At 50.9% G+C, this 1,142,868-nt stretch overlaps 13 protein-coding genes, 5 long non-coding RNA genes and 4 pseudogenes across 19 annotated transcripts; 11 read left to right on the top strand and 11 right to left on the bottom strand.

Annotated features, from left to right (window-relative positions):
• Nucleotides 1-5,209: 5,209 nt before the first annotated feature.
• Nucleotides 5,210-5,854, top strand: LOC132085925 (uncharacterized). Its single transcript, XR_009420314.1, has 2 exons — nucleotides 5,210-5,499; nucleotides 5,623-5,854. It is a non-coding gene; the product is annotated as an uncharacterized LOC132085925 (long non-coding RNA).
• Nucleotides 5,855-51,995: 46,141 nt separating this feature from the next.
• LOC132085906 (olfactory receptor 14A16-like) lies at nucleotides 51,996-52,928 on the top strand. The gene has a single exon (XM_059491377.1). It carries the CDS (start codon nucleotides 51,996-51,998, stop codon nucleotides 52,926-52,928), a length of 933 nt encoding a protein of 310 aa, XP_059347360.1.
• A 44,529-nt stretch (nucleotides 52,929-97,457) lies between these two features.
• Nucleotides 97,458-98,293, bottom strand: LOC132085907 (uncharacterized). Its single transcript, XR_009420308.1, has 3 exons — nucleotides 98,216-98,293; nucleotides 98,046-98,123; nucleotides 97,458-97,530 (listed from the first exon to the last, which is right to left on the bottom strand). It is a non-coding gene; the product is annotated as an uncharacterized LOC132085907 (long non-coding RNA).
• Nucleotides 98,294-179,185: 80,892 nt separating this feature from the next.
• Nucleotides 179,186-182,099, bottom strand: LOC132085927 (zinc finger protein 501-like; annotated as a pseudogene).
• A 19,395-nt stretch (nucleotides 182,100-201,494) lies between these two features.
• On the bottom strand, nucleotides 201,495-216,312 carry LOC132085924 (sorting nexin-27-like). Its single transcript, XM_059491391.1, has 3 exons — nucleotides 216,188-216,312; nucleotides 202,312-202,370; nucleotides 201,495-201,834 (listed from the first exon to the last, which is right to left on the bottom strand). The coding sequence occupies exons 1-3, from the start codon at nucleotides 216,310-216,312 to the stop codon at nucleotides 201,740-201,742; spliced, it is 279 nt and encodes a 92-aa protein (XP_059347374.1). The 3' UTR covers nucleotides 201,495-201,739.
• Nucleotides 216,313-222,711: 6,399 nt separating this feature from the next.
• LOC132085905 (zinc finger protein 850-like) lies at nucleotides 222,712-756,984 on the top strand (annotated as a pseudogene).
• On the bottom strand, nucleotides 257,763-259,608 carry LOC132085920 (uncharacterized). The gene is made up of 5 exons (XR_009420310.1): nucleotides 259,512-259,608; nucleotides 258,921-258,956; nucleotides 258,758-258,796; nucleotides 258,298-258,366; nucleotides 257,763-257,898 (listed from the first exon to the last, which is right to left on the bottom strand). It is a non-coding gene; the product is annotated as an uncharacterized LOC132085920 (long non-coding RNA).
• Nucleotides 392,018-394,175, bottom strand: LOC132085921 (uncharacterized). Of its 2 annotated transcripts, XR_009420311.1 has the most exons (5): nucleotides 394,000-394,174; nucleotides 393,703-393,738; nucleotides 393,566-393,592; nucleotides 392,455-392,490; nucleotides 392,018-392,144 (listed from the first exon to the last, which is right to left on the bottom strand). It is a non-coding gene; the product is annotated as an uncharacterized LOC132085921 (long non-coding RNA). The 2 variants fall into 2 exon arrangements; XR_009420312.1 differs by lacking the exon at nucleotides 393,566-393,592 and having other exon boundaries at nucleotides 394,000-394,175.
• On the top strand, nucleotides 398,438-400,505 carry LOC132085922 (uncharacterized). The gene is made up of 5 exons (XR_009420313.1): nucleotides 398,438-398,504; nucleotides 399,674-399,709; nucleotides 399,834-399,872; nucleotides 400,265-400,337; nucleotides 400,431-400,505. It is a non-coding gene; the product is annotated as an uncharacterized LOC132085922 (long non-coding RNA).
• Nucleotides 560,791-561,747, bottom strand: LOC132085916 (olfactory receptor 14J1-like). Its single transcript, XM_059491385.1, has one exon. The coding sequence runs from the start codon at nucleotides 561,721-561,723 to the stop codon at nucleotides 560,791-560,793; it is 933 nt and encodes a 310-aa protein (XP_059347368.1). The 5' UTR covers nucleotides 561,724-561,747.
• On the bottom strand, nucleotides 749,739-750,695 carry LOC132085914 (olfactory receptor 14A16-like). Its single transcript, XM_059491382.1, has one exon. The coding sequence runs from the start codon at nucleotides 750,669-750,671 to the stop codon at nucleotides 749,739-749,741; it is 933 nt and encodes a 310-aa protein (XP_059347365.1). The 5' UTR covers nucleotides 750,672-750,695.
• An 87,430-nt stretch (nucleotides 756,985-844,414) lies between the features above and the next one.
• On the top strand, nucleotides 844,415-850,037 carry LOC132085911 (zinc finger protein 239-like). Its single transcript, XM_059491379.1, has 3 exons — nucleotides 844,415-844,460; nucleotides 848,383-848,448; nucleotides 848,602-850,037. Exons 2-3 carry the CDS (start codon nucleotides 848,427-848,429, stop codon nucleotides 849,414-849,416), a joined length of 837 nt encoding a protein of 278 aa, XP_059347362.1. The 5' UTR covers nucleotides 844,415-844,460; nucleotides 848,383-848,426; the 3' UTR covers nucleotides 849,417-850,037.
• Nucleotides 850,038-880,890: 30,853 nt separating this feature from the next.
• Nucleotides 880,891-881,847, top strand: LOC132085918 (olfactory receptor 14A16-like). Its single transcript, XM_059491387.1, has one exon. The coding sequence runs from the start codon at nucleotides 880,915-880,917 to the stop codon at nucleotides 881,845-881,847; it is 933 nt and encodes a 310-aa protein (XP_059347370.1). The 5' UTR covers nucleotides 880,891-880,914.
• A 24,572-nt stretch (nucleotides 881,848-906,419) lies between these two features.
• LOC132085904 (zinc finger protein 239-like) lies at nucleotides 906,420-907,680 on the top strand. Its single transcript, XM_059491375.1, has one exon. It carries the CDS (start codon nucleotides 906,420-906,422, stop codon nucleotides 907,218-907,220), a length of 801 nt encoding a protein of 266 aa, XP_059347358.1. The 3' UTR covers nucleotides 907,221-907,680.
• Nucleotides 907,681-926,975: 19,295 nt separating this feature from the next.
• On the top strand, nucleotides 926,976-927,769 carry LOC132085903 (zinc finger protein with KRAB and SCAN domains 1-like). Its single transcript, XM_059491374.1, has 2 exons — nucleotides 926,976-927,008; nucleotides 927,272-927,769. The coding sequence occupies exons 1-2, from the start codon at nucleotides 926,976-926,978 to the stop codon at nucleotides 927,767-927,769; spliced, it is 531 nt and encodes a 176-aa protein (XP_059347357.1).
• Nucleotides 927,770-937,463: 9,694 nt separating this feature from the next.
• LOC132085902 (zinc finger protein 271-like) lies at nucleotides 937,464-974,787 on the top strand (annotated as a pseudogene).
• Nucleotides 955,556-959,398, bottom strand: LOC132085895 (zinc finger protein OZF-like). The gene is made up of 3 exons (XM_059491369.1): nucleotides 958,257-959,398; nucleotides 957,278-957,280; nucleotides 955,556-955,673 (listed from the first exon to the last, which is right to left on the bottom strand). The coding sequence occupies exons 1-3, from the start codon at nucleotides 959,396-959,398 to the stop codon at nucleotides 955,556-955,558; spliced, it is 1,263 nt and encodes a 420-aa protein (XP_059347352.1).
• Nucleotides 974,788-996,427: 21,640 nt separating the features above from the next.
• LOC132085900 (serine/threonine-protein kinase pim-1-like) lies at nucleotides 996,428-1,006,300 on the top strand. Its single transcript, XM_059491373.1, has 8 exons — nucleotides 996,428-996,496; nucleotides 996,947-997,064; nucleotides 1,001,395-1,001,472; nucleotides 1,004,306-1,004,685; nucleotides 1,004,796-1,004,846; nucleotides 1,005,051-1,005,417; nucleotides 1,005,778-1,005,954; nucleotides 1,006,194-1,006,300. The coding sequence occupies exons 1-8, from the start codon at nucleotides 996,428-996,430 to the stop codon at nucleotides 1,006,298-1,006,300; spliced, it is 1,347 nt and encodes a 448-aa protein (XP_059347356.1).
• A 19,727-nt stretch (nucleotides 1,006,301-1,026,027) lies between these two features.
• LOC132085909 (olfactory receptor 14J1-like) lies at nucleotides 1,026,028-1,026,960 on the bottom strand (annotated as a pseudogene).
• A 19,206-nt stretch (nucleotides 1,026,961-1,046,166) lies between these two features.
• On the bottom strand, nucleotides 1,046,167-1,046,505 carry LOC132085899 (zinc finger protein 514-like). The gene has a single exon (XM_059491372.1). The coding sequence runs from the start codon at nucleotides 1,046,503-1,046,505 to the stop codon at nucleotides 1,046,167-1,046,169; it is 339 nt and encodes a 112-aa protein (XP_059347355.1).
• Nucleotides 1,046,506-1,097,641: 51,136 nt separating this feature from the next.
• On the top strand, nucleotides 1,097,642-1,098,574 carry LOC132085908 (olfactory receptor 14J1-like). Its single transcript, XM_059491378.1, has one exon. The coding sequence runs from the start codon at nucleotides 1,097,642-1,097,644 to the stop codon at nucleotides 1,098,572-1,098,574; it is 933 nt and encodes a 310-aa protein (XP_059347361.1).
• A 14,825-nt stretch (nucleotides 1,098,575-1,113,399) lies between these two features.
• Nucleotides 1,113,400-1,135,382, bottom strand: LOC132085898 (olfactory receptor 14J1-like). The gene is made up of 4 exons (XM_059491371.1): nucleotides 1,135,224-1,135,382; nucleotides 1,127,507-1,128,211; nucleotides 1,127,384-1,127,449; nucleotides 1,113,400-1,113,462 (listed from the first exon to the last, which is right to left on the bottom strand). Exons 1-4 carry the CDS (start codon nucleotides 1,135,380-1,135,382, stop codon nucleotides 1,113,400-1,113,402), a joined length of 993 nt encoding a protein of 330 aa, XP_059347354.1.
• Nucleotides 1,135,383-1,142,868: the final 7,486 nt, after the last annotated feature.

The raw sequence follows: 1,142,868 nt of genomic DNA, 5'->3' as shown, positions 1-1,142,868 counted from the left end.
ACACTACATTTCAGGGCACTTCTTTCTGTGCCATAGAACCAAGTATCTCAGAGACAGGTGAGCCTGGCACGCATTTAACCCTTACACTGCCTGGGAGGCTTTTATTTTTCTTATTTTTACTTTTAATGTAGATAGCCTGAATTAGAGGTCCCACGGAGACTTAGACTATTCATATCATTAGTATTCTTCTCCGCCCAGCTTAGTCACACGTGAAGTACCACTCAGTGGCCACTAAGGAATAATTATGAAAGTTAACAGCAAATTACCCAATTTACCCTGTTATGCTGCCGAAACAGAAACTCTATTTCCTAGCAGTTTTCTGCCCTTTTGCTCCAAGTAGTTGCTGCAAAAAAGAAAGCGCTGTTATTTTTCTGAAGAGTTTTTTTTCTACAACAAGCCCTTCACTCCCCTTGAATTCAACTCAGAGGAGCCAAACAGCTGCAGCTGCTCTGAGGGCTTTTATACCCGGTGGGAGTCGCCCCCTCCCTTTTCCCGGGTGCCATGGGAACGAGAGGCGGGCACCATCAGGGGTATATTAACCCAGCCTCGGCTCAGGGGCTTCATTCCCTCTCTGGGATGTGCTGGGGTAAGAGCTCTCCTCTCATTTCAGTGCAGAGGCTCTTTCAGCTCATCTCAGCTTGTTTTCAGCAGGTGTTTCTGGGCATCTAAAGCAACAGAGGCTTGGAAGAGACTGTGAAGAAAACAGCATGGAATACCGCGAGTACTTAAGTTTGTGTTTCTGGATTGTATGTTCAGGAGTAGTAAGGTGCTTTTGTTATTTCTGGTTTGGCTTTTGTTTCTTTTGGCTTGTTTATTTTTTGTTGTTGTTTTGGTTTTTTGGGGCGTTTTTTGGGTGTTTTTTTTTGTATTTTTTGGGTTTTGGTTGTTTGGTTTTTGTTTTGGTTGTTGTTTTTTTTGTGCGGTTTATTATTATTATTATTATTTTTTTTTAAGGAGTGGGACTCCGTAAAATTCCAGCTTGTGTCAAGTATAAATAACCAATCTTCTTTTAGCAGATTTGTCATGTCACAAAGGGGATGTGCCTAGTGCTGAGGATGATGTTTGAGATTGAGGCTTCAGGTGAGTCGAGGATTGTGACTGGGAGAGGGAGGGTGAGCAGGAATCCAGTTAGGAGTTATTGGGAGGGGGTTTGCAGGCAGCAGGGTGAGAAAGGGTCTTTATTAGTTTATTTGAGGACCCCCCAAGGCTTCTCAGAAGCCTAGCAGAGGCATTCCCACATCTTACAGCACACAAGGTCATCCACTGCACTCACAGGAATGCCATTTAACTTTGCCTTTCTCTAACCCAGGTGCCACTCCTAATGAAGGCCACAGCCTTGGAATCAGGATGAAGCTGGAGCCTGAGGGAGCCAGGCACACTCAGGAGAGGGCAAGTAGCTGCCTTGCAGGGATTTGGCCCACATAACTCCGGACTCATACATTGGTTTTGGTTTTCTTTATTGCAGCTGACCGAGAGGCTCACAGGCCATCCCGGGGCCCTCCGAGGCAGACTCATTTCAGGTGCAACGTGGATCCACATCACTGATCATCCAAAAGATAAGTCGGGGGCCACAGCCTGGAGATAAGAGAATAGTGGGTTGGGAGTTCTTGGGGCAGATTTAAAATTAGCAGAGGGAAAAGCAATCTTCTCCAAGGGCCTCTTAGGAGAGGTAAAGGGAGAGACTCTACTTTTGATGGCAGCTTTCAGGCAGGCAGTGCAGAACAGCTCCGGTCTGTGTCGTGTTGTCCAGTGTACTGTGTTACCTAGTGTGTCTTTGGGGTCCCTTTTGCCTTCTCCCCTCGAGGCCCTCACCACAAGCATGATGTGTCGTGTTTCATGTCCCCCTTGTTTGTCACATTCTGTGTCACGGGTGTCTGCACACATTGGTGCCAGAGCTGCTCTGCCCTGCCGCATGGCCTGCTGCAATAGGACAAGCCTGGGGAGTTGGAATGTGTAATGTGGGGTGTACTTGGGCTCTAGATGGGATTTGTCGATTAACACAGGATATCTGGAGCTCTTAAGTTATCCTGCAACAGTCTGCCTCTTGTCCTAACTTTTTTTTCAGATGCACCTCCTCAGATGACTGCAGTAGTTCTGTAGGTTCTGTTGCAGACATTTCTCCATGGAAATCCTTTCTTTCGGATTTCTGCGTCTTCGGGAGGCTAGAGGCCCCCGAAGAGAAGGTAAACAATTATTATCAGCTGCTGGGGAATGCAACAGGAACACCTTGATTGGCTCATTTTCTATGTTTATAATTAAGAGCCAATCACCAGTGCAAGCTAGGGGACTGAGTCCTTGGCCACAGCTTTGTTGTAGATTCTTTTCTATCTCTTCGTAGCTAGCCTAGCTGCTCTGCAAAACCTCTCTCTATATATTCTATTAGTATAACTATAATGTATTATATCATACATTAATAAATCAAGCCTTCTGATCAAGATACAAGATTCACCGTCTCTCTCTCACCAGCCGCGCCCACTCAGGTGCGGTAATATAGGTTCCATCTTCTCAAAGGGTATAGGGCTCAAGAATTCATCTTGCAGAGAGTTATATCAAGTCCTGGCTTGTATTGTATGTACCTATGTCGGCTTGTACTGTGTGTACTTAAACAGCATGTAAGTGCATTGCCTTATATGGTGTGTACTTACACCCTGTGTACACTTGCACTGTTTTCCTCAGCTTGTATATTGTGTGTACTTACATTGCGCCATTTATGGTCAGAGCTGCCCTGCCCTGGCACGCAGTCACAGTTAGGTAGAACATTTATCGAAATTTTACTGTTCATCTGTCTTCTATGGGATTTTGGGTAGAAAATTTATCGGTCCAGAGCCGGGGACAAGTCCTGGCTGTCAGATAGCCACTCGTTGACCCTTCCTGTCAACACAGGTCCCCGAGGCTGCTGATTTCCCCAGAATCTACCATTTGACGTCAGGGAGCAGCAGCCAGAAGATGTGTCACAGCACGTTCTTCAGCGTCTCGAGTAAGGGCCGCAGTGAGCGTGTAAGTGGGAAGAGTGTGTGAGCGTGTGTGAGAGCATGTGGCTCTGTCTGTCTGTCTGCTCGTCTCTGCGTGTGTGAGCGCATGCTGACTGGATTTAACCTTGTATGTGTGGCTTTTGCTTTTCAGGTTTTGCGACTCCTTGTTAAATTTAGAATAAAAAATCCCCAGCCGGGTTACATTGTATGTTCTGACATGGTATGTACCTATGTTGGCTTAAAACCCAGAAAAACAGACGAAGATGAGCAAGAAAAAACCCAGAAAAAAACCCCAAGATGGGTGAGAAAAAACCTAGAAAAAAACCAGAAAAAAATGAGAAAAAAAAACTCCCGAAGGTGGGCAAGAAAAAACCCAGAAAAAAATTCCAAGAAGGGCAAGAAAAGACCCAGAAAACACCCAGAAAAAATCGCAACCAAAGTATAAATATAGAAATGTGTTTCAAATATATGCAGATAAATAATTTAACAATTGTTTATATAAAATATAAAATAACATAAATCAATACAATCCATAATACAAGTAATACTGTATATATCTTATTATAGTGTATTATAGGATATTGATATAAAATAGATTATTTATGTTTATAATATCTTATTTATATAGTTTGTTATATATTACACCATATTGATATACTGTAAGTTTTTTTAAGTAGTTTAAAATAAAGGGGGATTTTGTTTTTTATTTGGCAAAAGCAAGTGTTTTAGTATAAAAATTATAAATACAAATAATATAAAGGTAGAAATCTAAGTATAGAAATAGACAATAAATAGCTAAAGGTTAATATAAAAATTAAAAATATAAGAAAAAATAAGTTGTAGCAGTAGATATGCTACATAATTTAAAAAAGAATTTATCTCTATTATTTGAGTAGGATACATATTATATATCATGATTATATTCACATTTATATTTATAGTTTATATTTAAGCATTATATTAGTCATGCAAGCTATAAATATAAAAATAGTTCAATACAGTTTAAAAGAATAGAGCTTTTTTATTTATTTAGTTAGGATGGGATTTTTATTTTAAACAATAAAAGCATGATAGAAATGTAATTTTAAACATAGAAATATACAATCAATATAGAAAGATATTTATCAAACCAGAAAATATAAGTAAATATAAATAATAGGAATAGACAGAATATGTTATGTAAATTACATGCTACATCAATGTCCACTGTAAAGATGCATGTGAATATAAATACGAAAAATAGAAATATAAAATTTATTTAAACATGGCTTTAAATCAAGGGGGCTTGTTTGGTTCTGGTCGGGTAAGAGGCAGGTTTTTGGCATTTATTTCAGAGCAGTTTTTGTCGGGGGTCGCCCCTGTTCTTTTTTGCCGCCTTCCCTGCCCGCAGCCCCGAGGCGCGCGGCGCCCCCGGCTGGGGCGGGCGGCAGTGCTGCCGCCTTGCGGGCAGAGCGCGGTACTGCAGCTCTGAGCCGGCAGTCGCGGATGTCGCGGACTTTTTCTTGACCTTCTCAAGATGGTGGCGAAAAGGGCGGGGAAGTCGAGGACCCGGCTCGGTCTAATCGGCTGCCTGCATGAAACACCGACGCCAGGGCGGCCCCGACGGATTTTTATGTGGCATTTTTAGTGTATAAGACACGGACTATGTGGTCAGCGGCGCCGCGGGCGGGCGTATTTAGGCGGGTTGCTGATAGGCATCTGCCTAATCGCCTATCTCTTCCGAGGGTCCTCTTTCGGTTGCCAGCTTGGGAAGGGCGCGTCGCGAATGTCGCGGACTTTCTTTGACCTTCTCAAGATGGCGGGGAAATCGCACACCCCTGTAAATCTGCCCCCCTGTGGCCACAGAGCGGTACCGCACCCCCCCGAGCCAGCGCCCTGCCCCTCGCCGCTGAGTGCCGGGGGCGGGGCAAGGACGCGGCCGCCGAGCGAGGGAAGGGCGAGGGGCGGGAGCGAGCGGCGGGCGGGCCAGGGTCTGTGAATGGCGGGGACGGGTGAAGGACATTCGGGAGTGCAAAGGGACGCGACGGCCGAGAAGAACGGCCGCGGCGGGGGCGGCCGGGCGGGGCCGGTTTCGGCGGGCGGCGGAGGCGCGGTCGCAGCGCTCCGCGGGCCGGGGCAGCGGGCGGGGGCGGGCGAGCGGCGGCGGAACAGGGCGGCAGCCCCCGAGCCCGCGCCCGCCCCGCTCCAGGCGCTGGGAGCGACCGCGGGCCGGACAATCCCGGCGGGGCGGCCCCGGGGCGGCGGGCAGGCGGCGGAGCGGGGCCGTGGCGCTCCCCGCCCTCGCTGCCGCCAGCTTTGGAAGGTCGGGCCGGGCGCCCGCCCCGTCCCGCCGCGTCCCGGTCTCTGTAAACTCCTCTCTGGCTTCATAGGTCCGTGCTGGAGAGAGGGACAAAGGGCCCTGCTGGTTGCCGTGTCCTCGGTGGGCAGAGAGCTCTGACCTTGGCCGCATGGGCTGCTGAGTGTTGGAACAATGGGGATGCGCTTTTATGTATTTAGTGACCTTTACAGATTTATTCCCCTGTTTCAGGTGAGCGTGCATCATTGCCGGCTTGGGATTGAGTGAAATGGCTGAGGAAACCAGCTCTGGGGAGGGAGGGAAGGAAATCCTCTCTTAACATTTACCAGTTCTTCTGTCAACTCATCACGGCAGGACGGCGTGAAGACAGAAAGTGTAAGAAGATGTGGAGGGAAACAGAGAATCTGACAGGAGCATCGAACGCACAAGTGCACGAATTTTGCTTTTTTGCTTGGATTTAAACTCAGAAGTTGTAAGGAATTTGGGAATGAGAAGGGACATTTCAGAAGGAGAAGAAGGAGTTGTTGTTACAGTCCTGGCAAAAGCTTTTGTTCTAGCTAATAAAAGAAGTTAGTGAAGAAAAAAACCCACTTTTTTTTCTCTTTGTTTTTTAAACTATTATATTAATTGGTGGTATATGGTGTGTTGTTTTATTTCGTGGTGTTATTAACTCTGTGTAGATTGTTTTTTGAGTGAAACTGACTTTGGATGGGTTGGTTTGTATTTGAGGTAGGATTAATTTCAATAGGTTTCTTTCATAGACTTCTGATAGGTATTACTGGGATTTTGGTTTTGTTTACTGTATGTATAAACATACAGCTTTGGTAGGGCCAGCTGGGCTGCTGGAGTTTTGGGTGTGAATTTATTAGAGGGCTTTTGTTACATGCAGTTTTTAGTTTTTGGAAGGTTTTTCAATGTAGTGGTTTTAAGATGGTTTTTAAGAATTGATTATATTGTTTTATGTTGTTTGTAGTTGGTGTATGATAAGGGATGTGGTGTGACTTCTTGAATGTTATGGTTTTGGTGTTCCTAAGTTATGATTTCTTTCTGGTTTGATGTTTTTTTTAGTTTTATTTTTGGGGACAGGGGCATTTATATTGTGGGTTTTTATAGGCAATATTTTTTAAATTTAGTTAGTGATATTTTTTAGTATTTTAATAGTTTAGGTTTTTTATTTTCACGGTTTTACTTTTTTTAAAATTTTTTCAAATAACTTTTATAGATTATATGTTATTATTTGTGCATAAAGGTAGAGCTTTTTTTTTTTAGTAATGTTTGGGGTCAGTTGTACAGTTTTGAGTCTAGTGAGTTGCTTTGCTTTAATTTTTACTGGGTGTTTGTTTTTATTAGCAGTTGTGTCATTTTCAAGGTGCATTTGAGTTTTTTGGGTGTTTGAGATAGTGGTTTAGGAGGAAGTTTATGATGAGAATGTGCAGAGGTTTTGGGCTACTTTTAAATCCCACTATAAGTTATTTACAGTTAGGTTTATTTGAGTTTTTATTGGGGTTCAATGTTGTGGGATGTTTGTTCTGTTAGTAATAGAAATAGGTTTTGTTTTGATGTGCTGCGATGGGATGAGCGTGTGCTGCATACTGGTGCTGACAAAGGTACAGTATTTTTATGGCTCTGATGTGTCAGGTTAATGAATTTATGTGGTCTAATATATAGATGAAAATAGAAATAAATATAAATTTAAAAATAAATATAAAATTAGAGTGGTAAACATAAATATAGAAATCAAATAGATAAATACGTAAAACTAATTGATATATATTATGTTACAATTATATACCATATATTATATAGTCTGTTATATATATAAACAAAGATATATAAATATAGAATGTAAATATAAAAATGTTAAAATAAATTGGAGATTTTTTTTGTTTTTTTTAGGTTATAGGCTGTTTTTTTTTAATAAATAATATAAATAGAAATAATATAAAAGTAGAAATCCAGATATATAAATATATAATTTATATACCGATATCTTTAAATATTTAATATGAATAAATGTAAGTAAAAGAAATATATAATATAAAAATAATAGGTCTATTATTTTTTATTAAAAGGTATTCTCTCTAATATATCTATAAATATAATAAATTAAATTTATAAATGTAGATGTGAATAGAATTTTAACTATTGTTTAAATAAAGGGGTGTCCTTGGTTTTTATTTGGTTAGAGGCAGGAGTTTTATTTTAAATAATATAAGTATTATAAAAATGTGAATCTTTATATTCCTAGTTTAGTAATTTGAAATATATTTATATTTAAATTAAGATTCTCTTTATATAATTATTATATAAGTAAGTAAAATGGAGATTTGTAATATAGAATATAAATAACATTATACGGCAATATAAATTATAAATGGGAATATAAATATAAAAATATGTAAATATATTTTAAAGGAAAGGGAATTTTTTGGCTTTTATTTAAGTAGAGGCAGGGGTTTTATTTTAAATAACATAAGTGTTACAGAAGTAAAAATCTTGACACAGGAATATATAATCAATATATAAAAATGTATAAATATATAAAGAAGTGCTTGGAGTAGATGTAATATAGAATATAAATTTATTTATAAATTGACATTGATAAAGATAAATGTATAAGTAAGCAATATACATTATAAATACAAATGTGAATATAAATATGAAAACATAAGGATATATATATTTAAATATTTTTAAAAGAAAGGGTTGGGGTATTTTTTGGTTCTTACTGGGTTAGAGGCAGGGTTTTTATTTTAAATAATATGAATATGGATATTACTGTTATACATACAAATATAAAATATATCTCAATATTGAGAAATATATATCTTGATTATATAAATAAATATAAATAGCAGGAAGAGATGCTACAAATAAGAGTATACATTAGTATACATTTTAAATGTAAAAGTGAATATGAACCTGAAAAATAGAATTTTGAAAAATATTTAAATACAGTTGAAAAAAAAAGGGGTTCTTTTTGGCTTTTATACGGGTAGAGGCAGAGGAATTATTTTAAAGAATGTAAGTTTAACAGAAGTAAAAATCCTAACAGAAATATATACTTAATATGTAAAAATATGTATAAAAATATATCAATACATTTAGGTATTAGGGATAGATGTAATATAGAATATAAATATATTTATAAATAAAATGTATAAATAGACACTATACATCAATATACATTATAAATAAAAAGGTGAGTATTATTATGAAAAAATATTTTTAGAAATATTTAAATATTTCTTAAAAGAAATTACTCGGTTTTGGTTTGTGTTTTCTTTTTTATCCTATTAGGTTAGAGGCAGGAGGGTTTTTTTCTTCTTCCTGGTTGTTTTGGGGCATTTATTTCAGAGGAGTTTTTGGCGCGGGTCGGCCCTGTTCTTTTTTGCCGCGTTCCCTGCCTTCGCCCCCGGCGGGTGCGGGCGGCAGTGCTGCCGCCTTGTGGGCAGAGCACGGTACTGCAGCTCTGCGCAGACAGGCAGCCGGGAGGCCGCCACCTTGGGAGTGGCTCAGACAGGCTTCCCCGCCTGACCCTCTCCCTAGCCCTGGTTCCTTCTCCCCGTATTCTCCTTGTCTCGCTCCCTTTCTCCCATTCTGCATTGCAAAGGATGCCTCCCAGACCCAAGCTGCCACCTCACCTGAGTCGAGCTCGTTTGAGAGTCCCAAGCACCACCAGCAATCTGCAACAAGGAACCTGGGGGGCTGAGTTTTGCTTACCTGGGGGAAGGGTCAGCATTAGGGTTCAGGAGCCTGGGGACCGGTGTGGTGTGGTAGCTAGGGAAGAGGCGCTGCGGAAGATTCCCGCGATGTCACGGAAAGGCAGGACCCTCTGTTTCCCGTAGATAAGACCCTCAGTTACTCATAGATAAGAAACTAACAATAGGAATGTTGCCCCACTAACAATAAGAATGCTGCCCCACTGAAGTCAGCAACTTTCTATCCCTTACCCAGCACTTTTCCACTCCTTACCCAGTACTTTTCCATTCCCTACTAACTATAGATAAGAAAGACAAACCCCTTTTTGACGTAGAGACCCCTAAGACTATAAGACCCCACGAGAAGAAGTAATAAACACCTTTTGACCGTCCACCACATTGGTGTCAGCGTGTGTCATTGGCCCGAACGGCCCTGGAGAGTGGGCTGTCGAGCTGTACCTCAGAACCAGGTCGCCTGCCTTGATATAGAAGGCAACATTCTGGTGTCGATACCCGGGAAAGCAGCTTGCTCCCGGCGAACGGGGATTCTCCTGGAAAGAGGACGGCGGCTGCGGCAGCAGGTCTGACCGCAGTGGGGAGGACGCTCCCGGACCCGCGTGGATGATGGAAGCCATAGTGAAGGTCGTAACAGAGATGCATGCGCAATGGGGTATAGAATGTAAACTTAGGGACTTAACTCTCGCATTGTCGAGATTGATTAAGCTTGGGGCTATTGAAAGCCCCGTGGACGTCCTACATTCGGACGTGTGGGATAATTGTACAAAAGCCCTGGCGGAGGACACTATGTCCTTGGGCTCAGGGAAAGCCCTAAAATCGTGGGGCAGAGTTGTCCAGGCTCTGCAAAAAGCTCGACAAGAGCAAGAGACCTGGAAAGCCGCTCGAACTTGTTTATTAGCCGTGCCACAGTTGGGGGTGGGCGCGGCGACACAAACTGCAGAGGTGCTTGACCCGGGCGGACGCGCGGAGACGCGAATGCCGGATCCCCCTCAGAGAGCGGACTCACCATCGGAGAGGGGGGAGCATGCGCGGGCGTTCTGGCAGGGGCTCGCGGAGGAGGCGCGGAACGCGGCCAGAATGTCGGACCCCATAGAGACCGATAAAAAAGCCCCCCCACCATATGCGTTTGAAAATGGCGCCGGACCGCATGGTCAGGGCGGAAGGGAGGAGGAGGGGGGCGGAAACGCAGTCAGCCCACGGAACAACGCATGCGCGGGCGAGCGGGGAGACGGGGCGGCCCCCGCGGAGGCGCGTAAGACCAATCAGAGTGCTTTATTCAAATTAAGTTCTTGTAGGGCAAGGACCTCCCCCAGCAGGAGGCGGGGGGACCCCAGGGGGAGGGAACGGCCCGACCCCCGCAGGAAGGGGCGGGGTCGGAGCCCGAGCAAAAGGCAGAGCAGCCCGGAAGCGTTTCTTTACTCGACTTCCGGCTTGGACTCGGATTCGAGCTCGGAGCCCGAGACAGGGTCGGAGGATTCCGACTCAGATTCTAGCTTTAACAGAGAGAGAGCAGTGGCGTGTAAGGTTACTAGCCACAGCGCTCCTGCATGGGTGAAGGGGTTACCAGAGAAAAACCGAACCCCGCTTACAAACTGGTGGAAAATAAAAATGGCTTGTGTGGAATGGGCTCCGTCTGCCACTCTGGCGTTCCCGGTCCGTGTGGGGGGGGCAGGCGGAAACCAAAGGACTTATTCACCAGTCAATCCGAAAGATGTGCAGGCAATCGTTAAAGCGATTGCGGATAAGGGAATTAATTCTGCCATGGTTTTTACACTCATTGACGGCCTTTTCGGTGGGGACGATATGCTTCCCTTTGATATTAAGCAGACGTGTAGAATGATATGTGATGGTGAAGGGATGTTCGTTTTTAAACAAGAATGGGAGGATAATTGCATCAAACAGCTAGCCTTGGTAATGGGGGCAGACCATCCACTGCACGGTTCCAGCATACAGAGGCTAATGGGCACAGACCCCACTATGATCACCCCCCAGCTGACAGCCTGCAGGGACAGAGGCGCAGGGCAGGGACACCGTGGGACAGCCTGGGCTGCACAGGGCACAGGGATGGGCAGCAGCTGCAAGACAGCCCTGCCAGAGCCAACATGGGCAGCACTTTGAACGTGGCTGCTGGGCCTGGGCCCGAGGCAGGAGCAGGAGACAAGTGGCACTTGCAGGCCTGGGGCCTCATTGCCTCCTTGTACCAGCTATCCCGCAGGCTACCCAACGTTGCAATAAACGTACTCTTTCTAAATTTAAAGTGTTAGAGAGTCTTTGTCCGTCACAGCTGGACATTGGTACTAGATCAATATCCATATGTTTTTAATAAATCACATCGCTGCCTCCAGTGTTCTGCTCTAACTGGAACCTGGGGACATATTCTCAGTCGTGTCCCTCAATGGGATCCGTTAAAACTTCACAAACTTTGGAGTCTAAATTTAACTTTGAGTTCCTGAGAAGTTTTTTGAACACTCTCTCAGGGACTTAGTCTGATGTAAACAACACCAAATCCCCAACAGGCTCATTAAGGTCCTTGTGCTGTGTCTGTGCTGCTGAGCTTTAAAGGAACAGCTCTTCCCAGGGCCAGCTCCTCTCCCAGCCCAGCAGGGCAGAGGGCTCTGCCTGCAGGCACTGAGGGGACAGGAGCCAGGCAGAGACAGGCTGAAGGCAATCAGGATTGGGAGGACATTGAGCTGAGACTTCACTTGGGGAAAGATCTTCACAGCCCTGTGCATGGTGAGTGTGTGGGTGCAGGGCAATGACCCCTGTGCTCCTGGAGGGATCTCCTGAAGCCAGCACACCCCACAGCCTGGGGGATGTGTCAGGAGGACTCTCCCAGGTTCTCTGTGGCCCAGGAGGAACAGGAGGAGGATGTGCTGCAGAGCAGGACTGCCCTGGGCACCATCAGAGGGACAGGGCAGGATGGCTCCTGCTGCCAGGGACGGCTGCAGGGGGTGAAGCTGGGGCTGCAGCCAGGGCTGCCCAGGGCTCTCCTGCAGAGCAGCTCCTGCAGCCCTCAGGGCTCTTGGCCAGCCCAGGGCATGTGCCACCTGCCAAGGGCAGCTCTCAGCCTGCCTGGCAGCTCCCCATGGATGCTGCAGGGGAGAAGTTGGAGGTGGAAGGAGCCACCCCCATCAGGGCAGATTCCTCCTGCTCTGGAGATGGTGCTGCATGACCAGGGCTGCTCTCAGCTTTCTCCTGAAGGGAAGGGAAAGGGCCTGTCAGCTTTGGCTGTGTCACTGAGACTCCTGCACTGTCACCCTGGGCATCAGCAGTTGTGCCTCAGATCTCCCTCAGAAAGTGCCTCCTCAGCCTCCTCTCCCTACAGACAGCAGCAGCAGCACCTTGGCTTGCAGCATCTCTGTTTGTCCGGCCTACCCTTAAGGCCCTGCAGCCAGGGAGATGCCCCTGGGCAGTGCCCTGTGCTGGGAGGGGACTGCAGGGCAGAGCTGAGCCCCCAGGGCTGGGCTGGGCTCTGGCAGCACATGCAGGGACAAGGCTTGGATAGAGAGAAACAGCTCCTAGTAGGCACAACTCCAGGCAGCAGAGAGCCAGGCCAGACCTTGGTATCCCTCAATGTCCAGCTGCACAGGGAGAGAGAGAAGAGTTGGAAAGATTGATTTTGAAACTGGAGTCTTCAAAAAAAGCCTCGTTATTTTTCAGTGCAGTTTTAAATGGTACATCCTGTACTAGAGTGAGGGGAAATGAGCAAAGGGCACCTGTGTTAGCCCAGCAGTTTTGAGTGCGCTGGGGCACAGGGAGCCCTGTTTTCCCTCTGGGCTCCCCAGTGTTCAGCCTGAGAGCAATGCTAAGAACAGGACTTCTGTCCCTTCTAAAAAACACACAGTTACTTTGTAGCCCAAAGCTCACTGAAAAAAAAAAAAAAAAAGGTAGATGAAATTTCCCCAGAGAAAGAGAACCAATTTTTAGTGGTTGTGTAAGAAAATAGCATAGCATTGAATGAAGGTATTTTGTCCAAATTGTCAATGTTGTCTTTGACTAGCTCAAAATGTCCAGAATCAAAAAATGTCCAACAGCAGCTCCATCAGGCACTTCCTCCTGCTGGCATTGGCAGACACGCGGCAGCTGCAGCTCCTGCACTTCTGCCTCTTGCTGGGCATCTCCCTGGCTGCCCTCCTGGGCAACGGCCTCATCATCAGCACCGTAGCCTGCGGCCACCACCTGCACACGCCCATGTTCTTCTTCCTGCTCAACCTGGCCCTCACTGACCTGGGCTCCATCTGCACCACTGTCCCCAAAGCCATGCACAATTCCCTCTGGGACACCAGGGATGTGTCCTACACAGGATGTGCTGCCCAAGTATTTCTGCTCATCATCTTCATGGGAGCAGAGCTTTCCCTCCTGACCATCATGTGCTACGACCGCTACGTGTCCATCTGCAAACCCCTGCACTACGGGACCCTCCTGGGCAGCAGAGCTTGTGCCCACATGGCAGCAGCTGCCTGGGCCAGTGCCTTTCTCAATGCTCTCATGCACACGACCAATACATTTTCCCTGCCCCTGTGCCATGGCAATGCCCTGGGCCAGTTCTTCTGTGATGTGCCCCCAGTCCTCAAGCTCTCCTGCTCACACACCAGCGCCCTCTGAAAGCTGGGACTCAGTGCAGTTAGTGCCTGTTCAGCATTTGGCTATTTTGTGTTCATTGTTTTCTCCTATGTGCAGATCTTCAGGGCTGTGCTGAGGATCCCCTCTGAGCAGGGACGGCACAAAGCGTTTTCCACCTGCCTCCCTCACCTGGCTGTGCTCTCCCTGTTCCTCAGCACTGCAGCGTTTGCCTACCTGAAGCCCCTCTCCATCTCCTCCCCAACCCTGGATCTGGCCCTGTCAGTTCTGTACTCGGTGGTGCCTCCAGTACTTAACCCCCTCATCTACAGCCTGAGAAACCAGGAGCTCAAGGCTGCAGTGTGGACACTGATGAGTGGACCATTTAGGAAACATTAAACTGGTTGCCAATATCTGCATATGTCTTGAAATAAAAGTAATGTTTGATACTTCTTGTTGGATTGGTTATTTTTTTTGTTCTGTTTTCATTTTTTAATATTCTCCCTAAACCAAGGCCATTTTTTCTGCAATTTCTTATTTTGCTTCTCCAAAATTCACTGTGGCCTCAGACTGTGCCAATGAGGAGCTGGTCTCTTGGTGGCTTTAAAGGAGATAAAGGATCTCCCAGTAGAGTTTTCATGGGAGATCCCCTTATGTTTCCTTCTCTGGAGCTGCAGCAGCAATGTCTGTGTGCAGAGCTGGGGGCAGATCAGGGCTGGCACAGCAGCTGTGCCTATCAGCAGCAGCACTTGGTGTTGCCAGTGCTGCTGCCTTGGCCCTGCCCCGCTGCCCTGGTGGCCCTGGTGTTGCTGCAGGGCCTGAGTGCTCTCGGGGCCGGGTACAGTCCTGGGGGTGGCAGTGCCGGGGCTGCAGCAGGGACAGGCCATGGGCACTGCTGGGGCAGCGCTGACGCCTCAGGCCAGGCCCTGGTGGCTCCAGGCTCTTTGCCCAGGCTCTCTCAAGAACACGCCCAGGCCAATGCTCAGCACAGAAATATCCATGAGCATCCCATTGCTCTTGGTGTGGAGACATGATCCAGAAGCACAAATGCCATAAGCCTCTGGGGCCAGCAAGGGCTGGGGGACACCAGGGAAACCACTCAGCTTTGTCCTGGCCTCTACAGTCAGCCAGAAAGTTTGTTCCCATCACCTGGGAGTTTCCTGTCCCACTGCAGACGCTGTTGCTCAGAGCCAGGGCTGCCTGGCAGCCACCCCCAAACTGCCCTCAGCATTTCCTTGGCTTCATCTTTGCTTTCTTTACTCTTCCTTGGTCCAGATTTCTTCCCATTGCCCACCCCTGTTCCCTCCTCTGCAAACAGCCCATCCCTGTTTGCCCTTTCCTCTCTGGCCCCACTCCCCATTGCAGTTCCTGACTTGGCCCCATGGGAACGTCCCTTGGGCAGCAGGATCATCCTACAAGTGCTGCAGGAATTGTCTGCAGGCTCTTGCAGTGTCTGGTGCTGCTCCCTTGCCAGAGACACCCCAGGCCAGGGGGCACATCTGGGCTGCTGTGTCTGGCTCTGGGGCTCCCTGTTCTGGGCAGTGAGGAGGGGCTGCAGAGGCTCTGCAGGACTGACAGGATGGGCTTTGGGGCTGGCAGGAGAAGCTGAGGGACCTGGGCTGCTGGAGCTGCTGAACAGGAGGCCCAGGGCTCATCCCAGTTCATGCTCCAAGGGTGGTTTCAGAGAATCCCAGAGTCAGCAAGGTGGGAAAAGACCTTGGAGGTCATCAAATCCAACCTGTGCCCTGACACTGCCTTGTTGCCCCTGGACCTCCTCTTCTCAGGGATAAACAACCCCAGCTCCCTCAGCCACTCCTCAAAGCTCTTGTGTTCCAGACCCCTCCCCAACCTTGTTGCCCTTCTCTGGAAATGCTCCAGCCCTTCCATGTCCTTCATAAATTGGGGGCCAGAACTGGACACAGCATTTAAGGGGCTGCCCAAGCAGTGCTGAGCACAGGGGAAGAATCCCTGCCCTGCTCCTGCTGGCCACACCATTCCTGATCCATAGGAGTTACAGGCATGGGATGAGGGAAATGGTGGGGAGGAGGTGTGGAAGAAGTCTGTTTGACTGTCAGCCATGAAGGGTCTTGATTTTCATATATGTTCAGGATGCATTAGAAGGTTCTGGGGGTTAATACCAACTGGACATTGCTGATATCAATCCATAAATAGTAAAAGAAAACAGGACAAAACAGTTCTGTTTTTTTTTTTTTTCAATATAGCAGTTTCACTTTTAATACACTTGTGAATTAACAACAGAAATATTGAAAACTTAGATTTTTTCCGTGGGGCTTCTATTGTTCTAGTGTTTTGAGCAAATGTTTATGAGCTTTTCTCACTGAATTCCTGAAATGAAGTGCTGAAGAAAGAAGAAGCCTCTGGAGGAGTAAAATCCAAGTGGCTGAGGATCCGTCCCCATCAGGGCAGCAATGAACAGAAATGGGCACAGCTTTGTGGCTGCCCCAGCTTTGGCAAGGGCCCTGGGCCTGGAGCAGGAGCAGCTCTTGAGGGCCCCAAGGCCGGGGCTCTTGTGCTGCCCTGGGCAGATGGGATGGCAGCAGGGGCTGCAGAGCTCTCAGCACCTCAGGCAGAGGGGAGCAGGGCAGCCAGGGAGCCTCCTTTGGCCTTGGCCAAGCACCTTCCCCCATGGCTGGGGCTGAGTCCTGTGGCAGCTGCAGCTGCTGCTGTGCCCTTGCCAGTGGCTGAGGCCGTGGGGCAGTGCCCAGAGCAGCCTGGCCTGAGCAGAGCTGTGGGGCCAGAGCCGGCAGGGCTGGGCTGGGGAGAAGCCCTTGGTGCTGCCCAGAGCTCAGGGCAGCTGGCAGAGCTTGCAGAGAGCTGGGCTGGGCTCAGAGAGACTGGCGCAGAAACCATCAGTGTCCATCTCAGCCTGGCTGAGCGTGCAGGGGCAGGACTCAGGCCAGGCCTTGTGGGGCAGGGCCAGCGCCTGTGCAAGGCATTGCAAACAGGCAAGTGGCCCAGAGAGGAGGCTGCTCTGTGCCCTTGGTGGCATGGACAGAGCAGGGAGGGGGCCCAGGACATTTGTCAGCGCCAGCATCTGTGCCCATACATTGGCAGCCCTGGCTGCTGAGCCCAGCTTTGGCCTGGGCTGAGTTTGGCTGTGGCCCAGCTCCATCCTCCTGCAGGGCTCAGGGCCTGTTCCCAGCCATGGCCAGCCCTGGCTGCCTCTCTGCTGGCCCAGGGGCCGGCAGAGCCCAGGGCAGGGCTGTCTGTGCAGCCCCACAGGTGCCAGGGGCTCTGCAGGAGCTGGCAGAGGCTGCCCAGCAGGGAGGCCATGGGGCACAGAGCCCCAAGGCTGCTGTGGGCACCACGGCACAGGGGCTGTTCCCAGCCGCAATGCTCCTGGCCTGGGCTGGGCCTGCACAGGGGCTGGGCCACCATGGCTGGGCCAGCACAGGGCCACAAAGGGGCCACGCAGCCGCTGCCGGGGCTGACAGCAAGGCCAGGCACACACAAGCAATTGCTGAGCATGGCCTGCGCTGGCCAGACCTGACTGTGCCAAAGGCAGAGCTCAGCTGCCCTTGGGGGCTGCAGCAACAGTCCAGAGCCCAAAGAGCCTCCATGGCTGTGCTGGAGACCAAGGCTGCAGGAGGCAAATGCAGGGCTGCTGCGGGATGGGGAGGGCATTGAATTTCAGCACACACCTCAGCTCTCTGATGATCCCAGCACCATGCTGGGCCCTGTTTCAGACTGGAGCAGAGCAGATGTTGATGGGACAGGAGCCCTGCAGGGCTGTCAGGGACCTGCAGCTTGCAAGGTGCTCTGCTCTCACTCAGGTGCTCTCAGAGAGATCCAATCCCAGCTGGGCACCTCAGGGCACAAGTGGCACTGCCTGTTCATGGGCACACAGCTGATGTCTGCCTGGAAAGGGGCACAGGTTAAATACTTGTTAGTTTCTAATATACAAACAAATCTTTATTATCTGGGTAATCTGAGTACTTTGAAGTTATAGCAAAGTTTTCCCATCAAAACCAGGGATTTCCTGGAAGCATACTGATAGCAGAAGGAGAAAAAATAGTTATCTTCCCCTCTGCTTGTCTCAGCAATATTAATTCTATTATTTAATCTTTCTTTTCCATCAGGTGTTTCCAGCCCTCCTGGTTAAATGGCCATGTCTAAGGACATCTCTTCTTTTAAAGCAGGTGAATCTATGTACTTCCTGCTGCCCCCAGATTTACTCCTCTAGGTCCTCTCTGATCATTGAAGTACCTCTCAACTGACTGATTTCATGCTTTGAGCTGCAAGAATTTGCCCAAAATTTCTGAAGTTCAAATAAATATATAAATAAACATAATCTCATTTGTGTTTTTATTTATCACAGTATTGTGTTTTCTTATGTACTTTTTATAGAAGTCTTCCTGTACAGAAATCCCTTGGGGATCGGGGGTATGTCAGATGCTTCTGGGACATCCCAGAGAGCTGAAGGAAGAGCTGTGATGGTTCTTAAACTGTTCAAATGTTCAACTTGTGTTTGTTGGCAAGAAACCTTTCTGTGCCTCTGGATGCCACCTGTCCCTGAGCCCAAAGGACACAAACCTGATGAGTTGTGGTTCCCACTGCAGGGGCTGCACTTGGACCTTGGCTCTGTGCAGGAGAGCTCTTCATCTCCTTTGCTCTTTTCCTCCCTCTGCCCATGGAGGGAGCTCCTGACTTCAGCGTGTGACTCGTGTGTGCAAAGAGCAAATCTGGGCAGAATTGGGGCAGGGAGGGTTCGGGGGGACCTTGGGATCTGTGCTGGGCACAGAAGGTGTTTTCCATTGCTCTGAGACTGTCTGCTGTGCAAAGTGGATTTATTATCCAGCAGAGGGATGACTTTTGCATTTGATGGAGCTCTGCCTTCCCCTGGCTTTGTTGGCTGACAAGAAATGAACATCCCTCTGTGTCTCGGGCAGCTCCTTCTCCAAGGAAAGCAGGTGGGAGTTGGAGCCAAGGAGCTGAAAGCTGCAGGTGCAGCCTGGGCTGGAGGGAGCTCAGATTTGCACAAGGCTGCTCTGAGTGCCAGGGCTTGGATGGGGGAAATGGTGGGGTGGGGGTAGGGACAGAGTCTGATTGATTGTCAGCCATGGAGGTTTTTGATTTTCATATCTATTCAGACTGCATGAGGAGGTACTTATATTCAGTGTCAGTTGGAGATTACACACATCAATAAATTAACCGGGAGAAGAAACCTAAATTGGACCTAGGAAAACTTTTCTCACTCTCTCTTTGAATAGAATCTATTCAACTTGAATACACTACTGGAATTTGTCTAATTACCACAGAAGATTTGAAAATTAAATCAAATGATTCCCAGAGGCTTGGCTTGTTCAGGTGTTCTGAATGTTAATGAGCCCTGGGACACTGAATTCCTGCACTGAAGAGCTGAAGGCTGAACAAGCCTCTGCAGCAGGAAAATTCAGCAGCAGCCTCCAAGGTGCTGAGGATGTCAGCAGCCCCCACTGAGGCCATCCCTGCCCAGAGACCGTGGGGGAATGGGCAGACAAGGAGAGCGTCCCTGGGGCTGGGGCAGCACAACTCAGAGGCAGCAGCGGCTCCAGCTGGGAAATGGAGTGTGGAATGTGGCTGGGAAAGCCCTGCCTGGGCTGTGCCAAGCTGGACACACAAGCCCTGACTCCCATCCAGTAAAAAACTTTCTCAATGAGAGATTTAAAAGGAATTGCAATTGTTTGTTTCCTCTGAGTTGGACGCAGTGCAGAAATTCTGACAAGAGATCATCAGGAGCTCAAAAGAACAAGACAGCTTTTACTAGTTATATTAGAAAATTATGGAAACTTGGCAAATGGTTTAATATGACTGTCTTAAAAAAAAAAACAACCACTTATCAAAGCTTTAAATTGGACCATTCACCTTCACAAACTCTAAGCCTGTGCAATTTTAAGTTACTCAAGATTTGCAAGAGAACAGAAATAGAAGAAATATACACAGAAAGAGAAAAACAAAAAACATATACAGAAGCACCCACACTGCTACCAAGTCCTGGATTCCAGCAGTGTTCAGATGGAAATTCCAAGAGGAGGCAGAGTCAAGATGTGTGCTTGCCTTGTGGTCAGCCTTCAGTACCCCTTGGTCTCCCTGGGCCCTTCCCCCAGGTGGGACTTGGGCTCATTTGGTCCCTCAGGAGCTGGGCTGGGGCTGCAGAGGTGGCTGTGGAGCATTGCCTGTGCTGTGCCAGGGACTGGCAGCCACTGCTGGGCTGGGAGAGAGGCTCTGGGGCGATTGGGGTTCCAGGGCACAGCAGCATTGGAGTTCCAGGGCAGGGCAAGGCTGGACCTGCCCCTTCCTCCCCTGTGCAAAAATGTTTTGAGCCAACAGTCTCCTCCAGTCTCTCACAACAGGGAATGTTGGAGGTGAAATCCCAATTCTGTCCTTGGGTGCCTGGAGGAGAAGGACAGTTCTATTCCTTCTATTCCACAGGAAGGAAAACACAGGGCTCCAGTGTTTGGAAGGCAGCTGAGAGCCTCACAAGGCCAAGGCCTGGCAGACTTGCCAATAAGGGCAGATTTTGTCTGGGAGCAGTCTTAGAATTTAAGGAATTTTGGAGGTGGAAGGCCAGTCTTGGCCATGGGCACCTGGAGAAGCAGGACAGTTCTTTCCACAGGAAGGAAAGCATGGAGCCTTCCCCAGTATTTTGGGGACAGATGGGAATTGACCCTCATGAAACCACTGGCAGCTAGACTTTTCCTGGCAATATTCCTATTGGAACAATCTCTGGATATAGGGAAATTTGGAGGTGAAATCCCAATTCTGGCCATGGGTGCCTGGCGGAAAAGAACAGTTCTTTTCCATTGGGAAGGAAAGCATGGAGTACCAGTGTTTCAGAAGCAGATGACAAGAGAGTCTTAATGTTCCAAGGTCAGCTGGACCAGTCAGGTGGCCCCTGGGAGGCCAAACCAGCAAGACCTGTTCCATCTTTCTGTGATTTTGTGGGGCCCCATAGTGTCACAATGGTGCCTTGGATCCATGAGGCCCCACAGTGCCATAATGGTGTTACATGGCTTTGCAAGGATTCCTCAGGGGTGAAGAGATAGACAAGAATCTTGGCTTCATGATCTGAAGGCTGGATTTATTAATTCATGATATATAGTGCATTATGACTATACTAAAAGGAATAGAGAGAAAAGTTCAGAAGCTGCTAAGCTAAGAACAGAATAGGAATAGCAATAAACAAGAGAGCTCTCTGTGAATCTGTCCCAGAGAGCTTGGTCCTGATTGGCCCTTAATTGTAAACATGGACCATGGGCCAATCATAGGTGCACCTGCTACATTCCACAGCAGCAGATAACAATTGTTTACATTCTTCTTCTGGGGCCTCAGCTTCCCAGAAGAGGAAAAATCCCAAAGAAAGGATTTTTATGAAAAAATGTCAGTGACATATTGGTGTCTTGCTTCCATGGGGTCCAGCAGTGTCACAATGTCCCCTCGGCTCCACAAGGCACTGAAGTCTCACAATGGTCCCACTGATTCCATGAGGCCTTGCAGTGTCACAATTCTCCCACTGATTCCATGAGGCCCTGCAGTGTCACAGTGGTCTCCATGGTTCCCCAGGCCCCACAATGTCACGTGACTCCTCTGTTCCACGAGGCCTGCAATGTCACAATGGACCTTAGGACCCCAAGGGTATTACCGCGCCTGAGTGGACGCGGCTGGTGAGAGAGAGACGGTGACTCTTGTTTCTTGAATCAGAAGGCTTGATTTATTAATATATTATATATATTACATTATTACTATACTAATAGAATATAGAGAGAGGTTTTGCAGAGCAGCTAGGCTAGCTAGGAAGAGCTAGAAAAGAATCCACAACAAAGCTGTGGCCAAGGACTCAGTCCCCTGGCTTGCACTGGTGATTGGCCCTTAATTATAAACATAAAACATGAACCAATCACCAATCAAAATAGGTGCCCCTGTTGCATTCCCCAGCAGCCGATAATAATTGTTTACCTTGTCTTCGGAGGCCTCTGGCCTCCTGAAGACACAGAAATCCGAAAGAAAGGATTTCTGTGGAGAAATGTCTGCGACATCTCACCTTTCTAAATTGTATAAAAATAAAAGAAAAAATGCTGATGTGGAATGAACAGGAAATTCTTTCACCTATAAAATATAGAAGACTAATAAATCACTAAAACAATCCTACAATATAAGAAAATGCAAAATACAATGTAAAGAGAATTTGAGTCCATGCAGCTGAGTTTCAGGAACAGTCCATCAGCTGAAGTTGTTTCTTTTGGACATCTGAGAGTCCTTTTTGTCCTGAAATCAGCATAACACAATTTTAAACAATTTAAAACAATTTGCAATTTGAACAATTTTGGAATGTCCTTTCTGGCCCTTCAATGCTTCAGCGCTTCAGAGCTGCTGCCCGCTATTTTCAATCTTTTTTATATAATTTAATTTTTTTTTTTTTGATTGAAAGCAAAAGAGCAGCAGCAGAGCAGTGCCAGAGGAGGAAAGGCCCTGGGGGCCGTGGCCCATGCTGGACCAGGAACCCCAAAACTGGCTCATGAAGGGGGACCAGGACCGGTAGGAGAAACCAGAGTCCCCAAAAACATAAGGAGGCCAAGTGATTGCCCTGGCCCAGGAATTTCCTGAGCCAAACGGCCCAGGCCAAACCCATAAGGAAGGCTCTGCATTCCCGCAGGCCTGAACCCTGCTGCCAGCACAATGGCAGCACGGGTAGTGAGATGCTTCCTTTCCCCTAAACCACTGAGGCATGCCAGCAGCAGGGAAATAGAAGCCTTCCCCAGCAATCCCATCTGGGGTCTGGAGATGTTTGTTTCCCACAGCAAACCAGCTATGGTCTCCTCCAGCTGTGCCCTCTCCCTCTGCAATGCATCGGGTTTGTCTCTCATCCGCCCCGTGGCATCATCCCCAACCCCTCCGGGCTGGGGATCAAAGGCAGAACTCTCTGGATGCACCTGCCCCCCCATGCCACTAGGACACAAGAGAGGCGGCGGCCTCCATGGGACAATCCCGAAAAACCACCCCCCAAACCGCCGAGAATGCTGATCTTAAAAACAGGCAGCTGGACTGCCGCAACAGTCAGCTGGCGGGCAGCCCCCGCTCCACGGAAGGAGAGACGCCCCCTCCAGGGCGGCTGCTGGGGCACCCGGCCCGGGACGGCCCGAACTCGAACAAGCCGCCTCCTCCAGGGCAGTCTCTGACGCCGACCCGGAGGGCAGAGCCACTGGGACGTCCGGTGGAAGCAGCGGGGGGGAAGCCGGAATTGGGGAGGGAACCACGCTGAGCGTGGGATCCGCCGCGAGCTGCTCCGAGGGTCCCACAGGTTCAACGCGGTTTTCTGCCGCTGACTCCGGGGTCCGCTGCGGAGGCGGCGGGGATGCGCGGGAACACGCTGTTGCTGCGTCCCTTGGCTCTGAAAGCGGCGGCGGGCACGGCACGGGCAGCAGTGGAGCCGGGAGGAGCGGCGGAGCGTCGCTGTTGCTTAGCAACAGGTCAATCGCCGGAAGTGCTGTCTCTTCTGCCTTCTCCGACACAGGCTCTGGCAGGGGCGGGGAGGCCGATGAAACCGCGGGCGGGACCGCCTGGAGAGGCGGAGACGGGATCTCCTGGAGTGACGGCCCTAGCAGGGGCATGGAGGAAACCTCAGAGACCGGTGCCGCCCCCATGTCTGAAGGAGGCGGAGTCTGAGAGGCCGGCGCTGGCTTGAGCGGCCGCTCCCATCCCCCCGGAGAGAGAGAAGGGGGGGGAGGAGAAGACTCCATCTGAGCATGCTCCGGAGAAAGAGTAAAAAAAACTTCTTCGCGCAGCGAAGTTTCGCCCCCCCCCCGCCGTGAAGCAGGGGGGGAAAAAAACCCAAAGTCATCACCCACGGGGTCTTCTGCCAAGGGCGGTGGAAACGGAGCTTGGCCATAACAGTTAGAGATCCATTGAAAACAAGCTGCTGTGCGTTTCAGGACAGGGAAAAGCTTTATAAATGCTGGGTAGATAGAAGGAAGGGCATGTCCCTGGCTCCAGACAAACTGGATAATCGAGTCCATGCACTCCCAGACAAAAGCATCTAAAGCATACAGGATATCGGTAAAGAACCCAAAAAGCTTTGCCCATCTAAAGAACCCATAGATACCTGTTTCTGGCAAAAACCAACCATCTTCTCTGCACCAATATTTCCAGAGGGCAATAAGCTTTTCCTCTGAAGGGGAGAATTGAATCTCTTCTGGCAAGGCATGTGTTTGCCATACGAACAGCCACAAGCTACGAAGGGCTGGTTCATCAGGGATAGAAAAGCCCACAGTACCTTCTGAAAGAGTCCAGCTTGCTCTGGCCAGCTCCACAGGTCTGCTGCTCTTTCCCATCATCTTTCCTGATGGTTTTCCAGAAGAAGGTTCTTTTGTGGTCAGCCTTGGCTGTGAACTCTGTCCAAATCTTCAGTTCTTCAGCTCCTGGCTTGAATCCACTTGTGTGGTCACTTCAAAGCAACCATCAAATGCCACACATACAGGATTTTACCCAGTGCAGCAATTTTGCTCCTCTGGTCTTATTAAATTAATTTCTGCTCTCACACGTCGGGTCACCAGATATTACCGTGCCTGAGTGGGCGCGGCTGGTGAGAGAGAGACGGTGAATCTTGTTTCTTGAATCAGAAGGCTTGATTTATTAATATATTATATATATTACATTATTACTATACTAATAGAATATAGAGAGAGGTTTTGCAGAGCAGCTAGGCTAGCTAGGAAGAGCTAGAAAAGAATCCACAACAAAGCTGTGGCCAAGGACTCAGTCCCCTGGCTTGCACTGGTGATTGGCCCTTAATTATAAACATAAAACATGAACCAATCACCAATCAAAATAGGTGCCCCTGTTGCATTCCCCAGCAGCTGATAATAATTGTTTACCTTGTCTTCGGAGGCCTCTGGCCTCCTGAAGACACAGAAATCTGAAAGAAAGGATTTCTGTGGAGAAATGTCTGCGACACAAGGGTTTGCAGCGTCACAATGGTCTCCTTTGCCTCCACAGTGTGTCACAATGGACCATTGATGACATGAGGGCCTGCAATGTCACACTGGACCTTTGGTTCCAGGCAGCCCTGCATTGTCACAAAGGCCTCTTGGTTTCACAAGGCCCCACAGTACCACAATGGTCCTCTTTTTGACCTAAAACCACCAAATTTTCATTTCCCAGTCCTTCCCAGTCCCTCCCAGTATATCCCAGTCCGTCCCAATTCTCCCCCAGTTGCCCCAGTTCCCTCCCAGTTCCTTCCCAGTTTGTCCCAGTAACCCCAAAACCATCCCAGTCCCTCCCAGTTCACCCCAGTTCCCTCCCAGTCCATCCCAGTTCCCTCCCACTATGACCCAGTCCCTCCCAGTGCCCTCCCAGTATAAACCAGTCCCCTCCCAGTTTGTCCCAATACCCTCCCAGTATAACCCAGTCACTCCCAGTCCCTCCCAGTCCCTCCCAGTTCCCCCCAGTCCCTCCCAGTTTGTCCCAGTTCCCTCCCAGTATCCCCCAGTTTGTCCCAGTCTGTCCCATTCCCTCCTCCCAGTATCCCTCAATTCCTTCCCAGTCCCTCCCAGTATAAACCAGTATCCGCCAGTCTGTCCCAGTTCCCTCCCAGTCCCTCCCAGTCCATCCCAGTTTATCCCAGTAACCCCAAAACCATCCCAGTCCCTCCCAATTCCATCCCAGTCCCTCCCAGTCCATCCCAGTCTGTCCCAGTTCCCTCAAAGGTCACAGAATGGAGCGAGAGCGGCTGCAGGCACTGGTGATACTGGGACAAACTGGGACAAACTGGGACAGACTGGGAGGGAACTGGGATGAACTGGGAGGGAACTGGGAAGGACTGGGAGGGAACTGAGGGAGGATTGGGAGGGACTGGGAGATACTGGTTTACACTGGGAGGGAACTGGGAGGGACTGGGGGAGATGGGGAAACTGGGAGGGACTGGGATGGAACTGGGATTGAACTGGGAGGAACTGGGATGGACTGGGAGGGACTGGGGGGTACTGGTTTATACTGGGAGGGCACTGGGAGGGAATTTGGGGGTTACTGGAAGGAACTGGGACAAACTGGTCTGAGCTGGGATGGTTTTGGGGTTACTGGGATAAACTGGGATTAACTGGGAGGGACTGAGTTATACTGGGAAGGACCTGGGAGATACTGGGAGGGAATTGGGATGGATTGGTTTATAATGGGAGGGGTCTGGGACAAACTGGGAGGGATTTGGGTTATACTGGGAGGGAACTGGGATGGATTGGGATGAACTGGGACAAACTGGGAGGGACTGGTTTATACTGGGAGGGAACTGGGGGGAACTGGGTCATACTGGGAGGGACTGGGACAAACTGGGGATACTGGTTTATACTGGGAGGGAGGGTCCGTACTGGTTTATACTGGTCCATACTGGTTTATACTGGTTTATACTGGTCCATACTGGTCCATACTGCTCCGTACTGGTCCATACTGGTCCATACTGGTTTATACTGGTTTATACTGGTCCATACTGCTCCGTACTGGTCCATACTGGTTTATACTGGTCCATACTGGTCCATACTGGTTTATTCTGGTCCATACTGGTTTATACTGGTCCATACTGGTCCGTACTGGTTTCTGACCCCTCCCCTCCCCCCCCAGATGCCTCCAGTCCGTTCCAGTACGGTGAGTGACAAACTGGGACAAACTGGGAGGCCCCCAAATGTTCCCAAAAGGCCCCAAATGGTCTCAAATGGCCTCAAATGGCCCCAAATGTCCCAAAATGTCCCCAAATGTCCCCAAAATGTCCCCAAATGACCCCAAATGGCCCCAAATGTCCCCAAAGTGGCCCCAAAATGTCCCCAGAAAAGGCAATGAATAAAAATGGAAGAAAAAATGGGATTTTGGTCACTGGGGGAGGGGACACAGGGACAGCGGTGGCACCAGGAGGTGGCATCGGGTCACTGGTGGCCGTGGGGACATCGGGGCATTGGTGGCCTTGGGGACACTGAGGCGATGGTGGCACCAGAAGAGGACACGAGAGCAGAGGTGACACTGAGGTGACAATGGTGGCCTTGGGGACATCAGGACATTGGTGGCACCAAAAGGTGACACAAGGCCTTGGGGACATTGAGTGATGGTGGCCTTAGGGACACTGAGGCCATGGTGGCACCAGGAGGGGACACAAAGCCAAGGCTGACGTCGGGGTGACAGTGACTGTGGGGACATTGAGATGATGGTGGCCTTGGGGACATCAGGGCAGTGGTGGCCTTGGGGACACTGAGGTGATGGTGGCACCAGAACAGGACATGAGAGCAGTGGTGACACTGAAGTGACAATGGTGGCCTTGGGGACATCGGAGCCATGGTGGCACCAGGAGGGGACACAAAGCCAAGGGCGACATCGGGGTGACAGTGACTGTGGGGACATCGGGTAAGTGGTGGTGGCCTTGGGGACATCAGGATGATGGTGGCACCAGGAGGGGACATTGAGTGATGGTGGCCTTGGGGATATTGTGGCCATGGTGGCACCAGGAGGGGACATCAAGGTGATAGTGGCTCTGGGGACACTGAGTCACTGGTGGCCTTGGGGACACTGGGTGAGGCTGGCTCTGGGGACATCGGGTCATTGGTGGCCTTGGGGACACCGGGTGAGGGTGGCCTTGGGGACATCGGGTCACCGGTGGCCGTGGGGACAGGGGGTGAGGGTGGCCCCAGGTCCGGCTGTGTTTGCTCCCCGATGTCCCCATGTCCCTCAGGTGACCGAGCCATGGGGACGTCCCCCGGTCCCTGCAGCTGCACAAGGCCGCGGTGGTGGCAGCAACGTCCCCATGGTGTCCCCAGAATGTCCCCATCTCCATGGTGATGTGGTGGCCACCATCCCCACGTCCCTCAAATGCCACCACCACATGTTCCCTGATGTCTCCTGATGTCCCCATCTCCATGATGTTCTGGTGACCACCATCCCCACATCCTTCCAGCCACCACCATGTGTCCCCTCGTGTCCCCATCTCCACCAGATCATGGTGGCCACCATCCCCACGTCCCACCAGCCACCACCACGTGTCCCCTGGTGTCCCCATCTCCATGATGTTGTGGTGGCCACCACCCCCACGTCCCTCTAGAGGCCACCACCACAGGTCCCCTAGGTGCCGATGTCCTCGGTGACGTGGGCGTAGATCTGCGTGGCGCCCCTGAAGCTGGTGGCCATAGAGCCCTCCTAGCGCATCACCTGGGCGTGGTGGGGGGGCCATGAGATGGTGGTGGGACCATGGGGTGGTTGATGGGACCATGGGGTGGGTTCATCGGGTTGGGTTGGGTTGGGTTGGAGACCTCCCAGCGCATCACCTGCACACCAGGGGGGTCATGAGATCAGTGGTGGGGTCATGGGATGGGTGGTGGGACCATGGGATGGATGATGGGTCATGGGGTGGTGGTGGGACCATGGGGTGGTGATGGGACCATGGGGTGGTGATGGGACCATAGCATGGGTGATGGGTCATGGGATGGGTGGTGGGACCATGAGATAGTTGAGTTGGGTTGGGTTGGGTTGGAGCCCTCCCAGCGCATGACCTGGACATGGGTCAGGGCATCAGTGGTGGGACCATGGGATGGGTGGTGGGACCAGGGAATGGATGGTGGGACCATGGGTTGGGTTCGGTTGAGTTGGGTTGGTTGGGTTGGGTTGGGTTTGTTGGGTTGGGTTTGGTTGGTTGGGTTGAGTTGGGTTCATTGGGTTGGGTTTGGTTGGGTCAGGTTGGGTTGGAATGCCCCCAGTGCATCACCAGGACATGGTAGGGTCAGTGGTGGGACCATGGGATGGTGGTGGGACCATGGCTTGGGTTGGGTTGAGTTGAGTTGGGTTGGGTTGGGTAGGGTTGAGTTGGGTTGGGTTGAGTTGGGTTGATTGGGTTGATTTGGGTTGATTTGGGTTGGGTTGGTTGGGTTGAGTTGGGTTGGGTTGGGTTGGTTGGGTTGGGTTGAGTTGATTTGGGTTGGGTTTGGGTTGAGTTGGGTTGGTTGGGTTGGGTAGGGTTGAGTTGGGTTGGGTTGAGTTGGGTTTGGGTTGATTTGGGTTGGTTGGGTTGGGTAGGGTTGAGTTGGGTTGGGTTGAGTTGGGTTGAGTTGGGTTGATTGGGTTGATTTGGGTTGGGTGGGTTTGGTTGGGTTGGGTTGAGTTAGGTTGGGTTGGGTTGGTTTAGTTGGGTTGGGTAGGGTTGAGTTGGGTTGGGTTGGGTTGGGTTGGATTCAGTTGTGTTGACCTTGCTGACTCCCCCATGACCTTGTGGAACCCCATGACCCCATAACCATGATGGACTCACATGACCACATGACCCTGATGGAGCCCCATAACCACATGACCCCATGACCTTGATGGAACTCCATGACCCCATATCTCCATGACCCTGATAGAACACCATAACCCCATAACCATGATGAACCTCCATAACCCCATGACTGTGATGGACCCCCATAGCCACATGACCCTGATGGAACCCCATAACCACATGACTCCATTTCCTTGATTGACCCCCATAACCACATGACCCCATAATCCTGATGGAACCCCATGGACCCATGACCCTGATAGAGCCCCATAACCCCATGATCCCATAACCATGATGGAACCCCATAGCCCTATAACCCAATAACCATGATGTACCCCCATAACCCAAATAAATCCCCATGACCTTGATGGACCTCCATAACCCCATGGCCTTGATGGAACCCCATAACCACATGACTCCATTTCCTTGATTGACCCCCATAACCACATGACCCCATAATCCTGATGGAACCCCATGGACCCATGACCCTGATAGAGCCCCATAACCCCATGATCCCATAACCATGATGGAACCCCATAGCCCTATAACCCAATAACCATGATGTACCCCCATAACCCAAATAAATCCCCATGACCTTGATGGACCTCCATAACCCCATGGCCTTGATGGAACCCCATAGCCACATGACTCCATGACCCTGATGGACCCCCATAGCGACATAACCATGATGGAACCCCATGGACCCATGCCCCTGATAGACCTTCATAACCACATGACCTTGATGGAACTCCATGACCCCATGGCCCTGATGGAACCTCATAACCCCATGACCCTGCTTACTCCCACGATCTTGATGGAACTCCATAACCTCATGGCCTTGATGGAACCCCATAACCCCATGACCCTGAAGGAACCCTATAACCCCATAACCTTGATGGAACCCCATAACCACATGACCTTGATGGAACCCCATAACCCCATAACCCTGATGGAACCCCATAACCCCATGACCCTGATGGAAACCTGTGGTGGTTTGACCAGGAAGAAGTGGGAATTCTGGGATGCTGTGGTCAAACCAATGGGTGCTCGGATTTTGATATTGGCACCTGATGTGGCCAGTGGGGTTTGGACACACCTCTGAGAACACACAGGGGTTAAAAACCAGAGCTTCGGCCCTGGGAGGCTCTCTTGGGATTTCGAGGGAAAGAGGTCAGACCTCCCTCCCCCATCCAGCTGCTGCTGCTGGGCGAGGGAGGGGCAGCCATGCGGTAGGCCTGGGCCTGGACAGAGATGGGGGGTGAGGAGGCCCTTGAGGATGGAAGGGTGGAGGAGCCCCAAGAGACAGCCATCGGGCAGCCATCCCCACCCCAGGAGGGAGAGAGAGGAGAGCCGGCGTCTGAATTTGATAGCGGCCGGCCCAGGAGGGAAAAGGGGGGGGGAATGCAGCGAGGAGGTGCCGGCCGGAGCAGCAGCGAGTGTGGGAGTGCCGGAGCTCTGGGACAGGCAGAGACTGAATTTTTAACCCTTTCTTTCATGACTGGGACCTTGCAAAAATGCTGATCCTCCTCGGAGCTGAATAAGAAGAAAGATAGGAAATGAGATAACCAAGAACTAGGCCCGAGGCACATGGAGACGACTGGCTGAGTGGGGAGAGATGTAGTGGCCTTTTGGCTGGACTTTTCTTGTGTAGCCATAGACTCAGTTTTATTCCTGTGACACAGAGACTGCACTTAGGGGGAGGCAGTACCTCAGAACCAGGAGGGTTCATTGTAGGTACCCCTCGGCCCCAGGGGCTTGGAAAAAAATGGGGGGGACAGATGTCCCAAAGCAGAGACTGTGCCTTTTTGGAGTGAGACAAGGCATCCTTAAAAGACAATCCTAAAAGCAGCTCTGGTCCATGCACAGTGGTGAGAGCACTGGGCATGGAAGGAAGATGTGACAATGGCAAAAGGACTTTCCGGGTGGTGCTGAGTGACATGGAAGCACACGAGGTTTCAGCACGTTTCCAGGGGAAGCCTATGATTCAAGAAGGACTCCTCTCCTCTTCATGGACTGAAGTTTGAATATTCTAAAGGGTGGTGCCCGACTGGGCAGTTGGTGATGTGGGGAATGTATCGGATTGGGAAATTTTGGTGGTGGAAAGGAGGAAAGTGCTTTTTTGTAAGGTTTTCAGTTTTTCCCTTATAGTTTTTTTTCCTTCTTTTCTTGTAGTTTAGGTAATAAAGTTTTCTTTATTTCTAAGCTGGAGCCTGCTTTGCTTATTCCTGGTCACATGTCACAGCAGACACCAGGGAGAGGGTATTCTCATGGGGGCACTGGCTCTGTGCCAGGCCTAAACCATGACACCTCACAACATTTCTGGCCATAATTCTGCTGAGGGCAGCCAGGCTGCTGCAGGGGCAGTGGCCTCACAGCCATCACCATGGCAGCCCTGTCCCCTGGGCCTGGCTGTGCCCTTTCCTCTGCTCCTGCCTTGGTTCTGCTGCCATGAAGAGTTTTGTCATTAATATCTTCTCCCCAAGGTGCTGGGGCCAATGGCTTCCCAGTCAGGCTCCTGGGGCAGAAGTGGCTTTTCAGAGCCCAGACAGAAATGAGCCCTGAGGCAGCAGCTCTGCAGTGGTGGCCACCAGGCCAGGCTGCCAAGGGAGGCTTCTGGCCATGGGCTGCAAGCAGCTGCTGCTGCCAAGGAGCCTTTGGTGCCTCAGGCTCTCCCTGGCACAGCTCCCAGCACGGCACTCTGCCCTTGTGCCCGAGCCCTTCCCTGTGCTGGGGCTGGCCTGGGGCTTTTCCTGCAGCAGGACCTGCCCTGCTGATGGCACAGGAAAGGCAGTTCCTGCTGGAGCAGGAGGCTCTGCCTGCCATGGGCTCCAGCAACTCCACAAGGCCCTGTTGACTTCAAAATTGCTGCCTAGAGCACAATATTCTAATAATTGTTATAGCTCCTGAACTGTGGAGTAAATGACTGTGGTTAAGATCTTTCTGTCTGATCAAGATCAGAATCAATCAGAGCTGTGTTTATATAAATTTATCTGGTATTCCATCATTAAACCTGTGGGACAAATTGGCATGAAGTTCAATTCCACCTGTCCAATCTTTACACCTTTGACAAATTCTGGGGCTGGGATTGGATCCAGATGCTCCCAGTCTCCTCTCTTAGAAGGAATTTTAGAAGTCAAGGGGCCCTGCAGGGGTTTGAGGATCCAAGGTGGCTGTTGAGTTTCATTTCTCCACCGCATGTTTCAGCAGGAGTTGCTCCAATAAAGAAAAAAAACTTTTGCCTGAAGCTCCCACTGTGCCCATGACAGGAACCCCTGTGAGTGTCTGGGACATCCCGGCTCTTTGGCAGCCTGGAGACTCCTGGGATGTCACCGTGGAGCCCCTGTGAGTGCCTGTGACAGATTGGTGCATTTGCAGCCCAAGGTCCCCTGGGATGTCACCATGGAATGGCTGTGACTGCCTCTGACCACAGGGCTCTTTACCATCCCCAGAAAGCCCTGGGAGGTGTCCATGGAGCCCCTGTCTGTGCCTGTGACATTCCAGCTCTGGAACAGCCTGGAAACTCTTAGAAAGTCCCCATGGAACCCCTCTGAGGGCCTGTGACGAATCTGACCCTTAGTGGGCAACCATCAGGGGCCCCTGTTGCTATGGTCACTTTCCATGGCAACCATCACCAGCCCCCTGTTGCTATGGTCAGTTTCCATGGTAATGTTTTGCGGAGAAAAGAAGAAACCTCACAACTTTATAAAAGTTGTAAAGCCCGGTATGCCTTTATTATGACGCGCGCTGGACACAAGCCTCCCCAAAAGGCATGCGTACCCCTGAAGACCTCAGGTCTCCTTTTATCCCCCTTCTAAATGCATATGCATACAGTTTCACAATAGATTCATACATATTCATTTCGTGTGACATTTATCGCCAGTTCTTCTTTATCAAAGGAATTCCTAGGTCGGGGGCAAATTGACCTTGTGGTCATTTCTGTTTTTCTTTCTCTGTCGTCTTGCTGTCTCCGGCATCCGACTTTTCCTTCAGCTTTGGCCTCACAGACTTTTCACCTCTCCTAGACACTTCACCTAGTTCAGAATGGATCTCTACTCTGTCTCATTCCCCCCTTTCCTAGGAAATTAGTAAATTCTTTTACTTAATGAAAACCCTTACGACAATAAGTGTCTTTTAATGCTTCACCATGTACGTTAGACAAAGAGGTTAGTACAGCTATTCGTTGTAGCATTCTCCTGTCCCAAATTAACAATATAATAGATAATCCTAAGCTTATCCCAACTAATATTAGTAAAACTACAATGGGGTGGCACAACTTATTAAAGATTCCATTTGCAGTTTGTGACCACCTAAAGATCACATTCCACCAGTGATAATCCATATTTTGTTTTATTCTTTGTAGAACTCTGGTTATCTCCTTTGTATCATGTTGGACAGTAATTAAGGTTTTCTTTCCACTTTCTTGGATTTTCTTCAAGATCTCCAATAGGTCTTGGTGCTTAATTATTGTTTTACTAATGTAAGGTTCATCCCAATAGGAGTAGGTGGTAGTCTGTGATACATTGTGTAGTTAGCTTTAATCAGCTGGTGGGATGTCACTGGGGCCAAGTACAAAAAATCACACTCGATAATCTTAACAAAATTACAAATACAGAAGTTAGAATGATTTCTACTAGACAGAATAACACCACTGCTATCAATTTTTACAGCAGCACAGGCAGTTCTCAGGCATACACCCTTTTCCAGTATATACGAGCACAGTTTTCTGGTCAGTGACTGGATGAATTTCAAAGTGACAAATACTATGTTCAGTGTCCAAACACACATCCTGAGCATTAATAGTGTTGCTTTCACAAATGAATCCCATCTGTTCTCTAGTAATGCAGGATTCTAAGTTTACTGTCTGCCACTTTTCATTCATCTTTCGTGCCCACACTCTATGTTCTGAAGGATAGAGTGTTGTTTTTTTCATGGTTTAATCCTAGGGCAATGATGGGATGGATAACATAAACAGTGGCATTACATATGGTAAGCACAAAGGCAGTTGCTACATTAGAAACAGGATCATAGGTGAAATTCACCATAGTCCACCAGGGTTGAAACTTCCTTTCAAAATCAATTGCATTGTCCCACACAATTTTCCGAATTTCAGCTGGAAAATTACCTTCACCCCCTTCCCGTATGATCAGAGCTGCTGTTGCTTGCATCTATAACTGTGCTTGTATACAACTGAAAGCTAAAGACACATTATCTTGAACTGTTCTAAGTGCTTCTACTATCAACTTGTGGTCTTGGTCCCCAGCCTTTTCATACTTCCTTACTTTGGCAGTACTTTTGAAATCTGTCACTGGCTAGTTCCTAATGCCAATAGAGATTACTATAAAGGCTGCTTCAATTTTGTTAGGCTACCTGCTGCAGTGGCCAGTTTATTCATCAGTATTTCTGAATCAATTCCATTTAAAACTCCTAATCCTGTCCCTAATATGCCAGTTAGATGTTTATTATGGGGAACAGGAACTGCTTTCTGTCCATGACCATCCCTGCCAGAGGGATATGCTGGGCTCACACTGCAAATTCAGACACACTTCACAAGTGTATCTGACAGAGGTTTAGGTCATACTTGAAGCAGATGTTTCTTCTGAAATGTAGAGACCTCAGGGAATCTAACCTCTCCTTCCCCTTCCAAAGCACCTGATTTCCCAGATGTGTGGCAAGCAGGAATGTCTCTCCTGGCCTACAAAACTTCACCCACCTTGCCCCTAGCCAAGATCAAGCTGTGGACTGTGTTCAGGGCAGGTCCAAGCCTCAAGTAAATAATGAAGGGGAAATCTGAGAGAAGAGCCTAAATTCATTGCAGTGCCTCAGAAGAAACTGGGATCAGGTTTGTGATGCTCAAAATCCTACAGCCTGCTTCTGACCTCTGAGGGGGGGTGGGGGGTCTCTCTCTACCTTTTTTAAGCAGAATCCAATTGCCTCAGACTGGGAAAATCACTGATCCAAATCTCAGTAGGAAAAGGGATAGCTATAAATAAAGAAAATCACCTTCCTTGCTTAGGTTAATTCACCACCTGCAGTTCAGCACCCTTTACCAGCCATTGCCTGGGTGTTCAACCAGCTTAGAAAATGACTTAAGGAAACTGATTTCTTGGTGTTCCTGGTTTTAGGCACCAGGAGAGCTGGCTCCTTCCTTTCTTGTTCTGCTTCTGAGATATGCCTGTTTTTGTAACCATGTTGTCCAGCCCTCAAAGGAAGTTTTTAGGAAGGATGGGCAGGCTGGTTGGATTTTTGAGATGTTAATTTGCATTATCAACTCTACACGTTTGAGAGACCATTCTGGGTTGAATAATAGCTGTTGTTCACTCGCATTCTTTACTACGTAGGGGCCTATTTCATACACTTTGGGTTCAAGTTTGGGTAGAGTCTGAACTAGTATGGGGTGTATAAGGCCCTGCTGTGGTAAAAGGTGCAGTGTCTGCTTCGAATTTAAATGAAAGTCTGATAGCAACTCGAGCTCAAAGGCAGGTCACTTCTACAGGCTGTATCAAGGTGATATTACACCAACAGTCTGATTCACTTAGGTTATCACAGACTTCCTGGTGTTCGTCTACACCAGGAGGGGTTACAACACTAATTTCATTTGGTCTCTCATAAGCTGTCCCATTTATCATCTGGCACCCTACCTTGATTTCTTCTCCTCTGATCCCTTAAGTGTCCACAGTTCCTGTTCCTGCCATTCCTGCTCCTCATATATCTGATCCCCGTGAATTACTACAGTGGATAGGTTTAAATCCTTTATCTCAGAAGGTTTTCTCATGGATCCAGTATACTGATTAAACGCCTGGGACCAAGGCCATTCAGCATTGCTTTGGATAGAGGTACTCTCTAGTTCTAAAACTTCAGATATAATTACATACAAAACAATTCTGTAAACTAAAGTATGAACTACTCCCGACCGCAATATACTCATTTTGCCCGAGTAAGTTTTAGTCTCAGTTCATTGTCTCCTGGTGTCACTCCTTAAGGGGCTTCTGGGCCTTCTTCACCCGAGAGTGATGGATCCAGGCATTCTGCTCCTTGATTTTGATTGCAGTGAAGGTGGTGAGAAGTACTCGCAGTGGTCTGTCCCACTGTGGTTCCGAAGTCTTCTCTGTAAGAGACTTAACATATACATCATCCCCAGGCTATCTAACTCCCTGCTCCGAGTTCCAGCCACATGTTTCTCAATTTCTCTGAGCTGTTTGCTTAAAGCCACTATGTAGGTGGACATTCTGGACATTCCCCTTGTATTCTATATGGTCTTCTATAAGGCATTTCAAAAAGATTCAGCATTCCTTTAGCTCAAGTTTTAGTTCAAATTTGCAATAGTGCTAGTGGAAGAGCTTGGGCTAGGGTAGATTAACTTCTTGCCTCAGTCTTACAATCTGCTGCTTGACCAAATTATTCATTTTCTCTGCCTGGCTACTTGATTGGGGCAGTATGAAGTGTGAAGTTCTTAATCTATGCCCAGGTGGCCACTAATCTGTTGCATTGCTTTGGAAATGAAATATGATTCTTTATTTGAGGATATCATGGCTGGAACTCTGAAGCGTGGTATCATTTGTTGTGAAAATAATCTGGTTGCCTCTTGAGCTCTGACAATTCTGGTGGGGAATGTTTCTGGCCACCCTGAAAAATGTATCTATCAACACCAGTAAATACTGATACCCCCCTTTCCTTGGGAGTTCTGAAAAGTTAATTTGCCACTGCTGTACAGGCCTATGGCCTCTCCCAGTCTGACCGAGTTTCGGCCGGGGGGTATTTTGGGGTTAGTCTGGAGGCAAGGATCACATTTTCATCTTACCTGAGTGATAGTGGCATATAAATTCCTGACAATGATTCTTTCAATCAGATGTATGTTCTAGAAAGCCTGTGGAATTCACTACTTCAAAGTCAACACTTCATTTCAATGCACTCTGTATCACTGATCATTTTGAGAAAGGAGCCACACTTTATAAAAAGCTTTTAAGTAGTTAGGCCCTGGTGTATTTTCTAGTGCTCTTCCTTCACTAGTAACCATGAAAATGGGAAGGGATTACTAGCTCTCTTTCAATGGTAGCCCACCCCTTGTAGTTGTACATCTCTTTTGATTAGTATTATTGTATTATGGCTTACCTTTGAGGAAAATCTCTACCTCACCCTTTGCTGCTTTCTTTGCCTCTCCATCCGCCAGCTCATTTCTTTCCTCCAATTTTAAGCTCACTCTCTGGTGGGCCTTAATATGCCTTTTCAGGTAGCTGAACTGCTTCCAGCAGCTGGATTGTCTCTTCTTCCCTTGTGAGGTCAGCAGTCTCCTCTCCTTCCAGATGGCTCCATGTGCATGCATGACTCTGAATGCCTTTTGCTGTTTCTAAGGCATGGGTCAATGCATTTATCTCAGCCTTCTATGCAGAGGTACCTGTTGGTAAGGGTTCAGACTCTATTACCTCTCTGCAGGGAGTCACTGCGTACTTTGCATGTCGCTTTCCATGGGCAATGTAGCTACTCCCGTCAGTGAACCAGGTCTCTGCATCATCCAGAGGAGTGGCCTTTAAGTCTGGGCGGCTGGAGGCTGAAGTAGGTAGCTTCAATGGTCTCCAGGCAATCATGGTGTACTGCTTCTCCTTGATTCCACTGAGAAAGGAAGCTGGGTTGACAATATTAGTCACCACTATCTCTACATCATCTTGCTCTACCATGATGGCCTGGTATTTCAGAAACCTCTGTGGTGAAAGCCAGTGGCCACAAAGTGCCACCCTTTACTTCCAGTGCTGCGGACACTGTGTGGGACACTAGCACAGTCATTTTTGTCCTAGGGTAGACTTGGGTGCCTCTTGAATATTCAGCACAACTGCTGCTACAGCTCTGAGGCAACTTGGCCATCCTTTGGCTGTTGCATCTAGTTGCTTAGGGAAGTAAGCAACTGCCCTTCAGTATGGGCCCAAGTCCTGAGCCAGTATTCCCAGGGCAATTCCTTGCATGGAAAAATAGAAAGAATGGTTTACTTACATCTGGAAGTCTCAATGCTGGAGCTGACATGAGGGCACTCTCTAGCTGGTGAAAGGCCCGTGTGGCATCTTTTGTCCACTGGAGATCTCTGTTTCCATTGGCAATAAGAGCATAGAGGGGTCTGATGAGCAGTCCATAATTATAAACCCACAGCTGGCACTACCCTGCCGTGGCTAGGAGGGTTCGGAATTCTTTTATTGTCTGGGGTTTCGGGGTTTGGCATATGGCTTCCCTGCCTTAAAGTCTGCTGCTCAGCACTCACTTCTTGCCCCAGGTAGATTACCTTCTGTTTCACTACCTGTGCCTTTTTCTTTTGGACTCTGCATCCTTGGAGTCCTAGGAAATTCAAAAGGCTTACCGTCCAGGCTTCCCTCATCCGAGTGACTACTAGAAGATCATCCACGTACTACAACATCCTCCTTTCCTTTTGTGGAGCTTCCCAGGACTCTGGATCTCTGCAAGCTGTTCTCTAATAGGAGTGGGGAATTTTTGAAGCCTTCAGGCACATGGACTATTTGAACTGTGTTTGAATGCAAAAATTTTCTGGCTGGCTTCGTGGATAGGGAGGCAAAAGAAGGCATCTCTTAGGCCTAAAACAGTGAACCAGGTTAGCTCAGGTGTTAAACAAGTTAGTAAAGTATATGGATTTGCTACCACAGGGTATAAATTCTGTGTTATCTTATTGACAGCCCTCAATCCAATACTATAAATTATTGGGCTGATTCCTTTCCTATCTTGCTTTTGAGGGTATTGCTCAATTCTCACTGGTTGTGTTGCTTCCCTAAGCTTGATTACTATGTGGGAGCATTTTTCACCCTCCTTGGTACAGCAGAGGCCCATACCCTCAAAACCACTTATTTACTTACTGTAATATCTCTTTACTAATGTCTTTCTTAATTTCAATGGCTATTAATGTTAAGCCTAACATCTTTATATCGTTCATTTGCCTCCAGAGTAACCTTTCTCATTTGAAAATGTTTAGCGAATTGAGCAAATTGTACAAAAGCTTCTAAGCACACATAGTAAACATTACTTTAAAGGTTTGCAAAACTATGCCTTCTCAGACTGGCCAGTTTTTCCCCACACTACAACATAAACATTCTCCACAGGTACTAAAGCTTTATTTAAAACTGAATATATGGCCCTTGTGTCGACTAAAATTCTACCCTTTTCTTTCTTCTGATCTCACTGCCTCTCACAGAGGGGTTACATCCTAGTTCTGGATGAAATTGAAATGCCAGGAGCGGGATGGGTTCAAGTGGGTATACTTTTGGGGCCTAAGTCTTCTTCCCTTTTGGGGAGGTCATCTTTATCCTTCCTCCCTTACCTTAGGAGGAGCCTTTAACAAATCATATGTACTCATTTTGCAAACTGTAATCGCTTTGCGTTTCTGCATGATAATCTTTGTTTGACTTCTTACGTTGCTATCTTATGCTGCAAGCTGAACAACACGTTTGATTTGTTTTCTCTTTGCCTTGCTTTCCTCAAGGGTCAAGACCAGAGGGTGGTTTGATCTCCCAGTCTCTTTGCCATTCTTGGTGATTTCTTAAAACAAAAAGACATATCAGCATACAAAACCCCATCCCATTTACCTTCCTATTTTAAAACAGTTTTAACTGCAATGAAGTATTATAAATCTTTTTATTTTCTGAGCTGCTCTTACTGGCAGCCTTCTCCCAGTGAGCCCCTCTTAAAAGGGGCTAATTTAGGAACCTCTTTGCTCTGGTCAGTTCTCTTTATCTCTTTTTCCTTGCCCTGTCTCGGTTCCCCCCAAACTTCTGTTTACAAAGCTTCACAGTAGTTTCTCAGTCTTCCTCCCACACCCCCACACAGATCCAGGTGGCAGGTATCAGATGTGACTTCCCACACATGAGCCTTAAGATCTTAGGTTCTGAATCAGCTTGATCAGAAACCTTTAATTTACACTCGGGGCATGTGCCCTGATGCTCATTAGAACAGCAATACTAGCGTTTCTCACAAACTACCACACTGCAGTAATACCCAAGCAGCGTGCCAGCCTCTTGATGGACCAAAGGCTCCCCAGAATTGCCCGCAAAGGCAGGCTATTCTGTTTATTACAGAGAACTCTAAATCCCTACCGCAGGCCGTTCCCAGTCCAGACTTACTATAGTACCAGCTGAAGTCTCATAAACTCATTCATCTCTTCTATCTAAACTCTGTTTTCCAAAATATCAATATTTTCTAGTTCTCTTCTTGCACAATCTAATTAAGCACTGTGTCTACTTACACTTGTTTTACTGCCTTGCAGAAAGGCTGTGCATGTCACAGCCGGAACTCTGATATGCCCACAGACACAGACACAGACACACATACCCCCGCCCTTTATCTCAAATTCACTAGAGCCAAGGCTTGAATTGCTGATGGGAGGAGAATTCTTGGAATTCCTTTAATTCGCTTTATCATAGTTAAGCATAAATCACCATACCATAGTTCTTCTGTGTAAAATGTTACTCTTGTTGCGAACAAAATCTTAAAATCTCCACAAACACCACTATACAGTCTGAGAATCAAATTACCACAATGCAGCGGAAGAAAATCACCACACAAAACCACTGGGAAATGGCATATCTCCCAAAGTGCCCACTTTTCTCAACACAACACAGCATACCATAATTCAGCATTTACTCACATCAGTTTTTCCTGGACACAATCAAAATAACAGCACACAGTCCAGAGATCAAGTCCAAACATCCAGGGCAAAGGAACTCTCTGAGCTCGTACTCTCATTTAAAATGTACCAAATTTACACAAATCACTACATGTAAACACAATAAATACCATCACTGACGTTCCTCCACTCGCTTCTCCGCAGGGCACTTCTCTCCCTGCCCCTACAGCCTGCTGCAGCCGGCACCTCAGGCCTAACTCAGCTGCTTCAAACACGGGAAGTACTCACCCCCACGCACTGTAGGGCACTGTAGATCTACTCTCTTTTATACACCATACACTTAGACACTTGCACGATTAGAAACACAGTGCACTGACCACACAATGAATTAACCATACAGCGACACAGTGTTTGACACACACAAGCACAGAGAGATTCACTTGACCCACCCCCAGGGTCTCTAGCAGCTGCTCTATCAGACAATGAACCCCCATACAGTGTCCTGACACTATACATACACACACACATAGAGATTCATTCGACCCACCCCTAGGGTCACTAGCGGTCTGCCCTGTCAGAACAATGAACCCCCACCTCTACTCCAGCTGCTCCATCAGCTGGACCCAGACATCTCTGAGTGATTTACTCCCTAGGTCTCTTTTCCCCCAGGGGCCCCTCAGTACATACCATATCTTCCTCTGCAGCCAGCAGGTCCTTGTCTGTCCTCACAGGAGGCAAGTTGAGACAGGCGGAGACCCACCAGGAAAAAAATCCTAGGGCGCGCCTTGGAGGTCCATCTATCCTCCCTGCCCCTGCGGGGACAGAGAACTTTCTGGCTGGCTCGCCATAATGTTTTGCAGAGAAAAGAAGAAACATCACAACTTTGTGTGAAAGTTGTAAAACTTGGTATATTTCTTACAGCGCTGGACACATGCGGAGATTGCTCTCCTAAAAAAAGGCATGTGTACCTCTGAGAACTTCAGATTTCCTTTTATCTCCCCTTCCAAATACATATGCATACAGTTTCACAATAGGTTCATACAGATTCATTCCGTGTGACATTTATTGCCAGTTCCTCTTTATCAAAAGAATTTCTAGGTCAGGGCAGATCGTCCTTGTGGCCATTTCTGGTTATTTTTCTCTGTCTCCTCACTATCTCTGTCCTGCAGTTTTTCTCTTCAGCTTTGGCCTTACAGACTTTTTACCTCTCCTAGACGCTTCACCTAATTCAAAATGGATTTTTACTCTGTCTCATTGGGCTGGCCTCGTGCTCCTGGTTTTAATCCCCTGGGCCTTCATGGGCCCATCCCTGGGGTAGGACTGCCAGTTGTTTACCCAATCAGAGTCAGGGTAGCACGAGCTTCTAGTGTGTGATTGATTGACAGCTGGGCCAATCAGAGCTGGGTTAGCACAGCCCCTACTGTGTGATTGACAGCTCTGCCAGGCCAGGGCTGGGGCAGGGCTCTGTCCCACCACAAACCAAGGCCTGACCCAGCCCTGGCCCCACACGGGCATTACAAGCATCCCAAGGTGTCTCGGGACATTGATCTCATCCAGCCTTTGACAGCGACCACGGTGGCACTACAGAACCTCATGGAACCATGGGTCAGTTGTGACAATGGAGATCCAAAGAAACTATGGTGAGACTGTGGAATCCGGGAATCATGGAATCAAGGAGACCATTTTGCAACTCAGAGGCCCTATGGAAGCAAGGGTCAGTGATCGACCTGTGATGTCCATAGAAACAAGGAGCCCTTGTAACACAGTGGGGCGGCATGGAGCCAAGAGACTCCTGTGGCTCCGTTGGGACTCATGAAACCAAGAAGCCATTGTGACATTGCAAGACTTCATGGAATCGAGACCATTGTGACAATGTGGGGATCCATGAAATCAAGGGAACATGGAACAGATCTGTCTGGATTGGCCTCCTAGGGGCTATCAGGGCCCACTGAATTTGACGGTGTCAAGATCCACTTCCCATCTGACTGTGAAGCACTGGGGCTCTGTACTTTTATTCCTATGGAAAAGAACTGTCTTTCTTGTCCAGGCACCCATGGCCAAAATTGGGATTCTGCGCCTAAAATTCTCTATATCCAAGGGTTACTCCCGGACAAAATCTGCCCATGCAGTCAAGTCTGGCTTGACTTGGCCTCTGGTGGCTGCCTCTCATCTGCCCCTGCACCACTGGGGCTCGCTTGTTTCCTTCCTATGGAGACCATTGTGACACTGCGGAGCATTGTGGAACCAATGGGCCATGGTGATACTGCAGGGCCTTGTGGAACCTGTTACACTGTAGGAACTTGTGGAACCAGGGAAACATTGTGACACTGCAGGGTACCATGGATCCAAGGGGCCACTGTGAAACTGTGGGGCCTCGTGGAACCAAGGACATCTTTGTGGGTCTGTTGGGCCGCATGGTCCCAAGGGGCCAGTGTGAAGGAGCAGGGCTTTGTGGAACCAAGAGGACATTGCTGCATTTCAGGGCCTCATGGAGCCAAAGGGCTGTTGTGATCCTGTGAGGCACCATGGATCCATGGAGACCATTGTGGCATTGCAAGGCCCCATGGAATCATGGAGACTATTGTGACACTGTGAGGCCCCACGGAACCAAAAGGCCATTGTGACCCTGCAGGGCCTCATGGAAGCAAGGGGGCCATTGTGACACTATGGGAACTTGCGGAAACAAGGGGATCATTGTTGCACTACTGGGCTCCAATGGAACCAAGGGGCCATTGGACACAGCAAGGCTTCATGGAGCCATAAGGCCATTATGACACTATGGGCCTTGTGGAACCATGGAGACCATTAAGATCCTTAAGGACTTGTGTAACCAAGAGGCAATTATGACACCAGAGGGCATCATGGAAGCAAGAGAACCATTGTGACACTGCAGGGCCCTGTGGAAGCAAGAGAACATGAAATAGATGTGGCAGCCTTGGCCTCCCAGGGGTCATCTGACAGGTCTGTTTGACCTTGGAATGTAGAAGGCCACTCCCATCTGCCAATGAAACACCGGGGTTTTGGGCTTTTCTTTTTCTGGAAAAGAACTGTCTGTTTTGTCGCAGACATTTCTTCACAGAAATCCTTTCTTTTGGATTTCTGCGTCTTCTGGAGGCCAGAGGCTCAGAAGAGAACATAAACAATTATTATCAGCTGCTGGGGAATTATTATCAGCTGCAACAGGGGCACCTATTTTGATTGGTGATTGGTTCATGTTCTACGTTTATAATTAAGGGCCAATCACCAGTGCAAGCTAGGGGACTGAGTCCTTGAACACAACTTTGTTATAGAATTTCTTTCTATCTATTCTTAGCCTAGCCTAGCTGCTCTGCAAAACCTCTCTCTATATTCTATTTAGTATAGTAATAATGTATTATATATAATATCTTAATAAATCAGCCTTCTGATTCAAGAAACAAGATTCACCATCTCTCTCTCACCACCAGCGATCCACTCAGGCGCAGTAATATCTGGTGACCCGACGTGTCAGAGCAAAGATTAATTTGATAAGACCAGAGGAGCAAAATTGCTGCACTGGGTAAAAATCCTGTATGTGTAGAATTTGATGGTTGCTTTGAAGTGACCACAAAAGTGGATTCAAGCCAGGAGCTGAAGAACTGAAGATCCTGATCTGGACAGAGTTCACAGCCAAGGCTGACCACAACAGAACCTTCTTCTGGAAAACCTTCAGGAAAGATGATGGAAAAGAGCAGCAGACCTGTGGAGCTGGCCAGAGCAAGCTGGACTCTTTCAAAAGGTACTGTGGGCTTTTCTATCCCTGATGAACCAGCCCTTCGTAGCTTGTGGCTGTTCGTATGGCAGACACATGCCTTGCCAGAAGAGATTCAGTTCTCCCCTTCAGAGGAGAAGCTTATTGCCCTCTGGAAACACTGGTGTAGGGAAGACGGTTTCCTTTTTTCAGAAACAGATATCTATGGGTTCTTTAGATGGGCAAAGCTTTTTGGGTTCTTTACCGATATCCTGAACGCTTTAGATGTTTTTGTCTGGGAGTGCATGGACTCCATTTTCCAGTTTGTCTGGAGCCAGGGACGTGTCCTGCCTTCTATCTACCCAGCATTTATAAAGCTTTTCCCAGTTCTGAAATGCAGAGCAGCGTCTTTCCAATGGATTTCTAACTGTTATGGCCAGGCTCCGTTTCCATCGGCCTTGGCAGAAGACCCCGTGGGTGATGACTTTGGGCTTCCCAGCCCCCCCTGCTTCAGGGCGGGGGGGGGGGGCGAAACTTCGCAGCGCAAAGAAGTTTTTTTTACTCTTGCTCTGGAGCATGCTCAGATGGAGTGTTCTCCTCCCCCGCCTTCTCTCTCTCCGGGGGGATGGGAGCGGCCGCTCAAGCCAGTGCCAGCCTCTCAGACTCCGCCTCCTTCACACATGGGGGCGGCACCGGTCTCTGAGGTTTCCTCCACGCCCCTGCCAGAGCCGTCACTCTAGGAGATCCCGTCTCCACCTCTCCAGGCAGTCCCACCCGCAGTTTCACCGGCCTCCCCACCCCTGCAAGACCCTGCGTTGGAGACTGAAGAAGCACTTCCGGTCCCTGAGCTGTTGCTAGGCGACGAGGATGCATCTCCAGCTTCCGGCTCAGTGTCGGAGAAGGCAGAAGAGACAGCACTTCCGGTGGTTGAGCTGTTGCTAGGCAACAGCAATGCTCCGCCGCTGCTTCTCCCGGCTCCGCTGCTGCCTGTTTGCGCTGCGACAGAGACTGCGACTACGCCTCCGCAGCAGACCCCAGAGTCAGTGGCAGAAAACGGCGTTGAACCCGCAGGACCCTCGGAGCAGCCCGCGGCGGATCCCACGATCAGCGTGATTCCCTCTTTGGCCGGCTCCTCCGCGGCCAGAGCCACTGTCGCGTTCCAGGCCAGCCCCAGCGTCACCCACAGTCCCGCGGGCCCCCACCCGGGCCCGACGCCCCCCATGGCCAGCCCGCCAGCCCCGGGCCTGCCCCAGGAAGTGGCCCCAGAGGCTGGTCTCTCCTTCAGTGGAGCGGGGGCTGCCCGCCAGCTGACTCTTGCGGCAGTCCAGCTGCCGGGTTTTAAGATCAGTGGCGGTTTGGGGGTGGTGTTTCAGTTGCTGTCCCATGGGGGTTGCCATCTCTGCCACCCCTCTTGTGCCCTAGTGGCGAGAGGCAGGTGGATTCCGCCGAAAGTTCTGCCTTTGGTCCCCAGCCCGGTGGGGGTGGTGCCGTGATGCTGTGGGAAACAAACATTTCCAGACCCGAGACGAAGATTCTCGGGGCAGCTTCTATTTCCTCACTGCTGGCATGCCTCAGTGGTTTAGGGGAAAGGAAGCATCTCACTACCCGTGCTGCCATTGTGCTGGCAGCAGGGTTCAGGCCTGTGGAAATGCAGAGCCTGCTTTATGGGTTTGGCCTGGGCCTTTGGGCTCAGGAAATTCCTTGGCTGGCCCCACTGCGTGGCCTCCTTATGTTTTTGGGGACTCTGGTTTCTCCTACCGGTCCTGGTCCCCCTTTGTGAGCCAGTTTTGAGGTTCTTGGTCCAGCATGGGCCAGGGCCCCCAGGGCCTTTCCTTCTCTTGCACTGCTCTGCTCTGCTGCTGCTCTTTTGCTTTTCGATTAAAAAAAAAAAAAAATTAAATTAAATAAAAAAGATTGAAAACAGCGGGCAGCAGCAATGAAGCATTGAAAGGCCGGAAAAAGGACATTTCAAAATTGTACAAATTGTTTAAAATTGTTTTATGACTGTCAATGATTTTTTGATAACAGTTGATGGAACTCTTTTGCAGAAGTTTGTTTTCAGGACCAAAAAGGACTCTCAGATGTCCAAAAGAAACAACTTCAGCTGAGGGACTGTTCCTGAAACTCGGCTGCATGGACTTGAACTCTCTTTGCATTGTTTTTTGCATTTTCTTATATTATAGGATTGTTTTAGTGATTTGTTAGTATTCTATATTTTATAGGTGAAGAAATTTCCTGTTCATTCCACATCAGCATTTTTCTTTTATTTTATACAATTTAGAAAGGTGAGATGTCGCAGACATTTCTTCATAGAAATCCTTTCTTTTGGATTTCTGCGTCTTCTGGAGGCCAGAGGCCTCAGAAGAGAACATAAACAATTATTATCAGCTGCTGGGGAATGCAACAGGGGCACCTATTTTGATTGGTGATTGGTTCATGTTCTACGTTTATAATTAAGGGCCAATCACCAGTGCAAGCCAGGGGACTGAGTCCTTGAACACAACTTTGTTATAGAATTTCTTTCTATCTATTCTTAGCCTAGCCTAGCTGCTCTGCAAACCTCTCTCTATATTCTATTTAGTATAGTAATAATGTATTATATATAATATCTTAATAAATCAGCCTTCTGATTCAAGAAACAAGATTCACCGTCTCTCTCTCACCACCAGCGACCCACTCAGGCGCGGTAATACGTTTTTTCCAGGCATCCATGGCCAAAATCAGGATTACACCTCCCAATGTTTGTCTATCCAAGGATTGCTCCCAGACGAAAGCTGCAGGACAGACAAGTCTGGCTTGTCTTTCACTCCTGAGGGGCAGCATTCACCTGTTTTCCAAACACTTGAAAGGAATCTGTGCTTTTCTTTTTGTGAAAAAAAAAAACAAAACAACTCTTCTCCAGGCACAAATGTTTTAAATTAGACTCCGCATTAATAATTTCAAATATCCAAGGGTTGCTGCAAGCAAACCTGCCAAGACAGGAAGGTCAGACTTACCTTGGCCTCTGGTGGCTGCCATTCATCAGCTCCTGAAACATGGAGGTTTCCTCCGTGGTTTCCTTCCTATGGAGACCAATGTGACTTTTGGGAGCCTTGTGAAATGAAGGGGCCATTGTGGCACCACAGAGCACTATGGATACAAGGGACCAATGTGAGACTGTGGAGCCTCATGGAACCAAGGACATCATTGTGGCTTTGCTGGGCTGCATGGTCACAAGGAGCCAGTGCAAACAAGCGGTATGGTAGTTAGGCCAGCTGTAACTCAGAGTCAGCCAGATTTTATCCCAAAAGAATTGGGCATGAGTTTCAAGCCCTAGGAATCATTTGTTTAACTTAAGGTGAGCTTGAGAGTTCCCCCATAAGCCTTTAGTGTTGTTATGCTAAGTTGTCCAAATTCTATTCCCCTATTGGTTACTTGTTTCCCTTATAGAGTTATTGTTCTAGAGTGTTCTACCTCCAAGCATACATGTTTTTGCTTCCTCTTAGTCTTGGATCTTTGGATCCTGCCCCTCATACTGTTCTCAACGTCTCCATTTTTATTGTTTTTCACCCTGTTATTAAAGTTCCTTTTAAACAACTCCATTGATCCTGCTCCTTTTCCTTTTTGCCACCCTTGCCCTGAAGTCAGGAGAACCAGAGAGATTTGTTGCAGCCACCTTCGTTGTGACAATTGGCATCCGAACAGGGACCATGACATTCAGGGCTCCCTGTGTCAGTCATGTCAGCTGGGGTTAGCTGATGGATAGGCCAGTGCTTCCCGGGATTTTGGATTGTGCCGGGCCCGGCGGATTCATCGTTGCTTCAAGGGACCTTGGCCAAGATCAGCAGGGACAATGATGGTTTCACCTGCATAGGATTGCAGGTGGGTTTGGGGAAATGCAAGACATTTATTGCCCATTTTGCCACTTTGTTTTTACAAGATGCACCCACATCCTATTATTGATTTGGGGTGTTCTGGTGGCTCTTCCCCATAAGGGAGAGAACAGGAAAAATGGGAAGCCAGATGTCCAAAGTAGAAAGGAGCATATATGGATCCTTTCATTCTCACTGATCATGACATCATATTTTCAAAGAATGAATTAAAATCAATCATGAGGTGGATGTTTAAAAGTTTTCTAGAGGCCTCTGCTGATGAAATCCATACCACTGAATTTTGGGACTCAGTGGGAGTTAAACTGTACAATCTTTCAATCAAGAAGGACCCCATTGCACCCCGCATGCTCCCCATTTTCCACACCAAATTTGAGACCCTTTACCAGCAAGAAGCATGTTGAAAACTCAATCCATTGGTCACTCCTAAAGTGGGACCTCCCCTCAAACCTGCCCTGCTCAGACCTTCCACAATGGTCCAAGATGGCAATGGCCACGCAGTCTTGGAGCATCATGCCCTGGAGAGTCAAGATGGAAGGAGCCTGAATGTGACTTGGGAGCCCGACCATTCTCCCTCCATCTTGGCTCCTCCACTTCCTGCTACCTCAACCTTCTCTTCCGCCCTGAACAAATCTCCAGACTCCACCCCCACAACTGCGGGTCATTCCCCCACTGTCAATCATTCCATCTTCATCCTGGGCCATGCCTCCAGAACTCCACCCCAGAAGTCTGCCATCCTAAATTAAGGCCTGGAATACCTGACAAAATGGCAGTGCCCCTTGCCTCACCGTCCAGCAACAATATAACAACCTTGGTCAAAGATACTAAGCCCAACTGTCACACTATTTCTAATCCAAAAGTTTCTGCTCCAAGTTATTCTTCCTCTCCAGAAGACAGTTTGGATTCCCCAGAGCCACCTTTCCCCTCAACCCCAGAAGATGCCTAGGAAAGAATCCAGCAAGAAGCAGTTAAGGAAGGAGACTGGCCAATAGTCTCAAAACTCCCTTTGCCCCCATATGTTATGAAAGAAGGGGGCAGAATCCCAGGTATCAGCCATTGATTTACGGGGAAATCAAGGATCTGTGCAGGGCAGCTAAAGACCATAGGAGGGACTTACCTTGTTTTAATGGCCTAATGAGGCCCATGTTTACAGCATGCCTCAACCTCCTATGATTTAAAATATATTATGATATGACCATGTTGTTGTCACCTACAGAATACACCCTGTGGGAAGGGGGATGGAAGTGTTTACTAAATCAATTAATAGCAGACTCTGCTAATAATGAGGCAAGGGCAGAATTGACAATCAACCATCTAGCTGGAGAAGGACAACACAGCCTACCAGATGATCAAGCAGCAGGTATCCTCAGAGAAGTATTGGATGATATCAGAGATGGTTTTGCAAGCTTTAATCCAGATATGGGATGGTAGCACCCCCAATTTGGACTACCTTGGGTGGCTGCAGCTAAAGCTTTAGGACAATTAGAACATCCTGGGTGCCTGTTAAGTAAGCAAACCAATGCTACCTTCCTCACATTAAGTGGCCTGCTCTCAGACATAGAGACCATCAGACATGCCATCTCGCAGAACAGTGATGGAGTTTTTACTCTGCGCACATGGCCATGGCTGTGTAGACTCCGAGAGCTGTGTTGTAAGAAACTTTCCAGCCAAAGCGAGTCAATCCACAAGAGCATTCAGGTACTGAATGAAGGGTTCAAGAAGCTTCAAGTGGAAAACAACAACTGGTTAAATAAACTCTTCCAATCCAAGGGACTAAAGGGTTGGATGATGTCTAGCTAAAACAGGACTATTAATTCTCTTAGTGGTTGTTGCTGTATTGTTAATTGTCCCATGTTTGTTTGGATGCTTTTAGAAAGTCTTAAAAAATTCTTTCAGTTCCATCTTTGTTGTAAAACAGAAAGGGGGAAGATACCCAACACAGGATCCTCATGGACACCTTGGACAACAGAATTGGAGGCCAGGATGGCACAAAAACCTCTCAGACACTCAATACTGGAAGGAAATTCCTTAAAAGTACCTAAAAGTATACTAAAATCCAAAAAGTACCTTAAAAACCTTGAGTATCTCAAGACATTAATGAGCCCCACTGAGTGTCAGTACAAAGCTCTCCAGGGATTCATTAAAGCAGATAACTGGGGCCATGATTGCAAAACCTCTCACACAGTGTGTATCAAAAGGGAAAAACCAAGTACCTTAAAATAACTGAAGTACCCTGTAGTATTAATGAGCCCCACTGAGTGTTGTTACTGACAAAGCTTCTCCAGGGAATAATTACCACAGATAATTGGAGGCCATGATTGCACAAACCTCTCAGAGACTCCAAGGCAAAAGCCAAACCCAAGTTCTTTGAAAAACCTGCAGTCCCTGCAGGGAGCATTCAGGAGCCCCCAGGGCCATTCCTGAGCAAGGCTCCCCAGGGACTCCTTCCAGCAGATCCTTGAGGCCACTGGGATGTGGGCTGGGGGGGTATGCTGAGGGCAGGACAAGGGGCTGACAGTGCCCAGCCTGGCTGGGGCTGTGCCATGAGGCCCCAGGGCCTCAGGACAAGGTGCCTCCTCACAGCCCTTGGTAGCACAGACCCTGATGCTGTGGCCCAGGGCACCAAGACTTTGTCCCCCCTGCCATCTCTGCCTCCAGTTCTCTGCTCTGCCTGGGGACACTTTCTCAATCATTAACCTCAGTGGGACCCATTAAAAGTCCAATAAACTTTTGAGTTAGATTCTGACTTGGAGTTCTGGAGAGGTTTCTTCAGCTCCCTCTCAGGGACTGATGTTCAAGGCCTGAACACAAAGCCCCAGAGGCTCATTAAAGTTCTGGTGCTATGTCTGTGCTGCTGAGCTGGGCTGGGCTCCTGGCACAGAGGCAGCTCCTGGTAACCAAGAAGAGCTTCAAAAGCACATTTCTCTTAATGAGCAGCTCTTCTGCCAGCCCAGCAGGGCTCGGGCACTGCCTGCAGCCACCTGGGCACAGTACAGAGGCACAGAGAGCTTCAATCAGTCAGGGCTGGGAAGGTGCTGAGAAGTGCCTGGGGCAGAATCACTGCCAGCCCTTGGCACAGGAACCTCTGGCTGCAGGACAATGCAGATGCAGCTCCTGGAATGATATCCTAAAGCTGGAATATCCCAGTGCCTGCAGACCCTGTGAGTACATTCTCTGATTGTCTCTTGTGCAGAGCAGCCAGGGGTGCCCAGGGCTGTCCTGCAGAGCAGGGTCCTGCAGCCCAGGGTGCTGTGCTGGGGCAGGGACTCTGTTGCCTGCCAGGGACAGCTCTCAGTCAGCCCTGGCAGCTGCTCCCAGCACGGGGGGACAAGATCTGGGTGGGAGGAGACAGCTGGTATGCCTTGGAAGTGTTCTCCTTGTGTGGGGATGATGATGCATTGTTCAGGACTGCTCCCAGCCTGACATTTAACTCCATAACATTTCCAAGTAGGTTATACAGGAAGCACAGCAAGGCAGGGGCTGCATAAAAGGGAAAATCCTGCTTTTATATTCTACTACTCTGGGTGGCCATGATAGGAAATTGCCCATAGGTATTCATCTCTCATTTCATGCGGAGAAAAATCAAAATATTTTCTCTCAGATCTTAATAAACCAGGCAATGCAGAAATAATCATAGGAGCCCTTAGAGGCAGCATGAGTGTCACTTTTCCAGCCTCCTCAGGGTTGCTGTGATGTTGCCATCGCAGCCTGCAGAGCCAGAGCTGTCCCTAGGAATTGCCTGAGCTGGGAGGGGTCTGCAGGGCATGGATGAGCCCCCAGGGCTGGGCTGGGCTCTGGCAGCACTGGCAGGGCTCAGCCCTGGGCACAGAGAAGCAGCTGCTGGCAGGGACAGCTCCAGGCAGCAGAGCCCTGGGCAGGCAGTGGGGGGAAAGTGCCCCCACGCTGTGCTGGGATATTTCAAGTCCTCTCCAAACCCAACTGTTCCATGGTTCCATTTTTTACAGATCCCCATGCCAAGATATTGCAAATGTCCAACAGCAGTTCCATCAGGCACTTCCTCTTGCTGGCATTGGCAGACACGCAGCAGCTGCAGCTCCTGCACTTCTGCCTCTTGCTGGGCATCTCCCTGGCTGCCCTCCTGGGCAACGGCCTCATCATCAGCGCCGTAGCCTGCGGCCACCACCTGCACACACCCATGTTCTTCTTCCTGCTCAACCTGGCCCTCACTGACCTGGGCTCCATCTGCACCACTGTCCCCAAAGCCATGCACAATTCCCTCTGGGACACCAGGGACATCTCCTACACTGGATGTGCGGCTCAGCTCTTTTTCTTCGTGTTTTTCATTGGAGCAGAGTTTTATCTTCTGACTGTCATGTGCTACGACCGCTATGTGTCCATCTGCAAACCCCTGCACTACGGGACCCTCCTGGGCAGCAGAGCTTGTGCCCACATGGCAGCAGCTGCCTGGGCCAGTGCCTTTCTTCATGCTCTGGTGCACACAGCCAATACATTTTCTCTGCCCTTGTGCCATGGCAATGCCCTGGGCCAGTTCTTCTGTGAAATCCCACACATCCTCAAACTCTCCTGCTCCCACTCCAACCTCAGGGAACTGGGGTTTCTTTCTGTCAGTGCCTTTTTATCAATGTGTTGTTTTGTGTTCATTGTTTTCTCCTATGTGCAGATCTTCGGGGCTGTACTGAGAATCCCCTCTGAGCAGGGACGGCACAAAGCATTTTCCACCTGCCTCCCTCACCTTGCCGTGGTCTCCCTGTTCATCAGCACTGGCATATTTGCCAACCTAAAGTCCTCATCCATCTCGTCGCCATCCCTGGATGTGGCCCTGTCATTTCTGTACTCGGTGGTGCCTCCAGTCCTGAACCCCCTCATCTACAGCCTGAGGAACCAGGAGCTCAAAGCTGCAATATGGAGACTGATAACTAGATGGTTTCAGGAACATTAAACTGCTAACAAATTTTTGCAAACCATTTGTAATACAATTTATCTTTGATAGTTTTTCTTGGTATCATTTTGAGGGTTATTTTTTTTTTGTTTTACTTTTTAAGTATTGTCCACAATAAACGTCATTGTTTGTGCCATTTCTCCTTTTGTTTCTTTGCACCCTCCCTGTGACCACAGACACTGTCAATGAGGGGCTGTGCTCTCAGTGCCTTTAAATGAAGTAAAGGATCTGCGAGCAGAGTTTTCTGCAGAGATGCCCTTTAGTTGCCTTCTCTGGAGCTGCAGCAGCAATGTCTGTGTGCAGAGCTGGTGGCAGATCAGTGCTGGCACAGCAGCTGTGCCCAGCAGCAGCAGCAGCACTTGGTGTTGCCAGTGCTGCTGCCATGGCCCTGCCCTCACTGCCCTGGTGGCCCTGGTGTTGCTGCAGGGCCTGAGTGCTCTCGGGGCCGGGTACAGTCCTGGGGATGGCAGTGCCGGGGCTGCAGCAGGGACAGGCCATGAGCACTGCTGGGGCAGCGCTGACGCCTCAGCCCAGGGCCTGGGGGCTCCTTGCCCAGGCTCTGTCAAGAACATGGCCAGGCCAATGCTCAGCACTGAAAACCCCCGTGAGCAGTCCCAGGCTAGCCGTGGGCAGGCTGGGGGCAAACAGCATGGCTGGTGCTCTGCAAGGGCCCTGGGGCAGATGGGAAGGAGCAGCAGAGCAGGGGCTGATCCATCCCCAGTGCGCTGCACAGCCCAGGGCAGCGTCCCAGAGCGTCCTCATGGAGCTGCCAACAACATCCCCCCCTCTGCAGCCCTGGCCTCTCCCCCAGCTCACACAGGTGCCCCATCCTTACAGGGACAGACATGGCACCACTGGCTCAGCAGCCCGTTTGCATTACACACAGCAGGCAGGAGCACGCCCATGCTGTTGCTGTGGGGACAAGAACCTGAGGGACCACAAATGCCATCAGCCCCTGGGGTCAGCAAGGGCTGGGGGACACCAGGGAAACCACTCAGCTTTGTCCTGGTCTCTGCACTCAGCCAGAAAGTTTGTTCCCATCAGCTGGGAGTTTCCTGTCCCACTGCAGATGCTGTTGCTCAGAGCCAGGGCTGCCTGGCAGCCACCTCCAAACTGCCCTGAGCATTTCCTCTACTTCACCTTTGCTTTCTTTACTCTTCCTGATACAAATTTCTTCTAATTCCCCACCCCAGGGGACCCAGAACTAGACATAGCACTCGAGGTGCTACCCAAACAGTGCCCAGCACAGGGAAAGAATCACTGCCCTGCTCCTGCTGGCCACACCATTACTAATCCAGGCCAGGAGCCATTTGCCTTCTTGGCCATCTGGGCACACTGCTGCCTCATGCCCAGCCTGCTGTCCATCAGTCCCTGCAGGTCCCTTTCTGCCTGGCTGCTCTCCAGCCACTCTGTCCCCAGCCTGTAGCACTGCAGGGGTTGTTGTGGCCAAAGTGCAGGACCCAGCACTTGGACTTATTAAACCTGACCTTGTTGGATCACACATCCTTGTTAAACCACACCTGGATCCAGCCTGTCCAGGGCCCTGTGCAGAGCCCTCCTACCTCCATCCTCCATCAGATCCAAACTCACACCCAGTTTGGTGTCATCTGCAGATTTGCTGATGTTGGACACAATCCCCTCATCCAGACCATTCCATGCAGACATTGGAATCCACACTGGCTGGCTCTGACCCCTCGGCCATCTTGTGGGTGCCCTGTGATGGGACTCAAGGTGATCTGTCCCATAACCTTTCTGGGCACGCAGGTCAGGCTGACAGGCCTGGAATTCCCCAGCTCCTCCTTCCAGCCCTTCTTGGGGATGGGCTCACACTGGCACCTCCAGTCCTCTGGGACTTCCCTGCTGAGCCAGCTCTGATGGTAAATGATGGAGAGCAGCTTGGGGAGCTCATCCACAGCTCCCTCATCTCCCTGGGATGGATCCCATCTGATCCCACACACCTGTGAGCATCTGAGTGGCTCAGCAGGTCACCAATTGCTTCCTCCTGGATTACAGGGGGCTGTTCTGGTCCCTGTGCCCATCTACCAGCTCAGCAGAGCACTTGTCCGAGGACAGCCTGCCCTAATATCGAAAATTGAGATAAACTAGATGTTAAGTAGCTCTGCCTTCTCCTTATCTTTAGTTACTATATTCCCCACTGCATCCAATAAAGAGTAGAGGTTCTCCTTACCCCATGTTTTGCTATTAATTTAATTGTGGAAACATTGTCTATTTTTTTTTCACAGAAGTGGTCAGGTTAAACTCTAATTGAGCTTTCACCTCTTGACTTTTTTTCTGCACGACTTCACAACATCCTTAAACATTTCCTAAGCTGCTTGAACTTCTGTCCAAAGTTGATGCACCTCTTGTTACCCTTGAGTTCCCACAAAATCTCCATGGCCAGCCAGGCCAGTCATTTTCCACACTAGCTCATCTTTTGCCACATTGGGACAGGCTGCTCCTTCCCCTTAAGATTACTGTCTTGAAATGTGTCCATCCTTCCTGGACCCCTTTGTTTTCAAGGGATGTTTTCCTTCAAAAAATCAGGACCTAATTTGGTACTCCCAAAATCAGCATCCTAAACAGGCCAAAGTCTGCCCTTCCTAATTCCAGTGTAGAAGTTTTGTTGCTGCCCCTCCTTCTTTCCCAGAACATTGAAAACTTAATTATTTCATGGTCACTGTGCCCCAGGCAACCTCTGAGCACCACATCTGCCACCAGCCCTTCTCTGTTTGTGAACAGTAGCAGACAGAACTTTCCTTGGCAGTAGGAGTTACCAAAAATTCAGTAAAATAGAAAACTCCTTAACACCAATGCAGCATTAAAAAGCAGCATTATTTATTCAGGGGGATGCACAGGGGACAGCTCCTCCCAAAGCCCTGCAGGCTGAGTAAAGGAAAGTTTCTGTTTATATTCTGTATATTGCACACATATTCATTGATTTTCCAAGACTAAACATAAATATGATAACGGTTTCCCCAAAATCATTCACATATTTCCCCTCCCCTTCACCCATGTGTTGTTCTGTCTTGGGGTCTCTCTGGTGGTCCCTGGTGGTCATGGACCCCAATGTTCCAGAGGGCCTGGTTGAGCTGGCAGGACACTGAGGCTGCTGAACTTCCAGTTCCCCTTCTCACACAATGGGCACTGTGTGGTTTCCACAGGCCTGGGGTTTTGGAGAACAAGCTCCGGGTGTCAGCTCACCTGGTGGAGACAATTTATTATCTGGTAACATGACCTCACAGAGTGGGCTTTGATATCACAGAGCAGGTTATGTGAGGTGTTTGAGCAGCTATGACATCATATACTGCCTCTGTGACATCACAGAGCCATCTGTGACATCAGAGGGCAGAGGTCTGACATCACAGAGCAGACTGTGACATCACAGAGTTGGCTGTGACCAGCTGTGACCAACCATTAGAGATCAGCTGTGTGACATTGGAGAATGGGCTGTGACATCACAGAGCAGGCTGTGACATCAGAGACCAGCTGTGTGACATCCCAGCAGGGCTGTGTCAGGTCACTGGGTTGGTCACTCTGCCCCAGCTCCCCCTCACAGTTTCTCCCAACAACTCCAATGCTGTCCATGCCCAGCAGGGTTCCTGTCCCCCGGGATCCCCCCGGCCCACCTGGAGCCACAGCCTCCACCAAAGGATGTTCCACAGAATCCACCCCAGAGCCTGACAGGGGACAAGGGGCCAGGGCTGTGTGACCAGGACATCAAGGACAGGGATTATCCAGGTCACTGTGGCCTGGTTTGGGTTGCCCAGGGCAGGAAAGATGTCTGGCAGCTGGAACAGGGTCTGGGAATGGCCTCCAAGGTGGGGCTGGAGCCCTTGGGCTGTGAGCAGGGGCTGAGGGAGCTGGGCTGGTCCAGCCTGGAGCAGGGAAGGCTGAGGGGCTCCTCATGCCAGCCTGGCAGTGCCAGTGAGGAGGAGATGGAGAACACAGAGCCAGGCTCTTCACAGGGAGGCCTGGTGGGAGACAAAAGCCAATGGGTGGAAGGGGAAAGAGGAGAGATCAGCCAGGGCATGAGGAGATGAAATGAGTCAGGCTGCTTTCAGCTTTTCCTCAACACCAAGAGCAGCCTGACCTCCCTTCTCCATCCACCACTGGCAGCTTGGCAAATCAGGAATTGTTGGAGCTATTTTGCCCCCACTCCAGGTTGAGCATCCTGATACAACAACCTAATTATGTTTATATCTATCACAGAACCACGTTGTGAGCCCAGGGCAGGACCCGGCCCTTGGCATTGGTGAACCTCATCCCATTGTCCTGGGCCCATGGCTCCAGCCTGTCCAGATCCCTCTGCAGAGCTTCCTGCCCTCCAGCCACACTCCCACCCAGCCTGGGCTCACCTGGGAACTGACTGAGGGTGCCCTCGATGGCCTCGTCCAGATCAGCAATAAAGAGATTTCACTGACCTGGCCCCAATCCTGAGCCCTGGGGACAGCCCTGGATGTGACTCCATTCCTCAGCTGCTCTGAGTGCCAGGGGTTGGATGAGGGAAATGGTGGGGAGGGGGTAGTGACAAAGTGTGATTGATTGTCAGCCACAAAGGGTCTTGATTTTCATATCTGTTCAGACTGTATTAGGAGGTGCTGGGGATCAATATCCACTGGGGATTGCTGATATCAATCTATAAAGAAGAAAATAAACCAGGACAAAACAGTTCTCTCTGCATTGTTTTCAATATGGTATATTCACTTTGAATGGACTTATGAAATCTGTCTAAATAACCACAGAAGAATTGAAAACTTAGATTATTCCCATGGACTTTTCTTGTTTTGAGTCTTTTGAACAAATATTTATGATCTTTTCTCACTTAATTCCTGAAGTGAAGAGCTCAAGGAAGAAGAGGCCCTGGAGTAGGAAAATTCATCATCAGCCTCCAAGTGGCTGAGAATCCATCGCCATCAGAGCAGCAATGAACAGAAATGGGCACAGCTTTGTGGCTGCCCCAGCTTTGGCATAGGCCCTGGGCCTGGAGCAGGAGCAGCTCTTGAGGGCCCCAAGGCCGGGGCTCTTGTGCTGCCCTGGGCAGATGGGATGGCAGCAGGGGCTGCAGAGCTCTCAGCACCTCAGGCAGAGGGAAGCAGGGCTGCCAGGGAGCCTCCTTTGGCCTTGGCCAAGCACCTTCCCCCATGGCTGGGGCTGAGTCCTGTGGCAGCTGCAGCTGCTGCTGTGCCCTTGCCAGGGGCTGAGGCCGTGGGGCAGTGCCCAGAGCAGCCTGGCCTGAGCAGAGCTGTGGGGCCAGAGCCGGCAGGGCCGGGCTGGGGAGAAGCCCTTGGTGCTGCCCAGAGCTCAGGGCATCTGGCAGAGCTTGCAGGGAGCTGGGCTGGGCTCAGAGAGCCTGGCGCAGAAACCATCAGTGTCCATCTCAGCCTGGCTGAGCGTGCAGGGGCAGGACTCAGGCCAGGCCTTGTGGGGCAGGGCCAGCACCTGTGCAAGGCATTGCAAACAGGCAAGTGGCCCAGAGAGGAGGCTGTTCTGTGTCCTTGGAGGCATTGTCAGAGCAGGGAGGCGCCCCAGGACCTTTGTCAGCGCCAGCCTCTGTGCCCATACATTGGCAGCCCTGGCTGCTGAGCCCAGCTTTGGCCTGGGCCGAGTTTGGCTGTGGCCCAGCTCCATCCTCCTGCAGGGCTCAGGGCCTGTTCCCGGCCATGGCCAGCCCTGGCTGCTTCTCTGCTGGCCCAGAGGCCAGCAGAGCCCGGGGCAGGGCTGTCTGTGCAGTCCCACAGGTGCCAGGGGCTCTGCAGGAGCTGGCAGAGGCTGCCCAGCAGGGAGGCCATGGGGCACAGAGCCCCAAGGCTGCTGTGGGCACCACGGCACAGGGGCCGTTCCCAGCTGCAATGCTCCTGGCCTGGGCTGGGCCTGCACAGGGGCTGGGCCACCATGGCTGGGCCGGCACAGGGCCACAAAGGGGCCACGCAGCCGCTGCCAGGGCTGACAGCAAGGCCAGGCACACACAAGCAATTGCTGAGCATGGCCTTCACTGGCCAGGCCTGACTGTGCCAAAGGCAGAGCTCAGCTGCTCTTGGGGGTTGCAGGAACAGTCAAGAGTGCAATGTGGTAAATGGATGTGATTTTTGCTGACTAAATTGTAATTGTATCAATAGCTTGGGAAAATATTAGAATAGTACATGTGATTAGTGTTGTGAATCAGAGGGGTTTTTTTGTAGATGATACATTTGAAAATACAGGATACAGGAAATTGGAATCAGACTTGGGAAGGACAAAATAGGAAGACTCCAGACCAGGGCTGGCATCAAGACAAAGTTAAGATGACTCCCAGGGCAGGATCATCCTTAAGAAGAATAACGTTGGGACAATTCCAGATAGGGAGTCTAAAATACTGGTGTTATCTAATAAATAAATAAATTTTAATTGGAACTAATGCTTGCTTACATAACACAAAGCTTAATGCCAAGTTATTCTGAGGACAGTGAGGAAGACTCAACCCTTCCTCCAAGAAGACCCTTCAAGAGCCCAGAAGACCCCATAGTAACAATGGGTGCATGCGCTGTGTAGTGTAGTGACGTAGATATTAGGAATAGAAAATAGGAGGAGATTTACAGAGAGATATTGATGAATATGTATTAGCATACAGTGTATAAGCTGTGTTGGGAGTTCTTTGTCTTTTGTACATGAGGCAGGGTAGGAAGTCCTCCCCATACCCCAATCAATCAATTTTGCTTGTGCTTTATCCAAACCACTGCCAAATTTGCTTTTGTAACTACCTGAGTATATTTTATTGTATTATAAAAAGGCTGCTTAATTAAAAAACTGCTGCTGAATTTTAGGTCTGTGAATTAATAAATTAGACATATGGGACCTTATTTATAACCTCAAAAAGCCTTCATGGTTGTGCTGGAGACCAAGGCTGCAGGAGGGAAATGCAGGGCTGCTGCGGGATGGGGAGGGCATTGAATTCCAGCACACACCTCAGCTCTCTGATGATCCTGGCACCATGCTGGGCCCTGTTTCACACTGCAGCAGAGCAGATGTTGATGGGACAGGAGCCCTGTGGGGGTGTAAGGGCCCTGCAGCTTGCAAGGTGCTCTGCTCTCACTCAGGTGCTCTCAGAGAGATCCAATCCCAGCTGGGCACCTCAGGGCAGAAGTGGCACTGCCTGTTCACGGGCACAAAATTGATGTCTGCCTGGAAAGGGGCACAGGTGTTAATACCTGTTACTTTCATAATATACAAGCAAATCTTTATTGTCTGTGTCATTGCAGTACTTTTAAGGACTGGCAATGTTTTCCCACCAGTAACAGGAATTTCCTGGATCTACTGGACTCTTCTTCTGATGGCAGGAGAAGAAATACTCATCTTCCCCTCTGCCTTTGCCACAAACACTCCCTCTAATATTTAATCACCCCTTCCCTTCAGGTGTTTCCAGCTGTCCTGTTGAAATGGCCCTGTCTAAGAACATCTCTTCATTTAGAGCAGCTGCATCTATGTCCTTTCCATCGCTCCCAGATTTTCTCATCCAGAAGCTCTCTGGCCATTCAAGTGCCTCTCAACTTACTAGTTACATGCTTTGAACATCAGGAAGTTGTCACATCTTTCTGAAGTTCAAATAAGTATCACATTGGACAGCATGCTAATGGTGTTTATATCTATCACAGAATTACCACTTCTTATGTCTTTGTCCAAAACTTTTGCTATACGACAATCCCTGGGGAATGGTGGACATGTCAGATGGTGCTGGGACATCCCAGAGAGCCGAGGGAAGAGCTGTGATGGTTATTAAACTGTTCAAATGATCAGGTTCAGTATGTTGGCAAGAAACCTTTCTATGCCTCTGAGTGTCACCAGGCCTGAGCCCAAAGGACAAAAACCTGATGAGTTGTGGTTCCCATTGCAGGGGCTGCACATGGGCCTTGGCTCTGCACAGGAGAGCTCTTCATCTCCTTTCTCTCTTTTCCTCCCTCTGGGCATGGAGGGAGCTTCTGACTTCAGCGTGTGACTCGTGTGTGCAAAGAGCAAATTTGGGCAGAATTGGGGCAGGGAGGGTTTGGGGAGACCTTGGGATCTGTGCTGGGCACAGAAGGTGTTTTCCATTGCTCTGAGACTGTCTGCCGTGGAAAGAGGATTCAATATCCAGCAGAGGAATGATTTTAGCATTTGATGGAGCTGTGCTTTCCCTTGGCTTTGTTGGCTGACAAGAAATGAACATCCCTCTGTGTCTCGGGCAGCTCCTTCTCCAAGGAAAGCAGGTGGGAGTTGGAGCCAAGGAGCTGAAAGCTGCAGGTGCAGCCTGGGCTGGAGGGAGCTCAGATTTGCACAAGGCTGCTCTGAATGCCAGGGCTTGGATGGGGGAAATGGTGGGGTGGGGGTAGGGACAGAGTCTGATTGATTGTCAGCCATGAAGGGTCTTGACTTTCATATCTATTCAAACTGCATGAGGAGGTCCTTGGATTCAGTGTCAGCTGGAGATAGCACGTATCAATAAATTGACAGGGAAAAAACTCCTAAATTTGGCCTAAGTAATCTTTTCTCACTGTCTTTTTAGATAGAATCTATTCACCTTGAAAAGACTCCTGGAATTCATCTAATTAACCACAAAAGATTTGAAAATTAAAATCAAATTATTCCCAGATGCTTGGCTTGTTCAGCTGTTCTGAATGTTAATGAGCCCTGGGACACTGAATTCCTGCACTGAAGAGCTGAAGGCTGAACAAGCCTCTGGAGCAGTGAAATTCAGCAGCAGCCTCCAAGGTGCTGAGGATGTCAGCAGCCCCCACTGAGGCCATCCCTGCCCAGAGACCGTGGGGGAACGGGCAGACAAGGAGAGCGTCCCTGGGGCTGGGGCAGCACAACTCAGAGGCACCAGCGGCTCCAGCTGGGAAATGGAGTGTGGAATGGGGCTGGGAAAGCCCTGCCTGGGCTGGGCCAAGCAGGGCACACAAGCCCTGACTCCCATTCCCCAAAAAATTCTCTCAAGGAGACATTTAAAAGGAATTACAATTGTTTGTGTCCTCTGAGTAGGATGTACTGGAGAAATACCAGCAAGAGATTTTCAGGACCCCAAAACAACAAAACAGACTTTGATGGTAACTTCACAAAATGAGAGAAATTTTAGCTACTGGTTTAAAACGACATTCAATCAACACAGAACACTTCTTAAAGCACTGACTTGACCCATTCAACTTCACAAACTCTAAGCTATTTGAATTTTACATTACTCAGATTTACAAAAGGACAGAAATAGAAGGAAATGACAGAAAGAGGGAAAGGCAAAAAAATACAGAGGAGCACAAACAGAGGTACCAACTCCTGGATTCCAGCAGTGTTCATATGGAAATTCCAAGAGGAGGTAGTGTCAAGATGTGTGCTTGTCTTGTGGTCAGCCTTCAATACCCCTTGGTCTTCCTGGGCCCTTCCCCCAGGTGGGACTTGGGCTCATTTGGTCCCTCAGGAGCTGGGCTGGGGCTGCAGAGGTGGCTGTGGAGCATTGCCTGTGCTGTGCCAGGGACTGGCAGCCACTGCTGGGCTGGGAGAGAGGCTCTGGGGCGATTGGGGTTCCAGGGCACAGCAGCATTGGAGTTCCAGGGCAGGGCAAGGCTGGACCTGCCCCTTCCTCCCCTGTGCAAAAATGTTTTGAGCCAACAGTCTCCTCCAGTCTCTCACAACAGGGAATGTTGGAGGTGAAATCCCAATTCTGTCCTTGGGTGCCTGGAGGAGAAGGACAGTTCTATTCCTTCTATTCCACAGGAAGGAAAACACAGGGCTCCAGTGTTTGGAAGGCAGCTGAGAGCCTCACAAGGCCAAGGCCTGGCAGACTTGCCAATAAGGGCAGATTTTGTCTGGGAGCAGTCTTAGAATTTAAGGAATTTTGGAGGTGGAAGGCCAGTCTTGGCCATGGGCACCTGGAGAAGCAGGACAGTTCTTTCCACAGGAAGGAAAGCATGGAGCCTTCCCCAGTATTTTGGGGACAGATGGGAATTGACCCTCATGAAACCACTGGCAGCTAGACTTTTCCTGGCAATATTCCTATTGGAACAATCTCTGGATATAGGGAAATTTGGAGGTGAAATCCCAATTCTGGCCATGGGTGCCTGGCAGAAAAGAACAGTTCTTTTCCATTGGGAAGGAAAGCACGGAGTACCAGTGTTTCAGAAGCAGATGACAAGAGAGTCTTAATGTTCCAAGGTCAGCTGGACCAGTCAGGTGGCCCCTGGGAGGCCAAACCAGCAAGACCTGTTCCATCTTTCTGTGATTTTGTGGGGCCCCATAGTGTCACAATGGTGCCTTGGATCCATGAGGCCCCACAGTGCCATAATGGTGTTACATGGCTTTGCAAGGATTCCTCAGGGGTGAAGAGATAGACAAGAATCTTGGCTTCATGATCTGAAGGCTGGATTTATTAATTCATGATATATAGTGCATTATGACTATACTAAAAGGAATAGAGAGAAAAGTTCAGAAGCTGCTAAGCTAAGAGCAGAATAGGAATAGCAATAAACAAGAGAGCTCTCTGTGAATCTGTCCCAGAGAGCTTGGTCCTGATTGGCCCTTAATTGTAAACATGGACCATGGGCCAATCATAGGTGCACCTGCTACATTCCACAGCAGCAGATAACAATTGTTTACATTCTTCTTCTGGGGCCTCAGCTTCCCAGAAGAGGAAAAATCCCAAAGAAAGGATTTTTATGAAAAAATGTCAGTGACATATTGGTGTCTTGTTTCCATGGGGTCCAGCAGTGTCACAATGTCCCCTCGGCTCCACAAGGCCCTGAAGTCTCACAATGGTCCCACTGATTCCATGAGGCCTTGCAGTGTCACAATTCTCCCACTGATTCCATGAGGCCCTGCAGTGTCACAGTGGTCTCCGTGGTTCCCCAGGCCCCACAATGTCACGTGACTCCTCTGTTCCACGAGGCCTGCAATGTCACAATGGACCTTAGGACCCCAAGGGTATTACCGCGCCTGAGTGGACGCGGCTGGTGAGAGAGAGACGGTGACTCTTGTTTCTTGAATCAGAAGGCTTGATTTATTAATATATTATATATATTACATTATTACTATACTAATAGAATATAGAGAGAGGTTTTGCAGAGCAGCTAGGCTAGCTAGGAAGAGCTAGAAAAGAATCCACAACAAAGCTGTGGCCAAGGACTCAGTCCCCTGGCTTGCACTGGTGATTGGCCCTTAATTATAAACATAAAACATGAACCAATCACCAATCAAAATAGGTGCCCCTGTTGCATTCCCCAGCAGCTGATAATAATTGTTTACCTTGTCTTCGGAGGCCTCTGGCCTCCTGAAGACACAGAAATCTGAAAGAAAGGATTTCTGTGGAGAAATGTCTGCGACACAAGGGTTTGCAGCGTCACAATGGTCTCCTTTGCCTCCACAGTGTGTCACAATGGACCATTGATGACATGAGGGCCTGCAATGTCACACTGGACCTTTGGTTCCAGGCAGCCCTGCATTGTCACAAAGGCCTCTTGGTTTCACAAGGCCCCACAGTACCACAATGGTCCTCTTGGTTCTGTGGCGACCTCCAGGGTCCCAGTGGTCTCACTGGTTCCCTGAGGCCTCACAGTGACACAATGCTTTGGTTATTCCATGGGGCCTCAAAGTGTCACAATGGTCTCCTTCATTCCATGAGTCTGTGAAGTGTCCTAATGGCCTCTCCACGGTTCCATGAGGCCCTGCAATGTCACAGTTTGGACCCTTGGCTCCGTGGAGCCTTGCAGTGTCACAATGGACCCTTAGTTTGATGGCGCCTCTCAGTGTCACAATGAACCCTACATTTCATGGAGCCACACAGTTTCAGTACAGTCCCCTTGGTTCCATGAGGCTCAGCAATGTCATGGAGTGGTCTCCATGATTCCATGAGGTCCCACAGTGTCACAATGGTCCCTTGGTCTCACAGGGCCCCACAGTGTCACCATGGTCCCTTGGTTCCATGGCCCTGTACTGCTGCATTCCCCCGTCCCCTTCTCAGGCCACCCTGCCAGCTGAGAAATGCTCCTTGGGCCTTGGTCTTGGCCAACAGCCCCTGGGCTCAGATCCTCTGCAGCTCATCACAAACACTGTCTGCTCCAGGCACTGCTGCTGCCCAACCAGCTCCTGGTTCCTTTAGGAGCAACCCTGGGAGGTGTTTTTGTTCCCTCCGTGGCACAACATCCCTGTTCTCACACTGCCAAAGAAAGCTGTTGGTGCCAAGTGCGGCCAGGATGAACCATTGCTGGGACTGAAGCCCCTCTCTTGGGGCCCCACAAACAGCGCTCCAAAAGGAGCCCTTGGAGCTCTCCTGGGCCAGCGACTCCCTCTGAGTGGGGTCTCTCCCAGCCGGGAACTCTCCCGTTTGCTGCACTCGGGGATCCTGAACAACGACGGAGCTTGGGCCGATCCCCCCGCTCCTCCAGCTCGACCCTTCTCCCGCTGGGGAGATGCCAAAGGATCCACAGTGAGCATTTCCTGCGCTCAGGGGAATTTCTCACAGGTGCCTGGCACTGACTCTTGGTGTCTGTGTGCACACAGGAGTGCCTGTGCTGGGGAAATGTGGCAGAAATGCTGCTCTCTGAGGGGCTTGAGTGCCTTGGGTAGCTGAGTCAGTCAGGCCTGTAAGTGAGGTTAAGTCATGAGATCTAAGCTAAGTCAAATGCTTCTAAGAGTTGTTCCTTTGCTACGTATCTTAAATATAACTTATAAGCTAAGTTGAATATTGTTAAGTTTTATTCCTCTGTTAAATTTCTAACATAGGTTTTAAGTTAGGTTAAATACTGTTAACTGCTGTTCTTTTGCTAAATTGTGTAGTTGACTGTATCAGTTAAAATTAAGGTACGAGATAAGTCCTGTTAAGTTTGAGCTCTGTTAAACTTTTGGCCCATATTCCTTTTATCCTTGCCCTCACTGTCCTTGTGTCTCACACACACACAGGGACTGTTCTCGGTTCATTTCTGGTTTGATTGCCTGGATTTGGTTTGGTTTTGTTGTTGCTTTGTTTCCTTGGTGTGCCTGAAGTGTCCCCTCAGGAGCAGAGTGACTCTTGCCAAGGAACTTTGTGCTGCTTGAAATAAACAGGGCCAGGAGACTTCTTCTCCTTTTTAATGCCTTTATTAAAAGTGATCTGCTCAGGATTGGGCAGCTCGGCGGGGCTGCAGTCCCCGTCGTCTCTCCCAGGGCGACTCAGAGGATGAGGACGACATGCGCAGCTTTGTCCACCAGGGGCAGAGCTGGGGGTCCGGTCCTCGTGGGAGCCTTTGGGGCATCAACACCCTCCGATGTTGGATTGGTCTCAGTCTCACTTCCTCCCAGACCCGGCCCGGGGGCTCTCGAACGCAGGGTGAGGAACAACGAAGGTTTTCAGCATCTCTGCAGGCCCAGCACTCCGCTCCTCTCATCCAGACATCACTCCAATCTCTCAACTCTGAGCTGGCTCGTTGTTTTTGGGGTTTTCTCAGCGCATTCGAGGCAGGGGTCCCACACAGCATGCTGGTCCTTGGAGTATTTTGCACATCCCTCCCCTCCAAAGTCTTCTCCTCGCTGTTCGGGATGTCCCCGCTGAAATAAACAAGGGCCAGGAGACTTCTTCTCCTTTTTAATGCCTTTATTAAAAGTGATCAGCTCAGGATTGGGCAGCTCGGCGGGGCTGCAGCGTCCGTCGTCTCCCAGGGTGACTCAGAGGAGGAGGATATGCACAGCTCTGTCCACCAGGGGCAGAGCTAGGGGAATTCGGTCCTCGTGGGAGCCTTTAAGGATGTCCCCGTCAGATGTTAGTTCGGTCCGGGTCTCCAGACCTCCCAGTCCTGGCCCGGGGGATCTTGAGAACAGGGTGAGGAACAACGAAGGTTTCCCGCATCTCTGCAGGCCCAGCGCCCTGCTCCTCACATCCAGACATCACTCCAGTCTCTCAACTCTCATTTGGCTCGTTGTTTTTTGGGGTTTTCTCCGTGCAGTGGGGGACCCATGCTGCATTGTGGTCTTGGAGTCACTTTGCATAACCCCCCCCCTACCTTCTCAGGTGTCTTCACTATGAGAAAGGTACAACTTAGCCTCGGGAAGGTCCCCACCCGTTACAGTCTCAGGAGAAGGGCCATTAACTCGCCCCAGCCAGGGCTTTTACTAATACAAAAACAACCATCAACGACAACGACCCGTGATTACAATAACAAAACACGCAGAACTTCGGCAGCGACAGTGATCTGGCTGCCTTTTTGTAACCTTTTCTCACAAAAAAAATATTAACTGAATTTTTGTTCATAACACCCACCCTTCACTGTCTCAGAGCGGGGCCATTACCTGGCCCCAGCCAGGGCTTTCACTGATACAAAAACAACCATTAACAACAGCGACCCGTAACTACCATAACACAGGCAGAACCCCAGCAGCAACAGTGGGAACCTTTTTCTCACAGAAAAAATCAACAGAATTTTTGTTCATAACACTCCCCCCTCTTTCTCTTTGATCGAGCTTAAATTTTAAGCTCGCATCAACTCACAATTTTTTGATTCGTGGGTTTCCTATTTAATTTCTTGAATTGACTGTAAATTTCTTGTGCTCTTTGGTAATCACGGTTACTTAACTTTGTCGCTTTCCTTGGTTTCTTTAGGTTGGTCTGCAAGGCAAATGCTGTTTTAGTGAAACAGATAAATAAGCACAGTAAAAAGAGCAATCCCCCAAGTACACACACAGTGAGGAAAACTACTCTTTCCCACACATCCTTTTTGAAAATCTCCAGGTTCTCCCACCCACTGGAATCAAGTGTTTTGATTCCAAAAATGAGAAATTTGTAACAAAAAATAAAAATGGGAGAATTTGGGTCCAAAAAAGGGAAACTTGTACCAAAAAAGGAGAATTAGGGTCTAAAAGGGGAGCTTGGGTGCTCAGGTGAGAAGTCTGGATCTAAAAAAGGGGCATCTGGATCTAAAAAAGGGAAAAATTGGACCAAAGAAGGGGAATTTGGGGCCAGAAAGGGAAATTGGGGACTGAAAAAGGAGAATTTGTGTCAAGGAAGGGAAAGTTTGGGACTAAAAATGGGAATTTGGGTGCTCAGGTGGGAAGTTTGGGGTCAAAAATGGGAATTTGGGGGATTTTGGGTGTCCCAAGGGGGGAATTTGGGGGATTTTGGAGAATTTGGGGGATTTGGGGTGTCCTGAGGGGGGATTTGGGGGAGTTTGAGGCATTTTGGGGAAGTTTGGGTTTCCTGAGAGGGGAATTTTGGGGGAATTTGGGGGGAATTCATGGGAATTTGGGTGTCCTGAGGAGGAAATTTGGAGGATTTTGGGGGGGATTTGGGGTGTCCTGAGGGATAATTCGGGGGATTTGGGGGAATTTGAGGGAATTTGGGAGGGTTTTGGTGGATTTTGAGGGACTTTGGGTGTCATGAGGGGGATTTTGGGGGAGTTTTGATGTCTTGGGGGGGGGAATTTGGGGAAGAATTTGGGGTATTTTGGGAGAACTTGGGGGATTTGGGGCATCCTGAGGGGGAATTTTGGGGGGAATTTGAGGGAATTTGGGTGTCCTAAGGGGTTTTTTAGTGGGATTCAGGTTGTCCTGAGGAGGGAATTTGGGAAATTTTGGGGAAATTGGGGGAATTTTAGGGAAATTTGGTGGAGTTTATTTATGGGAATTAGGGGGATTTTGGGGGGAATTTGGGCATCCTGAGGGGGAAATTTGGGGCATTTTTGGGGAGTTTGGGTGTTCTGAGGGAGAATTTGGGCGATTTTGGATGTTCTGAGGGGGAGTTTGGGGGGAATTTGGGGACTTTGGGGATTTTGAGGGATTTTAAGTGTCCTGAGGGGGGGATTTGGGAGAATTTGGGGGTTCTGAGAGGGAATTTTGGGGGATTTGAGAGGAATTTGGGGGATTTTTGTTGTCCTGCTGGGGGAATTTGGGTTATTTTGGGGAATTTGGGGGATTTTGGGTTTCCTGAGGGGGAATTTTGGGGGAATTTGGGTGTCCTGAGGGGGGAATTTGGGGGAATTTTGAGGGCTTTGGGGGATCTGGGGATAAATTTCGAGGATTTTGAGGGAATTTGTGGAAGTTAGGGAGGAATTTGGGGGATTTGGGGTGTTCTGAGAGGGATTTTTGGGGGATTTTGGAGGATTTGGGAGTCCTGAGGTGGGAATTTGGGGGATTTGGGAGAAATTTAGAGGATTTTGGGTATCCTGAGGGGGGATTTTGAGGGAATTTGGGGGAAGGAACTTGGAGGAAGTTGAGTGCCTGGAAGGGCAAATTTGGGGAATTTTGGGGCAATTTGAAGGATTTTGGAGGGAATTTGGGGGATTTTTGAGGCATTTTGGGGGTTTTGGGTGTCCAGAGGGGGGAATTTGGGGATTTTGGGGGAAATTGAGACATTTTGGGTGTGCTGAGCGTGGATTTTCAAGGCAACTTGGGGAAAATCTGAGGAATTTTTGGTTTCCTGAGGGGGGAATTTGAGGGATTTTGGGGGGAATTTATGGGAATTTGGGTGTCTTAAGGGGAAATTTGGGGATTTTGGGGGAATTTGGGATTTTGGGTGTCCTGAGGGGGAATTTGGGGGATTTTTGGAGGAATTTGGGGGAGAATCTGGGGAATTTTGGAGGATTTTTGATGTCCTGAGGGGGAATTTGAGGGAATTTAGAGAATTTTGGGGGAATTTGGGAGGAATTTGGGGGATTTTGAGAAAATTTGGGGGATCTTGTGGAGATTTTTTTTGGAGTTTGGGTGTCCTGAGAGGCGAATTTGAGGGGATTTGGGAGAATTTGAGTAATCTGAGAGGGAATTTTGGGGGAATTTGGGGCATTTTGGAGGATTTGGGTGGAATTTGGGTGTCCTGAGGGGGAATTTGAGAGGAAATTGGGGCATTTTTGTTCTCCGGAGGGGGAATTTGGGAAAATTTGGAGATTTTGGGTGGAATTTGGGGGATTTTAGGTGTCCAGAGGGGGAATTTTGGGCATTTTTGGGGAATTTGGGTGTCCTGAGGGGGGAATTTGGGAGATTTGGGGGAAATTGGGGGATTTAGGGCATTTGGGGGGATTTTAGGTGTCCTTAGAGGGGATTTTTGGAGGAATTTGGGAGGAATTTTGGAGGATTTTTGTTGTCCTGAGGGGGAATTTGAGGGAAATTAGAGAATTTTGGGAAGAATTTGGGGCATTTTGGGGGATTTTGGTGGAAATTTGGAGGATTTTGGGCATCCTGAGTGGGAATTTTGGGGCATTTTTGGGGCATTTTGGGTGTCCTGAGGGGGAGTTTGTGGATTTTGGGGCATTTTGGGGGATCCTGAGGGGAAAAATTGGGAGATTTGGGGGAAATTGGGGCATTTGGGGGAATTTGGGGCATTTTGGGAGATTTTGGGTGTCCTGAGGGGGAAATTTAGGGTGAATTTGGGGGAATTTGGAGATTTTGGGGGAATTTGAGGGATCTTAGATGTCCTGAGGGGGGAATTTGGGGCATTTTGGGGGGAATTTGTGGGATTTTGAGTGTCCTGAGGTGGCAGTTTTGGGATTTTGGAGGAATTTTGGGGTGTCCTGAGGGGGGAATTTGGCGGGAAATTTCGGGTGTCCTGAGGAGAGGAATTTGGGGGGGGGGGGAATTTTAAGGATTTTGGGGGGATTTTTGGGGAGTTTGCTTGTCCTGAGGGGGGATTTGGGATAATTTGTGGGATTTTTTAGGATTCTGTGTAATTTTCCCCTCAGAAAGTGTCCCCGGCCGGGCTCCCCACACGCTCGGCCCACCCCGCCCGCTTCTCCCCCGATGACAAATTCTCGCGGCTCCGCCTGGCCCTGAAACGGAGATTCGGGGTCCTGCCCACCCAGCGGGGCCGGGCCCTGCTCTGAGGGACCCCAAAAACCCCAAAAAAAAACCCCAAATCCCCCCAAAAACCCCCGGTGGAGGAGATGGAGCTCAGTCAAACCCGCTGAGCTGAACTTGATGGAAGGGAGGGGTTAAACAGGAGGAATTGCGAATATTAAAGGATTTGGGAGCTCGGAGGTGTCTGAGTGTTGGTGGTCACAGAAATTTGGGGTTTTTTCCTTGTTTTGGGGGGTTTTTGGGGTGTGGGAGGGAATTAACGGCGATCTGTGGGGCGCGGGGTGTGATGGGAGTTGGAGGCGCGGATATAATGAGGCTCTATGGGGCGCGGGGCATGATGGGAGTTGGAGGCGCGGATATAATGGAGATGTGGGCGCGGGTATAATGGGGCTCAACGGGGGGCGGGGGATGATGGGAGATGTAGGCGCGGGTATAATAGGGATCTGTAGGGCGTGAGGGATGATGGGAGTTGTATGCGCGGGTGTGATAGAGCTCTATAGGGCTCAGGGGATGATGGGAGTTGTTTGCACGGATATAAGAGGGATCTATGGGGCGCGGGGGATGATGGGAGTTGGAAGTGCGGGTATAATGAGCTCTATGGAGCACGGGGCATGATGGGAGTTGGAGGCCTGTGTATAAGGGGGCTCTATGGAGCACGGGGGATGATGGGAGATGTAGGCACGGGTATAATAGAGCTCTATGGAGGCCCGTGTATAATGGGGCTCTATGGAGCGGGGGGGATGATGGGAGATGTATGCACTGATATAATAGGGATCTATGGAACCCCATGACCCCATAACCCTGATGGAACCCCCTGGACCCATGACCCTGATAGACCCCCATAACCCAATGATCCCATAATCATGATGGACCTCCACAACCCCATGGCCTTGATGGAACCCCATAACCCCATAACATTGATGGACCTCTATAACCCCATAACCTTGATGGACCTCCATAACCACATCACCCTGATGGACCTCCATAACCACATGGCCTTGATGGACCTCCATAACCCCATGACCTTGATGGACCCCGAGGACCTTGATGGACCCCCATGACCCTGATTGACCCCCATAAACACATAACCTTGATGGATCCCCATAACCCCATGACCCTGATGGAACTCCATAACCCCATGATCCTGCTGACCCACCATGACCTTGATGGACCCTCATGACCCTGATGGACCCCCATAACCCCATAGCCTTGATGGACCCCCATAACACCATGACCCTGGTTACTCCCATGATCTTGATGGACCCCCATAACCACATGACCCCATAACCCTGATGGACCCCCATAACCACATGTCCTTGTGCGGGACGTCCCTGTGCGGGATGTCCCTGTGCGGGATGTCCCTGTGCGGGATGTCCCTGTGCGGGATGTCCCCGTGTGGGATGTCCCTGTGTGGGATGTCCCCGTGTGGGATGTCCCTGTGCGGGATGTCCCCGTGCGGGATGTCCCCGTGCAGGATGTCCCCGTGCAGGATGTCCCTGTGCGGGATGTCCCTGTGCGGGATGTCCCTGTGCGGGTGTCCCCGTGCAGGATGTCCCTGTGCGGGATGTCCCCGTGCGGGATGTCCGCGTGTGGCGCGAAGCCACCGGCGCCCCACAGGAACACCCGGGGCAGCTGGGCCACCACCAGGAGCAGCGCGTCACCCGCCAGGACGGGGTGGCAGGACACCGGGGACGAGCCTGGGGGAGAGGGGACACGAGTGAGGAGACCTTGGAGACCTTGGAGATGTTGGAGATGTTGGGGTGATGGGGATCTTGGGGACCTTGGGGAGCTTGGGGACACTGGGGACCTTGGAGATGTTGGAGATGTTGGAGACCTTGGGAATCTTGAGGACGTTGGGGACTTTGGGAATATGGAGGTTGTTGGGCACATTGGAGATGTTGGGGACCTTTGGGACCTTGGGGACATTGGAGATGTTGGGGTGATGGGGACATTGGAGACCTTGGGGACATTGGGATGATGGGGACCTTGGGCACACTGGAGATGTTGGGGTGATGGGACATTGGAGACATTGGAAAACACTGGGGACATTGGAGATGTTGGGGCAATGGGGACCTTGGGGACATCGGAGATGTTGGAGACCTTTGGGACCTTGAGGACATCGGGGGCACTGGGGACATCAGGTGCACTGGGGTGATGGGGCCTTGGGGGCCTTGGGGACATTGGAGAACGTTGGGGACACTGGAGATGTTGGGGTGATGGGACCTTGGGGATACTGAGGACATTGGAGACCTTGGGGACCTTGGAGATGTTGGGGTGATGGGGACCTTGGGGACATTGGAAAACCTTGGGGACACTGGAGATGTTTGGACATTGGAGACGTTGGGGTGATGGGACACTGGGGACACTGGAGATGTTGGGGTGATGGCACATTGGGGACCTTGGGGACATTGGAGATGTTGGGGTGATGGGACCTTGGGGACATCTGAGGACCTTGGGGACCTTGGGGACCTTGGAGACCTTGGGGACCTTGGGGACCTTGGGGACATCTGAGGAGACCTCGGGGCCATCGTTCTCCCTGAGGCCACTTTGGTGTCCCTCAGCCCATCCTGGTGTCCCCAGGGCCGTTCCTGGGCTGGCATTGTCACCCTCGGTGTCCCCAAGGCCGTTCCTGGGCTGGCATTGTCACCCTCGGTGTCCTCGGGCTCCATCTTGATGTCCCTCACCCATTGTCACCATTTCCCACCCAATTTTCCCCATTTTTAACCAAATTTTCCCCATTTTTACCCCATTTTTCACCATTTCCCACCCATTTTCGTCATTTCCCACCCATTTTCACCATTTTTACCCCATTTTCCACCATTTTTAACCCATTTTCACCATTTTAACCAATTTTCACCATTTTTAACCCATTTTAACCATTTTAACCCAATTTTCACCATTTCCCACACATTTTCACCATTTTTAACCCATTTTCACCATTTTAACCAATTTTTCACCATTTTAACCCATTTTCACCATTTCCCACCCCAATTTTCACCATTTTAAACCAAATTTTCACCATTTTCACCCATTTTTCACCATTTTTAACCCTTTTTCACCATTTTAACCATTTCCCACCCCATTTTTCACCATTTCCCCCCCAATGTTTTCACCATTTTAACCAATTTTTCACCATTTAAACCCAATTTTCACAATTTTAACCAATTTTCACCATTTTTAACCCATTTTCGTCATTTTTAACCCATTTTTCACCATTTTAACCCATTTTCACCATTTCCCACCCATTTTTCACCATTTCCCACCCATTTTTCACCCTTTTAAACCAAATTTTCACCATTTCCCACCCCAATTTTCACCATTTTTAACCAAATTTTCACCATTTTTAACCCATTTTTCACCATTTCCCCCCAACATTTTCACCACTTTCCACCCAGTTTTCCCCATTTTTTCACTATTTTTCCATTTTCACAATTTTTTCCTATTTTTTCCCTCTTTTCCCCTCCTTTTTTCCCCCATTTTTTCCCCTAATTTTTTTTTCTCTCATTTCCCCCTATTTCTTCCCATTTCCCCAATTTTTCCATTTCCCCCCCGATTTTCCCTGGTTTCCCCCTTTTTTCCCTGTTTCCCCCCAATTTCCCCATTTCTCTGCAGTTCTTTCCATTTTTTCACCATTTTTTCCAATTTCCCTCCATTTTCCCCCCATTTTTCCCTGGGTTTTTCCTCTTTTTTCCCCGTTTTTCCCACATTTTTTCCTGTTTTTTCCTCCCATTTTTCCACATTTTTCCCTCTCTTTTTCCTATTTTTTCCCCATTTTCCCCCCATTTTTCCCACATTTTTTATTATTTTCCCCCATTTTCCCCTGTTTTTTCCTATTTTCCCCCATTTTTCCTGTTTTTTCCTATTTCTTCCCCATTTTCCCCCCATTTTTCCCTGTTTTTTCCTCCCATTTCCCCCCCATTTTCCCCACATTATTTTCCTGTGTTTTCCTCCCATTTTCCCCACATTTTTTCCTATTTTTTCCCATTTTCCCCACATTTTTTCCTATTTTTCCCCATTTCCACCCCATTTTTCCCACATTTTTTCCTGGTTTTCCTCCCATTTTCCCCCCATTTTCCCCACATTTTTTCCTTTTTTTTCCCAATTTTTCCCACATCTTTTTCCTGTTTTCTTTCCTATTTTTCCCCCATTTTTCCCTGTTTTTTTTTTTCCTATTTTTCCCCATTTTTCCCACATTTTTCCCTCACTTTCCCCCCACATTTTTCCTTTTTTTTTTTCCTTTTTTTCCCCCATTTTCCCCCCATTTTTCCCTGTTTTTTCCTCCCATTTCCCCCCCATTTTCCCCACATTTTTTTCCTATTTTTTCCCCATTTTCCCACATTTTTCCCTATTTTTTCCCCATTTCCCCCCCATTTTTCCCCACTTTTTTTCCTATTTCTTCCCCATTTTTCCCCACATTTTTTCCCCATTTTCCCCGGTTTTTTCCCGATTTTCCCCACATTTTTTCCTATTTTTTCCCACATCTTTTTCCTGTTTTCTTTCCTATTTTTTCCCATTTTCCCTGGTTTTTTCCTATTTTTTCCCCATTTCCCCCACATTTTTCCCTGGTTTTTTTTCTATTTTTTCCACATTTTCCCCACATTTTTCCTATTTTTTTCCCACATTTTCCCCACATTTTTTCCTCACATTTTCCCCACATTTTTCCTTTTTTTTCCTCACATTTTCCCCACATTTTTCCTTTTTTCCCCATTTTCCCCCCATTTTTCCCTGTTTATTTTCCTATTTCTTCCCCATTTTCCTCCACATTTTTCCCCATTTCCCCCCGGTTTTTTCCTACTTTTTCCCCACTTTTCCCTGGTTTTTTTCCTATTTTTTCCTCATTTTCCCCCATTTTTCCCACATTTTTTCCTATTTTTCCCCCATTTTTACCGCATTTTTTCCTGTTCATTCCTCCCATTTTCCCTCCATGTTTCCCTGTTTTTTTCCTATTTATTCCCCATTTTCCCCCCATTTTTCCCTGTTTTTTTCCTATTTTTCCACATTTTTTTCCCTCACATTTCCCCCCCATTTTCCCCTGTTTTTTTCCTATTTTTTCCCCATTTTCCCTTTGTTTTACCCCATTTTTCCTTTTTTTCCCCCCATTTTTTTGGTTTTTTACCGATTTTTTGCCCCAATTTTTAAATTTTCTTCATTTTTCCCAATTCCCCATTTTCCCCCAGTTTCTCTCCCCACTGACCACGCTCTGAGCCAGAACCTCCCCCTCATTTTCCCTTTGTTTTTCCCCATTTTCCCCCATTTTTTCCCATTTTATTCCCAATTTTTTATCATTTCTCCCCGTTTTTTCCCCCAATTTTAAATTTTCCCATTTTTCCCAATTTCCCCATTTTCCTCCCAATTTCTCTCCCCATTGACCACGCTCTGAGCCAGAACCTCCCCCTGCTTTTCCCTTTGTTTTTCCCATTTTTTCCATTTTTTTGCCGATTTTCCCCCCTTTTTTCCATTTTTTTCAATTCTTTCCCCATTTTTCCCAATTTCCCCGCAGCTCCGGGGACACAAAACGGGGACTAAAATGGGAAAATTTGGTTAAAAATGGGGGGAAAGCGGGAAATTTTGTCCAAAATGGGAAAATTTGGTTAAAAATGGGAAAATTTGGCTAAAAATGGGGAAATTTGGGGAAATTTGGGAAAATTTGGGATTTTTGAGAGCCTGGAACAGCCACAGCTCTGGGGACACAAAATGGGGAAAAAACCCAGAAAATTTGGAGTTTTCCACATCAAAATTTGGTTAAAAATGGGAAAATTTGGGGAAATTTGGGGAAAATTTGGGATTTTTGGGAGGCTGGAACAGCCGCAGCTCTGGGGACACAAAATGGGGACAAAAATGGGAAAATTTGGAGTTTTTCACTCCAAAATTTTGTTAAAAATGGGAAAATTTGGGGAAATTTGGGATTTTTGAGAGACTGGAATGGCCGCAGCTCCTGGGACAGAAAATGGGGACAAAAATCAGAAAATTTGGTTTAAAACGGGGGAAAAACGGGAAATTTGGTGAAAAATGGGAAAATTTGGAGTTTTTCACACCAAAATTTGGTTAAGAATGGGAAAATTTGGGGAAATTTGGGATTTTTGGGAGGCTGGAACGGCCGCAGCTCTGGGGACACAAAATGGGGGAAAAATCAGAAAATTTGGGTAAAAATGGGAAAATTTGGGGAAATTTGGGATTCTTGAGAGTCTGGAACGGCTGCAGCTCTGGGGACACAAAATGGGGGAAAAAATGGGAAATTTGGAGTTTTTCACCCCAAAATTTGGTTAAAAATGGGAAAAATTGGGGAAATTTGAGAAAATTTGGGATTTTTGGGAGGCTGGAACGGCCGCAGCTCTGGGGACACGAAATGGGGGAAAAATCAGAAAATTTGGTGGAAAATGGGGGAAAAAACTGAAAATTTGGTCAAAAATGGGAAAATTTGGGATTCCTGAGAGGCGGCCGCAGCTCTGGGGACACAAAATGGGGGAAAAAATGGGAAAATTTGGTTTAAAAAATGGGAAAATTTGGGGAAATTTGAGAAAAATTTGGGACTTTTGGGAGGCTGGAACGGCCGCAGCTCTGGGGACACAAAATGGGGGAAAAATCAGAAAATTTGGGGACACTCCGAGCCCCGCCCAGTCCTGTTTTCCCCTCTAAAATCCCCATTTTTAACCCCAAAATCCCCATTTTTAACCCAAAAATCCCCCGATTTTCCCGCCCAGTCCCTCCCAGTCCCTCCCAGTACAAACCAGTGTAACCCAGTCCCATTTCCCCCTATAAAATCCCCATTTTTAAATCGAAAATCCCCAATTTTTGACCTAAAACCACCAAATTTTCATTTCCCAGTCCCTCCCAGTATAACCCAGTCCCATTTTCCCCTCTAAAATCCCCATTTTTAACCCTTCAATCCCCATTTTTCCCCCGTAAAATCCCCATTTTTAACCCTAAAATCCCCGGATTTTTTTCCCTTTAGTCCCTCCCAGTCCCTCCCAGTATAACCCAGTCCCATTTTCCCCTCTAAAATCCCCCATTTTTAACCCTTCAATCCCCGGATGTTTTCCCCCCAGTCCCTCCCAGTTCCTCCCAGTACAAACCAGTATAACCCAGTCCTATTTTCACCCCTTAAATCCCCATTTTTTTCCCAAAATCCCCGGATTTTTTCCCTTTGGTCCCTCCCAGTTTGTCCCAGTCCCTCCCAGTACAACCCAGTCCCGTTTTCCCCTCTAAACCCCCGATTTTTAACCCTTCAATCTCCATTATTAACCCTTAAATCCCCAGTTTTTGACCCTTAAATACCCGGATTTTTTCCCCCAGTTCATCCCAGTTCATCCCAGTCCCTCCCAGTTCATCCCAGTTCATCCCAGTTCATCCCAGTTCATCCCAGTCCATCCCAGTCCATCCCAGTTCATCCCAGTTTGTCCCAGTCCATCCCAGTTTGTCCCAGTTCATCCCAGTCCATCCCAGTCCATCCCAGTTCATCCCAGTCCATCCCAGTCCCTCCCCGTCCCCGCGCCTGCGCTCTGGAGCCGCGGGGGGCGGGGCCTCGCCAGGGCCACGCCCATCTGGGGGAGGGGCACCAAACGGGGCTGAAATGGCACCGAATGGCACCAAAGTGGCACCGAAGTGGCCAAAAGTGGCACTGAACGGGCGTCAAGTGGCACCGGGTGGCACCAAATGGCACCACAGTGGCACCGAGTGGCACCAAAGTGACAAAAAGTGGCATTGAAGTGGCACCAAAGTGGCACCAGGGGCATCAAAGGGACACCAGATGGCAGCCAGGTGGCACCAGGCGGCACCGAGTGGCACAAAGTGGCACTAAAGGGACATCGGGCGGCACCAAATGGCATCAGGTGGCACTAAAGGGCATTAGAGTGGCACTAGAGTGGCATCAAATGGCACCAAAGGGTCACCAAGGGGTGCCAGGTAGCACCAAAGTGGCACCAAAGTGGCACCAGGTGGCATCAAATGGCACCAAAGTGGCAAAAATGGCACCAGGTGGCACCAGGTGGCACTAAGGTGGCACCAAAGGGACATCAAGTGGCGCCAGGTGGCACCAAATGGCGCCAAATGGCACCGAGTGGCATCAGAGTGGCACCACGTGGCACTGAAGTGACATCAAATGGCACCAAATGTCACCCAGGTGGCACCAAAGCGGCACCAGGTGGCACTGAATGGCACCAGAGTGGCATAAAAGTGACAAAAATGGCACCGAGTGGCACCAGAGTGGCGCTAATTGGCATTAAATAGGCAAAGAGTGGCACCAAAGTGGCACCAAAGGGGAGCCAGGGGGTGCCAGGGGTGCCAGGTGTCCCTACGTGGCACCAGAGTGGCACCGAATGGCACCAAATGGCACCAGAGTGGCACTAAAGGGACATCAAGTGGCACCAAAGTGGCACCAGGTGGTGCCAGGCGGCATTAAATGGCATTAGAGTGGCACTAAAGTGACAAAAAGTGGCACCAAGTGGCACTGAATGGCACCAAAGTGACAGAAATGGCACCAAAGTGGCACCAAAGTGACACCAAATGGCACCAGGTGGTGCCAGGGGGTGCCAGGTGGGACCAAAGTGGCACTAAAGTGACAAAAATGGCACCAAATGGCACCAAAGTGGCACCAGGTGTCCCTACATGGCACTAGAGTGGCACTGAGTGGCACCAAAGTGACACCAAGTGGCACTAAATGGCACCAGGTGGCACTAAAGGGACATCAAGTGGCACCAAAGTGGCACTAAATGACACTGGAATGGCACTAAGTGGCATCAAGTGGCACCAGGTGGCACTAAATGGCGCCAAAGTGGCACCTAAGTGGCACCACAGCGGCACCAAAGTGACAAAAAGTGGCACTAAATGGCACCAAAGTGGCGCCGGGGGTGCCAGGTGGCACCAAAGTGACAAAGTTGGCACCAAAGGGACAAAAAAGGGACAAAGCAGCGGCACCGAGCGTGCCAAGGTCCCCAGTGCCCGCAGTGCCCCCAGCTGGCATTGGGGACACTGAGACACCTGGGGGTGACACCCTGGGGACATTTGGGGACATTTGGGGCCATTGGGGACACCTTGTGGGCTTTGGGGACATTTGGAGCCATTCTGGGACATTTGGGGACATTTGGGGACATTTGGGGACATTTGGGGACATTGGGGACGCTTTGTGGGCTTTGGGGACATTTTGGGGTCACATTCAGGACAATTGTGGGGACATGGGAGCAAACTTTGGGGCATTTTGGGGTAAAACCGGAGGGACTTGGGGACATTTCGGGGACATTTCGGGGACATTTGGGGTCAATTTTGGGGAAATTTGAGGAAAATTTGGGGACAATTTTGGGACAATTTGGGGAAATTTGGGGGATTTGGGGACAATCCGGGGACATTTGGGGACAATTTTGGGACCCTTTGGTGTAAAACTCGGGGGAAATTTGGGGGTTTGGGGACACTTTGGGGACAATTTTGGGGTCCGAGTTTTGGGGACATTTTTGGGACATTTCAGGAACAATTCCGGGAACAAAATAAGGAAATTTTGGGGCCCTTTGGGGACAATTTGGGGACGTTTTAGGGACAATTTGGGGACAATTTGGGGACATTTTCAGGATATTTGGGGACATTTTGGGGACAATTTTGGAGTTGAACTTTTGGCAGATTTGGGGACAATTTTGGGGACAATTCTTGGTTATTTGGGGGAAAATTTGGGGACAGTTTGGGGTCAACTTTCAGAATATTTGGGGACATTTGGGGACAATTTTGGGACATTTTGGGATCAATTGTGGGGACAAATTTGGGGCATTTGGGGGAACATTTGGGGCCAATTCTGGGACTGTTGGGGTCAATTTGGGGCATTTTTGGGGCAAATTTGGGACATTTGGGGACATTTTTGGGACACTTGGGGACATTTGGGGTCAATTTTGGGGTAAAATTGAGGGGAAAATTGGGACATTTTGGGAACAATTCTGGGGGAAAATTGGGGCAAAGTTGGGGCAAAATTTGGGGACAAATTGGGGAAATTTTAGGGGCAATTTTGGGACATTTCGGGGACAATTTGGGGACAATTCTGGGGAAATTTTGGGACTTCTGGGGTCGGATAGGGGAGAAAATTTGGGGCAAATTTGGAATTTTTAGGGTCAATTATGGGGGAAATTTGGGGACATTTTGGGGACATTTTGTGGACAATTTTGGGGTCAATTTGGGACCTTTTGGGGCATTTTAGGGTCAATTTTGGGGAAAATCGGAGACATTTTTGAGATATTTTGGGTAAATTTTAAGTGAATTTTAAGTGAATTTTGGGTGAATTTTAAGTGAATTTTGGGTGAGTTTTGAGTGAATTTTGGGGTGAATTTTGGGTGAGTTTTAGGTGAGTTTTGGGTGAATTTTAAGGGAATTTTGGGTGAATTTCGGGTGAGTTTTGGGTGAATTTTGAGTGATTTTTGGGGTGAATTTTGGGTGAATTTGGGATATTTTTTGGGGTGAATTTTGGGGTTTTTGGGTCGCTCATATCGGGGGCAGCGCCGGGAGCTGAATTTGGGGGGAATTTTGAGGGAAATTTCGTCCTTTTAAGGTCAAATTTCGGGTGAAATTGGGGTTTTTTGGAGGTCAATTTTGGGGCAAATTTGGGGGTTTTTGGGTGAATTTTGGGGTGAATTTGGGACATTTTGGGGTGAATTTTGGGGTTTAATTTTCAGATATTTGGGGGTAAGTTTTGGTGTAAATTTGGGGATTTTGGGGGGAATTTGGGGTGAATTTTTGGTTTTTTGGGGTAATTTTGGGGGCGAATTTTGGGATTTTTTGGGGTGAATTTTGGGGTGAATTTGGGATTTTTTGAGATAATTTTGGGGTGAACTTTGGGGTGAAATTCGGATTTTTTGGGGGTAATTTTGGGGTGAAGTTCAGGGTAAAGTTGAGAGACTTTGGGGTGAATTTGGGGTTTTTGGAGATAATTTGGGGGTAAATTTTGGGGTGAAATTGGGATCTTTTGGGGTGGATTCTGAGGTAAATTGAGATATTTTGGAGGTCATTTTACAGAAAATTTTGGGGTGAATTTGGAATTTTTTGGGGATTTTTGGGGGCAAATTTGGGATATTTTGGAGATAATTTTGGGGTGAACTTTAGGGTGAAATTCGGATTTTTTGGGGTAATTTTGGGGTGAACTTCAGATTAAATTTGAGATATTTTGGGGTAAATTTTGGGGTTTAATTTTCAGATATTTTGGGGTGAATTTTGCTGTAAATTTGGGGATTTGGTGGTGAATTTTGGGGTGAATTCTGGGGTGAATTTTGGAATTTTTGGGGTAATTTTGGGGTGAATTTGAGACATTTTGGGGTAATTTGGGGGGTTTTGGGGGGTGAATTTTGGGGTAAATTTTGGGGTAAGTTTTGGGGATTTTGGGGTGAATTTTGGGGGCAAATTTTGGGATTTTTTGGGTTGGATTCTGAGGTAAATTTGAGATATTTTGGGGGGAATTTTACAGAAAATTTTGGGGTGAATTTGGGATTTTTGGGGTGAATTTTGGGGGTAAATTTTGGGGCGAATTTTGGATATTCTGGGGTAAATTTGGGATTTTTTGAGGTAAATTTTGGGGTGAATTTTGGGGTTTTTGGGGTGAATTTGGAATTTTGGGGCGAATTTTGTGAATAATTTTGGGATTTTTTGGGGATATTTTGGGATGAATTTGGGGGTGAATTTTTGGGGTGAATTTTGGGGTAAAGTTGGGCCATTTTTGGGTTGGATTTTGGGGTGAATTTGGGACTTTTGGGGACATTTTGGGGTAAATTTTGGGGTGAAATTCGGATCAGAGAGCTGGAATGGGGCAAAAACCGGGGAAATTGGGAAAAATGGGGAAAAATTTGGAAAATTTTGAATAAAAATTGAGGAAAAATTGGGAATTTGGGGAAATTTTGGGAGAATTTGGGAAATTTTGGGAGAATTTGGGAAAAAATTGGGGGAATTTTGGGAAAAAATTGGGGAAAATTTGGGGATTTTTGGGGAAATTTTGGGAATTGTTTGGAATTTTGGGGGACAATTGGGAAAATGGAAAAATTTTGGGAGAATTTTGGGGGAAAATATAAAAATTTTGGGGAGAAATTTGGGGAAATTTGGGGGGGATTTTTGGGGAGGAAATTTTGGGGAGAAATTGGGAGAGAAATGGGGAAATTCTGAGGAAAAATCGGGGGAAATTTGGGGTGAAATTGGAGAGAAACTAGGGGATTTTGGGGAAAATTGGACCCAGGAATTTTGGAGAAAAATTGGGAGAAATTTGGGGGAATTTTGGGAAGAAAAGAGGAAAGTTGGGGAAATTTGAAAAAAATTGGGAAAATTGTGAAATTTGGGGAAATTCGGGGGAAATTTTGGGGCAATTCGGGGGGAATGGAGGAAAACTGGGAAATTGGGGGGAAATTTGGGAAGAAAATGGGAAAAATTGCGGGAAATTTGGATGAAATTTGGGGAAATTCTGGGCAAAAAATTGGGGAAAATTTGGTGAGTTTTGGGCAAAAAATTGGGGAAAAAATGGGGACTTTTGGGGAGATTTTGGGAATTTTTTGGAATTTCGGGGGACAATTGGGAAAATGGAAAACTTTTGGAGGGAAAAACAAAAATTTGAGGGAAAACTGGGGGAGAAAATGGGGAAATTTGGGGGGAAATTGGGGAAAATTTGGAGAATTTGGGAAAATTGGGGGAATTTTCGGCAAAAAATAGGGGAAAATTTGGGGATTTTTGGGAAAATTTTGGGAATTGTTTGGAATTTTGGGGGACAATCGGGAAAATGGAAAAATTTTGGGAGAATTTTTGGGGGAAATGGAAAAATTTGAGGGAAAATTTGGGGAGGAAATGGGGAAATTTAGGGGGAATAAAATTGGGGATTTTTAGGGAGGAAATTTTGGGGAGAAATTGGGGGAGAAATGGGGAAATTTTGGACAAAAATCGGGAAATTTTTTTTTAAATTTTAATTTAATTTTAACCCTTTAAATTCCTAAATTTATCCCTTAAAATTCCAAATTTTCTCCACTTTTCCCTCAAAATTCTGAATTTTTACCCCACAAAAATCCAAAATTTTGCCCCAAAATCCCAATTTTAACCCTAAACTCCCCAAAATTCTCAATTTTCCCCAAATTTTTGGGATTTTGCCCCAAATTTCTCCCCCAGGTCCTGCGGGAGGTGCTGGACCTGAGCCTGCCCCCCCCCCCATCCGGCTCCGGTGAGGAAATTTTGGAGAAAAAATTTAAAATTTTAGGGAAAAAATTGAAAATTTTGGGCAAAATTTGGGGATTTTTGAGGAATATCTAAAATTTTTTGGAATTTTTTAGATAATTTTAGGAAAAAATGTGATTTTTTGGGTAATATTTATGAAATTTGGGAAATTATTGTAACATTTTTGAAAATTTGAAGGGGAAATGGGAAATTTAAGGGATTTTTGGGAAAATTTGGGAAAATTTATGGAAAATGTGGAAATTTTGGGGTGAATTTGGGGAATTTTCAGGAATTTTTTGGGATTTTAAAGAATATTTGGGGATTAAAAATATTGGGAAAATTTGGAAAAATTTAAGAAGTTTTAGGAGAAAAATTTGAAATTTTTGGAGATTGTTCTTGAAATTTTTGAGAAAAGTTGGGAAAAATTTTGGTGCTTTGGTTTGCTTAAATTTTTGTGGTAAAATTTTGAGAATTTTTTGAAAATTGGGAAATACTGGAAAAAAATTTAAACTATTTTTTCTATTTTTGATGTGTTTTAAAAATTTATTTTAACATTTTTTGGGATTTTTAGAACAATTTTGGGGATATTTTGGTAATCTGAAATTTTTAATTTTTATTTTGTGTGAAATTTTTTGGGGAATTTTTAAGAAAATGTAGAAAATTTTGGACAAATTTATGACTTTTTTAAAAAAAGTTCTGTTTTATTGAAAACATTTGGAATGTTGGGGAAATTTTTTAGAAAAAAATTGGAGATTTGTGGAAATTTGAGCAAAAAGTTGGAATTTTTGAGGTAATGTTTGGGAAAATTTGGGAGATTTTGGAATTATTTGAGGAAATTGGAAAATTTTAGGGAAAAATTTGGGAATTTGGGTTAAAATTTGGGGATTTTTATTGAAATTTTGTGAATTTTTGTCGCTGAATTTTCCCCTCCCCCCCTCAGGCATTTCCCTGGAGCCGCTGGAAGAGGAGCCGAGGTGGGGGCGTGGCCTAACCCAGGAATGGGCGTCGCCAAACCCGGAAGTGCCTGAAAATCACCCAAAAAATATCAAATTCAAGCAGGAAGTGGAATTGGGAGCGAGAATTGTGGGAAATTCCAGAAAATCGCAGAAAATTTGGGAATATTTGGTCGATTTTTGATTAAATTTTGAAGAAAATGTGAAAAAATTCGGGTACAAAATGGCGGCCGGAAGCTGCCACAGAAACTGGAAGTGGGCGGGGCCTAACCAGGAAGCAATTAAAAATAATTTTGAAATTGTGAGGATTTAAAAGAAATTTACATTAGAGGCTGGATTGGGTTGAAAAGTGGAGGAAAATTCTGGAAAATCACCAAAGTTGTGATAATTTTGGGAGAATTTGAGCAATTTTTGTTGAAAACCTTAAGAAAATTTGAAAAATTTCTGGACAAAATGGCGGCCACAGGAACCCGATTTGGGCGGGGCCTAAGCAGGAAGTGACCAAAGATAATTTAAATGTTTTCCGTGTTGGATTGGAAATCGGATTAGAGACAAGATTGGCATTTAAAGTAGAAGAAAATTCCAGAAAATGCAAAATTTTTGGAGAAATTTTGACTTTTTTGGGACAAATTTAAAATAAGTTAAAAACATCTAAGACAAAATGGAACCGGAAGTGGGCGTGGCCTAACAAGATGGGACCAGAATTGGAATTAGAGGGAAAATTAGGATTAAAGTGGAAGAAAATTCCAGAAAATTCAAAATTCTGAGAAAATCTTGAAATTTTTGAGACAAATTTTTCAAAGAAAGGAAAAAAAATCTGATCCAAAATGGCGGCCGGAATTGGGTGGGGCCAAAACCGGAAGTGGGCTATAAAACATGGAGGAAAATATTTTAAACTAAGAAAAAATTTTGGAAATAATGTTGAAAGTGGGCGGAGCTAAACCCGGAAGTGACGTCATTTAAAGGGACAGTAGAGTGATGTAAATGTACGCTATGGTTTTAAGAAGGGGGCGTGGTTTGTGGGAAGGGGCGTGGCCCAACGTTGTGACTCCTCCCACAGCATCCCCCCACTTCCGGCTCCGCCCCCCGAGCTTCACCTGGAGCTTCCGGAGGCTCCGCCCATCGACCTCCGGAGGTGGGGCCGGAACCTTCTGGAATTTTGGGGAATTTACGGGAAAGTTTTTGTATTTTGGGAAATTTTAGGTGATTTTAAAATTTTTTAAAGGATTTGAGGCGAATTTTAGAAATTTTGGGCAATTTTGGGGGATTTTTTTTTAATTTCGAGATTCTCCTGCAGGCCAGAGCGGGAAAATTTTGTGGAATTTTTCACAACAATTTGTGAAAATTTTTGATTTTTTTTTTTTTTACTTTTAAGGGAAATTTTTGAAGGGAATTTTTTTATCGTTAAAGGGAAAATTTTGAAGATTTTAGCGGAAATTTTGGGGAAATTTTAGAAGTTTTTTTGGGCTCTTTTTGAAAATATTGGGAATTTCTTTCCAATTTTTGTAAAAAAAATTTTTTAATTTTTATGGGGAAATTTTTGGGCCTTTTTTTAATTTAGGGGTAATTTTTGGGAATTATAGGAATTGTAGTGGAATTTTTTGAAAGCTTTTCACGTTTTCTGTGAGCTTTATGAATTTTTGACATATTTGAGAAAAAATTTTGAATTTTTTGGTTCTTGTGAGTTTCTTTTAGAATTTCTTTTTAATTTTTAAGTGTTTTTGAAGTTTTTATTGTATTTTCCAGAATTTTCAAAGTATTTTAAAATCTTAAATGAAATCTTTGTGCATTTTTAGATTATTTGGGGATTTTGGGGGGATTTATTTTTACAAAATTTTCAGGATTTTTTTTTTAGATTTTTAGGAAAGTTTACAAAATACGGGAATTTTTGGAGGATTTTTTTTTTGAATTTGTAAAATTTTGAGTCATTTTAAAAGCATTTCGTTATTTTTTAAATATCTATGTTTTAAATATTTACCAGGAATTTTTTATTTGGAATTTTTTCCAGGATTGTTTAAAATAAAATTTTCAGATTTTTTTTTTTTAATTTTCACGGCTTTTTTAATGTTTTTTTTTTGTAATTTTCCCATTAATTATTTTAATTAATTCCTTTCTTATTGCCCTCCTCCTCCCAGGCTGATCCTGGACCACGCCCAATCCCGGAGGGGGCGGAGCTTGGCGCCATCTTGGGCCCGGATTGGCCACGCCCACGAGTGGCTCAGGCCTTTGCTCTCTGCCTGGGTGAGCTTTGGCCCAGCCCCTTCTCCCTTAGCCACGCCCATTTTAAGCCCCTCCCCTTAAACTTTGCCCTTTTTTGGCCACTCCCTTTAAGCCACGCCCACTACGAGCCCCACCCTTAAGCCCCGCCCTAAATTCTGTATAATTTAGTCCCCACCCACTTTTAACTGATTTCCCTTAAGCCCCGCCCACTTCATCTTAACCCTTTTTGGCCACGCCCACCCAAGCCCCGCCCATTTTCTCATTTCCATTTTAGCCCCTCCCTCTTCCAACCCTTCCCGCTTTAGCCCCACCCTCTTTTCTCTAAGCCACGCCCACTTTGGGGACCGCCCCTGAAATTCAACTTCCTTAAAGCTCCGCCCACTCGAGTCCCGCCCATTTTTCATTCTTATTTTAGCCCCCCCCACTTTCATTCCTTCCACTTTAAAGCCCCACCCTCTTTTGGTAAAGCCACGCCCACTCCCTTGAAACCACGCCCACTTTAATCCCCTCTTTTTTACCCTATTGCAATTTAAGCCCCACCCACTGTAAGCCCATCCCACTTTAATCCCCGCCCCAAATTCCTCCGAGTTGAAGCCCCACCTACATTTAACCCATTCCCTTGAAGCCCCGCCCACTTTATTTTCCATTCAAGCCCCACCCACTTTAAGACCCACCCACTTTTGCAATACCATTTGAACCCCACCCACGTCAAGCCACACCCGTTTAAGCCCCACCCACTTTAAGGCACACCCAATTAATTCCATCTTTTAAAAGCTCCACCCATTCAAGCCCCGCCCATTTCCTTATTCCCATTTTAGCCCAACCCCCTTTAAACCACGCCCAATTCTTTTTAAACCACGCCCACTGAAACACCTCTCCTTCATCCTTTCCCATTAAAGCCCCTCCCCTTTAAGCCCCACCCACTTTAAACCTGTCCCAACTTAAGCCCCACCCACTTTATTTAGCACGAATGAAGACCCACCAACTTTAAGCCCCTCCCACTTTCTTCCCTTTAAGCTTCTCCCACTTAAGCTCCGCCCACCCAAGCCCCACCCATTTCCCATTCTCCTTCCAGCCCTTCTCCTCTAAGCTCCACCCTCCTAACCCATAGTCACGCCCACTTTGACCACGCCCATTTAACCCTGCCCTTTGTTCCTTTTAAACTCACCAACTTTAAACCCCGCCCACTAAATTTAATTCCCTTTAAGCCCCACCCCCTTTAAGCCCCGCCCATTTCCCATTTTTAATGTTTGCCCCGCCCACTTTCAGTCTTTCCTCTTAAAGCCTCACCCTCTTTAAGCCACGCCCACTCTTCCTAAACCACGCCCCCTTTTAATCCAACTCCATCCTTATTTTTTATCCCCACCCACTTTAAGCCCCACCCACTATTTTAACACCATTTAAGCCCCACCCACTTTAAGCCCCGCCCACTTTGTTCCATCTATATAAGCCCCACCTACCCAAGCCCCGCCCATTCCCCATTCTTACTTGGGCCCCGCCGACTTTCAACCTTCCCTTTAAGCCCCTCCCACTTTAAGCCCCGCCCCAAATTGCTTCTAATTTAAGCCCCACCTGCTTTCAAACAATCTCATTAAGCCCCGCCCACTTTATCCCCACCCACTTACTCCTTTCTCACTTAAGCCCCGCCCCCTTGACCCGCACCCCCCAAGCCCCGCCCCCTTTGCCCGTATTTGGCTCAAGTCCCGCCCCCGCAGAGCTCTGCGCCTCCCATTGGCTGAAGCTGGAGCAGCCCCGCCCCTACGGCCGCATCCTGATCAGGCTCCGCCCACGGCGCCAAAAAGCCACGCCCACTTTACCATATATGGACTTGTCTCGTTTTCTTGGGAATTTTTGGGATTTTTTAAGGGAATTTTTTGGAATTTGGGGCAATTTGGGAAATTTTTGGGTGGGAATTTGAGAATTTTGTGGAAATTTTTGAGAATTTTAGGGGACTTTACAGAATTGTTTGCAAAATTTGCTGGTTTTTCTGGGAAGTTTTGGTACAAATCTCTGAATTTTGAAGAAGTTTGGGTTTTTCTTGCCATTTCTGGGAGTTTTGAGGAAATTTTTGGAAATTTAAAAAAACTTCTGGGTGAAATCCAAAAAAATTCTCAGGATTTTTTTGGAAATTTTTGAAAAAATTTTGGAGAAAAACTTGGGAATTTTCTTGAAATTTGGGATTTTTAAGACATTATTTAAAAAAAAAATATTGCATTTTTTCCGGAATCTTCCTCTTTTAGAATTTAGGGATATTTTGGGTGGAAAATTGGGGATTCTGGGGAATTTTAAAGGAAATTTCGGGTGGTTTTAAGAAATTTTTCATGATTTTTGCAAAATGTGGAATTCTTTTGAGATTTCTGGGCAAATTTTTTGTAGAACTTGAGGATTTTTGGAATTTTTGGGTCATTTTGGGGAGTTCTGAGGAAATTTAAAGAAATTTTGACGCAAAATCTTAAATTTTCAGGAATTTTGGAGAATTTTAGGTAAAATTGCAGTTTTTGAGATTATTTGGGTGAAGTTTTGAGGCATTTTTTGAGAATTTTTTGGGATTTGGAGAATTTGGGGTGAAAACTGTGGTTTTCAGCAAGTTTTGGGTCATTTTTGGGTGAAAATTTTCAAATTTTGAGTGAAATTTTAAAATTTATTGAGATATTTTATTAAATTTTTGGCAAAAATTTTCAATTTTTGGGGGGAATTTGGGGAAAAATTTTCACCAACTTTGGGTGGAATTTGAAGTAAAATTCTTTCAGTTTTTACATTAAATATATTATAATTTTATGCAAATTTTACGCAAATTTCGGATAATTTTAATTTAATTTCACACATAATTTTTTTTTGCATTTTCAGGTGACTTTATGGAATTCTTAACAGAAATTCTGTTAAATTTAAGAAAATCTTGAGAAATACATTAAAATTTGAAGAAATTTTTAAAAATTTTGTGGAAGTTTTAAAATTTTTAAGCCCCACCCCCCTAAGAAGAAACCACGCCCATTTTTTGCCATCCTCCATTTTTATTGGCCGCTGATGACGTCATCCAACATCCGGCACAAGATGGCGGCGTGGGTGGGGTCCAGCGAGGCCACACCCACCTGGAAGCGTTTAGGGTCGGCCCCGCCCACCTGGCGGAGCAGCACGAGCAGGGATTGGCTGAGATCTGAGGGGGCGGAGCCAAAGGGCGTGAGGGAACCGGAAGCGACAAAAATGAGAAACAAATGAGGAAAAAAGACCAAAAAAACCCCAAATTTTTCCCAAAAATTCCCCAACTTTTCCATCAAAAAACACAAATTCCTCTTCAAATTCCCAAGAATTGCCTGAAGTCCGAAATTCCCGCAAAATTCTCTCTGCAATTCCCCCAAATTTCCCAGAATTTTTTCCAAATTCCCATTTTTTCCCGCCAAATCCTCCTTGAATTTCCGTAGAATTCTCATTTTATGCCTGAAATTTCCACCCAAAAATTCACCAAAAAATCCCTAAAATTCCCCCAAACCTTCCCCAATTTCTCTCAAAATCCCCCCAAAACCTGAAATTCTCCCAAACCCATTTCAAATTCCCCCAACACTCCCAATTTTCCCTCAAAATCCGCCCAAAATCCGCCAAAAATCCCCAAAAGTTTCCCAAAACTTTGGATTTTTTCCCAAAATTCCCCTTTCGATCGCAAAAATTTGCCTTAAAATCATCAGATTTTCTCCCAGAATTTCCCAAATTTCTTCCAAAATTCCCCCAAATTCCCAAATTTCCCCAAAATTCCGGAATTTTCCGACCTTTCTGGAGCCATCCCAGGGAAGCTCGGGAAGGTGGGGGAGGAGCTGGGGGCGAAATTTGGGTTAAAAATCACAAAATTTGGGAAAATTTCTGAAAACTTTTCCCTCCATATTTTTCTGTTTTATTCTGAATTTTTAATGATTTTTTACTGATTTTTTCTTGAATTATTTCCTGAATTTTTCCCTCTTTTTTTTCCCCAAATTTTTTCCCAGATTTTTCCTAAATTTTTAAATTTTTTTTCCAAATTTTCCCTCCAATTTTTCCCCAAATTTTCCATTTTTCCCCCAAATTTTTTCCCCCAAATTTTCTCCGGTTTTCCCACATTTTCCCAATTTATTCCTGCATTTTTCCAAGTTTTCCCACAAATTTTCCCTTTTTTCCCTATTTTTTACCCCAAATTTTCCCAAGAATTTTCTCTTTTTTCCTCCATTTTTTCTCTAATTTTTCCAAATGCTTTCTTGACTTTTTCCCAATTTCTTCCACAATTTCCTCCCTTTTTTTCCAGATTTTCCCCCAAACTTTCCTTAACTTTCCCTCAATTTTCCCCCCAAATTTTTCTGGTTTATTCTGAATTTTTATTGATTTTTTCCTGATTTTTTTCTTGAATTTTTCCCTCTTTTTTCCCCAAATTTTTCCCAGATTTTTCATAAATTTTTAAAATTTTTTTTCAAATTTTCCCTCCAATTTTTCCCCAATTTTTCCATTTTCCCCCCAAATTTTTCCCCAGAATTTTCTCCGGTTTTCCCACATTTTCCCAATTTATTCCTGCATTTTTCCTGCATTTTTCCCACAATTTTTTACCCCAAATTTTCCCAATTATTTTCTCTTTTTTCCTCCACTTTTACTCAATTTTTTTCAATTTCTTCCTCAATTTTCCCCCATTTTTCTCCCCATTTTCTCCTGTTTTGCCCCAAATTTTCCCAAATTTTTTATTTTCAATTTTCGAAATTTTTCCTTTAAATTTCCAAATACTTTTCCAATTTTTTTCACAATTTTTGTCCAATTTTCCCTCTTTTGCTCTCACATTCACCCCAATTTTCCCCAAAATTTTCCCAATTTTTTATCCAAAATTTCTCATTTTGCCCGCCCAATTTCTGCCCTCCAAAATTGTTTTCTATTTTCATTTTTCAATTTTTCCCCTGAATTTTCTCCAATTTTTCCCCAAATTTTCACCCATTTTTTCCCAATTATTTCTTCAATTTTCCCTCGAATTTCTCGGAATTTTTTCCCTCAAATTTTAATTAATTTTCCCCTAAGTTTTCCAATTTTTCTCCTATTTTTTCCCCCAAATATCTCTCAATTTTCCCCAGAGTTAAATTGAATTTTTCCTGATTTTTTCCTGAGTTTTTTTCCGATTTTTTCCCACAACTTCTCTCCAATTTTTCTGCAGTTTTTCCCCTTTTTTTCCTCCCATTTTCCCCCAATTTTGGATGAATTTTTGTTGATTTCGGAGCTGATTTTTGGGGTGAATTTTGGTGCTTTTGGGTCTCACCCTCTCGGCCCCCAATCCCAGCAGGAATCGCAGCACCGGCTCCTCCTTCAGATCCGCCGTGACCGGGAGGGAGCCCAGAACCAGGGGCAGGGCCTGAAACCAGTACGGACCAGTATGGACCAGTATAAACCAGTACAGACCAGTATGGACCAGTACGGACCAGTATGGACCAGTAAAAGCAGAAAAAAACCCGAAAAAATCCCATTTTTTCCCCATTTTTTGCCCATTTTCCCCCATTTTAAAGCCCCAAATCCACTCCCAGTTCATCCCAATCCCAGTATGGACCAGTACAGACCAGTACAAACCAGTATGGACCATTATAACCCAGTATAAACCAGTACAAACCAGTACAGACCAGTACAAACCAGTACAAACCAGTATGGACCAGTAAAAGCAGAAAAAAACTCGAAAAAATCCAATTTTTGGCCCATTTTTTACCATTTTAAAGCCCCAAATCCACTCCCAGTTCATCCCAATCCCAGTATAAACCAGTATGGACCAGTATAAACCAGTATGGACCAGTCTCCTCCCAGTAACCCCAAACCCCCTCCCAGTCTGTCCCAGTACAAACCAGTAACCCCAAACCCAATCCCAGTTCAAACCAGTATGGCCCAGTTTGATCCCAGTCCCTCCCAGTTCATTCCCAGTACAAACCAGTAACACCAAACCCCAAACCAGTACAAACCAGTACAAACCAGTAACCCCAAACCCCAAACCAGTACAAACCAGTACAAACCAGTAACCCCAAACCCCAAACCAGTACAAACCAGTCACCCCAAACCAGTACAAACCAGTACAAACCAGTAACCCCAAACCAGTACAAACCAGTACAAACCAGTAACCCCAAACCCCAAACCAGTACAAACCAGTACAAACCAGTAACCCCAAACCCCAAACCAGTACAAACCAGTCACCCCAAACCAGTACAAACCAGTACAAACCAGTAACCCCAAACCAGTACAAACCAGTACAAACCAGTAAAAACCAGTAACCCCAAACCCCAAACCAGTACAAACCAGTCACCCCAAACCAGTACAAACCAGTACAAACCAGTACAAACCAGTAACCCCAGAGCCCCTCCCAGTTTGTTCCCAGTTCCCTCCCAGTCCAAACCAGTAACGCTTACCCGTTGCCATGGCAACCCCGGCTGCCTCACCAGCGCCGCCACCGCCTTGTCCCGGATCCGTCCCTGCCCCTCCCCCCCCCCCGGAACGGAGGGCGTGGCTACAGAGCTCCGCCCCCGGCCACGCCCCCCTGAGCGCTCAATTAAGGAAAAGGGGGGGGAAAAAAGGGGGTGGGGTTTGGAAAAAAGGGGGAGGGGCTTGTATGGAAATTAGAGTGGGGGATGGACTTAAATGGGAATGGGGGCGGGGCATGGCCTTATATGGGAATGGGGCGGGGTTAAAGGGCTTTGTATGGGGATGGGGCCGTGGCTTGAAAAGATGGGCGGGGTTTAAGCAGAGTGGGAGGGGTTTGAAGCCATTTAAGGGAATGTGGGTGGGGTTTAAAGCGTTTATTGGGACTGTGGGCGGAGTTTAGAGAGATTTAGTAATCTGTAGGTGGGGTTTTGTGTGGTGGGAGGGGCTTGAAGCCTTTTATGGGTATGTGGGCGGGGCTTAAATGTGGTGGGAGGGGTTTAAGGGCTTTAAAGGGAACGTGGGCAGGGTTTCAAGCCATTTAAAGGAATGTGGGCGGGGTCTTAAGGTGGTGGGAGGAGCCTGAAGCCTTTTAAGGGAATGTGGGCGGAGTTTAAAGGTGGTAGGAGGGGTTTGAAGCCTTTGAAAAGAATGTGGGCGGGGTTAAAAGCCATTTAGCAGAATGTGGGTGGGGTTTAAGGGTGGCAGGAGGAGCTTAAAGTGTTTGAAGGAAATGTGGGCGGGGTTTAAAGTCATTTAAAGAAATGTGGGCGGGGCTTAAAAGTGGTGGGAGGGGTTTAATGCATTATAAGGGATCGTGGGCGGGGTTTAAAAGTGGTGGGAGGAGCTTAAAGCCTTTAAAGAAAATGTGGGAGGGGTTTAACGCCTATAAAAGCAATGTGGGCGGGGCTTATGGTTGCGAGGAAGAGCTTAAAGCATTTTAAGGAAATGTGGGCGGGGTTTAAAGCCTTTTATGGTGTTGTGGGCGTGGTCTGAGTGAAATGGGCAGGGTTTAAGGGCAGTGGAAGGAAACTAAGGATTCTGACTTCATCGTCCCGATCCCCGACAGCCAATCGGAAAGCGGGACCCAAATCCGGCAAAAAGGGCGTGGCCTCGGGGCCCAGGGCGTGGCCCAGCTGGCCAATCATGGCGGCCGCCCAAGACCGTGCCCCTGGGTAGGCGGGGTCAGCCAGGGCGGCCAATGGGGGGGGGAGGATGCGGCGGAAGAGGCGGGGCGGGAAGGCCACGCCCCCTCCGGTGCCGGCCACACCCTCGCGGGCCATGGCCTCTCCCACTTCCGGCAGCCAATCGGAGGCTGTCTCGCGGAGCTCGGAGCGCTGGGAGGTCTGGAGGCGGGGGAGGAAACTGGTTTGTACTGGTTTGTACTGGTTTGTACTGGTTTGTACTGGGAGGGGTTTGTGGTTACTGGTTTGTACTGGGAGGGGTTTGTGGTTACTGGTTTGTACTGGTTTGTACTGGTTTGGGGTTTGGGGTTACTGGTGTGCACTGGGAATGAACTGGGAGGGAGTGTGTGGGTACTGGGAGGGAGTTAAAGGGTTAAAAGTTGGAGGAAATGGGAAAAAATGGGCAAAAATGGGGAAAGGTTGGGATTTTTCTATACTGGTTTGTACTGGTTTGGGGTCAGGGGTCACCAGTTTGTACTGGGAATGAACGGGGAGGGAACTGGGAAAACTGGGAGGGGATTAAAGGGTTAAAAATGGAGGCAATGGGGACAAAATGGGATTTTTTTTGATACTGGTTTGTACTGGTTTGGGCTCTGGGGTCACTGGTTTGTACTGGGAATGGACTGGGAGCCCCTCCCCCACCTCCTCCTCCTCATCGTCCTCCCGGGATCTCAGGCAGGCGATCTGAAAAGGGGGAGGGGCTTCATTAGGCCACGCCCGCCCCATTAAACCCCCGCCCACAACTCCTCCAGTCCCCGCCCTATTGGTTAAAACCCTTTCGGCCACACCCCAATACATTTTAATCCCCTCCCACCGTTTAAGCCACGCCCACAATCCTTAACACCACGCCCATGACATTAAGCAATCCTTAAGCCACGCCCACAACCAGTTAAGCCCCTCCCATTTCTTGAGCCACGCCCACATTTCACTATAACTCAAATATACCACACCCACATTATTTAAGCCACGCCCACATTTTTGTATCAACCCGTTTGGGCCACGCCCACATTTCCATATTAGGACATTTTGGCCATGCCCACATTCACGTGCCAGTTAAGGCCACACCCACATTACTAAGCCACACCCACAATTCAATATTACCCACTTTGACCACGCCCACATTACTTAAGCCACGCCCACACCTCCATATCAACCCAGTTCAGGCCATGACCACATGATTAAGTCACGCCCCCCTTTCCATAATAACCCACTTAGACCACACCCACAGTTTGATATCGACCCCATTTATGCCACGTCTCCATTATTAAGCCACACCCAAATTTCTGTATTGACCCATTTAGGCCATGCCCCCATTATCTGAACCACGCCCACATTTCCATAGCAACCCATTTAGGCCACGCCCACATTTCAGCACCAACCCTTTAAAACCATGCCCACATCGTTAAAGCCATGCCCACATTTCTACTATAAACCCATTTAGGCCACACCCATATCATTTAAGCCACGCCCACGTTTCTACTACAAACCCCTTTAGGCCACACCCATATCATTTAAGCCATGCCCACATACGCATCCCAACCCAATTTAGGCCACGCCCACGTTTCCATATCAACCCATATTAGGCCACCCCCATTTATTAAAGCCCCACCCACCTTCCCTCTATTAACCCATTTAGGCCACGCCCATATAAAAAGCCACACCCACATCTCCACTGTTTAACTCTTTAGGTCATGCCCACAATATCTAAGCCACACCTACATTCCAATTTCAAAAGCATTTAGACCACGCCCACATTATTAGACCACGCCCAGATCTCCATATTAACCCATTTAGGCCACGCCCACATTTCCATTTTAACAGTGTTAGGCCACGCCCACTTTATTCATGCCATGCCCACATTTCCAGATCAACCCAATTTAGGCCACGCCCACATAATAAACCCACACCCACATCTCCATATTACCCACTTAGGCCACGCCCATACCATTTAAACCACGCCCACACTTCCGCATTAACCCATTTAGGCCACGCCCACATTTCAATGTTACCAAAATTTAGACCATGCCTACATGACAAAGCCACGCCCACATTCCCTGTAGTGGCCCTTTTAGACCACGCCCACATAATTTAAGCCACGCCCCCTTCTCAATCCACCCCACTGTTCAATCAAGCCCCGCCCACTTTAGCTACGCCACGCCCACAGCACTTTAATTAAACCCCCCTAAAGCCCTGCCCACCTCATTTAAGCCCCTCCCATTTTACCCATGAATATTCAAGCCCCACCCCCCTCCTTACCTCCCCGGTGATGACGTCACACAGCGCTCGTCCAATGGGCTCCAGCCACTGCTTGTGGGCGTGGCCTGGCGGCTGCAGGATCCGACCAACCCCGCCCACGGCCGCCAGGGCCCCGCCCCCTTCCGGGTCCTTCCTGACCCCGCCCAGGAGGGCCCGGAAGGCCTCGTGCTGGGAGGGGGAGGGGCCTGAAACCAGTATGGACCAGTATGGACCAGAATAAACCAGTACGGACCAGTATGGACCAGTATGGACCAGTATAAACCAGTATGGACCCATTTAAAACCCTCCCAGTAGAAACCAGTAACCCGAAACTCCTCCCAGTACAAACCAGTAACCCCAGAGCCCCTCCCAGTCCAAACCAGTCCAAACCAGTCCAAACCAGTTTGGGCGTCCCTCCCGCAGCAGCAGAGGCTCCCCAGGGCCTCGTAGGCGGCGCCTCGGACCTGAGACTGGGGAAACTGGGAGGAAACTGGGAGTTACTGGTTTGTACTGGTTTGGGGTCTGGGGTTACTGGTTTCTACTGGGAGGGGTTTTAGGGGGGTTACTGGTTTGTACTGGGAGGGGTTTTTGGGGGGTTACTGGTTTGTACTGGGAGGGGTTTTTGGGGGGTTACTGGTTTGTACTGGTTTGTACTGGTTCGGGCTCACCTGGGTCAGGTCCAAGATGGCGTCCAGCGAGGGCTCCAGGTAGGGCAGGAAAGCGGAGCTGGAAACCAGTAAAAACCAGTATGGACCAGTATGGACCAGTACGGACCAGTATGGACCCGTATGGACCAGTATAAACCAGTATAAACCAGTATATCCCAGTATAAACCAGTATATCCCAGTATAACCCAGTATAAACCAGTATGGACCAGTATAACCCAGTATACCCCAGTATATCCCAGTACATCCCAGTATATCCCAGTATAAACCAGTACATCCCAGTATATCCCAGTATAAACCAGTATATCCCAGTATAACCTAGTACATCCCAGTATATCCCAGTATAACCCAGTACATCCCAGTATATCCCAGTATAAACCAGTATATCCCAGTATAACCTAGTACATCCCAGTACATCCCAGTATATCCCAGTACATCCCAGTATATCCCAGTATAACCCAGTACATCCCAGTATATCCCAGTATAAACCAGTCCATCCCAGTCCATCCCAGTATAAACCAGTATATCCCAGTATATCCCAGTCCATCCCAGTATAAACCAGTATATCCCAGTTACCCGCAGTTCTCCGCCAGATCCCCCAGCGCCCCCAGCGCCGCCTCGGCCAATCCAGTGAAAGCTCCGCCCACTTCCGCCCTGTGAGGGGAAGGGGGCGTGGCATGACCATAAATGGGCATTGTCTGACCCCCCCCAGCCACGCCCACCCCGCCCGGGCCACGCCTGCTCACTCCTCAGGCTCCGCCCACTCCGTGGTTGCATCATCCTCCATAGGCTCCGCCCCCTCCTGGTCGTCATGGAGACCGAGCAGCCGATCAGGAGCGTCCGAGGGCGGCTGGGGGGAAACAGAGACCAGAGTAAACCAATATAAACCAGTATGGACCAGTATAAACCAGTATGGACCAGTATAAAACAGTCTGGAGCACCCCCAGCCCCCTCCCAGTACAAACCAGTAACCCCAGACCCAAAACCAGTACAAACCAGTATAGAAAAATCCCCATTTCCCCCCCATTTTCCCCCATTTTCCCCCATTTTTAACCCTTTAATCCCCTCCCAGTTCATCCCAGCTCATTCCCAGTCCAAACCAGTAAGCCCAGACCCCGTCCCAGTACAAACCAGTAAAAACCAGTACAAACCAGTACAAGCCAGTATAAAAAAATCCCCATTTCCCCCCATTTTTCCCCATTTTTAACCCTTTAACTCATTCCCAGTACCCCCAAACCCCCTCCCAGTTCATTCCCAGTCCAAACCAGTAACCCCAAACCCCATCCCAGTACAAACCAGTACAAACCAGTACAAACCAGTACAAACCAGTATAGAAAAATCCCCAATTTCCCCTGTTTTTCCCCCATTTTTTCCCCTTTTTTCACCGTTCTTAACCCTTTAATCCCCTCCCAGTTCATTCCCAGTCCATCCCACTGCATTCCCAGTACAAACCAGTACCCCCAAACCCCCTCCCAGTTCATTCCCAGTCCAAACCAGTAACCCCAAACCCCATCCCAGTACAAACCAGTCCAAACCAGTACAAACCAGTATAGAAAAATCCCCATTTTTCCTCTTTTTTCCCATTTTTAACCCTTTATTCCCCTCCCAGCACCCCCAAACCCCCTCCCAGTTCATTCCCAGTCCAAACCAGTAACCCCAAACCTCCTCCCAGTACAAACCAGTAACCCCAAACCCAAAACCAGTATAAACCAGTACAAACCAGTATAAAAAATCTCCATTTTCCCCCATTTTTCCCCATTTTTCCCCATTTTTCCCCATTTTTAACCCTTTAACTCATTCCCAGTACCCCCAAACCCCAAACCAGTCCATTCCCAGTACAAACCAGTAACCCCAAACCCCATCCCCGTACAAACCAGTAAAAACCAGTATAAACCAGTACAAACCAGTATAGAAAAATCCCCATTTTCCCCCCATTTTCTCCCCCTTTTTCCCCCATTTTAACCCTTTAATCCCCTCCTAGTTCATTCCCAGTCCAAACCAGTAACCCCCGACCCCAAACCAGTACAAACCAGTACAAACCAGTACAAACCAGTATAGAAAAATCCCCAATTTCCCGTGTTTTTCCCCCATTTTTCCCCTTTTTTCCCCATTTTTAACCCTTTAATCCCCTCCCAGTCCATTCCCAGTCCAAACCAGTTAACCCCGACCCCAAACCAGTATAAACCAGTATAAACCAGTCCAAACCAGTCCGAGCAGTGCGCACTCACCGTGGGCGGGCGCAGCGCCCCCTGCAGCACCGGGAGCAGCCGCGGCAGCAGCGGCGCCGTCCCCGCCCCCAACAGCTCCGAGACGGCCGCGAGCAGCGCCAGACTGGGACGGACTGGGTTATACTGAGAGGGACTGGGACGGACTGGGTTATACTGGGAGGGACTGGGAATGGGGCTGGGGGGCACTGGGAGGGACTGGGTTATACTGGGAGGGACTGGGATGGACTGGGTTATACTGGGATGGACTGGGAATGGGGCTGGGGGGCACTGGGACGGACTGAGTTATACTGGGATATACTGGGAGGGACTGGGAGCAAACTGGGATAAACTGGGATGGACTGGGAATGGGGCTGGCAGGGACTGGGTTATACTGGGATATACTGGGATATACTGGGAGTGGGGCTGGGGGGCACTGGGAGGGACTGGGAATGGGGCTGGGTTATACTGGGAGGGACTGGGAGCAAACTGGGATGAACTGGGAGGGGGTTTTGGGTTACTGGTTTATACTGGGAATGGACTGGGAGGGGGTTTTGGGTTACTGGTTTATACTGGGAATGGACTGGGAGGGGGTTTTGCGTTACTGGTTTGTACTGGGAATGGACTGGGAGGGACTGGGAGGGACTGGGAACAAACTAGGAGGGACTGGGAGCAAACTGGGAATGGGACTGGGACAAACTGGGTTATACTGGGATGGACTGGGAGCAAACTGGGAATGGGGCTGGGAGGGACTGGGAGGGACTGGGTTATACTGGGAGGGACTGGGATCAAACTGGGATGAACTGGGAATGGGACTGGGTTATACTGGGACAGACAGGGAGCAAACTGGGAATGGGACTGGGATGGACTGGGACAAACTGGGTTGTACTGGGATGTACTGGGATGGACTGGGTTATACTGGGATGGACTGCAATGGACTGGGAGCAAACTGGGATCAGACTGGGAGGGACTGGGTTATACTGGGAGGGACTGGGATGGGCTGGGAGGAACTGGGAGCGAACTGGGTTATACTGGGATGAAACTGGGAGGGACTGGGTTATACTGGGAGGGACTGGGTTATACTGGGATGAACTGGGAGGGGGTTTTGGGTTACTGGTTTATACTGGGAGGGACTGGATTGTACTGGGAGGAGGATCTGGGGTTACTGGGATGAACTGGGATGGACTGGGAGTGACCAAAAGGCACAAAAAAGGGCGTGGCCAAATGTGTGGGGGCGTGGCTTGCATGGAGTGGGCGTGGCTTGCATGGAGTGGGTGGGGCTTGGATGAGCTGGGCATGTTGTAAGATGGGTGGGCGGGGCTTGCATAAGGTGGGCGTGGCATGGCTTTTGTTAAAAGGGCTTTAATGAGATGGGCGGGGCAAAGTGTGTGTGGGCGTGGCTTGGGTGGTGTGGGCGTGGCTTAAGCGGAGTGGGCGGGGCCAATCGGGAGAATTTCACTTTTCCCTCTATTTTGCCCAATTTTCCATGGAATTTTGGGGTTTTTTTCCCCCCATTTTTTGCTCATTTCCCCCTTTCCCCCCCCCTATTTTTCATAACTTTTTAACCCCTTTTTCCAGGAAAAAAGATTCGAGGAATTTTTTTTTTTTTTTGGGGGGGGGGGGAATTTCAGGAAACTTGGGAATTTTTAAAAAAAAAAAATTCAGGGAATTTTAGTATTTTATTTCCTGCCGCTTTTAACCATTTTTTTCTCCTATTTTCCCCCCATTTTTTCCCTTTTTTTTTTTTGGCCGTTTTTGGGGCGATTTTTTGGTGGAAATTTCCGGAATTTTGGGGAATTTTGGGGAATTTTTGGGAATTTTGACTCACATGACCCTGGTGGCCTTGGGGTTGCCGCCGTCGGCCAATGGCAGCGCGAGCTCCAGCGCCTCCAGCAGCCCCTCCCCCACATGGGTGGGGCCAAGGGCAGCCAGAACCTCTGGAAACCAGTACAAACCAGTACAAACCAGTAAAATCCAGTACAAACCAGTACAAACCAGTACAAACCAGTACAAACCAGTACGGACCAGTATGGACCAATACGGACCAGTATGGGTGGAAAAAACCAGAAAAAAATAGGAAAAATCAGTAAAAAATGGTAAAAACCAATAAAAACCAGTAAAAACCAGTAAAAACCAGTACAAATCAGTATAAGAATAAGTGGTAAAGACTATTAGAAACCAGTATAAACCAGTATGGACCAGTATGGTGTTTTGCGGAGAAAATAAGAAACCTCACAACTTTATAAAAGTTGTAAAGCCCGGTATGTTTATTTTACGACACGCGCCGGACGCAAGTCCCCCAACAAGGCATGTGAATTTTTCCTTCAGCTTTGGCCTCACAGACTTTTCACCTCTCTTAGACACTTCACCTAATTCAGAATGGATCTTTACTCTGTCTCATTCCCCCCTTTCCTAGGAAATAAGTAAATTCTTTTACTTAATGAAAACCTTCACAACAGTAAGTGTCTTTTAGTGCTTCACCATGTGCTTTTGACAAAGATGTTAGTACAGCTACTCGTTGTAGCATACAGCAGCACAAACAGTTCTCAAGCATACCCCCTTTTCCAGTACATACGAGCACAGTTTTCTGGTCAGTGACTGGATGAATTTCGAAGCGACAAATACTCTGCTCAGTGTCCAAACACACATCCTGAGCATTAATAGTATTGCTTTCACAAATGAATCCCATCTGTTCTCTAGCGGTGCAGGATTCTAAGTTTCATGCTTTAATCCTAGAGCAACGATGGGATGGATAACATAAACAGTGGCATTATGTATGATAAGCACAAAGGCAGTTGCCACATTAGAAACAGGATCATAGGTGAAATTCACCATAGTCCGTCAGGTTTGAAACTTCCTTTCAACATCAATTGCATTATCCCACACAATTTCTTGAATTGGAAAATTACCTTCACCCCTTTCCCATATGATCAGCGCTGCTGTTGCTTGTATCCATAACTGTGCTAGTATACAACTGAAAGCTAAAGACACATTATCTTGTACTATACTAAGTGCTTCTACTATCAACTTGTGGTCTTGATCCCCGGCCTTTTCATACTTCCTTACTTTGGCAGTACTTTTGAAATCTGTCACTGGCTAGTTCCTAATGCCAATAGAGGTTACTATAAAGGCTGCTTCAATTTTGTTAGGCTACCTGCTGCAGTGGCCAGTTTATTCACCAGTATTTCTGAATCAATTCCATTTAAAACTCCTAATCTTGTCCCTAATATGCCAGTTAGATGTTTGTTATGGGGAACAGGAACCGCTTTCTGTTTATGACCATCCCTCCCTGCCAGAGGGATGTGCTGGGCTCACACTGCAAATTCAGACACACTTCACAAGTGTATCTGACAGAGGTTTAGGTCATATTTGAGGCAGATGTTTGTTCTGAAATGTAGAGACCTCAGGAATCTCCTTCCCCCTCCAGAGCACCTGATTTCCCAGATGTGTGGCAAGCAGGAATGTCTCTCCTGGTCTACGAAACTTCACCCACCTTGCCCCTAGCTTCAGGTCCAAGCCTCAAGTAAATAATGAAGGGGAAGTCTAAGAGAAGAGCCTAAATTCATTTGCAGTGCCTCAGAAGAAACTGGGACCAGGTTTCTGCTACTTGAAACACTCAGCACAAAAGTGATGCTCAAAATCCTACAGCCTGCTGCTGAGCTCTGAGGGGGAGTCTGTCTCTACCTCTTTTAATAATTCGAGCTCAAAGGCAGGTCACTTCTACAGGCTGTATCAAGGTGATATTACACCAACAGTCTGATTCACTTAGGTTATCACAGACTTCCTGGTGTTCATCTACACCAGGAGGGGTTACAACACTAATTTCATTTGGTCTCTCATAAGCTACCCTATTGATGACCTGGCACCCTACTTTGATTTCTTCTCCTCTGATTCCTTGAAGAGTCCACAGTTCCTGTTCTTGCCATTCTTGCTCCTCACATATCTAATTCTCGTGGATTACTACAGTAGATATGTTTAAATCTTTTATCTCAGAAGGTTTTCCTATGATCCAGTATACTGATTAAATGCCAGGGACCAAGGCCATCTAGCATTACTTTGAACAGAGGTACTCTCAAGTTCTGAAACTTCAGTTATGATTACACACAATACAATTCTACAAACTAAAATATGAGCTACTCCCGACCGCAATATACTCATTTTGCCTGAGTAAGTTTTAATCTCAGTTCATTGTCTCCTGGCGTCACTCCTTAAGGGGTTTCTGGGCCTTCTTCACCCGAGAGTGATGGATCCAGGCATTCTGCTCCTTGATTTTGATTGCAGTGAAGGTGGTGAGAAGTACTCGCAGTGGTCTGTCCCACTGTGGTTCCAAAGTCTTCTCTGTAAGAGACTTAACATATACATCATCCCCAGGCTATCTAACTCCCTGCTCCGAGTTCCAGCCACATGTTTCTCAATTACTCTGAGCTGTTTGCTTAATGCCACCATGTAGGTGGACATTCTGGACATTCCCTTTGTATTCTATATGGTCTTCTATAAGGCATTCCAAAAGGACTCAGCATTCCTTTAGCTCAAGGTTTAGTTTGAATTTGCAATATTGCTAGTGGAAGAGCTTGGGCTAGGGTAGATTAACTTCTTGCCCCAGTCTTATTCATTCTCTCCACCTGGCCGCTTGATTGGGGGTGGTATGGGGTGTGAAGTTCCTAATCTGTGCCCAGATGGCTACTAATCTGTTGCACTATTTTGGAAATGAAATGTGATTCTTTATCTGAGGATATCGTGGCTGGAACTCTGAAGCGTGGTATTATTTCTTGTAAAAATAATCTGGTCACCTCTTGAGCTTTGACAGTTCTGGTGGGGAATGTTTCTGGCCACCCTGAAAATGTATCTATTAATATCAGTAAATACTGATACCCCCCTTTCCTTGGGAGTTCTGAAAAGTTAATTTGCCACTGCTGTACAGGCTCATGGCCTCTCCCAGTCTGACCGAGTTTCGGCCGGGGGGTATTTTGGGGTTAGTCTGGAGGCAAGGATCACATTGTCGGCTTACCTGAGTGACAGTGGCATATAAATTCCTGACAACGATACAACGATTGTTTCAATCAGATGTGTGTTCTAGAAAGCCTGTGGAAATTACTGCTTCAAAGTCAACACTTCATTTCAATGCACTCTGTATCACTCGCAGCCTTGGTCATTTTGAGAAAGGAGCCACACTGTATAAAAGGCTTTTAAGTAGTTAGGCCCTAGTGTGTTTTCTAGTGCCCTTCCTTCACTAGTAACCACGAGAATGGGAAGGGATTACTAGCTCTCTTTCAATGGTAGCCCACCCCTTGCAGTTGTACATCTCTTTTGATTAGTATTATTGTATTATGGCTTACCTTCGAGGAAAATCTCTACCTCACCCTTTGCTGCTTTCTTTGCCTCTCCATCCGCCAGCTCATTTCTTTCCTCCAATTTTAAGCTCACTCTCTAGTGTGCCTTAATATGCCTTTTCAGGTAGCTGAACTGCTTCCAGCAGCTGGATTGTCTCTTCTTTCCCTGTGAGGTCAGCAGTCCCCTCTCTTTCCAGATGGCTCCATGTGCATGTATGACTCCAAATGCATTCCTTGAGTCCATAATTATAAACCCACAGCTGGCACTACCCTACCATGCCTAAGAGGGTTCGGAGTTCTTTCGTTGTCTGGGGTTTCAGGGTTTGGCATACGGCTTCCCTGCCTTAAAGTCTGCTGCTCAGCACTCACTTCTTACCCCAGGTAGATTACCTTCTGTTTCACTACCTGTGCCTTTTCTTTGAGACTCTGCGTCCTTGGAGTCCTAGGAAATTCAAAAGGCTTACCGTCCAGGCTTCTCTCGCTTCCCTCATCCGAGTGGCTACTAGAAGATCGTCCACGTACTGCAACAGCCTCCTTTCCTCTTGTGGAGCTTCTTGGGACTCTGGGTCTTTGCAAGCTGTTCTCCAATCGGAGTGGGGAATCTTGAAGCCTTCAGGCACATGGACTATGTGAGCTTGTGTTTGAATGCAAAAATTTTCTGGCTGGCTTCGTGGATAGGGAGGCAAAAGAAGGCATCTCTTAGGCCTAAAACAGTGAACCAGGTTAGCTCAGGTGTTAAACAAGTTAGTAAGGTATATGGATTTGCTACCACAGGGTATAAATTCTGTGTTATCTTATTGACAGCCCTTAGTCCAGTACTGTCAATTATTGGGCTGATTCCTTCCTTATCTTCCTTTTGAGGGTACTACTCAGTTCTCACTAGTTGTGTTCTTTCCTTAAGCTTGATGCTCATGGGGGAGCATCTTTCAGTCTCCCTGGTACAGCAGAGGCCCATACCCTTGAAAACACTTATTTACTTATTCTAATATCTCCTTACTAATGTCTTTCTTAATTTCAGTGCCTGTTAATGTTAAGCCTAACATCTTTATATTATTTGCCTCCAGAGTAACCTTTCTTATTTGAGAATGTTTAGCAAATTGAGCGAATTGTACAAAAGCTTTTAGGTACACATAGTACACATATTACTTTAAAGGTTTGCACAAGTATGCCTTCTCAGACTGGCCAGTTGTTCAGTTGTTCCCCACACTGCAACATAAACATTCTCCACAGGTACTAAAGTTTTATTTAAAACTGAATATATGGCCCTTGTGTCAACAAAAATTCTTCCCTTTTGGGGAGGTCATCTTTACCCTTCCTCCCTTACCTTGGGAGGAGCCTTTAGCAAATCATATGTACTCATTTCGTGAACTGTGATTGCTTTGCATTTCAGCATTATAATCCTTGCCTGATTTCATACGTTGCTATCTTATGCTGCATGCTGAACAACATGTTTGATTTGCTTTCTCTTTGCCTTGTTTTCCTTTTTCAAGGGCCAAGACCAGAGGGCGGTCTGATCTTACAGTCTCTTTGCCGTTCTGGGTGATTTCTTAAAACACAAAGACATTTCAGCATACAAAACTCTATCCCATTTATCCTCCTAGTTTAAAACAGTACTAACAGCAATAAAGTATTATAAATCTTTTTGTTTTCTGAGCTGCTCCTACTGGCAGCCTTCTCCCAGTGAGCCCCTCCCAAAAGGGGCTAATTTAGGAACCTCTTTGCTCTGGTCAGTTCTCATTATTTATTTCTCCTTGCCCTATCTCGCTTCCACTCAAACCTTTTTACAGACCTCCACAGTAGTTTCTCAACTTTCCTCCTATACACAAAGCTCCAGGTGGCAGGTATCAGATGTGGTTCCCACACACAAGTTCTAAGACCTTAGGTTCTGAATCCGCTTGACCAGAAACCTCTAATTTACATGTGCCCTGACACTTATTAGAACAGCAAAACCAGTGTTTCTCATAAACACCGCACTGCAATAATAACTGCACATCCAGCTTTTGCTCACAGGCCATTCCCGTGTTCCCTGGGGAGACGGGGCAGCCAGAGCTGTCCCTGTGCCCAGGGGACAGCCACTGTCACCTCACACAGCATGCTAATCAAAAACGTGATATAGACACTATATTCTGATCAAACAAAATATCAGTCTTTTCTAGTTCTCTTCTTGCACAATCTAATAAAGCCCTGTGTCTACTTACACTTGTTTTACTGCTTTGCAAAAAGGCTGTGCTAGTCGCAGCCTAAACTCTGATATGCCCTCAGACACAAACACTCGCACCCGCACCCCCCCTTTATCTCAAATTCGCTAGAGCCAAGGCTTGAATTGCTGTGAGGGGGGGAATTCTTGGAATTCCTTTAACTCTATGGTAATTAAGCATAAATCACCGTACTATAGTTCTCCTATGTAAAATGCCACTCTTGTTGCAACAAAATCTTAAAATCTCCACAAACACTACTATACAATCTGAGAATCAAATTACCACAATGCAGCGGAAGAAAATCACCACACAAAACCACTGGGAAAGGGCATATCTCTCAAAGTGCTCGCTTTTCTCAACACAACATAGCATACCATAACTCAGCATTTACTCACATCAATTTTCTTGGACACAATCGAAATAACAGCATACACTCTAGAGATCAAAATCAAACATCCAAGGCAAAGGAACTCTCTGAGCTCGTACTCACGGTTAAAATGTACCAGATCTACACAAATCACTACATTTAAACATGATAAATACCATCACTGACATTCCTCCACTCGCTTCTCTGCGGGGCACTTCTGTCCCTGCCCCCGCAGCCTGCTGCAGCCTCAGGCCTCACTCAGCTGCTTCAAACACGGGTAGTACTGACCCCCCCTGCACTGTAGATTTATTCTCTTTTATACACCATACAATTATACACTTGCACGATTAGAAACACAGTGCACCGAACACACAATGCACACATTAACCATACAGCAACACAGTGTCCGGACATCACACACACATACAAACAAAACACACACGGGCTCAACAGTTCTGGTCTATCAGAACTATGAACCCCCAACACACATACACGGGTTCACCCGGCTCCCCCCCAGAGCCTCTAGCGGTCTGCTCTATCAGAACGATGAACCCCATCTGTAATACAGCTGCTCTATCAGCTGAACCCAGACGTCTCTGGGTGGTTTACTCCCTTGCTCTCCTTTCCCTCCACCGGGGGCCCCTCAGTACATACCGTATCTTCCTCCGCAGGCCAGCAGGTCCTTGTCTGTCCTCGCAGGTGGCAAGTTGAGACGAGCGGAGCCCCACCAGGAAAAAATCCTAGGGCGCGCCTTAGAGGTCCGTCTATCCCCCTGCCCCTGCGGGGACAGAGAACTCCCGGCTTGGCCCACCATAATGATTTGCGGAGAAAAGAAGAAACCTTACAACATTTATAAAGTTGTGAGGTTTCTTCTTTTCTCCGCAAAACATAGGCATAGTGTTATTTTTCATGTTCGAGTCAGGCTTAGTTGTTAGGGTTAGTGTTAGTGTTAGCCTCTTTAGGGACAGAAGCTGAGCCACGCCTGTCACTGTCACCACCCGAGGAGGGCTCTGGCTCCAAGGGACCCAGGACTGTCTGGAGTGCACCCAGTGCTGTCTGCAGCGTGGCCAGAAGACACCTGAGCTGGAGCACCGAGGAAGAGGTGAGTGCCTCATGCTCCTTCCCATGTCTGCCCATGTTCATACCAGGAACATGAGGATAATAAACAGGAGTGTTAATAAAGTTGTTTCTTTGCGTGAAATAAAAGGTAGTAATTTGTAACACTCCCTGCCAGTAGGGTGAAGGCCATCTCATGCCTTCTCTTCCTCTTTCATTAATAAATTACACAGCGAGGTTCACTACAAGTAGTGAAACAAGCCAAGGGATTATGTTAAGAATTCTAAAGGCTTGGAGTAGAGGTTAGAAAAGTCTTAGGAAGAAGAAGAAATCTCTTAGGAAAATTCTTAGGAGGCCATTTTTTGTTTTGATAGATGGTATTATGCCCTATGTCAGGAATGCGTTCCTCTGGAATATGTTCCGTAGTCTCTTGAGTTGTAGCTTTTGCTAAGTTAGAAGTGGTTTGATGGATGCTGTTGTTGAAATAAAAGGACAGAATGAGTAAATCGAAGTGCTTATTCTTTTCATTGCCCCGTAGCCATTGATTTGGGGGGAGATCCTGGAGCCCAAAGCTCCCCAGGATGGTGGTGTGTGTGCGATGTGGGCAGAGGAGAAAGGCGCTGCCTGGGCTGGGAGGGATGAGGGGACACCAAGCCCTTGTACCTTGCAGCACAAGGCATTTGTTGGATGCAGGACCCCATTCTTTTGTGTGCATTTTTCTCTTTTTAGCACCTTCCTTTCCAGACTGGGGAATGCACAGCTTTGGAATCATCGATCTCCATGTTCTGAAGTATCTCAAATGAGCACATGGTCCCCTAATGACGAGTTCTGCAGGACTTCCTTGCAGGTAGCAGTGAGATTCCACGTCAGAGATGAAATTTCACGACAGTCCTTTCACTGGGCCAAAAGGGATGAACAACCTGAATTTTGGATCACCTAAATGGAGTGCAGAGGCCCTGAGACTCTTGTATTTTGGTAAAAATCAGGAATGTTCCCTAGAAAACGCTTTGTTCATTGAGGGAATCTGCATTAAACTTCCCAAGAAGCGCAAAGCTGCCCAAGCCATTAAGCAAGGCAAATAGTTCTGCATTTAATGTCAAAGTCACAGTCCTTCAATATCATCTGAACAGAGAGGGCACTTTTTAAGTGAGGGCAAAAATCCGTCAGCTTCTTGAGGAACTTTAGGCAACTCCCAACCTTGATTCTCCAGGACTGGGCACAGCCAACTAGACCTGGCAGATAAAGGGCAGTTGTGTGTTTGTACCTGCGCTCCCTGATTGCTATTCTTATGATTGGTAGCATTAGTGGAGGATTCCTGGCAACAGTTTCACCTCAGGCAGGGCCATAAGGATGTGCTGAGGCTCAAGCTTTTGAAAACACACATCAGGTCCTGCGCTTGGGGGTACTTCCCCTGTGTGTATGCAGGGAGCAGTGAGCTCATCCAGGGGAAGTAAACATGTATCCCTTATGGCGTGCTTCTCTTCACCCTTTCTTCTGACTGGAAGTGTGAGGAACTGAAGGGGAACATTCCCTCGGGGAGGGGACATGAACCGCCCCAGGGCTGTGGATGATGTTGGCCCTGGCCTGGGCTGAGGGCAGGTGGGTGATGCTTTTGCCATTCATCTCCTGTGGCAGGAATTTGAACTTTAGACAATCACACGCCGTGATGTGATTTCTCTCCAGTTGTATAGATTGGAGAAGTCACTGTGTTCCAGAACGGTCGATAGAGGGAGGGTGTGTTTGGGAGGGAGACGGCGGGAAGGGGGGTGGGGGGGGGGGCGGAGGGGTGGCTGCCGACAGGATCTGGGCGCTCCCCATACGATCCGGGTGCTGCCCTCAGGATCCGAGTGCTGCCTTTAGGACCCAAGATCTGCCCTCAGGATCCAGGCAATGCCCACACGTTCTGAAAGCTGCCTCAGGATCTGGGTGCTGCCTGGTTGATCTGGGTACTGCCCTCAGGATGCAGGCGATACCCAAGGGATCCAGGAGCTGCCCACATGATCCAGGAGCTGCTCACAGTATCCATGAGCTGCAGTCAGGATCCCAACTCTGCCCGGATGATCCGGGCAATGTCCTCAGGATCCAGGTGCTGTCCACACGATCCAGGAGCTGCCCTCACGAGCCAGGCACTGCCCACCCCATCCAAAAGCTGCCCTCAGGGTCCGGATGCGGCCTAGTCGAACTGGACACTGCCCTCAGCATGCAGGCGATACCCAACTGATCCAGGAGCAGCCCACACGATCCAGGAGCTGCCCAAGGGATCCAGGAGCTGCCCACAGGATCCAGGAGCTGCCCTCAGGATCCCGGCGCTGCCCACAGGATCGAGCCGCTGCCCACACGATGCAGGAGCCGCCCATATGATCCAGGCTCTGCACAGAGGAACCGGGAGCCGCCCACACGATTACGGCGCCGCCCTCCGGACGCCGTCCCGCCCCCACGGCCCTCAGGGCAGGAGGCGGGAATGGAGGGTGCGGGCTGCGGCAGGGCTTGGTTTCATTTGTCTTTGTTTCTTAATGTCCAGGGGCTTTGAAGCTCCTCATTTTTCCTTCTAATCCAAGCCCAGGGCGTCCATCCTGGGGAAACCCCCCCTATAACAGAAACAACCACGTTCTGTCAGGGTCCTGCAGGAAGGCAAGAATGGCAGCAGGATTTTGCACACTGGGCTTTGCCTCAGGTCCCCGGATCTGCAACTGTGCCCAGAAAAGCAGCAGACACGGAGGTGAAATATTCAGAAGCATTCACAGACTGACTCCTTTAGCCCGTGCCGCTCTTTAAGTCAAGCTTACTGCATCAGTTCATATCACGACAGAAGTGAGCCTCAGGGGATCCTGACCAGAATCACATCTAAACCAGGCTTCAGCCCAGACGTCACAGCAATTCAGAGCAGCATTTGCGCAGATTGTACCTTTCATGAGATGAACCAAATGTGGTGCTCTTAGAGAAAGCTACAACAAGGCAAAGGCAGACTTGAAAGGGTTTGCAGTGTAGGACTTCCAATCACATGAGGAAGGAAATCTTTTGAATTCAACCAAAGCCAAATTCAACTAAAGCCAAACTGAAGCAGTCCAGGCCATCGTGCGTCTTTGGTCTCTTTTGTTTCAAAATTCTGTTCCAATAGCTCATGAGCAGATTCTTTTCCTTTGCCTCATGAACCTTGTGAGCTGTCCTGTGTATTACTCTGCGTGATAAAGTGAGAAGGATGGACTCCATGTACTCCTTGTCTGTGCCCAGAGCCCTTGGGGACACTTGGGACCCACCCCCCCACCAGACCGTTCCCCTTTGTGACGTGAGGCTTGCGTGTGCCCAGAGCCCATTGTGACGTTTGGGGCCGCGCCCTGACCTGGACAGTATAAAAAGCGGCAAAGAGCCCGGGGGTGCCACTCCCAGGAGAGCAGCTCCATCAGGAGCCAGCATCTTCCCGGGCGACGGCAGGGTCGGAGCGACTCCGAGATGTCCACGGACAAGGAGACGAGCAGCGACAAGAAGCCCAAGCAGAAGTGGCTGGCGTTTCGCCGGAGGCAGGGGGTGAGGGATGGGGCAGCACCTCTGGAGGCCGAGGAGCAGCGTGACTCCTGCGCCGGCCCTGGCACGCAGGCGGCGGCAGCAGAGAGCCGGGCAGCGGCCCCGCGCAGCCGCAGGGCCCGCCGCCGGGCTCTGCTGCGCTCGCTGCGCCGCGGCTCCCGTGCCATCCTCGGCAGGGGGGCGGCTGTGCTCCGGCGACGCAGCCGGCAGCCGGGGACACGGCGGCACGGGGATCAGGGCATGGAGGCAGTGGCGGCAGCGACAGCCGCCGCAGCAGGGGCACAGAGCCGGGCGGCTTCCCCGCACGGTCCCAGCTGTCCCACCACAGCCTCGCCCACCCCGCTGGAAGCTCTCGGTGGGCAGGGGGCAGGGGCAGCACTGGGGGCTGTCCTGTCAACACCAGATGGTGAGGAGGCGGCTTGGGAAGCGAGCAGCCCCAAAGAGCTGTCCCAGGGGGAACAGGACCCAGATCAGAGAGGCAGAGAAGTGAGGCCCTCTGGGCGGCCAGGCAAGGCCTGGCTAGAGCACAGCAACGTTCCCCCGTGCACAGCCTCAGGCCAAGCCTCAGCTCTGCCCAGCAGAGCCTCTCACAGCTGGACAGAGGACTCCAGTCGTGAAACAATTCTGGGTCTCTTGCCCCCCAGCCCCTCCCCAAGCCAGGTGGAAGCTCGCAGGCAGTGGGCAATGGCAGCAGCAAAGATCCTCCTGGCAGGGCTGCCCAGCGAGGAGGGGGACAGCTCAGAGGATGTCCAGGGCGGCAGCAGCAGCAGCGGGCATGAGAGCGCCTGTGTGACCTGTGAGGAGGAACCAAAACCTCTGGTGCCATGCAAAGGCACAGGACACTTAGAGCTTACTCCCCAAACCAGAGATCAAGCAGCTGCCAAAGGGGATGCCGGGACGAGCGAGGAGCTGTCAGACGAGCAGGGCAGCAGGGCCATCACTATCCGCACCATCTGGGTGAACCCCCTCTACCCACAGCTCCTGGGGCAGCCCAACACGCCGCGGGAAGAAGAGGCCTCTGGGGACCTGCCCGGCACATCTCGAGCCCTGGCAGCTCCCAGGCACGCCACAGGCCAAGGCCCAGCCCTGCCCAGCAGAGCCCCTCACAGCGGGGCAGAGGCCTCGACTCCAGGCCTGGTTCCAGAGCGCTGCCCCCACAGCCCCTCCCCAAGCCTGCTGGAAGCTGCCAGTAGTCTAAGGTTACGGTTACGCTCAGGGTCAGGGTTACGTTTAGGCTTAGGGTTAGCATTAGGGTTAGGCTTAGCTTTAGCGTTAGGCATAGTGTTATTTTTCATGTTCGAGTCAGGCTTAGTTGTTAGGGTTAGTGTTAGCGTTAGCCTCTTTAGGGACAGAAGCTGAGCCACGCCTGTCACTGTCACCACCCGAGGAGGGCTCTGGCTCCAAGGGACCCAGGACTGTCTGGAGTGCACCCAGTGCTGTCTGCAGCGTGGCCAGAAGACACCTGAGCTGGAGCACCGAGGAAGAGGTGAGTGCCTCACGCTCCTTCCCATGTCTGCCCATGTTCATCCCAGGAACATGAGGATAATAAACAGGAGCGTTAATAAAGTTGTTTCTTTGCGTGAAATAAAAGGTAGTCATTTGTAATACTCCCTGCCAGTAGGGTGAAGGCCATCTCATTCCTTCTCTTCCTCTTTCATTAATAAATTACACAGCGAGGTTCACTACAAGTAGTGAAACAAGCCAAGGGATTATGTTAAGAATTCTAAAGGCTTGGAGTAGAGGTTAGAAAAGTCTTAGGAAGAAGAAGAAGAAATCTCTTAGGAAAATTCTTAGGAGGCCATTTTTTGTTTTGATAGATGGTATTATGCCCTATGTCAGGAATGCGTTCCTCTGGAATATGTTCCGTAGTCTCTTGAGTTGTAGCTTTTGCTAAGTTAGAAGTGGTTTGATGGATGCTGTTGTTGAAATAAAAGGACAGAATGAGTAAATCGAAGTGCTTGTTCTTTTCATTGCCCCGTAGCCATTGATTTGGGGGGAGATCCTGGAGCCCAAAGCTCCCCAGGATGGTGGTGTGTGTGCGATGTGGGCAGAGGAGAAAGGCGCTGCCTGGGCTGGGAGGGATGAGGGGACACCAAGCCCTTGTACCTTGCAGCACAAGGCATTTGTTGGATGCAGGACCCCATTCTTTTGTGTGCATTTTTCTCTTTTTAGCACCTTCCTTTCCAGACTGGGGAACGCACAGCTTTGGAATCATCAATCTCCATGTTCTGAAGTATCTCAAATGAGCACATGGTCCCCTAATGACGAGTTCTGCAGGACTTCCTTGCAGGTAGCAGTGAGATTCCACGTCAGAGATGAAATTTCACGACAGTCCTTTCACTGGGCCAAAAGGGATGAACAACCTGAATTTTGGATCACCTAAATGGAGTGCAGAGGCCCTGAGACTCTTGTATTTTGGTAAAAATCAGGAATGTTCCCTAGAAAACGCTTTGTTCATTGAGGGAATCTGCATTAAACTTCCCAAGAAGCGCAAAGCTGCCCAAGCCATTAAGCAAGGCAAATAGTTCTGCATTTAATGTCAAAGTCACAGTCCTTCAATGTCATCTGAACAGAGAGGGCACTTTTTAAGTGAGGGCAAAAATCCGTCAGCTTCTTGAGGAACTTTAGGCAACTCCCAACCTTGATTCTCCAGGACTGGGCACAGCCAACTAGACCTGGCAGATAAAGGGCAGTTGTGTGTTTGTACCTGCGCTCCCTGATTGCTATTCTTATGATTGGTAGCATTAGTGGAGGATTCCTGGCAACAGTTTCACCTCAGGCAGGGCCATAAGGATGTGCTGAGGCTCAAGCTTTTGAAAACACACATCAGGTCCTGCGCTTGGGGGTACTTCCCCTGTGTGTATGCAGGGAGCAGTGAGCTCATCCAGGGGAAGTAAACATGTATCCCTTATGGCGTGCTTCTCTTCACCCTTTCTTCTGACTGGAAGTGTGAGGAACTGAAGGGGAACATTCCCTCGGGGAGGGGACATGAACCGCCCCAGGGCTGTGGATGATGTTGGCCCTGGCCTGGGCTGAGGGCAGGTGGGTGATGCTTTTGCCATTCATCTCCTGTGGCAGGAATTTGAACTTTAGACAATCACAGGCCGTGATGTGATTTCTCTCCAGTTGTATAGATTGGAGAAGTCACTGTGTTCCAGAACGGTCGATAGAGGGAGGGTGTGTTTGGGAGGGAGACGGCGGGAAGGGGGGTGGGGGGGGGGGCGGAGGGGTGGCTGCCGACAGGATCTGGGCGCTCCCCATACGATCCGGGTGCTGCCCTCAGGATCCGAGTGCTGCCTTTAGGACCCAAGATCTGCCCTCAGGATCCAGGCAATGCCCACACGTTCTGAAAGCTGCCTCAGGATCTGGGTGCTGCCTGGTTGATCTGGGTACTGCCCTCAGGATGCAGGCGATACCCAAGGGATCCAGGAGCTGCCCACATGATCCAGGAGCTGCTCACAGTATCCATGAGCTGCAGTCAGGATCCCAACTCTGCCCGGATGATCCGGGCAATGTCCTCAGGATCCAGGTGCTGTCCACACGATCCAGGAGCTGCCCTCACGAGCCAGGCACTGCCCACCCCATCCAAAAGCTGCCCTCAGGGTCCGGATGCGGCCTAGTCGAACTGGACACTGCCCTCAGCATGCAGGCGATACCCAACTGATCCAGGAGCAGCCCACACGATCCAGGAGCTGCCCAAGGGATCCAGGAGCTGCCCACAGGATCCAGGAGCTGCCCTCAGGATCCCGGCGCTGCCCACAGGATCGAGCCGCTGCCCACACGATGCAGGAGCCGCCCATATGATCCAGGCTCTGCACAGAGGAACCGGGAGCCGCCCACACGATTACGGCGCCGCCCTCCGGACGCCGTCCCGCCCCCACGGCCCTCAGGGCAGGAGGCGGGAATGGAGGGTGCGGGCTGCGGCAGGGCTTGGTTTCATTTGTCTTTGTTTCTTAATGTCCAGGGGCTTTGAAGCTCCTCATTTTTCCTTCTAATCCAAGCCCAGGGCGTCCATCCTGGGGAAACCCCCCCTATAACAGAAACAACCACGTTCTGTCAGGGTCCTGCAGGAAGGCAAGAATGGCAGCAGGATTTTGCACACTGGGCTTTGCCTCAGGTCCCCGGATCTGCAACTGTGCCCAGAAAAGCAGCAGACACGGAGGTGAAATATTCAGAAGCATTCACAGACTGACTCCTTTAGCCCGTGCCGCTCTTTAAGTCAAGCTTACTGCATCAGTTCATATCACGACAGAAGTGAGCCTCAGGGGATCCTGACCAGAATCACATCTAAACCAGGCTTCAGCCCAGACGTCACAGCAATTCAGAGCAGCATTTGCGCAGATTGTACCTTTCATGAGATGAACCAAATGTGGTGCTCTTAGAGAAAGCTACAACAAGGCAAAGGCAGACTTGAAAGGGTTTGCAGTGTAGGACTTCCAATCACATGAGGAAGGAAATCTTTTGAATTCAACCAAAGCCAAATTCAACTAAAGCCAAACTGAAGCAGTCCAGGCCATCGTGCGTCTTTGGTCTCTTTTGTTTCAAAATTCTGTTCCAATAGCTCATGAGCAGATTCTTTTCCTTTGCCTCATGAACCTTGTGAGCTGTCCTGTGTATTACTCTGCGTGATAAAGTGAGAAGGATGGACTCCATGTACTCCTTGTCTGTGCCCAGAGCCCTTGGGGACACTTGGGACCCACCCCCACCCCAGACCGTTCCCCTTTGTGACGTGAGGCTTGCGTGTGCCCAGAGCCCATTGTGACGTTTGGGGCCGCGCCCTGACCTGGACAGTATAAAAAGGGGCAAAGAGCCCGGGGGTGCCACTCCCAGGAGAGCAGCTCCATCAGGAGCCAGCATCTTCCCGGGCGACGGCAGGGTCGGAGCGACTCCGAGATGTCCACGGACAAGGAGACGAGCAGCGACACGAAGCCCAAGCAGAAGTGGCTGGCGTTTCGCCGGAGGCAGGGGGTGAGGGATGGGGCAGCACCTCTGGAGGCCGAGGAGCAGCGTGACTCCTGCGCCGGCCCTGGCACGCAGGCGGCGGCAGCAGAGAGCCGGGCAGCGGCCCCGCGCAGCCGCAGGGCCCGCCGCCGGGCTCTGCTGCGCTCGCTGCGCCGCGGCTCCCGTGCCATCCTCGGCAGGGGGGCGGCTGTGCTCCGGCGACGCAGCCGGCAGCCGGGGACACGGCGGCACGGGGATCAGGGCATGGAGGCAGTGGCGGCAGCGACAGCCGCCGCAGCAGGGGCACAGAGCCGGGCGGCTTCCCCGCACGGTCCCAGCTGTCCCACCACAGCCTCGCCCACCCCGCTGGAAGCTCTCGGTGGGCAGGGGGCAGGGGCAGCACTGGGGGCTGTCCTGTCAACACCAGATGGTGAGGAGGCGGCTTGGGAAGCGAGCAGCCCCAAAGAGCTGTCCCAGGGGGAACAGGACCCAGATCAGAGAGGCAGAGAAGTGAGGCCCTCTGGGCGGCCAGGCAAGGCCTGGCTAGAGCACAGCAACGTTCCCCCGTGCACAGCCTCAGGCCAAGCCTCAGCTCTGCCCAGCAGAGCCTCTCACAGCTGGACAGAGGACTCCAGTCGTGAAACAATTCTGGGTCTCTTGCCCCCCAGCCCCTCCCCAAGCCAGGTGGAAGCTCGCAGGCAGTGGGCAATGGCAGCAGCAAAGATCCTCCTGGCAGGGCTGCCCAGCGAGGAGGGGGACAGCTCAGAGGATGTCCAGGGCGGCAGCAGCAGCAGCAGCGGGCATGAGAGCGCCTGTGTGACCTGTGAGGAGGAACCAAAACCTCTGGTGCCATGCAAAGGCACAGGACACTTAGAGCTTACTCCCCAAACCAGAGATCAAGCAGCTGCCAAAGGGGATGCCGGGACGAGCGAGGAGCTGTCAGACGAGCAGGGCAGCAGGGCCATCACTATCCGCACCATCTGGGTGAACCCCCTCTACCCACAGCTCCTGGGGCAGCCCAACACGCCGCGGGAAGAAGAGGCCTCTGGGGACCTGCCCGGCACATCTCGAGCCCTGGCAGCTCCCAGGCACGCCACAGGCCAAGGCCCAGCCCTGCCCAGCAGAGCCCCTCACAGCGGGGCAGAGGCCTCGACTCCAGGCCTGGTTCCAGAGCGCTGCCCCCACAGCCCCTCCCCAAGCCTGCTGGAAGCTGCCAGTAGTCTAAGGTTACGGTTACGCTCAGGGTCAGGGTTACGTTTAGGCTTAGGGTTAGCATTAGGGTTAGGCTTAGCTTTAGCGTTAGGCATAGTGTTATTTTTCATGTTCGAGTCAGGCTTAGTTGTTAGGGTTAGTGTTAGCGTTAGCCTCTTTAGGGACAGAAGCTGAGCCACGCCTGTCACTGTCACCACCCGAGGAGGGCTCTGGCTCCAAGGGACCCAGGACTGTCTGGAGTGCACCCAGTGCTGTCTGCAGCGTGGCCAGAAGACACCTGAGCTGGAGCACCGAGGAAGAGGTGAGTGCCTCACGCTCCTTCCCATGTCTGCCCATGTTCATACCAGGAACATGAGGATAATAAACAGGAGCGTTAATAAAGTTGTTTCTTTGCGTGAAATAAAAGGTAGTCATTTGTAATACTCCCTGCCAGTAGGGTGAAGGCCATCTCATTCCTTCTCTTCCTCTTTCATTAATAAATTACACAGCGAGGTTCACTACAAGTAGTGAAACAAGCCAAGGGATTATGTTAAGAATTCTAAAGGCTTGGAGTAGAGGTTAGAAAAGTCTTAGGAAGAAGAAGAAGAAATCTCTTAGGAAAATTCTTAGGAGGCCATTTTTTGTTTTGATAGATGGTATTGTGCCCTATGTCAGGAATGCGTTCCTCTGGAATATGTTCCGTAGTCTCTTGAGTTGTAGCTTTTGCTAAGTTAGAAGTGGTTTGATGGATGCTGTTGTTGAAATAAAAGGACAGAATGAGTAAATCGAAGTGCTTGTTCTTTTCATTGCCCCGTAGCCATTGATTTGGGGGGAGATCCTGGAGCCCAAAGCTCCCCAGGATGGTGGTGTGTGTGCGATGTGGGCAGAGGAGAAAGGCGCTGCCTGGGCTGGGAGGGATGAGGGGACACCAAGCCCTTGTACCTTGCAGCACAAGGCATTTGTTGGATGCAGGACCCCATTCTTTTGTGTGCATTTTTCTCTTTTTAGCACCTTCCTTTCCAGACTGGGGAACGCACAGCTTTGGAATCATCGATCTCCATGTTCTGAAGTATCTCAAATGAGCACATGGTCCCCTAATGACGAGTTCTGCAGGACTTCCTTGCAGGTAGCAGTGAGATTCCACGTCAGAGATGAAATTTCACGACAGTCCTTTCACTGGGCCAAAAGGGATGAACAACCTGAATTTTGGATCACCTAAATGGAGTGCAGAGGCCCTGAGACTCTTGTATTTTGGTAAAAATCAGGAATGTTCCCTAGAAAACGCTTTGTTCATTGAGGGAATCTGCATTAAACTTCCCAAGAAGCGCAAAGCTGCCCAAGCCATTAAGCAAGGCAAATAGTTCTGCATTTAATGTCAAAGTCACAGTCCTTCAATATCATCTGAACAGAGAGGGCACTTTTTAAGTGAGGGCAAAAATCCGTCAGCTTCTTGAGGAACTTTAGGCAACTCCCAACCTTGATTCTCCAGGACTGGGCACAGCCAACTAGACCTGGCAGATAAAGGGCAGTTGTGTGTTTGTACCTGCGCTCCCTGATTGCTATTCTTATGATTGGTAGCATTAGTGGAGGATTCCTGGCAACAGTTTCACCTCAGGCAGGGCCATAAGGATGTGCTGAGGCTCAAGCTTTTGAAAACACACATCAGGTCCTGCGCTTGGGGGTACTTCCCCTGTGTGTATGCAGGGAGCAGTGAGCTCATCCAGGGGAAGTAAACATGTATCCCTTATGGCGTGCTTCTCTTCACCCTTTCTTCTGACTGGAAGTGTGAGGAACTGAAGGGGAACATTCCCTCGGGGAGGGGACATGAACCGCCCCAGGGCTGTGGATGATGTTGGCCCTGGCCTGGGCTGAGGGCAGGTGGGTGATGCTTTTGCCATTCATCTCCTGTGGCAGGAATTTGAACTTTAGACAATCACAGGCCGTGATGTGATTTCTCTCCAGTTGTATAGATTGGAGAAGTCACTGTGTTCCAGAACGGTCGATAGAGGGAGGGTGTGTTTGGGAGGGAGACGGCGGGAAGGGGGGTGGGGGGGGGGGCGGAGGGGTGGCTGCCGACAGGATCTGGGCGCTCCCCATACGATCCGGGTGCTGCCCTCAGGATCCGAGTGCTGCCTTTAGGACCCAAGATCTGCCCTCAGGATCCAGGCAATGCCCACACGTTCTGAAAGCTGCCTCAGGATCTGGGTGCTGCCTGGTTGATCTGGGTACTGCCCTCAGGATGCAGGCGATACCCAAGGGATCCAGGAGCTGCCCACATGATCCAGGAGCTGCTCACAGTATCCATGAGCTGCAGTCAGGATCCCAACTCTGCCCGGATGATCCGGGCAATGTCCTCAGGATCCAGGTGCTGTCCACACGATCCAGGAGCTGCCCTCACGAGCCAGGCACTGCCCACCCCATCCAAAAGCTGCCCTCAGGGTCCGGATGCGGCCTAGTCGAACTGGACACTGCCCTCAGCATGCAGGCGATACCCAACTGATCCAGGAGCAGCCCACACGATCCAGGAGCTGCCCAAGGGATCCAGGAGCTGCCCACAGGATCCAGGAGCTGCCCTCAGGATCCCGGCGCTGCCCACAGGATCGAGCCGCTGCCCACACGATGCAGGAGCCGCCCATATGATCCAGGCTCTGCACAGAGGAACCGGGAGCCGCCCACACGATTACGGCGCCGCCCTCCGGACGCCGTCCCGCCCCCACGGCCCTCAGGGCAGGAGGCGGGAATGGAGGGTGCGGGCTGCGGCAGGGCTTGGTTTCATTTGTCTTTGTTTCTTAATGTCCAGGGGCTTTGAAGCTCCTCATTTTTCCTTCTAATCCAAGCCCAGGGCGTCCATCCTGGGGAAACCCCCCCTATAACAGAAACAACCACGTTCTGTCAGGGTCCTGCAGGAAGGCAAGAATGGCAGCAGGATTTTGCACACTGGGCTTTGCCTCAGGTCCCCGGATCTGCAACTGTGCCCAGAAAAGCAGCAGACACGGAGGTGAAATATTCAGAAGCATTCACAGACTGACTCCTTTAGCCCGTGCCGCTCTTTAAGTCAAGCTTACTGCATCAGTTCATATCACGACAGAAGTGAGCCTCAGGGGATCCTGACCAGAATCACATCTAAACCAGGCTTCAGCCCAGACGTCACAGCAATTCAGAGCAGCATTTGCGCAGATTGTACCTTTCATGAGATGAACCAAATGTGGTGCTCTTAGAGAAAGCTACAACAAGGCAAAGGCAGACTTGAAAGGGTTTGCAGTGTAGGACTTCCAATCACATGAGGAAGGAAATCTTTTGAATTCAACCAAAGCCAAATTCAACTAAAGCCAAACTGAAGCAGTCCAGGCCATCGTGCGTCTTTGGTCTCTTTTGTTTCAAAATTCTGTTCCAATAGCTCATGAGCAGATTCTTTTCCTTTGCCTCATGAACCTTGTGAGCTGTCCTGTGTATTACTCTGCGTGATAAAGTGAGAAGGATGGACTCCATGTACTCCTTGTCTGTGCCCAGAGCCCTTGGGGACACTTGGGACCCACCCCCACCCCAGACCGTTCCCCTTTGTGACGTGAGGCTTGCGTGTGCCCAGAGCCCATTGTGACGTTTGGGGCCGCGCCCTGACCTGGACAGTATAAAAAGGGGCAAAGAGCCCGGGGGTGCCACTCCCAGGAGAGCAGCTCCATCAGGAGCCAGCATCTTCCCGGGCGACGGCAGGGTCGGAGCGACTCCGAGATGTCCACGGACAAGGAGACGAGCAGCGACACGAAGCCCAAGCAGAAGTGGCTGGCGTTTCGCCGGAGGCAGGGGGTGAGGGATGGGGCAGCACCTCTGGAGGCCGAGGAGCAGCGTGACTCCTGCGCCGGCCCTGGCACGCAGGCGGCGGCAGCAGAGAGCCGGGCAGCGGCCCCGCGCAGCCGCAGGGCCCGCCGCCGGGCTCTGCTGCGCTCGCTGCGCCGCGGCTCCCGTGCCATCCTCGGCAGGGGGGCGGCTGTGCTCCGGCGACGCAGCCGGCAGCCGGGGACACGGCGGCACGGGGATCAGGGCATGGAGGCAGTGGCGGCAGCGACAGCCGCCGCAGCAGGGGCACAGAGCCGGGCGGCTTCCCCGCACGGTCCCAGCTGTCCCACCACAGCCTCGCCCACCCCGCTGGAAGCTCTCGGTGGGCAGGGGGCAGGGGCAGCACTGGGGGCTGTCCTGTCAACACCAGATGGTGAGGAGGCGGCTTGGGAAGCGAGCAGCCCCAAAGAGCTGTCCCAGGGGGAACAGGACCCAGATCAGAGAGGCAGAGAAGTGAGGCCCTCTGGGCGGCCAGGCAAGGCCTGGCTAGAGCACAGCAACGTTCCCCCGTGCACAGCCTCAGGCCAAGCCTCAGCTCTGCCCAGCAGAGCCTCTCACAGCTGGACAGAGGACTCCAGTCGTGAAACAATTCTGGGTCTCTTGCCCCCCAGCCCCTCCCCAAGCCAGGTGGAAGCTCGCAGGCAGTGGGCAATGGCAGCAGCAAAGATCCTCCTGGCAGGGCTGCCCAGCGAGGAGGGGGACAGCTCAGAGGATGTCCAGGGCGGCAGCAGCAGCAGCGGGCATGAGAGCGCCTGTGTGACCTGTGAGGAGGAACCAAAACCTCTGGTGCCATGCAAAGGCACAGGACACTTAGAGCTTACTCCCCAAACCAGAGATCAAGCAGCTGCCAAAGGGGATGCCGGGACGAGCGAGGAGCTGTCAGACGAGCAGGGCAGCAGGGCCATCACTATCCGCACCATCTGGGTGAACCCCCTCTACCCACAGCTCCTGGGGCAGCCCAACACGCCGCGGGAAGAAGAGGCCTCTGGGGACCTGCCCGGCACATCTCGAGCCCTGGCAGCTCCCAGGCACGCCACAGGCCAAGGCCCAGCCCTGCCCAGCAGAGCCCCTCACAGCGGGGCAGAGGCCTCGACTCCAGGCCTGGTTCCAGAGCGCTGCCCCCACAGCCCCTCCCCAAGCCTGCTGGAAGCTGCCAGTAGTCTAAGGTTACGGTTACGCTCAGGGTCAGGGTTACGTTTAGGCTTAGGGTTAGCATTAGGGTTAGGCTTAGCTTTAGCGTTAGGCATAGTGTTATTTTTCATGTTCGAGTCAGGCTTAGTTGTTAGGGTTAGTGTTAGCGTTAGCCTCTTTAGGGACAGAAGCTGAGCCACGCCTGTCACTGTCACCACCCGAGGAGGGCTCTGGCTCCAAGGGACCCAGGACTGTCTGGAGTGCACCCAGTGCTGTCTGCAGCGTGGCCAGAAGACACCTGAGCTGGAGCACCGAGGAAGAGGTGAGTGCCTCACGCTCCTTCCCATGTCTGCCCATGTTCATCCCAGGAACATGAGGATAATAAACAGGAGCGTTAATAAAGTTGTTTCTTTGCGTGAAATAAAAGGTAGTCATTTGTAATACTCCCTGCCAGTAGGGTGAAGGCCATCTCATTCCTTCTCTTCCTCTTTCATTAATAAATTACACAGCGAGGTTCACTACAAGTAGTGAAACAAGCCAAGGGATTATGTTAAGAATTCTAAAGGCTTGGAGTAGAGGTTAGAAAAGTCTTAGGAAGAAGAAGAAGAAATCTCTTAGGAAAATTCTTAGGAGGCCATTTTTTGTTTTGATAGATGGTATTATGCCCTATGTCAGGAATGCGTTCCTCTGGAATATGTTCCGTAGTCTCTTGAGTTGTAGCTTTTGCTAAGTTAGAAGTGGTTTGATGGATGCTGTTGTTGAAATAAAAGGACAGAATGAGTAAATCGAAGTGCTTGTTCTTTTCATTGCCCCGTAGCCATTGATTTGGGGGGAGATCCTGGAGCCCAAAGCTCCCCAGGATGGTGGTGTGTGTGCGATGTGGGCAGAGGAGAAAGGCGCTGCCTGGGCTGGGAGGGATGAGGGGACACCAAGCCCTTGTACCTTGCAGCACAAGGCATTTGTTGGATGCAGGACCCCATTCTTTTGTGTGCATTTTTCTCTTTTTAGCACCTTCCTTTCCAGACTGGGGAACGCACAGCTTTGGAATCATCGATCTCCATGTTCTGAAGTATCTCAAATGAGCACATGGTCCCCTAATGACGAGTTCTGCAGGACTTCCTTGCAGGTAGCAGTGAGATTCCACGTCAGAGATGAAATTTCACGACAGTCCTTTCACTGGGCCAAAAGGGATGAACAACCTGAATTTTGGATCACCTAAATGGAGTGCAGAGGCCCTGAGACTCTTGTATTTTGGTAAAAATCAGGAATGTTCCCTAGAAAACGCTTTGTTCATTGAGGGAATCTGCATTAAACTTCCCAAGAAGCGCAAAGCTGCCCAAGCCATTAAGCAAGGCAAATAGTTCTGCATTTAATGTCAAAGTCACAGTCCTTCAATATCATCTGAACAGAGAGGGCACTTTTTAAGTGAGGGCAAAAATCCGTCAGCTTCTTGAGGAACTTTAGGCAACTCCCAACCTTGATTCTCCAGGACTGGGCACAGCCAACTAGACCTGGCAGATAAAGGGCAGTTGTGTGTTTGTACCTGCGCTCCCTGATTGCTATTCTTATGATTGGTAGCATTAGTGGAGGATTCCTGGCAACAGTTTCACCTCAGGCAGGGCCATAAGGATGTGCTGAGGCTCAAGCTTTTGAAAACACACATCAGGTCCTGCGCTTGGGGGTACTTCCCCTGTGTGTATGCAGGGAGCAGTGAGCTCATCCAGGGGAAGTAAACATGTATCCCTTATGGCGTGCTTCTCTTCACCCTTTCTTCTGACTGGAAGTGTGAGGAACTGAAGGGGAACATTCCCTCGGGGAGGGGACATGAACCGCCCCAGGGCTGTGGATGATGTTGGCCCTGGCCTGGGCTGAGGGCAGGTGGGTGATGCTTTTGCCATTCATCTCCTGTGGCAGGAATTTGAACTTTAGACAATCACAGGCCGTGATGTGATTTCTCTCCAGTTGTATAGATTGGAGAAGTCACTGTGTTCCAGAACGGTCGATAGAGGGAGGGTGTGTTTGGGAGGGAGACGGCGGGAAGGGGGGTGGGGGGGGGGGGCGGAGGGGTGGCTGCCGACAGGATCTGGGCGCTCCCCATACGATCCGGGTGCTGCCCTCAGGATCCGAGTGCTGCCTTTAGGACCCAAGATCTGCCCTCAGGATCCAGGCAATGCCCACACGTTCTGAAAGCTGCCTCAGGATCTGGGTGCTGCCTGGTTGATCTGGGTACTGCCCTCAGGATGCAGGCGATACCCAAGGGATCCAGGAGCTGCCCACATGATCCAGGAGCTGCTCACAGTATCCATGAGCTGCAGTCAGGATCCCAACTCTGCCCGGATGATCCGGGCAATGTCCTCAGGATCCAGGTGCTGTCCACACGATCCAGGAGCTGCCCTCACGAGCCAGGCACTGCCCACCCCATCCAAAAGCTGCCCTCAGGGTCCGGATGCGGCCTAGTCGAACTGGACACTGCCCTCAGCATGCAGGCGATACCCAACTGATCCAGGAGCAGCCCACACGATCCAGGAGCTGCCCAAGGGATCCAGGAGCTGCCCACAGGATCCAGGAGCTGCCCTCAGGATCCCGGCGCTGCCCACAGGATCGAGCCGCTGCCCACACGATGCAGGAGCCGCCCATATGATCCAGGCTCTGCACAGAGGAACCGGGAGCCGCCCACACGATTACGGCGCCGCCCTCCGGACGCCGTCCCGCCCCCACGGCCCTCAGGGCAGGAGGCGGGAATGGAGGGTGCGGGCTGCGGCAGGGCTTGGTTTCATTTGTCTTTGTTTCTTAATGTCCAGGGGCTTTGAAGCTCCTCATTTTTCCTTCTAATCCAAGCCCAGGGCGTCCATCCTGGGGAAACCCCCCCTATAACAGAAACAACCACGTTCTGTCAGGGTCCTGCAGGAAGGCAAGAATGGCAGCAGGATTTTGCACACTGGGCTTTGCCTCAGGTCCCCGGATCTGCAACTGTGCCCAGAAAAGCAGCAGACACGGAGGTGAAATATTCAGAAGCATTCACAGACTGACTCCTTTAGCCCGTGCCGCTCTTTAAGTCAAGCTTACTGCATCAGTTCATATCACGACAGAAGTGAGCCTCAGGGGATCCTGACCAGAATCACATCTAAACCAGGCTTCAGCCCAGACGTCACAGCAATTCAGAGCAGCATTTGCGCAGATTGTACCTTTCATGAGATGAACCAAATGTGGTGCTCTTAGAGAAAGCTACAACAAGGCAAAGGCAGACTTGAAAGGGTTTGCAGTGTAGGACTTCCAATCACATGAGGAAGGAAATCTTTTGAATTCAACCAAAGCCAAATTCAACTAAAGCCAAACTGAAGCAGTCCAGGCCATCGTGCGTCTTTGGTCTCTTTTGTTTCAAAATTCTGTTCCAATAGCTCATGAGCAGATTCTTTTCCTTTGCCTCATGAACCTTGTGAGCTGTCCTGTGTATTACTCTGCGTGATAAAGTGAGAAGGATGGACTCCATGTACTCCTTGTCTGTGCCCAGAGCCCTTGGGGACACTTGGGACCCACCCCCACCCCAGACCGTTCCCCTTTGTGACGTGAGGCTTGCGTGTGCCCAGAGCCCATTGTGACGTTTGGGGCCGCGCCCTGACCTGGACAGTATAAAAAGGGGCAAAGAGCCCGGGGGTGCCACTCCCAGGAGAGCAGCTCCATCAGGAGCCAGCATCTTCCCGGGCGACGGCAGGGTCGGAGCGACTCCGAGATGTCCACGGACAAGGAGACGAGCAGCGACACGAAGCCCAAGCAGAAGTGGCTGGCGTTTCGCCGGAGGCAGGGGGTGAGGGATGGGGCAGCACCTCTGGAGGCCGAGGAGCAGCGTGACTCCTGCGCCGGCCCTGGCACGCAGGCGGCGGCAGCAGAGAGCCGGGCAGCGGCCCCGCGCAGCCGCAGGGCCCGCCGCCGGGCTCTGCTGCGCTCGCTGCGCCGCGGCTCCCGTGCCATCCTCGGCAGGGGGGCGGCTGTGCTCCGGCGACGCAGCCGGCAGCCGGGGACACGGCGGCACGGGGATCAGGGCATGGAGGCAGTGGCGGCAGCGACAGCCGCCGCAGCAGGGGCACAGAGCCGGGCGGCTTCCCCGCACGGTCCCAGCTGTCCCACCACAGCCTCGCCCACCCCGCTGGAAGCTCTCGGTGGGCAGGGGGCAGGGGCAGCACTGGGGGCTGTCCTGTCAACACCAGATGGTGAGGAGGCGGCTTGGGAAGCGAGCAGCCCCAAAGAGCTGTCCCAGGGGGAACAGGACCCAGATCAGAGAGGCAGAGAAGTGAGGCCCTCTGGGCGGCCAGGCAAGGCCTGGCTAGAGCACAGCAACGTTCCCCCGTGCACAGCCTCAGGCCAAGCCTCAGCTCTGCCCAGCAGAGCCTCTCACAGCTGGACAGAGGACTCCAGTCGTGAAACAATTCTGGGTCTCTTGCCCCCCAGCCCCTCCCCAAGCCAGGTGGAAGCTCGCAGGCAGTGGGCAATGGCAGCAGCAAAGATCCTCCTGGCAGGGCTGCCCAGCGAGGAGGGGGACAGCTCAGAGGATGTCCAGGGCGGCAGCAGCAGCAGCGGGCATGAGAGCGCCTGTGTGACCTGTGAGGAGGAACCAAAACCTCTGGTGCCATGCAAAGGCACAGGACACTTAGAGCTTACTCCCCAAACCAGAGATCAAGCAGCTGCCAAAGGGGATGCCGGGACGAGCGAGGAGCTGTCAGACGAGCAGGGCAGCAGGGCCATCACTATCCGCACCATCTGGGTGAACCCCCTCTACCCACAGCTCCTGGGGCAGCCCAACACGCCGCGGGAAGAAGAGGCCTCTGGGGACCTGCCCGGCACATCTCGAGCCCTGGCAGCTCCCAGGCACGCCACAGGCCAAGGCCCAGCCCTGCCCAGCAGAGCCCCTCACAGCGGGGCAGAGGCCTCGACTCCAGGCCTGGTTCCAGAGCGCTGCCCCCACAGCCCCTCCCCAAGCCTGCTGGAAGCTGCCAGTAGTCTAAGGTTACGGTTACGCTCAGGGTCAGGGTTACGTTTAGGCTTAGGGTTAGCATTAGGGTTAGGCTTAGCTTTAGCGTTAGGCATAGTGTTATTTTTCATGTTCGAGTCAGGCTTAGTTGTTAGGGTTAGTGTTAGCGTTAGCCTCTTTAGGGACAGAAGCTGAGCCACGCCTGTCACTGTCACCACCCGAGGAGGGCTCTGGCTCCAAGGGACCCAGGACTGTCTGGAGTGCACCCAGTGCTGTCTGCAGCGTGGCCAGAAGACACCTGAGCTGGAGCACCGAGGAAGAGGTGAGTGCCTCACGCTCCTTCCCATGTCTGCCCATGTTCATCCCAGGAACATGAGGATAATAAACAGGAGCGTTAATAAAGTTGTTTCTTTGCGTGAAATAAAAGGTAGTCATTTGTAATACTCCCTGCCAGTAGGGTGAAGGCCATCTCATTCCTTCTCTTCCTCTTTCATTAATAAATTACACAGCGAGGTTCACTACAAGTAGTGAAACAAGCCAAGGGATTATGTTAAGAATTCTAAAGGCTTGGAGTAGAGGTTAGAAAAGTCTTAGGAAGAAGAAGAAGAAGAAATCTCTTAGGAAAATTCTTAGGAGGCCATTTTTTGTTTTGATAGATGGTATTATGCCCTATGTCAGGAATGCGTTCCTCTGGAATATGTTCCGTAGTCTCTTGAGTTGTAGCTTTTGCTAAGTTAGAAGTGGTTTGATGGATGCTGTTGTTGAAATAAAAGGACAGAATGAGTAAATCGAAGTGCTTGTTCTTTTCATTGCCCCGTAGCCATTGATTTGGGGGGAGATCCTGGAGCCCAAAGCTCCTCAGGATGGTGGTGTGTGTGCGATGTGGGCAGAGGAGAAAGGCGCTGCCTGGGCTGGGAGGGATGAGGGGACACCAAGCCCTTGTACCTTGCAGCACAAGGCATTTGTTGGATGCAGGACCCCATTCTTTTGTGTGCATTTTTCTCTTTTTAGCACCTTCCTTTCCAGACTGGGGAATGCACAGCTTTGGAATCATCGATCTCCATGTTCTGAAGTATCTCAAATGAGCACATGGTCCCCTAATGACGAGTTCTGCAGGACTTCCTTGCAGGTAGCAGTGAGATTCCACGTCAGAGATGAAATTTCACGACAGTCCTTTCACTGGGCCAAAAGGGATGAACAACCTGAATTTTGGATCACCTAAATGGAGTGCAGAGGCCCTGAGACTCTTGTATTTTGGTAAAAATCAGGAATGTTCCCTAGAAAACGCTTTGTTCATTGAGGGAATCTGCATTAAACTTCCCAAGAAGCGCAAAGCTGCCCAAGCCATTAAGCAAGGCAAATAGTTCTGCATTTAATGTCAAAGTCACAGTCCTTCAATATCATCTGAACAGAGAGGGCACTTTTTAAGTGAGGGCAAAAATCCGTCAGCTTCTTGAGGAACTTTAGGCAACTCCCAACCTTGATTCTCCAGGACTGGGCACAGCCAACTAGACCTGGCAGATAAAGGGCAGTTGTGTGTTTGTACCTGCGCTCCCTGATTGCTATTCTTATGATTGGTAGCATTAGTGGAGGATTCCTGGCAACAGTTTCACCTCAGGCAGGGCCATAAGGATGTGCTGAGGCTCAAGCTTTTGAAAACACACATCAGGTCCTGCGCTTGGGGGTACTTCCCCTGTGTGTATGCAGGGAGCAGTGAGCTCATCCAGGGGAAGTAAACATGTATCCCTTATGGCGTGCTTCTCTTCACCCTTTCTTCTGACTGGAAGTGTGAGGAACTGAAGGGGAACATTCCCTCGGGGAGGGGACATGAACCGCCCCAGGGCTGTGGATGATGTTGGCCCTGGCCTGGGCTGAGGGAAGGTGGGTGATGCTTTTGCCATTCATCTCCTGTGGCAGGAATTTGAACTTTAGACAATCACAGGCCGTGATGTGATTTCTCTCCAGTTGTATAGATTGGAGAAGTCACTGTGTTCCAGAACGGTCGATAGAGGGAGGGTGTGTTTGGGAGGGAGACGGCGGGAAGGGGGGTGGGGGGGGGGGGCGGAGGGGTGGCTGCCGACAGGATCTGGGCGCTCCCCATACGATCCGGGTGCTGCCCTCAGGATCCGAGTGCTGCCTTTAGGACCCAAGATCTGCCCTCAGGATCCAGGCAATGCCCACACGTTCTGAAAGCTGCCTCAGGATCTGGGTGCTGCCTGGTTGATCTGGGTACTGCCCTCAGGATGCAGGCGATACCCAAGGGATCCAGGAGCTGCCCACATGATCCAGGAGCTGCTCACAGTATCCATGAGCTGCAGTCAGGATCCCAACTCTGCCCGGATGATCCGGGCAATGTCCTCAGGATCCAGGTGCTGTCCACACGATCCAGGAGCTGCCCTCACGAGCCAGGCACTGCCCACCCCATCCAAAAGCTGCCCTCAGGGTCCGGATGCGGCCTAGTCGAACTGGACACTGCCCTCAGCATGCAGGCGATACCCAACTGATCCAGGAGCAGCCCACACGATCCAGGAGCTGCCCACAGGATCCAGGAGCTGCCCTCAGGATCCCGGCGCTGCCCACAGGATCGAGCCGCTGCCCACACGATGCAGGAGCCGCCCATATGATCCAGGCTCTGCACAGAGGAACCGGGAGCCGCCCACACGATTACGGCGCCGCCCTCAGGACGCCGTCCCGCCCCCACGGCCCTCAGGGCAGGAGGCGGGAATGGAGGGTGCGGGCTGCGGCAGGGCTTGGTTTCATTTGTCTTTGTTTCTTAATGTCCAGGGGCTTTGAAGCTCCTCATTTTTCCTTCTAATCCAAGCCCAGGGCGTCCATCCTGGGGAAACCCCCCTATAACAGAAACAACCACGTTCTGTCAGGGTCCTGCAGGAAGGCAAGAATGGCAGCAGGATTTTGCACACTGGGCTTTGCCTCAGGTCCCCGGACCTGCAACTGTGCCCAGAAAAGCAGCAGACACGGAGGTGAAATATTCAGAAGCATTCACAGACTGACTCCTTTAGCCCGTGCCGCTCTTTAAGTCAAGCTTACTGCATCAGTTCATATCACGACAGAAGTGAGCCTCAGGGGATCCTGACCAGAATCACATCTAAACCAGGCTTCAGCCCAGACGTCACAGCAATTCAGAGCAGCATTTGCGCAGATTGTACCTTTCATGAGATGAACCAAATGTGGTGCTCTTAGAGAAAGCTACAACAAGGCAAAGGCAGACTTGAAAGGGTTTGCAGTGTAGGACTTCCAATCACATGAGGAAGGAAATCTTTTGAATTCAACCAAAGCCAAATTCAACTAAAGCCAAACTGAAGCAGTCCAGGCCATCGTGCGTCTTTGGTCTCTTTTGTTTCAAAATTCTGTTCCAATAGCTCATGAGCAGATTCTTTTCCTTTGCCTCATGAACCTTGTGAGCTGTCCTGTGTATTACTCTGCGTGATAAAGTGAGAAGGATGGACTCCATGTACTCCTTGTCTGTGCCCAGAGCCCTTGGGGACACTTGGGACCCACCCCCCCACCAGACCGTTCCCCTTTGTGACGTGAGGCTTGCGTGTGCCCAGAGCCCATTGTGACGTTTGGGGCCGCGCCCTGACCTGGACAGTATAAAAAGGGGCAAAGAGCCCGGGGGTGCCACTCCCAGGAGAGCAGCTCCATCAGGAGCCAGCATCTTCCCGGGCGACGGCAGGGTCGGAGCGACTCCGAGATGTCCACGGACAAGGAGACGAGCAGCGACAAGAAGCCCAAGCAGAAGTGGCTGGCGTTTCGCCGGAGGCAGGGGGTGAGGGATGGGGCAGCACCTCTGGAGGCCGAGGAGCAGCGTGACTCCTGCGCCGGCCCTGGCACGCAGGCGGCGGCAGCAGAGAGCCGGGCAGCGGCCCCGCACAGCCGCAGGGCCCGCCGCCGGGCTCTGCTGCGCTCGCTGCGCCGCGGCTCCCGTGCCATCCTCGGCAGGGGGGCGGCTGTGCTCCGGCGACGCAGCCGGCAGCCGGGGACACGGCGGCACGGGCATCAGGGCATGGAGGCAGTGGCGGCAGCGACAGCCGCCGCAGCAGGGGCACAGAGCCGGGCGGCTTCCCCGCACGGTCCCAGCTGTCCCACCACAGCCTCGCCCACCCCGCTGGAAGCTCTCGGTGGGCAGGGGGCAGGGGCAGCACTGGGGGCTGTCCTGTCAACACCAGATGGTGAGGAGGCGGCTTGGGAAGCGAGCAGCCCCAAAGAGCTGTCCCAGGGGGAACAGGACCCAGATCAGAGAGGCAGAGAAGTGAGGCCCTCTGGGTGGCCAGGCAAGGCCTGGCTAGAGCACAGCAACGTTCCCCCGTGCACAGCCTCAGGCCAAGCCTCAGCTCTGCCCAGCAGAGTCTCTCACAGCTGGACAGAGGACTCCAGTCGTGAAACAATTCTGGGTCTCTTGCCCCCCAGCCCCTCCCCAAGCCAGGTGGAAGCTCGCAGGCAGTGGGCAATGGCAGCAGCAAAGATCCTCCTGGCAGGGCTGCCCAGCGAGGAGGGGGACAGCTCAGAGGATGTCCAGGGCGGCAGCAGCAGCAGCGGGCATGAGAGCGCCTGTGTGACCTGTGAGGAGGAACCAAAACCTCTGGTGCCATGCAAAGGCACAGGACACTTAGAGCTTACTCCCCAAACCAGAGATCAAGCAGCTGCCAAAGGGGATGCCGGGACGAGCGAGGAGCTGTCAGACGAGCAGGGCAGCAGGGCCATCACTATCCGCACCATCTGGGTGAACCCCCTCTACCCACAGCTCCTGGGGCAGCCCAACACGCCGCGGGAAGAAGAGGCCTCTGGGGACCTGCCCGGCACATCTCGAGCCCTGGCAGCTCCCAGGCACGCCACAGGCCAAGGCCCAGCCCTGCCCAGCAGAGCCCCTCACAGCGGGGCAGAGGCCTCGACTCCAGGCCTGGTTCCAGAGCGCTGCCCCCACAGCCCCTCCCCAAGCCTGCTGGAAGCTGCCAGTAGTCTAAGGTTACGGTTACGCTCAGGGTCAGGGTTACGTTTAGGCTTAGGGTTAGCATTAGGGTTAGGCTTAGCTTTAGCGTTAGGCATAGTGTTATTTTTCATGTTCGAGTCAGGCTTAGTTGTTAGGGTTAGTGTTAGCGTTAGCCTCTTTAGGGACAGAAGCTGAGCCACGCCTGTCACTGTCACCACCCGAGGAGGGCTCTGGCTCCAAGGGACCCAGGACTGTCTGGAGTGCACCCAGTGCTGTCTGCAGCGTGGCCAGAAGACACCTGAGCTGGAGCACCGAGGAAGAGGTGAGTGCCTCACGCTCCTTCCCATGTCTGCCCATGTTCATACCAGGAACATGAGGATAATAAACAGGAGTGTTAATAAAGTTGTTTCTTTGCGTGAAATAAAAGGTAGTCATTTGTAATACTCCCTGCCAGTAGGGTGAAGGCCATCTCATGCCTTCTCTTCCTCTTTCATTAATAAATTACACAGCGAGGTTCACTACAAGTAGTGAAACAAGCCAAGGGATTATGTTAAGAATTCTAAAGGCTTGGAGTAGAGGTTAGAAAAGTCTTAGGAAGAAGAAGAAGAAATCTCTTAGGAAAATCCTTAGGAGGCCATTTTTTGTTTTGATAGATGGTATTATGCCCTATGTCAGGAATGCGTTCCTCTGGAATATGTTCCGTAGTCTCTTGAGTTGTAGCTTTTGCTAAGTTAGAAGTGGTTTGATGGATGCTGTTGTTGAAATAAAAGGACAGAATGAGTAAATCGAAGTGCTTGTTCTTTTCATTGCCCCGTAGCCATTGATTTGGGGGGAGATCCTGGAGCCCAAAGCTCCCCAGGATGGTGGTGTGTGTGCGATGTGGGCAGAGGAGAAAGGCGCTGCCTGGGCTGGGAGGGATGAGGGGACACCAAGCCCTTGTACCTTGCAGCACAAGGCATTTGTTGGATGCAGGACCCCATTCTTTTGTGTGCATTTTTCTCTTTTTAGCACCTTCCTTTCCAGACTGGGGAATGCACAGCTTTGGAATCATCGATCTCCATGTTCTGAAGTATCTCAAATGAGCACATGGTCCCCTAATGACGAGTTCTGCAGGACTTCCTTGCAGGTAGCAGTGAGATTCCACGTCAGAGATGAAATTTCACGACAGTCCTTTCACTGGGCCAAAAGGGATGAACAACCTGAATTTTGGATCACCTAAATGGAGTGCAGAGGCCCTGAGACTCTTGTATTTTGGTAAAAATCAGGAATGTTCCCTAGAAAACGCTTTGTTCATTGAGGGAATCTGCATTAAACTTCCCAAGAAGCGCAAAGCTGCCCAAGCCATTAAGCAAGGCAAATAGTTCTGCATTTAATGTCAAAGTCACAGTCCTTCAATATCATCTGAACAGAGAGGGCACTTTTTAAGTGAGGGCAAAAATCCGTCAGCTTCTTGAGGAACTTTAGGCAACTCCCAACCTTGATTCTCCAGGACTGGGCACAGCCAACTAGACCTGGCAGATAAAGGGCAGTTGTGTGTTTGTACCTGCGCTCCCTGATTGCTATTCTTATGATTGGTAGCATTAGTGGAGGATTCCTGGCAACAGTTTCACCTCAGGCAGGGCCATAAGGATGTGCTGAGGCTCAAGCTTTTGAAAACACACATCAGGTCCTGCGCTTGGGGGTACTTCCCCTGTGTGTATGCAGGGAGCAGTGAGCTCATCCAGGGGAAGTAAACATGTATCCCTTATGGCGTGCTTCTCTTCACCCTTTCTTCTGACTGGAAGTGTGAGGAACTGAAGGGGAACATTCCCTCGGGGAGGGGACATGAACCGCCCCAGGGCTGTGGATGATGTTGGCCCTGGCCTGGGCTGAGGGCAGGTGGGTGATGCTTTTGCCATTCATCTCCTGTGGCAGGAATTTGAACTTTAGACAATCACACGCCGTGATGTGATTTCTCTCCAGTTGTATAGATTGGAGAAGTCACTGTGTTCCAGAACGGTCGATAGAGGGAGGGTGTGTTTGGGAGGGAGACGGGGTGGGGGGGGGGGGGGCGGAGGGGTGGCTGCCGACAGGATCTGGTCGCTCCCCATACAATCCGGGTGCTGCCCTCAGGATCCGAGTGCTGCCTTTAGGACCCAAGATCTGCCCTCAGGATCCAGGCAATGCCCACACGTTCTGAAAGCTGCCTCAGGATCTGGGTGCTGCCTGGTTGATCTGGGTACTGCCCTCAGGATGCAGGCGATACCCAAGGGATCCAGGAGCTGCCCACATGATCCAGGAGCTGCTCACAGTGTCCATGAGCTGCAGTCAGGATCCCAACTCTGCCCGGATGATCCGGGCAATGTCCTCAGGATCCAGGTGCTGTCCACACGATCCAGGAGCTGCCCTCACGAGCCAGGCACTGCCCACCCCATCCAAAAGCTGCCCTCAGGGTCCGGATGCGGCCTAGTCGAACTGGACACTGCCCTCAGGATGCAGGCGATACCCAACTGATCCAGGAGCAGCCCACACGATCCAGGAGCTGCCCACAGGATCCAGGAGCTGCCCTCAGGATCCCGGCGCTGCCCACAGGATCGAGCCGCTGCCCACACGATGCAGGAGCCGCCCATATGATCCAGGCTCTGCACAGAGGAACCGGGAGCCGCCCACACGATTACGGCGCCGCCCTCAGGACGCCGTCCCGCCCCCACGGCCCTCAGGGCAGGAGGCGGGAATGGAGGGTGCGGGCTGCGGCAGGGCTTGGTTTCATTTGTCTTTGTTTCTTAATGTCCAGGGGCTTTGAAGCTCCTCATTTTTCCTTCTAATCCAAGCCCAGGGCGTCCATCCTGGGGAAACCCCCCTATAACAGAAACAACCACGTTCTGTCAGGGTCCTGCAGGAAGGCAAGAATGGCAGCAGGATTTTGCACACTGGGCTTTGCCTCAGGTCCCCGGATCTGCAACTGTGCCCAGAAAAGCAGCAGACACGGAGGTGAAATATTCAGAAGCATTCACAGACTGACTCCTTTAGCCCGTGCCGCTCTTTAAGTCAAGATTACTGCATCAGTTCATATCACGACAGAAGTGAGCCTCAGGGGATCCTGACCAGAATCACATCTAAACCAGGCTTCAGCCCAGACGTCACAGCAATTCAGAGCAGCATTTGCGCAGATTGTACCTTTCATGAGATGAACCAAATGTGGTGCTCTTAGAGAAAGCTACAACAAGGCAAAGGCAGACTTGAAAGGGTTTGCAGTGTAGGACTTCCAATCACATGAGGAAGGAAATCTTTTGAATTCAACCAAAGCCAAATTCAACTAAAGCCAAACTGAAGCAGTCCAGGCCATCGTGCGTCTTTGGTCTCTTTTGTTTCAAAATTCTGTTCCAATAGCTCATGAGCAGATTCTTTTCCTTTGCCTCATGAACCTTGTGAGCTGTCCTGTGTATTACTCTGCGTGATAAAGTGAGAAGGATGGACTCCATGTACTCCTTGTCTGTGCCCAGAGCCCTTGGGGACACTTGGGACCCACCCCCCCACCAGACCGTTCCCCTTTGTGACGTGAGGCTTGCGTGTGCCCAGAGCCCATTGTGACGTTTGGGGCCGCGCCCTGACCTGGACAGTATAAAAAGGGGCAAAGAGCCCGGGGGTGCCACTCCCAGGAGAGCAGCTCCATCAGGAGCCAGCATCTTCCCGGGCGACGGCAGGGTCGGAGCGACTCCGAGATGTCCACGGACAAGGAGACGAGCAGCGACACGAAGCCCAAGCAGAAGTGGCTGGCGTTTCGCCGGAGGCAGGGGGTGAGGGATGGGGCAGCACCTCTGGAGGCCGAGGAGCAGCGTGACTTCTGCGCCGGCCCTGGCACGCAGGCGGCGGCAGCAGAGAGCCGGGCAGCGGCCCCGCGCAGCCGCAGGGCCCGCCGCCGGGCTCTGCTGCGCTCGCTGCGCCGCGGCTCCCGTGCCATCCTCGGCAGGGGGGCGGCTGTGCTCCGGCGACGCAGCCGGCAGCCGGGGACACGGCGGCACGGGCATCAGGGCATGGAGGCAGTGGCGGCAGCGACAGCCGCCGCAGCAGGGGCACAGAGCCGGGCGGCTTCCCCGCACGGTCCCAGCTGTCCCACCACAGCCTCGCCCACCCCGCTGGAAGCTCTCGGTGGGCAGGGGGCAGGGGCAGCACTGGGGGCTGTCCTGTCAACACCAGATGGTGAGGAGGCGGCTTGGGAAGCGAGCAGCCCCAAAGAGCTGTCCCAGGGGGAACAGGACCCAGATCAGAGAGGCAGAGAAGTGAGGCCCTCTGGGCGGCCAGGCAAGGCCTGGCTAGAGCACAGCAACGTTCCCCCGTGCACAGCCTCAGGCCAAGCCTCAGCTCTGCCCAGTAGAGCCTCTCACAGCTGGACAGAGGACTCCAGTCGTGAAACAATTCTGGGTCTCTTGCCCCCCAGCCCCTCCCCAAGCCAGGTGGAAGCTCGCAGGCAGTGGGCAATGGCAGCAGCAAAGATCCTCCTGGCAGGGCTGCCCAGCGAGGAGGGGGACAGCTCAGAGGATGTCCAGGGCGGCAGCAGCAGCAGCGGGCATGAGAGCGCCTGTGTGACCTGTGAGGAGGAACCAAAACCTCTGGTGCCATGCAAAGGCACAGGACACTTAGAGCTTACTCCCCAAACCAGAGATCAAGCAGCTGCCAAAGGGGATGCCGGGACGAGCGAGGAGCTGTCAGACGAGCAGGGCAGCAGGGCCATCACTATCCGCACCATCTGGGTGAACCCCCTCTACCCACAGCTCCTGGGGCAGCCCAACACGCCGCGGGAAGAAGAGGCCTCTGGGGACCTGCCCGGCACATCTCGAGCCCTGGCAGCTCCCAGGCACGCCACAGGCCAAGGCCCAGCCCTGCCCAGCAGAGCCCCTCACAGCGGGGCAGAGGCCTCGACTCCAGGCCTGGTTCCAGAGCGCTGCCCCCACAGCCCCTCCCCAAGCCTGCTGGAAGCTGCCAGTAGTCTAAGGTTACGGTTACGCTCAGGGTCAGGGTTACGTTTAGGCTTAGGGTTAGCATTAGGGTTAGGCTTAGCTTTAGCGTTAGGCATAGTGTTATTTTTCATGTTCGAGTCAGGCTTAGTTGTTAGGGTTAGTGTTAGCGTTAGCCTCTTTAGGGACAGAAGCTGAGCCACGCCTGTCACTGTCACCACCCGAGGAGGGCTCTGGCTCCAAGGGACCCAGGACTGTCTGGAGTGCACCCAGTGCTGTCTGCAGCGTGGCCAGAAGACACCTGAGCTGGAGCACCGAGGAAGAGGTGAGTGCCTCACGCTCCTTCCCATGTCTGCCCATGTTCATACCAGGAACATGAGGATAATAAACAGGAGTGTTAATAAAGTTGTTTCTTTGCGTGAAATAAAAGGTAGTCATTTGTAATACTCCCTGCCAGTAGGGTGAAGGCCATCTCATGCCTTCTCTTCCTCTTTCATTAATAAATTACACAGCGAGGTTCACTACAAGTAGTGAAACAAGCCAAGGGATTATGTTAAGAATTCTAAAGGCTTGGAGTAGAGGTTAGAAAAGTCTTAGGAAGAAGAAGAAGAAATCTCTTAGGAAAATTCTTAGGAGGCCATTTTTTGTTTTGATAGATGGTATTGTGCCCTATGTCAGGAATGCGTTCCTCTGGAATATGTTCCGTAGTCTCTTGAGTTGTAGCTTTTGCTAAGTTAGAAGTGGTTTGATGGATGCTGTTGTTGAAATAAAAGGACAGAATGAGTAAATCGAAGTGCTTGTTCTTTTCATTGCCCCGTAGCCATTGATTTGGGGGGAGATCCTGGAGCCCAAAGCTCCCCAGGATGGTGGTGTGTGTGCGATGTGGGCAGAGGAGAAAGGCGCTGCCTGGGCTGGGAGGGATGAGGGGACACCAAGCCCTTGTACCTTGCAGCACAAGGCATTTGTTGGATGCAGGACCCCATTCTTTTGTGTGCATTTTTCTCTTTTTAGCACCTTCCTTTCCAGACTGGGGAATGCACAGCTTTGGAATCATCGATCTCCATGTTCTGAAGTATCTCAAATGAGCACATGGTCCCCTAATGACGAGTTCTGCAGGACTTCCTTGCAGGTAGCAGTGAGATTCCACGTCAGAGATGAAATTTCACGACAGTCCTTTCACTGGGCCAAAAGGGATGAACAACCTGAATTTTGGATCACCTAAATGGAGTGCAGAGGCCCTGAGACTCTTGTATTTTGGTAAAAATCAGGAATGTTCCCTAGAAAACGCTTTGTTCATTGAGGGAATCTGCATTAAACTTCCCAAGAAGCGCAAAGCTGCCCAAGCCATTAAGCAAGGCAAATAGTTCTGCATTTAATGTCAAAGTCACAGTCCTTCAATATCATCTGAACAGAGAGGGCACTTTTTAAGTGAGGGCAAAAATCCGTCAGCTTCTTGAGGAACTTTAGGCAACTCCCAACCTTGATTCTCCAGGACTGGGCACAGCCAACTAGACCTGGCAGATAAAGGGCAGTTGTGTGTTTGTACCTGCGCTCCCTGATTGCTATTCTTATGATTGGTAGCATTAGTGGAGGATTCCTGGCAACAGTTTCACCTCAGGCAGGGCCATAAGGATGTGCTGAGGCTCAAGCTTTTGAAAACACACATCAGGTCCTGCGCTTGGGGGTACTTCCCCTGTGTGTATGCAGGGAGCAGTGAGCTCATCCAGGGGAAGTAAACATGTATCCCTTATGGCGTGCTTCTCTTCACCCTTTCTTCTGACTGGAAGTGTGAGGAACTGAAGGGGAACATTCCCTCGGGGAGGGGACATGAACCGCCCCAGGGCTGTGGATGATGTTGGCCCTGGCCTGGGCTGAGGGAAGGTGGGTGATGCTTTTGCCATTCATCTCCTGTGGCAGGAATTTGAACTTTAGACAATCACACGCCGTGATGTGATTTCTCTCCAGTTGTATAGATTGGAGAAGTCACTGTGTTCCAGAACGGTCGATAGAGGGAGGGTGTGTTTGGGAGGGAGACGGGGTGGGGGGGGGGTGGGGGGGGGGAGGTGTGGCTGCCGACAGGATCTGGGCGCTCCCCATACGATCCGGGTGCTGCCCTCAGGATCCGAGTGCTGCCTTTAGGACCCAAGATCTGCCCTCAGGATCCAGGCAATGCCCACACGTTCTGAAAGCTGCCTCAGGATCTGGGTGCTGCCTGGTTGATCTGGGTACTGCCCTCAGGATGCAGGCGATACCCAAGGGATCCAGGAGCTGCCCACATGATCCAGGAGCTGCTCACAGTATCCATGAGCTGCAGTCAGGATCCCAACTCTGCCCGGATGATCCGGGCAATGTCCTCAGGATCCAGGTGCTGTCCACACGATCCAGGAGCTGCCCTCACGAGCCAGGCACTGCCCACCCCATCCAAAAGCTGCCCTCAGGGTCCGGATGCGGCCTAGTCGAACTGGACACTGCCCTCAGCATGCAGGCGATACCCAACTGATCCAGGAGCAGCCCACACGATCCAGGAGCTGCCCAAGGGATCCAGGAGCTGCCCACAGGATCCAGGAGCTGCCCTCAGGATCCCGGCGCTGCCCACAGGATCGAGCCGCTGCCCACACGATGCAGGAGCCGCCCATATGATCCAGGCTCTGCACAGAGGAACCGGGAGCCGCCCACACGATTACGGCGCCGCCCTCAGGACGCCGTCCCGCCCCCACGGCCCTCAGGGCAGGAGGCGGGAATGGAGGGTGCGGGCTGCGGCAGGGCTTGGTTTCATTTGTCTTTGTTTCTTAATGTCCAGGGGCTTTGAAGCTCCTCATTTTTCCTTCTAATCCAAGCCCAGGGCGTCCATCCTGGGGAAACCCCCCTATAACAGAAACAACCACGTTCTGTCAGGGTCCTGCAGGAAGGCAAGAATGGCAGCAGGATTTTGCACACTGGGCTTTGCCTCAGGTCCCCGGATCTGCAACTGTGCCCAGAAAAGCAGCAGACACGGAGGTGAAATATTCAGAAGCATTCACAGACTGACTCCTTTAGCCCGTGCCGCTCTTTAAGTCAAGATTACTGCATCAGTTCATATCACGACAGAAGTGAGCCTCAGGGGATCCTGACCAGAATCACATCTAAACCAGGCTTCAGCCCAGACGTCACAGCAATTCAGAGCAGCATTTGCGCAGATTGTACCTTTCATGAGATGAACCAAATGTGGTGCTCTTAGAGAAAGCTACAACAAGGCAAAGGCAGACTTGAAAGGGTTTGCAGTGTAGGACTTCCAATCACATTAGGAAGGAAATCTTTTGAATTCAACCAAAGCCAAATTCAACTAAAGCCAAACTGAAGCAGTCCAGGCCATCGTGCGTCTTTGGTCTCTTTTGTTTCAAAATTCTGTTCCAATAGCTCATGAGCAGATTCTTTTCCTTTGCCTCATGAACCTTGTGAGCTGTCCTGTGTATTACTCTGCGGGATAAAGTGAGAAGGATGGACTCCATGTACTCCTTGTCTGTGCCCAGAGCCCTTGGGGACACTTGGGACCCACCCCCCCACCAGACCGTTCCCCTTTGTGACGTGAGGCTTGCGTGTGCCCAGAGCCCATTGTGACGTTTGGGGCCGCGCCCTGACCTGGACAGTATAAAAAGGGGCAAAGAGCCCGGGGGTGCCACTCCCAGGAGAGCAGCTCCATCAGGAGCCAGCATCTTCCCGGGCGACGGCAGGGTCGGAGCGACTCCGAGATGTCCACGGACAAGGAGACGAGCAGCGACAAGAAGCCCAAGCAGAAGTGGCTGGCGTTTCGCCGGAGGCAGGGGGTGAGGGATGGGGCAGCACCTCTGGAGGCCGGGGAGCAGCGTGACTTCTGCGCCGGCCCTGGCACGCAGGCGGCGGCAGCAGAGAGCCGGGCAGCGGCCCCGCGCAGCCGCAGGGCCCGCCGCCGGGCTCTGCTGCGCTCGCTGCGCCGCGGCTCCCGTGCCATCCTCGGCAGGGGGGCGGCTGTGCTCCGGCGACGCAGCCGGCAGCCGGGGACACGGCGGCACGGGCATCAGGGCATGGAGGCAGTGGCGGCAGCGACAGCCGCCGCAGCAGGGGCACAGAGCCGGGCGGCTTCCCCGCACGGTCCCAGCTGTCCCACCACAGCCTCGCCCACCCCGCTGGAAGCTCTCGGTGGGCAGGGGGCAGGGGCAGCACTGGGGGCTGTCCTGTCAACACCAGATGGTGAGGAGGCGGCTTGGGAAGCGAGCAGCCCCAAAGAGCTGTCCCAGGGGGAACAGGACCCAGATCAGAGAGGCAGAGAAGTGAGGCCCTCTGGGCGGCCAGGCAAGGCCTGGCTAGAGCACAGCAACGTTCCCCCGTGCACAGCCTCAGGCCAAGCCTCAGCTCTGCCCAGTAGAGCCTCTCACAGCTGGACAGAGGACTCCAGTCGTGAAACAATTCTGGGTCTCTTGCCCCCCAGCCCCTCCCCAAGCCAGGTGGAAGCTCGCAGGCAGTGGGCAATGGCAGCAGCAAAGATCCTCCTGGCAGGGCTGCCCAGCGAGGAGGGGGACAGCTCAGAGGATGTCCAGGGCGGCAGCAGCAGCAGCGGGCATGAGAGCGCCTGTGTGACCTGTGAGGAGGAACCAAAACCTCTGGTGCCATGCAAAGGCACAGGACACTTAGAGCTTACTCCCCAAACCAGAGATCAAGCAGCTGCCAAAGGGGATGCCGGGACGAGCGAGGAGCTGTCAGACGAGCAGGGCAGCAGGGCCATCACTATCCGCACCATCTGGGTGAACCCCCTCTACCCACAGCTCCTGGGGCAGCCCAACACGCCGCGGGAAGAAGAGGCCTCTGGGGACCTGCCCGGCACATCTCGAGCCCTGGCAGCTCCCAGGCACGCCACAGGCCAAGGCCCAGCCCTGCCCAGCAGAGCCCCTCACAGCGGGGCAGAGGCCTCGACTCCAGGCCTGGTTCCAGAGCGCTGCCCCCACAGCCCCTCCCCAAGCCTGCTGGAAGCTGCCAGTAGTCTAAGGTTACGGTTACGCTCAGGGTCAGGGTTACGTTTAGGCTTAGGGTTAGCATTAGGGTTAGGCTTAGCTTTAGCGTTAGGCATAGTGTTATTTTTCATGTTCGAGTCAGGCTTAGTTGTTAGGGTTAGTGTTAGCGTTAGCCTCTTTAGGGACAGAAGCTGAGCCACGCCTGTCACTGTCACCACCCGAGGAGGGCTCTGGCTCCAAGGGACCCAGGACTGTCTGGAGTGCACCCAGTGCTGTCTGCAGCGTGGCCAGAAGACACCTGAGCTGGAGCACCGAGGAAGAGGTGAGTGCCTCACGCTCCTTCCCATGTCTGCCCATGTTCATACCAGGAACATGAGGATAATAAACAGGAGTGTTAATAAAGTTGTTTCTTTGCGTGAAATAAAAGGTAGTCATTTGTAATACTCCCTGCCAGTAGGGTGAAGGCCATCTCATGCCTTCTCTTCCTCTTTCATTAATAAATTACACAGCGAGGTTCACTACAAGTAGTGAAACAAGCCAAGGGATTATGTTAAGAATTCTAAAGGCTTGGAGTAGAGGTTAGAAAAGTCTTAGGAAGAAGAAGAAATCTCTTAGGAAAATTCTTAGGAGGCCATTTTTTGTTTTGATAGATGGTATTGTGCCCTATGTCAGGAATGCGTTCCTCTGGAATATGTTCCGTAGTCTCTTGAGTTGTAGCTTTTGCTAAGTTAGAAGTGGTTTGATGGATGCTGTTGTTGAAATAAAAGGACAGAATGAGTAAATCGAAGTGCTTGTTCTTTTCATTGCCCCGTAGCCATTGATTTGGGGGGAGATCCTGGAGCCCAAAGCTCCCCAGGATGGTGGTGTGTGTGCGATGTGGGCAGAGGAGAAAGGCGCTGCCTGGGCTGGGAGGGATGAGGGGACACCAAGCCCTTGTACCTTGCAGCACAAGGCATTTGTTGGATGCAGGACCCCATTCTTTTGTGTGCATTTTTCTCTTTTTAGCACCTTCCTTTCCAGACTGGGGAATGCACAGCTTTGGAATCATCGATCTCCATGTTCTGAAGTATCTCAAATGAGCACATGGTCCCCTAATGACGAGTTCTGCAGGACTTCCTTGCAGGTAGCAGTGAGATTCCACGTCAGAGATGAAATTTCACGACAGTCCTTTCACTGGGCCAAAAGGGATGAACAACCTGAATTTTGGATCACCTAAATGGAGTGCAGAGGCCCTGAGACTCTTGTATTTTGGTAAAAATCAGGAATGTTCCCTAGAAAACGCTTTGTTCATTGAGGGAATCTGCATTAAACTTCCCAAGAAGCGCAAAGCTGCCCAAGCCATTAAGCAAGGCAAATAGTTCTGCATTTAATGTCAAAGTCACAGTCCTTCAATATCATCTGAACAGAGAGGGCACTTTTTAAGTGAGGGCAAAAATCCGTCAGCTTCTTGAGGAACTTTAGGCAACTCCCAACCTTGATTCTCCAGGACTGGGCACAGCCAACTAGACCTGGCAGATAAAGGGCAGTTGTGTGTTTGTACCTGCGCTCCCTGATTGCTATTCTTATGATTGGTAGCATTAGTGGAGGATTCCTGGCAACAGTTTCACCTCAGGCAGGGCCATAAGGATGTGCTGAGGCTCAAGCTTTTGAAAACACACATCAGGTCCTGCGCTTGGGGGTACTTCCCCTGTGTGTATGCAGGGAGCAGTGAGCTCATCCAGGGGAAGTAAACATGTATCCCTTATGGCGTGCTTCTCTTCACCCTTTCTTCTGACTGGAAGTGTGAGGAACTGAAGGGGAACATTCCCTCGGGGAGGGGACATGAACCGCCCCAGGGCTGTGGATGATGTTGGCCCTGGCCTGGGCTGAGGGAAGGTGGGTGATGCTTTTGCCATTCATCTCCTGTGGCAGGAATTTGAACTTTAGACAATCACACGCCGTGATGTGATTTCTCTCCAGTTGTATAGATTGGAGAAGTCACTGTGTTCCAGAACGGTCGATAGAGGGAGGGTGTGTTTGGGAGGGAGACGGGGTGGGGGGGGGGGTGGGGCGGAGGGGTGGCTGCCGACAGGATCTGGGCGCTCCCCATACGATCCGGGTGCTGCCCTCAGGATCCGAGTGCTGCCTTTAGGACCCAAGATCTGCCCTCAGGATCCAGGCAATGCCCACACGTTCTGAAAGCTGCCTCAGGATCTGGGTGCTGCCTGGTTGATCTGGGTACTGCCCTCAGGATGCAGGCGATACCCAAGGGATCCAGGAGCTGCCCACATGATCCAGGAGCTGCTCACAGTATCCATGAGCTGCAGTCAGGATCCCAACTCTGCCCGGATGATCCGGGCAATGTCCTCAGGATCCAGGTGCTGTCCACACGATCCAGGAGCTGCCCTCACGAGCCAGGCACTGCCCACCCCATCCAAAAGCTGCCCTCAGGGTCCGGATGCGGCCTAGTCGAACTGGACACTGCCCTCAGGATGCAGGCGATACCCAACTGATCCAGGAGCAGCCCACACGATCCAGGAGCTGCCCAAGGGATCCAGGAGCTGCCCACAGGATCCAGGAGCTGCCCTCAGGATCCCGGCGCTGCCCACAGGATCGAGCCGCTGCCCACACGATGCAGGAGCCGCCCATATGATCCAGGCTCTGCACAGAGGAACCGGGAGCCGCCCACACGATTACGGCGCCGCCCTCAGGACGCCGTCCCGCCCCCACGGCCCTCAGGGCAGGAGGCGGGAATGGAGGGTGCGGGCTGCGGCAGGGCTTGGTTTCATTTGTCTTTGTTTCTTAATGTCCAGGGGCTTTGAAGCTCCTCATTTTTCCTTCTAATCCAAGCCCAGGGCGTCCATCCTGGGGAAACCCCCCTATAACAGAAACAACCACGTTCTGTCAGGGTCCTGCAGGAAGGCAAGAATGGCAGCAGGATTTTGCACACTGGGCTTTGCCTCAGGTCCCCGGATCTGCAACTGTGCCCAGAAAAGCAGCAGACACGGAGGTGAAATATTCAGAAGCATTCACAGACTGACTCCTTTAGCCCGTGCCGCTCTTTAAGTCAAGCTTACTGCATCAGTTCATATCACGACAGAAGTGAGCCTCAGGGGATCCTGACCAGAATCACATCTAAACCAGGCTTCAGCCCAGACGTCACAGCAATTCAGAGCAGCATTTGCGCAGATTGTACCTTTCATGAGATGAACCAAATGTGGTGCTCTTAGAGAAAGCTACAACAAGGCAAAGGCAGACTTGAAAGGGTTTGCAGTGTAGGACTTCCAATCACATTAGGAAGGAAATCTTTTGAATTCAACCAAAGCCAAATTCAACTAAAGCCAAACTGAAGCAGTCCAGGCCATCGTGCGTCTTTGGTCTCTTTTGTTTCAAAATTCTGTTCCAATAGCTCATGAGCAGATTCTTTTCCTTTGCCTCATGAACCTTGTGAGCTGTCCTGTGTATTACTCTGCGTGATAAAGTGAGAAGGATGGACTCCATGTACTCCTTGTCTGTGCCCAGAGCCCTTGGGGACACTTGGGACCCACCCCCCCACCAGACCGTTCCCCTTTGTGACGTGAGGCTTGCGTGTGCCCAGAGCCCATTGTGACGTTTGGGGCCGCGCCCTGACCTGGACAGTATAAAAAGGGGCAAAGAGCCCGGGGGTGCCACTCCCAGGAGAGCAGCTCCATCAGGAGCCAGCATCTTCCCGGGCGACGGCAGGGTCGGAGCGACTCCGAGATGTCCACGGACAAGGAGACGAGCAGCGACACGAAGCCCAAGCAGAAGTGGCTGGCGTTTCGCCGGAGGCAGGGGGTGAGGGATGGGGCAGCACCTCTGGAGGCCGAGGAGCAGCGTGACTTCTGCGCCGGCCCTGGCACGCAGGCGGCGGCAGCAGAGAGCCGGGCAGCGGCCCCGCGCAGCCGCAGGGCCCGCCGCCGGGCTCTGCTGCGCTCGCTGCGCCGCGGCTCCCGTGCCATCCTCGGCAGGGGGGCGGCTGTGCTCCGGCGACGCAGCCGGCAGCCGGGGACACGGCGGCACGGGCATCAGGGCATGGAGGCAGTGGCGGCAGCGACAGCCGCCGCAGCAGGGGCACAGAGCCGGGCGGCTTCCCCGCACGGTCCCAGCTGTCCCACCACAGCCTCGCCCACCCCGCTGGAAGCTCTCGGTGGGCAGGGGGCAGGGGCAGCACTGGGGGCTGTCCTGTCAACACCAGATGGTGAGGAGGCGGCTTGGGAAGCGAGCAGCCCCAAAGAGCTGTCCCAGGGGGAACAGGACCCAGATCAGAGAGGCAGAGAAGTGAGGCCCTCTGGGCGGCCAGGCAAGGCCTGGCTAGAGCACAGCAACGTTCCCCCGTGCACAGCCTCAGGCCAAGCCTCAGCTCTGCCCAGCAGAGCCTCTCACAGCTGGACAGAGGACTCCAGTCGTGAAACAATTCTGGGTCTCTTGCCCCCCAGCCCCTCCCCAAGCCAGGTGGAAGCTCGCAGGCAGTGGGCAATGGCAGCAGCAAAGATCCTCCTGGCAGGGCTGCCCAGCGAGGAGGGGGACAGCTCAGAGGATGTCCAGGGCGGCAGCAGCAGCAGCAGCGGGCATGAGAGCGCCTGTGTGACCTGTGAGGAGGAACCAAAACCTCTGGTGCCATGCAAAGGCACAGGACACTTAGAGCTTACTCCCCAAACCAGAGATCAAGCAGCTGCCAAAGGGGATGCCGGGACGAGCGAGGAGCTGTCAGACGAGCAGGGCAGCAGGGCCATCACTATCCGCACCATCTGGGTGAACCCCCTCTACCCACAGCTCCTGGGGCAGCCCAACACGCCGCGGGAAGAAGAGGCCTCTGGGGACCTGCCCGGCACATCTCGAGCCCTGGCAGCTCCCAGGCACGCCACAGGCCAAGGCCCAGCCCTGCCCAGCAGAGCCCCTCACAGCGGGGCAGAGGCCTCGACTCCAGGCCTGGTTCCAGAGCGCTGCCCCCACAGCCCCTCCCCAAGCCTGCTGGAAGCTGCCAGTAGTCTAAGGTTACGGTTACGCTCAGGGTCAGGGTTACGTTTAGGCTTAGGGTTAGCATTAGGGTTAGGCTTAGCTTTAGCGTTAGGCATAGTGTTATTTTTCATGTTCGAGTCAGGCTTAGTTGTTAGGGTTAGTGTTAGCGTTAGCCTCTTTAGGGACAGAAGCTGAGCCACGCCTGTCACTGTCACCACCCGAGGAGGGCTCTGGCTCCAAGGGACCCAGGACTGTCTGGAGTGCACCCAGTGCTGTCTGCAGCGTGGCCAGAAGACACCTGAGCTGGAGCACCGAGGAAGAGGTGAGTGCCTCACGCTCCTTCCCATGTCTGCCCATGTTCATACCAGGAACATGAGGATAATAAACAGGAGTGTTAATAAAGTTGTTTCTTTGCGTGAAATAAAAGGTAGTCATTTGTAATACTCCCTGCCAGTAGGGTGAAGGCCATCTCATGCCTTCTCTTCCTCTTTCATTAATAAATTACACAGCGAGGTTCACTACAAGTAGTGAAACAAGCCAAGGGATTATGTTAAGAATTCTAAAGGCTTGGAGTAGAGGTTAGAAAAGTCTTAGGAAGAAGAAGAAGAAATCTCTTAGGAAAATTCTTAGGAGGCCATTTTTTGTTTTGATAGATGGTATTGTGCCCTATGTCAGGAATGCGTTCCTCTGGAATATGTTCCGTAGTCTCTTGAGTTGTAGCTTTTGCTAAGTTAGAAGTGGTTTGATGGATGCTGTTGTTGAAATAAAAGGACAGAATGAGTAAATCGAAGTGCTTGTTCTTTTCATTGCCCCGTAGCCATTGATTTGGGGGGAGATCCTGGAGCCCAAAGCTCCCCAGGATGGTGGTGTGTGTGCGATGTGGGCAGAGGAGAAAGGCGCTGCCTGGGCTGGGAGGGATGAGGGGACACCAAGCCCTTGTACCTTGCAGCACAAGGCATTTGTTGGATGCAGGACCCCATTCTTTTGTGTGCATTTTTCTCTTTTTAGCACCTTCCTTTCCAGACTGGGGAATGCACAGCTTTGGAATCATCGATCTCCATGTTCTGAAGTATCTCAAATGAGCACATGGTCCCCTAATGACGAGTTCTGCAGGACTTCCTTGCAGGTAGCAGTGAGATTCCACGTCAGAGATGAAATTTCACGACAGTCCTTTCACTGGGCCAAAAGGGATGAACAACCTGAATTTTGGATCACCTAAATGGAGTGCAGAGGCCCTGAGACTCTTGTATTTTGGTAAAAATCAGGAATGTTCCCTAGAAAACGCTTTGTTCATTGAGGGAATCTGCATTAAACTTCCCAAGAAGCGCAAAGCTGCCCAAGCCATTAAGCAAGGCAAATAGTTCTGCATTTAATGTCAAAGTCACAGTCCTTCAATATCATCTGAACAGAGAGGGCACTTTTTAAGTGAGGGCAAAAATCCGTCAGCTTCTTGAGGAACTTTAGGCAACTCCCAACCTTGATTCTCCAGGACTGGGCACAGCCAACTAGACCTGGCAGATAAAGGGCAGTTGTGTGTTTGTACCTGCGCTCCCTGATTGCTATTCTTATGATTGGTAGCATTAGTGGAGGATTCCTGGCAACAGTTTCACCTCAGGCAGGGCCATAAGGATGTGCTGAGGCTCAAGCTTTTGAAAACACACATCAGGTCCTGCGCTTGGGGGTACTTCCCCTGTGTGTATGCAGGGAGCAGTGAGCTCATCCAGGGGAAGTAAACATGTATCCCTTATGGCGTGCTTCTCTTCACCCTTTCTTCTGACTGGAAGTGTGAGGAACTGAAGGGGAACATTCCCTCGGGGAGGGGACATGAACCGCCCCAGGGCTGTGGATGATGTTGGCCCTGGCCTGGGCTGAGGGAAGGTGGGTGATGCTTTTGCCATTCATCTCCTGTGGCAGGAATTTGAACTTTAGACAATCACACGCCGTGATGTGATTTCTCTCCAGTTGTATAGATTGGAGAAGTCACTGTGTTCCAGAACGGTCGATAGAGGGAGGGTGTGTTTGGGAGGGAGACGGGGTGGGGGGGGGGTGGGGCGGAGGGGTGGCTGCCGACAGGATCTGGGCGCTCCCCATACGATCCGGGTGCTGCCCTCAGGATCCGAGTGCTGCCTTTAGGACCCAAGATCTGCCCTCAGGATCCAGGCAATGCCCACACGTTCTGAAAGCTGCCTCAGGATCTGGGTGCTGCCTGGTTGATCTGGGTACTGCCCTCAGGATGCAGGCGATACCCAAGGGATCCAGGAGCTGCCCACATGATCCAGGAGCTGCTCACAGTATCCATGAGCTGCAGTCAGGATCCCAACTCTGCCCGGATGATCCGGGCAATGTCCTCAGGATCCAGGTGCTGTCCACACGATCCAGGAGCTGCCCTCACGAGCCAGGCACTGCCCACCCCATCCAAAAGCTGCCCTCAGGGTCCGGATGCGGCCTAGTCGAACTGGACACTGCCCTCAGGATGCAGGCGATACCCAACTGATCCAGGAGCAGCCCACACGATCCAGGAGCTGCCCAAGGGATCCAGGAGCTGCCCACAGGATCCAGGAGCTGCCCTCAGGATCCCGGCGCTGCCCACAGGATCGAGCCGCTGCCCACACGATGCAGGAGCCGCCCATATGATCCAGGCTCTGCACAGAGGAACCGGGAGCCGCCCACACGATTACGGCGCCGCCCTCAGGACGCCGTCCCGCCCCCACGGCCCTCAGGGCAGGAGGCGGGAATGGAGGGTGCGGGCTGCGGCAGGGCTTGGTTTCATTTGTCTTTGTTTCTTAATGTCCAGGGGCTTTGAAGCTCCTCATTTTTCCTTCTAATCCAAGCCCAGGGCGTCCATCCTGGGGAAACCCCCCTATAACAGAAACAACCACGTTCTGTCAGGGTCCTGCAGGAAGGCAAGAATGGCAGCAGGATTTTGCACACTGGGCTTTGCCTCAGGTCCCCGGATCTGCAACTGTGCCCAGAAAAGCAGCAGACACGGAGGTGAAATATTCAGAAGCATTCACAGACTGACTCCTTTAGCCCGTGCCGCTCTTTAAGTCAAGCTTACTGCATCAGTTCATATCACGACAGAAGTGAGCCTCAGGGGATCCTGACCAGAATCACATCTAAACCAGGCTTCAGCCCAGACGTCACAGCAATTCAGAGCAGCATTTGCGCAGATTGTACCTTTCATGAGATGAACCAAATGTGGTGCTCTTAGAGAAAGCTACAACAAGGCAAAGGCAGACTTGAAAGGGTTTGCAGTGTAGGACTTCCAATCACATTAGGAAGGAAATCTTTTGAATTCAACCAAAGCCAAATTCAACTAAAGCCAAACTGAAGCAGTCCAGGCCATCGTGCGTCTTTGGTCTCTTTTGTTTCAAAATTCTGTTCCAATAGCTCATGAGCAGATTCTTTTCCTTTGCCTCATGAACCTTGTGAGCTGTCCTGTGTATTACTCTGCGTGATAAAGTGAGAAGGATGGACTCCATGTACTCCTTGTCTGTGCCCAGAGCCCTTGGGGACACTTGGGACCCACCCCCCCACCAGACCGTTCCCCTTTGTGACGTGAGGCTTGCGTGTGCCCAGAGCCCATTGTGACGTTTGGGGCCGCGCCCTGACCTGGACAGTATAAAAAGGGGCAAAGAGCCCGGGGGTGCCACTCCCAGGAGAGCAGCTCCATCAGGAGCCAGCATCTTCCCGGGCGACGGCAGGGTCGGAGCGACTCCGAGATGTCCACGGACAAGGAGACGAGCAGCGACACGAAGCCCAAGCAGAAGTGGCTGGCGTTTCGCCGGAGGCAGGGGGTGAGGGATGGGGCAGCACCTCTGGAGGCCGAGGAGCAGCGTGACTCCTGCGCCGGCCCTGGCGCGCAGGCGGCGGCAGCAGAGAGCCGGGCAGCGGCCCCGCGCAGCCGCAGGGCCCGCCGCCGGGCTCTGCTGCGCTCGCTGCGCCGCGGCTCCCGTGGCATCCTCGGCAGGGGGGCGGCTGTGCTCCGGCGACGCAGCCGGCAGCCGGGGACACGGCGGCACGGGCATCAGGGCATGGAGGCAGTGGCGGCAGCGACAGCCGCCGCAGCAGGGGCACAGAGCCGGGCGGCTTCCCCGCACGGTCCCAGCTGTCCCACCACAGCCTCGCCCACCCCGCTGGAAGCTCTCGGTGGGCAGGGGGCAGGGGCAGCACTGGGGGCTGTCCTGTCAACACCAGATGGTGAGGAGGCGGCTTGGGAAGCGAGCAGCCCCAAAGAGCTGTCCCAGGGGGAACAGGACCCAGATCAGAGAGGCAGAGAAGTGAGGCCCTCTGGGCGGCCAGGCAAGGCCTGGCTAGAGCGCAGCAACGTTCCCCCGTGCACAGCCTCAGGCCAAGCCTCAGCTCTGCCCAGCAGAGCCTCTCACAGCTGGACAGAGGACTCCAGTCGTGAAACAATTCTGGGTCTCTTGCCCCCCAGCCCCTCCCCAAGCCAGGTGGAAGCTCGCAGGCAGTGGGCAATGGCAGCAGCAAAGATCCTCCTGGCAGGGCTGCCCAGCGAGGAGGGGGACAGCTCAGAGGATGTCCAGGGCGGCAGCAGCAGCAGCAGCGGGCATGAGAGCGCCTGTGTGACCTGTGAGGAGGAACCAAAACCTCTGGTGCCATGCAAAGGCACAGGACACTTAGAGCTTACTCCCCAAACCAGAGATCAAGCAGCTGCCAAAGGGGATGCCGGGACGAGCGAGGAGCTGTCAGACGAGCAGGGCAGCAGGGCCATCACTATCCGCACCATCTGGGTGAACCCCCTCTACCCACAGCTCCTGGGGCAGCCCAACACGCCGCGGGAAGAAGAGGCCTCTGGGGACCTGCCCGGCACATCTCGAGCCCTGGCAGCTCCCAGGCACGCCACAGGCCAAGGCCCAGCCCTGCCCAGCAGAGCCCCTCACAGCGGGGCAGAGGCCTCGACTCCAGGCCTGGTTCCAGAGCGCTGCCCCCACAGCCCCTCCCCAAGCCTGCTGGAAGCTGCCAGTAGTCTAAGGTTACGGTTACGCTCAGGGTCAGGGTTACGTTTAGGCTTAGGGTTAGCATTAGGGTTAGGCTTAGCTTTAGCGTTAGGCATAGTGTTATTTTTCATGTTCGAGTCAGGCTTAGTTGTTAGGGTTAGTGTTAGCGTTAGCCTCTTTAGGGACAGAAGCTGAGCCACGCCTGTCACTGTCACCACCCGAGGAGGGCTCTGGCTCCAAGGGACCCAGGACTGTCTGGAGTGCACCCAGTGCTGTCTGCAGCGTGGCCAGAAGACACCTGAGCTGGAGCACCGAGGAAGAGGTGAGTGCCTCACGCTCCTTCCCATGTCTGCCCATGTTCATACCAGGAACATGAGGATAATAAACAGGAGTGTTAATAAAGTTGTTTCTTTGCGTGAAATAAAAGGTAGTCATTTGTAATACTCCCTGCCAGTAGGGTGAAGGCCATCTCATTCCTTCTCTTCCTCTTTTATTAATAAATTACACAGCGAGGTTCACTACAAGTAGTGAAACAAGCCAAGGGATTATGTTAAGAATTCTAAAGGCTTGGAGTAGAGGTTAGAAAAGTCTTAGGAAGAAGAAGAAGAAATCTCTTAGGAAAATTCTTAGGAGGCCATTTTTTGTTTTGATAGATGGTATTGTGCCCTATGTCAGGAATGCGTTCCTCTGGAATATGTTCCGTAGTCTCTTGAGTTGTAGCTTTTGCTAAGTTAGAAGTGGTTTGATGGATGCTGTTGTTGAAATAAAAGGACAGAATGAGTAAATCGAAGTGCTTGTTCTTTTCATTGCCCCGTAGCCATTGATTTGGGGGGAGATCCTGGAGCCCAAAGCTCCCCAGGATGGTGGTGTGTGTGCGATGTGGGCAGAGGAGAAAGGCGCTGCCTGGGCTGGGAGGGATGAGGGGACACCAAGCCCTTGTACCTTGCAGCACAAGGCATTTGTTGGATGCAGGACCCCATTCTTTTGTGTGCATTTTTCTCTTTTTAGCACCTTCCTTTCCAGACTGGGGAATGCACAGCTTTGGAATCATCGATCTCCATGTTCTGAAGTATCTCAAATGAGCACATGGTCCCCTAATGACGAGTTCTGCAGGACTTCCTTGCAGGTAGCAGTGAGATTCCACGTCAGAGATGAAATTTCACGACAGTCCTTTCACTGGGCCAAAAGGGATGAACAACCTGAATTTTGGATCACCTAAATGGAGTGCAGAGGCCCTGAGACTCTTGTATTTTGGTAAAAATCAGGAATGTTCCCTAGAAAACGCTTTGTTCATTGAGGGAATCTGCATTAAACTTCCCAAGAAGCGCAAAGCTGCCCAAGCCATTAAGCAAGGCAAATAGTTCTGCATTTAATGTCAAAGTCACAGTCCTTCAATATCATCTGAACAGAGAGGGCACTTTTTAAGTGAGGGCAAAAATCCGTCAGCTTCTTGAGGAACTTTAGGCAACTCCCAACCTTGATTCTCCAGGACTGGGCACAGCCAACTAGACCTGGCAGATAAAGGGCAGTTGTGTGTTTGTACCTGCGCTCCCTGATTGCTATTCTTATGATTGGTAGCATTAGTGGAGGATTCCTGGCAACAGTTTCACCTCAGGCAGGGCCATAAGGATGTGCTGAGGCTCAAGCTTTTGAAAACACACATCAGGTCCTGCGCTTGGGGGTACTTCCCCTGTGTGTATGCAGGGAGCAGTGAGCTCATCCAGGGGAAGTAAACATGTATCCCTTATGGCGTGCTTCTCTTCACCCTTTCTTCTGACTGGAAGTGTGAGGAACTGAAGGGGAACATTCCCTCGGGGAGGGGACATGAACCGCCCCAGGGCTGTGGATGATGTTGGCCCTGGCCTGGGCTGAGGGAAGGTGGGTGATGCTTTTGCCATTCATCTCCTGTGGCAGGAATTTGAACTTTAGACAATCACACGCCGTGATGTGATTTCTCTCCAGTTGTATAGATTGGAGAAGTCACTGTGTTCCAGAACGGTCGATAGAGGGAGGGTGTGTTTGGGAGGGAGACGGGGTGGGGGGGGGGGGGTGGAGGGGGGGGCGGAGGGGTGGCTGCCGACAGGATCTGGGCGCTCCCCATACGATCCGGGTGCTGCCCTCAGGATCCGAGTGCTGCCTTTAGGACCCAAGATCTGCCCTCAGGATCCAGGCAATGCCCACATGTTCTGAAAGCTGCCTCAGGATCTGGGTGCTGCCTGGTTGATCTGGGTACTGCCCTCAGGATGCAGGCGATACCCAAGGGATCCAGGAGCTGCCCACATGATCCAGGAGCTGCTCACAGTATCCATGAGCTGCAGACAGGATCCCAACTCTGCCCGGATGATCCGGGCAATGTCCTCAGGATCCAGGTGCTGTCCACACGATCCAGGAGCTGCCCTCACGAGCCAGGCACTGCCCACCCCATCCAAAAGCTGCCCTCAGGGTCCGGATGCGGCCTAGTCGAACTGGACACTGCCCTCAGGATGCAGGCGATACCCAACTGATCCAGGAGCAGCCCACACGATCCAGGAGCTGCCCACAGGATCCAGGAGCTGCCCTCAGGATCCCGGCGCTGCCCACAGGATCGAGCCGCTGCCCACACGATGCAGGAGCCGCCCATATGATCCAGGCTCTGCACAGAGGAACCGGGAGCCGCCCACACGATTACGGCGCCGCCCTCAGGACGCCGTCCCGCCCCCACGGCCCTCAGGGCAGGAGGCGGGAATGGAGGGTGCGGGCTGCGGCAGGGCTTGGTTTCATTTGTCTTTGTTTCTTAATGTCCAGGGGCTTTGAAGCTCCTCATTTTTCCTTCTAATCCAAGCCCAGGGCGTCCATCCTGGGGAAACCCCCCTATAACAGAAACAACCACGTTCTGTCAGGGTCCTGCAGGAAGGCAAGAATGGCAGCAGGATTTTGCACACTGGGCTTTGCCTCAGGTCCCCGGATCTGCAACTGTGCCCAGAAAAGCAGCAGACACGGAGGTGAAATATTCAGAAGCATTCACAGACTGACTCCTTTAGCCCGTGCCGCTCTTTAAGTCAAGCTTACTGCATCAGTTCATATCACGACAGAAGTGAGCCTCAGGGGATCCTGACCAGAATCACATCTAAACCAGGCTTCAGCCCAGACGTCACAGCAATTCAGAGCAGCATTTGCGCAGATTGTACCTTTCATGAGATGAACCAAATGTGGTGCTCTTAGAGAAAGCTACAACAAGGCAAAGGCAGACTTGAAAGGGTTTGCAGTGTAGGACTTCCAATCACATTAGGAAGGAAATCTTTTGAATTCAACCAAAGCCAAATTCAACTAAAGCCAAACTGAAGCAGTCCAGGCCATCGTGCGTCTTTGGTCTCTTTTGTTTCAAAATTCTGTTCCAATAGCTCATGAGCAGATTCTTTTCCTTTGCCTCATGAACCTTGTGAGCTGTCCTGTGTATTACTCTGCGTGATAAAGTGAGAAGGATGGACTCCATGTACTCCTTGTCTGTGCCCAGAGCCCTTGGGGACACTTGGGACCCACCCCCCCACCAGACCGTTCCCCTTTGTGACGTGAGGCTTGCGTGTGCCCAGAGCCCATTGTGACGTTTGGGGCCGCGCCCTGACCTGGACAGTATAAAAAGGGGCAAAGAGCCCGGGGGTGCCACTCCCAGGAGAGCAGCTCCATCAGGAGCCAGCATCTTCCCGGGCGACGGCAGGGTCGGAGCGACTCCGAGATGTCCACGGACAAGGAGACGAGCAGCGACACGAAGCCCAAGCAGAAGTGGCTGGCGTTTCGCCGGAGGCAGGGGGTGAGGGATGGGGCAGCACCTCTGGAGGCCGAGGAGCAGCGTGACTCCTGCGCCGGCCCTGGCGCGCAGGCGGCGGCAGCAGAGAGCCGGGCAGCGGCCCCGCGCAGCCGCAGGGCCCGCCGCCGGGCTCTGCTGCGCTCGCTGCGCCGCGGCTCCCGTGGCATCCTCGGCAGGGGGGCGGCTGTGCTCCGGCGACGCAGCCGGCAGCCGGGGACACGGCGGCACGGGCATCAGGGCATGGAGGCAGTGGCGGCAGCGACAGCCGCCGCAGCAGGGGCACAGAGCCGGGCGGCTTCCCCGCACGGTCCCAGCTGTCCCACCACAGCCTCGCCCACCCCGCTGGAAGCTCTCGGTGGGCAGGGGGCAGGGGCAGCACTGGGGGCTGTCCTGTCAACACCAGATGGTGAGGAGGCGGCTTGGGAAGCGAGCAGCCCCAAAGAGCTGTCCCAGGGGGAACAGGACCCAGATCAGAGAGGCAGAGAAGTGAGGCCCTCTGGGCGGCCAGGCAAGGCCTGGCTAGAGCGCAGCAACGTTCCCCCGTGCACAGCCTCAGGCCAAGCCTCAGCTCTGCCCAGCAGAGCCTCTCACAGCTGGACAGAGGACTCCAGTCGTGAAACAATTCTGGGTCTCTTGCCCCCCAGCCCCTCCCCAAGCCAGGTGGAAGCTCGCAGGCAGTGGGCAATGGCAGCAGCAAAGATCCTCCTGGCAGGGCTGCCCAGCGAGGAGGGGGACAGCTCAGAGGATGTCCAGGGCGGCAGCAGCAGCAGCAGCGGGCATGAGAGCGCCTGTGTGACCTGTGAGGAGGAACCAAAACCTCTGGTGCCATGCAAAGGCACAGGACACTTAGAGCTTACTCCCCAAACCAGAGATCAAGCAGCTGCCAAAGGGGATGCCGGGACGAGCGAGGAGCTGTCAGACGAGCAGGGCAGCAGGGCCATCACTATCCGCACCATCTGGGTGAACCCCCTCTACCCACAGCTCCTGGGGCAGCCCAACACGCCGCGGGAAGAAGAGGCCTCTGGGGACCTGCCCGGCACATCTCGAGCCCTGGCAGCTCCCAGGCACGCCACAGGCCAAGGCCCAGCCCTGCCCAGCAGAGCCCCTCACAGCGGGGCAGAGGCCTCGACTCCAGGCCTGGTTCCAGAGCGCTGCCCCCACAGCCCCTCCCCAAGCCTGCTGGAAGCTGCCAGTAGTCTAAGGTTACGGTTACGCTCAGGGTCAGGGTTACGTTTAGGCTTAGGGTTAGCATTAGGGTTAGGCTTAGCTTTAGCGTTAGGCATAGTGTTATTTTTCATGTTCGAGTCAGGCTTAGTTGTTAGGGTTAGTGTTAGCGTTAGCCTCTTTAGGGACAGAAGCTGAGCCACGCCTGTCACTGTCACCACCCGAGGAGGGCTCTGGCTCCAAGGGACCCAGGACTGTCTGGAGTGCACCCAGTGCTGTCTGCAGCGTGGCCAGAAGACACCTGAGCTGGAGCACCGAGGAAGAGGTGAGTGCCTCACGCTCCTTCCCATGTCTGCCCATGTTCATACCAGGAACATGAGGATAATAAACAGGAGTGTTAATAAAGTTGTTTCTTTGCGTGAAATAAAAGGTAGTCATTTGTAATACTCCCTGCCAGTAGGGTGAAGGCCATCTCATTCCTTCTCTTCCTCTTTTATTAATAAATTACACAGCGAGGTTCACTACAAGTAGTGAAACAAGCCAAGGGATTATGTTAAGAATTCTAAAGGCTTGGAGTAGAGGTTAGAAAAGTCTTAGGAAGAAGAAGAAGAAATCTCTTAGGAAAATTCTTAGGAGGCCATTTTTTGTTTTGATAGATGGTATTGTGCCCTATGTCAGGAATGCGTTCCTCTGGAATATGTTCCGTAGTCTCTTGAGTTGTAGCTTTTGCTAAGTTAGAAGTGGTTTGATGGATGCTGTTGTTGAAATAAAAGGACAGAATGAGTAAATCGAAGTGCTTGTTCTTTTCATTGCCCCGTAGCCATTGATTTGGGGGGAGATCCTGGAGCCCAAAGCTCCCCAGGATGGTGGTGTGTGTGCGATGTGGGCAGAGGAGAAAGGCGCTGCCTGGGCTGGGAGGGATGAGGGGACACCAAGCCCTTGTACCTTGCAGCACAAGGCATTTGTTGGATGCAGGACCCCATTCTTTTGTGTGCATTTTTCTCTTTTTAGCACCTTCCTTTCCAGACTGGGGAATGCACAGCTTTGGAATCATCGATCTCCATGTTCTGAAGTATCTCAAATGAGCACATGGTCCCCTAATGACGAGTTCTGCAGGACTTCCTTGCAGGTAGCAGTGAGATTCCACGTCAGAGATGAAATTTCACGACAGTCCTTTCACTGGGCCAAAAGGGATGAACAACCTGAATTTTGGATCACCTAAATGGAGTGCAGAGGCCCTGAGACTCTTGTATTTTGGTAAAAATCAGGAATGTTCCCTAGAAAACGCTTTGTTCATTGAGGGAATCTGCATTAAACTTCCCAAGAAGCGCAAAGCTGCCCAAGCCATTAAGCAAGGCAAATAGTTCTGCATTTAATGTCAAAGTCACAGTCCTTCAATATCATCTGAACAGAGAGGGCACTTTTTAAGTGAGGGCAAAAATCCGTCAGCTTCTTGAGGAACTTTAGGCAACTCCCAACCTTGATTCTCCAGGACTGGGCACAGCCAACTAGACCTGGCAGATAAAGGGCAGTTGTGTGTTTGTACCTGCGCTCCCTGATTGCTATTCTTATGATTGGTAGCATTAGTGGAGGATTCCTGGCAACAGTTTCACCTCAGGCAGGGCCATAAGGATGTGCTGAGGCTCAAGCTTTTGAAAACACACATCAGGTCCTGCGCTTGGGGGTACTTCCCCTGTGTGTATGCAGGGAGCAGTGAGCTCATCCAGGGGAAGTAAACATGTATCCCTTATGGCGTGCTTCTCTTCACCCTTTCTTCTGACTGGAAGTGTGAGGAACTGAAGGGGAACATTCCCTCGGGGAGGGGACATGAACCGCCCCAGGGCTGTGGATGATGTTGGCCCTGGCCTGGGCTGAGGGAAGGTGGGTGATGCTTTTGCCATTCATCTCCTGTGGCAGGAATTTGAACTTTAGACAATCACACGCCGTGATGTGATTTCTCTCCAGTTGTATAGATTGGAGAAGTCACTGTGTTCCAGAACGGTCGATAGAGGGAGGGTGTGTTTGGGAGGGAGACGGGGTGGGGGGGGGGGGGTGGAGGGGGGGGCGGAGGGGTGGCTGCCGACAGGATCTGGGCGCTCCCCATACGATCCGGGTGCTGCCCTCAGGATCCGAGTGCTGCCTTTAGGACCCAAGATCTGCCCTCAGGATCCAGGCAATGCCCACATGTTCTGAAAGCTGCCTCAGGATCTGGGTGCTGCCTGGTTGATCTGGGTACTGCCCTCAGGATGCAGGCGATACCCAAGGGATCCAGGAGCTGCCCACATGATCCAGGAGCTGCTCACAGTATCCATGAGCTGCAGACAGGATCCCAACTCTGCCCGGATGATCCGGGCAATGTCCTCAGGATCCAGGTGCTGTCCACACGATCCAGGAGCTGCCCTCACGAGCCAGGCACTGCCCACCCCATCCAAAAGCTGCCCTCAGGGTCCGGATGCGGCCTAGTCGAACTGGACACTGCCCTCAGGATGCAGGCGATACCCAACTGATCCAGGAGCAGCCCACACGATCCAGGAGCTGCCCACAGGATCCAGGAGCTGCCCTCAGGATCCCGGCGCTGCCCACAGGATCGAGCCGCTGCCCACACGATGCAGGAGCCGCCCATATGATCCAGGCTCTGCACAGAGGAACCGGGAGCCGCCCACACGATTACGGCGCCGCCCTCAGGACGCCGTCCCGCCCCCACGGCCCTCAGGGCAGGAGGCGGGAATGGAGGGTGCGGGCTGCGGCAGGGCTTGGTTTCATTTGTCTTTGTTTCTTAATGTCCAGGGGCTTTGAAGCTCCTCATTTTTCCTTCTAATCCAAGCCCAGGGCGTCCATCCTGGGGAAACCCCCCTATAACAGAAACAACCACGTTCTGTCAGGGTCCTGCAGGAAGGCAAGAATGGCAGCAGGATTTTGCACACTGGGCTTTGCCTCAGGTCCCCGGATCTGCAACTGTGCCCAGAAAAGCAGCAGACACGGAGGTGAAATATTCAGAAGCATTCACAGACTGACTCCTTTAGCCCGTGCCGCTCTTTAAGTCAAGCTTACTGCATCAGTTCATATCACGACAGAAGTGAGCCTCAGGGGATCCTGACCAGAATCACATCTAAACCAGGCTTCAGCCCAGACGTCACAGCAATTCAGAGCAGCATTTGCGCAGATTGTACCTTTCATGAGATGAACCAAATGTGGTGCTCTTAGAGAAAGCTACAACAAGGCAAAGGCAGACTTGAAAGGGTTTGCAGTGTAGGACTTCCAATCACATTAGGAAGGAAATCTTTTGAATTCAACCAAAGCCAAATTCAACTAAAGCCAAACTGAAGCAGTCCAGGCCATCGTGCGTCTTTGGTCTCTTTTGTTTCAAAATTCTGTTCCAATAGCTCATGAGCAGATTCTTTTCCTTTGCCTCATGAACCTTGTGAGCTGTCCTGTGTATTACTCTGCGTGATAAAGTGAGAAGGATGGACTCCATGTACTCCTTGTCTGTGCCCAGAGCCCTTGGGGACACTTGGGACCCACCCCCCCACCAGACCGTTCCCCTTTGTGACGTGAGGCTTGCGTGTGCCCAGAGCCCATTGTGACGTTTGGGGCCGCGCCCTGACCTGGACAGTATAAAAAGGGGCAAAGAGCCCGGGGGTGCCACTCCCAGGAGAGCAGCTCCATCAGGAGCCAGCATCTTCCCGGGCGACGGCAGGGTCGGAGCGACTCCGAGATGTCCACGGACAAGGAGACGAGCAGCGACACGAAGCCCAAGCAGAAGTGGCTGGCGTTTCGCCGGAGGCAGGGGGTGAGGGATGGGGCAGCACCTCTGGAGGCCGAGGAGCAGCGTGACTTCTGCGCCGGCCCTGGCACGCAGGCGGCGGCAGCAGAGAGCCGGGCAGCGGCCCCGCGCAGCCGCAGGGCCCGCCGCCGGGCTCTGCTGCGCTCGCTGCGCCGCGGCTCCCGTGCCATCCTCGGCAGGGGGGCGGCTGTGCTCCGGCGACGCAGCCGGCAGCCGGGGACACGGCGGCACGGGCATCAGGGCATGGAGGCAGTGGCGGCAGCGACAGCCGCCGCAGCAGGGGCACAGAGCCGGGCGGCTTCCCCGCACGGTCCCAGCTGTCCCACCACAGCCTCGCCCACCCCGCTGGAAGCTCTCGGTGGGCAGGGGGCAGGGGCAGCACTGGGGGCTGTCCTGTCAACACCAGATGGTGAGGAGGCGGCTTGGGAAGCGAGCAGCCCCAAAGAGCTGTCCCAGGGGGAACAGGACCCAGATCAGAGAGGCAGAGAAGTGAGGCCCTCTGGGCGGCCAGGCAAGGCCTGGCTAGAGCACAGCAACGTTCCCCCGTGCACAGCCTCAGGCCAAGCCTCAGCTCTGCCCAGCAGAGCCTCTCACAGCTGGACAGAGGACTCCAGTCGTGAAACAATTCTGGGTCTCTTGCCCCCCAGCCCCTCCCCAAGCCAGGTGGAAGCTCGCAGGCAGTGGGCAATGGCAGCAGCAAAGATCCTCCTGGCAGGGCTGCCCAGCGAGGAGGGGGACAGCTCAGAGGATGTCCAGGGCGGCAGCAGCAGCAGCAGCGGGCATGAGAGCGCCTGTGTGACCTGTGAGGAGGAACCAAAACCTCTGGTGCCATGCAAAGGCACAGGACACTTAGAGCTTACTCCCCAAACCAGAGATCAAGCAGCTGCCAAAGGGGATGCCGGGACGAGCGAGGAGCTGTCAGACGAGCAGGGCAGCAGGGCCATCACTATCCGCACCATCTGGGTGAACCCCCTCTACCCACAGCTCCTGGGGCAGCCCAACACGCCGCGGGAAGAAGAGGCCTCTGGGGACCTGCCCGGCACATCTCGAGCCCTGGCAGCTCCCAGGCACGCCACAGGCCAAGGCCCAGCCCTGCCCAGCAGAGCCCCTCACAGCGGGGCAGAGGCCTCGACTCCAGGCCTGGTTCCAGAGCGCTGCCCCCACAGCCCCTCCCCAAGCCTGCTGGAAGCTGCCAGTAGTCTAAGGTTACGGTTACGCTCAGGGTCAGGGTTACGTTTAGGCTTAGGGTTAGCATTAGGGTTAGGCTTAGCTTTAGCGTTAGGCATAGTGTTATTTTTCATGTTCGAGTCAGGCTTAGTTGTTAGGGTTAGTGTTAGCGTTAGCCTCTTTAGGGACAGAAGCTGAGCCACGCCTGTCACTGTCACCACCCGAGGAGGGCTCTGGCTCCAAGGGACCCAGGACTGTCTGGAGTGCACCCAGTGCTGTCTGCAGCGTGGCCAGAAGACACCTGAGCTGGAGCACCGAGGAAGAGGTGAGTGCCTCACGCTCCTTCCCATGTCTGCCCATGTTCATACCAGGAACATGAGGATAATAAACAGGAGTGTTAATAAAGTTGTTTCTTTGCGTGAAATAAAAGGTAGTCATTTGTAATACTCCCTGCCAGTAGGGTGAAGGCCATCTCATTCCTTCTCTTCCTCTTTCATTAATAAATTACACAGCGAGGTTCACTACAAGTAGTGAAACAAGCCAAGGGATTATGTTAAGAATTCTAAAGGCTTGGAGTAGAGGTTAGAAAAGTCTTAGGAAGAAGAAGAAGAAATCTCTTAGGAAAATTCTTAGGAGGCCATTTTTTGTTTTGATAGATGGTATTATGCCCTATGTCAGGAATGCGTTCCTCTGGAATATGTTCCGTAGTCTCTTGAGTTGTAGCTTTTGCTAAGTTAGAAGTGGTTTGATGGATGCTGTTGTTGAAATAAAAGGACAGAATGAGTAAATCGAAGTGCTTGTTCTTTTCATTGCCCCGTAGCCATTGATTTGGGGGGAGATCCTGGAGCCCAAAGCTCCCCAGGATGGTGGTGTGTGTGCGATGTGGGCAGAGGAGAAAGGCGCTGCCTGGGCTGGGAGGGATGAGGGGACACCAAGCCCTTGTACCTTGCAGCACAAGGCATTTGTTGGATGCAGGACCCCATTCTTTGTGTGCATTTTTCTCTTTTTAGCACCTTCCTTTCCAGACTGGGGAATGCACAGCTTTGGAATCATCGATCTCCATGTTCTGAAGTATCTCAAATGAGCACATGGTCCCCTAATGACGAGTTCTGCAGGACTTCCTTGCAGGTAGCAGTGAGATTCCACGTCAGAGATGAAATTTCACGACAGTCCTTTCACTGGGCCAAAAGGGATGAACAACCTGAATTTTGGATCACCTAAATGGAGTGCAGAGGCCCTGAGACTCTTGTATTTTGGTAAAAATCAGGAATGTTCCCTAGAAAACGCTTTGTTCATTGAGGGAATCTGCATTAAACTTCCCAAGAAGCGCAAAGCTGCCCAAGCCATTAAGCAAGGCAAATAGTTCTGCATTTAATGTCAAAGTCACAGTCCTTCAATATCATCTGAACAGAGAGGGCACTTTTTAAGTGAGGGCAAAAATCCGTCAGCTTCTTGAGGAACTTTAGGCAACTCCCAACCTTGATTCTCCAGGACTGGGCACAGCCAACTAGACCTGGCAGATAAAGGGCAGTTGTGTGTTTGTACCTGCGCTCCCTGATTGCTATTCTTATGATTGGTAGCATTAGTGGAGGATTCCTGGCAACAGTTTCACCTCAGGCAGGGCCATAAGGATGTGCTGAGGCTCAAGCTTTTGAAAACACACATCAGGTCCTGCGCTTGGGGGTACTTCCCCTGTGTGTATGCAGGGAGCAGTGAGCTCATCCAGGGGAAGTAAACATGTATCCCTTATGGCGTGCTTCTCTTCACCCTTTCTTCTGACTGGAAGTGTGAGGAACTGAAGGGGAACATTCCCTCGGGGAGGGGACATGAACCGCCCCAGGGCTGTGGATGATGTTGGCCCTGGCCTGGGCTGAGGGAAGGTGGGTGATGCTTTTGCCATTCATCTCCTGTGGCAGGAATTTGAACTTTAGACAATCACACGCCGTGATGTGATTTCTCTCCAGTTGTATAGATTGGAGAAGTCACTGTGTTCCAGAACGGTCGATAGAGGGAGGGTGTGTTTGGGAGGGAGACGGGGTGGGGGGGGGGGGGTGGAGGGGGGGGCGGAGGGGTGGCTGCCGACAGGATCTGGGTGCTCCCCATACGATCCGGGTGCTGCCCTCAGGATCCGAGTGCTGCCTTTAGGACCCAAGATCTGCCCTCAGGATCCAGGCAATGCCCACACGTTCTGAAAGCTGCCTCAGGATCTGGGTGCTGCCTGGTTGATCTGGGTACTGCCCTCAGGATGCAGGCGATACCCAAGGGATCCAGGAGCTGCCCACATGATCCAGGAGCTGCTCACAGTATCCATGAGCTGCAGACAGGATCCCAACTCTGCCCGGATGATCCGGGCAATGTCCTCAGGATCCAGGTGCTGTCCACACGATCCAGGAGCTGCCCTCACGAGCCAGGCACTGCCCACCCCATCCAAAAGCTGCCCTCAGGGTCCGGATGCGGCCTAGTCGAACTGGACACTGCCCTCAGGATGCAGGCGATACCCAACTGATCCAGGAGCAGCCCACACGATCCAGGAGCTGCCCACAGGATCCAGGAGCTGCCCTCAGGATCCCGGCGCTGCCCACAGGATCGAGCCGCTGCCCACACGATGCAGGAGCCGCCCATATGATCCAGGCTCTGCACAGAGGAACCGGGAGCCGCCCACACGATTACGGCGCCGCCCTCAGGACGCCGTCCCGCCCCCACGGCCCTCAGGGCAGGAGGCGGGAATGGAGGGTGCGGGCTGCGGCAGGGCTTGGTTTCATTTGTCTTTGTTTCTTAATGTCCAGGGGCTTTGAAGCTCCTCATTTTTCCTTCTAATCCAAGCCCAGGGCGTCCATCCTGGGGAAACCCCCCTATAACAGAAACAACCACGTTCTGTCAGGGTCCTGCAGGAAGGCAAGAATGGCAGCAGGATTTTGCACACTGGGCTTTGCCTCAGGTCCCCGGATCTGCAACTGTGCCCAGAAAAGCAGCAGACACGGAGGTGAAATATTCAGAAGCATTCACAGACTGACTCCTTTAGCCCGTGCCGCTCTTTAAGTCAAGCTTACTGCATCAGTTCATATCACGACAGAAGTGAGCCTCAGGGGATCCTGACCAGAATCACATCTAAACCAGGCTTCAGCCCAGACGTCACAGCAATTCAGAGCAGCATTTGCGCAGATTGTACCTTTCATGAGATGAACCAAATGTGGTGCTCTTAGAGAAAGCTACAACAAGGCAAAGGCAGACTTGAAAGGGTTTGCAGTGTAGGACTTCCAATCACATTAGGAAGGAAATCTTTTGAATTCAACCAAAGCCAAATTCAACTAAAGCCAAACTGAAGCAGTCCAGGCCATCGTGCGTCTTTGGTCTCTTTTGTTTCAAAATTCTGTTCCAATAGCTCATGAGCAGATTCTTTTCCTTTGCCTCATGAACCTTGTGAGCTGTCCTGTGTATTACTCTGCGTGATAAAGTGAGAAGGATGGACTCCATGTACTCCTTGTCTGTGCCCAGAGCCCTTGGGGACACTTGGGACCCACCCCCCCACCAGACCGTTCCCCTTTGTGACGTGAGGCTTGCGTGTGCCCAGAGCCCATTGTGACGTTTGGGGCCGCGCCCTGACCTGGACAGTATAAAAAGGGGCAAAGAGCCCGGGGGTGCCACTCCCAGGAGAGCAGCTCCATCAGGAGCCAGCATCTTCCCGGGCGACGGCAGGGTCGGAGCGACTCCGAGATGTCCACGGACAAGGAGACGAGCAGCGACACGAAGCCCAAGCAGAAGTGGCTGGCGTTTCGCCGGAGGCAGGGGGTGAGGGATGGGGCAGCACCTCTGGAGGCCGAGGAGCAGCGTGACTTCTGCGCCGGCCCTGGCACGCAGGCGGCGGCAGCAGAGAGCCGGGCAGCGGCCCCGCGCAGCCGCAGGGCCCGCCGCCGGGCTCTGCTGCGCTCGCTGCGCCGCGGCTCCCGTGCCATCCTCGGCAGGGGGGCGGCTGTGCTCCGGCGACGCAGCCGGCAGCCGGGGACACGGCGGCACGGGCATCAGGGCATGGAGGCAGTGGCGGCAGCGACAGCCGCCGCAGCAGGGGCACAGAGCCGGGCGGCTTCCCCGCACGGTCCCAGCTGTCCCACCACAGCCTCGCCCACCCCGCTGGAAGCTCTCGGTGGGCAGGGGGCAGGGGCAGCACTGGGGGCTGTCCTGTCAACACCAGATGGTGAGGAGGCGGCTTGGGAAGCGAGCAGCCCCAAAGAGCTGTCCCAGGGGGAACAGGACCCAGATCAGAGAGGCAGAGAAGTGAGGCCCTCTGGGCGGCCAGGCAAGGCCTGGCTAGAGCACAGCAACGTTCCCCCGTGCACAGCCTCAGGCCAAGCCTCAGCTCTGCCCAGCAGAGCCTCTCACAGCTGGACAGAGGACTCCAGTCGTGAAACAATTCTGGGTCTCTTGCCCCCCAGCCCCTCCCCAAGCCAGGTGGAAGCTCGCAGGCAGTGGGCAATGGCAGCAGCAAAGATCCTCCTGGCAGGGCTGCCCAGCGAGGAGGGGGACAGCTCAGAGGATGTCCAGGGCGGCAGCAGCAGCAGCAGCGGGCATGAGAGCGCCTGTGTGACCTGTGAGGAGGAACCAAAACCTCTGGTGCCATGCAAAGGCACAGGACACTTAGAGCTTACTCCCCAAACCAGAGATCAAGCAGCTGCCAAAGGGGATGCCGGGACGAGCGAGGAGCTGTCAGACGAGCAGGGCAGCAGGGCCATCACTATCCGCACCATCTGGGTGAACCCCCTCTACCCACAGCTCCTGGGGCAGCCCAACACGCCGCGGGAAGAAGAGGCCTCTGGGGACCTGCCCGGCACATCTCGAGCCCTGGCAGCTCCCAGGCACGCCACAGGCCAAGGCCCAGCCCTGCCCAGCAGAGCCCCTCACAGCGGGGCAGAGGCCTCGACTCCAGGCCTGGTTCCAGAGCGCTGCCCCCACAGCCCCTCCCCAAGCCTGCTGGAAGCTGCCAGTAGTCTAAGGTTACGGTTACGCTCAGGGTCAGGGTTACGTTTAGGCTTAGGGTTAGCATTAGGGTTAGGCTTAGCTTTAGCGTTAGGCATAGTGTTATTTTTCATGTTCGAGTCAGGCTTAGTTGTTAGGGTTAGTGTTAGCGTTAGCCTCTTTAGGGACAGAAGCTGAGCCACGCCTGTCACTGTCACCACCCGAGGAGGGCTCTGGCTCCAAGGGACCCAGGACTGTCTGGAGTGCACCCAGTGCTGTCTGCAGCGTGGCCAGAAGACACCTGAGCTGGAGCACCGAGGAAGAGGTGAGTGCCTCACGCTCCTTCCCATGTCTGCCCATGTTCATACCAGGAACATGAGGATAATAAACAGGAGTGTTAATAAAGTTGTTTCTTTGCGTGAAATAAAAGGTAGTCATTTGTAATACTCCCTGCCAGTAGGGTGAAGGCCATCTCATGCCTTCTCTTCCTCTTTCATTAATAAATTACACAGCGAGGTTCACTACAAGTAGTGAAACAAGCCAAGGGATTATGTTAAGAATTCTAAAGGCTTGGAGTAGAGGTTAGAAAAGTCTTAGGAAGAAGAAGAAGAAATCTCTTAGGAAAATTCTTAGGAGGCCATTTTTTGTTTTGATAGATGGTATTATGCCCTATGTCAGGAATGCGTTCCTCTGGAATATGTTCCGTAGTCTCTTGAGTTGTAGCTTTTGCTAAGTTAGAAGTGGTTTGATGGATGCTGTTGTTGAAATAAAAGGACAGAATGAGTAAATCGAAGTGCTTGTTCTTTTCATTGCCCCGTAGCCATTGATTTGGGGGGAGATCCTGGAGCCCAAAGCTCCCCAGGATGGTGGTGTGTGTGCGATGTGGGCAGAGGAGAAAGGCGCTGCCTGGGCTGGGAGGGATGAGGGGACACCAAGCCCTTGTACCTTGCAGCACAAGGCATTTGTTGGATGCAGGACCCCATTCTTTGTGTGCATTTTTCTCTTTTTAGCACCTTCCTTTCCAGACTGGGGAATGCACAGCTTTGGAATCATCGATCTCCATGTTCTGAAGTATCTCAAATGAGCACATGGTCCCCTAATGACGAGTTCTGCAGGACTTCCTTGCAGGTAGCAGTGAGATTCCACGTCAGAGATGAAATTTCACGACAGTCCTTTCACTGGGCCAAAAGGGATGAACAACCTGAATTTTGGATCACCTAAATGGAGTGCAGAGGCCCTGAGACTCTTGTATTTTGGTAAAAATCAGGAATGTTCCCTAGAAAACGCTTTGTTCATTGAGGGAATCTGCATTAAACTTCCCAAGAAGCGCAAAGCTGCCCAAGCCATTAAGCAAGGCAAATAGTTCTGCATTTAATGTCAAAGTCACAGTCCTTCAATATCATCTGAACAGAGAGGGCACTTTTTAAGTGAGGGCAAAAATCCGTCAGCTTCTTGAGGAACTTTAGGCAACTCCCAACCTTGATTCTCCAGGACTGGGCACAGCCAACTAGACCTGGCAGATAAAGGGCAGTTGTGTGTTTGTACCTGCGCTCCCTGATTGCTATTCTTATGATTGGTAGCATTAGTGGAGGATTCCTGGCAACAGTTTCACCTCAGGCAGGGCCATAAGGATGTGCTGAGGCTCAAGCTTTTGAAAACACACATCAGGTCCTGCGCTTGGGGGTACTTCCCCTGTGTGTATGCAGGGAGCAGTGAGCTCATCCAGGGGAAGTAAACATGTATCCCTTATGGCGTGCTTCTCTTCACCCTTTCTTCTGACTGGAAGTGTGAGGAACTGAAGGGGAACATTCCCTCGGGGAGGGGACATGAACCGCCCCAGGGCTGTGGATGATGTTGGCCCTGGCCTGGGCTGAGGGAAGGTGGGTGATGCTTTTGCCATTCATCTCCTGTGGCAGGAATTTGAACTTTAGACAATCACACGCCGTGATGTGATTTCTCTCCAGTTGTATAGATTGGAGAAGTCACTGTGTTCCAGAACGGTCGATAGAGGGAGGGTGTGTTTGGGAGGGAGACGGGGTGGGGGGGGGGGGGGGCGGAGGGGTGGCTGCCGACAGGATCTGGGCGCTCCCCATACGATCCGGGTGCTGCCCTCAGGATCCGAGTGCTGCCTTTAGGACTCAAGATCTGCCCTCAGGATCCAGGCAATGCCCACACGTTCTGAAAGCTGCCTCAGGATCTGGGTGCTGCCTGGTTGATCTGGGTACTGCCCTCAGGATGCAGGCGATACCCAAGGGATCCAGGAGCTGCCCACATGATCCAGGAGCTGCTCACAGTGTCCATGAGCTGCAGTCAGGATCCCAACTCTGCCCGGATGATCCGGGCAATGTCCTCAGGATCCAGGTGCTGTCCACACGATCCAGGAGCTGCCCTCACGAGCCAGGCACTGCCCACCCCATCCAAAAGCTGCCCTCAGGGTCCGGATGCGGCCTAGTCGAACTGGACACTGCCCTCAGCATGCAGGCGATACCCAAGGGATCCAGGAGCAGCCCACACGATCCAGGTGCTGCCCACAGGATCCTGGAGCTGCCCTCAGGATCCCGGCGCTGCCCACAGGATCGGGCCGCTGCCCACACGATGCAGGAGCCGCCCATATGATCCAGGCTCTGCACAGAGGAACCGGGAGCCGCCCACACGATTACGGCGCCGCCCTCAGGACGCCGTCCCGCCCCCACGGCCCTCAGGGCAGGAGGCGGGAATGGAGGGTGCGGGCTGCGGCAGGGCTTGGTTTCATTTGTCTTTGTTTCTTAATGTCCAGGGGCTTTGAAGCTCCTCATTTTTCCTTCTAATCCAAGCCCAGGGCGTCCATCCTGGGGAAACCCCCCTATAACAGAAACAACCACGTTCTGTCAGGGTCCTGCAGGAAGGCAAGAATGGCAGCAGGATTTTGCACACTGGGCTTTGCCTCCGGTCCCCGGATCTGCAACTGTGCCCAGAAAAGCAGCAGACACGGAGGTGAAATATTCAGAAGCATTCACAGACTGACTCCTTTAGCCCGTGCCGCTCTTTAAGTCAAGCTTACTGCATCAGTTCATATCACGACAGAAGTGAGCCTCAGGGGATCCTGACCAGAATCACATCTAAACCAGGCTTCAGCCCAGACGTCACAGCAATTCAGAGCAGCATTTGCGCAGATTGTACCTTTCATGAGATGAACCAAATGTGGTGCTCTTAGAGAAAGCTACAACAAGGCAAAGGCAGACTTGAAAGGGTTTGCAGTGTAGGACTTCCAATCACATTAGGAAGGAAATCTTTTGAATTCAACCAAAGCCAAATTCAACTAAAGCCAAACTGAAGCAGTCCAGGCCATCGTGCGTCTTTGGTCTCTTTTGTTTCAAAATTCTGTTCCAATAGCTCATGAGCAGATTCTTATTCCTTTGCCTCATGAACCTTGTGAGCTGTCCTGTGTATTACTCTGCGGGATAAAGTGAGAAGGATGGACTCCATGTACTCCTTGTCTGTGCCCAGAGCCCTTGGGGACACTTGGGACCCACCCCCCCACCAGACCGTTCCCCTTTGTGACGTGAGGCTTGCGTGTGCCCAGAGCCCATTGTGACGTTTGGGGCCGCGCCCTGACCTGGACAGTATAAAAAGGGGCAAAGAGCCCGGGGGTGCCACTCCCAGAAGAGCAGCTCCATCAGGAGCCAGCATCTTCCCGGGCGACGGCAGGGTCGGAGCGACTCCGAGATGTCCACGGACAAGGAGACGAGCAGCGACACGAAGCCCAAGCAGAAGTGGCTGGCGTTTCGCCGGAGGCAGGGGGTGAGGGATGGGGCAGCACCTCTGGAGGCCGAGGAGCAGCGTGACTCCTGCGCCGGCCCTGGCGCGCAGGCGGCGGCAGCAGAGAGCCGGGCAGCGGCCCCGCACAGCCGCAGGGCCCGCCGCCGGGCTCTGCTGCGCTCGCTGCGCCGCGGCTCCCGTGCCATCCTCGGCAGGGGGGCGGCTGTGCTCCGGCGACGCAGCCGGCAGCCGGGGACACGGCGGCACGGGCATCAGGGCATGGAGGCAGTGGCGGCAGCGACAGCCGCCGCAGCAGGGGCACAGAGCCGGGCGGCTTCCCCGCACGGTCCCAGCTGTCCCACCACAGCCTCGCCCACCCCGCTGGAAGCTCTCGGTGGGCAGGGGGCAGGGGCAGCACTGGGGGCTGTCCTGTCAACACCAGATGGTGAGGAGGCGGCTTGGGAAGCGAGCAGCCCCAAAGAGCTGTCCCAGGGGGAACAGGACCCAGATCAGAGAGGCAGAGAAGTGAGGCCCTCTGGGCGGCCAGGCAAGGCCTGGCTAGAGCACAGCAACGTTCCCCCGTGCACAGCCTCAGGCCAAGCCTCAGCTCTGCCCAGCAGAGCCTCTCACAGCTGGACAGAGGACTCCAGTCGTGAAACAATTCTGGGTCTCTTGCCCCCCAGCCCCTCCCCAAGCCAGGTGGAAGCTCGCAGGCAGTGGGCAATGGCAGCAGCAAAGATCCTCCTGGCAGGGCTGCCCAGCGAGGAGGGGGACAGCTCAGAGGATGTCCAGGGCGGCAGCAGCAGCAGCGGGCATGAGAGCGCCTGTGTGACCTGTGAGGAGGAACCAAAACCTCTGGTGCCATGCAAAGGCACAGGACACTTAGAGCTTACTCCCCAAACCAGAGATCAAGCAGCTGCCAAAGGGGATGCCGGGACGAGCGAGGAGCTGTCAGACGAGCAGGGCAGCAGGGCCATCACTATCCGCACCATCTGGGTGAACCCCCTCTACCCACAGCTCCTGGGGCAGCCCAACACGCCGCGGGAAGAAGAGGCCTCTGGGGACCTGCCCGGCACATCTCGAGCCCTGGCAGCTCCCAGGCACGCCACAGGCCAAGGCCCAGCCCTGCCCAGCAGAGCCCCTCACAGCGGGGCAGAGGCCTCGACTCCAGGCCTGGTTCCAGAGCGCTGCCCCCACAGCCCCTCCCCAAGCCTGCTGGAAGCTGCCAGTAGTCTAAGGTTACGGTTACGCTCAGGGTCAGGGTTACGTTTAGGCTTAGGGTTAGCATTAGGGTTAGGCTTAGCTTTAGCGTTAGGCATAGTGTTATTTTTCATGTTCGAGTCAGGCTTAGTTGTTAGGGTTAGTGTTAGCGTTAGCCTCTTTAGGGACAGAAGCTGAGCCACGCCTGTCACTGTCACCACCCGAGGAGGGCTCTGGCTCCAAGGGACCCAGGACTGTCTGGAGTGCACCCAGTGCTGTCTGCAGCGTGGCCAGAAGACACCTGAGCTGGAGCACCGAGGAAGAGGTGAGTGCCTCACGCTCCTTCCCATGTCTGCCCATGTTCATCCCAGGAACATGAGGATAATAAACAGGAGTGTTAATAAAGTTGTTTCTTTGCGTGAAATAAAAGGTAGTCATTTGTAATACTCCCTGCCAGTAGGGTGAAGGCCATCTCATTCCTTCTCTTCCTCTTTCATTAATAAATTACACAGCGAGGTTCACTACAAGTAGTGAAACAAGCCAAGGGATTATGTTAAGAATTCTAAAGGCTTGGAGTAGAGGTTAGAAAAGTCTTAGGAAGAAGAAGAAGAAATCTCTTAGGAAAATTCTTAGGAGGCCATTTTTTGTTTTGATAGATGGTATTATGCCCTATGTCAGGAATGCGTTCCTCTGGAATATGTTCCTTAGTCTCTTGAGTTGTAGCTTTTGCTAAGTTAGAAGTGGTTTGATGGATGCTGTTGTTGAAATAAAAGGACAGAATGAGTAAATCGAAGTGCTTGTTCTTTTCATTGCCCCGTAGCCATTGATTTGGGGGGAGATCCTGGAGCCCAAAGGCTTTTGGTCCCCAGGATGGTGGTGTGTGTGCGATGTGGGCAGAGGAGAAAGGCGCTGCCTGGGCTGGGAGGGATGAGGGGACACCAAGCCCTTGTACCTTGCAGCACAAGGCATTTGTTGGATGCAGGACCCCATTCTTTTTTGTCCCCAGTTCTCCTCCTAGAGTGCTGTCTTGGTGCAGAGATCATTCTGGAGGATCTCTGAGGGAAGGATTGCTAATCTGGCTTTGCAAATTGGAGCTCCTGGGCCTCCAGAAGAAACACATGTGAGAGCTGGCAGAGCCCCAGCATCTTTGTAATTCATAACATCTGCACTGTTTCCTGGTTGTTCTGTAAGAGCAGGAGAAGCGATAACAGAGTGCAAAAATAAAAATCTGTGCTTTCAAATGAACATTTTAGCTATGTGAAGAAGTAGAAAGGATGTCAAATCTAAGCATGAATTGATGTGAGCAAGGACAGACACACCTCTATGCAGTAACAGTTGCCAGCTGCTCTGTTCCTCACACCTGATATCCCCTCCTGCTCAAAAATCCAGGTCCCTGCAGGAATGGCCCTGGGAGTGCAGGAGCCCCAGAGGCCTCCTGCCTTCTTGCAGGTGAGGAGCCTGGGAAGAGTAAAGAGCCTCAAATGCATACAAACAAAATCCCAAAGCCTCCTGTTCCACCAGCCAGATGAGCACTGCAAAACGCACAGCCCACACAAACACTGAGCACACAGGATGAGGGAACTACAGAGTCATTTCAAAAATATTTGCACCCCTCACTCTCCTCTCTGCAGAGCTCCTTTCCAAAGTAGAGGAACACTGACTGCTTTTCCAGCAATCAGCTGCTTTCATAGCCCAGGAACAATTGGCAAAAACAGCTTCTTTCAGGTACTTTAGAGATGTGGCAATTAAAAAAGAATTAAACTGTCATTTCTAACTTGCAGTACAAGAGGGATGTGCAGTTGTGAAATAATTCAGAGCTACTGCTGGCAAAATACTCTTTTCACCTGTCTGTTGCAAAGAATAAAAGGGCAAGAAGAATTTTTGGCTTTTTTCCCCCTTTCTTCCTTGTAGTTAGTTTCTAGTTATTGATGCATCCCCAAATGCCAGAAGCCAGATGTTTTCCAAACCCCTGGAGAGAGAGATTTAGTGCTTGGTACATGGTTTTTCCAGCCTCACTTGGTGACCAACAACGTTTTGCCAGCAGGACTTCCCTGCTCAAGTGATTCCCATGAAGGGCTCAGAGGTTCCTTTTCTGGTTTATTGCACTGGCTTGAAAGGTCTTTCCAAGGACCTGCTTCCAGTTTGGGGACAGAGCAGAAGAAGAGCTTTCCCCTTGTGCTTTGGTGGCTCAGACCTTTACAAGGGCTCTGCTGCCAGCATTGCCTCCTGCACTTTGGGAGGATATTCCACATTGCTCTGATGTTTCTTGTTCATTTCTTATTCTGCCCTTCGCATGGTCAAAACCTGCTTAAGAGCCAAGCCCCAGTCTCTGACCATCTGGCCACACAGTGCTATTGAAGGCATGTGGATATTTCTATGAAAGATAATATAGAAATGTGCTTCTAATAATTGTGCTTTTATTGTTACAGTATTGTAGCTGCCAAGGATGGGGGAACCCAGCTGTATTTTTCACTCTTGCAGTGATCACTGTGTGATCATTACAGGCTGGATGCTGTGTCACAGTCTGCAAACAAAGAAGGAAATTATGTAGGTAAACCTGGGAATATTATTTGTGTTTACATGAACTCCCCTGTGCTGTAGCTATTTTAGAGCTGCTATTACAACTCAATTGACTAAATTGGAGATAAATACACTCTTATCTAGTTATGAATGCCATGTACAGTCTAAAAGACTGTACCAGGTGAAAAACAACACCAGTCTTCTGGACTTGGTGCCAGTAGCTGAGGCAGTGTGGTGTCAGTGCCCTGCTTTTCCCATATATTAGCTCTAAGGAAAAAAATTTTTTTTTTTTTGAGGGTGGTAAAATGCTGGCACAGGTTGTCCAGAGAGGATGCCTCATCCCTGGAAACCAGAAACCATGGAAGTCACTGAACCATTCCCTAAGAATCCCTTGCAGCCAAGAGGATGTGTGCTGGAAGCTTGAAGAGAAACAAAATAAATCACTGCTCCTGCTCTCAGGTGGAAAGCACTGGAACAACAATTCCAATAGATCCCTTAATGAGAAAAGGAATTTATTGCTCTCATGATTTCTTCAAGCAGATAAACAAGAAAGCCATTACATGAACTTCAGTAGCACATTGAGCACACTCTGGAAAACAACATTCCCACAGAGCAGGGACGGTTCAGCAGCACACGCTACAAGGAATTTACAAGTGGGCTGCACTCTGGCGCAGAGACCTGTATTAGCTGGTTCAAGGGCTTGCTCCCATTCCAGGCCTGCTCTTTGAAGATGGCTCTAACCTTGCACAGGCCCACAGCAATTTTACTGCTCAAAGCATCTGACAGCTGAAATCATCCAAAAAAAGGACATCATTCTCCTTTCTATTTCCAGATTGTTATCCTAGCAAAAAAAAAAAAAAAACAAAAAAAAACCAACCTCTTTGTCTGCTGTTCTGTTGGTGAGAGCTCAGTCCCTGCTCGGTTTCAGTCTGGAAGGAGGAAAAGTGCAGTGGGAGCTCCTTGTTCCAACAGAAACTCCACAAGGTCAGAGGCAGATGAAGCCTCACTTAAAATAAAAGCTGCCTCCTCCAGAGATACCAGTGCCCTTTGCTGGACAAATGATGGATTGCTTGGTGCTCCCTGGTTACATGGGAGACTCCTGCTTCAGGCTTCTCCTTGCCAGGAGAAGACAAGCAGTGGAAGAGGAGGAGGATGGTGTGCAGGGGGGCACAGCAGCAGCTTTTTCTTTCTTCAAAGTGCTGTATCCACACTCCTCAATCATGGACATATTTACCATCAACACCTTTGGTAGCAAAGGTTAACAAATTTACCATCAACATCTTTGTTAACAAAGTAAGAGAACAGTACCAATTGCCAAGGATTGTCTGCTGATTCCAGGTCAGTGAGGGCCTGGAATCTTCAGGGCTGGAGCTATTCTACCTTCTTAGTTTTGAGAACTCATTTCTGTGATGGAAATGAGTTCAGCAGAAGTGATACAGGGAAGCAATAGGAAAATCAGCAAAAAGCAAAGGGTATTCCTATGTTCCATTGTTGACAAATACCATCCAGTGATCAAATCAGGATCCTCTGCCTAGCTCAGGGCTCCAGTCCTGTGTCCTCCAGCTCATGTCCATGGGCTTCCTGTAATGCCCTGGCAATGAGGGCTCTGTGAACATAGTGCCAAAGGAATTGTATCTTCCATGGCCTCCACAGATCCAAATGAGCTAACAGACATTCTGACCCCTCTGGCCGAAGAAAAATGACTTCTGCTGAAAGCAGACCCTTCAAACCCTCCCTAATGCTGCAGAACAGGTCTATCTGCCCCATGTCAGCCACATGTCATGACTGGCTGTGTCTGTTTTAGGATATCACTCACTCTGACTGACACTGTGAGAGGGTCAGGGCATGGGAGAGATTTCCAGACCTTTATGTGAAAAATGTGAAGTGCAGAAGTGCTGATCTCTAGATTAAATTAAGCTCCATGGGGCTTCCTGTACCTTGCACAGGAGTTGTGGAGGTTTCTTTGAGGCAAGTTCTACACACTTTTCCCAGAAATCATCATACATTTTAATTACTCCTTTCACACATCCAAGAACTTTTTATGCAAGTCAAACTTCCAGGCAAGTGTCTTTTAAATAACTTTTTAGTTAAGCTTGGTACTTTTCACCATTTACTCTTCCCATATAACAGACCTCTGCTCAAAATACTTCCACCATTATGCCAGAGGTACAAATTCCACTGACTGCTAGCACTAAAAAGCAGAATAACTGGATGTTCCCAATTACCATAACTGCCTAAGCAGAACTATCACACAACATAAAGGTGTGCATAAGTGGTGCAGTTTAAATGGATATTAAACCACCGTACAGCAGGAGCATCCCCATACCCAAAGGAAAAGCAGGATGATGAACAGGGGAGATTGGAGCTGATAACTTTAAAATGGGGATTAGAAAATGAGTGTGGAAACTTAATGCATGATAGTCTCTGGAACAGCTTTGTCACTTTGCCGTCTGCCCTCTCTCCAGGTCACTTCAGATGGTGCTGAACAGCACGGTCCCCACAGAGCATCACTGGTGACCTCCCTCTGCAGATCACTCACCCACAGCCAGCCAGGATTCTTTTCGTGCAAAGATCTTTCCTCTCTGAGTAGCTGTACAGCCTTCAGATAAGACTGAGCTGTTGCTAAGGGGCCCCATCAAAGGCCTTTGCAAACCTAAAACCGAACTGGAGCTTCCTGCAGAGGGGAGTTTGGAGAATTCTCACTCAGGGCCCAGCCATTCTAGAACTACAAACACACACAGACCACAGAACACATCCCTTGGGGGCAGGATGCACATCGGTCCCCTTATCTGGAGATTTCTTTGAGGAATGAAGTGGAAACGATCCATTAGTGACACCAATTAGTCTCCCATGTATAATCAACCTAAAGTTTTGCTGTGAACAGTGGTAGATCTTGATCTGAGCCAAGTACCTGACATCAAACACAACAGGACCCACTGTGTGGCACCTGCTCAGCTGCTGCACAGATGGGAGGTGCTGAGCTGCAAATGTACCTTTTTAATTCTATGAAATATGGAAACAAACAGCACAATCAGTACTTTATATTAAATAACCTGGTAATAAATGCAAAGGTACATTACCTTGGAGCTTTACCTTCATTCTGCTGCATAACCTTCCACTGAAAAGGCAGAAAGCCCTAGAAAAAAAATAATGAAATATCGCAGCTGATAAGGAAAAAGGAAGCAAAGAAGCAAAACCTTCTGATGTGGAAAAGAAATTCAGGCTGCAACTTCAGGACAAACTGGATACTTCTACCACAGTGGTTAATAGAAGATGTAAAGTCATTATTAAGTTTCAAAGTTAAAATCCCATTGCTGACACTGAGGCATTACACATCTCTTGGCAGTTACAGCCCTGGAGGATTTGTCAACACCTGCCCAAGTCTGCCAGGCTAATTCCTAAGGAAATTTTTCTTCACTAACCATTTGAATCTAAATCAAAGTGAAGAGTCTAAGAAACACGTTGGGCAGTACTTGGACACACCACAGGACTTGCTTTTGTTATAGGAAGCTTCCCTATGTGTGAAAACATTTAAATGAAGAAGGTTCCTGTGCAATGAGTAGCAAAAGTGGCTTCAATTTGGTCTTTTGCTCTTTGAATTTTGTGTCTTCAAAGATTTCCTTCCACAATACTCAGCTGGTTAGATTACTGTGCATGTTTCCATCAGACACACAAGTGTCACCCCAAGAGCATGCACCACCATAGCCAAAATAAAGCCTTCTCCATTATTAACCCATCACTCAAAAGTGCATAAACTACAGAAACATTCTGAAATACAGCTGGTGACTGTTGTGTTTATTAAGGAACTGGTTTGGAAGTGGAGTTTGGTTTTTTTTTTAATAACCAACATGATACTTCCCCTTCCAAATAAAAAGAAGAGTAACAGAAAGAAAAAAACCAGCAAAATACAAGAAGGGACAGAGGGAGAACCCTGGAGCATTCTAACTTAGTGAGTTAACAGATCTCCAAAGCCAGTGTCAAAGAGTCATCACACTCATGAGGGCAGGGCCAATTTATCCAGTGAATTCTCATAACCTCTGCTTGCAGATCCTGCACAAAGCTCGAGTGGATGCATCACCAGTCCAGCAAACAGAGACAGAGCAAGCACATGCGAGTGGTTTCAGTCTCCTCAAGTCTCCCATTTCATTACTCAGGGTTAATTAGATTATTTTCTCATACAAAGCAGTTTAAAGCCCAGCAGTGCAATCAAGTTCCAGAGCTCCCTGTGATGCAGCAATGCTGGGCAGTGGGTCTGGACTGGGCAGAGCAGACACCATCGTGTGCTTTTCCAGCCCAGATGAGGAGACCTTGCTCAGGTACAAAGCAACCACAGAGACCCCAAATTAAGGTTTGTCCAACTTGTGTGTGCGCTTGTGCCTCCATAGGATCTCTGACTTGGTGAAGGAATGCCCACAGAAATTACAGGAGTAGGGCTTCTCTCCGGTGTGGATGTGGTGATGGCGCTGCAGCGATGCCAGTCGGGTGAAGGTCCCTCCACACTCCTTGCAGTAGAAGGGCCGTGCCCCGGAGTGAGTCTGCTGGTGCCTCTTGAGCCTGAGCAGCTGCACAAATGCCATGCCACACTCCTGACACTTGTAGGGCTTGTCCTCCCGGTGGATCACCTTGTGCTTGGACAGCAGGTTGGGCTTATCGAAGCCTTTACTGCACGTTGGGCACACGTAAGTTTTGAAGTCGTCCTCGTGAGACTTTGGGTTTGCAGGAAAAACCTAATCCAGGCACTCAGCATTGTGCTGCTGGCTGTAGTGCACCACAGACCAGGGGGTCCTGGCCATGCCGCTGGCCAGGATCACCATGGAGTGCTCGATCTTGTGCACGTTGCGTGGGTGCCTCCAGACATCGGCCGTGCGGATGAAGGCCTTGTCACACTCGGGGCACTTGTGTGGCCTCTCGCTGGAGTGGATCAGCTGTGCTTTTGGCGCAGATGGGACAGCGGTAGGAGTTCTCCAGCAGGTGAGCTCGCCTGTGCTCCTGCAGCTCACTCATGCTGTGGAAAGAGAAGCCACACTTCTTGCATCGATAGGGCAGAGCTTCCTCGGGGACGGGCTCCAGCTCCTCACCAAGCACATCTCCCAGAGCAGTGCTTCCGTTGTCCTTGCGGAGTTTTGTTATCATCCGTGTTTTCCTGGGGTGCTCAGAGGAACAGTGATCTAAATCCTCATCCTCTCTCTGCAGGTGGAAGCTGGTGCTGGAGGGGGGGATCTCCCCAGCTGGGCTCTCACCTTGTTTCTGGCAGTAGGTGGCACAGGTTTCTTTGTCTCCACAGAAAAGCTCCTGCTTTCCTGCAGGTCCAGCAGAGTTTCCAGGAGGACTGCAGGAGTAATTCATGTCCACCTCCTTCTGTGGCCTACAGCTGTGGCCCACCTGCTCTGCGGCCTTTCTCGGATAATTTGAATTCTTCCGCTCTGTGACACAAATGTTATTATCGCTCACATCCATCCTCTGAGGCAAACACTGTGTTCTTCTAAGTTAAAACTCTAGCTCATCATCACCCAGAACTTTGTGTCCTTTATGGTAAGTCCATCTCATTCTCAGCTCTTCTGACAGTGCTCCCTAGAAAATAAAACACCTGTTTCATCAGTGATTCTTCTGATATTATAAATTTAGAATAGCAAAGGTATTTTTCTGATTCAAAGAAAGGGACAGACTATTAGATATGTAAAAGAAACAGAATAATCTACTATTAGATATGTAGAAAATACACATTCAGCACATAAAGCATAGACAATGTTCAATAAAGTTAAATCCACTATCATCAGCCAGCCTTCACTACCAAATATAAATTGATAATTCCAATTTTAAATTTTCCTAAAGATGAGAAATTACAGTATCCCAGAATGGTTTGGGTTGCCAGGGACCTTAAAGACCATCTTATTCCAGCCCCCTTGCTATGGGCAGAACACTTTCCACTATCCCAGGCTGCTCCAAGCCCCATCCAGCCTGGCCTTGAACACTTCCAGGGATGGGGCAGCCACAGCTTCTCTGGGCCCCCTGTGGCAGGGCCTCACCACCTTCACAGTAAAGAATTTCTTCCTAATAACTAATCTAAATGTCTCCTCTTTTAGTTTAAAATTTTTTCCCTTTGTTCTATCTGTGTAAAATGTTGTTCTACTTTCCTGTAAAATCCATTTAAGTACTGGAAGGTGGGATAAGACATCTCTGAATATAAGCATACATATTAATGAACACATATATGTAAAAACATAAATATTTCTGTATTTCCACGTGTACATAAATGTAAAACTTGCCTATTTAGTTTCGGCAGGCTTATCAAGTGCAGTGATCAAGGCAGTGCAGCGATGTGCATTAAGTGAAAGCTCTTATTCACATTGTGCTGCTCCATCAGCAGCACAAGCCACGCTTTCTTCCAAAACAATCTGGATTAGTCCTCATTAGTCACTGCCTGGAACAGCGTGGCTCGACTCACCCCCACTCCAGCCATTCCCGACAATTTAATAAGGAGCTGCTAACAGGAGTATTCCTCACCTCCAGCCCTCCAGCTGAGCTGCCGATGCCTTTGGGGCGGGAAAACTTTCCAAGGGATGCTGGCGCTGCCTGGCTTAAGAGAACTCCATAACCACGGCTAGGAGTGTGGAAACCACGGCGTGGACTGAAAAACAGTAATATCAACAATAAATACATACACATACATATATATTAAAAAATAGGAAATTTTTTTGTTGTTCCAGGCAGTGTGACCCCCCCCCTCCCCCAACTTTTCCTGGGTGCCCATTCCCTGTTCCCCGGCCCTACCTGGGCTCTGCGGGTCCCGGTGCGGCTCCGCGCATCCCCCGCGCATTCCCCGCGCCGGCGCGGAGCCCGCGGCAGCGGCAGCGGCACCGGCGCAGCGGCGCCTCGGCCGGGCTGGAGCTGCCAGCAGCGGGGCGGGACCGGACACCGCGTCCGCTCCCCGGTCACTGTGTCCCCTCCCCGGCCACTGTGTTCCCAACCCGGCCACCGCGTCCCCTCCCCGGTCACCGTGTCCCCTCCCCGGTCACCGCGTCCCCTCCCCGGCCACCGCTCCCCGCCCGGCTCCGCGGCCGGGCCCTTCCCACCGCCCCGGCTCGGCGGATCCCGGTGCTCCAGGAGCCTGTTCATGGAATCATGGAATGGTATGGCTTGGAATGTCGTCTTGTTCCAGCCCTCTGCCACGGGCAGGGACATCTTTCTCTAGACCAGGGTGCTCCAAGCCCCATCCAGTCTGGCCGTGGACATTTCCAGGGATCCAGGGGCAGCCACAGATTCTCTGGGCAGCCTGTACCAAGGCCTGCCCACCTCTCACAGGGAAAAAAATACCCCCAACATCTAATCTAAATCTACTCTCTTTCAATTTCAACCCATTTTCCTTTGTCCTGTTACTCCAGCTCTTGCCTTGTCTTTCTTGTAGGCTCCCTTTGGGTACTGCAAGGCCACAATTAGGTCTTCCTAAAAGCTGAATACTCCCAGTTCTCTTGGCCTTTCCTCACAGCAGAGGTGTTCCATCCCTCTGATCACCTTGGTGCCCTCCTCTGGACTCACCCAAACAGGTTCAGTACCCTTCCTGTCCCTCAGCTCCAGCCCACAGCAATTCATGGAGTGTCCCCTGTGCCCCTCACCATGGCAATGACTGTGCATCCATCTTCCTGCAGGAGTGTGGCATGGATTGAGTCCCTCTCGCACCCTGCCTTGTCAGAAGAAAGCAGCTCTGCCCCTGTCAGGAGCGATCAATCCATCTCCCAGGACTGTGTCCCACTTCCTAAGAGAAAAGTCTTTGCACACAAAAGGACATTCAGCATCTTCAGCAATGCCTCACCAGGGCCTTTCACAGTGGCACCAGTTCTTGGGAACTCCTTTGTCCAACCATCCAAGGATCCCACCTGCCTTTGCCAAAGCCACAGCAGGATCATGGTCCACAGCTGAAACCACTCTTTGTGTAATCTCATGGAGATTGGTCCAGCTTTAAACCCAACTCTGGGAAAAAAACCCAGAGCAAGCCCAGCTTTGCACTGCCTTTTCCTAGCAAAACTCCTCCAGCTTTGGGAAATGGGCTCCACAATTAGCAGCAAATACAGAACTGAAATGACAAATGAACAAGATTGTGCATTGCCAGCATCCACACACACAAAAGCCAGCTGTAATCCTCAAGGAGAAGGCTGAAAACTAATTGAATTACCCACTCCCTGCAATATATGATTCCTATTAAAATTACATTATTGGTGTTTTGTGCCTGCCCTACATTCATATTCCCAACACACACGTTTGTGGACGCCAAATCCTTTTTATTTATGCTACCTCACTTTTATGTGCCTTAAATGTGAAGAGTCTGTCAGGACAGATGAGGATCTGTAATGTATTTGCCAGTTAGATCTACTCTGGAGTAATTTCTTAATTCAAATTTTCTGTTAAATTCACGAAAATGGAACTCGTAGCTCCCATTGCTCTCACAATGGGAGCTTAATACATTTTGTGAAGGGTTTAACATCACATTCCATCAAATTTGAATTTCTTTATAGGCCATAGAGTTTTCTGACATCTGGCTACTCTGTTTTAGGAGTGCCATAAACACTTTAAACATCTGAGAGCTTCAGACTTTTCTATGTAAAACAAGAAAAAGAAAATTCTAAGCAATGTTTCTTCTAAGAAGGAGCTGAATCAAGAGGGATTTCACTGATATTTGGCTGAAGTTTGAGCTTTTAACTCCCAGGGGCAATCTGGGCCCCCTTCAGCCCACTGAACTTAAGCATGCAGTGCCTTTTGAGGACACTGAATTTTGAAAGGACACCCACACAGGACCCTAAGAACTCAATTAAAAGAAGGTTCAGCATCTCTGGTGCAGGGAATTGTTTCACTCTATCCAGCTCCATCCTGTTACCCTAACACACATTTTCCTGACGTTTGCCAGGATCTTCCACATCTTAGAGTCCAGTGACCTGGCATCTCATGAATGAGGCATTTAGAAGAAACACTGAAAAAACCCAAGTTCTGACTACACCTGTTGGATAAAGCTTTTTTCTGACTCAGATGGGGTAACGGAGTTTTTAAAACACTTTTATTCTATTTTTTGTTTCATGTGAAGAGTGAGATAGTATAGATGTCATAATTTGCACTATTATAATCAGAAGCCAACTATTTCTTAATTATAAGGTACTATAAGTGCTTTTTGGCTTATTAGCTTTTGTTACACTATGTTGTAAATGCTTTAAAGCTAATAATCTAAAATTACTCTTTGTGGGTATTGCTATAATGTACTTTTTATTTTTTATTTTTTAAGTATTTAGTCTTATTTGTTAAGGTTATAATTCAAAACTTGTTTTTAGTTTAATTTCTCAACAATATCTGTCTTGTTCTGTGGCATTTCTAACTCAGCATTTCTTATCTCAAGGTTTGCATACAGATGCACACTATGTGAGCTTTCTGTCAGGTTTTGAGAATTCTCTAAAAATCCATTTCCCACATACACCAAAAGCCAGACAGAGGTCCAAAATGCAGAACCAGGCTGTAAAGAACATGGAAAAATGAACAGGAACAAACCAAGCAAGGGCTGTAAGAAGCAGGCTGGTTGAGGAATAACTTCCTGGCATGCTTTAGATCCCCAAACTTGCATTTTCCTCTGCACATATTGGTGGAGACTCAGCAAATTCTAGGCAAAAACTGCTATCTGATTCTGCAAATACACCTGGCTGGAGATCCAGGACTGTAAATGAGCCTGCCAGGGAATAACCTGGCCCTTCTGGTGCTGGATGAGAGGTGCCTGTGCAAGAACATCCTCATCTGCGGGCTCCTGGCTGAGATTTGGAGGAGCTGCATCTCTGATCTGGGGTCTGGAAACCCCAAAAATGCATCCATGAGCTTGCTGAAGAGTTAAAGGTGAAATCTCTACCTGGGCTCTGCACTTACTGTTTTATTGTTCTAAAGAATTCCTAGATTGGCTGAGAACAGCATTTAATAATCTATTCAATAACCATTCAGCACTAAGGATTTTTACTGCAGTTCTTCATGAAGTTTATATGAGAAGCCTGTAGTGGTGTCCCAGGAAATCACAAACTCTCGGTCAGTTCTTTTTCTTCCTCTTTTTCATGCCCTTGCTCGAGCAGAAAGGAGGAGCAAAGTGATCCAGAGTGGTCCTTTCCAATCTGAACCATTCTGGAATTTAAAATGGGAACTGACCGAGCAGCTCCGGCTGCACGGGGCCACGCTAAAACCCTGCAGGAGGGATTTCCCCATCCTGTCCTACCCCAAACCCTGCAGGAGGGATTTCCCCATCCTGTCCTACCCCAAACCCTGCAGGAGGGATTTCCCCATCCTGTCCCACCCAAAACCCTGCAGGAGGGATTTCCCCAACCTCTCCCACCCCAAAACCCTGCACGAGGCATTTCCCCATCCTGTCCTACCCCAAAACCCTGCAGGAGCCCTTCACTCCTCCCGGAGCTGTGGCTCCAAGGTCTGGGATCAGCCGCTGTCACACCCAGGGATCAGCCCCTGTCACATCCCCGGCAGGGCGGGCACAGCTGGGGACAGCCTCTGTCACACCTCCAAAGTGACTGACACTCCCAGGGACGTCCTTTGTCACACCCCCGGTGTGACAGACACGGACAGGGACATCCCCTGTCACACCTCCACTGTGACTGACAGGGACAAGGACATCCTTTGTCATACCCCCGGTGTGACTGACGGACAGAAACCTCCCCTGTCACACCTCCAGTGTGACTGACACCACCAGGGACCGTCCCTGTCACTCCTTCAGTGTGACTGACAAGGACAGGGACATCCCTTTTCCCACCTCCACTGTGACAGACATGGGCAGGAACCTCCCTATCACACCCCCAGTGTGACAGTGAGAGCTGGGACCGCCCCTGTCACACCCCCAGTGTGACAGTGAGAGCTGGGACCGCTCCTGTCACACCCCCAGTGTGACAGTGAGAGCTGGGACCGCCCCTGTCACACCCCCAGTGTGACAGTCAGAGCTGGGACCGTCCCTGTCACACCCCCAGTGCCAATAGCACTGCCCCTGTCACATGCACAGTGTGACTGACACCACCAGGGACCACCCCATCACCACCCCCCATTGTGAGTGACACGTTGGCACTGTCCCTGTCCCCTGTCACACTGATGCAGCCACTTAGTCATGACACACACCTTGTCAGGGCATAAAAAACCCCAAAAAGAATAAAAGTGCCCCACAACTGCTCTGTGTTCAAGCCCAGCTGCTCAATTCTGCTCCAAAACACTCCTGCCAGTGTTAAATTTAAATTAAACACTCAAATGTCCACAGAATCCTGAGATTCCAGGGGACAATCATGGACATGCAGCTACAGCAGGGTAAGGAATGCCCAGGTTTGGGGTGATAGCTCCTTTTCCTGCCCCTCATCCCAATCCCTTGCTGATAATCTCATTTTAGGATTATTTTATCCATCCCAAAAGCATCACACAGCTTCAACAAGTCTGGGGACAAATTTGTGTGTAGCTGCCAATCAGAGGTCATGACATTTGGGAGATTTGTCCCTCTCCTGGGACATCACTTCCACCTCACACAATTTTCCAAACCAAACACTCTGGCTGTGGGTTCACACAGGATTTTGATGCTCAGGATACCTGGATAGAGTGTGGGAATCCAGGAGCAAGGGGGCCATGTCCCCATGGCAGGCTGTGCCAGGCTTGTGTCCCTCTGTGCCTCCTGCAAGCAGGAGAGCTGCCCACAGAAAATGGAGAAATGACTGCATGGGAGAGCACCAGTGCACGGGGGGTGTGTGTGAGCAATCCCTAAATATTCAGGAGAGATGGGAGAAGCCTTGGGGTCCAGGACTCTGCTAAATCAAGGCAGGGGAATGATGCCTGTGCTATGCAGACGAGCTGTCATATTGTCTCCCACACAAGAGCATCTCCAAAGGAACCTACACTTACTGCAATTATCCTGCAGCATATGGACATTTATAGGTCAAAAAAAAAAAAAAAAAAGAAAAAAAAAGGAAGAGTAATGGTTGGCCAAAAAAAGCAGGAGCCCAGATAATTCTCCAGTGTTATTTTGGAAAGTGCAGACACTGAGCAGGATAAATTATATATACCTGAGAGCCATTAGAAAATGTCAGGTCGCCTCTAAAACGAGTTAGAAGGGGGGGAAATGCCTTCAGCTTTCTTGTGCAAGAGGAAAATGAGGTATGTAAATAATATTCCCTAATAAAAATTAGTTTTCAAGCAGATTCTGACCCTCTCTTGTGCTGGGGACAGAGAGTGGGGTTGCATCCTGAGAGCCAAAGCCATCATTGAGCTGAAACTCTCTGCACTTTCATTGCTGGAGCAACCGTGATGTATAACCCAGGAGCTTCTCCCGGAATGATTTCAGAGCAAACCCAGAATATTTGTTACCCTTCTCTAAATTTAGCTGGGGGAAAAAAAAAATAGTAACTTCTGCTGCCAACTCTATGAAAACAACACATGTATCTTGACAGCAAATTATTTAAAAATGAAGAGCGACCAACAATGCAATGTTCTGGGTGCTGGGGGAGGAAGAGCACTGGAAAATCCTGAAGTTTGCATTTCCAAACTCTCAACATTCACTTCCAGCATGTACCTGCACCATCCTCAGTGTATTTTTCCAAAGCTTCAGCCTCTGATAAGAACCAAATCCTCCGTTGACTGACGCTTCTGCTGAGCTGAGATTTCTATAATTAGCACTAGAGAGAATTTGGGGAGGGATCTGTATTTTTCAGTTTGGAGTTTTTGTTTGTTTTTTAGTAAATTTGGATGTTACACATTTTAAAACAAAACACTTAAAACATCAGCACATGGGTTCATAATTGCAGAGTGGAGATGAGGAGCACGTCAGTAGTTGAAAAAACATTAAATTGGCAGGAAGTGACTGAAATGTTTGCACAGAAGGGGGCAAATGGAGATAAGACAGGCAGGCTGCTTGCATTCAGCTTGTAAAAAAAGAGAAACTTGTAGAGCAGAGATTTACCCTTTCCAAGAGAAGTAAGAGAGGGGAAAGCTTGCTGGGAATTGTGTTGACAAAGAGGTAGAATATCTCTTCCTTGGATGTTTTGGTCATTGCTGGGATGACCAAGGTGCTGCTCTTTGCCCATTTGTATCATTGCCTTTTCCTTTGGCTTGTTTTAAATTTTCTTTGGCAGAACCTCCAGGAAGAGTCAAAGCATTAAGATCACAAGATGGTTTGGGTTGGAAGGGACTTTGAAAATTATCTGGACCAACCTCACTGCAGGGACACCTTCCACTAGGCCAGGCTGTGCAAACCCCACCCAGCCCAGCCTTGAACACTTCCAGGGATGGAGTTTTCCAGCCTGAACCCCTCCAGAAAAATCCCTTTGTGCTGCCTGCAGCCACTGACTGCACAAGGAGGACACCCAAATTGTTTTAAACACACAAAGAGCTCAGAAAAGCCCAAAAGAGACGAAAAAGGGTCTGGTTTGATTTGCATTTCTCAGCCTTGCTGAGCTGCGCTGTAACAGGCTCAGGATCATCTCCTCACACTGGGGAGAGCTCACAGAACACTCACCTGAAACAGAGGCATCTCTTCCCCATCTGGGAAGAAAACAAGCTTAACATTTAAATCTGTCTGCAAGGTGGGAGCAAATGAACTCCTGAGCAGCTGCACAAAGCAACAAGAGTGCAACAAAACTAAACAGGTAATTACTGATGGATTATCTGGAGGCACATGCTCACACCAAACCAGCCAGGAGAGAGAGATTAAAAATACCTGACAGCCAAAGCATAGCTACAGAGCAGAGAATGGTAACAGGCAATCTCATCCTTGATGCCTCTGTATCTGCTTTTTAATTTTTTCTTTTAAGAACGGCATTTATTCAGATAAAAAACCACCACTTTCCTGAATCCAGATTAGGTTCCTCACATCACTTTGCACGCAGCTAATCTGCAAGTGCCTCTGTGACCACATGGAAAGCAAACCTTATTGTATACAGGACAATTGCCAAGTAAAATATAGGTTTTCCTACTCCCCCCCCTCCCCATGGAACTGAAACTCTAATGAATCAGAACATGTAAAATGATCCCAAAGCACCTGGACAGGAGAGGTTAAAATAGTTATCCTTGTTCAGCTGAAGAATCTATTGGTTATCTGTCCTAGATTTAATTAGCAAAACCCCTAAAGATTGACTAGCTCAGCACAAAATTCCTGACCTGAGCCAGTTTTATATTGGACAGGATAAAATACAGCTACTTAGGAGAGCTGGAAGAACATACCTACGACAGGTGAATGCTGATGAGCTTTCAGAAGGTAAAGGGCTCTACAGACCCAGCCCTGTATTGAGGAAACAAATATGAGATACTGAATAACTTTTGGGTGCCCAGGATTGCCTTGGGGTGAGATTCTGGCTGCTGCACCCTTTTGAGTGACTCTTAAACTGAAAGAGCAGAGGCAACACAGAGCAGCCAACACAATCAGAGCCACTGTCAATAGGTAATAACTTCAAGATTCCCAAATTGCTGATAAATCCGTGATACTCATATAAAAATTAATGACCCATTGGCTGCAAGCGGCAAAGTACAAGGCAAAACCAGATTTGTTGATGTATCAATTTGCCATTTGCTGCCTGCCCTCACACTGGAAGTGTTTCTGGTTATGGTTGCTGTTAATTGCTTTTTATCTAACAGTGGAGTTTAGAAGCTTCAGCTGAGATGAAGTTTCATGGTGTTAGGCAATTACACAAACATGCAGACGCACAGAAATTCCCTGGTTTGTAATCTGGACGAGGCAGAACACAGTGTGATATCTTGGGCCTGAAGAGAGGCTTCTGATTTGGAAAGAAAACAAAGGCAGGATCAGGGAAGGTTAAAAACTGACTCACTGCCTCCTTGTGCTTCACCTGTTAGAGCTCCCAGATTAAAAATTCAGCCACGGCTGCTTGGATTTTAACTCATCAACAGCAACACACAGAAGCATCATGTTTTCAAACACTCCACATCTTCAGGAGACATCCCTCCTAAGGAGGGCTTCCTTGCGCAGTGTCATTATCTCCGACAGATCTGCTTAGGAAATTTCCTCTCGAGGCTCCTCCACGCTGACAAGTGAATTCTGTGCATCAGAAATATTTGTTCAGAAGCTGCCAGGCTCATCACTCACTTCCCTGCAAAGGAGGCAGTCCAGGGGGGATTCTGCTCTTCCCCCTCCTGTTGCCCCTGCAAAAATGGAGTTATAGAGGAGACAACGAGGACAGCCACCCATCTGTGCCACTTGTCCCTCTGTGGTGATGCTCATTTCTCTGTGTCAGGGCTGGGGATAGCGCTGCTGCCTTGCCCTGGCTCTCACAAGGGTGACAGGGTAACCTGGGCTGGCCCAAGCAGGACTTCCAGCCCCGTGGGCTCCCTCCTTCTCTGGGCTTAAAAAGGGCTCAGATATTCCTGCTGGCTGCCAGCCACAGAGCTAATTATTTGGGACCTCTCCATGCACACGAGCATGGTAGGAATGGGATTGTTTAACGAGCACCTTTGGACTGACGAGCTCTTCATGGAGTGCACGAGTGATTTGTGGTGTCTCTGCGTGGATGAGGAGAGGATTCAGGCAGCATCCAGACTGGGGGCTTCCTGTGGCTCCAGAGCTTCTTCCTCCAGCTCTTCTTGCCACTTCATCATTAACAAAGCACTTTAGCTGTTTTATCTCTGAACAGGGAGATTTCTTGTGCACATATAAATCAGCCTCTCTCTAGCTGGAAAGCCCAGTTTTCTCCTGGCCAACCCTGTCTGAAAGCAAAGCCTCTATGACAAGAAGGAAAAAATAACTTCCCCTATTCATTCTCAGACACGGTACATGACAGGCTTTTCCCTTGCTGAAATGTTATTTCATCCCATGTTCACCAATTATGAAAATAATTTTGCTTAGACAAGAGACGAGGAAAACACAGCGCAGCTCGTTCTTGTTTTTGCCACCAGAGAAGGTTTGATTTGGCCTCTTTGAAAGATGGCTAAGGACTCATTTGTCCTGATTATTCCACTTTGGAGCTTGTGCTGCTCTCCTACACGTTGGGAAGCAGATGAACCCAGTGGTGAACATGTCAAGCTTTGAAAGGTGTCACAGGAGGAGAAGTGTTATTAGTTCATCATGCTAACAAAGGTGCCACGCTGGATTTGCAGCCTCTCCCTGACTGCTGTGTCTGTGCTTTCTGAAGCTAAAAGGCAAAGGCTCATTAATTAACAAAAGAAGCTGGGAGATAATCTCGTGATTAAGTTATTGGAGTGGGACCTGGGTTGATTTCTCAGTCCTGGGCTGGTTGCTATGTGATATTATTCAAATCCCTGCCTGGAGACGAGCGGGAAGGCAGCGGTGGCAGCTCCCCACAGGCTGCTGGTGCTGTGGGCAGGGGCTGTGCTCTGCACATCCCTCACTATTCCAGCTGGAGTCACCTCTGCAGGCAGACAATGGGAGAGAACCCCCAACTCCAAATGCACTGCACGTTCTGCAACTGGCCTTTGCTCAAATGCTTGCTGTTTTTTCCAGAATCTCCTGTGATTGACTAATTCACTCCTCTTAGTGGGCTTTTCTTCCCCCCTTTTCTTCTGTTTCCTAGTGAATGTCTTTATCTTCTGTCTGTTACAAATGTGAACAGTTTTAATTAGGTGCTGTTGAAATGTCTTTTGCAGTTTGGCATCCTGTTGGTTTTGCTCCTCTTGTTCTCTTTGCAGTTCTGTTCCTTCCCACATTGCTTATGTTTTCTTGTTTGTGGAAGCTTTTCTCTATATGCATAATTTAATCATGTTGCACTTCAATTTCATCTCTAATAAGCATAAATAGAGAAGAGGGCAGCTGAAGCCCATCTCTCCAGATGCTCCTTAAATAATCTTTTTTTCCTCCAGAGTGTCCCTCAAACGTCTCTAGCTGAACCCAAGGACAAAGCTCTCAGCTCAATAGATTTGTTTTCAAATTATATTGTTAAATGGCTTGATTTTTTTCCACAGCTTCAGAAACCAGACTGAACCTATACCTTCAACTGAGGTCCAGAACAGCAGGGAAATGTTCAAGAAATTCAACAAAAAAACAAAACCCCAGAGGAGGTGCCATTAATCCAGTTCCTCATCCCCTCTTTTTCCTACTCTAGGGTGAAATAGTGAATTTTGCTTTTGCTCAAATTATCTTTACTGAGACAGCAGCAAATCTACAGAGTCTTCTACCAGGTAGATTTGGTGTCTCCCTACTCCATCCTCAGTGCTCTTATCTATGTGCACTGGGTGTCCCAGAGTAATTTTTTATATATTAACCAGATCACTTTATCACCATGATCCAGTTACATCCAGCTTATCTGGGGAAGTCAGTAATTTCAATTAAACTGCATTATGCATTTACTTCTAGTTATGTAAGAGAAGACAGATTTTCCCTTTTATTCCTCCTGATCTGCAGCAGCAGTCCCACAGAAATCATGACAACTGGGGCTGAAGTGAAGGGCAGAGATGGGACAGCTCCCCTCTAACACCAGGGTGTGCTCATCCACACCTAAATCCACTTCAGAGAGGGAGCTTTGACAGCCCCACACAGAACCTCTTCAGCTGCAGCCTCTGCAATCTCTCCCATGAGCTGCGCCAGCATTTACCTTACACCCATCAGGACCAGGTTTCTTCTCACTCCTCTGCTGAGTTCAAACTGCATTCTCCTTCTCCCACCACGTGTGGTGAGCAGGATTTGTACAGATCCTCTGTGTCCTGTTATCAGACCTCCAGGAGAAGCTGTGGATGCCCCATCCCTGGAAATGTTCAAAGCCAGGCAGGATGGGACTTTGAGGGCAGGCAATGCACCCCCTGAGCAGCTCCACCCCACCCAAAGGGGATGTTTGAGAGGCAAAGATGAGCAAGATTCCACTTCTGAGGAGCGGATGAATTCCCAGCGACGTTTCTCGAACATTTATTTTGCTGGGGTTTGACGTGAGTCATCCCCTGCCATCACATTATCAGGGACAACTGCTTTGCTGCAGGGAAATCACTGAGCCAGGTGTGGGAGAAGAGAGGATGAGGCAGGAGAAGGCTTGGGGTGTGATGAATGGGATTCACAGGCAAATCCTCACTCTGCCTCCATCCATGGGAGGGGGCCACAGGCAGAGCTGAGCTCTTCTCTGCAGCTCTTTGTCCTGCTGCTGTTTCCAGTCAAAAAGTGCAGGAACTCACCAGCTTCTCCTCTGTGCTTTGGGGTGTGGGCAAAACCCTTTGGAGGTGCTCTGGGCTGGGATCTGTGACTTTGTCCTGCTCTTGGGAAGCACAAAGGTTTGTCCCCTCTTCCATGCACGGTGGGAGCACACCAGCAGAGCTCTCCTCAGCTGACTTGGTGCTGCACTTCCATCTCTGCATGAAGTGAATCCAGGAATTCTGGTTACAGATCTGGTTTTTTTGCTTTTGTGTAACCAAAAAAGGAGACAAAAATCCCCCAAAACAACAAAAAAAAAACCAACCAATCAAAAAATCCCAAAAACCAAACAACAACAACAACAAAAACTCCAAAAACCCAAAAACAAACATCCCCCCGCAAAAAAAAAACCAATTAAAAAACCCTCAAAAAAACAAAAAACAAAACAAAACAAAAAAAACCCCACGAAACACCCCTTTCTGTAGTGTTTTCCAAAATAAATAGCATTTCATGACCAGCAGCTCCTAGCTCAATCCAAGGGACACCTGTTGGATTTGATTCCCTCCTTCCCTTAACCCCTTACTGGAAAAGCTGCAGCCCTGCACTCCAAGCTCAGAGGTCTGTTCTGGGCCCATTGGTAAAAATCCAAATTGTTAAAAAGTGACCTTTCCCCTGCAGCAGATGAAATCAGCACCCCAAAAAATCAATTCCTTCAGTGCAATTTTCAGGCTCCTCCAGGACAATTTGGAGGATTCAAAGCTTTGATCTGACTTGTGGCTTGAATCCTTTTTGATTCCATCTTCAACTTGAGACAAGAAGGGCCAAAACACCAGCAAAGGTTTTGGGCATGGGATGGCTCAGCCAGAAGAAAAAGATTTTTGAAGAAACCCTTCTAAGGAAAACTTCCTGCTCAAGTTTTCCACTCTGCATTGAAGTGACCTCCAAAATTATCCAGCGTGTTGCTTACCTAGGGCAGGCTCTGACACATCACAGGTTTGCTTCTGCTTAATTGAAGCAGGAGAAGCCCTGAGTAACCTGGCTCTGACAAGCACTGCTGACATTTTCTTTCTGAGAGGGGAAACCTCAAAGACACTCCTGCCTGATAAGGTCTGACTGTTTCCATGTTTCCACATTTACAAAAGAAGCAGGTAAAAATATCTACAGCTTCTTAAGAAGGGGGGGAAAAAAGTCCTTTTTGCCAGGCAGAGTGGAAATCCTAGCTTCAGAATTAAGACAGCTAGAATCACTAGTTGCTTTTTTGAAATGCTGGCCAAACAGCTGCTGATTGACGTTTGTGTGTGCAAAGTTGCTGTACAGAAAAAGGAAAGAGGGGAGACGTGTTTGGAAGCGCAGAGGGAGCTGCATGCAGGGGAAAACACACATGGCTCCTTCCAGCCTGCATTGGGTGGGGTTTACTGCCTGCCTGGACCATGGAGATGAAGGCATCACATCCAATGTTCCTGCTGGTTATTGGGGAAAACCCACTCTGGGCAAAGCAGTGGTGTGAGCACCGCCAGGGTCATCTCATGTTGGAACCCAGGGCACATTTCTCTGCCTGTGCTGAGAAGTCCTGACCCCGAGGAGAACACTGGAGAAAGCTTCCAAAACTTTGGGATGAATTGGAATCTATGAGTGTGTGAAATAGGCAGTGGTAAAGCTTATCACAGGGTGAAAAACTCAGAGTTTTGGGTTTTTAGTATGGAGGTAGATGGAAGACAAGATGGAGGATTTTGGGTGTTGTCTGATCTCCTTCTTGTTCTTCATCTGCTCCATTTTCTGCAGTGCTGGTGGCACAGAGTGGTTGGTTAGAAGGAGCCACAATGCAGATATTGAGTGAACAGACAAATAATTAGTTATTGGTAGAAATATACAAATAAAATACTTTCTAATACCTGTTTCTTTTGTAATTGGACAAAATAGCTTTAGAAGACTTAGAACCTCTGTGTCTTGTGACTTTTGGTGCCTTCTCTTCTACACTGAGATGTAGACAGTATGCAGAACTTCTGATAAGAGAAAAATAAACAACAACCTGAAGACCAAAAAACCCAAAAATCCCATCTGTCTCTCATTGCTGGCACAGAACTTTTTAGGGGTCTCCCCATCAGGGGAACCCATGAGGGAGGTTCCCACAATCTCATGTCACTATAGGGTATGAAATAACATGATGGGGACACGCCACTCTCTTAACGCAAAAAAGAGAATATTTAATTTCTGACTCTAACATTTATAGATTTCCAAAAGTGACAGTGCATTGGAGGGTAACAGTGCCACCTCTCCAATGACACTGGACAAACTAACAGTCCATCAAATTTCTCTTCTTCTATAAAAAATGCAAAACAATAAGTTATTTACATCAAGTGTGTGAGAAAGTTCGTAAAAACATCGGAAGGCTTAGCAAAACTTAAAAAATCAGGGTGACAATCTCATACTCCTCCCATCCATGTAGAAAACCTCCAGGGAGGATGCTGCTTAATGTGGAAGCCTTTTTGTGCTCCTGGGTTGCAGCCAGGCCTCCCCCAGCCTTTGCAATGGGTCTGGTGAGTATTGTATTTGCAGGGATTCTCGTGGCAGGAAGGAATGATGAATTTGATTCTATGTTCTCAGAGGGCTAATTTATTATTTTATGATACTATATTAAAGAATGCTACACTAAACTGTACTAAAGAATACAGAAAACTAAAAAGATAATGAAAACTCCTCACTCTTTCTAAACTCCAGACACAACTTGGCACTTGATTGGTTAATGAGTGAAAACAACTCACAGCAGAATCCAATGAAACAATCACCTGTGGGTAAACAATCTCCAAAACAACTCCAAACCAAAACAAAACAACCCAAAACAATCTCAAAACCACTCACACCAGAATCCACTGAAACAATCATCTGTGGGTAAACAATCTCCAACCACATTCCACATGAGCAAAACACAGGAGAAGCAAATGAGATAATTATTGTTTTCCTTTTTCTCTGAGGCTTCTCAGCTTCCCAGGAGAAAAGTCCTGGGTGAAGGGATTTTTTTAGAGAATGTGAAGCCACAGCTGAGCACCAGCATCTCTGCAGGGCTGTGCTCACTCATGACTGAGGAGATGCTCCAGCTCTGTCCAGGGTCATGAGAGAAGCAGGAGCCAGTGCAGGATGCCAGCAGCATTAAAGGAACGTCCAGGGAAGCCTCACAGCTGGAGAAGACACACTCAGATGGGTTCAGGGTGGGAGTGCAGATGAATGGAGTGCTCTGAGCTGTCAGGAGGGCCATGCTGCTGTGTCAGCACCCAGCTCATTCCTGCCGCCAGGAGAACGGGAATGCTGGGCCAGCAGTGCCACCAGCAAGAAACACTCTGGGGAATAGTGACAGATGACTCCAGGAGGCCCTTAAAATAACACTGTGGTGGTGGTGTTTGAGGGTCCCCAGGATGAGGGAAGAGATGGGAATCCTGACTCCATGTTTCAGCAGGCTGATTTATTATTTTATGATATCTATTATATTAAAAGAAATGCTATATTAAAGCTATACTAAAGAAAGAGAAAGGAGACATCATAAAGCTGGAAAGGAATGATAATAAAATCTTGTGACAGACTCAGAGAGTCCAACACAGCTGATGGTGATTGGTCATTAATTAAAAACAATTCACATGGAGCCAATCCAAGATGGATCTGTTGGTAAACCATCTCCAGACCACATTCCAAGCAATCAGATAATTATTGTTTACCTTTCGTTTCTGAGGCCTCTCGGCTTCTCAGGAGAAAAAAATCTCAAGAAAAAATCCTGATGAAAGGATTTTTCAGAAAATATGTGACATTAACACTGGAGCAGAGGACGGGGTGGATGAAGCTCTAAAAGCTCAGTCCCTTTTCAACACAGCCCTGTGGCCACCAAGATGTGCAGCTACAACACAAGAGTGAGAGGTGCTTAATTAGAATGAAATATGGGGGGAATATATAGAATAAATGAAACCCTTTAAATGAATGGACAGCAAAGCACAGGCTGTAGAACTGCAGTGCAGAGAGAAAACAGGCACTGGGAGAAAAGCAGGCAGGAAAGAGGGATGGGAAAGAGGGAATTCCAGGCTCTCTATCAATCCCTGGAGTCCTGGGATATCAGCTCTGTGCTCTGGGAGCAGGATGAGCACCCTGGCCATGGCATCAGGGTGATGGTGTCCAGCTCTCTCCCCTCTTTTCACAGCTCTCCCTGGCTGCCAGCAAGTAACCAGACACCACAAACTCCTCAGCTTCTTCGCCTTCATCAATATTTTAATAGTTCCTGGGTTTTTTACTGTAAGAGACATCACTTCTTGTTAATTTGAGTACTGGAATGGCACTGGCAGGCAGAATACCTTGGCTCCAAATGAACTCTGAGGGGCAAAGGGAAATACATTCCTAAGAACACCAATTGGAAAGAATCTAATTCAATAATACATTTTGTTTGGTATCACTCTGGCACCAGCAGTCATATTCCTGTTATTTTTAGGTTCTGATGACGCCAACAGGTTTTGTTGGTTTTTGGGGTTTTTTTTGGTCTTTTTTTTTCCTTTATGCAAAAAAATATCCCCAGGAGAAAATTTCCATAGTTTAATCACACAGAATGAAGTCACAATTATTTCTAGAATTTAAGACTTGGTGCTTCTAGATCCACAGCAAAATATTCAGATTTTTGCTAGAGTCTAGAGAGGAGGAAAAGGATCCTTGGGGTTTGGGGAAGGAGGGAGGGATGGGATGAGGACAGAAAAAAATCACATATTTACCCAGCAAGAGAATAACAGGGTTTTAGATGAAGGATGTTACACAGCTCGAGAGGCAGAATTTGAGTTTAGAAATACAAAACAAACATCAAAATCATCCTTGTTTCATGTGACAGCTTCTTTCTTTGTGCTTTTTCTTTCCAAGGGATTAGTCACGGGAGTATTTATTTGAGGGATTAGCTGCAGCAGCTACACAAACCAGCCCCCAAATATTATGAATTTCTGACACAGTATTGTTTGTGCTTTTCACCAAGTCATGAAATTCTTGATCTATAAAAAAAGTCTGTTTTGAAGCACTTTTCCCTGTGATTTCCTTGTCTTTGTGTATCATGAAGATCTTTTTTTTCTTTTTCTTTTTTTTTTTTTTTTGCACTAAGTGGGTTGATAGGAGGCTTAGGATGGAAATCCACCCCTAAAGTCACCACCAGCTATGCACCCAGGGTGCTGCAATAGGCAAAAGAATGTCTGCTATATCCCAAACCCCTTTCCTTTATCCCTTCTGGAAGGAGCAGCAAGCAAGGTGAGGTTCTTTGGAACATCCCCATCCCTTCCCAGGACAAAGGAAAAGCAAAGACCATCAGCTGTTCCTCCACAGCCAATGGTGACAGATTCCCAACCAAAGAAAAGATGATGTTCAAGGGCTGGCCAAAATGAGAGTCAACTAAACCCTTAGAAATGAGGGAATTTGGACTCAAGGATGTGTATCCCTTCCCCACATTTACTGCCAGGCTTGAGGCATTTTTTGTTCTTTCTGGAGCACTTGGGATAAAGAGACATTGGTTATAAAACTGCTTGGCTATGAGAATAACTATAAATCCCTGTTTTCAGTGGGTTTTTTCCAAGCTTAGAACGTCACTTCTGGGCTGTGAGTCATGTAAGAATCCCACATTTTTCAAGGTTTAAAAACTGGTGAATTCTTGTTGCTTTGGGGTTTTTTTCCTTTTAATTATTATGTTATTTTTACAATTACAAAAGGTATTTGCAAAACATTTGGTTTTTTTTTTTTTTTCCCCAGATAGCTTCTGGCTGCTTTCAAGCTGAAATTTGGCAGTCGGCACACATCTCTCACTTAACAACGAATGGAGATACTGCACTTTAAAACTTGTGGTGGGTACCGACCCAAGAGAATTTTTTATCCCTCTTTTCTTTCAAATCTGCATTAAAATCATGCATGGATTTTTTTTTTTTTTTGTTGTTTTGTTTTTAAAGCAAAAGCTACCACAGAAAACCCAGGGCTGTGTGCTAACAGCAGCCCATAGTCACAGGTGGCTCTTGCAGAGAGGATTTTTATCAACCAAAAAGCCATGGAAGTGATGAATTTTACAGTAGGGTGATTTAATATCGAGGGAACAGATATTTTGCCTTGGACGCAAAGCGGAAGTGAGAATGTGTGGATTGCTGGATCCCCGTGGCACTCACATCGGCTTTTCCTGGTTGCCACTGGGTTGGGGCAGGAATGATTTGGGATTTGGACCTTCATTAGCACTGCTGGAGGGGAATCCCTGGCTGGTCCTGCTCCCCCTGGCCTTTTGCATCCATCACCCATTTCCCTGGAGGGAGGCATATCAGAGGAGAGGCAAAGGCACACATCTCATTTTAACTTTGAAGTGGGGGAAATAGTGGTAGGATTTTTCCTGGAGCTTCTTCTTATTCTCCCCACTCCCTCCTCACCCCAAATATCTCCCTAGACTTTTAAAAACCTGCTTGGTTTGAATATGCACAGGCTTCCCTAGCCTTTGCTCTGACTGGTGCCTTCGGGTAGCTTTTTGAAAAACATGAGGAATTAACATTTGAAAAGGTATTCCCACAAACTCTTTGAGCAGGAAATGTGGCATCCTTCTCCACCCAATGTATAACTAAGCAGCTTGGAGATAAAGAATGGAGATTTTCATGGCCATTGTGGTTAAAAAGCAGTCGCCCAGGCTGGGATAATCCTTCGAGCCTGTCTTTGCTGAGCAGGGAGATTGGATGGTGAGCTGCACCTCACTATCTGTGTGTTGTCACAGGCACTGCCACCCACAGCTCCGGGCATCGTCAGATCTCTGCTTATAAGAGTGGGAAATGCAAGTTTTTAGGTTGGAAGGGGACCTTGAAGATCATCTCATTCCAGCCCCCTGCCATGGGGCTGGGTTGCTCCAAGCTCCATCCAGCTTGGCCTTGAGCATCCAGGGATGGGGCACCCACAGCTTCTCTGGTGCCAATGCCTCACCACCCTCACAATAATGGATTTTTTTCCTAAAATCCAATCTAAACATCCTCTCTTTCAATTTGAACCCATTCTCCCTTGTCCTGTCACTAAGTGCTGCCCCACCTCTCCTGTAAGTTCTCCTCCGGTACTTCAAGGCTGCAGTTGGGTCACCCCAAGTCCTTCTCCATTCCAGGCTGAGCAATCCCAATTCCCTCAACCTTCATGGAGTAGGATGGAGTAAGCCATGTCCAGAAACACCTTTAAAGCAGTGCTGGCCCTGCCAGAACTTCCTTGTGGCACTCAATGAGCTGGAGGAGATGCTCTGGTTCCTTGTTGCCTTGAATCCAGACACACAACCAAGATTAAAAACAACCTCTTGGCAGCCCTGGGCAGAGCAGCTTGTTTAAATCTCTGTCCCATGAAGATGCCAGGCTTGGTCTAGGACCCAAATTTGTGCTGGTGCTGATAGACCCCTTTCTTTGGAGTGGTTTGGGGAAGGAACCAAAGGCCTTTGCAGGAGGGATGTGTCCTGAGTGGCAAAGTCCAGGACAGGATCATGAGAAAGAATTGTGGTTAAAAAGCTGGCAAATATTTCAGATGGGCTGCACCAAAAATAGAGATAAATGGCTGCACCAAACAGAGATAAAATTTAGATGGTTGGAGTGCAATATCAGGAAGGCAAAGATTTTCAGAAAGGAAAATTTCCATGCAGCCGTAACCAGGACACTGCAAGCAGCACCTTCACAAAAAAGCCCCAAAATCAAAAAAAAGGAGAAAACCAGTCCCAATTTGCCATCCAGGCCTCAGTGTTTCCTTGCCCATTTTTCCATGTGCACCAATCTGCCAAGCCAGATGTCCAAATGAGCTGTGTGGGCAAACAGGCCCTGGTATGAGCAAACATTGCCTCTCAGGTGGGCACAGAACCAGGCTCTGCATTGGCAGGAGCAGGAAGGGGCTGGGGGCAGGCTGACCCCTCTCCTGGGGCACAAAACCCCTTCCCTGACACCAACAGGCCACGACAAGCAGGCTCAACGAGGCTCAGGAAGGTTGGCACTGCTGCAGGAACTCCTCCTGTTATGAATAAGAAGCTTGACTAGGCCAATATTCAAGCAGCTATCAATTTATTAAATAATATGGTAAAGTATGAGCAATACAGCGCTGGGAACAGTGGGGGAAGTTTTCCGTCACACTGCACACCGATAGTTGAGGCTTACAGGTATTTATAGGGGTACTCATCAGCTTTTTCAGCAGTTCCTATTTCCAATTTTTTTACTCATCAGCAATTTCCATTCCTAATTTTCACAATTCTATACACTGTTGTGATTTAGTTTTTCTCAGGATGTATCCCAGAAAAGGAGTATTCCAGATGGTGGGGGGTACAGTTTCCGAAAGAAGAAAGATGAATCCCATCTGGTGAAGTCCTGCTCCCCAGATGTGGGTCCAACTTTTAATTACAAGGACTATAAATCACATAACAGTGATGTCCGGCTTCCTTTTGGTCGAAACCATAAACCCTTGAGGTGATGTTCATCTTCCTTTCTCAAGCTGTTTTTCTCTGCTTAATTAAGGCGTGAGATAAGCATATTTCCTTTATATATATTTCAAAGCTATAGTTTCAAGGATACAAGTAATATTCTAAAATTATACTTCAAAAAGGTTATTATTGCAGAACTCTTTAAGGATTTACTACAAGCAAAAAACAACATCCTTTATGCTTTAATTCCAATGCTCCTAAATCAACTAAGGTTAATTGCAAACAAAAGATAGGTCTTCCATGTTTTACTTTCCTCAGTTATTATTAGAATTTGCAACTGTCTCATTGTTAGTCTCTGCACATATTGCAATCACAAATACAAACATTGTCTGTAGGTACCTGACACAAAACACAGCTTTTATTTCACACTCCCAGCCAGTTGCCCCAGCAGGCTGGGCCATCCCACCTTGCTGGTGTGGCCCTGGGGTTGGTCAGGGTCCCCATCCGAGGGGATGTGATCACAGTCACAGGGACATGAAGGTTCTTGTCTCATCTCACCTGTGAGTTTCTGCCTTCCCCAGGCTGAGGAGGGACCTCCAGGGAAGAGTTGCAGCACCCTAATGTGACACAGAACATTGTTTATCTTCTTCTATCTGTGAATAAGGCATTAAAAGCAGAAGCAATGCATTTGCAACACTTTCACAAGCTATTCAGAAGCATTACAGCAAATGAGCAGGTAATTAACCAGCGGCTCAACCCCAGTAATCACATATTGTAATTCCAGCAGAATCACAACAACTCTGTAATATTGACTCCTCTTGGAAAGCAGCAAAATTAACATTATAGTTTGGATCCCTGCTCTTAAAGCAAACTCTCCCAGAAAGAGCAGTGGGAATGGGATGTTTTCCAGCTCAGTGCCCTTGGAGCACCCTGACAATCCTCAAGCATCATTGCTGAGCATCCCCCTAGGGCAGAGCAGGTCTTTGAACGGGTGAGGAAGGTTTCCCCTGGAGAAAGCCTCAGCCGCAGGGTGGCCACGTGTGGCTGGCTTGGGATGAGCACAAAGAACCATTGTAGGAAAGCAGGGGTGGGAGAGGGACCTCTCAAAGCACATCCTTGCATCCTCAGTGGGCTGGGGAGCCCTGGGCCTGTCTCATGGTGGGTTTGGCAGTGCTGGGTTAGCAGTGGGTCTCAGCGACCTCAGAGGTCTTTCCCAAGCTGAAAGGACCAGCTCTCAGTGGGAAGAAGACACCAGTTCTCAGTCAGGGTGGAAGATGTTCATTCTGACCCCTGAGAGCCAGGTGCCACCATGGATTCTTCTTTGTGCCAATTACCTCTGCCTCAGGGCCGGGCTCACTCTGACTTGGTGCAAAGCAGAAAAAGCTTAGAACACCCAAAACACACCCCAGGACCTGGGTGTGAGCGTGCTGCAGGTTTCTCCGGGTTTGGCAGCCCCCCCAGCCCCTGGAAAGGCCCAGGGTGGCTGAATACCACGGGTGACTCTGAGCAGAAGGAGCTGACGCACGCAGCTCCCTCCTGCAGCTCCCAGCACACTCTGATGCAGAGGGTGCCAATCTGGCACTGAATTCCTCCTTTAAAATATTCCTCTCTAGCTTTTGAAGCATCCCCCTCCCTCCCCAAAATAAACAAACAAGTGAGGAGCTCACGAGCTGCAGGCAGGAAGCGCTGACAGAGCTGCAGTGTCCCACGGCAGGCGGGGGCTCCTAAATCCTTCTGGCTCACCCTGCTCTGATGCCTCAGGTTTGAGCTTTTGCATTTTTCAGATTCTGTGCTGCTTCAGTGTGTGGCTCTGGGCTTCTTATTAGGGGATGGTGAGCTCTGTGCACAGAGCAGGGAGACAAAACAATTCCTGCTCTAGCTGGAGACCAAGGACAAATGATCCAAATCTCAGCCCCAAGAGCACAAACAATGTGGGGTGAAGAGAGAAAAACAAGCAGGGTGGGACTGCATGGGCTGGAGCTGGAATTGGACAATTAACTCCAATGTGCAAATGGAGCAGAACTTATAAAAGTGAGAGACCCCATGACCTGTTGTCCATTTTGTGACCATTTTGGTTCATCTTGGGTGCAGCCCTGGCTGGGCTCTTGTGCTGCCCAAGGTGGATCCATTGAGGCCTTTTAATAAATCCCTACTTTATTCTTTAGCTCTGTCCAGTCTGTTCCAGCTCAGCCTTCCCAAGGCCTCAATCCTGCTCAGATGGATTTCATTCCCTGTGCCTGCCTGTGCTTCACTCCGTGGGGAAGTGGTGTCTGGGCACAGCTGTGCTGCTCAGAAAGCTCCAAGATCTCTGCTCTGAAGAGCAGCAAAGTGCAATTCTCATGGGGTCCCTCTTGGTCACTGATGCAAACTCTTCCTTTCCTGGACTCCACTCCTCCTTGGCTGTGTGGAGAATCTCAGTCTGAAAGGCAGTGCCTGTTTTCTGCTGGGCTCCCCAGAATTCTCCCTGCCAGGAAGGATGGCTGGAAGATCCCTGTCTTGCTTCCTTTTTTGCACTGAATTCATGCATGAAAATTGCAGCCACCTCACCCTGAGCTGGTGCTCCTCCAGCCCTGCCAAGATGCTGCTTGTGGACTCCTGGACATTTCCTCTTGATCCTCCTGCTCCTCATTCTCCAGAGCTCTTATCAACCATCTTTTGATGCTGCCCAAGGTGGAGATCTCTTAATAAATCCCTGTTTTATTCTTTAGCTCTGCCCAGCCTCTGTTCCAGGTCAGCCTTCTGAAGGCATCAGGTGCTTTCTGTCCCCTCTGTGCCACCCCCACAGCTCAGCTCCCTGCACACAATGCCACTTGTCACATGCAGTGTCACAGCAGGTCCTGGCAGGGCACTGAGACACAGCTGGCACTGGGCGACCTTCAGGAGAGCCAGGTGAGGCTCTGGGAATGGGGACATGTCAGATGTGTGTTGTCAGCTCTTGACAGGAATGATTTACCCCTGTTCCACAGCTGGGACAAGAACCCTGGGATGGCTGGGGTTGGAAAGGTCTTCAAAGATCAGTGAGACCCCACCAAAACTGAGGGAGCCAGGAAAGGTCTGGATGATTTCAGCCCCCACTCCCATCAGCGAGGACAGGATGAAGGGATGCTGAGACTGCTCCCATCTGTGCCAAGGGCTGCGGCAGCTGAATCATCTCTCCTCTCCCTACCCAAACCTCATCTGCCCTTCATAGGTCTCTGCCCCCTCCTTCGTCGACAGCAACAAAGCAAAGTGAAAAACAGAGGCTTTGTTACAAAAAGCACCTGCTTCCATAGAGACTTGCTAAGAAAATTACACGAGACAAAGATGGAAATGAGAGAGGAAAACACAAGGGCTTGTCCTTGTGCATCGAGTGATGCCTCAGCTGCCTGCAGAGCCAGCAGCCCCCACCCTCCTGGAGGGGTGAGGGTGGCTGAGGGTGACAAGCCCCCAGCCCATCCTCAGTGGCCACAGGAGCTCCTGGCACCCCCATGGAGATGTTCCCAGCCAGCCCCCTCCAGAGATCAGCAGTGAACAAGAGCCTGGCTGTAAAATGGCAATGAAAAAGACAGGAAAACATCTCCCTAATGGAGAGGATGGAAGGAGAAGCTGGGAAACTGTGAGGGATTCAGGCAGGGCAGGGCCAGCCTGTGTGGCAGGCTCAGAGTGCCACCCCAGCACTGCAGTGCTGGAAGGAACAATCCTGCTGGTCCCAGACATTGGTAAAGCATACCAGGGCACGCAGACAGGGAATTAAATGGATAAGATGCTGTTAGACCATGGTGTTTTCTTCAGCAAAGTCAAGGAAACTCCAGGAGAGCAATACCAGGCAGGGCTGGTGCTGGTGTGACATTCCTGGGCCATCTCTGTGACAGTCCTGGGCCATCTCTCTATGACATTTTGGGCCATCTCTGTGGCATTCCTGGGCCATCTCTGTGTGACATTCCTGGGCCATCTCTGTGGCATTCCTGGCCACTTCCCTTCATCTTCCAGCACCCAGAGCACTGTGACAACCCAGATGTGACCACACAGAGCACAGGTGACTGCTGGGTGCACCTGGATTGTCTGTGCAGAGTATTTTAGGTTCCATGGCAATCCCTGCAGCCATGGGAAGTGTCCCCCTGGCCAACACAAGGCCCCAGCAGCCAGGCAGGCATGCAAAGTGATGCCTTGGGAAGGCTGGGCTGGAACAGAGGCTGGACAGAGCTAAAGAATAAAGTAGGGATTTATTAAAAGGCCTCAATGGATCCACCTTGGGCAGCACAAGAGCCCAGCCAGGGCTGCACCCAAGATGGACCAAAATGGTCACAAAATGGACAACAGGTCACGGGGTCTGTCACTTTTGCAAGTTCTGCTCCATTTGTACATTAGGGTTAATTGTCCAGTTCCAGCTTTAGCCCAAGTCCCATTCTTCTTGTTTTTCTGTCTCCAGCCCACGTTGTTTGTGCTCCTGGGCCTGAGATTTGTGTTGGGGAAGACGAAACAGGAAAGCCTTGTCAATATGATTGCCTGGCAAAAGACTTTGAGAATATAGAAACTATAAGCGAGATTGAAATGAAAGCAAGCTCTGAGATACCTTAATTACTGAACAACTGGAGAACAATGGTGTGGCTGGCTGAAGGTAATCCCCTTTTGATGGAAAAACACCCTCTGCTTGCAGACAGCTCCAAGGGTCCGAGCAGACCCCACAGCTTGGCAGAAGGGGCCCAAAGAGGAGTTTTTAGGGTTTAAAATGTAACACAGTGTGGTAATGTAATGATTCTTATAGGCTGTATGTAAATGCTGTTGGATTTGTATCTTGTATTAGGTCGGTTAGTGAGAACTGGAACATTCAGCACAGAAGAAGATTTATGGTATTGTAACGGGAACTTCACTCTCTTACCCCTTTTACTCTCTTTACCCTTTTACTCTCTTACCCTCTCATCCTCTCTACCCCTCTCTTCTCTCGGGCCTGCTCTGAGCTGTGGCTGGCAGCTCCCAGCAGGGCCCTGCACCCAGGCCCTTTGCAATAAACCACAGATTCCATGACCTGGCTTCAGAGATCTCTGCTCTTCATCCATCCCGACCCTCCCACCCACCATTGCTCCTACACATTTGGATCATTTGTCCTTGGTGCCCAGCTATAGCAGGAATTGTTTTGTCTCCCTGTTCTGTGCACAGAGCTCACCATCCCCTGATGTGAAGCTCAGACCCACACACTAAAGCAGCACAGAACCTGAAAAATACAAAAGCTCAAGCCTGAGGCATGAAAAGAGCCCCATGCCAGGACAGCTCAATGTGCACTGGCCAGGCAAGGCAGGAGCCACTGCCTGCATGGTGAGAGAGCTGCCTGCAAGCATCCAAGAGCATGTTCTGTTCCCTGCACTGCTGAGAGCTCACATGGTCAGGGATCTCGTGCTCAGAGCCAGGGCTGGGATGCTCAGGGCTCAGTATCCCCTCCAGGACAGTCTCCTTCTCCCATCAGTGGAGCTGCTTGTGCCTCCATGAAACAGGATTTGCTTCCTCCACCCTGAGCTGACACGTTTCAGGGAGCAAAGGCTGTCTCCTTCTCCTGTGCATGCAGATGGCCTCTGCCCCAGGATCCCTGTTCCCCACTGAGAGGCAGGCTGTTGTCACGTGGCTGCACAATGGGCAGGAGGTGGCCTGAGGTCCCCTCCTGGAGCTCAGGGACATCGATGTGGGACATTTGGGCACCTACCAGTGCGTGGCCACCAACCAGCTGGGACGGGACGGGCACCGCGTGTTCCGGGCACACAGCCCTGAGCAGTCCCTGGAGGTGACACCTGACTCACCCTGGGTCACAGGTGGGGTCACATGGGGTCACCAGGGAGTGCAGAAACCCTGGGGTGATGGGCGACCCTGATGTCCCCCTCTGTTTCTTGCAGTGGCCACAGGGATCGGCGGGGCCATTTTGTTCCTGCTCCTGCTCATGGCTGTCATTGTGGCCTGGGACCTTTGGCACCATGTGGGTGGGTGACAATTGGGGGACAGGGGACATGGAGAGAGGTGGGAAGGCTCCCAGAGAAGGGGGGCCCCAGGGCAGAACCGACAGCCCCTGACTTGGGAGGGGCTGAGCCCCAGTGACCATGGCTCAGAGCCCTGGGGAGCTGTTGGAGGGTCCTGCAGGGATGTTGGGGGCTCTATCAGGGGTCCCCCTCCTGCCAGGCTCGAGGATCTGGGGGCTCAGGGTGTTGGTGCAAGTGGGGTGGGTCAGGGATACTGGGGGGGCCTGGGGAGAATTGTGTGGCTGGTGGTGGTTCAGCATTTCCAAGGGTGGATGGGGGACCCTGGGTCTCCAAAGTCACCTGTCCAGTTTTCTTTGCAGATGCCAGGAAGCACCAGGAAAGGTGAGTGCAGGCTCCAGACATGATACACCTTTTACCCAAACCCCCAGCACCTCCCATTCCCTTCCACACACCCCCTTATTCCCACAGGGCCCCCCGAGACCCCCTGGCACCCCCAGTGGAGGATCCTCAGGCGACGTACATGGAGCTGCACAGGGAACCGTGGGAACCCAGTGACATCTATGACAATCTACACCAAAAGTTGTGATGCTCTGGGAAGCGGGAGGCACTGGGTGACACTGAGGGTGCTCCTCCATGGCTCCTGTGGTTGCCCATCCTTCCAAGGGAGATGGTCATGAGTCAGGGGGAGGCTACACAGGGCACCCTGTGCTCCCCATTTCTTCTCCCTGTACCCCCAAGGGCTCCCCCATCTCTTTGCTCGTACCTGCAGGGGCTCCCCAGCCCCATCCAAGTGCCCAAGTACCCTCAGGGACTGCCCCATTCTCTCCCCACAGTGCTTGCAGTACACCCAGAGCTTCCACATTCCCCCTCCCACTACCCCTCTCCCATCCCACTGTAAAAGGGGGAGTCAGGGAAAATTCTTGCTGAAACGTTTTTCCGATGAAAATGAAGCACAAACACAGCAATATTATATCTGAGAACTGTTTCTTGATAAAGGAGGGTAAGTGTTCTTACCGAAGGGGGAGAGAAGGGAGTAGAAAGGGAAAAGGATAGAGAGAGAAACAGAAGACAGGGACAGCGTTATTGCAAGGAGCCCGGGCGCTCTGTGGGCATCAGCTCGGCAGATGGAGTGTGTGTGCTGCAAGCCAGGGTGAGCCCACATGGCTTTTGTGAGTGGCTGGGCGTGATTCCCAAGGACGGCACCTGCGTGTCTCTGGCATGGGCGAGCGATGGCTGCAGGCTGGCTGCTGCGGGCTGGCTGTGGGCTGGTGCTGCGGCACTGGTGGCTCTGGGCTGGCTGCCGCGGGCTGGGGCTGCGGTGGGCAGGTGCAGCAGGCTCGGTGCTGTGGGCAGCATGGGAAACGCGGCAGAGGCGGCGGGTGGGTGCAGGCAGCATCCTCTCCATTGGGGAAAACAATGAAGGAATGTCCAGAACGAGCAGGAATGAACTGCCTCGGGGAAGCAGTGAAGCAGGGAAGAACAGGTGCAGACAGGGAAGAAGGACCACCGGGAGGAAAAGGTGAGGGGGGGCAAGTACCAGTGATATTTTTCCTGATGTCCAGGAGGAATGATTCATCTCACTCCATCTTATCAGAAGGCTAATTAATTATTTTATTATACTGTATTATTCTGTATTATATTACATTACATATAAACTGAATCTGCCAAGCACTCAACTGCACTCCACTGCACACAATCTCATGACTTTCAGCTGACAATCCCAACACACACACACCTGGATTCAACTGGTCAGTGAATCAAAACACTCACACCAGAATCCAATTACCAATTCCCTTCAGGTAAAGAATCGTCCACAATGCAATCCACTTGTGAAAAACACAGGAGCAGTAAATGAGATGAGAATTGTTTGGATCATTCTTTGCTTCTCTCATTGCTTCTCCCAGGTTCAGAGAATGCAAATCCCATAGGGGAGGAGGGCCAAGCCAACCATCTGAGCGAGCCCCTGATCCCTCCAGGAAACCCAAAGCAAAACACTCCTGTTGTGTCACAGTTTGCTGCTTTTATTTGCAAAGGCTCCTCTCATAGCCCGATTTCCCTGGTGCTTTTTCCCAGACACTTTTCCCGGGCATCTGTCCCACCAGGCAGTGGTGGGACTGAAGCTTTCACTCCCCTGATTCTCTGTTGCATGAAGCCTCACCAGGGAGAGCGTTCCAAGCACATGTACAACCCACAGAGTAATTTTTCACCTCATGTGTAGCACATGTTGAGACATAAATCCAAACCAGATTTGTTCCTCTTAATCCCCATGTGCTTAGTGGCTCTGCAGTCCCCCTCCCAGTGCTCCCACTAAGGTGGCTTACTGGTGCCGATCCCAGTTCCAAGGTGGCACAGAACCTGGTTCCCTGCTCCTGGGACAAAAATGCAGCTCTTTGGTTAACCTGGCAGATATTGTGTTTCTTTGTTCAGCTTTGTCAAGGAAGGTGAACAAGGTGGTAACCTTCCTTGGAATGGGCAATATGACCCCCTTCTCTCTGAACTATTGTAACGTTGAAATTATGGGGCTTTTAGGCAAAGATGTGGGAACAGGAGTAACAGTTCTTTAGTGGTATGTATTGTGAGAAACAAGTTAATAGAAGTTGACTTTTTCTGGACATTATACGAATTGATATTACACTATTGATTATTTGGTTGGTTAAATATTGTGATGTTGTTGGGACAGTGATGTGTATTGTGGAGCGGCTGATGTTGTGGTGGCCATCCAAGGGTGGGGCCCAGCCATGGCCCAGCCCCACTGCACAGGGATGGCCATTGCCCAGCCCTGCTCTGCCCAACCCCAGGTGGCAGCCAGCACCTGAGGGTCCCCCCTACCCCCTTGGCTTTGATTCTGGCAGCTTTAGAGCTGCTGCAAAGGTGAGAATTCTGTGGGGGAATTCCTGTATATTCCCCGGATATAATGGAGGTAGTGTGGAAAACATCTCATTCACCAGCGGGGCCGGGATCTGGAATTCTTCTATTGGGAAAAACAGAGCTGCTGGCAAAGGCTGGGAGATCCTGGGATCTGGGAATCTTCCATTGGGAAGAGCAGAGCTGCTGGCAAAGCGTGAGGATGAAGCAGAATTCCCATCACGCCAACATGGATGAGCAAGGGCCTCATGACACGGAAAACATTCCAGGGTTCCTGTTCTGACAGGGATTGAGTCATTTTCCACCAGGATTTGGGAAAATTCCCTGACTTGGGGTCTGTCAGGGGAATTCACTGTGAGGAGGTGGGCAAGGAGCATCCTGGAGATGGAGACCCCTCAGAATGGATGGGGTGCATGAAGGATCTGAGAAATTCCAGAGGGAAGGGGAGGGGAGGGAAAAGGGGGAGAAAGGGGAAAGAGAGAAAGAAAGAATGGGAAGAGGAATCAGCTGGCGATCAAAGGGATTTTAGCTTCCACTTCCAATCCATTTCCTAAATTTTCCAAGGTTAAAGACCCCTCAGAGCTTCTGGACAAGGAAATTCCCACTGCCTGTTCCTGGGGTGAATTCTCAGCAGTGCCTTTGGTGAGCAGAACACCGGGAATGTGCCGAGCCAGCAGCTCCCACTGCAGTGCAGAGACCATTCCAGACCTTTCCAAGGTAGAGCTGACTTCTCCCATCCCACAAAATGGAAACTGAGCCCATGGAGAGAGGGACAGTCCAACCTCCTAAGGGAAAAGCCTTTGGCCTCACCCATGAATGTTGGGAAGACACCAATTCCAGAGGTTATTCCATCAAAACCTGACACCTTCCCAGTGCTGCACCTGTTCCAGAGGTTTCCCTGCAGCAGGAATGAGTCTGGTGGGATCCAGGATGCCCCAGTCCTGCCCACCCTACCTAAATCCGGCCATTTTCCCACTCAGAGTTAGGGATAAATCCCTTTTTCCTCCATTCTGTCCTTCCTCAAACAGCTCCAGAGCTTCTCTTCCTGGTGGATTGGTGATGATCAACATTCCGGGCATTACTCAAGAGCTCAATTAGCTCCCATTGTCTGTCCCTGCAGATTCCAGAGTATTCCAGAGCCTGGAATGGCACAAGGAGGAGCTGGATGCTGGATCTGGGAGGGAAGGATGGAAAAAGGACATGGAGCATTTGTTGGTGTTGGATAAGGATGGGGAAGAGTGGACTTTTTATGGAAAACACACTTGGATGGGTGATCTCCAGGGTTTTCCAGGATAGCGATGAGCTGTGGAGTGCCAGAGCCACAAGTAAGTGTCCACATCCCAAATATCTCCCATAAATCCCAGCAGGAATCCCTCAGGAGCAGAACAACCTCCTTGCTTCAGGCTCTTCCTCCCCAAAAATTCCCCTCCTTGGGGCCAGTCTGCTGGGAATTCCAGGAGGTGGGAAGGAAATCCTGCACGGAATCAACACCCTGAACATCCCAAATCCACCCAGGCAGCTCCTCCCGGAGCTCCAGGGCCTGGATTCTGGGGAGTTCCCTCTGGAGGAACCGGGATGGACAGGAGAGTGGATTTCCCACCCCGATCCCGCTGCTCCCGTGAAAGGAAGGGAAATCAGAGCTATTTTGGGACTCCTGGGTTATTTTTCCTCCTCCAGGAATTCCAGGAGTTGGGATTTTCACAGAGCTGAGGAAAATGAGGGGGCTTTCATGCTGCCAGAACAGGGATGGGACTCAGGAATTTTGGGGTGGTTTCTGCAGAAAAAGATGGGAATGCTGGGCTGTGGGAACTGGGTAATCTTGGAATAATGAAAAATAGGGATATTGGAATATGGGGACATTGAGTTATGGGAATATTGGTATATTGGAATATAGGCAAATAGGAATACAGCAGTGTTGGAATACTGGGATATTGAAATAGTAAAATACTGGAATATCAAAATACGGGAATATTGAAATATTGGAAGGCAGGATTATTAAAAAACCTGAAATATAGGAATATTGGAATATTGATCTATTGGAACACAGGAATACTGAAATATTGAAATATAGGAATCTTGAAATATTGGTACACAGGAATACTTAAAAATAGGAATATTGAAATACTGGGATGCAAGGCTATTGGAAAATTGGAATACTAGAATATTGAAATATTGGAAAACAGAGCTGTTGGGAAATTGAAATACCAGAATGCATGAACACTGCATTATGGAAATATTGGGATACGGGAATACTGGTGGAATATTGAATATTAGGATACATAAATATTGGAATATTGAATATTGGGATACATAAATACTGGAATAGGGCAAGAGCCAACCTGGCAGCCCTACGGGACAGAGGGACTAATTAAAGCCACCACTCCCAGGAAATAAACGGATAAACCAAGAGGAAATTCCAAATCCTTCCACCTCTCATAGGGATACCAGGATTGAGAGACCACAAGCAAACCCCCTTCATTAACACTCATTAATCCCAGGGCTTAATTTTTTCACACATCATCCTCCAGTCCTCACCTGGGACCGGCCACTGAACCCCAAAATTCCAGCACCAAGCTCCAAACCTCTCTCTCGTGACAAACCCAGCTTTCTTAATGTTCCCCCAAACACTCAAAAAGGAGGGAAAATTTCATCCCAGTGCCCACAAAACCCTCCCCCCCTCAGCCTGGGAACGCTTCTCCCCCAATTGGAACATCCAGAATTTCTCCTGCTCCCCGCGCTTCTCCTGCACTGAAAAATCAAAGAATCGAGAATTTGGGTCAGCTGGACAGAGCCACATCCCAGCTGGGATTTCTGCGGGATTCACCGGCCATGGGCAGGTCCTGACAGCTCCTCACACCCCTTGGACTTCCAGAACTGCCAGCAAAACATTCCTGCAGCTCAGAAATCCCTGGAATTAATCAGTAATTGGACTTAACTGACCCAGAGTGAAGTGCGACAGTGGGAGGATCTGGAGGGATCCCTGAAAACCAAACCCACGCTGGGGTTTGCGGGATTTCAGCAACAAAGTTTAGGGACGTTTTTTGGGGAAAGGAAGATGAGTTTCCACACAGCAGGAATATATTCCCATGGGAAGGTGTTTTCTGGGGCAAAGTTACAATTTTGGGTGTGAAAAAGCAGCAGCTGGAGAACACAAGAGCCAGGAATGGGAGGGAAGTGTCAGCAGGTTGGAATCCAAGGGGTTTATCTCTAAAAATGCTCCTTTGCCCCACCCCAGGATGGTCCTCACACTGAAATCCGAGGGGTTTATCCCTAAAAATGCCACCTGCCCTTCCTAGGAGTCTCTACGTTGAAATCCAAGGGATTTATCTCTAGAAACTCTCCCCGACTTTCACAAGAGGCTCCCCATGTTGGAATCCAAGTGTTCCCCCTAGAGAGGCTCCTGTAAAGACCCCCCCCAAAACCCCCAACGAGAGTTATGGGGCTCAGTCTGGGCTCAGCCCCCACCTCAGAACCCCCCAAATTCCCCTCAAGAGCTCATGATGGCCTCAGCAAGGCACCCTCAGCCTCCTCAAGACCCCCCTTTCGGAGACCCTAAACCTCACCAAGGGATCCTCTGCCCCCTTGGCGCCTCCTCAGGAGCCCCCCCAAATTCCCACCAAGGGCTGGGGGTCTCAACCCCTTCTCATGCCACCCTCACCAAGGGATCGTCATCCCCCTCACGACCTCCCAGATTCCCACCAAGGGTCCGGGGCTCCCCCTCCTCCCCAGGGGACCCTCAGAGCCCCCAATACCCCCAAACCTCACCAAAGGGCCCTCAGGCCCCTCAGGATTCCCCCCAAATCCCCAGCTGTAAGAGCGTCTGTAGGAGTGACGGGGGTCACGCACGGTCAGGACAGATGGAGACAAGAGATCTCTGCAGTCAGGTCGTGGAACTTGTGGTTTATTGCAAAGGGCGTGGGTGCAGGGCCCTGCTTGCAGCTGCCGGCCACAGCTTGGAGCAGGCCCAAGAGAAGAGAGGCTTAAAGTGTAAGAGAGTTAAAGACAAAGCTTTAAGAGCGGAGAGCATGTAGAAAGGAGGGGGTGAAGAAGTACAGAGGAGAAGATGAAGAAGTGAGCAAGAAAAGAGAGGAAGCACGAAGTTCCCGTTACAATACAATAAATCATCTTCAGTGTTGAATATTCAGATTCTCATCAACCAATCTACTACAGCATGCATATCCTATAACATTTCCATACAACCTACAAGAATCACTACATTACCATACTGTGTTACATTTTAAACTCTAAATCTTACTCTTTGGGCCCTATCTGCCAAGCTGCAGGGTCTGCTCTGACCCTTGGACCTGCCTGCTTGCAGAGGGTATTGTTTCATCAAGAGGGGATTACCTTTGGCTGGCCACATTATTGTTTTCCAGTTGTACAGTAACTAAGGGATTTCAAAACTTGCTTTCATTTCAATCTCGCTTATAGTTTCATATTCTCAAAATCTTTTGCCAGGCAATCATATTTATAAGGCTTTCCTGTTCCATCCTCCCCAACACCCAGCAAGGGCTGGGGGTCCCAGTCTCTCCTCATTACATGATCCTCAGCCCACTCACGACCCCCAAAACCCCCCAATGGCCAGGGGTCCCAATCCCCCTCATGACCCCCTCCCCAAAGGCCCCGCAGAGCCCCTCAGCACCCCAACACCGCACCAAGGGCTCAGTGTCCCCTCAGCCCGGGCCCCTCAGAGCCCCCTCATGGCCCCCAGAGCCCCCTCAGGACCCCCATTCCCGCTCCCCCGGGACTGCCCGTGTGTGTGGGGCGCGTTCCCAGGCCCGGCTGCCGGGGGGCTGTGGCTGGGCGGCCCCCCCGTGCTCACACCTCCAGGATGCCGGGTCCCCCTTGCGCACCCCGGCGCGGTCGGCGGCCCCCTCTGCCCAGCACGGCGCCGACGCGCTGCAGCGGCACGTACAGCTCGCCATTGATGCTGCGTGAAATAAACAGGGCAGGAGACATTATCTCCTTTTAATGCCTTTGTGAAAAGTGATCAGCTCAAGGTTGGGAGGCTCGATGGGTCCTCGGGACCTCCTCCGTCATCGCTCCCAGGGGGAGTCAGAGGAGGAGAAATGTGCAACTTTGTCCCCTAGGCAGCAGAGCTGGGGGTCCTAACCCCACGAGAGCAGTGGGGTGCTTTTCTCAACTTCCAGGTTTTGCTGTTTCGGGATCTTGGCTCCACCTGAGGTCTTTGCTCAGAGCGAGGGGCAACAAAAATTCTCAGCATCTCTGCAGGCTCGGTACTTTGCTCCTCACGTCCAGACATCACTCTGATCTCTTAATTCTGTGTTGGCTCGTTGTTTTGGGGGTCTTGTTGTTAAGTTTGGTGGAGTGGCTTCCCATGGCATGCTGGTTCTGAAGTTATTTTGCGTGCCCTCTGATGCGCCCTACCATGTCCCTTCCTCTCACTGTCCGGGGAGAAGGGCTATCGACTTAGCCACAGGCAGGGCCTTACAGATACAAAAGGAGTAGTTAACGAAAACGACAGATGATTACAATAACAAAAGAGGTAGAACTCCACCTTGGCAGCAACCGGTCCAACCTGTTCACTTTGCAACCGTTTTACAAAAAAAATGGGTAGCCTTTTTTTACTCATGACACTGCGCAGCTGCCCTCCTTCGCTCACTTACCCGCGGACGTTAAAGCCGTAACCCAACTTGGACTTGACAATGCGGATGATGCAGGGCCCACCCGGGGGTCCTTCCCCAGCCCCGTTCCGCACCCCCGGCCGCGCTTCGCCCTCCTTGTCCGCCATCTTGGCATCCGCCCACGGTGCGCGTCACGAGAACGGGCCTGCGACGCTGCCGTAGGAACCCACCCCTTCCATCCGCACTGCGGGGAGTGCTGGGAAATAGAGTCCACGGAGTTGTCGAGCGCCATTAGCGCGCCGCGGGCCGTGGGGGGTGATGGGAAATGTAGTCAGAGAGACGCAGAGGCGGGGAGAGTGCGGCGCATGCGCTTTGGGCGTGGGAACGGGGGTGTTACCATGGGAACGGGGCTGTTGTCATGGGAAGGTGTGGGTATTGCCATGGAAACCGAAGGGCTGTTATCATGGGAACGGGGAGAGGTGGGCATGGGAATGGGGGCTACAGGTGCCATGGGCCTGGAGGTCTGTTACCGTGGGAATGGGGGGTGTAGGCATGGGAATGGGAGGGGACTGTTGCCGTGGCAACAGAAGGGTGTTGTTGCCATGGGATTAGGGGGCTGAGGGCACGGCGACAGGGGGCCGCTGACATGAGAACGGGGGACGGTTGCCATGGAGATGGGATACTGTTGCTATGAAAAAGGGGTGTGTATTGCCATGGAAACAGGGGGTGCGGTTTCCCTGGGTACCGACAGGGGGCGCTGTTTGCAGCGGTGCTGTGAAGTGACTCCCATGGGACTGAGGGAGCCCCAAAAATCCTGCGAATCCCACAACAATCTGCTCAGAAACCTTACCAGGATTCTCCTTGTTCGTTCCCGAGCTGACCAGGAAGAACTGAACTAAAAAAAAAACCCGGTTTCAACAAAACCTGCGTTTTGGGTTCAATAAGAGGGACACGGCCCCAGTGCTCTCTGGCACTGGGGTGGGGGGGAGGGTAAAGGGGAGCTCCTGGGTATACTGGGAGCACTGGAACGGGGAGCTCTGGGCAGGCCCCCATGGGATCCCCCACTCGTTGCCACCCCCTGGGCACGGGAACACGGGATCCGAGGGGGGGTGGGGGGCACACGGGGGGTACACTGGGGAAGGGACCCCCAGACCCCCCAGTGTCACAGCATGTTCTCATTGTCACGGGAGTCCCACTGTCCCTCCTGGGGTCCCGACAGCTCTGCATTGGTCACCTTTGGATCCCGCGGTGGTGCAGGGCTGGGGGAGACTTGTGGGGACCCTGAGAGTGGCACCGGTTCTGGGGACCTGGGCGAGGGTGACACTTGTGAGTGACGTGTCCTTGTTCCCCCCCGAATTCTCCCACTGCCCAACGGGTGCTCATGATGTGGGGGTCCAGCATGGCCTCCTCCTCTGGGGGAGGCCTGGGGGATAAGGGGGGGGTCTCAGTAGTCTGGGGAAAGGGAAAGGGGAGTCCAAGCATGAGCCCCCCACTCACCTGTCCTGGGGTTTTTTGGTGGCTGCAAGGAAAAGGGGAGGGGGTGACCAAGGGGACACCGGGACCCCTGAACCTTCCTGGACCTCGGCAACTCCAACCACACATGGGACTCACAAATCTCCACTGCAGCCCCGATCCCCAATGGACCCCTGATTCCCCCAGGACACTCTAAGAACCCCTGAAGCCCCCAGAACTTCTGCAACACCACAGGGCCCCATACTCCTCCTGGTGTCCCAAACCCTCTGAGTTCGCAGAACAGCAAACCTGGAAGGAGAGGCACCCCCTAACTCCCCCAGGACCCAAAAAGATCATCCAACATCCCTTCACAGCCCTCCAGGAGCTCCTCCAAACTCTGCAGGACCTCCCAGTGCCACACCAATGTTCTTCAAAGTCCACCCAGGGATGGCCCTGGAGCCCAACCAAGACCCTCCAAACTCCCCCCAAATCCCCCAGGACCCCCAGATGAGGTCACTGCAGGCTCAGTGTCCCCCAGCTCAGCTCAGGGACCCTGGGTGCTGCTGAACTCTGCTCCCACTCTGGGGTCTCCCCCTCACTCCAGGACCCCCATGCCCCCCCAATGTCACCCACCCTGGCGGTGCCACCAGTGACAGCCCCCGATGACAGCCAGGAGCAGGAGCAGGAACAGGAGGGTCCTGCCAACATTCACAGCCACTGCTGGGGACAGAGGGGACACATTGGGGTCATCCTGAACTGCAGGAGTCCTGAACACCCCGGTGACCCCATGTGACCCCACCTGTGACCCTGGGTGAGCCAGGTGTCACCTCCAGGGCCAGCTCAGGGCTGAGTGCTCGGAACACGCGGTGCCCGTCCTGTCCCAGCTGGTTGGTGGCCACGCACTGGTAGGTGCCCGAATGTCCCACGTTGATGTCCCTGAGCTCCAGGAGGGGACCCCAGGCCACCTCCTGCCCGTTGTGCAGCCAGGTGAAGGTGACAGGGGCTGAGCCCACCTGCAGTGAGCAGCACAGGGTTACATTGTCACCTGCATGTACCTGGTGTGACAGGGCACCGGGGGTGATGGTGGAATTGGCCACGGGCACTGCGGGGACACGGACAGGGCTGGCACATGGCAAGGTGGGATGGGGGTGCCATGGGTGGGGTCACCCCCGGCCCGAGGGTCCTGCTCACCCAGGACGGTGACATTCAGGGGATCACTCTTGGCCACACTGTCCCCGTCGCTGACCCGGCACCGGTACTGGCCGCTGTCATTGTCCCCAACATGGCGCAGCTCCAGGCTGGGGCTGGTGCCCAGTGGTGTCCCTGAGCCCTCCCGGTGCCAGGAGAAGGACAGGGGACCTGTCCCCATGGCCACTGCACAGCTCAGCACCAGGCAGTCCCCAAGTGCCACCTGTCCCCCGGGGGGCTGTGCTGAAAAGGACACCCCTGAGGGCGGGACCCCTGCAGGGGGACACAGGAGGGATTGGGGACTCAGGAGGGGTGGGGGACACGGGAGGGGAAAGAGGGGGATTAGAGGGGAGCAGAGAGGATGCCAGTGAGCAGAAGGGGACCATGGGAGGCATGTTGGGACCTGGGGACAATGGCGAGACACCGTGGAAATAGGGAAAGACCCAGGCAGGGATGGGAAACCAGGCGAGAGACTGAGGAGACTCAGGGAATGATTTGGGGTTTAGAGATGGGGAGGAGGACCCAGGGAAGGAAGAGAGGCGAGAGGGTGGAGCAGGGACCTTGGAAAAGGTGGGGAATCCATGGAGGGATGGGGAGGACAAAGGGAGGGATGAGGGATCTTCGGGGGGAACTGGGCAGTCCTGGGGGAAACCAAGAGGGACTTGGGAAATTTTGGGTGAGCCAGGGAGGAGTAAAGGGAGGGATGAAGGTTTCTGGCAGAGAGGGGAAGGCCTCGGAGGATGTTGGGCTTCCCTGTCCCCATCCCTGTACTCATTGTGCACTGTCACTGTCACAGGCTTCGACTCACTCCAGTGTGACACTCCATAGCCTTTGCAGGCGCAGTGGGCACTGTGGTGCAGCTGCAGGGGGGACAGGGACAGCTCGGTCTGTCATGGGGCCCCTTCAGATGCTTCTCTCCATGGTAGAAGTGCACGTGCGTGAGGCGTTTGTTCTGCCAGCTCCGGCAGCGCAGTGTCAGTGTGTTCCCATCCAGCAGCGCCCATGCTGGCACCTGCAGCACCAGCCAGTCTGGGGGACAGAGGGGACCTGTCACACCAGGGGCATCAGGAGGGTCATGATGGCACCAGGTGACACCAGGAGCCAGCCATTGTGAGAGACAAGTCTCCTCACTCTGGGAAGCTCTTGGATGTCCTCAGAGCAGGGCACAGGCTCTAGTCACACAGGAGGTAACCCATGGAGCAGAGCCCACCCAGAGCCCTTGGGGTCACTGTGGGTGCCAGGCTGGGGGAACCCAAACCCCCCTCACCGTCTGAGACTGTCACGGGGGAGGCTGAGTCCGGTGCCAGGTCTCTCACATGTGTAGGTGCCACTTTTGGTGACAGTGAAGTGGTCTCATCCCTCCTGCCACAAGTGCCGCTCCTCCTTGTACCAGGTTGGTGGCACCGGTGTTCCCTGAACCCTGGCAGGTCAGTGTCACCCAGTCCCACAGCACCGCCGGCCTCCAGGGGGGCTCCACCAGGAGCTGGGTGGTCTGGGCACCTGCAGGTGACAGGGCACACCAGCCTGCCAGGGCCAGCGTGGGGCTGGGGACAGCGGGGTGGGGCAATGGCATCCCCCAAGGACTCACCAGCGAGGCCGAGGGTCTGGGCTGGAAGGGAGAAGGGACAGGGCTGGGTGGCGGTTGCACCGTGGGGACAGCAGCACAGGGGCACTGGGTGTGGGGACTGTCCCTAACTGTCCCCATGGGGTCAGCAGTTCTTTTGATAAAGTGCATGGGAGTGGTGCCAAAGGATTTGGAGAGGCAGGGGGACACGTCTATGTCACTGCCACCCGCACACTCATCCCCATGGCTGCATCCTCACTGGTCTTTTCCCTGTTTTGTCCATGCATCCCAGTTTCCTTGTCCCCATACCCAGAGCTTCCTGAGCCCAAAGGTGCCAGTCCCCACATTCCTGGCCCCCCATCCCTGAATTCCTGACCCCCTCTGCCTGTCCCCAAAGCTACCCATTATGCCCAGTCCCACCAAGGTCCACTGTGGGTAACATGGACTGGCACTGCTGCCATTGGGGACCTCAGGGGACCGCGCAGCCCCCCTCTGACCCCTCCCCTCCCCATCCCTGGGGTGTCAGGCCCGTGCCCAGGGCACTCACCCCACAGGAGCAGCGCCACCTTCCCGGCCATCCCGGTGTCCCCAGCCATGTGCACTGGCTGTCACTCGCTGCTGTGGCCACAGCTCCCCTGGCTGGCGGCTCTTTGGTCAAAGGGGAAGGAAGTGAGGTCACATCTCACCCTCTTGTGTAGGTGGCCCTTGGCGGGGGCACAGGCTGGGCACAGGCTGGGGACACGGTGGGATAGTCTGGGGACATGGTGAGGGATGGTGTTGCCAGGAGTGGGGGGCTCAGGGGATGTGGGGAACCAAGGATGGGTGCCCAGGAGAATGTGGGTCCAGGGGAATTGGGGTCTCCATGCCCAATGGAGGGATTCAAGGATGGGGGTGCTGTGGGAACATGGTCCCCAGAGATTTGGGGTCATGGCATGTGGGTGCCAGGATTGGGGGTGCAGGGGGGAAAAGGGGAGCCTCAGGAATAGGGCTTCTGTGGGAAGAAGAAGCCCATGGGATGGGATCAAGGCAATGGTGGTGCTGGGCAATGGTAGTGCTGGGATGGGGGTCCCCAGGGAGGAGAAACCAAGGCAAGGGGGGTCCCATGGTTGGGTTGCCAGGGGAAGGGAGGTGTCAGGGATGGGGAATGGCTGGATGGGCACAGGGGGCACAACTCCTCCATGGGGTGCCTCAGATTTTGGGATGAATCAGAGCCCCGCACAGCCCCCCAGTGCTTATGGCCAGGGAGGCACCCCAGGGTTGTCCTGGGAGGCTCTGTGTCTCTGTCCCAGACACCCCTGGGCTTTTGCCCATCCCCTCCAATTTCCTGGCTCAGCCATTCCAGGGAGCACCTGAGCAGGTAACAGCGGGGTGGATCCCAGAAAGAGGAAAATGAGGGGGTGGGGGATGCAGGCAGTGGTTGGGGGCTGGGAGGGGGGGGGGAATGGGTCCCTCTGGCTGGGACCTCAAACACTTTGATTTTCTCTTTCCTGCAGCAGAAAGAAGAGGTCATTGGTCCAGTTTATAGAATCCTTTTAGCAGTTGTTGTCCCATTAAGTCACTCAAAATAAAAACAAACAAATCCTGAAGAAACTAGGCTTTTTTGTTCCCTTTAGGAGCCCATTGGTGCATCCCACAGCAGAGTTTGCTTGTGGATAATAGAGAGTGTGGAATCTCCCTGAGTGTCCAACAGCTCCATGGGATTGTTCCCTGCCTGTTGGGCAGCAAAACAGCCCCTAAGGAAGCTTTTTCTTGGGCCACATTTAGGAACTCTCCCCATTTTGCTCATTCTCACACTGAAACTTGATTGACTTCCCATGGAGGAAGGGGAGAAGCTCTGCCCATCCTTGGGACAGTGCACAGGAATCTGTGGAAATGCCCGTGTGTGCCTCAGGCTCTGATTCCCTGGTAAATCCACTCCAGCCTGCCCTGAATTCCCCTGCCTGGCCACTCCCTGCTCCTGCTGTGACACCCCTGTTCCCCAGCCCCTCGTGTGCAGCCCCTGCTCAATATTTCCACACTTTTCCCTCTCTTCTGGTGTGCACATCCAAAACCTAAACATTCTTTCCATGAGGTTCCTAAGGGCTGCAGGTTTTGTTCAAGGAGGGTCCAGGTCAGGTTGTTGAGCAGATTGTTGTGGAATTTGCAGTAGTTTTGTGGTTTTCTCAGACCCTTGGGTACAGGGAGAAAATGATCAATTGCTGCATTTCCAGACAGGTTCCCTCACAGTTGCTCCTTCAGGGTGTGTTTTGTGGAACTCAGCACATCACTCCTGATGTCCAGAGTTGCCGAGGTAACCCTTGGGGGGCTCAGAAATCCTGGAATGTTGCCAGAAGTGCTTGGTTGGATTTTGACCCTGCACGGGATGTGCCACCTGTATGAGGACAAGAGGATGAAGGGTGGTGAAGGAATTGATTATTCACAAGGTGAAAATACAGGTTTTGGGATTCTGGTACAGGGGGGTTTTTAGGAGACAAGATGGAGGAATTTGGGCGTGTCTTGTCCTTCTCTCTTCTTCTTGTCATCCATCTTTGGTGGTGATGCTGGCACTTTGGGATTGGTTCACATTAAATGTGCACTTGTTAATAAGGGTAAAAGGTATTGGAAGGTAAAGGTAAATATCTTATACGTAGTTTTTAGTATAAAAATAGACGACCGTCCAGTGGGAGGTCACTGTGCCCATGGCTGTCTTGCTGGGCAGACCTGTCAGGCTGGGAGACGACTTTATAGATAAGAATTAATAAACTATATCGAAGACCGAAAAATCTGAAGAGTGCACTCGTCCTTTGGCGCGCGGGCTGTCCCAAGGCCATTCTACGCCTAACCGGGCCGGGACAACAGGCCGAGATCAGAGACTTGGCGTCTCTGTCCAGGCGATCCCCACCAAAGGGGGGGTTACAGCCCTGAACATCCGAGAGGGCAGCTCCCGACTTGGACGAATTCCCAGGAGAGCACTGATAACTCCTTGGGAGAGAAGCCAGAAAGCGGCCAGGAGAGTCTGAAAGAAAAAAAGCAGCAGCCACTGAGAAGACCATCACACTCAGCTTCTGCCGAAGAAGGTTCGCAGCAGAACAGCCCGGACCGGAACCGGAAAGGCGCCTCTGGATCCATCTCCTGTGACCTGCTGGACGGAGATCGGGAGCCTTCAGACTGCTCTGACGACGGAGATTCGGTGAGAAGGTCAAATTTAAGAACATTGGGGGTACACTCTCCCAAGAACAGCTGGGAATTTTGTCCGCCTTACAAGGCGTGGCAGACACCCATACAGTAGGGATCCCAAAGAAGGAGCTTAAAGACCTTCTGTTGTGGGTGAGACTTAATAACCCATTTTCGGAGACGCATCTGTTGTTTGAAGTGGGGTTTTGGCAAGAAATTATTAGACATCTTTATCTCTTAGCCACAAAAAAGGACGAGACAGCCTTGAAATTGCTGTCTCCGGCAAGAATTATGTTAGAAGGCATCTCAGTGTAGTCAAAAAGGTTGGCCAGGCAACAACTTGTTGTGAGTCCCTCAGAGGCAGGGGGAGGAGAGAAAGGCTCGAAGTGGAGATTGGCTCTGGCCCCAGCTAGCCAGGGGGAAAAGGCTCTTGAGGAAAGGGAGCAGGGAGCAATGTCATTGCCTCCAGCCCCACCACCCAGAAAGCCCAAGAGATCCCTAAAACGCCCTGAAACCCCAGAGAGTAAAGGGGTTTAAGGCTCCGACTCAGGCTCAGAAGATACCATCCTACTCCCAGAAGAGTCGAGGTTTTCTCCTCATGAGCCAGACGGAGAAGGGACGGGAAAAGCGGCGGAGTCGGAAGTAGGGGTCCGAGGGGGAGAGAAGGGGTCGGGGGAAGCGCTTTCTCGAGGTGAGCACAGCGGCGCGGCCGCGACGGTGCGGGCTGGCAGGGGGAGCGCGCGTGAGGAGGTGATGGGAGACACGGGTTCTGGTGCGGCTTTTGCGAGCGCAGCGCCGGGAGCGGCCGGCACGGTGCCAAAAGCGCGCGCGAGGGGCGAGGCTCGCGGGACTCCGGGAGAGGGGTCTCAGACCCAATCTCAGACCGAGAGCGTCAGACACAGGCAGCGAGTCAGGAGCGGCCACACAGCCCCAGTCGGCTGCGGTAGGGAGACGCAGGGGACGCGCGGTTGTCATGTCAGGGAGCTGCGCCGTGACTGGTTAGTTCGGGGCCGTGCAGCGCGGTGATTGGTCGGTTTGGCGGAGCGCGCTGCTATTGGCTGGGGGAGCCCGCGCACGCGGCGGAGGTACCTTGAGCGCGTCTGGGGCGTTCTCAGGTGGGTTTAGGGGGAATCTGAGAGGAATTGGGAGGGTGTGAGGGGATTTTGGGGGATTGTGAGAGGAACTGGGGGGGTTGTGAGTGCATCTGGGGGTTCTGAGGTTGGTCGGGGGAGAAATTTGGGGAGTCCGAGGAGATTTCATAGGGTTTTGGGGGGATTGAGGGGTCTGAGGGGGATGTGGGGCAGTCTGATGGATTTTGGGGGGGGGGGGTCTCAGGTGGGTCTAGGGTGAATTTTGTGGGGAAATGGGGGGGTCTGAAAGTCCTGGGGAGGTTTTGGGGTCCAGGGTGGTTCTGGGCCAACCGTGGGGGAGCTCTGGGGGGTTTGGGGTTCCTGGAGGGGTCCTGGGGTAAGATTTGGGGGTCCTGGGTGAAATAATCAGGGCCAGGAGACTTCTTCTCCTTTTTAATGCCTTAATTAAAAGTGATCAGCTCAGAATTGGGCAGGTCAGCAGGTCTGCAGCTTTCTGTCGTGTCTCCCAAGGCGACTCAGAGGAGGAGGATACGCACAGCTTTGTCCACAAGGGGCAGAGCTGGGGGATCAAGTCCTCATGGGCGCCCTTAGGGCCTGCTGATCCCTTTCCAGTTGTTAGTTTGGACCGAGTCTCGCTCCCCTGCCAGACCTGGCCTGGGGGATCTCGAAGACAGGGTGAGGAACGATGAAGGTTTCTAGCATCTCTTGCAGGCCCAGCACTCCGCTCCTCACATCCAGACATCACTCCAGTCTCTCAACTCTCATTTGGCTCGTTGTTTTTGGGGTCTTCTCAGTACAGTGGGGGACCCCATGCTGCATTGTGGTCTTGGAGTCACTTTGCATAACCCCCCCCACCTTCTCAGGTGTCTTCACTATGAGAAAGGTACAACTTAGCCTCGGGCAAGGCTCTGCTGATACAAAAGGAGCGATTAGCCTCAACGACCCGTGATTACAATAACAAAACACACAGAACTTGGGCAGGGCCAGTGATCTGGCTGCCTTTTTGAAACTTTTTCTCATATAAAAAACATTAACCGAGTTTTTGTTCATAACACTGGGGGGTCCCAGGCACACCCTGAACCGGGGTCTGGGGGTTTCGGGGGGAGGGGGCACAGCAGGGTTCCCCCCCCCCCCCCCCCCCCCGGTTTTTGGGGGTCTCCCACGGTGCCCCCTCCCCAAAAAGCTCCGAGGGCCCCCTGAAGTGGCTCCTGTTCCACCCGCCGGTGCCCCCTGATCCAGGACGGCCCCACTGAGCCTGGGGGATTTTGGGGGCATTTGTGGGGATTTTAGTGCTTTGAGAGGGTTTTTGGGAATTTCAGGGTGGCTTTTTTGGGCTTTGGCAGATTTTATTGTGAGTTTAGGAGGAATTATTGGGTCGATTGGGGGAGAATTACTGGCTTTCGGTGGGAGCTATGTGATTTGGGGGGTTTTGTTGATTTTGGGGCATTTTATTGGCGTTGTGAGGGGTTTCTTGGGGGGTGGGATTTATTGCAATTTTTGGGAAATTTTCTAAATTTTTATGAGTTCCACTGGGATTTTTGGAGATTCTCTGGGGTTTTTGAGGGTTTTCTTGTAATTTTTGGGGATTTTGTGGGGTTTTAGTGGAATTTTAGGGGGGCTTTGGGGCATTCCCTGGGTGTGGGGAAGGCCTCAGAGCCACCAAAATCTCCTTAAAATTCCCAAAAGTCCCAATAAAACCCATTAAATCCCAATTAAATCTCTCAAAATCTCATTAGAACACCCTAGAATCCCAATAAAAGCCCACAAAATCCTTTAAAATCCCAATAACCCCAAAAATCCTGATTAAACTCTGCAAATCCCCCAAAAATGTCCCCAAAACCATAAAAAGGTCCCACAAAATCTCCCCCAAGATCCAAAGAAATCCTGGCAACACCCAAAAAACCCCACAATACCCCCCCAAATCCCGCCAAATATCCCAAAAAACCCCAAATCCCCAATGCATCCCACTAAATGCCACCACAATTCCAATAAAATGCCCCAAAATCTCCTAAAAATCACAATAAAACCCCCAGAATTTCTGAGAATCCCCCAAAATCCCAACAAAATCCCAGGAAAACCACCCAATTTGAAAAAAAAGCTACCAAAAATTCCAATAAACCCCCAAACGCCCCCAGAAAAACTCCCCCTCAAAATGCCAATAAAATCCCCCAAAAATCCAAACCCCCCAAAATCCACAAAACCAGCCACTCCCAGTCAATCCCAGTATGATGCCAGTCACTCTCAATGTGATCCCAGTGTAACCCAGTATGGACTCAGCTGCTCTCACTGTGATCCCAGTGTGATCCCAGTTGCTCCCAGCATAATTCCAGATGTTCCCAGTTCCTCCCATTATGATCCCAGTTGCTCCAAGAATACTCCCAGTCCCTCCCAGCAGGGTCCCAGTTGTGCCCAGTTGCCTCCAGGGTAGATTCAGTTTCCCCCAGCATTGTCCCAGTTGCTCCCAGCATGATCCCAGCTGTTCCCAGTGTGGTTCCAGTCCCCCCACTATGGTTAGAGACACTCCCAGTTTGTTTTAGTTACCTCAAAATGATCCCAGTCTTGCCCAGTTACTCCCAGTTTCCTCTAGCATAATCCCAGTTTCCATCTGTTGCTCAAAGGGTGGCCCCAGTTGCTCCCAGTATGATCCCAGTTGCCCCAGTTATAGTCTCAGTCCTCTCAGCATGGTTCCAGTTCCTTCCAGCTGTTCCCAGTTGCTCCCAGTGTGTCACATTTTCCTCCCAACATGGCCCAGTAGCTCCCAGCAAGCCCCAGTCAGGTTCCATTCACACCCAGTATAATCCCAGTATGAGTGTAGCCACTCCAGTATGATCCCAGTCACTTCCAGTCTAATCCCAGTGTCTCCCAGTCACTCCCAGTCTGATGCCAATGCCCCCAGTGTGATCCCAGTTGCTCCCAGCATGGGCCCAGCTGTTCCCAGTGTGGTGCCATCACTCCCCTGTTGTTACAGACACTCCCAGTGTGGTCCCAGTTGAACCCAGTTGCCCCTGCTCTAGTCCCAGTCACTCCCCAGATGATCCCAGTCCTTCCCAGCATGGTCCCAGTTGTTCCCAGTGTGGTTCCAGTCCCCCCAGTATGGTTCCAGACACTCCCAGTATATCCCAGTTGTACCCAGCATGTCTGTAGCCATTTCCAGGCACTGCCAGTGGCCCCAGTAAGGTGTTAGTTCTCCCAGTATGATTCCCCAGTCATGCCCATTGTATCCCAGTTGCTTCCAGCATGCATCCAGTCCTTTCCAGTTCCTCCAGTTTGCTTGCAGCATCATCCCAGTTTCTCTCAGTTGCTCGCAGTAGCCCAAAGTGTGATCCCAGTTGCTCCCCTTCAGCCCCAGTATGATCCCAGTAAGCTCCAGTTTGATCCCAGTCACATGCCAGCCCTCCCAGTGTGGTCCCAGTATAAACCCAGTTGCTTCCAGTCTCTCCCAGTATGATCCCAGCTGCCTCCAGCATGGTTCCAGTTGCTTCCTAGATCAGCCCATCAGTCCCAGTATGATTCCATTTGCTGCCCGTGTGCTCCCAGTTACTCCCAGTCACTGCCAGTATGAACCAGTTGTGCTCCACATGGTTCCAGTTGCTCTCTTTCACCCTCACTTTTGTTCCAGTCACTCCCAGTATCTCCCAGTGTATCCCAGTTCCCTCCAGCATGTTCCCAGTCACTCCCAGTTGCTCCCAGTTGGGTTTTTGGGGAGATGTTTGGAGAATGAAGCAGTCCAAGGCTGAGCGGAAAAGGCCCCTTGGGGGGACATCGGGGGGTGCCAGTGGCGGCTGCCGGCAGAGGCAGCCTGGAGGAGCAGAGCCCTGTGTGCCCCAGGAGCCCAAAGTGGGGAGCCCAGAGAGGGGGAAGCGCCGCCATGGGCGGGAGCCTCAAGAGCCTGGAGAGGGGCAGGGGGGACTCCTTGGAGCCGCTGCAGCCCAGAGCAGAGAACGAGGGGAGAAGGGAGCCCGGGAGCCCAAACAGCCCCGGCATCCCGGAATGGGGAGAGCGAAGAGGGGGGAGCTTTTGGCATTGCTGGGACTGCCAGCAGCCTGGGCAGGGCGGGCACCGAGGAGAATGGGGACCCCCAATGCAAGCGTGACCCCAGCAGCTGGGACAGGGGGGAACCCCTGAACACCAGAAGGGAGGGACCAGGGATGGGGAACTCCTGGGAGGCTTTTTCAGGGCTGAATCTTGGTGTTTGGGAGGTTTTTCTGGAGTCCAGGTGTCCGGTGACTTGTAGAGATGGACTCGGGCAGAGGGACCTTGAAACTCAACGTGTGTTGGGGAAGATGAAACAGGAAAGCCTTATAAATATGATTGTCTGGCAAATGATTTTGAGAATATAGAAAGTATAAGCAAGATTGAGATGAAACCAAGTTTTTAGATACCTAGTTAGTGAACAACTGGAAAACAATGGTGTGGCCCGACTGAAGGTAATCCCCTTTTCATGAAACAATTCCCTCTGCTTGCAGAGAGATTCAAGTGTCAGAGCAGACCCTACTAGCTCAGCAGAAGGGGTCCAAAGAGTAGTATTAAGGGTTTAAAATGTAACACAGTATGGTGATGTAATTATTTTTATAGGCTGTATATAAATGCTGTAGGATTTGTATCTTGTACTACATTGGTTTGTGAGAAATAGAATATTCAACCCAGAAGAATATTTATTGTATTGTAACAGGAACCTAACTCTCTTACGCTCTTACCCTCTTACTCTCTCACCCTCTCATCCTCTCTGCCCCTCTCCTCTCTCAGGCCTGCTCTGAGCTGTGGCTGGCAGCTCCAGGCAGGGCCCTGCACCCAGGCCCTTTGCAAGAAACCGCAAGTTCCACGCCCTGGCTTCAGAGATCTCTCGTCTCTGTCGCCACCGTCCTACCCCCGATGCTCCTACAAATGTGCTCAGCCCTTGTTTTCCCCAAACCAGGATTTCCCATTCCCAACCCCTGGCAGTCTGTGAGGAAGAGGAAGATGCCCCAGGACACTGATGCAGGTGAGGAAGAAGTCAGTGTCCCTTTCCCCTCTGTGCTGCTCCATCTCCCAGCCCAGCACGGCCCCAGCTGCAGCTCAGCCCTGGGGGGATCTCCTTGCCCTTGCCTGTGGCAGGGAGGCAAATCCCATCCTGTCCTTGTCCTTCCTCCCCCAGAGCAGGAGCTGAGCATGGAGAGCAGGGAGGACAAATGCCTGTGGCAGAACCTGGTGGAAGAGGCCGTTTTGAGCGGCTCCACGGCGCAGGAAGCCAACGGGGAGGAAAAGCCCCGGAGATGCCGCACGAGGAGGGGCTGCAAACGCAGCTGGCGGGGATCTGAGGGGGAAAGAGGCAGCCTGGGCCGGGAAGGCGGCCAGAGATGGAGCCAGAGCTCGGAGCTGGTGCTCCATGAGCAGCTCCATGATGGGGAGAAGCCCCACACGTGCGTGGAGTGTGGGAAGAGCTTCAGGTGGAGCTCCGAGCTGATCCAGCACCAGAGGACCCACACTGGGGAACGGCCCTACGAGTGTGGGAAGTGTGGGAAGAGCTTCACACTGAGCTCCACCCTGATCCTGCACCAGAGGATACACACCGGGGAGAGGCCCTACAAGTGTGGAGAATGTGAGAAGAGCTTCAGCCAGAGCTGCCACCTGATCAAGCACCAGAGGACCCACACTGGGGAGAGGCCCTACGAGTGTTCCAAGTGTGGGAAGGGGTTTCCAACCAGCTCCCATCTCCTCTGCCACTATCAGAGTCACAGAGAGGAGAGGCCCTTCCACTGCCCCGAATGTGGGAAGGGATTCAAGGACAGCTCCACCCGCGTCACCCACCGGCGCATCCACACAGGGGAGAGGCCCTACGAGTGTGATAAATGCAGGAAGAGGTTTCAGACCAGCTCCCATCTCCTCTGGCACTATCGGATTCACACAAAGGAGAGGTCCTTCCAATGCTCCGACTGCGGGAAGGGATTCAGGTGCAACTCCAACCTCATAAGACACCAGCGCATCCACACTGGGCAGAGGCCCTACGAGTGTCCCCAGTGTGGGAAGAGCTTCTCCAGGAGCTGTCACTTGACCAAACACCAACGGAGGCACCACTAAGGGAAGCCCTGCGAGTGCCCCGAGTGTGGGAAGAGCTTCGTGCGCTGCTCCAGCTCCATCCCCCACTGGAGGAGGCACTTTGGGCACAGCCCTGGTCACTCACACTCCCTGTGATCCATGCTGGGAACACACCTGGCTGCTTCTCCTTTTGGTTTGGCCTCAATTTTCTTTTGCTTCATCTTCATCCCGAAAAAACAGCCAAGACAGAGTTAAATGAAATAAATTGATCAAAGATGTCTAAAGTTCCACAATTTCAGACGTTTTTAGGCTGGAATTGATGGTGTGGGGACAATATTCTGGAGGATTTGTGGGTTCTGTGGGGGGATTTTGGGCAATGTTCTCCATCTCTTTGTGCTCCAAAAGCCAAGAGGGTCACCTCAAAACAACTGAATCCCACTGAAAACAACTGAATTTTAATTCATACGGGCTCAATCCCACATCAAAATGGCTTGTTCCCATCTTAAACTGAATCCCATACCAACCTCACTTGATTCCACCGATGGCATGGTGAGATGGGGTTGGAAGGAGATTGGGAGAAGTAGGATCCCAATTTGGAGCAGTGGGATGGGGATTGTGTGGGGTTCGCTGGGTTGGATATATTTGATAGTAAACAAAACTTTCAGGGTTACCGATTTCCATCCCGTTCATTTTCAGTCAGTTGCATTTGTGTTTGCAGAGTGCCACCTTCTCAGCTGATTGCGTTTGTGTCCTCCTTTCTCTCCTGCCTCTCTTTGCTTGCTCTGTTTCTCTCTCAGTGTCTCCCTTGAGCCAGGGCAGCTGCCACCAAAGACCCTGCCCTGATTTAGTTCCCAGTGCAGGAGCTACAACAGCCATGGGTGAAGTTCTGAAGGCTGGCAGTGAAATGTCACTGTAGGATCTTGTTCCACTTGGCTTTTGGCCCCTTCTTAAGAGCTTTCCTTCAAGGGCAGGAACATCTTTTCCTGGCTGGGAACTGGAATTCCAGACCCTTGGAGTGTGTGCTGTGCAGGACCATACGGACTGGGGTCATGTGGACTGGGATCATATGGGCTGGGACTGCACAGACTGGGACCATATGGATCAGGATCATACAGACTGGGATCATACAAACTGGGATCATATGGATCAGGACCGTACAGACTGCGGTCATGCGGACTGGGGTTGTATGGGTTGGGATTGTAAGGGCTGGGATTGTACAGACTGGGATTATGTGGACCAGGATTTCACAGGCTGGGACTATAGGGATGTCGTGGGTTGACAGCCTTTATCCCAATATCGTGTGTTGTGTCTGGCAACGGTGCCTTTTCTCTCTTCCCCCTCCCCCCCGCGGCCGTCTTGCCGCGGCGGGGCAGGGAAGAGAGGAGAGAGGGTTTGACCAGGCCTCTTTGGCTTTTTGCTTTTGCTGCTTGGCTTGGCTAGCCGCTTTGCTTGCTTGCTTTCTGCTTTTTGCGCTGTTTTTTTTCTTTTCTCCTGTTCCTTCTTTCTTACCCTCCCCTGAAGATACTGGACCGGCTCCGGACCTGACCTGAGAGCTTCAGGACACCCGAAGCTTGCAAAGAAGAGTGGCGCCCTCTCAACACAGTCTGTTTTGGTTTTCGTTTCTTGTGTTGGGGAGTGTTCTTTTGTTACTTGTAAATAAATAGGTTTTGTTTTCCACTTTGCTCCTCCGAGAAATTCCTTCCCGAACCCGGTATTGGGGGAGGGGTGGTTGGAGGTTTGTTTTGTTTTGGGGGGCTCCCTTTTGGAGATTTCCCCTAATTTGTCCTAAACCAGGACAAGGGATTAGGACCAGAGACTGGGATCATACAAACTGGACCGTATGGACCGGGATGGCTGCACTGGATCAATGTGAACTGAGGGGGTCCTGCCCTGCCCAGGGGTCCCTCCCCATCCTGCCTGGGGGCACAGCCAAAGCTCCCTGGAATGAATGCAGAGGTCTGGGGGGGATCCCCGTGCCAATCCCATTTCCAGTCCCGTTTCTGACCCTGGTGCCAGTCTCAGAGTGATCCTGGCGCTGATCCCGGTCCTGGTGCCTGCCTCAGTCTCCATATCAGTCCCGGAGCACTCCCAGTGCTGATTCTGGTGCTCTTGTTGATCTCGATCCCGGAGTGGTGCCGGTCCCGGTTTCAGTCCCAGTGTTGGTCCGGGAGTGGTGCCATTCTCTGTGCCGGTGGTGGTGCTGGTTTCAGTGCTGGTCTCAGTCTCAGTCCTGGAGCAGTTCTGAACCCAGTGCTGCTACTGGCGCTGGTCTTGGTCCGGGAGTGCTCCCAGTGCCAATCTCAGTCTCGGTCCCAGTCCCAGAGCGCTGCCAGTCTTGGTGCTGGTTCTGGTGACGGTCTCGGTCTCAGTCCTGGAGGGCTCCCGGTCTCGGTCCTGGTCCTGGTCCCAGAGCAGTCCCAGTGCGGGCGCCAGGTTCCAGTCTCGGTCCTGATCCCAGTCCTGGAGCGCTGGCAGTGCCAGTCCCATTTCCAAAGCACTCCTGGTGCCGGTCCCAGTGTTAGGCTTGGTCCCAGTCTTGGTCCCAGTGCCAGTTCTGGTGCTGGTTCTGGTCTGGGTCTTGGTGCTCGTCCTGGTGCCGGTCCCGTAGTGCTGCCAATCCCAGTTCCAGTGTCGGTCTCAGTCTTGCTGCTGGTGCTGGTTCTGCTGCTGGGTTTGGTCTTGGTCCGGAGAATTTAGGTCCATTTGGGTGATTTTAGATCAAACTGGGCAGGTTTAGGGTGTGTTTCAGATCCCTTGCAGTGATTTCAAGCCTTTTGGGGTGGATTTTAGGCCCCTTTGGCTGATTTTAGGCCAAATGTGGTAGGTTTGAGGGTAGATTTTGGATCCCTTTGGATGATTTTAGGCCCATTTGGGGGAGGTTTGGGCCTGTTTGGCTGATTTTAGGATAAACTGGGCAGTTTTAGGGTGGATTTTAGATGCCTTTTGATGATTTTAGGAAAATCTGGTAGGGTTTAGGCCCATTTGGCCCATTTTGGCCTTAAACTGGGCAGTTTAAGGGTGATTTTAGAAAAAACTGGGCAGTTTAAGGGTGGATTTTAGATCTCTTTGGATAACTTTAGGCTCATATGGGTGCATTTTAGGCCTCTTTAGGTAATTTTAAGTTGAACCAAGCCTTTTAACGGTGATTTTGGATCCATTTCTGTTATAGATGGCTAATGAGATGATTGGCTCTCGCAATTAAGGGATGAATGCTGTGTGAATGTTAAGAGAAGCTTTATTGATGTGTGATTATGTTACTGCAGTCTGTTGTTTAGATGTCCTCTGTTCTCCCCACAGCCCCCTTTCCCCCCTATTGTTACCATCAGACAGCCTGAGCCATCCAGGACAGGGGGAAAGAAGGCGAGTACAAACACTTGTTCCTAGGGGAGGGGGCGTGGCATGGCAGCACCTGACCCTCCAATCAAGCTGCAGGAAAGCAGAGTCCACCAATAAACAGCAAAGAAGAGTTGACTGACAGACTGTGGGAGGAGCCAAGGTTGGCTGATGCAATTCCCTGGGGTATAAAAGGTGAAGTGTCCATCTTGAGGATGAGGCAGGCACGTGGTAGGCAGCCACGAGGGAAGCTCCCAGGCCTGTTCTTCCTTATTTAGTCCTTTTGCTGGCATTTTTGTTAAGGTTGAATAAACCTTTTAAAATATTGAACGTCAGCAGTCATTTCTCACAGTAACCAAGGGTTCCTTTACTGGAGTTTGGTGCACAGGAGAAACACCAGCCATATATTCTCAAGAGGTCAAAATGGTGACAAAATTTTACTGGCAAAGTACAGAAAATCAAGAAACTTTGGAAAAAGATTTAATAAAATATGCAATTCAACATAAAACACCATAGCAGTACCTTCATTAACTCAGCCCGTTGCACCTGGAAACATTTAAACACTTCAGTTGTTGAGGTATCAAAAAATGTTCCATATCAAGAGCATTAGAAGGAGAAGACAGAGAGGCAGGAGGGCAGAAGCTCTATAGAAAGAAATGCCCATGGCTACCAACTGCTGGGGTTCCAGCATGGGTGAGACACAAACCCCAGCCGTGGAGCCCTTGTGACACATCAGGGCCCCTCTGGAACAAAGAAACCATTGCTGACAGTCCAGAAACTCATGGAACCAAGGGGCCATTGTGACCATGCAGATCCAAGGACACCACGGTGGCACAATGGAACCTCATGGGAGCAAAGAGACCACTGTGACACTCTGGTGCTTCACGGAATCAGGGGGACCATTGTGAAACTCAGGCCCCCTGTGGAGCCAAGGGCCAAGGATGAAGCTGTGGGGCCCATGGAACCAAGGAGCCATTGTGACACAGCAGGGCCACAGGGAGCCGAGGGGCCATGGGGACATTGCAAGGGCTCAGGGAAGCCAAGGGGCCATTGTGACACTGCAGAAGAAAGGAGAACACTGTGACACTGCAGGGACTCCTGGAATCAAGGAGACCATTGGGACACTGTGGGACCCCATGGAACCAATGGCACAGGGAGCAGGTGTGGCTGGTTTGGGGTCCCGGAGGCTGCTGGACAGGTCTGGCTGACCTTGGCATGTCGAGGGCTGCTCCTCATCTACCCCTGAAGCACTGGGGCTCTGGGGTCTCCTTGCCATGGGAGAGAACTGTTCTGATCCTCCTCCAGGGCCCTATGGCCAAAACTGGGATTCCTTCTCCAAATTCCCTTACATGCAAAGATTGTTCCCAGATGAAATCTGCCAGGAGAGACAGATCTGGCTGCCTTGGCTACCTGGGGCCACCTCTGATCTGCCTTTCAAACACTGGGACCATGGGCTTTTCTTTCTTATGGGAAAAAAAACATCCATCTCAACCAGGCACTCATGGCCAAAACTGGGCAACTGCCTCTGGAATTCCCTATATCCAAGGATAGCCCCCAGACAAAAGCTGCCAGGACTGACAAGTCTGGCTGGCCTTGGCTTCCTGAGGGCTAGCCCTCATGTGCCTCTGAAACACTGGGGCTCTGTGCTTTCCTTCCTAATGAAAAGAACTTTTCTTCCTGTCCAGGCACCCACGGCCAAAACTGAGATTCCACCTCCAAAATGCCCATTGTCCAAGGAAAGCCCCTAGAAAAAGATGCCAGGAGAGACAGGTCTGACTGGTTTGGCCTAAGGTTGACCACCTCTCATCTTCTTCCAAAACACTTGGACTTAGTGCTTTACTTTCCTTTGGAAAAAACCACCCATCTTGACCATGGCAAAAATTGGGATTCCACCTCCAAAGCTCAGTACATCCAAGGATTGCTCCCAGGTGAAAGCTGCCAGAACAGACAGGTCTAGCTGCCCTTGGGCTCCTGCGGACTGTCTCTCCCCTGCTGTCCAAACACTGGGGCTGGGTGCTTTCCTTCCTGTGGAAAAGAACCATCCTTCTTATCCATGCAGAAACGGCCAAAACTGGGGTTCTACCTCTGGAATTCTCTATATCCAGGGTTGATTTCAGACAATAGCTACCAGGACAGAGAGCTCTGGTGGCTGCCCCTGCCACACTGGGGCTGGGTTCTTTCTTCCCATGGAGATCCCTGGGACACTGTGGGGACCTCATGGAACCAAGGGGATCATTGTGGCACCACTAGAGCCCATAGAACCAAGGGGATCATGGTGGCACTGCTGGAGCCCATGGAACCAAGGGGCCATGATGACACAAAGGGGTTCCATGGAGCCAGAGACCATTATGGCTCTGTGGGGCCTGATGGAACCTTGGAGACCATTGTGACCCTTCAGGGCCTCGTGTCACCAAGGGAGCATTATGACACCTCGGTGTCATGGACACAAGGGACCATTGGGATACTGTGGGGCCCCATGGAACCCAGGGAACATGGAACAGCTCTGGCTGGCTTGGCCTCCCAGGGGACATTGAACAGCTCTGCCTGATTTTGGGATGTCAAAGTCTGCCTCTCCTCAGCTCCTGGAGCACTGGGGCTCCATGCTTTCCTTCCTATGGAAAAGAACTGTCTGACTTTTCAGATGCCCATTGCCAAAGTTGGTACTGTCCCTAAAATAATTCCTATTTGCAAGGGTATCTCACAAAACAAAACCTGCCAGCTCTGGCTGGCCTTGGCCTCTGTGTAGTAGACAGGGACAGGCGTTCAGAAGATCTCGCGATGTGACGGAAAGGCAGGACCCTCTGTTCCCCTTAGATAAGACCCTCTGTTCCCCATAGATAAGAAATTAACATAGGAGTGTAGCCTCCCTTAACTGAATACCAGTAACTTTCCATCCCCTACCCAGTAACTTTCCACTCCTTACTAACCATAGATGGTAAAGACAGACCCACTGCGACGTAGAAGACCCCCAAGATTATAAAACCCCAAGAGATGAGATAATAAAGGCTTTTGGACCGTCCACCACATTGGTGTCTGCGTGTGTCCTTGGCCCAAGCGACCCTGGAGAGTGGGTGGCCGTGCCGTTTCCTCAGAACCAGGTCGCCTTGCCTTATACCAGAAGGCAACACCTCTGATGGTCACCTCTCATCTGCCCCTGAAACAGAGGGGCTGTTGGAGAATTTTGCTCAGACATAGCTTGAAGGAAAAAAGGCCATGAAAATATACAGCTGATGGAAAAGTAAAAGGCAGCTAAGCAGCAGTTCCCAAGCCTGTTTCTGTAAATAACTAGGTTCTCAGGCACATTTTTATAAACAGGAGGATTCTCAGACAGTCTTCTCATAACAGGTAAACATTCTGTCCTTGGCTGTTTTGGGAACAGACATGGAGGTTTTGAGAACCCTTCATATCAGGGTGAGAACACAAATCTCGGTTTCAATAAACAAACCACATGTATTGAAAACAAAGGGAGGGGTTAGTGTTTGATCTGTAGCCTATGGTGAGCTCGAGTTTTGCAATATGTATGAACTTAATTAACACAGTTATAAAAACGTGCCTTTTGGATCAATAAATCTGGAGTTTGATGCTCATCAATCGGATGGTCGTCTCCCTTCACTTCATCAAGGGGCTCTGTTCCTTCATTCCTATGGAAAAGAACCAGCCTTCTTGTCCAGGGACCATGGCCAAAATTAGAATTTTGCCTCCCAAATTCTGTATATCCAAGGATTGCTCCCAGACAAAAGTAGCCAGGACAGACAGGTCCGGCTGGCCCTGTCCTCTGGTGATTTTCTTAGACTATGAGCTGAATGTTTTCATTTGGAAACACCTTGGAGAGGGCTCAGAGATGTCCCAAGGAAGGGCTTGGAGGCCTTGGGCACATGAGCTCTGTACAGGGAGAAAGGAGCTCTGTGCTCAGTGGGGTGGAGACTGAGGACAGTGGAGCAGAGCCATGAGAGTGTTTAAAGGGAGATTTCAGGGATGGTGGATCCTTTTGACATAGTGGAAAACAGCCAGGGAAAGAAAGAAAGAATTAATGCCAAGGGCAGCTGGGGAGGCCCAGACTGGCACCAGGAGACAGGAGTTTCCCTGCCAGGGCAGGGCTGTGGTGCAGCACGTCCCCAGCAGGAGCCTGGAGCAGCCCCAGGCTCTGTGTGGGCAGGCAGAGGCAGGCAGGAGGCAGAGCTGTCAGCAAAGGAAGGGCCCAGCCAGGTGGGGCAGCCGGGGGATGCCGACAGCCTGCAGGGACAGAGGCGCAGGGCAGGGACACCGTGGGACAGCCTGGGCTGCACAGGGCACAGGGATGGGCAGCAGCTGCAAGACAGCCCTGCCAGAGCCAACCTGGGCAGCACTTTGGCCATGGCTGCTGGGCCTGGGCCTGAGGCCACGAGGGGACAAGTGACCCTTGCAGGCCTGGGGCCTCATTGCCTCCTTGTCCCTACTCAGCAGCCTGGCAGGGGCCACCCCATGCTCCTGCCCTTGGCATTGCACATCCCCACATGCCAGTGCCCATCCCGGGAAGAGCCCTGAGCAAGGAGGGAGGGACAGGATCTGCCTGGCCAGGGGCTGGGGCTCAGGCCTTGGCCCTTTGCAATCCTGAAACTGTGGTAGATAGGGAAAGGCTCTGCGGAAGATCACGCGATGTCACGGAAAGGCAGGACCCTTTGTTCCTCTAAGATAAGAGATTACCCTAGGAATGTGGCCCCACTAACAGTAGGAATGTGGCCCCACTAACAGTAGTGCCAGTAACTTTCCATTCCTCACCCAGTACTTTTCCATTCCTTACTAACCATAGATAAGAAGGACAAACCCCCTTTTGACGTAGAGAACCCCTAAGACTATAAAACCCCATGAGAAGAAGTAATAAATGCCTTTTGACCGTCCATCATTGGCCCGACCGTGTGTCATTGGCCCGAGCGGCCCTGGAGAGTTTGGGCCGCCGTGCTGATCCTCAGAACCAGGTCGCCTGCCTTGATCCAGAAGGCGACAGAAACACATCCAGTTTTTCTCAGCACAGAGACACCTTTGCCTTGTTTGTCCCCAGCTGCCATCACCTCCTCCAGTGTTCTGCTCTCCCTGGAACCTGGGGACACTTTCTCATTTGTGTCCCTGACAGGGATCTCTTTAAAGTACAAGAAACTTCAGTATTTCAATCTCACTTTGAGCTCTTGAGAAGTTCTTTGAACACATTGTGAGGAACTGGGTCTGATGCAAAGAGCACCAAAGCCCCAGAGGGTCATTAAAGTCCCTGTGCTGTGTCTGTGCTGCTGAGCTGGGCCAGGCTCCTGGCCCAGAGGCAGCTCCTGGCAAGGGCAGCGCTGCAGGGACACAGCTCTGGTCAGGAGCAGCTCCTGTGCACAGCCCAGCAGGGCTGGGACGCTGCCAGGGCCCCTCAGGGACACCAGCAGGGCACAGACAGAGCTCACAGGGGCTCAGCACTGGCAGGGGCTGTGGCATGTCCCCGAGGGGGCTGTGTCACAGCAGCACCTCTGTGGCTGTGTCACAGAGGCACACAGCAGCTGGGATGTCAGCAAGGGGCTGTGTGACAGCACAGAGTGGGCTGTGTGAGGTCACAGATTGGGCTCTGACATCACAGAGTTTGTTGTGTGAGGTCATTGAGAAGCCACAACATCATAGAGGGGACTGTGTGACATCACAGAGCTGGCTGTGACATCATATAATAGGGTGTGAGGCCATGGAGCAGATCGTGCCATTATGGAGGATGTCTCTGTGACATCAGAGAGTGGGTTGCAACGTCACTGGGTGGCCGTGTAACATCACGGAGCAGGCTGTGACATCACAGAACAGACAGTGATATGAAAGTGTGACTTTGTGACATCACAGAGTCTTCTGAGACATCACAGTGCAGATTTACAATATCCCCTGTTTCTGTGAAATCACGGGCTGTGTGACATCACATATGGCTGTGTGACATCACAAGAGGCTGTGTGACATCACAGGGGCTGTGTGACATCACAGGAGCTGTGTGACATCACAGGGGCAGTGTGACATCACAGGTGCTGTGTGACATCACAGGGGCTGTGTGAGGTCCCTGGGGCGGTCACTCTGCCCCAGCCCCCCTCACAGCTCCCCCCAGAGCAGTCCAACCCTGCTCATGCACAGCGGGGTCCCCTGTCCCCCCGGGTCCCCCCACCCCCGGGCCCCGCAGCCTCCCCCAGAGGATGTTCCACGAGATCGACTCCAGAGCCTGACACGGGGCCGGGGGGCCGGGGCCCTGGGGGTGGCACAGGGGGACAGGGACCCTCCGGCAGCGTCCCCGTGTCCCCCAGGGCCAGAGCCTGGGCCAGGGCTCCTTCACCCTGATACCAACAAGGGGCTAAGAGCACTGAAAAATCCCCAGCAAGGGATCAGCAAAAAGCAGATTTAATATTAAGGTACAGCAGCACAAAGTTCCATGGCAAGAGTCACTCTGCTCCTGAGTGGACACTTCAGGCACACCAAGGAAACAAAGCAACCACAAAACCAAACAGAATCCAGGCAATCAAACAAGAAATTAACTGAGAACTGTCCCTGTGTGTGTATGTGTGACACAAGGACACTGAGGGCAAGGATAAAAGTAATATGGCCTAAAAGCTTAAAAGAGCTAAAACTTAACAGGACTGAACTTACAACTTAACCTTAACTGATACCTTAAACCTCACAATTTAGCAAAAGAACAGCACTTAACAGTATTTAACTTTACTTATAATCTATGACTTTGCTATTTAACAGAGGAATTACATTTAATTATATTCAACTTAGCTTATAACTTATATTAAACAAACCAATTTAGCAAAATAACAGCTCTCAGCAGCATTTAACTTCACTTAGACCTTCGTGACTTAAACTTCACTTACAGGCCTGACTGACTCAGCTATCCAAGGCACTCCAACCCCTCAGAGAGCAGCATTTCTGCCACATTTCCCCAGCACAGGCACTCCTGCGTGCACACAGACACAAAGAGTCAGTGCAAGGCACCCTTGAGCAGTTCCCCTGAGGGCAGGCAATGCTCACTTTTGATCCTTTGGCATCTCCCCAGCGGGTGAAGGGTTGAGCCTGGAGGAGTAGGGGGATCAGCCCAGGCTCCGTCGTTGTTGGGGATCCCCGAGTGCAGCAAACGGGAGAGTTCCCAGCTGGGAGAGGCCCCACTCAGAGGGAGTCGCTGGCCCAGGAGAGCTCCAAGGGCTCCTTTTGGAGCGCTGTTTGCAGGGCCCCAAGAGAGGGGCTTCAGTCACAGCAATGGTTCATCCGGGCCACACTTGGCACCAACAGCTTTCTTTGGCAGTGTGAGAACAGGGATGTTGTGCCACTGAAGGAACACAAACAGTTCCCAGGGCTGCTCCTACAGAAACCAGGAGCTGGTTGGGCAGCAGCAGTGCCTGGAGCAGACAGTGTTTGTGATGAGCTGCAGAGGAGCTGAGCCCAGGGGCTGTTGGCCAAGACCAAGGCCCAAGGAGAATTTCTCAGCTGGCAGGGCGGCCTGAGAAGGGGACGGGGGAATGCAGCAGCACAGGGCCATGGAACCAAGGGACCATTGTGACACTGTGGGGCCCTGTGAGACCAAGGGACCATCGTGACACTGTGGGGCATCATGGAACCAAGAGGACTGTACTAACACTGTGTGCCTCTATGCAAGGTAGGGAACACTGTGACACTGAGGGGCCCCATCAAACCAAGGACCATTGTGACACTGAGAGGCCTCATGGAACCTAACGGAGAGACCATTAGGACACTTCTCAGCCTCATGGAACCAAGGGGCCATTGTTGCACTGTAGGGCACCATGGCACCAAGGAGACCATTGTGATACTGAGGAGACTCATGGAATCACGGACACCATTGTGACACTATGAGGCCTCACAGAATAAGCAAAGCATTGTGACACTGTGAGGCCTCATGAGGCCTCATTGTGACCCTTGGGACTCCCTACAGAACCAAGAGGACCATTGTGATACTCTGGGGCCTTGTGAAACCAAGAGTTCATTGTGACACTGCAAGGCTGCATGGAACCAAAGCTCCAGGGTGACACAGGGGCCCCTCTGTCACAATGGTCCATTGTGACACTGTGGAGCCAATGGAGACCATTGTGACAATGCAAAGCCCCAGGGTGCAAAGGTCCCTTGTGACATTGCAGGATCATGGAACAGAGGAGTCATGTGACATTGTGTGGCCTGGGGAACAACAGAGACCGTTGTGACACTGCAAGGGCTCATGGAATCCTTGGGACCATTGTGACACTGTGGGGCCATCTGACACCTGAGGGCACTGTGACACTGTGGGACCCCATGGATGCAACGCACCAGTGTGACACTATGGAGCCCCATAAAACTAAGGGAACACAGAACAGGTCTGGCTGGTTTGGCTTCCCATGGACTGCCTGACTGGTCCAGGTGACCTTTGCACGTTGAGGTTCACTTCTCATGTGCTGCTGAAACACTGGGGTTCTGTGCTTTCCTTCCCAATGGAAAAGCACTGTCCTTCTACTCCAGGCACCCATGGCCAGAACTGGGATTTCACCTCCAAAGTTCCTAATATCCAGGTATTCTTCCCATAGGAATATTGCCAGGACAAGTCTGGCTGGCAGTAGTTTCACAAGGGTCACTTCTCATCTGTCCCCAAAACACTGGGGGAGGCTCCATGCTCTCCTTCCCATGGGAAAGAACTTTCCTGCTTCTCCGGGTGCCCATGGCCGAGATTGGGTTTCCACCTCCAAAATTCCCTAAATCCAAAATCTGCTATTACTGACAAGTCTAGCTGACCTTGGTCTAGTGAGGCTCTCACGTGCCTTCCAAACCTTGAGGCTCTGTGCTTTCCTTCCCATGGAAAAGAACTGTCCTTCTCAGCCAGGTGCCCATGGCCACAATTGGGATTTCACCTCCAGCACTGCCTGTTGTGACAGACCAGAGGAGATTGTTGGCTCTAAACATTTTGTGTGGGGGGGAGGAAGGGGCAGTTCCAGCCTTGCCCTGCCCTGTAAGCCCAGCCCTGCCCTGCCCTGTGACCCCAATCCCCCGAGGGGCCTCCAGTGGGTTTACGGTTTCTACCTGAACCGCGGCACACTGAACCCCCAGCACCACCGTCCCACCCTGGGCACTGGGGCCCTCTTGGCTCTACTCAGTGCTGCTGCTGTACTCGGGGCACCCTAAACCCCGCTAGGGACCCGTGTCCCCCCACTGCAGGGATTGTGCGCCACTCACACTGCCCCGATCCTCCTTGCACCCGGAGCTCCGTTCGGGGTTTGCGTGCCAACTCACCAATTCATCTGCCACCTTTACTCGAGTTTGGTGCACAGGAAAAACACCAGCCAGATATTCGCAAGAGGTCAGGAATTACACAAAATTTTACAGGCAAAGTACCAAAAACCAAGAAACTTTGGAAGAGGATTTCATGCAACATCCAATTACAAAGAAAACACTTATCATAGCAGTAACTTCATTACCTTAGTTCATTTGACGTAGAAATCATTGAACACGTAAGCTGTTGAGGTACCCAAAAATGTTCCATATAAAGAGCATTAGAAGGAGAAGAAAGAGACAGAAAGACAGAAGCTCTATAGAAAGACACACATATGACTATCAGCTCCTAGGGTTCCAGTGTGTGTGAGACACAAACCCCAGGAGAGGGCAGAGTCCATACCAGGGGCTGACCTTGCGCTCTGTGTTTTTAAGCTTCCGGGCCTTTGTGGGCCTCCCCCCAAGTGGGATTTCTGATCGCTCAGGCAATCAGGGCTGGGTTAGCACTGTCCCCACTGTATGACCGACTGACAGCTCATCCCACAGTGTCTCAGGACATTGATCTCATCCATCCTCTGATAGTGACTATGGTGACACTGGGGAACGTCATGGAACCATGGGTCAGTTGTGACCAGGTGGGTCCAAGGACACCACGGTGACATCAGGGAACCTTGTGGGAACAAGTGGCCATTGTGATGATGTGGATCCCCACGGAACCAAGGGAACATGGAACAGGCTGATGCCTTCAGTTTTAGCTGTCATATTTCCAGATTCTCTACTGCATTAGTCTGTAACTCTGGACTTCATACACAGTGTTAGCAAGTTCTCTTCACAGTGTAGTCAGACAAAACAATCCTTTTCCAGCCCCAGAACCGGACACTGTTGCAGCTTCAGGCACAAAAAGTGCAAACAACAGCGAATTGAGGAGAGCAAACCGGGACAATGGGACTGCATAACCTGAGGCTGTAATTGGACAACTAACCCCAATATTTAAATGGACCAAACCTTATAAAAGTGTGAAAACTCCTGACCAGTCATCCATTTTGAGTGTAGCCTCAGCTGGGCTCTTGTCCTGCTCAAGGTGAATCCTTTGAAGGCCTTTTAATACATCACAGCAAGAGGCAGAAGCCATGAGAAAGCTGACAACTCTTTGTGAGAACAGAGTTGTGGAGCAGTGAAAAACAACTTGTTTTTCCTGAGAAAGAGCTCTAGGGCTGTGGAAAGCAACCTACTTTCCCTGAAAAAGAGCTGTAAGACTGTGATAAACATCAGCCACCTGTATAAACTGTATTTTTCCTCTTAGACAGAAAAATGAAAACTATCTCTCACAAACTTTTCCTGCACATACACACCAGGGGTTTGAGTGACCAATCAATACAGGGTAACAACTTGTTGCTGACCAACTGGGGAGAGACAGGGGATGTTCTTAAAAAACCCTACAAAAAAGACCGTATAAAAATAGCACAGGATTGATCCTTTCTTTTCACACCATAAAACGTGTCCTGCATGCCTCTTTATCGGGCACTGTTGCAGTGGCCTTTTATTTCATAGCTCTTTGGATGGTCTGTTACAGTTCACCCCCTGTATGTTGTCTTTCCCCAAGCTGGATTATTCCCACGTTATATCCCTCCCCTTTTACCCTTCAATCACTATAATCCCCATCCTATATTCCAGTGCCTTTCCTATCCATCCCTGTAAACTCTGCCCCTGTTCTGGACCCTTCCCTGTCAGTCTCCCGTAAACCCCTCCCCTGCAGGTTCCGCCCCTCGGGAATTCCCCTCATGGATGACGCCCCATTGGCCCATGTGACCTGCCCTCTCCGCCCCCCTTATCCCCATTGGTCCCTGAGATGTATTCCCCTCCTTTTGCTCCTCCCTCCCTGATTCCCTATTGGCTCAGTGATCATGCCCACCCATAGTTCTGGTGCTGTATAAAATCCTGAGCACAGTGGTACTTGGAGCTCTTCGGTGCCTGTTCCCTTTGCCGAATAAATCTTCCTCAGAATCTCACACCAAAGGCCTCCCTCTCCTCTTTAGTCTCCCCCCTGACGCTGACACCATTCCAGCTGTGGAGCAGGTGGCTCCAAGGTTCAGCTCTCCCTGTTTCAGGGGAAGCTGTTCCCCACTCATGGCACCGCGGTGCCCCTGAGCCAGCTGTGTACTCCATCGCGGTGTCAGCCCAGGGCTCCTGCTGGGCTGAGTCTGCCCTCAGGCAGGGCTCAGGTCCCCCACGGCATCTCGGTGTCACCTGCGAGCTCCATGGAGAAGACACCTCTGTGCCCTCTGCTCAGAATTTCACTGCCAGGACAGCAGGAATGCAACCCAAACCTGCCTTCAACCTGCGGGGGTGGGGAACTCCTGCACCAGGGGCTTTCTGGCCATTCTGCTGCTCATGGCCAAGACATTTTCCTTGCCCCTCTGCCAGGGCAATGCTCTGTGCCAGCTCTGCTGTGAGGCTTCCCTGGGGCCATGTCGGCACCAGTGGTTCCTTCAGTATGGGAACTGGAGTCAGCGAACACAACTGAGCCCTGGTGAGCTCTCAGGATGGCCGGGCACAACTGATCCACCTGGCTCACCCTGATATTCACCCAAGTCCAAGAACCAGCAGCCAAGAACAACCCCAGAGCCAGGTAGAACCACTTGCCCTTTCCCAGGACAACATGGTGGCTCTACCCCACTGTGGCCAGGCATTACAGGCAACCGTGTAGGGCCCCTCACCCAGGAAACCCCACAGCCTCGCAGTGCCCCGTAGACAGGCAGACCCAGCAGCCCCATCCCACCAGGAAACCAAATTTCAAGACCAAGAAATAATTTCAACGTACTTTTGATATAGGAAAATTATTTTGGCATTTAAATTCTTTTGAGTAAATAAATAATTTTGGAGGTGTTCCATTGTATTTGCAGGGATGCCCGACGAAGGCAGGAATGATGCATTTAACTCCATGTTCTCAGAAGGCTAATTTATTACTTTATAATACTGTCTTATATTAAATAATACTACACTACACTATACTATACTATACTATACTATACTATACTATACTATATTATACTAAAGAACAGAGAAATGATACTTAGTGAATGTTCAAAAGACAATAATGAAAACTCCTGACTTTTTCCAGAGTCTCAACACAGCTTGGCCATAACTGGCCAATGAGTCAAAATAACTCACACCAGAATCCAATCAAACAAATCACCTGTGGGTAAACAATCTCCAAACACATTCTGCACATGAGCACAACACATGAGAAGAAAATGAGATAAGAATTGTTCTCCTTTTTCTCTGAGGCTACTCACCTTCCCAGGAGAAAAACCCTGGGCAGAGGGATTTTTTCAGAGAATGTGAATGCCACAGTGTTAAAGATGAGTAATGAGATGGTTGGCTCTCCCAATTAAAGGGTGAACATGATAAGTATGTTAAGACAAGTTGTACAGATGTATAGTTATGTTACTGCAATGTGTCCCCCCCACCCAGCATTGTTATCCCGGGCTGATCTTGGTAGTCCGGGCATTTGGGGAGGGGCAGATTGCTCCTAAGAGGCACGGCTTAGCAACACCTGCCCTCCAATCCAGTTCCAAGAAAGCAGTCTACACCAATGGACAGCGAGGAAGGGTCAACATACAGCCTTTGGGAGGAGCTGGGGCTGCCTGTTGCAGCAGCAAGGATATAAAAAGGAGAGCAGCCATTGTGTGGATGAGCCAGCCACATGGTTACCAGCCACGAAATGGGTAGAAAAAGTTTTAAAAGAAAGCTTGTTTTGAATTTTTATTTTTCTTTTAAACCCAGGCCATTCCTACCACTTTCACAGTGAACCATGAAATAAACAGGGCAGGAGACTTATTCTCCTTTTAATGCCTTTATTATAAGTGACCAGCTTAAGGTTGGGAGGCTCGACGGGTCCACAGCTTGGGTCCACAGCTTCTCTGTCATCGATCCCAGGATGACTCAGAGGAGAAGGAATGGAGGAATGTGTAGCTTTGTCCACTAAGGGGCAAAGATGAGGGTCCTACCCTCACAAGAGCAGTGGGGGTATATCCTATGTTACAACTTTTGGGTTTTCTAGTCTCGAGGTCTTTGTTCCAGCTGAGGTCTTTGCTCAGGGCGAGGGGCAGCAAAGGTTCTCAGCATCTCCGCAGGCTCAGTACTTTGCTTCTCACATCCAGACGTAACTTTGATCTCTTAATTCTGTGTTGGCTTGTTGTTTTTGGAGTCTTTTCTGTAAGTTTGGTAGGGTGGCTTCCCATGGCATGCTGGTCTCAAGGTTATTTTGCATGCCCTCTGATGCCCTTCCCCCCACCCCTTGTCTCCTCCTTTCACTGTCCGGGTAGAAGGGCTATTAACTTAGCTTTAGGCAGGGCCATACTGATACAAAAGGAGCAATTAACAAAAACAACCAGTGGTTACAATAACAAACAGGTAGAACTCCACCTTGGCAGCAACTGGTGTAACTGGTTCACACTGCAACCTTTTTTTTTTTTTAAATTGGCAGATTTTTTACTTATAACAACCTACAACTTTTCTCACCACCTGGACACCCACCCCCCCAGTCAACCCACACCCCCTAGACTCTGCACAACTCCCAACACACCATTTGTCTGGGCGAAAGCACAGACTATGTCAAGGCAGCAGAGCCCAGACCTGGCCTGACTTCCCTGGACCACCGGAAAGGAGAAAATCCAGACCCACAGACACACACATGGACACAGAGCAAAGCTTTGCACAAAGGGTTTACTGATTTTTGATGAATGATTATTCAGGGGAAATGGCCCAGGGCTCAAAGGGTTCAGGGGGTTCCTCCGGGGATGATCATCTCCTCATGCCACTGGAGAGGAAAAAGCACACTGGTCCTTCACACCCTAAAAGACAAAGCCCAGAACGTGACCTCTGGAGCCCACTGGGCCATGGATGGACTTTGTCCCCAGCCCTGTCCCTGCAGGCACGGCTCACCTAGGCATCCAGAGAGGCAGCCAGGCGCTTCTGCCGCAGGAGAGCCCGCAGCTCTTTAGCCACAGGGGACTGGAGACAAAGGCAGCGTTAGAGACACACTGGGGGCACTGGGCTGCACTGGGAGGCAGGGGAGAGCAGGGGGGCCTTGGGGAAGGGGCTGTGGCAGCAATGGGGTGCAGGAGCTGCTGTGCTGCTGCCCAGAAGCACTGGGCTCCTGGCCAAGAGGCACGGCTGGGGCAGGGGCTGCGTCCTGGCTCATCCAGGGGATCCTGGGGTGACAGGGATGGGAATGCAGCAGGGCCCTGGGCAAAGGCTTCACTGGGGAGGAGCCCTGGGGCAGGGCATTGTCTGGGCTGTCAGGAGGGGTGCACTGGGTTGTGCTGGGACACACTGGGATGGCCTGGGCTGTGGTGGCCACGCAACGGGAGGGTCTGACACCGGCAGAACTCGTGGTACCCACCAGAGGCGTCTCCAGGACCGCAACATTGTCTAAATCCAACTGCAGAGAGACCAGGAGACCTCGCTGGTCACTGGGATGTCCCCAGTGCCAGCAAGGGATGGGGGGACACCACTGCCCACCAATTCCCTGAGGGGATGCCCTCCAATGCCAGCAGCCCACTCACCTCTTGGAGATCATCTTGGGTTCCTTCCAGGAGTGCCTGGAAAGGAGAACAAAGGCTGGGTCAGGACTGGACCTTGTGGGGCTGGGGGGGACACGGGTGCAGGGAGCAGGGCACAGGCAGAGGGATGGGCATTCAGGGCCTCCACGGAGATCTGTTTGAGGTGGGAGGAGACCCAAAGACACTGATCTGGGGTCAATTGAGGGCCAAGGGGACAGGGCTGGGAGTATGGAAGGAGCAGGCTGTGAGGTACAGGGGAGGAGAAAGGAATGGAAGTGTAGGGACATGGGAGTGCAATGGAGGGGCTTGGTGGGGACAGAAGAATGAGGACGAGGACAAGTGGGGACAAAACCAACAGTACTGGGAGATGCTGTGGGAGTGGGGGTGAGTCAGGGAATTGTACAGGGGGACCCCTCTGCAGTGGTCAGGAAGAAAGGCAAAGGATTGAGGGGGGACATGGAAGGAAAGGCCTCAGGTATGGTCCAGGGAGGGCACCTGGGGACTGGATCCAGTCCACTGACCGCTCCCACTCCAACTTCCTGCATGTGGTGGCTGCCCATGGTGGGATCCCGGCATCTTGGGCGGTGGGCAGCGACGCAAAGGCATCCGGTGACCCTGTGGGGACAACCCCCAGTCCAACACAATCCATCCTCCAACAGCCCCCAGGGCCAGATCCCCCATCTCCTGCTGCCCCTCCCCTCCCAGAGCTTTCCCTGGGGGACACCCCAGAGCTGAGCCCGGCACCAAACCCAACATGTGGGAGAACAAGGGGAACAAGGGACATGTGATCAGGTGGCTGATTGGCATCACAGGCACTGCAGACCCTGGGGAGCACTGGGCAATGCTGATCACCTGCAGACAAGGCTGAGGGTTGGGGAATGGCTCAGGTCTGGCACTTCCCACATGGGAATACCCCATTGTTCCTATTTCCCTACAGGCTGAAAACCAGTACAGTCTCCAGTCCCAGAGCTGAGTCCAGAGAGAAATATGCCCCATCCGGTCCCTCATCCTGTCACACCTGCAGCCTCAATGCCATCACAGAGCACCTGGGTCCTGCTCTGATTCACGTCGGTGTTTCAGGGAACCATCCCCAACAAGGATCAAACTGCAGCGCTGCCCCTCCCTAAGACTTGCCCACAGTTCTGAAGGGACATGAGAGTGCAGGGGAGGGGCTTGGTGCAGACAGAAGAATGAGTACAAGTGGGGACAAAAGCAACAGGACTGAGAGAAAACTGGGGGGAGTGGGGGGAGATGGCAGGAAGTGAGTCAGGGAATTGTACAGGGGGACCCCTCTGCAGTGGCCAGGAAGAAAGGCAAAAAACTGAGGGGGGACATGAAAGGAAAGGCCTCATGAATGTCAGTGGGAGGCCACCTGGGGACCCTGAATGGGACACAGAGGAGGGACCAAAAGGGTGGGATGGGAGGCCAGAAAGGGCAGGATGTGGGGACAGCGTTTGGCTGGTGCCTCACCTTGGCCTGTGCCGGGGGGCACAGCAGGATGGAGAAGAGCAGGGCCACGCTGAGCACAGCCACCTTCATCTTCCTCTGGCTCTGGGCAGTGCTGCCTGAGGCTGCAGCAGGTGAGGAGCACCTTTATCCCTGCTGGGACTCCTCCCTGCACCCTCCGTGCCAGCCCCCAGGCCAAAGCCCAGCTTGGCACAGCCCCCAGCCCTGGCCACAAGCCCAGCCCTGGCACAGAGCCCATCCCACCCCACCTGTGGCACGGATCCAGCCCCCTCGCCCGGCATCCCTCCAGCTTCCTGCACGGGGCAGCTGCCCCTGGAAGGGCCCAGACACCTGGGGGGGCCAAGGGGGGCAGGCAGTGAGCCAAAGGCACCTGGGCACCCTGTGGGGACAACCCCCAGTCCAACACAATCCATCCTCCAACAGCCCCCAGGGCCAGATCCCCCATCTCCTGCTGCCCCTCCCCTCCCAGAGCTTTCCCTGAGGGACACCCCAGAGCTGAGCCCGGCACCAAACCCAACATGTGGGAGAACAAGGGGAACAAGGGACATGTGATCATGTGGCTGATTGGCATCTCAGGCACTGCAGACCCTGGGGAGCACTGGGCAACGCTGATCACCTGCAGACAAGGCTGAGGGCTGGGGAATGGCTCAGGAGTGACAATTCCCACATCCACACAACTCGATATCCCTTTCCCTGCAGATCCCAAACCCGACCAAGCTCTATGCCCAGAGCACTGTCCAGAGGGGAATATGCCCTGCCCTGCCCCTCATCCTGTCACACCTGCAGCCACGGAGCCCTCCCAGAGCACCTGGGTCATGGCCCTGGCTCTGGGCCCAGGCCAGCACTGGCCCTGAGCAGGATGTGCCCATCCCAGGGCACATGGGGAAGTGGGCACCTGTCCCCAGGCAGCCACTCGGAGCTAATTGGGGTGACAGAGGTGCCCTGTGAGGAGGAGGGGTGTTGGTGCCCTGCCGGCATCTCTGACAAGCCCTGTTTACCCAGGCCCTGAGGCACCAGGAGGACATTCAGACATCCTGGGCCTCCAGGAAGGAAAATCCACAGTAAAGTCGTTCCTGAGAGCTGTCCAAGGCTGTGATTCCTGTTTGACATTCTGGGGCATTAGTGACGGGTTCTGCACCTCTCTTTTTCCAGGGACTTTTTGGATCCAGCAGAGATGTCTTGTGGGCCACCTGGGAAAACATTTCAGGCCACTGCCTTGACTGTTTACTCTGGAGCTTGCCCCAGGAGCTGCAGGGCCCAGGAAGTTTTTTCTGTGGAGAGCCCCAGGGCTGAGAGATTAGAGGGTCCCTGTGGGGGATCCTTGACCAGAGGCACGAGTGCTGTGACATCATTGGGTGCTGAGGACACCATGGAATGGAATTGACGACGTGTCCGCAGGATTCTAATTGCAGAATAATGGCCAAGGTGAGATCCAGACCTCCTTGGAGATCAGTGCCAGTCAGGGGGGTGGCGCTGGACAGCCACTGACCACGTGCCACCAGCCCAGGCAGGAGCTGGAAAAGCCCAGAGGCTCCCAGCGTGGGCAGATTGGCCCTGCAGCTTCAGGGACCCCATGGGAATGTCCCTGCCCCCCTCAGGGCTGTGCATGAGCTGTGCAGTCTCTCCCTCCAGCTCTCAGCAGATTTCAGCAATGACCTATTTCTCCTCTTTGACTGACTGGTGCTTTTGCACAAACAATTTACATCGGGGTCCTCAGCACAGGAAAGGCTCAGACTTCACGGAGCAGCTCCAGAGCAGGCTGAGATGCTCCAAAGGGTTGGAGCACCTCTGTGACAGAGACAGGCTGGGGGAGTTGAGGTGGTTCAGTCTAGATCAGAAAAGGCCATGGAGAGACCCAATTGAGACCTTGCAGGACTTCAAGGAACCTCACAAGAAATGTGGGGAGAAATGTTTTAGTAGGGCTTGTCTAACTGGGGAAGGGGAAATGGTTTTAAAGCAGAAGAGAATACGTTCAGACTGGAGATAAGGAAGAAATCTTTGATGCTGTGGTGGTGAAACACTGGCACAGGTTTCCCAGGCACCTGGTGGATGCCTCATCCATGGAAATATTCCTGGTTGGATGGGCTCTGAGCAGCAGGATGGAGCAAAAGATGTCTCTGCTCCCACCCCACAGGAGGCCCTGTGGTGTCAGCTTCCAGAGGGGTCGGTGTCTCTTGTAGGATTCAATTCCCCCAGAGAGCAGAGGGAACACACAGCTGCACAGATGGCAGGAACGTCCTCCCATGGAGATGGGAATATTCTGGATCCACAGGCTCAGGCTGCCCAGTTTTGTGTCTTTGTAGATGGACACCAGTGTCAGAAGAGACTGAGAACCAGGAGGCCCCACAGTGTCTCTGAGTTCCCTTGGTTCCGGGAGGCCACACAGAGTCCCAAGGTGTGGCAGTAAGTTCCTTTGTTATGAAACTGGGCTGTTATAAACAAAAGTAGTTTGTTCCAGTTGCCCCCCATGCATGTTGGTTTGTCCCAGAGATCCCATCCCCCTGTCCATCTCCCTCAAGACCTCCCTCTAATTCCAGATCCTTCCCTGCCACTGAGGGAAACCCTGTCCTCCTCCCTTGTCCATTACAGAAACCCCACCTTTCTAGAAACTTCTGTGTCCATCTTGTATCCCTCAAATGCCCATTGCTATGCTCAGTCCACTCTCCTCCCCTGTTGTTCCCCACTGGCTGCCATAATGTGTGCCCTGCCCTGTGCTCCTCCCCAGGTTTCTGCCATTGCTTCTGGTTTGTATCCTCCCCATGTTCCCTGTTCCGTACTGAAGCTATTGGAACCCTGGATTTGCTGTCACTTGTCCCTGCACCCTCTCGGAGATTAAATCCTCTTGGGAACCTGCACAAGTGATCTCTCTCTTTCCTTGGCTCTGGGTTTCTCAGCTCAGGACAACATCAGTGGCTGCACAGAGCAGCTGCTGCTTCTGGGAGACAGCAGCCCTGCTTGTACCACCAGCCAAGCCGGCCCCAAGGGTGGACAGGGAGTGGCCATTCTTGGCACGGGCCAGGAGACAGGGCTGGCTGCAGACATCTCCGAGTGGCCGCCATGTCACCAGGGCCCCTTTGGCTCCATGAGGCCCCACAGAATCCCAGGGCCCCTTTGGCTCCATGAGGCCCCACAGAATCCCAGGGCCCCTTTGGCTCCATGAGGCACCACAGAATCCCAGGGCCCCTTTGGCTCCATGAGGCCCCACAGAGTCCCAGGGCCCCTTTGGCTCCATGAGGCCCCACAGAATCCCAGGGCACTTTTGGCTCCATGAGACACAACAGAATCCCAGGGCCCCTTTGGCTCTATCAGGCCCCACAGAATCCCAGAGCACTTTTGGGTCCATGAGGCCCCACAGAATTCCAGGGCCCCTTTGGCTCCATGAGGCCCCACAGAATCCCAGGGCACTTTTGGCTCCATGAGACACAACAGAATCCCAGGGCCCCTTTGGCTCTATCAGGCCCCACAGAATCCCAGGGCACTTTTGGCTCCATGAGGCCCCACAGAGTCCCAGGGCACCTTTGGCTCCATGAGGCCCCACAGAATCCCAGGGCACTTTTGACTCCATGAAGCCCCAAAGAATCTCAGGGCCCCTTTGGCTCTATCAGGCCCCACAGAATCCCAGGGCACCTTTGGCTCCATGAAGCCCCACAGAATCCCAGGCCCCCTTTGGCTCCATGAGGCCTCACAATGTCACAAGGACCCCTGGACACCACAAGGCCCTGAAGTATCCCAATGGGTGCTTGGTTCCAAATGGCCTTGCTTTGTCACAAGGGCCTCTGGATTCCCTGACACCCCACAGTGTCATAGTGTCCCCTTGTTTCCACGAGCCACAGGGTCACAATGAACATCTTTAGGCACCAGAGTGTCACAGCATCCCCTTAGTTCCATGAACACCACAGTGTCCCCTTGGTGCCACTTAGTCCTGCAGTGTCACAATGGTTCCTGGGAACCATAAGGCCCTGAGGGATCACAGTGGATGGTTCCATGAGGCCCCACAGGTTGGCATCTCCTCTTGGTTCCACAAGGGCCCATGGCCACAAATGGGCTTCTGGATTCTACAAGGGCCCAGAGTGTCACATAGCCCCTGTGATCCCATGAGTCCCGGCAGTGTCACCATGTCCCCAGGAGGCCATGCAGTGTCACAGTGTTCTCAGGAAACACTGCAGTGTCACCATGTCCCCATGAGTCCCTGCAGTGTCACAATGTCCCCATGAGGCCATGCAGTCTCACCATGTCCCCAAGAGGCCCTGTAGTGTCACAATGTCCCCATGAATCCTAGCAGTGTCACAATGTCCCCAGGAGGCTCTGCAGTGTCACAGAGGAGCAGCACTGGAGTGGGCACGGCACCAGGGGAGGTTTGGCAGCGTTCCCCTCTCTGTGACACCACAGCGGTGGCAGCCACAATGTTCCCCACTCTGTGACACTACAGGTGTGGCAGTACCATGTCCCGTCTCTGTGACACCACAAAGGTGGCAGCCCCAAAATTCCACTCTTTATGATGCCACAGCAATGGCTGCCCCAACATTCCCTTCTCTATCACACCAGAGCAGTAGCAGCACCAACATTCCCCTCTCTGCGACACCATAGTGGTGGCAATCCTGACCTTCCCCTCTCTGTGACACTGCAGTTAGGGCAGCCCTAAGTCCCTTATCTGTGACACCACAGCTGTGACACCCCTAGTCCCCCTCTCTGTGACACCAGAGGTGGCACCCTCAGCATTCCCCTCTGTCTGACACCAACACAGTGGCAAACCAAAGATTCCCCTCTCTATGAGAAAGCAGTGGTGGCAGCCCCAACATTCCAACATCACATCGGTGGCAGCCCCAACATTCCCCTCTCTGTGACACTGCAGCAGTAGCAGCCCCAGTGTTCCCCAGTCTGTGACACTGCAGCGGTGGCAGCCCAAAAGTTCTCTCAGTGACACCATTGCTGTGGCAGCCCCAGTGTCCCCCTCTCTGTGGCACCGCAGTGGTGGAAGCCCCCAAGTTCCCCTCTCTATGACACTGCAGGAGTGGCTGTCTCAAGTTCTACTCTCTATGACAGCACCACAGTGGCAGTTCCAACATTCCCCTCTTTGTGATATCTCAACATTTGCAGCCTCAGTGTTCCCCTGTCAGTGACACCGCAGTGGTGGCAACCTCAGTGTTCCCCTCTCTGTGACATGACAGCGGTGGCAATACCAATGTCCCCTTGTTTATGACACCAAAGCTATTGCAACCCCTGTGTTCCCCTGTCTGTGACACCACAGAGGTGGCACCCCCAGCGTTCTCCTGTCAATGACAGCATTGCAAGGGCAGGCCCAACCTTCCCCTCTCTATGACACTGCAGGGATGGCAGCCCCAAATGTTCTCCTGTTTGTGACACCACAGCGGTGGCAGCCCCAGTGTTCCTTTCTATGACAGCACAGCAGCAGCTGCCCCAACCTTCCCCTCTCTGTGACCCCACAGCCCTGGCAGCCCCAGTGTTCCCCTCTCTGTGACACCACAGCTATGGCAGTCCTGTTTTCCTGGTCTCTGTGACACCACAGCTTTGGTAGTCCTGTTGTCCTGGTCTCTGTGACACCACAGCTGTGGCAGTCCCGTTGTCCCAGTCTCTGTGACACCAGTGGTTGCTGCCCAAACGTTCCCCTCTCTGTGACACTGCAGCTGTGGCAGCAGCACTCGAACAGAAGCAGCAGCTGTGGAACAACAGGGGAGCAGGGGAGGAGCAGAGACAGAGCTCTGGAACAGCGGGGGATGAGCAGTGGTAGAGCAGTGTTGGAGCAGTGGTGGAGCAATGGTGGACGAGCAGAGGAACTGTGCTGGAACATCACCAGAGCAGCAGTAGAGCAGCTTTTGAGGAGCAATGGAGTGACCATGGAAAAGGTGGAACAGTGGTGGCACAGGAAACACAGCAATGAACAGTGGTGGCACATTGGTGACACAGTGGTAGCACATACGTGGCACACTGGTGGCACACTGGTGGCACTTTGGTGGCATATTGGAGGCATGTTGGTGGCACACTGGTGGCACACTGGTGACACATTGGTAGCACATTGGTGGCACACTGGTGGCACTTTGTTGGCATATTGGAGACATGTTGGTGGCACGTTGGTGGCACACTGGTGGCACATTAGTAGCACATTGGTGGCACATTGGAGGCACGTTGGTGGCACATTTGTGGCATGTTGGTGGCACAGGCGCCACAGTCATGGAGCAGCGCCAGAGATGCCGAAGCTGCGGGACACAGAGCAGCTCCAAGCGCTGTATCCTGCAGGAACCGGCCCCTCACACCAGAGCAATCCCATCAGGCTGACCCAGAGCAGGGGCAGCAGCAGGAATTGCTGCTGGGCTCTGGAAGGCATGGATGGAGAACACTTAATGGTGCCCTGGGGGTTTGATCCTGCTCATTGTGGCCTCTTTAGTGATGCTGGGACAGTTCCAGTCCACCTGAAGTCATGAACTCAGGAGATACTCAGGACAAAAGCAATCAACTGCCTTCTTTACTGCAGGGAAACACAGCTTGGGAGAAGTTTAATGATTCCTGATTTAGGAACCAAACTGGGTCAGTTATTGGCCTGTGGTTTGTTCTAGTCCAAGGAGCAATTTCCAAAGTGCTGCGCTTTGGCATTAAAAATGAGCAACGTGCCTCATCACCTGGATATTGCACTTGGAGTACAGAGCTATTTGTGGTTGTTATGATCGAGAAAATCACTGGAATTCTTTTCCTGATTTCACTCTTTCTTCCTCTCTCTGGGATGAAGCCTCCAACACTCCCTGCAGGTCTGCTTTCCAGAATCTGCTCCACTGGAGTTGGGATGGGACAAATGAGCAGAGGGAAGAGGGAGGAAAATGGACCATTCAAACTGCAAACTATTTTTGTAACCTCTGGGTTTCAGTATTTAGAAACCGGCATTGATAGTTTTCTCTGACCAAATCCCTCATTTCTCATTTTTGCCCTGGCAGAAAACCTTCCTTTGGCCCCATTTAGGAACTGACCCTTGGAAACACCTCAGTGAAGATGCTTTTTTTGTTGGTTTTGCTAACAGATGACAAGAAAATCAATGCAAAGGGAGGGATGAGGGAAAGGGCAGAAACAATTCCTTTCTTTTGTCTTCCTGGTGGAAAATCTCCTGTGGAGGTTGTGCTGCAGCCGGAGATGGCCAAGGCCAAGGGCTGAGGGAAGCGATTCAGCTGAGGCAGCTGAGACATCTTCTCCCTGGTTTACAGCCCTGGGGCTGGCAGGGGACACAGCTGCCCCCCGTGCACCCCTCAGCCCCTGGTATGGGGGATTCTTCCTGCCTCTGCCAGATGCTCCTTCTCCATCCCTGGCCTGGGTGCTCCTGGTCTGAGCTCCCTGCCATGGTCACTGCTGGGGGTGGGGAGCAGGAGGGAAGAGTTCAGCACCAACCTGGGAGGTGCCAGCGGGGTCAGAGATGTGTGGAGGTGACAGTGACAGAGTGATGGGACGTGCAGATGGACACAGGGACAAGACGACACCTCTGGGGGAAACTTTCCTCTTTGAGATTTAGGGAAATTTCCTTTGGAACACACACACGGACACAGACACACAAACACAGAGTGTAGCTTTGCTGAAAGGGTTTATTTCTCATTTGAGGAAAAAGGCCCAGGGCTCACAGGGGATCAGGTGATTTCTCCAGAGGTGATCATCTCCTCATGCCACTGGAGGGGGACAGGACATGGTTTTCACCAAGAGTTCCTAAGACAGAGAGCCCAAAATGTGATCCCCTGTGTCCCCTGGGACAGGTGAGGGGCTGTGTGCCCACCCCTGTTTCTGGAGTGTGAAAAGAATTGAGGTTCTGGATAAACGCAGGACAGGATTTGGCCCCTCAGATCCACAGGGTTCCCAGACCCCATAAGCCCAGGGATGCTCCAAAACCTGCCTAAGAACCTTACTGCCCCCAGGGGGACTGTGGGGTTCCCAGAGCTGCCCAAGTGCAAGGAAAGACTTGGGGGCTGCTCTGAGCAGCACCCCCAAGAAACAATCAGTGAAAGCTCCTTTCTGTCCCTCTGCTGGCCCCAAACTCAGTCCAGCCAGAAGACTCCAGGGTCCCCACAGGATCATGTGGGAGCCAAAGGAGCACCAAGTGTTGCTCACCTATCCATGGAGAGAGGCAGCCAGGCGCTTCTGCCGCAGGAGAGCCCGCAGCTCTTTAGCCACAAGGGGCTGGAGACAAAGGCAGCGTTAGAGACACACTGGGGGCACTGGGCTGCACTGGGAGGCAGGGGAGAGCAGGGGGGCCTTGGGGAAGGGGCTGTGGCAGCAATGGGGTGCAGGAGCTGCTGTGCTGCTGCCCAGAAGCACTGGGCTCCTGGCCAAGAGGCACAGCTGGGGCAGGGGCTGCGTCCTGGCTCATCCAGGGGGTCCTGGGGTGACAGGGATGGGAATGCAGCAGGGCCCTGGGCAAAGGCTTCACTGGGGAGGAGCCCTGGGGCAGGCCATTGTCTGGGCTGTCAGGAGGGGTGCACTGGGCTGTGCTGGGACACACTGGGATGGCCTGGGCTGTGGTGGCCACGCAACGGGAGGGTCTGACACCGGCAGAACTCGTGGTACCCACCAGAGGCGTCTCCAGGACCGCAACATTGTCTAAATCCAACTGCAGAGAGACCAGGAGACCTCGCTGGTCACTGGGATGTCCCCAGTGCCAGCAAGGGATGGGGGGACACCACTGCCCACCAATTCCCTGAGGGGATGCCCTCCAATGCCAGCAGCCCACTCACCTCTTGGAGATCATCTTGGGTTCCTTCCAGGAGTGCCTGGAAAGGAGAACAAAGGCTGGGTCTGGACTGGACCTTGTGGGGCTGGGGCGGGACACGGGTGCAGGGAGCAGGGCACAGGCAGAGGGATGGGCATTCAGGGCCTCCACGGAGATCTGTTTGAGGTGGGAGGAGACCCAAAGACACTGATCTGGGGTCAATTGAGGGCCCAGGGGACAGGGCTGGGGGTATGGAAGGAGCAGGCTGTGAGGTACAGGGGAGGAGAAAGGAATTGAAGTGTAGGGACATGGGAGTGCAATGGAGGGGCTTGGTGGGGACAGAAGAATGAGGACGAGGACAAGTGGGGACAAAACCAACAGTACTGGGAGATGCTGTGGGAGTGGGGGTGAGTCAGGGAATTGTACAGGGGGAACCCTCTGCAGTGGCCAGGAAGAAAGGCAAAAAACTGAGGGGGAACATGAAAGGAAAGGCCTCAGGAATGTCAGTGGGAGGGCACCTGGGGACCCTGAATGGGACACAGAGGAGGGACCAAAAGGGTGGGATGGGAGGCCAGAAAGGGCAGGATGTGGGGACAGCGTTTGGCTGGTGCCTCACCTTGGCCTGTGCCGGGGGGCACAGCAGGATGGAGAAGAGCAGGGCCACGCTGAGCACAGCCACCTTCATCTTCCTCTGGCTCTGGGCAGTGCTGCCTGAGGCTGCAGCAGGTGAGGAGCACCTTTATCCCTGCTGGGACTCCTCCCTGCACCCTCCGTGCCAGCCCCCAGGCCAAAGCCCAGCTTGGCACAGCCCCCAGCCCTGGCCACAAGCCCAGCCCTGGCACAGAGTCTGTCCCACCCCACCTGTGGCATGGATCCAGCCCCCTCGCCCGGCATCCCTCCAGCTTCCTGCACGGGGCAGCTGCCCCTGGAAGGGCCCAGGCACCTGGGGGGGCCAAGGGGGGCAGGCAGTTGCGGGGGAAGGGTAGATATAAGTCCAATTGTGTCAGGAACCCACGTCTTTAAAAAGGAAAAGGAACCCACTAGGCCGCAGCAAAATATCCAAATATGGATAACATTTTAACCAGTCCAGTGAAGAGATTTTTGCTTTTATTTCCAGCACATCAGTCTCAAAATACAAAATGGAGACATGACAGCTCACTGATCCACACCAAAAAGTCCTCTCCGGGAGAGCTGATACAGAAATACATAAAATTATCTCAGTCTAGATTTCAGCCAATCACACACAGAAAACACATATTGACAAGCATTCTATCCAATCTTATAAAACATAGGTAATAGTAGCTAAAACAAAGACTGGTTCATAAGAGACAAAGAACAAAGTTCTATTCATGCTAACCTCTAAAGATATACATTAAATAACCTTGTTGCCATCCTAAAGCCAATTCTACAGAGGCCTATTGTTGTTTGTCACATCTACTGCTTGGGAAACTTTTCTGCTTGCATGGGAAATTTTTCTGCTTGCATGGGAAACTCTTCTGCAATGCTAACAAAACTCCAATCTAAGGCCTACATACTTTTTTTAACCATTTCTTAAAAATCCTCTAACCTTATGGATTCCAACAGGCAGTGAGCCAAAGGCACCTGGGCACCCTGTGGGGACAACCCCCAGTCCAACACAATCCATCCTCCAACAGCCCCCAGGGCCAGATCCCCCATCTCCTGCTGCCCCTCCCCTCCCAGAGCTTTCCCTGAGGGACACCCCAGAGCTGAGCCCGGCACCAAACCCAACATGTGGGAGAACAAGGGGAACAAGGGACATGTGATCAGGTGGCTGATTGGCATCTCAGGCACTGCAGACCCTGGGGAGCACTGGGCAATGCTGATCACCTGCAGACAAGGCTGAGGGCTGGGGAATGGCTCAGGAGTGACAATTCCCACATCCACACAACTTGATATGCCTTTCCCTGCAGATCCCAAACCTGACCAAGCTCCATGCCCAGAGCACTGTCCAGAGGGGAATATGCCCTGCCCTGCCCCTCATCCTGTCACACCTGCAGCCTCGGAGCCCTCCCAGAGCACCTGGGTCATGGCCCTGGCTCTGGGCCCAGGCCAGCACTGGCCCTGAGCAGGATGTGCCCATCCCAGGGCACATGGGGAAGTGGGCACCTGTCCCCAGGCAGCCACTCGGAGCTAATTGGGGTGACAGAGGTGCCCTGTGAGGAGGAGGGGTGTTGGTGCCCTGCCGGCATCTCTGACGAGCCCTGTTTACCCAGGCCCTGAGGCACCAGGAGGACATTCAGACATCCTGGGCCTCCAGGAAGGAAAATCCACAGTGAGGTGGTTCCTGAGAGCTGTCCAAGGCTGTGATTCCTGTTTGACATTCCGGGGCATTAGTGAAGGCTTCCACACATCTGTTTCCTCAGGCACAAAGTGGATCCATCAGAGAAGTGTTATGACCCAGCTGGGAAAACATTTCAGGCCACTGCCTTGACTGTTTGCTCTGGAACTCACCCAAGGAGGCGCAGGGCCCAAGGGGGAAGATTTTCCTTGGGGGTTTTGCTGCTTTGTGCCCTTGGAGGAGAGACCAGAGTGTCCTCATGGGAGATTCTTGACCAGATGGACAAGAGCTGTGACATCATTGGTGGGCTGAGGTCACCTTCGAGAGAAATTGAGGAAGTGTCTGCAGGGTCCTAAATGGTGAATGAATGGATGAAGGAGATTCTCCCTGTCCTGACCCACTATCCAGCAAAACCACAGCCCAGGGAAGAGGCCTGGTGGAATCAGGGGAGAAGCAGACCTTGTTGAGCCTGGCACACACTGGGCAGTGTGGGATGATCCCCTCCTGGTGTCCCAGCTGTCAGTGCAATACCACTGCTCTGATGGACTGGGTCCTTAAGAAACAAAAGAAGTGATCAATCTCAGGGGAGGAGGGGATCTGGTCGCACTTCTCTTCTCTGGGAGTTTCTCTCCAAGGGGGGACATTCCATGAGAATGGGGATGCGGTAAAGGACAGGGCTGAGGGCAGCTGCTCCCTCTCTCTCTGGGCTTCGGAGGAGGACGCTGGGAGCTGTTTGGGAAAAAGAATTGGTTGCTGCGGGTGGCCAGAGCAGCTTCCCCAGGCAGGTGCTGTCAGGTGCCTGCAGCACCAAAAGCGTCTCCACTTGGGGCTGCCTTGACAACTCCCCCAGCCCAGCAGACCCTGAGCCCGGATGGTGCAATCAAAGCCTCACCAGAAGGACAAGAGGACTCCTCGCACAACAGATCCAGCTGGGTTTACTAAGGGAAAATCCAAGGGTCCAGGTGAAGTGAGGGTGAAGAGGGAAACAGGAACAAGCAGGAACACAACCTCTGCTGAAGGGAACCAGAGGCGAAGAGCCAGGAGCAGGGCTGGGGCCAGGGTATATAACTGGAGGAAGGCAGGAGGGGTCAGGGTACAAATTATCCAATGGGGAAGGGAGCCATGGGTGGAATTAAGGTGGGGTGACACAGGATGCACCAATGGGGGAGCAGAGTGGGAGGGGTCTCAGGGAAAGCCAATGGAGGAATGGGGAGTACAGAACTTTCTGGAACTGGGGGATGAACAGCAGTCGATTGACAACAGCACATTAACATTAACAAGAAAAGAACCATTGGGAATTGCGGCAGTCTCTCACCTTAACTTAAACAGTGCTGTCCTCCCATGGCATTCCAGGTTCGTCTTCTCCATGGCTGTCTCCCACATCTCCCCCTTTTTTATTTATTAAATAAACATTTCCCAGTGTTCTGTCAATTCTTTTCTTAAAACACATCAGTGCTGCTGAAACGATAACAACTATGAGAAGGACCCACAATAAACTGTTAAGAATGGGGGCCACCCACACAGGAACGTCCCACTGCACGATCATTTTGTCCATCATGTCCACAACTTTATTTTCAGTAAGAAGAGACTTCATTTGCTCTTGCATTTGTTTGATGTTGGCCTGGATCGATGTGCTTTTTGATGGCAGGTTAAAACAACAAAGCCCTTTGAAATCATGTCCACAACCATGGCCATGGGAGAGCGGCAGGAAGGCGATGGCCACTCTGTTCTGAAGGGTGGCATGTCTGGTGGTTTCCTTGTCCACTAGAAGTTCTGATAAGGCAGGGGACGTAGCGTTGGTCTGCTTACTAAGCCAGCACTCCAGGTGAGAAAGCTCACCGAGGGCCTTTGCAGCTGCAACCCATGGTAGAAAGATAGAAACAGCGACCCTCTTCGTCTTGCCCCAATTATAAATTTGGTCATCACAATTTTGATTGAATTGGGAGTATGATCTTTTCTGGCATGCCAATTGAGTTTCTCATTTCCAGTTTTTAATTTGGGTAGTGTTTGGGGTGAGGGTAGTAAGCTGACCAAGGCTGCAGGGGCCCCCTTTGATCTTTGAGGGGATCCCTGCCCACACCCCATCCTCACAGATGAGAAACACTCCCTTGGGAAGCACTCTGGGAAAGGGAGAGGACTTAGATAATGTTTCGGCAGTATAATTGTACCAGTCAACGACATTGTATCTCTTATCATTTGGTGATATATCTTTTCTCACTATCATCTGTGGTTTGGATTTCTCATGCAAATTTTGTTGGGGTTGCTCATAGAAAAAGTTTACAGAATAAGTCACTTTGAGGAGCCTGGTAGGTCTAGTTCTTTGGGCTCCTGTGGTGCATGTGGTAAGATCTTCATCCACTTGTCCCAGGTGTCTATCAGGGTGGGCTTCTTACCTGCATAGGGATATTCATTTGGTGACAGGGGGATTCCCACCTTACATGTAGACAGTGGGTCTTTTGCACATCCCATGGCCGTGGAAAAGTTATCTTGCTTGAGAGATTTCACCAGTGTGACCCATACATTTTCTGGTGGTTGTGGCACGACCCATCCAACCGCTGTTTGGATGCACAGGAGCACAATGACGGTGGCAGCAGCTGTTAAGGTATTTTGGGGTGTCCTGGGAGTGGCCATCGGGTCCTCAAGTGAGTCAGTTATCAACTGTTCTAGCACTGATAGAAACATGAATGGTCAAGTTAGTTGTCACTGTAATTTTCTTCGTTTTGTCCCTATGGTAGGGAGGGTGAGGGATCGGCAATTGGGGCAGGTGGAGACAATTGCCTTGGCTTGGTCTCTGGAAATCTTAAATTGACATACTAAAGCTGGAGCCTTCTTATGGAAGATTGCATGGCTTAGATGAGCCTGTTGAAAGACGTGTGGTGCAGTGGGGGAAATGTGAGTGGCACTTGCTGCCATTGCTAACCAGTCTGCTCTCCGGTTGCCCTCAGTGATGTATCTTGGCAGCTCTGTGTGCAACCGGACATGCAGGACGTGATAAAGTTGCTCTCTGTGGGAGATGAACCAAATTAATTTAGAGAGCAAGCTGTATAATTTTTTATTTTGGACTTTCTTGAGCAGGGCACGCTCTGCCTGCTCTGCTATCCCAGTGATAAATGTAGAATCTGTGACTAATTTGAAGGGTTGTTGGAATGTTTGAAACGTCCTCACAGCTGCAGCAAGTTCTGCAGTCGGGGGGGAGCCTTCAACAACCCGGATATCAGACTCCTCCTTCTGAGTGTCACGGTCCCTCAAGGTGAACACTGACTTGTGAGATTTGTCTGAATCGTCAGTGAACTTGGTGATAGTGTTTTTGAGTGGAGTTTTACTTTTATATGATTTTGGGGCCAAATGCAGTGAATCTTTAAAAAGTCTGTGTTTAGGATAATGAATTGAAACTTTTCTGGGATAGCTGTCTAATGAAATTTGCGGATGTTCATTTGTTTGTAATAGAGAGTCCAATTGTTCCAAAGTATAAGGGACATAAATGCACACCGGATCACAAGCTGCGAGGGTCTGGAGGCGATGTTGGCCTTTAATAATAAGTTTGGCTACAAGTTCTGGTGGGGTGGTGACTGTTTGATGTGGTTGGTGCGGCAGAAAAAGCCACTTGATGATGACGAGTGGGTTTTTTGCAGTATCATCCCACTGAAAGAGCAATGCATGGCAGTGTGGGCACTTACCAAAAATACTGAGGCTGAGGGGAAGGGACCGGTCTGTCTGATTTGCCTGGCGGTGTTTGATGGCGTTGGCGACTCTCTCCAAAGCCTCACAGGCTTCTGGCGTTAACCAGCGTGGGGAAGTCAGGTCGCCATCTCCTTGTAGAAGGTCCAAGAGCGGTGCCAGTTCTTCTGTGGTGAGGCCCAGGAGAGGTCAGATCCACGTGATGACGCCACACAGCTGTTGCATGCCTCTTAATGTCTGGGAGTGCTTGAGGTTTGAGGCACAATGGTCCTTCGTGTGATTAAAAACCCGAGGTACTTCCATGGGCTTGATAGCTGGATTTTGTCCTGAGCTATCGGAAACCCCGCACTTTCGACAGCTGTGACAGTCTTGGAAAGTGCTGTGTCTAATAAGTGTTGATGGAAGCACAGATTACTACATCGTCCATGTAATCCAGGTGTAAGACTCTGTCCGAAGTTTCTCTCATCTGCCTCACATTTATCACTGGGGACCACGGAAGAAAAGACCCTTGTCTGAAGTTTCTGGCCCTGTTGGAGAAAGTTACATGCCAAGGGCCCCGAGACCTGAGCACAGCTCCTGGCATTGCTAAGCTATTGTTGACAGGTGTGTTTGCTGTATGCTACACTGAACCAAATGAAAGGAAGAAGGGGGCACCTTGCCTTTTTGCAACACTAGCCTTGGAAGTTGTCCCACCTCTCGGCCTGGCTGGACTTCTCCTGAGTGTTGGGTGGTCCCCCACAGAAGACCCCTCACTTGTCTTACAACCGCCGTGACAGACAGACTGAGGTGTAAGAAGCCTCTCCATCAAAGACCGAGACATAAAATCCCTACATGAAAAGGCCCCCCCACACTATTTCCAAGGACTGGGACTGAGGCCCCCAACCTTGGGGAGGTGTGTGGGGGGGGCAAGCTGACCAAAGCAAGATGGATGTTGCAGGTGTGAGCAGTGGACCAAGAAGACAATGGCTCTTGCCCACTGCTGAGAACATGGACTGTGTGTGGACCTTCTCTAAATACCATTTTTTCCCCCAAAAATACAATAGACTACCTTTGATTTGGTTTCAAGTTTTACCCCTTCCCCCATCAAAAAAAAAAAGAGTATAATAGAGTTCAGATGAACTGCAACCCTGAGATCTCCCCGGACGTGACCTGGTGAACTCCATTGGCTGGACATTGAAGAACTTCACTGTTTCTACGTTTGGTAGCTCTATACCTTCCTTTCTCTTCCTCCCTCTTTTTCCCTTTTCCCCACTTCCTCCCCAACGCATTTTGTTGTGGTTATTCAATAATGGTACATTTGTTTTGATTATCACTGCAACCCCCTCTACCATGTCAGTGTTTTTTGCACTCTGAGATCAACCCACAAATCATCACGAAACCCGTTCGTAAGGACAGATCACGACACTTGCATACATACTGTAGAACCCTTCTGTCAAGCCTTAAAAATTCTCTACAAATTCATTTCCAACATTACTGGGTCTGGCACTGCCCAGATCTGGTGTTTGCTGCCACCACCAGTGCCCAGATCTGGAAATTCCCTTGTTCCAGTAGAGCCAAGTCCAGCAATTTTCTGGTAAAGAAAGACAAAATCTGGCAATTTCCGCTTCCGACATTGGCAATGCCAAGGTCTGGTGTTTGCTGCCACTGCCTGTACCTCAGTCTGGACATTTCTTATTCCAACACAGCCCAAGTGCAGCAATTTTTTGGAAAAAGAAGACAAAAGGCAGCAATTTCCTGGTGCCAAGACTGTCACCACCCAGACCTGGTGTTTGATGGCACCGCCCATGCCCAGATCTGGACATTTCCCTGTGCCACCACAGCCCAAGTGCAGCAATTTGCTGGCAAGAAAGCCCAAGCCCGGCAGCTTCCTGGTGCTGCCACCAGCAGCACTGTCTGTGTCTCTCTGGGAGCCTCTCAGGATCCCCGGCCAGTCCCGAGTTGGCAGACACCGGAGGCAGCCCCGACATGGCCGACAGCGGGGAGACGCTCTCTGTGCCCCGAGGGTGCTGAGGGCACCTGGGCTGGGCGTCTTTGCCGCAGGAGAGACACCAGAGACATCGGTAGGAGATAAAGGGCTGGCTCTTAGCAGGGGTTAATCCAAGGTTTTATTCTAGGAGTCCCAAAGGAGCCCCTACACCTCAGGGGAGAGCCCCGGGAGATGTGCCAAGGTTACATTTAAAGGGAGGTGGAAACTGAAAGGAGATAACATTTTACTGACCAATAAGTGACCTTAAGGGATTACTGACCAATAAGTGACCTTAAGGGATGGGTACTGGTCGATAGATATTTTGGACAGCATATGGGGCAAGGCTTGGGGCGCTGACCCCCGGCCGCTGGCTAATCACTCGACATCCTGGAGTGAAGCTTCTAGATGGAGGGGATGGGATGCTGAGTGATTGACAGAGAGCCAGGGTGGGGATTTGGGGATGATCTCAGCAAGGGGAAGGGTTTACACAGGTAAAGGGAGGGGGGTACAGTCTGGAATAAATCATTTGGGAAAAATATGGGGATACAAAACAAAACTACTTCCAAGTATTACAAAGTATAAAATGCACTACAACATTTGTTATAAAGATACAGTTTTTATTTCTGTTGTTAATTATAAGCTTAGACATAATAGTGAAATAGCTGATATAAGTATGCTTGTGTTAAAATGCCTGCTTGGATGGGATAACATCCAATGAACATGAGATGAGACACCTGGTACAGATGTGGCAGCCATCAGCACTCACTGTCTGAAGGCAGTGTGGGCCGTGGCCAAAACTGAAGATGATGATAAAAAAGGACCAAAACCACAACCAAGGCATGTGCATGCTCTAAAAAGGTGGAACCGAGGAAGAGGCATGCTAAACAGTTCATGGAATATGGAAACTAGTTTGGGAAAAAAGTTTACTATGCATGAGGGTCCATGAATATGCAACAGGCTGATGGAAGGAAAAGGTATTTAAGGGATATCCCGAAGATAACAGGGTGGTCTTGGTTCAGTGCCAAGATGCACCCGGCCGTAATAACCTTTGCTCGATGCTCCTTGTCTCCCCTTGACCTTTATTAAACTCTTTGAATTTTCGCAGGAGCGTGAACGTGGTTTTTCACAGTCCCGAGCAGAGAGCTGTGCCCGGGGGCTCCGGGCAAAGGCGGTGGCGCTCGGCAGCGGCCCCAGCCCGCCCAGGCCCGGGCATTGCCCCGCACCGGGACAAAATCCCGCCCGAAGGAACCCTTGGAATGCCCGCCCGCGGCTCCTCCGCGGCCCAAAGCTCCCGGTGCAGCCCCCGGTGCTGCCGCAGCCGTGGCTCCGGACAAGGGGGGCTCGGCGGGACCCCCGGGTCGGGCCCCCTCCCAGCCGTGCCCGCCGCGAGCCCCTGCCCGGCCCGGGGTCAGTGTCCTTGGCCGGCCCCTGCCCGGGGCTGCGGCCCCTGCCCACCCCCGGCACAACCTGCAGCTCCAGAGCAACTCCCTCCAGCCGGGCACTGAGGGTTCCAGCCAGGAACAACATTCCGGTCATGGCATCTCTGTTATCTCTGCTCAAATGGGCACGACATCCCGGTCACGGCATCTCTGGTGTGTCTGCTCACATGGGCACAACATCCCGGGTATGGCATCTCTGGTGTCCCTGCTCACATGGTGTGAAAAATGCATGTATTTTATGATTGGCTTTTTGCAAATATTAAAATGAATATTATATGTGTTGTGTTAGAAAGCAATGCTGAATTAATTTTCTCAAGTACTGTGTTAAATATAGTTTTAGGTTATAAAAATTGTTAAAATAGAAACTATGCTATGTGAGATACTTTTTTTAAAGAAAGGACTTGCAGCGAGATAGCAGCCACAGGACAACCCCGAAGTCTTTCAGAGAAAAAGAGTTTATTGCCTTCTTATCAGAAGAAACGAACTTCTTCCCGCCTCGAGGGCACGGTTAGGATTAGAGGGAAGAAGTTGACACTGACCAGACAGAATCCTGTGTTTGAATGGAATTTATGCATCATGTATGAAGTGTATGAATATGTAACAGGCTATTGTTCTTAAGGGTTAGTCCTTTGTTAACGGGTGTCCTTTTTCGGGCTCGCGCTGCCCAGAAAAAGGTACCCGGACGTCTGTAACTCCTTGCTTTTATTATCTCATATTGTCCTAATTCAATTTGTCCAAATTGTTATTACTTTAATTGTGTCGCTATTCTTTTTAACCATTTTATTACTATTAAAACTTTTAAAAATTTTAAAAACAAGGGATTGGCGTTTTTCACAATTTGGTAGCAGAGGATGGTTTGTGGCCAGGAGCGGGCTGGCTCCGGGGCAGAGCTGCCGGGGGGCTCCCAGACTGTCGGGGTTCCGAGCCCAGGATGGCAGCGTCGGCCCGGGAAGTGGGCCGAGAGAGAGAAGAGAGAGAGAGAGAGAGAGGGCAAAAGAGACCCAGGGTGAAATAAACAAGGGCCAGGAGACTTCTTCTCCTGTTTAATGCCTTTATTAAAAGTGATCAGCTCAGGATTGGGTAGCTCGGCAGGGCTGCAGTCTCCCGTCGTCTCTCCCAGGGCGACTCAGAGGAGGAGGATATGCACAGCTCTGTCCACCAGGGGCAGAGCTGGGGATCAGATCCTCTTGGGAGCCTTTAGGGCTTGATCCCCTCAGATGGTACCTCGGTCTGGCTCTCCAGACGCCCCCAGTCCTGGCTCGGGGGATCTCGAGGACAGGGTGAGGAATGATGAAGGTTTCTCGCATCTCTGCAGGCTCAGCACTTGGTTCCTCACGTCTAGACATCACTCCAGTCTCTCAACTCTTAGGTGGCTCGTTGTTTTTGGGGTTTCTCCATGAGTTTGGAGATGGGGGTCCCACAAAGCATTCTGGTCTTGCGAGTCACTTTGCATAACCCCCCCCACCTTCTCAGGTATCTTCTCTATTCTGAGAAAGGTAAAACTTAGCTTCGGGCAAGGTCCCCACCCAGGAGAAGGGCCATTACCTCGCCCCAGCCAGGGCTTTTACTAATACAAAAACAACCATTAACGACAACGACCCGTGATTACAATAACAAAACACACAGAACTTGGGCAGGGCCAGTGGTCTGGCTGCCTTTTTGAAACTTTTTCTCATAAAAAATATTAACCGAGTTTTTGTTCATAACAGTCCCCCCTCTTTTTCTTTGATCGAGCTTAAACTCTAAGCTCGCATCAACTCTCGATTTTTGTTTTGAATCTACTATAAATCTCTTGTGCACTTTGGTAATCATGGTTACTTAACCTTGTTACTCTCTTTGGTTTCTTCAGGTTTGTCTTCACGGCAAACACTATTTTACTGAAACAGATAAATAAGCATAGTAAAAATAGCAATCCTCCAAGTACACACACAGCGAGAAAAACTACCTTTTCCCACACATCCTTTTTGAAAATCTCCAGGTTCTCCCACCCACTGGGATCAAGTGTAGGAGTTTGATCTTCATTATTTACACATGCTAACCTTTTTATTTCGTTTGAAATGTTCCTAATAATTGAATTCTTTATTTTTAATACTGCCTGGAGCCGAATAACTTTGTTTAACATAGATATTGGGATCCGAATTTGGCTTTTACAATTTTGGATTTTCTCAATTTCTATTTCACTGTGCCTGTTCTGTTTAATTTCTCCCAAATCATTATATATAGGAACTCCCAAACTTGATCCAGTTTCTTTGGGTAATAAGAAAATTGGTTTTATCACTCCAGCGGTGCAGCTGCCAGACAAGATCAAATCTAGGGGTTTAAGGCTCCCCTGAAATGTGTTAATTTATGTAGTTCAGTTAGCACTGTCCGAGCCAGTGCTTTATTCAAAAACACCCGTCCATCTGAGGTTAACCACTCTCCCTGTTGTCCTTGATGTAACTTTAAATCTTTTATTGCTTCTAATTCTTCTTCACTAAATATAGGTTCCTCCCCTTTTTCAGGTGTCATTTTTGTCTTCAAAATTTTTACTGGATCTCCTGGTTCTAGAGCTGCTTCTTTGGCTATCTGATCAGCCAGTCGGTTTCCTTTAACTTCTAAACTGTCTCCTCTTTGGTGCCCCTTTATATGGACCACTGCTATTTCTATAGGTTTTTGTAGGGCCTCTAGTACAGATCGGACTAGGTTCTCATGGGCTAAGCTCTTTCCCTTTGAACTTAAATACCCACGTTCCTCCCATATTTTCCCAAATGTATGAACTGTCCCATACGCATATTGGGAGTCCGTATAAATGGTTCCCCGGTCCCCCTCCAGTAAGTCCAGTCCCCTTTTCAGGGCATATATTTCACAACTTTGGGCTGACCAGCTTGGGGATAGTTTTCCTTTTTCTGCAATTTGTAATGTTTCTCCATCTATAATGGCATAACCTGAAGCTCTTTTTCCATTTACTACCCTCGAAGAGCCATCTATGAATAAGCTTCTTCCAGTTGCTAGAGGCTGATCTTCCAAATCTTCTCTTACTTTTGTTTGGAGATAAACCAATTCTAGACAGTCATGTTCTAAATTCTCTATAGGCTCTCCCATTAGGAATTGTGCTGGATTGCGGGCATTTGATGTGATAAATTCTAAGTCCTCTGTATTCATTAGTATTATCTCATATTTTAATATTCTAGCATCGGTTAACCACTGCGGAGCTCTCTGTCTCAGTACTGCCTTAAGATCATGAGGAGTATGCACTTTAATTTTTCCCTGTAAGGTCAATTTTTGAGTCTCCTCTATCAGGATTGCAGTTGCTGCTACTGCCTGTATACAAACTGGCCAGCCTCTAGCCACTGGATCTAACAATTTGGAGATGTATGCCACGGGTTTCCTGCACCCTCCCCACTCCTGAGTTAATACTCCATAGGCTATCCCTCCTTCTGCACTCACAAACAGGTCAAAGCCCTTCCTGAGGTCTGGTAAGCTTAGGACCGGGGCAGAAGACAATTTGTTTTTTAAGTTTTCCAATTGTTGATCATCTTCATCTGTCCAAATTAGGGGTTCTGGACCTACTAGTTTATTGTACAGAAATTTCACACTCTGTGTGTATTGATCCAACCATAACTTACAATATCCAAACAAGCCCAGGAGTTTTCTCACATCTCTTTTTGTTTTTGGGGCCGGGAGAGCTAAAATACCTGAAATCCTGTCAGGGCTTAGTTTCTTATACCCTCCCCCTATTATGTGCCCCAAGTATGTTACTTCTGATTGCACAAATTGTAGTTTCCCTTGGGAAACTTTTAGTCCTTTCTCCCCCAGAAAATTCAAAAGTTTAATACTAGTTTGTCTGACCTGATCTTTTTCCTTTCCTGATACCATCAGGTCATCAACATACTGCAAGATCTGCACTTCTTGTTCAGGGACAAATTGTTCCAACAAACTCTCTAAAGCTTGTCCAAAGAGATTGGGGGATTCAGTGAACCCCTGTGGTAATCGGGTCCACCTTAGCTGTTGCCTCCTTTTCGTACTCGGGTCCTCCCATTCAAAGGCAAACCAATCCCTACATTCTGTTGCCAGAGGACACGCCCAGAAAGCATCCTTCAAATCTATGACAGTGAACCAAGCATGTTCTCTTGGAATTCTGCTTAGGAGACTATATGGGTTGGGCACAACTGGATGTCTGGCAATGGTTCTTTTGTTGACTTCCCTCAAATCTTGTACCAGCCTATATTTCCCTTCAGCCTTTTTAACTGCCAGTATAGGGGTATTATGTGGTGACATGCAGGGTTCTAAAATTCCCTCCTGCAACAGTTGCTCGATGACTATAGCAAGCCCCTTCTTTCCTTCTAGGGAAATAGGATACTGTTTAACCCGTCTGGGTGAGGTATCATCCTGCATTTTTATTGTTATCGGTGGAATGTCTAATAAGCCTCTCTTTCCCCCCTCAGCCCATACCTCAGGATTTATTTCTGCAACATCTCCTTGAGACAGCTTCATCACTTGTACTACCATTCTCCCTTCCCTTGGAACAATCCCAACCCCCAAATGGACTTGCAGATCCCTTCCTAACAAACTTTTTTCTAAGTTAGGCAGATAAAGAAAATTAGCTTTACATTGCCTTGAGTTTCCAATTATTTTCACTTCTTCAATCACAGATGCTCTAAATGGTCTCCCTTCTGCACCCAATACTTCACAAAATTGTCTCCCAATTTCCATACCTTGTGGTATTTTGTTGAGACAGGACTTATCTGCCCCTGTATCAACCAAAAATTCAAATTCTTCATTTAGGGGTCCCACTTCAAAATTTACCAAGGGCTCTTCTAGATGTTTCATCGGGTCCCCTATAGTAAAAAGCCCTTGACACCCCTAGTCCTCCCCCTTAAGAATCCTTCCTAAATTGTCCTGTTCCTTGGCTATTGCCTCATCGAGACTGAGCTTTTTACAAAACCTCCTGATGTGTCCTGCCTCCCCACAGTAATAACACTGTCGTCCTCTCAAAGGGACTTCCTGAGGTCTCTCCACCCTTCGTGCACCGGTCAGTACTGGCCTATCCTTGCCTCCTCCTGGTGGTGGACCCGCCCACCCTGCACTTTCTCTAGCTACTGCAACCATGATCTTAGCCTTGGCCTTTGCTTTATCTTCCTCCCTTCTTAAATACACCTTCAATGCCTCTTTTAATAACTCATTAATGTCCTTCTCTTGCCAATCTTCCATCTTTTCCAGTTTTCTCCGTATATCAGGCCAAGATTTGGTAACAAATTGGACTTTTAGTAGCATTTGACCTTCTGGGGTGTCTGGGTCTATTCTAGAGTACAACTGGAAATTCCACCTTAGGCGATTAAGCCAGGCAGCAGGAGCTTCATCTTTCTCCTGTGTACCCTCAAATGCCAATTGGGTATTAGTTCCTTTGGGAACTGACTCTTTGATCCCCCGTATTATCAAAGACCTATATTCCCTCATGGCCTTCCTCCCCTCCTCCTGATTAGGGTTCCAGTTGGGCTCTGTTAGTGGCAACTTCTGTTCACCTGTTGGCACCTGGGGTCCTGGACTGTTATCTTTCTCCCAAATTTTTATGCCAGCCGCCCTTATCATCTGGACCTCTTCTGGGGAAAATAATATACTCAGGATGGAATTCATCTCCCCCCAAGTGTAGATATTTGGACCTAGAAATTGATCCACTTGGTTGGCTATGCCCACTGGGTCCTCAACTAAATGCCCCAACTCTTTCTTGAATCCTCTCACCTCAGAAGCAGTTAGGGGAGCATTCACAAAGCCAACACCTCCCGCTATTCCTCCCATAGGAACCTCTCTGAGGGGAAAGAGTTTCTCTGCCTTGGAGGTCTTGGATCTGGTGCTACAGTAAGGCCCATCTTCAGATGCCAAGCTACTTTGAGGGTTCTCTGGGTTACCCTGAATGTTCTGCCCATCAGCAGGTGTATTTGCTGATAGCTGTTTACTGGGCGAGGAGACATTTTTGTCCCAACTAGGAGGAGGTAAAGGGACAGCAATAGGAGGGGGAGAAGAGCCTGAGTAGATATTAAGCGGAGCTGGAGAAGGGGTGGAGAATGCAGCAAGTGGAGTCGGCGCTTGTGGTGATGCAGAAGGAACTGGAGGAGATACTGGGTTCATCATAGCAGAAGCTGAAGAGGTAGAAGAAGGAGTTTGAGCAGGTGGTAATGAGATGGCAGCCGAGGGAGGAACCGGACCTGCCATTTGAGGTGCTTGAAGAAGAGGATTATAAGGTGGAGGGGCAGAAGGAGGCAAATAATCCAGGGGGTCCCATTTTTTACTAGTTCCATCATCCCCTCCTTCATTCCCCTCTTTCTTCCTCTGTACCTTACAAATTCGCACCCCATCATCCCCAACAGCGCTCTTTAACCAGCAAGCCACATACAATAATTGCTCAGGATCAGTATCTCTTCGAGCTGTCAGATAATTATTTAATTGTTGGCACATCCACTTATCCTTTGTCCCACACCAAGGCCATCCTCCTTGCAACTCTAATTCTGGCCATACTTCCATACAATAATGGATCATTTTCACTTTATCTAATGCCTCCGTGGCCTCTATAGAATCCCATTTTACTAACAGTTCTCCTAAGGGACTACTGGGAGGTATATCCCTCAGTCTCTTGCCGGTCTTTTTACTACTACAACATCCCATTTTTCAGGTCTCAATAAAAAAAATCCCAAAGGTGCCTCTACTGACCGGGAAACCCTTCTTTGAGGAGCCCCAGCCTCCTCCACTGAACTTCAAATTTCTGCCTGACGCTCAGGACTTTATACTGAAACAACTGCCCAATCTCTTGATTGCCCAACTTCCCAGCGTCAGGTCTTACATCTATCGGGACTTAAACACACGAAGCCCCGGCCAAGAATCCGGGTCGTGCCTGACACCCTCAGTCAGGAAAAACAACTGCCTGATTTTTAGTTCGCCTAACCCGCCAATTTTTAGGCTTCACCGTATCAGGACTTAAAAGCAAACCGCAGCCTCCTTCGCTGGGGTTTGTGCCTGACTCCCTCTGTCAGGACTTACTTTGCCTGCAGGGCTTGTGAAACACCCGAATCCTTCTCGGGACTGACAAATCTTACTCGAATCCTTCTCGAGACTTACAAAAGTTCCTGACCTCCCTCTGTCAGGACTTTGGGGTGCGTGCCACTCATACACAGTAATTCACTCCGCACGCCCGGAGTGGGGGGTCCCTTTATTCCCCCTTGGGAGACGACTCACTCGCACTAATTCCACTCGCGTCCCCCTGTTCCCGGCCTGCCCCTTCGCAGGAGTCAGGAAACGCGGTACTGAGAGGTCCCTCTCGCTTCGAAGGTCCGGCTGCCGGCCCTCGTCTCACTCACACACACATGCGCACGTCTCCCACTCCCACCACCGAGTTTCTCACCAGTCCGGTGCTCCGGTGCTCCTCTGCGTCGCTGTCCTGAGCCGGTCCCTCTTGGTCCTGGTAGCCAGCTGTCCTCTGAAGATCCAAGATGGCCAGTCCTGAGTCCTCTTGCGGCGTGGCTATCCCGGACGAGAGCCCCCAGCTGAAATAAACAAGGGCCAGGAGACTTCTTCTCCTGTTTAATGCCTTTATTAAAAGTGATCAGCTCAGGATTGGGCAGCTCGGCAGGGCTGCAGTCTCCCGTCGTCTCTCCCAGGGCGACTCAGAGGAGGAGGATATGCACAGCTCTGTCCACCAGGGGCAGAGCTGGGGATCAGATCCTCTTGGGAGCCTTTAGGGCTTGATCCCCTCAGATGGTACCTCGGTCTGGCTCTCCAGACGCCCCCAGTCCTGGCTCGGGGGATCTCGAGGACAGGGTGAGGAACGATGAAGGTTTCTCGCATCTCTGCAGGCTCAGCACTTGGTTCCTCACGTCTAGACATCACTCCAGTCTCTCAACTCTTAGGTGGCTCGTTGTTTTTGGGGTTTCTCCATGAGTTTGGAGATGGGGGTCCCACAAAGCATTCTGGTCTTGCGAGTCACTTTGCATAACCCCCCCCACCTTCTCAGGTATCTTCTCTATTCTGAGAAAGGTAAAACTTAGCTTCGGGCAAGGTCCCCACCCAGGAGAAGGGCCATTACCTCGCCCCAGCCAGGGCTTTTACTAATACAAAAACAACCATTAACGACAACGACCCGTGATTACAATAACAAAACACACAGAACTTGGGCAGGGCCAGTGGTCTGGCTGCCTTTTTGAAACTTTTTCTCATAAAAAATATTAACCGAGTTTTTGTTCATAACACAGGGCAGCTCCCAGGGTCCCCATGCCCGGGGCTGCTCTCCCCGGCTCCGGCCCTGCAGCCAAGGGGCCGCACCGGGGGAAGGGCCAAGAACAGCACTGACAGCAAGGCCGTGAAGAGAGGGGGAGAGGGGCTAGCACTCAAAGATAAAATCAAAGCAGAGATTGATGACTCTCCAAACCTCACAAAGTGGTTTGTTTTCTTAAGTAAGAACTTTTTTTTTTTCTTTTGTGTGTTTTATTTGCCGTTAACGAGAAGGCTTTTTTCCTGAAGAAGAGGCTGCTGTAGAGAAAGCTTTTAGCTAAACCCAGAAAGTTTAGAAGGAAAGCGAGTAGTAAAAGTTAATGCAGTATTATCTTTCTTTTATTACTATGCTATTAAGAAGTCCTTTCCAGGCACTACTGAAGCAACAATCAAAATCACAGAAAGAGAGTGAATTCATGCCAGCAGAATCAAAGGACTTGTGAAGAAACTTGAGGAATGGACTATCACATTTAAACCGTGTGATACTGAACTGACTTTCCAATGGGGACTGAGTGGTAATAGTTTGAGAAAACCCAAATGATCCAAGAAATGTACAAAGAATAACACTGAATTAAGAAATAAGATAACGCTTATATCACTAGTTTTGAGCACTACCTGAATAAAACATCTCCTTGGGGGAGGAATACTTCAGATAGAAGGATCAAGACTGTTTTTGTATTCTGACCTTAGCCTGAGAATTGTACAGGGGAGAAGGGGAATTACCATTTCCATTAGTAAACTTTATTTGATTAATTCCAATACTAGACATGCTAGCTGGGTTATAAGTAAAAATTGTGAGAGTAATTAGTATTGTAGTTCACAAAATTTATGCTCTTATTGCAAAAAGTGTTAAAGTACTGACTTGGTTTTGTGGATGGGAATTATTAGTGCCTGTTGAATGAGAGATACCTGAGGAACAGGAAGAGACCACAGTTAAAGAGTGTCAAAAACAATTTGCCTAGAAATTAGTTAAGAGAAAGTGACAAGAAAATAGAGGGCAAGACCAGATTGGCCTCTGTATCTCGCCACCAAGAAGATCAAATACACCTGCTGTGGGTTGCAGCCTCACAGGCATGGGAGGTGGCAGTATAAGCCATACTGGACCTCAGTTATTCCTGTTTCTGGCACTCATCTGTTGTCTTTTCCCTTTTGGGATACGAGCAAGATTGTGTCACAAATGCTACAGAAAGCATCACATAGAAAGAAACCGAAGTTCCTCTTTTATTACAGACACCTATGTCAACAGCCACTGTTATAACCCATCCAAATAAGGAACCTGTAGGCAAAACAGACTAAATTATTGGATTACAAGAAATTTAAGAAAAAGTGGTAATAGATTTAGAACTGAATGTCCAAAAGGAGAGAGATGGATTTGTTTTAAATTTAATCTTGAAGATACGGTTCAAGATTTGGAAAAAAACCCCAAATAATAAACAAAAAGGTAAAACTAGCACAGCAATCTAACTCTGTATTGACTCCAAATTATCTGTTGAATCATATCACAAGACTCCAAGCAGTTACAGAAATGATAGCAAATAAGGCTGCCCAAGCATTGGAGTTAATATTAAGTCAGCTAAGCCAAACAAAATTTGTAGGGTATCAAAATAGGTTCGCTTTAGACTATTTATTGGCCAAAGAAGGGGGTGTTTGTGGAAAGTTCAATATATCAGATTGTTGAAAATTGATGACCACAGAAAAGTCATTCTAGCAAAAGCAAAAGAAATCAAAGAAAAATATATATGCATATAATATAATAACCCAGGTACCAGTCCAAAAATTAGAAAACAATGTTAAAATCTAGCTGGTGAGGTAATGTATTAGAAGAAATTAAGATCTTTCATTTTGTGTTACAACTGTTTTTGTATTTCTTCCCTGTGTAATCCCCTGTTTTATTTTGCCAGCATAGTCCAGAAGATACAAATAGATAAGAAATATTGCTCAAGCCAAATGATTTACAAAGAATAAGAGTGGGAATTGTGAAAAATGCATGTATTTTATGATTGGCTTTTTGCAAATATTAAAATGAATGTTATATGTGTTGTGTTAGAAAGCAATGCTGAATTAATTTCGGACGTCTGTAACTCTTTGCTTTTATTATCTCATATTGTCCTAATTCAATTTGTCCAAATTTTTATTACTCTAATTGTGTCACTATTCTTTTTAACCATTTTATTACTATTAAACTTTTAAAAATTTTAAAAACAAGTGATTGGCGTTGTCCTGGGGTGACGTTATGATGCTTGTATCCCCATTCATCTGTTCTGTGCCTTTAAGACCGGCTCTGAGGAGTGAAAGTTTTGTTTGGGTTTCTCTTATCAGGGACACAGAGAAGGGCAGTACAAAGTGCTGCTTTCGCTTTTTGTTTTTTGCTTTTGGCTTCTCTGCTTTGCTTGCTGTCTCTCTGCTCTCGCTTTGGCTTCTGCTTATTAGCTAGTTTAGCTAAACAGTCCAAATTCCTTCCTGGACTGTTTCTCCTCTCCTTTTTCTGTTACCATCTCGAACCTGCTCCGGACTGGGACCTGGGAACACCGAGGGTTTGCACCATTTGGCTGCAGCGCCGGAGGGACTGAGAACAGAGCAACCAGCCCCGAAAGAGACTTTCTGATTTTGCCATCTTTCTCAGAGCGGTGTCAGCTGGTATTGTTCATTTTGTGTGCTGGGGGTGCTGTGCCTGTCAAATAAACAGGTTCTTTCCACTTCTCTCCGAGGAATTCTTCCCAAACCAGTTGGGCGGGAGGGGCCATGTGGGTTTGCTTTCTGGAGGGGCCCTCCTTTGCTGATTCTTTAACAAATTTGCCCTAAACCAGGACAGGCGTTTTTCACACATGGGCACAACCAGCTACTGCTGAGGCAACCCCAGCTCCCACTGAAGGCTTCCCACCCAAACTGCTGTCTTCAGCTCTGACAACACCATCCAGGAATCCAAGAGCTAAGCTGAAATCTGATTAGAGAATCTTGCAAAATCACATCCCAGAACATTTTATTATAAAATCACAAATGTTGACAGAAGCGGAGAAAGCCAACAACGTTAGAAAACAAGCTTCCAGCACTGGGACTAGAAGAGCTCAGGCAATCCATTTGATTGGAATGAGCCCTCTCTTTCTGACATGTGAGCAATGCCATGGAATTTCCCAAACCAGGGAAATAGGGAGCCCGGGCAGCAGCAGCTTCACACACAGCAATGACACAGGACAGGGCAAGAGGCTGACAGAATTATAACTTCTACTTGCAATGAAGAACTTGTGTTTTGAGTTCTACTATAGCCACTATTTATAGAGTCAAAAATACTAAAAAATATTAGTAGTAATAAAAATAATAGCTTAATGTTAATAGCAATAATAGTCACAATAGCAAGAAGAAGAATTAATAATGGTAATAAAAACCCTGCCATGCTATACTTGGTTTGCATGGCCAGGTTTTGGTAAGGGGAGCTCTAGGAGCGCCTTCTGTGAGAGGCTGCTGGAAGCAGCTGCTCCTCTGTGTCCCACAGTCAATTCCAGCCGGCTCCAGGATGGAGCAGCCGCTGGCCAAGGCTGGGCCAGCTGGAAATGGTGGTGACACCTTTGGGGTGAGAGATTTCAGGAAATGGGTGATGGTGTAGGTGTCAGTGTGAGCAGGGAAGAGCAGGGTGAGAACACTGAGAGGAACAACTCTGCACAGCCCAGGGCAGGATGGGCAGCAGGAGGGGCAGGAGCTGCTCCAGGGGCTGGAGCTGATTGCCCTGAGATTCCCTGGGCAGCCCCTGGGGAGGCAGCTGGGCCCCTGCAGCCCATGGAGGGCCCGGAGAGCAGAGATGCACCTGCAGCACCAGGAGGAGCCCGTGCTGGAGCAGGGGGGGCCTGAGCAGGGGCTGTGACCCCATGAGAAACCTGTGCTGGAGCAGGGACCAGGCAGGGGCCTGCAAAGCCATGGAGAGAGGAGCCCACGCTGGAGCAGGGTCCTTCCATGTGAGCCCATGGGAGAGTGAGGCACGCTGCAGCAGTTTGTGAAGAGCTGCTGTCCCTGAGATGAACTCACCCTGGAGAAGTTCATGGAGAAGTGTCCCCAGGAGGGGCACAGGAGGGGAACAACTCCTCTCCCCGAGCAGCAGGAGAAACAACAGGTGGTGAACTGAGCAGAGCCCCCAGGGCCTGTCTGCCTGCACCGCTGGGGGAGGAGGCAGAGGTGGGAAGGAGGGAGAGATGGGCAGAAGGTGTTTGTGAAGCTTTATTTTATTTCTCACTATCCTGATCTGGATAGAAACAAATTCAACTAATGTCTCTAATTTTGAACCTGTTTTGCCCATGATGGCATTTGCTGGGTGATTTGTCCCAGTCCTTATGTCAAGCCATGAAGCCTTCATTCTATTTTCCTTCCCTTTCCCTTCCTCCCCTTTCCTCTCCCCTCCCCTCCCCTCCCCTCCCCTCCCCTCCCCTCCCCTCCCCTCCCCTCCCCTCCCCTCCCCTCCCCTCCCCTCCCCTCCCCTCCCCTCCCCTCCCCAGCCCTGCTGCTCCAGGGGATGTCACAGCCCCTACAAGTGTCCCCAGTGTGGGAAGAGCTTCTTCCAGAGGTCAGCCCTGACCCAGCACCAACGCAGCCAGCACTGAGGGAAGCCCTGGGAGTGCCCCCAGTGTGGGCAGAGCTCCGTGCGCTGCTCCAGCTCCATCCCCACGGGAGGATCCGCGCTGGATGACCCCCAGTGACCCCGCTGGGCAGAGCCCCGGTGATCCGTGGTGCCGGTGATCCCTGCTGGGAAGACACCTGGCTGGGGCTCCACATCCTCCTGGCTCTCCGTGGCCTGGATTTTCTTTTCAGATCCCTTCATCCTTTCCAAACACCCAAAACCTGGGTAAAAACAAAGATGTTGAACTAAGAGAAGGATGGGGACATGGGGGGCTGTTCCAGGGGATGTGGGGGATGCTGGGTCCGAGGGAGCTGAGGGTTCCTGGGAAGGACTTGGGGGTTGCTCAGGGCTTTGAGCACTCCAGGCTGAGCAGCTCCGGCTGCGCTGGGAGACCCTGGCAGAGGTTCTGGGGCAGCTGATCAAGGAGCCCCTGCCCTGGAACCGCCCCCGTGTGCCCCTGTCCCGCTTCCTGGTGTCCCCTGGAGCGGTTGCCCCATTCCTGCTGTCACTTCCATTCACCCGGCCCGTTCCCATGTCCCCCCCTATCTCGTTCACGTCCTGGTCTCTGCCCAGTCTGGATCCCATTCCTCTCCCTGTACCGTATTTCCAGTCCATTCCAGGTCCCCGGCCATGTCCCCATTCCCGGTCCCTGTACCCATTCCCTCCCCCTATTCCCGGTCACTGTCTCCATTCCCATTCCCGGTCCCCATTCCCATTCCCATTCCCGGTCCCCATTCCCATTCCCATTCCCTGTCCCCATTCCCATTCCCTGTCCCCATTCCCATTCCCAGTCCTCATTCCCATTCCCATTCCCTGTCTCCATTCCCATTCCCGGTCCCCATTCCCATTCCCATTCCCGGTCCCCATTCCCATTCCCATTCCCTGTCCCCATTCCCATTCCCGGTCCCCATTCCCATTCCCATTCCCTGTCTCCATTCCCATTCCCGGTCCCCATTCCCATTCCCATTCCCGGTCCCCATTCCCATTCCCATTCCCTGTCCCCATTCCCATTCCCAGTCCTCATTCCCATTCCCATTCCCTGTCCCCATTCCCATTCCCAGTCCTCATTCCCATTCCCATTCCCTGTCCCCATTCCCATTCCCGGTCCCCATTCCCATTCCCATTCCCGGTCCCCATTCCCATTCCCATTCCCCGTCCCCATTCCCATTCCCATTCCCGGTCCCCATTCCCCATTCCCCATTCCCATTCCCTGTTCCCATTCTCGCTCCCTGTTCCCTCTCACCGGACGCTGCCGCCATCGCTCAGGCCCCCCCCGGCCCTCACGTGACCGTGCAAACCTCGCGCTGCTCCCGCCCACCAATCCCAGCTCGCGATCGCTCCTAGATTAGCATAACCACGCCCCTTTCTCCGCCCCCCGCCGGCTGCAGCCGCCTCCGGGCGCTGTTTGCTCCCAGTGCTCCCAGCGCTCCCAGTAAGAGCGGCACCGGCAGGGAGAGCGCTCCAAGTTCCTGCCCGCTGCTCTCACCATCGCTCCCGCCGCGCGGGTCGGGGCCGCTTTGGAACCTCCCCCAGGGCAGAGCGCGGCTGCTTTTGGGTGCTGGCACTGCCCGGGCCGGGCTGGGAGCGGAGCAGGAGCGGGAGGGAGAGGAGGGACAGAGGAGGAGGAAAAGGAAAGGGAAAGGGAAAGAGAGGAGCGGGAAGCAGAGGAAGAGGAGCAGCGGAGGAGCAGCCGCAGCACCAACTCCATGCTGTTCCCCCGCTCGGGCCGCGGCTGCCCCGGTTCCGCCCCTCCGGAGCCCGCAGGTGAGTGGGGAGGGGGAGTCGCCCCAAGCCCATGGCGGGGGGGTCTCCGGGAGGGTTTTTTGGCGGGGCGGGGATGTTTGGATCGTGCAGGAGCCCAAAGCCGAGCCGGAAATGGCCCTGCAGGGATCTCGGGGGATCCCACGGGGCGCTGGCCCGGTACCGGCAGGGAGGAGGCGATCCCGGCTCTGGGGATCCCCGGGAGAGCCGGGGGGAACGCGGGAGCCCCGGAGCGGGGCGATCACGGTGCAGAGGGACCCCCGGCAGCCGGGAGGGGTGCGGGAGGCTGGGGATGAGCGGGGTCCGGGCCCCCCGAGCCTGAAAGGGGCGCTGGCTTCTCCAGCTGCCCTTGGGCACCGGGACCATCAAACCCAACACGCTCAGCACTTGTTTACCCCCCAAACTAGGATTTCCCATTCCCAAACCTTGGCCAGGTGGAGGAGGAGGCTGCGAGGAGGAGGAAGATGCCCCAGGACCCCCAGGCAGGTGAGGAGGAAGTCAGTGCCCCTTTTTCCCTCTCTCCTGCTCCATCTCCCAGCCCAGCACGGCCCCGGCTGCAGGACAGCCCCACTGCTGATGCTGTTCAGCCAGGGATGCACTGGGGGGGATCTCCTTGCCTTCCCTCTGGCACAGAGGCAAATCCCATCCTCTCCTTGTCCTTCCTCCCCCAGGGAAGGAGCTGAGGATGGAGAGCAGGGAGGACAAATCCCCATGGCAGAACCTCTTGGCAGAGGCCGTTTTGAGCGGCTCCACAGGACAGGAATCCAGTAGGGAGGAAAAGCCCCAGAGATCCCACACAAGGAGGGTCTGCAAACGTGGATCACGGGGATCCGAGGAGGAAAGACCCACCCTGTGCCAGGGGGGCGGCCGGAGCTTGGAGCTGGGGGTCACTGAGCAGCTTCACCATGGGGAGAAGCCCCACAAGTGCTCAGAATGTGGGAAGAGCTTCAGCAAGAGATGCCACCTGACCTACCATTATAGAATCCACACTGGGGAACGGCCCTACGAGTGTGGGCAGTGTGGGAAGAGCTTCTGTGAGTGTGCCAACCTGATTGTCCACCAGAGGAGCCACACGGGGGAACGACCCTACGAGTGTGACAAATGCAGCAAGAGCTTTCAGAGCAGCTCCAGCCTCCTCCTGCACCAGTGCCCTCACACCGAGGAGAGGCCCTTCTGCTACCCCGACTGTGGGAAGGGCTTCAGGCACAATTGCAACCTTGTCACCCACCAGCGCATCCACAGCAGGGAGAGGCCCTACGAGTGTGCCCAGTGTGGGAAGAGCTTCAAGACCAGCTATGAAGTGACTGCCCACCAGAGGAGCCACACAGGGGAACGGCCCTACAAGTGTGGGGAGTGTGGGAAGAGCTTCAGGACGAGCTCCCACCTGACTGCCCACCAGCGCATCCACAGCAGGGAGAGGCCCTACGAGTGTCCCCAGTGTGGGAAGAGCTTCTCCCAGAGGTCAGCCTTGACCCAGCACCAATGCAGTCAGCACTGAGGGAAGCTGTGGGAGTGCCCCCAGGGCAGGAAGAGCTTTATGTGCTGCTTCAGCTCCACAGCTCCATCCCTCATTGGAAGATCAGCACTGGATGATCCCCAGTGACCCCAGTGGGCAGAGCCCTGGTGACCTCTGGTGCCAGTGATCTGTGTTAGGAAGAGACCTGGATGGCTCCTGGCTCCTCATGAGCACCTGGACACATCCACAGACCAGCATCAGAAATCCACTGAGGAGAGCTGTCACCCTGATTTTTTAAGATTTTCTAAGGCTTCTGATGTTTACATTCTTGTAGCAAACTTTCTCACACACTTCCTGTAAATAACTTATTGTTTTGCATTCTTTTATGGAGGAAGAGAAATTTGATAGGCTGTTGGTTTGTCCAGTGTCATTGGAGAGGTGGCACTTTCACCCTCCAATCCACTGTCACTTTTGGAAAACTATAAATGTTGGAGTCAGAAAATAAACTTCCCTTTTTCCACCTTGACAACAGCGGTGTGTGCGCTCGTGTTGTTTTGTGCCCTATAGTGGCATTGAGCAGATTTGTCGACTTCTGACCCCAGAAGAATTTCACTTCTTGCATCTTTTGATGGCATCAAGTAACACTGGATGGCCTTGGAGGTCTTCTCCAACATAAATCCATCATTTTAATTCCCTCTGCCCCACGGGCATCTTCCACAACCAAATCGGGCCGGACCGGGGCAAAACCCATGATTTTGGAGACAGTGGGGTAGAAACCCCTGCAAAAAAGGTTCTTCTCACCCACCCAAGCTCGTGGATGCTCTGCTGGCAGGGACACATAAATCCTTTTGTTTTGGCCTTCAAACACAAAGGTTTCTGTTCATCCCTTTGAAAGCCCTGAAATTGGGGTAAAAATCAAGACATTGAATGTGCTTGGATGGGCACGTGTGGGGACACAGCCTTTGGTGGGGACCTGGGTTGGAAATGGCCATGGACAGGGACATGGGGGAACACAACCATGGATGGTGACATGGGAGGACATGAACATGAATGGGGACATGAACTGGGACAGCATCAGTGCCACCACCTGTGCCACCACAGTGCCACAAGCACCTTCATCTCAGCCATGGCACTGCCTGATCCAGTTCCTGCCACCACGTTCCCCCTGCCACCATTGTGGTGTCCCAGCCGAATGTCACCCCCCAGCAGGGCAGGATGGGAGCTTGTTCAGCTGGTGACAAGTGGCCCAGTAGTGAGTGACAGCCACCAGGGTGTCCCAGGGCCACTGCGCTCAGGAGACCCCAATCGCCCCTGGGGACAGGGCAAGGGTCAGTGTCACCCACAGGGGCCATGCAGGGCCATGCTGGTGTCACTGGAGGCGCCCTGGTGGCAGTGTCCCCACAGGTGTGGTGACATTGTCCCCTGGTGTGTGTCCTGCTGGCATCATGTCCATTATATGTTGGTGACCCAAGTTACATCATCCTTGTTCTCCTCCCCAGTTCCAGAATGCTCCCCACTCCCGCTTTCCCATTGATTCCCGTTCCCTGCAGATCCTCCCCTGAATCCCAGTTGGTTGTTGCCCTTTTGTCCTGCCTTTGCACCACCTTTGTTCCCTCTGCCCATTGGGCTCAGACCTGAAGGGTGATGGTGTTTGCAGGGGCCCCAGGACAAGGGAGAAGATGAGAATCTTGACTCCATGTTTCAGAAGGCTGATTTATTGTTTTATAATATATTAAAAGAAAATGATTTTTTAAAACTATACTCAAAGAATAGAAGAGAGGATTTCATCAGAAGGCCAGCAAGGAATAGAAAAGAATAACAAAAGCTTGTGACTCTCAGAGAGTCCGAGCCAGCTGACTGTGATTGGCCATTAATTAGAAACAACCAACATGGACCAATCAAAGATGCACCTGTTGCATTCCACAGCAGCAGATAATTATTGTTTTTCTTTTCCTCTGAGGCTTCTCAGCTTCTCAGGAGAAAACTCCTGGCAAAGGGATTTTTCAGAAAATACCATGGCAGCACCAAAGCTCCACCTCCTTTGTCCCATAAAAAACCCTGGACCCTGCTTTGTTCTTGGTTCTCTGTGCCTGGAGCCCTTGGGTGTGCTGGCCCATAAAGCACCACTGGAACTCCCAGCACGGATCCCCTCCCGCCTGTTTTCCCCTGAGCTGCAATCGCCACCGGCCTGGTGCTCGCTGGGCCATCCCTGCCCTAGAGGAGATGCTCCGGGGAAGGCAGTGCCTGGGGCTGGGATGGGCTCTGGACACTGCTTTGGGCTGGGGAGATTGAACTTCCTTCCCAGGGGCTTCTCTGGGGCAGGGCTTGGGTTTGGCCTGGAAACAAACGGAAGGTTCCAGGAGGTTTTTGTTCCTGCCCAGAGCCGAGGCCTTTCCTGTTCCTCATCCTGCCCTGGCAGTGAAGGGCTGGGGGAGCAGCAGAAAGGGGCAGAGACACAGCCGGGACAGGGACCCTGACTCGAGCCCAGGGCATTCCCAGAGTGTGTGGAAGAAGGATCAGTCTGGAAAGAGGGGGAAGGAGCAGAAAGGGGGTGTCGCAGACATTTCTCCACAGAAATCCTTTCTTTTGGATTTCTATGTCTTCGGGAGGCCAGAGGCCTCCGAAGACAAGGTAAACAATTATTATCAGCTGCTGGGGAATGCAACAGGGGCACCTATTTTGATTGGTGATTGGTTCATGTTTTATGTTTATAATTAAGGGCCAATCACCAGTGCAAGCCAGGGGACTGAGTCCTTGGCCACAGCTTTGTTGTGGATTTCTTTTCTATCTCTTCCTAGCTAGCCTAGCTGCTCTGCAAACCTCTCTCTATATTCTATTAGTATAGTAATAATGTATTTTATATCATATATTAATAAATCAAGCCTTCTGATTCAAGAAACAAGATTCACCATCTCTCTCTCACCAGCTGCGCCCGCTCAGGTGCGGTAATATCTGGTGACCCGACGTGTGAGAGCAGAAATTAATTTAATAAGACCAGAGGAGCAAAATTGCTGCACTGGGTAAAATCCTGTATGTGTAGCATTTGATGGTTGCTTTGAAATGACCACAGAAGTGGATTCAGGCCAGGAGCTGAAGAACTGAAGATTTGGACAGAGTTCACAGCCAAGGCTGACCACAAAGAGAACCTTTTTCTGGAAAACCATCAGGAAAGATGATGGAAAAGAGCAGCAGACCTGTGGAGCTGGCCAGAGCAAGCTGGACTCTTTCAAAAGGTACTGTTCACTTTTCTATCCCTGATGAACCAGCGCTTCGTAGCTTGTGGTTTTTCGTATGGCAGACACATGCCTTGCCAGAAGAGATTCAATTCTCCCCTTCAGAGGAGAAAGTCATAGCCCTCTGGAAACATTGGTGCAGGGAAGACGGTTTCCTTTTGTCAGAAACAGATATCTATGAATTCTTTCGATGGGCAAAGCTTTTTGGGTTCTTTGTTGATGTCTTATATGCTTTAGATGTTTTTGTCTGGGAGTGCATGGACTCCATTATCCAGCGCGTCTACATTGAGGGACGCGTGTTGCCTTCTATCTACCCAGCATTTATAAAGCTTTTCCCTGTCCTGAAACGCACAGCAGCTTGTTTTCAATGGATCTCTAACTGTTATGGCCAAGCTCCGTTTCCACCACCCTTGGCAGAAGACCCCGTGGGTGATGACTTTGGACTTTTTCCCCCCTGCTTCACGGCGGGGGGGGGCGAAACTTCGCGGCGCGAAGAAGTTTTTTTTACTCTTTCTCCGGAGCATGCTCAGATGGAGTCTTCTCCTCCCCCCGCTTCTCTCTCTCCGGGGGGATGGGAGCGGCCGCTCAAGCCAGTGCCGGCCTCTCAGACTCCGCCTTCACACATGGGGGCGGCACCGGTCTCTGAGGTTTCCTCCACGCCCCTGCCAGAGCCCTCACTCCAGGAGATCCCGTCTCCGCCTCTCCAGGAGGTCCCGCCCGCGGTTTCACCGGCCTCCCCGCCCCTGCAAGAGCCTGTGTCGGAGAAGGCAGAAGAGACAGCACTTCCGGCGATTGACCTGTTGCTAAGCAACAGCGACGCTCCGCCGCTCCTCCTGGCTCCACTGCTGCCTTTTTGTGCTGCAACGGAGACTGCGGCTGCGCCTCCGCAGCGGACCCCGGAGTCAGCGGCAGAAAACACCGCTGAACCTGCAGGACCTTCGGAGCAGCTCGCGGCGGATCCCACGCTCAGCGTGGTTCCCTCCCCAGTTCCGGCTTCCCCCCCGCTGCTTCCACCGGACGTCCCAGCGGCTCTGCCCTCTGGGTTGGCGTCAGAGACTGCCCTGGAAGAGGCGGCTTGTTCGAGTTCGGGCCGTCCCGGGCCGGGTGCCCCAGCAGCCACCCTGGAGGGGGGTCTCTCCTTCCGTGGAGCGGGGGCTGCCTGCCAGCTGACTGTTGCAGCAGTCCAGCTGCCTTTTTTTAAGATCAGCATTCTCGGCGGTTTGGGGGGTGGTTTTTCGGGGATTGTCCCATGGAGGCCGCCGCCTCTCTTGTGTCCTAGTGGCATGGGGGGGCAGGTGCATCCAGAGAGTTCTGCCTTTGATCCCCAGCCCGGAGGGGATGGGGATGATGCCACGGGGCGGATGAGAGACAAACCCGATGCATTGCAGAGGGAGAGGGCACAGCTGGAGGAGACCATAGCTGGTTTCCTGTGGGAAACAAACATCTCCAGACCCCAGATGGGATTGCTGGGGAAGGCTTCTATTTCCCTGCTGCTGGCATGCCTCAGTGGTTTAGGGGAAAGGAAGCGTCTCACTACCCGTGCTGCCATTGTGCTGGCAGCAGGGTTCAGGCCTGCGGGAATGCAGAGCCTTCCTTATGGGTTTGGCCTGGGCCGTTGGGCTCAGGAAATTCCTGGGCCAGGGCCATCACTAGGCCTCCTTATGTTTTTGGGGATTCTGGTTTGTCCTACCAGTCCGGGTCCCCCTTTTGTGAGCCAGTTTTGGGGTTCCTGGTCCAGCATGGGCCAGGGCCCCCAGGGCCTTTTTTTCTCTGGCACTGCTCTGCCCGGCTGCTGCTCTTTTGCTTTCAATCAAAAAAAAAAAAAAAAAATTAAAAATTAAATTAAAAAGATTGAAAATAGCAGGCAGCAGCTCTGAAGCATTGAAGGGCCAGAAAGGACATTCCAAAGTTGTTCAAATTGTTCAAATTGTTTTAAATTGTTTAGAATTGTGTTATGCTGATTTCAGGACAAAAAGGACTCTCAGATGTCCAAAAGAAACAACTTCAGCTGATGGACTGTTCCTGAAACTCAGCTGCATGGACTCAAATTCTCTTTACATTGTTTTTTGCAATTTTCTTATATTGTAGGATTGTTTTAGTGATTTATTAGTCTTCTATATTTTATAGGTGAAGGAATTTCCTGTTCATTCCACATCAGCATTTTTCTTTTATTTTTATACAATTTAGAAAGGTGAGATGTCGCAGACATTTCTCGACAGAAATCCTTTCTTTCGGATTTCTGTGTCTTCGGGAGGCCAGAGGCCTCCGAAGACAAGGTAAACAATTATTATCGGCTGCTGGGGAATGCAACAGGGGCACCTACTTTGATTGGTGATTGGTTCATGTTTTATGTTTATAATTAAGGGCCAATCACCAGTGCAAGCCAGGGGACTGAGTCCTTGGCCACAGCTTTGTTGTGGATTTCTTTTCTATCTCTTCCTAGCTAGCCTAGCTGCTCTGCAAACCTCTCTCTATATTCTATTAGTATAGTAATAATGTATTTTATATCATATATTAATAAATCAAGCCTTCTGATTCAAGAAACAAGATTCATCTCTCTCTCTCACCAGCTGCGCCCACTCAGCCGCAGTAATAAGGGGGGGATGCTGGCAGTGATGGCATTTGTGCCCCCAGGTCACCATTGCCTGGGCTGGAGCCCTGCTCACCTGGGCACGGATGAACACCCACATGCCTGTGGGAAGCAGGGAATGAATTCCTGGCTTTGCTTCCTTGCATAGCTTTTCCTTCCCCATAGACCTGTCTGTGCCCGAGCCCAGGAGTTTGGGCTCTTTGTCTCTCTCACTCCCTGGATTCTCCCCCATGGGTGCTCCAGGGAACTGGGCCTGAGGCCAGAGAGAGAGACAGGAGAGATGGAGCCGTGCACTGCTGCCATGGCCACAAGCAGGGCACCCTCATCCATTAATGAAATCACGCACAGACATGGGCAGATGTGATTTTACACCCTCCCCTGCTGTTTGCATTTCCTGCAAGCTTTCTGCAGTGTTGCTGGCAATATTTTTGTCCTTTTTCAGGTGATTGACACAGCACCTCACAGGACACACTCACAGGATCAGGAGAATTATGTGATATACCATGGATTCATGTCCCTAAAATTACCAAGGCTCTAATTGATTAGTTACTGTTTGAGTCTAGAAGTGGTCAGTACAAACTTCAATTTTTCCCTTTCAGGTGCTCATGGGGAAAGCACAGCATATTCTTCCAGGTCTTTGCACAATATTTGTTAGCTACTAACAATAACAAATCTCATTTACATCACTGTTCAACAGCTCAACATAGGGAACCCAAACTACTGGCCTATCCCTAAGACTACACAAACAGAATAAAACAAATATGTTTTGCTTCCCACTTCAGCTGCATTTGGGATTTTTGATCTTTCAGTATATTTTAAGATGTACTTGTAGTTTTCCTGTTATGTCTAGGCTCTGAAGTAGGGTTTGTCATTGTTGTGAAACCAAGATTAATCAAGGATTAATACAGAAATAGATGTTCTAATCTATCCTTGCACTTCTGCTGGTCCCTAGGAAGGCTGGTGGGTGATTTCTGTCTGTGTTCAAATATTTAAAGCAACAACAAATAGTCCCACACTTTATATTTCAGATAAGCAATTTATTGGCATCTTAACATTGTTTTCACAATCTTATAACGTGTATATTTTACTCCTTGTGAAGCTGAAATCTTTTTAAATACAAGTAATTCTACTGAAATTTTAGAAGTTTCAAAACCATTTTAACATACTGAAAAGCAAACAGTCTAAAAAGACAGGTGCAGGAAAAAGCAAAAAGACTTCAGGTAAAAGTACATACATTTAACAGCTACATTTCTGCCACTAAGTATTTATGTGTTAAGAAAAACAGAGTAAATTTAAAAGAACAGAAGTTCTTTAAAAGCAGAATTTCTAATGCCAGAAACAGCTTTGAAACAACTTTCTATGTTGTTCTATTGATTTCCAAATTTAAAATTGGCTAATTTGTGTCCCAACATTTTGCAGCACAAGGGAGGAAAGGTGGAAGATGCTCTGCAGGGGTTGCAGTTATGGATCTATAAAGTTTATATGTGTAAAGGAATGAACATAGTATTAACACTGAGTATGACAGAAAAATGCAACAAAGCACTAACTCTGAGAGAAAAACAACCTGCAAGCAATGCCAGGGCACTGGGCATTTCTGTATTTTAAGCAAAGAGTTTACAGCATCTTTAATTTTCCTTTTCCTGTCCATTTTGGAGAGCACAGTCCAGCCCGCCTGGCGCATTCTCCTCATGGTTTTGAATTTCAGAGCAGAGCCTGGAGATTTCACACTGCATGGAGCTGGGCTCTGGGAAGGAAAATAAAGCCATCCTTTACTTTCTGTAAACAATCTGATTAGCTGTTTGGTTTAATCTTAGGAAAGGCTAACATATCTTTTTTGGTGCTGTGGAATGTAATTGTGATGCTTGTGGATAATCTTTGTACAAATTTTTAAACATTTCTTCTTCCGAGACTATGCTCTAATTAATTAAAAGTTGAAAGTTAAATTAAAAGTTACTTAGTCACACTATATTAAAAGTACTTTTTCTTTCCGCCTAAGGATATTAAATTATGAAAAAGAAAAGATGTCATTATGACGCAAAACGGTTGAATAAAAAGGATGTTAATTATGTACATACAACTACGGTTCCAGGAAGAACCAATAAATTAAAAATATACACATAAATATTGGCTGGAATGTGGAAGCCCAAACTCTTTATTTCCATTCTCAGCCCCAGCAATGAGCACAAAGAGCTGCTCAGCACACGATTTGTTCTCTGGCTCTTACCAGGAGGTCAGTGTGCTCAGAGCTGTCTGACTCAGTGTCCAGCTGCACAAGCACTTTCTGCTTTTTCCTGCTGCTCTGCTCTGCAGGCAGGTTTGTGCTTCTTCCACTCTGCATTTTATCCACTGGAGGAGTCTTTATAACACATGTCTGGGAAAGAAAATGTTTCTCTTTTTAGATTATATTTTATGGGGTAAGTATGGAATCTAAAGCCAAACTCAGGACTCAGTTTACAGTGTAAATGTCCAAGAATTCACCTGACAGAAATGGTGGAACTCTGATCTTTCCATCCAAACGTGGAGCAAATACCCAAACAAAGTGGGGAGGGGTGGAAATATCATTTTTTATACTATTTTTGTTGCCAAATGAGGAGAATGAAGGGGAAGCTATGGAAGAGCTGAGTTTCATGGCACATTGTATTTAAGTTCTCTGTGCTTATCTGCAGAAATTCAGGTTATTCTGAACTGTAGCCACTACGTTGGACTCTATCAAACATCAAAGAAAATAGGAACAAACAAAACTGCAGGAAAAGGCTTCCAGAGAAAGAGTGATAGCTACATCAAGATTGGTGTTACTTAAAATAGTTTTTTCATTAGAAGTTAAACAGAGAAGCATTGAATGGTCCAGTGCAGTCCTTTTTTAGACAGATAACATCAAAATGGTGCTGGATTCCATTGTTCCAATGTGAAAACCACAAGTGAACTCCTGGCAGGGAAGAAGGGTGAGTTCTGCAGTCAGGGCTACTTTGATACTTTGATCATTTTTACAGCTAGATCAGCTTTTTTCTCTTCCATAGAGGAAAAGTGCCTTTACAAATGGACACTTTTAAGACTAAGTAAAACAATTCTAGGGACATTAAAAAATCAACAACTGAGCAAGAAAAATTACACACTGGGAGCCCTTCCAGACACTGCTGTCTAATATCTCCATGGAATGGTGTGACCCTTTAAAATCCCTTCTTATCCCAGGGGGGAAAAAAATCATCTACAGAGAAGTAAGAAATACAGGCAGAAAAATGCAACAAGAAAAATTCACTGTTAGGAGTTATAAAATATCAATGTTGGACTGCCCAAGGGGCTTCCTGTTCGGAAGAACATATTTTTTATTTTTATCTTTTTTATTTCAGGAATAAAATTTGGAGAGTTTCTATTTTTTACATGAATAGATTCACTGTATAGATCTAAACAAGGTTTAGAAGTCAGGAACATAAGTTTGTATTTTCTATAATCTAAAAAGTTTGAAGTCAAAAGCATTCCAGTGTCTTTTGCTGAATGCAAATAAATTATCATGGCACTGCAATTGATTGTACACATATAAATACTACAAAATTCTAAAAGCAATTAAAAAGTTAAAGTTACCTTGTGCTTCTTTTCACTTTCAGCAATCATAGCGCCAGAGTACTCTTTTACAAGATTCTCCTACAAAAGAGTTATGCGACAGCAAGAAAATATTTATTTGAATTCAGTTGTTAAAAACCTTCTTGCTGCCATTACAGAGCACAGTCTATAATCACAGACTGTTACAAAGTTCATATAAAAATATGACCAGGTTTGGTACAACCTCAGCATTCAAAAGTCACTAAAAAACCCTACAGTTTAGGGAACTTTTTTGCTTTAGCTAGTTAAAATTAACTAAAATAAAGGAGAGTTTTGTTTTGTTGTTTGTTTATTTATATATAATCTATAATCACAGACTGTTAAAAGTTCACACAAATCTATGACCAGATTTGGCACAACCCCAGCATTCCAAAGTCACTGTTTTTCTGTTCAGTTTCATTTCTGATCCAACTTCTCCCACAGCACAAGCCCAGGCCACACCTCTCACCCCCACTGCTCAGGGAATAAAAAATTCCACCTTTTCTTCCATTTCTGCTTTCAGTTGTTCCTTAAGGGAGGACAGTTCCTTTTTCAAACATGACAGCTCATTTTCCTACAAACCATTAAATAAAGGACAGGGTTAACTCTGCACAGCCCAGAAAAAGGAAAACAGTCCCAGGTGAGACAGTAATTAACAGGGACACTCATTAGATACACAAGATAATTCTATTTGCTTTTCAGCCCTATACTTGAAGCTTTGCTTTAGCTTGTTTAAAAAAGACTGAAGCACTGTCAGAAACAGGTATTTGATCAGAAGTGTTCAAGGTAATACCTTAAAACCCTTGGGAGAACAGGGGTGAGAGGGCACAATCTAAATATTTAAAACAAAAGTTTCCTATTCAAAGTGGGGAGTCAGAACATGACACACTATCTGGAGGAGCAGACACAAACACACTGCTACCCCAATTTATTTTTAGAAACATTTGGAGTTTTTAGTGCCCAGAATAAGATCTGTTGCAGCGGGTTGGGTGGGACTGCTACTGGTAAAAATTAAAAGCACACTGGAAGAGTTCCCAGAGAATGTCTCTGGTGGGAAAGACCCCAGAGCACAGCAGGAAAAGAAACTCTCTAAGCAAACTGAAAAAAGATTTTAGAAGTCACAAACTGACTGAAGATCACATCTTTTGTCTCTCTGTGCTGTGGATGGGCAAGAGGGAGGGATTGGGAAAAAGGTGTTTTAAAGGTTTATTTTAATTCTCATCACTCACTTTTAATTCTATTAATAATGTTTTTTTTATACTATTAAAGTTTGAACCAGCTTTACCCTCAAAGTGTTTTTCTCCTAATCTTTATCTCAACTCAGTCCTTGAATTTTTCTTTCCCCTCCTCTGCTCAACTACAGCAGAGAAAAATGAGTGAATGTTTTTTTGTGTGTGCCTGCACTTAGCCAGTATAAAACCCCTACACAGGGACATCAGCCCCTTCAATGAATTATTGACCATTGCAAAGTGCTCCTTACCAGTGCTCTTTCTGATGAGAACTGCTTTTGCTGTTTCATTTTATATACTTTTAACTCTGCATCTTTTTCTTCAACCATTTTATCATATTCATTCTGTGGTAAAAAAACCAAACCAACAACAACAAGCTCAAAACATGTGACTAAATGTTACAATTATAGAGTTATCCAGTCTTAAAACATCATTTTTTCAAACCAGGCTCTTAAGATTCATAAAGAAAAGATGCATTGATGTTTCTGCAGAAACTGTAAAACAGGAAATACTCAATTGAGCTATTATTTTGTGGACTGGCAGAGTTTTATTTCTGTGCAGCAATATGTGCTCAGCACTAAGAGCCAGCTGTGCCATCTTCATTAATGTATCTGCTAAAGATATTGCAAAATGAGGAATAGAAAGGTAAACTAAAATGTGTCAGGCTAAACTGCTGACAGTCACTAGGTAACCTTTGAGAAAGAGGCCAAACTGATACTGAAAAATATTGCATTCAGATGGTATCAAAGGAAGCCTGAATTGATAAAAGAATCTAAAAATCCCAGAAGTTTAGACTGGAATTTATCTGCCCATAGGAATCTTTTCAAAATCTTCAAATGAATTTGATTTTAGATGATGCAAAGTGCAGCATGTGTTCAGCTTCCTTTTCCCAGACTCAGGCCTGTTTCTGCTTTTGAAAGGTCATTAACGTGGTGTCACAAGTTATAAACATGGTATTGACATGGTATCACCCATTGCAAACCACAGCAAGCAGGAAAATCTCTGACCTTGTGCTTTTCCATAAGTGCCACCATCTCAGTTATCTTGTGCTGACATCTGGCATCAGTTTCTCTCTGTATCATTGCAGTTTCATCACAAAGCAACCTCATCTTTTCTACCTGTCAGTAATAAATTGCATTTCATTCATCAACATAACAATATTTTTTTTTTAAATCTTAATTTCTTCTTCCCCCTGTGGGTACAAAGTTTGCAGTCCCACTTGGGCTTCATTTGCTTTTAAGATCCCTTTCAAATCCCAGATATTTTCTGCAGATTGTTAAAATGGGCAAGATCAAAGGTACAGCTGTGGCAGGCAAGCTCACTGCAAACCAAAAGGCCATTTCAAGCACTCTGCCCTAACATTTCTTAGCATTGCCATCAAAAAATGTGTGGGCAAAAAAATACTAATATGGGAGAAGTTATAATCTAATTTAACTGGGCTGACCTGATACCAAGGGTGGAATTTCTATGAACTATATCTTGAAAGAAAGAATTTTTAATGGAGTTCTCATTTTCAAAGACATATTAAAATACTTCAACCTAAGCACCTAATGTACTAAAGCTTTGCTCACAGGGATTCACAACAAGTTCCATTTATGTTAATAAGACTGGAGTATGAGCAAGGACTCTGGCCAATAAAGCTTCATAAAAACATTTTAAATTAAAAAAAATTAAATTGCAGTAAAAATTAACACCTCTCACCTCTTCACAAAGTTTATTTTCATTTACTTTTCTTGTTTCTATGTCTTTTTTATAGATGTCAACTTCTTCCTTATGTTGCTTGTTCATATTTTCCATCTCTAACTGCAATTTATTCACCTTTGGAGAATGCAGAATTGCTGCTGTTATTTGTTTAGGAATTACTATGTTAATGATTTTTTCTTACCTCTTATTTTTGAGCACAAACACTGTTACTTTTCAGGTATATGATTCAAGTGTTTCCTATTTAAAAGTTCAGTTTTTTTTTTTAATAAAGAGTTGAACTTTGGCCTGAAGTGAGTTAGAAAATACTCAAAGGAACAATGGCAACAGCACAATGGGGAAGACTGCCCTAAGCAGTCACCCTAAATGCTTTGAATGCCTCAGGAAAAAACAAACACAGATGTTTGTTTTTTCTCTCTTGTAAATCTGTATCAGATTTTCACAGGTTTTATGGTACATTTTCCTCCCAGCAGTGCATTTTGATTACAGTTTTTCCTTTTAAGTTTATCATATGAATATCCTCAAAAAACTCCACTTTTCTTCAAGTGCAGTACCCAAAGCTGGACACAATATTCCCATCAGAGGGATTGCCACTGCAGAACACATTTAAAGAACAGCCTAAAAAGAGTAATATATTTATATATATTTTTTTTTCTTTTAAATGCTTTTCTGTTACAATGAGGTTGCTGAACCCTGTTCAGTCCACTATCAACAAAAGAAAAAAAAAGGAACAGATTGGAAATATCATTAATTGCAATGTGAATCCATCTCTTAAATGTCCAATAGTCAGTGCCCAATGATTAAAAATGGAAGCATCTTCTAAAAACTATGAGCTCATTCCTGCAAAGTCTGTATCCCAGATCCAAAAACCAGTTCAGAATGTATTTAACAAGTATTATCATTACTTACACTGGGAGTTAAAAACACTCACCTCATCTTCTACATGATGTTATTTAAACCTACCTTCCCTTCATAAGTATTGCTTTTCTTGCTTTCTGCAGTAATTTTCTTTTTCAGCACTTTATTCTGTTGAAATTAAACAAAACAAGCATTGTACCTTAATAAGTTAATAGAATTATGTCATGGTTTAACTGCATCAAGAAATTCCAGCTTTCATCAGGCAAATAACTCTCTGTTGTGCAGCTCAGGTTCCAGAACAATTCTTCAAACAAATGAATGTTCAGCTAATTTCTGTGATAATTACTGTTTCTTCATGACCTTAAGAAAGGCTCCTCCTGAGCAGCAGCAGGGAATAACAAATGAGGTGCAGAATGGGAATTAAAACTAAGATGCTGCTGACAGAAGGTGTGAAGATGTTCATGACCAAAACGACAAGTTATTTATTTTTACAGTGAAGTTACTACAGTTTGTGCCAGTGCAGAATTCTTTTCTACTCGTGGTAACTGAGATACTCATTGCAAGTACATAAATAACACTATGCACTAAATGAAAAAGAGTAGAAGTTTATTAAAGATATTATTTTTGTAATTGCTTTTTTCAAATTAAGGCTCATTTAACAAATCAAGTGATCCCTAAGATGACTCTCTAATTTGCTCAGGGTTAGGATAAGAAAGGAGAATTTTTAAATTACATAGGTGTATCTAAAGACATCACAGCAGACATAAACCTGCTGAAAGGGCAACCCAAAATATAATGTGCTTATGTATTTGTGACATTTAAAATCTCTACACACCTTCTGCTGCAACTCTTCAATGCATTTGGTTTTATTTTCCATCTGTTTCTTTAAATTATTCATCTGAAAGAGATATTTCAGACATGAATTAGTAAGTTCTACAAATTACTCCCTATGTGAGCAATTCCTGTAAATGTTCTCAAACCTGCACTTGCACCAGTCTGGTTTGTTCCAATGGGACTGAAACACCAGCTGACATGTTAGAATAATCAGAGTTTTAGCCATAAAGTACTACAAGATGTTAATTAATAGCAGTGAACCAGTTCTTTAGTGATTATGGAGTTAAGAAAGAAGAAGAAAAAAACCCCAAGATCTTCACAATTTAAAAAATACACTTGTATGAAGTTCCCTACATCCATGAAAAAATGAATTTTCCCAATTATTTTCTAGAATCTTCAATGACTTTTCCTTTCTTGAAATTTCATTTTCAGTTCTCTTAACCTGAAATTAAATTGCAAATCTTTGACTTTTACTGTCGCAGACTTTTCTCCACAGAAATCCTTTCTTTCGGATTTCTGTGTCTTCGGGAGGCCAGAGGCCTCCGAAGACAAGGTAAACAATTATTATCAGCTGCTGGGGAATGCAACAGGGGCACCTATTTTGATTGGTGATTGGTTCATGTTTTATGTTTATAATTAAGGGCCAATCACCAGTGCAAGCCAGGGGACTGAGTCCTTGGCCACAGCTTTGTTGTGGATTCTTTTCTAGCTCTTGCTAACTAGCCTAGCAGCTCTGCAAAATCTCTCTATATTCTATTAGTATAGTCATAATGTATTATATATAATATCTTAATAAATCAAGCCTTCTGATTCAAGAAACAAGATTCACCGTCTCTCTCTCACCAGCCACGCCCACTCAGGCGCAGTAATATCTGGTGACCCCTCGTGTAAGAGCAAAAATTAATCTGATAAGACCAGAGGAGCAAAATTGCTGCACTGGGTAAAAATCCTGTATGTGTGGCATTTGATGGTTGCTTTGAAGTGACCACAAAAGTGGATTCAAGCCAGGAGCTGGAGAACTGAAGATCCTGATTTGGACAGAGTTCACAGCCAAGGCTGACCACAAAGAGAACCTTCTTCTGAAAAACCTTCAGGAAACATGGTAGACAAGAGCAGCATACCTGCAGAGCTGGCCAGAGCAAGCCGGACTCTTGAAAAAGGTACTGTTCACTTTTCTATCCCTGAGGGTTCAGCCGCAAGAAAATTATGGCTGTTTATATGGGGGAGATACCCTTTGAAGTACGTGGTTCATTTTACTCCTTCAGAGAAGAAACTCATGGCCCTCTGGAAATATTGGTGCAGGGAAGACGGTTTCCTTTTGTCAGAAACAGATATCTATGAATTCTTTCAATGGGCAAAGCTTTTTGGGTTCTTTGCTGATGTCTTATATGCTTTAGATGTTTTTGTCTGGGAGTGCATGGACTCCATTATCCAGTGCGTCTACATTGAGGGACGCGTGTTGCCTTCTATCTACCCAGCATTTATAAAGCTTTTCCCTGTCCTGAAACGCAGAGCAGCTTGTTTTCAATGGATCTCTAACTGTTATGGCCAAGCTCCGTTTCCACCACCCTTGGCAGAAGACCCCGTGGGTGATGACTTTGGGTTTTTTTCCCCCCCTGCTTCACGGCGGGGGGGGGCGAAACTTCGCTGCGCGAAGAAGATTTTTTTACTCTTTCTCCGGAGCATGCTCAGATGGAGCCTTCTCCTCCCCCCCCTTCTCTCTCTCCGGGGGGATGGGAGTGGCTGCTCAAGCCAGTGCCGGCCTCTCAGACTCCGCCTTCAGACATGGGGGCGGCACCGGTCTCTGAGGTTTCCTCCACGCCCCTGCTAGAGCCGTCACTCCAGGAGATCCCGTCTCTGCCTCTCCAGGAGGTCCCACCTGCGGTTTCACCAGCCTCCCTGCCCCCACAAGAGCCTGTGTCGGAGACGGCAGAAGAGACAGCACTTCTGGCGATTGACCTGTTGCTAAGCAACAGCGACGCTCCGCCGCTTCTCCAAGCTCCGCTGCTGCCCGTGCCGTGCCCGCCGCCGCTTTCAGAGCCAAGGGACGCAGCAACAGCGTGTTCCCGCGCATCCCCGCCGCCTCCAGCCCGAGACAGTTCCTGTTCAGGATGGGGCTGAAAACGCCGCTGAACCTGCGGGACCCTCGGAGCAGCCCGCGGCGGATCCCACTCTCAGCGCGGTTCCCTCCCCAGTTCCGTTTCCCCCCCGCTGCTTCCACTGGACGTCCCAGCGGCTTTGCCGTTGTCAGAGACTGCCCCAGCAGCCGCCCTGGAGGGGGGGTCTCTCCTTCCGTGGAGCGGGGGCTGCCCGCCAGCTGACTGTTGTGGCAGTCCAGCTGCCTGTTTTTAAGATCAGCATTCTCGGCGGTTTGGGGGGTTGGTTTTTCGGGGATTGTCCCATGGAGGCCGCCGCCTCTCTTGTGTCCTAGTGGCATGGGGGGGCAGGTGCATCCAGAGAGTTCTGCCTTTGATCCCCAGCCCGGAGGGGATGGGGATGATGCCACGGGGCGGATGAGAGACAAACCCGATGCATTGCAGAGGGAGAGGGCACAGTTGGAGGAGACCATAGCTGGTTTGCTGTGGGAAAAAAACATCTCCAGACCCCAGATGGGATTGCTGGGGAAGGCTTCTATTTCCCTGCTGCTGGCATGCCTCAGTGGTTTAGGGGAAAGGAAGCATCTCACTACCTGTGCTGCCATTGTGCTGGCAGCAGGGCTCAGGCCTGTGGATATGCAGAGCCTTCCTTATGAGTTTGGCCTGGGCCGTTTGGCTCAGGAGGTTCCTGGGCCAGGGCCATCACTTGGCCTCCTTATGTTTTTGGGGATTCTGGTTTCTCCTACCGGTCCGGGTCCCGCTTTGTGAGCCAGTTTTGGGGTACCTGGTCCAGCATGGGCCAGGGCCCCCAGGGCCTTTCCTTCTCTGGCACTGCTCTGCTCAGCTGGCTGCTGCTCTTTTGCTTTTCTGATTAAAAAAAAATAAAAAAAAAAATTTAAAATTAAATAGAAAAGATTGAAAATAGCAGGCAGCAGCTCTGAAGCGCTGAAGCATTGAAGGGCCAGAAAGGACATTCCAAAATTGTTCACATTGTTTTAAATTGTTTAAAATTGTATTAAGACTGTCAATGGTTTTTCATAACTATTGATGGAACTCTTTTGCAGAAGTCTGTTTCAGGACCAAAAGGACTCTCAGATATTCCAAGGGAAACAACTTCGGCTCTTGGATTGTTCCTGAAACTCAGCTGCATGGACTTCAATTTCCTTTGCATTGTTTTTGGCAATTTTCTTATATTGTAGGATTGTTTTAGTGATTTATTAGTCTTCTATATTTTATAGGTGAAGGAATTTCCTGTTCATTCCACATCAGCATTTTTCTTTTATTTTTATACAGTTTAGAAAGGTGAGATGTCGCAGACATTTCTCCACAGAAATCCTTTCTTTCGGATTTCTGTGTCTTCGGGAGGCCAGAGGCCTCCGAAGACAAGGTAAACAATTATTATCAGCTGCTGGGGAATGCAACAGGGGCACCTACTTTGATTGGTGATTGGTTCATGTTTTATGTTTATAATTAAGGGCCAATCACCAGTGCAAGCCAGGGGACTGAGTCCTTGGCCACAGCTTTGTTGTGGATTCTTTTCTATCTCTTGCTAACTAGCCTAGCAGCTCTGCAAACCTCTCTCTATATTCTATTAGTATAGTCATAATGTATTATATATAATATCTTAATAAATCAAGCCTTCTGATTCAAGAAACAAGATTCACCGTCTCTCTCTCACCAGCTGCGCCCACTCAGGTGCGGTAATATTTTACAATGAAATTTTGAAATTTGCTAAAAACCCCAGGTTGCTTTGAACCAATAGAAAGAAAAGTAAAAATGTTTGAATCTATTTAAGCTCAAACTCACACTACATATAAAAAGCTAATCCAGATCCCATCCATCACTGAGTGGGTATATGAAAAAACAGAAAAGCAGGTTCTCTGTTTGCCTGAAAACAAACAAATAAATCTTTAATATTAAACTTCCAGCACAGAGTGAACATCCCAGTGACTGTGCTTGTCTTTTGAAATACCAGGGCTCACATGTGGACACACAAGGGCACAGCTGGCAGCAGCTGGGAAAGAAGAAACCTCTGGCAGAGATCACATCCCCCAGGCAGAGCTTTGCAGAAAAAACCCCAACAAAGATTTTACATTGAATGCTGTCCTACAGGTTCTGTAAGATAGCTTCCTGACACATGACATACATTTTCTTCTCTTTCATCCAGTGTACTTTTCATCTCTTCACCTGTCTTTGCCATTTTCTCCTTCAAAGACTCCAGTTCATTTCTAAGTGTCAAATTAACAAGCATTAGTAAATACTTCCTTATTGCCTTTAACTTATTTTCAGTACTTCTAATAAACCCATATTTTATTTTCTAAAAAGAGCTGCTAATGTTGATGGGAACTTCATAACCTGCTCAATGAAAATGTTCTTAAAATGCAGCAACATGCCCAGTAAGTCAATATGTGAACTGTCCATACTTCTTTTAAGTAGGAAAAGATGTTCCAAGAACCCAAGGAAAATACATCCTGACCTGGACTATTGCAATGTAGCTGTGAAACATGGGAGCTGCCTGTCTGTTGAACTGGGGAGGATACAGAGAGTAACTCTGATCCAGTTTTGCCTTGTCACATTTAATCCATAACCTTCAGTTTCCATTTGAATTTCCTTCACACCTGAGATGTCTAATGCAAAACAAGACAGCTCCTACCGTGTAATACAAAATGATGGCAAACATTGTTCCTGTAGCAATTGGTATTTCTAATCTGAGACAATTTGTACTTGGCCAACAGCAATTCTGAATAGTTTCTGTTTAGCTATGTAATCTAGAAAAACATTAATCAAAAAATCCCAGAAAGCAGCATTTGAACAGAACAAACTGAATCTACTTCCTTTAACAATATCAGTTATTATTATTTGTTTTTACTTGCCTTAGCTGGCTATTTGCCTCTTCTAGGTTTTCAACTAACTGCTTTGTATTTTCTTCTTCTTTCTTACTATCCTAAATAAAGACCCATGTGTCAGCAAAGAAATAAAATTCAAAGTGACTTCTTAAAAAATTCAAACACATCCAGAGCACACTGACCTGCCTTGTTCAGAAGTGTAAATACACTTCCTTTCCAATTCAAATACAAAAAATAGCTCAGGTACTCTACAGACCCAAGTCATGTTGCAGCTCATCATCTAATTTGTGAAACTGAGTAATTTGTCAAATTGAATGTTGTCCTTTCAAGAAAGCTGGAAGTTTACAACTTGCCTCTTGTTGTTCTTGCAGCTTCTGGAGTTCTGCAGCCACAGCATTTTTCTCTTGTCCTGTTTGTTCTTTCTCTAGTGAAAGCTTACTGAGATACACTGTTAGCTGTTCATTCTTTAACCTAATTTAAATCAAATGCCCAAGAAGAATAAGAAGATGCATTTTGAAATCTCCTTTTAAATTAAACTTACCCATTATCAAGTGTTATTCCATGCTGAAAAAAAGTCCAGGCCTTTATCTGCAAATATAAGCTTTGCAGAAGAGTCAAAGAGATGTAAAAAGGTGACAGAAGAAGGAAAGAAACTCAGAGTCAACTTTTATATAAATATAATGGTTAGTGAAGGTGATGTAGTTCAAAGCAAGATTAGTAATGAATTCAGAAACTTTCTCTTCTTGTTAAATAAGTCAGAGAGATATGGAACAACTACATATGCCATAGAATACATACAAATAGAGAAAGTGGAATTTAGAAATATAAGTATATAATTAATGGCACATATGTGGTTCAAAACTTCCATTAGAAAACAATCATAGTTCATTTCACTGTAGATTAAAGCAACTTCTATATGACACCAAAACTAATTCAATATTATATTTTCAAAATGGTCATACGCCTCTTTTTCAAGATCTGTTTTCAGAGTCACAAGCTGCTTTAAATAATCTTGTTCCTTCTCAGCTGTACATGTCAGCTGTGCTTTCAAATCCTGCAATTCTTTCTGCAAAATGGAAAGGAAGAGTTTTCAGTATCCATGTGCAAACTCCAACTGCTGGAGGTTATCAGACATGAACTAAGAGCACAAGGCTTTCAGAAGAACCCAACAACATCCATGCCATGGATTATCCAGATTGGATCTTTGCAGTCTCTGCTGGGATCTGGAAGTGGTGTGAGACAGTGAACTGTGACACCAGTGCTGTTCATGTCTGTCCCCTGCTGTGCGTTTCATTACCTGGGCTGCACAATTAGGGTGGGACCCTGCTCTGGGTGCTGTTTCTTATGTATAAACTTGTATCCAAGTCATGATGTGTAACTTCACTATTTCTAAAAACATGTTACTGTTGCCCTGCTTCAGACCTCTCTCATCTGGAGAGCATTTTCATTTCTCTCTCCACATTTTTCTCTCTCTGCATATTTTCTACAGTAGCCTCAAGATTCTTCTTCAATAAAAGTCCTCCAATTTACCCATTTTAGAAAATGACTGAAACTCAGTTCAGAACACTCAATGTACAGATTATAACAACAAGCACACACAGTATAATGCACACCTGATTTCACACTGTCTTAACTTTCGTTGATATGGATTCTTGTTAGGCTTGTAAATATAAAATCACAATGAAAATAAACCTCTGTTAAGAGTGTATTTCATATAGCTTAGACTGCTGTGACAGAAAATGGGCCTGTGTCACAGCACAGCAGGGTTCACAGAGGCCAGAGCTAATTACCTTCCTGGAAGGAAGAAAAAATGGGAAAACTTTATATCCAGAGAGAGTGGCATTTGAATGGGCATGAACAAAGAAGGAAATAACCAAAAACCTTGAGAAGGAAAACCAAAAACATGGGAGACAAGAAAAACCAAAAGCACAGGAGACAAGAAAAACAGAGGCAATAAAGAAGTTCTTCAAAGAAAACACTGAAATTGTGTGTGAGAAAGTTTAGTAGAAATGTTAAGGTTGACTAGATGGAGTTTATTTATGGCATTTAAGATACTTACAAAGCAAGAGGAATTTCATATGAAGAGCAAATGCCATGAGATTAATAAAATGAACATTTACCAGAGTTTCTGACAGCTCTTCAAGTTGCACTTCTTTATCACATTTCACTTTAGTCATCTCTTCTACAGCACATGGAATGTAAAATGAACGGAACATAAATGATTTTTCATATTTAGCAGGCAGTATAAAACATTTACCCTTTTGCAATACCCAGTTCTCAAAACTTGTTGGATTAAGTTAAGAAACTGAAAAGCTAATTTATGACTTAATCTAAATGTAGACTTGAAAAAATGATTCAGATATTACCAAATCTATATCTGAAGAGAAACTAAATATTTATCCTAAATAAAATTTAGAGCCTACTATGTTTTCCACAAATATAGCTTCAAATAAACCATGGACTGTAAGACTAGAGTATTCTCCAAGTATTGATGCACCTGCATTGTTCCAGAAAAAAAATCTGAACTGCTGAAGGTATCAGATGGATATGCTGAGAAAGGAAACTAGTTGTTACTAACTTCCAGATGGTTTCTATGTGCACATCCACAATTCTGGTATTTTTTGCAAGTTCTCAACAGCAAGACAGAGCTCTTACCCTGGGGACTAAGGAGCACATCCCTAGAAACCACAGGATATCAAATTGATGATATTTAAAGACAACCCCTGCCAGCATCATTCCACTTCCAGCATGGGGAGGGTCACAGAAAACTCCATGGGAGGGTTTTATCTCTGCTGCAGAAGTCACTCCTGGCACCTGCAGTGCTGCTGCTCTGAGCTGCAAACCAAAATTACCTCCAGAGGAATTCATGCATGAATGGTCTGACTATTGGAGCTGTGCACAGCACTGCCCTTTGGCTGCTGCCAGTACCAATGACCCCCAAAGAAAAGGGATCAGCTGAGTAAAAATAAATTCAGGCATTCCTGACAGGTACAGTACTGTAAAATCATTTCTCCAACTACTAGAGACAGTCTATTTTCAGACAACAGCAGAAAACATTTTTATTACTGCCCAGCTCATTTTCTGCCTTTCTACAAGCCTTACCCAGTTCAGCAGATTTATTCTGGAGCTCCAAGGTAAGTAGCTTTGAATCATCTTCAGCTTTCTTTAATCTAAGAAAATGGTAAATTAAAAACCCCAAATGTAGACTACAAAGCACTGCATTTGAAACTTACAGGACAATAAGACAAAGTCTTACCACAAGCACTTTAAGAACATTTACCTTTCAACAGGCAGGTGATAGATCTGCCTGCAACACACATCAAATTTCACTTGTACAACCTCAGAACAGTAGACATAAAAGTAAACAAATATATACCTACAGAAATCTGTATCTCTTAAAGAGAGAATTGTGAAAATTGGAGGGGGCAAAAATTTACTTTTTATACAGTATCAACTATCACAAACAAAAAAAATTACATTAAACTCTCTGCATTTAGACCACTGTGGGGAAAAAACCTCCAAATTTCAGCTTCATTTCCAATTGTTCTTGGTTTTGTCATAGACTGCAACCTGTAAGATCGCTCTTGGAATTTAAACTCATTCATTTACCTATTTTGCTCTTCTTGCAGCAAGCTTTTCAAATTGGCAACAGAAGTCTCAAACTCCTCTGTCAGGGCTGCAAGCAAAGCCTTCATTTTTTTACATTCTTCCTCCTGCTCTTCCTTTTCTCCAGTGACCTGAATTAATGTTTTCACTGTAGTCTGGAATTCAGTTTCCAAGTTCTTCTGAGCAACCTTCAAGACATGATATCGTTTCTAAACATGTTTTGCAACAAACAGCTACAGCTGTTTCATGTCTAAAGTATCCATAATTACTTATGCAAATACTCATCCAGTCTATTTCTACTGTAAAACTATAAGCAAGGGGTACCTCTGCCTTTTGCAATGAAATTTTAGCCTCTTCCAGCTCTGGCCTCAAATGTTCTTTACTGACCTGGGATTCCTTTAACATTTCTTCATTATGTACTAAACAAAAAAAGATGTTTATATTTTAAAAAATAGGATATTTACTAAAAAATACTGCTAAAAATGGAAAATTACATACATTTAAAGAATTTAACAAAGATCAATGGTACTGACATTATATACTACAAAATAATATATAAAATTTGAATATAGATGGCTTAAAAATATTGAAAATCAAGTTCTGAAAAGTAAGTTTCCTCAGTGACATCTGCCTGACTGTAAATTTGCAAAACTGAAGCAACATATTGCAATTTTCAAAAGCTCTCACTGCTTGACTCACCCTAAAAACTGCCCTGCCAGTCCTGCTCCCACATGAGCAGCTCCTGCTCCAAACAAAAATAAGGCCTTCAAGGCCCCAAAACTCTGCTGCCAACCAGCAACAGAATAAGACTATCATGACCCTGTTTCCTATGCTTCTATAAACAATTACATATTGTAAATAAACAATCATAAACCATGACATTTCAATTCTATAAACAATTACATTTAAACACAGCAGGCAGAACTGTTACATTTTGCTTCCATTAAGTTAGCAATCTTATTTTGTGACGTCTGCAGCTGAGCCTTGATGTCTTTTATGACATCATCTTTTTCATCTCTCTGTATGGTAAGAGCTGAAATCTAGAAAAGTGAAAGAAATATCATCATTAAGTCTGGAAAAGGGACAGATATTAATTTTCATTTGCACCCAGGTATGATAAGCAGACATTTTGCTGTCATTCAAGTTAGATTAGATAGATAGATAGATAGATAGATAGATAGATAGATAGATAGATAGATAGACAGATAAATAGACAGAAAGACAGACAGACATACAGACAGATAGATAATATTTGTCTAGATAAAATCTTAGCCAAATATTGATCAAGTCACATTACTCTAAACAAAAAAGTTCTCCAATTCAAAATCAAACCATCAATTCCAGTAGACTAAAGGGACTGAAACATCACTAAACTTAGCAGAATTTGACTTAAATGCAGCTTCAGATGTTATTTTGTCTTTTTTACTAATACCCAGAAACACTTCTTGGCTCTTGCATTGCCCCTTTAGGCACAAATAAAGCTCTACATCTCAGATGGTAAAATGAGCAAACCTGCTTTTCATTTTGACTGACTTCCAGTTTGCATTCTTTTTCAAACTTGTCCACTTTTTCTGCTTCTTCTTTTACTTTTGAGATACAGTAACATCCATAGTTAACATTCTAGCTGAAATATACTCCAAGTTCAATACAACTTTCAGTTTAAGATTGCCTGGAATTGTACAGCTGTACCATTTGTTTCCCAAGAGTAATTGTTGAGGCAATGTTTGATTTTATAATCAAAATACAAACAGAAAAGAGCATGTGAAAATGAAACAGGAACATACCAGGCTATACATACAGAGAGAGAGCATTTAGCTAAAGTTTCTGTAGCTATACACTCGTACACTATCATTTAAATAAACAAACTATGGGAAGTAAGTATTGATCTCTAGACTGTACTTCACAGACAAAAACTTCAATTTTGGGTGACTGTTTGAGAAATAAAGTTTCAACTTTGGCCCAGTGGAACAGCAAGAGAAAGGGCCAGGCAGTGAACAAAGGCAGCATGAATAAAAGAAGGGTCCCAGTGTCTCAGTGTGAGCTGCTCACCATTCCAGCACTTCACATCTGCCTGCCCTGACACTGCATGTGTAACACAAGCTATGAAGTACAAAACTGAGCCAGCTGCATAAACGCAATGAACAGAATTCTCACATTTGAAACTCATTTCCAATCTGTCGTCCTCTGCTTGCACATGAAGCTCTTCAAATGCCACTGTCATTCTCTAAAAACAAAATTTAATATTTGAAGTTCAATACTGGAAACCCTGGAACTTCTCCAGGGCTGCTGCCCCCCTCAGCCATTCTGAGGAACCAGCAGGGAGGTGAAACAGAGCCCAAAGAGAAGCCAGAAGCTGTGGCAGTGACCCAGCACTAAGCACACATCAGCCAGATTACAGGGATCTACATCCCACACACTGCTGCACCTTCTCCATTGAATATGCTTTATAGAACACAAAAATAACTCTTGAAAAGGGATTGAAAACCCAACTTCCTGCATCACACATGACATGATACCCATACATGATGGATACAAACAGTATCCCAACATAAACATGGAACTCAGCTCAGCTCACATAACTCACATTCCTTTCATCAAGCTTGCTCACTTACTTCTACATTGCTGTGAAGTTCCTCATACAATCATATTGTTGCTTCCTTTTCCTGTTCATCTATCAAAGCAAGAACATATGAGAAAGTTTTTCTTTTGAACAAGAATGCCAGCTGTCCAGGTCATTATACTTAATCAGCATAATAAATTTAAAAAGGAATTATCAACTCCATTCTTATTAAATAAGTCATTATGAAACACGCTGCCAAAAGTTACAGAATCTAGGGAAAATGTGTATTTCAATGAAACATTAAGCAAGCTCAGCTTTTAAGTTTCCTTCCTAAGATATTTTTTCTGTGAAAAGTGTAATTCTGGATCAGTTTATGTGACCATATTAATTATTATAGTTTTAATGCCGTTTAATAATAATGTATCAAAACTGTTAGTCTTTATAAACTGCAATCTAGGGTTTAGCACTGAATTTCTTCCTATCAGCAGATACCTATAACCACAGAGCTGTCATTATAAAATTGCAACACTCCATGTCCATATTTTCCTTCTTTCCTTTCACTTTTGTAATTGATACTATTTTTTCCTAAGAAAACAATTAAAAAGAGAACAGTAAAAGGAACAGCTATCAAAAAAGAACAATACATCTATATACAAGTGTTTCTAGAATTAAGGCTAAAAAGAAATAGACACTTCTTAAGTAGCCACGATCAAGTTAGTAAAATTCTAATGATTATAATACCAATTCTAAGTTGCATATAAAGTAGGATTTCCAATCAAGAACATATTTTAAAACCTCAAGAATTTAAACTTCATTAAGTTATCCAACTGCCTTGGCTTGTTCAGTTTCATGAGAAGAATTCCAGTTACTCATTACACCTTGGGGTTCAGACCTTTTTCCCCACAAATGTGTGATGGCTGAAAACAGGAAATGTCAGCTCTGGAAATTTGTTCCAGAGTGCTGGGAATTTAGAGTAGATTCTACTGCCTAAAACCAGGCATGAAGTGTCACTTCCTATGTCTGAATATATTCCCAGAGTGTGGCTGGGACTGCAAAGCTTCAATGGGCTGAGCAGCCTTGGGGAGCCCTGCCCTGCCCTGCAGTGGCTCCAGTGCCAGTCGGGGCTGTGGGCACTGCCTCAAACCTGGAGCACTGTTTGGGCACCCAAATTGCTCCCAGGCTGGCAACCTTGCAGCAAACAATTTCACTGCCTTCTAAAGCCCTCTGCATTTAGCACTACAAACCACAAGTCTGTTAGACCTGGGGCTTCACTTCCAATTTTGTGAGCCACTTAAAATTCCCTTCTCATTCTGAGAGCCACATCCAGTCGATCTCAACTGGAGAAATTTTCTGAACAGCACGAGTAATTTCTTCTTCTTGCTTCTGTTTGTGAATTTAGAGCAAGCTAGAAGCACATTTACTCTGATAAATAAAAACTAAAAAAGCATTTACATTTTCTGGTCTTCTCTGCGAAGCGAGTGCAGGTTTCCTTGAGCAGATTACACAGATGCCTCGAAGCAGCAGCTCTAAAGGAGGGAAAAATATCATGTTTGCACAGGAGTGCACAGTGCTTTGTGCACCTAAGGAGTAACAATGGAAATGACCTTCAAAATTTAACAGCTACATAAAACTGCCCACATGGAAACTGATTATTTCCACCACAAAAATATATACTTGGTTCTATTACTTACTCTTTCAAGAGATCTTTATTTTCACACATCTCATCTTCCAGTTTCAAATGGAGTTTTTCATTTTCAAACTGATTTCATAGGGAACAAATGCAAAAAGACATTGTTATTGAAAAATATATTAGAAATGCACTTTGACTTCTCAAATCCCTCATGAAAAAGTAATTTGGGGCATCAGTAGACAGAAATCTGTTTTATCTGGTATTACATGCTGAGTCATCTTTTGCATGAAAGATGTAATAATTAATGAACAATAATTTACCAGCAACAGAGACACTTACAGGTATATTCTTCATACACACCCTCACACAGGACAGGTGCCTGCAACTTCTCAAAATAATCATTTTCTCAAGGCATAAACCAAACTGCAACAGTCTTTAATATTTAACTGTATCAAAATAGTGTCATACTGAATCAGGAAGCACTGAACTTCATCTATTCAATGTACACTATACAATACTGGCCTGCAGTTCTTGAATGGCTTTATTCTGTGCTTCAATAGTCTTTCTATTCTCTTGGAGTTTTCTTTCTTTCTGGTTTAGTTCACTTTCCACAGTCAGTTTCCACTGCTTGATCTTCTCAGCCTCTTTGTAGAGTTTTGAGAACAATTCATTCATTGTTTCTGGATTCTATTAAAACAGGTTCCACAATTTAATCTCAAATACTATCTAATTAATAGGATATAATATGTAATTAATACTGTTGTAGATAATGTATTTATCTCTTAGAAACATCACAAGAGTAATATTTTTCTACAGATGGTGATATAAGCTTAGATATGATCAGGAGCCCAAGTTTAAATCTTTGTGCATCCTCTATGTATGTATCAAAAGGCATTACAGAGCACATAGGAAAAACAAATACAATGAAATATCCCAAACCCCCTTCAGACATCTCCAAATAGATGGGCTTAAAGACACGGATAAATGCAGTCCACCAAAATCAATAAAAGTTTTGCCAGAATTATCAGTGAAGCCAAAATTCCTTCTAGCAGGTTCTTCACCCCATTTCTGTCCTCTCCTTCTGACAGACACTGCTGAGTTAAGTAAAAGCAGCTTCAGAGACTTTGCCCAGGAGTACTTGTGCTATTGCCATGAACACACACAGAATCACAGAATCACAGAATAATGAGGCTGGAAGAGACCTCTCAGATCATCGAATCCAACCTATGCCCTGACACCTCAACTACAGCACCAAGTGCCACGTCCAGGCTTTTTTAAACACATCCAGAGATGGTGATTCTACCACCTCCCTGGGAAGAGCATTCCAGTGCTTCATTATTCCTTTGGTGAAAATTTTTTCCCTAATATCCAACCTATCCCTTCCCTGCTGTAGCTTGAGACTGTGTCCTCTGGTTCTGTCAGTGCTGCCCGGTGGAAGAGATCGACCCCACCTGGCTCCAACCTCCCTGCAGGAAGCTGTAGAGAGCAATAAGGTCACCCCTGAGCCTCCTCGTCTCCAGGCTAAACAGCCCCAGCTCCTTCAAACGTTCCTCACAGGGCTTGTGTTCCTAACCCCTCACCAGCCTTGCTGCCCTCCTCTGGATGTGCTCCAGCATCTCAACATCCTTCCTAAGCTGAGGGGCCAGAACTGGACACAGCACTCAAGGTGCAGCCTCAGCAGTGCCCAGTACAGGGGCAGAATGAGCTCCCTGATCCTGCTGGCCACACCATTCCTGATCCAGGCCAGGATGCCATTGGCCTTCCTGGCCACCAGGGCACACTGCTGGCTCATGTTCAACCGGCTGTCACCAGCACCCCCAGGGCCCTTTCTGCCTGAGCACTGCCCAGCCACACTGTCCCCAGCTTGGAACGTTGTAGGGGACTTCTGTGGCCAAAATGTGGAACTCAGCACTTGGACTGATTAAACTTCATGCTGCTGGACTCTGCCCATCCATCCCACTGATCTGTCTCTCTGCAGAGCCCTCCTTCCTTCCAATAGATCAACACAAGCTCCCATCTTAGTGTCCTCTGCAAATTTACTGATGAAGGACTCGATGCCCTCATCCATGTCATCTATAAAACTATTAAACAGAACTGGTCCCAGTACAGCCCTGAGGGACAGCACTGGTGCCTGGCTGCCAGCTGGATGCAGCACCATTCACCACCATTCTCTGGCCCGACCATGCAGCCAGTTCTGAGCCCAGCACAGAGTGCTCCTGTCCCAGCCATGGCTGCAGCTTCTCCAGGAGTGTGCTGTGGGAGACAGTGCCAAAGGCCTTGCTGGAGCCCAGATACACAACACCCACAGCCTTTCCTGCACGCACCAGGCGGTCACCTGCTCACAGACGGAGCCCAGGTTGGTCAGACATGACCCACCCTTGGTAAAGCCATGCTGGCTGGGTCTGATATCCTGGCCATGCTGGGAGTGCAGTGTGATAGCACTCAGTATGAACTGCTCCATTATCTCACCTGCTACTGAGGCCAGGCTGACTGGCCTGGAATTACCAGGATCCTCCTTCCTACCTTTTTTGTACATGGGTATCACACTGGCCAGTATCCAATCATCTGGAACCTCACCAGTGAGCCACGACTCCTGATAAATGATGGAGAGAGGCTTGGCAAGCTCATCTGCCAGCTCCCTCATCACCCTGGCATGGACCCCATCTGGACCCAGGGATTTATAAATATCCAAGTGTCCCCGCAGTTCTCTGCTCACACACGGAGCAGGAAGGTAAAGCACCACCCTTGTGCCCTTAGAACACCTTGAATGTGCCCTACAAGCAGTGCTGGGCCAGTGGTTGAGGCAGGGAGAGCAACACACAAGCCCCAAGGGCCCTTTGGTTCACTTACAACAGCCCCAAACACCATCCTTGTTCTGGCTGCACCACAGTTTTGTTACAGTCCTGATGGTACTTTAATATCTTAGGATTAAAAAAGTCTAAAAAGTTGTCAGGGCTATGAAAAACAGCACAGAGAGCACAAGAAATGTGTTTTATTTTGTGGTAGCAAACAGTGTTTTGTAGCTGCAAAGTACAGAAGCTATTGCAAAAAAAATGAGCTGTACTGAATTGTGCTAAAGCAGAGATGTGCTGGTAAATACACTGTGAAAGGAATCCAGTGTTTGAGGAAACCACTGAATTCATTGTTTTACAGATAAAATAAATCCAGACCAGGCAATTGGGATAATCCACTTCAGTTTTCCAAAGAATACTCTGACTTCAACCCTTCTGCCCCTCAACAGAATATTCAGAACCAGTTGCACAAGAATACTTAAGTGTTTAAATCTTACTCTAATTAAAGCTCATAGACTTTGCAGACACTTCAAACAAAGAAAAAAAACCCCAACAATATTGCAATCACCTTAATTTTTAAAGATTAATTTCCAGGCATCTTCACTAAATCACAAGTATCTCCTCTAAGTGATTCAGCTTTAAACAGGAGACAGAAAACATTATTCCCTTTTGACTACTTCCTTTAGCCCTCAAATATCTACTGAATAATGCTTTAGGCACTGTTTGGGAACAAATTCAAAAGACCCCAAGGAATTAGATGTGCAGAGTTAATACTTAGCTGACCTCTTCATCTACTTATGAGCAAAGTTTCACTTCCTGTGAAATTGTATCTGAAACAGGAAGAGATTTTGATCAATGTATTTCTAAAAAAAGTAACAGTGAAACTGTATTTAACAGTTACAGATATGAAACTGTGGGACTACTCATGAAAATTAAAACTTGACAATATATAAAAATCTAAAGAAGGTGCATGGCAAATATTCCAATCGTACCTGAATCAGTGATTTCGCCATGGCTCGACACATTGAATGGCAACTTAAAGTCATCATCTGAGCGCCTGTTAAAACCCTGCACAAATTTAAGAATTTTTAGTTTCTTAGTTTCTTATGGGTAGATTTGTAAAGAGGAATTATAAAATCCTGGGGGAAAAAATCCCTACAGATGATGTGAAAATAGAATTTGTCATTAATAAAACAGCTGCCTACCATTTTCAAAGCCCAGGGGATTGGTAATGGCTTTGGAACTCACTTCTTACTTCCCAGTGGTTGATCAAACTGTTGGTGTCCTGCAGTTTGATTTACAGACTGTGGCCAAAGGGGAGCTTTCAATGCAGGGAACTCAGCAGCTCCTGCCTGTCTGGGCACTGCTGCATGGCAAAGGACTCAAGGAGACAAATTACTTTTTTGAAGACCAGTAGTTGATATTTCTTTGCTTTACTTCCAAGGGCACTTCTAAACCATATCTGATTATGTTTCAGCATGAAAATACCCTTTTACAAGGTTTTTAAGTCACAGAAGTTCATCCTGTAAACAGCTAACTCATCTGCTGTCAGAATATCTCATCCCTAATCTCAAAATATTTCATTGGGAGCTTTGACATGAAAAAATAACTTGTTGAATTCCCATAACTCAGCGTGGGGACAGAACATTTTCACTGCACACCTGATCTGGTGAGACCAAGACACCAATGCCAGTGCGAGCATCTGAGTGGGGCCTGTGGGAATCCATAAAATCAGAGGGTTTGGGAAAGCTGCAAAAGGCAGGCCTCAGAGAGAGCAGAACTGTGATTAGAGCCAAGCAGCATCCATGAGATAGGTCAGCAGAAAAATTATGTAAAAAGTAGAAAAGTAATGACAAATAGAACAATGGTCTGTGTATTAATGCTTGGCTAGAACAACTCCCTAAGTTACGGAAAAGTTCATCTAGCAAGGAAGTTTTAAGCTTAATAATGGAGCTCTGTGCATAGTGTTTTAAGGCTTACAAGCAGGTATTGTATTCAAAATAAGCAAGCATTGTTTTAACCAAAGGTACGTGTGCTTATAGTGGTTGGATAGAACTACTGTCAGTGTGCTTTTGCTTTGTGTGATTGGTCAAAAAACTTTTCAAGTAAGTTTACCATTAAGTTCTTGGTCGGCTGCCTGGGATGTGAGCTGCTGGCATCTTCCCATTGTCACAACCATGTAATGAGACTGATGCTGGAAAATAAAACAGCTCAAGGCAGTTCCTCAGCAGCCCCGTCCCGTTGGTGATTTGTTAAGAGACCCCGGCCAGCGACAGAGCCCTGCTCGCTCTCTGGGCTGAATTACCCACAGCAAACGTGGACTTATAGCACAGAGCAGATGCTCCAGAAGATGATTCCCTTAAGTTTTGAGAAAACACAACAACAAAAGTCTTTAAAATTCAAACCGAAGATGTCTGTGCATGTGCCACTCTAGGCACATGCAGAGAAATGAGTCCAGCGCAGGAGCCGTCCCAACCCATGCAGGGGCAGGTGTGTGTCTGCTCCAGCTCGGGACAAGGGGCAGGTGTGTGTGTGCTCCAGCCCGGGGCTCTTTGGGGGCAAGGGGACAGGTGTGTGCGTGCTCCAGCCCGGGGCTCTGCCGGGGCACTCCCCGGGCCCAGCACTGTCCCCGTGTCCCGGGGGAAGGGCCCTGCGCTTTCCCCCCGTCCCCTCCTCAGCCGCGGCCTCCAGAGCAGCACAGCCCGAGGGGGCGGCCGGGGGGGAGGGTGTGGTATGGGCCGCCCTCAGCGGCCCCACGGCCGAGCGCTCACCTGGGATCTGCCCGCAGACACCTGCCCAGCACTCAGGCGCGGCGGCATGAACAATTTAAAGCGGTTTTCCTTCTCCATAGCTCCGATAAAAGGGCGGCCGGGGCGGCCCCAGCTCCCAGCGGCCGCTGAGGGCGGGCGCGAAGGGCGGGAAGCGGCAGCGGCCCCTCAGCGCGGGAGAGCTCTGAGGGGAAGGGGGGTCCCGCCTGCACAGGGAATAACTGGGGGAGCCCGCTCCTGCTGTGGGAAAAATGCGCGTTTTATGATTGGCTTTTCACAAATATTAAAATTAATATTATATGTGTTGTGTCAGAAAGTTCTGTTGTATTAATTTTCATAAGTAGTGTGTTAAATCTAGTTTTAGGGTCTAACATAATGTTAAAATCGAAACTAGAGATACTTTTTTAAAAGAAAGGACTTGCAGCGAGATAACTGCCACAGGACATCTAAAACAGGCTATTGTATTTAAGGGTTAATCCTCTGTAAAGTGTGTCCTTTTTCAGGCTTATGCTGCCTAGAAGAAGTTACCCAGACGTCCATAACTCTTTGTTTCTATTATCTCCTATTGTCCTAATCCATATTGTCCAAATTATTAATACTCTAATTATAAAAGTATCTTACATAGCATAGTTTCTATTTTAACATTATGGCATAACCTAAAACTAGATTTAACACACTACTTAAGAAAATTGGTACAACACAACTTTCTAACACAACACATATAATATTCATTTTAATATTTGTGAAAAGCCAGTCATACAATATGCATTTTTCACACAGGTCATGCAGGCCCTGGAGGCATCTCCTGAAGCTGGCACAGCCCCAGCAGATGGCATCGGTGAGGAGGGGCTGCTGGGCGGCAGTTTGGAATAACTTTGCTGTCCTAGGGTGACGTTATGATGCTTGTATCCCCATTCATGTGTTCTCTTTATGCTGGATATTATGTTCTGTGCCTTCAAGACTGGCTCTGAAGAGCGAAGTTTTGTTTTGGTTTTATCAGCCACTCCCCCAGGGCTGGCAGGACACAGAGACAGGGCAGTACATGGTGCTGCTTTTGCTTTTTGCTTGGCTTTTTGCTTTGCTTTTGCTCTTGCTTCTGCTTTGCTCCAGCTTTGCTCTTGCTTTTGCTTCTGCTCATTAGTTAGTTTAGCAAGTAGTCCGACTTTTTCCTGGAATGTTTTTCCTTCCCCTTTTTTGGAACCACTCAAACAGGCTCTGAACTGGGACCTGGGAAATACCGAGAGTTTGCACCTTGTGGCTGCAGCAGCTGCCCCAGCACTGGAGGGACTGAGCGACCACCCCCAAGAGAGTCTTTCTGAATTTGTCATCTTTTTCAGAGTAGTGAAAGAGTGTTGTCACCTGGTGTTGTTCATTTTGTGTTCTAGGGGATGTTTTTCCTGTTAAATAAACAGGTTCTTTCCACTTCTCTCCGAGGAATCCTTCCCAAACTGCCTGGGGGGAGAGGCTGTGTCGTAGGAAGGAGACCAGGACACCAGATGGCTCATCACAGGTCCAGTTTATTAAAGAAAGCATCAAACACTTATACAGCAAATAATGAGCTTATGAAGATTCTGTAAGCCAAGCAATCTATTGGTTAAACTATACCATTAACTCATCCACATTCCTTTGGGCCTATGTTCTCTACTTCTCACGTCTCGCTGTCTATTTCTTTATCATACTCCGTTAGGCCCAAGGACACGTTATCTTTGTAGGTGCAAGATTTGGAATTAACCACGGTCTTGTACTTTTCCATTCTTTAGTCTGCTACTTTCTCAACAGACACCCTGCCTGCAAAAAGGCCTCTGCCCTAGTTAGGACATCTTTACCAAATTAATTCAGCTGTGTCCTCTCTCCTCAAGCCACTCTTTGACAAAACTCTCCACACTTCCCCCATTTTGTTCTTGGGCAAGGAGGCTAGTCTGCCAGGTTCTTTCTATCATTCGGCTAACCATACTTTGAGTACAATTAAAAATACAAGGCAAAATAAGCAAAAGCAGCAAAATCACACCCAGTAACCCTATAGCATATATCACAAGGTTTCTCAGCCATGGTCCAAGTCCTAAGCTTTTAAGCTATTTGTCAATTCCTAAACCTTCTTCTTCTTTAAGATTGTGAAGTCCTTGCTGTAATTCTTTTATCTTCACATGAATAGATACAGAGTGATCAGACAAATTCATGCAACACATTCCCTCAAACTCTTCATACCCATGACCTTGTGCTAAAAGCAAAAAATCTATAGCGGCTCTATTTTGCAAAACAGCATGATTAACACTTTGCACATCTGCAGTTAGCATATCTAAAATTTGTGATGTCTTGTCTAGCTCATCCTTGGCCCAGCATCCCAATTGCTTTGCTAAGTTCATAGCTTTATTTGCAGCTCCTCCTGGCAAGATAGTTGAGACTACCACTTGTTTAAACTCACTCCAAAACCGTGGGTCTCCTATCCGGCTGCAGTCTAAGTCATGCAGGCTACGTCTCCTCCTGCTTGAATTTTGACTGAGTTGCATTAATGAAGACACATTGGGGTGAAACAATGACAATTTCCCCAAATAGCAAGGTCCACCCTGCAGCCCGACTGGTATACCATTCCAAGCTCTGTCTCCACAAATTAGAAATATCCCTGTGGGTAATTTCATCGGTGCCGTAATATTAGTACCATTACATTGGCTGTAAACCTGTTTAGACACCGTGTCCAAACTAAGGGATGAATCCAGGGTAGCCCATGCGTCTCTAGACCGATGTGAATTCTGTGGATCTAAGGGCTCAAAACTGAACCATCCGCCATCTGAGGTGTTAGTTATACTGGCGTTTGCACTTCCAAAGAGATCTAGCTGCTCTGGAGGAGAATGCAGGGTAGTATGAAGTGATAAGATTATTAAGCATTGGCGGTAACCGTCACTTTGACTTGCGGTGTAACCTGGCGTGGATAATTTAATGTTTGTCATATTGCGCATGCATAGAGTTTGGTTATTGATCAGACTGCAAAATTCCCGAGGAGACCATACTGGAAGACCCACCAAGCATGTTCGAAATGGATTAGTAACCCCCCCCAAGGCTAAGATAAAGCGATGATTGGTTAGTTTGATTAGCAAGTGTTATCCACATGTTATCTCTTGGCTGATTAAAGCACGTTACTCCTACTGCCCCATCCGTCACAGCACTGAGCAGTATAACAAAAATAAGCCTCATTTTTCTGTTTTCTTTCTCGCTTTCCTTTTGTTATCTGTCTTTAACCCCACCGATCCTAACTTTTGCAATCTAAATCTCTGTAGAATCTCAATGCAGGAGTCCAATGCCTCGTCGGGATCTCCTTTAATGGGTCCTACTACAGAATGCTGTGTTAAAGGCACCAATTTTCTACACCTAGCAGAAGCTATGTATGACTTACTTTGAGCTTTAACTCTTTTCACAATACACTGTACCTCCCACCGGTAGTAGGCCAAGATTTTCTGCTCAGGAGACTCGTAAAGATTTAAAGCTAGAGCCGTACCTAGCCCCGTCTGTCTCCTTAGTTCCCTTTGCCAGTCTTCCCCCCATGTGTAGTCATGTTTACAGGTATTACACCATAAACCCCAGATCCTGGACTGTTCTAACCAAAAGATTTTACCGCAACCCCCACAATATAGAGCTACCCACGCAGCACAATAGGGGCTGCGACACTCAAGGCAGCACTCCCTCACTGGTCCTTTTATGTGGAAGGTTGATAGTGCTTCAACAGTGACAATCAGCTCCTTGGCCGTCCGGTAGCGGCGTGTCACTGTTCTGCCCACCGCTTTCGAGTGTCCTCTCAGTTGCAGCAATAAGGGTTGTAAGATCAGCGGCAGCTTCTTCTTCAGACGCTCCTTGTCCCCCTCCGTAACAGTGTCCACCAGATGCTGCATCAAAGACAGGTTTAGTCAACTTGGCAGGCACCCACAAAGGCCCTGTTGGTGAGGAAACACAAAGATATCCCTGACCCCAATATAGCACTTTTACGGGCTTTTCCCATATCCCTGTGCTTGGGTTCTTATACTTAACCCAGACCTCCATTTCCTTAATAGTTTCCTGACTTGATCTCGGGTGATGTTTAACTGCAGAGGGGGCATCGTCCTCCCCAAAAACACATAAATGATTGATCACATACAAAACCTTTGTCAGGCATGCTTGTGGGTCCTTTAAATCCTGGTGTTTGTCAATATATTGTTTGACGGTACCATTTGCTCTTTCTACTATCGCCTGTCCTGTGGGGGAATGTGGAATACCTGTCACATGCTTGACAGACCATTGGTCCAAAAACTTTCGGACCCTAGCACTTGTGTAAGCCGGACCATTATCTGTTTTGATACCTTTTGGGACTCCCATGACAGCAAAGCAGCTCAATAAGTGCCTGATCACATGTATCGCTTTCTGTCCTCCCTGAGCTGTAGCCCATATGTAGTGGCTATATGTATCGATAGTAACATGCACATACTTGAGCCTACCAAACCTAGCTACATGCATGACATCCATTTGCCATTTCTCATTCATTTCTAAACCTCGAGGATTAACTCTGCAGCCCAGACCTATTCCCCCATTATGATAACTGCATATTGGACAAGCCCTGACGATGGCCTTGGCTTCTGATAAGCCCAGATCAAAGTTCCTCGCCAACCCTTTTGCATTTTGATGATATCTACTATGGGCTTCTCTTGCCAATGTATGCTTATCAACAGGACAAGAGTTATCAATGGGTAAGGTAACCAGTTTTTCTGCATGCTCATTCCCTTCTCCTAGGCCCTCGGACCACTTATGACTCCTGATATGGATTACAGAATACACTGCACTTCTATCCCGGAGAGCTTTTGTTAATTGAACCAGTAACTCATACAGCCGTTTGTTATTCACTTCCTTAATTGCTGCTCCTTCTATACGTCTGGCTACTCCAGCGACATACATGGAGTCTGTGACCACATTCAAGGGCTCATGCAGGTTGGACATTGCCCATACTATTGCTAACAATTCTAGAGTTTGTAGGCTGTCTGCAGGATCTGCTGTAAGAAGTTGGTGCTTCCATTGTCCTTTTTCTTGCCAATGTGACAGCAGCACGTCTCGATTTCTTCCCTGCGTCTGTGAAGGCTGTGGTGGCTCCTTCTATGGGGCGCTCTCTTCTCAGCGGCCGAGTGATCCAGTCCCATTCTGTCATCCATTGCAGGACCCTGGGCACTAACATGCCAGGGTTAACAAGTCTCCACTTTTGCAGATGATGTCAATAATTCTTCCTGTAAGTCCATTGAATTAACCAGGTACGAGTCCAGCGTCTCTTGTTCCATGGGTAGCCTAATGGTGGCAGGTTCTCGACCGTCCACTTCAGTAATTCTGAGACGGCCTTTTTTAATCAACGCAGCCAATTGTTCAATTTTTGAAAATATTGTTCTTTTATGTTGTAATGGTGGTGACAGCCATTCCAATACCCGTATCTCCCCCATTTTGTTCTCATATTGGGAGAGAGTGCCAAGCAGGTGACAAGGACTATTCCAAACGTTGAGGTCAATAGGGCAATCTAGCTGTCGATGGGACACATATCCTTGTTGTACACAATTACTGATTTGCTGCAGGGCGATATGTTTTTCCTTCGTGAGGCATCCAGGGGTAGTGGGGTCAGTGCCCTTTAGCAAGGGTCGTAGGGTCTCCAACAAGTAATTTGGTACTCCCACAATGGGTTTTAGCCACTGTAAGTCTCCTAGCAACTTTTGAGCATCATGTAAAGTCTTAATGTCCAAGTACAGTTCTAGTTTTTGGGGTACCACTGTTTGGTCCATTAGAGTCCATCCCAAATACTTCCATGGTTTTGTGGTCTGAATTTTCTCTGTGGCAATAACAAGTGAAGATGCTGCAAGAGTGTCTCTGATGCGGTCAACCTGCAAGGGGAAAATGGCTGTTGCTGCGCAAACAAAATATCATCCATGTAATGATATATTATGGTAGCTGGCCACTGCTGACATAATGGCTGTAATGCAGCGTCAACATAAAGCTGGCACAACGTGGGGGAGTTGCGCATCCCCTGTGGAAGTGTCGTCCACTCAAATCTTTTGTCTGGTTCCCCACGATTTATTGCCGGTAGGGTAAAGGCAAACCTCTTCATGTCATTGGGATGCAGTCCGATAGTGAAAAAACAATCCTTTAAATCGATGATTAGAAGTGGCCAATCTTGAGGGATCATGGGTGGATTCGGAAGACCAGGTTGCAAGGCTCCCATCGGTTCCATCTGGTCATTCACAGCTCACAGATCGTGTACCAGGTGGTATTTCCCTGACTTCTTCTTGATCACAAAAATGGGCGTGTTCCACGGACTCGTTGAGAGTCGTAAATGTCCTTGCTCGTATTGTTCCTTCACCAATTCATGGGCATGCATAAGACTCTCCCCTTTCAAGGGCCATTGCTAAATCATCACCAGTGTATCTTTTTCCAGGTGAGTGGAATGGGGAAAGTCCAAGCAATGGCAATTACCCCAAAGGGTGGTGATTGGTCAACACCACCCCCAGCTGTGTTAAAACATCCTTGCCAATCAGGCAAGAGACTGTAGGGGGCAACTGAACGACTGAAAACACAACGGACACTTGTTGCCCATCAATGCGCACCGACAGAGGTGGTGTTTTGCTTGCCAAAGTAAGTCCTCCTACTCCCGTGAGCATGTTTTTTGATGGGAGCAGGGGCCAATGCTGTGGCCATGCTTCTGGCGATATAATGCTGGTGTCTGCTCCCGTATCCAATAATCCATAAAGGGTTATGCTCTGATGTCCATGGGTAATTTCAAATCTTTTTTTTGGCCTCTCTTGAAGATCTACAGTCAGGAGTGTAACACCAGTAGAGCCAAAACCCTTTCCATCACGCTTCTGTCCAGTAAACAATGGAATACCCGATGTCATCTGTGGTAGTGGTACCAATTGTGCGATGTGTTGTCCTTTGGTTATCCTTATCGGGGGACAAGGGGTGTAAGCCATGATTTGTATTTCTCCGGTATAGTCCGCATCTATGACCCCAGGTAATACAAATAGTCCCAGCATGGATGTTGAGGAGCGTCCTAGTAGTAAGGCTCCATATTTTTGCCCTTGTAGCGAGAGAGGACCGTTTACTCCAGTTGGTATCCTTTCAGGCCGGTTCATCATTAAAGTGACATCTTCTGCTGCTGATATGTCCAAGCCGAGGCTCCCTGCTGTTGCTGGCTGCAGACAGGAGGTGGCACTGATGTCATGGCAGCAACTTGTGTCTGGGCGCGGCTGCTGTTTGCGCTCCTCCGTGTGTTTCCCAATCGGTGCCGGCAAGCTGTAGTGTTGTAGGAGCTGGATTGGCAGCTGTGGCACCACACGCCAGGCACTCTGCATCCTTGGTGCGTGTGTCCCCTATCGCCGCATCGGTAGCACTTAAGATGTAATCCGGAGCCTCCCTGCGCGACTGCCATTGAGCCGTTTCGGAGAGGAGCAAGAGCGACTAACACCTGATTTTGAGTGGATTCTGCTTGCTTTTGCAGCCCTACTCCTAATTCCTTTATTGCATCCACTAAGAATGCTTGTGAGGCTGTCAGCTGCAATGCCATTCGCTCTAGCGCTTCCTCAATGGTCGAATTTGCTCCCAGAGTGGCTAGTACCCTTTGCGTGGCTGGATTGGTATTCTGTAAGGCACACTGCTTCAATAGTGCCCGGTCTATAGCCGCAGCTGCTTTGTCAATAAAACTCCCAAACGATTCCTCTCTACCTTGTTTTATGCCCATGTACGCCGGCAGCCCTCCTGGCTCTTTAACCCTTTCTATGGCCGCACGTACCAACCACATGGCTTCTCTAAGCTTATCTGCTCCTGATATCAACTGTGCCTCCGTGCACAAATATGCCCCTAAGCCCATGAGCTCATCCACTATCACTCCATGCAACGGGTCCCCCTGAGCTCGCTGTGTCGCAACTGACTCATTAACCAAAGCTTGCCAATGCGCATTAAACAACAATTGCTGATGCTGAGTAAATATTAGCCACACTATTCCCCTCAAATCATTCGGGCACAAAATTTGCGTATTAAAGAGATAATCCAGCATCTGCCTAACAGGTTCGCTTTTCACCCCAAACTGACTAACCGTGGACCACAATTGGGATAACAACTTCCAGTCTAAAGGAGTGTACTCCGCCAGATTCTGTGTGTGGTTCCCCTGAGCATCATACTGTGGCGTGTATGTAATCAAACAGGCAAGAGCAGAAGCAGCCTCCATTGCCTCATCATCCCCCATTTGCATTGCCTCTTTTGCCAGAGCAGCCTAAGCCTCTCTTCTTTGTTTGGCCATCTCCCCCCATAGGTCACTGAGTGCCCCTGGGATAGGATCTGACTCTCCGAGAGTTTTGCGCTGTTGGTGCCTCTGTGCAGGCCGTTCGGGTGGGGGAGGTGGCAGGCTCGGCTCACTCTCTCTGCGGGGGGGCGGTGGGCTTTGTCCGCGCTCTCCTCTATCCTCCAGCTCGTCCTCCTCCTCCGACAGAGGAGGTGCAGATTGCCCCCCCATGCCTGTAACAGGATCATCCATACCACAGTGTTGTGAACCCATCGGTATTACCACCTTGTTTACCGAAGGCGCGAGAGGATCGTCCTCATGACCATACCCTATATTCTTCTTATGAGTTTCTGTTGCCCTTTCTGCCACCTTACGCTCAGAAACATGTTGAAGCAGTGCGTTGTGTACCACCCACCATAGCTTGCCCAATTTCTTTGCTGTTTTATCATCTAACACCGCCTCCCACAGTATATCCCCAAACTTTCTCCATTCAGCGAGTTCATGAACCGTATGTGGATTAAGGAAAACCCCCCTAGCATAACCGTAGGCTAGCAACCCTGGCAGCTCCTTTTTTAAATCTATCCCCTTTACCCCTTGCCTTTCTAAATATGCGGCGAACAGTTCGTATGCTGCTTGCCTATCCATACCTATTTGTAAGTGCCCTCTTTGCAGCTCTCCGGCAGCACGTATGGCTCAGGTCACCGATGTGAACCCCGAGGGTGCTCCTCAAAATTCTGGCACTGTCCTGGCTGCTCAGGACCCAACTCCAACTTCCTCGACCGTGGCGCGTCCTCCCTCTTTTCCTTTAGTGCGAGACTAGAGGGTCAACGTTCGAGGTCACCATTTGTTGTAGGAAGGAGACCAGGACACCAGATGGCTCATCACAGGTCCAGTTTATTAAAGAAAGCATCAAACACTTATACAGCAAATAATAAGCTTATGAAGATTCTGTAAGCCAAGCAATCTATTGGTTAAACTATACCATTAACTCATCCACATTCCTTTGGGCCTACGTTCTCTACTTCTCACGTCTCGTTGTCTATTTCTTTATCATACTCCGTTAGGCCCAAGGACACGTTATCTTTGCAGGTGCAAGATTTGGAATTAACCACGGTCTTGTACTTTTCCATTCTTTAGTCTGCTACTTTCTCAACAGACACCCTGCCTGCAAAAAGGCCTCTGCCCTAGTTAGGACATCTTTACCAAATTAATTCAGCTATGTCCTCTCTCCTCAAGCCACTCTTTGACAAAACTCTCCACAAGGCCATGTGGGTTTCTTTCTGGAGGGGCCCCTTTGGAGGTTTTCTCCCAAATTTGCCCTAAACCAGGACAAAATTTGGTGTCCAACGCATGGGGCTTGAGAGAGAGCGGAAAAAACCCTGGTCTGAGTGCATTTTGGTTGCCATTACTCTGTGTTGGTATAAAGCAGTTAATGGCCATGTTTTTGAATTCATAATGTCTCTTGGGGTGGAGGCTTGCATGCATTTCTGGTCCCTAGGTGCGGAGGATCATTAATGGGACATCACACCATGATCAATATGATCAAGCCAATTTATCACAAAAAGCAAGCCATTTTTATACTGTTCTCTATTGTTCACACTTCAAGCTAATACATGATTGGTAAATACTTTTTACATACACATTTTGATATTTTAGTTAGTCTGTCTTCTTCATGCATCTCACTGCGGTTTTCTTGTCTGCCTTTGCATCCTGAACCGTCTGCTGCTGAGCGTGTTCTTCTTTTGTGTCCTTCAAGGGCATGGTGACCTTACTCAGTTTCTATGAAGGCTGGATTGTGCATATGTTGCATATGTCCATTGTCCTGCAAAAAACCCTCAACACTCCTCTCAATGCTTTCTGGTCATTCAAGTGCCATTCAGCTGACTGGTTTCATGCTTTGAGCTTCAGGGAATTGCCCAATATTTCTGAAGCTCAAATAGATATCATATTAGTCAACATCTTAATTGTGTTTATATCTCACAGAATTGCCTTTTCTTTTGTCTTTGTCTAAAACTGTTACTGTACAGAAATCTCTGGGGGATGGTGGACATGTCAGACGCTGCTGGGACATCCCAGAGCACTCGAACCTTAGCTCTGCACAGGAGAGCTCTTCATCCCCTTTCTCTCTTTTCTTCCCTCTGGGCATGGAGGGAGCTCCTGACTTCAGCGTGTGACTCGTGTGTGCAAAGAGCAAATCTGGGCAGAATCGGGGCAGGGAGGGTTTGGGGAGACCTTGGGATCTGTGCTGGGCACAGAAGGTGTTTTCCATTGCTCTGAGACTGTCTGCTGTGGAAAGTGGATTTAATATCCAGCAGAGGAATGACTTTTGCATTTGATGGAGCTGTGCCTTCCCTTGGGTTTGTTGGCTGAAAAGATACAGAGAAGCACACACAGAGCTACCAACTCCTGGATTCCAGCAGTGTTCAGATAGAAATTCCAAGAGGAGGTAGGGTCAAGATGTGTGCTCGCCTTGTAGTCAGCCTTCAATACCCCTTGGCCTTGCTGGGCCCTTCCCCCTGGTGGGCCTTGGGCTCATTTGGTCACTCAGGAGCTGGGCTGGGGGCTGCAGAGGTGGCTGTGGAGCATTGCCTGTGCTGTGCCAGGGACTGGCAGACACTGCTGGGCTCGGATAGAGACTCTGGGGGGATTGGGGTCACAGGGCAGGGCAGGGCTGGGCTCACAGAGCAGGGCAAGGTTGGACCTGCCCCTTCCACCCCCCCACAAAATGTTTAGAGCCAACAATCTCCTCCAGTCTGTCACAACAGGAAATGCTGGAAGTGAAATCCCAATTGTGGCCATGGGCACCTGGCTGAGAAGGACAGTCCTTTTCCATAGGAAGGAAAGCACAGACCCTCAGTGTTTGGGAGGCAGGTGAGAGTCTCACTAGGCCAAGGCCAGCCAGACTTGTCAGGAATGGCAGATTTTGTCTGGGAGCAGTCTTTGGATATAGGGAATTCTGGAGGTGGAAGTCCAGTCTCAGCCATGAGTGCCTGGAGAAGTAGGACAGTTCTTTCTCATAGGGAGTAAAGCACGGAGCCTTCCCCAGTGTTTTGGGGACAGATGGGAGGTGACTCTCCTGAAACCACTGCCAGCCAGACTTGTCCTGGCAATATTCCTATGGGAAAAATGTGGAGTTGAAATCCCAGTTCTGGCCGTGGCTACTTAGAAGACATTGACAGTTCCTTTCCTAGCAAGGAAAGCACAGAGCCGCAGTGCTCCAGGAGCTGATGAGAGACAGCCCTTGACACCCCAACATCAGCCAGACCTGTCCGGTGGCCCCTGGGAGGCCACGCCAGCCAGACCTGTTCCATGTTCCCTCAGTTCCATGGGACCCAATGGTCCCTTGCTTCCATGTGTCCCTGAGGTGCCATAATGCCCCCTTGGTGACACGAGGCCCTGAAAGGTCCCAATAGTCTCCATGGTTCCATCAGGCCCCACAGAGCCATAATGGTCTCTGGGTCCATGAAGCCCCTCTATGTCACCAAGGCCCCTTGGTTGCACGGGCTCCAGTGGTGCCACAATGATCCCCTTGGTTCCATGAGATTCCGTAGGGTCATCACAGTGTCCTTGGACCCTCTGGGACTCTCAGTGTGTTCCCAGTCACCCCCAGTATGGTTACAGACACTCCCAGTATATCCCAGTTGCCCTCAGCACACTCACAGTCATTCCCAGTCACATCCACTTGGCCCAGTAAGGTTCCACTTTCCACCAGTATGATCCCAGTCACTCCCAGTGAAGGGAAGGGACTGGGACGGACTGGGACAGGCTGGGATGGACTGGGACACCGGGATACACCAGGATACACCGGGACACACTGGGAAACACTGGGATACACTGGGACACACTGGGATACACCGGGACACTCTGGGATACACCGCGCCCAGCACTGGGAGCCACTGGGAGCAGGATCAGAGCACACTGGGACTCAGCAGGGCCAGAACTGGGGCAACAGGGATCATAGTGGGATATACTGGGAGTGACTGTAACCGTACTGGGGGTGACTGGGAACACACTGAGAGTGACTAAGTCACTGAGTCTACATTGGGGGCAACTGGGATTGACTGGGACGGTGCTGGGGAAGACTGGGATCACAGTGGATTCATACTGGGATCATACTGGGAGTGACTGGGTCTGTGCTAGGGTGTCGTGGTTTTGGTTTGCTAATTTAGGATCTCTTTAATTTTGAGATTTTTTGGCTAATGCACTAAAGAATGTGGTGGGTTTGGTGTTGGGTTATTACTAATACACTTATTTTTTGTTGTGAGATAGGATTAGGAGAGAAGAAAAGCAGTCTCAAAACTTTAAAAGTGTATAAAGAAAAATGTTATTAATAGTAATTAAAAGGGAAAAAAATGTAGTAAGAATCAAAGCAAGCTTTTTAGATTACTTCTTCCCACAACTTTTTCTTTCTCACTGACAATGTAAAGAAACTAAACTTAAGATTTCTAGTCAGTTTACTACCTATAAAAGAGTCTTTTTTTAGTTCACTTAGGGAGAGAAGTCCCTCTTGTTAAAGTTATGGAGACTTTTCTACAAAAGGAAAAAACAGTTTTCTCGTGGTTCTCAATTTTGTCATGAATAACAACCGCCAGGGGAACCTGGCTATTGTAAAATCTTTCTTATTTCTACAAGCCTTTCCCACAGCTTGGGGATGGGCTATATTGGTTTATGGGGTATTGTTTTAAAGATGAGCTGTTTAAAGGCAAAAGTTCTCATTATCTATCTCTAAAATCACCTTCATCTCTGGGAGCAGAGATCTTCATTTTTAGAAGCACAAGACTGCGCTCTTTCTTTGTACAAACTTTTCATGAGATTACAGCTATTTCAACATCTGCTTACTTTAACATAGAAGCCTTTACCTAATATCAATTCAAACACTTTCATTTCCTTATAGTTTTATGTGTTATAAGGGAAAAAAGTCTATTCTTTATAGCTTACAAGAGGATTTCAGCTCTAAAAACAAAGCATCTTCTCACCCGTCCCATCTGGGACTTACTCACCTTCTTCTTTATTAACTTGAATGTCGTCATCTTGTTTTTAATATACTTGCATTTTGTTCTTTTCTCTCACTCAAAAGAAGATTGAAGTACTGAAAAAGTTAACATCACGCCTGAAGCCTACCTAAGCCACCAATAACTTGTAACAGAAAGCTGTGGCTCAGTTGTGTTCAGATCAGCTTTATAGTTAGTGTTTAGTTTTCTACACCAGCCACAGAAGTCTCTGTAAATGAGCCTTGCTTGGTCTTATCCTATGCAAGCTGTTACAGCTCCAGAGCTCAGTCCCCAAGGGGACTGGGTGCCAGAAGCCAGCTCGCTCTCAGACCAAGGCCACGGGACAGCCCTAGCAAGCAGGGAATATTCAGCTCTTAGTGATTACACAGCTCTTACGATTTCAAGCTCTTTGCTTGCTAGGTAGCTTTTCCCTTGGCTTAAGGCTCCAGCAGACGGTAGAGAGAGGAGAAGCAGAAGACGCTGGCTGTTCCACGAGTATGGCTTTATTGCAGGGTTCTGTGAAGGGTCTCAGCTCTTCTTCTTCCAAGTTAGTAGGGGTACAGTATGCTACTTTTATACCCTTGGCCCGGATCCAATCCTGACCAATGGCAAAGGTGTTAGAGTGACCATAAGTGACCAATAGCAGGGTTAACACAATATTGCCTTACATGGTATAGGGATAAGGTGGATGTCCCTGGAGACAGGAAGCTTCTTTGCCGCTGTGTCAGCATTCTATTCTCCGAGGGGCCCTGGCTAAACCCGAGGGGTTTACTACATCTCTGGTCTCAGCCACACTAAGAAGAAGCAGCAGCCTGACAGCGAGATCTTTACAGCCACAGCCAGCCCTGCTCTGGCTAAAGCTCTGCAGCCTCCCCTGTCTCCTTGCCCAGCAGCTGCTGAAGCCCAGCCCGGCCAAACCAGAGCCCATGGAGAGAGAAGCCAGCAAGCAACCCAGAAAATAGAAAAGAAGCCCAGCCCGCAGCAAGACTGCCCAGCCCAGCCCAGCCCAACCCAGCCCTAGAGCTGAATCCCAAACCCAAACCCAGCACCTCCCTGCCGACCAACAAGGAAAAGAAAAGTTTCTGAATTTTTTGGTTTTTACCATGTGGGTTTCACACAAGCACATCTAGCTTTTCAGCAGCTCAACAGACTGTCAGATACACAAAAAACTTTGCATCGCTTCCCTAAATTTCCTCCCATTCCAAAACATAACACAGGGGTCACTGGGAGCAACTGGGATCAGACTGGGAGGAAATGGGAGCAACTAGGACAAAGCTGGGAGCAGCTAGGACCATGCTGGGAGCAACTGGGATCATCATGTCATCAGAGTAGGATCATACTGGGAGGGACTGGGAGGGACTCTGTGCTAGAGCCAGCTGGGATCACACTGGGAGGAAATGGAACTATGCTGGGACAAATGGGATCATACGGGGAGCAACTGGCACCACACTGAGGGTGACTGGGATCCTTCTGGAATCATACTGGAAGTGACTAGGAGCAGGCTGAGGGCAATTTGGACCATGGTGGAGCAACTGGGATATACAGGGAGTGAGTAGAATCATGCTGGATGGGATTGGGAGTGGCTGTGAGCAAATGTAATCATACTGGAAGCTACTGGGAGCAACTGGGAGTGAGTGGAAACACATTAGGGACAACTGGGATGTACTGGGAGAGACCAGGAGTGACTGGAATCACAAAAGAACCATAAAGGAAGTTACTGGAATAATACTGGGAGTATCTGGGATTGACTGGAATCCTACTGGGCGTGACTGGAATCCTACAGGGTGACTTGGAGTGACTGGGACCATACTGGGGGCAAATGGCACCGTACTGAGAGTGACAGGGTTCATCCTGGAATCATACTGGGAAGGACTGGAACCATACTGGGAGTGCCTGGAACTATAGTAGGGGTGAATGGGAACACCTGGGATCATACTGGGATCATGCTGAGAGTGACTGGGATGACACTGGGAACATCCTGGGTGTAACTGGAAGTGACTGGGACCATCCTGGGGGTGACTGGGAGCCACAGGGCCCATGCTGGGAGTGACCTGGGGGGAACTGGGGGAACTGGCCCAGCTGGGGCTCAGGGTTGTTCTCCCCCAGGGCCGCCCTGGCTCCTGCTGCCACCCTGGGCCCCACAGAACCAAGGGACAGGAGACAGGGACAGGGCACAGCTGAAGGACAGGGGACGGGACATGGAGAGGTAGAAGGGAGTTCCAGGGGGTCCTTGAGCCCAGGAAAGGGGAGTCCAGGGTTTCCCAAAAAGGGGGGACCAGGGTGGGGACACCCAGGATGTTCGAGAACGAGGAGTTCAGGGGGTCTCTGGTTTTGAACAAAGCTGGGGCTGGGGGCTGGGAAAGGCAGGAATGGGGGACCAAGGCATTCCAGGGAGTCCCAGGGTCAAACCCATGGCCAGTCTGGAGGCTGGGAGCCATGGGATGGCCGGGAAAAGGGGAGCAGGGAGCCCTGATGTCCAGAACAGGGGGATTCAGGGGGTCCCTGTACAGGATAAGGGGAGCAGGGGGGTCCCGGTGCTGGCAGTGGCGGTTCAGGGCCCCGGTGCCGGGGGTCCCACTCGCCCCTGGCCCCCCAGGAGCGCCCTCAGCCCCAGCGCTGGAGCCATCGCTCTGCTCCTCCTCACTGCCAGTGTGATCCCAGGATGATCCCAGTAGAACTCAGTCACCCAGGAGCTGCTCCCAGGATGATCCCAGTACAGCCCAGTCACTCCCAGTCCTGGCATCCCCCCAGGCCCTCTCCGACCTGTCCCGGCTCCATCCCCCCCCCTCCCGGGGACTGCGAGGGCTGCGGGAGCGGAGGAGGAGGAGGAGGGAGGGAGGAAGAGGCGGAGCGGGGGAGGAGAGGGGGAGCCAGGCGGCACCGGCGCTGCCTGAACTTGCAGCAGCCTCTTGTCCCCTCCTGTCAGGGAGTTGTGCAGAGCCAGAAGGTCCCCCCTGAGCCTCCTTTTCTCCAGGCTAAGCCCCCTTCCCTGCTGCCTCAGCCCCTCCTGCTGTTCCAGCCAGGGTCGAATACTAGTGCTGCAAAGAGCAATGTATAGACCTGACATAGGTGCCTTTGTCACCACATTTTAACCTTTCATTAGTTACAGAAAGACTCTTGGGAAGCCCCAAACTGCAGTCAGTCGCTGCAGTGACAATGTCCTTTGCAAATCCCTGCTGCCCGGCCCGGCCCGGCCCGGCCCCGCACTCGGCGCCGCGGTTGCCCGGTAACCGCGACGGGGCCCTCAGCGTCTGGGACAGCGGCGCGGCCTCAGTTGCCTGAGAGCGCGGCCCTGGCTGGGTGTGCGCAGCCTGGGCTCCTGCAGGCGGCTGCACCGGGCCATTCGCCGGGTGAATTGTTCGGGAGCATTGCTCTGCGCAGAGAATTCCTAAAGGTGCAGAGCATTGGCCTCTGCAAAAAGCTCCTCAGTGTGCAGAACATTGGTGTCTGCTAGGGAGTCCTGAGTTTCATTTGAATGTAAAGACTGACTAAAGTTGAACTTTTTGGTTCTGTTCCATCTGTGCTCTGAAAGAGAATGGCAAAGGGAAATAGAGGATGTGATCATGCTGGTCTTCTGGCGCAGTAGTTCAGTGACATGTACACCTGAGAGGATGAACAATAAATGGTCTACTGATTGTGCTTTTTTTCACTGAAGAAATACAACATCTTCTAAATATACTAGTCTATACATTTTTTCCTATAGTAACTGCTTAAACTGCTTCAATGCGAATGAGTTCTGTTCAAGTTTCAGTGGGTTTTTATCATCTGGTATTAAAATTATTAGGAAGGTGCCTCTGTATTGAGGTGCAAATGAGACCATATGCCAAAGTCAATAGTCTGGATTTTATGGAACAGTAAATGTGAGGAAGAAAGAGAGAGAAAGACAAGAAAAAGTGGGAGGAGGATGGGGGTTGGGAAGGGGAGGGGAGAAAGAGAGTGTCAGAGACAGATTTAGTAGAAAATATCACTATTCCATGGATCCCATTGGCATCCCATTAAATCCTCTTCTGGTCTTCTCTGTGGTGAGGTCTGGCAAAATATAAGACTCAATGGATTCATGCAGATTTGGGCAAGGTGGGACTGCCCGGGTCTCTTGCTACTGTCAAATAATACAAAATCTTTAGCACCCATATATCCTTCGAGTCTGCCATGAGTTGGGTTCTGGATTTTCAGATTTGTTCTGTTACTTTGCATGCCCTGCAGTCGTCTGGTGCGAGGCCTCAGGAATGGGTCTGGAGGCACTGTGGAGGTCTTTGCTGGGAGGTTTGTGTGCAAACCTGGCCTCAGCAGAAGAGTCTGTGGCTATGACTTCCCCAGCCTGAACCCAGACAGAGCTGATTTGCAGGACAGCTGCTGGGTTTGGCTTTGTTGTGGATAGGTTTTTCTCCTCAGCCTTGTTTACTTCTCCCCTGAAGCCCCGAAACAGATAGCCTTCAAGAAATAATGAGTTAAAACATAGAATGTGAGGCATTTGAAGAAGGTATAGTATTAGGAAACACATAGAGCAATTAATTAGCTAAAGCATGGAACAAAATGACAGGAAAGAGATAGTGATAGGGGGAACTGATGGGCTAAGCATGTTCAGAGCCAACAATGTCAAACCGACCCTAAGAACTCTGCCAAGCCATAGAGACCAAGCCAAGTACACCGGGGATTGACCAAATTAGGGAGGAGGTTCAAAAGTTTAAAGAGGAAGACTCATCAGGAGACCCCAGCCCATGATGAAGGCAACCGGAACGACCACCAAGATGATCCTCAAAAGAAATGCCCACGCCCACGCTCCGCCTATGCCACGCCCCATATGAATATTCATGCAAAAGATATGATTACGTATATGATCTGATGTAATCCTATATTCAAAACTGTATAAAAGAGCTTGCTTTTGTTACGGGAAACTCGGAAATCCACTTTGTGATTTCCCCGACGCGTCGCAATAAAATACCTCCTGCTTATTAGACTTAAGCTGAGTCTCTTAGGCAGTTATTCTCGCCTTTTGGGGCAAAATTCGGCATCATTTCTGGCGACCCAGATGGGACATGGCACCAGACAGGAGATCCAAGCCTTAAGGGTCCTCTCCCGAGCCGGGTCTGGGGTCGGGGTCTTCTGGGCGCCTCTGACGGCTTTTCGTCGGGAGAAGCTCCTTCCCTGGACCGGTGCTCTCGGATGGACGCTGGCTGCATCTCCTGCTCAATTAAGAGGTATTTTAATTGCCTATTGGCTTTAAGAGGTATTTGAATTGTTTGTTGGTTTTGGGATAAAGCGCTTTGTTTGGAAAACGAGGGTCAGACGTGACCGCTCGCAGGGTAAGCCGGAGGGACGCCTCGGTAAAAATCCCTGATTTTACGGGTTAAAGTCCCGTAAATACGGTACGGGTTAAAGTCCCGTAAATACGGGTTAAAGTCCCGTAAATACGGTACGGGTTAAAGTCCCGTAAATACGGGTTAAAGTCCCGTAAAAAGAGTACAAAAGGAAACGACTATGTTATGGTAGAGAAGAGTTGAACTTGGTATCTTTGGTTTGTTTTGCTGTATGGGAGATTGCCTACTGTTCTTTGAGAACGGGAGAAAGATGTGTTAACTGGTGGTTTTATGTGTTTGTTTTATGTGTCCGTTGTAAAATCTTATAGGGGACGCTCCAGTAAAGAATCCCACGCAGGTTAGAGTCCTGCCACACTGGGTTAGAGTCCCGGTAACTGGGTTAGAGTCCCGGTAATAGAAACGCAGGTTAGAGTCCTGCCACACTGGGTTAGAGTCCCGGTAACTGGGTTAGAGTCCCGGTAATAGAAATGCAGGTTAGAGTCCTGCCACACTGGGTTAGAGTCCCGGTGATAGAAACGCAGGTTAGAGTCCTGCCACACTGGGTTAGAGTCCCGGTAACAGAAGTGCAGGTTAAAGTCCTGCTGTCTGGAAAGAGTATCTGTTTATCTTGATATCTTTTGTTCGTTCTTACGTTCTTACTGTGTGGGAAACTGTTTCAACATTGTGCTTAATGTTATAATACTGCGAATTAAGGGTTAAGAACTGAGACTGTTATCTGAGAGGTCTGTCAGCCGGTGATCTTTTGTGTTTGTTCTAAGTGTCTGTTGCAAAATTTTACAGGAAACATCTTGCCACTCTTTCTGTGTTTGTTCTATGTGTCTGTTACAAAATTTTACAGGAAACATCTTGCCGCTCTCTCTGTAATCTTTTAGAAGAGAATAAGTTGATAGATATCCGGAAGAAAATTGTGACCCCCTGCAATTATTATACTGTCTACGGTTGCAATTGCATGAATCTGGCAAACCGGTGTCTCATGGTCTGTAAGCAATTTCTCATGACCAAACCTGGTAAAACAGTCTGTTCTGATATAGACCATAAGGTAGGAACTATTTTATAAAGGTGTGTGGGTATGGCTGAGAGTGAATGAGATGCAGCATCGCTGCAACGCGAGAAGCCAGGACAAAGCGACTGAAAATTGTGTGTGAAGTGTTAAACCGACACAGGGAATAACTATGGGAGGTCGACAGAGTAAGGACGTAAATATGAAAACCCCCTTAGGATGTATCTTAAAGCACTGGAAAGACTTGGGAGGGATTCCAGGGGGAAACATAAGTAAAAAGACACTCCTTAAATACTGTACACAGTGGTGGCCACTGTACAAGTTAGATGACAATGAGAGATGGCCGCCGCAGGGAACAACTAATTATAACACCATATTTCAACTAATGTTTTTCCTCCACCGGCTCAACAAATGGGATGAGATAATGTACGCAGACATGTTTTTCACCCTAAGGAATAAACCTGAGTGGCAAAAAGAATGCAAAATTAATGTAGTCCCTCAGGATCCCCTAGTATTAGTCCTGGAAAAAGATAAGAAGGGTCCAAAGTCTAAGGAACGTTGCTGTGATGCATGTAGTAGAAATGAGAAAAAGAAGGGTGCGGGACCTACCTGTTTTTATTGTCATAGAAAGGGGCACCTGCAAAAAAATTGCAAAAAGAAACAGCAAGACGAGAAAACTTCTCAGGAGAGTCAGAGAGGACAAGAGTTTTGTCTAACGAAGAGGATTGAATTACACCTAGAAGAGCCCTTGATAATAAAACTAAGAGTAGGTCCTCAGAGTGAAGAATTTGTATTTTTAGTAAGTACAGGAGTTTCTTGGTCAACAGTGACGAAATTATCCCAGGGATGTGAGATCAGTTATGAACAAGTTTCAGTAATCGGAATTACAGGAGAAGCCTTCCCTGTTCCTGTAATAAAAGGAGTAAAAGTTGAAACGAATGACAAATTTGGAATAAATGATTTATTGTTGATACCAGAGGCCGAGGAAAATATGTTAGGCAGAGATCTAATAATAGCCCTAAATTTACAGATAAAACCCTGTGAAGGAAAACTTGAAATTTATTCTTTACCTGAAGAAGACAATCTAGAAATTAATGACGTGGGTTGGCATCCAGGTGGGGTAGAAAAAGGTTTAGAGTAAAGGAGTCTGGTGCCTTTAGTCCCTCCTGGTCGGCGCGAGACTGTAGATTTTAAAAGGTAAGAAGGGACTATTTATACAGACTCCAAATATGCCTTTAATATAGTACATACTTTCAAGGAAATTAAGAAGGAAAGGGGACTTATAAGCACTCAGAGGAAGGGGTTAATATATGGGGAATTGACAATTTCAAAAATATAGCGATAGTTCATATAAAGAAACACCAGAGGGGGAGGGATATTAGAGTCAGAAAAAAATAATTTGGCTGGTAAAGAAGCAAAAAGAACAACCTTAAGAAAGAGAGGTACTGAAATCATTATCTTACAAAAAATAAAAATTCAGCAGGAGACTCTTTCCCTTCCGCTAGTAGAATTGGCAGCTATAAGGAAATTAGGAGCAACATTTAAGGAGGAGAAGTGAGTTTTTCCTGATGATAGAATTATGATGCCAAAACCAGTGGCACATTAGATCTTAGATAACTTGTGTAGACGGACATACTGGGAAGCAAGAGCCTTTTGTGATTACTTTTTTAAAAAAAAAAATTTTGGTGTATGGGGATATTTGAAATTAAAAGGCAAATTACCCAGGGGTGTCTCACCTGTTAAAAGATAAATAAGAAGGTGTTTAAAAGCCCTCCCTCTGGAGGATGTAAAACAGCCTAGCGGCTATTTCAAAGGATCCAGGTTGATTCTGTAGACTTGCTTAAAGTAGGTCGGTGGAAATATCTGTTAATTATAGTAGATCAATTAACTCAGTGGGTTAAAGCACAGTTCAAACAGTACTTTTGATTAATACGGGAGCAACTTTTTCGGTTTTAAATCAGGAACTGGTACAATTTGTGGGAGCAACAGGCCAACCAGAAAAGCCTTACTTTTAAAACTCATTAAGTACAATATTGCTCGGGCGGGAGATAAAATAGCTGTTGATCTAGCAGGAACCTAAAACTCGTTCTTTGAGGTTTTAAAGGAGTGGAGAATAAAGAGAAACGGGGCAAAATGCAGACGAAGAGTCGGGGCTGATACCTGACGGGGGGGCTGAGATAGAAGGGGGCTCTGATGGGGAACTTGGTGAAAAAGGTTCAGATGCCATGGGAGTTACCTGGCATGCTACCAGAGCTTCTGGGAAAGCTGCCAAAACTTCGGGAAAAAAAAACCAAAAAAAAAAAAAAAACCCCCAAAAAAACTGCCAAAGCTTTTGGGAAAGCTGCCAAGGCCTTGGAGAAAGCTCCTTATCAGCTTCTTCTTACTTCTCGCTCCTTTAGCTAACAGGCCGGCTGCTAGCCCCTTCCACAATTCCCCCTGAAATCAAAACAAGTAGCACCGACTGGGGCAAGACCGGTGGTAAGAAAACAATACCCTCTGAGGACAGAAGAAAGAAAAGGGATTGAGCCCATAACCAAAAGTTTTTTTTTGGAACTGGGGTTATTGATAGAATGTGAATCGGATTCTAATGCACCAATCCTGCTGGTAAAGAAACCTAATGGAGCTTATAGACTAGTTCAGGCATCCGGTAGTTGCTAATCCATACAGGTTTTTAACTAGACTGAAGGACAACTTGGCCTGGTTCACCGTATTAAATTTAAAAGACGCATTCTTCTGCCTTCCCTAGCTCCCGAGAGTCAAAAGATTTTTGCTTTAGAACAGTGAAAAAGGCCGCTGGGAGATGGCACCCTTCTGCAGTATGTAGATGACCTCCTAATAACAACGGTGACAGAGGAAGAATGCATTGAATGAACTATTTCCTTGTTAAATTTTTTGGGTTTAAGTGGATATCGAGTCTCTCAACAGAAAGCACAGCTGGTGCAAAAAGAAGTAGTGTACCTGAGATACGAAGTTTCCAGAAGACAGCGATCCCTAGGAGCAGCTAAGAAAGAGGCCATCTGCCAGATGCCTAAACCAGAGACAGTGAGAGATCTGCGTGCCTTCCTGGGGATGACAGGTTGGTGTCGGCTGTGGATCTATCAGTACGGGATACTCGCTAAACCACTGTATGATTTATTAAAGGAAACTAAGGACGTTCTAGTTTGGACTCCCGAGGCAGAAGGGGCTTTTAGGAAGTTGAAACTGGAGCTAATGAGAGCACCGGCCTTAGGTCTCCCAGATGTATCAAAACCATTCTGGCTGTTTTCCCATGAACGACAAGGAACGGCCCTAGGAGTCCTAGCACAGCAGCTGGGACCACACAAAAGAGCTGTGGCCTACTTCTCCAAGCGATTGGATGAAGTAAGTAAAGGATGGCCAGGCTGCCTGAGGGCAGTGGCCGCAGTGATAATTAACATAGAGGAGGCCAGGAAGCTCACGTTGGGCCAAAAAGTGACTGTGTTAGTATCTCACACTGTGAGATACTGTGCTGGAACAAAAAGGCAACCACTGGTTGTCGCCTTCCAGATTCCTGAAATACCAGGCCATCCTGGCTGAATCAGATGATGTAACCATTCAGGTAACTAATATTGTGAACCCAGCTTCATTTTTAGAAGGGAGAGCCCCAACAGAACCCATCGAGCATGACTGCCTAGAAACAAGTGAAGCCGTCTACTCCAGTCGCCCAGATCTCAAAGAAGAACCACTCGAAGATGCGGACAACTGGTTCTCGGATGGCAGCAGCTTCGTGAAGCGAGGAGTAAGAATGGCTGGCTATGCAGTCACTACTACAGAAAGGGTAATTGAATCGAACCCTTTGCCTTCAGCCCAAAAGGCAGAGCTGATGGCTCTGACCCGAGCCCTGGAATTGGCGAAAAACATGCAAATTAATATATGGACAGACTCTGAATATGCCTTTTCCGTTGTACATGCTCATGGGGCCATCTGGAAAGAAAGAGGACTGTTGACTACACAAGAAAAAAACAGTCAAGCATGCAAAGGAGGTTCTGCGATTGCTAGAGGCGGTCCAACTCCCAGCACAAGGGGCCATAATGCATTGCAAGGGACATTTGAAGGGTAACACTATTCCAGAAATAGGGAACAGGAAGACAGATACAGAAGCTAAATTGGCTGCCACAAAAACTAGGGAAGTGGAAATAGTAGTCCTAACACCAGGAGAGCTGGATACCAATATCCAGCCAGATTACCAGGAATCAGATCACAGATAGATTCAAAGAAATAAGGGCAAAATAAAAAAATGGTTGGGGTCAATTGGAAACAGGACAGTTAGTAATACCAGGAAACGTGATGTGGCAGTTTGTAAAAGCAGAACATGAGAAGGTCCATTAGGGTCTAGATCCGCTGTACCAATATTTACAAACCAGGATAGCAGGACCGAAATTATTTATTACTATAAAACACGTTACATCCCAGTGTGAACGATGTCTGAAAAACAACCCGAATACGGGAACCAAGGTACACCAAGGAGCCATAGATCAGGTAAATTTCCAGGTGAAGTATGGCAAATTGATTTTTCTGAACTCCCAAGAAAAGGGGGGTTTCAATATCTGTTGGTATTAACTGATACATTTTCTGGGTGGCCTGAAGCATTCCCTTGTAGGACAAATAAGAAAAAAGAAATAACTAAAGTACTGTTGAATGAAATTATTCCACGATTTGGGGTACCGAAGAGCATTTCTCTGGATAGGGGTACACATTTTGTGCGAAAGTAGTGAGAGCAATAAGTAAAGCATTACAAATCAAATGGCAATTACACACGCCTTACCGTCCACAGGCCAGTGGGCAAGTGGAAAAGATGAATCATCTTATCAAACAGCAGATTGCCAAAATATGCCAGGAGATTAATTTGCAGTGGTATCAAGCTTTGCCTATTGCTCTGCTGAGGCTGAGAGTCAAACCAAGATCAAAAGAGAAGTTAAGCCCATTTGAAATTTTGTATGGTAGACTTTGTGTTATGCAAGTTATAAATGGGGATGCAAAAAAACCAAGTCAGTAGTCAATACATTTATGATTATGTATTTACGGTGGAAAAACAGTTTGATAAAAACACTACTGTGATGATAGAACACCAACCTAAACAACCTGATTGCAAATTGCATTCGTTTAATCCCGGTGATCGGGTGTATGTTAAGAATCTTTTAGGAAAACCTCTGCAAGAAAAGTGAGAGGGACCTTTCCAAGTGCTGCTGACTACCTTCACCGCGGTCCGGATTAAGGAGTGACCCACGTAAATCCACTCTCACGGGTCAAGAAAGCTCCGGGGAACAAACAAGAAGAGCAGATATCATAATTCTGACTCCATCTCAAACCTTTACAACTTTGATCATTGAGTTCTCGAGGGACTCTCTGGATACCGGCTAAATGGGTGAAGCCTTACGTATCTGGGATGTCGAGTGGAGGGATAGAATAACAGCTGGAGATGAAGGACGACAACTGCTGAGAAAGCTTTTCTTTAATGTACAGCAGGACCTCCAGCGCCTTGCGCAATATAGTGAACCAGCTGCCAGAGCCCTAACAGACCCACCACAGGATTGGATAAACTGGGTTCTCACCACGCAATTTGATGAATCCATACCACTGAGTAGTACAACCTGTTTTGCTTGTAGTAATATGTTTTGCTGTGCTTGGGTTGCTCTAAAGTGTGCTGGGTGCGGGTATACTTACTGGTATAATCAAGCACTAGTGTGGCAAATTTGGTGTCAGAGGTGTTGTAGCCAATGGGTAAGAGAACGTAACTGGATTAGAGCGTTAAGTAAATTTACAGGTTTGCCAGGAAGGGAGGGACTTAATTTGTATGAAAGTGCAGAACAGATAATTACTGCTTTTGTGAGGTGGTGTTTGAATCACGAACTAAAGGGGTTAGAAATAAAGAAAAATTCTCACATTGTAGCTGCCCGGTGTAAACAACTAGTCCCATTGACCCAAACATCTGTGGTAGGGCCCTTTAAGGGGGATCCTGATCAACCATTAGATCAGTGCATTGAGAACCTTCAGAGATTGGGGATAGTAAAGTGGGGAACAGCAAAACTTAAAAAAAAAAGAAGAAAGAAAAGAATTAAAAGTTACACGAGATACATTTTATTGCTGCAGTCGTATTATTGCTAGTGAGCTGAACAATTCGGATGTTGGGCCAAAGATGGGCCAAATAAAATGATAGAAGCTTTAGGCTTACAAGTGTGCAAAGTGTTAATCCACAGACTCTCGTTTTAGTGCCAGGCCATGATTGTGAAGAGTTTAAAAATGTGCTGCATGGGTCTCTCTGATCATTCTGTATTGATTCACAGCAAGATTAGAGACATTCGAGAAGGAGTCCACTAGTTAAAAAAAAAAAAAAAAAAAAAAAAAAAAAAAAAAAAAAAAAAAGAGCTAAAAATCGATGAATGGCTAAAAAGTTTAAAACTTGGGCTATGGTACGAGCAAGGTTAAAATTTGACGAAAGAATTCGTAAGTTATAAGAAAAAGGGGGGAATGAAGCCCCGAAACAGATAGCCTTCAAGAAATAATGAGTTAAAACATAGAATGTGAGGCATTTGAAGAAGGTATAGTATTAGGAAACACATAGAGCAATTAATTAGCTAAAGCATGGAACAAAATGACAGGAAAGAGATAGTGATAGGGGGAACTGATGGGCTAAGCATGTTCAGAGCCAACAATGTCAAACCGACCCTAAGAACTCTGCCAAGCCATAGAGACCAAGCCAAGTACACCGGGGATTGACCAAATTAGGGAGGAGGTTCAAAAGTTTAAAGAGGAAGACTCATCAGGAGACCCCAGCCCATGATGAAGGCAACCGGAACGACCACCAAGATGATCCTCAAAAGAAATGCCCACGCCCACGCTCCGCCTATGCCACGCCCCATATGAATATTCATGCAAAAGATATGATTACGTATATGATCTGATGTAATCCTATATTCAAAACTGTATAAAAGAGCTTGCTTTTGTTACGGGAAACTCGGAAATCCACTTTGTGATTTCCCCGACGCGTCGCAATAAAATACCTCCTGCTTATTAGACTTAAGCTGAGTCTCTTAGGCAGTTATTCTCGCCTTTTGGGGCAAAATTCGGCATCACCCCAGACCTGAGCTAATGGGACAATAGTGTCACCTTGATCTTGTCTCAAGTTCCCTTAGGCAGCTTAACTCACAGTGCCAAGTTCCAGTCAGGAGGCATTTTCAGGGAAGGGTGGGCTTTGGTGGTCGCAGCTTCTTTATACAGTTTTGTCACAATGGGCAGAAAAGTCCTTTATAATGATATTTAAGCCATTAGCCATAACATTCCAGTCTCTCATTAGTCTCTCAGCTGTGAGGAGCAGCTGAGAGAGCAGGGGTGCTTTAGCCTAAAGAAGAGGAGGCCCACTCTAGCTATTTTTAAGTAATATTTAAGCTACAGCTTTGTCTGTTCCAACTCTTATCAATGTTCAGCTTTTGAGCTCCAGGTTTCAGTATGATCCATCTTTGAATTGCACAAGGTAGCCATAGTTCAAATAAAGTCCAACTAGAGGCCTAAGTATACTAGCTACTTACATCAAACAAACACCTAGCTACTTTCAAATCATAGAACATTTTTAGCACCAGTATACGCCTTGAGTCTGCCATGAATTGGGTTCTGGATTTTCAGAATTCCATTTTTGCTCCTTCCAGTTTTGTTGTGGCATTGTCACTCACCTGCGACATCCTCCCTTGGAAATGGCGTCTGGATTCCCAGAAAAGACCACAACACCTCTGTGGAGAGTATTATTAATAGGTGGTTAGCTGAGAAAGGCCATGCTGACATAATGCCGCTGGTTAAGCTGAGAGAGGGAAGTCAGCAGTCAGTAAGCTGAAAGGAGAAGTCAGCAGTTGGTGACCAATGACAGGCAAGGACAAAATGCCCTTGCCGCAACATGAGGATAGGGAAGAGAGATTCTTCCTGAGAATATGTAGAAAGTATCAAAAGTATAACCATAAGAATGCAGAAGTAGGCGTAGTTACTGATATGTAACTAACCAATCCTGAGCTCAACTTTTGCAATATGTATGAAGCTCATTATGAACTGTATTTAACCTGCTGTACTGATCAATAAAATTGGGCATGTGATGATCTAATTGATGTCCAGGTCTCCTTCCGTCGACACACCTCATCTTTTGTCCAGGGAAGGACTGAAGCCTAATACTGTGAATACCCACTGGGGCTGTGTTAAGGCTGGCACTTCCCTGGTGTCCCTGCTCTCCCTGCCCCTGTTGTCCAGCAGTTCTGTGAAGCTGCAGAGCCCCTCCCCAGCCCTTTGTGCCGTGCTGCTGTTGCTGGGGCTGTCCTGGTGCAATAGGGAACAATGTGGGATGCTTCAGCTGTGTCTTGCCTGGCTGTGCCAGCAGAGCCAAGTGAAACCAATGTACAGCTGAAGCCCTGAGCATGTGTTCTGTCCCTTTCCCTTTGCCACAGGAATTCCTTCTGTCAGGCTGGGCACTCACCTGTGCTGCTCTGACCATCCTGCCCTTGGGCACCTGGGCATGTGGGGGGGGGGAAGCTCAAACTCTGCCCAAAGCCTTTAGAGCCACGGCTGGTCCCAGCTGGAAGAGCTCCCAAAGCAGCTGCTCTCTCCCAGCTCCTGTGTGGGCACAGATGCAGCCCTGCAGGCAGCGCTGGAGCCAGGGCCACAAAGGTCCCTTGCTCTCTGCAGCTCACTTGGCTGAAGATGCCCCACTGCTGAGGGTCTGTCAAGAAGATGCCTCTGTTTTCTTCTGTGGAGGACTCCGTCAGCCCAGACAGAGAGAACAATTAACAGGGAGAACTAAAACCTAGACACATTCCTGAGCACCTCACTCTTGGTAAAGTGTTCCTTTCTTGCATCTCTTGGACTCATCCAGCAGCGATATCTCCTTGCTGTGAGTTCTGGGTGTTGTGCAGGGATGGAGTTCAGGCAGTTCTGAGAGCTCCTCCCCATTCTCTGGAAAGGTCACTGCCTCAATCCAATGAAACGTGAGAGGAAACAAATGCCCAAAGAGCAGAAATCCCCAACCATGTCCCATCCAATCACGGAGAAGCCAGTGGGACAGAGCCATATAGCTGGAGTATGTGTGTTCCACTCTATATTATTAATTGACTGATGCTAAGTATTTCAGCAGGAAACTCCCAGGGCTTCCAGGACTGTCCTAGTGGCTGTGATCACAAGTTATTCACCAGTGCCACTTGTTCAAGAAAAGCCTTTCTGTTCAAGCACATCTCCGAGGCTCTAGCTGGTTTACTTTTGCCTTTCAGCTGCTTCCCTCTAAGTTCCAGAGGGAGAAGTTTCTCAGCAGGAAGAATGAGGCCAGCACTGGGGGGAGTATTCTGCCCAGAATTGGCCCATTTCTAGACAGGAGTGAGACTCGCCCAAAGGTAGCCTTTTCCTGCTCTTTTCCTTTCTGTTTCACATGAAGTTTGAAGAGGGTGTGTGTTTGTGACAGGCTTGCCTCCAGCAAAATACCTCAGTGTCCAGGTCCTGCTGTCACTGCAAAGTGCTGGGAGTGGTGGGCTGGGAGTCCTGATCTGCACCAAGCCGACACAAATACCCTCTGCTGAAGCTGCTGGGGTGTGCTGGAGTGTAGCTGCCATTGCTAAAACAATGGGAGGAAGGCCGGGGACACAGAGGCCCAAAATTGCCCTTTGCCATTCTCCTGCTGAAGGAGCCACCTCTTGCTTTGGTGTGGTCACCATCAAATGCTCGGGATCACAGGATTCCCTGCAGAGTGGCAGCGTTGGCCTTTGAAGGCCAAGGATCTGCAGGAATTGCTTCAGATTGAACAAAACAAATTGCATTACTGCTTTGGGCTGGAACAATGTGTTGGACCCTGATGGGGTGTTTGATTTTGCAGGCTGCCAGATGTACAGGGGACTGGCCCTGGGCAGAGGGGAATGGATATGCTTTGTCTGGATCAGTGCCTACTCAGGGGTGTGTTTAAAGCTGCTTTTCTGGCAGGACTATCTCGGTATAAAGCACAGTCCAAACGGGTAGGTGACTGAGGTGGGCTGTTGAGCAGGAAATTGGCTGCAAGAGACACGGAACACAATCCAGGTAAAGGATTGTCCTGGAGAGGAGCCTTGGGAACACCTCAGGGAAGGGCACAGCTAAGGGACAGTGTGCTGCAGCCACTCCCTTCAGCGGAATGTGTCTGCTGTGAAGTCACAGAGGAGACCTGCTTGTGTCTCTGCAGTGACAGCAGTGTGGCTGGAGAAGGCAGACAAAACAGAGCAGAGTTTCTCCAAGCAATGTCTCTGCTCCAGAAGCATTTGCTGTTGTTGTGTCATTCCAGACGTGCCTCTACAATGGCATTAAATAAGATTGCAGTAATGACAAGAAAGCACCCATTTAAAGCTCATGGAAAAAGGAGATACCAACTCTACTTTTACCCAAGTTGCTGAGAAAATAACTGAACCTTATCGTCATTCAGCATTCACCTCACTTGTCTTTTTATTTTCAGCTCATTTGTCTTTTTATTTTTGCCTTTTCCTCTGTTTGAAGGGCACTAACTTTTAAGTACAATGAAAAGGAACAAAATCATCAAAGCAAAAGAAAAGTGTTTCTTAGTAATGATTCAGCTGAGCTGGGGATGTGTCCCTTCCTGAGAGCCAAGCACACACACACACCCTCTGAGAAAATGGCAATCTTTGTATCCCCTTTGTACCCGGCTGGGGCGGTCCCTGTGACCTTTGCCATTGGATGGGTACTCAGGAGCTTCCATTCTCTACTGAGCACCAACTTTTCTGTCCCCTCCCTTCTCGTTCTCCTTCCTTTTGGTCAGGTCTTCAACCCTGTCCCTCTCACTGTGACACTCAACGAACCAACCTGAACAAATGCAAACCACAAATAACACACAGAACCAACAAATTCCATTCTTTTGTTTAATAACCTTTTGGCTTCAGCCAAATGTCACCTCATCTCTCACACCTCCTCTGGTCCTGTGCTCTTCTTACTGATGTCTAAGTTCTAGAGCAAAAAAGATATTTGCAGTTGTGTGGGCCTCGGTTTCCCTGTCTCAGAGTAAAAGACATCCCAAATCCTTTCCCATGGAGTCTAATGTAAATTCATGGGTTTTACTTACTCCATGAGGGCTCAGTCAGTGCCCCAGAGCTCTGTGACCGCATGGGCACAGGGCTGTGTTTTAGGAAAGTGCTGCCTGGCATTGTGGAGAAAGAAATCTGGAGAAATCCATGCCAGAAGAGCAGCTTGGCTTGAGCCTGCTCTGTGTGGCCCAGCAGCTGTGGATGAGCTCAGAGCAGAGGTGGGGGAGCCACTGTTTGCCCAGTGTGGGCTGGGCCGATGTGCTCCCCCAGAGTCTGTACTTCACTGGGGATCAGTGGAAGATTCTCCTGCATGAACCTTCCTCACAGCAGCTGAAGCTCTCCCTGCTCTCTCTCCCCTCCAGCTGCCGTCAGCTGCCCCGAAACAGAGCTGGTTTGGGGTTTCCCCACCAGAGCTGGTATTTCAGAACTTTGTTGCTTGGGAGGTCTCTGAAATGGTGCTGTCTCTCATGAATAAGGACAAGGTAAGTGCTGGCACCCAGAGCTTTAACACTGTGCTGGAAGAGGAGAGTGCTCTCATTCCCCCAGTGTACAGCAAAGCAAGTTATCTGCTGCAGCACATGCAGAAGAAAATGTCTCAGCACCTTGTTCTGCAAGACGGTGGAAATCTTCCTGTGCTGGGAACTGTCCCCAGATTTTGGCCAGGCGTTGATGGTGTCTATCCCAAAGGAGTTTCCTTCTTTTGAAAGCCTGGATTGACAGGAATGTTGAGGGCTGTACAGTTCTTACCTGCTCTCATGCTTTGCCTTGGGTCTATAGCACACCCTGTGTGTCCTTGGTTAATCTTGGCTCCTGGTAGGAATCTCTGCCTCTCTCAGCCAGTTTGGCTCCCTTTGTGCAGCTCACAGCCAAAGCTCAGGGGCTGAGCCTTCTGCACTTTATGCTGGAATCACTTCTCATTAATGGCATTGGCCCTGCAGGAGCCGTGTTCTGCAAGAGCCCTGCAATCAGAGTGATGGAGCAGAAGCAGTGAGAGGCCTTCAGGTGCCACTTGAGGCTCCTGCTCAGCTTCATCCAGTTCTGCTCAGCTTTTCCAAAAGCAACACGGTGCTCTGCTTTCCCTTTGGAGAACCACAGCACATCCAAAGCCATATGCTCCTGGAGGTTTCCACCTTCACTTGAAGAAATTGGGATTGTTTTGCAGTTTCCCAAGAGAGCTGAGAGGGAAAAAGTTGAAAAATGTCAGCAGTTGTGTTCCACTGTAAAGAGGAAAACTTGAGACCATTTGAATTTCAGTCAGGGAAACATTTTCTCAAATGAGGCTTCTGCCAAGAGTGGGCTGGCGGGAGGAGACAGGAGAGAGTCCAAATCATCTGGTTTAGACTTTTGGAGAGCATTTTGGTGCTCAGGGGTTGATGATATCAGTGTGCTAGAAAATGCATGTGTGCTGTGTATGTGTACCCCAGAGGGCCGAACCTGGCCTGCTGGCTGCAGGCAGGAATGCCCAGCAGCCCAGCTTGCCTGCACAGGCAGCAGGAAGCCCTGTAGAGCCAAGATTGGCTTTTCGTACTGGAACCACACTGTCAGTCAGTGCTGGTCCTGTTTCTCCAGGCAGAAAATGCCTCTGAAGCCCCATGGTCAATAGACACCGCCTGTCTGTGTTTCTGTCCCTTTTGGCAAGCTGGTTGCTCTCAGGGTTTTATGATTCTTCCTTGCTGCTTTACTGCCCATTTAAATTCTCTTTGCCATCTCCTTGTTTTAGGGATTGTCTTGCTGTGTTCCTTCCTTCTTTTGCTTTTCAGGTTTGCTTTTATTCCCAGTAAGCAAACACCACAGTGTTTGGTCTCCTGTCTTGCTGCTCTGCCTGCCTGACTGTATACCCAGAAGGTCCCTACCCAAACCTGATCTGCTAGAAGGGAATTTCTTCCTTCCCCCTGGACAATGTCCTGGTTTGCTCTTAGGTAGCACATTCCCCCTCTGGAACATGACAACTTCATGGCTGTGTGCAGGCAGAAGCCAGCAGGTTTTTTGGCCTTGTTGAATATGCAGGTGACTTGGTTCAGGTGCTGTGTCTCCATCCTGCTGGTGCTGACCTGCTCGGCCCTTCCTTCCCAGCAGGCGCTGCCCTACTGCCCCTGGCCAAAATGCTGGAGGCAGAGAAAAGGTGTTCAAGTTCAGCCTTGTGAATGATGTGCCTGTGCCTGCTCAGCTGAAGGTGCTTTGGAAAAGGGGCAGGGGAGGGATGTTAGCAGGGCATGGACAGGTCTCCTCTGGTCCTGTTTCCACAAGTGGCAAAATCATCATTTCCTGTCTCTGCTGCAGATGCCTTGGCTGGTGAAGGTGTGCATGGAGAGCTTCCCTTACTTCCAGCTGGCGTGCCCCAGGGATGTGTACCACATGGTGCCAGCAGGCGCCTCTGCCCCTGTGCGCATCCGCTTCAGCCCCGACGAGAACAAGGTGAGGCTGGAGGAGCCAAAGCACACAATGATCTCCACAGCCACTGTTTTCCCTGCACTCTGGCTCCAGCCCATTGCATGCTGTGAGCTGGGCTCCAGGCGTGGGCAGGCAGTTTGCAGCCAGTCACACCTTGGCACTGCTGGCAGGCACTGCAGCCAGGCCTGACAGGCTCTGCTTGCCCTCCCTGCACACTGCTGAGCATTGCCAAGGGAAGATGCACGGGAAACAGGCTGAAAATGACAGAGGGCTGTTGATGGATGTTGGGCCATCTCTAGGTCCAGTGGAAGGGGTTTTATTCTGATGGAAAACACCAGAGGAACAAAGAGGTCAGAGAGCTTTCCTCCTTCCCGGACTGCCAACAGCTTCCCTGCCTGCCCCTGGGCTGGAGCAAAGCCGGTGCTTTTTCACCCCCTCTGTTGTGCAGCCTTGCAGCTGTGCTGTCCCAGAGCACAAGTGAGCCTGGCACAGCTGCAGGGCCAGGGCAGAGGATGTGCTGTGCCCGTGAGCCCGGCCTGGCACAGGCACACTGGGCCCTGGGTGCCCTTGGTCAGCAGGAGGTTGCTGAGCTGCAGGGCACTTGGACACCTGCCTGAAGGAGCTGGTGTAGGGCAGGTACAAGCTGCAGGCAGAGCTGTGAGCCCAGAGCCCGTGGCAGTGACACTGCTGGGGCTCTGTCTTCATGCCTGTCCCTGTGCTTGCTTCTTCAGCTGGCACCCATTCCGTGCCAAAGGTGCTTTTGTGGGGAGGTTTGAACAGCAGTGCTGAGGCCCTGGCAAGTCTGATCTCAGTGCTGGGATCTGGAGGGTTCATGTTCTGATCTGGAGGCTTGTTCATACGGAAGGGTTTGGGACATGGCATGGAAGGGAGGAAGCCTTGCAGGGAAACAAAGAGAGGCCCTTTCCCACAGCATCCTGCTACCCCTTAGCACTGTTCTTCTCCTGACTTGGTTGGACAGGCAAAGTTAGAGGGGAGTTGTGAGCCAACTGATGTTTCTGCACCAGGCCAGAGGTGCAGGATCTCTTTGGGTGCAGCTGTTTTCTCCTCTTCCTTTTGCTGCTTAGAGTCAGTTGAACACTTTGTCCTATTCTCAGACAGTGGGAATATAGAACCCTAAAGAGCAATGTCCTGTGTTCCCCAGCTCCATGTTGCTTAGAAGGGGCTTAGGAATTCTTTAACATCATTAAAGTTTAGAGTAAAAATGATGGTGGCCTAGGGCTGTTATTTGTATGACCCAAGTGACACAAGAGCTTAATGCCACTGAGACAGATTTTGCAAAGTGCGCTGGTGCCTTTAAAATGTGACATAGTAGTAGAACTTAGTGTTCATTTGAGGGTGCAATAGGTAAATGGATGCCCTTGAAGGGGTATAGGAAATGGTTTTTCTTCTGCCATGGGGATGGCACTAAATGTCCTGTGCTGAGCCAGTTTCTTTTCCTGCAGGATTATTGCCACGAGCTGGTGTGCCTCACTGCAAGGGAAAGGATCATTGTGCCAATTCGGGCCATTGGTGCCCGAGCTGTGCTGGACTTCCCTGCCCAGCTGGACTTCTCCAAGTGTCCAGTCAAGGTCAGCACCCAGCAGACTCTGCTGGTGCGCAATGTCGGTGCCCGGGCAGCTCGGTACCAGCTGAGCACCCAGAGGTGAGGCAGCTCATCTGTCCCTGTGCAAACACCTTTGGGTGAGAGCGGAGTTGGGAAAGAGCTACAGAAGGAACCAAGCATCGGATCTGCTGCCCTGCAGCCTGGCTGGAAGTGAGCAGGATGGAAGGCATCTGCTCTTGCTTTCAGTGGCCTTGGAGCTTTCTGTGTCCCAGATTTCCTGGAGGCTGCTGGAACATGTTGGGAGCTGGCTTGCACCCTGCTGAGCACAATCAGCTTCTGAAATGCTTCCTCAGCACTGTCAGCCAAACAGAGCCATTCTCTGGGAGGCCACAGGCACGTGGCTTTGCAGTGGTCCTGGAGAGGACCTCTGGAAATCATCTGAGCAAACACACTGCTCAAAGCAAGAGCAGTGTCTGGGGGTTGCAAGGTGCCATTGGGAGACATGGACCTGTCTTTAGATGCCATACAAGAAAACAAACATGTCAATGGACCTAGTTATAAAAGCAGAAGAAAACAACCTTTTAAAACCCCCTCCATACCTTATCTTTTCTGCCTGTCAGGTGCAGTAGTGATTCATTGAGAGGATGGATCTAACAGGATGAGAAGTGTCTTAAGGAGCAGCTCACAACAGAGAAAAGCCCAAAATTTAGCTTTCCAGGCCTATCTCTTGGCAGTGATTTTCCTTTTGCTCTTACAGTGTCAGGGATGTCTCCTTCACAGCTCTTCTAGCTGTAGGCTCAGGGAACAGTTTAGTGGTGTTGGCTGAAATTCAGAGGAGTTAAGTTTAGCTGTAGAGTGTTTAGTGTCTTTGGGTCTTGGGGAGCCAGGTGTGTGTGAGAGATGAGTGCTACAGCAGGAACAGAGGAGTCTGGTGGGTACAGCCCAGGGATTGAAGGAGATGTGGGGGCTGATTTGCACTCAGTTTTCCAGACCTGACAGCTGAGTCCTGAACTTGGCTGGATCCTCTTCTCCTGATAATTTGAAAAGAAGAAGACATCTTCTTTCTCAGGCAAGCCCTGAAGTCATCCCTGGAATGTTATTCCCATCCTGCCACCTGAAGGCAGGAGCATGTAACATGGGGCAGGAGTGGGAAGGGAATGGAATGGAATGGAATGGAATGGAATGGAATGGAATGGAATGGAATGGAATGGAATGGAATGGAATGGAATGGAAGGTAGTGCTGAAGCCTGGCCAGGGATTCCCCTAACTGGCAGCTTCTCTATTGCGGTGAAATTTCTGGCCAGAGACTAAGAACAGAATGCTGTGCCTTGCCCTCAGCAGGCCCTGATCCCCCAGCCCCAGCAGAGCTGCAGCAGTGCTGGCATCAGCCCCGGGGCAGATGCAGGAGCACGAGCACTGATCTGGCTCTGGGGCTGCTGGGGCCTTGTCTTTCCTCCCCTCCCTCCAAAGTCTCACGTCCAGCACATGAACATTGCTGGCCCAAGGCTTCTCCATCAGCCAGCAGTGATGTTCTCACCAGTGGCAATGGGAACAGGTCAGCCCATAATTACAGCAAGAGGTCCTTAATGAGCAGAACCTGAAGCGAGTTCATCAGCTGTTACTACTGACATGAACAAAGTTCAGCTTGCCAGATGTTCTCTTTGTTTTTGTGTGTGATGCATTCATCAGCAAAGTCCCCAGAACACATTTGATGTGACAGATTGACCAGCAACAAAGCACCAAGGCCAGGAACTTTTGTTTCCTCACTGGGGCTGTAGAAGGGCACAAAGCCCAGCAGCTGCTGGGCAGAAGCACATTTCCCCTGAGCTGTCCCTGAGCATCAAAGCACAGAGTCATGTGTTTGTCAGGCAAGAGCTGTTTACCTGGTGACTAAATTCTGATTGCTCCTGTTAAATCCAAAGTGCACCAACGCATCTGCATCATTATTTCCAACACATTGCACAGAGTTTCTCTGCTGGGCCAAGCAAACAGTTACCAGCCTGCATGACAGCCCAGAGTCCCAGACTGCATTGCTGGTAAACACACAGAAACCTCCGGTTCTGCTTCCTTGATGTGCTCCTGCTCATGGTGCTTCATTTAGCTGGGATTGGACCCTTCAGACTGTAAATGGCATCGTCCTTTTGGGTTTCCATGTCACTGTATTGCTCTAATCTGCATTTGCACTCTTTCAGAATTTTGATTGCTCCTTTTCTTAGAGAAGCTTTCATTGAAATGCTTATAAAAGTTGCCCTTTTTAGGCTAAATCACGATGTTTTCAAGGTAAAATAAACCAAAGAAGCACACTGCAAATTCAACAGGAACTATTCCTTGGTCTTCAGGGAAAAGTTCCTTCTCCCTGTCTGATTCCTAGGCTGTAATCTCCCAGGACAGGGAGTGCCCTACCATTTGCATCTCTTGAGATGAGGTTTATAGCCAGCAGGAAAAGAGAAATTCCTGAAGCAGTCACTGTCAAGTTGTGCATGCAAATAGCTCCGAAGCCTCTCTGTGCTTTTCACAAACCATTCTCTGATGGGATTGCTGGCAGTGGGACCTTTGAGCCTCATTGCAGAGAGCTGGATGCAGAGTATGGGGAGCTGAGGTCATTTTACCCCCAGGATCTTGTGAGGGCTGGATCTTGTCAGCAGTGGCTCAGTGGCTGTTTCTGATCCTGTCTGTTCTGTCTCTTGTGCTGCCTGTGCTTGGTTTGCTCCCTGCTTGCCCAAGGGAGCTGCAGTGCAGCAGGAATCTCATGGCCAGGCTGAATCTCGTCCCCAGGCCTGACCCCTCTCTCTGTGTTGCAGTCCTTTCTCCGTGGTGCCGGCCACAGGAGCTCTGGGCGCTGGTGACACCGTGCAGGTGACAGTGGTATTTCACCCGCTGGCCAGCGGTGCCCATTGCGGCTCCCTGGCCGTGTGCTGCAGCTCAGGTGAGTGCTGGGCCCTGCAGGGCACAGGACAGTTCTGCACATGGCTCCCTGCTGTCCATCCCCTGCATTCCCTCCAGAGCTGCCTCTGCTGTTCAGCTTTACCCCAAAGCAAACTGAGAACTCCTTGGTGTTTAGGGGCTTGAGAAAGGCAAAGATTTTTGACTGCTGTTTTGCTGGGACTTGCTGAGTGGAGGAAGGAGGAACTCTGATTCTCCACTACCATGTGGCTATGCCTGGGTGAAGTTTTATTTGATTCCTGGGCAGTGCTGTAGGTGAGGTCTCCATCAGACTCTCTGCAATGCAATGGAATTCTTGCACACCTCTGTCCTATATGCTGCTTCTCCACTGGCTAGCCACAGACCCTTTTTCTATGTGGCCCTTACACATAGATGTTGTTTCTGTCTAACAACATTTTCAGGCCCTCAAGTTCCTTTTTTGTGACAAATCAAAACAAATTTTTCCCTGTCCCCATTTCCCAGGCTGTTCAAGCTGTTGCAAACCTCTCACATCTGTCTCCCATTTGGTTTCTAGACTGAGGGATCCCATCCAGTCTTAATGTAGAAACTGCTCTGTACTCACTAATCTTTCCTTTGTCCCTTTCTTATTTGATTTGCAATGCTCCAGCTTGGTTTTTCAGATCAGAACAGTATAAAATATTTAAAGACTGATGTGGCTGTGGGTTTGGACAGGGAGATGATTTTCACGGTGCTCATTCTGTAGTGGTTTGTCACATTGCAGAGCCAGGCTGGTTGTGTTTCCTCACCTGTGTCCCCTCCTGCTGTGGCCTGTCACTTCACTTGTTCCTCTGGACCTCCTTTTGCTGCCCACCTGCCCCCAGGCATATTTGCTGGTCAGCAAGAAGGGATCCAAGGGATCAGGAGAGACAGGAGTCTCCTGGGATGCCCGGGGAGAGCCTGGGCAAGGCAGGACTGAGCAGGGCTCCTCAGCCCTGTCACCTGAAGGACTTGGATGCAGAAATCCCAGTGATCTGAGTGGGTCACCGGAGCACATGGACCAATCTCCCTGTCCATCCTGTCACCTTGGGGCCAAATCTCTACAAACACCCTCAGAAATAAGGTGTTTTAGGAGGTGCCCAGGACATCCTCACACTGTACACACAGAGCTGAAGGATGTGATCAATGGAGTGGTCCACAGAACTGCTCGTTCAGCTCAAAAGTGTGAGACTTGGTTCTGTGCCCTGTGCTTTGCTCTGTTCCTTGTGCTTCCATCAGCCAGTGAGCTGAGCAAAGACTCCCCTTTGCTTTGTTCCAGGTGAAGAAAGAATCCACACAAAGCTCCAGGGAGAAGCTGTAGATGTCAACGTTGGGCTGAGCACAAATTCCGTGGAGCTTGACAAGACTTTCACCACCATGTCAAGCCACAGAACCCTGTTCATTGAAAACAGGAGTAACATCACAGCCCACTTCCAGTGGAAGGCTTTTGCTACTGAGGAAGAAGAGAATGAAGAGAAGAGGAGGTTGGTTTGAAAGATGCATTTCAGTGAGATACAGGCCCATGACTGAGCTAACATGTGGCTTCAGGTGATGTTGGTGCTTTTGAATGGTTTAGGCCAAGTGAACCATGCCCAGCACTGGGGTGTGTGTCCCTGGGCTTCAGGAGCTCAGCACTCAGCATTCCAGTTCATTTATACTCCAACCAGGAATGGCATTTTGGGAAGGAAAGGTTGATTGGGATGACTAGATTTCCTCAGGTTCTAACTGGGCTCTTGTCTCTCTTATCTTCTTTCTACATGACCTGGCAACATCCTTAAGCATTTCCTGAGTTGCCAGTCCCTCTTTCCAAAGGTGATACACCCTCTTTTTTCCCTTTAGTTCCTTCAAAAGCTCCTTGCCCATGTGGGCTGGTTGTGTGTCCCTGTGCTGCTGTCAGAGAGGTTTTGAGCTCTCAGAGCAAAGAGGATTTTTTGTGAGAGAAGATAGTGCAGGATCCTTTCCCTCTCAGGACATTCTAGTGCCATGCACTGGGATGGGATCCAAAAAGCTCTGGCTCATGAAAAGGTCTCTCCAGGAGTTTGCTGTCTCCCTCCTGCACAACAAAGTTCCTTCCCCTCTCAGAGCCTCTGTTTTCATGCATATTGCATATAAAAACTTGAATGTCCCCGAAGGGATTCGGTGCCTGAATTCATCAATTTCCTGTGGAAGTGCTCTGGGATGCTCTTGTGAAAGGCAGAGTAGGGAACGGGGCAGGTCCAAAATGGAAGAAACAAAGAGTGATGCTGGTAACACGTAGCTGCAAGCCAGCTTGGTCTCCCCTTGCCAGGGAAGTGCTGCAGTGGGTGCTCTGTGATCTTTCTGTGCCCCCCCGAGCAGCTCAGTGGGAGGAAAAGCCACTAGAAATGGCTGGTTGATTCTCCCTCAGCTGTGGCAGAGGCTTTGAGGCAGGAGGCTCTCTGGAGGGATGCTGGCTTTGCAAACCTCTGCTGAGCTTGCAAGGGTGGAGTGAAACTCCCTGCTGGGCCAGGGAACAGCAAGTTGTCCTCTGATCCCTGTGGGACCCTCGTGGCTTGGGCTCAGCCTTTGCTGGGGAGCTGCTGCTGCTCCTCCTCAAGTGCTTTGCTCTCCGGCGCTCACACTTCTCTCTGCAAATCTGTGGCTCATGAAACCATCTGCTGGCCTTGTCTCTCCCTGGGGCTGCAGGCAGTGTTTGCTGTGGCTGCCCAAAGAGGTGTCCCAGGAAAACTTCCCAGAGGAGAAAGAAACAGAGAAGGTGAAGGGCTTTTGTGGAGATCACAGTGCCCTCCTGAGCAGCATGGTCCAGGAGAAGATGGCAAAGGTGCAAGACAACCCCATGCTGTTCTCTGATGACATTTTTTTCATTGAGCCAATGGTAAGTGATAGCTGAGAACATTCTCTTCCTTCTTCTCTTCCTCCTCCTCCTCATCCTCCCTCCCACCTTACTCCCTACACCCACCCCTTCCCCGGCTGCGGTCACTGGGCAGATCCTCAGCTGGCCCCATGTGCTGGCAGGGAGGACATGGAGTTTCTGGTGAGGCTGCAGGGCTCGCTGCTGAAAGCATTTGTTCCCTGCAGGCTCCAGGCAGGGCTGGGAGCCTGACAAAGCCCAGCTCTGCTGCCAGGCTCGAGCTCAAGGCACTGCCTGCGTGTCCTTGCAGTGTCCCAGGGAGCAGTTCTTGTAGGCAGGGGCTCCCCCCACATGTGGGGCTCAGCAGAGGCTGTTGGAGCACTGCCAGCTCACACACTGACCTGAAGCTTGCAATTGATCCCTGGCAAAAGGAGGCCAAATTCAGCCCAAGGTTAATGACGGAAATGCCAATCCCTTCCTGTAACCATGCCTTGCACTATTTCTGAGTGTCCCTTCCAGTGTCAACTGTCATCTGTCCAGAGCCTGGACACAAGGGTGGAAGGTTGAAATGGGCCTTTGGAGTTGTCCTCCATACAGGGACAGAAAACCTTTTCCTTTTCTGTTGATGCAAGCAAACTGCCACAAGCTCCCATCAACAGAGCCCTGATTCTGAGTACTGGCATTGTGAGAGATGATGAATGCCTGGTGTCTGCACAGTGGAACATCCTTCTCATCTTGGAGTAAACCCTAGAATAATCCCAACCTCTGCTTTCTTTCAATACAGGTTAAACTCCTATGGCCCATCTAAGGCCAAGAGCCAGCAGGGCACAGTGGCAGTTGCATCCCACTGTAGCTGACAGCAGCATGATGTGCCCAAGAGCTTGTGTCAGAGCAGCAGGAATATTGTGGAGAGTGGGAGCTGATCAGCTGAGCATTGAGAGTTGTGTTGGGCTGGGTTGGAGTGTTTCCTTGGCTCCTTGTGTTGTTCACTCATCACTGATGCTCTAAACAAAGGCTTACAGGAGGGTGGTGAAAACAAGCAATGTGAAGTTTGCAGAGCAATGTTTTGCTGTCTCTTTCTGATGTAGGAGGGAGAAATCGGGCCGAATTGTTCAGCTGAAATCAAGGTGACCTTCAAACCCCTGGAAGCACTGGAGTATGCAAGTGTGGCTTACTGCAGCATCTCAGGTGCAGCTCCTTTGCCCTGCCTCTCTCCCCCTCAGTGAAGCCATGGTGCCAGCCTGAGCCCACTGGGCTCCCATGGAAGTGCTGGGAAGGGTCCCTGGTCAGCAGGGCAGTGCTGGCACATCCCCCCTGGCCCTGCAGCTCCCAGGGAGTCTCCCATGCCAGGCCAGGGCTCAGAATGCTGTGTGTGCCTGAGTGATCCCAGAACAGTCCAGGCAGTGCAGGGAGAGGTTTTCATGCCATGGCTTTGCCAGCATTCCCTCAAAGGCCAGAGAGCTCCAGAGCAGAACAGCTTCAGTGAACAAGCACTCAGCCCCTGCAGGCCCCTGGCCTCCAGGATGGCTCCATTTGCCATGGATCCATCATCAGGAAGCAGGAGCTGAGTTAGAAATGGGCTCCCTGAGCCTGGATCACCTCCCAGTGCCCAGACAGCAGCAGAGCAGAGGGGGCTGAGCCCCACTGAGCCCGGGCTGTTGGTAGAGGCAGCAGCCTTGGCCAGCAGCTGCTTCTCTCCCTGTGTGGCAGTTGTCACCTTGCAGCTCTCAGTCTGTGGCAATAGAACACAATGCTGAGTGTCACAAAGGGGAGCACTTGGGCAACAAAGTCCTGTGCTCCTGGGCCAGGGAGTTTGGGAATTGCCAAACTCTGTAGGAGCTTTGTGCCTGCACTGAATGGATTTCAAAGCTCTTCTAGGTGCATGGGAAGGAAACCACAGAATCACAGTATGGTAAGGATGGAATGGACCTTAAAGATCATTTAGTGCCAAGGCCCCTGCCATGGTCAGGGACACCTCCCTCTAGAGCAGGGAGCTCCAAGCCCCATCCAGCCTGGCTTGGAACACTTTCAGGGCTGGAACCTCCACAACTTCCCTGGGGATCCTGCTCCAGTGCCTCACCACCCTCACAGGAAAAATTTCTTCCCTAATATCTCACTTAAATCACCTTTCTTTCCATTTCTACCCATTACTCCTTGACCTGTCACTACAGGCACCAGAGATGTTTTAAACTCAGCAAACTGGTGGCTCAAATTGGAAAGCAGCCCAAGGAATGGGTTAGAAATTGCAAGTCAGCCTCAGGGGATATGTCCTGAGGGAAGAGAAGGGTCCATATCTTCTCCTGCAGCATCAGGAGCTGGTTGCATCCAGCTCAGAGTCGGGGACTAGCACTGAGGCAGCCTGGAAAATCCAGTGGAGCAGAGGGAATGATTGTACTGCAATGGACATCTCTCCCCAGGCTGTGAGAGCAGGCTGCCCCTGCAGCTCAGAGGGGAAGGCCAAGGACACTTGGTTGAACTCAGCTCTCCTACTCTGAACCTTGGGAATGTTTTTGTCAACACCCCCCATGTCTGTGAGGTGAGCAGCAGGGCTTGGGATGGATCCTGATGGCTCCTGAGGCAGCAGCAAGCCTGGTGCAGCTGTGGACTTGCTGCCAACCTGGGCAGCTGTGAGCAGGGAATATTTGATGGACTGCTCAAATCTGGGGGGTCACAAAGGTGTGTCAGTTGTTCCTGAAGCCCCAGTCCCTGCCTTTGGGCAGCCTTCCTTAGGGATCAGCTGGCAGGCTTCCTGCAAAACAACCCCTTGGCACATGAAACCAGCACTGGCTCCAAAAGCTGCATGTTCAGAGGCTTTTGTGGCAGTGCCAGACACAAGGCACCTTTGGACTGGGCTCTGCAGAAGCAGCTGCAACAAGCTGGCTGCCTTTGAGCTTCAGCCTACTGCCAACAGCTCCCAGCCAAGTGTCTTCTGCTTATTGCTGCAATCACAGGAAAGCCCTGGGAGTTCTCTCCCTTGCTGACCAGTCCCTCACCACACTTCAGCCTTGCTGCATCTCTGGCTCTAGAAAGAGAAAAGTGTTCCTGGGAATAAAGCAAAGGGTTTTTCTACCTATTTGTCTCCTCCCCAGTAGAGTCAAGCTTGCAAAACTTCATGAGGTACTGCATCCTGGCAGACACTTTCAAAATCTTGGCTGTGGAAGGGAAAGACATGCTGGGTTTTCTCACCAAAAGATGGTGCTGTCTGTACGTTTTGATGCTGATGCCTCATGCTCAATGTATTGTTTTCATGGTCTGGGAAAAGGTGAATGAGCAGATGGTGCTGTTGGAGCTGTGCTCACTGGGGCAGCAGCAGCTCTGGGGTGATTCCCTAGGCAGCTGCAATCAGCTGACGTTGCTCTCAGGGCCAGCTCTCAATGCACTTGGTGCTGCTGAGCAGAGGGGCACTGTTCTGTGTCCATGGGATAAGCCCAGGGTGACTGCAGTTCTGTGGAGTTGCCACTGCTCTGCATGAAAATGCAAAGGCGGAACTTGTCCTGTTGTATCTTTTGACTTCTGCCATTCAGCAGCACAAAGCATCTTCTGCCTTTTCTGGGTGTTCATTGCATCATTAGACAATAACTCACAAGAAGGGAAGATTCCACACATATTTCCATTTTGCTTTCTTGCTGCTGCAGGTGAAACTGATGAACCAAGGAGCTATTGATGCTCCCTTCACCTGTCTCCCTTCGGCCACCAACCTGGGTTTGTGTTTCAAGTTTGCCCCCGAGGAGGGCATCATTGCAGCAGGTGGGAGCCAGAGTGTGCAGATCTCCTTCAGTGCCACCGTGCTGGGGAGCTTTGAGGAGGAGTTCCAGTTCAGTGTGGCTGGATCTCCTAGGCCTCCCATCCTGACCATCAAGTAAGGACCCTGGGAGCTGGGTGGGCACATCTGTGGCTGTCTCTGGGACATCCCCCACCTACCTCCTTTTGGGCTGGAGCAGAATAAAAAGGTGTATCCTGAGGTGTGAATCTCTGCTCTGCTGCTGGCATTGCTTTAGTGTGAGGCTGCCTCCTGCCCTGTGTGGTAGCTGGGAGCTGGAATGACTCCTCCCTGCAGGGATCTCCCTGTGCCTTGGGCCATGGCAGGCAGTGGGATGGATCAGCTTTGGGCAGCAGCTGCTCTGGGAGGTCCCACCTGAACACCCAGCAAGGCCCCCAGGGCTTTGCATATGGGCCAGCCTGGCTGATTCTGCAGCAGCAGCAGTGTTTGTAAAACCTTGTGTGAATACTCCATGCCAGATGGGCAGCAGCAGCCTCAGCTCACCTCTCATGGCCATGCTGTGGGGAACAAGCTGTGCCCCCAGCTCCTGTGCACAGAGGGCTCTGGTGCCTCCTTTGCACAGCCAGCAAAGCGCTGATGTGGGAGTCAGGAACTGTGCAGCAGGAACTGTGCCAAGGACTTGGGCACCATCCCGTGGGCTGGTGCCGTGGCAAGAGACAATCCTGGCCCAGCCAAAGGGAGAAGGGCGGATCATAGGGGAGGCAGAGCTCAGTGCTCAGCACCACAGCAGCGTGAGGCCTTGTCCCTGCCAGCCTGAGCCATGTGCTGCAGGATAATGGAGTGGAAGCAGCTGGTGCTGGCTGCTCTGCAGCTTTGGAGCTGGGCTGCTGCTCTTGGGAGGCACTGGCTCAAGGCAGTGAAGAAATGAAAGCAATCTGCACTGGGTGATACCAATGAGATAAGGGACATGGGTAAAGAAGAGCAGGGAAGTTATTCCTTAGCAAAAGAAAAGTGGTGAGCAGTTGCGCCCATAGTGGAGAAACAACGACGCTGCCTTTGTTTTTGGAGGAAAAGTGCTGCTTTTTTCATTTGGAAATCAAGAGGTAACCTTTCACCATCAAATAATTGATTCTCCTCTGTCCATCCCCCAAAGTGGTCATGGGCTGTTTCTGCATAAGCAGCTTTCTCCTTGAGCAGGGGCAGGTGTCTCTTGTTGAGATGTGCAGAGCAGAGCCAGGGGCAGTCCTGTGAATACAATAGAGGACACAGTTCACTGGCTCTTGATTTTGAACCGAAAGGCAGAGTGGGCACTGATTGGCATCAACCATGAAATCAACTGGTGAATGTTGTGCAGCTTCAAGTGCTGATTTCAGTGGCTGTTGGTGGCTTTTGGAGTGTGTCTGCTGAGTTCAAGGGAAGGTGAGGTGCTGTGCTAGATTCAGGACAGCCAAGTTTGGTTGTTGAAGCTCTTGCTCTTGGCTGTGCCAGCTGGTGCACTGCTGACAAGCTGGTCCTTTCCTTTAGGATTCATCTGTGCCCTGGGTAGAACTGTTGCTGCTCTTTTCAGAGGATGTTTGGGAATGCCCTGGATTCGTGTCTCAGAACAGTGTCTGTAATGATTGTGTGGGTCAAACTCTCTTGAGAAAGCTCCTCCATGGGAACAGCAGTTGCAGCTCAGAAGGAGCAAAGCAGGGAAGCTGTGGCTGGAAGGGCTGCTTACAGAAGTTAGTGGGGACCCCTTCATGTCCATGCAATTGCAGATGGGGAAACTGAGGCACGGAGCCATGTCTGGGTGTGTGTTCAGGGTCCTTCATGGGACCCCCAGCAACGCGGGGGCTTCTCCTGCCTGCCCTGGGCCCAGAGCCCATCAGGGGCTGTTGGCTGCTGCCCCTTGGCTTGAGCTGCCTCCTGTGCCCAGGGCCCTGTGCTGAGCACACGGGGCTGTGTTGGTTGGAAACCCAGGGTGCCCTGAGCCCGGGTTTTGTGCCCCTGAGCCACGACAGCCGCACCTTTGCAATGTCTTTAACTGAGCCATTGCCTGCTCTGTCCTCGGCCTGCAGGGGCAGCGTCACTGCACCGAGTTTACACTTCGACCTCGCTGAGCTCGACTTCGGGGACATCTTCTTTGGTGAGTGTTCCCTGGGCTGGGACACAGCCTCAGGGATCTGTGCCTTCCAACACAAAAGCATCCCTCACTCCTGCTCTGCCCCAGCAGCCTCTTCAGGCTGTGAACTGCAGAGCTGCTGCTGCTGCTGCTGCCTCAGGGGGCATTTTGCCATTGTGAGATCCAATGGAAGCAAGGAATAGAAAGGCAGAATTTTCTGGTGTCTCTGTGCTGCTTTAAAAGACAGATGTCTGCCAAGGAAGGTTGGAATCTTGCTGGAAAGGAAAGATGAGCCCCTCCCTCCAAATTATTATCCCTTTGAAATGACAGGGCTCCCAGGCAAAACTGTGGGAAAAGAAATAACAGTTCTTTGCTAGACTATCTCAGGAGAGCACAGACAAGAAGGCAAGAACAGACACATCCCAGATACCAAGTCTTGTTTTTCCCCTTTGCTGGAGTTCTGGTCACAGCAGGAGGAGCTGTGGGCTCCTGTGGGATCTCAGCACCTCAGGATGGAGGTGCAGAGTGGCCGAGACCACCCTTGGGGGGCTCGGGAGTCCTGGAATGTTGCCAGAAGTGTCTGGTGGCTGGACTTTGATCCGACACAGGAGACGACACCTGTATGAGGACTGGGAAGGTTTCACTGGGTGTATGGTGAAGGGATAAGTTAATTAGAGTGTAAAACACAGGGTTTAGGATTTTTGTACAGGGGGGTCTAAAGAAGTAAGATGGGGGAATTGGGGCGTGTCCTGTCCTTCTTCTTCTTCTTCTTGGCCTCCATCTTCTGTGGTGATGGTGGCACTTTGGGATTGGTTATTACTAGAAGTGCACCGGTTAATAAGGGTAGAAGGTATTGGGGAAAAATTATAAATATTGTATACGTAACTTCAGGTATAAAGATAAGTGACTGCCCGGGGGCTTGCGGAGTGTGCCCATGGCTGACTTGCTGTGCAGACCTCTGTCGAGCTGAAAGAAAATCTTTTAGATAAACAATTAATAAACACCGAGACCGAGACAAGATCAGAAGTCTCTCCTCATCCTTTGAAGCGCCGGGCTCTTCAAGGCCATCCCTGGGCCTTTCCAGGCCACCTAGACAGCACAGAAAACTTACAAGTGGCGTCCCTGAGCTATCTCCGGTCATAAATCAGCAAAAGAGAAACATGAAAGCGACAAGTGGCGTTCGCTGCGTGGGCACCCCCCCACCAACCCTTTCGGGGGGGGATCAGCCCTGAAGAGCTGAAGAGCTGAAGAGCCGAGAGGGCAGCTCCGATCTAGGACGAGTTCCCAGGAGAGCACTGACAGCTCCTGAGGAGAGAAGCCTGAAGAAAAAAGGAGAAGAAAAAAGGAAAAGAAGAAAGAAGAAAAAAAAAAAACGGCCAGAAGAGTCTGCAAAAAACAGCAGTCACTGAGAATTACATCTCTCAGCTTCTGCCGAAAACAGTTCATAGCCGAGCAGTCTGGATCGGAACCGGAAGGCGCCTCTGGATCCTTCTTCTGTGACCTGCTGGACAGAGACGGGAGCCTCCGGACCGCTCTGACGACAGATTCGGTGAGAAGGTCAAAAAATAAGAACACGGGGGGCACACTCTCCCAAAAAAACAACGGGAAATTTTGTCCGCCTTACAAGACGTGGCTCAAGCAAATACAGAAGGGATCCCAAAGAAAGAATTAAAACAGCTGTTGTTGTGGGCAAGGCTTAACTACCCACTGGCCGAAAGATGCCTGCTATTCGAAGTGGGGTTTTGGCAGGAAATCAATAGGCACTTATATTTCTTAGCAACAAAAAAAGACGAGACAGCGTTAAAGCTGTTCTTGCCGGCAAGATTGATGCTAGAAAGGCATCTCGGTACAGTCAAAAAGACTGGGAGAGCAACGAAAAGTTGCGGCACCCTCGGAAGGAGGTGGGGAGCAATGCTCCAGGAAAAAATTAGCTCTGGCCTCAAGAAGCCAGGGGGAAAGGGCTCTCGAGGAAAGAGAGCAGGAAATAATATTAAAGCCCCCAGTCCCAAAACCCAGAAACCCCAGGAAGCTCCTAAAACGTCCTAAAACTCCGGAGAGTACAGGGGAGTCAGGATCGGAAGGGGGGGTGAAGGGGGGAGAGAAGGGATCGGGGGGGGCGCTTCCTCGCGGGGGGCACGGCGCGGCAGCGGCGGAGCAGGCGGGGAGTGCGGGTGAAGAGATAAAGGGAGACACGAGTGCAGACGCGGCTTTTGTCAGCACAGCGCCTGGGGTGGCGGCCGCTCCAGCCGGCAGAGTAGCGGAGATGCGCGCGGCGGACAAAACTCGCAAGAACCCGGGGGCAAAGTTGGCTCGAATTGCGGGGCGGGCCCGGGTGCCGGCGGGGGGCGGGCTGCACACACACCGGTGGGAGGAGCCAGGCAGACACGGTCTCAAACGAGATCACGAACACGGCAGTCGACAGGACGAGGGGCAGTCGAGCTCATGCTGTCATCCGAGCCTTTCCAGGCCACCTAGACAGCACAGAAAACTTACAAGTGGCGTCCCTGAGCTATCTCCGGTCATAAATCAGCAAAGAGAAACAGTGAAATCTACAGGCTCCGGCAGGGCAGGGATCCCCCCCAGCCGGTGTGGGAAGGGAAGGGAAGGGAAGGGAAGGGAAGGGAAGGGAAGGGAAGGGAAGGGAAGGGAAGGGAAGGGAAGGGAAGGGAAGGGAAGGGAAGGGAAGGGAAGGGAAGGGAAGGGAAGGGGGGAATGCTCCTTTTGCAAAGCCCCAAAGGGCAGGGGGATGTGGGCAGTGCCCAGCAGCAGCAGCAGCAGCAGCGGGGCAGGCAGGCAGGGTCGGTGCCAGCGCTGAGCTGCAGCCAGGGCAGCCCCGGGCCAAGCACAAACCTCCCGCAGCAGCAGCGGCCGAGCTGCGACCCCCGAGCGGGAGGAAGGGAAGCTCCACTCCCTGCCCAGCCTCAGCTCCCACTGCACAGCCGCCCACGACATCATGCCACAACTTGCAAAATCCCCCAAGGGAAAAGCCCAGCCCATGGCCAAAACCCCCCAGAACCCCCCAGCAGCCGTGTCCCCCTTCCCAGACCAAGGGCAACATTCACGGCCAAGCCTAAAGCCAGAACAATGAAGTTTATGAACTTCTGAAGGAAACTCATTGCCTTTTTTGAGCTGCTTCTTCCCCAGCCTGCATCACCACGGAGGCGCTTGTCAAGTTGCCTTTGGAAGGAATGAAACACGAAAGGCAACAGATGGAAATATGGGTCTGAAGCAGGAGATTGATCCTGCTGCATCCAATTTCATTCCTAGGGGCTCTTCGGCTGAAGGCAGCTGTTGTATCTTTGCTTCTTTGTAACTGTTGACTGTTGTCTGTGTGTGCTGGCCTAAGTCTCATTGGAGGTTTTGACATCTGGGTTTGTCCTTTTTGTGCCTCTCTTTCCTCCCTGCTGGAGTCCCTGCTGGAGCTGGCAGTGGTCACTTGGATGGGCACAGAGAAGCTCTGGGCTGCAGCTGCAGTTGTTTTTCCTCCCCATCTGTGTCCCAGTGACTCTTGGTGAGCAGGCCTGGGGAGAAGTCTCCTCCCCACAGAGCTGGCCAGCCCAGCCAGATGTGAGTGCAGAGCAGGCTGTGGCTGCTCTGTGGGCTCTGCAGGACATCCCCACCATGAGTGGCTGTATCTCTGGCTTTGCAGGATGGAAAGCAAATCTCAGAGCCAAAGTGGGGTAAACCCTTGCAGGCAGCACTCTCAGTGAGCAGCATGGCTGTGATGTCCCTGTTAGTTGGGTGAGGTGGGACCTGGTTCCTAATTGCTAATCTCAAAGCAAGGCTTGGCTGTGCCCCCAGTTGAGTGGGCTCTGAGCTGTCACGTGCTCAGTCTGTTTGGCCCAAAGCAAGAGATGCCTTAAGGATCCTGCAGAGAGAAGCTGCATTAGGGTGCTTTGCATCACGTTCTATTTTCTGATTCCATCCTCACTTTCTTTTGCTGTAGTTTCTTCTCACTGACAACTCACTCTTTATATGTCTTGAAAAAGGTGGGAGTGTTGGCAGGCTGAGCAGGGAATTGGACAGCTTGAATTCTCAGAGTAAATGCTGGATCTGGGTGCACACTCTTCACTGAGAGAGAACTGATGCTGGTTTGGGGCAGGTGAGGGAGCTCATCCCCATCACAAAGAGAGAAGCTTGCAGTGTTCAGCAGGGCTAGGAGTGGGCATTTTCAAGGCTGCAGTCTGGAATCTGTGTCAAAGGGAACTAAGTGACAATTAATTCCTCACGGAGCTTCTAGGTGAGCTGTAGTTCAGATAATAAAGAGCTCAACTCCAATGCCACTTTGATCCTGCCAGGATATTGCCCCCAAGATCATGCCCTGCTGGGTGCCTGAATGGATATTTGTGTCCTTGCCCAGGCTTTCCCTACACGCAGCGCTGCTGCCTCACCAACAGCTCCGTGGTGCCCCTGACGTTCCAGCTCCGCATGTCGGACGATGGCACGCAGCCGGCTGTGGAGAGTATGGATCAGATCCGCAGGGACACCGACCCGGCCTGGAGCAAGGGAATCCATTTCCATGTGGAGCCCAGGGAGTTCACCCTGAATCCCAGCCAAGGCACCATCCTCCCCCAGGGACACCAGGACATCGAGGTACGGCAAGAGCCCGGCCACAGCCGCTGCAGCACCAGGGCTGGAGCTGCACTGCAGGGTGGGAGGGCTTTAGCTCTGGTGGCAGCTTGGAGCATCCTGGCACTGAGAGATCTGCACTGCTGGGAGGCCTCTGCTAGCTGGCTTACTTGGGATGTTCCTCAGGGAGCACTGTTTTCTTTCCAAAATCATATGCTGAGCTCACAGACCTTATGGTCAAGGCCTGAAACAATTCTTGTGTTTTTGAGAGCGATTGATTTGATTGCAACGGGGCAGAGCAAGGATGAGGGCAGGAGGTGGCTGTTAGAGAGATGTCATTGTATCAAACAGTTAGCTTTTCTTCTTGGTCTCATTTCCCCCCTCCTGGGGAGCAGAATGATTTGTGTTCACTGCAGGAAGCTCCAGTGGAGACAAAAAAAATCTGCAGCCATGTGTAGCGGTTCAAATTTATTGTATTGATTCCTTGTTAAGTGGTTTGTTCTGTTGTACCCCGTGTTCTCCCCGAGTTGGATTACCCTTGGGTTTTACCCTCCCTCAAAGCTGTCCCTCATGCCATTCCCTGCCCCTTGTTCCAGCTCTTTCCCTGCCTGTCAAACCCAGCCCCTTTTGTTCCCCAACATTCTTTGCCAATTTAACCTGGAGCCGATCCCTGTCTGCAACACCCCTTTGGAATTCCCCTATTCCTGGAGGCCCCATTGGCCCATGTGAGCCATCCTCCCCACCCTCCTACCCAAAGTGGCCCCAGACACTTGATGTAATCCCCTCAGTGCTCCCCTGAGGATTCCCTTTTGGTTTGCTGTTTGCATCCACCCCCTGATTTGTGTCTGTACAAAAGCACTTGCACAGGAGTGTGCAGGGCTCTTTTGGCTCTGATCCTTTTGCTTGGAATAAACCCTTCCTTGTGGAACTTCAAGACAGAGATCCTCTTCCTTTCTCCTCTGCCTGGTCCCATTGGTGGCTTGTCTCTTGCAGCGTAGAGCAAGAGGCTCTGAGGGTTCTGCCTGTGGTCAATGCCCACCCTGGGGCAGTTCTGGCTCTGAGGGTTCTGCCTCTGGTCAGTGCCCACCCTGGGGCAGTTCTGAGGGTTCTGCCTCGTGTCAGTTCCCACCCTGGGGCAGTTCTGAGGGTTCTGCCTCTGGTCAGTGCTCACTCTGGGGCAGTTCTGAGGGTTCTGCCTGTGGTCAATGCCCAGCCTGGGGCAGTTCCCCACTCCTGGCGTGGGGCCGGAGTTCTCAGATCCAGCCTGGGCTCGGGCTCCCAGGGCAGCCATGAACTGCCCAGCACCTGCTGGGCCACACTTTGCCCTCAGCCTCCTGCTGTAAAGTTGAACTCATTGTGTTTAAGTCAGATTTCCTCTGCTTGGTTGTCTTTATAATGAGATGAGAAATTGGCCCCTTAATTTGAATGCAGTGGTGCATGGAGCTGTAGTCTAATGCTTTAATGTAGCTGACCTGTGCCCTGATAGCAAGGTGTGTTTAACAAACCTGGTATTGCCAGAAGGCTTTTGTTACTCTGAGACTGTGCTCTACACATGGAGCAGTAGAAGAATTAAGGCCAAATCCTCCCTCAGGAACTGGAGGATATCACCCGTGGGTAATGAGCTTTTGTAAGGAAAAATTGACTGTTCTTCTTTTCCACCAGGTGACCCTGTGCTCCAACACAGTGATGGAGTTCTACTGGAGATGGCTGGTGGACCTGGAGGGTATTGGCAAGGGAGTGGCAGCCCTGATCATCACAGCCAGGTACCAGCCCTTGCCTGGCCTCCCCCAGGCACTGCCTTGCCCAGGCTGTGCTGGCTGCAGCTGCCAAGGAGAAGTGCTGCTGAATGTCCTCATGTTGTGCCAGCTGGACACGAGAACAGCAGTGCTTGGGCAGCAGCCCGTGGTGAAAAGCACGTTTGCTCGCAGCCCAGCACGGTCCTGGGCCCTCTTGTAAAGGCACCAGGAATGATATCATTGATTGGCCTTGTTTTTGGTGCTTGAGGTGGAACAAATTTCCTGAGGGCCTCCTCTCCTTCAGGCTGCAAGAGGTGGAGTTGTGCTGGTTGTGAGCACTGTGCACTGGTTTGGGCCACACCAAGCAGCTGCTGAGAGTCAGGCTCTGGCTCTGTCCATGAGGGCACATGGCAGGGGGGAAGTGGCTCCCAGCAAGAGTGGGGAGGGCAAGGTCTGACAAGGGGAAAGCAGCCCTTGATGTGGCAGGTCAGCTCCAGTTTTTCTCCTTCCCTCTGCTTCCCATTTTGAGCTTTAATGTTGTCAGAGTTGAGAGCAAAAGTCGTTGTTGCTGCAGCAGAATCCCATGCTGCTGTGCTGCTGTGGGTGTCAGTGTGATGCCCAGAGGGATGCAGCTCCCTGGTGCTGTTCCCTGTGCCAGGCAGAGCCATCCAGGCAGTGCCTGGGCTGCCACTGTGTACAGCAGGTGGAGCTGGGGCCAGGCAGTGCCTGGAGCTGTGCAGTGAAGGAGCCAGGGAGCTGCAGGGCCTGGCAGGGGCTGATCAGCCCCTCTGTGGGGCAGCTGCTGTCTCATGCCCTCCAGGGCTGGGGCAAAGAGCTGAGTTCTCAGGCAGGGCAACAGCACCATGGCAGAGAAGGGAGTAATTTTAACTGAGACACGGGAGTTGTGTGTTCCTTGAGCCTTAGGGAGCACTGATCCTTGTTGGGAAGGCTGCCCAGAGCTCGTGGGTCACTGGGACTGTTTCAGGAGTCCTTGCAAGCCTTCTTGGGCAAAGGAGGGGCTGAGGCAGCTGTGGGGCAAAGTGCTCTGCCTGGGGCACTTGGCAGCCTCTGGGTGCTGCCTCTCAGGGTTTGCCCCTCCTTGACAAGACATGTTGGAGTGGGAAGAGGTAGAAGGCAATTTATCCCTGTAGGGCTGTTCAATGTGCATTTGACAGTGACCAATGTGTTCTGCTCCATTTCACAGTCTTTGGGGGTAAGCATTCTCCATTCTCTCAGTATCTCTGATTGTCCTGGGGTCATCTCTTTGCCCAGATGTCTCGTTCCTGAGCTCCAAGTGTACTCTCCAGTGCTGCTGTGTGATGAGTGCCACCTGAAGGTGCCCTATGAGGGGAAGATCCTCATTAGGAATCCCAGTAACCTTCCTGGCTGCTACGGGCTTATTCCCCAGGTTTGGCATCACATCCACCTCCTCCTGTCAAATATTCTGAGGAGATTATTAGGGGAAAAAAGGGTTTGGATAAGACCTTGCTGGTTTCTATTCAGTCTTAAAGATCTGCTGAGAACAGGATCCTACCCAACTGTAAACTTGAGGAGGCAGTTTAAGCTCCTGAGGAAACAGTTGATGTTCTAGTCCTCAGGGTGTTTTCCTGTGGGAGATCTTAGAGGGTTGTGAAAAGCTGCTGCACCCACAGACACCAGTGCCTGTGTTGGCAGCCTCCTTGCAGGATGCCCTGGGAGTGCTAAACCTACAATTCTTGCATCTTGCTTGTGCCTTTGACGTTTGTCCTGGGGAGTTTTAAAGGTGTGTGTAAGTTGCTGTTGTGGTGGATGTTAAGGAGCCTAAAGTTTCTTGAGAGGTCCCTCTGAAGCTGCATTTCATTGTGTCCCTTCCAGAAATGCAAGAAGGACTCTGCTGTGCTCTACTCCAGCCCCAAGCCCTGTGGGATTGTGCAGCCCCAGAGCACAGCAGAGATCCCAGTTGTGGTGGCAGTGCAGGCCCTGGGCACTCATCGCACCAACGTTCTCATCGGCGTGTTCGGGGATGAGAGAAACCCCCTGGTGAGGGCAAGGGGAGATGTGAGCCTGTGTGCAGCTGCTCCTGGCAGGGTGCACAGGGACAGGGATTCTGCTGGGGAAAACAGGCACAGGCTGCTGGGGAGAAGGACAGGAGGCATGGGGGGCACAAACAGCTCCTGTCTTAGAGGTGGGAATCTCAGTGTCTGACACAGAATGGAGTTGGGCTCAGCTGGAATCCAGGGGCATTTGAGTTCATTATTCTTTCAAATGCTGTTAACTTTGGAAACATCTGTTTGAAAATGTCATCTCTCTGAGCACAAAAGAGGATGTCAGAAGTCTTCTAGGAACCTTGAGCTTTCTGTAAAAGAGAGGAAAGCTGGCATTTGAAGAGTGTTTGCAAGGACTGAAACTTCGATTAAAACATATGGAAATGGCAATGCCAAATTCCCTGGATGGCACCAAACATCTGAACCTGGGCCATCGTGGCACTGCCTGTAAATCAGTGAACAGGAAGGAAAGGCAATGCAGGCTGTGCCAGGGAGCCTGAAGTTTGACCAAACAGTTGCTTTTACCTATCAGGCTGCTTCCCTTAAAGAGGAGGGTTTCTCCCCACCAGAAGAACCAGTTGTTTAACTGTCAGGCTGGTCTTACCTAGAGATTTCTTGCAAAGATAAAAGCTTTGGGACAATAATTTTTAGTTTGAAAGGTTCTCTTACCTTAATCCTTTTCAATTTTGAGGTGAACATGTAATTTTCTTTTTTCCCAAAAGCCCAGCATTTCAGCTGGAGAGTGGTAGCTGTCCCTAATGAAATCACTTGAGCAGGGTTGAGCTGTTGAAGGTTTTTTAGGTTTCTCTGTTGTGATTTGTTTTGGGTTTTTTAAAATATTTCTTGCTTCCTTCCTGGAACAGAGAGCACAATTACGGAGCTCAGGAAGGCTGGCAGAAATCTCCCCAAGCCCAAGGCTGGCAGAGCTTGGCAGGATCACAGCACCACAGCCTGTGTATGTATGTATGGATGGATGGATGGATGGATGGATGGATGGATGGATGGATGGATGGATGGATGGATGGATGGATGGATGGATGGATGGATGGATGGGGAATGTGACCTGAGTCGCACACCTGGGAGTGTTGGAAAATGTCAACCAACCCCCCAGCAGTGTCAGGGGAACATTCCTGATAAATCCCTGGTGGAGCTGCAGAGTTTCTGGCCTTGGGCACTGGGTGGGCTGTGCTGGCTGGGCACTGGCTGGGTCTGCCCCTCAGTGTCTCAAATCTCACCTTTTTGCTGCCTTCTCTGTCTTTTCCTCTCCCACTGTGCTTTTTGCATCCCCACCAGGTGTAAATGCCTGTCCTCTGTAGTTGCTCAGTGCAAGTAGTTGCAGCTGCTGCAGCATCTCAGTGCCATCCCTGGGCTGCCTTTAGAACAGACCTGCCCCAGCCTGGATTGGGAAGGGCTGGATCAAACCATTTCTCAGTTCAACGTGCCAGCACCCACCCAGGGGCTGCATCCTGGCCAGGAGCTGCTTGTGCAGGTGTCCCTCCCTCACACTGCAGGTCCCTGTTCATAGTTATTTATTTTCCAGAGATGAGCTCCACCTGCCTAAATTTAAACCCCAACCACCAAAGGAGATTAGAACCAGTCTGGATTGCCCGGCAACTCGATGGAGGCACTTCAGGACTGGACAGGAGGAGGCAGCCAGAGCCCTGTCAAGGTTTAGAGCAAATTTGGGGAAGAATCCCCCGAAGGAGCTCCCGTGGGAAAAAAGCAGATCCAGTCGGCCCCTCCCCCCAACTGGTCTAGGAGGAAAAAATACCTCCCTGGAGAAAGGTGGAAAAAAACCTGTTTATTAAACAATAAAACCAAAACAATAGCAAACAATGAGACCCCTTGCCACTCTAAAAGAGATGACAAACTGAGAAAAGCCCGTCCCTGGGTTGCGACTCACTCAGTCTCTGATCAGTCCCTCCAGTGCTGGAATTGTCACAGGCCAGGCCCGCCCGGTGGGCCTCAGGTGCAGCTGCCAGTGCTCTCCTGGGTGTTCAGTCCAGAGCAGGTTTCAAGAGGTCCAAAGAAAAGAAAATACACAGTCCAGGGAACTTCTTTGCCTCAGCTAGCTAACACTAACTAAAAAGCAAAAGAGGAGCTCTGTCCTGCTGTCTGTCTGTCCACAGACAACAACAGTCCAGGAGGAGGAATGTGGGTGAGTGGAGTGCAGTGTCTGAAAACAAACTGCGCTTTTCTTCTCTCCCCCCCTTCACTCTCTGGAACACTCTTAAAGGTACAAAACTTATTATTCAACATAAACAGAATGAGACTGTCGCAGACATTTCTCCACAGAAATCCTTTCTTTCGGATTTCTGTGTCTTCGGGAGGCCAGAGGCCTCCGAAGACAAGGTAAACAATTATTATCAGCTGCTGGGGAATGCAACAGGGGCACCTATTTTGATTGGTGATTGGTTCATGTTTTATGTTTATAATTAAGGGCCAATCACCAGTGCAAGCCAGGGGACCGAGTCCTTGGCCACAGCTTTGTTGTAGATTCTTTCTTTGCTATCTCTTCCTAGCTAGCCTAGCTGCTCTGCAAAACCTCTCTCTATATTCTATTAGTATAACTATAATGTATTATATAATATCTTAATAAATCAAGCCTTCTGATTCAAGAAACAAGATTCACCGTCTCTCTCTCACCAGCCGCGCCCACTCAGGCACGGTAATACGAGACGATTGGGGATAAAAGCATCATATAGTCAACCCAGGACATTCCACCCCTTATCCCCATATCGTCTGCTTACTACTAAAACTAATATAAATTCTAACTCTACAAGTACATACATGATACCTCCATTATACAGCTATACACAGACAATGGTAATAACATTCAGCAAACAGTGATATTGACACAGGTTTTATCCAACAATCAGATCTCCCTCAAGTACACATCATGTTCTTCCATCTTTTTGCATTATCCACCATGTGCAACCTGGTCCCTGAGAAAAAACAACCCACGAATGGGTTTGTCTGTATTCGAGGCAGGAATAATGCAAACTGTCTTCCCTAATAAACCTCTGACATGTACCACTGGGACTTTGTCTCCATCTACTCTCTGCAAAGGCTCAGATTGGGCAGGGTCCACTCAGTTAGTAGAGCCTCGGGTGTTACTAACCAGGTGGCTTTTGCCAGATGCTGCTCCCAGTTTTTGAAAGTTCCCCCACCTAATGCTTTCAATGTGGTTTTTAACAGTCCGTCGTACCTCTCTACTTTGCCTGCAGCTGGTGCATGGTAGGGAATATGGTACACCCACTCAATGCCATGCTACCTAGCCCAGGTGTTGATAAGGCTGTTCTCGAAATGAGTCCCATTGTCAGACTCAGTCCTCTCAGGGGTAAAATGTCTCCACAGGATTTGCTTTTCAAGGGCCAGGATGGTGTTCCGGGCTGTAGCATGAGACACAGGGTAGGTTTCCAACCATCCAGTGGTGGCTTCCACCATGGTCAGCACGTAGCACTTACCTTGGCAAGTCTGGGGCAGTGTGATGTAGTCAATCTGCCAGGCCTCCCCGTACTTGTACTTGGACCACTGCCCACCATACCACAGGGGCTTCACTCGCTTGGCCTGCTTGATGGCAGCACACATCTCACAGTCATGGATAACCTGAGAAATACTATCCATGGTTAGATCCACCCCTCGGTCTCGTGCCCACTTATAGGTGGCATCCCTGCCCTGATGGCCTGAGGCATCATGGGCCCATCGAGCTAGGAATAACTCTCTTTTATGTTGCCAATCTAAGTCTATCTTTGACACCTCTATCTTTGCAGCCTGGTCTACTTGCTTATTGTTTTGGTGCTCCTCATTAGCTCTACTCTTGGGAACATGAGCATCCACATGGCAGACCTTCACAGGCAGCCTCCCTACCCTGGTAGCAATGTCTTTCCACTCTTCAGCAGCCCAAATTGGTTTTCCTCTACGCTGCCAGTTAGCCTCTTTCCACCTCTTCAGCCATCCCCACAGAGCATTGGCTACCATCCATGAATCAGTGTAGAGGTAGAGCTTTGGCCACTTCTCTCTCTCAGCAATGTCCAGGGCCAGTTGAACAGCTTTGAGTTCAGCAAGTTGGCTTGATCCACCTTCTCCCTCAGTGGCCTCTGCCACCTGTCGTGTGGGGCTCCATACGGCTGCTTTCCACTTCCCGTTCATTCCCACAATGCGGCAAAAACCATCAGTAAAGAGAGTGTATCATGTATCTTCTGCTGGCAGTTGGTTGTATGGTGGAGCTTCCTCAGCCCGTGTCACTTCTTGCTCCGCTTCATCAGCGAGACCAAAGTTTTCACCTTCCTGCCAGTTTGTAATTATTTCCAGAATCCCAGGGCGATTCAGGTTTCCTATACAGGCGCGCTGTGTGATAACAGCAATCGATTTGCTCCATGTAGCATTAGTGGCATGGTGCGTAGAGGGAACTTTTGCTTTGAAAATCCACCCCAGTACTGGTAGTCGAGGTGCCAGGAGGAGTTGTGCTTCAGTGCCTGTTACCTCTGAGGCAGCCTGGACTCCTTCATAGGCAGCCAAGATTTCTTTCTCTGTGGGAGTGTAGTTGGCTTCAGACCGTCTGTAGCTTCGACTCCAAAATCCCAGTGGTCGGCATCGAGTCTCCCCAGGCACCTTCTGCCAAAGGCTCCAGGACAAGCCACTGTTCCCGGCTGCAGAGTAGAGCACGTTCTTCACCTCTGGTCCTGTCCTGACTGGGCCAAGGGCTACTGCATGAGCAATCTCCTGCTTGATCTGTGCAAAGGCTTGTTGCTGCTCAGGGCCCCAGTGGAAAGTGTTCTTCTTACGGGTGACCAGGTAGAGAGGGCTCACGATCTGACTGTATTTGGGAATGTGCATTTTCCAAAAACCTATGGCGCCTAGGAAAGCTTGTATTTCTTTCTTGCTGGATGGTGGATACATTGCTGTGATCTTGTTGATGACATCAGTGGGAATCTGACGCTGTCCATCTTGCCACTTCACTCCCAGAAACTGAATCTCATGGCAGATCCCTTGACTTTGCTCTTCTTGATGGCGAAGCCAGCTTTTAGGAGAACCTGGATGATTTTCTCCCCTTTCTTGAACACTTCTGCTGCTGTCTTCCCCCACACAATGATGTCATCAATATATTGCAGGTGTTCTGGAGCCTCACCCTTTTCCAGTGCAGCCTGGATCAGTCCATGGCAGATGATGGGGCTGTGCTTCCACCCCTGGGGCAGTCGGTTCCAGGTGTACTGCACGCCCCTCCAGGTGCAAGCAAACAGAGGCCTGCATTCTGCTGCCAGAGGAATGGAGAAAAATGCATTGGCAATGTCTATAGTGGCGTACCACCTTGCTGCCTTGGACTCCAGCTTGTACTGGAGTTCCAGCCTGTCCAGCACAGGAGCGCTCAGCAGTGGAGTCACTTCATTCAATGCACGATAGTCCACTGTCAATCTCCATTCTCGTTCAGATTTTCACACAGGCCAAATGGGACTGTTGAAGGGTGAGTGGGTCTTGCTGACCACCCCTTGGCTCTCCAGCTCACGGATCATTTTGTGGATGGGGATCACAGCATCTCGATTCGTTCGGTACTGTCAATGGTGCACTGTTGAGGTGGCAATTGGCACTCATTGCTCTTCCACCTTCAGGAGACCTACTGCAGATGGGCTTTGTGACAGTCCAGGCAAGCTGTTCAACTGCTTGACACCCTCTGTCTCTCCAGCAGCTATTCCAAATGCCCCTCTGAGTCCCTTTGGGTCTTTGAAATACCCACTTCGGGGAAGTCTATGCCTAAAATACATGGGGCCTCTGGGCCAGTCACAATAGAGTGTTTCTTCCACTCATTTCCAGTCAGCCTCACCTCAGCTTCCACCAAAGTAAAATCCTGTGATCCCCCTGTCACACCAGCAATACAAACAGACTCTGTCCCCACATGTCTCGATGGGATTAATGTACATTGTGCACCAGTGTCAACCAAAGCTTTGTATTCTTGTGGTTCAGATGTGCCAGGCCGACGAATCCACACAGTCCAGAAAATACAGTTTTCCCCAGCCTCTACCTGGCTAGAGGCAGGGCCCCTCTAAGCCTAGTTATCCTTCTTTCCCTGGGTATATGTCTTGGAGGGTCTTTCAAGGGGATCAAAAATATTGTCATTATCATCATATGTGACAGTTCAGTTACGGGCCACTGGAGCTGCTTCCCTTTTGGAACTTCCTCTCTAAATCTTCAGTGCACGCACCCGTTGTGCCAGAGCAGCGGTAGGTTTTCTATGCCATCTCCCCATGTCTTCTCCACAATCACGCAGGTAGAACCACAGCTCAGCTCATGGGATGTACCTTCTCTCGCCATCGGGGGAATGTCTGCGTTGGGTACCAGAACCTCTGATCTGTACTGCCGAGATTTGGAGAAAGCCCTCTTTAATCTCCTCCCTCAGTTTCTTGTGACCCTCCTCCATCTTGTCTTCTAATTTTTGCAGGCATATTTCCACCGCTGCGATTCTGGCATGTGTTGGGCCATGCACAGTGTCTGCATATGCTCGGAGCTTCCTTGCCCTATCCAGCACAGTCTCCTCACCATCATCCCGCTTCATTATGGCTAAAGCAGAAGTGTATTCTCATGGCCCAAGTCATACAAGTTTTCTCCACATCAGAGATGTGCATGGTACCAAGTCTGGATTTACAGTATTTCCATCATCTGAGAAGACAATCTCAGCCACTGCCGTTTCTCTCAAGCGTTGAATCCCTTGTTCTATGGTTTTCCACTGGGTTTGCTGCATATAGAGATCATCTGCACACAGGTATCTTTGTGCTACACTTCTTAGGACCCGTTCCCAGAGGCTGTGAGGGTTAGCCCTGTTCATCATTCCTTGGTCAATGACAGGATCCTGTGATGGGGATCCCAAATGCCTGGCTTCAGTGCCATCCAGAATTGTAGCCTCGCCTGCAGCACCCCAGAGATGGACCAGCCAACTAATTATGGATTCATCAGGTCGTCGGGTGTAATCTTTCCGTAAGCCACGAAGGTCCTTCAGGGAAAAGGACTCAATATTTGCATCTGATCTTGCACCTGCTGCTTTGACTCCTGATTTTATGTCAGGAGGCTTCCAGGTTTCTTCTCCTGTATCACCATCATCATCATCATCCACTGGTCGATCAGTTTTTTCCATGCATTTTCCACTTCTAGTACTGGTAGCAACAGCCATGGGTTTAGATGCTGGCTTAGGCTCACTATCTGGTCTGGGTGCTGGCTTCAAGCCTGGGCTGTTGGCTACAGCTTGAGTGACTGGGATAGCTGCTGATTTATCTCCCTGCCCCCCTGCCTCTGTCTTCTGCCCTGCACTATCTAACAGAGTGGGATAAGCATAGGCCAGGGCCCAGCTTATTGCAATGAGCCTTTTCTCCTTAGAATCGTCATAGTACTTCTCTTTTAGGTATTTCCCCACCTCAGCTGGGTTCTGAATTTGTTCCCATGGAAAATCCCAGTCTACAGGATCAGAAAATTCCTTCAGGGTTTGGCCTGTATTTTCCCATTGTCCACACCACTCAGGATTTTTCACGCCTGCATCTGCTTCTGGACCAGGGGTCTCACCAGCTCCTCTGGATATCTCAGCCCTCATTCTAGAGAAGCTGCAGACCACATAGAGGAAGCTTACCAGATTAAATACCAGAAAGATGGTCTCTTTAACATTCAGGGGAAACTGAACATTCTCAAAAAGTGACATAACAGATCCAAAGGAGAAGAAGGAAAAGAACAGCTGGAAAGCCTCATTCTTGGCTCCTCCTCTGACAAACTGGGTGCATTTACTAATAAATTCCCAAAACGTACTACTGGAATTGGGATGCAGGGTAGGATGAAGAAACCATAAACCATACATATCGTAAACAGACGCCAGTATCTTTGTAAACGCTTTATAAATCATTATCCCTAAGGTCAGCACAACAGCTATTCCAATCCATACCCCTCTACCGTAAAAATTACGTCTTATGGACAATAATCCTAGTGACCAGAAAGGTATTGAAACCTCAAAAAGTCTAGAGCCCAGAGACACGCAAAGGCTTTCACCCCCAGAGACATTATGGATTCCAGCAGCATGGCTACTGACTGCTTTAACAACAACAAACACACAATTAATAGAGCTTTTTTCCACCTTTTCCAGCCCTGCATTGGGCACCAATACATATATTTGTCCAGGTTTCGAGCAAATTTGTGGAATAATCCCCCGAAGGAGCTCCAATGGGAAAAAAGCAGATCAAATCGACCCCTCCCCCCAACTGGTCCGGGAGGACAAAATACCTCCTTGGAGAAAGGTGAAAAAAACCCTGTTTATTAAACAATAAAACCAGAACCATATCAAACAATGAGACCCCTTGCCACTCTAAAAGAGATGACAAACTGAAAAAAGCCCGTCCCCGGGTTGCAGCTCACTCAGTCTCTGATCAGTCCCTCCGGTGCTGGAATTGTCACAGGCCAGGCCCGGCCCCATGGGCCTCAGGTGCAGCTGCCAGTGGTCTCCTGGGTGTTCAGTCCAGAGCAGGTTTCAAGAGGTCCAAAGAAAAGAAAATACACAGTCCAGGGAACTTCTTTGCCTCAGCTAGCTAACACTAACTAAAAAGCAAAAGAGGAGCTCTGTCCTGCTGTCTGTCTGTCCACAGACAACAACAGTCCAGGAGGAGGAATGTGGGTGAGTGGAGTGCGGTGTCTGAAAAAAAAACTGTGCGCTTCTTCTCTCCCCCCCTTCACTCTCTGGAACACTCTTAAAGGTGCAAAACTTACTATTCAACATAAACAGAATGAGCCAATTGGGGATAAAAGCATCATATGGTCAACCCAGGACAGCCCTGAAAGAAGTGCAGGATTTTAGCCAATCTTCTGGAGCAGAGGTAGATTTTCTTGTACACCTACTGCTTGCTTTGCCTCCCCAGCCTGCCAGCACCAAGCCCTGCTCATGCTGAACTTCCTTTTTGCTGCTCTGCTGTGCTGTGCCCTTACAGTGGGCTGGGCAGCAGGGCCAGTGGCTGGACATGGGCTGAGGGGGAGGGAGAAATAGGAGAGTTTTCCTTGGAGAAGCTGACTCAGATCCTACAGGCCTGTGCTGAGTGTGGGATTTTTTGCCTTGTTTCCTTCCCAATGTAAGATGAGGCTTTTCTCTGCATCATCATGGTAACACCTCCAGCTTCCCTCCCAGAGCAAGCTGGGATGATCCTGATCTCCATGGACCCTCTTCCCAAAGCAGCCAGACTCCCTGTTTGCAGGGCTGTGCTTTCACCCAGAGCTGCTATTGCACTGCTGGCCCTGGAGCTGTCTGACAAAGGGAGACTTTGCAGAGGGGCTGTCTCTTCCTCCCAGCACAGAAAGTGGCTTGTTTTTCGGGTGCCAGCACCAACTGCTGAGCACCCTCACCTGCCTCGAGGCTTGGAGGGATTCAGGCGCTCCCTGGACGTGGCACACATTGCCCTGGGAGCGGAGAAGGCAAGAGGGAATCTGTCTCCCTTGCCCATTGTCAGTGTGGCAAGCAGGGCTGGAGCTGCCAGTGCCACTGGGGGCCCTCAGCATTGGCCACAGAGGGGCCTCCCATCCCTGCAGGCCCATCACAAAGTGCTGCTGGAGCAGCTGCTTGTTGGAGAGGCCGTGCAGGGCGTGTTGAAGGGCTGTCCAAGTACGCTGTGCAGCACCTGTGGAGGGCACTGCTCCCCCTGGAACTCCTCAGGTGCTCCACAGGAAATTTTGGCAGGAGCTTTTGCTGTAGCACCTTGAGAAAGCAGCATTTAAATCAGAGAGAGAGGGGAAGAGCCTCAGGAGTCAGATGAGCTGGGCTGGACTCCTTCCCTCAGCTCCAAGAGCTCTCACTCTGAGTCTCCTCCTTTTCTAAAAGCAGGAAGTTTTGAAACTTTTTAAAGTCAAGTTGTGCATCAGAGAGCATTCCTACTGCCAGGAGCCATCCCAGTTGACTTTCATGTCAAGTACTAATTAACCCATTGCCCCGTGAGTGTGGGAGAAGATTTTCCCCATGGTCCCTGCACTGGTCAGTGGCATGTATTACAGCGACCTGATGAGGTCTTAATGGGTGAGAGAAGTGGACGAGAATCTTGTTTGATGATCAGAAGGCTGAATTTATTGATATATGATATATAATACATTATAACTATACTGAAAAGAATAAGGAGAGAGAAGTTGCAGAGGCTGCTAACCTAAGAATAGCATAGAAAAGAATGCACAACAAAGTTCTGTGTCCAGCAAAAAGCAAGGACAAACTCTTCTGTGAGTTGTTAGCAAATCCAAACACTCACAGAAGCCCAATCACCACTGCACCTGCTATATTTCACACCAGCCGATAACAATTGTTTACATTCTTCTTCTGGGGCCTCAGCTTCCCAGAAGATGAACAAATCCCAAAGAAATGATTTCTATGAAAATATGTCTGCGACAGGCATGGATTACAGGATGAGGTGAGGGTGATTCTGGCAGTGTTTGGGGAATAGGCCCATCTGGCTACAGCTGCACTTTGCTCCAAGATGCTCTTCTGCATCCATTTCCATGCTCAGCATCTCAATCTCTCCTGTCTTCCATCCATGCTTTCAGTATCCTGCCACTGCCAGGTGTGCTGCAGCCAGGAGAGAGCCAGCAGGTCTCCTCCACCTTCTCTGGCCACCTCACCACTACCTGCAATGTCCCGGAGCTGTGCCACGTGGAGGGAGGCTCCAACTCCGAGGTGCTGGTCCCCGGGGAGGCCTCACGTGTCAGCTGCTACCTGAGCCCCCAGGAGATCAACTGTGGCTCTCAGGCCCCTCTCAGGGACAGGTGAGTCAGCCTTCCATCGGTTCCTGCTCTGCCACGGGTTATTGTCCCTTCAGGGCTTCCCTGCTCCAAGGCCTCTGAGCTCAGAGGTGCTGCAGAGCAAAGGCCAGAAGCAACACAGGGATGGCCACTCTGAGCTCCCTGGCTGCCAAGAGAGGAAGGACCTTCTTCTGTTGAGACACAACCTCTCCTTCTCTATTTGAGTGCTGAGCCCTGCTGGCTTGGCTGCTGTCTGCAGGGAGCTGGGCTCTGATCTTGCCTTGGCACCGCCTCTAGAGGAGTCTGAAAGTCCATGGTGTTGAGTGGCATCTTCTTCGTCATCTCCCTTCTTCACCAGAACAGTGGGACTGTAGTATGGGCAAGCATAGGGCCGAGACCAAACCTTGCTTTGGGTCCTGCTCCTGCCACAGATGAAGTCCTTGCACTGCTGATCTGCCAGGGTTCTCCTTATGGTGGCACAGCAGCCAGAAAAGCTCCTGTGCTTTAGGCTCCCCTGCAGCTGCAGCCATAGGCAAGCACAGGAGAAGCTCAGCTCCAGCAAGGCAGCCCAGCTCAGGACACACAGGCCAAGTGTGGAGCTGGGAGTGGAGGCTGCTTAAAGCAAGCCTGTGCATCAGGACTTCTTCAGGCCAGGCTGAAGTTGGTTTCATGGTGGGGAGATGGACGAGGCTGCTTCCAATGGTCTCCATGGCAGCCAGCACTGGTTTGCTTGGTCCCAGCTGGGTTCCAGCAGGAAATCTGCCTGACATGAGCCTGTCTTGCAGGAGAGGAGTTCCTGCAGCCTTTGCATTCTGACTGATAGGATTGTTCTCATGAAGGAGCAGGCTAGGAGTTGTTAAAACCGAACATCACAGGCAGAGACTCTCTAACTAATTAAAATTAGACAGTGGTATGTTTATTAACACCGACGGGCGGCATCAGAGCCATCCCTACAAGGTGTGGCCGCGCTATCCAAGATTCTTTGCCCTCTCTTTATTTCCCAAGATCTTACATACAATACATCTGCACAACCCCAGCACCTCCCATCCCCACTCTGTATTCAAATGAGGTCATTGGTCCTTCACTCCTGTGCAATTCCTCCCTTGAATTGAGTCCATGGTCTCGAATTGGGTCAGTGGTCTTTAGGGATGAAGTAAGGAATGTCTTCATCAGGTCTCTGTGACCCTCTGGCACCATCCAAGGTCCCCTGCTTAGTGATTGATTGACATCAAGCCCAGGTGCTAACCCTTGTTCTACTGGTTTCAAGATGTTCTTATAACAGTTCACTTCCTCCACTTCCTTCTAGAAGCAAGCTCCTAATGGTAAACAATAGAACAATCAGCTCCAGCTGAAGCATCTCATAATCATTAACCTATGGTCTGCCTATCTAACTTACATCCTGGTCAATGGGAATTGCTTCTAACCCTCAGCTGAAATCTGAACTCTTTAAAATTGTGTTTCAGCTATGCCCAGGGAGAAGGGGGCTGAATGAGCTGAGTAAGAACTGTAGGAGAGATAAGCAGATGTCAGCAATCTGTGCTCTGCTTTAAACTGGGAAGCCAAGAGACAAAGGGCGTTTTCAGGCACCAGCACAGAGAACTGCTGGATCAGCCTTTGGCAGGGGCTGGAGGGGTCTGGCTGTGCCTTCAGAGGGAGCTTGCACAGTCAACACCTTATGATGGCAAAGCTGAGGCTTGGCTGGCCCTGGAGGTCCCCTTGAACCAATGTCCTCACTTGGGATGTTCCCAACCTATGTGGGTTGAGGAGAATTCAAGGAAATGGCCTCAGGGTCAAGGAATGAAGTGCAGGGCCAGCAAGTTTCTGGTGGGGACTCTCAGCCTTGTTTTCTATTTTGTCTGCAGAAGGGAGCTGAAGCAGACACCTCAAAAGCTCGAGGAGGAGGCAAAAGCCTTAGAGGAGGAAGAGAGGGAGAAGGAGAAAGAGAGGCAGAAGAAGGAAAAGAAGGGTGTCTCTGTTGGGAAGCAACCTCCAAAACGTGCAAAGGGGAAAACCAAGACCAGAAAGAATAAGGAAACAAAAATCCCCAAAATGGAAACCAAATCCCCAGAGAGGAAGGAAACCAAATCCCCAGAGAGGAAGGAAACCAAAATCCCAGAGAAGAAGGAAACTAAAGCATCAGAGAGGAAGGAAACCAAAATCTCAGGGAAGAAGGAAATTAAGGTCCCAGAGAAGAAGGAAACCAAAATCCCAGCGAAGAAAGCAACCAAAATCCCAGAGAAGAAGAAAACCAAGACCCCAGAGGAGAAGAAAACAAAAGCATCAGAGAGGAAGAAAACCAAAATCTCACAGAAGAAGGAAACCAAAATCCTCGAGAAGAAGGAAAGCTGAGCATCAGAAAGGAAGAAAAGCAAAGCATCAGAAGGGAAGGAAACCAAATCATCAGAGAGGAAGGAAACCAAAATCCCTGAGAAGAGGGAACCCAAAATCCCACAGAAGAAGGAACCCAAAGCCCCAAAGAAGGGGGAACACAAGCCCCAACGAAGGGGGGAACTCAAATCCCACAGGACACAGCTTAGATGGAGAACTCTTTATTCTTTATTCATACAACTCATTTTTAACAGTTTAACAGACCTCGTGTTCGACTTTAGTTAGTTCATAGATTTCTTGCCTGTTATTCTGTTATTGGTTAATAAAATAGATTTTGCTTATGCATCAAATCTCTCTATTGTATTGTTTACCTCTTCACTGATTCTCATGGGACAAATCCCTTGTTGTTGCAGGTGCATTTGTTTTTCACCCTCAGAATAGATTGGCACAAATTCTCATTCTCAAAATAGCTTCACACGGGAACTTGTAACTGCTTAGCTGCACTCAGAAGAGATGACAGGCCAGCTATTAATATGGCAGAACAAGGCCTGATTTCAAAAGGCCTTTCTTTTATCATTATTCTACCTGTCTATGACATCACCCCCTTCTCGTTCTTTTAAAAAAGGCTCCTATGTTCCGATGTTGAAACAGCTCACTCTTGTGAGGGTATTATCTCATCAAGGTTATCACTGGTTATCTGTTAGATATGGGATAAAATAGATAAAAGAGCAATTACAATCAACAAAACCTAGCAAATTCTATCAAGTCATTGACACAGGGTTTTGCAGTATGAGAAAACAAAAGAATAATATCCAGTGTCTCTTAGGGAAATGGAAAGACGTGACCATTGTTTCCAATGAGTTGAGAAGTATGAGAAAATCTGTGAGCTGGAAATGTTGATCTTTGACATCACTGAATGTCCTCTTGGGCGCTGGAACAGGGAATACCTGCAGAAGGTTCGTAGGAGCACTGTACCATGAGGATGGCATGAGGCTTTTGTTGGCAAATTGCCTCTGTCAGTTTCCAGCCACAGCCATGTCTTGGCAGTCCTCCTTCTGCTCCTGCTCTGGCCACAAAGGCTGCAAGGTGATGAGGTTATTTTTCCTTTCACTGGGCCTCATTTTTTCAGAGCTGATCAGTATCTGATGGAATGAACAGGTGACTGCTTTGAGCTGCTGATGATAAATCACAGGCACACCTTCTCCTGAAGTTAATGAATCAATGAGGCTTCACTGTGGTACATTCAATTGGGATTTAGATGTGATGATCTTTTTTCCAAATTTCTCATGTACATATTGCATTACTTGAACATTCTTAAGGCATTCATTCCTCTTCTTTTCTGTTTTTTAAGAATGAGATGCATGTCTGTTGTTATGAGTATGACGAAATATCATAGCAAAATAATACATGCAGTGGACAAGAAACTTACAGCAATTAGGAATAATTTGGATACAACAATCAGGAATATTTCAAATAGCAGACAAAGCTGACAACATTGGTGGAACTAGGTAAATTGCAATATCTGAAATAATGTACCATCATCCCAGAGTCTGCATACAGCTGACAAACTTCGATTCAATGGGGACTTGGATAATTATTTCCAGATAATAATTCCCAAGCTCCCTTTAAAAATAGTTCAACTGTCATGTCTAGAGGGTCAAATTGCCAAGTCAAAGCAACTCAAATCTAGTTTTGATGCAGAAAACATCTGGGTCTGTTGGCGAATTCCCATCCAGGTAGAGCTAAGACCTGGCCACCACCCAAGCTCTAAGTGGGAGAGAATTCCTTAAACGTAATTTAAAACAAGGCTCTTGGGAATAGCACTTAGGAGTAAAGGTCTAGGGGTGGCAGACTAATGAACCGTCCAAGAGCTGTCTCCTCCAAAATTTCCTCAGCAGAGAGATGCTTTAAACCCAGCAAACTGTTGGAGTCGTTCTGTAATAATAATTGGGGCTGCATCTGATTAGTGAGAGTAGATGTCACAATACCTTCAGTTTAGAGGAGGCTTCTGACAAAGCTGAGATCTCATTTCTTGGAACTCTGAAAAATACTTAAAAATGATGAGACAGCGCTGGATCAAAGCACAGAGCCACAGTGTGAAGCCCAGCTAGAGGGGTAGTCTGGTCTGAGAGATACATAAGGAGCTAGTGAACAAAAGGAGGATCCTGAAATGACATGTGTCTTGTAGATTATTACACCAAAAGGTGGTAAGGCTTATTAAAAGCTGGCTATAAAAACAGTAATACAAAGATATATGTATTTATGACAGAATAAATGCATCAAAGGAAAACACTGAACATCTAACTAGTAAAATTGATGATACCTCAGATTAAATAACACGCAAACCTGATAGAAATTTATTGGGACAGCGCTAGATCTTAACAAGAGGAACTTAAATTCAGCCCTAAAAGGATTTCAAATTAATAAACATAATTTCATTATCACCTTGGTAGAACAAAAAGCGCACTCAAGAGAACTCAAAGTTAATTCCTATTAATACCAAACATAAATGGATCCATAAAAACTGGAATAGAACATTGTTCAAACTTAGTAATACTGAAACCTAACAGAAATAAAATCTACCAAAATTGACCAAATAAAACTTTGCCTTATTTAATTTAACAGAAGGTAACTGAGGATCACAATATTGGGCTTTAATTTAACAGAATTAAAATGAACATCCTTAAAAGTTATAGATATGACATGATGTAATTTTGTCCAAGGTTATTAACACAAAAAGACCACTTCAAGGTGAATAAGCCATAAGTGAAATAACAGCATGATGGTGCACTGGAGGGATTCAAGTTGTAACAAGCATATTAGAATTATAAGTAAATCAGTTATGAGAAAAACCCATGGTAACTGCAAATTCCATGGAAAGAGAAATTCAGTAAGACTTTTTAAAGTGCAGGCTTACTGGAAAATAAATATAATAACGTGCAATTTAGCATATTGCTGAACAACCCAACAGCTTTTTGTGACTGTATCTGGCATCATTTTATATGGCACATTTGTTAGCATTCTTGTTAAAGAAACCAGACCATGTTAAAATTTTATAGGTAATAAGGCATTGCATTTACCACTTTTCAATATAGTTGATAGTTATCCATAGGGATAGTTACAGGCTTTGTTAATTGCTGGTATGTCTTTTTGGTATGTGTTTTGTGTCTGGTCAATTTCTGGCCAATTGTTTTTCAGACGTCTAAAGTAAAATTTGACACAGGATGTGGCCTTGGAGGACCCCAACAGGTCCAGTTCTTGGGATTCCTCTAGAGCATTGGGCAGCATTTTTGTCCACCTGTCCCAAGTATCTGCCAGATTGGGTCTCTTACCTGTGATGCAGAGGAGCTCCTAGTTATAGACAGGCCAGGCATCTGCTACAAAGGTGTCCCGGTTTGAAGCTGGCACAATGCCAGTGCCCCCATGAAAATACATTCTCCCTGGTGTCAGCTGTGAGGTGTGACCAGCAAAAGGGCAAAGCAGGCTCCAGCTTAGGAATAAAAGGGAAAAAAAACTTTATTAACTTACAAAATATAAAAGAAACACACAGAACTCAGGATGAAAACCTTCCAAACATTCCTCCTCCCCCCACCAAATTCCCAATACATCACAGTAAGCAAAACCTTGGATTCTCAATTCAGTTACCACCCCTCAGATCACCAATTCTTAGTCCATCACCACCCTTTAGATAATCAATTCTCAGTTCATCAAGGGGTGAGGAGTCCCTCTTGTGCCATAGGCTTCGCCTGGAAAGACAGTTGCGACCTCTTGTGTTTCCATGTTACACGTGGCACCGCCCAGAGATCATTTGCCATGGTGACACCTTCTTTCCATGCCCAGTGCTCTCACCACTGCACATGGACCTGAGCTGCTCTAGGGCTCTCCTTTTAAGGATGCTTTGCCCAGTTCCAAAAAAGCACAGTCCCTCACTTTTGGGACTTTTGGGGGCCTGTTGTCCCCAAATTCACCCCCTGGGCCCGACGGGTCTCAAGAACAGGGATCTTCTCCACTGAAGATCAAGGGCACCAGACACCACCCTCCTCATCCTCTGTCTCTGCTCATGCACTCCTATACATCACTGCACCCTCTTGGCTCCAAGCCATTGCCTTCCCCCTAAATGCAGTCTCTGTGTCACAGGGAAAAAAAAATTGGTTCCGTCCATGGCTATACAAGAGAAGTCCAGCCCAAAGGCCATTCCATCATCTCCTCCCACCTAAGATTCTGTTACAAGGCTTGCAAGGGTTTTTCAGGGTGAAGAAAGAGACGAGAATATTGACCTCATGTTCAGAAGGCTTGATTTAATATTTTATGATATATATTACATTACAACTATACTAATAGGAATAGAGACAAAAGTTCTCAGAAGCTTGCCAGCTAAGAATAGAAAAGGAATCAATAACAAAGTTCTTTGTCCAGGCAGAAAGCAAGAACAGCTCTGCCGTGAGTGGTCAGTAAATCCAAACATTCACCCAAGACCAATCACGGATCGACCTCTTGCATTCCACAGCAGCAGATAACCATTGTTTACATTTTGTTGCTGAGGCCGCAGCTTCTCAGAAAGGGGGAAAAATCCTAAAGAAAGGATTTTTATGAAAAGATGTTGGTGACAAGATCCTTCTCCACTTCTCTCATGGCCCATTTTCTCTTATCTCATCTCTTATCTCCTTATTCAGCTCCAGGAGGATCAGCACTTGTCAGGTTTCCATCATCCAAGAAAAGGGTTAAAAATCTCAGTCTTTGCCTTTCCAGAACTCCCACAGCTGCCCTGCTGGGCACCTGCTCGCCGCACCACCCCCTTCTCCTTCTCAGCCGGCCGCTATCAAATTCAGACACCGTTTCTCTCTCTCTCTCTCCTGGGATGGGGGGGGGTTGCTGCCTGATGCCCTCTCAGTGCTCCTCCCTCCTTCTGTCCTCAAGGGCCTCTTCACCTCCCCTCTCTGTCCAGGGCCCTACCTCACCCGGCCGCATGGTTTCCCCTCCCCTGCCCAGCCCGCAGCTGGCCAGGGGAGCTCTGACCTGTTTCCCCTCTGGAACTCAAGAGAAGGTTTCCTGGGAGTTCTCTGCTTTTAACCCCCGTGTTCTCAGAGGCATATCCAATGTCCCTAGTGGCGACATCAGGTGCCAATATTCAAATCTGAGCACCCATTCATTTGACCACAGCATCCCAAAAAACTCACTTCCTCTCAAACCACAAGACACTGTTATTAGAGCAGGATGATGCTGCCTTGAAAACCACTTCTGTTTTTAACCCTGCCATGTTTCTGTCCTCCACCATAACTGATCGTAAGCCTGAACATGATTGTTTACAGACAATCAAAGAAGTCTATTCCAGCCAATCAGACCTAAAAGACATGCCCCTGGAGAATCCAGCCTGGGAACTTTTTACAGATGGGAGCAGCTTCATGAAAAATGGCAAAAGGATGACAGGCTATGAAGTGACTACACAGTACAAGGGCATCAAGACAAAGGCCCTGCCAGCAGATGTATCATCACAGAAAGCTGAACTGATTGCACTGACAAGAGCACTAGGTCTGAGCAAAGAAAAGAAGGTAAATGCATGGACTGACTCTAAATATGTATTTAGTGTTGTCCATGCCCATGGAGCCATCTGGAACGAAAGAGGATTCCTGAACCGTCAAGGTAATCAAATCAAACATGCTGAACAAATACTCACTCTCTTAGAAGGCATTAAGAAATCTATAGTGGTAACTATCATGGTCACCAAATGGTATAAAGGTCACCAAAATGGTAAAGGTTACCAAAAAGGGAAAACCACTCCAGAACTGGGAAATCGCTTTGCTGATAAAGCAGCAAGAGGGATTGCAGAAAAACAGATTCTTGCAGTAATTCCACAAAAAAAGGTTGAATTGTCAGGGTTCACCCCAAAATATGACCAAGGAGACCACAACTAATTAAGTTCCCTAAAGCTGAGATCACAGAGAGTGGATGGGCTGTCACACCAGCAAATCAAGTTGTAGCCCCACCCCTGATCCTTCAGGAGCTAGCCCAGAGGGAACATGAAAATACACATTTTGAGGTTGAAAATCTTCTGAAACATCTGAAAAAGGTAGTAATAGGAAAGGAAATTACTGATATACAATCAGTAGTGAGCAAATGTGAAATCTGCTTTAAAAATCAACCTGACATGAGGAAAGGAGTTGTGTTAGGAGTAACAAAAGCAGGGGATCTTCCTGGAGATTACTGGCAGATAGATTTTGCAGAGTTACCATGCAAGGAGAGATACTGGTCCATACTGGTATTAGCTGACACCTTCAGTGGATGGCCAAAGGTTTACCCCTGTCGCACTAAGGCAGCCAAGGAAGTGGTGAAAGTTTTGCTCAATCATATAATTCTGAGGTTCAGAGTTCCCTTGCGAATGTTATCAGCTAGGGCACCTCATTTTGTTACAACAGTGGTTAAGGAAATTAGCTGGATTTTGGGAATTTCTTGGGGTCTGCATACACCTTATAGACCCCAAGAGAGTGGTAAAGTTGAACATATGAATGGGACTCTCAAAACAAAAATTAGCAAAATTTGTCAGGAAACATCCCTGAGATGGGTTCAGACCTTACCTATAGCTTTACTAAGAATTTGCATTCAATTGAGGCGAAGGGATAACATCCGTCCCTCTGAAATACTGTGTGGCAGGTCCTATCAGATTCTGCATATTCCAGGGGAAATGCACATGAAGGCAAAACTTGATTTGCAGAAATATCTAATGGCTTTAGGTTCCACTTTGCAGAAGCTCCAGAATTACATTGTGCTATCCAGACCCATGGGACTGGACACACCTGCACATCCCTTCCAACCTGGGGACTGGGTCTATGTTAAGTGGTGGGACAGTGATCCTCTACAAGCCAAGTGGAGAGGGCCATTCCAAGGTCTGCTGATCACCCTCACTGCAGTCAAAGTCGCTGGCAAAGGACTCTGGATTCACTACTCCAGAGTTAAAAAATCTTCTGCTCCTGAAACAACTGTAAAGAGAGAGACTAAATGCAGATGAAAACATGGTTTAAATTATTCCTTTACTGTGCCTAAAGAACTGTTCAAAATAATCATTGTTCTTTGCAGGATAACTGACTGTCCAAGACATTACTGTTGTTAGACATTTACTGTTAGATATTTTTCTGCTTATTATTAGATGTTTGTATTGATAGTCATTTATTATTGTTAGATACTCATCTGTTATTAAATACCTATTATTAGTAAATATTTAGACTACAGACTCAACAATGTAAAGGCCTTGTCAAGCCTCTAAAGGAGGGAAATGATGCCTCAGGTTTTAGCTTTTATATTTTTCAGATTCTGTTCTGCTTTACTGTGTAAGTCTAGGCTTCATATTAGGGGATAGTAAGCTCTCTTCACAGAGTAGGGAGACAAAACAATTCCTTCTCTAGCTGGGGACCAAGGATAAATGATCCAGATCTCAGGCCCAAGAGCACAAACAATGGTGGACTGAAGAGAGAAAACAAGAAGGATGGGACTTCATGGGCTAAAATTGTAATTGGACAATTAGCTCCAATATGTTAATGGAACAACACTTCTAGAAGTGCGAGACCTGTGACCAGTTGTCCGTTTTTGTGGCCATTTTGGGTTGTGGTGCCCAAGATGGATCCATTGAGGCCTCTTAATAAATACCTACTTTACTCTTTAGCTCCATCCAGTCTCTGTTCTACATCAGCCTTCACAAGGCATCAGATGGACATGGAGCAGTTCCTGACTCTACGGATGAACCTGGAGCAGTTCCTGACCCCATGGAAGCTCATGGACGAGTTCTTGACCCCATGAATGGACCTGGAGTCCCATTCCCACACACAGACACCAAGCTCTGCTGAGAGTTTATTGATCATTCCGGGGGAGTTCCCAGGAGTTTGGGGTGGGCTTCTCCAGGGACGGTGATCTCCTCCTGCCACTGGAGGGGTCGGCACACGGGTGTCACCAGCAGGCCCGATCCTACAGCCAGAGCCCAAACCGTGACCTGGAGAGGTTCTTGACCCCATGGATGGTCCTTGAGCAGTTCCTGACCCCATGGAAGGATCTGGAGCAGTTTCTGACCCCACAGATTCACCAGCTCCATGGAGCTGGTCCTGGCCCCATGGAGCCTCCCAAGAGCAGCCAGATGATGCTGCCCCAAGAGGTGGGGTCAGGGTGGTACTGGGGGGACTGGCAGGCACTGGGGTGTACTGGGGCACTCTGGGGTGACCCCAAGGATGATGGCCATGCCAGGGGAGGGTCTAGGCCCCACAGAACTCAGGGTGCTCACCTCAGATCTCCTCGCTTGAGAGGCTCTCACTGTCCCCTGTGGAGAGACCCCGAGATGTCACCAGGGTGTCCCCAGTCCCAGTAAGGTGCCCCCAGTCACTCCCAGTAATGAGTCCCCTCCTTCCAGTAAGGTCCCCCCTCCCAGTAAGGTGCCCCAAGTTCCAGTAGGGGATGGGAGGGTTGGGGTGAGGGGAGGCCCTCAGAGATGGGCAAATGGGGAACTGGGCACCCCAAGGGAGTGGGATGGGGGAGGAGGAGGAGGAGGAGGAGGAGGAGGAGGAGGAGGAGGAGGAGGAGGAGGAGGAGGAGGAGGAGGAGGAGGAGGAGGAGGAGGAGGAGGAAGAGGAGGAGGAGGAGGAAGAGGAGGAAGAGGAGGAGGAGGAGGAGGAGGAAGGAATTCCAATGGGGGGGGACATGGGCCTGAAACTTGGGGTGGACGGGGACAGGAGAAAATGGGACAGGGGACAAAATCCCAAAATCTGAGGGTTGTGGGAGGGGCTTTGGGAGGAGGGGGACAAGGAAAGGGATTTGAGTTGGGTTTGGGATTTGGGATTTGGGATTTGGGATTTGGGATTTGGGATTCAGGTTTTGGGTTGGGTTGGGTTTGGGAAGGGGATTTGTGTTTGGGATTTGTGTTTGGGATTTCGGTTTGGGATTTGTCTTTGGTATTTGAGTTTGGGATTTGAGTTGGGATTTGGGTTGGGCTTGGGATTTGGGCTTGGCAAAGGGTTTGGGATTTTGCTTTGGGTTTGGGATTTGGGTTTGGGATTTGGGGTTGGGATTTGAGGACATCATACAGATGAGCAATAGGAATGGGCAAGGTGAGAAGGAGGGCGGGGAATGGATGGGGAACAATGCACTGTGGGGGTTACTGGGGGACACTGGGATAACTGGGAATACAATGGGGCCCTCTGGGAAGCACTGAGATATACTGGGGTGTACTGGGATTTACTGGGATGCATGGGAATAAAATGAGGAGGAATCCCTGGGAAGCACTGGAATGTACTAGAGTGTACTAGGATTTACTGGGGTGTACTGGGATTTATGGGGTGCAATGGGATGGGTGGTAGCCCTCCGAGGGGAAGTCTGGCCCCAGAGTTCCCAGTTCTCACTTCACTCTTCCTGACTGTGGCTCCCCCCTGCAGAGAGATGGCAACACATCGCTGGAGTGGGCTGGACAAACTGGTTCCCAGTCCCTACAGTTCCCGCAAAAACTGGTTTCCAGTTCCCCCAAAATTCCAGAACTTACCACGAGGATGGAACAACCCACCACGTCCAAGGTGCCCTGGGGAAAGGGAGCAGAGGGACCTCAGGGTTGGACCTTGTGTGGCAGAAAGGGTCCCCAAACCCCCATCCCATGGCTGGAAAATCCCAGGAAGGCAAATCCCAGAGATTCTGACTCAAAGGAAAATCACAGAAAGGAAAATCTCAAAAAGGAAAATCCTGGAGATTCCGAGCCAAAGGACAATCCCAGAAGGGAAAATCCCAATGATTCTGACCCAAAGGAAAATCCTAGATATCACAACCCAAAGGGTCTCCCGCTCACCGTGGCGATGGAACCCTCCACCGGAGCCAAAGTCATGGTGGCAAACCCAGCCCCGTCTCAGGTCCAGGGAACATCGTCTCCCAGGCCAAGCATCTGCCGGGGAGCACAGCAGGATGGAGAAGAGCAGGGCCACGCTGAGCACAGCCACCTTCATCTTCCTCTGGCTCTGGGCAGTGCTGCCTGAGGCTGCAGCAGGTGAGGAGCACCTTTATCCCTGCCGGGACTCCTCCCTGCACCCTCCGTGCCAGCCCCCAGGCCAAAGCCCAGCTTGGCACAGCCCCCAGCCCTGGCCACAAGCCCAGCCCTGGCACAGAGCCCATCCCACCCCACCTGTGGCACAGATCCAGCCCCCTCGCCCGGCATCCCTCCAGCTTCCTGCACGGGGCAGCTGCCCCTGGAAGGGCCCAGGCACCTGGGGGACCAAGGGGGGCAGGCAGTGAGCCAAAGGCACCTGGGCACCCTGTGGGGACAACCCCCAGTCCAACACAATCCCTCCTCCAACAGTCCCCAGTGCCAGATCCCCCATCTCCTGCTGCCCCTCCCCTCCCAGAACTTTCCCTGGGGGACACCCCAGAGCGGAGCCCGGCACCAAACCCTGCAGGGCTGAGCAGAATTGTCCCTGTTCCCATTCCAGTCTCACGGGGAAACGGGGGCTGGACTGACCCCACTTCTTGGGACACCAGCACCCCAGAATCAGGAGAATGGGGAGGGGGGGGTCTGTGTGTGACTGTCCCATGGGGACACCTGGGTGACTGGGATCTCCAGGCTCTGGAGGCACTGGGGAGCACTGGGCAATGGTGGCCCTGGGACACCAGGGCTGGGCTTGGGGCAGTGCTGGGGTGGTCACAGTGCACACCTCCAGCCCATTCTCAGCACTGCTGCCCCAAACTGCTCCAGGCCCCCGGGGGAAGATCCCCTGCCCATCTCCAATGTCCCACCCAGGACCACGGTGTCCTGCTGTATCCCCCCAGCCCTGCTGTATCCCCCCAGTCCTGCTGGATCCCCCAATCCTGCTGGATCCCCCAGTCCTGCTGGGTCACCCCAGTCCTGCTCTGCTGATCTGTCCCACACATCAGGTCTCAGCAGAGCTGTGGCTCCAGATTGGGCTGGCACTGGGACACAGCTCCCACAGAGTCCCTGGCCCCAGGGATTGCCCTGCCCTGCCCTCAGCCCAGCGCTGGCCCTGAGCAGGGCTCACCTTCCTGCCCCAGGCTCCCATGCTCCTGTCCCAGCTCAGAGCCCCTGTCAGGGTGACCCCCGAGGGCACAAAGCAGGGACAGTCCCTGGCAGGGCCTTCCGTGAGCTGCCAGTGCCTCCATTCTCCACTGACATTCCGTGACATTTCCAGGAGATGTTCCCTCCTCACGGGCCACTGACCACACAGAAGGGACCTGTTGTGGCCACCTGGCAGAACCCGTCGAGCACCTGCCCTGACCGGGCACGCTGTGTTTGCTTCCAGAGCTGCCGCTGACCCGGAGGATTTTCCTGCTGCCCCTTTGTGTTTGGGCCTCCTTTCTTGGGGAACTGGGGGGTCTTGACCCAGGAGGGTCCAGCGGAGGTGGCCCACTCCAAGGGAGGAAAAGTCCAGTCCCTGGACATCCAAGTTGCCGTTGGGGACCATGCCGGTTGTGGGTCCACAGGCTGGGCATGGCCAGGCTCCTGTTTGCGGATCAGCAGCTCCTGGGCATGGGGAAATGTCCCCACTTTGATGTTGGACAGAGAGAGGCATCAGAGATGTCACTGGGGCTGCGGGGGCACAAGCCTGAGGTGCCACCTGCGCGTCCCCCTTTCCTCCCCGAATGGGGCTGGCAGCATCTCAGGGAATTCCTCTTGTTCCTGCAGCCCCTTCCAAGGGATTTTCCCCCTCTTGGGTTCCAACTCCATTTGGGGCCTGGCCCTTCTCAGTGAGCTGTCCTGGGGTGATTGTTAGTGCTTGAGACAGTATTTCGTGTTTAGACTTAGATGTTTGTTTTTTTTAATCAATATTATAGTCTTACAAGCTGTGAGTTTTGTAACATTTTACTAATAAGCTACAAAATGGCCTCGTATATATTTTTAAAAGTTTTTTTTTTAGGAAAAACTATCCAATTGAGAAATGATACTTAAATTATTTTTACTTTTAACTTAATAACTAATTATTTGTGTCTCCTAATGAGGCCTTTTTAGTTTAATTACAAAATACTATCTAAACTCATGAAGAAGAAGGACTAGCTTCTGCCTTATAACTTCTATTTTGCTGTATATATATATCTATATTCTAAAACTTTAAGTTTTCTACTACATGATATTACATGCTTTTAATCAAATACACACCTATAATCTTAGTTCTGTAACTAAATTTTGGAAGCTTTCTCCACGGTCTCAGGTCAAATGCAGTGCTTTCTTGGGGGTCAGAGTCTGTCAGCACAGACAGTCTAAAGTCTAAAATTCTCAGCATCCAGAAACCAAACACCTGGGGAAATCCCTCTTGTTCCTGCAGCCTCTTGCAGGGGATTTCTCTCACTCTGGGGTTCCAAATCCATTTGGGGCCTGGCCCTTCTCAGGGAGGGTTTCTGAGGGGGTCACAGAGGGAAAGGGGAGGAGGAAAGGAGGCCCTGTTCCTCCTGCTTTTAGGTATCATGAGCATCAGAGCCCCCTAATTCCCAGGAACTGGGGGCTGGGGAAGAGGAGACTCAGAAAGGGGCTCCATGTGTTGGACTGGTTTGGACAGGGAGAACCAGCTGGGGAACAGTCACTGGCCTGGCCTGCTCTCAGCACAGAATCTGGGAATACTGGAATGGTTTGGGTGGGCAAAGGCAGGAACAAAAGAATAAAGTACATCCGATTCCACTCCTTCCATGGGCAGGGGACACCTTCCCATATCTCAGGCTGCTCCAAGCCCTCATGTCCAGCCTGGTCTTGGACACCTTGAGGAACACAGGGGCAGCCACAGCTGCTCTGGGCACCCTGAGCACAAACCGACAGCTGGGAGGGTCCCCAATGGCAACTTGGATGTCCAGGGACTGGACTTTTCCTCCCTTGGAGTGGGCCACCTCCGCTGGACCCTCCTGGGTCAAGACCCCCCAGTTCCCCAAGAAAGGAGGCCCAAACACAAAGGGGCAGCAGGAAAATCCTCCGGGTCAGCGGCAGCTCTGGAAGCAAACACAGCGTGCCCGGTCAGGGCAGGTGCTCGACGGGTTCTGCCAGGTGGCCACAACAGGTCCCTTCTGTGTGGTCAGTGGCCCGTGAGGAGGGAACATCTCCTGGAAATGTCACGGAATGTCAGTGGAGAATGGAGGCACTGGCAGCTCACGGAAGGCCCTGCCAGGGACTGTCCCTGCTTTGTGCCCTCGGGGGTCACCCTGACAGGGGCTCTGAGCTGGGACAGGAGCATGGGAGCCTGGGGCAGGAAGGTGAGCCCTGCTCAGGGCCAGCGCTGGGCTGAGGGCAGGGCAGGGCAATCCCTGGGGCCAGGGACTCTGTGGGAGCTGTGTCCCAGTGCCAGCCCAATCTGGAGCCACAGCTCTGCTGGGACCTGATGTGTGGGACAGATCAGCAGAGCAGGACTGGGGTGACTCAGCAGGACTGGGGGATCCAGCAGGATTGGGGGATCCAGCAGGACTGGGGGGATACAGCAGGGCTGGGGGGATACAGCAGGACACCGTGGTCCTGGGTGGGACATTGGAGATGGGCAGGGGATCTTCCCCCGGGGGCCTGGAGCAGTTTGGGGCAGCAGTGCTGAGAATGGGCTGGAGGTGTGCACTGTGACCACCCCAGCACTGCCCCAAGCCCAGCCCTGGTGTCCCAGGGCCACCATTGCCCAGTGCTCCCCAGTGCCTCCAGAGCCTGGAGATCCCAGTCACCCAGGTGTCCCCATGGGACAGTCACACACAGACCCCCCCCTCCCCATTCTCCTGATTCTGGGGTGCTGGTGTCCCAAGAAGTGGGGTCAGTCCAGCCCCCGTTTCCCCGTGAGACTGGAATGGGAACAGGGACAATTCTGCTCAGCCCTGCAGGGTTTGGTGCTGGGCTCCGCTCTGGGGTGTCCCCCAGGGAAAGTTCTGGGAGGGGAGGGGCCGCAGGAGATGGGGGATCTGGCACTGGAGACTGTTGGAGGATGGATTGTGTTGGACTGGGGGTTGTCCCCACAGGGTGCCCAGGTGCCTTTGGCTCCCTGCCTGCCCCCCTTGGCCCCCCAGGTGCCTGGGCCCTTCCAGGGGCAGCTGCCCCGTGCAGGAAGCTGGAGGGATGCCGGGCGAGGGGGCTGGATCTGTGCCACAGGTGGGGTGGGATGGGCTCTGTGCCAGGGCTGGGCTTGTGGCCAGGGCTGGGGGCTGTGCCAAGCTGGGCTTTGGCCTGGGGGCTGGCACGGAGGGTGCAGGGAGGAGTCCCGGCAGGGATAAAGGTGCTCCTCACCTGCTGCAGCCTCAGGCAGCACTGCCCAGAGCCAGAGGAAGATGAAGGTGGCTGTGCTCAGCGTGGCCCTGCTCTTCTCCATCCTGCTGTGCCCCCCAGCACAGGCCAAGGTGAGGCACCAGCCGAATGCTGTCCCCACATCCTGCCTGTGGAAAATGGCATTCACTTGTGTTAAAATTTTAGAATTTAATAGTAATGAAAATAGTAACAAAAATTAGGACAATAAGAGACAATTATAAGAATTATGGAAATCCACGTTTCTGGCACTCTGCCGAAAAGCTTACCTTGCTAACAAAGGATTACCCCTTAAAAGCAATAGCCTATTGCATATTCATAGATCGCATACAAGATTCAAACATTCTTTTCAAACTTGGGTGTTTCTGCCTAATTTTACCTTCCCTCCCTCACCTTGTATATCAGTCTTCTTGGTTCATCGAAGTCTGAGCTTTCCCGATTAGGAGGCAATAATTTTTTTCTTGAGATCTTGGTGTCTGTTGCTGTTATCTCTGTCCAGATAGGATAATGAGAAGAATTTATTGAGTATCATTTCTATTCCTTGAGCTAGTTTCAAAAAGTATCTTACATCACATAGTTTATATTTTTATATTATGCTATAGCCAAAAACTGTATTTACCATACTACTTATAAGAAATTATGCTGCATTACCTAAAAGATATTATTACTGCATAATTTTCCAACATAACACATATAGTATTAATTTAAATATTTGTAAAGAGCCAATCATATAATATGCATCTATAGTACTGCCCTTTCTGGCCTCCCATCCCACCCTTTTGGTCCCTCCTCTGTGTCCTATTAAGGGTCCCCAGGTGCCCTCCCACTGACCATTCCTGGGGCCTTTCCTTCCATGTCCCCCCTCAATCCTTTGCCTTTCTTTCTGGCCACTGCAGAGGGGTCTCCCTGTACAATTCCCTGACTCACCCCCACTCCCACACCATCTCCTAGCCTTGTTGGTTTTGTCCCCACCCATCCTCATTTTTCTGTCCCCACCAAGCCCCCTTGCCCTCCCATGTCCCTACTCCTCAATTCCTTTCTCCTCCCCTGTACCTCACACCCTGCTCCTTCCACACCCCCAGCCCTGTCCTCTGGACTCTCAATTGACCCCAGATCACTGTCCCTGGGTCTCCTCCCACCTCAAACAGATCTCCTTGGAGGCCCTGAATTCCCATCCCTCTGCCTGTGCCCTGCTCCCTGCACCCGTGTCCCCCCCCAGCCCCACAAGGTCCAGTCCAGACCCAGCCTTTGCTCTCCTTTCCAGGCACTCCTGGAAGGAACCCAAGATGATCTCTGGGAGGTGATCGGGCTGCTGGCATTGGAGGGCATCCCCTCAGGGAACTGGGGGGCAGTGGTGTCCCCCCATCCCTTGCTGGCACTGGGGACATCCCAGTGACCAGTGAGGTCTCCTGGTCTCTCTGCAGTTGGATTTAGACAATGTTGCAGTCCTGGAGACGCCTCTGGTGGGTACCACGAGTTCTGCCGGTGTCAGACCCTCTCATTGCATGGCCACCACAGCCCAGGCCATCCCAGTGTGTCCCAGCACAGCCCAGTGCACCCCTCCTGACAGCCCAACAATGCCCTGCCCCAGGGCTCCTCCCCAGTGAAGCCTTTGCCCAGGGCCCTGCTGCATTCCCATCCCTGTCACCCCAAGACCCCCTGGATGAGCCAGGACGCAGCCCCTGCCCCAGCTGTGCCTCTTGGCCAGGAGCCCAGTGCTTCTGGGCAGCAGCACAGCAGCTCCTGCACCCCATTGCTGCCACAGCCCCTTCCCCAAGCCCCCCCCCTGCTCTCCCCTGCCACCCAGTCCAGTCCAATGCCCTGACTGTGTCTATAACACTGTCTTTATTCCCAGTCCACTCTGTGTTAAGTATTGAAGCAGGTGTGTTCTTTTCTGGGGCAGCAGGATCTGCCTGACCCATGAGGAGGTGAGCCGTGCCTGCAGGGACAGGGGTGGGGACAAGGCCCCTCTCACATCCCAGTGGAAACAGAGGGCTGACGTTTTGGGCTTTGTGTTTTAGGATTCTAAGTGGTGCTGACATCTGTGTCCTGTCCTCCTCCGGTGGCAAGGGGAGATGATTGATCCTGGAGGATCCTCTGAGCCCACAGCCATTTCCCCTGAATAATCAAAAAAGCCTGTCAGCAAAGCTGTGTTCTGTATTTATGTCTCTAAGTCTCCCTCTGTGCGTTTGTCCTTGTGTCTGGATTTCTGCTCTCCCTCTCTCTCCCGGTGTGCAGGGGAGCTCAGCCTAGGTTCTGGTCACTTCATGCCAGGCTCTGCTGCCCCTACACCATCCCCCCACCCAGGTTGTTTGCTGTGGGTTGTGTGGGGTCTGGTGGTGGCAGTTTGAGTGGGTGGGTGGGTGTGCAGGCAGAGTCAAGAGCAGATGCTGGCTGTGATCACCACTGTGGTGTTGTGGGTCCGATACAAAAAATGTTTACAAAATATATTTCTGAAGGAGTTTCTTTCTTCAATGTAGAAATGTGCTATTTAAAAGAAACTAAAACAGTTTATTTTTGTCAAAAATATATTTATTCATGTTGAAATTTGATTCTGGATTGGATGGGGCTGCTGGGTCTACCCGGTTCTGTGGTGGAATGGGACTCTGGTGTTTCCCCATGTCTAGGGTGGAAGAACAATGCCAGGTCTACTTGATCTGGATGTTCCTTGGGGCCCAGGTGTGCCCGGCTCGGGAGGGTGGTACTGGCCGGCTGCAAGGTCTGCCCGGTCCCTGGGTCAGGTGCGGCTGCAGCCATACCCAGAGATGTGAGGATGGCAACACTGCTTTGCCCAGCTCTGGTGGGACTAGGACCAGTTTCAGAGTGGGCGAGGAGACCGGCTGTCACCGGCTGTCACAGATGCTAACCAAGGGCTTGCTGGTTTTCTGTGCCTCCAGTTACTCCATTGAGGGAGCCGCTGCCGCTGGCACTGCCCTGGGAAGCCTCACAGCAGAACTGGTGCAGGGCATTGCCCTGACACAGGGGCAGGGAAAATGTCCTGGCTATGAGCAGCAGAGCAGAGAGAAACCCACTGGCCCAGGCAGCTGCTGCTGTGTGGGTACAAGCTCTGCTGGCCAGGAGGGTACCAGAGTGACCACAAGGCTTTGCAGATGGAGGCAGAGCAGACATAGGTCATGATGGGGAGAAGAGAATATTCTGCTCCAAGGCAGAGGAACAGGAAAATTACCAGTGCAGCCCATTCCCCTTAGGAGATATCCCTGGTATCCCAGAGTGTCTTGAGCTGAAATGCAAGATGTAACCAGAAGTATTTATTCTATCATCATTGGTTAAAATCAGGTGAGCCAGTGTTCTTTATCTCTTCCAGACCCATCTCTCATAACTCTGGAGGGGATATTCTCTGTTAATGGGCCACCTGCTAAAATCAGGTGAGGCAGTTTTCTTTATCTCTTCCCAACCCAATCCTCCCTCCAGGGAGGTATCTTCTGTTAATGGGCCACTGAGTCTCACTGCATGACTGATAAAAATTACATCATCCCATTGGGAGATGCTCTGCCCAGGAGGAGGAGCCAAGAATTCCTATCTGGATATAATCTGAAATTTGGAACATGACAGGCAGCCTTTTCCACTGGATTCCCAGAGGAAGACCAGGCCCATCTACACCACCACTGGATCTTCAGAGGAAAATTACACCCTTCTACAGGATCACTGCTCCAACAGAACCACATCTGTCACTTCAGGAGGACTTCAGCCACCATTTAATAGGACTGCTACCAACACTGTGACCCAACAGGGTGTCAGGTTGTATTCTGGCTCTGGCAGTGTTGTTTTGTATTACTGAATTTTTATTTTTATTTTTCCTAATAAATAGCTGTTATTCCTATTGCCATATCTTTGCCTGAGAGCCCTTTAATTTCAAAACTATAATAACTCAGAGAGAGGGGGTTTGCATTTTCCATTTCAAGAGAGGCTCCTGCTTTCCTCAGCAGACACCTGTCTTTTCAAACTGAGACATTCCCACAGCATACTCCTGGAAAAGTTGTTGCCCACGGCTTGGACAGGAGCACTCTGTGATGGGTTCAGAACTGGCTGGGTGGCCTAGCCCAGAGAGTGGTGGTGAGCAGTGCTGCATCCAGCTGGCAGCCAGGCACCAGTGGTGTCCCTCAGGGGTCTGTACTGGGGCCAGTTCTGTTCAATATCTTTACTGATGACATGGATGAGGGTGTTAAGTCTACCATTAGCCAGTTAGTAGATGACACTAAGGGGGGTGTGCGTGTCAAGCTATTGGAAGGCAGGAGGGCTGTGCAAAGAGACCTGGAATGGTTGGATGAATGGGCAGAGTCCAAGAAAGTGATGTTTAACCAGTCCAAGTGCCAAGTCCTGCATTTTGGCCACAATAACCCCCCTACAACGTTCCAAGCTGGGGACAGTGTGGCTGGACAGTGTTCAGGCAGAAAGTGCCCTGGGGATGCTGGTGACAGCCGGTTGAACATGAGCCAGCAGTGTGCCCTGGTGGCCAGGAAGGCCAATGGCTCCTGGCCTGGATCAGGAATGGTGTGGCCAGCAGGATCAGGGAGCTCGTTCTGCCCCTGTACTGGGCACTGCAGAGGCTGCACCTTGAGTGCTGTGTCCAGTTCTGGGCCCTCAGTTTAGGAAGGACGTTGAGACGCTTGAGCACATCCAGAGGAGGGCAACAAGGCTGGTGAGGGGTTCGGAACACAAGCCCTGTGAGGAACAACTGAGGGAGATGGGGTTGTTTAGCCTGGAGAAAAAGGACACTCAGAGGTGAGCTTACCACTCTTACCAGCTACCTGAAAAGGTGGTTGTAGTCATGTGGGAGTTGGTCTCTTTCTCCAAACAACAACTCACAGAATGGGAGGACACAGTCTCAAGGTGCACCAAGGGAAATTTAGGTTGGATATTACAAAAAGTTTTTTCCTGAAAGAGTGATAAAGTACTGGAATTGTCTGCCCAGGGAGGTGGTGGAGTCACCATCTCTGGATATGTTTAAAAATGACTGGATGTAGCACTCAGTGCCGTGGATTTAGTTGAGGTAGTTTTAGGGCACGGGTTGGACTTCATGATCATAAAAGTCTCTTCCAACCTAGTGATTCTGTCTGTGAAAGTATTGTTGGAATCACCAGCCAATGATGTCCAGATATAAAGTGAAACAAATTTAAGGTAAGTGCTGCATAGCTTCTGTCCCAAAACCTGGCCCATGGGTTTGTACTGGGCAAAGACCATCAAGTGGTCAGGGGCTCCACTAGCAATCTAATACTTCCTCTCCTTAATTTGCGACAAACTAAAATTCTAGACCTGTAAAATGGGGCCGTTGGTACGCTTATTCCAGGTATCAACCTGCACCCAGGCCAGCCTTTCTGACTGAGTAGATCTGGGATCTAGAAATTTGAAATTAGACCCCTTGTACACCTGTTGTCTGCAAACTTACCATCTGCCCCCTTAGATTTGGTGGAAAATGAAATCAAACTGGTGACATAGGAATTTTATAACTAGAGAGTGTTTGAAACTAATGAATGTGCTCACTTGTACACAAGTTGGGAGAATTTGACCAGGCTGCCAGAGGTGTATGAACATCTTACACGTCATCGAAGTGTGGGAAAAGACAGCTGTCTCCAGAGGACCAATGAGCTGTTGGTACTTAACCACAGGGAAAAAAGTGGTGAGCATGAGAGAGAAAGCACAATGGAAACATCACCTCCTCAGCTGGAGAACAACATGCTGGCAATATCCCCACCCATGCCAGGAACATGTTAATCAGATGCCTTAGGGCATTCCAACAGTGATGATTCCTGACAAAAATCCACCATGTCCAGGCTGTGGAACCTGTATGGACTGTGTGTTGGGCTTAACTGAACACCTGAAGAGAGCCTACAGCAAAAGGAGGATTTGTTTTCGATCTGCTAAGTACAGGAGGAAAAACAGTAACTAACACAGTATTGCATGTCATCTTCTAAACGCAGGACAATGGCTGAAATAGCTGCAACTGGGTAGTGGATCTTTGAGCCATGGGGATGGTACTTCAAAACAAGAATCAGTCTGGAACAACACAAAAGATTGGTACATCCAATCGTCAGAAATTGGGAAAGGATTGTTGCTTCCCATGCAAAGGAGACCTCCATCCACTTCAGGAGCTCACAAAAGGTGTTGGACCAAGGAGGAAGAACATCTACTGATCAGGTTAGAAGCTCTGTTTCAGGGAAACAAAAACATCAATAAACTCATAGCTGAACACATTCCATCGAAGACAGCAAAGCAAATTCCTGAAAAAAGGAGACTGTTGCCCAGAGAACCAGCAACCAGAAGTGGGCATGAGAACAGAACCTGGCATGAGTCATTGTCCAGAAAATTAGGAGGAACATCTGGGGAACATCAACTAGCAAAAGGTGGGGTAGCTCAGGCCCGTTATCAGAGAACTCCTGGTGAATGGCTTTCAGCTGGGAAACTTGACACCTTCCCGAGGGCATTCAAGCAGTTACTTAATGACCAGGAGATGACATCACTGGTCAATGAGTCAGTGCAGGACTGCTTCTGATGGCTGCATATGGTAAGCCAGATAAGAACATCAACCACAGATAAGAACAAAATAGAGACCCAAGAAAGAAACTTGAGGTCGCCAGAAGTGGATCATGAAGAGAGCAATCAAGAGAGGTAATTAGCTGTGCTTCTAGCACCTATTCCATCTAAATAGGGGGAAATTAGCCAAGATTATTCTGGATGATGTTGAATGTTTGTCCAGTGACATTCCAACCAGCAAAGTTTATTCAGAAGTTAAAGCCCGATGGAAAACACTAAGAGCCTTGGGAATTTCCAAATTAAAGGAAAAGCCAACAACTGCACTTTCAGGGACTTAATTACAGCTAAAGAAATTGAGAAGAATGTGCGAGAAATGAGCAGAAACTCAGCTCCTGGTCCAGATGGGATCATCCTAAAGGACATCAAGAAAATGGACCCTGAATTCTCCTGGATCATGGAGATATTCACCCTTTGGTTAACATCAGGTAAAATCCCAGGTATGGGGAGGGGATGCAGGACTGTTAATGCCAAAGTCAACCAAATCAGAACATTTAAAGGACATTAATAACTGGAGACCCATCAAGATTGGTTCTGTCTTCTGTTCTCCAGAATGACAGCAAGGCTGACTAAGGTATGCCCCCTCAATCCAAGGCAAAGAGGCTTTATAAGAGCAGGGGGATGCTCTGAAAATTTGATACTCCTGCAAACAATAATCTGACCTGCCAAAAGAGAACACAGACTGCTGGGTGTCGTACTTGTGGACATCGCTAAGGCTTTTGACACCGTGAGCCACCAGCACATTTTCTACACGGTCTGCAGCAGAGGGAAGTGGACTCCCATGTAGTTAGCTTGGTGAGTAATACGGATGAGAACATATATCATCATGTTAAAACCTCTTCAGAAAACTGACACTCCAAAAAAACATTCATCATCCCCAGACTAATGTACTTGGCAGACCCCATGGATGCAAAATCAGGGCTCCCTGAATCCCCTGACCTACAGATTCGATCAACTGTCAAGGAATGGCTACACTTAACACCATGCATGTGTAATGTTAAACTGCATCACACGAACATGGTGTTAAGTGTAGCCAAGGATGGAGGTTTGGATATCATGAAGTTGATGGGACTCAATCCAAGTACACAGGCTTGAAAATTACATGGACTTGTCCAATGTTTGGATGATGCCTTAAGATAGATCCTGAAAGAAGAATGCTTAGGTCAAGTATGTAGGAAATGATGGATGAGAGCTGGAGGAGATCAAGAAAAGATCCTGTCAATATGGAAGCCTAAACCTAGATAGAACTGCTGGATGGTGCTGGTGACGATAGAACGTCAGAATGGAAAGCAGCTACCCCAAAAACTCAGTATCCACAAGCCTGTAACTGGAGGAAACAGGAATTTAATAAATGGAAACAGCTGGTATCGCAAGGCTGTGCTATTACAGACTTTAAGAAGGATAGCACCAGCAATTTCTAGATCTCAAGGTACAGAGGCACACCTCACAGAAAACTAGTAACAGCACTGCAGCTGTGGGCCAATGTCTACACAAGGGAATTCCTGGCAAGAGGAAAACAAGATCAATCCATCAAAAGCTGCAGACACTGCAAGCCTGCAAATGAAACATGCTCCCACATCATTAGAAACTGTCCAATAACACAAAAGGCTAGGATTAAAAGACACAACTACATCTGTGACATATTAATCAACAAAGCTAAAAAGGATTGCTTCAAGAGCCACATTGTGAGGGAACACAACAGTGAACTACATAGCAGATCTGATCTTTGTAAGAGAAAAACAGGCATTCTGGTGGATGTGACAATTGGATATGAACGCACTGACACATCTTTACAAGAAGCTGTAACCCAAAAGGTGAGTTTTGCACAGCCTGTTTTTTGGTAGCTGGGGGGCCACAAAGATGACTCCTGTAGGAAGCTGCTGAAAGTGTCAACCATGTCCAGCAGAGATAATCCTTAATGGCTCTGAGGAGGGACATGCTGCTGGCCAAAACTGGGCCAATGAGAGAGGTTGGGAATGCCTCTGTGATGACATATTTAAGAGAGAAATCAAAACAAAGTCACAGGTTTTTGCATCTAGTTAAAGAAGAGAAGGAGGTAAGAACATGCGAGGGAAAACAAGGACAGTGGAGAAGGAGGGGGAGGTGGTGCTTCAGGCTCCAGAGCCGAGACTCCTCTGTAGGCCTACCAAAACCCCTGTCTGTGTGGATTCCATGGCCTGGCACATCAGATCCACAGAGGTACAAAACTTTAGTAGATACCAGTGCACAGTGTACACTGACGCCACCAAGGCACAAGAGTGCAGAACCTATTGGATCTCTGGAGTGACAAGGGGATGCCAGGAGTTGTCTGTAATAGAGACTGAGGTGAGCTTAACAGGAGACAGATGGCAAAAGCACCCCACTGTGACTGGCCCAGAGGCCCCGTGTATCCTAGGCACCAACTAGTTCAGGAAAAGGTACTTCAAGATTTGAAAGGGTATCAATGGGCTTTTGGTGTAGCTACAGTGAATGCAGAGAAGATCAAACAGTTATCCACCCTGCCTGGCCTCTCAGAAGATCCCTTCATTGTAGGATTGCTGCAGGTGCAAGACCTGTAATTACCAATTGCTACCAGGACAGTGCACTGGTGGCAGTATCACACAAACCAAGACTCTGTAACTCCTATCCAAGAACTAACTCGACAACTGGAGAGCCAAGGAGTAATCAGCAGAACCTGCTCACCCTTCAACAGCCCCATCATGGCCAGTGAGGGTTACAGTACAAGCTGGCTTGTCCTGGGCAATTCATTTGGCTATAAATAAGAAACTCAGCTTGGTTCCATAAACAAGTCCCTGGCTGAGCTATGATTCTCTACTGAGGAGAATCAAAACAATGGACTGATAGATAAGGCCATCAAAATTGCAATAGCTCAGATGGACCTAGACTGGGAAAGAAAGGGTGAGCTATTTACAGCCCAATGGGCCCATGAAACATCAGGGCATCTTGGAAGGGATGCAACACATAGATGGGGTCTTGATCAAGGGGTGGATCTGACCACGGAGTCCATCAGTGTGAAACAATGCACTGCCATCAAGCAAGCCACACGAGTGAAGCATCTTTGGAGTGGAGGGCAGTGGCTGGGTTTCCAGTATGGTGAAGCCTGGCAAAATGATTACATTGGGCCATTGCCACCAACATGCCAAGGCAAGAGTTATATCCTCATCATGACAGAGACTACAACTGGCTGGCTGGAAACATACCCAGTAAACCATCCCACTGCCCAAAACAATTTCAGGTCTTGAAAGACACATTATGTGGTGACATGGAACCCCAGCTAGAATTGACTCAGACAGTAAGACTAATTTTCACAATAATCTTACAAAATCCTGGGCAAAGATGCATGGCTCTAAGTGGATATATCACATTCCCTACCATCCACAGGCCTCTGGAAAGATTAAAAGGTAAAATGGGCTGCTAAAAACTATGTTCAGGGTATTAGGTAATGAGACATGGAAGCACTGGGATGCAAATTTGGCAGAAGCCACTTGGCTAGTCAATACTAGGGGATCTGCTTACTGCCCTGTCCCACCTAAGCCAAGCCCTTAGACACTGTGGAAGGAGACAAGGTTCCTGCATTACACATAGGGAAGTGGCTGGGGAAGTCAGTGTGGATTTCTTCCCCCATGGGAAAAGGCAAACCCATTTGTGGGATCGTCTTTGCCCGAGGACCTGGGTGTACTTGGTGGGTGATTTGGGAGGATGGGGAGACCTGGTGTGTACTTCAAGGAGATTTAACCTTGGGGTAAGAATAACCTACAACATAAGTTGCATGTTACGGGAGGTAAAGTAGCAGGAGGGAAGAATGGACATGGAAGAATGAATTTTGGCAAGGAGCAAGAAAAAGATTATGATGAACAGAGAGGATGCCAGTGCCCAATAGTACATCATCAGGTGTACTATTTCTCCTGTCTTGACCTCACTCAGGTGGAATGGAGATCATCTGGAATAATATGAAAGGACAGGTAATAGTAGCTAATAAAATATATGTTTGGTATAGAGAAGGCTTAAGGATTCTAGCAATGAGAGTATATAGACTATATGGGATCCAAGCATGACACAAATTGTACGGAATTGGGGTGGAGATTGTACTGGGTCTGACGAAGGTAAAGATCACTGGCCTTACAGTGCTGTGCTTTGCACTGGTAGCTGGATGGGTGTTGATAACAGACCAGTGTTTTGGATACTGCCGAGCAGCGCTGCCCCTCTGACATTCCTTCCCCCACCAAAGGGGATGGGAGTGGGCAAGATCCTGGGAGGGGACACAACCAGTCCAGCTGACCCAAATTAGCCAAAAGGATATTCCATACCACATGATATCAGCTCAGGAGAGAGAGATCCTAAGCTAAGGGAGAGAGAAGGAAGGGGGGTACTTGCGAGTTTTCAACATCTGCTGTCCAGAGGAACTCTTATGTGTGCTGAATACCTGCTTCCCAGGAAGTGTCCAAACATCACTGCTGATGGGAAGTAGAGATTGACTTTTTATTCTTTTTAGCTGCTGCAAACACAAATCTCTGCTTATTTCTTTCTTTTGCTATAATAAAACTGCCTTAGTTCACCCTGCTGGTTTTGCTCCATCTTATTCTCTGCCCTGTCCCATTGGGAAAGGGAGTGACAGACCGACTGAGTGCACACTTGCCACCCAGCCAGGGTCAACCCAATACAGTCAGGAAATATCAACATCTTCCCAAACAAATACAGGACCTCACCAATGCCGGATGTATCAGGTTTGCAGACTTTCCCACTGGACTTTCCCAAGTGGTTCTATGGAAACAGTGAGCTCCTACAGGACCTAGGTCTCTCCAAAAGAAGGCAGGGGAAGACTGCTGTGCTGCTGGTCTCCAGAATGCTCTTTACCTCAGCAGATATTGTTCAGATGTTTGGAAGCAAGGCTAGCTTGGTTGCATAGTGTTATTATCGTTTATGCAAATTAAAAAAAACACAAAAAGTTAAAAGCTGGATGGCACATAAGGACAGTGGAAATGACACAATTCTTCCAAGGATGCATATTGTGTTTCACCCACATTGGAGGCTAAATTCTACTGATTTGGACCAAGGTGGATGGGAAACTGATACTTAACCCAGAAAAAGAACATATAAAAATAAATTCTCAATAAATAGCCAAATGCCTCATCATCTAATTAGTGACATGAATGAAAAAAATGAATGAACAAGATTCCCACAGTCCCTACCTACTATCCAGTGAAACCACAGCCAAGGGAACAGGTTTGGCAGAATCAGCAGGGGAAGAAGACCTTGTTGAGCCTGGTGCACTCTCAACAGTGTGGGATTACTCCCCACTGGGGTCCCAACTGCCAGTGAAATAGCACTACTCTGATTGTTTTGGTGAGCAGACCTGGTCTCCCGGGTAGAGGAGGGAAGGCCTCCCATGCTGGCAGCAGGCAGACCATGTCTGAGACCCCAGTGGGTAGACCTGGCCTTCTGTGCCCAGACTCAGCATGCTGGGGACACAGGGTACACCTGATCCCTTGCTCCAGTGGGGTGAAAAGGCCTCCCATCCCAGCGGAGGGCAGACCTGCTCCCTGTGACAGGACTTGGCCAGTGGGGACACGAGTGTTTCCCAGGCCTGGGTTCGGGTGCTGTCCCTGATGACTCAGTGCCTGAGCAGTTCCCAGTGAGCCCTGCCACACGTTCCTCCCCCCACCCTCACCTCCCTGAACCACCACCACCGCACTCCCCTCCCTGGTGATATCAGAGTTGTCTCCAGCCTGCTCGGAAGGAGAGAGATCACAAACAGGCACAGGACATCCACGGTGACATCCCAGAGCTCTTTCATCTTTCAAAGACTTGCAAGGTCACAGGCAGTCACTGGTGTCCATGAGGACAACAGAGTTGTCTTGACATGCTAAGGGGCCCATTTGGCACAGGCACTCGCTGAGGTTCTGTGGTGACATCCCAGAGGTCTCCAAGCTCCTAAAGAACACTGAGGTCATGTCCAATCCCAAGGGCTCCACAAGGACATCCCAGGAGTCCCCTGTTTGCTAAACTGCACTGACCTCACACGCTGTCACAGGGTCTCAGTGGCAACATCCCGAGTGTCTCCAGGCTGCTAAGCAGCCGTGATGTCACAGGCACTCATAGGGATTCCATGGTGTCATCCTGGAAGTCTCCATGCTGCTAAAGAGCTGTAATGTCACAGGCACTCACAGGCTCGGCAGTGACATTCCAATGTGTCCAAGGTCGCAAAAGAACCATAAGGTCGCATGCTGTTAGAGGAACTCCACAGGGACATCCCAGGGGGCTCCAGGCTGCTAAAGAAGTGCTTTGTCACAGCCACTCAGAGGGGCTCCATCGTGACCAGCCAGTGGCTGCTGTGCTCCTAAAGAGCAGTGAGGTCACAGGCAATGACAGCAGCTCTGTGCTGACATCCCCTGTGTTTCTGCACTGCTAAAGAACTCTGATGTCACCGGCACTGACAGTGGTTCCACAGTGACATCCCAGGTTTCTCTAAACTGCTAAAGAGCACTCAGCTTGTGAGATGCAAAGCTGTGTTTCAGTCAGGTACAAACAGGCGAAGTGTGTACTTGCAAATGCGAAATGTGTGGACATCGACAATGGAATAGTTGTGAATTCTAATAATAACTGAGGAAAATAAAGCATGGAAAAAGGCCTTTGAACCTATCTTTTGTTTGCAATTAACCCTGGTTGATTTAGGAGCATTGGAATTAAGGTGTTAAGGATGTTGCTTTTTGCTTGCATTTAATCCATAAAAAAGCTCTGCAATAATAACCTTTTGAAGTATAATTTTAGAATATTACTTGTATCCTTGAAACTATAGCTTTGAAATATATGTAAAGGAAATATGCTAATCTCACGCCTTAGTGAAGCAGAGAAAAACAGCTTGAGAAAGGAAGATGAACATCACCTCAAGAATTTATGGGTTCGACCAAAGGGAAGCTAGATATCACTCTTATGATTTATGGTCTCTGCAATTAAAAGGTGGACACACATCTGGGGAGCTGGACTCCACCAGATGGGATTCGTCTTTCTTCTTTCGGAAACTGGACCATCACCATCTGGGGATACTCCTTTGAAAATACATCCTGAGAAATTAAAATCACAATAGAGTATAGATGTGATGTAATTGTTGGAATTGTGATGTAATAAGTTGGAATAAAAATTGGTGATGAGTAAAAGATTGGAAATAGAAACTGTTGAAAAAAAACCTGATGAGTACCCCTATAAATACTTGTAACGATCAACTATCGGTGTGCAGTTGGAGGGAAAACTTCCCCCACTGTACCCAGTGCTGTATTGCTCATACTTTACCATATTAAATAATAAATTGATTTATGCTTGAATATTGGCCTAGTCAAGCTTCTTATTCGTAACAAATTTGCTGAGTTGGCTGGGAATTTCCAAATCTATTGAGGGAGACTCCTGATCTCAGGGAGGCGCCCCACCTTGGAGGCTTCTGCCTCCGGTGGCCCTGAGTGACGGGGGAATCTCTCAGGGAAGAGGAAATCCATAAGGTAAATTATGAGCAATGAATTTTGAGCTCCCGGAGTAGACTGCAGTAAATTCACCTGTAAAAACTCATGCACAAAGACCCAGGCGAGAAAAGGAGGTTGTAAGTATCGCTTGGTTTTGTGGGATAAGAACGGGTGTAGGTGTGTAAGAGTGTGAATGGTGTGTGTATGAGATGTGACCTAGTCATGACACGAGTGAGGAGTTCTTCTAACCTCGGTTTTGCTACCCCGCAAGGGGGACGGCAGGTGAAGGAACAAAGTGTGTGGAAAAGGATTCTCTGTATGTAAAAGGTCAGGGGTGGTGAGATAAGATAATAATTACGGAGAGGAATTTGTTTTCTTTTCCCGGTAGAGAATCAGAAGCGGGAGGCGTTAGAAGGGAAAAGGCGTTGTTATTAGGGAAATTCCTGACAAGAAAGGACTAAGGTCTGAACGAGTGAGATCAGAGCGAGTGAGGGAACACCCGTTCAGTGGAAAAATAGGTCAATGCCAGACCAAATACCCAGAAGCTGGTATAAACCAGCAGGAAAATAAAGGTACTGAAAGTACTGGAAAAAGAGGGAGCATTTTGCCAGATATACCCCAGGACAGCCCCCTTGGGGTAATGTTAAAATTGTGGGACAAATGTGAATCCAGGAGAGGAAAAAGTAAAGAGAAAATGATACAATATTGTATGGTAGAATGGACTAAGGAAATGATACGACCTGATAATTTATACGGGCCAATGTACGGGTCGTCTGAAGGGTGGATCTGTAAGGCCCTGAATGCCTATGTAAATAAAAAGGACCCTATTATCCAAGAAGAAAGCGATTGTGCTGCTTTATGGCGTGGACCTGGCCTACTCCCCTGTATGCATTAAAAACCAAAAAGAAAAGGGATCAGTGGGACCCTTTAGATAACCTTCCCCTCCTTATGTACCACAGCCAGCTGCACTGGCAGAGGTGCCTCATCCAGCACCTAACCTGGCACCCTTTGCACCCATTCCAGCACCCCCTGCACCGCAAGCCCTGGTGGTTCCACTCCCATTGCCACAAGCCCCGGTGGCTCCACTGCCACTGCCACAAGCCCCAGTGGCCTCACTTCCACAAGCCCCGGTGGCTCCACTGCTGCTGCCACAAGCCCCGGTGGCTCTGCTCCTGGTACTTGATTCACCACCAGCACACAGATCGAGAAGCCAGGAAAGGGCACAAGCAGAAAGCATTGGGGATAGCAATAAAGAAGGCAAGGGGGGCAGCTGTACCCATTGAGGGAAGTACCATATATTAGTAGGAAATCAAGGGAGACCAGTCATTGGGTGTGTGTCAGCACCCCTGAACACCGGGGATGTAAGGGCTTTTAAAAAAGAAATGGGAAGGTTACTTGAAGATCCTCTAGGGGTGTCTGAAAGGTTAGATCAGTTTCTAGGACCCAGTATTTACACCTGGACAGAGATTCAGTCAATTTTAGGTATTTTATTTACAGCAGAGGAGAGACAGCTGATAAGACAGGCTGGCATGAGAATTTGAGATAGAGACCACCAGCAGGGACCTTTAGGAGAAATGAAATGGCCCCTGGCAGCCCTTAACTGGGACCATAACAATGATCAGGATAGGCAGAATATGATGGATCTCAGGAATATAAATATTCAGGGGATTCGAGAAGAAATTCCTGGAGGGTAAAATATTAGCAAGGCCCTGGATGAACATCAGGGGAAAGATGAGTCACCCATAGATTGGTTAGAAAGAGTAAGGAAGAGTATACAAATGTATTCGGGATTAGATCCTGATACAGCAGTGGAGGGAGCATTAATCAAAACTCAATTTGTGGCAAAATCATGGGAGGATATTAGAAGGAAATTTGAAAAGTTAGACGGCTGGCAGGAGAGAGGTTTGCAAGAATTGTTAAGGAAGCACAGAGAGTTTATGTCTGCAGAGATGAAGAAAAGGCGAAAGCTAAAGATAAGATTTTTGTGGCTGAAGTAAAGGAGGTTCAGAGCGGCGGTGCATCTTCAGGGGATGCTAAAACCATGAGAAAAATAACAGGTGAGGGTTCTAAAAAACCTACCTGCTTTTACTGTGGTATGGAAGGACATGTTAAAAGGGTTTGCAAGAATCGGGAGGCAGACCAAAATCTGTTTGTAGAGGATTAGAAGTGTCAGGGGCTCTATTTATTAGGGACCAGACCATCACAAGAGCCCTTGATAAAATTAAAAGTAGGTCCCCAAGGTGAAGAAGTCACTTTTTTAGTAGATACGGCTGCTGAAAGATCAACAGTGCAAAGATTACCAAAAGGATGCAAAATCAGCGGGAAAACAGCTCATGTAATTGGAGCAAAAGGGGAGGCCTTTAAGGTTCCCATTATTGAAGAGGTACTGATTGAAGCTAAGGGAAAAGTGGATATTAGTGATCTATTACTAGTTTCAGAAGCAGAATGCAATCTTTCGGGGAGAGACATGATTCTTTCATTAAAAATTGGTATTCAACCCCAAAATTATCAACTAATGGTACAGATGTACAAACTGATGGACCAGAATGAGAGTAAAATATGTCCTGATGTCTGGTCCACTCCTGGGGAGATCAGTAAATTGCATATAGAACCTTTAAAAATCACCATTGTAAACCCTGAGTTTCCTATAAGACTGAGACAATATCCTTTTCCACTAGATGGGAGGCAAGGGCTGAAGCCAGTAATTGAAGAAGTCTTAGGGCAGGGCAAGTTAGAAGAATGTATGTCACCCCACAATACCCCCATAATACGTGTGAAGAAAAGTGACAGCAGCTACCATCTAGTCCAAGACCTAAGGGCTGTCAAACAACGAAAAGCCACAAGATTTCCTGCGGTAGGTAACCCGTATGCATTACTAAGTCAGGTCTCCTCTGACTATACTTGGTATAGTGTATAGTGGATTTGAAAGATGCCTTTTGGTCCTGTCCTTTAGAGGAGGGATGCAGAGACTATTTTGCCTTTGAGTGGCAAGATCCAGACACAGGGAGAAAACAACAATTAAGGTGGGCGGTACTTCCACAGGGCTTTACTGAATCCCCAAATCTTTTCAGTCAGGCTTTAGAAAGAATTTTACAAGATTTTGAAAGACCAGAAGGAACTAAACAAGTACAATATGTAGATGATCTATTAATTGCAGGAGAGAATCAGGAGCAAGTGAGAGAAGCAACAATCAGTCTGTTGAATTTCTTGGGAAAGAAAGGCCTAAAGGTTTTGAGGGCTAAGTTACAATTTGCTGAGGAGGAAGTGAAATATCTAGGTCACTGGCTGAGTAAAGGAACAAAGAAATTGGATCCTGAGAGAATATCGGGAATACTAAGTCTACCTTCACCTAATACCAAAAGGGAGGTATACGACAACTCTTAGGGTTATTGGGATATTGTAGACAATGGATAGATAGATATAGTGAAAAGGTGAAATTTTTGTATGAAAAACTAACAGTCAATACAATGAAATGGAACCAGGAGGATGAAAAACAATTTAAGAATTTGAAAGATGGTCTAATTCAAGCCCCAGTACTCAGCCTACCTAACTTAGATAAACCTTTTCAATTATTTGTAAATACTGCTGAGCAATATGCTTATGGAGTGCTCACCCAGGACTGGGGAGGAGACAAAAAGCCAGTGGGCTATTATTCAAAGTTACTGGACCCTGTTAGTTGGGGATGGCCAATATATTTACAAGCTACAGTAGCAACAGCTCTTCTGGTAGAAGTAGCAAAGAAAGTTACATTTGGAGCTCCATTAACAGTATATACCCTGTCCCATTCTCGGCTGTTTTTAATGGCCTGGAAAGGCTCGGGATGGCCTTGGGGCAGCCGGCGCTCCAAAGGACGAAAGGAGTCTTCAGGTTTTTTTGGTCTTCAGTGTTTATTAATTCTTATCTACAATATCTTCTCTTGGCCTGACAGAGGTCCGCACAGCATGTCAGCCATGAGCACACTGACTGCCCTTGGGGTGGTCACTTATCTTTATACCCAAAACTACGTATAAGATATTTACCTTTTCTCCCCAATACCTTTCACCCTTATTGACAAGTGCACATTAAGTAAGAACCAATCTCAAAGTGCCACCACCACCACAGAAGATGGACGACAAGAAGAAGAAGAAGAAGGACAGGACACGCCCTAATTCCTCCATCTTGTCTCCCTAGAACCTCCCTGTACCGAGATTCTAAAACCCGTGTTTCACTCTATAATTAATCTATCTCTTCACCATTTATCCCCGTGTGATCCTCCAATCCTCATACAGGTGTTGTCTCCTGTGCAGGATCAAAGTCCAACAACCAGACACTTCTGGCAACATTCCAGGACCTCCGAGCCCCCCAAGGGTTGTCTCGGTGACTCTGCACATCAGGACTGCTGTGCTGAGATCCCACATCTCCCCCTTCTGTTTGCACTAAAGACACTTCTTTTGCTACCTGACTCATTACACGTCTTAGATATGCAAAGATGCACAATAACAAGTATGAGGACTAAGAGAATTGTTAAGACATAGAATGCTATCTTTAAAATTCCTCTCCATATGGGAGAGATGTCAAAAAATTCTACCAGATTATCGATTCATGATCCTGTGATCTCGCCAAGTTTATTTATGCTGTCTTTTATTTTCTGAATACTTTCATGAGTTGATCTTGAATGGTCTGAGAGATTCATGCAGCACATCCTTTCAAATTCTTCGCACCCATGTCCATGAGCGAGCAATAGATAATCCATCGCTGCTCTGTTTTGAAGAGTCACCTGTCTTACATCACTGATGTCTTTTAACATGTCACTCAATGCGACAGACACTGACTGAGCATGTTTGCTCAACCAACAACCCACGCGGTCAATTTGAGTCAAGGCCACCCCTGATGCTGCTTGAGGTGAGAAGATTGCTGTAGCAACTCTGACTGCCTTGTCCCAAGTAAATATTTCATCATTGCAATCTGCCTCATAATGTTGTATTGATATTTTTTCATTGCGCTTTTTCTCTCTTAGCGATTTCAAATCTGGTGACAACATCAAAATTTCCCCAATGCTGCATGGACCTCCCCTGGCATTAGCAGGAATGCCGTGCCAAATTCTGTCCCCGCAAATTAGAAACAAACCCCGTGGCAATTGCACTGGGACTTGGATCAATCCTCTGGCAGTTTTCTCTGTGTGTTTGCACCAAGCTGATGCATTTTTATAGAATTCGTGACTGGGAGTCAAATCAATAGTTTTTGCCTTTGTGACATTTGTAGTTTCAAACTGCATGCAGAGTTCCATTGTCATGGACCCAAAAATCTCCAATTCCTGAGGTTCTGTAGAAGCCACAGGAAGTAGATGTGTCCAAGCACACCACTCTTTCACAGGATCTTTAATGACCTGCGAGATGTGCAGGTCTGCAGAGTGCCCTGGAGTTGGCTATTCGTCCACTGGCAATCCAAAGATGCATGCTGAAAATGGTCTCCCTGGCCTCGAGTGTGTCAGACAAATACTACCCAAATTCGCTGCTTGAGCTAAAGCCTCCCATACATTTTGTTTTGGTTGATAAATAGGTAAATTTGCCCCATTGCTTATTGCAATGAATGAAAGAATGATGCATATGAGCATCATGAAGCTCATGACTTCACTTTTGTGCAAAATCATTGTAATGTTTTTCATTCAAGACCCCAAAGGAAAAATCCCCAAAGTCTTTAGTTCTTTTTATTTCTCTTCTGAGTTGTCTTTTGCAGTCTGAGTCTCGACTTCTGTCTGAGTACTCGTCTCTTTGTTTCTCGAATCAGCGTTCTCCTGTTCTCACATTTGAAATGGCTTCACGTGCCGCGCTGACACCCACTTCAGACCTCGATCTATGGAAACACAAGCGAAACCCTTGCCCCAAGTGATTAGTTTGAAAGGACCCTCTATTTGTCATGTCTCTGGGTTTCTGATCAAAACGAAAGGATTTTTCCTTAGCTTTGCCTGTGTGCTGTTTAGAAAATGTCTCACGATTGGTGGAAATAGGTTCTGAAGATGAACTATTTAGGAAATTCAACACATACAACGCCTTATTTAATTTCATGTGATGTGTTGCCTCTGGCCCACCCCTTCTTTGTCTGTCCAGAAGGGATTTCAGGGTGTGATGTGTTCTTTCAATGATTGCCTGACCTGTGGGCGAATGTGGAATACCAAACGTATGTTTGACACCCCATCTTTTCAGGAATTTGTCAAGCCCCCTGCCTGTATACGTTGGAGATAAAACGTTGCCTGTTTTTATCTCCTGAGGGACACCCAATGATGCAAATGCTTGCAGAAAATGTCGACAAGCATGGTCTGCTGTTTCCCCTGCATGTGCTGAAGCAAAGACTGCACCTGAGAATGTATCTACTGAAACATGAACATTTTTGAGCCTCCCAAAGGATGGATACTTCGTGACATGAGCTTGCCACAACTGAAGACTTTGCAGTCCCCGCGGATTGACTGCTCCTGTAGAAGAAGGTGGCTGCACAAGCTGACAGTCTGGACAAGCACTAATGATCTCCCTCGCCTGACTCTTTTTGAGACGAAAGGACTGCATCAGCGCCTATGCATTCTGATGAAAGAACGTATGACTTAATCTTGCCTGCTCAAAAATGTCCAGTAGTGTTTGTGAAATGGGCATTGTCAACCTGTCTGCCTGAGCATTCCCTTCCGCTAAAAACCCCGGAAGTGTTGTGTGCGCTCTAATGTGCGTGATAAAATATTCTCTTTCCCTGCTTTCTAGCAATGTTTTCAAGCTCGCCAGATATGAGTATAAAACCTCATTACTGACTTCTTTCAAGAGCAAACCCTCCAATCTTTTGACCACACCTGCAACATATGCGGAATCTGTCACCAGATTGAGGGGTTGTTTGAACAACTGAAACACTCGGACAACGGCTGCCAACTCCACAATTTGTGGAGAGCCCTGAACCATCTTTACATCTGATTCCCAATCCCCTGTCATTGAGTATCTCCACATGATCACCGACTTGTGTGTCTTCCCTGAGCCATCAGTGAACACTATGATCCCGTCCAAAGGTTCTTCACTTATTCTTGGTTTCGCTCTGTAACATATTTTTGATTGCAGTATTCTATGCTGTGGAAAATGGATTGTGCAAATTCCCGGAAAAGCTAACAAAGCGATTAATAAGTCTTTTGATTGTTGCATTGCCCAATCGAAATAGTCTTGCTTCAGAGGTAATCTGATGACTGAAAATTCCCGTCCTGCCATTGTCAGCAACCTCGTTCTTGCCTTTATGATGATTTGTGCTGCTATCTCTAAATCTGTGAGAATTGTCTTTGAAGGCCTGTGTGGTAGAAAAACCCACTCTATGATTATCAAAGAGTCTTCTTGTGATTCATCGCATTGGAAGATCAAACCATGGAACTGTGTTTTCTTCCCCAGCACTGCCAACTGAAAAGGCAACAGTGGAACAAATCAATGTGCCTGCCTTTTCTGTATCGCATCTGTGACTTTCTCCAACTCTTTCTTCGCTTCTGGTGTGAGTGTTCTGGGAGATCGAATATGTGTGTCTCCTCTCAAAAGATCGAGCAACGCTGGAATATCGGCGTTTGTGATTCCCAAAACTGGCCTCATCCAGTTGATCTATCCCAAAAGCTGTTGTAAATCATGCAAATTGTTGATCTTAGTGCTCTTCTCCATTTTCTGAGGTTTTATTGTTCTCTCTGAAATATTCCACCCTAGATATTTCCAAGGCGCAACCTCCTGAATCTTTGAAATGCTGATTGCAAGACCTGCCTTTTGCACCTCTGTGATCACACAGTCACGAGCTTCTTGCAGCTCCTGTTGTGTTGACGCTGCGATGAGCAAATCATCCATGTAATGAATGATCTTCACCTTTGGAAATTTCTTCTGCGCTGGTGCCAAAGCTCATGCCACTTACCATTGACAGATTGTCGGAGAATTTTTCAATCCTTGTGGAAGGACGACCCAATGGTACCGCTGCAGAGGCGTTTCCTTGTTGATACTCGGAACTGAAAAGGCAAATCTCGGAGCATCATCTGGATGGAGCGGAATACTGAAGAAACAATCCTTCAGGTCAATGACCACAAGCGGCCAATCTCTGGGAATCATTGAGAGAGATGGAAGTCCCAGCTGAAGTGGTCCCATGTCTTCTATGACTTCGGTGATCTTCCTGAGCTCATGTAACAACCTCCATTTGCCTGATAGCTTTTTCTTGATGACAAACACTGGAGAATTCCAAGGGCTGTCTGTTGGCTTGATGTGTCCCTTCTGCAATTGTTCTTGGACCAGATTTTTCAAAGCACTCAACTTTTTCCGCTCAAGGGGCCACTGATCCACCCAAACTGGATTGTCTGTTCTCCATGTCAACTTCAATGTGGCGAGTGCCGCAGTGACCCCTATTAAAAAATCCACTTCGATCTTTGTGCCCCATTGTGCCAAAAGGTCTCAACCCCAGACTGTGATCAGCTTTGGGATGACAAAAGGACGAATGATCGCTGTCTTGTCTACTGGTCCCGTGACAACGATGGAATTCTCACTTTGCAGACACAGAGATGCTCCCCCTATGCCTGAGAGAGAACCCAAGGGCAAGACCAAGCTCCAATTGCATGGCCAAAAGATGTACGATATTACTTAGACATCTGGCCCTGTATTGAGCATACCTCTGATTGCTATCGTCCTGTCTCCACATGTCAATTGATGCGTGAGTGTGGGTCGATCTTGACCTATGTGCTTCACCCATGTTGTATGTATTTCAACATGTTCCTTCAAAGGGAACCCTTCTTCGTCGAAGATTGACATGACTTCTCCAACTACGTGTGGCGGCAAGGCGAAAGCTCTCGTAACCGCAGTATTTTCCGGCACAGTCAATGGTGGACGAAGGGCTCTTGCCAGAATCGTCAATTCTGTATTTTTGTCTGCAGAGACAACTGTAGGATAAACAATGAGTCCAAAGATACTGCATTTGTCTCGTCCAACTATCAAGAAATCTTGTTTTTTGTATGAATCTCTGCGGATACCCGTTGGTATCTCTGCATGATTTTCATCTAGAAAGCATACTAGTTTTGAAGCTGCCAATGCACACTGTGGCCCTGGTGGGAAGAGGTCTGGGTCGCTATGGAATCGACTGAGGGTTTTGCTGAGGGTGTCTGCTTGTTGCTCGCTGATGATTGCCCTGTCTGCTCTTGTCACCACCAGTACTTTTGTCTGAGCGTGCTGGCGATTTACGGCCGCGCTCCTTTTTTCCGTTTCCCGGATATGGTAACGGATTTCCTTCCATGTCTGTCTGAGAATAACATTCTTTCACAGAGTGTCTTCCTTTTCCGCACCGCGCACAAATTGGCCTTTCCACTTTTTGTGCTGGCGCTGATGAATGTGTTCATCGACAATTCTTTCCTATGTGTCCAAACACCCCACATTTGTAACAATGTCCTCCTGGGGGATTGCTCTTCTTCTGCATTGTTGCAAGAACTTTGTTGGTGTTCTCGTTCTGTTGATGAAGTATTTTTTCTAGCATCTTTTCCAATGCCTTGTCTTCTGATTGTCTCTCTGAGTGTCCCTTTATCTGTTCTTCCCATTCCTCTCTTAATTCGTTCTTCACAATCGATGCGACATGCTGAGGTGTCCCCACCTTGCTGCATGCCTCCACCATCTCTGCCAAGGATGGCCGTCCTGGCATGGCACTAATGACCCGTTGACAATCCGGGCTGGCATTGCCGAAAGCTAAGCTCTCCAAGTGAGGCCTCTTCGCTTCTTCAATCGTCACCTGTCGATCCACGGCTTGCGTGAGTCGATCGCTGAACGACATGAATGGTTCTGTGGGACCTTGCCTGATGCAAGAGAACTGAATATCCAGATCTCCTGTTGGCATAATCTGCATGATTGCCATTTGTGCTGCTTCTTTGAGGTCACTCAACACTCTTCGTGTAAGCCGCACTGCTTCTTCCCCTGGGTTGTCATCCGGAGGATCCCCTGCTAACTGAGCTTCTGTGAGATTTGTATTTGGCCCACCTTGATATCTATTTTGCAACTCTGAAAGATACTTTCTCCACCTTTTTTCCCAGATGAGACTCTGTGTGTCAGTGAGAATCATTGCCACAATGCTTTGAATATCATATGGCGTAAGGTCATACGTGATGAATGTCCCTCTTAATAGTTGTTTGAAATATTGTGAATCCAGCCCAAAAGTTTGAGCCGCCTTTTCCAAGTCTTTGAGTGTTTCGTGACCCATCCTGTCCCATCTTGGATTCGGTCCCTGGGTGTCATATATCACCGGCATTGTCAAATCTCCTGAACCTGGAAACAAATGCTTGTCTTTTGCCAATGTTTTTCTGGTGCGCTTCCAATCCATCGTCTTCACCGGCTGTTGAAATTCCTCCTCTCTAGATTCAATTGGGATTTGCATGAATAACAGGGTTGTGGAGGTCATCGGTGATTTGTTGTACCTCATTCTTTGCCTTGAGGTTTTCGGCCTCGCTCCTAAATCCAAAAAGGAAACTTGAGGATCCTGTTGATATTTCTTTTTTGCTGTATCAAATGAATGCAAGAAGCTTTTTGCTGCTTCCGCTGCTGACAGCATTCATGCCGGAACACCTTCCGATGCTGTGATCTGCATGAAGTCTTCTCTTTGTTGCTGTGCTTCATCTGAACTTTCATCGTCTTTGCAAAATCCCAGAGTTGAAGGATTATCCACTTGTTGTGTTGTCATAGTCTTCTTAGAAGTACTCTTTTTATATATTGTTGGAAAAAAATTGCTGCATTGTTGCAGTCTCGCCACGACATGGCGCTGTGGCTCCACCGAACAGATCCGGCATGTCATGCACTTCTGTCATCCCCCCACAAGGTGACGCTGTCACCGGACTCCGTGGCTCGGATGACGGCATGAACTCGACTGCCCCTCGTTCGGCCGACTGCCGTGTTTGCAAACTTGCTTGAGACCGGGGCTGCCTGGCTTTTGATTCAGCTGACAATGGAGCACGAATATGAGAACGTCTCCCTTGAAGGGAAGAGGCTTGGACTCCAAAGGTTTGGATTGAAGGCACCGGTACCGTAGAGAGGGTGGAGCCCTGGGATGTGGAACCCCGAGCACTGCCCCTCCTCACCCAAGACGTCACAGGGGATGGGGCCTGTCTCCGCCCGCGCTCTGCTCTCCACGCATGCTCTCCCCCTCCGACCCCACTGCTTCTGAGTCGGAGCCTGAAATCCCTGTATTCTGTGGGGTTTCGGGACGTTTTAGGAATTTCTTGTGCTTTCTGGGTCGTGGGATTGGAGGCAATGACATTATTCCCTGCTCCCATTCCTCGAGAGCTTTTTCCCCCTGACTCGCTGGGGCCAGAGCCAATCTCTGCCTAGAGCCTTGCTCTCCTCCCCCTGCTCCTGAGGGACCCGTAACATCTTGTTGCCTTTCCAGTCACTTTGACTGCACAGAAATGCCTTCTAACATTATTCTTGCCGGAGACAGCAATTTTAAGGCTGTCTCATCTTTTTTCGTGGTTAGGAGATAGAGGTGCTTATAAATTTCTTGCCAAAACCCTACTTCGAACAACAGACGCGTCTCTGAAAATGGGCAATTAAGTCTCACCCACAATAAAAGCTCTTTCAGCTCCTTCTTTGGAATCCTGACCGTGTATGTCTGTGCCACGCCTTGTAAGGCGGACAAAATGCTCATCTGTTCCTGGGAGAGTGTGCCCCCCATGTTCTTATTTTTTATCTTCTCACTGAATCTCTGTCGTCAGAGCAGTCCGACGGCTCCCGATCTCCGTCCAGCAGGCCACAGGAGATGGATCCAGAGGCGCCTTTCTGGTTCCAATCCTGGCTGTTCTGCTATGAACTTTCTTCGGCAGAAGCTGAGAGGGGTAATTCTCAGTGACTGCTGTCTTTTTCAGACTCTCTCGGCCGTTTTTTCTTACGGCTTCTCTCCCCAGGAGTTATCAGTGCTCTCCTGGGAATTCATCCAAATCCGGAGCTGTCCTTTCAGCTCTTCAGTCTTGGCTCTTCAGGGCTGATACCCCCCCGGTGGGAGTAGCCCACCGAGTTGTCCCGTTCTCGGCTGTTTTTAATGGCCTGGAAAGGCTCGGGATGGCCTTGGGGAAGCCAGCGCTCCAAAAGAACGAAAGAAGTCTTCAGGTTTTTTTCGGTCTTCAGTGTTTATTAGTTTTTATCTACAATATCTTCTCTCGGCCCGACAGAGGTCCGCACAGCAAGCCAGCCATGAGCACACTGACTGCCCTTGGGGTGGTCACTTATCTTTATACCCAAAACTACGTATAAGATATTTACCTTTTCTCCCCAATACCTTTCACCCTTATTGACAAGTGCACATTAAGTAAGAACCAATCTCGAAGTGCCACCACCACCACAGAAGATGGACGACAAGAAGAAGAAGAAGAAGAAGAAGAAGGACAGGACACGCCCTAATTCCTCCATCTTGTCTCCCTAGAACCTCCCTGTACCGAGATTCTAAAACCCGTGTTTCACACTATAATTAATCTATCTCTTCACCATTTATCCCCGTGTGATCCTCCCATCCTCATACCAGTGTCATCTCCTGTGCAGGATCAAAGTCCAACCACCAGACACTTCTGGCAACATTCCAGGACTTCCAAGCCCCCCCAAGGGTTGTCTCGGTGACTCTGCACATCAGGACTGCTGCTCTGAGATCCCACAATACCCCTCACAATGTTAGAAGCATATTGCATCAAAAAGCAGAGAAATGGCTCACTGATAGCTGGATTTTAAAGTATGAAGCTATCTTGATACATTCCCCTGAACTGGAACTTAAGGTTACTCCGGCTCAGAACCCTGCTCAATTTCTCTATGGGGAGCCAGCTTAAGAGCTTGCTCATAACTGTGTGGAATTTAATTGAATTACAAACAAAAGTGAGACCAGATTTAAGTGAGATGGAGCTATCTAGTGGGGAAAAATATTTCATCAATGGCTCATCAAGGGTGATAGAAGGGAAAAGAAATTAAGGATAAGCTATTGTAGAAGGAGAAAATATGTCTGTAATAGAATGAGGAAAAATAAGTTCTAGCTGGTCAGCTCAGGCTTGTGAATTATTTGCTATATACTGAGCTTTAGAACTTTTAAAAGATAAGGTGGGCACTATTTACACAGACTCAAAATATGCCTTTGGAATTGTACACACATTTTGAAAAATCTGGATGGAAAGAGGTTTGATAAACACTCAAAGGAAGAAACTGATCCATCAGGAGTTAATAATCAGAGTGCTTGAAGTCCTGAAAGAACCTAAGAGAATAGCTGTAGTACATGTAAGAAGTCATCAACAATGGTCAAGCTACTTAGTGAGAGGAAACAATACAGCTGACCAAGCTGCAAAGAATGCAGCATGTAAATTAAAAGAAACTATTCAGCTGAACACTCTAGCGTAAATTCAAGAGGAGCTGCCGAAAAGCTATAGTACTCAAGAGGAAGAAAAAGCTATAAAAAGATTAGAAGCTAAAGGATTCCAAGCCAGTTACACCAACGTACTCATTGGGGAACAAGAGCCTTATGTGATCATTTTTTAAAATATTATGGATGTATTGGAATTTTTGAGCTAGCAAAACAAATAACACAGGGGTGTTTGACTTGTCAAAAAGTTAGCAAAAAGGTAATGAGACAAGCTTCAACCGGCGGTAGAAAAATAGCCTACTGACCATTTGAAAGGGTTCAGGTAAATTATACTGAATTACCAAGGGTTGGCAGATGGAAATACTTGCTAGTATTAGTAAATCAACTGACTCATTGGGTGGAGGCCTACCCGGCTGCCTGAGCCACAGCTAAGTTTGTAGTTAAAATGTTGTTGGAACAAATTATTCCCCGATTTGGGGTTATCAGGGTCATTGATTCTGATCGGGGCTCCCACTTTACTTCCAGCATCATAAAAGGAGTAACACAAGCCATGGGGATTTCTTGGGAATATCCCACCCCTTGGCACCCCCATAGCTCTGGGAGGGTGGAAAGAACGAACCAAACTATAAAACAGCAATTGAAAAAATTGGTGATTAAGACCCAAAATGTCATGGGTGAAATGTTTACCTTTAGCATTACTTATTATAACAACCCTTCCAAATGCAGATACGGGACTTTCTGCATATGAGATGCTTTATGGAATGCCCTATTCCCAGGAAGTATCCCAAACATCAGTAGTAATAGCGATATGACTATTAAAAAATACATCCAGAAGATGGGACAACATGTCCTAGAATTAAGGGGAAAAGGGGTAATTGCTCAATCAGCCCCTCTCGGATTTAGCACACACCAAATAAAACCGGGTGACTGGGTGCTAATTAAAAGCTGGAAGGAAGAAAGTTTGTCTCCTATGTGGGAAGGTGCATATTTAACTCTGCTGACCACTGATACAGCTGTCCGAACCCCAGAAAAAGGTTGGACCCATGTGCCATGGATCAAGGGACCAGCAGAACCACCGACAGAGACGGAACCACCGACAGAGACATCTGCTGAATCCCAGTGGAGAATTGCATCAACCCCCGGAGAAGTGAAAATCAAGTTAAAAAGGGACTGATGTATGTCACGAAAACACTCCTACCTTAAGCTGCAAAACCAATTGTACTCACCAGAAGTAGAATGTACTATTCCAAATTGTGTTATCCATGGGGTTGTTTTAAGTGTATAGAGTGTGAAGAATATTGGTGTACAAACCTACCAAGGCAACAGATCCCTAATGCTCTCTGCTGTAATTGTACAAAATAAATAGAAAAAGAAACTGATAGAACGTTGTGGGCTACAGTAAGGAAAGGATATATTAAAACAGATGATAAAGATTGGTGGAGAACTTGGGTACATGGAACAAGAGCAGGAATTGATTTGCAGGAAGTACCAAAGGCCAAATTAGAAAAAGTAGAGTGTGACAAGAGCAATTGGACACCAGACAAATATCAAATTAAAGTAAAAGAGTGGCAATAAGCTAAGTGTCGCTGGAAGAGGGGGAGGCACATACACCAACCCTATTGTAATCACACATCCCCAAACTTAGGGGCCAATTGGCCTAAATTAAAAAGAATCGGGCCGCAACCACAATAAATAGTGATCTGAAGGCTCATGAGGCAAAAGGCAATAATGAAACAAAAGAAATCAGTCACTAAATCCCAAGGTATAAACTCTGCTACCAAGAAGATCTACATCTCGGCCCTTGGATGCAACCCAAGGGGCCTTGAAAGAGGTAGAGAGTTAAACCCTCTGAGGATTATTTTCACTGTGTTGATTCTTGCATCCCAGGCAATGGGCCTTAATAGCCTTGCTCCTGAACTCCACATAATTCACGAGCGAGCTGCAGGATCAGAGCCTATTGCTCCCGCTGTCTGTGACAAATGCTATCATACTGTCTGGATAGGGGGAAAAATGGAATCAATGTTCATGGCACATTCCCATGTTAGTGAAGTGTGCTATGACCATAACCAATTAAAGATGTGCACTATGGGTGGCAAATTATACTGGTGTTGGGACTGGCGGGAGAAATGTGGCACACAATTTGAGTGATCAGCAAATCTCAAATCTTTATTGATAGGCACACATCTTTATGTCGGTGTTAATTAGGCTCATACATGTTGCAAAGGCGAGCTCACTATTGGCTAGTTACTTATCAGCCAACTACGCCGACTTCTGCATTCTTGTGGATATTTTATTGAAACTTTTCTTCGTATTTCTGCCAAAGATGCTCTCCCTTATCCTACTGTTGCACCAAGGGCACAATGTCCTTGCCTGTTATTGGACACTGACTACTGGCTTCTATGCTTGTCCCCTTCAAGCTTAACCAGCGGCATTATGTCAATGTGACCTTTCTCAGCTAACCAATTGTCCACAAAGCTCTCCACACTCTTCCCCCGTTTTTCTGTTGGACAAGCATAGTCTGATTAAATGCAGCAGACATCATCCTTTGCACCATGTTCTGTATGCACATGCAAAAACACGGCAAAATTAACACTACTAACAGAGCTATAATGCCCACTATAATGCTAACTTTAACAACAGATTGTAACCATGATCCTAGGCCTAACGATGAGAGCCGTCCATCAATACTGAAACCTGATTCTACCTGTAAGTTTCCAGTTAACCTTCACAATTCAGCGAGCTGGGCATGGATAGACTGCAAATGGTCAGAAAGATTCATGCAACACATGCTCTCAAATTCTTCACAGCCATGGCCTTGTGCAAGTAAAAGAAAGTCAATCGCAGCTCTATTTTGAAGCGTTTCATGACGAATAGAATCAACATCAAGCAAAAGGTTAGAAAGTACCAAAGAGGTGGCATTGGTTTGCTTTGCAAGCCAGCATCCCAACTTATTTAGGGCACCATGGGCACCTGCAGCTGCCACCACAGGAGTCAGAAAGGATGCTGCAATTATGGCCCCTGGGGACCAAAATTTTACATCGTCCCTACAGTCAGCAGTAAATGCATGGATCGTTCTCTTATGTCGATGACGGCGGCGGCTCATGTTTAATATCATGGATGTATTGGGTGTAAGCAGAGACAGCCGTCCAATTGTACATGGCCCCCTGTGCAGCATCGATGGGACACCAGGCCAAGCCCGGTCCCCACAGATTAAGAAGCAACCTGCTGGCAGTTGAATAGGGTCATTTGATGAGACTGACACTTTCCCTGTGGTATAATAACACCAAGCTGTTGCATTACGATAGACAGCCACGCTGGAACTTACAATAGTGGCATGTTTTTTTGCTGAAAGCTGGTTTCTATGGTTAAAATTAATACATGCATCTGCCATCACTGAACCTAAAAGCTTCAATTCTTGGGGTTCCTGTGGTGCTACGGGGAAGTGAGAAACCCATTGGTCCCAATTATCTACTCTTGTCTTGGGATTGTCAGTTTTGCCAGTGGGTACACCTGAGGGAAATGGCGAAGGATCTGCTGGTAGCCCTACCAAGCAAGTTGTAAATGGATTACCGGGAGAAGATAATGACAGGCAAATAGCCTCCTGGTTAGTTAAGTTTGCCAGGGTGACCCAAATGTTAGTCTTAGTCTGAGGTGGGGCCCATGCGTGATGAGTTTTCACTTCTCCGGCAGCACCTGCACTGTCTGTTAAGAGGGTAAGGATTAGCAAGGTAACAGCATAAATGTGCCACATCACCCTTGTCTCCCCAGGTGCTGCTTTGAACCACCCAGACATTTGGGAGATAAACATGTTTCCCACAAGTCGTTAAGAATGTCTCTCCTTTCCCCTTCTTTCTCCTTGATCTGCCCAGATTTAACCTCTTTAGGTCTCTCAGACAATTGTCCCACGCTTGGTTGGGATCTTGATCTGCAGAAATTGGACCTATTATACTTGTTTGTGAAAGGGGAATACCCCTACCACACTTAGTCTGTAAAATATGCAACTTGGACTGTCCCAAAGCAGGTTTAACTAAATGCTGGGTTTCCCACCTAAACCATGCAATAATTTTCTGTTCTGGTGACTCATACAACTGTAACCCTTGGCGGCCAGGTATACTCCTGTAAACGTCCGGAGTTCTGCTTGCCAGGAGCCCAACCGCCAATAAAATTCACAGCTCCTGCACCACAAGTCAGGTAATTGAGTCTGATGTACCCACTTAGTTTGCTGACAGCCCCCGCAGAAAAACAATACCCATGCAGCACACTGTCTATTATGACAATCAATACAAGTAGGTTCCTAAGCCCTCTAAATTCAAATGTAGAAAGTGCTTGAAGCAGGCTTATTATATAATCTAAGGATTTACACCGATCAATCGCTCCGTCGATAGCCAAACTACACTGTCCTTTCAGCTTAACAAGTATTGGTCGAAGGATGATCAACAGCTTCATCTCTATTCGCTGTCAGTCTTCTGTGCTCAGTTGATGGAGTTCTGGTGGTTCCATCTAACACAGCTGCTCGGGTCCATTTAGCAGGTACCCATAAGGATCCTGTAGGGGTACAGACACAAAGATATACTTGGCCCCAATATAACACCTTAGCAGGACCTTCCCATTGTCCTGTTTTGGGATCTCTGTATTTTACCCTTACATCTTGCTTTATACTTTCTTTCTCCTGTACATAGTGGCGAATTACAGCAGGAACCTTGCTTTCCCCAAAAACACACAAGTGATTTAAAACAAATAAACACATTAACAGTCTTTCTTGCGGTTCTCTAATATCCTTGTATTTACCTAAATATCTTTTCAAGGTACCATTAGCTCTTTCTATGATTGCCTGCCCTGTAGGGGAATTAGGAATGCCTGTCACATGTTCTATCCCCTACATTTGCATGAACTGCTTTATTCTTTTGCTGCAGTAGGCAGGCCCGTTATCTCTCTTAATACAGTGTGGCACTCCCATTACAGCAAAGCAGCTGCTGAGATGCCTCTCCACTTGTCTGGCTTTCTCACCAGACTGTGCTGTGGCCCATATAAAACGATGATAGGTGTCTATAGTAACATGCACAAACTTCATCCTACCAAACTCAGCAACATCCATTTGCCAGGATGACATCCATTTGCCAGGTCTCATTTGTACTCAACCCTCTTGGGTTAACTCCCAGACCTAACCCGCAGTCCCCATTATGATGACTACATATGGGACAGGCTTTGACTATTGCCCGTGCCTCGCCCATAGATATCTGAAATTCTCTATGGAGGCCCTTTGCATTTTGGTGAAACATGGAATGTGACTCTCTGGCCATAGTCTGCCTGGGAATTGGAGTCATTTGTGTAATTGAGACTAGTTTATCTGCTCGTGCATTACCCTCTCCCAGACCAATATCCCATTTGTGACTTCTGATATGGATAAGAGAAAAGGGACGTTTTCTCAGCTTAATCGCCCTCTGTAACTGAATAAACAGCTCATGTAACCTCCTGTTTTGAACCTCTTTTATAGAGGCATCCTCTATCCGCTCACACACTCCTGCAACATACAAAGAATCTGTCACTATGTTGAGGGGCCCCGAAAAATGCATCATGGGCCATACAACAGCCAATAGCTCCATTGTTTCTAAAGTATCTGACTCAGAAGCCTGGAGAATTTGATGGTGCCATTGTCCCTTTTCCTGCCAGGTCACTGCAGCAGTTCTTGATTTTCTTCCTGCATCCGTGTAGGCTGTTACAGCATCCGGACAGGGGCTTCTGTGATCATTTTGGGCATTGAATCCAACCCCACTGCCCTACCCAGTTCAATGGTATATTGGGAATATCATCAGTGGCAATCATGCTTCCAGCTCCCAACAGTGCCTCTTGTAATTCCATACTGTTTATCAGATACCAGGTGAATGTATCTTTCTTCATTGGTATCTGATCAGGCTCCTTTCCTGTAATCTGTAATGCCCGTTCACAACCCTTCTTTAGCAGGTCAGCCAAAATTTTGATTTTTTTGAAGAAGGGTTTTATGCTGTTGAGGTGGACGAAATATCCATTCTAAGGCCCACGCCTCCCCCATTTTTCTGTTTTGCTGAATAAATGCACCCAGTAAAAATTTAGTTCCACACCAAACTGTCACTTGTATGGGGAGGTTAAGATCTCGTCTCCGGACACTGGCCTGTGTTACACAGTCCAATATCTGCTGAATTGTCTTAGCCTGCTCAGAGGTTATATGGACAGGTTGTGCTGGGTCAGTCCCTTTTAGTAAAGGTCGAGGTTCATCTAACAACTCATTTGCGATGCCCACAATAGGGCGCAGCCATTGCAGATCACCAAGTAACTTTTGAGCATCATGCAATGTATGTATTTTAATATTCAATTGCAATTTCTGGGGGGCAACAACCTGATCAGTAAGTGTCCATCCCAAATATTTCCAGGGTGCAGATAATTGAATTTTTTCAGGAGCTACAACTAAGCCATGTAGTTCCAGGACCTTATGTATTTCTTGAATTTGTTGACCTGTAAAAGGTTGCAGCTGCGTAAATAAAATATCATCCATGTAATGATAAATGGTTGTTTTGGCCCAGACCTGTCGCAAAGGTTGTAAAGCATTGTCAACATACAGCTGACACAAGGAATGTTGCGCATTCCCTGTGGGAGAGTAAGCCATTCAAATCTCTTGTCTGGTTCTTCCCTATTTAAAGCTGGTAAGGTAAATGCAAACCTCCGAGTGTCTCGAGGCTGAAGAGCAATAGTAAAAAAGCAGTCCTTAAGATCCACAATTAATAGTGGCCAGTCCTTTGGCAACATGGCTGTGTTAGGCAAACCTGGTTGTAAGGCTCCCATAGGCTCCATTTGTTCATTTACAGCCCGTAAATCCTGAAGCAAACGATACTTTTCGTGGCTTCTTTTTAATAACAAAAATAGGGGTATTCCGTGGACTTACTGACAACTGTAAATGACCCTGCTCATATTGCTCTTGTAGTAGTACATGCGCTTGTTCCAGACTTTCCCTTTCTAATGGCCATTGCTTAACCCACACTGGTGTGTCCATGTTCCAAATGAGTGCGATTAGGAAAGTCCACGCAATAGCCATTAGCCCAAAAGGTACTCATTTGTCAGACCTACCCCCATTTGAGCCAAAATGTCCCGACCAATGAGGCACTGCACAGTAGGGGGCAAAGGCACAACTGAGAAAACACTCCGTAAAATTTTTCCATCGATAGTTACTGATAACATGAGTGATTTTCTTGCAAGCATTAAGCCTCCAACCCCGGCAAATGCTACTGTGGTTGGCTGTAATGGCCAGTTGTGGGGCCAGCAATCCGGGCTGATAATGCTGGAGTCTGCGCCAGTATCTAATAAACCTTCCAAGGTTTGCCTGTCACCCTGATACTCTATCAATACAGCATATTTTGGCCTATCGTTTAAGTTCATTGTTAACAGAGTAAGTCCTCCAGTGGAGCCAAAGACCCATTCCCCCCTAGACTGTGATTGATGGGGGGGTAATGTTTTAGTCATTTGTTCCAATGGAACTAATTGAGCTATCCTCTGTCCTTTCTCGATTCGTATCGGTGGAAAAGGAGTATGTACCATAACACAAATTTCCCCAGTAAAATCAGCGTCTATTACCCCAGTTAAAACAAATAATCCCATCATGGTACCTGATGATCGCCCCAGAAGCAAAGCTCCCATAGGCTGTCCATCAATGATGATTGGTCCCTTTATTCCAGTCGGGACCTTTTCCGGTTGGGTGGTCATCAATGTTACCGCTACTGAGGCTGCCACGTCCAGCCCAAGGCTCCTGACAGTGGCTGGTTGAAGGGGGGCTGGGCTGAGGTGTTGACAGCTGCTACTTGTGTCTGGGCGCCGTGGCTGTTGGGCGTGCTGGGCCTCCCCTTTCCCGAGCGGCGTCGGCAGGCTCCGGTATTGTGGGTATCCAAGCGACAGCTGGACACCAGATGCTAGCTGCTCGCCGGGTATGTCCCATACCCCAGCACCAGTAACATTTAAATTGGCCAGTAGATGGAGATCGTGGACTATTTATTGCTGCTGCCTGTAGGGGCGCAAGGGCGGCAAGGACTTGGCTCTGCGATGCTGCTGCCTGCTCCTTCAATCCTGCCCCTAGCTCTTTAATAGCTTCTAGTAACATCGCCTGACTCCCTACGGGCACATTTGCCATATGTTCTAAAGCTTCTTCTATAGTCCAATTAGCTCCTAGGGTATTAAATACATTTTTCGTAGCCTGGTTGCTATTTTGAATAGCACACTGTTTGAGAAGGGCCCCTTTCATGAAATCTGCCACGCCAGCTCGCTCGATAGCAGCGGCCACCTTATCTATAAAAGATCCAAACGATTCATCCCTTCCTTGCTTTATACCCATGTGTGAGGGAACCCCGCCTGGTTCTTTTATCCTATCTATAGCCAGTCGCACCAGTCGCATAGCCTCTCGACATTTATCAGGACTGATTAACGCTTGTGCTTCTGTTCGAGCAAAAGCCCCTATACCCAATAATTCATCTAAGGTTACCCCATGTAAAGGGTTCCTTGTTGCTGTACCACTGCTATGCACTCCTGGCAGAGTGCTTGCCAATGTGCATTAAACAGAAGCTGCTGACGTTGAGTAAAGATAAGCTTTGCAATTCCTCTACAATCGGCTGGCAATAACACCTGGGTCCCCCAAATATAGTCAAGCATTTGCTTTGTGGGCTCACCGGTCACCCCAAACTGACTAACGGTGGACCGTAACTGTGATAACAGTTTCCAAGTTAGTGCAGTAATTGCTGCCTGTAATCCACCCCTGTCCAGAGGAGTATACACCACGGGGCAAGCCACTTCCATAGCTGCTGCCATAGCCTCACTATCCCCCGAATCCATGATCTCTTTTGCTACCGCTGCCCATGCCTTCCTCCGCTCTTGTGCAATAGCCCCCGCTAGGTCACTCTATGCCCCAGGGATCGGCTCATTGCTAGGAGGGGGAGATGGAGGGTCTGGCCAAGGCACAGGCGGTGCGGATGGTGCTGTTATGGGGGGTAATGGCAGGGGGTAATGGGCAATCTGACCAATCCCCGTAACTTTTATTCTTACCTTGAGCCGCAGTAGCTTGCTGTGCAGCCTTTTTTCCACCTGATATTGTACTAACTCGTTATGCGCCACTCGCCATAACTTCCCTAACTTCTTTGTAGTTTTATCATCACCTAAAAGAGCCTCCCACAGTTTATCTCCAAACTTTCGCCACTCACTTAATTAATGAACTGTATGAGGATTTTGAAAAAATCCCTGTGCATACCCGTAAGCTAATAACCCAGGAAGCTCTTTCTGCAAATGTATGTCCTTAACCTGTCACTTTTTAAAAAAGCAAGTAAATAAATCATATGATGCTTGCCTTTCAATTTTAAAAATGTCAGTACTGTTACAGCCCCAAAGGTCGCGGCAGCACGTATCTCCCAGCCTTCCTTTGAAGTCACCCAGGGTGCGGCACCTTCCCCATTTTAAGCGGTGCTTTTTCGCCTTCCTTGCTGCAACAGGACCCGAACTCCTTCACGGATCCCCCATGGTCGCTGTTACCAATATCACATCATTGGGGTCACCATGTTGTTGGGATTGGCAAGAGAAATGCGGCACACAATATGAGTAAACAGCAAATCTCGAACTTCATTTATAGGCACACATCTTTATACCAGTGTTAATGAATCTCATACATATTGCAAACGGGAGCTCACTATTGGTCAGTTACATATCAGCCAACTACGCCTACTTCTGCATTCTTGTGGATATTTTACTGAAACTATTCTTTGTGTTTCTGAAAAAGATGTTTTCCCCTATCCTGCTGTTGCACCAACAGCACAATGTCCTCACCTGTTATTGGACACTGACTACTGAATCCTATACTTGTCACCTTCAAGCTACACTAGCCGAATTATGTTGATGTGACCTTTCTCAGCTAACCAACTGTCCACAAAGCTCTCCACACCTTCCAACTGCCGTGTCCTGTCAGAGCCTCCTAGCCACTAGTCTGTCCATGCCCCAGTACCCTCAGTCTCTGCCCCAGCCCGGCCAAGCTGCCCGGCAGCAGCGCCGCAGCCCCACAGCAGCTGCAGAGCAGCCCCATCCAGAGGCACCTGGGAGCCCTCAGCAAGGCAGCCAGCAGCACACGGGCAGGAGGACACGGATGGCGCTTCGTGCCTGGCACAGGGCTTGTGGCCATCTCCGGGCACCGCTCTGGCTGGGATGCCCGCAGCCCCGGCCCCTGCACACCCGCTCTGTCACCAGCCCAAAGGCTTCAGCAGAACCACCACAGGCCAAGGGGCTTCTGGCCATTTTCCCTGCAACACTGCACACCTGGGCAGCTTGCTGAGCCGTGGAACACTTCTCCCCCTCTTCCCTTATGCCCTGCAGACCCTGGGCAGCAAAAGAAAGCTCCTGGGAGTCTGTGTATTATAACACACTCTATATTTATATACTAAAGAAAAAACAAAAAGAAGAAGAGAACAATGTTAAAGAAATGGGAAATTCCTGCTGGCTCAGGTGTTCCCAGCAGACAGAGCCTCTGGCATCAGCTCTCTGCACAGCTCCAGCAGCGCAGCCAGCCGAGCCCCGACAGACGAGGCCGTGTCCTCCATGCCCTGCAGAGTTGATCTTGCAGCCTCTGGAATGCGGAATATCGCTCACACTGCAGTGCTTGGAGGACATACAGTGTTGGAAGAGCCACATCTGACACAGCACTGCTGGTGTCCACTGTCAGGTGTTCAAGGGCTGAAAGAAAAAGAAACAGAGCCATGGTCAGATCCCAGATCTGCGGGGAGCCGAGGAGAGCCCCCTGCCGCGGCCATCCCAGCCGGCTGTAGCCATGGCCAGGAGGGTGCAGGGACCAACGGGAGCAGCCCGAAGCTGCCGGCCATGAATCCCCCATGTGGCCCTGAAATCTCTGTGTGCTCTGCCCACGCCGCCCCTGGTCCACAAAGGGAGCTGAGCCCTCCGCAGCCGGGGCAGGGCTTGCAGCTCCCCCGGCAGCCCCCGCCGCCAGCCCGCTGCTGCCTCACTCACCGTTGCAGATGAGCCGGATCTCTTCCTTCTTCCCCCTAAGGTGCTGCGCGGCCATGCCTGTGAACACAGAGCCTTTCAGGGCCCCAGCGGCACAGCTCCCTGCCAGCGGCGCTGCCGGCGCTGTGGCCACACGGGCTGCTGGCCCGGCAGGGCTCAGCCCGGCCCTTGCCGCACGCTGCCGCCCCAGTGCACGGCTGCCAGAGGACGGCAGCAGCAATGCCCAGGCCAGGCAGGGCTCCACGGCTCCGGGCTCGGCTGGCGCCGCCGGGGCAGCAGGCGGAGCCGGGACCGAGCTGCGGCGGGCCGGGGAGGGAGCACGGGCTCGTGGCTCACCCATGAACCTGATGGCCGCCACTCGCAGGGACTCCTGTGGGCTCTGCAGGTAGGGCAGGGCCCGGCGCAGCTGCTCGGCACCTCGGCCCATGTCCTCTGCCAGCTGCAGAGAGCAGCAGGAGGGAAGGGTTGGCGCGGGCTCAGGCCCTGGGCGGGGCGCTGCCTGCACCCAGCCCCGGCCTCCCCTGCCCGCGCAGCCCTGAGGCGCGGCCAGCAGCCGCCGGCGCCGGGCTCCCGAGGAGAGGGGGCAGAGGGCCGGCTGCTGCCCGGGGCGCCGTGGTGCTTTCCCACCCCGCAGCCCCGCCGGGCCGGGGCTCCGTCGGCAGCCTGGAGAAGAGCCCGCACGGCCTCTGGGTGCAGCAGCGGGCAGGAACACAGCTGCCCGCCCTGCACACTGAGCACCACGCTCAGGGGGCTTGTCCAGGCTGAGGCTGGGGCTCGCAGGCTGTCCTTACCAGGCACTCGCTGAACTTCCACAGATTCTGCCTCTTCACCAGTCTTTCAAGATCCCTCCTCTTCAGGAACTCAGCCACACAAAGCAGAGTTTCCTGAGAAGCCTGGAGAGCAGCAGAGACGCAGAGATGGCCCCACAGCCCAGGGCACAGGACCCACATTCCTGTGCCAAGGCCTGGAGGAGGCTGCAGCCCGGCAGGTGCCAGGTCACGAGACAGCCAAGCCCCCTGCCAGGGGGACAGCAGCAGCCCACGAGTCCTCACCTGTGCCACAAGCTGCTTCTCATCATGGCAGTGGAGGACAAGGGGCAGCAGGCTCTGGCGCAGGGGTGTCTTCAGGGCCTTTTTTTCCTTTTCCTGTGGAAGAGTCACCAATGTTCGGAAGAGCAGTATGGAGATGAGCTGAACCTGCCAATTGTTCTGTACGGAAGGAAGACAAAAAGACCTCAGCATTGGCTGCACGAGGCTCAGCCTGGCACAGGCCTGCAAATTCACCGGGCACAGAGTGTCCGGACAGCACCCAGTGGCAGCGCCTGGGAGCAGCGAGCCTTACGTGGTCAAAGAGTGGCAGGAGCGCCTCAAGCAGCTGCAGTGTGATGGGGCCAGGCATCAGCATGTCATTGTCCAAGATGATGAAGCTGAGTAGCATGACTGCCATGAAAACTATCTCTCCATCTGCATCCCACAGGAAGTCCACAAGACTTTCAGTCAGGCACCACATTTTTTTAGTCTGTGCAGAACACAAGTTTGTGAAACGCCATCCTGCTGCCGCAGGGCATAGAGGCCAAAGGCCCGACCCAAAGGACTCGAGCAGCTGAACTGAGAGGCAGGAGTGCTGGGAGCAGCTTCCCCAGCACCCAAAGCCCTGCCAAGCCCAAGCGACTGCATTCCCCAGCTCGGCCTCAGCCACTGCCCCCTTCTCACCATGGAGGGCTCCTCAATGAGCTCTAGGAGGGCCCTGAGCGCCAGGCGACGCTTCTCCCTGCACTCGCTCTGCAGCTGCCTTGACAAAATTTGCAGGACTCTGTTAGCACCACGTTCACTCAAGTCCAGGAACTCGAGGACCTGAAAGGCACAGGGCAGTGACAGGGAGCCGGCCGGCAGGAGCCCAGAGCCGCACGGGGCTGGGCCCAGGCAGCAGCATAGGGCGCGGGCACCGTGCCAGGCAGCTGCGGCTCCGAGAGGGCAGAGAGCTGGGAGGCAGCTCAGCCAGGCAGCGCTGGCCATCAGGCTCACCTCCGCAAGGAACGCCAGGGCGGGCAGCTCCCAGCGTGGCTCCTGTGTGCTGAGCAGCCGCAGCAGGTAGCGAGCGATCCGGGAACACAAGGGGATGGAGACACAGCACATCTCCCTGGCAGGAGAAAAAGGAAGCAAGACTGTGGGCCAGGGGGACAAACCTCTGCCAGGACTGACACACAGAGGTCTGTCACAGCATCCTGCAAGGGGCCCTGGGCTATTTGGGAGGCAGCTGCTGGTGCGCACCCTCCTCTCCCAGCCTTTACCAGACTGCTTGGCCATCCCTCGGTGACAAGGCCTCCTGGGCCATGACCTCGAGGACTGTGTGGAGCTCCCTAGGCACAGAGCACAAATGATGGAGGCAGTGGGGAGAAGGGGGTCTCACCTGGCCAGCAGACCCACGGCATAGTGGTGGGTGTCAGCACACAGCAGCATGTCCCAGCCGCAATTGCGTTCCATTGCCACCACCACATCCTCGTGCTGCATTCGGCAGAGCAGGGACTTCAGGGTCCGCACTGCAAACCTGCGTGCACAGCAAAGCCCAGGTCATGCTGGGAGCACTGGCTCCTGCCCAGGGACGTAGCAGGCACAGGGGGAGTGGGATGGAGCACCTGTTGGGGCTGGTGGCAAGGCCGTATTCCTCCTGGCATCCCTTCCAGAATGCATCGACCTCCTCTGGTGTATCCAGCGTGCTGAAAAACACTTGGGAGAGCAGATGCAGAAAGAGGCGGGGCAAATACACCGTCACCATATGTGGGACACAGGGCATCTGGAGGATCTTCCACATCATCACGGTTGCCTGCAAAGGATAAAGTCCCCCAAGACAGGGCTCAGTGCCGAGGTGTCCGTGTGGCAGGGCCCGAGCAGGGCAGGGAGAGGCCCAGAGAGACCTTGGCAGGGGAAGCACGGGGCCTGGTGGGCCTGAAGCTGGCCCTGGGCCGGGTTTCAACCCAGCGCCTGAGGCAGGGAGATGCAGTGGGGGAAGGAGGACGGAGAGCTGCTGGAGAGGTAGCCTTGGGAACAGCAAAAGCCAGTTACAGAAACTCACAGCCAGGGCAAAGACACCCGTTTTGTCCCCATCGGAGGTGCACGTGCTGTGCTCTGGCCAGCTCCCCAGCACATCCAGGAGTATTAGCAGCGCTGGCTCTGCAGTCCTGGGCGAGCACATGATGCTCTTCCACATGGTCAAAGCAGCTCTGTGGGGTTAGAGCTTTGTCTCAGGTGGATCTCAGACACAGCACCGTGGCCTGGGCAGCAGTGGGGACCTGAGCTTGCTTCCAGCTCTGCCTGTGCCCATTGCCACTCGCCGGCAGCACACAGGCAGCCCAGGCCGCTGGGGACAGGCCCCTGAGGGGCAGCGAGGGAGCACGGCAGCAGGCTTGGGGGCTGACGTGCCGGGGCCGGCCAAGGCAGCAGCCAGAGGGCCCTGGAACTCTCTGTTGGTCACACACCTGGGCCAGGCTGTACAGGCTGATGGGCTGGCGAGCCCTGAGCCCTCTGGGCAGGTGGGGCCCATACCTGTCACAGGACGGGGCCACACGCAGGAGCGTCATGACTATGTCAGCGGGCTGTGCTTCGGTGAGATCCAGCAGGGTCCTGTTCAGCCTGTGCTCAGCAAACTGATTGGCCAGGAGCCACTGGTGGATGTACCTGACCAGGGCAGGAACCTGAGGAAGGCACGGGGAGACTTGGAAAGCTGCCGGAGGGAGGAATGTCCCCAGCTTCCCCAGAGAAGTGCTTCCCTTCCCACCACACTGCCATGGCCGCAAAGAGTAACAGTGACCAGCAGGCATGGCTTGGGAGACCAAGCAATTGCTGGGAGGATCAAACCCTGGCCACAGGCTGCTTACTTGCTTTGGATTGGAAAAGCCTTCCTCTACGAGCATATCCAGCAGGGCAGCACTGGTCTTGGTTTTGAAGATTTGCGAATATGCTCTGAGCCCGGTGCCCATGGTGCTGGTCTCTTCCTGCCGAATTTTCTTGATGAATTTGCAAACCAGCTGTAGGAGAAGGGCAAGAAGCCAGGGATGTTGCAGGGAATGCTCCAAGCGCGGTGCCAGCAGGCCCAGCCCAGGTGGGGATGGCTGCAGGTACCTGGGCTGTGCTGCGGAAGAGGCCACGGGCGGGGTCCTGCTCCTGTGTGCGCTGCAGGGCTGCACCTGGCAAAGAGCGAGCGCAGCCAGAGCTGAGGGGCTGCGGGAGAGGCCGGAGAACACAGCCCAGCCCTGCGCTCCCCAGGCAGGGACAGTCCCGGGATGGCCCAGGGGATGGAGCACGGCCCCTGCGGGGTGTCTGCCCGGCCCCTCTTCTGTCCTGTCCGTGGGAATTGGATGGGTTCGGGTGGGATGGGCTAAAATGGGATGGGATGGGATGGAATGGCGCCGAGTTGGCTGCGGGCACTGACCCTGTGGCCCAGCTCTGCCACTCACCCTCCTGCGGCAGCTCAAACGGCACCACGGCTTTGGTTGCATGTGCTGGGGCAGCTCCAGGGCCTTCTTCCTCCTCTTCCCCCCAGGCCCCCTTGGGCACTTTCAGGGGTCTCTGCTCCATGATAATGACTTGTGGATTTGTGAGGGCACCTGCAGAAGAGGAGCCTCGGGAAGGCCACAGGTCACCAAGTCCTGTGGTCTGGCCTCGAGCTCAGCTGCAGGAATAACGCCTTGGAAAGGCTCCGGGTCAGACAGGAACGAGTGCGCTGTGCGGGGGCTCCTCACGGCACCGCTCTGTCCCGTTCTGCCCCGTTGTGTGTTCCCAGCAGCCGGGCAAGCTTCTATTTCCCACGTGTCACAAAGGGCCCTTGGACACCGGGTTCCGTTCGATGGCACCGAGACCGTGCTGCAGCGTGCCACCCAGGGCCCTTGCACACACTCCCTACTGCCCTGGGGCAGCCCCCAGCCCAGCCAAAGTGGCCCAGCTTGGAAGGAATCCCTTGCCCCAGGTGTCTAAGACAGCCCGCACAGGATCTTTGGGAAGGGCTCAGACCATCAGCACACGCTGCCCGCCTCTGCGGGCACAGTCCTATCTCCATATCTTTCCCTGAGAGCATTTGAATTTCTAAATTAGAATCATTTGAAGGAAGGGGATTTATTTTTCCATTTCAGAGAAGCCTTCTGCCTTCATTAGCAGACACCTCTCTCTTCAAACCAAGACGATTGTTTATCATCTTGCAGATACACAGTTGCTGGGGAGCCCCGTTCTACACCAGGGACGTGAAGAACCATTCCCAGCAACTGAGAAAATCCTAGGTGGTCCATCCACCCACAGATGAGGTCTCCAAATGTGCCCCGAAATTGGGTCCAGCTCTTAGAGGCCTAAAAGCACAAGTCCAAGTGACTTGATGATATTTTTAGCCCAGAAAGCCCTGCAGCTGATGGCACACTTCACAGTCAGCAGGGGACACAGCTAGGCCAAAGCCCAGACCTCTGCTGGGAGCCTTTCTCCTCAAATACCCTTCAAACAATCCTCCATGCAAGTCACTTGGGAAAGTTTCTTCAAGTGATACATTTCTGGCACATGACTACACAGACTTAGGGGAAAGATTCTAAAGCAGCTGCTGTGGAGTCAAAGAGCCAGCACTAAGAGTCCTTGTCATCTAGTTGTAGCTAAATCCCACTTTGGGGGATTTGAGGGAGTTTGGAACGAGCTAGAGAGCACACCTCCGAGCTTTTTAGATGATGCCATTGCTTTTTCTTCTCTTCTACATAGACAGGAAGGGTGAGTTTGGCTCACATCTGCCCTGCATGGCTCACAAGGCCCACAAGACTTGTAGTTACAAGAGCTTTGAAGGATTTCTTGGCCAAGAAGACACTGCCAACATGAATATTTATGTTTTGCAGCCAATCCTTCAATAATTCGTCTTAGAGACTCATGCTACAGTGTAAGCTTCCTTAGCCAATCATGTTATGACACACAAACTCACAGCACTGCATCCTAAGCTTCTTGTTTACCATTGTAACTACTTTTATTTTTTCTAGATCTTCAGCACTAAAACTCTAAACTTTCCTCCACTTCAACATTCCTCCCCGTGTCTCTGCTATAATAAAGTAGAAATCCACATTCTCACTTCCAGCACCTAGCTTTGGAAGCCCTTTCCAAGGTCTCTGATCAAATCCTGTGTTTAATTCTAAGCTTTGCTGACAAGACCAAAGGTCTGAGATTTCCCTGCATTTGGGTTTCCAACACCACCGATGCTGTTAGTGCCAGAGTGCCCAGGATCCCTCTTGCAAGTCAGCTCTGGCAGGAACAAGGCGGCTGCCGGGGGGCTGCTTGTGGCCTCTGACAGCCCATTGCTCAGGGCTTGCCAGCGCCCCAGCCCCTCAGGGGCTGCCCCAGCCCGGCCAAGCTGCCCGGCAGCAGCGCCGCAGCCCCACAGCAGCTCCAGAGCAGCCCCATCCAGAGGCACCTGGGAGCCCTCAGCAAGGCAGCCAGCAGCACACGGGCAGGAGGACACGGATGGCGCTTCGTGCCTGGCACAGGGCTTGTGGCCATCTCCGGGCACCGCTCTGGCTGGGATGCCCGCAGCCCCGGCCCCTGCACACCCGCTCTGTCACCAGCCCAAAGGCTTCAGCAGAACCACCACAGGCCAAGGGGCTTCTGGCCATTTTCCCTGCAACACTGCACACCTGGGCAGCTTGCTGAGCCGTGGAACACTTCTCCCCCTCTTCACTTATGCCCTGCAGACCCTGGGCAGCAAAAGAAATCTCCTGGGAATCTGTGTGTTATAACACACTCTATATTTATATACTAAAGAAAAAACAAAAAGAAGAAGACAACAATGTTAAAGAAATGGGAAATTCCTGCTGGCTCAGGTGTTCCCAGCAGACAGAGCCTCTGGCATCAGCTCTCTGCAGAGCTGCAGCAGCGCAGCCAGCCGAGCCCCGACAGACGAGGCCGTGTCCTCCATGCCCTGCAGAGTTGATCTTGCAGCCTCTGGAATGCGGAATATCGCTCACACTGCAGTGCTTGGAGGACATAGAGTGTTTGAAGAGCCACATCCGACACAGCACTGCTGGTGTCCACTGTCAGGTGTTCAAGGGCTGAAAGAAAAAGAAACAGAGCCACGGTCAGATCCCGGATCTGCGGGGAGCCGAGGAGAGACCCCTGCCGGGGCCATCCCAGACGGCTCTAGCCATGGCCAGGAGGGAGCAGGGACCAACGGGAGCAGCCCGAAGCTGCCGGCCATGAATCCCCCATGTGGCCCTGAAATCTCTGTGTGCTCTGCCCACGCCGCCCCTGGTCCACACAGGGAGCCGAGCCCTCCGCAGCCGGCGCAGGGCTTGCAGCTCCCCCGGCAGCCCCCGCCGCCAGCCCGCTGCTGCCTCACTCACCGTTGCAGATGAGCCGGATCTCTTCCTTCTTCCCCCTAAGGTGCTGCGCGGCCATGCCTGTGAACACAGATCCTGTCAGGGCCCCAGTGGCACAGCTCCCTGCCAGCGGCGCTGCCGGCGCTGCGGCCACACGGGCTGCTGGCCCGGCAGGGCTCAGCCCGGCCCTTGCCGCACGCTGCCGGCCCAGGGCGCGGCTGCCAGAGGGCGGCAGCAGCAATGCCCAGGCCAGGCGGGGCTCCACGGCGCCCCAGGGCACGGCTGGCGCGGCCGGGGCAGCAGGCGGGGCCGGGACCGAGCTGTGGCGGGCCGGGGAGGGGAGGGGCAGCCCGGGCTCGGGACTCACCCATGAACCTGATGGCCGCCTCTCGCAGGGACTCCTGTGGGCTCTCCAGGTAGGGCATGGCCCGGCGCAGGTGCTCGGCCGCTCGGATCCTGTCCTCTGCCAGCTGCAGAGAGCGACAGGAGGGAAGGGTTGGCGCGGGCTCAGCCCCTGGGCGGGGCGCTGCCTGCGCCAAGCCCCGGCCTCCCCTGCCCGCACAGCCCTGAGGCGCGGCCAGCAGCCGCTGGCCAAGGGCTCCCGAGAGGAGGGGGCAGAGGGCCGGCTGCTACCCGGGGAGCCGCGGTGCCGCCCCGCAGCTGCGCCGGGCTGGGGCTCCATGGGCACCCGGCTCGGGCCCACGGGAGCCTGGAGAAGAGCCCGCGCGGCCTCTGCGTGCAGCACCGGGCCGGGGCACAGATGCCAGCCCTGCACACTGAGCACCGCGCTCCGGGGGCTTCTCCGGGCTGAGGCTGGGGCTCGCAGGCTGTCCTTACCAGACACTCGCTGAACTTCCACAGATTCTGCCTCTTCACAGCAGCAATGGCAGCGCAGGGGGCGCCGGCCCGGCCCAGCCGGGGCTCCCGGCCAGGGGCAGCAGCTGCGCCGGCCCCTCCCCCCCTGCCCCTTCCTTGGCTCCCAAGGTCTTTTTCCAGCTTAATTCGGGAGCAGAGCAACCAGCACCCACGCACAGCCCTGACTGCTGAGGGCCCACCTGTGCTGCCCTGAGCCAGCCCTCAGAGGAAGAAATGATTGAGTCAGGGCGGTTTTCAGCGCTCTTTTTTACTCACCCTGAGCTGACAGGAGGAGGCTACTGCTGCCTCTGCCTTGGCAATTGGAGATCACGGCTGCACTTGGCCCTCTTGTGCTTGCCACCTGAATTTTATCAGTACACCCGCACTTCCTGCTTTCAATCACTGCTGCCCACTGTGCTTTTGTGATGGTGAACTCAGTGTTTTTGTCACAGGCATCATGATTAGGAGAGTGAAATGCTCACAAGTCCTTGAGTATTAAGTCGAGGGGAATGAAAGCCTCACAGATCACATTTGCAGCACTCAAACACCACCCTGCTGCTGGTGCTGTTGAAATAGTATCAACCTACAGAGACCATCACAGAAATTGCCTCTGTAGTGGCAAATCAAATGAAAAAATCCACCAGGAGAACGAAAAAACAGAACTTGACTGCCTTCATAGCTTCCTTGGAGCAGCAGAAAATGGAGATGCCCAGAGGTCTGCACTGCTGCTGATCCCACTTGGAGCCCAGCCCTCTGCAGAGTCCCAGCGGGAACCCGAGCCCAGCCCAGGGAGCTCCCAGAGTGTCCTGGAGATTCTCTCTGCGTTCGGTCAGGCTTGCATTCCCCAGCAAGTCCCCAACAAAACCTCCTGTTCTCTTGGGTTAGAACAGGCACAATGAAAAACTCAGCAATGGCATAACTGCCCAGCCCACAAGGAAAAGTAAGAACAAGTTGCCAAGGAATCCAAACATTTGTCTTGCTTTGCTGCAGAAGTCGTGCTTCACTCACAGTGTGGAAAGCCAAAAGAAGCTGCAGTTGGGGGCACATCTTGTGACAGAAGCTGCGCCTCGTTCTCCAGGAAAGGTTCTTGAAAAGGGCAGACAGGACTGTGGAGAAGATTCCTGGGGAATTGAAACAGCTTTCCAGAGGTGAAATGAAAATGGAAAGGAACAATCTGAGATGTTTTCCTCTATTTATTCCTATGCTCCCCCTTTCCATGTTGCACTGCTTCTCCATGCCATGAACTCCAAATGCATCTCACCTCTCAGATTGGTGACTTAGCGAGTTTTAGACACTGCAAAATACCATGAGCTACACCCAGTTTGCCTTGCCCTGGTTTTGTTGGAAAGCAATGCTGGAGCCATCAGTGCAGTGCTCGGGTCGGGCACGAATCCTGCAGGCAGGGAATGTGCCCCGTCAGTGTCTGAGCCTCAGCAGGGACAATGCACAGCAGCGAGCGGGGGATTTGCTGTGCCCTGTGCAGGAGTCAGGACTCTGGATCTGGGCTCAGCACGGCGAAGTTCCTGTGTTTGGACAGACTCAGGGGCTGCCCCGAGGGCAGCGAACGGGAGAGTTCCTGGCTGGGAGAGGCCCCAGCAAAGGAGGGGATCTTGTCCCTCCTCGAGGCCCTTTAAGGGTCTTCCAGGCCCCTTTGAAGTGGAGGTTTTATCTTTTGAGGGTTTTTTTGGGGAGATCCCACCACTCCAAGGGTGTTTTTTCCTTCCCATTTTAGGGTGTTTGTGGGGCCGCAGCCACACAAGCCCCTTTCAAGGGGGGATCATGACAGCTTTAATTGGCATTTTTATGGGGCCCCCACTCCAAGCCCCTGTAGGGGATGTTTTGCCTCCCAGGGTGGATTTTTGGGGTTCTCTCTACCATCGCCGCTCTAAGGGCCCCCACTATGGTCGGGTCCCACTGTAAGTCTCCTAGAAAGGGCAACACTGCTCCCATTGATTCCGACAGTGGAGCCTGGGAGGGGGAGTTGGAGATCCTGGGAATGTTGGGGGTCCCAAGGGGGTTTGGGGGTCCCGGGAGGGTTTGAGAGTCCCTGGATGATGGCAATTGGGACTCAGTGCTGGGTATAAACTGTTGTGAGGGGTTCCTGGGGAGGTTTTGTGTATACTGGGGATTTTGGGGGGTCATGGTGGATTTTTGGGGGTTCCCAAGGAGGGGGTTTTGGGCGTCCAAAGGGGGGATTAGGCGATGCCAAGGGGAACCCAAGGCTGTTTTGGGGTACCTTCCAGTGACAGAGATGGGGATCCCGTGCCAGGTATGAACCTTCTCAGGGGGATCTGGAGGGATGTTGGGGGACCTCCTGTGGGAATTTTGATGTCCTGGGAGGGTTTGGGGGGATCTGTATGGGGTTTTGTGGTGTTGGGGAGCTTTTGGAGAGCCCAGGGATGATTTTGGGGTGTTCCAGGGGGTTTGGGGGTCCCAGGAGGTTTTGGGGGTACCTAGGCAATGCTGGTGACAGAGTTGGGACGCCGTGCTGGGAATGAACCCCCTCACTGAGCACAGGCAGCATCAGCGTGTTCAGGGGGATCCTGGGGGCCCGGGGGGTCACCCCAACCCCCAGGGGACCCCAAATGCTGAGGGAGCCCCGAACTCCCCTCAGCGCTGGATCTGCTGCAGGCAAGGGCCACCAGCACTCAGCCCCCAGCCCCACCATCACAGTGGGGCTGTGGCAGAAATCTGGGGGGGCACGGACAGGTCGGGGGGGACCCCCCAAAATCCTGGGAATGGGGGAGCACAGGGGAACTCCCAGGAATCCCCATGTGCGGCTTATGGGGGAGCCAGGAGGAGTTTGGGGGGGCTGGGTGGGACATGGGGGACCCCCAGAAGTCTTGGGAGGGTGAACCCCAGGAAGGGTTTGGGGGGAAGCAGATTGGAGCCTCCAGACGCCGAATCCGATGAGGAGAACAACGCCGATGGCAGCGCGGACAGACCCGGGGAGCACCAGGGTGAGATTCCCGCTGGATTCCGGCTCTGGGAAGCACGGCATGGTGAGGCGGGGAGGGGAACCCCCATCGCGCTGCTCCACATTCCCAAAGGGAGGAATAGGGGTCAGGGGGTCTCTGGGTGAAGGAAAATGGGGCTCTGCGGGCTGGGAGAGGGGGGATGGCCGGGAAGGGGGTGCGGGTTGTTGGTGCCGGATAAGGGGGCGCAGGGTGGAACCCATGCCTGGGAATGGGGCTGCGGGGGGATGGCGGTGCCAAGGAATGGGGGTTCCGGGGCCCCTCGGTGCTCCGGAACGGGCGATCACAGAGTCCCGGTGCCGGGGGTCCCCCTCAGCTCTCGCCGGCCCCCGGGGCCCAGGAGCGCCCCCAGCCCCAGCGCTGGAGCCATCGCGCTGCTCTGCTGTGGCCCCGCCCCCTGAGCCGCCTCTGGCCCCGGCATTGGCGCCGCTCTTTGCTGCTCGCCAATGGCGCCCCGAGTCTTTGGTGGCGTCACCGGTCGCCGGGCAAAGGGAGGCCTGGGGGTGAGGGGCCCCCGGCTGGCCGGGAATGGGGTCCGGGGGTCCCCGGGCTCATGGAAATGGGGGATCCAGGGGCTGCCAGAGGAGGATACCCGGGAAAGGGGGTGCAGGGGGTGTGGGGGCAGGATAAGGAGGTGTAGGGGGTCCTGCAGCTGGGGAAGGAGATGCGGGGGGTCCCAGTGCCCAGGAATGGGCATTCAAGGGGGTCCCCGGGAGGCTCCCCAAAGCCCCTGCCGGGGACAGCAGGAGCTGGCTCAGGAGCTCTGGGCAGAGAAAAGGGGGTGACCCCGGCTTGGGGGCACATTGGGGACACACACGCCCCCGGGGAGACACGACCCCCGGGGACCCCCCCTCACCTTGTCCCGCAGGGGAGGCCCAGCCCCAGCCCGGGCAGACGAAGCCCCTGAGCCCCGGCAGCATCTTGGGGAGCGTCCGGGGCCGGGAGGGGCAGGATCCGGGAAACGGCGGCGGCTGCCGGAGGCCGCGGGTGCCTGGGAGCCGCGAACGGGGCGGCAGCGTCTGCGACAGCGGCGCGGCCTCAGCTGCCTGAGAACGCGGCCCTGGCTGGGTGTGCGCAGCCTGGGCTCCTGCAGGCGGCTTCCCTGGGCCATTCGCCAAGGGAATTGTTGGCGGAGCATTGGCCTGCGCAGAGAATTCCTACACCCGCAGAGCATTGGCCTCTGCAAAGTTCTTACACCTGCAGAGCATTGGCCTCTGCGAAGATTTCATCAACGTGCAGAGCATTGGCCTCTGCCAAAGGTTCCTGAATTTCCTTTGAAGGTAAAGATTGACTCAAGTTGAACTTTTTGGTTTTGTCTCATCTGCACTCTGAGAGAGAATGGCAAAGGGAAATATAGGATGGGATAGGGCCCGTCTTCTGGTGCAGCAGTTTAGTGGTTTGCCCAGCTGAGTGGATGAACAATATATGCTCTACTGATTGTGCTTTTTTTTTGCAATGAAGAAATGCAACATTTTCTAAATGTACTGGTCTATCCAATTTTTTCCCTATAGTGATTGCTTAACTGCTTAAATGTGAACAAGTTAAAGTTTCAGTGGGTTGTTATCATCTGGTTATTAAAATTATTAGGGAGATGCCTCTGAATTGCTGCAGCAGCCTGGCTGCCCTCAGCTGACATTCTGACCAGAAGCCTTGTGAGCTCACCCAGCACATCAGAGAACCCACACAACAGGAATTCCATCCTTGGGTAGGGGATGAGGTTTCACTATGTCAGGTTGCACAAAGCTCCTGCTCCTGGACAATTCCTGGGATGGCACATCCACTTCTCTGGAGAAACAGTTTCAGTTTTGTTCCACTCTCATCATTGCAAATTATTTCCTCCTTCTAACAAATGTAAATCCCACCTCATTCACATTAGAGATATTGACCGTGTTCTGCCACTGCAAGATTTGCCTGAAAATAGCTTTGACCTCTATTTTCCCATTTTCACAGACCTTGGAGAGGACCCAAAAACCTCCCAAGATGGGGTTTGGAGGCCTCATTACAGCAGGTGGAGGCTGCAGGCTCTGGGCTCAGTGGGGTGGAGACTGAGGACAGAACAGTAGCCTGGCAGGGACTGAAGGGTGGTTTCAGAGAGGCTGGAGCTTTTCTTCCTGGAGGATATAAGCATGAGAAGGAAATAATGGCAGCAAGGGCAGCTGGGGAGGTCCAGCCTGGGCAGCAGCAGAAAGGAATTTCCCTGCCAGAGCCTGGAGCAGCCCAGGCTCTGTGTGGGCAGGCAGAGGTAGGCAGGAGGCAGAGCTGTCAGCAAAGGAAGGGCCCAGCCAGGTGGGGCAGCCGGGGGATGCCGACAGCCTGCAGGGACAGAGGCGCAGGGCAGGGACACCGTGGGACAGCCTGGGCTGCACAGGGCACAGGGATGGGCAGCAGCTGCAAGACAGCCCTGCCAGAGCCAACCTGGGCAGCACTTTGGCCATGGCTGCTGGCCCTGGGGCCAGGAGGGGACAAGTGACCCTTGCAGGCCTGGGGCCTCATTGCCTCCTTGTCCCTGCTCAGCAGCCTGGCAGGGGCCGCCCCATGCTCCTGCCCTTGGCATTGCGCATCCCCACATGCCAGTGCCCATCCCGGGAAGAGCCCTGAGCAAGGAGGGAGGGACAGGATCTGCCTGGCCAGGGGCTGGGGCCCCGGCCTTGGCCCTTTGCATTCCTCAAACACATCAAGCTTTGCTCAGCACCAGAGACACCTTTGCCTTGCTTGTCCCCAGCTGTCATCACTGCCTCCAGTGTTCTGCTCTACCTGGAACCTGGGGACACTTTCTCACTTGTGTCCCTGACAGGGATCTCTTCAAAGTCCAAGAGACTTCAGGGTTTCAATGTAACTGAGTTCTTGAGTGTTCTATGAGATCACAGAGCTGGATGTGTCATCACATAGTAGGATGTGCGACCATAGAGCAGACTCTGCCATCATAGAGTGTGGCTCTGTGGCATCAGAGAGTGGGTTGTGACTTCACTGGGTGGCTGTGTAACATCATAGAGCAGGCTGTGACATCACAGAACAGACTGTGACATCACAGTCTTTTATGACATCACAGCACTGCTGTATGACATTACAGGGTAACTGAGTTAGCTGTGTGACATCACAGGAGCTGTGTGACATCACAGGTGATGTATGACATCACAGGGGCAGTGTGACATCACAAGGGGGCTATGTGACATCAAAGGAGCTGTGTGAAGTCACTGAGGATGTCAATCCTCCCCAACCCCCCCTCACAGTTTACTCCAGAGAAATCCAACCCTGTTCATGCACAGTGGGGTCTCCTGTCCCCCCGGGTCCCCCTCCGCCAGTGTCACAATGATCCCTACATTCCATGGAGCCACACACCTCTATTCCATGTGTGCAATGCCATCTCTGTGGCCCCATGGAATGTGGGGATCATTGTGACACTGAGAGGCCCCATGAAATCAAGGCTCCATTGTGACATTGCAGGGCCTCCTGTCATCAGTGGTCCATTGTGATGACTGGGAACCAAACAAGACCATTGTGACACTGCAAACCCCCTGTGCCCAAAGGTCCATTGTGACATTGCAGGGCTCATGGAATAGAAGAATCACGTGACACTGTGGGGCCTGGGGAACCACGGAGACCATTGTGACACTGCAAGGCCTCATGGAATCCTTGGCACCATTGTGACACTGCAAGGCCTCATGGAATCCTTGGCACCATTGTGACGCTGCAAGGGCTCATGGATTCCTTGGGACCATTGTGACACTGCAAGGCCTCATGGAATCCTTGGCACCATTGTGACACTGCAAGGCCTCATGGAATCCTTGGCACCATTGTGACGCTGCAAGGCCTCATGGAATCCTTGGAACCATTGTGACGCTGCAAGGCCTCATGGAATCCTTGGCACCATTGTGACACTGCAAGGCCTCATGGAATCCTTGGCACCATTGTGACGCTGCAAGGTCTCATGGAATCCTTGGCACCATTGTGACACTGCAAGGCCTCATGGAATCCTTGGCACCATTGTGACACTGCAAGGCCCCATGGAATGCAGTGCCCCTTGGTGCCAAGATCATCAAGAATTCAGTTGTCTCTTCTGCTAATAAAACACTGGGGATCTGTGCTTTCCTTCCTATAGAAAAAGAACTCTCCTTCTTCTCCAAGCATCCATGGCCAAAACTGGGATTTCACCTCCAAATTTCCTTATGTCCAGGTATTGTTCCAATAGGAATGTTGCCAGGACAAGTCTGGCTGGCAGTGGTTTCACAAGGGTCAGCTCTCATCTGTCCCCAAAACAGTGGGGAAGGCTCCGTACTCTCTTTCCTATGGGAAAAAAATGTCCTGATTCTTCAGGTGCCCATGGCTGAGATTGAGCTTCCACCTCCAAAATTCCCTAAATCCAAAGACTGCTCCCTGACAAAATCTGCCATTCCAGTCTGACTGGCCTTGGCCTAGTGAGGCTCTCACCTGCCTTCTAAACACTGGGGCTCTGTGCTTTCGTTCCTACGGAAAAGAACTGTCCTTCTCAGCCAGGTGCCCATGGCTAGAATTGGGATTTCACTTCCAGCATTTCCTGTTGTGACAGACTGGAGGAGATTGTTGGCTTGAAACATTTTGTGTGTGGGGGAGGAAGGGGCAGGTCCAGCCTTGCCCTGCCCTGTGACCCCAATCCCCCCAGAGCCTCTATCCCAGCCCAGCAGTGGCTGCCAGTGCCTGGCACAGCACAGGCAATGCTCCACAGCCACCTCTGCAGCCCCAGCCCAGCTCCTGAGGGACCAAATGAGTCACAGTCCCACCTGGGGGAAGGGCCCAGGAAGACCAAGGGGTATTGAAGGCTGACCACAAGGCAAGCACACATCTTGACCCTACCTCTTCTTGGAATTCCCATCTGAACATAGCTGGACTCCAGGGACTGGCAGCTGTGTGTGTGCATCTCTAATATTATTTGTTTCTTTCTCTCTTTCTGTGTCTTCTTCTAATTTCCTCTTCTTGCAAATTTCGATTAACTTAAAATTGAATAGGCTTAGAGTTCGTGAAGTTGAATGGGCCAAGTCAATGTAATGAGAAGTGTTTCTTTTTGATTGAATGTCATATTAAAGATTTTGCCAAAGATTCTCTGATTTTCTAAAGTTCCCAGTAAAGACTGTTTTGTTGTTTTGAGCTCCTGAGTATATCTTGTTGGTATTTCTCCAGGAAGTCCAGTTCAGAATACAGAAACTATTGTAATTCCTTTTAAATATCTCCTTGACAGAGTTTTCTACTGGATGGGAGTCAGGGCTTGTGTGTCCTGCTTGGCACAGCCCAGGCAGGGCTTTCCCAGCCCCATTCCAGACTCCATTTCCCAGCTGGAGCCGCTGCTGCCTCTGAGTTGTGCTGCCCCAGCCCCAGGGACGCTCTCCTTGCCTGTCCATTCCCCCATGGTCTCTGGGCAGGGATGGCCTCAGTGGGGGCTGCTGACATCCTCAGCACCTTGGAGGCTGCTGCTGAATTTTCCTGCTCCAGAGGCTTGTTCAGCCTTCAGCTCTTCAGTGCAGGAATTCAGTGTCCCAGGGCTCATTAACATTCAGAACAGCTAAACAAGCTAAGCTTCTGGGAATAATTTGATTTAATTAATAATTTGTTCAAATCAAACGTGTGGTTAATTAGTCAGATTTCAGAAGCCAATTCAATGTGAATACCCTGAATTTAAAAAAACAGCAAGAAAATTTCTTTTTAGGTCCTGTAATTTTTTTTTTACTAGTTATTCATTGAAATGTGCAATCTCCAATTGACAGTGAATCCAAGTACCTCCTCATGCAGTTTGACTGGGTATGAAAATCAAGACCTTTCATGGCTGACAATCAATCAGACTCTGTCCCTACCCCCACCCCACCATTTTCCCCATCCAAGGCTGGCACTCAGAGCAGCCTTGTGCAAATCTGAGCTCCCTCCAGCCCACACTGGACCTAGCCAACAGACCACAGTTGAACAGGATATAACTTAATAAAAATTACACCATTAAAATAACAATCACACAATTCCAAACTCTTCTCTGAGCTATGTGCAATGTCCCAGCATGTCTGATGAGTCCACTGTTCACAACTGATTTGCATACTAAAATTGATTTTTGACTAATGTGGTTCTTTGATAGATATAAACACAATTGAGTTCTTGTATCAGGATTCTTGTCCTGGACTGAGGACAGAACAGCTCAAACAATTCCTGATTTGCAAATCTATCAGTGGTGGATGGAGAAGGGAGGTCAGGCTGCTCTTGGTGTTGAGGAAATGCTGAAAGCAGCCTGACTCATTTCATTTCCTCATGCCCTGGCTGATCTCCCCTCTTTCCCCTTCCAGCCATTGGCTTTGTCTCCCCCCAGCCCCCTGTGAAGAGCCTGGCTCTGTGTTCTCCATCCCCTCCTGGCTGGCACTGCCAGGCTGGGATGAGGAGCCCCTCAGCCTTCCCTGCTCCAGGCTGGACCAGCCCAGCTCCCTCAGCCTCTGCTCACAGCCCAAGGGCTCCAGCCCCACCTTGGAGGCCCTTCCCAGACCCTGCTCCAGCTGCCAGACATCTTTCCTGCCCTGGGCAATCCAAACCAGGCCACAGTGACCTGGATAATCCCAGTCCTTGCTGTCCTGGTCACACAGCCCTGGCCCCTTGTCCCCTGTCAGGCTCTGGGGTGGATCCTGTGGAACATCCTTTGGTGGAGGCTGTGGCTCCAGGTGGGCCAGGGGGATCCCGGGGGACAGGGACCCTGCTGGGCATGGACAGCATTGGAGTTGTTGGGAGAAACTGTGAGGGGGAGCTGGGGCAGAGTGACCAACCCAGTGACCTGACACAGCCTGCTGGGATGTCACAGCCTGCTCTGGGATGTCACAGCCCATTCTCCAATGTCACACAGCTGGTCTCTGATGTCACACCAGAGTCTGTGATGCCATAGTCTGCACTGTGATGTCAGACCTCTGCCCTGTGATGTCACAGCTGGATCTCTGATGTCACAAAGGCAGACTATGATGCCATGGCTGCTCGATGACCTCACCTAACCCACTCTGTGATGTCATAGCCCACTCTGTGTCCACATGGTACCAGATGATAAATTGTCCTCACGAGGTAAGCTCACACCTAGAGCTTGTTCTCCACAACCCCAGGCCTGTAGAAACCACACAGTGCCCATTGTGTGAGAAGGGAACTGGAAGTTCAGCAGCCTCAGTGTCCTGCCAGCTCAGCCAGGCCCACGGGAACATTGGGGTCCATGACCACCAGGGACCACCAGGGAGACCCCCAGGACAGGAGAATGCATGGGTAAAGGGGAGGGGAAATATATTAATGATTTTGGGGAAATGATTATCATATGTATTTTTAGTCCAGGACAATCAATTAATATGTATGCAAAATACAGAATACAAACAGAAACTTTCCTGTACTCAGCATGCACATCTTTGGGAGGAGCTCTCCCCCGTGCATCCCGCTGAATAAAGAATGCTGCTTCTTAATGCTACATTGGGGTTAAGGAATTTTCTGTTTTACTAAATTTTTGGTAACACTCCCACTGCCAAGAAAAGCTCTGTCTGCTGCTGTTCACAAACAGAAAAGGGCTGGTGGCAGATGTGGGGCTCAGAGGCTGCCCGGGGCACAGTGACCATGAAATAATGAAGTGTTCAATGTTCTGTGAAAGAGGGAGGGGCAGTAACAAAACTTCTGCACTGGAAATAGGAAGGGCAGACTTTGGCCTGTTTAGGCTGCAGATTTGGGGAATACATAATCAGGTACTGATTGCTTTAAGGGAAACAGCCCTTAACAACAAAGGGATCCAGGAAAGATGGACACATTTCAAGAAAGTAATCATAAGGGGGAAGAAGCAGCCTGTCCCAGTGCGGCAGAAGATGAGCTAGTGAGGAAAATGACTGGCCTGGCTGCCCATGGAGTTTTTCTGGAGACTCAGGGGTGGAAAAAGGACCAGCAACTCAGGAAGTCTTTAAGGATGTTGCTGGGTCATACAGAAAGAAAAGCTGAGAGTTGAAAACTCTATTAAAACTTAACCTGGAGGGTTCTGCAAAAAGAATAAAAATGTTTTTATAAAAAAATAATAGCAAAAAGGAGGAGTAGGAGAACCTCTACTCTTTATTGGTTGCAGAGGAGAATATACTAACACAAGATAAGGAAAAGGCTGAGCTACTTTACCCCTAGTTTGTTTCAATTTTCAATATTAGGGGAGGATATCCTCAGGACAAGTGTTCTCCTGAGCTGGTAGATGGGCACACGCAGCAGAACAGCCCCTGGAATCCAGGAGGAAGCAGTGGGCAACCTGCTGAGCCACTCAGATGCTCACAGGTGAATGGGAGCAGACAGGATCCATCCTAGGGCAATGAGGGAGCTGTGGATGAGCTCCCCAGGCTGCACTCCATCATTTACCATCAGTGCTGGCTCAGCAGGGAGCTCCCAGAGGACTGGAGGTGCCAGTGTGAGCCCATCCCCAAGAAGGGCTGGAAGGAGGATCTGGGGACCTCCAGGCCTGTCAGCCTGACCTGGGTGCCCAGCAAGGTTGTGGAACAGATCACCCTGAGTGCCATCACAGGGCACCCACAGGATGGCACTCACAGGGCACTCCCAGCTGATGGGAACAAACTTTCTGGCTGATTGCAGAGGCCAGGACAAACCTGGGTGGTTTCCCTGCCATCCCCCAGCCCTTGCTGGCCCCAGGGCTGATGGCATTTGTGCTCCCTCAGGTTCATGTCCCCACAGCAACAGCATGGGGGTGCTCCCCCTGCTCTGTGCAATGCAAACAGGGGCTGCTGAGCCAGTGCTGCCGTGTCTGTGCCATCAAGGATGGGGCACCTGTGTGAGCTGGGGGAGAGGCCAGGGCTGCAGAGGGGGGATGTTGTTGGCAGCTCCATGAGGACGCTCTGGGACACTGTCCTGGGCTGTGCAGCGCACTGGGGATGGATCAGCCCCTGCTCTGCTGCTCCTTCCCGTCTGCCCCAGGGCCCTTGCAGAGCACCAGCTGTTGCTGCCCTCAGCTCCATGGCAACCCTGGGACAAAGCGCTGCCAGGGCTGTTCCAGGTACAATTGCAGTGACACCCGTTGGTGCCACCAGGTGCCATGGCAACGGCCACAGGGACCTGTTCCTTGGTTTGGTGCCATGGCAACCAATGCCCGGAGCTGTTGTGATGGTTGGTGGCCATGGAAAGCTGCCCTGGGCCCGTGCTCAGGGCTGGTGTCAGTGCCCAGAGCCAGAGGGGATCCCTTGCTGGGGGCTGTGCCATGGCCACCTGCCCTGTGCCGCGCTGGCCGCTCGGGCACCAGGAACCAGCAGCCACCGGCACTGCCAGGGCCAAAGGCCAGGTCAGCCAGACAGAAAGGGGCAGGGCTGGGCACTGTTTCCATGGCAACCGGCACTGGGGGGGACACCTGGGTCACCTGGCCTGGCAGTTGCCATGGAAACCCCTGGCAGGGACTGAGGGCACAGCCCCTGGCACTGAGACCCTGCTGGGCCGGGTGCTGAGCACAGCGCTGAGCACGCAGAGATGGTTTTGTTCTTGCTGAGCTGCAGCACAGCCAAGGCCTGTCCTGCCACTCGTCCAGCCACGCTGGGGAGGGGCTGGGGCTGCGGGGGAGCTGGGCAGGGACACAGCCAGGACAGGGGACCCCAACTGAGCCCGGGCATAGCCCAGAGCAGAGCACATCATGCTCAGGGTATGAAGGGGGGAATTTTGGAGGGAGGGCTTTTGCCTTGCCAGGTAACACTTAGGCAAGAGGGGGCCCTGTGTCCCCAGTGGGCAGGGTCACTACCAAAGACACAGACACCAACTGAAGGAATTGTGTCATTTATATCATGCACAGCTGCAAAGAATTACAAAAGGATAAGCTCAGCAATCTATCATAACTCATCATTACATTTTGATGACCAATCCCTTGGTGAAACACTGGAGGTGTTTGTGACAGACAAAGATTCTGGCTGACTTTCAAGGTACACCTTACAGACATCAGCAGTACTTTAGTGACACCGTTGTGACACCGTTCTTCATTCTTTTTTCTCAATCCCATTGGAGTTAGGAACAAGAATTCTGTTGTGCCTGGAGCTGGCACCTTTTTAATTCCAGAATAATGCCCCCAGGCCCTTTGCTGTTCAGCTTTACCACGCTGTCTGTGGCTAACAAGGCTTAGGGGGCCCTTTCCCCTCTGGCTGGAAGGGGCCGGGTCCCAGTCCCTGAGGGGCACCCAGGCTCCTGGATGGAATTCCTGTGCAAGTCCCTCAGTGTCACAGCAGCCTTCACATGGAGCCCCGTGGATCAGAGCATTTTCCACAGGGGCCCTTGGGGCAAACAGGGAGATTTGGTCTGGCAGGATGGGTAAAACAATCTCCTGTCAGATCTACTTGCTCTCACACAGAATCCCTGGCTGCAGGGACACATTCCCATTGTTCCTGCCCAGGGTTCAGGACTCAGAGTTGTCTTTCCTAGGAGCTGCTCCTTCAGCTGCCTCGGGAGGGCCATTTGGCCTCTGGACCCACAATCTGGCTCCATTATCAGGGCTGCTGCATCCAAACCCTTTATCTCCACAGACGGTGCTGACTGGAGGTGGATCTCCTTTTTGCAAAATCGTTCTTAAAATTGCAAGATCAGTAATTGTGCTACCCTGTCATGGGGCTGAATAATCCAATCCTGGTCACTATAGTTTAACAGAATTACTGTAATTTCTCCTTGATATTCTGCATCAATTCCTCCTGCCATGACAGGAACACTTTGCAAGGCCAAGCTCCAAGGGAGCAGTTACCAAAGCAAAGTGTCCTGGAGGAATCTGAATTCCTGTTTCGGTATTGACAGCTCTCATTTGCTTTGAATTTCTCCTCATTAATTCCAAAGCATGAAGGCCCAGCCCTGCAGCCTCTGGGCTGGCCCTGCCAGGGGCCATCACAGCCAGAACAATTTCCCAGGCAGCCCAAGTCTCACTGCCCATGGTTGGATTTGCAAATTGGGGGCAGCCATGCACAGCCAGGGGGTTCCATTTCCCCAGTGGGCCATTGTGAAGGGCATGGAGCACATCTGGGAGATGGGTTCTCCATGGGCAAAAGTTCCATCTCCTCATTTTTTACACTGCTCTTTTAACAACCTGTTCAACCAGTCCTGCAGCTTGTGCATAGTCTGGTACATGAAAAACCCTGCAGGCTTAATCACTGTATTTTTCATAGGAACAAACAAAGCACTCTGCATCACAGTATCAGCGAACCCTGTAAAAATAGCCATTTTCCTCACTTCCTCCTTTTTCATTGTATACAATCTCACAAAGTTGGCCACTGACATTAAGGTCCTGGCCAATCCTGTTCTGTAGGGTATTTAGTGTTACATCCCTCAGCACCCAAAGCTACCAAATTAGCATTGTCAGCACTACTTCACATTATGATAATTTTATATGTAGACAGTGATAGAGAAATATAGATATAGATTGATATGGACATATATAAAATATAAGTATATATATTAAGGTCTTATTATCCTATAAATATATATATATAGTTATTTATTATATTAATATTTCACTTGCACAAATGCATCTGAGCTCCAGATTAGAACCTTCTTCTGTTGCTCCATGTGGGAGCATTCCAACAATAATTGTTCCTTCTGAAGGTGCTGTTTCCAATGGACTCTTAACAAATTCATCTTTGTCTGCCCAAACCCACAAGGTCTTTTCCTTTTCCATGTGCAATTTTTGGATGCATTTGAAGCCATCCAGGGGTGCAGCTTCTTTAACCCGACTGCCCCACTGCTCACACGGGGCTCCGACCTCAGCCCACTCCAGAGCCAGGGAACTCCAGGGAAGGGCTTCCCAGCTGGGAATTTCTGATGGGACTGATTCCTCACATTTACACTGATCAAGTGACCATTTGTTCGGATCTGACCAGACTGTGCCAGTTTTGTTTTACCAGTGGGCAGGGTCAGCACCAGAGACACAGACTCCTGCTGAAGGAATCAGTGTCATTTCCTGCAGTTCAGAGCAGCAAAGAATCACAAAAGGAGCAGCTCAGCAATGCACCCAACCATCCCCACCACAGATTGCAGCAGTGATTAAGAAAGATCCAGCAGCATTTACCCTCAGCCTTTACCATCCCCCAGACCCACACAGCAGCTGGGGAAGCTGTCACAGCCAAGGGCTGCAGAGCCACTCCTGGGCACTGGGAATTCCTGCAGGTGCCTCCAGCCCCAGGTGAGGCTCCAGCCCCTCTGGGAGAGGGCCCAGCTCTGACAGTGCTGAATGAACAAACTGACAGCACTGCTAGTGTGGCAACATCTGCTTTCATCCTCCTCTTGGGTCCCTGCCAAAGCCTGGCCAGGGCTCAAGGAGGAACCAAAGGAGCTGACATTGATCCTTCAGCCCCAAACAAGACCAGATGTCAGATTTCATGGCCTTGTCTGGCTTCTAAATACACAAAGGTCAATACATGTCTCACTAATGAGTGGCTACATCTATTACAGGGCCTAATGACCATGCATATTTCATCAGGGAGCAGATACAAAGATAACCTTTGCTTGGAAGGTTCATCCAGAGGCCACCTTTGGCTCAAGGCCTGCTGTCCAGGCCTCACTCAGGGCTGGTGTCCAGGCCTTGGCACTTCAGGGACGTGGTTTAGTGTTGGTCTTGGCACTGCTGGGTGAGCGGCTGCACTGGGTGAGCTCAGAGGGCTTTTCCAACAGAAAGGATTCTGTGATTACATGATTCTATCCACTGCATTCAGCTGGGGCTATTTTAGCAGCATTCCTTTGCTCCAAAAGTTCCCTCTTGCCCAGCTCCTGTGGCCTGAGGCTTCAGCTCCTTCAGCTCCTAGTGCTGAGCTGCTCATGCTGAACGAGATGGCTCAGAGAGAAGAACACAGTCCATGCAATTCCTTCTGGGACACGGAGAGGGGAGGCTGTGCAAACAGGAGCATTGTTTGCTGTGGCCTCCTCTCTGCCCTTCACGCCTTTCAGCGCTTTGAACCAGCCAAGAGCTTTCTCCAAGAGTGCAATGGAGCAGCTGTTCCTGCTCCCGGGCCTGGCTCTCTCCAGTCTCTGCCCTTGCCTGCTTCTGTCCCTCTTGCTGTGCCCTCTGTTCCCCCAGGGCTCGCTGGCTGCTGCCCAGGACTGTGGCACTGGCACAGATCCAGTGCTTCAGAGCCTCCTTTCTGTGCCCTTGGAGCTGCCTGGGCACAGCAGCCTTTTCCATCTGGAAGGTCCCCATGCACAGGGAGTGCCCAGCTCTGTTCCTTGCACAGCCTCCAGGAGCCCAGGGCTGCCATCTCCAGTCCCTGCTGGCACTGGGGGCTCCCAGGTGCCTCAGGCTGCTGTGACACCGCTGCACACGGGAGGGAAGAGGGGCAGGGGCTGTGCTCAAAGTCAGCTCTATCTGCTGCTGCTGCTGCTGCTGCTGCTGCTGTGGGGTCATTTGTGCAACCCTGGCCCAGAGTCAGGGATCAGATCCTGCCACTCTCTTCCAGCCCTGGCTGCTCAGAGTTTGGGCCTGGGAGCCTCAGGTGGCCAAAGGCAGCTGCTGCTGGTCCCTCTGTGTGCCCGTGTTCGGCAGTGCTGCTCCATCAGTCTGTGCCCAGCAACGGGGAAAAGCCTCAGCCCTGCAGGGCCAGGAGCTGCCGGGCTCTGCCTGAGCAGCTCAGCCAGCAGGAAGGGAGCTGCTCCACACGGGAACCAGGAGCAAAGGACATTCCTTTGATAGGACATGTTTTCTATTGAAAGGAAAAAATAGGAAAAAGGAAAAAAATAGGTTAATTGTAAAAGATAAGAATAAAATCCAAGTTTTAGTGAAAAAACATAACATAATGTTAGTGAAAAAACCAAAACATAAATGCAAAGTTACATTCTTTGCATTAAGAAGTAAATGATCTTTTGAAAAAGAGAACTCAGTTATTTCCATTGCAAATGTGCTGATGGCATGGATCCATCTTACTGACCTCAGCAACCTCTTAAAAGATTTTGGGCTTTGTTTCCAACATTGGTATTTGAAACTGTGGTCGAAGCAAGAAATTGCTTTGTGCCCTTCCAGCTCCAAGCAGGACTGGGAATGGAAACTCTGTCAAAGCCCAAATCCCTTAGAAGATGACCTTCCTTCTCAGCCTGGGAATGAGCTGCACATTCCTTTTGAAACTGTCAGGGATTTCAAAGAGAAACTAAGTCCCACTTACGGCTTTTTGCTCTGGTTTGGCAGTGCAGAAGGGCAATTCTCCATCCATCAGCTGCAGACTGAACTGCCTCAGGACCACGGCCCACTCGCCAGCTTTGGCCCACTCATGGCACTTCTAGAGGAGGAAGAAAGTGCAGTTGCACAATCCCAGCCAATCAAGAAGGAAGAATGGGACAGACAAAACATCCTGGGGAGATCCAGGCGTTCAGCCAGGACTGTGGAGAGTTTGGGTCCTTGCTAGTTGGATGTGTGTCCCCAGCTGCAATCTCTGGGCCTGCAGCAGAGTCTCACTCACCTGCCAAAGCAGAAAGCTCAGGCGCTGTGCTCGCAACGGGCTCGTCTGATGCAGAGCTGTCAGAGCAATGTGAGGGCAGAGCCAGCCCAGCTGGGCCCAGGGCTGAGCCCAGCAGAGCCTTGGCAGAGCCCAGAGCAGCCTCAGCACCCGCAGAGCCCGGCTGCAAGGAGAGAAAGCAGAAAGTGCCCATCAGCTGAGGGCTCCCATGCCCTTGTGCCAAGGCCTGCGGTGCCCAGGCCATGCTGGCTGTGCCCAGAGCTGTGCCCAGAGCTGCCCATCCCTGCTGCCTTTGGCAGCAGAGCAGGAGGGCAGCACATGTGCCCAGCCTGCAGCCAGCCATGGCACATCCAGCCCTCAGCAGCTGCCCAGAGCAGGATGCTCCTGTGCTCGCTGCCAGCTCCCAAAAGCTCTGATCCCACCCTGCCAAGCACACAGGGACCCACCTCACACCAGCCATGGCTGCAAGAAAAGCTGCTCCCAAACCATGGCCTCAGCCTTCTCCAAGGGCACGGCCCATCCATGCCACAGCTGCTCCCCAGCACTTCCCCATCCACACTGAACCACCTGGAACGCTTCCTCTGAAAAAACAAACAACACATTATTGAAAAGACATTAGATACAAAAAGGGAAAACAAGGAAAAAGGGAAAATCTCTTATCTCTGCCAGGGCCTTGAGGAAGGCCCAACTCCTACATGGTAGGGAAAAACCCAGCCATGGCTGAGGGAAGCCCACATTTTCTCTCTTCTCCCCTGCACTGCCCCCAAAATCACGGTGATCCCAAAGCAAACAAGGGCTGCTTATGGCCTCTGACAGCCCATTGCTCAGGGCTTGCCAGCGCCCCAGCCCCTCAGGCTCTGCCCCAGCCCGGCCAAGCTGCCCGGCAGCAGCGCCGCAGCCCCACAGCAGCTCCAGAGCAGCCCCATCCAGAGGCACCTGGGAGCCCTCAGCAAGGCAGCCAGCAGCACCCGGGCAGGAGGACACGGATGGCGCTTCCTGCCTGGCACAGGGCTTGTGGCCATCTCCAGGCACCACTCTGGCTGGGATGCCCGCAGCCCCGGGCCCTGCCCACGTGCTCTGTCACCAGCACAAAGGCTTCAGCAGAACCATCACAGGCCAAGGGCCTTCTGGCCATTTCCCTTTGCCCACTGCACGCCTGGGCAGCTGGCTGAGCGCAAGCACCATTTGCCCCCTTCAGGGCCTCACCACCCCTCAGCCTGCTTTGCTGCTGAGCACAAGCTCCCTTTTCACCCTTTCCTGCCTCTTGCCCTGCAGACCCTGGGCAGCAAAGAAAAGCTCCTGGCAGTCTGTGTATCATAACACATTCTAGAATTGAGTTATTTACAATAATCTATAATATATACAAATGTATATAGTGATATATACTCTATATTATTTATTTACAATCTACATAAAAAAGGGAAAAGAAGAAAAGAAAAATCTTCAAGAAAAGGAAAATTACCCCTGGCTCAGGTTGCCCCAGCAAAGACAGCCTCCCAGATCAGCTCTCCTCCTCAGTCATCTGGCAGTGCAGCAGCCGAGCCCCGGCAGGCGAGGCCGAGTCCGCCATGCCCTGCGCAGCTGATCGTGCAGCCTCCAGATGGTGGAATATTGCCCACGCTGTATTGCCCGGAGGACATGCAGTGTTTCAAGTGCCAGCTGTGACACGGCACTGCTCGTGTCCTCTGTCAGGGGTTCCAGGGCTGCAAGAGAGAGGAACAGAGGCACGGTCAGAGCCGGATCTGCGGGGAGCCCAGGAGAGCCCCCTGCCAAGGCCATCCCATCCAGGTCTTGCCATGGCCAGGAGGGAGCAGGGAGCAAGGGGATCAGCCCAAAGCTGCTGGCCACCAATGGCCCACGTGGCCCTGAAAGCTCTGTGAGCTCTGCCCACGGGAGCAGAGCCCTCCGCAGCTGGGGCAGGGCTTGCAGATGCCCCGGCAGACCCCGCTGTCAGCCCGCTGCCCTCACTCACCAGTGCAGATCAGCTGTAGCTCTTGCTGCTGCCCCCTCAGGCGCCGGCCGGCCATGCCTGTGAACACAGAGCCTGTCACGGCGCCAGCGGCACAGCTCCCTGCCAGCGGCGCTGCGGCCACACGGGCTGCTGGCCCAGCAGGGCTCAGCCCGGCCCTTGCCGCACGCTGCCGGCCCAGGGCACGGCTGCCAGAGGGCGGCAGCAGCAATGCCAAGGCCAGGCGGGGCTCCACGGCACCCCAGGGCACGGCTGGCGCTGCCGGGGCAGCAGGCGGGGCTGGGGCCGAGCTGCGGTGGGCCGGGGAGGGGAGGGGGCAGCCCGGGCTCGGGACTCACCCATGAACCTGATGGCCGCCTCTCGCAGGGACTCCTGTGGGCTCTCCAGGTAGGGCATGGCCCGGCGCAGGTGCTCGGCCGCTCGGATCCTGTCCTCTGCCAGCTGCAGAGAGCGACAGGAGGGAAGGGTTGGCGCGGGCTCAGCCCCTGGGCGGGGCGCTGCCTGCGCCCAGCCCCGGCCTCCCCTGCCCGCACAGCCCTGAGGCGCGGCCAGCAGCCGCTGGCCAAGGGCTCCCGAGGGGAGGGGGCAGAGGGCCGGCTGCTGCCCGGGGAGCCGCGGTGCCGCCCCGCAGCCCCGCCGGGCCGGGGCTCCGTGGGCAACAGGCTGGGGCCCACGGGAGCCTGGAGAAGAGCCCGCGCGGCCTCTGCGTGCAGCACCGGGCCGGGGCACAGCTGCCAGCCCTGCACACTGAGCACCGCCCTCAGGGGCCTTCTCCATGGTGAGGCTGGGGCTTGCAGGCCATCCTTACCAGGAGCTTAGTGAACTTTGAGAGTTTCTCTTTCTTCACAGTTTTTTCAAGAGCTTTCCTTTTCAGGAACTTGACCGCACCAAGCAGCGTTTCCCGAGAAGTCTGGAGAGCAGCAGAGATGCAGATATGGCCCCAGAGCCCAAGGCACAGGAGCTGCAGCCTGGAGGAGGCTGCAGTCCAGCAGGCGCAGGGCAGGAGGCAGGCGAGCCCCCTGCCAGGGGGACATCAGCAGCCCACGAGTCCTCACCTCTGCCACACGCAGATTCTCATTATGGCAATGGAAGAGCAGTGGCAGCAGGCTCTCACACACTTGTGTCATCAGGAGCGTTTTTCCTTCTTCTTCTACAGCAGACATCAAGTTTTGAAAGACAGTCATGGAGAGCTGCTGCACCTGGCTGTCACCCTGTAGAACAGGAAGGCAGCAAGAGCTCAGCAGCAGCTGATTCTGGCCCACATTGGCACAGGCCTGCATCTGCACAGGGCACCAAGTGTCCGGGCAGCAGCCAGTGGCCGTGGCTGGGGGCCTTACAGAGCCTTACGTTGTCAAAGAGTGGCAGGAACACCTTAGCCAGCTGCAGGGCCATGGGGCTGGGTATTGGGGCACCATTATCCAGGAACAGATAGTCCAGTAGCATGGTGGTCACCCTGACCTGCGGGAGCTCCACGAGCCCTTCAGTCAGGCCCCGCATTCTTTCGGCCTGCGTGGAAGGCAAGTTTGTGAAAGGCCACCCTGCTGCCGCAGGGCCCAGAGGCCAAAGGCCTGTCCTGAAGCACTGGGGCAGCTGAAGCGGGAGGCAGGAGAGCTGGGGGCAGCTGCCCCAGCGCCCAAAGCCCAGGCAGGGCCAAGCGACTGCGTTGCCCAGCCCCACGCTGCCTGCACGGGCTTCAGCCACTGCCCCCTTCTCACCAGCGGGGAATGGTCCCTGCGCGGGAGGAGGACCCTGAGCAGCTGGCTGCCAATGTCTGCACGCTCCCTCCACAGCTGCCATGACAAGACATCCATGATGCTGTCCCTGCAGTCCCTCAAGTCCAGGCACTCGAGGACCTGAAAGGCACAGGGGAGTGACGGGGGAGCCGGCCGGCAGGAGCCCGGAGCCGCACAGGGCTGGGCCCAGGCAGCAGCGCAGGGCACGGGCACCGTCCCAGGCGTCTGTGGCGACGAGAGGGCAGAGAGCTGGGAGGCAGCTCAGCCAGGTCATGCTGGCCTTCAGGCTCACCTCAGCAAGGAATGCTAGGGCAGGGAAATCCCAGTATGGCATCTCTTCACTGAGCATGTCAAGGAGGCAGCATAAGATCCTTTTACACAAGGGCCTGGATGCATGGCACATCTCCCTGCAAGGCAGAAAATGGCATTAAGATCCTGAGACGGGGGGCAGAGGGGGGAAGCCTTTCCCAGCACTGACTCACACGGTTCTTGTCTTTCCCCACCACCCTGCCAGGGGACCTGGGCCCTTTGAGATGTGGCTGCTCCTAGGCAGCCTCCTTTCCCAGCCTTTTCCAGTCTGCTTGGCTCTCCCTCGTCCCTTTGGCCCCAGCCACGGGGACTGTGTGGGACAGCCCAGGCACGGGGCACAAATGCCAGGAGCAATGGGGAGAAGGGGGGGTCTCACCCGGCCAGCAGAGCCACGGCAGAGTGGTGGGTATCAACGCAGAGCAGCGTGTCCCAGCCACACTTGCCTTCCATTGACACCACCACCTGCTCACACTGGAGAAGGCAGAGCAGGGACTGCAGGGTCTGCACTGCAAACCTGTGGGCAGAGAGCAAAGTCCAGGTCACACTGGCAGCACTGGCTCCTTTGCAGGCCATGTGGCAGGGACAGGAGGAGTGGCATGGAGCACCTGTTGGGGCTGGTGGCAAGGACATGCTCTTCCTGGCATTTCTTCCAGAAGGTATCCACCTCCTCTGGCATCTCTTCTGTGCTGAAGAACACTTGGAAGAGCAGATGCACAAACAGGTGGGGGAAATACAGTGTCACTACACGTGGGACACGGGGCTCCTGGAGGATCTTCCACATCACCACGGTTGCCTGCAAGGGACAAAGCCCCCCGAGACAGCGCTCAGTGCCCAGGTGTCTGTGTGGCAGGGCCCGAGCAGGGGAGGGAGAGGCCCGGAGAGACCTTGGCAGGGGAAGCACGGGGCCTGGTGGGCCTGAAGCTGCCCCTGGGCTAGGTTTCAACCCAGCGCCTGAGGCAGGGAGATGCAGTGGGGGAAGGAGGATGGAGAGCTGCTGGAGAGGCAGCCTTGGGGCCAGCAAAGGCCAGTTACAGAAACTCACAGCCAGGGCAAAGACACCCGTTTTGTCCCCATCGGAGGTGCACGTGCTGTGCTCTGGCCAGCTCCCCAGCACATCCAGGAGTATCAGCTGCACTGGCTCTGCAGTCCTGGGCGAGCACATGATGGTCTTCCACATGGTGATGGCAGCTCTGCAGGGTTAGAGCTCTGTCTCAGGGCGGGTCTCAGACATGGCACCGTGGCCTGGGCATCCCTAGGGGCCCGGGCTGACCACCGGTGCTGCCTCTGCCCACTGGCCCTTGCCAGCAGCAGCCAGGCAGCCCAGCCCTGTGGGGACAGAGCCCTGAGGGGCAGCAAGGGAGCATGGCAGCAGGCTTGGGGGCTGACGTGCCAGGGCTGGGAAAAGCAGCAGCCAGAGGGCCCTGGAACTCTCTGTTGGTCACACACCTGGGCAAGGCGGTACAGAGTGATGGGCTGGGGAGGCCTGAGCCCTCTGGGCAGGTGGGCCCCATACCTGTCACAGGACGGGGCCACACGCAGGAGCGTCACCACTGCGTCATCCGGGTGTTCTCTGGTGAGATTCAGCAGGGCCTTGTCCAGCCTGTGCTCGGCAGAATCATTGGCCACAAGCCACTGGTGGATGTACCTCACCATGGCGGGCACCTGGAGAAGGCAGGGGAGACTTGGAAAGCTGCCAGAGGGAGTCATGTGCCCTGCTGCCCCAGAAAAGTACTTCCCTTGCCACCACACTGCCATGGCCTCAAGGCTTACAGTAAGCAGCAGGCGTGGCTTGGGAGGCCAAGCAATTGCTGGGAAGTCAGGCCACAGGCTGCTTACTTGCTTTGCACTGGAAGGACCCTCCTCCACAAGCATATTCAGCAGGGCAGCACTGGTGTTGGTTTTGAAGATAGGAGGGTATGCTCTGAGCACAGTGCCCATGACGCTGGTCTCTTCCTCCCGAATCCTCTTCATGAATTTGCCAACCAGCTGTAGCAGAAGGGCAAGAAGCCAGGGATGTTGCATGGAGTGCTGCACACATGGTGCTGGGCTGCGCAGGGACAGCAGGCCCAGTCCAGATGGGGGTGGCTGCAGGTACCTGCGCTGTGCTGCGGAATAGGCCACGGGTGCGTTCCTGCTCCTGTGTGCGCTCCAGGGCTGCACCTGGCAAAGAGCGAGCGCAGCCAGAGCTGAGGGGCTGCGGGAGAGGCCGGAGAACACAGCCCAGCCCTGCGCTGCCCAGGCAGGGAGTGCCCCGGGATGCTCCAGGGCGATGGAGCACGGCCACTGCGGGGTGTCTGCCCGGCCCCTTTTCTGTCCTGTCCGTGGGCATTTCCCCAGGGGATGGGATGGGATGGGGTGGGATGGGGTGGGATGGGATGGGATGGGGTGTGATGGGATGGGGTGGGATGGGGTTGGATGGGATGGGATGGGATGGGATGGCATGGGATGGGATGGGATGGGATGGGATGGGATGGGATGGGATGGGATGGGATGGGATGGGATGGAGCCAAGTTGGCTGCAGGCTCCAGCCCTGCAGCCCAGCTCTGCCACTCACCCTCCTGCGGTGGAATGAACGGCACCACCTCTTCAATCTCCTGCGCAGGGGTAGCTCCAGGGCCTTCTTCCTCCTCCTTCTCCACCCAGGCCAGCTTGGGCGCTCTCGGGGCTCTCTGCTCCATGGCTGTGCCTGGAGCGCGCCCCAGCAGCGAGCCCAGCCGGTGCCGCTCCTGCAGGGCCTCCTGCGCCTCACCTGCGGGCGGGACGCGGCGGTCAGCGCTCGGCGCGGGGCCAGCAACGGCCCCCGAGCGCCCCTCACCCGCCCCGGGCCGGCCATGTCCAGGCGTTCCATCTTCGGAACGCGGCACGGGAGGCTCGGGGCCGGCGGCCGCGCTGCCGAGCGGCGGAGCTCGGCCCGGGGAAGCCGCAGCGGAGGCGGCGGGAGCGGCCGCGCCGCCTGTGTCCTCCGCGGGCCCCGGGAGGAGCCGGGGCCGGGGCCGGGGCCGGGGCCGTGGTCGGGACTGGAGCCTGCCTCGCGGCCGGGGCCGGGCTTGGGCCAGGCGGAGCCGAAGGGCGGCGGTGCCGCCCCGGCCCCCGGCACCGATGCCCGCCCGGCAGCGCCACCGCCAGCACGGCCAGAGCCGGGCGGAGGCGAGACCGCGGCGGGAAGGCCGGGGCCGGGCACGGAGCAGCCCCGCCTGGGGCCGGGGGCGGGCCGGGGGCATGGCCCGGCCCGGCGGGGGAGAGGGAGGCGGGGAGAGGAGAGGGACGTCGGGCAAGGGACCCCGAGAGAAGGGTGCCCGACAGCAGGAAAGGGAGCGAGAGAGAAAGAAAGAGAATAAGAGAAAGAAAGAGAGAAAACGAATCTGTTTTTGCTGCTTCTTCCGCTGCTGCTGCCGCTGCTGCTGCTGCCGCTGCTGCCGCCGCCGCTGCCGCTGCTGCAACTGAGGCACCGGGGCCGTTCGTCCCCGTGTCCGTTCCCCGCTCGCCCCACGAGCCCCACGTTCGAGCCCCGCGCGCCCCGGGGACAGCCCCTCCGTCTGCCCAAACACGGAAACTTTGCAGCCTTGAGCCCGGATGCAGAGCCCTGACTCCTGCACACTGGCACAGCGATCCCCTCCCTTGCTGCTGGGCATTGTCCTTGCTGAGGGTCAAAGGCTGTCAGGGCACCTTCCCTTGGGGTAGGATTCCTACCTGACCCCAGGACTGCATTACCCCTCCAGTGTTGCTTTCCTGTAAAAACAGGGGAAGGAAAACTGTGTGTGGCTCATGGTATTTTAAACCATCTAAAAATCACTAAGTCACAGATCTTAGAGGTGCAGTGCATCTGGAATTACTGGGGTGGAGAAGTAGTGCAACATGGAAAAGGGGAGCATAGAAATTAATAGAGGAAAACATCTTGGATTGTTTGTTTCATTTTCATTTCCCTGCTGGAAAGCTGTTTCAGTTTTCCAGGAATCTTCTCCTGTCTGCTCTTCCCAAGAATCTCTCATGGAGAGCAAGGTCGAGCTTCGGTCACAAGACTTTCCACCAGGAAATTATGCCACTGGTGAAATTTTCATTGTGACTGTTTGTGCTGGTTTAGGGCAAATTTTGGGAGGAAATCTCCAAAAGGGGTCCGTCTAGAAAGCAAGTTCAAGCGGCCTCTCCCCCTACTAGTTCAGGAAAAGACTTCCTTTGAGAAAAGTGAAAAATCCCCAGTTTATTTCACAAGTAAAGTAATCACAAGCATGAAAAATGAATAATATTAAATCAAACCTCTGACAATGCTGAAGAGATAGCAAATTCGGAAAGTCCTTTTTGTGGGTTGTAGTTGGCTCACTCGGTCTCTCCTGAGTCCCTCTGGTGCTGGAATGCAGCGTCCCAGAGCTCGGTGGGCCACAGGTGTGAGCTGCTGCCGGTGTTTGTCTGGGTTTTCAGTCCAGAGCAGGTTTAAACAATTCCAAGAGAAAGGAAAGTCACAGTCCAAAGGAACTTCTCTGCCTAAGCTAGCTAAAACCAATTGCTAGACCTGGGCTGTGAAGGCATCGGGAAATTTCCAAATCTGGGCACTGGCAGTCCCAGCAAACACCAGAGCTTGATGGTGCTGGAGCCAGAACGTGCAAATTTCCAAATTATGGCTTTCTGTGCCAGCAAATCACTGGACTTGGGCTGTGCTGGCACCAGGTATTTTCCAAATCTGGGTACTGGGGCAGCAAACACAAGATGTGGTCGGTGCCAGACCCAGTAGCAGAAATTTGCCGGGTTTTGGCTTTCTGTGCCAGCAAATTGCTGCACTTGGGCTGTGCTGGCACAGGGAAATATCCAGATCTGGGCATGGGCGGTGCCATCAAACACCAGGTCTGGGTGGTGACAGTCTTGGCACCAGGAAATTGCTGCCTTTTGTCTTCTTTTTCTAAAGAATTGCTGCACTTGGGCTGTGTTGGAATAAGAAATGTCCAGACTGGGGTACGGGCAGTGGCAGCAAACACCAGATCTTGGCATTGCCGGTGCTGGCAGCAGCAATTGCCAGATTTTGGCTTTCTTTACCAGAAAATTGCTGGACTTGGCTCTGCCAGAACAAGGGAATTTCCAGATCTGGGCACTGGTGGTGGCAGCAAACACCAGATCTGGGCGGTGCCAGGCCCAGTAATGTTGGAAATGAATTTGTAGAGAATTTTTAAGGCTTGATAGAAGGTTTTTATAGTATGTATACAAATGTCACGATCCATCCTTACGAACGGGTTTTGTGGTAGTTTGTGGGTTGATCTCAGAGTGCAAAAAACACCAATACGGTACAGGGAGCTGCTGCTATAACCAAAACAAATGTACCTTTATTGAATAACCACAGCAAAATGCATTGAGGAGGAACTGGGAGAAAAGTGAAAAATAAGGAAAAAGAGGGAGGAAGAGAAAGGAAGGTATAGAGCTACCAACTGTTTTACTAGGCCAGGACTAGACCCAGAGCTAAGCAAACTCATTCAGCCAGGTGACATTCTGTAACATCAGAAGCTGGCAACCATGAGGACTTGGCTGCCAAAGGTTACAGTTTGCACTGGGCCCAGAAGTGTTTTTCCCTAAGGCAATGCAAATTGAAATGTGAAGTTTAAAAGCTTCAAATGACTATGAAAGGAAACTGCAGAATAATTTCTGGAAGGGCAGCATTGTCAATGATCATGCAGCCCACCAAGAGCTGGAGCTGAATCCAGAATTGCTTCTTCCAGCTGTGCAGGAATTCATTCCACTGGAAAGCACTGGTCCTTTGGAACAAATGATCCCCTAGCTCTGGGCTGAATGGCGCCCAGGCTGCAGTGCAGATTGGAGGAGCCCTTGTCACTTGTTATTGGCCTCCCAGTGCACTCATCCTTCTGCAAACAAGGTGCGAACAACACAGCTGGAGTGCTGTCCCGGGTAAATATACATACAGGTGACGTTGCCAAAGCAGTGCATCTTTTCCCAGTGAAATCCATGACCTCGTCTTACCTATGGAATTGTGATTGAAGACACCTGTTAGCCAGATCTGTGGGAGATTGCAAAGGAGCAAAGCTTTGGGATTTGGGCACACTTCTCTTGGTTTCTTTGCTCAGGCCTTTGGTGAGCACAGAACACACCTAGGTAGAAAACCTTTGACTAGACAGGATCTTTTGGATCCATTGTCCCCCAAACATGTCAATGTGTGGCCCTGTTACAATGACAAGTTGAAAACAGCAGCACAAATGACACAAAGAAACCATGGCCAAAGAGGAAGAGGAGAGGCCCAATGAGGAAAGGATGTGGTGAGACACTGGCACATTGAGTGAGCTGCACTCCCATAATCTCTAGGCTAGCAGGTCCTGGTCTCACATTCTCCTCTTGGTTTATTTAAATTTTATGTTTTTAATTTACTTTTTTTTCATCGTCAAAATAAAATATATCCAATTAAAAATATGTCACCGAATTTTAAAGATACAATCAAAACACAATAATTCAAAACTACATCTAAAGATCAGAACATATGTACAGCTGTAACTATCAAGCCTAACGCATCAATCCTATTCTTCAAACACTCTTCACACAGGCGGCAGCTTCTTCCTGAGCTTGGAGGACAGAGAGCTCTTCTGGACGGGAGGCGAGGACTTTGTGGGTGAGGGAACATCGGAAGTGTCTGGAGAAAACTTCTCGGTAGGACTGTAACCAGCCAGATCTGCAAAATGGAGACACAAAGTTTAACAGAGAGGCAAAGTTTAACAGAGGACACCATGCAAACCTAAAGCATCTGAAGCTCCATATTTCATGGGACACATTTCCTGGAAATGTCCAAACAGCTGCACAGGGAAACATGCTCCTGCTGGCAGACACTGAGGCAGGCCAGGGCAAACCCTGAGCCACTTGCCCAGAGCTGGCACAGGCACAGCCTGGCCTCTGGGCTGCCCTGGGACAGCAGGGAGCCCAGAGCCCTGTGCTCTCCAGGAATGGCTCAGCTGCACATGCACCCTCCTGCTCCTCTGCCTGCCCCACAGCTCAGCAGCCCCACAGCTCCAGGGGCACTGGCAGCAGCACAGCTCATTGCAGGGGCACGTGCAGGGCACAGCTGTTCCCTGGCAATGTGCACAGCCTCTTTGGGCTGCCCCAAGACCCTTCCTGCCGGCAGAGATTGGCCCAGCTCCCCCCTCACCTCTGCGTGAGGCTGAGCCATGACTGCCCTTCATCTTGTCCTCCGTCTGGAGCTGCTTCAGGTCCCCCATGCCATGACTAGGAAGGGCAATGGAGAGAGTGGGGGCAGATGCACACCCTTCCTTAGGATTCTGTCATTTTTGGCACAGCTCAAAAGGCAAATCCAGAGGTGTCCAACTCAGCGCTTCCTCAGCCTTCTGGAGAACATCTCGCCTTCACCAGCCCAACATTTTGGAGAGGTTTTCCCGCACATGTGGAGGCTTGCTGGCAGCACATTCCTTCAGCTGGGTGCCCATCACCTTGCAGAGGGCAGAGGCCAGCTTGGTGGCCACGGTGCGGACGCTGGCGCTCCGCACAGGCAGCGCCTTGTTCTCCAGGCAGGGCCAGAGCACGGGCAGGGCGTCGCGCTGGGCGACTTCAGGGCTCCTGGCATGAACCCCCTGCACAAGCACTGCCGGGACAGAGACACAGCTCCTTACCCACCAGCCTCACTGCAAACAAGGATCTACCTCTGCTTCTGCTTCTTGGCAGCCTCTCTGGCCAAGAGCAGCAAAACAGCACCCAGAGCCCCTTGGTCCAGAAACGGGCAAAGCAGCTGATCATCCTGGAAACAGAACCACCCACCCCTCAGCACTAATTGCTCCAACCAGAACCTTGTCCCTGTGGCAGACTTCCTACCTTTACTAAATTATTTCACAATCTCTGCATGAACAATGAATGAAATGTCCAATTGCCTTTGATTTCCATTAAGAAGTTGTCTAAACCCGCACTGAAGATTTGGAAATGTACCATAGAGAGGAAATGGAGAGATTTCTAATAAAAGGGATGATTCCATTTTTGTAACTTTGATGTCAAGTGCCAGATGCCTAATCTGGCTCTTCCCTTTGCTCAGTGGCACACAGCAAAAGGCAGGATTAGAACACACCTCAAAACTCCAGCCCACCAGAGATGGCTGCTGCCTGACAGCTGGATGAGAAACATCAGTGACCAGCTGGGGTCTTTGGCAGAATGCTTTTGGGGCTTCCAACAAAGAGCTGTTTCAAACCTCAGGGTGTCTGAGAGAATTACCCAGATCCCATTGCCTTGGCATTTGGGCATCTCCACATTTTAATGCCACTTCCCCTCCCAATGTTAATGGCACTTTTTCTTATATGTCCACTGAAATAGGGGCATAGAGAAAGAAAAATGCTACACAGGGGACTGAAATGTAACCAAAACACGAGTGTTTTCTCATATTGTCTCTGAAATCTCTCTGCCCATTTTCTGAACTGAACTGTATCAAACACGGACAAATGTTTACTAGCAACAGGCTCCTTGCAACAGGCAGATTTGGCTAAGAGATGAAAACCTGAAATGCTCTGGAGACCATTCTTATTTTCTGATCGGACAAAATGTTATTTAGCAGCAATTTAGTATTCTGTGGCGGAAGAGACTTGATTTTCTCTATGCTGTTAATCCACCAGCAGACATCAACATTGAAAGAGCTCCTGCAAGTACCCCAAACCAATTCTGCTAAGCAGGAAAGGGTTATGGTACCCATTTTAAAATGGGAATTCATTTGAATTTAAATGCAATTAAAGACATCAGTGACTACTGAATGTGAGGAACAGCTGTCCGGTCCTGCTAAATCTCAGAGAGAACATCTGCTTTTTCTGAAGTAGTCATAATTTATGGTTAATTCCTTTATTTGAAAAAGAGATAAAAAGAACTGCTAAACTAAATTCCCTATTGCTGGAGATCTGTATTATTCAAATGCTCTTTAAAGGGCCTTTGACATTCCCTATCACTGAGCATGCCCTTTTGAGATTCCTAATGAAGACACAAAGTGTATTAAACCTTGCATTCAAAGATGTTGGCATAATTAGCAGTGGATTTAGCCCCAGTTAAAGCAAGGCTATCAAACATCTTCTCTGCTATATATTGAGATTATCCTTTTTCCATTCCTTGGCTATTGCTGACACAGCAAGCTCCTCTGAGGAATCAATTATCAGCTGCATTTGTAGCATTTTGGACAGCGCTGACACAGGCAGACACTGTTTGCACACCCTGAAAGGCTCAGTCCAAGGCCACTCTGGCAGCACAGGCAGGGAGCCTCAGCACTCTGCTTCTGTCCCTGTGCCCCAGAGGCTGCCTTGCACTAAACCCGTGCCTCTGGTACCTCTGTTGAGTTCTGACCTAAGCTGTGACCCCCAGGCTCTGCACGGTTCAGCCTCAAAACTTTCTAAGAGAAAAACAAGAATTCTGTGAGTACAAAACAAACTGATGCCCTGAAACAGCATTTGCCACCATTTCCCCTCAAAGATCACAGATGTCCCTGAGCTCCCCAGAGAGGAGCCAGCTGGAGCATTTTTAGCCCTCCCTTTGCTGGAGGTGGTTCTGAGATGCCCCAGTGAGAGCTCAGCCCCAGGCCGAGCGCCGCCCCCATCTCAGGTGCTGCCCAGCTCTGCAGCAGCCAGGGAAAACCTGCCAAACCCACCTGCCTTGGCTATGGGGCAGCAGGGACACGCTCAGCACCTCCTGGTTTGGAGGAGCTGTTCTGCTGTCTGCTCACAGGCATTCCCTGTAAATGCTCCCTGGGAAGAGCTCTGGGCTCAGAAGGGGAGGCCAAACCTGTGATACGCTCGGTGACATCCAGCAGGGCTTGGCCACTCAGGTGATTCTATTGGTAGCTGAACTCTTTCAGCAGGGACACTTTATCTACAAGGGAAACACATGTTTCTGCTCACTTTTCTCAGGTCATAGGAGAAAGGACAGGGCCAACCCCATTTTATAAAATCAAGCACATTTCTGCAGATGTTTGAATCCTATTCTTCTTTCCTTCTAGCATACTTGGCAGGGTTTTAAATTCCAAAAGAAAAGCTCTCCTTTCACATTTGTAAATCCAAAGTTGTCTGCTGTAGCAGGAGCCGTGTTAAAACATTTCACATCAGGGACCTCAAGAGTTCAGTCACATGGAAGCAGTGGAAAGGTTTTGCATCCCAGAGCAAAAAGGAAGAGCCCCATACTTGGGACACAGAAAGGCACTGAATCAGGCAGTTCCTGAGATCACAGAGCAGCTGGGGCGGAGAAAGTGGAAACTCCTCTTGAAGACCTGCCTCTTCAACACTCCTTTGTTCCGGCATATTCCCTCAATACGGAATTTTCAGAGCAGACATAAATCTGTGTGGCAAAGGAATTTAGAGCAGCCCTTGCCTATGTAGTTAATTGCTGTGGCCATCTTGCCCCATGCAAAACAACAGGTGGAACAAGGCATCGTTGACAGCTGTGTTTATACCTCTTTGTTCTAAAGAAATGAACTTGGTGAATCACAAGTTCCCCTTTGAACATAGAAGACAAAGAAGAAAAGTGGAAAATAGGCAGCTAATGCCTCTAATGTAGAGCCTCCCAGGTGGCTGCTCTGCAGAAGCTCTGATGGATCAGTGTCCCTTCATGCCAACAGCAAAGCTGTTCATTTGGGAAGTCAGACGGGGCCCAAGCAAACTCCAAACCCCCTTTGCCTCTGAACTGTAGCAGAGCTGCAGTCCAGGACTTGCTCTTCAGACAAGCAGCACAGAGCCAAGGGCTCCTGGGCCTGTTGGGAAATGCTGATCCCATTCCAGCCTGTTTGGGATGGTGCATAAGGACTGCACCTGCACAGCCTCTGGTGGGTGTCAGCTGCAGTGTTCCACAGACAAGAGCAGCTGCCAAGGCACTCAGCGCTCTCTTGTGCAGGAGAGACAGAGACGAAGCTGAGGAGAGTCCCTGCCAGGGCTCAGCCTTACCCAAATGAGCAATGGATTCTCCCAGTGCTTTCACAGCTGCCCCACGAACCCTGGGATCCTTTGAGTTCAGGTTCTTTGTTATTCCCTCCACCAAACCAATGATCACCGGGTTCAAGGCATCTTTCAGGGCTCCTGTGATTTCAGCCAGCACATCCAGCACCCTCTGCTTCACTTTCTTGTGGCTGTCAGATATTCTCAGGACAAAATATTCAAAAACATGTGAAGAGAACAAGCAATGTGAAGGCTGGATTCAAATGTCCTTGTTTGAAGAGTAGATGTAGCAGTCAGCAATGTCAAAGATGAAAGTGATTCTGTCAGGTCAGCACTCGCTTGCACAATTTCACTGTTTCCTGGGGGCAACTCACTGGAATGGTGGCACAACCTCATGCTGGTTGAAAGATTTTCTTCTGTTTTTAAGAGGTTTGGCTGGGGACAGAATAGTTCCTATGGTATTTCTCTCCATCTATAAATCATTAAATTAATTCCATTTGTTAAGGCTAAAGAGTATCTTCACTTTGAATGGAAGCAGATGTTTACAATGCCCGGTTTTCTATACAGTTGCCTCAAGTACTGAGGGCAATTATGATTTTGCCAAAACTATGGCTGGAGGAGATCTAAGTTTTCTTTTGTTTGTCTCAGAGCCAGTGTCTGGAGAAGAGCAGGGCCCTGATCAACTCTTCCAGGATCCAGACCATTTCTCTAAGTAACAGGTAGACTTCTGAAATGTCATGTGCTGTACAGCTCTCATTAGAGCAGGTTCAGTCCCTTGACAGCCTCATTATCAGGCCCCTTTTGCTGGAAAAATGGAAAAAGCAGCTACTGCGAGGAGAAGGCAGAGATGAGTCCTTAGCTGTTTTCCTCCTTTTCCAAAGAGAAAAACAGACCCCCAAGAAGGGAGAGCACTGTCTTTACCAAGAGGAATAGGAACAAGGATGGAAATGAGTAGCCAGAGCTGTGCCTGTGTAAGACAAGATGGAGTATATAGAAGTGTTCTTAAAAAAAGCAACTGGGTTTAAACCAACCCAGCCTGATACTTCTCTTCCCTATGCAAACCCATTTTTGGTCTAGAGAACAATTGCCATGCTTTCAGGGGCTGGATTCCCTTCACTTCACCCAGCTGGGAGTAGGAGAGAGCAGCAGTTACACCAGCAGAAAATTCTGCCATCATCTGATGAACAGCATCAATAGGCACCTGCCAGACAAATACAGCTGGACTGAAACAACTTGTCCTGAAGCCTGGACCTGAATTAAATTTTTTCTGGGTAAGAGGGACCAGAGTGTCCCAAACAGCCAGGACAGAGTGCCAAGACACACTGAATTAACTTTGCTGCTACAGGCTTAGGAAAGGAGCTAAAGGAAAGGAGCAGTGAAGATACCCTACATACTTGGGCAATGTTAGTGGAGATGAGCTGGGGGCTGTTTTGCACAGGTCTAGGAGGAGTTCCACTCCTTCCATCCGTGCCTGAAACTCCTTGGCTTCCAGGAGATGGTAAAGCTTCTGGAGCAGCTCTGTTTCTTCCACAGCTGGAGGTGACGTGACCTGGGCTTTTGCACAGGGTAGGAGGTGTCCATCAGAGGGAGATTTCACCCTGGAAAATAAAACCAAATGAGGACCTGTTGGTTATAATTATCGTAGCATGGCATCCCCGTTGAGGAAATAATTAGCATTGACTCCATGATTCCAGAAGGCTGATCAATTGCTATGCTATGCTATGATACAGACAGACCAGATTGGTCAATTGAATCCAAAACACCATCACCAGTGGCCAATTAAGAAATTACCCTTTGGTAAACAAATCTCCATAGCACATTCCACATATTCACAACAACAGGTGCAGCAAGTGAAGATAAGAATTGTTTCTCACTCTTTTCTCTGATCTTCTAACATCCTTCCCCAGGACAATGCCTGGCAAAGTTGTGCCTGCTGCTCTCTATGGAGACAGCTGCAGCCACAGAGAATACCTTCAGTTAATTGTGAGCAAAACATCTTGAGCAGCTTTCCTAATCATGTGATTTCAAGCTGGAAAATCATGAGGCTCTGAAGAACAACCTGGACCTCAAGATAATCATTACGGCAGACAATCTGCAAGTGACATTCGCACCAGTGCTCACTCAGGAAAACCAAGGATGAGATGCACCTGATCTATCTTCAGATGGCTGCCAGGGCACACAGGTCACTTTGCCTTGTGGAGAAAGAGAGACACTACTGCCTAGTTTAAATGCCTCCTCATATGGGACGTGTGTGTCTTAGAATAAGGGAACTCATCACTCTGGAGAAGTGTCTCTACAACCAGGCATGACAATCTGGAAAAGTAGCTCAGATGCATCTGAACAGATAAACAGGGCCATATTTGAAGGATTCAGAAAATCAGTAAGAGAGATAAAAACAAAAGCCAGACATCCCAGAACTACGCTCACATTTCATTTGCTTCCCTGGAGACCAGATGCACAGCTTCACAACCCCACTGGGAACAATTCTCCTGATCAACCTGTCTCTTCCAAGAGCACAGGAAGATGGTAGCTATGCTACTGAGGCATGTGGTCACTTTCCTGCCACTGCTGAGCAGGACAGAGCTAAATAAACCCCCTCTGCTATCAGAGGAGAACAGGTACAAGTAGCTCTGCAACTGCCATGAAGAGATAGCAAGGAGCAAATTCCTGTCTTAAATGCTGATTGCAGCACAGGGGGCAATAAACAAAACATGTTGTCCACCAAGCAAATTACATGAAGGACAAGAATATCAAGGCATAAAGTCCACATTCAGACACCCGTTAACTGAAGTTGTTCAGGAATTGCCTTGCTACTTACTACTCAAACTTGGTACTGTTTAAAGGAAAGAACCATGATTCAGCCAGGCCAAACCTCACAGATGAGAACTGCATCTTTGTGGAACGGCATCTTGCTTCCAGACTGAGATTTCTCATCAAAACACCCATCTGAAAATGACTCCACTCAGATGAAAAAAAAGCCCTGTTTTATAGGGGCCTGAGTAAATATATGTATGGCAGTAAAAGATCTCTGTATTGTATAAGTGACCCTGCCCTGATTCTAGTTATTGTAAATGGGCTGCAGCTGTGATGTCCTTAATTGGGCAGCAGCTTTGGCCCATGGAGGTAGCTGGGATAAAAGGGGGTGAGGCATTCAGGGAGGGCTGCAGAGGAGCTGTGGCTGGGAAGCAACAACAGCACTGCTGTGAAGAGCTGCTGTGAGAAAACCACCCAGACGGTATGAGACTCTGGAAATATGATACACAACAATATGATTACAACACTGTTTGAATTTACTTGTCCCAAGTCAGGCAGCAGAAACTTGGCCCTCTCCCAGCCTCCACAATACTGCCCTTGCCACTGCACTGGATCGTCTGAGCTGCAGCCAATGGGTGTCTTTTTGTCTCTCCATTTCTGTGGACACCCCTCCAGAGAAGTTGTGTTCAGCACAATGCAGAAGTAGACATTTTTTATCCTAGAGCATTTGTAGGGAAAGGAAACAATCTGTGGCATTGGTCATCTCTGCCAGAAAGTTTTTCCTGAGGAAGAGACATGTAAAGCCTGTCATGTGCTTTGTCACATCTAAGAAAAGTGCTCAGTACTGTTTGCTAGCAGACAATGTGGCCTGGGGCTCCTTTGAGCCATCGTTCCTCTCCTTCACCAGCTCCTTGACAGATGGGCCTTCAGCCTTCTGGTTTTCCATCCCCTACAATGACATAGAGAAACTTCATCAATCTTTAGAATATAAAACAGGAAATTCCCTGTTGAAAACACAAGTTAGAACCAGGATCACTGCTACCAAGGCTTAGGGAAACATTTCCTAACTTACAGATGGAAACAGACCAGAGATTCAGTGATGCCAACTCTTTGTTTTCAATAGACCAAGGCAGGTTATGGGTGCTACCAGACTGAGCAGCAGTCTAAAATCCCAAATTCCTTAGTCTTGACCATAAATGGGAGTAATGCAAACTGGTAGGCAACAAGTGTTTGTAAAGCAATCAACAGAAAAAATTGGACTCTTTTGGGGGTTGGCCCATTGTGTTGGAGGTCAATTTGGTTCAACACTCACTCTCCTTGCTCCTGCATAAAGGCAGGCTCCCTTCTATAATGTCGATAACAAAATATAAAATCCTCCCCAAACAAACAAAGGATTTTCCACTCGATGCTGCTGAATTCACCAAGCTTCTTCCAGCTCCACAGGGCTGGACAGCAGGGCAGTATTCCCAAAAGACAGACAGTCATTGTAGTAACTGGGATTGACTTGGATATCTTTTGTAAATTTGGGAATTTTCTTGGCACTACTACTTCCAGTGTCCTTTGCAAAGACTGTTATCTTCAGAAGCACAATTCTCACTTAATTGCTTTACAGGGGGCAGAGTAGGGAGAGCATGGTGGGGGCTTACACTTAAATGTAAACCCATTTTCTCCTCTTTCCCTTTCCTCTTTGTGACCGATATTGAAAATATTCAAAACCCCACTTTTTCCCTAAGAATATCAGTTCCTTTGTGGTCTGCAGATGAACAGGCTGAGGATTAACAGCTCATTCCCAGGAGCAAAATGATTCAGCAGAAGAGGAATGAGCTAAAGACAGATTGGGTATCTTTGATTTCATATTAGCAGAGGCAATACTTGCACGAAGGAGACATTTCTCCTGCCAAGCACTTACTTTCTTCTTAATTCTTGTCAGAATATCTTCTAGGTGATGGGGGGAAAGAGATTGTTCCAAAAGCATTTTAAATTGTTGATGATTGAGCAGCGTCTTCACCATCTCCTGTCCATAATGCCTAAGGAAGGAAGGCAGGAAGGAAGGAAACAAAAGAAAAGTGAACAAACACAGGAAGAGTGTTAACAGAAGGGGCTGATCCCTTAAACTCATCAGGTGCAATCCCTGCATGAGAAGGCATTACCTACTCAACAAAGAGGGAGATTTACCTCACTGGACACTGCACAGTGCTGTCAGCTGAACACAAGAGGCAAAAGAAGAATATGGGGCAACAGAAAAATACCATTTCACTCTGAAACTGGGGGTGTGCTTCTGTGGCATCAAAGGATCCCAGGGAACAAGCAAAACACATCTGCTTTGTTGTCAAAGCTTATTAGCAGTGTCTTGCTGCCATTGCACAGTAATTTGCCTTTCTTTAACTGGCAGGGAAGCCAGGACAAAACACCTCATGCATCCTATTGATTATTCTATATTATGTGTATGCACAGGGACAGCTAGTTGCTCTGCTAGTTGCTCTTGGCAGCTATTAATTGGAATTTCATCACCAAAGGAAGGGGATTTTGGTGGTTTGGGTTGATTTTGCCACTAGGAAACCAGAGTTTTCTTCAAGAAGAAATGTGGAGCTCACTGAGCCACAGATAAGAGCATTCTAGAAATCTGTAGAACAGGTTTAGAAAGACTGAATATGTTGGCTAAAGACCCCTGAAATATTTCTAGGCAAGTCTGAAGTTAATGAGAAATGGATGTTTGGGATCCTTCAGTGATGAACATTAGCCAACACTTTGTCTTTTTCTTGTGCACCTAAGGCCAAACAAAAGTGTTGGACTGGCAGATCTGAGCTCTTTTGATCTCAGTAAAGAATCCTTCAAGCCACAGGAAAAAGGTGGCAATGTTCCTTTTTGCTGGCCAACCTCGGGTTTCCCAGCACAGCCATTTGCCCAGGCAGCCCAGAGCAGTGGTCACAGTGCCAAGGCTGACAGAGCTCAAGAAGAGTTTGGACAATGCTCTCAAGCACATGGAGTGACTCTTGGGGTCACTGCACATGGCCAGGGGATGGACTCGATGATCCTGATGGGCCCCTTCCAACTCAGCATATTCCATGATTCTATGGCCCTTATTCACACCATGAGGTAACTTCATATTCCCTTTAGTTTCCACTCTTGTATGTTTTCACCTTTATAGCCAGACACAAAGCGGTTTTCCTGTTTTGGGAGGTGAAATGCAGATCATTACCTTGTGTCCTTGTGACAGTCCTGAGCAAGCTTCCCTGCCACGTGTGGCAGCCTCTCAGCCCTGGGGGTGCCTGCGAGCTGGGTGACTCCAATTCTCTCCACCAGGGACAGGAGGAGTTGGGCCGCACACTCGCGCACCGGGGCGGGGCGGCTGCTGGGGAGGAGAGAGCAAACCCTGGGCACAGGGACAAGGAGCAGCGGCAGCGCCGGCCTTGGCCAGAGCTGCTCCCTGCCCTTGCTGGGGGAAGGAGCCTGGGCTCTCCCTGCGCCTTCAGACACCTGCACAAGGCTCTGTCCTCAGCTAAACACAAAGGTAGCATTGCACACAAGGCCTGCCTGCACGGAAGAGGGGGAATTCAGTGTCCCTGCACTGTCTGATACTCAATTTCTTTCACAGTATTTACTCTGAGAAAGATTAAAGAAATAGATGATATATTAATAATTTAGAAATTCGGAACAATTGATGCTGACCCATCAGAGGGCACCCACTACACAGAGCTGCAGCACGATTGAGGCTCTTTCCAGCCATTTATCCCCAAATCTGCAGAACTCTGGAAAACAACAAATGCAGGGAAAACACGTTGTGGGCCGTGAAGTTGCAGAATATCCAGCAATGCAGCCTGTTTCTTCTGTGGGGCTTGGCAATGGATCCATCTGAATGTTTTACCCCATTCCAATGCTGAGGAAAGGGTGGCAGGCAGTTTAGCCATGCTGTCCTGCTCTAGAGAGTGTCTCTTGGGAACTATCAGGCCCAGCACCAACATTTAAGGCAGCATTTCCTTCAACTGTCCCATGGCAGTCAGCCTGTGGAGGTGCCTGTAAATTGATTCATCATCTCAAGGCTAACATGAAACATCAGTCTGAATAGAAAGTAGAGCTCTAAGGCCAGGACAGTCATACAAGAGTCCTTTGGCAGGAGCTGCACCTGCTGTGCAGGCTGTGCCACACCCAGCAGATTGTCCCCCATGTGCTCCACGCCCCAGCAAGGACCCTCCTCATTTCTCAAGTTAATGGCATCATGAGGAGATGTGGTTTTCCCAGGGCCTCTGTGGTTAGCACTGTGAAATACCAAACACTGCTCACAGCTGCCATTGCAATTGTCCCTCTGCCCACAAAAGCACAAGGCTCTATCCTTGGCCTTTGCAGGCACTTTCCCTTCCCCACTGATCACCACATCTAGGAAAATCTGACAGACTGGGAGAACTCCAGGAAGCAGCAGGAAGATGAGTCAGAGGAGCTTTAGTTTGGATATCAGGAAAAAGGGTTTTTCACCCAGAGGGTGGCTGGGCACTGGAACAGGCTCCCCAGGGCAGTGATCACAGCACCAAGCCTGACAGGGTTGAAGAAGCATTTGGACAGCAATCTCAGGCACTTGGTGTGACCCTTGGGCTGTTCTGGGCAAGGCCAGGAGCTGGACACGATGGTCCTGATGGGCCCATCCAACTCCCCATATTCTACAGTTCTGTGATTCTGAGAACTAATGGGCTGCAGGAGGGCAGAAATAGGTGACAAGAAGTGAGGTTGGTTGGAGAATCAAGTCACTGAGTTCACAGAAGATGCAGGATACAGGACCCTTCCCTCCAACCATTCCCATTCTCTGTCTCATCCCTTCTCCCTCCCACACACACGAAGGTGAAGAATATCACTAAAAGAAGAAGAACCTACTTGACTCCCATGTCCATGAGAGCAGTCATTGCTCGTGCAGGAGTCACATTCTGCACCAGGATCCCCAGGGTCTGACTGCCTGCTTTCTGAAAAAATTCTGGGGAGTTGGACACCATCTGGAGAAGGACCCGAGCAACCTCATCCACCGCAGAGTCCATGTCCTTCTTCAAGGTCACAGAAAGCTCTCCCAGAGTGACAATGGCAGAGCAGGACACCTTGGAACGGAGGTTGGTCACCTGGGGAAGTCAAGAGGGGAAACATAAGAATCACCTTGAAAAGAAAACCAGTTGCCTTCAACAGAAGTCCCAGGAAATGACAACACATCCCATTGTGTCCAGAGGAACATAAAATTACAAGAAGAGCAGGAGAGCACAAGCACAGAAAGGCACTTACTCTGGCACCAATTTCTGGTCTCAGACCTGCTCACTTCCGGCCTAAAATAAAAATTTCATTAAGTGTTCTACTTAACCCTTCTAAAATGGCCACAGCTTTGATTTTAGGCCCTTTAACTAGAAAATTAAAGCAAGGGCTGCTTTCAAATCATAAATGCACAAGTGATAAAGATAAAAGAGTCAGGTGCTCCTGTTCAAAAAACCAACACCAGTAGTTGAAGCACTCAGCCAAGAAACAGAAAACACAGTCTCAGGTCTAAGAATAATTTGCAGTGTTGAATCACAGCTTGGGCAGAGATTGGGACTCTGGCAAATAACATCATTAGTGTCTCAGTTTTTGCATTTGCACATTGCATTATAAAGGCTCCACACTCAAAGATGAGTGTCAGATACCCGACCTGCCAGTAAATACAGCTGCATGTGCCCACAGATTCTACAGACAGCTGACAGACACTAGAAATCTCAGGCAGAAATGAAGGCAGACCCTGAGCACACATGGAGAAGAACAAGCACATACCTACTCTACACACTGTGTATGAAGTATGGGGGACAATTCAGAACAATGTTCTCACCTCGCTGGTAACTGCCAAGCAAACTTCACCAAGTCTACAAAGCAGGACCTCTGAATGGGACCCAGCCAGGTGTCTGATGGTGAAGAGTCCCTTCTCCTTCAGCTCCCTGAAAGGCAGAAGATTGATTTTTCTCTCCACCAAGGCAGCACCCTCTGAAATGACCAGGCTGGCAGCTCAGTTGAACAATGGGAGGTGCTTTTCAAGGAGCGCTTAATGAAATCGTGGAACGCGTTGCCCCAGGATGCTGTGGCTGTCAAAAGCACACACAAACCCAAGAGGCAAAGAGAGGGCTTTCAGAGTGGCCATTTGAGAAGGCAGCCTTTCTGAAATCTCTGGCACATGAGGCCCCTCTGTCACTGCTTCCTAGAAGCTGTGAGACCGGGCCATGCTGCTGTTTGTTGTCACCTCCCTGTACCTGTCCCTGAGACACAGTGCCACCAGGCTGTTATTGGGGCATTTTCCTTCTTTGCCAGCCCCAGCAAGCATTCAGCAGGGAGAGTCTGCACTGGCTCTCTGGAGCTGAGTTTCCAATCTATGATCTCGGCCTCTCTGTCACCCCCTCCACTGACCCTCACACATTCCCCAAAAAAGCACCAGGATGTCTGCTGGGACCCCCTCGGCCTGCAGGAAGGCCAAGTGGGTCCTGGCCTCTCCTGACCCACAGCACAGCTTTCTTTCATCCCAGCATGGAAATATAAAAACTGTATTATCACATCACACAGAGGGCCAGGAGCTTTTTATTTTGGCAGCAAATGTCCACAGGGCATTGGGGAAGAGGAGAAGAAGAGTGTTTTGCAGCAAGCAACCCGGCTACTCAGGCAGGGTGGTAGAAAAAGTGTCTGGAAGCTGCTTTTTAGGACTTTGGTTGTTCTGCTGAAGCTTCTGACAGAGCTGATGGGCAGATCCCAGAGCTGTGGAGAGTTCCTGGGAAATTTGTCCTTGGATATGTCTACGAATGCTCTCCCAGCCATGAACTGCCATCTGTGTCCTGTCCATATGTTACTGCCTTGACTGTTGAGTGTCTGAGGTGCCTCTTGGGGCTGCTATGGACCTCCTTCACCAAGGAATGCATTGTGATACAACATCCCTTCCTGCTCATGTTTGGGCACTGACAGAGCCTGGACCACTCTGGCTCGAGCCTGGGCTCTGGCCATGCAAGATTGCCAATGAGAGCAGCTCATGGTCCTCAGCTCTTCCCTGCTGCTGGGACAGACAGACATGGCCATGGGGACAGAATGGAGCTGCCCCATCTGCCAGGTCACTAAGAAGGATGTGAATTTTTCTCTGCCCTGTCACCACCAGTTCTGCCTGGGCTGCATCCTGCAGTGGGCAAAGAGAAATCCATTGTGCCCACTCTGCAGAAGAATGATAGAAGCTGTCAGGTTTTCTGAGTAGGATGAACAGGACTACATACAATGTGCCATCAGCTCCTCCAAACAATTGCTAGAGTCCAGCAGGGAGAGAGCCTGGCCACCTTGCTGAAAGCAGCCCCCCAGACCCTGTGATGGCTGCTCCATCTTCCCCACAGGGAACACTGTCCCCAGCTGAGCAGGGGCTGCAGGACCAGAGCCTGTGCATGGCCTCCTGCCCAAGGAGTGGGCCGAATTTTTCAAATAACAATGTCATCAGCTGGACCAAAGGTGGCCCTGGCTGCAGCAGAAGCTGGAGGGAATATGCCAGCACCAGAGATGGCTGGTTAAGGAATCCATAGAGCAGCATCCTGCACGCCCTCTGTGCCTATGGTCAAGTTGCCAAAATCTTGGTGCCAGTACTGCAGCTTCTCCTCTGGAGCAGTCTGAATTGCTGCTAGCACAGTCCAGGGTAAAGAAGCAAAAAGGATCTTTGCATCATCTCCACAGATGTTTTATTCAGCTGTGCAGGGAGATGTTCAGGTCCCAGCACCCACACACAGAGGGTCTCACTCTGTCTCCACGGGGGCCTGGGGGCTGACCCTGATCTCGGGGCAGTACAAAGATAAGGGGGCCAATCAGGGAATAGGGAAGGTGTGGCTCAGGAACACAGGAACAGACACAGGAACAGGGGAAGGAGCCAATGGGGTCTAACAGCTTTTTGAGGGGAGCTTCTTGTGTCTCCCTAGACCAGGGAATGACCCCCAGGGTCTCCACAATTCCCTGTGTTTTATATTATTAGGAAAGCTTCTGTGAAAGATCAACTGAATCAACACAAAATGACAAAAACAATCAAAAGCATTCATAAGACAATTTTTCAAAATGCAAACAGTTCTTAGTTCCCAATGTGCCAACAGATTTCTTGGAGTGTCTTAGATCTGGCAGGAGGGATGCAGGGTTTTCTTAGCACAGTTTATCAGGAAACTGAGTCACGCATACTGAACCTCTGGTCCATGGCCTCCTCACTGCCATCGTGCAGCAAGGAGGCCCAGAGGCTGCTGTGCTCTGGGCCTGTCAGGGATGAACACAGCGGCTCTGTGGCCAGTGCCAGCTCCAGCTCCAGCAGCTCACAAGAGGAGACTCCTTCCAGAAGCTCTGCTGGCTCCAGTGTGGCAGACCAGCAGAGCCCACTGGAAGCCACCCTCCATTGCAGCCACCCCCAGCTGCGCCCATCATCGCTGCAGAGCAGGAGCTGCCCCAGAGGAGCCGCGGCAGGAGCTCGTGGCAGTGGCAGGTCCCTGTGCCCAGGGCAGAGCCACAGAACCTCTGCTCCTGCCTGGGACAGGGGCTGCTCACCCTGGTGTCCCACCGAGAGCAGGGATCCTGGGCCCCAAACTCTGCCCAGCCCTGCAAAAGGCCACCCCGCCAGCAGTGCCAGCAAGGTTCCTGCAGCCATTCAGTCAAATCAGAGGAAACAAATGTCTCTTCAGCTGACACAGCCTCTGCACACAGCTTTCTCCCCCTTCTCCTGGTGCCTTTCCCTGACTCCAGGAAGAGCTGCAGGAAATGCTGTGTGAGCCATGATGATGGAAGAGCTACTGCTAAAAACACTGGGTGATGCTTTCAGAGGAGTCATGAATGGAAGATTGACCAACCTTCCAGCCAATGGTGTGCCATAAGTTTCCATTCTTTAAATAACTGACTGCAAAAAATTAGTAAAAAGAAAGATACGGAAACAAATTAAATCTCCCACAGCTGCTGGCTTTCCTCAGGCTCCATGGTCTATGTATTGCTAGACTCACTTCATTTAGGCAGAATATTAACTGCCCTGACTTGCTGGAGACTCACCACAAGGTCTCATCTGTGGTGGGGAGTCACTAAAATTAGCTCAGCAGAGGCATCTTCAGCTGTCCAAGTATAGCAGAAATACAGATTCTCTGCTTCATGGCTGTGTGGCAGCAGCTGCTGGCGTGGGTTTGTCAGCGTTGCTTCATGGATTACTCCTGCGAAGGAATTGTGTGCACAGGCACAGTATGATGGTATCGATCTTATTACAGCAACCTGTTGAAGGTCTCCATGGTGAGAGAAGGACGGTGAATCTTGTTTCTTGATCAGAAGGCTGGATTTATTGATATATGATATATAATATATTATGACTATACTAAATAGAATAAAGAGAGAAGTTGCAGAGGCTTCCTAAGCTAAGAATAGAAAGAAAGAATCTATAACAAAGTTGTGTCCAGGGACTCGGTCCCCAGCTTGTTTCTGTGATTGGCCTTTAATCACAAACATGTGCTTGTTTATAACACGAGACCAATCAGGTGCATCCTATTGCATTCCACAGCAGCTGATAACAATTGTTTACATTCTCTTCTGAGGCCTCTGCCTTCCAGAAGACACAGAAGTCTGAAAGAAAGGATTTCTGTGAAAAAATGTTTGCGACAGATCTCCTCTAAATACTCCAATCGGATGATGGCCAGAACTTTTAGGCAAAAAGCATTGTGACAGAATAATTTACAATATTCTCCAAACTACTCCTGTGGTTTTGATTTTCTTACTGATTGGGTTCAGTGTCTGGCCTCAAGAAATCAGTCCAGAAAGAACAGGCAAAGCTCAGCTTGCAAGTTAGAGTGCAAGTCTTTAATCTGCCGTTTTTGCAGCATGTACAAACTGCTTTTCAACATATTTGCAAAAAAAATCTCTTAGTTCTTGCTATACCTATCCAGAACCTGACTCTCTCCTCGTTTTATTTTGATTTGAGATCTCAGCATGATTTTTGTCTGGACAGGGAAGTAAGAACCAGCTGCAAATACAGACTACAAGTGTGAATCTGTACTGCAGGAACTGAGCTGTAGCTTGGAATGAAAGGCAAGAAGGGATGCCACGGTAAATGTGAACGTTTAGTGCTGGCATAGGAGCCTTCTGCAATGCTCCACCAACCCATGGTTCACATTGCTAAAAACTCTCTTTCTGGTGTTACAAAGAGTGTTGAAGAGCTGACTGTAAGTAAACAAAATAGCCAGAATGTTAATTTTTGTTAATATGGCAAACAATGACTATCTAATAATTCAGAGCTCATAGAAGTGAGTATTCAGATTTCCACTTAGTATGTGCTGGCAGTTTTAATTTGAAATCAACAGGTTTATCCAAATCAAGTTATCCATAGGAATTAATTTGCTCTATGATCTACCTAAAAATGCCTCATTATCTGATAAGTTTAGTAGAAATTTGCAAAGTCAACAGTCCACAGATTTGAATTTCTTGTTTAGTGGCTATTCTGCAGGAAAGCTTTTACAGACTAATCAGTTTGGATGCAATTAAAATGCCAGTACATTTCATCTAGCCATTTTGGTATTAGAACAAAACCATACGACTGCACAGCCTTTTAAAAAGTATTTTAAAATAAATTTTCAAGTCAACAGTCTGAGTAGGACTCAGAATATAAACTCTACCAAGCTTCAACTCCATTGGAAGATTCCCTTGTCACCCTGTGAATCAACTCTACATTCAGAAGATTAAAAGTCCCCATTATGGTGGTTTTGGTATGGTTAGGAACTGGGGAAGGGTCTTCTTCCTTCTCAGCTCCATGCTGCAGTGCCTTTGGGATGTGGCCTGCTGGCCGTTGTTTGTGCAGCCCTGGTGTTTCTCCATGAGGCAGAAAGTGCAATTGCATTTCCAGCCCAGGGCCCGTGAGGAGTGGGGTGTGCAGAGCTGTGCCAGACACAGGCCAGCAGCTGTGCCCCAGAGGGTTTTGGTTCCTGCCCAGGGCAGCTGGTGCATCTCTGCCGTGAGCGCCTCCCCTTCCAGGTGCCCATGGACAGCAGGTGCAGGGTTCTGCACGGGGCATGGAACAGGGTGGGGATGTCTGCTGGCAACAGAGTGCAGCGGAGAGCAACCAGTCCAGGATGGTCCTGGATTGTGTGACAGAGAACTCCTGACACAGCTGGTGACTGAGCCAGTGAGGGAAGGCACTGCTGGGCCTGCTGTTTGTGAGGAGAGAAGGGCTGCTGGGTGACAGGAGGGTTGGAGGCGGCCTTGGGCTCAGTGATCACAAAATGCTTGTGTTTGATTCCCAGAGAAGGAACGAGACGTGTTGGGGAAGTGTTGACCTGAAACAAATTGTGAATTTGTTAAGCTTTACCAGGCAGTGCTTAGTCGTACCTTCCCTCACAGCAGTGGTTAACGTGTGCAAGTGGATGTCTTAGCCTTGAGAATAAAGACAGTGGGCCTCCTGAGGAGGTAGCTGCAATGCATTCAAGGAGAAGAAGGCTCCTAACCGTGGGAGGAGAATTTGAGGAATGGGATGTTCACCACATGGCCAGCAGAGACCCTCAAGAGACCCCTACTCTAAATGTCAGTAATTTTGGGGAAGTGATTTAAACATGTCAAATACTTTGTGAGAATGTTTAGCCTGTGAGTTTGAGCAAAGTAATGAATAACAGTAATGAAAGTAATGTCTTAGTTCCATGGATACTAACACGTGGGTGTGCATGTTTCAGGGCAGTGATTCCCACGCACCCAGCACTGAAATAAAGTAATGCCTCTTTTCTCACACTGAGCTGGCAGTGTGGATCGGCCCTGCTCGGTAACTTTCATTTTGGTCATTTCTATTGAAGCATAAAGAATGGTTGAAATGAAATCTTTTCCAGCTGTTTCCCTTTGGTTTACCTGTTTGAGGTTAAAATTGTGTGCTGCAGGTGTGCTGGGTGTGTGCAGAGCAGTGCAGCCCCAGAAACCCCTTGGCTTGCCCACAGGTTGTCATGCCTTGTTGCCAGGTGTGCCCAGCTGTGGCAGGAGAAGGAGCCCGCAGCGCAGTGGGCACCGTGCCCTGCCCAGCCGGGGCTCTCTGGCACAGAGCAGCAGCAGCGCCAGCACCGTTCAACCCGCTCCTGCCTTGGCTTCCCCTGGCACACAGAAGCCTCTGGAAATCAGCAGCGCCAGTGGCGTTCCCAGCTTGGAGCAGCTGCTGCTGGCGGGCAGATGCTGCCAGTTCGACTGCTGCCAAAGGGGAAGAAAGAGCAGAGGAAGAGATGTACATACACAGCAGCCATGGAAACATCCTGTAAACATGCAGATATATGGGGTGATTTGTTAGGAATTACTTCAGCTGCTATGCCAATAGTGCTTTCTCTCCTGGTTCTGTACAATGCTTTGGGCCATTTTCTTGGTCTGGTTTCCTTTTCTTGTGTCCCATCTGAGTGCTCAGCTGGGGTACAGGCTGTAGGTGCTTGGGGCACTCTTGGAGTTCCTCTTGGATCCCTGAACAACAGGGTTTGGCCCATGGGGGGAGTTTGTGCTGCTTTGTGTCAGAGGAGAACTTCCGAGGCCATTTTGTGTTTGCTGTAGGAAAGGCCGGTTATTGCTTTGCATAAATTCACAGACTAATATGCTTTGTGATGCTTTGCTTTGTCATACTTTGCTTTGTGATATCAGGGCATGGTTGCCACATAGTCGTGGTGACATCAGAAGGTTGCCTTGGTGCACGGAAGGCCTCAGTGCCAGAGCAGTCCTCGGGGTTGCTCAGATCAGGAGCATCCTCCTGATTGTGGCATTAGTCAGCGTGTAGCTGCACACTGACAGGAGTCTTGATTGGAGTAAACTTGAAGCACAGTGCTACAATGATTGAGCAACTCGCTGCTGCAGTTTGCACCATGTATGGCACTGTTTATTCCGCCTATTTCATTACCAGCCTGGCAAGTACGTAGAGGTTTCAACTCTATTTAGGCTAGGGTGTAAGCTAACCCGGCTTTTGCATGTCTTCTTGGTCTTTCTTAGTGACTGAGTTGATTTTGAAAGAGAAAGAGCATTAGGATGCCTCTGGTTTGGTAAAGCTCCTGTCAAGAGGTTCAGCTAAAAGGGGGTGTCTGTAGCCACAGGGGCAGCATTTGCAGGGGAACCTGCAGGGCTCCGTTCCCTCCACGGGAGAGTCTGTGGCAGCAGAGTCTGTCATTTCCTCAGGTTGCTGGGACAAGCAGGACAACTTCCAAAATGCAGACTGGGAGGCCTTCTCAGAAGGCCTTCTAAAGACTTTGTAGTTCTCCCCAGAACTCAGGGAAAGCTTCTTTTATTCTAAATTTTGTAATGAAAGGATTTGACTGTCCGTTTTGACCCTTGACTGAGTGCTCAAAGAGTGATTCCCTTTGCAGTGAAGTGCAACCGCCAAAGCAGTGAGTGTCTGCTCCTGAGCCTGGAGCTGCTGCTGTGCTGTTTCACAATAGAACTGCCACAGCTCAGGGGCATTTGGGGCAAGCTTCTCTGGGTGACTGTTGTCAGCAACTTAATGGGAATTAGTGCATGCAACTTCTTTTTTGAAAAAAGTACCTGAAAGACAAAAGAACAAAAGCTGCTTTATCTGTTAGACAGAACAGAAGCATTGAGTGTTGAAGAACAATTTGCATTTTCTTGATCATGTTTGTATTCATTTACTGACTAGACAGGCCAAAGTGTAGGCACAACCAAGATTATTGTCCTGATTTCTTGCTGGCTGTGTGAAAGAACTATGTCATGTGGAGGGATGTTGATAAAGAAAAATACTCTCTGTTTGGGTTGACCTCTTCTGTGGGATTCAGCAGCCCAGGCAGTTTTCTCACAGCACTTGTTCATTTTCCCTTGCCCACTCCAGGTCACCTGAAGCGTGTATTCAGAGGTGCTGATCCTGAGGTGAGTGAGAAAGGAACATTTCATGTTCCTGGTGCTTAGGAATTGTAGAGCAAGCTGTGAGCTTGGTCTGCAGCAGTAGAGTGTGGAGGGCCAGCTGGGTAGGCTGAAAGAAAATCCATTTCCATGTCTGCAGCAGCAATAACAAAGGCATCGCTGGCTATTTCCTAATTTTCCATTTCAGAACTTTCAAGGAATGAAAAGCTCATGTTGCAGAGAGAATGTTGCTTCTTGATAGCAGCCAGGGCGGAATGTCTAATTCAGAACTATTAGCAATTCTGTTGAATTAGCCCATTTAAATTTAGTTGCAGTGACTCAGAATCCCATTGTTATCAAAGTTTCTGATTTGTCCTTAGCAGAGCTGGTTGTAGAAATAGAGCTGAATAGATTAAAGTGCTGAATAGAAATAAGGTTATCAATTATAGGTAACTTTGTGTCCCTCACACTGCTGTCTGTCCACAGATCACAGAACCAACAGCAGTCTCTCCCCTGGCTCCCTCTGCTCACGGAGAGGAGGCCGAAGAGGAGGCAAATGAGGTGGATGAGCGCCAGCCTCCAGCTGTGCTCACACCACAGCCTGAACATTCTGAGCCAGTAAGTGCCAGCTGTGTGTGCTGCTGTCTTTAGTGCAGGCCAGAGCTGCAAGTTTCTGACCAGCCAGCACTTGTTGTTGCTGGCTGAGGATGCTGAGTGCTGGAGTCCTGCCAGGGCTTGGTGATTGCCCCCAGCCTGTGACAGCTGGACAATGGGCTTTGGTCTGTCACGTTTAGGCACCAGCTTCCTGGCATTTTGATAGGGGCCAGCCTGAAGCATGAAGGCTCCCTGTTCCCAGAGCAGGGAGTGTGTCAAAGACACAGTGCTCAGCCTTGTTGGATACACAGGGGACACTGTGGCGTGGAGAGACCTGTCCCCCTGCACAGACTGGCCAAGTTGCTGCAGTCACAAAAAAATGTCGATCTGACCACAAAAGCTCTTGGTGGTGCTTTGTCCCCACAAACTTCTTGGGTGTCCCCACAAACTTCTTGGGTGTGCTTACTTGGGAGTATTTCAGAGACACACTGGGGATGTAGAGTTGCTGCTTGAAGTCAGGGATTTTGGTGTCTTTGTTGCCAGGTTGCTCTTTTGCCCCTTCAGGCAGAGCAGCCGGTAGCAGAGCAGATAGGTGCTCTGAGTCTGCCTGTTTCTTGGTCTTTTATAAGCTGCAAGGAGATGACTGTGTTGTGCATGAAGCTGTGGGGGACCATTCTTGTCTAGTGTGGCAAAAGAAACAAAGTGAGTAGTTCTGAGCCCTTCTTCTGAGGCAAAAACCAGACACTCCATGTGTCTGTTGATACCTTCTATTGTGTAGTTTGCAGTTTGAAAACTGCATTGGAGCCTAGAGTGGGAGCAAAGCTGCAAGTCCTTGACTGCTGTCTTGTAATGCTAAAACCAGGGTGTACACCTTGCAATGGTGCCTGCAGTATCTGAAGTGCAATGGGCACCTTTGTGGCTGGGGAGCTGCGTGGGCCCAAAGGACGCAGGGCTGGCAGCCGTGAGCAGCTGAAGATGAGGCAGCGTGGGGCCAGGGGGCCAAGAAGGCCAAGGGCACAGTGGCTGTGCCAGCAGCAGTGGGGCAGCAGGAGCAGGGCAGGGAGCGTGGCCCTGTGCTGGGCAGAGCTGCGGCCACAGCTGGAGTGCTGTGTGCAGCTGTGGGCCTGGGAAGCAGAAAGTCATGGAGGGGCTGCAGCGTGGGCACAGAGGGACAGGGGAGCTGGGCAAGGGGTGCAGCACAAGGCCAGGGAGGAGGGGCTGAGGGAGCTTTAGCCTGGACAATGGGGGCTCATGAGGGACCTTCAGGCAGACTTCCATAGATCCCTGCCTTAGATCCATAGAGCCAATGCTCAGCACAAGGGCTGTTTCCCTGCCAAACATCCCTTCACTGCATCCAAGTGCTTTAGACACTGGAGTGGGTAACACTTTCATATTTTGTTGGTTAATTGTTTGTTTGTTTGCTAGAAGGAGAAGCCTTGTGTAATTTCTCCTTCTCCAGTGAGCAAGGGAGCTTTTTCTCAATCTTTCCTGCCCTTTTCCAGCACTGGCAGAAACACATCACTTTCAGGTGAACGGCTCCCATGTCTTTTGGCAGCCCAGGGAATCAGTGTGGGTTGTGTTTGGGAATTGAGCAGGAAATCAATGCCCTTGCATTCCAGCTGGTGCTCAGAGATTAGAGGAGCTGGAGGGGCTGAGCTGCATTTCTGACTCCAGCCACTTTAGCCCCATCAGTGTGGTCAAGTCCAAGAGAAGAACTTGCCCGAGCACAGATGCACAAAGAGTGCCGTTCCCAGTGCAATGCTCTGGGTCTGGTTGCATTCCATAGGGACCCACACGCTCCAGATTGCCCAAGAGTGTGGCTTACTGAAGCAACAGGAGAGCAAGTTCAGGATGGCTGCTGATCAGGGCACTGCTACCGAGTGCTGATGTGTGTAGCAACAGAAAGGACAGTATTGATTCATGGTGACCCCCCCGTGGGGAATAATGTGCTTTGATTCTATGATTTAGAAGGCTAAAGAAATGCTTTCTTAAGCTATGCTATATTACACTAGTACTATATTAAAACTATACTATAGAGATACTATACTAAAAAGCTACTAAAGAAAAACTCATGACTGTCTCCAGACAGTCACAACACAGCTTTTATCTAATTAGCTAATCAAGCTAAACAACTATCACTAAAATCCAATTAACAAATCAATTTCAGTAAACAATCACTATAACACATTCTACATGTACTAAACAACAAGACCAGCAAGTAGAGATAACAATTGTTTTCTCTTCTTCTCTAAGTTTCTCATTACCTTCCCTTAAAAAACACCTAGGAGAGAGAATTATATCTCTCTCTGTTCAAAGAATGTAAATACCACAGCACAGTAAAGAGAGATTATAAAAGTGAGATCTGTCTATCTGTCTATTTGAATCTTCCTGGCTCTGCTCCAAAGCAGTGGGAGATGCAAAGCTCACCTAAAGGCGTCCCTTCAGGAGAGGAGTAGAGACAAGTTCCATTGACTGATCCTGAGCAGGCAGAGATGTTTCCCCCTCCAGAGATGGTTGTTTTTCCCCTAATGTTTTCCTGCTCCAGCCTTTTCTGACCTGAAGCCTTCATTTGTCCTTTAAATTTTTGCATGTCCTAAGGGAGTGGAACTATCCCATGCTGTAGCTGGGATCTGGTGACTTTGCTCATACATGCATTACATGACACATGGTTTCCTTCACTGGCATCCCCAGGGCTGTGTGAGTGCATTCATTAATGGGGCCTTATGAGAAACTCTGTTACTGCTGGTCAGAATTCTCAGTTGACAAAAGAGGGAGAAGAAACACCTTGGTCCTCCTCCATGTACTGAGATGGCCATAGAGGTTCTCTGACTTCCATCAGAGATCTTTGCATGCATCCTCATCTCCTGAATGACCCGGTTTTCTAACAAGAGTGTGGATGTCAGGAAGGAGGAATGCTGGTGCAGGCCTGAAGAGAATGTGAACTCCAGAAGTGTCTCTCACAAGGAGTGAGCTCACCCAGGAAGCTCCTGCAGAGCCAGGATGGAGCTGTGGGACAGGGCGGGGTGTCAGTCACTACTGAAAGACAAACAGGACACGGCAGAAGCAGAGGGAGGCCCTCACCAGACCCTTGAGAAATGCCACCCCTTCCCTGTCAGCTGCCTGAGAGGCTGTTGGAGCTTCAGTCCCAGATGGCCCCTGATTGTAGGGCCAGGGTCACTTTGGAATCTGTGCCTCCCCTCAGGCAGAGAACGACCCAGGAGAGCAGCAGCACAGTGCTTTGGGAACATGTGGGCCCAGCAATCTGTGAGTCTTGGCCCACAAAGGGCGTATGAGAAGTTGAAACCCATCTTCTCTTGCTTTCTGTGCAGGTGCTTCTAGAGAAAGAGCAGGAGCACACTGCCTCATCTGAGATGCCATGCCAGACTCAGGGAGAGCTGTTCCCTGCCCGAGAGCAGGAAGAGCAGCTCAGGCAGCAGGTGGAAGAGCCACAGGAGAATGGCCAGGTGAGCCTGACTGGCCAGGGGACAGAGGGAAGGGCAGGAAGAGGGGCATAAACCAGAGCTCCTGGGACTGAGGAGGCCAGGAGTCCCACAGGCAATGGAAGCACAGAGACTTGGAATCTGCAGAGATCAGCCCTGGGACAGGATGGTTACAGTGGAAACAGAGCTGGGTAGGGAAGCAGAAAGAAGGGGCTGAATAAATGTGATTTTGAGGCTAAAAGAGGGAAAAGCTGAGCCTGATGGCAGCTCTCAGTCACTTGCTCTGCTTTTGTGTGTACAGAACATCAAGGCAGAGCCACAAGCAGAGCTGCCTGAAGCTCAGAGTACCATCATGGCAGCGAAGAGGAGGAATGAAGAACTCCAAGAGGAGAAGAATCTCCCTATGCAGAGGAGCAATCCACAAAAAGAGCTGAATGAAGGAATGGCAGCCACTCCACTCATGAAAGAGAGTCCTTTCCGTTGTTGTTTACAGAAAACTGACGAACAGCTGGAGGCACAGCTGCAGGAAACTGAGGCTAGGATCAAGGTAAGGAAGAAGAGGCTAGACGAAAAAATTAAAATTATCAAAGAGAGAATGAATTGCCTCCTTCAGGAGCAAAAGGCTCTAGAAAAGCAAGCGAGTGAAATAGCAATAGGCACTGCAGTCACCCAAGGGGTGGTTTCTGCCCTCCTTGCCTTTCCAGTGCAGAGCAGCAGGGGTGGGTGATGCCTCTGAGTGCCATCCTGATGAGGCCTCTGTCAGAGCTGCTCTCAAGGACACTGCCTGCTCTGCTGGATGTCAGCTGATGCTCTAGACAGTGGCATTACTCCTCTGGCCATTTAGCCAGCAGTCATCTGAATGAACTCCTGCTGGTTTCTTCCAGGTGGCCTTGTTTCTTGAGGTGTTTTTGCAGGTGAACATGGTCACTCACATAGATTTGGAATACGAGCTACAAGCTGTCTGTATCCCTTGTGAATGCTCCTGTCCTTTTCTTTACTTTCTTCCCAGTCAATGACTCCTGGCTGACAGGGACAAGCTGTAGTCTCTGACTGCTTTGTTCTGTTTGACTTGAGGTGGAAGTGTCGCCATCCTACCTGGCAGCCTGCAGAGAGTTCCAGCAAATGACGGGCAACCAAGAGCCCCGAGGCTGGCATGAGGCCCAGGCACTGAACCATCCAGAGATGCTGCGGGATAAGCTCGTCCCGAGGAAGGTGCAGAAAAAGAGAATTTCATGGCAGGAGGTAGAACATTAGAATGAGGAGCTGCAAATGTATCTGCAGACCTAGGAGGGGGAAAGGAGTCTTTGGGAGGAAGTGGAGCGGTCGTTGCTGCAGTCATCCTTTAGAACAAGAAACTGGCTATGAACTCGAGTCAAACCAGCCTTTGGTTCTGACCATTTGGTTTCACAAGTGGACATCCAAAGCAATCCAGTGGAAGAGCTCTGCATGTGGCTGACAGCAGCTTCCTAAGGGCTTGCATTTCAAATGGCAATCTCTCTTGCATTTCAGGGCAATCTCTGCCACACCTTCCTGACATCAACTCATTTCTTGTCTCAGATCTACACCGACTCTGACACTGAAGCTGCTGCAGAAGCAGCAGTGCTGTCCCAAGGAGCCTTTGCTCCCCAGCTGAAGAAGTGGAGCCTGAGCCCTTGGTTCACCTGCCGTGCTGACCCAGCTGCTGCTCAGCAACAGGAGATGGCGGGTGACTCCCTGGAGCAGCAGAGTACGTCTGGTATCTTTCTTATCTGAGGGACAGTGTGTTGTGTGCACGTGTCAGCATAGCTGTACCAAAGGGTTCTGCTCAGTTTAGTGTCACAGAAGTGCTGGCAGCGCTCCGAGGCAGCAAGAGAGAGCTCTGGGTGTTCCTGCTGCCTCTGAGGGCAGCTTAGACTGGCTGGAGTTTGCCTGGGCTTCCCTCTTTGCCGAAGGCAGAAGCAGGGATTGTTCCTAGATCAGCAGAAGACTGTGACTGCTTGAGTCCTAGCCACTGGCAGAAGCCCTGCTGAGATCAGTCTCTAGGAAAACACATCAAGCCCTTTGTGATTCTGCAGCACAACTCAATGAATCTGCTTCTTGCCCTGAACAGCTGCCAGTGCTGTGCTCTCAGATAAGATCTGGTAGGGTTGAGAAGAGAGCCCAGTGGATTCTGTGTCTACCATCACCTGTTGGGACAAAAAGGGCACTGATCTGTGCCTGGGTGTGGCTGATCTCAAAGCCCATCCTGTTGTGTACTGAATGGGGGCAGCAGCTTGTCCGGGGCTCAGGCTGACTCTGGCTTCTTCCCATCAGTGCCTGTCAGTGCTCATGCTTGGGCTTTGCCAGCCTTGTTGTGGTCGCTGCCCTGTCCCTGAGGGCTGTGGGAATGCAGAGGCTGGAGCCTTCCTTAGCTGGGAGGGTCCCGCTGCTGCCCGGCTGCTGCAGCACAGAGCTCCCTGAGGCCGCAGCCCCTTCTCTGGGCCGGCTTCTGCCTCGCACGGCCTGGGCTCACAGGAGGGTCAGCATCTCCTCTGGGCAGCTCTCTGTGTCACAGGGACACCTGAGGAGCACTGCTGTCCTCTGTGCCCGTGCCTGCCGTGCCGAGTTGGGAAGATGGGGATGTGTGCAGTGCCGAGAGGGCGAGTGCAATGGGAGCGACTGAGCCGCGCTGTCAGGGTGAAGAGAAGCGGCGCGGTTCTTCACGCGGGGCACGGGCAAGGGCGTCTTTGGGCTCAGCCTGCTCATAAAGGGTGCGGGTCCTGATGCTGAAAGCCCCGTGGGGATTGGTTCTAGCATGAGCTGCTCTGGTTTGCAAACGCAGAGGCATTCTTCTGGCAAACTGCTGCAAGGTGGAAAAGATGGGAACACTTGGCAATATTCTGAACTTGGCATCTGTTCAGAGGAATTGATTCTAGATGTCCAGGTGCATTTAATCTTAGCAAGTAGAAAACCTTTTCTAAATCTCACAGTGTTTATTCCCAAGAAAAGAAAGGCACTGTTAGTTCCAGCTCTCCTTAATGTTTCTAGATGACAAACTTACTTGCCTTGGTAGGTATTCTCTTCTGGTCCCAGTCTCCTCTGAATGTATCTCCCTGTGCTTCCCTGCATGCCTGCTGTCAAGAGGTCTCTCAATTCAAAGGATGCTGGAAATCAGTCTCTGTGCCAGCCACTTGTGCTGGGGGCCTGCTGTTCTTTTCTTGTTGTTCCAGTTGCTGTTCCTGTTGTTAGCCAGCTGTCCACCAACGGAGGGCTCAGAGCCCCAGACAGTGGGGCTGCCTTTTGTATCTCCTAGAAAGTGGGATCTCTGCTTTAAAGTGAACATCTTGCATTTTGTTTCCCTCAGGGAGAATGGTGATGGAAAATCCTATTCTAAAATACATTGAACTGGAAAATATTGGCAGTGGGTGAGTCCAAGCAATGTTAATTGTACAAAACTATGCATCAGGTGTTTTGCTGGTGGAATATTACCACACCTGAGTGGGTGCAGCTGGTGAGAGAGAGACGGTGAATCTTGTTTCTTGAATCAGAAGGCTTGATTTATTAATATATGATATAATACATTATTACTATACTAATAGAATATAGAGAGAAGTTTTGCAGAGCTGCTAGCTAAGCTAAGAATAGATAGAAAAGAATCCACAACAAAGCTGTGGCCAAGGACTCAGTCCCCTGGCTTGCACTGGTGATTGGCCCTTAATTATAAACATAGAAAATGAGCCAATCAAGGTGTTCCTGTTGCATTCCCCAGCAGCTGATAATAATTGTTTACCTTCTCTTCAGGGGCCTCTGGCCTCCCGAAGACGCAGAAATCTGAAAGAAAGGATTTCTGTGGAGAAATGTCTGCGACAGTGGAATAGGTATCAAGTGTAAAGTCAGACAAGCTGCAAGTGTGTTCAGGCACTGGGCTCAGATTGTCAATTCTGATCAGAATTTCTAAGTGTGCTCAGAAGACATTGTCAAAGACATCTCCATGCTTCCAGTATCCTGCAGGTCTTAGGCAAGTCCAGCACAGATCTCCTGTGTGGGCTGGCTTTCACTGCAAGATCTAAATGGCTTCTCCTTTCTCTGCTTCTGTTTTGGTTCTAGGACTTTTGGAGATGTTTGTAAAGCACTCGACACTGCCACAGGAGGAGAGGTAAATGTCAACAGCCCCTGCAGACTCTGCTGCACTCGAGGGCTTTCCCCTCTGGTGTGACCTGTGGCTGGAGCTTTGGGCAGAGCTGTGCTGAAAAGGCACAAGCAGCACAGACTGGTGCCAGCCCACAAAACACATTTGGGACTTTGTCCTCCTCAGCTGCCGGAAGGAAGGCACGGAGGGCAGCGGTTCCTTTCAGAGAAGGACGCGCTCACTCGCTCTCCACTGCTAAAACAAAGGTGGTGCCTGCGAGCACCTCACTGCTCTTTGGGGCTACAGCTTCAGAGTCCTGAGTTCTCATTTCTGCCTGCCAGCAAATCCATCTCAAAGTTAATGGAAGTTCCTTAGCCACCTGCAGTTCTGCACTTGGGAACTGCACATAGGGAGAGATCTGCAAGGCATCCCTGAAAGCCCTAAGCCCTGCCCATAGCCCAGGATGTACCCACAGAGTATTAAGGCAAGGATTACTTCTTCTGAATCCCAAACAAAGCAGCAGAGAGTGTGGTCAGAGGTTTGTGGGTGATAACTGAGACAGTGCTGTTACCAAGTGGTCAAGGCAAAATGTCAGTGGCCCCAAGTGTCCTGTAACTGGCTCCCAAGGGAGAAGAGAAATGGGCTGTTGGAATGTCAGTTCCTGATTACTGCAGTGCCTAATCACAAGGCAGTTTGGCACAGCTCAGCTGTGTCATTGCAAAATCACTCGCTCCACGTGCCTTGTGGTTTCGTGCTGCCAACCTCTCAAGTTACTGATTTTCAATCTCATTTTAGGTGGCCATCAAGAAAATACATGTTCAAGGACTGAAGATGAAGGAACTTAAAGTCAATGAACTCATGGTCATGAAGGTGAACAGGAATCCCAACCTGGTCAGCTGTTTAGACAGGTGAGTTGTGCTTTTGTCCTATGAATGTTTGTTCACATATTGCAAACATGCAAGGTAAAATCCCACTTTGGTCACTGGCAGAAAACAGAGCTGTAATTATTGGCTAATTATTATTGCTCTTTTCATCTCCAGTGGATGGGAAGAGATTGCATTTTGTTTGCATGAGTCTTTGCTGGCACATGGCATTTGAAAATTGTTCAAAAACCCGGATGAGTCGTGTCTTACTAAATCAATGATCTCTATATTCACAGCCACCACTTTGGTTTGGAGCTTGATTTTTTTCAAGTGTCTTCTTACATCCAGGTAAACTAACAAGGATTTCCCTCGGATTGTTGCCACTGTTTTCCATTGCTATGCATGCCAGGAAGACTAGGTGCTTTTTTCCAGAAACACCATGCATGACAGGCTTTTTATCTGGGCTGTTACTAAACGGCACATTTTGCTTGCTGCCCATCTAAGACATCTCCTTTTTCGCAGCTGCACCTTTCTCTTTGAGACTGCACAGATGGCAAACAATGCACAGCCAAGAGGGGATGTCTATTCCTTTATTTTGTCTTTGTCTCAAAGGGATCTGAAAAGAAGAGTCAACCCGTCTTTTCCAAACAGCAACCTAGCCATGTACATTGATCTCCACGCCCTTGCTTCCTTCTTTCAGCTACCTTGTGGGTGAGGAACTGTCCCTGGTTATGGAGTACATGGATGGAGGCACTCTGAGCAATGTCATCAGCCAGACCTTCCTGTCTGAAGATGAGATGGCAGCCATCAGTCGGGAGGTCAGCAATCCCATCTGTGTTTCCAAGGGCTTGGGCAGCATTGTCTGGGAAACAGGGCCTCAGAGCTGGAGTGATTTCCTGTGCCAAGCTTTGTTTCTGTGTTGCTGCTATTCTATGGCCAAGTAAAAGCATCTCAAGTGAAAGGCCTGCCAGTGCCCCTGCACTCCCTGTACTCAGTGCCAGTACTCTTATCTCCTGCTGTTGTATTGTCGCTCTGTCTCTTGTATTTGTATTTGCTGTTCTCCACCTTGCCTCTCTAAGTGTTTGCCTGGAGTCTGTCTTCACTGCATTCCTTGCCTGTGAAAGCAAAGGTGCTGGTGGCAGGATTTGAAATGATCAGCAAAGAAAAAAGACTCATTTCTCACAGTCCTCAGCTGAAAAGGATAGTAGTGCAGCCAAAATGCTCTTTGCTTCTGGAAAGTGACTGGTGTGATACATCCAAGCCTGTGCTGAGGCCAGCAAGAAAATCTTTGTCATGCAGCCTCCCACCCAAAAGTGATCCACTAAAGACCAAAGGGAGGGACTTTTCCTTTCCAAACCCCTCCTTTGTCCTCTGCAAGGGAAAAGCACGTCCACTGCAGCAGGAGTCATCCTGGCTGGTTGGCAGGGGACAGCCTACAACAGCAGGTGCTGTTGCTCTTTCAAAAGCTGACGTGCCTTTCCTCAGAAAGGTCCTGCTCTGCAAGTGTTGGAGCAGCAAGCTCTTCCTCTCAGAGGCCATTACTGTTCTGCCCTTACTCCCCATTCCCCTGGAGAGGGAATCTTTTAGGTTCTTTGTTTTCTTTCTTGTGGCATGAAATCCCATCACTCATTTTTGACCTCCTGTTTCTGTTTTCTGTCTCAGTGCCTGCAAGGACTGCAATTTCTTCATTCAAACCACGTCATCCACCAAGATGTGAAGAGCAGAAACATCCTTCTCAGAACTGACGGTTCTGTCAAGCTGGGTCAGTATATTCTTGGTCAGGTTCAGCGTTCCAGAGATGTGGGTGTGGGGCTGCTTGGAGTGACTGCCAGCTCCCCAAAAATGGTGCTGGTGGCAGAGCAGGGACCCCTGCTGCGATCTGAGGGCACAGTTGCAACATGCACAGAGGTATAAGGAACCACAAGCAGTCAAGAGTGGCCTTGCTCTGTGTGTGTCCCTTCCAGACAGAGGGAGCTACAATCTAAAGCTTCAGGGGAATAAAGTCCACTGCTGTGAGCAGCGTTAAGAAACCTGGGTTTTTTTGGAGGTGGCCAATTCCATACTCCCTTGGCTAAAGCCCCAAGGAAATCGAGCGTGGACAGTTCTCCAGGAGATTCAACAGCAGATTCTTAGTCCGAGAGTGGGGAATTCTTTTGCTTGGTTTCCTAATTGGAGCTGGCTTTCATGGGTTGTTGTTTTCTCCACAGCTGACTTTGCCCTCTTTGCTCAGCTCAGCCCTGAGCAGGGCAGACGGAGCTCCGTGGCCGGCGCTGCTGGGTGGCTGGCGCCTGAAGTGGTGACAGGCCAACCATGTGGCCTCAAAGTGGACATATGGTCTTTGGGAATCGTGGGCATCGAAATGGTGGAACGAGAAGTTCCTTCCTGGAATGCAACTCCTGTCTTGGTAAGGTGCAAATACTCACCGATCCCACTGTCTTTCTCACCTGTCCCATGCTCGGTGTGCCACTGGACAAAATCCCATTGCCATTTGCTGGCACCTCTTCCACCAAGGTCTCCTTCTAAAAATGCCCCTGCAACACATCAGCATCTGCTGTAGCTTTGGTTGTATCAGAAAGGGAAGTGGCAGTTCAGAAACCTAACCAGTTCAGAAACCTGCTATTTTGGCCTCCAGCCATGCCTGGCATTTCTCACTTGTTTTTTGAACAATGTTGGAACTCTGTTTCTGAAGGACAAGAATTTTTCAGTGGAGAGGGTAGACATGTGATAAACATCTTGAGCAATGGAGGTTAGACCTTCCCAGTTTCAATTTTATGGAAAACATGAGAAAAACAGGAAAAAGAAAAGTAAACAAAAAAGGAAAAGAGAAAAAAACTACTACCAAAGCAATGCCCAAGCAGTTCTGCTTGCTTTTCCATTTTTTAAACACAGCTCTTCTCTTCCATTCTGTAGCATCTTTTCCAAATCCTGTGGATCTTCAAAACTTTCAGGCTTTCAAGTCATCTGTACATTGTTCAGTCATGTGTGTGGGTGGCCTGGATAAGTTTAGGATGTGTTTTTCTCCGACTGCAGTTGCCAAACCCTTGGCTGTTTCTGGGTACTTTAACAAGTTGATGAGCTTGCAGGCAGGTGCCTGGGCTGGGATCCAGCGTGGGCAGTTGACACCAGTGCTGTGTTTCTTTACCACAGGAGCAGGGCCATCCCTGGCCTGCACAGTTCTAATGACAGGGAGGACTCCAGCTCCCCACCATGGCCAGTGGCTGAGCTCAGCTGAGAGTCAGGATAAAACCCTCTTTGTCATCTCTGGTGATGAGGGAAAAGGACAGAAAGCCACATAAATTATTTGTACACAAGGGGAGCGCATTGCCATTTCCGGCTTTGAAATTCTCCTTTGGGATAAAGAGGATAATAGCAAAGTCTCTTTGGTCACCATCTATTTCAGTGCCACGAGCACAGAGTTATCATGACAGTGGTGGGCATTTTTATGGAGACTCCAAGGCCTCTTGCCATTGTTATTTTCGTCTCTTTGAGATGGATTCTGCAAGTTGAGGTTTGAATAGTTCAAAATGGGTGTCTTATGTTTCTAAATACCATCTTGCAAAAGCAGAATGAGCTCTCTCCCTCTGACTTGTCAGCGTGTTAGAGCTTGGTTCCACATGAACCACACTGGATAATGATCAGCCGATGTCTTGCCAATCTACACTGTAATTCCTTGGCCTGAGGAGTATGAGAAAGACCTGCTGAGCTCCATGGACACTGTCAGCTGCATGGAAGTGAGCATCCTTGGCCTTGCTGAAGAAACTGGAGCTCAGCTTAGGTTAGATGCTCTTGAGCAGGAGAAAGGCTGGAATCCTCAGGGGTTTCCAGAGGCCTGCGTGCCCAGAGGGACTGAGTTCTGGGGAGCAGCTGGATGTTTCTGCACATCATGGAAAGGGATTGCCAGACAGCTCAAGCCTCACCACAGGCAAACACTCCCCCGCACTTCTCAGGCAACATTTGCTTTGGGTTTCAAGTTGCTCCCACTTGTCTGTCTGTGAAGATGCCCCTAAAACCACAAGGCAAGCCTCTCAGAACTGGTGTTACATTTCCAGAAATGAAGAAAGGAAGCCCAAACACAAGAAAGTTGCTAAGGCACTGTATTTTAGAGAGGAACTCAAGCCCCTGTGCAGTTTCTTCTCACTGGGAAACATGCCTGAAACCTGGGCATGAGGGTGTAAAGGCCACAGAGTCTCTTCTGCTTCTTGTGCAGTGCTGCTGAAACACTCAGTGACCGTGTTTCTCTCCTAGCCCAAAGCAACATTCTCCACATCACCAAGCCAGAGCCTGGTGATGTGGAGAGCCTGCCAAAACCTCCCGTTTGTTTCCTGGCACTTTCTGGGATGGGCCTACCATTCATGCATTGACTTGTGTAGCCAAATGAGTGGAGGGTGACCGTAGGGATGGAACCTCTCCTTCTGATTTGACCATGAAAAGTTTTTCTTTTCCATGTAAGGAAAGAAGAATTTTTCAGGCTGCTGAGAGACAGAGCTGCAGGTGGCTCCTGTGTGTCCCAGCAGGCGTTTTCATCCCAGTACATTTGTGCATGCATCTTGATGTGTCTGTGTTGAAGATGAGATTCCAAATGTTTGTTTCCTTACCTGAGGAATACCTGGTGGATTTCCTTTCTTTCCTTCCAATTCCCATTGTTTTCAAGAACAAAGCAAAAAGCTTGATTGGTTTTGTTTTATGGCAGCTGTGCTTAAGAGACAAGAAGCACTGCAGAGATACTTTTCATATCCTAACCCTTGGATACAGTAGAGTTAGTATAGCAAAGTCCTTCTTCCAAAATGCCTCTCAAGCTGATATGAATCCTCAGGGAAGGAAACGTGCTTGTGCTGATGTAGTTCCCACTAACTAGGTCAGGCAATGAAATCAGTTGCCAAGGCAAGATCTGCAGGACAGTGGGAAAGCTGTGGCTGCATCGGAGTTTGGGTTTTTGGTTGGTAAAGGAAAGTCATCTCTGGGTTTCTGCCAGGGCAGAAACTGCCACTGCAGAGTGGAGCTTAATCAATGGGATCTGGGAGAGCAGTGACAGATGGGAAAGAAGCAGGTGGAGCCTGGTGTCTCCTTTTTCCCAGCCTCAACTCCTGATAGCCACAGGAGGAAGACAAAAGCTGCAGCAGCCCAACCTATTTTCATCTTGCCTGCGTGACTTCCTGAGCTGCTGCCTGCAGAGAGACGAGGCGCGGCGCTGGTCTGCCAAGGAGCTCCTGCAGGTAAAATGTGAAGGGGCTGCAGGTGAAACAGGCTCTGAGGGATGGGCTCCTCCTCCACTCAAGCCCAAGGCAGCAGATGAGCCCCCTTCCTCCTCACCTCCATTCTTGCTCCTCTTAAAATGAAAACAGTGAGGAATCCTAGACTGGGCTGAGTGGCAGGGCCCTGTAAAGGTCCTGTGGTGCAAGTGTCCTGCAATGAGCAGGGACATCTTTAACGAGATCAGGTTGCTCAGAGCCCTTTGCCACCGGAGCCAGAATGGTTGGAGGGATGGGGCACCTACAAGCTCTTGGGGCAAGCTGTGCCAGGGTTCCACCATGCTCCAAGAAAACAAGTTCTTCCTTAGACCTACTCTGATTAGATGCCCTTTGTGTTTAAAAATATTTGTCCATATCCTATGGTAACTGACCCTGTTAAAAAAGATGTCCCCCACTTTCTTCAAAGCCACTCTGAAATCTTGGAAAGTGGCAATAAAGTCTCCCTGGGGCCTGTTCTTCACAAAACTGAATAACTCCAGCTCCCTCTGCATTTCCTGAGAGGAGAGGCGCTCTGTCCTCTGACTGTTTCTGTCACCCTCTTTTGTAATTTGGTGGAGTGCTCAGTTTTATCTAATGGCAAAAGAATTGAAGCAGAGCAATGCAGGGTACAGAGACATGAAATGGTGGTGGAGGAACCCAAGGAAGCCAGTCCCAGCCTAGGGGTCAGAGATTTGGCTGTGGGCAGGAGGGGCTGTGGGGGGCTCACTCTGAGGGGCCCTGGTTTGTGCCCCCCAGCCCACCCTTAGAGGTTTCTGCCACGCAAACAGGGACAGCTGGGAGGGACTTGTCCCAGCCCCATCTGCTGCCTGGCACGCTCAAGCAGACGGGAACTGTGCCAGGGTTACTGCCAGGCTGTGTGGCAGAGAGGGAACTGCAGGGCCCAGTGCCACTGGGCTGGCCCTGCTGGGAAGGAAGGAGCCATCCAGCACACGAGGGGCAGGGCATGGAAAGGTAGACACTGCTTTCTGTCCCTGTGGGAATCAGCACAGTGCCTGTCTTTCAAAGGCAGGGACCCATGTGAGCCAGTGGAGTTTCCTGAAAGGTAGAAAACCCAGGGACAGAAAGCACCATTTCTAGAGCACTGGCAGGGCAAAAATCCCAACAAGATAAAGAAACCTGAATTAATGGATGAGTGGGATTCTGGGCAAGGTTTGCCTGTGATGGCAGGGTCCTGCACATGACTGCTGGGTAGCAGATGGTCCCACTGCTCCTCTTTCTGGGTCTTTTTAGGACCCAGAGCAATCCCAACTGAGCCTGTGAAGCACTGAGCTTGGAAAGTAATGGTTCACTGTTAACTGTTCCTTGTCTTTTTGTTGTTTGGTTTGTTGTTTGGTTTTGGTTTATTTGTTTTGTTTTGGTTTTGGGTTTTTTGTTTGTGTTTTGTTTTCTTTTTTGTTTTTGTTTTTGTATTCGGTTTTTTTTTTGGTTTTTGGGGTTTTTTTGTGAACAGCATCCATTTGTGACATCAGCCGAGGCTGCATCCACCCTGGCACCACTCATCATCTCAGTGAAGAGGAGGATGGAGAAGCAAACAGTGCTATAATCATATCAGGACCATTTTCTCCATAGCCATCTTAGAGTAGGATTGTAGAGTAGGACTGTAGAGTAGGATTTAGAGTAGGACTATGTGGAGAAAAGAAAAAAGACTCTGCACAATTTAATGTGAATCAAGGAGAAGCCATTTATTGTGCTTCTAAACATAGTTTATAATTAGTTCCTATCCTATAGCTTTCTGTAGTCATGCATTGTTTGGTTGCATCTTTTTCTTAATCTAATTGGTAGATGCTGTAAGGGTCATTTTATTTGGGTTGCTACCCCTTTGTCTGTCAGCAACTCTTCTGCTTCTTCTTTCTGCTCACAACATCACCTTTTTATCGACAAAGTTGAATGCAGCTTTATTAAAAACCTGACTTAGTCCTAGAAGGTTAGTTAGTTTAGTTAGCTCCAGAAGGTTAGGCTGGTTCATTTAGTGCCTGTCCATTTTTCTGTAAATACCACCCTACAGGATTATAGAGTAGGATTGTAAATAAATAAAGTTTCTGAAACTTTAACTCATCTGGAAGAATCCTTTCTTTCTCACCCTGTGAACAAGCTGAGCATTTCCTTCTGAGTTGTCAGCTGGCTCTTAAAGGTGCAATGGCTTCTTCGGAGTTGTGAAAAGTACATATTACAGGACAGGGTCTTCACAGATATTAAAATTTTTTTTTTTTATATATATATATATATATATATATATATATATAAATTAATATATTATATTTTTTATGTTGTCTTAGTTAGTAGTACTGTATTTTTTTAAGTAGTGTGGTATGTTGCGGTGTGATGTCATGGTTTGCCTCAGATACCCCAGGTTCCTCCCTGATAATTCCCTGCCAGGTGTGTCAATCATCCCTCCTTTCCACACCCTGACCCCTGCTGAGCGCTGTCTGTCAATCCTGGCATTCCAGAAGGGCGGCGAGTGATTGGCAGAATTCAAAAGATGCCCTCCCCACCTGGAAGGACATTGAGCCATCCAGGTGTCCTCTGTCCCTTGAGACTTCCCTGCCCGTACCTGGTTGGTGCTCCCCGTGTTCCTTCCCTGCCCCTCTGCCCCGGGTAAAAGGGCGTGCAAACCATGCGGTTGGGAGTTCTCCTGGAGCCCTTGCTGGATCCAGAGGCCTGTGGGCCAGGAATAAAGCTCTGGATAGAAACCCTCCATCAGAACCGACTCCTTTCCTTCACCTCGCCTTAAAGCTTCTCCACCAAAGGTAAACCTGAGCTCCTGCATGCCTGGACTTGCCTCCAAGTGCCCAGCTGCAGCACCCAGCTAGCCAAAAATGTCTCTGGGGTAAAATTCCACAGTTGCCACTATTTGGTCAGGCAGCAAAGGACAGACAAGCTCATGTACGTCCCGTCCAGCTATATTGGTAATTATTTCAGTGGTAAATATAGTTTTAGGTTATAACATTATGTAAAACAGGAGCTATGTGATGTAAGATACTTTTTTAACTAGCTCAAGAAAGGGATGGGGTAATCAAGAAATTCTTTGCCCAGAGATGACAGCAACAGGACACCAAGAGCCCCAAGGGAAGAATTCTTGCGTCCTTATTGGAAAAGACCAACTTTCTTCCACCTCCTTCCCGACTTTGAGGAGCCAACAGGATTAACGGGGAGAACTTGACAATAAGCAGAGAACACCCTTTGTTTGAAAAGAATTTATGCATCATGTGTGAGATATACGAATATGCAACAGGCTATTGCTTTTAAGGGCTAATCCTTTGTTAGCGTGTGTGCTTTCGGGGCATAATTGCCCAGGAGGCACCAGGACTGTCCGTATGTCTTTGTTTTTATTGTCCTTTACTGTTCTAACTCTGATTGTCCAAATTCTTATTATTCTAACTTCTATTACTATCTTAATAACCATTTTATTGCTACTAAACTGTTCAAATTTGAAAAGAAGGGATTGTTGTTTTTCACAATGTGCTTTGAAAGCTGGGAAGACTCTTCATTCATCATCTCCAGAGCACACTGCCTTTGGCCAGCACACTGGCCCGTTTTGGTACATCTGTGACACTTCTAGTTGAGGCAGAAAGGGTAATGGCATTTGAAGATAAAACCAAAGGAAGAATGGAGCAGCCCAAACATCTTACGCAGATGCAGGCCTTCAGCTGTGACTGGAGAGCATTGGGGTTCCTGTCACTTGGATTTGTATCCCTAGGTGCAATGTCTTTGGCTGGAGGAGAGCCTTGCTCAAGTGAGAAAGCAGAAAGATCAGAGAGGGTGCTCGGGAAGGTCTCCTGTGGTGCAGAGCTGTCAGCGCCTGTGAGGTGAGAGCAGGCCTGGCCTTGGCCAGGATGGAGCCCCAGCAGAGCCCCGGCAGAGGCCGGAGCAGCCAGAGCCCCGGCAGAGGCAGGCTGGAAGGAGGCCCTTGGAGCTGCAAGAGGCAGCAGCCGGGCCCTGGGTGCCTCTTGCTGGGAGCGGGCGAATCCTCCGCTCTCAGAGCCCAGGTGGCAGCTGGCTGCTGCCGAGGGGAAGTGCAGCCGTGCTGGGCACAGCTCGGCCTGGGGGCCATGGCTGTCTGGAGTGTGCCCAGGAGCAGAGAAAGGCCAAGGGCAGCCGCGGGCCGCTGGGCTGGCTGAGGATTCCTCCTCTTCTGCCGGCTGCCCTGCAACTCCTGGCAAAGGCCAGCAGTGTGTGCAGCACTCTGGGCACCGGGGCAGGGAGCCGGACTGCTCGGCAGGCTGGAGCACAGGGCAGCTCCTTCAGGCCCCGCACTTTTGCCAGGGGAAGCGAGGCCAGCGTGAGGCAGGGACAGCTTGGCAGGGCACATCTGCAGCAGCCAGCGCCTCACGCAGCTCTGGGAGGAAGCGCCTGCAATCCTGCAGTTCTGCACTGAGCCAGAGCAAAGGTGTGAGATGCAGAGTGTTTGGCAGAAATATTCAGGCCCACCAGGCCAGCCTGCTTTGTGCTCTGTGGTGCACAGCAAGCGCTGTGCAATGCAGCTCTGAGCTGCTGGGAGAGAGGCAGTCGGGGATGTGCCTGAGGTGAGCCAAGGGGTTAGCTGAAAATGTAATTAGGATAATTGAAAACTGCAGATGGGTCGAGGGGCTAGATGGGAATATGATTGGGATAGTAGAAGATTGCATATTTTAGTTAAGATTTTCAAATGAGGTAAGAAGCTAAGTTAGTAATACAGCTAGCAGCAATCATGTCCCTTAGTTAAAGAGTACCAAATATATTAGGAAGGTAAAGCTAGGAGTGACAGGGATAGAGGAAGCAATTGTGAAGAAGCAGAGACCATAGAAATACCTTGCCTTAAGAATAATTGAACAGTTAGGAGAGGCTTGGACCATGAGCAGCAGGTCCAAAGGTCTCGCCAGCTGGCCATGGGAGAAGAGTTCACCATGAGGAAGACGGCTTTCTTCCTCCCATACAACCACTCCCTCATTTCAAAATCCCACCAACCCAGTTAAGGGAGTACAATTGCACAGCTGTGATAGATATTCAGCTGATAAAAATGTGAAGCAGGCAGGTAAGAATTATGTATTATGGGTCCTTAGAAACCTAATGTAAAACTTTTTCTGTAGAAATAGAGAACAGGAGTCTGCAGCTCCTTGCACGTGTCTTTGGAAACTAGTTCACATGTGTCCAGGGCTGCAATAAATACCCTTCTTTTGTACTATAATTAGTTCAAGAGTCATCTGTCTGTGCTTCCAGGGTTATGGTGGAGTAGTGAACTGATTTGGAAGGGAGCAGAAGAGTTTCAGCAGGCACTTTTTGGAAGAGATGGAAGGCTCTTGTGACTGAAGGGAAAGCCATTTGGAATGGAGTAATGATCCCAAAGTCCATACAATTGTATCTTTGTGTCTGAATTTAAATCAGAATGCTTATAGATAGCTTCATGCAATTTGTCTACAAATTTATCAAAGTCTTCATTCTTCTTTGGTGAATTTGTGTAAAAGACATAGTTTGTGGAGAGCCTGGTTCAAGCATGGCTTAAAGAAAGAGGCCATGAGGGTATACAGCTGATGGGAAAGTAGAGGGTAGCTGTAAAGCAGCATTTCCCAGGCTTGATTCTGTAAATAATTAGGTTCTCAGGTAATTTTATAAACAATAAGTTTCTCAGCCAGTCTTCTCATAACAGGCAAACATTCTGTCCTTGGCTGCTACTGGGAAAAGATAGCTGCTACTGGGAACAGATAGCTGCTCTGGGAACAGATATGAAGGTTTTGAGAACTTTTCATATCACGGTGAGAACACTGAGCCTGTTTTCAATAAACAAGCCACAGGTATTGTAAACAAAAGGAGGGGTTGGAGTTTCCTCTGTAGCCTATCGTGAGCTCGAATTTTGCAATATGCATGAAGTCAATTAACACTATTATAAAAGGTGTTAACACTGTTATAAAAGGTGTATAAATCAGAGTTGATGCTGATCAACAAAGATGGGTCGTCTCCCTTCGCTTTCAACAATAGTGTGTAACCCATCTGGAAGTGCAAGAATAGCATTATATGCCAGTTGTTGGCTCATCTGCAAGACTTGATCAATGCTCTTAGCCTGGGCAGTGGCAGTAGCCCAGGGCCCTTTGCCAGGTAACTGTTGTGCTGTTAAACCATACAGAGGATCACCCTGTACTCTAGGTCTTTCTGCTTCTTGAGCACACTTTTCCTCCCAGCTTTCATGACACATCACCTGCTGATAGGGTGGCATTATAAGTCATATCATGGTATGCACATCAGCTGGAATTAATGTGTTAGATGGAAAAATATACTGCAGAAGTGACTGTGCAAGTTGGGATTTTCAACCAAATTGTGAAAATGCACCTCTCAATTTTTCTAAAATCTTCCAATTGAAAGGTTCTCAAACTCTTCTTGCAGCATTAGTTACTACAGGAAAAGCTTCTACATAATTTGAGAGAAAAGTCCCTTCCACAATAGCTTCTGCAATAACTTTTTTCTACTTTCGTTTCTGAGCTGCTTCCATTTCAGGGTCACATTCCAACTCTAATTCCATATTCTTTACAGCATGAGAGGGATGATTTTGTTTAACTGGCTCGAATGCTGGCTCAGAGACAGAATGGAGGAGGTTTTGCAAGAGAGTGGTCATATTCAGCCAATGCCCAATCCAGCCTGCTTGTAATAATGGACAATGAACACGTTCACAAAGAATGAATTATGGACATATTCAGAAATGGGCTCAGTATATCCTTGAAAAAGATACATGAAGAAGAGTCATCAGGACTCAGCAAGTTTGTCAGCAAGTTTAGGAAAGTGAGCCATCGTTGGGCCAGACAACCCCAGCCAGATGTGTAAAAAATTAGATGATCCAATAAGCATTGTATTTTAGACGTGTGAACAGCTAGGATTAACCAATCATGTATTAGCTAGAGACACGTGGACAGTAAAGATTTATTATAAATAGAGTCTTTTTAGGAATAATAAATTTAGCTTCACTGGATCATATTGGTTATGTTATGATGTCCCTGAACCTCCGCACCACGCACTTAAGGGTGGGTTGGTGTTGCCCATGAAATGTACACATCTGGGAAGTGCCCTTGGCAGAGAGGGGCTTGATTGCCAAGGGAACTGCTTCCCCAGGAGTTCCCAGTGAGACAGGTGCAAGTGTCTCCATTTGACTCCGTGTTTCCTTCAGTCCTTGAGGCCCCTTGTACTTTGCAGAGGGGCATGCAAAGGGAGAAGGCTGTGAAGAAATACCAATTATGTTCTCTTGATGCAGAGTGTAATTTTACACACTCTCTGCTATGGTGCAGATGCTCTTCATTTCTACTGTGTTGATTATTCTTATCAATACATATTTTAATTTACTCTGGCATACTTCCTATAGAAAAGCTTTCCTTGTGTATTTGATTTATGTCTGCAAATGTTGATACGTAACTTTAGGTACCTGAATTTAGCCCATTTCTCCTCTCGCTTTAATTTCAGAAAATGTCAGAATTACAGATGTACGCACTAAAGTATCCAAGATTTCTGTGCAACAGAAAGATGAGTAAGCAGTAGTACAGCCCAATCTACATTACCTTTAGCAGTTACCAAAGCCCGTAGGTATTTAGAAAAGTGTGCCTTCTTTCGGCAATATTACAAATAGATTGTTATATAAAAATTATAATATTAGAATACTGGCTTTACAGAAATATTAAAATGGATTCTATATGTGTGATGTTAAAGTTGTGATCTTTATAACTTTGTTATAAAGATATAGTTTTTCTTTCTGTTGTTAATTAAGCTTAGAGAGCTCCCAAGGCCTTGAACATACTTGAGACTGATTTTGTAATAAACTATCTTTTAAAACTCTGTTTGGAAAGCAGAAGGTAGGAACATCAGTCATCTGTTGTGTTTGACTTCATTGGTATTTGAGATTGTAGTAAATACTGAGCATGAGCTGGGATGCAGATTGTAATTGCTCATCTTTCCAAAGATAGATATGGATACTATTAACATGTGCCCTGTTTATTGTTCCTAACTGACTAATTTACTGCAGTAGTTTTATAGAGCATTTTTATTGTTGTAATGTCTAAATGTAGTGGGACAATATGTATTTGACTTGGGGTAGTTTTGCTTTTGTTTTTCAAATAATAAAACCACTCTCTTCAGCGTGGTGAAGAAGAAATCTGCTTCTGTCCTTGTGTACAGCTATGGGTTTGTTTACATAGCTTCTCCTTCCCTTTTCTGCCTAGGCTTTCTCACCTGCAGTTTTCAGTAGAAAAGCAACAAACCTTTGAAAGGCTAAACCTCAACATAACTGTGACCCTCAATCAATACATCCTTCTTCCAATTTCTTAAGATCTCTTTGTCCTGGGCACTCAGTATGGGCTTTTTCCTCAAAGTTCTTTAGCTGTCTTGAATGCTTACAGCATAAAAGGTAAGCCCTGATCTATTTTCAACTCCCTGCTCAGATGCAGACTGCTGGAAGGGAGCTAGGACTGGTACTGGAGACCTGACAGCTTGTCCAGGAAGCAAAATTTTTGAAATAATGGTAATGTGGACAAGCATGCAAGTCCGGGTGGTGAACTCAAATATGCAAGTACTTGCAGTTTCCTGACAGAACTTTACAGTTCAAGGGTATGGTCTCTTCTTATTTCTGTCCCTTAATGCTCAATCCTTGCCACATTTCTTCAACTTCTTTTGCATTGTCATCTTCTGTGTTTTCTTCCTCTCTTCTTCTCTCTGTGACTTTCTATGCAGGACAGATAACCTGTCATACAGTGTCAGCTTGCTCAGTGACCTGAGTAGTGATATGATAGTGTAGAAATTGTAGGCGCACAGTAGGCAAACGTGTCATGCTTCTGTGTGCCCTCTGCCGGCAGACCTGCTTCCCAAACCTTCAGTCAGACTTGGAAAAAAGGCTTGTCACCACTGCTTTGTTGTGGTTTATGCATTGATGAAGAAACACTTCCATCTCAGCCCGCTCAAGCCACTGCAGAGCAGGAGTTGTTGCTTTGGTAGCAGATGTGCTGGCAGGGTCCTTACAGCTCCACAAGATGTGCCTCTCCTAGAACAGATTTTTGCATTTTTGCACAATAAAAACTATGCTTTAAATTGCACCAGTGTAAGTCATGCACTCCTGTAGATGTGTTTTCAGACATAGATATTTACATATATATGCCTAGTGAATGGCCTCCTGGGGAGCAGGAACAAATGAGGAAGGAAACTGGGCTGATAAAACATGCTTCTGCTTCAAGAAAAACCCCCCAGTCTTCCCTTTCCAGAGAAGGCTATAAACTTTTTCTTGATTGGCCTAAAGGGGAGAAACAAGTCCCTCCATGTCCTGATCTTTTACTAGTCTCAAATTATTTAGAAAAGTTTTAATTTCTTTTTATTTGGTGGGGGGGTGGTGGTGTTGGGGTCTGCACTTCAGACCTGTTCTCCCAGCAGCCAGGGACCTACAGCTGCTGTGGGTGGGGCAGGTGCTCAGGTAATTACCAACAGGTGCTTGGTAATAGCTAACAGCAGTTGAGGTGAGAAGTTGGCTTGTGCCTGGCTGAGGGCTTGAGGACTGTGGTGAGAGAAGGGATAGGGAGTGGAGTGGAAAATATCAGTTACGCAGGCAAATCTGAGGTGTAGGTGGGATTTAACTGGATTAGGTACTGCATTTCATGGACTTGATCACATGAAGAACTGAACATTTAACTATGAGTTAGGACTATTCAGTTGTTATTCTAAATGCTGCATTTACTGATATGTAATGTAGTTTCTTTGTATTTTGCTCAGAAGCTGTCTCAAAAACATTGAAGTCCAACTAAAGTCTTCAAAAACACAAGTTAATAGCTTACTTTTTGTTAAAAACAGAAGCTGAAAGGGCCAATGGCTCTTGCATTCAGTAATTCACACATTTTAAAAGAAGTGGCTCTCTCTTTTTCCTGTGGCTAGCTTGTCTCTTCAGGCTAGAAAACATTTCTGGGAGTATTTCCTTGCTGCTCCTATATCTCTATGCCCTTGGAATCTGATGCTAATACTATATTTTTCTAAAATTAGAAAATTTTAAATTTCTGTAGGCCCTTTCATTTTGTAATTTGCATCTGTCACTCGGGGGGGGGGAAAAGTCTGATAAGTTTTTTTCTTGTAGGCCTCTCAAATTGCAGCCCATTGCATTTAGCTGCAAAATCCTAAGTCATGCTAACAGGATGCCTGAAATGGACACTGGTAGAGAGTAAAAAAAATTGCCTGATACAGATGCTATCAACTATTTTTAGTTCCTGATAGTGCAGTATTTCCCTTACCCAAGGACTGTTCATATTTCTTTCTCTTTTTCTTGCAGCTCTCAGTTCTGTGATGACTGAGAAACAAAAATACAAAGTAAGCGTATGCAGAGTAGATGGACTTTATGAGCATTAGAGGGCAATTTGACCATACACTGATCTGTATGATTGCCTTCTTCTGTGAGATTGTAGTGGTGTTGTAATATATGTTGGGAAATAATTCATGTTCTAAAAGCATGTATTTCATAAAGGTTGCAAAATCCAACCAAGTCTCTTACCACAGGCAGCCTGAGAGGCAGGAGTCTATTCAAATTCTGAAATTCCTGAAGGTGGTCAGATAACAACCAGCACTTTAGCCCAAGAATAGACACACCCAGCACAATGATCACCATAGTCCTGAGTCATTCGAAAAACGCCTAAGAGCGATCATTGCCCTGTTGATAACATCGATCAAGATAGCCAAAGTCGCCAGAAAGAAACCTGTGAATACGTGACTTCCCTGAATCCGATCAGCGCTGGCTTATCAACAAGGAAATGGCGATTGTCCAGCTCTGCACACTGAAAGAACCAACTATGAATATGCAGAGTTACAAAAGAAACTGGGACTTCTTCACTCAGGCATAGTAAACTATATAAAGCATCTCTACAAGAACCAGCTCTCGTGAATGGTGGAGGCTCCGATGCAATAGAGGTGGGTTCCAGGTTCAGCCAGCACCGAACCTGGGCTCGACACTGTCTCTTTGGCTGTGGTGGTTTTGAAGGCCATATTTTTGTCACGGAAAAAGATAAAGAAATCTTTTGGCATTTTTTATAATTTGGCTTTCGACTGATCATTCATAACAGTTCCATATAGATGATTCCACATTTGGTGTCTTGCTGCGTAAATCAAGAGCACAATCAGTTCATGATAAGCACCAGTACAAGCTGGACTTCCCAGAGGAGCCAACTGAAAGAATCTGAAAAGAAGAAATGCAGAAAATGACTTGGTAAACCTAGCCTGAAAGATGGGTGACTTTTTTTTTCAGTAATCTATAATCCATTCCCTTGGCTTTTGGGTTTCTTAACAAGGCCATCTGCATCCCAGATTCCCGATGAAGTGAGAAGCCTGAGCTTGTGCAAGTGCCTGAAAGATGCCCTGTTCCTCTGCAGGGACACTCAGCCTGGAAGAGGAGCTGAAGCCCTCTCTGGGGCAGCCTCCTCCAAGCTGGAATCTGTGCCGTGCTGGGAGAGGAGGAGGAGGGGGAGAAGGCTGGCGCTGTGTGGCAGGAGCAGGAGGTTTGGCCGCAGGACATTCCATCTGCGCCGCTGCCCCGCAATGGGCGGCCGTGCCCGGGGCTCTGGGCCTGGCCCCGTGTGCGCTGAGCTGCCTGGGCTGGGCTCAGGTTCCCACTGGGACTGGGCAGAGCCTGGGCTCAAACTGGGGGTAGCAGCAGTGCCAAACACCTCTGGGCATCTGCATTTCTTGCTGCTGGGAAGGAGCAATGAAGTGAGTCGAGAAGTTCTGGTTTCTGTTTCTCCTGGTGGATTTTGCAATTTAATTCCACACTGCGGAGGCAATTTCTGTGATGGCCTCTGTCAGTTTATTCTATTTCAACAGTGCCAGCAACAGGGCTCTGTTGGAGCACTGCAAATGTGGCCTGTGTGGCTTTAATTCCCCTCACTTTAGTGCTCAGGGGCTGGTGGACATTCCAGTATCTGCTGATATTTATGCCTGTGACAAAAATACTGACTTCACTGTCATGAAAGCACCATGGGTAGCACCAACTGAAAGAGGCACTTGCATTTTTATGGATAAAATTCAGGTGGCAAGCAGAAGAGGGCCAAGAGCAGTCATGATCTGCAATTCCCAAGGCAAAGGCGCCAGCAGCCTCCTGCTGTCACCTCAGGGTGAGTCAAACAGAGCTGAAAACAGCGCTGGAACCTGATCCTTTCTTCCTCTGAGGGCTGGCTCAGGGTAGCACAGGCAGGCCCTGAGCAGTCAGGGCTGTGTGTGGGTGCTGGTTGCTCTGCTCCAGAATTGAGCTGGAAAAAGCCCTTGGGAGCTGAGGCAGGAGCAGGCGGGGAGGGGCCGGCGCTGCTGCTGCTCCTGGCTGGGAGCCCCGGCTGGGCCGGGCCGGCGCCCCCTGCGCTGCGGCTGCTGCTGCTGCCAGAGCCGGGCGGGACTTGGGGACAGGGAACAAACACGGGGGGACAGCAAAGGCCTGGCGGCTGCAGGGAGGGTGGCGCTGGGGCCAGCACCAGCACAGAGCTTCAGCCTGCAGTTAACCTTGAGGGAAACGCTGGGGAAAGGCTCCATTTCAGCCTTTCTGCACTCACAGCTGTGAAGGGACTGAAATGAAAGGAGAACAAGCAGGACTTGACCCCTTCTCCTTTTGGAGGAGCCCTGCACCTGGGGCTGTGAGGGGCCATCAGTCATGAGGCACCATTAAGGGCCTTGAGAGGCCATGAGGGGCCATGGGGAACTCTGAGAGGCCATACGGGTCTGTGAGGGGCTGTGGGAGCCCAGGCACCTCATGCAACCAAGGGTCCATCGTGTCCCAGCAGGGCCTTGTGCAACCAAAGGGACCATGGTGACACTATGGAGCCTATTGGTATCACAGGTCCATTGTTACACAGCAGCCACAGCAGGACTGCAGAACCAAGGAGATCGTTGGGACACTGCAAACTGTGCAAACCTGTGAGCCTACCAGGGAAAAGGCAGTAGCAATGCCCTGGAAAGACACACCACAGGCTCCGGGCACTCCTCACAGCTCAGGGTGAGAAAAAAGGCTTCCCCATTGTGCTCTGCAGCACTATGTTCATTTGTCCCAGTTCTGTCCTCTCCATTGACCTTCTCTACCCCTTTTGCACTTACATGTTCATGTTCTGCTGAGTTCTCCCTTCCCATTGGTGTGTAACCCTGTCCATCTACCCTGGATTTCCCTACTTGTCCCTTCTCACTGTACCACCCCTGAGCCCTCAGACCATTCGATACCTGGTGCCCTCCATTGCACCCTCTTTCCCTCCATTTATGCCCTGGACAATCCTTTGTCTTTGGCCTCTGGAAACTTTCAGCGTTTCTCTTTCTCTCTCGCTCTGTATGTGTGTGTGTGTGTGTGTATCTGTGTGTCTGTGTGTGTGTCTGTGTGCTGTTGCCTTCTGGATCAAGGCAGGCGACCTGGTTCTGAGGATCAGCACGGCGACCCACTCTCCAGGGTCGCTCGGGCCAATGACACACGCAGACACCAATATGGTGGACGGTCTAAAGGCGTTTATTACTTCTTCTCGTGGGGTTTTATAGTCTAAGGGGTTCTCTACGTCAAAAGGGGGTTTGTCCTTCTTATCTATGGTTAGTAAGGAATGGAAAAGTACTGGGTAAGGAATGGAAAGTTACTAGCACTACTGTTAGTGGGGCCACACCCCTAGGGTAATCTCTTATCTTAGAGGAACAGGGGGTCCTGCCTTTCCGTGACATCGCGAGATCTTCCGGAGCGCCTTTCCCTATTGTGGTGGTTTGACCAGAAAGAAGTGGGAATTCTGGGATGTTCTGGTCAAACCAATGGGTGCTTGGATTTTGATATTGGCACCTGGGGTAGCCAGTGGGTTTTAGGACACACCTCCGAGAACACCCAGGGGTTAAAAGCAGAGCTTCGGCCCTGGGAGGCTCTCTTGGGACTTCAAGGGACTGAGGTCGGAGCTCTCCCCCGTTCAGCCGCTGCCGCTGGGCGGGGGAGGGGCAGCCATGCGGTAGGCCTGGGCCTGGACAGACATGGGAGTGAGGAGGCCTTGGATGATGGAAGGGTGGAGGAAGAGCCCCAAGAGACATCGGACAGCCTTCCCCCCCCCCCCCCGGAGACAGATAGAGAGAGAGAGAGAGTGCAGCCTGTGTCGTTACCTTGAAATTCAGTAAATATGTGCTGGCAGCAGGCAGCCCAGCTGAGGAGATTGGGGGGGGGTGCAGCCAGGAGTCCAGCCGCCTGGAGGAGTTTTTAACCCCTTTTGGACAATGAAAACCCTACAGAACATTAACCCTTCCTAGACGTGTGATAAGAGTGGAGGAGGACGAAGGAAATGAACCAGTGATGGGGGTCTGGACCAGAGAGAGAGAGAGTGAGAGATGTTGAAAGAAGGGAGAAGATGGAGTGGCATTTTATGCTGGACTCTTTTGTGTAGCCATGGACAGAGCTATGTTTCCGTGAGATACAGAGACTGAGTCCAGGGGGAGAAATGTCCCAGTGCCAGAGAAGATTCAGTGTGGGTACCCCTCGGCCCCAGGGGGTATATAAAATATGGGGGGATGGATGTCCCAAAGGTGAGAAGGTGAGATACTGTGCTTTTCTGGAACTGGACAAAGCATCCTTAAAAAAAGATAACCCTGGAAGCAGCCCTGATCCCTGTTTGGTGGTGAGAGCACTGGAACAAGGACGGAAGAGGCCACCACGACACACAGAAGGACTCCCTCTCCTCTTGAGGAGCTGAAAGTCTGAGCAATCTGAAGGGTGGTGTTGGACCTAGAATTGGTGATTTGGAGGATGTATTGTATTGGGAATTTAGGGGGGAGGAGGAGGAGAGTGTTTTTGTGAGGTTTTCATTTTCCTTGTTTTTTTTTTTTCCTTTTTTCTTTTGTGTGTAGTTTAGTAATTGTTTGTGTGTAGCTTAGTTAATAAAATTTTCTTTATGTTTGAGTTTGGAGCCGGCTTTGCTTATTCCTGGTCACATCTCACAGCAGACACCGGGGAGAAGGTGTACTCATGGGGGCTCTGGCTTTGCCAGGCTTAAACCATAACACCTATCTACCACATCTCCCCCCCCTTTTTCACAAATGAATGAGGTAGTCATATACATAGGTACTAAAATGAGGTATAAGGTTGTAACTTGACAAGGGAAAGGAGTTTTGGAAAACCTGAGTAAGCTTTTGCCAGACAAGTTCAGAAAATCTTGTGACTGGCAGTGTTCCCTGGTTGAATTCACAGCAACTGTCACCGGCCTAAGAACAGGATGTTGGTCCGTTCCAGGCGGCTCTGAACGAACGAGACCAGCTTGTTCAGCAGGCATGGTCCGAAGGTAACTGTTAGAAACAGCATCGCCAATGGACCTATCAGGGCAGAAATCAGAGTGGTTAGCCAAGGTGATTGATTGAACCAGGACTCATACCAGCCCTGTTGGGCTTCCCTGTCTTTCTGTCTCTGAGCCAGTCTGTTTCGGAGTTCTGCCATGGAGTTTCTCACGACTCCCATGTGGTCTGCATAGGAGCAGCACTCCTCCTTCAAGGCGGCACACAGGCCCCCTTGCTGCATGAACAGGAGGTCCAGTCCTCGCCTGTTCTGCAGGACCACTTCTGAGAGTGAGGAGACCGACTTCTCTAGAAAGGAGATGGATTTCTCGATCCTTTGCAGGTCCTCATCAATGGTCTGTTGCAGCTGGGACAGTCCTTGGTGCTGGGTCTCACCCGTGCGGGTGTCTCGGGTGCTGCCTGACGGCTTGGTGGTCTGTCACTTTCGTCTGGAACCAGGATGTACGCGTCACGAGGACGTCCCACGAGCAGGTCCTGTAAACAAAGACTCGCAATTCTCGTCAGTCTCATTCTGCTCGCTATGAAGGTCTGGTTTAATCGACTTAAGTGGACACCACCTGATTTTGCTGTCCTTTTTGACAGCTGCGTACCCTCGCCCCGTGAGCATCAGCCTCCAACCCTGTTCCCACTCGCCTAGCTCGTTTCTAATTACAACCTGCGGGCCCTCTTCTAGCGTTCGAGTGGCCCAGTGTTTTTGGATGGGACTGTTTGTTTCATCTCCCCTAGGGAATTGATTCAGTGCCAGCAAAGCGGTTGCCAGCATATGTGCCTGATCTCCTGGGGGAATGGCATTGGCAAAGCCCTCTGCTTTTGCCAACACTTCTAGCTTGGTTTTCAGGGTCTGGTTTGCTCTCTCAACTATGGCCTGCCCAGTACTGTTATATGGGATGCCTTGCACTAACGTGATGCCCCATTTCGAGGCGAATTTCTGTACTTGTTTGGAGGTGAAATTGGAGCCATTGTGCGTTTTGATCTGCTTGGGGATACCAAGCCAAGCCATGGCTGTCAGCCAGTGCTGAATTGTGGCTTTGGAGTTAGTTTTGGGGTGCTGTGTGGCTATGATCGTTCCGCTATAAGTGTCCACTGTCACTGCAAGCCATGCTCGGGGCTTCAGCAGTTCGCACCAGGTGAAGTCCGACTGCCAGATTTCTGAGGGCTTGAGACCTCTTGGGTTGACCCCGTAGGTCCAAAGGGGTGACTTCTGGCAATGAGGGCAGGTGGCTACCACATGTTTTGTGTCCGCCGTCAAGATTCCGCATCTCTTCGCCAGTGCTTTGACTCCGATGTGGAGCGACTCATGCAGTTGACGAGCTCTTTGCAAGGTCCAAACACCTTTTGCTGCGGCGTCCACTTTGTCGTTGCCGATCTGGAAGTAACCTTTGACTGGGTCATGGCTGTTGATGTGGATGACTGACACGGTGCCCTGTCGCAAGGAGAGTGCTTCTTCCAGCATTAGGGCTGCTGCTGATGTTGACACTCCTGGTCCTGCCATGGCTAGGCAGAGCCTTGCCACAAATATAGAGTCTGTTACGATGTTGAGGTGTTCGTCATGGAAGAGTCCGCACGCCAAAACCACTGCTGCTGCCTCCAGTTGTTGCACTGACAGTGTGGGGTCACACGCTTTGACGCAGTGCCATTGCTCTCCTGCCTGCCACACTGCTGCTGCGGTTGAAGTGGTGGAGGAAGCGTCTGTGAAGACCGTTGGTCCTGGCTGCGGTCTGTCCTTGACCTTCGGTGGCATGTCCATGTCGACTACGGTCAGCAGCTGAGTCCAGGGTGGCTTGGAGGAGTAGGAGATTTCTCCCCAAGAGTAGGGAGAGAGCAAGGGCCAGGTACTCTGATATTGTGGCTGACTCTGCGGTCGGCTGCTTGCGAAACGGAAGGTGGATGCTTGTTGGCTCTGTCCCTAGGTGTTTCAAGGCGAGTCTCCTGCCTTTCATGATGAGGCTGGCGATGCATTCGATTCCTGGGGAGAATGCATGAGCAGGTCTTCCGAGGACCACCCATTGGATCGGTCGGGCCTTTTCAGCAAGTCCTTGGGCCAGTGCTCCCACTCCCCCCTTCGGTGTAAAGTGGAAGTACAGGTCCAGTGGCATGGCTGGGTTCCACGTGGCAAGCGTGCCAGTGGACATCTGGTTTTCGATGAAGTTGAGGGAGCTCGTTGCTTGCGGCGTCAGCTCCTTGGGTTCCCAGGGATTCTTTCCTTTCAGGAGGTCGTACAGAGGGTCCATGACCTCAGGAGGAATCAGGACAATGTTGCGAAGCCACTGCAGCGATCCCACCAGGCGTTGCATGTTGTGGAGCGTCTCGACGTCTCGGTTGATCTTCATCTCAGGGGGTGTCACGTAGGAGCTTGTAATTCCTACTCCCAGGAAGGTCACGCAGGGTCATCTCTTGATCTTTGCGCTCGCAATCTCGAAGCCGTTGGCCTGAAGGGTCTCCGTGATTGTGGACACCAGGTGATCTACTTGGCTTGTCGATGGTGCTGCGACCAGGATGTCGTCCATGTACTGGATGATGGTTGCGGTGGGATAGGAGTGTCGGACTGGCATCAGTGCTTTGTCCACAGTGATTTGGCATATGGTCGGGCTGTCGACAAGGCCTTGTGGAAGTACTCTCCATTGGAAGCGAAGGTTGGGCCGCTCGCCGTTTGGAAACGCCACGGAAAAGGCGAATCGTTCTCTGTCCTCAGGGTGCAGGGGTATCGAAAAGAAACAGTCCTTGATGTCCAGTACTGCGCACGGCTGCCCTGGGGGGATGGCTGAGTTTGCGGGTAGCAGTGTCTGGACTGGACCCATGGGTTGGATTGTCTTGTTCACTTCTCTCAGGTCGTGGATGAGGCGATAGCCTTCTCCGGACCTTTGGGGGTCACAAATACAGGGGTGTTCCATGGGCTGGTGGAGGGTTCTACGTGACCCTTTTGCAGTTCGTGGTCGACCAGTTCCAGCAAGGCTGCCATTCGAGGCTCTGTCAGGGGCCACTGCTCAACCCATACAGGGTCTGATGATTTCCAAGTCAATTTGATTGGCAGCGGAGGGTGTATGGCAGTGGCCCTCATGATAAATTTGTAATCCGAAATCCGAGCATGGAAAGGACGTCCCTTCCTAACAGGGGTGGAGAATTTTGCAAAATGTAGGGGTAGATTGCTACTGTCTGTTCTGGTCCCTTTTTCGTGTGAAGTGTTATAGCCACCAGCTGGGTGCTTTTCCATGCCCGGGACTGCCCCCCCACTCCGTTCACTGGGAGGACTTCTTTGAATTGCCAATGTCCGGGCCAATGTGCTTGGGGAAAAATTGTGCAGTCTGATCCCGTGTCCGCCCAAAACTGAAACCCTATGACGTGGGGATTCTGACTGCCGTAAAGGCGGCATGTCCCCCACACCATCAGGGGCTCCTTCCCTATTTTCATGACCAAGGCCACCCAGGGATCCCGCTCTGGGGCGTCCCCTGCTGTTCCTGTGACACCGGCGCGGCTTGTGGTGGTGGGGGGTGCGAAGGTATTGAGGGTGCTGCACAACTCTGCCATTGTATTGCTGGGGGGGATGCAAAGTTGACTGCTCCCTGTGGGGGCATAGGGTATGAGGGTCCCGTGCCCCACTGGGGGTTGCTGTAGCTGGGCCGCTGCACATTCCAGGTGGGAGGGGGCTGGCTGCAGCCCAGGTGCCCCCTCCCTCTCCCGTTTTCCTTGGGCCTGGATCTGCATTCCTTAGCTAAATGCCCCTTCAATATTTTGTTCAATATTTTTATTGACGATATGGATGAGGGCTTAGAGTCTTTTATTAGTAAATTCGCTGATGACACTAAATTGGGAAAGAGTGTAGATCTGCTAGAGGGGTGTAGGGCTCTCCAGATAGACTTGGAACGGTTAGACGCATGGGCAGAATCAAACGGGATGAACTTCAATAAGTCCAAGTGCCGAGTATTGCACTTCGGCCACAATAACCCCCTGTACCGATAGAAGCTGGGGACGGAATAGCTGGATAGTGCCCAGGTGGAAAGGGACCTGGGGGTGCTGGTTGACAGTCGATTAAATATGAGCCAGCAATGTGCCCAGGTAGCCAAGAGGGCCAATGCCATCCTGGCCAGTATCAGAAATGGATTGGCCAGCAGGAGCAGAGAGGTTATTCTTCCCCTGTACTCGGCACTGGTGAGGCCTCACTTGGAGTATTGTATCCAGTTCTGGGCCCCTCACTTTAGGAGGGACATCGAGTTACTTGAGCGTGTCCAGAGGAGGGCAACGAGACTAATAAGGGGCTTGGAGCACAAGCCATACGAAGAGCGACTGAGGGAGCTGGGGTTGTTTAGCCTAGAGAAAAGGAGACTAAGGGGCGACCTCATCGCTCTCTACAACTTCCTGAAGGGTGGCTGTGGTGAGCTGGGGGTCGGCCTCTTTCTCTGGGCGACAACAGATAGAACAAGAGGACACAGTCTCAAGTTGCGTCAAGCGAGATGTAAGTTAGAATTAAGAAGGAAATATTTCACAGAAAGAGTGGTCAGATACTGGAATCATTTACCCAGTGAGGTGGTGGAGTCATCATCCCTTGAAGAATTCAAAAATGACTGGATGTGGCACTTGCTGCCATGATCTAGTTGAACAGTTAGAACATCGGCTGGACTTGATGATCTTATAGGTCTCTTCCAGTCTTGAACTTCTGTGATTCTGTGATTCTGTGATTCCTTCCACACACCCAGCACGGCCCCCTGCCTCCCCCTTGGCGTGGTGGAGCAGCTGCTGATAGGCGCCTTGGCTGGGAGCAGTTTACTGTCAAGTGACCTGCCTGGCCACACTTAAGGCACGCCATCACACTGGTTATTGCAGTGTGAACTGCTGCTTGAATGGGAGCTAGATGTTCCTCCTTTGCAACATGTCTGATCATGACAGCTATATTAGACCCCTGTGGCAGTGACCTTAAAATGTCCTTGGTGGCTGAGTTGCATTGCTGGCGTAGGCAGTCTGCCAGCACGGGGCCCTTCGCCTCTGAGGGTAACGCAGAGGAATCTAATGCGGCCTGAAGTTTGTCCACAAACTGAGTGAAACTCTCACTCTCACCCTGCTTTATGGAAGACCATGGCGATGATCTGGCTACCACTTTGGAAGCATTACGGATGGCTTCTCGGGCAGCATGGGTTGTTGTCATAACCTCATGGGCCCGCAAGCCCTCAGCCTGTAGCTGGGGGGTGATCATAGTGGGGTCTGTGCCCATTAGCCTCTGTATGCTGGAGCCGTGCAATGGATGGTCTGCCCCTGTTACCAAGGCTAGCTGTTTGATGCAATTATCCTCCCATTCTTGTTTAAAAACGATCATCCCTGCACCATCAAATATCATCCTACACGTCTGCTTAATATAAAAGGGAAGCATATCGTCCCCACCAAAAAGGCTGTCAATAAGTGTGCAAACCATGGCAGAATTAATTCCCTTATCCGCAATCGCTTTAACAATTGCCTGCACATCTTTCAGATTGACTGGTGAATAAGTCTTTTGTTTTCCGCCTGCCCCCCCCCACACGGACCGGGAACACCAGAGTGGCAGACGGAGTCCATTCCGCACAAGCCATTTTTATTTTCCGCCAGTTTGTAAGCAGGGTTCGGTTTTTCTCTGGTAACCCCTTCACCCATGCGGGAGCGCTGTGGCTAGTGACCTTACATGCCACTGCTCTCTCTCTGTTAAAGCTAGAATCTGAGTCGGAATCTGTGGAGAGATTTATTAATAGTTGGTTAGCTGAGAAAGGCCATACTGACATAATGCCGCTGGTTAAGCTGAAGAAAGAAAGTCAGCAGTCAGCAAGCTGAAAGGAAAGGTCAGCAGTGACCTTGCTGCAACATGAGGAGAGGGAGTAGAGATTAGTCCTGAATATATCCTGAGAATATGTGAAAAGTATCAAAAGTAGAACCATAGGAATGCAGAAGTAGGCGTAGGTGCTGATATGTAACTGACCAATCCTGAGCTCAACTTTTGCAATATGTATGAAGCTCATTGTTAACTGTATTTAACCCGCCGTACTGATCAATAAAATTGGGCCTGTGATGATCAAATTGATGTCTGGGTCTCCTTCCGTCGACAAATGGTGGAGAATGCGGGCATAACCGAATCTCTGCCCTTTTTTCTCAGATTAAAAGAAAAAGGGGATTACGCCATGGTCGAGGAAGTTGGGTTTGGGTCCTTGCAGCTGGGACGGTGCCGGAATTTGAAGCACCCTTGGTGTTCACAACGGTGAGCCAAGCCAATGCGTGTCCGCCGAAACCTGGAGAGCTGCAACAGCGCGCGCTGATTAATAGGTATGGATGGGCAAGCGGCATATGATTTATTCGCCGCGTATTTAGAGCGGCGAGGGATAAAAGGGATAGATTTAAAAAAGGAGTTACCAGGGTTATTAGCCTATGGCCATGCTAAGGGTATCTTTTCTAACCCTCATACAGTTAATGAGCTAGCAGAGTGGAAGAAGTTTGGGGAAATACTGTGGGATACAGTGCTAGACGATGATAAGTCAGCAAAGAAATTAGGAAAGCTATGGCGGGTGGTGTATAACACGTTACTTCAGCAGGTCTCTGAGAGAAAGGCAGCAGAAAGGGTGACAGAAGCTCATAAGAGGAATATAGGGTATGGTCGTGAGGATTATCCCCTGGCACCTTCTGTAACTAAAATACTTATGCCTAAGTGTCCCCAGCAAAGTGGTGTGGAGGATTTTCCTATAGGCACAGTGGAACCGTCTGCACCCTTCCTGTCAGAGGGGGAGGGCGAGTCGGATGGTGGGGGTAAGAGCAAACCAGCTTTGCCTCCGCCACCAGCTTCAGGCGTGTCGGACAGTGGGGGTGGGAGCAAACCAGCTTCGCCTCCGCCGCCAGCTTTGCCTCCGCCGCTTCCCCCGAGTGAGCCAGCTCCGGTTACAGCTCCAGCGGGGGGGCCAATTCCCCCGCGCGAGCCGGCTCCGCTCGAGTCGGCTCCGGTTTCACTGTCAGCTCCAGCGGGGGGGGCCACTTCCCCCGCGCGAGCCAGCCTCTGCTCCACCGCCTTCCCCGTGCGAAAACTCGGTGTCTGTACTGAAGCGCCAGCAGCATAGCACACTTAAAGAGTCAAATCCCATCCCAGGGGCATACCGTGATCCATGGGGGGAGATGGCTAAACAAAGGAGGGAAGCTTGGGCTGCTTTGGCGAAAGAAGTAATGCAAATGGGGGATGGTGAAGCGGTGGAAATAGCCTCTAGTCTTGCATGTCCGGTAACATACACACCACAGTATGATGCACAGGGGAACCTTACGCATAATATAGCAGAATATACTCCCTTAGATTGGAAGCTGTTTACTCAGCTACGTTCTACGGTTAGTCAGTTTGGAGTAAAAAGTGAACCTGTTAGGCAAATGCTAGATTATCTTTTTAATACTCAGGTTTTATGTCCTAATGATTTAAGAGGAATAGTTCGGTTGATATTCACTCAGCATCAGCAGTTATTGTTTAACGCACATTGGCAAGTGTTGGTGAATGAGTCAGTTGCTGTACAACAAGCCCAGGGAGACCCATTATGTGGAGTGACAGTAGAGGAGTTGATGGGCTTAGGGGCATATTTGCGTACAGAGGCACAGATGATATCGGGAGCAGATAAACTTAGAGAGTCTATGAGGTTAGTGCGTGCTGCAATAGATATGGTTAAAGAGCCAGGAGGGTTACCGGCTTATATGGGTATTAAGCAAGGAAGGGAAGAATCATTTGGAAATTTTATTGATAGAGCAGCTACTGCCATAGATCGGGCTGGTGTTGCAGACTACATGAAGGGGGCGCTATTGAAGCAGTGTGCCTTGCAAAACAGTAATCCAGCAACCCAGAGAGTGTTAGCTACTTTAGGGGCAAATTGGACTATTGAGGAAGCATTAGAACGAATGGCATTAATGCCAACAGCTTCACAGGCATTTATAGCAGAAGCCTTAAAGGAATTAGGATTGGGATTGCAAAAGCAAGCAGAGTCTACTCAGAATCAGGTGTTAGCTGCTCTTGCTCCTCTCCGAAGCGGCTCACTGACAGTCACGCAAGGAGGCTCGAGACCATTCATCAAGTGTTACCGATGCGGCAACGAAGGACACACACGCCGAACATGCCGAGCGACTGGTATATGGTGTCAACACTGCCGATCCAGCTCCCACAATTCTACGGCTTGTAGGCGCCGGTCGGGAAACCATCCGCGGAGCGCGCATCTCGGGGGCCGCGCCCAGACACAAGTTGCCGCCGTGACATCGGAGACACCAGCAGCTGCCGGGACATCGCTGCCACCTCCTGTCTGCAACCCGCAACAGCAGGGAGCCTCGGTTTGGACTTAGCAGCAGCAGAACGTCACTTTAATGACGAACCGGCCTGAGACGATACCCACTGGAGTAAAGGGTCCTCTTATATTAAATGGACAAACATGTGGAGCATTATTGCTGGGACGTTCCTCTACAACTATGTTGGGATTATTTGTTTTGCCTGGTGTTATCGATGCAGACTTTACAGGGGAAATACAAATCATGGTTTACACCCTTTATCCTCCGATTAAAATTACAAAAGGACAACGCATCGCACAATTGGTACCACTATCACAAATGACATCGGGAATAAAATCATTTACTGGTCAAACATGGAATGAGAAGGGTTTTGGCTCTACTGGTGTTACACTTTTGACTGTGGATTTACAAAATAGACCAAAGCAAAAGGTTGAAATTACTTATGGGCATCAAAGCATAACCCTTTATGGATTATTGGATACAGGAGCAGATACCAGCATCATTTCTCCAGAAGCGTGGCCACAACATTGGCCTCTATTTCCATCATCAAACACAAGAATGTTTGGCTAAGGTTTTGTATGTGATTAACCATTTATGCATTTTTGGGGAAGATGATACCCCTCCTGCAATGAAACATCATCCAAGGTCAGGTCAGGAAAATACTAAGGAAACAGAGGTCTGGGTTAAGTATAAGAACCCGAGTACAGGATTATGGGAAAAACCTGCAATAGTATTATATTGGGGTTGGGGGTATCTTTGTGTTTCCTCACCTACAGGGCCTTTGTGGGTGCCTGCTAAGTGGACTAAACCTGTTTTTGATGCAGCCTCTGGTGGATTGCCTCACGGAGGAGGACAGGGAGCGACTGGGGAAGAAACTGCTTCTAGTCCTACAACCACTACTGTTACAATTGAAGGGGTACTCGGAAGCGGTGGACAGAGCACTGACACATCACTATTGGACAGCCCAGGAGTTGATTTGTTTTATTGACTCATTATCAACTTTTCGCTTAACAAATCCAGCGAAACTACATTGCCTTGACTGTCACAATCCACATTGTGCTGCCTGGATAGCTCTATGTTGTGGGGGTTGTGAAAGAACTTTATGGATAGAACAATCATTATTGTGGGATTTGTGGTGTCATGCTTGTGAACACGAGCACTCGAGGGGTAAAAGTTGGCAAGATGAATTAAGGAGACAAACAGGGCAAAACACATATATAGCTTTAAATCTTTATGAGTCTCCTGAACAGAAAATTCTTGCTTATTATCGATGGGAGGTACAATGTATTGTGAATAGAATTAAGGTTCAAAGTAAATCATGTATAGTTTCTATATGGTGTAGGAAATTAGTGCCTTTAACACAGCATTCAATTGTAGGACCCTTCAAAGGGAATCCTGATAGAGCATTAGATTGCTGCATTGACAAGTTGCAAAAATTGAGTTTGCAAGTGGGAGGACCAGTAAAATCAGGAGCAGCAAGATTGAAGACAGATAAGAAAAAGAAGGCAAAAAGGGAACGATCTCATTTGAGTAAGGATATCAGTGATTGCTAATTAATTTTCTATGATTAGAACAATTTTACAGTTATGGGACCCTCGGGAAGATATAGTTGTTGAGGAAGATAACGAACAAGAACTATGGTTACGAAATAAGATACACCTTGTATTAAAGAAAGAGCTTGAACTATTAGTCCCATATAGTAAAAAAGCTGAAGAGGCTTTGCGATCACCACCATTGAATTGGTTGTATTGGATTGAAGAAACAGACTTTTATACTGGTCCTTACTTATATTCACTTCCTTGTTATGTTTGCAAAAAGGGACAATGATAAGTGCTATGCATGGGTAGCTTTGCATTGTGCAGATTGTAATCAGATTTATTGGTATTGACAGAGGTCAATAGACTATTTATGGTGTGCACCTTGTTCTGGAAGGTGGATTCGAAATTTTATCTGGGTTAGAGCTCTTGAACAAAGTACTGGCCTGCCAGGACAGACAGGATTACAGCTTTTTGAGAGTGCAGAACAAGTGGTTATAGCATATCTTAGGTGGAAGTTGCAGGAAACACTTAGAATATTTGAAATTAATAAAGCCTCACGCATCATAGCAGCTCGCTGTAAAGCTGATTTGCCTTCAAACTTATCTCATGCTATACTTGTGAGCAAGGATGCTGATTTAGAATTAGATCAGTACATTCAAAAATTGACTCAGCCTTACAATGGACAATCTAGCAAACCAGGGAAAAGACAGCGAAGAAAGGAAAAACAAAGCAAGCAGAAGGAAGGAAAAGAGAAGCAAAGCAAGCAGAAAGAAAAATGAGGTTTGTTCTTGTTATACTGCTCAATGCTGTAGCAAGTGAAGCAGTAGGAATAACACACTTTAGTCAACCAAGGGAAAATTTATGGGTGACACTTGCTAATCAAACTAACCAATCATCACTTTGTCTTAGTCTTGGAGGAGTAACTAACCCATTTCGAACATGCCTGGTGGGACTTCCGGTGTGGTCTCCTGGAGAATTTTGCAGTTTGATAAACAATCAAACCTTATGTACGTCTAACATGTCAAACATCACATTGCCAGCGCAACAAGGGTATACTGCAAGTCAGAGTGATGGCTATCGTCAATGCTTACTAATCCAATCACTTAACACCTCTTTGCATTCTCCTCCTGAGTAATTAGATCTTTTTGGAAGTGCAAACGCCAGTATGTCTAACACTACAGCTGGCGGATGGTTTAGCTTCAAATTTTTGGGTGCTCAGAAGTTAAACCAACCTAAAGAAACATGGGCCACCCTAGATTCATCCCTGAATATGAGTGAATTCTCTCCACAGCATTACAGTCAATGTAACGGCACTAATATCACGGCACCAATGAAATTACCCACAGGAATATTTTTGATTTGTGGAGACAGGGCGTGGAATGGTATACCAGCTAAACCACAGGGTGGACCCTGTTTTTTGGGAAAATTGTCATTGTTTCACCCTAATGTATCCTTGCTAATGCAGCTGAGTCAAAATTCAAACAGAAAAAAACGTAGCATACCTGACTTAGACTGCAGCCAGAAAGGAGATCCACGGTTTTGGGGCACATTCAAACAAGTGGTAGTTTCAACTATCTTGCCAGGAGGATCTGCCAATAAAGCCATGAATTTAGCAAAACAATTAGGATGCTGGGCAAGGGATGAGCTGAACAAGACATCACAAATTCTAGACATGCTAACTGCAGATGTGCAGAGTGTTAACCATGCTGTTTTGCAAAATAGAGCTGCTGTAGATTTTTTACTCTTAGCACAAGGGCATGGATGTGAAGAGTTGGAAGGAATGTGTTGCATGAATCTGTCTGATCATTCGGTGTCCATTCACACTAAGATAAAAGAATTGCAACAGGGACTTCACAAACTTAAGGAAGAAGATGGTTTAGGAATTGACGAATGGCTTAAAGGCTTAGGACTTGGACCGTGGCTGAGGAACCTTGTGATCTATGCTATAGGCCTGCCTTGTATCTTTAACTGTATTCAAAACATGGTCAGCCGTAATATAGCAAAAACATGGCAAACTAATCTCCTTGCTCAAGAAGAAAACGGGGGAAATGTGGAGAGATTTATTAATAGTTGGTTAGCTGAGAAAGGCCATACTGACATAATGCCGCTGGTTAAGCTGAAGGAAGAAAGTCAGCAGTCAGCAAGCTGAAAGGAAAGGTCAGCAGTGACCTTGCTGCAACATGAGGAGAGGGAGTAGAGATTAGTCCTGAATATATCCTGAGAATATGTGAAAAGTATCAAAAGTAGAACCATAGGAATGCAGAAGTAGGCGTAGGTGCTGATGTGTAACTGACCAATCCTGAGCTCAACTTTTGCAATATGTATGAAGCTCATTGTTAACTGTATTTAACCCGCCGTACTGATCAATAAAATTGGGCCTGTGATGATCAAATTGATGTCTGGGTCTCCTTCCGTCGACAGGAATCCTCCGATCCTATCTCGGGCTCAGAGCTCAAGTCCGAGTCCGAGCCGGAAGTTGAGTAACTAGACGCTTCCAGGCTGCTCTGCCTTTTCCTCGGGCTCCGACCCCGCCCCTTCCTGCAGGGGTCGGGCCGTTCCCTCCCCCTGGGGTCCCCCCGCATCCTGCTGGGGGAGGTCTTTGCCCTATAAGGACTTAATTTGAATAAAGCGCTCTGATTGGTCTTACGCGCCTCCGCGGGGGCCGCCCTGTCTCCCCGCTCACCCGCGCATGCGTTGTTAAGCAGGCTGACTGCGTTTCCGCCCCCCGCCTCCTCCTTTCCGCCCTGACCATGCGGTCTGGCACCATTTTCAAACACATATGGTGGGGGGGCGTTTTTATCGATCCCTATGGGGTCCGACAATCCGGCTGCGTTCCACGCCTCCTCCGCGAGCCCCCGCCAGAACGCCCGCATGTGTCCCCCCCCTCCGATGGTGAGTCCGTTCGCTGAGGGGGATCCGGCATTCACGCCTCCGCGCGCCCGCCCGGGTCAAGCACCTCCGCGGTTTGTGTCGCCACGCCCATGCCCAACTGCGGCATGGCTAATAAACAAGTTCGCGCGGCTATCCAGTTTTCTTGCTCTTGTCGAGATTTTTGCAGAGCCTGGACAACTCTGCCCCACGATTTTAAGGCTTTCCCTGAGCCCGATGACATAGTGTCCTCCGCCAGAGCTTTTGTACAATTATCCCACACGTCCGAATGTAGGACGTCCACAGGGCTTTCAATAGCCCCAAGCTTAATCAGTCTCAGCAATGCGAGAGTCAAATCTCTAAGTTTACATTCTATACCCCATTGTGCATGCATTTCTGTTACGACCTTCGCTATGGCTTCCATGGTCCACGCTGGTCTGGAGGCGTCCCTCCTGCTGTGGTCAGGCCTGCTGCCACAGCTGCTGTCCTCTTTCCAGGAGAAATTCCCGTTCCCCGGGCGCAGATCGGTTCCCGAGTTTTGGCACCAAATGTTGCCTTCTGGATCAAGGCAGGCGACCTGGTTCTGAGGATCAGCACGGCGACCCACTCTCAAAGGTCGCTCGGGCCAATGACACACGCAGACACCAATATGGTGGACGGTCTAAAGGCGTTTATTACTTCTTCTCGTGGGGTTTTATAGTCTAAGGGGTTCTCTACGTCAAAAGGGGGTTTGTCCTTCTTATCTATGGTTAGTAAGGAATGGAAAAGTACTGGGTAAGGAATGGAAAGTTACTAGCACTACTGTTAGTGGGGCCACACCCCTAGGGTAATCTCTTATCTTAGAGGAACAGGGGGTCCTGCCTTTCCGTGACATCGCGAGATCTTCCGGAGCACCTTTCCCTATCTACCACAGTGTGCTGGTGCTCTCGTGGTTCCTACCCATTGCCCCATTGCCACAAGACACTCTCGGGGAAAGTTTTGTCCAGACCACCTAAGACTACAGCAATAACTCATTTTTTTCATTTACTCTGTGTTGTAAATAAACCATTCTGTCTAATCATGATCAGAAAAAAATCAGAACTGTATTTATATAAATTTATCTGCTATTCTATGCTTAATCCTGTGGGACAAATAGCGTTAAAGTCCAATTCCAATGTCCAATCTTTTACACCTTTGAGAAAGACTGGGGCTGGGATTGGATCCAGCCACTCCCAGTCTTCTCACTTAGAAGGAATTTTAGAAGTCTAGGGGCCCTGCACAAGTTTGAGAAACCATGGTGGCTGTTGAGTGTCATTTTTCTACCTCACGTCGTGGCAGGAGTTTCTCCAAAAAAGAAATAAAGCTTTTGCCTGAAGCTCCCACTGTGCCCATGACAGGAACCCCTGTGAGTGTCTGGGACATCCAGGCCCTTTGGCAGCCTGGGGACTCGTGGGATGTCACCATGGAGCCCCCGTGAGTGCCTGTGACAGATCGGTGCCTTTGCAGCACAAGGTCCCCTGGGATGTCACCATGGAATGGCTGAGACTGCCTCTGAGCACAGGGCTCTTTACCATCCCCAGAAAGCTCTGGGAGGTCTCCATGGAGCCCCTGTCTGTGCCTGTGATATTCCAGCTCTGGAACAGCCTGGTGACTCCTGGAAAGTCCCCATGGAACCCCTCCGAGGGCCTGTGACAAATCTGATCCTTAGCAGGCAACCATCAGAAGCCCCCTATTGCTATGGGCAGTTTCCGTGGCAACCATCACCAGCCCCCTGTTGCTATGCTCAGTCCCTTGGCAGCTCCATGGAGACCCCATGCCAGGGCTGGTTTCCATGGACACCAGCTCAGGCCTGCAGCCAGAGCCCGTTGCCATGGCAACCATTGGCAGCCCCATCCCCAGGCTCATGGGATCCCAGAACCACAGAATTGGCTGAGCTGGGAGGGACCCATCAGGATCCTCCAGTCCAACTGCTGGCCCTGCACAGGACACCCCAACAATGCCAGCCTGGGCCTGGCAGCGCTGTCCAAACGCTGCTGCAGCTCAGAGAGCCCTGCAGCTGGCACCCTTCCCTGGGGAGCCTGGGCAGGGCCCCAGCAGCCTCTGGGCAAAAACCTTTTCCTGACATCCAACCGGAGCCTGCCCCGACTCAGCTGCAGCCATTCCCCCCACTCCTGTCCCTGGGCACCAGAGGGAAGAGGTTCCCACAGCCCCAACCAGGGACCCGCTCCCAAGGCTGTTGCCATGGCCACCAGGGCTGGGACCAGCTGGGATGCTCGGTTTCCAGGGGCTGGGGTGCAGGAATGGGATTCCCCAATTTCCTGCCCCCGCTAAAACCGCGCTGCCCTCGCTGCCCTCCCGTCTCCCATGGAAAGCACAAAAGGCAAAGATCCCAGCATGGGATAAGAACAATTTATTGGGAACAACAATGAGATACGGAACGAATGGAACAGAAACAATATTGATAATAGAGTGTATAAATAAAACTGTTTACAGGGAAAACTAAAACACAACTTACTGGGTCTGCCTGGCTGCGTATTTCCTCCAGCCTGGAAAGCACACCCTTCTCCTCAGGGACAGAGAGAGAGAGAGAGAGAGTCCCTTTCCTGTCCCTGGCAATGTCCTGAGGTGGGAGGGAATGTAATGACACAGTCATTGCCAGACCCTCATGCTCTTCCATCCCACATCATGTCATTGGCAGAGGCAGGAAAAGGGACAGGTGTCTTCCTAGCATGGATCAGAAGGAAAAATGGATCACCAGGGCTCTTCCCAACATGGATCTTCCAACTATGGATGAAGTTGGGGCAGTGCACAAAAGTCCTCCTGCATTGGGGCATTGGCAGAGCTTCCCTTACAGGTGCCTCCGTTGGTGTCTGGTTAAGACAGAGATCTGGGTGAAGCTTTTCCCACTCTGGGGACACTCGTAGGGCCTCTCCCCAGTGGGGATGCGCCAGTGCCTGATGAGGTTGGAGTTGTGCTTGAAGCCCTTCCCGCACTCAGGGCAGCGCAAGGGCCTCTCATCCGTGTGAATCCGCTTATGCCGGAGGAGACTGGAGCTGCTCTGAAACCTCTTCTGACACTGGGGACACTCGTAGGGCCTCTCCCCAGTGGGGATGCGTTGGTATATGACAAGGGCAGAGCTGGAGCTGAAGCCCTTCCCACATTCCCCACACTCATAGGGCCATTCCCCAGCGTGGATCCTCTGGCTGATCAGGGTGCTGCTCTGCCTGAAGCTCTTCCCACACTCCAAGTACTTGTGGGGCTTCTGCCCATCATGAAGCTGCCCATGGACTACCAGCTCCAAGTTCTGGCTGAAGCTCTGTCCACCTTCCTGGCTCAGGGTGGGTCTTTCCTCCTCAAAGCACCCTGGGTTGGGTTTGGAGCCCCTCCTCCTCATGGGGGATCTCCAGGGCTTTTCCTCCCCATTGGATTCTTTTCCCATGGAGCCACTCAAATCGGCCTCTTCCATGTGGTTCTGCTGTGGGGATTCATCGTCCCTGATCTTGATCCTCAGCTCCTTCTCTGGTAGAGGAAGGACAAGCACAGGATGGGATTTCCCTCCGTGCCAGAGGGAAGGGGAAGGAGATCCCCACAGTGCATCCCCGGCAGGATGGCATTGGCAGCAGGGATGTCCTGCAGCGAGGGGATTTTCTGGGCTGGGAGATGGAGCAGGAGAGAGGGGGAAAGGGGCACTGACTTCCCCCTCACCTGCCTGGGTGTCCTGGGGCATCCTCATCTTCCTTGAGGTGTCTTCCGCCATCTGGCCAAGTTTTAGGAATGGGCTATTCCTAAAACAAGGGAGGAAAACAAGGGTTGAGCACAATGAGCTTTGTACTGGTTTAAAGGCAAACCTGGGGAAGAGTCTAAGCCAGAATTCCAATTCAGTAACAAAGTAAGGATCAAGGCAATGATACAGAAACACTGCCTTAAACTGACAGAGTCAGGATATAACCTGACACCCTGTTGTTCAGGGTGGTGGCAGCAGTCCCAGTAAATGGTGGTGCAGTCCTGTTGGAGTGATGAAGGTGATTCTGTCGAAGCAGTGATCCTGTAGAAGGGTCTGGTCTTCCTCTGGAGGTCCAGTGGTGGCTAGGGAGTTCTTGTCCTCTGGCAATCCAGTAGGTAAGCTGCTCCTGGTGTAGCAATGTGTGAGCTTATATCCAGGTAGGAATGCTTGGATCCTCCCCCTGGGCAGAGCATCCCACAATGGGAGGATGGAATTTTATCAGTCCTGCAGTGACACTCAATGGCCCATTCACAGGAGATATCTCCCCTGGAGGGCGTTATCAGGGGTGAGTCATGGAAGAGATAAAGAACACTGCCCCACCTGTTTATAAGAGTTGCTGAAGGTGGGGATTGAAAACATGCATTTGGTTACATCTTGCATGGCAACCTGAAACAGTGGGGTAATCCCTGCTCAGGGGGTGAACACCACCCCCCTTACCCAAACTGGCTCAGCTGTAAAACCCCCACTCTGGGAATGCCACACACACAGGGGACAATGTCACACTTACCCTGCTCCAGGGGAGGTCTGTTTCACAGCCTGGGGGACTTTGCCAAATGTTAGAATAATTTTTCTCTTTGTCCCTGTCACCTTTGTGACAGCTAAACATAGCTTCCCCTTCCTTTTCATAATCCGTATTGGGCCTATTTTCCACTTTTCTTTTTTTAGAATGTGCCAGCAGCTGAGCTGGAGCTCTGCAGGACCAAAGGAATTTGGATTTGCCACAGAATAGCTTCTATTGTAATTTTATAAAATTTTGGGATTTATTTGCCTTTCCATCACAAGTGACTTGTGGGAAGAGTAAATTCAAGGAATTTTATCTAGGGTCAATTTTGATTTCTGACAAGAAACAACATTACTTTGTCTTGTGCCCAGGGGATGCTTGTGAAGGCTCTGTTCCTCTTGCCCTGGGAGATACTTGGGGGGGTTTTTCCCTGTCCCTGTCACCCCAGGCCATTCCCCAGGGGGTCTCCATCATTCTCACCCTGAGGGATGCCTGAGGGCTTCTCCCTCCCTCTCATACCCTGTGCCAGGGGGTGCTCAGGGCAGTCTCTGTCCCTCTCAGCCCAGGGGATGCTCGGGGGTCTCTGTCCCCTCACCCTGGGGGATGCTCGGGGGGTGTCCATCCCTCTGGCCCGAGCCCCAAATTCCGCTCCGGGGCCTCCGCCCTCCCCGCGGCTCGGGGCTGGGGGCGATGGTCCCAGGGCAGGGGGTGCTGCAGGCTCGGCGTGCGGGCGCTACGAGCGCCGCGATTCTCCCGCTCCTGCTCCTCCTCCTCCTCTCCCTCCTCTTCCTCCGCATTTCCTCCGCTCCCAGCCCGGACCCCCCTTTCCCACCGCTCTGCCCCGCGGCCCCGCAGCACCGGCTGCTGGCTGGGGGAGCCCCCGATCGGCCCCAGGGCTGGGCAGGGGCTCGGGGACCCCCCCGGGGCGGATCCGTCCCCCCAGCCCAAGCCCCAAATTCCGCTCCAGGGCCGCCGGGCTCTGCGGGCCCGCCTGGCAAGCGGTGAGTCATCGGCGAGAAAAGCTCTGGTTGGCTGAAAATTGTTTACCGCGTCCTCTGATTGGCTGGAATTGTAAAAGACGATACGCCCTCTGGGTGTTCCTGGAAGCTGCGGAGTCCGGGCGGGAGCCTTTTCCTGTTTCTTTCTGTTCTCTGAGACCTCTTTCCTTTTTCTTTCTCTCTTTGAGACCTCTTCCCGCTTTCTTTCTCTCCCTTTCTCCTCCGCATTTCTTGTTCCGTTCAGTCCACGCTCAATAATCGTCGGTTGCTTTCCCACGCTCTCATTCGCTCCTTCACTGGGGCAGAGGCGTCTCTCCCTCGCGGGGTCGTAATCCGTGGACAGGGTCCCTTCCCACCCCAGTCCCTGGAAAATGTCCATCAAAGCCACCTTTGCTGTGTGCTCTGGGAGCCCACAGAGCGTCTGGATCTTCTCCCCTTGGGAGGCACGGCAGGAGCAGCACCCTGGGAGCCTCGGGAATGCCCCTCTGGGATCCACGGCACACACTGCCAGGGTCTGGAATTCCAGTTCTCAGCTATGAAAAGATGTTCCTGCCCTTGAGGGCAAAGCTGTCAAGAAGGAGCCAAAAGCCAAGTGGAACAAGATCTTACAGTGGCATTTCACTGCGAGCCTTCATAACTTCCCCCATGGTTGTTGTAGCTCCTGAATTGGGAATTAAATCCGGGCACGGTCTTTGGTGTGAGCATCCCTGGGTCAAGGGAGACACTGAGAGAGAAACAGAGCAGACAAAGAGAGGCAGGAGAGAAAAGAGGGCACAAACACAGTCAGCTGAGAAGGTGGCACTCTGAAAACAGACCAGAACTGACTGAAAAGTAATATAGCAGAAAGGAATAATTTTGCACCTTTTATTTGCTATCAAAATACAATTTCTTCCCCTTCTCACAAACCTCTTGCCAGTGTCAAGCAGGGCTGTCAGAAAGTCCTTCATTCTGGGTGGATGTTCCAGGCTGCAGCCACAAGGAAAGAGGGAATGGGGATTTTCCTGCTCCTGGGGAGTTTGACATCCTCAGCTGAGGAGAGGAGGAGGCATCAGAAGAAAAGGGCAGCTGGGCTTCACCCTTCCACAGGAAAAACGGGGCGGGGGAATCGCTCATCCTGTCTGCTGCTGCTCCACAGGGATGTGAGGGCTGATCCCAGAGCCCCAGTGGTCACAGTCAGGGCTGCCCTCAGGGAATGCTTGCCTGGTACTGAGGGGCAGCGTGGGAGCACCTGGATCTTGGGGCACCCAGCTGCTCCCCATGTTTGGAGGTGCCTGAGGAGGGCTGGGACAACGCCAGGGACATCCTGCAGTGACATCCCCCCTGTCCTGCCCTGGATGAGCTCAGTCCCAAACCTGACCCTGATCCTGGTCTCAATCTCACTCCATGTTTACACACACTCAATGTTCTGTATTTAATCTCATCCCAGTGCCAGACTTATCTAGCCCTAGACCCAATCCCAACCCCAGCCCTAAAGCTAATCCCATGTCCAGCCTTAACCCCAATCCCGGCTCTAATCCAAATCTCAGCCCCACCTCCAATCCCAGCCCCAATTCCAGCCCCTTCCTAAACCCTCAGCCCCAAACCAAATCCCAGGTTCCGCCCTTCTGAGGGTTTGGGGGTGTCTCTGTCCCTCTGAGCCCGATGATGTTTGGGTGGGGTCACAGCAGGGCTGAGAGGGACAGAGACCCCCCCGGCCTCCCCAGGTGTGAGAAGGTGGGAGAGCCCCCCCAGGCCCGAGCACCCTCAGCGGTGAGAGGGACACAGAGCCCCTGGTCCCCAGCCCTGCACAGGCATTGCCTGAGGCCAGAGGGATGGAGACCCCCCGAGCATCCCCCAGGGTGAGGGGACAGAGACCCCCGAGCACTCCTGGGCTGAGAGGGACAGAGACTGCCCTGAGCACCCCCTGGCACAGGGTATGAGAGGGAGGGAGACCCTCCAGGCATTCTCTGGGGTGAGAATGGTGGAGACCCCCTGGGGAATGGCCTGGGGTGACAGGGACAGGGAAAAACCCCCTGGGGAATGGTCTGGGGTGACAGGGACAGGAAAACACCCCCCAAACCCCTGCCAAGCATCCCCCAGGGCGAGAGGCACAGAGACCCCTCGAGCATCCCCTGGGCACTGGACAAAATAATTTGGCAGAAATCAAAATTTGACTCTGCATAAATCACTTTGATGAATATTTGATTTTCCCACAAGTCAGATGTGATGAAAATGCAAACAAATCCCAAACATTAATAAACTGACACTACAAGCAATTTTGTGGCAATTCCAAGTTCCACTGGTTCCTGCACAGCTCCAGCTCAGCTGCTAGCACGTTCTGATAAAAGTGTAAATTCAGCCCAAGACAGATATGATTAAAAGGAAAGTAAACTCTTTGTAGCTGTCACAAAGGCGACAGGGATGAAGAGAAAAATGATTCTCACATTTCGCAAAGCACTCAAGCCTGGGAATTCAGGAGTTATTTGGGAATTTAGCTACTTGAGCTGAGCTTCTTGGGGGACTTTTAGCAGCCTTGTGTTCTTCACCATGGGGTGAATGAACCTTGTCAGTCTCGCTGGTATCATTTGCTCCCTTTCCTCCTGTGATTTTAAAAAACATTTCAAGGAAGGATGTTGCAGACATTTTTTCATAAAATCCTCTCTTTTAGGATTTGTCCTTTCTGGGAGGCTGGGGCCCCAGAAGAAAAATGCAAACAATTATCTGCTGATGTGGAATGTAACAGGAGCATATGTGATTGGTCTTCTGGGAGTGTTTGGATTTGCTGACCACTCACGGGAGAGTTGGTCCTTGCTTTCTGCTGGACACAGAACTTTGTTATTCATTCTCTTCTTTCTATTCTTAGCTTAGCAAGCCTCTGCAACTTTTCTCTTTATTCCTTTTAGTATAGTTATAATGTATTATATATCATATATCAATAAATCCAGCCTTCTGATCATGAACCAAGATTCTCGTCCACTTCTCTCACCCTGAAGACCTTCATCAGGTCGCTGTAATAGAAGGACAACAAAATATTTTCTTTACACTCCGGGCCCACAAAGGCGATTTACCTCATCGGTTCTCCCATAAGTCACTCAGAGGAAGCTGCAGCCCAGTTTCAAAGAGTTCCTCCAGAGAGAACCACAACTTCCTCAGAGGAGGGAACCATGCTGTTGTCAAAGGCACTTGGGGTCAGAGAACAGTGCCTAAACTCACTGTGCCAAAATAATTTCACAGTCTGGTGAGTCTGGTTAAGAAAAGTGTTAGAGAGATTCCTCTGCCCCAATTAAGGTGATAATGAGACCAAACCCAAAATGAATTTTATTGAAAAGTAAATGGGATAGAAAAGGGGGGACAGGAAGGGAATGACAGGAAAAAGAGCCCTCCCCTGGAGCAGGGCAAGTGTGACATTGTCCTCTGTATGCGTGGCATTCCCAGGGTGGGGGTTTTACAGCTGAGCCAGTTTGGGTAAGGGGGGTGGTGTTCACCCCCTGAGCAGGGATTACCCCACTGTTTCAGGTTGCCATGCAAGATGTAACCAAATGCATGTTTTCAATCCCCACCTTCAGCAACTCTTATAAACAGGTGGGGCAGTGTTCTTTATCTCTTCCATGACTCACCCCTGATAACGCCCTCCAGGGGAGATATCTCCTGTGAATGGGCCATTGAGTGTCACTGCAGGACTGATAAAATTCCATCCTCCCATTGTGGGATGCTCTGCCCAGGGGGAGGATCCAAGCATTCCTACCTGGATATAAGCTCACACATTGCTACACCAGGAGCAGCTTACCTACTGGATTGCCAGAGGACAAGAACTCCCTAGCCACCACTGGACCTCCAGAGGAAGACCAGACCCTTCTACAGGATCACTGCTTCGACAGAATCACCTTCATCACTCCAACAGGACTGCACCACCATTTACTGGGACTGCTGCCACCACCCTGAACAACAGGGTGTCAGGTTATATCCTGACTCTGTCAGTTTAAGGCAGTGTTTCTGTATCATTGCCTTGATCTTCATTTTCTTTTAAATTGTAATTCTAGTTTAGACCCTCCCCAGGTTTGCCTTCAAACCAGTACAAAAGACAATGTGCGCACCCTTTGTTTTCTTCCCAGAACAGGATTTCCCATTCCCAAACCTTGATTGGATGGAGAAGGAGGCTGTGAGGAAGAGGAAGGATCCCCAGGACACCCAGATAGGTGAGGAGGAAGTCAGTTCCTATTTCCCCCTCTCTCCTGCTCTATCTCCCAGCCCAGCACAGCCCCTGGCTGCAAGACAACCCTGCTGCCAAAACCATCCTGCCGGGGATGCACTGGGGGAATCTCCTTCCCCTTCCCTCTGGCATGGAGGCAAAACCCATCCTGTCCTTGTCCTTCCTTCCCCAGGGAAGGAACTGAGGATGGAGACCAGGGAGGAAAAATCTGCATGGCAGAACCTCGTGAAAGAGGCCGCTTTGATTCTAACGCACAGGAATCCAACAGGGAAGAAAAACCTCAGATATCTCCCATGAGGAGGGGCTCCAAACCCAGCCCAGGGTGCTTTGAAGAAGAAAGAGCCACCCTGAGCCAGGTAGGTGGGCAGAGCTTCAGCCAGAGTTCAGAGCTGGTGGTCCATGAGAAGCTTCATGGTGGAGAGAAGCCCCACAAGTGCTTGCAGTGTGGGAAGAGCTTTAGGCGGAGCTCCCACCTGATCAGCCACCAGATGATCCACACTGGGGAATGGCCCTACAAGTGTGGGGAGTGTGGGAAGGGCTTCAGCTACAGATCCAACCTTGTGACCCACCAACGCATCCACACTGGGGAGAAGCCCTACGAGTGTCCCCAGTGTCAGAAGAGGTTTCAGACCAGCTCCAGTCTCCTCCAGCACCAGCGGATTCACACTGAGGAGAGGCCCTTCCTCTGCCCTGAGTGCGGAAAGGGCTTCAAGCACAACTTCACCCTCATCATCCACCGGCGCATCCACACAGGGGAGAGGCCCTATGAGTGTCCCCAGTGTGGGAAGAGCTTCACCACCAGCTCTCACTTGACCAGACACCAACGGAGCCACCAGTAAGGGATCCCTGAAAATGCCACAAATGCAGGAACAGCTTCATCCACCACTCCAGCTTCATCCCCCATGGGAGAACCCACATTGGGAAGAGCCCTGGTGATCCATGTTCCCCATGATCCATGCTGGGAAGGCACCAGTCCCTTTCCCTGCCCCTATCAGTGTAATGATGTGGCATTGAAAAACATGAGGGTCTTACCACGGCTGTGTCATTACATTCACTCCCACCTAAGAGAATTTCCAGGTGCAGAAAAGGGACACTCTCTCTCTCTCCCTGAGAAGAAGGGTGTCCTTTCCAAACAGGGGAAATTGTGGCCAGAAATACCCAGTGAGTTGTGTTTTAGTTTTCCCAGTAAATTGTTTCATTTATCCCTTCTGTTATCAATATTGTTTCAGTTCTGTTTGTCGCTTATCTTGTTCCTGTTCCTAATAAATTGTTCTTATCCCAGCCCGGGATCTTTGCCTTTGTGCTTTTCATGGGAGGCAGGAGGGCAGTGAGGGCAGCGCGGTTTTAGCAGGAGCAGAAAATTGGGGAATCCCATACCTGCACCCCGGCCCAAGGAAACCAAGCATCCCAGCTGGTCCCAGCCCTGGTGGCCATGGCAACAGCCTTGGGAGCGGGCCCCTGGTTGGGGCTGTGGGAACCTCTTCCCTCTGGTGCCCAGGGACAGGAGTAGAGGGAACGGCTGCAGCTGAGTCGGGGCAGGCTCCGGTTGGATGTCAGGAAAAGGTTTTTGCCCAGAGGCTGCTGGGGCCCTGCCCAGGCTCCCCAGGGAAGGGTGCCAGCTGCAGGGCTCTCTGAGCTGCAGCAGCGTTTGGACAGCGCTGCCAGGCCCAGGCTGGCATTGTTGGGGTGTCCTGTGCAGGGCCAGCAGTTGGACTGGAGGATCCTGATGGGTCCCTCCCAGCTCAGCCAATTCTGTGGTTCTGGGATCCCATGAGCCTGGGGATGGGGCTGCCAATGGTTGCCATGGCAACGGGCTCTGGCTGCAGGCCTGAGCTGGTGTCCATGGAAACCAGCCCTGGCATGGGGTCTCCATGGAGCTGCCAAGGGACTGAGCATAGCAACAGGGGGCTGGTGATGGTTGCCACGGAAACTGCCCATAGCAATAGGGGGCTTCTGATGGTTGCCTGCTAAGGATCAGATTTGTCACAGGCCCTCGGAGGGGTTCCATGGGGACTTTCCAGGAGTCACCAGGCTGTTCCAGAGCTGGAATATCACAGGCACAGACAGGAGCCCCATGGAGACCTCCCAGGGCTTTCTGGGGATTGTAAAGAGCCCTGTGCTCAGAGGCAGTCTCAGCCATTCCATGGTGACATCCCAGGGGACCTTGTGCTGCAAAGGCACCGATCTGTCACAGGCACTCACGGGGGCTCCATGATGACATCCCTGGTGTTCCCAGGCTGCCAAAGACCCAGGATGTCCCAGACACTCACAGGGTTCCTGTCATGGGCAGATATATTTATATAAATATGTATTCTCTGTTATGGTAATGATTAGACAAAATTGCCTTAATCAGAAATATTTATGCCAGGATGTTAGAGACGTAAAATATATTATACAGAGCACTAGGAAATTATTTCAAAGCAACTGTATTAAGCAAAACCCGTAATTAAGCAGAGATTGATGTCACTCCCCTAGACCAATGACCATGGGCAATTCCCTTTGGCTCAGCCTGGAGCAGTGCCCTTGAGGGTTTCCCCACCACTGGGAGGAATCCCCACACCCCTCAAGAAGGGAAATGTCAGGAGATGCTGCCATTAAAATTTGTGACAGGGCTTTTCTCGTCTGAGGTGCTGCCCTGTCAGTCAGATGTGCCCAGGCTGGGCCAGCTCAGCAGCGCTGCAGAAGCTCTCAGTGGTGTCACTTGGTTGTTCCTTTCTCTGGGGATATTTCCAGCTCTGCCACAGCTTCAGCTCCATCTGAGGATGTTGAACTTTGAGATGGAGGAGTCAGGCTGGTTTCAGCATTATTAACCCCCAAAGCAGTGTGACACCCCTCCTTCATTTCCCACTTGGGGCTTTGCAAACAGGACCTTGTTGGAGTTGTTGGAGCCCATGGCAGGCAGAGCCTCCTGCTCCAGTAGGAACTGCCTTTCCTGTGCTATCAGCAGGGCAGGTCCTGCTGCAGGAAAAGCCCCAGGCCAGCCCCAGCACAGGGAAGGGCTCGGGCACAAGGGCAGAGTGCCGTGCTGGGAGCTGTGCCAGGGAGAGCCTGAGGCACCAAAGGCACCTTGGCAGCAGCAGCTGCTTGCAGCCCATGGCCAGAAGCCTCCCTTGGCAGCCCGGCCTGGTGGCCACCACTGCAGAGCTGCTGCCTCAGGGCTCATTCCTGGCTGGGCTCTGAAAAGCCACTTCTGCCCCAGGAGCCTGACTGGGAAGCCATTGGCCCCAGCACCTTGGCGACAAGATAATAATGACAAAACTCTTCATGCCAGCAGAGCCAAGGCAGGGGCAGAGGAAAGGGCAGAGCCAGGCCCAGGGGACAGGGCTGCCATGGTGATGGCTGTAAGGTCACTGCCCCAGCAGCAGCCTGGCTGCCTTCAGCAGACATTCTGGCCAGAAGCCTTGTGAGGGCACCCAGCATATCAGAGAACCCACAATGCAGGAATTCTGTCACTGGAGATGAGAGGGTTTCAATGGGCAACGCTGCACAAAGCTCCTGCTCTTGGACAATTCCTGGGATGGGGAATCCACTTCTCTGGAAAAACGGTTGCAGTTTCCTGCCACTTTTATAATTGTAAAATCTTTCCTCCTTCTAACAAATGTTAATTTGTCCCCATTCAGTTTAAAGATACTGACTCGTTTTCTGTCACTGTAGGATTTAGGAGAAAATAACTTAGAATGCTATTTTTCCCTTTTCACAGACCTTGGAGAGGACTCAAAAATCTCCCAAGATGGGATTTGGAGGCCTCATCACAAAACCAGCAGGGAGAGTCTGCGGCCTCTGTGGTCAGTGGTGTAGAGACTGAGGACTGAAAGGGAATAGCCTGGGAGGGATGGATGGGTGGTTTCAGAGAGGCTGGAGCTTTTCTTCATAGTAGGAATAAGCCTGAAGAAGACCTAATAGCACCAAGTGCAGCTTGGGAGGTCCAGACTGAACACCAGCAGAAAGGAATTTCCCTGTCAGAGCAGGGCTGTGGTACAGCACGTCCCCAGCAGGAGCCTGGAGCAGCCCAAGGCTCTGTGTGGGCATGCAGGGGCAGGCAGGAGGCAGAGCTGTCAGCAAAGGAAGGGCCCAGCCATGTAGGGCAGCCGAGGGGTGCTGAGAGCCTGCAGGGACAGAGGTGCAGGTTTGCTCAGCAGCAGAAACACCTTTCCCTCGCTTGTCCCCACCTGTCATCACTGCCACCAGTGTTCTGCTCTACCTGGAACCTGGGGACATTTTCTCAGTCCTGTCCCTCAGAAGGATCTATTTAAAGTATGAGAAACTTCAGTGTTTCACCCTCTTTTTGAGTCCCTGAGAAGGTTTTTTGAGCACACTCCGAGGGACTGAGTCTGATGCAAAGAGCAGCAAAGTCCCAGAGGCTCATTAAAGTCCCTGTGCTGTGTCTGTGCTGCTGAGCTGGGCCGGGCTCCTGGCCCAGAGGCAGCTCCTGGCAAGGGCAGCGCTGCAGAGACACAGCTCTGGTCAGGAGCAGCTCCTGTGCACAGCCCAGCAGGGCTGGGGCACTGCCAGGGCCCCTCAGGGACACCAGCAGGGCACAGAAAGAGCTCACAGGGGCTCAGCACTGGAAGGGGCTGTGGGATGGCCCTTAGGGGGCTATGTCACAGCAGCACCTCTGTGGCTGTGTCATAGAGGCACAGAGCAGCTGGGATGTCACCAAGGGGCTGTGTGACAGCACAGAGTGGGCTGTGTGAGGTCACAGATTGGGCTCTGACATCAAAGAGTTTGTTGTGTAAGGTCACTGAGCAGCTACAGCGTCATAGAGGGGACTTTGTGACATCACAGAACAGGCTGTGAGATCATGGCATGGCTGCATGACATCATAGAGCTGGCAGTGAGGTCAAAGTATGTGCTGTGACCTTACAGAGTGTCAGTATGACATCACAGAGAAGGTTTTGTGACATCACTGAGGGGGGTTGTTACATCACAGAGATGGCTGTGACATCATAGAGTAGGGTGTGAGGCCATAGAGCAGATCCTGCCATCATAGAAGGTGGCTCTATGACATCAGGGAGTGGGCTGTGACAACACTGGGTGGCTGTGTAACATCATAGAACAGGCTGTGACATCACAGTAGAGATTGTGAAATCATAGAGTGACTTTCTGACATCACAGAGACTTCTGTGACATCACAGAGCAGCTGTATCACATCATAGCGTGGCGTCTCAGAGTTGGCTCTGGGACATCACAGGGGCAGTGTGACATCACAGGGGCAGTGTGACATCACAGGGGCTGTGTGACATCACAGGGGCTGTGTGAGGTCCCTGGGGCGGTCACTCTGCCCCAGCCCCCCTCACAGCTCCCCCCAGAGCAGTCCAACCCTGCTCGTGCACAGTGGGGTCCCCTGTCCCCCCGGGTCCCCCTGCCCCCAGCCCCGCAGCCTCCCCCAGAGGATGTTCCACGAGATCAACCCCAGAGCCTGAGACGGGGACGGGGGGCTGGGGCCCTGGGGGTGGCACAGGGGGACAGGGACCCCCCCGGCAGCGTCCCTATGTCCTCCAGGGCCAGAGCCTGGGCCAGGGCTCCTTCACCCTGCTACCAACGAGGCCTTGAGACCGCTGAAGAAATCCCCAGCAAGGGAGCAGCAAAAACCAGACTGAATATTAAGGGACGGCAGCACAAATTTCCTTGGCAAGAGTCACTCTGCTCCTGACTGGACACTTCAGGCACAACAAGGAAACAAAGAAACAGCAAAACCAAACAGAATCCAAACAATCAAACCAGAAATTTACTGAAAACTGGGGCTTTCATTCCTAAGGAAAAGAACTGCCCTTCTTATCTCGGTGCCCATGGCCAGAATTGGGATTTCACCTCCAGTATTCCCTATTGTGACAGAGTGGAGGAATTTCTTGTCTCAAGACATTTCATGTGTGGGGAGTGTTGCAGTGTGTTGCAATTTCCTGTTTTAAACTTCCCAGCCCCTTCCCAGGAGTGGCAATATCTCTCTTCCCCTTCCCCTTCCCCCTCGCCCCCTGCGGGGCTGTCAAGCAGTCTTAATATTCCAGCAAGGCCATCGTGTGGTTGGTCAGGTTCAAAAGATGCCCCTGTGCCCAGAGGTCATTGGTCTGTCTGGGTGTCATCATTGCCTGAGACCCTGCCCCTCCCACCTGGTTGGTGGCTCACCTTTCCCTTCCCTCCCCCTCCCCCTGGAGCTTAAAAAGTCACTCAGGCCATGCGGTCGGGATTCTTTTGGAGCTGTTACCTAAGCTTCAGACGTGTGTGACCATGGAATAAACTCTTGATATTAACCCTCCAGCAGAATCTCTCTCCTTTTCCTCCTCACCTTAGCCTGAAGCCTTCCCACCTGAGGCAAACTGAGTTTCCACAAGCCTGGACTTGTTTTGGCGCTCAGCTGCACCATCCAGCCAGCCAAAAGTGTCTCTGAGGTGAAACACCACAGTTGCCGCCTTTGGCCCAGGAGCAGGGGTCAGACGAGCCCAGGCACAATCTACCTGGTAATATTGGGATCTTATTCCAATAGAGGAGAAAGGGGCAGGTCCAGCCCTCCCCTGCCCTGTAAGCCCAGCCCTGCCCTGCCCTGTGACCCCAATCCCCCCAGAGCCTCTATCCCAGCCCAGCAGTGTCTGCCAGTCCCTGGCACAGCACAGGCAATGCTCCACAGCCACCTCTGCAGCCCCAGCCCAGCTCCTGAGGGACCAAATGAGCCACAGTCCCACCTGGGGGAAGGGCCCAGGAAGACCAAGGGGTATTGAAGGCTGACCAAAGGCAAGCACATATCTTGACCCTACCTCCTCTTGGAATTTCCATCTGAATGCTACTAGAATCCAGGAGCTGGTACCTCTGTGTATGCTCCTCTGTATCCTTTTTGCCTCTCTCTCTTTCTGTCCTTTTCTTCTATTTCGGTCCTTTTGCAAATTTGAGTAATGTAAAATTCAAATAGCTTAGAGTTTGTGAAGTTGAATGGGCCAAGTCAGTGCTTTAAGAAGTGTTCTGTGTTGATTGAATGTCATATTAAATCTTGCCAAAAATTCTCTGATTTTCTAAAGTTACCAGTAAGGACTGTTTTGTTGTTTTGAGTTCCTGAGGATCTCTTGTTGGTATTTCTCCAGGAAGTCCAATTAAGAATACAGAAACAATTGTAATTCCTTTTAAATATCTCCTTGACAGAGTTTTCTACTGGATGGAAGTCAGGGCTTGTGTGTCCTGCTTGGCACAGCCCAGGCAGGGCTTTCCCAGCCCCATTCCACACTCCATTTCCCAGCTGGAGCCGCTGGTGCCTCTGAGTTGTGCTACCCCAGCCCCAGGGACGCTCTCCTTGCCTGTCCATTCCCCCATGGTCTCTGGGCAGGGATGGCCTCAGTGGGGGCTGCTGACATCCTCAGCACCTTGGAGGCTGCTGCTGAATTTTCCTGCTCCAGAGGCTTGTTCAGCCTTCAGCTCTTCAGTGCAGGAATTCAGTGTCCCAGGGCTCATTAACATTCAGAACACCCTAACAAGCCAAATCTCTGGGGATAATTTGATTTCAGTTTCCAAATCTTGTGTGGTTAATAAGAGAGATTTCAGAAGTGCATTCAACTGAATATGTTCTATTTAAAAAGACAGTGAGGAAACAGTTTTTAGGTCCTGTTCAGTTTTTTTCCCCGTTCATAAATTGATATGTGCAATTTCCAGTTGACACTGAATCCAAGTACCTCCTCATGCAGTTTGACTGGGTATGAAAATCAGGACCTTTCATGGCTGACAATCAATCAGACTCTGTCCCTACCCCCACCCCACCATTTTCCCCATCCAAGGCTGGCACTCAGAGCAGCCTTGTGCAAATCTGAGCTCCCTCCAGCCCGCACTGGACCTAGCCAACAGACCACAGTTGAACAGGATATAACTTAATAAAAACTACACCATTAAAATAACAATCACACAATTCCAAACTCTTCTCTGAGCTATGTGCAATGTCCCAGCATGTCTGATGAGTCCACTGTTCACAACTGATTTGCATACTAAAATTAATTTTTGACTAGTGTGGTTCTGTGATAGATATAAACACAATTGAGTTCTTGTATCAGGACTCTTGGCCTGGACTGAGGACAGAACAGCACAAACAATTCCTGATTTGCAAATCTATCAGTGGTGGATGGAGAAGGGAGGTCAGGCTGCTCTTGGTGTTGAGGAAATGCTGAAAGCAGCCTGACTCATTTCATTTCCTCATGCCCTGGCTGATCTCCCCTCTTTCCCCTTCCACCCATTGGCTTTTGTCTCCCCCCAGCCCCCTGTGAAGAGCCTGGCTCTGTGTTCTCCATCCCCTCCTGGCTGGCACTGCCAGGCTGGCATGAGGAGCCCCTCAGCCTTCCCTGCTCCAGGCTGGACCAGCGCAGCTCCCTCAGCCTCTTCTCACAGCCCAAGGGCTCCAGCCCCACCTTGGAGGCCCTTCCCAGACCCTGCTCCAGCTGCCAGACATCTTTCCTGCCCTGGGGAACCCAGATCAGGCCACAGTGACCTGGATAATCCCAGTCCTTGATGTCCTGATCACACAGCCCTGGCCCCTTGTCCCCTGTCAGGCTCTGGGGTGGATCCTGTGGAACATCCTTTGGTGGAGGCTGTGGCTCCAGGTGGGCCAGGGGGATCCTGGGAGACAGGGACCCTGCTGGGCATGGACAGCATTGGAGTTGGTTGGAGAAACTGTGAGGGGGAGCTGGGGCAAAGTGACCAACCCAGTGACCTGACACAGCCCTGCTGGGATGTCACACAGCCCCTCTGGGATGTCACAGCCTGCTCTGGGATGTCACAGCCCATTCTCCAATGTCACACAGCTGGTCTCTGATGTCACACCAGAGTCTGTGATGCCGTAGTCTGCACTGTGATGTCAGACCTCTGCCCTGTGATGTCACAGCTGGCTCTGTTATGTCACAGAGGCAGTGTATGATGTCATAGCTCTCAATGACCTCACATAATCCACTCTGTGATGTCACAACCCACTCTGTGACCTCTTGTTACCAGATGATAAATTGTTTCCACCAGCTGAGCTGACACCTGGAGCTTGTTCTCAAAAACCCAGGCCTATGGAAACTACACAACGCTCATTGTGTTAGAAGGGGAACTGGAAGTTCAGCAGCCTCAGTGTCCTTCCAGCTCAGCCAGGCCCATGGGAACATTGGGGTCCACGACCACCAGGGACCACCAGAGAGCCCCCAGGACATGGGTGAAGGGGAGGGGAAATATGTTAATGATATTCAGGAAACGATTGTCACATGTGTGTTTAGTCCAGGACAATCAATGAATATGTATGCAAAATACAGAAAATAAAGAGAAACCCTCCTTTACTCTATTACTGCGCCTGAGTGGGCGCAGCTGGTGAGAGAGAGACAGTGAATCTTGTTTCTTGAATCAAAAGGCTGAATTTATTAATATAAGATATAATACATTATAGTTATACTAGAAAGAATACGGAGAGAGGTTTTGCAGAGCAGCTAGGCTAGATAGACATAGATAGAAAAGAATCCACAACAAAGCTGTGGCCAAGGACTCAGTCCCCTGGCTTGCACTGGTGATTGGCCCTTAATTATAAACATAAAACATGAACCAATAACCAATCAAAATAGGTGCCCCTGTTGCATTCCCCAGCAGCTGATAATAGTTGTTTACCTTGTCTTCGGAGGCCTCTGGCCTCCCGAAGACACAGAAATCCGAAAGAAAGGATTTCTGTTGAGAAATGTCTGCGACATCTCACCTTTCTAAATTGTATAAAAATAAAAGAAAAATGCTGATGTGGAATGAACAGGAAATTCCTTCACCTATAAAATATAGAATACTCAAAAATCACTAAAACAATCCTACAATATAAGAAAAATGCAAAATACAATGTAAAGAGAATTTGAGTCCATGCAGCTGAGTTTCAGGAACAGTTCATCAGCTGAAGTTGTTTCTTTTGGACATCTGAGAGTCCTTTTTGTCCTGAAATCAGCATAACACAATTTTAAACAATTTAAAACAATTTAAAACAATTTGAACAATTTAGGAATGTCCTTTCTGGCCCTTCAATGCTTCAGGGCTTCAGAGCTGCTGCCCGCTGTTTTCAATCTTTTTTTTTTTTTTTTTTTTTTTTTTGATTGAAAGCAAAAGAGCAGCACCGAGCAGAGCAGTGCCAGAGAAGGAAAGGCCCTGGGGCCCTGGCCCATGCTGGACCAGGAACCCAAAAAGTGGCTCACAAAGGGGGACCAGGTCCAGTAGGAGAAACCAGAGTCCCCAAAAACACAAGGAGGCCACGCAGTGGGGCCAGCCCAGGAATTTTTTGTGCCCAACGGCCCAGGCCAAACACATAAGGCAGGCTGTGCATTTCCATAAGCCTGAACTCTGCTGCCAGCACAATGGCAGCACGGGTAGTGAGACACTTCCTTTCCCCTAAACCACTGAGGCATGCCAGCAGCAGGGAAATAGAAGCTGCCCCGAGAATCTTCATCTCGGGTCTGGGAATGTTTGTTTCCCACAGCAACACGGCACCACCCCCACCGGGCTGGGGACCAAAGGCAGAACTTTTGGGAGCCCCCTCCCCCTCGCCCCTAGGGCACAAGAGGGGCGGAAGAGATGGCAGCCTCCATGGGACAGCAACCGAAACACCACCCCCCAAACCGCTGAGCTTGAAAGCCAGCAGCTGGACTGCCGCAAGAGTCAGCTGGCGGGCAGGCCCTGCTCCACTGAAGGAGAGACCAGCCTCTGGGGCCGCTTCCTGGGGCAGGCCCAGGGCTGGCGGGCTGGCCATGGGGGGCGCCGGGCCGGGGTGGGGGCCCGCGGGTTCAACGCTGTTTTCTGCCACTGACTCTGGGGCTGTCTCGGCTTGAGGCGGCGGGGACGCGCGGGATCACGGCTCCGCCGCGTCCCCCAGCCCTGAAAGCGGCGGTAGGCACGGCGCGGGACGGGCGCCGTCCCCCGCCGCTGACTCCGGGGTCCGCTGCGGAGGCGCAGTCGCAGTCTCCGTCACAGCGCAAACAGGCAGCAGCGGAGCCGGGACAAGCGGCGGAGCATCGCTGTTGCTTAGCAACAGGTCAATCGCCGGAAGTGCTGTCTCTTCTGCCTTCTCCGACACAGGCTCTGGCAGGGGCAGGGAGGCCGGTGAAACCGCGGGTGGGACCGCCTGGAGTGACGGCTCTGGCAGGGCCGTGGAGGAAACCTCAGAGACCGGTGTCACCCCCATGTGTGAAGGAGGCGGAGTCTGAGGGGCCGGCGCTGGCTTGAGCGGCCACTCCCATCCCCCCGGAGAGAGAGAAGGGGGGGAGGAGAAGGCTCCATCTAAACATGCTCCGGAGCAAGAGTAAAAAAAAACTTCTTTGCGCTGCGAAGTTTCAGCCCTAACCTCTGGCCTCCCAAAGACACAGAAATCCGAAAGAAAGGATTTCTATGGAGAAATGTCTGCGACAGTACTCAGCATGCACGGCTTTGGGAGGAGCTATCCCCTGTTCATCCAGCTGAATAAAGAATGCAGCTTCTTAATGCTACACTGGGGTTAAGGAGTTTTCTGTTTTACTAAATTTTTCGTAACACTCTCACTGCCAAGGAAAGCTCTGTCTGGTGCTGTTCACAAACAGAGAAGGGTTGGTGGCAGATGTGGGGCTCAGAGGCAGCCTGGGGCAGAGTGACCATGAAATAATCAAGTTTTCAATATTCTGTGAAAGAATGAGGGGCAGTAACAAAACTTCTACACTGGAATTAGGAAAGGCAGACTTTGGCCTGTTTAGGAGGCAGATTTGGGGAATACTGTGGTATCTCAGCACCTCAGGACTGATGTGCAGAGTGACCGAGACCACCCTTGGGGGGTTCGGGAGTCCTGGAATGTCGTCAGAAGTGTCTGGTGGCTGGACTTTGATCCTACACGGGAGACGACACCTGTATGAGGATGGGAGGATTTCACTGGGGTGAATGGTGAAGGGATAAGTTAATTAGAGTGTGAAACACAGGGTTTAAGATTTCTGTACAGGGGGGTCTAAAGAAGTAAGATGGAGGAATTGGGGCGTGTCCTGTCCTTCTTCTTCTTCTTCTTGGCCTCCATCTTCTGTGGTGATGTTGGCAATTTAGGATTGGTTATTACTAAAGGTGTACTGGTCAATAAGAGTAAAAGGTATTGGGGGAAATAGGTAAATATTGTATATGTAGTTTTGAGTATAAAGATAGGTGACCTCCCCGGGGGCTCTCAGTGTGCTCATGGCTGGCTTGCTGTGCAGACCTCTGTCGGGCCAAGAGAAAATCTTTTAGATAAATAACTAATAAACACTGAAGACCGAGAAAAAACCTGAAGCCTCTTCTCGTCCTTTGAAGCCCGGGCTGCCCAAGACCACCCCGGGCCTTTCCAGGTCATTAAAACAGCTGAGAAACCGACAGAATACCAAATCGGGTACTGATTGTTTTAAGGGAAACAGCCCTTAAAAACAAATGGGGCCCAGGAAGGATGGACACGTTTCAAGAAAGTAATGTTAAGCGGGAAGCATCAACATTGGATAGAAGCTCAGGCAACTTAGGAAGTGTTTAAGGGTGTTGTTAGGTCATGCAGAATGAAAAGCTGAGATGTGAAAGCTCAATTAGAACTTAACCTGGCCACTTCTGTGAAAAATAATAGGAAATGTTTCTATAAATAAACTAATATCAAAACATGGGATAAGGCGAACCTCTACTCTCTGTTGAATGCAGTGGAGAATATAGTAACCAAAGATAAGGAAAAGGCTACACTACTTAACACCTTGTTTGTCTCAATTTTCAATATTAAGACAGGTTGCCCTCAGGACAAGTGTTCTCCTGAGCTGGTAGATGGGCACAGGCAGCAGAACAGCCCCTGGAATTCAGGAGGAAGCAGTGGGTGACCAGCTGAGCCACTCAGATGCTCACAAGTGTATGGGATCAGACAGGATCCATCCTAGGGCAATGAGGGAGCTGTGGATGAGCTCCCCAGGCTGCGCTCCATCATTGACCATCAGTGCTGCCTCAGCAGGGAGCTCCCAGAGGACTGGAGGTGCCAGTGTGAGCCCATCCCCAAGAAGGGCTGGAAGGAGGATCTGGGGACCTCCAGGCCTGTCAGCCTGACCTGGGTGCCCAGTGAGGTTGTGGAACAGATCACCCTGAGTGCCATCCCAGGGCACCCACAGGATGGCCAAGGGGTCAGAGCCAGCTAGTGTGGATTTAGGAGTGGCAGGTCCTGCCTGAGTGATCTGATCTCCTTTTATGACCAGGTGACCCACCTGTGGACACAGGAAAGGCTGTGGATGTTGTGTGCCTTGAATTCAGCAAAGCCTTTGACAATGACCAGGTGCCCCACCTGTGGATGCAGGAAAGGCTGTGGATGTTGTGTGCCTGGAATTCAGCAAAGCCTTTGACACTGTCTCTGACAGCATTCCCTGGAAAAGTTGCAGCCCATGGCTTGGGCAGGTTCTCTCCTTGCTGGGAGATTTAAGAACTGGCTGGAGGCTGGGCTCAGAGAGTGGTGGGGATGGTGCTGCACCCAGCTGGTGTACAGGCAATGGTGGTGTCCCCCAGGGATCTGTGTTGGGCCCAGTCCTGTTTAATATCTTCACTGGTGATCTGGGTGAGGGGATCGAGTCCACCATTCACAACTTGCAGATGGCACCAAGCTGGGTGTGAGTGTGGATCTGCTGGAGGGCAGGACAAGAAGACACAGCCTTAAGCAGCACCAGGGGAGGTTCAGGCTGGAAAATAGGAAGGAGTTCTTCACAGAAAGGGTGAGTGAGAATTGGAATGGCTGGCCAGGGGGAGGTGGCAGAGTCCCTGTCCCTCTTCAGTGGCACTTAGCGCCATGGTCTGTGTGACAAGGCAGTATTAGGGCATTGGTTGGACTTGATGATCCCAAAGGTCTTTTCCAGCCTATTTGATTCTGTCATTCTGTCATAATTGGGACACTCTGGGGCCATTGTGACACTGCAAGGCCTCATGGAACTAAGAGGACCATGGTGACACCATGCAGCCCCACAGAACCAGGGGTCCACTGGGGCCAAATGGAACCAGGCAGTGCACCGTGACACTCTGGGTCCTTGTGGAACCACAGAGGCCATTGTGACACTGCAGGGCCTTGTGTAACCAAGGGGTTTCACCATTTTGACACTAGAACACCAAGGAGACCATTGGGAGACTCCAGGGCCCAGTGGAACCAAGGGGCCATTCTGACACTGCAGGGCCTCATGGAACTAAGGGGACATTGTGACAGTGCAGGATCATGTTTCACCAAGGGGCCACTGTGACACGAGGGGGCCTCAGGGGATCTGGAAGAACGTTGTGACACTGTGTGGCCTCATGGAAACAAGGAGTCCATTGTGACACTGAGGGGACTTGTGGAACTACAGAGACCATGGTGACAGTGTGGGACCTCATGTACCCATGGGGCCATTATGACACTCTGGGGCCTCATGGAACCAAGGGGCCACTGTGAAACTGCAGCACAAGCAAGAACATGTGAAGCCCCATGGAACCAAGGAGTCCATTGTCACATTTTGGGGCCCCACGGAACCAAGGAGACCATTGTTGCTCTGCATGGTCTCATGGACCCAAGGAGAACAGTGTGACAGTGCAGGGCCTTGTGTAACCAAGAGGCCATTGTGTCACTGAGGGGCCCCCTGGAACCTAGGACATCTTTGCAGATGACACCAAGCTGGATGTGAGTGCTGATCTGTGGGAGCATAGAAGGGCTTTGCAGAGAGACCTGGACAGGCTGGATTGAGGGGCTGAATCCAGCAATTTCAGGTTTAAAAAATCCAAATACCAGGCCCTGCAATTTGGCCCCAGTGCTATAGGCTGGGGATGGAGTGGCTGAACAGCAGCCAGGCAGAAAAGGACCTGCAGGGACTGATGAACAGCAGGCTGGACATGAGCCATCAGTGTGACCAGGTGGCCAAGAAGGCCAATGGCTCCTGGCCTGGCTCAGGAATGGTGTGGCCAGTAGGAGCAAGGCTGATGTGCCAGCACTGATCTGCCTCCAGCTCTGCACACAGACATTGCTGCTGCAGCTCCAGAGAAGGCAACAAAAGGGCATCTCTGCAGAAAACTCTGCTGGGACATCCTTTACTTCCTTTAAATACACCAAGAGTGCAGTCCCCCATTGACACAGTCTGTGGCCACAAGGAACGTGGAGAGAAACAAAATGAGAAATGGCACAAGCAATGATGTTTCTTTGTGGACAGAATGGAAAAACTAAAAAAAAGGAAAGAAATCTCCAAAATGAAACCAACAAGAAGTATCAAAAACTAGTTTTATTACAAGTGATTTGCAGAAATTGACCAGCAGTTTAATGTTCCTGAAAGCACCCAGTCATCAGTCTCCTCACAGCAGCCTTGAGCTCCTGGTTCCTCAGGCTGTAGATGAGGGGGTTCAGGGCTGGAGGCACCACTGAGTACAGAACTGACAAAGCCAGATCCAGGGATGGGGAGGAGAGGGAGGGAGGCTTCAGGTGAGCAAACATGACAGTGCTGATGAACAGGGAGACCACAGCCAGGTGAGGGAGGCAGGTGGAAAAGGCTTTGTGCCGTCCCTGCTCAGAGGGGATCCTCAGCACGACCCTGAAGATCTGCACATAGGAGAAAACAATGAAAACAAAACAACCAAATAGCAAGCAGGCACTAACTGCAATTATCCCCAGTTCCCTGAGTGAGGAATTTGAGCAGGAGAGCTTGAGGATCTGTGGGATTTCACAGAAGAACTGGCCCAGGACATTGCCATGGCACAGGGACAGGGAAAATGTATTGGCTGTGTGCAGCAGCGAATAGAGAAAGGCACTGGCCCAGGCAGCTGCTGCCATGTGGGCACAAGCTCTGCTGCCCAGGAGGGTCCCGTAGTGCAGGGGTTTGCAGATGGACACGTAGCGGTCGTAGCACATGATGGTCAGGAGATAAAACTCTGCCCCAATAAAGAAGAGAAAGAAAAAGAGCTGTGTAGCACATCCTTTGTAGGAGATGTCTCTGGTGTCCCAGAGGGAATTGTGCATGGCTTTGGGGACAGTGGTGCAGATGGAGCCCAGGTCAGTGAGGGCCAGGTTGAGCAGGAAGAAGAACATGGGTGTGTGCAGCTGGTGGCCGCAGGCTACGGCGCTGATGATGAGGCCGTTGCCCAGGAGGGCAGCCAGGGAGATGCCCAGCAAGAGGCAGAAGTGCAGGAGCTGCAGCTGCCGCGTGTTTGCCAATGCTAGCAGGAGGAAGTGGCTTATGGAGCTGCTGTTGGACATTTGAGCTGTCTTGGCATGGGGATCTGTAAGAAAAGTAATCATGGAATAGTTGGGTTTGGAGAGGACTTTGAATATCCCAGCACATCTTGGGGGCACTTTCCCCCCACTGCCTGCCCAGGGCTCTGCTGCCTGGAGCTGTCCCTGCCAGCAGCTGCTTCCCTGTGCCCAGGGCTGGGCCCTGCCAGTGCTGCCAGAGCCCAGCCCAGCCCTGGGGACTCAGCTCTGCCCTGAAGACCCCTCCCAGTTCTGGCACTGCCCAGGGGATGCTCTGGCTCTGCAGGCTCTGATAGGAATGTCAGAGCAACCATGAGGAGGCTGGAAAAGCGACACTGATGCTACCTCAAAGGGGCCCTGTGCAGATATCTGTCACTGCCTGCTTTATTCAGATCTGAGACAAAATGTTTTTATTATTCCATTCTGAACTGAGAGATGAAAATCTATAGGGTCCATCCAGGTCACCCAGAGCAGTATATTAAAAAAGCAGGATTTTCGCTTTTATGCAGCCCCTGCCTTGCTATGCTCCCTGTATAATGGACTTGGAAATGTGCTGCAGTTAAATGCCATGCTAAGAGCAGCCCTGAACAATGCAGCATCCTCACCACACAAGCAGAACACTTCCAAGCCTTACCAGCTGTCTCCTCCCACCCAGATCTTGACCCCAGTGCTGGCAGCAGCTGCCAGGGCTGGCTGAGAGCATTCCCTGGCAGCAGCAGAGTCCCTGCCCCAGCACAGCGCCCTGGGCTGCAGGACCCTGCTCTGCAGGACAGCCCTGGGCACCCCTGGCTGCTCTGCCCAAGAGACAATCAGAGAAAGTACTCACGGGGTCTGTAGTCATTGGGATGTTCCAGCTTGAGGAGATGGCTCCAGGAGCTGCAGCTGCATTGTCCTGCAGCCAGAGGTTCCTGTGCCAAGGGCTGGCAGTGATTCTGCCCCAGGCACTTCTCAGCCTCTTCCCAGCCCTGACTGATTGAAGCTCTCTGTGCCTCTGTTCTGTGCTTGGGGTGGCTGCAGGCAGTGCCCCAGTCCTGCTGGGCTGGCAGAAGAGCTGCTCATTAAGAGAAATGTGCTTTTGAAGCTCTTCTTGGTTACCAGGAGCTGCCTCTGGGCCAGGAGCCCAGCCCAGCTCAGCAGCACAGACACAGCACCAGGACTTTAATGAGCCTCTGGGGCTTTGTGCTGAGGCCCTGAACATCAGTCCCTGAGAGGGAGCTGAAGAAACCTCTCCAGAACTCTAAGTCAGAATCCATCTCTAAAGTTTCTTAGACTTTTACTTGGTCCCAGTGAGGGACATGACTGAGAAAGTGTCCCCAGGCCCCAGGCAGAGCAGAGAACTGGAGGCAGTGATGACAGGTGGGGACAAAGAGAAGCCAAGTTTTGGTGCTCTGGGGCACAGCAGGGTCCGTGCCACCAAGGGCTGGGAGGAGACACCTTGTCCTGAAGCACTGGGGCCTCCTGGCACAGCCCCAGCCAGGCTGGGCACGGTCAGCCCCTTGTCCTGCCCTCAGCATCCCCCCTAGCCCACATCCCAGTGGCCTCAAGGATCTGCTGGCAAGAGTCCCTGGGGAGCCTTGGCCAGGAATGGCCCTGGGGGCTACTTAATGCTCCCTGCAGGTACTGCAGGTTTTTCAAAGGACTTTGGGTTTGGCTTTTGCCTTGGAGTCTCTGAGATGTTTGTGCACTCATGGCCTCCAATTATCTACTAAAGTCCCTGGAGAGGCTTTGTCAGTAACAACACTCAGTGGGGGTCATTAATGCTTCAAGGTACTTCAGTTATTTTAAGGTACTTGGTGTTGCCCTTTGGATACAGACTCTGTGAAAGGTTTGTTCAATCATGGCCCCAATTATCTATTTTAATGAGTCCCTTGAGAGCTTTGTACTGACATTCAGTGGGGTTCATTAATGCTTTGAGGTACTCAAGGTTTTAAGGTACTTTGGATTTTTCTTTCTCCACTCTCCATCTCTGAGAGGTTTTTGTGCCATCCTGGCCTCCAATTCTCTCCTGCAAGGAGTCCATGAGGAGCCTGTGTTGGAGAGGGACCTCAGTGGGACCCATTCATGCTTTGAGACACTTTGGGTCTTTCCTCTGACTTTGACTCCTGGAAAGGTTTGTGCAATCTCCTCTCAGGCCCTGAGGTTCAAGGGCTCAGCTTCAAATGCACCTCAGAACTCATTAGGATCAGGCAAGTCCTGCCAAACCATGGCTCTGCCTTGATTTCCCTCTGGTCTGGAGCAGCTCATCAGGAAGGTTTCATTTTACAGTTACAGAGAAATGTTTCACTGAGCTTCTAAGAAATATGTAATCCTATTTTAAAGACTGTATTTTATTACTTTTCTCTTTTGAGAAGAGGTGATTGCAGCATTCCATTCCTGATATTGATGTAGTGCTGCTCCTAAGGAGGTCTGGCCATGTCAGAAGAGTTATACATTGGAACTGGAGTCCATTGTGGACAGCCACACCTCAGATTCCCCAACCCCATGTGAGACATGATTTTCACTTTCAATATTTTCAATGGTTTATTAAATCCTTATCAAAATACAACAGAAGGTTCTTGATTTCATATCTTTTCAAATACAACAGAAGACTGAATAAAGAAAACAATACAGTGCCGGAAGCAAAGAATTCAGTCACCATGTGCTCATCTACAAAATGGATGCTCTGTCTTTTACACCTCTAGCCCCTCCCAAAGTCTTGTCAATCGACTCCTTTTTCTCTGTCTAGTGGCAGAGATCACTGTCATACACCTTGATTGGAGGTCAGGTGCTGCCATAGTAACAAGCCGACCCTCCCAATTGCCCCAACTACTGAGGCCATCCTGTGATAACAATGCAAGGGGGAGGGGAAAGATAACTATACATCTACTAAACTTCTCTTAACATATATTTAATATTCACCCCTTAACTGTGAGAGTCAACCATAGAATTACTCATCTATAACAAACCTCCTTTTCTTTTTGTAGAAGTCATTTTGCACGAACAATTTAAGTAAAAAATTTCTGTCTCTCTTGAATAAGTCACACCAGCATCTGTTGATGTGGCCAAGGACAGTGGGAACAGGAGAAAAAAATCTCAGGTTTTCCTTAGACACATTTATTTGGAATGCACAAAATGGCATCCCAGAGGTCCAGTATGGCTTTGACTCCCATCTACCGTGCCTATGTAGCTGCTATCCATAGTCAGTGTATTTTAGGGGTCAGTACAGTGGCCAACTCAGTCCTGCCCTCCAGTCCCTGTTGAATTAAAAGACAACTGAGGAATTATAGAGGTCTGGTATGGCCTTTTGTCCCTACCTTACCATGCCTACGGGGTTGTTACCCACAGCAGGGGTATGGAGCCTTCTTGGTAGCAAACAAAGGGGCCAACCCAGTCTTGTTTCCCTTCTTTTGTCTTATTTTCTTAAAGAAGCTGTCCCATTACCTTTTACAGTTCCTTGTGTACTTCTCCTCAACAAATGCTGGTATTTCTCATCCATTAAAACAGGAAGAGTTCTCAAGCTGGTTGGTGGAAGCTTGACTCCACTTTTTGGGTGTCTTGGTGTTTTTCTGGTTGTCTTTCAGTCTCTGCTTGAGAGTCAATCTTGTTTCACCTGGCCTGGATGTTACAGTCCACTCTTTGGGCTCTTCTACTGGGCCTTTGACTATGCTGCCATGAATCCATCCCTGCTCTGCAGTTCACACGGCCGATTTGGTGGTGAGCAGTTCCTGAAAGGGACCTTCCCACTGGGGAGTTAGAGGCTAATCTCCCTGTGGCTTGATCATCACCCAATCCCCAGGACTAATATTATGGATTCTGCAATCCAGGCTGGTAGATTAAGTCATTGCCCCTTTATGTCTTAGCCCTTCTAAGGTTTGTGCTATGGACATAACAAATTTCTTGGCATTGGTTTCCCCTTCCTCATAGGTGGCAACCTTCTGGGGTGAGGTCCGGAAGGGAAACCCAAACATCATTTCATAGGGTGATATCCCCAGATCTGACTGGGGTTGGGTTCTAATTCTTAATAATTCTTAATAATTCTTAATAAGGCCAAAGGGAGACATTTTATCCATGACACTTGGGTTTCAATCATTAGCTTAAATAGAGCTCTTTTAAGAGTTTGATTCATTCTCTCAACCTGACCAGAACTCTGTGGATGCCATGGAGTGTGTAATTCCCATTTTACTCCCAGGGCCTGAACAATTTTCTGCAATATCTTTAATGTGAAATGAGTTCCCCAGTCTGAATCAATCCTGTTTGCCATCCCATATCAGGGAATGATTGATTCTAGAAGTGTTTTACTCACAACATTGGCATTGGCTTTCACAGTGGGTACCACCTCTACCCAATAAGTCACGTGATCTACTATCAGTGGCAAAAATTTCCACCATTGTACCTGGGGAAGCTCAGTAAAGTCTACTTGGATGTTTTGAAAGGGCTCTAAGGCTAGTTGTCACCCTCTTCTGGGTGTTTTCCTCATGATTTTCTTATTCACTTGTTGGCATATCACACACCCTCCAGTTACTTGCTTAGCTATTCTGAAAATTCCTTTGCTTCCCAAATCCCTTAGAAATTGATCACTTAGCACTTGTGTACCCGAATGTGTTGTTCCATGTATGCCTTCTAGCATTTTCCTGGCCAGGAGTTTATTCAACATTTGCCTTCCATCTGGTAATCTCCACTTCTCTTTTTTATCTTTCTTGGCTCCTCTTTTAAGGAGTTCTTCCTCTTCTGTCCCACTGAATACAGGGACTTTTTGCATTTCTCTCATGGGTGTTAATACTATTATTAGTGTTTTTGTCTCTGATTCAATTGCATTTTTAGCCTCTAGATCAGCCTAATTGTTGCCTTGCTCCTCCTGAGTTGCCCCTTTTTTATGTCCTTTAACATACACCACTGCTACTTACTCTGGTAATTGTAAGGTTTCTAACTCTTCTAAAAGAAATTTTTTGTGAATCAATCCCTTTCCCTTTGAATTTAATAGCCCCCTCTCTTCCCAATTTTTTCCAAATATATGCACTATTCCAAAAGTGTATTTTCAGTCTGTATATATTGTTCTTCTTTTCTGTGTTAATATATCCAGAGCTTGTTTTAGGGCATACAACTCAATGCCTGGGCTGACCAGTTGGAAAATAACTTTATCTTTTCTATGGCTACCAACCCTTCATGCACTATAGCGTACCCCAATACCCTGTGCCCCTTTATTACCTGTGAAGATCCATCGATGTACAAATGTTTTTCACTTTGGAGGGGTTGATCTGTTACATCCTCTCTTACTCTAGTTTGACAGTTTATAACCTCTAGGCAATTATGTATTAGTGCCTCATCTGGTTCTCCATACAAAAACGGGGCAGGGTTGAGTTGGTTACTGACGATTAGCTCTAAAACATTATCTGTTAAGATGGCTTCATACTTTAGCATTTGGGAATCAGTGAGCCATTTCTCAGGATACTCGTTATTGAGTCTGGGACATATATCTTCAATTTTCAATTAAATGGTTAATTTTTTGCTTTCTGCTATGAGTAGGGAAGTCACTGCCGCACCTGAATGCAGGCTGGCCAGCCCTGGCTGACAGGCTCTAGTAATTTTGATAAATAGGCCACTGGTTTCCTGGATCCTCCTCAGTCCTAGGCTAACACTTCATGTGTTACCTCTTTTTCTATATCCACAGACAGATAGAAGGGTTTGTCTAAGGCAGGAAGACTCAGGGCTGGTGCACTGACTAATTTTTGCTTCACAGCTTCAAACGTTTGTTCATTGTCTTTTTCCCACCTAATCTCTCCAATTAACTTTTCACACAAGAACCGGATGGCCTGCGTGTATCCTCCAATCCATAGCCTACAATATCCCAACAGGCCTAAAAACCTTCTGACTTCTTTCTTAGTTTTTGGCCGTGGGAGTGAGATTATTCCTGTAATTCTCTCAGGGTTCAGTCCCCAGCTCCCTTGACAAATTATATGTCCTGGATATTTCACTTCCCTTTCTACAAATTCGAGTTTCCCTTTTGATACCTGAAGTCCTTGGTGCCCCAGAAAATTTAACAACACTATGGTGGATTCCCAAATTTCTTTTTCTTCCCATCCTCAGAGAAGCAAATAATTTACATATTGGATGAGCTTTATCTCAGGTTTAATGGAGAAGAGTTGTGTTACTTCTCCTAGGGCTTGACCAAAGAGGTTTGGTATAGTAGGAGGCCTAGTAAAATATCTGTATTGTATTTGAATATCTGTATATAGGCCTTGCCCCGATAAGCCCAAGTTGTTCTTGATGGGCTGCAGCTGCGATGTCCTTAACTGGGCTGCAGCTGTAGCTAGTGAAGAAAACTGGGATAAAAGGGGCTGGGCTTGGCCAGTCAGGGAGAGCCTGGAAGGAGCCCTGACTAAGAAGCAGCAACAAGAAGGAGGTGAAGTCTGTGATGTGAAGAACTGCCCCCAAGAAATATCACCGAGAAGGTACGAGACTTTAGAAATATGTTTGTGACAATATGGGACTTTAGAAATATGAAATTCAACAAGATAACAACAGTTTGGGGATTGAGAAAACCCTTGGAGTAACCCAGTCCACTGAATCTGTTGCTTTCTCCCAGAATTGGGGTCCTCCCATTCAAAAGCAAATATAACCCACTTTCCTCTGCCAGTGGGTATGCCCAAAAAGCATCTTTTAGGTCTATCACGCTAAACCACTGGGATGTTACTTAGGAGTGTATAGGGATTAGGCACTACTGGGTACTGATTCACTATTCTTTTGTTCACTTCTCTCCAATCTTAGACAAGCCTGTAAGTCCCATCTGACTTCTTTACTGGTAATATGGGTGTATTATGGGGGGATATACATGGTTCTAAGATCCTGTCCTCAAGTAGGTCCTGGATCAGTGGCTGCAGTCCCCATCTCCCCTCCAGGGAGAGTGGATATTGTCATAGCTGAACTGGATGGTTCACATTAACTATTTTTATTACTATAGGTTTCATGTTCAATTTACCTCAGTTTTTTGGTTTTGCCCAAATCATCTCTTGAATTTTCTCCTCAATTTCTTCCCTTAATTGGAGAAGCTCAACTACCATTTTCCCTTTCTCTGGGAGCACTCCTGAGAATGTCAAAATGCACCTGTAAATCCTGTCCTAATAAATTTCATCCTGCTTCTGGAACTAATAGAACATCCCCAATTCCCATTTTATTTGTTCCTCCAAACTTTGTTTGCTGTATAACTGAGGCTTTGAAACTTTCCCCTTGTTAATGTTTGAAAAGACAGGTGTCAGCTAATGAAGGCAGGAGCCTCCCCTGAAATGGAAAATGTAAGCCCTCTTCCCTCCACATTGTTATAATTTTGAAATAAAGGGGGCTCTCAGGCACAGATATGGGAGCAGGAAATAACAGTTCTTTGTTAGGGAAGAAAATTAAACAAATAAACAATGCAGTACATTAGAAAAACATTGACAGTCACAACTCAACCTGACACCCTGTGGGTCAGGGTGTTGGCGGCAGTCCAATTGGAAATGTGGCTGCAGCCCTCCTGCAGTGTCAGGTGTGGTTCTGTTGGAGCAGGCGGTCCTGTAGAAAAGGATGTATTCTTCCTCTGAAAATCCAGTGGAAGAAGAGACAGCTGCTGTTCCTCTGGGGAATCCAGTGGAGAAAGCTGTTCTGGTATTCCAGAATCTCCAGATTATATCTGGGTAGCAATGCTTGGCTCCTCCCTCTGGGCTCACATCTCACAATGGGATGCTGTAGTTCTTATCAGTCATGCAGTGACATTCAATAGCCCATTATAAGCAGATGTCCAGTCAGAGAGAGAAGGAAAACTGCCCACTTGACAAGACAACTGCCATAGAGATGGCAATAGAGTACATCTTGCCTTGCAATCTGGAACAACCCCAGAGCCATCAGCCCATCTCTGCTGGTTATATGATGAGGCCTCCAAATCCCATCTTGGGAGATTTTTGGTTCCTCTCCAAGGATTGTGAAAATGGAAAAATGTGGTCAAAGGCATTTTCTCCCAAATCTTGCAGTGAAAGGCTCAATATTTCTAAATTGAATGAGGGTAGATTTACATTTGTTAGAAAGAGGAAATATTTTATAATTATGAGAGTGGCACAAAATGGCAACCGTTTTTCCAGAGAAGTGGATTCCCCATCCCAGGAATTGTCCAAGAGCAGGAGCTTTGTGCAGCGTTGCCCATTGAAACCCTCTCATCTCCAGTGACAGAATTCCTGCATTGTGGGTTCTCTGATATGCTGGGTGCCCTCACAAGGCTTCTGGCCAGAATGTCTGCTGAAGGCAGCCAGGCTGCTGCTGGGGCAGTGACCTTACAGCCATCACCATGGCAGCCCTGTCCCCTGGGCCTGGCTCTGCCCTTTCCTCTTCCCCTGCCTTGGCTCTGCTGGCATGAAGAGTTTTGTCATTATTATCTTGTCGCCAAGGTGCTGGGGCCAATGGCTTCCCAGTCAGGCTCCTGGGGCAGAAGTGGCTTTTCAGAGCCCAGCCAGGAATGAGCCCTGAGGCAGCAGCTCTGCAGTGGTGGCCACCAGGCCGGGCTGCCAAGGGAGGCTTCTGGCCATGGGCTGCAAGCAGCTGCTGCTGCCAAGGTGCCTTTGGTGCCTCAGGCTCTCCCTGGCACAGCTCCCAGCACGGCACTCTGCCCTTGTGCCCGAGCCCTTCCCTGTGCTGGGGCTGGCCTGGGGCTTTTCCTGCAGCAGGACCTGCCCTGCTGATAGCACAGGAAAGGCAGTTCCTGCTAGAGCAGGAGGCTCTGCCTGCCATGGGTTCCAACAACTCCAGCAAGGCCCTGTTGACTTCAAAATTTCTTCCTAGCAAAGAATATTCTAATTGTTAGAGCTCCAATGCTATGGAGGAAATAACCCAGATCAAGATCTTTCTGTCTAAGCATGATCAGAATTTCTAGAAATCTGTGTGGTATACCATCATTAATCCTGTGGGACAAGTTCAATTCCCCCTGTCCAATCTTTTGCACCTTTGTCAATGTCTGGGGCTGGGATTGGATCCAGCCACTCCCAGTCTCCTCTCTGAGATGGAATTTTAGAAGTCATGGGGATCTGGAGGGTTTTATGGGTTCTATGGTGGCTGCTGTGTGCCATTTCTCTACCCCATGACTCAGCAGGAATTTCTCCAAGGAAGAAACAAAGCTTTTGCCTGAATCTCCCACTTGGCCCATGACAGGAACCCCTGTGAGTGTCTGGGACATCCTGGGTCTTTGGCAGCCTGGGGACTCCTGGGATGTCACCGTGGAGCCCCTGTGAGTGCCTGTGACAGATCAGTGCCTTTGCAGCACAAGGTGCCCTGGGATGTCACCATGGAATGGCTGTGACTGCCTCTGAGCACAGGGCTCTTTACCATCCCCAGAAAGCTCTGGGAGGTCTCCATGGAGCCCCTGTCTCTGTGTGTGACATTCCAGCTCTGGAACAGGCTGGAGACTCTTGGAATGTCCCCATGTGTTGCTATAGGACACAAAAGAACACAAGCGCACACCGCTGTTCTCATGGTGAAAAAAAAATGAAGTTTATTTTCTGACTCCAACATTTATAGTTTCCCAAGAGTGACAGTGGATTGGAGGGTGACAGTGCCACCTCTCCAATGACACTGGACAAACTAAGAATCCATCAAATTTCTCCTCCTCCATAAAGGAATGCAAAACAATGAGTTATTTACAGCAAGTGTGTGAGAAAGTTCGCTACAAAAATTTCAGTATCGTAGAAAATCTTAAAAAATCAGGGCACATCCCATGGAACCCCTCTGAGTGCCTGTGGCAACTCAGTTCTTAGCAGGCACCCATCACCAGAACCCATTGCTCTGGACAGTTTCCATGACAAACCTCCCCAGCCCCCTGTTGCTCTGGACAGTTTCCATGGCAACCCTCCCCAGCCCCCTGTTGCTATGGTCAGTTTCTATGGCAACCATCACCAGCCCCCTGTTGCTATGGTCAGTCCCTCGGCAGCTCCATGGAGACCCCATGCCGGGCTGGTTGCCATGGACACCAACTCAGGCCTGCAGCCACAGCCTGTTGCCATGGCAACCATTGGCAGCCCCATCCCCAGGCTCATGGGATCCCAGAACCACAGAATTGGCTGAGCTGGGAGGGACCCATCAGGATCCTCCAGTCCAACTGCTGGCCCTGCACAGGACACCCCAACAATGCCAGCCTGGGCCTGGCAGCGCTGTCCAAACGCTGCTGCAGCTCAGAGAGCCCTGGAGCTGGCACCCTTCCCTGGGGAGCCTGGGCAGGGCCCCAGCAGCCTCTGGGCAAAAACCTTTTCCTGACATCCAACCTGAGCCTGCCCCGACTCAGCTGCAGCCATTCCCTCCACTCCTGTCCCTGGGCACCAGAGGGAAGAGGTTCCCACAGCCCCAGCCAGGGACCCGCTCCCAAGGCTGTTGCCATGGCCACCAGGGCTGGGACCAGCTGGGATGCTCGGTTTCCAGGGGCTGGGGTGCAGGAATGGGATTCCCCAATTTTCTGCTCCTGCTAAAACCGCGCTGCCCTCGCTGCCCTCCTGCCTCCCATGGAAAGCACAAAAGGCAAAGATCCCGGGCTGGGATAAGAACAATTTATTGGGAACAGCAACCAGATAAGGAACAAACTGGAACAGCAACAACACTGGTAACAGAAAGGATCAGAAAAACTATTTACAGGGAAAACTACAACACCACTGACTGTCTCTTTCCAGCCACATATTCACTCCTGCCTGGAAAGGACACCCTTCTCCTCAGGGGAGGGAGAGAGACAGTCCCTTTCCTGCCCCTAGCAATAACCTGATGTGGGAGTGAATATAATGACACAACCATGGCCAGACCCTCATGTTCTTGGACCCATATCATGTCATTGGCAGGGACAGGAAAAGGGACAGCTGTCTTCCCAGCTTTGATGACAGGGAACATGGATCACCAGGGCTCTTCCCAAAGGGGATTCTCCAATGGGGGATGAAGCTGGAGCCGTGCAAGAAGCTTTTCCTGCAGTGGGGGCATTTGCAGGGCTTCCCTTACCGGTGCCTCTGTTGGTGTTTGGTCAAATGAGAGCTCTGGGTGAAGCTCTTCCCACACTTGGGACACTCGTAGGGCCTCTCCCTGGTTTGGATGCACCAGTGGGTAACAAGGCTGATGTTTTCTCTAAAGCCCTTCCCGCACTCAGGGCAGCGGAAGGGCCTCTCCTCTGTGTGAATCTGCTGGTGCCTGACGAGAGCGGAAGTGGTGTGAAACATTTTTGGACACTCGAGGCACTCGTAGGGCCGTTCCCCGGTGTGGATGTGTTGGTAGGTGACGAGCTCAGAGCTGCACCTGAAGCCCTTCCCACACTCCAAGCACTTGTAGGGCTTCTCCCCATCATGAAGCTGCTCCTGGGCCACCAGCTCCGAGCCCTTGCTGAAGCTCTGTCCACCTTCCTGGCCCAGGGTGGGTCTTTCCTCCTCAGAGCAACCCAGGCTGGGTTTGGTGCCCCTCGTCCTGTGGGACCTCTGGGACTTTTCCTCTCCATTGGATTCCTGCGCAGTAGAGCCGCTCAAAGTGGCCTCTTCCATGAGGTTCTGCTGTGGGGATTTGTCCTCCCTGGTCTCCATCCTCTGCTTCTTGCCTGCAGGAGGAAGGACAAGGACAGGATGGGATTTGCCTCTGTGCCACAGGGAAGGAGAAGGAGATGTCCCCAGTGCTTCCCCGGCAGGATGGCATTGGCAGCAGCATTGTCCTGCAGCCGGGGGCCATGCTGGGCCGGGAGGTGGAGCAGGAGAGAGGGGGAAAGGGGCACTGACTTCTTCCTCACCTGCCTGGGTGTCCGGGGGCATTGTCTCAGTTTAAATAGACAGGTGTCTGCTAAGGAAGGCAAGAGCCTCCCTTGAAATGGAAAAAAGTAAACAACCTCCTTCCGAACTGTTATAATTTTGAAATTATGGGGCTCTAAGGCAACAGATATGGGACTAGAAATAACAGTTATGTAGCCGGAAAATTAAAATATAAATGCAATAGTACAGGGAAAAAACACCGACAGATTCAGAATACGACCTGACACCCTGTGGGTCACAGTGGCGGTGGCAGTCCCAATAAACGGTGGCTACAGTCTGCCTGCAGTGACAGGTGTGGCTGTGTTGAAGCAGGGATCTTGTAGGAAGGTGGCGTTTTCCTCTGAAGATCCAGTGGTGGTGGTGTTTGGCCTGGTCTTCCTATGGGAATCCTGTAGAAAAGGTTGACTCTGGTCTTCCAGCCCTCTGATTATATCCAGGTAGGAATGCTTGGCTCCTCCCTCTGGGCAGAGCTTCTCACAATGGGATGATGGAATTTTATCAGTCATGCAGTGGCACTCAATGGCCCATTAACAGAAGATATCTCCTTGGAGGGAGGATGGGTTTTGGAAGAGATAAAGAAAACTGCCCAATTAACAGAAGGTTGCCCCATCAGATAGGAACAGAATACACCCCTGTTCAACTTAAGATAGCTGGGAAATGCTTTGCAGCATTCTGTGTCTGTGTCTCTATGTTCGTGTGTATTTTACACTCAAAGTCCCCCAAATTTCCAAGAAGTTTTCCCAGGGGCGTTGTCTTGTCCCTGTGTCCATCTGCACCTCCCTATGTCACTCTGTCACTGTCACCTCCACACATCTCTGAGCCCACTGGCGCCTCCCAGGTTTGCACTGAATCCCTCCCTCCTGCCCTCCAGCACCAGCAATGCCCATGGCAGGGAGCTCAGAGCAGGAGCACCCAGGCCAGGGCTAATGCCAGGATCAGGAGCACCTGGCAGAGGCAGGAGGAATCCCCCATTCCAGGGGGTGCAAGGGGGGCACCCGTGTCCCCTGCCAGCCCCAGGGCTACAGACCAGGGAGGAGATGCCTCAACTGCCTCAGCTGAATTGATCCCCTCAACCTTTGGCCTGGGAAGTCTCTGGCTGGAGCACAATCTCTAGAGGAGAGTTCCCACAAGGAAGATAAAGAAAGGAATTGTTTCTTCCCTTTCTCTCATCCCTGCCCCGTGTGCTGATTTTCTTGTCATCTCTTAGCAAAACCAACAAAAAAGCATCTGCAATGAGGTGTTTCCCAGGGTCAGTTCCTAAATGGGGCCAAAGGAAGGTTTCCTGCCACAGAAAAAGTAAGCAATTTGGGATTTGTTCAGACAGTTGAAAACATGACAATTTCTAAGCACTGGAAATCCAGAGACTATAAAAACAGAGTTTGCAGTTTTAATGGTCTCTCCCTCCTCCCACTGATTTGTCACATCCCAACTCCAAAGGAGCAGATTATGGAAAGAAGACTCCAACAGCGGGTGTTGGAGGCCTAATCCCAGAGACAGGAAGAAAGAGTTAAACTGGGAAAAGATCTCCAATTGTTTTCCTATCATAATGACGACAAATAGCTCTGTAGTCCATGTGCAATATCCAGATGAAGAGGCACATTCCTGGTTTTTAATGCCAAATTGCAGTACTTTGGAACATCTTTCTGGATGAGAACAAACCACAGGCCAATAACTGACCCACTTTTTTTTTAATGATTTCCCAAATCAGAAATCATTCAAATTCTACCAAGATGTCTTTCTCTGCAGGTGTCCCGGATTGCAAGGCAAGATGCATTCTATTTGCCATCTGTATGGCAGTTTTCCTTATTTCTTCCACAACCACTCCTCCCTCCTGGGGGGACATCTGCTGATAACAGGCTATTGAATGATCCTGCGTGACTGATAAGAACTACAGCATCCCATTGGGAGATGCTCTGCCGAAAGGGAAGAGCCAAGCATTGCTACCCAGATATAATCTGGAGATTCTGGAATAGCAGCACAACTTCTCCACTGGATTTCCCAGAGGAACAGCGGCTGCCTCTTCTTCCACTGGATCCTCAGAGAAAGACTACAACCTTTTCTACAGGACCCCCTGCTCCAACAGAACCTGACACTCCAGGAGGACTGCAGCCACATTTCCAATTGGATTGCCACCAACACCCTGACCAACAGGGTGTCAGGTTGTGTTCTGACTCTCTAAGTGCTGTTTTAGTTTACTGCATTGTTTATTTTATCCTTTTATTTTCTTCTCTATGAAAGAACTGTTACTTCCTGCTCCCATATTTTTTGCCTGAGAGCTCCCCTTAATTTAAAATTTCTAGCACTTCGGTGGTGGTGGGGATTTTACATTCTCCATTTCAGGGGAGGCTCCTGCCTTCCTTAGCAGGCTCCTGTCTTTCCAAACCAAGACAGCAGGACAGAAGGCACTTTGATTCCTTTTGTCCCAAGTTTCTCCTGAGTTCATGACTTCAGATGATCAGGAACAGTCACGACAGCACAAAAGCAGCTGCAATGAGCAGGATCAAATCCCCAGGTCACCATTAAATGCACTCGATCCACACCTTCCACAGCCCAGCAGCAATTCCTGCCTGTGCCCCCAGCTCTGGCTCAGCCTGAGGGGCATCGCTCTGGTGTGTGCGGGGCCGGCTCCTGCAGGACACAGCACTGGGAGCCGCTCTGTGTCCCGCAGCTTCGGCATCTCAGGCGCCGCTCCACAGCTGTGGGGCTGTGCCACCACTGTTCCATGGCTGCAGTTCCTGTGCCACCACTGTTCCATGGCTGCAGTTCCTGTGCCACCACTGTTCCATGGCTGGAGTTCCTGTGCCACCTCTGTTCCATGGCTGGAGTTCCTGTGCCACCACTGTTCTTCCTTTTCTATGCTCACTCCACTGCTGCTCAGAAGCTGTGCCGTGCTGTTTCAGCACGGTTCCTCTGCTCTTTCACGGCTGCTCCACTGCTGCTCCAACACTGTTCATCTCCCACTGTTCCACTGCTCCTTCTCTGCTCCTCCCCTGCTCCCCTGGTGTTCCACAGATGCTGATTCTGTTCTAGTGCTGCTGCCACAGCTGCAGAGTCACAGAGTGGGGAACATTCGGGCAGCACCACTGTGGTGTCACAGAGACCGGGAAAATGGGACTGGCACAGCTGTGGTTTCTTAGAGAGGGGAACACTGGGGCTGCCACTGCTGTGGTGCTATAGTGAGGGGATCTTTATGGTTGACACCAGAGTGGTATCATACACATGGGAACGCTGGGGCTTCCAGTGCTGTCTTGTCATTGAGAGGAGAATATTGGTGCTGCCTCTGCTGTGGAGTCATAGAGAGGAGAATGTTGGGGCTGCCAAAGCTGAGGTGTCACAGACAGGGGATGCTGGAGCTCCCACCACTGTGATATCACAGACAGCGCTATGTTGGGGCTGTCAAAGCTGTGGTGTCACAGGCAGGGGATGCTGGGGCTCCCACTGCTGTGGTATCATAGAGAGGGGAGTGTTTGGGCTGCCATCCTTGTGGGCTCAAAGACAGGGGAACCTTGGGGCTGCTACCCCTGTTTTGTCATATCCCTGTTTTACATAGAGAGGGTAATCTTGGGGCTGCCACCGCTGTGGTGTCATACAGAAGTCAATGTTGGGACTGCCAACTCAGTGGTATCACAGAGAGGGGAATGTTGGGGGAGTCACCGCTGTGGTGTCACAGACAGGGGAGCATTTGGGGCTGCCACCTCTGCAGTGTCATAGAGAGGGGAATGTTGGGGCTGCCACTGTGGTGCTGTCATAGAGACGAGAACGCTGTGGGTGCCACCTCTGTGGTGTCACTGTCAGGGAAACACTGGAGTTGCAATTGCTTTGCTGTCATAGACAGGGGGACATTGGTATTGCCACTGCTGTCATGTCACAAACAGGGGAACTTTGAGGTTGCCACCACTGGGGTGTCACTGACAGGGAAACACTGGGGCTGCAAATGTTGAGGAGTCACAGAGAGGGGAATGTTGGAACTGCTACTGTGGCGCTGCCATAGAGAGTAGAACTTTGGACGGCCATCCCTGCAGTGTCATAGAGAGGGGAACTTTGGGGCTTCCACTGCTGCGGTGCCACAGAGAAGGGGACATTGGGACTGCCACAGCGGTGGTGTCACTGGGAGAACTTTGGGGCTGCCACCACTGTGGTATCACAGACAGGGGAAGGTTGGGGCAGCCACTGCTGTGGTGCCAGAGAGAGAGGGACGTGGGGCTTCCACAGCTGCAGTGTCACAAAGAGGAGGAAGTTGTGGCTTCAACTGCTGTGGTGTCACAGAGAGGGGAACGTTGGGGCTGCTACTACTGTGTTTTCATAGACAGGGCAATGTTGGGTGTGCCACCGATGTGGTGTCAGAGAGATTGGAACATTGGTGCTGCCAGCACTGTTTTCTCATAGAGAGGGGAATATTTGATCTGTCACTGTGTTGGTGTCATACAGAGGGGAACACAGGGGCTGCAACCGCTGTGGTGTCACAGAGAGGAGAATATTGTGGCTCTCACTATTGTGGTGTCACAGAGAAGGAATTTAGGGCAGCCACTGCTGTGGTGTCACAGAGAGTGGAATTTTAGAGCTACCACAGCTATGGTGTCACAGAGAGGAGAACATAGGAATTGCCACCCTTGTGGTGGGACAGAGAGGGGACCGTTGGAATTGTCACTGCTGTGGTGTCACATAGAGGGGGACATGGTCCTGCCAGAGCCGTGGTGTCACAGAGTGGGGAACACTGTGGCTGCCACCCCTGTGGTGTCACAGACAGGGCAATGCTCAGTCTTGAACCGCTGTGGTATCATAGAGAGGGGAACGTTGATGTTGCCACCACTGTTGTGTCACAGACACGGGAACACTGCCAAACCTCCCCTGGTGCTTTGCCCACTCCAGTGCTGCTCCTCTGTGACACTGCAGGGCCTCCTAGGGACATTGTCACACTGCAGTGTCTCCTGGGGACATTGTCACACTGCAAACCCTCATGGGACTAGAGCGGCCGTGTGACACTCCAGGGTCTTGTAGAATCCAGAGACTCCTTTGGGACCATGGGCCTCCATGGAACCAAGAGGAGACTGTGAAACTCTGGGGCTTCATGGAACCATCCATTGTGATACCTCAGGGCCTCATGGTTCCCAGGAATCCTTGTGACACTACAGGATGAAATGGAACCAAAGGGACACTGTGACACTGTGGGTTCTCATGGAATCCAGAGGCCCTTTTGACTCAGTGAGACCAGTTGGAAACAAGGATCCTTTGGGATACCTCAGGGCCTTGTGGTATCCAGTGATCCTTGAGACATCATGGGGCCTCATGGAACCACAGGGACCCAGGAACACTGATGACAGAAGGCCTGACAATGTCACAATGGCCCCTTGGTTCCATGCAGCCCTGCAGTGTCACAAAGGCCTCTTGTTTCATGGTACCCCACAGTGTCACAATAGTCTCCTTGGTTCTGTGGTGCCCCACAGTGTCACAATGCTTTGCTTATTCCATGAGGCGTCGTAGTGTCACAATGGTCTCCAGGATTCCAAGAGTCCCCTCAGTGTCATAATGGCTCCCTGGTTCCATGAGGCTGTGAAATGACTTAATGATCTTTCCATGGTTCCATGGTTGCATGAGGCCTTGCAATGTCACAGTGGACATTTGGTTCCATGGGGTCTCACAGTGTCACAATGGCCCCTTGTTTCCATGACACCCCAAAGTGCCATAATGGTCTCCACAGTTCCATGGACCCTTGGTGTCACAATGGACCCTTGGTTTGATGGGGCCCCTCAGTGGCACAATAATCCCTACATTCCATGGAGTCACACAGTGTCAGTACTGTCCCCTTAGTTCCATGGGGCCCAGCAATGTCACCGTGGTCTCCATGGTTCCATGAGGTCCAAGAGTGTCACAATGGTCCCTTGCTCTCACAGGGCCCCACAGTGTCAGAATGGTCCCTTGGTTCAATGGCCCTGTACTGCTGCATTCCCCCTCCTGAGGGCCTCAGCTTTGGCCAACAGCCCCTGGGCTCAGCTCCTCTGCAGCTCATCACAAACACTGTCTGCTCCAGGCACTGCTGCTGCCCAACCAGCTCCTGGGTCCTTTAGCAGCAGCCCTGGGACCTGTTTCTGTTCCCTCAGTGGCACAACATCCCTGTTCTCACACTGCCAAAGAAAGCTGTTGGTGCCAAGTGTGGCCAGGATGAACCATTGCTGGGACTGAAGCCCCTCTCTTGGGGCCCCACAAACAACGCTCCAAAAGGAGCCCTTGGAGCTCTCCTGGGCCAGCGACTCCCTCTGAGTGAGGCCTCTCCCAGCCAGGAACTCTTGGAGCCTGGGCCGATCCCCCCACTCCTTCAGGCTCAACCCTTTGCCCTTTGCTGGGGAGATGCCAAAGGATCCACAGTGAGCATTGCCTGCCCTCAGGTGAATTGCTCACAGGTGCCTTGCACTGACTCTTGGTGTCTGTGTGCACACAGGAGTGCCTGTGCTGGGGAAATGTGGCAGAAATGCTGCTCTCTGAGGGGTCTGAGTGCCTTGGATAGCTGAGCCAGTCAGGCCTGTAGGTAAGGGTGAGTCAAAAACTGTAAGCTAAGTTAAATGCTGCTAGGAGTTTTTCTTTTGCTAAGTAGTGAAGTTTAACATAAGTTATAAGCTAAGCTGAATATTGTTAAGTGCTTTTCCACTGTAAAATCATTAAGTCCTAGGTTATAAGTAAGGTTAAGTACTGTCAAGTGCTGTTATTTTGCTAAATACTGAAGTCTAAGGTATCAATCAAGGCCTGTGAAATTTGAGTTCTGTTTAGCTTTTAGGCTGCATTCATTTTATCCTTGCCCTCACTGTCCTTTAGGCACACATTCAGGTGCACAAATTTTGACAGTTCTTAGTTAATTTGTGGTTTGATTGCCTGGATTTTGATTGGTTTTGTTGTTGCTTTTTTTCCTTGGTGTGCCTGAAGTGTCCAGTCACCAGCAGAGTGACTCTTGCCACGGAAATCTGTGCTGCTGTCCCTTTATATTCAGTCTGGTTTTTGCTGATCCCTTGCTGGGGATTTTTTCAGCGCTCTCAAGGCCTCGTTGGTAGCAGGGTAAAGGAGCCTTGTCCCAGGCTCTGGCCCTGGGGGACACAGGGACGCTGCCGGGGGGTCCCTGTCCCCCTGTGCCACCCCCAGGGCCCCGGCCCTCTGTCCCTGTGTCAGGCTCTGGGATCGATCTCGTGGAACATCCTCTGGGGGAGGCTGCGGGGACAGGGGAACAGGGGACCCTGCTGTGCACGAGCAGGGTTGGACTGCTCTGAGGGAACTGTGAGGTGGGCCGGGGCAGACTGACCTCCCCAGGGATCTCACACAGCCCCTGTGATGTCGCAGAGATCCCCTGTGATGTCACACAGCCATCTGTGATGTCACACAGCCACCTGTGATGTCACACAGCCTCCTGGGATGTCCACAGCCCACTGTGGAATGTCACAAAGCCATCCTGTGTCACACAGCCAACACTGGCATATCCCTCTTTGAAGTCATACAGCTGTGCTGTGATGCCACAGAAAGCTCTGTGATATCACAAAGGAACACAATGATGTCACAGTCCTGGGATGTCACAGCCTGTTCTGTGATGTCACTCACACACCCAGTGATGTCACAACCCACTCTCTGATGTCACAGAGCCACCCTCCATGATAGTAGAGTCTGCAGTATGGCCTAATACCCTACTCTGTGATGTCACAGCAACCTCTGTGATGTCATAACCCCTCAGTAATATCACAGAACCCTCTCTGTGATGTCATACTGCCACTCTGTAATGTCCGTGGAGCCCCGCCTGGCCTGGGCATTGCTGCTGCCGCCCTCTGGCAGCCGTGCCCTGGGCCGGCAGCGTGCGGCAAGGGCCGGGCTGAGCCCTGCCGGGCCAGCAGCCCGTGTGGCCGCAGCGCCGGCAGCGCCGCTGGCAGGGAGCTGTGCCGCTGGGGCAGTGACAGGCTCTGTGTTCACAGACATGGCCGGACGGCGCCTGAGGGGGCAGCAGCAAGAGCTGCAGCTGATCTGCACTGGTGAGTGAGGGCAGTGGGCTGACAGCGGGGGCTGCCGGGGCAGCTGCAAGCCCTGCCCCGGCTGCAGAGGGCTCTGCTCCTTGTGCGGACATGGGACGGCGTGGGCAGAGCACACAGAGATTTCAGGGCCACCTTGGGGATTCGTGGCCAGCAGCTTCGGGCCGATGCCCTTGGTCCCTGCTCCCTCCTGGCCATGGCCAGAGCCGGCTGGGATGGCCCTGGCAGGGGTCTCTCCACGGCTCCCCGCAGATCCGGGATCTGACCGTGGCTCTGTCCCTCTCTCTTGCAGCCCTTGAACCGCTGACAAAGGACATCAGCAGTGCCGTGTCGGACGTGGCGCTAGAAACACTGTATGGCCTCCAGGCACTGCAGAGGGAGCGATATTCCCTCTTCCAGAGGCTGCAAGATCAGCTCCGCAGGACATGGAGGACACGGCCTCGTCTGTCGGGGCTCGGCTGGCTGCACTGCTGCAGCTCTGCAGAGAGCTGATGCCAGAGGCTCTGTCTGCTGGGGTCACCTGAGCCAGCAGGAATTTTCCATTTCTTTAAGATTGTTCTTTTCTTCTTTTTGTTTTTTTTTTTTTTTTGTTTTCTTTAGTATATGAATATAGAGTGTGTTATAATACACAGACTCCCAGGAGCTTTCTTTTGCTACCCAGGGTCTGCAGGGCATAGGGCAAGAGGGGGAGAAAGGTACCTTGGCTCAGCCAGCTGCCCAGGCGTGCAGTGGTCAAGGGAAAATGGCCAGAAGCCCCTTGTCCTGTGGTGGTACTGCTGAAGCCTTTGTGCTGGTGACAGAGCACGTGGGCAGGGCCCGGGGCTGCGGGCATCCCAGCCAGAGTGGTGCCTGGAGATGGCCACAAGCCCTGTGCCAGGAAGGAACCACCCTCTGTATCCTCCTGCCCGGGTGCTGCTGGCTGCCTTGCTGAGGGCTCCCAGGTGCCTCTGGATGGGGCTGCTCTGGAGCGGCTGTGGGGCTGCGGAGCTGCTGCCGGGCAGCTTGGCCGGGCTGGGGCAGCCCCTGAGGGGCTGGGGCGCTGGCAAGCCCTGAGCAATGGGCTGTCAGAGGCCACAAGCAGCCCCCCGGCAGCCGCCTTGTTCCTGCCAGAGCTGACTTGCAAGAGGGATCCTGGGCACTCTGGAACTAACAGCATCGGTGGTGTTGGAAACCCAAATGCAGGGAAATCTCAGACCTTTGCTCTTGTCAGCAAAGCTTAGAATTAAACACAGGATTTGATCGGAGACCTTGGAAGGCCTTCCAAACTTAGGTGCTAGAAGCGAGAATGAAGATTTCTAGTTTATTATAGCAGAGACACGGGGATGAAGGTTGAAGTGGAGGAAAGTTTAGAGTTTTAGGGCTGAAGATCTAGAAAAAATACAAGTAGTTACAATGGTAAACAAGAAGCTTAGGATGCAGAGCTGTAGGTTTGTGTGTCATAACATGATTGGCTAAGGAAGCTTACACTGTAGCATGAGCCCCTAAGATGAAATATTGAAGGACTGGCTGCAAAACATAAATATCCTTGTTGGCAGTGTCTTCTTGGCCAAGAAATCCTTCAAAGCTCTTGTAACTACAAGTCTTGCGGCCTTGTGAGCCATGCAGTGCAGATGTGAGACAAACTCACCCTTCCTGTCTATGTAGAAGAGAAGAAAAAGCAATGGCATCATCTAAAAAACTCAGAGGTGTGCTCTCTAGCTTGTTCCAAACTCCCTCAAATCCCCCAAAGAGGGATTTAGCTGCAAAGAGATGACAAGGACTACTCTTAGTGCTGGCTCTTTGACTCCAGAGCAGCTGCTTTAGAATCTTTCCCATAAGCCTGTGTAGTCATGTGCCAGAAATGGATCATTTGAAGAAACTTTCTCAACTGACTTGCATGGAGGTTTGTCTGAAGGGTATTTGAGGAGAAAGGCTCCCAGCAGAGGTCTGGGCTTTGGCCTAGCTGTGTCCCCTGCTGACTGTGAAGTGTGCCATCAACTGCCATCAGGCTTTCTGGGCTAAAAATATCATCAAGTCACTTGGACTTGCTCTTTTAGGCCTCCAAGAGCTGGACCAAATTTCGGGGCACATTTGGAGACCTCATCTATGAATGGGTGGACGACCTCGGATTTTCCCAATTGCTGGGAATAGTTCCCCAGGTCCTTGGTGTAAAATCAGGCTCCCCAGCAAGTGCAGATCTGCAAGATGATAAACAATTTAGGCAATTGGTGATGCATCTTTCTAAATCGCTCTCCTTTCTCTCCTTTTGTCAAATACAAAGCTGTATTTTGTGTCTGGTACATGCCGGCAACGTGTGTATTTGCGATTTTGATATGTGTGGAAACCAACCATGGGACACTTATAAAGATGAATTCTAATATAACTGTGGAAAGTAAAGCATGCAAGAAGGCCTTTGAACCTTTGTTCCTAATTAGCTTTTATAAGTCTTAAGTTGATTTAGTAGCATTTGAATTAAAGCTTTGAGGATGTTGCTTTTTGACAGGAACTTTCTGCTTGTAGCTAAGCCTTAAAGAGTTTTGCAATAATAACCTTTTGAAGTATAATTTCAGAATATTGCTTGTAGTAAGGATCTTTGAAACTATAGCTTTAGAATATATAAAAAGTAAATATGCCTATCTTACGCCTTGACAAAACAGTGAAAACAGGTTGAGAAATGAATATGAATATCAACGCAAGGACTAACAATTTTGACCAAGGGAAGCTGGACATCACTGTTGTGAGATTTATAGTCTTTGCAATCAAAAGGTAAAGCCATGTCTGGAATCTGGACCCCAACAGCTGGGAGACTTCTTTCTTCGTTCAGAAGTTGGAACCCCCACCACCTGGGATATTCCTTTTCTGGGATACATCCTGAGAAAAAATAATCACAATACTGTATAGAATTGTGATGTAAAAATTGGGAAGAGAAACTACTGATGAGTAAAAATTTGGACTAGAAACTGCTGAGAAAGCTTAGGAGTGCCTCTGTAAATACTGGTAAGCCTCAACTATCCGAGTGCAGTTGGAGGGAAAACTTCCCCCACTGTACTCAGCGCTGTATTGCTCATAAATTGGTAAACCAATTGCTCATTTGGTAAACCAAAATAATTAATAAATTGATTGCTGCTTGAATAATGACCTAGTCATGCTTCTCATTTCTAACATTATAGTACTGTTTACTGTATAGTACTCTGCCCAGGGGCAGAGCCCGCGCCGAGCCTTCCCTGCCGGCGCTCCCCGCAGTGCTGCAGGACGAGAGCCGAGCGGCCGAGCACCTGCGCTGGGCCCTGCCGCACCTGCAGAGCCCAGAGAGGCCCCTACGAGAGGCGGCCGTCAGGTCCATGGGTGAGCCGGCAGCCCCGCGCCCCTCCCTGCCCCCGGCCCGGCTGCTGCCCCGGCTACAGCGGGAGCCGCGCCCGGGCCGCTGCAGCCCCGCCCGCCCTGGGCATTGCTGCCGCCGCCCTCCCGCAGCCGTGCCCTCTGGATGGGGCGGCAGCGTGCGGCAGGGCCCGGCAGCTCCCTGCCCGCCAGGAGGGCGTGCGGCTGCAGGGCTGGCAGAGCCCGTGTCGGGCAGCTGTGCCGCCTGGCGCCGCCACATGCTCTGTCTTGCCGGGGGTGGCCGGAGTGCTCGTGATGGGGCAGCAGGAGGAGCTCCGGGTCCTCACTGAGGGTGAGTCAGGGCAGCCGCGTGGCAGCGAGCACTGCCGGGCACAGCTGCACATCCCGGCTCCGCAGCTACAATCCGTGCCCGGGCTGCGCAGGGCTCTGCTGCCTGTGCGGACCAGGGGTGGCAGGGGCACAGCCCGGAGAGCTTTCAGGAACACATGGGGGATCCGTGGCCAGCACCTTCCGGCCGAAGCCCTTGTCTCCTGCTCCCTCCTGGTCATGGCAAGAGCCGGCTGGGATGGTCCTGGCAGGAGGCTTTCCTTGGATTCCCTCAATCTGGCCTCTGACCTTGGCTCTGTTCCAATCTTCGAGCTCCTCAAGCCCTGAAGGAAGATGAGAATCCATCATGCATGAGCAAACTTCTTTAGATGACCTTTGAAAGAAGATGTTCACTGTCGACGGAAGGAGACCCAGACATCAATTTGATCATCACAGGCCCAATTTTATTGATCAGTACGGCGGGTTAAATACAGTTAATAATGAGCTTCATACATATTGCAAAAGTTGAGCTCAGGATTGGTCAGTTACATATCAGCACCTACACCTACTTCTGCATTCCTATGGTTCTACTTTTGATACTTTTCACATATTCTCAGGATATATTCAGGACTAATCTCTACTCCCTCTCCTCATGTTGCAGCAAGGTCACTGCTGACCTTTCCTTTTAGCTTGGTGACTTCTGACTTTACTCCTTCAGCTTAACCAGCGGCATTATTTCAGCGTGGCCTTTCTCAGCTAACCAATTATTAATAATACTCTCCACAGTTCACGACTTTGTTCATCAGCTGGATGAGATGTACCAGTGTCCATCGGCGATTTCCAGTGCCCATTGAAGATGGGAGCACCTGCAGAGCAGAAGTGACCAGCTGGAGCTCCACACACGGCTCTGGCTGCTCACAGCTGAGCCTGTGCGAAGCTCCAGCAGCTCCTGCCATCTCTCTCCCTGTTGGCAGCTCCTTCCCTGCAGCCCTCAGGCCCTGCCCATCCCCTTTTCTGCCTCCCAGCTCAGCCCTTACCTTCGCTTTCCCTTAATAAACTGTTTGTGTTTTTCACTTGACCCGCGTCTCCGTGGAGCTGAAGCGGCGCAAAACCTGAGCCAGGGGACACGCAGGGCCCTGCTGCCCTTCTCCTCCGCGCTGTGTTCCAGGCACGGACAGAGAGGAACAAGGGCAGCTCAGGCTGCAAAGGTGCCTGTCCCGCTGCTCCAGGGGCCATTTCCAGCCAATCAGAGCGTTTGTCGCTGATGACTCATCAGTTGCCAGGAGCGGAATTTGGGGCGGGGGGAGGTGACCCCGGGGATGGGGATGGGGCGTGCGGGGGCAGCCGGGGCCGCACTGGTGGCACTGGGGGTGCTCCGAGCCCCCCCGGCCGCGGGGGGAGGGGAGGGCGCGGTGAGAAAGGGGCAGGGCCCCAAATTAACCCAAAGGGAGGTCAGGACGCCCAAAGGGAGCAGGAGAGGCCTGGAACCCGCAAAACCAAGCACGGGGGAGGGGACTGGGGGAACGATGGGGAAGGGGCAGGAGAGCGGAGGGAAGAGGGGGATGGGACCCCCAAACAGGACATGGCCAACTTGATGTGGCTGCCTTCTGACGTGCATGGCAGCCAAAGGCAGCCTATGGTAGCCAAAGCTTTTTCCTGGTTCGTGTGATTCCAGTCTGTGCAATCCCAGTCTGTGCAATCCCAGTCTGTGCAATCCCAGTCCATATGGCCCAGTCCGTATAATCTCAACCCAGTTTATCCCAGCCTGTCTCATCCTGATCTCTATGGTCCCATTCCATATGGTCCCAGCCCATATTTGATCGCAGTCCAGTTTATCCCAAGTTGTGTGGTCCCGATCCCTATGGTCCCATTCTGTGCCGTCCTGACCCATAGGATCCCAGTCCATATTTGATCCCAGTCCATATTTGATTGCAGTGTGTGTGGTCCAGCACACACTCCTAGGGTCTGGAATTCCAATTCCCAGCCAGGAAAAAGTGTTCCTGCCGTTGAACTTCCTTCCTATTCTCTCAGCAAATTATAATAAATTAAAAATCAAGAAATTATAATTAAAATTAAATATATCAGAATAAAAATGAAATATAAAAATGAAATATAATTTCAACTCTTCCTTACAATACTCCAATAATGACTCAAGTCAAAACAACAGTAAACTATTAATATAACATTACCAAAAAATATAAATAAACCAATTATATACAAAGAAATACCTTTTGTAAGTTTTAACTCAGTAACCAATATACTTTAGATAAAAAAATATCTAAAAAACTATCATAGAATCTAACACACCTTAGTAAAAAAAATTCCTATTACAAATATACTAAACACAAAACCAAACACCACTATAATTTCTCACACATTTGAACCAAACAATTAAACTTTATCAACATCCTTAAGTACTCTAAAAAATAATTTTCTTTTTCAAAATTCTAATTTCGGGTGCGTGGTTTTATTTGGATATTGGCTTTTGAATTGTTTGGGTTAGATGATTTAAAAAATGAGATTTTTATAGGAATTGAAACAGCTGAGAAGGCAGCACTCTGCACACAGAAGTGACTGAAAATGAATGGGACAGAAATCAGTAACTCTGAAAGTTTTATTTGCTGTCAAATACATCCCACCCAGCCACCCCACACAATCCCCATCCCACTGCTCCAAATTGGGATCCCACTTCTACCAATCACCTCCCAGCCCCAACTCACCCTGGTGGCTGTGGAATGGAGTGAGTCTGGCACAGGATTGAGTTTTTGTCAGGCGGGAACCAGCAATTTGAGGTGAGATTGAGCCCTGTTGGGTTAAAATGCAGTTGTTTTCATTGGGATTTGAGTGGTTTTGAGGTGAGAGATTGATCCCTCTTGTCTTTTGGAGTGCAAAGACATGGAGAAGAGAAAAAAATTTAAGCCAAACCAAAAGGAGAAGCAGCCAGGTGTGTTCCCAAAACGGATCAGAGGGAATGTGAGTGACCAGGACTGTGCCCAAAGTGCCTCCTCCATTGGGGATGGAGCTGGAGCAGCGCACGAAGCTCTTCTCGCACTCGGGGCACTCACAGGGCTTCCCTTACCGGTGCCTCCGTTGGTGTTGGGTCAAGTTAGAGCTGCTGGAGAAGCTCTTCCCACACTGGGGACACTCGTAGGGCCTCTCCCCAGTGTGGATGCGCCGGTGCTTGATGAGGGTGTAGTTGTGTAGTTGTGCTGGAATCCCTTCCCACAACCGGGGCATTGGAAAGGCCTCTCCTCTGTGTGAATCCAATTGTGCCGGAGGAGATCTGACTTGATCCGAAACCCTTCCCACACTTGGAACACTCGTAGGGCCTCTCCCCCGTGTGGATCTTTTGGTGGCGGATCAGTTGGGAGCTATGGCTGAAGCTCTTCCCACATTCCTCACACTCGTGGGGCCTCTCCCCAGTGTGGGTTTGTCGGTGCACAACAAGACAGGAGCTGTACCTGAAGCCCTGCCCGCAGTCAGGGCAGCGGAAGGGCCTCTCCTTTGTGTGCATGTGCTGGTGATCGAGGAGATTGGAGCTGCTCTTAAACCTCTTCCTACATTGATCACACTCATAGGGCCGTTCCCCAGTGTGGGTCCTCTGGTGCCTGATCAGGTTGCAGTTCCTCCTGAAGCTCTTCCCACACTCCAAGCAGGTGTGGGGCTTCTCCCCATCATGGAGCTGCTCATGGAGCACCAGCTCCGAGCTCTGGCTCCATCTCCAGCCGCCTTCCCGGCCCAGGCTGGCTCTTTCCCCCTCAGATCCCCGCCAGCTGCGTTTGCAGCCCCTCCTTGTGCGGCATCTCTGGGGCTTTTCCTCCCCGTTGGCTTCCTGCGCCGTGGAGCCGCTCAAAACGGCCTCTTCCACCAGGTTCTGCCACGGGCATTTGTCCTCCCTGCTCTCCATGCTCAGCTCCTGCTCTGGGGGAGGAAGGACAAGGACAGGATGGGATTTGCCTCCGTGCCACAGGTAAGGGCAAGGAGATTCCCCCAGGGCTGAGCTGCAGCTGGGGCCGTGCTGGGCTGGGAGAGGGAGCAGCACAGAGGGGAAAGAGGCACTGACTTCCTCCTCACCTGCATCAGTGTCCCGGGGCATCTTCCTCTTCCTCGCAGCCTCCCAAGCACTGCGAATGGGAAATCCTGGTTTGAGGACAACAAGGTATAGGCACATTGAGTTTGAAGTTCCCTCTGCCCAAGTCCATCTCTACAAGTCACTGGCCATCTGAGCTCCATAAAAACCTCCCAAACACCAAGATTCAGCCATGGAAAAGCCTCCCAGGAGTTCCCCATCCCTGGTCCCTCCCCTTTGGTGTTCGGGGGTTCCCCCTGTCCCAGCTGCTGGGGTCATGCTTGGATTCAGGGTCCCCCTTGTGCTCGGTGCCCACCCTGCCCAGGCTGCTGGCAGTCCCAGCAATGCCAAAAGCTCCCCCCTCTTCGCTCTCCCCATTCCGGGATGCCGTGGCTGTTTGGGCTCCCGGGCTCCCTTCTCCCCTCGTTCTCTGCTCTGGGCTGCAGCGGCTCCAAGGAGTCCCCCCTGCCCCTCTCCAGGCTCTTGAGGCTCCCGCCCATGGCGGCGCTTCCCCCTCTCTGGGCTCCCCACTTTGGGCTCCTGGGGCACACAGGGCTCTGCTCCTCCAGGCTGCCTCTGCCGGCAGTCGCCACTGGCACCCCCCCATGTCCCCCCAAGGGGCCTTTTCCGCTCAGCCTTGGACTGCTTCATTCTCCAAACATCTCCCCAAAAACCCAACTGGGAGCAACTGGGAGTGACTGGGAACATGCTGGAGGGAACTGGGACACACTGGGAGATACTGGGAGTGACTGGAACAAAAGTGAAGGTGAAAGAGAGCAACTGGAACCATGTGGAGCACAACTGGTTCATAGTGGCAGGGACTGGGAGCACACTGGGCTCACCTTTGGATCATACTGGGAGGGACTGGACTAATACTGGGAGTATCTGAGAGTGACTGGGAACACACCCTGCACATCATCCCCCATACTGGGCCTGACCTGGAGCACGCTGGGAGCAAATGGCATCATACTGGGACTGACTGGGCTGATCCAGGAAGCAACTGGAACCATGCTGGAGGCAGCTGGGACCATACTGAGAGAGACTGGAAGGAACTGGGATTATACTGGCACAACACTGGGAGGACTGGCATGTGACTGGGATCAAACTGGAGCTTACTGGGATCCTATTGGGGTTGAAAGGGAGCAACTGGGATCACACTTTGGGCTACTGGGAGCAACTGAGGGAAACTGGGATGATGCTGCAAGCAAACTGGAGGAACTGGGAAGGACTGGATGCATGCCGGAGGCAACTGGGATACAATGGGCATGACTGGGGAATCATACTGGGAGAACTAACACCTTACTGGGGCCACTGGCAGTGCCTGGAAATGGCTACAGACATGCTGGGTACAACTGGGATATACTGGCAGTGTCTGGAACCATACTGGAATGACTGGAACAACTGGGACCATGCTGGCGAGAACTGGGACCACACTGGGAGCAACTGGGAGTGAGTGGGACCATACTGGGGGGACTGGGATCATCTGGGGAGTGACTGGGACTAGAGCAGGGGCAACTGGGTTCAACTGGGACCACACTGGGAGTGTCTGTAACAACAGGGGAGTGATGGCACCACACTGGGAACAGCTGGGCCCATGCTGGGAGCAACTGGGATCACACTGGGGGCACTTGCATCAAACTGGGAGTGACTGGGAGACACTGGGATTAGACTGCAGGTGACTGGGTTCATACTGGAGTGGCTACACTCATACTGGGACTATACTGGGTTTGAATGGAACCTGACTGGGGCTTGCTGGGAGCTACTGGGCCATGTTGGGAGGAAAATGTGACACACTGGGAGCAACTGGGAACAGCTGGAAGGAACTGGAACCATGCTGAGAGGACTGAGACTATAACTGGGGCAACTGGGATCATACTGGGAGCAACTGGGGCCACCCTTTGAGCAACAGATGGAAACTGGGATTATGCTAGAGGAAACTGGGAGTAACTGGGCAAGACTGGGACCATTCTGAGGTAACTAAAACAAACTGGGAGTGTCTCTAACCATAGTGGGGGGACTGGAACCACACTGGGAACAGCTGGGATCATGCTGGGAGCAACTGGGACAATGCTGGGGGAAACTGAATCTACCCTGGAGGCAACTGGGCACAACTGGGACCCTGCTGGGAGGGACTGGGAGTATTCTTGGAGCAACTGGGATCATAATGGGAGGAACTGGGAACATCTGGAATTATGCTGGGAGCAACTGGGATCACACTGGGATCACAGTGAGAGCAGCTGAGTCCATGCTGGGTTACACTGGGATCACATAGAGAGCAACTGGAATCATACTGGGATTGACTGGGAGTGGCTGGTTTTGTGGATTTTGGGGAGTTTAGATTTTGGGGGATTCTATTGGCAGTTTGAGGGGGAGTTTTTCTGGGGGTACTTGGGGGTTTATTGAATTTTTTGTGGCTTTTTTTGAATTTTGGGGGTTTTTACTGAGATTTTGTTGGGATTTTTGGGATTCTCAGAAATTCTGGGGGTTTTATTGGGATTTTTAGGAGATTTTGTGGGGATTTTATTGGAATTGTGGTGGCATTTAGTGGGATTCATTGGGGATTTGGGGGGTTTTGGATTTTTGGTGGGATTTGGAGGGTTTAGTGGGTTTTTTTGGGTGTTGCCAGGATTTCTTTGGATTTGGGGGAGATTTTGTGGGATGTTTTTTGGTTTTGAGGACATTTTTGGGGGATTTGCGGAGTTTAATCAGGATTTTTGGGGTTATTGGGATTTCAAAGCATTTTGTGGGCTGTTCTTGGGATTCTAGGGTGTTTTAATGAGATTTTGAGAGATTTAATTGCGATTTAATGGGTTTTATTGGGACTTTCAGGGGTTTCAAGGAGATTTTGGTGCATCTCAGCCCTTCCCCACTCCCATGGAATGCCCCAAAGCCACCCTAAAATTCCACTAATACCCCACAAAATCCCCAAAAGTCACAAGAAAACCCTCAAAACCCCCAGAGAATCTCCTAAAATCCCAGTGGAACTCACCAAAATTATAAAAAACTCCCAAAAATTTCAATAAATCCCCTCCCCATCTAAAAAACCCCTACAACCTCAACAAAACACCCAAAATCCAAAACCCCCCAAAATCCTCTAACCATCCCAAAACCCAATAATTCTCCTCAAAACCCCAATAATTTCGCCTAAACTCCCCAAAAAATCCCACAAAGCCCAAAATAGCAACTCTGAAATCCCCAAAAACCCTCTCAAAACCCTAAAATCCCCCAGAAGCCCCCCAGAGTCAGTGGGGCCGTCCTGGATCAGGGGGCACCGGCGGGTGGAACAGGAGCCACTTCAGGGGGCCCTCGGAGCTTTTTGGGGAGGGGGCACCGTGGGAGACCCCCCCAAAAACTGGAGGGTGGGGGGGAAACCCCTGCTGTGCCCCGTCCCCCCGAAACCCCCAGACCCCGGTTCAGGGTGGGCCTGGGACCCCCCGAGACTCCCAAATCTTCCCCCGGGACCCGTCCAGGAACCCCAAACCCCCCAGAGTCCCCCAGTGTTGGCCCAGAACCACCCTGGACCCCAAAAACCTCCCCAGGACTCTCAGACCCCCCCATTTCCCCACAAAATTCACCCCAGACCCACCTGAGACCCCCCCCAAATCCATCAGGATGCCCCACATCCCCCTCAGACCCCTCCCAAACTCTATGAAATCCCCTGCAGACTCCCCAAAATTACCCCTAGAGCCACCTCAGAACCCCCCAGATGCCCTCACAACACCCCAGTTCCTTTCACAATCCCCCAAAATCCCCTCAGACCCGCCCAATCCTTCTGAGATCCCCCTAAACCCATCTAAGAACGCTCCAGACCGCCTCAAGCTCCCCCCCAACCTCCCTAAAGCTCCCTCTGACCAACCAAAGCCCCCTCAGACTCCCTCATTCACCCCAAACCCATCGCACACCCCTGTGTTTCCCGTCGTTACCCCCAAAAACTCCCAATTTCCCCTCAGACCTGCCCCAAACCGGCCCAGTTTCCCCCCGTCCCCACCTCACCTCCGCTCTCCCCTCACAATCTCCGGCCTCTGCCGCGCGCGCGGACTCTCAAGAACGGCAAAACGCCCCGCCCCGAACCAACCAACCACCGCCCTGCAAGTCCCCGAAATAACCATTCACAGCATCGCTCCCCTCAGCTACGCCCGCCTCCCCCGTGCCGCCCCAGCCAATCAGAGGCGAGCCGGAAGCGGCCCTCCCTCCCCCGCCGCCGCCGGGACCCGCCGGGCTCGGGACAGGAACGGGCGGGGCCTGAGAGGGGATCGGGGGGGGGGGGCGGGGGAGGGTCTGGGGGGGTTTTGGAGGGGTCCGGGGGTTTGGGAGTGTCTGGGGGGTCTGGGGAGGGGTCCTGGTGCGTTGTGGGGGGACCTGGGGGTTGCGAAAGGTTCCTAAGAGGGGTCTCGCGGGGGGGCGGAGGGGTCGTGGGAGGGTCTGGGGGGGTTTTGGGGAGGGGTCGTAGAAAGGTCTTGGGAGGGTCTGGGGGTGTTGGGATGGTCCTGGGGGGAGTTTGGGGAGGGCTCTGGGGGGTGCTGAGGGTGTCCTGGGAATGGGAGGGGATTGGGTGGGATGGGATAAAATGGGAAGGGATGGGATGGAATGGCACCAAGCTGGCTGCAGGCACTGACCCTGTGGCTCAGCTCTGCCACTCACCCTCCTGCGGCAGCTCAAACCGCACCACCTCTTTGGTTTGATGTGCTGGGACAGCTCCAAGGCCTTCTTCCTCCTCTTCCCCCCAGGCCACCTTGGGCACTTTCAGGGGTCTCTGCTCCATGGTAATGATGGGATTTGTGAGGGCACCTGCAGAAGAGAAGCCTCGGGAAGGCCACGGGTCAGCAAGTCCTGTGGTCTGGCCTCGAGGTCAGCTGCAGGAAAAACGCCTCCAAAAGGCTCCGGGTCAGACGGGAACGAGTGCGCTGTGCAGGGGCTCCTCACGGCACGGCTCTGTCCCGTTCTGCCCCGTTGTGCGTTCCCAGCACCCGGCAAGCTTCTATTGCCCACGTGTCACAAAGGGCCCTTGGTCACCGGGTTGCGTTCCATGGCACAGAGACCGTGCTGCAGCGTGCCACCCAGGGCCCTGGCACACACTGCCTTCTGCCCTGGGGCCGCCCCCAGCGCAGCCAAAGTGGCCCAGGCTGGAAGGAATGCCTGGCCCCAGGTGTCTAAGACAGCCCGACAGGATCTTTAGGAAGGGCTCAGACCATCAGCAAACGCTGCCCGCCTCTGCGGGCTCAGTCCTATCCCCATATCTTTCCCTGAGAGCATTTGAATTTCTAAATGAGAATCATTTGAAGGGAGGGGATTTACATTTTCCATTTCAGAGAAGCCTTCTGCCTTCATTAGCCAACACTTCTCTCTTCAAACCAAGACAATTGTTTACCATCTTGCAGATGCACAGTTCCTGGGGAGCCCTGTTTTACACTAGGGACCTGGAGAACCATTCCCAGCAATTGGGAAAATCCTAGGTGGAACATCCACCCATAGACGAGGTCTCCAAATGTGCCCCAAAATTTGGTCCAGCTCTTCGAGGCCTAAAAGAGCAAGTCCAAGTGACTTGATGATATTTTTAGCCCAGAAAGCCTGATGGCAGCTGATGGCACACTTCACAGTCAGCAGGGGACACAGCTAGGCCAAAGCCCAGACCTCTGCTGGGAGCCTTTCTCCTCAAATACCCTTCAGACAAACCTCCATGCAAGTCAGTTGGGAAAGTTTCTTCAAATGATCCATTTCTGGCACATGACTACACAGGCTTGTGGGAAAGATTCTAAAGCAGCTGCTCTGGAGTCAAAGAGCCAGCACTAAGAGTAGGCCTTGTCATCTCTTTGTAGCTAAATCCCACTTTGGGGGATTTGAGGGAGTTTGGAACAAGCTAGAGAGCACACCTCTGAGTTTTTTAGATGATGCCATTGCTTTTTCTTCTCTTCTACATAGACAGGAAGGGTGAGTTTGTCTCACATCTGCACTGCATGGCTCACAAGGCTGCAAGAGTTGTAGTTACAAGAGCTTTGAAGGATTTCTTGGCCAAGAAGACACTGCCAACAAGGATATTTATGTTTTGCAGCCAGTCCTTCAATATTTCATCTTAGAGGCTCATGCTACAGTGTAAGCTTCCTTAGCCAATCATGTTATGACACACAAACCTACAGCACTGCATCCTAAGCTTCTTGTTTACCATTGTAACTACTTGTATTTTTTCTAGATCTTCAGCCCTAAAACTCTAAATTTTCCTCCACTTCAACCTTCCTCCCCGTGTCTCTGCTATAATAAACTAGAAATCTTCATTCTCGCTTCTAGCACCTAAGTTTGGAAGGCCTTTCCAAGGTCTCCGATCAAATCCTGTGTTTAATTCTAAGCTTTGCTGACAAGAGCAAAGGTCTGAGATTTCCCTGCATTTGGGTTTCCAACAACACTGATGCTGTTAGTTCCAGAGTGCCCAGGATCCCTCTTGCAAGTCAGCTCTGGTAGGAACAAGGCGGCTGCCGGGGGGCTGCTTGTGGCCTCTGACAGCCCATTGCTCAGGGCTTGCCAGCGCCCCAGCCCCTCAGGGGCTGCCCCAGCCCGGCCAAGCTGCCCGGCAGCAGCGCCGCAGCCCCACAGCCGCTCCAGAGCAGCCCCATCCAGAGGCACCTGGGAGCCCTCAGCAAGGCAGCCAGCAGCACCCGGGCAGGAGGATACAGAGGGTGGTTCCTTCCTGGCACAGGGCTTGTGGCCATCTCCAGGCACCGCTCTGGCTGGGATGCCCGCAGCCCCGGGCCCTGCCCACGTGCTCTGTCACCAGCACAAAGGCTTCAGCAGTACCACCACAGGACAAGGGGCTTCTGGCCATTTTCCCTTGACCACTGCACGCCTGGGCAGCTGGCTGAGCCAAGGTACCTTTCTCCCCCTCTTGCCCTATGCCCTGCAGACCCTGGGTAGCAAAAGAAAGCTCCTGGGAGTCTGTGTATTATAACACACTCTATATTCATATACTAAAGAAAAAAAAAAAAAAACAAAAAGAAGAAAAGAACAATCTTAAAGAAATGGAAAATTCCTGCTGGCTCAGGTGACCCCAGCAGACAGAGCCTCTGGCATCAGCTCTCTGCAGAGCTGCAGCAGCGCAGCCAGCCGAGCCCCGACAGACGAGGCCGTGTCCTCCATGTCCTGCGGAGCTGATCTTGCAGCCTCTGGAAGAGGGAATATCGCTCCCTCTGCAGTGCCTGGAGGCCATACAGTGTTTCTAGCGCCACGTCCGACACGGCACTGCTGATGTCCTTTGTCAGCGGTTCAAGGGCTGCAAGAGAGAGGGACAGAGCCACGGTCAGATCCCGGATCTGCGGGGAGCCGTGGAGAGACCCCTGCCAGGGCCATCCCAGCCGGCTCTGGCCATGGCCAGGAGGGAGCAGGGACCAAGGGCACCGGCCCGAAGCTGCTGGCCACGAATCCCCAAGGTGGCCCTGAAATCTCTGTGTGCTCTGCCCACGCCGTCCCATGTCCGCACAAGGAGCAGAGCCCTCTGCAGCCGGGGCAGGGCTTGCAGCTGCCCCGGCAGCCCCCGCTGTCAGCCCGCTGCCCTCACTCACCAGTGCAGATCAGCTGCAGCTCTTGCTGCTGCCCCCTCAGGCGCCGTCCGGCCATGTCTGTGAACACAGAGCCTGTCACTGCCCCAGCGGCACAGCTCCCTGCCAGCGGCGCTGCCGGCGCTGCGGCCACACGGGCTGCTGGCCCGGCAGGGCTCAGCCCGGCCCTTGCCGCACGCTGCCGGCCCAGGGCACGGCTGCCAGAGGGCGGCAGCAGCAATGCCCAGGCCAGGCGGGGCTCCACGGCGCCCCAGGGCACGGCTGGTGCGGCCGGGGCAGCAGGCGGGGCTGGGGCCGAGCTGTGGCGGGCCGGGGAGGGGAGGGGAGGGGCAGTCCGGGCTCGGGACTCACCCATGAACCTGATGGCCGCCTCTCGCAGGGACTCCTGTGGGCTCTCCAGGTAGGGCATGGCCCGGCGCAGGTGCTCGGCCGCTCGGATCCTGTCCTCTGCCAGCTGCAGAGAGCGACAGGAGGGAAGGGTTGGCGCGGGCTCAGCCCCTGGGGGCCCGGCGCTGCCTGCGCCCAGCCCCGGCCTCCCCTGCCCGCACAGCCCTGAGGCGCGGCCAGCAGCCGCTGGCCAAGGGCTCCCGAGAGGAGGGGGCAGAGGGCCGGCTGCTGCCCGGGGAGCCGCGGTGCCGCCCCGCAGCCCCGCCGGGCCGGGGCTCCGTGGGCACCCGGCTCGGGCCCACGGGAGCCTGGAGAAGAGCTTGCGCGGCCTCTGCGTGCAGCACCGGGCCGGGGCACGGCTGCCAGCCCTGCACACTGAGCACCACGCTCGGGGGGCTTCTCCAGGGTGAGGCTGGGGCTCGCAGGCTGTCCTTACCAGACACTCGCTGAACTTCCACAGATTCTGCCTTTTCACCAGTCTTTCAAGATCCCTTCTCTTCAGGAACTCGACCACACCAAGCAGCGTTTCCTGAGAAGCCTGGAGAGCAGCAGAGACGTGGGGATGGCCCCACAGCGCAGGGCGCAGGACCCGCGTCCCTGTGCCATGGCCTGGAGGAGGCTGCAGTCCAGCAGGCACAGGGCAGGAGACAGCCGAGCCCCCTGCCAGGGGGACAGCAGCAGCCCACGAGTCCTCACCTGTGCCACAAGCCGCTTCTCATCATGGCAGTGGAAGAAGAGGGGCAGCAGGCTCTGGCACAGGGGTGTCTTCAGGGCCTTTTTTTCCTTTTCCTGTGGAAGAGTCAGCAATGTTCGGAAGAGCAGTATGGAGATCAGCTGAACCTGCCAATTGTTCTGTATGGAAGGAAGAACAAAAGACCTCAGCATTGGCTGCACAGGGCTCAGCTTGGCACAGGCCTGCAAATCCACAGGGCACAAAGTGTCCGGACAGCACCCAGTGGCCGTGGCTGGGAGCAGTGAGCCTTACGTGGTCAATGAGTGGCAGGAGCGCCTCAAGCAGCTGCATTGTGATGGGACCAGGCATCAGCATGTCATTGTCCAAAATGATAAAGCTGAGGAGCATGACTGTCATGAAAACTATCTCTCCATCTGCATCCCACAGGAATTCCACAAGGCTTTCAGTCAGGCTCCACATTTTTTTGGTCTGTGAGGAGCACAAGTTTGTGAAACGCCATCCTGCTGCCGCAAGGCCCAGAGGCCAAAGGCCTGTCCCGAAGCACTCGGGCAGCTGAACTGGGAGGCAGAAGAGCTGGGAGCAGCTGCCCCAGCACCCAAAGCCCTGCCAAGCCCAAGTGACTGCATTCCCCAGCTCAGCCTCAGCCACTGCCCCCTTCTCACCATGGAGGGCTCCTCAATGAGCTCAAGAAGGGCCCTGAGTGCCAGGCGACGCCTCTCCCTGCACTCGCTCTGCAGCTGCCTTGACAAGATTTTCAGGACTCTTTTAGCACCGCGTTCACTCAAGTCCAGGCACTGGAGGACCTGAAAGGCACAGGGCAGTGACAGGGAGCCGGCCGGCAGGAGCCCGGGGCCGCACGGGGCTGGGCCCAGGCAGCAGCACAGGGCGCGGGCACCGTGCCAGGCAGCTGCGGCTCCGAGAGGGCAGAGAGCTGGGAGGCAGCTCAGCCAGGCAGCGCTGGCCATCAGGCTCACCTCCACAAGGAACGCCAGGGCGGGCAGCTCCCAGCGTGGCTCCTGTGTGCTGAGCAGCCGCAGCAGGTAGCGAGCGATCCGGGAACACAAGGGGATGGAGACACAGCACATCTCTCTGGCAGGAGAAAAAGGAGCCAAGAGTGTGGGCCAGGGCGACAATCCTCTGCCAGGAGTGACTCATAGAGGTCTGGTCTTTCCCCAGCATCCTGCAAGGGGCCCTGGGCTATTTGGGAGGCAGCTCCTGGTGGGCACCCTCCTCTCCCAGCCTTTTCCAATCTGCTTGGCCATCCCTCGGTGACAAGGCCCTATGGCCCACGACCTCAGGGACTGTGTGGGGCACCTGAGCACGGAGCACACATGTCAAAAGGCAGTGGGGAGAAGGGGGTCTCACCTGGCCAGCAGACCCACGCCATAGTGGTGGGTGTCAGCACGCAGCAGCGTGTCCCAGCCACAATTGCGTTCCATTGCCACCACCACATCCTCGTGCTGCATTCGGCAGAGCAGGGACTTCAGGGTCCTCACTGCAAACCTGCGTGCACAGCAAAGCCCAGGTGACGCTGGGAGCACTGGCTCCTGCCCAGGGACATGGTAGGGACAGGAGGAGTGGCATGGAGCACCTGGTGGGGCTGGTGGCAAGGCTGTATTCCTCCTGGCATCCCTTCCAGAAGGTATTGACTTCCTCTGGCATATCCAGAGTGCCCAAGAACACTTGGGAGAGAAGATGCACAAAGAGGTGGGGGAAATACACCATCACCTTATGTGGGACACAGGGCAGGACGATCTTCCACATCACCACAGTTGCCTGCAAAGGACAAAGCCCCCCGAGACAGCGCTCAGTGCCCAGGTGTCCGTGTGGCAGGGCCCGAGCAGGGCAGGGAGAGGCTCAGAGAGATGCAGGGGGAGCACGGGGCCTGGTGGGCCTGAAGCTGCCCCTGGGCCAGGTTTCAGGCCAGCACATGAGGCAGGGAGATGCAGTGGGGGAAGGAGGATGGAGAGCTGCTGGAGAGGCAGCCTTGGGGCCAGCAAAGGCCAGTTACAGAAACTCACAGCCAGGACAAAGACACCCGTTTTGTCCCCATCGGAGGTGCACGTGGGGTGCTTGGGCCAGCTTGCCAGCACATCCCGGAGTATCAGCAGCGCCGGCTCCACAGTCCTGGGCGAGCACATGATGCTCATCCACATGGTCAAAGCAGCTCTGTGGGGTTAGAGCTCTGTCTCAGGGGGGTCTCAGATACAGCACTGTGGCCTGGGCAGCAGTGGGGACCTGAGCTGGCTGCCAGCTCTGCCTCTGCACATTGCCACTCACCAGCAGCACACAGGCAGCCCAGCCCTGTGGGGACAGGCCCCTGAGGGGCAGGGAGGGAGCATGGCAGCAGGCTCAGGGGCTGACTTGCCAGGGCTGGGAAAGGCAGCAGCCAGAGGGCCCTGGAACTCTCTGTTGGTCACACACCTGGGCCAGGCTGTAGAGGCTGATGGGCTGGGGAGGCCTGAGCCCTCTGGGCAGGTGGGCCCCATACCTGTCACAGGATGGGGCCACACGCAGGAGCGTCATGACCACGTCAGCGGGCTGTGCTTCGGTGAGATCCAGCAGGGTCCTGTCCAGCCTGTGCTCGGCAAACTGATTGGCCAGGAGCCACTGGTGGATGTACCTGACCAGGGCGGGCACCTGGAGAAGGCAGGGGAGACTTGGAAAGCTGCCAGAGGGAGGAATGTCCCCAGCTTCCCCAGAGAAGTGCTTCCCTTCCCAGCACACTGCCATGGCCTCAAAGAGTAACAGTGACCAGCGGGAATGGCTTGGTAGACCAAGCAATTGCTGGGAGGATCAAACCCTGGCCACTGGCTGCTTACTTGCTTTGAATTGGAAAAGCCTTCCTCTACGAGCATATCCAGCAGGGCAGCACTGGTCTTGGTTTGGAAGATGTGCGAATATGCTCTGAGCCCAGTGGCCATGGTGCTGGTCTCTTCCTGCCGAATTTTCTTGATGAATTTGCAAACCAGCTGTAGGAGAAGGGCAAGAAGCCAGGGATGTTGCAGGGAATGCACAAAGCACGGTGCCAGAAGGCCCAGCCCAGGTGGGGACGGCTGCAGGTACCTGCGCTGTTCTGCAGAATAGGCCACGGGTGCGTTCCTGCTCTTGTGTGCGCTGCAGGGCTGCACCTGGCAAAGAGCGAGCGCAGCCAGAGGTGAGGGGCTGCGGGAGAGGCCGGAGAACACAGCCCAGCCCTGCGCTCCCCAGGCAGGGACAGCCCCAGGATGGCCCAGGGGATGGAGCACGGCCCCTGCGGGGTGTCTGCCCGACCCCTCTTCTGTCCTGTCCATGGGAATGGGATGGGATTGGGTGGGATGGGATAAAATGGGAAGGGATGGGATGGAATGGCGCCAAGCTGGCTGCAGGCACTGACCCTGTGGCCCAGCTCTGCCACTCACCCTCCTGCGGCAGCTCAAACCGCACCACCTCTTTGGTTTGATGTGCTGGGACAGCTCCAAGGCCTTCTTCCTCCTCTTCCCCCCAGGCCACCTTGGGCACTTTCAGGGGTCTCTGCTCCATGGTAATGATGGGATTTGTGAGGGCACCTGCAGAAGAGAAGCCTCGGGAAGGCCACGGGTCAACAAGTCCTGTGGTCTGGCCTCGAGGTCAGCTGCAGGAAAAACGCCTCCAAAAGGCTCCGGGTCAGACGGGAACGAGTGCGCTGTGCGGGGGCTCCTCACGGCACAGCTCTGTCCCGTTCTGCCCCGTTGTGCATTCCCAGCACCCGGCAAGCTTCTATTTCCCACGTGTCACAAAGGGCCCTTGGTCACCGGGTTGCGTTCCATGGCACAGAGACCGTGCTGCAGCGTGCCACCCAGGGCCCTGGCACACACTGCCTTCTGCCCTGGGGCCGCCCCCAGCGCAGCCAAAGTGGCCCAGGCTGGAAGGAATGCCTGGCCCCAGGTGTCTTAAGACAGCCCGACAGGATCTTTAGGAAGGGCTCAGACCATCAGCAAACGCTGCCCGCCTCTGCGGGCTCAGTCCTATCCCCATATCTTTCCCTGAGAGCATTTGAATTTCTAAATGAGAATCATTTGAAGGGAGGGGATTTACATTTTCCATTTCAGAGAAGCCTTCTGCCTTCATTAGCCAACACTTCTCTCTTCAAACCAAGACAATTGTTTACCATCTTGCAGATGCACAGTTCCTGGGGAGCCCTGTTTTACACTAGGGACCTGGAGAACCATTCCCAGCAATTGGGAAAATCCTAGGTGGAACATCCACCCATAGACGAGGTCTCCAAATGTGCCCCAAAATTTGGTCCAGCTCTTCGAGGCCTAAAAGAGCAAGTCCAAGTGACTTGATGATATTTTTAGCCCAGAAAGCCTGATGGCAGCTGATGGCACACTTCACAGTCAGCAGGGGACACAGCTAGGCCAAAGCCCAGACCTCTGCTGGGAGCCTTTCTCCTCAAATACCCTTCAGACAAACCTCCATGCAAGTCAGTTGGGAAAGTTTCTTCAAATGATCCATTTCTGGCACATGACTACACAGGCTTGTGGGAAAGATTCTAAAGCAGCTGCTCTGGAGTCAAAGAGCCAGCACTAAGAGTAGGCCTTGTCATCTCTTTGTAGCTAAATCCCACTTTGGGGGATTTGAGGGAGTTTGGAACAAGCTAGAGAGCACACCTCTGAGTTTTTTAGATGATGCCATTGCTTTTTCTTCTCTTCTACATAGACAGGAAGGGTGAGTTTGTCTCACATCTGCACTGCATGGCTCACAAGGCTGCAAGAGTTGTAGTTACAAGAGCTTTGAAGGATTTCTTGGCCAAGAAGACACTGCCAACAAGGATATTTATGTTTTGCAGCCAGTCCTTCAATATTTCATCTTAGAGGCTCATGCTACAGTGTAAGCTTCCTTAGCCAATCATGTTATGACACACAAACCTACAGCACTGCATCCTAAGCTTCTTGTTTACCATTGTAACTACTTGTATTTTTTCTAGATCTTCAGCCCTAAAACTCTAAATTTTCCTCCACTTCAACCTTCCTCCCCGTGTCTCTGCTATAATAAACTAGAAATCTTCATTCTCGCTTCTAGCACCTAAGTTTGGAAGGCCTTTCCAAGGTCTCCGATCAAATCCTGTGTTTAATTCTAAGCTTTGCTGACAAGAGCAAAGGTCTGAGATTTCCCTGCATTTGGGTTTCCAACAACACTGATGCTGTTAGTTCCAGAGTGCCCAGGATCCCTCTTGCAAGTCAGCTCTGGTAGGAACAAGGCGGCTGCCGGGGGGCTGCTTGTGGCCTCTGACAGCCCATTGCTCAGGGCTTGCCAGCGCCCCAGCCCCTCAGGGGCTGCCCCAGCCCGGCCAAGCTGCCCGGCAGCAGCGCCGCAGCCCCACAGCCGCTCCAGAGCAGCCCCATCCAGAGGCACCTGGGAGCCCTCAGCAAGGCAGCCAGCAGCACCCGGGCAGGAGGATACAGAGGGTGGTTCCTTCCTGGCACAGGGCTTGTGGCCATCTCCAGGCACCGCTCTGGCTGGGATGCCCGCAGCCCCGGGCCCTGCCCACGTGCTCTGTCACCAGCACAAAGGCTTCAGCAGTACCACCACAGGACAAGGGGCTTCTGGCCATTTTCCCTTGACCACTGCACGCCTGGGCAGCTGGCTGAGCCAAGGTACCTTTCTCCCCCTCTTGCCCTATGCCCTGCAGACCCTGGGTAGCAAAAGAAAGCTCCTGGGAGTCTGTGTATTATAACACACTCTATATTCATATACTAAAGAAAAAAAAAAAAAAAAAAAACAAAAAGAAGAAAAGAACAATCTTAAAGAAATGGAAAATTCCTGCTGGCTCAGGTGACCCCAGCAGACAGAGCCTCTGGCATCAGCTCTCTGCAGAGCTGCAGCAGCGCAGCCAGCCGAGCCCCGACAGACGAGGCCGTGTCCTCCATGTCCTGCGGAGCTGATCTTGCAGCCTCTGGAAGAGGGAATATTGCTCCCTCTGCAGTGCCTGGAGGCCATACAGTGTTTCTAGCGCCACGTCCGACACGGCACTGCTGATGTCCTTTGTCAGCGGTTCAAGGGCTGCAAGAGAGAGGGACAGAGCCACGGTCAGATCCCGGATCTGCGGGGAGCCGTGGAGAGACCCCTGCCAGGGCCATCCCAGCCGGCTCTGGCCATGGCCAGGAGGGAGCAGGGACCAAGGGCACCGGCCCGAAGCTGCTGGCCACGAATCCCCAAGGTGGCCCTGAAATCTCTGTGTGCTCTGCCCACGCCGTCCCATGTCCGCACAAGGAGCAGAGCCCTCTGCAGCCGGGGCAGGGCTTGCAGCTGCCCCGGCAGCCCCCGCTGTCAGCCCGCTGCCCTCACTCACCAGTGCAGATCAGCTGCAGCTCTTGCTGCTGCCCCCTCAGGCGCCGGCCGGCCATGTCTGTGAACACAGAGCCTGTCACTGCCCCAGCGGCACAGCTCCCTGCCAGCGGCGCTGCCGGCGCTGCGGCCACACGGGCTGCTGGCCCGGCAGGGCTCAGCCCGGCCCTTGCCGCACGCTGCCGGCCCAGGGCACGGCTGCCAGAGGGCGGCAGCAGCAATGCCCAGGCCAGGCGGGGCTCCACGGCGCCCCAGGGCAGGGCTGGTGCGGCCGGGGCAGCAGGCGGGGCTGGGGCCGAGCTGTGGCGGGCCGGGGAGGGGAGGGGCAGTCCGGGCTCGGGACTCACCCATGAACCTGATGGCCGCCTCTTGCAGGGACTCCTGTGGGCTCTCCAGGTAGGGCATGGCCCGGCGCAGGTGCTCGGCCGCTCGGATCCTGTCCTCTGCCAGCTGCAGAGAGCGACAGGAGGGAAGGGTTGGCGCGGGCTCAGCCCCTGGGGGCCCGGCGCTGCCTGCGCCCAGCCCCGGCCTCCCCTGCCCGCACAGCCCTGAGGCGTGGCCAGCAGCCGCTGGCCAATGGCTCCCGAGAGGAGGGGGCAGAGGGCCGGCTGCTGCCCGGGGAGCCGCGGTGCCGCCCCGCAGCCCCGCCGGGCCGGGGCTCCGTGGGCACCCGGCTCGGGCCCACGGGAGCCTGGAGAAGAGCTTGCGCGGCCTCTGCGTGCAGCACCGGGCCGGGGCACAGCTGCCAGCCCTGCACACTGAGCACCACGCTCGGGGGGCTTCTCCAGGGTGAGGCTGGGGCTCGCAGGCTGTCCTTACCAGACACTCGCTGAACTTCCACAGATTCTGCCTTTTCACCAGTCTTTCAAGATCCCTTCTCTTCAGGAACTCGACCACACCAAGCAGCGTTTCCTGAGAAGCCTGGAGAGCAGCAGAGACGTGGGGATGGCCCCACAGCGCAGGGCGCAGGACCCGCGTCCCTGTGCCATGGCCTGGAGGAGGCTGCAGTCCAGCAGGCACAGGGCAGGAGACAGCCGAGCCCCCTGCCAGGGGGACAGCAGCAGCCCACGAGTCCTCACCTGTGCCACAAGCCGCTTCTCATCATGGCAGTGGAAGAAGAGGGGCAGCAGGCTCTGGCACAGGGGTGTCTTCAGGGCCTTTTTTTCCTTTTCCTGTGGAAGAGTCAGCAATGTTCGGAAGAGCAGTATGGAGATCAGCTGAACCTGCCAATTGTTCTGTATGGAAGGAAGAACAAAAGACCTCAGCATTGGCTGCACAGGGCTCAGCTTGGCACAGGCCTGCAAATCCACAGGGCACAAAGTGTCCGGACAGCACCCAGTGGCCGTGGCTGGGAGCAGTGAGCCTTACGTGGTCAATGAGTGGCAGGAGCGCCTCAAGCAGCTGCATTGTGATGGGACCAGGCATCAGCATGTCATTGTCCAAAATGATAAAGCTGAGGAGCATGACTGTCATGAAAACTATCTCTCCATCTGCATCCCACAGGAATTCCACAAGGCTTTCAGTCAGGCTCCACATTTTTTTGGTCTGTGAGGAGCACAAGTTTGTGAAACGCCATCCTGCTGCCGCAAGGCCCAGAGGCCAAAGGCCTGTCCCGAAGCACTCGGGCAGCTGAACTGGGAGGCAGAAGAGCTGGGAGCAGCTGCCCCAGCACCCAAAGCCCTGCCAAGCCCAAGTGACTGCATTCCCCAGCTCAGCCTCAGCCACTGCCCCCTTCTCACCATGGAGGGCTCCTCAATGAGCTCAAGAAGGGCCCTGAGTGCCAGGCGACGCCTCTCCCTGCACTCGCTCTGCAGCTGCCTTGACAAGATTTTCAGGACTCTTTTAGCACCGCGTTCACTCAAGTCCAGGCACTGGAGGACCTGAAAGGCACAGGGCAGTGACAGGGAGCCGGCCGGCAGGAGCCCGGGGCCGCACGGGGCTGGGCCCAGGCAGCAGCACAGGGCGCGGGCACCGTGCCAGGCAGCTGCGGCTCCGAGAGGGCAGAGAGCTGGGAGGCAGCTCAGCCAGGCAGCGCTGGCCATCAGGCTCACCTCCACAAGGAACGCCAGGGCGGGCAGCTCCCAGCGTGGCTCCTGTGTGCTGAGCAGCCGCAGCAGGTAGCGAGCGATCCGGGAACACAAGGGGATGGAGACACATCACATCTCTCTGGCAGGAGAAAAAGGAGCCAAGAGTGTGGGCCAGGGCGACAATCCTCTGCCAGGAGTGACTCATAGAGGTCTGGTCTTTCCCCAGCATCCTGCAAGGGGCCCTGGGCTATTTGGGAGGCAGCTCCTGGTGGGCACCCTCCTCTCCCAGCCTTTTCCAATCTGCTTGGCCATCCCTCGGTGACAAGGCCCTATGGCCCACGACCTCGGGGACTGTGTGGGGCACCTGAGCACGGAGCACACATGTCAAAAGGCAGTGGGGAGAAGGGGGTCTCACCTGGCCAGCAGACCCACGCCATAGTGGTGGGTGCCAGCGCGCAGCAGCGTGTCCCAGCGACAATTGCGTTCCATTGCCACCACCACATCCTCGTGCTGCATTCGGCAGAGCAGGGACTTCAGGGTCCTCACTGCAAACCTGCGTGCACAGCAAAGCCCAGGTGACGCTGGGAGCACTGGCTCCTGCCCAGGGACATGGTAGGGACAGGAGGAGTGGCGTGGAGCACCTGTTGGGGCTGGTGGCAAGGCCGTATTCCTCCTGGCATCCCTTCCAGAAGGTATTGACTTCCTCTGGCATATCCAGAGTGCCCAAGAACACTTGGGAGAGAAGATGCACAAAGAGGTGGGGGAAATACACCATCACCTTATGTGGGACACAGGGCAGGACGATCTTCCACATCACCACAGTTGCCTGCAAAGGACAAAGCCCCCCGAGACAGCGCTCAGTGCCCAGGTGTCCGTGTGGCAGGGCCCGAGCAGGGCAGGGAGAGGCTCAGAGAGATGCAGGGGGAGCACGGGGCCTGGTGGGCCTGAAGCTGCCCCTGGGCCAGGTTTCAGGCCAGCACATGAGGCAGGGAGATGCAGTGGGGGAAGGAGGATGGAGAGCTGCTGGAGAGGCAGCCTTGGGGCCAGCAAAGGCCAGTTACAGAAACTCACAGCCAGGACAAAGACACCCGTTTTGTCCCCATCGGAGGTGCACGTGGGGTGCTTGGGCCAGCTTGCCAGCACATCCCGGAGTATCAGCAGCGCCGGCTCCACAGTCCTGGGCGAGCACATGATGCTCATCCACATGGTCAAAGCAGCTCTGTGGGGTTAGAGCTCTGTCTCAGGGGGGTCTCAGATACAGCACTGTGGCCTGGGCAGCAGTGGGGACCTGAGCTGGCTGCCAGCTCTGCCTCTGCACATTGCCACTCACCAGCAGCACACAGGCAGCCCAGCCCTGTGGGGACAGGCCCCTGAGGGGCAGGGAGGGAGCATGGCAGCAGGCTCAGGGGCTGACTTGCCAGGGCTGGGAAAGGCAGCAGCCAGAGGGCCCTGGAACTCTCTGTTGGTCACACACCTGGGCCAGGCTGTACAGGCTGATGGGCTGGGGAGGCCTGAGCCCTCTGGGCAGGTGGGCCCCATACCTGTCACAGGATGGGGCCACACGCAGGAGCGTCATGACCACGTCAGCGGGCTGTGCTTCGGTGAGATCCAGCAGGGTCCTGTCCAGCCTGTGCTCGGCAAACTGATTGGCCAGGAGCAACTGGTGGATGTACCTGACCAGGGCGGGCACCTGGAGAAGGCAGGGGAGACTTGGAAAGCTGCCAGAGGGAGGAATGTCCCCAGCTTCCCCAGAGAAGTGCTTCCCTTCCCAGCACACTGCCATGGCCTCAAAGAGTAACAGTGACCAGCGGGAATGGCTTGGTAGACCAAGCAATTGCTGGGAGGATCAAACCCTGGCCACTGGCTGCTTACTTGCTTTGAATTGGAAAAGCCTTCCTCTACGAGCATATCCAGCAGGGCAGCACTGGTCTTGGTTTGGAAGATGTGCGAATATGCTCTGAGCCCAGTGCCCATGGTGCTGGTCTCTTCCTGCCGAATTTTCTTGATGAATTTGCAAACCAGCTGTAGGAGAAGGGCAAGAAGCCAGGGATGTTGCAGGGAATGCACAAAGCACGGTGCCAGAAGGCCCAGCCCAGGTGGGGACGGCTGCAGGTACCTGCGCTGTTCTGCAGAATAGGCCACGGGTGCGTTCCTGCTCTTGTGTGCGCTGCAGGGCTGCACCTGGCAAAGAGCGAGCGCAGCCAGAGGTGAGGGGCTGCGGGAGAGGCCGGAGAACACAGCCCAGCCCTGCGCTCCCCAGGCAGGGACAGCCCCAGGATGGCCCAGGGGATGGAGCACGGCCCCTGCGGGGTGTCTGCCCAGCCCCTCTTCTGTCCTGTCCATGGGAATGGGATGGGATTGGGTGGGATGGGATAAAATGGGAAGGGATGGGATGGAATGGCGCCAAGCTGGCTGCAGGCACTGACCCTGTGGCTCAGCTCTGCCACTCACCCTCCTGCGGCAGCTCAAACCGCACCACCTCTTTGGTTTGATGTGCTGGGACAGCTCCAAGGCCTTCTTCCTCCTCTTCCCCCCAGGCCACCTTGGGCACTTTCAGGGGTCTCTGCTCCATGGTAATGATGGGATTTGTGAGGGCACCTGCAGAAGAGAAGCCTCGGGAAGGCCACGGGTCAACAAGTCCTGTGGTCTGGCCTCGAGGTCAGCTGCAGGAAAAACGCCTCCAAAAGGCTCCGGGTCAGACGGGAACGAGTGCGCTGTGCGGGGGCTCCTCACGGCACAGCTCTGTCCCGTTCTGCCCCGTTGTGCATTCCCAGCACCCGGCAAGCTTCTATTGCCCACGTGTCACAAAGGGCCCTTGGTCACCGGGTTGCGTTCCATGGCACAGAGACCGTGCTGCAGCGTGCCACCCAGGGCCCTGGCACACACTGCCTTCTGCCCTGGGGCCGCCCCCAGTGCAGCCAAAGTGGCCCAGGCTGGAAGGAATGCCTGGCCCCAGGTGTCTAAGACAGCCCGACAGGATCTTTAGGAAGGGCTCAGACCATCAGCAAACGCTGCCCGCCTCTGCGGGCTCAGTCCTATCCCCATATCTTTCCCTGAGAGCATTTGAATTTCTAAATGAGAATCATTTGAAGGGAGGGGATTTACATTTTCCATTTCAGAGAAGCCTTCTGCCTTCATTAGCCAACACTTCTCTCTTCAAACCAAGACAATTGTTTACCATCTTGCAGATGCACAGTTCCTGGGGAGCCCTGTTTTACACTAGGGACCTGGAGAACCATTCCCAGCAATTGGGAAAATCCTAGGTGGAACATCCACCCATAGACGAGGTCTCCAAATGTGCCCCAAAATTTGGTCCAGCTCTTCGAGGCCTAAAAGAGCAAGTCCAAGTGACTTGATGATATTTTTAGCCCAGAAAGCCTGATGGCAGCTGATGGCACACTTCACAGTCAGCAGGGGACACAGCTAGGCCAAAGCCCAGACCTCTGCTGGGAGCCTTTCTCCTCAAATACCCTTCAGACAAACCTCCATGCAAGTCAGTTGGGAAAGTTTCTTCAAATGATCCATTTCTGGCACATGACTACACAGGCTTGTGGGAAAGATTCTAAAGCAGCTGCTCTGGAGTCAAAGAGCCAGCACTAAGAGTAGGCCTTGTCATCTCTTTGTAGCTAAATCCCACTTTGGGGGATTTGAGGGAGTTTGGAACAAGCTAGAGAGCACACCTCTGAGTTTTTTAGATGATGCCATTGCTTTTTCTTCTCTTCTACATAGACAGGAAGGGTGAGTTTGTCTCACATCTGCACTGCATGGCTCACAAGGCTGCAAGAGTTGTAGTTACAAGAGCTTTGAAGGATTTCTTGGCCAAGAAGACACTGCCAACAAGGATATTTATGTTTTGCAGCCAGTCCTTCAATATTTCATCTTAGAGGCTCATGCTACAGTGTAAGCTTCCTTAGCCAATCATGTTATGACACACAAACCTACAGCACTGCATCCTAAGCTTCTTGTTTACCATTGTAACTACTTGTATTTTTTCTAGATCTTCAGCCCTAAAACTCTAAATTTTCCTCCACTTCAACCTTCCTCCCCATGTCTCTGCTATAATAAACTAGAAATCTTCATTCTCGCTTCTAGCACCTAAGTTTGGAAGGCCTTTCCAAGGTCTCCGATCAAATCCTGTGTTTAATTCTAAGCTTTGCTGACAAGAGCAAAGGTCTGAGATTTCCCTGCATTTGGGTTTCCAACAACACTGATGCTGTTAGTTCCAGAGTGCCCAGGATCCCTCTTGCAAGTCAGCTCTGGTAGGAACAAGGCGGCTGCCGGGGGGCTGCTTGTGGCCTCTGACAGCCCATTGCTCAGGGCTTGCCAGCGCCCCAGCCCCTCAGGGGCTGCCCCAGCCCGGCCAAGCTGCCCGGCAGCAGCTCCGCAGCCCCACAGCTGCTCCAGAGCAGCCCCATCCAGAGGCACCTGGGAGCCCTCAGCAAGGCAGCCAGCAGCACCCGGGCAGGAGGATACAGAGGGTGGTTCCTTCCTGGCACAGGGCTTGTGGCCATCTCCAGGCACCACTCTGGCTGGGATGCCCGCAGCCCCGGGCCCTGCCCACGTGCTCTGTCACCAGCACAAAGGCTTCAGCAGTACCACCACAGGACAAGGGGCTTCTGGCCATTTTCCCTTGACCACTGCACGCCTGGGCAGCTGGCTGAGCCAAGGTACCTTTCTCCCCCTCTTGCCCTATGCCCTGCAGACCCTGGGTAGCAAAAGAAAGCTCCTGGGAGTCTGTGTATTATAACACACTCTATATTCATATACTAAAGAAAAAAAAAAAAAAAAAAAACAAAAAGAAGAAAAGAACAATCTTAAAGAAATGGAAAATTCCTGCTGGCTCAGGTGACCCCAGCAGACAGAGCCTCTGGCATCAGCTCTCTGCAGAGCTGCAGCAGCGCAGCCAGCCGAGCCCCGACAGACGAGGCCGTGTCCTCCATGTCCTGCGGAGCTGATCTTGCAGCCTCTGGAAGAGGGAATATCGCTCCCTCTGCAGTGCCTGGAGGCCATACAGTGTTTCTAGCGCCACGTCCGACACGGCACTGCTGATGTCCTTTGTCAGCGGTTCAAGGGCTGCAAGAGAGAGGGACAGAGCCACGGTCAGATCCCGGATCTGCGGGGAGCCGTGGAGAGACCCCTGCCAGGGCCATCCCAGCCGGCTCTGGCCATGGCCAGGAGGGAGCAGGGACCAAGGGCACCGGCCCGAAGCTGCTGGCCACGAATCCCCAAGGTGGCCCTGAAATCTCTGTGTGCTCTGCCCACGCCGTCCCATGTCCGCACAAGGAGCAGAGCCCTCTGCAGCCGGGGCAGGGCTTGCAGCTGCCCCGGCAGCCCCCGCTGTCAGCCCGCTGCCCTCACTCACCAGTGCAGATCAGCTGCAGCTCTTGCTGCTGCCCCCTCAGGCGCCGGCCGGCCATGTCTGTGAACACAGAGCCTGTCACTGCCCCAGCGGCACAGCTCCCTGCCAGCGGCGCTGCCGGCGCTGCGGCCACACGGGCTGCTGGCCCGGCAGGGCTCAGCCCGGCCCTTGCCGCACGCTGCCGGCCCAGGGCACGGCTGCCAGAGGGCGGCAGCAGCAATGCCCAGGCCAGGCGGGGCTCCACGGCGCCCCAGGGCAGGGCTGGTGCGGCCGGGGCAGCAGGCGGGGCTGGGGCCGAGCTGTGGCGGGCCGGGGAGGGGAGGGGCAGTCCGGGCTCGGGACTCACCCATGAACCTGATGGCCGCCTCTCGCAGGGACTCCTGTGGGCTCTCCAGGTAGGGCATGGCCCGGCGCAGGTGCTCGGCCGCTCGGATCCTGTCCTCTGCCAGCTGCAGAGAGCGACAGGAGGGAAGGGTTGGCGCGGGCTCAGCCCCTGGGGGCCCGGCGCTGCCTGCGCCCAGCCCCGGCCTCCCCTGCCCGCACAGCCCTGAGGCGTGGCCAGCAGCCGCTGGCCAATGGCTCCCGAGAGGAGGGGGCAGAGGGCCGGCTGCTGCCCGGGGAGCCGCGGTGCCGCCCCGCAGCCCCGCCGGGCCGGGGCTCCGTGGGCACCCGGCTCGGGCCCACGGGAGCCTGGAGAAGAGCTTGCGCGGCCTCTGCGTGCAGCACCGGGCCGGGGCACAGCTGCCAGCCCTGCACACTGAGCACCACGCTCGGGGGGCTTCTCCAGGGTGAGGCTGGGGCTCGCAGGCTGTCCTTACCAGACACTCGCTGAACTTCCACAGATTCTGCCTTTTCACCAGTCTTTCAAGATCCCTTCTCTTCAGGAACTCGACCACACCAAGCAGCGTTTCCTGAGAAGCCTGGAGAGCAGCAGAGACGTGGGGATGGCCCCACAGCGCAGGGCGCAGGACCCGCGTCCCTGTGCCATGGCCTGGAGGAGGCTGCAGTCCAGCAGGCACAGGGCAGGAGACAGCCGAGCCCCCTGCCAGGGGGACAGCAGCAGCCCACGAGTCCTCACCTGTGCCACAAGCCGCTTCTCATCATGGCAGTGGAAGAAGAGGGGCAGCAGGCTCTGGCACAGGGGTGTCTTCAGGGCCTTTTTTTCCTTTTCCTGTGGAAGAGTCAGCAATGTTCGGAAGAGCAGTATGGAGATCAGCTGAACCTGCCAATTGTTCTGTATGGAAGGAAGAACAAAAGACCTCAGCATTGGCTGCACAGGGCTCAGCTTGGCACAGGCCTGCAAATCCACAGGGCACAAAGTGTCCGGACAGCACCCAGTGGCCGTGGCTGGGAGCAGTGAGCCTTACGTGGTCAATGAGTGGCAGGAGCGCCTCAAGCAGCTGCATTGTGATGGGACCAGGCATCAGCATGTCATTGTCCAAAATGATAAAGCTGAGGAGCATGACTGTCATGAAAACTATCTCTCCATCTGCATCCCACAGGAATTCCACAAGGCTTTCAGTCAGGCTCCACATTTTTTTGGTCTGTGAGGAGCACAAGTTTGTGAAATGCCATCCTGCTGCCGCAAGGCCCAGAGGCCAAAGGCCTGTCCCGAAGCACTCGGGCAGCTGAACTGGGAGGCAGAAGAGCTGGGAGCAGCTGCCCCAGCACCCAAAGCCCTGCCAAGCCCAAGTGACTGCATTCCCCAGCTCAGCCTCAGCCACTGCCCCCTTCTCACCATGGAGGGCTCCTCAATGAGCTCAAGAAGGGCCCTGAGTGCCAGGCGACGCCTCTCCCTGCACTCGCTCTGCAGCTGCCTTGACAAGATTTTCAGGACTCTTTTAGCACCGCGTTCACTCAAGTCCAGGCACTGGAGGACCTGAAAGGCACAGGGCAGTGACAGGGAGCCGGCCGGCAGGAGCCCGGGGCCGCACAGGGCTGGGCCCAGGCAGCAGCACAGGGCGCGGGCACCGTGCCAGGCAGCTGCGGCTCCGAGAGGGCAGAGAGCTGGGAGGCAGCTCAGCCAGGCAGCGCTGGCCATCAGGCTCACCTCCACAAGGAACGCCAGGGCGGGCAGCTCCCAGCGTGGCTCCTGTGTGCTGAGCAGCCGCAGCAGGTAGCGAGCGATCCGGGAACACAAGGGGATGGAGACACAGCACATCTCTCTGGCAGGAGAAAAAGGAGCCAAGAGTGTGGGCCAGGGCGACAATCCTCTGCCAGGAGTGACTCATAGAGGTCTGGTCTTTCCCCAGCATCCTGCAAGGGGCCCTGGGCTATTTGGGAGGCAGCTCCTGGTGGGCACCCTCCTCTCCCAGCCTTTTCCAATCTGCTTGGCCATCCCTCGGTGACAAGGCCCTATGGCCCACGACCTCGGGGACTGTGTGGGGCACCTGAGCACGGAGCACACATGTCAAAAGGCAGTGGGGAGAAGGGGGTCTCACCTGGCCAGCAGACCCACGCCATAGTGGTGGGTGTCAGCGCGCAGCAGCGTGTCCCAGCCACAATTGCGTTCCATTGCCACCACCACATCCTCGTGCTGCATTCGGCAGAGCAGGGACTTCAGGGTCCTCACTGCAAACCTGCGTGCACAGCAAAGCCCAGGTGACGCTGGGAGCACTGGCTCCTGCCCAGGGACATGGTAGGGACAGGAGGAGTGGCGTGGAGCACCTGTTGGGGCTGGTGGCAAGGCCGTATTCCTCCTGGCATCCCTTCCAGAAGGTATTGACTTCCTCTGGCATATCCAGAGTGCCCAAGAACACTTGGGAGAGAAGATGCACAAAGAGGTGGGGGAAATACACCATCACCTTATGTGGGACACAGGGCAGGACGATCTTCCACATCACCACAGTTGCCTGCAAAGGACAAAGCCCCCCGAGACAGCGCTCAGTGCCCAGGTGTCCGTGTGGCAGGGCCCGAGCAGGGCAGGGAGAGGCTCAGAGAGATGCAGGGGGAGCACGGGGCCTGGTGGGCCTGAAGCTGCCCCTGGGCCAGGTTTCAGGCCAGCACATGAGGCAGGGAGATGCAGTGGGGGAAGGAGGATGGAGAGCTGCTGGAGAGGCAGCCTTGGGGCCAGCAAAGGCCAGTTACAGAAACTCACAGCCAGGACAAAGACACCCGTTTTGTCCCCATCGGAGGTGCACGTGGGGTGCTTGGGCCAGCTTGCCAGCACATCCCGGAGTATCAGCAGCGCCGGCTCCACAGTCCTGGGCGAGCACATGATGCTCATCCACATGGTCAAAGCAGCTCTGTGGGGTTAGAGCTCTGTCTCAGGGGGGTCTCAGATACAGCACTGTGGCCTGGGCAGCAGTGGGGACCTGAGCTGGCTGCCAGCTCTGCCTCTGCACATTGCCACTCACCAGCAGCACACAGGCAGCCCAGCCCTGTGGGGACAGGCCCCTGAGGGGCAGGGAGGGAGCATGGCAGCAGGCTCAGGGGCTGACTTGCCAGGGCTGGGAAAGGCAGCAGCCAGAGGGCCCTGGAACTCTCTGTTGGTCACACACCTGGGCCAGGCTGTAGAGGCTGATGGGCTGGGGAGGCCTGAGCCCTCTGGGCAGGTGGGCCCCATACCTGTCACAGGATGGGGCCACACGCAGGAGCGTCATGACCACGTCAGCGGGCTGTGCTTCGGTGAGATCCAGCAGGGTCCTGTCCAGCCTGTGCTCGGCAAACTGATTGGCCAGGAGCCACTGGTGGATGTACCTGACCAGGGCGGGCACCTGGAGAAGGCAGGGGAGACTTGGAAAGCTGCCAGAGGGAGGAATGTCCCCAGCTTCCCCAGAGAAGTGCTTCCCTTCCCAGCACACTGCCATGGCCTCAAAGAGTAACAGTGACCAGCGGGAATGGCTTGGTAGACCAAGCAATTGCTGGGAGGATCAAACCCTGGCCACTGGCTGCTTACTTGCTTTGAATTGGAAAAGCCTTCCTCTACGAGCATATCCAGCAGGGCAGCACTGGTCTTGGTTTGGAAGATGTGCGAATATGCTCTGAGCCCAGTGCCCATGGTGCTGGTCTCTTCCTGCCGAATTTTCTTGATGAATTTGCAAACCAGCTGTAGGAGAAGGGCAAGAAGCCAGGGATGTTGCAGGGAATGCACAAAGCACGGTGCCAGAAGGCCCAGCCCAGGTGGGGACGGCTGCAGGTACCTGCGCTGTTCTGCAGAATAGGCCACGGGTGCGTTCCTGCTCTTGTGTGCGCTGCAGGGCTGCACCTGGCAAAGAGCGAGCGCAGCCAGAGGTGAGGGGCTGCGGGAGAGGCCGGAGAACACAGCCCAGCCCTGCGCTCCCCAGGCAGGGACAGCCCCAGGATGGCCCAGGGGATGGAGCACGGCCCCTGCGGGGTGTCTGCCCGGCCCCTCTTCTGTCCTGTCCATGGGAATGGGATGGGATTGGGTGGGATGGGATAAAATGGGAAGGGATGGGATGGAATGGCGCCAAGCTGGCTGCAGGCACTGACCCTGTGGCCCAGCTCTGCCACTCACCCTCCTGCGGCAGCTCAAACCGCACCACCTCTTTGGTTTGATGTGCTGGGACAGCTCCAAGGCCTTCTTCCTCCTCTTCCCCCCAGGCCACCTTGGGCACTTTCAGGGGTCTCTGCTCCATGGTAATGATGGGATTTGTGAGGGCACCTGCAGAAGAGAAGCCTCGGGAAGGCCACGGGTCAACAAGTCCTGTGGTCTGGCCTCGAGGTCAGCTGCAGGAAAAACGCCTCCAAAAGGCTCCGGGTCAGACGGGAACGAGTGCGCTGTGCGGGGGCTCCTCACGGCACGGCTCTGTCCCGTTCTGCCCCGTTGTGCGTTCCCAGCACCCGGCAAGCTTCTATTTCCCACGTGTCACAAAGGGCCCTTGGTCACCGGGTTGCGTTCCATGGCACAGAGACCGTGCTGCAGCGTGCCACCCAGGGCCCTGGCACACACTGCCTTCTGCCCTGGGGCCGCCCCCAGCGCAGCCAAAGTGGCCCAGGCTGGAAGGAATGCCTGGCCCCAGGTGTCTAAGACAGCCCGACAGGATCTTTAGGAAGGGCTCAGACCATCAGCAAACGCTGCCCGCCTCTGCGGGCTCAGTCCTATCCCCATATCTTTCCCTGAGAGCATTTGAATTTCTAAATGAGAATCATTTGAAGGGAGGGGATTTACATTTTCCATTTCAGAGAAGCCTTCTGCCTTCATTAGCCAACACTTCTCTCTTCAAACCAAGACAATTGTTTACCATCTTGCAGATGCACAGTTCCTGGGGAGCCCTGTTTTACACTAGGGACCTGGAGAACCATTCCCAGCAATTGGGAAAATCCTAGGTGGAACATCCACCCATAGACGAGGTCTCCAAATGTGCCCCAAAATTTGGTCCAGCTCTTCGAGGCCTAAAAGAGCAAGTCCAAGTGACTTGATGATATTTTTAGCCCAGAAAGCCTGATGGCAGCTGATGGCACACTTCACAGTCAGCAGGGGACACAGCTAGGCCAAAGCCCAGACCTCTGCTGGGAGCCTTTCTCCTCAAATACCCTTCAGACAAACCTCCATGCAAGTCAGTTGGGAAAGTTTCTTCAAATGATCCATTTCTGGCACATGACTACACAGGCTTGTGGGAAAGATTCTAAAGCAGCTGCTCTGGAGTCAAAGAGCCAGCACTAAGAGTAGGCCTTGTCATCTCTTTGTAGCTAAATCCCACTTTGGGGGATTTGAGGGAGTTTGGAACAAGCTAGAGAGCACACCTCTGAGTTTTTTAGATGATGCCATTGCTTTTTCTTCTCTTCTACATAGACAGGAAGGGTGAGTTTGTCTCACATCTGCACTGCATGGCTCACAAGGCTGCAAGAGTTGTAGTTACAAGAGCTTTGAAGGATTTCTTGGCCAAGAAGACACTGCCAACAAGGATATTTATGTTTTGCAGCCAGTCCTTCAATATTTCATTTTAGGGGCTCATGCTACAGTGTAAGCTTCCTTAGCCAATCATGTTATGACACACAAACCTACAGCACTGCATCCTAAGCTTCTTGTTTACCATTGTAACTACTTGTATTTTTTCTAGATCTTCAGCCCTAAAACTCTAAATTTTCCTCCACTTCAACCTTCCTCCCCGTGTCTCTGCTATAATAAACTAGAAATCTTCATTCTCGCTTCTAGCACCTAAGTTTGGAAGGCCTTTCCAAGGTCTCCGATCAAATCCTGTGTTTAATTCCAAGCTTTGCTGACAAGAGCAAAGGTCTGAGATTTCCCTGCATTTGGGTTTCCAACAACACTGATGCTGTTAGTTCCAGAGTGCCCAGGATCCCTCTTGCAAGTCAGCTCTGGCAGGAAAAAGGCAGCTGCCGGGGGGCTGCTTGTGGCCTCTGACAGCCCATTGCTCAGGGCTTGCCAGCGCCCCAGCCCCTCAGGGGCTGCCCCAGCCTGGCCAAGCTGCCCGGCAGCAGCTCCGCAGCCCCACAGCCGCTCCAGAGCAGCCCCATCCAGAGGCACCTGGGAGCCCTCAGCAAGGCAGCCAGCAGCACCCGGGCAGGAGGATACAGAGGGTGGTTCCTTCCTGGCACAGGGCTTGTGGCCATCTCCAGGCACCGCTCTGGCTGGGATGCCCGCAGCCCCGGGCCCTGCCCACGCGCTCTGTCACCGGCACAAAGGCTTCAGCAGTACCACCACAGGACAAGGGGCTTCTGGCCATTTTCCCTTGACCACTGCACGCCTGGGCAGCTGGCTGAGCCAAGGTACCTTTCTCCCCCTCTTGCCCTATGCCCTGCAGACCCTGGGTAGCAAAAGAAAGCTCCTGGAAGTCTGTGTATTATAACACACTCTATATTCATATACTAAAGAAAAAAAAAAAAAAAAACAAAAAGAAGAAAAGAACAATCTTAAAGAAATGGAAAATTCCTGCTGGCTCAGGTGACCCCAGCAGACAGAGCCTCTGGCATCAGCTCTCTGCAGAGCTGCAGCAGCGCAGCCAGCCGAGCCCCGACAGACGAGGCCGTGTCCTCCATGTCCTGCGGAGCTGATCTTGCAGCCTCTGGAAGAGGGAATATCGCTCCCTCTGCAGTGCCTGGAGGCCATACAGTGTTTCTAGCGCCACGTCCGACACGGCACTGCTGATGTCCTTTGTCAGCGGTTCAAGGGCTGCAAGAGAGAGGGACAGAGCCACGGTCAGATCCCGGATCTGCGGGGAGCCGTGGAGAGACCCCTGCCAGGGCCATCCCAGCCGGCTCTGGCCATGGCCAGGAGGGAGCAGGGACCAAGGGCACCGGCCCGAAGCTGCTGGCCACGAATCCCCAAGGTGGCCCTGAAATCTCTGTGTGCTCTGCCCACGCCGTCCCATGTCCGCACAAGGAGCAGAGCCCTCTGCAGCCGGGGCAGGGCTTGCAGCTGCCCCGGCAGCCCCCGCTGTCAGCCCGCTGCCCTCACTCACCAGTGCAGATCAGCTGCAGCTCTTGCTGCTGCCCCCTCAGGCGCCGGCCGGCCATGTCTGTGAACACAGAGCCTGTCACGGCCCCAGCGGCACAGCTCCCTGCCAGCGGCGCTGCCGGCGCTGCAGCCACACGGGCTGCTGGCCCGGCAGGGCTCAGCCCGGCCCTTGCCGCACGCTGCCGGCCCAGGGCACGGCTGCCAGAGGGCGGCAGCAGCAATGCCCAGGCCAGGCGGGGCTCCACGGCGCCCCAGGGCACGGCTGGTGCGGCCGGGGCAGCAGGCGGGGCTGGGGCCGAGCTGTGGCGGGCCGGGGAGGGGAGGGGCAGTCCGGGCTCGGGACTCACCCATGAACCTGATGGCCGCCTCTCGCAGGGACTCCTGTGGGCTCTCCAGGTAGGGCATGGCCCGGCGCAGGTGCTCGGCCGCTCGGATCCTGTCCTCTGCCAGCTGCAGAGAGCGACAGGAGGGAAGGGTTGGCGCGGGCTCAGCCCCTGGGGGCCCGGCGCTGCCTGCGCCCAGCCCCGGCCTCCCCTGCTTGCACAGCCCTGAGGCACGGCCAGCAGCCGCTGGCCAAGGGCTCCCGAGAGGAGGGGGCAGAGGGCCGGCTGCTGCCCGGGGAGCCGCGGTGCCGCCCCGCAGCCCCGCCGGGCCGGGGCTCCGTGGGCACCCGGCTCGGGCCCACGGGAGCCTGGAGAAGAGCTTGCGCGGCCTCTGCGTGCAGCACCGGGCCGGGGCACAGCTGCCAGCCCTGCACACTGAGCACCACGCTCGGGGGGCTTCTCCAGGGTGAGGCTGGGGCTCGCAGGCTGTCCTTACCAGACACTCGCTGAACTTCCACAGATTCTGCCTTTTCACCAGTCTTTCAAGATCCCTTCTCTTCAGGAACTCGACCACACCAAGCAGCGTTTCCTGAGAAGCCTGGAGAGCAGCAGAGACGTGGGGATGGCCCCACAGCGCAGGGCGCAGGACCCGCGTCCCTGTGCCATGGCCTGGAGGAGGCTGCAGTCCAGCAGGCACAGGGCAGGAGACAGCCGAGCCCCCTGCCAGGGGGACAGCAGCAGCCCACGAGTCCTCACCTGTGCCACAAGCCGCTTCTCATCATGGCAGTGGAAGAAGAGGGGCAGCAGGCTCTGGCACAGGGGTGTCTTCAGGGCCTTTTTTTCCTTTTCCTGTGGAAGAGTCAGCAATGTTCGGAAGAGCAGTATGGAGATCAGCTGAACCTGCCAATTGTTCTGTATGGAAGGAAGAACAAAAGACCTCAGCATTGGCTGCACAGGGCTCAGCTTGGCACAGGCCTGCAAATCCACAGGGTACAAAGTGTCCGGACAGCACCCAGTGGCCGTGGCTGGGAGCAGTGAGCCTTACGTGGTCAATGAGTGGCAGGAGCGCCTCAAGCAGCTGCATTGTGATGGGACCAGGCATCAGCATGTCATTGTCCAAAATGATAAAGCTGAGGAGCATGACTGTCATGAAAACTGTCTCTCCATCTGCATCCCACAGGAATTCCACAAGGCTTTCAGTCAGGCTCCACATTTTTTTGGTCTGTGAGGAGCACAAGTTTGTGAAACGCCATCCTGCTGCCGCAAGGCCCAGAGGCCAAAGGCCTGTCCCGAAGCACTCGGGCAGCTGAACTGGGAGGCAGAAGAGCTGGGAGCAGCTGCCCCAGCACCCAAAGCCCTGCCAAGCCCAAGTGACTGCATTCCCCAGCTCAGCCTCAGCCACTGCCCCCTTCTCACCATGGAGGGCTCCTCAATGAGCTCAAGAAGGGCCCTGAGTGCCAGGCGACGCCTCTCCCTGCACTCGCTCTGCAGCTGCCTTGACAAGATTTTCAGGACTCTTTTAGCACCGCGTTCACTCAAGTCCAGGCACTGGAGGACCTGAAAGGCACAGGGCAGTGACAGGGAGCCGGCCGGCAGGAGCCCGGGGCCGCACGGGGCTGGGCCCAGGCAGCAGCACAGGGCGCGGGCACCGTGCCAGGCAGCTGCGGCTCCGAGAGGGCAGAGAGCTGGGAGGCAGCTCAGCCAGGCAGCGCTGGCCATCAGGCTCACCTCCACAAGGAACGCCAGGGCGGGCAGCTCCCAGCGTGGCTCCTGTGTGCTGAGCAGCTGCAGCAGGTAGCGAGCGATCCGGGAACACAAGGGGATGGAGACACAGCACATCTCTCTGGCAGGAGAAAAAGGAGCCAAGAGTGTGGGCCAGGGCGACAATCCTCTGCCAGGAGTGACTCATAGAGGTCTGGTCTTTCCCCAGCATCCTGCAAGGGGCCCTGGGCTATTTGGGAGGCAGCTCCTGGTGGGCACCCTCCTCTCCCAGCCTTTTCCAATCTGCTTGGCCATCCCTCGGTGACAAGGCCCTATGGCCCACGACCTCGGGGACTGTGTGGGGCACCTGAGCACGGAGCACACATGTCAAAAGGCAGTGGGGAGAAGGGGGTCTCACCTGGCCAGCAGACCCACGCCATAGTGGTGGGTGTCAGCGCGCAGCAGCGTGTCCCAGCCACAATTGCGTTCCATTGCCACCACCACATCCTCGTGCTGCATTCGGCAGAGCAGGGACTTCAGGGTCCTCACTGCAAACCTGCGTGCACAGCAAAGCCCAGGTGACGCTGGGAGCACTGGCTCCTGCCCAGGGACATGGTAGGGACAGGAGGAGTGGCGTGGAGCACCTGTTGGGGCTGGTGGCAAGGCCGTATTCCTCCTGACATCCCTTCCAGAAGGTATTGACTTCCTCTGGCATATCCAGAGTGCCCAAGAACACTTGGGAGAGAAGATGCACAAAGAGGTGGGGGAAATACACCATCACCTTATGTGGGACACAGGGCAGGACGATCTTCCACATCACCACAGTTGCCTGCAAAGGACAAAGCCCCCCGAGACAGCGCTCAGTGCCCAGGTGTCCGTGTGGCAGGGCCCGAGCAGGGCAGGGAGAGGCTCAGAGAGATGCAGGGGGAGCACGGGGCCTGGTGGGCCTGAAGCTGCCCCTGGGCCAGGTTTCAGGCCAGCACATGAGGCAGGGAGATGCAGTGGGGGAAGGAGGATGGAGAGCTGCTGGAGAGGCAGCCTTGGGGCCAGCAAAGGCCAGTTACAGAAACTCACAGCCAGGACAAAGACACCCGTTTTGTCCCCATCGGAGGTGCACGTGGTGTGCTTGGGCCAGCTCGCCAGCACATCCCGGAGTATCAGCAGCGCCGGCTCCACAGTCCTGGGCGAGCACATGATGCTCATCCACATGGTCAAAGCAGCTCTGTGGGGTTAGAGCTCTGTCTCAGGGGGGTCTCAGATACAGCACTGTGGCCTGGGCAGCAGTGGGGACCTGAGCTGGCTGCCAGCTCTGCCTCTGCACATTGCCACTCACCAGCAGCACACAGGCAGCCCAGCCCTGTGGGGACAGGCCCCTGAGGGGCAGGGAGGGAGCATGGCAGCAGGCTCAGGGGCTGACTTGCCAGGGCTGGGAAAGGCAGCAGCCAGAGGGCCCTGGAACTCTCTGTTGGTCACACACCTGGGCCAGGCTGTAGAGGCTGATGGGCTGGGGAGGCCTGAGCCCTCTGGGCAGGTGGGCCCCATACCTGTCACAGGATGGGGCCACACGCAGGAGCGTCATGACCACGTCAGCGGGCTGTGCTTCGGTGAGATCCAGCAGGGTCCTGTCCAGCCTGTGCTCGGCAAACTGATTGGCCAGGAGCCACTGGTGGATGTACCTGACCAGGGTGGGCACCTGGAGAAGGCAGGGGAGACTTGGAAAGCTGCCAGAGGGAGGAATGTCCCCAGCTTCCCCAGAGAAGTGCTTCCCTTCCCAGCACACTGCCATGGCCTCAAAGAGTAACAGTGACCAGCGGGAATGGCTTGGTAGACCAAGCAATTGCTGGGAGGATCAAACCCTGGCCACTGGCTGCTTACTTGCTTTGAATTGGAAAAGCCTTCCTCTACGAGCATATCCAGCAGGGCAGCACTGGTCTTGGTTTGGAAGATGTGCGAATATGCTCTGAGCCCAGTGCCCATGGTGCTGGTCTCTTCCTGCCGAATTTTCTTGATGAATTTGCAAACCAGCTGTAGGAGAAGGGCAAGAAGCCAGGGATGTTGCAGGGAATGCACAAAGCACGGTGCCAGAAGGCCCAGCCCAGGTGGGGACGGCTGCAGGTACCTGCGCTGTTCTGCAGAATAGGCCACGGGTGCGTTCCTGCTCTTGTGTGCGCTGCAGGGCTGCACCTGGCAAAGAGCGAGCGCAGCCAGAGGTGAGGGGCTGCGGGAGAGGCCGGAGAACACAGCCCAGCCCTGCGCTCCCCAGGCAGGGACAGCCCCAGGATGGCCCAGGGGATGGAGCACGGCCCCTGCGGGGTGTCTGCCCGACCCCTCTTCTGTCCTGTCCATGGGAATGGGATGGGATTGGGTGGGATGGGATAAAATGGGAAGGGATGGGATGGAATGGCGCCAAGCTGGCTGCAGGCACTGACCCTGTGGCCCAGCTCTGCCACTCACCCTCCTGCGGCAGCTCAAACCGCACCACCTCTTTGGTTTGATGTGCTGGGACAGCTCCAAGGCCTTCTTCCTCCTCTTCCCCCCAGGCCACCTTGGGCACTTTCAGGGGTCTCTGCTCCATGGTAATGATGGGATTTGTGAGGGCACCTGCAGAAGAGAAGCCTCGGGAAGGCCACGGGTCAACAAGTCCTGTGGTCTGGCCTCGAGGTCAGCTGCAGGAAAAACGCCTCCAAAAGGCTCCGGGTCAGACGGGAACGAGTGCGCTGTGCGGGGACTCCTCACGGCATGGCTCTGTCCCGTTCTGCCCCGTTGTGCGTTCCCAGCACCCGGCAAGCTTCTATTTCCCACGTGTCACAAAGGGCCCTTGGTCACCGGGTTGCGTTCCATGGCACAGAGACCGTGCTGCAGCGTGCCACCCAGGGCCCTGGCACACACTGCCTTCTGCCCTGGGGCCGCCCCCAGCGCAGCCAAAGTGGCCCAGGCTGGAAGGAATGCCTGGCCCCAGGTGTCTAAGACAGCCCGACAGGATCTTTAGGAAGGGCTCAGACCATCAGCAAACGCTGCCCGCCTCTGCGGGCTCAGTCCTATCCCCATATCTTTCCCTGAGAGCATTTGAATTTCTAAATGAGAATCATTTGAAGGGAGGGGATTTACATTTTCCATTTCAGAGAAGCCTTCTGCCTTCATTAGCCAACACTTCTCTCTTCAAACCAAGACAATTGTTTACCATCTTGCAGATGCACAGTTCCTGGGGAGCCCTGTTTTACACTAGGGACCTGGAGAACCATTCCCAGCAATTGGGAAAATCCTAGGTGGAACATCCACCCATAGACGAGGTCTCCAAATGTGCCCCAAAATTTGGTCCAGCTCTTCGAGGCCTAAAAGAGCAAGTCCAAGTGACTTGATGATATTTTTAGCCCAGAAAGCCTGATGGCAGCTGATGGCACACTTCACAGTCAGCAGGGGACACAGCTAGGCCAAAGCCCAGACCTCTGCTGGGAGCCTTTCTCCTCAAATACCCTTCAGACAAACCTCCATGCAAGTCAGTTGGGAAAGTTTCTTCAAATGATCCATTTCTGGCACATGACTACACAGGCTTGTGGGAAAGATTCTAAAGCAGCTGCTCTGGAGTCAAAGAGCCAGCACTAAGAGTAGGCCTTGTCATCTCTTTGTAGCTAAATCCCACTTTGGGGGATTTGAGGGAGTTTGGAACAAGCTAGAGAGCACACCTCTGAGTTTTTTAGATGATGCCATTGCTTTTTCTTCTCTTCTACATAGACAGGAAGGGTGAGTTTGTCTCACATCTGCACTGCATGGCTCACAAGGCTGCAAGAGTTGTAGTTACAAGAGCTTTGAAGGATTTCTTGGCCAAGAAGACACTGCCAACAAGGATATTTATGTTTTGCAGCCAGTCCTTCAATATTTCATTTTAGGGGCTCATGCTACAGTGTAAGCTTCCTTAGCCAATCATGTTATGACACACAAACCTACAGCACTGCATCCTAAGCTTCTTGTTTACCATTGTAACTACTTGTATTTTTTCTAGATCTTCAGCCCTAAAACTCTAAATTTTCCTCCACTTCAACCTTCCTCCCCGTGTCTCTGCTATAATAAACTAGAAATCTTCATTCTCGCTTCTAGCACCTAAGTTTGGAAGGCCTTTCCAAGGTCTCCGATCAAATCCTGTGTTTAATTCCAAGCTTTGCTGACAAGAGCAAAGGTCTGAGATTTCCCTGCATTTGGGTTTCCAACAACACTGATGCTGTTAGTTCCAGAGTGCCCAGGATCCCTCTTGCAAGTCAGCTCTGGCAGGAAAAAGGCAGCTGCCGGGGGGCTGCTTGTGGCCTCTGACAGCCCATTGCTCAGGGCTTGCCAGCGCCCCAGCCCCTCAGGGGCTGCCCCAGCCCGGCCAAGCTGCCCGGCAGCAGCTCCGCAGCCCCACAGCCGCTCCAGAGCAGCCCCATCCAGAGGCACCTGGGAGCCCTCAGCAAGGCAGCCAGCAGCACCCGGGCAGGAGGATACAGAGGGTGGTTCCTTCCTGGCACAGGGCTTGTGGCCATCTCCAGGCACCGCTCTGGCTGGGATGCCCGCAGCCCCGGGCCCTGCCCACGTGCTCTGTCACCAGCACAAAGGCTTCAGCAGTACCACCACAGGACAAGGGGCTTCTGGCCATTTTCCCTTGACCACTGCACGCCTGGGCAGCTGGCTGAGCCAAGGTACCTTTCTCCCCCTCTTGCCCTATGCCCTGCAGACCCTGGGTAGCAAAAGAAAGCTCCTGGGAGTCTGTGTATTATAACACACTCTATATTCATATACTAAAGAAAAAAAAAAAAAAACAAAAAGAAGAAAAGAACAATCTTAAAGAAATGGAAAATTCCTGCTGGCTCAGGTGACCCCAGCAGACAGAGCCTCTGGCATCAGCTCTCTGCAGAGCTGCAGCAGCGCAGCCAGCCGAGCCCCGACAGACGAGGCCGTGTCCTCCATGTCCTGCGGAGCTGATCTTGCAGCCTCTGGAAGAGGGAATATCGCTCCCTCTGCAGTGCCTGGAGGCCATACAGTGTTTCTAGCGCCACGTCCGACACGGCACTGCTGATGTCCTTTGTCAGCGGTTCAAGGGCTGCAAGAGAGAGGGACAGAGCCACGGTCAGATCCCGGATCTGCGGGGAGCCGTGGAGAGACCCCTGCCAGGGCCATCCCAGCCGGCTCTGGCCATGGCCAGGAGGGAGCAGGGACCAAGGGCACCGGCCCGAAGCTGCTGGCCACGAATCCCCAAGGTGGCCCTGAAATCTCTGTGTGCTCTGCCCACGCCGCCCCTGGTCCACACAGGGAGCCGAGCCCTCCGCAGCCGGGGCAGGGCTTGCAGCTCCCCCGGCAGCCCCCGCCGCCAGCCCGGTGCTGCCTCACTCACCGTTGCAGATGAACCGGATCTCTTCCTTCTTCCCCCTAAGGTGCTGCGCGGCCATGCCTGTGAACACAGATCCTGTCAGGGCCCCAGTGGCACAGCTCCCTGCCAGCGGCGCTGCCGGCGCTGCGGCCACACGGGCTGCTGGCCCGGCAGGGCTCAGCCCGGCCCTTGCCGCACGCTGCCGGCCCAGGGCACGGCTGCCAGAGGGCGGCAGCAGCAATGCCCAGGCCAGGCGGGGCTCCACGGCGCCCCAGGGCACGGCTGGTGCGGCCGGGGCAGCAGGCGGGGCTGGGGCCGAGCTGTGGCGGGCCGGGGAGGGGAGGGGCAGTCCGGGCTCGGGACTCACCCATGAACCTGATGGCCGCCTCTCGCAGGGACTCCTGTGGGCTCTCCAGGTAGGGCATGGCCCGGCGCAGGTGCTCGGCCGCTCGGATCCTGTCCTCTGCCAGCTGCAGAGAGCGACAGGAGGGAAGGGTTGGCGCGGGCTCAGCCCCTGGGGGCCCGGCGCTGCCTGCGCCCAGCCCCGGCCTCCCCTGCCCGCACAGCCCTGAGGCGCGGCCAGCAGCCGCTGGCCAAGGGCTCCCGAGAGGAGGGGGCAGAGGGCCGGCTGCTGCCCGGGGAGCCGCGGTGCCGCCCCGCAGCCCCGCCGGGCCGGGGCTCCGTGGGCACCCGGCTCGGGCCCACGGGAGCCTGGAGAAGAGCTTGCGCGGCCTCTGCGTGCAGCACCGGGCCGGGGCACAGCTGCCAGCCCTGCACACTGAGCACCACGCTCAGGGGGCTTCTCCAGGGTGAGGCTGGGGCTCGCAGGCTGTCCTTACCAGACACTCGCTGAACTTCCACAGATTCTGCCTCTTCATAGCAGCAATGGCAGCGCAGGGGGCGCCGGCCCGGCCCAGCCGGGGCTCCCGGCCAGGGGCAGCAGCAGCGCCGGCCCCTTCCCCCCTGCCCCTTCCTTGGCTCCCAAGGGCTTTTTCCAGCTTAATTCGGGAGCAGAGCAACCCACACCCACGCACAGCCCTGGCTGCTCAGGGCCCACCTGTGCTGCCCTGAGCCAGCCCTCAGAGGAAGAAAGGATCGGGTCAGGGCGGTTTTCAGCGCTCTTTTACTCACCCTGAGCTGACAGCAGGAGGCTACTGCTGCCTCTGCCTTGGCAATTGGAGATCACGGCTGCTCTTGGCCCTCTTGTGCTTGCCACCTGAATTTTATCAGTACACCTGCACTTCCCGCTTTCAATCACTGCTGCCCACTGTGCTTTTGTGATGGTGAACTCAGTGTTTTTGTCACAGGCATCATGATTAGCAGAGACTGAAATGCTCACAAGTCCTTGAGTATTAAGTCGAGGGGAATGAAAGCCTCACAGATCACATTTGCAGCACTCAAACACCACCCTGCTGCTGGTGCTGTTGAAATAGTATCAACCTACAGAGACCATCACAGAAATTGCCTCTGGAGTGGCAAATCAAATGAAAAAATCCACCAGGAGAACGAAAAAACAGAACTTGACTGCCTTCATAGCTTCCTTGGAGCAGCAGAAAATGGAGATGCCCAGAGGTATTTTGCACTGCTGCTGATCCCACTTGGAGCCCAGCCCTCTGCAGAGTCCCAGCAGGAACCCGAGCCCAGCCCAGGGAGCTCCCAGAGTGTCCTGGAGATTCTCTCTGCATTCGGTCAGGCTTGCATTCCCCAGCAAGTCCCCAACAAAACCTCCTGTTCTCTTGGGTTAGAACAGGCACAATGAAAAACTCAGCAATGGCACAACTGCCCAGCCCACAAGGAAAAGTAAGAACAAGTTGCCAAGGAATCCAAACATTTGTCTTGCTTTGCTGCAGAAGTCGTGCTTCACTCACAGTGTGGAAAGCCAAGAGAAGCTGCAGTTGGGGGCACATCTTGTGACAGAAGCTGCGCCTCGTTCTCCAGGAAAGGTTCTTGAAAAGGGCAGACAGGACTGTGGAGAAGATTCCTGGGGAATTGAAACAGCTTTCCAGAGGTGAAATGAAAATGGAAAGGAACAATCTGAGATGTTTTCCTCTATTTATTCCTCCTATGCTCCCCCTTTCCATGTTGCACTGCTTCTCCATGCCATGAACTCCAAATGCATCTCACCTCTCAGATTGGTGACTTAGCAAGTTTTAGACACTGCAAAATACCATGAGCTACACCCAGTTTGCCTTGCCCTGGTTTTGTTGGAAAGCAATGCTGGATCCATCAGTGCAGTGCTCGGGTCGGGCACGAATCCTGCAGGCAGGGAATGTGCCCCGTCAGTGTCTGAGCCTCAGCAGGGACAGTGCACAGCAGCGAGCGGGGGATTTGCTGTGCCCTGTGCAGGAGTCAGGACTCTGGATCTGGGCTCAGCACGGTGAAGTTCCTGTGTTTGGACAGACTCAGGGGCTGCCCCGAGGGCAGCGAACGGGAGAGTTCCTGGCTGGGAGAGGCCCCAGCAAAGGAGGGGATCTTGTCCCTCCTTGAGGCCCTTTAAGGGTCTTCCAGGCCCCTTTGAAGTGGAGGTTTTATCTTTTGAGGGTTTTTTTGGGGGGATCCCACCACTCCAAGGGTGTTTTTTCCTTCCCATTTTAGGGTGTTTGTGGGGCCGCAGCCACACAAGCCCCTTTCAAGGGGGGATCATGACAGCTTTAATTGGCATTTTTATGGGGCCCCCACTCCAAGCCCCTGTAGGGGATGTTTTGCCTCCCAGGGTGGATTTTTGGGGTTCTCTCTGCCATCGCCGCTCTAAGGGCCCCCACTATGGTCGGGTCCCACTGTAAGTCTCCTAGAAAGGGCAACACTGCTCCTATTGATTCTGACAGTGGAGCCTGGGAGGGGGAGTTGGAGATCCTGGGAATGTTGGGGGTCCCAAGGGGGTTTGGGGGTCCTGGGAGGGTTTGAGAGTCCCTGGATGATGGCAATGGGGACTCAGTGCTGGGTATAAACTGTTGTGAGGGGTTCCTGGGGAGGTTTTGTGTATACCGGGGATTTTGGGGGGTCATGGTGGATTTTTGGGGGTTCCCAAGGAGGGGGTTTTGGGCGTCCAAAGGGGGGATTAGGCGATGCCAAGGGGAACCCAAGGCTGTTTTGGGGTACCTGCCAGTGACAGAGATGGGGATCCCGTGCCAGGTATGAACCTTCTCAGGGGGATCTGGAGGGATGTTGGGGGACCTCCTGTGGGAATTTTGATGTCCTGGGAGGGTTTGGGGGGATCTGTATGGGGTTTTGTGGTGTTGGGGAGCTTTTGGAGAGCCCAGGGATGATTTTGGGGTGTTCCAGGGGGTTTGGGGGTCCCAGGAGGCTTTGGGGGTACCTAGGCAATGCTGGTGACAGAGCTGGGACGCCGTGCTGGGAATGAACCCCCTCACTGAGCACAGGCAGCATCAGCGTGTTCAGGGGGATCCTGGGGGCCCGGGGGGTCACCCCAACCCCCAGGGGACCCCAAATGCTGAGGGAGCCCCGAACTCCCCTCAGCGCTGGATCTGCTGCAGGCAAGGGGCACCAGCACTCAGCCCCCAGCCCTGCCATCACAGTGGGGCTGTGGAAGAAATCTGGGGGGGCACGGACAGGTCGGGGGGGACTCCCCAAAATCCTGGGAATGGGGGAGCACAGGGGAACTCCCAGGAATCCCCATGTGCGGCTTATGGGGGACCAAGGAGGAGTTTGGGGGGGCTGGGTGGGACATGGGGGACCCCCAGAAGTCTTGGGAGGGTGAACCCCAGGAAGGGTTTGGGGGGAAGCAGATTGGAGCCTCCAGACGCCGAATCCGATGAGGAGAACAACGCCGATGGCAGCGCGGACAGACCCGGGGAGCACCAGGGTGAGATTCCCGCTGGATTCCGGCTCTGGGAAGCACGGCATGGTGAGGTGGGGAGGGGAACCCCCATCGCGCTGCTCCACATTCCCAAAGGGAGGAATAGGGGTCAGGGGGTCTCTGGGTGAAGGAAAATGGGGCTCTGGGGGCTGGGAGAGGGGGGATGGCCGGGAAGGTGGTGCGGGTTGTTGGTGCCGGATAAGGGGGCGCAGGGTGGAACCCATGCCCGGGAATGGGGCTGCGGGGGGATGGCGGTGCCAAGGAATGGGGGTTCCGGGGCCCCTCGGTGCTCCGGAACGGGCGATCACAGAGTCCCGGTGCCGGGGTTCCCCTCAGCTCTCGCCGGCCCCCGGGGCCCAGGAGCGCCCCCAGCCCCAGCGCTGGAGCCATCGCGCTGCTCTGCTGCGGCCCCGCCCCCTGAGCCGCCTCCGGCCCCGCCATTGGCGCCGCTCTTTGCTGCCCGCCAATGGCGCCCCGAGTCTTTGGTGGCGTCACCGGTCGCCGGGCAAAGGGAGGCCTGGGGGTGAGGGGCCCCCGGCTGGCCGGGAATGGGGTCCGGGGGTCCCCGGGCTCATGGAAACAGGGGATCCAGGGGCTGCCAGAGGAGGATACCCGGGAAAGGGGGTGCAGGGGGTGTGGGGGCAGGATAAGGGGGTGCAGGGGGTCCTGCAGCTGGGGAAGGAGATGCGGGGGGTCCCAGTGCCCAGGAATGGGCATTCAAGGGGGTCCCCGGGGGGCTCTCCAAAGCCCCTGCCGGGGACAGCAGGAGCTGGCTCAGGAGCTCTGGGCAGAGAAAAGGGGGTGACCCCGACTTGGGGGCACATTGGGGACACACACGCCCCCGGGGGGACACGACCCCCGGGGACCCCCCCTCACCTTGTCCCGCAGGGGAGGCCCAGCCCCAGCCCGGGCAGACGAAGCCCCCGAGCCCCGGCAGCATCTTGGGGAGCGTCCGGGGCCGGGAGGGGCAGGATCCGGGAAACGGCGGCGGCTGCCAGAGGCCGCGGGTGCCTGGGAGCCGCGAACGGGGCGGCGGCGTCTGCGACAGCGGCGCGGCCTCAGCTGCCTGAGAACGCGGCCCTGGCTGGGTGTGCGCAGCCTGGGCTCCTGCAGGCGGCTTCCCTGGGCCATTCGCCAAGGGAATTGTTGGCGGAGCATTGGCCTGCGCAGAGAATTCCTACACCCGCAAAGCGTTGGCCTCTGCAAAGTTCTTACACCTGCAGATTATTGGCCTCTGCGAAGATTTCATCAACGTGCAGAGCATTGGCCTCTGCCAAAGGTTCCTGAATTTCCTTTGAAGGTAAAGATTGACTCAAGTTGAACTTTTTGGTTTTGTCTCATCTGCACTCTGAGAGAGAATGGCAAAGGGAAATATAGGATGGGATAGGGCCCGTCTTCTGGTGCAGCAGTTTAGTGGTTTGCCCAGCTGAGTGGATGAACAATATATGCTCTACTGATTGTGCTTTTTTTTTGCAATGAAGAAATGCAACATTTTCTAAATGTACTGGTCTATCCAATTTTTTCCCTATAGTGATTGCTTAACTGCTTAAATGTGAACAAGTTAAAGTTTCAGTGGGTTGTTATCATCTGGTTATTAAAATTATTAGGGAGATGCCTCTGAATTGCTGCAGCAGCCTGGCTGCCCTCAGCTGACATTCTGACCAGAAGCCTTGTGAGCTCACCCAGCACATCAGAGAACCCACACAACAGGAATTCCATCCTTGGGTAGGGGATGGGGTTTCACTATGTCAGGTTGCACAAAGCTCCTGCTCCTGGACAATTCCTGGGATGGCACATCCACTTCTCTGGAGAAACAGTTTCAGTTTTGTTCCACTCTCATCATTGCAAATTATTTCCTCCTTCTAACAAATGTAAATCCCACCTCATTCACATTAGAGATATTGACCGTGTTCTGCCACTGCAAGATTTGCCTGAAAATAGCTTTGACCTCTATTTTCCCATTTTCACAGACCTTGGAGAGGACCCAAAAACCTCCCAAGATGGGGTTTGGAGGCCTCATTACAGCAGGTGGAGGCTGCAGGCTCTGGGCTCAGTGGGGTGGAGACTGAGGACAGAACAGTAGCCTGGCAGGGACTGAAGGGTGGTTTCAGAGAGGCTGGAGCTTTTCTTCCTGGAGGATATAAGCATGAGAAGGAAATAATGGCAGCAAGGGCAGCTGGGGAGGTCCAGCCTGGGCAGCAGCAGAAAGGAATTTCCCTGCCAGAGCCTGGAGCAGCCCCAGGCTCTGTGTGGGCAGGCAGAGGCAGGCAGGAGGCAGAGCTGTCAGCAAAGGAAGGGCCCAGCCAGGTGGGGCAGCCGGGGGATGCCGACAGCCTGCAGGGACAGAGGCGCAGGGCAGGGACACCGTGGGACAGCCTGGGCTGCACAGGGCACAGGGATGGGCAGCAGCTGCAAGACAGCCCTGCCAGAGCCAACCTGGGCAGCACTTTGGCCATGGCTGCTGGCCCTGGGGCCAGGAGGGGACAAGTGACCCTTGCAGGCCTGGGGCCTCATTGCCTCCTTGTCCCTGCTCAGCAGCCTGGCAGGGGCCGCCCCATGCTCCTGCCCTTGGCATTGCGCATCCCCACAAGCCAGTGCCCATCCCGGGAAGAGCCCTGAGCAAGGAGGGAGGGACAGGATCTGCCTGGCCAGGGGCTGGGGCCCCGGCCTTGGCCCTTTGCATTCCTCAAACACATCAAGCTTTGCTCAGTACCAGAGACACCTTTGCCTTGCTTGTCCCCACCTGGCATCACTGCCTCCAGTGTTCTGCTCTACCTGGAACCTGGGGACGCTTTCTCACTTGTGTCCCTGACAGGGATCTCTTCAAAGTCCAAGAGACTTCAGGGTTTCAATGTAACTGAGTTCTTGAGTGTTCTATGAGATCACAGAGCTGGATGTGTCATCACATAGTAGGATGTGAGAGCATAGAGCAGACTCTGCCATCATAGAGTGTGGCTCTGTGGCATCAGAGAGTGGGTTGTGACTTCACCGCGTGGCTGTGTAACATCACAGAGCAGGCTGTGACATCACAGAACAGACTGTGACATCACAGTCTTTTATGACATCACAGCACTGCTGTATGACATTACAGGGTAACTGAGTTAGCTGTGTGACATCACAGGAGCTGTGTGACATCACAGGTGATGTATGACATCACAGGGGCAGTGTGACATCACAAGGGGGCTATGTGACATCAAAGGAGCTGTGTGAAGTCACTGAGGACGTCAATCCTCCCCAGCCCCCCCTCACAGTTTACTGCAGAGAAATCCAACCCTGTTCATGCACAGTGGGGTCTCCTGTCCCCCCGGACAGTGTCCCAGGGCTCATTAACATTCAGAACACCTTAACAAGCCAAATCTCTGGGGATAATTTGATTTCAGTTTTCAAATCTTGTGTGGTTAATAAGAGAGATTTCAGAAGTGCATTCAACTGAATATGTTCTATTTAAAAAGACAGTGAGGAAATAGTTTTTAGGTCCTGTTTAATTTTTTTTCCCTGTTCATAAATTGATATGTGCAATTTCCAGTTGACACTGAATCCAAGTACCTCCTCATGCAGTTTGACTGGGTATGAAAATCAGGACCTTTCATGGCTGACAATCAATCAGACTCTGTCCCTACCCCAACCCCACCATTTTCCCCATCCAAGGCTGGCACTCAGAGCAGCCTTGTGCAAATCTGAGCTCCCTCCAGCCCACACTGGACCTAGCCAACAGACCACAGTTGAACAGGATATAACTTAATAAAAATTACACCATTAAAATAGCAATCACACAATTCCAAACTCTTCTCTGAGCTATGTGCAATGTCCCAGCATGTCTGATGAGTCCACTGTTCACAACTGATTTGCATACTAAAATTAATTTTTGACTAGTGTGGTTCTGTGATAGATATAAACACAATTGAGTTCTTGTATCAGGATTCTTGTCCTGGACTGAGGACAGAACAGCTCAAACAATTCCTGATTTGCAAATCTATCAGTGGTAGATGGAGAAGGGAGGTCAGGCTGCTCTTGGTGTTGAGGAAATGCTGAAAGCAGCCTGACTCATTTCATTTCCTCATGCCCTGGCTGATCTCCCCTCTTTCCCCTTCCAGCCATTGGCTTTTGTCTCCCCCCAGCCCCCGGTGAAGAGCCTGGCTCTGTGTTCTCCATCCCCTCCTGGCTGGCACTGCCAGGCTGGCATGAGGAGCCCCTCAGCCTTCCCTGCTCCAGGCTGGACCAGCGCAGCTCCCTCAGCCTCTGCTCACAGCCCAAGGGCTCCAGCCCCACCTTGGAGGCCCTTCCCAGACCCTGCTCCAGCTGCCAGACATCTTTCCTGCCCTGGGCAATCCAAACCAGGCCACAGTGACCTGGATAATCCCAGTCCTTGCTGTCCTGGTCACACAGCCCTGGCCCCTTGTCCCCTGTCAGGCTCTGGGGTGGATTCTGTGGAACATCCTTTGGTGGAGGCTGTGGCTCCAGGTGGGCATGGACAGCATTGGAGTTGTTGGGAGAAACTGTGAGGGGGAGCTGGGGCAGAGTGACCAACCCAGTGACCTGACACAGCCCTGCTGGGATGTCACACAGCCCCTCTGGGATGTCACAGCCTGCTCTGTGATATCACAGTCCATTCTCCAATGTCACACAGATGGTCTCTGATGTCACACCAGAGTCTGTGATGCCATAGTATGCACTGTGATGTCAGACCTCTGCCCGTGATGTCACAGCTGGATCTCTGATGTCACAAAGGCAGACTATGATGCCGTGGCTGCTCGATGACCTCACCTAACCCACTCTGTGATGTCATAGCCCACTCTGTGACCACATGGTACCAGATGATAAATTGTCTTCACCAGATGAGCTCACACCTGGAGCTTGTTCTCCACAACCCCAGGCCTGTGGAAACCACACAGTGCCCATTATGTGAGAAGGGAATTGGATGTTCAGCAGCCTCAGTGTCCTGCCAGCTCAGCCAGGCCCACGGGAACATTGGGGTCCACGACCACCAGGGACCACCAGGGAGACCCCCAGGACAGGAGAATGCATGGGTAAAGGGGAGGGGAAATATATTAATGATTTTGGGGAAATGATTATCATATGTATTTTTAGTCCAAGACAATCAATTAATATGTATGCAAAATACAGAATATAAACAGAAACTTTCCTGTACTCAGCATGCACATCTTTGGGAGGAGCTCTCCCCCGTGCATCCAGCTGAATAAAGAATGCTGCTTCTTAATGCTACATTGGGGTTAAGGAATTTTCTGTTTTACTAAATTTTTGGTAGCACTCCCACTGCCAAGGAAAGCTCTGTTTGCTGCTGTTCACAAACAGAAAAAGGCTGGTGGCAGATGTGGGGCTCAGAGGCTGCCTGGGGCACAGTGACCATGAAATAATGAAGTGTTCAATGTTCTGTGAAAGAGGGAGGGGCAGTAACAAAACTTCTGCACTGGAAATAGGAAGGGCAGACTTTGGCCTGTTTAGGCTGCAGATTTGGGGAATACATAATCAGGTACTGATTGCTTTAAGGGAAACAGCCCTTAACTACAAAGGGGTCCTGGAAGGACGGAGACATTTCAAGAAAGTAATCGTAAGGGGGAAGAAGCAGCCTGTCCCAGTGTGGCAGAAGATGAGCTAGTGAGGAAAATGACTGGCCTGGCTGCCCATGGAGTTTTTCTGGAGACTCAGGGGTGGAAAAAGGACCAGCAACTCAGGAAGTCTTTAAGGATGTTGCTGGGTCATACAGAAAGAAAAACTGAGAGTTGAAAACTCTATTAAAACTTAACCTGGAGGGTTCTGCAAAAAGAATAAAAATGTTTTTATAAAAAATTAATAGCAAAAAGGAGGAGTAGGAGAACCTCTACTCTTTATTGGTTGCAGAGGAGAATATACTAACACAAGATAAGGAAAAGGCTGAGCTACTTTACCCCTAGTTTGTTTCAATTTTCAATATTAGGGGAGGATATCCTCAGGACAAGTGTTCTCCTGAGCTGGTAGATGGGCACAGGGAGCAGAACAGCCCCTGGAATCCAGGAGGAAGCAGTGGGCGACCTGCTGAGCCACTCAGATGCTCACAGGTGAATGGGAGCAGACAGGATCCATCCTAGGGCAATGAGGGAGCTGTGGATGAGCTCCCCAGGCTGCACTCCATCATTTACCATCAGTGCTGGCTCAGCAGGGAGCTCCCAGAGGACTGGAGGTGCCAGTGTGAGCCAATCCCCAAGAAGGGCTGGAAGGAGGATCTGGGGACCTCCAGGCCTGTCAGCCTGACCTGGGTGCCCAGCAAGGTTGTGGAACAGATCACCCTGAGTGCCATCCCAGGGCACCCACAGGATGGCACTCACAGGGCACTCCCAGCTGATGGGAACAAACTCTCTGGCTGATTGCAGAGGCCAGGACAAACCTGGGTGGTTTCCCTGCCATCCCCCAGCCCTTGCTGGCCCCAGGGCTGATGGCATTTGTGCTCCCTCAGGTTCATGTCCCCACAGCAACAGCATGGGGGTGCTCCCCCTGCTCTGTGCAATGCAAACAGGGGCTGCTGAGCCAGTGCTGCCGTGTCTGTGCCATCAAGGATGGGGCACCTGTGTGAGCTGGGGGAGAGGCCAGGGCTGCAGAGGGGGGATGTTGTTGGCAGCTCCATGAGGACGCTCTGGGACACTGTCCTGGGCTGTGCAGCGCACTGGGGATGGATCAGCCCCTGCTCTGCTGCTCCTTCCCGTCTGCCCCAGGGCCCTTGCAGAGCACCAGCTGTTGCTGCCCTCAGCTCCATGGCAACCCTGGGACAAAGCGCTGCCAGGGCTGTTCCAGGTACAACTGCAGTGACACCCGTTGGTGCCACCAGGTGCCATGGCAACGGCCACAGGGACCCGTTCCTTGGTTTGGTGCCATGGCAACCAATGCCCAGGGCTGTTGTGATGGTTGGTGGCCATGGAAAGCTGCCCTGGGCCCGTGCTCAGGGCTGGTGTCAGTGCCCAGAGCCAGAGGGGATCCCTTGCTGGGAGCTGTGCCATGGCCACCTGCCCTGTGCCGCGCTGGCCGCTCAGGCACCAGGAACCAGCAGCCACCGGCACTGCCAGGGCCAAAGGCCAGGTCAGCCAGACAGAAAGGGGCAGGGCTGGGCACTGTTTCCATGGCAACCGGCACTGGGGGGACACCTGGGTCACCTGGCCTGGCAGTTGCCATGGAAACCCCTGGCAGGCACTGAGGGCACAGCCCCTGGCACTGAGACCCTGCTGGGCCGGGTGCTGAGCACAGCGCTGAGCACGCAGAGATGGTTTTGTTCTTGCTGAGCTGCAGCACAGCCAAGGCCTGTCCTGCCCCTCGTCCAGCCACGCTGGGGAGGGGCTGGGGCTGCGGGGGAGCTGGGCAGGGGACACAGCCAGGACAGGGGACCCCAACTGAGCCCGGGCATAGCCCAGAGCAGAGCACATCATGCTCAGGGTATGAAGGGGGGAATTTTGGAGGGAGGGCTTTTGCCTTGCCAGGTAACACTTAGGCAAGAGGGGGCCCTGTGTCCCCAGTGGGCAGGGTCACTACCAAAGACACAGACACCAACTGAAGGAATTGTGTCATTTATATCATGCACAGCTGCAAAGAATTACAAAAGGATAAGCTCAGCAATCTATCATAACTCATCATTACATTTTGATGACCAATCCCTTGGTGAAACACTGGAGGTGTTTGTGACAGACAAAGATTCTGGCTGACTTTCAAGGTACACCTTACAGACATCAGCAGTACTTTAGTGACACCGTTCTTCATTCTTTTTTCTCAATCCCATTGGAGTTAGGAACAAGAATTCTGTTGTGCCTGGAGCTGGCACCTTTTTAATTCCAGAATAATGCCCCCAGGCCCTTTGCTGTTCAGCTTTACCACGCTGTCTGTGGCTAACAAGGCTTGGGGGGCCCTTTCCCCTCTGGCTGGAAGGGGCCGGGTCCCAGTCCCTGAGGGGCACCCAGGCTCCTGGATGGAATTCCTGTGCAAGTCCCTCAGTGTCACAGCAGCCTTCACATGGAGCCCCGTGGATCAGAGCATTTTCCACAGGGGCCCTTGGGGCAAACAGGGAGATTTGGTCTGGCAGGATGGGTAAAACAATCTCCTGTCAGATCTACTTGCTCTCACACAGAATCCCTGGCTGCAGGGACACATTCCCATTGTTCCTGCCCAGGGTTCAGGACTCAGAGTTGTCTTTCCTAGGAGCTGCTCCTTCAGCTGCCTCGGGAGGGCCATTTGGCCTCTGGACCCACAATCTGGCTCCATTATCAGGGCTGCTGCATCCAAACCCTTTATCTCCACAAACGGTGCTGACTGGAGGTGGATCTCCTTTTTGCAAAATCGTTCTTAAAATTGCAAGATCAGTAATTGTGCTACCCTGTCATGGGGTTGAATAATCCAATCCTGGTCACTTTAGTTTAACAGAATTACTGTAATTTCTCCTTGATATTCTGCATCAATTCCTCCTGCCATGACAGGAACACTTTGCAAGGCCAAGCTCCAAGGGAGCAGTTACCAAAGCAAAGTGTCCTGGAGGAATCTGAATTCCTGTTTCGGTATTGACAGCTCTCATTTGCTTTGAATTTCTCCTCATTAATTCCAAAGCATGAAGGCCCAGCCCTGCAGCCTCTGGGCTGGCCCTGCCAGGGGCCATCACAGCCAGAACAATTTTCCAGGCACCCCAAGTCTCACTGCCCATGGTTGGATTTGCAAATTGGGGGCAGCCATGCACAGCCAGGGGGTTCCATTTCCCCAGTGGGCCATTGTGAAGGGCATGGAGCACATCTGGGAGATGGGTTCTCCATGGGCAAAAGTTCCATCTCCTCATTTTTTACACTGCTCTTTTAACAACCTGTTCAACCAGTCCTGCAGCTTGTGCATAGTCTGGTACATGAAAAACCCTGCAGGCTTAATCACTGTATTTTTCATAGGAACAAACAAAGCACTCTGCATCACAGTATCAGCGAACCCTGTAAAAATAGCAAATTTCCTCACTTCCTCCTTTTTCATTGTATACAATCTCACAAAGTTGGCCACTGACATTAAGGTCCTGGCCAATCCTGTTCTGTAGGGTATTTAGTGTTACATCCCTCAGCACCCAAAGCTACCAAATTAGCATTGTCAGCACTACTTCACATTATGATAATTTTATATGTAGACAGTGATAGAGAAATATAGATATAGATTGATATGGACATATATAAAATATAAGTATATATATTAAGGTCTTATTATCCTATAAATATATATATATAGTTATTTATTATATTAATATTTCACTTGCACAAATGCATCTGAGCTCCAGATTAGAACCTTCTTCTGTTGCTCCATGTGGGAGCATTCCAACAATAATTGTTCCTTCTGAAGGTGCTGTTTCCAATGGACTCTTAACAAATTCATCTTTGTCTGCCCAAACCCACAAGGTCTTTTCCTTTTCCATGTGCAATTTTTGGATGCATTTGAAGCCATCCAGGGGTGCAGCTTCTTTAACCCGACTGCCCCACTGCTCACACGGGGCTCCGACCTCAGCCCACTCCAGAGCCAGGGAACTCCAGGGAAGGGCTTCCCAGCTGGGAATTTCTGATGGGACTGATTCCTCACATTTACACTGAACAAGTGACATTTTGTTGGGATCTGACCAGACTGTGCCAGTTTTGTTTTACCAGTGGGCAGGGTCAGCACCAGAGACACAGACTCCTGCTGAAGGAATCAGTGTCATTTCCTGCAGTTCAGAGCAGCAAAGAATCACAAAAGGAGCAGCTCAGCAATGCACCCAACCATCCCCACCACAGATTGCAGCAGTGATTAAGAAAGATCCAGCAGCATTTACCCTCAGCCTTTACCATCCCCCAGACCCACAGAGCAGCTGGGGAAGCTGTCACAGCCAAGGGCTGCAGAGCCACTCCTGGGCACTGGGAATTCCTGCAGGTGCCTCCAGCCCCAGGTGAGGCTCCAGCCCCTCTGGGAGAGGGCCCAGCTCTGACAGTGCTGAATGAACAAACTGACAGCACTGCTAGTGTGGCAACATCTGCTTTCATCCTCCTCTTGGGTCCCTGCCAAAGCCTGGCCAGGGCTCAAGGAGGAACCAAAGGAGCTGACATTGATCCTTCAGCCCCAAACAAGACCAGATGTCAGATTTCATGGCCTTGTCTGGCTTCTAAATACACAAAGGTCAATACATGTCTCACTAATGAGTGGCTACATCTATTACAGGGCCTAATGACCATGCATATTTCATCAGGGAGCAGATACAAAGATAACCTTTGCTTGGAAGGTTCATCCAGAGGCCACCTTTGGCTCAGGGCCAGCTGTCCAGGCCTCACTCAGGGCTGGTGTCCAGGCCTTGGCACTTCAGGGACGTGGTTTAGTGTTGGGCTTGGCACTGCTGGGTGAGCGGCTGCACTGGGTGAGCTCAGAGGGCTTTTCCAACAGAAAGGATTCTGTGATTCCATGATTCTATCCACTGCATTCAGCTGGGGCTATTTTAGCAGCATTCCTTTGCTCCAAAAGTTCCCTCTTGCCCAGCTCCTGTGGCCTGAGGCTTCAGCTCCTTCAGCTCCTAGTGCTGAGCTGCTCATGCTGAACGAGATGGCTCAGAGAGAAGAACACAGTCCATGCAATTCCTTCTGGGACACGGAGAGGGGAGGCTGTGCAAACAGGAGCATTGTTTGCTGTGGCCTCCTCCTCTGCCCTTCACGCCTTTCAGCGCTTTGAACCAGCCAAGAGCTTTCTCCAAGAGTGCAATGGAGCAGCTGTTCCTGCTCCCGGGCCTGGCTCTCTCCAGTCTCTGCCCTTGCCTGCTTCTGTCCCTCTTGCTGTGCCCTCTGTTCCCCCAGGGCTCGCTGGCTGCTGCCCAGGACTGTGGCACTGGCACAGATCCAGTGCTCCAGAGCCTCCTTTCTGTGCCCTTGGAGCTGCCTGGGCACAGCAGCCTTTTCCATCTGGAAGCTCCCCATGCACAGGGAGTGCCCAGCTCCGTTCCTTGCACAGCCTCCAGGAGCCCAGGGCTGCCATCTCCAGTCCCTGCTGGCACTGGGGGCTCCCAGGTGCCTCAGGCTGCTGTGACACCGCTGCACACGGGAGGGAAAAGGGGCAGGGGCTGTGCTCAAAGTCAGCTCCATCTGCTGCTGCTGCTGCTGCTGCTGCTGTGGGGTCATTTGTGCAACCCTGGCCCAGAGTCAGGGATCAGATCCTGCCACTCTCTTCCAGCCCTGGCTGCTCAGAGTTTGGGCCTGGGAGCCTCAGGTGGCCAAAGGCAGCTGCTGCTGGTCCCTCTGTGTGCCCGTATTCAGCAGTGCTGCTCCATCAGTCTGTGCCCAGCAACGGGGAAAAGCCTCAGCCCTGCAGGGCCAGGAGCTGCCGGGCTCTGCCTGAGCAGCTCAGCCAGCAGGAAGGGAGCTGCTCCACACGGGAACCAGGAGCAAAGGACATTCCTTTGATAGGACATGTTTTCTATTGAAAGGAAAAAATAGGAAAAAGGAAAAAAATAGGTTAATTGTAAAAGATAAGAATAAAATCCAAGTTTTAGTGAAAAAACATAACATAATGTTAGTGAAAAAACCAAAACATAAATGCAAAGTTACATTCTTTGCATTAAGAAGTAAATGATCTTTTGAAAAAGAGAACTCAGTTATTTCCATTGCAAATGTGCTGATGGCATGGATCCATCTTACTGACCTCAGCAACCTCTTAAAAGATTTTGGGCTTTGTTTCCAACATTGGTATTTGAAACTGTGGTCGAAGCAAGAAATTGCTTTGTGCCCTTCCAGCTCCAAGCAGGACTGGGAATGGAAACTCTGTCAAAGCCCAAATCCCTTAGAAGATGACCTTCCTTCTCAGCCTGGGAATGAGCTGCACATTCCTTTTGAAACTGTCAGGGATTTCAAAGAGAAACTAAGTCCCACTTACGGCTTTTTGCTCTGGTTTGGCAGTGCAGAAGGGCAATTCTCCATCCATCAGCTGCAGACTGCACTGCCTCAGGACCACGGCCCACTCGCCAGCTTTGGCCCACTCATGGCACTTCTAGAGGAGGAAGAAAGTGCAGTTGCACAATCCCAGCCAATCAAGAAGGAAGAATGGGACAGACAAAACATCCTGGGGAGATCCAGGCGTTCAGCCAGGACTGTGGAGAGTTTGGGTCCTTGCTAGTTGGATGTGTGTCCCCAGCTGCAATCTCTGGGCCTGCAGCAGAGTCTCACTCACCTGCCAAAGCAGAAAGCTCAGGCGCTGTGCTCGCAACGGGCTCGTCTGATGCAGAGCTGTCAGAGCAATGTGAGGGCAGAGCCAGCCCAGCTGGGCCCAGGGCTGAGCCCAGCAGAGCCTTGGCAGAGCCCAGAGCAGCCTCAGCACCCGCAGAGCCCGGCTGCAAGGAGAGAAAGCAGAAAGTGCCCATCAGCTGAGGGCTCCCATGCCCTTGTGCCAAGGCCTGCGGTGCCCAGGCCATGCTGGCTATGCCCAGAGCTGTGCCCAGAGCTGCCCATCCCTGCTGCCTTTGGCAGCAGAGCATGAGGGCAGCACATGTGCCCAGCCTGCAGCCAGCCATGGCACATCCAGCCCTCAGCAGCTGCCCAGAGCAGGATGCTCCTGTGCTCGCTGCCAGCTCCCAAAAGCTCTGATCCCACCCTGCCAAGCACACAGGGACCCACCTCACACCAGCCATGGCTGCAAGAAAAGCTGCTCCCAAACCATGGCCTCAGCCTTCTCCAAGGGCACGGCCCATCCATGCCACAGCTGCTCCCCAGCACTTCCCCATCCACACTGAACCACCTGGAACGCTTCCTCTGAAAAAACAAACAACACATTATTGAAAAGACATTAGATACAAAAAGGGAAAACAAGGAAAAAGGGAAAATCTCTTATCTCTGCCAGGGCCTTGAGGAAGGCCCAACTCCTACATGGTAGGGAAAAACCCAGCCATGGCTGAGGGAAGCCCACATTTTCTCTCTTCTCCCCTGCACTGCCCCCAAAATCACGGTGATCCCAAAGCAAACAAGGGCTGCTTATGGCCTCTGACAGCCCATTGCTCAGGGCTTGCCAGCGCCCCAGCCCCTCAGGGGCTGCCCCAGCCCGGCCAAGCTGCCCGGCAGCAGCGCCGCAGCCCCACAGCAGCTCCAGAGCAGCCCCATCCAGAGGCACCTGGGAGCCCTCAGCAAGGCAGCCAGCAGCACCCGGGCAGGAGGACACGGATGGCGCTTCCTGCCTGGCACAGGGCTTGTGGCCATCTCCAGGCACCGCTCTGGCTGGGATGTCCGCAGCCCCGGCCCCTGCCCAGCCGCTCTGTGGGCAGCACAAAGGCTTCAGCAGAACCATCACAGGCCAAGGGCCTTCTGGCCATTTCCCTTTGCCCACTGCACGCCTGGGCAGCTGGCTGAGCGCAAGCACCCTTTGCCCCCTTCAGGGCCTCACCACCCCTCAGCCTGCTTTGCTGCTGAGCACAAGCTCCCTTTTCACCCTTTCCTGCCTCTTGCCCTGCAGACCCTGGGCAGCAAAGAAAAGCTCCTGGCAGTCTGTGTATCATAACACATTCTAGAATTGAGTTATTTACAATAATCTATAATATATACAAATGTATATAGTGATATATACTCTATATTATTTATTTACAATCTACATAAAAAAGGGAAAAGAAGAAAAGAAAAATCTTCAAGAAAAGGAAAATTACCCCTGGCTCAGGTTGCCCCAGCAAAGACAGCCTCCCAGATCAGCTCTCCTCCTCAGTCATCTGGCAGTGCAGCAGCCGAGCCCCGGCAGGCGAGGCCGAGTCCGCCATGCCCTGCGCAGCTGATCGTGCAGCCTCCAGATGGTGGAATATTGCCCACGCTGTATTGCCCGGAGGACATGCAGTGTTTCAAGTGCCAGCTGTGACACGGCACTGCTCGTGTCCTCTGTCAGGGGTTCCAGGGCTGCAAGAGAGAGGAACAGAGGCACGGTCAGAGCTGGATCTGCGGGGAGCCCAGGAGAGCCCCCTGCCAAGGCCATCCCATCCGGGTCTTGCCATGGCCAGGAGGGAGCAGGGAGCAAGGGGATCAGCCCAAAGCTGCTGGCCACCAATGGCCCACATGGCCCTGAAAGCTCCGTGTGCTCTGCCCATGGGAGCAGAGCCCTCCGCAGCTGGGGCAGGGCTTGCAGATGCCCCGGCAGACCCCGCTGTCAGCCCGCTGCCCTCACTCACCAGTGCAGATCAGCTGCAGCTCTTGCTGCTGCCCCCTCAGGCGCCGGCCAGCCATGCCTGTGAACACAGAGCCTGTCACGGCCCCAGCGGCACAGCTCCCTGCCAGCGGCGCTGCCGGCGCTGCGGCCACACGGGCTGCTGGCCCGGCAGGGCTCAGCCCGGCCCTTGCCGCACGCTGCCGGCCCAGGGCACGGCTGCCAGAGGGCGGCAGCAGCAATGCCCAGGCCAGGCGGGGCTCCACGGCGCCCCAGGGCACGGCTGGCGCTGCCGGGGCAGCAGGCGGGCCTGGGGCCGAGCTGCGGTGGGCCGGGGAGGGGAGGGGGCAGCCTGGGCTCGGGACTCACCCATGAACCTGATGGCCGCCTCTTGCAGGGACTCCTGTGGGCTCTCCAGGTAGGGCATGGCCCGGCGCAGGTACTCGGCCGCTCGGATCCTGTCCTCTGCCAGCTGCAGAGAGCGACAGGAGGGAAGGGTTGGCGCGGGCTCAGCCCCTGGGGGCCCGGCGCTGCCTGCGCCCAGCCCCGGCCTCCCCTGCCCGCACAGCCCTGAGGCGCGGCCAGCAGCCGCTGGCCAAGGGCTCCCGAGGGGAGGGGGCAGAGGGCCGGCTGCTGCCCGGGGAGCCGCGGTGCCGCCCCGCAGCCCCGCCGGGCCGGGGCTCCGTGGGCAACAGGCTCGGGCCCACGGGAGCCTGGAGAAGAGCCCGCGCGGCCTCTGCGTGCAGCACCGGGCCGGGGCACAGCTGCCAGCCCTGCACACTGAGCACCGCCCTCAGGGGCCTTCTCCATGGTGAGGCTGGGGCTTGCAGGCCATCCTTACCAGGAGCTTAGTGAACTTTGAGAGTTTCTCTTTCTTCACAGTTTTTTCAAGAGCTTTCCTTTTCAGGAACTTGACCGCACCAAGCAGCGTTTCCCGAGAAGTCTGGAGAGCAGCAGAGATGCAGACATGGCCCCAGAGCCCAAGGCACAGGAGCTGCAGCCTGGAGGAGGCTGCAGTCCAGCAGGCGCAGGGCAGGAGGCAGGCGAGCCCCCTGCCAGGGGGACATCAGCAGCCCACGAGTCCTCACCTCTGCCACACGCAGATTCTCATTATGGCAATGGAAGAGCAGTGGCAGCAGGCTCTCACACACTTGTGTCATCAGGAGCGTTTTTCCTTCTTCTTCTACAGCAGACATCAAGTTTTGAAAGACAGTCATGGAGAGCTGCTGCACCTGGCTGTCACCCTGTAGAACAGGAAGGCAGCAAGAGCTCAGCAGCAGCTGATTCTGGCCCACATTGGCACAGGCCTGCATCTGCACAGGGCACCAAGTGTCCGGGCAGCAGCCAGTGGCCGTGGCTGGGGGCCTTACAGAGCCTTACGTTGTCAAAGAGTGGCAGGAACACCTTAGCCAGCTGCAGGGCCATGGGGCTGGGTATTGGGGCACCATTATCCAGGAACAGATAGTCCAGCAGCATGGTGGTCACCCTGACCTGCGGGAGCTCCACGAGCCCTTCAGTCAGGCCCCGCATTCTTTCGGCCTGCGTGGAAGGCAAGTTTGTGAAAGGCCACCCTGCTGCCGCAGGGCCCAGAGGCCAAAGGCCTGTCCTGAAGCACTGGGGCAGCTGAAGCGGGAGGCAGGAGAGCTGGGGGCAGCTGCCCCAGCGCCCAAAGCCCAGGCAGGGCCAAGCTACTGCGTTGCCCAGCCCCACGCTGCCTGCACGGGCTTCAGCCACTGCCCCCTTCTCACCAGCGGGGAATGGTCCCTGCGCGGGAGGAGGACCCTGAGCAGCTGGCTGCCAATGTCTGCACGCTCCCTCCGCAGCTGCCATGACAAGACATCCATGATGCTGTCCCTGCAGTCCCTCAAGTCCAGGCACTCGAGGACCTGAAAGGCACAGGGCAGTGACGGGGGAGCCGGCCGGCAGGAGCCCGGAGCCGCACAGGGCTGGGCCCAGGCAGCAGCACAGGGCACGGGCACCGTCCCAGGCATCTGTGGCGACGAGAGGGCAGAGAGCTGGGAGGCAGCTCAGCCAGGTCATGCTGGCCTTCAGGCTCACCTCAGCAAGGAATGCCAGGGCAGGGAAATCCCAGTATGGCATCTCTTCACTGAGCATGTCAAGGAGGCAGCATAAGATCCTTTTACACAAGGGCCTGGATGCATGGCGCATCTCCCTGCAAGGCAGAAAATGGCATTAAGATCCTGAGACGGGGGGCAGAGGGGGGAAGCCTTTCCCAGCACTGACTCACACGGTTCTTGTCTTTCCCCACCACCCTGCCAGGGGACCTGGGCCCTTTGAGATGTGGCCGCTCCTAGGCAGCCTCCTTTCCCAGCCTTTTCCAGTCTGCTTGGCTGTCCCTCGTCCCTTTGGCCCCAGCCACGGGGACTGTGTGGGACAGCCCACGCACGGGGCACAAATGCCAGGAGCAATGGGGAGAAGGGGGGGGTCTCACCCAGCCAGCAGAGCCACGGCAGAGTGGTGGGTATCAACGCAGAGCAGAGTGTCCCAGCCACGCTTGCCTTCCATTGACACCACCACCTGCTCACACTGGAGAAGGCAGAGCAGGGACTGCAGGGTCTGCACTGCAAACCTGTGGGCAGAGAGCAAAGCCCAGGTCACACTGGCAGCACTGGCTCCTTTGCAGGCCATGTGGCAGGGACAGGAGGAGTGGCATGGAGCACCTGTTGGGGCTGGTGGCAAGGACATGCTCTTCCTGGCATTTCTTCCAGAAGGTATCCACCTCCTCTGGCATCTCTTCTGTGCTGAAGAACACTTGGAAGAGCAGATGCACAAACAGGTGGGGGAAATACAGTGTCACTACACGTGGGACACGGGGCTCCTGGAGGATCTTCCACATCACCACGGTTGCCTGCAAGGGACAAAGCCCCCCGAGACAGCGCTCAGTGCCCAGGTGTCTGTGTGGCAGGGCCCGAGCAGGGGAGGGAGAGGCCCGGAGAGACCTTGGCAGGGGAAGCACGGGGCCTGGTGGGCCTGAAGCTGCCCCTGGGCTAGGTTTCAACCCAGCGCCTGAGGCAGGGAGATGCAGTGGGGGAAGGAGGATGGAGAGCTGCTGGAGAGGCAGCCTTGGGGCCAGCAAAGGCCAGTTACAGAAACTCACAGCCAGGGCAAAGACACCCGTTTTGTCCCCATCGGAGGTGCACGTGCTGCACTCTGGCCAGCTCCCCAGCACATCCAGGAGTATCAGCTGCACTGGCTCTGCAGTCCTGGGCGAGCACATGACGGTCTTCCACATGGTGATGGCAGCTCTGCAGGGTTAGAGCTCTGTCTCAGGGCGGGTCTCAGACATGGCACCGTGGCCTGGGCATCCCTAGGGGCCCGGGCTGACCACCGGTGCTGCCTCTGCCCACTGGCCCTTGCCAGCAGCAGCCAGGCAGCCCAGCCCTGTGGGGACAGAGCCCTGAGGGGCAGCAAGGGAGCATGGCAGCAGGCTTGGGGGCTGACGTGCCAGGGCTGGGAAAAGCAGCAGCCAGAGGGCCCTGGAACTCTCTGTTGGTCACACACCTGGGCCAGGCGGTACAGAGTGATGGGCTGGGGAGGCCTGAGCCCTCTGGGCAGGTGGGGCCCATACCTGTCACAGGACGGGGCCACACGCAGGAGCGTCATCACTGCGTCATCCGGGTGTTCTCTGGTGAGATTCAGCAGGGCCTTGTCCAGCCTGTGCTCGGCAGAATCATTGGCCACAAGCCACTGGTGGATGTACCTCACCATGGCGGGCACCTGGAGAAGGCAGGGGAGACTTGGAAAGCTGCCAGAGGGAGTCATGTGCCCTGCTGCCCCAGAAAAGTACTTCCCTTGCCACCACACTGCCATGGCCTCAAGGCTTACAGTAAGCAGCAGGCGTGGCTTGGGAGGCCAAGCAATTGCTGGGAAGTCAGGCCACAGGCTGCTTACTTGCTTTGCACTGGAAGAACCCTCCTCCACAAGCATATTCAGCAGGGCAGCACTGGTGTTGGTTTTGAAGATAGGAGGGTATGCTCTGAGCACAGTGCCCATGACGCTGGTCTCTTCCTCCCGAATCCTCTTCATGAATTTGCCAACCAGCTGTAGCAGAAGGGCAAGAAGCCAGGGATGTTGCATGGAGTGCTGCACACATGGTGCTGGGCTGCGCAGGGACAGCAGGCCCAGTCCAGATGGGGGTGGCTGCAGGTACCTGCGCTGTGCTGCGGAATAGGCCACGGGTGCGTTCCTGCTCTTGTGTGCGCTGCAGGGCTGCACCTGGCAAAGAGCGAGCGCAGCCAGAGCTGAGGGGCTGCGGGAGAGGCCGGAGAACACAGCCCAGCCCTGCGCTGCCCAGGCAGGGAGTGCCCCGGGATGCTCCAGGGCGATGGAGCACGGCCACTGCGGGGTGTCTGCCCGGCCCCTTTTCTGTCCTGTCCGTGGGCATTTCCGCAGGGGATGGGATGGGATGGGGTGGGATGGGATGGGATGGGATGGGATGGGATGGGATGGGGTGGGATGGGATGGGGTGGGATGGGGTGGGATGGGATGGGATGGGATGGGATGGGATGGGATGGGATGGGATGGGATGGGATGGGATGGGATGGGATGGGATGGGATGGGATGGGATGGAGCCAAGTTGGCTGCAGGCTCCAGCCCTGCAGCCCAGCTCTGCCACTCACCCTCCTGCGGTGGAATGAACGGCACCACCTCTTCAATCTCCTGCGCTGGGGTAGCTCCAGGGCCTTCTTCCTTCTCCTTCTCCACCCAGGCCAGCTTGGGCGCTCTCGGGGCTCTCTGCTCCATGGCTGTGTCAGGAGCGCGCCCCAGCAGCGAGCGCAGCCGGTGCCGCTCCTGCAGGGCCTCCTGCGCCTCACCTGCGGGCGGGACGCGGCGGTCAGCGCTCGGCGCGGGGCCAGCAACGGCCCCCGAGCGCCCCTCACCCGCCCCGGGCCGGCCATGCCCAGGCGTTCCATCTTCGGAACGCGGCACGGGAGGCTCGGGGCCGGCGGCCGCGCTGCCGAGCGGCGGAGCTCGGCCCGGGGAAGCCGCAGCGGAGGCGGCGGGAGCGGCCGCGCCGCCTGTGTCCTCCGCGGGCCCCGGGAGGAGCCGGGGCCGGGGCCGGGGCCGGGGCCGTGGTCGGGACTGGAGTCTGCCTCGCGGCCGGGGCCGGGCTCCGGCCAGGCGGAGCCGAAGGGCGGCGGTGCCGCCCCGGCCCCCGGCACCGATGCCCGCCCGGCAGCGCCACCGCCAGCACGGCCAGAGCCGGGCGGAGGCGAGACCGCGGCGGGAAGGCCGGGGCCGGGCACGGGGCAGCCCCGCCCGGGGCCGGGGGCGGGCCGGGGGCATGGCCCGGCCCGGCGGGGGAGAGGGAGGCGGGGAGAGGAGAGGGACGTCGGGCAAGGGACCCCGAGAGAAGGGTGCCCGACAGCAGGAAAGGGAGCGAGAGAGAAAGAAAGAGAATAAGAGAAAGAAAGAAAGAAAGAGAGAAAACGAATCTGTTTTTGCTGCTTCTTCCTCTGCTGCTGCCGCTGCTGCTGCTGCCGCTGCTGCCGCCGCCGCTGCCGCTGCTGCAACTGAGGCACCGGGGCCGTTCGTCCATCTGTCCGTTCCCCGCTCGCCCCACGAGCCCCACGTTCGAGCCCCGCGCGCCCCGGGGACAGCCCCTCCGTCTGCCCAAACACGGGAACTTTGCAGCCTTGAGCCCGGATGCAGAGCCCTGACTCCTGCACACTGGCACAGCGATCCCCTCCCTTGCTGCTGGGCATTGTCCTTGCTGAGGGTCAAAGGCTGTCAGGGCACCTTCCCTTGGGGTAGGATTCCTACCTGACCTCAGGACTGCATTACACCTCCAGTGTTGCTTTCCTGTAAAAACAGGGGAAGGAAAACTGTGTGTGGCTCATGGTATTTTAAACCATCTAAAAATCACTAAGTCACAGATCTTAGAGGTGCAGTGCATCTGGAATTACTGGGGTGGAGAAGTAGTGCAACATGGAAAAGGGGAGCATAGAAATTAATAGAGGAAAACATCTTGGATTGTTTGTTTCATTTTCATTTCCCTGCTGGAAAGCTGTTTCAGTTTTCCAGGAATCTTCTCCTGTCTGCTCTTCCCAAGAATCTCTCATGGAGAGCAAGGTCGAGCTTCGGTCACAAGACTTTCCACCAGGAAATTATGCCACTGGTGAAATTTTCATTGTGACTGTTTGTGCTGGTTTAGGGCAAATTTTGGGAGGAAATCTCCAAAAGGGGTCCGTCTAGAAAGCAAGTTCAAGCGGCCTCTCCCCCTACTAGTTCAGGAAAAGACTTCCTTTGAGAAAAGTGAAAAATCCCCAGTTTATTTCACAAGTAAAGTAATCACAAGCATGAAAAATGAATAATATTAAATCAAACCTCTGACAATGCTGAAGAGATAGCAAATTCGGAAAGTCCTTTTTGTGGGTTGTAGTTGGCTCACTCGGTCTCTCCTGAGTCCCTCTGGTGCTGGAATGCAGCGTCCCAGAGCTCGGTGGGCCACAGGTGTGAGCTGCTGCCGGTGTTTGTCTGGGTTTTCAGTCCAGAGCAGGTTTAAACAATTCCAAGAGAAAGGAAAGTCACAGTCCAAAGGAACTTCTCTGCCTAAGCTAGCTAAAACCAATTGCTAGACCTGGGCTGTGAAGGCATCGGGAAATTTCCAAATCTGGGCACTGGCAGTCCCAGCAAACACCAGAGCTTGATGGTGCTGGAGCCAGAACGTGCAAATTTCAAAATTATGGCTTTCTGTGCCAGCAAATCACTGGACTTGGGCTGTGCTGGCACCAGGTATTTTCCAAATCTGGGTACTGGGGCAGCAAACACAAGATGTGGTCGGTGCCAGACCCAGTAGCAGAAATTTGCCGGGTTTTGGCTTTCTGTGCCAGCAAATTGCTGCACTTGGGCTGTGCTGGCACAGGGAAATATCCAGATCTGGGCATGGGCAGTGCCATCAAACACCAGGTCTGGGTGGTGACAGTCTTGGCACCAGGAAATTGCTGCCTTTTGTCTTCTTTTTCTAAAGAATTGCTGCACTTGGGCTGTGTTGGAATAAGAAATGTCCAGACTGGGGTACGGGCAGTGGCAGCAAACACCAGATCTTGGCATTGCCGGTGCTGGCAGCAGAAATTGCCAGTTTTTGGCTTTCTTTACCAGAAAATTGCTGGACTTGGCTCTGCCAGAACAAGGGAATTTCCAGATCTGGGCACTGGTGGTGGCAGCAAACACCAGAGCTGGGCGGTGCCAGGCCCAGTAAAGTTGGAAATGAATTTGTAGAGAATTTTTAAGGCTTGATAGAAGGTTTTTATAGTATGTATACAAATGTCACGATCCATCCTTACGAACGGGTTTTGTGGTAGTTTGTGGGTTGATCTCAGAGTGCAAAAAACACCGATACGGTACAGGGAGCTGCTGCTATAACCAAAACAAATGTACCTTTATTGAATAACCACAGCAAAATGCATTGAGGAGGAACTGGGAGAAAAGCAAAAAATAAGGAAAAAGAGGGAGGAAGAGAAAGGAAGGTATAGAGCTACCAACTGTTTTACTAGGCCAGGACTAGACCCAGAGCTAAGCAAACTCATTCAGCCAGGTGACATTCTGTAACATCAGAAGCTGGCAACCATGAGGACTTGGCTGCCAAAGGTGACAGTTTGCACTGGGCCCAGAAGTGTTTTTCCCTAAGGCAATGCAAATTGAAATGTGAAGTTTAAAAGCTTCAAATGACTATGAAAGGAAACTGCAGAATAATTTCTGGAAGGGCAGCATTGTCAATGATCATGCAGCCCACCAACAGCTGGAGCTGAATCCAGAATTGCTTCTTCCAGCTGTGCAGGAATTCATTCCACTGGAAAGCACTGGTCCTTTGGAACAAATGATCCCCTAGCTCTGGGCTGAATGGCGCCCAGGCTGCAGTGCAGATTGGAGGAGCCCTTGTCACTTGTTATTGGCCTCCCAGTGCACTCATCCTTCTGCAAACAAGGTGAAAACAACACAGCTGGAGTGCTGTCCCGGGTAAATATACATACAGGTGACTTTGCCAAAGCAGTGCATCATTTCCCAGTGAAATCCATGACCTTGTCTTACCTATGGAATTGTGATTGAAGACACCTGTTAGCCAGATCTGTGGGAGATTGCAAAGGAGCAAAGCTTTGGGATTTGGGCACACTTCTCTTGGTTTCTTTGCTCAGGCCTTTGGTGAGCACAGAACACACCTAGGTAGAAAACCTTTGACTAGACAGGATCTTTTGGATCCATTGTCCCCCAAACATGTCAATGTGTGGCCCTGTTACAATGACAAGTTGAAAACAGCAGCACAAATGACACAAAGAAACCATGGCCAAAGAGGAAGAGGAGAGGCCCAATGAGGAAAGGATGTGGTGAGACACTGGCACATTGAGTGAGCTGCACTCCCATAATCTCTAGGCTAGCAGGTCCTGGTCTCACATTCTCCTCTTGGTTTATTTAAATTTTATGTTTTTAATTTACTTTTTTTTCATCGTCAAAATAAAATATATCCAATTAAAAATATGTCACCGAATTTTAAAGATACAATCAAAACACAATAATTCAAAACTACATCTAAAGATCAGAACATATGTACAGCTGTAACTATCAAGCCTAATGCATCAATCCTATTCTTCAAACACTCTTCACACAGGCGGCAGCTTCTTCCTGAGCTTGGAGGACAGAGAGCTCTTCTGGACGGGAGGCGAGGACTTTGTGGGTGAGGGAACATCGGAAGTGTCTGGAGAAAACTTCTCGGTAGGACTGTAACCAGCCAGATCTGCAAAATGGAGACACAAAGTTTAACAGAGAGGCAAAGTTTAACAGAGGACACCATGCAAACCTAAAGCATCTGAAGCTCCATATTTCATGGGACACATTTCCTGGAAATGTCCAAACTGCTGCACAGGGAAACATGCTCCTGCTGGCAAACACTGAGGCAGGCCGGGGCACAACCCTGAGCCACTTGCCCAGAGCTGGCACAGGCACAGCCTGGCCTCTGGGCTGCCCTGGGACAGCAGGGAGCCCAGAGCCCTGTGCTCTCCAGGAATGGCTCAGCTGCACATGCACCCTCCTGCTCCTCTGCCTGCCCCACAGCTCAGCAGCCCCACAGCTCCAGGGGCACTGGCAGCAGCACAGCTCATTGCAGGGGCACGTGCAGGGCACAGCTGTTCCCTGGCAATGTGCACAGCCTCTCTGGGCTGCCCCAAGACCCTTCCTGCCAGCAGAGATTGGCCCAGCTCCCCCCTCACCTCTGCGTGAGGCTGAGCCATGACTGCCCTTCATCTTGTCCTCTGTCTGGAGCTGCTTCAGGTCCCCCATGCCATGACTAGGAAGGGCAATGGAGAGAGTGGGGGCAGATGCACACCCTTCCTTAGGATTCTGTCATTTTTGGCACAGCTCAAAAGGCAAATCCAGAGGTGTCCAACTCAGCGCTTCCTCAGCTTTCTGGAGAACATCTCGCCTTCACCAGCCCAACATTTTGGAGAGGTTTTCCCGCACATGTGGAGGCTTGCTGGCAGCACATTTCTTCAGCTGGGTGCCCATCACCTTGCAGAGGGCAGAGGCCAGCTTGGTGGCCACGGGGCGGACGTTGGCGCTCCGCACAGGCAGCGCCTTGTTCCCCAGGCAGGGCCAGAGCACGGGCAGGGCGTCGCGCTGGGCGACTTCAGGGCTCCTGGCATGAACCCCCTGCACAAGCACTGCCGGGACAGAGACACAGCTCCTTACCCACCAGCCTCACTGCAAACAAGGATCTACCTCTGCTTCTGCTTCTTGCCAGCCTCTCTGGCCAAGAGCAGCAAAACAGCACCCAGAGCCCCTTGGTCCAGAAACGGGCAAAGCAGCTGATCATCCTGGAAACAGAACCACCCACCCCTCAGCACTAATTGTTCCAACCAGAACCTTGTCCCTGTGGCAGACTTCCTACCTTTACTAAATTATTTCACAATCTCTGCATGAACAATGAATGAAATGTCCAATTGCCTTTGATTTCCATTAAGAAGTTGTCTAAATCCGCACTGAAGATTTGGAAATGTACCATAGAGAGGAAATGGAGAGATTTCTAATAAAAGGGATGATTCCATTTTTGTAACTTTGATGTCAAGTGCCAGATGCCTAATCTGGCTCTTCCCTTTGCTCAGTGGCACACAGCAAAGGGCAGGATTAGAACACACCTCAAAACTCCAGCCCACCAGAGATGGCTGCTGCCTGACAGCTGGATGAGAAACATCAGTGACCAGCTGGGGTCTTTGGCAGAATGCTTTTGGGGCTTCCAACAAAGAGCTGTTTCAAACCTCAGGGTGTCTGAGAGAATTACCCAGATCCCATTGCCTTGACATTTAGGCATCTCCACATTTTAATGCCACTTCCCCTCCCAATGTTAATGGCACTTTTTCTTATATGTCCACTGAAATAGGGGCATAGAGAAAGAAAAATGCTACACAGGGGACTGAAATCTAACCAAAACACGAGTGTTTTCTCATATTGTCTCTGAAATCTCTCTGCCCATTTTCTGAACTGAACTGTATCAAACACGGACAAATGTTTACTAGAAACAGGCTCCTTGCAACAGGCAGATTTGGCTAAGAGATGAAAACCTGAAATGCTCTGGAGACCATTCTTATTTTCTGATCGGACAAAATATTATTTAGCAGCAATTTAGTATTCTGTGGCGGAAGAGACTTGATTTTCTCTATGCTGTTAATCCACCAGCAGACATCAACATTGAAAGAGCTCCTGCAAGTACCCCAAACCAATTCTGCTAAGCAGGAAAGGGTTATGGTACCCATTTTAAAATGGGAATTCATTTGAATTTAAATGCAATTAAAGACATCAGTGACTACTGAATGTGAGGAACAGCTGTCCGGTCCTGCTAAATCTTAGAGAGAACATCTGCTTTTTCTGAAGTAGTCATAATTTATGGTTAATTCCTTTATTTGAAAAAGAGATAAAAAGAACTGCTAAACTAAATTCCCTATTGCTGGAGATCTGTATTATTCAAATGCTCTTTAAAGGGCCTTTGACATTCCCTATCACTGAGCATGCCCTTTTGAGATTCCTAATGAAGACACAAAGTGTATTAAACCTTGCATTCAAAGATGTTGGCATAATTAGCGGTGGATTTAGCCCCAGTTAAAGCAAGGCTATCAAACATCTTCTCTGCTATATATTGAGATTATCCTTTTTCCATTCCTTGGCTATTGCTGACACAGCAAGCTCCTCTGAGGAATCAATTATCAGCTGCATTTGTAGCATTTTGGACAGCGCTGACACAGGCAGACACTGTTTGCACACCCTGAAAGGCTCAGTCCAAGGCCACTCTGGCAGCACAGGCAGGGAGCCTCAGCACTCTGCTTCTGTCCCTGTGCCCCAGAGGCTGCCTTGCACTAAACCCGTGCCTCTGGTACCTCTGTTGAGTTCTGACCTAAGCTGTGACCCCCAGGCTCTGCACGGTTCAGCCTCAAAACTTTCTAAGAGAAAAACAAGAATTCTGTGAGTACAAAACAAACGGATGCCCTGAAACAGCATTTGCCACCATTTCCCCTCAAAGATCACAGATGTCCCTGAGCTCCCCAGAGAGGAGCCAGCTGGAGCATTTTTAGCCCTCCCTTTGCTGGAGGTGGTTCTGAGATGCCCCAGTGAGAGCTCAGCCCCAGGCCGAGTGCCGCCCCCATCTCAGGTGCTGCCCAGCTCTGCAGCAGCCAGGGAAAACCTGCCAAACCCACCTGCCTTGGCTATGGGGCAGCAGGGACACGCTCAGCACCTCCTGGTTTGGAGGAGCTGCTCTGCTGTCTGCTCACAGGCATTCCCTGTAAATGCTCCCTGGGAAGAGCTCTTGGCTCAGAAGGGGAGGCTGTACCTGTGATACGCTCGGTGACATCCAGCAGGGCTTGGCCACTCAGGTGATTCCATTGGTAGCTGAACTCTTTCAGCAGGGACACTTTATCTACAAGGGAAACACATGTTTCTGCTCACTTTTCTCAGGTCATAGGAGAAAGGACAGGGCCAACCCCATTTTATAAAATCAAGCACATTTCTGCAGATGTTTGAATCCTATTCTTCTTTCCTTCCAGCATACTTGGCAGGGTTTTAAATTCCAAAAGAAAAGCTCTCCTTTCACATTTGTAAATCCAAAGTTGTCTGCTGTAGCAGGAGCCGTGTTAAAACATTTCACATCAGGGACCTCAAGAGTTCAGTCACGTGGAAGCAGTGGAAAGGTTTTGCATCCCAGAGCAAAAAGGAAGAGCCCCATACTTGGGACACAGAAAGGCACTGAATCAGGCAGTTCCTGAGATCACAGAGCAGCTGGGGCGGAGAAAGTGGAAACTCCTCTTGAAGACCTGCCTCTTCAACACTCCTTTGTTCCGGCATATTCCCTCAATACGGAATTTTCAGAGCAGACATAAATCTGTGTGGCAAAGGAATTTAGAGCAGCCCTTGCCTATGTAGTTAATTGCTGTGGCCATCTTGCCCCATGCAAAACAACAGGTGAAACAAGGCATCGTTGACAGCTGTGTTTATACCTCTTTGTTCTAAAGAAATGAACTTGGTGAATCACAAGTTCCCCTTTGAACATAGAAGACAAAGAAGAAAAGTGGAAAATAGGCAGCTAATGCCTCTAATGTAGAGCCTCCCAGGTGGCTGCTCTGCAGAAGCTCTGATGGATCAGTGTCCCTTCATGCCAACAGCAAAGCTGTTCATTTGGGAAGTCAGACGGGGCCCAAGCAAACTCCAAACCCCCTTTGCCTCTGAACTGTAGCAGAGCTGCAGTCCAGGACTTGCTCTTCAGACAAGCAGCACAGAGCCAAGGGCTCCTGGGCCTGTTGGGAAATGCTGATCCCATTCCAGCCTGTTGGGGATGGTGCATAAGGACTGCACCTGCACAGCCTCTGGTGGGTGTCAGCTGCAGTGTTCCACAGACAAGAGCAGCTGTCAAGGCACTCAGCGCTCTCTTGTGCAGGAGAGACAGAGACGAAGCTGAGGAGAGTCCCTGCCAGGGCTCAGCCTTACCCAAATGAGCAATGGATTCTCCCAGTGCTTTCACAGCTGCCCCACGAACCCTGGGATCCTTTGAGTTCAGGTTCTTTGTTATTCCCTCCACCAAACCAATGATCACCGGGTTCAAGGCATCTTTCAGGGCTCCTGTGATTTCAGCCAGCACATCCAGCACCCTCTGCTTCACTTTCTTGTGGCTGTCAGATATTCTCAGGACAAAATATTCAAAAATATGTGAAGAGAACAAGCAATGTGAAGGCTGGATTCAAATGTCCTTGTTTGAAGAGTAGATGTAGCAGTCAGCAATGTCAAAGATGAAAGTGATTCTGTCAGGTCAGCACTCGCACAATTTCACTGTTTCCTGGGGGCAACTCACTGGAATGGTGGCACAACCTCATGCTGGTTGAACGATTTTCTTCTGTTTTTAAGAGGTTTGGCTGGGGACAGAATAGTTCCTATGGTATTTCTCTCCATCTATAAATCATTAAATTAATTCCATTTGTTAAGGCTAAAGAGTATCTTCACTTTGAATGGAAGCAGATGTTTACAATGCCCGGTTTTCTATACAGTTGCCTCAAGTACTGAGGGCAATTATGATTTTGCCAAAACTATGGCTGGAGGAGATCTAAGTTTTCTTTTGTTTGTCTCAGAGCCAGTGTCTGGAGAAGAGCAGGGCCCTGATAACTCTTCCAGGATCCAGACCATTTCTCTAAGTAACAGGTAGACTTCTGAAATGTCATGTGCTGTACAGCTCTCATTAGAGCAGGTTCAGTCCCTTGACAGCCTCATTATCAGGCCCCTTTTGCTGGAAAAAGGGAAAAAGCAGCTACTGCAAGGAGAAGGCAGAGATGAGTCCTTAGCTGTTTTCCTCCTTTTCCAAAGAGAAAAACAGACCCCCAAGAAGGGAGAGCACTGTCTTTACCAAGAGGAATAGGAACAAGGATGGAAATGAGTAGCCAGAGCTGTGCCTGTGTAAGACAAGATGGAGTATATAGAAGTGTTCTTAAAAAAAGCAGCTGGGTTTAAACCAACCCAGCCTGATACTTCTCTTCCCTATGCAAACCCATTTTTGGTCTAGAGAACAATTGCCATGCTTTCAGGGGCTGGATTCCCTTCACTTCACCCAGCTGGGAGTAGGAGAGAGCAGCAGTTACACCAGCAGAAAATTCTGCCATCATCTGATGAACAGCATCAATAGGCACCTGCCAGACAAATACAGCTGGACTGAAACAACTTGTCCTGAAGCCTGGACCTGAATTAAATTTTTTCTGGGTAAGAGGGACCAGAGTGTCCCAAACAGCCAGGACAGAGTGCCAAGACACACTGAATTAACTTTGCTGCTACAGGCTTAGGAAAGGAGCTAAAGGAAAGGAGCAGTGAAGATACCCTACATACTTGGGCAATGTTAGTGGAGATGAGCTGGGGGCTGTTTTGCACAGGTCTAGGAGGAGTTCCACTCCTTCCATCCGTGCCTGAAACTCCTTGGCTTCCAGGAGATGGTAAAGCTTCTGGAGCAGCTCTGTTTCTTCCACAGCTGGAGGTGACGTGACCTGGGCTTTTGCACAGGGTAGGAGGTGTCCATCAGAGGGAGATTTCACCCTGGAAAATAAAACCAAATGAGGACCTGTTGGTTATAATTATCGTAGCATGGCATCCCCGTAGAGGAAATAATTAGCATTGACTCCATGATTCCAGAAGGCTGATCAATTGCTATGCTATGCTATGATACAGACAGACCAGATTGGTCAATTGAATCCAAAACACCATCACCAGTGGCCAATTAAGAAATTACCCTTTGGTAAACAAATCTCCATATCACATTCCACATATTCACAACAACAGGTGCAGCAAGTGAAGATAAGAATTGTTTCTCACTCTTTTCTCTGATCTTCTAACATCCTTCCCCAGGACAATGCCTGGCAAAGTTGTGCCTGCTGCTCTCTATGGAGACAGCTGCAGCCACAGACAATACCTTCAGTTAATTGTGAGCAAAACATCTTGAGCAGCTTTCCTAATCATGTGATTTCAAGCTGGAAAATCATGAGGCTCTGAAGAACAACCTGGACCTCAAGATAATCATTACGGCAGACAATCTGCAAGTGACATTCTCACCAGTGCTCACTCAGGAAAACCAAGGATGAGATGCACCCGATCTATCTTCAGATGGCTGCCAGGGCACACAGGTCACTTTGCTTTGTGGAGAAAGAGAGACACTACTGCCTAGTTTAAATGCCTCCTCATATGGGACGTGTGTGTCTTAGAATAAGGGAACTCATCACTCTGGAGAAGTGTCTCTACAACCAGGCATGACAATCTGGAAAAGTAGCTCAGATGCATCTGAACAGATAAACAGGGCCATATTTGAAGGATTCAGAAAATCAGTAAGAGAGATAAAAACAAAAGCCAGACATCCCAGAACTACGCTCACATTTCATTTGCTTCCCTGGAGACCAGATGCACAGCTTCACAACCCCACTGGGAACAATTCTCCTGATCAACCTTTCTCTTCCAAGAGCACAGGAAGATGGTAGCTATGCTACTGAGGCATGTGGTCACTTTCCTGCCACTGCTGAGCAGGACAGAGCTAAATAAACCCCCTCTGCTATCAGAGGAGAACAGGTACAAGTAGCTCTGCAACTGCCATGAAGAGACAGCAAGGAGCAAATTCCTGTCTTAAATGCTGATTGCAGCACAGGGGGCAATAAACAAAACATGTTGTCCACCAAGCAAATTACATGAAGGACAAGAATATCAAGGCATAAAGTCCACATTCAGACACCCGTTGACTGAAGTTGTTCAGGAATTGCCTTGCTACTTACTACTCAAACTTGGTACTGTTTAAAGGAAAGAACCATGATTCAGCCAGGCCAAACCTCACAGATGAGAACTGCATCTTTGTGGAACGGCATCTTGCTTCCAGACTGAGATTTCTCATCAAAACACCCATCTGAAAATGACTCCACTCAGATGAAAAAAAAGCCCTGTTTTATAGGGGCCTGAGTAAATATATGTATGGCAGTAAAAGATCTCTGTATTGTATAAGTGACCCTGCCCTGATTCTAGTTATTGTAAATGGGCTGCAGCTGTGATGTCCTTAATTGGGCAGCAGCTTTGGCCCGTGGAGGTAGCTGGGATAAAAGGGGGTGAGGCATTCAGGGAGGGCTGCAGAGGAGCCCTGGCTGGGAAGCAACAACAACACTGCTGTGAAGAGCTGCTGTGAGAAAACCACCCAGACGGTATGAGACTCTGGAAATATGATACACAACAATATGATTACAACACTGTTTGAATTTACTTGTCCCAAGTCAGGCAGCAGAAACTTGGCCCTCTCCCAGCCTCCACAACACTGCCCTTGCCACTGAACTGGATCGTCTGAGCTGCAGCCAATGGGTGTCTTTTTGTCTCTCCATTTCTGTGGACACCCCTCCAGAGAAGTTGTGTTCAGCACAATGCAGAAGTAGACATTTTTTATCCTAGAGCATTTGTAGGGAAAGGAAACAATCTGTGGCATTGGTCATCTCTGCCAGAAAGTTTTTCCTGAGGAAGAGACATGTAAAGCCTGTCATGTGCTTTGTCACATCTAAGAAAAGTGCTCAGTACTGTTTGCTAGCAGACAATGTGGCCTGGGGCTCCTTTGAGCCATCGTTCCTCTCCTTCACCAGCTCCTTGACAGATGGGCCTTCAGCCTTCTGGTTTTCCATCCCCTACAATGACATAGAGAAACCTCCTCAATCTTTAGAATATAAAACAGGAAATTCCCTGTTGAAAACACAAGTTAGAACCAGGATCACTGCTACCAAGGCTTAGGGAAACATTTCCTAACTTACAGATGGAAACAGACCAGAGATTCAGTGATGCCAGCTCTTTGTTTTCAATAGCCCAAGGCAGGTTATGGGTGCTACCAGACTGAGCAGCAGTCTAAAATCCCAAATTCCTTAGTCTTGACCATAAATGGGAGTAATGCAAACTGGTAGGCAACAAGTGTTTGTAAAGCAATCAACAGAATAAATTGGACTCTTTTGGGGGGGTTGGCCCATTGTGTTGGAAGTCAGTTTGGTTCAACACTCACTCTCCTTGCTCCTGCACAAAGGCAGGCTCCCTTCTGTAATGTCGATACCAAAATATAAAATTCTCCCCCAAACAACCAAAGGATTTTTCACTCGATGCTGCTGAATTCACCAAGCTTCTTCCAGCTCCACAGGGCTGGACAGCAGGGCAGTATTCCCAAAAGACAGACAGTCATTGTAGTAACTAGGATTGACTTGGATATCTTTTGTAAATTTGGGAATTTTCTTGGCACTACTACTTCCAGTGTCCTTTGCAAAGACTCTGTTATCTTCAGAAGCACAATTCTCACTTAATTGCTTTACAGGGGGCAGAGTAGGGAGAGCATGGTGGGGGCTTACACTTAAATGTAAACCCATTTTCTCCTCTTTCCCTTTCCTCTTTGTGACCGATATTGAAAATATGCAAAACCCCACTTTTTCCCTAAGAATATCAGTTCCTTTGTGGTCTGCAGATGAACAGGCTGAGGATTAACAGCTCATTCCCAGGAGCAAAATGATTCAGCAGAAGAGGAATGAGCTAAAGACAGATTGGGTATCTTTGATTTCATATTAGCAGAGGCAATACTTGCACAAAGGAGACATTTCTCCTGCCAAGCACTTACTTTCTTCTTATTTCTTGTCAGAATATCTTCCAGGTCACGGGGGGAAAGAGATTGTTCCAAAAGCATTTTAAATTGTTGATGATTGAGCAACATCTTCACCATCTCCTGTCCATAATGCCTAAGGAAGGAAGGCAGGAAGGAAGGAAACAAAAGAAAAGTGAACAAACACAGGAAGAGTGTTAACAGAAGGGGCTGATCCCTTAAACTCATCAGGTGCAATCCCTGCACGAGAAGGCATTACCTACTCAACAAAGAGGGAGATTTACCTCATTGGACACTGCACAGTGCTGTCAGCTGAACACAAGAGGCAAAAGGAGAATATGGGGCAACAGAAAAATACCATTTCACTCTGAAACTGGGGATGTGCTTCTGTGGCATTAAAGGATCCCAGGGAACAAGCAAAAAACATCTGCTTTTTTGTCAAAGCTTATTAGCAATGTCTTGCTAATAAGTAATTTGCCTTTCTTTAACTGGCAGGGAAGCCAGGACAAAACACCTCATGCATCCTATTGATTATTCTATATTATGTGTATGCACAGGGACAGCTAGTTGCTCTGCTAGTTGCTCTTGGCAGCTATTAATTGGAATTTCATCACCAAAGGAAGGGGATTTTGGTGGTTTGGGTTGATTTTGCTACTAGGAAACCAGAGTTTTCTTCAAGAAGAAATGTGGAGCTCACTGAGCCACAGATAACACCATTCTAGAAATCTGCAGAACAGGTTTAGAAAGACTGAATATGTTGGCTAAAGACCCCTGATATATTTCTAGGCAAGTCAGAAGTTAATGAGAAATGGATGTTTGGGATCCTTCAGTGATGAACATCAGCCAACACTTTGTCTTTTTCTTGTGCACCTAAGGCCAAACAAAAGTGTTGGACTGGCTGATCTGAGATCTTTTGATCTCAGTAAAGAATCCTTCAAGCCACAGGAAAAAGGTGGCAATGTTCCTTTTTGCTGGCCAACCTCGGGTTTCCCAGCACAGCCATTTGCCCAGGCAGCCCAGAGCAGTGGTCACAGTGCCAAGGCTGACAGAGCTCAAGAAGAGTTTGGACAATGCTCTCAAGCACATGGAGTGACTCTTGGGGTCACTGCACATGGCCAGGGGATGGACTTGATGATCCTGATGGGCCCCTTCCAACTCAGCATATTCCATGATTCTATGGCCCTTATTCACACCATGAGGTAACTTCATATTCCCTTTAGTTTCCACTCTTGTGTGTTTTCACCTTTATAGCCAGACACAAAGCGGTTTTCCTGTTTTGGGAGGTGAAATGAAGATCATTACCTTGTGTCCTTGTGACAGTCCTGAGCAAGCTTCCCTGCCTCGTGTGGCAGCCTCTCAGCCCTGGGGGTGCCTGCAAGCTGGGTGACTCCAATTCTCTCCACCAGGGACAGGAGGAGTTGGGCCGCACACTCGCGCACCGGGGCGGGGCGGCTGCTGGGGAGGAGAGAGCAAACCCTGGGCACAGGGACAAGGAGCAGCGGCAGCGCCGGCCTTGGCCAGAGCTGCTCCCTGCCCTTGCTGGGGGAAGGAGCCTGGGCTCTCCCTGCACCTTCAGACACCTGCACAAGGCTCTGTCCTCAGCTAAACACAAAGGTAGCATTGCACACAAGGCCTGCCTGCACGGAAGAGGGAGGAATTCAGTCTCCCTGCACTGTCTGATACTCAGTTTCTTTCACAGTATTTACTCGGAGAAAGATTAAAGAAATAGATGACATATGAATAATTTAGCAATTAAGGACAATTGATGCTGACCCATCAGAGGGCACCCAGTACACAGAGCTACAGCAGGACTGAGGCTCTTTCCACCCATTTATCCCCAAATCTGCAGACCTTTGGAAAACAACAAATGCAGGGAAAACACGTGGTGGGCTGTGAAGTTGCAGAATATCCAGCAATGCAGCCTGTTTCTTCTGTGGGGCTTGGCAATGGATCCATCTGAATGTTTTACCCTATTCCAATGCTGAGGAAAGGGTGGCAGGCAGTTTAGCCGGGCTGTCCTGCTCTAGAGAGTGTCTCTTGGGAACTATCAGGCCCAGCACCAACATTTAAGGCAGCATTTGCTCCAACTGTCCCATGGCAGTCAGCCTGTGAAGTTCCTGTAAAGTGATTCATCATCTCAAGGCTAACATGGAACATCAGTTTGGATAGAAAGTAGAGCTCTAAGGCCAGAACACTCATACAAGAGTCCTTTGGCAGGAGCTGCACCTGCTGTGCAGGCTGTGCCACACCCAGCAGATTGTCCCCCATGTGCTCCACGCCCCAGCAAGGACCCTCCTCATTTCCCAAGTTAGTGGCATCATGAGGAGACATGGTTTTCCCAGGGCCTCTGTGGTTAGCACTGTGAAATACCAAACACTGCTCACAGCTGCAATTGCAATTGTCCCTCTGCCCACAAAAGCACAAGGCTCTATCCTTGGCCTTTGCAGGCACTTTCCCTTCCCCACTGATCACCACATCTAGGAAAATCTGACAGACTGGGAGAACTCCAGGAAGCAGCAGGAAGCTGAGTCAGAGGAGCTTTAGTTTGGATATCAGGAAAAAGGGTTTTTCACCCAGAGGGTGGTTGGGCACTGGAACAGGCTCCCCAGGGCAGTGGTCACAGCACCAAGCCTGACAGGGCTGAAGGAGCATTTGGACAACAATCTCAGGCACTTGGTGTGACCCTTGGGCTGTTCTGGGCAAGGCCAGGAGCTGGACACGATGGTCCTGATGGGCCCATCCAACTCCCCATATTCTACAGTTCTGTGATTCTGAGAACTAATGGGCTGCAGGAGGGCAGAAATAGGTGACAAGAAGTGAGGTTGGTTGGAGAATCAAGTCACTGAGTTCACAGAAGATGCAGGATACAGGACCCTTCCCTCCAACCATTCCCATTCTCTGTCTCATCCCTTCTCCCTCCCACACACACGAAGGTGAAGAATATCACTAAAAGAAGAAGAACCTACTTGACTCCCATGTCCATGAGAGCAGCCATTGCTCGTGCAGGAGTCACATTCTGCACCATGATCCCCAGGCTCTGACTGGCTGCTTTCTGAAAAAATTCTGGGGAGTTGGACACCATCTGGAGAAGGACCCGAGCAACCTCATCCACCGCAGAGTCCCTGTCCTTCTTCAAGGTCACAGAGAGCTCTCCCAGAGTGACAATGGCAGAGCAGGACACCTTGGAACGGAGGTTGGTCACCTGGGGAAGTCAAGAGGGGAAACATAAGAATCACCTTGAAAAGAAAACCAGTTGTCTTCAACAGAAGTCCCAGGAAATGACAACACATCCCACTGTGTCCAGAGAAACATAAAATTACAAGAAGAGCAGGAGAGCACAAGCACAGAAAGGCACTTACTCTGGCACCAATTTCTGGTCTCAGACCTGCTCACTTCTGGCCTAAAATAAAAATTTCATTAAGTGTTCTACTTAACCCTTCTAAAATGTCCACAGCTTTGATTTTAGGCCCTTTAACTAGAAAATTAAAGCAAGGGCTGCTTTCAAATCATAAATGCACAAGTGATAAAGATAAAAGAGTCAGGTTCTCCTGTTCAAAAAACCAACACCAGTAGTTGAAGCACTCAGCCAGGAAACAGAAAACACAGGCTCAGGTCTACAGAATAATTTGCAGTGTTGAATCACAGCTTGGGCAGAGATTGGGACTCTGGCAAATAACGTCATTAGTGTCTCAGTTTTTGCATTTGCACATTGCATTATAAAGGCTCCACACTCAAAGATGAGTGTCAGATACCCGACCTGCCAGTAAATACAGCTGCATGTGCCCACAGATCCTACAGATAGCTGACAGACACTAGAAATCTCAGGCAAAAATGAAGGCAGACCCTGAGCACACATGGAGATGAACAAGCACATACCTACTCTACACACCGTGTATGAAGTATGGGGGACAATTCAGAACAATGTTCTCACCTCGCTGGTAACTGCCAAGCAAACTTCACCAAGTCTACAAAGCAGGACCTCTGAATGGGACCCAGCCAGGTGTCTGATGGTGAAGAGTCCCTTCTCCTTCAGCTCCCTGGAAGGCAGAAGATAGATTTTTCTCTCCACCAAGGCAGCACCCTCTGAAATGACCAGGCTGGCAGCTCAGTGAACAATGGGAGGTGCTTTTCAAGGAGTGCTTAATGAAATCATGGAACGCGTTGCCCCAGGATGCTGTGGCTGTCAAAAGCACACACAAACCCAAGAGGCAAAGAGAGGGCTTTCAGAGTGGCCATTTGAGAAGGCAGCCTTTCTGAAATCTCTGGCACATGAGGCCCCTCTGTCACTGCTTCCTAGGAGCTGTGAGACCGGGCCATGCTGCTGTTTGTTGTCACCTCCCTGTACCTGTCCCTGAGACACAGTGGCACCGGGCTGTTATTGGGGCATTTTCCTTCTTTGTCAGCCCCAGCAAGCATTCAGCAGGGAGAGTCTGCACTGGCTCTCTGGAGCTGAGTTTCCAATCTATGATCTCGGCCTCTCTGTCACCCCCTCCACTGACCCTCACACATTCCCCAAAAAAGCACCAGGATGTCTGCTGGGACCCCCTCGGCCTGCAGGAAGGACAAGTGGGTCCTGGCCTCTCCTGACCCACAGCACAGCTTTCTTTCATCTCAGCATGGAAATATAAAAACTGTATTATCACATCACACAGAGGGCCAGGAGCTTTTTATTTTGGCAGCAAGTGTCCACAGGGCATTGGGGAAGAGGAGAAGAAGAGTGTTTTGCAGCAAGCAACCCGGCTACTCAGGCAGGGTGGTAGAAAAAGTGTCTGGAAGCTGCTTTTTAGGACTTTGGTTGTTCTGCTGAAGCTTCTGACAGAGCTGATGGGCAGATCCCAGAGCTGTGGAGAGTTCCTGGGAAATTTGTCCTTGGATATGTCTACGAATGCTCTCCCAGCCATGAACTGCCATCTGTGTCCTGTCCATATGTTACTGCCTTGACTGTTGAGTGTCTGAGGTGCCTCTTGAGGCTGCTATGGACCTCCTTCACCAAGGAATGCATTGTGATACAACATCCCTTCCTGCTTATGTTTGGGCACTGACAGAGCCTGGACCACTCTGGCTCGAGCTTGGGCTCTGGCCAAGCAAGATTGCTGATGAGAGCAGCTCATGGTCCTCAGCTCTTCTCTGCTGCTGGGACAGACAGACATGGCCATGGGGACAGAATGGAGCTGCCCCATCTGCCAGGTCACTAAGAAGGATGTGAATTTTTCTCTGCCCTGTCACCACCAGTTCTGCCTGGGCTGCATCCTGCAGTGGGCAAAGAGAAATCCAGCGTGCCCACTCTGCAGAAGAATGATAGAAGCTGTCAGGTTTTCTGAGTAGGATGAACAGGACTACATACAATGTGCCATCAGCTCCCCCAAACAATTGCTAGAGTCCAGCAGGGAGAGAGCCTGGCCACCTTGCTGAAAGCAGCCCCCCAGACCCTGTGATGGCTGCTCCATCTTCCCCACAGGGAGCACTGTCCCCAGCTGAGCAGGGGCTGCAGGACCAGAGCCTGTGCATGGCCTCCTGCCCAAGGAGTGGGCCGAATTTTTCAAATAACAATGTCATCTGCTGGACCAAAGGTGGCCCTGGCTGCAGCAGAAGCTGGAGGGAATATGCCAGCACCAGGGATGGCTGGTTAAGGAATCCATAGAGCGGCATCCTGCACGCCCTCTGTGCCTATGGTCAAGTTGCCAAAATCTTGGTGCCAGTACTGCAGCTTCTCCTCTGGAGCAGTCTGAATTGCTGCTAGCATAGTCCAGGGTAAAGAAGCAAAAAGGACCTTTGCATAATCTCCACAGATGTTTTGTTCAGCTGTGCAGGGAGATGTTCAGGTCCCAGCACCCACACACAGAGGGTCTCACTCTGTCTCCACGGGGGCCTGGGGGCTGACCCTGATCTCGGGGCAGTACAAAGATAAGGGGGCCCGATCAGGGAATAGGGAAGGTGTGGCTCAGGAACGCAGGAACAGACACAGGAACAGGGGAAGGAGCCAATGGGGTCTAACAGCTTTTTGAGGGGAGCTTCTTGTGTCTCCCTAGACCAGGGAATGCCCCCCCAGTGTCTCCACAATTCCCAGTGTTTTATATTATTAGGAAAGCTTCTCTGAAGGATCAACTGCATCAACACAAAATGACAAAAACAATCAAAAGCACTCATAAGACAATTTTTCAAAATGCAAACAGTTCTTAGTTCCCAATGTGCCAACAGATTTCTTGGAGTGTCTTAGATCTGGCAGGAGGGATGCAGGGTTTTCTTAGCACAGTTTATCAGGAAACTGAGTCACGCATACTGAACCTCTGGTCCATGGCCTCCTCACTGCCATCGTGCAGCAAGGAGGCCCAGAGGCTGCTGTGCTCTGGGCCTGTCAGTGATGAACACAGCGGCTCTGTGGCCAGTGCCAGCTCCAGCTCCAGCAGCTCACAAGAGGAGACTCCTTCCAGAAGCTCTGCTGGCTCAGTGTGGCAGACCAGCAGAGCCCACTGGAAGCCACCCTCCATTGCAGCCACCCCCAGCTGCGCCCATCATCACTGCAGAGCAGGAGCTGCCCCAGAGGAGCCGTGGCAGGAGCTCATGGCAGTGGCAGGTCCCTGTGCCCAGGGCAGAGCCACAGAACCTCTGCTCCTGCGTGGGACAGGGGCTGCTCACCCTGGTGTCCCACCGAGAGCAGGGATCCTGGGCCCCAAACTCTGCCCAGCCCTGCAAAAGGCCACCCCGCCAGCAGTGCCAGCAAGGTTCCTGCAGCCATTCAGTCAAATCAGAGGAAACAAATGTCTCTTCAGCTGACACAGCCTCTGCACACAGCTTTCTCCCCCTTCTCCTGGTGCCTTTCCCTGACTCCAGCAAGAGCTGCAGGAAATGCTGTGTGAGCCATGATGATGGAAGAGCTACTGCTAAAAACACTGGGTGATGCTTTCAGAGGAGTCATGAATGGAAGATTGACCAACCTTCCAGCCAATGGTGTGCCATAAGTTTCCATTCTTTAAATAACTGACTGCAAAAAATTAGTAAAAAGAAAGATACGGAAACAAATTAAATCTCCCACAGCTGCTGGCTTTCCTCAGGCTCCATGGTCTATGTATTGCTAGACTCACTTCATTTAGGCAGAATATTAACTGCCCTGACTTGCTGGTGACTCACCACAAGGTCTCATCTGTGGTGGGGAGTCACTAAAATTAGCTCAGCAGAGGCATCTTCAGCTGTCCAAGTATAGCAGAAATACAGATTCTCTGCTTCATGGCTGTGTGGCAGCAGCTGCTGGCGTGGGTTTGTCAGCGTTGCTTCATGGATTACTCCTGCGAAGGAATTGTGTGCACAGGCACAGTATGATGGTATCGATCTTATTACAGCAACCTGTTGAAGGTCTCCATGGTGAGAGAAGGACGGTGAATCTTGTTTCTTGATCAGAAGGCTGGATTTATTGATATATGATATATAATACATTATGACTATACTAAATAGAATAAAGAGAGAAGTTGCAGAGGCTTCCTAAGCTAAGAATAGAAAGAAAGAATCTATAACAAAGTTGTGTCCAGGGACTCGGTCCCCAGCTTGTTTCTGTGATTGGCCTTTAATCACAAACATGTGCTTGTTTATAACACGAGACCAATCAGGTGCATCCTATTGCATTCCACAGCAGCTGATAACAATTGTTTACATTCTCTTCTGAGGCCTCTGCCTTCCAGAAGACACAGAAGTCTGAAAGAAAGGATTTCTGTGAAAAAATGTCTGCGACAGATCTCCTCTAAATACTCCAATCGGATGATGGCCAGAACTTTTAGGCAAAAAGCATTGTGACAGAATAATTTACAATATTCTCCAAACTACTCCTGTGGTTTTGATTTTCTTACTGATTGGGTTCAGTGTCTGGCCTCAAGAAATCAGTCCAGAAAGAACAGGCAAAGCTCAGCTTGCAAGTTAGAGTGCAAGTCTTTAATCTGCCATTTTTGCAGCATGTACAAACTGCTTTTCAACATATTTGCAAAAAAAATCTCTTAGTTCTTGCTATACCTATCCAGAACCTGACTCTCTCCTCATTTTATTTTGATTTGAGATCTCAGCATGATTTTTGTCTGGACAGGGAAGTAAGAACCAGCTGCAAATACAGACTACAAGTGTGAATCTGTACTGCAGGAACTGAGCTGTAGCTTGGAATGAAAGGCAAGAAGGGATGCCACGGTAAATGTGAACGTTTAGTGCTGGCATAGGAGCCTTCTGCAATGCTCCACCAACCCATGGTTCACATTGCTAAAAACTCTCTTTCTGGTGTTACAAAGAGTGTTGAAGAGCTGACTGTAAGTAAACAAAATAGCCAGAATGTTAATTTTTGTTAATATGGCAAACAATGACTATCTAATAATTCAGAGCTCATAGAAGTGAGTATTCAGATTTCCACTTAGTATGTGCTGGCAGTTTTAATTTGAAATCAACAGGTTTATCCAAATCAAGTTATCCATAGGAATTAATTTTCTCTATGATCTACCTAAAAATGCCTCATTTTCTGATAAGTTTAGTAGAAATTTGCAAAGTCAACAGTCCACAGATTTGAATTTCTTGTTTAGTGGCTATTCTGCAGGAAAGCTTTTACAGACTAATCAGTTTGGATGCAATTAAAATGCCAGTACATTTCATCTAGCCATTTTGGTATTAGAACAAAACCATACGACTGCACAGCCTTTTAAAAAGTATTTTAAAATAAATTTTCAAGTCAACAGTCTGAGTAGGACTCAGAATATAAACTCTACCAAGCTTCAACTCCATTGGAAGATTCCCTTGTCACCCTGTGAATCAACTCTACATTCAGAAGATTAAAAGTCCCCATTATGGTGGTTTTGGTATGGTTAGGAACTGGGGAAGGGTCTTCTTCCTTCTCAGCTCCATGCTGCAGTGCCTTTGGGATGTGGCCTGCTGGCCGTTGTTTGTGCAGCCCTGGTGTTTCTCCATGAGGCAGAAAGTGCAATTGCATTTCCAGCCCAGGGCCCGTGAGGAGTGGGGTGTGCAGAGCTGTGCCAGACACAGGCCAGCAGCTGTGCCCCAGAGGGTTTTGGTTCCTGCCCAGGGCAGCTGGTGCATCTCTGCCGTGAGCGCCTCCCCTTGCCAGGTGCCCATGGACAGCAGGTGCAGGGTTCTGCACGGGGCATGGAACAGGGTGGGGATGTCTGCTGGCAACAGAGTGCAGCGGAGAGCAACCAGTCCAGGATGGTCCTGGAGTGTGTGACAGAGAACTCCTGACACAGCTGGTGACTGAGCCAGTGAGGGAAGGCACTGCTGGGCCTGCTGTTTGTGAGGAGAGAAGGGCTGCTGGGTGACAGGAGGGTTGGAGGCGGCCTTGGGCTCAGTGATCACAAAATGCTTGTGTTTGATTCCCAGAGAAGGAACGAGAGACGTTGGGGAAGTGTTGACCTGAAACAAATTGTGAATTTGTTAAGCTTTACCAGGCAGTGCTTAGTCGTACCTTCCCTCACAGCAGTGGTTGGTGTGTGCAAGTGGATGTCTTAGCCTTGAGAATAAAGACAGTGGGCCTCCTGAGGAGGTAGCTGCAATGCATTCAAGGAGAAGAAGGCTCCTAACCGTGGGAGGAGAATTTGAGGAATGGGATGTTCACCACATGGCCAGCAGAGACCCTCAAGAGACCCCTACTCTAAATGTCAGTAATTTTGGGGAAGTGATTTAAACATGTCAAATACTTTGTGAGAATGTTTAGCCTGTGAGTTTGAGCAAAGTAATGAATAACAGTAATGAAAGTAATGTCTTAGTTCCATGGATACTAACACGTGGGTGTGCATGTTTCAGGGCAGTGATTCCCACGCACCCAGCACTGAAATAAAGTAATGCCTCTTTTCTCACACTGAGCTGGCAGTGTGGATGGGCCCTGCTCGGTAACTTTCATTTTGGTCATTTCTATTGAAGCATAAAGAATGGTTGAAATGAAATCTTTTCCAGCTGTTTCCCTTTGGTTTACCTGTTTGAGGGTTAAAATTGTGTGCTGCAGGTGTGCTGGGTGTGTGCAGAGCAGTGCAGCCCCAGAAACGCCTTGGCTTGCCCACAGGTTGTCATGCCTTGTTGCCAGGTGTGCCCAGCTGTGGCAGGAGAAGGAGCCCGCAGCGCAGTGGGCACCGTGCCCTGCCCAGCCGGGGCTCTCTGGCACAGAGCAGCAGCAGCGCCAGCACCGTTCAACCCGCTCCTGCCTTGGCTTCCCCTGGCACACAGAAGCCTCTGGAAATCAGCAGCGCCAGTGGCGTTCCCAGCTTGGAGCAGCTGCTGCTGGCAGGCAGATGCTGCCAGTTCGACTGCTGCCAAAGGGGAAGAAAGAGCAGAGGAAGAGATGTACATACACAGCAGCCATGGAAACATCCTGTAAACATGCAGATATATGGGGTGATTTGTTAGGAATTACTTCAGCTGCTATGCCAATAGTGCTTTCTCTCCTGGTTCTGTACAATGCTTTGGGCCATTTTCTTGGTCTGGTTTCCTTTTCTTGTGTCCCATCTGAGTGCTCAGCTGGGGTACAGGCTGTAGGTGCTTGGGGCACTCTTGGAGTTCCTCTTGGATCCCTGAACAACAGGGTTTGGCCCATGGGGGGAGTTTGTGCTGCTTTGTGTCAGAGGAGAACTTCCGAGGCCATTTTGTGTTTGCTGTAGGAAAGGCTGGTTATTGCTTTGCATAAATTCACAGACTAATATGCTTTGTGATGCTTTGCTTTGTCATACTTTGCTTTGTGATATCAGGGCATGGTTGCCACATAGTCGTGGTGACATCAGAAGGTTGCCTTGGTGCACGGAAGGCCTCAGTGCCAGAGCAGTCCTAGGGGTTGCTCAGATCAGGAGCATCCTCCTGATTGTGGCATTTGTCAGCGTGTAGCTGCACACTGACAGGAGTCTTGATTGGAGTAAACTTGAAGCACAGTGCTACAATGATTGAGCAACTCGCTGCTGCAGTTTGCACCATGTATGGCACTGTTTATTCCGCCTATTTCATTACCAGCCTGGCAAGTACGTAGAGGTTTCAACTCTATTTAGGCTAGGGTGTAAGCTAACCCAGCTTTTGCATGTCTTCTTGGTCTTTCTTAGTGACTGAGTTGATTTTGAAAGAGAAAGAGCATTAGGATGCCAGTGGTTTAGAAAAGCTCCTGTCAAGAGGTTCAGCTAAAAGGGGGTGTCTGTAGCCACAGGGGCAGCATTTGCAGGGGAACCTGCAGGGCTCCGTTCCCTCCACGGGAGAGTCTGTGGCAGCAGAGTCTGTCATTTCCTCAGGTTGCTGGGACAAGCAGGACAACTTCCAAAATGCAGACTGGGAGGCCTTCTCAGAAGGCCTTCTAAAGACTTTGTAGTTCTCCCCAGAACTCAGGGAAAGCTTCTTTTATTCTAAATTTTGTAATGAAAGGATTTGACTGTCCGTTTTGACCCTTGACTGAGTGCTCAAAGAGTGATTCCCTTTGCAGTGAAGTGCAACCGCCAAAGCAGTGAGTGTCTGCTCCTGAGCCTGGAGCTGCTGCTGTGCTGTTTCACAATAGAACTGCCACAGCTCAGGGGCATTTGGGGCAAGCTTCTCTGGGTGACTGTTGTCAGCAACTTAATGGGAATTAGTGCATGCAACTTCTTTTTTGAAAAAAGTACCTGAAAGACAAAAGAACAAAAGCTGCTTTATCTGTTAGACAGAACAGAAGCATTGAGTGTTGAAGAACAATTTGCATTTTCTTGATCATGTTTGTATTCATTTACTGACTAGACAGGCCAAAGTGTAGGCACAACCAAGATTATTGTCCTGATTTCTTGCTGGCTGTGTGAAAGAACTATGTCATGTGGAGGGATGTTGATAAAGAAAAATACTCTCTGTTTGGGTTGACCTCTTCTGTGGGATTCAGCAGCCCAGGCAGTTTTCTCACAGCACTTGTTCATTTTCCCTTGCCCACTCCAGGTCACCTGAAGCGTGTATTCAGAGGTGCTGATCCTGAGGTGAGTGAGAAAGGAACATTTCATGTTCCTGGTGCTTAGGAATTGTAGAGCAAGCTGTGAGCTTGGTCTGCAGCAGTAGAGTGTGGAGGGCCAGCTGGGTAGGCTGAAAGAAAATCCATTTCCATGTCTGCAGCAGCAATAACAAAGGCATCCCTGGCTATTTCCTAATTTTCCATTTCAGAACTTTCAAGGAATGAAAAGCTCATGTTGCAGAGAGAATGTTGCTTCTTGATAGCAGCCAGGGCGGAATGTCTAATTCAGAACTATTAGCAATTCTGTTGAATTAGCCCATTTAAATTTAGTTGCAGTGACTCAGAATCCCATTGTTATCAAAGTTTCTGATTTGTCCTTAGCAGAGCTGGTTGTAGAAATAGAGCTGAATAGATTAAAGTGCTGAATAGAAATAAGGTTATCAATTATAGGTAACTTTGTGTCCCTCACACTGCTGTCTGTCCACAGATCACAGAACCAACAGCAGTCTCTCCCCTGGCTCCCTCTGCTCACGGAGAGGAGGCCGAAGAGGAGGCAAATGAGGTGGATGAGCGCCAGCCTCCAGCTGTGCTCACACCACAGCCTGAACATTCTGAGCCAGTAAGTGCCAGCTGTGTGTGCTGCTGTCTTTAGTGCAGGCCAGAGCTGCAAGTTTCTGACCAGCCAGCACTTGCTGTTGCTGGCTGAGGATGCTGAGTGCTGGAGTCGTGCCAGGGCCTGGTGATTGCCCCCAGCCTGTGACAGCTGGACAATGGGCTTTGGTCTGTCACGTTTAGGCACCAGCTTCCTGGCATTTTGATAGGGGCCAGCCTGAAGCACGAAGGCTCCCTGTTCCCAGAGCAGGGAGTGTGTCAAAGACACAGTGCTCAGCCTTGTTGGATACACAGGGGACACTGTGGCGTGGAGAGACCTGTCCCCCTGCACAGACTGGCCAAGTTGCTGCAGTCACAAAAAAATGTCGATCTGACCACAAAAGCTCTTGGTGGTGCTTTGTCCCCACAAACTTCTTGGGTGTGCTTACTTGGGAGTATTTCAGAGACACACTGGGGATGTAGAGTTGCTGCTTGAAGTCAGGGATTTTGGTGTCTTTGTTGCCAGGTTGCTCTTTTGCCCCTTCAGGCAGAGCAGCCAGTAGCAGAGCAGATAGGTGCTCTGAGTCTGCCTGTTTCTTGGTCTTTTATAAGCTGCAAGGAGATGACTGTGTTGTCCATGAAGCTGTGGGGGACCATTCTTGTCTAGTGTGGCAAAAGAAACAAAGTGAGTAGTTCTGAGCCCTTCTTCTGAGGCAAAAACCAGACACTCCATGTGTCTGTTGATACCTTCTATTGTGTAGTTTGCTTTGAAAACTGCATTGGAGCCTAGAGTGGGAGCAAAGCTGCAAGTCCTTGACTGCTGTCTTGTAATGCTAAAACCAGGGTGTACACCTTGCAATGGTGCCTGCAGTATCTGAAGTGCAATGGGCACCTTTGTGGCTGGGGAGCTGCGTGGGCCCAAAGGACGCAGGGCTGGTGGCCGTGAGCAGCTGAAGATGAGGCAGCATGGGGCCAGGGGGCCAAGAAGGCCAAGGGCACGGTGGCTGTGCCAGCAGCAGTGGGGCAGCAGGAGCAGGGCAGGGAGCGTGGCCCTGTGCTGGGCAGCGCTGCGGCCACAGCTGGAGTGCTGTGTGCAGCTGTGGGCCTGGGAAGCAGAAAGTCATGGAGGGGCTGCAGCGTGGGCACAGAGGGACAGGGGAGCTGGGCAAGGGGTGCAGCACAAGGCCAGGGAGGAGGGGCTGAGGGAGCTTTAGCCTGGACAATGGGGGCTCATGAGGGAACTTCAGGCAGACTTCCATAGATCCCTGCCTTAGATCCATAGAGCCAATGCTCAGCACAAGGGCTGTTTCCCTGCCAAACATCCCTTCACTGCATCCAAGTGCTTTAGACACTGGAGTGGGTAACACTTTCATATTTTGTTGGTTAATTGTTTGTTTGTTTGCTAGAAGGAGAAGCCTTGTGTAATTTCTCCTTCTCCAGTGAGCAAGGGAGCTTTTTCTCAATCTTTTCTGCCCTTTTCCAGCACTGGCAGAAACACATCACTTTCAGGTGAACGGCTCCCATGTCTTTTGGCAGCCCAGGGAATCAGTGTGGGTTGTGTTTGGGAATTGAGCAGGAAATCAATGCCCTTGCATTGCAGCTGGTGCTCAGAGATTAGAGGAGCTGGAGGGGCTGAGCTGCATTTCTGACTCCAGCCACTTTAGCCCCATCAGTGTGGTCAAGTCCAAGAGAAGAACTTGCCCGAGCACAGATGCACAAAGAGTGCCGTTCCCAGTGCAATGCTCTGGGTCTGGTTGCATTCCATAGGGACCCACACGCTCCAGATTGCCCAAGAGTGTGGCTTACTGAAGCAACAGGAGAGCAAGTTCAGGATGGCTGCTGATCAGGGCACTGCTACCGAGTGCTGATGTGTGTAGCAACAGAAAGGACAGTATTGATTCATGGTGACCCCCCCGTGGGGAATAATGTGCTTTGATTCTATGATTTAGAAGGCTAAAGAAATGCTTTCTTAAGCTATGTTATATTACACTAGTACTATATTAAAACTATACTATAGAGATACTATACTAAAAAGCTACTAAAGAAAAACTCAGGACTGTCTCCAGACAGTCACAACACAGCTTTTATCTAATTAGCTAATCAAGCTAAACAACTATCACTAAAATCCAATTAACAAATCACTTTCAGTAAACAATCACTATAACACATTCTACATGTACTAAACAACAAGACCAGCAAGTAGAGATAACAATTGTTTTCTCTTCTTCTCTAAGTTTCTCATTACCTTCCCTTAAAAAACACCTAGGAGAGAGAATTATATCTCTCTCTGTTCAAAGAATGTAAATACCACAGCACAGTAAAGAGAGATTATAAAAGTGAGATCTGTCTATCTGTCTATTTGAATCTTCCTGGCTCTGCTCCAAAGCAGTGGGAGATGCAAAGCTCACCTAAAGGCGTCCCTTCAGGAGAGGAGTAGAGACAAGTTCCATTGACTGATCCTGAGCAGGCAGAGATGTTTCCCCCTCCAGAGATGGTTGTTTTTCCCCTAATGTTTTCCTGCTCCAGCCTTTTCTGACCTGAAGCCTTCATTTGTCCTTTAAATTTTTGCATGTCCTAAGGGAGTGGAACTATCCCATGCTGTAGCTGGGATCTGGTGACTTTGCTCATACATGCATTACATGACACATGGTTTCCTTCACTGGCATCCCCAGGGCTGTGTGAGTGCATTCATTAATGGGGCCCTATGAGAAACTCTGTTACTGCTGGTCAGAATTCTCAGTTGACAAAAGAGGGAGAAGAAACACCTTGGTCCTCCTCCATATACTGAGATGGCCATAGAGGTTCTCTGACTTCCATCAGAGATCTTTGCATGCATCCTCATCTCCTAAATGACCCGGTTTTCTAACAAGAGTGTGGATGTCAGGAAGGAGGAATGCTGGTGCAGGCCTGAAGAGAACGTGAACTCCAGAAGTGTCTCTCACAAGGGCTGAGCTCACTCAGGAAGCCCCTGCAGAGCCAGGATGGAGCTGTGGGACAGGGCGGGGAGTCAGTCACTACTGAAAGACAAACAGGACATGGCAGAAGCAGAGGGAGGCCCTCACCAGACCCTTGAGAAATGCCACCCCTTCCCTGTCAGCTGCCTGAGAGGCTGCTGGAGCTTCAGTCCCAGATGGCCCCTGATTGTAGGGCCAGGGTCACTTTGGAATCTGTGCCTCCCCTCGGGCAGAGAACGACCCAGGAGAGCAGCAGCACAGTGCTTTGGGAACGTGTGAGCCCAGCAATCTGTGAGTCTTGGCCCACAAAGGGCGTATGAGAAGTTGAAACCCATCTTCTCTTGCTTTCTGTGCAGGTGCTTCTAGAGAAAGAGCAGGAGCACACTGCCTCATCTGAGATGCCATGCCAGACTCAGGGAGAGCTGTTCCCTGCCCGAGAGCAGGAAGAGCAGCTCAGGCAGCAGGTGGAAGAGCCACAGGAGAATGGCCAGGTGAGCCTGACTGGCCAGGGGACAGAGGGAAGGGCAGGAAGAGGGGCATAAACCAGAGCTCCTGGGACTGAGGAGGCCAGGAGTGCCACAGGCAATGGAGGCACAGAGCCTTGCAATCTGCAGAGATCAGCCCTGGGACAGGATGGTTACAGTGGAAACAGAGCTGGGTAGGGAAGCAGAAAGAAGGGGCTGAATAAATGTGATTTTGAGGCTAAAAGAGGGAAAAGCTGAGCCTGATGGCAGCTCTCAGTCACTTGCTCTGCTTTTGTGTGTACAGAACACCAAGGCAGAGCCACAAGCAGAGCTGCCTGAAGCTCAGAGTGCCATCATGGCAGCGAAGAGGAGGAATGAAGAACTCCAAGAGGAGAAGAATCTCCCTATGCAGAGGGGCAATCCACAAAAAGAGCTGAATGAAGGAATGGCAGCCACTCCACTCATGAAAGAGAGTCCTTTCCGTTGTTGTTTACAGAAAACTGACGAACAGCTGGAGGCACAGCTGCAGGAAACTGAGGCTAGGATCAAGGTAAGGAAGAAGAGGCTAGACGAAAAAATTAAAATTATCAAAGAGAGAATGAATTGCCTCCTTCAGGAGCAAAAGGCTCTAGAAAAGCAAGCGAGTGAAATAGCAATAGGCACTGCAGTCACCCAAGGGGTGGTTTCTGCCCTCCTTGCCTTTCCAGTGCAGAGCAGCAGGGGTGGGTGATGCCTCTGAGTGCCATCCTGATGAGGCCTCTGTCAGAGCTGCTCTCAAGGACACTGCCTGCTCTGCTGGATGTCAGCTGATGCTCTAGACAGTGGCATTACTCCTCTGGCCATTTAGCCAGCAGTCATCTGAATGAACTCCTGCTGGTTTCTTCCAGGTGGCCTTGTTTCTTGAGGTGTTTTTTCAGGTGAACATGGTCACTCACATAGATTTGGAATACGAGCTACAAGCTGTCTGTATCCCTTGTGAATGCTCCTGTCCTTTTCTTTACTTTCTTCCCAGTCAATGACTCCTGGCTGACAGGGACAAGCTGTAGTCTCTGACTGCTTTGTTCTGTTTGACTTGAGGTGGAAGTGTCGCCATCCTACCTGGCAGCCTGCAGAGAGTTCCAGCAAATGACAGGCAACCAAGAGCCCCGAGGCTGGCATGAGGCCCAGGCACTGAACCATCCAGAGATGCTGCAGGATAAGCTCGTCCCGAGGAAGGTGCAGAAAAAGAGAATTTCATGGCAGGAGGTAGAACATTAGAATGAGGAGCTGCAAATGTATCTGCAGACCTAGGAGGGGGAAAGGAGTCTTTGGGAGGAAGTGGAGCGGTCGTTGCTGCAGTCATCCTTTAGAACAAGAAACTGGCTATGAACTCGAGTCAAACCAGCCTTTGGTTTTGACCATTTGGTTTCACAAGTGGACATCCAAAGCAATCCAGTGGAAGAGCTCTGCATGTGGCTGACAGCAGCTTCCTAAGGGCTTGCATTTCAAATGGCAATCTCTCTTGCATTTCAGGGCAATCTCTGCCACACCTTCCTGACATCAACTCATTTCTTGTCTCAGATCTACACCGACTCTGACACTGAAGCTGCTGCAGAAGCAGCAGTGCTGTCCCAAGGAGCCTTTGCTCCCCAGCTGAAGAAGTGGAGCCTGAGCCCTTGGTACACCTGCCGTGCTGACCCAGCTGCTGCTCAGCAACAGGAGATGGCGGGTGACTCCCTGGAGCAGCAGAGTACGTCTGGTATCTTTCTTATCTGAGGGACAGTGTGTTGTGTGCACGTGTCAGCATAGCTGTACCAAAGGGTTCTGCTCAGTTTAGTGTCACAGAAGTGCTGGCAGCGCTCCGAGGCAGCAAGAGAGAGCTCTGGGTGTTCCTGCTGCCTCTGAGGGCAGCTTAGACTGGCTGGAGTTTGCCTGGGCTTCCCTCTTTGCCGAAGGCAGAAGCAGGGATTGTTCCTAGATCAGCAGAAGACTGTGACTGCTTGAGTCCTAGCCACTGGCAGAAGCCCTGCTGAGATCAGTCTCTAGGAAAACACATCAAGCCCTTTGTGATTCTGCAGCACAACTCAATGAATCTGCTTCTTGCCCTGAACAGCTGCCAGTGCTGTGCTCTCAGATAAGATCTGGTAGGGTTGAGAAGAGAGCCCAGTGGATTCTGTGTCTACCATCACCTGTTGGGACAAAAAGGGCACTGATCTGTGCCTGGGTGTGGCTGATCTCAAAGCCCATCCTGTTGTGTACTGAATGGGGGCAGCAGCTTGTCTGGGGCTCAGGCTGACTCTGGCTTCTTCCCATCAGTGCCTGTCAGTGCTCATGCTTGGGCTTTGCCAGCCTTGTTGTGGTCGCTGCCCTGTCCCTGAGGGCTGTGGGAATGCAGAGGCTGGAGCCTTCCTTAGCTGGGAGGGTGCTGCTGCTGCCCGGCTGCTGCAGCACGGAGCTCCCTGAGGCCGCAGCCCCTTCTCTGGGCCGGCTTCTGCCTCGCACGGCCTGGGCTCACAGGAGGGTCAGCATCTCCTCTGGGCAGCTCTCTGTGTCACAGGGACACCTGAGGAGCACTGCTGTCCTCTGTGCCCGTGCCTGCCGTGCCGAGTTGGGAAGATGGGGATGTGTGCAGTGCCGAGAGGGCGAGTGCAATGGGAGCGACTGAGCCGCGCTGTCAGGGTGAAGAGAAGCGGCGCGGTTCTTCACACGGGGCACGGGCAAGGGCGTCTTTGGGCTCAGCCTGCTCATAAAGGGTGCGGGTCCTGATGCTGAAAGCCCCGTGGGGATTGGTTCTAGCATGAGCTGCTCTGGTTTGCAAACGCAGAGGCATTCTTCTGGCAAACTGCTGCAAGGTGGAAAAGATGGGAACACTTGGCAATATTCTGAACTTGGCATCTGTTCAGAGGAATTGATTCTAGATGTCCAGGTGCATTTAATCTTAGCAAATAGAAAACCTTTTCTAAATCTCACAGTGTTTATTCCCAAGAAAAGAAAGGCATTGTTAGTTCCAGCTCTCCTTAATGTTTCTAGATGACAAACTTACTTGCCTTGGTAGGTATTCTCTTCTGGTCCCAGTCTCCTCTGAATGTATCTCCCTGTGCTTCCCTGCATGCCTGCTGTCAAGAGGTCTCTCAATTCAAAGGATGCTGGAAATCAGTCTCTGTGCCAGCCACTTGTGCTGGGGGCCTGCTGTTCTTTTCTTGTTGTTCCAGTTGCTGTTCCTGTTGTTGTTAGCCAGCTGTCCACCAAGGGAGGGCTCAGAGCCCCAGACAGTGGGGCTGCCTTTTGTATCTCCTAGAAAGTGGGATCTCTGCTTTAAAGTGAACATCTTGCATTTTGTTTCCCTCAGGGAGAATGGTGATGGAACATCCTATTCTAAAATACATTGAACTGGAAAATATTGGCAGTGGGTGAGTCCAAGCAATGTTAATTGTACAAAACTATGCATCAGGTGTTTTGCTGGTGGAATATTACCACACCTGAGTGGGTGCAGCTGGTGAGAGAGAGACGGTGAATCTTGTTTCTTGAATCAGAAGGCTTGATTTATTAATATATGATATAATACATTATTACTATACTAATAGAATATAGAGAGAAGTTTTGCAGAGCTGCTAGCTAAGCTAAGAATAGATAGAAAAGAATCCACAACAAAGCTGTGGCCAAGGACTCAGTCCCCTGGCTTGCACTGGTGATTGGCCCTTAATTATAAACATAGAAAATGAGCCAATCAAGGTGTTCCTGTTACATTCCCCAGCAGCTGATAATAATTGTTTACCTTCTCTTCAGGGGCCTCTGGCCTCCCGAAGACGCAGAAATCTGAAAGAAAGGATTTCTGTGGAGAAATGTCTGCGACAGTGGAATAGGTATCAAGTGTAAAGTCAGACAAGCTGCAAGTGTGTTCAGGCACTGGGCTCAGATTGTCAATTCTGATCAGAATTTCTAAGTGTGCTCAGAAGACATTGTCAAAGACATCTCCATGCTTCCAGTATCCTGCAGGTCTTAGGCAAGTCCAGCACAGATCTCCTGTGTGGGCTGGCTTTCACTGCAAGATCTAAATGGCTTCTCCTTTCTCTGCTTCTGTTTTGGTTCTAGGACTTTTGGAGATGTTTGTAAAGCACTCGACACTGCCACAGGAGGAGAGGTAAATGTCAACAGCCCCTGCAGACTCTGCTGCACTCGAGGGCTTTCCCCTCTGGTGTGAGCTGTGGCTGGAGCTTTGGGCAGAGCTGTGCTGAAAAGGCACAAGAAGCACAGACTGGTGCCAGCCCACAAAACACATTTGGGACTTTGTCCTCCTCAGCTGCCGGAAGGAAGGCACGGAGGGCAGCGGTTCCTTTCAGAGAAGGACGCACTCACTCGCTCTCCACTGCTAAAACAAAGGTGGTGCCTGCGAGCACCTCACTGCTCTTTGGGGCTACAGCTTCAGAGTCCTGAGTTCTCATTTCTGCCTGCCAGCAAATCCATCTCAAAGTTAATGGAAGTTCCTTAGCCACCTGCAGTTCTGCACTTGGGAACTGCACATAGGGAGAGATCTGCAAGGCATCCCTGAAAGCCCTAAGCCCTGCCCATAGCCCAGGATGTACCCACAGAGTATTAAGGCAAGGATTACTTCTTCTGAGTCCCAAACAAAGCAGCAGAGAGTGTGGTCAGAGGTTTGTGGGTGATAACTGAGACAGTGCTGTTACCAAGTGGTCAAGGCAAAATGTCAGTGGTCCCAAGTGTCCTGTAACTGGCTCCCAAGGGAGAAGAGAAATGGGCTGTTGGAATGTCAGTTCCTAATGACTGCAGTGCCTAATCACAAGGCAGTTTGGCACAGCTCAGCTGTGTCATTGCAAAATCACTCACTCCACGTGCCTTGTGGTTTCGTGCTGCCAACCTCTCAAGTTACTGATTTTCAATCTCATTTTAGGTGGCCATCAAGAAAATACATGTTCAAGGACTGAAGATGAAGGAACTTAAAGTCAATGAACTCATGGTCATGAAGGTGAACAGGAATCCCAACCTGGTCAGCTGTTTAGACAGGTGAGTTGTGCTTTTGTCCTATGAATGTTTGTTCACATATTGCAAACATGCAAGGTAAAATCCCACTTTGGTCACTGGCAGAAAACAGAGCTGTAATTATTGGCTAATTATTATTGCTCTTTTCATCTCCAGTGGATGGGAAGAGATTGCATTTTGTTTGCATGAGTCTTTGCTGGCACATGGCATTTGAAAATTGTTCAAAAACCCGGATGAGTCGTGTCTTACTAAATCAATGATCTCTATATTCACAGCCACCACTTTGGTTTGGAGCTTGATTTTTTTCAAGTGTCTTCTTACATCCAGGTAAACTAACAAGGATTTCCCTTGAATTGTTGCCACTGTTTTCCATTGCTATGCATGCCAGGAAGACTAGGTGCTTTTTTCCAGAAACACCATGCATGACAGGCTTTTTATCTGGGCTGTTACTAAACGGCACATTTTGCTTGCTGCCCATCTAAGACATCTCCTTTTTCGCAGCTGCACCTTTCTCTTTGAGACTGCACAGATGGCAAACAATGCACAGCCAAGAGGGGATGTCTATTCCTTTATTTTGTCTTTGTCTCAAAGGGATCTGAAAAGAAGAGTCAACCCGTCTTTTCCAAACAGCAACCTAGCCATGTACATTGATCTCCACACCCTTGTTTCCTTCTTTCAGCTACCTTGTGGGTGAGGAACTGTCCCTGGTTATGGAGTACATGGATGGAGGCACTCTGAGCAATGTCATCAGCCAGACCTTCCTGTCTGAAGATGAGATGGCAGCCATCAGTCGGGAGGTCAGCAATCCCATCTGTGTTTCCAAGGGCTTGGGCAGCATTGTCTGGGAAACAGGGCCTCAGAGCTGGAGTGATTTCCTGTGCCAAGCTTTGTTTCTGTGTTGCTGCTATTCTATGGCCAAGTAAAAGCATCTCAAGTGAAAGGCCTGCCAGTGCCCCTGCACTCCCTGTACTCAGTGCCAGTACTCTTATCTCCTGCTGTTGTATTGTCGCTCTGTCTCTTGTATTTGTATTTGCTGTTCTCCACCTTGCCTCTCTAAGTGTTTGCCTGGAGTCTGTCTTCACTGCATTCCTTGCCTGTGAAAGCAAAGGTGCTGGTGGCAGGATTTGAAATGATCAGCAAAGAAAAAAGACTCATTTCTCACAGTCCTCAGCTGAAAAGGATAGTAGTGCAGCCAAAATGCTCTTTGCTTCTGGAAAGTGACTGGTGTGATACATCCAAGCCTGTGCTGAGGCCAGCAAGAAAATCTTTGTCATGCAACCTCCCACCCAAAAGTGATCCACTAAAGACCAAAGGGAGGGACTTTTCCTTTCCAAACCCCTCCTTTGTCCTCTGCAAGGGAAAAGCACGTCCACTGCAGCAGGAGTCATCCTGGCTGGTTGGCGGGGACAGCCTACAACAGCAGGTGCTGTTGCTCTTTCAAAAGCTGACGTGCCTTTCCTCAGAAAGGTCCTGCTCTGCAAGTGTTGGAGCAGCAAGCTCTTCCTCTCAGAGGCCATTACTGTTCTGCCCTTACTCCCCATTCCCCTGGAGAGGGAATCTTTTAGGTTCTTTGTTTTCTTTCTTGTGGGATGAAATCCCATCACTCATTTTTGACCTCCTGTTTCTGTTTTCTGTCTCAGTGCCTGCAAGGACTGCAATTTCTTCATTCAAACCACGTCATCCACCAAGATGTGAAGAGCAGAAACATCCTTCTCAGAACTGACGGTTCTGTCAAGCTGGGTCAGTATATTCTTGGTCAGGTTCAGCGTTCCAGAGATGTGGGTGTGGGGCTGCTTGGAGTGACTGCCAGCTCCCCAAAAATGGTGCTGGTGGCAGAGCAGGGACCCCTGCTGCGATCTGAGGGCACAGTTGCAACGTGCACAGAGGTATAAGGAACCACAAGCAGTCAAGAGTGGCCTTGCTCTGTGTGTGTCCCTTCCAGACAGAGGGAGCTACAATCTAAAGCTTCAGGGGAATAAAGTCCACTGCTGTGAGCAGCGTTAAGAAACCTGGGTTTTTTTGGAGGTGGCCAATTCCATACTCCCTTGGCTAAAGCCCCAAGGAAATCGAGCGTGGACAGTTCTCCAGGAGATTCAACAGCACATTCTTAGTCCGAGAGTGGGGAATTCTTTTGCTTGGTTTCCTAATTGGAGCTGGCTTTCATGGTTTGTTGTTTTCTCCACAGCTGACTTTGGCCTCTTTGCTCAGCTCAGCCCTGAGCAGGGCAGACGGAGCTCCGTGGCCGGCGCTGCTGGGTGGCTGGCGCCTGAAGTGGTGACAGGCCAACCATGTGGCCCCAAAGTGGACATATGGTCTTTGGGAATCGTGGGCATCGAAATGGTGGAACGAGAAGTTCCTTCCTGGAATGCAACTCCTGTCTTGGTAAGGTGCAAATACTCACCAATCCCACTGTCTTTCTCACCTGTCCCATGCTCGGTGTGCCACTGGACAAAATCCCATTGCCATCTGCTGGCACCTCTTCCACCAAGGTCTCCTTCTAAAAATGCCCCTGCAACACATCAGCATCTGCTGTAGCTTTGGTTGTATCAGAAAGGGAAGTGGCAGTTCAGAAACCTAACCAGTTAAGAAACCTGCCATTTTGGCCTCCAGCCATGCCTGGCATTTCTCACTTGTTTTTTGAACAATGTTGGAACTCTGTTTCTGAAGGACAAGAATTTTTCAGTGGAGAGGGTAGACATGTGATAAACATCCTGAGCAATGGAGGTTAGACCTTCCCAGTTTCAATTTTATAGAAAACATGAGAAAAACAGGAAAAAGAAAAGTAAACAAAAAAGGAAAAGAGAAAAAAACTACTACCAAAGCAATGCCCAAGCAGTTCTGCTTGCTTTTCCATTTTTTAAACACAGCTCTTCTCTTCCATTCTGTAGCATCTTTTCCAAATCCTGTGGATCTTCAAAACTTTCAGGCTTTCAAGTCATCTGTACATTGTTCAGTCATGTGTGTGGGTGGCCTGGATAAGTTTAGGATGTGTTTTTCTCCGACTGCAGTTGCCAAACCCTTGGCTGTTTCTGGGTACTTTAACAAGTTGATGAGCTTGCAGGCAGGTGCCTGGGCTGGGATCCAGCGTGGGCAGTTGACACCAGTGCTGTGTTTCTTTACCACAGGAGCAGGGCCATCCCTGGCCTGCACAGTTCTAATGACAGGGAGGACTCCAGCTCCCCACCATGGCCAGTGGCTGAGCTCAGCTGAGAGTCAGGATAAAACCCTCTTTGTCATCTCTGGTGATGAGGGAAAAGGACAGAAAGCCACATAAATTATTTGTACACAAGGGGAGCGCATTGCCATTTCCGGCTTTGAAATTCTCCTTTGGGTTAAAGAGGATAATAGCAAAGTCTCTTTGGTCACCATCTATTTCAGTGCCACGAGCACAGAGTTATCATGACAGTGGTGGGCATTTTTATGGAGACTACAAGGCCTCTTGCCATTGTTATTTTCGTCTCTTTGAGATGGATTCTGCAAGTTGAGGTTTGAATAGTTCAAAATGGGTGTCTTATGTTTCTAAATACCATCTTGCAAAAGCAGAATGAGCTCTCTCCCTCTGACTTGTCAGCGTGTTAGAGCTTGGTTCCACATGAACCACACTGGATAATGATCAGCCGATGTCTTGCCAATCTACACTGTAATTCCTTGGCCTGAGGAGTATGAGAAAGACCTGCTGAGCTCCATGGACACTGTCAGCTGCATGGAAGTGAGCATCCTTGGCCTTGCTGAAGAAACTGGAGCTCAGCTTAGGTTAGATGCTCTTGAGCAGGAGAAAGGCTGGAATCCTCAGGGGTTTCCAGAGGCCTGCGTGCCCAGAGGGACTGAGTTCTGGGGAGCAGCTGGATGTTTCTGCACATCATGGAAAGGGATTGCCAGACAGCTCAAGCCTCACCACAGGCAAACACTCCCCCGCACTTCTCAGGAACATTTGCTTTGGGTTTCAAGTTGCTCCCACTTGTCTGTCTGTGAAGATGCCCCTAAAACCACAAGGCAAGCCTCTCAGAACTGGTGTTACATTTCCAGAAATGAAAAAAGGAAGCCCAAACACAAGAAAGTTGCTAAGGCACTGTATTTTAGAGAGGAACTTAAGCCCCTGTGCAGTTTCTTCTCACTGGGAAACATGCCTGAAACCTGGGCATGAGGGTGTAAAGGCCACAGAGTCTCTTCTGCTTCTTGTGCAGTGCTGCTGAAACACTCAGTGACCGTGTTTCTCTCCTAGCCCAAAGCAACATTCTCCACATCACCAAGCCAGAGCCTGGTGATGTGGAGAGCCTGCCAAAACCTCCCGTTTGTTTCCTGGCACTTTCTGGGATGGGCCTACCATTCATGCATTGACTTGTGTAGCCAAATGAGTCGAGGGTGACCGTAGGGATGGAACCTCTCCTTCTGATTTGACCATGAAAAGTTTTTCTTTTCCATGTAAGGAAAGCAGAAATTTTCAGGCTGCTGAGAGACACAGCTGCAGGTGGCTCCTGTGTGTCCCAGCAGGCGTTTTCATCCCAGTACATTTGTGCATGCATCTTGATGTGTCTGTGTTGAAGATGAGATTCCAAATGTTTGTTTCCTTACCTGAGGAATACCTGGTGGATTTCCTTTCTTTCCTTCCAATTCCCATTGTTTTCAAGAACAAAGCAAAAAGCTTGATTGGTTTTGTTTTATGGCAGCTGTGCTTAAGAGACAAGAAGCACTGCAGAGATACTTTTCATATCCTAACCCTTGGATACAGTAGAGTTAGTATAGCAAAGTCCTTCTTCCAAAACACCTCTCAAGCTGATATGAATCCTCAGGGAAGGAAACGTGCTTGTGCTGATGTAGTTCCCACTAACTAGGTCAGGCAATGAAATCAGTTGCCAAGGCAAGATCTGCAGGACAGTGGGAAAGCTGTGGTTGCATCGGAGTTTGGGTTTTTGGTTGGTAAAGGAAAGTCATCTCTGGGTTTCTGCCAGGGCAGAAACTGCCACTGCAGAGTGGAGCTTAATCAATGGGATCTGGGAGAGCAGTGACAGATGGGAAAGAAGCAGGTGGAGCCTGGTGTCTCCTTTTTCCCAGCCTCAACTCCTGATAGCCACAGGAGGAAGACAAAAGCTGCAGCAGCCCAACCTATTTTCATCTTGCCTGCGTGACTTCCTGAGCTGCTGCCTGCAGAGAGACGAGGTGCGGCGCTGGTCTGCCAAGGAGCTCCTGCAGGTAAAATGTGAAGGGGCTGCAGGTGAAACAGGCTCTGAGGGATGGGCTCCTCCTCCACTCAAGTCCAAGGCAGCAGATGAGCCCCCTTCCTCCTCACCTCCATTCTTGCTCCTCTTAAAATGAAAACAGTGAGGAATCCTAGACTGGGCTGAGTGGCAGGGCCCTGTAAAGGTCCTGTGGTGCAAGTGTCCTGCAATGAGCAGGGACATCTTTAACGAGATCAGGTTGCTCAGAGCCCTTTGCCACCGGAGCCAGAATGGTTGGAGGGATGGGGCACCTACAAGCTCTTGGGGCAAGCTGTGCCAGGGTTCCACCATGCTCCAAGAAAACAAGTTCTTCCTTAGACCTACTCTGATTAGATGCCCTTTGTGTTTAAAAATATTTGTCCATATCCTATGGTAACTGACCCTGTTAAAAAAGATGTCCCCCACTTTCTTCAAAGCCACTCTGAAATCTTGGAAAGTGGCAATAAAGTCTCCCTGGGGCCTGTTCTTCACAAAACTGAATAACTCCAGCTCCCTCTGCATTTCCTGAGAGGAGAGGCGCTCTGTCCTCTGACTGTTTCTGTCACCCTCTTTTGTAATTTGGTGGAGTGCTCAGTTTTATCTAATGGCAAAAGAATTGAAGCAGAGCAATGCAGGGTACAGAGACATGAAATGGTGGTGGAGGAACCCAAGGAAGCCAGTCCCAGCCTAAGGGTCAGAGATTTGGCTGTGGGCAGGAGGGGCTGTGGGGGGCTCACTCTGAGGGGCCCTGGTTTGTGCCCCCCAGCCCACCCTCAGAGGTTTCTGCCACGCAAACAGGGACAGCTGGGAGGGTCTTGTCCCAGCCCCATCTGCTGCCTGGCACGCTCAAGCAGACGGGAACTGTGCCAGGGTTACTGCCAGGCTGTGTGGCAGAGAGGGAACTGCAGGGCCCAGTGCCACTGGGCTGGCCCTGCTGGGAAGGAAGGAGCCATCCAGCACACGAGGGGCAGGGCATGGAAAGGTAGACACTGCTTTCTGTCCCTGTGGGAATCAGCACAGTGCCTGTCTTTCAAAGGCAGGGACCCATGTGAGCCAGTGGAGTTTCCTGAAAGGTCGAAAACCCAGGGACAGAAAGCACCATTTCTAGAGCACTGGCAGGGCAAAAATCCCAACAAGATAAAGAAACCTGAATTAATGGATGAGTGGGATTCTGGGCAAGGTTTGCCTGTGATGGCAGGGTCCTGCACATGACTGCTGGGTAGCAGATGGTCCCACTGCTCCTCTTTCTGGGTCTTTTTAGGACCCAGAGCAATCCCAACTGAGCCTGTGAAGCACTGAGCTTGGAAAGTAATGGTTCACTGTTAACTGTTCCTTGTCTTTTTGTTGTTTGGTTTGTTGTTTGGTTTTGGTTTATTTGTTTTGTTTTGGTTTTGGGTTTTTTGTTTGTGTTTTGTTTTCTTTTTTGTTTTTGTTTTTGTATTCGTTTTTTTTTTTTTTGGTTTTTGGGGTTTTTTTGTGAACAGCATCCATTTGTGACATCAGCCGAGGCTGCATCCACCCTGGCACCACTCATCATCTCAGTGAAGAGGAGGATGGAGAAGCAAACAGTGCTATAATCATATCAGGACCATTTTCTCCATAGCCATCTTAGAGTAGGATTGTAGAGTAGGACTGTAGAGTAGGATTTAGAGTAGGACTATGTGGAGAAAAGAAAAAAGACTCTGCACAATTTAATGTGAATCAAGGAGAAGCCATTTATTGTGCTTCTAAACATAGTTTATAATTAGTTCCTATCCTATAGCTTTCTGTAGTCATGCATTGTTTGGTTGCATCTTTTTCTTAATCTAATTGGTAGATGCTGTAAGGGTCATTTTATTTGGCTTGCTACCCCTTTGTCTGTCAGCAACTCTTCTGCTTCTTCTTTCTGCTCACAACATCACCTTTTTATCGACAAAGTTGAATGCAGCTTTATTAAAAACCTGACTTAGTCCTAGAAGGTTAGTTAGTTTAGTTAGCTCCAGAAGGTTAGGCTGGTTCATTTAGTGCCTGTCCATTTTTCTGTAAATACCACCCTACAGGATTATAGAGTAGGATTGTAAATAAATAAAGTTTCTGAAACTTTAACTCATCTGGAAGAATCCTTTCTTTCTCACCCTGTGAACAAGCTGAGCATTTCCTTCTGAGTTGTCAGCTGGCTCTTAAAGGTGCAATGGCTTCTTCGGGGTTGTGAAAAGTACATATTACAGGACAGGGTCTTCACAGATATTAAAATTTATTTATATATATATATATATATATATATATATATATATATAAATTAATATATTATATTTTTTATGTTGTCTTAGTTAGTAGTACTGTATTTTTTTAAGTAGTGTGGTATGTTGCGGTGTGATGTCATGGTTTGCCTCAGATACCCCAGGTTCCTCCCTGATAATTCCCTGCCAGGTGTGTCAATCATCCCTCCTTTCCACACCCTGACCCCTGCTGAGCGCTGTCTGTCAATCCTGGCATTCCAGAAGGGCGGCGAGTGATTGGCAGAATTCAAAAGATGCCCTCCCCACCTGGAAGGACATTGAGCCATCCAGGTGTCCTCTGTCCCTTGAGACTTCCCTGCCCGTACCTGGCTGGTGCTCCCTGTGTTCCTTCCCTGCCCCTCTGCCCCGGGTAAAAGGGCGAGCAAACCACGCGGTTGGGAGTTCTCCTGGAGCCCTTGCTGGATCCAGAGGCCTGTGGGCCAGGAATAAAGCTCTGGATAGAAACCCTCCATCAGAACCGACTCCTTTCCTTCACCTCGCCTTAAAGCTTCTCCACCAAAGGTAAACCTGAGCTCCTGCATGCCTGGACTTGCCTCCAAGTGCCCAGCTGCAGCACCCAGCTAGCCAAAAATGTCTCTGGGGTAAAATTCCACAGTTGCCACTATTTGGTCAGGCAGCAAAGGACAGACAAGCTCATGTACGTCCCGTCCAGCTATATTGGTAATTATTTCAGTGGTAAATATAGTTTTAGGTTATAACATTATGTAAAACAGGAGCTATGTGATGTAAGATACTTTTTTAACTAGCTCAAGAAAGGGATGGGGTAATCAAGAAATTCTTTGCCCAGAGATGACAGCAACAGGACACCAAGAGCCCCAAGGGAAGAATTCTTGCGTCCTTATTGGAAAAGACCAACTTTCTTCCACCTCCTTCCCGACTTTGAGGAGCCAACAGGATTAACGGGGAGAACTTGACAATAAGCAGAGAACACCCTTTGTTTGAAAAGAATTTATGCATCATGTGTGAGATATATGAATATGCAACAGGCTATTGCTTTTAAGGGCTAATCCTTTGTTAGCGTGTGTGCTTTCGGGGCATAATTGCCCAGGAGGCACCAGGACTGTCCGTATGTCTTTGTTTTTATTGTCCTTTACTGTTCTAACTCTGATTGTCCAAATTCTTATTATTCTAACTTCTATTACTATCTTAATAACCATTTTATTGCTACTAAACTGTTCAAATTTGAAAAGAAGGGATTGTTGTTTTTCACAATGTGCTTTGAAAGCTGGGAAGACTCTTCATTCATCATCTCCAGAGCACACTGCCTTTGGCCAGCACACTGGCCCGTTTTGGTACATCTGTGACACTTCTAGTTGAGGCAGAAAGGGTAATGGCATTTGAAGATAAAACCAAAGGAAGAATGGAGCAGCCCAAACATCTTACGCAGATGCAGGCCTTCAGCTGTGACTGGAGAGCATTGGGGTTCCTGTCACTTGGATTTGTATCCCTAGGTGCAATGTCTTTGGCTGGAGGAGAGCCTTGCTCAAGTGAGAAAGCAGAAAGATCAGAGAGGGTGCTCGGGAAGGTCTCCTGTGGTGCAGAGCTGTCAGCGCCTGTGAGGTGAGAGCGGGCCTGGCCTTGGCCAGGATGGAGCCCCAGCAGAGCCCCGGCAGAGGCCGGAGCAGCCAGAGCCCCGGCAGAGGCAGGCTGGAAGGAGGCCCTTGGAGCTGCAAGAGGCAGCAGCCGGGCCCTGGGTGCCTCTTGCTGGGAGCGGGCGAATCCTCCGCTCTCAGAGCCCAGGTGGCAGCTGGCTGCTCCCGAGGGGAAGCGCAGCCGTGCTGGGCACAGCTCGGCCTGGAGGCATTGGTCATCTGGAGTGTGCCCAGGAGCAGAGAAAGGCCAAGGGCAGCCGCGGGCCGCTGGGCTGGCTGAGGATTCCTCCTCTTCTGCCGGCTGCCCTGCAACTCCTGGCAAAGGCAAGCAGTGTGTGCAGCACTCTGGGCACCGGGGCAGGGAGCCGGACTGCTCGGCAGGCTGGAGCACAGGGCAGCTCCTTCAGGCCCCGCACTTTTGCCAGGGGAAGCGAGGCCAGCGTGAGGCAGGGACAGCTTGGCAGGGCACATCTGCAGCAGCCAGCGCCTCATGCGCTCTGGGAGGAAGCACCTGCAATCCTGCAGTTCTGCACTGAGCCAGAGCAAAGGTGTGAGATGCAGAGTGTTTGGCAGAAATATTCAGGCCCACCAGGCCAGCCTGCTTTGTGCTCTCTGGTGCACAGCAAGCGCTGTGCAATGCAGCTCTGAGCTGCTGGGAGAGAGGCAGTCGGGGATGTGCCTGAGGTGAGCCAAGGGGTTAGCTGAAAATGTAATTAGGATAATTGAAAACTGCAGATGGGTCGAGGGGCTAGATGGGAATATGATTGGGATAGTAGAAGATTGCATATTTTAGTTAAGATTTTCAAATGAGGTAAGAAGCTAAGTTAGTAATACAGCTAGCAGCAATCATGTCCCTTAGTTAAAGAGTACCAAATATATTAGGAAGGTAAGGCTAGGAGTGACAGGGATAGAGGAAGCAATTGTGAAGAAGCAGAGACCATAGAAATACCTTGCCTTAAGAATAATTGAACAGTTAGGAGAGGCTTGGACCATGAGCAGCAGGTCCAAAGGTCTCGCCAGCTGGCCATGGGAGAAGAGTTCACCATGAGGAAGACGGCTTTCTTCCTCCCATACAACCACTCCCTCATTTCAAAATCCCACCAACCCAGTTAAGGGAGTACAATTGCACAGCTGTGATAGATATTCAGCTGATAAAAATGCGAAGCAGGCAGGTAAGAATTATGTATTATGGGTCCTTAGAAACCTAATGTAAAACTTTTTCTGTAGAAATAGAGAACAGGAGTCTGCAGCTCCTTGCACGTGTCTTTGGAAACTAGTTCACATGTGTCCAGGGCTGCAATAAATACCCTTCTTTTGTACTATAATTAGTTCAAGAGTCATCTGTCTGTGCTTCCAGGGTTATGGTGGAGTAGTGAACTGATTTGGAAGGGAGCAGAAGAGTTTCAGCAGGCACTTTTTGGAAGAGATGGAAGGCTCTTGTGACTGAAGGGAAAGCCATTTGGAATGGAGTAATGATCCCAAAGTCCATACAATTGTATCTTTGTGTCTGAATTTAAATCAGAATGCTTATAGATAGCTTCATGCAATTTGTCTACAAATTTATCAAAGTCTTCATTCTTCTTTGGTGAATTTGTGTAAAAGACATAGTTTGTGGAGAGCCTGGTTCAAGCATGGCTTAAAGAAAGAGGCCATGAGGGTATACAGCTGATGGGAAAGTAGAGGGTAGCTGTAAAGCAGCATTTCCCAGGCTTGATTCTGTAAATAATTAGGTTCTCAGGTAATTTTATAAACAATAAGTTTCTCAGCCAGTCTTCTCATAACAGGCAAACATTCTGTCCTTGGCTGCTACTGGGAAAAGATAGCTGCTACTGGGAACAGATAGCTGCTCTGGGAACAGATATGAAGGTTTTGAGAACTTTTCATATCACGGTGAGAACACTGAGCCTGTTTTCAATAAACAAGCCACAGGTATTGTAAACAAAAGGAGGGGTTGGAGTTTCCTCTGTAGCCTATCGTGAGCTCGAATTTTGCAATATGCATGAAGTCAATTAACACTGTTATAAAAGGTGTATAAATCAGAGTTGATGCTGATCAACAAAGATGGGTCGTCTCCCTTCGCTTTCAACAATAGTGTGTAACCCATCTGGAAGTGCAAGAATAGCATTATATGCCAGTTGTTGGCTCATCTGCAAGACTTGATCAATGCTCTTAGCCTGGGCAGTGGCAGTAGCCCAGGGCCCTTTGCCAGGTAACTGTTGTGCTGTTAAACCATACAGAGGATCACCCTGCACTCTAGGTCTTTCTGCTTCTTGAGCACACTTTTCCTCCCAGCTTTCATGACACATCACCTGCTGATAGGGTGGCATTATAAGTCATATCATGGTATGCACATCAGCTGGAATTAATGTGTTAGATGGAAAAATATACTGCAGAAGTGACTGTGCAAGTTGGGATTTTCAACCAAATTGTGAAAATGCACCTCTCAATTTTTCTAAAATCTTCCAATTGAAAGGTTCTCAAACTCTTCTTACAGCATTAGTTACTACAGGAAAAGCTTCTACATAATTTGAGAGAAAAGTCCCTTCCACAATAGCTTCTGCAATAACTTTTTTCTACTTTAGTTTCTGAGCTGCTTCCATTTCAGGGTCACATTCCAACTCTAATTCCATATTCTTTACAGCATGAGAGGGATGATTTTGTTTAACTGGCTCGATTGCTGGCTCAGAGACAGAATGGAGGAGGTTTTGCAAGAGAGTGGTCATATTCAGCCAATGCCCAATCCAGCCTGCTTGTAATAATGGACAATGAACACGTTCACAAAGAATGAATTATGGACATATTCAGAAATGGGCTCAGTATATCCTTGAAAAAGATACATGAAGAAGAGTCATCAGGACTCAGCAAGTTTGTCAGCAAGTTTAGGAAAGTGAGCCATCGTTGGGCCAGACAACCCCAGCCAGATGTGTAAAAAATTAGATGATCCAATCAGCATTGTATTTTAGACGTGTGAACAGCTAGGATTAACCAATCATGTATTAGCTAGAGACACGTGGACAGTAAAGATTTATTATAAATAGAGTCTTTTTAGGAATAATAAATTTAGCTTCACTGGATCATATTGGTTATGTTATGATGTCCCTGAACCTCCGCACCACGCACTTAAGGGTGGGTTGGTGTTGCCCATGAAATGTACACATCTGGGAAGTGCCCTTGGCAGAGAGGGGCTTGATTGCCAAGGGAACTGCTTCCCCAGGAGTTCCCAGTGAGACAGGTGCAAGTGTCTCCATTTGACTCCCTGTGTTTCCTTCAGTCCTTGAGGCCCCTTGCACTTTGCAGAGGGGCATGCAAAGGGAGAAGGCTGTGAAGAAATACCAATTATGTTCTCTTGATGCAGAGTGTAATTTTACACACTCTCTGCTATGGTGCAGATGCTCTTCATTTCTACTGTGTTGATTATTCTTATCAATACATATTTTAATTTACTCCGGCATACTTCCTATAGAAAAGCTTTCCTTGTGTATTTGATTTATGTCTGCAAATGTTGATACGTAACTTTAGGTACCTGAATTTAGCCCATTTCTCCTCTCGCTTTAATTTCAGAAAATGTCAGAATTACAGATGTACGCACTAAAGTATCCAAGATTTCTGTGCAACAGAAAGATGAGTAAGCAGTAGTACAGCCCAATCTACATTACCTTTAGCAGTTACCAAAGCCCGTAGGTATTTAGAAAAGTGTGCCTTCTTTCGGCAATATTACAAATAGATTGTTATATAAAAATTATAATATTAGAATACTGGCTTTACAGAAATATTAAAATGGATTCTATATGTGTGATGTTAAAGTTGTGATCTTTATAACTTTGTTATAAAGATATAGTTTTTCTTTCTGTTGTTAATTAAGCTTAGAGAGCTCCCAAGGCCTTGAACATACTTGAGACTGATTTTGTAATAAACTATCTTTTAAAACTCTGTTTGGAAAGCAGAAGATAGGAACATCAGTCATCTGTTGTGTTTGACTTCATTGTTATTTGAGATTGTAGTAAATACTGAGCATGAGCTGGGATGCAGATTGTAATTGCTCATCTTTCCAAAGATAGATATGGATACTATTAACATGTGCCCTGTTTATTGTTCCTAACTGACTAATTTACTGCAGTAGTTTTATAGAGCATTTTTATTGTTGCAATGTCTAAATGTAGTGGGACAATATATATTTGACTTGGGGTAGTTTTGCTTTTGTTTTTCAAATAATAAAACCACTCTCTTCAGCGTGGTGAAGAAGAAATCTGCTTCTGTCCTTGTGTACAGCTATGGGTTTGTTTACATAGCTTCTCCTTCCCTTTTCTGCCTAGGCTTTCTCACCTGCAGTTTTCAGTAGAAAAGCAACAAACCTTTGAAAGGCTAAACCTCAACATAACTGTGACCCTCAATCAATACATCCTTCTTCCAATTTCTTAAGATCTCTTTGTCCTGGGCACTCAGTATGGGCTTTTTCCTCAAAGTTCTTTAGCTGTCTTGAATGCTTACAGCATAAAAGGTAAGCCCTGATCTATTTTCAACTCTCTGCTCAGATGCAGACTGCTGGAAGGGAGCTAGGACTGGTACTGGAGACCTGACAGCTTGTCCAGGAAGCAAAATTTTTGAAATAATGGTAATGTGGAGAAGCATGCAAGTCCGGGTGGTGAACTCAAATATGCAAGTACTTGCAGTTTCCTGACAGAACTTTACAGTTCAAGGGTATGGTCTCTTCTTATTTCTGTCCCTTAATGCTCAATCCTTGCCACATTTCTTCAACTTCTTTTGCATTGTCATCTTCTGTGTTTTCTTCCTCTCTTCTTCTCTCTGTGACTTTCTATGCAGGACAGATAACCTGTCATACAGTGTCAGCTTGCTCAGTGACCTGAGTAGTGATATGATGGTGTAGAAATTGTAGGCGCACAGTAGGCAAACGTGTCATGCTTCTGTGTGCCCTCTGCCGGCAGACCTGCTTCCCAAACCTTCAGTCAGACTTGGAAAAAAGGCTTGTCACCACTGCTTTGTTGTGGTTTATGCATTGATGAAGAAACACTTCCATCTCAGCCCGCTCAAGCCACTGCAGAGCAGGAGTTGTTGCTTTGGTAGCAGATGTGCTGGCAGGGTCCTTACAGCTCCACAAGATGTGCCTCTCCTAGAACAGATTTTTGCATTTTTGCACAATAAAAACTATGCTTTAAATTGCACCAGTGTAAGTCATGCACTCCTGTAGATGTGTTTTCAGACATAGATATTTACATATATATGCCTAGTGAATGGCCTCCTGGGGAGCAGGAACAAATGAGGAAGGAAACTGGGCTGATAAAACATGCTTCTGCTTCAAGAAAAACCCCCCAGTCTTCCCTTTCCAGAGAAGGCTATAAACTTTTTCTTGATTGGCCTAAAGGGGAGAAACAAGTCCCTCCATGTCCTGATCTTTTACTAGTCTCAAATTATTTAGAAAAGTTTTAATTTCTTTTTATTTGGTGTGGGGGTGGTGGTGTTGGGGTCTGCACTTCAGACCTGTTCTCCCAGCAGCCAGGGACCTACAGCTGCTGTGGGTGGGGCAGGTGCTCAGGTAATTACCAACAGGTGCTTGGTAATAGCTAACAGCAGTTGAGGTGAGAAGTTGGCTTGTGCCTGGCTGAGGGCTTGAGGACTGTGGTGAGAGAAGGGATAGGGAGTGGAGTGGAAAATATCAGTTACGCAGGCAAATCTGAGGTGTAGGTGGGATTTAACTGGATTAGGTACTGCATTTCATGGACTTGATCACATGAAGAACTGAACATTTAACTATGAGTTAGGACTATTCAGTTGTTATTCTAAATGCTGCATTTACTGATATGTAATGTAGTTTCTTTGTATTTTGCTCAGAAGCTGTCTCAAAAACATTGAAGTCCAACTAAAGTCTTCAAAAACACAAGTTAATAGCTTACTTTTTGTTAAAAACAGAAGCTGAAAGGGCCAATGGCTCTTGCATTCAGTAATTCACACATTTTAAAAGAAGTGGCTCTCTCTTTTTCCTGTGGCTAGCTTGTCTCTTCAGGCTAGAAAACATTTCTGGGAGTATTTCCTTGCTGCTCCTATATCTCTATGCCCTTGGAATCTGATGCTAATACTATATTTTTCTAAAATTAGAAAATTTTAAATTTCTGTAGGCCCTTTCATTTTGTAATTTGCATCTGTCACTCAGGGGGGGGGGAAAAGTCTGATAAGTTTTTTTCTTGTAGGCCTCTCAAATTGCAGCCCATTGCATTTAGCTGCAAAATCCTAAGTCATGCTAACAGGATGCCTGAAATGGACACTGGTAGAGAGTAAAAAAAATTGCCTGATACAGATGCTATCAACTATTTTTAGTTCCTGATAGTGCAGTATTTCCCTTACCCAAGGACTGTTCATATTTCTTTCTCTTTTTCTTGCAGCTCTCAGTTCTGTGATGACTGAGAAACAAAAATACAAAGTAAGCGTATGCAGAGTAGATGGACTTTATGAGCATTAGAGGGCAATTTGACCATACACTGATCTGTATGATTGCCTTCTTCTGTGAGATTGTAGTGGTGTTGTAATATATGTTGGGAAATAATTCATGTTCTAAAAGCATGTATTTCATAAAGATTGCAAAATCCAACCAAGTCTCTTACCACAGGCAGCCTGAGAGGCAGGAGTCTATTCAAATTCTGAAATTCCTGAAGGTGGTCAGATAACAACCAGCACTTTAGCCCAAGAATAGACACACCCAGCACAATGATCACCATAGTCCTGAGTCATTCGAAAAACGCCTAAGAGCGATCATTGCCCTGTTGATAACATCGATCAAGATAGCCAAAGTCGCCAGAAAGAAACCTGTGAATACGTGACTTCCCTGAATCCGATCAGCGCTGGCTTATCAACAAGGAAATGGCGATTGTCCAGCTCTGCACACTGAAAGAACCAACTATGAATATGCAGAGTTACAAAAGAAACTGGGACTTCTTCGCTCAGGCATAGTAAACTATATAAAGCATCCCTACAAGAAGCAGCTCTCGTGAATGGTGGAGGCTCCGATGCAATAGAGGTGGGATCCAGGTTCAGCCAGCACCGAACCTGGGCTCGACACTGTCTCTTTGGCTGTGGTGGTTTTGAAGGCCATATTTTTGTCACGGAAAAAGATAAAGAAATCTTTTCGCATTTTTTATAATTTGGCTTTCGACTGATCATTCATAACAGTTCCATATAGATGATTCCACATTTGGTGTCTTGCTGCGTAAATCAAGAGCACAATCAGTTCATGATAAGCACCAGTACAAGCTGGACTTCCCAGAGTAGCCAACTGAAAGAATCTGAAAAGAAGAAATGCAGAAAATGACTTGGTAAACCTAGCCTCAAAGATGGGTGACTTTTTTTTTCAGTAATCTATAATCCATTCCCTTGGCTTTTGGGTTTCTTAACAAGGCCATCTGCATCCCAGATTCCCGATGAAGTGAGAAGCCTGAGCTTGTGCAAGTGCCTGAAAGATGCCCTGTTCCTCTGCAGGGACACTCAGCCTGGAAGAGGAGCTGAAGCCCTCTCTGGGGCAGCCTCCTCCAAGCTGGAATCTGTGCCGTGCTGGGAGAGGAGGAGGAGGGGGAGAAGGCTGGCGCTGTGTGGCAGGAGCAGGAGGTTTGGCCGCAGGACATTCCGTCTGCGCCGCTGCCCCGCAATGGGCGGCCGTGCCCGGGGCTCTGGGCCTGGCCCCGTGTGCGCTGAGCTGCCTGGGCTGGGCTCAGGTTCCCACTGGGACTGGGCAGAGCCTGGGCTCAAACTGGGGGTAGCAGCAGTGCCAAACACCTCTGGGCATCTGCATTTCTTGCTGCTGGGAAGGAGCAATGAAGTGAGTCGAGAAGTTCTGGTTTCTGTTTCTCCTGGTGGATTTTGCAATTTAATTCCACACTGCGGAGGCAATTTCTGTGATGGCCTCTGTCAGTTTATTCTATTTCAACAGTGCCAGCAACAGGGCTCTGTTGGAGCACTGCAAATGTGGCCTGTGTGGCTTTAATTCCCCTCACTTTAGTGCTCAGGGGCTGGTGGACATTCCAGTATCTGCTGATCTTTATGCCTGTGACAAAAATACTGACTTCACTGTCATGAAAGCACCATGGGTAGCACCAACTGAAAGAGGCACTTGCATTTTTATGGATAAAATTCAGGTGGCAAGCAGAAGAGGGCCAAGAGCAGTCATGATCTGCAATTCCCAAGGCAAAGGCGCCAGCAGCCTCCTGCTGTCACCTCAGGGTGAGTCAAACAGAGCTGAAAACAGCGCTGGAACCTGATCCTTTCTTCCTCTGAGGGCTGGCTCAGGGTAGCACAGGCAGGCCCTGAGCAGTCAGGGCTGTGTGTGGGTGCTGGTTGCTCTGCTCCAGAATTGAGCTGGAAAAAGCCCTTGGGAGCTGAGGCAGGAGCAGGCGGGGAGGGGCCGGCGCTGCTGCTGCTCCTGGCTGGGAGCCCCGGCTGGGCCGGGCCGGCGCCCCCTGCGCTGCGGCTGCTGCTGCTGCCAGAGCCGGGCGGGACTCGGGGACAGGGAACAAACACGGGGGGACAGCAAAGGCCTGGCGGCTGCAGGGAGGATGGCGCTGGGGCCAGCACCAGCACAGAGCTTCAGCCTGCAGTTAACCTTGAGGGAAACGCTGGGGAAAGGCTCCATTTCAGCCTTTCTGCACTCACAGCTGTGAAGGGACTGAAATGAAAGGAGAACAAGCAGGACTTGACCCCTTCTCCTTTTGGAGGAGCCCTGCACCTGGGGCTGTGAGGGGCCATCAGTCATGAGGCACCATTAAGGGCCTTGAGAGGCCATGAGGGGCCATGGGGAACTCTGAGAGGCCATACGGGTCTGTGAGGGGCTGTGGGAGCCCAGGCACCTCATGCAACCAAGGGTCCATCGTGTCCCAGCAGGGCCTTGTGCAACCAAAGGGACCATGGTGACACTATGGAGCCTATTGGTATCACAGGTCCATTGTTACACAGCAGCCACAGCAGGACTGCAGAACCAAGGAGATCGTTGGGACACTGCAAACTGTGCAAACCTGTGAGCCTACCAGGGAAAAGGCAGTAGCAATGCCCTGGAAAGACACACCACAGGCTCCGGGCACTCCTCACAGCTCAGGGTGAGAAAAAAGGCTTCCCCATTGTGCTCTGCAGCACTATGTTCATTTGTCCCAGTTCTGTCCTCTCCATTGACCTTCCCTACCCCTTTTGCACTTACATGTTCATGTTCTGGTGAGTTCTCCCTTCCCATTGGTGTGTAACCCTGTCCATCTACCCTGGATTTCCCTACTTGTCCCTTCTCACTGTACCACCCCTGAGCACTCAGACCATTGGATACCTGGTGCCCTCCATTGCACCCTCTTTCCCTCCATTTATGCCCTGGACAATCCTTTGTCTTTGGCCTCTGGAAACTTTCAGCGTTTCTCTTTCTCTCTCTCTCTGTATGTGTGTGTGTGTGTGTGTATCTGTGTGTCTGTGTGTGTGTCTGTGTGCTGTTGCCTTCTGGATCAAGGCAGGCGACCTGGTTCTGAGGATCAGCACGGCGACCCACTCTCCAGGGTCGCTCGGGCCAATGACACACACAGACACCAATATGGTGGACGGTCTAAAGGCGTTTATTACTTCTTCTCGTGGGGTTTTATAGTCTAAGGGGTTCTCTACGTCAAAAGGGGGTTTGTCCTTCTTATCTATGGTTAGTAAGGAATGGAAAAGTACTGGGTAAGGAATGGAAAGTTACTAGCACTACTGTTAGTGGGGCCACACCCCTAGGGTAATCTCTTATCTTAGAGGAACAGGGGGTCCTGCCTTTCCGTGACATCGCGAGATCTTCCGGAGCGCCTTTCCCTATTGTGGTGGTTTGACCAGAAAGAAGTGGGAATTCTGGGATGTTCTGGTCAAACCAATGGGTACTTGGATTTTGATATTGGCACCTGGGGTAGCCAGTGGGTTTTAGGACACACCTCCGAGAACACCCAGGGGTTAAAAGCAGAGCTTCGGCCCTGGGAGGCTCTCTTGGGACTTCAAGGGACTGAGGTCGGAGCTCTCCCCCGTTCAGCCGCTGCCGCTGGGCGGGGGAGGGGCAGCCATGCGGTAGGCCTGGGCCTGGACAGACATGGGAGTGAGGAGGCCTTGGATGATGGAAGGGTGGAGGAAGAGCCCCAAGAGACATCGGACAGCCTTCCCCCCCCCGGAGACAGATAGAGAGAGAGAGAGAGTGCAGCCTGTGTCGTTACCTTGAAATTCAGTAAATATGTGCTGGCAGCAGGCAGCCCAGCTGAGGAGATTGGGGGGGGTGCAGCCAGGAGTCCAGCCGCCTGGAGGAGTTTTTAACCCCTTTTGGACAATGAAAACCCTACAGAACATTAACCCTTCCTAGACGTGTGATAAGAGTGGAGGAGGACGAAGGAAATGAACCAGTGATGGGGGTCTGGACCAGAGAGAGAGAGAGTGAGAGATGTTGAAAGAAGGGAGAAGATGGAGTGGCATTTTATGCTGGACTCTTTTGTGTAGCCATAGACAGAGCTATGTTTCCGTGAGATACAGAGACTGAGTCCAGGGGGAGAAATGTCCCAGTGCCAGAGAAGATTCAGTGTGGGTACCCCTCGGCCCCAGGGGGTATATAAAATATGGGGGGATGGATGTCCCAAAGGTGAGAAGGTGAGATACTGTGTTTTTCTGGAACTGGACAAAGCATCCTTAAAAAAAGATAACCCTGGAAGCAGCCCTGATCCCTGTTTGGTGGTGAGAGCACCGGAACAAGGACGGAAGAGGCCACCACGACACACAGAAGGACTCCCTCTCCTCTTGAGGAGCTGAAAGTCTGAGCAATCTGAAGGGTGGTGTTGGACCTAGAATTGGTGATTTGGAGGATGTATTGTATTGGGAATTTAGGGGGGAGGAGGAGGAGAGTGTTTTTGTGAGGTTTTCATTTTCCTTGGTTTTTTTTTTCCTTTTTTCTTTTGTGTGTAGTTTAGTAATTGTTTGTGTGTAGCTTAGTTAATAAAATTTTCTTTATGTTTGAGTTTGGAGCCGGCTTTGCTTATTCCTGGTCACATCTCACAGCAGACACCGGGGAGAAGGTGTACTCATGGGGGCTCTGGCTTTGCCAGGCTTAAACCATAACACCTATCTACCACATCTCCCCCCCTTTTTCACAAATGAATGAGGTAGTCATATACATAGGTACTAAAATGAGGTATAAGGTTGTAACTTGACAAGGGAAAGGAGTTTTGGAAAACCTGAGTAAGCTTTTGCCAGACAAGTTCAGAAAATCTTGTGACTGGCAGTGTTCCCTGGTTGAATTCACAGCAACTGTCACCGGCCTAAGAACAGGATGTTGGTCCGTTCCAGGCGGCTCTGAACGAACGAGACCAGCTTGTTCAGCAGGCATGGTCCGAAGGTAACTGTTAGAAACAGCATCGCCAATGGACCTATCAGGGCAGAAATCAGAGTGGTGATTGATTGAACCAGGACTCATACCAGCCCTGTTGGGCTTCCCTGTCTTTCTGTCTCTGAGCCAGTCTGTTTCGGAGTTCTGCCATGGAGTTTCTCACGACTCCCATGTGGTCTGCATAGGAGCAGCACTCCTCCTTCAAGGCGGCACACAGGCCCCCTTGCTGCATGAACAGGAGGTCCAGTCCTCGCCTGTTCTGCAGGACCACTTCTGAGAGTGAGGAGACCGACTTCTCTAGAAAGGAGATGGATTTCTCGATCCTTTGCAGGTCCTCATCAATGGTCTGTTGCAGCTGGGACAGTCCTTGGTGCTGGGTCTCACCCGTGCGGGTGTCTCGGGTGCTGCCTGACGGCTTGGTGGATGTCACTTTCGTCTGGAACCAGGATGTACGCGTCACGAGGACGTCCCACGAGCAGGTCCTGTAAACAAAGACTCGCAATTCTCGTCAGTCTCATTCTGCTCGCTATGAAGGTCTGGTTTAATCGACTTAAGTGGACACCACCTGATTTTGCCGTCCTTTTTGACAGCTGCGTACCCTCGCCCCGTGAGCATCAGCCTCCAACCCTGTTCCCACTCGCCTAGCTCGTTTCTAATTACAACCTGCGGGCCCTCTTCTAGCGTTCAAGTGGCCCAGTGTTTTTGGATGGGACTGTTTGTTTCATCTCCCCTAGGGAATTGATTCAGTGCCAGCAAAGCGGTTGCCAGCATATGTGCCTGATCTCCTGGGGGAATGGCATTGGCAAAGCCCTCTGCTTTTGCCAACACTTCTAGCTTGGTTTTCAGGGTCTGGTTTGCTCTCTCAACTATGGCCTGCCCGGTACTGTTATATGGGATGCCTTGCACTAACGTGATGCCCCATTTCGAGGCGAATTTCTGTACTTGTTTGGAGGTGAAATTGGAGCCATTGTGCGTTTTGATCTGCTTGGGGATACCAAGCCAAGCCATGGCTGTCAGCCAGTGCTGAATTGTGGCTTTGGAGTTAGTTTTGAGGTGCTGTGTGGCTATGATCGTTCCGCTATAAGTGTCCACTGTCACTGCAAGCCATGCTCGGGGCTTCAGCAGTTCGCACCAGGTGAAGTCCGACTGCCAGATTTCTGAGGGCTTGAGACCTCTTGGGTTGACCCCGTAGGTCCAAAGGGGTGACTTCTGGCAATGAGGGCAGGTGGCTACCACATGTTTTGTGTCCGCCGTCAAGATTCCGCATCTCTTTGCCAGTGCTTTGACTCCGATGTGGAGCGACTCATGCAGTTGACGAGCTCTTTGCAAGGTCCAAACACCTTTTGCTGCGGCGTCCACTTTGTCATTGCCGATCTGGAAGTAACCTTTGACTGGGTCATGGCTGTTGATGTGGATGACTGACACGGTGCCCTGTCGCAAGGAGAGTGCTTCTTCCAGCATTAGGGCTGCTGCTGATGTTGACACTCCTGGTCCTGCCATGGCTAGGCAGAGCCTTGCCACAAATATAGAGTCCGTTACGATGTTGAGGTGTTCATCATGGAAGAGTCCGCACGCCAAAACCACTGCTGCTGCCTCCAGTTGTTGCACTGACAGTGTGGGGTCACACGCTTTGACGCAGTGCCATTGCTCTCCTGCCTGCCACACTGCTGCTGCGGTTGAAGTGGTGGAGGAAGCGTCTGTGAAGACCGTTGGTCCTGGCTGCGGTCTGTCCTTGACCTTCGGTGGCATGTCCATGTCGACTACGGTCAGCAGCTGAGTCCAGGGTGGCTTGGAGGAGTAGGAGATTTCTCCCCAAGAGTAGGGAGAGAGCAAGGGCCAGGTACTCTGATATTGTGGCTGACTCTGTGGTCGGCTGCTTGCGAAACGGAAGGTGGATGCTTGTTGGCTCTGTCCCTAGGTGTTTCAAGGCGAGTCTCCTGCCTTTCATGATGAGGCTGGCGATGCATTCGATTCCTGGGGAGAATGCATGAGCAGGTCTTCCGAGGACCACCCATTGGATCGGTCGGGCCTTTTCAGCAAGTCCTTGGGCCAGTGCTCCCACTCCCCCCTTCGGTGTAAAGTGGAAGTACAGGTCCAGTGGCATGGCTGGGTTCCACGTGGCAAGCGTGCCAGTGGACATCTGGTTTTCGATGAAGTCGAGGGAGCTCGTTGCTTGCGGCGTCAGCTCCTTGGGTTCCCAGGGATTCTTTCCTTTCAGGAGGTCGTACAGAGGGTCCATGACCTCAGGAGGAATCAGGACAATGTTGCGAAGCCACTGCAGCGATCCCACCAGGCGTTGCATGTTGTGGAGCGTCTCGACGTCTCGGTTGATCTTCATCTCAGGGGGTGTCACGTAGGAGCTTGTAATTCCTACTCCCAGGAAGGTCACGCAGGGTCCTCTCTTGATCTTTGCGCTCGCAATCTCGAAGCCGTTGGCCTGAAGGGTCTCCGTGATTGTGGACACCAGGTGATCTACTTGGCTTGTCGATGGTGCTGCGACCAGGATGTCGTCCATGTACTGGATGATGGTTGCGGTGGGATAGGAGTGTCAGACTGGCATCAGTGCTTTGTCCACAGTGATTTGGCATATGGTCGGGCTGTCGACAGGGCCTTGTGGAAGTACTCTCCATTGGAAGCGAAGGTTGGGCCGCTCGCCGTTCGGAAACGCCACGGAAAAGGCGAATCGTTCTCTGTCCTCAGGGTGCAGGGGTATCGAAAAGAAACAGTCCTTGATGTCCAGTACTGCGCACGGCTGCCCTGCGGGGATGGCTGAGTTTGCGGGTAGCAGTGTCTGGACTGGACCCATGGGTTGGATTGTCTTGTTCACTTCTCTCAGGTCGTGGATGAGGCGATAGCCTTCTCCGGACCTTTGGGGGTCACAAATACAGGGGTGTTCCATGGGCTGGTGGAGGGTTCTACGTGACCCTTTTGCAGTTCGTGGTCGACCAGTTCCAGCAAGGCTGCCATTCGAGGCTCTGTCAGGGGCCACTGCTCAACCCATACAGGGTCTGATGATTTCCAAGTCAATTTGATTGGCAGCGGAGGGTGTATGGCAGTGGCCCTCATGATAAATTTGTAATCCGAAATCCGAGCATGGAAAGGACGTCCCTTCCTAACAGGGGTGGAGAATTTTGCAAAATGTAGGGGTAGATTGCTACTGTCTGTTCTGGTCCCTTTTTCGTGTGAAGTGTTATAGCCACCAGCTGGGTGCTTTTCCATGCCCGGGACTGCCCCCCCACTCCGTTCACTGGGAGGACTTCTTTGAATTGCCAATGTCCGGGCCAATGTGCTTGGGGAAAAATTGTGCAGTCTGATCCCGTGTCCGCCCAAAACTGAAACCCTATGACGTGGGGATTCTGACTGCCGTAAAGGCGGCATGTCCCCCACACCATCAGGGGCTCCTTCCCTATTTTCATGACCAAGGCCACCCAGGGATCCCGCTCTGGGGCGTCCCCTGCTGTTCCTGTGACACCGGCGCGGCTTGTGGAGGTGGGGGGTGCGAAGGTATTGAGGGTGCTGCACAACTCTGCCATTGTATTGCTGGGGGGGATGCAAAGTTGACTGCTCCCTGTGGGGGCATAGGGTATGAGGGTCCCGTGCCCCACTGGGGGTTGCTGTAGCTGGGCCGCTGCACATTCCAGGTGGGAGGGGGCTGGCTGCGGCCCAGGTGCCCCCTCCCTCTCCCGTTTTCCTTGGGCCTGGATCTGCATTCCTTAGCTAAATGCCCCTTCAATATTTTGTTCAATATTTTTATTGACGATATGGATGAGGGCTTAGAGTCTTTTATTAGTAAATTCGCTGATGACACTAAATTGGGAAAGAGTGTAGATCTGCTAGAGGGGTGTAGGGCTCTCCAGATAGACTTGGAACGGTTAGACGCATGGGCAGAATCAAACGGGATGAACTTCAATAAGTCCAAGTGCCGAGTATTGCACTTCGGCCACAATAACCCCCTGTACCGATAGAAGCTGGGGACGGAATAGCTGGATAGTGCCCAGGTGGAAAGGGACCTGGGGGTGCTGGTTGACAGTCGATTAAATATGAGCCAGCAGTGTGCCCAGGTAGCCAAGAGGGCCAATGCCATCCTGGCCAGTATCAGAAATGGATTGGCCAGCAGGAGCAGAGAGGTTATTCTTCCCCTGTACTTGGCACTGGTGAGGCCTCACTTGGAGTATTGTATCCAGTTCTGGGCCCCTCACTTTAGGAGGGACATCGAGTTACTTGAGCGTGTCCAGAGGAGGGCAACGAGACTAATAAGGGGCTTGGAGCACAAGCCATACGAAGAGTGACTGAGGGAGCTGGGGTTGTTTAGCCTAGAGAAAAGGAGACTAAGGGGCGACCTCATCGCTCTCTACAACTTCCTGAAGGGTAGCTGTGGTGAGCTGGGGGTCGGCCTCTTTCTCTGGGCAACAACAGATAGAACAAGAGGACACAGTCTCAAGCTGCGTCAAGCGAGATGTAAGTTAGAATTAAGAAGGAAATATTTCACAGAAAGAGTGGTCAGATACTGGAATCATTTACCCAGTGAGGTGGTGGAGTCATCATCCCTTGAAGAATTCAAAAATGACTGGATGTGGCACTTGCTGCCATGATCTAGTTGAACAGTTAGAACATCGGCTGGACTTGATGATCTTATAGGTCTCTTCCAGTCTTGAACTTCTGTGATTCTGTGATTCTGTGATTCCTTCCACACACCCAGCACGGCCCCCTGCCTCCCCCTTGGCGTGGTGGAGCAGCTGCTGATAGGCGCCTTGGCTGGGAGCAGTTTACTGCCAAGTGACCTGCCTGGCCACACTTAAGGCACGCCATCACACTGGTTATTGCAGTGTGAACTGCTGCTTGAATGGGAGCTAGATGTTCCTCCTTTGCAACATGTCTGATCATGGCAGCTATATTAGACCCCTGTGGCAGTGACCTTAAAATGTCCTTGGTGGCTGAGTTGCATTGCTGGCGTAGGCAGTCTGCCAGCACGGGGCCCTTCGCCTCTGAGGGTAACGCAGAGGAATCTAATGCGGCCTGAAGTTTGTCCACAAACTGAGTGAAACTCTCACTCTCACCCTGCTTTATGGAAGACCATGGCGATGATCTGGCTACCACTTTGGAAGCATTACGGATGGCTTCTCGGGCAGCATGGGTTGTTGTCATAACCTCATGGGCCCGCAAGCCCTCAGCCTGTAGCTGGGGGGTGATCATAGTGGGGTCTGTGCCCATTAGCCTCTGTATGCTGGAGCCGTGCAATGGATGGTCTGCCCCTGTTACCAAGGCTAGCTGTTTGATGCAATTATCCTCCCATTCTTGTTTAAAAACTATCATCCCTGCACCATCAAATATCATCCTACACGTCTGCTTAATATCAAAGGGAAGCATATCGTCCCCACCAAAAAGGCTGTCAAAAAGTGTGCAAACCATGGCAGAATTAATTCCCTTATCCGCAATCGCTTTAACAATTGCCTGCACATCTTTCAGATTGACTGGTGAATAAGTCTTTTGGTTTCCGCCTGCCCCCCCAACACGGACCGGGAACACCAGAGTGGCAGACGGAGTCCATTCCGCACAAGCCATTTTTATTTTCCGCCAGTTTGTAAGCAGGGTTCGGTTTTTCTCTGGTAACCCCTTCACCCATGCGGGAGCGCTGTGGCTAGTGACCTTACATGCCACTGCTCTCTCTCTGTTAAAGCTAGAATCTGAGTCGGAATCTGTGGAGAGATTTATTAATAGTTGGTTAGCTGAGAAAGGCCATACTGACATAATGCCGCTGGTTAAGCTGAAGGAAGAAAGTCAGCAGTCAGCAAGCTGAAAAGAAAGGTCAGCAGTGACCTTGCTGCAACATGAGGAGAGGGAGTAGAGATTATTCCTGAATATATCCTGAGAATATGTGAAAAGTATCAAAAGTAGAACCATAGGAATGCAGAAGTAGGCGTAGGTGCTGATATGTAACTGACCAATCCTGAGCTCAACTTTTGCAATATGTATGAAGCTCATTATTAACTGTATTTAACCCGCCGTACTGATCAATAAAATTGGGCCTGTGATGATCAAATTGATGTCCGGGTCTCCTACCGTCGACAAATGGTGGAGAATGCGGGCAACGCCGAATCTCTGCCCTTTTTTTCTCAGATTAAAAGAAAAAGGGGATTACGCCACAGTCGAGGAAGTTGGGTTTGGGTCCTTGCAGCTGGGACGGTGCCGGAATTTGAAGCACCCTTGGTGTTCACAACGGTGAGCCAAGCCAATGCGTGTCCGCCGAAACCTGGAGAGCTGCAACAGCGCGCGCTGATTAATAGGTATGGATGGGCAAGCGGCATATGATTTATTCGCCGCGTATTTAGAGCGGCGAGGGATAAAAGGGATAGATTTAAAAAAGGAGTTACCAGGGTTATTAGCCTATGGCCATGCTAAGGGTATCTTTTCTAACCCTCATACAGTTCATGAGCTAGCAGAGTGGAAGAAGTTTGGGGAAATACTGTGGGATACAGTGCTAGACGATGATAAGTCAGCAAAGAAATTAGGAAAGCTATGGCGGGTGGTGTATAACACGTTACTTCAGCAGGTCTCTGAGAGAAAGGCAGCAGAAAGGGTGACAGAAGCTCATAAGAGGAATATAGGGTATGGTCGTGAGGATGATCCCCTGGCACCTTCTGTAACTAAAATACTTATGCCTAAGTGTCCCCAGCAAAGTGGTGTGGAGGATTTTCCTATAGGCACAGTGGAACCGTCTGCACCCTTCCTGTCAGAGGGGGAGGGCGAGTCGGATGGTGGGGGTAAGAGCAAACCAGCTTTGCCTCCGCCACCAGCTTCAGGCGTGTCGGACAGTGGGGGTGGGAGCAAACCAGCTTCGCCTCCGCCGCCAGCTTTGCCTCCGCCGCTTCCCCCGAGTGAGCCAGCTCCGGTTACAGCTCCAGCGGGGGGGCCAATTCCCCCGCGTGAGCCGGCTCCGCTCGAGTCGGCTCCGGTTTCACTGTCAGCTCCAGCGGGGGGGGCCTCTTCCCCCGCGCAAGCCAGCCTCTGCTCCACCGCCTTCCCCGTGCGAAAACTCGGTGTCTGTACTGAAGCGCCAGCAGCATAGCACCCTTAAAGAGTCAAATCCCATCCCAGGGGCATACCGTGATCCATGGGGGGAGATGGCTAAACAAAGGAGGGAAGCTTGGGCTGCTTTGGCGAAAGAAGTAATGCAAATGGGGGATGGTGAAGCGGTGGAAATAGCCTCTAGTCTTGCATGTCCGGTAACATACACACCACAGTATGATGCACAGGGGAACCTTACGCATAATATAGCAGAATATACTCCCTTAGATTGGAAGCTGTTTACTCAGCTACGTTCTACGGTTAGTCAGTTTGGAGTAAAAAGTGAACCTGTTAGGCAAATGCTAGATTATCTTTTTAATACTCAGGTTTTATGTCCTAATGATTTAAGAGGAATAGTTTGGTTGATATTCACTCAGCATCAGCAGTTATTGTTTAACGCACATTGGCAAGTGTTGGTGAATGAGTCAGTTGCTGTACAACAAGCCCAGGGAGACCCATTACGTGGAGTGACAGTAGAGGAGTTGATGGGCTTAGGGGCATATTTGCGTACAGAGGCACAGATGATATCGGGAGCAGATAAACTTAGAGAGTCTATGAGGTTAGTGCGTGCTGCAATAGATATGGTTAAAGAGCCAGGAGGGTTACCGGCTTATATGGGTATTAAGCAAGGAAGGGAAGAATCATTTGGAAATTTTATTGATAGAGCAGCTACTGCCATAGATCGGGCTGGTGTTGCAGACTACATGAAGGGGGCGCTATTGAAGCAGTGTGCCTTGCAAAACAGCAATCCAGCAACCCAGAGAGTGTTAGCTACTTTAGGGGCAAATTGGACTATTGAGGAAGCATTAGAACGAATGGCATTAATGCCAACAGCTTCACAGGCATTTATAGCAGAAGCCTTAAAGGAATTAGGATTGGGATTGCAAAAGCAAGCAGAGTCTACTCAGAATCAGGTGTTAGCTGCTCTTGCTCCTCTCCGAAGCGGCTCACTGACAGTCACGCAAGGAGGCTCGAGACCATTCATCAAGTGTTACCGATGCGGCAACGAAGGACATACACGCCGAACATGCCGAGCGACTGGTATATGGTGTCAACACTGCCGATCCAGCTCCCACAATTCTACGGCTTGTAGGCGCCGGTCGCGAAACCATCCGCGGAGCGCGCATCTCGGGGGCCGCGCCCAGACACAAGTTGCCGCCGTGACATCGGAGACACCAGCAGCTGCCGGGACATCGCTGCCACCTCCTGTCTGCAACCCGCAACAGCAGGGAGCCTCGGTTTGGACTTAGCAGCAGCAGTAGACGTCACACTAATGACGAATCGGCCTGAGAGGATACCCACTGGAGTAAAGGGTCCTCTTATATTAAATGGACAAACATGTGGAGCATTATTGCTGGGACGTTCCTCTACAACTATGTTGGGATTATTTGTTTTGCCTGGTGTTATCGATGCAGACTTTACAGGGGAAATACAAATCATGGTTTACACCCTTTATCCTCCGATTAAAATTACAAAAGGACAACGCATCGCACAATTGGTACCACTATCACAAATGACATCGGGAATACAATCATTTACTGGTCAAACATGGAATGAGAAGGGTTTTGGCTCTACTGGTGTTACACTTTTGACTGTGGATTTACAAAATAGACCAAAGCAAAAGGTTGAAATTACTTATGGGCATCAAAGCATAACCCTTTATGGATTATTGGATACAGGAGCAGATACCAGCATCATTTCTCCAGAAGCGTGGCCACAACATTGGCCTCTATTTCCATCATCAAACACAAGAATGTTTGGCTAAGGTTTTGTATGTGATTAACCATTTATGCATTTTTGGGGAAGATGATACTCCTCCTGCAATGAAACATCATCCAAGGTCAGGTCAGGAAAATACTAAGGAAACAGAGGTCTGGGTTAAGTATAAGAACCCGAGTACAGGATTATGGGAAAAACCTGCAATAGTATTATATTGGGGTTGGGGGTATCTTTGTGTTTCCTCACCTACAGGGCCTTTGTGGGTGCCTGCTAAGTGGACTAAACCTGTTTTTGATGCAGCCTCTGGTGGATCGCCTCACGGAGGAGGACAGGGAGCGACTGGGGAAGAAACTGCTTCTAGTCCTACAACCACTACTGTTACAATTGAAGGGGTACTTGGAAGCGGTGGACAGAGCACTGACACGTCACTATTGGACAGCCCAGGAGTTGATTTGTTTTATTGACTCATTATCAACTTTTCGCTTAACAAATCCAGCGAAACTACATTGCCTTGACTGTCACAATCCACATTGTGCTGCCTGGATAGCTCTATGTTGTGGGGGTTGTGAAAGAACTTTATGGATAGAACAATCATTATTGTGGGATTTGTGGTGTCATGCTTGTGAACACGAGCACACGAGGGGTAAAAGTTGGCAAGATGAATTAAGGAGACAAACAGGGCAAAACACATAGATAGCTTTAAATCTTTATGAGTCTCCTGAACAGAAAATTCTTGCTTATTATCGATGGGAGGTACAATGTATTGTGAATAGAATTAAGGTTCAAAGTAAATCATGTATAGTTTCTATATGGTGTAGGAAATTAGTGCCTTTAACACAGCATTCAATTGTAGGACCCTTCAAAGGGAATCCTGATAGAGCATTAGATTGCTGCATTGACAAGTTGCAAAAATTGAGTTTGCAAGTGGGAGGACCAGTAAAATCAGGAGCAGCAAGATTGAAGACAGATAAGAAAAAGAAGGCAAAAAGGGAACGATCTCATTTGAGTAAGGATATCAGTGATTGCTAATTAATTTTCTATGATTAGAACAATTTTACAGTTATGGGACCCTCGGGAAGATATAGTTGTTGAGGAAGATAACGAACAAGAACTACGGTTACGAAATAAGATACACCTTGTATTAAAGAAAGAGCTTGAACTATTAGTCTCATATAGTAAAAAAGCTGAAGAGGCTTTTTGATCACCACCATTGAATTGGTTGTATTGGATTGAAGAAACAGACTTTTATACTGGTCCTTACTTATATTCACTTCCTTGTTATGTTTGCAAAAAGGGACAATGATAAGTGCTATGCATGGGTAGCTTTGCATTGTGCAGATTGTAATCAGATTTATTGGTATTGACAGAGGTCAATAGACTATTTATGGTGTGCACCTTGTTCTGGAAGGTGGATTCGAAATTTTATCTGGGTTAGAGCTCTTGAACAAAGTACTGGCCTGCCAGGACGGACAGGATTACAGCTTTTTGAGAGTGCAGAACAAGTGGTTATAGCATATCTTAGGTGGAAGTTGCAGGAAACACTTAGAATATTTGAAATTAATAAAGCCTCACGCATCATAGCAGCTCGCTGTAAAGCTGATTTGCCTTCAAACTTATCTCATGCTATACTTGTGAGCAAGGATGCTGATTTAGAATTAGATCAGTACATTCAAAAATTGACTCAGCCTTACAATAGACAATCTAGCAAACCAGGGAAAAGACAGCGAAGAAAGGAAAAACAAAGCAAGCAGAAGGAAGGAAAAGAGAAGCAAAGCAAGCAGAAAGAAAAATGAGGTTTGTTCTTGTTATACTGCTCAATGCTGTAGCAAGTGAAGCAGTAGGAATAACACACTTTAGTCAACCAAGGGAAAATTTATGGGTGACACTTGCTAATCAAACTAACCAATCATCACTTTGTCTTAGTCTTGGAGGAGTCACTAACCCATTTCGAACATGCCTGGTGGGACTTCCGGTGTGGTCTCCTGGAGAATTTTGCAGTTTGATAAACAATCAAACCTTATGTACGTCTAACATGTCAAACATCACATTGCCAGCGCAACAAGGGTATACTGCAAGTCAGAGTGATGGCTATCGTCAATGCTTACTAATCCAATCACTTAACACCTCTTTGCATTCTCCTCCTGAGTAATTAGATCTTTTTGGAAGTGCAAACGCCAGTATGTCTAACACTACAGCTGGCGGATGGTTTAGCTTCAAATTTTTGGGTGCTCAGAATTTAAACCAACCTAAAGAAACATGGGCCACCCTAGATTCATCCCTGAATATGAGTGAATTCTCTCCACAGCATTACAGTCAATGTAACGGCACTAATATCACGGCACCAATGAAATTACCCACAGGAATATTTTTGATTTGTGGAGACAGGGCGTGGAATGGTATACCAGCTAAACCACAGGGTGGACCCTGTTTTTTGGGAAAATTGTCATTGTTTCACCCTAATGTATCCTTGCTAATGCAGCTGAGTCAAAATTCAAACAGAAAAAAACGTAGCATACCTGACTTAGACTGCAGCCAGAAAGGAGATCCACGGTTTTGGGGCACATTCAAACAAGTGGTAGTTTCAACTATCTTGCCAGGAGGATCTGCCAATAAAGCCATGAATTTAGCAAAACAATTAGGATGCTGGGCAAGGGATGAGCTGAACAAGACATCACAAATTCTAGACATGCTAACTGCAGATGTGCAGAGTGTTAACCATGCTGTTTTGCATAATAGAGCTGCTGTAGATTTTTTACTCTTAGCACAAGGGCATGGATGTGAAGAGTTGGAAGGAATGTGTTGCATGAATCTGTCTGATCATTCGGTGTCCATTCACACTAAGATAAAAGAATTGCAACAGGGACTTCACAAACTTAAGGAAGAAGACGGTTTAGGAATTGACGAATGGCTTAAAGGCTTAGGACTTGGACCGTGGCTGAGGAACCTTGTGATCTATGCTATAGGCCTGCCTTGTATCTTTAACTGTATTCAAAACATGGTCAGCCGTACAATAGCAAAAACATGGCAAACTAATCTCTTTGCTCAAGAAGAAAATGGGGGAAATGTGGAGAGATTTATTAATAGTTGGTTAGCTGAGAAAGGCCATACTGACATAATGCCGCTGGTTAAGCTGAAGGAAGAAAGTCAGCAGTCAGCAAGCTGAAAGGAAAGGTCAGCAATGACCTTGCTGCAACATGAGGAGAGGGAGTAGAGATTAGTCCTGAATATATCCTGAGAATATGTGAAAAGTATCAAAAGTAGAACCATAGGAATGCAGAAGTAGGCGTAGGTGCTGATGTGTAACTGACCAATCCTGAGCTCAACTTTTGCAATATGTATGAAGCTCATTATTAACTGTATTTAACCCGCCGTACTGATCAATAAAATTGGGCCTGTGATGATCAAATTGATGTCTGGGTCTCCTTCCGTCGACAGGAATCCTCCGATCCTATCTCGGGCTCAGAGCTCAAGTCCGAGTCCGAGCCGGAAGTTGAGTAACTAGACGCTTCCAGGCTGCTCTGCCTTTTCCTCGGGCTCTGACCCCGCCCCTTCCTGCAGGGGTCGGGCCGTTCCCTCCCCCTGGGGTCCCCCCGCATCCTGCTGGGGGAGGTCCTTGCCCTATAAGGACTTAATTTGAATAAAGCGCTCTGATTGGTCTTACGCGCCTCCGCGGGGGCCGCCCTGTCTCCCCGCTCACCCGCGCATGCGTTGTTAAGCAGGCTGACTGCGTTTCCGCCCCCCGCCTCCTCCTTTCCGCCCTGACCATGCGGTCTGGCACCATTTTCAAACGCATATGGTGGGGGGGCGTTTTTATCGATCCCTATGGGGTCCGACAATCCGGCTGCGTTCCACGCCTCCTCCGCGAGCCCCCGCCAGAACGCCCGCATGTGTCCCCCCCCTCCGATGGTGAGTCCGTTCGCTGAGGGGGATCCGGCATTCGTGCCTCCGCGCGCCCGCCCGGGTCAAGCACCTCCGCAGTTTGTGTCGCCACGCCCATGCCCAACTGCGGCATGGCTAATAAACAAGTTCGCGCGGCTATCCAGTTTTCTTGCTCTTGTCGAGATTTTTGCAGAGCCTGGACAACTCTGCCCCACGATTTTAAGCCTTTCCCTGAGCCCGAGGACATAGTGTCCTCCGCCAGAGCTTTTGTACAATTATCCCACGCGTCCGAATGTAGGACGTCCACAGGGCTTTCAGTAGCCCCAAGCTTAATCAGTCTCAGCAATGCGAGAGTTAAATCTCTAAGTTTACATTCTATACCCCATTGTGCATGCATTTCTGTTACGACCTTCGCTATGGCTTCCATGGTCCACGCTGGTCTGGAGGCGTCCCTCCCGCTGTGGTCAGGCCTGCTGCCACAGCTGCTGTCCTCTTTCCAGGAGAAATTCCCGTTCCCCGGGCGCAGATCGGTTCCCGAGTTTTGGCACCAAATGTTGCCTTCTGGATCAAGGCAGGCGACCTGGTTCTGAGGATCAGCACGGCGACCCACTCTCAAAGGTCGCTCGGGCCTATGACACACGCAGACACCAATATGGTGGACGGTCTAAAGGCGTTTATTACTTCTTCTCATGGGGTTTTATAGTCTAAGGGGTTCTCTACGTCAAAAGGGGGTTTGTCCTTCTTATCTATGGTTAGTAAGGAATGGAAAAGTACTGGGTAAGGAATGGAAAGTTACTAGCACTACTGTTAGTGGGGCCACACCCCTAGGGTAATCTCTTATCTTAGAGGAACAGGGGGTCCTGCCTTTCCGTGACATCGCGAGATCTTCCGGAGCGCCTTTCCCTATCTACCACAGTGTGCTGGTGCTCTCGTGGTTCCTACCCATTGCCCCATTGCCACAAGACACTCTCGGGGAAAGTTTTGTCCAGACCACCTAAGACTACAGCAATAACTCATTTTTTTCATTTACTCTGTGGTGTAAATAAACCATTCTGTCTAATCATGATCAGAAAAAAATCAGAACTGTATTTATATAAATTTATCTGCTATTCTATGCTTAATCCTGTGCGACAAATAGCGTTAAAGTCCAATTCCAATGTCCAATCTTTTACACCTTTGAGAAAGACTGGGGCTGGGATTGGATCCAGCCACTCCCAGTCTTCTCACTTAGAAGGAATTTTAGAAGTCTAGGGGCCCTGCACAAGTTTGAGAAACCATGGTGGCTGTTGAGTGTCATTTTTCCACCTCACGTCGTGGCAGGAGTTTCTCCAAAAAAGAAATAAAGCTTTTGCCTGAAGCTCCCACTGTGCCCATGACAGGAACCCCTGTGAGTGTCTGGGACATCCAGGCCCTTTGGCAGCCTGGGGACTCCTGGGATGTCACCATGGAGCCCCCGTGAGTGCCTGTGACAGATCGGTGCCTTTGCAGCACAAGGTCCCCTGGGATGTCACCATGGAATGGCTGAGACTGCCTCTGAGCACAGGGCTCTTTACCATCCCCAGAAAGCCCTGGGAGGTCTCCATGGGGCTCCTGTCTGTGCCTGTGATATTCCAGCTCTGGAACAGCCTGGTGACTCCTGGAAAGTCCCCATGGAACCCCTCCGAGGGCCTGTGACAAATCTGATCCTTAGCAGGCAACCATCAGAAGCCCCCTATTGCTATGGGCAGTTTCCGTGGCAACCATCACCAGCCCCCTGTTGCTATGGTCAGTCCCTTGGCAGCTCCATGGAGACCCCATGCCGGGGTGGTTTCCATGGACACCAGCTCAGGCCTGCAGCCAGAGCCCGTTGCCATGGCAACCATTGGCAGCCCCATCCCCAGGCTCATGGGATCCCAGAACCACCGAATTGGCTGAGCTGGGAGGGACCCATCAGGATCCTCCAGTCCAACTGCTGGCCCTGCACAGGACACCCCAACAATGCCAGCCTGGGCCTGGCAGCGCTGTCCAAACGCTGCTGCAGCTCAGAGAGCCCTGGAGCTGGGACCCTTCCCTGGGGAGCCTGGGCAGGGCCCCAGCAGCCTCTGGGCAAAAACATTTTCCTGACATCCAACCGGAGCCTGCCCCGACTCAGCTGCAGCCGTTCCCCCCACTCCTGTCCCTGGGCACCAGAGGGAAGAGGTTCCCACAGCCCCAACCAGGGACCCGCTCCCAAGGCTGTTGCCATGGCCACCAGGGCTGGGACCAGCTGGGATGCTCGGTTTCCAGGGGCTGGGGTGCAGGAATGGGATTCCCCAATTTCCTGCCCCCGCTAAAACCGCGCTGCCCTCGCTGCCCTCCCGTCTCCCATGGAAAGCACAAAAGGCAAAGATCCCAGCATGGGATAAGAACAATTTATTGGGAACAACAATGAGATAAGGAACGAATGGAACAGAAACAATATTGATAATAGAGTGTATAAATAAAACTGTTTACAGGGAAAACTAAAACACAACTTACTGGGTCTGCCTGGCCGCGTATTTCCTCCAGCCTGGAAAGCACACCCTTCTCCTCAGGGACAGAGAGAGAGAGAGAGAGAGTCCCTTTCCTGTCCCTGGCAATGTCCTGAGGTGGGAGGGAATGTAATGACACAGTCATTGCCAGACCCTCATGCTCTTCCATCCCACATCATGTCATTGGCAGAGGCAGGAAAAGGGACAGGTGTCTTCCTAGCATGGATCAGAAGGAAAAATGGATCACCAGGGCTCTTCCCAACATGGATCCTCCAACTATGGATGAAGTTGGGGCAGTGCACAAAAGTCCTCCTGCATTGGGGCATTGGCAGAGCTTCCCTTACAGGTGCCTCCGTTGGTGTCTGGTTAAAACAGAGATCTGGGTGAAGCTTTTCCCACTCTGGGGACACTCGTAGGGCCTCTCCCCAGTGGGGATGCGCCAGTGCCTGATGAGGTTGGAGTTGTGCTTGAAGCCCTTCCCGCACTCAGGGCAGCGCAAGGGCCTCTCATCCGTGTGAATCTGCTTATGCCGGAGGAGACTGGAGCTGCTCTGAAACCTCTTCTGACACTGGGGACACTCGTAGGGCCTCTCCCCAGTGGGGATGCGTTGGTGTATGACAAGGGCAGAGCTGGAGCTGAAGCCCTTCCCACATTCCCCACACTCATAGGGCCATTCCCCAGCGTGGATCCTCTGGCTGATCAGGGTGCTGCTCTGCCTGAAGCTCTTCCCACACTCCAAGTACTTGTGGGGCTTCTGCCCATCATGAAGCTGCCCATGGACTACCAGCTCCGAGTTCTGGCTGAAGCTCTGTCCACCTTCCTGGCTCAGGGTGGGTCTTTCCTCCTCAAAGCACCCTGGGTTGGGTTTGGAGCCCCTCTTCCTCATGGGGGATCTCCAGGGCTTTTCCTCCCCATTGGATTCTTTTCCCATGGAGCCACTCAAATCGGCCTCTTCCATGTGGTTCTGCTGTGGGGATTCATCGTCCCTGATCTTGATCCTCAGCTCCTTCTCTGGTAGAGGAAGGACAAGCACAGGATGGGATTTCCCTCCGTGCCAGAGGGAAGGGGAAGGAGATCCCCACAGTGCATCCCCAGCAGGATGGCATTGGCAGCAGGGATGTCCTGCAGTGAGGGGATTTTCTGGGCTGGGAGATGGAGCAGGAGAGAGGGGGAAAGGGGCACTGACTTCCCCCTCACCTGCCTGGGTGTCCTGGGGCATCCTCATCTTCCTTGAGGTGTCTTCCGCCATCTGGCCAAGTTTTAGGAATGGGCTATTCCTAAAACAAGGGAGGAAAACAAGGATTGAGCACAATGAGCTTTGTACTGGTTTAAAGGCAAACCTGGGGAAGAGTCTAAGCCAGAATTCCAATTCAGTAACAAAGTAAGGATCAAGGCAATGATACAGAAACACTGCCTTAAACTGACAGAGTCAGGATATAACCTGACACCCTGTTGTTCAGGGTGGTGGCAGCAGTCCCAGTAAATGGTGGTGCAGTCCTGTTGGAGTGATGAAGGTGATTCTGTCGAAGCAGTGATCCTGTAGAAGGGTCTGGTCTTCCTCTAGATGTCCAGTGGTGGTTAGGGAGTTCTTGTCCTCTGGCAATCCAGTAGGTAAGCTGCTCCTGGTGTAGCAAAGTGTCAGCTTATATCCAGGTAGGAATGCTTGGATCCTCCCCCTGGGCAGAGCATCCCACAATGGGAGGATGGAATTTTATCAGTCCTGCAGTGACACTCAATGGCCCATTCACAGGAGATATCTCCCCTGGAGGGCGTTATCAGGGGTGAGTCATGGAAGAGATAAAGAACACTGCCCCACCTGTTTATAAGAGTTGCTGAAGGTGGGGATTGAAAACATGCATTTGGTTACATCTTGCATGGCAACCTGAAACAGTGGGGTAATCCCTGCTCAGGGGGTGAACACCACCCCCCTTACCCAGACTGGCTCAGCTGTAAAACCCCCACTCTGGGAATGCCACACACACAGGGGACAATGTCACACTTACCCTGCTCCAGGGGAGGTCTGTTTCACAGGCTGGGGGACTTTGCCAAATGTTAGAATAATTTTTCTCTTTGTCCCTGTCACCTTTGTGACAGCTAAACATAGCTTCCCCTTCCTTTTCATAATCCGTATTGGGCCTATTTTCCACTTTTCTTTTTTTAGAATGTGCCAGCAGCTGAGCTGGAGCTCTGCAGGACCAAAGGAATTTGGATTTGCCACAGAATAGCTTCTATTGTAATTTTATAAAATTTTGGGATTTATTTGCCTTTCCATCACAAGTGACTTGTGGGAAGAGTAAATTCAAGGAATTTTATCTAGGGTCAATTTTGATTTCTGACAAGAAACAACATTACTTTGTCTTGTGCCCATGGGATGTTTGTGAAGGCTCTGTTCCTCTTGCCCTGGGAGATGCTTGGGGGGGTTTTTCCCTGTCCCTGTCACCCCAGGCCATTCCCCAGGGGGTCTCCATCATTCTCACCCTGAGGGATGCCTGAGGGCTTCTCCCTCCCTCTCATACCCTGTGCCAGGGGGTGCTCAGGGCAGTCTCTGTCCCTCTCAGCCCAGGGGATGCTCGGGGGTCTCTGTCCCCTCACCCTGGGGGATGCTCGGGGGGTCTCCATCCCTCTGGCCCGAGCCCCAAATTCCGCTCCGGGGCCTCCGCCCTCCCCGCGGCTCGGGGCTGGGGGCGATGGTCCCGGGGCAGGGGGTGCTGCAGGCTCGGCGTGTGGGCGCTACGAGCGCCGCGATTCTCCCGCTCCTGCTCCTCCTCCTCCTCTCCCTCCTCTTTCTCCGCATTTCCTCTGCTCCCAGCCCGGACCCCCCTTTCCCACCGCTCTGCCCCGCGGCCCCGCAGCACCAGCTGCTGGCTGGGGGAGCCCCCGATCGGCCCCAGGGCTGGGCAGGGGCTCGGGGACCCCCCCGGGGCGGATCCGTCCCCCCGGCCCGAGCCCCAAATTCCGCTCCAGGGCCGCCGGGCTCTGCGGGCCCGCCTGGCAAGCGGTGAGTCATCGGCGAGAAAAGCTCTGGTTGACTGAAAATTGTTTACCGCGTCCTCTGATTGGCTGGAATTGTAAAAGACGATACGCCCTCTGGGTGTTCCTGGAAGCTGCGGAGTCCGGGCGGGAGCCTTTTCCTGTTTCTTTCTGTTCTCTGAGACCTCTTTCCTTTTTCTTTCTCTCTTTGAGACCTCTTCCCGCTTTCTTTCTCTCCCTTTCTCCTCCGCATTTCTTGTTCCGTTCAGTCCACGCTCAATAATCGTCGGTTGCTTTCCCACGCTCTCATTCGCTCCTTCACTGGGGCAGAGGCGTCTCTCCCTCGCGGGGTCGTAATCCGTGGACAGGGTCCCTTCCCACCCCAGTCCCTGGAAAATGTCCATCAAAGCCACCTTTGCTGTGTGCTCTGGGAGCCCACAGAGCGTCTGGATCTTCTCCCCTTGGGAGGCACGGCAGGAGCAGCACCCTGGGAGCCTCGGGAATGCCCCTCTGGGATCCACGGCACACACTGCCAGGGTCTGGAATTCCAGTTCTCAGCTATAAAAAGATGTTCCTGCCCTTGAGGGCAAAGCTGTCAAGAAGGAGCCAAAAGCCAAGTGGAGCAAGATCTTACAGTGGCATTTCACTGCGAGCCTTCATAACTTCCCCCATGGTTGTTGTAGCTCCTGAATTGGGAATTAAATCCGGGCACGGTCTTTGGTGTGAGCATCCCTGGGTCAAGGGAGACACTGAGAGAGAAACAGAGCAGACAAAGAGAGGCAGGAGAGAAAAGAGGGCACAAACACAGTCAGCTGAGAAGGTGGCACTCTGAAAACAGACCAGAACTGACTGAAAAGTAATATAGCAGAAAGGAATAATTTTGCACCTTTTATTTGCTATCAAAATACAATTTCTTCCCCTTCTCACAAACCTCTTGCCAGTGTCAAGCAGGGCTGTCAGAAAGTCCTTCATTCTGGGTGGATGTTCCAGGCTGCAGCCACAAGGAAAGAGGGAATGGGGATTTTCCTGCTCCTGGGGAGTTTGACATCCTCAGCTGAGGAGAGGAGGAGGCATCAGAAGAAAAGGGCAGCTGGGCTTCACCCTTCCACAGGAAAAACGGGGCGGGGGAATCGCTCATCCTGTCTGCTGCTGCTCCACAGGGATGTGAGGGCTGATCCCAGAGCCCCAGTGGTCACAGTCAGGGCTGCCCTCAGGGAATGCTTGCCTGGTACTGAGGGGCAGCGTGGGAGCACCTGGATCTTGGGGCACCCAGCTGCTCCCCATGTTTGGAGGTGCCTGAGGAGGGCTGGGACAACGCCAGGGACATCCTGCAGTGACATCCCCCCTGTCCTGCCCTGGGTGAGCTCAGTCCCAAACCTGACCCTGATCCTGGTCTCAATCTCACTCCATGTTTACACACACTCAATGTTCTGTATTTAATCTCATCCCAGTGCCAGACTTATCTAGCCCTAGACCCAATCCCAACCCCAGCCCTAAAGCTAATCCCATGTCCAGCCTTAACCCCAATCCCGGCTCTAATCCAAATCTCAGCCCCACCTCCAATCCCAGCCCCAATTCCAGCCCCTTCCTAAACCCTCAGCCCCAAACCAAATCCCAGGTTCAGCCCTTCTGGGGGTTTGGGGGTGTCTCTGTCCCTCTGAGCCCGATGATGTTTGGGTGGGGTCACAGCAGGGCTGAGAGGGACAGAGACCCCCCCGGCCTCCCCAGGTGTGAGAAGGTGGGAGAGCCCCCCCAGGCCCAAGCACCCTCAGCGGTGAGAGGGACACAGAGCCCCTGGTCCCCAGCCCTGCACAGGCATTGCCTGAGGCCAGAGGGATGGAGACCCCCCGAGCATCCCCCAGGGTGAGGGGACAGAGACCCCCGAGCACTCCTGGGCTGAGAGGGACAGAGACTGCCCTGAGCACCCCCTGGCACAGGGTATGAGAGGGAGGGAGACCCTCCAGGCATTCTCTGGGGTGAGAATGGTGGAGACCCCCTGGGGAATGGCCTGGGGTGACAGGGACAGGGAAAAACCCCCTGGGGAATGGTCTGGGGTGACAGGGACAGGAAAACACCCCCCAAACCCCTGCCAAGCATCCCCCAGGGCGAGAGGCACAGAGACCCCTCGAGCATCCCCTGGGCACTGGACAAAATAATTTGGCAGAAATCAAAATTTGACTCTGCATGAATCACTTTGATGAATATTTGATTTTCCCACAAGTCACATGTGATGAAAATGCAAACAAATCCCAAACATTAATAAACTGACACTACAAGCAATTTTGTGGCAATTCCAAGTTCCACTGGTTCCTGCACAGCTCCAGCTCAGCTGCTAGCACGTTCTGATAAACGTGTAAATTCAGCCCAAGACAGATATCATTAAAAGGAAAGTAAACTCTTTGTAGCTGTCACAAAGGCGACAGGGATGAAGAGAAAAATGATTCTCACATTTCGCAAAGCACTCAAGCCTGGGAATTCAGGAGTTATTTGGGAATTTAGCTACTTGAGCTGAGCTTCTTGGGGGACTTTTAGCAGCCTTGTGTTCCTCACCATGGGGTGAATGAACCTTGTCAGTCTCGCTGGTATCATTTGCTCCCTTTCCTCCTGTGATTTTAAAAAACATTTCAAGGAAGGATGTTGCAGACATTTTTTCATAAAATCCTCTCTTTTAGGATTTGTCCTTTCTGGGAAGCTGGGGCCCCAGAAGAAAAATGCAAACAATAATTATCTGCTGATGTGGAATGTAACAGGAGCATATGTGATTGGTCTTCTGGGAGTGTTTGGATTTGCTGACCACTCACGGGAGAGTTGGTCCTTGCTTTCTGCTGGACACAGAACTTTGTTATTCATTCTCTTATTTCTATTCTTAGCTTAGCAAGCCTCTGCAACTTTTCTCTTTATTCCTTTTAGTATAGTTATAATGTATTATATATCATATATCAATAAATCCAGCCTTCTGATCATGAACCAAGATTCTCGTCCACTTCTCTCACCCTGAAGACCTTCATCAGGTCGCTGTAATAGATGGACAACAAAATATTTTCTTTACACTCCGGGCCCACAAAGGCGATTTACCTCATCGGTTCTCCCATAAGTCACTCAGAGGAAGCTGCAGCCCAGTTTCAAAGAGTTCCTCCAGAGAGAACCACAACTTCCTCAGAGGAGGGAACCATGCTGTTGTCAAAGGCACTTGGGGTCAGAGAACAGTGCCTAAACTCACTGTGCCAAAATAATTTCACAGTCTGGTGAGTCTGGTTAAGAAAAGTGTTAGAGAGATTCCTCTGCCCCAATTAAGGTGATAATGAGACCAAACCCAAAATGAATTTTATTGAAAAGTAAATGGGATAGAAAAGGGGGGACAGGAAGGGAATGACAGGAAAAAGAGCCCTCCCCTGGAGCAGGGCAAGTGTGACATTGTCCTCTGTATGCGTGGCATTCCCAGGGTGGGGGTTTTACAGCTGAGCCAGTTTGGGTAAGGGGGGTGGTGTTCTCCCCCTGAGCAGGGATTACCCCACTGTTTCAGGTTGCCATGCAAGATGTAACCAAATGCATGTTTTCAATCCCCACCTTCAGCAACTCTTATAAACAGGTGGGGCAGTGTTCTTTATCTCTTCCATGACTCACCCCTGATAACGCCCTCCAGGGGAGATATCTCCTGTGAATGGGCCATTGAGTGTCACTGCAGGACTGATAAAATTCCATCCTCCCATTGTGGGATGCTCTGCCCAGGGGGAGGATCCAAACGTTCCTACCTGGATATAAGCTGACACTTTGCTACACCAGGAGCAGCTTGCCTACTGGATTGCCAGAGGACAAGAACTCCCTAACCACCACTGGACATCTAGAGGAAGACCAGACCCTTCTACAGGATCACTGCTTCGACAGAATCACCTTCATCACTCCAACAGGACTGCACCACCATTTACTGGGACAGCTGCCACCACCCTGAACAACAGGGTGTCAGGTTATATCCTGACTCTGTCAGTTTAAGGCAGTGTTTCTGTATCATTGCCTTGATCTTCATTTTCTTTTAAATTGTAATTCTAGTTTAGACCCTCCCCAGGTTTGCCTTCAAACCAGTACAAAAGACAATGTGCGCACCCTTTGTTTTCTTCCCAGAACAGGATTTCCCATTCCCAAACCTTGATTGGATGGAGAAGGAGGCTGTGAGGAAGAGGAAGGATCCCCAGGACACCCAGATAGGTGAGGAGGAAGTCAGTTCCTATTTCCCCCTCTCTCCTGCTCTATCTCCCAGCCCAGCACAGCCCCTGGCTGCAGGACAACCCCTCTGCCAACACCATCCTGCCGGGGATGCACTGGGGGAATCTCCTTCCCCTTCCCTCTGGCATGGAGGCAAAACCCATCCTGTCCTTGTCCTTCCTTCCCCAGGGAAGGAACTGAGGATGGAGACCAGGGAGGAAAAATCTGCATGGCAGAACCTCGTGAAAGAGGCCGCTTTGATTCTAACGCACAGGAATCCAACAGGGAAGAAAAACCTCAGATATCTCCCATGAGGAGGGGCTCCAAACCCAGCCCAGGGTGCTTTGAAGAAGAAAGAGCCACCCTGAGCCAGGTAGGTGGGCAGAGCTTCAGCCAGAGTTCAGAGCTGGTGGTCCATGAGAAGCTTCATGGTGGAGAGAAGCCCCACAAGTGCTTGCAGTGTGGGAAGAGCTTTAGGTGGAGCTCCCACCTGATCAGCCACCAGATGATCCACACTGGGGAATGGCCCTACAAGTGTGGGGAGTGTGGGAAGGGCTTCAGCTACAGATCCAACCTTGTGACCCACCAACGCATCCACACTGGGGAGAAGCCCTACGAGTGTCCCCAGTGTCAGAAGAGGTTTCAGACCAGCTCCAGTCTCCTCCAGCACCAGCGGATTCACACTGAGGAGAGGCCCTTCCTCTGCCCTGCGTGCGGGAAGGGCTTCAAGCACAACTCCAACCTCATCAAGCACCGGCGCATCCACACTGGGGAGAGGCCCTACCAGTGCGCCACATGTGGGAAGAGGTTTCAGACCAGCTCCACTCTCCTCCAGCACCAGCGGATTCACACTGAGGAGAGGCCCTTCCACTGCCCTGAGTGCGGAAAGGGCTTCAAGCACAACTTCACCCTCATCATCCACCGGCGCATCCACACAGGGGAGAGGCCCTATGAGTGTCCCCAGTGTGGGGACACTCACTTGACCAGACACCAACGGAGCCACCAGTAAGGGATCCCTGAAAATGCCACAAATGCAGGAACAGCTTCATCCACCACTCCAGCTTCATCCCCCATGGGAGAACCCACATTGGGAAGAGCCCTGGTGATCCATGATCCCCATGTTCCATGCTGGGAAGACACCAGTCCCTTTCCCTGCCCCTATCAGTGTAATGATGTGGCATTGAAAAACATGAGGATCTTACCACGGCTGTGTCATTACATTCACTCCCACCTAAGAGAATTTCCAGGTGCAGAAAAGGGACACTCTCTCTCTCTCTCCCTGAGAAGAAGGGTGTCCTTTCCAAACAGGGGAAATTGTGGCCAGTAATACCCAGTGAGTTGTGTTTTAGTTTTCCCAGTAAATTGTTTCATTTATCCCTACTGTTATCAATATTGTTTCAGTTCTGTTTGTCGCTTATCTTGTTCCTGTTCCTAATAAATTGTTCTTATCCCAGCCCAGGATCTTTGCCTTTGTGCTTTTCATGGGAGGCAGGAGGGCAGTGAGGGCAGCGCGGTTTTAGCAGGAGCAGAAAATTGGGGAATCCCATACCTGCACCCCGGCCCAAGGAAACCGAGCATCCCAGCTGGTCCCAGCCCTGGTGGCCATGGCAACAGCCTTGGGAGCGGGCCCCTGGTTGGGGCTGTGGGAACCTCTTCCCTCTGGTGCCCAGGGACAGGAGTGGGGGGAACGGCTGCAGCTGAGTCGGGGCAGGCTCCGGCTGGATGTCAGGAAAAGGTTTTTGCCCAGAGGCTGCTGGGGCCCTGCCCAGGCTCCCCAGGAAAGGGTCCCAGCTCCAGGGCTCTCTGAGCTGCAGCAGCGTTTGGACAGCGCTGCCAGGCCCAGGCTGGCATTGTTGGGGTGTCCTGTGCAGGGCCAGCAGTTGGACTGGAGGATCCTGATGGGTCCCGCCCAGCTCAGCCAATTCTGTGGTTCTGGGATCCCATGAGCCTGGGGATGGGGCTGCCAATGGTTGCCATGGCAACGGGCTCTGGCTGCAGGCCTGAGCTGGTGTCCATGGAAACCAGCCCTGGCATGGGGTCTCCATGGAGCTGCCAAGGGACTGACCATAGCAACAGGGGGCTGGTGATGGTTGCCACGGAAACTGCCCATAGCAATAGGGGGCTTCTGATGGTTGCCTGCTAAGGATCAGATTTGTCACAGGCCCTCGGAGGGGTTCCATGGGGACTTTCCAGGAGTCACCAGGCTGTTCCAGAGCTGGAATATCACAGGCACAGACAGGAGCCCCATGGAGACCTCCCAGGGCTTTCTGGGGATGGTAAAGAGTCCTGTGCTCAGAGGCAGTCTCAGCCATTCCATGGTGACATCCCAGGGGACCTTGTGCTGCAAAGGCACCGATCTGTCACAGGCACTCACGGGGGCTCCATGGTGACATCCCAGGAGTCCCCAGGCTGCCAAAGGGCCTGGATGTCCCAGACACTCACAGGGGTTCCTGTCATGGGCAGATATATTTATATAAATATGTATTCTCTGTTATGGTAATGATTAGACAAAATTGCCTTAATCAGAAATATTTATGCCAGGATGTTAGAGACGTAAAATATATTATACAGAGCACTAGGAAATTATTTCAAAGCAACTGTATTAAGCAAAACCCGTAATTAAGCAGAGATTGATGTCACTCCCCTAGACCAATGACCATGGGCAATTCCCTTTGGCTCAGCCTGGAGCAGTGACCTTGAGGGTTTCCCCACCACTGGGAGGAATCCCCACACCCCTCAAGAAGGGAAATGTCAGGAGATGCTGCCATTAAAATTTGTGACAGGGCTTTTCTCGTCTGAGGTGCTGCCCTGTCAGTCAGATGTGCCCAGGCTGGGCCAGCTCAGCAGCGCTGCAGAAGCTCTCAGTGGTGTCACTTGGTTGTTCCTTTCTCTGGGGATATTTCCAGCTCTGCCACAGCTTCAGCTCCATCTGAGGATGTTGAACTTTGAGATGGAGGAGTCAGGCTGGTTTCAGCATTATTCACCCCCAAAGCAGTGTGACACCCCTCCTTCATTTCCCACTTGGGGCTTTGCAAACAGGACCTTGTTGGAGTTGTTGGAGCCCATGGCAGGCAGAGCCTCCTGCTCCAGCAGGAACTGCCTTTCCTGTGCTATCAGCAGGGCAGGTCCTGCTGCAGGAAAAGCCCCAGGCCAGCCCCAGCACAGGGAAGGGCTCGGGCACAAGGGCAGAGTGCCGTGCTGGGAGCTGTGCCAGGGAGAGCCTGAGGCACCAAAGGCACCTTGGCAGCAGCAGCTGCTTGCAGCCCATGGCCAGAAGCCTCCCTTGGCAGCCCGGCCTGGTGGCCACCACTGCAGAGCTGCTGCCTCAGGGCTCATTCCTGGCTGGGCTCTGAAAAGCCACTTCTGCCCCAGGAGCCTGACTGGGAAGCCATTGGCCCCAGCACCTTGGCGACAAGATAATAATGACAAAACTCTTCATGGCAGCAGAGCCAAGGCAGGGGCAGAGGAAAGGGGAGAGCCAGGCCCAGGGGACAGGGCTGCCATGGTGATGGCTGTAAGGTCACTGCCCCAGCAGCAGCCTGGCTGCCCTCAGCTGACGTTCTGGCCAGAAGCCTTGTGAGGGCACCCAGCATATCAGAGAACCCACAATGCAGGAATTCTGTCACTGGAGATGAGAGGGTTTCAATGGGCAACGCTGCACAAAGCTCCTGCTCTTGGACAATTCCTGGGATGGGGAATCCACTTCTCTGGAAAAACGGTTGCAGTTTCCTGCCACTTTTATAATTGTAAAATCTTTCCTCCTTCTAACAAATGTTAATTTGTCCCCATTCAGTTTAAAGATACTGACTCGTTTTCTGTCACTGTAGGATTTAGGAGAAAATAACTTAGAATGCTATTTTTCCCTTTTCACAGACCTTGGAGAGGACTCAAAAATCTCCCAAGATGGGATTTGGAGGCCTCATCACAAAACCAGCAGGGAGAGTCTGCGGCCTCTGTGGTCAGTGGTGTAGAGACTGAGGACTGAAAGGGAATAGCCTGGGAGGGATGGATGGGTGGTTTCAGAGAGGCTGGAGCTTTTCTTCATAGTAGGAATAAGCCTGAAGAAGACCTAATAGCACCAAGTGCAGCTTGGGAGGTCCAGACTGAACACCAGCAGAAAGGAATTTCCCTGTCAGAGCAGGGCTGTGGTACAGCACGTCCCCAGCAGGAGCCTGGAGCAGCCCAAGGCTCTGTGTGGGCATGCAGGGGCAGGCAGGAGGCAGAGCTGTCAGCAAAGGAAGGGCCCAGCCATGTGGGGCAGCCGAGGGGTGCTGAGAGCCTGCAGGGACAGAGGTGCAGGTTTGCTCAGCAGCAGAAACACCTTTCCCTCGCTTGTCCCCACCTGTCATCACTGCCACCAGTGTTCTGCTCTACCTGGAACCTGGGGACATTTTCTCAGTCCTGTCCCTCAGATGGATCTATTTAAAGTATGAGAAACTTCAGGGTTTCACCCTCTTTTTGAGTCCCTGAGAAGGTTTTTTGAGCACACTCCGAGGGACTGAGTCTGATGCAAAGAGCAGCAAAGCCCCAGAGGCTCATTAAAGTCCCTGTGCTGTGTCTGTGCTGCTGAGCTGGGCCGGGCTCCTGGCCCAGAGGCAGCTCCTGGCAAGGGCAGCGCTGCAGAGACACAGCTCTGGCCAGGAGCAGCTCCTGTGCACAGCCCAGCAGGGCTGGGGCACTGCCAGGGCCCCTCAGGGACACCAGCAGGGCACAGAAAGAGCTCACAGGGGCTCAGCACTGGCAGGGGCTGTGGGATGGCCCTTAGGGGGCTATGTCACAGCAGCACCTCTGTGGCTGTGTCATAGAGGCACAGAGCAGCTGGGATGTCACCAAGGGGCTGTGTGACAGCACAGAGTGGGCTGTGTGAGGTCACAGATTGGGCTGTGACATCAAAGAGTTTGTTGTGTAAGGTCACTGAGCAGCTACAGCGTCATAGAGGGGACTTTGTGACATCACAGAACAGGCTGTGAGATCATGGCATGGCTGCATGACATCATAGAGCTGGCAGTGAGGTCAAAGTATGTGCTGTGACCTTACAGAGTGTCAGTATGACATCACAGAGAAGGTTTTGTGACATCACTGAAGGGGGTTGTTACATCACAGAGATGGCTGTGACATCATAGAGTAGGGTGTGAGGCCATAGAGCAGATCCTGCCAGCATAGAAGGTGGCTCTATGACATCAGGGAGTGGGCTGTGACAACACTGGGTGGCTGTGTAACATCATAGAACAGGCTGTGACATCACAGTAGAGATTGTGAAATCATAGAGTGACTTTCTGACATCACAGAGACTTCTGTGACATCACAGAGCAGCTGTATCACATCATAGCGTGGCGTCTCAGAGTTGGCTCTGGGACATCACAGGGGCAGTGTGACATCACAGGGGCTGTGTGACATCACAGGGGCTGTGTGAGGTCCCTGGGGCGGTCACTCTGCCCCAGCCCCCCTCACAGCTCCCCCCAGAGCAGTCCAACCCTGCTCGTGCACAGTGGGGTCCCCTGTCCCCCCGGGTCCCCCTGCCCCCAGCCCCGCAGCCTCCCCCAGAGGATGTTCCACGAGATCAACCCCAGAGCCTGAGACGGGGACGGGGGACTGGGGCCCTGGGGGTGTCACAGGGGGACAGGGACCCCCCGGCAGCGTCCCTATGTCCTCCAGGGCCAGAGCCTGGGCCAGGGCTCATTCACCCTGCTACCAACGAAGCCTTGAGACCGCTGAAGAAATCCCCAGCAAGGGAGCAGCAAAAACCAGACTGAATATTAAGGGACGGCAGCACAAATTTCCTTGGCAAGAGTCACTCTGCTCCTGACTGGACACTTCAGGCACAACAAGGAAACAAAGCAACAGCAAAACCAAACAGAATCCAAACAATCAAACCAGAAATTTACTGAAAACTGGGGCTTTCATTCCTAAGGAAAAGAACTGCCCTTCTTATCTCGGTGCCCATGGCCAGAATTGGGATTTCACCTCCAGTATTCCCTATTGTGACAGAGTGGAGGAATTTCTTGTCTCAAGACATTTCATGTGTGGGGAGTGTTGCAGTGTGTTGCAATTTCCTGTTTTAAACTTCCCAGCCCCTTCCCAGGAGTGGCAATATCTCTCTTCCCCTTCCCCTTCCCCCTCGCCCCCTGCGGGGCTGTCAAGCAGTCTTAATATTCCAGCAAGGCCATCGTGTGGTTGGTCAGGTTCAAAAGATGCCCCTGTGCCCAGAGGTCATTGGTCTGTCTGGGTGTCATCGTTGCCTGAGACCCTGCCCCTCCCACCTGGTTGGTGGCTCACCTGTCCCTTCCCTCCCCCTCCCCCTGGAGCTTAAAAAGTCACTCAGGCCATGCGGTCGGGATTCTTTTGGAGCTGTTACCTAAGCTTCAGACGTGTGTGACCATGGAATAAACTCTTGATATTAACCCTCCAGCAGAATCTCTCTCCTTTTCCTCCTCACCTTAGCCTGAAGCCTTCCCACCTGAGGCAAACTGAGTTTCCACAAGCCTGGACTTGTTTTGGCGCTCAGCTGCACCATCCAGCCAGCCAAAAGTGTCTCTGAGGTGAAACACCACAGTTGCCGCCTTTGGCCCAGGAGCAGGGGTCAGACGAGCCCAGGCACAATCTACCTGGTAATATTGGGATCTTATTCCAATAGAGGAGAAAGGGGCAGGTCCAGCCCTCCCCTGCCCTGTAAGCTCAGCCCTGCCCTGCCCTGTGACCCCAATCCCCCCAGAGCCTCTATCCCAGCCCAGCAGTGTCTGCCAGTCCCTGGCACAGCACAGGCAATGCTCCACAGCCACCTCTGCAGCCCCAGCCCAGCTCCTGAGGGACCAAATGAGCCACAGTCCCACCTGGGGGAAGGGCCCAGGAAGACCAAGGGGTATTGAAGGCTGACCAAAGGCAAGCACATATCTTGACCCTACCTCCTCTTGGAATTTCCATCTGAATGCTACTGGAATCCAGGAGCTGGTACCTCTGTGTATGCTCCTCTGTATCCTTTTTGCCTCTCTCTCTTTCTGTCCTTTTCTTCTATTTCGGTCCTTTTGCAAATTTGAGTAATGTAAAATTCAAATAGCTTAGAGTTTGTGAAGTTGAATGGGCCAAGTCAGTGCTTTAAGAAGTGTTCTATGTTGATTGAATGTCATATTAAATCTTTTGCCAAACATTCTCTGATTTTCTAAAGTTACCAGTAAGGACTGTTTTGTTGTTTTGAGTTCCTGAGGATCTCTTGTTGGTATTTCTCCAGGAAGTCCAATTCAGAATACAGAAACAATTGTAATTCCTTTTAAATATTGTCGAAGGAAGGAGACCCAGACATCCGTTGATCATCATAGGCCCAATTTTATTGATCAGTACGGCGGGTTAAATACAGTTAATAATAAGCTTCATACATATTGCAAAAGTTGAGCTCAGGATTGGTCAGCTTACATATCAGCATCTACGCCTACTTCTACATTCCTATGGTTCTACTTTTGATACTTTTCACATATTCTCAGGATATATTCAGGAATATCTCTACTCCCTTTCCTCATGTTGCAGCAAGGTCACTGCTGACCTTTCCTTTTAGCTTGCTGACTGCTGGCTTTTCTCTTTCAGCTTAACCAGCGGCATTATTTCAGCGTGGCCTTTCTCAGCTAACCAATTATTAATAAATCTCTCCACATTTCCCCCGTTTTCTTCTTGCGCAAGGAGATTAGTTTGCCATGTTTTTGCTATTGTACGGCTAACCATGTTTTGAATACAGTTAAAGATACAAGGCAAAATAAGCAAAAACAGTAAGATTACACCCAGCAGGCCTATAGCATAGATCACAAGGTTCCTCAGCCACGGTCCAAGTCCTAAGCCTTTAAGCCATTCGTCAATTCCTAAACCGTCTTCTTCCTTAAGTTTGTGAAGTCCCTGTTGCAATTCTTTTATCTTAGTGTGAATGGACACCGAATGATCAGACAGATTCATGCAACACATTCCCTCGAACTCTTCACATCCATGCCCTTGTGCTAAGAGCAAAAAATCTACAGCAGCTCTATTCTGCAAAACAGCATGGTTAACACTTTGCACATCTGGAGTTAACATGTTTAGAATTTGTGATGTCTTGTTCAGCTCATCCCTTGCCCAGCATCCTAATTGTTTTGCTAAATTCATGGCTTTATTGGCAGATCCTCCTGGCAAGATAGTTGAAACCACCACCTGTTTGAATGTGCCCCAAAACCGTGGATCTCCTATCTTGCTGCAGTCTAAGTCATGTATGCTACGTTTTTTCCTGTTTGAATTTTGACTCAGCTGCATTAGCAAGGACACATTAGGGTGAAACAGTGACAATTTTCCCAAAAAACAGGGTCCACCCTGTGGTTTAGCTGGTATGCCATTCCACGCCCTGTCTCCACAAATCAAAAATATTCCTGTGGGTAATTTCATTGGTGCTGTGATATTTGTGCCGTTACATTGATTGTAATGCTGTGGAGAGAATTCACTCACATTCAGGGATGAATCTAGGGTGGCCCATGTTTCTTTAGGTTGGTTTAAATTCTGAGCACCCAAAAGTCTGAAGCTAAACCATCCACCAGCTGTAGTGTTAGATATGCTGGCATTTGTACTTCCAAAAAGATCCAGTTCCTCAGGAGGAGAATGCAAAGAGGTGTTAAGTGATTGGATTAGTAAGCATTGACGATAGCCATCACTCTGACCTGCAGTATACCCTTGTTGCACTGGCAATGTGATGTTTGACATGTTAGACATACATAAGGTTTGGTTGTTTATCAAACTGCAAAATTCTCCAGGAGACCACACCGGAAGTCCCACCAGGCATGTTCGAAATGGGTTAGTGACTCCTCCAAGACTAAGACAAAGTGATGATTGGTTAGTTTGATTAGCAAGTGTCACCCATAAATTTTCCCTTGGTTGACTAAAGTGTGTTATTCCTACTGCTTCACTTGCTACAGCATTGAGCAGTATAACAAGAACAAACCTCATTTTTCTTTCTGCTTGCTTTGCTTCTCCCTTTCTTCCTTCTGCTTGCGTTGTTTTTCCTTTCTTCGCTGTCTTTTCCCTGGTTTGCTAGATTGTCTATTGTAAGGCTGAGTTAATTTTTGAATATACTGATCTAATTCTAAATCAGCATCCTTGCTCACAGGTATAGCATGAGATAAGTTTGAAGGCAAATCAGCTTTACAGCGAGCTGCTATGATGCGTGAGGCTTTAGTAATTTCAAATACTCTAAGGTTTTCCTGCAACTTCCACCTAAGATATGCTATAATCACTTGTTCTGCACTCTCAAAAAGCTGTAATCCTGTCCGTCCTGGCAGGCCAGTACTTTGTTCAAGAGCTCTAACCCAGAAATAATTTCGAATCCACTTTCCAGAACAAGGTTTACACCATAAATAATCTACTGACCTCTGTGAATACCAATAAACCTGATTACAATCTGCACAATGCAAAGCTACCCATGCATAGCATTTATCATTATCCCTTTTGCAAACGTAACAAGGAAGTGAATATAAGTAAGGACCAGTATGAAATTGTGGTTCTTCAATCCAAAGCAACCAATTCAATGGTGGTGATCGCAAAGCCTCTTCTGCCTTTTTGCTGTATGAGGCTAACAGCTCAAGGTCTCTCTTTAACACAAGACGTATCTTATTTCGTAATCGTAGTTCTTGTTCGTTATCCTCCTCAACAACTATATCTTCCCGAGGGTCCCACAACTGTAGAAGTGTTCTAATCATAGAAAATTAATTAGCAATCACTGATACCCTTATTCAAATGAGACCCTTCCCCTTTTGCCTTCTTTTTCTTATCTGTCTTTAATCTTGCTGCTCCTGATTTCACTGGTCCTGCCACTTGCAAACTCAATTTTTGCAATTTGTCAATGCAGCAATCTAATGCTCTATCAGGATCCCCTTTGAAGGGTCCTACAATTGAATGCTGTGCTAAAGGCACTAATTTCCTACACCTTATAGAAACTATACGTGATTTACTTTGAACCTTAATTCTATTTACAATACATTGTAGTTCCCATCGATAATAAGCAAGAATTTTCTGTTCAGGAGACTCATAAAGATTTAAAGCTATATATGCATTTTGCCCTGTTTGTCTCCTTAATTCATCTTGCCAACTTTTACCCCACGTGTGCTCTTGTTCACAAGTGTGACACCACAAATCCCACAATAGTGATTGTTCTATCCAAAAAGTTCTTTCACAACCCCCACAACGTAGAGCTATCCAGGCAGCACAATGTGGATTGTAACAGTCAAGACAATGTAGTTTCGCTGGATTCATTAAATGAAAAGTTGATAATGAGTCAATAAAACCAATCAGCTCCTGGGCTGTCCGATAGTGACGTGTCAGTGTTCTGTCCACCGCTTCCGAGTACCCCTTCAATTGTAACAGTAGTGGTTGTAGGACTAGAAACAGTTTCTTCCCCAGTCGCTCCCTGTCCTCCTCCGTGAGGCGATCCACCAGAGGCTGCATCAAAAACAGGTTTAGTCCACTTAGCAGGCACCCACAAAGGCCCTGTAGGTGAGGAAACACAAAGATACCCCCGACCCCAATATAATACTATTGCAGGTTTTTCCCATAATCCTGTACTCAGGTTCTTATACTTAACCCAGACCTCTGTTTCCTTAGTATTTTCCTGACCTGACCTCGGATGATGTTTCATTGCAGGGGGGGTATCATCTTCCCCAAAAATGCATAAATGGTTAATCACATACAAAACCTTAGACAAACATGCCTGTGGATCTGCCAAATCTTGATGTTTTTCAATATATTGCTTAAGGGTACCGTTTGCTCTTTCCACTATTGCCTGTCCAGTAGGAGAGTGTGGAATACCTGTCACGTGCTTAACAGACCACTGATTCAAAAATTTCCGAACCCTAGCACTTACATAAGCTGGACCATTATCGGTTTTAATACTCTTTGGAACTCCCATAACAGCGAAACAACTTAACAGGTGTCTGATAACATGTGTAGCTTTCTCTCCTGCCTGAGCCGTAGCCCATATGTAATGACTATATGTATCTATGGTGACGTGCACATGCTTGACTTTACCAAATCTGGCTATGTGTGTAACATCCATTTGCCATTTCTCATTTATTTCTAAACCTCGAGGATTTACCCCGATGCCTAGACCTATCCCACCATTATGATAACTACATGTTGGACATGCTCTGACAATGGCCTTGGCTTCTGACAAACTCAGCTCAAAGTGTTTTGCTAAACCTCTTGCATTTTGATGATATCTACTATGTGCTTCTCTGGCCAATGTGTGCTTGTCAATAGGACAAGAATTATCAATGGGTAGGGTAACCAATTTATCTGCACGTTCATTCCCTTCTCCTAAACCTTCAGACCATTTATGACTCCTAATATGAATCACAGAATATGCTGCATTTCTTTCTCGTAAAGCCTTCCTTAACTGTATCAGTAACTCATACAATCGTTTATTATTCACTTCCTTAATTGCTGCTTCCTCTATTCGTTTGGCTACTCCTGCAACATACATAGAGTCTGTGACCACATTTAAAGGCTCCTGTAAGTTGGATACCGCCCATACTACTGCTAACAATTCCAAAGTTTGTAAGCTATCTGCAGGGTCTGCTGTGAGGAGTTGATGCTTCCATTGTCCCTTTTCTTGCCAGGTAACAGCAGCACGCCTTGATTTCTTTCCTGCATCTGTAAAAGCTGTAATAGCTCCTTCTATGGGGCGTTCTTCTCTCAAAGGTCGAGTAATCCAGTTCCATTCTGTCATCCATTGCAAAACTCTAGGCACTAATTTACTAGTCTCTACTTTAACAGGTGACATCAATAATGCTTCTTGTAAATTCTTTGAATTAATCAAGTACCAGTCCAAGGTTTCTTTTTCCATAGGCAATCTAATAGTAGCAGGTTCTCTACCATCCACTTCAAGAATTCTGAGACGCCCCTTTTTGATTAATGCAGCCAATTGTTCAATTTTTGAAGATATTGTTTTCTTATGCTGTAGTGGTGGTGATAACCATTCCAACACCCGTATCTCCCCCGTTTTCTTTTGCAACTGAGAGAGAGCACCAAGCAAGTGGCAAGGGCTATTCCAGATAGTAAGGTCAATGGGGTGGTCGAGTTGTCGACGAGACACATACCCTTTCTGTACACAGTTACTAATTTGCTGCAAAGCAAGATGATGCTCCTTTGTCAGGTGTACAGGAGTAGTAGGGTCCACGCCTCTCAACAAAGGCCGTAGGGCTTCTAGTAAATGATTTGGTATTCCCACAATAGGCTTCAGCCACTGTAAGTCTCCCAGCAACTTCTGTGCATCATGTAAAGTTTTAATGTCCAATTGTAATTCCAATTTTTGTGGTATTACTATTTGATCCATCAGAGTCCATCCCAAATATTTCCAGGGCTTTGTAGCCTGAATTTTCTCTGTAGCAATAACAAGTGAATATGCAGCAAGAGTATTTTTAATGGTTTCAATCTGTAAAGAGGAGAATGGCTGTTGCTGTGCAAACAAAATATCGTCCATGTAATGATATATTATAGTTGCTGGCCATTTGCGACGTAGTGGCTGTAAAGCAGCATCAACATAAAGCTGACATAAAGTGGGAGAGTTGCGCATGCCCTGCGGAAGAGACATCCATTCAAATCTTTTATCCGGTTCTCCACGATTTATTGCTGGTAAAGTGAAAGCAAATCTCTTCATGTCATCAGGATGTAGGCCAATAGTGAAAAAACAATCCTTTAGGTCAATAATTAAAAGTGGCCAGTGTTCTGGAATCATAGCTGGATTTGGAAGACCAGGCTGTAAAGCTCCCATTGGTTCCATTTGGTCATTCACAGCCCTCAAATCGTGTATCAAACGATATTTCCCTGATTTCTTTTTGATTACAAAAATAGGTGTATTCCAAGGGCTTGTAGATAGTCGTAGGTGCCCTTTTGTATATTGTTCCTGTACCATTCATGGGCATGCATAAGACTCTCCCCTTTTAATGGCCATTGCTTAACCACCACCGGTGTATCTGTTTTCCAGGTGAGTGGAATGGGGAAAGTCCAAGCAATGGCAATTACCCCAAAGGGTGTTGATTAGTTAACACCACTCCCAATTGTGTTAAAATGTCCCTTCCAATTAAACAAGAAACTGTAGGAGGCAGTTGAACAATTGAAAACACAGCAGATATTTGTTGATTCTCAATACACACAGACAAAGGCGGCGACCTGCTTGCCAGTGTAAATCCTCCCACTCCTGTGAGCATGTTTGATGAGGGAAATAGAGGCCAGTGTTGTGGCCATGCTTCTGGAGAAATGATGCTAGTATCTGCTCCTGTATCCAATAATCCATAAAGGGTAATGCTTTGATGCCCATAAGTAATTCCAACCTTTTGCTTTGGTCTATTTTGTAAATCCACAGTTAAAAGTGTAACACCAGTAGAGCCAAAACCTTTTTCATCCCGTGTTTGTCCAGTAAATGATTGTATTCCTGATGTCATTTGTGACAGTGGTACCAATTGTGCAATGCGTTGTCCTTTTGTAATTTTAATCGGAGGATAAAGGGTGTAAGCCATGATTTGTATTTCCCCAGTAAAGTCTGCATCGATAACACCAGGCAAAACAAATAATCCCAACATAGTTGTAGAAGAACGTCCCAGCAATAATGCTCTACATGTTTGTCCATTTAATATAAGAGGGCCCTTTACTCCAGTGGGTATCCTCTCAGGCCGATTCGTCATTAGTGTGACGTCTACTGCTGCTGATAAGTCCAAGCCGAGGCTCCCTGTTGTTGCGGGTTGCAGGCAGGAGGTAGCAGCGATGTTACGGCAGCAGCTGGTGTCTCCGATGACATGGTGGCAACTTGTGTCTGTCCCTCATTGCCGCATCGGTAACACTTGATGAATGGTCTCGAGCCTCCTTACGTGACCACCAGTGAGCCGCTTCGGAGAGGAGCAAGAGCAGCTAACACCTGATTTTGAGTAGACTATGCTTTTGCAACCCTAATCCTAATTCCTTTAAGGCTTCTACTATAAATGCCTGTGAAGCTGTTGGCATTAATGCCATTCACTCTAATGCTTCCTCAATAGCCCAATTTGCCCCTAAAGTAGCTAGCACTCTTTGGGTTGCTGGATTGCTATTTTGCAAGGCACACTACTTCAATAGGGCCCTGCAACACCAGCCCGATCTATAGCAGTAGCTGCTCTATCGATAAAATTTCCAAATGATTCTTCTCTACCTTGTTTAATGCCCATATAAACCGGTAACCCTCCTGGCTCTTTAACCATGTCAATTGCAGCACTCACTAACCACATAGACTCCCTAAGTTTATCTTCTCCCGATATCATCTGTGCCTCTGTACGTAAAAATGCCTCTAAGCCCATCAGCTCCTTTACTGTCACCCCCTGTAGTGGGTCTCCCTGGGCTCGTTGTACAGACACCGATTCATTCACCAACGCTTGCCAATGGGCGTTAAATAGTAACTGCTGATGCTGAGTAAATATCAACCGAACTATTCCTCTTAAATCATTAGGACATAAAACCTGAGTATTAAAAAGATAATCTAGCATTTGCTTAACAGGTTCACTTTTTACTCCAAACTGACTAACCGTAGAACGTAGCTGAGTTAACAGCTTCCAATCTAAGGGAGTATATTCTGCTATATTATGCGTAAGGTTCCCCTGTGCATCATAGTGTGGTGTGTATGTAACTGGGCATGCAAGACTAGAAGCTATTTCCACCGCCTCACCATCCCCCATTTGCATTACTTCTTTCGCCAAAGCAGCCCAAGCTTCCCTCCTCTGTTTAGCCATCTCCCCCCATGGATCACGGTGTGCCCCTGGGATGGGATCTGGCTCTTTAAGGGTGCTATGCTGCTGGCGCTTCGGTGCAGGCACCGAGTTTTTGCACGGGGAAGGCAGTGAAGCAGAGGCTGGCTCGCGCGGGGGAAGCAGGGGAAGCAGCCCCCCCGCTGGAGCTGACAGTGAAACCGGAGCCGGCTCAAGCTGAGACGGCCCGCGGGGGGCAATCAGCCCCCCCGCTGGAGCCGGCTCGCGCGGGGTATGCAGCCCCCCCGCCGAAGCTGTAATCGGAGCCGGCTCATTGAGGGGAAGCGGCGGAGGCAAGGCTGACGGCGGAGGCGAAGCTGGCTTGCTCCCACTCCCACCGTCCGACCCGCCCGAAGCCGGTAGCGGAGGCAAAGCTGGCTTGCTCACACCCCCACCATCCGACCCGCCCGAAGCCGGTAGCGGAGGCAAAGCTGGTTTGCTATTACCCCCACCATCCGACTCGCCCTCCCCCTCAGACAGGAAAGGTGCAGACGGTTCCACTGCGCCTATAGGAAAATCTTCCACATTACTTTCCTGGGGACCCTTAGGCATAAGTATCTTAGTTACAGAAGGTGCCAGGGGATCATCCTCACGACCATACCCTATATTCCTCCTATGAGCTTCTGTTGCCCTTTCTGCTGCCTTTCTCTCAGAGACCTGCTGCAGTAACGTGTTATACACCACCCGCCATAACTTCCCGAATTTCTTTGCTGACTTATCATCGTCCAACACTGTATCCCACAATATTTCCCCAAACTTCTTCCACTCTGCTAGCTCATGAACTGTATGAGGGTTAGAAAAAATACCCTTAGCATGGCCATAGGCTAATAACCCTGGTAACTCCTTTTTTAAATCTATCCCCTTTATCCCACGCCGCTCTAAATAGGCGGTAAATAAATCATATGCCGCTTGCCTATCCATACCTATTAATCAGCGCTGTTGCAGCTCTCCAGGCTCCGGCGGCACGTATTGGCTTAAGTCCACCGTTGTGAACCTTAAGGGTGCTTCAAATTCCGGCACCGTCCCTGCTGCCGGGACCCAAACCCAACTTCCCGACCGTGGCGTAATCCCTTTTTCTTTTAATCCGAGAAAAAGGGTAGAGATTCGGTTATGCCCGCATTCTCCACCATTTGTCGAAGGAAGGAGACCCAGACATCCGTTGATCATCATAGGCCCAATTTTATTGATCAGTACGGCGGGTTAAATACAGTTAATAATAAGCTTCATACATATTGCAAAAGTTGAGCTCAGGATTGGTCAGCTTACATATCAGCATCTACGCCTACTTCTACATTCCTATGGTTCTACTTTTGATACTTTTCACATATTCTCAGGATATATTCAGGAATATCTCTACTCCCATTCCTCATATTGCAGCAAGGTCACTGCTGACCTTTCCTTTTAGCTTGCTGACTGCTGGCTTTCCTCTTTCAGCTTAACCAGCGGCATTATTTCAGCGTGGCCTTTCTCAGCTAACCAATTATTAATAAATCTCTCCACAAAATATCTCCTTGACAGAGTTTTCTACTGGATGGAAGTCAGGGCTTGTGTGTCCTGCTTGGCACAGCCCAGGCAGGGCTTTCCCAGCCCCATTCCACACTCCATTGCCCAGCTGGAGCTGCTGCTGCCTCTGAGTTGTGCTACCCCAGCCCCAGGGACGCTCTCCTTGCCTGTCCATTCCCCCATGGTCTCTGGACAGGGATGGCCTCAGTGGGGGCTGCTGACATCCTCAGCACCTTGGAGGCTGCTGCTGAATTTTCCTGCTCCAGAGGCTTATTCAGCCTTCAGCTCTTCAGTGCAGGAATTCAGTGTCCCAGGGCTCATTAACATTCAGAACACCCTAACAAGCCAAATCTCTGGGGATAATTTGATTTCAGTTTCCAAATCTTGTGTGGTTAATAAGAGAGATTTCAGAAGTGCATTCAACTGAATATGTTCTATTTAAAAAGACAGTGAGGAAACAGTTTTTAGGTCCTGTTCAGTTTTTTTCCCTGTTCATAAATTGATATGTGCAATTTCCAGTTGACACTGAATCCAAGTACCTCCTCATGCAGTTTGACTGGGTATGAAAATCAGGGCCTTTCATGGCTGACAATCAATCAGACTCTGTCCCTACCCCAACCCCACCATTTTCCCCATCCAAGGCTGGCACTCAGAGCAGCCTTGTGCAAATCTGAGCTCCCTCCAGCCCACACTGGACCTAGCCAACAGACCACAGTTGAACAGGATATAACTTAATAAAAATTACACCATTAAAATAACAATCACACAATTCCAAACTCTTCTCTGAGCTATGTGCAATGTCCCAGCATGTCTGATGAGTCCACTGTTCACAACTGATTTGCATACTAAAATTAATTTTTGACTAGTGTGGTTCTGTGATAGATATAAACACAATTGAGTTCTTGTATCAGGACTCTTGGCCTGGACTGAGGACAGAACAGCACAAACAATTCCTGATTTGCAAATCTATCAGTGGTGGATGGAGAAGGGAGGTCAGGCTGCTCTTGGTGTTGAGGAAATGCTGAAAGCAGCCTGACTCATTTCATTTCCTCATGCCCTGGCTGATCTCCCCTCTTTCCCCTTCCACCCATTGGCTTTTGTCTCCCCCCAGCCCCCGGTGAAGAGCCTGGCTCTGTGTTCTCCATCCCCTCCTGGCTGGCACTGCCAGGCTGGCATGAGGAGCCCCTCAGCCTTCCCTGCTCCAGGCTGGACCAGCGCTGCTCCCTCAGCCTCTGCTCACAGCCCAAGGGCTCCAGCCCCACCTTGGAGGCCCTTCCCAGACCCTGCTCCAGCTGCCAGACATCTTTCCTGCCCTGGGGAACCCAGATCAGGCCACAGTGACCTGGATAATCCCAGTCCCTGAGGTTCTGATCACACAGCCCTGGCCCCTTGTCCCCTGTCAGGCTCTGGGGTGGATCCTGTGGAACATCCTTTGGTGGAGGCTGTGGCTCCAGGTGGGCCAGGGGGATCCCGGGGGACAGGGACCCTGCTGGGCATGGACAGCATTGGAGTTGGTTGGAGAAACTGTGAGGGGGAGCTGGGGCAGAGTGACCAAGCCAGTGACCTGACACAGCCCTGCTGGGATGTCACACAGCCCCTCTGGGATGTCACAGCCTGCTCTGGGATGTCACAGACCATTCTCCAATGTCACACAGCTGGTCTCTGATGTCACACCAGAGTCTGTGATGCCGTAGTCTGCACTGTGATGTCAGACCTCTGCCCTGTGATGTCACAGCTGGCTCTGTTATGTCACAGAGGCAGTGTATGATGTCATAGCTCTCAATGACCTCACATAATCCACTCTGTGATGTCACAACCCACTCTGTGACCTCTTGTTACCAGATGATAAATTGTTTCCACCAGCTGAGCTGACACCTGGAGCTTGTTCTCAAAAACCCAGGCCTATGGAAACTACACAACGCTCATTGTGTTAGAAGGGGAACTAGAAGTTCAGCAGCCTCAGTGTCCTTCCAGCTCAGCCAGGCCCATGGGAACATTGGGGTCCACGACCACCAGGGACCACCAGAGAGCCCCCAGGACATGGGTGAAGGGGAGGGGAAATATGTTAATGATATTCAGGAAACGATTGTCACAGGACAATCAATGAATATGTATGCAAAATACAGAAAATAAAGAGAAACCCTCCTTTACTCTATTACTGCGCCTGAGTGGGCGCAGCTGGTGAGAGAGAGACAGTGAATCTTGTTTCTTGAATCAGAAGGCTGAATTTATTAATATAAGATATAATACATTATAGTTATACTAGAAAGAATACGGAGAGAGGTTTTGCAGAGCAGCTAGGCTAGATAGACATAGATAGAAAAGAATCCACAACAAAGCTGTGGCCAAGGACTCAGTCCCCTGGCTTGCACTGGTGATTGGCCCTTAATTATAAACATAAAACATGAACCAATAACCAATCAAAATAGGTGCCCCTGTTGCATTCCCCAGCAGCTGATAATAGTTGTTTACCTTGTCTTCGGAGGCCTCTGGCCTCCCGAAGACACAGAAATCCGAAAGAAAGGATTTCTGTCGAGAAATGTCTGCGACATCTCACCTTTCTAAATTGTATAAAAATAAAAGAAAAATGCTGATGTGGAATGAACAGGAAATTCCTTCACCTATAAAATATAGAATACTCAAAAATCACTAAAACAATCCTACAATATAAGAAAAATGCAAAATACAATGTAAAGAGAATTTGAGTCCATGCAGCTGAGTTTCAGGAACAGTTCATCAGCTGAAGTTGTTTCTTTTGGACATCTGAGAGTCCTTTTTGTCCTGAAATCAGCATAACACAATTTTAAACAATTTAAAACAATTTAAAACAATTTGAACAATTTAGGAATGTCCTTTCTGGCCCTTCAATGCTTCAGGGCTTCAGAGCTGCTGCCCGCTGTTTTCAATCTTTTTTTTTTTTTTTTTTTTTTTTTTTTTTTTTTTTTTTTTGATTGAAAGCAAAAGAGCAGCACCGAGCAGAGCAGTGCCAGAGAAGGAAAGGCCCTGGGGCCCTGGCCCATGCTGGACCAGGAACCCAAAAAGTGGCTCACAAAGGGGGACCAGGTCCAGTAGGAGAAACCAGAGTCCCCAAAAACACAAGGAGGCCACGCAGTGGGGCCAGCCCAGGAATTTTTTGTGCCCAACGGCCCAGGCCAAACACATAAGGCAGGCTGTGCATTTCCATAAGCCTGAACTCTGCTGCCAGCACAATGGCAGCATGGGTAGTGAGACACTTCCTTTCCCCTAAACCACTGAGGCATGCCAGCAGCAGGGAAATAGAAGCTGCCCCGAGAATCTTCATCTCGGGTCTGGGAATGTTTGTTTCCCACAGCAACACGGCACCACCCCCACCGGGCTGGGGACCAAAGGCAGAACTTTTGGGAGCCCCCTCCCCCTCGCCCCTAGGGCACAAGAGGGGCGGAAGAGATGGCAGCCTCCATGGGACAGCAACCGAAACACCAGCCCCCAAACCGCCGAGCTTGAAAGCCGGCAGCTGGACTGCCGCAAGAGTCAGCTGGCGGGCAGGCCCCGCTCCACTGAAGGAGAGACCAGCCTCTGGGGCCGCTTCCTGGGGCGGGCCCAGGGCTGGCGGGCTGGCCATGGGGGGCGCCGGGCCGGGGTGGGGGCCCGCGGGTTCAACGCCGTTTTCTGCCGCTGACTCTGGGGCTGTCTCGGCTTGAGGCGGCGGGGACGCGCGGGATCACGGCTCCGCCGCGTCCCCCAGCCCTGAAAGCGGCGGTAGGCACGGTGCGGGACCGGCGCCGTCCCCCGCCGCTGACTCCGGGGTCCGCTGCGGAGGCGCAGTCGCAGTCTCCGTCACAGCGCAAACAGGCAGCAGCGGAGCCGGGACAAGCGGCGGAGCATCGCTGTTGCTTAGCAACAGGTCAATCGCCGGAAGTGCTGTCTCTTCTGCCTTCTCCGACACAGGCTCTGGCAGGGGCGGGGAGGCCGGTGAAACTGCGGGTGGGACCGCCTGGAGTGACGGCTCTGGCAGGGCCGTGGAGGAAACCTCAGAGACCGGTGTCACCCCCATGTGTGAAGGAGGCGGAGTCTGAGGGGCCGGCGCTGGCTTGAGCGGCCACTCCCATCCCCCCGGAGAGAGAGAAGGGGGGGAGGAGAAGGCTCCATCTAAACATGCTCCGGAGCAAGAGTAAAAAAAAACTTCTTCGCACCGCGAAGTTTCAGCCCTAACCTCTGGCCTCCCGAAGACACAGAAATCCGAAAGAAAGGATTTCTATGGAGAAATGTCTGCGACAGTACTCAGCATGCACGGCTTTGGGAGGAGCTATCCCCTGTTCATCCAGCTGAATAAAGAATGCAACTTCTTAATGCTACACTGGGGTTAAGGAGTTTTCTGTTTTACTAAATTTTTCGTAACACTCTCACTGCCAAGGAAAGCTCTGTCTGGTGCTGTTCACAAACAGAGAAGGGCTGGTGGCAGATGTGGGGCTCAGAGGCAGCCTGGGGCAGAGTGACCATGAAATAATCAAGTTTTCAATATTCTGTGAAAGAATGAGGGGCAGTAACAAAACTTCTACACTGGAATTAGGAAAGGCAGACTTTGGCCTGTTTAGGAGGCAGATTTGGGGAATACTGTGGTATCTCAGCACCTCAGGACTGATGTGCAGAGTGACCGAGACCACCCTTGGGGGGTTTGGGAGTCCTGGAATGTCGTCAGAAGTGTCTGGTGGCTGGACTTTGATCCTACACGGGAGACGACACCTGTATGAGGATGGGAGGATTTCACTGGGGTGAATGGTGAAGGGATAAGTTAATTAGAGTGTGAAACACAGGGTTTAAGATTTCTGTACAGGGGGGTCTAAAGAAGTAAGATGGAGGAATTGGGGCGTGTCCTGTCCTTCTTCTTCTTCTTCTTGGCCTCCATCTTCTGTGGTGATGTTGGCAATTTAGGATTGGTTATTACTAAAGGTGTACTGGTCAATAAGAGTAAAAGGTATTGGGGGAAATAGGTAAATATTGTATATGTAGTTTTGAGTATAAAGATAGGTGACCTCCCCGGGGGCTCTCAGTGTGCTCATGGCTGGCTTGCTGTGCAGACCTCTGTCGGGCCAAGAGAAAATCTTTTAGATAAATAACTAATAAACACTGAAGACCGAGAAAAAACCTGAAGCCTCTTCTCGTCCTTTGAAGCCCGGGCTGCCCAAGACCACCCCGGGCCTTTCCAGGTCATTAAAACAGCTGAGAAACCGACAGAATACCAAATCAGGTACTGATTGTTTTAAGGGAAACAGCCCTTAAAAACAAATGGGGCCCAGGAAGGATGGACACATTTCAAGAAAGTAATGTTAAGCGGGAAGCATCAACATTGGATAGAAGCTCAGGCAACTTAGGAAGTGTTTAAGGGTGTTGTTAGGTCATGCAGAATGAAAAGCTGAGATGTGAAAGCTCAATTAGAACTTAACCTGGCCACTTCTGTGAAAAATAATAGGAAATGTTTCTATAAATAAACTAATAGCAAAACATGGGATAAGGCGAACCTCTACTCTCTGTTGAATGCAGTGGAGAATATAGTAACCAAAGATAAGGAAAAGGCTACACTACTTAACACCTTGTTTGTCTCAATTTTCAATATTAAGACAGGTTGCCCTCAGGACAAGTGTTCTCCTGAGCTGGTAGATGGGCACAGGCAGCAGAACAGCCCCTGGAATCCAGGAGGAAGCAGTGGGTGACCAGCTGAGCCACTCAGATGCTCACAAGTGTATGGGATCAGACAGGATCCATCCTAGGGCAATGAGGGAGCTGTGGATGAGCTCCCCAGGCTGCGCTCCATCATTGACCATCAGTGCTGCCTCAGCAGGGAGCTCCCAGAGGACTGGAGGTGCCAGTGTGAGCCCATCCCCAAGAAGGGCTGGAAGGAGGATCTGGGGACCTCCAGGCCTGTCAGCCTGACCTGGGTGCCCAGTGAGGTTATGGAACAGATCACCCTGAGTGCCATCCCAGGGCACCCACAGGATGGCCAAGGGGTCAGAGCCAGCTAGTGTGGATTTAGGAGTGGCAGGTCCTGCCTGAGTGATCTGATCTCCTTTTATGACCAGGTGACCCACCTGTGGATGCAGGAAAGGCTGTGGATGTTGTGTGCCTGGAATTCAGCAAAGCCTTTGACACTGTCTCTGACAGCATTCCCTGGAAAAGTTGCAGCCCATGGCTTGGGCAGGTTCTTTCCTTGCTGGGAGATTTAAGAACTGGCTGGAGGCTGGGCTCAGAGAGTGGTGGGGATGGTGCTGCACCCAGCTGGTGTCCAGGCAATGGTGGTGTCCCCCAGGGATCTGTGTTGGGCCCAGTCCTGTTTAATATCTTCACTGGTGATCTGGGTGAGGGGATCGAGTCCACCATTCACAACTTGCAGATGGCACTAAGCTGGGTGTGAGTGTGGATCTGCTGGAGGGCAGGACAAGAAGACACAGCCTTAAGCAGCACCAGGGGAGGTTCAGGCTGGAAAATAGGAAGGAGTTCTTCACAGAAAGGGTGAGTGAGAATTGGAATGGCTGGCCAGGGGGAGGTGGCAGAGTCCCTGTCCCTCTTCAGTGGCACTTAGCGCCATGGTCTGTGTGACAAGGCAGTATTAGGGCATTGGTTGGACTTGATGATCCCAAAGGTCTTTTCCAGCCTATTTGATTCTGTCATTCTGTCATAATTGGGACACTCTGGGGCCATTGTGACACTGCAAGGCCTCATGGAACTAAGAGGACCATGGTGACACCATGCAGCCCCACAGAACCAGGGGTCCACTGGGGCCAAATGGAACCAGGCAGTGCACCGTGACACTCTGGGTCCTTGTGGAACCACAGAGGCCATTGTGACACTGCAGGGCCTTGTGTAACCAAGGGGTTTCACCATTTTGACACTAGAACACCAAGGAGACCATTGGGAGACTCCAGGGCCCAGTGGAACCAAGGGGCCATTCTGACACTGCGGGGCCTCATGGAACTAAGGGGACATTGTGACAGTGCAGGATCATGTTTCACCAAGGGGCCACTGTGACACGAGGGGGCCTCAGGGGATCTGGAAGAACGTTGTGACACTGTGTGGCCTCGTGGAAACAAGGAGTCCATTGTGACACTGAGGGGACTTGTGGAACTACAGAGACCATGGTGACAGTGTGGGACCTCATGTACCCATGGGGCCATTATGACACTCTGGGGCCTCATGGAACCAAGGGGCCACTGTGAAACTGCAGCACAAGCAAGAACATGTGAAGCCCCATGGAACCAAGGAGTCCATTGTCACATTTTGGGGCCCCACGGAACCAAGGAGACCATTGTTGCTCTGCATGGTCTCATGGACCCAAGGAGAACAGTGTGACAGTGCAGGGCCTTGTGTAACCAAGAGGCCATTGTGTCACTGAGGGGCCCCCTGGAACCTAGGACATCTTTGCAGATGACACCAAGCTGGATGTGAGTGCTGATCTGTGGGAGCATAGAAGGGCTTTGCAGAGAGACCTGGACAGGCTGGATTGAGGGGCTGAATCCAGCAATTTCAGGTTTAAAAAATCCAAGTACCAGGCCCTGCAATTTGGCCCCAGTGCTATAGGCTGGGGATGGAGTGGCTGAACAGCAGCCAGGCAGAAAGGGACCTGCAGGGACTGATGAACAGCAGGCTGGACATGAGCCATCAGTGTGACCAGGTGGCCGAGAAGGCCAATGGCTCCTGGCCTGGCTCAGGAATGGTGTGGCCAGTAGGAGCAAGGCTGATGTGCCAGCACTGATCTGCCTCCAGGTCTGCACACAGACATTGCTGCTGCAGCTCCAGAGAAGGCAACAAAAGGGCATCTCTGCAGAAAACTCTGCTGGGACATCCTTTACTTCCTTTAAATACACCAAGAGTGCAGTCCCCCATTGACACAGTCTGTGGCCACAAGGAACGTGGAGAGAAACAAAATGAGAAATGGCACAAGCAATGATGTTTCTTTGTGGACAGAATGGAAAAACTAAAAAAAAGGAAAGAAATCTCCAAAATGAAACCAACAAGAAGTATCAAAAACTAGTTTTATTACAAGTGATTTGCAGAAATTGACCAGCAGTTTAATGTTCCTGAAAGCACCCAGTCATCAGTCTCCTCACAGCAGCCTTGAGCTCCTGGTTCCTCAGGCTGTAGATGAGGGGGTTCAGGGCTGGAGGCACCACTGAGTACAGAACTGACAAAGCCAGATCCAGGGATGGGGAGGAGAGGGAGGGAGGCTTCAGGTGAGCAAACATGACAGTGCTGATGAACAGGGAGACCACAGCCAGGTGAGGGAGGCAGGTGGAAAAGGCTTTGTGCCGTCCCTGCTCAGAGGGGATCCTCAGCACGACCCTGAAGATCTGCACATAGGAGAAAACAATGAAAACAAAACAACCAAATAGCAAGCAGGCACTAACTGCAATTAGCCCCAGTTCCCTGAGTGAGGAATTTGAGCAGGAGAGCTTGAGGATCTGTGGGATTTCACAGAAGAACTGGCCCAGGACATTGCCATGGCACAGGGACAGGGAAAATGTATTGGCTGTGTGCAGCAGCGAATAGAGAAAGGCACTGGCCCAGGCAGCTGCTGCCATGTGGGCACAAGCTCTGCTGCCCAGGAGGGTCCCGTAGTGCAGGGGTTTGCAGATGGACACGTAGCGGTCGTAGCACATGATGGTCAGGAGATAAAACTCTGCCCCAATAAAGAAGAGAAAGAAAAAGAGCTGTGTAGCACATCCTTTGTAGGAGATGTCCCTGGTGTCCCAGAGGGAATTGTGCATGGCTTTGGGGACAGTGGTGCAGATGGAGCCCAGGTCAGTGAGGGCCAGGTTGAGCAGGAAGAAGAACATGGGTGTGTGCAGGTGGTGGCCGCAGGCTACGGTGCTGATGATGAGGCCGTTGCCCAGGAGGGCAGCCAGGGAGATGCCCAGCAAGAGGCAGAAGTGCAGGAGCTGCAGCTGCCGCATGTTTGCCAATGCTAGCAGGAGGAAGTGGCTTATGGAGCTGCTGTTGGACATTTGAGCTGTCTTGGCATGGGGATCTGTAAGAAAAGTAATCATGGAATAGTTGGGTTTGGAGAGGACTTTGAATATCCCAGCACATCTTGGGGGCACTTTCCCCCCACTGCCTGCCCAGGGCTCTGCTGCCTGGAGCTGTCCCTGCCAGCAGCTGCTTCCCTGTGCCCAGGGCTGCGCCCTGCCAGTGCTGCCAGAGCCCAGCCCAGCCCTGGGGACTCAGCTCTGCCCTGAAGACCCCTCCCAGCTCTGGCACTGCCCAGGGGATGCTCTGGCTCTGCAGGCTCTGATAGGAATGTCAGAGCAACCATGAGGAGGCTGGAAAAGCGACACTGATGCTACCTCAAAGGGGCCCTGTGCAGATATCTGTCACTGCCTGCTTTATTCAGATCTGAGACAAAATGTTTTTATTATTCCATTCTGAACTGAGAGATGAAAATCTATAGGGTCCATCCAGGTCACCCAGAGCAGTATATTAAAAAAGCAGGATTTTCGCTTTTATGCAGCCCCTGCCTTGCTATGCTCCCTGTATAATGGACTTGGAAATGTGCTGCAGTTAAATGCCATGCTAAGAGCAGCCCTGAACACTGCAGCATCCTCACCACACAAGCAGAACACTTCCAAGCCTTACCAGCTGTCTCCTCCCACCCAGATCTTGTCCCCCAGTGCTGGCAGCAGCTGCCAGGGCTGGCTGAGAGCATTCCCTGGCAGCAGCAGAGTCCCTGCCCCAGCACAGTGCCCTGGGCTGCAGGACCCTGCTCTGCACAACAGCCCTGGGCACCCCTGGCTGCTCTGCCCAAGAGACAATCAGAGAATGTACTCACGGGGTCTGTAGTCATTGGGATGTTCCAGCTTGAGGAGATGGCTCCAGGAGCTGCAGCTGCATTGTCCTGCAGCCAGAGGTTCCTGTGCCAAGGGCTGGCAGTGATTCTGCCCCAGGAACTTCTCAGCACCTTCCCAGCCCTGACTGATTGAAGCTCTCTGTGCCTCTGTGCTGTGCTTGGGGTGGCTGCAGGCAGTGCCCCAGTCCTGCTGGGCTGGCAGAAGAGCTGCTCATTAAGAGAAATGTGCTTTTGAAGCTCTTCTTGGTTACCAGGAGCTGCCTCTGGGCCAGGAGCCCAGCCCAGCTCAGCAGCACAGACACAGCACCAGGACTTTAATGAGCCTCTGGGGCTTTGTGCTGAGGCCCTGAACATCAGTCCCTGAGAGGGAGCTGAAGAAACCTCTCCAGAACTCTAAGTCAGAATCCATCTCTAAAGTTTCTTAGACTTTTACTTGGTCCCAGTGAGGGACATGACTGAGAAAGTGTCCCCAGGCCCCAGGCAGAGCAGAGAACTGGAGGCAGTGATGACAGGTGGGGACAAAGAGAAGCCAAGTTTTGGTGCTCTGGGGCACAGCAGGGTCCGTGCCACCAAGGGCTGGGAGGAGACACCTTGTCCTGAAGCACTGGGGCCTCCTGGCACAGCCCCAGTCAGGCTGGGCACGGTCAGCCCCTTGTCCTGCCCTCAGCATCGCATCCCCCCTAGCCCACATCCCAGTGGCCTCAAGGATCTGCTGGCAAGAGTCCCTGGGGAGCCTTGGCCAGGAATGGCCCTGGGGGCTCCTTAATGCTCCCTGCAGGTACTGCAGGTTTTTCAAAGGACTTTGGGTTTGGCTTTTGCCTTGGAGTCTCTGAGATGTTTGTGCACTCATGGCCTCCAATTATCTACTAAAGTCCCTGGAGAGGCTTTGTCAGTAACAACACTCAGTGGGGGTCATTAATGCTTCAAGGTACTTCAGTTATTTTAAGGTACTTGGTGTTGCCCTTTGGATACAGACTCTGTGAAAGGTTTGTTCAATCATGGCCCCAATTATCTATTTTAATGAGTCCCTTGAGAGCTTTGTACTGACATTCAGTGGGGTTCATTAATGCTTTGAGGTACTCAAGGTTTTAAGGTACTTCGGATTTTTCTTTCTCCACTCTCCATCTCTGAGAGGTTTTTGTGCCATCCTGGCCTCCAGTTCTCTCCTGCAAGGAGTCCATGAGGAGCCTGTGTTGGAGAGGGACCTCAGTGGGACCCATTCATGCTTTGAGACACTTTGGGTCTTTCCTCTGACTTTGACTCCTGGAAAGGTTTGTGCAATCTCCTCTCAGGCCCTGAGGTTCAAGGGCTCAGCTTCAAATGCACCTCAGAACTCATTAGGATCAGGCAAGTCCTGCCAAACCATGGCTCTGCCTTGATTTCCCTCTGGTCTGGAGCAGTTCATCAGGAAGATTTCCTTTTACAGTTACAGAGAAATGTTTCAATGAGCTTCTAAGAAATATGTAATCCTATTTTAAAGACTGTATTTTATTACTTTTCTCTTTTGAGAAGAGGTGATTGCAGCATTCCATTCCTGATATTGATGTAGTGCTGCTCCTAAGGAGGTCTGGCCATGTCAGAAGAGTTATACATTGGAACTGGAGTCCATTGTGGACAGCCACACCTCAGATTCCCCAACCCCATGTGAGACATGATTTTCACTTTCAATATTTTCAATGGTTTATTAAATCCTTATCAAAATACAACAAAAGGTTCTTGATTTCATATCTTTTCAAATACAACAGAAGACTGAATAAAGAAAACAATACAGTGCCGGAAGCAAAGAATTCAGTCACCATGTGCTCATCTACAAAATGGATGCTCTGTCTTTTACACCTCTAGCCCCTCCCAAAGTCTTGTCAATCGACTCCTTTTTCTCTGTCTAGTGGCAGAGATCACTGTCATACACCTTGATTGGAGGTCAGGTGCTGCCATAGTAACAAGCCGACCCTCCCAATTGCCCCAACTACTGAGGCCATCCTGTGATAACAATGCAAGGGGGAGGGGAAAGATAACTATACATCTACTAAACTTCTCTTAACATTTAATATTCACCCCTTAACTGTGAGAGTCAACCATAGAATTACTCATCTATAACAAACCTCCTTTTCTTTTTGTAGAAGTCATTTTGCACGAACAATTTAAGTAAAAAAATTTCTGTCTTTCTTGAATGAATCACACCAGCATCTGTTGATGTGGCCAAGGACAGTGGGAACAGGAGAAAAAAATCTCAGGTTTTCCTTAGACACATTTATTTGGAATGCACAAAATGGCATCCCAGAGGTCCAGTATGGCTTTGACTCCCATCTACCGTGCCTATGTAGCTGCTATCCATAGTCAGTGTATTTTAGGGGTCAGTACAGTGGCCAACTCAGTCCTGCCCTCCAGTCCCTGTTGAATTAAAAGACAACTGAGGAATTATAGAGGTTTGGTATGGCCTTTTGTCCCTACCTTACCATGCCTACGGGGTTGTTACCCACAGCAGGGGTATGGAGCACCCCCCTCCACACAGGGGTGAGAGGGAGGGAGACCCCCCCACGCATTTCCTGGGTGAAAATGATGGAGACCCCCTGGGGAATGCCCTGGGGTGACAGGGACAGGGGCAGGGACACCCCCTGGGGAATGGCCTGGTATGAGAGGGACAGGGGCACCCCCTGGGGAACAGTCTGGGGTGAAAGGGACAGGAAAAACCTCCCCAAACCCCTCCCAAGCATCCTCCAGTGCGAGAGACACGGAGACCCATTGAGCATCCTCTGGACACTGGACAAAATAAACTTGGCAGAAATCAAACTTGACTCTGAAAAATCACTTTGAAGAATATATGATCTTCCCACAAGTAACTGGTGATGAAAGCACAAACAAATCCCAAACATGAATAAACTGACAATCCAAACAGTGATGTGGCAATTCCAATATTCATTGCTTCCTGCACAGCTCCAGCTCAGCTGCTGGCAGGTTCTGATAAAAGGAAAGTGGAAATTTGGCCCAATACAGATTATTAAAAGGAAGGGAAAGCTCTGTGTAGCAGTCACAAAGGTGACAGGGATAAAGAGAAAAATAATTGTCGCATTTGGTAAAGCCCCCAAGCCTGGGAATTCAGGACTTATTTGGAAATTTATCTACTTAAGCTGGGCTTCTTGTGGGACTTTTAGCCACCTCGCATTCCTCACACATGGGGTGACTGAACCTTGTCAGTCTCACTGGTAACATTTGCTCTGTTTCCTCCAGAGATTTTAACAACTTTATAAGGAAAGACAGCAAATTATTTTCTTTACACTGGCCACCCATAAAAGCCATTTTCCTCATAATTTCTCCCATAAAGAAATAAAACTTTTATAAGCTCCAAAAGCTCCCCAGGAGGAAGGAGGGACTGTGTCCAAGTTTCCAAGAGTTCTTCCAGAAAGAACCACAACCTCATCAGTGGAGAGAGCCATGCTGTTGTCAAAGGCACTTGGGGTCAGAGAACAGAGCCTAAACACACTGTGCAACACTAATGTCACAGTCTGGTTGTGCAAATTGTTAGAGAGATTCCTCTGCCCCAATTAAGGTGCTAACGATACCAAATCCAAAATGGATTTTATTGAACAGTAAATGTGAGGTAGAGAGATGGAAAGAAAGAGAAAAGATGAGTGACAAGGGAAAGAGACCTCTCCTGGAGCAGGGCAAGTGTGATATTGTCCCCTGTGTGTGGGGGTTTTACAGCTGAGCCAGGTTGGGTAAGGGGGGTCCTGTTCAGCCCCTGAGCAGGGATTACCCCACTGTTTCAGGTTGCAATGCAAGATGTAACCAAATGCATGTTTTCAATCACCATCTCCATAAACTGTTAAAAACAGGTGGGTCAGTGTTCTTTATCTCTTCCATGACTCACCCCTGATAACGCCTTCCAGGGGAGATATCTTCTGTGAATGGGCCATTGAGTGTCGTCACTGCAGGACTGATTAAATTCCATCATCCCATTGTGGGATGCTCCACCCAGGGGGAGGATCCAAGCATTCCTACCTGGATATAAGCTGAGGCTTGCAACACCAGGAGCAGCTCACCTTGCCTACTGGATTCCCAGAGGACAAGAGCTCTATAACCACTACTGGACCTCTAGAGGAAGACCAGACCCTTCTACAGGATCACTGCTTCGACAGAATCACGTTCATCACTCCAACAGGACTGCAGCCACCATTTAATGGGACTGAAGCCACCACCCTGACCGACAGGGTGTCAGGTTATATCCTGACTTTGTCAGTTTAAGGCAGTGTTTCTATATTGTTGCCTTGATCTTAATTTTCTTTTAAATTTTAATTCTGGTTTAGACCCTCCCCAGGTTTGCCTTAAACCCAGTGCAATGTACTCATTCCTTGTTTTCCTCCCAAAACAGGATTTCCCATCCCCAAACCTTTGCCAGATGGAAAAGGAGGCTGTGATGAACAAGAAGAATCCCCAGGACACCCAGGCAGGTGAGGAGGAAGTCAGTGCCCCTTTCCCCCTCTCTCCTGCCCCATCTCCCAGCCCAGCACAGCCCCTGGCTGCAGGACAACCCTGCTGCCAACACCATCCTACCGGGTATGCACTGGGGGGATCTCCTTCCCCTTCCCTCTGGCACAGAGGCAAATCCCATCCTCTCCTTGTCCTTTCTCCCTCAGACAAGAAGATGAGGATGGAGACCAGGGAGGAAAATTCCCTGTGGAAGAACCTGGAGGAAGAGGCCGTTATGAGTGACTCCAGAGCACAGGAATCCAACGGGGAGGAAAATCCCCAGAGATCCCACAGGAGGAGGGGCTGCAAACCCAGCCCAGTGTGCTCTGAGGAGGAAAGACCCTCCCTGAGCCAGGAAGGTTGACAGAGCTTCAGACAGAGCTCAGAGCTGGTGGTCCATGAGTAGCTTAATGATGGGGAGAAGCGCTACAAGTGCTTGGAGTGTGGGAAGAGCTTCAGGCAGAGCAGCACCCTGATCCGCCACCAGATGATCCACACTGGGGAATGGGCCTACGAGTGTGGGGAGTGTGGGAAGGGCTTCAGCTACAGGTCAGAACTCATCAGGCACCAACGCATCCACACTGGGGAGAGGCCCTACGAGTGTCCCCAGTGTCAGAAGAGGTTTTGGACCAGCTCCAGTCTCCTCCAACACCAGCAGATTCACACAGAGCAGAGGCCTTTTCCGCTGCCCTGAGTGTAGGAAGGGCTTCAAGAACAACTCCCACCTCAACAGGCACCGGTGCACCTACACTGGGGAGAGGCCCTACAAGTGCCCCACCTGTGGGAAGAGGTTTCAGAGCAGCTCCAATCTCCTCCTGCATGAGCGGATTCACACGGATGAGAGGCCCTTCCGCTGCCCTGAGTGCAGGAATGGCTTCAAGCAAAACTCCCATCTCATCACCCACCAACGCATCCACACCAGGGAGAGGCCCTACGAGTGTCCCCAGTGTGGGAAGAGCTTCACCAGCAGCTCTAACATAACAAAACACCAACGGAGGTTCCACTAAGGGAAGCCCTGCGAGTGCCCCAGCTGCAGGAGGAGCTTTGTGAACTGCTCCAGCTTCATCCCCAATGCAGGTCTAACGTTGGGAAGAGCGCGGGTGATCCATGTTCCCTATGATCCATACTGGGAAGACAACTGCCCCAATACCTTCCCCTGTCAATGACATGGTGTAGAACTGAAGAACATGAGGGTCTTTCCATGGCCCTGTCATTACATTCACTCTCACCTCAGGTTATTGCCAGGGGCAGGAAAGGGACTCTCTCTCTCCCTGAGAAGAAGGGTGACCTTTCCAGGTGGGGGAAATACGTTGCTGGGAAGAGCCAGGCAGTTGTGATTTAGTTTTCCCTGTAAACAGTTTTATTTATCCCTTCTCTGATCCATAGTTTTTCTGTTCCATTTGTTCCTTATCTCGTTGCTGTTCCCAATAAATTGTTCTTATCCCAGCCCAGGATCTTTGCCTTTTGTGCTTTCCATGGGAGGCGGGAGGGCAGCGAGGGCAGTATGGTTTTAGCGGGAGCAGGAAATTGGGGAATCCCATTCCTGAACCCCAGCCCCTGGAAACCGAGCATCCCAGCTGGTCCCAGCCCTGGTGGCCATGAAAACAGTCTTGGGAGCGGGTCCTTGGCTGGGGCTTTCGGAACCTCTTCCCTCTGGTGCCCAGGGACAGGAGTGGAGGGAATGGCTGCAGCTGAGTCGAGGCAAGCTCAGGTTGGATGTCAGGAAAAGGTTTTTGCCCAGAGGCTGCTGGGGCCCTGCCCAGGCTCCCCAGGAAGGGTCCCAGCTCCAGGGCTCTCTGAGCTGCAGCAGCGTTTGGACAGCGCTGCCAGGCCCAGGCTGGCATTGTTGAGGTGTCCTGTGCAGGGCCAGCAGTTGGACTGGAGGATCCTGATGGGTCCCTCCCAGCTCAGCCAATTCTGTGGTTCTGGGATCCCATGAGCCTGGGGATGGGGCTGCCAATGGTTGCCATGGCAACGGGCTCTGGCTGCAGGCCTGAGCTGGTGTCCATGGCAACCAGCCCTGGCATGGGGTCTCCATGGAGCTGCTGAGGGACTGACCATAGCAACAGGGGCCTGGTGATGGTTGCCATGGATACTGACCATAGCAACAGGGCCTGGTGATGGTTGCCTGCTAAGGATCAGATTTGTCACAGGCCCTCAGAGGGATTCCATGGGGACTTTCCTGGAGTCTTCAGGCTGTTCCAGAGCTGGAATATCACAGGCACAGACAGGGGCTCCATGGAAACCCCCCAGGGCTTTCTGGGGATGGTAAAGAGCCCTGTGGTAAGAGGCAGTCTCAGCCATTCCATGGTGACATCCCAGGGGACCTTGGGCTACAAAGGCACTGATCTGTCACAGGCGCTCACGGGGGCTCCACGGTGACATCTCAGGAGTCCCCAGGCTGCCAAAGAGCCAGAATGTCCTAGACAGTCACAGGGGTTCCTGTCATGGGCACAGTGGGAGCTTCAGGTAAAAGCTTTATTTCTTTATTGGAGAAACTCCTCCTGATACGTGAGGTGCAGATATTCCACGAAACAGCCACCATGGATCCTCAAACTCATGCAGGGCCCCTAGACTTCTAAAATTCCTTCTATGAGAGGAGACTGGGAACGGCTGTATCCAATCCAAGCTCCAGTCTTTGTCAAAGGTGTAAAAGATTGGACATATGAATTGAACTTAAATGCTATTTGTCCCACAGGATTAATCATAGAATACCCGATAAATTTCTATAAATACAGCTCTGATTTTTTCTGATCATGATTAGATGGAATGGTTCATTTACACCACAGAGTAAATGAAAAAAATGAGTTATTGCTGCAGTCTTAGGTGGTCTAGATACAATCTTACCCAAGAATATCTTGTGCCAATGGGTAGGAACCATGAGAGCACCAGCACACAGACACAAACACAGACACAAACACAGACATACAGACACACAGACACGTACACACACACACACACACACACAGACACACACACACACACACACACACACACACACACACACACACACACAGAGAGAGAGAAATGCTGAAAGTGTCCAGAGGCCAAAGAGAAAGGATTGTCCAGGGTATAAATGGAGGGAAAGAGGGTGCAATGGAGAGCACCAGAGATCCAATGGTCTGAGGGCTCAGGGGTGGTACACTGGTAAGGGACCAGTAGGGAATGCCAGGGTAGATGGACAGGATTACACACCAATGGGAAGGGAGAACTCACCAGAACATGAACATATAAGTGTAAAAGGGGTAGAGAAGGCCAATGGAGAGGACAGAACTGGGACAAATTAACATAGTGCTGCAGAGCACCATGGGGAAGCCTTTTTTCCCACCCTGAGCTGTGAGGAGTGCCCAGAGCCTGTGGTGTGTCTTTCCAGGGCATTGCTACTGCCTTTTCCCTGGTAGGCTCACAGGTTTGCACAGTTGTGCAGTGTCACAATGATCTCCTTTGTTCTGCAGCCCTGCTGTGGCTGCTGTGTAACAATGGACCTGTGGTACTGTGAGGCTCCATAGTGTCACCAGGGTCCCTTTGGTTACACAAGGCCCTGCTGGGACATGAGGGACCCTTGGTTCCATGAGGTGCCTGGCTTCCCACAGCCCCTCACGAACCCGTAAGGCCTCTCCGAGTTCCCCATGGCCCCTCATGGCCTCTCAAGGCCCTTCATGGCACCTCATGACGGATGGCCCCTCAAATCCCCTCACAGCCCCTCTCAGCCTCAGGGCTGGGGCTCCACCCAAGGCAGGAGAACAGGTTGGGCCCTACTTGTTCTGCTTTCATTTCAATCCCTTCACAGCCATGAGTGCAGAAAGGCTGAAATGGAGCCTTTCCCCACCATTTCCCTTGGGGTTAACTGCAGGCTGAAGCTCTGTGCTGGCCCTGGCCCCAGTGCCACCATCCCTGCAGCCGCCAGGCCTTTGCTGTCCCCCCGTGTCCGTTCCCTGTCCCCGAGTCCCGCCCAGCTCTGGCAGCAGCAGCAGCCGCAGCGCAGGAGGCGCCGGCCCGGCCCAGCCGGGGCTGCCGGCCAGGAGCAGCAGCAGCGCCGGCCCCTCCCCGCCTGCTCCTGCCTCGGGTCCCAAGGGCTTTTTCCAGCTCAATTCTGGAGCAGAGCAACCAGCACCCACACACAGCCCTGACTGCTCAGGGCCCACCTGCGCTGCCCCGAGCCAGCCGTCAGAGGAAGAAAGAATTGGGTTCCAGCACTGTTTCCAGCTCTGTTTTACTCACCCTGAGGTGACAGGAGGAGGCTGCTGGTGCCTCTGCCTTGGGAATTGCAGATCATGGCTGCTCTTGGCCCTCTTCTGCTTGCAACCTGAATTTTATCCATAAAAATGCAAGTGCCTCTTTCAGTTGGTGCTACCCACGGTGCTTTCATGACAGTGAAGTCAATATTTTTGTCGCAGGCATAAAGATCAGCAGATACTGGAATGCTCACCAGCGCCTGAACACTAAGATGAGGGGAATTAAAGCTTCACAGGCCACATTTGCAGGGCTCAAACAGAGCACTGTTGCTGGCACTGTTGAAATAGAATAAGCTGACAGAGGCTGTCACAGAATTCACCTCCGCAGTGTGGAGTTAAATTAAAAAATCAACCAGGAGAAGCAGAAACCAGAACTTCTAAACTCGCTTCATTGCTCCTTCCCAGAAGCAGGAAACGCAGATGCCCAGAGGTGTTTTGCACTGCTGCTGCCCCCAGTTTGAGCCCAGTCCCAACGTTAACCTGACCCCAGCCCAAGGAGCTCAGCGCACGCGGGGCCAGGCCCAGAGCCCTGGGCACAGCCACCCATTGCCGGGCAGCAGCGCAGACAGAATGTCCTGCGGCCCAAACCTCCTGCTCCTGCCACACAGCACCAGCCTTCTCCCCCTCCTCCTCCTCTCCCAGCACGGCACAAATTCCAGCTCGGAGGAGGCTTCCCCAGACAGTGCTCTGGCTCCTGTTCCAGTTGAATGTCCCTGCAGAGAAACAGGGCATCTTTCAGTCACTTCCACAAGCTCAGGCTTCGCACTTCATGGGGTATCTGGGATGCAAATGGCTTTGTTAAGAAAGCCAAAGGCCAACGGAATGGATTATAGATTACTGAAAACAAGTCACCCATCTTCCAGGCAACGTTTACCAAGGCATTTCTTGCATTTCTTCTTTTCAGATTCTTTCAGTTGGCTGCTCTGGGAAGTCCAGCTTGTACTGGTGCTTATCATTAACTGATTGTGCTCTTGATTTACGCAGCAAGACACCAAATGTGGAATCATCTATATGGAACTGTTATGAATGATCAATCGAAAGCCAAAGTATAAAAAATCTGAAAAGATTTCTTTCTCATTTTCCGCGACTAAAATATGGTCTTCAAAACCACCACAGCCAAAGAGACAGTGTCGAGCCCGGGGTTGGTGCTGGCTGAACCTGGATCCCACCTCTATTGCATCGGACCCTCCACCATTCACGAGCGCTGCTTCTTGCAGGGATGCTTTATACAGTTTATTATGCCTGAACGAAGAAGTCCCAGTTTCTTTTGTAACTCTGCATATTCATAGTTGGTTCTTTCACTGTGCAGAGCTGGACAATCGCCATTTCCTTGTTGATAGTCAGCACTGATCGGATTCAGGGAAGTCACGTATTCACAAGTATCTTTCTGGCGACTTTGGCTATCTTGATCAATGTTATCAACAGGGCAATGATCACTCTTAGGCGTCTTCCAATGACATGACATGTCTCAGGATAATGGTGATCATCGCACTCGTGTGTCTATTCATGGGCTAAAGTGCAGATTGTTATCTGGCCACCTTCAGGAATTTCGGAATTTGAATAGACGCCTGCCTCTCAGGCTGCTTGTGGTCAGAGACTTGTTTGGATTTTGCAATCTTCATGAAATACATGCTTTTATAGCATGAATTATTTCCCAACATATATTACAACATCACTACAATCTCACAGAAGAAGGCAATCATACAGATCAGTGTATAGTCAAATTGCCCCCTAATTCACATAAAGTCCATCTACTCTGCATACGCTTACTTTGTATTTTTGTTTCTCAGTCATCACAGAACTGAGAGCTGCAAGAAAAAGAGAAAGAAATATGAACAGGTATCCCTTAGGTAAGGGAAATACTGGACTGTCAGGAACTAAAAATAGTTGATAGCATCTGTATCAGGCAATACTTTTACTCTCTACCAGTGTCCATTTCAGGCATCCTGTTAGCATGACTTCGGATTTTGCAGCTAAATGCAATGGGCTGCAATTTGAGAGACCTACAAGAAAAAAAACTTATCAGACTTTCCCCCCCCCCCGCCCCCGAGTGAAAGGTGCAAATTACAAAATGAAAGGGCCTACAGAAATTTAAAATTTTCTAATTTTAGAAAAATATAGTATTAGCATCAGATTCCAAGGGCATAGAGATATAGGAGCAGCAAGGAAATGCTCCCAGAAATGTTTTCTAGCCTGAAGAGACAAGCTAGCCACAGGAAGAGGAGAGAGCCACTTTTAAAATGTGTGAATTACTGAATGCAAGAGCCATTGACCCTTTCAGCTTCTCTTTTTAACAAAAAGTAAGCTATTAACTTGTGTTTATGAAGACTTCAGTTGGACTTCAATGTTTTTGAGACAGCTTCTGAGCAAAATACAAAGAAACTACATTACATATTAGTAAATGCAGCATCTAGAATAACAACTAAATAGTCCTATCTCATAGTTAAATGTTCAGTTCTTCATAAATTGTGATTAAGACCATGAAATTAAGTACCTAATCCAGTTAAATCCCACCTACACCTCAGATTTGCTTGTGTAACTAATATTTTCCACTCCACTCCCTATCCCTTCTCTCACCACAGTCCTCAAGCCCTCAGCCAGGCACAAGCCAACTTCTCACCTCAACTGCTGTTAGCAATTACCAAGCACCTGTTGGTAATTACCTGAGCACCTGCCCCACCCACAGCAGCTGTAGGTCCCTGGCTGCTGGGAGAACAGGTCTGAAGTACAGACCCGAACACCACCACCCCCCCACAAAAAAAAAAAAAAAAAAAAAAAAAAAAAAAATTTAAAACTTTTCTGAATAATTTGAGACTAGTAAAAGATCAGGACATGGAGGGACTTGTTTATCCCCTTTAGGCCAATCAAGAAAAGGTTTATAGCCTTCTCTGGAAAGGGAAGACTGGGGGGTTTTTCTTGAAGCAGAAGCATGTTTTATCAGCCCAGTTTCCTTTCTCATTTGTTCCTGCTCCCCACGAGGCCATTCACTAGGCATATATATAAATATCTCTGTCTGAAAACACATCTACAGGAGTGTATGACTTATATTGGTGCAATTTAAAACATAGTTTTTATTGTGCAAAAATGCAAAAATCTGTTCTAGGAGAGGCACATCTTGTGGAGCTGTAAGGACCCTGCCAGCACATCTGCTACCAAAGCAACAATTCTTGCTCTGCAGTGGCTTAAGCGGGCTGAGATGGAAGTGTTTCTTCATCAATGCATAAACCACAACAAAGTAGTGGTGACAAGCCTTTTTTCCAAGTCTGACTGAAGGTTTGGGAAGCAGGTCTGCCGGCAGAGGGCACACAGAAGCATGACACGTTTGCCTACTGTGCGCCTACAATTTCTACACCATCACATCACTACTTGGTCACTGAGCAAGCTGACAGTGTATGACAGGTTATCCTTCCTGCATAGAAAGTCACAGAGAGAAGAAGAGAGGAAGAAAACATGGAAGATGACAATGCAAAAGAAGTTGAAGAAATGTGGCAAGGATCGAGCATTAAGGGACAGAAATAAGAAGAGACCATACCCTTGAACTGTAAAGTCCTGTCAGGAAACTGCAAGTACTTGCATATATGAGTTCACCACGTGGACTTGCATGCTTCTCCACATTACCATTATTTCAAAACTTTTGCTTCCTGGACAAGCTGCCAGGTCTCCAGTACCAGTCCTAGCTCCCTTCCAGCAGTCTGCATCTGAGAAGGGAGTTGAAAATAGATCAGGGATTACCTTTTACGCTGTAAGCATTCAAGACAGCCAAAGAACTTTGAGGAAAAAGGCCATACTGAGTGCCCAGGACAAAGAGATCTTAAGAAATTGGAAGAAAGAAGTATTGATTGAGGGTCACAGTTATGTTGAGGTTTAGCCTTTCAAAAGGTTGTTGCTTTTCTACTGAAAACTGCAGGTGAGAAAGCCTAGGCAGAAAAGGGAAGGAGAAGCTATGTAAACAAACCCATAGCTGTACACAAGGACAGAAGCAGATTTCTTCTTCACCAGGCTGAAGAGAGTGGTTTTATTATTTGAAAAACAAAAGCCAAACTACCCCAAGTCAAATGTATATTCTCCCACTACATTTAGATATTACAACAATAAAAATGCACTATAAAACTACTGCAGTAAATTAGTCAGTTAGGAACAATAAACAGGGCACATGTTAATAGTATCCATATCTATCTTTGGAAAGATGAGCAATTACAATCTGCATCCCAGCTCATGCTCAGTATTTACTACAATGTCAAATAACAATAAAGTCAAACATAACAGATGACTGATGTTCCTACCTTCTGTTTCCAAACAGAGTTTTAAAAGATAGTTTATTGCAAAATCAGTCTCAAGTATGTTCAAGGCCTTGGGAGCTCTCTAAGTTTAATTAACATCACACATATAGAATCCATTTTAATATTTGTGTAAAGCCAATATTATAATATTATAATTTGTATATAACCATCTATTTGTAATATTGCCGAAAGAAGGCACACTTTTCTAAATATCTACTGGCTTTGGTAACTGCTAAAGGTAATGTAGATTGGGCTGTACTAGTGTTTACTCATCTTTCTGTTGCACAGAAATCTTGGATACATCAGTGTGTACATCTGTAATTCTGACATTTTCTGAAATTAAAGCGAGAGGAGAAATGGGCTAAATTCAGGTACCTAAAGTTACGTATCAACATTTGCAGACATAAATCAAATACACAAGGAAAGCTTTTCTATAGGAAGTATGCCGGAGTAAATTAAAATATGTATTGATAAGGATAATCAACACAGTAGAAATGAAGAGCATCTGCACCATAGGAGAGAGTGTATAAAATCACACTCTGCATCAAGAAACATAATTGGTATTTCTTCACAGCCTTCTCCCTTCTCTGCAAAGTGCAAGGGGTCTCAAGGACTGAAGGAAACACAGGGAGTCAAATGGAGACACTTGCACCTGTCTCACTGGGGGCTCCTGGGGAAGCAGTTCCCTTGGCAATCAAGCCCCTCTCTTCCAAGGGAACTGCTTCCCCAGATGTGTACATTTCCTGGGCAACACCAACCCACCCTTAAGTGCGTGGTGCGGAGGTTCAGGGACATCACAACATAACCAATATGATCCAGTGAAGCTAAATTTATTATTCCTAAAAAGACTCTATTTATAATAAATCTCTACTGTCCACGTGTCTCTAGCTAATATATGATTGGTTAATCCAAGCTGCTCACATGTCTAAAATAGAATGCTGATTGGATCAACTAATTTTTTATGCATCTTGCTGTGGTTGTCTGGCCCACCCATGGCTCACTTTCCCAAGCCTGCTGACAAATTTGCCGAGTCTTGATGACTCTTCTTCATGTGTCTTTTTCAAGGATAAACCGAGCTCATTTCTGAATATGTCCATAATTCATCCTTCATGAAGGTGTTCATTGTCCATTATTACAAGCAGGCTGGATTGTGCATTGGCTGAATATGGCCCTTGTCTTGCAAAAACTCCTCCATTCTGTCTCTGAGCCATCATTCGAACCGGTTAAACAAAATCCTCCCTCTCACACTGTAAAGAATGTGGAATTAGAGTTGGAATGTGACCCTGAACTAGAAGCAGCTCAGAAACTACAGTAGAAAAAAGTTATTCCAGAAGCTATTGTAGAAGGGACTTTTCTCTCAAATGATGTAGAGGCTTTTCCTGTAGTAACTAATGCTGCAAGTAGAGTTTGAGAACCTTTCAGTTGGAAGATTTTAGAAAAATTGAGAGCTGCAATTTCACAATTTAGTTGAAAATCCCAACTTTCACAGTCACTTCTGCAGTATATTTTTGCATCTAACACATTAATTCCTGCTGGTATGCATACCCTAAAAAGACTTATAATGCCACCCTATCAGCAGGTGAGGTTTCATAAAAGCTGGGAGGAAAAGTGTGCTCAAGAAGCAGCAAGACCTAGAGTGCAGGGTATCCTCTGTATGGTTTAACAGCACAACAGTTACTTGGCAAAGGGCCCGGGGCTACTGCCACTGCCCAGGCTAAGAGCATTGATCAAGTCTTACAGATGAGCCAACAACTAGCATATAATGCTATCCTTGCACTTCCAGATAAGTTACACACTATGTTTTTTATGCAAATTTGCCAAAGAAAGAATGAAGACTTTGATAAATTTTTAGACAAATTGCATGAAGCTATCTATAATCATTCTGATTTAAATTCAGACACAAAGACACAATTGTATGGACTTTGGGATCATTACTCCATTCCAAATGGCTTTCCCTTCAGTCACAAGAGGCTTCCATCTCTTCCAAAAACTGCCTGCTGAAACTCTTCTGCTCCCTTCCAAATCAGTTCACTACTCCACCATAACCCCTGAAGCACGGACAGACAACTCTTCAACTAATTATAGTAGAAAAGAAGGGTATTTATTGCAGCGCTGGACACATGTGAACTAGTTTCCAAAGACACGTGCAAGGAGTTGCAGACTCCTGCTCTCTATTTCTACAGAAAAGGTTTTACATTAGGTTTCTAAGGACCCATAATACATAATTATTTCCTGCCTGCTTCACATTTTTATCAGCTGAATATCTACTACAGCTGCAAAATTGTACTCCCTTAACTGGATCGGTGGGATTTTGAAATGAGGGAGTGGTTGTATGGAAGGAAGAAAGACGTCTTCCTCATGGTGAACTCTTCTCCCACGGCCAGTTGGCAAGACCTTTGGACCTGCTGCTCATGGTCCAAGCCTCTCCTAACTGTTCAATTATTCTTAAGGCAAGGTATTTCTATGGTCTCAGCTTCTTCACAATTGCTTCCTCTAACCCTGTCACTCCTAGCTTTATGTTCCTAACATATTTGGTACTCTTTAACTAAGGGACGTGATTTCTGCTAGCTGTATTACTAACTTAGCTTCTTACCTCATTTTAAAATCTTAACTAAAATATGCAATCTCCTACTATCCCAATTCTATCCCCAGCTGGCCCCTCAACTCATCTGCACTTTTCAATTATCCTAATGACATTTTCAGCTAACCCCTTGACTCACCTCAGGCACATCCCCGACTGCCTCTCTCCCAGCAGCTCAGAGCTGCATTGCACAGCGCTTGCTGTGCGCCAGAGAGCACAAAGCAGGCTGGCCTGGTGGGCCTGAATATTTCTGCCAAACACTCTGCATCTCACACCTTTGCTCTGGCTCAGTGCAGAACTGCAGGATTGCAGGCGCTTCCTCCCAGAGCTGCGTGAGGCGCTGGCTCCTGCAGATGGGCCCTGCCAAGCTGTCCCTGCCTCACGCTGGCCTCGCTTCCCTGGCACAAGTGCGGGGCCTGAAGGAGCTGCCCTGTGCTCCAGCCTGCCGAGCAGCCCAGCTCCCTGCCCCGGTGCCCAGAGTGCTGCACACACTGCTGGCCTTTGCCAGGAGTTGCAGGGCAGCCGGCAGAAGAGGAGGAATCCTCAGGCAGCCCAGTGGCCCGCGGCTGCCCTTGGCCTTTTCCATCTCCTGGGCACACTCCAGACGGCCATGGCCTCCAGGCCGGGCTGTGCCCAGCACGGCTGTGCTTCCCCTCGGCAGCAGCCAGCTGCCACCTGGGCTCTGAGAGCGGAGGATTCGCCCGCTCCCAGCAAGAGGCACCCAGGGCCCGGCTGCTGCCTCTTGCAGCTCCAAGGGCCTCCTTCCAGCCTGCCTCTGCCGGGGCTCAGGCTGCTCCGGCCTCTGCCGGGGCTCTGCTGGGGCTCCAGCCCGGGCAAGGCCGGGCCCGCTCTCACCTCACAGGCGCTGACAGCTCTGCACCACAGGAGACCTTCCCGAGCACCCTCTCTGATCTTTCTGCTTTCTCACTTGAGCAAGGCCCTCCTCCAGCCAAAGAGATTATTGCATTTAGGGATACAAATCCAAGTGGCAGGAACCCCATTGCTCTCCAGTCACAGCTGAAGGCCTGCATCTGCACAAGATGTTTGGGCTGCCTCATTCTTCCTTTGGTTTTGCCTTCAAATGCCATTGCCCTTTCTGCCTCAACTAGAAATACCACAGCTGTGCCATAACCAGCCAGTGGGTCATATTCCAAAGGCAGTGCGGTCTGGAGAGGATGAATGAAGAAGAGCCCTCCTCACTTATGAAACCATACAAAGAAAGCCATATGTGTGACTTAGCACCAATAAAAAACAATTGGTAATTCAGAAAAAAATGTTGAATTTTCTGAAGGGATCAGAAGGAGGAGAATCTTCCAAGTGAGTTGATGTTTCAGAAACTTTATTAATTACAACTCTAATCTATAATTCTATGCTACAAATCTCTTTAGCAACCCTACTCTACAATCCTACTCTAAATTGCTAACAGAGATAACATCTTGACATGATTGCTATGTTCTCGTCTCCTAGGGTTAGGGTTAGGGTTAGGGTTAGGCTTAGGCTTAGGCTTAGGCTTAGGCTTAGGTTCAGGTTTGGGTTTAGGTTTAGGCTTTGGCTTAGGCTTAGGGTTGGGGTTAGGGAAAGGGTAAGGGAAAGGGTAAGGGATAGAAATAGGGATAGGGTTAGGGTTTGGGTTTGGGTTAGCATTTAAGGTTAGGGTTAGGTTTTAGGTTTAGAGTTTAGGGTTAGAGTTATTCGTCTTCTTCACTGAGTTGATGACTTGTGCCAGGATGAATGGTGGCTTGGCTGAAGTTACAAATGGATGCTGTCCACCGGAAAAAAAAATACAGCAAAGAACAGTGAACCATTACTTTCCAAGCTCATTGCTTCAGGGACTGAATCAGGATACATCAAGTTCCTGGAAAGACCCAGAAAGAGGAGCAATGGGACCATCTGCTTCCCAGTCATCCCCAATGTGCAAGACCTTGCCATCACAGGCAAACCTGGCCCAGAATCCCACTCATCTGTTTATTGTGATGTCTTCATCATGCTGGGATTTTTGCCCTGCCAGTGCTCTAGAAATGGCGCTTTCTGTCCCTGGGTTTTCTTCCTTTCAGGAAACTCCAATGACTCACATAGGTCCCTGCCTTTGAAAGACAGGCACTGTGCTGATTCCCACAGGGACAGAAAGCAGTGTCTGCCTTTCCATGCCCTGCCCCTCTGGTGCTGGATGGCACCTTCCTTCCCAGCAGGGCCAGCCCAGTGGCACTGGGCCCTGCAGTTCCCTCTCTGCCACACAGCCTGGCAGTAACCCTGGCACAGTTCCCATCTGCTTGAGCGTGCCAGGCAGCAGATGGGGCTGGGACAAGACCCTCCCAGCTGTCCCTGTTTGCATGGCAGAAACCTCTGAGGGTGGGCTGGGGGACACCAACCAGGGCCCCTCAGAGTGAGCCCCCCACAGCCCCTCCTGCCCACAGCCAAATCTCTGACCCCTAGGCTGGCACTGGCTTCCTTGGGTTCCTCCACCACCATTTCATGTCTCTGTACCCTGCATTGCTCTACTTCAATTCTTTTGCCATTAGATAAACCTGAACACTCCACCAAATCACAGAAGAGGGCAACAGACACAGTAAGAGGACAGAGCACCTCTCCTCACAGGAAATGCAGAGGGAGCTGGAGTTATTCAGTTTTGTGAAGGACAGGCCCTGGGGAGACTTTATTGCCACTTTCCAAGACTTCAGAGTGGCTTTGAAGAAAGTGTGGGGCATCTTTTTTAACAGGGCCAGTTACAATAGGATATGGACAAATATTTTTAAACACTAAGGGCATCTAATCAGAGTAGGTCTAAGGAAGAACTTGTTTACTCGGAGCATGGTGCCACCCTGGCACAGCTTGCCCCAAGAGCTTGTAGGTGCCCCATCCCTGCAACCATTCCGGCTCCGGTGGCAAAGGACTCTGAGCAACCTGATCTCTTTAAAGATGTCCCTGCTCATTGCAGGACACTTGAACCAGAGGACATTTACAGGGCCCTGCCAGCCCAGCCCTGTCTAGGATTCCTCACCATTTTCATTTGAAGAGCAGCAAGAGTGGAGGTGAGAAGGAAGGGGGCTCATCTGCTGCCTTGGGCTTGAGTGGAGGAGGAGCCCATCCCTCAGAGCCTGTTTCACCTGCAGCCCCTTCACATTTTACCTGCAGGAGCTCCTTGGCAGACCAGCGCTGCTCCTCGTCTGTCTGCAGGCAGCAGCTCAGGAAGTCACGCAGCAAAGCCGAGAGGAGCTTGGGCTGCCGCAGCTGTGGAGTCCCTACTGTGGCTATCAGGTATGTAGCCTGGAGAAAAAGGAGACACCAGGCTCCACCTCCTGCTTTCACATCTCTAAGGCTCTCCCAGATCCCTTTGTTTAACCTCTGTTCTTCAGTGGCAGTTTCTGCCCTGGCACAGACCCAGACATGACTTTCCTTTACTAACCAAAAAACCCAAACCCCGATGCAGCCACAGCTTTTCCACCATCCTGCAGATCTTGCCTTGGCAGCTGATTTCATTGCCTGATCTAGTTAGTGGGAACTACATCAGCAAAAGGACATTTGCTTCTCTGAGGATTCATGCCAGCTTGAGATGGTTTTTGGAAGAGGGACTTTGCTATACTAATTTCAAGGGTTAGTACATGAAAGGCATCTCTGCAGTGCTTCTTGGTCCTTTAAGCGCACGTGCCCTAGAACAGAACTCATCAAGCTTTTTGTGCTGTTCTTGAAAACAATGGGAATTGGAAGAAAAGAAAGGAAATCCATCAGTTAATACCCAGGTAGGGAAACAAACATTTACAATCTCCTCTTCAACACAGACACATTAAGATGCCTGCACAAATGTATTGGGATGAAAATGCCTGCTTGGGCACACAGGAGCCACTTGCAGCTCTGTCTCTCAGCAGTCTGAAAATTTCAGCTTCCCATTTTTGCAGCAAAAGAAAAATTGTCTAGGTCAGAAGAAGGAGAGGTTCCATCCCTATGGACACCCTCTAGTCATTTGGCTGCTCAAGTCAATGCATTAATGGTAGGCCCATGCCAGAAAGTGCCAGGAAACAAACAGGAGGTTTTGGCAGGCTCTCCACATCACCAGGCTCTGGCTTGGTGACGTGCAGAATGTTGCTTGGGCTAGGAGAGAAACACGGTCACTGAGTGTTTCAGCAGCACTGCACAAGAAGCAGAAGAGACTCTGTGGCCTTTACACCCTCATGCCCATGTTTTCCAGTGAGAAGAAACTGCACACAGGATTAGGTTCTTCTCTAAAGACCATGGTTTTAGAAACTTTGTTGGGTTTGGGTTTCCTTCCTTCATTTCTGGAAAGATAACAACACTTTAAAGATGCTTTTTTCCTGTTATTAAGGCCATCTACACAGACAAAAGAGCTGGAACCACTAACCCAAAGGAAAGTGTTGAGTGAGAATGGAGTTTGTTTGGAGTTTGTTTGCATGTGGTAAGGCTTGAGTTCCCCCACTGATGCAACCAAAAGTCCAGCAGATGCTGATGTGTTGCAGGGACATTTGTAGGAGGGGACCTTGGTGGAAGTAGTTCCAGCAGATGGCAATGGGATTTTGTCCAGTGGCACACAGGACATGGGACAGGTGAGAAAGACAGTGGGATCAGTGAGTATTTGCTCCTTACCGTGCCAGAACTTTCACCCAAGTAAGGAGGTTCTTGTTCTATCATTTCAATTCCCACAATTCCAAAAGACCATATGTCCACTTTGGGGCCATATGGTTGACCTGTCACCACTTCAGGCGCCATCCACCAAGGAGTCCCGGTTAGCGAGCACCGTCTGCTCTGCTCAGGGGGGAGCTGAGTAGCGAGGCCAAAATCAGCTGAGGAGAAAACAAAATACTGGTTTTATCTGAATTCTTTGCAATTAGGAAAGCAAGCAAAAGAATTCCCCAGCAGAAGTTTGAAATTGCTCTGTTGAATCTCCTGGCATTGGTGACTTTAAAAATCCTCCCATGTTTTACACTGCCTCTAGTAGTGGCTTTTGTTCTTTGGAAACTTTAGACTTGTAACTCCCTCCCTCTGGAAGGGACCCACACAGAGCAAGGCCACTCTTGACTGCTTGTGGCTCCTTCTACCTCTGTGCACGTTGCAACTGTGCCCTCAGCTCGCAGCAGGGGTCCCTGCACTGCCACCAGCACCATTTTTGGGGAGCTGGCAGTCACGCCAAGCAGCCCCACACCCACATCCCTGGAACGCTGCACCTGACCAAGAATATACTGACCCAGCTTGACAGAACCGTCGGTTCTGAGAAGGATGTTGTCACTCTTCACGTCTCGATGGATCACATCGTTTGAATGAAGAAAATCCAGTCCTTGCAGGCACTGAGCGAGAAAACAGAAACAGAAGGGCAAAAATGAGTGATGTGATTTCATCACACAAGAAAGGAAACAAAGAATCTAAAAGATTCCCTCTCCAGGGGAATGGGGAGTAATGGCAGAACAGTAATGGCCACTGAGAGGAAGAGCTTGCTGCTCCAACACTTGCAGAGCAGGACCTTTCTGAGGAAAGGCACCTCAGCTTTTGAAAGAGCAACAGCACCTGCTGTTGTAGGCTGTCCCCTGCCAACCAGCCAGGATGCTCCTGCTGCAGCGCATGAGCTCAGAAGCAAAGAGCATTCTGGCTGCACTCCTATCCTTTTTAGCTGAGCACTGAGAGAAACGAGTCTCTCTCTTCTTTCTTTGCTGTTTGTTTCAAATCCTGCCACCAGCACCTTTGCTTTTACAGGCAAGGAATGCAGTGAAGACAGACTCCAGGCAAACATTTAGAGAGGCAAGGTGGAGAACAGCAAATACAAATACAAGAGACAGAACGAGAATACAACAGCAGGAGATAAGAGTACTGGCACTGAGTACAGGGAGTGCAGGGGCACTGGCAGGCCTTTCACTTGAGATGCTTTTACTTGCCCATAGCATACCAGCAACACAGAAACAAAGCTCGGCACAGGAAACCTCTCGTGTTCTGAGCCCCTGTTTCCCAGACAATCCTGCCCAAGCCCTTGGAAACAGAGCTGGGATTGCTGACCTCCCGACTGATGGCTGCCATCTCATCTTCAGACAGGCAGGTCTGGCTGACGATGTCGCTCAGGACACCTCCATCCATGTACTCTATAACCAGCAAGAGTTCCTCGCCCAGAAGGTAGCTGAAAGAAGGAAACAAGGGGGTAGAGATGAACATGCATGGCTACGTTGATTTTTTGCTTCCAGGTTTCTTATTTCCAGATGCCTTTGTGACAAGGACAGAATCAAAGGAATAGACATTCCCTCTTGGCTGTGCATTGTTTGCAATCTGTGCAGTCTCAAGGAGAAAGACACATCTGTGAAAAAGGAGATGTCTTAGATGGGCAGCAAATGAAAAGTGCACTTTAGAAACAGCCCAGATAAAAAACATGTCAGGCATGGTGTTTCTGGAAATAAGCACCTAGTCTTCCTGGCATGCACAGCAATGGCAAAGAGGGGCAACAATCCAAGGGAAATCCACTTTAGGATGGTTCATCTGCACTTAAGAAACTTTGAAAAATCAATCCCAAATAAATGTCGAGGCAGTGAACTTTGAGGCTATTGAGTTAGGAAGATACAGCTGATCCAGGTTTTGAATAATTTTGGAGTAATTATCAAACTAGGTGTGCCAGGGAGGACTTATGCAGACAAGATGCACTCTCTTCTCATCCATTGGAGATGAGTAGAGAAATATGAATAAATAAAACTTAACAGCTTTACTTGCTGCCACTGACCAAAGTGGGTTTTGAACCTCTCATGTTTGCTTTATGTAAACACATATCCATGGGATAAGACCATGACCTCTCACCTGTCTAAATAATTCACAACATTGGGACTCCTATACCTCTTCATGATCATTATTTCATTAAAGGTTAGCTCCTTCCTCCTCACTCCTTGAAGATTTATTTTTTTTATTGCCACCTAAAATGACATTGAAAATCAGTAACTTGAGAGGTTGGTGGCACGAGACCACAAGGCAGGTGGAGCGAGTGATTTTGCAATGACACAGCTGAGCTGTGCCAAACTGCCTTGTGATTAGGCAGTGCAGTAATCAGGAACTGACATTCCAACAGCCCATTTCTCTGCTCCCTTGGGAGCCAGTTACAGGACATGTGGGGCCACTGGCATTTTGCCTTGACCACTTGGTAACAGCACTGTCTCAGTTATCACCCACAAACCTCTGACCACACTCTCTGCTGCTTTGTTTGGGACTCAGAAGAAGTAATCCATGCCTTAATACTCTGTGGGTACATCTTGTGATATGGGCAGGGCTTAGGGCTTTCAGGGACGCCTTGCAGATCTCTCCCTATGTGCAGTTCCCAAGTGCAGCACTGCAGGTGGCTAAGGAACTACCAGTAACGTTCAGATGGATTTGCTGGCAGGCAGAAATGAGAATCCAGGACTCTGAAGCTGTAGCCCCAAAGAGCAGTGAGGTGCTCGCAGGCACCACCTTTGTTTTAGCAATGGAGAGCGAGTGAGCGCGTCCTTCTCTGAAAGGAACCGCTGCCCTCCGTGCCTTCCTTCAGGCAGCTGAGGAGGACAAAGACCCAAATGTGTTTTGTGGGCTGGCACCAGTCTGTGCTTCTTGTGCCTTTTCAGCACAGCTCTGCCCAAAGCTCCAGCCACAGCTCACACCAGAGGGGAAAGCCCTCGAGTGCAGCAGAGCCTGCAGGGGCTGTTGACATTTACCTCTCCTCCTGTGGCACTGTCGAGTGCTCTATAAACATCTCCAAACCCCCTAGAAACAAAATAGAAGCAGAGAAAGGAGAAGCTGTTTAGATCTTGCAGTGAAAGCCAGCCCACACAGGAGATGTCTGCTGGAAGTGTCAAAACCTGCAGGATGCAGGAGGGCTCTGCCAGAAGGGAGATGATGCATTTTCCTCTCAAGTGCATGGGCACCAGGCCTGTTCCTGAAGCACTGGGGTTCAATTTCTAAAGGGAGTTTAGTCTTTCCTCTTGAGTTTCACTGTCTAAATGGCGTGGTTCCTATCCTGACCACAGAGTGTTTCCCTCTTCAAACCAGGGGAAAGAATTGTTCCGGGGAACTATTATCTCACAGCTTTGATAGGGCATAGGTTGCTCTTTCAGGCAAGCAAGTTTCTTCTCTTTTCATTAGTGTGCCAGTATGATTTTGAGACATACACAAAATGCTAAAGAAATTAACACAGAGCTCTCCCACACTTGAGAGGCAAGGAGACCTTCCAGGTCCTGTTCCTTGATGCAGGCAAGACCTTGGTAGCAAGGCATCTCTGACAATGCCTTCTGAGCCCACTCACAAATTCTGAGCAGCATTGAGAGATGGGACAATCTATCCCCAGTGTGTGATCATCTTTGCAGCTGGCCTGACTTCACGCTGGATAGACATTCCACCCCAAAAACACCTGGCCCATGGCTGTGCAGGAGTAACTGCTGTTGGACTCACCCACTGCCAATATAATTCAGATGTGTGTATTTCATCAGGGGATTTTCAGTGGTGTTCACCATTCTCCCTGAGGGAAACAAAATGCAAGATGCTGACTTTAAAGCAGAGATCCCAGCTTCCAGGAGATACAAAAGGCAGCCCCAGCGCCTGGAGCTCTGAGCCCTTTGTGGTCGGCTGGGTAACAACAACCACAACCAGGCAGACAGCCCTGGCACAGGTGGCCAGCACAGAGACTGATTTGTACAGTCTTTTGAAGAGTTCTCTTGACAGGAAACAAAGCACAGGGACATACAATCCCAGGAGAGGAGGACATCTTCCCCACCTTTCAGCAGTTTGCCAAAGGAATGCCTTCCCATTTGTAAACCAGAGCAGCTCCAGCTGTAACCGATCCTGACGGGGCTTTCAGCATCAGGACCCTGACCTGTGTTTGAGCAGGCTGAGCTCAAAGATGCCCCTCTCCCAGCTAAGGAAGGCTCCAGCCTCTGCAGTCCCTCCAGCCCTCAGGGACAGGGCAGCGACCACAACAAGGCTGGCAAAGCCCAAGCATGAGCACTGACAGGCACTGATGGGAAGAAGCCAGAGTCAGCCTGAGCCCCAGACAAGCTGTTGCCCCCATTCAGGACACAACAGGATGGGCTTTGAGATCAGCCACACCAAGGCACAGATCAGTGCCCTTTTTGTCCCAACTGGTGATGGCAGACACAGAATCCACTGGGCTCTGGTCTCAGCCCCACCAGGTCTCTTATCTGAGAGCACAGCACTGGCAGCTGTTACAGGCAAGAAGCAGATTCATTGGGTTGTGCTGCAGAATCACAAAGGGCTTGATATGTTTTCCTAGAGACTGATCTGGGCAGGGCCTGGGCCAATGGGTAGGATTCTAACAGTCATGGGAAAGAGTGGGAATCAGGTATGGAAAAGCGCCATGGATCTGAGGGATATACCATGGCTGGGCTGGAGGCTCTGTCCTGAGAAATGCCTGCAGTACAGTTTTATCTGATCACGCCACTTGGATGTGTCTCCTGGACATATCTTGATAAGCATAAAACTAGAAGATTAAATAAAGTTTGTTATCAAAGTCTCTGTTTTTTCTTTGGGGGCACATGGAAAATACCTTGTTCTCTCTATTTGTCCTGTAACCTGATATTCTTTCAAAGTAGTTCTTATTGACAAAAAGATAGCATTCTCTTCTTGACAAAAATATACCATTCTCATGAAAATAAACTGCAGATGTAGTAGTGGTAACAGTAACAGTCATAAAAATGACATCAGTAAAACGTGGGGTAGAAGGGCTCCTTCAGGATGGAGAAAAACACAACAAAAAACCCCCACCAAAAATGAACAACAGAAAAGCAATCCCACCCCACCCCCCCAAAAAAAAATCCCCAACCAAAAAGACAAAACTCCAAAGTCAGTCCATTTCTGTGAAGTTTTTTGCTGTGATACTGGTTGGAAGTCAGGAGTCTAAGGAGAATTTAGGAAGCTAAAAATTCTGTTCAGTTTGGCCACTAGCACACAGGACTTGCCTAGATCATTTGCTAGGTCACAGCCTTCTGCTGATCCAAGAACAATCCCTGCTTCAGCCTTTAGCAGAGAGGGAAGCTCAGGCAAACCCAAGCCAGTCCCAGGTGCCCTCAGAGGCAGCAGGAACACCCAGAGCTCTCTCGCTGCCTCGGAGCACAGCACTGCCTCTGGGGAGTCCTAAATGGCCCTGTGACACCAAACTCAGGAGGAGCATTTGGTAGAGCTCTGCTGACACCTGCACACAACACATTGTCCCTCAGATAAGAAACACCCCAGACGTACCCAGCAGCTCCAGGTACTCCTCCTCAATCTCCTGTTCCCGGGATGTGCCCGAGCCTGAGTTCCCAGGTTTCACAGAAGGGCTTCCTCGAGGTGATGCTGCTGCGGCAGCAGGTTCAGAGCCCATGATGTGCTGGACCTGGAGCATTTCTGGTGGGCACTGCTCCTGTGCCTCACTCCTAACCTGGGCTCCTTCATTGCCACACATTCCCTGCAAGTCTTCGCAGGCTGCCCGGTGAGATGTCAACACTTGCACCTCAAGTCAAACAGAACAAAGCAGTCAGACACTACAGCTTGTCCCTGTCAGCCAGGAGTCATCGACTGTGAGGAAAGGCAAAGAACAGATTGACAGGGGATACAACAGCTTGTTTCAATCCTCCATCTGGGTCACCAAGTTCCACTGTAAAAACACCTCAAGAAAAAAGGAGAGCAGGAACAGGCCAGCAGGCATCAATTTGGATGACTGCTGGCCAAAAGGCCAAAGGACAAGTTTCACTGTCCAGGGCAGATGTTGAGATTCAGCACGCTAGGAAATGTCCTTCAGAGTGACTGTGATACACACACTACAGCAGCATGGCACTCAGAGGCATGGCCCCACTCCCTGCTGCTCTGCACTGGAAAGGCAAGAAGGGCAGAAACCACCAGATTTGTGACTGCAGTGGCTGCATCCCTCTTTCACTCACTTGGTTTTGCAGAGACTGACGGAAGCGATTAAGTTTCTCTCTGATGATTTTCATTTCTTCCTCCAGCTGCCTATGCCTTGCCTTGATCTTACTGTGAGCTGTCTGAAGCTCTGCATCCAGCTGTTCCTTCATGTTCTCTAATAAACAAAAGAGAGGACATTTCATGAGTGGAGTGGCTGCCACTCTTTCATTCACCTGGTTTTGTTGATCGCCCCTCTGCTGATGGAGATTCTCCTCTTGAATTCTTCCCATGTCTTCCTTGTTCTTTCTCTTCACTGCCATGATGTCACTGAGCTTCGGGCAGCTCTGCTTGTGGCTCTGCCTTGATGTTCTGTACACACAAAAGCAGAGCAAGGGACTGAGAGGTGCCATCAGGCTCAGCTTTTTTCCTCTTGCAGCCTCAAAATCACATTTATTCAGCCCCTTCTTTCTGCTTCCCTCCCCACATCCGCCTCCATTGCAAACCTCCTGTCCCAGGGCTGATCTCTGCAGATTGCAAGGCTCTGTGCCTCCATTGCCTGTGGGACTCCTGGCCTCCTTAGTCCCAAGAGCTCTGGTTTATGCCCCTCTTCCTGCCCTTCCCTCTGTGCCCTGGCCAGTCAGGCTTACCTGGCCATTCTCCTGTGCCTCTTCCACCTGCTGCCTGAGCTGCTCTTCCTGCCCTCGGGCAGGGAACAGCTCTCCCTGAGTCTGGCATGGCAGCTCAGATGAGGCAGTGTGCTCCTGCTCTTTCTCTAGAAGCACCTGCACAGAAAGCAAGAGAAGATGGGTTTCAACTTCCCATAAGCCCTTTGTGGGCCAAGACTCACAGACTGCTGGGCTCACACGTTCCCAAAGCACTGTGCTGCTGCTCTCCTGGGTCGTTCTCTGCCCGAGGGGAGGCACAGATTCCAAAGTGACCCTGGCCCTACAATCAGGGGCCATCTGGGACTGAAGCTCCAGCAGCCTCTCAGGCAGCTGACAGGGAAGGGGTGGCATTTCTCAAGGGTCTGGTGAGGGCCTCCCTCTGCTTCTGCCATGTCCTGTTTGTCTTTCAGTAGTGACTGACTCCCCGCCCTGTCCCACAGCTCCATCCTGGCTCTGCAGGGGCTTCCTGAGTGAGCTCAGCCCTTGTGAGAGACACTTCTGGAGTTCACGTTCTCTTCAGGCCTGCACCAGCATTCCTCCTTCCTGACATCCACACTCTTGTTAGAAAACCGGGTCATTCAGGAGATAAGGATGCATGCAAAGATCTCTGATGGAAGTCAGAGAACCTCTATGGCCACCTCAGTATATGGAGGAGGACCAAGGTGTTTCTTCTCCCTCTTTTGTCAACAGAAAATTCTGACCAGCAGTAACAGAGTTTCTCATAGGGCCCCATTAATGAATGCACTCACACAGCCCTGGGGATGCCAGTGAAGGAAACCATGTGTCATGTAATGCATGTATGAGCAAAGTCACCAGACCCCAGCTACAGCATGGGATAGTTCCACTCCCTTAAGACATGCAAAAATTTAAAGGACAAATGAAGGCTTCAGGTCAGAAAAGGCTGGAGTAGGAAAACATGAGGGGAAAAAACAACCATCTCTGGAGGGGGAAACATCTCTGCCTGCTCAGGATCAGTCAATGGAACTTGTCTCTACTTCTCTCCTGAAGGGATGCCTTTAGGTGAACTTTGCATCTTCCACTGCTTTGGAGCAGAGCCAGGAAGATTAAAATAGATAGACAGATCTCACTTTTATAATCTCTCTTTACTGTGCTGTAGTATTTACATTCTTTGAATGGAGAGAGATATAATTCTCTCTCCTAGGTGTTTTTTAAGGGAAGGTAATGAGAAACTTAGAGAAGAAGAGAAAACAATTGTTATCTCTACTTGCTGGTCTTGTTGTTTAGTACATGTAGAATGTGTTATAGCGATTGTTTACTGAAAGTGATTTGTTAATTGGATTTTAGTGATAGTTGTTTAGCTTGATTAGCTAATTAGATAAAAGCTGTGTTGTGACTGTCTGGAGACAGTCATGAGTTTTTCTTTAGTAGCTTTTTAGTATAGTATCTCTATAGTATAGTTTTAATATAGTACTAGTGTAATATAACATAGCTTAAGAAAGCATTTCTTTAGCCTTCTAAATCATAGAATCAAAGCACATTATTCCCCACGGGGGGGTCACCATGAATCAATACTGTCCTTTCTGTTGCTACACACATCAGCACTCGGTAGCAGTGCCCTGATCAGCAGCCATCCTGAACTTGCTCTCCTGTTGCTTCAGTAAGCCACACTCTTGGGCAATCTGGAGCGTGTGGGTCCCTATGGAATGCAACCAGACCCAGAGCATTGCACTGGGAACGGCACCCTTTGTGCATCTGTGCTCGGGCAAGTTCTTCTCTTGGACTTGACCACACTGATGGGGCTAAAGTGGCTGGAGTCAGAAATGCAGCTCAGCCCCTCCAGCTCCTCTAATCTCTGAGCACCAGCTGCAATGCAAGGGCATTGATTTCCTGCTCAATTCCCAAACACAACCCACACTGATTCCCTGGGCTGCCAAAAGATATGGGAGCCGTTCACCTGAAAGTGATGTGTTTCTGCCAGTGCTGGAAAAGGGCAGGAAAGATTGAGAAAAAGCTCCCTTGCTCACTGGAGAAGGAGAAATTACACAAGGCTTCTCCTTCTAGCAAACAAACAAACAATTAACCAACAAAATATGAAAGTGTTACCCACTCCAGTGTCTAAAGCACTTGGATGCAGTGAAGGGATGTTTGGCAGGGAAACAGCCCTTGTGCTGAGCATTGGCTCTATGGATCTAAGGCAGGGATCTATGGAAGTCTGCCTGAAGTTCCCTCATGAGCCCCCATTGTCCAGGCTAAAGCTCCCTCAGCCCCTCCTCCCTGGCCTTGTGCTGCACCCCTTGCCCAGCTCCCCTGTCCCTCTGTGCCCACGCTGCAGCCCCTCCATGACTTTCTGCTTCCCAGGGCCCACAGCTGCACACAGCACTCCAGCTGTGGCCGCAGCGCTGCCCAGCACAGGGCCACGCTCCCTGCCCTGCTCCTGCTGCCCCACTGCTGCTGGCACAGCCACCGTGCCCTTGGCCTTCTTGGCCCCCTGGCCCCACGCTGCCTCATCTCCAGCTGCTCACGGCCGCCAGCCCTGCGTCCTTTGGGCCCACGCAGCTCCCCAGCCACAAAGGTGCCCATTGCACTTCAGATACTGCAGGCACCATTGCAAGGTGTACACCCTGGTTTTAGCATTACAAGACAGCAGTCAAGGACTTGCAGCTTTGCTCCCACTCTAGGCTCCAATGCAGTTTTCAAAGCAAACTACACAATAGAAGGTATCAACAGACACATGGAGTGTCTGGTTTTTGCCTCAGAAGAAGGGCTCAGAACTACTCACTTTGTTTCTTTTGCCACACTAGACAAGAATGGTCCCCCACAGCTTCATGGACAACACATTCATCTCCTTGCAGCTTATAAAAGACCAAGAAACAGGCAGACTCAGAGCACCTATCTGCTCTGCTACTGGCTGCTCTGCCTGAAGGGGCAAAAGAGCAACCTGGCAACAAAGGCACCAAAATCCCTGACTTCAAGCAGCAACTCTACATCCCCAGTGTGTCTCTGAAATACTCCCAAGTAAGCACACCCAAGAAGTTTGTGGGGACAAAGCACCACCAAGAGCTTTTGTGGTCAGATCGACATTTTTTTGTGACTGCAGCAACTTGGCCAGTCTGTGCAGGGGGACAGGTCTCTCTACGCCACAGTGTCCCCTGTGTATCCAACAAGGCTGAGCACTGTGTCTTTGACACACTCCCTGCTCTGGGAACAGGGAGCCTTCGTGCTTCAGGCTGGCCCCTATCAAAATGCCAGGAAGCTTGTGCCTAAACGTGACAGACCAAAGCCCATTGTCCAGCTGTCACGGGCTGGGGGCAATCACCAGGCCCTGGCAGGACTCCAGCACTCAGCATCCTCAGCCAGCAACAGCAAGTGCTGGCTGGTCAGAAACTTGCAGCTCTGGCCTGCACTAAAGACAGCAGCACACACAGCTGGCACTTACTGGCTCAGAATGTTCAGGCTGTGGTGTGAGCACAGCTGGAGGCTGGCGCTCATCCACCTCATTTGCCTCCTCTTCGGCCTCCTCTCCGTGAGCAGAGGGAGCCAGGGGAGAGACTGCTGTTGGTTCTGTGATCTGTGGACAGACAGCAGTGTGAGGGACACAAAGTTACCTATAATTGATAACCTTATTTCTATTCAGCACTTTAATCTATTCAGCTCTATTTCTACAACCAGCTCTGCTAAGGACAAATCAGAAACTTTGATAACAATGGGATTCTGAGTCACTGCAACTAAATTTAAATGGGCTAATTCAACAGAATTGCTAATAGTTCTGAATTAGACATTCCGCCCTGGCTTCTATCAAGAAGCAACATTCTCTGCAACATGAGCTTTTCATTCCTTGAAAGTTCTGAAATGGAAAATTAGGAAATAGCCAGGGATGCCTTTGTTATTGCTGCTGCAGACATGGAAATGGATTTTCTTTCAGCCTACCCAGCTGGCCCTCCACACTCTACTGCTGCAGACCAAGCTCACAGCTTGCTCTACAATTCCTAAGCACCAGGAACATGAAATGTTCCTTTCTCACTCACCTCAGGATCAGCACCTCTGAATACACGCTTCAGGTGACCTGGAGTGGGCAAGGGAAAATGAACAAGTGCTGTGAGAAAACTGCCTGGGCTGCTGAATCCCACAGAAGAGGTCAACCCAAACAGAGAGTATTTTTCTTTATCAACATCCCTCCACATGACATAGTTCTTTCACACAGCCAGCAAGAAATCAGGACAATAATCTTGGTTGTGCCTACACTTTGGCCTGTCTAGTCAGTAAATGAATACAAACATGATCAAGAAAATGCAAATTGTTCTTCAACACTCAATGCTTCTGTTCTGTCTAACAGATAAAGCAGCTTTTGTTCTTTTGTCTTTCAGGTACTTTTTTCAAAAAAGAAGTTGCATGCACTAATTCCCATTAAGTTGCTGACAACAGTCACCCAGAGAAGCTTGCCCCAAATGCCCCTGAGCTGTGGCAGTTCTATTGTGAAACAGCACAGCAGCAGCTCCAGGCTCAGGAGCAGACACTCACTGCTTTGGCGGTTGCACTTCACTGCAAAGGGAATCACTCTTTGAGCACTCAGTCAAGGGTCAAAACGGACAGTCAAATCCTTTCATTACAAAATTTAGAATAAAAGAAGCTTTCCCTGAGTTCTGGGGAGAACTACAAAGTCTTTAGAAGGCCTTCTGAGAAGGCCTCCCAGTCTGCATTTTGGAAGTTGTCCTGCTTGTCCCAGCAACCTGAGGAAATGACAGACTCTGCTGCCACAGACTCTCCCATGGAGGGAACGGAGCCCTGCAGGTTCCCCTGCAAATGCTGCCCCTGTGGCTACAGACACCCCCTTTTAGCTGAACCTCTTGACAGGAGCTTTACCAAACCAGAGGCATCCTAATGCTCTTTCTCTTTCAAAATCAACTCAGTCACTAAGAAAGAGCAAGAAGACATGCAAAAGCCGGGTTAGCTTACACCCTAGCCTAAATAGAGTTGAAACCTCTACGTACTTGCCAGGCTGGTAATGAAATAGGCGGAATAAACAGTGCCATACATGGTGCAAACTGCAGCAGCGAGTTGCTCAATCATTGTAGCACTGTGCTTCAAGTTTACTCCAATCAAGACTCCTGTCAGTGTGCAGCTACACGCTGACAAATGCCACAATCAGGAGGATGCTCCTGATCTGAGCAACCCCTAGGACTGCTCTGGCACTGAGGCCTTCCGTGCACCAAGGCAACCTTCTGATGTCGCCACGACTATGTGGCAACCATGCCCTGATATCACAAAGCAAAGTATGACAAAGCAAAGCATCACAAAGCATATTAGTCTGTGAATTTATGCAAAGCAATAACCAGCCTTTCCTACAGCAAACACAAAATGGCCTCGGAAGTTCTCCTCTGACACAAAGCAGCACAAACTCCCCCCATGGGCCAAACCCTGTTGTTCAGGGATCCAAGAGGAACTCCAAGAGTGCCCCAAGCACCTACAGCCTGTACCCCAGCTGAGCACTCAGATGGGACACAAGAAAAGGAAACCAGACCAAGAAAATGGCCCAAAGCATTGTACAGAACCAGGAGAGAAAGCACTATTGGCATAGCAGCTGAACTAATTCCTAACAAATCACCCCATATATCTGCATGTTTACAGGATGTTTCCATGGCTGCTGTGTATGTACATCTCTTCCTCTGCTCTTTCTTCCCCTTTGGCAGCAGTCGAACTGGCAGCATCTGCCCGCCAGCAGCAGCTGCTCCAAGCTGGGAACGCCACTGGCGCTGCTGATTTCCAGAGGCTTCTGTGTGCCAGGGGAAGCCAAGGCAGGAGCGGGTTGAACGGTGCTGGCGCTGCTGCTGCTCTGTGCCAGAGAGCCCCGGCTGGGCAGGGCACGGTGCCCACTGCGCTGCGGGCTCCTTCTCCTGCCACAGCTGGGCACACCTGGCAACAAGGCATGACAACCTGTGGGCAAGCCAAGGGGTTTCTGGGGCTGCACTGCTCCGCACACACCCAGCACACCTGCAGCACAGAATTTTAACCTCAAACAGGTAAACCAAAGGAAAACACCTGGAAAAGATTTCATTTCAACCATTCTTTATGCTTCAATAGAAATGACCAAAATGAAAGTTACCGAGCAGGGTTGATCCACACTGCCAGCTCAGTGTGAGAAAAGAGGCATTACTTTATTTCAGTGCTGGGTGTGTGAGGAATCACTGCCCTGAAACATGCACACCCACATGTTAGTATCCATGGAACTAAGACATTACTTTAATTACTTTTATTCATTACTTTGCTCAAACTCACAGGCTAAACATTCTCACAAAGTATTTGACATGTTTAAATCACTTCCCCAAAATTACTGACATTTAGAGTAGGGGTCTCTTGAGGGTCTCTGCTGGCCATGTGGTGAACATCCCATTCCTCAAATTCTCCTTCCGTGGTTAAGAGCCTTCTTCTCCTTGAATGCATTGCAGCTACCTCCTCAGTAGGCCCACTGTCTTTATTCTCAAGGCTAAGACATCCACTTGCACACACCAACCACTGCTGTGAGGGAAGGTACGACTAAGCGCTGCCTGGTAAAGCTTGACAAATTCACAATTTGTTGCAGGTCAACACTTCCCCAACGTCTCTCGTTCCTTCTCTGGGAATCAAACACAAGCATTTTGTGATCACTGAGCCCAAGGCCGCCTCCAACCCTCCTGTCACCCAGCAGCCCTTCTCTCCTCACAAACAGCAGGCCCAGCAGTGCCTTCCCTCACTGGCTCAGTCACCAGCTGTGTCAGGAGTTCTCTGTCACACACTCCAGGACCATCCTGGACTGGTTGCTCTCCGCTGCACTCTGTTGCCAGCAGACATCCCCACCCTGTTCCATGCCCCGTGCAGAACCCTGCACCTGCTGTCCATGGGCACCTGGAAGGGGAGGCGCTCACGGCAGAGATGCACCAGCTGCACTGGGCAGGAACCAAAACCCTCTGGGGCACAGCTGCTGGCCTGGGTCTGGCACAGCTCTGCACGCCCCACTCCTCATGGGCTTTGGGCTGGAAATGCAATTGCACTTTCTGCCTCATGGAGAAACACCAGGGCTGCACAAACAACGGCCAGCAGGCCACATCCCAAAGGCACTGCAGCATGGAGCTGAGAAGGAAGAAGACCCTTCCCCAGTTCCTAACCATACCAAAACCACCATAATTGAGACTTTTAATCTTCTGAATGTAGAGTTGATTCACAGGGTGACAAGGGAATCTTCCAATGAAGCTGAAGTTTGGTAGAGATTTATTCTGAGTCCTACTCAGACTGTTGATTTGAAAATTTATTTGAAAATATTTTTTAAAAGGCTGTGCAGTCATATGGTTTTGTTCTAATACCAAGATGGCCAGATGAAATGTACTGGCATTTTAATTACATCCAAACTGATTAGTCTGTAAAAGCTTTCCTGCAGAATAGCCACTAAACAAGAAATTCAAATCTGTGGACTGTTGACTTTGCAAATTTCTACTAAACTTATCAGAAAATGAGGCATTTTTAGGTAGATCATAGAGCAAATTAATCCCTATGGATAACTTGATTTGGATAAACCTGTTGATTTCAAATTAAAACTGCCAGCACGTACTAAGTGGAAATCTGAATACTCACTTGTATGAGCTCTGAATTACTAGATAGTCATTGTTCACCATATTAACAAAAATTAACATTCTGGCTATTTTTTTTACTTACAGCCAGCTCTTCAACACTCTTTGTAACATCAGAAAGAGAGTTTGTAGCAGTGTGAACCATGGGTTGGTGGAGCATTGCAGAAGGCTCCTATGTCAGCGCTAAATGTTCACATTTACCATGGCATCACTTCTTGCCTTTAATTCCAAGCTACAGCTCAGTTCCTGCAGTACAGCTTCACACTTGTAGTCTGTATTTGCAGCTGGTTCTTACTTCCCTGTCCAGGAAAATATCATGCTTGGATCTCAAATCAAAATAAAATGAGCAGAGAGTCAGGTTCTGGATAGGTATAGCAAGAACTAAGAGATTTTTTTGCAAATATGTTGAAAAGTTGTTTGTACATGCTGCAAAACCAGCAGATTAAAGACTTGCACTCTAACTTGTAAACTGAGGTTTGCCTGTTCTTTCTGGACTGATTTCTTGAGGCCAGATTCTGAACCCAATCAGTAAGAAACTCAAAACCACAGGAGTAGTTTGGAGAGTATTGTAAATTATTCTGTCATGATGCATTTTGCCTAAAAGTTCTGGCCATCATCCGATTGGAGTAATTAGAGGAGATTGAAGCCGTCATACTGTGCCTGTGCACACAATTCCTTCCCAGGAGTAATCCATGAAGCAACGCTGACAAATCCACACCAGCAGCTTCTGCCACACAGCCATGAAGCAGAGAATCTGTATTTCTGCTACACTTGGACAGCTGAAGATGCCTCTGCTGAGCTAATTTTAGTGACTGCTCACCACAGATGAGACCTTGTCGTCAGTCTCCAACAAGTCAGGGCAGTTAATATTCTGCCTAAATGAAGTGAGTCTAGCAATACATAGACCATGGGGCCTGAGGAAAGCCAGCAACTGTGGGAGATTTAATTTGTTTCCGTATCTTTCTTTTTACTAATTTATTGCAGTCTATTATTTAAAGAATGGAAACTTTTGCCATACCATTGGCTGGAAGGTTGGTCAGTCTTCCATTCATGACTCCTCTGAAAGCATCACCCAGTGTTTTTAGCAGTAGCTCTTCCATCATCATGGCTCACACAGCATTTCCTGCAGCTCTTGCTGGAGTCAGGGAAAGGCACCAGGAGAAGGGGGAGAAAGCTGTGTGCAGAGACTGTGTCAGCTGAAGAGACATTTGTTTCCTCTGATTTGACTGAATGGCTGCAGGAACCTTGCTGGCACTGCTGGCGGGGTGGCCTTTTGCAGGGCTGGGCAGAGTTTGGGGCCCAGGATCCCTGCTCTCGGTGGGACACCAGGGTGAGCAGCCCCTGTCCCACGCAGGAGCAGAGGTTCTGTGGCTCTGCCCTGGGCACAGGGACCTGCCACTGCCACGAGCTCCTGCCGCGGCTCCTCTGGGGCAGCTCCTGCTCTGCAGTGATGTTGGGCGCAGCTGGGGGTGGCTGCAATGGAGGGTGGCTTCCAGTGGGCTCTGCTGGTCTGCCACACTGGAGCCAGCAGAGCTTCTGGAAGGAGTCTCCTCTTGTGAGCTGCTGGAGCTGGCACTGGCCACAGAGCCGCTGTGCTCATCCCTGACAGGCCCAGAGCACAGCAGCCTCTGGGCCTCCTTGCTGCACCATGGCAGTGAGGAGGCCATGGACCAGAGGTTCAGTATGCGTGACTCAGTTTCCTGATAAACTGTGCTAAGAAAACCCTGCATCCCTCCTGCCAGATCTAAGACACTCCAAGAAATCTGTTGGCACATTGGGAACTAAGAACTGTTTGCATTTTGAAAAATTGTCTTATGAGTGCTTTTGATTGTTTTTGTCATTTTGTGTTGATTCAGTTAATCCTTCAGAGAAGCTTTCCTAATAATATAAAACACTGGGAATTGTGGAGACACTGGGGGGGCATTCCCTGGTCTAGGGAAACACAAGAAGCTCCCCTCAAAAAGCTGTTAGACCCCATTGGCTCCTTCCCCTGTTCCTGTGTCTGTTCCTGCGTTCCTGAGCCACACCTTCCCTATTCCCTGATCAGGCCCCCTTATCTTTGTACTGCCCCGAGATCAGGGTCAGCCCCCAGGCCCCCGTGGAGACAGAGTGAGACCCTCTGTGTGTGGGTGCTGGGACCTGAACATCTCCCTGCACAGCTGAATAAAACATCTGTGGAGATTATGCAAAGGTCCTTTTTGCTTCTTTACCCTGGACTATGCTAGCAGCAATTCAGACTGCTCCAGAGGAGAAGCCGCAGTACTGGCACCAAGATTTTGGCAACTTGACCATAGGCACAGAGGGCGTGCAGGATGCTGCTCTATGGATTCCTTAACCAGCCATCCCTGGTGCTGGCATATTCCCTCCAGCTTCTGCTGCAGCCAGGGCCACCTTTGGTCCAGCAGATGACATTGTTATTTGAAAAATTCGGCCCACTCCTTGGGCAGGAGGCCATGCACAGGCTCTGGTCCTGCAGCCCCTGCTCAGCTGGGGACAGTGCTCCCTGTGGGGAAGATGGAGCAGCCATCACAGGGTCTGGGGGGCTGCTTTCAGCAAGGTGGCCAGGCTCTCTCCCTGCTGGACTCTAGCAATTGTTTGGGGGAGCTGATGGCACATTGTATGTAGTCCTGTTCATCCTACTCAGAAAACCTGACAGCTTCTATCATTCTTCTGCAGAGTGGGCACGCTGGATTTCTCTTTGCCCACTGCAGGATGCAGCCCAGGCAGAACTGGTGGTGACAGGGCAGAGAAAAATTCACATCCTTCTTAGTGACCTGGCAGATGGGGCAGCTCCATTCTGTCCCCATGGCCATGTCTGTCTGTCCCAGCAGCAGAGAAGAGCTGAGGACCATGAGCTGCTCTCATCAGCAATCTTGCTTGGCCAGAGCCCAAGCTCGAGCCAGAGTGGTCCAGGCTCTGTCAGTGCCCAAACATAAGCAGGAAGGGATGTTGTATCACAATGCATTCCTTGGTGAAGGAGGTCCATAGCAGCCCCAAGAGGCACCTCAGACACTCAACAGTCAAGGCAGTAACATATGGACAGGACACAGATGGCAGTTCATGGCTGGGAGAGCATTCGTAGACATATCCAAGGACAAATTTCCCAGGAACTCTCCACAGCTCTGGGATCTGCCCATCAGCTCTGTCAGAAGCTTCAGCAGAACAACCAAAGTCCTAAAAAGCAGCTTCCAGACACTTTTTCTACCACCCTGCCTGAGTAGCCGGGTTGCTTGCTGCAAAACACTCTTCTTCTCCTCTTCCCCAATGCCCTGTGGACACTTGCTGCCAAAATAAAAAGCTCCTGGCCCTCTGTGTGATGTGATAATACAGTTTTTATATTTCCATGCTGAGATGAAAGAAAGCTGTGCTGTGGGTCAGGAGAGGCCAGGACCCACTTGGCCTTCCTGCAGGCCGAGGGGGTCCCAGCAGACATCCTGGTGCTTTTTTGGGGAATGTGTGAGGGTCAGTGGAGGGGGTGACAGAGAAGCCAAGATCATAGATTGGAAACTCAGCTCCAGAGAGCCAGTGCAGACTCTCCCTGCTGAATGCTTGCTGGGGCTGACAAAGAAGGAAAATGCCCCAATAACAGCCTGGTGGCACTGTGTCTCAGCGACAGGTACAGGGAGGTGACAACAAACAGCAAGCATGGCCCGGTCTCACAGCTTCTAGGAAGCAGTGACAGAGGGGCCTCATGTGCCAGAGATTTCAGAAAGGCTGCCTTCTCAAATGGCCACTCTGAAAGCCCTCTCTTTGCCTCTTGGGTTTGTGTGTGCTTTTGACAGCCACAGCATCCTGGGGCAACGCGTTCCATGATTTCATTAAGCACTCCTTGAAAAGCACCTCCCATTGTTCAACTGAGCTGCCAGCCTGGTCATTTCAGAGGGTGCTGCCTTGGTGGAGAGAAAAATCTATCTTCTGCCTTTCAGGGAGCTGAAGGAGAAGGGACTCTTCACCATCCAACACCTGGCTGGGTCCCATTCAGAGCTCCTGCTTTGTAGACTTGGTGAAGTTTGCTTGGCAGTTACCAGCGAGGTGAGAACATTGTTCTGAATTGTCCCCCATACTTCATACACGGTGTGTAGAGTAGGTATGTGCTTGTCCATCTCCATGTGTGCTCAGGGTCTGCCTTCATTTCTGCCTGAGATTTCTAGTGTCTGTCAGCTATCTGTAGGATCTGTGGGCACATGCAGCTGTATTTACTGGCAGGTCGGGTATCTGACACTCATCTTTGAGTGTGGAGCCTTTATAATGCAATGTGCAAATGCAAAAACTGAGACACTAATGATGTTATTTGCCAGAGTCCCAATCTCTGCCCAAGCTGTGATTCAACACTGCAAATCATTCTGTAGACCTGAGCCTGTGTTTTCTGTTTCCTGGCTGAGTGCTTCAACTACTGGTGTTGGTTTTTTGAACAGGAGCACCTGACTCTTTTATCTTTATCACTTGTGCATTTATGATTTGAAAGCAGCCCTTGCTTTAATTTTCTAGTTAAAGGGCCTAAAATCAAAGCTGTGGACATTTTAGAAGGGTTAAGTAGAACACTTAATGAAATTTTTATTTTAGGCCAGAAGTGAGCAGGTCTGAGACCAGAAATTGGTGCCAGAGTAAGTGCCTTTCTGTGCTTGTGCTCTCCTGCTCTTCTTGTAATTTTATGTTTCTCTGGACACAGTGGGATGTGTTGTCATTTCCTGGGACTTCTGTTGAAGGCAACTGGTTTTCTTTTCAAGGTGATTCTTATGTTTCCCCTCTTGACTTCCCCAGGTGACCAACCTCCGTTCCAAGGTGTCCTGCTCTGCCATTGTCACTCTGGGAGAGCTCTCTGTGACCTTGAAGAAGGACAGGGACTCTGCGGTGGATGAGGTTGCTCGGGTCCTTCTCCAGATGGTGTCCAACTCCCCAGAATTTTTTCAGAAAGCAGCCAGTCAGAGCCTGGGGATCATGGTGCAGAATGTGACTCCTGCACGAGCAATGACTGCTCTCATGGACATGGGAGTCAAGTAGGTTCTTCTTCTTTTAGTGATATTCTTCACCTTCGTGTGTGTGGGAGGGAGAAGGGGTGAGACAGAGAATGGGAATGGTTGGAGGGAAGGGTCCTGTATCCTGCATCTTCTGTGAACTCAGTGACTTGATTCTCCAACCAACCTCACTTCTTGTCACCTATTTCTGCCCTCCTGCAGCCCATTAGTTCTCAGAATCACAGAACTGTAGAATATGGGGAGTTGGATGGGCCCATCAGGACCATGGAGTCCAGCTCCTGGCCTTGCCCAGAACAGCCCAAGGGTCACACCAAGTGCCTGAGATTGTTGTCCAAATGCTCCTTCAGCCCTGTCAGGCTTGGTGCTGTGACCACTGCCCTGGGGAGCCTGTTCCAGTGCCCAACCACCCTCTGGGTGAAAAACCCTTTTTCCTGATATCCAAACTAAAGCTCCTCTGACTCAGCTTCCTGCTGCTTCCTGGAGTTCTCCCAGTCTGTCAGATTTTCCTAGATGTGGTGATCAGTGGGGAAGGGAAAGTGCCTGCAAAGGCCAAGGATAGAGCCTTGTGCTTTTGTGGGCAGAGGGGCAATTGCAATTGCAGCTGTGAGCAGTGTTTGGTATTTCACAGTGCTAACCACAGAGGCCCTGGGAAAACCATGTCTCCTCATGATGCCATTAACTTGAGAAATGAGGAGGGTCCTTGCTGGGGCGTGGAGCACATGGGGGACAATCTGCTGGTGTGGCACAGCCTGCACAGCAGGTGCAGCTCCTGCCAAAGGACTCTTGTATGAGTGTCCTGGCCTTAGAGCTCTACTTTCTATCCAAACTGATGTTCCATGTTAGCCTTGAGATGATGAATCACTTTACAGGAACTTCACAGGCTGACTGCCATGGGACAGTTGGAGCAAATGCTGCCTTAAATGTTGGTGCTGGGCCTGATAGTTCCCAAGAGACACTCTCTAGAGCAGGACAGCCTGGCTAAACTGCCTGCCACCCTTTCCTCAGCATTGGAATAGGGTAAAACATTCAGATGGATCCATTGCCAAGCCCCACAGAAGAAACAGGCTGCATTGCTGGATATTCTACAACTTCACAGCCCACAACGTGTTTTCCCTGCATTTGTTGTTTTCCAAAGTTGTGCAGATTTGGGGATAAATGGCTGGAAAGAGCCTCAATCCTGCTGCAGCTCTGTGTAGTGGGTGCCCTCTGATGGGTCAGCATCAATTGTTCCAAATTTCTAAATAATTCATATGTCATCTATTTCTTTACTATTTCTCAGAGTAAATACTGTGAAAGAAATTGAGTATCAGACAGTGCAGAGAGACTGAATTCCCCCTCTTCCGTGCAGGCAGGCCTTGTGTGCAATGCTACCTTTGTGTTTAGCTGAGGACAGAACCTTGTGCAGGTGTCTGAAGGCGCAGGGAGAGCCCAGGCTCCTTCCGCCAGCAAGGGCAGGGAGCAGCTCTGGCCAAGGCCGGCGCTGCCGCTGCTCCTTGTCCCTGTGCCCAGGGTTTGCTCTCTCCTCCCCAGCAGCCGCCCCGCCCCGGTGCGCGAGTGTGCGGCCCAACTCCTCCTGTCCCTGGTGGAGAGAATTGGAGTCACCCAGCTCGCAGGCACCCCCAGGGCTGAGAGGCTGCCACACGTGGCAGGGAAGCTTGCTCAGGACTGTCACAAGGACACAAGGTAATGATCTTCATTTCACCTCCCAAAACAGGAAAACCGCTTTGTGTCTGGCTATAAAGGTGAAAACACACAAGAGTGGAAACTAAAGGGAATATGAAGTTACCTCATGGTGTGAATAAGGGCCATAGAATCATGGAATATGCTGAGTTGGAAGGGGCCCATCAGGATCATCAAGTCCATCCCCTGGCCATGTGCAGTGACCCCAAGAGTCACTCCATGTGCTTGAGAGCATTGTCCAAACTCTTCTTGAGCTCTGTCAGCCTTGGCACTGTGACCACTGCTCTGGGCTGCCTGGGCAAATGGCTGTGCTGGGAAACCCGAGGTTGGCCAGCAAAAAGGAGCATTGCCACCTTTTTCCTGTGGCTTGAAGGATTCTTTACTGAGATCAAAAGATCTCAGATCAGCCAGTCCAACACTTTTGTTTGGCCTTAGGTGCACAAGAAAAAGACAAAGTGTTGGCTGATGTTCATCACTGAAGGATCCCAAACATCCATTTCTCATTAACTTCTGACTTGCCTAGAAATATATCAGGGGTCTTTAGCCAACATATTCAGTCTTTCTAAACCTGTTCTGCAGATTTCTAGAATGGTGTTATCTGTGGCTCAGTGAGCTCCACATTTCTTCTTGAAGAAAACTCTGGTTTCCTAGTAGCAAAATCAACCCAAACCACCAAAATCCCCTTCCTTTGGTGATGAAATTCCAATTAATAGCTGCCAAGAGCAACTAGCAGAGCAACTAGCTGTCCCTGTGCATACACATAATATAGAATAATCAATAGGATGCATGAGGTGTTTTGTCCTGGCTTCCCTGCCAGTTAAAGAAAGGCAAATTACTGTGCAATGGCAGCAAGACACTGCTAATAAGCTTTGACAAAAAAGCAGATGTTTTTTGCTTGTTCCCTGGGATCCTTCAATGCCACAGAAGCACATCCCCAGTTTCAGAGTGAAATGGTATTTTTCTGTTGCCCCATATTCTCCTTTTGCCTCTTGTGTTCAGCTGACAGCACTGTGCAGTGTCCAGTGAGGTAAATCTCCCTCTTTGTTGAGTAGGTAATGCCTTCTCGTGCAGGGATTGCACCTGATGAGTTTAAGGGATCAGCCCCTTCTGTTAACACTCTTCCTGTGTTTGTTCACTTTTCTTTTGTTTCCTTCCTTCCTGCCTTCCTTCCTTAGGCATTATGGACAGGAGATGGTGAAGATGTTGCTCAATCATCAACAATTTAAAATGCTTTTGGAACAATCTCTTTCCCCCCGTGACCTGGAAGATATTCTGACAAGAAATAAGAAGAAAGTAAGTGCTTGGCAGGAGAAATGTCTCCTTTGTGCAAGTATTGCCTCTGCTAATATGAAATCAAAGATACCCAATCTGTCTTTAGCTCATTCCTCTTCTGCTGAATCATTTTGCTCCTGGGAATGAGCTGTTAATCCTCAGCCTGTTCATCTGCAGACCACAAAGGAACTGATATTCTTAGGGAAAAAGTGGGGTTTTGCATATTTTCAATATCGGTCACAAAGAGGAAAGGGAAAGAGGAGAAAATGGGTTTACATTTAAGTGTAAGCCCCCACCATGCTCTCCCTACTCTGCCCCCTGTAAAGCAATTAAGTGAGAATTGTGCTTCTGAAGATAACAGAGTCTTTGCAAAGGACACTGGAAGTAGTAGTGCCAAAAAAAATTCCCAAATTTACAAAAGATATCCAAGTCAATCCTAGTTACTACAATGACTGTCTGTCTTTTGGGAATACTGCCCTGCTGTCCAGCCCTGTGGAGCTGGAAGAAGCTTGGTGAATTCAGCAGCATCGAGTGAAAAATCCTTTGGTTGTTTGGGGGAGAATTTTATATTTTGGTATCGACATTACAGAAGGGAGCCTGCCTTTATGCAGGAGCAAGGAGAGTGAGTGTTGAACCAAACTGACTTCCAACACAATGGGCCAACCCCCCCAAAAGAGTCCAATTTATTCTGTTGATTGCTTTACAAACATTTGTTGCCTACCAGTTTGCATTACTCCCATTTATGGTCAAGACTAAGGAATTTGGGATTTTAGACTGCTGCTCAGTCTGGTAGCACCCATAACCTGCCTTGGGCTATTGAAAACAAAGAGCTGGCATCACTGAATCTCTGGTCTGTTTCCATCTGTAAGTTAGGAAATGTTTCCCTAAGCCTTGGTAGCAGTGATCCTGGTTCTAACTTGTATTTTCAACAGGGAATTTCCTGTTTTATATTCTAAAGATTGAGGAGGTTTCTCTATGTCATTGTAGGGGATGGAAAACCAGAAGGCTGAAGGCCCATCTGTCAAGGAGCCGGTGAAGGAGAGGAACGATGGCTCAAAGGAGCCCCAGGCCACATTGTCTGCTAGCAAACAGTACTGAGCACTTTTCTTAGATGTGACAAAGCACATGACAGGCTTTACATGTCTCTTCCTCAGGAAAAACTTTCTGGCAGAGATGACCAATGCCACAGATTGTTTCCTTTCCCTACAAATGCTCTAGGATAAAAAATGTCTACTTCTGCATTGTGCTGAACACAACTTCTCTGGAGGGGTGTCCACAGAAATGGAGAGACAAAAAGACACCCATTGGCTGCAGCTCAGACGATCCAGTGCAGTGGCAAGGGCAGTGTTGTGGAGGCTGGGAGAGGGCCAAGTTTCTGCTGCCTGACTTGGGACAAGTAAATTCAAACAGTGTTGTAATCATATTGTTGTATATCATATTTCCAGAGTCTCATACCTTCTGGGTGGTTTTCTCACAGCAGCTCTTCACAGCAGTGCTGTTGTTGCTTCCCAGCCAGGGCTCCTCTGCAGCCCTCCCTGAATGCCTCACCCCCTTTTATCCCAGCTACCTCCACGGGCCAAAGCTGCTGCCCAATTAAGGACATCACAGCTGCAGCCCATTTACAATAACTAGAATCAGGGCAGGGTCACTTATACAGTACAGAGATCTTTTACTGCCATACATATATTTACTCAGGCCCCTATAAAACAGGGCTTTTTTTTCATCTGAGTGGAGTCATTTTCAGATGGGTGTTTTGATGAGAAATCTCAGTCTGGAAGCAAGATGCCGTTCCACAAAGATGCAGTTCTCATCTGTGAGGTTTGGCCTGGCTGAATCATGGTTCTTTCCTTTAAACAGTACCAAGTTTGAGTAGTAAGTAGCAAGGCAATTCCTGAACAACTTCAGTCAACGGGTGTCTGAATGTGGACTTTATGCCTTGATATTCTTGTCCTTCATGTAATTTGCTTGGTGGACAACATGTTTTGTTTATTGCCCCCTGTGCTGCAATCAGCATTTAAGACAGGAATTTGCTCCTTGCTGTCTCTTCATGGCAGTTGCAGAGCTACTTGTACCTGTTCTCCTCTGATAGCAGAGGGGGTTTATTTAGCTCTGTCCTGCTCAGCAGTGGCAGGAAAGTGACCACATGCCTCAGTAGCATAGCTACCATCTTCCTGTGCTCTTGGAAGAGACAGGTTGATCAGGAGAATTGTTCCCAGTGGGGTTGTGAAGCTGTGCATCTGGTCTCCAGGGAAGCAAATGAAATGTGAGCGTAGTTCTGGGATGTCTGGCTTTTTGTTTTTATCTCTCTTACTGATTTTCTGAATCCTTCAAATATGGCCCTGTTTATCTGTTCAGATGCATCTGAGCTACTTTTCCAGATTGTCATGCCTGGTTGTAGAGACACTTCTCCAGAGTGATGAGTTCCCTTATTCTGACACACACGTCCCATATGAGGAGGCATTTAAACTTGGCAGTAGTGTCTCTCTTTCTCCACAAAGCAATGTGACCTGTGTGCCCTGGCAGCCATCTGAAGATAGATCAGATGCATCTCATCCTTGGTTTTCCTGAGTGAGCACTGGTGCGAATGTCACTTGCAGATTGTCTGCCGTAATGATTATCTTGAGGTCCAGGTTGTTCTTCAGAGCCTCATTATTTTCCAGCTTGAAATCACATGATTAGGAAAGCTGCTCAAGATGTTTTGCTCACAATTAACTGAAGGTATTGTCTGTGGCTGCAGCTCTCTCCATAGAGAGCAGCAGGCACAACTTTGCCAGGCATTGTCCTGGGGAAGGATATTAGAAGATCAGAGAAAAGAGTGAGAAACAATTCTTATCTTCACTTGCTGCACCCGTTGTTGTGAACATGTGGAATGTGCTATGGAGATTTGTTTACCAAAGGGTAATTTCTTAATTGGCCACTGGTGATGGTGTTTTGGATTCAATTGACCAGTCTGGTCTGTCTCTATCATAGCATAGCATAGCAATTGATCAGCCTTCTGGAATCATGGAGTCAATGCTAATTATTTCCTCGACGGGGATGCCATGCTACGATAATTATAACCAACAGGTCCTCATTTGGTTTTATTTTCCAGGGTGAAATCTCCCTCTGATGGACACCTTCTACACTGTGCAAAAGCCCAGGTCACGTCACCTCCAGCTGTGGAAGAAACAGAGCTGCTCCAGAAGCTTTACCATCTCCTGGAAGCCAAGGGGTTTCAGACAAGGATGGAAGGAGTGGAACTCCTCCTAGACCTGTGCAAAACAGCCCCCAGCTCATCTCCACTAATATTGCCCAAGTATGTAGGGTATCTTCACTGCTCCTTTCCTTTAGCTCCTTTCCTAAGCCTGTAGCAGCAAAGTTAATTCAGTGTGTCTTGGCACTCTGTCCTGGCTGTTTGGGACACTCTGGTCCCTCTTACCCAGACAAATGTAATTCAGGTCCAGGCTTCAGGACAAGTTATTTCAGTCCAGCTGTATTTGTCTGGCAGGTGCCTATTGATGCTGTTCATCAGATGATGGCAGAATTTTCTGCTGGTGTAACTGCTGCTCTCTCCTACTCCCAGCTGGGTGAAGTGAAGGGAATCCAGCCCCTGAAAGCATGGCAATTGCTCTCTAGACCAAAAATGGGTTTGCATAGGGAAGAGAAGTATCAGGCTGGGTTGGTTTAAACCCAATTGCTTTTTTTAAGAACACTTCTATATACTCCATCTTGTCTTACACAGGCACAGCTCTGGCTACTCATTTCCATCCTTGTTCCTATTCCTCTTGGTAAAGACAGTGCTCTCCCTTCTTGGGGGTCTGTTTTTCTCTTTGGAAAAGGAGGAAAACAGCTAAGGACTCATCTCTGCCTTCTCCTCCCAGTAGCTGCTTTTTCCCTTTTTCCAGCAAAAGGGGCCTGATAATGAGGCTGTCAAGGGACTGAACCTGCTCTAATGAGAGCTGTACAGCACATGACATTTCAGAAGTCTACCTGTTACTTAGAGAAATGGTCTGGATCCTGGAAGAGTTGATCAGAGCCCTGCACTTCCCCAGACACTGGCTCTGAGACAAACAAAAGAAAACTTAGATCTCCTCCAGCCATAGTTTTGGCAAAATCATAATTGCCCTCAGTACTTGAGGCAACTGTATAGAAAACCGGCATTGTAAACATCTGCTTCCATTCAAAGCCAATGTACTCTTTAGCATTAATAAATGGAATTAATTTAATGATTTATAGATGGAGAGAAATACCATAGGAACTATTCTGTCCCCAGCCAAACCTCTTAAAAACAGAAGAAAATCGTTCAACCAGCATGAGGTTGTGCCACCATTCCAGTGAGTTGCCCCCAGGAAACAGTGAAATTGTGCAAGCAAGTGCTGACCTGACAGAAAGAATCACTTTCATCTTTGACATTGCTGACTTCTACATCCACTCTTCAAACAAGGACATTTGAATCCAGCCTTCACGTTGCTTGTTCTCTTCACAGATTTTTGAATATTTTGTCTTGAGAATATCTGACAGCCACAAGAAAGTGAAGCAGAGGGTGCTGGATGTGCTGGCTGAAATCACAGGAGCACTGAAAGATGCCTTGAACCCGGTGATCATTGGTTTGGTGGAGGGAATAACAAAGAACCTGAACTCAAAGGATCCCAGGGTTTGTGGGGCAGCTGTGAAAGCACTGGGAGAATCCATTGCTCATTTGGGTAAGGCTGAGCCCTGGCAGGGACTCTCCTCAGCTTCATCTCTGTCTCTCCTGCACAAGAGAGCGCTGAGTGCCTTGACAGCTGCTCTTGTCTGTGGAACACTGCAGCTGACACCCACCAGAGGCTGTGCAGGTGCACTCCTTATGCACCATCCCCAACAGGCTGGAATGGGATCAGCATTTCCCAACAGGCCCAGGAGCCCTTGGCTCTGTGCTGCTTGTCTGAAGAGCAAGTCCTGGACTGCAGCTCTGCTACAGTTCAGAGGCAAAGGGGGTTTGGAGTTTGCTTGGGCCCCGTCTGACTTCCCAAATGAACAGCTTTGCTGTTGGCATGAAGGGACACTGACCCATCAGAGCTTCTGCAGAGCAGCCACCTGGGAGGCTCTACATTAGAGGCATTAGCTGCCTATTTTCCACTTTTCTTCTTTGTCTTCTATGTTCAAAGGGGAACTTGTGATTCGCCAAGTTCATTTCTTTAGAACAAAGAGGTATAAACACAGCTGTCAATGATGCCTTGTTCCACCTGTTGTTTTGCATGGGGCAAGATGGCCACAGCAATTAACTACATAGGCAAGGGCTGCTCTAAATTCCTTTGCCACACAGATTTATGTCTGCTCTGAAAATTCCGTATTGAGGGAACATGCCGGAACAAAGGAGTGTTGAAGAGGCAGGTCTTCAAGAGGAGTTTCCACTTTCTCCTCCCCAGCTGCTCTGTGATCTCAGGAACTGTCTGACTCAGTGCCTTTCTGTGTCCCAAGTATGGGGCTCTTCCTTTTTGCTCTGGGATGCAAAACCTTTCCACTGCTTCCATGTGACTGAACTCTTGAGGTCCCTGATGTGAAATGTTTTAACACAGCTCCTGCTACAGCAGACAACTTTGGATTTACAAATGTGAAAGGAGAGCTTTTCTTTTGGAATTTAAAACCCTGCCAAGTATGCTGGAAGGAAAGAAGAATAGGATTCAAACATCTGCAGAAATGTGCTTGATTTTATAAAATGGGGTTGGCCCTGTCCTTTCTCCTATGACCTGAGAAAAGTGAGCAGAAACATGTGTTTCCCTTGTAGATAAAGTGTCCCTGCTGAAAGAGTTCAGCTACCAATAGAATCACCTGAGTGGCCAAGCCCTGCTGGATGTCACCGAGCGGATCACAGGTACGGCCTCCCCTTCTGAGCCAAGAGCTCTTCCCAGGGAGCATTTACAGGGAATGCCTGTGAGCAGACAGCAGAGCAGCTCCTCCAAACCAGGAGGTGCTGAGCGTGTCCCTGCTGCCCCATAGCCAAGGCAGGTGGGTTTGGCAGGTTTTCCCTGGCTGCTGCAGAGCTGGGCAGCACCTGAGATGGGGGCGGCGCTCGGCCTGGGGCTGAGCTCTCACTGGGGCATCTCAGAACCACCTCCAGCAAAGGGAGGGCTAAAAATGCTCCAGCTGGCTCCTCTCTGGGGAGCTCAGGGACATCTGTGATCTTTGAGGGGAAATGGTGGCAAATGCTGTTTCAGGGCATCAGTTTGTTTTGTACTCACAGAATTCTTGTTTTTCTCTTGGAAAGTTCTGAGGCTGAACCGTGCAGAGCCTGGGGGTCACAGCTTAGGTCAGAACTCAACAGAGGTACCAGAGGCACGGGTTTAGTGCAAGGCAGCCTCTGGGGCACAGGGACAGAAGCAGAGTGCTGAGGCTCCCTGCCTGTGCTGCCAGAGTGGCCTTGGACTGAGCCTTTCAGGGTGTGCAAACAGTGTCTGCCTGTGTCAGCGCTGTCCAAAATGCTACAAATGCAGCTGATAATTGATTCCTCAGAGGAGCTTGCTGTGTCAGCAATAGCCAAGGAATGGAAAAAGGATAATCTCACAGAATCACAGAATCACAGAAGTTCAAGACTGGAAGAGACCTATAAGATCATCAAGTCCAGTCGATGTTCTAACTGTTCACTAGATCATGGCAGCAAGTGCCCCATCCAGTCTTTTTTTGAATTCTTCAAGGGATGATGACTCCACCACCTCACTGGGTAAATGATTCCAGTATCTGACCACTCTTACTGTGAAATATTTGCTTCTTAATTCTAACTTACATCTCGCTTGACGCAACTTGAGACTGTGTCCTCTTGTTCTATCTGTTATCACCCGGAGAAAGAGGCCGACCCCCAGCTCACCACAGCCACCCTTCAGGAAGTTGTAGAGCGCGATGAGGTTGCCCCTGAGTCTCCTTTTCTCCAGGCTGAACAACCCCAGCTCCCTCAGTCGCTCTTCGTATGGCTTGTGCTCCAAGCCCCTTATTAGTCTCGTTGCCCTCCTCTGGACACGCTCAAGTAACTCGATGTCCCTCCTAAAGTGAGGGGCCCAGAACTGGATACAATACTCCAAGTGAGGCCTCACCAGTGCCGAGTACAGGGGAAGAATGACCTCTCTGCTCCTGCTGGCCACTCCATTTCTGATACTGGCCAGGATGGCATTGGCCCTCTTGGCTACCTGGGCACACTGCTGGCTCATATTTAATCGACTGTCAACCAGCACCCCCAGGTCCCTTTCCACCTGGGCACTATCCAGCCATTCCGTCCCCAGCTTCTATCGGTACAGGGGGTTATTGTGGCCGAAGTGCAGTACTCGGCACTTGGACTTATTGAAGTTCATCCCGTTTGATTCTGCCCATGCATCTAACCTTTCCAAATCTCTCTGGAGAGCCCTACATCACTCAAGCAGATCTACACTCTTTCCCAATTTAGTGTCATCAGCGAATTTACTAATAAAAGACTCTAAGCCCTCATCCATATCATCAATAAAAATGTTGAACAAAACTGGCCCCAACACAGACCCCTGAGGGACACCACTGGTGACTGGTCGCCAGCTGGATGTGACACCATTCACCACCACTCTCTGGGCCCAGCCATCCAGCCAGTTCTGAACCCAGCAAAGGGTATTCCTATCCAGACCACGGCCAGCGAGTTTGTCCAGGAGTATACTATGGGAAACAGTGTCGAAGGCCTTGCTGAAATCCAGAAAAACAACATCTACAGCCTTCCCTGCATCCAATAGCCGGGTTACCTGATCATAAAAGGTGATCAGGTTAGTCAGACATGATCTACCCCTCCTAAATCCGTGCTGGCTGGGTCTGATGCCCTGGCCGTCCTGCAAATTTTGCATGATGGCACATAATATAAACTGTTCCATTATTTTGCCAGGTATAGAGGTCAGGCTGACTGGTCTATAATTGCCAGGATCTTCCTTTGCACCCTTTTTGTGAATGGGTATCACATTGGCCAGCTTCCAGTCATCCGGAACCTCACCAGTGATCCATGACTGTTGGTAAATGATAGAGAGTGGCTTTGCAATCTCATTTGCCAGCTCTCTCATTACCCTAGGGTGGATCCCATCTGGTCCCATAGATTTATGAATATCCAAGGATTTCAATAGTTCTATAACAGCCTCCTCTTGGATAATGTGGGGGCCATTCTGTTCCCTAAAACCAACGACCAGTCTAGACGGACGGGAGTCTTGAGGGCAAGTCATCTTCCCATTAAAAACCGAGGCAAAATAGGCATTGAACACTTCTGCCTTCTCCTTGTCTGCAAATACTAACTTCCCACCTTTGTAAGGAACAAAGGCTGGTCCTACCTTTCTTCCTACTATTAATATATTTATAAAAACATTTTTTATTATCCTTAACAACAGTCGCTATCCTGAGTTCAAACTGAGCTTTGGCCTCCCTAATTTTTTTCCTGCATACTCTAGCAGCCCTCTTGAATACTTCCTTGGAGACCTGACCCTTTTTCCAACTCTGATATGTCCTCTTTTTATTCCTAAGCTCCTCCAAGATCTCCTTTCCCAGCCAGGCTGGACGTTTGCCCCGTTGACTGATCTTTCGGGATACAGGAATGGTTTGTTCCTGCGCCCTCAAGATCTCTGCCTTGAAGTAAGCCCACCCTTCCTGAACTCCTTTATTTTTAAGGGCAGCTTCCCAAGGGACGCTCTGAATTAATCTCTTAAACAGGCCAAAGTCCGCCCTCCGGAAATCCAATGTACGAGTTGTACTGGTGCTCTTCCTAATATCGCCAAGTATTGAAAACTCTATTAATTCATGGTCACTCTGCCCCAAACGACCTCCAACCCTCACATCTCCCACCAGCCCATCCCTATTTGTAAATAACAGATCTAATGTAGTCCCTTCCCTGGTGGGTTCATCTACCAGCTGTAACAAAAAGTTATCTTCCATAGATTCTAAGAATTTTCTGGATTGCCTCTTTACTGCTGTATTAAATTCCCAGCAGATATCTGGTAGATTAAAATCACCAACAAGAACAAGGGTTGATGATCTAGAAACATTGCACAACTGCTTATAGAATAAATCGTCTACTTCTTCTTCTTGATCGGGTGGACGATAACAGACTCCCAATATGATGTCTGCGTTGTTGGCCTTCCCCTTGATTCTTATCCATAAACATTCAACACCTTCTTCCTTTGTTTCAATTTCAATGGCATCGAAGGTTTGCTTAACATAAAGAGCTACGCCACCTCCTCTTCTTCCTTTTCTATCTCTCCTGAAGAGTCTGTATCCAACCAATGTAGTACTCCAGTTATATGAGTCATCCCACCACGTTTCCGTGATGGCAACTACATCATAGCTTTGCAGTTGTACCATGGCCTCCAGCTCTTCTTGTTTATTGCCCAAACTGCGTGCATTGGTATACATGCACCTCATCTGGGCAACTGAGTTCACCCCTATCTTACGCTTACAATTCTTGGGCCTGTTTCCAGTTAGCTCAGCTGGTTCCCCTTCCCCCTTCAAGCTTAGTTTAAAGCTCGCTCAATGAGGTCTGCCAGTTCATGAGCTAAAATCCTTTTGCCCTTAATGGAGAGGTGTACCCCATCTGATTCCAGCAAAGAAGATGCTGTAAAAGTTTCGCCATGATCATAAAATCCAAACTTATGTCGATGACACCAACCCTTAAGCCACTTGTTAATGATACGGATTCTTCTATTTCTTTCATCATTATCCTCCGCCACCAGAGGGACTGAGCACATCACTACCTGTGCTCCTGCCTTGCCAATTACCTAACCCAGTACCTTAAAGTCCTTCCTGATTGCCTTAATGCTCCTCTTCTCGATCTCATCACTGCCAGCCTGAAGTATCAGCAGTGGATAATAATCAGAGGGCTGAATCAGTGTAGGAAGTCTCTCAGTAATATTTTGTACCCGGGCCCCAGGGAGGCAACAAACTTCCCTGTGGGATGGGTCTGGTCGACATATAGGGCCTTCAGTTCCTTTCAGGAGGGAATCACCTATGACGATTACCCTTCTTTTCTTCTTGGTACTAGAGGTAATAATTCGTGTTGCAGGTGAAACATAATTAGGAGGTTCGCTAGGCAGACAATTCTCTCCTAAACCATCTAGTTGTATCTCTGGATCCAATATCTCATACCTGTTTTGTAGTGGTACTTGGCTGGATGATGGAGGGGGGCAAGTCTTTTCATTTTTACCACCCCGCACAGGGACCCATTTCCACTCCTCTTCGTCCACCAAATGCCCTTCTGTCATCTGAGAATGGGAGGCATATAAGTCCTCAGTCTCTTGATTAGTAACCTCCCTTAAAGATGATAGTGCTGAACTCCACCAATCTATCTCCCTTTCACTTTCCCTAATACTCCTTAATCTTTCAACTTCTTCCCTAAGCTCAGCCACCATTAGAAGGAGGTCATTCACTTGTTCACAACGTAAGCAGTTCTCCTCCACAGCACTCCCTGATGCCACCAATAAACTCAAACATTCTGGGCAGGGGTGGGTCTGTACGCTCACGTCCTTTTTGGAGGGCCCAACTTGATCACTTATACCAGCCACAGCTTTTGATCTTGTAGAAACCATTGTTAACAAACACCTCAGAAACAACCAGACGGCAGGGGATTCAAAATCCAGAGGTTCAGGAATCCGGGGATTCAGGAAATCCGAGAGTTTAGGAATCCAAGGATTCCAAAATCCGAGGTTACAGGAGTCCAGGGATTTAAGAATGCAGAGATTTGGAATTCAAGGATTTAGAAATCCGGGGTTTCAGAGTTCCAGGAGTTCTCCAGCAGCAAGTCGGCACCGCAGAGCTGCTAAGGTAGTAACAGAGACTCTTCGAGGGATGCAGAATGCAGGGAAGGGAGCAAAGCGCAGCTCAACAGTACAGCTCCACAACACAATTCCGCGGCAGAGCTCCAAAGCTCACCTCCACAGCACAGCTCCGCGGCACAGCTGCACAGCCTAGCTCCGCGGCACGGCTCCACAGCACAGCTCCGCGGCACAGCTCCACGGCCCAGCTTCAAGGCCCGGCTCCGCGGCACAGTTCTGCAGCACAACTCCGCGGCCCAGCTCCGAGGTCCGGCTCCGCGGCACGGCTCCGCGGCACAGCTCCGCAGCACAACTCCGCGGCCCAGCTCGAAGGCCCGGCTCCGCGGCACAGTTCCGCGGCACAGCTCCACGGCCCAGCTACGAGGCCCGGCTCCGTGGCACAGCTCCACGGCCCAGCTACGAGGCCTGGCTCCGCGACACAGCTCCGCAGCCCAGCTCCGCGGCCTAGCTATGAGACCCTGTTCCGCACCACAGCTCAGTGCAGGGACACGGTCTTGTCCGCCATTAAAAAAAAAAAAAAAAAAAAAATCTCAATATATAGCAGAGAAGATGATTGATAGCCTTGCTTTAACTGGGGCTAAATCCACTGCTAATTATGCCAACATCTTTGAATGCAAGGTTTAATACACTTTGTGTCTTCATTAGGAACCTCAAAAGGGCATGTTCAGCGATTGGGAATGTCAAAGGCCCTTTAAAGAGCATTTGAAAAATATAGATCTCCAGCAATAGGGCATTTAGTTTAGCAGTTCTTTTGATCTCTTTTTCAAATAAAGGAATTAACCATAAATTAGGACTACTTTAGAAAAAGCAGATGTTCTCTCTGAGATTTAGCAGGACCGGACAGCTGTTCCTCACATTCAGTAGTCACTGATGTCTTTAATTGCATTTAAATTCAAATGAATTCCCATTTTAAAATGGGTACCATAACCCTTTCCTGCTTAGCAGAATTGGTTTTGGGTACTTGCAGGAGCTCTTTCAATGTTGATGTCTGCTGGTGGATTAACAGCATAGAGAAAATCAAGTCTCTTCCGCCACAGAATACTAAATTGCTGCTAAATAACATTTTGTCCGATCAGAAAATAAGAATGGTCTCCAGAGCATTTCAGGTTTTCATCTCTTAGCCAAATCTGCCTGTTGCAAGGAGCCTGTTGCTAGTAAACATTTGTCCGTGTTTGATACAGTTCAGTTCAGAAAATGGGCAGAGAGATTTCAGAGACAATATGAGAAAACACTCGTGTTTTGGTTACATTTCAGTCCCCTGTGTAGCATTTTTCTTTCTCTATGCCCCTATTTCAGTGGACATATAAGAAAAAGTGCCATTAACATTGGGAGGGGAAGTGGCATTAAAATGTGGAGATGCCCAAATGCCAAGGCAATGGGATCTGGGTAATTCTCTCAGACACCCTGAGGTTTGAAACAGCTCTTTGTTGGAAGCCCCAAAAGCATTCTGCCAAAGACCCCAGCTGGTCACTGATGTTTCTCATCCAGCTGTCAGGCAGCAGCCATCTCTGGTGGGCTGGAGTTTTGAGGTGTGTTCTAATCCTGCCCTTTGCTGTGTGCCACTGAGCAAAGGGAAGAGCCAGATTAGGCATCTGGCACTTGACATCAAAGTTACAAAAATGGAATCATCCCTTTTATTAGAAATCTCTCCATTTCCTCTCTATGGTACATTTCCAAATCTTCAGTGCGGGTTTAGACAACTTCTTAATGGAAATCAAAGGCAATTGGACATTTCATTCATTGTTCATGCAGAGATTGTGAAATAATTTAGTAAAGGTAGGAAGTCTGCCACAGGGACAAGGCTCTGGTTGGAGCAATTAGTGCTGAGGGGTGGGTGGTTCTGTTTCCAGGATGATCAGCTGCTTTGCCCGTTTCTGGACCAAGGGGCTCTGGGTGCTGTTTTGCTGCTCTTGGCCAGAGAGGCTGGCAAGAAGCAGAAGCAGAGGTAGATCCTTGTTTGCAGTGAGGCTGGTGGGTAAGGAGCTGTGTCTCTGTCCCGGCAGTGCTTGTGCAGGGGGTTCATGCCAGGAGCCCTGAAGTCGCCCAGCGCGACGCCCTGCCCGTGCTCTGGCCCTGCCTGGGGAACAAGGCGCTGCCTGTGCGGAGCGCCAACGTCCGCACCGTGGCCACCAAGCTGGCCTCTGCCCTCTGCAAGGTGATGGGCACCCAGCTGAAGGAATGTGCTGCCAGCAAGCCTCCACATGTGCGGGAAAACCTCTCCAAAATGTTGGGCTGGTGAAGGCGAGATGTTCTCCAGAAGGCTGAGGAAGCGCTGAGTTGGACACCTCTGGATTTGCCTTTTGAGCTGTGCCAAAAATGACAGAATCCTAAGGAAGGGTGTGCATCTGCCCCTGCTCTCTCCATTGCCCTTCCTAGTCATGGCATGGGGGCCTGAAGCAACTCCAGATGGAGGAGAAGGTGAAGGGCAGTCATGGCTCAGCCTCACACAGAGGTGAGGGGGGAGCTGGGCCAATCTCTGCTGGCAGGAAGGGTCTTGTGGCAGCCCAGAGAGGCTGTGCACATTGCCAGGGAACAGCTGTGCCCTGCACGTGCCCCTGCAATGAGCTGTGCTTCTGCCAGTGCCCCTGGAGCTGCGGGGCTGCTGAGCTGTGGGGCAGGCAGAGGAGCAGGAGGGTGCATGTGCAGCTGAGCCATTCCTGGAGAGCACAGGGCTCTGGGCTCCCTGCTGTCCCAGGGCAGCCCAGAGGCCAGGCTGGGCCTGTGCCAGCTCTGGGCAAGTGGCTCAGGGTTTGCCCTGGCCTGCCTCAGTGTCTGCCAGCAGGAGCATGTTTCCCTGTGCAGCTGTTTGGACATTTCCAGGAAATGTGTCCCATGAAATATGGAGCTTCAGATGCTTTAGGTTTGCATGGTGTCCTCTGTTAAACTTTGCCTCTCTGTTAAACTTTGTGTCTCCATTTTGCAGATCTGGCTGGTTACAGTCCTACCGAGAAGTTTTCGCCGGACACTTCCCATGTTCCCTCACCCACAAAGTCCTCGCCTCCCGTCCAGAAGAGCTCTCTGTCCTCCAAGCTCAGGAAGAAGCTGCCGCCTGTGTGAAGAGTGTTTGAAGAATAGGATTGATGCATTAGGCTTGATAGTTACAGCTGTACATATGTTCTGATCTTTAGATGTAGTTTTGAATTATTGTGTTTTGATTGTATCTTTAAAATTTGGTGACATATTTTTAATTGGATATATTTTATTTTGATGATGAAAAAAAAGTAAATTAAAAACATAAAATTTAAAAAACATAAAATTTAAATAAACCAAGAGGAGAATGTGAGACCATAAAAAAAAAACATAAAATTTAAATAAACCAGGAGGAGAATGTGAGACCAGGGCCTGCTAGCCTAGAGATTGTGGGAGTGCAGCTCATTCAGTGTGCCAGTGTCTCACCACATCCTTTCCTCATTGGGCCTCTCCTCTTCCTCTTTGGCCATGGTTTCTTTGTGTCATTTGTGCTGCTCTTTGTTACTTGGCATTACAACAGAGTCACCTGTTGACCTGTTTGGGGGACAATGGACCCAAAAGATCCTGTCTAGTCAAAGGTTTTCTACCTAGGTGTGTTCTGTGCTCACCAAAGGCCTGAGCAAAGAAACCAAGAGAAGTGTGCCCAAATCCCAAAGCTTTGCTCCTTTGCAATCTCCCACAGATCTGGCTAACAGGTGTCTTCAATCACAATTCCATAGGTAAGACGAGGTCATGGATTTCACTGGGAAATGATGCACTGCTTTGGCAAAGTCACCTGTATGTATATTTACCCGGGACAGCACTCCAGCTGTGTTGTGTGCACCTTGTTTGCCGAAGGATGAGTGCACTGGGAGTGACAAGGGTTCCTCAAATCTGCACTGCAGCCTGGGTGCCATCCAGCCCAGAGCTAGGGGATCATTTGTTCCAAAGGACCAGTGCTTTCCAGTGGAATGAATTCCTGCACAGCTGGAAGAAGCAATTCTGGATTCAGCTCCAGCTGTTGGTGGGCTGCATGATCATTGACAATGATGCCCTTCCAGAAATTATTCTGCAGTTTCCTTTCATAGTCATTTGAAGCTTTTAAACTTCACATTTCAATTTGCATTGCCTTAGGGAAAAACACTTCTGGGCCCAGTGCAAACTGTCACCTTTGGCAGCCAAGTCCTCATGGTTGCCAGCTTCTGATGTTACAGAATGTCACCTGGCTGAATGAGTTTGCTTAGCTCTGGGTCTAGTCCTGGCCTAGTAAAACAGTTGGTAGCTCTATACCTTCCTTTCTCTTCCTCCCTCTTTTTCCTTATTTTTTGCTTTTCCCCCAGTTCCTCCTCAATGCATTTTGCTGTGGTTATTCAATAAAGGTACATTTGTTTTGGTTATAGCAGCAACTCCCTGTACTGTGTCGGTGTTTTTTGCACTCTGAGATCAACCCACAAACTACCACAAAACCCGTTCGTAAGGATGGATCGTGACATTTGTATACATACTAATAAAACCTTCTATCAAGCCTTAAAAATTCTCTACAAATTCATTTCCAACATTACTGGGCCTGGCACCGCCCAGCTCTGGTGTTTGCTGCCACCACCAGTGCCCAGATCTGGAAATTCCCTTGTTCTGGCAGAGCCAAGTCCAGCAATTTTCTGGTAAAGAAAGCCAAAATCTGACAATTTCTGCTGCCAGCACCGGCAATGCCAAGATCTGGTGTTTGCTGCCACTGCCCGTACCCCAGTCTGGACATTTCTTATTCCAACACAGCCCAAGTGCAGCAATTCTTTAGAAAAAGAAGACAAAAGGCAGCAATTTCCTGGTGCCAAGACTGTCACCACCCAGACCTGGTGTTTGATGGCACCGCCCATGCCCAGATCTGGATATTTCCCTGTGCCAGCACAGCCCAAGTGCAGCAATTTGCTGGCACAGAAAGCCAAAACCCGGCAACTTTCTGCTACTGGGTCTGGCACCGACCACATCTTGTGTTTGCTGCCCCAGTACCCAGATTTGGAAAATACCTGGTGCCAGCACAGCCCAAGTCCAGTGATTTGCTGGCACAGAAAGCCATAATTTTGAAATTTGCACGTTCTGGCTCCAGCACCATCAAGCTCTGGTGTTTGCTGGGACTGCCAGTGCCCAGATTTGGAAATTTCACAATGCCTTCACAGCCCAGGTCTAGCAATTGGTTTTAGCTAGCTTAGGCAGAGAAGTTCCTTTGGACTGTGACTTTCCTTTCTCTTGGAATTGTTTAAACCTGCTCTGGACTGAAAACCCAGACAAACACCGGCAGCAGCTCACACCTGTGGCCCACCGAGCTCTGGGACGCTGCATTCCAGCACCAGAGGGACTCAGGAGAGACCGAGTGAGCCAACTACAACCCACAAAAAGGACTTTCCGAATTTGCTATCTCTTCAGCATTGTCAGAGGTTTGATTTAATATTATTCATTTTTCATGCTTGTGATTACTTTACTTGTGAAATAAACTGGGGATTTTTCACTTTTCTCAAAGGAAGTCTTTTCCTGAACTAGTAGGGGGAGAGGCCGCTTGAACTTGCTTTCTAGACGGACCCCTTTTGGAGATTTCCTCCCAAAATTTGCCCTAAACCAGCACAAACAGTCACAATGAAAATTTCACCAGTGGCATAATTTCCTGGTGGAAAGTCTTGTGACCGAAGCTCGACCTTGCTCTCCATGAGAGATTCTTGGGAAGAGCAGACAGGAGAAGATTCCTGGAAAACTGAAACAGCTTTCCAGCAGGGAAATGAAAATGAAACAAACAATCCAAGATGTTTTCCTCTATTAATTTCTATGCTCCCCTTTTCCATGTTGCACTACTTCTCCACCCCAGTAATTCCAGATGCACTGCACCTCTAAGATCTGTGACTTAGTGATTTTTAGATGGTTTAAAATACCATGAGCCACACACAGTTTTCCTTCCCCTGTTTTTACAGGAAAGCAACACTGGAGGGGTAATGCAGTCCTGGGGTCAGGTAGGAATCCTACCCCAAGGGAAGGTGCCCTGACAGCCTTTGACCCTCAGCAAGGACAATGCCCAGCAGCAAGGGAGGGGATCGCTGTGCCAGTGTGCAGGAGTCAGGGCTCTGCATCCGGGCTCAAGGCTGCAAAGTTCCCGTGTTTGGGCAGACGGAGGGGCTGTCCCCGGGGCGCGCGGGGCTCGAACGTGGGGCTCGTGGGGAACGGACACGGGGACGAACGGCCCCGGTGCCTCAGTTGCAGCAGCGGCAGCGGCGGCGGCAGCAGCGGCAGCAGCAGCAGCAGCGGAAGAAGCAGCAAAAACAGATTCGTTTTCTCTCTTTCTTTCTCTTATTCTCTTTCTTTCTCTCTCGCTCCCTTTCCTGCTGTCGGGCACCCTTCTCTCGGGGTCCCTTGCCCGACGTCCCTCTCCTCTCCCCGCCTCCCTCTCCCCCGCCGGGCCGGGCCATGCCCCCGGCCCGCCCCCGGCCCCAGGCGGGGCTGCCCCGTGCCCGGCCCCGGCCTTCCCGCCGCGGTCTCGCCTCCGCCCGGCTCTGGCCGTGCTGGCGGTGGCGCTGCCGGGCGGGCATCGGTGCCGGGGGCCGGGGCGGCACCGCCGCCCTTCGGCTCCGCCTGGCCCGAGCCCGGCCCCGGACGCGAGGCAGGCTCCAGTCCCGACCACGGCCCCGGCCCCGGCCCCGGCCCCGGCTCCTCCCGGGGCCCGCGGAGGACACAGGCGGCGCGGCCGCTCCCGCCGCCTCCGCTGCGGCTTCCCCGGGCCGAGCTCCGCCGCTCGGCAGCGCGGCCGCCGGCCCCGAGCCTCCCGTGCCGCGTTCCGAAGATGGAACGCCTGGGCATGGCCGGCCCGGGGCGGGTGAGGGGCGCTCGGGGGCCGTTGCTGGCCCCGCGCCGAGCGCTGACCGCCGCGTCCCGCCCGCAGGTGAGGCGCAGGAGGCCCTGCAGGAGCGGCACCGGCTGGGCTCGCTGCTGGGGCGCGCTCCTGGCACAGCCATGGAGCAGAGAGCCCCGAGAGCGCCCAAGCTGGCCTGGGTGGAGAAGGAGGAGGAAGAAGGCCCTGGAGCTACCCCAGCGCAGGAGATTGAAGAGGTGGTGCCGTTCATTCCACCGCAGGAGGGTGAGTGGCAGAGCTGGGCTGCAGGGCTGGAGCCTGCAGCCAACTTGGCTCCATCCCATCCCATCCCATCCCATCCCATCCCATCCCATCCCATCCCATCCCATCCCATCCCATCCCATCCCATCCCATCCAACCCCATCCCACCCCATCCCATCCCATCCCATCCCATCCCATCCCATCCCATCCCATCCCATCCCATCCCACCCCATCCCATCCCATCCCATCCCATCCCATCCCATCCCCTGGGGAAATGCCCACGGACAGGACAGAAGAGGGGCCGGGCAGACACCCCGCAGGGGCCATGCTCCATCCCCTGGGCCATCCTGGGGCTGTCCCTGCCTGGGGAGCGCAGGGCTGGGCTGTGTTCTCCGGCCTCTCCCGCAGCCCCTCACCTCTGGTTGCGCTCGCTCTTTGCCAGGTGCAGCCCTGCAGCGCACACAAGAGCAGGAACGCACCCGTGGCCTCTTCCGCCACACAGCGCAGGTACCTGCAGCCACCCCCATCTGGACTGGGCCTGCTGTCCCTGTGCAGCCCAGCACCGTGTGTGCATGCAACATCCCTGGCTTCTTGCCCTTCTCCTACAGATGGTTGGCAAATTCATGAAGAGGATTCGGGAGGAAGAGACCAGCATCATGGGCACTGTGCTCAGAGCATACCCTCCCATCTTCAAAACCAACACCAGTGCTGCCCTGCTGAATATGCTTGTGGAGGAGGGTCCTTCCAGTGCAAAGCAAGTAAGCAGCCTGTGGCCTGACTTCCCAGCAATTGCTTGGCCTCCCAAGCCACGCCTGCTGCTTACTGTAAGCCTTGAGGCCATGGCAGTGTGGTGGCAAGGGAAGTACTTTTCTGGGGCAGCAGGGCACATGACTCCCTCTGGCAGCTTTCCAAGTCTCCCCTGCCTTCTCCAGGTGCCCGCCATGGTGAGGTACATCCACCAGTGGCTTGTGGCCAATGATTCTGCCGAGCACAGGCTGGACAAGGCCCTGCTGAATCTCACCAGAGAACACCCGGATGATGCAGTGGTGACGCTCCTGCGTGTGGCCCCGTCCTGTGACAGGTATGGGGCCCACCTGCCCAGAGGGCTCAGGCCTCCCCAGCCCATCACTCTGTACCGCCTGGCCCAGGTGTGTGACCAACAGAGAGTTCCAGGGCCCTCTGGCTGCTGCTTTTCCCAGCCCTGGCACGTCAGCCCCCAAGCCTGCTGCCATGCTCCCTTGCTGCCCCTCAGGGCTCTGTCCCCACAGGGCTGGGCTGCCTGGCTGCTGCTGGCAAGGGCCAGTGGGCAGAGGCAGCACCGGTGGTCAGCCCGGGCCCCTAGGGATGCCCAGGCCACGGTGCCATGTCTGAGACCCGCCCTGAGACAGAGCTCTAACCCTGCAGAGCTGCCATCACCATGTGGAAGACCATCATGTGCTCGCCCAGGACTGCAGAGCCAGTGCAGCTGATACTCCTGCATGTGCTGGGGAGCTGGCCAGAGTGCAGCACGTGCACCTCCAATGGGGACAAAACGGGTGTCTTTGCCCTGGCTGTGAGTTTCTGTAACTGGCCTTTGCTGGCCCCAAGGCTGCCTCTCCAGCAGCTCTCCATCCTCCTTCCCCCACTGCATCTCCCTGCCTCAGGCGCTGGGTTGAAACCTAGCCCAGGGGCAGCTTCAGGCCCACCAGGCCCCGTGCTCCCCCTGCCAAGGTCTCTCCGGGTCTCTCCCTCCCCTGCTCAGGCCCTGCCACACAGACACCTGGGCACTGAGCGCTGTCTCGGGGGGCTTTGTCCCTTGCAGGCAACCGTGGTGATGTGGAAGATCCTCCAGGAGCCCCGTGTCCCACGTGTAGTGACACTGTATTTCCCCCACCTGTTTGTGCATCTTCTCTTCCAAGTGTTCTTCAGCACAGAAGAGATGCCAGAGGAGGTGGATACCTTCTGGAAGAAATGCCAGGAAGAGCATGTCCTTGCCACCAGCCCCAACAGGTGCTCCATGCCACTCCTCCTGTCCCTGCCACATGGCCTGCAAAGGAGCCAGTGCTGCCAGTGTGACCTGGGCTTTGCTCTCTGCCCACAGGTTTGCAGTGCAGACCCTGCAGTCCCTGCTCTGCCTTCTCCAGTGTGAGCAGGTGGTGGTGTCAATGGAAGGCAAGCGTGGCTGGGACACGCTGCTCTGCGTTGATACCCACCACTCTGCCGTGGCTCTGCTGGCCGGGTGAGACCCCCCCTTCTCCCCATTGCTCCTGGCATTTGTGCCCCGTGCGTGGGCTGTCCCACACAGTCCCCGTGGCTGGGGCCAAAGGGACGAGGGACAGCCAAGCAGACTGGAAAAGGCTGGGAAAGGAGGCTGCCTACGAGCGGCCACATCTCAAAGGGCCCAGGTCCCCTGGCAGGGTGGTGGGGAAAGACAAGAACCGTGTGAGTCAGTGCTGGGAAAGGCTTCCCCCCTCTGCCCCCCGTCTCAGGATCTTAATGCCATTTTCTGCCTTGCAGGGAGATGCGCCATGCATCCAGGCCCTTGTGTAAAAGGATCTTATGCTGCCTCCTTGACATGCTCAGTGAAGAGATGCCATACTGGGATTTCCCTGCCCTGGCATTCCTTGCTGAGGTGAGCCTGAAGGCCAGCATGACCTGGCTGAGCTGCCTCCCAGCTCTCTGCCCTCTCGTCGCCACAGACGCCTGGGACGGTGCCCGTGCCCTGCGCTGCTGCCTGGGCCCAGCCCTGTGCGGCTCCGGGCTCCTGCCGGCCGGCTCCCCCGTCACTGCCCTGTGCCTTGCAGGTCCTCGAGTGCCTGGACTTGAGGGACTGCAGGGACAGCATCATGGATGTCTTGTCATGGCAGCTGCGGAGGGAGCGTGCAGACATTGGCAGCCAGCTGCTCAGGGTCCTCCTCCCGCGCAGGGACCATTCCCCGCTGGTGAGAAGGGGGCAGTAGCTGAAGCCGTGCAGGCAGCGTGGGGCTGGGCAACGCAGTCACTTGGCCTTGCCTGGGCTTTGGGCGCTGGGGCAGCTGCCCCCAGCTCTCCTGCCTCCCGCTTCAGCTGCCCCAGTGCTTCAGGACAGGCCTTTGGCCTCTGGGCCCTGCGGCAGCAGGGTGGCCTTTCACAAACTTGCCTTCCACGCAGGCCGAAAGAATGCGGGGCCTGACTGAAGGGCTCGTGGAGCTCCCGCAGGTCAGGGTGACCACCATGCTACTGGACTATCTGTTCCTGGATAATGGTGCCCCAATACCCAGCCCCATAGCCCTGGAGCTGGCTAAGGTGTTCCTGCCACTCTTTGACAACGTAAGGCTCTGTAAGGCCCCCAGCCACGGCCACTGGCTGCTGCCCGGACACTTGGTGCCCTGTGCAGATGCAGGCCTGTGCCAATGTGGGCCAGAATCAGCTGCTGCTGAGCTCTTGCTGCCTTCCTGTTCTACAGGGTGACAGCCAGGTGCAGCAGCTCTCCATGACTGTCTTTCAAAACTTGATGTCTGCTGTAGAAGAAGAAGGAAAAACGCTCCTGATGACACAAGTGTGTGAGAGCCTGCTGCCACTGCTCTTCCATTGCCATAATGAGAATCTGCGTGTGGCAGAGGTGAGGACTCGTGGGCTGCTGCTGTCCCCCTGGCAGGGGGCTCGCCTGCCTCCTGCCCTGCGCCTGCTGGACTGCAGCCTCCTCCAGGCTGCAGCTCCTGTGCCTTGGGCTCTGGGGCCATGTCCGCATCTCTGCTGCTCTCCAGACTTCTCGGGAAACGCTGCTTGGTGCGGTCAAGTTCCTGAAAAAGAAAGCTCTTGAAAAAACTGTGAAGAAAGAGAAACACTCAAAGTTCACTGAGCTCCTGGTAAGGATGGCCTGCAAGCCCCAGCCTCACCATGGAGAAGGCCCCTGAGGGCGGTGCTCAGTGTGCAGGGCTGGCAGCTGTGCCCCGGCCCGGTGCTGCACGCAGAGGCCGCGCGGGCTCTTCTCCAGGCTCCCGTGGGCCAGAGCCGGGTGCCCACGGAGCCCCGGCCCGGCGGGGCTGCGGGGCGGCACCGCGGCTCCCCGGGCAGCAGCCGGCCCTCTGCCCCCTCCTCTCGGGAGCCCTTGGCCAGCGGCTGCTGGCCGCGCCTCAGGGCTGTGCGGGCAGGGGAGGCCGGGGCTGGGCGCAGGCCGCGCCGGGCCCCCAGGGGCTGAGCCCGCACCAACCCTTCCCTCCTGTCGCTCTCTGCAGCTGGCAGAGGACAGGATCCGAGCGGCCGAGCACCTGCGCCGGGCCATGCCCTACCTGGAGAGCCCACAGGAGTCCCTGCGAGAGGCGGCCATCAGGTTCATGGGTGAGTCCCGAGCCCGGGCTGCCCCTCCCCTCCCCGGCCCGCCGCAGCTCGGCCCCAGCCCCGCCTGCTGCCCCGGCAGCGCCAGCCGTGCCCTGGGGCGCTGTGGAGCCCCGCCTGGCCTGGGCATTGCTGCTGCCGCCCTCTGGCAGCCGTGCCCTGGGCCGGCAGCGTGCGGCAAGGGCCGGGCTGAGCCCTGCCGGGCCAGCAGCCCGTGTGGCCGCAGCGCCGGCAGCGCCGCTGGCAGGGAGCTGTGCCGCTGGGGCCGTGACAGGCTCTGTGTTCACAGGCATGGCCGGCCGGCGCCTGAGGGGGCAGCAGCAAGAGCTGCAGCTGATCTGCACTGGTGAGTGAGGGCAGCGGGCTGACAGCAGGGTCTGCCGGGGCATCTGCAAGCCCTGCCCCGGCTGCAGAGGGCTCTGCTCCCATGGGCAGAGCACACGGAGCTTTCAGGGCCACGTGGGCCATTGGTGGCCAGCAGCTTTGGGCTGATCCCCTTGCTCCCTGCTCCCTCCTGGCCATGGCAAGACCCGGATGGGATGGCCTTGGCAGGGGGCTCTCCTGGGCTCCCCGCAGATCCGGCTCTGACCGTGCCTCTGTTCCTCTCTCTTGCAGCCCTGGAACCCCTGACAGAGGACACAAGCAGTGCCGTGTCACAGCTGGCACTTGAAACACTGCATGTCCTCCGGGCAATACAGCGTGGGCAATATTCCACCATCCAGAGGCTGCAAGATCAGCTGCGCAGGGCATGGCGGACTCGGCCTCGCCTGCCAGGGCTCGGCTGCTGCACTGCCAGATGACTGAGGAGGAGAGCTGATCTGGGAGGCTGTCTTTGCTGGGGCAACCTGAGCCAGGGGTAATTTTCCTTTTCTTGAAGATTTTTCTTTTCTTCTTTTCCCTTTTTTATCTAGATTGTAAATAAATAATACAGAGTATATATCACTATATACATTTGTATATACTATAGATTATTGTAAATAACTCAATTCTAGAATGTGTTATGATACACAGACTGCCAGGAGCTTTTCTTTGCTGCCCAGGGTCTGCAGGGCAAGAGGCAGGAAAGGGTGAAAAGGGAGCTTGTGCTCAGCAGCAAAGCAGGCTGAGGGGTGGTGAGGCCCTGAAGGGGGCAAAGGGTGCTTGCGCTCAGCCAGCTGCCCAGGCGTGCAGTGAGCAAAGGGAAATGGCCAGAAGGCCCTTGGCCTGTGATGGTTCTGCTGAAGCCTTTGTGCTGCCCCCAGAGCGGCTGGGCAGGGGCCGGGGCTGCAGGCATCCCAGCCAGAGCGGTGCCTGGCGATGGCCACAAGCCCTGTGCCAGGAAGGAACCACCCTCTGTATCCTCCTGCCCGGGTGCTGCTGGCTGCCTTGCTGAGGGCTCCCAGGTGCCTCTGGATGGGGCTGCTCTGGAGCTGCTGTGGGGCTGCGGCGCTGCTGCCGGGCAGCTTGGCCGGGCTGGGGCAGAGCCTGAGGGGCTGGGGCGCTGGCAAGCCCTGAGCAATGGGCTGTCAGAGGCCATAAGCAGCCCTTGTTTGCTTTGGGATCACCCTGATTTTGGGGGCAGTGCAGGGGAGAAGAGAGAAAATGTGGGCTTCCCTCAGCCATGGCTGGGTTTTTCCCTACCATGTAGGAGTTGGGCCTTCCTCAAGGCCCTGGCAGAGATAAGAGATTTTCCCTTTTTCCTTGTTTTCCCTTTTTGTATCTAATGTCTTTTCAATAATGTGTTGTTTGTTTTTTCAGAGGAAGCATTCCAGGTGGTTCAGTGTGGATGGGGAAGTGCTGGGGAGCAGCTGTGGCGTGGATGGGCCGTGCCCTTGGAGAAGGCTGAGGCCATGGTTTGGGAGCAGCTTTTCTTGCAGCCGTGGCTGGTGTGAGGTGGGTCCCTGTGTGCTTGGCAGGGTGGGATCAGAGCTTTTGGGAGCTGGCAGCGAGCACAGGAGCATCCTGCTCTGGGCAGCTGCTGAGGGCTGGATGTGCCGTGGCTGGCTGCAGGCTGGGCACATGTGCTGCCCTCCTGCTCTGCTGCCAAAGACAGCAGGGATGGGCAGCTCTGGGCACAGCTCTGGGCACAGCCAGCATGGCCTGGTAACCGCAGGCCTTGGCACAAGGGGACGGGAGCCCTCAGCTGATGGGCACTTTCTGCTTTCTCTCCTTGCAGCCGGGCTCTGCGGGTGCTGAGGCTGCTCTGGGCTCTGCCAAGGCTCTGCTGGGCTCAGCCCTGGGCCCAGCTGGGCTGGCTCTGCCCTCACATTGCTCTGACAGCTCTGCATCAGACGAGCCCCTTGTGAGCACAGCGCCTGAGCTTTCTGCTTTGGCAGGTGAGTGAGACTCTGCTGCAGGCCCAGAGATTGCAGCTGGGGACACACATCCAACTGGCAAGGACCCAAACTCTCCACAGTCCCGGCTGAACGCCTGGATCTCCCCAGGATGTTTTGTCTGTCCCATTCTTCCTTCTTGATTGGCTGGAATTGTGCAATTGCACTTTCTTCCTCCTCTAGAAGTGCCATGAGTGGGCCAAAGCTGGCGAGTGGGCCGTGCTCCTGAGGCAGTGCAGTCTGGAGCTGGTGGATGGAGAATTGCCCTTCTGCACTGCCAAACCAGAGCAAAAAGCCGTAAGTGGGACTTAGTTTCTCTTTGAAATCCCTGACAGTTTCAAAAGGAATGTGCAGCTCATTCCCAGGCTGAGAAGGAAGGTCATCTTCTAAGGGATTTGGGCTTTGACAGAGTTTCCATTCCCAGTCCTGCTTGGAGCTGGAAGGGCACAAAGCAATTTCCTCTTGCTTCGACCACAGTTTCAAATACCAATGTTGGAAACAAAGCCCAAAATCTTTTAAGAGGTTGCTGAGGTCAGTAAGATGGATCCATGCAATCAGCACATTTGCAATGGAAATAACTGAGTTCTCTTTTTCAAAAGATCATTTACCTCTTAATGCAAAGAATGTAACTTTGCATTTATGTTTTGATTTTTTCACTAACATTATGTTATGTTTTTTCACTAAAACTTGGATTTTATTCTTATCTTTTACAATTAACCTATTTTTTTCCTTTCTCCTTTTTTTTCCTTTCAATAGAAAACATGTCCTATCAAAGGAATGTCCTTTGCTCCTGGTTCCCGTGTGGAGCAGCTCCCTTCCTGCTGGCTGAGCTGCTCAGGCAGAGCCCGGCAGCTCCTGGCCCTGCAGGGCTGAGGCTTTTCCCCGTTGCTGGGCACAGACTGATGGAGCAGCACTGCCGAACACGGGCACACAGAGGCACCAGCAGCAGCTGCCTTTGGCCACCTGAGGCTCCCAGGCCCAAACTCTGAGCAGCCAGGGCTGGAAGAGAGTGGCAGGATCTGATCCCTGACTCTGGGCGAGGGCTGCACAAATGACCCCACAGCAGCAGCAGCAGCAGCAGCAGCAGATGGAGCTGACTTTGAGCACAGCCCCTGCCCCTCTTCCCTCCCGTGTGCAGCGGTGTCACAGCAGCCTGAGGCACCTGGGAGCCCCCAGTGCCAGCAGGGACTGGAGATGGCAGCCCTGGGCTCCTGGAGGCTGTGCAAGGAACGGAGCTGGGCACTCCCTGTCCATGGGGAGCTTCCAGATGGAAAAGGCTGCTGTGCCCAGGCAGCTCCAAGGGCACAGAAAGGAGGCTCTGGAGCACTGGATCTGTGCCAGTGCCACAGTCCTGGGCAGCAGCCAGCGAGCCCTGGGGGAACAGAGGGCACAGCAAGAGGGACAGAACCAGGCAAGGGCAGAGACTGGAGAGAGCCAGGCTCGGGAGCAGGAACAGCTGCTCCATTGCACTCTTGGAGAAAGCTCTTGGCTGGTTCAAAGCGCTGAAAGGCGTGAAGGGCAGAGAGGAGGCCACAGCAAACAATGCTCCTGTTTGCACAGCCTCCCCTCTCCGTGTCCCAGAAGGAATTGCATGGACTGTGTTCTTCTCTCTGAGCCATCTCGTTCAGCATGAGCAGCTCAGCACTAGGAGCTGAAGGAGCTGAAGCCTCAGGCCACAGGAGCTGGGCAAGAGGGAACTTTTGGAGCAAAGGAATGCTGCTAAAATAGCCCCAGCTGAATGCAGTGGATAGAATCATGGAATCACAGAATCCTTTCTGTTGGAAAAGCCCTCTGAGCTCACCCAGTGCAGCCGCTCACCCAGCAGTGCCAAGCCCAGCACTAAACCACGTCCCTGAAGTGCCAAGGCCTGGACACCAGCCCTGAGTGAGGCCTGGACAGCAGGCCCTGAGCCAAAGGTGGCCTCTGGATGAACCTTCCAAACCAAAGGTTATCTTTGTATCTGCTCCCTGATGAAATATGCATGGTCATTAGGCCCTGTAATAGATGTAGCCACTCATTAGTGAGACATGTATTGACCTTTGTGTATTTAGAAGCCAGACAAGGCCATGAAATCTGACATCTGGTCTTGTTTGGGGCTGAAGGATCAATGTCAGCTCCTTTGGTTCCTCCTTGAGCCCTGGCCAGGCTTTGGCAGGGACCCAAGAGGAGGATGAAAGCAGATGTTGCCACACTAGCAGTGCTGTCAGTTTGTTCATTCAGCACTGTCAGAGCTGGGCCCTCTCCCAGAGGGGCTGGAGCCTCACCTGGGGCTGGAGGCACCTGCAGGAATTCCCAGTGCCCAGGAGTGGCTCTGCAGCCCTTGGCTGTGACAGCTTCCCCAGCTGCTGTGTGGGTCTGGGGGATGGTAAAGGCTGAGGGTAAATGCTGCTGGATCTTTCTTAATCACTGCTGCAATCTGTGGTGGGGATGGTTGGGTGCATTGCTGAGCTGCTCCTTTTGTGATTCTTTGCTGCTCTGAACTGCAGGAAATGACACTGATTCCTTCAGCTGGAGTCTGTGTCTCTGGTGCTGACCCTGCCCACTGGTAAAACAAAACTGGCACAGTCTGGCCAGATCCCAAGAAAATGTCACTTGTTCAGTGTAAATGTGAGGAATCAGTCCCATCAGAAATTGCCAGCTGGGAAGCCCTTCCCTGGAGTTCCCTGGCTCTGGAGTGGGCTGAGATCAGAGCCCCGTGTGAGCAGTGGGGCAGTCGGGTAAAAGAAGCTGCACCCCTGGATGGCTTCAAATGCATCCAAAAATTGCACATGGAAAAGGAAAAGACCTTGTGGGTTTGGGCAGACAAAGATGAATTTGTTAAGAGTCCATTGGAAACAGCACCTTCAGAAGGAACAATTATTGTTGGAATGCTCCCACATGGAGCAACAGAAGAAGGTTCTAATCTGGAGCTCAGATGCATTTGTGCAAGTGAAATATTAATATAATAAATAACTATATATATATATTTATAGGATTATAAGACCTTAATATATATACTTATATTTTATATATGTCCATATCAATCTATATCTATATTTCTCTATCACTGTCTACATATAAAATTATCATAATGTGAAGTAGTGCTGACAATGCTAATTTGGTAGCTTTGGGTGCTGAGGGATGTAACACTAAATACCCTACAGAACAGGATTGGCCAGGACCTTAATGTCAGTGGCCAACTTTGTGAGATTGTATACAATGAAAAAGGAGGAAGTGAGGAAATTGGCTATTTTTACAGGGTTCGCTGATACTGTGATGCAGAGTGCTTTGTTTGTTCCTATGAAAAATACAGTGATTAAGCCTGCAGGGTTTTTCATGTACCAGACTATGCACAAGCTGCAGGACTGGTTGAACAGGTTGTTAAAAGAGCAGTGTAAAAAATGAGGAGAAGGAACCTTTGCCCATGGAGAACCCATCTCCCAGATGTGCTCCATGCCCTTCACAATAGCCCACTGGGGAAATGGAACCCCCTGGCTGTGCATGGCTGCCCCCAATTTGCAAATCCAACCATGGGCAGTGAGACTTGGGCTGCCTGGGAAATTGTTCTGGCTGTGATGGCCCCTGGCAGGGCCAGCCCAGAGGCTGCAGGGCTGGGCCTTCATGCTTTGGAATTAATGAGGAGAAATTCAAAGCAAATGAGAGCTGTCAATACCGAAACAGGAATTCAGATTCCTCCAGGACACTTTGCTTTGGTAACTGCTCCCTTGGAGCTTGGCCTTGCAAAGTGTTCCTGTCATGGCAGGAGGAATTGATGCAGAATATCAAGGAGAAATTACAGTAATTCTGTTAAACTATAGTGACCAGGATTGGATTATTCAACCCCATGACAGGGTAGCACAATTACTGATCTTGCAATTTTAAGAACGATTTTGCAAAAAGGAGATCCACCTCCAGTCAGCACCGTTTGTGGAGATAAAGGGTTTGGATGCAGCAGCCCTGATAATGGAGCCAGATTGTGGGTCCAGAGGCCAAATGGCCCTCCCGAGGCAGCTGAAGGAGCAGCTCCTAGGAAAGACAACTCTGAGTCCTGAACCCTGGGCAGGAACAATGGGAATGTGTCCCTGCAGCCAGGGATTCTGTGTGAGAGCAAGTAGATCTGACAGGAGATTGTTTTACCCATCCTGCCAGACCAAATCTCCCTGTTTGCCCCAAGGGCCCCTGTGGAAAATGCTCTGATCCACGGGACTCCATGTGAAGGCTGCTGTGACACTGAGGGACTTGCACAGGAATTCCATCCAGGAGCCTGGGTGCCCCTCAGGGACTGGGACCCGGCCCCTTCCAGCCAGAGGGGAAAGGGCCCCCCAAGCCTTGTTAGCCACAGACAGCGTGGTAAAGCTGAACAGCAAAGGGCCTGGGGGCATTATTCTGGAATTAAAAAGGTGCCAGCTCCAGGCACAACAGAATTCTTGTTCCTAACTCCAATGGGATTGAGAAAAAAGAATGAAGAACGGTTTCACTAAAGTACTGCTGATGTCTGTAAGGTGTACCTTGAAAGTCAGCCAGAATCTTTGTCTGTCACAAACACCTCCAGTGTTTCACCAAGGGATTGGTCATCAAAATGTAATGATGAGTTATGATAGATTGCTGAGCTTATCCTTTTGTAATTCTTTGCAGCTGTGCATGATATAAATGACACAATTCCTTCAGTTGGTGTCTGTGTCTTTGGTAGTGACCCTGCCCACTGGGGACACAGGGCCCCCTCTTGCCTAAGTGTTACCTGGCAAGGCAAAAGCCCTCCCTCCAAAATTCCCCCCTTCATACCCTGAGCATGATGTGCTCTGCTCTGGGCTATGCCCGGGCTCAGTTGGGGTCCCCTGTCCTGGCTGTGTCCCTGCCCAGCTCCCCCGCAGCCCCAGCCCCTCCCCAGCGTGGCTGGACGAGGGGCAGGACAGGCCTTGGCTGTGCTGCAGCTCAGCAAGAACAAAACCATCTCTGCGTGCTCAGCCCTGTGCTCAGCACCCGGCCCAGCAGGGTCTCAGTGCCAGGGGCTGTGCCCTCAGTGCCTGCCAGGGGTTTCCATGGCAACTGCCAGGCCAGGTGACCCAGGTGTCCCCCCAGTGCCGGTTGCCATGGAAACAGTGCCCAGCCCTGCCCCTTTCTGTCTGGCTGACCTGGCCTTTGGCCCTGGCAGTGCCGGTGGCTGCTGGTTCCTGGTGCCTGAGCGGCCAGCGCGGCACAGGGCAGGTGGCCATGGCACAGCCCCCAGCAAGGGATCCCCTCTGGCTCTGGGCACTGACACCAGCCCTGAGCACGGGCCCAGGGCAGCTTTCCATGGCCACCAACCATCACAACAGCCCTGGGCATTGGTTGCCATGGCACCAAACCAAGGAACGGGTCCCTGTGGCCGTTGCCATGGCACCTGGTGGCACCAACGGGTGTCACTGCAGTTGTACCTGGAACAGCCCTGGCAGCGCTTTGTCCCAGGGTTGCCATGGAGCTGAGGGCAGCAACAGCTGGTGCTCTGCAAGGGCCCTGGGGCAGACGGGAAGGAGCAGCAGAGCAGGGGCTGATCCATCCCCAGTGCGCTGCACAGCCCAGGACAGTGTCCCAGAGTGTCCTCATGGAGCTGCCAACAACATCCCCCCTCTGCAGCCCTGGCCTCTCCCCCAGCTCACACAGGTGCCCCATCCTTGATGGCACAGACACGGCAGCACTGGCTCAGCAGCCCCTGTTTGCATTGCACAGAGCAGGGGGAGCACCCCCATGCTGTTGCTGTGGGGACATGAACCTGAGGGAGCACAAATGCCATCAGCCCTGGGGCCAGCAAGGGCTGGGGGATGGCAGGGAAACCACCCAGGTTTGTCCTGGCCTCTGCAGTCAGCCAGAGAGTTTGTTCCCATCAGCTGGGAGTGCCCTGTGAGTGCCATCCTGTGGGTGCCCTGGGATGGCACTCAGGGTGATCTGTTCCATAACCTCACTGGGCACCCAGGTCAGGCTGACAGGCCTGGAGGTCCCCAGATCCTCCTTCCAGCCCTTCTTGGGGATGGGCTCACACTGGCACCTCCAGTCCTCTGGGAGCTCCCTGCTGAGCCAGCACTGATGGTAAATGATGGAGCGCAGCCTGGGGAGCTCATCCACAGCTCCCTCATTGCCCTAGGATGGATCCTGTCTGCTCCCATTCACCTGTGAGCATCTGAGTGGCTCAGCAGGTTGCCCACTGCTTCCTCCTGGATTCCAGGGGCTATTCTGCTGCGTGTGCCCATCTACCAGCTCAGGAGAACACTTGTCCTGAGGATATCCTCCCCTAATATTGAAAATTGAAACAAACTAGGGGTAAAGTAGCTCAGCCTTTTCCTTATCTTGTGTTAGTATATTCTCCTCTGCAACCAATAAAGAGTAGAGGTTCTCCTACTCCTCCTTTTTGCTATTAATTTTTTATAAAAACATTTTTATTCTTTTTGCAGAACCCTCCAGGTTAAGTTTTAATAGAGTTTTCAACTCTCAGCTTTTCTTTCTGTATGACCCAGCAACATCCTTAAAGACTTCCTGAGTTGCTGGTCCTTTTTCCACCCCTGAGTCTCCAGAAAAACTCCATGGGCAGCCAGGCCAGTCATTTTCCTCACTAGCTCATCTTCTGCCGCACTGGGACAGGCTGCTTCTTCCCCCTTACGATTACTTTCTTGAAATGTCTCCGTCCTTCCAGGACCCCTTTGTAGTTAAGGGCTGTTTCCCTTAAAGCAATCAGTACCTGATTATGTATTCCCCGAATCTGCAGCCTAAACAGGCCAAAGTCTGCCCTTCCTATTTCCAGTGCAGAAGTTTTGTTACTGCCCCTCCCTCTTTCACAGAACATTGAAAACTTCATTATTTCATGGTCACTGTGCCCCAGGCAGCCTCTGAGCCCCACATCTGCCACCAGCCTTTTTCTGTTTGTGAACAGCAGCAAACAGAGCTTTCCTTGGCAGTGGGAGTGCTACCAAAAATTTAGTAAAACAGAAAATTCCTTAACCCCAATGTAGCATTAAGAAGCAGCATTCTTTATTCAGCTGGATGCACAGGGGAGAGCTCCTCCCAAAGATGTGCATGCTGAGTACAGGAAAGTTTCTGTTTATATTCTGTATTTTGCATACATATTAATTGATTGTCTTGGACTAAAAATACATATGATAATCATTTCCCCAAAATCATTAATATATTTCCCCTCCCCTTTACCCATGCATTCTCCTGTCCTGGGGGTCTCCCTGGTGGTCCCTGGTGGTCGTGGACCCCAATGTTCCCGTGGGCCTGGCTGAGCTGGCAGGACACTGAGGCTGCTGAACATCCAATTCCCTTCTCACATAATGGGCACTGTGTGGTTTCCACAGGCCTGGGGTTGTGGAGAACAAGCTCCAGGTGTGAGCTCACCTGGTGAAGACAATTTATCATCTGGTACCATGTGGTCACAGAGTGGGCTATGACATCACAGAGTGGGTTAGGTGAGGTCATCGAGCAGCCATGGCATCATAGTCTGCCTCTGTGACATCAGAGATCCAGCTGTGACATCACGGGCAGAGGTCTGACATCACAGTGCATACTATGGCATCACAGACTCTGGTGTGACATCAGAGACCATCTGTGTGACATTGGAGAATGGGCTGTGATATCACAGAGCAGGCTGTGACATCCCAGAGGGGCTGTGTGACATCCCAGCAGGGCTGTGTCAGGTCACTGGGTTGGTCACTCTGCCCCAGCTCCCCCTCACAGTTTCTCCCAACAACTCCAATGCTGTCCATGCCCAGCAGGGTCCCTGTCCCCCGGGATCCCCCCGGCCCACCTGGAGCCACAGCCTCCACCAAAGGATGTTCCACAGAATCCACCCCAGAGCCTGACAGGGGACAAGGGGCCAGGGCTGTGTGACCAGGACAGCAAGGACTGGGATTATCCAGGTCACTGTGGTCTGGTTTGGATTGCCCAGGGCAGGAAAGATGTCTGGCAGCTGGAGCAGGGTCTGGGAAGGGCCTCCAAGGTGGGGCTGGAGCCCTTGGGCTGTGAGCAGAGGCTGAGGGAGCTGCGCTGGTCCAGCCTGGAGCAGGGAAGGCTGAGGGGCTCCTCATGCCAGCCTGGCAGTGCCAGCCAGGAGGGGATGGAGAACACAGAGCCAGGCTCTTCACCAGGGGCTGGGGGGAGACAAAAGCCAATGGGTGGAAGGGGAAAGAGGGGAGATCAGCCAGGGCATGAGGAAATGAAATGAGTCAGGCTGCTTTCAGCATTTCCTCAACACCAAGAGCAGCCTGACCTCCCTTCTCCATCCACCACTGATAGATTTGCAAATCAGGAATTGTTTGAGCTGTTCTGTCCTCAGTCCAGGACAAGAATCCTGATACAAGAACTCAATTGTGTTTATATCTATCACAGAATCACATTAGTCAAAAATTAATTTTAGTATGCAAATCAGTTGTGAACAGTGGACTCATCAGACATGCTGGGACATTGCACATAGCTCAGAGAAGAGTTTGGAATTGTGTGATTGTTATTTTAATGGTGTAATTTTTATTAAGTTATATCCTGTTCAACTGTGGTCTGTTGGCTAGGTCCAGTGTGGGCTGGAGGGAGCTCAGATTTGCACAAGGCTGCTCTGAGTGCCAGCCTTGGATGGGGAAAATGGTGGGGTTGGGGTAGGGACAGAGTCTGATTGATTGTCAGCCATGAAAGGTCCTGATTTTCATACCCAGTCAAACTGCATGAGGAGGTACTTGGATTCAGTGTCAACTGGAAATTGCACATATCAATTTATGAACAGGGAAAAAAACTGAACAGGACCTAAAAACTGTTTCCTCACTGTCTTTTTAAATAGAACATATTCAGTTGAATGCACTTCTGAAATCTCTCTTATTAACCACACAAGATTTGAAAACTGAAATCAAATTATCCCCAGAGATTTGGCTTGTTAAGGTGTTCTGAATGTTAATGAGCCCTGGGACACTGTCCGGGGGGACAGGAGACCCCACTGTGCATGAACAGGGTTGGATTTCTCTGCAGTAAACTGTGAGGGGGGGCTGGGGAGGATTGACGTCCTCAGTGACTTCACACAGCTCCTTTGATGTCACATAGCCCCCTTGTGATGTCACACTGCCCCTGTGATGTCATACATCACCTGTGATGTCACACAGCTCCTGTGATGTCACACAGCTAACTCAGTTACCCTGTAATGTCATACAGCAGTGCTGTGATGTCATAAAAGACTGTGATGTCACAGTCTGTTCTGTGATGTCACAGCCTGCTCTGTGATGTTACACAGCCACCCGGTGAAGTCACAACCCACTCTCTGATGCCACAGAGCCACACTCTATGATGGCAGAGTCTGCTCTATGGTCGCACATCCTACTATGTGATGACACATCCAGCTCTGTGATCTCATAGAACACTCAAGAACTCAGTTACATTGAAACCCTGAAGTCTCTTGGACTTTGAAGAGATCCCTGTCAGGGACACAAGTGAGAAAGCGTCCCCAGGTTCCAGGTAGAGCAGAACACTGGAGGCAGTGATGCCAGCTGGGGACAAGCAAGGCAAAGGTGTCTCTGGTGCTGAGCAAAGCTTGATGTGTTTGAGGAATGCAAAGGACCAAGGCCGGGGCCCCAGCCCCTGGCCAGGCAGATCCTGTCCCTCCCTCCTTGCTCAGGGCTCTTCCCGGGATGGGCACTGGCATGTGGGGATGCGCAATGCCAGGGGCAGGAGCACGGGGCGGCCCCTGCCAGGCTGCTGAGCAGGGACAAGGAGGCAATGAGGCCCCAGGCCTGCAAGGGTCACTTGTCCCCTCCTGGCCCCAGGGCCAGCAGCCATGGCCAAAGTGCTGCCCAGGTTGGCTCTGGCAGGGCTGTCTTGCAGCTGCTGCCCATCCCTGTGCCCTGTGCAGCCCAGGCTGTCCCACGGTGTCCCTGCCCTGTGCCTCTGTCCCTGCAGGCTCTCGGCATCCCCCGGCTGCCCCACCTGGCTGGGCCCTTCCTTTGCTGACAGCTCTGCCTCCTGCCTACCTCTGCCTGCCCACACAGAGCCTGGGCTGCTCCAGGCTCTGGCAGGGAAATTCCTTTCTGCTGCTGCCCAGGCTGGACCTCCCCAGCTGCCCTTGCTGCCATTATTTCCTTCTCATGCTTATATCCTCCAGGAAGAAAAGCTCCAGCCTCTCTGAAACCACCCTTCAGTCCCTGCCAGGCTACTGTTCTGTCCTCAGTCTCCACCCCACTGAGCCCAGAGTCTGCAGCCTCCACCTGCTGTAATGAGGCCTCCAAACCCCATCTTGGGAGGTTTTTGGGTCCTCTCCAAGGTCTGTGAAAATGGGAAAATAGAGGTCAAAGCTATTTTCAGGCAAATCTTGCAGTGGCAGAACACGGTCAATATCTCTAATGTGAATGAGGTGGGATTTACATTTGTTAGAAGGAGGAAATAATTTGCAATGATGAGAGTGGAACAAAACTGAAACTGTTTCTCCAGAGAAGTGGATGTGCCATCCCAGGAATTGTCCAGGAGCAGGAGCTTTGTGCAACCTGACATAGTGAAACCCCATCCCCTACCCAAGGATGGAATTCCTGTTGTGTGGGTTCTCTGATGTGCTGGGTGAGCTCACAAGGCTTCTGGTCAGAATGTCAGCTGAGGGCAGCCAGGCTGCTGCAGCAATTCAGAGGCATCTCCCTAATAATTTTAATAACCAGATGATAACAACCCACTGAAACTTTAACTTGTTCACATTTAAGCAGTTAAGCAATCACTATAGGGAAAAAATTGGATAGACCAGTACATTTAGAAAATGTTGCATTTCTTCATTGCAAAAAAAAAGCACAATCAGTAGAGCATATATTGTTCATCCACTCAGCTGGGCAAACCACTAAACTGCTGCACCAGAAGACGGGCCCTATCCCATCCTATATTTCCCTTTGCCATTCTCTCTCAGAGTGCAGATGAGACAAAACCAAAAAGTTCAACTTGAGTCAATCTTTACCTTCAAAGGAAATTCAGGAACCTTTGGCAGAGGCCAATGCTCTGCACGTTGATGAAATCTTCGCAGAGGCCAACGCTCTGCAGGTGTAAGAACTTTGCAGAGGCCAACGCTCTGCGGGTGTAGGAATTCTCTGCGCAGGCCAATGCTCCGCCAACAATTCCCTTGGCGAATGGCCCAGGGAAGCCGCCTGCAGGAGCCCAGGCTGCGCACACCCAGCCAGGGCCGCGTTCTCGGGCAGCTGAGGCCGCGCCGCTGTCGCAGACGCCGCCGCCCCGTTCGCGGCTCCCAGGCACCCGCGGCCTCCGGCAGCCGCCGCCGTTTCCCGGATCCTGCCCCTCCCGGCCCCGGACGCTCCCCAAGATGCTGCCGGGGCTCGGGGGCTTCGTCTGCCCGGGCTGGGGCTGGGCCTCCCCTGCGGGACAAGGTGAGGGGGGGTCCCCGGGGGTCGTGTCCCCCCGGGGGCGTGTGTGTCCCCAATGTGCCCCCAAGCCGGGGTCACCCCCTTTTCTCTGCTCAGAGCTCCTGAGCCAGCTCCTGCTGTCCCCGGCAGGGGCTTTGGGGAGCCTCCCGGGGACCCCCTTGAATGCCCATTCCTGGGCACTGGGACCCCCCGCATCTCCTTCCCCAGCTGCAGGACCCCCTACACCCCCTTATCCTGCCCCCACACCCCCTGCACCCCCTTTCCCGGGTATCCTCCTCTGGCAGCCCCTGGATCCCCCATTTCCATGAGCCCGGGGACCCCCGGACCCCATTCCCGGCCAGCCGGGGGCCCCTCACCCCCAGGCCTCCCTTTGCCCGGCGACCGGTGACGCCACCAAAGACTCGGGGCGCCATTGGCGGGCAGCAAAGAGCGGCGCCAATGCCGGGGCCGGAGGCGGCTCAGGGGGCGGGGCCGCAGCAGAGCAGCGCGATGGCTCCAGCGCTGGGGCTGGGGGCGCTCCTGGGCCCCGGGGGGCGGCGAGAGCTGAGGGGGACCCCGGCACCGGGACTCTGTGATCGCCCGTTCCGGAGCACCGAGGGGCCCCGGAACCCCCATTCCTTGGCACCGCCATCCCCCCGCAGCCCCATTCCCGGGCATGGGTTCCACCCTGCGCCCCCTTATCCGGCACCAACAACCCGCACCACCTTCCCGGCCATCCCCCCTCTCCCAGCCCCCAGAGCCCCATTTTCCTTCACCCAGAGACCCCCTGACCCCTATTCCTCCCTTTGGGAATGTGGAGCAGCGCGATGGGGGTTCCCCTCCCCGCCTCACCATGCCGTGCTTCCCAGAGCCGGAATCCAGCGGGAATCTCACCCTGGTGCTCCCTGGGTCTGTCCGCGCTGCCATCGGCGTTGTTCTCCTCATCGGATTCGGCGTCTGGAGGCTCCAATCCGCTTCCCCCCAAACCCTTCCTGGGGTTCACCCTCCCAAGACTTCTGGGGGTCCCCCATGTCCCACCCAGCCCCCCCAAACTCCTCCTGGCTCCCCCATAAGCCGCACATGGGGATTCCTGGGAGTTCCCCTGTGCTCCCCCATTCCCAGGATTTTGGGGAGTCCCCCCCGACCTGTCCGTGCCCCCCCAGATTTCTTCCACAGCCCCACTGTGATGGTGGGGCTGGGGGCTGAGTGCTGGTGGCCCTTGCCTGCAGCAGATCCAGCGCTGAGGGGAGTTCGGGGCTCCCTCAGCATTTGGGGTCCCCTGGGGGTTGGGGTGACCCCCCGGGCCCCCAGGATCCCCCTGAACACGCTGATGCTGCCTGTGCTCAGTGAGGGGGTTCATTCCCAGCACGGCGTCCCAGCTCTGTCACCAGCATTGCCTAGGTACCCCCAAAGCCTCCTGGGACCCCCAAACCCCCTGGAACACCCCAAAATCATCCCTGGGCTCTCCAAAAGCTCCCCAACACCACAAAACCCCATACAGATCCCCCCCAAACCCTCCCAGGACATCAAAATTCCCACAGGAGGTCCCCCAACATCCCTCCAGATCCCCCTGAGAAGGTTCATACCTGGCACGGGATCCCCATCTCTGTCACTGGCAGGTACCCCAAAACAGCCTTGGGTTCCCCTTGGCATCGCCTAATCCCCCCTTTGGACGCCCAAAACCCCCTCCTTGGGAACCCCCAAAAATCCACCATGACCCCCCAAAATCCCCGGTATACACAAAACCTCCCCAGGAACCCCTCACAACAGTTTATACCCAGCACTGAGTCCCCATTGCCATCACCCAGGGACTCTCAAACCCTCCCAGGACCCCCAAACCCCCTTGGGACCCCCAACATTCCCAGGATCTCCAACTCCCCCTCTCAGGCTCCACTGTCGGAATCAATGGGAGCAGTGTTGCCCTTTCTAGGAGACTTACAGTGGGACCCGACCATAGTGGGGGCCCTTAGAGCGGCGATGGTAGAGAGAACCCCAAAAATCCACCCTGGGAGGCAAAACATCCCCTACAGGGGCTTGGAGTGGGGGCCCCATAAAAATGCCAATTAAAGCTGTCATGATCCCCCCTTGAAAGGGGCTTGTGTGGCTGCGGCCCCACAAACACCCTAAAATGGGAAGGAAAAAACACCCTTGGAGTGGTGGGATCCCCCCAAAAAAACCCTCAAAAGATAAAACCTCCACTTCAAAGGGGCCTGGAAGACCCTTAAAGGGCCTCAAGGAGGGACAAGATCCCCTCCTTTGCTGGGGCCTCTCCCAGCCAGGAACTCTCCCGTTCGCTGCCCTCGGGGCAGCCCCTGAGTCTGTCCAAACACAGGAACTTCACCGTGCTGAGCCCAGATCCAGAGTCCTGACTCCTGCACAGGGCACAGCAAATCCCCCGCTTGCTGCTGTGCACTGTCCCTGCTGAGGCTCAGACACTGCTGGGCACATTCCCTGCCTGCAGGATTCGTGCCCGACCCGAGCACTGCACTGATGGCTCCAGCATTGCTTTCCAACAAAACCAGGGCAAGGCAAACTGGGTGTAGCTCATGGTATTTTGCAGTGTCTAAAACTTGCTAAGTCACCAATCTGAGAGGTGAGATGCATTTGGAGTTCATGGCATGGAGAAGCAGTGCAACATGGAAAGGGGGAGCATAGGAGGAATAAATAGAGGAAAACATCTCAGATTGTTCCTTTCCATTTTCATTTCACCTCTGGAAAGCTGTTTCAATTCCCCAGGAATCTTCTCCACAGTCCTGTCTGCCCTTTTCAAGAACCTTTCCTGGAGAACGAGGCGCAGCTTCTGTCACAAGATGTGCCCCCAACTGCAGCTTCTCTTGGCTTTCCACACTGTGAGTGAAGCACGACTTCTGCAGCAAAGCAAGACAAATGTTTAGATTCCTTGGCAACTTGTTCTTACTTTTCCTTGTGGGCTGGGCAGTTGTGCCATTGCTGAGTTTTTCATTGTGCCTGTTCTAACCCAAGAGAACAGGAGGTTTTGTTGGGGACTTGCTGGGGAATGCAAGCCTGACCGAATGCAGAGAGAATCTCCAGGACACTCTGGGAGCTCCCTGGGCTGGGCTCGGGTTCCTGCTGGGACTCTGCAGAGGGCTGGGCTCCAAGTGGGATCAGCAGCAGTGCAAAATACCTCTGGGCATCTCCATTTTCTGCTGCTCCAAGGAAGCTATGAAGGCAGTCAAGTTCTGTTTTTTCGTTCTCCTGGTGGATTTTTTCATTTGATTTGCCACTCCAGAGGCAATTTCTGTGATGGTCTCTGTAGGTTGATACTATTTCAACAGCACCAGCAGCAGGGTGGTGTTTGAGTGCTGCAAATGTGATCTGTGAGGCTTTCATTCCCCTCGACTTAATACTCAAGGACTTGTGAGCATTTCAGTCTCTGCTAATCATGATGCCTGTGACAAAAACACTGAGTTCACCATCACAAAAGCACAGTGGGCAGCAGTGATTGAAAGCGGGAAGTGCAGGTGTACTGATAAAATTCAGGTGGCAAGCACAAGAGGGCCAAGAGCAGCCGTGATCTCCAATTGCCAAGGCACAGGCAGCAGTAGCCTCCTGCTGTCAGCTCAGGGTGAGTAAAAGAGCGCTGAAAACCGCCCTGACCCGATCCTTTCTTCCTCTGAGGGCTGGCTCAGGGCAGCACAGGTGGGCCCTGAGCAGCCAGGGCTGTGCGTGGGTGCGGGTTGCTCTGCTCCCGAATTAAGCTGGAAAAAGCCCTTGGGAGCCAAGGAAGGGGCAGGGGGGAAGGGGCCGGCGCTGTTGCTGCCCCTGGCCGGGAGCCCCGGCTGGGCCGGGCCGGCGCCCCCTGCGCTGCCATTGCTGCTATGAAGAGGCAGAATCTGTGGAAGTTCAGCGAGTGTCTGGTAAGGACAGCCTGCGAGCCCCAGCCTCACCCTGGAGAAGCCCCCCGAGCGTGGTGCTCAGTGTGCAGGGCTGGCAGCTGTGCCCCGGCCCGGTGCTGCACGCAGAGGCCGCGCGGGCTCTTCTCCAGGCTCCCGTGGGCCAGAGCCGGGTGCCCACGGAGCCCCGGCCCGGCGGGGCTGCGGGGCGGCACGGCGGCTCCCCGGGCAGCAGCCGGCCCTCTGCCCCCTCCTCTCGGGAGCCCTTGGCCAGCGGCTGCTGGCCGCGCCTCAGGGCTGTGCGGGCAGGGGAGGCCGGGGCTGGGCGCAGGCAGCGCCGGGCCCCCAGGGGCTGAGCCCGCGCCAACCCTTCCCTCCTGTCGCTCTCTGCAGCTGGCAGAGGACAGGATCCGAGCGGCCGAGCACCTGCGCCGGGCCATGCCCTACCTGGAGAGCCCACAGGAGTCCCTGCGAGAGGCGGCCATCAGGTTCATGGGTGAGTCCCGAGCCCGGGCTGCCCCTCCCAGGGTCTGCAGGGCATAGGGCAAGAGGGGGAGAAAGGTACCTTGGCTCAGCCAGCTGCCCAGGCGTGCAGTGGTCAAGGGAAAATGGCCAGAAGCCCCTTGTCCTGTGGCGGTTGTGCTGAAGCCTTTGTGCCGGTGACAGAGCGCGTGGGCAGGGCCCGGGGCTGCGGGCATCCCAGCCAGAGCGGTGCCTGGAGATGGCGACAAGCCCTGTGCCAGGAAGGAACCACCCTCTGTATCCTCCTGCCCGGGTGCTGCTGGCTGCCTTGCTGAGGGCTCCCAGGTGCCTCTGGATGGGGCTGCTCTGGAGCATCTGTGGGGCTGCAGCGCTGCTGCCGGGCAGCTTGGCCGGGCTGGGGCAGCCCCTGAGGGGCTGGGGCGCTGGCAAGCCCTGAGCAATGGGCTGTCAGAGGCCACAAGCAGCCCCCCGGCAGCCGCCTTGTTCCTACCAGAGCTGACTTGCAAGAGGGATCGTGGGCACTCTGGAACTAACAGCATCAGTGTTGTTGGAAACCCAAATGCAGGGAAATCTCAGACCTTTGCTCTTGTCAGCAAAGCTTAGAATTAAACACAGGATTTGATCGGAGACCTTGGAAAGGCCTTCCAAACTTAGGTGCTAGAAGCGAGAATGAAGATTTCTAGTTTATTATAGCAGAGACACGGGGAGGAAGGTTGAAGTGGAGGAAAGTTTAGAGTTTTAGGGCTGAAGATCTAGAAAAAATACAAGTAGTTACAATGGTAAACGAGAAGCTTAGGATGCAGTGCTGTAGGTTTGTGTGTCATAACATGATTGGCTAAGGAAGCTTACACTGTAGCATGAGCCCCTAAGATGAAATATTGAAGGACTGGCTGCAAAACATAAATATCCTTGTTGGCAGTGTCTTCTTGGCCAAGAAATCCTTCAAAGCTCTTGTAACTACAAGTCTTGCGGCCTTGTGAGCCATGCAGTGCAGATGTGAGACAAACTCACCCTTCCTGTCTATGTAGAAGAGAAGAAAAAGCAATGGCATCATCTAAAAAACTCAGAGGTGTGCTCTCTAGCTTGTTCCAAATTCCCTCAAATCCCCCAAAGTGGGATTTAGCTACAAAGAGATGACAAGGACTACTCTTAGTGCTGGCTCTTTGACTCCAGAGCAGCTGCTTTAGAATCTTTCCCACAAGCCTGTGTAGTCATGTGCCAGAAATGGATCATTTGAAGAAACTTTCCCAACTGACTTGCATGGAGGTTTGTCTGAAGGGTATTTGAGGAGAAAGGCTCCCAGCAGAGGTCTGGGCTTTGGCCTAGCTGTGTCCCCTGCTGACTGTGAAGTGTGCCATCAGCTGCCATCAGGCTTTCTGGGCTAAAAATATCATCAAGTCACTTGGACTTGCTCTTTTAGGCCTCGAAGAGCTGGACCAAATTTTGGGGCACATTTGGAGACCTCGTCTATGGGTGGATGTTTCACCTAGGATTTTCCCAATTGCTGGGAATGGTTCTCCAGGTCCCTAGTGTAAAACAGGGCTCCCCAGGAACTGCGCATCTGCAAGATGGTAAACAATTGTCTTGGTTTGAAGAGAGAAGTGTTGGCTAATGAAGGCAGAAGGCTTCTCTGAAATGGAAAATGTAAATCCCCTCCCTTCAAATGATTCTCATTTAGAAATTCAAATGCTCTCAGGGAAAGATATGGGGATAGGACTGAGCCCGCAGAGGCGGGCAGCGTTTGCTGATGGTCTGAGCCCTTCCTAAAGATCCTGTCGGGCTGTCTTAGACACCTGGGGCCAGGCATTCCTTCCAGCCTGGGCCACTTTGGCTGTGCTGGGGGCGGCCCCAGGGCAGAAGGCAGTGTGTGCCAGGGCCCTGGGTGGCACGCTGCAGCACGGTCTCTGTGCCATGGAACGCAACCCGGTGACCAAGGGCCCTTTGTGACACGTGGGAAATAGAAGCTTGCCGGGTGCTGGGAACGCACAACGGGGCAGAACGGGACAGAGCCGTGCCGTGAGGAGCCCCCGCACAGCGCACTCGTTCCCGTCTGACCCGGAGCCTTTTGGAGGCGTTTTTCCTGCAGCTGACCTCGAGGCCAGACCACAGGACTTGTTGACCCGTGGCCTTCCCGAGGCTTCTCTTCTGCAGGTGCCCTCACAAATCCCATCATTACCATGGAGCAGAGACCCCTGAAAGTGCCCAAGGTGGCCTGGGGGGAAGAGGAGGAAGAAGGCCTTGGAGCTGTCCCAGCACATCAAACCAAAGAGGTGGTGCGGTTTGAGCTGCCGCAGGAGGGTGAGTGGCAGAGCTGGACCACAGGGTCGGTGCCTGCAGCCAGCTTGGCGCCATTCCATCCCATCCCTTCCCATTTTATCCCATCCCACCCAATCCCATCCCATTCCCATGGACAGGACAGAAGAGGGGCCGGGCAGACACCCCGCAGGGGCCGTGCTCCATCCCCTGGGCCATCCTGGGGCTGTCCCTGCCTGGGGAGCGCAGGGCTGGGCTGTGTTCTCCGGCCTCTCCCGCAGCCCCTCACCTCTGGCTGCGCTCGCTCTTTGCCAGGTGCAGCCCTGCAGCGCACACAGGAGCAGGAACGCACCCGTGGCCTATTCCGCAGAACAGCGCAGGTACCTGCAGCCGTCCCCACCTGGGCTGGGCCTTCTGGCACCGTGCTTTGTGCATTCCCTGCAACATCCCTGGCTTCTTGCCCTTCTCCTACAGCTGGTTTGCAAATTCATCAAGAAAATTCGGCAGGAAGAGACCAGCACCATGGGCACTGGGCTCAGAGCATATTCGCACATCTTCCAAACCAAGACCAGTGCTGCCCTGCTGGATATGCTCGTAGAGGAAGGCTTTTCCAATTCAAAGCAAGTAAGCAGCCAGTGGCCAGGGTTTGATCCTCCCAGCAATTGCTTGGTCTACCAAGCCATTCCCGCTGGTCACTGTTACTCTTTGAGGCCATGGCCGTGTGCTGGGAAGGGAAGCACTTCTCTGGGGAAGCTGGGGACATTCCTCCCTCTGGCAGCTTTCCAAGTCTCCCCGTGCCTTCTCCAGGTGCCCGCCCTGGTCAGGTACATCCACCAGTGGCTCCTGGCCAATCAGTTTGCCGAGCACAGGCTGGACAGGACCCTGCTGGATCTCACCGAAGCACAGCCCGCTGACGTGGTCATGACGCTCCTGCGTGTGGCCCCATCCTGTGACAGGTATGGGGCCCACCTGCCCAGAGGGCTCAGGCCTCCCCAGCCCATCAGCCTGTACAGCCTGGCCCAGGTGTGTGACCAACAGAGAGTTCCAGGGCCCTCTGGCTGCTGCCTTTCCCAGCCCTGGCAAGTCAGCCCCTGAGCCTGCTGCCATGCTCCCTCCCTGCCCCTCAGGGGCCTGTCCCCACACGGCTGGGCTGCCTGTGTGCTGCTGGTGAGTGGCAATGTGCAGAGGCAGAGCTGGCAGCCAGCTCAGGTCCCCACTGCTGCCCAGGCCACAGTGCTGTATCTGAGACCCCCCTGAGACAGAGCTCTAACCCCACAGAGCTGCTTTGACCATGTGGATGAGCATCATGTGCTCGCCCAGGACTGTGGAGCCGGCGCTGCTGATACTCCGGGATGTGCTGGCGAGCTGGCCCAAGCACCCCACGTGCACCTCCGATGGGGACAAAACGGGTGTCTTTGTCCTGGCTGTGAGTTTCTGTAACTGGCCTTTGCTGGCCCCAAGGCTGCCTCTCCAGCAGCTCTCCATCCTCCTTCCCCCACTGCATCTCCCTGCCTCATGTGCTGGCCTGAAACCTGGCCCAGGGGCAGCTTCAGGCCCACCAGGCCCCGTGCTTCCCCTGCGTCTCTCTGAGCCTCTCCCTGCCCTGCTTGGGCCCTGCCACACGGACACCTGGGCACTGAGCGCTGTCTCGGGGGGCTTTGTCCTTTGCAGGCAACTGTGGTGATGTGGAAGATCGTCCTGCCCTGTGTCCCACATAAGGTGATGGTGTATTTCCCCCACCTCTTTGTGCATCTTCTCTCCCAAGTGTTCTTGGGCACTCTGGATATGCCAGAGGAAGTCAATACCTTCTGGAAGGGATGCCAGGAGGAATACGGCCTTGCCACCAGCCCCAACAGGTGCTCCACGCCACTCCTCCTGTCCCTACCATGTCCCTGGGCAGGAGCCAGTGCTCCCAGCGTCACCTGGGCTTTGCTGTGCACGCAGGTTTGCAGTGAGGACCCTGAAGTCCCTGCTCTGCCGAATGCAGCACGAGGATGTGGTGGTGGCAATGGAACGCAATTGTGGCTGGGACACGCTGCTGCGTGCTGACACCCACCACTATGGCGTGGGTCTGCTGGCCAGGTGAGACCCCCTTCTCCCCACTGCCTTTTGACATGTGTGCTCCGTGCTCAGGTGCCCCACACAGTCCCCGAGGTCGTGGGCCATAGGGCCTTGTCACCGAGGGATGGCCAAGCAGATTGGAAAAGGCTGGGAGAGGAGGGTGCCCACCAGGAGCTGCCTCCCAAATAGCCCAGGGCCCCTTGCAGGATGCTGGGGAAAGACCAGACCTCTATGAGTCACTCCTGGCAGAGGTTTGTCCCCCTGGCCCACACTCTTGGCTCCTTTTTCTCCTGCCAGAGAGATGTGCTGTGTCTCCATCCCCTTGTGTTCCCGGATCGCTCGCTACCTGCTGCGGCTGCTCAGCACACAGGAGCCACGCTGGGAGCTGCCCGCCCTGGCGTTCCTTGTGGAGGTGAGCCTGATGGCCAGTGCTGCCTGGCTGAGCTGCCTCCCAGCTCTCTGCCCTCTCGGAGCCGCAGCTGCCTGGCACGGTGCCCGCGCCCTGTGCTGCTGCCTGGGCCCAGCCCCGTGCGGCCCCGGGCTCCTGCCGGCCGGCTCCCTGTCACTGCCCTGTGCCTTTCAGGTCCTCCAGTGCCTGGACTTGAGTGAACGCGGTGCTAAAAGAGTCCTGAAAATCTTGTCAAGGCAGCTGCAGAGCGAGTGCAGGGAGAGGCGTCGCCTGGCACTCAGGGCCCTTCTTGAGCTCATTGAGGAGCCCTCCATGGTGAGAAGGGGGCAGTGGCTGAGGCTGAGCTGGGGAATGCAGTCACTTGGGCTTGGCAGGGCTTTGGGTGCTAGGGCAGCTGCTCCCAGCTCTTCTGCCTCCCAGTTCAGCTGCCCGAGTGCTTCGGGACAGGCCTTTGGCCTCTGGGCCTTGCGGCAGCAGGATGGCGTTTCACAAACTTGTGCTCCTCACAGACCAAAAAAATGTGGAGCCTGACTGAAAGCCTTGTGGAATTCCTGTGGGATGCAGATGGAGAGATAGTTTTCATGACAGTCATGCTCCTCAGCTTTATCATTTTGGACAATGACATGCTGATGCCTGGTCCCATCACAATGCAGCTGCTTGAGGCGCTCCTGCCACTCATTGACCACGTAAGGCTCACTGCTCCCAGCCACGGCCACTGGGTGCTGTCCGGACACTTTGTGCCCTGTGGATTTGCAGGCCTGTGCCAAGCTGAGCCCTGTGCAGCCAATGCTGAGGTCTTTTGTTCTTCCTTCCATACAGAACAATTGGCAGGTTCAGCTGATCTCCATACTGCTCTTCCGAACATTGCTGACTCTTCCACAGGAAAAGGAAAAAAAGGCCCTGAAGACACCCCTGTGCCAGAGCCTGCTGCCCCTCTTCTTCCACTGCCATGATGAGAAGCGGCTTGTGGCACAGGTGAGGACTCGTGGGCTGCTGCTGTCCCCCTGGCAGGGGGCTCGGCTGTCTCCTGCCCTGTGCCTGCTGGACTGCAGCCTCCTCCAGGCCATGGCACAGGGACGCGGGTCCTGCGCCCTGCGCTGTGGGGCCATCCCCACGTCTCTGCTGCTCTCCAGGCTTCTCAGGAAACGCTGCTTGGTGTGGTCGAGTTCCTGAAGAGAAGGGATCTTGAAAGACTGGTGAAAAGGCAGAATCTGTGGAAGTTCAGCGAGTGTCTGGTAAGGACAGCCTGCGAGCCCCAGCCTCACCCTGGAGAAGCCCCCCGAGCGTGGTGCTCAGTGTGCAGGGCTGGCAGCTGTGCCCCGGCCCGGTGCTGCACGCAGAGGCCGCGCAAGCTCTTCTCCAGGCTCCCGTGGGCCCGAGCCGGGTGCCCACGGAGCCCCGGCCCGGCGGGGCTGCGGGGCGGCACCGCGGCTCCCCGGGCAGCAGCCGGCCCTCTGCCCCCTCCTCTCGGGAGCCCTTGGCCAGCGGCTGCTGGCCGCGCCTCAGGGCTGTGCGGGCAGGGGAGGCCGGGGCTGGGCGCAGGCAGCGCCGGGCCCCCAGGGGCTGAGCCCGCGCCAACCCTTCCCTCCTGTCGCTCTCTGCAGCTGGCAGAGGACAGGATCCGAGCGGCCGAGCACCTGCGCCGGGCCCTGCCCTACCTGGAGAGCCCACAGGAGTCCCTGCGAGAGGCGGCCATCAGGTTCATGGGTGAGTCCCGAGCCCGGGCTGCCCCTCCCCTCCCCGGCCCGCCACAGCTCGGCCCCAGCCCCGCCTGCTGCCCCGGCAGCGCCAGCCGTGCCCTGGGGCGCCGTGGAGCCCCGCCTGGCCTGGGCATTGCTGCTGCCGCCCTCTGGCAGCCGTGCCCTGGGCCGGCAGCGTGCGGCAAGGGCCGGGCTGAGCCCTGCCGGGCCAGCAGCCCGTGTGGCCGCAGCGCCGGCAGCGCCGCTGGCAGGGAGCTGTGCCGCTGGGGCCGTGACAGGCTCTGTGTTCACAGACATGGCCGGACGGCGCCTGAGGGGGCAGCAGCAAGAGCTGCAGCTGATCTGCACTGGTGAGTGAGGGCAGCGGGCTGACAGCGGGGGCTGCCGGGGCAGCTGCAAGCCCTGCCCCGGCTGCAGAGGGCTCTGCTCCTTGTGCGGACATGGGACGGCGTGGGCAGAGCACACAGAGATTTCAGGGCCACCTTGGGGATTCGTGGCCAGCAGCTTCGGGCCGGTGCCCTTGGTCCCTGCTCCCTCCTGGCCATGGCCAGAGCCGGCTGGGATGGCCCTGGCAGGGGGCTCTCCTCAGCCCCCCGCAGATCCGGGATCTGACCGTGGCTCTGTCCCTCTCTCTTGCAGCCCTTGAACCGCTGACAAAGGACATCAGCAGTGCCGTGTCGGACGTGGCGCTAGAAACACTGTATGGCCTCCAGGCACTGCAGAGGGAGCGATATTCCCTCTTCCAGAGGCTGCAAGATCAGCTCCGCAGGACATGGATGACACGGCCTCGTCTGTCGGGGCTCGGCTGGCTGCGCTGCTGCAGCTCTGCAGAGAGCTGATGCCAGAGGCTCTGTCTGCTGGGGTCACCTGAGCCAGCAGGAATTTTCCATTTCTTTAAGATTGTTCTTTTCTTCTTTTTGTTTTTTTTTTTTTTTCTTTAGTATATGAATATAGAGTGTGTTATAATACACAGACTCCCAGGAGCTTTCTTTTGCTACCCAGGGTCTGCAGGGCATAGGGCAAGAGGGGGAGAAAGGTACCTTGGCTCAGCCAGCTGCCCAGGCGTGCAGTGGTCAAGGGAAAATGGCCAGAAGCCCCTTGTCCTGTGGTGGTACTGCTGAAGCCTTTGTGCTGGTGACAGAGCGGGTGGGCAGGGCCCGGGGCTGCGGGCATCCCAGCCAGAGTGGTGCCTGGAGATGGCCACAAGCCCTGTGCCAGGAAGGAACCACCCTCTGTATCCTCCTGCCCGGGTGCTGCTGGCTGCCTTGCTGAGGGCTCCCAGGTGCCTCTGGATGGGGCTGCTCTGGAGCGGCTGTGGGGCTGCAGCGCTGCTGCCGGGCAGCTTGGCCGGGCTGGGGCAGCCCCTGAGGGGCTGGGGCGCTGGCAAGCCCTGAGCAATGGGCTGTCAGAGGCCACAAGCAGCCCCCCGGCAGCTGCCTTGTTCCTGCCAGAGCTGACTTGCAAGAGGGATCCTGGGCACTCTGGAACTAACAGCATCAGTGTTGTTGGAAACCCAAATGCAGGGAAATCTCAGACCTTTGCTCTTGTCAGCAAAGCTTAGAATTAAACACAGGATTTGATCGGAGACCTTGGAAAGGCCTTCCAAACTTAGGTGCTAGAAGCGAGAATGAAGATTTCTAGTTTATTATAGCAGAGACACGGGGAGGAAGGTTGAAGTGGAGGAAAGTTTAGAGTTTTAGGGCTGAAGATCTAGAAAAAATACAAGTAGTTACAATGGTAAACGAGAAGCTTAGGATGCAGTGCTGTAGGTTTGTGTGTCATAACATGATTGGCTAAGGAAGCTTACACTGTAGCATGAGCCCCTAAGATGAAATATTGAAGGACTGGCTGCAAAACATAAATATCCTTGTTGGCAGTGTCTTCTTGGCCAAGAAATCCTTCAAAGCTCTTGTAACTACAAGTCTTGCAGCCTTGTGAGCCATGCAGTGCAGATGTGAGACAAACTCACCCTTCCTGTCTATGTAGAAGAGAAGAAAAAGCAATGGCATCATCTAAAAACTCAGAGGTGTGCTCTCTAGCTTGTTCCAAACTCCCTCAAATCCCCCAAAGTGGGATTTAGCTACAAAGAGATGACAAGGCCTACTCTTAGTGCTGGCTCTTTGACTCCAGAGCAGCTGCTTTAGAATCTTTCCCACAAGCCTGTGTAGTCATGTGCCAGAAATGGATGATTTGAAGAAACTTTCCCAACTGACTTGCATGGAGGTTTGTCTGAAGGGTATTTGAGGAGAAAGGCTCCCAGCAGAGGTCTGGGCTTTGGCCTAGCTGTGTCCCCTGCTGACTGTGAAGTGTGCCATGAGCTGCATGGCTTTCTGGGCTAAAAATATCATCAAGTCACTTGGACTTGCTCTTTTAGGCCTCGAAGAGCTGGACCAAATTTCGGGGCGCATTTGGAGACCTCGTCTATGGGTGGATGTTCCACCTAGGATTTTCCCAATTGCTGGGAATGGTTCTCCAGGTCCCTAGTGTAAAACAGGGCTCCCCAGGAACTGCGCATCTGCAAGATGGTAAATAATTGTCTTGGTTTGAAGACAGAGGTGTTGGCTAATGAAGGCAGAAGGCTTCTCTGAAATGGAAAATGTAAATCCCCTCCCTTCAAATGATTCTCATTTAGAAATTCAAATGCTCTCAGGGAAAGATATGGGGATAGGACTGAGCCCACAGAGGCGGGCAGCGTTTGCTGATGGTCTGAGCCCTTCCTAAAGATCCTGTCGGGCTGTCTTAGACACCTGGGGCCAGGCATTCCTTCCAGCCTGGGCCACTTTGGCTGCGCTGGGGGCGGCCCCAGGGCAGAAGGCAGTGTGTGCCAGGGCCCTGGGTGGCACGCTGCAGCACGGTCTCTGTGCCATGGAACGCAACCCGGTGACCAAGGGCCCTTTGTGACACGTGGGAAATAGAAGCTTGCCGGGTGCTGGGAACGCACAACGGGGCAGAGCCGTGCCGTGAAGAGCCCCTGCACAGCGCACTCGTTCCCGTCTGACCCGGAGCCTTTTGGAGGCGTTTTTCCTGCAGCTGACCTCGAGGCCAGACCACAGGACTTGTTGACTCGTGGCCTTCCCGAGGCTTCTCTTCTGCAGGTGCCCTCACAAATCCCATCATTACCATGGAGCAGAGACCCCTGAAAGTGCCCAAGGTGGCCTGGGGGGAAGAGGAGGAAGAAGGCCTTGGAGCTGTCCCAGCACATCAAACCAAAGAGGTGGTGCGGTTTGAGCTGCCGCAGGAGGGTGAGTGGCAGAGCTGAGCCACAGGGTCAGTGCCTGCAGCCAGCTTGGCGCCATTCCATCCCATCCCTTCCCATTTTATCCCATCCCATTTTATCCCATCCCACCCAATCCCCTCCCATTCCCAGGACACCCTCAGCACCCCCCAGAGCCCTCCCCAAACTCCCCCCAGGACCATCCCAACACCCCCAGACCCTCCCAAGACCTTTCTACGACCCCTCCCCAAAACCCCCCCAGACCCTCCCACGACCCCTCCGCCCCCCCGCGAGACCCCTCTTAGGAACCATCCGCAACCCCCAGGTCCCCCCACAACGCACCAGGACCCCTCCCCAGACCCCCCAGACACTCCCAAACCCCCGGCCCCCTCCAAAACCCCCCCAGACCCTCCCCCGCCCCCCCCCCCCCCCGATCCCCTCTCAGGCCCCGCCCGTTCCTGTCCCGAGCCCGGCGGGTCCCGGCGGCGGCGGGGGAGGGAGGGCCGCTTCCGGCTCGCCTCTGATTGGCTGGGGCGGCACGGGGGAGGCGGGCGTAGCTGAGGGGAGCGATGCTGTGAATGGTTATTTCGGGGACTTGCAGGGCGGTGGTTGGTTGGTTCGGGGCGGGGCGTTTTGCCGTTCTTGAGAGTCCGCGCGCGCGGCAGAGGCCGGAGATTGTGAGGGGAGAGCGGAGGTGAGGTGGGGACGGGGGGAAACTGGGCCGGTTTGGGGCAGGTCTGAGGGGAAATTGGGAGTTTTTGGGGGTAACGACGGGAAACACAGGGGTGTGCGATGGGTTTGGGGTGAATGAGGGAGTCTGAGGGGGCTTTGGTTGGTCAGAGGGAGCTTTAGGGAGGTTGGGGGGGAGCTTGAGGCGGTCTGGAGCGTTCTTAGATGGGTTTAGGGGGATCTCAGAAGGATTGGGCGGGTCTGAGGGGATTTTGGGGGATTGTGAAAGGAACTGGGGTGTTGTGAGGGCATCTGGGGGGTTCTGAGGTGGCTCTAGGGGTAATTTTGGGGAGTCTGCAGGGGATTTCATAGAGTTTGGGAGGGGTCTGAGGGGGATGTGGGGCATCCTGATGGATTTGGGGGGGGTCTCAGGTGGGTCTGGGGTGAATTTTGTGGGGAAACGGGGGGGTCTGAGAGTCCTGGGGAGGTTTTTGGGGTCCAGGGTGGTTCTGGGCCAACACTGGGGGACTCTGGGGGGTTTGGGGTTCCTGGACGGGTCCCTGGGGAAGATTTGGGAGTCCCGGGGGGTCCCAGGCCCACCCTGAACCGGGGTCTGGGGGTTTCGGGGGGAGGGGGCACAGCAGGGGTTTCCCCCCCACCCTCCAATTTTTGGGGGGGTCTCCCACGGTGCCCCCTCCCCAAAAAGCTCCGAGGGCCCCCTGAAGTGGCTCCTGTTCCACCCGCCGGTGCCCCCTGATCCAGGATGGCCCCACTGACTCTGGGGGGCTTCTGGGGGATTTTAGGGTTTTGAGAGGGTTTTTGGGGATTTCAGAGTTGCTATTTTGGGCTTTGTGGGATTTTTTGGGGAGTTTAGGCGAAATTATTGGGGTTTTGAGGAGAATTATTGGGTTTTGGGATGGTTAGAGGATTTTGGGGGGTTTTGGATTTTGGGTGTTTTGTTGAGGTTGTAGGGGTTTTTTAGATGGGGAGGGGATTTATTGAAAATTTTGGGAGTTTTTTATAATTTTGGTGAGTTCCACTGGGATTTTAGGAGATTCTCTGGGGGTTTTGAGGGTTTTCTTGTGACTTTTGGGGATTTTGTGGGGTATTAGTGGAATTTTAGGGTGGCTTTGGGGCATTCCATGGGAGTGGGGAAGGGCTGAGATGCACCAAAATCTCCTTGAAACCCCTGAAAGCCCCAATAAAACCCATTAAATCGCAATTAAATCTCTCAAAATCTCATTAAAACACCCTAGAATCCCAATAACAGCCCACAAAATGCTTTGAAATCCCAATAACCCCAAAAATCCTGATTAAACTCCGCAAATCCCCCAAAAATGTCCTCAAAACCAAAAAACATCCCACAAAATCTCCCCCAAATCCAAAGAAATCCTGGCAACACCCAAAAAAACCCACTAAACCCTCCAAATCCCACCAAAAATCCAAAACCCCCCAAATCCCCAATGAATCCCACTAAATGCCACCACAATTCCAATAAAATCCCCACAAAATCTCCTAAAAATCCCAATAAAACCCCCAGAATTTCTGAGAATCCCAAAAATCCCAACAAAATCTCAGTAAAAACCCCCAAAATTCAAAAAAAGCCACAAAAAATTCAATAAACCCCCAAATACCCCCAGAAAAACTCCCCCTCAAACTGCCAATAGAATCCCCCAAAATCTAAACTCCCCAAAATCCACAAAACCAGCCACTCCCAGTCAATCCCAGTATGATTCCAGTTGCTCTCTATGTGATCCCAGTGTAACCCAGCATGGACTCAGCTGCTCTCACTGTTATCCTAGTGTGATCCCAGTTGCTCCCAGCATAATTCCAGATGTTCCCAGTTCCTCCCATTATGATCCCAGTTGCTCCAAGAATACTCCCAGTCCCTCCCAGCAGGGTCCCAGTTGTGCCCAGTTGCCTCCAGGGTAGATTCAGTTTCCCCCAGCATTGTCCCAGTTGCTCCCAGCATGATCCCAGCTGTTCCCAGTGTGGTTCCAGTCCCCCCACTATGGTTAGAGACACTCCCAGTTTGTTTTAGTTACCTCAGAATGGTCCCAGTCTTGCCCAGTTACTCCCAGTTTCCTCTAGCATAATCCCAGTTTCCATCTGTTGCTCAAAGGGTGGCCCCAGTTGCTCCCAGTATGATCCCAGTTGCCCCAGTTATAGTCTCAGTCCTCTCAGCATGGTTCCAGTTCCTTCCAGCTGTTCCCAGTTGCTCCCAGTGTGTCACATTTTCCTCCCAACATGGCCCAGTAGCTCCCAGCAAGCCCCAGTCAGGTTCCATTCAAACCCAGTATAGTCCCAGTATGAGTGTAGCCACTCCAGTATGAACCCAGTCACCTGCAGTCTAATCCCAGTGTCTCCCAGTCACTCCCAGTTTGATGCCAGTGCCCCCAGTGTGATCCCAGTTGCTCCCAGCATGGGCCCAGCTGTTCCCAGTGTGGTGCCATCACTCCCCTGTTGTTACAGACACTCCCAGTGTGGTCCCAGTTGAACCCAGTTGCCCCTGCTCTAGTCCCAGTCACTCCCCAGATGATCCCAGTCCCCCCAGTATGGTCCCACTCACTCCCAGTTGCTCCCAGTGTGGTCCCAGTTCTCGCCAGCATGGTCCCAGTTGTTCCAGTCATTCCAGTATGGTTCCAGACACTGCCAGTATATCCCAGTTGTACCCAGCATGTCTGTAGCCATTTCCAGGCACTGCCAGTGGCCCCAGTAAGGTGTTAGTTCTCCCAGTATGATTCCCCAGTCATGCCCATTGTATCCCAGTTGCCTCCGGCATGCATCCAGTCCTTCCCAGTTCCTCCAGTTTGCTTGCAGCATCATCCCAGTTTCTCTCAGTTGCTCGCAGTAGCCCAAAGTGTGATCCCAGTTGCTCCCTTTCAACCCCAATAGGATCCCAGTAAGCTCCAGTTTGATCCCAGTCACATGCCAGTCCTCCCAGTGTTGTGCCAGTATAATCCCAGTTCCTTCCAGTCTCTCCCAGTATGGTCCCAGCTGCCTCCAGCATGGTTCCAGTTGCTTCCTGGATCAGCCCAGTCAGTCCCAGTATGATGCCATTTGCTCCCAGCGTGCTCCCGGTCAGGCCCAGTATGGGGGATGATGTGCAGGGTGTGTTCCCAGTCACTCTCAGATACTCCCAGTATTAGTCCAGTCCCTCCCAGTATGATCCAAAGGTGAGCCCAGTGTGCTCCCAGTCCCTGCCACTATGAACCAGTTGTGTTCCACATGGTTCCAGTTGCTCTCTTTCACCTTCACTTTTGTTCCAGTCACTCCCAGTATCTCCCAGTGTATCCCAGTTCCCTCCAGCATGTTCCCAGTCACTCCCAGTTGCTCCCAGTTGGGTTTTTGGGGAGATGTTTGGAGAATGAAGCAGTCCAAGGCTGAGCGGAAAAGGCCCCTTGGGGGGACATCGGGGGGTGCCAGTGGCGACTGCCGGCAGAGGCAGCCTGGAGGAGCAGAGCCCTGTGTGCCCCAGGAGCCCAAAGTGGGGAGCCCAGAGAGGGGGAAGCGCCGCCATGGGCGGGAGCCTCAAGAGCCTGGAGAGGGGCAGGGGGGACTCCTTGGAGCCGCTGCAGCCCAGAGCAGAGAACGAGGGGAGAAGGGAGCCCGGGAGCCCAAACAGCCCCGGCATCCCGGAATGGGGAGAGCGAAGAGGGGGGAGCTTTTGGCATTGCTGGGACTGCCAGCAGCCTGGGCAGGGTGGGCACCGAGCACAAGGGGGACCCCGAATCCAAGCATGACCCCAGCAGCTGGGACAGGGGGAACCCCCGAACACCAAAGGGGAGGGACCAGGGATGGGGAACTCCTGGGAGGCTTTTCCATGGCTGAATCTTGGTGTTTGGGAGGTTTTTATGGAGCTCAGATGGCCAGTGACTTGTAGAGATGGACTTGGGCAGAGGGAACTTCAAACTCAATGTGCCTATACCTTGTTGTCCTCAAACCAGGATTTCCCATTCACAGTGCTTGGGAGGCTGCGAGGAAGAGGAAGATGCCCCGGGACACTGATGCAGGTGAGGAGGAAGTCAGTGCCTCTTTCCCCTCTGTGCTGCTCCCTCTCCCAGCCCAGCACGGCCCCAGCTGCAGCTCAGCCCTGGGGGAATCTCCTTGCCCTTGCCTGTGGCACGGAGGCAAATCCCATCCTGTCCTTGTCCTTCCTCCCCCAGAGCAGGAGCTGAGCATGGAGAGCAGGGAGGACAAATGCCCGTGGCAGAACCTGGTGGAAGAGGCCGTTTTGAGCGGCTCCATGGCGCAGGAAGCCAACGGGGAGGAAAAGCCCCGGAGATGCCGCACAAGGAGGGGCTGCAAACGCAGCTGGCGGGGATCTGAGGGGGAAAGAGCCAGCCTGGGCCGGGAAGGCGGCTGGAGATGGAGCCAGAGCTCGGAGCTGGTGCTCCATGAGCAGCTCCATGATGGGGAGAAGCCCCACACCTGCTTGGAGTGTGGGAAGAGCTTCAGGAGGAACTGCAACCTGATCAGGCACCAGAGGACCCACACTGGGGAACGGGCCTATGAGTGTGATCAATGTAGGAAGAGGTTTAAGAGCAGCTCCAATCTCCTCGATCAGCAGCACACGCACACAAAGGAGAGGCCCTTCCGCTGCCCCGACTGCGGGCAGGGCTTCAGGTACAGCTCCTGTCTTGTTGTGCACCGACAAACCCACACTGGGGAGAGGCCCCACGAGTGTGAGGAATGTGGGAAGAGCTTCAGCCATAGCTCCCAACTGATCCGCCACCAAAAGATCCACACGGGGGAGAGGCCCTACGAGTGTTCCAAGTGTGGGAAGGGTTTCGGATCAAGTCAGATCTCCTCCGGCACAATTGGATTCACACAGAGGAGAGGCCTTTGCAATGCCCCAGTTGTGGGAAGGGATTCCAGCACAACTACACAACTACACCCTCATCAAGCACCAGCACATCCACACTGGGGAGAGGCCCTACGAGTGTCCCCAGTGTGGGAAGAGCTTCTCCAGCAGCTCTAACTTGACCCAACACCAACGGAGGCACCGGTAAGGGAAGCCCTGTGAGTGCCCCGAGTGTGAGAAGAGCTTCGTGCGCTGCTCCAGCTCCATCCCCAATGGAGGAGGCACTTTGGGCACAGTCCTGGTCACTCACATTCCCTCTGATCCGTTTTGGGAACACACCTGGCTGCTTCTCCTTTTGGTTTGGCTTAAATTTTTTTCTCTTCTCCATGTCTTTGCACTCCAAAAGCCAAGAGGGATCAATCTGTCACCTCAAAACCACTCAAATCCCAATGAAAACAACTGCATTTTAACCCAACAGGGCTCAATCTCACCTCAAATTGCTGGTTCCCGCCTGACAAAAACTCAATCCTGTGCCAGACTCACTCCATTCCACAGCCACCAGGGTGAGTTGGGGCTGGGAGGTGATTGGTAGAAGTGGGATCCCAATTTGGAGCAGTGGGATGGGGATTGTGTGGGGTGGCTGGGTGGGATGTATTTGACAGCAAATAAAACTTTCAGAGTTACTGATTTCTGTCCCATTCATTTTCAGTCACTTCTGTGTGCAGAGTGCTGCCTTCTCAGCTGTTTCAATTCCTATAAAAATCTCATTTTTTTAATCATCTAACCCAAACAATTCAAAAGCCAATATCCAAATAAAACCACGCACCCGAAATTAGAATTTTGAAAAAGAAAATTATTTTTTAGAGTACTTAAGGATGTTGATAAAGTTTAATTGTTTGGTTCAAATGTGTGAGAAATTATAGTGGTGTTTGGTTTTGTGTTTAGTATATTTGTAATAGGAATTTTTTTTACTGAGGTGTGTTAGATTCTATGATAGTTTTTTAGATATTTTTTTATCTAAAGTATATTGGTTACTGAGTTAAAACTTACAAAAGGTATTTCTTTGTATATATTTGGTTTATTTATATTTTTTGGTAATGTTATATTAATAGTTTACTGTTGTTTTGACTTGAGTCATTATTGGAGTATTGTAAGGAAGAGTTGAAATTATATTTCATTTTTATATTTCATTTTTATTCTGATGTATTTAATTTTAATTATAATTTCTTGATTTTTAATTTATTATAATTTGCTGAGAGAATAGGAAGGAAGTTCAAGGGCAGGAACACTTTTTCCTGGCTGGGAACTGGAATTCCAGACCCTAGGAGTGTGTGCTGGACCACACACACTGCAATCAAATATGGACTGGGATCAAATATGGACTGGGATCAAATATGGACTGGGATCCTATGGGTCAGGACGGCACAGAATGGGACCATAGGGATCGGGACCACACAACTTGGGATAAACTGGACTGGGATCAAATATGGGCTGGGACCATATGGAATGGGACCATAGAGATCAGGATGAGACAGGCTGGGATAAACTGGATTGAGATTATACGGACTGGGCCATATGGACTGGGATTGCACAGACTGGGATTGCACAGACTGGAATCACATGGACCAGGAAAAAGCTTTGGCTACCATAGGCTGCCTTTGGCTGCCATGCACGTCGGAAGGCAGCCACATCAAGTTGGCCATGTCCTGTTTGGGGGTCCCATCCCCCTCTTCCCTCCGCTCTCCCGCCCCTTCCCCATCGTTCCCCCAGTCCCCAATCCCCTCCCCCGTGCTTGGTTTTGCGAGTTCCAGGCCTCTCCTGCTCCCTTTGGGGGTCCCGACCCCCCTTTGGGTTAATTTGGGGCCCTGCCCCCTTCTGACCGCGCCTTCCCCTCCCCCCGCGGCCGGGGGGGCTCCGAGCACCCCCAGTGCCACCAGTGCGGCCCCGGCTGCCCCCGCACGCCCCATCCCCATCCCCGGGGTCACCTCCCCCGCCCCAAATTCCGCTCCTGGCAACTGATGAGTCATCAGCGACAAACGCTCTGATTGGCTGGAAATGGCCCCTGGAGCAGCGGGACAGGCACCTTTGCAGCCTGAGCTGCCCTTGTTCCTCTCTGTCCGTGCCCGGAACACAGCAGGCAGGAGAAGGGCAGCAGGGCCCTGCGTGTCCCCCGGCTCAGGTTTTGCGCCGCTTCAGCTCCACGGAGACGCGGGTCAAGTGAAAAACCCAAACAGTTTATTAAGGGAAAGCGAAGGTAAGGGCTGAGCTGGGAGGCAGAAAAGGGGATGGGCAGGGCCTGAGGGCTGCAGGGAAGGAGCTGCCAACAGGGAGAGAGATGGCAGGAGCTGCTGGAGCTTCACACAGGCTCAGCTGTGAGCAGCCAGAGCCGTGCGTGGAGCTCCAGCTGGTCACTACTGCTCTGCAGGTGCTCCCATCCTCAATGGGCACTGGAAATCACCGATGGACGCTGGTACATCTCATCCAGCTGATGAACAAAGTCGTTAACATCTTCTTTCAAAGGTCATCTAAAGCAGTTTGTTCATGCATGATGGATTCTAATTTTCCTTCAGGGCTTGAGCTGGAAGATTGGAACAGAGCCATGGTCAGAGGCCAGATTGAGGGAATCCAAGGAAAGCCTCCTGCCAGGACCATCCCAGCCGGCTCTTGCCATGACCAGGAGGGAGCAGGAGACAAGGGCTTCGGCCAGAAGGTGCTGGCCACGGATCCCCCATGTGTTCCTGAAAGCTCTCCGGGCTGTGCCCCTGCCACCCCTGGTCCGCACAGGCAGCAGAGCCCTGCGCAGCCCGGGCACGGATTGTAGCTGCAGGGCCGGCATTTGCAGCGGGCGTGGGCGGCCTCCCAGGCGGCTGCAGGTACCAGAGGCCCGAGAGCTGGGAGCCAGCTCAGCCAGGCAGCGCTAGCCATCAGGCTCACCTCCACAAAGAATGCCAGGGCAGGCAGATGCCAGCGGGGCTGCTTCCCAACGAGCAGGCTGAGCAGGTGCGAGGCCATGAAGGGACACAAGGGGGTCAAGCCACAGTGCATCTCCCTGCCAGGGGAAAAAGGCACCAAGGCCCTGAGCCGGGTGGGCAGACCTCTCCCAGGTGTGGTCTCACAGAGGTCTGATCTTTCCCCAGCACTCTGCAAGGGTACATGGGCCCCTTGGGAGGTGGCTTCTGCTGGGCATCCTCCTCTCCCAGCCTGTTGCAGTCTGCTTGGCCCTCCCTCGCTGACAAGGCCCTCTCGCTTACAGCCCCAGGGACTGTGTGGGCCACTCCGGGCAGGGGGCACAAATGCTGGTGGTGGCAACGGGGACTAGGAGATCTCACCTGGCCAGCAGACCCACTGCATAGTGCTGGGTGTCAGCACAGAGCAGGCTGTCCCAGAGCTGCTTGTGCTCCAGAGCCACCAGCTTCTTGTCAAAGCCCAGGCGGGAGAGCAGAGCCTTCATGGTCTGTGCTGCAAACCTGCGTGCCGAGCAAAGGCCAGGTCACTCTGGGAGCACTGGCCCTGGCCACAAGGGTGTGGGAAGGACAGGGCGACTGGCACCTGTTGGGCTGGCTGGGGAGGTCGTGTTCCTCCCGGCACGCTCTCCAGAAGCGCTGGGTCTCCACGTCCTCTGGTCTCTGCTCCGTGGTGGTAAAAATTTGCAAGAACAGAGCCACGGGTAGGTGGGGAGAATGAAGGAGGATTGCGTAGTGCCACTCGGGCATGCTTGCAATCTTCCACAGCACCAGAGTTGCCTGCAAGAGACAAAGCAGCCCGAGGCAGGACTCAGTGCCGAGGTGTCCATGAGGCAGGGCCTGATGGGAGAGGCAAGGGGAGCACCTGGCCTGCTGCCCCTAGCCCAGCTTTCAGCCCAGGCAGGGAGCTGCAGGCTAGGGAGAGCATGGAGAGCTTCTGAGAAGGTGACCTGGAGGGTGAGCATAGGCCAGCTCCAGAAACTCACAGCCAGGGCAAGGATGGCCTTCTTGTCCCCGCTGCAGAGGAAGCCGCCGTACGGTGGCTGCTCCTCTATCGCAGAAAGCAGCACTAGAAGCACCTCCTCCACGGCTGCTTCTGAGGTCCCCACGGCTCTCCAGATCAGCGCAGCAGCTCTGTGGGACCAGAGCTGTGCGTCAGTACCAAGCCCTGTGCAGCTGCATGGGGCCGCGAGGGAGCATGGCAGCAGGCTCAGGAAACAGAGGGGCCCGAGGGTGCCAGTGCTCTCCGCCTGTCTGGCAGAGCCCGCTGGACAGGCTGTACAGGGCGAGGGGCCCTACGGGCCGGTGAGCACCGAGCTCTCGAGGCAGTTGTGCCCCGTACCTGTCACACGTTGGGGCACAGCGCAGGAGGCTCATCACCACGGGGGCAGGGTGTTCTTCAGTCACGCTGACAATGGCCATTTGCAGCCCGGCATCCACAGACTCATGGGACGTGAGTCTCTGCAGCATGGCACTCACCACAGCTTGCACCTGGAGGAAGCAGCATGGGGAAGACTTGGAGTGCTGTCCAAGGCAGCAACTTGCCCAGCTTCCCCCAAGAAGTGCTTGCCTTCCCAGCACACTGGGATGGGGCTGAGGGAGCTCAACCGACATGGCTTGAGGGGCCACGTTATCCTGGGAGGCCTTCAGCCCTGGCCCCAGGCTGCTGCAGAGAATAAAAACCCTTCTGGAATAACTCCAGAGTGGGTCCAGCACTCACAGTGAGCGTGGGCATGGCCTCAGTCTCTGGGATGCCCTGTGGGATGGTGTTGGTGGTGGCCATCCCCTCCGTCAGGGCCATGTCAGCCTCCTCGCAGCCCTCATCCGTTTCCCAGTCGGAGCTGGTAGCCAGGTCAGAGGAGGCTGTGCTGGCAGCAGCCTCTGCCCACAGCTCGCTGGGCCTTGGGTCGGGCTCGGCCTTGCCCTTGGGTGTGGAGCCGCTGGCCTTTGTGTGCTGAAGGCGGAGGAGCCTCCGCAGTGTCTGCAGCAGAAGGAAGGGCGGGAAGAAAGGGACGTTCCATGGCCTGCTCCAAGCGCAGGGCCCGGCCGAGCAGTGCCAGCAGGCCCGGCCCAGGGGGGATGGCTGCAGGTACCTGTGCTGCTCTGTGGAAGAGGCCACGGCTGGGCTCCTGCTCTTGAGTTGGGTCCCTGGCTGCATCTGTTAAAGAGCAAGCGCATCCAGAGCTAAGGGGCTGCGGGAGAGGCTGGAGAACACAGCCCAGCGCTGCGCTGCCCAGGCAGGGAGAGCTCCACGGGAGCCCAGGGGATGGAGCACGGCCATTCAGGGGAGCAGCCCCGGCCCCTGTCCCATCCCGTCCATGGGCATGTTCACAGGGATGGGATGGGATGGGATGGGATGGGATGGGATGGGATGGGATGGGATGGGATGGGATGGGATGGGATGGGATGGGGCAGGGCAGGGCCAGGCCAGCTGCAGGCACCAGCCCAGCAGCCCAGCTCCACCACTCACCGTCCTGCAGCATCTGCAACTGCTCTGGCTCTGCAGGCTTCTGCGCTGGGGCAGCTGCAGGGCCTTTGCTTTTCTTGCCCCCAAGCCCCTTGAACAGACTGAGCAGTCTGCCCACTATCCTGCTGTCTAACCTTTCAAATGCCTTGGCAAAGGCCTGAGTAACCAGGGGCTGCAGTCTTGCCTTGAAGGCATCTGCAACAGAGGAGCCTCAGGAAGGCTACAGGACAGCAAGTCCTGCACTCGAGGGCTCCTGCCACAATGACAGGAGACTCCTGGTGAACGATGGAGGTCACCAAGTCCCACGGCCTGGCCACGAGGGCACCAGCCGCAGGGATGGGAGATGCCTCGGAAAAGCTCCGAGTCACCAAATGCCGAGGTCTGGCCGTGAGGCCAGCCGCAGGAGGAATGCCTTGGAAAAGCTCCGGGTCAGCAGCCAATGAGCCAGCTGTGGGGCGACAACTCACAGCACCGCTCTGTCACCTCCTGTCCCATCGCGTGCACTGAGCACTGTGGTGTGGCCGTGTGGCTGCCAGCCCCTATGTCAGCGCGTGCCACAAAGGGCTGCTAAGACACGCTGTCCCTTTCGGTTCCACAGGGAACCTGCTGCACTGTGTCACAAAGGGACATGCTGCCACGTGCCCCGGGGCCACCCCCTCCCCACCCAAGGTGCCCCTGCTTGGAAGGAATCCATGGCCCCGAGTGTCTAACACAGTCCTGGACACACCACAACCCGCCAAGTGCTCAGGGAAGGACTCTCCACGGTGCCCGCACAGCCCAGCTCACTGCCGGCCCTGCAGCAGAGCAGCTTCCAGCAAGCAAGGGGCAAACGCATCTTGCCAAGAGTTAAAACACAGCAGATAGGAAAGATGGCATGAATGTGTGCATAAAGGCCTTTGAATTCACAGCTCTCTGAGAGGCATTTCGGGCTCTTGGCTGGACAGAGATGATCCCTCTCTGTCCTGTGCTCAAAGCAGGGGACACACCCTGCCGCTGGTGCTTGCCTTGGTCTCTGCAGGCCCAGGCAGATGCCAAAGCTGTTCTTCACAGCCTTCTCCCTTGCCACGCCCCTCTGCCAAGTGCAAGGGGCCTCAAGGACGGAAAGGAGCGCAGGGAGCAAAAGGGAGACAGCTGCACCTACCTCACTGGGGGCTCCTGGGGAAGCACTTTGCTTGAGAAGCAAGCCCCTCTCTTCCAAAGGCATTTCCCCAAATGTGTCCATTTCCCGGGGAACACCAACGCACACTTAAGAAACCCTGGCAAGGCTCTATTACTTCTGCACCTTGTAGCACAGGCACTCCAGCTCGAGCTCATCTTCCTTCTCCCGAGCCTGTTTCCTCGTGTCCATTGTGGCACGCAGCCATGGGCCCCCTAAAAACAAGAACTGCCCGCTGTCCCTTCAAGTGCCCGAGCTCCTGCCCGCGCTCACAGCAGCAAAACCAGGCTGTTCCCAGGCAGGGAGCGGAGCCCTGTTCCCACAGGAAGCTCTTGTGAGCCCCTTCCCCACTGTGCACGCAGCACTTCTGCCTGCCTGCCTGCCCAGAACGCTCTTGGCACAGCAGAGCACAAGGTGGCCGGCTCTGGGCTCAGCACAGCCCAAACACAGGCACGGGAAGACACAGCTGCGGCTGTTTTGCAGCCATGCCCCAGAGGGATGGGAAGGGGCCCCTGCCTCTGGTCTCACTGCCCTCTTCCTGTCCCTGTGTAGGGATGGAGCATTGCTGTGCTTTCAGGAAGCTCTTTGTGCAAACTTCTGCCATTGCAAGCTCCTTTGCCCTCCGTGGATGCCTGCACTGGAATCCCTCACGGCTGGGTTCAGAGCACACTCAAGCTGGCTCTTCTACAACTCAGGGTCCTTGTCCCATTCAGCGTGCTCAGCACGCCCTTTAACTCCACGCTGCTGTGCAACTGGAGCGGCGGGACAGGCACCTTTGCAGCCTGAGCTGCCCTTGTTCCTCTCTGTCCGTGCCGGGAACACAGCAGGCAGGAGAAGGGCAGCAGGGCCCTGCGTGTCCCCCGGCTCAGGTTTTGTGTCACTTCAGCTCACGGAGACGCGGGTCAAGTGAAAAACCCAAACAGTTTATTAAGGGGAAGCAAAGGGAAGGGGCGAGCTGGGAGGTAAAATAGGGCATGGGCAGGGCCTGAGGGCTGCAGGGAAGGAGCTGCCAACAGGGAGAGAGATGGCAGGAGCTGCTGGAGCTTCACACAGGCTCAGCTCTGAGCAGCCAGAGCTGTGCCTGGAGCTGCAGCTGGTCCCTTCTGCTCTGTAGATTCTCCCATCTTCGATGGGAACTGGAAATCATCGAAGGAGGCCGGTACAGGTATATCTGATGCAGGAGACAAATGAAGTCCTGCAGATCTTCCTTCGAATTTCATCTGAATCCATGTGTTCATGCAGGATGGGCTCTCGTCTTCCCTGACGGCTTGAAGAGCTGGAAGAGAGAGGAACAGAGCCATGGTCAGAGACCAGATTGAGGGAATCCAAGGAAAGCCTCCTGCCAGGGCCATCCCAGCCAGCTCTTGCCATGGCCAGGAGGGAGCAGGAGACAAGGGCTTTGGCCAGAAGGTGCTGGCCACGGATCCCCCATGTGTTCCTGAAAGCTCTCCGGGCTGTGCCCCTGCCACCCCTGGTCCTCACAGGCAGCAGAGCCCTGCGCAGCCCGGGCACGGATTGTAGCTGCGGAGCCGGGATGTGCAGCTGCCCCCGGCAGTGCTCGCTGCCACGCGGCTGCCCTGACTCACCCTCAGTGAGGACCCGGAGCTCCTCCTGCTGCCCCATCACGAGCACTCCGGCCACCCCCGGCAAGACAGAGCATGTGGCGGCGCCAGGCGGCACAGCTGCCCGACACGGGCTCTGCCAGCCCTGCAGCCGCACGCCCTCCTGGCGGGCAGGGAGCTGCCGGGCCCTGCCGCACGCTGCCGCCCCATCCAGAGGGCACGGCTGCGGGAGGGCGGCGGCAGCAATGCCCAGGGCGGGCGGGGCTGCAGCGGCCCGGGCGCGGCTCCCGCTGTAGCCGGGGCAGCAGCCGGGCCGGGGGCAGGGAGGGGCGCGGGGCTGCCGGCTCACCCATGGACCTGACGGCCGCCTCTCGTAGGGGCCTCTGTGGGCTCTGCAGGTGCGGCAGGGCCCAGCGCAGGTGCTCGGCCGCTCGGCTCTCGTCCTGCAGCACTGCGGGGAGCGCCGGCAGGGAAGGCTCGGCGCGGGCTCTGCCCCTGGGCAGAGTACTATACAGTAAACAGTACTATAATGTTAGAAATGAGAAGCATGACTAGGTCATTATTCAAGCAGCAATCAATTTATTAATTATTTTGGTTTACCAAATGAGCAATTGGTTTACCAATTTATGAGCAATACAGCGCTGAGTACAGTGGGGGAAGTTTTCCCTCCAACTGCACACGGATAGTTCAGGCTTACCAGTATTTACAGAGGCACTCCTAAGCTTTCTCAGCAGTTTCTAGTCCAAATTTTTACTCATCAGTAGTTTCTCTTCCCAATTTTTACATCACAATTCTATACAGTATTGTGATTATTTTTTCTCAGGATGTATCCCAGAAAAGGAATATCCCAGGTGGTGGGGGGTTCCAACTTCTGAACGAAGAAAGAAGTCTCCCAGCTGTTGGGGTCCAGATTCCAGACATGGCTTTACCTTTTGATTGCAAAGACTATAAATCTCACAACAGTGATGTCCAGCTTCCCTTGGTCAAAATTGTTAGTCCTTGCGTTGATATTCATATTCATTTCTCAAGCTGTTTTCACTGTTTTGTCAAGGCGTAAGATAGGCATATTTACTTTTTATATATTCTAAAGCTATAGTTTCAAAGATCCTTACTACAAGCAATATTCTGAAATTATACTTCAAAAGATTATTATTGCAAAACTCTTTAAGGCTTAGCTACAAGCAGAAAGTTCCTGTCAAAAAGCAACATCCTCAAAGCTTTAATTCAAATGCTACTAAATCAACTTAAGACTTATAAAAGCTAATTAGGAACAAAGGTTCAAAGGCCTTCTTGCATGCTTTACTTTCCACAGTTATATTAGAATTCATCTTTATAAGTGTCCCATGGTTGGTTTCCACACATATCAAAATCGCAAATACACACATTGCCGGCATGTACCAGACACAAAATACAGCTTTGTATTTGACAAAAGGAGAGAAAGGAGAGCGATTTAGAAAGATGCATCACCAATTGCCTAAATTGTTTATCATCTTGCAGATCTGCACTTGCTGGGGAGCCTGATTTTACACCAAGGACCTGGGGAACCATTCCCAGCAATTGGGAAAATCCGAGGTCGTCCACCCATTCATAGATGAGGTCTCCAAATGTGCCCCGAAATTTGGTCCAGCTCTTGGAGGCCTAAAAGAGCAAGTCCAAGTGACTTGATGATATTTTTAGCCCAGAAAGCCTGATGGCAGCTGATGGCACACTTCACAGTCAGCAGGGGACACAGCTAGGCCAAAGCCCAGACCTCTGCTGGGAGCCTTTCTCCTCAAATACCCTTCAGACAAACCTCCATGCAAGTCACTTGGGAAAGATTCTTCAAATGATCCATTTCTGGCACATGACTACACAGGCTTATGGGAAAGATTCTAAAGCAGCTGCTCTGGAGTCAAAGAGCCAGCACTAAGAGTAGTCCTTGTCATCTCTTTGCAGCTAAATCCCTCTTTGGGGGATTTGAGGGAGTTTGGAACAAGCTAGAGAGCACACTTCTGAGTTTTTTAGATGATGCCATTGCTTTTTCTTCTCTTCTACATAGACAGGAAGGGTGAGTTTGTCTCACATCTGCACTGCATGGCTCACAAGGCCGCAAGACTTGTAGTTACAAGAGCTTTGAAGGATTTCTTGGCCAAGAAGACACTGCCAACAAGGATATTTATGTTTTGCAGCCAGTCCTTCAATATTTCATCTTAGGGGCTCATGCTACAGTGTAAGCTTCCTTAGCCAATCATGTTATGACACACAAACCTACAGCTCTGCATCCTAAGCTTCTTGTTTATCATTGTAACTACTTGTATTTTTTCTAGATCTTCAGCCCTAAAACTCTAAACTTTCCTCCACTTCAACCTTCCTCCCCGTGTCTCTGCTATAATAAACTAGAAATCTTCATTCTCGCTTCTAGCACCTAAGTTTGGAAGGCCTTTCCAAGGCCTCCGATCAAATCCTGTGTTTAATTCTAAGCTTTGCTGACAAGACCAAAGGTCTGAGATTTCCCTGCATTTGGGTTTCCAACACCACCGATGCTGTTATTTCCAGAGTGCCCAGGATCCCTCTTGCAAGTCAGCTCTGGCAGGAACAAGGCAGCTGCCGGGGGGCTGCTTGTGGCCTCTGACAGCCCATTGCCCAGGGCTTGCCAGCGCCCCAGCCCCTCAGGGGCTGCCCCAGCCCGGCCAAGCTGCCCGGCAGCAGCGCTGCAGCCCCACAGCCGCTCCAGAGCAGCCCCATCCAGAGGCACCTGGGAGCCCTCAGCAAGGCAGCCAGCAGCACCCGGGCAGGAGGATACAGAGGGTGGTTCCTTCCTGGCACAGGGCTTGTCGCCATCTCCAGGCACCGCTCTGGCTGGGATGCCCGCAGCCCCGGGCCCTGCCCACCCGCTCTGTCACCAGCACAAAGGCTTCAGCAGAACCGCCACAGGACAAGGGGCTTCTGGCCATTTTCCCTTGACCACTGCACGCCTGGGCAGCTGGCTGAGCCAAGGTACCTTTCTCCCCCTCTTGCCCTATGCCCTGCAGACCCTGGGTAGCAAAAGAAAGCTCCTGGGAGTCTGTGTATTATAACACACTCTATATTCATATACTAAAGAAAAAAAAAAAAAAAAACAAAAAGAAGAAAAGAACAATCTTAAAGAAATGGAAAATTCCTGCTGGCTCAGGTGACCCCAGCAGACAGAGCCTCTGGCATCAGCTCTCTGCAGAGCTGCAGCAGCGCAGCCAGCCGAGCCCCGACAGACGAGGCCGTGTCATCCATGTCCTGCAGAGCTGATCTTGCAGCATCTGGAAGAGGGAATATCGCTCCCTCTGCAGTGCCTGGAGGCCATACAGTGTTTCTAGTGCCACGTCTGACACGGCACTGCTGATGTCCTCTGTCAGCGGTTCAAGGGCTGCAAGAGAGAGGGACAGAGCCACGGTCAGATCCCGGATCTGCGGGGAGCTGAGGAGAGCCCCCTGCCAGGGCCGTCCCAGCCGGCTCTGGCCATGGCCAGGAGGGAGCAGGGACCAAGGGCACCGGCCCGAAGCTGCTGGCCACGGATCCCCAAGGTGGCCCTGAAATCTCTGTGTGCTCTGCCCACGCCGTCCCATGTCCGCACAAGGAGCAGAGCCCTCTGCAGCCGGGGCAGGACTTGCAGCTGCCCCGGCAGCCCCCGCTGTCAGCCCGCTGCCCTCACTCACCAGTGCAGATCAGCTGCAGCTCTTGCTGCTGCCCCCTCAGGCGCCGGCCGGCCATGCCTGTGAACACAGAGCCTGTCACGGCCCCAGCGGCACAGCTCCCTGCCAGCGGCGCTGCCGGCGCTGCGGCCACACGGGCTGCTGGCCCGGCAGGGCTCAGCCCGGCCCTTGCCGCACGCTGCCGGCCCAGGGCACGGCTGCCAGAGGGCGGCAGCAGCAATGCCCAGGCCAGGCGGGGCTCCACGGACATTACAGAGTGGCAGTATGACATCACCAAGAGGGTTCTTTGATATTACTGAGGGGTTATGACATCACAGATGTTGCTGTGACTTCACAGAGTAGGGTATTAGGCCATACTGCAGACTCTACTATCATTGAGGGTGGTGCTGTGACATCAGAGAGTGGGTTGTGACATCACTGGGTGTGTGAGTGACATCACAGAACAGGCTGTGACATCCCAGGACTGTGACATCATTGTGTTCCTTTGTGATATCACAGAGCTTTCTGTGACATCACAGCACAGCTGTATGATATCAAAGAGGGATATGCCAGTGTTGGCTGTGTGACACAGGATGGCTTTGTGCCATTCCACAGTGGGCTGTGGACATCCCAGGAGGCTGTGTGACATCACAGGTGGCTGTGTGACATCACAGATGTCTGTGTGACATCACAGGGGAGCTCTGTGACATCACAGGGACTGTGTGACATCACAGGGGCTGTGTGAGATCTCTGGGGAGGTCACTCTGCCCCGGCCCACCTCACAGTTCCCTCAGAGCAGTCCGACCCTGCTCGTGCACAGCAGGGTCCCCTGTCCCCCCGGGTACCCCCGCCCCTGTCCCCGCAGCCTCCCCCAGAGGATGTTCCACGAGATCGACCCCAGAGCCTGACACGGGGACAGGGGGCCGGGGCCCTGGGGGTGGCACAGGGGGACAGGGACCCCCCGACAGCGTCCCCGTGTCCCCCAGGGCCAGAGCCTGGGACAGGGCTCCTTTACCCTGCTACCAACGAGGCCTTGAGAGCGCTGAAAAAATCCCCAGCAAGGGAGCAGCAAAAACCAGACTGAATATAAAGGGACAGCAGCACAGATTTCCGTGGCAAGAGTCACTCTGCTGGTGACTGGACGCTTCAGGCACACCAAGGAAACAAAGCAACAACAAAACCAATCAAAATCCAGGCAATCAAACCACAAATTAACTAAGAACTGTCAAAATTTGTGCACCTGAATGTGTGCCTAAAGGACATTGAGGGCAAGGATAAAATGAATGCAGCCTAAAAGCTAAACAGAACTCAAATTTCACAGGCCTTGATTCATACCTTAGACTTCAGTATTTAGCAAAATAACAGCACTTGACAGTACTTAACCTTACTTATAACCTAGGACTTAATGGTTTTACAGTGGAAAAACACTTAACAATATTCAGCTTAGCTTATAACTTATGTTAAACTTCACTACTTAGCAAAAGAAAAACTCCTAGTAGCATTTAACTTAGCTTACAGTTTTTGACTCACCCTTACCTACAGGCCTGACTGGCTCAGCTATCCAAGGCACTCAGAAACCTCAGAGAGCAGCATTTCTGCCACATTTCCCCAGCACAGGCACTCCTGTGTGCACACAGACACCAAGAGTCAGTGCAAGGCACCTGTGAGCAATTCCCCTGAGGGCAGGCAATGCTCACTGTGGATCCTTTGGCATCTCCCCAGCAAAGGGCAAAGGGTTGAGCCTGAAGGAGTGGGGGGATCGGCCCAGGCTCCGAGAGTTCCCGGCTGGGAGAGGCCCCACTCAGAGGGAGTCGCTGGCCCAGGAGAGCTCCAAGGGCTCCTTTTGGAGCGCTGTTTGCAGGGCCCCAAGAGAGGGGCTTCAGTCCCAGCAATGGTTCATCCTGGCCACACTTGGCACCAACAGCTTTCTTTGGCAGTGTGAGAACAGGGATCTTATGCCACTGAGGGAACAGAAGCAGGTCCCAGGGCTGCTGCTAAAGGACGCAGGAGCTGGTTGGGCAGCAGCAGTGCCTGGAGCAGACAGTGTTTGTGATGAGCTGCAGAGGAGCTGAGCCCAGGGGCTGTTGGCCAAAGCTGAGGCCCAAGGAGCATTTCTCAGCTGGCAGGGTGGCCTGAGAAGGGGAGGGGGAATGCAGCAGTACAGGGCCCATGGAACCAAGGGACCATTGTGACACTGTGGGGCCCTGTGAGAGCAAGGGACCATTGTGACACTCTTGGACCTCATGGAACCATGGAGACCACGGTGACATTGCTGGGCCCCATGGAACGAAGGGGACAGTACTGACACTGTGTGACTCCATGGAATGTAGGGATTATTGTGCCACTGAGGGGCCCCATCAAACCAAGGGTCCATTGTGACACCAAGGGTCCATGGAACTGTGGAGACCATTATGGCACTTTGGGGTGTCATGGAAACAAGGGGCCATTGTGACACTGTGAGACCCCATGGAACCAAATGTCCACTGTGACATTGCAAGGCCTCATGCAACCATGGAACCATGGAAAGATCATTAAGTCATTTCACAGCCTCATGGAACCAGGGAGCCATTATGACACTGAGGGGACTCTTGGAATCCTGGAGACCATTGTGACACTACGACGCCTCATGGAATAAGCAAAGCATTGTGACACTGTGCGGCACCACAGAACCAAGGAGACTATTGTGACACTGTGGGGTACCATGAAACAAGAGGCCTTTGTGACACTGCAGGGCTGCATGGAACCAAGGGGCCATTGTGACATTGTCAGGCCTTCTGTCATCAGTGTTCCTGGGTCCCTGTGGTTCCATGAGGCCCCATGATGTCTCAAGGATCACTGGATACCACAAGGTCCTGAGGTATCCCAAAGGATCCTTGTTTCCAACTGGTCTCACTGAGTCAAAAGGGCCTCTGGATTCCATGAGAACCCACAGTGTCACAGTGTCCCTTTGGTTCCATTTCATCCTGTAGTGTCACAAGGATTCCTGGGAACCATGAGGCCCTGAGGTATCACAATGGATGGTTCCATGAAGCCCCAGAGTTTCACAGTCTCCTCTTGGTTCCATGGAGGCCCATGGTCCCAAAGGAGTCTCTGGATTCTACAAGACCCTGGAGTGTCACACGGCCGCTATTGTCCCATGAGGGTTTGCAGTGTGACAATGTCCCCAAGAGACACTGCAGTGTGACAATGTCCCTAGGAGGCCCTGCAGTGTCACAGAGGAGCAGCACTGGAGTGGGCAAAGCACCAGGGGAGGTTTGGCAGTGTTCCCGTGTCTGTGACACAACAGTGGTGGCAACATCAACGTTCCCCTCTCTATGATACCACAGCGGTTCAAGACTGAGCATTGCCCGGTCTGTGACACCACAGGGGTGGCAGCCACAGTGTTCCCCACTCTGTGACACCACGGCTCTGGCAGGACCATGTCCCCCTCTATGTGACACCACAGCAGTGACAATTCCAACGGTCCCCTCTCTGTCCCACCACAAGGGTGGCAATTCCTATGTTCTCCTCTCTGTGACACCATGGCTGTGGTAGCTCTAAAATTCCACTCTCTGTGACACTACAGCAGTGGCTGCCCTAAATTCCTTCTCTGTGACACCACAATAGTGAGAGCCACAATATTCTCCTCTCTGTGACACCACAGCGGTTGCAGCCCCTGTGTTCCTGTCTCTGTGACAACACAGCTGTGCCATCCCTCTTCCCCCTCTCTGTGACACCACAGAGGTGGCACCCCCAGCGTTCCCCTCTGTATGACACCAACACAGTGACAGATCAAATATTCCCCTCTCTATGAGAAAACAGTGCTGGCAGCACCAATGTTCCAATCTCTCTGACACCACATTGGTGGCACACCCAACATTGCCCTGTCTATGAAAACACAGTAGTAGCAGCCCCAACATTCCCCTCTCTGTGACACCACAGCAGTTGAAGCCACAACTTCCTCCTCTTTGTGACACTGCAGCTGTGGAAGCCCCACGTCCCTCTCTCTCTGGCACCACAGCAGTGGCTGCCCCAACCTTCCCCTGTCTGTGATACCACAGTGGTGGCAGCCCCAAAGTTCTCCCAGTGACACCACCGCTGTGGCAGTCCCAGTGTCCCCTTCTCTGTGGCACCGCAGCAGTGGAAGCCCCAAAGTTCCCCTCTCTATGACACTGCAGGGATGGCTGTCCAAAGTTCTACTCTCTATGGCAGTGCCACAGTGGCAGTTCCAACATTCCCCTCTCTGTGACTCCTCAACATTTGCAGCCCCAGTGTTTCCCTGTCAGTGACACCCCAGTGGTGGCAACCTCAAAGTTCCCCTGTTTGTGACATGACAGCAGTGGCAATACCAATGTCCCCCTGTCTATGACAGCAAAGCAATTGCAACCCCAGTGTTTCCCTGACAGTGACACCACAGAGGTGGCACCCACAGCGTTCTCGTCTCTATGACAGCACCACAGTGGCAGCCCCAACATTCCCCTCTCTATGACACTGCAGAGGTGGCAGCCCCAAATGCTCCCCTGTCTGTGACACCACAGCGGTGACTCCCCCAACATTCCCCTCTCTGTGATACCACTGAGTTGGCAGTCCCAACATTGACTTCTGTATGACACCACAGTGGTGGCAGCCCCAAGATTACCCTCTCTATGTAAAACAGGGATATGACAAAACAGGGGTAGCAGCCCCAAGGTTCCCCTGTCTTTGAGCCCACAAGGATGGCAGCCCAAACACTCCCCTCTCTATGATACCACAGCAGTGGGAGCCCCAGCATCCCCTGCCTGTGACACCACAGCTTTGACAGCCCCAACATTGCCCTGTCTGTGATATCACAGTGGTGGGAGCTCCAGCATCCCCTGTCTGTGACACCTCAGCTTTGGCAGCCCCAACATTCTCCTCTCTATGACTCCACAGCAGAGGCAGCACCAATATTCTCCTCTCAATGACAAGACAGCACTGGAAGCCCCAGCGTTCCCATGTGTATGATACCACTCTGGTGTCAGCCATAAAGATCCCCTCACTATAGCACCACAGCAGTGGCAGCCCCAGTGTTCCCCTCTCTAAGAAACCACAGCTGTGCCAGTCCCATTTTCCCGGTCTCTGTGACACCACAGTGGTGCTGCCCGAATGTTCCCCACTCTGTGACTCTGCAGCTGTGGCAGCAGCACTAGAACAGAATCAGCATCTGTGGAACACCAGGGGAGCAGGGGAGGAGCAGAGAAGGAGCAGTGGAACAGTGGGAGATGAACAGTGTTGGAGCAGCAGTGGAGCAGCCGTGAAAGAGCAGAGGAACTGTGCTGAAACAGCACAGCACAGCTTCTGAGCAATAGTGGAGTGAGCATAGAAAAGGAAGAACAGTGGTGGCACAGGAACTACAGCCGTGGAACAGTGGTGGCACAGGAGCTACAGCCATGGAACCGTGGTGGCACAGGAACTGCAGCCATGGAACAGTGGTGGCACAGCCCCACAGCTGTGGAGCGGCGCCTGAGATGCCGAAGCTGTGGGACACAGAGCGGCTCCCAGTGCTGTGTCCTGCAGGAGCCGGCCCCGCACACACCAGAGCGATGCCCCTCAGGCTGAGCCAGAGCTGGGGGCACAGGCAGGAATTGCTGCTGGGCTGTGGAAGGTGTGGATCGAGTGCATTTAATGGTGACCTGGGGATTTGATCCTGCTCATTGTGGCTGCTTTTGTGCTGTTGTGACTCTTCCTGATCATCTGAAGTCATGAACTCAGGAGAAACTTGGGACAAAAGGAATCAAAGTGCCTTCTGTCCTGCTGTCTTGGTTTGGAAAGACAGGAGCCTGCTAAGGAAGGCAGGAGCCTCCCCTGAAATGGAGAATGTAAAATCCCCACCACCACCGAATTGCTAGAAATTTTAAATTAAGGGGAGCTCTCAGGCAAAAATATGGGAGCAAGAAATAACAGTTCTTTCATAGAGAAGAAAATAAAAGGATAAAATAAACAATGCAGGAAACTAAAACAGCACTTAGAGAGTCAGAACACAACCTGACACCCTGTTGGTCAGGGTGTTGGTGGCAATCCAATTGGAAATGTGGCTGCAGTCCTCCTGGAGTGTCAGGTTCTGTTGGAGCAGGGGGTCCTGTAGAAAAGGGTGTAGTCTTTCTCTGAGGATCCAGTGGAAGAAGAGGCAGCTGCTGTTCCTCTGGGAAATCCAGTGGAGAAGTTGTGCTGCTATTCCAGAATCTCCAGATTATATCTGGGTAGCAATGCTTGGCTCTTCCCTTTCGGCAGAGCATCTCCCAATGGGATGCTGTAGTTCTTATCAGTCACACAGGGACATTCAATAGCCTGTTATCAGCAGATGTCCCCCCAGGAGGGAGGAGTGGTTGTGGAAGAGATAAGGAAAACTGCCATACAGATGGCAAATAGAATGCATCTTGCCTTGCAATCCGGGACACCTGCAGAGAAAGACATCTTGGTAGAATTTGAATGATTTCTGATTTGGGAAATCATTAAAAAAAAACTGGGTCAGTTATTGGCCTGTGGTTTGTTCTCATCCAGAAAGATGTTCCAAAGTACTGCAATTTGACATTAAAAACCAGGAATGTGCCTCTTCATCTGGATATTGCACATGGACTGCAGAGCTATTTGTCGTCATTATGATAGGAAAACAATTGGAGATCTTTTCCCAATTTAACTCTTTCTTCCTGTCTCTGGGATTAGGCCTCCAACACCTGCTGTTGGAGTCTTCTTTCCATAATCTGCTCCTTTGGAGTTGGGATGTGACAAATCAGTGGGAAGAGGGAGAGACCATTAAAACTGCAAACTCTGTTTTTATAGTCTCTGGATTTCCAGTGCTTAGAAATTGTCATGTTTTCAACTGTCTGAACAAATCCCAAATTGCTTACTTTTTCTGTGGCAGGAAACCTTCCTTTGGCCCCATTTAGGAACTGACCCTGGGAAACACCTCATTGCAGATGCATTTTGTTGGTTTTGCTAAGAGATGACAAGAAAATCAGCACACGGGGCAGGGATGAGAGAAAGGGAAGAAACAATTCCTTTCTTTATCTTCCTTGTGGGAACTCTCCTCTAGAGATTGTGCTCCAGCCAGAGACTTCCCAGGCCAAGGGTTGAGGGGATCAATTCAGCTGAGGCAGTTGAGGCATCTCCTCCCTGGTCTGTAGCCCTGGGGCTGGCAGGGGACACGGGTGCCCCCCTTGCACCCCCTGGAATGGGGGATTCCTCCTGCCTCTGCCAGGTGCTCCTGATCCTGGCATTAGCCCTGGCCTGGGTGCTCCTGCTCTGAGCTCCCTGCCATGGGCATTGCTGGTGCTGGAGGGCAGGAGGGAGGGATTCAGTGCAAACCTGGGAGGCGCCAGTGGCTCAGAGATGTGTGGAGGTGACAGTGACAGAGTGACATAGGGAGGTGCAGATGGACACAGGGACAAGACAACACCCCTGGGAAAACTTCTTGGAAATTTGGGGGACTTTGAGTGTAAAATACACACGAACATAGAGACACAGACACAGAATGCTGCAAAGCATTTCCCAGCTATCTTAAGTGGAACATGGAGCGTGTATTCTATTCCTATCTGATGGGGCAGTTACCTTCTGTTAATTGGGCAGTTTTCTTTATCTCTTCCAAAACCCATCCTCCCTCCCAGGAGATATCTTCTGTTAATGGGCCATTGAGTGCCACTGCATGACTGATAAAATTCCATCATCCCATTGTGAGAAGCTCCGCCCAGAGGGAGGAGCCAAGCATTCCTACCTGGATATAATCAGAGGGCTGGAAGACCAGAGTCAGCCTTTTCTACAGGATTCCCATAGGAAGACCAGGCCAAACACCACCACCACTGGATCTTCAGAGGAAAACGCCACCTTCCTACAGGATCCCTGCTTCAACACAGCCACACCTGTCACTGCAGGCAGACTGTAGCCACCATTTATTGGGACTGCCACCGCCACTGTGACCCACTGGGTGTCAGGTCGTACTCTGAATCTGTCGGTGTTTTTTCTCTGTACTATTGCATTTATATTTTAATTTTCCGGCTACATAACTGTTATTCCTAGTCCCATATCTGTTGCCTTAGAGCCCCATAATTTCAAAATTATAACAGTTTGGAAGGAGGTTGTTTACTTTTTTCCATTTTAAGGGAGGCTCTTGCCTTCCTTAGCAGACACCTGTCTATTTAAACTGAGACAATGCCCCCGGACACCCAGGCAGGTGAGGAAGAAGTCAGTGCCCCTTTCCCCCTCTCTCCTGCTCCACCTCCCGGCCCAGCATGGCCCCCGGCTGCAGGACAATGCTGCTGCCAATGCCATCCTGCCGGGGAAGCACTGGGGACATCTCCTTCTCCTTCCCTGTGGCACAGAGGCAAATCCCATCCTGTCCTTGTCCTTCCTCCTGCAGGCAAGAAGCAGAGGATGGAGACCAGGGAGGACAAATCCCCACAGCAGAACCTCATGGAAAGGCCACTTTGAGCGGCTCTACTGCGCAGGAATCCAATGGAGAGGAAAAGTCCCAGAGGTCCCACAGGACGAGGGGCACCAAACCCAGCCTGGGTTGCTCTGAGGAGGAAAGACCCACCCTGGGCCAGGAAGGTGGACAGAGCTTCAGCAAGGGCTCGGAGCTGGTGGCCCAGGAGCAGCTTCATGATGGGGAGAAGCCCTACAAGTGCTTGGAGTGTGGGAAGGGCTTCAGGTGCAGCTCTGAGCTCGTCACCTACCAACACATCCACACCGGGGAACGGCCCTACGAGTGCCTCGAGTGTCCAAAAATGTTTCACACCACTTCCGCTCTTGTCAGGCACCAGCGGATTCACACAGAGGAGAGGCCCTTCCGCTGCCCTGAGTGCAGGAAGGGCTTTAGAGAGAACATCAGCCTTGTTACCCACTGGTGCATCCAAACCAGGGAGAGGCCCTACGAGTGTCCCAAGTGTGGGAAGAGCTTCACCCAGAGCTCTCATTTGACCAAACACCAACAGAGGCACCGGTAAGGGAAGCCCTGCAAATGCCCCCACTGCAGGAAAAGCTTCTTGCACTGCTCCAGCTTCATCCCCCATTGGAGGATCCCCTTTGGGAAGAGCCCTGGTGATCCATGTTCCCTGTCATCAAAGCTGGGAAGACAGCTGTCCCTTTTCCTGTCCCTGCCAATGACATGATATGGGTCCAAGAACATGAGGGTCTGGCCATGTTTGTGTCATTATATTCACTCCCACATCAGGTTATTGCTAGGGGCAGGAAAGGGACTGTCTCTCTCCTCCCCTGAGGAGAAGGGCGTCCTTTCCAGGCAGGAGTGAATATGTGGCTGGAAAGAGACAGTCAGTGGTGTTGTAGTTTTCCCTGTAAATAGTTTTTCTGATCCTTTCTGTTACCAGTGTTGTTGCTGTTCCAGTTTGTTCCTTATCTGGTTGCTGTTCCAAATAAATTGTTCTTATCCCAGCCCGGAATCTTTGCCTTTTGTGCTTTCCATGGGAGGCAGGAGGGCAGTGAGGGCAGCGCGGTTTTAGCAGGAGCAGAAAATTGGGGAATCCCATACCTGCACCCTGGCCCCTGGAAACCGAGCATCCCAGCTGGTCCCAGCCCTGGTGGCCATGGCAACAGCCTTGGGAGCGGGCCCCTGGCTGGGGCTGTGGGAACCTCTTCCCTCTGGTGCCCAGGGACAGGAGTGGGGGGAACGGCTGCAGCTGAGTCGGGGCAGGCTCAGGTTGGATGTCAGGAAAAGGTTTTTGCCCAGAGGCTGCTGGGGCCCTGCCCAGGCTCCCCAGGAAGGGTCCCAGCTCCAGGGCTCTCTGAGCTGCAGCAGCGTTTGGACAGCGCTGCCAGGCCCAGGCTGGCATTGTTGGGGTGTTCTGTGCAGGGCCAGCAGTTGGACTGGAGGATCCTGATGGGTCCCTCCCAGCTCAGCCAATTCTGTGGTTCTGGGATCCCATGAGCCTGGGGATGGGGCTGCCAATGGTTGCCATGGCAACAGGCTGTGGCTGCAGGCCTGAGTTGGTGTCCATGGCAACCAGCCCGGCATGGGGTCTCCATGGAGCTGCCGAGGGACTGACCATAGCAACAGGGGGCTGGTGATGGTTGCCATAGAAACTGACCATAGCAACAGGGGGCTGGGGAGGGTTGCCATGGAAACTGTCCAGAGCAACAGGGGGCTGGGGAGGTTTGTCATGGAAACTGTCCAGAGCAATGGGTTCTCGTGATGGGTGCCTGCTAAGAATTGAGTTGCCACAGGCACTCAGAGGGGTTCCATGGGATGTGCCCTGATTTTTTAAGATTTTCTACGATACTGAAATTTTTGTAGCGAACTTTCTCACACACTTGCTGTAAATAACTCATTGTTTTGCATTCCTTTATGGAGGAGGAGAAATTTGATGGATTCTTAGTTTGTCCAGTGTCATTGGAGAGGTGGTACTGTCACCCTCCAATCCACTGTCACTCTTGGGAAACTATAAATGTTGGAGTCAGAAAATAAACTTCATTTTTTTTTCACCATGAGAACAGCGGTGTGCGCTTGTGTTCTTTTGTGTCCTATAGCAACACATGGGGACATTCCAAGAGTCTCCAGCCTGTTCCAGAGCTGGAATGTCACACACAGAGACAGGGGCTCCATGGAGACCTCCCAGAGCTTTCTGGGGATGGTAAAGAGCCCTGTGCTCAGAGGCAGTCACAGCCATTCCATGGTGACATCCCAGGGCACCTTGTGCTGCAAAGGCACCGATCTGTCACAGGCACTCACAGGGGCTCCACGGTGACATCCCAGGAGTCCCCAGGCTGCCAAAGACCCAGGATGTCCCAGACACTCACAGGGGTTCCTGTCATGGGCCAAGTGGGAGATTCAGGCAAAAGCTTTGTTTCTTCCTTGGAGAAATTCCTGCTGAGTCATGGGGTAGAGAAATGGCACACAGCAGCCACCATAGAACCCATAAAACCCTCCAGATCCCCATGACTTCTAAAATTCCATCTCAGAGAGGAGACTGGGAGTGGCTGGATCCAATCCCAGCCCCAGACATTGACAAAGGTGCAAAAGATTGGACAGGGGGAATTGAACTTGTCCCACAGGATTAATGATGGTATACCACACAGATTTCTAGAAATTCTGATCATGCTTAGACAGAAAGATCTTGATCTGGGTTATTTCCTCCATAGCATTGGAGCTCTAACAATTAGAATATTCTTTGCTAGGAAGAAATTTTGAAGTCAACAGGGCCTTGCTGGAGTTGTTGGAACCCATGGCAGGCAGAGCCTCCTGCTCCAGCAGGAACTGCCTTTCCTGTGCTATCAGCAGGGCAGGTCCTGCTGCAGGAAAAGCCCCAGGCCAGCCCCAGCACAGGGAAGGGCTCGGGCACAAGGGCAGAGTGCCGTGCTGGGAGCTGTGCCAGGGAGAGCCTGAGGCACCAAAGGCACCTTGGCAGCAGCAGCTGCTTGCAGGCCATGGCCAGAAGCCTCCCTTGGCAGCCCGGCCTGGTGGCCACCACTGCAGAGCTGCTGCCTCAGGGCTCATTCCTGGCTGGGCTCTGAAAAGCCACTTCTGCCCCAGGAGCCTGACTGGGAAGCCATTGGCCCCAGCACCTTGGCGACAAGATATTAATGACAAAACTCTTCATGCCAGCAGAGCCAAGGCAGGGGCAGAGGAAAGGGCAGAGCCAGGCCCAGGGGACAGGGCTGCCATGGTGATGGCTGTAAGGTCACTGCCCCAGCAGCAGCCTGGCTGCCCTCAGCAGACATTCTGGCCAGAAGCCTTGTGAGGGCACCCAGCATATCAGAGAACCCACAATGCAGGAATTCTGTCACTGGAGATGAGAGGGTTTCAATGGGCAACGCTGCACAAAGCTCCTGCTCTTGGACAATTCCTGGGATGGGGAATCCACTTCTCTGGAAAAACGGTTGCCATTTTGTGCCACTCTCATAATTATAACATATTTCCTCTTTCTAACAAATGTAAATCTACCCTCATTCAATTTAGAAATATTGAGCCTGTCACTGCAAGATTTGGGAGAAAATGCCTTTGACCACATTTTTCCATTTTCACAATCCTTGGAGAGGAACCAAAAATCTCCCAAGATGGGATTTGGAGGCCTCATCATATAACCAGCAGAGATGGGCTGATGGCTCTGGGGTTGTTCCAGATTGCAAGGCAAGATGTACTCTATTGCCATCTCTATGGCAGTTGTCTTGTCAAGTGGGCAGTTTTCCTTCTCTCTCTGACTGGACATCTGCTTATAATGGGCTATTGAATGTCACTGCATGACTGATAAGAACTACAGCATCCCATTGTGAGATGTGAGCCCAGAGGGAGGAGCCAAGCATTGCTACCCAGATATAATCTGGAGATTCTGGAATACCAGAACAGCTTTCTCCACTGGATTCCCCAGAGGAACAGCAGCTGTCTCTTCTTCCACTGGATTTTCAGAGGAAGAATACATCCTTTTCTACAGGACCGCCTGCTCCAACAGAACCACACCTGACACTGCAGGAGGGCTGCAGCCACATTTCCAATTGGACTGCCGCCAACACCCTGACCCACAGGGTGTCAGGTTGAGTTGTGACTGTCAATGTTTTTCTAATGTACTGCATTATTTATTTGTTTAATTTTCTTCCCTAACAAAGAACTGTTATTTCCTGCTCCCATATCTGTGCCTGAGAGCCCCCTTTATTTCAAAATTATAACAATGTGGAGGGAAGAGGGCTTACATTTTCCATTTCAGGGGAGGCTCCTGCCTTCATTAGCTGACACCTGTCTTTTCAAACATTAACAAGGGGAAAGTTTCAAAGCCTCAGTTATACAGCAAACAAAGTTTGGAGGAACAAATAAAATGGGAATTGGGGATGTTCTATTAGTTCCAGAAGCAGGATGAAATTTATTAGGACAGGATTTACAGGTGCATTTTGACATTCTCAGGAGTGCTCCCAGAGAAAGGGAAAATGGTAGTTAACTTCTCCAATTAAGGGAAGAAATTGAGGAGAAAATTCAAGAGATGATTTGGGCAAAACCAAAAAACTGAGGTAAATTGAACATGAAACCTATAGTAATAAAAATAGTTAATGTGAACCATCCAGTTCAGCTATGACAATATCCACTCTCCCTGGAGGGGAGATGGGGACTGCAGCCACTGCTCCAGGACCTACTTGAGGACAGGATCTTAGAACCATGTATATCCCCCCATAATACACCCATATTACCAGTAAAGAAGTCAGATGGGACTTACAGGCTTGTCTAAGATTGGAGAGAAGTGAACAAAAGAATAGTGAATCAGTACCCAGTAGTGCCTAATCCCTATACACTCCTAAGTAACATCCCAGTGGTTTAGCGTGATAGACCTAAAAGATGCTTTTTGGGCATACCCACTGGCAGAGGAAAGTGGGTTATATTTGCTTTTGAATGGGAGAACCCCGATTCTGGGAGAAAGCAACAGCTTCAGTGGACTGGGTTACTCCAAGGGTTTTCTCAATCCCCAAACTGTTGTTATCTTGTTGTATTTCATGTTTCTAAAGTCCCATATTATCACAAATATATTTCTAAAGTCTCGTACCTTCTCGGTGATATTTCTTGGGGGCAGTTCTTCACATCACAGACTTCACCTCCTTCTTGTTGCTGCTTCTTAGTCAGGGCTCCTTCCAGGCTCTCCCTGACTGGCCAAGCCCAGCCCCTTTAATCCCAGTTTTCTTCACTAGCTACAGCTGCAGCCCAGTTAAGGACATCGCAGCTGCAGCCCATCAAGAACAACTTGGGCTTATCGGGGCAAGGCCTATATACAGATATTCAAATACAATACAGATATTTTACTAGGCCTCCTACTATACCAAACCTCTTTGGTCAAGCTCTAGGAGAAGTAACACAACTCTTCTCCATTAAAACTGAGATAAAGCTCATCCAATATGTAAATTATTTGCTTCTCTGAGGATGGGAAGAAAAAGAAGTCTGGGAATCCACCATAGTGTTGTTAAATTTTCTGGGGTGCCAAGGACTTCAGGTATCAAAAGGGAAACTCGAATTTGTAGAAAGGGAAGTGAAATATCCAGGACATATAATTTGTCAAGGGAGCTGGGAACTGAACCCTGAGAGAATTACAGGAATAATCTCACTCCCACGGCCAAAAACTAAGAAAGAAGTCAAAAGGTTTTTAGGTCTGTTGGGATATTGTAGGCTATGGATTGGAGGATACACGCAGGCCATCCGGTTCTTGTGTGAAAAGTTAATTGGAGAGATTAGGTGGGAAAAAGACAATGAACAAACGTTTGAAGCTGTGAAGCAAAAATTAGTCAGTGCACCAGCCCTGAGTCTTCCTGCCTTAGACAAACCCTTCTATCTGTCTGTGGATATAGAAAAAGAGGTAACACATGAAGTGTTAGCCTAGGACTGAGGAGGATCCAGGAAACCAGTGGCCTATTTATCAAAATTACTGGAGCCTGTCAGCCAGGGCTGGCCAGCCTGCATTCAGGTGCGGCAGTGACTTCCCTACTCATAGCAGAAAGCAAAAAATTAACCATTTAATTGAAAATTGAAGATATATGTCCCAGACTCAATAACGAGTATCCTGAGAAATGGCTCACTGATTCCCAAATGCTAAAGTATGAAGCCATCTTAACAGATAATGTTTTAGAGCTAATCGTCAGTAACCAACTCAACCCTGCCCCGTTTTTGTATGGAGAACCAGATGAGGCACTAATACATAATTGCCTAGAGGTTATAAACTGTCAAACTAGAGTAAGAGAGGATGTAACAGATCAACCCCTCCAAAGTGAAAAACAATTGTACATCGATGGATCTTCACAGGTAATAAAGGGGCACAGGGTATTGGGGTACGCTATAGTGCATGAAGGGTTGGTAGCCATAGAAAAGATAAAGTTATTTTCCAACTGGTCAGCCCAGGCATTGAGTTGTATGCCCTAAAACAAGCTCTGGATATATTAGCACAGAAAAGAAGAACAATATATACAGACTGAAAATACACTTTTGGAATAGTGCATATATTTGGAAAAAATTGGGAAGAGAGGGGGCTATTAAATTCAAAGGGAAAGGGATTGATTCACAAAAAATTTCTTTTAGAAGAGTTAGAAACCTTACAATTACCAGAGTAAGTAGCAGTGGTGTATGTTAAAGGACATAAAAAAGGGGCAACTCAGGAGGAGCGAGGCAACAATTAGGCTGATCTAGAGGCTAAAAATGCAATTGAATCAGAGACAAAAACACTAATAATAGTATTAACACCCATGAGAGAAATGCAAAAAGTCCCTGTATTCAGTGGGACAGAAGAGGAAGAACTCCTTAAAAGAGGAGCCAAGAAAGATAAAAAAGAGAAGTGGAGATTAGCAGATGGAAGGCAAATGTTGAATAAACTCCTGGCCAGGAAAATGCTAGAAGGCATACATGGAACAACACATTTGGGTACACAAGTGCTAAGTGATCAATTTCTAAGGGATTTGGGATGCAAAGGAATTTTCAGAATAGCTAAGCAAGTAACTGGAGGGTGTGTGATATGCCAACAAGTGAATAAGAAAATCATGAGGAAAACACCCAGAAGAGGGTGACAACTAGCCTTAGAGCCCTTTCAAAACATCCAAGTAGACTTTACTGAGCTTCCCCAGGTACAATGGTGGAAATTTTTGCCACTGATAGTAGATCACGTGACTTATTGGGTAGAGGTGGTACCCACTGTGAAAGCCAATGCCAATGTTGTGAGTAAAACACTTCTAGAATCAATCATTCCCTGATATGGGATGGCAAACAGGATTGATTCAGACTGGGGAACTCATTTCACATTAAAGATATTGCAGAAAATTGTTCAGGCCCTGGGAGTAAAATGGGAATTACACACTCCATGGCATCCACAGAGTTCTGGTCAGGTTGAGAGAATGAATCAAACTCTTAAAAGAGCTCTATTTAAGCTAATGATTGAAACCCAAGTGTCATGGATGAAATGTCTCCCTTTGGCCTTATTAAGAATTATTAAGAATTAGAACCCAACCCCAGTCAGATCTGGGGGTGTCACCCTATGAAATGATGTTTGGGTTTCCCTTCCGGACCTCACCCCAGAAGGTTGCCACCTATGAGGAAGGGGAAACCAATGCCAAGAAATTTGTTATGTCCATAGCACAAACCTTAGAAGGGCTAAGACATAAAGGGGCAATTACTTAATCTACCAGCCTGGATTGCGGAATCCATAATATTAGTCCTGGGGATTGGGTGATGATCAAGCCACAGGGAGATCAGCCTCTAACTCCCCAGTGGGAAGGTCCCTTTCAGGAACTGCTCACCACCAAATCGGCCGTGTGAACTGCAGAGCAGGGATGGATTCATGGCAGCATAGTCAAAGGCCCAGTAGAAGAGCCCAAAGAGTGGACTGTAACATCCAGGCCAGGTGAAACAAGATTGACTCTCAAGCAGAGACTGAAAGACAACCAGAAAAACACCAAGATACCCAAAAAGTGGAGTCAAGCTTCCACCAACCAGCTTGAGAACTCTTCCTGTTTTAATGGATGAGAAATACCAGCATTTGTTGAGGAGAAGTACACAAGGAACTGTGAAAGGTAATGGGACAGCTTCTATAAGAAAATAAGACAAAAGAAGGGAAACAAGACTGGGTTGGCCCCTTTTTTTGCTACCAAGAAGGCTCCATACCCCTGCTGTGGGTAACAACCCCGTAGGCATGGTAAGGTAGGGACAAAAGGCCATACCAAACCTCTATAATTCCTCAGTTGTCTTTTAATTCAACAGGGACTGGAGGGCAGGACTGAGTTGGCCACTGTACTGACCCCTAAAATACACTGACTATGGATAGCAGCTACATAGGCACGGTAGATGGGAGTCAAAGCCATACTGGACCTCTGGGATGCCATTTTGTGCATTCCAAATAAATGTGTCTAAGGAAAACCTGAGATTTTTTTCTCCTGTTCCCACTGTCCTTGGCCACATCAACAGATGCTGGTGTGATTCATTCAAGAAAGACAGAAATTTTTTTACTTAAATTGTTCGTGCAAAATGACTTCTACAAAAAGAAAAGGAGGTTTGTTATAGATGAGTAATTCTATGGTTGACTCTCACAGTTAAGGGGTGAATATTAAATATATGTTAAGAGAAGTTTAGTAGATGTATAGTTATCTTTCCCCTCCCCCTTGCATTGTTATCACAGGATGGCCTCAGTAGTTGGGGCAATTGGGAGGGTCGGCTTGTTACTATGGCAGCACCTGACCTCCAATCAAGGTGTATGACAGTGATCTCTGCCACTAGACAGAGAAAAAGGAGTCGATTGACAAGACTTTGGGAGGGGCTAGAGGTGTAAAAGACAGAGCATCCATTTTGTAGATGAGCACATGGTGACTGAATTCTTTGCTTCCGGCACTGTATTGTTTTCTTTATTCAGTCTTCTGTTGTATTTGAAAAGATATGAAATCAAGAACCTTCTGTTGTATTTTGATAAGGATTTAATAAACCATTGAAAATATTGAAAGTGAAAATCATGTCTCACATGGGGTTGGGGAATCTGAGGTGTGGCTGTCCACAATGGACTCCAGTTCCAATGTATAACTCTTCTGACATGGCCAGACCTCCTTAGGAGCAGCACTACATCAATATCAGGAATGGAATGCTGCAATCACCTCTTCTCAAAAGAGAAAAGTAATAAAATACAGTCTTTAAAATAGGATTACATATTTCTTAGAAGCTCATTGAAACATTTCTCTGTAACTGTAAAAGGAAATCTTCCTGATGAACTGCTCCAGACCAGAGGGAAATCAAGGCAGAGCCATGGTTTGGCAGGACTTGCCTGATCCTAATGAGTTCTGAGGTGCATTTGAAGCTGAGCCCTTGAACCTCAGGGCCTGAGAGGAGATTGCACAAACCTTTCCAGGAGTCAAAGTCAGAGGAAAGACCCAAAGTGTCTCAAAGCATGAATGGGTCCCACTGAGGTCCCTCTCCAACACAGGCTCCTCATGGACTCCTTGCAGGAGAGAACTGGAGGCCAGGATGGCACAAAAACCTCTCAGAGATGGAGAGTGGAGAAAGAAAAATCCGAAGTACCTTAAAACCTTGAGTACCTCAAAGCATTAATGAACCCCACTGAATGTCAGTACAAAGCTCTCAAGGGACTCATTAAAATAGATAATTGGGGCCATGATTGAACAAACCTTTCACAGAGTCTGTATCCAAAGGGCAACACCAAGTACCTTAAAATAACTGAAGTACCTTGAAGCATTAATGACCCCCACTGAGTGTTGTTACTGACAAAGCCTCTCCAGGGACTTTAGTAGATAATTGGAGGCCATGAGTGCACAAACATCTCAGAGACTCCAAGGCAAAAGCCAAACCCAAAGTCCTTTGAAAAACCTGCAGTACCTGCAGGGAGCATTAAGGAGCCCCCAGGGCCATTCCTGGCCAAGGCTCCCCAGGGACTCTTGCCAGCAGATCCTTGAGGCCACTGGGATGTGGGCTAGGGGGGATGCTGAGGGCAGGACAAGGGGCTGACCGTGCCCAGCCTGACTGGGGCTGTGCCAGGAGGCCCCAGTGCTTCAGGACAAGGTGTCTCCTCCCAGCCCTTGGTGGCACGGACCCTGCTGTGCCCCAGAGCACCAAAACTTGGCTTCTCTTTGTCCCCACCTGTCATCACTGCCTCCAGTTCTCTGCTCTGCCTGGGGCCTGGGGACACTTTCTCAGTCATGTCCCTCACTGGGACCAAGTAAAAGTCTAAGAAACTTTAGAGATGGATTCTGACTTAGAGTTCTGGAGAGGTTTCTTCAGCTCCCTCTCAGGGACTGATGTTCAGGGCCTCAGCACAAAGCCCCAGAGGCTCATTAAAGTCCTGGTGCTGTGTCTGTGCTGCTGAGCTGGGCTGGGCTCCTGGCACAGAGGAAGCTCCTGGTAACCAAGAAGAGCTTCAAAAGCACATTTCTCTTAATGAGCAGCTCTTCTGCCAGCCCAGCAGGACTGGGGCACTGCCTGCAGCCACCCCAAGCACAGCACAGAGGCACAGAGAGCTTCAATCAGTCAGGGCTGGGAAGGTGCTGAGAAGTTCCTGGGGCAGAATCACTGCCAGCCCTTGGCACAGGAACCTCTGGCTGCAGGACAATGCAGCTGCAGCTCCTGGAGCCATCTCCTCAAGCTGGAACATCCCAATGACTACAGACCCCGTGAGTACATTCTCTGATTGTCTCTTGGGCAGAGCAGCCAGGGGTGCCCAGGGCTGTTGTGCAGAGCAGGGTCCTGCAGCCCAGGGCACTGTGCTGGGGCAGGGACTCTGCTGCTGCCAGGGAATGCTCTCAGCCAGCCCTGGCAGCTGCTGCCAGCACTGGGGGACAAGATCTGGGTGGGAGGAGACAGCTGGTAAGGCTTGGAAGTGTTCTGCTTGTGTGGTGAGGATGCTGCAGTGTTCAGGGCTGCTCTTAGCATGGCATTTAACTGCAGCACATTTCCAAGTCCATTATACAGGGAGCATAGCAAGGCAGGGGCTGCATAAAAGCGAAAATCCTGCTTTTTTAATATACTGCTCTGGGTGACCTGGATGGACCCTATAGATTTTCATCTCTCAGTTCAGAATGGAATAATAAAAACATTTTGTCTCAGATCTGAATAAAGCAGGCAGTGACAGATATCTGCACAGGGCCCCTTTGAGGTAGCATCAGTGTCGCTTTTCCAGCCTCCTCATGGTTGCTCTGACATTCCTATCAGAGCCTGCAGAGCCAGAGCATCCCCTGGGCAGTGCCAGAGCTGGGAGGGGTCTTCAGGGCAGAGCTGAGTCCCCAGGGCTGGGCTGGGCTCTGGCAGCACTGGCAGGGCGCAGCCCTGGGCACAGGGAAGCAGCTGCTGGCAGGGACAGCCCCAGGCAGCAGAGCCCTGGGCAGTCAGTGGGGGGAAAGTGCCCCCAAGATGTGCTGGGATATTCAAAGTCCTCTCCAAACCCAACTATTCCATGATTACTTTTCTTACAGATCCCCATGCCAAGACAGCTCAAATGTCCAACAGCAGCTCCATAAGCCACTTCCTCCTGCTAGCATTGGCAAACATGCGGCAGCTGCAGCTCCTGCACTTCTGCCTCTTGCTGGGCATTTCCCTGGCTGCCCTCCTGGGCAACGGCCTCATCATCAGCGCCGTAGCCTGCGGCCACCAGCTGCACACACCCATGTTCTTCTTCCTGCTCAACCTGGCCCTCACTGACCTGGGCTCCATCTGCACCACTGTCCCCAAAGCCATGCACAATTCCCTCTGGGACACCAGGGACATCTCCTACAAAGGATGTGCTACACAGCTCTTTTTCTTTCTCTTCTTTATTGGGGCAGAGTTTTATCTCCTGACCATCATGTGCTACGACCGCTACGTGTCCATCTGCAAACCCCTGCACTACGGGACCCTCCTGGGCAGCAGAGCTTGTGCCCACATGGCAGCAGCTGCCTGGGCCAGTGCCTTTCTCTATTCGCTGCTGCACACAGCCAATACATTTTCCCTGTCCCTGTGCCATGGCAATGTCCTGGGCCAGTTCTTCTGTGAAATCCCACAGATCCTCAAGCTCTCCTGCTCAAATTCCTCACTCAGGGAACTGGGGCTAATTGCAGTTAGTGCCTGCTTGCTATTTGGTTGTTTTGTTTTCATTGTTTTCTCCTATGTGCAGATCTTCAGGGTCGTGCTGAGGATCCCCTCTGAGCAGGGATGGCACAAAGCCTTTTCCACCTGCCTCCCTCACCTGGCTGTGGTCTCCCTGTTCATCAGCACTGTCATGTTTGCTCACCTGAAGCCTCCCTCCCTCTCCTCCCCATCCCTGGATCTGGCTTTGTCAGTTCTGTACTCAGTGGTGCCTCCAGCCCTGAACCCCCTCATCTACAGCCTGAGGAACCAGGAGCTCAAGGCTGCTGTGAGGAGACTGATGACTGGGTGCTTTCAGGAACATTAAACTGCTGGTCAATTTCTGCAAATCACTTGTAATAAAACTAGTTTTTGATACTTCTTGTTGGTTTCATTTTGGAGATTTCTTTCCTTTTTTTTAGTTTTTCCATTCTGTCCACAAAGAAACATCATTGCTTGTGCCATTTCTCATTTTGTTTCTCTCCACGTTCCTTGTGGCCACAGACTGTGTCAATGGGGGACTGCACTCCTGGTGTATTTAAAGGAAGTAAAGGATGTCCCAGCAGAGTTTTCTGCAGAGATGCCCTTTTGTTGCCTTCTCTGGAGCTGCAGCAGCAATGTCTGTGTGCAGAGCTGGAGGCAGATCAGTGCTGGCACATCAGCCTTGCTCCTACTGGCCACACCATTCCTGAGCCAGGCCAGGAGCCATTGGCCTTCTTGGCCACCTGGTCACACTGATGGCTCATGTCCAGCCTGCTGTTCATCAGTCCCTGCAGGTCCCTTTCTGCCTGGCTGCTGTTCAGCCACTCCATCCCCAGCCTATAGCACTGGGGCCAAATTGCAGGGCCTGGTACTTGGATTTTTTAAACCTGAAATTGCTGGATTCAGCCCCTCAATCCAGCCTGTCCAGGTCTCTCTGCAAAGCCCTTCTATGCTCCCACAGATCAGCACTCACATCCAGCTTGGTGTCATCTGCAAAGATGTCCTAGGTTCCAGGGGGCCCCTCAGTGACACAATGGCCTCTTGGTTACACAAGGCCCTGCACTGTCACACTGTTCTCCTTGGGTCCATGAGACCATGCAGAGCAACAATGGTCTCCTTGGTTCCGTGGGGCCCCAAAATGTGACAATGGACTCCTTGGTTCCATGGGGCTTCACATGTTCTTGCTTGTGCTGCAGTTTCACAGTGGCCCCTTGGTTCCATGAGGCCCCAGAGTGTCATAATGGCCCCATGGGTACATGAGGTCCCACACTGTCACCATGGTCTCTGTAGTTCCACAAGTCCCCTCAGTGTCACAATGGACTCCTTGTTTCCACGAGGCCACACAGTGTCACAACGTTCTTCCAGATCCCCTGAGGCCCCCTCGTGTCACAGTGGCCCCTTGGTGAAACATGATCCTGCACTGTCACAATGTCCCCTTAGTTCCATGAGGCCCCGCAGTGTCAGAATGGCCCCTTGGTTCCACTGGGCCCTGGAGTCTCCCAATGGTCTCCTTGGTGTTCTAGTGTCAAAATGGTGAAACCCCTTGGTTACACAAGGCCCTGCAGTGTCACAATGGCCTCTGTGGTTCCACAAGGACCCAGAGTGTCACGGTGCACTGCCTGGTTCCATTTGGCCCCAGTGGACCCCTGGTTCTGTGGGGCTGCATGGTGTCACCATGGTCCTCTTAGTTCCATGAGGCCTTGCAGTGTCACAATGGCCCCAGAGTGTCCCAATTATGACAGAATGACAGAATCAAATAGGCTGGAAAAGACCTTTGGGATCATCAAGTCCAACCAATGCCCTAATACTGCCTTGTCACACAGACCATGGCGCTAAGTGCCACTGAAGAGGGACAGGGACTCTGCCACCTCCCCCTGGCCAGCCATTCCAATTCTCACTCACCCTTTCTGTGAAGAACTCCTTCCTATTTTCCAGCCTGAACCTCCCCTGGTGCTGCTTAAGGCTGTGTCTTCTTGTCCTGCCCTCCAGCAGATCCACACTCACACCCAGCTTGGTGCCATCTGCAAGTTGTGAGTGGTGGACTCGATCCCCTCACCCAGATCACCAGTGAAGATATTAAACAGGACTGGGCCCAACACAGATCCCTGGGGGACACCACCATTGCCTGGACACCAGCTGGGTGCAGCACCATCCCCACCACTCTCTGAGCCCAGCCTCCAGCCAGTTCTTAAATCTCCCAGCAAGGAGAGAACCTGCCCAAGCCATGGGCTGCAACTTTTCCAGGGAATGCTGTCAGAGACAGTGTCAAAGGCTTTGCTGAATTCCAGGCACACAACATCCACAGCCTTTCCTGCATCCACAGGTGGGGCACCTGGTCATTGTCAAAGGCTTTGCTGAATTCCAGGCACACAACATCCACAGCCTTTCCTGCATCCACAGGTGGGTCACCTGGTCATAAAAGGAGATCAGATCACTCAGGCAGGACCTGCCACTCCTAAATCCACACTAGCTGGCTCTGACCCCTTGGCCATCCTGTGGGTGCCCTGGGATGGCACTCAGGGTGATCTGTTCCATAACCTCACTGGGCACCCAGGTCAGGCTGACAGGCCTGGAGGTCCCCAGCTCCTCCTTCCAGCCCTTCTTGGGGATGGGCTCACACTGGCACCTCCAGTCCTCTGGGAGCTCCCTGCTGAGGCAGCACTGATGGTCAATGATGGAGCGCAGCCTGGGGAGCTCATCCACAGCTCCCTCATTGCCCTAGGATGGATCCTGTCTGATCCCATACACTTGTGAGCATCTGAGTGGCTCAGCTGGTCACCCACTGCTTCCTCCTGGATTCCAGGGGCTGTTCTGCTCCCTGTGCCCATCTACCAGCTCAGGAGAACACTTGTCCTGAGGGCAACCTGTCTTAATATTGAAAATTGAGACAAACAAGGTGTTAAGTAGTGTAGCCTTTTCCTTATCTTTGGTTACTATATTCTCCACTGCATTCAACAGAGAGTAGAGGTTCGCCTTATCCCATGTTTTGCTATTAGTTTATTTATAGAAACATTTCCTATTATTTTTCACAGAAGTGGCCAGGTTAAGTTCTAATTGAGCTTTCACATCTCAGCTTTTCATTCTGCATGACCTAACAACACCCTTAAACACTTCCTAAGTTGCCTGAGCTTCTATCCAATGTTGATGCTTCCCACTTAACATTGCTTTCTTGAAATGTGTCCATCCTTCCTGGGCCCCATTTGTTTTTAAGGGCTGTTTCCCTTAAAACAATCAGTACCTGATTTGGTATTCTGTCGGTTTCTCAGCTGTTTTAATGACCTGGAAAGGCCCGGGGTGGTCTTGGGCAGCCCGGGCTTCAAAGGACGAGAAGAGGCTTCAGGTTTTTTCTCGGTCTTCAGTGTTTATTAGTTATTTATCTAAAAGATTTTCTCTTGGCCCGACAGAGGTCTGCACAGCAAGCCAGCCATGAGCACACTGAGAGCCCCCGGGGAGGTCACCTATCTTTATACTCAAAACTACATATACAATATTTACCTATTTCCCCCAATACCTTTTACTCTTATTGACCAGTACACCTTTAGTAATAACCAATCCTAAATTGCCAACATCACCACAGAAGATGGAGGCCAAGAAGAACAAGAAGAAGGACAGGACACGCCCCAATTCCTCCATCTTACTTCTTTAGACCCCCTGTACAGAAATCTTAAACCCTGTGTTTCACACTCTAATTAACTTATCCCTTCACCATTCACCCCAGTGAAATCCTCCCATCCTCATACAGGTGTCGTCTCCCGTGTAGGATCAAAGTCCAGCCACCAGACACTTCTGACGACATTCCAGGACTCCCGAACCCCCCAAGGGTGGTCTCGGTCACTCTGCACATCAGTCCTGAGGTGCTGAGATACCACAGTATTCCCCAAATCTGCCTCCTAAACAGGCCAAAGTCTGCCTTTCCTAATTCCAGTGTAGAAGTTTTGTTACTGCCCCTCATTCTTTCACAGAATATTGAAAACTTGATTATTTCATGGTCACTCTGCCCCAGGCTGCCTCTGAGCCCCACATCTGCCACCAGCCCTTCTCTGTTTGTGAACAGCATCAGACAGAGCTTTCCTTGGCAGTGAGAGTGTTACGAAAAATTTAGTAAAACAGAAAACTCCTTAACCCAGTGTAGCATTAAGAAGCTGCATTCTTTATTCAGCTGGATGAACAGGGGATAGCTCCTCCCAAAGCCGTGCATGCTGAGTACTGTCGCAGACATTTCTCCATAGAAATCCTTTCTTTCGGATTTCTGTGTCTTCGGGAGGCCAGAGGTTAGGGCTGAAACTTCGCGGCGCGAAGAAGTTTTTTTTACTCTTGCTCCGGAGCATGTTTAGATGGAGCCTTCTCCTCCCCCCCTTCTCTCTCTCCGGGGGGATGGGAGTGGCCGCTCAAGCCAGCGCCGGCCCCTCAGACTCCGCCTCCTTCACACATGGGGGTGACACCGGTCTCTGAGGTTTCCTCCACGGCCCTGCCAGAGCCGTCACTCCAGGCGGTCCCACCCGCGGTTTCACTGGCCTCCCCGCCCCTGCCAGAGCCTGTGTTGGAGAAGGCAGAAGAGACAGCACTTCCGGCGATTGACCTGTTGCTAAGCAACAGCGATGCTCCGCCGCTTGTCCCGGCTCCGCTGCTGCCTGTTTGCGCTGTGACGGAGACTGCGACTGCGCCTCCGCAGCGGACCCCGGAGTCAGCGGCAGGGGACGGCGCCGGTCCCGTGCCGTGCCTACCGCCGCTTTCAGGGCTGGGGGACCCAGCGGAGCCGTGATCCCGCGCGTCCCCGCCGCCTCAAGCCGAGACAGCCCCAGAGTCAGCGGCAGAAAACGGCGTTGAACCCGCGGGCCCCCACCCCGGCCCGGCGCCCCCCATGGCCAGCCCGCCAGCCCTGGGCCCGCCCCAGGAAGCGGCCCCAGAGGCTGGTCTCTCCTTCAGTGGAGCGGGGCCTGCCCGCCAGCTGACTCTTGCGGCAGTCCAGCTGCCGGCTTTCAAGCTCGGCGGTTTGGGGGCTGGTGTTTCGGTTGCTGTCCCATGGAGGCTGCCATCTCTTCCGCCCCTCTTGTGCCCTAGGGGCGAGGGGGAGGGGGCTCCCAAAAGTTCTGCCTTTGGTCCCCAGCCCGGTGGGGGTGGTGCCATGTTGCTGTGGGAAACAAACATTCCCAGACCCGAGATGAAGATTCTCGGGGCAGCTTCTATTTCCCTGCTGCTGGCATGCCTCAGTGGTTTAGGGGAAAGGAAGTGTCTCACTACCCATGCTGCCATTGTGCTGGCAGCAGAGTTCAGGCTTATGGAAATGCACAGCCTGCCCTATGTGTTTGGCCTGGGCCGTTGGGCACAAAAAATTCCTGGGCTGGCCCCACTGCGTGGCCTCCTTGTGTTTTTGGGGACTCTGGTTTCTCCTACTGGACCTGGTCCCCCTTTGTGAGCCACGTTTTGGGTTCCTGGTCCAGCATGGGCCAGGGCCCCAGGGCCTTTCCTTCTCTGGCACTGCTCTGCTCGGTTGCTGCTCTGCTCTTTTGCTTTCAATCAAAAAAAAAAAAAAAAAAAAAAAAAAAAAAAAAAAAAAGATTGAAAACAGCGGGCAGCAGCTCTGAAGCCCTGAAGCATTGAAGGGCCAGAAAGGACATTCCTAAATTGTTCAAATTGTTTTAAATTGTTTTAAATTGTTTAAAATTGTGTTATGCTGATTTCAGGACAAAAAGGACTCTCAGATGTCCAAAAGAAACAACTTCAGCTGATGAACTGTTCCTGAAACTCAGCTGCATGGACTCAAATTCTCTTTACATTGTATTTTGCATTTTTCTTATATTGTAGGATTGTTTTAGTGATTTTTGAGTATTCTATATTTTATAGGTGAAGGAATTTCCTGTTCATTCCACATCAGCATTTTTCTTTTATTTTTATACAATTTAGAAAGGTGAGATGTCGCAGACATTTCTCGACAGAAATCCTTTCTTTCGGATTTCTGTGTCTTCGGGAGGCCAGAGGCCTCCGAAGACAAGGTAAACAACTATTATCAGCTGCTGGGGAATGCAACAGGGGCACCTATTTTGATTGGTTATTGGTTCATGTTTTATGTTTATAATTAAGGGCCAATCACCAGTGCAAGCCAGGGGACTGAGTCCTTGGCCACAGCTTTGTTGTGGATTCTTTTCTATCTATGTCTATCTAGCCTAGCTGCTCTGCAAAACCTCTCTCCGTATTCTTTCTAGTATAACTATAATGTATTATATCTTATATTAATAAATTCAGCCTTCTGATTCAAGAAACAAGATTCACTGTCTCTCTCTCACCAGCTGCGCCCACTCAGGCGCAGTAATAGAGTAAAGGAGGGTTTCTCTTTATTTTCTGTATTTTGCATACATATTCATTGATTGTCCTGGACTAAACACACATGTGACAATCGTTTCCTGAATATCATTAACATATTTCCCCTCCCCTTCACCCATGTCCTGGGGGCTCTCTGGTGGTCGTGGACCCCAATGTTCCCATGGGCCTGGCTGAGCTGGAAGGACACTGAGGCTGCTGAACTTCCAGTTCCCCTTCTAACACAATGAGCGTTGTGTAGTTTCCATAGGCCTGGGTTTTTGAGAACAAGCTCCAGGTGTCAGCTCAGCTGGTGGAAACAATTTATCATCTGGTAACAAGAGGTCACAGAGTGGGTTGTGACATCACAGAGTGGATTATGTGAGGTCATTGAGAGCTATGACATCATACACTGCCTCTGTGACATAACAGAGCCAGCTGTGACATCACAGGGCAGAGGTCTGACATCACAGTGCAGACTACGGCATCACAGACTCTGGTGTGACATCAGAGACCAGCTGTGTGACATTGGAGAATGGTCTGTGACATCCCAGAGCAGGCTGTGACATCCCAGAGGGGCTGTGTGACATCCCAGCAGGGCTGTGTCAGGTCACTGGCTTGGTCACTGCCCCAGCTCCCCCTCACAGTTTCTCCAACCAACTCCAATGCTGTCCATGCCCAGCAGGGTCCCTGTCCCCCGGGATCCCCCTGGCCCACCTGGAGCCACAGCCTCCACCAAAGGATGTTCCACAGGATCCACCCCAGAGCCTGACAGGGGACAAGGGGCCAGGGCTGTGTGATCAGAACCTCAGGGACTGGGATTATCCAGGTCACTGTGGCCTGATCTGGGTTCCCCAGGGCAGGAAAGATGTCTGGCAGCTGGAGCAGGGTCTGGGAAGGGCCTCCAAGGTGGGGCTGGAGCCCTTGGGCTGTGAGCAGAGGCTGAGGGAGCTGCGCTGGTCCAGCCTGGAGCAGGGAAGGCTGAGGGGCTCCTCATGCCAGCCTGGCAGTGCCAGCCAGGAGGGGATGGAGAACACAGAGCCAGGCTCTTCACCAGGGGCTGGGGGGAGACAAAAGCCAATGGGTGGAAGGGGAAAGAGGGGAGATCAGCCAGGGCATGAGGAAATGAAATGAGTCAGGCTGCTTTCAGCATTTCCTCAACACCAAGAGCAGCCTGACCTCCCTTCTCCATCCACCACTGATAGATTTGCAAATCAGGAATTGTTTGTGCTGTTCTGTCCTCAGTCCAGGCCAAGAGTCCTGATACAAGAACTCAATTGTGTTTATATCTATCACAGAACCACACTAGTCAAAAATTAATTTTAGTATGCAAATCAGTTGTGAACAGTGGACTCATCAGACATGCTGGGACATTGCACATAGCTCAGAGAAGAGTTTGGAATTGTGTGATTGCTATTTTAATGGTGTAATTTTTATTAAGTTATATCCTGTTCAACTGTGGTCTGTTGGCTAGGTCCAGTGCGGGCTGGAGGGAGCTCAGATTTGCACAAGGCTGCTCTGAGTGCCAGCCTTGGATGGGGAAAATGGTGGGGTGGGGGTAGGGACAGAGTCTGATTGATTGTCAGCCATGAAAGGCCCTGATTTTCATACCCAGTCAAACTGCATGAGGAGGTACTTGGATTCAGTGTCAACTGGAAATTGCACATATCAATTTATGAACAGGGAAAAAAACTGAACAGGACCTAAAAACTGTTTCCTCACTGTCTTTTTAAATAGAACATATTCAGTTGAATGCACTTCTGAAATCTCTCTTATTAACCACACAAGATTTGGAAACTGAAATCAAATTATCCCCAGAGATTTGGCTTGTTAGGGTGTTCTGAATGTTAATGAGCCCTGGGACACTGAATTCCTGCACTGAAGAGCTGAAGGCTGAACAAGCCTCTGGAGCAGGAAAATTCAGCAGCAGCCTCCAAGGTGCTGAGGATGTCAACAGCCCCCACTGAGGCCATCCCTGCCCAGAGACCGTGGGGGAATGGGCAGACAAGGAGAGCATCCCTGGGGCTGGGGCAGCACAACTCAGAGGCACCAGCGGCTCCAGCTGGGCAATGGAGTGTGGAATGGGGCTGGGAAAGCCCTGCCTGGGCTGTGCCAAGCAGGACACACAAGCCCTGACTCCCATCCAGTAGAAAACTCTGTCAAGGAGATATTTAAAAGGAATTACAATAGTTTCTGTATTCTGAACTGGACTTCCTGGAGAAATACCAACAAGATATACTCAGGAGCTCAAAACAACAAAACAGTCTTTACTGGGAACTTTAGAAAATCAGAGAATCTTTGGCAAAATCTTTAATATGACATTCAATCAAAAAGAAACACTTCTCATTACATTGACTTGGCCCATTCAACTTCACGAACTCTAAGCCTATTCAATTTTAAGTTAATCGAAATTTGCAAGAAGAGGAAATTAGAAGAAGACACAGAAAGAGAGAAAGAAACAAATAATATTAGAGATGCACACACACAGCTGCCAGTCCCTGGAGTCCAGCTATGTTCAGATGGGAATTCCAAGAAGAGGTAGGGTCAAGATGTGTGCTTGCCTTGTGGTCAGCCTTCAATACCCCTTGGTCTTCCTGGGCCCTTCCCCCAGGTGGGACTGTGACTCATTTGGTCCCTCAGGAGCTGGGCTGGGGTCTCCAGAGGTGGCTGTGGAGCATTGCCTGTGCTGTGCCAGGCACTGGCAGACACTGCTGGGCTGGGATAGAGGCTCTGGGGGGATTGGGGTTCCAGGGCAGGGCAAGGCTGGACCTGCCCCTTCCTCCCCCACACACAAAATGTTTCAAGCCAACAATCTCCTCCAGTCTGTCACAACAGGGAATGCTGGAAGTGAAATCCCAATTCTAGCCATGGGCACCTGGCTGAGAAGGACAGTTCTTTTCCGTAGGAAGGAAAGCACAGAGCCCCAGTGTTTAGAAGGCAGGTGAGAGCCTCACTAGGCCAAGGCCAGTCAGACTGGAATGGCAGATTTTGTCAGGGAGCAGTCTTTGGATTTAGGGAATTTTGGAGGTGGCAGCTCAATCTCAGCCATGGGCACCTGAAGAATCAGGACATTTTTTTCCCATAGGAAAGAGAGTACGGAGCCTTCCCCACTGTTTTGGGGACAGATGAGAGCTGACCCTTGTGAAACCACTGCCAGCCAGACTTGTCCTGGCAACATTCCTATTGGAACAATACCTGGACATAAGGAAATTTGGAGGTGAAATCCCAGTTTTGGCCATGGATGCTTGGAGAAGAAGGAGAGTTCTTTTTCTATAGGAAGGAAAGCACAGATCCCCAGTGTTTTATTAGCAGAAGAGACAACTGAATTCTTGATGATCTTGGCACCAAGGGGCACTGCATTCCATGGGGCTTTGCAGTGTCACAATGGTGCCAAGGATTCCATGAGGCCTTGCAGTGTCACAATGGTGCCAAGGATTCCATGAGGCCTTGCAGTGTCACAATGGTCTCCGTGGTTCCCCAGGCCCCACAGTGTCACGTGATTCTTCTACTCCATGAGCCCTGCAATGTCACAATGGACCTTTGGGCACAGGGGGTTTGCAGTGTCACAATGGTCTTGTTTGGTTCCCAGTCATCACCACTGTCAATGGACCACTGATGACAGGAGGCCCTGCAATGTCACAATGGAGCCTTGATTTCATGGGGCCTCTCAGTGTCACAATGATCCCCACATTCCATGGGGCCACAGAGATGGCATTGCACACATGGAATAGAGGTGTGTGGCTCCATGGAATGTAGGGATCATTGTGACACTGGCGGAGGGGGACCCGGGGGGACAGGAGACCCCACTGTGCATGAACAGGGTTGGATTTCTCTGGAGTAAACTGTGAGGGGGGGTTGGGGAGGATTGACATCCTCAGTGACTTCACACAGCTCCTTTGATGTCACATAGCCCCCTTGTGATGTCACACTGCCCCTGTGATGTCATACATCACCTGTGATGTCACACAGCTCCTGTGATGTCACACAGCTAACTCAGTTACCCTGTAATGTCATACAGCAGTGCTGTGATGTCATAAAAGACTGTGATGTCACAGTCTGTTCTGTGATGTCACAGCCTGCTCTATGATGTTACACAGCCACCCAGTGAAGTCACAACCCACTCTCTGATGCCACAGAGCCACACTCTATGATGGCAGAGTCTGCTCTATGGTCGCACATCCTACTATGTGATGACACATCCAGCTCTGTGATCTCATAGAACACTCAAGAACTCAGTTACATTGAAACCCTGAAGTCTCTTGGACTTTGAAGAGATCCCTGTCAGGGACACAAGTGAGAAAGTGTCCCCAGGTTCCAGGTAGAGCAGAACACTGGAGGCAGTGATGCCAGGTGGGGACAAGCAAGGCAAAGGTGTCTCTGGTGCTGAGCAAAGCTTGATGTGTTTGAGGAATGCAAAGGGCCAAGGCCGGGGCCCCAGCCCCTGGCCAGGCAGATCCTGTCCCTCCCTCCTTGCTCAGGGCTCTTCCCGGGATGGGCACTGGCATGTGGGGATGCGCAATGCCAGGGGCAGGAGCATGGGGTGGCCCCTGCCAGGCTGCTGAGCAGGGACAAGGAGGCAATGAGGCCCCAGGCCTGCAAGGGTCACTTGTCCCCTCCTGGCCCCAGGGCCAGCAGCCATGGCCAAAGTGCTGCCCAGGTTGGCTCTGGCAGGGCTGTCTTGCAGCTGCTGCCCATCCCTGTGCCCTGTGCAGCCCAGGCTGTCCCACGGTGTCCCTGCCCTGTGCCTCTGTCCCTGCAGGCTGTCGGCATCCCCCGGCTGCCCCACCTGGCTGGGCCCTTCCTTTGCTGACAGCTCTGCCTCCTGCCTGCCTCTGCCTGCCCACACAGAGCCTGGGCTGCTGCAGGCTCTGGCAGGGAAATTCCTTTCTGCTGCTGCCCAGGCTGGACCTCCCCAGCTGCCCTTGCTGCCATTATTTCCTTCTCATGCTTATATCCTCCAGGAAGAAAAGCTCCAGCCTCTCTGAAACCACCCTTCAGTCCCTGCCAGGCTACTCCTGTTCTGTCCTCAGTCTCCACCCCACTGAGCCCAGAGCCTGCAGCCTCCACCTGCTATAATGAGGCCTCCAAACCCCATCTTGGGAGGTTTTTGGGTCCTCTCCAAGGTCTGTGAAAATGGGAAAATAGAGGTCAAAGCTATTTTCAGGCAAATCTTGCAGTGGCAGAACATGGTCAATATCTCTAATGTGAATGAGGTGGGATTTACATTTGTTAGAAGGAGGAAATAATTTGCAATGATGAGAGTGGAACAAAACTGAAACTGTTTCTCCAGAGAAGTGGATGTGCCATCCCAGGAATTGTCCAGGAGCAGGAGCTTTGTGCAACCTGACATAGTGAAACCCCATCCCCTACCCAAGGATGGAATTCCTGTTGTGTGGGTTCTCTGATGTGCTGGGTGAGCTCACAAGGCTTCTGGTCAGAATGTCAGCTGAGGGCAGCCAGGCTGCTGCAGCAATTCAGAGGCATCTCCCTAATAATTTTAATAACCAGATGATAACAACCCACTGAAACTTGAATAGAACTCGTTCACATTTAAGCAGTTAAGCAATCACTATAGGGAAAAAAAATGGATAGACCAGTACATTTAGAAAATGTTGCATTTCTTCATTGCAAAAAAAAAAGCACAATCAGTAGAGCATATATTGTTCATCCACTCAGCTGGGCAAACCACTAAACTGCTGCACCAGAAGACGGGCCCTATCCCATCCTATATTTCCCTTTGCCATTCTCTCTCAGAGTGCAGATGAGACAAAACCAAAAAGTTCAACTTGAGTCAATCTTTACCTTCAAAGGAAATTCAGGAACCTTTGGCAGAGGCCAATGCTCTGCACGTTGATGAAATCTTCGCAGAGGCCAATACTCTGCAGGTGTAAGAACTTTGCAGAGGCCAACGCTCTGCGGGTGTAGGAATTCTCTGCGCAGGCCAATGCTCCGCCAACAATTCCCTTGGCGAATGGCCCAGGGAAGCCGCCTGCAGGAGCCCAGGCTGCGCACACCCAACCAGGGCCGCGTTCTCGGGCAGCTGAGGCCGCGCCGCTGTCGCAGACGCCGCCGCCCCGTTCGCGGCTCCCAGGCACCCGCGGCCTCTGGCAGCCGCCGCCGTTTCCCGGATCCTGCCCCTCCCGGCCCCGGACGCTCCCCAAGATGCTGCCGGGGCTCGGGGGCTTCGTCTGCCCGGGCTGGGGCTGGGCCTCCCCTGCGGGACAAGGTGAGGGGGGGTCCCCGGGGGTCGTGTCCCCCCGGGGGCGTGTGTGTCCCCAATGTGCCCCCAAGCCGGGGTCACCCCCTTTTCTCTGCCCAGAGCTCCTGAGCCAGCTCCTGCTGCCCCCCGGCAGGGGCTTTGGAGAGCCCCCCAGGGACCCCCTTGAATGCCCATTCCTGGGCACTGGGACCCCCCGCATCTCCTTCCCCAGCTGCAGGACCCCCTGCACCCCCTTATCCTGCCCCCACACCCCCTGCACCCCCTTTCTCGGGTATCCTCCTCTGGCAGCCCCTGGATCCCCCATTTCCATGAGCCCGGGGACCCCCGGACCCCATTCCCGGCCAGCCGGGGGCCCCTCACCCCCAGGCCTCCCTTTGCCCGGCGACCGGTGACGCCACCAAAGACTCGGGGCGCCATTGGCGAGCAGCAAAGAGCGGCGCCAATGCCGGGGCCGGAGGCGGCTCAGGGGGCGGGGCCGCAGCAGAGCAGCGCGATGGCTCCAGCGCTGGGGCTGGGGGCGCTCCTGGGCCCCGGGGGCCGGCGAGAGCTGAGGGGGACCCCGGCACCGGGACTCTGTGATCGCCCGTTCCGGAGCACCGAGGGGCCCCGGAACCCCCATTCCTTGGCACCGCCATCCCCCCGCAGCCCCATTCCCGGGCATGGGTTCCACCCTGCGCCCCCTTATCCGGCACCAACAACCCGCACCACCTTCCCGGCCATCCCCCCTCTCCCAGCCCCCAGAGCCCCATTTTCCTTCACCCAGAGACCCCCTGACCCCTATTCCTCCCTTTGGGAATGTGGAGCAGCGCGATGGGGGTTCCCCTCCCCGCCTCACCATGCCGTGCTTCCCAGAGCCGGAATCCAGCGGGAATCTCACCCTGGTGCTCCCTGGGTCTGTCCGCGCTGCCATCGGCGTTGTTCTCCTCATCGGATTCGGCGTCTGGAGGCTCCAATCCGCTTCCCCCCAAACCCTTCCTGGGGTTCACCCTCCCAAGACTTCTGGGGGTCCCCCATGTCCCACCCAGCCCCCCCAAACTCCTCCTGGCTCCCCCATAAGCCGCACATGGGGATTCCTGGGAGTTCCCCTGTGCTCCCCCATTCCCAGGATTTTGGGGAGTCCCCCCCGACCTGTCCGTGCCCCCCCAGATTTCTTCCACAGCCCCACTGTGATGGCAGGGCTGGGGGCTGAGTGCTGGTGGCCCTTGCCTGCAGCAGATCCAGCGCTGAGGGGAGTTCGGGGCTCCCTCAGCATTTGGGGTCCCCTGGGGGTTGGGGTGACCCCCAGGCCCCCAGGATCCCCCTGAACACGCTGATGCTGCCTGTGCTCAGTGAGGGGGTTCATTCCCACCATGGGGTCCCAGCTCTGTCACCAGCATTGCCTAGGTACCCCCAAAGCCTCCTGGACCCCCAAACCCCCTGGAACACCCCAAAATCATCCCTGGGCTCTCCAAAAGCTCCCTAACACCACAAAACCCCATACAGATCCCCCCAAACCCTCCCAGCACATCAAAATTCCCACAGGAGGTCCCCCAACATCCCCCCAGATCCCCCTGAGAAGGTTCATACCTGGCACGGGATCCCCATCTCTGTCACTGGCAGATACCCCAAAACAGCCTTGGGTTCCCCTTGGCATCGCCTAATTCCCCCTTTGGACACCCAAAACCCCCTCCTTGGGAACCCCCAAAAATCCACCATGACCCCCCAAAATCCCCGGTATACACAGAACCTCCCCAGGAACCCCTCACAAGAGTTTATACCCAGCACTGAGTCCCCATTGCCATCACCCAGGGACTCTCAAACCCTCCCAGGACCCCCAAACCCCCTTGGGACCCCCAACATTCCCAGGATCTCCAACTCCCCCTCCCAGGCTCCACTGCCGGAATCAATGGGAGCAGTGTTGCCCTTTCTAGGAGACTTATAGTGGGACCCGACCATAGTGGGGGCCCTTAGAGCAGAGATGGTAGAGAGAACCCCAAAAATCCACCCTGGGAGGCAAAACATCCCCTACAGGGGCTTGGAGTGGGGGCCCCATAAAAATGCCAATTAAAGCTGTCATGATCCCCCCTTGAAAGGGGCTTGTGTGGCTGCGGCCCCACAAACACCCTAAAATGGGAAGGAAAAAACACCCTTGGAGTGGTGGGATCCCCCCAAAAAAACCCTCAAAAGATAAAACCTCCACTTCAAAGGGGCCTGGAAGACCCTTAAAGGGCCTCAAGGAGGGACAAGATCCCCTTCTTTGCTGGGGCCTCTCCCAGCCAGGAACTCTCCTGTTCGCTGCCCTCGGGGCAGCCCCTGAGTCTGTCCAAACACAGGAACTTCACCGTGCTGAGCCCAGATCCAGAGTCCTGACTCCTGCACAGGGCACAGCAAATCCCCCGCTTGCTGCTGTGCACTGTCCCTGCTGAGGCTCAGACACTGCTGGGCACATTCCCTGCCTGCAGGATTCGTGCCCGACCCGAGCACTGCACTGATGGCTCCAGCATTGCTTTCCAGCAAAACCAGGGCAAGGCAAACTGGGTGTAGCTCATAGTATTTTGCAGTGTCTAAAACTCACCAATCTGAGAGGTGAGATGCATTTGGAGTTCATGGCATTGAGAAGCAGTGCAACATGGAAAGGGGGAGCATAGGAGGAATAAATAGAGGAAAACATCTCAGATTGTTCCTTTCCATTTTCATTTCACCTCTGGAAAGCTGTTTCAATTCCCCAGGAATCTTCTCCACAGTCCTGTCTGCCCTTTTCAAGAACCTTTCCTGGAGAACGAGGCGCAGCTTCTGTCACAAGATGTGCCCCCAACTGCAGCTTCTCTTGGCTTTCCACACTGTGAGTGAAGCACGACTTCTGCAGCAAAGCAAGACAAATGTTTGGATTCCTTGGCAACTTGTTCTTACTTTTCCTTGTGGGCTGGGCAGTTGTGCCATTGCTGAGTTTTTCATTGTGCCTGTTCTAACCCAAGAGAACAGGAGGTTTTGTTGGGGACTTGCTGGGGAATGCAAGCCTGACCGAATGCAGAGAGAATCTCCAGGACACTCTGGGAGCTCCCTGGGCTGGGCTCGGGTTCCTGCTGGGACTCTGCAGAGAGCTGGGCTCCAAGTGGGATCAGTAGCAGTGCAAAATACCTCTGGGCATCTGCATTTTCTGCTGCTCCAAGGAAGCTATGAAGGCAGTCAAGTTCTGTTTTTTTGTTCTCCTGGTGGATATTTTCATTTGATTTGCCACTCCAGAGGCAATTTCTGTGATGGTCTCTGTAGGTTGATTCTATTTCAACAGCACCAGCAGCAGGGTGGTGTTTGAGTGCTGCAAATGTGATCTGTGAGGCTTTCATTCCCCTCGACTTAATACTCAAGGACTTGTGAGAATTTCAGTCTCTGCTAATCATGATGCCTGTGACAAAAACACTGAGTTCACCATCACAAAAGCACAGTGGGCAGCAGTGATTGAAAGCGGGAAGTGCAGGTGTACTGATAAAATTCAGGTGGCAAGCACAAGAGGGCCAAGAGCAGCTGTGATCTCCAATTGCCAAGGCAGAGGCAGCAGTAGCCTCCTGCTGTCAGCTCAGGGTGAGTAAAAGAGCGCTGAAAACCGCCCTGGAACCCGATCCTTTCTTCCTCTGAGGGCTGGCTCAGGGCAGCACAGGTGGGCCCTGAGCAGTCAGGGCTGTGTGTGGGTGCTGGTTGCTCTGCTCCCGAATTAAGCTGGAAAAAGCCCTTGGGAGCCAAGGAAGGGGCAGGGGGGAAGGGACCGGTGCTGCTGCGGCCCCTGGCCGGGAGCCCCGGCTGGGCCGGGCGGGTCCGGCGCCCCCTGCGCTGATATTGCTGCTGTGAAGAGGCAGAATCTGTGGAAGTTCAGCAAGTGTCTGGTAAGGACAGCCTGCGAGCCCCAGCCTCAGCCCGGAGAAGCCCCCCGAGCGTGGTGCTCAGTGTGCAGGGCTGGCAGCTGTGCCCCGGCCCGGTGCTGCACGCAGAGGCCGCGCAAGCTCTTCTCCAGGCTCCCGTGGGCCCGAGCCGGGTGCCCATGGAGCCCCAGCCCGGCGGGGCAGCGGGGCGGCACAGCGGCTCCCCGGGCAGCAGCCGGCCCTCTGCCCCTTCCCCTCGGGAGCCCTTGGCCAGCGGCTGCTGGCCGCGCCTCAGGGCTGTGCGGGCAGGGGAGGCCGGGGCCGCGCGCAGGCAGCGCCGGGCCCCCAGGGGCTGAGCCCGCGCCAACCCTTCCCTCCTGTCGCTCTCTGCAGCTGGCAGAAGACAGGAGCCGAGCGGCCGAGCATCTGCACGGGGCCATGCCCTACCTGGAGAGCCCACAGGAGTCCCTGCGAGAGGCGGCCATCAGGTTCATGGGTGAGTCCCGAGCCCCGGCTGCCCCTCCCCTACCCGGCCCGCCGCAGCTCGGCCCCAGCCCCGCCTGCTGCCCCGGCAGCGCCAGCCGTGCCCTGGGGCGCCGTGGAGCCCCGCCTGGCCTGGGCATTGCTGCTGCCGCCCTCTGGCAGCCGTGCCCTGGGCCGGCAGCGTGCGGCAAGGGCCGGGCTGAGCCCTGCCGGGCCAGCAGCCCGTGTGGCCGCAGCGCCGGCAGCGCCGCTGGCAGGGAGCTGTGCCGCTGGGGCCGTGACAGGCTCTGTGTTCACAGACATGGCCGGACGGCGCCTGAGGGGGCAGCAGCAAGAGCTGCAGCTGATCTGCACTGGTGAGTGAGGGCAGCGGGCTGACAGCGGGGGCTGCCGGGGCAGCTGCAAGCCCTGCCCCGGCTGCAGAGGGCTCTGCTCCTTGTGCGGACATGGGACGGCGTGGGCAGAGCACACAGAGATTTCAGGGCCACCTTGGGGATCCGTGGCCAGCAGCTTCGGGCCGGTGCCCTTGGTCTCTGCTCCCTCCTGGCCATGGCCAGAGCCGGCTGGCATGGCCCTGGCAGGGGGCTCTCCTCAGCCCCCCGCAGATCCGGGATCTGACCGTGGCTCTGTCCCTCTCTCTTGCAGCCCTTGAACTTCTGACAGAGGACATCAGCAGTGCCGTGTCGGACATGGCACTAGAAACGCTGTATGGCCTCCAGGCACTGCAGAGGGAGCGATATTCCCTCTTCCAGAGGCTGCAAGATCAGCTCTGCAGGACATGGAGGACACGGCCTCGTCTGCCACGGCTCGGCTGGCTGCGCTGCTGCAGCTCTGCAGAGAACTGATGCCAGAGGCTCTGTCTGCTGGGGCCACCTGAGCCAGCAGGAATTTTCCATTTCTTTAAGATTGTTCTTTTCTTCTTTTTGGTTTTTTTTTTTGTTTTCTTTAGTATATGAATATAGAGTGTGTTATAATACACAGACTCCCAGGAGCTTTCTTTTGCTACCCAGGGTCTGCAGGGCATAGGGCAAGAGGGGGAGAAAGGTACCTTGGCTCAGCCAGCTGCCCAGGCGTGCAGTGGTCAAGGGAAAATGGCCAGAAGCCCCTTGGCCTGTGGTGGTACTGCTGAAGCCTTTGTGCCGGTGACAGAGCGGGTGGGCAGGGCCCGGGGCTGTGGGCATCCCAGCCAGAGCGGTGCCTGGAGATGGCCACAAGCCCTGTGCCAGGAAGGAACCACCCTCTGTATCCTCCTGCCCGTGTGCTGCTGGCTGCCTTGCTGAGGGCTCTCAGGTGCCTCTGGATGGGGCTGCTCTGGAGCGGCTGTGGGGCTGCAGCGCTGCTGCCGGGCAGCTTGGCCGGGCTGGGGCAGCCCCTGAGGGGCTGGGGCGCTGGCAAGCCCTGAGCAATGGGCTGTCAGAGGCCACAAGCAGCCCCCCGGCAGCTGCCTTGTTCCTGCCAGAGCTGACTTGCAAGAGGGATCCTGGGCACTCTGGAACTAACAGCATCAGTGTTGTTGGAAACCCAAATGCAGGGAAATCTCAGACCTTTGCTCTTGTCAGCAAAGCTTAGAATTAAACACAGGATTTGATCGGAGACCTTGGAAAGGCCTTCCAAACTTAGGTGCTAGAAGCGAGAATGAAGATTTCTAGTTTATTATAGCAGAGACACGGGGAGGAAGGTTGAAGTGGAGGAAAATTTAGAGTTTTAGGGCTGAAGATCTAGAAAAAATACAAGTAGTTACAATGGTAAACGAGAAGCTTAGGATGCAGTGCTGTAGGTTTGTGTGTCATAACATGATTGGCTAAGGAAGCTTACACTGTAGCATGAGCCCCTAAGATGAAATATTGAAGGACTGGCTGCAAAACATAAATATCCTTGTTGGCAGTGTCTTCTTGGCCAAGAAATCCTTCAAAGCTCTTGTAACTACAAGTCTTGCGGCCTTGTGAGCCATGCAGTGCAGATGTGAGACAAACTCACCCTTCCTGTCTATGTAGAAGAGAAGAAAAAGCAATGGCATCATCTAAAAAACTCAGAGGTGTGCTCTCTAGCTTGTTCCAAACTCCCTCAAATCCCCCAAAGTGGGATTTAGCTACAAAGAGATGACAAGGCCTACTCTTAGTGCTGGCTCTTTGACTCCAGAGCAGCTGCTTTAGAATCTTTCCCACAAGCCTGTGTAGTCATGTGCCAGAAATGGATCATTTGAAGAAACTTTCCCAACTGACTTGCATGGAGGTTTGTCTGAAGGGTATTTGAGGAGAAAGGCTCCCAGCAGAGGTCTGGGCTTTGGCCTAGCTGTGTCCCCTGCTGACTGTGAAGTGTGCCATCAGCTGCCATCAGGCTTTCTGGGCTAAAAATATCATCAAGTCACTTGGACTTGCTCTTTTAGGCCTCGAAGAGCTGGACCAAATTTCGGGGCGCATTTGGAGACCTCGTCTATGGGTGGATGTTCCACCTAGGATTTTCCCAATTGCTGGGAATGGTTCTCCAGGTCCCTAGTGTAAAACAGGGCTCCCCAGGAACTGCGCATCTGCAAGATGGTAAACAATTGTCTTGGTTTGAAGACAGAGGTGTTGGCTAATGAAGGCAGAAGGCTTCTCTGAAATGGAAAATGTAAATCCCCTCCCTTCAAATGATTCTCATTTAGAAATTCAAATGCTCTCAGGGAAAGATATGGGGATAGGACTGAGCCCGCAGAGGCGGGCAGCGTTTGCTGATGGTCTGAGCCCTTCCTAAAGATCCTGTCGGGCTGTCTTAGACACCTGGGGCCAGGCATTCCTTCCAGCCTGGGCCACTTTGGCTGCGCTGGGGGCGGCCCCAGGGCAGAAGGCAGTGTGTGCAAGGGCCCTGGGTGGCACGCTGCAGCACGGTCTCTGTGCCATGGAACGCAACGCGGTGACCAAGGGCCCTTTGTGACACGTGGGAAATAGAAGCTTGCCGGGTGCTGGGAACGCACAACGGGGCAGAACGGGACAGAGCCGTGCCGTGAGGAGCCCCCGCACAGCGCACTCGTTCCCGTCTGACCCGGAGCCTTTTGGAGGCGTTTTTCCTGCAGCTGACCTCGAGGCCAGACCACAGGACTTGTTGACCCGTGGCCTTCCCGAGGCTTCTCTTCTGCAGGTGCCCTCACAAATCCCGTCATTAACATGGAGCAGAGACCCCTGAAAGTGCCCAAGGTGGCCTGGGGGGAAGAGGAGGAAGAAGGCCTTGGAGCTGTCCCAGCACATCAAACCAAAGAGGTGGTGCGGTTTGAGCTGCCGCAGGAGGGTGAGTGGCAGAGCTGAGCCACAGGGTCAGTGCCTGCAGCCAGCTTGGCGCCATTCCATCCCATCCCTTCCCATTTTATCCCATCCCATTTTATCCCATCCCACCCAATCCCCTCCCATTCCCAGGACACCCTCAGCACCCCCCAGAGCCCTCCCCAAACTCCCCCCAGGACCATCCCAACACCCCCAGACCCTCCCAAGACCTTTCTACGACCCCTCCCCAAAACCCCCCCAGACCCTCCCACGACCCCTCCGCCCCCCCGCGAGACCCCTCTTAGGAGCCATCCGCAACCCCCAGGTCCCCCCACAACGCACCAGGACCCCTCCCCAGACCCCCCAGACACTCCCAAACCCCCGGCCCCCTCCAAAACCACCCCAGACCCTCCCCCGCCCCCCCCCCCCCCCCGATCCCCTCTCAGGCCCCGCCCGTTCCTGTCCCGAGCCCGGCGGGTCCCGGCGGCGGCGGGGGAGGGAGGGCCGCTTCCGGCTCGCCTCTGATTGGCTGGGGCGGCACGGGGGAGGCGGGCGTAGCTGAGGGGAGCGATGCTGTGAATGGTTATTTCGGGGACTTGCAGGGCGGTGGTTGGTTGGTTCGGGGCGGGGCGTTTTGCCGTTCTTGAGAGTCCGCGCGCGCGGCAGAGGCCGGAGATTGTGAGGGGAGAGCGGAGGTGAGGTGGGGACGGGGGGAAACTGGGCCGGTTTGGGGCAGGTCTGAGGGGAAATTGGGAGTTTTGGGGGCAACGACGGGAAACACAGGGGTGTGCGATGGGTTTGGGGTGAATGAGGGAGTCTGAGGGGGCTTTGGTTGGTCAGAGGGAGCTTTAGGGAGGTTGGGGGGGAGCTTGAGGCGGTCTGGAGCGTTCTTAGATGGGTTTAGGGGGATCTCAGAAGGATTGGGCGGGTCTGAGGGGATTTTGGGGGATTGTGAAAGGAACTGGGGTGTTGTGAGGGCATCTGGGGGGTTCTGAGGTGGCTCTAGGGGTAATTTTGGGGAGTCTGCAGGGGATTTCATAGAGTTTGGGAGGGGTCTGAGGGGGATGTGGGGCATCCTGATGGATTTGGGGGGGGTCTCAGGTGGGTCTGGGGTGAATTTTGTGGGGAAATGGGGGGGTCTGAGAGTCCTGGGGAGGTTTTTGGGGTCCAGGGTGGTTCTGGGCCAACACTGGGGGACTCTGGGGGGTTTGGGGTTCCTGGACGGGTCCCTGGGGAAGATTTGGGAGTCCCGGGGGGTCCCAGGCCCACCCTGAACCGGGGTCTGGGGGTTTCGGGGGGAGGGGGCACAGCAGGGGTTTCCCCCCCACCCTCCAATTTTTGGGGGGGTCTCCCACGGTGCCCCCTCCCCAAAAAGCTCCGAGGGCCCCCTGAAGTGGCTCCTGTTCCACCCGCCGGTGCCCCCTGATCCAGGACGGCCCCACTGACTCTGGGGGGCTTCTGGGGGATTTTAGGGTTTTGAGAGGGTTTTTGGGGATTTCAGAGTTGCTATTTTGGGCTTTGTGGGATTTTTTGGGGAGTTTAGGCGAAATTATTGGGGTTTTGAGGAGAATTATTGGGTTTTGGGATGGTTAGAGGATTTTGGGGGGTTTTGGATTTTGGGTGTTTTGTTGAGGTTGTAGGGGTTTTTTAGATGGGGAGGGGATTTATTGAAAATTTTGGGAGTTTTTTATAATTTTGGTGAGTTCCACTGGGATTTTAGGAGATTCTCTGGGGGTTTTGAGGGTTTTCTTGTGACTTTTGGGGATTTTGTGGGGTATTAGTGGAATTTTAGGGTGGCTTTGGGGCATTCCATGGGAGTGGGGAAGGGCTGAGATGCACCAAAATCTCCTTGAAACCCCTGAAAGTCCCAATAAAACCCATTAAATCGCAATTAAATCTCTCAAAATCTCATTAAAACACCCTAGAATCCCAATAACATCCCACAAAATGCTTTGAAATCCCAATAACCCCAAAAATCCTGATTAAACTCCGCAAATCCCCCAAAAATGTCCTCAAAACCAAAAAACGTCCCACAAAATCTCCCCCAAATCCAAAGAAATCCTGGCAACACCCAAAAAACCCCACTAAACCCTCCAAATCCCACCAAAAATCCAAAACCCCCCAAATCCCCAATGAATCCCACTAAATGCCACCACAATTCCAATAAAATCCCCACAAAATCTCCTAAAAATCCCAATAAAACCCCCAGAATTTCTGAGAATCCCAAAAATCCCAACAAAATCTCAGTAAAAACCCCCAAAATTCAAAAAAAGCCACAAAAAATTCAATAAACCCCCAAATACCCCCAGAAAAACTCCCCCTCAAACTGCCAATAGAATCCCCCAAAATCTAAACTCCCCAAAATCCACAAAACCAGCCACTCCCAGTCAATCCCAGTATGATTCCAGTTGCTCTCTATGTGATCCCAGTGTAACCCAGCATGGACTCAGCTGCTCTCACTGTTATCCTAGTGTGATCCCAGTTGCTCCCAGCATAATTCCAGATGTTCCCAGTTCCTCCCATTATGATCCCAGTTGCTCCAAGAATACTCCCAGTCCCTCCCAGCAGGGTCCCAGTTGTGCCCAGTTGCCTCCAGGGTAGATTCAGTTTCCCCCAGCATTGTCCCAGTTGCTCCCAGCATGATCCCAGCTGTTCCCAGTGTGGTTCCAGTCCCCCCACTATGGTTAGAGACACTCCCAGTTTGTTTTAGTTACCTCAGAATGGTCCCAGTCTTGCCCAGTTACTCCCAGTTTCCTCTAGCATAATCCCAGTTTCCATCTGTTGCTCAAAGGGTGGCCCCAGTTGCTCCCAGTATGATCCCAGTTGCCCCAGTTATAGTCTCAGTCCTCTCAGCATGGTTCCAGTTCCTTCCAGCTGTTCCCAGTTGCTCCCAGTGTGTCACATTTTCCTCCCAACATGGCCCAGTAGCTCCCAGCAAGCCCCAGTCAGGTTCCATTCAAACCCAGTATAGTCCCAGTATGAGTGTAGCCACTCCAGTATGAACCCAGTCACCTGCAGTCTAATCCCAGTGTCTCCCAGTCACTCCCAGTTTGATGCCAGTGCCCCCAGTGTGATCCCAGTTGCTCCCAGCATGGGCCCAGCTGTTCCCAGTGTGGTGCCATCACTCCCCTGTTGTTACAGACACTCCCAGTGTGGTCCCAGTTGAACCCAGTTGCCCCTGCTCTAGTCCCAGTCACTCCCCAGATGATCCCAGTCCCCCCAGTATGGTCCCACTCACTCCCAGTTGCTCCCAGTGTGGTCCCAGTTCTCGCCAGCATGGTCCCAGTTGTTCCAGTCATTCCAGTATGGTTCCAGACACTGCCAGTATATCCCAGTTGTACCCAGCATGTCTGTAGCCATTTCCAGGCACTGCCAGTGGCCCCAGTAAGGTGTTAGTTCTCCCAGTATGATTCCCCAGTCATGCCCATTGTATCCCAGTTGCCTCCGGCATGCATCCAGTCCTTCCCAGTTCCTCCAGTTTGCTTGCAGCATCATCCCAGTTTCCCTCAGTTGCTCGCAGTAGCCCAAAGTGTGATCCCAGTTGCTCCCTTTCAACCCCAATAGGATCCCAGTAAGCTCCAGTTTGATCCCAGTCACATGCCAGTCCTCCCAGTGTTGTGCCAGTATAATCCCAGTTCCTTCCAGTCTCTCCCAGTATGGTCCCAGCTGCCTCCAGCATGGTTCCAGTTGCTTCCTGGATCAGCCCAGTCAGTCCCAGTATGATGCCATTTGCTCCCAGCGTGCTCCCGGTCAGGCCCAGTATGGGGGATGATGTGCAGGGTGTGTTCCCAGTCACTCTCAGATACTCCCAGTATTAGTCCAGTCCCTCCCAGTATGATCCAAAGGTGAGCCCAGTGTGCTCCCAGTCCCTGCCACTATGAACCAGTTGTGCTCCACATGGTTCCAGTTGCTCTCTTTCACCTTCACTTTTGTTCCAGTCACTCCCAGTATCTCCCAGTGTGTCCCAGTTCCCTCCAGCATGTTCCCAGTCACTCCCAGTTGCTCCCAGTTGGGTTTTTGGGGAGATGTTTGGAGAATGAAGCAGTCCAAGGCTGAGCGGAAAAGGCCCCTTGGGGGGACATCGGGGGGTGCCAGTGGCGACTGCCGGCAGAGGCAGCCTGGAGGAGCAGAGCCCTGTGTGCCCCAGGAGCCCAAAGTGGGGAGCCCAGAGAGGGGGAAGCGCCGCCATGGGCGGGAGCCTCAAGAGCCTGGAGAGGGGCAGGGGGGACTCCTTGGAGCCGCTGCAGCCCAGAGCAGAGAACGAGGGGAGAAGGGAGCCCGGGAGCCCAAACAGCCCCGGCATCCCGGAATGGGGAGAGCGAAGAGGGGGGAGCTTTTGGCATTGCTGGGACTGCCAGCAGCCTGGGCAGGGTGGGCACCGAGCACAAGGGGGACCCCGAATCCAAGCATGACCCCAGCAGCTGGGACAGGGGGAACCCCCGAACACCAAAGGGGAGGGACCAGGGATGGGGAACTCCTGGGAGGCTTTTCCATGGCTGAATCTTGGTGTTTGGGAGGTTTTTATGGAGCTCAGATGGCCAGTGACTTGTAGAGATGGACTTGGGCAGAGGGAACTTCAAACTCAATGTGCCTATACCTTGTTGTCCTCAAACCAGGATTTCCTATTCACAGTGCTTGGGAGGCTGCGAGGAAGAGGAAGATGCCCCGGGACACTGATGCAGGTGAGGAGGAAGTCAGTGCCTCTTTCCCCTCTGTGCTGCTCCCTCTCCCAGCCCAGCACGGCCCCAGCTGCAGCTCAGCCCTGGGGGAATCTCCTTGCCCTTGCCTGTGGCACGGAGGCAAATCCCATCCTGTCCTTGTCCTTCCTCCCCCAGAGCAGGAGCTGAGCATGGAGAGCAGGGAGGACAAATGCCCGTGGCAGAACCTGGTGGAAGAGGCCGTTTTGAGCGGCTCCATGGCGCAGGAAGCCAACGGGGAGGAAAAGCCCCGGAGATGCCGCACGAGGAGGGGCTGCAAACGCAGCTGGCGGGGATCTGAGGGGGAAAGAGCCAGCCTGGGCCGGGAAGGCGGCTGGAGATGGAGCCAGAGCTCGGAGCTGGTGCTCCATGAGCAGCTCCATGATGGGGAGAAGCCCCACACCTGCTTGGAGTGTGGGAAGAGCTTCAGGAGGAACTGCAACCTGATCAGGCACCAGAGGACCCACACTGGGGAACGGGCCTATGAGTGTGATCAATGTAGGAAGAGGTTTAAGAGCAGCTCCAATCTCCTCGATCAGCAGCACACGCACACAAAGGAGAGGCCCTTCCGCTGCCCCGACTGCAGGCAGGGCTTCAGGTACAGCTCCTGTCTTGTTGTGCACCGACAAACCCACACTGGGGAGAGGCCCCACGAGTGTGAGGAATGTGGGAAGAGCTTCAGCCATAGCTCCCAACTGATCCGCCACCAAAAGATCCACACGGGGGAGAGGCCCTACGAGTGTTCCAAGTGTGGGAAGGGTTTCGGATCAAGTCAGATCTCCTCCGGCACAATTGGATTCACACAGAGGAGAGGCCTTTCCAATGCCCCGGTTGTGGGAAGGGATTCCAGCACAACTACACAACTACACCCTCATCAAGCACCGGCGCATCCACACTGGGGAGAGGCCCTACGAGTGTTCCCAGTGTGGGAAGAGCTTCTCCAGCAGCTCTAACTTGACCCAACACCAACGGAGGCACCGGTAAGGGAAGCCCTGTGAGTGCCCCGAGTGCGAGAAGAGCTTCGTGCGCTGCTCCAGCTCCATCCCCAATGGAGGAGGCACTTTGGGCACAGTCCTGGTCACTCACATTCCCTCTGATCCGTTTTGGGAACACACCTGGCTGCTTCTCCTTTTGGTTTGGCTTAAATTTTTTTCTCTTCTCCATGTCTTTGCACTCCAAAAGCCAAGAGGGATCAATCTGTCACCTCAAAACCACTCAAATCCCAATGAAAACAACTGCATTTTAACCCAACAGGGCTCAATCTCACCTCAAATTGCTGGTTCCCGCCTGACAAAAACTCAATCCTGTGCCAGACTCACTCCATTCCACAGCCACCAGGGTGAGTTGGGGCTGGGAGGTGATTGGTAGAAGTGGGATCCCAATTTGGAGCAGTGGGATGGGGATTGTGTGGGGTGGCTGGGTGGGATGTATTTGACAGCAAATAAAACTTTCAGAGTTACTGATTTCTGTCCCATTCATTTTCAGTCACTTCTGTGTGCAGAGTGCTGCCTTCTCAGCTGTTTCAATTCCTATAAAAATCTCATTTTTTAAATAATCTAACCCAAACAATTCAAAAGCCAATATCCAAATAAAACCACGCACCCGAAATTAGAATTTTGAAAAAGAAAATTATTTTTTAGAGTACTTAAGGATGTTGATAAAGTTTAATTGTTTGGTTCAAATGTGTGAGAAATTATAGTGGTGTTTGGTTTTGTGTTTAGTATATTTGTAATAGGATTTTTTTTTACTAAGGTGTGTTAGATTCTATGATAGTTTTTTAGATATTTTTTTATCTAAAGTATATTGGTTACTGAGTTAAAACTTACAAAAGGTATTTCTTTGTATATATTTGGTTTATTTATATTTTTTGGTAATGTTATATTAATAGTTTACTGTTGTTTTGACTTGAGTCATTATTGGAGTATTGTAAGGAAGAGTTGAAATTATATTTCATTTTTATATTTCATTTTTATTCTGATATATTTAATTTTAATTATAATTTCTTGATTTTTAATTTATTATAATTTGCTGAGAGAATAGGAAGGAAGTTCAAGGGCAGGAACACTTTTTCCTGGCTGGGAACTGGAATTCCAGACCCTAGGAGTGTGTGCTGGACCACACACACTGCAATCAAATATGGACTGGGATCAAATATGGACTGGGATCAAATATGGACTGGGATCCTATGGGTCAGGACGGCACAGAATGGGACCATAGGGATCGGGACCACACAACTTGGGATAAACTGGACTGGGATCAAATATGGGCTGGGACCATATGGAATGGGACCATAGAGATCAGGATGAGACAGGCTGGGATAAACTGGGTTGAGATTATACGGACTGGGCCATATGGACTGGGATTGCACAGACTGGGATTGCACAGACTGGAATTACACGGACCAGGAAAAAGCTTTGGCTACCATAGGCTGCCTTTGGCTGCCATGCACGTCGGAAGGCAGCCACATCAAGTTGGCCATGTCCTGTTTGGGGGTCCCATCCCCCTCTTCCCTCCGCTCTTCCGCCCCTTCCCCATCGTTCCCCCAGTCCCCAATCCCCTCCCCCGTGCTTGGTTTTGCGAGTTCCAGGCCTCTCCTGCTCCCTTTGGGGGTCCCGACCCCCCTTTGGGTTAATTTGGGGCCCTGCCCCCTTCTGACCGCGCCCTCCCCTCCCCCCGCGGCCGGGGGGGCTCCGAGCACCCCCAGTGCCACCAGTGCGGCCCCGGCTGCCCCCGCACGCCCCATCCCCATCCCCGGGGTCACCTCCCCCCGCCCCAAATTCCGCTCCTGGCAACTGATGAGTCATCAGCGACAAACGCTCTGATTGGCTGGAAATGGCCCCTGGAGCAGCGGGACAGGCACCTTTGCAGCCTGAGCTGCCCTTGTTCCTCTCTGTCCGTGCCCGGAACACAGCAGGCAGGAGAAGGGCAGCAGGGCCCTGCGTGTCCCCCGGCTCAGGTTTTGCGCCGCTTCAGCTCCACGGAGACGCGGGTCAAGTGAAAAACACAAACAGTTTATTAAGGGAAAGCGAAGGTAAGGGCTGAGCTGGGAGGCAGAAAAGGGGATGGGCAGGGCCTGAGGGCTGCAGGGAAGGAGCTGCCAACAGGGAGAGAGATGGCAGGAGCTGCTGGAGCTTCGCACAGGCTCAGCTGTGAGCAGCCAGAGCCGTGCGTGGAGCTCCAGCTGGTCACTACTGCTCTGCAGGTGCTCCCATCTTCAATGGGCACTGGAAATCACCGATGGACGCTGGTACATCTCATCCAGCTGATGAACAAAGTCGTTAACATCTTCTTTCAAAGGTCATCTAAAGCAGTTTGCTCATGCATGATGGATTCTAATTTTCCTTCAGGGCTTGAGCTGGAAGATTGGAACAGAGCCATGGTCAGAGGCCAGATTGAGGGAATCCAAGGAAAGCCTCCTGCCAGGACCATCCCAGCCGGCTCTTGCCATGACCAGGAGGGAGCAGGAGACAAGGGCTTCAGCCAGAAGGTGCTGGCCACGGATCCCCCATGTGTTCCTGAAAGCTCTCCGGGCTGTGCCCCTGCCACCCCTGGTCCGCACAGGCAGCAGAGCCCTGCGCAGCCCAGGCACGGATTGTAGCTGCAGGGCCGGCATTTGCAGCGGGCGTGGGCGGCCTCCCAGGCGGCTGCAGGTACCAGAGGCCCGAGAGCTGGGAGCCAGCTCAGCCAGGCAGCGCTGGCCATCAGGCTCACCTCCACAAAGAACGCCAGGGCAGGCAGATGCCAGCGGGGCTGCTTCCCAACGAGCAGGCTGAGCAGGTGCGAGGCCATGAAGGGACACAAGGGGGTCAAGCCACAGTGCATCTCCCTGCCAGGGGAAAAAGGCACCAAGGCCCTGAGCCGGGTGGGCAGACCTCTCCCAGGTGTGGTCTCACAGAGGTCTGATCTTTCCCCAGCACTCTGCAAGGGTACATGGGCCCCTTGGGAGGTGGCTTCTGCTGGGCATCCTCCTCTCCCAGCCTGTTGCAGTCTGCTTGGCCCTCCCTCGCTGACAAGGCCCTCTCGCTTACAGCCCCAGGGACTGTGTGGGCCACTCCGGGCAGGGGGCACAAATGCTGGTGGTGGCAACGGGGACTAGGAGATCTCACCTGGCCAGCAGACCCACTGCATAGTGCTGGGTGTCAGCACAGAGCAGGCTGTCCCAGAGCTGCTTGTGCTCCAGAGCCACCAGCTTCTTGTCAAAGCCCAGGCGGGAGAGCAGAGCCTTCATGGTCTGTGCTGCAAACCTGCGTGCCGAGCAAAGGCCAGGTCACTCTGGGAGCACTGGCCCTGGCCACAAGGGCGTGGGAAGGACAGGGCGACTGGCACCTGTTGGGCTGGCTGGGGAGGTCGTGTTCCTCCCGGCACGCTCTCCAGAAGCGCTGGGTCTCCACGTCCTCTGGTCTCTGCTCCGTGGTGGTAAAAATTTGCAAGAACAGAGCCACGGGTAGGTGGGGAGAATGAAGGAGGATTGCGTAGTGCCACTCGGGCATGCTTGCAATCTTCCACAGCACCAGAGTTGCCTGCAAGAGACAAAGCAGCCCGAGGCAGGACTCAGTGCCGAGGTGTCCATGAGGCAGGGCCTGATGGGAGAGGCAAGGGGAGCACCTGGCCTGCTGCCCCTAGCCCAGCTTTCAGCCCAGGCAGGGAGCTGCAGGCTAGGGAGAGCATGGAGAGCTTCTGAGAAGGTGACCTGGAGGGTGAGCATAGGCCAGCTCCAGAAACTCACAGCCAGGGCAAGGATGGCCTTCTTGTCCCCGCTGCAGAGGAAGCCGCCGTACGGTGGCTGCTCCTCTATCGCAGAAAGCAGCACTAGAAGCACCTCCTCCACGGCTGCTTCTGAGGTCCCCACGGCTCTCCAGATCAGCGCAGCAGCTCTGTGGGACCAGAGCTGTGCGTCAGTACCAAGCCCTGTGCAGCTGCATGGGGCCGCGAGGGAGCATGGCAGCAGGCTCAGGAAACAGAGGGGCCCGAGGGTGCCAGTGCTCTCCGCCTGTCTGGCAGAGCCCGCTGGACAGGCTGTACAGGGCGAGGGGCCCTACGGGCCGGTGAGCACCGAGCTCTCGAGGCAGTTGTGCCCTGTACCTGTCACACGTTGGGGCACAGCGCAGGAGGCTCATCACCACGGGGGCAGGGTGTTCTTCAGTCAGGCTGACAATGGCCATTTGCAGCCCGGCATCCACAGACTCACGGGACGTGAGTCTCTGCAGCATGGCACTCACCACAGCTTGCACCTGGAGGAAGCAGCATGGGGAAGACTTGGAGTGCTGTCCAAGGCAGCAACTTGCCCAGCTTCCCCCAAGAAGTGCTTGCCTTCCCAGCACACTGGGATGGGGCTGAGGGAGCTCAACCGACATGGCTTGAGGGGCCACGTTATCCTGGGAGGCCTTCAGCCCTGGCCCCAGGCTGCTGCAGAGAATAAAAACCCTTCTGGAATAACTCCAGAGTGGGTCCAGCACTCACAGTGAGCGTGGGCATGGCCTCAGTCTCTGGGATGCCCTGTGGGATGGTGTTGGTGGTGGCCATCCCCTCCGTCAGGGCCATGTCAGCCTCCTCGCAGCCCTCATCCGTTTCCCAGTCGGAGCTGGTAGCCAGGTCAGAGGAGGCTGTGCTGGCAGCAGCCTCTGCCCACAGCTCGCTGGGCCTTGGGTCGGGCTCGGCCTTGCCCTTGGGTGTGGAGCCGCTGGCCTTTGTGTGCTGAAGGCGGAGGAGCCTCTGCAGTGTCTGCAGCAGAAGGAAGGGCGGGAAGAAAGGGACGTTCCATGGCCTGCTCCAAGCGCAGGGCCCGGCCGAGCAGTGCCAGCAGGCCCGGCCCAGGGGGGATGGCTGCAGGTACCTGTGCTGCTCTGTGGAAGAGGCCACGGCTGGGCTCCTGCTCTTGAGTTGGGTCCCTGGCTGCATCTGTTAAAGAGCAAGCGCATCCAGAGCTAAGGGGCTGCGGGAGAGGCTGGAGAACACAGCCCAGCGCTGCGCTGCCCAGGCAGGGAGAGCTCCACGGGAGCCCAGGGGATGGAGCACGGCCATTCAGGGGAGCAGCCCCGGCCCCTGTCCCATCCCGTCCATGGGCATGTTCACAGGGATGGGATGGGATGGGATGGGATGGGATGGGATGGGATGGGATGGGATGGGATGGGATGGGATGGGATGGGATGGGATGGGGCAGGGCAGGGCCAGGCCAGCTGCAGGCACCAGCCCAGCAGCCCAGCTCCACCACTCACCGTCCTGCAGCATCTGCAACTGCTCTGGCTCTGCAGGCTTCTGCGCTGGGGCAGCTGCAGGGCCTTTGCTTTTCTTGCCCCCAAGCCCCTTGAACAGACTGAGCAGTCTGCCCACTATCCTGCTGTCTAACCTTTCAAATGCCTTGGCAAAGGCCTGAGTAACCAGGGGCTGCAGTCTTGCCTTGAAGGCATCTGCAACAGAGGAGCCTCAGGAAGACTACAGGACAGCAAGTCCTGCACTCGAGGGCTCCTGCCACAATGACAGGAGACTCCTGGTGAATGATGGAGGTCACCAAGTCCCACAGCCTGGCCACGAGGGCACCAGCCGCAGGGATGGGAGATGCCTCGGAAAAGCTCCGAGTCACCAAATGCCGAGGTCTGGCCGTGAGGCCAGCCGCAGGAGGAATGCCTTGGAAAAGCTCCGGGTCAGCAGCCAATGAGCCAGCTGTGGGGCGACAACTCACAGCACCGCTCTGTCACCTCCTGTCCCATCGCGTTCACTGAGCACTGTGGTGTGGCCGTGTGGCTGCCAGCCCCTATGTCAGCGCGTGCCACAAAGGGCTGCTAAGACACGCTGTCCCTTTCGGTTCCACGGGAACCTGCTGCACTGTGTCACAAAGGGACATGCTGCCACGTGCCCCGGGGCCACCCCCTCCCCACCCAAGGTGCCCCTGCTTGGAAGGAATCCATGGCCCCGAGTGTCTAACACAGCCCTGGACACACCACAACCCGCCAAGTGCTCAGGGAAGGACTCTCCACGGTGCCCGCACAGCCCAGCTCACTGCCGGCCCTGCAGCAGAGCAGCTTCCAGCAAGCAAGGGGCAAACGCATCTTGCCAAGAGTTAAAACACAGCAGATAGGAAAGATGGCATGAATGTGTGCATAAAGGCCTTTGAATTCACAGCTCTCTGAGAGGCATTTCGGGCTCTTGGCTGGACAGAGATGATCCCTCTCTGTCCTGTGCTCAAAGCAGGGGACACACCCTGCCGCTGGTGCTTGCCTTGGTCTCTGCAGGCCCAGGCAGATGCCAAAGCTGTTCTTCACAGCCTTCTCCCTTGCCACGCCCCTCTGCCAAGTGCAAGGGGCCTCAAGGACGGAAAGGAGCGCAGGGAGCAAAAGGGAGACAGCTGCACCTACCTCACTGGGGGCTCCTGGGGAAGCACTTTGCTTGAGAAGCAAGCCCCTCTCTTCCAAAGGCATTTCCCCAAATGTGTCCATTTCCCGGGGAACACCAACGCACACTTAAGAAACCCTGGCAAGGCTCTATTACTTCTGCACCTTGTAGCACAGGCACTCCAGCTCGAGCTCATCTTCCTTCTCCCGAGCCTGTTTCCTCGTGTCCATTGTGGCACGCAGCCATGGGCCCCCTAAAAACAAGAACTGCCCGCTGTCCCTTCAAGTGCCCGAGCTCCTGCCCGCGCTCACAGCAGCAAAACCAGGCTGTTCCCAGGCAGGGAGCGGAGCCCTGTTCCCACAGGAAGCTCTTGTGAGCCCCTTCCCCACTGTGCACGCAGCACTTCTGCCTGCCTGCCTGCCCAGAACGCTCTTGGCACAGCAGAGCACAAGGTGGCCGGCTCTGGGCTCAGCACAGCCCAAACACAGGCACGGGAAGACACAGCTGCGGCTGTTTTGCAGCCATGCCCCAGAGGGATGGGAAGGGGCCCCTGCCTCTGGTCTCACTGCCCTCTTCCTGTCCCTGTGTAGGGATGGAGCATTGCTGTGCTTTCAGGAAGCTCTTTGTGCAAACTTCTGCCATTGCAAGCTCCTTTGCCCTCCGTGGATGCCTGCACTGGAATCCCTCACGGCTGGGTTCAGAGCACACTCAAGCTGGCTCTTCTACAACTCAGGGTCCTTGTCCCATTCAGCGTGCTCAGCACGCCCTTTAACTCCACGCTGCTGTGCAACTGGAGCGGCGGGACAGGCACCTTTGCAGCCTGAGCTGCCCTTGTTCCTCTCTGTCCGTGCCCGGAACACAGCAGGCAGGAGAAGGGCAGCAGGGCCCTGTGTGTCCCCCGGCTCAGGTTTTGTGTCACTTCAGCTCACGGAGACGCGGGTCAAGTGAAAAACCCAAACAGTTTATTAAGGGGAAGCAAAGGGAAGGGGCGAGCTGGGAGGTAAAATAGGGCATGGGCAGGGCCTGAGGGCTGCAGGGAAGGAGCTGCCAACAGGGAGAGAGATGGCAGGAGCTGCTGGAGCTTCACACAGGCTCAGCTCTGAGCAGCCAGAGCTGTGCCTGGAGCTGCAGCTGGTCCCTTCTGCTCTGTAGATTCTCCCATCTTCGATGGGAACTGGAAATCATCGAAGGAGGCCGGTACAGGTATATCTGATGCAGGAGACAAATGAAGTCCTGCAGATCTTCCTTCGAATTTCATCTGAATCCATGTGTTCATGCAGGATGGGCTCTCGTCTTCCCTGACGGCTTGAAGAGCTGGAAGAGAGAGGAACAGAGCCATGGTCAGAGACCAGATTGAGGGAATCCAAGGAAAGCCTCCTGCCAGGGCCATCCCAGCCAGCTCTTGCCATGGCCAGGAGGGAGCAGGAGACAAGGGCTTTGGCCGGAAGGTGCTGGCCATGGATCCCCCATGTGTTCCTGAAAGCTCTCCGGGCTGTGCCCCTGCCACCCCTGGTCCTCACAGGCAGCAGAGCCCTGCGCAGCCCGGGCACGGATTGTAGCTGCGGAGCCGGGATGTGCAGCTGCCCCCGGCAGTGCTCGCTGCCACGCGGCTGCCCTGACTCACCCTCAGTGAGGACCCGGAGCTCCTCCTGCTGCCCCATCACGAGCACTCCGGCCACCCCCGGCAAGACAGAGCATGTGGCGGCGCCAGGCGGCACAGCTGCCCGACACGGGCTCTGCCAGCCCTGCAGCCGCACGCCCTCCTGGCGGGCAGGGAGCTGCCGGGCCCTGCCGCACGCTGCCGCCCCATCCAGAGGGCACGGCTGCGGGAGGGCGGCGGCAGCAATGCCCAGGGCGGGCGGGGCTGCAGCGGCCCGGCCGCGGCTCCCGCTGTAGCCGGGGCAGCAGCCGGGCCGGGGGCAGGGAGGGGCGCGGGGCTGCCGGCTCACCCATGGACCTGACGGCCGCCTCTCGTAGGGGCCTCTGTGGGCTCTGCAGGTGCGGCAGGGCCCAGCGCAGGTGCTCGGCCGCTCGGCTCTCGTCCTGCAGCACTGCGGGGAGCGCCGGCAGGGAAGGCTCGGCGCGGGCTCTGCCCCTGGGCAGAGTACTATACAGTAAACAGTACTATAATGTTAGAAATGAGAAGCATGACTAGGTCATTATTCAAGCAGCAATCAATTTATTAATTATTTTGGTTTACCAAATGAGCAATTGGTTTACCAATTTATGAGCAATACAGCGCTGAGTACAGTGGGGGAAGTTTTCCCTCCAACTGCACACGGATAGTTGAGGCTTACCAGTATTTACAGAGGCACTCCTAAGCTTTCTCAGCAGTTTCTAGTCCAAATTTTTACTCATCAGTAGTTTCTCTTCCCAATTTTTACATCACAATTCTATACAGTATTGTGATTATTTTTTCTCAGGATGTATCCCAGAAAAGGAATATCCCAGGTGGTGGGGGGTTCCAACTTCTGAACGAAGAAAGAAGTCTCCCAGCTGTTGGGGTCCAGATTCCAGACATGGCTTTACCTTTTGATTGCAAAGACTATAAATCTCACAACAGTGATGTCCAGCTTCCCTTGGTCAAAATTGTTAGTCCTTGCGTTGATATTCATATTCATTTCTCAAGCTGCTTTTCACTGTTTTGTCAAGGCGTAAGATAGGCATATTTACTTTTTATATATTCTAAAGCTATAGTTTCAAAGATCCTTACTACAAGCAATATTCTGAAATTATACTTCAAAAGGTTATTATTGCAAAACTCTTTAAGTCTTAGCTACAAGCAGAAAGTTCCTGTCAAAAAGCAACATCCTCAAAGCTTTAATTCAAATGCTACTAAATCAACTTAAGACTTATAAAAGCTAATTAGGAACAAAGGATAGGTTCAAAGGCCTTCTTGCATGCTTTACTTTCCACAGTTATATTAGAATTCATCTTTATAAGTGTCCCATGGTTGGTTTCCAAACATAGCAAAATCGCAAATACACACGTTGCCGGCATGTACCAGACACAAAATACAGCTTTGTATTTGACAAAAGGAGAGAAAGGAGAGCGATTTAGAAAGATGCATCACCAATTGCCTAAATTGTTTATCATCTTGCAGAACTGCACTTGCTGGGGAGCCTGATTTTACACCAAGGAACTGGGGAACCATTCCCAGCAATTGGGAAAATCCAAGGTCGTCCACCATTCATAGATGAGGTCTCCAAATGTGCCCCGAAATTTGGTCCAGCTCTTGGAGGCCTAAAAGAGCAAGTCCAAGTGACTTGATGATATTTTTAGCCCAGAAAGCCCTGGAGCTGATGGCACACTTCACAATCAGCAGGGGACACAGCTAGGCCAAAGCCCAGACCTCTGCTGGGAGCCTTTCTCCTCAAATACCCTTCAGACAAACCTCCATGCAAGTCAGTGGGGAAAGTTTCTTCAAATGATCCATTTCTGGCACATGACTACACAGGCTTATGGGAAAGATTCTAAAGCAGCTGCTCTGGAGTCAAAGAGCCAGCACTAAGAGTAGTCCTTGTCATCTCTTTGTAGCTAAATCCCTCTTTGGGGGATTTGAGGGAATTTGGAACAAGCTAGAGAGCACACCTCTGAGATTTTTAGATGATGCCATTGCTTTTTCTTCTCTTCTACATAGACAGGAAGGGTGAGTTTGTCTCACATCTGCACTGCATGGCTCACAAGGCCGCAAGACTTGTAGTTACAAGAGCTTTGAAGGATTTCTTGGCCAAGAAGACACTGCCAACAAGGATATTTATGTTTTGCAGCCAGTCCTTCAATATTTCATCTTAGAGGCTCATGCTACAGTGTAAGCTTCCTTAGCCAATCATGTTATGACACACAAACCTACAGCACTGCATCCTAAGCTTCTTGTTTACCATTGTAACTACTTGTATTTTTTCTAGATCTTCAGCCCTAAAACTCTAAACTTTCCTCCACTTCAACCTTCCTCCCCGTGTCTCTGCTATAATAAACTAGAAATCTTCATTCTCGCTTCTAGCACCTAAGTTTGGAAGGCCTTTCCAAGGTCTCCGATCAAATCCTGTGTTTAATTCTAAGCTTTGCTGACAAGAGCAAAGGTCTGAGATTTCCCTGCATTTGGGTTTCCAACAACACCGATGCTGTTAGTTCCAGAGTGCCCAGGATCCCTCTTGCAAGTCAGCTCTGGCAGGAACAAGGCGGCTGCCGGGGGGCTGCTTGTGGCCTCTGACAGCCCATTGCTCAGGGCTTGCCAGCGCCCCAGCCCCTCAGGGGCTGCCCCAGCCCGGCCAAGCTGCCCGGCAGCAGCTCCGCAGCCCCACAGCCGCTCCAGAGCAGCCCCATCCAGAGGCACCTGGGAGCCCTCAGCAAGGCAGCCAGCAGCACCCGGGCAGGAGGATACAGAGGGTGGTTCCTTCCTGGCACAGGGCTTGTGGCCATCTCCAGGCACCGCTCTGGCTGGGATGCCCGCAGCCCCGGGCCCTGCCCACCCGCTCTGTCACCAGGACAAAGGCTTCAGCAGTACCACCACAGGACAAGGGGCTTCTGGCCATTTTCCCTTGACCACTGCACGCCTGGGCAGCTGGCTGAGCCAAGGTACCTTTCTCCCCCTCTTCCCCTATGCCCTGCAGACCCTGGCTAGCAAAAGAAAGCTCCTGGGAGTCTGTGTATTATAACACACTCTATATTCATATACTAAAGAAAACAAAAAAAACCAAAAAGAAGAAAAGAACAATCTTAAAGAAATGGAAAATTCCTGCTGGCTCAGGTGGCCCCAGCAGACAGAGCCTCTGGCATCAGCTCTCTGCAGAGCTGCAGCAGCGCAGCCAGCCGAGCCGTGGCAGACGAGGCCGTGTCCTCCATGTCCTGCAGAGCTGATCTTGCAGCCTCTGGAAGAGGGAATATCGCTCCCTCTGCAGTGCCTGGAGGCCATACAGTGTTTCTAGTGCCACGTCCGACACGGCACTGCTGATGTCCTCTGTCAGAAGTTCAAGGGCTGCAAGAGAGAGGGACAGAGCCACGGTCAGATCCCGGATCTGCGGGGAGCCGTGGAGAGACCCCTGCCAGGGCCATCCCAGCCGGCTCTGGCCATGGCCAGGAGGGAGCAGGGACCAAGGGCACAGGCCCGAAGCTGCTGGCCACGAATCCCCAAGGTGGCCCTGAAATCTCTGTGTGCTCTGCCCACGCCGTCCCATGTCCGCACAAGGAGCAGAGCCCTCTGCAGCCGGGGCAGGGCTTGCAGCTCCCCCGGCAGCCCCTGCTGTCAGCCCGCTGCCCTCACTCACCAGTGCAGATCAGCTGCAGCTCTTGCTGCTGCCCCCTCAGGCGCCGGCCGGCCATGTCTGTGAACACAGAGCCCGTCACTGCCCCAGCGGCACAGCTCCCTGCCAGCGGCGCTGCCGGCGCTGCGGCCACACGGGCTGCTGGCCCGGCAGGGCTCAGCCCGGCCCTTGCCGCACGCTGCCGGCCCAGGGCACGGCTGCCAGAGGGCGGCAGCAGCAATGCCCAGGCCAGGCGGGGCTCCACGGACATTACAGAGTGGCAGTATGACATCACAGAGAGGGTTCTGTGATATTACTGACGGGTTATGACATCACAGAGGTTGCTGTGACATCACAGAGTAGGGTATTAGGCCATACTGCAGACTCTACTATCATGGAGGGTGGCTCTGTGACATCAGAGAGTGGGTTGTGACATCACTGTGTGTGTGAGTGACATCACAGAACAGGCTGTGACATCCCAGGACTGTGACATCATTGTGTTCCTTTGTGATATCACAGAGCTTTCTGTGACATCACAGCACAGCTGTATGACATCAAAGAGGGATATGCCAGTGTTGGCTCTTTGAAACAGATGGCTTTGTGACATTCCACAGTGGGCTGTGGACATCCCAGGAGGCTGTGTGACATCACAGGTGGCTTTGTGACATCACAGATGGCTGTGTGACATCACAGGGGAGCTCTGCGACATCACAGGGACTGTGTGACATCACAGGGGCTGTGTGAGATCCCTGGGGCGGTCACTCTGCCCCGGCCCACCTCACAGTTCTCTCAGAGCAGTCCAACCCTGCTCGTGCACAGCGGGATCCCCTGTCCCCCCGGGTACCCCCGCCCCTGTCCCCGCAGCCTCCCCCAGAGGATGTTCCACGAGATCGACCCCAGAGCCTGACACGGGGACAGGGGGCCGGGGCCCTGGGGGTGGCACAGGGGGACAGGGACCCCCCGGCAGCGTCCCCGTGTCCCCCAGGGCCAGAGCCTTGGACAGGGCTCCTTTACCCTGCTACCAACGAGGCCTTGAGAGCGCTGAAAAAATCCCCAGCAAGGGAGCAGCAAAAACCAGACTGAATATAAAGGGACAGCAGCACAGATTTCCGTGGCAAGAGTCACTCTGCTGGTGACTGGACACTTCAGGCACACCAAGGAAACAAAGCAACAACAAAACCAATCAAAATCCAGGCAATCAAACCACAAATTAACTAAGAACTCTCAAAATTTGTGCACCTGAATGTGTGCCTAAAGGACAGTGAGGGCAAGGATAAAATGAATGTAGCCTAAAAGCTAAACAGAACTCAAATTTAACAGGCCTTGATTCATACCTTAGACTTCAGTATTTAGCAAAATAACAGCACTTGACAGTACTTAACCTTACTTATAACCTAGGACTTAATGGTTTTACAGTGGAAAAACACTTAACAATATTCAGCTTAGCTTATAACTTATGTTAAACTTCACTACTTAGCAAAAGAAAAACTCCTAGTAGCATTTAACTTAGCTTACAGTTTTTGACTCACCCTTACCTACAGGCCTGACTGGCTCAGCTATCTAAGGCACTCAGACCCCTCAGAGAGCAGCATTTCTGCCACATTTCCCCAGCACAGGCACTCCTGTGTGCACAGAGACACCAAGAGTCAGTGCAAGGCACCTGTGAGCAATTCCCCTGAGGGCAGGCAATGCTCACTGTGGATCCTTTGGCATCTCCCCAGCAAAGGGCAAAGGGTTGAGCCTGAAGGAGTGGGGGGATCGGCCCAGGCTCCGAGAGTTCCCGGCTGGGAGAGGCCCCACTCAGAGGGAGTCGCTGGCCCAGGAGAGCTCCAAGGGCTCCTTTTGGAGCGCTGTTTGTGGGGCCCCAAGAGAGGGGCTTCAGTCCCAGCAATGGTTCATCCTGGCTGCACTTGGCACCAACAGCTTTCTTTGGCAGTGTGAGAACAGGGATCTTGTGCCACTGAGGGAACAGAAACAGGTCCCAGGGCTGCTGCTAAAGGACGCAGGAGCTGGTTGGGCAGCAGCAGTGCCTGGAGCAGACAGTGTTTGTGATGAGCTGCAGAGGAGCTGAGCCCAGGGGCTGTTGGCCAAAGCTGAGGCCCTCAGGAGGGGGAATGCAGCAGTACAGGGCCATTGAACCAAGGGACCATTGTGACACTGTGGGGCCCTGTGAGAGCAAGGGACCATTGTGACACTGTGGGACCTCATGGAACCATGGAGACCACGGTGACATTGCTGGGCCCCATGGAACCAAGGGGACAGTACTGACACTGTGTGACTCCATGGAATGTAGGGATTATTGTGCCACTGAGGGGCCCCATCAAACCAAGGGTCCATTGTGACACCAAGAGGCCTCATGGAACTGTGGAGACCATTATGGCACTTTGGGGTGTCATGGAAACAAGGGGCCATTGTGACACTGTGAGACCCCATGGAACCAAATGTCCACTGTGACATTGCAAGGCCTCATGCAATCATGGAACCATGGAAAGATCATTAAGTCACTTCACAGCCTCATGGAACCAGGGAGCCATTATGACACTGAGGGGACTCTTGGAATCCTGGAGACCATTGTGACACTACAACACCTCATGGAATAAGCAAAGCATTGTGACACTGTGGGGCACCACAGAACCAAGGAGACTATTGTGACACTGTGGGGTACCATGAAACAAGAGGCCTTTGTGACACTGCAGGACTGCATGGAACCAAGGGGCCATTGTGACATTGTCAGGCCTTCTGTCATCAGTGTTCCTGGGTCCCTGTGGTTCCATGAGAACCCATGATGTCTCAAGGATCACTGGATACCACAAGGCCCTGAGGTATCCCAAAGGATCCTTGTTTCCAACTGGTCTCACTGAGTCAAAAGGGCCTCTGGATTCCATGAGAACCCACAGTGTCACAGTGTCCCTTTGGTTCCATTTCATCCTGTAGTGTCACAAGGATTCCTGGGAACCATGAGGCCCTGAGGTATCACAATGGATGGTTCCATGAAGCCCCAGAGTTTCACAGTCTCCTCTTGGTCCCAAAGGAGTCTCTGGATTCTACAAGACCCTGGAGTGTCACACGGACGCTATTGTCCCATGAGGGTTTGCAGTGTGACAATGTCCCCAGGAGACACTGCAGTGTGACAATGTCCCTAGGAGGCCCTGCAGTGTCACAGAGGAGCAGCACTGGAGTGGGCAAAGCACCAGGGGAGGTTTGGCAGTGTTCCCGTGTCTGTGACACAACAGTGGTGGCAACATCAACGTTCCCCTCTCTATGATACCACAGCGGTTCAAGACTGAGCATTGCCCTGTCTGTGACACCACAGGGGTGGCAGCCACAGTGTTCCCCACTCTGTGACACCACGGCTCTGGCAGGACCATGTCCCCCTCTATGTGACACCACAGCAGTGACAATTCCAACGGTCCCCTCTCTGTCCCACCACAAGGGTGGCAATTCCTATGTTCTCCTCTCTGTGACACCATAGCTGTGGTAGCTCTAAAATTCAACTCTCTGTGACACCACAGCAGTGGCTGCCCTAAATTCCTTCTCTGTGACACCACAATAGTGAGAGCCACAATATTCTCCTCTCTGTGACACCACAGCGGTTGCAGCCCCTGTGTTCCCCTCTGTATGACACCAACACAGTGACAGATCAAATATTCCCCTCTCTATGAGAAAACAGTGCTGGCAGCACCAATGTTCCAATCTCTCTGACACCACATCGGTGGCACACCCAACATTGCCCTGTCTATGAAAACACAGCAGTAGCAGCCCCAACGTTCCCCTCTCTGTGACACCACAGCAGTTGAAGCCACAACTTCCTCCTCTTTGTGACACTGCAGCTGTGGAAGCCCCACGTCCCTCTCTCTCTGGCACCACAGCAGTGGCTGCCCCAACCTTCCCCTGTCTGTGATACCACAGTGGTGGCAGCCCCAAAGTTCTCCCAGTGACACCACCGCTGTGGCAGTCCCAGTGTCCCCTTCTCTGTGGCACCGCAGCAGTGGAAGCCCCAAAGTTCCCCTCTCTATGACACTGCAGGGATGGCCGTCCAAAGTTCTACTCTCTATGGCAGTGCCACAGTGGCAGTTCCAACATTCCCCTCTCTGTGACTCCTCAACATTTGCAGCCCCAGTGTTTCCCTGTCAGTGACACCCCAGTGGTGGCAACCTCAAAGTTCCCCTGTTTGTGACATGACAGCAGTGGCAATACCAATGTCCCCCTGTCTATGACAGCAAAGCAATTGCAACTCCAGTGTTTCCCTGACAGTGACACCACAGAGGTGGCACCCACAGCGTTCTCGTCTCTATGACAGCACCACAGTGGCAGCCCCAACATTCCCCTCTCTATGACACTGCAGAGGTGGCAGCCCCAAATGCTCCCCTGTCTGTGACACCATAGCGGTGACTCCCCCAACATTCCCCTCTCTGTGATACCACTGAGTTGGCAGTCCCAACATTGACTTCTGTATGACACCACAGCGGTGGCAGCCCCAAGATTACCCTCTCTATGTAAAACAGGGATATGACAAAACAGGGGTAGCAGCCCCAAGGTTCCCCTGTCTTTGAGCCCACAAGGATGGCAGCCCAAACACTCCCCTCTCTATGATACCACAGCAGTGGGAGCCCCAGCATCCCCTGCCTGTGACACCACAGCTTTGACAGCCCCAACATAGCGCTGTCTGTGATATCACAGTGGTGGGAGCTCCAGCATCCCCTGTCTGTGACACCTCAGCTTTGGCAGCCCCAACATTCTCCTCTCTATGACTCCACAGCAGAGGCAGCACCAATATTCTCCTCTCAATGACAAGACAGCACTGGAAGCCCCAGCGTTCCCATGTGTATGATACCACTGTGGTGTCAGCCATAAAGATCCCCTCACTATGGCACCACAGCAGTGGCAGCCCCAGTGTTCCCCTCTCTAAGAAACCACAGCTGTGCCAGTCCCATTTTCCCGGTCTCTGTGACACCACAGTGGTGCTGCCCGAATGTTCCCCACTCTGTGACTCTGCAGCTGTGGCAGCAGCACTAGAACAGAATCAGCATCTGTGGAACACCAGGGGAGCAGGGGAGGAGCAGAGAAGGAGCAGTGGAACAGTGGGAGATGAACAGTGTTGGAGCAGCAGTGGAGCAGCCGTGAAAGAGCAGAGGAACCGTGCTGAAACAGCACAGCACAGCTTCTGAGCAGCAGTGGAGTGAGCATAGAAAAGGAAGAACAGTGGTGGCACAGGAACTCCAGCCATGGAACAGAGGTGGCACAGGAACTGCAGCCATGGAACAGTGGTGGCACAGGAGCTACAGCCGTGGAACAGTGGTGGCACAGGAACTGCAGCCATGGAACACTGGTGGCACAGGAGCTACAGCCATGGAACAGTGGTGGCACAGGAACTGCAGCCATGGAACAGTGGTGGCACAGGAACTACAGCCATGGAACAGTGGTGGCACAGCCCCACAGCTGTGGAGCAGCGCCTGAGATGCCGAAGCTGCGGGACACAGAGCGGCTCCCAGCGCTGTGTCCTGCAGGAGCCGGCCCCGCACACACCAGAGCGATGCCCCTCAGGCTGAGCCAGAGCTGGGGGCACAGGCAGGAATTGCTGCTGGGCTGTGGAAGGTGTGGATCGAGTGCATTTAATGGTGACCTGGGGATTTGATCCTGCTCATTGCAGCTGCTTTTGTGCTGTCGTGACTGTTCCTGATCATCTGAAGTCATGAACTCAGGAGAAACTTGGGACAAAAGGAATCAAAGTGCCTTCTGTCCTGCTGTCTTGGTTTGGAAAGACAGGAGCCTGCTAAGGAAGGCAGAAGCCTCCCCTGAAATGGAGAATGTAAAATCCCCACCACCACCGAATTGCTAGAAATTTTAAATTAAGGGGAGCTCTCAGGCAAAAAATATGGGAGCAGGAAATAACAGTTCTTTCATAGAGAAGAAAATAAAAGGATAAAATAAACAATGCAGGAAACTAAAACAGCACTTAGAGAGTCAGAACACAACCTGACACCCTGTTGGTCAGGGTGTTGGTGGCAATCCAATTGGAAATGTGGCTGCAGTCCTCCTGGAGTGTCAGGTTCTGTTGGAGCAGGGGGTCCTGTAGAAAAGGGTGTAGTCTTTCTCTGAGGATCCAGTGGAAGAAGAGGCAGCTGCTGTTCCTCTGGGAAATCCAGTGGAGAAGTTGTGCTGCTATTCCAGAATCTCCAGATTATATCTGGGTAGCAATGCTTGGCTCTTCCCTTTCGGCAGAGCATCTCCCAATGGGATGCTGTAGTTCTTATCAGTCACACAGGGACATTCAATAGCCTGTTATCAGCAGATGTCCCCCCAGGAGGGAGGAGTGGTTGTGGAAGAGATAAGGAAAACTGCCATACAGATGGCAAATAGAATGCATCTTGCCTTGCAATCCGGGACACCTGCAGAGAAAGACATCTTGGTAGAATTTGAATGATTTCTGATTTGGGAAATCATTAAAAAAAAACTGGGTCAGTTATTGGCCTGTGGTTTGTTCTCATCCAGAAAGATGTTCCAAAGTACTGCAATTTGACATTAAAAACCAGGAATGTGCCTCTTCATCTGGATATTGCACATGGACTGCAGAGCTATTTGTCGTCATTATGATAGGAAAACAATTGGAGATCTTTTCCCAATTTAACTCTTTCTTCCTGTCTCTGGGATTAGGCCTCCAACACCTGCTGTTGGAGTCTTCTTTCCATAATCTGCTCCTTTGGAGTTGGGATGTGACAAATCAGTGGGAAGAGGGAGAGACCATTAAAACTGCAAACTCTGTTTTTATAGTCTCTGGATTTCCAGTGCTTAGAAATTGTCATGTTTTCAACTGTCTGAACAAATCCCAAATTGCTTACTTTTTCTGTGGCAGGAAACCTTCCTTTGGCCCCATTTAGGAACTGACCCTGGGAAACACCTCATTGCAGATGCATTTTGTTGGTTTTGCTAAGAGATGACAAGAAAATCAGCACACGGGGCAGGGATGAGAGAAAGGGAAGAAACAATTCCTTTCTTTATCTTCCTTGTGGGAACTCTCCTCTAGAGATTGTGCTCCAGCCAGAGACTTCCCAGGCCAAGGGTTGAGGGGATCAATTCAGCTGAGGCAGTTGAGGCATCTCCTCCCTGGTCTGTAGCCCTGGGGCTGGCAGGGGACACGGGTGCCCCCCTTGCACCCCCTGGAATGGGGGATTCCTCCTGCCTCTGCCAGGTGCTCCTGATCCTGGCATTAGCCCTGGCCTGGGTGCTCCTGCTCTGAGCTCCCTGCCATGGGCATTGCTGGTGCTGGAGGGCAGGAGGGAGGGATTCAGTGCAAACCTGGGAGGCGCCAGTGGCTCAGAGATGTGTGGAGGTGACAGTGACAGAGTGACATAGGGAGGTGCAGATGGACACAGGGACAAGACAACACCCCTGGGAAAACTTCTTGGAAATTTGGGGGACTTTGAGTGTAAAATACACACGAACACAGAGACACACACACAGAATGCTGCAAAGCATTTCCCAGCTATCTTAAGTGGAACATGGAGCGTGTATTCTATTCCTATCTGATGGGGCAGTTACCTTCTGTTAATTGGGCAGTTTTCTTTATCTCTTCCAAAACCCATCCTCCCTCCCAGGAGATATCTTCTGTTAATGGGCCATTGAGTGCCACTGCATGACTGATAAAATTCCATCATCCCATTGTGAGAAGCTCCGCCCAGAGGGAGGAGCCAAGCATTCCTACCTGGATATAATCAGAGGGCTGGAAGACCAGAGTCAACCTTTTCTACAGGATTCCCATAGGAAGACCAGGCCAAACACCACCACCACTGGATCTTCAGAGGAAAATGCCACCTTCCTACAGGATCCCTGCTTCAACACAGCCACACCTGTCACTGCAGGCAGACTGTAGCCACCATTTATTGGGACTGCCACCGCCACTGTGACCCACTGGGTGTCAGGTCGTATTCTGAATCTGTCGGTGTTTTTTCTCTGTACTATTGCATTTATATTTTAATTTTCTGGCTACATAACTGTTATTCCTAGTCCCATATCTGTTGCCTTAGAGCCCCATAATTTCAAAATTATAACAGTTTGGAAGGAGGTTGTTTACTTTTTTCCATTTCAAGGGAGGCTCTTGCCTTCCTTAGCAGACACCTGTCTATTTAAACTGAGACAATGCCCCCGGACACCCAGGCAGGTGAGGAAGAAGTCAGTGCCCCTTTCCCCCTCTCTCCTGCTCCACCTCCCGGCCCAGCATGGCCCCCGGCTGCAGGACAATGCTGCTGCCAATGCCATCCTGCCGGGGAAGCACTGGGGACATCTCCTTCTCCTTCCCTGTGGCACAGAGGCAAATCCCATCCTGTCCTTGTCCTTCCTCCTGCAGGCAAGAAGCAGAGGATGGAGACCAGGGAGGACAAATCCCCACAGCAGAACCTCATGGAAAGGCCACTTTGAGCGGCTCTACTGTGCAGGAATCCAATGGAGAGGAAAAGTCCCAGAGGTCCCACAGGACGAGGGGCACCAAACCCAGCCTGGGTTGCTCTGAGGAGGAAAGACCCACCCTGGGCCAGGAAGGTGGACAGAGCTTCAGCCAGGGCTCGGAGCTGGTGGCCCAGGAGCAGCTTCATGATGGGGAGAAGCCCTACAAGTGCTTGGAGTGTGGGAAGGGCTTCAGGTGCAGCTCTGAGCTCGTCACCTACCAACACATCCACACCGGGGAACGGCCCTACGAGTGCCTCGAGTGTCCAAAAATGTTTCACACCACTTCCGCTCTTGTCAGGCACCAGCGGATTCACACAGAGGAGAGGCCCTTCCGCTGCCCTGAGTGCGGGAAGGGCTTTAGAGAAAACATCAGCCTTGTTACCCACTGGTGCATCCAAACCAGGGAGAGGCCCTACGAGTGTCCCAAGTGTGGGAAGAGCTTCACCCAGAGCTCTCATTTGACCAAACACCAACAGAGGCACCGGTAAGGGAAGCCCTGCAAATGCCCCCACTGCAGGAAAAGCTTCTTGCACTGCTCCAGCTTCATCCCCCATTGGAGGATCCCCTTTGGGAAGAGCCCTGGTGATCCATGTTCCCTGTCATCAAAGCTGGGAAGACAGCTGTCCCTTTTCCTGTCCCTGCCAATGACATGATATGGGTCCAAGAACATGAGGGTCTGGCCATGTTTGTGTCATTATATTCACTCCCACATCAGGTTATTGCTAGGGGCAGGAAAGGGACTGTCTCTCTCCTCCCCTGAGGAGAAGGGCGTCCTTTCCAGGCAGGAGTGAATATGTGGCTGGAAAGAGACAGTCAGTGGTGTTGTAGTTTTCCCTGTAAATAGTTTTTCTGATCCTTTCTGTTACCAGTGTTGTTGCTGTTCCAGTTTGTTCCTTATCTGGTTGCTGTTCCTAATAAATTGTTCTTATCCCAGCCTGGGATCTTTGCCTTTTGTGCTTTCCATGGGAGGCAGGAGGGCAGCGAGGGCAGCGCGGTTTTAGCAGGAGCAGAAAATTGGGGAATCCCATACCTGCACCCCGGCCCAAGGAAACCGAGCATCCCAGCTGGTCCCAGCCCTGGTGGCCATGGCAACAGCCTTGGGAGCAGGTCCCTGGCTGGGGCTGTGGGAACCTCTTCCCTCTGGTGCCCAGGGACAGGAGTAGAGGGAACGGCTGCAGCTGAGTCGGGGCAGGCTCAGGTTGGATGTCAGGAAAAGGTTTTTGCCCAGAGGCTGCTGGGGCCCTGCCCAGGCTCCCCAGGAAGGGTCCCAGCTCCAGGGCTCTCTGAGCTGCAGCAGCGTTTGGACAGCGCTGCCAGGCCCAGGCTGGCATTGTTGAGGTGTCCTGTGCAGGGCCAGCAGTTGGACTGGAGGATCCTGATGGGTCCCTCCCAGCTCAGCCAATTCTGTGGTTCTGGGATCCCATGAGCCTGGGGATGGGGCTGCCAATGGTTGCCATGGCAACAGGCTGTGGCTGCAGGCCTGAGTTGGTGTCCATGGCAACCAGCCCGGCATGGGGTCTCCATGGAGCTGCCGAGGGACTGACCATAGCAACAGGGGGCTGGTGATGGTTGCCATAGAAACTGACCATAGCAACAGGGGGCTGGGGAGGGTTGCCATGGAAACTGTCCAGAGCAACAGGGGGCTGGGGAGGTTTGTCATGGAAACTGTCCAGAGCAATGGGTTCTGGTGATGGGTGCCTGCTAAGAACTGAGTTGCCACAGGCACTCAGAGGGGTTCCATCGGAGGTGCCCTGATTTTTTAAGATTTTCTAAGATATTGAAATTTTTGTACCAAACTTTCTCACACACTTTCATTGTTTTGCATTCCTTTATGGAGGAGGAGAAATTTGATGGATTCTTAGTTTGTCCAGTGTCATTGGAGAGGTGGCACTGTCACCCTCCAATCCACTGTCACTCTTGGGAAACTATAAATGTTGGAGTCAGAAAATAAACTTCATTTTTTTTTCACCATGAGAACAGCGGTGTGCGCTTGTGTTCTTTTGTGTCCTATAGCAACACATGGGGACATTCCAAGAGTCTCCAGCCTGTTCCAGAGCTGGAATGTCACACACAGAGACAGGGGCTCCATGGAGACCTCCCAGAGCTTTCTGGGGATGGTAAAGAGCCCTGTGCTCAGAGGCAGTCACAGCCATTCCATGGTGACATCCCAGGGCACCTTGTGCTGCAAAGGCACCGATCTGTCACAGGCACTCACAGGGGCTCCATGGTGACATCCCAGGAGTCCCCAGGCTGCCAAAGACCCAGGATGTCCCAGACACTCACAGGGGTTCCTGTCATGGGCCAAGTGGGAGATTCAGGCAAAAGCTTTGTTTCTTCCTTGGAGAAATTCCTGCTGAGTCATGGGGCGGAGAAATGGCACACAGCAGCCACCATAAAACCCATAAAACCCTCCAGATCCCCATGACTTCTAAAATTCCATCTCAGAGAGGAGACTGGGAGTGGCTGGATCCAATCCCAGCCCCAGACATTGACAAAGGTGCAAAAGATTGGACAGGGGGAATTGAACTTGTCCCACAGGAATAATGATGGTATACCAGACAGATTTCTAGAAATTCTGATCATGCTTAGACAGAAAGATCTTGATCTGAGTTATTTCCTCCACAGCATTGGAGCTCTAGCACTTAGAATATTCTTTGATAGGAAGAAATTTTGAAGTCAACAGGGCCTTGCTGGAGTTGTTGGAGCCCACTGCAGGCAGAGCCTCCTGCTCCAGCAGGAACTGCCTTTCCTGTGCTATCAGCAGGGCAGGTCCTGCTGCAGGAAAAGCCCCAGGCCAGCCCCAGCACAGGGAAGGGCTCGGGCACAAGGGCAGAGTGCCGTGCTGGGAGCTGTGCCAGGGAGAGCCTGAGGCACCAAAGGCACCTTGGCAGCAGCAGCTGCTTGCAGGCCATGGCCAGAAGCCTCCCTTGACAGCCCGGCCTGGTGGCCACCACTGCAGAGCTGCTGCCTCAGGGCTCATTCCTGGCTGGGCTCTGAAAAGCCACTTCTGCCCCAGGAGCCTGACTGGGAAGCCATTGGCCCCAGCACCTTGGCGACAAGATATTAATGACAAAACTCTTCATGGCAGCAGAGCCAAGGCAGGGGCAGAGGAAAGGGCAGAGCCAGGCCCAGGGGACAGGGCTGCCATGGTGATGGCTGTGAGGTCACTGCCCCAGCAGCAGCCTGGCTGCCCTCAGCAGACATTCTGGCCAGAAGCCTTGTGAGGGCACCCAGCACATCAGAGAACCCACAATGCAGGAATTCTGTCACTGGAGATGAGAGGGTTTCAATGGGCAACGCTGCACAAAGCTCCTGCTCTTGGACAATTCCTGGGATGGGGAATCCACTTCTCTGGAAAAACGGTTGCCATTTTGTGCCACTCTCATAATTATAACATATTTCCTCTTTCTAACAAATGTAAATCTACCCTCATTCAATTTAGAAATATTGAGCCTGTCACTGCAAGATTTGGGAGAAAATGCCTTTGACCACATTTTTCCATTTTCACAATCCTTGGAGAGGAACCAAAAATCTCCCAAGATGGGATTTGGAGGCCTCATCATATAACCAGCAGAGATGGGCTGATGGCTCTGGGGTTGTTCCAGATTGCAAGGCAAGATGTACTCTATTGCCATCTCTATGGCAGTTGTCTTGTCAAGTGGGCAGTTTTCCTTCTCTCTCTGACTGGACATCTGCTTATAATGGGCTATTGAATGTCACTGCATGACTGATAAGAACTACAGCATCCCATTGTGAGATGTGAGCCCAGAGGGAGGAGCCAAGCATTGCTACCCAGATATAATCTGGAGATTCTGGAATACCAGAACAGCTTTCTCCACTGGATTCCCCAGAGGAACAGCAGCTGTCTCTTCTTCCACTGGATTTTCAGAGGAAGAATACATCCTTTTCTACAGGACCGCCTGCTCCAACAGAACCACACCTGACACTGCAGGAGGGCTGCAGCCACATTTCCAATTGGACTGCCGCCAACACCCTGACCCACAGGGTGTCAGGTTGAGTTGTGACTGTCAATGTTTTTCTAATGTACTGCATTATTTATTTGTTTAATTTTCTTCCCTAACAAAGAACTGTTATTTCCTGCTCCCATATCTGTGCCTGAGAGCCCCCTTTATTTCAAAATTATAACAATGTGGAGGGAAGAGGGCTTCCATTTTCCATTTCAGGGGAGGCTCCTGCCTTCATTAGCTGACACCTGTCTTTTCAAACATTAACAAGGGGAAAGTTTCAAAGCCTCAGTTATACAGCAAACAAAGTTTGGAGGAACAAATAAAATGGGAATTGGGGATGTTCTATTAGTTCCAGAAGCAGGATGAAATTTATTAGGACAGGATTTACAGGTGCATTTTGACATTCTCAGGAGTGCTCCCAGAGAAAGGGAAAATGGTAGTTAACTTCTCCAATTAAGGGAAGAAATTGAGGAGAAAATTCAAGAGATGATTTGGGCAAAACCAAAAAACTGAGGTAAATTGAACATGAAACCTATAGTAATAAAAATAGTTAATGTGAACCATCCAGTTCAGCTATGACAATATCCACTCTCCCTGGAGGGGAGATGGGGACTGCAGCCACTGCTCCAGGACCTACTTGAGGACAGGATCTTAGAACCATGTATATCCCCCCATAATACACCCATATTACCAGTAAAGAAGTCAGATGGGACTTACAGGCTTGTCTAAGATTGGAGAGAAGTGAACAAAAGAATAGTGAATCAGTACCCAGTAGTGCCTAATCCCTATACACTCCTAAGTAACATCCCAGTGGTTTAGTGTGATAGACCTAAAAGATGCTTTTTGGGCATACCCACTGGCAGAGGAAAGTGGGTTATATTTGCTTTTGAATGGGAGGACCCCGATTCTGGGAGAAAGCAACAGCTTCAGTGGACTGGGTTACTCCAAGGGTTTTCTCAATCCCCAAACTGTTGTTATCTTGTTGAATTTCATATTTCTAAAGTCCCATATTGTCACAAACATATTTCTAAAGTCTCGTACCTCCTCGGTGATATTTCTTGGGGGCAGTTCTTCACATCACAGACTTCACCTCCTTCTTGTTGCTGCTTCTTAGTCAGGGCTCCTTCCAGGCTCTCCCTGACTGGCCAAGCCCAGCCCCTTTTATCCCAGTTTTCTTCACTAGCTACAGCTGCAGCCCAGTTAAGGACATCGCAGCTGCAGCCCATCAAGAACAACTTGGGCTTATCGGGGCAAGGCCTATATACAGATATTCAAATACAATACAGATATTTTACTAGGCCTCCTACTATACCAAACCTCTTTGGTCAAGCTCTAGGAGAAGTAACACAACTCTTCTCCATTAAAACTGAGATAAAGCTCATCCAATATGTAAATTATTTGCTTCTCTGAGGATGGGAAGAAAAAGAAGTCTGGGAATCCACCATAGTGTTGTTAAATTTTCTGGGGCGCCAAGGACTTCAGGTATCAAAAGGGAAACTCGAATTTGTAGAAAGGGAAGTGAAATATCCAGGACATATAATTTGTCAAGGGAGCTGGGGACTGAACCCTGAGAGAATTACAGGAATAATCTCACTCCCACGGCCAAAAACTAAGAAAGAAGTCAAAAGGTTTTTAGGTCTGTTGGGATATTGTAGGCTATGGATTGGAGGATACACGCAGGCCATCCGGTTCTTGTGTGAAAAGTTAATTGGAGAGATTAGGTGGGAAAAAGACAATGAACAAACGTTTGAAGCTGTGAAGCAAAAATTAGTCAGTGCACCAGCCCTGAGTCTTCCTGCCTTAGACAAACCCTTCTATCTGTCTGTGGATATAGAAAAAGAGGTAACACATGAAGTGTTAGCCTAGGACTGAGGAGGATCCAGGAAACCAGTGGCCTATTTATCAAAATTACTAGAGCCTGTCAGCCAGGGCTGGCCAGCCTGCATTCAGGTGCGGCAGTGACTTCCCTACTCATAGCAGAAAGCAAAAAATTAACCATTTAATTGAAAATTGAAGATATATGTCCCAGACTCAATAACGAGTATCCTGAGAAATGGCTCACTGATTCCCAAATGCTAAAGTATGAAGCCATCTTAACAGATAATGTTTTAGAGCTAATCGTCAGTAACCAACTCAACCCTGCCCCGTTTTTGTATGGAGAACCAGATGAGGCACTAATACATAATTGCCTAGAGGTTATAAACTGTCAAACTAGAGTAAGAGAGGATGTAACAGATCAACCCCTCCAAAGTGAAAAACAATTGTACATCGATGGATCTTCACAGGTAATAAAGGGGCACAGGGTATTGGGGTACGCTATAGTGCATGAAGGGTTGGTAGCCATAGAAAAGATAAAGTTATTTTCCAACTGGTCAGCCCAGGCATTGAGTTGTATGCCCTAAAACAAGCTCTGGATATATTAGCACAGAAAAGAAGAACAATATATACAGACTGAAAATACACTTTTGGAATAGTGCATATATTTGGAAAAAATTGGGAAGAGAGGGGGCTATTAAATTCAAAGGGAAAGGGATTGATTCACAAAAAATTTCTTTTAGAAGAGTTAGAAACCTTACAATTACCAGAGTAAGTAGCAGTGGTGTATGTTAAAGGACATAAAAAAGGGGCAACTCAGGAGGAGCGAGGCAACAATTAGGCTGATCTAGAGGCTAAAAATGCAATTGAATCAGAGACAAAAACACTAATAATAGTATTAACACCCATGAGAGAAATGCAAAAAGTCCCTGTATTCAGTGGGACAGAAGAGGAAGAACTCCTTAAAAGAGGAGCCAAGAAAGATAAAAAAGAGAAGTGGAGATTAGCAGATGGAAGGCAAATGTTGAATAAACTCCTGGCCAGGAAAATGCTAGAAGGCATACATGGAACAACACATTTGGGTACACAAGTGCTAAGTGATCAATTTCTAAGGGATTTGGGATGCAAAGGAATTTTCAGAATAGCTAAGCAAGTAACTGGAGGGTGTGTGATATGCCAACAAGTGAATAAGAAAATCATGAGGAAAACACCCAGAAGAGGGTGACAACTAGCCTTAGAGCCCTTTCAAAACATCCAAGTAGACTTTACTGAGCTTCCCCAGGTACAATGGTGGAAATTTTTGCCACTGATAGTAGATCACGTGACTTATTGGGTAGAGGTGGTACCCACTGTGAAAGCCAATGCCAATGTTGTGAGTAAAACACTTCTAGAATCAATCATTCCCTGATATGGGATGGCAAACAGGATTGATTCAGACTGGGGAACTCATTTCACATTAAAGATATTGCAGAAAATTGTTCAGGCCCTGGGAGTAAAATGGGAATTACACACTCCATGGCATCCACAGAGTTCTGGTCAGGTTGAGAGAATGAATCAAACTCTTAAAAGAGCTCTATTTAAGCTAATGATTGAAACCCAAGTGTCATGGATGAAATGTCTCCCTTTGGCCTTATTAAGAATTATTAAGAATTAGAACCCAACCCCAGTCAGATCTGGGGGTGTCACCCTATGAAATGATGTTTGGGTTTCCCTTCCGGACCTCACCCCAGAAGGTTGCCACCTATGAGGAAGGGGAAACCAATGCCAAGAAATTTGTTATGTCCATAGCACAAACCTTAGAAGGGCTAAGACATAAAGGGGCAATTACTTAATCTACCAGCCTGGATTGCGGAATCCATAATATTAGTCCTGGGGATTGGGTGATGATCAAGCCACAGGGAGATCAGCCTCTAACTCCCCAGTGGGAAGGTCCCTTTCAGGAACTGCTCACCACCAAATCGGCCGTGTGAACTGCAGAGCAGGGATGGATTCATGGCAGCATAGTCAAAGGCCCAGTAGAAGAGCCCAAAGAGTGGACTGTAACATCCAGGCCAGGTGAAACAAGATTGACTCTCAAGCAGAGACTGAAAGACAACCAGAAAAACACCAAGATACCCAAAAAGTGGAGTCAAGCTTCCACCAACCAGCTTGAGAACTCTTCCTGTTTTAATGGATGAGAAATACCAGCATTTGTTGAGGAGAAGTACACAAGGAACTGTGAAAGGTAATGGGACAGCTTCTATAAGAAAATAAGACAAAAGAAGGGAAACAAGACTGGGTTGGCCCCTTTTTTTGCTACCAAGAAGGCTCTGTCCCTCTCAGCCCAGGGGGTACTCAGGGCAGTCTCTGTCCCCTCGCCCTGGGGGATGCTCGGGGGGTCTCCATCCCTCTGGCCTCAGGCAATGCCTCTGCAGGGATGGGGACCAGGGGCTCTGTGTCCCTCTCACCGCTGAGGGTGCTCGGGCCTGGGGGGGCTCTCCCACCTTCTCACACCTGGGGAGGCCGGAGGGGTCTCTGTCCCTCTCAGCCCTGCTGTGACCCCACCCAAACATCATCGGGCTCAGAGGGAGAGAGACACCCCCAAACCCCCAGAAGGGCTGAACCTGGGATTTGGTTTGGGGCTGAGGGTTTAGGAAGGGGCTGGAATTGGGGCTGGGCTTGGAGTTGGGGCTGAGATTCGGATTAGAGCTGGGATTGGGGTTAAGGCTAGACATGGGATTAGCTTTAGGGCTGGGGTTGGGATTGGGTCTAGGGCTAGACAAGTCTGGCACTGGGATGTGATTAAATACAGAACTGTGAGTGTGTCTAAACATGGAGTGAGATTGAGACCAGGATGAGGGTCAGGTTTGGGACTGAGCTCACCCAGAGCGGGACAGAGGGGATGTCACTGCAGGATGTCCCTGCCATCATCCCAGCCCTCCTCAGGCACCTCCAAACATGGGGAGCAGCTGGGTGCCCCAAGATCCAGGTGCTCCCACGCTGCCTCTCAATACCAGGCAAGCATTCCCTGAGGGCAGCCCTGACTGTGACCCTTAGGGCTCTGGGATCAGCCCTCACATCCCTGTGGGAGCAGCAGCAGACAGGATGAGCGATTCCCCCGCCCAGTTTTTCCTGTGGAAGGGTGAAGCCCAGCTGCCCTTTTCTTCTGGTGTCTCCTCCTCTCCTCAGCTGAGGATGTCAAACTCCCCAGGAGCAGGAAAACCCCCATTCCCTCTTTCCTTGTGGCTGCAGCCTGGAACATCCACCCAGAATGAAGGGCTTTCTGACAGCCCTGCTGAATGACACGGGCAAGAGGTTTGTGAGAAGGGGAAGAAATTGTATTTTGATAGTAAAAAAAAAAAGGTGCAAAATTATTCCTTTCTGTTATATTCCTTTTCAGTCAGTTCTGTTTTCAGAGTGCCACCTTCTCAGCTGACTGTGTTTGTGCCCTCCTTTCTCTCCTGCCTCTCTTTCCCTGCTCTGTTTCTCTCTCAGTGTCTCCCTTGACCCAGGGCAGCTCACACCAAAGACCGTGCCCGGATTTAATTCCCAATTCAGGAGCTACAACAACCATGGGGGAAGTTATGAAGGCTCGCAGTGAAATGCCACTGTAAGATCTTGTTCCACTTGGCTTTTGGCTCCTTCTTGACAGCTTTGCCCTCAAGGGCAGGAACATCTTTTCATAGCTGAGAACTGGAATTCCAGACCCTGGCAGTGTGTGCCGTGGATCCCAGAGGGGCATTCCCGAGGCTCCCAGGGTGCTGCTCCTGCCGTGCCTCCCAAGGGGAGAAGATCCAGACGCTCTGTGGGCTCCCAGAGCACACAGCAAAGGTGGCTTTGATGGACATTTTCCAGGGACTGGGGTGGGAAGGGACCCTGTCCACGGATTACGACCCCGCGAGGGAGAGACGCCTCTGCCCCAGTGAAGGAGCGAATGAGAGCGTGGGACAGCAACCGACGATTATTGAGCGTGGACTGAACGGAACAAGAAATGCGGAGGAGAAAGGGAGAGAAAGAAAGCGGGAAGAGGTCTCAAAGAGAGAAAGAAATAGGAAAGAGGTCTCAGAGAACAGAAAGAAACAGGAAAAGGCTCCCGCCCGGCCTCCGCAGCTCCCAGGAACACCCGCAGGGCGTAGCGCCTTTTACAACTCCAGCCAATCAGAGGACGCGGTAAACAATTTCCAGCCAACCAGAGCTTATCTCGCCGATGGCTCACCGGTTGCCAGGCGGGCCCGCAGAGCCCGGGGGCCCCGGAGCGGAATTTGGGGCTCGGGCCGGGGGGACGGATCCGCCCCGGGGGAGTCCCCGAGCCCCTGCCCAGCCCTGGGGCCGATCGGGGGCTCCCCCAGCCAGCAGCCGGTGCTGCGGGGCCGCGGGGCAGAGCGGTGGGAAAGGGGGGTCCGGGCTGGGAGCGGAGGAAATGCGGGAGGAAGAGGAGGGAGAGGAGGAGCGGGATCAGGAGCGGGAGGATCGCGGCGCTCGCAGCGCCCGCACGCCGAGCCTGCAGCACCTCCTGCCCCGGGAGCATCGCCCCCAGCCCCGAGCCGCAGGGGAGGGCGGAGGCCGAGCTCGCCCCGACTCCAGCCAGGGGTCTCCAGGAGGATTTTTTGGAGAGTGTTCGGAGCCGGCAGGTCCCGGACTCGAGCCCCGGATATCCCCGGGCTCCCTAAGAGGAGTTTTTCGGGGGGAGAGGAGCCACGATCGCCCCTCGGGAGGGTCCCGGGGGTCCACGTGGGGATGGCCCGGTACCGACGGGGCGGGACATTGGTTTTGGGGATCCCCGTGAGAGCCGGGGCTGTGGAACGGGGGACCCCCGGGACGGGGAGAGGGGAAGGGGCGATACCGGAGCTGGGGGACCCCCGGCAGCCCGGAGATGAGGCGGAGACGGGACCCCCTGACCCTGAGAGGGGTGTGTGCTGGGGGAACTTCATGATGCTCGTACCCCCAATGGTCTGTTTAGCCCAGAAATGAGTTCTGCACCTTTAAGGCTGGTTCTGAGAGCAAAGGGGAGGAGGAAGAAGCAGCAGTTTGTTTTCATACACTGCATTCCTCTACATTCCAGCTGCTGGATGGACAGACAGCAGGACAGAGCTGTCCTGTGCTTTTAGTTAGTTTTTAGCTCGCTGAGGCAGAGAAGTTCCCTGGACTGTGGCTTTTCTTTTTCTTTGGAGCTGTTTAAATCTGCTCTGCACTGAACAGCCAGAACACCACCAGCAGCTCACACCTGTGGCCCACCTGGCTGAGCCTGGGCCACAGCATTTCCAGTGCTGGAGGGACTGAAAAGAGACTGATAAGACACTGATAAGACACTGATAAGACGCTGAGTGCGGGGAGCTACAACCCAAGGAGGAACTTTTGGAGTTTGTCATCTATTTTGGAGCAGCAAGAGGTTTTATTGCTTAATATTGTTCAATTTTTGTGCTGGTAAATGCTTTGCCTGTAAAGTAACTTTTTTATCCACTTTCCTCTAAGGAAATATTTTCCCAAACTGGCTGAGGGTGGGGCTGCTGAATCAGCATTCTAGAGGAAACTCCTTTTGGAGGGTTTCAACCAAATTTGCGCTAATCCAGGACAAGGTGGTAGAAAGAAGGGGGAACCCCAAGTGGCTGGATTGAGGGGAGGCTGGAGAGGGGGACCTTGGGACCCCAGAACCTCCCAGAATCCAAAAGCAGGATCCTGGAGAGGGGGGATCCCTAGGACCCATGGGATCCCCAGAAGCCCTGAGATGGGGGACCAACCATAACCCAAGAGGGATGAGACTGGAAATGGGACATTTCTGGTGGGTTTTTTTTAATTACTCTTGATTTTGGGACATCAGGTGACTTCTAGAAATGAACGTGGGTGGGAGGAATCCCCAACCCAAGGCATTCACACCTTGTTTTTCCCCAAACCAGGATTGTCCCCAAACCTTCCCACCGTAACATCCCCTCTGTCCCACTCTGGGTGAGCTCAATCCCAAACCTGACAGTGATCCTAGTATCAATCTCACTCCACGTTTAGACACACTCACCATTCTGTATTTATTCTCATCCCAGTTTCAGACTCGTCTATCCCAAGACCCAATCCCAACCCCAGCCCGATAGTTAATCCCATGTCTAGCCTTAACCCCAATCCCAGCTCTAATCCAAATCTCAGCCCCAACTCCAATCCCAGCCCCAATTCCAGCCCCTTCCTAAACCCTCAGCCCCAAACCAAATCCCAGGTTCAGCCCTTCTGGGGGTTTGGGGGTGTCTCTCTCCCTCTGACCCTGATGATGTTTGGGTGGGGTCACAGCAGGGCTGAGAGGGACAGAGAACCCCCCCAGGTGTGAGAAGGTCGGAGAGCCCTCCCAGGCCCGAGCACCCTCAGCGGTGAGAGGGACCCAGAGCCCCTGGTCCCCAGCCTTGCACAGGCATTGCCTGAGGCCAGAGGGATGGAGACCCCGCGAACATCCCCCAGGGTGAGGGGACAGAGACTGCCCTGAGTACCCCCTGGGCTGAGAGGGACAGAGACTGCCCTGAGTACCCCTGGCACAGGGTATGAGAGGGAGGGAGAACCCCCCAGGCATTCTCTGGGGTGAGAATGATGGAGACTCCCTGTGGAATGGCCTGGGGTGACAGGGACTGGGAAAAACCCCCCCAAGCATCCCCCAGGGCAAGAGGAACAGAAGCTTCACAAGCATCCTCTGGGCACCAGAAGAAGTAATGTTGTTCCTTGTCAGAAATCAAATTTGACCCTAGATAAAATGCCTTGAATTTACTCTTCCAAAAAGTCACTTGTGATGGAAAGGCAAATAAATCCCAAAATTTTATAAACTTACAATAGAAGCTATTTTGTGGCAAATCCAAATTCCTTTGGTCCTGCACAGCTCCAGCTCAGCTGCTGGTACATTCTAAAAAAAGAAAAGTGGAAAATAGGCCCAATACGGATTATGAAAAGAAAGGGGAAGCTATGTGTAGCTGTCACAAAGGTGACAGGGACAAAGAGAAAAATTATTCTAATATTTGGCAAAGTCCCCCAGCCTGTGAAAAAGACTTCCCCTGGAGGGGGCCAAGTGTGACATTGTCCCCTGTGTGTGTGGCCTTCCGGGGGTGGGGGTTTTACAGCTGAGCCAGTTTGGGTAAGGGGGGTGGTGTTCACCCCCTGAGCAGGGATTACCCCACTGTTTCAGGTTGCCATGCAAGATGTAACCAAATGCATGTTTTCAATCCCCACCTTCATCAACTGCTATAAACAGGTGGGGCAGTGTTCTTTATCTCTTCCATGACTCACCCCTGATAACGCCCTCCAGGGGAGATATCTCCTGTGAATGGGCCATTGAGTGTCACTGCAGGACTGATAAAATTCCATCCTCCCATTGTGGGATGCTCTGCCCAGGGAGAGGATCCAAGCATTCCTACCTGGATATAAGCTGACACTTTGCTACACCAGGAGCAGTTTGCCTACTGAATTCCTAGAGGACAAGAGCTCTATAACCACCACTGGACATCCAGAGGAAGACCAGACCCTTCTACCGGATCACTGCTTCGACAGAGTTGTGTTCGTCTCTCCAACAGAACTGCAGCCACCATTTACTGGGACTGCTGCCACCACCCTGAACAACAGGGTGTCTAGTTATATCCTGACTGTCAGTTTAAGGCAGTGTTTCTGTATCATTGCCTTGATCCTTATTTTGTTACTGAATTGGAATTCTGGCTTAGACTCTTCCCCAGGTTTGCCTTTAAACCAGTACAAAGCTCATTGTGCTCAACCCTTGTTTTCCTCCCTTGTTTTAGGAATTGCCCATTCCTAAAACTTGGCCAGATGGCGGAAGACACCTCAAGGAAGATGAGAATGCCTCAGGACACCCAGGCATGTGAGGAGGAAGTCAGTGCCCCTTTCCCCCTCTCTCCTGCTCCATCTTCCAGCCCAGAAAATCCCCTCGCTGCAGGACATCCCTGCTGCCAACGCCATCCTGCCGGGGATGCACTGGGGGGATCTCCTTCCCCTTCACTCTTGCACGGGGGGAAATCCCATCCTGTGCTTGTCCTTCCTCTACCAGAGAAGGAGCTGAGGATCAAGATCAGGGACGATGAATCCCCACAGCAGAACCACATGGAAGAGGCCGGTTTGAGTGGCTCCATGGGAAAAGAATCCAATGGGGAGGAAAAGCCCTGGAGATCCCCCATGAGGAGGAGGGGCTCCAAACCCAACCCAGGGTGCTTTGAGGAGGAAAGACCCACCCTGAGCCAGGAAGGTGGACAGAGCTTCAGCCAGAACTCGGAGCTGGTAGTCCATGGGCAGCTTCATGACGGGCAGAAGCCCCACAAGTACTTGGAGTGTGGGAAGAGCTTCAGGCAGAGCAGCACCCTGATCAGCCAGAGGATCCATGCTGGGGAATGGCCCTATGAGTGTGAGGAATGTGTGAAGGGCTTCAGGTCCAGCTCTGCCCTTGTCATACACCAACGCATCCACATGGGGGAGAGGCCCTACGAGTGTCCCCAGTGTCAGAAGAGGTTTCAGAGCAGCTCCAGTCTCGTCCAGCATAAGCAGATTCACACGGATGAGAGGCCCTTGCGCTGCCCTGAGTGCGGGAAGGGCTTCAAGCACAACTCCAACCTCATCAGGCACCGGCGCATCCCCACTGGGGAGAGGGAGAGGCCCTACGAGTGTCCCCAGAGTGGGAAAAGCTTCACCCAGATCTCTGTCTTAACCAGACACCAATGGAGGCACCTGTAAGGGAAGCTCTGCCAATGCCCCAATGCAGGAGGACTTTTGTGCACTGCCCCAACTTCATCCATAGTTGGAGGATCCATGTTGGGAAGAGCCCTGGTGATCCATTTTTCCTTCTGATCCATGCTAGGAAGACACCTGTCCCTTTTCCTGCCTCTGCCAATGACATGATGTGGGATGGAAGAGCATGAGGGTCTGGCAATGACTGTGTCATTACATTCCCTCCCACCTCAGGACATTGCCAGGGACAGGAAAGGGACTCTCTCTCTCTCTCTCTCTCTGTCCCTGAGGAGAAGGGTGTGCTTTCCAGGCTGGAGGAAATACGCGGCCAGGCAGACCCAGTAAGTTGTGTTTTAGTTTTCCCTGTAAACAGTTTTATTTATACACTCTATTATCAATATTGTTTCTGTTCCATTCATTCCTTATCTCATTGTTGTTCCCAATAAATTGTTCGTATCCCAGCCCGAGATCTTTGCCTTTTGCGCTTACCAGGGGAGGCGGGAGGGCAGCGAGGACAGCGCAGTTTTAGCAAGAGCAGAAAATTGGGGAATCCCATTCCTGAACTCCGGCCCGTGGAAACTGAGCATCCCAGCTGGTCCCAGCCCTGGTGGCCATGGCAACAGCCTTGGGAGCGGGTCCCTGGTTGGGGCTGTGGGAACCTCTTCCCTCTGGTGCCCAGGGACAGGAGTGGGGGGAACGGCTGCAGCTGAGTCGGGGCAGGCTCCGGTTGGATGTCAGGAAAAGGTTTTTGCCCAGAGGCTGCTGGGGCCCTGCCCAGGCTCCCCAGGGAAGGGTCCCAGCTCCAGGGCTCTCTGAGCTGCAGCAGTGTTTGGACAGCGCTGCCAGGCCCAGGCTGGCATTGTTGGGGTGTTCTGTGCAGGGCCAGCAGTTGGACTGGAGGATCCTGATGGGTCCCTCCCAGCTCAGCCAATTCTGTGGTTCTGGGATCCCATGAGCCTGGGGATGGGGCTGCAATGGTTGCCATGGCAACGGGCTCTGGCTGCAGGCCTGAGCTGGTGCCCATGGAAACCAGCCCTGGCATGGGGTCTCCATGGAGCTGCCAAGGGACTGACCATAGCAACAGGGGGCTGGTGATGGTTGCCATGGATACTGACCATAGCAACAGGGGGCTGGTGATGGTTGCCATGGAAACTGAGCATAGCAACAGGGGGCTGGTGATGGTTGCCATGGAAACTGAGCATAGCAACAGGGGGCTGCTGATGGTTGCCTGCTTAAGATCAGATTTGTCACCGACCCTCAGAGGGGTTCCTTGGGGACTTTCCAGGAATCTCCAGGCTCTTCCAGAGCTGGAATGTCACAGGCACAGACAGGGGCTCCATGGAGACCTCCCAGGGCTTTCTGGGGATGGTAAAGAGCCCTGTGGTAAGAGGCAGTCTCAGCCATTCCATGGTGACATCCCAGGGGACCTTGGGCTACAAAGGCACCGATCTGTCACAGGCGCTCACGGGGGCTCCACGGTGACATCTCAGGAGTCCCCAGGCTGCCAAAGAGCCAGGATGTCCCAGACACTCACAGGGGTTTCTGTCATGGGCACAGTGGGAGCTTCAGGCAAAAGCTTTATTTCTTTTTTGGAGAAACTCTTGCCGAGACGTGAGGTAGAAAAATGACACTCAACAGCCACCATGATTCCTCAAACTTGTGCAGGGCCCCTAGACTTCTAAAATTCCTTCTAAGAGAGGAGTCTGGGAGTGGCTGGATCCAAGCCCACCCCCAGTCTTTCTCAAAGGTGTAAAAGATTGGACATTGGAATTGGACTTTAATGCTATTTGTCCCACAGGATTAATCATAGAATACCAGATAAATTTATATAAATACTGCTGTGATTTTTTCTGATCATGATTAGACAGAATGGTTTATTTGCACCACAGAGTAAATGAAAAAAATGAGTTATTGCTGCAGTCTTAGGCGGTCTGGACAAAACCTTCCTCGAGAGTGTCTTGTGCCAATGGGTAGGAACCACGAGAGCACCAGCACACAGACACACTGTAGAAGTCCATCCGAAAATCCTTCATTTTTTGCCTCACGATCATCATGAGAAAAGACTGCCGAAGGGTTAAAACTGCTGAGCCAGTTGGGAAAGAAAGTCTCCTGCTTATCTAGTGTGTTCACAAGTGATGTTTGCAGAACACGCCATGCTGTACTCGAAGGGGGCATGCTGCCCTTTTCTGGACAATTGAACTGGACTTTTTTCCAAACTCCTGACCTGGCTGGACTGAGCTCTGGGGTGGCTCCCCTCCGCTCCATGAGAAGACCCCTCTTGCCTGTCTTCAACCACTGTGATGGACCAACAGAGATGCGAATCCCCTCATCAATGAACCAAGAACCCCTCTGGCACCCTATTGGCACCCCCATGGCACCCCTGGCAACCTCCTTCCAGAGACTGGGACTGTACTCCCTCCCAACTCAGGGAGGGGGAAAAACCTAACGTACCTGTGAGCATTCGGCCATGAAAACAATGGAACTGTCTCACCCCCTCCTCCTGCTCCTATTCTTCTCCCCTCCATGGAAACCTAATTTCAGCCACCCTTCCCCCAACCAAGAACAGTATATATATTGGGGTTCGGTTTCGACTGTCCTCTGAGATCTCCCGAGTGCGTGTACCGCGTGTACCAGCGAGTTTCGGCGGCGGGACCCCGAAGATATCACATTTTGGTAGCTATACCCCATTCCCTGACCTTCTTTCCTCCCTTTTTCCCTTGTCCTACCCTTCTCTTCCCCGGATCCCTTAACCAAACGCATATTTAGCTGTGGTTATAATCAATAAAATTGCACCTTGTTGATTTGTTACTGCAAAACCCCTGTGCCTTTTGTTGGTTATTTTTGCACCCAAAAATCATTCGTCACCCGTTCATTTCAGGCGGACCTTCACATAATTGGCATCACAGACAGGATTTCTAGTAGCCAGTGAGATTTTTCAGGTTTTGTGTAGTCTGTAACCTCTCGCAGACTGCACACACCAAAGCCAAATCTCACCCTCGATTGAGCACACAGGCTCTGGAATTGACACAAAAGATTTTTTGGTGCAAAAGCAGGGGAAATTGTTACTGTAACTTCTGTTACTGATCTTACTGGCACGGACACTGACACTGATACTTCTCCTGATCCTGATATTGATGCTGTTACTGATATTGATATTGATATTGGTATTGATATTGATACTGTTGTTGTTCTTGTTGTATTTGAGTTGAATCCGAACCTGTTACTGTTGTATTTGAGCTGAATCTGAACCCGTTACTGTTGTTACTGCTGTATTTGTGTACCTGGACTGTCTAAAAGGGAAGGGACAGACCTGAGGAAATTAACCTGTACCTTTTAGACAGATATTGTCCCTTCACCTACACAGGGGAGTGAGGGGCAGCCCAGTGAAGGCTGAGTGGCTTTCCCCCTGTTCTAGGTTCTGGTCCCCTCACAAAGAAAACATTTGTGTGTGTGTGTGTTCATGTGACTGCGTATCTGTACTGTCTGGGAAGGAAGAGACAAATTGGAAGCAACCTCACAGAGCCTCCCAGACTGATTCTGTCTCTTCAACTACCCAGGGAAGCAAGGGGACAGTGAAAAGGCTGTGTGATTTGTGTAACTTAACTCCCTGGTGTAGCTTTGGTCCCCTCACAAAATGACTAAAAACTTCAGTGCAAAAGGTAAAGCTGAATTTTATGCTCTGCTTGCTAAATACAATGCCACACCTTCTCCAGGGGGAGAAGAATGGGCAAACTGCAATTGGTTTAACTTAGAAAATGTTATTGATAGCATATCTTCTTTGCAACATGAAACAAAATTCAAACTGGGCACAAATAAAACCATCTTCTGCTCAGTCTTGGGTGCCTGTCTCACAGCAGCCATAGAAACTCGCTTTAAGCGATAAAGTGAGGAAAATGCTATCATAGACTCCCTCCAAAACCTAGCTGAAGTTTTGCAAAAACAATTGGATGAAGAAAGAAATGTAAATATCTTGTTACGGACTGCCCTGAGAGAGGAACATGTTAAAAATTCACAGAACTCTGATTCCTCAAAAGAAACAGAGGAGAAAGAAACTCCTCACACCAGTCAAAATTGTTCTCAAACAGAATTAACCCTGATGAAAAATTGCAGGAAACACTGCTGTAACAACATAAAACCTCTAATTGAAACAGAATGCAACTATATCAATAATGAAGATCTTAACCCACACAAAACCACTAAAGAAATCCCGTACACTGCTACTGAATTAACAAAACTTGCAAAGCAGTACGGGCTTCTCCCCCAGAAATCTGAAACAGAACACATTTGTCAAGTGTCTCTCACTGGGGGAGATCAGATTCTTTTGTCAGAACAAGAAGCCGGTGGGTGCTGGGGACATGGGGCATTCCTAACAACAGCAGACAGACACATCCCATGGTCCCTAAATCAGCACACAGCTCATTGAGCTGAGGGGCTTAACCCCTTGGAAAGGAGAGACCCTTTGGTTGGTACCCCTAACCAACTCTGGGAAAACATTCACAAATCCGGCTGCCTGCAATTGATTCATGAAAATAAATTATTTCCTGGTTTTGAATCTCCAATCCAATCACCTGTAAAGCCTGAAATTATGACCTCTTTAACTCAAGGGCTTCCAGGAACACATAAACCTACAGCAATTCTCCTTCAGAAAACCATAGTAGCTCTGTCTCCTATAGAAAGACCAGATAAATTTCTTAGTAACCAGAATGACCCTTTTGTTCCCCTTTATGACTTGCTGAGAAAAAGAATAAAATGGGATTGGACTTCTTCTCAGGAAGAAACATTGCAATTGCTGATTCTTGAAGTGACAGCTCACCAAGCACTGGACCTTATCCATCCTAGAGACCCCTTTCAGGTGGAGTGGGGATTTGCCTCCTCACAACTTTCAGTACACATTTGGCAGCAGGGTCCTGAGGTTCGGACAAAGCCTGTTGGTTTTTATTCCTGTGGTTTCAAAGATGCTGAGAAAAGGTACCCAACCTGGGAAGGGGGAGTGTTTGTGGTTGGCTTGGCACCCAGGGAGGTGGAGGAGAACTGGGCAATCCAAGAAACTGGCAGCTTGGGTAGCAGCCAAAATAAACCTGCCTCTGTGACTAAAGCAACCCCTCCTCTCTCCCCCGCTTCTGCTAACAGAGAGGAACAGGACAATGCCCAGGTTGGAGAACTGTTAACTGTTTGGAGTATTTTCCAAAGTGAGGGTCAGAATTGCTTTCTTGTCTGTATTAACACCAAGTCCTATGCTATGTTTATATTTGGGTTGCTCCAGGCTGATGCTTTTAAAGGAGCTACAGGAGATAATACTGTTAAAGCAATGCAGGGATGGTTTGGGATTTTCCTAAACCCACAGGAAATTCAATCTGGTAATGTTTCTCATTTTACTGTCAAAAGTGTGCAGGACTGGGCAGAAGGTGAAAAGATTAAATGGATTTCTCACAACTCTCACTATAGATGGGGGGTAAATGAGTGTTCCAAAATCACTGCTTTTTGCCCAACAGCTCCAAGCATAATTCCTTCACTACAGAGACCAGATGATGATTTCAAGAACCCAGGGCATTACCCTGGACAACCTGTTTTTGGTGGACCCCCCGCTGCTGTAGGGGAAGTACCACTGCTGTTCAAAACCTCTCTGACTATTCCATTGTTCTAACTTTTTCTACCTCTTCGTGGCAGAGTCTGTTGTGTTTACTTTTTCAGAAGAACTCCAAGAGACATGAAGACCTGATAAACCATGATAACACTAGTGATCGACAACAGAAATACTATTTTTCCCTTCTTTATGTTAACACCAGGTGATGATAGTATACATGACATGTAAATAACTGAACTTGAATAAATTTGCTGTCACAATTAAAGATTTGATCAAATTACAGCAACCACTGCAGTCATTCTTACTGGCTTTGTGAACACACCAGTGGCTGCTCTCAAGCATATTACCAAATTGGGAGAAAGTAAATGTAAATGACCACAAATTGGTAATTGATGCACTCGGTGCTACACAAAACAATGTTTCTTTGGCTCTCAGCTGTATCCAGGCACAATTGTGGGTGCAGTCAATTTTTCCTTCAATTATAAGAGAAGGTGAAGAAGGCACTTTTCTCACTGAAATTCGGAAAATAATTTGAGACAGTGCCACTGACTTTGAAATAGAATTCCAATCCTGGTGGAACCTAGTGAATTTTGACCTGTGACCTCATTTTAAATACAATATAGTTTTTGTGTTAACTATACAAAATGCCTCAGAGCATTTGATTTTCCCTGTTCTAGCATTAGAACTGAATTATGACGGCGCTATTCTCTATCTTTCTGAACATAGAGAATGGGCCTGTCAAATTGGTAAGAAATGGCAAACTGTTGATTTGGAATCTTGTATTGCCCAAGAACAACAATGGTTCATCTGTGAAAGCAATGAAATCATAGTTCAAGACATTTGTTTAGACATAGAGCAAAATATCTGTCATTTTGAGATTTGTCCTAATGAGGCTTTTGAAACAATTCATAGGCAATACATGTGCATGTTTTAGAACTATTTGTGATTTTTTGCTCATATAAAATGTTATAGTAGATACAAAAGATCATTCAAATTTCTATGCTTGTAACTTTACTAAGATTTCAGGATGTGATTTTTCTTTTGAAGCTCCAGTCACTTCTCACTACCTGTGGCAATCTAACTACACACTGATTCACAAACTGATGTCTACTCCTATTGAGATGAATCTCACTCTGGTAAGACAACTGCTGCTCCATCAGAACTTGGTTGAAATCCTGGAGAAGATGAAGGAAAGCGGACAAGAGACCCGGGTGACTGTTCATCACAATGTAAGACAGATACACCGTGTCATGGAAAGAGTGGAGAAAGATGCGAGCACAGGTGGTGGGATACACTTTTTAGGTGGTCTCCTACTGCTACAAGTGTCTTGAACAGTGTGTGTCATCCCATTGTTATCCTTTTGATTTTAATTCTGTTTGGTTTCATTTTATCAGCAATCCTAGTCGTTATGAATTGGAAGATGGTGAAACAGCTGACAAGATTGTTGTCTATAGTTAATGCACACAATTTGGCTGATGTCCCCTGCACCGTGGAAATCCCCGAGACATTTGACACAAAGCAATTATGAATTAAGCATATGTGTTTCAGAGTAATCCTGATTTTCTTTTATGATTTTGTGGAAATTACTTTTGATTTTTAGTGAATAGTTTTAGAAAATTATTTTAAAGTTAATGCTTTTATTATGATTTGTTTATTACTTTTGCTGTAGATTATTTGTGATTTGTTTTAACCATCTCTTGAAATTGTTATAAAAATAATATTGTTAATTAATTAATTATTTTTTGAAATTGTTATAACAAGAATATTAATTAATTAGTTTTTATTAATCAAACACTTCTGAAAAATGTTATGATAATCAATATTAATTATGTTTGTTTATTGTCTCCCTTTTTCCCCCTTCTTTTTCCTATCCTTTCTCTTCCTCCTTTTCTCTTTTCTGTCTCTCTGACATACTGTCTCTGCTTTTCCGGATATTCTACCAACGTACGGCAAGACTGATCAGCAATACTCTGATCACCCTGCTGATGAAGATCCCTTCAAGACAATTGTGAGTCACAGGGTCGTGTGAGAGTCTGTCCAAATTTTCCCTCATCTGCCTCACGATCGTCCTTGGGAGACCACTGAAGAGAAGACCCCCCTTTTTAGAATCTGGCTCTAAAGGAGAAAAGTCACACGCCATAGGCCCTGAGACCTGAAAGCATAGTGTTAAGCTATTGTTTTCACAAGTGTGTTTGCTTTATGCTAAGAAGAGGGCACCGTGCCCTGTTAGCAACAATAGCAGCTTTGGAAGCTGTCCCACCTCTCGGCCTGGCTGGACTTCTCCTGAGTTTCAGGTTGTCTCCCACCGAAGACCCTCACCTGTTTTACAACCACCGTGACAGACAGACGGAGATGTGAGAAGATTCTCCACCAAGGACTGAGACATGAAACTCCTAAAAGGCCCCTCTGCCCCTTCCAAGGACTGGGACTGAAACCCCCAGCTCGGGGGAGGTGTGTGGGGGAGGCAAGCTGACTGAAGCAAGATGTTCGCCTGCAGATTGTGACCACTGGACCGAGAACACAATGGCTCTTGCTTACTGCTGAGAACACGGACTATCTGTTACATCTGTTACCTATTGTATCTGTTCCCCCCCCCTCACAATTTTCAGTAATAAAATTCTCTGAGTTTGCTGGAGCCTTTGAGATCTCCCCAGCGTAGCAGGCGGATCCTCGGCTGGACTGCACCAAAGGACTTCGTCTCTGCGTTGGTAGCTATATCCCCTCTCTCTCTCTCTCTCTCACCCCCTCTTTCTCTCTTTCACTATCTTTTTCTCTCCCTTAATCGCTCTGTCGCATTTTTGCTGGTTATTTCAATAAAACAGCATTTGATTTGATTATCACTGCAAACCCTCTTGTACCGTGTTGGTTTTTGCACTCTGAGATCATTCCTACGAACCATCAGGTCATCTGTCTACTAGGACAGACCCTGACATTGGAGAGACATTTCTATGAGTTTTTTCGATGGGCAAAGTTCTTTGGGTTTTTCACAAATGTGCTCTTTGCCCTTGATATGTTCGTATGGGAATGCATGGAATCCATTTTCCAAGCCATTTTGAACCTTGGATTTGGGTACCCCCGCATTTATCCAATGTTCAGGGCACTCTTTCCGGTTTTGAAAGAGAGAGCGGCTGCCTTTCCCTGGATTGCTAACTGCAGGAGGCAAGCCCTATTCCCCCGAATTCTCACGGGAGACGTTCATTTTGGGGGAGATGATCTGCTGCTTCCCAGCCTCCCTGGCTCACAGCAGAGGGGTGAAGTCTTCCCCGCAGCCAAAGAAGTTTATCCCCTACATTTTCGGAGCATGCTCAGATGGAGCCACATTTTCCCTCCTCCGTTGCTCTCAGAGGGGGTTTGAGTGGGCTGAGCCGCCCCTGGAAGCTCTGCAGGCATCGCCCCGTCCGGCCTCTTGGACCCCGCATCACTCAGACCTGGGGGTGGAATTGGTGCCCGAGGTCCCGCCTCCCGAGTTTGTGGGGCTTCCCCAACCCTCCCCACGGGTGCGGGCACTTCCCCACGTGGCCTCTCCCACGGCCATCCCTCCTGTAGAGCCTGTGGGTGCAGCGGCCCCGCCTGGGCTTGCGAGCTCAGAAACACCGCTTCCCGCGGCTTCACCAGTGTTGCAAGGCAACAGCGATCAGGCACTGCTTCCACCGCTTCCCGCAGCTGCGCCAGTGTTGCTAGGCAATGCACTTAGTACCAATGGCGGTCGACGCCAGCGTGTCTCCGAGGCTGCGCCGCCTGTGGATGCACCAAGAGCCGACACCATGTGGGTCCCCGTAGCCCCGCTCGCGGTGGCCCTGCTTTCACCCCGATGCCGGAGTTTGCAGTTGAGACCAGCGACCCAGTGCTGCTGCCGTCACCCCCCCCCCCCCCCCGCCTGCTGTGACTGCATTCTCTCTGGCCTCGCCACCCCCACCAGCCGCCCCAGCAGTTCTGCCGCCTTCGGGGACTCCGTCCTCCATGTCTGCGTCAGAGGCTGCCCTGGAACCGGAGGCATATCTGAACTCAGACCGTCCCATGCCGTTTGCCCTTGCAACAGCAGATTCAGTGGCCGGCCTCTCCTTCCGTGGAGGAGGCATGGCTCAACAGCTGAGTGCGGGTGCATCCCGGCCGCCTTCTTTCAAGCTCAGCATTCTTGGTGGGTTGGGGGGTGTTTGGTTGGTTGTTTCCCCTTGCAGGGTGCGAATCTCCCTGCCGTCCCTCGTGCACCCCAGCTGCAAGGGGGAGGTGGGTCCTGAAAGTTCTGCCTTTAGTCCCCATCCCAGAGGGGGTGGGGGTGGTACTGGGAGGCAGATGGGGGAACACCTTTTGCATTTGCATTGCAGAGGCAGAGGGAGTGGCAGAAAGCCATCATCGCTTCTTTTCTGTGGGGAACAAACATTCCCAGACCCGAGATGGAGATTCTCAGGACAGCTTCTGTCCCCTCACTGCCAGCATGCATCAGTGATTTTGGGGGGAAGGATGTGTTTGGTCACTTGTTCTGCCATTGCACTGGCAGTGTTGTGCTGGGCTGTGACAACACAGAGCCCGCCTCGCAGACCGGGCCTGGGCTGTTTGGCTCGGTTCCCTGGGCCAGGGCCACCGCCCGGCCGGCTGCTGGGTTTGGGGGCTTTGCTTCCCCCGTCAGGACCTGGACCACTGTTCTGTGGGACAGGTCTGGGGTTCCTGATCCTTCCAGGGCCTCTCAGGCTCCTCTCTGCTGCTGCTGCTCTTTCCGGAAAAAAAAAAAAAAAAGTTTAAAGAGGTAGTAGCACCTCAAAAGCATTGAAGAGCCAAAGATTACAAGTAGTTCAATAAAGGAGTGTGGTCAAAGCATTAAAAAATTTTCTCAAAATTGTTTGATAACTGTCAATGGATTTTTGATAATCATTGATGATTTTTCTTTAGCAATTTGTTGTTTCAGGATTCTGCAAGCCTGTTTCAGGACCAAAAGGGACTTTCAGAAATGTCAAAGAGGAACATCTTCAGTCGATGGACTTTCTCCTGTAACTCAGCTGTTTGGAGTTGAAGCAATGAATTTCTTTGCATCGTTTTTGCATTTTCTTATGTTGAAAGATTGTTTTGGTGATATGATAGAATTTTATGTTCTACAAGTGAAGAATTTCCCTGATCATTCCACATCAGCACTTGATTGAGGTTTTTCATTGGCAAGAGACAACCCGTCAAGTGTTTGTTCTTTCTTCTGCATGGGTACAGCAGACAAAATGACAAACACTTTTCTTTTTAATTTAACTAAAATAAAAAGGGTGATAGGTCACAGACATCTTTTAGGAAAAATCCTTTCCTTAGGCTTTTTCCTCCTGAGAAGCTGAGAAGCCTCAGGAACAAATGTAAACAATGGTTATCTGCTGCTGTGGAATGCAACAGGTGGATCTTTGATTGGCCCATGTTGGTTGTTTCTAATTAATGGCCAATCACAGTGAGCTGGCTTGGACAGAGAGTTTGAGCCACAAGCCTTGGTTATCATTCTTTGCTATTCTATTCTTAGCTAACCTTCTGATGAAATCCTTTCTTTTATTCTTTCAGTATAGTTTTAATATAATCTATATAATTAAATAATAAATCAAGCCTTTTGAAACATGGAGTCAGATCCTTGTCTATTCCCTCAACCTAAGACCCCTGTGAACACGGTCACGGTGACGGGCTGCCAGGGAGACAGGGTGACCGGAGTTCCACCACCCCCACATCCCAGGCACAGGCGAATCGGGGGCATTTCCGTGGCACCCCTGCCACGCTTCCCCTCCCCCCTGCCGACCCCCCCTTTGTCACTCCCTCAGGGTGGGGGACTTGGTGGCACTGCAGGACCCCTCTCTGTGCCATCCCTGAGGTGGCACCTGTGCTTTTTGTCACCACAGGTGGCACCTGTGCTTTTTGTCACCGCCAATTTGTCACCAGTGCCCCAAAACAGGGGGTGGCCCACATCCAATGGTGGGGGAGAAGGGACAGCAACATTTTTGGTGTCTCCCTAACCACTTCCATCCCCCCAAGGATGCTCTGTGACTCTGCACTGCACCCCCCCCCGCCCCTACCTCCTCCTTCACCTGTGCCCAGGAGGTGATGCTGCTGCTCCCACTGGGGACGTGCCAGTGACACCGAGGGGACACCGTGGGTCACCCCTCAAAGGGGCTGCAGGGTCACAGTGGCTCCTGGAGTGACAGCTGGTGGCTCCTGCAGTGACAGCTGGAGGTCCCACCATGCTGTGGTGACAATTTGGGGGGTGGGTGCTCTTTTTGGGGTTCTCCAGGGTCGGTCCCAAAATCCCCTCCCATCACCACAAAGTCACCTCCCCAGGCCTCGCCTCAGTTTCCCTCTCGCTCTGCAGGGACCATGTGGAGCTGATGTTATAGCATTGGGTTTATTTGGGGGGATTTTGGGTTGGGGGCTACTGGGATGGACTGGTGGGACAGTGGGATGGGCCAGGCTGTGGGCAGGCTGGTGGTCATCTGGGCTGGGGGCAGGCCAGGCTGGGGGGCTGCAGGACCAGGGGCTGTCCAGATCAGAATCCAGCTGGGATCCATGGCTCTCATGTCCATCTGGACCAGTGTCCATCCAGAGTGGGATCCATGGTCTGGTGTCCATCTGGTCCAGGGTCCAACCTCTCCTGCCCCTATCCATCTCATACTCTCCAACCCAGCCAGGGCCACTTCTCACTGCAGAGTGGACAAGACCCTCAGTCAGTGCCAAGATGACCCCAAACCCCGTCCCAGCAACCCTGCCAGGCCACCCACCCCGAGCCCCAGTGCCACTGGTGTTCCCTGGAAGCCAGGCCAGATCCGGAATTCCTGGCAAAGGAGATCCAGAGTCCTGGGCTGGGGACTCAAGGGCATCCAGGATAGCGAGCACTGAGTCCATGGGGCATGGGGGGACAATTAGGAACACAACTGGGGACATGCCTGGGTGTCCGGGTGTGGGGTGTGAAGAAGGTTAAGGGGTGGGGAGAGGGTTGGAGGGCGGGATGCACCCAAAACTTCACCAAGTCAAAGGGGAGGATGTTCAAAACTGGGGGGGGGGGAGGATGGAAAATAGGGAAAGGAGCCAAAAAGGGGGGAAAGAACCCCAAATAGGGGAAGAGTGACCCAAAATGGGGGGAGGACCCAAATGACAGAGAAAGTATCCAAAGTAGGGAGGAAAATACACAAAACAGGGAGAAGGGACGCAAAAGACGGGGAAAGGATCCAATACGGAGGGAACGTCTCAAAAGGGGAGGAAAGGACCCAAAATCAGAGGACAAAGGGTGTCATGGGAACAAAGCTCTTCCTGCACTTGGGGCACTCCCATGGCTGCCCTTAGTGGTGGCTCTGTTGGTGTCTGGTCAAGCTAGAGCTCTGAGAGAAGCTCTTCCTACACTCAGAACACTCGTAGGACCTCTCCCCGGTGTGGATGCACCAGTGGCTGATGAGAGCAGTGTTCTGCTTGAAGCCCTTCCCGCAGTCACGGCAGTTGGAGGGCCTCTCATCTGTGTGAAGCTGTTGGTGCAGGAGGAGAAAGGAGCTGGTCTGAAACCTCTTCTTGCGTTTAATACACTCATAGGGCCTCTCTCCAGTGTGGATCCTCTGGTGGCCAATCAGGTGGGACTTTGACATTAAGCTCTTCCCACACTGCCCACATTTGTAGGGCTCTTCCAGACCTGTGTGGACTTCCATGTGGCGGGTCAGGTGGCTTCTCCACTGGTAGCTATTCCCACATTCCCCACACTGAAAAGGCCATTCCCCAGTGTGGTTTCTTTGGTGGATGGTCAGTTCAGAGCTCATCCTGAAGCTCTTCCCACCCTCTGCTGTCGGGAGTTTAGTTCAAGCATGGCTTAAAGAAAAAGGCCATGAAGCCATGCAATTGAGAGAAAAGTAACAGGTAGCTGTGAAACAGTTCCAAAGCAGTTCCCAGCCTGACTTGTATAAACAATTAGTCTCTCTCAGGCATTATTCTATAAACAATAAAGTTCTCAGGCAGTCTTCCCATAACAAATGAAACACCCCCTCTGGGAAAAGATGGCACCCTGGGAAACAGATATGGAAGTTTTGGGAACCGTTCATATCACAGTGAGAACACTGGTTTTATTTTGTGTAAACAATCAACGGTATTGTAAAACAAAAGGAGTGGTTAGAGTTTTCTCTGTTAGCCTATTATAAACCTGGATTTTGGAATATGCATGAAGTTAATTAACACTGTTATTTAAAGTGACTGATCGATCAATAAATTGGAGTTCGATGCATTATAGGATGGTCGTTCTCCCCCTCACTTCAACACTCTGCATACTCATAGCTTTGTTCCTCCGTGTGGGTCCTCAGGTGGGCAGTCAGGGTGGAGTTCTGGGTGAAGCTCTTCCCAAACTCAGGACACTCGTAGGGCCTCTCCCCGCTGTGGACGCGCAGGTAGTGATGAGGCCGGAGTTGTACCTGAAGCCTTTTGCACAATGGTGGCAGCAGAAGGGCCTCTTGCCTTTGTGACTCTGCTGATGCCTGATGAGACAGCAGCTCATCTGAAACCTCTTCCTGCATTTATCACACTCGTCGGGACGTTCTTCTGTGTGGATTCTCATGTGGCGGATCAGGGAGAATCTCAGGGAGAAGCTCTTCCCACATTCTGAGGACTTGCAGGACTCCTCCCCATCCTGGAGCTGCTCATGGATCCCCAGCTCTGAGCTGCAGCTCCATCCCTGGCCCAGGGTGGGCCTTTCCCCCTCAGATCCCCGTTATCGGTGTTTGCAGCCCCTCCTCGTAAGGGATCTCTGGGGCTTTTCTTTCCCCTTTGATTCCTGTGCTGTGGAGCGGCACAAAACAGCCTCTTCTACAAAGTTCTCCTGTGGGGATTTGACCTCCCTGGTCTCTGGCCTAAGCTTCTTGTCTGGGGAAGGAAGGACAAGGAGAAGATGGGATTTGCCTCTGTGCAACAGGGAAGGGCAAGGAGATCCCCCCAGTGCATCCCCAGCAGGACGGCTTTGGCAGCAGGGTTGTCCTGCAGCCGGGGGCCGTGCTGGGCTGAGAGATGGAGCAGGAGAGAGGGGGAAAGGGGCACTGACTTCCTCCTCACCTGCCTGGGGCTGCTGGGCCATCTTCTTCCTCAGGGCGTCCTCCTTCTTCATCGGGCCAAGGTTTGGAAAAAGAAAATCCTGGTTTGGGGGAAAACAAGGGCTGAACGTGTTGGGTTTGATAGTCCTGTTGCCCAAGTGCAGCTGGAGAAGTCAGTGCCCCTTTCAGCCTCGGGGGGCCTGGAGCCTGCTCATCCCCAGCCTCCCCCACCCCTCCAGGCAGCCAGTTTGTCTCCCAGCTCCGGGATCGTCCCTCTGTGCTCTTCCCCACTCCAAGGCTCCCGAGCTCCCTTTTGCTCTCCTGGGCATCCCCCAGCCCGAGATTGCCCCTGTGCCCATCGGTACCAGGCGAAGGTGAGGCTGTTCCCTCCATGGGAAATTCACAGTTCGGGTTTGAGGTCCTGCAAGAGTCAAAGATCCCCTGCCCCATGAAAAAACCCTCCCAGAGACCCCCAATGGATCTGGTGTGAGCTCTCCCTCCCCACTCACCTGCGGCTTCTGGAGGGGGCAATGCAGCAGGAGTCAGGGGAGCTTCAGCCTGAGCGGCAGGGGAAGGCGGCGGGGAAACCAACGTGGTTGTGCTGCTCCTCTTCCTTCTGCTCCTCCACTTACTCCTCGTCTGTTCCTCCTCTTCCTCCCACTTTTCTTTCACTCCTAGACTGGCCCAGGCAATGCTGACACCCAAAAGCAGCCGCGCTCTGCCCTGGGCGGGTTCCGAAACAGCATGGCAGTGAAACTAGGGAGTGAAACTGGGAGCATTGGGAAAGATCATGAGAGCAGCGGAAAGGAATTGGGAGTGCTTTCCCTGCCAGTCCCGCTTTTACTGGGAGAACTGAGAGGGAACTGGGAGCAAACAGCACTCGGAGGCGGCTGCAGCCGGCAGCTAGTGGGGCCACGATAGAAGGCCTGGTTATGAGAATAAGAGAGCGATCACGTGCTGGGATTGGTGGGCGGGAGCAGCGCGGGGTTTGCTCGGTTATGTGAGGGCCGGGAGGGGCCAGAGCAATGGCGGCGGCGGCCGGTGAGAGGGGACAGGGAGCGGGAATGGGGACCGGGAGCGGGAATGGGGACGGCAATGAGGACAGGGAGTGGGTATGGGGACAGGGAAGACGCATGGGAATGGGGACATGATCGGAAATGGCACCCAGAACTGGAATGACACAGAGAATGGGGACAGGGACCGGGAATTGGAATATGGGTATGGGACAGGGAATATTGAAATGGAAATACGGGAACAGGAGCAAGACCGTGAATAACAGAAGGGGAACAGAGACTTGGAATATGGGAGACAGATAGGGAATGAGACTGGAATGAGATTCAGGCTGGGATGGCAGCAGAACGGTACCAGGGTGACATGGGAATGGGTGGGTGAGAGGGGGTGACAGCAGGGAGAGGGGGATCCTGGACAGGGACACTGGCAACCAGGACAGAGGGACATGGAGACAGTTCCAGGGCAGGGGGGCCTTGATCAGCCACGCCACAACTTTCACCAGGGTTCCCAAGCACTTTTGCAGCTACTGGGCCTGTTCTGCCCAAAGCCCTGAGCAACCCCCAAGTCCCTCCCAGGAAACCCCACCTCCCTCAAACCCAACATGTCCCCCCTCCCCTGGAAGATCCCCCCATGTCCCCATCAATGGCTTATTCCAATGTCTTTTTTTTTACCCTAGTTTTGTGTGTTTTGAAGGGACCAACAGAAATGAAAGGAAAATCCAGGCCACGGGGTGCAAGGAAGATGTGAAGCAGCTGGAAAGGTGGTTTCTAACATGGATAACCGGCAACAGGAATGGCCTGGGCTCTGCTTACCGGGGTTCCCTAGGGATTACCCAGGGTGGATCCCTCTGTGGCGGCTGGAGCTGGAGTAGCGCAGGAAGGTCTTCCTGCACTTGGGGCACTCACTGGGCTGCCCTTAGTGCTGGCTCTGTTGGTGTCTGCTCAAGATAGAGCTCTGAGAGAAGCTCTTCCCACACTCAGGACACTCATAGGGCCTCTCCCCACTGTGGATGCGCCGGTGGGTCACGAGGGTGGAGTTGTCCCTGAAGCCCTTCCCGCAGTCAGGGCAGCGAAAGGGCCGCTCCTCCATGTGAATCCTCTGGTGCCTGACAAGATGAGAGCTGGTCTGAAACCTCTTCCTGCATTTATCACACTCATAGGGCTTCTCCCCAGTGTGGCTCCTCAGGTGGTAGATCAGGTGGGAGCGCTGGCAGAAGCTCTTCCCACACTCCCCACACTCGTAAGACCTCTCGCCAGTGTGGATCCTCTTGTGGACAATCAGGTTCGACTTGTGGGTGAATCTCTTCCCACACTCGGGACACTCATAGGGCCTCTCCCAGGTGTGCATGTGCTGGTGGCTGACAAGGGAGGAGTTGTACTTGAAGCCTTTCCCACAGTTGGGGCAGAGGAAGGGCCTCTCCTCTGTGTGAGTGCGCTGGTGCCTGAGGAGATCAGAGCTGGTCTGAAACCCCTTTCTGCATTTATCACACTCGTAGGGTTTCTCCCCGGTGTGCCTCCTCATGTGGACAGTCAGGTGGGAGATCCGGCTGAAACTCTTCCCACACTCCTCACACTTGTAACACCTCTCCTCGGTGTGGCTCCTCAAGTGGACAGTCAAGTTGGATCTCCGGCTGAAGCTCTTCCCACACTCCTCACACTTGTAAGACCTCTCCTCGGTGTGGCTCCTCAAGTGGACAGTCAAGTTGGATCTCCGGCTGAAGCTCTTCCCACACTCCTCACATATATAGGGCCTCTCCCCCATGTGGATTTTCATGTGGCAGATCAGGTTGGATTTCTGGCTGAAGCTCTTCCCACATTTCAAGCACTTCTGGGGCTTCTCCTTACCCTGAAGCTGCTCGTGGACCACGAGCTCTGAGCTCCAGGCGCCTCCCCGGTCCAGGGTGGGCCTTTCCCCCTCAGATGCCTGAGATCTGCGTTTGCAGCCCCTCCTCGTGCGGGATCTCTGGGGTTTTTCCTCCCCATTGGATTCCTGTGCTGTGGAGCTGCACAAAACAGCCTCTTCCACAAGGTTCTCCTGTGGAGATTTGTCCACGCTGGTCTCCATCCTCAGCTCCTGGTCTGGGGGAGGAAGGACAAGGAGAGGATGGGATTTGCCTCCATGCCACAGGGAAGGACAAGGAGATCCCCCCAGTGCGTCCCCAGCAGGATGGCTTTGGCAGCAGGGTTGTCCTGCAGCCGGGGGCCGTGCTGGGGTGGGATATGGAGCAGGAGAGAGGGGGAAAGGGGCACTGACTTCCTCCTCACCTGCTTGGGGCTGCTGGGCCATCTTCCTCTTCCTCATGACCTCCTCCTCTTGCATCGGGCCAAGGTTTAGAAACAGGAAATCCTGGCTTGGGGGAAAACAAGGGCTGGGTGCGTTGGGTTTGATGGTCCCGCTGCCTGTCTTGGTGTCTGCTAAGGAAGGAAGAGCCTCCCTTAAAATTCAAAATGTAAACCCCTTCCCTCTAAATCACTATAAGTTTGAAATTGAGGGGCTCTCAGGGAAAGATATGGAAATAGGAATAACAGTTCTTTGCTAGGAAAATACATAAAAAATGCAGTAGTAGAAAAAAAACCACTGACAGAGTCAGAATCCAAGCTGACACCCAGTTAGTCAGGGTGTTTGTTGCACTCCAATTAACTGGTGGCTGCAGTCCTCCTGGAGGGACAGATGTGGTTCTGTTGAAGCAGTGGTTCCTGCAGAAGGGTGTAGTTTTCCTCCAAAGGTCCAGTGGTGGTGTAGATAGGTCTGGTCTTCCTCAGTGAATCCAGTGGAGAAGAAAAGCTGCTCCTCTGGGAATCCAGTGGAGAAGAAATGCTGCTCCTCTGGGAATCCAGTGGGAAAAGCCTGACTGTGGTGTTCCAAATCTCTGATTATATCCAGGTAGGAATGCCTGGCTCCTCCCCATGGGTGGAACATCTACCAATGGGGTGAGGTAATTTTATCAGTCCTGCAGTGAGGCTCAATGGCCCATTAACAGAAGATACCTCCCTGGAGAGCTTGTGGAAGAGATAAAGAAAACTGCCCAATTAACAGAAGATAATTGCCCCACCTCTAACAGATGACAATAGAATACATACCCCCATCCACATCTTGCATTTACAACTTCAGACACTCTCCGTTGCTCTCAGTAGCCCAAAGTGTGATCCCAGTTGCTCCCTTTTAACAGCAGTATGATCCCAGTAACTTCCAATATGATCCAAGTCATGTACCACCATTCCCAGTATGGTCCTAGTATAATCCTACCTGCTTCCAATCCATCCCAGTATGGTCCAAGCTGCCTCCAGCTACATCAACACAATCAGTCCCAGTATGATGCCATTTGCTACCAGCGTGATCCCAGTTGCTCACAGCATCTCCCACTCACTCTCAGAATGATTCCAGTCATTCCCAGTATATCACATTAGCCCCTTACATGGTCTCAATTGGCCTGGCAGGTTCCTACTCACTTCCAAAACGATCCCAGGATGATCCCAGTACAGCCCAGTCCCTCCCAGCGATGCCACTCCTGGAATCCTCCAGTCCTGTCTGTGTTCCCCCCTCCCAGATTGCCTGATAGGAGCCCCAGGGGCTGGAAGGCCTCAACCAACATCCCCAGCAAGCCCCAGTGTGGATGTGCAGCCCCCAGTTTTCCCAGTTTGCCTCTCCTTCTCCCCAGGCAGGGTTCTCCTCCTCCTGCTCCTCCCAGCCCCAGCGGGTGGGAGCAGCCGAGAGCCCCGCGCTGCCCATCCCGACCTGTCCCGGCTCCATCCACGCTCCTGCCGCGGGCTGCGAGGGCTGCAGGACCGCGGCACGAGGAATGGGATGGTGGAGCAGGGAGGGAGAAGCAGCAGGACAAGGGCTGGAGGGAACAAGAGAAGGAGGAGGAGGAGGAGGTGTGGAGGAGGAAGAGGAGGAGGACGGGTGGGAGGAAGAGCTGGGTGAGAGGAGGAGGAGTGGGAAGTGGAAGCGGGGGGAACACACGCTCCAGCCCTCGCTTTCTCCACAGCACTCCCGGCCCCTGCGGCATTGCCCCCCCCATATCCCAGGTGATCACAGAGGGAGAGCTCATTCAAATATCCTGGGTGCTCCATAGGTGGGGATTTTTTTGGGGATGGGGGAGATTTTTGGAGCTCAAAGGACTCCAAAGCTAAGCTGCAAATGCCCATTGGGGAGATTTTGGCAGTGTCCCAGGAGGTTGTTTCTTCGCGGGGAAGGACAGGAGAGGGGAGAACACTGGGACACCGAAGTGTGTAGCCCAGAGAGAGGAGACCGCCAGGATTCAGCCCGGAGAGGGGAACACCCTTGCGAGGGGGAAGTCCTGGAGCTCCCCACAGCCTGGAGCAGAGTCAGGTGAAACGGGAGCGCTGAGACACCAAGAGCCCCGGCATTGCTAAGAGGGAGCCCAGAGAGGGGGATCTGGGGAACCCCCGGGGGCTGCAGGGAACCCCCAGCAGCACAGAGAAGGGGGAGCCCCAGAAGCCCAAGGTCAGAAGAGCAGAGAGTGGGGACCCTGGGGATTCCCGTGGCAGCCTGGAGAGGGTGTGGACTCCTGGAGAGGAGAACGCTCAATAGATGCAGAACTTCAAGAAGTCCAAAGTGGAGAGACCAGAGAAGGCCAATTCATGGGGAGCTCTTTTTTGGAATAATCATGAGACATTCAAGTCTTGGAAGGCTTAAGGATGGTATTTCTGACGGTTTTTCCAACTAAATTTTTTTAGTCTGGAGATGTTTATGGACACAAAATGTCTGGAGACTTCTAGAGATGGGTTGGGGTAGGACGAATGCCCAACAAAATGCTCTCATACCTTGTTTTTCTCATTTCCAAACCTTATCCAAGTCTGTTGCCCTGTCTCTGGGAACACCCGCTGGTGTCACCTTGATACATTGTCCCTGCTGCCTGGTGTCGCTCTCTGGTCTGTTCCCTGTGTCATCCCATTCCTAGTGTCCACCGTGCCCGGCATCAACCCCTGGTCCATGTCCATCTTGTCTTATGTTGCACTGCAAGATGTAACCAGCAGTATGTATTTTATCACCATCTGTTGAAACCAGGAGGAGCAGTGTTCTTTATCACTTCCATGACACATCCCTCCTAACACCAGGGCAGATATTGTCTATTAATGGGCAAGCTGTTAAAACCAGGTGAGGCAGGTTTATTTTTATCTCTTCCATAACCCATCATCCCTCCAGGGAGATATCTTCTGTTAATGGGCCATTGAGATTCACTGAGTGACTGATAAAATTAATCAACAGTGGGTGTTCCCAGAGACAGAGCTCACAGACTGGACTAAGGTTTGGAAATGAGAAATCCTATTTCCAAGAGAAAAACAAGGTATTGAGAGCATTTTGTTGGGCATTTGTCCTGCCCCAACCCATCTCTAGAAGTCTCCAGACATTTTGTGTCCATAAACATCTCCAGACTAAAAAAATTTAGTTGGAAAAACCGTCAGAAATACCATCCTTAAGCCTTCCAAGACTTGAATGTCTCATGATTATTCCAAAAAAGAGCTCCCCATGAATTGGCCTTCTCTGGTCTCTCCACTTTGGACTTCTTGGAGTTCTGCATCTATTGAGCATTCTCCTCTCCAGGAGGAGAGGCTGCCACGGGAATCCCCAGGGTCCCCACTCTCTGCTCTTCTGACCTTGGGCTTCTGGGGCTCCCCCATCTCTGTGCTGCTGGGGGTTCCCTGCAGCCCCCGGGGGTTCCCCAGATCCCCCTCTCTGGGCTCCCTCTTAGCAATGCCGGGGCTCTTGGTGTCTCAGCGCTCCCGTTTCACCTGACTCTGCTCCAGGCTGTGGGGAGCTCCAGGACTTCCCCCTCGCAAGGGTGTTCCCCTCTCCGGGCTGAATCCTGGCGGTCTCCTCTCTCTGGGCTACACACTTCGGTGTCCCAGTGTTCTCCCCTCTCCTGTCCTTCCCCGCGAAGAAACAACCTCCTGGGACACTGCCAAAATCTCCCCAATGGGCATTTGCAGCTTAGCTTTGGAGTCCTTTGAGCTCCAAAAATCTCCCCCATCCCCAAAAAAATCCCCACCTATGGAGCACCCAGGATATTTGAATGAGCTCTCCCTCTGTGATCACCTGGGATATGGGGGGGGCAATGCCGCAGGGGCCGGGAGTGCTGTGGAGAAAGCGAGGGCTGGAGCATGTGTTCCCCCTGCTTCCACTTCCCACTCCTCCTCCTCTCACCCAGCTCTTCCTCCCACCCGTCCTCCTCCTCTTCCTCCTCCACACCTCCTCCTCCTCCTCCTTCTCTTGTTCCCTCCAGCCCTTGTCCTGCTGCTTCTCCCTCCCTGCTCCACCATCCCATTCCTCGTGCCGCGGTCCTGCAGCCCTCGCAGCCCGCGGCAGGAGCGTGGATGGAGCCGGGACAGGTCGGGATGGGCAGCGCGGGGCTCTCGGCTGCTCCCACCCGCTGGGGCTGGGAGGAGCAGGAGGAGGAGAACCCTGCCTGGGGAGAAGGAGAGGCAAACTGGGAAAACTGGGGGCTGCACATCCACACTGAGGCTTGCTGGGGATGTTGGTTGAGGCCTTCCAGCCCCTGGGGCTCCTATCAGGCAATCTGGGAGGGGGGAACACAGACAGGACTGGAGGATTCCAGGAGTGGCATCGCTGGGAGGGACTGGGCTGTACTGGGATCATCCTGGGATCGTTTTGGAAGTGAGTAGGAACCTGCCAGGCCAATTGAGACCATGTAAGGGGCTAATGTGATATACTGGGAATGACTGGAATCATTCTGAGAGTGAGTGGGAGATGCTGTGAGCAACTGGGATCACGCTGGTAGCAAATGGCATCATACTGGGACTGATTGTGTTGATGTAGCTGGAGGCAGCTTGGACCATACTGGGATGGATTGGAAGCAGGTAGGATTATACTAGGACCATACTGGGAATGGTGGTACATGACTTGGATCATATTGGAAGTTACTGGGATCATACTGCTGTTAAAAGGGAGCAACTGGGATCACACTTTGGGCTACTGAGAGCAACGGAGAGTGTCTGAAGTTGTAAATGCAAGATGTGGATGGGGGTATGTATTCTATTGTCATCTGTTAGAGGTGGGGCAGTTATCTTCTGTTAATTGGGCAGTTTTCTTTATCTCTTCCACAAGCTCTCCAGGGAGATATCTTCTGTTAATGGGCCATTGAGCCTCACTGCAGGACTGATAAAATTACCTCACCCCATTGGTAGATGTTCCACCCATGGGGAGGAGCCAGGCATTCCTACCTGGATATAATCAGAGATTTGGAACACCACAGTCAGGCTTTTCCCACTGGATTCCCAGAGGAGCAGCATTTCTTCTCCACTGGATTCCCAGAGGAGCAGCTTTTCTTCTCCACTGGATTCACCGAGGAAGACCAGACCTATCTACACCACCACTGGACCTTTGGAGGAAAACTACACCCTTCTGCAGGAACCACTGCTTCAACAGAACCACATCTGTCCCTCCAGGAGGACTGCAGCCACCAGTTAATTGGAGTGCAACAAACACCCTGACTAACTGGGTGTCAGCTTGGATTCTGACTCTGTCAGTGGTTTTTTTTCTACTACTGCATTTTTTATGTATTTTCCTAGCAAAGAACTGTTATTCCTATTTCCATATCTTTCCCTGAGAGCCCCTCAATTTCAAACTTATAGTGATTTAGAGGGAAGGGGTTTACATTTTGAATTTTAAGGGAGGCTCTTCCTTCCTTAGCAGACACCAAGACAGGCAGCGGGACCATCAAACCCAACGCACCCAGCCCTTGTTTTCCCCCAAGCCAGGATTTCCTGTTTCTAAACCTTGGCCCGATGCAAGAGGAGGAGGTCATGAGGAAGAGGAAGATGGCCCAGCAGCCCCAAGCAGGTGAGGAGGAAGTCAGTGCCCCTTTCCCCCTCTCTCCTGCTCCATATCCCACCCCAGCACGGCCCCCGGCTGCAGGACAACCCTGCTGCCAAAGCCATCCTGCTGGGGACGCACTGGGGGGATCTCCTTGTCCTTCCCTGTGGCATGGAGGCAAATCCCATCCTCTCCTTGTCCTTCCTCCCCCAGACCAGGAGCTGAGGATGGAGACCAGCGTGGACAAATCTCCACAGGAGAACCTTGTGGAAGAGGCTGTTTTGTGCAGCTCCACAGCACAGGAATCCAATGGGGAGGAAAAACCCCAGAGATCCCGCACGAGGAGGGGCTGCAAACGCAGATCTCAGGCATCTGAGGGGGAAAGGCCCACCCTGGACCGGGGAGGCGCCTGGAGCTCAGAGCTCGTGGTCCACGAGCAGCTTCAGGGTAAGGAGAAGCCCCAGAAGTGCTTGAAATGTGGGAAGAGCTTCAGCCAGAAATCCAACCTGATCTGCCACATGAAAATCCGCATGGGGGAGAGGCCCTATATATGTGAGGAGTGTGGGAAGAGCTTCAGCCGGAGATCCAACTTGACTGTCCACTTGAGGAGCCACACCGAGGAGAGGTGTTACAAGTGTGAGGAGTGTGGGAAGAGTTTCAGCCGGAGATCCAACTTGACTGTCCACTTGAGGAGCCACACCGAGGAGAGGTGTTACAAGTGTGAGGAGTGTGGGAAGAGTTTCAGCCGGATCTCCCACCTGACTGTCCACATGAGGAGGCACACCGGGGAGAAACCCTACGAGTGTGATAAATGCAGAAAGGGGTTTCAGACCAGCTCTGATCTCCTCAGGCACCAGCGCACTCACACAGAGGAGAGGCCCTTCCTCTGCCCCAACTGTGGGAAAGGCTTCAAGTACAACTCCTCCCTTGTCAGCCACCAGCACATGCACACCTGGGAGAGGCCCTATGAGTGTCCCGAGTGTGGGAAGAGATTCACCCACAAGTCGAACCTGATTGTCCACAAGAGGATCCACACTGGCGAGAGGTCTTACGAGTGTGGGGAGTGTGGGAAGAGCTTCTGCCAGCGCTCCCACCTGATCTACCACCTGAGGAGCCACACTGGGGAGAAGCCCTATGAGTGTGATAAATGCAGGAAGAGGTTTCAGACCAGCTCTCATCTTGTCAGGCACCAGAGGATTCACATGGAGGAGCGGCCCTTTCGCTGCCCTGACTGCGGGAAGGGCTTCAGGGACAACTCCACCCTCGTGACCCACCGGCGCATCCACAGTGGGGAGAGGCCCTATGAGTGTCCTGAGTGTGGGAAGAGCTTCTCTCAGAGCTCTATCTTGAGCAGACACCAACAGAGCCAGCACTAAGGGCAGCCCAGTGAGTGCCCCAAGTGCAGGAAGACCTTCCTGCGCTACTCCAGCTCCAGCCGCCACAGAGGGATCCACCCTGGGTAATCCCTAGGGAACCCCGGTAAGCAGAGCCCAGGCCATTCCTGTTGCCGGTTATCCATGTTAGAAACCACCTTTCCAGCTGCTTCACATCTTCCTTGCACCCCGTGGCCTGGATTTTCCTTTCATTTCTGTTGGTCCCTTCAAAACACACAAAACTAGGGTAAAAAAAAAGACATTGGAATAAGCCATTGATGGGGACATGGGGGGATCTTCCAGGGGAGGGGGGACATGTTGGGTTTGAGGGAGGTGGGGTTTCCTGGGAGGGACTTGGGGGTTGCTCAGGGCTTTGGGCAGAACAGGCCCAGTAGCTGCAAAAGTGCTTGGGAACCCTGGTGAAAGTTGTGGCGTGGCTGATCAAGGCCCCCCTGCCCTGGAACTGTCTCCATGTCCCTCTGTCCTGGTTGCCAGTGTCCCTGTCCAGGATCCCCCTCTCCCTGCTGTCACCCCCTCTCACCCACCCATTCCCATGTCACCCTGGTACCGTTCTGCTGCCATCCCAGCCTGAATCTCATTCCAGTCTCATTCCCTATCTGTCTCCCATATTCCAAGTCTCTGTTCCCCTTCTGTTATTCACGGTCTTGCTCCTGTTCCCGTATTTCCATTTCAATATTCCCTGTCCCATACCCATATTCCAATTCCCGGTCCCTGTCCCCATTCTCTGTGTCATTCCAGTTCTGGGTGCCATTTCCGATCATGTCCCCATTCCCATGCGTCTTCCCTGTCCCCATACCCACTCCCTGTCCTCATTGCCGTCCCCATTCCCGCTCCCGGTCCCCATTCCCGCTCCCTGTCCCCTCTCACCGGCCGCCGCCGCCATTGCTCTGGCCCCTCCCGGCCCTCACATAACCGAGCAAACCCCGCGCTGCTCCCGCCCACCAATCCCAGCACGTGATCGCTCTCTTATTCTCATAACCAGGCCTTCTATCGTGGCCCCACTAGCTGCCGGCTGCAGCCGCCTCCGAGTGCTGTTTGCTCCCAGTTCCCTCTCAGTTCTCCCAGTAAAAGCGGGACTGGCAGGGAAAGCACTCCCAATTCCTTTCCGCTGCTCTCATGATCTTTCCCAATGCTCCCAGTTTCACTCCCTAGTTTCACTGCCATGCTGTTTCGGAACCCGCCCAGGGCAGAGCGCGGCTGCTTTTGGGTGTCAGCATTGCCTGGGCCAGTCTAGGAGTGAAAGAAAAGTGGGAGGAAGAGGAGGAACAGACGAGGAGTAAGTGGAGGAGCAGAAGGAAGAGGAGCAGCACAACCACGTTGGTTTCCCCGCCGCCTTCCCCTGCCGCTCAGGCTGAAGCTCCCCTGACTCCTGCTGCATTGCCCCCTCCAGAAGCCGCAGGTGAGTGGGGAGGGAGAGCTCACACCAGATCCATTGGGGGTCTCTGGGAGGGTTTTTTCATGGGGCAGGGGATCTTTGACTCTTGCAGGACCTCAAACCCGAACTGTGAATTTCCCATGGAGGGAACAGCCTCACCTTCGCCTGGTACCGATGGGCACAGGGGCAATCTCGGGCTGGGGGATGCCCAGGAGAGCAAAAGGGAGCTCGGGAGCCTTGGAGTGGGGAAGAGCACAGAGGGACGATCCCGGAGCTGGGAGACAAACTGGCTGCCTGGAGGGGTGGGGGAGGCTGGGGATGAGCAGGCTCCAGGCCCCCCGAGGCTGAAAGGGGCACTGACTTCTCCAGCTGCACTTGGGCAACAGGACTATCAAACCCAACACGTTCAGCCCTTGTTTTCCCCCAAACCAGGATTTTCTTTTTCCAAACCTTGGCCCGATGAAGAAGGAGGACGCCCTGAGGAAGAAGATGGCCCAGCAGCCCCAGGCAGGTGAGGAGGAAGTCAGTGCCCCTTTCCCCCTCTCTCCTGCTCCATCTCTCAGCCCAGCACGGCCCCCGGCTGCAGGACAACCCTGCTGCCAAAGCCGTCCTGCTGGGGATGCACTGGGGGGATCTCCTTGCCCTTCCCTGTTGCACAGAGGCAAATCCCATCTTCTCCTTGTCCTTCCTTCCCCAGACAAGAAGCTTAGGCCAGAGACCAGGGAGGTCAAATCCCCACAGGAGAACTTTGTAGAAGAGGCTGTTTTGTGCCGCTCCACAGCACAGGAATCAAAGGGGAAAGAAAAGCCCCAGAGATCCCTTACGAGGAGGGGCTGCAAACACCGATAACGGGGATCTGAGGGGGAAAGGCCCACCCTGGGCCAGGGATGGAGCTGCAGCTCAGAGCTGGGGATCCATGAGCAGCTCCAGGATGGGGAGGAGTCCTGCAAGTCCTCAGAATGTGGGAAGAGCTTCTCCCTGAGATTCTCCCTGATCCGCCACATGAGAATCCACACAGAAGAACGTCCCGACGAGTGTGATAAATGCAGGAAGAGGTTTCAGATGAGCTGCTGTCTCATCAGGCATCAGCAGAGTCACAAAGGCAAGAGGCCCTTCTGCTGCCACCATTGTGCAAAAGGCTTCAGGTACAACTCCGGCCTCATCACTACCTGCGCGTCCACAGCGGGGAGAGGCCCTACGAGTGTCCTGAGTTTGGGAAGAGCTTCACCCAGAACTCCACCCTGACTGCCCACCTGAGGACCCACACGGAGGAACAAAGCTATGAGTATGCAGAGTGTTGAAGTGAGGGGGAGAACGACCATCCTATAATGCATCGAACTCCAATTTATTGATCGATCAGTCACTTTAAATAACAGTGTTAATTAACTTCATGCATATTCCAAAATCCAGGTTTATAATAGGCTAACAGAGAAAACTCTAACCACTCCTTTTGTTTTACAATACCGTTGATTGTTTACACAAAATAAAACCAGTGTTCTCACTGTGATATGAACGGTTCCCAAAACTTCCATATCTGTTTCCCAGGGTGCCATCTTTTCCCAGAGGGGGTGTTTCATTTGTTATGGGAAGACTGCCTGAGAACTTTATTGTTTATAGAATAATGCCTGAGAGAGACTAATTGTTTATACAAGTCAGGCTGGGAACTGCTTTGGAACTGTTTCACAGCTACCTGTTACTTTTCTCTCAATTGTATGGCTTCATGGCCTTTTTCTTTAAGCCATGCTTGAACTAAACTCCCAACATTTCCCCCATCTTTTTCTTTAAAATAAAGGAGGTTAGTTTGCCACATTTTCTCTATCATCCTACTAACCATCTTTTGGATATAGCCACAGAAACAAGGTGAGATAAGTAAAAGCAATAAGAGTACACCTAATATCCCTATAGCATATTTTACAAGGTTTCTTAGCCATGGTCCCAATCCTAAACTTTTAAGCCACTCATCAATACCCAATCCTTCTTCTTCTTTAAGGCTGTTAAGCCCTAATCGTAGCTCTTTTAACTTAGCATGAATAGATACAGAATGATCAGGTAAGTTCATGCAACACATCCCTTCAAACTCTTCACATCCATGGCCCTGTGCTAATAATAAGAAATCTATAGCAGCTCTATTTTGTAGAACAGCGTGATTAACACTTTGTACATCTGAAGTTAACATATCTAATATCTGTGAAGTTTTATTCAGTTCACCCTTAGCCCAACACCCTATTTGTTTTGTTAGAGTCAATGCTTTGCTTGCAGCACCCCATGGTAGGAAAGCTGAAACCATCACTTGCTTAAAATTACTCCAGAACTATGGATCTCCTATTTGACTACAGTCTAAATTATGTAAGCTACGCTTTTGCCTGCTTATCTTATGACTTAATTGCATTAGCACAGATATATTAGGGTGAAATAGTGATAACTTGCCTAGATAACAAGGTCCACCCTGAGGTTGGGCTGGTATTCCATTCCAGGCTCTATCTCCACAAATTAGAAATATTCCTGTAGGTAATTTCTTAGGTGTCATGATATTAGAGCCTTTACATTGATTATAAAGCTGTTTGGACACTATGTCTGGGCTTAGAGATGAATCTAGAGTAGCTCGTCTGTTTATGCTGATTCATCTTTTGAGAATTAGAGTAATCAAAGCTAAACCATCCACCGTTGGAAGTACTGGTCATGCTAGCATTTGCACTTCCAAAAAGCTCCAACTCCTCAGGTGGAGAATGCAAAGGAGTATTAAGTGATTGAATTAACAGACATTGGCGGTAGCCGTCACTCTGACTGGCAGTATACCCTTTTTGCGCAGGCAATTTAATATTTACCATATTGTGCGTACATAAGGCACGATTATTAATAATACTACAGAATTCTTGAGGAGACCATACTGGCAATGCTGAGACAAAGCGACGACTGATTAATCTGTCTAGCAAGTGTTATTCATACATTATCTCTAGGTTGATTAAAATGTGTTACCCTTAATTCTTCAGCTACTACTACACCTAGCAATATAACAAAAGTAAACCTCATTTTTCTGTTTTTACTTTGACCTTCTTTTTCTTATCAGTTTTTAACCTTACTGTTCCCGAGACCTGAAGACCACACCTTTGTAACCTTTTAATGCAGTTGTCTAATGCCTGATTGGGATCTCCTTTTATAGGCCCTACAATGGAATGTTGTGTTAAAGGCACCAGTTTTCTATACCTTACAGAGGTTATATATGATGCACTTTAAACTTTAACCCTTTTCAAAATACACTGTACCTCCCACCGATAATAAGCCAAGATTTTCTGCTCATGTGACTCATAAAGATCTAAAGCTGAGGCAGTGTTTAGTCCTGTTTCATTCCGTAGAGCCCACTCCCAATTATGTTCCCAGTTATGTCTATGATTACAGGTATCACACCATAAATGAAAAAGTGACAACTGATCCACCCAAAAGGTCCTGTCACAACCCCCACAACACAGTGCAACCCAAGCAGCACAATTTGGGCTGTGACATTCAAGGCAGTTCTCTTTTGCCGGTCCTGTTATATGGAAAGATGATAATGATTCAATAATGTCAATCAGTTCCCTGTCATCCGGCAACGGCGTTTTATCCCAAAGGGTTAAAACCACCCCCAGCTGAGCCACAATGTCCGGCCTTATCAGGCATTACACGGTAAGTGGTAATTGGACTAAGAAAAGAAAGCTGTTAGCTGTTTTCATTCATGTGAACCTGGAGAGGAGGTGAATGGTAAGTCTGAAAACGATCCTTTCTGTCCTTGAGATTTTCACATCCACCTCTTCCCTGGGTTTCTCAAAAATGTTCAAAATCAGTTTTATAGTCTGTAATCCTTTAGTCATTTGGCTGAAATGGCATCAGCTGGGCGATTCTCAGTCCTTTGTTGATTTGGAGTGGTGAGAAAGTAGTATGCACTTGAAGCACTTAAAATACTAACTTAGCAGACTTATTTTCAAATTAATAGAACTTAACTGGCTTCAAAATTCTATGGGCTAATTGTGCTACACTCTTTGCAACATAAGAATAGGCAATTCTGATAACTAAATAGTATTTTCAGCTAGCAAGGTTTCTCTGATGTTCACAACACTTTGAACACAAGTCACAAAATAAACACCTATCGTAAAAGCATAAATCTATCTAACATCACTTAAACTTAATAGCACTTATACTTAAAATACTTAAACTTAAAATATTTAAACTTAATAGAACTTAACATTACTTAAACTTATCTTTACTTAAACTTAATAGAATTTTAAATCAACAGAACTTACATGTAAAATCTCTTAATTCTAACAAAACTTAACTATAACAAAATTTAACTGATTTTAGACTTATTTGTAAATAATGTTAGATCAAACTTAACAGAATCTAACTTATCTTAAACCTAATATGATTTAACCTTAACAGACCTCGAACTTAACGGAAAATAAACTTAACAAACTTAACCTTAATAGTATTTAGCATTTAATTTAACTTAAACTACTTAATAACAGATAAAACTTACTATAGACATAAAATATAGCATTTACTATAACTTGCTTACAGGCCTGATTCTAAAATATTTGCTATAGCATTTCTATATCAAAACATCTCACTCATACAATCAGTCTAACATATCTTAACATTTTTAAACTTTTCAAAATATAATTCTAGAGTCTGATGTTCCACTGACTGAGCCATCTGGGCTTCTGATATTAAAGTCTCTGCCAATACAGGTGATTTCAAGACAGCATACCAATGTCGAGCCAAACCGGCCGAAATTTGACCCATGCATACAGTACGCTGATTCCTGTTTCAATCTCTGCCAGGAAGAACTAAAGTATCTTTAACTTTCCTTGTTTACCATCACTTGTTTCTTAATTTCAACAGGGATCTTTTCCTTTTGTTGACAAAAGTTACATCCATTAGGCTGTTAGGTCCTAAACTGAAGCTTTTGCCGGCTGTGGGGGGAGGGAGAAACGCTCCCGCTGCAAAAAGCGCTCCAGTCCCGCGGCGCGTGTGTTGGAGCGGGCGAAAACCCCCCCCCTGCGCTGGGCTCTTTGTTTACTCGCCGGCAGGCTGACTCTGCTGCAGGCACCGCTGCACCCGTGGTGGCTCCCCCCACAGCAGCTTCGCTCTCCCCCCGCAGCGGCTTCGCTCTCCCCCGGCGGCGGCTTCGCTCTCTCCCGGGGCGGCACACCTCGGCTCCCGCGGCGGCGGCTCCGCTCTCCCCGCCGCTGCCTTCGCTCCCGCCGCTATAGCGCAGCATTTAAGGCGGTCGCTCGCCGCGGCTGCTCCCCATGGCGGAGCGCCCGTGCCGAGTTTGGAGTAGCACAGACTCGGAAGCGCCACGAGCTGCGGCCGCTGTCTTGCACTCAGAGAGATAGTAAAATAGTGCATCAGACATCACTCGCCATGGCCTGCTTAGCTTCTTGGCAGTTTTACCACTCTCTAAAGCAGCCTCTGACAATAAATCACCGAATTCACGCAATTCCATTAACTCGTAAACTGTGTGGGGATTCACAAAGATTCCCCGTTCCAGACCATAAGCCAAAAGACGTTGCAATTCCTTCCGTAAGTCTATTCCCTTAATTTGCCTTTATATGCGGCTTGTCTTTCCATACCTCTTTTTAAGTGCGTACTTTCACCTAGCAGCGTTTTCCCATACTTATGCCTCACAAATCAGCTGGTCCCATCTATATGGTCGCCAGGGCACGGCGCGTATCGGCGGTTTTCTTTTTTCCTCCGCTTTAATTTTGCGCTTATTGCCGCTCCCGCTGCTTCGGAGCCTGAATCAGTCCTCACTATCCTTTGGTGTTCGCAATCCCCGTGGTGGTCACGATCGTCGTGGTGTCCGCTATCACGTCCAGGTGTCACCAATTTGTTGAAGTGAGGGGGAGAACGACCATCCTGTAATGCATCAAACTCCAATATATTGATCAATCAGTAACTTTAAATAACAGTGTTAATTAACTTCATGCATATTCCAAAATCCAGGTTTATGATAGGCTAACAGAGAAAACTCTAACCACTCCTTTTGTTTTACAATACCGTTGATTGTTTACACAAAATAAAACCAGTGTTCTCACTGTGATATGAACGGTTCCCAAAACTTCCATATCTGTTTCCCAGGGTGCCATCTTTTCCCAGAGGGGGTGTTTCATTTGTTATGGGAAGACTGCCTGAGAACTTTATTGTTTATAGAATAATGCCTGAGAGAGACTAATTGTTTATACAAGTCAGGCTGGGAACTGCTTTGGAACTGCTTCACAGCTACCTGTTACTTTTCTCTCAATTGCATGGCTTCATGGCCTTTTTCTTTAAGCCATGCTTGAACTAAACTCCCGACAGCAGAGGGTGGGAAGAGCTTCAGGACGACCTCTGAACTGACCATCCACCAGAGAAACCACACTGGGGAATGGCCTTTTGAGTGTGGGGAATGTGGGAATAGCTACCAGTGGAGAAGCCACCTGACCCGCCACATGGAAGTCCACACAGGTCTGGAAGAGCCCTACAAATGTGGGCAGTGTGGGAAGAGCTTAATGTCAAAGTCCCACCTGATTGGTCACCAGAGGATCCACACTGGAGAGAGGCCCTATGAGTGTATTAAACGCAAGAAGAGGTTTCAGACCAGCTCCTTTCTCCTCCTGCACCAGCAGCTTCACACAGATGAGAGGCCCTCCAACTGCCGTGACTGCGGGAAGGGCTTCAAGCAGAACGCTGCTCTCATCAGCCACTGGTGCATCCACACCGGGGAGAGGTCCTACGAGTGTTCTGAGTGTAGGAAGAGCTTCTCTCAGAGCTCTAGCTTGACCAGACACCAACAGAGCCACCACTAAGGGCAGCCATGGGAGTGCCCCAAGTGCAGGAAGAGCTTTGTTCCCGTGACACCCTTTGTCCTCTGATTTTGGGTCCTTTCCTCCCCTTTTGAGACGTTCCCTCCGTATTGGATCCTTTCCCCGTCTTTTGCGTCCCTTCTCCCTGTTTTGTGTATTTTCCTCCCTACTTTGGATACTTTCTCTGTCATTTGGGTCCTCCCCCCATTTTGGGTCACTCTTCCCCTATTTGGGGTTCTTTCCCCCCTTTTTGGCTCCTTTCCCTATTTTCCATCCTCCCCCCCACCCAGTTTTGAACATCCTCCCCTTTGACTTGGTGAAGTTTTGGGTGCATCCCGCCCTCCAACCCTCTCCCCACCCCTTAACCCCCTTCACCCCCCACCCCCGTCCACCCAGGCATGTCCCCAGTTGTGTTCCTAATTGTCCCCCCATGCCCCATGGACTCAGTGCTCGCTATCCTGGATGCCCTTGAGTCCCCAGCCCAGGACTCTGGATCTCCTTTGCCAGGAATTCTGGATCTGGCCTGGCTTCCAGGGAACACCAGTGGCACTGGGGCTCGGGGTGGGTGGCCTGGCAGGGTTGCTGGGACGGGGTTTGGGGTCATCTTGGCACTGACTGAGGGTCTTGTCCACTCTGCAGTGAGAAGTGGCCCTGGCTGGGTTGGAGAGTATGAGATGGATGGGGGCAGGAGAGGTTGGACCCTGGACCAGATGGACACTAGACCATGGATCCCACTCTGGATGGACACTGGTCCAGATGGACATGAGAGCCATGGATCCCAGCTGGATTCTGATCTGGACAGCCCCTGGTCCTGCAGCCCCCCAGCCTGGCCTGCCCCCAGCCCAGATGACCACCAGCCTGCCCACAGCCTGGCCCATCCCACTGTCCCACCAGTCCATCCCAGTAGCCCCCAACCCAAAATCCCCCCAAATAAACCCAATGCTATAACATCAGCTCCACATGGTCCCTGCAGAGCGAGAGGGAAACTGAGGCGAGGCCTGGGGAGGTGACTTTGTGGTGATGGGAGGGGATTTTGGGACCGACCCTGGAGAACCCCAAAAAGAGCACCCACCCCCCAAATTGTCACCACAGCATGGTGGGACCTCTAGCTGTCACTGCAGGAGCCACCAGCTGTCACTCCAGGAGCCACTGTGACCCTGCAGCCCCTTTGAGGGGTGACCCACGGTGTCCCCTCGGTGTCACTGGCACGTCCCCAGTGGGAGCAGCAGCATCACCTCCTGGGCACAGGTGAAGGAGGAGGTAGGGGCGGGGGGGGGTGCAGTGCAGAGTCACAGAGCATCCTTGGGGGGATGGAAGTGGTTAGGGAGACACCAAAAATGTTGCTGTCCCTTCTCCCCCACCATTGGATGTGGGCCACCCCCTGTTTTGGGGCACTGGTGACAAATTGGTGGGTGGTGGTGACAAAAAGCACAGGTGCCACCTCAGGGATGGCACAGAGAGGGGTCCTGCAGTGCCACCAAGTCCCCCACCCTGAGGGAGTGACAAAGGGGGGGTCGGCAGGGGGGAGGGGAAGCGTGGCAGGGGTGCCACGGAAATGCCCCCGATTCGCCTGTGCCTGGGATGTGGGGGTGGTGGAGCTCCGGTCACCCTGTCTCCCTGGCAGCCCGTCACCGTGACCGTGTTCACAGGGGTCTTAGGATGAGGGAATAGACAAGGATCTGACTCCATGTTTCAAAAGGCTTGATTTATTATTTAATTATATAGATTATAATAAAACTATACTGAAAGAATAAAAGAAAGGATTTCATCAGAAGGTTAGCTAAGAATAGAATAGCAAAGAATGATAACTAAGGCTTGTGGCTCAAACTCTCTGTCCAAGCCAGCTCACTGTGATTGGCCATTAATTAGAAACAACCAACATGGGCCAATCAAAGATCCACCTGTTGCATTCCACAGCAGCAGATAACCATTGTTTACATTTGTTCCTGAGGCTTCTCAGCTTCTCAGGAGGAAAAAGCCTAAGGAAAGGATTTTTCCTAAAAGATGTCTGTGACCTATCACCCTTTTTATTTTAGTTAAATTAAAAAGAAAAGTGTTTGTCATTTTGTCTGCTGTACCCATGCAGAAGAAAGAACAAACACTTGACGGGTTATCTCTTGCCAATGAAAAACCTCAATCAAGTGCTGATGTGGAATGACCAGGGAAATTCTTCACTTGTAGAACATAAAATTCTATCATATCACCAAAACAATCTTACAACATAAGAAAATGCAAAAACGATGCAAAGAAATTCATTGCTTCAATTCCAAACAGCTGAGTTACAGGAGAAAGTCCATCGACTGAAGATGTTCCTCTTTGACATTTCTGAAAGTCCCTTTTGGTCCTGAAACAGGCTTGCAGAATCCTGAAACAACAAATTCCTAAGGAAAAATCATCAATGATTATCAAAAATCCATTGACAGTTATCAAAAATTTTTGAGAAAATTTTTTTAATGCCTTGACCACACTCCTTTATTGAACTACTTGTAATTTTTTGGCTCTTCAATGCTTTTGAGGTGCTACTAGCTCTTTCAACTTTTTTTTTCCCGGAAAGAGCAGCAGCAGCAGAGAGGAGCCTGAGAGGCCCTGAGTGGGCACTGGCCCACGTGGAAGGATCAGGAACCCCAGACCTGTCCCACAGAACAGTGGTCCAGGTCCTGACGGGGGAAGCAAAGCCCCCAAACCCAGCAGCCGGCCGGGCGGTGGCCCTGGCCCAGGGAACCGAGCCAAACAGCCCAGGCCCGGTCTGCGAGGCGGGCAGCCCAGCACAACACTGCCAGTGCAATGGCAGAACAAGTGACCAAACACATCCTTTCCCCCAGAATCACCAATGCATGCTGGCAGTGGGGGGACAGAAGCTGCCCTGAGAATCTCCATCTCAGATCTGGGAATGTTTGTTCCCCACAGAAAAGAAGCGATGATGGCTTTCTGCCACTCCCTCTGCCTCTGCAATGCAAATGCAAAAGTTTTTCTTCCCATCTGCCTCCCAGTACCACCCCCACCCCTTTGGGCTGAGGACCAAAGGCAGAACTTTCAGGACCCACCTCCCCCTTGCAGCTGGGGTGCACGAGGGATGGCAGGGAGATTCGCACCCTGCAAGGGGAAACAACCAACCAAACACCCCCCAACCCACCAAGAATGCTGAGCTTGAAAGAAGGCGGCCGGGATGCACCCGCACTCAGCTGTTGAGCCATGCCTCCTCCACGGAAGGAGAGGCCGGCCACTGAATCTGCTGTTGCAAGGGCAAACGGCATGGGACGGTCTGAGTTCAGATATGCCTCCGGTTCCAGGGCAGCCTCTGACGCAGACATGGAGGACGGAGTCCCCGAAGGCGGCAGAACTGCTGGGGCGGCTGGTGGGGGTGGCGAGGCCAGAGAGAATGCAGTTGCAGCAGGCTGCAGGGGGGGGTGAGGGTGGCAGCACTGGGTTGCTGGTCTCAACTGCAACCTCCGGCATCGGCGCTGCAGGTGAAAGCAGGGCCACCGCGAGCGGGGCTACGGGGACCCACATGGTGTCGGCTCTTGGTGCATCCACAGGCGGCGCAGCCTCGGAGACACGCTGGCGTCGACCGCCATTGTCACTGAGTGCATCGCCTAGCAACACTGGCGCAGCTGCGGGAAGTGGTGGAAGCAGTGCCTGATCGCTGTTGCCTTGCAACACCGGTGAAGCCGCGGGAAGCAGTGTTTCTGAGCTCGCAAGCCCAGGCGGGGCTGCTGCACCCACAGGCTCTACAAGAGGGATGGCCGTGGGAGAGGCCACGTGGGGAAGTGCCCGCACCCGTGGGGAGGGTTGGGGAAGCCCCACAAACTCGGGAGGCGGGACCTCGGGCACCGATTCCACCCCCAGGTCTGAGCGATGCGGGGTCCAAGAGGCCGGACGGGGCGATGCCTGCAGAGCTTCCAGGGGCGGCTCAGCCCACTCAAACCCCCTCTGAGAGCAACGGAGGAGGGAAAATGTGGCTCCATCTGAGCATGCTCCGAAAATGTAGGGGATAAACTTCTTTGGCTGCGGGGAAGACTTCACCCCTCTGCTGTGAGCCAGGGAGGCTGGGAAGCAGCAGATCATCTCCCCCAAAATGAACGTCTCCCGTGAGAATTCGGGGGAATAGGGCTTGCCTCCTGCAGTTAGCAATCCAGGGAAAGGCAGCCGCTCTCTCTTTCAAAACCGGAAAGAGTGCCCTGAACATTGGATAAATGCGGGGGTACCCAAATCCAAGGTTCAAAATGGCTTGGAAAATGGATTCCATGCATTCCCATACGAACATATCAAGGTCAAACAGCACATTCGTGAAAAACCCAAAGAACTTTCCCATTGAAAAAACTCATAGAAATGTCTCTCCAATGTCAGGGTCCATCCTAGTAGACATATGACCTGATGGTTTGTAGGAATGATCTCAGAGTGCAAAACACCAACACGGTACAAGGGGCTTTGCAGTGATAATCAAATCCAATGTGGTTGTATTGAAATAACCACAGCAAAAATGCGATAGAGGGATTAAGGGAGAGAAAAAGATAGAGAAAGAGGAGAGAGAGAGAGAGAGGGGATATAGCTACCAACGCAGAGACGAAGTCCTTTGGTGCAGTCCAGCTGAGGATCCGCCTGCTACGCTGGGGAGATCTCAAAGGCTCCAGCAAACTCAGAGAATTTTATTACTGAAAATTGTGAGGGGGGGAAACAGATACAATAGGGAACAGATGTAACAGGTAGTCTATGTTCTCAGCAGTAAATGAGACCCATTGTTTTCTTGCTGCAGTGGTCACAATCTGCAGGCAAACACCTTGCTTCAGTCAGCTTGCCTCCCCCACACACCTCTCTCAGGCTGGGGGTTTCAGTCCCAGTCCTTGGAAGGGGCAAAGGGGCCTTTGAGGAGTTTCATGTCTCAGTCCTTGGTGGAGAATCTTCTTACATCTCAGTCTGTCTGTCAAGGTGGTTGTAAAACAGGTGAGGGTCTTTGTTGAAGTGAGGGGGAGAACGACCATCCTATAATGCATCGAACTCCAAATTTATTGATCGATCAGTCACTTTAAATAACAGTGTTAATTAACTTCATGCATATTCCAAAATCCAGGTTTACGATAGGCTAACAGAGAAAACTCTAACCACTCCTTTTGTTTTACAATACCGTTGATTGTTTACATCAAACAAATCCAGTGTTCTCACTGTGATACGAACGGTTCTCAAAACTTCCATAACTGTTCCCAGGGTGCCATCTTTTCCCAGAGAGGATGTTACCTTTGTTATGGGAAGACTGCCTGAGAACTTTATTGTTTATACAAGGATGCCTGAGAGAGACTAATTGTTTATAGAAGTCAGGCTGGAAACTGCTTTGAAACTGCTTCAGAGCTACCTGTTACTTTTCTCTCAGCTGCATGGCTTCGTGGCCTTTTTCTTTAAGCCATGCTTGAACTAAACTCCCGACATTTCCCCCGTCTTTTTCTTTAAAAGAAAGGAGGTTAGTTTGCCACATTTTCTCTATCATCCTACTAACCATCTTTTGGATACAGCTACAGAAACAAGGCAAGATAAGCAAAAGCAATAAGAGTACACCTAATATCCCTATAGCATATTTTACAAGGTTTCTTAGCCATGGTCCCAATCCTAAACTTTTAAGCCACTCATCAATACCCAATCCTTCTTCTTCCTTAAGGCTGTTAAGCCCTAGTCATAGCTCCTTTAACTTAGCATGAATAGATACAGAATGATCAGATAAGTTCATGCAACACATCCCTTCAAACTCTTCACACCCATGGCCTTGTGCTAATAATAAGAAATCTATAGCAGCTCTATTTTGTAGAACAGCGTGATTAACACTTTGTACATCTGAAGTTAACATATCTAATATCTGTGAAGTTTTATTTAGTTCACCCTTAATTCTTCAGCTACCACTACACCTAGCAATATAACAAAAGTAAACCTCATTTTTCTGTTTTTACTTTGACCTTTTTTTTTTATTATCAGTTTTTAACCTTTAACCCTTTTCAAAATACACTGTACCTCCCACCGATAATAAGCCAAGATTTTCTGCTCATGTGATTCATAAAGATCTAAAGCTGAGGCAGTGTTTAGTCCTGATTCGTTCGGTAGAGCCCACTCCCAATTATGTTCCCAGTTATGTCTATGATTACAGGTATCACACCATAAACGAAAAAGTGACAACTGATCCACCCAAAAGGTCTCATCACAACCTCCACAACACAGTGCAACCCAAGCAGCACAATGTGGGCTGTGACATTCAAGGCAGTTCTCTTTTGCCGATCCTTTTATATGGAAAGATGATAATGATTCAATAATGTCAATCAGTTCCCCGGTCGTCCGGCAACAGCTTTTTATCCCAAAGGGTTAAAACCACCCTCAGCTGAGCCACAATGTCCGGCCTTATCAGGCATTGCACGGTAGGTGGTAATTGGACTAAGAAAAGAAAGCTGTTAGCTGTTTTCATTTATGTGAACCTGGAGAGGAGGTGAATGGTAAGTCTGAAAACGATCCTTTCTGTCCTTAAGATTTTCACATCCACCTCTTCCCTGAGTTTCTCAAAAATGTTCAAAATCAGTTTTATAGTCTGTAATCCTTTAGTCATTTGGCTGAAATGGCATCAGCTGGGCGATTCTCAGTCCTTTGTTGATTTGGAGTGGTGAGAAAGTAGTATGCACTTGAAGCACTTAAAATACTTAACTTAGCAGACTTATTTTCAAATTAATAGAACTTAACTGGCTTCAAAATTCTATGGGCTAACTGTGCTACACTCTTTGCAACATAAGAATAGGCAATTCTAATAACTAAATAGTATTTTCAGCTAGCAAGGTTTCTCTGATGTTCACAACAACACTTTGAACACAAGTCATAAAACAAACACCTATCGTAAAAGCATAAATCTATCTAACATCACTTAAACTTAATAGCACTTATACTTAAAATACTTAAACTTAAAATATTTAAACTTAATAGAACTTAACATTACTTAAACTTATCTTTACTTAAACTTAATAGAATTTTAAATCAACAGAACTTACATGTAAAATCTCTTAATTCTAACAAAACTATAACAAAATTTAACTGATTTTAGACTTATTTGTAAATAATGTAAGATCAAACTTAACAGAATCTAACTTATCTTAAACCTAATATGATTTAACCTTAACAGACCTCGAACTTAACAGAAAATAAACTTAACAAACTTAACCTTAATAGTATTTAGCATTTAATTTAACTTAAACTACTTAATAACAGATAAAACTTACTATAGACATAAAATATAGCATTTACTATAACTTACTTACAGGCCCGATTCTAAAATATTAAGCTAAAATAACTTTGTTCACGTGTTTGCTATAGCATTTCTATATCAAAAAGCACACTCACAACATCTCACTCATACAATCAGTCTAACATATCTTAACATTTTTAAACTTTTCAAAATATAATTCTAGAGTCTGATGTTCCACTGACTGAGCCATCTGGGCTTCTGATGTTAAAGTCTCTGCCAATACAGGTGATTTCAAGACAGCATAACCAATGCCGAGCCAAACCGGCCGAAATTTGACCCATGCATACAGTACGCTGATTCCTGTTTCAATCTCTGCCAGGAAGAACTAAAGTGCCTTTAACTTTCCTTGTTTACCATCACTTGTTTCTTAATTTCAACAGGGATCTTTTCCTTTTGTTGACAAAAGTTACATCCATTAGGCTGTTAGGTCTTAAACTGAAGCTTTTGCCGGCTGTGGGGGGAGGGAGAAACGCTCCCGCTGCAAAAAGCGCTCCAGTCCCGCGGTGCGTGTGTCGGAGCGGGCGAAACCCCCCCCCTGCGCTGGGCTCTTTGTTTACTCGCCGGCAGGCTGACTCTGCTGCAGGCACCGCTGCACCCGTGGCTCCCCCCGCAGCGGCTTCGCTCTCCCCCCGCGGCGGCTCCGCTCTCCCCGCCGCTGCCTTCGCTCCCGCCGCTATAGCGCAGCATTTTAAGCGGTCGCTCACCGCGGCTGCTCGCCATGGCGGAGCGCCCGTGCCGAGTTCAGAGTAGCACAGACTCGGAAGCGCCACGAGCTGCTGCCGCTGTCTTGCACTCAGAGAGATAGTAAAATAGTGCATCAGACATCACTCGCCATGGCCTGCTTAGCTTCTTGGCAGTTTTACCACTCTCTAAAGCAGCCTCTGACAATAAATCACCGAATTCACGCAATTCCATTAACTCGTAAACTGTGTGGGGATTCCCAAAGATTCCCCGTTCCAGACCATAAGCCAAAAGACCTTGCAATTCCTTCCGTAAGTCTATTCCCTTAATTTGCCTTTTTTGCAAAAACATAATAAAAAGTTCATATGCGGCTTGTCTTTCCATACCTCTTTTTAAGTGCGCACTTTCACCTAGCAGCGTTTTCCCATACTTATGCCTCACAAATCAGCTGGTCCCATCTATATGGTCGCCAGGGCACGGCGCGTATCAGCGGTTTTCTTTTTTCCTCCGCTTTAATTTCGCGCTTATTGCCGCTCCTGCTGCTTCGGAGCCTGAACCATTCCTCACTTATCCTTTGGTGTTCGCAATCCCCGTGATGGCCGCGATCGTCGTGGTGTCCGCTATCACGTCGGGGTCACCAATTTGTTGAAGTGAGGGGGAGAACGACCATCCTATAATGCATCGAACTCCAAATTTATTGATCGATCAGTCACTTTAAATAACAGTGTTAATTAACTTCATGCATATTCCAAAATCCAGGTTTACGATAGGCTAACAGAGAAAACTCTAACCACTCCTTTTGTTTTACAATACCGTTGATTGTTTACATCAAACAAATCCAGTGTTCTCACTGTGATACGAACGGTTCTCAAAACTTCCATAACTGTTCCCAGGGTGCCATCTTTTCCCAGAGAGGATGTTACCTTTGTTATGGGAAGACTGCCTGAGAACTTTATTGTTTATACAAGGATGCCTGAGAGAGACTAATTGTTTATAGAAGTCAGGCTGGAAACTGCTTTGAAACTGCTTCACAGCTACCTGTTACTTTTCTCTCAGCTGCATGGCTTCGTGGCCTTTTTCTTTAAGCCATGCTTGAACTAAACTCCCGACAGGTCTTCTGTGGGAGACCACCCGAAACTCTGGGAAAGTCCAGCCAGGCCGAGAGGTGGGACAGCTTCCAGAGCTGCTATTGCTGCCAACAGGGCATGGTGCCCTCTTCTTAGCTTAAAGCAAACACATGTGTGAAAACAATAGCTTAACACTATGCTTTCAGGTCTCAGGGCCCGTGGCGTGTGACTTTTCTCCTTCAGAGCCAGAGATTCTCGACGGGGGGGGGGGGGGGTTCTTCTCTTCAGTGGTCTCCCAAGGACGATCGTGAGGCAGATGAGGGAAAATTTGGAGAGACTCTCACACGACCTGGTGACTCACGATTGTCTTGAAGGGATCTTCATCAGCAGGGCTCTGGAGTGTTGCTGATCAGTCTTGCCGTACGTTGGTAGTATACCCAGGAAAGGAGAGACAGTATGTCAGATAAAAAAGAAAAGAGAAAAGGAGGAAAAGAAAGGATAGCAAGAAGAAGGGGAAAAAAGGGAGACAATAAACAAACATAATTAATATTGATTATCATAACGATTTTCAGAAGTTGTTGATTAGTTAAAACAATATTCTTGTTATAACTTTAAAGAAAAAAATAATTAATTAACAATATTATTTTTATAACAATTTCAAAAGATGGTTAAAACAAATCACAAATAATCACCAGCAAAAGCAATAAACAAGTCATAATACAAGCATTAACTTCAAAATAATTTTCTAAAACAATTCGCTAAACATCAAAAGTAATTTTCACAAAATCGTAAAAGAAAAGAAAATCAGGATTACTCTGAAACACATATGCTTAATTCATAATTGCTTTGTGTCAAATGTCTCGGGGATTTCCACGGTGCAGGGGACATCAGCCAAATTGTGTGCATTAACTATAGACATCAATCTTGTCAGCTGTTTCACCATCTTCTAATTCATAATGAATAGGATTGCTGATAAAATAAAATCAAACAGAATTAAAATCAAAAGGATAACAATGGGATGACACACACTGTTCAAGACACTCGTAGCAGTAGGAGACCACCTAAAAAGTGTATCCCACCACCTGTGCTCGCATCTTTCTCCACTCTTTCCATGACACGGTGTATCTGTCTTACATTGTGATGAACAGTCACCCGGGTCTCTTGTCCGCTTTCCTTCATCTTCTCCAGGATTTCAACCAAGTTCTGATGGAGCAGCAGTTGTCTTACCAGAGTGAGATTCATCTCAATAGGAGTAGACATCAGTTTGTGAATCAGTGTGTAGTTAGATTGCCACAGGTAGTGAGAAGTGACTGGAGCTTCAAAAGAAAAATCACATCCTGAAATCTTAGTAAAGTTACAAGCATAGAAATTTGAATGATCTTTTGTATCTACTATAACATTTTATATGAGCAAAAAATCACAAATAGTTCTAAAACATGCACATGTATTGCCTATGAATTGTTTCAAAAGCCTCATTAGGACAAATCTCAAAATGACAGATATTTTGCTCTATGTCTAAACAAATGTCTTGAACTATGATTTCATTGCTTTCACAGATGAACCATTGTTGTTCTTGGGCAATACAAGATTCCAAATCAACAGTTTGCCATTTCTTACCAATTTGACAGGCCCATTCTCTATGTTCAGAAAGATAGAGAATAGCTCCATCGTAATTCAGTTCTAATGTTATAACAGGGAAAATCAAATGCACTGAGGCATTGCGTATGGTTAACACAAAAACTGTGGTTGCATTTAAAATGAGGTCACAGGTCAAAATTCACTAGGTTCCACCAGGATTGGAATTCTATTTCAAAATCAGTGGCACTGTCTCAAATTATTTTCCGAATTTCAGTGAGAAAAGTGCCTTCTTCACCTTCTCTTATAATTGAAGGAAAAATTGATTGCACCCACAATTGTGCCTGGATACAGCTGAGAGCCAAAGAAACATTGTTTTGTGTAGCACCGAGTGCATCAATTACCAATTTGTGGTCATTTACATTTACTTTCTCCCAATTTGGTAATATGTTTGATAGCAGCCACTGGTGTGTTCACAAAAGCCAATAAGAATGACTGCAGTGGTTGCTGTAATTTGATCAAATCTTTAATTGTGACAGCCAATTTATTCAAGTTCAGGTAATTTACATGTCATGTATACTATCATCACCTGGTGTTAACATAAAGAAGGGAAAAATAGTATTTCTGTTGTCGATCACTAGTGTTATCATGGTTTATCAGGTCTTCATGTCCCTTGGAGTTCTTCTGAAAAAGTAAACACAACAGACTCTGCCACGAAGAGGCAGAAAAAGTAAGAACATTGGATCTGTCAGAGAGGTTTTGAACAGCAGTGGTACTTCCCCTACAGCAGCAGGGGGTCCACTAAGAAACAGGTTGTCCAGGGTAATGCTCTGGGTTCTTGAAATCATCATCTGGTCTCTGTAGTGAAGGAATTATGCTTGGAGCTGTTGGGCAAAAAGCAGTGATTTTGGAACACTCATTTACCCCCCATCTATAGTGAGAGGTGTGAGAAATCCATTTAATCTTTTCACCTTCTGCCCAATCCTGCACACCTTTGAGAGTAGAGTGAGAAATGTTATCAGATTGAATTTCCTGTGGCTTTAGGAAAATCCCAAACCACCCTTGCACTGCTTTAACAGTGTTATCTCCTGTAGCTCCTTTAAAAGCATCAGCCTGGAGCAACCCAAATATAAACATAGCATAGGACTTGGTGTTAATACAGACAAGAAAGCAGTTCTGTCCCTCACTTTGGAAAATACTCCAAACAGTTAACAGTTCCCCAACCTGGGCATTGTCCTGTTCCTCTCTGTTAGCAGAAGCAGAGCAGAGAGGAGGGGTTGCTTCAGTCACAGAGGCAGGTTTATTTTGGCTGCTACCCAAGCTGCCAGTTTCTTGGATTGCCCAGTTCTCCTCCACCTCCCTGGGTGCCAAGCCAACCACAAACACTCCCCCTTCCCAGGTAGGGTACCTTTTCTCAGCATCTTTGAAACCACAGGAATAAAAACCAACAGGCTTTGTCCGAACCTCAGGACCCCGCTGCCACATAGGAATGGAAAGCCATGAGGAGGGATATTACAGCGACCTGAGTGGGCCGCTGCTGGTGAGAGAGAGACGGTGAATCTTGTATCTTGATCAGAAGGCTTGATTTATTAATATATGATATAATACATTATAGTTATACTAAAAAGAATATAGAGAGAGGTTTGCAGAGCAGCTAGCTAAGCTAAGAAGAAGAGATAGAAAAAGAACCCACAACAAAGTTGTGGCCAAGGATTCAGTCCCCTGGCTTGAACTGATGATTGGCCCTTAATTATAAACATAGAAAATGAGCCAATCAAGGTGAATCCTATTGCATTCCACAGCAGCTGATAATAATTGTTTACCTTCTCTTCGGGGGCCTCTGGCTCCCGAAGAGACAGAAATGTGAAATAAAGGATTTCTGTGGAGAAATGTCTGCGACATCTCACCTTTCTAAATTGTATAAAAATAAAAGAAAAATGCTGATGTGGAATGAACAGGAAACTCCTTCACCCATAAAATACAGAATACTAACAATTCACTAAAACAATCCTACAATATAAGAAAAATGCAAGAAACAATGCAAAGAGAATTTGAGTCCATGCAGCTGAGTTTCAGGAACAGTCCATCAGCCGAAGTTGTTTCTTTTGGACACCTGAGAGTCCTTTTTGGTCCTGAAACAGCATAACACAATTTTAAACAATTTGAAACAATTTGAACAATTTTTAGAATGTCCTTTTCTGGCCCTTCAGTGCTTCAGCACTTCAGAGCTGCTGCCCGCCTATTTTCAATCTTTTTTATTTAATTTTAAAATTTTTTTTTTTTTTTTTTTTTTTTTTTTTTGATCGAAAAGCAAAAGAGCAGCAGCCAAGCAAAGCAATGCCAGAGAAAGAAAAGGCCCTGGGGGCCCTGGCCCATACTGGACCAGGAACCCCAAAACTGGCTCACACAGGGGGACCCGGACCGGTAGGACAAACCAGAACCCCTAGAAACATCAAGAGGCCTCGCAGTGGGCCCGGCCCAGGAATTTCCTGAGCCCAGCATCCCAGGCCAAACTCATGAGGGAGGCTGTGCTTTCCCGCAGGCCTGAACTTTGCTGCTAGCACAATGGCAGCACGGGTAGTGAGACGCTTCCTTTCCCCTAAACCACTGAGGCATGCCAGCAGCAGGGAAATAGAAGCTGCCCCGAGAATCTTCATCTCGGGTCTGGGAATGTTTGTTTCCCACAGCATCACAGCACCACCCCCACTGGGCTGGGGACCAAAGGCAAAACCTTTGGAAGCCCCCTCCCCCTCGCCGCTAGGGCACAAGAGAGGCGGCGGCCTCCATGGGACAATCCCCGAAAAACCACCCCCCAAACCGCCGAGCTTGAAAGCCGGCAGCCGGACTGCCACAAGAGTGAGGTGGCGGGCAGCCCCGGCCCCACTGAAGGAGAGACCAGCCTCCAGGGCGGCTGCTGGGACGTCCGGTGGAAGCAGCGGGGAGGGAGCCGGAACTGGGGGGGGAACCGCGCTGAGCGTGGGATCTGCCGCGGGCTGCTTCGAAGGTCCCGCGGGCTCAACTCCGTTTTCTGCTGCTGACTCTGGGGTCCGCTGCGGAGGCGGCGGGGACGCGCGGGAACACGCCGTTGCTGTGTCCCTGGGCTCTGAAAGCGGCGGCGGGCACGGCACCGGCACCAGCGGAGCTGGGAGGAGCGCCGGAGCGTCGCCGTTGCTTAGCAACAGGTCAATCGGCGGAAGTGCTGTCTCTTCGGCCTTCTCCGACGCAGGCTCTGGCGGGGGCAGGGAGGCCGGTGCAACCGCGGGCGGGACCTCCTGGAGAGGCGGAGACGGGATCTCCTGGAGTGAGGGCTCTGGCAGGGCCATGGAGGAGACCTCGGAGACCGGTGCCGCCCCTATGTCTGAAGGCGGAGTCTGAGAGGCCGGCGCTGACTTGAGCGGCCACTCCCATCCCCCCGGAGAGAGAGAAGGGGGGGAAGGAGGAGGCTCCATCTGAGCATGCTCCGGAGCAAGAGTAAAAAAAACTTCTTCGCGCCGCGAAGTTTCAGCCCCCCCCGCCGCGAAGCAGGGGGGGGGAAGAAAACCCAAAGTCGTCACCCACCGGGTCTTCTGCCAAGGGCGGTGGAAACGGAGCTTGGCCATAACAATTAGATATCCATTGAAAACAAGCTGCTCTGCGCTTCAGGACTGGGAAAAGCTTTATAAATGCTGGGTAGATGGAAGGCAACACGCGTCCCTCCAGGTAGACGCACTGGATAATCGAGTCCATGCACTCCCAGACAAAAACATCCAAAGCATACAAAATATCAGCAAAGAACCCAAAAAGCTTTGCCCATCGAAAGAACCCATAGATATCTGTTTTTGACAAAAAGCAACCATCTTCTCTGCACCAATGTTTCCAGAGGGCTATGATTTTTTCCTCTGCAGAGGAAAATTGAATCTCTTCTGGCAAGGCATGGGTCTGCCATACAAACAGCCACAAACTACGAAGGGTTGGTTCATCAGGGATAGAAAAGTGAACAGTACCTTTTGAAAGAGTCCAGCTTGCTCTGGCCAGCTCCACAGGTCTGCTGCTCTTTTCCATCATCTTTCCTGATGATTTTCCAGAAGAAAGATTCTCTTTGTGGTCAGCCTTGGCTGTGAACTCTGTCCAAATCAGGATCTTCGGTTCTTCAGCTCCTGGCTTGAATCCACTTTCTGAGGTCACTTCAAAGCAACCCTCAAATGCTACACATACAGGATTTTTACCCAGTGCAGCAATTTTGCTCCTCTGGTCTTATCAGATTAATTTTTGCTCTGACACGAGGGGTCACCAGATATTACAGCGACCTGAGTGGGCCGCTGCTGGTGAGAGAGAGACGGTGAATCTTGTATCTTGATCAGAAGGCTTGATTTATTAATATATGATATAATACATTATAGTTATACTAAAAAGAATATAGAGAGAGGTTTGCAGAGCAGCTAGCTAAGCTAAGAAGAAGAGATAGAAAAAGAACCCACAACAAAGTTGTGGCCAAGGATTCAGTCCCCTGGCTTGAACTGATGATTGGCCCTTAATTATAAACATAGAAAATGAGCCAATCAAGGTGAATCCTATTGCATTCCACAGCAGCTGATAATAATTGTTTACCTTCTCTTCTGGGGCCTCTGGCTCCCGAAGAGACAGAAATGTGAAATAAAGGATTTCTGTGGAGAAATGTCTGCGACAGAGGGAAATCCCCACTCCACCTGAAAGTGGTCTGTGGGATTGATAAGGTCCAGTGCTTGATGAGCTGTCACTTCAAGAATCAGCAATTGCAATGTTTCTTCCTGAGAAGAAGTCCAATCCCATTTTATTCTTTTTCTCAGCAAGTCATAAAGGGGAACAAAAGGGTCATTCTGGTTACTAAGAAATTTATCTGGTCTTTCTATAGGAGACAGAGCTACTATGGTTTTCTGAAGGAGAATTGCTGTAGGTTTAAGTGTTCCTGGAAGCCCTTGAGTTAAAGAGGTCATAATTTCAGGCTTTACAGGTGATTGAATTGGAGATTCAAAACCAGGAATTAATTTCTTTTCATGGATTGTTTGCAGGCAGCCGTTTTTGTGAATGTTTTCCAGGAGTTGGTCGGGGGTACCGACCAAAGGGTCTCCTTTTTCCAAGGGGTTAAGCCCCCCTGCCCAATGAGCTGTGTGCTGATTTAGGGACCATGGGATGTGTCTGTCTGCTGTTGTTAGGAACACCCCATGTTCCCAGCACCCACTGGCTTCTTGTTCTGACAAAAGAATCTGATCTCCCCCAGTGAGAGACACTTGACAAATGTGTTCTGTTTCAGATTTCTCGGGTAGAAGCCCATACTGCTTTGCAAGTTTTGTTAATTCAGTAGCAGTGTACGGGATTTCTTTAGTGGTTTTGTGCGGGTTAAGATCTTCATTATTGATATAGTTGCATTCTGTTTTAATTAGAGGTTTCATGTTATTACAACAGTGTTTCCCGCAATTTTTCATCAGGGCTAATTCTGTTTGAGGGCAATTTTGATTGATGCAAGGAGTTTCTTTCTCCTCTGTTTCTTTTGAGGAATCAGAGTTCTGTGAATTTTTAACATGTTCCTCTCTCAGGGCAGCCCACAACAAGTTATTTACATTTCTTTCTTCATCCAATTGTTTTTGTAAAATTTCAACTAGGTTTTGGAGGGGGTCTATGATAGCATTTTCCTCACTTTTTCACTTAAAGAGAGTTTCTATGGCTGCTGTGAGACAGGCACCCAAGACTGAGCAGAGGGTGGTTTTATTTGTGCCCAGTTTGAATTTTGTTTCATGTTGCAAAGAAGATATTCTATCAATAACATTTTCTAAGTTAAACCAATTGTAGCTTGCCCATTCTTCTCCCCCTGGAGAGGGTGTGGCATTGTATTTAGCAAGCAGAGCATAAAATTCAGCTTTACCTTTTGCACTGAAGTTCTTAGTAATTTTGCGAGGGGACCAAAGCTACACCAGGGAGTTAACTTAAGTTACACAAATCACACAGCCTTTTCACTGTCCCCTTGCTTCCCTGGGTAGTTGAAGAGACAGAATCAGTCTGGGAGGCTCTGTTTGGTTGCTTCAAGTTGTCTCTTCCTTCCCAGACAGGACAGACATGCACTCACATGAACACACCCACACAAATGTTTTCTTTGTGAGGGGACCAGAACTTAGAACAGGGAAAAAGCCACTCAGCCTTCGCTGGGCTGCCCCTCATTCCCCTGTGTAGGTGAAGGGAAAATATCTGTATAAAAGGTACAGCTTAATTTCCTCAGGTCTGTCCCTTCCCTTTTAGACAGTCCAGGTACACAAATACAGCAGTAACAGGTTCAGATTCCACTCAAATACAACAGAAACAGGTTAAGGTTCATTCAAATATAACAGTAACAGGTTCAGTATCAATATTAATATCAGGATCAGTATCAGTGTTGGTATCAGTGCCGGTATCAGATCAGCAACAATAATGACAGTGACAGTTACCCCTGTTTTGCACTGAGAGATCTTTTGTGCCAATTCCAGCGACAGAGCACTCAATTTAGCATGAGATTTGCCTGCAAATCCCTCTGTCAACTGGAATCCTGTCCGTGATGCCAATTTAATGTCAGGGTCCATCCTAGTAGACAGATGACCTGATGGTTTGTAGGAATGATCTCAGAGTGCAAAACACCAACACGGTACAAGGGGCTTTGCAGTGATAATCAAATCCAATGTGGTTGTATTGAAATAACCACAGCAAAAATGCGATAGAGGGATTAAGGGAGAGAAAAAGATAGAGAAAGAGGAGAGAGAGAGAGAGAGGGGATATAGCCACCAACGCAGAGACAAAGTCCATTACTCCAGTCCAGCTGAGGGTCCGCCTGCTACGCTGGGGAGATCTCAAAGGCTCTAGCTAACTCAGAGGTTTTTATTACTGAAAATTGTGAGGGGGGGAAACAGATACAATAGGGAACAGATGTAACAGGTAGTCTATGTTCTCAGCAGTAAATGAGAGCCATTGTATTCTTGCTCCAGTGGTCACAATCTGCAGGCAAACATCTCGCTTTGGTCAGCTTGCCTCCCCCACACACCTCCCCTGGGCTGGGGGTTTCAGTCCCAGTCCTTGGAAGGGGCAAAGGGGCCTTTGAGGAGTTTCATGTCTCAGTCCTTGGTGGAGAATCTTCTTACATCTCAGTCTGTCTGTCAAGGTGGTTGTAAAACAGGTGAGGGTCTTCTGTGGGAGACCACCCGAAACTCTGGGAAAGTCCAGCCAGGCCGAGAGGTGGGACAGCTTCCAGAGCTGCTATTGTTGCAAACGGGGCATGGTGCCCCTTCTTAGCATACAGTGAACACTCCTGTGAAAACAATAGCTTAACACTGAGCTTTCAGGTCTCAGGGCCTGTGGCATGTGACTTTTCTCCTTCAGAGCCAGAGATTCTAGACAGGGCGGGGTCTTGTCTTCAGTGGTCTCCCAAGGATCATGAGGCAGATGAGGGAAGATTTGGACAGATTCTCACACTGGCTCACAAGGCTCACAGTGCCTTTCTGTGACCCAAGTATGGGGCTCTTCCTGTTTGCTCTGGGATGCAAAACCTTTTCACTGCTTCCATGTGACTGAACTCTCGAGGTCCCTGATGTGAAATGTTTTAACACAGCTCCTGCTACAGCAGACAAATATGGATTTACAACTGTGAGAGGAGAGCTTTTCTTTTAGAATTTAAAACCCTGCCAAGTAGGCTGGAAGGAAAGAAGAATAGGATTCAAAATCCAGCAGAATGTACTTTATTTTATAAAATGGGGTTGGCCCTGCCCTTTCTCCTATGACCTGAGCAAAGTGAGCAGAAACATGTGTTTCCCTTGTAGATAAAGTGTCACTGCTGAAAGAGTTCAGCTACCAATGGAATCACCTGAGTGGCCAAGCCCTGCTGGATGTCACCGAGCGTATCACAGGTACGGCCTCCCCTTCTGAGCCAAGAGCTCTTCCCAGGGAGCATTTACAGGGAATGCCTGTGAGCAGACAGCAGAGCAGCTCCTCCAAACCAGGAGGTGCTGAGCGTGTCCCTGCTGCCCCATAGCCAAGGCAGGTGGGTTTGGCAGGTTTTCCCTGGCTGCTGCAGAGCTGGGCAGCACCTGAGATGGGGGCGGCACTCGGCCTGGGGCTGAGCTCTCACTGGGGCATCTCAGAACCACCTCCAGCAAAGGGAGGGCTAAAAATGCCCCAGCTGGCTCCTCTCTGGGGAGCTCAGGGACATCTGTGATCTTTGAGGGGAAATGGTGGCAAATGCTGTTTCAGGGCATTAGTTTGTTTTTTCCTCACAGAATTCTTGTTTTTCTCTTGGAAAGTTTTGAGGCTGAACCGTGCACAGCCTGGGGGTCACAGCTTAGGTCAGAACTCAACAGAGGTACCAGAGGCACGGGTTTAGTGCAAGGCAGCCTCTGGGGCACAGGGACAGAAGCAGAGTGCTGAGGCTCCCTGCCTGTGCTGTCAGAGGGGCCTTGGACTGAGCCTTTCAGGGTGTGCAAACAGTGTCTGCCTGTGTCAGCGCTGCCCAAAATGCTACAAATGCAGCTGATAATTGATTCCTCAGAGGAGCTTGCTGTGTCAGCAATAGCCAAGGAATGGAAAAAGGATAATCTCAATATATAGCAGAGAAGATGACTGATAGCCTTGCTTTAACTGGGGCTAAATCCACTGCTAATTATTCCAACATCTTTGAATGCAAGGTTTAATACACTTTGTGTCTTCATTAGGAATCTCAAAAGGGCATGTTCAGCAATTGGGAATGTCAAAGGCCTTTTAAAGAGCATTTAAATAAAGTAGGTCTCCAGCAATAGGGAATTTAGTTTAGCAGTTCTTTTTATCTCTTTTTCAAATAAAGGAATTAACCATAAATTATGACTACTTCAGAAAAAGCATGTGTTCCCTCTGAGATTTAGTAGGAACAGACAGCTTTTCCTTACTTTCAGTAGTTACCAATGTCTTTAATTACATTTAAACTCAAATGAATTCCCATTTTAAAATGGGTACCATAACCCTTTCCTGCTTAGCAGAATTGGTTTTGGGTACTTGCAGGAGCTCTTTCAATGTTGATGTCTGCTGGTGGATTAACAGCATAGAGAAAATCAAGTCTCTTCCACCACAGAATATTAAATGCCTACTAGGTAACATTTTGTCTGATCAGAAAATAAGAATGGTCTTCAGAGCATTTTAGGTTTTGTTCTCTCAGCCAAATCTGCCATGCAAGAAGCCTGTTGTTAGTAAATATTTGTCTGTGTTTGATATAGTTCAGTTCAGAAAATGGGCAGAGAGATTTCAGAGACAGTATGAGAAAACATTTGTGTTTTGGTTACATTTCAGTCCCCTGTGAAGCATTTTTCTTTCTCTACGCCCCTATTTGAGTGGATATTATAAGAAAAAATGCCATTAACATTGGGAGGGCAAATGGCATTAAAATGTGGAGATGCTCAAATGCCCCAGGAATGGGGTCTGGGTAATTGTCTAAGACACAGGTTTGAAACAGCTCTTTGTTGGAAGCCCCAAAAGCATTCTGCCAAAGACACCAGCTGGCCACTGATGTTTCTCATCCAGCTGTCAGGCAGCAGCCATCTCTGGTGGGCTGGAGTTTTGAGGTGTGTTCTAATCCTGCCCTTTGCTGTGAGCCACTGAGCACAGCTCAGAATCAGATTAGACATTTGGTACTTGACATCAGTTATAAAAATGGAATCATCCCTTTTATTAGAAATCTCTCAATTTCCTCTCTATGGTGCATTTCCAAATTTTCAGTGTGGGTTTAGACAACTTCTTAATGAAATCAAAGGCAGTTGGACATTTCATTCATTGTTCATGCAGAGATTGTGAAATAATTTAGTAAAGGTAGGAAGTCTGCCACAGGGACAAGGGCTCTGGTTGGAGCAATTAGTGCTGGGGTTGGGTGGTTCTGTTTCCAGGATGATCAGCTGCTTTGCCCGTTTCTGGACCAAGGGGCTCTGGGTGCTGTTTTGCTGCTTTTGGCCAGAGAGGCTGGCAAGAAGCAGAAGCAGAGGTAGATCCTTGTTTGCAGTGAGGCTGGTGGGTAAGGAGCTGTGTCTCTGTCCCGGCAGTGCTTGTGCAGGGGGTTCATGCCAGGAGCCCTGAAGTCGCCCAGCGCGACGCCCTGCCCGTGCTCTGGCCCTGCCTGGGGAACAAGGCGCTGCCTGTGCGGAGCGCCAGTGTCCGCACCGTGGCCACCAAGCTGGCCTCTGCCCTCTGCAAGGTGATGGGCACCCAGCTGAAGGAATGTGCTGCCAGCAAGCCTCCACATGTGCGGGAAAACCTCTCCAAAATGCTGGGCTGGTGAAGGCGAGATGTTCTCCAGAAAGCTGAGGAAGCGCTGAGTTGGACACCTCTGGATTTGCCTTTTGAGCTGTGCCAAAAATGACGAAATCCTAAGGAAGGGTGTGCATCTGCCCCCACTCTCTCCATTGCCTGTTGCTTTCAGTTCTCCCGGCTGATTTATGACCGGAGATAGCTCAGGGATGCCACTTGCTCAGTTTCTCGGCTGTTTAGGCTTGTAAGTTTTCTGTGCTGTCTAGGTGGCCTGGAAAGGCCCAGGGATGGCCTTGAAGAGCCCGGTGCTTCAAAGGACGAGGAGAGACTTCTGATCTTGTCTCGGTCTCGGTGTTTATTAATTGTTTATCTAAAAGATTTTCTTTCAGCCCGACAGAGGTCTGCACAGCAAGTCAGCCATGGGCACACTCCACAAGCCCCCGGGCGGTCACTTATCTTTATACCCGAAGTTACGTGTACAATATTTATAGTTTTTCCCCAATACCTTCTACCCTTATTAACCGGTGCACTTTTAGTAATAACCAATCCCAAAGTGCCACCATCACCACAGAAGATGGAGGCTAAGAAGAAAAAGAAGAAGGACAGGACACGCCCCAATTCCTCCATCTTACTTCTTTAGACCCCCCTGTACCAAAATCCTAAACCCTGTGTTTTACACTCTAATTAACTTATCCCTTCACCATTCACCCAGTGAATTCCTCCCAGTCCTCATACAGGTGTCGTCTCCTGTGTAGGATCAAAGCCCTGCCACCAGACACTTCTGGCAACATTCCAGGACTCCCGAGCCCCCCAAGGGTGGTCTCGGCAACTCTGCACCTCCATCCTGAGGTGCTGAGATCCCACAATTGCCCTTCCTAGTCATGGCATGGGGGGCCTGAAGCAGCTCCAGACTGAGGACAAGGTGAAGGCAATCATGGCTCAGCCTCACACAGAGGTGAGGGGGGAGCTGGGCCAATCTGCCGGCAGGAAGGGTCTTGGGGCAGCCCAGAGAGGCTGTGCACATTGCCAGGGAACAGCTGTGCCCTGCACGTGCCCCTGCAATGAGCTGTGCTGCTGCCAGTGCCCCTGGAGCTGTGGGGCTGCTGAGCTGTGGGGCAGGCAGAGGAGCAGGAGGGTGCATGTGCAGCTGAGCCATTCCTGGAGAGCACAGGGCTCTGGGCTCCCTGCTGTCCCAGGGCAGCCCAGAGGCCAGGCTGTGCCTGTGCCAGCTCTGGGCAAGTGGCTCAGGGTTTGCCCTGGCCTGCCTCAGTGTCTGCCAGCAGGAGCATGTTTCCCTGTGCAGCTGTTTAGAAGTTTGCAGGAAATGTGTCCCAGGAAATATGGAGGTTCAGCTGCTTTAGGTTTGCATGGTGGCCTCTTTTTACTTTGTGTCTCCATTTTGCAGATCTGGCTGGCTACAGTCTTACCGAGAAGTTTTCTCTGGTCAGGAAGAATCTGCCGCCTGTATGAAGAGTGTTTGAAGAACAGGATTGATGCAATAGGCTTGATAGTTAGAGCTGTACGTATGTTTTGATCTTTAGATGTAATTTGAATTATTGTGTTTTGATTGTGTCTTTAAGTTTTGATAGCATACTTTTAATTGTATATATTTCATTTTGATGATGGGAAAAAAAGTAAATTTAAAAAAATAAATAAATAAACCAAGAGAAGAATATGTGACCAGGACCTGCTAGCCTAGAGATTATAGGAGTGTAGTTCACTCAATGTGCCAGTGTCCCACCACATCTTTTCATCATTGGGCCTCTCCTCTTCCTCTTTGGCCACCTTTTCTTTGTGTCATTTGTGCTGCTCTTTGTTACTTGGCATTACAACAGGGCCACACATTGACATGTTTGGGGGAAAATGGATCCAAAAGAATCTGTCTAGTCAAAGGTTTTCTACCTAGGTGTGTTCTGTGCTCACCAAAGGCCTGAGCAAAGAAACCAAGAGAAGTGTGCCCAAATCCCAAAGCTTTGCTCCTTTGCAATCTCCCACAGATCTGGCTCACAGGTGTCTTCAATCACAATTCCATAGGTAAGAAGAGGTCATGGATTTCACTGGGAAAAGATGCACTGCTTTGGCAACGTCACCTGTATGTATATTTACCTGGGACAGCACTCCAGCTGTGTTGTTCGCACCTTGTTTGCAGAAGGATGAGTGCACTGGGAGGCCAATAACAAGTGACAAGGGCTCCTCAAATCTGCACTGCAGCCTGGGCGCCATTCAGCCCAGAGTTAGGGGATCATTTGTTGCCATGGACCATTGCTTGCCAGTGGAATGAATTCCTGCACAGCTGGAAGAAGCAATTCTGGATTCAGCTCCAGCTCTTGGTGGGCTGCATGGTCATTGACAATGATGCCCTTCCAGAAATTATTCTGCAGTTTCCTTTCATAGTCATTTGAAGCTTTTAAACTTCACATTTCAATTTGCTTTGCCTTAAGGAAAAAACACTTCTGGGCCCAGTGCAAACTGTACCCTTTTGACAGCAAAGTCCTCATGGTTGCCAGCTTCTGATGTTACACAATGTCACCTGGCTGCCTGTGTTTGCTTAGCTCTGGGTCTAGTCCCGGCCCAGTAAAGCCCAGGCAGGGTGGCACATTGCAGGGAAAATTGGTCCATGAGCTTCTGGGGTTGCCATCAGCAGCAGAGTGAATGTGCCCTTTGGGGATTTCTCTGGAGACAAAATTAGGGACCTGCTCCATGCCACAATATTCTCTTAGATCTTTCTAAAATATCCTAGAAAAGGCTGTGAAACTTCACACCTCCTTGCACACCCACTGTTTGAAGAGGGGCATTTTTGTCCATCCTGGAAGTCATTGCTCTTGCACACCAGAAACATGAACATCCACCAACAGGAATGATGCATGGTCCTGCTGCTGATGATGCTGCAGAGCACTGGGCAGTGCAGGCCTGGGTGTTACCAATATGAGCACTTAATTTCCATTTCATGCTCCTTCAAGCTCTCCAGATCTCAGGGCTTTTTGTTTCAAAGCAGCCACTGCACCATCTCTAGGGAAGAACAGGAAATGGGAAACAACGACTGTCAGCCTTGCAGGGGTGTAGGGGAAAACCTGAAGTGTCTGCATCAAAAGATGAATGGGAAGAGTGTAATTGCCAAAGCAAACGCTTCGTTAGGATAGCAGGAGCAGTTCTTTACTGCATGCTTGCATGAAGATCATTTGGGATCTCCTTTTTGTATCATGCAGAAAAGGAGCTCTTAATAATACCACGCTACTTAAACCAGATTGGGATGCAGCTCTGTAGTGGTTCACAATGAAGCAGACTGCCTGCTGTGTCACTGCCAGCCCTCGTGAGCTTGCAAGGGACTGTAGTGTATCCCATGCCTGTTTTGCCTCCAAGCAAAGTTTGGTTTTCCTTATTAGTGTGGAGTAAATACAAGAGTAATAAAATGGACAATTAAACTGGCCACTTTGGAGGATATGCTCATGCCTTCGCATGTCAGTCCTGTACCTCATGCACCCAAGGCTTGTTAGTCATCAAGAAATATTTTAACAAAAAAACCTCAGCTCTCATGTTACATCTGAATAAAACTGCATCAGATCATCAAGAATTCTGCTGTCAGGAACAAGACAAGAGCCTTCCGACACTCACTTGCAGCTGTCCTGGATTGCTGCAGCCCTTTGTGAAAAGCTGCTGCAGACAGAGTGTTTGGAGTTGGTTTGGGCCTTTATGAAAGATCTGTGGAGCAGTGTGCAGGGCTCTCCTGGCAGGAAACTGTTTGTCCAATCCCAGGGACACAGTGCCGGCAGGAGCAGAGCGGCCCCGCTCCCAGCCCGAGAGTCTGTGAGCTGAGCCACGCCGGGGAGACAAGGCAGCGAGGGGCTCCAGCCCAGCTGCTTCACTGCCCTGCCCGCTCCATGGAGCTCTGCCGTGGGAGAAAGCCGACACCGGATGAGCCACCGAGCTTCCATCAGCTGCTGGAACTGCTCCGTGACAGCTCCTGTTCTTCCGAGAGAGACCCCGGCGCCTTCTTGTAATGTGTGTCATGGGGGGATTCTGTTTGATAATAAACTGTTGGGGGTTTTCCACTTTCATCTATCAGTAATAATTTCCTATTGCTGGAAAGGGGTTGTTGGAACACTTTAGAGGAGACAACTTATTGCACAATATCCTGTTTGAAGTTGTCTCAAACTGTGTGAGACAGATGGCTTCACACAGGAGCATCCCCAAGGCTCCTGAGGTGAAGACAAACCCAGTATTTCTGAGGGAACTCCTTGACACAAACCCAACCTGAGTTGTCAAACAGCAGACCTGATGTTTCGAGACATGGGCCAAAGGGGAAACCTTTCAGTGTCTTTGGTCCAGGCTGGGCTATGCTCGAGGCAAAAGTGTGACAGTGTGTTGGATAATAGTCTTTTCTTGACCTAGAGATGGGGCAACTGAGAGGTGTTTTAAAAACTTTTATTCCATTTTCAGTCTCATGAGAAGGGTGAGACAATACAGATGTTATAATTCACGCCATCACAATCAGAAGCCAACTACTTCCTAAATATTTTACATTATAAGTGTTTCTTGGTCTTTCAGCCTTTTGCCATGCCATGTTGTAGATGCGTTAAAGCCAATTATTTAAAAATACCCCTTGTGGGTCCCACTACAATGCATCTTTCATAGCTCTGTTTTTCCAAAGTCTTATTTGCAAGGCCATCTTTAGAAACATTTTTCTAGCTCCATTACTCTATCAACAATATCTGTCCTATTCCATGGAAAATTTTAAGTTAGCATTCCTTGTCTCAAGATTTATATATAGATTCATACTTTGTGGGCCTTCTATTAGGCTCTAAAAACTTTCTACAAATCCATTTCCCACATCAGTGCACTTGGCTCCATCTCTCCTCATTGTGCCGGGCAAGCACAGGAGCCCAGAGCTCCTGCAGAACCCATCACAGCACTCAGTGGGAGCAAACTTGTGTCCAGTCCTCGCCTGGAGCTGTGGTGCCCAGCATTCCACCACATTGGAATGAGGAACTGTTCCTGCTCTTTCAGAAGGAGCTAAGGAGCTTTGGCCTTCAGATCAATTGTCTGCAGGCTGCTGCAGTGCCTGGTGCTGCTCCCTTGCCAGAGGCACCCCAGGCCAGGGGGACACATCTGGGCTGCTGTGTCTGGCTCTGGGGCTCCCTGTTCTGGGCAGTGAGGAGGAGCTGCAGAGGCTCTGCAGGACTGACAGGATGGGCTTTGGGGCTGGCAGGAGAAGCTGAGGGACCTGGGCTGCTGGAGCTTCTGAAGAGGAGGCCCAGGGCTCCTCCTGCAACTGCTCCAAGGGTGGTTTCAGAGAATCCCAGAATCAGCAAGGCTGGAACAGGCCATGGAGATCATCAAGTCCAACCTGTGCCCTGACACTGCCTTGTCTCCTCTGGGCCTCCTCTCCTCCAGGATAAACAACCCCAGCTCTCTCAGCCGCTCCTCAAAGCTCTTGTGTTCTAGATCCCCCCCCACCCCCCCGCCTTGTTGCCCTTCTCTGGACACACTCCAGCCGCTCCATGTCCTTCCTAAATTGGGGGGGTCCAGAACTGCAAACAGCACTCGAGGTGCTGCCCAAGCAGTGCTGAGCACAGGGGAAGAATCCCTGCCCTGCTCCTGCTGGCCACACCATTCCTGATCCAGGCCAGGAGCCACTGGCCTGCTTGGCCACCTGGGCACACTGCTGGCTCGTGTCCAGCCTGCTGTCCATCAGTCCCTGCAGGTCCCTTTCTGACTGGCTGCTCTCCAGCCCTTCTGGCGCCTTGTTGAGGGAGGGAGGCAGGGAGGGAACGGATCCAGATCCAATCCTTCCTGAAATGTGTTGTTTGCTGGCACTGCCAGTTCCCAAATTTTGATATTTCCCTATTCTGACAGAGCCCAAGTCCAGCAATTTGCTGGCAAAGAAAGCCAAAACCAAGCAAAGACCTGGTACCTACAGCAACCCGATATCGGGTTTGCTGACACCCCCAGTACCCAGATCGGGAATGTTCCAGAGGCCTGCACAGCTTAATTCCAGCAGTTTGCTGGCACAGAAAATTAGCATCTGGGAATTTCTCAGTGCCAGCAAAACCTAAATGCAGCAATTTTCTGGCAAAGAAAGCCAGAACCCAGCAGCTTCCCAGTGCTGCCACCAGCACCACCCAGGTCTGGTGTTTGCTGTGCAAGTGCCCAGATCTGGAAATTTCCCAGTCCTGGCACAGCCCAAGTCCAGCAATTTGCTGGCACAGAAAGCCAAAATCCGGCAATCTCCTGATGCCAATACAGGCACCCAGACCTGGTGTTTGCTGCCACTGCCAGTGCTCAGATCTGGATATTTCCCTCTTCTGGCAGAGCCAAGTCCAGCAATTTTCTGGTAAAGAAAGCCACAATCTGGCAATTCCCTTCTACCGTCATTGGCAATGCCAAGATCCAGTGTTTGCTGGCACCACCAGTGCCCAGATGTGGGAATTTCCCCGTGCCAGCACAGCCCAAGTCTTGTAATTTTCTGGCAAAGAAAGCCAAAACCAAGCAAAGACCTGGTACCTACAGCAACTCAATCTTGTGTTTGCTGACACCACAAGTGCCCAGATCCAGAAGTTTTCAGGTTCCTGCACAGCATAATTCCAGCAATATGCTGGCACTGAAAGTTCACATTTGGCAATTTCCTGGTGCTGGCACATTCCCCACCCAGATCTGGTGTGCGCTGGCACTGCCAGTGCCCACATCTGGCAATTTCCCTGTTCCAGCACCATCCAGCAATTTGCTGGCAAAGAAAGCTAAAACCTGGCAATTTCCCCTTGCCAGCACTGCCCAATCTGGAGTTTGCTGGCAGCAGGATCCCAAGAAAGAAGGAAGGAAAGAAGGAAAGAAAAGAGGAAGGCATCCAGATCCAGTCCTTCCTGGAGCCTGGAGCCTGAAATGGGCTGTTTGCTGGCACTGCCAGTGCCTAGATCTGGAAATTTCCCAATTCTGGCGCAGCCCAAGTGCAGCAATTTGCTGGCACAGAAATCCAAAACCTGTGGCAGCTTCCTGCTACTGGGTCTGGCACCGCCCCCACATCTTGTGTGTCATGTAACAACAACCAAGATTTGGAAATTTCTCAGGGCCAGCAGAGCCCAAATCTGGCAGATTTCTGTCACTGGCAATGACACCATCCAGATCTGGTGTTTGCTGGCAGCGCCAGCGCCCAGATATGAAAACTTCCTGGTGCTGGCACAGCCCAAGTCCATGGATTAGCTGGCACAGAAGGCCAAAATTTGTAAATCTGCAGGTTCTGGCTCCAGCACCATCAAGCTCTGGTGTTTGCTGGGACCGCCAGTGCCCAGATTTGGAAATTTCCCGATGCCTTCACAGCCCAGGTCTAGCAATTTGGTTTTAGCCACCTTAGGAAAGAAGTTCCTCGGACTGTGACTTTGCTTTTTCTTGGAACTGTTTACACCTGCTCTGGACTGAAAATCCAGACAAACACCAGCAGCTCACACCTGTGGCCCACCGAGCTCTGGGACGCTGCATTCCAGCACCAGAGGGACTTAGAAGAGACCTAGTGAGCCAACTACGCACAAAAAGGACTTTCTGAATTTGCCATCTCTTCACTACTGTGAGAAGTTTGATTTAATATTATTCATTTTTCATGCTTGTGAATACTTCACTTGTTAAATAAACTTGGGTTTTTTCACTTTTCTCAAGGGAAGTCTTTTCCTGAACTAGTAGGAGTAGGGGCTGCTTGAACTTGCTTTCTAGACGGACCCATTTTGGAGGTTTCCTCCCAAAATTTGCCCCAAACCAGCACAAACAGTCAAAATGAAAATTTCACCAGTGGCATAATTTCCTGGTGGCAAATCTTGTGACAGAAGCATGACCTTGTTCTCCATGAGAGATTCTTGGGAAGAGCAGACAGGAGAAGATTCCTGGAAAACTGAAACAGCTTTCCAGCAGGGAAATGAAAACGAAAGAAACAATCCAAGATGTTTTCCTCTATTTATTTCTATGCTCCCCTTTTCCATGTTGCACTGCTTCTCCATCCCAGTAATTCCAGATGCACTGCACCTCTAAGATTGGTGACTTAGTGATTTTTAGACACTCTAAAATACGATGAGCCACACACAGTTTTCCTTCCCCTGTTTTTACAGGAAAGCAACACTGGAGGTGTAATGCAGTCCTGGGCTCAGGTAGGAATCCTACCCCAAGGGAAGGTGGTCCGACAGTGTTTGACCCTCAGCAAGGACAATGCACAGCAGCAAGCAAGGGGATCGCTGTGCCAGTGTGCAGGAGTCAGGGCTCTGCACCTGCGCTCAGCGCTGCAAAGTTCCCGTGTTTGGGCAGATGGAGGGGCTGTCCCCGGGGCGCGTGGGGCTCGAACGTGGGGCTCATGGGGCGAGCGGGGAACGGACACGGGGACGAACGGCCCCGGTGCTTCAGTTGCAGCAGCGGCGGCAGCGGCAGCGGCAGCAGCAGCGGCGGCACCAGCAGCAGAAGAAGCAGCAAAAACAGATTCGTTTTCTCTCTTTCTTTCTTTTATTCTCTTTCTTTCTCTCTCTCTCCCTTTCCTGCTGTCGGGCACCCTTCTCTCGGGGTCCCTTGCCCGACGTCCCTCTCCTCTCCCCGCCTCCCTCTCCCCTGCTGGGCCGGGCCATGCCCCCGGCCCGCCCCCGGCCCCGGGCGGGGCTGCCCCGTGCCCGGCCCCGGCCGTCCCGCCGCGGTCTCGCCTCCACCCGGCTCTGGCCGTGCTGGTGGTGGCGCTGCTGGGCGGGCATCGGTGCCTGGTGCGGGGGCGGTATCGCCGCCCTTTGCCTCCACCTGGCCCGAGCCCGGCCCCGGCCCCGAGGCAGGCTCCAGTCCCGACCCCAGTCCCGGCCCCGGCTCCTCCCGGGGCCCGCGGAGGACACACGCGGAGCGGCCGCTCCCACCGCCTCCGCTGCGGCTTCCCCGGCCCGAGCTCCGCCGCTCGGCAGCGCGGACGTCGGCCCCAAGCCACCGGGTCCTGGGGCGGGTGGGGATGCCGGGCCCGGGGCGGGTGAGGGGCGCTCGGGGGCCGTTGCTGGCCCCGGGCCGAGCGCTGTCCGCCGCGTCCCGCCCGCAGGGACAGCGCAGGAGGCCCTACAGAAGCGGTACCGGCTGGGATCGCTGCTGGGGCGCGGCGCCTTCGGCAGCGTCTTTGTGGCCACGCGGCTCTCGGACGGCGCCCTGGTGAGCGACGGGGCCGGCGGCGGGCGCAAGCAGAGGGGATGGAGGAGGAGGAGGATGAGTCTGGGCATGGCGGGCGGCGAGCTCACCCTGCTGCTCTCTCTCGCTCACAGGTGGCCATCAAACGCGTGCCGCGGGATCGCATCCGGCACTGGGGCGAGCTGGTGAGTGAGCGGAGCCAGCGGCAGCAGCCGGGCCGTGCCGGGCGGCGAGGAGCCGAGGCCCGGCAGGGTGGGAGCCGTCAGGAGCCCTGCAGGGAGAGTGGGCATGGGGCCAGCACAGGGCGCAGAGCATCCCGGCCTGGCTGAGGGCTTCCCCAGGCCTGGCACGGCCTCGGCCCGACTGATGGCATTGCGCTCCTCCCGCAGCCCGACGGCACCAGCGCACCCCTGGAGATCGTGCTGCTGGCCAAGGTGTCCCATGGCTGTGGCGGTGTCATTCAGCTCCTGGAGTGGCTTGAGCTCCCCGACAGCTTCCTGCTGGTTCTGGAGCGTCTGGAGTGGTGCCAGGAGCTCTCAGGTTTCCTTGCAGAGCGGGGATTCCTGCCGGAGGAGGAGGCGCGGGGGCTGTTCTGCCAGGTGCTGGAGGCCGTGCAGCACTGCACCACCTGCGGGGTCCTGCACCGGGACATCAAGCCCGAGAATGTCCTGCTCGACCTGGCCAGCGGGCAGCTGAAACTGATCGACTTTGGCTGTGGCGCCTTCCTCCAAGACACAGCCTACACCCAATTTGCAGGTGAGCCCTCGCAGGGGGTGCTCCTGGGCATCTCGTGGCCCAGCCTGGGTGCAGCACTGGGATGGGATTGATGCTAGAGCCGAGTTGTTCTGGGTGGGAGGGAAGAGTGAGTTTTCTCCACTACTGGGTGGGTTTTTCCCTTGTGTGTCATGGTTGGGCCTTCCTTGGGTTTCTTCTGCCCTCTTCCAAGACCAGTGGCTTCTTTTCCATCCCCAAGTTTGTGCACAAGTCCCAGGTGCTGGCGAGAGGGCAGCACTCACCCCGTGTGCCTCTGGGGCAGCCCCCACATGCCCAGGGATGCTGGGGCCAGGCTCTGGGAGAAGCAGCATCCCCCTGCTGAGCTGTGTCTGTGTTCCACAGGAACCCTGTCCTACAGCCCACCAGAGTGGATCCAGCACCAACACTACCACGGCGAGGCAGCCACGATCTGGTCCCTGGGCCTCCTGCTGTGCCACCTGGTCATGGGGAAGCACCCGTTCAGGAGGGGCCAGGAGATCATCCGGGGGTGGATCTTGTTCCCACGATGGCTCTCTCAAGGTGGATCCTCATCTCTGGGCACGGGGGGAATATCAGTGCTGGGAGCCAGCAGCGGGCTCATGGGCATCCCGCTCTGGCAGCTGCTGAGGAGGTTGCACATGACCTGCTCTCCTGCTCTCTTCCAAACAGAGCATCCATGGGGAAGTTTAGGCCCAGCTCTGGGCACAACCAGCATGACCTGGGCATGGGAACAGGAGGGCAACTTCAACTGACTGGTGGTTTCTGGTTTCTCTCCCCAGCGTGCCAAGATGTCATTAAGAGATGTTTGTCCATGCAGCCTTCGGACAGGCCATCCTTAGAAGATCTTTTCTGTCACCCTTGGGTGAAGGGTGTTCCTCTGCCCTAGAAGACTGAAGAGATCCACATGCACAGTTGGATCCAGGGGCCTGGCAGGTACCAGCTCCATGCATCTCTTGGCAATCAGTGGCAAAGCAAACCAGGCTGGTTTTGTCCTGCCTGTAGCTCTGAGCAGGGGTCAGCAGATGGGAACACGCAGCTCTTGGGCTGGAGCTGAGCTGGAGACCTGGTGTGGCAAGCACTGGTGGCCACCATCCCCCTGGTTTTGTTTGTCCTGTTCATGGATGGCTGGGGCCCTGGGCAGAGCCCTGACAGCCTGGTCTGGCCCCAGGGAAGGAGAAGGGGCCCCTGGAGAAGCTGTTCCAAATGGGGCTGGTGCTGGAGACACCAAGGACAACCTCAAAGATGACAATCTCTTCCCAGTCTGGCCAGCTGAAGATGATGGACTTGGATTCTGGCACCTTCTTCAAAGCCAGGCTCCAGGCCCAATTTGCAGGTGAGTCCACAGGCAGGGGGATGCTCCCAGATCTGGGCATGGCACGGCCGGGCAGCAAAGGTTCCCCCTTTCATGGGGCAGATGCAATGAATTCTTCAGTCGGCTGCCCAGATGCTTTTTGACTCTAGGCAGCTGCTGAGGGCTGGATGTGCCGTGGCTGGCTGCAGGCTGGGCACGTGTCCTGCCCTCCTCCTCTGCTCCCAAAGGCAGCAGGGATGGGCAGCTCTGGGCACAGCCAGCATGGCCTGGGCACCACAGGCCTTGGCACAAGGGCACAGGAGCCCTCAGCTGACGGGCGGTTTCTGCTTTCTCTCCTTGCAGCCGGGCTCTGCGGGTGCTGAGGCTGCTCTGGGCTCTGCCAGGGCTCTGCTGGGCTCAGCCCTGGGCCCAGCTGGGCTGGCTCTGCCCTCACATTGCTCTGACAGCTCTGCATCGGACGGGCCCGTTGCGAGCACAGCGCCTGAGCTTTCTGCTTTGGCAGGTGAGTGAGACTCTGCTGCAGGCCCAGAGACGGCAGCTGGGGACACACATCCAACTGGCAAGGACCCAAACTCTCCACAGTCCCAGCTGAATGCCTGGATCTGTACAGGGTGTTTTCTCTGTCCCATTCTTCCTTCTTGATTGGCTGGAATTGTAGAATTGCACTTTGTTCCTCCTCCAGAAGTGCCACGAGTGGGCCAAAGCTGGTGAGTGGGCCGTGCTCCGGAGGCAGTGCAGTGTGGAGCTGATGGATGGAGAATTGCCCTTCTGCACTTCCAAACCAGAGCAAAAAGCTTTCAGTGGGACTTTGTGTCTTTTAAAAAATCCCTGACAGTTTCAAAAGGAATGTGCAGCTCATTCCCAGGCTGAGAAGGAAGGTCATCTTCTAAGGGATTTGGGCTTTGACAGAGTTTCCATTCCCAGTCCTGCTTGGAGCTGGAAGGGCACAAAGCAATTACCTCTTGCTTCGACCACAGTTTCAAATACCAATGTTGGAAACAAAGCCAAAAATCTTTTAAGAGACTGCTGAGGTCAGTAAGATGGATCCATGCCATCAGCACATTTACAATGGAAATGTCTGAGTTCTCTTTTTAGAAAGGTCATTTACCTCTTAATGCAAAGAATGTAACTTGGCATTTATGTTTTGATTTTTTCAGTAACTGTATGTTATGCTTTTTCTCTAACACTTGGATTTTACTCTTATCTTTTACAATTAATGTGGGATCTCAGCACCTCAGGATGGAGGTGCAGAGAGGCCGAGAACACCCGTGGGGGGCTCGGGAATCCTGGAATGTTGCCAGAAGTGTCTGGTGGCAGGATTTTGATCCTACACAGGAGATGAGACCTGTATGAGGACTGGGAGGATTCCACTGGGTGAATGGTGAAGGGATAAGTTAGTTAAAGTGTAAAACACAGGGTTTAGGATTTTGGTACAGGGGGGTCTAGAGAAGTAAGATGGAGGAATTGGGGCGTGTCCTGTCCATCTTCTTCTTCTTCTTGGCCTCCATCTTCTGTGGTGGTGGTGGCACTTTGGGATTGGTCATTACTAAAAGTGCACCGGTTAATAAGAGTAGAAAGTATTGGAGAGAAATGATAAATATTGTACACGTAACTTAGGGTATAAAGATAAGTGACCGCCCGGGGGCTTCGGGAGTGTGCCCATGGCTGACTTGCTGTGCAGACCTCTGTCGGGCTGAAAGCAAATCTTTTAGATAAACAATTAATAAACACCAAGACCGAGACAAGATCAGAAGTCTCTCCTCGTCCTTTGAAGCGTCGGCTCCCCGAGGCCATCCCTGGGCCTTTCCAGGCCACCAGAACAGCAACACAGAAAACTAACAAGTGGCGTTCCCTGGGTGGGCTCTGGACATAAATCAGCCCAGCAAAGAGAAAAGAAGAACGCCAGGAAATTTACAAATTAACCTATTTTTCTTTTTTCCTTTTTTTTCCTTTCAATAGAAAACATGTCCTATCAAAGGAATGTCCTTTGCTCCTGGTTCCCGTGTGGAGCAGCTCCCTTCCTGCTGGCTGAGCTGCTCAGGCAGAGCCCGGCAGCTCCTGGCCCTGCAGGGCTGAGGCTTTTCCCCGTTGCTGGGCACAGACTGATGGAGCAGCACTGCTGAATACGGGCACACAGAGGGACCAGCAGCAGCTGCCTTTAACCACCTGAGGCTCCAAGGCCCAAACTCTGAGCAGCCAGGGCTGGAAGAGACTGGCAGGATCTGATCCCTGACTCTGGGCAGACAGGGCTGCACAAATGACCCCACAGCAGCAGCAGCAGCAGCAGCAGATGGAGCTGACTTTGAGCACAGCCCCTGCCCCTCTTCCCTCCCGTGTGCAGCGGTGTCACAGCAGCCTGAGGCACCTGGGAGCCTCCAGGGCCAGCAGGGACTGGAGATGGCAGCCCTGGGCTCCTGGAGGCTGTGCAAGGAACGGAGCTGGGCACTCCCTGTGCATGGGGACCTTCCAGATGGAAAAGGCTGCTGTGCCCAGGCAGCTCCAAGGGCACAGAAAGGAGGCTCTGGAGCACTGGATCTTTCCCAGTGCCACAGTCCTGGGCAGCAGCCAGCAAGCCCTGGGGGAACAGAGGGCACAGCAAGAGGGACAGAAGCAGGCAAGGGCAGAGACTGGAGAGAGCCAGGCCCGGGAGCAGGAACAGCTGCTCCATTGCACTCTTGGAGAAAGCTCTTGGCTGGTTCAAAGCGCTGAAAGGCGTGAAGGGCAGAGGAGGAGGCCACAGCAAACAATGCTCCTGTTTGCACAGCCTCCCCTCTCCGTGTCCCAGAAGGAATTGCATGGACTGTGTTCTTCTCTCTGAGCCATCTCGTTCAGCATGAGCAGCTCAGCACCAGGAGCTGAAGGAGCTGAAGCCTCAGGCCACAGGAGCTGGGCAAGAGGGAGCTTTTGGAGCAAAGCAATGCTGCTAAAATAGACCCAGCTGAATGCAGTGGGTAGAATCATGGAATCACAGAATCCTTTCTGTTGGAAAAGCCCTCTGAGCTCACCCAGTGCAGCCGCTCACCCAGCAGTGCCAAGCCCAACACTAAACCACGTCCCTGAAGTGCCAAGGCCTGGACACCAGCCCCAAGTGAGGCCTGGACAGCAGGCCCTGAGCCAAAGGTGGCCTCTGGATGAACCTTTCAACCACAGGTTCTCTTTGTATCTGCTCCCTGATGAAATATGCATGGTCATTAGGCCCTGTAATAGATGTAGCCACTCATTAGTGAGACATGTATTGACCTTTGTGTATTTAGAAGCCAGACAAGGCCATGAAATCTGACATCTGGCTTTGTTTGGGGCTGAAGGATCAAAGTCAGCTCCCTCGGTTCCTCCTGAGCCCTGGCCAGGCTTTGGGAGGGACGCAAGAGGAGGATGAAAGCAGATGTTGCCACACTAGCAGTGCTGTCAGTTTGTTCATTCAGCACTGTCAGAGCTGGGCCCTCTCCCAGCAGGGCTGGAGCCTCACCTGGGGCTGGAGGCACCTGCAGGAATTCCCAGTGCCCAGGAGTGGCTCTGCAGCCCTTGGCTGTGACAGCTTCCCCAGCTGCTGTGTGGGTCTGGGGGATGGTAAAGGCTGAGGGTAAATGCTGCTGGATCTTTCTTAATCACTGCTGCAATCTGTGGTGGGGATGGTTGGGTGCATTGCTGAGCTGCTCCTTTTGTGATTCTTTGCTGCTCTGAACTACAGGAAATGACACTGATTCCTTCAGTTGGAGTCTGTGTCTTTGGTGCTGACCCTGCCCACCGGTAAAACAAAACTGGCACCGTCTGGCCAGACCCCAACAAATGGTCACTTGATCAGTCCCATCAGAAATTCCCAGCTGGGAAGCCCTTCCATGGAGTTCCCTGGCTCTGGAGTGGGCTGAGGTCGGAGCCCCGTGTGAGCAGTGGGGCAGTCGGGTAAAAGAAGCTGCACCCCTGGATGGCTTCAAATGCATCCAAAAATTGCAAATGGAAAAGGAAAAGACCTTGTAGGTTTGGGCAGACAAAGATGAATTTGTTGTGAGTACATAGGAAACAGCACCTTCAGGAGGAACAATTTTTGTTGGAATGCTCCCACATGGAGAAACAGAAGGTTTTAATCTTGAGCTCAGATGCACTTGTGCAAGTGAAATATCAATATAATAAATAACTATATACATATTTATAGTATAATAAAATCTTCATGTTTATATTTATAGATTTTATATATATATATATATATATATATAATATATATATATACATATCTATATCTATATTTCTAAATCAATATATACATATAAAATACTAATAGTGTGAAATAGTCCTGACATTACTAATTTGGTATCTTTGGCTGCTCAAGGATGTAACACTAAATACCCTACAGAACAGGACTGGCCAGGACCCTAATGTCAGTGGTCAACTTTGTGAGTTTGTATATAATGGAAAAAGGAGGAGGGGAGAAAATTGGCTATTTTTACAGGGTGTGCTGATACTGTGATGCAGAGTGGTTGGTCTGTTCTTGTGAAAAATACAGTGATTTTGCCTGCAGGGTTTTTCATGTACCAGACTATGTACAAGCTGCAGGATTGGTTGAATGGGTGAAGGGGTTGTTAAAAGAGCAGCTGGAAAAATGAGGAGATGGGAGCCTTTGCCCATGGAGAACCCATCTCCCAGATGTGCTCCATGCCCTTCACAATGGCCCACTGGGGAAATGGAACCCCCTGGCTGTGCACGGCTGCCCCCAGTTTGCAAATCCAGCCATGGGCAGTGAGACTTGGGCTGCCTGGGAAATTGTTCTGGCTGTGCTGGCCCCTGGCAGGGTCAGCCCAGAGGCTGCAGGGCTGGGCCTTCATGCATTGGAATTAATGTGGAGAAATTCAAAGCAAATGAGAGCTATCAATACCAAAACAGGAATTCAGATCCCTCCAGGACACTTTGCTTTGGTAACTGCTCCCTTGGAGCTTGGCCTTGCAAAGTGTTCCTGTCATGGCAGGAGGAAATGATGCAGAATATCCAGGAGAAATTACAGTAATTCTGTTAAACAATAATGAACAAGATTGGATTATTCAACCCCATGACAGGGTAGCACAATTACTGATCTTGCAATTTTAGGAACGATTGTGAAAACAGGAGATCCACCTCCAGTCACCACCGTTTGTGGAGATAAAGGGCTTTGATCCAGCAGCCCTAATAATGGAGTCACAGTGTGGGTCCCGAGGCCAAAAGGCCCTCCCGAGGCAGCTGAAGGAGCAGCTCCTAGGAAAGACAACTCTGAGTCCTGAACCCTGGGCAGGAACAATGGGAATGTGTCCCTGCAGCCAAGGATTCTGTGTTTGAGCAAGTAGATCTGACAGGATATGGTTTTTCACATCCTGCCAAACCAAATCTCCCTCTTTGCCCCAAGGGCCCCTGTGGAAAATGCTCTGATCCACGGGACTCCATGTGAAGGCTGCTGTGACACTGAGGGACTTGCACAGGAATTCCATCCAGGAGCCTGGGTGCCCCTCAGGGACTGGGACCCGGCCCCTTCCAGCCAGAGGGGAAAGGGCCCCCCAAGCCTTGTTAGCCACAGACAGCATGGTAAAGCTGAACAGCAAAGGGCCTGGGGGCATTATTCTGGAATTAAAAAGATGCCAGATCCATGCACAACAGAGTTCTTGTTCCTAATTGGAATGAGATTGAGAAAAAAGAATGAAGAACGGTGTCACTAAAGTACTGCTGATGTCTGTAAGGTGTACCTTGATAGTCAGCCAGAGTCTTTGTCTGCCACAAACACCTCCAAGTGTTTCACCAAGGGATTGGTCATCAAAATGTAATGATGGGTTATGATGGATTGCTGAGCTTCCTTTGTAATTCTTTGCTAATGATGATGTGCTTTGCTGAGCTTATCCTTTTGTAAATCTTGTTATAGGTAAAAGTTAAGTTAAAATAGGATATAGTTCAATTATATTGTATTAATTATGTTCTATTTTTTGTATTATGTTAAAGGGGAAGGGCTTATTAGAATGTGCTAGAAGGGTCCAGGGTTTGGTGAAACAGGGGTCTGATGGGGCAAGGCAAGGTCGAAGAGAGATTGGATGAAACATCTGACCAATCATTCGAAGCCCTGCAGAAACGATTGGTCCAGAATGAACGGTGGTAAAGACCAATGAGAAGCCTGGAAATGGACCAATCATCATGAGGATCCAAAATGCACCAATCCTGGACTCCAGGGGGACTATAAATATGGGGAGTTACTTTGGGTCAAGGTTCTTCTTCTTTTGGGGTACTTGTTGTTTGGGAGAACCCAGTGCACTTGGGGTGAGTGCACTGTTTTCGTTTTTGGCTCGCTATGTGGGTTCCTGGGCTTATCCCGGGCACTACGTTCCTTGTAGCTATTTTAATAAACGAGAACTTCTTTCTCTGGAGAAAGTTTGGCCTCGTTCATATCCGTAACATCTTGGCAGCTGTGTTCTATATAAATGACACAATTCCTTAAGCTGGTGTCTCTGTTTTTGGCAGTGACCCTGCCCACTGGTGAAACAGGGCCCCCTCTTGCCTAAGTGTTACCTGGCAAGGCAAAAGCCCTCCCTCCAAAATTCCCTCCTTCCTCCTTTTTCCCCCCTTCACACCCTGAGCATGATGTGCTCTGGTCTGGGCTATGCCCGGGCTCAGTTGGGGTCCCCTGTCCTGGCTGTGTCCCTGCCCAGCTCCCCCGCAGCCCCAGCCCCTCCCCAGCGTGGCTGGACGAGGGGCAGGACAGGCCTTGGCTGTGCTGCAGCTCAGCAAGAACAAAACCATCTCTGCGTGCTCAGCGCTGTGCTCAGCACCCGGCCCAGCAGGGTCTCAGTGCCAGGGGCTGTGCCCTCAGTGCCTGCCAGGGGTTTCCATGGCAACTGCCAGGCCAGGTGACCCAGGTGTCCCCCCAGTGCCGGTTGCCATGGAAACAGTGCCCAGCCCTGCCCCTTTCTGTCTGGCTGACCTGGCCTTTGGCCCTGGCAGTGCCGGTGGCTGCTGGTTCCTGGTGCCTGAGCGGCCAGCGCGGCACAGGGCAGGTGGCCATGGCACAGCCCCCAGCAAGGGATCCCCTCTGGCTCTGGGCACTGACACCAGCCCTGAGCACGGGCCCAGGGCAGCTTTCCATGGCCACCAACCATCACAATGGCTCCGGGCATTGGTTGCCATGGCACCAAACCAATGAATGGGTCCCTGTGGCCGTTGCCATGGCACCTGGTGGCACCAATGAGTGTCACTGCAATTGTACCTGGAACAGCCCTGGCAGCGCTTTGTCCTGAGGGTTGCCATGGCAGCCAAGGCCAGCAACAGCTCTGCAGGCAAGTGTCCATGGAACCTGGTTGCAGAAATGGCTCCTTGGGCTGGTTTCCAAAGAAACCTGAACTGATGGGGGTTGCCATGGCACCCAGACGCGGCATTGGGGTCCCTGCAGTGTCCATGGCAACAGTCCCTTGCAATGGCACCACTGCATGTTGGGCTGATTATCCACCCTCACAGCTGGCCTGGGACAGGTCTGGAGTGCTCTGGGTGGCACCTTGGGCTTGGCACACACTTGAGGAGGATGTCTGTTTGCAGTGGGGAAACTCAGGAGTTTTAGATTGCTTCAAAAAGAAATGAAGGAAAATCCCTCTTTGGCTATGTGCCCCCAGTTCTTCAAGCAAAGCAGGTCCCAGATGAGTGAGGAGAGACACAATGGGCTTGAGGAATGTGGAGCGAGGTTGTACACACTGGCTCAGAGCTCAAGGCACAGCTTCTCTGAGAAGGCCAGACCTCCTTAGGAGAGTCCCTGCATCAATATCAGTCACTGAATGCTGCAATCATCCCTTGTGTAATAAGAACAGCAATAAGACACCCTTTAAAATAAGACTACATATTTCCTGGAAGCTCTTTGAACTATTTCTCCATAACTGTCAAAGGAAAACCTCCTAATGAACTACACTGGAGCAGAGGGAAATCAAGGCAGAGCCAGCATTTGTCAGGACGTGCTTGATCCTCATGAGCCTCACTGTGCATTTGGAGTGAGCCCTTGAAGATCAGGGCCTGGGAGGAGATTGCACAAATCCTTTACAGGAGTCCAAGTCAGAGAAAATGCCCGAAGTGTCTCCAGGCATTCATGGCTCCCACTGAGGTCCCTCTCCAACACAGGCTTTTCATGGACTCCTTGGAGGAGAGAATTGGTGGCCAGGATGGCACAAAAACCTCTCAGACACTCAGTGTGGGAAGGAAAATCCAAAGTACCTTCAACACGTTGAGTGTCTCAAAGCATTTATAAGCCCAACTGTGTGTCAGTACAAAGCACTCCAGGGACTAATTAACACAGATAATTGGGGCCATGATTGCAGAAACCTCTCCCAGAGTCTATCCCAAGGGAAACACCAAGTACCTTAAAATAACTGAAGTACCCTGAAGCATTAATGAGCCCCACAGAGTGTTGTTACTGACAGAGCCTCTCCAGGGACTAATTACAGCAGATTATTGAAGACTAGGATTGCACAAACCTCTCAGAGACTCCAAGACAAAAGCCAAACCCAAAGTCGTATGAAAAACCTGCAGTCCCTGCAGGAAGCATGAAGGAGCCCCCAGGGCCATTGCTGAGCAAGGCTCCCCAGGGACTCCTTCCAGCAGATCCTTGAGGCAACTGGGATGTGGGCTAGGGGGGATGCTGAGGGCAGGACAAGGGGCTGACAGTGCCCAGCCTGGCTGGGGCTGTGCCAGGAGGCCCCAGGGCCTCAGGACAAGGTGTCTCCTCCCAGCCCTTGGTGGCACAGACCCTGCTGTGCCCCAGGGCACCAAAACTTGGCTTCTCCTTGTTCCCACCTGTCATCAGTGCCTGCAGTTCTCTGCTCTGCCTGGGGCCTGGGGACACTTTCTCAGTCGTGTCCCTGACAGGAATCTCTTCGAAGTTCAAGAAACTTCAGTGTTTCAATAGAACTGAGTTCTTGAGGGTTCTTGAGGGTTCTGTGACATCATAGAGCTGGAGGTGACATCACAGACCTGGCTGCCACATCACAGAGCAGGGTGTGAGGCCATAGAGCAGTGTCTGCCATCACAGAGGGGGGCTCTGAGGCATCAGAGAGTGGGTTGTGACATCACCTGGTGGCTGTGTAACATCATAGAGGAGGCTGTGACATCACAGAACAAATTGTGACATCACAGGGTGACTTTGTGACATCAGTCTTCTGTGATGTCACAGCATAGCTGTATGAAATCACAGGGTGACATAGAGTTGGCCCTGTGACATCACAGGGTGAGTGTGACATCACAAGGGTTGTGTGGCATCACAGAGATGGCTGTGTGATATCAAAGGGGCAGTGTAACATCACAGGGGCTGTGTGACATCACAGGGCAATGTGACACCACAGGGGCAGTGTGACATCACAGAGGCAGCTGTGTGACATCACAGGGGCAGTGTGACATCACAGGGCAATGTGACATCACAGGGGCAGTGTGACATCACAGAGGCAGCTGTGTGACATCACAGGGGCTGTGTGAGGTCACTCTGTGGTCACTCTGCCCCGGCCCCCCTCACAGTTCCCCCCAGAGCAGTCCAACCCTGCTCGTGCAGGGTCCCCTGTCCCCCCGGGTCCCCCCACCCCTGACCCCGCAGCCTCCCCCAGAGGATGTTCCACGAGATTGACCCCAGAGCCTGACACGGGGACGGGGGGACGGGGCCCTGGGGGTGGCACAGGGGGACAGGGACCCCCCGGCAGCGTCCCCGTCCCCGTGTCCCCCAGGGCCAGAGCCTGGGCCAGGGCTCCTTCACCCTGTTACGAATGAGGCCTTGAGAGCGCTGAAAAGATCCCCAGCAAGGGATCAGCAAAAACCAGATTTAATATTAAGGGACAGAAGCACAAAGTTCCTTGGCAAGAGTCACTCTGCTCCTGACTGGACACTTCAGGCACACCTGGGAAACAAAGCAACAACAAAACCCAACAGAATCTAGGGAATCAAACCAGAAATTAACTGAGAAATGTGTGTGTGTGTGTGTGTGTGTGTGTGTGTGTGTGTGTGACACAAGTGAGGGTAAGGATAAAAGGAATATGGCCTAAAGGCTTACCAGGCCTCACATTTAACAGGACTTAAAATGTGGAGAGATTTATTAATAATTGGTTAGCTGAAAAAGGCCATACTGACATAATGCCGCTGGTTAAGCTGAAGGAAGAAAGTCAGCAGTCAGCAAACTGAAAGGAAAGGTCAGCAGTGACCTTGCTGCAACATGAGGAGAGGGAGTAGAGATTATTCCTAAATATATCCTGAGAATATGTGAAAAGTATCAAAAGTAGAACCATAGGAATGCAGAAGTAGGCGTAGGTGCTGATATGTAACTGACCAATCCTGAGCTCAACTTTTGCAATATGTATGAAGCTCGTTATTAACTGTATTTAACCCGCCGTACTGATCAATAAAATTGGGCCTGTGATGATCAAATTGATGTCTGGGTCTCCTTCCGTCAACATTAAATTACACCTTAAATGTGACCAATACCTTAAACATCAAAGTTTAGCAAAACAACAGCACTTAACACTTTTTAACCTTACTTATAACCTATGACTTAGCAATTTAACAGAGGAATAACACTTAACAATATTTAACTTAACCAATAACTTAAATAAAATGTAACAATTTAGCAAAAGAACAACTCTTAGCAGCATTTAATTTAGCTTCGACCTTGTGACTTAACCTTACTTACTGATGTCTGGATATCTGACTGACTCATCTATCCAAGGCACTCAAACACCTCAGAGTGCAGCATTTCTGCCACGTTTCCCCAGCACAGGCACTCCTGTGTGCACACAGACACAAAGAGTCAGTGCAAGGCACCTGTGAGCAATTCACCTGAGGGCAGGCAATGCTCACTGTGGATCCTTTGGCATCTCCCCAGCGGGTGAAGGGTTGAGCCTGGAGGAGTGGGGGGATCGGCCCAGGCTCTGTTGTTGTTCAGGATCCCTGAGTGCAGCAAACGGGAGAGTTCCCGGCTGGGAGAGGCCCCACTCAGAGGGAGTTGCTGGGCCAGGAGAGCTCCAAGGGCTCCTTTTGGAGCGCTGTTTGCAGGGCCCCAAGAGAGGGGCTTCAGTCCCAGCAATGCTTCATCCTGGCCACACTTGGCACCAACAGCTTTCTTTGGCATTGTGTGAACAGGGATCTTGTGCAACTGAGGGAACAAAAACAGTTCCCAGGGCTGCTCCTAAAGGAACCAGGAGCTGGTTGGGCAGCAGCAGTGCCTGGAGTAGACAGTGTTTGTGATGAGCTGCAGAGGAGCTGAGCCCAGGGGCTGTTGGCCAAGGCCGAGCCCCAAGGAGCATTTCTCAGCTGGCAGGGTGGCCTGAGAAGGGGAGGGGGGAATGCAGCAGCACAGGGCCCATTGAACCAAGGGACCATTGTGACACTGTGGGGCCCTGTGAAACCAAGGGATGATTGTGACACTGTGGGGCCTCATGGAATCATGGAGAGCACTGTGACATTGCTGGGCCTCATGGAACCAAGGGGACTGTACTGACACTGTGTGGCTCCATGGAGTGTAGAGATCATTGTGACACTGAGAGGCCCCATAAAACCCAGGGTCCATTGTGACACTGAGGGGCCTCATGGCACCATGGAGACCATTGTGACACTTTGGGGTGTCATGGGACCAAGGGGCCATTGTGACACTACGAGACTCCATGGAGCCAAAGGTCCATTATGACATTGAAGGGCCTCATGAAACCATGGGGGGACCATTAAGATCACTTCACAGCCTCATGGAACCAGGGAGCCATTGTGACACTGAGGGGACTCATGGAATCATGGAGACCATTGTGATACTGCAGGGCCTTATGAAACCTAGGGGCCATTGTGATACTGCTGGACCCCTTGGAAAAAAGTCACCATTATGGCACTGTGGAGCCCCATAAAAGCAAGGGAACACAGAACATCTCTGGCTGGTTTGGCCTCCCAGGGACCATCTGACTGGTCCAACTGACCTTGGCATGTTGAGGATCTCTTCTCTTCTGCTGCTGAATCACTGGGGCTCCATGTTTTCCTTCCTATGGAAAAGAACTGTCCTGCTTCTCCAGGTGCCTATGGCCAAGATTGGGATTCCACCTTCAAAATTCCCATAATCCAAAGACTGCTCCCAGACAAAATCTGCCATTCCTGACAAGTCTGGCTGGCCTTGGCCTAGTCAGTCTCTCACCTGCCTTTCAAACATTAGGCTCTGTGCTTTCCTTCCTATGGAAAAGAACTGTCCTGCATCTCTAGGAACCCATGGCCAGAATTGGGATTTCACCTCCAACATTCCCTATTCTGATAGACTGGAGGAGATTGTAGGCTTGAAACATTTCATGTGTGGGGGAGGAAGGGGCAGGTCCAGCCTTGCCCTGCCCTGGAACCCCAATCCCCCCAGAGCCTCTATCCCAGCCCAGCAGTGTCTGCCAGTCCCTGGCACAGCACAGGCAACGCTCCACAGCCACCTCTGCAGCCCCAGCCCAGCTCCTGAGGGACCAAATGAGCCACAGTCCCACCTGGGGGAAGGGCCCAGCAAGACCAAGGGGAATTGAAGGCTGACCACAAGGCACATATCTTGGCCCTACCTCCTCTTGTAATTTCCATCTGAACACTGCTGAAATCCAGGAGCTGGTACCTGTGTATCTGCTTCTCTGGATCTTTTTTGCCTTTCTCTTTTTCTGTGTCTTCTTCTGTTTCTGTGCTCCTGCAAATGTTGAGTAACTTAAAATTGAACAGGCTTAGAGTTTGTGAAGTTGAATGGGCCAAGTCAGAAGTGTTTTTTGTTGACTGATTATCTATTGTAGTTTGACATGAGAAGAATTTTATAAAGTAATACAAAACTTTTTGTGTAACTGACAATCTGTTAAACCACTAAGATACTGAACACGCCTTTGTTAAACACAAATGTTAAAGACAAAAAGTCCTAGGAATCTCCTCTTTCTTTTCCAGTCAACAAAGAAGCAGCAAGCCCTGGCCCTGGCCCCCATCTCAAACAAACCAAACCAAACCAAACCAAACCAAACCAAACCAAACCAAACCAAACCAAACCAAACCAAACAACACTGCCGTGGGCTGAGCCCCTTCCCCCCTCCCCAGGCTGCCCCTCTCCCCATCAGCCCCATTCTAACCAAACCAAACCCCAAGAACTAGCAAACAGGAAAACAAAAGAGGCTACAAAAGCCCAACCAGAACAAAGCCAGCCACAGCTATTAAAATCTTACCATCAAGTCCCTTTCCTCCAACACAACTCAAACCAAAAACTCCTACAACCCACAACCCAGAAAAAATAACCCTACAACTAAAAACTTGAACACACAAAAAAAAAAGTCAAAAACAACCCATAAACCAATAAACAACCCATAAAACCAATCCTAACACAGCCAAACCACAACTTCCACCACAACTTACTGGCAGGTCAGGTGTCAGTCCTTTCAAAACGTAAATCCTCCCTTGAGTATAGGAAAAAACCAAAATATAAGCATATAAAAAACAATATGAAACCATCAAAGTCAGTAAAAAAGAAATCTAATCCCCAATAAAAAAGAAGAAAAATTACCTAAATCTTAAAACTATAATCCTCTTATAAACTATAAAGAAAAAACTCTTTTCCTTTACAACAAAAAAAACCTATTAAAAATATTTTCAAAATAATATCAAAAAACCCCCTCCATACTAAAATAAACAAATGTTAAAATAACTGGAATTTCATCAAAAGTTTAAACAGGAAAAAAAGTCCCGTATCCTCAAGAGAAAATCTCTATTCCCAGAGATAAAAATAATTTTAAAAGTAAATAATAAAAACTTTTACGTTTAAACAACTCATCTTTTAAACAATACCCCATAAGTCAACATGGCCCATCAGCAAACTGTAAAAAAGCTTGTAGCAATAAAAACAACCTCACAATAACTAACTTCCGCCAGAAACTGCTATCCATGACCAAATAAAGAACCACAAAACCCCTATTTTTTCCTCTTGTAAAAAAATTTCCATATGCTTAACACGAAAACTTCTCTCTCAAGGTAATCTAACAAAAAGACTATTCTAGAAATACTAAACTAACTAGAAATGTTAAGATTAGTTTCTCCAATTGTCAGTAAAAAGTTGTAAAGACAAAAAAAGTGTAATAAAGACTTTATTTTAATTCTTTCTACTTTTTTCTTTTTTAATTTGCTTTTAATAAAATTTATTTATACCTTATTAAAATTTTAGGCCTACTTTACCTATCTTGTAATCCTATCTTACAACAAAATACATACATAAATAATTAACCAACAATAAAACCCACTACACTCACAAATCCATTAATTAAGAAATCTCAAGATTAGAAAAATCTTGAATTAACAAACCAAAACCACTACAAAGTCATAAAGAACCTTTTACCAAAGTTTCTCTGCTTTTGTAAAGTTACCAGTAAAGGCTGTTTTGTTGTTTTGAGCTCCTGAGAATCTCCTGGTGGTATTTCTCCAGGGAGTCCAACTCCCAGTACACAAACAATTGTAATTCCGTTAAAATGTCTCAGTGAGAGATTTGTTTCAGGGATGGCAGTCAGGGCTTGTCTGCCCTGCTTGGCACAGCCCAGGCAGGGCTTTCCCAGCCACATTCCACACTCCATTTCCCAGCTGGAGCCGCTGGTGCCTCTGAGTTGTGCTGCCCCAGCCCCAGGGACCCTCTCCTTGTCTGCCCATTCCCCCACGGTCTCTGAGCAGGGACGGCCTCTCTGGGGCTGCTGACATCCTCAGCACCTTGGAGGCTGCTGCTGAATTTTCCTGCTCCAGAGGCTTGTTCAGCCTTCAGCTCTTCAGTGCAGGAATTCAGTGCCCCAGGGCTCATAAACATTCAGAACACCTTAAGCCAAGCCTCAGGGAATCATTTGACTTAAGTGTTCAAATCTTCTGTGGTTAATTAGACAGATTTCAGAAGTGTATTCAAACTGAATATATTCTATTTAAAAAGACAGAAAACATTTTTTTAAGTCCTGTTGAGGATTTTTCCTTGTTCATAAATTGATATGTGCTGTCTCCAATTGACACTGAATCCAAGTACCTCTTCATGCAGTTTGAACAGATATGAAAATCAAGACCCTTCATGGCTGACAATCAATCACACTCTGTCCCTACCCCCACCCCACCATTTCCCCCATCCAAGCCCTGGCATTCAGAGCAGCCTTGTGCCAATCTGAGCTCCCTCCAGCCCAGGCTGCACCTGCAGCTTTCAGCTCCTTGGCTCCAACTCCCACCCGCTTTCCTTGGAGAAGGAGCTGCCCAAGACACAGAGGGATGTTCATTTATTGTCAGCCAACAAAGCCAAGGGAAAGCACAGCTCCATCAAATGCAAAAGTCATTCCTCTGCTGGATATTAAACCCACTTTGCAAAGCAGACAGCCCCAGAGCAATGGAAAACACCTTCTGTGCCAGCACAGATCCCAAGGTCCCTCCAAACCCTTCCTGCCCCAATTCTGCCCAGATTTGCTCTTTGCACACATGAGTCACACACTGAAGTCAGGAGTTCCCTCCATGCCCAGAGGGAGGAAAAGGGAGAAAGGGGATGAAGAGATCTCCTGTGCAGAGCCAAGGTCCAAGTGCAGCCCCTGCAGTGGGAACCACAATTCATCAGGTTTGTGTCCTTTGGGCTCAGGGCCTGGTGACAGTCAGAGGCACAGAAAGGTTTCTTGCCAACAAGTGCAAGTTGGACATTTGAACAGTTTAACAACCATTACAGCTCTTCCCTTAGCTCTCTGGAATGTCCCAGCAGCATCTGACATGTCCACCATCCCCAAGGGATATCCGTACAGAAGCAGTTAAAGACAAAGGCATAAGAATAGGGTATTCTGTGTTAAAGACAATTAGGATGTTGACTAATATTTATTTGAACATCAGGAAGATCGGGCAACTCCCTGAAGCTCAAAGCATTAAACCAGTCAGCTGAGAGACCCTTGAACGTCCAGATAACATCTGGAGGAGAAAATCTGGGAGCAGTTGGAAAGTCAGAGATCCCTCTGGTCTAGTGAAGAGATGTCCTTAGACACAGCCCTTTCAACAGGAGAACTGGAAACACTTGATGGAAAAGAAAGAGATTAAATATTAGGCTGAATATTGGTGACACAAGGTGATGGGAAGAGCAGTATTTGTTCTCCTGCCATCAGTACACTTCCAGGAAATCCCTGTTCCTGGTGGGAAAACTGCCATTTCTTCTAAGTACTCAAATGACCCAGAGAATAAAGAATTGCTTGTGTATTATGAAACTAACAGGTACTAAAACCTGTGCCCCTTTCCAGGCAGACATCCGTTGTGTGCCCATGAACAGGCAGTGCCACTTGTTCCCTGAGGTGCCCAGCTGGGATTGGACCTCACCCTGAGAGCACCTGAGGGAGAGCAGAGCACCTTGCAAGCTGCAGGTCCCTGACAGCCCTGCAGGGCTCCTGTCCCATCAACATCTGCTCTGCTCCAGTCTGAAACAGGGCCCAGCATGGTGCTGGGATCATCAGAGAGCTGAGGTGTGTGCTGGAATTCAATGCCCAACATTGCTCATTCTGTGATTCTGGGAACCAGCCACAGAGCAGTTGTGAGAGCCTGGGAATAATGGAATGAAGGGGCCATTGCTCCATTGCAAGGACTCTGGCAACTGAGGGAACAATTGTGACACTGTGGTGCCCCATGGAACCAAGGGTCCCTGGTGACACTGCAGGATCCTGTGTCGCCAGGGCTCCATTGTGACACTGCAGCACAAAGGAATTCATTGTGGCAATCTGAGGCCTCCTGGAGCCAAGAGGCCACTGTGACCCTGCAGGGCCTTGTGGAACCATGCAGAGCATTGTGACAGAGCAGGACCTGGTGTCATGATGGGGCCATTGTGACACTGCAGGGTCCCATGGCACCAAGGGGCCAGGGCTGTTCCTCAGGGACTCCTGGAAAGAGGGTAACATGTTTGATACCATGGTGGCCATTGGGAGCAAGAAACCATTGTGACACAGGGGAACCAAAGAAAACATTGCTGCACTGCCAGACCTCATGGAACGAAGGATCCATTGTGACACTTCAGGGCCTTGGGGGACCAAGGCGCCATTGTGACACTGTGGGGCCCAAGGATCCAAGGGACTTTGTGACACTGAGAGGCCTCATGGAATCATGGAGACCATTAGGACACTAAGAGGCCTCATGGAACCATGGTGATACCAATTTGTCTGTGAGTGTTGATCTGTTGGACGGTAGGAGGGCTCTGCACAGGGCCCTGGACAGGCTGGATCTAGGGGACAAATCCAACAAGGTGACGTTTAAAAAGTTCAGGTGCTGGGTCCTGCAATTTCGCCACAACAACCCCTGCAGTGCTACAGACTGGGGACAGAGTGGCTGGAGAGCAGCCAAGCAGAAAGGGACCTGCAGGGACTGATGGACAGCAGGCTGGACATGAGCCAGCAGTGTGCCCAGGTGGCCAAGAAGGCCAATGGCTCCTGGCCTGGCTCAGGAATGGTGTGGCCAGCAGGAGCAGGGCAGGGATTCTTCCCCTGTGCTCAGCACTGCTGGGGCAGCACCTGGAGTGCTGTGTCCAGTTCTGGGCTGCCAATTTAGGAAGGACATGGAGGGGCTGGAGCGTGTCTAGAGAAGGGCAACAAGGCTGGGGAGGAGTCTGGAACACAAGTGCTGTGAGGAGTGGCTGAGGGAGCTGGGGTTGTTTATCCTGGAAAAGAGGAGGCTCAGGCGAGACAAGGTGGTGTCAGGGCACAGGTTGGACTTGATGATCTCCATGGCCTGTTCCAGCCTTGCTGATTCTGGGATTCTCTGAAACCACCCTTGGAGGAGTTGCACAATGAGCCCTGGGCCTCCTCATCAGAAGCTCTATCAGCCCAGGTCCCTCAGCTTCTCCTGCCAGCCCCAAAGCCCATCCTGTCAGTCCTGCAGAGCCTCTGCAGCTCCTCCTCACTGCCCAGAACAGGGAGCCCCAGAGCCAGACACAGCAGCCCAGATGTGTCCCCCTGGCCTGGGGTGCCTCTGGCAAGGGAGCAGCACCAGACACTGCAAGAGCCTGCATACAATTCCTGCAGCACTTGTAGGATGATCCTGCTGCCCAAGGGACGTTCCCATGGGGCCAAGTCAGGAACTGCAGTGAGGAGTGGGGCAAGAGAAGAAAGGGCAAGCAGGGATGGGCTGTTTGCAGGGGAGGGGACAGCAATTGGCAATAGGAAGAAATCTGGATCAGGAAAGAGGAAGGAAAGCAGAGGTGATGCCAAGGAAATGCTCAGGGCAATTTGGGAGTGGCTGCCAGGCAGCCCTGGCTCTGAGCAACAGCGTCTGCAGTGGGACAGGAAGCTCCCAGCTGATGGGAACAAACTTTCTGGCTGACTGCAGAGGCCAGGACAAAGCTGAGTGGTTTCCCTGCCATCCCCCAGCCCTTGCTGGCCCCAGGGGCTGATGGCATTTGTGCTCCCTCAGGTTCATGTCCCCACAGCAACAGCATGGGGGTGCTCCTCCTGCTCTGTGCAATGCAAACAGGGGCTGCTGAGCCAGTGCTGCCGTGTCTGTGCCTGCAAGGATGGGGCATCTGTGTGAGCTGGGGGAGAGGCCAGGGCTGCAGAGGGGGGATGTTGTTGGCAGCTCCATGAGGATGCTCTGGGACGCTGCCCTGGGCTGTGCAGCGCACTGGGGATGGATCAGCCCCTGCTCTGCTGCTCCTTCCCGTCTGCCCCAGGGCCCTTGCAGAGCCCCAGCCATGCTGTTTTCCTCCAGCCTGCCCACGGCCAGCCTGGGGCTGCTCATGGGGCTTTTCTGTGCTGAGCATTGGCCTGGCTGTGTTCTTGAGAGAGCCTGGGCAAGGAGCCTGGAGCCCCCAGGGCCTGGGCTGAGGCGTCAGTGCTGCCCCAGCAGTGCCCATGGGCTGTCCCTGCTGCAGCCCCGGCACTGCCACCCCCAGGGCTGTGCCCAGCCCCGAGAACACTCAGGCCCTGCAGCAACACCAGGGCCACCAGGGCAGTGAGGGCAGGGCCATGGCAGCAGCACTGGCAACACCAAGTGCTGCTGCTGCTGGGCACAGCTGCTGTACCAGCACTGACCTGCTCCCAGCTCTGCACACAGACATTGCTGTTGCAGTTGTAGAGAAGGCAACAAAAGGGCATCTCTGCAGAAAACTTTGCTGGGAGATCCTTTAGTTCATTTAGAGCCACCAAGAGCGCAGCTCCCCATTGAAACGGGCTGTGGGCACAGGAAAGGTGGAGAGAAACACAATGAGAAATGTCACAAACAATGACATTTATTTGTAGATAATATGAAAAAAGTAAAACAAAGAAAAAGAACTTCCAAAATGAAACCAAAAAGAAGTATCCAAGATAAATTCTATTACATGAAATCTGCAGAAATTTGCCATCAGTTTAATGTTTCTGAAAGCATCCAGTCATCAGTCTCCAAACTGCAGCCTTGAGCTCCTGGTTCCTCAGGCTGTAGATGAGGGCGTTCAGGGCTGGAGGCACCACCGAGTACAGAACTGACACTGACATATTAAGTGATGGGGAGGAGATGGAGGGGGGCTTCAGGTGAGCAAATGTGCCAGTGCTGATAAACAAGGACACCACAGCCAGGTGAGGGAGGCAGGTGGAAAAGGCTTTGTGCCGTCCCTGCTCAGATGGGATCCTCAGCACAGCCCTGGAGATCTGCACATAGGAGAAAACAATGAACACAAAACAGCCAAATTATAAACAAAGGCTAACTACAATGAGCCCAAGTTTCCTGAGGTTTGAGTGGGAGCAGGAGAGCTTGAGGATCTGGGGGATTTCACAGAAGAACTGGCCCAGGGCATTGCCATGGCACAGGGGCAGGGAAAATGTATTGGCTGTATGCAGCAGAGCCTTGAGAAAGGCACTGGCCCAGGCAGCTGCTGCCATGTGGGCACAAGCTCTGCTGCTCAGGAGGGTCCCGTAGTGCAGGGGTTTGCAGATGGACACATAGCGGTCATAGCACATGATAGTAAGGAGGGAAAGCTCTGCTGAGATGAAGAACAGAAAGAAAAAGAGCTCTGCGGCACATCCCGTGTAGGAGATGTTCCTGGTGTCCCAGAGGGAATTGTGCATGGCTTTGGGGACAGTGCTGCAGATGGAGCCCAGGTCAGTGAGGGCCAGGTTGAGCAGGAAGAAGAACATGGGCGTGTGCAGCTGGTGGCTGCAGGCTACGGCGCTGATGATGAGGCCGTTGCCCAGGAGGGCAGCCAGGGAGATGCCCAGCAAGAGGCAGAAGTGCAGGATCTGCAGCTGCCGTGTGTCTGCCAATGCCAGCAGGAGGAAGTGCCTGATGGAGCTGCTGTTGGACATTTGCTGTGGCTGCACATGGGGACCTGTTCATGGAGAAAGGACAGGGACAAGTCAGCAGAGGCTGCTTTTAGCCAAACTTGAGCCATTCCCTGCAGACTGTCGCACTGGGACACACCCAGCCTTGTTCTTGCTCTGGTACAACCTTCACCCAGGTCCCTGCCTGAGCTCCAGTTGTCCTGGCTGAGTGTGCAGGAGCAGCCAGGCCTGTGCCTGGAGGCTCTCGAGGAGCCATCTCTGCCCCATTGCCCTGGGCTTGTGGCCATGGGGCAGAGGGTTTAGGATGGATATTCAGGATTTGTCAGGGGAATCACTCCTAATGCGGACAGGCTTGGTAGCATCTGCACTCCCATTTCTAAAGGAAATAGATGGCAAGAATTGGTTTTAGGAATTTTTTTTCCTACCCACACATCATTCCTGGCTCTCTGAGGACAGAAAACCCCAGCATTCTTGCTGCACTCAGAGTTTGCCACTGAGAGATGGGAGAGCCAAAGGATTCCCTGTGGCTCAGGGAAGGTGAGGGGCTGGATGGGCTTGTTCCCAGCTGCCCTGGCTTTGCACCTTTGGCTGCAATCAGAGCACAATCACACTCCTGGGTCACCCTGGGATAAACCAGACCCTGCCCAGAGCTGAGGGATCCCTGAATGTCTCACCCCTCTAAAGGTCTCTGGGCAAGATCTCAGCACCCCCTTGTGCCAAGGACACTCACAGCTCCCTGGGCAAACCCAACAGCATTTCCTCAGCTCTGGCAGCTCTGTCCTTCCCCATGGGACATTCAGGGAACTCCCAGAGGCTCTGGCACAGATTTGCACCCAGAAGGGCAGCTCAGAGCTTGGAAGGGCACAGCAAGGAGATCCCTGGCTGTGCCCATGATGGGATCTCAGGGAGGGGGCTCAGCTCATTCCCCTTTCCCGTGGACTGCTTTGTCCACAGCCCCACAGGTGCCAGGGAAGCTTGGACATCCCATTCCCATGGACAGCCCTGCCTGGCAGGAATGCCAAGGGCAGTGCCTGACTCAGCTGCTGCAAATGCCAGAACCTCCCTGAGAGCAGCAGATAACAGTGACAATATCAGGGCAGGGCAGAAACAAGAGAAGATGTGGTGGTGCTGTGCCTGAGAGGGCAGGGCAGAGACAGCCGGGCACTCAGGACAGTGTTCCCATGCCCAGCTGTGCCCAGCACCTCCCACACACCAACAGTGCCCTCCTGCCCCCAGCACTGCTCTCTTCAGCCCCTTCTCCTTCCCTGAGCATCTCCCTGGGCCTGGACATTCCCTCCTGAGAGGAGCCTTGTCCCTGACAGCGCTCACAGAGCCCATCCCAGCCTGTGTCCCCTGGCTGGGGCCCTACAGAAACCTGCCCGTGTGCAGGGCCCTGGCTGGGGCAGGCTCTGTGTGCAGCTGGGAAAGGGCAGCTCAGGAGAGCCCTGCTAGGCCCTTCAAAGGTGATGCTGCTGCTGTCCAGGGCTGAGGAGTGGCTGAGGGCCCTTTGGGAGGCTCCCAGCAGAGAGACTGACCAGCTTAATTTACAGTTCTGCAGTCCCTGTAAATGTTCAAACATTCCTTTGATGATCCTGTGTGTCCCTTTCAACTCAGAATGTCCTGGGATTCTGGGATTACAATTCCTGTTCTTCTTCTCTTATCCCCTTGTTTTTTTATAATCAAAAGAGGAAAAAAAAACACTTGCAACAGTGTTAGAAGAGTAAAGTAAAAACCAGACATTTACTGGAAGCTTCCAGGTGTCCCAGTGGGGATGGGGCACACCCGGGGCCTGATTTACACAATTATTAAGGTTGATTCATAAAGAAAATTTAACAGGAACATCCAATAGAAGATTCACTTACCCCAGTTACACACCCCTGGCTCAATCCATTGGAGTAAATCCAAGGGCTTCTTTGCCTTCAATTTTTGTTATGACTGCTCACATTCTAGTCAAAAAACACAATGTTCTTGTTGGTCCTGTTCCTGATAATAAGACTTTACAGGATACTATATATATTGTATACCATATGTATTTCAGGAATGCATTTAGACAATCAGCTTATTTTTCTAAAATCAAAGAAAAAACTTAGGGAAAATAATAGAGTTAATACAGGATTATAGTTATAGAAGTATATAATAGTAATAGAGTGCATTAAGAGTTTAATAGACTTAAATAAGGATTATAGATTTATAACTATGTAATAGTAATTTATAGAGCGACAAATATATGAAAAATGTATAAAGTGAAAAACTCTTTTTGTCATCACCCCAACGTTCCCATCCTTCTACAAGCAGGAAATTGAAAACATTCTCAGGAACGCTCCTGATCTTTCCAGCAATCCCTGGCTTACCATCTTTGGGAAGTGCCCTCTGGAGCTGTGCCCAGACTGGTCTAGAGCTGGGAGCAGCCCTGCCCCACCCAGCCCCTCTCAGCAGCAGACTCTGCCCTGCTCAGGGTGGCTCCTTCACCCCAGAGCTTCTCCCCAGCGCTGGGAGCAGCTCCCTGGGCCGGCTGAGAGCTGTCCCTGGCAGCAGCAGAGTCCCTGCCCCAGCACAGCGCCCTGGGCTGCAGGACCCTGCTCTGCACAACAGCCCTGGGCACCCCTGGCTGCTCTGCACAAGAAACAATCAGAGAATGTACTCACTGTGTCTGTAGGCATTGGGATGTTCCAGCTTGAGGAGATGGCTCCAGGAGCTGCAGCTGCATTGTCCTGCAGCCAGAGGTACCTGTGCCAAGGGCTGGCAGTGATTCTGCCCCAGGAACTTCTCAGCACCTTCCCAGCCCTGACTGATTGAAGCTCTCTGTGCCTCTGTGCTGTGCCCGGGATGGCTGCAGGCAGTGCCCCAGCCCTGCTGGGCTGGCAGAAGAACTGCTCATCAAGAGAAATGTGCTTTTGAATCTCTTCTTGGTTACCAGGAGCTGCCTCTGTGCCAGCAGCCCAGCCCAGCTCAGCAGCACAGACACATCACAAAAACTTTAATGAGCCTCTGGGGCTTTGTGCTCAGGCCCTGAACATAGTCCCTGAGAGGGAGCTGAAGAAACCTCTCCAGAAGTTCAAGTCAGAATCCAACTCCAAAGTTTCTTGGACTTTTAATGGGTCCCACTGAGGAACACGAATGAAAAAGTGTCCCCAGGCCCCAGGCAGAGCAGAGAACTGCAGACAGTGATGACAGGTGGGGACAAAGAGAAGCCAAGTCTTGGTGCCCTGGGGCACAGCAGGGTCTGTGCCACCAAGGGCTGGGAGGAGACACCTTGTCCTGAGGCCCTGGGGCCTCCTGGCGCAGCCCCAGCCAGGCTGGGCGCTGTCACCCCCTTGTCCTGCCCTCAGCATCCCCCCCTAGCCCACATCCCAGTTGCCTCAAGGATCTGCTGGAAGGAGTCCCTGGGGAGCCTTGCTCAGGAATGGCCCTGGGGGTCCTTAATGCTCCCTGCAGGGACTGCAGGTTTTTCAAAGGACTTTGGGTTTGGCTTTTGCTTTGGAGTCTCTGAGAGGTCTGTGCAATCATGGCCTCCAATTATCTGTATTAATTAGTCTCTAGAGAGGCTTTGTCAGTAACAACACTCAGTAGGGCTCATTAATGCTTCAAGGAACTTCAGTTATTTTAAGGTACTTGGTGTTTTCCTTTTGATAGAGACTCTGTGAGAGGTTTGTGCAATCATGGCCCCAATTATCTGCTATAACGAGTCCCTGGAGGGCTTTGTACTGGAACTCAGTGGGGCTCATTAATACTTTGAGATACTCAAGGTTTTTAAAGGTATTTTAAGGATTTAAGGATACTTTTAGATACTTCTAAGGTTTTTCCTTTCCTCGCTGAGTCTCTGAGAGGTTTTTGTGCCATCCTGGCCTCCAAATCTCTCCTCCAAAGAGTCCATGAGAAGCGTGTGATGGGGATGGACCTCGGTGGGACCCATTCATGCTCTGAGACACTTTGGAGTTTTCTTCTGACTTTGACTCCTAGCAAGGTTTGTGCAATATCCTCTCAGGCCATGAGGTTCTAGTGCTCAGGTCAAAATGCACTATGGGGCTCATTAGGATCAAGCAATTCCTGACAAACCATGGCTCTGGCTTGATTTTCCTATACTCTCATGCAGTTCATCAGGAAGGTTTCCTTTTATGTTTGGTTTTCCCATTTGAGATTTCTTGGCGAATGCATCAATTAGTGTGGTGTGTTCAGTGTTGGCTGATTACCAGTGCACTCACTAGAATATACTTACTCATTTCCTGCCGTGAGATAGGATTAGGAGAACAGCAAAGCAGTCTCAAAACTTTAAAAGGGTATAAAGAAAAGTTTATTAATAGCAACTAAAAGAAAGAGTAATTAAGAACAAAACTTTCAGAGCACTTATCCTCTCCCTACAACATTTTCTTTCTTATTGACAATATAAGGAGACATGTCCTGGGTTGACTATATGATGCTTTTATCCCCAATCGTCTCATTCTGTTTATGTTGAATAATAATAAGTTTTGTACCTTTAAGAGTGTTACAGAGAGTGAAGGGGGGGAGACAAGAAGCATGCAGTTTGTTTTCAGACACTGCACTCCACTCCCACACATTCCTCCTCCTGGACTGTTGTCTGCGGACAGACAGCGGGGCAGAGAACTCTTCTTTTGCTTTTTAGTTAGTGTTAGCTAGCTGAGGCAAATAAGTTCCCTGAACTGTTTTTTTTCCATTTACTTTGGACCTCTTGAAACCTGTTCTGGACTGAACACCCAGAAGAGCACCGGCAGCTGCACCTGTGGCCCACCGGGCCGGGCCTGGCCTGCGACAATTCCAGCACCGGAGGGATTGATCAGAGACTGAGTGAGCTGCTGCTTGAACCCAGGGTTTTCTCAGTTTGTCATCTCTTTTAGAGTGGCAAGGGGTCTCATTGTTTGATATTGTTTTGGTAATAAACAGTTTTTTTCCACCTTTCTCCAAGGAGGTATTTTTTCCTCCCAGACCAGTTGGGGGGAGGGGCTGATTGGATCTGCTCTTCCCACCGGAGCTCCTTTGGGGGATTCTTCCCCAAATTTGTTCTAAATCTGGACAACTACATGAATTGGCGCCCAATGCACAGCTGGAAAAGGTGGAAAAAAGCCCTATTAATTGTGTGTTTGTTGTTGTTAAAGCAGTTAGTAGCCATGCTGCTTGGACCCCTGATGTCTCTGGTTGTGAAAGCCTTCGTGTGGCTCTGGGCTCTAGACCTTTTTGAGGTTTCAATACCTTTCTGGTCATTTGGATTATTGTCCTTAACAAGTAATTTTTACGGTATAGGGGTACAGATTGGAATAGCTGTTTTGCTGGTCTTGGTGATAATGATTTATAAAGCGTTCACAAAGATACTGGCCTCTGTTTACGACATGTATGGTTTATGGTTTCTTCATCCTACCCTGCATCCCAATTCCAGTAGTACGTTTTGGGAATTTATTAGTAACTACACTCAGTCTGTTAGAGGAGGAGCCAAGAATGAGACTTTCCAGCCTTCCCTTTCCCTCTTCTTTGGATCGGTTATGTCACTTTTTGAGAGTGTTCAGTTTCCCCTGAATGTTAAAGAGACCATCTTTCTGGTATTTAATCTGGTAAGCTTCTTCTATATGGTCTGCACCTTCTCTAGAATGAGGGCTGAGATATCCAGAGGAGCTGGTGAGACCCCTGACCCAGAAGCAGATGCAGGCGTGAAAAATCCTGAGTGGGGTGGAGAATGGGAAAATATAGGCCAAACCCTGAAGGAATTTTCTGATCCTATAGACTGGGATTTTCCACGGGAACAAATTCAGAACGCAGCAGAGGTGGGGAAATATCTGAAAGAGAAGTGTCATGACGATTCTAAGGAGAAAAGGCTCATTGCAATAAGCTGGGCCCTGGCCTATGTTTATCACACTTTGTTAGATGGTGTAGGGCAGAAGACAGAGGCAGGGAGGCGGGGAGATAAATCAGCTGTCCCAGTCACTCAAGCTGTAGCCAACAGGCCAGGCTCGAAGCCAGCACCCAGACCAGATAGTGAGCCTATGCCAGCATCTAAACCCATGGCTGTTGCTACCAGTACTAGAAGTGGGAAACGCATGGAAAAAACTGATCGACCAGTGGATGATGATGATGATGGTGATACAGGAGAAGGAACCTCGATGCCTCCTGACATAAAATCAGGAGTCAAAGCAGCAGGTGCAAGATCAGATGCAAATATTGAGTCTTATTCCCTGAAGGACCTTCGTGGCCTAAGGAAGGATTACACCCGACAACCTGATGTATCCATAATTAGTTGGCTGGTCCGTCTCTGGGGTGCTGCAGGCGAGGCTACAATTCTAGATGGCATTGAAGCCAGGCATTTGGGATCCCTGTCACAGGATTCTGCCATAGACCAAGGAATGATGAACAGGGCTAACCCTCACAGCCTCTGGGAAGGGGTCCTAAGAAGTGTAGCAGAAAGATACCTGTGTGCAGATGATCTCTATATGCAGCAAACCCAGTGGAAAACCATAGAACAAGGGATTCAACGCTTGAGGGAAATGGCAGTAGCTGAGATTTTCTTCTCAGATGTTGGAAACACTGTAAATCCAGACTTGGTACCATGCACATCTGTGATGTGGAGAAAACTTGTACGACTTGGGCCACGAGAATACGCTTCTGCTTTAGCAATGATGAAGCAGGATGATGGTGAGGAGACTGTGCTGGATATGGCAAGGAAGCTCCGAGCATATGCAGACACTGTGAATGGCCCAACACATGCCAGAATCGCAGCAGTGGAAACATGTCTTCAAAAATTAGAGGACAAGATAGAGGAGGGTCACAAGAAACTGAGGGAGGAGATTAAAGAGAGCTTTCTCCAAATCTCGGCAGTACAGATCAGAGGTTCTGGTACCCAACGCAGACGTTCCCCCGATGGCGAGAGAAGGTACATCCCATGAGCTGAGCTGTGGTTCTACCTGCGTGATTGTGGAGAAGACATGGGGAGATGGCAAAGAAAACCTTCCGCTGCTTTGGCACAACGGGTGAGACAACTGAAGATTCAGAGAAGAAGTTCCAAAAGGGAAGCAGCTCCAGTGGCCAGTAACCAAACTGTCACATATGATGATAATGACAATATTTTTGATCCCCTTGAAAGACCCTCCAAGACCTATGCCCAGGCAAAGAAGGATAACCAGGCTTAGAGGGGCCCTGCCTCTAGCCAGATAGAGGCTGGGGAAAACCGTGTTTTTTGGACTGTGTGGATTCCTTGGCCTGGCACATCTGAACCACAAGAATACAAAGCTTTGGTTGACACTGGTGCACAGTGCACATTAATCCCATCGAGACATGTGGGGACAGAGTCTGTTTCTATTGCTGGTGTGACAGCGGGATCCCAGGATTTCACTTTGGTGGAAGCTGAGGTGAGGCTGACTGGAAATGAGTGGAAGAAACACTCTATTGTGACTGGCCCAGAGGCCCCATGTATTTTAGGCATAGACTTCCTCCGAAGTGGGTATTTCAAAGACCCAAAGGGACGCAGATGGGTATTTGGAATAGCTGCTGTAGAGACAGAGGGTGTCAAGCAGTTGAACAGCTTGCCTGGACTGTCAGAAAGCCCATCTGCAGTAGGTCTCCTGAAGGTGGAAGAGCAACGAGTGCCAATTGCCACCTCAACAGTGCACCACCAACAGTAGCGAACGAATTGAGATGCTGTGATCCCCATCCACAAAATGATCCGTGAGCTGGAGAGCCAGGGCGTGATCAGCATGACCCACTCACCCTCCAACAGTTCTATTTGGCCTGTGTGAAAATCTGAAGGAGAATGGAGATTGACTGTGGACTATCATGCATTGAATGAAGTGACTCCACCCCTGAGCGCTCCTGTGCTGGACAGGCTGGAACTCCAGTACAAGCTGGAGTCCAAGGCAGCAAGGTGGTACGCCACTATAGACATTGCCAATGCATTTTTCTCCATTCCTCTGGCAGCAGAATGCAGGCCTCAGTTTGCTTTCACCTAGAGAGGCGTGCAGTACACCTGGAACCGACTGCCCCAGGGGTGGAAGCACAGCCCCACCATCTGCCATGGACTGATCCAGGCTGCACTGGAAAAGGGTGAGGCTCCAGAACATCTGCAATATATTGATGACATCATTGTGTGGGGGAAGACAGCAGCAGAGGTGTTCGAGAAAGGGGAGAAAATTATGCAGATTCTCCTAAAAGCTGCCTTCACCATCAAGAAGAACAAAGTCAAGGGACCTGCTCAAGAGATCCAGTTTCTGGGAGTGAAGTGGCAAGATGGACGGCGTCAGATTCCCACTGATGTCATCAACAAGATCACAGCAATGTCTCCACCCACCAATAAGAAGGAGACACAAGCTTTCCTAGGCATCATAGGTTTTTGGAGGATGCATATTCCCGAATACAGTCAGATCATGAGCCCTCTTTACCTGGTCACCCGTAAGAAGAACACTTTCCACTGGGGCCCAGAGCAGCAACAAGCCTTTGTCCAGATCAAGCAGGAGATTGCTCATGCAGTAGCCCTTGGCCCAGTCAGGACAGGACCAGAGGTGAAGAATGTGGTCTACTCTTCAGCTGGGAACCATGGCTTGTCCTGGAGCCTTTGGCAGAAGGTGCCTGGGGAGACTAGAGGCTGACCACTAGGATTTTGGAGTCGTAGCTACAGAGGGTCTGAAGCCAACTATACTCCAACAGAGAAAGAAATCTTGGCTGCCTATGAAGGAGTCCAGGCTGCCTCGGAGGTAATAGGCACCAAAGCACAACTCCTCCTGGCACCCCGACTACCAGTACTGGGGTGGATGTTCAAAGCAAAGGTTCCCTCTACGCACCATGCCACCAGTGCTACATGAAGCAAATGGATTGCTGTTATCACACAGCGCGCCCATATTGGAAAACTGAATCGCCCTGGGATTCTGGAAATATCTACAAACTGGCCGGAAGGTGAAAACTTTGGTCTCTCTGATGACGGGGAACAAGAAGTGACATGGGCTGAAGAAGCTCCACCATACAACCAACTGCCAGCAGAAGATACACGATACGCTCTCTTTACTGATGGTTCGTGCCGCATTGTGGGAATGAACTGGATGTGGAAAGCAGCCGTATGGAGCCCCACACAACAGGTGTTAGAGACCACTGAAGGAGAAGGTGGATCAAGCCAACTTGCTGAACTCAAAGCTGTTCAACTGGCCCTGGACATTGCTGAGAGAGAGAAGTGGCCAAAGCTCTACCTCTACACTGATTCATGGATGGCAGCCAATGCTCTGTGGGGATGGCTGGAAAGGTGGAAAGAGGCTAATTGGCAGCGTAAAGGAAAACAAATTTGGGCTGCTGAAGAGTGAAAAGACATTGCTACCAGGGTAGGGAAACTGCCTGTGAAGGTCCGCCATGTAGATGCCCATGTACCCAAGAGTAGAGCTAATGAGGAGCACCAAAACAATGAGCAAGTAGATCAGGCTGCAAAGATAGGGGTGTCCAAAGTAGACCTAGATTGGGAACATAAGGGAGAGTTTTTCCTAGCTCGATGGGCCCATGATGCCTCAGGCCATCAGGGCAGGGATGCCACCTCTAAGTGGGCACGAGACCGAGGGGTGGATCTAACCATGGACAGTATTTCTCAGGTTATCCATGACTGTGAGATGTGTGCTGCCATCAAGCAGGCCGAGCGAGTGAAGCCCCTGTGGTACGGTGGGCGGTGGTCCAAGTACAAGTACGGGGAGGCCTGGCAGATTGACTCCATCACACTGCCCCAGACACTCCAGGGCAAGTGCTATGTGCTGACCATGGTGGAAGCCACCACTGGATGGTTGGAAACCTACCCTGTGTCCCATGCTACAGCCTGGAACACCATCCTGGGCCTTGAAAAGCAAGTTCTATGGTTACATGGCACCCCTGAGAGGATCGAGTCAGACAATGGGACTCATTTCAAGAACCACCTTATCAACACCTGGGCTAGGGAACATGGCATTGAGTGGGTGTACCATATCCCCTACCATGCACCAGCTGCAGGCAAAGTGGAGAGGTACAACAGACTGTTAAAAACCACATTGAAAGCATTAGGTGGGGGATCTTTCAAGAACTGGGAGCAGCATATGGCAAAAGCCGCCTGGTTAATTAACACCTGAGGTTCTACTAACTGAGTGGGCCCTGCCCAATCTGAGCCTTTGCAGAGAGTAGATTGAGACAAAGTCCCAGTGGTACATGCCAGAGGTTTATTAGGGAAGACAGTTTGGATTAATCCTGCCTCAAATACAGACAAACCCATTCGTGGGGTTGTTTTTGCTCAGGGACCAGGTTGCACATGGTGGATAATGCAAAAAGATGGAAGAACACAATGTGTACCTCAGCGATATCTGATTGTTGGATAAAACCTGTATAAATATCACTGTTTCCTGAACGTTATTACCATTGTCTGTGTATAGTTGTATAATGGATGTATCATGTATGTACTTGTAGAGTTAGATTTTATATTAGTGTTAGCAGTAAGCAGACAATATGGGGATAAGGGGTGGAATGTCCTGGGTTGACTATATGATGCTTTTATCCCCAGTTGTCTCATTCTGTTTATGTTGAATAATAATAAGTTTTGTACCTTTAAGAGTGTTACAGAGAGTGTAGGGGGGGAGAGAAGAAGCGCGCAGTTTGTTTTCAGACAATGCACTCCACTCCCACACATTCCTCCTCCTGGACTGTTGTTGTCTGCGGACATACAGCGGGAACGAGCTCTTCTTTTGCTTTTTAGTTAGTGTTAGCTATCTTAGGTAAAGAAGTTCCTTGGACTGGTTTTTTTTTTCCTTTTTCTTTGGACCTCTTGAAACTGCTTTGGACTGAACACCCAGGAGAGCACCGGCAGCTGCACCTGTGGCCCACCGGGCCGGGCCTGGCCTGCGACAATTCCAGCACCGGAGGGACTGATCAGAGACTGAGTGAGCTGCTGCTTGAACCTGGGGTTTTCTCAGTTTGTCATCTCTTTTAGAGTGGCAAGGGGTCTCATTGTTTGACATTGTTTTGGTCTTATTGTTTAATAAACAGTTTTTTTCCACCTTTCTCCAAGGAGGTATTTTTTCCTCCCAGACCAGTTGGGGGGAGGGGCTGATTGGATCTGCTCTTCCCACCGGAGCTCCTTTGGGGGATTCTTCCCCAAATTTGCTCTAAACCTGGACAAGACAAAACCTAAAATTTTCAGTCAGTTTACCACCTCTAGAATAACCTTTCTTCAGTTCACTTAAGAAGAGGAGTCTCTCTTTCATGCTATCAAGACTTCTCTATAAGAAATCATTTCCCACCTTGGAGTGGTTGATCTCTTAGGTCCTCTCTTACTTTAGTTTGATAGTTTATAACCTCTAGGCAATTATGTATTAGTGCCTCATCTGGTTCTCCATATAAAAACTGGGCAGGGTTGAGTTGGTTACTCCCTATTAGCTCTAAACCATTTTGTATTTAGGTGGCTTCATATTTTAGCACTCAGGAATCAGTGAGCCATTTCTCAGCCTTTTGGCTCAGGATACTCCTTACTGAGTTAGAGATATATATCTTCATTTTTCCTTCAAAGGTTAATTTTTTACTTTATTAACTTAATTTTTTACTTTATGCTATGAGTAGGGCAGTCACTGCCACAGCCTGAATGCAGATTGGCCACCCCAGGTTGACAGGATCTAGTAATTTTGATAAATTGGCCACTAGTTTCCTGGATCCTCCCCAGTCTATGGCTAGTACTCCATGCGCTACCCCTTTTTCTATATCCATAAACACATAGAAGGGTTTGTCTAAGGCAGGAAGACTCAGTACTTGCGCACTGACTAATTTTTGTTTTAAAAGCTTCAAACATTTTTCATTGTCTTTTTCCCACCTAATCTCTTCTTCAACTAACTTTTCATATAAGAACTTGATGGCCTTCATGTATCCTTCAATCCATAGCCTACAATATCCCAACAGACCTAAAACCTCCTGACTTCTCTCTTAGTTTTTGGCCATGGGAGTGAGACTATTCCCATAATTCTCTCAGGGTTCAGCCACCGGCTCCCTTGACAAATCACATGTTCTAGGTAATTCACTTCTCTCTCTACAAATTTGAGTTTCCCTTTTGATACCTGAAGTCCTTGGTCCCCCAGAAAATTTAACAACACTATGGTGGATTCCCAAACTTCTTTTTCTTCTTGCTATGAAGAAGCAAATAATTTACATATTTGATGAACTTTATCTCCGGTTGAATGGAGAAGAGTTGTACTCCTTCTCCGAGGGCTTGACCAAACAGGTTTGGGGATTCAGGAAACCCTTGGGGTAACCTAGTCCACCAAGTTCCTTCCTCCCAGAGTCGGGGTCCTCCCATTCATAAGCAAATACATCCCACTTTCCCCTGGCAGTGGGCACACCCAAAAAGCATCTTTTAGGTCTATCGCGCTAAACCACTGGTGTGCTGGGGGGATATTACTCAGTAGTGTTTAGGGGTTAGGCACTACTGGGTATCAATTCACTGTTCTTTTGTTCACTTCTCTTAATCTTGTACAAGCCTGTAAGTCCCATCTGACTTCTTCACTGGTAATATGTGTGTATTATGGGGGGACATACATGGTCCTAAGGTCCTGTCCTCCAGTAGGTCCTGGATCAGCAGCAGTAGTCCTCGTCTCCCCCTCCAGGGAGAGTGGGTATTGTTCTCATCAACTATTTTTATTACTATAGGTTTCATGTTCTGTTTACCTCAGTTTTTTGGTTTTGCCCACACCATCTCATGAATTTTGCCCTCATCCTCTGCCCTTAATTAGAGCAGTTTAACTACCATTTTCCCTTCCTCTGGGAGCACTCATATGTCAAACTGTGTCAAACTGCATCTGTAAATCCCATCGTAACAAATTTCACCCTGCTTCTGGAACTTATAGAACATCCCCAATTCCTATTTATTTGTTTCTTCTAACTTTATTTGCTTTATAACTGAGGCTTTGAACCCTTCCCATTTAGCACCTACTACTTGCACAGTATCTGGACCCTTTTTGCATGCCTTTGGGATTCTACCAACACAAGTTCTTTCAGCCCCCTTGTCTACTAAGAACTCAAATTCTTCCTTCTAGGGATCTATTTTTAAAGTTATCAAGGGCTCCTGATGGTATTCTGTCCCCAGGAGGTAGAGCCCCTGACGCCCCTAGTCTTCCACTTCTCCTTTTGGCTCAGTCTCAGACCCTCATCTCCTTTTCCCTCTGGGAGAAATGCTTTCTGACATGCTCACTCTCTTTACAGTAAAAGCAAACTGGTCATAGGTTCCCCTCTTTCCCAAACTCTCCTTTTTGTGCCCAGTCCCAAGGAGCTGCATCCCCCCTCCATCTATCTTCCCACACTCGGAATCCTCCTGCCTTACCAGGGTTGTTGTTTGCATGCTGGTTCCCTTCCCTAATGGCAGTTACCATTACCTTGGGTTTTGTCTTGGCCTTCTCTTAGTCCCTTTTTACATACACCTTCTGTGCTTCTCTTAAAAGATCCTCTACCCTCCTTTCTTGACAACCATCTAACTTTTCTAAACTTTCTCCGTATATCTGGCCAGGTATGAGTGATGAAATTTATCTTTAGTAAGGTCTGTCCAGCCACTGTATCAGGGTCAACTCCTGAATATTGCCTCATATTCCTTCTCAGTCTTTCTAGCCACTCTGTCACGGTTTCTTCCTTACTTTGCTGCACATTGTAAGCTTTATGAGCATTTTAATTACATGGAGCTGCCTCTTTGCTACCTCTTATAATCAATGTTCCATATTCCTCCATGTCTTGCCTACCCCTGGTGCTGTTGTGGTCCCAGGTGGGGTGAATTATGGGCATTTTCAGATCCCCAGGAGGTATTTGCACATGCTCCCTTTCCCATATCCACATCTCAGGCACTCAGATCATCTGTCTTTCTTCTGTTGTGAATAGCATGGTCATGATTGATTGCATCTCTTCCCATGTATAAATATTGGGCCCCAGAAACTGATCTAACTGTTCCACTAATCCAGTGAGGTCCTCTAGTAATCCTTTCAATTATTTCTTGAACATTCTCATGTCAGAAGAACCAAGAGGCACGGTTACAAATCTAATTCCTCCCTGCACCCCACACAGGGCTACTTCCCTCAGGGGATATAATCCCGCGGCTTGGTTCCCATCCCCTGATCTACTTTCCTCTCATTGTGCCACCCTGTTTCTGGTGTTTTGACTAGACCAGTCAGGGGGTAGGGGAGGTGCATCTGGGGCTGTTGGAGGTGGGGGGGCTAAGTGTTCTAACAGCTCTCATTCATTATTTTCTGATACCTTAAACATGCTCACCTTTGCGGGTGAGGTCTCCCCCTCCCAGCAGGCAGGGTAGTCACTCTCTTCCTGATTGAATGGTTTCTTAGCTCTTACATGGATGTTTAATACCTGACACATCCATCCTTTGTCTGACCCATATCTCGGCCAGTATACATTTCCCTCTGGTCCATTCTACCATGCAATACCAGAGATAAGGATGAGCTCAAAATGAGCTCATTTTTAGCTCGTCTTTATCTCTGGTATTTGGGTCATATTTCCACCAGTCTAGTTTCCTTCACAGTGGGCCATCTGGGAGTATACCTATTGGTACCTCTTCAATTTCTACTCCTCCCCTCGGAGATTGCCTATTTGCCCATAGTCCCATCCTGACCCGCCCATCAAAGGCTCTCCTCTGACAGAGCCCACCTTTCCCACCACAGTCCCTCTGGACAGAGCCTGCCTCTCTCAGAAGGGAAAAGGAAAGGGGGAGTGGGAAGAAAAGAAACAAGGAAAAGAGGAAAGAGAAGGAAAGGGAAGAGAGAGAAAAAACCCAAAAAGCTGTACTTCTCTGTTTACAAGTAAAAATAAAACAATTCTTACGATCCAGGGGCTTACATATTACCGGATTGGTTCCTGCCTTTCCTCTCCTTCTTGGTTCAATGCTCTGGTCCCACAGTCGCACTCTGCTCCCTGTCCTGCCTGGCTCAGCTCAGCTATGGCCTGCCCCTGGCCCAATTCACCTTGGCAGCTGCAGTCCCATCCCTGGCTCAGCTTTGGTGGCTCTGCCTGCCTTGATTTGACTCAGCAGATTCCATCCTGCTTCTCACCCAGCCTGGTTTGGCTTTGGTTGCTCTGCCCACCCCAATTCAACTTGGAGGCTCAGCTTGTCCCAGTTTGGCTCAATGGCTGTGGTCCTGCCCCTGGCCTGACTCGGCTTAGCCTCAGTGGCTCTGCCTGCCCCAGTTTGGCTCAGCTCAGCAGCCAGCTCAGCCTGACCCCCTCAGTTTGGAAGCTCCACCCTGAGGTGACTTGGCTTGGCTCTGCCAGACTGCCCTGACCCCCTTGGCTTGGCAGCACACGAACTGCTGCACCGGCTCCTGGGTGACCCCCCTGCAGCAAACCCCTCAGCGGTCACCCCACTTCCAGCCCAGCTTCGACTGGCCCTGGAAATTACAGCGCTGGCTGCACCCCAGAGGCTGCTCCCGCTCTGAGCACTGCACAAGCCACTGTGCCATTTGGGTCTCACCGGCTCCCTTGGTGTGTGCTGGATGGGAATCCCGCTGTGGGTCCCCATCCTGGCACAAACACAGTTTCCCCAATGGGTGAACCCAGTTCCCAAGTCCCCACAAACCCTTCAATCCTACATGTCCCTCCAGCCATGGGGTCCTTGTCTACAGGATCCTTGCTTTCCTCCCTCCCATGTGTCCCACTGTTCCTTTTTCCTTTCTACCATCCAATATCCTCATGCTTCAAGGGACCAGGATGGCTCCAGTATATTACTAATGTGAAGCTCACTTTCATACACCGGAATTACAGAGTCACAATTTGGCCAGAAATAGTAATGTGGATGGTACTCACCCCTTCTTCCCCTCTTTTCTTTATCCAGTCTCCTGGTGTCTTTGGGCTTCCAACCTGCAACCACTGGTGGAACAGGGAGAGCCCGACAGACTCTGCCCAATCTATGGCAGGGGGCATCCCTTTTGAAAACTCCTAAGGTCACCAGGTGTATTGGTGTCCATTTGTAAGAAATTATGCTCACTTCCAAAAATTCAAAAGGATTATTAAAACCTTATCAAAAAAGACAACAGAAGACTGAATAGAGAAAATATTACAGCACCGGGAGCAAAGGATTTTTCCCACCATGTGCTTGTCCACACAATGGATGTTTCACCTTTTAATGCTTTAGCCCCTCTAAAAATCCTGTTAATCAACTCTTTATTCGCTGTCCAGTGGTGGAGGTCACTTCCTTACATCTTGATTGGAGGTCAGGTGTTGCCATAGTACCAAGCCAACCCTCCCAAATGCCCCAACTACCAGGTAACCCTGTGATAACAACACGAAAGGGGGGGGGGGGGGGTAAAACATAACTATAAATCTATACAACTTCTCCTAACATATCTATTACATCTGCCTTTTAATTGTGAGACTCAAACATGACTGTCCCTGCAGAGGAACAGAGCATCTTTCAGGCACTTCCACAAGCTCCAGCTTCTCATTTAATGAGGAATCTGGGATGGAAATGGCCTTATTAAGAAGGAGAAAAGCAGCAGAAATAGATTAGAAATTCCTAGAAAAAATTACCCTTCTTACAGACAAGGTTCACCAAGTCATTCCCTGCATTTCTCCTTTTCAGATTCTTTCAGTCTTCTACTCTGGGAGGTGCAGCTTCTTCTGCTGCTTATCATGAACTGTTTGCGCTCTTGATTTATACGAGCACGAAAGATGTAGAATCATCTCAACTGAAAACAGAAAGAAACTGCCTCTGACCACCAATTTTTATGTTCTAGATCACTTTCCAGGTGTCTATGGAGATGTGTGAATGATTATCACACAACTCTCCATTTCCGGCTGCAGCTTCTGGAAATTCTTTCTCTGAATTCAGTCAGGGTTGCCTTCCCCAACAAGTCCTGGTACCACCTCCTGTTTTCCAAGATTGGAACAGCCACAATGAAAACATCACCAATGGCACAGCTCCCCAGTCCACCAGGAAAAGAAAGGACAAGCTGTCAAGTTCTCCAAACCTTTGTCCTGCTTTGCTGCAAGAGTCCTGCTGCAGGCACAGTGTAGAAAGCCAAGAGAAGCTGCAGTAGGTAGCACATCTTGTGACAGGAGCCTGACCTCGTTTTCCAGGAAAGGTTTTTGAGAAGAGCAGACAGGACTGTGGAGAAGATTCCTGGAAAACTGAACCAGCTTTCCAGAAGTGAAATGAAAATGGAAAGAAACCATCTGAAATGTTTTCCTCTATTTATTTATATGCTCCCCTTTTCAATCTTGCACTACTTCTCCATGTCATGAGTTCCAAATGCATCTCACCTCTAAGATCAATGACTTAGCGAGTTTTAGACACTCTAAAATACCATGAGCGGCACAGTTTGCCTTCCCCTCTTTCTACTGGAAAGCAGTGCTGGAGCCATCACTGCAGTGCTTGGGTCAGGCACGAATCCTGCAGGCAGGGAATGTGCCCCGGCAGTGTGTGACCCTCAGCAGGGACAATGCTCAGCAATCCTGCAGGCAGGGAATGTGCCCCGGCAGTGTGTGACCCTCGGCAGGGACAATGCTCAGCAATCCTGCAGGCAGGAAATGTGCCCCGGCAGTGTGTGACCCTCAGCAGGGACAATGCTCAGCAGCGTTGCTGTGCTCGGTCCCCATGGAACCATGCCAGGAGCAGCTGCTGAGCTCAGAAGCCATCGCAGCCCCCGGCCTGCTCCAGAGCCCCTTGGCAGGGTGGGCTCCTGCCCTGGCTCTGTGTGCCAGGAGCCGGCAGCGCTGGGTGCAGGGAGCCCAGGGAGGGCACAGAAACGCTGGGTGAGAAATGCTGGGGCACAGCGAGATGGGCGAGTGCAGCCGGCCAGGGCAGAGGAGCAGCACGCACAGGGGGCACAGCCTGCAGGACGGATGGCCAAGGGGAGAAAACAACAAACTGCTCAGGAGGGTGGAGAACAAACTTTTAGTTGCAAACGTCAGAGAATGAGGTACTTGGGAAATCTTAAACAGCATTGAATTACAGTAAAGCACTTGACAAAGCACTGACTGAGAAAACTCTAACCTTTCCAACTTCAAATTATCGAGATTTTGAGAAGAGGAAGTCAGGAGAAGAGAGAGAGGGAGACAGAAATCCACAGTCAGTCTTGGATCTCAGCTGCTGTGAGCTCCAGGGCCATGGGATGTGTCAGTGTCACACCCGTGTCACAGCCTGACCTGCTCTGGTCCCTCTCTCAGGTGGGGTTTTTGGGGTGCCAGGGGCTTGGCAGCCACTTTGGGGCTGGGCCAGAGGCTGCAGTGGCAGGGGTGGGGCAGTGGCCACCCCACCGATGCAGAACTTACCCTGCCCCCAAACACACACTGGAGATGTCTGGCGCCGTTCATCATTTCTCTGCTTTCCAGCACCGAGGCAACGGACTCTGGCTACAGCTCTGAGCTTGGCCCAAGGCCACCACCCCTGGCAATGGGGCTCCATGGAGCTGCTTTCAGGAAACCCCCAAGAGCTGGGGAGTGCCCCAAAACTGCATCAGAAATGTGAGATACCTGAAAATCTCTTCAGGAATGTGGTTTATTAAAAAACTCATGCAGTAATGGGCTCTCCCTCCCTTCATCATCCCCAAACTTTGGCTGTCTCATTCCAGACTCCAGCCCACCTCCCCAATCCCAACCTCAACACATCCCACCCCTCCTGGACATCATAGCCCCCCTCCCAAGCTGTACTTCCCCAATTTCCCACCTCCCAAACGCCATCCCACCCATCCTGCCCCACCCAGTGCCCATCTCAACCCTCCTGATTCTATCACACTTCACCCAATCCCATTCCAACCCCATTCCACACCAAGGGGCTGTGGAATCAAGGAATTTTGGGGTGGGAGTGAGTAGTTTCAGTGGCATTGAGGTGAGAGATTGGACCCTCTTGTCTCTTTGAGTGCCTAGAGAGGGAGAAAACTAAACCAAATACCCCCAAATCCACCAAATTTTCCCAATTATTTCCCTGAATCCCAGATTTCCCTGAAACACAAGTAAAAAGTGAGGATTCAGATACCTTTGACGAATTTATTGATTTTTACCTCAATTTTCTCTGGTTTAAAAGGATGAAGAAGAATCCTAAGAAAATTAGGGCCAAAACAAAAGAATAACCAGCCTAGTGTCTTCCAAACATGGATCACAGGGAATGTGGATCGCCAGGGCTCTGACCAACATGGGTCATCCCATGGGGGATGAAGCTCCTCCTGCAGCTGGGGCACCCACAGGGCTTCCCTTACCGGTGCCTCTGTTGGTGTCAGGTAAAGAATGAGCAGTCTGAGAAGCTCTTCCCACAGTGGGGACACTCGTAGGGCGTCACCGGTGGGTGACGAGGGTGGAGTTGTGCCTGAAGCCCATCCCACAGTCAGGGCAGAAGGGCCTCTCCTGGGTGTGAATCTGCTCATGTACAAGAAGGTGGGTGCTGGTGTGAAACGTCTTCTGACACTTGGGACACTCATAGGGCCTCTCCCCAGTGTGGAACCTCTGGTGGACAACCAGGTCGGACCTGTGGCTGAAGCTCATCCCACATTCCAAGCACCTAGGGATGTTCCCTAGTGTGGATCCTCTGGTGGCAGATGAGGTTGAATCTCTTCCTGAAGCTCTTCCCACACTCCAAGCACTCATAGGGCCTCTCGCTGTCATGAAGCTGCTCATGGGCCACCAGCTCTGAGCTCTGGCTGAAGCTCCAACCGCCTTCCCGGCCCAGGGTGGGTCTTTCCTCCTCAGAGCACCCTGGGCTGGGTTTGCAGCCCCTCCTCCTGTGGGATCTCTGAGGGTTTTCTTCCCCATTGGATTCCTGTGCCCTGGAGTCACCCAAACCAGCCTCTTCCACAAAGTTCTGTGGGGATTTTTCCTCCCTGGTCTCCATCCTCAGCTCCTTCCCTGGGAAAGGAAGGACAAGGAGAGGATGGGATTTGCCTCCGTGCCAGAGGGAAGGGGAACGAGATCCCCCCAGTGCATCCCCAGCAGGACAGCGTTGGCAGCAGGGTTGTCCTGCAGCCAGGGGCTGTGCTGGGCTGGGACATTGAGCAGGAGAGAGGGGGAAAGGGGCACTGACTTCCTCCTCACCTGCCTGGGTGTCCTGGGGCATCTTCCTCTTCCTCGCAGCCTTCTCCTCCTTCATATTGCCAAGGTTTCGGAATAGGAAATCCTGGTTTGGTGAAAAACAAGGTGTGAATGCCTTGGGTTGGGGATTCCTCCCACCCAAGTCCATCACTAGAAGTCATCTGGTGTCCATAAAATCCTTCAGAAATCAAGAGTGAATCATAAAAACCACCAGGAGTTTCCCATTTCTAGTCTCTGGGGTTCTGGTGGACCCCCATCTCAGGGCTAGTAGGGATCCCATGGGCACTGGGGATCCCCCCTCTACAGGGTCCTGATTAGGGATTCTGGGGGGATTTCAAGGTCCTCCACTCCAGCCTCACCTCAGTCCAGCCACTTGGGGCTCTCCCCTCTTCCCACTTCCCTGCCCTGGTTTAGGGCAAATTTGGGAGAAAATCTCCAAAAGAGCTTCCTCTAGAAAGCAGATTCAAGTGGCCCCTCTCCCAACCGGATCGAGAAAAGATTTCCATGGAGAAAAGGGGAAAAAACTGTCTATTTAACAGGCAAAGCATTCATCAGCACAAAAAATGAACAATATTAAACAATAAAACCTCTTGCCGCTCCAAAAGAGATGACAAACTCAGAAAGTCCCTCTGTGGGCTGTAGCTGGGCTCACTCAGTCTCTTATCAGTCTCTTATCAGTCCCTCCAGAGCTGGAAATGCCCCAGCCTAGGCTCGGCCAGGTGGGCCACAGGTGGGAGATGCTGGTGGTGTTCTGGGTGTTCAGTCCAGAGCAGGTTTAAACAGCTCCAAAGAAAAAGAAAAACCACGCTCCAGGGAACTTCTCTGCCTCAGTGAGCTAAAACTAACTAAAAGCAAAGGAGAATTCTGTCCTGCTGTCTGTCCATCTGCAGATAACCGATACCTTAGGTTTTACGTTTTTCTGTTGTATTTTGGTGTGCAGTTTTCAGCTTTATATTAAGTGTTACTGGGATCTTTTCTTAGGGTGGTGAAGACAAAACAATCCTGGAGACTCAAGGACAATCTCTTCAAACTTCAGGCCCAAAGCATAAACAATGTGAAAAGAGGAGGGCAGGCAAGCAAGGAGGATGTAACTTCATAATTTGAAGCTATTAATTGGGCAGTTATGTGCAAATGGACTAAAACTTTTAAAAATGTGAGATCTCGTGATCAAGCCCTCTTTTGCTCATCCAGGCAGAGTCACAGCTGTGGCTGCGGTACCGCCAGGGTGTGACCTTTGAAGGCATTTCAGTAAAAATCCACTTTATTCCTCTTAACTCCGTCTGGGCTCTGTTCCAGGCACTGCAACAGTCCAGGAGCCGGAATGTGGAGGAGGTAGTGCAGTGCATAAAAACAAACTGCAGCTGATTCCCCCTCCCCTTCGCTCTCAGAACCAGCCTTAAAGGTGCAGAACTCATTTCTGGGCTAAACAGACCGATGGGGTACGAGCATCATGAAGTCGCCCCAGGACACCCCTGTCAGGGTCAGGGGGTCCCGTCCCCACCTCATCTCCGGGCTGCCGGGGGTCCCCCAGGTCCGGTATCGCCCCTTCCCCTCTCCCCGTCCCGGGGGTCCCCCGTTCCACAGCCCCGGCTCTCACGGGGATCCCCAAAACCAATGTCCCGCCCCGTCGGTACCGGGCCATCCCCACGTGGACCCCCGGGACCCTCCGAGGGGCGATCGCGGCTCCTCTTCCCCGAAAAAGCTCCTCTTAGGGAGCCCGGGGATACCCGGGGCTCGAGTCCGGGATCTGCCGGCTCCGAACACTCTCCAAAAAATCCTCCCGGAGACCCCTGGCTGGAGCCGGGGCGAGCTCGGCCTCCGCCCTCCCCTGCGGCTCGGGGCTGGGGGCGATGCTCCCGGGGCAGGGGGTGCTGCAGGCTCGGCGTGCGGGCGCTGCGAGCGCCGCGATCCTCCCGCTCCTGCTCCTCCTCCTCCTCTCCCTCCTCTTCCTCCCGCATTTCCTCCGCTCCCAGCCCAGACCCCCCTTTCCCACCGCTCTGCCCCGCGGCCCCGCAGCACCGGCTGCTGGGTGGGGGAGCCCCCGATCGGCCCCAGGGCTGGGCAGGGGCTCGGGGACCCCCCCGGGGCGGATCCGTCCCCCCGGCCCGAGCCCCAAATTCCGCTCCGGGGCCGCCGGGCTCTGCGGGCTCGCCTGGCAACCGGTGAGTCATCGGCGAGAAAAGCTCTGGTTGGCTGGAAATTGTTTACCGCGTCCTCTGATTGGCTGGAGTTGTAAAAGGCGCTACGCCCTGCGGGTGTTCCTGGGAGCTGCGGAGTCCTGGCCGGAGCCTTTTCCTATTTCTTTCTGTTCTCTGAGACCTCTTTCCTATTTCTTTCTCTCTCTGAGACCTCTTCCCGAATTCTTTCTCTCCTTCTCTCTTCCCCATTTCTTATTCAGTTCAATCCAAGTTCGAGCAGATCCGCAGGTTGCGTTTCCATAGTCTCATTCCCTCCTTCCCTGCGGCAGAGGCGTCTCTCCTTCGCGAAATCGTAACCCATGGACAGGGTCCTTTCCCAGCCCAATCCTTCCAGGATTTTGTTGGGGATTCGCTTCCATTTCCTCCCTCCCTCTACTTCCAGCAGGGAAGGTTCTGGAAAATGTCCGGCAAAGCAACCTTTGCTGTGTGCTCCGGGACCCCACGGAGCTGCTGGACCTTGTACCCTGGCCCTGCACAGCTCCTTGGGAGGCACGGCAGGAGCAGCTCTCTGGGAGCCTCGGGAATGCCCCTCTGGGATCCACGGCACACACGGCACACACGGCCAGGGGCTGGAATTCCAGTTCTCAGCCAGGAAAAGATGTTCCTCCCCTTGAAGGCAAAGCTCTAAGAAGGAGCCAAAAGCCAAGTGGAGCAAGATCTTACAGTGACTGCCAGCCTTCATAACTTCCCCCATGGTTGTTGTAGCTCGTGGATTGGGAATTAAATCAGGGCGGGGTCTTTGGTGGGAGCTGCCCTGGGTCAAGGGAGACCCTGAAAGAGAAACTGAGCAGGGAAAGAGAGGCAGGTGAGAAAGGAGGGCACAAACACAGTCAGCTGAGAAGGTGGCACACTGAAAAAAGACCAGAACTGACTGAAAATGAAGGGGACAGAAAGAAATATTTTGCATTTTTTATTTCCTAACAAAATACAGTTTCCTCTCTTTCTCAGAAACCTTCTCCCAGTGTCATTCAGCAGAGCTGTTGGAAAGTTCTTCGTTCTGGGTGGATGTTCCAGGCTGCAGCCACAAGCAAACAGGGAATGGGGATTTTGCTGCTTCTGGAGAGTTTGACATCCTCAGCTGAGGAGAGGAGGAGGCACCAGAAGAAAAGGGCAGCTGGGCTTCACCCTTCCTCTGGAAAGAGGGGGGGAAATCTCTCATCCTGTCTGCAGCTGCTCCCAGAGGGATGTAAGGGCTGATCCCAGAGCCCCAGGCGTCAAGTCAGGGCTGCCCTCAGGGAATGCTCGCCTGGTATTGAGGGGCAGGATGGGAGAACCTGGATCATCGAGCACCTAGCTGCCCCTCATGTTTGGAGTTGCTTGAGGAGAACTGGGACGATGCCAGGGACATCCTGCAGTGACATCCCCTCTGTCCTGCTCTGGGTGAGCTCAGTCCCAAACCTGACCCTGATCCTGCTCTCAATCTTACTCCATGTTTAGACACACAATTCTGTGTTTAATCTCATCCCATCCCAAACTCATCTAGCCAAGACCCAATCCCAACCCCAGGCCTAAAGCCAATCCCATGTCTAGCCTTAACCCCAATCCCAGCTCTAATCCAAATCTCTGCCCCAACTCCAACCTAGCCCCAATTCCAGCCCCTTCCTAAACCCTCAGCCCCAAACCAAATCCCAGGTTCAGCCCTTCTGGGGGTTTGGGGGTGTCTCTCTCCCTCTGAGCCCGATGATGTTTGGGTGGGGTCACAGCAGGGCTGAGAGGGACAGAGACCCCTCCGGCCTCCCCAGGTGTGAGAAGGTCGGAGAGCCCCCCCAGGCCCGAGCACCCTCAGCGGTGAGAGGGACACAGAGCCCCTGGTCCCCAGCCCTGCAGAGGCATTGCCTGAGGCCAGAGGGATGGAAACCCCTGAGCATCCCCAGGGTGAGGGGACAGAGACCCCCGAGCATCCCCTGAGCTGAGAGGGACAGAGACTGCCCCGAGCAACCCCTGGCACAGGGTTGAGAGGGTGGGAGGACCCCCAGGCATTCCCAGGGGTGAGAATGATGGAGACCCCCTGGGAAATAGCCTGAGGTGACAGGGACAGCCCCTGGGAAATGGCCTGGGGTGACAGGGACAGCTCCTGGGGAATGGACTGTGGTGACAGGGACAGGGACAACCCCCCCAAGCCCCTCCCAAGCATCTCCCCTCGGGCCAGAGGCACAGACACCCCTAAAGCATCTCCTGGGCCCTGGAAAAAAGTAAACTTGGCAGAAATCAAACTTAACTCTGCATAAATAATTTGGATGAATATTTGAATTTTCCACAAGTCATGTGATGGAAATGCAAACAAATCCCAAATAATAATAAATGAACCATAGAAGTAATTTTGTGGCAATTCCAAGTTTCATCGGTTTCTGCATAGCTCCAGCTCAACTGCTGGCAGTTTCTGGTAAAAGAAAAGTAGAAATTCAGCCTAATACAGATTTTTAAAAGGAAGGGAAAGCTCTCTGTAGCTGTCACAAAAGTGACAGGGATGAAGAGAAAAATGATTCTCACATTTGACAACCCAAGCCTGGGAATTCAGGAGTTATTTGGGAACTGAGCTACTTGAGCTGGGCTTCTTGTGGGACTTTTAGCAGCCTTGTGTTCCTCACCATGGGGTGAATGAACCTTGTCAGTCTCTCAGGTATCTTTTCCTCCCTTTCCTCCAGTGATTTTAACAAACTTTTCAAGCAAGGACAAAAAAATATTTTCTTTACACTGGCCACCTATCACAGCCATTTTCCTCATCAGTTTTCCCATAAGTTGCTCAGAGGAAGCTGCATCCAAGTTTCCAAGAGTTCCTCCAGAAAGAAGCACAACCTCCTCAGAGGAGGGAACCATGCTGTTGTCAAAGGCACTTGATGTCAGAGAACACTGCCCTGAACTCACTGTGCCAAAATAATGTCACAATCTAGTTAAGAAAATTGTTAGAGAGATTCCACTGTCCCAGTTAAAGTGCTAACAATACCAAATCCAAGGTGAATTTTATTGAACAGTAAATGTGACGTAGAGAGAGAGATGGAAAGAAAGAGAAAATGGGAGAGAGCAAAGGAGTGACAGGGACAGAGACCTCCCCTGGAGCAGGCCAAGTGTGACATTGTCCCCTGCGTGTGCGGCCTTCCGGGGGTGGGGGTTTTACACCTGAGCCAGTTTGGGTAAGGGGGGTGGTGTTCACCCCCTGAGCAGGGATTACCCCACTGCTTCAGGTTTCAATGCAAGATGGAACCAAATGCATGTTTTCAATCCCCATATTGATAAACTGCTATAAACAGGTGGGACAGGGTTCTTTATCTCTTCCATGACTCACCTCTGATAATGCCCTCCAGGGGAGATATATTCTGTGAATGGGCCATTGAGTTTCACTGCAGGACTGATAAAATTCCATCATCCCATTGTGGGATGCTCTGCCCAGGGGGAGGAACCAAGCATTTCTACATGGGTATAAGCTGAGCCTTGCTACACCAGGCGCAGCTTGCCTACTGGATTGCCAGAGGACAAGAGCTCCAGAACCACCACTGGACCTTCAGAGGAAGACCCGACCCTTCTACAGGATCACTGCTCTGACAGAATCACGTTGATCACTCCAACACGACTGCAGTCACCATTTAATGGGACTGCTGCCACCACCCTGACCAACAGGGTGTCAGGTTATATCCTGACTCTGTCAGTTTAAGGCAGTGTTTCTGTATCATTGCCTTGATCTTCATTTTCTTATTAATTGTAATTCACGCTTAGACACTCCTCCAGGTTTGCCTTCAAAGCAGTACAAAAGACAATGTACTTACTGCTTGTCTTCTCCCCAAACCAGGATTTCCTATTCCCAAAACTTGATTGGATGGGGGAGGAGGCAGCGAGGAAGAGGAAGGTGCCCTGGGATACCCAGGCAGGTGAGGAGGAAGCCATTGCCCCTTTCCCCCTCTCTGCTGCTCCTTCTCCCAGTCCAGCACAGCCCCCGGAACACAAGAGAATGTGCGCACCCTTTGTTTTCTTCCCAGAACAGGATTTCCCATTCCCAAATCTTGATTGGATGGAGGAGGAGGCCGTGAGGAACAAGAAGCAGCCCTGGGACACCTAGTCAGGTGAGGAGGAAGTCAGTGCCCCTTTCCCCCTCTCTCCTGCTCCATCTCCCAGCCCAACATGGCCCCCAGCTGCAGGACAACCCTGCTGCCAACGCTGTCCTGCTGGGGATGCACTGGGGGCATCTCGTTCCCCTTCCCTCTGGCACAGAGGCAAATCCCATCCTCTCCTTGTCATTCCTTCCCCAGAGAAGGAGCTGAGAATGGAGACCATGGAGGGAAAATCTCCATGGCAGAACCTCATGGAAAAGGCCATTTTGAATGACTCCACAGTGCAGAATTCTAATGGGGAGGAAAATCCCCAGAGATTCCACAGGAGGAGGGGCTGCAAACCCAGCTCAGGGTGCTCTGAGGAGGAAAGAACCACCCTGTGCCAGGAGGGTGGAGAGAGCTCCTTCCAGTGCTCGGAGCTGGTGGTCAATGGGTAGCTTCATGATGGGGAGAAGCCCTACAAGTGCTTGGAGTGTGGGAAGAGCTTCAGGCACAGCAGCACCCTGATCAAGCACCAGATGATCCACACTGGGGAATGGCCCTATGAGTGTGGGGAATGTGGGAAGGGCTTCAGTGACAAATCCGCCCTCATCAGGCACCAACAGCATCCACACTGGGGATAGGCCCTAGGAGCGTCCCCACTGTCAGAAGAGGTTTCAGAGAAGCTCCAATCTCCTCCAGCACCATCAGATGTGCACAAATGAGAGGCCGTTCCGCTGCCCTGAATGCAGGTTGGGCTTCAAGCGCAAGTCCAACCTCATCAGGCACAGGTGCATCCATACTGGGGAGAGGCTCTACAAGTGTTCTGAGTGTCAGAAGATGTTTTGCATCAGCTCTGATCTCCTCCACCACCAGCGCGTTCACAGTGGCGAGAGGGCCTTCCACTGCCGTGACTGTGGGAAGGGCTTCAAGCACAACTCCAACCTTGTCACCCACCGGCGCATCCACACTGGGGAGAGGCCCTGCGAGTGTCCCTAGTGTGGGAAGAGCTTCTCAGACCGCTCATTCTTTACCCGACACCAATGGAGGCACCGGTAAGGGAAGGCCTGCCAGTGCCCCGAGTAGAGGAGGATTTTTGTGCACTGCCCCAACTTCACACATCATTGGAGGACCCCCACTGGTCAGAGCCCTGGTGATCCATTTTTCCTGTGATCTATGTGGGGAAGACACCAGTCCCTTTTCCTGCCCCTCCCAGTCACATGATGTGGCATTGAAAACATGAGGGTCTGGCCCTGTCATTACATTCACTCCTACCTCAGGTCATTGCCAGGGGCAGGAAAGGGACTCTCTCTCTCCCTGAGGAGAAGGGTGTCCTTTCCAGGAAGGGGAATCTGTGGCCAGGAAGACCCAGTGAGTTGTGTTTTAGTTTTCCCTGTTAACAGTTTTATTCATCTCTTCTGTTATCAATATTGTTTCTGTTCCATTTGTTCCTTATCAGCTGGGAGCTGTGCCAGGGAGAGCCTGAGGCACCAAAGGCACCTTGGCAGCAGCAGCTGCTTGCAGGCCATGGCCAGAAGCCTCCCTTGGCAGCCCGGCCTGGTGGCCACCACTGCAGAGCTGCTGCCTCAGGGCTCATTCCTGGCTGGGCTCTGAAAAGCCACTTCTGCTCCAGGAGCCTGACTGGGAAGCCACTGGCCCCAGCACCTTGGGGACAAGATATTAATGACAAAGCTCTTCATGCCAGCAGAGCCAAGGCAGGGGCAGAGGAAAGGGCAGAGCCAGGCCCAGGGGACAGGGATGACACGGTGATGGCTGTGAGGTCACTGCCCCTGCAGCAGCCTGGCTGCCGTCAGCAGACATTCTGGCCAGAAGCGTTGTGAGGGCACCCAGCACATCAGAGAACACAGAGAACAGGAATTCCGTCCTTAGGAATGAGAGGGTTTCACTGGGTATGGTTGCACAAAAGTCCTGATCTTGGAGTATTCCTGGGATTGGGCATCCCCTTCTCTGGAAATACACTTGCACTTTTGTGCCTTTCTCATAAGTGTAAAATATTTCCTTCTTCTAACAAATGTAAATCCACCCTCATTCAGTTTAAAGATATTGACCCTTTTACTGTCTTGGCAAGATGTGGGAGAAAATACCTTTGACCACTATTTTTCAATTCTCACAGACTTTATTTTTTTTCCAAAAATCTCTGAAGATGGGGTCTGGAGGCCTCATCAGAAAACCAGCAGTGAGAGGCTGAGGGCTCTGGGGTCAGTGGTGTGGAGACTGAGGACAGAACAGGAGTAGCCAGGGAGGGATTGAAGGGTGGTTTCAGAGATTCTGGAGCTTTTCTTCAATGAGGATATAATCATGAGAAGGAAACAATGGCACCAAGGGCAGCTGGGAGGTGCAGAGTGGACACCAGGAGAAAGAAATTTCCCTGCCAGGGAAGGGATGTGGTGCACCACGTCCCCCAGAAGGAGCCTGGAGCAGCCCAAGGCTTTGTGTGGGCAGGCAGAGGCAGGCAGGAGGCAGAGCTGTCAGCAGAGAATGGGGCCAGCCAGGTGGGGCAGCCAGGGGATGACGACAGCCTGCAGGAACAGAGGCACAGATTTGCTCAGCACCAGAGACACCTTTCCCTTGCTTGTCCACGTACGTCATCACTGCCACCAGTTCTCTCCTCTACCTTGAGCCTGGGGACACTTTTGAAAGTCTTGTACCTCACAGGGATCTACTGGAAACACAAGAAACTTCAGTGTTTCAATCTTACATTGAGTTCTTGAGAAGTTCTTTGAGCCCTCTCTGAGGGACTGAGTCTGATGCAAAGAGCACCAAAGCCCCAGAGGGTCATTAAAGTCCCTGTGCTGTGTCTGTGCTGCTGAGCTGGGCCGGGCTCCTGGCCCAGAGGCAGCTCCTGGCAAGGGCAGCGCTGCAGAGAGACAGCTCTGGTCAGGAGCAGCTCCTGTGCACAGCCCAGCAGGGCTGGGGCACTGCCAGGGCCCCTCAGGGACACCAGCAGAGCACAGAGAGAGCTCACAGGGGCTCAGCACTGGCAGGGGCTGTGGCATGTCCCAGAGGGGGCTGTGTCACAGCAGCACCTCTGTGACTGTGTCATAGAGGCACAGAGCAGCTGTGATGTCGGCAAGGGGCTGTGTGACAGCACAGAGTGGGCTGTGTGAAGTCACAGATTGGTCTGTGACATCACACAATTTGTTGTGTGAGGTCATTGAGCAGCTACGGCATCATAGAGGAGATTCTGTGACAACACAGGGTAGGTTGTCACTTCATGGCATGGCTGTATGACATCATAGAGCAGGCTGTGAGATCAAAGTGTGTGCTGTGATATTATAGAGTTTCAGTGTGACATCACAGAGAGGGTTTTGTGGCATCGCTGAGAGGGGTTGTGACGTCACAGAGCTGTCTGTGACATCATAGGGTAGAGTGTTTTGCCATTGAGTAGATCCTGCCATCATAGAGGGTGGCTCTGTGATTTCAGAGAGTGGGTTGTGACATCACCAATTGGCTGTGTACCATTATAGTGCAGGCTGTGACATCACAGAACAGTGACATCACAGAATGGTTTTGTGACATTCAGCTGCATGACATTCCAGGGTTACATCCCAGAGTTGGATCTGTGACATCATAGGAGGCAGTGTGACATCACAGGGGCTGTGTGAGGTCATTGGGGAGGTCACTCTGCCCTGGCCCCCTCACAGCTCCCCCCAGAGCAGTCCAACCCTGCTCGTGCACAGCGGAGTCCCCTGTCCCCCTGGGTCCCCCCGCCCCCGGTGCCGCAGCCTCCCCCAGAGGATGTTCCACGACATCAACCTCAGAGCCTGACATGTGACAGGGGGCCAGGGCCCTGGGGGTGGCACAGGGGGCAGGGACCCCCCGGCAGCATCCCCGTGTCCCCCAGGGCCAGAGCCTGGGCCAGGGCTCCTTCACGCTGTTACGAACGGGGGCTTAAGAGCGCTGAAAAAATCCCTGACAAGGGATCAGCAAAAACTAGATTTAATATTAAGGGACAGCAGCAAAAAATTCCTTGGCAAGAGTCACTCTTCTCCTGACTGGATACTTCAGGCACAACAAGGAAACAAAGCTGCAACAAAGCCAAACCAAATCCAGACAATCAAACCAGAAATCATCAGAGAACTCTCCCTGTAAGTGTGTGACACAAGGACAGTGAGGGCAAGGAAGAAAGGAATATGGCCTAAAAGCTTAACAGAGCTCAAACAGGACTTAACCTACAACTTTACCTTTACTGACATTTTCAACTTCACAATTTAGCAAAAGAACAGAGCTTAACAGAATTTAAACTTAAAACCTTTGACTTAGCAATTTACAGAGGAATAACACTTAACAATATGAAACTTAGCTAATAACTTAAATTAAACTTAACACCTTAGCAAAACAACTCTTAGCAGCATTTAACTTAGCTTAAACCTCATGACTTAACCTCATTTACAGGCCTGACTGACTCAGCTATCCAAGGCACTCATACCCCTCCAAGAGCAGCATTTCTGCCACACTTCCCCAGCACAGGCACTCCTGTGTGCACACAGACACAAAGAGTTCAGTGCAGGCACCTGTGAGCAATTCCCCTGAGGGCAGGCAATGCTCACTGTGGATCCTTTAGTATATCCCCAGCGGGCAAAGAGTTGAGCCTGGAGGAGTGAGGGGATAGGCCCAGGCTCTGTCGTTGTTTGGGATCCCTGAGTGCAGCAAATGGGAGAGTTCCCGGCTGGGAGAGGCCTCACTCAGAGGGAGTCGCTGGCCCAGGAGAGCTCCAAGGACTCCTTTTGGAGCGCTGTTTGCAGGGCCCCAAGAGAGGGGCTTCAGTCCCAGCAATGGTTCATCCTGGCCACACTTGGCATCAAGAGTTTTCTTTCGCAATGTGAGAACAAGGTTGTTGTGCCACTGAGGGAACAAAAACAGTTCCCAGGGCTGCTCCAAGAGGAACCAGGAGCTGGTTGGGCAGCAGCAGTGCCTGGAGCAGACAGTGTTTGTGATGAGTTGCAGAGGAGCTGAGCCCAGGGGCTGTTGACTAAGGCCGAGGCCCAAGGAGCATTTCTCAGCTGGCAGGGCGGCCTGAGAAGTGGGAGGGGGAATTCAGCAGCACAGGGCCATGGAACCAAGGGACCATTGTGACACTGTGGGGCCTTGTGAGACCAAGGGACCATTGTGACACTGTGGGGCCCTGTGAGACCTAGGGACCATTGTGACAATGTGGGGCCCTGTGAGACCAACGGACCATTGTGACAATGTGGGGCCCTGTGAGACCAACGGACCATTGTGACACTGTGAGGCCTCATGGAATCATGGAGAACACTGTGACATTGCTAATCCTCATGGAACCAAGGGGACTGTACTGACACTGTGTGGCTCCCTGGAGTGTAGGGATCATTGTGACACTGAGAGGCTCCATCAAACCAAGGGTCCATTGCGACACCACAGGCCCTCACGGAACCATGGAGACCATGGTGACACTTTGGGTTGTCATCGAACCAAGGGGGCATTGTGACACTTCAAGATTCCACAGAGTCAAAGGTCCATTGTGACATTGCAAGGCCTCATGGAATGATGGAGACCATTAAGTAAATTCACAGCCTCATGGAACCAAGGGGCCATGGTGACACAGAGGGAACTCTTTGAATCATGGAGACCATTGTGACCCTGGGCGTCCCCACAGAACCAAGAGGACCATTGTGACACTGTGGAGCCAAAGGAGACCATTGTGACACAGCAAACCTTCCCTGCCCAAAGGTCATTGTGACATTGCAGGGCTCATGGAACAGAGGAGTCCTGTGAATTTGTGGGACATGGGGAACCATGGAGACCACTGTGACACTGCAAGGCTTCATGGAATCGTTGGGACCATTGTGACTGAGACGAAGTGGGGATCCATTCTGAATTAGGTGAAGTGCCTGGAAGAGGTGAGAGGTCTGTGGGGCCAAAGCTGAAGAAAAGGCCGCATTCCAGAGACAGCAAGGAGACAGAGAAAGAAAAACAGAAATTACCGCAAGGTCGATCTGCCCCAGACCTAGGAATTCCTCTGATAAAGAAGAACTAGTGCTAAATGTCACGCGGAATGAATATGTATGAACTTATTGTGAAACTGTATGCATATGCATTTGGGAGGGGGATAAAAGGCGACCTGAGGTCTTCAGAGGTATGCACGCCTTGTTGGGGGACTTGCGTCCGGCGCGTGTCGTAAATAAACATACCAGGCTTTACAACTTTTATAAAGTTGTGAGGTTTTTTCTTTTCTCCACAAAACATTATGGCGAGCCAGCCAGGGGTTCTCTGTCCCCGCAGGGGCAGGGGGGATAGACGGACCTCCAAGGCGCGCCCTAGGATTTTTTCCTGGTGGGGCTCCGCTCGTCTCAACTTGCCACCTGCGAGGACAGACAAGGACCTGCTGGCCTGCGGAGGAAGATACGGTATGTACTGAGGGGCCCCGGGGGAGGGAAATGAGAGCAAGGGAGTAAACCACCCGGAGACGTCTGGGTTCAGCTGATAGAGCAGCTGTATTAGAGATGGGGTTCATCGTTCTGATAGAGCAGACCGCTAGTGGCTCTGGGGGTGAGCCGGGTGAACCCGTGTATATGTGTTGGGGGTTCATAGTTCTGATAGAGCAGAACCGCTAGAGGCTCTGGGGGTGAGCCGGGTGAACCCATGTATGTGTGTTGGGGGTTCATAGTTCTGATAGAGCAGAAGTGTTGAGCCCGTGTGTGTTTTGTTTGTATATGTGTGTGATGTCCGGACACTGTGTTGCTGTATGGTTAATGTGTGCATTGTGTAGTCAGTGCACTGTGTTTCTAATCGTGCAAGTGTATAAGTGTATGGTGTATAAAAGAGAATAAATCTACAGTGCGGGGGGGGTCAGTACTACCCGTGTTTGAAGCAGCCGAGTGAGGCCTGAGGCGCCGGCTGCAGCAGGCTGCGGGGGCAGGGACAGAAGTGCCCCACAGAGAAGCGAGTGGAAGAATGTCAGTGATGGTACTTATCGTGTTTAAATGTAGTGATTTGTGTAGATCTGGTACATTTTAACCGTGAGTATGAGTATGAGCTCAGAGAGTTCCTTTGCCTTGGATGTTTGATTTTGATTGTGTCCAAGAAAATTGATGTGAGTAAATGCTGAATTATGGTATGCTATGTTGTGTTGAGAAAAGTGAGCACTTTGAGAGATATGCCCTTTCCCAGTGGTTTTGTGTGGTGATTTTCTTCCGCTGCATTGTGGTAATTTGATTCTCAGATTGTATAGTAGTGTTTGTGGAGATTTTAAGATTTTGTTGCAACAAGAGTGGCATTTTACATAGAAGAATTATAGTACGGTGATTTATGCTTAATTACGATAGAGTTAAAGGAATTCCAAGAATTCCCCACCCTCACAGCAATTCAAGCCTTGGCTCTAGCGAATTTGAGATAAAGGGGGGGTGCGGGTGCGAGTGTTTGTGTCTGTGGGCATATCAGAGTTTCGGCTGTGACTAGCACAGCCTTTTTGCAAAGCAGTAAAACAAGTGTAAGTAGACACAGGGCTTAATTAGATTGTGCAAGAAGAGAACTAGAAAAGACTGATATTTTGTTTGATCAGAATATAGTGTCTATGTCACGTTTTTGATTAGCATGCTGTGTGAGGTGACAGTGGCTGTCCCCTGGGCACAGGGACAGCTCTGGCTGCCCCGTCTCCCCAGGGAACACGGGAATGGCCTGTGAGCAAAAGCTGGATGTGCAGTTATTATTGCAGTGCGGTGTTTATGAGAAACACTGGTTTTGCTGTTCTAATAAGTGTCAGGGCACATGTAAATTAGAAGTTTCTGGTCAAGCGGATTCAGAACCTAAGGTCTTCGAACTTGTGTGTGGGAGCCACATCTGATACCTGCCACCTGGAGCTGTGTGTATAGGAGGAAAGCTGAGAAACTACTGTGAAGGTCTGTAAAAAGGTTTGAGTGGAAGCGAGACAGGGCAAGGAGAAATAAATAATGAGAACTGACCAGAGCAAAGAGGTTCCTAAATTAGCCCCTTTTGGGAGGGGCTCACTGGGAGAAGGCTGCCAGTAGGAGCAGCTCAGAAAATAAAAAGATTTATAATACTTCATTGCTGTTAGTACTGTTTTAAAATAGGAGGATAAACGGGATAGAGTTTTGTATGCTGAAATGTCTTTGTGTTTTAAGGAATCACCCAGATTTCTTGAAAAGGGAAAGCAAGGCAAAGAGAAAGCAAATCAAACATGTTGTTCAGCATGCAGCATAAGATAGCAACGTATGAAATCAGGCAAGGATTATCGTGCTGAAATGCAAAGCAATCACAGTTCACAAAATGAGTACATATGATTTGCTAAAGGCTCCTCCCAAGGTAAGGGAGGAAGGGTAAAGATGACCTCCCCAAAAGGGAAGAATATTTGTTGACACAAGGGCCATATATTCAGTTTTAAATAAAACTTTAGTACCTGTGGAGAATGTTTATGTTGCAGTGTGGGGAACAACTGAACAACTGGCCAGTCTGAGAAGGCATCCTGGCATCCTTGTGCAAACCTTTAAAGTAATATGTGTACTATGTGTACCTAAAAGCTTTTGTACAATTCGCTCAATTTGCTAAACATTCTCAAATGAGAAAGGTTACTCTGGAGGCAAATGATACAAAGATGTTAGGCTTAACATTAACAGACACTGAAATTAAGAGAGACATTAGTAAGGAGATATTAGAATAAGTAAATAAATGTTTTCAAGGGTATGGGCCTCTGTTGTACCAGGGAGAGTGAAAGATGCTCCCCCACGAGCATCAAGTTTAAGGAAAGAACACGACTAGTGAGAACTGAATAGTACCCTCAAAAGGAAGATAAGGAAGGAATCAGCCCAATAATTGATAGTACTGGACTAAGGGCTGTCAATAAGATAACACAGAATTTATACCCTGTGGTAGCAAATCCATATACCTTACTAACTTGTTTAACACCTGAGCTAACCTGGTTCACTGTTTTAGGCCTAAGAGATGCCTTCTTTTGCCTCCCTATCCACGAAGCCAGCCAGAAAATTTTTGCATTCAAACACAAGCTCACATAGTCCATGTGCCTGAAGGCTTCAAGATTCCCCACTCCGATTGGAGAACAGCTTGCAAAGACCCAGAGTCCCAGGAAGCTCCACAAGAGGAAAGGAGGCTGTTGCAGTACGTGGACGATCTTCTAGTAGCCACTCGGATGAGGGAAGCGAGAGAAGCCTGGACGGTAAGCCTTTTGAATTTCCTAGGACTCCAAGGACGCAGAGTCTCAAAGAAAAGGCACAGGTAGTGAAACAGAAGGTAATCTACCTGGGGTAAGAAGTGAGTGCTGAGCAGCAGACTTTAAGGCAGGGAAACCCTATGCCAAACCCTGAAACCCCAGACAACGAAAGAACTCCGAACCCTCTTAGGCATGGTAGGGTAGTGCCAGCTGTGGGTTTATAATTATGGACTGCTCGCCAGACCCCTCTATGCTCTTATTGCCAATGGAAACAGAGATCTCCAGTGGACACAAGACACCACATGGGCCTTTCGCCAGCTAGAGAGAGTGCCCTCATGTCAGTTCCAGCTTTGAAACTTCCAGATGTAAGTAAACCATTCTTTCTATTTTTCCCAAGCAAGGAATTGCCCAGGGAATACTGGCTCAGGACTTGGACTGAAGGGCAGTTGCTTACTTCTCTAAGCAACTAGATGCAACAGCCAAAGGATGGCCAGGTTGCCTCAGAGCTGTAGCAGCAGTCGTGCTGAATATTCAAGAGGCATGCAAGTTTACCCTGGGACAAAAATGACTGTGCTAGTGTCCCACACAGTGTCCGCAGCACTGGAAGTAAAGGGTGGCCACTGGCTCTCACCACAGAGGTTTACGATGTAGAGATAGTGGTGACTAACATTGTCAACCCAGCTTCTTTTCTCAGTGGACACCATAGTTGCCTAGAGACCACCGAAGCTACGGACTCCCGTCGCCCAGACTTAAGGGACACTCCTCCGGACTATGCAGAGACCTGGTTCACTGACAGGAAAGCGACATTGCTTCACATTAGTTCACAGTGACTACCTGCAGAGAGGTAATCGAGTCTGGACCCTTACCAACAGGTACCTCTGCGCAGAAGAGATAATTGCCCTGACCCGTGCCCTGGAAAGGGCAAAAGGGAGGAGAATAACCATCTACACAGACCCAAGGAATGCATTTGGAGTCACACATGCACATGGAGCCATCTGGAAAGAGAGGGGACTGCTGACCTCACAGGGAAAGAAGAGACAATCCAGCTGCTAGAAGCAGTTCAGCTACCTGAAAAGGCATATTAAGGCACACTAGAGAGTGAGCTTAAAATTGGAGGAAAGAAATGAGCTGGCGGATGGAGAGGCAAAGAAAGCAGCAAAGAGTGAGGTACAGATTTTCCTCGAAGGTAAGCCATAATACAATAATACTAACCAAAAGAGACGTACAACTGCAAGGGGTGGGCTACCATTGAAAGAGAGCTAGTAATCCCTTCCCATTTTCGTAGTTACTAGTGAAGGAAGGGCACTAGAAAACACACTAGGGCCTAACTACTTAGAAGCCTTTTATAGAGTGTGGCTCCTTTTCAAAATGACCAAGGCTGCAAGTGATACAGAGTGCATTGAAATGAAGTGTTGACTTTGAAGCAGTAATTTCCACAGGCTTTCTAGAACACACATCTGATTGAAACAATCGTTGTATCATTGTCAGGAATTTATATGCCACTATCACTCAGGTAAGCCGACAATGTGATCCTTGCCTCCAGACTAACCCCAAAATACCCCCCGGCCAAAACTCAGTCAGACTGGGAGAGGCCATGGGCCTGTACAGCAGTGGCAAATCAACTTTTCAGAACTCCCAAGGAAAGGGGGGTATCAGTATTTACTGGTATTGATAGATACATTTTCAGGGTGGCCAGAAACATTCCCCACCAGAACTGTCAAAGCTCAAGAGGTGACCAGATTATTTTTATAAGGAATAATACCACGCTTCAGAGTTCCAGCCACGATATCCTCAGATAAAGAATCACATTTCATTTCCAAAATAGTGCAACAGATTAGTAGCCATCTGGGCATAGATCAGGAACTTCATACCCCATACCACCCCCAATCAAGCGGCCAGGTGAAGAGAATGAATCATTTGATTAAGCAGCAAATCATAAGACTGGGGCAAGAAGTTATTCTACCCTAGCCCAAGCTCTTCCACTAGCACTATTGCAAATTCAAACTAAACCTTGAGCTAAAGGAATGCTGAGTCCTTTTAGAATGCCTTACAGAAGACCATATAGAATACAAAGGGAATGTCCAGAATGTCCACCTACATGGTGGCATTAAGCAAACAGCTCAGAGTAATTGAGAAACATGTGGCTGGAACTCGGAGCAGGGAGTTAGATAGCCTGGGGATGATGTATATGTTAAGTCTCTTACAGAGAAGACTTCGGAACCACAGTGGGAGAGACCACTGCAAGTACTTCTCACCACCTTCACTGCAATCAAAATCAAGGAGCAGAATGCCTGGATCCATCACTCTCGGGTGAAGAAGGCCCAGAAACCCCTTCAGGAGTGACGCCAGGAAACAATGAACTGAGATTAAAACTTACTCGGGCAAAATGAGTATATTGCGGTCGGGAGTAGCTCATATTTTAGTTTGTAGAATTGTATTGTGTGTAATCATAACTGAAGTTTCAGAACTTGAGAGTACCTCTGTTCAAAGTAATGCTAAATGGCCTTGGTCCCTGGCATTTAATCAGTATACTGGATCCATAGGAAAACCTTCTGAGATAAAAGATTTAAACATATCTACTGTAGTAATCCACGAGAATCAGATATGTGAGGAGCAAGAATGGCAAGAACAGGAACTGTGGACTCTTCAAGGAATCAGAGGAGAAGAAATCAAAGTAGGGTGCCAGGTCATCAATAGGGTAGCTTATGAGAGACCAGATGTAATTAGTGTCTGAACCTCCCCTGGTGTATATGAACACCAGGAAGTCTGTGATAACCTAAGGGAATCAGACTGTTGGTGTAATTTCACCTTGATACAGCCTGTAGAAGTGACCTGCCTTTGAGCTCGAATTAATATCAGACTTTCATTTGAATTCAAAGTAGATGTGACTGAACAACAGCTATTATTCAATCCAGAATGGTCTCTCAAATGTGTGGAGTTGATAATGCAAATTAGCATCTCAAAAATCCAACCAGCCTGCTCCTCCTTCCTAAAAACTCCCTTTGAGGGCTGGACACTGCACTTTTTACCACAGCAGGGCCTTATACACCCCATACTAGTTCAGACTAAAACAGGCATATCTCAGGAGCAGAACAAGAAAGGAAGGAGCCAGCTCTCCTGGTGCCTAAAACCAGGAACACCAAGAAATCAGTTTCCTTAGGTCATTTTCCAAGCCGGTTAGCTGAACACCCAGGCAATGACTGGTAAAGGGTGCTGAACTGCAGGTGGTAAATTAACCCAAGCAAGGAAGGTGATTTTCTTTACTTATAGCTATCCCCTTTCCTACTGAGATTTAGATCAGTGATTGTCCCAGTCTGAGGCGGTTGGATTCTGCTTAAAAGAGGTAGAGAGAGACCCCCCTCAGAGCTCAGCAGCAGGCTGTAAGATTTTGAGCATCACTTTTGTGCTGAGTGTTTCAAGTAGCAGAAACCTGATCCCAGTTTCTTCTGAGGTACTGCAATGAATTTAAGCTCTTCTCTCAGACTTCCCCCTTCATTATTTACTTGAGGCTTGGACCTGAAGCTAGGGGCAAGGTGGGTGAGGTTTCGTAGACCAGGAGAGACATTCCTGCTTGCCACACATCTGAGAAATCAGGTGCTTTGGAGGGGGAAGGAGATTCCTGAGGTCTCTACATTTCAGAACAAACATCTGCCTCAAATATGACCTAAACCTCTGTCAGATACACTTGTGAAGTGTGTCTGAATTTGCAGTGAGCCCAGCACATCCCTCTGGCAGGGAGGGATGGTCATAAACAGAAAGCGGTTCCTGTTCCCCATAACAAACATCTAACTGGCATATTAGGGACAAGATTAGGAGTTTTAAATGGAATTGATTCAGAAATACTGGTGCATAAACTGGCCACTGCAGCAGGTAGCCTAACAAAATTGAAGCAGCCTTTATAGTAACCTCTATTGGCATTAGGAACTAGCCAGTGACAGATTTCAAAAGTACTGCCAAAGTAAGGAAGTATGAAAAGGCCGGGGACCAAGACCACAAGTTGATAGTAGAAGCACTTAGTATAGTACAAGATAATGTGTCTTTAGCTTTCAGTTGTATACAAGCACAGTTATGGATACAAGCAACAGCAGCTCTGATCATATGGGAAAGGGGTGAAGGTAATTTTCCAGCTGAAATTTAAGAAATTTTGTGAGATAATGCAATTGATGTTGAAAGGAAGTTTCAAACCTGGCGGACTATGGTGAATTTCACCTATGATCCTGTTTCTAATGTGGCAACTGCCTTTGTGCTTACCATACATAATGCCACTGTTTATGTTATCCATCCCATCATTGCTCTAGGACATGGAGTGTGGGCACGAAAGATGAATGGGAAGTGGCAGACAGTAAACTTAGAATCCTGCACTGCTAGAGAACAGATGGGATTCATTTGTGAAAGCAATACTATTAATGCTCAAGATGTGTGTTTAGACACTGAGCAGAGTATTTGTCACTTTGAAGTCCATCCAGTCACTGACCAGAAAACTGTGCTCGTATACACTGGAAAAGGATGTGTGTGTTTGAGGACTGCCTGTGCTGCAGTAAATATTGATAGCAATGATGTTATTCTGTCTAGTAAAAATCACTCTAACTTCTGCATTTGTAATTTTGTTAAGATTATCGGGTGTGATTTTTCGTACTTGGCCCCAGTGACATCCCACCAGCTGATTAAAGCTAATTACACAATGTACCACAGACTACCACCTACCCCTATTGGGATGAACCTTACATTAGTGAAACAATTAATTGAGCACCAAGACTTATTGGAAATCCTGAAGGAAATCCAAGAAAGTGGAAAGAAAACCTTAATTACTGTCCAACACGATACAAAGGAGATAACCAGGGTTCTACAAAGAATAAAACAGAATATAGATCATCACTGGTGGGATGTGATCTTTGGGTGGTCACCAACTGCGAATGGAATCTTTAATAAGTTGTGTCACCCCATTGTAGTTTTACTAATATTAGTTGGGATAAGTTTAGGACTATCTATTACATTGTTAATTTGGAACTGTAGGATGCTACAACGAATAGCTGTACTAACCTCTTTGTCAAACGTGCATGGTGAAGCATTAAAAGACACTTATCGTCGCGGGGGTTTTCCTTAAGTAAAAGAATTTACTTATTTCCTAGGAAAGGGGGGAATGAGAGGAAGTGGGGATCCATTCTGAATTAGGTGAAGTGCCTGGAAGAGGTGAGAGGTCTGTGGGGCCAAAGCTGAAGAAAAGGCCGCATTCCAGAGACAGCAAGGAGACAGAGAAAGAAAAACAGAAATTACCGCAAGGTCGACCTGCCCCAGACCTAGGAATTCCTCTGATAAAGAAGAACTAGTGCTAAATGTCACGCGGAATGAATATGTATGAACTTATTGTGAAACTGTATGCATATGCATTTGGGAGGGGGATAAAAGGTGACCTGAGGTCTTCAGAGGTACGCATGCCTTGTTGGGGGACTTGCGTCCGGCGCGTGTCGTAAATAAACATACAGGGCTTTACAACTTCTATAAAGTTGTGAGGTTTCTTCTTTTCTCCGCAAAACAGTGACACTGCGGGGCCATCTGGAATCTTGGGGACATTGTGACACTGTGGAATTCAATCAAAAGAAGTGTCCATTGTGACACTGCTGGACCCCATTGAATCAAGGCACCATTATGGCACTGCGAGGCCCCATGGATCCAAGGTGCCATTGTGACACCATGGGGCACCATAAAACCAAAAGAACATGGAACAGGTCTGGCTGGCTTGGCCTCCCTGGGACCACTTCACTGGCCCAGCTGACCTTGCATGTTGAGGGTGACTTCTCATCTGTGGCAGAAACACTGGGGCTCTGTGCTTTCCTTCCTATGGAAAAGAACTGTCCTTCTTGTCCAGGTACCCATGGCCAGAATTGGGATTTCACCTCCAACATTCCTTACTGTGACAGACTGGAGGAGATTGTTGGTGGTAACATTTAGTGTGTGAGGGAGGAAGGGGCAGGTCCAGCCCCACCCTGCCCTGGAACCCCAATTCCCCCAGAGCCTCTATCCCAGCCCAGCAGTGTCTGCCAGTCCCTGGCACAGCACAGGCAACGCTCCACAGCCACCTCTGCAGCCCCCAGCCCAGCTCCTGAGTGACCAAATGACCCCACCTGGGGGAAGGGCCCAGCAAGACCAAGGGGTATTGAAGTCTTGTGGTATTTAAGACTACAAGGCAAGCACACATCTCGACCCTGCATCCTCTTGGAATTCCCATTTGTACACCACTGGAATCCAGGGCTTGGTAGCTGCGTGTGTGCTTCTCTAAATAATTTTTGCCTTTCTCTCTTTCTGTGTCATCTTCTTTTTCTGTCCTCTTTAAAATTTTGATTAATTTTAAATTGAAAAGGTTTAGTGTTTATGAAATTTAATGGGCCAAAACAAGGCTTTGAGAAGTATTTTCTGTTGATTGAATGTTGTTTTAAACATTTTGCCAAAGTTTCTCTGATTTTCTAAAGTTCACAATAAAGACTGTCTAGTTGTTTTGAGCTCCTAAGAATCTCCAGTTGATATTTCTCCAGTATATCCAACTCAGAAAACACAAATAATTGTAATTCCTTTAAAATGTCTCAGTGAGAGAGTGGTTTGGGGGATGGGAGTCAGGGCTTGTGTGCCCTGCTTGAAACAGCCCAGGCAGGGCTTTCCCAGCCCCATTCCACACTCCATTTCCCAGCTGGAGCCGCTGCTGCCTCTGAGTTGTGCTGCCCCAGCCCCAGGGACGCTCTCCTTGTCTGCCCATTCCCCCACAGTCTCTGGGCAGGGATGGCCTCTCTGGGGGCTGCTGACATACTCAGCCACTTGGATGCTGCTGCTGGATTTCACTGCTGCAGAGGCTTGTTCAGCCTTCAGCTCTTCAGTGCAGGAATTCAGTGCCCCAGGGCTCATTAACATTCAGAACACCTTAACAAGCCACACCTCTGGGAATAATTTGCTTTCAATTTCCAAAATTTGTGGTTAATTAAACAGATGTAAGAAGCCTATTCAATGTGAATGCAATATATTTAAAAAGACAGTGACAAAACCTATTTTTATGCCGTTTAGTTTTTTTCCCTGTTAATTCATTGATATGTGCAATCTCCAATTGACATTGAATCCAAGTAATGCTCTAGAGGTTTGTTCAGGCTTCAGCTATTCAGTGCAGGAATTCAGTGTCCCAGGGCTCATTAACATTCAGAACACCTTAAACAGCCAAGCCTATGGGAATAATTTTATTTCAGTTTCCAAATAATTGGTAGTTTAGTAGATCTCTGTAGTGTATTCAAAGTGATACATGATATTTAAAAAGACAGCAAGAAAAGATGTTTTAGGTCAAGTTTTAGTTTTGTTTCCTGTTAATTCATTGATATGTACAATCTCCAATTGACACTGAATCCAAGTACCTCTTCATGCAGTTTGAATAGATATGACAGTCAAGACCCTTCATGGCTGACAATCAATCAGAATCTGTCCCTACCCCTACCCCACCATTTCCCCCATCTAAGCCCTGGCATTCAGAGCAGCCTTGTGCAAATCTGGGTCCCCTCCAGCCCAGGCTGCACCTGCAGCTTTTAGCTCCTTGGCTCCAACTCCCACCCGCTTTCCTTGGAAAAGGAGCTGCCTGAGACACAGAGGGATGTTCATTTATTGTCAGTCAATAAAACCCAAGGGAAAGCACAGCTCCATAAAATGCAAAACTCATTCCTCTGCTAGATATTAAATCCACATTCTACAGCAGACAGCCCCAGAGCAATGGAAAACACCTGTTCCCAGCACAGATCCCAAGGTCCTCCCAAACCCTCCCTTTCCCGATTCTGCCCAGATTTGCTCTTTGCACACACAAGTCACAGGCTGAAGTCAGGAGCCCCCTCCATGGCCAGAGGAAGGAAAAGAGAGAAAGGGGATGAAGAGCTCTCCTGTGCAGAGCCAAGGTCCAAGTGCGGCCCCTGCAGTGGGAACCACAACTCATCAGGTTTGTGTCCTTTGGGCTCAGGGCCTGGTGACACTCAGAGGCACAGAAAGCTTTCTTACCAACAAACACAAGTTGTATATTTGAACAGTTTAACAACCATCACAGCTCTTTCCTCAGCTCTCTGTGATGTCCCAGTGGCGTCTGACATGTCCACCATCCCCAAGGGATTTCTGTACAGGAACCATTTTAGACAAAGACATAAAGTAATTCTGTGATAGATAAAAACACAATTAAGATGATATTTATTATAAATTTATTTGAACTTCAGAAATATTGGGCAATTTCTTGCAGCTCAAAGCATGAAGCCAGTCAGTTGAGAGACACTTGGATTACCAGAGAGCATCTGGAGAAGGAAATCAGAGAGCAGTAGAAGTACATAAATCCACCTGCTGTAAAAGAAGAGGTCCTTAGACATGGCCATTTCAACAGAAGAGCTGAAAACACCTGAAGGAAAATGGAGAGGAAGTAATAAACAGAAAATTGGTGACATCAGTGGAAGGTAAGATCAGTATTTCTTCTCCTGCCATCTGTACACATCCAGGAAATTCCTGTTCCTGCTGGGAAAACTGTGCCATTCCTTAAAACTACTCAAATGACCCAGATAATAAAGTTTTTTTTTGTATATGATGAAACTAAAAGATATTAACACCTGTGCCCCTTTCCAGGCAGACATCAGTTGTGTGCCCATGAACAGGCAGTGCCACTTGTGCCCTGAGGTGCCCAGCTGGGACTGGATCTCTCCGAGAGCACCTGAGGGAGGGTAGAGCACCTTGCAAGCTGCAGGTCCTTGAAAGCCCCACAAGGCTCCTGTCCCATCAATATCTGCTCTGCTCCAGTCTGAAACAGGGCCCAGCATGGTGCCAGGATCATCAGAGAGCTGAGATGTGTGCTGGAATTCAATGCCCTGCTCATCCCGCAGCAGCCCTGCATTTCCCTCCTGCAGCCTTGGTCTCCAGCACAGCCATGGAGGCTCTTTGGTCTCTGGACTGTTGCTGCAGCCCCCAAGGGCAGCTGAGCTCTTCCTTTGGCACAGTCAGGCCCGGCCAGCGCAGGCCATGCTCAGCAATTGCTTGTGTATGCCTGGCCTTGCTGTCAGCCTGGGCAGTGGCTGCGTGGCCCCATTGTGGCCCTGTCTGGCCCAGCCATGGTGGCCCAGCACCTGTGCAGGCCCAGCCCAGACCAGGAGCATTGCGGCTGGAAATGGCCCCTGTGCCGTGGTGCCCACAGCAGCCTTGGGGCTCTGTGCCCCATGGCCTCCCTTCTGGGCAGCCTCTGCCAGTTCCTGCAGAGCCCCTGGCACCTGTGGGGCTGCACAGACACCCCTGCCCCGGGCTCTGTCGGCCTTTTGGCCAGCAGAGAGGCAGCCAGGGCCGGCCATGGACAGGAACAGGCCCTGAGCCCTGCAGGAGGATGGAGTTGGGCCACAGCCAAACTCAGCCCAGGACAAAGCTGGGCTCGGCAGCCAGGGCTGCCAAGGCCAGGGCACAGAGTCTGGTGCTGACAAATGTCCTGGGGCCCCTCCCTGCTCTGTCCATGCCACCAAGGGCATTGAGCAGCCTCCTCTCTGGCTCACTTGCCTGTTTCAATGCCTTGCACAGGCACTGGCCCTTTCCCACAAAGCCTGGCCTCAGTCCTGCCCCTGCACACTCAGCCAGGCTGAGATGGACACTGATGGTTTCTGGGCCAGGCTCTCTGAGCCCAGCCCAGCTCCCTGCAAGCTCTGCCAGCTGCCCTGAGCTCTGGGCAGCACCAAGGGCCTCACTCCAGCCCAGCCCAGCCGGCTCTGGCCCCACAGCTCTGCTCAGGCCAGGTTGCTCTGGGGGCACTGCCCCACGGTCTCAGCCCCTGGCAAGGGCACAGCAGCAGCTGCAGCTGCCACAGGACTCAGCCCCAGCCATGAGGGAAGGTGCTGGGCCAAGGCCAAAGGAGGCTCCCTGGCTGCCCTGCTCCCCTCGGGCTGAGGTGCTGAGAGCTCTGCAGCCCCTGCTGCCATCCCATCTGCCCAGGGCAGCACAAGAGCCCCGGCCTTGGGGCCCTCAAGAGCTGCTCCTGCTCCAGGCCCAGGGCGCATGCCAAAGCTGGGGCAGCCACAAAGCTGTGCCCATTTCTGTTCATTGCTGCTCTGATGGGGATGGATCCTCAGCCACTTGGAGGTTGTTGATGATGAATTATACTACTCCAGAGGCCTCTTCTTTCTTCATCTCTTCACTCCAGGAATGCAGAAAGAAGAGCTCATAAACATTTGTTCAAAATACCTGAACAAGAAAAGCTCCTGGGAATCATTCAAGTTTTCATTTCTTAGTGTGGTTGATAAGACAGATTTCAGAAGTATATTCAAGGTGAATATACTATAGTGAAAACATTGCAGAGAGTACTGTTTTTTTAAGTTTTCTTTTCCCGTTTCTAGATTGATCTCAGCAATATCCAACTGATACTGACTCCCAGCACCTTCTAATGCAGTCTGAACTGATATGAAAATGAAGACACCTCATGGCTGACAATCTTGAACACTTTGTCCCTATCCTCTCCCCACCATTTTCCTCATCCAACCTGGCACTCCAATGGATCAAGGATGGTGTGGCCAGGAGCACCAGGATTCTGTGATTCTATGATGGTACATTGGAATGGGCTGCCCAGGGAGGTGGCTGAGTCACCATCCCTGGAGTTGTTTAAGGAAAGACTGGATGTGGCACTCCGTGCCATGGCCTGGGTGACAAGGTGGTGTTGGGTCCCGGGTTAGACCTGATGCTCTCCAAGGTCTTTTGCAGCCTGGTTGATTCTCTGATGATTATGACACTGCAGGTGCCTGGGGAAGCCAGGGGCCATTGTGACACTGCAGGGCCTGGTGGCACTAAGCAGACCATGGTGACACTGTGTACAACATGGCAGAACACAGCCAAGGGGCCATTGTGACACTGTGGGGCTGAATGGAAGCAAGGGGTCCATTGTGACAGTCAGGGTCCTGGTGGAACCAGAGAGGCCACTGTGACACTGTGGGGCCTTGTGGAACCAAGGGGCCATTGTGACACTGCAGAACCAAGGAGACACTTGGGAGAGCGTGGGGACAATGGTATCAAGGGACCATTGCTCCATTGCAAGGACTCTGGGAACTGAGGGAATTATTGTGACACTGTGGTGCCCCATGGAACCAAGGGTCCCTGGTGGCACTGCAGGATCCTGTGTCACCAGGGCTCCATTGTGACACTGCAGCACCAAGGAATTCATTGTGGCACTCTGAGACCTCATGGAGCCAGGAAGCCACTGTGAACCTGCAGACCCTTGTGGAACCATGCAGAGCATTGTGACAGAGCAGGCCCTGGTATCATCAAGGGGCCATGGAGACACTGCAAGGCCCGATGGAACCAAGGGGCCAGCGCTGTTCCTCAGGGACTCCTGGAATGAAGGAAACATGTTGGACGCCATGGTGGCCCTTGGGACCAAGAGGACATTGTGAACCTGTGGAACCAAGGAGATCATTTTGCACTGCCAGACCTCATGGCACCAACAACCCATTGTGACACTGCAGGGCCTGAGGATCCAAGGGCTGTTGTGACACCAAGGGGTGCCATGGAACCAAAAGGACATTGTGATACTGGGAGGCCTCATGGAATCATGGAGACTATTGGGATGGTCTAGGGCCTCATGGAATTGTGTAATACCAAGTTGGCTGGGAGTGTGGATCTACTGGAGGGTCGGAGGGCTCTGCACAGGGCCCTGGACAGGCTGGATCCAGGGGCCAAATCCAACAAGGTGACGTTTAAAAAGTCTATATGCTGGGTCCTGCACTTTGGCTACAACAACTCCTGCAGTGCTACAGGCTGGGGACAGAATGGCTAGACAGCAACCAGGCAGAAAGGGACCTGCAGGGACTGATGGACAGCAGGCTGGACGTGAGCCAGCAGTGTGCCCAGGTGGACAAGAAAGCCAATGGCTCCTGGCCTGGATGAGGAATGGTGTGGCCAGCAGGAGAAGGGCAGAGATGGATTGTTTCCACAGGAGGGAACAGGGATGGGCAATAGGAAGAAATCTGGATCAGGAAAGAGGAAGGAAAGCAGAGGTGATGCCAATGAAAATGCTCAGGGCAATTTGGGAGTGGCTGCCAGGCAGCCCTGGCTCTGAGCAACAGTGTCTGCAGTGGGACAGGAAACTCGCAGCTGATGGGAACAAACTTTCTGGCTGACTGCAGAGGCCAGGACAAATCTGAGTGGTTTCCCTGGTGTCCCCAAGCCATTGCTGGCCCCAGGGGCTGATGGCATTTGTGCTCCTTCAGGTTCATGTCCCCACACCAACAACATGGGGGTGCTCCCCCTGCTGTGTGCAATGCAAACAGGGGGTGCTGAGCCAGTGCTGCCGTGTCTGTGCCTGCAAGGATGGGGCACCTGTGTGAGCTGGGGGAGAGGCCAGGGCTGCAGAGGGGGGATGTTGTTGGCAGCTCCATGAGGATGCTCTGGGACGCTGCCCTGGGCTGTGCAGCGCACTGGGGATGGATCAGCCCCTGCTCTGCTGCTCCTTCCCGTCTGCCCCAGGGCCCTTGCAGAGCCCCAGCCATGCTGTTTTCCCCCAGCCTGCCCACAGCCAGCCTGGGGCTGCTCACGGGGCTTTTCTGTGCTGAGCATTGGCCTGGCTGTGTCCTTGAGAGAGCCTGGGCAAGGAACCTGGAGCCCTCATGCCCAGGCCTGAGGTGTCAGCGCTGCCCCAGCAGTGCCCATGGCCCATCCCTGCTGCAGCCCCAGCACTGCCACCCCCAGCACTGTGCCCGGCCCCGAGAGCACTCAGGCCCTGCAGCAACACCAGGGCCACCAGGGCAGTGGGCAGAGCCATGGCAGCAGCACTGGCAACACCAAGTGCTGCTGCTGCTGGGCACAGCTGCTGGGCCAGCACTGATCTGCCCCCAGCTCTGCACACCGACATTGCTGCTGCAGCTCCAGAGAAGGCAACAAAAGGGCATCTCTGCCAAAAGATTTGCTGTGAGAGGCTTTAGTTCCTTTAAAGGCACCAAGTGTGCAGCCCCTCATTGACACAGTCTGTGGCCACAGGAAAGGTGAAGAGAAAAAAAAATGAGAAATGGAACAAACAATGTCATTTATTTGCAGGCAATATGAAAAAAGTAAATCAAAGAAAAAAAACCTCCCAAAATGAAACCAAGAAGAAGTATCAAAGATGACTTTTATTACCAGTGATTAAGAGATGTTGGCCAGCAGTTTGTTCCTGAAAGCATCCAGTCATCAGTCTCCTCACTGCAGCCTTGAGCTCCTGGTTCCTCAGGCTGTAGATGAGTGGGTTCAGGGCTGGAGGCACCACCAAATACAGAACTGAAAGGGCCACATCCAGGGATGGGGATGACATGGAAAGTGGTTTCAGGTAGGTAAAAAATGAGGTGCTGACAAACAGGGAGACCACGGCCAGGTGAGGGAGGCAGGTGGAAAAGACTGCGCCTTCCCTGCTCAGATGGGATCCTCAGCACGATCCTGAAGATCTGCACATAGGAGAAAACAATGAATACAAAACAACCAAAGAACAGAAAAGCACTACCCAAAAGAGTACCAAGTTCCCTGAGGCAGGAATTTAAACAGGAGAGCTTGAGGATCTGTGTGATTTCACAGAAGAATTGGTCCAGAGCATTGCCATGGGCCAGGGGCAGTGAAAATATATTGGCCGTGTGAATCAGTGAAAACAGAAAGAAACTGGCCCAGGCAGCTGCTGCCATATGGGCACAAGCTCGGCTGCCCAGGAGCATCCCATAGTGCAGGGGTTTGCAGATGGACACGTAGCGGTCATAGCACATGATGGTCAGGAGGAAATACTCTGCTGACATGAAGAACAGTAAGAAAAAGACCTATGCAGCACATCCTGTGTAGGAGATGTTCCTGGTGTCCCAGAGGGAATTGTGCATGGCTTTTGGGACAGTGGTGCAGATGGAGCCCAGGTCAGTGAGGGCCAGGTTGAGCAGGAAGAAGAACATGGGCGTGTGCAGCTGGTGGCCGCAGGCTACGGCGCTGATGATGAGGCCGTTGCCCAGGAGGGCAGCCAGGGAGATGCCCAGCAAGAGGCAGAAGTGCAGGATCTGCAGCTGCCGTGTGTCTGCCAATGCCAGCAGGAGGAAGTGGCTGATGGAGCTGCTGTTGGACATTTGTGCTGTCTGTGGATGGGGATCTGTAAAAAAAAGAAATCATGGAATAGTTGGTTTTGGAGAGGACTTTAAATATCCCAGCACAGGCTGGGGGCACTTTCCCCCCCGCTTGCCCAGGGCTCTGCTGCCTGGAGTTTTGCCTGCCAGCAGCTGCTTCCCTGTGCCCAGGGCTGGGCCCTGCCAGTGCTGCCAGAGCCCAGCCCAGCCCTGGGGGCTCAGCTCTGCCCTGCAGACCCCTCCCAGCTCAGGCACTGCCCGGGGGCAGTTCTGGCTCTACGGGCTCTAATGGCAACGTCATGACAACCCTGAGGAGGCTGTAAAAGCAACAAAGATGCTGCCGGTGAGGGGGTCTGTGCTGATCTCTGTCACTGCCTAGTTTATTCAGGTCTGTAAGATTTTTTTGTATTTATTCTCCACCTGAACTGAGAGAAGAATATCTATATGCAATTTCCCCTTCAGGCAAAACAGAGCAGTAGAATAAAAAAGCAGGATTTCCCCATTTATGAAACCCCTGGCTTGCTGTGCTCCCTGTATAATCTACTTGGAAATGTTTTGCACTTAAATGCCATGCTGTGAGCAGTCCTGAAAAATGCAGCATCCTCCCCACACAAGGAGAACACTTCCAAGCCTTACCAGCTGTCTCCTCCCAAACACATGTTGTCCTCCAGTGCTGGCAGCAGCTTCCCGGGCTGGCTGAGAGCTGTCCCTGGCAGGCAGCAGAGTCCCTGCCCCAGCACAGCGCCCTGGGCTGCAGGACCCTGCTCTGCACAACAGCCCTGGGCACCCCTGGCTGCTCTGCACAAGAAACAATCAGAGAATGTACTCACAGGGTCTGTAGGCATTGGGATGTTCCAGCTATAGGAGACAGCTCCAGGAACTGCAGCTGCATTGTCCTGCAGCCAGAGGTCCCTGTGCCAAGGGCTGGCAGTGATTCTGCCCCAGGCACTTCTCAGCACCTTCCCAGCCCTGACTGATTGAAGCTCTCTGTGCCTCTGTGCTGTGCCCAGGGTGGCTGCAGGCAGTGCCCCAGTCCTGCTGGGCTGGCAGAAGAGCTGCTCAGCAAGAGAAATTTTGAAGCTCCTCTTAGTTACCAGGAGCTGCCTCTGCTGCCAGGAGCCCAGCCCAGCTCAGCAGCACAGACACAGTAGAAGAACTTTAATGAGCCTCTGGGGCTTTGTGCTCAGGCCCTGAACATCAGTCCCTGAGAGGGAGCTGAAGAAACCTCTCCAGAAGTCCAACTCAGAATCCAACTCCAAACTTTCTTGAAGTTTTAATGGGTCCCAACTGAGCAAGTGTCCCCAGGCCCCAGGCAGAGCAGAGAACTGGAGGCCAGTGATGACAGGTGGGGACAAAGAGAAGCCAAGTCTTAGTGCCCTGGGGCACAGCAGGGTCTGTGCCACCAAGGGCTGGGAGGAGACACCTTGTCCTGAGGCACTGGGGCCTCCTGGAACAGCCCCAGCCAGGCTGGGCACTGTCAGCCCCTTGTCCTGCCCTCAGCATCCCCCCTAGCCCACATCCCAGTGGCCTCAAGGATCTGCTGGAAGGAGTCCCTGGGGAGCCATGCTCAGGAATGGCCCTGGGGGCTCCTGAATGCTCCCTGCAGGGACTGCAGGTTTTTCAAGGACTTTGGGTTTGACTTTTGCCTTGGAGTCTCTGAGAGGTTTGTGCAGTCATGATCTCCAATTCTCTGCTTTAATTAGTCCCTGGAGAGGCTTTGTCAGTAACAACATTCAGTGGGCTCATTAATGCTTCAGGGTACTCCAGTTTTTTTTAAGGTACTTGGTGTTTCCCCTTTGATACAGACTCTGTGAGAGGTTTGTGCAATCATGGCCCCAATTATCTGCCTTAACGAGTCCCCTGAGAGCTTTGTACTGACACTCAGTGGGGCTCATTCATACTTTGAGATACTTGTTGTTTTTACATGACTTTGGATTTTCCTTTCCACATTGAGTCTCTCAGAAGTTTTTTTGCCATCCTGGCCACCACTTCTCTCTTCCAAGGAGTCCATGAGGAGCCTGTGTTGAGGATGGACCTTTGTGGGAGCCATTCATGCTTCGAGACTCTTTGGAGTTTTTCTCTGACTTTGACTCCTGTAAAGGATTTGTGCAATCTCCTCTCAGGCCCTGAGGTTCCAGTGCTCTGCTCCAAATGCACCATGGGGCTCATTAGGATCAAGCAAGTCCTGACAAACCATGGCTCTGCCTTGATTTTTCTCTGCACTCATGCAGTTCATCAGGAATGTTTCTGTAGTGGTTTTGGTTAGCCAATTTGAGGATTATTGGCCAAGGCATCAATTGGTAAGGTGGGTTCAGTTTTGGCTAATTAGCAGTGCACTCACTATATATACTTACTCATTTCCTCCTGTGTGATAAGATTAGGGGAATGGCAAAGCAGGCTCAGAACTTTAAGAGGGTATAAGGAAAAGTTCATTAATAGTAATAAATATTAAGAGTAATAAGAATCAGAACAAAACTTTCAGAACACTACTCCTCTCCCCACCACCTTTTCTTTTTTACTGACAATTTTAAGAGACAAAACCTAAAATTTTCAGTCACTTTACCACCTCTCAAACAGTCTTAAGTTCACTTAGGGAGAGGAGTCTCTCTTTCATGCTATGGAGACTTCTCCAAAAGAATACAGTCCTCTCATGGGTCTCAATTTCCAGTAATAGCAGACACCAGGAGGAATCTGCAATCATCAAGTCCCTCCCATTTTTTCCACAGCTTTTCCCACAGTTGTGTTTATGGGCCATGTCAGGTTATGGGTTATTAGTTTAAAGATGAGCTGCTTAAGACCAAAGGTTCTCTTCATCTATTCCTGAAATAATCTTCATCTCTGAGAACAGAGATCTTCTTCTTCTCTTCCTGAAGGCATAGGGTCTCATCACTCTGATCTCTATTAATGTTCAAACCTCTCATGGGATCACAGTACTTTGACATTTGCTACTTTAGCATGGAGGCCTTTGCTGAACAAGTCATCTTTCCATACTTTTCAATGCATTATAGGGAAAAAGAGAGAGAGTCTTATGTATAAATTAGATGCTTCTCCATAGCTTTACAAGAGGATTTCAGCTCCAAGATCAAGGCATCTGCTCCTCCCTCCCATCAGGGACTCAACTTCCTCTTCACTGACCTCAGTGTCTTCATGTTGCTTCTCTGTGTGCCTGCACTTTGTTCTTTTCCCTCACTCGAGGGAGGATGGAGGATGGCAGCACTGAAAGAGTTCATATCTCACCCGGGGCCTGCAGATGGTTCCGTGACCCCAGCGGGGCTCGGTGCTTGTGGCTGGAGCTGTTTTACGATGGAGGTTTCTGCAGCGGCTGCGCTGGGGCTGTGTCAGGATGGGCCGCGCTGGGGCAGGGCCAGGATCTCAGCAGCCAGGCCAGAACACAGCAGCAGCACGGTCGGGGCCGATGGCTTCTCCTCCCCCTGCCCGGGGCTTGCAGGTGAACCCCAACGGTGGCAGAATCTTGGCCAAGCCGGCCCAGCCTGGGGCTGCTCCTGGAGCCCAGCGGATCCTGGCTGGGCTCGGGCTGGCGGCGGGGCAGGGCTCAGCAGTGCCCAGATGGTCACAACTGCAGCCATGGCCCACCCAGCCTTGGCCCCGCAGCCTCCCCTGCCCTGTCTGGCAGCCGATGGGGCCTGGCGGGGTCCCTGGGAAGGGACCCGGGCCCATGGCAGGAGCTGCCCGGCCTGGACTGGCTGAGACGGGGGCCGGGTCAGCCTTGTTACCTCTTTGCCAGACAGAAGGGAAAGAGACCCTCCCAGGCTTCTTCATCTTTAGCATGTGTCTTCACAGAGGTGTGTACAGTTTCCTTGGTGGTTTAACAGATGGTCAATTCTCAAAGCTAATTACTGATTGGTTTTTGGTCAGACATGGAGGAAACTGCTAGCAGCTTCTCTTAGGACATCACCTCCATGATGCAAAACCACGACAACAGCACAGAACTCCTTTGTCCATATGTAGTGCTCCTGTGCCCGAAGCCTCAAAACCCCTCCTTGGGAGATCCCTGGGCCCTCTCCCAGGTGTTTTGAACTGAAAACATTCAGCTTTTACTCTAAGAAAATCACCAGAGGACAAGGTCAGCCTGACCTGTCTTTCCTGGCTACTTTTGTCTGGGAGCAATCCTTGGATATATGGAATTTGGGAGGCCAAATTTGAATTTTGGCCATGGCCCCTGGAGAAAAAGGCTGGTTCTTCTCCATAGGAAGGAAGAAACAGAACTACAGTGTCTCGGGGGCCAATGTGAGGTGACCACCAGAGGCCAAGGCCAGCCAGAGAAAGGAGGATTTTTTTCTAGGAGATACCCTTGCATATAGGAAATTCTATAGGGAGAGTTCCAATTTTGGCATTGGGCATCTGAAAAGACAGTTGGTTCTTTTCCGTTGCATGGAAAGCACAAAGCCCCAGTGCTCCAGGAGCTGATGAGAGGCAGCCCTTGACATCCCAACATCAGCCAGATCTGTCAGGAGGACCCTGAGAGGCCAAGCCAGCCAGACCTGTTCCACGTTCCCTTGGTTCCATGAGGCCTCACAGTGGCCCAATGGTCCCTTGCTTCCATTAGGCCCTGAGGTGTCATAATGCCCCCTTGGTGACACAAGGCCCTGAAGGGTCACCATGGTCTCCATGGTTCCATCAGGCCCCACAAAGTCATAATGGTCTCTGGGTTCCATGAAGCCCTGCTGTGTCACCATGGCCCCTTGGTTCCATGGGCTCCAGTGGTGCCACAGTGATCCCCTTGTTCCATGAGGATCACAGTGTCCCAGTGATCTCCGTGGGAAGGAAAGAACCCAGCCCCAGTGTTGCAGGGGCAGCCACCAGAGGCCAAGGCCAGGCAGACTTGACAGTACTGGCGGATTTTGCCTGGGAGCAACCCTTGGATATACAGAATATTAGAGATGGAATCCCAATTTCGGCCATAGACCCCCACAGGAGAAGCACGGCTCTGTTCCATAGGAAGGAAGCACTAACACCGATATTTGAGGGACAGATGAAAAGCAGCCATCACAGGCCTAGGCAAGCCAGGGGCAAGGTCAGGCCTTGGTTTGAGGTGGGACAGAGCCCCACCCCCAGCCCTGGCATTGTAGAGCTGTCAATCACACAGCAGGGGCGGGGCTAAGTGAGCTCTGTTTGGCCCAGCTGTCACTCACCAGCAGCTCGTGCCTACTCTGACTCTGATTGGACAAGCAACTGGCAGCCCCACCCCAGGGACGGGCCCATGGAGGCCCCAGGGGATTAAAAGCTGAAGCGTGAGGCCAGCCTAGGGTGTGGGTGTTTCCTTCTTCTGGGGTTCCTCTGTTGGCAATTCTTGAACCTGAGCAGTTGGTACCTGTGTGTGTGTCTTTTTATACATCTTCTCTCTTGCTGTTGTTCTCTATTTCTTCTCCTTTTAATCTCCTACTTACCTGGAACATTTTTGGGTAACTTCACATGTTAAGGGTTAAAAGTTTTTAGGTTAAATGGGCTGAGTTTATGAAATTAATGCTATAATAAGTTTTGTGTTGAAGTGGATGTTGTATTAAACCCTTTGCCAAAGTTCCTCGCGTGAAAAACACCATTCACTTGTTTTAAAATTTTAGAAATTTAATAGTAATGAAAATAGTAATAAAAATTAGGGCAACAATAATTTGGACAACCCAAGTTAGGACAAGAAAAGACAATGAAAAAGCCAAGAATTACAGACATATTGGTGCTTTGCTCTGCCACAATGCATGCTTTTCTAGCAAGGGATTACCCCTAAAAAGCAATAGCCTATTGTATATTCATATATCTCATTCATGATTCAGACGTTCCTTTGAAACTAAGGGTACTTCTGTTTAATGTCCACTTCCCCCGCATCTTGTAAATCAATCGTCTCAGTCCCCATGAAGTCCAGGTCTTTTTGATAAGGAGGCAATAATCTTTCTCATGGTATCATGGTGTCTTGTTCCTGTGATTGCTTTGTGAAGAATTCCTTGGTAATCTTATTCATTCCTTGAAGTAGTTACAGAAAGTATCTTACATCACATAGCTTCTGTTTTAATATTATGCTATAGCCTAAAAACTCTATTTACCACATTACTTAAAAGATATTAATACAACATTACTTTTCAGTATAACACATATAGTATTCATTTTAATATTTGCGAAGAACCAATCATATAATATGCATTTTTCACACTTGATTGTCTATATTTTACCAGTAAAATTTTGTGTCATTTTGACCTTATAGCTCAGTTGGTTAGAGCATGGTGCTGGTATCACCAAGGCTGTGGCTTCAGCCCTGTGTGCGCCATTCACTTAAGAGCTAGACTTGAGGATCCTTGTGGGTCCCTTCCTACCAAGAATATTCTTTAGCATCTGGCCATGTTGAGAATATCTGGTTGATGTTTTTCCTGTGCACCAAACTCAAGTCAAGGAACCTTTGGTTACCCCCAGCATTTCAGTGTTCTGGGGTGTTCCAGCCCTGCAGACTCAAAATGGCCTCTTGTTTCCATGAGGCCCCACAGTGTCCCACTGGCCCCTTGGTTCCATGAGGATCTGCAGTGTCACACAGGTTTGTGACATTTGTCGTTGCTGCCCCTCACATCCCACTGCCCCACAAACAGCCCCAAGCCACCTGTGAGGGACAGGCCCTGCTGGCCCAGGCTGGGCTCAGGGCTTGGCCTTTCTGCTTCCCCCAGCCAGTCCAGGCCTTGCTCAGCATTGCAGTTCCCTGCTCAGAGCCTTTGGCTCCCTGCAATCCTGGCTGCAAGGATCTGCTCTCAGCAGTCCCTGGGGAGCCTTTGGCACTCCCTGCCCTCAGTGGGGCCCAGCCATGCTCCAAGGGACTTGGAGTTTTGCTTCTGACTCCTTGAGCAGCTTCTTCAGTCTCCTCTCAGTGCCTGAGGGTCCTGGACTTAGGTCCAGCCCCAAATCCACCATGGGGATCATCAAAATACAAAAAGCTTTGGGGGCTCTTTCTCTTCCTTCAGTGGTCTTCAAGGTTCCAGGGCTTGTGCAGCTGATTGGAGTCAGTTTGGTGTTCTTTTAAGGAGGAATATTTCAAAGTGCACCTCATGACCTTTTTTCTTTAATCAAGTGAGTATTTTTTTTATTTTCCAGTTCAGAGAAGAGGTGATAGAAGCATTCCCAAGGTGATCTTGATGCTGAATATCTCTGTTCCAGATTGCAAGATGTATTCCCTTACCATCTGTATGGCAGATTATCTTTTGTCAAGTGGGCAGTTTGCTTTATCTCTCTGAGTGACCACAATCACTCCTCCCTTGGGCAGGGACATTGCTGATAACAGACTATTGAATGTCACTGCATGGCTGATAAGAACTACAACATCCCATTGTGAGATGTGAGCCTAGAGGGAGGAGCCAAGCATTGCTACACAGATATAATCCAGAGATTTTGAGACACCAGCACAGCTTTCTCCACTGGATTCCCCAGAGGAACAGCAGCTGTCTCTTCTTCCACTGGATCTTCGGAGGAAGAATACATCCTTCTCTACAGGACCCCCTTCCTCCAACAGAAGCACACCTGACACTTCAGGAGGACTGCAGCCACATTTCCAATTGGACTGCTACCAACACCCTGACCCACAGGGTGTCAGGTTGGGTTCTGACTCTGTCAGTGTTGTTCTAGTGTACTGCATTGTTTATTTTATAATTTAATTTTTTTCTTCCCTATTAAAGAACTGTTATTTCCTGCTCTCCTATTTTTGCATGAGAGCCCCTTAATTTAAAATTTATAGCAATTCAGAGGAGTGGGGAGGGTTTACATTCTCCATTTCAGTGGAGGCTCCTGCCTTCCTTAGCAGACTCCTGTCTTTCCAAACCAAGAAAGATTTTGGCGCCCAATGTGCAGCTCAAGGGGACAGAAACAAAAAGGGAATAACAGTTCTTGAGTAATCTAATTTTTTGTGTGCAGCTATAGAAATCTCATTAAGCAACACCATGTGGTCCAGCTTACCCTGGTTTGGGTGACACGTGATCATGGCTGTATTTCTCCCATTTGTAGACCCTTATCTAAACATGGGTCCTATAACCAAGGCTACTGTGTCTGTTATCTGGTTTGTTTGATGGGTGAATAAGGTGAGGAATTAATGGATTTTTAAATTCCTCTGGAAAGCAGGCACATGGATTCACAGCCATCACACACTAATTGTATGTTTTTCAGGTTATTTTAATAATGGCACCTGCTGTAAGGAAATGACATGGGGTGAAATCTTCTCCCAACCCTTAAACCACCTCTTTGCATCTGCCCAACCAGTTTTTGAAGGGTTTAGATCCACTCTAAGTATTAATGATATCATACAGTGGCTGGTGTTGCTGATAGGCCTGCTCTATTTAGCATTTAGACAGAAGGGGACACTAACCTGGATAACCATGCTGACACCTGCCCCAGAACCTAATACGCCACCAGAGTCTAGGGATGGTGCTGCCCCAGAGCCTGACCCTGCCCCACAGCCCACTCCAGATGTGAACTACTCAGATAATATGGGGGGTCTGGTGAAGGAGATACATGAGATGGGCCAGATGCTGAAGGTATACACTTCCCCAGCTGGTGAGAAGCCGTCCCTCTGCCTCAAAGAGGGAGAGTCTAATAGTGCAGCAGCGGAACTCACAGATGTTACAACTGTCCAGGTTCCAGCTGACCTGCAAAGGCAGACACAGCCAGCAGCAGTTGCCCCCGTAGAAACAAGGAGATCTAAGATGGCAGCAGAGCACCCAGATAGGGGAGGGCCCTCACAACCCACGGAAGAGCCAGTGGTTGAGACCATCACTGAGTCCCTAACGTACGAAAGGCTCTGTAATCTGCACAAAGACATTGTATGATGGGGACGTGAGGCTTATACAACCTGGTTACTTCGGGTCTGGGATCTTATGGGAACAGGCGTCCAGCTGGATGGTGGTGAGGCAAGGAATCTGGGACCCTCGACCCAGGACTCAGGTGAGGGAGCCAGGGTCCCTTTCCCTCTGATATCAGCTTTTAATAAGTGTCAGAGAGAGGTTTGTCCACAGGGAAAGAATGCAGGACCAGCACCATAGAATGCACTGAAAGACTCTTGAGGAAGGGATCCAACAGCTGAGAGAAGTGGCACTATTGGAGGTAACTCTTTGGGAGGGATGGGACAGCATGATAATGACTCTGATAAGGTCAGGTGCAAAGAGCAAATGTTGTGGAGCCTGGCAAATCTGGGGCCATCTCAATACACCGCCTTTATTGCAACAATTAATGCCGACACCAACCAAGAGATAGTGGGTTCTGTGGCCAAAAAGCTTAGAAATTATGAAAGTATGATCAGTGGCCTGATGGAGGCTCATGTCTCTGCCGTGGTCCAAGAACTCAGAGAAGAGATGAGGGAGATGAGGGAGGAGGTAAGGAGAAACAGTTCCCACATGGCACCAGTGCGAGTCACAGGTCCCAGACTCAGAGCCCAACATTCCCCAGCTACAGAGAGAGAGTACACCCCACAGGCTGACCTGTGGTTTTTTCTGCATGACCATGGGGAAGACATGGGAAGGTGGGATGGAAAACCCACTTCTGTCCTGGCAGCACGGGTGTGTCAACTCAAGAAGGGAAGCACTAATCAAGGGAACTCCAGTAAAGTGAAGGTAGCCTCAACCTCCCATGACCAAGCTGCTGAGTATGATCTGTCAGATCCCCTTGAAGGTACCTCTACCATGTATACACATGGTTAGAGAGGTCCTGCCTCTAGCCAGGGAGAGGCATGGGAAAACCGTATCTTCTGGATGGTGTGGATATGATGGCACAAAAGTAAAATGCTTTAGTTGATACTGGCATGCAGTGTACCCTAATACCATTGGGACATGTGGGGGCAGAACCTGTTTCATTGCCGGGGTGATGGGGGGATCACAGCAATTGACCCTGTTGGAAGCCGAGGTGAGCCTGCCTGGGAAAGAGTGGAAAAAACATCCTATTGTGATTTGCCCAGAGGCCCCATTCATTCTGGGCATAGATTTCCTCCTGAACGGCTACTACAAGGACCCAAGGGTCTCAGATGGGCTTTTGGCATAGTTGCTGTAGAGGCAGAGGACATTAAGCAGTTGAACACTTTGCCTGGATTATCAGAAAGCCCATCTGCAGTAGGTCTTCTGAAGGTGGAAGAGCAACAAGTGCTGATTGCCACCTCAACAATGCACCGCTAGCAGTATTGGATGAATATAGATGCCGTGATTCCAGTCCACAAAATGATCCATGAGCTGGAGAGCCAAGGGGTGGTCATCAAGACCAACTAACCCTTCATCAGTCCAATCTGGCCTGTTCACAAGTCTGACAAAGAATGGAGATTGACTGTGGACTATCGTGGCTTGAATGAAGTGACTCCACCATTGAGTGCCAGACATATTAGAGTTCCAGTACGAGCTGGAGGACAAGGCAGTGAAGTGGTACGCCACTATAGATATTGTTAATGCATTTTTCTCCTTTCCTTTGGCAGCAGAATGCAGGTCTCCGTTTGCCTTCACCCGGAGGAGCGTGCAGTACACCTGGAACCGACTGCCCCGGGGTGGAAGCACAGCCCTACCATCTGCCATGGACTGATCCAAACCGCACTAGGAAAGGGTGAGGCTCCGGAACACCTACAGTATATTGATGGCATCATTGTGTGGGGGAACACAGCTGTGGAAGAGTTTGAGAAAGGAAAGAAAATAATCCCAGACGACCTGGGAGCTGGTTTCACCATCAAACAGAGCAAAGTAAAGGGACCAGATCATGAGATTCAGTTCCTCGGAGTAAAGTGGCAAGATGGATGGCATCAGATTCCTACAGATGTCATCAACAAGATCACAGCAATGTCTCCACCCACCAATAAGAAAGAGACACAAGCTTTAGTGCCATAGGCTTTTGGAGAATGGACATTCCCGAGTACAGTCAGATTGTCAGCCCTTTTTACCTGGTCAACCATAAGAAGAACGATTTCCAGTGGGGCCATGAGCAGCAACAAGCCTTTGCCCAGATTAAGCAGGAGATCGCTCATGCAGTAGCCCTTGGCCCAGTCAGGATGGGACCAGATGTGAAGAACATGCTCTACCCTGCAGCCGGGAACCATGGCTTGTCCTGGAGCCTTTGGCAGAAAGTGGTTGGAGAGACTCAAGGCCGACCACTGGGATTTTGGAGTTGAAGCTACAGAGGGTCTGAAGCCAACCACACCCCAATAGAGAAAGAATTCTTGGCTGCCTATGAAGGAGTCCAAGCTGTCTCAGAGGTGATTGGTACAGAATCACAACTCCTTCTGGCACCCCAACTACCGGTGCTGGGGTGGATGTTCAAAGGCAAGGTTCCTTCCACTCACCATGCCACCAGTGCTACATGGAGCAAGTAGATTGCTCTTATCACTCAGTGTGCCTGTACAGGTAAACTGATTTGCCTTGGGATTTTGCGGGTAATTACAAAGTGGCCTGAAGGTGAACATTTTGGTGTCACAGATGGAGAACAAGAACCAGTGACATGGGCTGAAGAAGCTCCTCCATATAACCAACTTCCACCAGAGGAAACATGCTATGCTTTTTCACTGACGGTTCTTGTCGCATTGTAGGGATGAACCGGAAGTGGAAAGCAGCCATATGAAGCCCCACATGACAGGTCACAGAGGCCATTGAAGAAGAAGGTGGATCAAGTCAATTTGCAGAACTCAAAACCGTTCAACAGGCCCTGGACATTGCAGGAAGTGAGAAATGGCCAAATATCTACCTTTATACTGATTCGTGGATGGTAGCCAATGGTCTGTGGGGATGGCTGGAGAGGTGGAAAGAGGCTTACTGGCAGCATACAGGAAAACCACTTTGGGCTGCTGAAGAGTGAAAAGACATTGCTACCAGGGTAGGGAGGCTACCTGTGTAGGTCTGCCATGTACATGCCCATGTCCCCAAAAGTAGAGCCAATGAGGAGCACCAAACAATGAGTAGGTTGACCAGGCTGCAAAGATAGAGGTGTCCAAGGTAGACTTATAGTGGGAACACAGGGGAGAGTTATTCCTAGCTCGATGGGCCCATGATGCCTCAGGCCATCAGGGTAGAGATGCTACCTACAAGTAGGCACAAGACCAAGGGGTGGATTTAACCATGGACAGTATTTCTCAGGTTATCCATGACTGTGAGACGTGTGCTGCCATCCAGCAGGCCAAGCGAGTGAAGCCCCTGTGGTACAGTGGGCGGTGGTCCAAGTACAAGTATGGGGAGGCCTGGCAGATTGACTACATCACACTGCCCCAGACTTGCCAAGGTAAGTGCTATGTGCCGACCATGGTGGAAGCCACCACTGGATGGTTGGAGACCTACTCTGTGTCGCACAGCACTGCATGGTTGGAGACCTACTCTGTGTCTCACAGCACTGCCCAGAACACCATCCTGGGCCTGGAAAAGCAAGTCCTGTGGCGACATGGCACCCCCGAGAGAATTGAGTCAGACAACAGGAGCCATTTCCAGAAAAGCCTTATCCACACCCGGGCCAGAGAATGTGGTATTGAATGGATATATCATACCCCCTATCATGCACCAGCTGCCAGGAAAGTGGAACAGTGCAATGGACTACTTAAGACTTCCCTGAAGAAAGTAGGCGAGGGAACTTTTAGAAATTGGGAAATGAACTTAGCAAAAGCCACCTGGATGGTCAGCACCCAAGGGTCCATCAATTGAGCTGGTCCTGCCCAGTCTGAACCCCTGCACACAGTGGATGGACATAAAGTCCCTGTTGTACACATGAAAGGTATTTTAGGAAAGACTGTTTGGATTAATCCCACTGCAGGCAAAGACAAACCCATCCCTGGGATTTTTATTGCTCCAGGACCTGGTTACATTTGGTGGGTAATGCAGAAAGGTGGAGAACCCCTTTGTGTACCACAGGGAAACCCAGTCATAAGTGAGAACTATGTGTAAGGTTTCATTGTGATGAAGATGGAAATAGATTAAGGGGTGGATAATGTCCTGGATTGCAAGGCAATGTCTGTGTTCTATTCCCATCTGTTAGAGGGGTGGCAGTAATCTTCTGTTAATATCTTCTGTCTTCTTTATCTCTTCCACAACCAATTCTCCCTCTGGGGAGACATGTGCTGTTAATGGGCCATTGAGTGTCACTGCATGACTGATCAAAATTACATCATCCCATTGTGAGATGCTCTGCCCAAAGTGAGGAACCAAGCATTCCTAACTGGATATAATCTAAGATTTTGGGACACCAGAGACAGCCTTTCCCACTGGATTCCCAGACGAAGACCAGGCCCATCTATACCACCATTGGATCTTCAAAGGATGACTACACCCTTTTACAGGATCACTGCTTCAATGGAACCATATCCAAGCATATGCAGATGCTGTACATGTGCCACCTGGCACTCCAGGAAGACTGCAGCCACCATTTAATAAGACTGCTATCACCACCCTGACCCACAGGGTTTCATGTCGTATTCTGACTCTTGTCAGTGTTTTGTATTACTGCATTGTTTTGTTTTGATTTGATTTGATTTGCTTTTTTTCTGATAAAGAACTGGTATTCCTTCTCCTATATCTGTGCCTGAAAGCCCTCTTAATTTCAAAATGATAACAATTCGGCAGGAGGGGTTTACATTTTCCATTTCAGGGGCAGCTCCTGCCTTCCTTAGCAGACACCTGTCTTTTCAAAGCAAGACAAGGGGAAAGGTTCAAAGCCTCAGTTATAATGCAAATAAAGTCTGAAGGAAGAAATAAAATAGGAATTGGGGAAGACCAATTAGTTCCAGATGCAGGGTGAAATTCCTTAGGATGGGATTTACAGGTGCAGTTTGACATTGGAGTGCTCCCAGAGAAAGGGAAAATGGTAGTTAAGCTTCTCAAATTAAGAGAAGAAAATGAGGAGAAAATTCATGAGATGGTGTGGGCAAAACTGAAAAACTGAGGTAAATAGAACATGAAACCTGTAGTAATAAAAGTAGTTAATGAGAACCACCCAGTTCAGGTACAAAAATATCCATTCTCCCTGGTAGGGAGACGAGGATTATGGCCAGTGATCCAGGACCTACTTGAGGACAGGAAATTAGAACCATGTATGTCCCCCCATAATACAGCCATATTACCAGTAAAGAAGTCAGATGGGACTTAGAGGTTTGTCCAAGATTTGAGAGAAGTGAACAAAAGAACAGTGAATTGATACCCAGTAATGCCTAATGCCTATACACTACTGAGTAGTATCCCTCCTTTGCACCGGTGGTTCAGTGTGATAGACCTAAAAGATGCTTTTTAGGCATGTCTACTGGCAGAGAAAAGTGGGATGTATTTGCTTTTGAATGGGAAAACCTCAATTCTGGGAGGAAGCAACAGCTTCGGTGGACTGGGTTACCCCAAAGGGTTTCCGAATCCCCAAACCTGTTTGGTCAAGCCCTAGGAGAAGTACTACAACTCTTCTCCATCAAACCTGACATAAAGCTTATCCAACATGTAAATTGTATTCTTCTCCCAGGACAGGAAGAAAAGGAAGTTCGGGAATCCACCATAGTATTGTTAAATTTTCTGAGGGACCAAGGACTTTGGGTATCAAGAGGGAAACTCCAATTTGTAGAGTAGGAAGTAAAATTCCTAGGACATGTGATTTGTCAAGGGAGCTGGCAGCTGAACCCTGAGAGAATTACAGGGATAGTCTCACTCCCATGACCAAAAACTAAGAGGGAAGTCAGAAGGTTTTTAGGCCTGTTGGGATATTGTAGGCTATGGATTGAAGGATACACACAGGCTGTAACATTCTTGTATGAAAAGCTAGTTGAAGAAGAGATTAGGTGGGGAAAAGACGATGAACAAAAGTTTAAAGCTTTAAAGCAAAAATTAGTCAGTGCACAAGCACTGAGTCTTCTTGCCTCAGACAAACCCTTTTATCTGTTTGTGGATTTAGAAAAAAGGATAGCACATGGAGTATTAGCCCAAGACTGGGGAGGATCCAGGAAGCCAGTGGCCTATTTATCAAAATTACTAGACCCTGTCAGTCAGGGGTGGCCAACCTGCATTCAGGTGGGGGCAGTGACTGCCATATTCGTGGAGGAAAGCAAAAAATTGGGGGAAAATTGAAAATATGTACCCCATACTCAGACAGAAGTATCCTAAGCCAAAAGGCTGAGAAAAGGCTCACTGATTCCCGAGTGCTAAAGTATGAAGCCATCTTAATACATAATGGTTTAGAGCAACCAACTCAACCCTGCCCAGTTCATGTATGGAGAACCAGATGAGGCACTAATACATAATTGCTCAGAGGTTAATAACTATCAAACTAAATGAAGAGAGGACCTAACAGATTGACCACTCCAAGGTGGAAGACGATTGTACATCGATGGATCTTCACAGGTAGTAAAGGGGCACAGGGTATTGGGGTACGCTATAATGCATGAAGGGTTGGCAGCCATAGAAAAGAGAAAGTTACCTTCCAACTGGTCAGCCCAAGGTGTGAGTTGTATGCCCTAAAGTGAGCTCTGGAAATATTAGGACAGAAAAGGAGAACAATAGAAACAGACTGAAAATATGCTTTTGGAGTAGTGCATACCTTTGGAAAAATTTGGGAAGAGAGGGGGCTATTCAATTCAAAGGAAAAGGGACTGATTAATGAAAAATCTGTCTTAGAAGAGTTAGAAACCTTACAATTGCAAGAGAAAGTAGCGGGGGTATATGTTTAAGGACAACAGAAAGGGGCTCAAGGGAAAAATTTAGCTGATATAGAAGCCAAAAAAGCAACTGAATCAGAGACAGAAAACGTAATATTAGTATTAACACCCATGAGAGATATGCAAAAAGTCCTGGTATTCAGGGAGACAGAAGAGGAAGAACTCCTTAAAATAGGAGCCAAGAAACATAATGAAGGGAAGTGGAGATTAGCAGATGGGAGGCAAATGTTGAATAAACCCCTTACCAGGAAAATGCTAGAAGGCATACATGGAACAACACAGTGGGGTACCCAAGTGCTAAGTGATCAATTTCTAAGGGACTGGGGACACATAGGAATTTTCAGAATAACTAAGCAAGTAACTGATATGATACGTCAAAAAGTAAATAAGAAAATCATGAGGAAAAGACCTAGAGGAGGGGGACATCTAGCCTTAAGGCCCTTCCAAAACATCCAAGTAGACTTTACTGAGCTTCCCCACACACAGCGCTGGAAGTTTTTGCTAGTGACAGTAGATCACGTGACTGATTGGGTAGAGGTGGTACCCACTGTTAAAGCCAATGCCAGTGTTGTGAGTAAAACACTTCTAGAATCAATCATTCCCCAATATGGGATGGCAAACAGGATTGATTCAGACTGGAGAACTCATTTCACATTAAAGATATTGCAGAAAGTTGTTCAGGCCCCGGCAGTAAAATGGGAATTACACACTCCATGACATCCACAGAGTTCTGGTCATGTAGAGGATGAATCAAAGTCTTAAAAGAGCTCTAGTTAAGCTAATGATTGAAACCCAAATGTCATGGATAAAATGTCTCCCTTTGGCCTTATTAAGAATTAGAACCCAACCCCAGTCAGATCTGGGGGTGTCACCCTATGAAATGATGTTTGGGTTACCCTTCCTGACCTCACCCCAGAAGGTTGCCACCAATGAGGAAGGGGAAGCCAATGCCAAGAAATAAGTGATGTCTATAGCACAAACTTTGGAAGGGCTAAGACATAAAGGGGCGATTCCTCAAACTACCACCATGGATTTCAGAATCCATAATATTAATCCTGGGGATTGGGTGGTGATCGAGTCATGGAGAGATCAGCCTCTAACTCCTCAGTGGAAGGTCCCTTTCAGGTACTGCTCAACACAGAATTGGTCATGCGAACTGCAGAGTGGCGATGGACTCATGCCAACAGAATCAAAGGCCCAGCAGAAGAGCCCAAAGAGTGGACTGTAACATCCAGGCCAGGTGAAACAAGATTGACTCTCAAGCAGAGACTGAAAGACAACCAGGAAAACACCAAGATGCCCAAAAATTAGAGTCAAGCTTCTACCAACAAGCTTGATAACTGTCTTCCTGTTTTCATGGGTGAGAATTACCAGCATCTGTTGAGGGGAAGTACACAAGGAACTGAAAAAGGTAATGGGACAGCTTCTTTAAGAAAATAAGACAAAAGAAGGAGGGCAAGACCGGGTTGACTCCTTTGTTTGCTAACAAGAAGGCTCCATAGCCCTGCTCTGGGTAGCAATCCCGTAGGCATGGTAAGGTAGGGACAAAAGGCCAGACCAGACCTCTATAATTCCTCAACTGTCTTTTAATTCAACAGGGACTGGAGGGCAGCATCAAGTTGGCCTCTGTACTCACCCCTAAGATACACTGACTATGAGTAGCAGCCACATAGGTAGGGTAGATGGGTATCAAGGCCATACTGGACATCTGTGATGCCCTTTTGTCCATTCCAATTAAGTGTGTCTAAGGAAAACCTGAGATTTTTTTTCACCTGTTCCCATTGTCCTTGCCCACAACAACTGATGCTGGTATGACTCATTCAAGCAAGCGAGAGAATATTTTGACTTAATTGTTCCAGCAAAATTATTTTAAGAAAAGGAAAAGGGGGCCTTGTTATGGATGAGTAATCCTCATGGTTGCCAATCCTATGGTTGACTCTCACAATTTAAGAGTAAGTATTAAATATATGTTAAGAGAAGTTTTGTAGATGTATAATTATCCTTCCCCTTCCCTTGCATTGTTATCACAGGATGGCCTCAGTAGTCGGGGCATTTGGGAGGGTTGGCTTGTTACTATGGCAGCGCCTGAACTCCAGTCAAGGGGTAAGACAGTGATCTACACCATTGGACAGTGAAGAAGAAGTCAACTGAAAAGACTTTGGGACAGGCTAGAGGTATAAAAGCCAGAACATCCATTTTTTAGATGAGCATATGAGACTGAATCATTTGCTCCTGGTGCTGTATTCTTTTCTTTATTCGGTCTTCTGTTGTATTTTGATAAGATCTTAATCAAGTATTTATATTTTTGCAAGTGAAAAGAGTTAATCACATGAGGTTGGGTAATGTGAGGCAAGGTTGTCCACTGGGTCAGCTCTTGAGGTAAAACTTCACTGACCGGGCCAGACCTCCTTAGGAGAGATCATGGATCAATACCAATCAGAATGCTGCAATCACTTCTTGTGTGATAAGAACAACAAAAAGACACCCTTTAAGATAGGAATACATATTTCGTAGAAGATATTTGAAATATTTCCCCAAAATTGCAAAAGCAAATCTTCCTGCTGAACAGAACTAGACCAGAGGGAAATAAAGGCAGAGCCATGGTTTGTCAGGACTTGCTTGATCCTAATGAGCCCCGTGATGCATTTGGAGCTCAGCCATGGAACCTCAGGGCCTGAAAGGAGATTGCACAAACCTTTCCAGGAGTCAAAGCCAGAGAAAACACCCAAAGTATCTCAAAGCATGAATGGCTCCCACTGAGGTCCATCCCAAACACAGGCTCCTCATGGACTCCTTGGAGGAGAGAACTGGAGGCCAGGACTGGAAAAAACACTTCTCAGATATTCAGAGTGGAAAGGAACATCCAAAGTACCTTAAAAACCTTGAGTATCTCAAAGCATTAATGAGCCCCACTGAGTGTCAGTACAAAGCTCTCAAGGGACTCCTTAAAGCAGATAGTTGGGGCCATGATTGCACAAGCCTCTCACATAGTCTGTATCAAAAGGGCAACACTAAATACCTTAAAATAACTGAAGTACCTTGAAGCATTAAAGGCCCACTGGGTGTCTTTACTGATAAAGGCTCTCAAGGGGCTAATTAAAGGAGATAATTGGAGGCTGTGACTGCACAATGTTTCTCATAGAGTCTGTATCCAAAGGAAAACACCAAGTACCTTAAAATAACTGAAGTACCCTGAAGCATTAATGAGCCCCACTGAGTGTTGTTACTGACAGAGCCTCTCCAGGGACTAATTACAGCAGATAATTGAAGACTAGGATTGCACAAACCTCTCAGAGACTCCAAGACAAAAGCCAAACCCAAAGTCCTTTGAAAAACCTGCAGTCCCTGCAGGGAGCATTAAGGAGCCCCCATGGCCATTGCTGAGCAAGGCTCCCCAGAGACTCCTCCTTGCAGATCCTTCAGGCAACTGGGATGTGGGCTGGGGGAGGTGCTAAGGGCAGGAAAAGGGGCTGATAGTGCCCAGCCTGGCTGGGGCTGTTCCAGGAGGCCCTAGGGCCTCAGGACAAGGTGTCTCCTCCTAGCCCTTGGTGGCACAGACCCTGCTGTGGCCCAGGGCACCAAGACTTGGCTTCTCTTTGTCCCCACCTGTCATCACTGCCTCCAGTTCTCGGCTCTGCCTGGGGCCTGGGGACACTTTTTCATTCGTGTTCCTCAGTGGGACCAATTAAAAGTGAAAGAAACTTTGGTGTTGGATTCTGATTTGGAGTGCTGGAGAGGTTTCTTCAGCTCCCTGTCAGGGACTGATGTTCAGGGCCTGAGCACAAAGCCCCAGAGGCTCATTAAAGTCCTTGTGCTGTGTCTGTGCTGCTGAGCTGGGCTGGGCTCCTGGCACAGAGGCAGCTCCTGGTAGTCAAGAAGAGCTTCAAAAGCACATTTCTCTTGATGAGCAGCTCTTCTGCCAGCCCAGCGCTGCCTGCAGCCACCCTGGGCACAGCACAGAGGCACAGAGAGCTTCAATCAGTCAGGGCTGGGAAGGTGCTGAGAAGTGCATGGGGCAGAATCACTGCCAGCCCTTGGCACAGGAACCTCTGGCTGCAGGACAATGCAGCTGCAGCTCCTGGAATGATCTCCTAAAGCTGGAACATCCCAATGCCTACAGACTCTGTGAGTACTTTCTCTGAGTATTTCCAGTGCAGGGCAGGTGAAATGCTCATGAAGCTCTGACATGCTGAAGATTTCTGTTCAGTCATGGAATATTTATAAGACAATGATATTTATTAAGATGAGGAAATTTCCTTAGACTTTGTATTCATTTTTGTACTATTGGAGAATGGCAGGGAGGGGGGATAAATATTAAAGCCTGATTATGAAATATTTATTTTGAATTTTGACAAGTGCCTGAGACATCCAAACTGTTACTTTTAGTGATCAATAGGTTCACAGGAGATCCCTAATGTACTTTCAGCCACTCTGCCCATGGACAGCACCAGCACCACCTTTGTTGGAGCCATCAGGCTTAGTGTGAGCTGTCCTTTCTCCAAGCTGCAAACAGAACCTGCCCCCATCTAGGGTCCTGCAAACAGGCAGGGTTCTGTAGGGCCAAGGAGAGTGCACAGAGATTTGGGCTCTTTGACTGCTAGCAGGGAGGGATCAGGCACAGGGAAAAATCTCCAGCAGGGAAATCTGCAGGAAGCAGAGAGAAGAGCAGGCAAGGAGAGAGAAAAACCCCAGCAATGCTGTGACAGGGCGAGTTGAGAGATGCCCACAGGATTCCCTCCAGTGCAGCCCCTCCCTCTGAACAAGCTCCCTCCCTCCTGTGCCCTCAGCCAAGCCTCTGCCCTCAGGGCCCGGGCTCCAAGGCGTGCAGCCCCTCCTGTGCAGGCAGAGCTGCAGCAGAGCCAGGGGCAGCTCTGCAGCCCTGGGCCCAGTTCCCTCTGCAGAGCACAGGGCTGGGAGCAGCTGCCCGGCCCTGGGGGCTCTGGCAGGGGGCACAGCTGGCTCAGGGTGACGCTGTCCCCAGTGCCCACCTCTGGGCAATGCTGTCAGTGCAGCGAGGAAAGGAGCTGCATCTCCCTCAATCCAATGCCATCATAAGGACACTTGGAAATGTCCCTGAGATTTCAGTCCAAGCTGGGAGTTTCAATCCAGGGTGCAAACCTGTCCTAGAGCATCTCTGAGTTATGATTGATGGGGAAAGGCAGAGGTGTTGTGACACTGAAAATGCTGCTGGGTTGGTGAAATGAGCAACGTGAGTCCTTGGATACAAATGTGGAGCTGAGCTGTGGTGGATCTATCTGCTCTCATCTATACCTGGGTGTTTTTAAAAGAAACATGGGAGTGTGAACATCCTCCATTTAAGAAAAGTCAAAGCCCAGAGAAATTCCAAACAGAATGAAGTGACAGACTATCTCCCCTCAGTCCCCACTTGTCCTCTTGCCTCAGGGAACTCACTCTGTTCTACCAGACGGCAGCAGAAATGCTGAGGGTTTCTGCTATCCAAGAATATCAGGAGAGACATGGGGGAGGTTAAAAAGGGAACTTCAGAACTCTTAAACATGAAAGAATGTCCATGTATGTTACAGAGGATGGTATATGGGAAACGGCTTTGATTTTGCTTGCAGCTATCTCCTTTAAATCTTCACTGTCCTTTTCTCCATTATTAGGTCCAAGTCCAACTGCAGTAAATGTCCAACAGCAGCTCCATCAGCAACTTCCTCCTGCTGGCATTGGCAGACACGCGGCAGCTGCAGCTCCTGCACTTCTGCCTCTTGCTGGGCATCTCCCTGGCTGCCCTCCTGGGCAATGGCCTCATCATCAGCGCCGTAGCCTGCAGCCACCAGCTGCACACGCCCATGTTCTTCTTCCTGCTCAACCTGGCCCTCACTGACCTGGGCTCCATCTGCACAACTGTCCCCAAAGCCATGCACAATTCCCTCTGGGACACCAGGACCATCTCCTACAAAGGATGTGTTGCACAGCTCTTTTTTTTTGTTTTCTGCGCGAATACAGAGTATTTTTTCCTGACCATCATGTGCTATGACCGCTACGTGTCCATCTGCAAACCCCTGCACTATGAGACCCTCCTGGGAAGCAGAGCTTGTGCCCACATGGCAGCAGCTGCCTGGGCCAGTGGCTTTCTATATTCACTGCTGCACACAGCCAATACATTTTCCCTGCCCCTGTGCCATGGCAATGCTCTGGGCCAGTTCTTCTGTGAAATCCCTCAGATCCTCAAGCTCTCCTGCTCCAAGTCCTATCTCAGGGAACTGGGGCTTCTTGCCGTTAGTGCCTGTTTTGAATTTGGCTGTTTTGTGTTCATTGTTTTCTCCTATGTGCAGATCTTCAGGGCTGTGCTGAGGATCCCATCTGAGCAGGGACGGCACAAAGCCTTTTCCACCTGCCTCCCTCACCTGGCTGTGGTCTCTTTGTTCCTCAGCACTGCAATGTTTTCCTATCTGAAGCCAGCCTCCATCTCCTCCCCATCCCTGGATGTGGCAGTGACAGTTCTGTACTCGGTGGTGCCTCCAGCCCTTAACCCCCTCATCTACAGCCTGAGGAACCAGGAGCTCAAGGCTGCAGTGAGGAGACTGATGACTGGATGCTTTCAGGAACATTAAACTGCTGGCCAATTTCTTCAAATCACTTCCAATAAAAATCATCTATGATACTTCTTTTTGGTTTCATTGTGGAGTCATTTGTCCCCTGTTTATGTTGTTCATGTTATCCACAAAGAAATGTCATTGTAGCATTTCTGATTTTGTTTGTCTCTACCTTCCCCATGGCCACAGACTTTGTCAATAAGGGGCTGGTCCCCTGGTGGCATTAAAGGAAGGAAAGGATCTCCCAGCAAAGTATTCTGCAGAGATGCCCTTTTGTTGCCTTCACTGAAGCTTCAGCAGCAATGTCTGTGTGCAGAGCTGGGGGCAGATCAGTGCCGGCCCTGCAGCTTTGCCCAGCAGCAGCAGCGGGACTTGGTGTTGCCAGTGCTGCTGCCATGGCCCTGGCCCGCTGCCCTGGTGGCCCTGATGTTGCTGTAGGGCCTGAGTGCTCTCAGGGCCGGGCACAGTGCTGGGGGTGGCAGTGCCGGGGCTGCAGCAGGGACAGGCCATGGGCACTGCTGGGGCAGCACTGACGCCTCAGGCCAGGCCCTGGGGGCTCCAGGCTTCTTGCCCAGGCTCTCTCAAGGACACAGCCAGGCCAATGCTCAGCACAAAAAAGCCCTGTGAGCAGCCCCAGGCTGGCCGTGGGCAGGCTGGGGTGAAAGAGCATAGCTGGTGCTCTGCAAGGGCTCTGGGGCAGATGGGAAGGAGCAGCAGAGCAGGGGCTGATCCATCCCCAGTGCACTGCACAGCCCAGGGCAGCGTCCCAGAGTGTCATCATGGAGCTGCCAACAACATCCCCCCTCTGCAGCCCTGGCCTCTCCCCCCAGGTCACACAGGTGCCCCATCCTTGCAGGCACAGATATATGGCAGCACTGGCTCAGCAGCCCCTGTTTGCATTGCACACAGCAGGCAGGAGCACCCCCATGCTGGTGTGGGGGTGAATCTGAGGGACATGAACCTGAGGGAGCACAAATGCCATCAGCCCCTGGGGCCAGCAAGGGCTGGGGGATGGCAGGGAAACCACTCAGATTTTTCCCAGCCTCTGCACTCAGCCAGAAAGTTTCTTCCCATGAGCTGGGAGTTTCCTGTCCCACTGCAGACGCTGTTGCTCAGAGCCAGGGCTGCCTGGCAGCCACCCCCAAACTGCCCTGAGCATTTCCTTTGCTTCACCTTTGATTTGTTAACTCTTCCGTGGTACACATTTCTTCCCATTGTCCACCCCTGTTCCTTCTCCTGCAAACAGTCCATCCCTGTTTGCCCTTTCCTCTCTGGCCCCACTCCCCATTGCAGTTCCTGATTTGGCCCCATGGGAACGTCCCTTGGGCAGCAGGATCATCCTACAAGTGCTGCAGGAATTGTCTGCAGGCTCCTGCAGTGCCTGGTGCTGCTCCCTTGCCAGAGGCACCCCAGGTCATGGGGGCTCATGTGGGCTGCTGTGTCTGGCTCTGAGGCTCCCTGTTCTGGGCAGTGAGGAGGAGCTGCAGAGGCTCTGCAGGACTGACAGGATGCACTTTGGGGCTGGGAGGAGAAGCTAAGGCACGTGGGCTGATAGAGCTTCTAAAGAGGAGGCCCAGGGCTCCTCCTTCAACTGCTGCAAGGGCAGTTTCAGAGAATCCCAGAATCAGCAAAGGTGGAACAGGCCATGGAGATCATCAAGTCCAAACTTTGCCCTGACACCGCCTTGTCTCCCCTGAGCCTCCTCTTCTCCAGGATAAACAACCCCAGCTCTCTTAGCCACTCCTCATAGCTCTTGTGCTCTAGACCCCTCCCCAGCCTTGTTGCCCTTCTCTGGTCACGCTCCAGGCCCCTCCATGTCCTTCCTAAATTGGGAGCCCAGAACTGGACACAGCACTCCAGTTGCTGCCCGACCAGTGTCCAGCACAGGGGAAGAATCCCTGCTGGCCATACCATTCCTGATCCAGGCCAGGAGCCACAGGCCTTCTTGGCCACCTGGGCACACTGCTGCCTCATGTCCAGCCTGCTCTCCATCAGTCCCTGCAGGTCCCTTTTTGCCTGGCTGCTGTCCAGCCACTCTGTCCCCAGCCTGTAGTGCTGCAGGGGTTGTTGTGGCCAAATTGCAGGACCCAGCACTTGGACTTGTTAAACCTCACCTTGTTGGATTTGGGCCCTGGATCCAGCCTGTCCAGGGCCCTGTGCAGAGCCCTCCAACCCTCCAGCAGATCCATACTCCCAGCCAACTTGGTGTCACCACGGTTCCATGCAGCCTCCCAGTGTCACAATGTCCCTTTGGTTCCATGGGACCCTTTATGTCACAAAGTCCCTTGGATCCTTGGGCCCCTGCAGTGTCACAATGTCCCTTGGTCCCCAGAGGCCCTGCATTGTCACAATGGATCCTTGGTTCCATGAAGTCTGGCAGTGTAGCAATGTCAATGTGATATTTTTTGAAAATTCCCTTCGCCAGGATTTCTTCTCCTGGGAAGATGAGAAGCTTTAGCTTCTCCGTGTTTTGCTTCTCTGGAATGTGGTCTGGAGATTGTTTATCCAAACATGTGAATTAACTTAATGACCAATAACCATCAGCTGTATTGGACTCTGAGGAGTCAGTAGTGAGTTTTCATTATCATTCTTGGTAAGCCTTATGTCTGTATTCTTCTTTTTCTAAGGCACAGTTTTTGAAAAGCATAATATAATATAATATAATATAATATAATATAATATAATATAATATAATATAATATAATATAATATAAATCAGCTTTTCTGAGAACATGGAGTCAGATTCTCGTCTCTCACCTTGTCCTGAGCACTTCACAAACACCACACAGCAATACTGTTCTTGGTTCCACAGTGTCACAATGGCCCCTTGGCTCTGTGCTGCCGTGTCCTACACAGTGTCACCATGGTCTGCTTAGTGCCACCAGGCCCTGCAGTGTCACTATGGCCTCTTCCTTCCCCAGGCCCCTGCATTGTCACAATCATCAGAGAATCAACCAGGCTGCAAAAAACCTTGGAGAGCATCAAGTCCAACCTGGGACCCAACACCACCTTGTCACCCAGATCATGGCCCTCAGTGTCTCATCCAGTCTTTCCTTAAACACTTCCAGGGTTGGTGACTCAGCCACCTCCCTGGGCAGCCTGTGACCTAACACTGTGCTGCCTAACCAATGCCAAGAACAGAGGGAAGATCACTGTCCTGGTCCTCCCAGCCACGCGCTTCCTGATTCATAGGAGTGCTAGGGCTTGGATAAGGGAAATGGTGGGGAGAGGGTGAGGGCAAAGTGTTATTGATTGTCAGCCATGAAGAATCTTAATTTTCGTATCTATTCAGACTGCATTAGAAGGTGCTAGAGATCAAAACTAACTGGATATAGCTGATACCAATTTATATATTCAGGAAATGAACACTTGACAGGAAAAAAACAGTTCTCTCTGCATTTTTTTCAACAAAGTATATTCACTTTCGATACACTTCTGAAATCTATCTAATTAACCACAGAAGAATTGAAAACTTAAATTATTCCCTGGGGCTTTTTTTTTTTTCAAGAGTTTTGCATAAATATTTATGAGCCTTTGTGACTAGATTCCTGAACTGAAGAGCTCAAGAAAGAAGAGGCCTCTACAGGAGTAAAATTCAACAGCAAACTCCAAGTGGCTGAGGATCCATCCCCATCAGAGCAGCAATGAACAGAAATGGGCACAGCTTTGTGTCTGCCCCAGCTTTGGCAAGGGCCCTGGGCCTGGAGCAGGAGCAGCTCTTGAGGGCCCCAAGGCCTGGACTCTTGTGCTGCCCTGGGCAGATGGGATGGCAGCAGGGGCTGCAGAGCTCTCAGCACCTCAGGCAGAGGGAAGCAGGGCAGCCAGGGTGCCTCCTTTGGCCTTGGCAGAGCACCTTCCCCCATGGCTGGGGCTGAGTCCTGTGGGAGCTGCAGCTACTGCTGTGCCCTTGCCAGGGGCTGAGACCGTGGGGCAGTGCCCGGAGCAGCCTGGCCTGAGCAGAGCTGTGAGGCCAGAGCCAGCTGGGCTGGGCTGGGAAGAGGCCCTTGGTGCTGCCCAGAGCTCAGGGCAGCTGGCAGAGCTTGCAGGGAGCTGGGCTGGGCTCCAAGAGCCTGGCCCAGAAACCATCAATGTCCATCTCAGCCTGGCTGAGCATGCAGGGGCAGGACTCAGGCCAGGCCTTGTAGAGCAGGGCCAGCGCCTGTGCAAGGCATTGCAAACAGGCAAGTGGCCCAGAGAGGGGGCTGCTCCATGCCCTTGGTAGCATGGACAGAGAAGGGAGGGGGTCAGGACATTTGTCAGCGCCAGTGTCTGTGCTCAGCCCTTTGCAGCCGTGGCTGCTGAACCCAGCTTTGGACTGGGCTTAGTTTAGTTGTGGCCCAGCTCCATCCTCCTGCAGGTCTCAGGGCCTGTTCCTGGCCACAGCCAGCCCTGGCCGACCTCTCTGCTGGCCCAGAGGTCGGCAGAGCCCAGGGCAGGGCTGTCTGTGCAGCCCCACAGGTGCCAGGGGCTCTGCAGGAGCTGGCAGAGGCTGCCCAGAAGGGAGGCCATGGGGCACAGAGCCCCAGGGCTGCTGTGGGCACCACGGCACAGGGGCCGTTCACAGCCGCAATGCTCCTGGCCTGGGCTGGGCCTGCACAGGTGCTGGGCCACCATGGCTGGGCCAGACAGGGCCACAATGGGTCCACGCAGCTGCTGCCCAGGCTGACAGCAAGGCCAGGCACACACAAGCAATTGCTGAGCATGGCCTGCGCTGGCCAGGCCTGACTGTGCCAAAGGCAGAGCTCAGCTGCCCTTGGGGGCTGCAGCAACCGTCCAGAGCCCAAAGAGCCTCCATGGCTGTGCTGGAGACCAAGGCTGCAGGAGGGAAATGCAGGGCTGCTGTGGGATGCAGAGGGCATTGAATTCCAGAACACCTTATTTCCCAGGGGTTTGTTGGCTGACAAGAAAGAAACATCCCTCTGTGTCTTGGGCAGCTCCTTCTCCAAGGAAAGCAGGTGGGAGTTGGAGCCCAGGAGCTGAAAGCTGCAGGTGCAGCCTGGGCTGCAGGGAGCTCAGATTTGCAAAAGGCTGCTCTGAGTGCCGGGGCTTGGATGGGGGAAATGGTGGGGTGGGGGTAGGGACAGAGTGTGATGGGTTGTCAGCCATGAAGGGTCTTCATTTTCATAGCTATTCCAACTGCATGAGGAGGCACTTGGATTCAGTGTCAGCTGGAAATTGCACGTATTAATAAATTGACAGGGAACAAACCCCTACCGTTGACCTAAGAAATCTTTTCTCACTGTCTTTTTAAATAGAATCTATTCAACTTGAATACACTACTGAAGTTTGTCGAATTCACCTCAAAAGATTTGAAAATGAAAATCAAATTATTCCCAGAGGCTTGACTTTTTAAGGTGTTCTGAATGTTAATGAGCCCTGAGACACTGAATTCCTGCACTGAAGAGCTGAAGGCTGAACAAGCCCCTGGAGCAGGAAAATTCAGCAGCAGCCTCCAAGTTGCTGAGGATGTCAGCAGCCCCCACTGAGCCCCTCCCTGCCCAGAGACCATGGGGGAATGGGCAGACAAGGAGAGCGTCCCTGGGGCTGGGGCAGCACAACTCAGAGGCACCAGGGGCTCCAGCTGGGCAATGGAGTGTGGAATGTGGCTGGGAAAGCTCTGCCTGGGCTGTGCCAAGCAGGACAGACAAGCCCTGACTCCCATCTCCCAGACAAGTCTCTTAATGAGATATTTAAAAGGAAATTCAATTATTTATGTGCTCTGAGTTGGATGCAGTGGAGAAATGCCATCAAGAGATTCTCAGGCACTCAAAACAACAAAACGGCCTTTACTGGCAACCTGGAAAATCAAAGAAATTTTTGTGAAAGCTTTAATATTACATATAATCAACAGAAAACACTTCTTGAAGCATTAACTTGACCCATTCAACTTCCCAAACTCTAAACCTGCGCAATTTTAAGTTAATAAAAATGTGCAGGGAGAGGGAATTAGAAAGATTTAGAGAAGCACGCACAGAGCTACCAACTCCTGGATTCCAGCACTGTTCAGATGGAAATTCCAAGAGGAGGCAGGGTGAAGATCTGTGCTTGCCTTGTGGTCAGCCTTCAATAACCCTTGGTCTTCCTGGGCCCTTCCCCCAGGTGGGAATTGGGCTCATTTGGTCACCCAGGAGCTGGGCTGGGGTCTCCAGAGGTGGCTGTGGAGCATTGCCTGTGCTGTGCCAGGGACTGGCAGACACTGCTGGGCTGGGATAGAGGCTCTGGGGGGATTGGGGTTCCAGGGCAGGGCAGTGCTGGGGTTGCAGGGAAGGGAAGGTTTGGGGTTCCAGGGCAGGGCCAGGCTGGACCTGCCCCTTCCTCCCCCACACATGAAAAGTTTTGAGCCAACAATCTCCTCCAGTTTGTCACAACAGGCAATGATGGAGGTGAAGTTCCAGTTCTCTCCATGGGCACCTCGAGGGGAAGGACAGTTCTTTTCTATAGAAAGGAAAGCACAGACCCCGATATTTGCAAGGGAGGTCAGAGCCTCACTGGGCCAAGGCCAGCCAGACATGTCAGGAATGACAGATTTTTTCTGGGAGCAGTCTTTTCTTTTAGGAAATTTTGGAGATGGAACCCCAGTCTCAGCCATGGGTTCCTGGAGAAGCAGGACAGTTCCTTCCCATAGGAAGGAAAGTGCGGAGATTTTCCCAATGTTTTGGGGACAGATGGGAAGCGACCGTTGTGAAACCACTGCAGCCAGATTTGTACCGGCAATATTCCTATGGGAACAATCCCTGGATATAAGGAAATTCGGAGGAGAAATCCCAAATCTGACCATGGGTTCCTGGAGGAGAAGGAAAATTCTTTTCCATAGGAAGGAAAGCACGGAGTCCCCGTGCTTCAGCAGCAGATGAGATCTTCAACATGCCAGGGTCAGCTGGACCAGTCAGATGACCCCTGGGAGGCCAAACCAGCCAGACCTGTTCTGTGTTCCCTTGGTTTTGTGGGGCCCCACAGTGCCAGAATGGTGCCTTGCGTCTATGGGGCCCAGCAGTGTCACAATGGACTCTTGGTTCAATGGGGTCCAGCAGGGTCACAGTGACACCTAGGTTCCAGAAGGCCTCAGAGTGTCATAATGGTCCCACTGATTCCATGAGGACTTAACGGTGTGACAATGGTCTCCCTGGTTCCCTAGGCCCCACAATGTCACATGACTCCTCTCTTCCATGAGCCCTGCAATGTCACAATGGACCTTTGGACCCTGGGGGTTTGAAGTGTCACAATGGTCTCCTTTGGCTCCACAGTGTCACAATGGACCATTGATGACACAAGGTCCCTCTGTGTCACCCTGGAGCTTTGGTTCCATGCATCCCTGCAGTGTCACAACGGTCTCATTTGGTTCCCAGTGTCACAATGGACCTCTGATGACATCAAGCCTTGCAATGTCACAATGGACCTTTGGTTCCATGCAGCCCTCCAGTGTCACAAAGGGCTCTTGGTTTCACAAGGCCCCACAGGATCCCAATGGTCCTTTGGTTCTGTGGGGACCTCCAGAGTCACAATTTTCTTGACAGTTCCATGAGGCCCTGCAGTGTCACAATGGACCCTTGGTTTGATGGGGCCTCTCAGTGACACAATCATCCCTACACTCCAGGGAGCCACACAGTGTCAGTGCAGTCCCCTTGGTTCCATGAGGCCCAGCAATGTCACAGTGCTCTCCATGGTTCTATGAGGCCCCACAGTGTCAAAATGGTCACTTGGTCTCACAAGGCCCCACAGTGTCACAATGGTCCCCTGGTCTCACAGGGCCCCACAGTGTCACAATGGTCGTTTGGTTCCATGGCCCTGTGCTGCTGCATTCCCCCCTCCCCTTCTCAGCTCGCCCTTCCAGCTGAGAAGTGCTCCCTGGGCCTCGGCCTTAGCCAGCAGCCCCTGGGCTCAGCTCCTCTGCAGCTCATCACAAACACTGTCTGCTCCAGGCACTGCTGCTGCCGCCCAACCAGCTCCTGGTTTCTGTAGCAGCAGGCTGGGAACTGTTTTTGTTCCCTCAGTGGCACAACATCCCTGTTCTCACAGTGCGAAAGAAAGCTGTTGGTGCCAAGTGTGGCCAGGATGAACCACTGCTGGGACTGAAGCCCCTCTCTTGGGGCCCTGCAAACAGCGCTCCAAAAGGAGCCCTTGGAGCTCTCCTGGGTCAGTGACTCCCTCTGAGTGGGGCCTCTCTGAGCCAGGAACTCTCCCGTTTGCTGCACTCGGGGATCACAAACAACGACAGAGCCTGGGCCGATCCCCCCACTCCTCCAGGCAAAGCCCTTTGCCCTTTGCTGGGGAGATGCCAAAGGATCCTCAGGGAGCATTGCCTGCCCTCAGGTGAATTGCTCACAGGTGCCTTCCACTCACTCTTTGTGTCTGTGTGCACACAGGAGTGCCTGTGCTGGAAAAATGTGGCAGAAATGCTGCTCTCTTAAGGGTTTGAGTGCCTTGGATAAGTGAGTCAGTCAGACGTGTAGATAAGTTTAAGTCACTAGGTCTAAGTGGAGCTAAATGCTGTTAGGAGTTTTTCTTTTGCAAAGTTGTTATGTTTAATTTAAGGTAACTATTGTTAAATGTTATTCCTCTGTTAAATCGCAAAGTCATACGTTATAAGTTAAGGTAAGTACTATTTAGTGTCGCAGACATTTTTCCATAGAAATCCTTTCTTTGGGATTTGCTCATCTTCTGGGAAGCTGGGGCCCCAGAAGAATGTAAACAATTGTTATCGGCTGGTGTGGAATGCAACAGGTGCAGCTGTGATTGGGCTTCTGTGAGTGTTTGGATTTGCTGACCACATACAGGAGAGTTTGTCCTTGCTTTCTGCTGGACACAGAACTTTGTTATTCATTCTTTTCTATTCTATTCTTAGCTTAGCAGCCTCTGCAACTTCTCTCCTTATTCCTTTTAGTATAGTTATAATGTATTATATATCATATATCAATAAATCCAGCCTTCTGATCATGAACTAAGATTCTCATCCACTTCTCTCATCTGAAGACCTTATCAGGTCGCTGTAATAATTTAGTGCTGTTCTTATGCTACATTGTGAAGTTGAATGTATCTGTTAAGGTTAAGGTGTAAGTTCAGTGCTCTTAAGTTTGAGCCCTGTTAAGCTTTAGGCCATATTCCTTTTATCCTTGCCCTCACTGTCCTTGTGCCACACACACACACACACACCCACCCACACACACACTCACACAAACCCACACGCACACACACGGACAGTTCTCGGTTTGTTTCTGGTTTGGTTGCCTGGATTTGGTTTGGTTTTGTTGTTGCTTTGTTTCCTTGGTGTGCCTGAAGTGTCCAGTCAGGAGCAGAAAGACTTTTGCCAAGGAACTTTGTGCTCCTGTCCATTAATATTCAATCTGGGTTTTGCTGATCCCTTGCTGGGGATTTTTTCAGCGCCCTCAAGGCCTCATTCGTAAGAGGGTGAAGGAGCCCTGGCCCAGGCTCTGGCCCTGGGGGACACGGGGACGCTGCGAGGGGGTCCCTGTCCCCCTGTCCCACCCCCGGGGCCCCGGCCTCCATCCCTGTGTCAGGCTCTGGGGTCGATCTCGTGGAACATCCTCTGGGGGAGGCTGCGGCACCGGGGGCGGGGGGACCCGGGGAGACAGGGGACCCTGCTGTGCACGAGCAGGGTTGGACTGCTCTGGGGGGCTGGGGCAGAGTGACCTCCCCAGGGACCTCACACAGCCCCTGTAATGTCACACATCAATCCGTGATGTCACAGAAATCTCTGTGATGTCACAAAGTCACCCTATGATTTCACAATCTGTACTGTGATGTCACCACCTGCTCTAGGATTTTACTCAGTCACCTAGTGGTGTCACAACCCACTCTCTGATGCCCCAGTTCCACACTCTATGATGGCAGAATTTGCTCTATGGCCTCATACCCTACTCTATTACATCACAGCCAGCTCTGTGATGTCAGAACCCCCTCTATGATGTCACAATCCCTCTCTGTGATGTCACACTGCCTGCTCTGTAATGTCACAGCACTCACTTTGACCTCACGGCCTCCTCTATGATGTCATACAGGCATGCCATTATCTCACAGCCCACTCTGTGCTGTCACACAGCCCCTTTCTGACATCACAGTTGCTCTGTGCCTCTACGACAAAGCCACAGAGGTGCTGCTGTGACACAGCCCCCTCGGGGACATCCCACAGCCCCTGCCAGTGCTGAGCCCCTGTGAGCTCTGTCTGTTCCCTGCTTGTGTCCCTGAGGGGCCCTGGCAGTGCCCCAGCCCTGCTGGGCTGTGCACAGGAGCTGCTCCTGGCCAGAGCTGTGTCTCTGCAGCGCTGCCCTTGCCAGGAGCTGCCTCTGGGCCAGGAGCCCAGCCCAGCTCAGCAGCACAGACACAGCACAGGGACTTTAATGACCCTCTGGGGCTTTGGTGCTCTTTGCATCAGTCTCAGTCTCTCAGAGTGTGCTCAAAGAACTTCTCAAGAACTCAAAATCAGATTCAAAGTCCAAAGTTTCTTAAACTTTTAATGGGTCCCACTGATGGGACTCATGCTCCCAGTGGTCAGACCTAACATGATAGTGTCCCCAGGTTCCAGTCAGAGCAGAACACTGGAGGCAGTGATGACAGCTGGGGACAAGCAAGGCAAAGGTGTCTCTGGTGCTGAGCAAACCTGGATGTGTTTGAGGAATGCAAAGGGCCAAGGCCTGAGTCCCAGCCCCTGCCAAGGCAGATCCTGTCCTTCCCTCATTTTTCAGGGCTCTTCCCGGGATGGGCACTGGCTTGTGGGGATGTGCAATGCCAAGGGCAGGAGCATGGGGCAGCCCCTGCCAGGCTGCTGAGCAGGGACAAGGAGCCAATGAGGCCCCAGGCCTGCAAGGGTCACTTGTCCATCATGGCTTCAGGCCCAGGCCCAGCAGCCATGGCCAAAGTGCTGCCCAAGGTGGCTCTGTCAGGGCTCTCTTGCAGCTGCTGCCCATCCCTGTGCCCTGTGCAGCCCAGGCTGTGCTATGGTGTCCCTGCCCAGCGCCTCTGTCCCTGCAGGCTGTCGTCATCCCCTGGCTGCCCCACCTGGCTGGGCCCTTCCTTTGCTGACAGCTCTGCTTCCTGCCTGCCTCTGCCTGCCCACACAAAGCCTTGGTCTTGATACCAAAGGGGTTAAATCGATTCAATACCAAAAGCTTAATTCAAAAGGGTTAATCCAATTTTTACTGTGCCTATGAACATTTAGTACAGGAACAAGGCATTCAGGGGCTGCTTTCCCAGCTAGGGTGGTTGGAAGGCAAGAAGAAGACATTTAGCTCAAGAACGCAGTGATAGAAAAATGAAGATCTTAAACTGGGAATTTAGGGTGGGTTTTATGGTAATGGGTAAATTGTAATACACATTTAGTGACACTGGTAGAATTACATGTCCACATAGGGTTAGGAGTTATCCCTTGCTAGACCTCAGGCCTGAATAAATGATACCCTCTTAAACAGGAAATTAGTGTTAAGGAGTCTTATTCTGATATTTTGGGTATTTGGTGATGGCGGGGCCTCACAGAACCAAGGAGTCAGCGGTAACACTGAGCAAACTCATGGAGCACATGGTCCATTGTGACACAGCAGAACCCCATGGAACCAAAATCCATTCTGGCACATTGGGGCCACATTGAGCCAATGGCCCATTGTGATACTGCAGATCCAAGGAGACCATTGTGACTCTAAGAAACCTCTTGGTTCTTGGAACCAAGGGGCCATTGTGACACAGCAAGGCCTCGTAGAACTATGGGTCCATTGTGACACTGCAGAACCTCATGGAACCAAGGTGACCGTGTTCAACAGTGGAACCTCATGGGACAAAGGTTCCATGGTGGCACTGCAGAACCAAGGAGACTGCTGTTGGCAGCATGAAAACTCATGGAACCAGAAGTCCATTGTGACACAGCAAGGCCTCAAGGAACCAAGGGTCCATTGTTAAACTCTACGGCCTCATGGAACCATGAGCTATTGTGACACAGCGTGGCCACATGGAGCCAAGGGGCCACTGTGACCCTGTGGATCCAAGGAGACCATTGTGACTGAGGAATGTCATGGAACCAAGAGTCCATTGTTCCACTGTGGGACCCTGTGGAACCAAGGGGAGCACAGTGACTTTGGGGGCCTCATGGAGCAATGGAGACTGTTCTGACACTTTGGGACCCACTGGAACCAAGGGGCCATTATAGCATGGCAGGGCCTCATGGAATCAAGGGGACTAGAGTGATCCTTGTGGGTCTCCATGGGATGAAGGGTCCAATGGAACCAAGGATACCATTGGGACACTCTGGGGCATCATGGAACCAAGGAGGCCATTGTGACATTACAGGACCCCATAGAACTAAGGATTCATGGAACAGTGCTGGAACACATGGAACCAAAGGTCCATTGTGACATTGCTGGGCCTCATGGAATCCTGGAGGCCATTCTGACACTTTGAGGCCTCACTGAATCAAGGGGCTCTGTAGGGCCTCATGGCACCAAGGAGACCCTTCCGAAATTGTGAGTCCCCATAAAACCAAGGGTCCAGTGTGACACCATGGAACCAAGGAGAATGTTGTTGGTTGTTGTTGGTAGTACAAAAGCTCATGGAACCAAAAGTCCATTATGACAGTGTGGCTCCTCATAGAACCAAGGAGACTGATAAGACACTTCAGGACCCAATGGAATCAAGGGGCCATTGTGACACCACAGGGCCTCATTTAACCAAGGCAACCACTGTGACACTGCAAGGTCTCATGGAAGCAAGGGGCCATTGTGTCGCTGTGGATCCCGATAGAAGCAAGGGACCAGTGTAACATAACCAGACCTGGAAGAACCAAGGAGATCATTTTGATCCTGGGGAACCCAGTAGAACCAAGGGGTCATTTTGAGACTCTGTGACCTCATGGAACCAATCGGCCATTGTGGCATTGCAGAGTCCCATGGAAACAAGGAAAACATTTTGACATTGTAAGGCCTCATGGAAGCAAAGGGCCATTGTGCCACTGTGGAGCCAAGGAGACCATTGTTATATCGCTGGGCCTCATGGAAACAAAGATCTGTTGTGATCCTACAGGGCCTCATGGAACCAAGGGGCAATTGTGATGCTGCAGGGCCCCAAGGATCCAAGAACATGGAACAGGTCTGGCTGGCTGGGCCTCCTAGGGGCTCCTGGGGCCTCCTGGGGCCTGACTGGTCCAGAAGACCTTGGCATATGGAGAGTTGCTTCTCATCAGCCCCTGAAACCCTGGAGTTCTGTGCTTTCCTTCCTGTGGGAAAGAACCGTCCTCCTCCAGGGGTTCATGGCTGAAATTGGGATTCCTTCTCCAAATTTGATTATATCCAAGGATTATTGCCATATGAAACCTGCCAGGATAGACAGCTCTGGCTGGCTTTGGCCTCTTGAGGGCCACCTCTCATCTGCCTTCAAAATACTGCAGGCCTATGCTTTTCTTCCCATGAAAAAAGCCATCTTTCAAGTCCAGGCATCCATAGCCAAAACTGAGAATCCGCCTCCAAAATTCCTTATATCCAAGGATAGCTCCAAGACAAAAGCTGCCAGGACTGTCCAGATTCTTTTGACTTCCTGAGGGCCAGCTCTCATCTGCCTTTGGAACACTGGGGCTCCTTACCTTCCTTCCTATGGAAAAGAACTGCCATGCTCATCCAGATGTCCATAGACAAAAGTGGGGTTTGGTTTTCCAAATTCTGTCTATCCAAGGATTCTTCCCTGACAACAGGTCTGGCTGGCCTTGGCCTCCTTGGGGTCGCCTCTAATCAGCCTTTGAAACACTGGGACTCTACCCTTTCCTTCCTATGTAGAACTGTCATTCCAGTCCAGGCACCCATGGCTGAAATGGAATTCCACCTCTAAACTCCCCTTATATCCAAAGGTTGCTTTCAGACAAAAGTTGCAAGGACAGACAGGTCTGGCTGGCCTTTGCCTCTGGTGACTGCTTCTCATCTGCATTCAAAACCCTGGGATTCTGTGGTTTCCTTCCTATGGAAAAGAACTGTCCCTCTTGTCCAGGCACCTATGGCCTCAAGCACATGAGCACTGTATAGGGACACAGGAGCTCTGTGCTCAGTGGGGTGGAGATTGAGGACAGCAGAAGAGAGGCCTGGGAGGGACTGAAGGATGGTTTCAGAGATGGTGGATCCTTTTGACATAGTTGAGAACAGTCAGAGAAAGAAAGAATTATTCCATAGGCAGCCGGGGAGGCCCAGACTGGAAGCAAAGAGAAAGGAATTTCTCTGCCAGGATAGGGCTGTGGTGCTACACATCCCCCAAAAGGAGCCTGAAGCAGCCCAAGGCTCTGTGTGGGCAGGCAGAGGCAGGCAGGAGGCAGAGCTGTCAGCAGAGGGTGGGGCCAGCCAGGTGGGGCAGCTGGGGGATGACGACAGCCTGCAGGGACAGAGGCGCAGGTTTGCTCAGCATCAGAAACACCTTTCCCTTGCTTGTCCCCACTTGTCATAACTGCCACCAGTTTTCTCCTCTACCTGGAACCTGGGGACCCTTTGTCAATCTTGTGCCTCACAGGGATCTAGTGAAACTACAAGAAACTACAGTGTTTGCATATTACATTGAGTTCTTGACAAAATTTTTGAGCCCTCTCTGAGAGACTGAGACTGATGCAAAGAGCACCAAAGCCCCAGAGGGTCATTAAAGTCCCTGTGCTGTGTCTGTGCTGCTGAGCTGGGCCGGGCTCCTGGCCCAGAGGCAGCTCCTGGCAAGGGCAGCGCTGCAGAGAGACAGCTCTGGTCAGGAGCAGCTCCTGTGCACAGCCCAGCAGGGCTGGGGCACTGCCAGGGCCCCTCAGGGACACCAGCAGGGCACAGATAGAGCTCACAGGGGCTCAGCACTGGCAGGGGCTGTGGGATGTCCCCGAGGGGGCTGTGTCACAGCAGCACCTCTGTGGCTTTGTCATAGAGGCACAGAGCAACTGTGATGTCAGAAAGGGGCTGTGTGACAGCACAGAGTGGGCTGTGTGAGGTGACAGATTGGGCTATGACATCACAGAGTTTGTTGTGAGAGGTCACTGAGCAGCTACGGCATCATAGAGAGGATTCTGGGACATCACAGACCAGGCTGTGACATCATGGCAGGGCTGTATGACATCTCAGAGCAGGCTGTAATGTCAAAGTGTGTGCTGTGACATTACAGAATGGCAGTATGACATCACAGAGGGTTTTGAGACCTCATTGAAGGGATTGTTACGTCACAGAGGTGACTCTGGCGTCATAGAGTAGGGTGTGACACCATAGAGCAAACACTGCCATCAGAGAGGATGGCTCTGTGACATCACAGAGCGTGTTGTGACATGACTCGGTGACTGAGCAACATCAGAAAGCTGCCTGTGACATCACAGAACAGGCTGTGATGTCACAGTGTGACTTTGTGACATCACAGAGTCTTCTGCAACATGACAGAGCACCTGCATGACATCATAGTATGACACCTCAGAGTAGGCTCTGTGACATCACAGGGGCTGTGTGAGGTCACTAGGGAGGTCACTCGGCCCCGGCCCCCCTCACAGTTCCCCCCAGAGCAGTCCAACCCTGCTCGTGCACAGCGGAGTCCCCCTGTCCCCCTGGGTCCCCCCGCCGCCGGCCCCGCAGCCTCCCCCAGAGGATGTTCCACAAAATCAACCCCAGAGCCTGAAACGGGGACGGGAGGGCGGAGCCATGGGGGTGACACAGGGGGACAGGGACCCCCTGGCAGTGTCTCCGCGTCCTCCAGGACCAGAGCCTGGGCCAGGGCTCCTTCACCCTTTTCACAACGAGGCCCTGAGAGCGCTGAAAAAATCCCCAGCAAGGGATCAGCAAAAAAACAGATTTAATATTAATGGACAGGAGCACAAAGTTCCTTGGCAAGAGTCACTCTGCTCCTGACTGGACACTTCAGGCACACCAAGGAAACAAAGCAACAACAAAACCAAACCAAATCCAGGCAATAAAAACAGACATGAACTGAGAACTGTCCCTGTATGTGTGTGACACAAGGACAGTGAGGGCAAGGATAAAAGGAATATGGCCCAAAAGCTCAACAGAGCTCAAACTTAACAGAACTTATACCTTAACCCTCACTGACACCTTCAACTTCACAATTTAGCCCAGGGGCTGTTGGCCAAGGCTGAGGCCCAAGGAGCATTTCTCAGCTGGCAGGGCAGCCTGAAAAGGGGAGGTCGGAATGCAGCAGCACAGGGCCATGGAACCAAACGACCATTGTGACACGGTGGGGCCCTGTGAGACCAAGGGAGCATTGTGACACTGTGGAGCCCAGTGAGACCAAGGGACCATTGTGGCACTGTGGGGCCTCATGAGACCAGAGGACCATTGTGACACTGTGGGGCCCTGTGAGATGAAGGGACCATTGTAACACTGTGGGGACTCATGAGACCAAGGGATGATTGTGACACTGTGAGCTCCTGTGAGACCAAGGGATCATTGTGACACTGTGAGGCCTCATGGAATCATGGAGAGCACTGTGACATTCTTGGACTTCATGGAACTAAGGGGTCTGTACTGACGCTGTGTGGGTCCATGGAATGCAGGGATCATTGTGACACTGAGAGGCTCCATCAAACCATTGTGACGCTGCGGGGCTTCATGGGAGCATGGAGACCATTATGACACTTTGCAGTGTCATGGAACCAAGAGGCCATTGTGACACTGTGAGACCCCATGGTCTCACAATGGTGCCAAAGGTCCATTGTGACATTGCAAGGCCTCATGGAACCATGGAGACAACATCAGGACACTTTACAGCCTCATGGAACCAAGGAGACCATTGTGACACTGAAGGGACTCATGGAATGATGGAGACCATTGTGACACTCTTCATTGTGACACGCTTCATGGAATAAACAAATCATTGTGACACTGTGGGGCCTCATGAAACCAGGAGGCCTCTGTGACACTTAGGGCTGCATGGAACCAAAGGTCCATTGTGATATTGGGGAGCCTTGTGTCATCAGGGGTTCATTGTGACACTGGGAACCAAAGGAGACCATTGTGACACTGCAGGGTTGCATGGAACCAAGTGGCCATGGTGACATTGTGGAAACCCATTGAACCAAGGGCTCATTGTGATGCTGCTGGGGTGCATGGAACCAAAGGTCCGTTGTGACACAGAGGGGCCGCAGTCATCAATGGTCCATTGTGGCACTCTGGAGCCAAAGGAACCATTGTGACACTGCAAACCCCCAGGGTCCAAAAGTCCATTGTGACATTGCAGGGCTCATGGAATAGAGGAGTCGCATGACATTGTGGGGCCTGTGGAACCACGGAGACCATTGTGACACTGCAAGGCCTCATGGAATCATTGGGATCATTGTGAAACTGTGGGACCTTCTGGAACCTAGGGTCCATTGTGACATTGTGGGACCCCATCAAAACAAAGGGTCCATTGTGATACTGCTGGACCCCATGGAAACAAGTCACCATTGTGGCACTGTGGGGCCTCATGGATTGAAGGCACCATTGTAACACTATGGGGCCCCACAAAACCAAGGGAACACAGAAGAGATCTGGCTGGTTTGGCCTCCTAGGGTACCCAACACTGCTCCAGCTGACCTTGGCATGTTGAGGGTCTCTCCTCATCTGCTGCTGAAGCACTGGGGCTCTGTGCTTTCCTTCCTATGGAAAAGAACTCCCCTTCTTCTCCGGGCATCCATGGTCAGAATTGGGATTTCACCTCCAAATTTCCATATATCCAGGGATTGTTCACATGGGAATATTGCCAGGACAAGTTTGGCTGGTAATAAAGGGTCACGTCTCATCTGTCCCCAAAGCACTGGGGAAGGCTCTGTGGTCTCTTTCCTTTAGGAAAGAACCGTCCTGCTTCTCCAGGAACCCATGGCTGCGACTGGGGTTCCACCTCCAAAATTCCCTATGTGCAAAGACTGCTCCCAGACAAAATCTGCCATTCCTGACAAGTCTGGCTGGCCTGGCCTAGTGAGGCTCTCACCTGCCTTCCAAACACTGGGGCTCTGTGCTTTCCTTACTATGGAAAAGAACTGTCCTCAGCCAGGTGCACATGGCCAGAATTGGGGTTCCACCTCCAAAATTCCCAATTGTAATAGACTGGAGGAGATTGTTGGCTCCACACATTTTGTGTGGGGGAGGAAGGGGCAGGTCCAGCCTTGCCCTGCACTGGAACCCCAACCCTGCCCTGCCCTGGAACCCCAATCCCCCCAGAGCCTCTATCCCAGCCCAGCAGTGTCTGCCAGTCCCTGGCACAGCACAGGCAATGCTCCACAGCCACCTCTGGAGACCCCAGCCCAGCTCCTGAGGGACCAAATGAGCCCAATTCTCACCTGGGGGAAGGGCCCAGGAAGACCAAGGGGTATAGAAGGCTGACCACAAGGCAAGCACACATCTTCACCCTGCCTCCTCTTGGAATTTCCATCTGAACAGTGCTGGAATCCAGGAGTTGGTAGCTCTGTGTGTGCCTCTCTGTATCTTTTTTATCTTTCTCTCTTTCAGTTGTCTTCTTCTTCTGTTTCTCTTGCAAATTTTGATTAACATTAAATTGAAGAGGCATAAAGTTTGTGAAGTTGAAAGGGCCAAGTCAATGATTTGAGAAGAGTTTTTTGTTGGTTGAATGTCTGTCGTAGTTTGACATGAGAAGAATTTTAAAAAGTAATACAAAATTTTTGTGAAACTGAAAATCTATTAAACCACTAAGATACTGAACACGCCTCTATGAAACACACATGTTAAAGATGAAAAAACCCAGGAACCTCCTCCTTCCTTTCCAGTCAACAAAGAAGCAGCAGGCTCTGGCCCCAGCCCCCATCTCAACCAAACTCAGCTAAACCAAACCAAACCAAACCAAATCAAACCTAACCAAACCAAACCAAACCAAACCAAACCAAACCAAACCAAACCAAACCAAACCAAACCAAGCAACTCTGCCATGGGCTGAGCCCCTTCCCACCTCCCCAGGCTGCCCCCCCCCCCCTCCTGCAATCGGCCCCATTCTAACCAAACCAAACTCCAACAACTACCAAACAGGAAAACAAGAGAGGCTACAAACCCCTAACCAGAACAAAGCCAGCCACAGCTATTAAAATCTTACCATCAAGTCCCCTCCCCGCAAGACAATTAAAACAAAAAACTCCTACAACCTACAACTCACACAAATTTAACCCTACAACTAAAATTAAACAAAATCCCCACAGAAATGAACCATAAAACGAATCCTAACCCAACCACAACTTCAACCACAAGCTACTGACAGGTCAGGTGTTAATCCTTTCAATACTTCAATCCTCCCTTGAGTAAAAGAAAAACAAAATGCAAGCATATAAAAAACCAACATAAAACCATCAAAGTCAGTAAAGAAGAAATTGAATCCCAAAAAAACTCTTTTTCATTAAAACACATAAAACTAATAAAAAAATTAAAATTAATATTAAAGAAAAACCTCCATGCTAAAAGAAAACAACTGCTAAAATAACTGTAATTACATAAAAAGTTAAAACAGGGGGAAAAAAAAGTAATTCAATATTCCCAAGAAAAGATCTGTATTCCAAGTGATAAAAATAATTTTAAATTATTTTTAAATGTAAATTATGAAAACTTTTACCTTTAAAGAACTATTTTTAAAACAGTAAGTCGACATGGCCCATCAACAAGCTGTATAAACCTTCTGGCAATAAAAACAACTTCACAATAACAAAGTCCCCCAGACCACTGTTATCCATGATAAAATTAAGAACCAGAAAAAAACTATTTTTTCCTCTTGTAAAAGAATCTCCATAACCTTAACAAGAAAAACTTCTCTCCCAAACTAAACTAAAAACAAAAGACTATTCTAGAAACAGTAAATAACTAGAAATTTTAGGTTTAGTTTCTTTACATTGTCAGTAAAAATAAAGTTGTAAAAAAAAAGTGTTCTAAAGAGTTTATTTCAATTCTTACTACTTTTTTTCTTTTAGTTACTTTTAATAACATTTTCTTTCTACCCTTTAAAAATTTTAAGCCTACTTTACCGTTCTCGCAATCCTATCTCACAACAAAATAAATACATAAATAATTAATTAACAATAAAACCCACCACACTCATCAATACGTTAATTAAAAAATCTCAAGATTAGAAAAAAATCTTGAACTAAAAACCAAAACCACTACAATGTCATAATAAATCTTTTCCAAAAATTTCTCTGATTTTCTAAAGTCACCAGTAAAGTCTGTTTAGGTCTTTTGAGCTCCGGCAATCTCTTGTTGGTATTTCTCCAGTGAGGCCAACTCAGAGTACACAAAAAATTGTAATTCCTTTTAAATGTCTCCTGTTTGGAGGATGGGCGTCAGAGCTTGTCTGTCCTGCTTGGCACAGCCCAGGCAGGGCTTTCCCAGCAACATTCCACACTCCATTTCCCAGCTGGAGCTGCTGCTGCCTCTGAGTTGTGCTGCCCCAGCCCCAGGGACCCTCTCCTTGTCTGCCCATTCCCCCATGGTCTCTGGGCAGGGATGGCCTCAGTGGGGGCTGCTGACATCCTCATCACCTTGGAGGCTGCTGCTGAATTTTCCTGCTCCAGAGGCTTGTTCAGCTTTCAGCTCTTCAGTGCAGGAATTCAATGTCCCAGGGCTCAGTAATATTCAGACCACCTAGAGAATCCAAGCCTCTGGGAATAATTTGATTACAATTTTCAAATAATTTGTATTTAAGTAGATCTCAATAGTGTATTACAAGTGAATATATGATATTTAAAAAGACAGTGAGAAAACATTTCTTAGGTCAAGTTTTTTTTTTTGTTTCCTGTTAATTGATTGACATGCACGATCTCCAACTGACACTGAATCCAAGTGCCTCCTCATGCAGTTTGAGTAGATATGAAAATCAAGACACTTTATGGCTGACAATTAATCAGACTCTATCCCTACCCCCACCCCACCATTTCCCCCATCCAAGCCCTGGCCCTCAGAGCAGCCTTGTGCAAATCTGAGCTCCCTCCAGCCCAGGCTGCACCTGCAGCTTTCAGCTCCTTGGCTCCAACTCCCACCTGCATTCCTTGGAGAAGGAGCTGCCCAAGACACAGAGGGATTTTCATTTCTTGTCAGCCAACAAAGCCAGGGGAAGGCAGAGCTCCATCAAATGCAAAAGTCATCCCTCTGCTGGATATCAAGTCCACTTTCCACAGCAGACAGTCTTTGAGCAATGGAAAATCTGTTCCCAGCGCAGATCCCAAGGTCCCCCCAAACCCTCCATGCCCCGATTCTGCCCAGATTTGCTCTTTGCACACACGAGTCACATGCTTAAGTTAGGAGCTCCCTCCATGCCCAGAGGGAGGAAATGAGAGAAAGTGGATGAAGAGCTCTCCTGTGCAGAGCCAAGGTCCAAGTTTCCCTGCAGTGGGAACCACAACTCATCAGGTTTGTGTCCTTTGGGTTTAGGGACTGGGGACACTCAGAGGCACAGAAAGGTTTCTTGCCAACAAACACAAGTTGAACATTTGAACAGTTTAATAACCATCACAGCTCTTCTCTCAGCTCTCTGGGATCTCCCAGCAGCCTGTGACATGTCCCATATCCCCCAGGGATTTCCATACAGGAACAGTTTTAGATAAGGACAAAAGAATAAACAATTCTGTGGTAAATTGAAACATAATTGAGGTGATGATTATTTATATATTTATTTGAACTTCAGAAATCTTGGTCAACTTCTTGCACCTCAAAGCATTAAACCAGTCAAATGAGAGGTTGTCGTGGTTTGACACTGGCACAATGCCAGTGCCCCCATGAAAATACCTCTCCCTGGTTTCTGCTGTGAGATGTGACCAGGAATAAGCAAAGCAGGCTCCCACTTAGAAATAAAGAAAACTTTATTAACTAAACTACAACTATAAGTAAAAAGAAACACACAGGGAAAATAAAAACCTTACAAATACATTTCCTCCTCCCCCCACCAAATTTCCAATATATTTATCCTTCAAATCACTGACTCTCGGCCCATCACGACCCTGTAGATAACCAATTCTCAATTCGTCAAGAGGAGAGAAGTCCTTCTTGTGCCATAGTGACCTCTTCCTTTCATGTCCAGTGCTTTCACCACTGAACATGAACCAGAGATGCTTCTAGGGTTGTCTTTTAAGGATGCTTTGTCCCAATCCAAAAAAAATGCAGTCTCAACTTAGAGACACCTGTCCCCCCCAAATTTCACCCCCTGGGACCAAGGGGTACCAACACATAACCCTCATGTTTCTGAACCATTGCCTCCCCCTGGATGCAGTCTCTGTGTCCCAAGGCACATGGCTCTGTCCATGGCTATACAAGAAGAGTCCAGCAAGCCACTCCATTATCTCTTCCCACCTAAGATACTTCTCTATTCTTCCAACATCTCTCACTGGCCCAGACCTCCATCACACTTGCCCATTTCCTTCTTCATCTTCCACTTTATCTGTCTTCTAGAAAAGGTTAATATTCTGTGAAGTTTTCATTGTCCAAAAAGGGGTCAAAACTCCCACAAGCGGCCGGATGCCTTCTTGCTGCAAAACCCGCCCCCTTCTCCGCAAGTCGGGCTGTGCCGCCAACACATGATATCCAATTTCAAGGTAACAGTCCCAGGCACCAACTCTCTCTCTCTCTGTCTCTAAGGAGGGGGCTGCCTGATACACCCCAGTGCTTCTCTCTCTTCCATCCTTGGGCCAGGCCTACCTCCCATATCTGTCCAAGGCCTGGCCTACCTCATGGCCGCTTGGCTTTCCCCTCCCCCCGCCCAGCTGGCAGCTGGGACGGGGGGAGAGATTCAAACTCTTTTCCCGCTGGAAACCCAAGAGAGCTTCCCAGTGGAGTGCTCTGCTCTGTTCTCACAGGCATATCCAATGTCCTCAGTGGCCACACCAGGTGCCAATATTCAAATCCGAACCTCATTGGTGTGACCACAGCATATCACAGAAAACCTACATCCTCTCAAACCACGTCAGAGGTACTTGAATGATCAGAAAGGAAGTAGAGGACCAAATCTGGGAGCAGCAGGAAATACAAAGATCCAGCTGCTCTAAATGAAAAGATGGTCTTACAAATGGGCATTTAAACCGAAGAGTTGGAAACACCTGAAGGAAGAGTGAGATTAAATAATAAACTGAGTATTGGTGACACAAGTAGATGAGAAGATCAATATTTCTTCTTCTTCTGCCATTAGTACACTTCCAGGAAATCCCTGTTCCAAATGGGAAAATTTTGTCATTTCTCAAAAGTACTCAAATGACCCAGATAATAAAGACTTGCTTGTATAATATGATATAAACAGATATTAAAACCTGTGCCCCTTTCCAGGCAGACATCAGTTGTGTGCCCATGAACAGGCAGTGCCACTTGTGCCCTGAGGTTCCCAGCTGGGATTGGATCTCTCCGAGAGCACCTGAGGGAGAATAGAGCTCTTTGCAAGCTGCAGGTCCCTGACAGCCCTGCAGGGTTACTCTCCCATCAACATCTGCTGTGCTTCAGTCTGAAACAGAGCCCAGCATGGTGCCAGGAACATCAGAGAGCTGAGGTGTGTGCTGGAATTCAATGCCCTCCCCATCCCACAGCAGCCCTGCATTTCCCTCCTGCAGCCTTGGTCTCCAGCACAGCCATGGAGGCTCTTTGGTCTCTGGACTGTTGCTACAGCCCCCAAGGGCAGCTGAGCTCTGCCTTTGGCACAGTCAGGCCTGGCCAGTGAAGGCCATGCTCAGCAATTGCTTGTGTGTGCCTGGCCTTGCTGTCAGCCTGGGCAGCGGCTGCGTGGCCCCTTTGTGGCCCTGTCTGGCCCAGCCATGGTGGCCCAGCACCTGTGCAGGCCCAGCCCAGGCCAGGAGCATTGCGGCTGGAAATGGCCCCTGTGCCGTGGTGCCCACAGCAGCCTTGGGGCTCTGTGCCCCATGGCCTCCCTGCTGGGCAGCCTCTGCCAGCTCCTGCAGAGCCCCTGGCACCTGTGGGGCTGCACAGACAGCCCTGCCCCAGGCTCTGCCAGCCTCTGGGCCAACAGAGAGTCAGCCAGGGCTGACCATGGCCGGGATCAGGGCCTGAGCCCTGCAGGAGGATGGAGCTGGGCCACAGCCAAACTCAGCCCAGGCCAAAGCTGGGCTCAGCAGCCACAGCTGCCAAGGGCTGGGCACAGAGGCTGGCACAGACAAATGTCCTGGGCCCCCTCCCTGCTCTGTCCATTCCACCAAGGGCACAGAGCAGCCTCCTCTCTCGGCCACTTGCCTGTTTGCAATGCCTTGCACAGGCGCTGGCCCTGCTCTACAAGGCCTGGCCTGAGTCCTGCCCCTGCACACTCAGCCAGGCTGAGATGGACACTGATGGTTTCTGGTCCAGGCTCTCGGACACCAGCCCAGCTCCCTGCAAGCTCTGCCAGCTGCCTTGAGCTCTTGGCAGCACCAAGGGCCTCACTCCAGCCCAGCCCAGCCGGCTCTGGCCCCACAGCTCTGCTCAGGCCAGGCTGCTCTGGGCACTGGCCCCACGGTCTCAGCCCCTGGCAAGGGCACAGCAGCAGCTGCAGCTCCCACAGGACTCAGCCCCAGCCATGGGGGAAGGTGCTGTGCCAAGGCCAAAGAAGGCTCCCTGGCTGCCCTGCTCCCCTTGGGCTGAGGTGCTGAGAGCTCTGCAGCCCCTGCTGCCATCCCATCTGCCCAGGGCAGCACAAGAGCCCTGGCCTTGGGGCCCTCAAGAGCTGCTCCTGCTCCAGGCCCAGGGCCCATACCAAAGCTGGGGCAGCCACAAAGCTGTGCCCATTTCTGTTCATTGCTGCTCTGATGGGGATGGATCCTCAGCCACTTGGAGGTTGCTGTTGAATTTTATTACTCCAGATGTCTCCTATTTCTTCAGCTGTTCAGTTCAGGAATTCAATGAAAAAGGCTCATAAGCAATAGTTCAAAACAGTCAGACAAGAAAAGCCCTTGGGAATAATTTAAGTTTCAAATCCTTCTGTTGTTAATTAGACAAATTTCAAAAGTGTATTCAAAGTGAATCTGCTATATTAAAAAAAATAAACAGAGGCAATTGTTTTGACAATTATTCTTTCCTGTTCATAGACTGCTATCAGCAATGTCCAATTGATATTGACCCCCAGTACTTTCTAACGCAGTCTGAACAGATATGAAGATCAAGACCCTTTATGGCTGACAATCAATAACACTTTGTCCCCACTCCCTCCCCACCATTTCCCTCATCCAACCCCTGGCCATCCTATGGATCTGGAATGGTGTGGCCAGAAGGACCAGGGCAGTGATTCTTCCCCTGTGCTCATCACTGCCTGGGCAGCAGCTCGAGTGCTGTGTCCAGTGCTGGGCCCTCGATTTAGGAAGGACATGGACGGGCTGGAGCGTGTCCAGAGAAGGGCAACAAGGCTGGGGAGGGGTCTGGAGCATAAGTCCTGGAGGAGTGGCTGCGGGAGCTGGGGATGTTTATCCTGGAGAAGAGTAGGCTCAGGAGAGACCTCATCACTCTCTACAAGTCCCTGACTGGAGGGTGCAGCAAAGTGGGCATCAGATTTTTTTCCCAGGGAACAGTGACAGGACAAGAGGAGCTGCAGGAGGGGACATTCAGGCTGGATATTAGGAAATATTCTCCTCACAAAGGGTGATTTAGCATTGGAATGGGCTCTCCAGAGAGATGTGTGAGTCACCAACCCTGGAAGTGTTTAAGGAAAGGCTGGATGTGGCACTGAGTTCCATGGTCTGGGTGACAAGGTGGTGTTGGGTCCCAGGTTGGACTTGATGCTCTCCAAGGTCTTTTCCAGCCTGGTTTATTCTCTGATGATTGTGACAGTGGAGGGGCCTGGGGAAGCAAGGGGCAATTGTGACACTGCGGGACCAGGTGGCACTAAGCGGACCATGGTGACACTGTGTACGACACGGCAGCACAGAGCCAAGGGGCCATTGTGATACTGTGGGGCTGGATGGAAGTGAGGAGTCCATGGTTACAGTCTGGGTCCTGGTGGAACCACAAAGGCCACTGTGACACTGCAGGGCCTTGTGGAACCCAGGGGCCATTGTGCCACTGTGGAACCAAGCAGACCCTTGGGAGAGCCGGGGGATAATGGAATCAAGGGGCCTTTGCTCCATTGCAAGGACTCTGGGAACTGAGGGAACAATTGTGACACTGTGGTGCCCCATGAAACCAAGGCTGCCTGGTGACGCTGCAAGATCTTGTGTCACCAGGGCTCCATTGTGACACTGCAGAACCAATGAATTCATTGTGGCACTCTGAGACCTGGAGCCAAGAAGCCACTGTGACCCTGCAGGACCTAGTGGGACCATGCAGACCATTGTGACAGAGCAGGACCTGGTGTCAGGATGGGGCCATTGTGACACTGCTAGGCCCCATGGAACCAAGGGGCCTGTGCAGCTCCTCAGGGACTCCTGGAATGAAGGAAACATGTTGGACGCCATGGTGGCCCTTGGGACCAAGAGGACATTGTAAAACTGTGGAATCAAGGAGAGCATTGTTGCACTGCCAGACCTCATGGAATATCCCCAAAGAGGGCCTTGGAGGACCAAGGGCCACTGTGACACTGCAGGGCCCAAGGATCCAAGGGATTTTGTGACATCACGGGGTACCATGGAAACAAAGGGACATTGTGACACTGGGAGGCCTCATGGAATCATGGAGACCATTGGGACACTCTGGAGCCTCATGGAACTGTGGTGACACCAAGTTGTCTGGGAGGGTGGATCTACTGGAGAGTAGGAGGGCTCTGCACAGGGCCCTGGACAAGCTGGATCCCGGGCCCAAATCCAACAAGGTGAGGTTTAACAAGTGCAAGTGCTGGGTCCTGCAATTTGGCCACAACAACCCCTGCAGCAATACAGGCTGGAGATAGAGTGGCTGGACAGCAGCCAGGCAGAAAGGGACCTGCAGTGAATGATGGACAGCAGGCTGGACATGAGCCAGCAGTGTGCCCAGGTGGCCAAGAAAGCCAATGGCTCCTGGCCCGGCTCAGGAATGGTGTGGCCAGCAGGAGCAGGTCAAAGATTCTTCCCCTGTGCTCAGCACTGCCTGGGCAGCAACTGGAGTGCTGTGTCCAGTTCTGGGGCCCCCAATTTAGGAAGGACATGGAGGGGCTGGAGTGTGTCCAGAGAAGGGCAACAAGGCTGGGGAGGGGTGCGGAGCACAAGTCCTGTGAGGAGCAGCTGAAGGAGCTGGGGATGTTTATCCTGGAGAAGAGGAGGCTCAGGGGAGACAAGGCAGTTTCAGGGCACAGGTTGGACTTGATGATCTCCAAGGGCTTTTCCAACCTTGCTGATTCTGGGATTCTCTGAAACCACCCTTGGAGCAGTTGCGCGATGAGTCCTGGGCCTCCTTTTGAGAAGCTCCAGTGGCCCAGGTCCCTCAGCTTCTCCTGCCAGCCCCAAAGCCCATCCTGTCAGTCCTGCAGAGCCTCTGCAGCTCCTCCTCATTGCCCAGAACAGGGAGCCCCAGAGCCAGACACTAAAGCCCAGATGTGTCCCCATGGCCTGGGGTGCCACTGGCAAGGGAGCAGCACGAGGCACTGCAGGAGCCTGCAGACAATTTCTGCAGCACTTGTAGGATGATCCTGCTCCCCAAGGGACGTTCCCATAGTGCCAAGTCAGGAACTGCAATGGTGAGTGGGGCCAGAGAGAAAAGGGGAAACAGGGATGGGCTGTTTGCAGGGGAAAGAACAGGGATGGGCAAGAGAAAGAAATTTGTTTCAAGGAAAAGCAAATAAAGCAATGGTGAAGCCAAGGAAATGCTCAGGGCAGTTTGGGGGTGGCTGCCAGGCAGCCCTGGCTCTGAGCAACAGCATCTGCAGTGGGACAGGAAACTCCCAGTTCACAGGAACAAACATTCTGGCTGACTGCAGAGGCCAGGATAAAGCTGAGTGGTTTCCCTGGTGTCCCCCAACCCTTGCTGGCCCCAGGGGCTGATGGTATTTGTGCTCCCTCAGGTTCATGTCCCCACACCAACAGCATGAGGGTGCTCCCGCCTGCTGTGTGCAATGCAAACAGGGGCTGCTGAGCCAGTGCTGCCGTGTCTGCGCCTGCAAGGATGGGGCACCTGTGTGACCTGGGGAAGAGGCCAGGGCTGCAGAGGGGGGATGTTGTTGGCAGCTGCATGAGGACACTCTGGGACGCTGCCCTGGGCTGTGCAGCGCACTGGAGATGGATCAGTCCCTGCTCTCCTGCTCCTTCCCGTCTCCCCCATGGCCCTTGTAGAGCACCAGCCATGCTGTGTGCCCCCAGCTTGCCCACAGCCAGCTTGGGGCTGCTCAGTGGGCTTTTCTGTGCTGAGCAGCTGAGCATTGGCCTGGGCGTGTTCTTGAGAGAGCCTGGGCAAGGAGCCTGGAGCCCCCAGGCCCTGGGCTGAGGCGTCAGCGCTGCCCCAGCAGGGCCCATGGCCTGTCCCTGCTGCAGCCCCAACACTGCCACCCCCAGGAGTGTGCCTGGCCCTGAGAGCACTCAGGCCCTACAGCAACACCAGGGCCACCAGGGCAGCGGGGCAGGGCCACGGCAGCAGCACTGGCAACACCAAGTCCTGCTGCTGCTGCTGAGCACAGCTGCTGTGCCAGCCCTGATCTGCCCCCAGCTCTGCACACCGACATTGCTGCTGCAGCTCCAGAGAAGGCAACAAAAGGGCATCTCTGCAGAAAACTCAGCTGGGAGATCCTCTACTTCCCTTAACACCACCAAGAGTGCTGCCCCTCATTGACACAGTCTATGGGCACAGGGAAGGTGGAAAGAAACATATTGAGAAACGGTACAAACAATAACATTTCTTTATGGATAATATAAATAAGTTAAACAAAGAAAAATAAGCTCCATAATGAAATCAACAAGAAATATCAAAGATGACTTTTACTACAAGTGTTTTGCAGAAAATTGCCAGCAGTTTAATGTTTCTGAAAGCATCCAGTCATCAGTCTCCACACTGCAGCCTTGAGCTCCTGGTTTCTCAGGCTGTAGATGAGGGGGTTCAGGGCTGGAGTCACCACCGAGTACAGAACTGACATGGCCACATCCAGGGATGGGGAGGACATAGACGGATGCTTCAGGTAGGCAAACATGGCAGTACTGACAAACAAGGACACCACAGCCAGGTGAGGGAGGCAGGTGGAAAAGGCTTTGTGCCGTCCCTGCTCAGAGGGGATCCTCAGCACAGCCCTGAAAATCTGCACATAGGAGAAAACAATGAACATAATACAGCCAAATGCTAAACAGGCAATAATCGCAATGAGCCCAAGTTCCCTGAGGAAGTTGGAGTGTGAGCAGGAGAGCTTGAGGATCTGGGGCACCTCACAAAAGAACTGGCCCAGGGCATTGCCATGGCACAGGGGAAGGGAAAATGTATTGGCTGTGTGCATGAGAGCATTGACATAGGCACTGGCCCAGGCAGCTGCTGCCATGTGGGCACAAGCTCTGCTGCTCAGGAGGGTCTCATAGTGCAGGGGTTTGCAGATGGACACGTAGCGGTCATAGCACATGATGGTCAGGAAGGCAAGCTCTGCTACAATAAACAGGATAAAGAAAAAGAGCTGTGCAGCACATCCTGTGTAGGAGATGGTCCTGGTGTTCCAGAGGGAATTGTGCATGGCTTTGGGGACAGTGGTGCAGATGGAGCCCAGGTCGCTGAGGGCCAGGTTGAGCAGGAAGAAGAACATGGGCGTGTGCAGGTGGTGGCTGCAGGCTACGGCGCTGATGATGAGACCGTTGCCCAGGAGGGCAGCCAGGGAGATGCCCAGCAAGAGGCAGAAGTGCAGGATCTGCAGCTGCTGCGTGTCTGCCAATGCCAGCAGGAGGAAGTGGCTGATGGAGCTGCTGTTGGACATTTGCTGCGTCTAGCCATGGGGATCTGTTCATGGAGAAATGGATAGTGAAGATTTAAAGGAGATACCTGTAATCAAATTCAAAGCCATTTCCCATATATCATCATCTATAGCATATATGGACATGCTTTTGTGTTTAAGCGTTCTGAGATTTTCTTTTTGATCTTCCCCCATGTCTCTCCTGGTTTTCTTGGAAAGCAGAAAGCCTCAGCAATTCTGCTGTCTTCTGGTAGAACAGAGTGAGTTCCCTGAGGTGAGGTGATGAGTGGAGACTGGGGATAGATAGTCTGTTGTTTGTACCTGTTCAGAGTTTCTTTGAGCTTTAATGTTTCTCAGGTAAGGGTGATCATCTTCCAGTGCTTCCCCTGACATGTCACCAGACACAGCTGAGAGCAGGTGGATCCACCACAGCCCAGCTCCACATTTGTAGCCAACGACTCACATTGCTCATTTCACCAACCCAGCAGCATTTTCAGTGTCACAACACCTCTGCCTTTCCCCATCAATCTTATAACTCAAGAGATGATCTAGGACAGGTTTACCCCCTGTATTGAAGCTCCCCGCTTGGACTGAAATCTCAGGGACATTTCCAAGTGTCCTTATGATGGCATTGGATGAGGGAGATGCAGCTCCTTCCCTGGCTGCACTGACAGCATTGCCCAGAGGTGGGCACTGGGGACAGCGTCACCCTGAGCCAGCTGTGCCCCCTGCCAGAGCCTCCAGTGCCGGGCAGCTGCTCCCAGCCCTGTGCTCTGCAGAGGGAACTGGACCCGGGGCTGCAGAGCTGCTCCACGGCTCTGCTGCAGCTCTGCCTGCACAGGAGGGGCTGCACGCCTTGGAGCCCTGGCCCTGAGGGCAGAGGCTTGGCTGGGGCACAGGAGGGAGGGGGCTTGCTCAGAGGGAGGGGCTGTACTGGAGGGGATCCTGTGGGCATCTCTCAACTCTCCCTGCCACAGCATTTCTGAGATTTGTTTTCTCTTATTGCCAGATATTCTCTCTGCTTCCTGGAGATTTTTCCCTCCTGTGGGTGTTTTCCTGTGCTTGATCTCTCTCTTCCAGCACTCACAGACCCCAAATCTCTGTGCACTCTGATTGGCCCTACAGAACCCTGCCTGTTTGCAGGGCACTGGCTGGGAGCAGGTTCTGTTTGCAGCTTGGAGAAAGGACAGCTCAGACTGAGCCTGATGGTCAAGAGCAAAAGTGATGCAGCTGCTGTCCTTGGGCACAGTGGCTGAAAGCACATTAGAGGTCTCCTGTGAACCTATTGATCACTAAAAGGAACAGTTTGGATGTCTCAGGCATTGGCAAAATATTAACTAATAATTCATATCACCTTTAATATTTAACCCTCCCTTCCTGACATTCTCCAATAGTAGGAAACTGAATAAAAAGTCTTAGGAAATATCCTATTTTCTATCAAAATCCTTGACTTGTTGATATTCTATGACTGAGCAGAAACTGTCAGCATGTCAGAGTTTCATGAGCATTTCACCTCCCCTACACCAGAAATACTCAAAGTTGTACTCACAGAGTCTGTAGGCATTGGGATGTTCCAGCTTTAGGAGATCACTCCAGGAGCTGCAGCTGCATTGTCCTGCAGCCAGAGGTTCCTGTGCCAAGGGCTGGCAGTGTTTCTGTCCCAGGCACTTCTCAGCACCTTCCCAGCCCTGACTGATTGAAGCTCTCTGTGCCTCTGTGCTGTGCCCAGGATGGCTGCAGGCAGTGCCCCAGTCCTGCTGGGCTGGCAGAAGAGCTGCTCATCAAGAGAAATGTGCTTTTGAAGCTCTTCTTGGTTACCAGGAGCTGCATCTGTGCCAGGAGCCCAGCCCAGCTCAGCAGCACAGACACATCACAAAAACTTTAATGAGCCTCTGGGGCTTTGTGCTCAGGACCTGAACATCAGTCCCTGACAGGGAGCTGAAGAAAGCTCTCCAGAACTCCAAGTCAGAATCCATCTCCAAAGTTTCTTTCACTTTTAATTGGTCCCACTGAGGGACATGACTGAGAAAGTGTCCCCAGGAAAAGCAGAGAACTGCAGACAGTGATGACAGGTGGGGACAAAGAGGAGCCCTGGGGCACAGCAGGGTCGGTGTCACCAAGGGCTGTGAGGAGACACCTTGTCCTGAGGCACTGGGGCCTCCTGGCACAGCCTCAGCCAGGCTGGGCACTGTCAGCCCCTTGTCCTGCCCTCAGCATCCCCCCCTAGCCCACATCCCAGTTGCCTCAAGGATCTGCTGGAAGGAGTCCCTGGGGAATCTTGCTCAGGAATGGCCCTGGGGGCTCCTGAATGCTCCCTGCAGTGACTGCAGGTTTTTCAAAGGACTTTGGGTTTTGCTTTTGCCTTGGAGTCTCTGGGAGGTTTTTGCAATCATGGCTTCCAATTATCTGCTGTAATTATTCCCTGGAGAGCCTTTGTCAGTAACAACACGCATTGGGGCTCATTAATGCTTCAGGGTGCTTCAGTTATTTTAAGGTACTTGCTGTTTCCCTTTTGATCCAGACTCTGTGAGAGGTTTGTGCAATCATTGTCCCAATTATCTGCTTTAATGAGTCCCTGGAGGGCTTTGTACTGACACTCAGTTGGGGTCATTAATGCCTTGAGATACTCAAGGTTTTTAAGGTACTTTATGGATTTTAAAATAGTTTTATGTACGTTTAAGGATTTTCCTTCCCATACTGAGTCTTTGAAAGGTTTTTGTGCCATCCTGGCCTCCAATTCTCTCCTCCAAGGAGTTCATGAGGAGCCTGTGTTGGGTATCTTCCCCCTTTCTGTTTTACAATATAGATGGAACTGAAAGAATTTTGTAAGACCTTCTAAAAGCATCCAAACAAAAATGGGACAATTAACATTACCACAACAACCACTAGGAGAATTAATAGTCCTGTTTTGGCTAGACATCATCCAACCCTTTGGTCCCTTGGATTGGAAGAGTTTTTTGACCCAGTATTTGTTTTCCACTTGAAGCTTCTTGAACTCTTCCTTCAGTACCTGAATGCTCTTGTGGATTGACTTACATTGGCTGGAGAGGTTCATGCAACACATCCCTCAGAGTCTACACTGCCATGCCCATGTGCCCAGAGTAAAAACTCTATCACTGTTCTGCAAGGTGGTGTGTCCGATGGTCTCTATGTCTGAGAGCAGCTCACTCAATGCAAGAGAGGTAGCATTGGTTTGCTTACCTAACAGGCACACAAGATGGTCTAATTGTCCTAAAGCTTTAGCTGCAGCCACTGAAAATAGTCCTAATTGGGGGTGCTGCCATCCGATACCTGGATTAATGCTTGCAAAGCCATCTCTTTGATGTCATCCAAATACCTGCTGCTTGATCATCTGGTAGGCTCTGTTGTCCTTCTTCAGCTAGATGGTTGGTTGTCAATTCCGCCCTTGCCTCCTTATTATCATAGTCTCCTATTAATTGATAATGTAAACACTCCCATCCCCCTTCCCACAGGGTGTATTCTGTAGGTGACACCAATATGGTCACAATATATTTTAAATCATAGGGAGTTAAGATGTGCTGTAAACATGGCCCTCATTAGGCCATTAAAACAAAGTAAGTGCTTCCTATGATCTTTAGCTGCCCTACACAGATCCTTGATTTCCCCATAAATCAATGCCTGATACCTTTGATTCTTCCCCCTTCTTTCACACGGGAGCAATGAGGAGTTTCGAGGGTACTTGCCAGTCTCCTTCCTTCACTAGAGGCATGGCCCAGAGTGGAAAGGATGATTGACAGTGAGGGCTTGACCCGCAGTTTTTGGGGTGGAGTCTGGAGGTTTGTTCAGGGCAGAAGAGAAGGTTGTGGTAGCAGGAAGTGGAGGAGCCAAGACGGAGGGAGGATGCTCAGGCTCCTGAGCCACATTTGGGCCCCTTCTATCTTGACTCTCCAGAGCATGATGCTCTAAGACAGCCTGGCCATTGCCATCTTGGACCATCATGAAAGGTCTGAGAAAGGCAGGTTTGAAGGGAGGTCCTGAGTTAGGAGTGACCAATGGATTGAGTTTTCAACACACTGCTTGCTGGTGAAGGGTCTCAAGGATAGTATGGAAGATGGGAAGCATGCGGGGTGCAGTGGGGTCCCTTTTGATCAAAAGGTTGTACAGTTTAACTCCCACTGAGTCCCAAAATTCAGAGGTATGGATTTCGTCAGCAGAGGCGTCTGGAAAATTTTTAATGATCCACCCCATGATTGATTTAAATTCATCCTTTGAAAATATTATATCATGATCAGTGAGAATTAAAGCATCCATATATGCTCCTTTCTACTTTGGACATCTGGCTGCCCATTTTTCTCTTTCTCTGCCTTATGGGGAAGAGCCACCAGAACACCGCAAACCAATTATGGGATGTGGGTGCCTATTGTAAAAACACAGTGGCAAAATGGGCAATAAATGTCTTGCATTTCCCCAAACCCACCTGCAATCCTGTGCAGGTGAAACCATCATTGTCCCTTCTGATCCTGGGCAAGGTTCTTTGAAGCAATGATGAATCCGCCGGGCCCAGCACAATGCAAAATCCCGGGGAGTGCTGGCCTATCCATCAGCTAACCCCAGCTGACGTGACCGACACAGGGAGCCGTGAATGTCAGGGTCCCTGTTCGGGCACCAAAAGTCACAATGAAGGTGGCTGTGACAAACCTCTCTGGTTCCCTGACTTCAGGGCAAGGGTGGCAAAAATGAAAAGGGGCAGGATCAATGGAGTTGTTTAAAATGAACTTTAATAACAGAATGAAAAAGAATAAACATGGAGAAGTCCAGCACAGTACAAGGGGCAGGTTCCTAAAACCTGAGACAAAGGGGAAACAACAACATAAACACTTGTTGAGGGTAGAACGCTCAAGAACAATAACCCTGTAGGGGAAACAAGTAACCAATAGAGGAGTAGAACTTGGACAAATTAGCATAGCAACACTAAAGGCTTATGGAGGAACTCTCAAACTCACCCTAAGTTAAACAAATGATTCCCAGGGTTTGAAACTCATGCCCAATTCTTTTGGGATAAAATCTGGCTGACTCTGAGTTACAGCTGGGCTCACTACCACACCACTGCTTTGCACTGGCCCCTTGGGACCATGCGGCCCAACAGAGCCACAATTATGTCCTTGGTTCTAAGAGACTCCACAGTGTCACACTGGTCCCTTGGATCCATGGTGCTCTGCAGTGTCACAATGGCCCCTTCATTTCACAAGGCTCCCAAGTGTCACATTGGTCTCCATAAGAAGAAAACCACAGAGCCCCCATGTTTCAGGAGCTGATAAACAGCAACCACCAGAGGCCAAGGCAAGCCTGACCTGTCTGTCCTGGCAGGTTTGCTTGGAGCAACCCTTGGATATTCAAAATTATGAATGTGGAATCCTAATTTCAGAATGTTTTGCCAGGAGAAGCATGGATTTTTACATACAAAGTAAAGCACAGAGCTCTTTCCAGTGTTTGGAAAAAGGTGAGTTCTGGCACTCAGGAATCAAAGACCAGCCAGACCTGTCTGTTTGGCAGCTTTTGTCTGGCAGCAATTCTTGGATACACAGAAATATGGAGGTGGAATCCAAATTTTGGCCATGGATGCCTGGAAAAAAATGGTCAGTTCTTTTCCATAAAAAGAAGAGCCCAGAGTCCCAGAATTTTAGGGCCAAATGGGAGTGGCCTTCCACATTCCAAGGTCACTCAGACCTGTCAGGTGAACCCTGGGAGGCCAAGGCAGCCACACCTATTTCATGTTCCCTTGGTTCCACAGGGCCCTGCAGTGTCACACTTGGTCCTTGCTTCCATGAGGCCTTGCTGTGCCACAATGGTTCTCTTGCTTCCATGATGCCCTCAGGTGTCATAATGGCCCCTTGGTTACACAAGTCCTTAAGGAACTTAATGGTCTCCATGGTTCCACAAGGCCCCATGTGTCATAATGATCATTGGTTCCATGAAGCCTTGCTGTGTCCAATGGCCCCTTGGTTCCATGGACTCCAGTGGTGCCACAATGATCCCCTTGATTCTACAAGTTCCCATAGTGTCACAATGGCCGCTTCCTTCCATAAGACCCTGCAGGGTCACAGTGGCCCTTTGGTTCCATGAGGCCCCACAGTGTCGCAATACTCTCCATGATTCCATGGGGCCTTGCAATGTCACAATGGTCTGCATGGATCCATGGTGCCCTGCAGGATCACAACAGCCCTTTGGCTCCATGAGGCCCTGAAATGCAGCAATGGCCTCTTGGTTCCACAAAGCCCTGCTGCTTCACACTGGCCCCTTGGGACCATGCAGCCCAGCAGAGCCACAATGATGTCCTTGGTTCCATGAGACCCCACAGTGTCACAGTGGCCCCTTGGATCCATGGTGCCCTGCAGGGTCACAATGTTCCCCTCGGTTCCAGAAGTTCCTACAGTATAACAGGTTCCACACCGGCCTGACGTGTCACCATGGCCCATTGGTTCCGCAATGCCCCACAGTGTCAAAGTGGTCTCCACAGGAAGGAAACAAGTGAGCCCCAGTGGTGCAGGGTCAGATGAGAGGCAGTCACCAGAGGCCAAGTCTAGCCAGACTTGACTGTATGGGCAGATTTTGTCTGGGAGTAACCCTTAGATATGGAGAATTTTAGACACAGAATCCCAATTTTGGCCATGGGTGCCTAGACAAGAAAGAAAGTTCTTTCCCATAGGAATAAAAGCACAGAGTTCAGTGCTTCAGGGTCAGATGGGAAGTGGCCCTTGACATGTCAAATTCAGTGGGACCTGTCAGACAGCCTGCAGGAGTCCAAACCAGGCAGACCTGTTCCATGTTCCATTGACTTCACGGGTCCTAACACTGTCACAATGGTCTCCTTGATTCCATGAGGTCTGGCAATGTCACAAGGGCTTCTTGGTTTCATGAGCCCCAACAGAGTCACAAGGGTCCATTGGCCCCATGTAGCTCTGCTGTGAAACAATGGCTCCTTGTTTCTATTTTAAATCAATCACAATCAAACCACAATTTGATTGTTGGTCCTTGCTTCCATAGGGCCCATGATGTGCACAATGGTCTCCTTGATTCCATGATTCCTGGATTCCACAGTCTCACCAGGGTCTCCTTGGACCTCCATTGTCACAAGGACCCATGGTTCCATGAGGTTCCGTAGTGTCACCATGGTCGCTGTCAGAGGCTGGATGAGATCGATGTCCCGAGACACCTTGGGACGCTCGGAATGCCCGTGTGGGGCCAGGGCCGGGTCAGGCCTTGGTGTCTGGTGGGACAGAGCCCCGCCCCCAGCCCTGGCCTGGCAGAGTTGTCAATTACACAGCAGGGGGCTGTGCTAACCCCACTCTGATTGGCTGAGCTGTCAATCAATCACACACTAGCAGCTGGTGCTACCCGGGCTCATATTGGACAAGCAACTGGCAGTCCCACCCCAGGGGTGGGCCCATGAAGGCCCAGGGGCTTAAAAGCCAGAGCACGAGGCCGGCTACGGGTCTGGATCTTGTCTTCACCTGGGGTTTCTCTGTTAGTGATGCTGGAACCCCAGTAGCTGGTACCTATGTGTGTGTCTTTCTATGGATCTTCTGTCTTGCTGTTGTTCTCTATTTCTCCTCCGTCTAATCCTACTTTTCTGGAACATTTTTGGTAACTTCACATGTTAAGGGTTAAAGGTTTTTAGGTTAAATGTGTGGGAATCCAGGGTACAGGGAATATTTCTGTGTCTGCTCTGAGGGGTCCTGACCCCCCAGAGAAACACTGCCTTTATATTTCCCCCATGGAGAGGACTTCCAGGACTTTGAGACAGATTACAATTTACCAAAGTGTGAAATAGACTAGAGGGTAGTATAGCATGTCCCTTGGGTGAGAAATTTAGATTTTGGGATTTTTATTATGATGTAGATGGAAGCAAGATGGAGGAATTTGGATGTAGTCCCTGTCTTCTTCTTCATCTACTCCATTTTCTGCAGTGTTTGTGGCACAGGGTGATTGGTTAAGGAAAGCACAGTGCAGAGGTTACATGGACAGTCAAGGAATGAGTATTGGTAGATAAGTAGAAATAATGTACGTTTTAAGAGTTAATTGGGTGAGACAACTTTAAAAGACCTTGAAACCATACATTTTAGAGCCATTTTGAGGTGTTTGTCCAGCGTGCTGAGCCTGGTATGCACAGCATGCAAAACTTTAGAACAGATAACAATAACCAAGAAGCCAAAGACCAAAAAAGTCCTGTGCATCTCCTTTTACCTGGCACAGAACTGCTACAGGAGGGTTTCCCACATCCAGAGAGTCCCCAGAAAGGCCCAGCATAAAACAAACATCATTAACTGGCACCATGACAATATTTATAATAGGTTGTTTTTTCCAGAAAGTTTTTAATGAAGAGTGTTCTCTTCATTAACCAACCATGTGAAATGTGCTGATTAAATGACCAATGAGGTCCACCTGTAGCAAACTAAGGTATAAAAGAAGAGGATTGAAAAAAGGGTGGCTTTGAGCCCTTAGACTTGTGGTCGGAGTCTGGATCATCTCTGATTGAATGGTGACATTTTGGGATCTATGGGGGCTGTTGGGGCTCCTTTCTGAACCTTGAGACCCAACAGGAGCTTCTCTAAAAAACTCTGCCTGAAGACCCCACTGCGCCCATGACAGGAACCCCTATGAGTGTCTGGGACATCCCAGCTCTTTGGCAGCCTGGGGCCTCCTGGGATGTCACCATAGAGCCCCCGTGAGTGCCTGTGACAGATCGGTGCCTGTGCAGCCCAGGATCCCCTGGGATGTCACCATGGAATGGCTGTGACTGCCTCTGACCACAGGGCTCTTTACCATCCCAGAAAGCCCTGAGAGGTCTCTGTAGAGCCCCTGTCTCTGTGTGTGACATTCCAGCTCTTGAACAGCCTGGAGACTCTTGGAAAGTCCCCATGGAATCCCTCTGAGGGCCTGTGACAAATTTGATCCTTAGCAGGCAACCATCAGCAGCCCCCTATTGCCATGGTCAGTTTCCATGGAAACTATCTCCAGACCCCTGTTGCTATGGTCAGTTTCCATGGCAACCATCTCCAGCCCCCTGTTGCTATGCTTAGTCCCTTGGCAGCTCCATGGAGACCCCATGCCAGGGGTGGTTGCCATGGACACCAGCTCAGGCCTGCAGCCAGAGCCCGTTGCCATGGCAACCATTGGCAGCCCCATCCCCAGGCTCATGGGATCCCAGAACCACAGAATTGGCTGAGCTGGGCGGGACCCATCAGGATCCTCCAGTCCAACTGCTGGCCCTGCACAGGACACCCCAACAATGCCAGCCTGGGCCTGGCAGCGCTGTCCAAACGCTGCTGGAGCTCAGAGAGCCCTGGAGCTGGGACCCTTCCTGGGGAGCCTGGGCAGGGCCCCAGCAGCCTCTGAGCAAAAACCTTTTCCTGACATCCAACCTGAGCCTGCCCTGACTCAGCTGCAGCCGTTCCCTCCACTCCTGTCCCTGGGCACCAGAGGGAAGAGGTTCCCACAGCCCCAGCTAGAGACCCTCTCCCAAGGCTACTGCCATGGCCACCAGGGCTGGGACCAGGTGGGATGCTCGGTTTCCAGGGGCCAGGCTTCAGGAATGGGATTCCCCAATTTCCTGCTCCCACTTAAACCATGCTGCCCTCCCGCCTCCCATGGAAAGCACAAAATGCAAAGATTCCAGGCTGGGATAAGAACACCAGCGAGATAAGAAACATACAGAACAGAAACAATATTGATTACAGAAGGGATAAATAAAACTGTTTACAGGGAAAACTAAAATACAACTCACTGGGTCTCCCTGGCCACAGTTTCCCCCTGCCTGGAAAGGACACTTCTCTCCTCAGGGTAAGAGACATAAATAGTCCATTTCATGCCCCTGGCAATGACCTGAGGTGGGAGTGAATGTAATGACAGGGCAATGGCCAGACTCTCATGTTCTTCAATCCCACATCATGTCAAGGGCAGGGGCAGGGAAAGGGACTGGTGTCTTCCCAGCATGGATCACAGGGAAAATGGATCACCAGGGCTCTTCCCAATGTGGGCCCTCTAATGGGGGTTGAAGCTGGAATGGTGCATGAAGCTGTTCCTGCATTTGTGGCATTTGCCGGGCTTCCCTTACTGGTGGCTCCGTTGGTGTCTGGTCAAGTGACACCTGCGGGTGAAACTTCTCCCACACTGGGGACACTCGTAGGGTCTCTCCCCAGTGTGGATGCGTTGGTGCGTCACTAGTTTGGATCTGTACCTGAAGCCCTTCCCACTTTCCCCTCACTCATAGGGCCATTCCCCAGTGTGGATCATCTGGTGGCTGATCAGGTGGTTGCTCTGCCTGAAGCTCTTCCCACACTCCAAGCACTTGTGGGCCTTCTCCCCATCGTAAAGCTGCCCATAAGCCACAAGCTCCGAGCTCTGGCTGAAGCTCTGTCCACCTTTCTGGCACAGGGTGGGTCTTTGCTCCTCAGAAAACACTGGGCTGGCTTTGCAGCCCCTCCTCCTGTGGGATCTCTGTGACTTTTCCTCCCCATTGGATTCTTGTGCCCTGGAGTCACTCAAAACGGCCTCTTTCACAAGGTTCTGCCATGGAGATTTTTCCTCCCTGGTCTCTGTCCTCAGCTCCTTGTCTGGGGGAGAAAGGACAAGGAGAGGATGGGATTTCCCTCTATGCCACAGGGAAGGGGAAGGAGATTCCCCCAGTGCATCCCCGGCAGGACGGCGTTGGCACCGAGGTTGTCCAGCAGCTGGGGAGCATGCTGGGCTGGGAGATGGAGCAGGAGAGAGGGGGAAAGGGACACTGCCTTCCCCCTCACTTGCCTGGGTTTCCTGGGGCATCTGCCTTTTTCTCACAGCTTCCTCTTTAATCCATTCAACTTTTAGAAATGGAAAATCCTATTCTGGGAGGAAAACAAGGGATAAGTACATTGAGTTTTGCACTGGTTTGAAGGCAAACCTGAGGAAGAGTCTAAGCCAGAATTACAATTTAATAAGAAAATGAAGATCAAGGCAATGATACAGAAACATTGCCTTAAACTGACAGAGTCAGGATATAACCTGACACCCTGTTGGTCAGGGTGGTGGCAGCAGTCCCATTAAATGGTGGCTGCAGCCCTGTTGAAGTGATGAGCGTGATTCTGTCAGAAAAGTGTTCCTGTAAAACGGTCTGGTCTTTCTCTGGAGGTCCAGTGGTGGTTTTGGAGCTCTTGTCCTCTGAGAATCCAGTAGGCAAGGTGCTCCTGGTGTAGCCAGCCACAGCTTATATCTGTGTAGGAATGCTTGGATTCTCCCCCTGGGCGGAGCATCCCACAATGGGATGATGGAATTTTATCAGTCCTGCAGTGTCACTCAATGGCCCATTCACAGAAGATATCTCCCCTGGAGGGTGTAATCAGGGCTGAGTCATGGAAGAGATAAAGAACACTGCCCCACCTGTTTATAGCAGTTGCTGAAGGTGGGGATTGAAAACATGCATTTGGTTACATCTTACATGGCAACCTGAAAGAGTGGGGTAATCCCTGCTCAGGGGGTGAACACCACCCCCCTTACCCAAACTGGCTCAGGTGTAAAACCCCCACCCTTGGAAGGTCACACACACACAGGGGCAATGTCACACTTGCCCTGCTCCAGGGGAGGTCTCTGTCCCTGTAACTCCCTTACTCTCCCCCCCTTTTCTCTTTCTTTCCATCTCCCTCTACCTCTCATTTACTTTTTAATAAAATCCACTTTGGGTTTGGTCTCATTAGCACCTTAATTGGGGCAGAGGCATCTCTCTAACAATTTTCTTAATCAGATTGCGACATTATTTTGGCATAGTGAGTTTAGCCACTGCTGCTTACCCCAAATGCCCTTGAGAACAGCATGGTTCCCTCCTCTGAGGAGGTTTTCGTTCTTTCTGGAGGTACTCTTGGAACCTTGGACGCAGTCCCTCCTTCCTGGGGAACTTACGGGAGAACTGGTGAGGAAAATGGCTGTTGTGGTTGGCCAGAAAATATTTTGTTGTCCTTCCTTGAAAAATTTGTTAAAATCACTGGAGGAAAGGAGCAAATGTTACCAGCGAGACTGACAAGGTTCATTCACCCCACGGTGAGGAGCACAAGGCTGCCGAAAGTCCTAAAGTAAGTCCAGCTCAGGTAGCTAAATTCACAAATATGTCCCAAGTTCACAGGCTTGTGGGCTTTGCCAAATAGGAGAATCATTTTTCTCTTCATCCCTGTCACCTTTGTGACAGCTACACAGAGCTTCCCTTCCTTTTAAGATTCTCTATTGGGCCAAATTTCCTCTTTTCTTTTATCGGAACCTGCCAGCAGCTGAGCTGGAGTTGTGCAGGAACCAATGAAATTTGGAATTGCCACAGAATTGCTTGGATTGTCAGTTTATTCAAGTTTGGGATTTTTTTGCGCTTTCATCACAAGTTACTTGTGGGAAGAGCAAATATTCTTCAAAGTGATTTATGCAGAGTCAAGTTTGATTTCGACCAAGTGTATTTTGTCCAGTGCTCATGCGATACTCAAGGGGTCTCTGTGCCTCTCACACTGGGGGATGCTTGAAAGGAGCTTGGGAGGGTTTTCCTGTCCCTGTCACCCCAGGCCATTCCCAGGGGTTGTCCCTGTCCCTGTCACCCCAGACCATTCCCCAGGGGCTCTCTCTCGCACCCCAGGCCATTCCACAGGGGGTCTCCATCATTCTCACCCCAGGGAATCCCTGGGGGGTCTCTCTCCCTCTCGCCCCTGTGCCAGCGGGTAGGGCTGGGGAGTCTCTGTCCCTCTCAGCCTGGGGGATGCTCGGGGGGGTCTCCATCCCTCTGGCCTCAGGCAATGCCTCTGCAGGGCTGGGGACAAGGGGCTCTGTGTCCCTCTCACCGCTGAGGGTGCTCGGGCCTGGGGGGGCTCTCTGACCTTCTCACACCTGGGGAGGCCGGGGGGTCTCTGTCCCTCTCAGCCCTGCTGGGACCCCACCCAAACATCATCGGGGTCAGAGGGACAGAGACACCCCCAAACCCCCAGAAGGGCTGAACCTGGGATTTTGTTTGGGGTTGAGGATTTAGAAAGGGGCTGGAATTGGGGCTGGGTTGGAGTTGGGGCTGAGATTTGGATTTGAGCTGGGATTGGCGTGAAGGCTAAACGTGGGATTGGCTTTAGGGCTGGGGGTGGGATTGTGTCTGGGGCTAGACGAGTCTGGGACGGGGCTAAGAATAAATACAGAACTGTGAGTGTTTCTAAACATGGAGTAAGATTGAGACCAGGATCAGGGTCAGGTTTGGGACTGAGCTCACCCAGAGCAGGACAGGGGGCATGTCACAGTGGGATGGTTTGGGGAAAATCCTTGTTTGGGGAAAAACAAGTAGTGAATGCCTTGGGTTGGGGACTCCTCCCACCCAAGTCCATTTCTAGAAGTCACCTGATGTCCAAAAATCAAGAATAAATCAAAAAAAGCCACCAGGAGTGTCACAGACATTTCTTCACAGAAATCCTTTCTTTTGGATTTCTGTGTCTTCAGGAGGCCAGAGGCCTCTGAAGACAAGGTAAACAATTATTATCAGCTGCTGGGGAATGCAATAGGATTCACCTTGATTGGCTCATTTTCTATGTTTATAATTAAGGGCCAATCACCAGTGCAAGCCAGGGGACTGAGTCCTTGGCCACAACTTTGTTGTGGATTCTTTTCTATCTCTTCTTAGCTTAGCTAGCTGCTCTGCAAACCTCTCTCTATATTCTATTTAGTATAACTATAATGTATTATATCATATATTAATAAATCAAGCCTTCTGATTCAAGAAACAAGATTCACCGTCTCTCTCTCACCAGCAGCGACCCACTCAGGTCGCTGTAATACAGGAGTTTCCCATTTCCAGTCTCATCCCTCTTGGCTTATGGTTGGTCCCCCATCTCAGGGCTGGTGGGGATTCCATTGGTCCTGGGGATCCCCCCTCTCCAGGGTCCTGCTTATGGATTCTGGGGGGTTCTGAAGCCCCAGGGTCCCCCTCTCCAGCCTCCCCTCAATCCAGCAACTTGGGGTTCTCCCTTCTTTCTACCACCCTGTCCTGGTTTAGCACAAATTTGAAAAAAAACTTCAAAGGGGTTTCCTATAGAAAGCAGATTCAAGCAGCCCTTCCGCCAACTGGTTCGGGAAAATATTTTCTTGGAGAAAAGGGGAAAAACCTGATTATTTACCAAGCAAAGCATTCACCAGCACAAAAAAGGAACAATATTAAACAATAAAACCTCTTGCCACTCCAAAAGAAATGGCAAACTGAGAAAGTCCCCCTGAGGGGTGTAGCTCAGCTCACTCAGTCTCTTATCAGTCTCTTAACAGTCCCTCTGGCGCTGGAAAAGCTGTTGCCGAGGCTCGGCCAGCTGGGCAACAGGTGAGGGGTGCTGGTGCTGTTCTGGGTGTTCAGTCCAGAGTAGGTTTAAACAGCTACAAAGAAAAAGAAATTACAGTCCAGGGAACTTTTCTGCCTCAGCGAGCTAAAAACTAACTAAAAGCAAAGGAGAGCTCTGTCCTGCTGTCTGCCCGTCCACAGAAAACTGATACGTTTTTCTGTTCTGTTTTGGAGTGCAGCTTTTATCTTTATATTAAGTGTTACTGGGATCTTTTCACAGGGTGGTGAAGACAAAACAAACCTGTACTAGATGGAGACTCAAGGACAATCTCTTCAAACTTAAGGCCCA

The sequence above is a fragment of the Ammospiza nelsoni genome, chromosome 33 (genome assembly GCF_027579445.1).
Source record: "Ammospiza nelsoni isolate bAmmNel1 chromosome 33, bAmmNel1.pri, whole genome shotgun sequence".
Taxonomy (NCBI): Eukaryota; Metazoa; Chordata; class Aves; order Passeriformes; family Passerellidae; genus Ammospiza; species Ammospiza nelsoni.
Note: the sequence above shows the minus strand (reverse complement) of the source record. Positions and strands in the feature narration are given on the sequence as shown.

What these genes read in the sequence shown, in the direction of transcription:
- LOC132085906 (XM_059491377.1), top strand. Translation starts at nt 51,996, where the DNA reads ATGTCCAACAGCAGTTCCATCAGGCACTTCCTCTTGCTGGCATTGGCA.
- LOC132085924 (XM_059491391.1), bottom strand. Translation starts at nt 216,312, where the DNA reads ATGGCGGACAAGGAGGGCGAAGCGCGGCCGGGGGTGCGGAACGGGGCT. An exon ending in TACGGCTTTAACGTCCGCGG is followed by an intron (nt 202,371 to 216,187) that starts GTAAGTGAGCGA and finishes GTGTCACATTAG; the next exon opens with GGTGCTGCAACTCTTCCCTG. An exon ending in GGGAAGGCAGAAACTCACAG is followed by an intron (nt 201,835 to 202,311) that starts GTGAGATGAGAC and finishes TTAATTAAGCAG; the next exon opens with AGAAAAACAGCTTGAGAAAG.
- LOC132085916 (XM_059491385.1), bottom strand. Translation starts at nt 561,723, where the DNA reads ATGTCCAACAGCAGCTCCATAAGCCACTTCCTCCTGCTAGCATTGGCA.
- LOC132085914 (XM_059491382.1), bottom strand. Translation starts at nt 750,671, where the DNA reads ATGTCCAACAGCAGCTCCATAAGCCACTTCCTCCTGCTAGCATTGGCA.
- LOC132085911 (XM_059491379.1), top strand. Translation starts at nt 848,427, where the DNA reads ATGCCCCGGGACACTGATGCAG. An exon ending in GCCCCGGGACACTGATGCAG is followed by an intron (nt 848,449 to 848,601) that starts GTGAGGAGGAAG and finishes TTCCTCCCCCAG; the next exon opens with AGCAGGAGCTGAGCATGGAG.
- LOC132085918 (XM_059491387.1), top strand. Translation starts at nt 880,915, where the DNA reads ATGTCCAACAGCAGCTCCATAAGCCACTTCCTCCTGCTAGCATTGGCA.
- LOC132085904 (XM_059491375.1), top strand. Translation starts at nt 906,420, where the DNA reads ATGGAGAGCAGGGAGGACAAATGCCCGTGGCAGAACCTGGTGGAAGAG.
- LOC132085903 (XM_059491374.1), top strand. Translation starts at nt 926,976, where the DNA reads ATGCCCCCGGACACCCAGGCAGGTGAGGAAGAA. An exon ending in CCCAGGCAGGTGAGGAAGAA is followed by an intron (nt 927,009 to 927,271) that starts GTCAGTGCCCCT and finishes TCTACTGTGCAG; the next exon opens with GAATCCAATGGAGAGGAAAA.
- LOC132085895 (XM_059491369.1), bottom strand. Translation starts at nt 959,398, where the DNA reads ATGGAGACCAGCGTGGACAAATCTCCACAGGAGAACCTTGTGGAAGAG.
- LOC132085900 (XM_059491373.1), top strand. Translation starts at nt 996,428, where the DNA reads ATGGGGGGCCTGAAGCAGCTCCAGACTGAGGACAAGGTGAAGGCAATC. An exon ending in CTTGATAGTTAGAGCTGTAC is followed by an intron (nt 997,065 to 1,001,394) that starts GTATGTTTTGAT and finishes CTATTCTGACAG; the next exon opens with AGCCCAAGTCCAGCAATTTG. An exon ending in CTACAGCAACCCGATATCGG is followed by an intron (nt 1,001,473 to 1,004,305) that starts GTTTGCTGACAC and finishes ACCTGGCCCGAG; the next exon opens with CCCGGCCCCGGCCCCGAGGC.
- LOC132085899 (XM_059491372.1), bottom strand. Translation starts at nt 1,046,505, where the DNA reads ATGAGCAGCTTCATGACAGCGAGAGGCCCTATGAGTGCTTGGAGTGTG.
- LOC132085908 (XM_059491378.1), top strand. Translation starts at nt 1,097,642, where the DNA reads ATGTCCAACAGCAGCTCCATCAGCAACTTCCTCCTGCTGGCATTGGCA.
- LOC132085898 (XM_059491371.1), bottom strand. Translation starts at nt 1,135,382, where the DNA reads ATGGTGACACTACGGAACCTCATGGAACCATGGGTCCTTGTGACAATG. An exon ending in GGACCAACAATCAAATTGTG is followed by an intron (nt 1,128,212 to 1,135,223) that starts GTTTGATTGTGA and finishes ACGCAGCAGCTG; the next exon opens with CAGATCCTGCACTTCTGCCT. An exon ending in TTGTCAGTACTGCCATGTTT is followed by an intron (nt 1,127,450 to 1,127,506) that starts GCCTACCTGAAG and finishes GCCATGTCAGTT; the next exon opens with CTGTACTCGGTGGTGACTCC.